Genomic DNA, 1,153,433 nt, shown 5'->3' with positions numbered 1-1,153,433 from the left:
TACGCTCAACATCAGCAAGACCAATGAACTGACTGTGGACTTCAGAAAGGGGAAGTCAGGAAAATACACACCAGTCCTCATTGAGAGTTCAGTGGAGGAAAGGGTGAGCACCTTTAAGTTCTTGGGTATCACTATCTTCTTCTTGTAAGTACCATTGAGGAGAGGTAAAGGAGCCTAAAGACCCACACAAATGATTCTATAACAACTTCTTTCTCTCTACCATCAGGAGAATAGTCCATGAACCCTTTAACACAACATCTTTATTCATTTCTTTTTGCACTATTTATTTATTTTGTAATTTATAGTAACTTATATCTTGGTATTCTATTATGCTGAGTTGCCCCACTACTAGATACACTGGTTTTTAATATAAATATTTAATCAGCCAATCATGTGGTAGCAACTCAATGAATAAAAACATGCAGATATGGTCAAGAGGTTCAGTTGTTGTCGAGATCAAGCATCAGAATGAGGAAGAAATGTGATCTAAGTGACTTTGATCGTGGAATGATTATTGGTTCTGAATGGGATAGTTTGAGTATCTCAGAAACTGCAGATTTTGGGGGGATTTTGCACACAACAGTCTCTAGAACTTACAGAGAGTAGCATGATGATGGTGGTGGACTTTAGGAGATCTAGGCCTCATATGGAGCCAGTGATCATTAATGGAGAATGTGTGGAGCAGGTTAAGACCTACAAGTATCTGGGAGTACAGTTAGATGAGAAGCTAGACTGGACTGCCAACACAGATGCCTTGTGCAGGAAGGCACAGAGTCGACTGTACTTCCTTAGAAGGTTGGCGTCATTCAATGTCTGTAGTGAGATGCTGAAGATGTTCTATAGGTCAGTTGTGGAGAGCGCCCTCTTCTTTGTGGTGGCATGTTGGGGAGGAAGCATTAAGAAGAGGGACGCCTCACGTCTTAATAAGCTGGTAAGGAAGGCGGGCTCTGTCGTGAGCAAAGTACTGGAGAGTTTAACATCGGTAGCTGAGCGAAGGGCACTGAGTAGGCTACGGTCAATTATGGAAAACTCTGAACATCCTCTACATAGCACCATCCAGAGACAGAGAAGCAGTTTCAGCGACAGGTTACTATCGATGCAATGCTCCTCAGACAGGATGAAGAGGTCAATACTCCCCAATGCCATTAGGCTTTACAATTCTACCGCCAGGACTTAAGAACTTTTTAAAAGCTATTATTAATGCTTTTTGAGATAGTGATTTAGATGCATATCATATTTTTTTACTGAGTTAAGTATTGTATGTAATTAGTTATGCTACAACAAGTGTATGGGACATTGGAAAAAAGTCGAATTTCCCCATGGGGATGAATAAAGTATCTATCTATCTATCTATCTATGAAAAGCAGTCTACCATCCAGAGGGCAGCATTTCTCTTGACGAAAGTTTTTTTGTTAATGAGAGAGGTTAGAGGAGAATGGCCAGACTGGTTCAAACTGACAGGAAGGGAAATTAACTCAAATAACTACACCTTACACGAGGGGTATGCAGTAGAGTGTCTCTGAATTCACAACTCATCAAACCTTGAAGTGGACAGGCTACAGCAGGAGAAAACCAAACACATACACTCAGTGGCCATTCTATTGGTTATATGATAGTTATTCACTTTCCAGGCTCCAAACATGATGCAAACTGCGGTTTCATTTTAGCAGAGAGATAGAAACTGCCTAAGGGTCAAGGGGTTTGTTGTTCACTAAGGTAAATTCGTTCTTAGCAATATAAGGTTCAAGATATTTGTTGCCAAATAAATTACATTTCTAATCAGTATATTTTTCTCATCCTTTTGACTTAACCAAGAGAAAAAACAGGGTCCAGGTTGGCCTAGTTAAACTTTAACTCAATCAGGTGGGTTCACATTGGTCCAGATAAATTATGACCTGATCGAGAGAAATGAGAGGGTCCATACTGGCCTAATTAAACACTTCACCCAGCCTGATTATGTAGTTGACAAACATCACATACCTGTAAAGCCAATTAATAGAAAAACTGTAAATATTTGAGAGCAACCATGGTTGATAAGAGTGACAGAGAGATGATATAGAATTCATTCCTTTGCCTCAGTTTCTATAATTGATGTGTTTGTCTGCAACTCTCTGGTATGATTTTCCAATTCATAAAAAGTGTTGATGTGTTCAGAAATCCTGTGTAAGTTATTAATCTCTGTTAAGAACCATTCAGAATTAAAACATGCTTGTATTTAAACTACTTTGCTAGCTGGAAGTATCTCCTCCTTTGTGGGAGGGGGACCTACTGCTCAAAATAACGATACTTACCAGATAGACACCTTCAGGTACAGATTAAGGTATGGAAGAAATCTAGTCCTTGAAGTGTAGGTTGATACCATATAATCTCCCTGATGTGAAGGTATTTGTAGATTCTTATAGCAGATGGGGCTTAAAGTCTTCCTTAAGCTTAATGCTCATCACTGAATACAATCAAAACAATCACAATTGCTGCCACAATACAACAAATGTCAAGTTATATAAGGCAGTGACAATAAATCTGATTCTAAATGAGTGTGGGAGTTGTTGGGAATATGTGGAAAGGAAATTAATATTGATGCAGGTTTAGTGTAACTGAATGCTTTATGGTCATGGTGGACTTGGAGGCAAAGAGGTCTGTTCCATGGGGCATGACTCAATGATGTTATTTTGCCCACTAAGTCTGGGCTGGCTGCCACCAGAGCAATCCTATCAATTCCACCCATGCTTTTTCTCATAGTCCAGCTAATTAATGTCTCTTGAGTGTCTAGGTAATTCATTATAGATGTCTAGGCAGTAATAATGTCAGTGGTGAGACTCAGCCGGCTGTCAACAATATACATACAGCCTGGAAAGATTTTAGATAGTAATGCCACAGAGAGGAAGAACGTTTTTGGAACATCCTACTCCAACTAGACAGAAAAAAGAATGAACACAATTTACTTCTATGTATGGATTTGACAATGTTTGCAGTAAAAATTGGTTGCCGATCAGCATCATTTCAACAGCAGATATTAAAGTTATCTCTTTCCCTTTGATTTGTGATATGACAGTCCTACCTAACCATCAAGCACAAACATCAAGTTATCTTCTAACACAAATAAAATCTCTTTGAAAGATAGAGTGAACTAAACTAATGTCAAATTAAGATGATACAACAAAGCAATTATCCTGTTTGAAGCAAGACGGAGTTGTGGCTCAATGGCAGACGTTGCTTTGAGGGAAACCAAAACCATAAGCAGTGTAATACAATATAATAACACTGTGCTCATTTATCCCAGTCTAGTTACCACCCTCAAAACTCTAACCCACTCTCTCTATCTCTAACGACACCCTACTACACTCTACCCCACCTCCAACCCAACCCACCCTACTCCAGCGGTGCACATATCTCCACGGTTTCACATGACCAAATATTTCCTTATTCTCAGTCCACTTGGCAAATCTACCAAGCCACTTATGCACCTTGCCATCCCAACTCACTACATCCTTCATAGAGCTCCTCCAATCACATCACTCTGCCCCATCATCCTTTCAGTTGAAAAAGATAAAGAAATCAGGCAATTTGATAGCTAACTGCAGTGTTTGCAGTCTAGTCCCTTGGATTCCAAAAAACAACAAGCCTGAGTTTATAACTGTGCACAGGAGGTACTGATATGATACGGCAATAATGAATATAGAATTAAGACAGGTTTTTATAAACAAAGAAACATTTATTTAAATTCATCTCAACAACAAATGAAAAATAAACAAACGACTAACTTAACCAGAAGTTAACTGCTATACGACAACTCGAACAGTTCTTAAAGCGATAAATGCGAACACAGTTCTTAAAAGTGGTAAATGCGAAAGTCCAAATGATTTACACAATCAATTAGGACAGACTTTCCTGAAGTAACGAATTCCTCGACGACGTGACATTACTGCTGATCTCAGCCGAAATATGCCTTGCCCGAAGGATTCATGGCAAAGGAAATAAAAATGGTTTAAAGAAATTACCTTTTCCCTGGTGAATAACACTGCGTCCAACCCCTTCTGCTTTCCCAGTGCAGGGGCTATCTCGGATGCAGGTTACTGGTTCCTTGAACGAAGATTAAATAAAGTCAATCCTGTATTACCACCGACAACACCAACTTTACTTGATCCTTTGGGTTTTCCACACTTCAGCAAATCTTCACTCTCCAATACTTGGACTTTAAAATTAAATTGAAGTTACATCAAACATAACTTGCAGTGACTTTCAAAACTGCTGGCACTACTTACAATAGAAAGTAAAACTCTGCTTTAAAACGAAATTGCTTCATGAGATGAATATGCAGCATAACGGAGTCTGACAAATTAAACAACAAACTGACCTGTGTCACAGCAAGGCTTTCCCGTTTTATACCTGTTGAAACAGGCCATCACATGACCTCTCACTGGCGGGATAATTACATCATGTGACCTCACATTGGTGGGAAATTACATCACCCCACCATCACAAGACCATTACATCATGCTCACCAAGTACTCCATTACATCATGGTCATAAGACAGTCACAAGATACCCACGGGGTATGTAACAACTCCCTCCAAAAAACAATTTGTCTGTCATGAGCAAAATTTTAACAATTAACTATTTACTGAAAAAAGTACAAATGTATAAAATTTACAGCATACACAGTATACATAGTATTATCATACAGCACATTACAAATTAATATACAGTACAAGTGTTACAAATATTAAAATATCACTCCATAAAAAAATTACATTGTACATTCAATATGTAGATAGACAATCAGCAATCACATTATCTTTGCTTTTAATATGTTACCAAAATATTGTACTCCTGTAACATCAAACCTTTGTTGCTAAATTGGAGTTCAATTTATTTCCTTAACCATTTTCCTTAACCAAGCCCAGACCTACAACATAACCAAGGTAAGTCACAGTGGCATGACCAAGTTCACTTTTAGCTAGGTTAATAGTTAAGTTAACCTTTGAAAGCCTTTCAAATAGTTTCTCCACTGCAGTAATATGTGCTTCCCAAGTATAATTTCCTGTAACTAAATAGTCAATATATACATCTGTATCTTTTAACCCATGAATCACTGAATTAATCATCCACTGGAAAGTACCTGGGGCATTCTTCATCCCAAATGGAAGAACATTATATTCATATAACCCAGATAGGGTTATAGATGCAGAAATCTCTCTCCCTCTATCTGTCAATGGAACACAACAATACCCTTTCAACAAATCAATCTTTGTAAGGAACTTTGCTTTTCCAACTTTATCTACACAATCATCCACTCTAGGAATTGAATATGCATCAGTTTTCATTACAGCATTCACCTTCCTGTAGTCAGTACAAAACCGAATACCGCCGTCTGACTTAGGCATCATAAGGCGAACTCCAATCTGAATTAGAAGGTTTAATAATATTATTTTCTAACATATACTTAATTTCTTGTTCAGCAAGTTCACAATTTTCCATGTTCATCCTATATGGATGTTGCTTTATGGGTTTGGCATCTCCAACATCTACATTATGTGAAGCTACTGTGGTTCCTCTAGGAACATCTGGAAATACATCCCTATATTTAAAAATTAATTGCTTCATCTGCTGCTTCTGCTCTGGTTGTAAATGAGCTAATTTCTCATTAATATTTTCCAAACTGGTTGAGATTGGTAATCCGGCAGAAACAATGTTGGGTTTAGAATGAGTTAAAGATGAATCATCCATTAAGTTCCTCGTGAGATCAGACTCATTACTATTGACCACCACAGTCTTAGTAGCAGACTGTTTCTCATAATATGGTTTTATCATATTTATATGGCAAAGTTGTGTTGGCCTTCTTCGATCTGGAGTTTTTAATCACATAATCCACATCATTAACTTTAGATGTAATTTCATAAGGACCATGAAATTTTGCTTGTAAAGGATTCATTTGTATCAGGAAAAGAACCAACACCATACCTCCAGGCTTAAATGACCTCATCCAAGCTTCTTTGTCATACCATGTTTTCATTTTCTCCTGAGTAAATTTTAAATATTCCCTGGCTAAGCTACAAGTTTTATGTAATCTGTCCTTAAATTTTAAAACATAATCCAGCAAATTAGTGTGTACCTTTTTATTAATCCATTGTTCTTTTAATAAGGCCAAAGGTCCTCTAACACTATGCCCAAATACAAGTTCAAATGGACTAAAACCTAATGATTCCTGTACTGACTCCCATACTGCAAATAAAAGTAAGTATATGCCCTCACCCCAATCATTTCCATTTTTCACACAATACGTCCTAATCATAGTCTTGAGGGTAGAATGAAACCTCTCCAAGGCTCCTTGCGATTCTGTATGGTATGCAGATGAGGTAATCTTCTTAGCTCCCAGTTTATAAACTATCTGTTGAAACAATACAGACATAAAGTTACTACCTTGATCAGATTGTATTTCCTCAGGCAAACCAAAATAAGTAAATAATTCTATAAGAGCCTTTCTTACAGTTTTAGTCATTATAATGCTCAGTGGTACTGCCTCTGGAAACCTAGATGCAATGCACATGATGGTCAGCAAGTACTGGTGGCCACTGTTTGTTTTTGGTAATGGGCCTACACATTCTATAATAATTTTGGAAAATGGTTCACCGAATGTGGGAATAGATTGCAGTGGGGCCACTGGAGTAACTTGATTAGGCTTACCCACAATTTGGCAAGTATGACATGTTCTGCCAAACGTCACCACATCGTTTCTCAAACCAGACTAGTAAAAATGTTTAAAAACCTTGTCCACAGTTTTCTTCACCCCTTGATGTCCACCCAAGAGCACACAATGGGCTAAAGTTAAAATCTCATTTCGATAAACTTTAGGAATAACTACCTGTTGAATAACCTTCCATTCATCACTTGCACGAATTGCAGATGAGTTCCACTTCCTCATCAACACTCCTTTCTCAAAATAATATCCTACTGGCACTTTATCAATTTCACTATCCAGAAGAACTTGTTTCTTTAATTTGATCATCTCAGGGTCTCTACTCTGCTCAGCTATCATCTCCTTTTGAGACAGAGACAAATCTTTAGGGTCAGTCTTACTCCAAGAATCTTGTTCAAACAATGAAGGTAAGAAAGTTTCTGACACATCCTCAAAATTCGAATCCCAAGTTGAACAGTCATAGGTAACAACCTCATCCTGCACATAAAGCTTTTTAGCCATAGCTCGAGTTACAACACAGGAGGAATCTGTGTTAGAATCCATCCGTGGTTCCTCTGACTTTATTGTCAAATGCACTTCAGGAAAAACTTGTCCATCTGCCAAGTCGTTTCCTAACAATAAAGAAACATAATTTACGGGTAACCTAGGTTGTTGTCCTACTTTAACAAGTCTTGTAACTAACCCTGACCTTAAATTTACTCGTTGCAAATGTACAGGCATAAGGGCACTCCCAACACCTCGTATATAGTTTACCTCACCAGTGTCAGACTCAACACTAAACTTTAACACACTGTCTAGCATCAGTGATTGAGAATCTTCAGTATCCCTAAGGATTTTTATTGGCACCAGAGTAGATCCTTCTTTCAAGGATACAAATCCTTCAGTTATAAAATGATCATATCCCCTCTTAACTCGGTCAGACTCTAACAAAGCTTCATTTGTATTTATTGAACCTTGTGGATTTATAGGTGTTTCAGTATGTTGCACACAAGCATCTGGGACTGCTTCCTTCTCCTTCTTCTTCAATCGGAAACAGTTAGCTATTCCGTGACCAGGTTTCTTACAATAATTACAAATGGGACCAAACTGTCTTTCCGTCACAGGTTTTCCTTCATTCTTACCTTTCTCACTAACTTCTGATTTAATTTCTGGTTTACCTTGACTCTCTGTGCTATTTTTCCTTTTAAAAGTTCTGCCCTGAGGAAATTTATGCATGTGGATTAAAGCATACTCATCAGCTAATTTAGCAGACTCCTGCAATGTAGCAGTGTCCCTCTCATTTAAGTATGTCCTTACTTCAACAGGGATGATCTTTTTAAATTCCTGCATTTAAATCAACTCTTACAATTTATTATAGTTCCCATTTACATTTTTAGAGGAAACCCATCTCTCAAAACACACAGCTTTATCATAGGCAAATTTCACATAAGTTTTTTCCACAGATTTCTTCAAATTTCTGAAACTTTCTCTATATACTTCCAGAACTAGTTCATATGCCTTCAGTATATGCCGCTTCACAATATCATAATCAAGTGCTTGCTCAGCAGTTAAAGCTGTATGAACTTGTTGTGCTTTGCCTTTAATTAGACTCTGTAACAGCACTGGCCATTTCTCTTTCGGCCACTCTGAAATCAGAGCAACAGTTTCAAAATGTTGCAAATATTTCTCTACTTCAGTTCACTAAATGGAAAAAAACAATTTAATTTCCTGACTATCAACAAATGTTTTTCTAGAACCAGAGGACTAATTACCAGACCTTAATTTCCCCATGGCAAGTTCAAATTCCCTCTTTTTATTTTCAGCTTCTAACTGACTTAATTCCAAGTTAGCTTCCAATGTTTTTTAAAACTCAGCTTCTATTCTAAGCTTTTCTAATGCTACCTGTTCCAGGTGTAACTGGATCGCTGCTTTACTTACAAGGAACCTATCTAACACCATTTCATCAAAAACACCCAAATCTATATAGTGTTCTGCAATTTTCCTCTGAATTACAGGCTTTGTTGTAGCCTTTGAAATACCTTTAATTTCCAACCTGCTAGCAATTTCAGATACGTCACTCTTTTTCGCCCTCGCTAATAACTCCAGGTCTGGCGATGATAGAAAGTCGTCAATATTCTTTGTTGTTGAATAACACCCACAGAAAAATCAAACAAAAGAATTGGGTATTTCCCTTTTCCAAAACACTGATAATTAAACAAGCATTTAAGCACAAAAACGGAACATATCCCAAACGAGCCCCCAATTGTTATGGTACAGCAACAATGAATATAGAATTAAGACAGGTTTTTATAAACAAAGAAACATTTATTTAAACTCATCTCAACAACAAATGAAAAGTAAACAAACGACTAACTTAACCGGAAGCTAACTGCTATATGGCAAATCGAACAGTTCTTAAAGCGATAAATGCGAACACAGTTCTTAAAAGTGGTAAATGCAAAATTCCAAATGATTTACACAGTCAATTAGGAGAGACTTTCCTGAAGTTAAAAAAACCTCAACAACGTGACGTTACTGCTGATCCCAGCCGAAATGTGCCTTGCCCGAAGGATTCACAATGAAGGAAATAAAAACAGCTTAAAGAACTGACTTTTCCCTAGCAAATAATGCTGCATCTAACCCTTTCTGCTTTCATAATGCAGGGGCTATCTTGGATGCAGGTTACTACTTCCTTGAATGAAGATTAATTAAGGTTGATCCTCTATTACTGCCGATGACACCAACTTTACTCGATCCCTCGGGTTTTCCAAACTTCGACAAATCTTCACTCTTCAATACTTAGACTTTAAAATTAAATCAAAGATGCATCAAACATAACTGGCAATGATTTTCAAAACTGCCGGCACAACTTATAATAGAAAGTAAAACTCCGCTTTAAAACGAAACTGCGTCATGAGATGAATATGCAGCATAACGGAGTCTGACAAATTAAACAACGAACTGACCTATGTCACAGCAAGGCTTTCCTGTTTTATACCTGTTGAGACAGGCCATCACATGACCTCTCACTGGTGGGAAAATTACATCATGTGACCTCCCATTGGCGGGAAATTACAACATCCCACCATCAGAAGACCATTACATCATGCTCACCAGATGCTCCATTACATCATGGTCATAAGACAGTCACAAGATACCCACGGAGTATGTAACAGTACATTCACAGGAAAATTACAGAAGGATCACAAGCCATATGTACTTTGAGGCTGAGACAACAGCTTCTCATTTTAGAAGCCTGGCATTTTAAAACCTGACTGTGGAGAAATATAAAATGCTTACAAAGAAACTGTACAGTCACTTCTATTATTATCTACAGTATATGTATTGCCTTTACAGATCTCCGCTCTGAACATTGTGTCAGTGTGTGGCACAAGACAGCTATAATTAATAGTGAGAATTTCAGCTGAAGAAATATCCTAATGCCAAAGATGAGTCATAGAAACTCACATGCTCACAGCTCTGCTCCCGTTACCTACAAACTGAGAGTAATTTGCAGCCACCAATCAACCTGCCAACTTGACTTACTTTGAGATGCGAGAGGAAGCTGGAGAGCCAAGGAATCACACATGTTTGTATGGAGAATGTGCAAACTCCATATTGTCTGCATGGGAAATCAGGATTAAACTGCAGATGGTGGAACTATGAGGAATCTGAAGTACCTGATGTATCACTGTGTCACCAGGAATGTGAAAAGGAGCCAACATTTCAAGATACAGGATCAGAATCAGGTTTAATATCACTGTTTTATGTTGTGAAATGTGTTATGTGGCAGCACATGAGAGAGAGAGAGAGAGAGAGAGAGAGAGAGAGAGAGAGAGAGAGAGAGAGATAACAAGAAGAGGGGATCTCCTGGGTGATGGAAGTCCTTAATGATAGATGTTGCTATTCTTGTGTAAATGAAATCACTGGAGAGAAGTACTGGTGGACATGAAGCAACCTCTTTATTCAACAGAATATCACAAATAAGCTGACAACTTTCTGGTGGGGAGTGTGTGGTTAGAGAGAGAGAGAGTCTGAGAGAGAGAGAGAGAGAGAGAGAGAACTCAAAAAAATCCACATTTACAATGCTTTCTTTGAACTACACAAGTAACAGTTTAAAATGCTTGGATCTTTCCAGCATCACCTCCAAAATAAATGGTAATTACTATTGTTCCATGCAATGGGATGTTGATTAGACTCGTTTATATGTAGACAATCAGTTAAGTGCATATTCTATGCATATTCAAATCTGAAAGCTAGTGGCTTAAGTCAGTAAAGTTTATTGCTACATGTTCTAACCCCAAAAATTGCTTTATCAAGGTGTCCTGGATGCTACAGTGGCTAGAGTCCATGATGGAACTGACTACGTTCACTATTTTTTGCAGCTTCGTTTGATCCTATGCAATAGCCCCATCCCACCCCCTCCTCCATACCTGAGTAAAAGAGAATGGTGGAGACACTCAGCAGGTCAGACAGAATCTGTTGAAAGAAAAACAGTCAATGTTTTGGGTCTGAAACCCTTAGTCAGAAAGATGTTCTCTTCTGACAAAGGATCTCTAACCTGAAACTTGATTGCTTCTCCAGTAATTTCTTTTTTTATCTCAGATTTCCAGCATCAGTATCTTTTTGTTTGGATTTTCAAGCTATCAAGATTGAGACAAAGTACAGAATATAAGTAAAAATCATATTTATATTCATTTGGCATTTGTTCAGCATATCTAATAACAGAGAATTTTAAACTATTACTCCTGCCCCACAATAGACAGAAGCCAAGACATCCAAGAAGAACTTTGTATTACATTCGTAACTCATTGAGGTTCACAGAGAAGAAACATGCATTAGTTAGTTTGATGATTAATGTACTGAAGCTTTTTATTTGTCTATTATGACAAATATGATGCAGCAAAGATGCCTCCTTCAATGCTGCACTCCAATATGAGGCTATGGAGAAGCTCTACAATGTATGACAGCTCTACAAAACATTTATCACACAGGTCAGTGCTCTCAATATTTATTTTCTCTGAACCTTTGCAGTACTGGTGTACAGAGCACAATGCCACTTTCTGACATGCAATTTCATTTCTCATTGACCCTTGTTTGTTCTCTATCCTGTGTTCGTCTTGAGTTCAGCTGAAAGAGCAATGATCCTGTTGTAGAGCAAATTTGTCCACCAAGCAAAAACAAATCCGCTATGAAAGACTTGGATCCCTCATCTTGCAATCTCAAGTATTGGGCACGTTCGTAATTTGGCTTGCTGATTGTTTGAACATATGATGGGCTCTGGACCTATATTCGCTGGAGTTTAGAAGAATGAGTGGGATCTCATTGAAACCTATCAAATATTGAAAGGCCTAGGCAGAATGGAACATGAAAGAATGTTTCCTATAGTGGGGGAAATACGAGGACCAGGGAGGACAGCCATAGAATAAAAGGACACTGCTTTAGGACAGAGATGAGGGGGGGGGATTTCTTTAGCCAGAGGGTGGTGAATCTGTGGAATTCATTGCCACAGATGGCTCTGGTGGCAATGTCTTTGGGTATAGTTAAAGCAATGGTTGATAAGTTCTTGATTAGTAAGGGCATCAAAGGTTCAGGGAGAAGGCAGAAAAATTGGGTGTAAATAAGTCAGCCAAGGTGGAATGGCAAGCAGACAATGGGCCGAATGGCCTAATCCTACTCCTTCATCTTAAGTTCTTATGGCCTTTGCTATTCTGACTGTGTGATGTCAATGCTATATTCAACAGGCTATAGATCTTCTTAATGGTTATAGATTACCTAATAGTTATCTGGTCATAAGGTCCAACTAATACTAAGCCGAGCTTTATCCCCATTCTGTGCTGACTTAACCACCTGGATCTAAACAGTTCGGAGCTCACTTACAGAACCAGAGTCATGGGGGGTGGGGGGGGTGGGAGTGTGTGTGTGTGTGTGTGTGTGAGAGAGAGAGAGAGAGAGAAAACAGAAAATATGTACTGTATGTGCGTCAAAAGATGTATAGTATGTGTGTTTGTGCAGGTCAGCATGCTTGAATTGGTGTATGTGTGCAAAAGCTTATTTGTGTGTTTCTGTTCTTGAATGTGGTGGTGAGGGATGAGCAATTAAAAATTTAAATTTTTTTATTTTGAATGGCAAGGGCTACGGATGTAAAATTCAGATGTACTGTTGAGATATAATCCAGTCACAATCTGATTGAGTGTCAGGGCTGACTGATTCACTCCTTTTGCTGTATTTCTCTCTACAAGGAAAGTTATTGGGGGATAACTTTCATTTTCATTTAGTGTTAAATCAAGGAAGAAGGAATAAAATATATACATACTAAATTTGATGTTACCTTCTTTATGGTGTGCAAAATGTGTGCCATTTACAGTGAAAATGTCCAGTCTGATCCTGTATAAAAATGTTAAATGCAGAAGGCTGGTGGTTTGCAGACTGGATTATGCTTTAAAAAGGAACTTATCCACTTCCTATTGGGAAACTTTTTGCTCACATCACTGTTGTGCTGATTAATTGATCACCTCTGGACCAATCCATTTGTCCATTTCTGGAGTACGCTGCCTGAGGTGATGGAGCAGACACTCTTACACTAAATAAGAAGCACCTCAACTAGTAATTGAATCACTAAGGCAGAGCAGGCTATAGACATAAGGTGGGTACATGGGATTAGTGCTGGGACGTAAAACAAGCACCATGGACACAATGGGTTGAAGGACCTCCTTCTACGCTTGGTGACTCTGTGTTTCTGTAATCACTGGGATGTTTGCCAAATCTGTGAGGTTTACTGTACATCTGAGCCCCAGAACAACTCAGCGTAGGGCTGAGGGAAACATTGGGGAGCAGGGACACAAAGCTTACGTATCACCCACACAAAAGCTGATCTCAAACTGGTCTCCTTGGGTGAGTTATCCTTATGCAATTAATTAGCCTTTATTACACCTCCATTCTGAAGGCAAAATGTTCCTGCACCATAAACCTCAAGTGATGCCAATGAATGGATTGAATACACTTCACACTCAAAGTTCGTTATAGCCTTGTCATTATCGACCTTACTTTAGTATACATCCACTTTGAACCATCACCATACAAATATGGATAGTAGCTACTTGGTTGAATCTTCAGGAAACTCTATCCACCTTACAACTCTCATACTCTGACATCAGTTGGTTGAACATGGATGAACAGGTCTCTCTTGTTTTCATCTGGATTGTAAAATTATCTTCTGAGCCCTGGAGGAAGTTACCATACTTGATCTGATGGAACAAAATGACACATACAGTACTATGCAGAAGTATTAGACATACGTTATATACTTATAGAGCTAGCACACTTACGACTTTTGTACAGTACTGTATTTGACAATGTGGAGTGGAGGGCAAGTGTGTAAATCAGTCAGGAGCAAATGATATTGGGAACGGCGAGCGTGGAATGCTGTGGGAGGCACATGAGATGTAGGGTGGAGAAGGAGTTTCAGGGCTGGGGCTTAGAGCGGGTGCAGATATACCCAGCCCTGAGACACCAGGCAAGGTTATTTGATTCCAAACAATTGGTTTATTCATCATTACAGAATGTCTCTGGTGCCTCCTGCTCACTTCCATCTTCCTTCCCTTTTTCCCATAAATGAATCCCCTCTCTGAGCCCTTCCCAGTCTCAGCACACAAAGTGACCCATATCAGAATCAGGCTTATCATCACTCACAAATGTCACGATTATTTTTGTGGCAGCTGCACATGCAATACAGTAATGCTAGAAAGTCCATGAACCCTGTAGAATTTTCTCTATTTCTGCATAAATATGACCTTAAATGTGATCAGATCTTCAAGTAAGTCCTAAAACTTGATAAAGAGAACACAATTAAATAAATAACACAAAAATATTATACTTGTTCATTTATTTATTGAGGAAAATGATCCAATATTACATACTTTTGTTGGAAAATGTATGTGAACCTTTGCTTTCAGTGACCTGAGTGGCCCCTTTCTACAGCAGTAATTTCAACCAAATGTTTCCGGTAACTATTGCTCAGTCCTGCACATCAGCTTGGAGGAATTTTAGGCCATTCCTCCTTACAAAACTGCTTCAACTCTGGGATGTTGGTGTGCCTCTGTGCAGGAACTGCTTGCTTCAGGTCTTTCCACAACACTTCTATAGATAGATAGATAGATAGATAGATAGATACTTTATTCATCCCCATGGGGAAATTCAACTTTTTTCCAATGTCCCATACACTTGTTGTAGCAAAACAATTACATACAATACTTAACTCAGTAAAAAATATGATATACATCTAAATCACTATCTCAAAAAGCATTAATAATAGCTTTTAAAAAGTTCTTAAGTCCTGGCGGTAGAATTGTAAAGCCTAATGGCATTGGGGAGTATTGACCTCTTCATCCTGTCTGAGGAGCATTGCATCGATAGTAACCTGTCGCTGAAACTGCTTCTCTGTCTCTGGATGGTGCTATGTAGAGGATGTTCAGAGTTATCCATAATTGACCGTAGCCTACTCATCGCCCTTCGCTCAGCTACCGATGTTAAACTCTCCAGTACTTTGCCCACGACAGAGCCCGCCTTCCTTACCAGCTTATTAAGACGTGAGGCGTCCCTCTTCTTAATGCTTCCTCCCCAACACGCCACCACAAAGAAGAGGGCGCTCTCCACAACTGACCTATAGAACATCTTCAGCATCTCACTACAGACATTGAATGACGCCAACCTTCTTAGGAAGTACAGTCGACTCTGTGCCTTCCTGCACAAGGCATCTGTGTTGGCAGTCCAGTCTAGCTTCTCGTCTAACTGTACTCCCAGATACTTGTAGGTCTTAACCTGCTCCACACATTCTCCATTAATGATCACTGGCTCCATATGAGGCCTAGATCTCCTAAAGTCCACCACCATCTCCTTGGTCTTGGTGATATTGAGACGCAGGTAGTTTGGGTTGCACCATATCACAAAGTCCTGTATCAGTTTCCTATACTCCTCCTCCTGTCCATTCCTGACACACCCCACTATGGCCGTGTCATCAGCGAACTTCTGCACATGGCAGGACTCCGAGTTATATTGGAAGTCTGATGTGTACAGGGTGAACAGGACCGGAGAGAGTACGGTTCCCTGCGGCGCCCCTGTGCTGCTGACCACCGTGTCAGACCTACAGTCTCCCAACCACACATACTGAGGTCTATCTGTCAAGTAGTCCACTATCCAATCCACCATGTGAGAGTCTACTCCCATCTCCGTTAGTTTGTGCCTTAAGATCTTGGGCTGGATGGTGTTAAAGGCACTAGAGAAGTCAAGGAATGTAATCCTCACTGCACAACTGACCCCCTCTAGGTGAGAGAGTGATTTGTGCAGCAAATACGTGATAGCATCCTCCACTCCCACCTTCTCCTTATACGCAAACTGAAGAGGATCCTGGGCGTGCCTGGTTTGTGGCCTCAGATTCTGTATTATCAGCCGCTCCATGGTCTTCATCACGTGCGACGTCAAGGCAACAGGTCTGAAGTCATTCAACTCCTTTGGTTATGGTTTCTTCGGTACCAGGACAATACAGGATGTTTTCCACTGTCTGGGATTAAGGTCAGGACTTTAACTCAGCCATTCCAAAACAGAAATGTTCTTCTTTTTAAGTCATTCTGTTGTTGATTTACTCTTGTCTTCCAGATTATTGTCTTGTTGCATTATTCTACTTCTATTAAGCTTCAGGTGATAGACTGCTACCCTGACAGTCTCCTGTAAAATGTGTTGATACAATTTTGAATTCATTCTTCCTTCAATAACTGCAAACTGTCCAGGCCCAAAAGCAGCAACGGAGCCCCAAACTATGATGCTCCTTCCACCATGCTTCACAGCTGGGATGTTGCTTTGGTGCTGGTGTGCAGTGCCCTTCTTCATCCAAACATAGCAATGTGCATTTCTGCCAAAGCGTTCAACTATTCTCTCACCTATCCATAGAACATTCTCCCAGAAGCATCGTAAAACATTCAGGTAATCTTTTGCAAACTTGAGATGTACAGCAATGTTGTTCTTTGGAGAGCAGTGGTTTCCTCCCTGATGTCCTTCCATGAACACCATTCTTGTTCAGTGTTTTTTATATAGTGGACATATGAACAGAGACCTTAGCAAGTTTTAGAGATTTATGTAGGTTACTTTTGGGGTTTTTTATTCCTCTTTTAGCATTGCACGCTGTGCTTTTGGTATGATCTTTGCAAAATGCCCACTCCTAGGGAGAGTAGCAACAGTACTGAGCTTTTCCATTTGTGGACAATTATACCTTAGCTATACATATGTGCCTAAGTCTTTGGCGCAATCCTGTATTTGAAAGTTAAACATACAAAAGGGTGGCACGGTTGCACAGTGGTTAGCACAATGCTTTATAATACCAGTAACTCGGGTTCAATTCCCACTGTTGCCTGTAAAGAGTTTATACTTTCTGCCCATGACCTCATGGGTTTCCTCCCGCATTCCAAAGATATATTGGTTGGTAGGTTAACTGTTCATTGTAAATTTTCCCATGTTTTGTCCAGTATTGAATTGGGGAATTGCTGGGCAGCGCATCTTGAAGGGCCAAAATGGCCTACTCCACAGTATATGTCAATAAATAAATAATGAAAAACTTGGGGTAGAACAAGCAATTGGGCTCCAGAACTGGTATAGAAGTTTTGGAGAAGGTATGAAAAAGAAGTACTGAATTTATCCCAGATGTAAGTCAAGTCTATACATGTTGAGTTCTTTTCTCCAGTCTGATGGAGATATTTTGGATCGAGGACTGGTTTCACATAGTGAACCTAGAGAAGGTACTTCAAACATTCTGTGTAAGACTAGAACCAGGGCTACATGTGTAAGACATTACAGCAATATTAACTCATAGAATTAACATCCCAAGGCATTTCACATTAGGATCTTCAAACTCAGCAACATATTGATTTAGTTGATCAACAGCTTGGTTCAGACAAGGAGCAAGGGAGAAAATAGAAACCTAAGCATTAGCAAGAGAAAACTTTAGAAAGAGAAGTCAAGAGCTAAAAGCTTTAAGCAGCTGAAGGCATGGTTTAAGTGTTGGAGGGATATATTCTGGGCTGATCAGAATACCAGAAATTAAGAAGGCTGTACATTTCAAAAGATTTTAGACTGAAAAGAAATTGTAAAGATAAAGAGGGGAAATATCACTGATGGGGTTGAGAATGAAGAAAGTTTTAATATCAAGGTGTTACTTAACTGTGAGCCACTAAAAACCAATGAGAATGCAGGTGTTGGGGAGTGAGTCTTGGGAAAAGTTAGGACTCTGGCAGCAAAACTAGGAAGATCTCATGCAACTGTAGAATAAGGGAGACCATTTGCATTTTTTGAGTCTTGATAAAACATTGTGAACAAAGGATGGTGATCGTACTATAGCTAAGTTACACAAGTAACTATCCAGAGGTCTGGACTAGCAATTCAAAAGACTGAGTTTAAATCCAACCAGGAAATTTAAGCTCAGCCAGTAATCTGGAAAACTTGTCTTAGTAATGTTGGCCACAAAACTACCAGTTTACTATTGTAATCATACCATCTTGTTCTGTAATTCCCTTTATACGAAGCAATCTGTCATTCTTTCCCATTCCAGCCTATGTATGGTGCTAAGACTCACGCAGATAGTTAACTCTTAAAATGTCCTCTCAAATCACCAAGCAAAGTACTAAGTATTCTCCTCTCAAGGTGCAATAAAAGTACTTCTTGTCAGGGATGTTCTGATCTTAAAAGATAAATAAAGGAAAAAGCAAGTAGTAAACAGGGTAAGCCATTGTCAGAGTCAGGCAAAATAAGGCAGTTGGAAAGAGCTGGGTTTTTCAGATGACATTGATAAATGTTGCAAATTTTATCTCAGGTTTGAATTGCAAACAGTTTGCTCCAGATTCCACCAATTTCTAAGAAAAGGTTTAATTGAATAGATAGGAATGGAATGTCTTGGGAAGAGGGGATTGATTTGGATTAGAGTAATATAAGGAAATGTTAATTGGGTTGTTTGATGTTAGATGAAAGAAAGATCCGGTGCAGCATTGATGTCTTGAATGGCTGGGTTGATTGAAGAGTTTCTGTACTGAGTTTCTCCACACAAAATCATTTAAACATGAATAATTCATGAATCATTAACCTGACGTGCAACATGGAACCATGAGACGGAACACACGAAGAAGGTTCCCCATCACAGACTTAATGAGCCCAGTGCGGGACTTCCTTATGTGCATTAGATGTGTATTAATTTAAATAACTGTCAAGCCACATCTCTACCATCTGGAGAATACAGTAGCAACACCATTGATATGACACTGTATAAATTACAAACATATGGTATAGCAAGCACTGAAGAAGTCTACTGGATGAAAACAAAGGGTTAAATTCATCACATGCACAAGGGTAATGCATTGGAAATTATTGGACTACTCCATAATATGTTCCATCCAGTTACTCAGTCAAGGTGTAGAAAATCCCCCCATTCTAAAACTGCAGGATTATTTAAAATGTCAATGCCTTTAAATGCATCAATAGTCAGAAGGACTAAACAAATTATATTTTAATAGTTTTGTGTTTGACTTCAATTGTAAAGACCTCAAAAGAAACTACTTTGGGATTGGTGTGCAGTGTAATACAACATAGCTCAATATGTTTCTTTCTACTGGTTGGAAATTACCATCTAGGTCCAACATAATAGAAGTTAAGAATTAACTTGAATTGCTATTCCATATCATGTATTAGCCTCAGTTCAGTCATGATAATGCAGTTTTCTTCACTACACAATATGGCACTTGGCCCTAAAACTCAGAGGACCTCAAGAAACCAGCACAAAGCTGTTGATTGCCCCTAGTCTAATCCCATGGAAAACTCACCACATATTTACAAATTTACAGTATATAACACCAGAGGATTGCAATTCAACATAGAGATGCTGCACAGAGCCACATGATGCAAACACGTGAATAAAGCATCTCATCAAAGACTTAATAGTCTCAGCATGACGTTCCCTCTGTGTGTTGTGTTTATTAATTTAAACAACTGTCATATACTCCCATAAGACACATCTATGCCATCTACTGTATATAGCACAGGAAAATGCCATTAAGACAAGAGACGGCACAAATTACATCCCATTTTCATCTAACACAATAAACATCAAGGGAGAGAAAAACATGTCTAATTTATCTCACATATGAAAAGTGCATTAGGAAATCTTAGCTTCTTTTAGACATTTTCCCCTTAGAAACTTCAAACAATGGAAAACTCATGTTTCTTTTCTCTGTGCAAGTTTATGGTCACAGGTTACAGTTAGACTGAAGCAGACTTGGGAGTCTTAGAGAGTACAATATCAGACTGTGTATTAGCTCTGCAGTAGCAGCCTTAATTGTAGAACAGTTTCAATTTATGTTTAAAATTTAATCCTTTGAAGGGTTATTTTAAGAAAAAAATAAGCCTTACAATATTAAAATATGGCGCGTTAACATAATTATCATAAAAAACCTGATTTATTATTTGAATGTTGCTCATATTATGCCTAATGTAAACTGTCAAATAATATTTGTTGAAGAGGCAAATTTGATTCTAATAAGTGATGTATTCATAATGCATGAATAGCATACAGTATCCAATGTCCTGCTGCAGTCTTTTCAAACTATATTTATGGTAAATGACTTAGAAACACAAGAAATAAAGAGATAACTGAATAAGAACATAAGAAATGGGAGCAGGAGTCGGCCATCTGGCCCGTCAAGCCTGCTCCTCCATTCAATAAGATCATGGCTGATTTGGCCACAGACTCATCTCCACCTACCTGCCTTATCCTCATATTAATTCCCCTACTTTGCAAAAATCTATTCAATCTTGTCTTAAATACAGTATATTTACTGAGGTAGCCTCCACTGCTTCATTGGGCAGAAAGTGTTGGATTAGAGTAAAATGAAGACATAATAGATTGCAGATGGGGGAATCTGGGTCAGCAAATGTAATGCAGGATGAGCTCCACACTTCAATCAGCACCTGTGGTGGGAAATAGACAATGTTTCAGATCAAGACCCTTCACCTAGACGGGTGTGCACCACAAATATCACACAAGCTGGGTGAACAGCATTGTGAAATCTCGGATACTTAAGAGCTAGCAGAGTAATTTTACTCAGTGTTCTGCTCTGTGGCATCATCAACCTGGGATTTACAGTGGCATTTCCATCTTCCTCCTTCCCTTCTTTGTGCTGCCTAATTCTGATTCTATTCCTTATGGCTTTTTGTTTTGTTTATCATCAGTTGTAGAGTATCTGTCACTTAAGTTTTGCCTTCATTATGAAGCACAGATTGTACTATAGATTTGGTTCTAAACCTCCTCATAGTAATTGGTTATGGAGTGAGCAGAGCGTGGAGTGTTTCCAAATGAAATAACAGGATAAAATGTATAAACATGAGAAAGTCTGCAGATGCTGGAAATCCAAAGCAACACACACAAAATGTTGGAGGAAGTCAGCAGGTCAGGCAGCATCTATGGAAATGAGTAGATAGTCGACGCCTTGGGCCAAGAACTTTCTTCAGGACTGAGAAGGAAGGGAGAAGACACCGGAGTAAAAAAAAGTGGGGGGAGGGGAAATAGGATAGCTGGAAACCGATAGGTGAAGCCAGGTGGGTGGGAAAAGTAATTGGTTGGAAAAGAAGGAATCTGAAAGGAGAGGAGATTAGAGTGGACCAGAGGAGGAGGTGACCAAAGGAAGTGATAGGCAGTTGAGAAGAGGTAAACATACAAAGTGGGAAATAGAGGGGAGGGGGATGGAAAATGTACTGTAAAAATTCTAGAAGTTTCTTTCATCTGTGGGCTTCCTGCTTAAAAGTCAACCTGGTGAGCAGGTGGTTTATTAATTGCATGGCCCTTTAGCCCAAGGCTGCAGTCAGGGAGTGAAGAGAAGGTGGGGAATGATTGAAACATTTTAGGAATAGGAACATGAGGTGGGAGAGTATAAAGGTCAAGGTGAATGTGCAGTTTGTTGAAATTGTGAAAGTGAAAATTATTGTCCTCTGTGTCACTGGAAGGGTCAGAGTTTGCGGTTAGTTGGTGAAACTAGGGATAATTTGGGGGTAACAGGTTATTTTTGGTATCCTATGGCAGATGGGGAATATTGGAGAGGTTTGAGGGGTTCAGGCCATGCGTGCATTGTGTGAAGATGTAAGGTGTTATTGGTCTTTACAGGAATGGTTTTGGTATTCTGACCACGAGCGACACTGTAAAGGGTGTCACATTATGAAACAAGCTTCTCAAAGTCAAAGTAAAATTTATTTTTGAGGTGTGTATATGTTACCATATACTACCTTGAGATTCATTTTCTTGCAGGTATTTATAGTACAACAAATAAATAGAATAGAATTTATGAAAAAAACTTTATATAAACAGAGACTGACAATCAATGTGCAAAACAAGAAAAATTATGTGAGTTGTAAGTGACTCTGTATGTTGTAGAATCAATTCAGGGTGGTGGTAAGTGAAACTATCCATGCCATTTCAGGACCCTGATAGTTGTGAGTAATAATCGTTCCTGAAATTTGTGGTGTGAGATCTGAAACTTTTGAATCTCCTGCCCAATGGTAGTTGCGAGAGTAGAGCATGGACCAGATGGCAGAGATCTTCGATGATGGATGCTGCTTTCCTGTGGCAGCTCTCTATGTAAGCATGACCAATGGTGGGGAGGGCTTTGCTTGTGGTAGACTGTGCTGTATCCATCACTTCCTGCAGACTTTTCCATTCCTGGGTATCTACCTTTCCATAGTGAGCCGTGATACAACCAGTTAGGACACTGGTTGTGGTGGTGGAAGCTGGTCCAATAGGGTATTTTAAGAGCCTCTTAGATAGGTACATAGAGCTTAGAAAGGTAGAGGGTGATGTGTTATGGAAATTCTAGGCAGATTCTAGAGTAGGTCACATGGTCGGCACAACATTGTGGGCTGAAGAGCCTGTAATTTGTTGTAGATTTCTATGTTCTTAACTTTGCAGCTATAGAAGTTAGTCAAAGAATTTGGTGATGTGCTGAATTTACACAAACATCCAAGAAAATAGAGATACTATTATGCCTTCTTGATGGAACTTTTCTGCTGGTCTCAGGACAGATCAGCTAATATTTAAAGAAAGTCTTCCTCTTGTAGTCACTATTCAACTCTTTGATTTTGCTGACACTGAGTGAGAGGTTATTGCTGTGACACCACTCAACCAGGTTTTCAATCTCCCTCTTATATGCTGATTTGTCACCACCTTTGATTCAGCCAACAACAATCCCCAATCCTAAATACACCTTTGTAGTTGTACTTAGCCACACAATCATAGGTTTTAATGTGAGCAAAACAGGGGGCTAGGCACACAGCTTTTTGGCGTGTGAGTGTGGAGAAGACATTGTTGCTAATCCACACTGACTGGTGCCTGTAGGCAAGGAAATCAAGAATCTTGTTCCACAGGGAGCTATTGAGACCCAGATCTTGGAGTTTAGTGATGAGTTTCGAGGAGATGATAATGTTGAATGCTGAGCTGTAGTCATTGAAGAACATTCTGATTTGTGCTTCTTCATTGTCCAGGTGTTCCAGAGTTGGTTGCAATAGCCAATGAATTGGCATTCCTTGTTGACCTGTAGTGATGGTAGACAAATTGGTGTGGCTCTCATCTCCATTTTAACCCATGGGGCCTTCTATTCCCTTTCAACCTCAGCCAGTGACAACTGAAAATAAAACCTTTATTCAAATGGAATGAAAGGAGTCTTCTTTAAAGATATGTGACTCTTCCACCATTGAGGGAGAGTCATTTACCATCAATTTTGTCTGTTCTCCTTGAGTAGCACTGCTTGTCTCCCCTTCAAGAACCCAGTTTTTATCTCATCCACATCTTAATCCTCTTCAGAATCAGCTATTCCCATGCCCTAGTGAACAACCCCAAAGTCTCACTACCTGCTCATACACATCATTGTTGATGCACTATTTCATGACAAGACTTACTGCACACCACTTTGCTCATCTACATTACCATCTAGACATCAAGTCATCCAATGCAAAATTCTTATCGCATCTGCACTTTCCTATTTTTGCAGCCTTCTCTGTCCTATAAAATTCAAGGAACATTGCTAAAAGCTGTTTGAATGATATGAAGGATTCATCCTAAATGAAAAACTTTGTTTTACATGCCATCCATACAGATAACTTTCAAAACCAATACACTGAGGCAGAATTATATACAACAGAATGCAGAATAATGTGTTCAAAGTTCAAAAGTTTAAAGTAAATTTTATTATCAAAGTATGTATATGTCACCATACACAGCCCTGAGATTCATTTTCTTTTGGACATACTGATTGAATCTATGGAATAGTAACTATAACAGAATCGATGAATGACCGCCCAACTGGGGTATTCAACAGTAGTGCAGAAGACAACAAACTGTGCAAATGCAAAAAGAAAAAAAATCAAAAATAGTTACTTACAGAGAAAATGTAGCATGGACGAAAATAATGTGCAAGCTCATAAGGAGGTAGATTGTGAGATCAAGAGTCCATTCATGGGACCATTTAATAATCTAATAAAAGGATAGAAGCTGTCCTTCAGATGATCTTTTCGCATCTTCTGCCTGATTGGTGGGGGGGGGGGGGGGGGGGGGGGAGGGACAGAAGAGACAATGCCCTGAATGGGTGAGGTCTTTAATTATGTTAGTTGCTTTATGAAAGCAAAGAGAAGTATAGAGATAGCCGATGGAAGGGAGGCTGGTTTTCACCCACAACTCTAGCATTTTCACAAGGTCTTGGGCAGAGACAATACCAAGAGGAGATGCACCTGGATAGAATGTTTTCTGAGATACATATATAAAAATTGGTGAGGGTCAAAGAGGACATGCTAAAGTTTTTTAGCCTCCTGATGAAGGGAGAATAAAGATTTCTGTTTACTTTTCATATTTTCTTAAAATATGTGAGACTATTCAGCTTACCAAGTATGCCAGCTCTTAAAGCAATGCATCCACCTCTTCACCCTGTTTATTTCCCAAAAACCTTTTCTCTTCCATACACAAATAACTACAGTGATTTTCCCACTACCCAACTGGGACTAGGTATCACCAATTCACCTAGCAACTTTGGGTTGTAGGAGGAAATCAGACTAACCCGGGAACCCACACAGTTACAACAAAAACATGCAAACTCCGCACAGACAGCAGCCGAAATCAGGATCGAAACCAGAGCCTGGAGCTGTTGGGCAGCAATGATAGCTTCTGCTGATGCTGTCCCACCCTCAATAAAATTAAATATATAGCAACACACACAAATGCTGGTGGAACTCAGTAGGTTATACAGCATCTGTGGAGCAAAATACAATTCAAGCTGAGACTCTTCATCAGAACTCAAAAAATCCCATTTCCTTCCTTTCTGAATTGACAATCACATATTTAGACTTAAAAGATTGCAATATGAGAAAAGGCTGAAGGAAAATAATTAACTTCATCTATAAAATGCAATTGCCGTGCTTAAAATGTGTTTAATAACATTCTTCTTTTGAGACCTGAACTTCTCACAGATGTTAAGGCCTTGAGCTCATTGCTCCCCAGAGCTATCCATATCCATTAAGGAGATACCATTTATCATAATCCCACCATCTATCCTTGGCCATAACACCCAGAAGCTAACTATGATTGGCAGCAAGGGGTCATATAAAGTGTGTCTGACTTTCAGGTTTATAACCCCTCTGAACTCATGTTCAGTGTACTGGTAGATAATGAGGATGAAAATGTTCCAGCAAAGCCAATTTTACAGACTCTAAATGAACGTGGACAATAATTTAGAGGCAACACAATATGTGCTCCTTTTTTAAATATGCAACATCAAAGGTTAAAATAGAGCTAAGCCTGAACTCAGATTTATTCCCAAGGTACATTTTTCTTTACAAATAATGAGTATTAGAGTTGTTTATTTCATAAACGCTGAAAATCATCTGCGTGATAAACATGGCACATCAATTTGAAAGTTACCAGTGTTACCTTTATACTTGTAGTGTGGTAGGTACCTCCAGCTGCATTTAACTTATTTTGATTTGCAAGCAGAATGGAAAGAGTTGAAGGTAAATTATTAATTTTGATGGTGAGAAATTCTGAGAAGGGTTTGCTAATTCGATCTAAGTTTGGGGGAATTCTGTGTTGTGAAGCAATGCTAACAGAGAAGGCTAGTTCAGCAATATCTGTGGAGAGAGAAACAGGTGATGGCTTCCTAGCAAAAGTATGAAGCTCGCATACTTTAATTTGCTGGGAAGGGAGAGGGATAGAGAATACATGGGATGTAAACTCTGAGAAGCACAGCATGGATACAAGCCCTCTGCACACACTGACCAACAGAATTTATACTAATCCTGCAATAATCCCATTTTTTTCTCTACCACTAGGGATCATTCACAGTGGCTAATTCACCTACCAGTCCGCACTCCACAAACCATGCAATCTCCACACGCCTGAGGCTGGGAGAGAACCCGGGTCTCTGGCACTGTGAGGCAGTGGGTCTACAAGCTGCACCATCATGCAACCTTGTTTGCATTTGAATGGAGAGGCTGGCCACCTGATCTTGAATTTGAGGAGTTCTACAGACTGTAACGTACAGAAACAAAAGAAGAGGCACTTTTCCTAGTGATTATGTTAGAAATCATTCATCCAATTAATGGCCAAATGCGGAGAGTTTAGAGTGGGTGTGTGGGGCAAATTTTTCTAACAAGCGACTAGAAGTTCAGGGTCAACCCTAGGGACTGAATGGAAGTGTTGTGCAAAGTGGTTAGCTCATCTGCTTTTGGTTACTATAATGCAGGGAAGACAACATCATGAGCACCAAATGCAATGTGCTAGGTATGGGAGAAGTGCAAGTGAATTGCTGGAAGGAGTTTTTGGGTCACTGGATGGTGGGAAGGGTAGGTTCCAGATCTCTCATTGCTGTAACAGGAGGGAGCAACAAGAGGGGGAATGCATATTTGTGGAGATGGAAGATTAGATAAGGAAGTCACAGAGAGAATAATCCCCTCAGAATGCTGACAATGGAAGGGAGGGGAAGCTGTACCTTTTTGGAAGCTCATTGAAGATGGCAGAGGTCATGGAGGATAATCCGTGGAATGTGGAGGCAGGTGGGATGGAAAGTGAAGATAATGAGAACCATATTCTTGATCTGCAAGGGAACAGAAATAAGGATGAACGATGGTTCATAATTGCTGATGTCACTTTGTAGCTGGCTGTAGAAAATAGCTGAAAATTGTCATCGCTGCCTATTAAAATAGTTCACATAGACCAAAAAAAATTATCTAGATTCTTCGCCGATGCCAGTGAATTCAAGTTTCTGCATTAAGTGTGGCTTTACAAGGAATTCCTTCAAAATGATGCTCAAGATTGTTATATTGCTAGAATAGTTAGTGTTAAGTAAGGAAGCTTGATGAATATTTTTTCATTAATGCTTTGAAGTACAAAACGTTTTGCAAAATTGCACTCACAGAAGCCTGATCATAACATTCAGATGCAAGAGGATGCAAGAGATGCTTTTGTCTTGGTCCTAGGAAGAGGAATCACAGTTCTTGTGATGGTACTGATTGGGTCTTAAATGGCTTGAGCTTTTACCAACAGTTCGGTTGTGCATGCCTGCCAGGTAGGCGTTCTCCACCAGAAAACTTTGTGTCTCTTGTACAGAATCCCTTACAATTGTGGTAAATTGGGAAGACTAAGCTCTGACATTTCCAGATTATAGTCTAAAGCAAGTAGTAAAGTTTTCAGTTATTTCACTGTACCTTTTAAAAACATTGTGTACCAGATTAAAATAAAGAATAGCACATGGAAGTAATGAACAGGGTATTTGAAGTCAAATACATAAAAAATAACTACAGTTAAAATTCCATTAGAAGTTCAGAACATTATATGATTACACAGTATGATTAGCTACAGGATTTTTTTATGAAGCATCTTTAGGAACCTATGGAGTGCATTGCATTTGGTGAGGCTGAGTTGCAGTATTTGGAGGATCTATCTCCAGCCTGAAGTAAAGGCACAAGTAGCATTAAGTGTGATTTATGACACGAAAATGCTTTTATATTTGACTCATTTCTTCAGCATTAATTCACAATGAATATTACACATCTCACGGCTTATGATGGGATATTTATGTCACAGTATAACAGCACACATTTCCCTAAATGAGTCTGTATTAAATTACAGATTTCAATTCCAAGGTTTATCAATCTTCAAATATCTATTAGCAAATGCATCTGCCAGTTGGTTGAAATGGTCTCAATACCTGACGTGCATCAGGTCTTTTAAAATAGGTATTATTTAATTAACTGAGATAAAACATGGATAGAAATTGGCCATAAGCCCAACATCTGCACTATCGATAATGTTTTCAAGAAATATCTAGGTTAGAGTCATATAGTGCAGAGAAAGGCCCCTTCACTTGGTTTTTCTTCCCCATCCCAAATACTTCCTGTTAGGTCAATTGATTACTGTAAATTACCCTTAGTGCAGGTATATGGAAGAAGAGTTAAAGAGAGGTTGATAGGCATTTGAGAGTTAATCGATTACAAAGAAGTAAAAAAGTACAGAACAAATAGCATTATTCTACTAATATATGTTATGGATGTAATAGGTCAAATCACCTTCTTTGCAGTTATACAGTATGTACCTTGTACTGCACTGGCTTCCAACCAAACAGCATTAAGTCATACAATATTTCCATGTGTTTCAGAGTTCTTCTTTGCATAAAAGAGAAGTATTTTATCACCATTTATATAAGCTTCAAAACACAGACAATTATGCAGCAGATCGAGCTACGATACGTGAAAATTACTAAGTTAGGATGTGGTCATCAATTCTTTATTCATTATGGAGAAATGAGAAGTCCATATCTCCTTGAAAGCTGAAATAATTTCCAAGTGTTAAAGGGGCTATTTTGTGCACATCAACTGATCAGTAATGCGCCAGATCTCTGCAGTTTCTATGGATGGGGATGAGAAAATGAGGAGATGCTAGGGAGGAGTTTGAAGATCGCAGAAGAGGCCTGCAGGATGGGGTGCAGATGTCCGTGTTCCAACTGAGAGATGAGCACGTCATCTTAGACGTGGAAAATCCAGAAGGGATAGACTTTAGTTTAGAGGTAATCCTTGAAATTCAGTAGGCTAAAATCCAAACTTCATGTCTCAGGGCAGTTGCTTCACCAATTGATAATTGGTAATGAGATGAGGGCTTGATAGAGAACGGTGAGATGGCTGGGATCAGATGACTGAAAGAGGAAGTAAGTGCAGGGGAGGGTGGGAAGGAAATGATCAGCAGGTGAGCAGTAAAACAATGTAGTATTAGTAAAGAAGCTTAAGTTTCCTATTTGGTTTTGTGGGTGTCTTACTAAAAAGTGCAGGCTCTAATTATCACTTCCATGGGCTTCTTTCAATTGACAAATCATACAAAAAAACTGAGTGATTATTTTTTTAACAAAAAGTTTATTTCTTGCAAACTATGGCCAAGAAACATTATTTGCAAATTGCCAGATTTTCCATGGAGTGCTCTTGTAAAATTACAGAAAGGATCAGTGACTCATTCCTCCCTATTAGCATAAAGGAATAAAACATTTATCAACGCAATTTTGTTCCTATACGTTCCTAAATGCTTGCAATAAATTTTAATCATAGCTGCAGAGTAACTATTCCTGTCACAGGCTCTGTTATAGTTCCTCTGGGTCGTATGAAAAAGTAAATCCAATATCTGTTTAACATTATAAATATTAACACTGCTTGTTATGTCCCACAGTAGACTTCTCTCAAACAAAAATAACAATGCTGAACTCACAGTGGATTTGTCGCAGTTTTTGCAGTCGTGATCATAATAACATGCAGGAGTCCAATAAATAAGGTATATTATCAATAGTTGTTTCTCTTAACTGTGCACATGGTGGCCTCAATAGGCAGGCTGTACATGAAACCATGGAGAGGAAAGTCATTTGCAAGTGCATGAAGCTCTAAAACATAGAACATGATTCCATGGGAAGGTCTAGTTATCACAAAACTCTTAAGTATCAGAATTTGAGATTGATTTATCTGAATTTTAAGGCTTTCCTCCTATCTTACCAGTTAACCTCAACACCTTCCACAAAGAACGTGATTTGAAAGGACACTGAGGTTTAAAGAAAGGTAAAGACAACTAGATTAGCTTTTATTCAAAGATGTTAAATCATAGAGTCATGCATCATGGTAACAGGCCTTTCGGCCTAACTCATCCATGCCGCTATTGTGCAATTTATACTCATCGTTTCACCTCTCTGGTGAAACCACTGCATCCACTTCCAATCTCCTCACACACTGATTCAACATGTTGCTCATTCCAGGGTTTGCTGCCACATTTGCTCTGTTCCTGGTTCACTCTGCACGGCCTGCTGGGCATTCACCCCTTCATGGCAGCCTGAGCTCCACCCTGCCAGATCTACATCGGGTTTGCCAGGTCCACTCATAATCATCCTGCCACTTCTGCCCTTTTACCTGTGGACCAACATTTGTGTGGCCCACATGGTTCACTATTGCTTCGCTCCATCTTTTCACCTCCATGCACCCCCTGATGTATAGGCTCATCACCCTATGCATTACCTAATCCAATTCCAGGCACCCTGTTCTCCCACTACATTAATGGTCACCAACCTTTTTAAGCCCAAGGTCCCCTACCTCGGCCTTAGTGAAAGGCAAGATCGATTTACTAAATCGATTAGTCACACGCATCCGCACCGGGCAGAAAAGACCGGATGTAAAACCCCGCAACCCGGAAACAATCTCTCAACAGTATTTGTGTATTTTATTTTTCATTTTTCTCGGGACCTACTGGGAAAGTCTCAAAGATCGACCAGTGGATCGCGATTGACAGGTTGGCGACCATTACACTACATCCTGCAGCCGATTAGTGACGCATATGCCGGAGTTAGTCACCCCTTAGCTCTGTCGTACCTGCTACAGTCCTATACAAATTGTTAATGAATATGCTGAACGATAAAGCTCCCAGCATTGATGCCTGTGCTATACCACTGGTCTTTGGCATTCAATCACAAAAACAACCCTCCACCGTTACCCTATCACCAAGCCAATCTTGGGTTCAACTTGTCTACTTGCCCTGGATTCCACGGGCTCTAGCTTTATGGACTAGTCCCTTGGGGAGGATTTTGTCAAAGATTTTACATATTATATCAACTGCGCTGCCCTCATCAATATATTTTGGTACCTCTTTAACATTCAATAATATTGGTCAAACAGGATTTCCCCTAACAAAACTACCCTAACTATATTTAATTAATTTTTGCTATTCCAGGCACAAATTAAACCCATCTCTCAGATTTTTGTTTCAATAATTTCCCTACCACTGACATTAGGTTCACCGGCCTGTAATTAACTGATTTATCCCTGCTGCCTTTTGTGAACAAAGGTCCCATATTCACTGTCATCTGGTCATGAGGTACTTCACTTGTGGCCGGAGAAGATGCACAGTGATAATCTCTGTTAGAGCCCTAGCAATCTCCTCTTTTAACTTCCATCAGCAACCTAGGCTACATCTCATCGGGCCCTGGAGGCTGCTCTACCTTTACGCTCACTCAGACATCATATGTTAAAGATAACACATTAAAGGCACTTAAATAGGCAAGGCATGGAAGGATATAGAACTAATTCAGGCAAAAAGGATGGCAATGAGCCAAAGGGCCTGTTTCTATATTCCATGATAGTGTGACTCTAAAACTGTACTGACAGACCCTCTGAATTTTCCTATTACGATGTTATTTTCCACACTAAATACATCTGATATGTATTCATTTAAGAGCTGTTCCTCATCCTCTGGCACCAAATGTAGAAATTTTATTCCCTAATAATCTTTTTCATTTTCTGATCACTCCTTTATCCTTTATAAACTGATAACATGCTTAGATTTCTCTTAATTTTGCCAACTTTCACGTCCCTTTGACCTTCTAATTTAACCATATAACCATATAACAATCACAGCACGGAAACAGGCCATTCCGGCCCTCCTAGTCCGTGCCAAACTCTTAATCTCACCTAGTCCCACCTACCCGCACTCAGCCCATAACCCTCCACTCCTTTCCTGTCCATATACCTATCCAATTTTACCTTAAATGACACAACTGAACTGGCCTCCACTACTTCTACAGGAAGCTCATTCCACACAGCTATCACTCTCTGAGTAAAGAAATACCCCCTCGTGTTTCCCTTAAACTTTTGCCCCCTAACTCTCAAATCATGTCCTCTCGTTTGAATCTCCCCTACTCTCAATGGAAACAGCCTATTCACGTCAACTCTATCTATCCCTCTCAAAATTTTAAATACCTCGATCAAATCCCCCCTCAACCTTCTACGCTCCAATGAATAGAGACCTAACTTGTTCAACCTTTCTCTGTAACTTAAGTGCTGAAACCCAGGTAACATCCTAGTAAATCGTCTCTGCACTCTCTCTAATTTATTGATATCTTTCCTATAATTCGGTGACCAGAACTGTACACAATATTCCAAATTTGGCCTTACCAATGCCTTGTACAATTTTAACATTACATCCCAACTTCTGTACTCAATGCTCTGATTTATAAAGGCCAGCATTCCAAAAGCCTTCTTCACCACCCTATCTACATGAGACTCCACCTTCAGGGAACTATGCACTGTTATTCCTAGATCTGTCTGTTCCACTGCATTCCTCAATGCCCTACCATTTACCTTGTATGTTCTATTTGGATTATTCCTGCCAAAATGTAGAACCTCACACTTCTCAGCATTAAACTCCATCTGCCAACGTTCAGCCCATTCTTCTAACCGGCATAAATCTCCCTGCAAGCTTTGAAAACCCACCTCATTATCCACAACACCTCCTACCTTAGTATCATCGGCATACTTACTAATCCAATTTACCACCCCATCATCCAGATCATTTATGTATATTACAAACAACATTGGGCCCAAAACAGATCCCTGAGGCACCCCACTAGTCACTGGCCTCCATCCCGATAAAACAATTATCCACCACTACTCTCTGGCATCTCCCATCTAGCCACTGTTGAATCCATTTTATTACTCCAGCATTAATACCTAACGACTGAACCTTCTTAACTAACCTTCCATGTGAAACTTTGTCAAAGGCCTTGCTGAAGTCCATATAGACTACATCCACTGCCTTACCCTCGTCAACATTCCTCGTAACTTCTTCAAAAACTTCAATAAGGTTTGTCAAACATGACCTTCCATGCACAAATCCATGCTGGCTACTCCTAATCAGATCCTGTCTATCCAGATAATTATAAATACTATCTCTAAGAATACTTTCCATTAATTTACCCACCACTGATGTCAAACTGACAGGTCTATAATTGCCAGGCTTACTTCTAGAACCCTTTTTAAACAATGGAACCACATGAGCAATACGCCAATCCTCCGGCACAATCCCCGTTTCTAATGACATCTGAAAGATCTCCGTCAGAGCTCCTGCTATCTCTACACAAACTTCCCTCAAGGTCCTGGGGAATATCCTGTCAGGACCTGGAGATTTATCCACTTTTAAATTTCTTAAAAGCGCCAGTACTTCCACCTCTTTAATTGTCATAGGTTCCATAACTTCCTTACTTGTTTCCCATGCCTTACCCAATTCAATATCCTTCTCCTTAGTGAATACCGAAGAGAAGAAATCGTTCAAAGTCTCTCCCATCTCCCTCGGCTCCACCCATAGCTGACCACCCTGATTCTCTAAGGGACCAATTTTATCCCTCACTATCCTCTTGCTTTTAATATAACTGTAGAAACCTTTCGGATTTACTTCCACCTTATTTGCCAAACCAAACTCGTATCTTCTTTTAGCTTTTCTAATCTCTTTCTTAAGATTCCTTTTACATTCTTTATATTCCTCGAGCAATTCCTTTACTCCATGCTGCCTATATCTATTGTAGACATCCCTCTTTTTCCGAACCAAGTTTCTAATATCCCTTGAAAACCATGGCACTTTCAAACCTTTAACCTTTCCTTTCAACCTAACAGGAACATAAAGATTCTATACCCTCATAATTTCACCCTTAAATGACCTCCATTTCTCTATTACATCCTTCCCATAAAACAACTTGACCCAATCCACTCTCTCTAAATCCCTGCGCATCTCCTCAAAGTTAGCCTTTCTTTTGAAAGTTCCCTCCTGCATTTCTTTGTCGTCTTTATCAATGATCTGGATGATAATGTGGTAAATTGGATCAGCAAATTTGCTGATGATACAAAGATTGGAGGTGTAGTGGACAGTGAGGAAGGTTTTCAAAGTTGCAGAGGTATCTTGTCCAGCTGGAAAAATGGGCTGAAAAATGGCAGATGGAGTTTAATACAGACAAGTGTGAGGTATTGTACTTTGGAAAGAAAAACCAAGGTAAATGGTAGGGCACTCAGGAGTGCAGTAGAACAGAGGGATCTAGGAATACAGATACAAAATCCCCTAAAAGTGGCATCACCAGTAGATAGGGTAGTAAAGAGAGCTTTTGGTACATTAGCCTTTATAAATCAAAGTATTGAGTATAAGAGTTGGAATGTTATGGTGAGGTTTTATAAGGCATTGGTGAGGCCGAATTTGGAGTATTGTGTGCAGTTTTGATCACCAAATTACAGTAAGGATATTAATAAGGTTTAAAAAATGCAGAGAAGGTTTACAAGGATGTTGCCGGGACTTGAGTTACAGAGAAAAGTTGAATAGGTTAGGACTTTATTCCCTGGAGTGTAGAAGAATGGGGGGAGATTTGATAGAGGTATATAAAATTATGATGGGTATAGATAGAGTGAATGCAAGCAGGCTTTTTCCACTGAGGCTAGGTGAGAAAAAAAACAGAGGACATGGGTTAAGGGTGAAGGGGGAAAAGTTTAAAGGGAACATTGGGGGGGGGCTTCTTCACACAGAGAGTGGTGGGAGTGTGGAATGAGCTGCCAGATGAAGTGGTAAATGTGTGCTCACTTTTAACATTTAAGAAAAACTTGGACAGGTACACGGATTAGAGGTGTATGGAGGGATATAGTCCAGGTGCGGGTCAGTGGGACTAGGCAGAAAAATGACTCAGCACAGCCAAGAAGGGCCAAAAGGCCTGTTTCTGTGCTGTAATGTTCTATGGTTCTATGGTTCTTTACTCTGGAAAGACCTCTGCTAATTTTGGTTCTCTTATGGGAACACGTTATTCATAAACCCTTACTATTTCATCTTTGGAAGACTCACACTTGTCTAATATAAACCAACCTACAAGTAGCTTCTCCCAGTTTACTTTTTCTGTCTTATGAAATTTTAATCAGTCTCCACTAATCGGCCCTCACCCCATCCTCCCGTCACCACAACAGGGACCGTGTTCCCCTTGTCCTCACCTACCATCCCACCAGCCTCCGGATCCAGCATATTATCCTCCGCAACTTCCGCCACATTCAACAGGACCCCACCACTAAGCACATCTTTCCCTCTCTACCCCTCTCTGCTTTTCTCAGGGATCATTCCCTCTGTGACTGCCTGGTCCACACATCCCACCCCACAGATCTCCCACCTGGTACTTATCTCTGCAAGCGTAAGTACTACACCTGTCCCTATACCTCCTCTCCTACCACCATTCAGGGCCCCAAACAGTCCTTCCAGGTGAGGCAACACTTCACTTGTGAGTCTGTTCGGGTAATCTATTGCATCCGGTGCTCCCGGTGTGGCCTCTCTACATCAGTGAGACCCGATGCAGATTGGGGGACCTCTTCGTCAAGCACCGCCACTCCATCTGTCACAACAGACAGGATCTCCCGGTTACCACCCACTTCAACTCTGCTTCACATTCCCATTTGGATATGTCCACACATGGCCTCCTCTACTGCCATGATGAGGCCAAACTCAGGTTGGAGGAGCAACACCTCATATACCGTCTGGGTAGCCACCAGCCTCTTGGTATGAACATCGAATTCTCCAACTTCCGGTAATTCCCTCCCTCTCCCTTCCACCATCCCACTTTCATTCTGCCTCTTCTTCTAGATGCCTATCAAATCTCTCATGATTCTGCCTTCTTCTACTACCCATAGTGCTTTCTCCTTTCATTCCTTCTTCACCTCTCTGGCCTATCCTCTCCCTGCTTCCTGTCCCCCACCTCTTGATCTTTCCTCTGATTGGTTTTTCACCTGGCACATTCCACCCTCCCCCCAACCTTCTTTATAGGGCCCCTGCCCCCTCCTTCTTCAGTCCTGATGAAGGGTCTCGGCCCGAAACATTGACTGCTCATTTCAACTGAAGCTGCCTGACCTGTTGAGTTCATCCAGCTTGTTTGAATGTGTTGATTCAACTAATTCAGAATCTTCATTCTGAAGTATCCTTATTTCTTTGCATAACTACCTTTAAACTTATATAACTATGTAGGTACATATATTAGAAGTATTAATGTCCAAAATTGAGGATCATTTGCTCATTAAAACAAGTGAAGATATTCTTCAAAGCCAACAAAATTACAGAGGATGAGGTGAAGGAGAAGCTGATACTGTGGGAGCCCAAAACAATGGGATCCTCAAGCTTAATGAAGCAAAACTTTGGATGATTAGGACAGAAGCATCGGTCATATTGACAAATCTTCACTTGCCATCCAAGTCAAGAGAATATCTTGTTTGAAGATGTGCAAAAGCTTTAGTGTGAAGCAGTCAGAAACAGATGAAAATTATGAGTCTGAGACAAGACCAAAAGCACTGTGAGACAATTAGTGAATACATCTTATTGGTAACAAACCAATTTCTGCCCTGCAATTTTAATGCAATTTTTGTAGGTCATGAACTTGCGAGTTCCAGATGTACTGATGACACAAATCCATTTAGACCATTGCTTTAAACTTAATTTAAGAACTCTTCAAAATTCAGACTTGAGTATGCTATCAAATAGCATATTTATTACAAAGGCACCAAAAAAACTGCACTACAATTGCACACTAAAGTCACACAACCTAGCTCCTTGGTAACTAAGGTGATGAAACTTCGGTTCCCTTGAAGGGTGAACTGACTTGAAAAATAGCTCTCTCTCTTTTCACAGATAGTTCCTGAACTGTTGAGTGTAACATTTTGTATTACTTTTTATTTTAGATTGGCAACGTCTGTCATTTCTAATCTTCATTAACTAAGCTTAGATGTTTGGCTTCTGACTGTCTTTTTGAGTTTTTCCTCCAAAGACTGCTGACTATTCTGAGGTATCATTAATTAGCATTTCCACTGCCTTCCAAAACTTAACACCCTGAGTTATCAAATCATTGCCTCCTGGCAATGATATAATGATTGTTTCCAATCTTATGAAAGAACAGGCAAAATCCTGAACATCCTTCTGTTACTTCTTCTATATCTCATAGGTGTAGCCAATGATGATGTTCACACCCATTTTAACCAGATGAGGTTTCAGGATGTGAAGGACTTCAATGCAGCACAATTCTAAAAGTGTCCTGATGACACCTCTCTCGGATTTCCAGTCCTAATGAAGTGTCTCGGCCTGAAACGTCGACTGTTTACATTTCTCCATAGATGCCGCATGGCCTGCTGAGCTCCTCCAGCATTTTGTGTGTATTACTTTGATTTCCAACATCTGCAGATTTTCTCTTCTTTGTTAACAGAACACCTCTAGCTCATTACCTGGTCTATTATTTACAGAGTTACTAGGCACCTAAGGAGTCAGTTCAACCTCTGTATATATGATGTTTGAAAGACCTATGCAATTATTCCTATATTTCATTTTATGCCTGCATGATCCCTTTTTAAGAATATATACCTTTCCCTTTTAATACTGTAGAATCTGTACCCTCCACATTTTCAAACGTTATATTTAGATCATAACTACACACACACACACACAAACACGCACACACATCCTCCTCATTTTCTCCCGGACTTCTAACCAATTATTTAAAATCTGTTTCTTCCAGTTACTGGCTTTCCTGCTTCCAAGAATAATCCTGCTCAATTTCCTCAAACAGCACAGCTCATAATTTAGAGTATAGCCTTTGGTGATAGAGTTATAGAGTCACGGAAAAGTACAGTTCAGAAAAAGGCTCTTCAGCCCATCTAGTCCATACTAAACCATTTAAACTGCCCACATCTATCTACCTGCACCGGGACCATAGACCTCCATACCCCTCCCATTGATATACCTATCCAAATTTCTCTAAGAAGTTGAAATCGAGCTCACATGAACCACTTATTCAACACTCTCACAATGCTCTGAGTGAAGTTTCCCCTCATGTTCCCCTTAAACTTTTCACCCTTTACTCTTAACCCATGACCTCTTGCTGTAGTCCCGCACAACCTCAGTGGAAAAAGCCTGCTTGCATTTACCCTACCGATACCCCTCATAATTTAATATACCTCTATCAAATCTCCCCTCAATCTTCTATGTTCCAAGAAATGAAGTCCTAACCTATTCAATTGATCCTTATAACTCAGGTCCTCTAGTGCCAGTAACATCCTTGTAAATTTTCTCTGTACTCTTTCAACCCTGTTTACATCTTTCCTGTTGGTTGTCTTTTCTTTTCACATTTCAATTTCTTTGCAATGAAATAATATTTGCCTGCCTAGAAAATTTGTGACATACAGTCCATGGAGCACTTTTGGCACAGTTTGTCTGTATCTTTAAAAAAAGATTTTCAAAGCCTGATTCCACCTTCCAGAACTTGGTCTGTGCACTCAGCCCCAGGTCACAGGTCTTTAAATAGATATCTTGGTACAGTTTCTATGCGATGAAGGTTCCTGCCTCCATCATCATTTCAGGAAGTTAATTCCAGAACTTCCACCAGGGTCTTGGTGCAAATATTTGCTCATCTCCCTCAAACCTTTGTCCAATTACTTTAAATCAATGCTTCCTGTTTTTGAACATCTGGAAATGGCTTGATTTTAAGCTTCTCATAATTTTATATTTCAGTCAATTATTGCCTCAGCTTTGTTTGCTAAATGAAAACCATCCCAGCTTCTTCAGTAGCACACAAAATGCAGGAGGAGCTCAACCCGTCAGGCAGCATCGATAGAAGAAAATGAACAGTCAACATTTGGGGTCAAGCAACTGAGACTTCAAGGCCATATTTCCAACATTCTGAGAATGTCTTCAAGCTTGACTGTTTGAAATTGCTTCTCCTGATTAAAAGTACCAAAATAAACTAGTGCAATTCTGTTAGACTGCAGTGAAAAATGGAGATAGCTTTGAACTTTAACTTAGAAGATTAGAATTATGGCAAAACATTGCAGAGTAAAGGGCTAAGTGATTTGAAGCTATGTTGAGGGTTTCAGACAACAGGTTTGGTGGGTAATGCTACAAGAGGGAAGAGAGTGGAGCTTCTGTTGTAAATGGGCTAAGGGTTTACTATGGAATACTGAGTTGAATTGGGTTCTAAATGGCATTAATTACTTAGAGGGAGTCTGTACACCACAGGTTACAGACTTCCAGTTAGAAGAACAACCTCCCTCCCCATTTCAACCCCCAGCCTCCTGTTGTGAGGTGAGTGCCTCTGTCGGTTGGAATTGACATTGGATATTGAAGCCTAACTGTCTAGATACGCAAGGCTGGGCAGTATGATATGGAGAACAGGCTCCCCTTCTCCACACATCCGATGAACCCAAAAGAACAGCGGAAACTGGTGCAGTTTGGTACCAGCAGCATCGCAGGAATTGCTTATCAACATTGAGCTGAATATAGGATTACCTTAGGGACTCCAGTTCCAGATTTTTACCTTGGGGTTTACTCCCGAAGACTTCCCCGTGAGTGGGTATAGTCGCAAGGCAGTGGAGGTTTGAGATCAGAGTTTTCCTTCTCCTAGATGAGCTGCCAACCCCTGCTAACGAGACCCATCTGCCTCTCTAAGCCAATATTAGATCCAGTTTGCCAGATCATCTTGGATCCCATGTGCCCTAACTTTCAGGACCAGTTTACTGTGCAGGCCTTTGACAAAGCCCTTGCTTAGGTTCATCTGTAACACATCTACCACATTACCTTCATCAATTTTTTAATAACCTCCTCAAAAATTTATATACAGGGTTTCCATGCACAGAACCTTGTTGACTCCCCAAAATTAGTCTCAGCCTTTTTAAGTGACTGTAACTCCTACCTTTATGTACCTTTACCAATAGTTTCCCTATTATTGGTGTAAGATTTATGGATCTGCAATTTCCTGGTTTATTTTCTACAACCCTCTTGAATACGGAACACTTTAGCTAAGTTCAGATAGCTCATCCATTGCGAAAGAAGATGCAAAAATCTCCATCAGTCTCCTCCCTTGCTTTTCATAACATCCTGGGATGGATTTTACCAGGTGTCAAGGAGTTGTTCACCTAAATCTGTGTCATATCTCTAAAATTTCCTTTTTCCTGATACACGAATGTTCCAAACGCTCAGCATATGCTTCCACTAACTTACCATCCTTCTCCCTGGTGAATCCTGACACAAAATATTCTTTCAATATCCCCTGGCTCCTCAAAGAGATTTCCCTTTTGGTTACTAAGGCAACCTACTTTTTCCCTAGCTCCCCTAGCTTGATTCTAATATATTTATTAAAGGTTTTGGAATTCTCTTTAGTTTTGTTGGCCAGGACCAATTTTCTATCTCAGATTTGTATTTGGTTTATTTTTGACACTTGTGCCAAGATACAGTGAGGGGTTGTCTTGCATGCTGGTCATTCAGATCGAACCATTACACAATGCATTAAGCTAGTATAAGGCAAAACAATAACAATGCAGAATAAATTGTAAAAGCTACTGAGACAGTGCGGCGTGCGTAAACAATAGCATAATCATTTAAGATTGAGCAAGATCAGAACGAGGTAGATTGTTTAATGGTTGAATTTAATGTCAGAGAAGGTATATAGTATTCAACCTGAAATCCTTACTCTTTGCAGACATCCATGAAACGGAGAGGGGAAAATAACCAAAGAATGAATGTGAAGCCAAGAGTCCATCTTATCGTTCAAGAGGTCCATTCAAGAGTCCAATAACAGTAGGATAGAAACTGTCCTTGAGCTTGGTGGTACATCTTCTGCCCAATAGGGGGGGAGAGGATGCCCAGGGTGGTGGGGTCTTTGATTATGCTGGCTGGTTTTCTGAGGCTGATATACCCTGAGGACTCTATAGACAGAGTTCACAGAGGGCAAGCTTGTTCCTGGAATGTCCTAAGCTATGTCCACAACTCTCACCCTTGTGGTGACATGCAGAGTATTTGCCATACCAAACTGTTATACATTCAAACAGAATGCTTTCTGTGGTGCACTAATGAAAATTGGCAAGAGTCAACAGGACTGTGTCAAATTTCTTCTAAGCAAGTAGAGGCATCAGTAGGCTTTATTGGCTGTGACATGAACGTGAATAGAACAAGACTGACTATTGGTGATTTTCACATCTAGAAGCGGTCAAACTTTTCAACCTCAGCACTACTATCTGCTTTCGGAAGTTCATTACCAACTCTTTTGTTTTGTTGACTTTGAGAGAAAGTCTGTTGCCATTACGCCACGTCAGAAATCTTCCTGTACTCTGACTTATCACTATTTGAGATGCATCAACAAACTTGTCGAAGGAGTGAGAACAGAATCTGAGCCACGCAGTTATGGGCGTAGAGAAGGGGGCTGAGGATGCAATCCTTATGGAGGTGGAAGCAGAAACATGGCACTAGAACTGCGGCACTAGCCAGGCTGAGCGCTAACCCAACCAGGCTGGTGGTACCATCACTTCCCAGGCCAATGCCCGCTCGCCAGAAAATAAAATGGAATCACTAAGTCTGAGAATGAATGCAGAGAAAGAGATGAGAAAATGCTGCGTTCTGGTTTTCACCAAAACATGGCTAAACAAGAATATGCTCGACTCAGTGTTTCAGGTTGATGGGACGGCTCTGTTCTGTTCAGACAGAAACATGCTGTCAGGATAATCCAAAGAAGGTGAACTCTGTTTGGTTTGATCGGTGAACAAAGTCATCTGCAGTGAGCAGTCACTGTTCTGGCATTAGGCATCTTACAATTAAATGCCGGCCACATTACCAGCTCAGGGAGTTTACTGTTGTGTTCATCACCAGTATCTACATACCACTCCCCCCCCCCTCCCAACTCCTGAGTGTGAACACCAAGGATGCATTGGAAGAGCTTTACAGTATCATCAGCTCGCTACAAAACAAGCATCTGGACAGTCTCTTTATAATCGCAGGAGATTTAAATCATGTTAACTTGCAGGACAACTTACTTAAATTCCACAAATATCTTACCATAGCCGTTGGAGGAACTAGAGGAACAAAGAGACTGGAACATGCTTACAAAAACAGATGTGGTACTTAAAAGACCTCTTCATGGCCCTGCTGACCACGTATCCATACTCTTCATCCCAGATATTGGCCACTGCTGAAAATGGAGAACCCAGTCAAGGCTGGACGTTAAGGACATAACCGAGAAACAGTGTAAACTGTATCGGTGATCCCTCCCCTCCCGGATGCTCTAAGCAATATATATGCATGCTTCAAGGCATGCAACACAACATTAGCCATGAAAGCATGCTGTTACGTACCCCGTAACTGGGTCACTTACCAGCAAAGATAGAGAGGTCCGTTGAAGTCTGATGGTACTATTTGTAACAGTATTTATTGATAGAAATACACAAAAATAATATCAATGCAAACACACAGATAATATACGTCGTCAATACTAAATCTAAAAGCGCGGGTATAATAATAATCAATAAGAAATAAGCTGTATCGTTGTCGAGGGGATAATGAATTGTCCGATGGAAATATATAGTTCGTTCAGTTCGTACAGGCTGCAGCCGTTGGGGACCCTGTGTGGCAATTGTTGGAGAGAGAGAGAGACGGGTTAAAACTTGCTCATTCTGTTTATGATGTCAATCCTTTGAGAGTCGTTGAGAGTTGAGTTCCCCGTTGTTAGCTAAAAACCGTTTTTCCGTGGCAAAGGTCACCGATTCCAGGCAAATGGAAGCGGACGCACGTGGCCTTCCACCGGCTTTTGCTATTACGGGATCGCTAGCGTTTCTTCTGGTGCGTCTGAGGGGCTGTTCCCACAGATCCTCTTTTTATCCTGACTCACAGGGTCTCAGGTGTCAATCAGGTTGGGGATGATGCAATCCCTCCACCAACCTCCTCCTTGGTTCATTGCCTGGGGCTTTGATTGCATCGTCCAGGATGCAATACACAAGTCTGTCTCCAAGAGACAATAGCCAGCATCAATGGGTCCGCCTCTCGGAGGCCAAGATACATTCCAATGACTTGTGGCTTCTGCATGTCTTTCCCTCATTTCCTGGGTCTCCTGAATGGACTCAATAGTGATCTTGCAATTCTCACAAAGGAGGGGGCTACCCCGCACCCTTCGGCCCCGCAGAGCTGTGGTACATTCATAACAATGCATATAAATTGCTCATCACCACTCCCAGATGAGCATCTACTGTCCGCAACAGCAGCAGATGAGAGAATGACTCTGCAGAGAGACAACACCCATGTAAGGCAGCCGGGCCAGACAACATCCCAGGATGAGTACTCAGGGAATGTGTGCACCAGTTCACTGGTGTCTTCACGGATATCTCCAACACTTCATTCATCCTGACTACTGTCCCCGTATGCTTCAAATCATCCACCATCATCCCTGTACCAAAGAAGTCTACACCTTCAGAACAAAACAACTTTAACCTGGTGACACTGATGCCAATCATCATGAAGTGCATTGAATGGCTGGTAAAGGCACATTTCAAGAACTCCATTTATGCCTCATTGGACACTCATCATGATGCATACTGACAGATTTGCTCTATGACAGATGTCATGCCATTTGGCAAGCCCCTGGCCCTAACACACCCAAAAACAAGGACACTTAGGTCAGAATGCTGCATCAGGATTTCAATTCAGCATACAACTCTATTGTGCCACAGACTTTGGTGAACAAACTCCTATTTCTTGGTCTAAACTAAGTTAGCTAAACCACAACGCAACTAAGAGTTGGATTTCCTAACCAACAGACCTCAGTTAGTCAGGATGCACAACCACTCTCTCCTTCCCATCCTCTTCAACACGGGTGCCCCGCAGTGCTGTCTGCCTTCAGAATATCCTCCTGAGTACTGCTTCCTGATCACCATTGAAACATATCCTTGCCTTTTAGAACTTCCCCTCACCCCCACTACCCCATCACCATTAAAAATACTACGCTAGAAATATTGAGCTGCCATTCTTGCCCTTCTCACAGCAATGCTTCTGTGATGGCCGCGATATTGTAACATGCCGATCCACACTCTCAAATCATCTTTCTTCCCTGCAAGGCTCCTTGCATTCAAGGGAGTGCTCTCCGATGGCTCTCCTCAGATCAGGACCAAATAGAAATGGAAATGCTGATCATCAGTAAATGAATGTTGAGAAAACTGCAAAGGCAGGTAGGCACATAAATTCAGGAGGAAAGCAGAAAACACCATAAGACAGTAACAAAAACAGATGTTCCATTCTGGAGTAGCAGGTCAAAGGTACACACAATGCCCTTCAGTAGGAACATTCATACATGTAAGTAGCACAGCAAAGTAGACAACAGCAGAACCAGTTCCCTAGGTACAAGCTAGGAAATGATGCTCATAGAACTGCTTGCTTGTCAAAGTTAAGTAGTTCATATCTCTATAAACATATTTCCTTCTACCTCTTATTGAAATCAAATTACCTGAAAACTCCATTCCTTTTAGTTATTGCTCCCCTGCTTCCCTAGGGTTTCAATAACAATAAATTCAAGTTAATATTCTATCCTATACAAATTGTAAATGGAAACACTTCCCCGTGTTCCAGTGTGATGATTGGGCTGATTATTTGATCTGTAATGATCATTGGTTTATAATGTAGTTTTTCAGATTTTCCTTCAAACTAGTCATCCTGAATCACCCTAAATCGGAAGGCATTTTTGACAAGGCATTTAATTACAGGTGGGTTTGCTTCCTGTAAACTTGTCTTTACTTTTCATTATTTACTTATTCTCATTTAGAAAAGAGTGCTCCTGGAATATCAAGAAGTTATTCAAAAATGAATAATGAGTTGAATGATTATTTTCTATGCTGGCAGCCTCTATAAAATCACCAAACTCTGGAAATTAACTTGTTTCATTTTAACTGTAAGATTCCATCAATTTCTGTTTGCTTCAGGAAACAGCCTCATATTGACACATAAATTTCACTGAATTGATAGAGCTAAAATTTATGCCGAGTTTTTTTTTCCATGATGAGATTTGAGATACAATTTCCAGGAAATATATGTGACAATAGCAATAGAAGAATTACTTACACCATGGAGATGTGACCACCTCATCTCACTACTCTGATTCTGTCATAGGTCAACTTGCGCTGTGTTCAGTCACTGAAGCAAAGATGGATAATGTTTTTTTTTCAGTTACCGGTATCTGACTGTACTGATCTGTGGAAAAGGTTCATTAAGTGGTTTGGAATATAAATGGAATGTTATAGTTAGAAGTAGTTCACAGGAGATTCACCGGGTACAAAAAGTTCAAAGCTGAAATTAAACCGTGCAAATACAAAAGAAAAAAAAACCAAAATAATAATAATAAATAAATAAGCGATAAGTATCAAGACATGAGATATGAGTCCTTGAAAGTGAGTCCATCGGTTGTGGAAACAGATCAGTGCTGGTGTAAGTGAAATTGAGTGCTGTTTTCCCCTGAGAGCCTGATGGTTGAGGGTAATAATTGTTCTTAAATCTGGTGATGTGGGTGCTGAGACTCCTGTAGCTCCTTCCTGATGGCAGCAGGAACAAGAGAGCATGGGCTGGATGGCAGGAGAACTTGATGATGGCTGCTGCTTTCCTGCACTTACAAGGAGTGTGCTCAATGGTGAGGAGGACTTTACCCATGGTGAACTGGACAGCATCCACTATTTTTGTAGGCTTTGCCATTCAAGGGTATTCGTTTTTCCATACGAGGACATGATGCAACCAGTCGGTATATTCTCTGCTGTGCATCTACAGAAGTTTGTCAAAGTTTTAGGTGACATGCTCAATCTTTGCACACATCTCAGAAAGTAGAGGTGCTGCCATGCTTCCTTTGCAAAGGCACATATGCTGGAGACAAGACAGATCCTCTGAAATACTAATGCTGAAAAATTTAAAATTTCAGACCCTCCCCATCTCTGATCCCCTTAGCAGGATAGCTCATGGATTTCCAGTCTCCTCCTTCTGTAGTCAATAATCAGCTCTTTGGTTTTGCTGATATTGAGAGAGAGTTTGTTGTTGTGGCACCATTCCGCTAGATTTTCTTAAATGCTGATTTGTCAGCACCTTTGATATGGCCAATGACAGTGGTTTTATCAGCAATCTTAAATATGGCACCGGAACAGAGAGTTGAGCAGATGGTGCTAAATGGCGACTCCTTTGCTTGCATATCAGAAATAGCTCTATTTCTATCTTTGATATCTCGATTTTTCCTTTTCAAGATTCTTTTGAAGACCCTGACCTAAAGTTATATTCTGGTTCCTTGCAGGAATGGGCCCTGCTCTGATGGTGCTTGTGGAGGAGAAGTTGTTGCCAATCTGAACTGACTGGGATCTTCAAGTGAAGAAATTGAGGATCTAGTTGAGGCCAAGATTTTGAAGCTTATTGATTAGCTTTGAAGGAATGATTGTATTGAATAGTGAACTGTAGTCAATGAAGAACATCCTGGTGTATGCACCTCCACTGTTCAGATGTTCCAGAGCTGAGTAAAGAGCCAGTGAAATGGCATCTGCTGTCAACCTGTTGTGATAGTCACTTCTCAGGCAGGAGTTGATGTTTCATCACAAACCTTTCAAAGCACTTCATCACAGTTGAAGCAAGCATTTTTGAAGAATGACTGAACAGTTTAGGCTTTTACTTATCAGAATATGAAAGAGGCAAGGTGATCTCAGAATCAGAATCAGGTTTATTATCACCAACATATGTCATGAAACTTGTTAACTTAGCAGCAACAGTTCAATGCAATACATAATATAGCAAAAGAAGACAAAATATAAATAAATAAATAACATAATACGTATATTGAATAGATTTGAAATCGTGCAAAAACAGAAATAATATATATTAAATAAGTGAGGTAGTGTTCATGGGTTCAATGTCCATTTAGGAATTGGACGATAGAGGGGAAGAAGCTGTTCCTGAATTGCTAAGTGTGTGCCTCCAGGTTTCTATACTTCCTATCTGATGGTAACAGTGAGAAAAGGGCATGACCTGGGTGCTGGAGGTACTTAATAATGAATGCTGCCTTTCTGAGACACCGCTCCTTGAAGATGTCTTGGGTACCATGTAGCCTTGTACCCAAGATGGAGCCAACTAAAATTTACAAGCCTCTTCAGTTTCTTTCGGTCCTGTGCAGAAGCTACCCCATACCAGACAGTGATGCAGCCTGTCAGAATGCTCTCCACGGTACATCTATAGAAGTTTTTGAGTGTACTTGTTGACATACCAAATCTCTTCAAACTCCTAATGAAGTATATTCTCTATCTTGCCTTCTTTATAACTACATCAATATGTTCAGACCAGGTTAGTTCTTCAGAGATCTTTACATCCAGGAACTTGAAACTGCTCACTCCCTCCATTTCTGATCCCTCTATGTGGATTGGTATGCGTTCCTTCGTCTTACTCTTCCTGAAGTCCACAATCAGCTCTTTTGTCTTACTGATGTTGAGTCCAGGTTGTTGCTGTTGAGACACCACTGCACTAGTTGGTATATCTCGCTCCTGTACACCCTCTCGTGTCCATCTGAGGTTCTACCATCAATGGTTGCATCATCAGCAAATTTATAGATGGTATTTTAGCTATGCCTAGCCACACAGCAGTGGGCTAAGCACACCCCCCTGAGATGCACCGGTGTTGATCGTCAGTGAGGAGGATATGTTATCACCAATCTGCACGGATTGTGGTCTTCCAGTTAGGAAGTTGAGGATCCAATTGCAGAGGGAGGTACAGAGGCCCAGATTCTGTAGTTTCTCAATCAGGATTGTAGGAATGATGGTAGAATTATGGAAAATCTGAGAGTACTGAAACAACAGATGCTACTTTTTCTGAGAGGTCCCCATAACTAGACAATGTACAATCACTCTTCTTTTCTCTTGAGGTGAGAGTTCTGAATCTTTTAAATTCTTAAAGCCACCTATTTGTTGAGGTTGCATCATTCAAAAAATTCAGAACTGAGATTGACAGATTTTAGAGTTTAAGGGAATTTTAGATCATAGGAAACAAGCAGGAAAGACAAGTCAAGGCCAATATTGAAGTAGCTATGGATCTTACTGGATGGCAGAGCAGACTCAATGAGACAAATGAATGCTCCCATTTATTTTATTATATCTCACTTTGCCATAAGCAATGCAGTAGATATCGCTGGATATCTTGTGTGTGCCAATGGCAGCTTATTCAGTTGCTGTTGAAAGGCATCATCATTACTCGTTACTGACACCTTCCCACTTATCCCTGGATTGTCAGTTACTTATTAGTTGCATTGAAGAAAATTGATTCAGATGAACCACAAATACAAGTTGAGTAACTAAGGTCTAAAATTGTGAGATGGAAAATTTTAACAATTTATTGTATGTTAAGAAAATGATATATGTTTAATCTAAATGCCAATCTAGTTACTTGAAAGCATGAATGATTACATTACAACCATAACTTCCTAACGCACTTAAATCTAGGTCCATAATCCCAGCTGGCTCAACCAATATGTTCTCATTTACAGGTTTGCCAAACTAAAATTAGATGAATTTGGAGAAATTCCGAGGATGAAATCTGCTGATGCTTTTCAAAGTGAATGGATACCAAACTAAGATATCTGAAGCTGTTAGTAGCAGTACCCAATTGAAAACATTGGATTTAAACCTTTGATATGACCATCAAAAGAAATGGTCCATGAAGCTTAAAGCCTTGATCGCTTCTGTCTAAAAAAATGTGAAATATGTATACTTGTAAAGGCTTAAAGTAGTAGTCATGATGTGACACTTGAAGATATTTATTATTAATTATACTTTAATATTTCATGTGTTGACATGAAAATTCAAGGAGTCTTCAACACTCACTGAAGGTTTTCGACAAATTCATCTCAGTGGAAGCAAGAAGTAACTTGCAAAGTGGATAAGATAGAATTATTTTTACACAGCTCAAAACATTAAAAATTCAAATGATTGAATGAATAAGAAGTTTTGTAAGTCTTTTTAACTTCCAGACATAAAAATACAAAATTGTGATTAGTTTGACAACAAAATCTTACCTCAATTGGCAACAGAGCAAGAAATCATTTGAAGACACTAAAAATAATGAAGGCATCAAACTCACATTTTGATATTCAAATGAATGAGAATCCTAAATTAGTCATTGCAATGATTGAGAAGGGATGAAGAACAATTTTAAGCATCAGTGAATTCTGTCTCTGAACCTGACTTGCAGTTTTTTTTAAATTCTACGTCCTTTGTTTTTGTATATTCTTCACTCCTCTTTCAAAGGCTAGATGTTTCCCAATCTGTGAAGACTGATTTGCTTCGCCTGAAGAGAACATTGTACATTCAGCCTTATGTGTCCTTTGTTCACATCCCAACCCTGATTCCATTAAAACAGTGCAGTATACTGCCAGTCCTATAATCATTGGACCATGTACGATGTCTCAAAGTATTTAAATGTGATTTGCTGATAAACAATATTTTCTGCTTAGTTGCCTTTCCCTGTTTATTCTGAAACCAACTGTCACTTATGACCTAAATTTACATTCTGTATTATAAATCCATTCTCCCTTGCATAAAACTCTGGAACAGCAATATATTTGGGTATTTATATAGTTCTTTCAATGTTGTAAGCACGTTCACAAGAGAATTTCAGAATATTACAAGTATTAATCCTCAATAGTAGTGTTCAGTTGGGCAGAGAGAGAATCGTTCAAAGTAATTCATTATCAAAGTGTATATATGTCACCATATGCAACTGAGTTTTGTTTTCTTGCGGGTATATACACTAAATCCAAGAAACACAATAGAATCAGTGAAAGACCACAGATAATAGAATGGCAACCAATGTGTAAAGGAGAACAAACTGTGCAAATACAAAAATAATAGTAATAAATAAATATTATGAATGATGGATGTCCTTGATGACAGATGCTGTTTTCCTGTGACAGTGCTTCACTGAGAAACTTTATTTACTGACATAAACCTTTATATGCTCATTTATCAAACATATGAATTTACAAAATAAAGTACCTGGGTTCACATCCATTGGATTTCCCTGACACTCCATGAAGACTCAAAGAACAGAAAAGGTAACACACATGCAAACAGCATGTGTCCACAGCAGCCAGGCATTCTTCTTGATCCCAATGTAATCTCTATGTTTCCGATATGGGGTCATCCACTTCTGTGATGGTTTGTCTCCCCAGAGCTGTCATTGTCTGTACTGCTGAATTCCTCCATTCTTATCCTTTTTCTTATCAGATCAATCAATGATATTTCAATTATGTTGACTCAAGCTCATCTGACTGATCTGTGCCAGCTTCTTACTGGATGTGGCCCAAGGCTACAAACAGTATTGTTTTATGGCTCTTTCCCCCAGACTTGTGAACTAGGTAGTTTGGTTTGCTCTTTCCAACTCAGACTGGCTCAAATCAATCCAAGCTCTGGGCTCAGGCCACCAGTCTGTCCTACAAACCTGCCATTTTACATAATAAGTATCTTCTTATCTGAAATGGTCTCAAGCTTAGCAGATCACAGGCTGAAAACTTATACAGTATTGTCTACATTCAATCGCTCTGATTAAGTTATCCCTGATCAAAAACCAGTTCACTAAACAATTCACAAAATGGTGGCTGCAAGAGCAGTCTCACAAAATGGCTGCCTCCATTCCTGTGACCACATGGCAAGAGCAAAGTCTTTTGTTTCATCTGTTTCCACTGCCCTTGCCTAATTCTTGTTCTCTGAATTGTTTATTTGTAGTTCTTTAAGACCAACAAGGCAAAGTTGTCCAAAAGGACTTCAACCCTGTTGAGGGCAGGCTTTTTCAATGTGATATGTCCTAATTATTTGAATAGAAGTGGGACATGGTAGAGAGAACAGAACAGTTTAGGGGGCATCATTCCAGAATTTGAGGTGTACACAACTGACAAAAGTGGGACATTGGAAAGTATGATTCTAGAGAAGTTTCAATTCCCATATTCTTTCCTTTAATATAAAGAAAACTCAGTTAAAGTAGCTTAAAGAGCCTTTAGAAATTATACTGACCTTTGACATTCTTCCCAAATAATACCTGCAGCAACTACAGGTACTAACTGAAATTAAATAAAATTGTGATCATTGTTCTTTTTTGTTATCAACACACAGGTATGTTTCTATAGTAACAAAATAGACTTTCCACTGAGTTCACGAAGCTAGCCATCTGTACCACTGATGGATTAAATTAAGTTAAGTTGTCCCTGGATTAACATTAGTAGAACGGCTTCCCCATATGCAGAGGCAGCTCTATCTGAAGTAGTCCAGTTATTTCTGGTCTCCACCACAAGAATTGCAAATAATTTAGAGGGGCCAAGTCCCTCCTCTACTTGACAGCATGTCTTTGCAGTCCATAGGCGAGAAGATATAGGAGCAGAATTAGGCTATTCAGCCCACTGAGTTTAGTCCTCCTTTCCATCATGGCTGTTTAATTTTTATCAACACAGTTCTCCACCTTCTCCCTGTAACCATTTATTCCCTTACAAATCAACAACCTATCAACATCTGCCTTAAACTCACCAAGAGAAGACCTCCATTGCAGCAACAAATTCCACAGATTCACCATCCTCTGGCTGAAAAAAATACTTCATCTCAATTCTGAGTCTGTACCCTCAGATCCTACACTATCCTTCTAATGGAAACATCCTCTCACATCCACTCTTTCCTGGCATTTCAGTCACTGGCAGCTTTCAATAAAGTCCCCATTCATCCTTATGAACTCTTTCCAGTACAGGCCCAGAGCCATCAAATGTTCGTCGTAAATTAAATGTATAATTCCTGGGATTTTTCTGAACTCCCTCTGCATTCGCTCTAGGGCCAGCACATCTTTCCTTGGATTATGGCAATGCTCACAATATTAAGCAGGCCAGTGTTAAGCAGGCACTCAAAGTGCTGAGTGCAACCACCAGCAAACAAAAAAACAGCCTACCCCAATGCCTTCCAAACCTATGTTGGGGCTTTCAATCAGGCTTGCCTGAAGAAATCTCTGCCCAGTTAGGCTCAATGTATAAACTGCAGCACCAGAGATCCCAACACACTCGACCACTGCTATACTACGATAAGGAATGCCTACTGTTCCATGCCTAGACTGCATTTCAGGAAATCAGATCACCTGGCTGGCCTCCTCCTACACACATCTCGGCAGAGGTTAAAGTGCAAGGCTCCAGAGATAAGGACAACAAAGAGAGGTGGTTGTGACCGGCAGATGAGCGGCTGTGGGATTCCTTTGAGTCAATAGTCTGGGTCATGTTAAATCACTCAGAGGATCTGAATGAATCAGAATCATGCGACATGTGGCATGTGACATGAAATTTGTTAACTTAGCAGCAGAGCTTCAATGCAATACATAGTCTCGCAGAGAGGGAGAGAGAGAGAGCGAGAGAGAAATAATAAATAAAATAAAACAATAAATAAACAAGTAAATCAATTACATATATTGAATAGATTATTAAAAATGTGCAAAAATAGAAATACTGTATATTAAAAAAGTGAGGTAGTGTTTTTACATTTGATATGACTGCAGTTACCTGTTGACTACCACAAGCCAGTTAGTTTTTAGATGGTCTTGTTCTTTCAGCATTGTTGATGGGTAAGCCAAGTGACAGGCTGGTTTTACCATCAGAAAGGAGTGAATACTAGCAAGTAGGTAACTAGTATCTGTCATTCCCAGGAGCCATCAGATTCAAGAGCTGTGTCTCTCAGTACAGAAAAGGTCTCAGGACACTACCTGCATTTAAACTAGAATTGTAGAGTTATGAAGCACAGAATCAGGCCATTCAGCCCATTATATCCATGCCAACTTTTATGTACACCTACTGTAACCCCATTTGCCTGCACTAGGTCCATATCCTGCTCTGCCTCATTTGTTCAAGTGCCTGTGAGAATGGCTCTTAAAATTAGTGATTGTATACAATCTCACCCTCATCTGTCAATAACTTCTAGATATCAACCACTGCAAAGAAATTTGCTTGCCTTGTTTTTTTAAATAAGTGAAAAATGCATCCAAATGAAAGAGCCATAAGTGGTTGGTGAAAGCCTCTACAAAGAGGATAAAAGGCTGGAATTCAACTAGAGTTATCACAGACTATTAAAGTTGGGGCAAATATACCCACCTAGTTATGCAGTCACTACCCTACTATATCTTCTAGCAGATCTAGTGCTACATCCAGAAGTCTGTAATATATGCCCACCAGCTGAGACACCTTGCAAATACACAGGTTCCATTTCCTTAGTAAAAACATTGGAAAAAAGTTATTGCTGTAAAAGGATATGATGTAATTCTTTTGAGTTATCAATAGCAGCTCTAAAGGTGGACTGTTATGAAGCCCTGCAATTTAAAGAGGTAGACCATGGGGGAGAGTAGAACTAATGATTATCTGTACCATGCTGTTTTCTGGAATGGGAGTAATAGATTTTAAATGAGCATCGTGCTGTTCCAGGTACAAATGAACATACTTATCAAAAAGAATAGGCAGGTTGATACACCATGCTCATCACAGACTTTATAAATTCCACAAAATCATTCAGAGTCGTCCCCAACCAGAAGTCTTGGTTGAACCATGAAATTCACAATCTGCTGAGGGCCAATCAGTGGCCTTCATGTCTGGCCACCAAGCAAAACACAAGAGGTCCAGGTACAATCTATGGAAAGTCATATCATGTGCAAACTAGCAATTCTGGACCAAATTTGAATCACTAGAGGATGCTCTACAGTTGTGGCAGAGCTTCAATGCTATCATCTCTTACAAAGGGAATCAAGTGAAATAAGTGACAATAAAACTTTGCCTCCAGATGAATTCAATGCCTTTTATGCTTGCTGAGACCATCAAGAGGGTGAACCCACAGAAGGCATCGGATCCAGGCAGGTTAGTTGGCTGAGTACTGAAGACCTGTGCTGATCAACTGGTTGGAGTGCTCACTGAGACCTTTGCATTTCAGCAGTCTGATCTACAAGCAGGCTTCAATTATACCCAAGAAGAACATGGTAATCTACCTCCATGACTATTGTCCAGTAACACTTTCATCCACGGTGAATAGTGCTTTGAGAGTTCGGTGATGAAACATATCAACTCCCACCTAAGAAGCAATTTGGATCTGCTCCAATTTGTCTTCTGGAGCAACAGGTAAACTGCAGGTGCCATTTCATTGGCTCTTTTCTAAACACTGGAACATCTGGACAGCGAAGATACATACAGTATATCAGTACGCTCTTTATTGAATACAGCTTGACAATCAATACTATCTTCCCCTCAAAATTGATCAATAAGCTTCAATACCTTGGCCTCAGTACCTACTTCTGCAACTGAATCTTTGATTTCCTTGCTCATTCAGCTTGGATTGGCAAAAACACCACTTCTTGAATCTCCACCAGCACAGGTGCACCACAAGGTTGTGCTTAGTCCTCTGCTCTACACGCATTATTCTTATGACTGTGTGGCTTGTACAAAAATTCCACCCTCCCAGAAACTATCTCTAGAAGCACAGGCACTTGACGGGGTGCTTTCAATGAACTATCAGCAGCAGTGGGGCCAAATGGCAGCCAGTGGAAAGGCTGCAATGCTCCTTAAACAGGTCAAACCCTATGTAGCATGGAGAAGTATCTTTCAAAGAACTAGTAAGATTTACTCTTACTGCAACATCCCCACCCCTTGTAAGACACAACACTGTGACATTCAGCCCACAGGATAGTACAACACCTGCAGACGCACACTACGCACAAACTGTAACTCCAGCTCACCAGTTATTACCCAATGTAATACAGTAGCCTACCAACATCCCAACACTCCAAAAGTCTATCAATTTCCCCCAGAGTATAGTGGTTATGGAGCTGGAGCTCTCTTTCCTGTTCTTATTTACTGATATGCTCAGCCAGGTGAGTTATAGTCCCAGACTTGTTGAGGATGCAGCACTCCTGACCAGTCACAGCATAGGTACCTCCTTTCTCCATGTGCAGGTAGTCCAAAGCCATTCAATTATTCAAGGCCTCCATCCGAACAGTCATCATCTCAGCACACACTCTGGTCAGTGCTTCCTATGTATGTTTGAACACTGTAGCTGTCTCTTTGGCCAGTGTCTCCATCACAGAGGCCATGCATATCTGTTCCTGGGACTGCCTGGCATACTATACAGGTCTCAATGACCATCTCAGCCAATGGGCTAGATCTTCCCCTCACCCTCCTGGGTAATGACACTCCCTGAAGCAGTGGTCTTCCACCAATGGCTGGAGCCGTTGGTAAGCCAGACTTGCTACTTCTGCTTAGTGGTCAGGTCATCATAGGATTTACCCCACTGCATGGTGAGGGGTTGATGGTGGGAACCTCATCAGAGGTGTTGTGGCTGTTGTCAGGGAGAGCTCCTGGGTTGGGTCTCCCCTGCCCTGTTTGCTGGGTACCACTTTCACTTGACAATGGAGAACTGCTGGCCACAGCCTTCTCTTGGGTCACGTTATAAGACTTTACCCATTGGATGATAGTGAGATGTGGCTGCAACACAAATGACTCAGAAGTGGTTTGATGCTCTGTGGCCAAGAGAGCCCTGTGCAGGACGGGGGTGGACTGGATCACCACCTTGGGAAGGGTTTTTTTGTCCAAAACATCCAAGGGAATGCAACACCACCTCACCACCTGCCAGAGGCTCCACTCAGCCACCCTGGGGCTAGCTATAACCTGCAGCTCGAACGGCATCGCACTCTGTCTAAGGGCCCAGGGGAAGGCCTGCCCTACAGCCTGCTTGGATTTCAAAGGCCGTCTGCTGCTCGGGACACATTGGAAGGTGCTCTTTTATCACGAGACTTGGTATAGGGGCAAGCATCATCATCAGATGGAGGATGTGTTGCCTCACAGGGAAAAATATCTTATCTTTGGAGGTGCAGACCGCAGCACCCAAGACCTTGTGCTTGCCCCAATCTGGTACCTCCCACTGCCCAGAATGCTATTATGTACCCTGGGATGTGACTTTCTGGATAGGGTCCTTTATCTTATCGGAATTGATGGACCATCACCATTCCTGCAGAGAGGTGATCACCTTATCCGCGGCCTGCCTCATTCTCTCCTGCGAGGGTCGCTGGAGCAGCACATGGTCTAGGTGGTGGGATACAGAGAAGCTGGGGTCTAACTGTATCCCCTGCAGGTCTCGGGCAATCAAGCCATGGCACAAGGTGGTACATTGTGGAAAAATGTATGTGGAGGACAGCATAAGGCGTACTGTCTGCCCTCTCAGGTAAAAGTGAACTGGTCCTGTGACTCCAGACTCAAGGGAATGGAAAAGAAGGCTTTGGCCAGGCTCACTACCATGTACCAATGCTTCCGTTCCCTAACTCCTACGCCCTCAATAAGGGTCACGGCATCCGGGACAGCTGCTGTGAGGGGCAGTGCATACTTATTTATCTGTCCATAGTTGATGGCCACGCGCTATGCTCCCTCCCCTTCTGCATCAACCACACCGGGCAGTTGTAGGGGGAGTTTGCAGAGTGGATGAACCCCTCCCACCACAGGGCCTCAACAATTTACCCGATCTCCTTGCTGTCTCCCAGGATCATGTACTGCATGGTGTTAATAATTTGCTGGCGGAGGGGGAATCACCAAAGGCTCACACTTGGCCAATACCACCAGTACCTTTGCCAAAGGTGCCCAGAAGGTAAAGCATCCCTCACATGTCTGTGGGGATCCACCCCTCAGCACATTCATGTCCAGAATGTGCTCAGAGGAAGCCGCCGACAAGACAATGGTCCATTCTGTCCTGGTCTGATGACCGTGGGCAAGGTAACCTCCCAGGCAGGCAGATTCAAGCCCCTAACACCTCTATGGTGGCCCTGGGAACCCACCAGCTATTGGGGTCACCTGGAATGCTGGTGTTCTCAGCACCAATGTCCTCTTGTGCCATCCGTCCCTGCACAATCGCTTTTATCTAACGTACTGCAGTGCCTCAGTTCCCCAGCATGGAAGAGTATATCCATCGAGAGCACTGACACCCCCCCCCCAATCCTTACATGAGTGGGCAGGAGGGCGCCACTCAGCACCTGACCCCCACTGCAGGCCTATCAGTGGCTTTTGCAGAGACTTCAACGAGGGATATAGGAAACCGAGTGGAATGTGAGAAATCCTGCAGAGGGCAGAAGGAGCCCTTACTGGAAAAGAGCTTGGAGAATGACCCTTCACCTTTAATGGCCTCCTTGCCCTGGCAGTGTTCCCTCCATATGGCACATAGGGTGGGAGCAGGAACGCCATCTGCCTGATCCCTCGGGAGCCTGACTCGGAGCAACGCCAAAAGCATTTCCTTTAGATTACATGGGGCCTTCTGCCCCCAGGCAGCTCGTTTTACTTGTGCATCTGACTACCTTCCCCCATGTACCCTAATCCTCCAAAAATCTGATGGCTGCATCTACAATACCTCCTTTCGCTGGTCCCAATCAGGGCAGCACCACTCCCTTTAAATGGGGATTGACTGCTTTAATTAAATGCCCCACCGTGTTCGAAGTTAACCTATGATCCTCCAGTGAGTTGAGCTGCCGTGATAAATCCCTTTGATCAGAGCCCACCTTCGAAGGGCCCTGGGCCCTTCCTGCACTGCTTCCGAGACTTCGTCCCACTCGAAGAGTGAGGGTCACCTGACCAGAACTGCCCCTATCACTCTGTCACATAGCAACTCACCACCCCCGTGGGAGGTGAGTGGCACTCTTAGAGCAGTGTTAATCACGTGCTGGGACGACAGCACCCACTCTCCCGCTCCACACCCCCCAAGGACACCCACCTGCCTATTGGATAAACTCACTCCAGCACTTGGCTGAGAGCCATTGAGTTATACTCCACAGGTTCCTCTCCCTCACCATGTTCCTCTCCTCCAGCCTGCTGCTGTTCCTCACCCTGTTCCTTCAGGACTGGAGGGGCTTTGGGCAATGTTCCCTCTGAGGTGTGCATGTGCACACTTCTTTTGCTACTAGCGCATAAAGGGATTTAAACTGCGCACAAAAGGTTGACACACTCTACCTCGTTGGCATGTTAAATATATTTCACAATCGCACACAATCACATTTCCTTTTCCAGTTTCTGCTGGGGACGATGTTCACAACGTGGAGTTTTCAGTGATTTGTTTGAAGATTTTAGAACTGGCTTACTTATACAGTTTTTATTGAAGAAATCATTGATTCACAATGTTGAATTCTGAAGAAGCAAAGGGCGTGAAGCACAAAAGAACTGCTTGTTCATTTAAAGAGGAATGGCTTAATGAAACGGTAGAAACTGCTGCACCAAAAGCTCATGAGGTCAGGAATGTGCAGCTACCAGAAATAATATTTATGTACAATACTAAAACTGATGTTAGCTATGTGTATTGTCATGAAACTGGCTGGAGAAATTGTAAGTGGGAAGAATTGGGGTGATATTTGGAAACTTGACTTTCTAAAGCATCATTTAGCAAGAAAATCACATATGGACGGTGTGCAAAAGCTCCAGCAAGGAAATCCTTCATTACCCGCTACAGGCCTGCCACATATGTTTTGAGAGAGTGCAGATGAACAGGAGTGAAAACAATCAAACCCAGAAGAGTTCAAAGTTTTAATTGACAGTGTTTTGCTAGCTGTTAAAATGAATATCTATATAAAAATATTCAGCGTGCACATGCTGTTGTCACTGGGCAACAAATTGCACAGCAGAATATTTCTGTGCACACTGGCCATTACAAATTAGAGGGAATATTGGCTATGGGTGGACAACCCCTTACCAGGCCAGGGACCATGTAGCTGCCAGCCTGGTCTGTCCTGGTGTGGCTGTACAGGAGAGGACACTCACTTAGAGAGGGAAAACCCAAGATTCTTCTAACCTCTCATCCCATCTGCAATATCTAACCAAAGTTCCCATCCCTGTGTTGGGGTCGCCTCCCCACAATATCAGGACTCGGATCTTAATGGGGTCTAGCCGCCAATTAGCCCTAGGGGCAGCCTCTGACTGCTGCACTTTTACTAGCCCAAAGGCCATCTCTGTGTTCCTATTACCTAACACTTTAGCCCGAGTGTGACTGGCCTGGCAGCCTCCTCCATGATAGCAAGTGCTGGTTTAACACTTCCACTTTGTTTCTCAAGCTATCTATCTCTTTCTCCTGCTGTGAGTTTGTCTCTTATTGCTGCTTATCTATGGCTGCCATCGCCTCTCTGGCTCCAGTTCCTCTTGGGAAACCCTACTCCATTAAGTACAGACACATTGTAGTGTCCTGTTTTCACCTGACTGGAATCCAGCTCATCAGACTGGTCTACTAGCATACTAAAGCACATCAATAGATTGTCGGGAGTCCCAAACCCATTCTGTGTTTGGTCCACCCTGAGACTCCGCACTCCACACGTTAAGGGGGAGATGTTCTCTCTCTTATTTTTGGCTTTAAACATTTATTGACTTATCTTTAGACAAACACAGATTTATTTTATGCTTCCTTCCTTTCTTTACAATGCACTGCTTTCATTTCCCCATCGAATAAACACTTTAAATTCACATCAAAGGTACTATAATTCTGTCTTCACACAGTGTTATGTATTCTTCATAACCTCAGTGGTTTTGGGATTTGGAGTTTGGCTAAAATATTTTACAGCAAATAGAATATTCTTTGTTTATTCTTTTCTTTAGCTTCACCCACTGGAGAAGCAATTTGAATAGGACCTCAGTAAGTCACGGGTGAAAGGTTAGTGACAATGATATGATTGAGTTTGAAGTGGCAGATGGAGTTCAACCCAGATAAGTGTGAAGTGGTTCAGTTTGGTAGGACAAATATGATGGCAGAATATAGTATTAATGGTAAGACTCTTGGCAGTATGGAGGGTCAGAAGGATCTTGGGGTCCGAGTCCATAGGACGCTCAAAGCAGCTGCGCAGGTTGACTCTGTGGTTAAGAAGGCGTACAGTGTATTGGCCTTCATCAATTGTGGAATTGAATTTAGGAGCCGAGAGGTAATGTTGCAGCTATATAGGCCCCTGATCAGACCCCACTTTGAGTACTGTGCTCAATTCTGGTTGCCTCACTACAGGAAGGATGTGGAAGCATAGAAAGGGTGCAGAGGAGATTTACAAGGATGTTGCCTGGACTGGGGAGCATGCCTTATGAGAATAGGTTGAGTGAACTCGGCCTTTTCTCCTTGGAGCAAAGGAGGATGAGAGGTGACCTAATAGAGGTGTATAAGATGATGAGAGGCATTGATCATGTGGATAGTCAGAGGCTTTTTCCCAGGGCTGAAATGGTTGTCACAAGAGGACACAGGTGTAAGGTGCTGGGGAGTGGGTACAGAGATGTCAGGGGTAAGATTTTTACTCAGAGAGCGGTGAGTGCATGGAATGGGCTGCCAGCAACGGTGGTGGAGGCAGATACAATACGGTCTTTTAAGAGACTTTTAGATAGGTACATGGAGCTTAGTAAAATAGAGGGCTATAGTAAGCCTAGCAATTTCTAAGGTACGGACATGTTTAGCACAACTTTGTGGGCCGAAGGGCCTGTATTGTGCTGTAGGTTTTCTATGTTTCTATGCTATCAACAGTACTGGATGCTCTACTGTTAGACGCTTTCTTTTACTTTCTCATCTTTTGTGTCAACTCAACTTTGTTTCTCATTTTGCCTGTCTTTCATTCCACATCTGTTACCCACAGCCCACATTAACCTTCTCTTCTACCCTGCCCTCCCAGTCCTCATCTCCTGGATTAGTAATTGTACTAGTAATGACTTTCTTAACAAGTTATGTACTGACTTTATTCAGCTGGTGAGCTATTTCTCCTTTTCAATCTGATCTGACCCTTCTCATACAAGTCCTCCTTCTGCAAATCTAACAGTATTACCAATTTTGATGAGCATGCTAGATCAGCAGCAGATATAGATTAAGCCAGCTCTAACACGGGCACTAGTCTCCCAAGCACTGAGGACACCTTCAAAAGGCAGCATCCATCATTAACGACGCCCATCACCCAGGGCATGCCCTCTTCTCATTGATATCATCAAGAAGAAGATACAGGATCCTGAAGACACACACTTAATGTTTCAAGAACAGCTTCTTCCCCTTCACTATCAGATTTCTGAATGGACAATGAACCGTATGCACTATTTCACTTTTTATCATTCTTTTTCTTTGCACTACTTATTTAATTTATTATACGAGGGGTGATGGATAAGTTTGTGCCTAAGGTAGAAGGAGTCAATTTTAGAAAACCTAGCACATTTATTTTTCAACATAGTCCCTTCCTACATTTATACACTTAGTCCAGCAGTCATGGAGCATACAGATCTTGGACCTCCAGAAAGTGTCCACAGTGCGGGTGATTGATAAGTTCGTGGTCTAATCTAGAAGGAGATGAGTTATACAGCTCTTGTTACATGTACATGCAGGTCAACTCTTTGAGTGATGACGCAGAAAGTTTGAAGTTAATAACTCATTAGGGATGATTAATAAGTTTGTGGCGTAAGGTAGAAGGAGATGAGTTATTAACTTCAAACTTTCTACATAATTACTCAAAGAGTTGAAATGCATGTGCATGCAACAAGAGCTGTATAACTCATCTCCTTCTACCCAGGCCACAAACTTATCAATCATCTGTCTGTGGACACTTTCTGGAGGTCCAAGATCCATATGCTCCACAACCGCTAAACTAAGTGTGTAAATGTAGGAGGGGACTATGTTGAAAAATAAATGTGCTAGGTTTTATAAAATTGACTCCTTCTACCTTAGGCCACAAGTGTGTGTGTGTGTGTGTAAATAAATATTTCTTATTACAATTTATAGATTTATTATTATTATGTATTGCAATGGACTGCTGGTGCAAAAACAACATATTTCATGACATATGCCAATGATATTAAACCTGATTCTGGGTTCTGCTTCATAATCTTTTATTCAACTAACATCTCCTTCAACTCTAACTAAACAACATCCTCATCTCTTTAAATAATACTAGCTGCAGGCCTTGGCTGTGATGGCAAGCAAACAGTCCACTGCACTCAATTCGATTTTCATTTTCACTGCATCTAAATAAAACTCATTGTCCCTTTGACAAAACATCCAGTAGCATATGCAGTTCAAGTCCTTGTTCAGATGAAGTTTTAATATGAGCATTTGCAATTTTCATACCACATTACCAGTCAGTCGTAATTCCAAAACTCTTACTGTTGACCCATCAAAAAATTGACTGGAAAATCTACCATAGTATCTTTTGCTCTGTCTTAAAATTGTTTCAAGTGTCCATCTTCAATGTTTCAATAGACAATACATTTCTGGATTATCATTTGTGTGAAACCATTCACCACACCTTGGAGTATATAACAGCAGTTCATTCACAAGAAGAACATCTAAAGGGGTCTCAAACACTATAGGATGTTTCTGTTCAGTATTTATGTATAGAACAGACAACATTAAACAATGCAGCATAACACAGGGCTTTCAGCCCATTGGTGTTGTGCAAACCTTTTAACCAATTCCAATATCAATCTAACCTTCCCTCCCACATAGTCCTTCACTTTTCTTTCATCCACAGGCCTACCTAAGAGTCTCATCAATGCCCCTAATGTAAATGTCTGCCTCTATTACGACCCTTGGCAGTTCAAGCACTTACAAAGGAAAAAAGCCTACCTCTGAAATCCCTCCTAGATGTTCCTCCGATCAACTTAAAATGGTGTCCTCTCATATTAGCCATTGCTGCTCTGGAAAACAGATACTGGCTGTCTACTCTGTCATCTTATATGCCTCGACCTATTCACCTCTCATCCTCCTTCACTCTAAAGAGAAAAGGCATACTGTAGTTCTGGATATAAAGACATATGGGACATGGTATATAGAAGTGGAAATGAAGTTGAAGATTAGCAGAGATCTATTAAACAGCAGAATAGGTGAAAAGGGCTTAATGCCCTGATTATACCATCAGAGATGCATGTCATTACAAATTATATTATTTACTCAAGTACATACTCAAGAATTTAACATACAGGTGAGAATATGGCCAAAAGAATTAGGTTGATGCATACTCCGTGGTTGGTGGTTCCTTAAAGTTGTCATAGATGGCAGAGTCTGTGGCGATAATCTCCCACTATCTATTAAATGTTTCCACTGGCGCTTCCCAATGTATACCCACTCATGGGGAAGGTTTCAGGAGTAAATCCTGAGGAAAGGTCCAGAGCTGTAGTCCCGAAGGCAATCCTATGCTGAGTTCAACATTGACTGACAACTCCTGTGACACCGCTGGTACCAAACTATATGGGTCTCTGCCGTTCCTTTGGATTCATCAGCTGCACGGAGAGGGGGAGCCTGTTGTATAGGCACAGCTTGCTCTCCACATTATACTGCCCTGGCTTGCATATTAGCTTGTGTGTCATGTAGACAGCAAGGATGCAATATCCATAGTCGACCCGACCAATAGAGAATCGCATATACTTTGAATACGACCTCGTTGTGTTTAAAGCTGCCAGGGCTGGAGTGTAGTTTATTGCTGCAGAGTTGGAGGCAGAACTTTCATACGTCTGGACTCTCAGCAACCTTTTCTACAATTGATTCTACAATTAACAAAACCAAACTACTGAGTGAACAATTTACTTGGAGGAGACAGAATATGACGGGAACTACGGCAAACTCTTCCAACAAAAGCAGGAGCATTTTGTGAGAAAACCGCAGTGAGTGGAGGATAGATATATGCCAAGTAGTTACACGGTAACTACCTCAACAGCTCAGCAATGTGGTCAGTGAGCTTGGTGGAACGGAATTACCTTGGCTGCTCTTCCTGTTTTGAATAACACCATAACCATAACCAGCCTTAAGACAAAGCCAGAGCTCTTTTCTCATGGATCCAATCAACTTGCATTATTAGCTAAACAGGAATAAATTGCTCACTCTCAGAAGTTGACCTTACTAAGAAGCTTATTAGTTATGTTCAACAGTATTTTCTTATTTCCTTCAGCACGTTACAGGCTTGTGAGTTTAGTTTGTGCATCTTCATCCTGGGATGGCTGTTGAACGTGTTGGATTCTGGTGCTTTTGTGACAGAGGTTCTTTGGAAGTCAAGAATAAGCAATAGAACTCATAATTACAGCCATTTTATTAAATATTACAAGAACAAGAATGAAGAAAAGAGAGTCGAGAACAAAGAGATGGTGGTCATCCTCACGAAAACTAGCTCTGACAAAATTCTAGTGATAACAATCTGTCTATAAAATAGACAGATTAGTGGCATTGTACCTGCTGCAGAAAAACTAAGAATCTTATAGAAAAATACAAATGCAGCTATACTACAAATACTGGAAACGTTACTGTATAGTTACACACATATACGTAGGTAATATAAAAAACAAGCAAGCATGGGAAAGTTAAGCTCAAGTAAAATACTAAAACATTATAATTCCACATCCTAATCCCACAAATGCTGTGACCAAGTAGTGATATTGCTGCTAACATGCAAGAGTTTTAATACTTGTCGATGAAATAAATTCAAAATCATGCAATAAAGAAAGATCTGTGCCCTACAGCTGTACTCACTGGAATGCAAAGAGTTTCTTGCAAACAACATCAGGTAGAGATTCAATAAATAGTTGGCATGGAAACAGGAAAAATCAAGAAAGCATCAGGATGCACTAAAAAATGCTCTAGCTAGTTACATGATGCATACCAATAATCATCATTTGAACATGCTGTAAGAAATTGCAGTAACTGAAAGTGATTGATCATTTATAAAAATACTTAGTGATCGATGCTGTAACCACTTTGTTACTAAAATGCACTGACTTCATTGGTATTAAAATAATATTATTACTACAGACATTTTGATTAAAAACATTGAGTAAAACTTTATGGGAATAAAAAAGATTTTGTTTTAAAAATGTCTTGCAGTGAATGGACCTGATTTTCAGTGACCCTGCTGCTTTTGCCAATTTAATGTGGGATGTCCAAGTCCACACATCAGCTTAGGGGTGATCCTGGGGAACATGCATTACGTCAATCTCCTCCCTATGCTAGACTGCCTACTCGGCCTATGCAATGCCAGTAGGCATCATAAAGTTGATGAAAAGAGACAATGAACTGAAAAGCAGGTGAATTTCCTTTTTCATTCAGAAACATTTCAATTAAGCAACAGCTTCAACTACAATAGGTCCATGTGATAAACTGGGAACTGGTTTCCTAGGGCAAGTGCAAGTGAAGACCAAGCTTGGACACCTTGCCAGTCATTAAGATATACTCCCAGTGAGGTGCGTATCAGCTTGTTATTAGCGATGCAGAATTGGTTGGACCTTTGTACCACCACCAATTCCCTCCCTGAGCAGAGTTCTAATCTGAAAAAGATTGCTTTCTATGTTGGCATCTTAATTCTCACTGATCACACACACTGCCTCAAATGCTGTACCCTCTTCACCTTCTGTTCATTCAATTGTCTCAGCATATCACTTAAGCCTCATACATTTCTCTGAAATGTTCCACTGGCAGCTCATCTAATTTTTTTAATCACGGATATTAAAACCAGAGGATCAGAGTACTTGACACATAGAACATAAAACATGGAACATAGAATATAGAACAGTACCGCACTTGAAAAAGCCCTTTGACCCATGATGTCAGTACTAAGCATGATAAGAAAACCAAATCTTTCTGCAACAAACCCTATCCCTCCATTTTTGTTTGCATTTTAAGTCTGTCTAAACGTCTCTTGAGCAGTACCATTGTGTTTGCTTCAGCCATCCCTCTCCACCGGAACAATATAAAGCGCTACTTCTTCTCAGGTATGAGAGTCTAAAACTAGAGGGTACAGGGTTTAAGGTAAGATGAGTGATGCACCATCAATAACTCTCCGAGATGTGAGGCGAGATATTGGCTTTTATTGACTGGAAGAAAGAACAAGCAGTAATTGACCACCATACTACATCCTGGAGACTGAGGGCCGGGCTCAGGCCTCAATTGCCTTTATACTGGGGTCTGTGGGAGGAGCCACAGGAGCAGTCAGCAGGGGGGCATGTCCAGACAGGTATATGTAGTTCACCACAATGAGAAAGGCTTAAAGGAAACCTGAAAGACAAGACTTTAACACAGAGATTGGAGGGTATGTGGAACAAGCTGCCAAAAGGATTGGTCTAGTTGCATTTTCCAAAAAATTTAAATGACGGGAAATGTAGAGGAGTGTTAGAGGTGGGTATTGCGACATTTAAAAGACATTTGAGCAGGTTTATGGGTGGAAAAAGTTTACAAGGCTATGGGCCAAATGTAGGTATATTGCATTCGCTCAGGAAGACACCTTGGTTGACAGGGATGAGTGTAGACTAAAAATCTAAAGGCTTTGTTTCCATGTGCATGAGTCTATAACCCTTACTGAGGAAACTTAGGCTCTTTTCAAGATCTCTTTCTCTTGAATGTGTTGGATCACTTGATTAGGAAAGTAAAATCAGTGAGCCAAATTTTTCTTCTTGCCTAAGCATCCTTTACTTGACACTAAACTCATTCACAGACTACTTCTGTAAGTTCTGTAAGATCACCTAGACATTCGATGATTGCGTTGAACTCATTTCAATGCACTTGTAGTATTGTAAGATCGTTTCAAGGCACTCCACAACCAAATTTAGATCTGAGACACAAAAAAATAATAGGTTTGGTCTGGTTGCATTTTCAAAAAGATTTAAGTATCAGAAAATACATAGAAACATAGAAAACACAGCACAATATTGGTCCTTCGGCCCACAATGCTGTGCTGAACACATACTTTATAAATTATCTTGAGTTACCCATAGCCCTCTATTTTTCTAAGCAGCATGTACCTATCCAGGAGTCTCTTAAAAGACCCTATCATATCTGTGAATTGTAGAAGAGGCTGGAACAAAAATTAGAACAGCAGAGATAATTTAGCAGTAAACAATATTTTACTAATAAACTGCAAAATAACAAGCCACAAAACAAGAGAGACAAATACTTACGACAAGGCACCAAGATAACTAAAAATTAGGAGCAACTGCCTGGGTCAATGGGTGAACAAAGGTCTGTGGATGAGAGCTGGGTTTAAATAGGATGCAGGTGATGAGTTGGAGATGAGAGACAGGTGACTCCTGTTAGCTGGGTGGAGACTGGGAGGTGCTTGCCTGTGCAGGCCTGACAGAACCCTTCTCCTTCAGATGGCACCCAACAGCCCAGAATGATCCAGCTGGGTCTGGAGGAATCTCAATGAGCGATGGATTCAAAATTAAACTGGATGGCACTCAAGACCTCTAAACTGATCGGCACTACCCATCTCAGTAATCCAGGTACTGTACACCCCATCCACACTAACGTGAGTCCATCAACCAGTAAGCCATGTATACTGGACCATCTATCACTGCTCTTGGTTCTGGAGGTGCAGGCTCCATGAAAAACAGGTTTAAGGTAGTACATGTTGAAGGTAGATGTGATCCTGAGGGACAGTGACAGCTGGAGACAGTACATGACTTAGTTGTTACAATGGGTAACCTTGAAGTGACCAACAAACTGGGGTGAGAGCTTGTGGGAAACAATGCATGGGGGCAGATCTCAGGTGGACAGCTAGGGCTGGGGTAGTCTGGCTGGACACAAACAGCAGTTATCCTACTGGCAGTAGGCATAGTTAGCATCTAGTATGGCCCTCCAACCCCTCTCTAAGCATCACAAATTAGGCCCCTGGTGGATGGGACCACTGTTGGCTCCTCCATAAGGAACAACAGGGATTGGTAGTCATGAAGCACTTAAAAGGGTACATACCCGTGGCATAGGAGTTACATTGACAGTTTGGCCCAGAGCAGAACTTCTTCCATGTGGAAGGGTTAGAGATGGCAAAGCATTGCAGAAACTTCTCCACTTGCTGATTGGTTCTTTTTGACAGACCAGTGATCTGTGGATGGCATCCAAAGCACAAACTCGTGGTGGAGTACAGGAGCAAGCAGAAGGCTCACCAGAAGTGGGAGACAAATTGTGGGCCCTGGTCTGTCACAGTATCCTGAGGGAAACCGTGGATGGTGATCTACACATTGAAGAATCAGATCCACCATCTCAGTGGCTGATAGAAGCTTGGGGAGAGCAATGAAGTGGTCCATTCTGGCACGATTGCCATGGCCCCAATCAGAAGGTAGCCAACTTGCGATGATATTCATGATGGTGTGGGCCCATGAGCATCGAGGGACCAGAAGGGGCCACAAGAGCCCAGAGGACTGCTGCTTGGAGAATTGGACTGGTTCTCTCTGATGTTCATGTACACAGGCCGAAAGCATGTTCTGACCATCCCCGACCCCAAAGGCAGACCCCCATAGCCGTGATGCAGAAAGGGTGAAAGATAGGCTGACTAGGGAATCCAAGCTGCACATGCAGAGTCCAGTCAAGAAATTTGCTTGCTGCACTGGGATACACCTGTGCTTCCTGTGTTTGTAGAGCTCCTGAGGTGTGGAGGAGGACAGAGAGAGTAAGAAGGGCTGTGGTGATGGAATGAGAGGCCAGTGGAAGCCCTGGTCTCTAATATGTGGTGACATTTTCCTGGACACAGTGGGCATTTGTGGGTGATGCCCACAAATGCGTGGGTGGTCAGAGGTTCTGCAATAAGCTAATGAGTTGTTTCTCCACCGATGCTCACACTCTTGGGGTGTTAAGGGTACTCTCCCTGCCTGAATGGATTCTGGAGGCATTGATGATGAGGCTCCTGCAGCCGGAAATCATTCTGGGAATGAAACTGAGCTTCTGGCTGATGATTTGGAACATTGTTACATAAAACACTTATCATCTTGGAGGGCCAAAGTGATGAGATATTGAGGTCAGTGGGCATCTCCTGCGAAGAAAGCTCATCTTTCACGTGCTGCGAAAGGCTGTGATGCTAATGTGTCAGCAGCACTTCCTCTTCCATCCCCAGTCTGCTGTGAGGCTCTTGAATTGCGCAGTGTAATGCAGCACCAAGAGTGAGCCTTGGCGCAGGTGAAGTATCCCATCTGTAGCCCCCTCCATAAGGTCAAAAACCCAGTGCATCTCGTTGGTAAATTCTTCATATTTATTGCAAATGCTGGTTTCATTGTCTCTGTTAGCAGCAGTGCAGTCAGAGCTCGCCCAGTGTTGTAGCAGAGTTTTAACACTTTACTTAAAATAAAAGACAGAGACTCTCTGGGCTCAGTTCGCAGCGAGAACCTTTATTGTCGTGATGATCACGGAGAGCCAGCCCTCACGGTGGAGAGACTGACTCTGACCAGGCGCGTATCCGAGTTGACCTTTTATACAGAGAGATAGATGGCTTATCATACAGAGAGGTGATTATATCTCATGCTATGTCTAGTCTGCGGTTTTAACTGGAACAAGCTGTGCTTAGCCTTGGAGCAGGAACTCAGGCTGCGGTTGACAACTAATCTAAATATGTTGCAGTTCTCGTAAGAACATTGCTCTTCAGAAGTGAGGTGTTAACAGACTTGACAGCAAATCAAGTGCTACAAAGGGCTTTTAGCAGTCATCAGAGGAGCGGCAAAATGCAGTATTTTCACCACCACACCCAGTCAGGTGAGAGATGACTAAAGCAGTCTTGGCATGGTCCACAGAATACAAAGATGTAAGGAGCACTGTGACAGGAGGTTGTGGCATCAAGTTGGGGTTCAAGCACTGACAATTTGGGATTCTAAGGGAGGAGCTTGACTGGTGTAGGGTTGCTGTATCAAGACAGAGTTGGTTGAGAGTGACGAGCAGATGGTCAATGGTTTCCTGCTGCTTCGGGATCGTGCGCTCCTGTCGACGAATGATTTCCTTTAGGTGAGCATACTCTGTTGGGCCAACCACTGGTTCACCTATCCTGTCTGTAAATCTAGAGAAAGCTTGACCCAAAGGCAGAGCAGCACAGCTGATTTAGCAGCAAACAATATTCTACAAATAATCTGCAAAATAACAGGCCACAAGAGGCAACTAAAAAAATAGAACAGATATTTAACATGGCAAGGTAACAAGGCTAGGAGCTGATTGAGGCTGGTTATTTCAGTAGGTGATCAAAGGGCTGTGGATGAGAGCAAGGTTTAAATAGACTGCAGGTCATGAGCTGTAATTGAGTGGTTGGTGAATCCTGTTAGCTGGGTGGAGACTGCAAGGTGCCTGTATGTGCAGGCCTAATATTAAATAGGTATTTAAGTCACTTGGTAAACACAACTAGACCAATCTTAGCATTAATGCTATCACAATTAGTAGATAGAACAAAAAATGAAACTGGGTCCTTCTGATTTGTATGATCAATATGTTGCCTGAGACACTTTGGAAAACTGCATCAAGTTTGGGAGATCTTCTAAGTTTTGGAACTGTCCATCTTAGTCTGTTACTTCTATAGTGATAGAAGGTTAGAAATTATATTGTGTAGCAGTTGTTATTTCAGTACTTAGTAATTGAAGAACGAAGTAAGTGAAGCAGTTTAGCATTAATTCAGAAATTTACTAAGGCCCTCCCTGTTATGTCATGCTTTTGTAATGCTATTTCGATATCATGGCTCCATTGATTGCATTTTTCCTCATACAAAATGCTTTCTGAAGCATTATAGTGAAAATTAAACCGTATTTTACCAAACTGATTAATGTCTTGTCTTGTTTATACTGCACCAACTGCTGCCACCGGGCTATAAACGTGTAGGAGCAGTGTGTGGTTAAGTGCCTTGCTCAAGGACACACATGCTGCCTCGGCTGAGGCTCAGACTAACAGCCTTCAGAACACTAGCCCAAAGCCTTAACCACTTGGCCACACACCAACACATGTTGGGTTTTCACTGGTCTTCTCTCTGAATTACTGGTCTGGAACCATACTGAAGTACGTCTAGTACTTGCCCTCTGAAGATTTCCCAGCCAAGTCGTTAACCTGCAACTTGAATACTCCCATGCATTGTCTCCCCACATCAAACCACTATTGCCTCCAATGCCTGGAGCAGCCCAGTAATGATATATAACTTAGGGGTACTCTCCAGTGCTTAAAGTACTTCCTTCACAGCACAGTCATAGGATGAGTGAAATGGAGAGGAGAGAAGGTATACGTGTGCTCAAAGCCCCTCTGAAGAAAATTTCCAGGGATGCATTGTGCTTGACTGCTCAACGTGCATGATAGTATTGAGCACAGAGAAGATGGTGTTAGCGACTGGAGGAAAGCACCACCTCATAAGTGATCTATCCACCCACCCAACGTTGGCCTCATTGGTCGCCTCTAAACCCACGAGGCTGGAGCGCAAAGAGGTCATGTTCAATCCTGAGCAACTATATAAGAATCCAACTTTGTATCAGCATGCCTTGACCAAAGCAAGGGCTGGGAATCCCTTTAGAGTGTACCCAAATTTCTCGGCCAACTTGTGAAATTTGTCTAAGCCATTTTGATGACAATAGGATATGAGAGCGCAAGAAAATAAAGTCGAAGGAAGTCAAAACTCCTCTGCCAATTGATATGTTCATGACTCATCTATCCCTGACCTCATTTACTCCCCTATGCCTGATCTCCATGGTCCTCAATTCCCTTACCTTTCAAAAATTCATCTAGCCTCCACACTTTCTAAGATAGACAATTCGCAAGCTTATTTAAGAGCTTTCCAATACCTCAGTTTTAAATGACCATCATTTATCTTGAAACCACATTCCCTCACTGGAGATACTCCCACCAGTGAAGACAGGGGTCTTAAACCGTATGGTTCAACAAAATCACTCGTTCTTCTGAATGCTAAAGAATACAGGCCCAGCTTTGGTACAGCCTCAGTTCCAGGAATATCTCCACCAGATAGCTGCACAAAGTCCTGAAGGGCAGAGTAATATTTCTAAAGGTGGAGTGAAGACCCCGGGCTAACTAGCAAGTTCAAAAGTCTTGACCTGCCCTCATTTATAGCTCACATTGAATAGGCCAATAGATGTCAAGGGAACAAATGAAGCTAAAAATGTTCACAAACTAATAGCAAAAATAACAGATTTAAAAATAGTTTTAAGCATACATTATCCCCTGCAGCAGTGCTTGATGCCCAAGTGGGAACTGTCATAAGGCTGCAGGGAAATTGAAAAGAGTTAGCTCCGACTCAATATGTGCTGAACTATAGATATTCCATATAAAGCTGACTGCTGCAAGGTATTTATTTTGAGGAAGTATGCACTTCAAATGGCCTTGCTGAGTCAAAGATGCTTTCATGATATGCTCCAAGATCATTGTTAATTCAGCAATACAGGTCACAATGAGAGAGAACACACAAAATCTAACACTGTTAAACTGGTCCAGCATTCTTTATAACAACACACACAAAATGCTGGTGGAACACAGCAGGCCAGGCAGCATCTATAGGGAGAAGCGCTGTCGACAGAGCCTGGCGAAGGGTCTCAGCCCGGAACGTCGACAGCGCTTCTCCCTATAGATGCTGCCTGGCCTGCTGTGTTCCACCAGCATTTTGTGGGTGTTGTTGTTTGGATTTCCAGCATCTGCATATTTCCTCGTGTTTGCAGTTTTCTGTAAACTTACATTGTATTCAACTAAAATAAAATAACCCAGTTAAATGCCTAACAGTGGAAATCATATGGTTAAATTAACTAATAAAACATTTACCTTTTTGTGCAAATAGCAGGTACAGTGAGAATCTAGAACAAGATCATACTATTTTCAGCTGACCATGATTTTCCTTAAGATCCCTGGATATGACAACAATAGAAGCGACTAAGCCATAGGCTGGATGTTGTTGTTGCATGAATACAATCATTGTTATAGATGATGTAAAACTTGTGTTTAATTTTTTAAAAATCAGCAGTATTAGGTACAGTATATCATTGAACATGAAATTACTTCAAGTTTAAATGTTGTTGTGACATAGGCAAAATTAATAAACAAAATTAAACTTAGAAGAAATTGAGTGATATGAACTAATTCTTGTTAGATTTCCATAACTTTAATTACCTTCATTGTGCTGGAATGGTCAGGCAGCATCTAGCGATGGGAATAAACAGTCAACATTTCAGACTGAGACCCTTCACCAGAACCAATAAAGGGTCTCCGCCCAAAACGTCATCTGCTGATTCCCGTCCATAGATGCTGCCTGACCTGCTGAGCTCCTCCAGCACATTGTATGTATTTCTTTGAGATTTCCAGCATCAGCAGTACCTCTTGCGAATTTAACTACTTCAAAATTTACAGGCTCCAAAGTCAGTACACACAAATGGAGCTCTCTATTGGGAAGTCACAATCCCTCATTCCATCACCCCTAGATGTGAAGTGAATAAATGTAAAATACTGTAGCGATGTGCTACACACAGCGCTGAAATAACGACACGCAGTCAGTAAGTCATTTGGAGACTAGTTTATTCAAACTTCGCGGAGCTGGTATTTAAATCCCTGGCGCCTGCCCTCTCCGGGCGGAAATGACGTCAGAGGTGCATTACCAAAGTCTCCCCCCGCGCGCTGGCTATTTGTGAGCCGGTTCGCCTGCACAGAAAGTGGGTCGCCACATAAACCACCCCCCCAGAACCGGCAATACACCCCCCAATGTCCACAGTCTGGATCAGCCTCTGTTTGGGAGGTCTGCCTCTACGTCGCGGTGCCTGAACCTCGACCGGCTGCGCCAAGTCCACATGGGCTGGTTTGAGTCGGTCCACCGTGAAAACCTCCTCTTTCCCCCCAATGTCCAGAACGTACGTGGACCCATTGTTGTTGATCACCTTGAATGGCCCCTCGTACAGCTGCTGTAGCGGTGCCCGCTGTCCGCCCCTTCGTACAAACACAAACTTACAGTTCTGCAGGTCTTTAGGTACATGGGTCGGGGTCTGTCCGTGTTGTGATGTTGGTACGGGGGGCAGGTTGCCAAGACTTTCGCGTAGTCTGTCCAGGACTGCTGCGGGTTCTTCCTCTTGCCCCCTTGGGACTGGTATGAACTCTCCTGGGACAGCCAGGGGCTGACTGAGTATACCAACTCGGCTGACAAGGCGTGCAGATCCTCTTTGAGCGCTGTACGAATTCCAAGCAGGACCCAGGGAAGCTCGTCCACCCAGTTAGGTCCTCTCAGGTGGGTCATGAGAGCCGACTTCAAGTGACGGTGGAAGCGTTCCACCAGTCCGTTTGACTGTGGGTGGTAGGCAGTTGTGTGGTGTAGCTGTGTTCCCAACAGGCTGACCACAGCCAACCACAGGCTGGAGATGAACTGGGCGCCTCTGTCGAAGGTAATGTGGGCCGGTACCCAGAAGCGTGCTACCCAGGTTGCAATCAGTGCTCGGGCGCAGGAATCGGCAGATGTGTCAGTGAGCAGGACCGCCTCTGGCCACCTTGTGAACCGGTCTACCATAGTTAGGAGGTACCGCGCTCCTTGGGACACTGGTAGGGGGCCCACGATATCCACATGAATGTGGTCGAACCTCCGGTGGGTGGGTTCGAACTGCTGCAGCGGGGCTTTAGTGTGCCGCTGCACCTTGGCTATTTGGCACTGCGCGCACATTCTGGCCCATTCACTGACCTGCTTCTGAAGTCCGTGCCACGCGAACTTGCTGGAGACCAGCCGGACGGTTGTCCAGATAGATGGGTGCGCCAAACCGTGTATGGAGTCGAAAACTCACCGCCTCCAGGCTGCCGGGACGATGGGGCGAGGTTGGCCGGTAGCCACGTCGCACAGGAGGGTCCTCTCACCTGGGCCTACGAGAAAGTCCTGCAGCTGCAAACCCGAGACTGCGGTCCTGTAGCTGGGCATCTCGTCGTCTGCCTGCTGCGCCTCCGCCAGTGCTGCATAGTCCACCCCCAGGGACAGGGCCTGGACAGCTGGTCTGGAGAGTGCATCCGCCACAACATTGTCCTTTCCCCAGACATGCTGGATGTCTGTCGTCTACTTGGCGATGTAGGACAGATGTCGCTGCTGGCGAGCCGAACAGGTATTGGACACCTTCGTGAATGTGAAGGTCAACGGTTTGTGGTCCGTGAATGCGGTGAACCTGATGGAAGTACCTGATGGTACTTCTAAGAAGTACCTGAAATACCGGATTGCCAGAGACAGTGCCAACAGCTCCTGGTCAAAAGCACTGTACTTGAGTTCGGGTGGTTGTACGTGCTTGCTGAAGAATGCCAGGGGTTGCCAGCGCCCCTCGATGAGCTGCTCCAGCACCCCACCGACTGCTGTGTCAGATGCGTCCACCGTGAGGGCGGTCGGAACATCCATTCTGGGGTGCACCAGCATCACGGCATCTGCCAAGGCTTCCTTGGCTTTAATGAAAGTGGCCGCGGCCTCCTCGTCCCAAGTAATGTCCTTGCCTTTACCCGACATCAGGGTGTACAAAGGGCGCATGATACGGGCTGCTGAAGGGAGAAAACGGTGGTAGAAGTTCACCATACCAACGAACTCCTGCAGGCCTTTGACCGTGTTGGGCCGGGCAAAGTGGTGGATCGCGTCTACCTTGGCGGGCAGAGGTGTTGCCCCGTCTTTGGTAATCCTGTGGCCCAGGAAGTCGATGGTATCAAGACCAAACTGGCATTTGGCTGGGTTGATCGTGAGGCTAAAATCACTCAGGCGGGAGTAGAGCTGGCGGAGGTGGGACAGATGTTCCTGACGACAACTGCTGGCTATAAGGATGTCGTCCAAATAGATGAACGCAAAGTCCAGGTCGCGTCCCACCGTGTCCATTAGCCGTTGAAATGTCTGTGCAGCATGCTTCAGGCCAAATGACATTCGGAGGAACTCGAACAGGCCGAACGGGGTGATGAGTGCTGTTTTGGGGATGTCTTCAGGGTGCACCGGGATTTGATGCTATCCCCGGACGAGGTCTACTTTGGAAAAGATTCTTGCCCCGTGCAGTTTTGCTGCAAGGTCCTGTATGTGCAGCACGGGGTAGCGGTCTGGAGTGGTAGCCTCGTTCAGTCTGCGGTAGTCGCCGCATGGTCTCCAACCCCCGGCTGCTTTGGGCACCATGTGCAGGGGGGAGGCCCATGGGCTGTCGGACCTCCGTACGATCCCCAATTCCTCCATCCTCTTGAACTCCTCCTTCGCCAGGCAGAGCTTTTCCGGGGGGAGTCTTCATGCGCGGGCGTGGAGGGGTGGTCCCTGGGTCGGATGTGTACCCCGTGTCTGGGCATGGCTGCCATGAACTGCAGTGCCAGAATCGATGGAAAGTCTGCCAGGATTCTGATGAATTTGTTGTCCAACAGTGTGATGGAGTCCAGGTGTGGGGCCGGCAACTTGGCTTCACTCAGGGGGAACGTCTGGAAAGTCTCGGCATGTACCAGTCTTTTCCCTTGCAAGTCGACCAACAGGCTGTGAGCTCACAAGAAGTTCCCCCCCAGGAGTGGTTGGGCCACGGCGGCCAGTGTGAAGTCCCACGTGAACCAGCTGGCGCCGAACTGCAGCTGCACTGTGCGGGTGCCGTAGGTCCATATCGTTCTGCCGTTTGCGGCCCTCAGGGTGGGTCCTGGCTTCCTGTTGCGGGTGTCATACCCCGTCGGGGGCAAGACGCTGATCTCTGCTCCGGTGTCGACCAAGAAGCGGCGTCCTGACTGTTTGTCCCAGACGTACAAGAGGCTGTCCTGGTGGCCAGCCGCCGTAGTCATTAGCGGCAGCTGGCCCTTGCAGGGCAGGCGACAATGGCAGGCTTCTGTACCCCACTGCTGGTGGTAGAAACACCACTGTTCACTGGCCTCCTCACTCCTGCCTCTGTGTTGTGTGCGCCCCCCTGCCGGGCCTGGTCTGGTCTGCTGTTGGGCGCGTGACCTGGTAATCTGACCGACGGATGCCACGCTCTCCCTCTTGGCTTTCCACAACACGTCTGCCCGGGCCGCCACCTTCCGGGGGTCGCTGAAATCTGCGTCGGCCAGCAGCAGATATATGTCCTCCGGCAGTCGCTCTAGGAACGCTTGCTCGAACATGAGGCAGGGCTTGTGTCCGTCAGCCAGGGACAGCATCTCATTCATCAATGCTGACGGCAGTCTGTTTCCCAAACCATCCAGGTGAAGCAGGCGGGCACCCCGCTCACGCCGTGAGAGGCCAAAGGTCCCAATGAGCAGCACTTTGAATGCATCATATTTGCCTTCTTCCGGGGGCGACTGTATGAAATCCGCAACCTGGGCGGCCGTCTCCTGGTCAAGGGTGCTCACCACGTGGTAGTAACGCGTGGAATCAGAAGATATCTGCCGAATCTGGAACTGGGCTTCTGTTTGGCTAAACCACACGCGTGGTTGCAGCGTCCAGAAAGTCGGCAGTTTTAGCGAAACTGCGTGAACAGATGAAGAGTCGGTCATCTTTGGTCCAAATCCCGTTTGGACCGTCTGGGTCACCAATTTAGCGATGTGCTATACACAGCGCTGAAATAACAACACGCAGTCGGTAAGTCGTTTGGAGACTAGTTTATTCAAACTTCACAGCGCTGGCATTTAAACCCTAGCGCCCGCCCTCTCCGGGCGGAAATGATGTCAGAGGTGCATTACCAAAGTCTCCCCCCGCGCGCTGGCTATTTGTGAGCCAGTTCGCCTGCGCAGAAAGTGGGTCGCCACAATAACTAAAATAAATGTCCTGTCATTTGAAGCCAGTCGGGTCTCTGTAACTGACCCCAGCATTCCTAGAATGTTGAAAAATTGCCTCCTGATTATGGTCTAGGATAAGAAATCTGTTCAGTTTACAATAAATCTCCTCTATGTTGTTTCCAAGATAATTAACCTGGGCCAGAAATTCTTCTGCGTTGCACAATATTCTGTATACTCAAATTGTTAAGTACTAGCAGTTGCATTATACGTGACTTGGACAATTCTGGGCTCTTTGACTCTAAATGGAAGTTGTTTGAGCAAGTGTAATGGACTCCAACACACATGACCTGACTTCTGTAAAAGTCATCAGCACACGCTCACACCAGAAACTCTCAACTGAGAGAAAGGGTGACTTATAAAGTAAATGGGAAGGATCGTTCATATCTATCTTCTATCAGCGAGGCTAAGGTTCTGATCTTCTGTCACATATTCCTGCCCCTTTTTCTATTACACACTTCATTCACCACTGACATTGTGAGGACCTCCTCTTGATCATCTAATGACTGAACTGTCATCTCTGACTCCTTCCCTTGATGGTGTCCTTTTCTATACAACCCCCATCTCCAGACAGGCCCTCTTGTTCTGCTCCAAGCCCTCCTCCACTGATCTGTGGTCTACCTGATTTCCTACTTAACCTGTACAGTTCCTTGGAGACACATGTGAGACAGAGCATTGCTGCCAGGAAGCCACCCACAGAAAGGCCATGGATCCTCCCCACTGAGATCTTCCAATGGCTTTTTTATCCCTGAGTTCTATAGCAGTTGATGTAGCCAGATTGTCACTACCTTCTCCAGGGCAACCAAGGATGGGCGATTAAAGGATCAAAATCAAAGTTATTCGTCTTATACATTTTCACACATTAGGAAATTGCATCAAAAAATGACAACATTCAGCAATTATACAAAGCAAAGAATTAGATGAAAAATAAAGTTAGAAGCAGAGATGAAGAAATAAAAAGTGCATGAAGTGTTTATACTGTAATGTAGTGACTGTGTCATAAGGTGGCCATTGAGAGCGGACCCAAATGCAAGAGACAGACACTGAAGTACTAGGGATAGGACTAGGTGCATCAAGAAAGCAAGGTAATTGGGGAAGAAATGACACTGGCCAAGACACAGGCCCTGGATCCAGGACCTAGGCTAGGACTAGACTGGGAAAGCGGGACTTGGACAAGGACTCCAAGCCAGAGACTGGACAGGGACCCAGAACCTGGGTCTTGACTCCAGGCTCAGACTCCAGTCTAGGCGAGGACAAGACATGGCAACAGGACTGGGCGTGGGGGCAGGACGCAGGACTCCTGGGCTGGACGAGGACATGAAGCTCAGACCTGCTCCCGGGCGACAGGAACACGGCACACAGGGCCCTGCTCTTGGGCAGCAGGAACGCGGCACACAGGGCCCTGCTCCCGGGAGGCAGGAACACGGCACACAGGGCCCTGCTCTTGGGCGGCAGGAACACGGCACACAGGGCCCTGCTCCCGGGCGGCAGGAACACGGCACACAGGGGCCCTGCTCTTGGGCGGCAGGAACACGGCACACAGGGCCCTGCTCCCGGGCGGCAGGAACACGGCACACAGGGGCCCTGCTCGTGGGCGGCAGGAACAAGGCACACAGGGCCCTGCTCTTGGGCGGCAGGAACACGGCACACGGGGCCCTGCTCCCGGGCGGCAGAAACACGGCACACAGGGCCCTGCTCTTGGGCGGCAGGAACACGGCACACAGGGCCCTGCTCCCAGGCAGCAGGAACACGGCACACAGGGCCCTGCTCCCGGGCAGCAGGAACACGGCACACAGGGCCCTGCTCCCGGGCGGCAGGAACACGGCACACAGGGCCCTGCTCTTGGGCGGCAGGAACACGGCACACAGGGCCCTGCTCCCGGGCGGCAGGAACACAGCACACAGGGCCCTGCTCCCGGGCAGCAGGAACACGGCACACAGGGCCCTGCTCCCGGGCGGCAGGATCACGGCACACAGGGCCCTGCTCTTGGGCGGCAGGAACACGGCACACAGGGCCCTGCTCCCGGGCGGCAGGAACACGGCACACAGGGCCCTGCTCCCAGGCGGCAGGAACACGGCACACAGGGCCCTGCTCTTGGGCGGCAGGAATACGGCACACAGGGCCCTGCTCCCGGGCGGCAGGAATGCGGCACACAGTGCCAGGACCCCTCCTTGGGAACAGGACATAGGGCCAGGACTCATACACAGAAAGCTGAACACAACAAGACAGTTCCCAACACTAGGTAGCAGCAAACAGCTAGACCTACCTAACAAAGGCATGGACACAAAGAGACAGTTCCAAACAACAAAAGACAGTTCCTTATCTGGATACAGCAAGGCTTCAGTCTTGCTCCAGCAGTAGAACTTGACAGCGAGAATAGGCAGGGACACAGGCAGGGCTCCAGGCAAAGGGCTACAGAAAGAAGGGGAAGGGAATGGAACAGTCCAGCCTCAAGGTAACAGCAAATCCAACCTAACCTACCCCACAGCCACAAGGATGGGAAACTTACATTCCAGCCCCAACATGAGAATCAGGTGCCTGTGATTAAGCCCAACTGAAACAAGGGACAGCCAGAAGACCCGGAGTCTGGAGTCCACGGACCGGACCGTGACCCAGAACATGGACTTCACGGACCAGACCACGACAGACTGAGGTAATAGATAGAGGGGGAGGCTTGGGGGATGCTAACTAGAATAGTTGAACAGATTAACTGCCTGGACAAGGAAACTTTTGAGCTGGTGCAAAGTTCTTGTTTTAATAGCACTTTCCAGAAGGGTTTTTTTCTTTGGAAAAGGCAGTTTGCTGTGTGGGTAAGGTATACAATGATTTTCCCACCCACTTCTTTGTAGACTGCAGCCAATGACTTTTTCTGCTGTACTGACATTTCGCTGCTGTCTTTGTATCTTTTAAGAGGATGCTGCACCAAACCTGTCAGTAGTGGATGATGTGAGGATGCTCTCTATGATAGCAGTATAGAATTGCACTAATATATTCTGGGGAAGATGGCATTTTACCAGCTTCTGTAAGAAGTACATCCTCTGTTGAGTCATTTTGTTAATGGAGGAACTATGGTTCTCCCACCTGAGATCCTACGAAATAACGATACCCAGGAACCTGAGTATTGACTGTAGCATTGTTATTGATGTCTGGGTGAAGAGGAGACACATTTCTCTAGAACTCGGTATGCATCACCATTGTTTTGAGGGCATTCAGCTCTAAGTTGCTGTGATTGCACAAGGACAGGAGCTTCATTACTTCCTAGAAGTACTTGCATTTGTCATCTCTGGTGATTAATCCTATCACAGTGGTGTTGGCAGCAAACTTTATCAGTCTCACTGGTGTATAGAGAAAGTGTGAGAGAGGAGAATTAAGTGCTGACAGCCTGCAAAGACCCCATCCCTTATAAAAAACACACACTTCTAAAATTCATTTTGTCCAAAGTGCTCCTAATATACACAAAATGAATTGGAGAGATGAGAAGTGCATTATTTGTTGTCTGGAACTTGAGCAGTACTAACTAAAATAGGCAACTAAAGCTGTTGGCAACCAGTTAGTAAAGCCGTTGCCTCAAGTGCCAGGTGACCAAGGTTCACTCATCCCTGACCTCAGGCTCTGTCTATATGGAGTTACATACTTTGATTTCCCTGTGAACTATCCATGTCTATTCAAGCTGGTCTGCTTGCAACCCCTATCCTAAAGAAGTGTGGTCAGCTTATTGCCCCTATCATGTAAGCAAGTGTGCTGAATCTGGGCTGGTTTGATGAGTATATGGGAAAAATAAATGAAAGCAATTTCTGCACTGTAGAGTTAATGTAAATGGGTGGTTAATGGTCAGAACAGAATTGGTAGTCCGAAGAGCTTGTTTCTATGCTGTATGACTCTCGATCTCTAGGAATGTTTGAGGCAGATATCAGGCAGGTATATATGCAAAAAGATGTGGCAGCAATTGCCTTAAAGATAAATTAAACTCAGTTTCTGAAATATAAATTTTCTTGAACACGCAGTTATTTGCTATCTGATTGCCTCTGGCAAAACAAAATGATGTTGCAAATTATACTTGTTCACCAGGGGATTAATGAGTGAACAGTCTGGGAATTTGCAAACCTGAGGTTCTCCTGATATGGTTGAGATTTCATTGACATATACAGCCTGTAAATATCAAAGGCTAGTGCTTAGAATATTTCATTACTGAAGGGGAAAAATCAGCGTGAAGAATTGGAAGCAGATGTACTCTTCCCATCGCACTTTTTTTGAGTGGCTTAATTGCATTTTGAAATATTGTTGCTGGTTTTCACTTCAGGAGGTGGCATGCGCCTATCGGTAGATCCTACTGGTGCTTTGTGATTGGTTTCTGCTGGAAGCCCTTGACTGTATACATGACACATCGCCCCCTGATGCCTAGTTGCAGTCAGGTTCGATTAAACGGAACTGCCTGACCCTGCCTCCAAAGTTCCAATCAATTATCTCCACTGAGCCACCACCAGGAAATGCTATCAGCCCTGTCGGTACTACAGCAGTTCACTCTCCTAAGGTGTACGTGATTTCACCATGCTATTAAACATTGTTCGAACCATTGATCAGTTGTCTGGTGAGCTAAAGACCGTACAGCAAGTCTCGCTGAGGAGCAGAGGTAGCACAGAGCCATGGAGACAGTTTGTTGAGAAGCGGCGTTTGCTGTTCGTTGGCGCATATCTCAAGGGGTTTAATTGCACAGGCACGATTTAGAGAGCTGACGGAATTAGATGATGTGGAGCAGATCCCAAGAGTATCATTAATGCTTTGCAGATGAAAACATTGACCCGAAACATCCCTTAGCCTTACACAGTGGTCCTGTAGAGGAATTAGTGAGGAGTTCCTTTTAGGTCAGCTCTTCCATGCCTACATGTTGGTAAGTAATGTCATGTCAATTTGAAATTAGCAACCAGATGATTTGCAGCTAATATCATAAACAGGTCTTAGCTCATTCGGAATTAAATGCTGACTTCTATTTACTATCTTAAGCTAACTGCTAGGAATGTAGTACTTTCATATTTAAAATAATTTATCTAATCTGTGAGCAGTGTATCATATCCTGTCAGCATAATCTAACCAAGCTGTAATGCTCCAGGACCAGGATGGTGACAATTATTGCCTGATTTTAAACGTTAAGTTTGCTTGAAGTAAACCTGTCAAAAGAACATTCAGTTGTACAAAACACATTCCATTATTATATTATCAATAAAGGCTTTTGGCTGACTGATTTAAGTTTAAAAATGAATCCAGAACTTCAAATGTCAGTTTATTAGTGCAATTACAGTAATACACTTTAAATGTAGGAGGCCATTCAGACCATCTAGTCTATCCAGTTGAGAGAAATCCAATCTGGGATTTCTGGGAGGCGGAACAAAGTTAAGATGGCGCTAAACAGCAACTCCTTTGCTTGCATCTTCGGAAACAGCTCTTTTTCCATCTTTAATATCTTTATTTTTTCCTTTCAGTTTTCTGTTGAAGACCCTGCCCTGGAGTTACATGCTGACTTTGGATCTTTGCGGGAATGGGACACATTCTTGGGGTTTCAGGATTGGCCGTTATTCGGCACGGCATGGGTTTGGCCTGAGAGTCCAGCTCGGATTTAGAAGCCTAAGATCTCAGGGCTCTGGAGATAGGGAGATCCAGGGTTAGTGTCATGACAGGAGACCCATGTGTCATCGGGGGAGTCAGAAAATCTACTGCTGTGTGCCCAAAGAGCCGGGGCCTTTGAGATCTTTGGGAACAGAGCTCAGAAAAAAGCAACGTAACAGACTTCTAACATCATAAACCAGCAAGTTGTTTGTTATGTCTCCCCACTTGCTGGGAAAAATGAAGACACCTCCTTCTCCCTTATCAGGGATGGAGAGAGCATGAGGTATGTTGAATGCCGGGTGAAACGCAAAGCCTTTGGGATAACTGCAAGTCTGTGTCTTTGCTCGTGCTTGAGTGCTTAGTGGTGGATGCTGATGGTTGTTTTTGTTGGTGGGGAGTGGGGGGATTGTTACTCACTGCCACTTATGCACGGGAGGGAGGGGAGCTGTGGGGGGCGGGGGAGACTTTGGGGTTCTTATGTTTAACTTCATTCATTCTTTGTTCTCATGGATGTTTGCAAAGACAAAGCATTTCAGGATATATATTGTATACATTTCTCTGACATTTAATAGGACCTTTGAACCTGTGAATCCTATTTTCCCACTCATTTCTTTGTAACTTACTCTTCCATACATCTTTATTGATGCCCCCATCTCTATTTATCCTATTCTAGGGGTAAATTACGGTAACAATTGGCCTAATAATCTAGAGATGCATGAGGAAAGTGAAGGACCCAGAGGAAGCCCAATCACTCACAGGAAGAATGTACTAATTCCATGCTGACAGAAGCGGAGGTCAAGATCGAACTTGGATGTCTGGATCTGTGAAACAGCTACACCACACGCATTATCACTGTCAGTCCATTTGGATATGGCCCAAATGAGGTGAGAGGGACGCTGAAGCAGGTCGATAGCTCACAGACTTTAATGCAGACAGGATTTTGAGGGAAAAGAAAACAATAATCACTATGCCAGACAGGGCTGTGAACTAAAATTCTCAAACAGAAAACTGGATGCAAAAACTGCAGCTGAAAGGAATATCTAAATATAAGATGAATATTGCTGGTCTTCAGCATCAGTCAAGTCGATAGTTCACTTTCTCAGACAATGCTGAATGCAAGCAGACAGCGTAACGTTGCTGTGCTTTGCTCAAGTCTCGACAAGCACTACAATGAAAAGAAAGGCATTAAATACCACCATAATGAAACAGTAATTAGCTGATATGTGTATATTCATAAGCACAATTGCTGAATTTGCTGTGCAGCCCGCCGGCAGACCCCACAGCACAGTCCATGGTTGTGACTGTGTTACCTGCAACATTAAGATGTTGAAAGTCAAAACTGGCTCCCTTCATTTCAGTAGCTTTAAAATATAGTGTGCTCATTGGTCAGGATGTTGAGGTTAAATGTTGCAATTTGCAGTGCAACTGTTTACAACTTTGGTTAGGCCATATTTGGAGTTGCTGTAATACAGGAACGATATGGAGATGATGCAGAAATTCAGCAGAATAACCCCTGGATTAAATTGTATTTGCATTTAGGATAAGTATGAATTGTTTTTTTCTAGTGTGTCAAAGCCTGAAGGCAATTGGTTATTGGTTTATGATTGTCACATGGACTGATTAACAGGGACAAACTTTCTTTTGCAAATGATCCATATAGATCATTTCAAAATCAATGTACACCAAAGTAGTACAAAGGGAAAAGCAAGAACAGAATGTAAAATAGAGAGTTACAGTTACAGAGAAAGTGCAGTGCAGGTTTCAAGAGGACCAACCTGATCAAGTATACATAATTATGAGAGGTATAGACAAGATAGATAATATTTTTTTCCCAGGCTGGAGATGTCAACCTTAGAGCACATAGTTTTAAGGTGTGAGGGGGGCAGTTTAAAGGAGATTTACATGGTGATATTTTTACACAGAGAGTGGTAGCTGCCTGGAACATACTGCCAGTGCAGGTGGTGGAAGTGATAGCAACTTTTAAAGGACATTTCGGCAATCACAAGAACAAGCAGGGAATGGAGCGATATGGATCTTGTGCAGGCAAGAGCGATTGCTTTAGATCAGCAGAGACATTGTGGAGTGAAGAGCCTGTTCCTGAACTGCACTGTTTTATGCCCCATGTTTAGCATGAGGCCAGTAAAGGTTCCTGTACTTGTCACTTGTCACCACATCGGTGGTGGGGAAGATGCTAGAGTCCATTATTAAGGATGAAATAGTGGCATATCTGGATAGCAGTGATAGGATTGGGCCGAGCCAGCATGGATTTACCAAGGGTAAATCATGCTTGACTAATCTGTTGGAGTTTTTCGAGGATGTAACCAGGAAGTTAGACGGGGGAGATCCAGTGGATGTAGTGTACCTCGATTTTCAGAAGGCATTTGATAAGGTCCCACATAGGAGATTGGTGGGTAAAATCAAAGCTCAGGGCATCGGGGGGAAGCCATTGACATGGATAGGAAACTGGTTGGCAGATAGAAAGCAAAGGGTAGCGGTGAATGGGTGTTTCTCGGAATGGCAGGTGGTGACTAGTGGGGTGCCACAGGGCTCGGCATTGAGACCACAGCTGTTTACAATTTACGTCAACAATTTAGATGAAGGCATTGAGAATAACATCAGCAAATTTGCTGATGATACTAAGCTGGGTGGCAGTGTGACATGTGGTGAGGATGTTCGGAGAATTCAGGGTGACTTGGATAGGCTGGGTGAGTGGGCAGATACTTGGCAGATGATGTTTAATGTGAATAAGTGTGAGGTTATCCACTTTGGGAGTAAGAACAGGAAGGCAGATTATTATCTGAATGGTGTAGAGTTAGGTAAGGGAGAAATACAAAGAGATCTAGGAGTCCTTGTTCATCAGTCACTGAAGGTGAATGAGCAAGTGTAGCAGGCAGTGAAGAAGGCTAATGGAATGTTGGCCTTTATTACAAAGGGAATTGAGTACAAGAGCAAGGAAATCCTCTTGCATTTGTACAGAGCCCTGGTGAGACTACACCTGGAGTATTGAGTACAGTTTTGGTCTCCAGGGTTAAGGAAGGACATCCTGGCTGTAGAGGAAGTGCAGCGTAGATTCACGAGGTTAATTCCTGGGATGTCTGGACTGTCTTACGCAGAGAGGTTAGAGAGACTGGGCTTGCACACGCTGGAATTAAGGAGATTGAGAGAGGATCTGATTGCAACATATAAGATTATTAAGGGATTGGAGAAGATAGAGGCAGGAAATATGTTCCAGATGCTGGGAAAGTCCAGTACCAGAGGGCATGGTTTGAAAATAAGGGGTAGGTCATTTAGGACAGAGTTAAGGAAAAACTTCTTCTCCCAGAGAGTTGTGGGGGTCTGGAATGCACTGCCTCGGAAGGTAGTGGAGGCCAATTCTCTGGATGCTTTCAAGAAGGAGCTAGATAGGTATCTTATGGATAGGGGAATCAAGGGATATGGGGACAAGGCAGGAACCGGGTATTGATAGTAGATGATCAGCCATGATCTCAAAATGGCGGTGCAGGCTCGAAGGGCCGAATCATCTACTTCTGCACCTATTGTCTATTGTCTATAAAAGATGAACCGTGGTTGTATTGATCCATGAAACCGATCTAAGGAGCTGAATGGCCTTCTGTTGCTTTTCTTTCTTATGTTTACTTACACTCTATTGTGACATGCCGTGGCAATATATCACTTATTGGACGTGGATTATAATGAAGCTTTTCACAACACTATATGTATTTTCAGTGGTGTCATTATGGATAGGGATCAGGGGTCCAGCTGCCCAGGATCTTCTGGCTTTAACTGCAGGATGTTCTCTAACTTCTTTCTTGAGTCCTCTCAGTAACAACAGGGTAATTCACAGACTGGGAGTGGGGAGGGAATATAGCCAGCGACCTAGAGGAGAAGAGCAGAGGGAGGATGGTGTTGTGTGGAAATTGTGGTCGGGCCATAGTTATCTGAGAGCGAGGATTATGTAGCAGTCACTCTAGGGTTGGTGTAGGGGATCTGATTGGGGAAAGGGCTGGCTGAAGTTTATAGGGAGGGAGGTTTGGACCTTGAGTAAACAATCCTGTACTTGTTAGCCCTCAACCATAACAATACACAGCTTATAAACACAAGCCTCAGTCACCTCTTTTTCCCAGTGAGGATGCTGATGTCCAGCAAACATGGTCAACTGTTGTTAAAAATATAACCACTGTTAAACTACAAGTGTTTCAAGTCATTAGACATTGAAGGACACGAATGTCTCATTCAAACTTCAGCCTTGGGAAAATATGTAAAAAATAAAAGATATTTAACTTCTTAACAAAACCAAAAAGTGCTGGAAAATCTCAGTAGAACAGGCAGCATCCACAGAAAGTGAAACAGTCAGACTTGTGGGTCTGTGACCCTTCACCAGTTCTGACAAAGGACTATTTCTATTTCCACAGATGATGTCTGGCCTGAGGAGATTTTCCAGCATTTTTTAATTTTATTTTGAATTTCAAGCTTCTAGAGGTTTTTATTGATTTTCATTTGATTTTGTTGAACTTCCAAGCCAACTCATTGAATTAAAGTTAAAACTTTCTCCTGAGGTTCAGACATTCTAGCCTTTGGGTTTCAACTTAAGTAGCTAGAATACAAACGCAAGCGGTGGCCCTTCAGTTAAGATCTAAATCAGTGCTCACTTGAATTTTAAAACTTTTGCCTAAATCACATTAAATGAATGCCTTCAGTTTTGCCATTTGCTATCAACATATGTGCTTCACAGTCCGGTGCACTGGGATATTGTGCACATAAAGCATTTTCTAGGCTAGGATCTTCTCTGAATTTAAAAAAAAGTCCTCTGCAAGCCTCTACTGGTTTTACGGACTGGAACCTATGGGAAGTGCAATAGTTTTCCATGCTGGTAAGAATAAGTGGTTTCAACTCACTGAAGTACAACCAGCCCCCTTTGTCATGAGGATGCCTAAGTTCCTTTCAAATCTATTGTCATGGGCTTACCTACCCAGGGTATAAATGCCATGAAAAGTAGTACAATATTTTACAAACATGACAAACATAAATTATTTAAACTTAAAATGACACAAATTAGACATAATTCCCTCACAAAATAGGCATAGCAACAGTTGTGCAAGTTGAGGGAAGTGTAGTCCTGGGTAGAATTCAGGATTTTCAAGTCAGTTCAAGAACCCGATGGCAGTAGGATAGAAACTGTTTTTGATCTTAGAGGATGAACCCTCAGACTCCTATACCTCCCCGCTGATGGCAGCGAGAAGAGAGCACGACCCAGATGCCAGGTGTCCTTAATGACAGATGTTACCTTCATGAGGCATCACATCTGTGGATGTCCTTGTTGGTGAAGAGAGCTATACCTGTAATGGAACAGGCTGAATCCACAACTCTCTAGCCTAATCACAAACAACAGAAAATCTGCAGATGCTGGAGCTCCGAGCAGCACACACAAAACACTGAAGGAACTCAGCAGGCCACGCAGCATCTAGGAAAAGAGTATTGCCAAAGGATATTGGACTGAAATGTCAACAGCACTCTTTACCTAGATGCTGCCTGGCCTGCTGAGTTCCTCTAGCATTTTGTGTGTGGTGCTCTCTGTAGCCTCCCGCATTCTTGTGCATTCCCTTACCAAGCCATAAAGCAGCCAGTCGGAATTATTTTCACTGTATATTAGTAGAGATATGTCGGAGTGCTCAAAGACATACCGAGTTTCCTTAAACTTATAAGTAAAGATTCATGTGTTCCTTCTTCATTGTTGCATCTGTGCTCTGAGCCTAAGATATAACATCCGAAATGTTGGAGGCTTGGGTAGAACAGGTGTGGAGAGGGTCTTTCCATTAATGAGAGAGTCTAAGATCTGAAGGCAACTCCTCAGAATAGTGGGATGTCCTCTCTTGAGAAAAGGAATGAGGAGGATTTTTACTTCAGCCAGTGGGTGTTGTACTTGCGGAGGTCTGGTCATTGAGTGTATTTAAGGCAAAGATGATAGGATTTTGATTGTTAAGGAGTAAGGATCAGAGGGAGAAATTGGGTTGAGAAAAGCAAAGGAAAAACAATGGTGGGTAGATTCAGTGGGCTGAATGGCCTAATTCTGCTCCTGTTATGATCTAATGCTCTTATGTTCATACTCAGGAACTTGAAGCTGAAATTGTTTTAATGTTGCATTATTGGTAACTGGCCCAAATTTTATTGACCTAAGATGACCAGAAGGTATCCTTCCAGGGAAGACTTTCCTCTGTGTTTCATAATCAAAAAGTTACCTGGAAAATTTTGTGAGAGAAAAGCAAAAAGGTTATTTTTCCATGTGGATTCCAGAGTCTATACATCTGAAATCAAGCCCAGCATCAGAGACGCCTTGAGGGTTGGGAAGACATAAGTGTTAGAGGAGCTCAGACATGTGAGACAGCTATAAATTTGCTGACGATACAACCATTGTTGGTAGAATCTCAGGTGGTGACAAGAGGGCGTACAGGAGTGTACACATCAGACTTCCAATATAACTCGGAGTCCTGCCATGTGCAGAAGTTCGCTGATGATACGGCCATAGTGGGGTGTGTCAGGAATGGACAGGAGGAGGAGTATAGGAAACTGATACAGGACTTTGTGATATGGTGCAACTCAAACTACCTGCGTCTCAATATCACCAAGACCAAGGAGATGGTGGTGGACTTTAGGAGATCTAGGCCTCATATGGAGCCAGTGATCATTAATGGAGAATGTGTGGAGCAGGTTAAGACCTACAAGTATCTGGGAGTACAGTTAGACGAGAAGCTAGACTGGACTGCCAACACAGATGCCTTGTGCAGGAAGGCACAGAGTCGACTGTACTTCCTTAGAAGGTTGGCGTCATTCAATGTCTGTAGTGAGATGCTGAAGATGTTCTATAGGTCAGTTGTGGAGAGCGCCCTCTTCTTTGTGGTGGTGTGTTGGGGAGGAAGCATTAAGAAGAGGGACGCCTCACGTCTTAATAAGCTGGTAAGGAAGGCGGGCTCTGTCGTGGGCAAAGTACTGGAGAGTTTAACATCGGTAGCTGAGCGAAGGGCGCTGAGTAGGCTATGGTCAATTATGGAAAACCCTGAACATCCTCTACATAGCACCATCCAGAGACAGAGAAGCAGTTTCAGCGACAGGTTACTATCGATGCAATGCTCCTCAGACAGGATGAAGAGGTCTATACTCCCCAATGCCATTAGGCTTTACAATTCAACCGCCAGGACTTAAGAACTTTTTAAAAGCTATTATTAATGCTTTTTGAGATAGTGATTTAGATGCATATCATATTTTTTACTGAGTTAAGTATTGTATGTAATTAGTTTTGCTACAACAAGTGTATGGAACATTGGAAAAAAAAGTTGAATTTCCCCATGGGGATGAATAAAGTATCTATCTATCTATCTATATGCCAACTAGTGGAGTGGTGCCACAGCAACAACCTGGTACTCAACGTCAATAAGATGAAAGAGCTGATTGTGGACTTCAGGAAGGTAAGATGAAGGAACACACACCAATCCTCATAGAGGTATCAGAAGTGGAGAGAGTGAGCAGTTTCAAGTTCCTGGGTGTCAAGATTTCTGAGGATCTAACCTGGTCCCAGCATATCGATGTAGTTACAAAGAAGGCAAGACAGTGGCTATACTTCATTAAGAGTTTAGAGAGAATTGGCATGTCAACAAATACACTCAAAGACTTCTATAGTTGTACCATGGAGACAATTCTGACAGGCTGCATCACTGTCTGATATGGGGGGGGGGGGTGGGGGGGGTATCGAAAGAAGCTGCAGAGGGTTCTAAATCTAGTCAGCTCCATTTGGGTACTAGCCTAAAAAGTACTCAGGACATCTTCAGGGAGCGGTGTCTCAGAAAAGCAGCGCCCATTATTAAGGACCTCCAGCACCCAGGGCATGCCCTTTTCACACTGTTACCATCAGGTAGGAGGCACAGAAGCCTGAAGACACACACTCGGTGATTCAGAAACAGCTTCTTTTCCTTTGCCATCTGATTCCTAAATGGACATTGAATCTTTAGACACTACCTCACTTTTTTAATATACAGTATCTCTGCTTTTTGCATATTTGAATTACTTGTTTATTTATTTTTTATTTTATTTATTATTATTTTTATTTTATTTATTATTTTTTCTCCTCTAGATTATGTATTGCATTGAACTGCTGCTGCTAAGTTAACAAATTACATGTATGTGATAATAAACCTGATTCTGATTCTGTTTCTATAGCTGGAAGAGGTTCCAAAGGCAAGGAGAACCAAAACCAAGGAATAATGTGAAAGTAAGCATCAGGATTTTATTACTGACTCAGTGTCAGAAATTGATCTACCATAGTCAAGCATGCTCACTACTTATGGGTAAAATAATGAGAAAGTTCAATGTATAGGTAAGAGAGGGTTGGATTACCTTAAGTTTGAGTGACTTGTGAGGTGTGACGCCAGCCAACGGGATATTGCAGAGGAGATTCATTTGAAGCTAGGCCACGGGTATAGAAGAGTGAGCCCAGGATGCAGCATTACATTCCAAAGGCATATAAAGGTCATTTTGGTACTGCCAGCCTTAGAAAGGACCACAAATCAAAGCTAATGTCCTTGAAGTGGGATTTTGCATTTTGCTTGCTCAATGAAGCACAGTTTCAGTTTTTGCATCATTGGGAGCAGCTGCTGAGGCGAAACAGAAATCAAGTATATTGCTGACACACTCTAGCATCAGACCCATGCCAAACACAGCATAGACACTGGCAGACTGGGAACAGCAATTGCATTAGCTGTTTAATTCAGCAAACAACTTTGACTGTTTTGCTGCTGATCTCAGCAGCACCAGACCACTTCTGTTGTGGATCTTCTATGCTTCAACACCTATCTGTAGAACTGACGTCACCTGCTGCCCACCCACTTTCACTATAGGCTAATAATTGTTCACTTTCAGCTGTGCAGAAGTCTGACCCAGGCACTTAATTCAAGACAGCAGACTAGAACTTCGACCCTTACTTGAGTTTGAGGAATTACAGTAGCATTAATGTAATGATTGACTGGGTGATTCTTTCCTTTTACCTGTATGCAATGAGCTAAGCCACATAGGTTCATAATTGACACTCTAATGATGCCCCAAGTTGGTGACTGACTAGGCCACTATTTCCTGATTGCAGTGACTATGTGGATGAGTGATCTTACTTTTAAAATAAAAATCCCAAGGTATGATCAAATGTAATTGGAACTTCCCTTTTGTTATTATACTAAGTTTCTCACTCTCTACTCCATTAGCCTGAACATACAGAGCTTCAGCCTGGAATATCCCCTCTTTTTCTGCCCTGTAGCTACAATCCAACTGCAATATACTGTATTACATAATTTTCCCTGTAGGTTGTCTTATTATGTTCTAGTCCATTTCTGGATTTTACGGAGAGAAACTGCTTCCACTGTACAACCACATGACCCCTTTAATATGTGTGGATAACAATGAAGAAAGAACATAATGAAGTATGATCATCATGTTCTTGCTTCATTATTGACACATTTGCCCCTGCTTTCATGTGGTGGTGTAGCAGTACAGCTAATAGAGATCCACCTCTTGGTGATAGTGACCTGGAATCAATGTTGACCTGTTGCTATGCTGCAACTGTGATTGGAGTCAACAGGCAAATACTGAAGCTGGTAATATAGAAGTCTTTATTGAGCACAACAAGCAGGCATTCTCATGGAGATATTCTTGGTAGAGGCTTCTGACCCAACATGACAATTCCTCTTTGTATGCTAAAGATCAAAATAACAGGACAATTCTATAGTTACAATGCATTCATACTGCTTCCTTTGAGTTACATATAATTTTCAAACACCTAGATCTTCACACCAACACTCAAGACGCCCTAAACTGAATGTTAATCACTGCTGTCTCTGACTTACAATCATGCATATGCAGACATCTCAGGCCAATTGGGTGTTTCTTGGTCTGCAATCGATCTCAGAGTGCAGCTCCAAGAACACCATTTTTCTGAACAGCATTTTAAATCCAATCCACAATCTACATTCAGATCTTTGAAGTCTGGTTGCTGTCAGAATTAATACTTGTAATATACATCCTAACAAGCTGTACCTGTGGAGTATTCAGTTCTTCCTGTGACTCCATGGATTTCCCCTCAATGCTCTGGTTTCCTCCCACATACCAAAGATGCACTGGATTGGCTACTGTAAATTGTCCCTAACAATTTAGCTGAGTGGTAGATGAGAGCACGGGGAGGATAAGATGAATTAGGGCTGGATGGATGATTGATGGTTGATGCAGACTCAGCTGTAAAAGCTTCCTGTCATCAGGTCTTAACTCAAAATGTCCATTGTTTAGATCCCTCCATAGAGGCTGCCTAACCTGGTGAGTTCCTGTGTGTAGACTTACTCCATGGTGCTTTGTGCATCATGAAGGGAAGATCCAAAAATCTTTATTTAATAGGTTCTTTTGGAGTTTCTTTGTTTTGTGGCTGCCTGTAAGGAGACAAATGTCAAGGCTGTATAATGTATGGATACTTTGAAATGTATAACCGAGTCCCTTAACAGCACAAAAAAGGTTAAGACAGGCAAGAAGCCCATTCTTTACTTTTCTACACTCAGGGTAGCATAGATGCAAGTCTGCTACTCCAACAGTGAGGGTATATGTATTAGGGCAGTAAGGTGATCAATGGGTGATTAGCCGCTGAAACATAAAAAGTTTGAAAAACCTTCAGATTTTTGAGTAATTTGAACTGGAGTTGGATTCTGGGAGGACCAAAATTTTCTGAAAAGCTGTGGACCAGTAAAAGTCAAAAGAGTAACTGCAGATGCTGAGACCCTGAAATAAAAACAGTCGGTGCTGGAAATACTCAGTAAGTAAGGCAGCATCTGTGATATGAAAAGCAGTTAGTATTTCAGATCTGATACCCTTTGTCAGATCTCAGAAAGAGAGAAACAATCTAGTTGAGGCAGCCATGAGACAAAGTAGCAGACAGTGAAGATAGCAGAGAAGATGGTGACAGGCAATGAGTGGAACAAAGGGAATTAACTCTGATCAGGTGAAAAAGTGTTTGCTAAGGTGTCTGACCTGCTGAGTCTTTTGAACATTTTCTATTTTCCTTTCAGCTAACAGTTCAGGTGGGAATTCAGAAAGGCTGAGCCTTAATTTGTTGATCCATTCACATTGATTTTCTAATATTTCTTAATGCAATGGAAACCCAAACACAAGAGATGACAACAGCTGAATGCAAACATTATCTAGGGAGCCTTGATCATAATTCAATGAGTAGTCATCTTACTTTGTGTCATTCATAAAATTTAATATAATATTTTTTAGTGTCACGCAAGCACAAATGTGTGAAGTTCACATGTTGGTGAACCAAACATTTAAAATGCTATTACACATGTTTTTGGAACCACCAGGGACAAACTTCTACCTATTTTTCTAGTGAACAGTGAATATCTGTTTAAACCATGTAAAAATTGTGTACAAAAACATTTCTAAGCTAAAACTGAGTGATTTCCTGAAGGATTGGGGGCAGAGAGGTTAGTAGATTGATTCTAGAGCATAAATGTACAAGTCCTCAAGATGCTGTTCTGGTTCAGTTATAATGGAGCTGATATGAGAGAATCACTAAAGCAAAGTAGACTTGTGATGGGTATTCACTTTCCAAGGCTAAACAGCCTTATTGCCAACCTCAGCTTTCTAACACAGCAGCATGACCTTTCCAAAGGTTCAGAGTTTCTGTGACAAAGTTAAACATCTAACAAATATTCCATGCTCAACTTTTTGATGTAAACAAGAACCAGCCTTCAGTTCTTAATTTAAATTGCAAGCAGAAATCTGTTTGAAGCTAAAAGAACACTGGGCTGGCGGCAATATGACATGGCTTGCAAAGCAAAGTGATTCTGAGATTTTTGTCTCCACTACCCAAACACAAGACAACACAAGACAATGGGGCTATGTTAACTGGCCTATATTAAACCAGGCAACTACAGCTAATTTATTAACACCATTATCCTCAGAAGCCTCTAGCAAGATGGTGGCAGTGAACATTGCAACTAACAGCAAAGTCCTGCAATGTTCACAAAACTACTTTTTTTTCCTTCTTTTTCTAAATATACTTCATCTACTAATCTGTGTATAATTGGAGCACGTACTTTACATTGTGTTGATGTGTTTTTGGGTTGACTGAGTGATCTGGTGCTTTTGCTGTCTCCAAGGAAATTCAGTATGGGTTAGAATGAGATTGAGAATGGATGGCACAGCCTAAATATGGAGCATGAACCCAAAATTCTCGACCCACTCACTGATTAAAGTGTCAAGCACAACAAGGATGAGAGCAGAAAGTGAGCAGGTAGTTAGCACTGCCTGCATGCATTTGAGCGGTCTCTCACTCCTTCTTGCTCACAGATGCCAGAAGAAGGTGCAGGAGTCTTGAGTCTTGGGCAAGGTTTGATTGTTGAGGTTTGTGGTTTAGACACATTTTAGAGGATTCTTCAGTTCATGTTTGATTTGCTTTTGGTTTGTGGTGACTCCTTTTTTTTTTAAATTGCTATTTTGTACAATTTCGATAGGGGCAGACATACACCACCACCTATCTTTGTATCATCTGCTAACTTGGACACAAAGCCACAATTCCATCATCCAAATCATGGTCATGTTATGTAAAAAGAAGTCGTCTAAATGCCAATCCCTGTGGCACTCCATTAGTCACCGGCAGCCAACCAGAACCAGCTCCGTTTATTTCCACTTTTTGCATCCTTCCAATTAGCCAATATTCTATCTGTGCTGGTATCTTTCCTGTAATACAATGGACTCTCATCTTGTTAAACAGCATCATGTGAGGCACCTTGTCAAAGGCCTTCTGAAAGTCCGAGTACACAACATCCACTGATTCTCTTTTGTCTATCCTGTTAGTTATTTTTTTCTAAGAATTCCAATAGATATGTCAGGCAAGATTTTCCCTTAAGGGAATCATGCTGACTTTGGCCTGAGACCTCATCATTAAAAATCAACTCCAATACCTTCCTAACCACTGAGGTCAAGCTAACTGGCCTGAAATTTCCTTTCTTCAGCCTCCCTCCCTTCTTGAAAAGTGAAGTGACATTTGCAATTTTCCATTAGTCCAGAAGCATGCCAAAATCTAGGGATTCTTGAAGGATCATTATTAATACCTCCACAATCTCTTCAGCTACCTCTTTCAGAACCCTGGAGTGTATCCATTTGGTCCAGGTACTTATTTACCTTCAGACCTTTCAGTTTCCAAATCTCCTTCTTCCTAGTAATAGCAATTGAATTCACTTCTGCCCCCTGACACTCACAAACTTCTGGCATACTGTTAGTGTCTTCCGTTGTAAAGATGGATATAAAATACCTATTTAGTTTATTCACCATTACTACCTCTCCAGTGGCATTTTTCAGCAGGCTGAGATCTATTGCCTCTTTTACTCTTTATATATGAAAAATCTTTTGGTATCCTCTTTGATATTTTTGCTAGTTTACCTTAATAATTAATCTTTATCCTCTTTATGCCTTTTTTTTATTTGCCTTCAGTTTTTAAAAGCTTCTTTATCCTGGAACTTCTCACTTTTGCTCTATTACTGTCATCTATTTTGCTTTTATGTTGTTTTTGACTTCCCTTGTTGCACCATCTTGCCTTTAGATTACTTCTTCTCCTTTGGGATGTATCAATCACATGCCATCTGAATTTCTCCTAGAAACTCCAGCCATTGCTGTTCTGTCATCATCCCTGCTCGTGTCCTCTTCCAACCACTTTGGCCAGCTCCTCCCTCATGCCCTTTACTCCACTGTAATACTGATAGATCTGACTTTATCTTATCCCTCCAAACTGCATGGTGAATTCTATCATATTATGATCACTACCTCCTAAGGGCGCCTTTACCTTAAGCTCTGTAATCTAATCCAGTTCGTTACACAACAGCCAATCCAGAGTAGCTGATCCCCGAATGGGCTCAACCACAAGCTGAACTAAAAAGTCATCTCATAGATTTCTACAAGTTCTCTCTCTTGAGATCCAGCACCAACTTCATTTCCCAATCTACCTGTATATTGAAATCTCCATTACTGTCATAACATTGCCCTTTTGGCACGTTATAATTTGTAGCCCATATCTGGCTGCTGATCGGAGGTCTGTATATAACTCCCTTCAGGGTCTTTTTACCCTTGCAGTTTCTTAACTATACCACAAGGTTTCTACATCTTCCAATCCTATGTCACCTAGCCATGGATTAGCTAGGCCGATGTTCATTTTTGCGCTATACAATTCCACAACTTTATGAAACCTGGGAAGTACCTTGGACAATATTGTGTTAAGGGCATTATATAACTTAAAGCTGCTGATGTTACTCTAGGGCAGATTTTTTTAACCAAATAGTGTATGATGATTTTAATATTTTGTCTCTTTCCCTTGAGAATGAAAACAGCTGCAAATACCAATTGCCAGAGTAAATTTGCACTTGCCACACGAGAATTTAAATAGAGATTAATGACAGTGACATCATAATTGCTACTCTATTGACTGGTGATGAACTGAATGACAGGAGTTTCAGTACATACTGCAAAAGGAGTGCTGTCCCCATGAACATTTAACAATGCAAGTACTGCCATCAAATGGTGTGTTTAGGCAATTGCTGAGCAAAGCTGCTTTCAGATCAAAGAGACTGGAGGTTATTGATTTCAATTATTGTGGTTTATACAATCAGGCAGATAACGATATGTTTTCTAAACTCCGTTATTGGATACCTTATGAAAAGATTGTTCTTGACATTAATTTTCAGACACACTTGGAGATGAGGACCTGATAGAATGAAGGGAATTTTTGAAGTCAACTCAGCACATCGTTTTGTGGGATTTTAATACAGCCACTCCATTGGTATTCCACTTCTACATTAGCCTTCAGCTGTGTTGTGTTGAACCACAGGCAGGTATCTCAACTCCAGGTTACAGGATCGAATTTGGATGGAGTGGAAGCAAGGGAAGACAAGGTGTGACAATGGGCTGGATGTAGCATGGCCACCGTACTTTGGGGGTTGCAAAGATAAAGCGAATCCATTGGAGATGCTGAGGTGTGGCTGCCTGCAGTGAACACGAGGGAAGAGCAGCAGGACAATCGTGCCATGTTCATGCAGCGCAGGAGTGTCTTTTTAATCTGAGTTGTGTGAATATCAGGCACCCTCTCAATCCGCCTTCTCAAACCGGCTTCAACACATCAGTCCTCAGTGAGTTTTGCTTCACAGCACCAAAGACCTCGGACCATCAGACTCAAAGATAGTTACTTTCCCCAAGCCACAAGGCTGATCAACACCTCCCCCCACTAACCTATTCCACCAGACCCACCACCACCACTACTTTATTATTTCCAGTCTAAGTTACTTTATGCACATACAATCTATCTATGTATATGCTATCTTATGCATTTATGAATATTCTGTATATTTATTATTGTGCTGTTTGTGCCACTTCGGATTGAAGTAACAATGATTTCATTCTCCTTTACACGTGTACTAGGAATTACATTAAAAAATCTTCAATCTGGGAGGTTGCATGTGTTCATACATTACATGGGTTTCCTCCAGGTCCTCCAAATTCCTTCAATATATCTACTATGTGCAGATGTGTAGGTTAATTGGCCACTGTAAGTTGCCCAAGTATGTCAGTGAGTAATAGAATTTGGGGTGATTCGATGGGAAGGTGGGGAGAATCAAATGAGATTAAAGTTCTGTTAGCATAAGTGGGTGGTTGCTCATCAGCACAGATTCAATGGGCTAAAAGGCCTGTTCGCATGCAATTTCTCTCTCTGGACATGTAATTCTATAAGTGCACATCCTCACACCTTTTTCTATCCACACCCACCAAACATCATCATGAGAGAAATTTAATATGTATTTTTCAAAGCCAGTAATACCTAAAAAATGTGCCCCTCCTTTGCACTTACTCACTGTTCTTTCACTATTGCAGCAGAGGAAAGTGTGTGAAATCATCCCCCATAGACTTCCAGCCTAACAATTGCAGAGGTGACATTCCAAAAGCTCTGTAATATATTCTTTCCTGTCTCTTTTTGAAAGTTACCAATCTGAATCCATAACCATCATCCAAGCCTGCTTAATCATTGAATTTCACATGTCAGAGGTCCATCTCATGCTCCCTTTCTCCTGTTTGCTACATTATGTCTGCAGATTTTTAAATTATGCCTTGTACAAAGCTAACAGTATTACTTTAAAATTGGAGATTAGGCATGATAGACTGAATATCCTCTTTTTCTGATGTTTGTTCTATTAATCAATGATTCAAAAAAATCTGATATTTGATCTGTGGAGTTCTGAGAGACGGTTATATTGGCAAATCCTAGCTACATGAAGACCCAATTATCCTTCAGTCACATAATATTTAGTTATGTTGTTTTAATTTCAACCTGATTTAGTTCTGAGAATTTTCATAATGAGAACTTGCAATACACTTTGCTTGCTAATACTTAATATTTCTTTTGGTGTTGTCTGCAATGGGGTTCCATTGATCTTGCAATAGATCCTCATGGAAGATCATTCCTTCCCCAGTAGGTACTCCCTTCAGGGCTCGCAATGAACCTTCACAGGAGTGGATGATACAGTACACTAGGAATTACAGCTCCACAGTGAAACTTTGGCTAGCTGCAGCAAAGTGTCACCTTGAATTTAATTCCCTTGCTTGTGCATTGCATTCTAAAGCTGGAACCTAGGTACCAGCTGGTGTAATGGATTTCATGCACAGCCATTGGACTCAGCATTGCACACAGGGGTGCAGCACCAATGTCACGAGCTGGGAAGCTAAATGGAGGAGCATCAGGGTCATCAGCTTAATGCCAAACGTGACGCAAAACTGAGGCATGCTACCTCAAGTACGTCGATTATATTCATTGATATTGCAGCAAGGTCCTGAGCATAGAGGTACTGGCCAACAAATTTATCATTCTAATGAGCCCATGAACACTTTCAGCATGGTTTGCCTGTCCTGGTAACATAATAACCATTTTAAAAGGGTAACAGATCAGATTTGTGAATTGATCGTCAATAAGGTATCCACCAGCAGAGGGACCTGGTGATTTAACCGATGATGCTGAAAGGGAACATGAAAGTTGAGATTCCACACTCGCCAAGTTACATCAACATCTCAGCCATATGGGAATTGTATGGATAAGCTCAGTCAGCTTCCCGAGTCCATCACCACTGACTAAATTCAGCCTTGTACAGGTGCCAACGGAATAATTCAACGTGACACCCTCGTTGGCCAACACCAGCTAAGCAGGGCAACCAGACACTAAGCTTAATCAGAATCAGTAACATATTATCACATATGTCATGATATTTGTTGTTTCATGGCAGCTGCACAGTGCATAACTTAAAATGCTATAAGTTGCAATGACAGATATATAAATAGACAAATAATTAAGTGCTGGTGCCTCTGCTCAGGCTGAAGCTAATGGTGACGTAAGGAAATGGAAGGCTTTGGAGTTAACAAGAAAGTTGTTAGCTGGGGCTGTGAAGGATGTTCAGCTGTTCTTGTGGACTGAGAAAATGAAATTGGCTTTTTCTCCTCACTCTGGAAGTCCTCCAGATACCTGTTACGCATCCATCCCTCCTGCCATTCATCGTCAGGGACCCCCACCACCCAGGTCATGCTCTCCTATTGGGTGCAGTCTTCCACCGATTCTAGTTTGGCTCTTGGATTTACTAAGCATGCCTGCAAGTAAATGAATCTCAAGGTTGCATATGGTAACATATATGTAATTTGATAATAAATTTACTTTGGACTTGAGAACAGTTTCCAGCCATGTACCTGTTTTTTTTTCTTTCCCTGTTGTAGGAGAGGGAAGAGTAACATCATCTCCCACTGATTTCAAGCCTAGCAGTAGCAGTGGTGCTATTTATAGGACTATTTGCATTGTTGATATTGAAGGGACCAGGTCTAACAGCAGAAGTGTGCCCATTACCTCAGCTATACTCATCCCTCCAATGACATTTAACCTTGCTTTAATAGCGGCACTGAAATAAGAAACTGCAGATGCTAGAAGTCTGAATCAAAAGCAGGATATTCCGGAAATCCTCAGCAAGTCAGACAGCACCTGTGAAGAGAGAGGCAGTACTAACCTTCCAGGTCAGTGAACATTCATCACAGCAAGTAAGATGTCCTGAGGAACAACACCAACAGCTGGTGTTGCATCGCCCAAGTATTCCTCCTCCTTCTGACCCACCCTCAAATTTGTCCAAAGTGGATCGTCTTTTTAGCAAGATGAACAGAGAACAACAGCAGTAAGTTCATGCTTCAATGCATACAATTATTTAATTTCTAACCTTTACATGGGGGGCAGTATGGAAAGGCTCTACGTATTTGATTGCTGGGAAGATTGAGAAGAGTAAGCCTAAACTCTGTGGAGCTGAGAAGAGTGAGAGGTAATGCTGAAGGATAAACCTTTCTTTAGTGACTTACAGTATTAGATGGTTGCCCACTGATGGGGAAGTGCAGAACAAGGGGGAAAGGTCTTTTGGTAAAAGGTTAGCCATTTCAGATTGAAATGGTGGAGAACACCTCTAGGCATTCGTTTTGAAACTCACTAAATCAGAGGCACATAGATTGCTATGGCTTGCACTCACAGGACTGGACCCAAGTGTGGTGGAATGGCAGGCTTCCTCTGTCACAGCAGTTGCCGGCACCAATTCAGCCCGGGTCTCAGTTACGGGAAGTGCTGAGAAGTGCTGACAATGACTCAACGCCAGGAGTGGAGGATGAGAGATTCCCCATGAAGAGATAGAAACAAAAGATTAGACATTGGGATAACAACAGAGGTTCAGAGGAGCGACTGAGTGACACTGCAAGACAAATCATCCTCTCCAACACAATGACTCCTTTAAGGAACTAAATGAGAGTCCTCTTTAAATAATCATAGAATGCTGGAAACATGTGTCAGTCACAACTAACCCGACAAAATTAAACCGAAAGCGCAAGGGCTTAATGGCTCTAGAAAAGTTACCATGTTAGCAAATACAGGTACTCAAGAAACCTAAAAGATCAATGACCTACAGCAAGCCACAGAGGCCCATGGGGCTCATGACGCAGATGACAAGGGTGGGGGCCTTTAGAATGCAAGGGAATCCAAGGCAATGTAGATCTGTTGGGAAGGTGGATTTGAGACCAACAATTAGACCAGACAGGATCTTGATGAACAATAGGTCAGACTTGTGGGGTTATATTCCTGCCCCTCCTTCTTAAGCTTCAATGAATTTTGTTCTCACCTGTCCCCAGATGAGAAAATCTCTAAATACATTCAATGAGGAGTACAGCCCAACAACAGATGGTGATGGAAACTGAAAGTGGGAGAAACAGTTTGATCTGTTTGCAATATATGTGATATAAAACAGGGTTGACAGTAATGATTTGGATTCGGTCCCGCGTGAAAAGTTTATCTGGTTAATATCCAAACCATATTGGAAATTCAGTTGCAGCATCTTGCCAGATGAATGGCAAAGCCTGAATTAAAGTGATCTTAATTACTTGAATTGTCTGACTGGAAAAAAGGCAACAAAATGCAATCTGGTTGTATAACTCCAAGATTAGTTCATTAACAGTGCTGTTCAAACCCTGTTGTTTTAGATGGAGACATAAGAGACTGCAGACGCTAGAAGTGGGAGCGACAAACAAACATCTGGGGGTGGGAACAGCAGGTTGACCAGTATCTCTGGGGGGCAGTGGGGGAAAGAAATTTTTCCATTCTAAAGCAAGTTGACCAGCTTCTCTAGGGAGAAAGGAATGTTTCAGTCCTAATGTAGGGATTCAGGACAGAACATACCTAGTTTCTTCAGTCTGAGCTGGACATATCTGTTCCTCACACAAGATTCCTCTTCCCATAGATGCCGCTCAACCCACTGAGTTCCTCCAGTGGAGGTGATTCCATCCTGGGGTCCACGGACCCCTCGGTTAATGGTAAGGATCCATGGCATAAAAAAGTTTAGGAATCCCTGTTCCAGTGCTTGTTGCTGCTGTCCGAGATATTTCCTGAAGCATCCATTTTCTTTGAATGTTGGGTTGTGTCTGTAGTGCCAATCAATGCACTTGGTAAAAACTACCAAAGTATTTCTACTGCATCATAGCACTGCCAGCCTAGAGGAAAAAAATACATTAATCCAGAGAAGAGACTAAAGAGAAATCCTGTGTATAGCGGTAGAATATATGGGGAAGGTTCTGAATGATTATTTGCAGCTGTCTTACCAAACAACAGAGAATGATGCAATGTCGTAGTTACATCAAGTAAGTGAAATTTCAGATGGGATAATATTTGTAAACATCTGAATATCAAACAGTTTAGTATCTTTGAACAAGGAAAATTTGACAGGCCCAGCTGAAGTATAATTCATGCTGTAACAAGTAGCACAATATAATAGTCTGTGTCTGAGTCTGGCCTCTGTCAATCAGAGTTGACCATGGATATTGTGTCCCAGCTGTCTAGATACACAAGCCTGGGCTGTACGATATGGAGAGCAAGCTGTTGCTCATTCAGCAAGCTCCCCCTCTCCAATCATCTGATGAGCCCAAAGGAACGGCAGAGACCAACACAGTTTGGTACCAGCAGCCTCGTAGGAGCTGCCAGTCAGCATTGAGCTCAATGTAGAACTGCCTTAGGGACTCCAGCTTCGGATTTTTCCCTCAGGAGTTGCCAGTTATCAGCATTGAACTCAATGTAGGACTGCTTTAGGGACTTCAGCTCCAGATTTTTCCCTTGGGGTACTCCTGAAGCTTTCCTCATGAGTGGGTGTAGCTGCAAGGCAGAGGAGGTTTGAGATTAGAGCTTTCCTTCTCCTAGATGAGCTGCCAACCAGAGCTAACGGGCCCCATCTGCCCAAAGCAACTGGTTTTAAGAAGCCAGTAACCCACCTTTGACCTTTCTCCTGTCAGTAGAAATAGTTCCACCGAGCTAGTGTCTAAGCCACACACAAGAGTTGGACTTGGTTGTCAGAGTCTATCTGAGGTGCACACCATTGGGAGCATTTAATATGTAGTGGGAGCTTGTCCCCATTCCATCTCCCCCCCCCCCCTACTATAACAACCTTAAGAAACCAAGCATAATAGTAAGTACAACAGTAAAGACAGTGAATGCAAAATAACAGAATTGTGCAAAGTATAGAAATACACACTGAGGTAGTGCAACAAGGAATGCTCAGGCTGCAATAATAGAAGAGGTAAAATTAATGGTTCGAGATTAAGGCAGCAGCACTGTGAGGGAATGTGAAAGAGGTGATTGGAATAGAAGTCTGAAAGCAGTGCTGAAGAAGCTGTTATTGAGTCTGGTCATCTGTGCTTTCAAGCTCCTTCATCTTCTCCTAGAAAGCTGAAGAAAGAAAGGGGGCGGTCAAAGTGGCAGGCATCCTTGATGATACTGTTAGCCTTCCTGAAGCAACATACTACAAAGTGTCAAGGAAGTGGCAAGCCTTTGTTGGACTGGACAGCATATAATCATCATTTGCATATTCTGTCAGTCCAGAGCAGAGTAGTTGCTATGCCAGACTACAATTTTCACCAATTGTCTCCAGTTTTTCAGTCCTCCCTGTCTGCAGAATGCTGTCAGAGTATAGGAGAGTTGCTGCTGTTCTACCATTACTTAAAAAGGAAGGAAACCAAGTTTGTTCCCGCCCTCTCCAGGAGATTCTATGCAATCATCTTTTACAAGGCGACAAGTTAAACAGAGGAAGTCAACATGTATTCATGGAAAGAAGGTCCAGGTCTGATTAATTTTGTATGAATTCTTTGAACAGTTAACAGGAAGGGATCATAAGGGCATTTGTGATGTAGTTGGCACAGGTTGCACCTGTTGGAGTCTGGTCATGTGGAGTTTGCACATTAAACTTGAGGTCATGTGGGTGTTTCTCACATCCCTAAGATGTAGTTGGTAGGCTGCTTGGTTGCAGCAAATTGCTCCTAGTGTTTATGTGGGTTGCGGAATCTGAGGAGAGTTGATGTGCATTTGGGAAGAATAAAAGATGGTATTAATATAGGATGGTGTTTGATGGTCAGCGCAGACATGGTGGTTTGAGTTCCTAAGTCTGTCTTGCATATCTCTGTGACTCCAGTTGGATTTCAGCAACAGCTTGGGACTCACAGGAGAATGATAAATTATATCTAAAATTGGGTCGATACCAGGAAGCATTGGTTCATATGCGTTATTTGGAACTGGAAGTCTGTTATTATTGGAGTTACATATTTTTTGGTAATATACTGTATGTTCATAAATTAGGGTTAATACTTGGGGCACTGATACGGAAGCTTTCAGGTGCTACAAAAATTGCCCATATGCTTGATAACGGAGTTGAAAGTTTTCAATGTCAAAGTCAAGGAAAATTTATTGCCCAGGTATTTAAATGTCACCATATAGTACCTTGAAATTCACTTTCATACAGTCATTAACAGTAAAATAAAGCAATACATTAGAATTTATGAAATAGACTTTTCATAACCAAAGACTGACAAACAAGCAATGTGCTAAAGAAGACAAATTGTGCAAATAAAAAATAGATAATACTGAGAACATGAGTTGTAGGCTCCTGAGTGGTAGAGTCTTTGAAGGTGAATCTGTAATTTATGGGATTAGTTCAGAATTGGGGTGAGAAAAGTGATTCAGACTGGTTCAGGAGCCTGATGATTGTAGGGTAATAACTGTACCTGAACCTGGAGATGTGAAACCTCCTGTCTGTTGGTAGTACTGAGGACAGAGCATGGCCTGGATGGTGGAGGCTTTAATGAAGCAAGATATAGATAGTCTGGTCTGCTAAGCAGAACAAAAGGAAAATGGAATTTAGAGCAGAGACATGTGAGAATTCATTTGGGGGTTCAATAAATAAGAGAATATTAAAGAGAGATTCAAGGCTAGCTGAGCCACAGGCTAGCTCTGCTGTAATGTTCTGGTCCTTATATTACAGAAAAGATGTGACTGCATCAGGAAGGGTTCAAAGAGGGTGTCATCAGGACTAAATCAAAAATGAGGAGTCAAGACTGAATCAGCTAGAGGTGTTTTCTTTGGACCAGAGGAAGCTGAGATGAAACTTAATTGAGGTGCCTGAAATTACATATGTTTCGTAGTGACGTAACATAACAGTATAGTTTAGGTACAATTGGCTGTGAAGAATAATCAGTACTTTAAGACCGTAACTCTAAAGATGTGTCTTGCTTTCTATATTAATATTTACATAGAAACATAGAAAGCGTACAGCACAATACAGGCCCTTAGGCCCACAAAGCTGTGCTGAATATGTACTTACTTTAGAAATTTCCTAGGGTTACCCATAGCCCTCTATTTTTCTAAGCTCCATGTACCTATCCAGGAGTCTCTTAAAAGACCCTATTGTATCCACCTCCGTCACTGTTGTGGGCAGACCATTCCACACACTCACCACTCTCTGCGTAAAAACTCTACCCCTAACATTTCCTCTATACCTGCTTCCAAGCACCTTAAAACTGTGCCCTCTCATGTTAGCCATTTCAGCCCTGGGATAAAGCATCTGACTATCCACATGATCAATACCTCTCATCATCTTACACACCTTTTTCAGGTCATCTCTCATCCTCCGTCACTCCAAGGAGAAAAGGCCAAGTTCACTCAACCTGTTCTCATAAGGCATGCTCCCCAATCCAGGCAACATCCTTGTAAATCTCCTTTGCACCCTTTCCATAGTTTCCACATCCTTCCTGTAGTGAGATGACCAGGACTGAACACAGTACTCCAAGTGGGGTCTAAGCAGGGTCCTATATAGCTGTAGCATTACTTCTCACCTCTTGAACTCAATCCCACAGTTGATGAATGGCAATACACTGTACACAGTCAACCTGTGCAGCAGTTTTGAGTGTCCTATGGACTTGGACCCCAAGATCCCTCTGATCTTCCACACTGCCAAGAGTCTTACCATTAATACTATATTCTGCCATCATATTTGACCTACCAAAATGAACCACCTCACACTTAACTGGGTTGAACTCCATCTACCACTTCTCAACCCAATTTTGCATCCTGTCAATGTCCCGCTGTAACCTCTGACAGCCCTCCATACTATCCACAACACCCCCAACCTTTGTGTCAACAGCAAATTTACTAACCCATCCCTCCACTTCCTCATCCAGGAGTATTTGTAGAAAGCTTCAGGTGTAATCTATGCTTAAGCTCTTGAATCTCATATCTCAGAATCTGTTCATTCTGTATTAAGAATATTCCTAGCACAACTACTTTGTGATATTGATGAGAATGTAATGTGATGATGAAACAAGTTTACAAAGCTCATGATTAATTCTGGTGTGCTTATGGATTACATGGCATGAGTTAAGTTGTGTTAACTAAATGACAAGCATTGCTTGTGCAATTCAAAAATCAGGTGAGAAATTCTTCTGACTTGCTTATTATGACATGAGGAAACAGAGCAGGTTACAGGAAAAACGTGCAGACTCCACAGAGCAGGTATCAAGACGTCCTAGGGCACTGGAGACAGCAGAACTAACAGCCGTACTTTCTAAGATGCCAACTCTTGGACGACTGCAAGTTGCTATATTTAAATTTGAAAATTTGCATCAGTCTAGCTAAAGCAATGAACTGAAATTAGACTACAGTCAGAAAATCACCTCATGACTATACAGGGCATCTTTGAGTTTCTTTGATATTCAGGATCTGTTGAACCAATGGTTTGAAGATGACAGAACAGGAACATCACCACTTTCTTAATATTGCCCTGAAACAATGACTGAGATATTCTGAATTGTCATCAAGGAAGCTGAAATCATTTCCAGCCAGTTACATATTCAGTTGTTAAAGTTAATGTGATGATTTAACATCATATGCTAAAAGTGTCAGGATATTGGGAGTGTCAGAATTATATTTTCACACCTCTATCCAAAACACCGTAAGACCATAAAACATCTGTAGGAGCAGAACAGCCACTTGGTGCATTGAGTCTGCATTGCCATTTTATCACGGCTGATTTATTATCCCTCTCAACTCCATTCTCCTGCTTTCTTCCCATAACATTTAATACCCTGACTAACCAAGAACATTTCAAACTCTGCTTTAAGTATACTCAATGCCTCGACATTCACAACTGTCTATGGCAATGAATTCCACAGATTCATCACCTTCTGGCTAAAGAAATTCCTTCTTGTCTCTGTTCTAAATGGAGGTCCCTCTATGACGAGGCTGTTCTCTCTGGTTCTAGACTCATCCACTATAGGAAACAGCTTCTCCACATCCATTCTGTCTCGGCCTTTCAATATTCAATTGGTTTCCATTAGATACGGCTCATTCGTCTAAACACCAGTGAGTGCAGGCCCAGAGCCAATAACCACTCCATGCACCTTAACCCTTTCATTCCCAGAACCATTTTCATGAACCTCCTCTAGACCCTCTCTAATGCCAGCATACCCTCTCTAATGCCAGTGTGATTGCGGAATCGTCCCAGGAGGAGGAGGAGCGAGGGGCTCAGGAGGGTGCTGAGTGCTGGGAGGTGGCTGAGGAGCTGAGGTGAATGTGCTTTAAAAAGAGCGCGGAGCAAGGACTCGGGACAATGTGATCGCAGGACCATCGCAGCAGGAGGAGGAGCGAGGGGCTCAGGAGGGTGTTGAGTGCTGGGAAACAGCTGAGGTGAGTGTGCTTTAAGAGGAGCATGGAGGGCAACTGAAGGGTTAAACAGAGTGTTGATTGGTTGATTAGAGGAAGTGAGTACTTGAGATAATTTGCAGGGACAAATAAAAGGAGGGGTAACTCCGGTCATCAGCACTGGGCTCCAGAGAGAAGGTTCCCGACTTTGAATCCAGTTGGGCCACTCCTGGGCATGCTTTCCATCTGTGCCGGGTTGAGTGTCGAGCTCGCAATGTAGCCTCATAAAAAAAATACTCTGCTGTGAGAAGGACGTGGGGGACCACTCAGAGAATCTTTCCTCCAAGACAACCACTTGAAAAAGTGGTTGCTGAGGCTCTGGCAGAGTATGGCACACTAAAAAAAACTGAAGAGGAGTGACCAGTGTGTGAGTGGCTCAGGGTAGGAGTGGAGCTTTGAGGCTTTGGCTCAAGAGGCTTCGGCAAGCAGAAGATGAGGATAAGCTTGCTCCCAGTGAAGTAAGGCTGGGTAAGTTCCTTTAATTAATTTAATTAACTTAGGAGTAGGTAATGGAGGCAGCAGTTAGGGCAGTCGAGTGCTCTGTAAGCAGTATGTGGGAAGTCAGGGACGGCACAGATGGAAAAGGTGCATCCAGCTGCAGCTCCTGACAAACCGAGTTAGGGAACTGGAGCTGGAGCTGGATGAACTTCGGATTATTCCTGAGGCAGAGGCAGAAACAGACAGGAGTTTCAGGGGGACAGTCACTCCTAAAAGTCAGGAGGCAGGTAGCTGGGTGACTGGCAGGAGAGGGAAGGGATAGAAATAGCAGAGCACCCCTGTGGCCATTCACATCAACAATAAGTATACCGTTTTGGATACTGTTGGTGGGGATGACCTACCAGGGACAAGTTGCCGTGGTTGCATCTCTGGCACCAAGACTGTACCCTCAGCTCAGAAAGGAAGGAGGAAAAAGATGAGAACAGTAGCAATAGGGAATTCGATAGTTAGGGGGACGGTTAAGAAGTTCTGTAGGAGAGATCAAGAATCCCGGATGGTCTGTTGCCTCCCTGGTGCCAGGGTCTGCGATATCTCGGATCGAGTTCTTGGTATTCTCAGGAGAGGGGTGAGCAGCCAGATGTCGTGGTCCATGTAGGGACCAATGATGTGGGTAGGAAGAAGGAGGAGATACTGCAAAGAGAGCTGAGGGAGATTGATGCAAATTTGAAGGACAGGACCTCCAGGGTTGCATTCTTAGGACTGCTACCCATGCCATGTGCTAGTGAGGCTAGAGATAGGAAAATAATGCAGCTAAATATGTGGCTAAGGAGATGGTGCAGGATGGAGGGCTTCATGTTTCTGGACAATTGGGCTTTGTTCCAGGGAAGGTGGGATCTGTTCTGACGGGATGGTTTGCACCTGAACTGGAGGGGGACTAATGTCTTTGTGGGTAGATTTGCTAGTGCTGCTCAGGGGGGCTTAAACTAGATTTGCAGGGGGAGGGGAACCAGAGTGTTAGAGCAGATAGTGAGGTGGAGGAGGAGGAAGATAAAGGTCATGCGAGGACTGCATGTATAGACAGAAATCAAAGGTTTGTACATGATAGAATTGTTCTCAGGTGCATCTATTTCAATGCAAGGAGTATTGTAGGTAAGGCAGATAAGCTTAGGGCGTGGATTGGCACATGGGATTGTGACATTATTGCTATTAGTGAGACTTAGTTGCAGGAGGGGCAGGACTGGCAGCTTAATGTTCCAGGGTTCTGTTGTTTTAGATGTGATAGAGGGGGAGGGATGAAAGTGGGAGGAGTAGCATTACTCGTCAGGGAAAATATCACAGCTGTGCGTAGACAGGACAGCCCAGAGGGTTTGTCTACAGAGGCCATATGGGTGGAGCTGAGGAACGGGAAAGGTGTGACCACACTAATAGGGTTGTATTATAGACCGCCCAAAAGTCAGAGAAAATTGTAGGAGCAAATCTGTAGAGAGATAGCCGACCGATGTAAGAAACAGAAAGTTGTAATAGTAGAGGATTTTAACTTTCCACATATTGACTGGGACCCCCACACTGTAAAAGGGCTAGATGGCTTGGAGTTTGTCAAATGTGTTCAGGAAAGTTTTCTAAATTAATATATAGAGGTACCTACAAGAGAGGATGCAATACTTGATCTCTTATTAGGGAAACAGACAGGTCAGGTGACAGAAGTATGTGTGGTGAACATTTTGGGTCCAGTGACCATAATGTCATTAGTTTCAAGTTAATTATGGATAAGGATAGGTCTGGCCCTCGAGTTGACATACTAAATTGGAGAAGGGCCAATTTTGTGGAAATGTGAAAGGGTCTAGGAAGAGTGGGTGGGTTAATTTGTTTTCTGGCAAGGATGTATTCAGTAAGTGGAAGGCCTTCAAAGGCAAAATTCTGAGAGAGCAGAGTATGCATGTTCCTGCCAGGATTAAAGGCAAAATTAACAGGCATAGGGAACCCTGCTTTTCAAGGGATATTGGCAATCTGGTTAAGAAAAAGAGAGAGGTGTATAATAGGTATAGGCAACAAGGAACAAATGAGGTACTTGAAGAGTATAGAAAATGTAAGGAAATACTAAAGAAGGAAATCAGGAGGGCAAAAAGAAGACATGAGGTTACTTTGGCAGATAGTGTGAAGGTAAACCCAAAGGGTTTCTACAAGTATATTAAGAGTAAAAGGATAGTAAGGGACAAAATTGGTCCCCTAGAAGATCAGAGTGGTCGTCTATGTGTACGACCTCACGAAATGGGGGAGATCTTAAACAGTTTTTTTGCATCAGTGTTTGCTCAGGAAACTGGCATAGTGTACATGGAAGGAAGGGAAACAAGCAGTAGTGTCATGGAACATATAGAGATTAAAGAGGAGCATGTGCTTGCTGCCTCACAGCGAATAAAGGTAGATAAATCTCCTGGGCCTGACTTGATATTTCCTCAGACCTTGAGAGAGACTAGTGTAGAAATTGCAGGGGCCCTGGCAGAGGTATTTAGCCACGGTTGCAGTTCCAGAGGATTGGAGGGTAGCTCGTGTTGTTCCGTTTTTAAAAAGGCTTTAAAAGTAAACCAGGTAATTAGAGGCCGGTGAGCCTGACATCAGTAATAGGTAAATTATTGGAAGGTGTTCTGAAAGATCGGATATGCAAGTATTCTGACAGCCAAGGGGCGATTAAGGATAGTCAGCATGGCTCTGTGTGTGGTAGATCATGTTTAACGAATCTTGTAGAGTTTTTCGAGGAGGTTTCTAAGAAAGTAGATGAAGGAAAGGCTGTGGATGTTGTCTACATGGACTTCAGTAAGGCATATGACAAGATCCCACATGGGAGGTTAGTTCAGAAGGTTCAGACACTAGGTATCTATGGAGAGGTTGTAAACTAGATTCGAAATTGGCTGTGTGGGAGAAGACAGAGTGGTAATGGATGATTGCTTCTCAGACTGGAGGCATTTGACTAATGGTGTGCCTCAGGGATCTGTGCTGGGACCACTGTTGTTTGTTGTCTATATCAATGATCTAGATGATAATGTGGTAAATTGGACCAGTAAGTTTGCTGATGACACTAAGATTGGAGAAATTGTGGACAGTGAGGAAGGCTTTCAAAGCTTGCAGACTGATCTGAACCAACTGGAAAAATGGGCCAGAAAATGGCAGATGGAATTTAATGCATACAAGTGTGAGGAGTTGCATTTTGGAAGGACAAATCAAGGTAGAACATATTCAGTAAATGGTAGGGCACTGAGGAGTGCGGAGGAACAAAGGGATTTGGGAGTTCAGATACTTAATTCCCTGAAAGTGGCATCACAGGTAGACCGGGTTGTAAAGAAGGCTTTTAGCATCCTGGCATTCATAAATCAAAGTATTGAGTATAGGAGCTGGGATGTTATAGTGAAGTTGTATAAGACATTGGTGAGGCCAAATTTGGAGTATTGTACGCAGTTCTGGTCACCTAACTATAGGAAGGGTATTAGTAAGATTGAAAGAGTGCAGAGAAGATTTACTAAGATGTTGCCGGGTCTTCAGGAGTTGAGTTACAGGGAAAGATTGAACAGGTTAGGACTTTATTCCTTGGAATGTAGAAGAATGAGGGGGGGGGGGGTTTTGATAGAGGTTTACAAAATTGAGGGGTATAGACAGGGTAAGTGCGAGTAGACTCTTTTCACTTAGATTAGGAGAGATAAATATGAGAAAACATGGCTTTAGGGTGAAGGGGGGATTTAGGGGGAACTTCTTCATTCAGAGAGTGGTGGGAGTATGAAACAAGCTGCCATCTGACGTGGTAAATCCAGGCTCACTCGTAAGTTTTAAGAATAAATTGGATAGATACGTGGATGACAGAGGTCTGGAGGGTTAAGGACCGTGTGCAGGTCAATGGGACTAGCGGAATAAAGTTTCGGCACAGACTAGAAGGGCCAAATAAGCTGTTTTCTGTACTGTAGTGTTCTATGGTTCTATCTTTCTTAGATATGGGCCCAAAATTACTCAAAGTGCATTCTAACCAATGCCTTATAAAGCATCAGTATCTAATCATATTTTAGTCCCCTTGAAATGAATGTTAACATTGTATTTTTTTTTCTCAAACTAATTGACTCAAACTACAAGGTAACTATTAAGGAATCCTGCACAAGGACTCCCAAGTCCCTTTGCACCTCTGATTTTTTAATTTTCTCCCTTTTTTGAAAATAATCTATGTCTTTATACTTTCTACCAAAGTGGATGACCATACACTTCCCAACTCTATATTCCATCTGCCACTTCTTAGCCCATTTTCCAATCTCTCTGTTTCCTCAACACTACCTGCCCCTCCATCAATCTTTTTTTCCCTGCAAATTCAGATGCAAAGCCATCAAATCTGTCATCATAATCATTGATATATAACATGAAAAGTGTTGGCACGTGGCCAAGTGGTTAAGGTGTTGGTCCAGTGATCCGAAAGTTGCTAGTTCGAGCCTCAGCTAAGGCAGCATGTTGTGTCCTTGAGCAAGGCACTTAACCACAGATTGCTCTGCGACGACACCAGTGCCAAGCTGTATCGGCCCTTGCCCTTCCCTTGGACAACATCAGTGGCATGGAGAGGGGAGATTTGCAGCATGGGCGACTGCCGGTCCCCCATACAACCCTGTAGAGGCCTGCGCCGTGGAAACTTTCCAAGGCGCAAATCCATGGTCTCAAGACTAACAGATGCCTATATAACAATGAAAGATGTTAACCCAATACCAATCCCTGCGGAACACCACTAGTCACTGACAGCCAACTAGAAAATGCCCCTTCTATTCCAACCCTTTGCCTCCTGGCTGTCAGCTATTCACCTATCCATGTTAGTATCTTTCTTGTCATAATATGGTTACCCCTATTGGAAACCATGCTGACATTGGCTTACTTTATCATGTGCTTCCAAGTACCCCAAAACCTCATCCTTAATAATGAACTCCAACATCTTCCCAACCTCTGAAGTCAGGTTAACTGGTGTATAACTTCCTTGCTATTGCCTCACTCCCTTCTTTAGGTGAAGTGACATACCGGTATATGCAATTGTTCAGTCCTCCAGAACCATTCCAGAATCTAATGATTTTTGAAAGATCACTACTAATGCCTCCACAACCTCATTCAAAACCCCTGGGGTGTAGGCCATTTGGTCCAGGTGACATACCTATCTTCTGACCTTTCAGCTTCCCAACCACCTTCTCCTTAGTAATAGCAACTACATTCACTTCTGCCCCCTGACACTCTTGAATTTCTGGCATACGGCTGATGTCTTCACAGTGAACACTAATGCAAAATACTTATTCAGTTCATCTGCTGTTTCTTTGTCCCCCATTGCTACTTCTCCAGTATCATTATCCAGCAGTCTAGTATGCACCACCATCTCTCATTTACTCTTACATATCTGAACAAGAAAGTTTTGGCATCCTGTTTGATATTATTGGCTAGCTTACCTTCATATTTCATCTTTTTTTCTCCTTGGGGATTTTTAAGTTGCCTTCTGTTCATTTTTATAAGCTTTCCAAATCTCTAACTTCCCATTAATTTGCTGTATTACATGCCCTCGTCTTTGCTTTGACTTCCCTGGTCAAACACCGTTGCCTCATTCTCCCTTTAGAATATTTTTTTCTTCTTTGCAATGAATCTATCCTGTGCCTTTTGAATTGCCTCCAGGATCTCCAGACATTGCTGTTCTATTGTCATCCCTGCTAGTGTCCCCTTTCAAACATTTTGTCCAGCTCCTTTTTCATGCCTCTGCAATTCCCTTTACTCCACTGTAATAGTGATACATCTTACTTTATCTGCTCCCTCTATCAATGTATGATCACTGTCTCCTAAAGGTTCCTCTACCTTAAGCTCCTTAATGAAATCTGGGTCATTATGCAACACCCAATCTAGAATTGCCCTTCCCCTGATGGGCTCAACCACAAGTTACTCTAAAAAGCAATCTCTTGGGCATTCTACTCATTCCCTCTTGGGATCCAGCACCAACCCGATTTCCCCAAACCTCCTGCATTTTGAAATCCCTATATTATTGTAATATTGTTCTTATTACATGCTTTTGCTATTCCATGAACATCATAACATTGCACTTATTACATGCATTTTCTATTTGCTGTTGAAATTTATATCCCACATCTTGGCTACTTTTTGAGGGCCTGCTTATAACTCCCATCAGGATCTTTCTTACCCTTGCAGTTTCTTAACTCTACCCACAAGTATTCTACATCTTCCATTCCTATGTCACCTGTTTCTAAGGATTTGGTTTCTTTTTTTTACCAACAGAGTCACTCCATCCCCTCTGCCTACCATCCTGCATTTTGAAACGAAGTGTATCCTTGGATGTTAAGCTTTCAACTATGATCTTCATTTCATTTTAAAAACTTTTTATTAACTATTATTGAAGATTAACAAAAAAGATACATTAAGTCAACATGTCATTATATACAATAAGGAATTAAATTAGCAAATAACTGATTAACAAAGCTAAGCAAGATATTAATAATAATAATAAGTGAAAATGAAGTGTTAAGAATTTTTTTTGAAAAAAAAAGAAGAAAAAAGAACCCCTACTAACTAAAATAAAACCCTACTAACTGGGGGGGGGGGACATTGGGAGCACAACTCCGGAGCTATACATCATACAAACTTCCATTTTAAAAAAATCAATCTGCCAACTCAAATCCACTTAAAGAATAATCGGAAGGAAACTCTATTAATTAACTCAAATCAAATGATAGCAGCAGGCAAATGAACCCCACCTTTTCTCAAAATCAAATCGAGGATCAAAAGTTCGACTTCTGATTTTTTTCCAAACTAAGACATAACATCACCTGAGAAAACCATTGTATCAAAGTAGGAGCAGAAACATCTTTCTATTTCAACAAAATATCCCTTCTGGCCAATAATGTAACAAATGCAATTACATGTTGGTCTGACGGAGAAATACCATGAATATATTAAGGGATTATACCAAGTAAAATTGTCAATTCATTAGGTTGTAAATTCATTTTTAAAACTTTAGAAATTGTAGAGAAAATAGACTTCCAAAAATGTTTCAGTACAGAACAGGACCAAAACATATGTGTCGATGTGGCTGTCTCAGTTTTACATCTGTCACACTGACTATCAACATTAGGAAACATTTTAGACAGTCTCGCCTTTGTCAAATAGTTACGATGTAGAATTTTAAATTGAATTAAAGAGTGATCTTCTTTTCAGCCATGACACTGCGATTCCCACACCATCATACCTGCCAACCTTTACATGCGCTGCAAGATCACCTGCTTCATTCTGTATACTGCATGCAATCAAATAGAACATTTCGATCCTGTTTTCATCTCCCTTCTAAATTCTGCCTTCAAGTTGCATTTCAGTTCATCCCACTGACTAAAACCCAACCAACACCTTTAAGTCTGAGTCCTATTCTCAAGTCATATGAGGTTTGATTTCCATTTCTGAAGAAACATAAACTCCAAAACTAGAGTTGAAAGCTAACCTTAAGAGACTTGCACCAGCACAAAATAATCCTTTAATAAACCATAGAAAGTTCAAAGTATTCAGCAAGTTAGGCTGTGTCTCAGGAAGGAAAACAATAGTTAATGCTTCAAGTAAATGATCCTTTATCCTTTCATAGCCTTAAGCATGCTTGGCAACCAAGCACAATGAGACTGCCCACTGCTTAGTACACGTTCCCACTCTCCTTCCGTCCTCTGTAGTTTCAGTCCCTTGGCAGATAAGAATCTTGCTCTCGGCAATTAATATCCCTGCACACGCATGATGTAGAGTTTAGCTAATAAATTGCTACTCTTTCAACAGATCCTGTTCTAGGATGAAAGCTTAAGCACCATTCCCATTAGCAAATGTTTTCTCTCTAGAAGCTAAATGTGGTTTTACTGCACAAAATGACTGGCTTGTCATTGGGAATCACTGCAGTTGATCCATTCTTTGGATAATTGAACAGTGCATGAGAACATGGGGTTTAGGATTTGAACTATAGATCAAGAAAAGTTAAATTCAAAGTTGTCAAAAATCAAAAGCTCAAAAGTCTTGGATTTCCAGAATTTTATCACATTGTCTTCAAAATAACCCCGACTCCATCCCTTCACAGACTGCAAATTCATACTAGGGTCTAGTTCACAGAATGACATATGTGAGGTTACCAAACCAGGGAAGATGTACCGGGCACAGAGCTGCCAATCAACTCCTTCCTCCAAAGAATATCCCAAAAGGCATCTTCAATGACTTTGTCAATCGCCTGTCAGCTTCTTAAATGCAAAATGGATACCAACCACAAACCCATTTAGTAATTGTGTGAAATTGTTACTGAATTTTCAAATGAATAATGCATGATCTGTGTAAGTGATTATCTAAATTTGGTAGCTATATGTCTAGATTCCCTACCAACCCATAGAAACTGCCCTTACAATAAAACCCAATAAATAATATTTATCAGTTTTGTCTCGTGTCAAAATTAATGTTAATCCCTAATGATTTTAAATGTTGATTACTTTCCACTCTGTGTATCCACAAATATCACCTTATCCAGAAAATCTGAACTGAAGGTTGGAGGAGCTGTGAACGATGGCACCAAAGGTTTTTTCACACTCTGGTGACTTCTTCCGGATCATCAAGAAACAGTTAATTATTCTTTTCTTACATTTCTCTTTTCTTTTCAAGGTGGCTGGGATTCTGTCAGGGCCCATGCTCTACAGTCCAAACTATGGTTTCCTGCAAGTGGTGAGTTTTCGTACCCGTGTGGCCTAGTGTTTCAATAACTCCGGGAGCAGCTTGGAAGATGTGTGACTTCGGAGGTGGGGATGGGTGTCCCCATGGATGACCCGATTCCTCGCTGATTTCCCTGAGTGGAGTGTCATGGGAGACTGAAACATGGAGACAGCAGGCGGTGTGTGTGCTGCTATTGGAAGAAGGCCTCTGTATTCAAGCGATACCTCTCTCTCTCTCTCTCTCTCGATGGAGAGCGAGAGCTTGTCAGTTCCTGAACCAGTGGGCTTGGAGAAACAACGCGGAAGACTGTAATATCAGGAAAGTGAGTTGCTGGCCTCCCACACTCATTATGCAGGAGCGATATCTCTTCCCCTCTCTCCCCCCTCTTCCTCCCCCCTTCTTCTTCTTCTCCACCCCCCCCCCCCCCCCGCCCAATCATCAGTGCTAAGATTATTACAATTTTACAGGATATTTTACCCAGATATTTAGGCTAAGTGATGTTGCTGGAGTTACATGCCACAAACAGTGTTTCTAATTCCATTTGCCCATATCCCATTGCTTCCTCAGCTGTTAACCTGTTCATTCTTAGCAACATCATCTTTGCTCGAGAAGCCACCTCTAATACCACATTCCTCAGTCACATAGCTTTTTGTTTCAATTAACACTAATGCTTTCATAATGATTACTGCTTTTTAAAACACTGTTGTTTTCTCATCTAAGTCTCTGACAATTGTATCATGTTTTTTTATGTTATGGCCATAGAGATCAATGAATGGGGTGCCCTGAAGATAGGAAGATCAGATTGGCAATTCCAAAGAGAGAGGAATCAAAAGGCATTGAAATGGCTCTTTAACCCCTGGAAGTCACTCAAATCACACTAGCCTGTTTACAATAACCCTACATTAATCTCTTCAAATCCTATCTCTCACCTCAAAGCTAAAGATCAGTTACAGTGGTCAACTAACCTATATCAATCCACACATTTTTGGAATGAGATTGCCAGTTAATTTCTTGATGATCTATGCAGTCTCAAGGAAAATGTGCAGAGTCCACACAGGAAGTTAGGATTAAATCCAGATCAATGGAGTTCTGAAGCAATTCCTCATAGGTGTGTTTAGTGGTGTTACTGAACCATCTTAAACCCTTTGCTTTACACATTGTAGCATTTAACTGAAGAAAATCTTGGTTTGTCTAAAACAATATTAGGTGAAGAAGACAGACAATATGGGGGGAGGGGGGGTTAACAGGCTGTGGTGCTGGATAGGCCTATCTGTCATGACTTTATAGAGTATGTAAAAGCTAATCCTTCCTTGAACCTCGGAGAAAAGAAAAAGGATGTCCGGAAGATGATGCTGAGGTGAGAAAGAAGTCCTGAATAGAATCAGGTTGAGTGAAACAGTGCTGCAGTCGGTAGAGCTGCTGCCTCATTGAATCAGATTCAGTCCTGACCTCTGAAGCTGTCTGCGTGAAGTCTGCCTGTTCTCCTCGTGACTGTGTTTGCAAGTTACTGCCCAGATGTGACAGCACAAACTATGTACTCAAGGGTCTCAGATAAAACGTAAACCAACAAAACTGGCACTTTGCTAGTGGAACCTCTACCAATGAGACAGAGCTAGAAGTCCATCACATCATTTGTTTCACTAAAATTGTAGCATAAGTCTTCAAAGACCATTATATACTTCCATGTTACTGCCATAAATCTGGAGAGAGAAGCAGGGATTAAACACACATTCTTAGTGCTGCTCAGTATTGATACTTTAAAGCTGTGCTTAATTGAATTGAAATTTATATTACCCAGCAAGTAGAATATGTTTGTAAATATTAGACATCAATTGCTATAGAGGGAAAAGAAACTCATTTCTGATTTAAATAATGCTCTCTGGGAGAAAATATGCTATTGGAAATAATGGGGAAAAAATGGAATTTTCCTGTCTTATTAACATGGTCATTAATGTGTGAGAAATTTATATTTGTGAATTTATAAATGGAGAAACATCAGTGCTCAGCAACATTTATTTTCTGTTTTGATGTAAATGAAGAAATCAGTTTCATTTTCATAAAGTTTTCATAGATCTCAGGACTTTCCAAACTTGTCACTGTTCTAATGATTAGAAAAGAGCAATATGACAAAAACAATGGCCTCAGCATGCCTTTACTCTCCTTCATCATAGCAACACAGGGTGTTTATCTTGACCTGAGGGGGCAAGTGCTTCTGTTGAACATTTCATCCAAAAGAACAGCATTGTGTCCATGCTACAGTGAGATAACAGCCTAGATTTTATACTCATGTTCCTTGTTCCTGGGCCAGATCATGAATGCCCAACGTTTCAAAGCAGAATGAGAATACGACCACTAAATGTCAGTGTGAGCATTCTTAAATCAATAAACAGTACTACTGACTTTTATCATCAGTAGAAGAGAAATTCAACTCTGTCATAATTAAGACAAACAATTCATATACAAGTTAGACAAGGTGGTGGCCTTCATCAGCCAGTGTAGAAAGTATTGGAGCTGGGACATTACGTTGTACTTGTTTAAGTGATTGATGAGGTTGCATTGTTAGTATTCTGCGCAGTTTTGGTCACCTTATTAAAAGAAAGATGTGGCTGAACTTGACTAAATCTTCTGGCAGCTCATTCCATATGGTCAACAGACTTTGCTTGAAAAGTTTGCTCCTCAGGTCCCTTTTAAACCTTTGCCTGCTCACCCTAAACATACTAAGAACGATGTGGTTAAACTTGAAAGGATACAGTAAAGATTTATGTGGATGTTGCCAGGACAAGAAGGCCTGAGTTGGTTGGGCTAGGTCTTCATTTCATGAATATGGAAGGATGAAAGGTGACATTATAGAGATTGTTAAAATTAGGGGAGGCACAATTTGTGCTGCAGATAGGGAAGATCAAAACTAGGGAAGATAGATTTAGGGTGAGAGAAGAAACATTTAAAACAGACTAGAGGGAGAAATTTTTTCACAAAGGCTGGTGAGTACATGAAATGAGCTGCCAGAAGGTATGGGTGAGGCAGCTCTAGTAGTATTATTTAAGAACTATTTGGCTATGTACATGGAGGGGTGGGTCTTAAAGAAATATGGGCCGGACACAGGATATTGGGACTAGCTGGGATAGCACCACACCGTGTTGGGCCAAAGGACCAGTTTCCATGCAATATTGCTCAATGTCTCTACAACAAGCCACTTGCTGTAGCTGAATTATCACCAAAGTGAATTGAATATGGTTCAGCCCTTGCTTACATTCCGAAACATAGAAATATTGCCTGACCATACCTCAACTTATTCATGTGGAAGCCTTCCAACCAAGAAGAGGGTATGCAATATCTCAAAGAAAGAGCAGGGAAAGGAAATGGTGTGTTCTTCAATCCTTTGTTCCTTTGGAAAGGTCACAATGCCACCTCACAAAACCAGGCTCTTTGTCAGTACTGAAGCATGAGCACCTTAGCTGAACCAGAAGGCATTAGCAATAGTTTGTTTCATATCTGTGGCAGAATCCAGGTAACTGTTAAAACAGAAACACTCAGCAGGTCAACAAGCTATGGCGAGAGAAGCAGGTTTAATGTTTCACGTCAAAAGGTCCTCTATAGATGTAACTTCATCTTCGTATCTCAACTCTGTTTGACAGAGTATGTACCTGACTTGCTAGGTTTGTCAAGTATCTACAGACTTTACTACATATTTCAATCATCTGCAGTTTTATTCTAAATGATTAAGTGACCAATATGTTTCTGTTCATTTAACTATGTACATAAATTATCAAAAAAATTAAGTTGAAGACAATACTTCACCATTATGCAAATCATCTGAAATATTGTTTACCATGGCAGTGAAGTATTTTATCCATAAACACAAGAGATTCTGCAGATGCTGGAAATCCAGAGCAAAGCACATGAAATGCTGGAGGAACTAGGTAGGTCAGGCAGCAACTATAGAAACTAACATTTTGTTCAGATCTTTTGATTGGAATCAGACTGTATCTATAGTTACTGAGAAAAACAATTGTTATCAAAGATTTTTCTGGTAAATTCACTTCCACAAAAGGCATATAAAACAAGTGCTGGCAGATAAATATCAAATGAGGATATCAGAGATTCAGAAAATACTATTACAGTTGCCGAATTAAGAGTGGTACATTTGAAAACGGCAGGTGCTAGAAATCTGAAATAAATACAGAGCATGCTAAATAGATAAAATTAAATTTATTATCAAAGTACATACAGTATATGTTACCATATACTGTACCAGCCTGAGATTCATTTTCTTGCGGGCATTCACGTAGAATGAAAAAAAGTAGAATCAATTCACAAAGACTGACAAGCAACCAATGTGGAAAAGAAGACAAACTGCAATTTCAAAAAAAAAGTAAATAACAGTAAGAATGTGAGTTGTGGAGTTCTTGAAAGTGAATCCATAGTAATCAGATCAGGGTTGAGATAAGCAAAGTTATCCACAGTGGCTCATAAGCCTGATGGTTGAAGAGTAATAACTGTTCGTGAACCTGGTGGTGTGAGATTTAAGGCTCATTGGCAGCCAGCTAGAAGAGAGCATGGCCTGGATGGTGGAGTCCTTGATAATGAAGGTTGCTGTCTTGTGGCAGTGCACCTTGTAGATTTGCTCAAGGGTGGGGAGGGATTTCCTGTGATGAACATCTACCGTAGATTTTGCACTACAGAGCGCACCTGATTAAAAGCCGCTGGCTCTAATTTTAGAAAGAAAATCAATTTTGTACTTGTACAAGCCACACCGGATTTTAGGCCGCAGGTGTCCCACGTTGTAATATGAGATATTTACACAGAAAGATATTACACGTGAGGATTTTTTAACTTTTAATTAAATCCATATGGTAACATAAACAAATACATATTGCAAATGCTTTTTTTCGAACCGTGCCTGTAACGCGGCTACTTTTAAATATACATACGTATCGGTAACACACAAATTATGTTGCGTATACTTTTATACTGAACAACATTCCAATATCTCCTAACGACTGGTAAAAAATATATATACTGCAGCCTACCAGGAAAAGTTATTGATCGCCTTTAACTTAAAAGCAGCGTTTTCGCTCGGGTCTGATGCGCTCCCCCCCTCCTTCCCGTTTATCGCAAACCGGTATTTCCCACAAGACGCGGCGAAACCGGTTGTGATGTCATAGCATCCCGGGATGTAGTACAGAAAACAAATATACTTAAAACACTTCTAACTTTAACTAGAAAATACTAACAAGTGAATTACTAAGCGAAAATATTATAAACTAAATAACTGCCATAAAGGCAGCACAATGCTTTTCTTCGAGTGTTTTCCATGTTGATGAGGGTGAGTACAAATGACTGATTTACAATAATTTAATTGTGAAAGTCCGCTTGATTTATCGTACAATTTCATTGGACCTCTGTGAACTACTCATCAATTTTACTGGTCTACTGTTACGAGGCAAAATGTTTTTGGCGGCATGAAAAAAAATCATGCATTAGCCGCACCGTAGTAAAGGCCGCAGTGTTCAAAGCTGTTCAAAATGTGGGAAAAAAGTAGCGGCTTATAATCCGACATCTACGGTACTTAAGGTTTCTAGCATGCTCCTTTTTTTTTATTTAAAACTACTGAAAACTGTTTTGACTCAAGGTTCATTCCTTTATTTTTCTCCACTTATTTGAACTCAATCTCAAAAAAGTTCAAGTTTATTGTTGTAATAGGCATGCATGCACAAGATATAAATGCCCTGGAAATTAGCTTTTAACTGCAGCAGCATGGTACAAGACAAAGACAAACTTAGTTCACATAAACTTAAGTTAAATTACCATAAATAATTTATAATATTAGCATGGTGAAAAAGAACAAATAGATAATATTGAACCAGGATATTGATTGTGTATTATTAATGACAGTAAAATCAAATTACCTGTACTTTAAACATTTGACACTTAGCGTTCTCATGTAATTATACAATGCAGAGCTAGGATATATTAACCCTCCAGAGTTATGTTGGCTCCTCAAAAGATCAATTAGGATACCGTGATGTTTCAAAAATGCAACCCCACTGTAAGATGTATCAGCTCTTCCTGCTTCTATAACATATGTTTTGTTTCTATTTCTTATCAGCTAAATCACATTTATCTTAGCAGGGATTAATCTTAGTCATAGTCTCCTATGGCTCTAACTACACACAGACTTACAAAACGGAACAATAGGTGTGGCAATTTTAATTCCGATTGATGGCCTTCAGGTTGGCGACTGATCTAGTAATCTATTTGATTTTCTCTCTACAAATGATGCCTGCCCTGTTGGGGGTCTCCAGTATTTTCTGTTTGAGCAGACAATGTAAGGCTCTGGATTTCATTTGTTTAATTGCATCAGTATAAACAGGCAATGAATGCATTATAATATCTATACCATGCTGTGCGAATTAATCACAATGCTTTTATCTAGAGACATCTGAAGACTGATGAGGAGTTGCCAATGCTAATTGGACAATTATCAACAGGGGAAGCACAATTCATGATTTAATTTTGCTCAAACGCACATGAGTTGTAAAGCCTGCTATGCCTTCATTGTTTCAGCATGAAAAGTAAGTAGGAGATGAGGGGAAATTGTAGTAATTCAATGTAAAAGATTTTGAATAGCTGTTCCAGGATGCTACAGACTAACGTCAGCCTATTAGCACAGACTAATGAGGTTTACTGACATCTTTATTCCTTTAGCCTTCATTTCTTCATTGGATGTAGGCTTCGCAGACTGAGCTGGCATTTAATTGTTCATTTCTAATTGCCCTTGAGAAGGTGGTGGTGAGCTGCCTTTTGAAATGTGTCTGTTGGTTTAACTACAGTGTTCTTAGGTTGCGAATTTCAGGATTTCGACCCAGCGATGGTGAAGGAACGACAACTTACTTCCAAGGCAGGATAATGTGTGGCTTGCGGGGCAAGATCTGGGTGGTGATGTTCTAATTCTTTGCTGCCCTTGTCCGTCCAGTTGGTATAGATCATAGGCTTTGAAGGTGCTGTCGAAGGACGCTTCATAAAAATAATTGAAGTTCAAATTCATGTATTATCAAAGTATATATATAACCCAGAGATCCCTTCTCTTGTGGGTATACTCGATAAATCTAAGGACCATAGTAAAGTCAATGAACGACTACACCCAACAGGGCAGACAAACAGCCAATGTGCAAAAAGCAACAATCTGTGAAAACAAAAAGGAAAACAGAAACATAAATAAATAGATAGATAGGTAAGCAAGCAAGCAATAAATAACAAGAACATGAGATGAAGAATCCTTCAAATTGAGTTGCACCCATAGGTTGTGGGAACAGATGGGGCATGTGAAGTTGAATGAAGTTATTCCTACTGGTTCAAAAGCCTTATGGTGGGGGGTAATAACTCTTCCTCAAGCTGGTAGTGTAAGTCCTGAGTACCTTTATCCTGATGGCCACAACGAGGCTTCGGTGATGAGGATGCTGTTTGCCTGCAACAACTCTCCATGTAGTGCAGAAGAGGGCTTTACCCGTGATGGACTGGGCTGTGCTTAGTACTTTTTGTAGGATTTTTCCATTCCATTTCTAGCCATTCCATATCAGGCTGTGATGCAGCCAGTCAATACACACTCCTCCTCACACCTATAGAAGTTTGTCAAAGTACTAAATGTCATAAACACGAGAAAATTGGCAAATGCTGGAAATCTACAGCAACACACAGAAAATGCTAAAGGAACTCAGTAGACCAGGCAGCATCTATGGAAAAGAGTAAATAATCAATGCTTCTGGTCGAGACCCTTCTTCAGGCCAAAACGTTAATTGTTTACTCTTTTCCATTGATGCTGCCTGGCCTGCTGAGTTCCTCCAGCAATTTGTGTATATATTAAATATCATGCCGAATCTTCGCAAACTTCGAAGGAAGTACAGGTGCTACAATGCTTTTTTCATAATTGCACTTAAGTGCTAGACCAAAACTAATTACAAGAGCAAAGTAAAAAAACAAGGAGGGAAAATGGAGTACTTACTTTTCACTTAAGGCTGCACTATTTACTTCAGTGGCGGCTGGAACAGGCTGAGTAGAACAAACATGAAATGGATTTAATTTTTCACCTCCATTAGTTTTATGTTTGCATTATTAGTGGTAAGTTCAGTAAAGGATTAGGAGACTGGCTGCACAGGCAAGCACATGAGAGCTGAGCCAACATGCAGACTGAAGATAGCTGGGTATTCTCAATGGAATCATTGACTAAACACTTGTAACTTCATGGTCAAACCTGTACAACAGGTTCAATGACCCTCTGAACGAACCCCCGCCCCCCTGTGATGGGTAGCTGATGGCTTCTGTGGAGAAACAGTTACACCTTACAGGCCAATGGCCTTTCATCACACACAGCTGCTCACTGCATATTCCTTTTTATTAAAGCGGCAATGGCAAGATTGAGATTTTAAAACATTTTGCATTTCAACTTAGTCAAGTCTACTTAGTTTTGGAGATTGAAGTGGTTCTTACTTCACCAAATAAAGATCAGTTTGGAGACAGAAGGGGTTCTGCAGATGCTCAGCATCTCATATTATTTCCAGTAATCTCTGCCCTAAACACTCACCCCCCCCCCCCATCTTTTCTGGTAGACCTCTCTTCCCTTTCCTTCTCCTACTGCCATGACCTGCCTGACACCTCCCCATTTTCTATTTTTTTATTCCATACTCCACTGTCCTTGCTATCAGATTTCTTCATATTCAGCCTTATTACCTCTTCCACTTATTAGCTCACAGTTTCTCACATTATTCTCCCTCCTCCATCCATTCACTTTCCCCTCACCTGGACTTACCTGCCAGCTTGTAACTCCTTTTTCTCTTCCCACCTTCTTATTCTAGCATCTGCCCCTTCTTCTCCAGTCCCGCTGAAGAGTATTGACATTAAACAATGACTGTTTATTTCCCTCTGTAGATGCTGCCTGACCTGCTTAGTTCCTCCGGCATTTTGTGCAGTGTCTCATGTTCAGCTCCCATTCTGTTGTTTTAACGAAAAACAAATACAGAATTAATTAATTGTTGCAATGTCAAAATGTCAACGTGAAACAAAAAAAGTACTGGTGATATTCAGCATCACTGAAGTGAGGAATGCTCAACACAAGAACTATCTCAGGATTCGAGAGCAATTCTGATGTAGATTTAAAGGAGCCAGTAGTGGCACATAGCATGGAGTAAGCAGGGAGTCTGCAGAGGACTTAGACAGATTAGGAGAATGGGCATGGAAGTGTCAGATGGGATACAAGGAGATGTATAGTGAACTTTGGTAGAAAGAATAAAGGTGTAGACTATTTTTGAAACAATGAGTGAATTCAGAAATCAGAGGTGCTAAGGGAGTCCTAGTGTAGGATTCCATAAAGTAGTGGTCGCCAACCCGTCGGTTGCGATCGACTAGTCGATCTTTGAGACTTTCCTAGTAGATCCCGAAAAAAAAAAAGAAAAATAAATACACAAATACTGTTGAGAGATTGTTTCCGGGTTGCGGGGTTTTAGTTCCGTTCTTTCTGCCCAGTACGCATGCATGTAGCTCCCCGCCACGCACTACACAGTGTACTTCAGTGGTCCCCAACGACCGGGCCGCAAGGAAATTAATCAGATGCACCTTTCCTCATTCCCTGTCACGCCGACTGTTGAACTTCAATACACACGAGGTCATTACCCAAGCGTGCCAGGGATCACTGGTTGGCCTCGGGTAACGAGCCAGCGGGAAGTGCCGTCGCTACTGGCCTGGAGCGCGGACAGATGGGCGCCACCTCTAAACCTATTCGGCATACCGAATGTCCGTGGGGAACCTGGTGCTAAAATATTTGCAGCCAACCTAATTCGGGCTCAGGGTTTCATAAGCAGCAGAGCGGCTACCTCGCTGCGATCTACTGAAACAAACTTTTGTCGACCGATAGATCCTACAAGGGGGGGCGGGCGCCCTGCCGCACTCCTCGCTCAGTCGGTCAGTCGTCTTCTCCGGACTGCAACCGCCGCGGCCCCGGTACGGGAACAGCCGCACCTGGTCAAGGCGTCTGGCAGCGGGCGGGAGGCTGTCTAATAAGGCAATGAAGCCCTCAAAACTGCTTCGGTACCCTGAGTCCAAGCACCCTGCAGTTAAAAACTAACCCGCTGAGTTTTTCAAAGGTAAAAACGTAAGTAAGCAGGACAGAAGCAAGTGCTGAGAGCCACATAAACTAAATTGCGGAATAGACTGGACATAAGGAACCTGCTTCGAGTATCGCTGTATTCCAGTCGTGTTTAACACTGCCCCCTCCCCCAATCAGCCAGTCTGCGAGAATATTGTCAATATTAAACCTGTCCATGGTGCAAAAAAGGGTGGTGACCCCTGGTGTTCATACTTTATTTCTACTTCTGGGTTGCGGGGTTTTACTTCCAGCCTTTTCTGCCCCAGTGCACATGCGTATAACTAATCAATTTAGAGTCGATCTCGCCTTTCACTAAGGCCAAGGTAAGGGATCTTGGGCTTAAAAAGGTTGGTGACCACTACCATAAAGGTTAATGTGCAGGTTGAGTTGGTGGTAAGGAAAGCAAATCCAATGTTAGCATTCATTTCGGGAGGACTAAGTATATAAAACAAGGATGAAATGCTGAGGCTTTGTAAGGTACTGGTAAGGCCTCACATGAAGTATTGTGAGCTGTTTTGGGCACTTTATCTAAGAAAGAATGTGCTGGCATTGGTAAGGGATCAGAGGAGGTTCATGAGAATGTTTCTGGGAATGAAAAGGTTACCATATGAGGACCGATTGATGGCTCTGGACCTGTACTCACTGGAATTCAAAAGAATGCGGGGATATATCATTAAAACCTATCGTATTTTGAAAGGCCTCAGTTGAGTGGATGTAGAAAGGATGTTTCATACAGTGGGGAAGACTAGGACAAGAGGGTACAGCCTCAGAATAGAAGGATATCCATTTAGAACGGAGATGAGGAGGAATTTCTTTAGCCAGAGACTGGTGAATCTGTGGAATTCATTGCCACAGACGGCTAAGGAGGCCTAGTTGTTGGGCATACTAAGCCAGAGGTTGATAGATTCGTGATTAGTCAGGGCATGAAGGGTTACGAGGAAAAGGCAGGAGATTGGGGCTGAGAAGGAAATGGATCTCCCGTGATGAAACAGCAGAGCAGACTCAATAGACCAAATGCCCTAATTCTGCTCCTATATCTTCTGGTATTATGGTCTTGTATGGAAAGGCTTAAATAGAGTGGATGTGGAGAGAATGTTTCCAATAGTGGGAAAGTCTAGGATAAGAGGGCCCAGCTTCAGAATGGAAGGATGTCCATTTAGAACAGAGATGAGGTGGAATTTCTTTAGCCACAGGGTGGTGAATCTGTGGAATTCATTGCCACAGACAGCTGTGGAGGTCAAGTTATGGGGTATATTGAAAGTGGAAGTTGATAGTTTTTTGATTAGTAAGGGCATCAACGGTTACAAAGAGAAGACCGGAGAACGGGGTTAAGAAGGAAAATAATTCAGCCATGATCAAAAGGCAGAGAAGATGCAAAGGACCAAATAGTTTTATTCTGCTTCTATGTCGGATGGTTTTATGGTGCTAGAATCTTGGACATTTCAAAAACATGGGTTTTGTGCTGGAGCCATCTATTCCCTTTGGGTTCATGAGAGAATGTGAGTCTAATGGGCAATCTCATCATGAATCATTGATTAACCTGAACATTTTTTGAAGCTACTTCCATCTCCCTGGAAGTTTTCTGTAGGTCTCTTTTATGGACATGAATCATGTGGTTGAATTTTTAAGAGTGATGTATCAGAGGCTGACGATGCCTCTTGGCTAGAGTGTTATTTCACAAGGTAAAACTACACTATCATTGCCTGATCTAATTTGATTCTATATGACAGTCAGATTACACTTATTGAGGTGGCACGGTGCAGCAGCTGGTAACGCCACTGCCTAAAAGCCCCTAGACCCAAGTTTGAACCTGACTTTGGGTGTCGACTATATTCTCACTGATTCGTTTTCCTGCAGCTGCTCTCCAATAGGAGTTGGCAGTTTAACTGCCTACTGTAAATTGTCCTCATGAGCAAGGGAAAAATTATATAGGCTAAGTCGTGCATTAGTGCAAATATCAATGTTTGGTTTTTGGCATGATCTCAATGGGCCTAAGGTCCTGTTCCTGTGCTGTCGTGCTGTGTCTTGCTGGGGCTCTGTATTCAAACAATGAAAAACAACTGCAGAAAACCTCAGACTGGGGGAAGATAATCTGTAAAATTAAGATGCTATGATCTGGATAGGGTTGTGCTTCCTGAGAGCTGATGGAACAGTACTTGTCCAGCAAGCGGAGATCATTCAATCACACTCCTGATTTGTGCCTTGCCGGTGATGGAGAGGATTTGGCATGTCAGGAGAAGAGTCAATCAAAGCTGATGAGTCAATGATGCAACCAGTCAGGATATTTTCCACTGGGCAACTATAAATGTTTGTCGAAGTTTTAGATGACATGCCAAATCTGCAAAAACTTCTAAGAAAGTAGAGGGGCTGTTCTGCCTTCTTTGTCATGGCACTTACATGTTAGACACAGAACAAAACATCTGATATGATAATGCCCAGAAATTTAAAGTTACTAACCCTTTGCACCTCCGATCCGCTAATGAGAACTGGTTCGTGGACTTCCAGTTTCATCCCCCTGTAGTCAATATCATCTCTTTAGTTTTGCTAATGATAAGTGAGAGGTTGCTGTTGTGGCCCCATTCAACAGGAATTTCAATCTCCCAAATGCCAATTCATTACCATCTTTCATTCAGCCAACAATAGTGGTGTCGATAGCAAACAAAGATGGCATTGGAACTGTACTTAGCCTCACAGTCATGAATAAAAAAAATGAGTAGAGCAGGTGCCTAAGCAAAGAGCCTTGTGGAGCACCTATGCTGATGGTGGTTGTAGAGATGTTGTTGACATTGTGGTGTGGCGATCACCACAGCATGAACATCCTCTGTCTTGCTCTTGCAGCTACAGCACTTACATGGCTGGTTCAGTTATGTTTTTGCTGAATGGTGATCTACAGAATATTGATACTGGGGACTATGCAATGACAATGCCATTGAGTGTAAAGAGAAAGTGGTTAGAAATTCTCTTGCTGAAGATAGCCATTGCCTGGCACTTTAATGACAGGAATGCTGCTTGAAGCTTATCAGGCAATACACGGTTATTGTCCTACTCATTGCAGACATGGACAGCTTCTATTCACTGAGGAGTTGGGAGTCACTTTTGTCAGGGGAACTCCAAATTCCAACTTGTGAAATCACCCTGCGTCCTAGGCACCCATCACGATTCTTGGTTCTAGGTGATGTCCCAAGAACAAAAGAAAAGGTCCCCCAATAAATAGGGGCTCCACAAGCATAGAGAGAGAAACACAGAGACAGACCAACTCTTTGGTCTTTTGTTCTCATACCATTGGTACCTGAGGCCAGGGAAGAACCCATCCACTCTCAGCAAATATTATATGTTAAATCTACAGTGTTTAGCTTGTACAGACACCTTACATGTTGTGAGCTGACAAAGAGTTAAAGTGTGACTTGTAACTGTTCAGACTTTCTTCCAAGATTTTATAAAAGTTTAATACGACACATCCACTCTACATCCACATCCAGCCTTTCAATATTGGTAGGTTGCAATGAGCTACCCTTGATACTCTTGATTCTCATTCAGTTTTACAAAATGGGGGAAGTAGGAAAGCTATTGATGAAGAAAGAAAGTACGAAGCACAAACCAGAGGAAGGTGGACATTTTGTTTTGTGTGATACTAGAGTGATTTGACTATTTTGGAAAGTGAAAGACATCTGTGACAGTAAGAAATATGTTTAGTGTGTGGCGGGAGATTGAATCCTTCCTTTGATATGTTACATTTGATTTCATTAGAATCCACATTGTTCCGTGTCCCTGTACATGGCCTGTACTGTGCACTACACTGAGTGTCAAGACCCATTTAAGTCTTCCTTCATCTCTGCTCCCGTCATTTCTCAATTAGCTTCTGATTTTATTACAATCCTATCAACTACTTCCATCCAGTTATGTGCCACACTCCAGCTTCTACAGAACTACTTGAATACAGTCTCTCATTGTGCTTCTGTTAAAAATTATCCCTCATAGAATTGTAATGGTGGGCTCTCACACACTAGTCAGAGGATTAGCTTAAACCCTTAATCAACTTCATCAGCATCACAGAAATCATGAAAGCTATCTTTGTTTAATAATTGTCAGGGACATTGGCAAGGCACCGGGGCATTTGAAAAGGTTGACGAGTTACTGCTCAATGTGCAATGAGCTATTTAGTGCATATGCTGGAATTTAGCTTTAAAAGGCAGATTTTAATAAGTGCATATGGACAAGGAATGTGCATTATGGCCCAAGTATCAAGAGAGAGACACTGAAGCCAATCAACAGTTCACTGACTTTTACTGGTAAATGTGCAGAAATAAACAATAAATGCTAGGCCAAAAGGGCCATTAACTAGTATTTTCAAACCAAAGCTAATGCTGATGCAGCAGTTCAGTAGTATCAGTTTAATACTAAATAAATACCACTCCTTAACAGCGTCAGTCTAAAAGGCCTACTTCTTTCCCAGAATCAGGACAATGGTAGGCAGGGACTGTTGACATTGCTTGGTGTTTGGTCAAGTCTCAACAAAACTGAAATGAGAGGAAGGGAATTAAATGCCACCACAATGAAACACGAATTGGCAGGAATGTGCTTAGCAATGATTATGATTGCTGAACCTGTTCCATGGTCTGCCTGAAGGACATTGTTGTGCCAGGCCCCTCTCCCTAGGCGCAGCTCCCAAGTGACCAGTGATCTGTGCCTGCCAGAAGTCCCGGATGAGAGATTTGTCAAGAACGTCATGATCCAAATCCCAAGAATGTTCCTGAGGGTCATACTCCTCCCATTCCACGAGGTACTGGACTGTGTCCCATGTGTGACGAGACGCCAAGAGGTGCAGCTCAAGATAAACCAGGGACCCATGCCACAAACAGGGAGGGTGGTGACTGGAGTTGTAGGCAGGGGAGGGGAGGGAAACATGGAACACTGAGTGAATCCTCATGGGTGATAGTAGGCAGAATCTATATGGGAACTTGTTGATAGCCTTCTCCACTATGAATTGTCCCACATATCATGTGGCCAAGTTGCAGCTCTCCACTTTCAAGGGGAGATCCCTGGATGCCAACCAAACCTTCTACCCTGACTGGAGAGATGGGAGTTGGGCATCAGTAGCTGAAGTTAGTGAGGCTGCTGAAGACGAGGATCTGGGAGATGTTTGGAGTGGGACTGACATGACTAAAGGCTGCTGAATTGTGGCAGCGATAGTCACCTGATTCTGGTTGTCAGTAGTAAGCTGCTGGACTGCAGTCCTAAGAACATTAATCACCGCCCCCTGATTCTGGCTGTCTGCAATGAGTTGCTGAACAATCACTGTGAGGGTTGACATCTGCTCTTCTAGATGGGACTGGGCCTGCCACTCTGAAAGTAGCTATCACACTCCGCGACACAAGCCGGCCAACAAAATTTCTACTAATTTTAGTTACTCCTCCATAAACTAGGGTCTGGACTGGACTTGTCATTCTGAAAGTATCTGTTGCACTACCACAGTCACTTCTCCTATCACAACTTCGACCGACTGTAACTTCTTTACTATATGGCCAATGAAAGTCAGGGCCAAGATCAACTGTTCTCTTTCTGCTGGGTCCATTTTCTTCAGTTGAGACTTGCTGACAATGAATGTACATTATGGCCAAGTGCCGAGAGAGAGGTGCTGAAGCTGATCAACAGTTTACTGTGTAGAAATAAAGGACAAACAATAAACAGTAGGCCAGCAAGGCCATTAACTGGAATTTTCAAGCTGAAGCTAATGTGATACTGCGGCTCAGCAGTAGTTGCTTAATACTAAATAAATTCCACTCCTTAACTGTGTCAGTCTAATCACTTGTATTCTTCATCAGAACCAGGACAGCGGTAAGAAGGAAGTGTTATTTTGTTCCGCTTTTGGTCAAGTCTTGACAAGACTGAATCAAGAGGAAGAGAGTTAAACACTAGTACAATGAAATTCTAATAGGCTGGAACATGCATGCCCACAAACATGATTGCTGACCCTGCCTGCAAGGGAGCGCACACCCCTCAGCAGAGTCCATGGTTGTGACACATGTCAAGATCCCAAAAGCATCAAATGGTGGCAGGTGGAAAATTCGACAAGATGGGTTGCAAACTTTAGTGATCTGTCAAAAAGTTTTTCTGTGATTTCCATCTACTTCTAAACTCTGCCAAAAACAGTGTCAAAGGGAGTTTGAGAATTGGGGACCCAGTGCATTAAAGGAAATGTGGCATGGAACCTGGGTATGGAAGTGCAGAGAAGACTCAGAGCCCCACTGCATTAAAGAGATTCCAGGAACCAGGGTCCTGGCGTATTAAAGGGAACAAAGAAATCAGGACCTGAGAAAGCATATGAAACAACAGGATACCTGAATAATCATATCGCAGATATTCAGAGTTTTCCTGTACTATCCATGATTTTCATAAGAATCCTTTTTCGAGTAGCTGAATAAAGATGACTGGAGAAAGATCTGTTGTGTATTTAATATTTCAATAATATTTGCTTGTTGATTAAGCATTCTGTTCATTTAAATAATTGATTATGGGTTATATGTAAAATATGTTAATTGCATGCATCATCATGATGTCACATGATGTGTGCATGCCTCACATAAAATAAAGATGAAGTTACACCTACAACCCCAGACCCATTGAATTAGTTTAATGTTTTGAAGTTACAAAACATAACAAGATCCACTACCAACATAGCCTGTCTCATAACTCCACTGCAATGAGTAACACAATGGTCTTAGATCAGCTGAAGAATGGCCTCTGATTTCACACAGAACCTCTGATCACCAGCTGCCCAGCTGCTGATTGCTCTGCAGGAGCTGGATCTCCACATGTCCATCAGTGAAGAATGGGAGTCCAAGCAGGGCTGGTGGTCAGTGTCACTGGCTGGCTCCTTCATGGCCGAGAAAACACTAAGGGACACACGCAAAATGCTGGAGGAACTCGGCAGGCCAGGCAGCATCTATGGGAAAGAGTAAACAGTCAATGGTTCAGGCCAAAACCCTTCATCAGAACTGAAGAAAAAAAGAAAAAAGTCAGAGTAAGGGAAGGGGAGGAAGAAATACAAGGTGATAAGAGAAACCAGGGGGAGGGGGTTGGGAAGGGGGAGTGGTGAAGTAAAGATCTGGGAAGTCAATTGGTGACAAAGAATAAGGGCTGGAGAAGGAAGGATCTGATAGGAGAGGACAGAAGGCCATGGGTAAAGGGAAGGGACCATCAAGGGAAACGGTAACTCCCTGGTGACTACTGATCCGTGACAGAATGATCCTTCAGTTTTAGCCCAAGTTTAGTTGTTATAGGAATGGTCATTTGGATGGGCTCATTTATGTAGAAGGAAAGCAAAGGGAATTGCTTGATCTGTTTTAACATATTTCAGTATTTTAAAGGGGCTTAAATAGTACATGGATGAGAGGTGTATGGAGGGATATGATCCAAGTGCAGGTCTGTGGGCTAAATATATATATATATATATATATATATAGCTAGGTCGCCTAAGACTCTTGCACAGTATCAGTATTGTTTTTGTCAACGTAGAGCAGAGAGTGAGTTTGCAAATCTGTTAGGAACAAATGATGTTGGAAATGGTGAGAGTGGAGTGTCATGGGAGAGATGTGGGACAGATGACAGGGAGGGACTGCCAGGAGTGGCAGTCAGTGCGGGTGCAAGCACACCCAGCCCTGAGTCACCAGGCATAGGTGTTTGATTTCAAATCATCGGTTTATTGATCATTACAGACTTTTTCACTGGTGCTTCCTGCCCCCTCCTCTCTCCCTTCCCCTTTTCCCAACTTGCCCCCTTGCCCACCCTCAGTCCACACTGAGGCCCATATCAGAATCAGATTTATCATCACTCTCATACATCATGAAATTGGTTTTTCTTTTGCAGCAGTAGCACATTGCAATACATAAAATAACTACAGTACTCTGCAAAGGTCTTAAACACCCTAGCTATATATATGTCTAAGACTTTTTCACAGTACTGTATGTGTCAAAGCAATCGCAAATTTCAACTCTGAGCTCGTTATATTGAGTTGCGTCAGGACATTCTTGAAATTATAGTCTATGCACAAGGATATGGGTGGATATTTGCAAGGCTGGTGTTCAATAGTCATCCTTTGATAGACTAGAGCAGGTGAGCCATTGTATGTAAAAGGCATTACAGCACTGATGGGTCAGATGATGAGCTAGTGTATCAACAAACAGCAGGTTTGAGAGCTGAGTCAAAAATTTAGTTGATTTGTTGGACAGGGTTGGAGGGCAAATGGTTTACCTCTCTTCCTATACTCCCATGGTATTCTTTATATCAGAAATGATAGTCAGTGTAACATTGTTCCTGTTGCTAAGCAGCCTGTACACTGACTGCATGGCGAGTGTGAATAGAATCCTCACATTGATACTATATCTCTGGGAACCTCAATGCCCGAAGTCTCTTTCCTAGAGTAAAGTGCTATTGAAAAGTACACTCTTGGCACCGTGGGACCTGCAGTAGCAAACCTGCACAAGCATCATTGTGAGAATGACCAGGGATTTGCTTTGTTTCAATGACATTTGTTAAAGAATAAATATTTTCTCAGACAATAATCCTCGTCAGTTGGGAATGTTAACACATCAGTCAAAGGCATAGATGAATTAATACTCTATCCCTGTTTTTCTACTAATGACTTGATTTATAAAAGAAGGCTGACAAAACTAACCATTGCCGGAGTTTATTATCTACATTTGCTCTATTTACCATAAAGGCATCTCCATGATGGAGTGGAATAAGTTAGACTGGGAATGTATGCCTTAAATCAGCACAGCACAAAATCACAGTGCATCCAGAACTCATGTTCACATCAGTGCTTTTCTTGCAAGGAATGGTTAGTAGCAGGAATACTATTGTACTTGCCTGCACATGGTTTGTGACTGCTATTGCTGTCAGAACACTATAGATGCCATACAAATGCTGTAGAATTTAATCAATGTGTTTTTCCCCACCAAATGCAGCAGTACAATCAAGGTCAAAGTCGAGTTTATTGTCATGTCCACAAGTAAGTGCATGCACAAATACAATGAGAAACTTGCTTGCAGCAGCATCACAGGGACGTAGAATCATGTAAGCAGCACTCACATCAAATAACGTAAATTAAACCTAAATCACATACATTGCTTTGCAAGAAAGAGCATAAATATATAAAAGTTCATTGTTGTGCAAAGTGATCAGATTGGTCATAGTGTTGCTGAAATGCAGTGATTAGGTTTGTGACATTTGGCTCAAGAACCAAGTGGTTGATGGGAAGTAATCAAAGGTACATTGGTGAGTTATTTCTTGCATCACACAGAGGTAAAGATTTATGTCATTGTGTACCAGATTACCAGTGCAATACCAGATTAGTACCACCTACAAACCCGTAAGGAAGCTCAGATCTCAGTTTACGCTGTTCCAAGATGACCTGGGACTCAGGACAGCTGGCATTTACAGGATTCCCTGTGAATGCAGAGCAGCATATATCGGCCAGACGGAACACAAGGTGGAAACCCAAATCAAGGAGCACAATAGATGTATCCGTTTGGGTTACCCGTAAAAATAGGCAGTAGCAAAACATTGCATTCGCAATGGCCATAGGATTGACTTTGACGGCACAAAAGTATTATGCTGTAGCGATGTGCTACACACAGCGCTGAAATAACGACACACAGTCGGTAAGCCATTTCGAGACTAATTTATTCAAACTTTGCGGCGTTAGCATTTAATCCCTAGCGCCCGTCCTCTCCGGGTGGAAATGACATCAGAGGTGCATTACCAAAGTTTCTCCCCGCATGCTGGCTATTTGTGAGCCGGTTCGCCTGCGCAGAAAGTGGGTCGCCATATAACCCCCCCCCCCAAGAACCAGCGATACACCCCCCCAATGTCCACAGTCTGGATCAGCCTCTGTTTGGGAGGTCTGCCTCTGCACCGCGGTGCCTGAACCTCGACCGGCTGCGCCAAGTCCACATGGGCTGGTTTGAGTCGGTCCACCGTGAAAACCTCCTCTCTCCCCCCAATGTCCAGAACGTACGTGGACCCATTGCTGTTGATCACCTTGAATGGCCCCTCGTACGGCCGCTGTAGCGGTGCCTGGTGTCCGCCCCTTCATACTAACAGAAACTTACAGTTCTGCAGGTCTTTGGGTACATGGGTCGGGGTCCGTCCGTGTTGTGATGTTGGTACGGGGGCCAGGTTGCTGAGCCTTTCGCGTAGCCTGTCCAGGACTGTTGCGGGTTCTTCCTCTTGCCCCCTTGGGGCTGGTATGAACTCCCCTGGGACGGCCAGGGGTGTGCCGCATACCAACTCGGCCGACGAGGCGTGCAGATCCTCTTTGGGCGCTGTGCGAATTCCAAGCAGGACCCAGGGAAGCTCGTCCACCCAGTTAGGTCCTCTCAGGTGGGCCATGAGAGCTGACTTCAAGTGACAGTGGAAGCGTTCCACTAGTCCATTCGGCTGTGGGTGGTAGGCAGTTGTGTGGTGTAGCTGCGTTCCCAACAGGCTTGCCACAGCTGACCACAGGTTGGAGGTCAACTGGACGCCTCTGTCGAAGGTAATGTGGGCCAGTACCCCGAAGTGTGCTACCCAGGTTGCAATCAGTGCTCGGGCGCAGGAATCGGCAGATGTGTCGGTGAGCGGGACCGCCTCTGGCCACCTCGTGAACCGGTCTACCATAGTTAGGAGGTACCGCGCTCCTCAGGACACTGGTAGGGGGCCCACGATATCCACATGAATGTGGTCGAACCTCCGGTGGGTGGGTTCGAACTGCTGCTGCAGGGCTTTAGTGTGCCGCTGCACCTTGGCTGTTTGGCACTGCGCGCACGTTCTGGCCCATTCACAGACCTGCTTGCGAAGTCTGTGCCACGCGAACTTGCTGGAGACCTGCCGGACGGTTGTCCTGATAGATGGGTGTGCCAAACCGTGTATGGAGTCGAAAACTCGCCGCCTCCAGGCTGCCGGGATGATGGGGCGAGGTTGGCCGGTAGCCACATTGCACAGGAGGGTCCTCTCACCTGGGCCTATGAGAAAGTCCTGCAGCTGCAAACCCGAGACTGTGGTCCTGTAGCTGGGCATCTCGTCGTCTGCCTGCTGCGCCTCTGCCAGTGCTGCATAGTCCACCCCCAGGGACAGGGCCTGGACAGCTGGTCTGGAGACGTGTGTCCGCCACGACGTTGTCCTTTCCCGAGACATGCTGGATGTCCGTCGTGTACTCGGAGATGTAGGACAGATGTCGCTGCTGGCGAGCTGACCAGGGATCGGACACCTTCATGAACGTGAAGGTCAATGGTTTGTGGTCTGTGAACGCGGTGAACGGCCTGCCTTCCAAGAAGTACCTGAAATGCCGGATTGCCAGATACAGTGCCAACAGCTCCCGGTCGAAAGCACTGTACTTGAGTTCGGGTGGTCGTAGGTGCTTGCTAAAGAACGCCAGGGGTTGCCAGCGCCCCTCGATGAGCTGCTCCAGCACCCCACCGACTGCTGTGTCGGATGCGTCCACTGTGAGGGTGGTCCGAACATCCGTTCTGGAGTGCACCAGCATTGTGGCATCTGCCAAGGCTTCCCTGGCTTTAACGAAAGTGGCCGCGGCCTCCTCGTCCCAAGTAATGTCCTTGCCTTTACCCGACATCAGGGCGTACAAAGGGCGTATGATACGGGCTGCTGAGGGGAGGAAACGGTGGTAGAAGTTCACCATACCAACGAACTCCTGCAGGCCTTTGACCGTGTTGGGCCGGGCAAAGTGGCGGATCGCGTCTACCTTTGCGGGCAGAGGTGTTGCCCCGTCTTTGGTAATCCTGTGGCCCAGGAAGTCGATGGTATCGAGACCGAACTGGCATTTGGCCGGGTTGATCGTGAGGCTGAAATCACTCAGGCGGGAGTAGAGCTGGCAGAGGTGGGACAGATGCTCCTGGCGGCTACTGCTGACTATAAGGATGTCGTCCAAATAAATGAACGCAAAGTCCAGGTCGCGTCCCACCGCATCCATTAGCCGCTGGAATGTCTGTGCGGCATTCTTCAGGCCGAACGGCATTCGGAGGAACTCGAACAGGCCGAATGGGGTGATGAGTGCTGTTTTGGGGATGTCTTCAGGGTGCACCGGGATTTGATGGTATCCCCGGACGAGGTCTACTTTGGAAAAGATTCTTGCCCCGTGCAGGTTTGCTGCAAAGTCCTGTATGTGCGGCACAGGGTAGCGGTCTGGAGTTGTAGCCTCATTCAGTCTGCGGTAGTCGCCGCATGGTCTCCAACCCCCGGCTTCTTTGGGCACCATGTGCAGGGGGGAGGCCCATGGGCTGTCAGACCTCCGTACAATCCCCAATTCCTCCATCCTCTTGAACTCCTACTTCGCCAGGCGGAGCTTTTCCAGGGGGAGCCTTTGTGCGCGTGCGTGGAGGGGTGGTCCCTGGGTCGGAATGTGGTGCTGTACCCCGTGTCTGGGCATGGCTGCCGTGAACTGCAGTGCCAGAATCGATGGAAAGTCCGCCAGGATTCTGGTGAATTCATTGTCCGACAGGCGTGATGGAGTCCAGGTGTGGGGCCGGCAACTTGGCTTCACCCAGGGAGAATGTCTGGAAAGTCTCGGCATGTACCAGTCTTTTCCCTTGCAAGTCGACCAGCAGGCTGTGAGCTCGCAAGAAGTCCACCCCCAGAAGTGGTTGGGCCACCGCAGCCAGTGTGAAGTCCCACGTGAACCGGCTGGCGCCAAACTGCAGCTACATTGTGCGAGTGCCGTAGGTCCGTATCGTGCTGCCGTTTGCGGCCCTCAGGATGGGTCCTGGCTTCCTGTTGCGGGTGTCATACCCTGTCGGGGGCAAGATGCTGATTTCCGCTCCAGTGTCGACCAAGAAGCGGCATCCCGACTGTTTGTCCCAGACATACAAGAGGCTGTCCTGGTGGCTAGCCGCCATAGTCATTAGCGGCAGCTGGCCCTGGCCCTTGCAGGGCGGGCGACAATGGTGGTCTTTTGTGCCCCACTGCTGATGGTAAAAACACCACTGTTTACTGTCCTCCTCACTCCTGCCTCTGTGTTGTGTGCGCCCCCCTGCCGGGCCTGGTCTGGCCCACTGTTGGGCATGTGGCCTGGTAATCTGACCGACAGACGCCATGCTCTCCCTCTTGGCTTTCCACAGCACGTCTGCCCGGGCCGCCACCTTCCGGGAGTCACTGAAATCTGAGTCGGCCAGCAGCAGATATATGTCCTCGGGCAGTTGCTCTAGGAACGCTTGCTCGAACATGAGGCAGGGTTTGTGTCCGTCAGCCAGGGACAGCATCTCATTCATCAATGCTGACGCCAGCCTGTCTCCCAAACCGTCCAGGTGAAGCAGGCGGGCACCCCGCTCACGCCGTGAGAGACCAAAGGTCCCAATGAGCAGCGCTTTGAATGCTTCATATTTGCCTTCTTCCGGGGGCGACTGTATGAAATCCGCAACCTGGGCGGCCGTTTCCTGGTCAAGGGTGCTCACCACGTGATAGTAATGCGTGGAATCAGAGGATATCTGCCGAATCTGGAACTGGGCTTCTGCTTGGCTAAACCACACGCGTGGTCGCAGCGTCCAGAAAGTCGGCAGTTTTAGCGAAACTGCGTGAACAGATGAAGAGTCGGTCATCTTTGGTCCAAATCCCGTTTGGACCGTCGGGGTCACCAATGTAGCGATGTGCTACACACAGCGCTGAAATAACAACACGCAGTCGGTAAGCCGTTTCAAGACTAGTTTATTCAAACTTCGCGGCACTGGCATTCAAATCCCTAGCGCCCGCCCTCTCCGGGCGGAAATGATGTCAGAGGTGCATTACCAAAGTCTCCCCCCGCGCGCTGGCTATTTGTGAGCCGGTTCGCCTGCGCAGAAAGTGGGTCGCCACAATGCCATGCCAATGGCTTTGGGGACTGCCTGGTGAAGGAAGCCATTGAAATAAAACTAGCAGACTGGAACTTTAACAATGAGAACTGGAGTTGATTGTAAACAAGGTGGGACAGCGGAAACCTGATTGGATGAGCACTAACCATCCAGGACAGACAGATGACAAGGATATAAATACCACCAAACTTTACATGCCCAGGCATCATCCCTGATGAAGGTGACAGAGTTTGTCATAGAAATGTCGAATAAAATTGATACCTGTACCTGGCTGAAAACCCGAGAAGTGTTTATTCATTATTCACAACCATTGAAACATGATCTTCTGTAACATGTGATCCAATGTGTTGAACTGTGAATTTCTCCTCTGTGATAACTCCAGCAGGTGGGAAATTCAAAATTACAATGAAAACAACCCTGATTTAAAAGGGTAGAGATTGAATCTTTCCTTTTCAGAGTGAGCAATGAATTACAGTCATTAGTGCTGGGAAGGGAAACTAAATCCTCATTGTGATGGAATGTAATTAACTCCTTCTCCCTGGTAATGACAAATCTCACTTTGGATTATTAAACTGCCCTGAGGGTTTTGTCTGTCACAATGTGAGAATAGGAAATCTGCTCCCTGGTACGCTAAGGATGCTGATGAAATGAGAGTTTCTCTGCTCTTCCTGCAACCTCATCTCTGGTTTATGAAAATTGGACAATTTTGTCTGTGAGGCTTAATTGTTTTCTACTTAACAGCTATGCATGTGCCACATTCCTCACACACTGGTTTATTCATCTATTCTGTTCAAGATTTAAAAACCTAATCCTGTTCAGTACCCATTAATTACACATTGCTCCACCTGGAGACATTCTTTCAAATATTTTAAGAAATGGCAAAAAAATCTCCTCTCAACTTACGTCTCTTTAAAACATTACCTAGTCACTTCTGTCTTCCTCTCCTCCATCTCCCATTCTGAAGTAGGTTCAGCAAGTTAATGGGAAAATTTAAACTAAACTAATGAGTCAATTTTCTGCAGGGCTTCTCGCACCAAGGGGCTCCGCATCCCGGCTGTGCAATCAATGATTGTAGCTTCACATTTTGGTCAGTCACCTTTAAATGAATCCTTACTTTTTGTCCCCCATACTGAACAAGGCAACATCTAATTGTACAGAACAACCAAATGAGCCAGATGGACATGTTCCATGGGCAAGTCTATGACTGTTGAGATCCTTTCATGTTAAGGAAGGTTTAATGTATTAATTTGGATGATTTCATTGAGATTCATTATAGAGAACATTGAAATGGCACAACACAGAAACAGGCTCTTTAGACCATGATGTTATGCCAAGCTAATTAAATAATGACACCTAATCACTCCGCCTGCACATAATCCATGTGCATATCTAACAGAATCATAAACATCTCTATTGTATCTGCCTCCAGCACCATTCCACCCAGCACATTCCAGACACCTGTCTCTTAAAAACACGTGCCTCGCACATCTGCTTTGAGCCTTTTTGCTCTCAATTTAAATCTCTCGTATTAGAGATTTTGAACCTGGGTCAAAAATACTGGTTGTCAGCTCTGTCTACGCCTCTCATAATTTTAAATGTTAGGAATAACCTTTTATATTTTTGAGCTGCTGGCAGTCACATAAGAGATGGCAAAAGGCAAAAGGTGTGCAGAGAAAATCTGGGCAACTGATGTTATATGCAAGTGGTTGTCAAACACATACCCCTCCGGCAATGTATTCCCTTCTGATCCAAACCAAGCCTCCAGTTTCTCTTCCTCCCTGCTTCTGCTTGATGACAGAGCTTGTGTCTTGGTATGTCTTGTCCAAACACCTCTCCACTCTCTCTTGTCTCATTTCTTCCCTGAATGAAGCAGGAATTTCCCCACCCTCATAGGCCAAACTGCACCTAACCCTGACTCATTCCCACTGTTGCTGTGTCCAAATATCAGTTTCAGAACTGAATGGCTTTACTTGGCCTGATACTGCAACAGTATGTCAATGATCTGTAATCTTGAAGCAAATCAAGGAATTGCATGTTTGCCAAACATATTTTGACATCATGTCACCCAAATACAACACTTCCAATAAAGTATGTTGAAAGTAGATCATTTTTGAGTTGTAGGAACCTCACAAAGCCAAAATGGCAAAGTAAAAAGGAACGATTATGATCTGGACCACTGATTTTGATTGTGAGGTAGCTACTGGTCAGAGTGGTAGTGTAATTCCATGATATCTCACCAGCAGGAGCAGCCACAGGCCATACATTTAGCAACACAACAAAGGCAGGTCCCCCTGGTAGTGAAGCACTCCCTGTATTTGAGACTTGATCATCGGCAAAGAGTTTGTTCTCAGTTTGCATCAAGGACCTTCTTATTTAGAGGATCAAGAGGTGGAGCAACAAATAAAGAAACATTGATGGAAAGCTTTTCATGCAAAAACTCTTCACACATATACCCTTCATCTTGGAACACATTAAGTTATAAAGCTACAAAATTATGTGGTTTACACATCACACTCAAATTGACTTTAGTCTGGAATGTTCCATGTGGTCAAAGTGGTTGGGAACTGAAATACCTACCCCATCCACTGCCTCAAAATGAGTTTCAACTGAGCTGATAATATCCAATTTCAAACCACATAACATCAATATGAATAATTTACAACATTAAAAATATAATTTAAACAGAACAAGGATGAACAATTTCACCCTACTGTGTCTAGTGTTGACTAAATTTATCTGTGATGGCCACTTTTATTATTTTGCCCTAGAGAGAAACTTACCAAATGATGTCCAGTCTGATGCTGTATGTTGTCACAGTTCCATGTACTATAAAGTATAAATATTCACGTTTGTAAAGTGTTTGTGTATTAATGTCAGTCAAAGACGCAGTCACTAGAATAAGTGATTAGTGTTTTCAATGTACTCTGTCAAGCAGCTGCCACAGTTGAAATATTGCAAGTAGTTCAGGAAATCCACCTTAGATGTTTTATTTCACGGTACAATGAACACTGTTTGATTTGTTTCTCAAATGTGTCATTTATCAGAATGGAGGTTGTTATGTTTTGTAACTCCAGAAACTAATCGAAAGAAAATAACACAGGCGATAGATGGTGTCCACTTAGTTTCATTTTCTAGTGAGATGCTCAAATATGACATGGTGGTGTAATGACATGTGCCATTCACTTACTTCTTACATGTAACCTATAATGAATTATGTAAATAGGCAAACAGTGCTTCATCGAACAATATATTTACAATATTACTCAAATATGAACATAGAACATAGAAAACCTACATCACAATACAGGCCTTTCGGCCCACAAAGCTGTGTCAAACATGTCCCTACCTTAGAAATTACTAGGCTTACCTATAGCCCTCTATTTTTCTAAGCTCCATGTACCTACCTAAAAGTCTCTTAAAAGACCCTATCGTATCTCCAAAATCTCAAAGCAGTGTTAAAAAGATTAGAAGATTATGAGAAACCAGAAAAGACCCTATACTAGCTCAGGTCCGCATGACTCCAATTATCAAGAGTGTAAATATACTACACCCCTCCCTCCTTAGCTATGAACTCAAACTCAGCTTAGAATGCATCTCAACTTAAATATGTAATTTATTGCTATACATCCACAGCAGAGTAAATTTTAATTTGTTCCATTCAGGCATAAAGATTTCATTGCTTTGGAGGATTTATTAGTCATGTGGGATAATGTCTTCCCTGACAAGAAGGGATCCTCTGCTTGGCTGGTCAGACTTGTGGCTGTGAAACAATTTCAGATTCCATGGTTCAAGGAGTTGATCCTGGGACTGCTGGGGAGTGGTTCCGACCGCTCTGGACAAACTGTTCCACCTAGCTGTTTGTAGGTGCATCCACCAATACCAAGACATTTGTGCCCATGAATGGTCCAGCGAAATCTATATGAATCCTCTGCCAGGCCATTTCCAGGGATGGAGAGTGGTGTTCTTGGAACCCCCTGAACCTGGTGGCATCCCAAGCTGTTCAAGGTCCTGATCTATGCCAGGCCACCAGTCAAAGCTTCAATCCAATGTTTTCATTTTGACCTTAGCTCTCAGCTTGGATGTGACAACAACTCCCAAACCGCACATAAGGCAAATCTTTCAAGGGCAAGTTCACTCTGGCACTGGTTAAATCAGAAGAACTGGAATTTTTGCTGCAAAAACCAGCCATTTTGATTTGCCATGCGGACCTGAGCTATTATAAGGTCTTTTCTGGTTTCTCATAATCTTCCAATTTTTTAACACTGCTTTGAGATTTTGTACAAGTTCCTTGTCATCCTCATCAGTAACAATCATGACACCATTGTTACCGGTGTGGACAAAAAGGAACATCTCCAGGTAACACTGTGTGCCTGGGCAGCCTTACAGCAGCTGGTCCATAGTTTTCTATCAGAGCGCAGGTACAGATGCTACTCCAAAATAGGTCTATTATTGCAATAAATCCCTTTGCATGTGTTTATAGTGAGAAACACTTTCGACTTTTCCTACAGCTCTACCTGTAGGTTGCCCTCAGCTATGTCCACTTTGCTGAAGTGTTTTTGACGAGAATCCTTGACAAGGATGGTTTGGACTCAGATACTGTAGAATCCAAAGCAAGGGTTGAGAAACAATATCAAACTGGATCGAGAACCGAGCACAAAACAAATGCTAGACGATATCACTAGCAGGCTTATGATTGAACACTGATGCTCCATTGAGGAGCTCTTTAAGTATTAAATTCTTGGTGCCCAAAACATAATTGCTAATTAGCGGCATGATCCTGGATCTTTAAAGGGGTCACAGCAGCCAACCATACTCCAGAGCGTTAGGGTGTCTGAACTCAGGAAGAAGGCGCGGTTGGGTGTCCATGTCATAACAGGATCCTATCCGCTATGGCTGACTCCTGACAGTCCTGGCTGCTTGGAGAGGCGATGACTGGAGTCATGGTTGAAAGCCAGATCCAAGATGTCCTTTTCAGGAACCCAGCACCATTCCTCAGGTCCAAACCCTTCCCAGACAACGAGGAACTCCAGAACACCCCGAACAGTTTGCAAATCCAAAATTTTTCTCACAGTGAAGAACAGTCCCCTATTGGCAAAACTGGGCAGCAGCAGGACTGATGGTGGTGGGGCTAAATGACTGGTATTCACAGGTTTTAACTTGCAAACGTGGAACATGGGATTACTTTCCTGAGAATCTTGAAGAGTCCAATGAACTTGGGCACCAATTTCCTTGACTCCACTTGAGATTTGACTCTGGCAGATCCTGAGACAATAGCCAGACCTGTTGCCCAGGCTGCAAAACTGGCCCCCGTCTTCTATTGTAGATAGCCTTTATTTCAGTCTTCTGGATAGAAGCTAATAATATCTCCCTTGCGCTAATCCATTTCTCCTAGATCCTGAGCCTCAGGAGCTCCAACCTCGACATCCTGCTCAGGGAAGAGGGCAGAGAATAACCAAATTGGCACTTGAAAGGGGACACCAATGCACCAAATGCCATAACGTGTTGCAGGCAACCTCTGCCCACATCAAGTGGTGGCACCATTCATCTGATATTTCAGAGGCCAGGCACCTTAGGGTTAGTTCCAAATCTTGATTCACCCACTCCATCTGGCCGTTGGACTGCAGCTGAAATCCAGAGGAAAAACTTGCTCTTGCTCCAATCAGCTTACAGAATACCCCCCCCCCCCAACAATGTGACACAAATTGTGGACCACGATCTGACACAATGTCCACCGGAAAACTACAGATCCTGAAAATCCAGTGCAGGACAATTTCGGCCATTTCCACCGCAGAAGGTAGTCTCTCTGAGACAATTAATTTGCAGGCTTTCAAAAATTTTCCACAATTACCATGATAATGGTCTTCTCTTTGGAAGGAGGAGGAAATGTGACAAGGTCTATGGAGCTGTCTTGGTCCAAGGTTCATCGTCTTTCCAGAACAGGCAGAGAATGAAGGAGCCCTTGATGTTGGATGTGTGGCTCCCTGTTCCAGCATACACCTCACATGCTTGCATGTATTGATGGACCTCCCTTGCCATTCCAGGCCACCAATATCTTCTCTTAATGAACTTGAGGGTACTGTCAATCCATGGGTGAGTGGTAATTCTCGATGCAGGTCTGCATTGAAGACCGTGAGACTGGACAGAACTAGGAATGAACAGCCGAAACGGAGGGCCATTCTGAGGAATCTCCCTTTGCACCTAAGCCTTGCAAGCAAGTGTGTTAATTCCCCATTGAGTTGACGCTATCACCGTGGCTTTGGACAAAATGATAGTAGGCTGCTTTTCTAGTCCTGGTTCATTGAACCAACAGGACGAGGCATCTAGCTTCTGGTTCTTTGACCCTGATCGATAAGACAGGATGAAATTAAAACAGTTAAAGACTAGAGACCACCTGGCCTGCCTGGAATTTAGTCTCTTGGCCTCCTGAACATAAGCCAGGTTCTTGTGGTCTGTCCATATGATAAGAGGGTTCTTGGCTCCGTCAAGCCAGTGATGCCATTCCTCCAGAGCCTACTTGACCATAAGCAGCTCTCTATTCCCAATGTTGTTGTTCATCTCTGCCAGGCATAGCCTCCTGAAAAAGAATGCACACCAGTGCAGTTTTTTGTCCAAAGATGTCCGTTGAGACAACAATGCACTCTCTGTAATGTCTGAGGCATCTGCTTCCACAAGGAAGGAAAGATCCAGGATGAGCGCAACCAAAATAGAAGATGTCATGACCGCTACTTGAGCTCTGCAAACGCAGCCTCCACTTCGATAGTCTAAACAAAAGAGCTGGTGGATCTCTTGGTTAGTGCTGTCAGCAGAGCCGTCACTGAGCTGAAGTTTCCAATGAGCTTTTGATGTAAGTTGGCAAATCCCACTACATTCACAAAATCAGCAAAGCTCATTTCGGCTGGTTTGGTTGGAGCAGTCAAATTTCTAACCAAACTGTATGCTTTTTCACCCATTGCATTCAGCAACACTGACACTCATTTCTTATCAGCTATTCCACTTGCTTTAAAATACTGCTCAAATCATTCAATATACATTATCCAGTTATCTGCTGTAAGATCGAATGTGTCTATATTTCTGATGTAGCCAGTCATTTTATGTATTCATTTATCCATTATTATCATCCGGTGTTCACTGTTTATGAGCCCACAGCTATTAATTTTGTAAATTTTCTGCCTTTTTTTAAACTCGACTGACTCTCAGCTCTTCTGAAGAAACATGTTCTGTGCTTTTTATTTTTTAACTCAAGTGTCTCTCTCCTCTTCCAAAGGAAAAAACACGCTGCACTTCAACAGGTAGGTAGTCATCTCGTGTTACCCCGTTACTAGTGTTATGTTTTGTAACTCCAGAATCTAATCGAAATAAAGCGAAAAACAGGAGCCGGGTTGGGTCTACTTAGTTTCTTTTTCTCGTGACACACTTGCTTATGATATGGTGCCGTAATGATGCATGCCATTCACATACTTCTTATATAACCCATAATGAACTATGCAAACAAAGAATACTTAATCAAGCAATATATTTACAATATTGCTCAAATGTTACTGAAATATTAAATACACTAAGGAGGCAAACTCTTTAAATTACACAATAAAATGACTTAGAACAATTTTATGATCTACGTCTGTATGACTGCAAATATCTATTGGATGCTGTTACTGTGGAGAGAGATTGAGAGCTGTCTGTACAATGTACAAAGTTTACCCTAGTTCACTCCTATTCTGGGAAATGGGGGCATCGGGGAATCAGGTAAAGTTATATCTTAAGTTAACAAAGTTTTTGCCTTCATTAAAATTTGACAGCTGAAGAACTCTTCGAGCTGGCACAGCAGCACAATAAAGCAGAAGTTGTCTCACATAGAAACATAAGAAATAGAAACAGAAGTAGGCCATCTTGCCCATCAAGCCTTCTCCATCATTTAATAAAGTCGTGGCTGATCTGGCAGTGAACTCAACTCCACCTACCTACCTTTTTCCCATAACCGTTAATTCCACTGCCATGCAAAAATCTATCTGATTTCATTGTAAATAAATGAGTTAGCTCCTACTACTTCCCTGGCAGAGAATTTCATAGATCCACTACTCTATAAAATAAGCAGTTTCTCCTCCAATCCATCCTAAATCTACTCCCTTAAATTTTGAGGCTATGTCCCTAGTTCTAGTCTCACTTACCATGTCTCTATCTTATCCATCCCATGCATAGTTTTTAATGTTTCTATATGATTCCTTCTCTTCTCTACAATAAATTCACACCCAAGTTATAAGGTTTGTGTGGGTGTAAAATGCATCCTGTTCCCCTCGGCTCAGAAATGAGCCATGTAACTGTCAAACTCATCTGCCCTGTGTAGCTGCTCTGTGTCAATGTGACATAATCTGTTACTTATTAAAAATAGTGCATCCAGAATTCTAACTCAACTGTGGGTTTTTTTTCATTCAGGTGATAAGTACATTAAAAAAAATCCCTTCACAGCCAGGAAATACCTATTTCACTTCATTATAACAGTTACAAAAATATCTGAACAAACATCCATTTCATTGCAAAGCGCTTGGTAGATGCTTATGAAGTCAGCAAATAAAAATAAATAATCCTTCCATTCCTCCCACACTCTCTTCACTTTATTCTTTCCTTCTACCCTTGTTTAAGTCTCGTTTCAAGACTGCGGCATTTATGAGAATTCAATTCCCCTTTAGAAAAATCTGCAAATTTAATTATCACTACCTTGTGACATTATCTGTGAGGACATTGTTTCAGGGAGAGACATATGCAAAGTCAGAAAAGGCTTCACCAAATGCAGAGAGAGAAAGGAAGACACAAACCTTGCCAACGTATTTGGGCTACAGCTTATAAACTACCAATAGTGGATCATCTAAGACAACTTTGCCAAGCAAAATGTTCTCTCCATGGGTCAAAAATATAAGGCCTTGAATGACTGACGTGCAAATAGCCAAACCTTTAACATTTTTGCTAATTAATCACCTGAGTGCTTGAGAGTGCAGGCTGTGAATACACTGAAGCCAGTTATGGAAAACAAAAACAGTTCAAGCTAGAGATGAAGTTCATATGCCAAAGTCCTACGGCAGTCCACTGGATTTAGATAGATCAGAGGCATAGGTTTAAGGTGATGAGAAAGTGGCTTAGATTGGGTCTGAGAAAGATTTTTTTTTGACCCAGAGAATGATTTTGATCTGAAACAAACAGTCTAAGAAAGAAGTAAAGGCAGGCACTGTCAGAACATTTAGGTGGCATCTGGGTCAGTTCTTGAATTGTCGGTGCAATAAGTGGCAAACCATGTCCTGGTAAATGGGGTCTGTTTAGACATGCAATTCATGGTCAGCATAGAGATGGTGGGCCAAAGAGTTTGGTTCTGTGCTGTATGACTCTAAAACTTTATGATTCAAAACCTGAAGTGATTAAGCAGACACTAACAGCAATAACATGAACACCATGAAGTGCAGCAGTACCAGCTAGAAAAGGAGTAACTCCTACAATAGTGGCCAAGTAGCCTCCTTCTGCACCAGAAAGTTCTACAAACTTACACTACACATTGGAATGATAATGAGGTCATTACAGCTGCCACCTAAACGCAAGCTGTCATTCAAGGATTTATAAACTTTGTATAAATTAATCAGTTGAAAAATATTCTTTCATTGTAGGAAAGCGACTCAGGATTAGATATAGATTCTTTGAATGAACTGAAGTTCAAAGCTTTACAAGTCATTAAATGCTACAGTGTACTAATCAGTATGTCATTCAATAAAAAAAATCTCCAAAACCCTCCAAGCCCAAGTTCAATGGGTTAGCCAAACCAATTCTTAGAGTCATACAGCACTATTGAGCATTATTGCATTGAAACAGGCCATTTGGTCCATCTAGTCTGTGCTGATCTGGTCTTCGTTCTAGTTCTATCCGCACTCAAAGTGTCTACCTTTACATCTGTTTATTGATGCAAGTATCTAATCAGCCAGTCATGTGGCAGCAACTCAATGCATGAAAGCTTGCAGAAACCTTCAAGAGGTTCAGTTGTTTTTCAGACCAAGCATCAGAAAGAAGAAATTTGACTCTGACTGTGGAATGATTGTTGATGCCAGATGGGGTGGTTCGAGTATCTCAGAAACTGTGGATATCCTGGTATTTTCATGCACAACAGTCTCCAGAGTTTACAGAGAATGATGGGAGAAACAAAACCATCCAATGAGTGGCAGTTCTGTGGGTGAAAATGCCTTGTTAATGAAAGAGTCAAAGGCGAATGGCCAGACTGATTCAAGCTCACAGAAAGGTAATAGTAACTCAAATAATCACAAGAGATACCTAATAAAGCGGCAATTGTGTATTCCTGCACCCAGACCATAGCTCTCCATACCTTATTCATCCATGTACCTATCCAACCTTCTCCTAAATGCTACAATTAAACAAGCATCTACCACCTCCGCTTGCCAGTTTACTCCACACTCATACCACCCTCTGAGTAAAAAAGTTTCTCCCCAGAATCCCCTTCAATATTTCAATATTACTCTGAATTTTTGATCTCTAGTTTTAGTCTCTACCAACCTGAAGGGAAAAAATGTCTGTATGAATTCACCCTATATACCCCTCACTCTCTATAATAGCTTCCTTCATTCTCCTGTGTTCCACGGAATAAATTCCTAACTTATTCAATCTTTCCCGATGACTGAAACCCTGGCACAATCATTGTAATTTTTTTTCTGCACCCTTTCATTAAGTTTCTTTCTGACATTTATTGCAGAAAAAAACCTGCTATGGGAAAGATACCATTAAGCTGGAAAGATTGTAGAGATTTACAAGGATGTTGCCAGAAATCAAGGGACTAAGTTATAGAAGGAGGTTACACAAGTTAAGACTTTATTCATTGGAGTACATAAAATGAGAAGTGATCTTATAGAGGTGTATAATATCCTGAGTATGATAAACAGGGTCAATGTGCAAGGCAAACACAAGGAAATCTGCAGATGCTGGAAATTCAAACAACAACTCACACAAAATGCTGGTGGAACGCAGCAGGCCAGGCAGCATCTATAGGGAGAAGCGCTGTCGACGTTTCGGGCCGAGACCCTTCGTCAGGACTAACCGATAGGAAAGATAGTAAGAGATTTGAAAGTAGTGGGGGGAGGGGGAAATGCGAAATGATAGGAGAAGACCGGAGGGGGTGGGATGAAGCTAAGAGCTGGAAAGGTGATTGGCAAAAGTGATACAGAGCTGGAGAAGGGAAAGGATCCTGGGACGGGAGGCCTCAGGAGAAAGGGGGTGGGGAGCACCAGAGGGAGATGGAGAACAGGCAAACAACGGAATATGTCAGGGATGGGGTAAGAAGAGGAGGAGGGGCATTATCGGAAGTTAGAGAAGTCAATGTTCATGCCATCAGGTTGGAGGCTACCCAGCCGGTATATAAGGTGTTGTTTCTCCAACCTGAGTTTGGATTCATTTTGACAATAGAGGAGGCCATGGATAGACATATCAGAATGGGAATGGGACGTGGAATTAAAATGTGTGGCCACTGGGAGATCCTGCTTTTTCTGGTGGACCAAGTGTAGGTGTTCAGCGAAACGGTCTCCCAGTCTGCGTCGGGTCTCACCAATATATAAAAGGCCACACCGGGTGCACCGGACACAGTATACCAGACCAGCCAACTCACAGGTGAAGTGTCGCCTCACCTGGAAGGACTGTCTGGGGTCCGGAATGGTGGTGAGGGAGGAAGTGTAAGGGCAGGTGTAGCACTTGTTCTGTTTACAAGGATAAGTGCCAGGAGGGAGATCGGTGGGAAGGGATGGGGGGGGATGAATGGACAAGGAAGTAGCGTAGGGAGCGATCCCTGCAAAAAGCAGAAAGGGGGGGGGAGGAAAAAATGTGTTTGGTAGTGGGATCCCGTTGGAGATGGCGGAAGTTATGGAGAATTATACGTTGGACCTGAAGGCTGGTGGGGTGGTAGGTAAGGACAATGGGAACCCTATCCCGAGTGGGGTGACGGGTGGATGGGGTGAGGGCAGATGTGCGGGAAATGGGAGAGATGCGTTTGAGAGCAGAGTTGGTGGTGGACGAAGGGAAGCCCCTTTGTTTAAAAAAGGAAGACATCTCCTTCGTCCTGGAATGAAAAGCCTCATCCTGAGAGCAGATGCAGCGGAGACGGAGGAATTGTGAGAAGGGGATAGCATTTTTGCAAGAGACAGGTTGGGAAGAGGAATAGTCCAGGTAGCTGTGAGAGTCTGTAGGCTTATAGTAGATATCAGTAGATAGGTCATCTCCAGAGATGGAGACAGAAAGATCAAGAAAGGGGAGAGAGGTGTCGGAAATGGACCTGGTAAATTTGTGGGCAGGGTGAAAGTTGGAGGCAAAGTTAATGAAGTCAACAAGCTCAGCATGCGTGCAGGAGGCAGCACCAATGCAGTCGTCAATGTAGCGAAGGAAAAGAGGGGGATGGATACCCGTATAGACTTGGAACATGGACTGTTCCACAAAGCCAACAAAAAGGCAGGCATAACTGTGACCCATACGGGTGCCCATGGCTACACCCTTGGTTTGGAGGAAGTGGGAGGAGCCAAAGAAGAAATTATTGAGAGTAAGAACTAATTCCACTAGATGGAGGAGAGTGGTGGTAGAGGGGAATTGGTTAGGTCTGGAATCCAAAAAAAAGCAAAGAGCTTCGAGACCATCTCGGTGGGGGATGGAGGTATATAGGGACTGGACGTCCATGGTGAAAATAAGACGGAGGGGGCCAGGGAACTTAAAATCATTGAAAAAACTCAAAGCATGAGAAGTGTCACGAACATAAGTGGGAAGAGATTGAACAGGGGGGGATAAGACAGTGTCAAGGTATGCAGAAATGAGTTCAGTGGGGCAGGAGCAAGCTGAGACAATAGGTCTACCTGGACAGGCAGGTTTGTGGATCTCGGGTAGGAGGTAGAAATGGGAAGTGTGGGGTGTGGGAACTATGAGGTTGGTGGCAGTGGAAGGGAGATCCCCAGAACTGATAATGTTGGTGATGGTATAGGAGACAATGGCCTGGTGCTCCTTAGTGGGGTCATGATCAAGGGGTAAATAAGAGGAGGTATCAGAGAGTTGTCGCTGTGCCTCGGCCAGGTAGAGGTCAGTACGACAGACAACAACAGCTCCCCCCTTATCAGCAGGTTTTATAGTGAGTTTGGGATTGGTGCGGAGAGAGCGGAGAGCAGAGCGTTTGGAAGGAGTGAGGTTGGAATTGGAATAGGGTGTGGTGAAGTCGAGACGGTTGATGTCCCGTCGGCAATTAGCAATAAAGAGATCCAGAGCAGGCAGAAGACCAGAGCGGGGTGTCCATGAAGAGGAGGAGGGTTGAAGATGGGAGAAGGGGTCATCGGTAGGGGTAGGAGAGTCCTTGTCAAAGAAGTAAGCTTGGAGATGGAGCCGGCGGATGAAGAGTTCAGCGTCATGGCGTACGCGGAACTCACTGAGGTGTGGGCGAAGGGGGACAAAGGTGAGGCCGTTACTGAGGACAGAGCGCTCTGCCTCAGAGAGTTGAAGGTCGGAGGGAGTGGTAAAGACCCGGGTCGGAGGGAATGGTAAAGACCCGGTACGGATGAGAGATGGGATCAGAGGGGGGAAGGGAGGCTGGTAGTGTCACTGGAGAGGGAAGGGTTGGGGTGAGAGGAAGATGGAGCCTCTGAGGGCCCAGGAGCTGACGATGGGATCTGAGGGAGAGGGGATGGCAGAGTGGTGGTGGGGGAAGGGGAGACGGGAGACACAATTGCAGCATGTGAAGACCCGGCCTGGAGTTCAGGGCTGGAGTTGCAGTCGGTGGTTGCGCAATCGCTTTGAAGCTGTTCATGGTCGTTGGAACCTGCGTTGATGGTGCTGGAGTCCGGATTTTCAATATGCCCTGGGACGCTGGGGCAGCCGAGATCGACGGCCAAGGCCAGTCTATGGCCGTTGGAACACGCAGTGATGGTGCTGGAATCCGGATTTTGAATATGCCCTGGGTCGCTGGGGCAGCCGAGATCGACGGCCGGGGCCGGGGACGCGATACGAAGACCATGCTCTGGGGTCTGCAGATGGAAGATCTTGTAATCCTTGCAGGACGTGATAAAGTCAAAGAAATGGCGATTGCACGCATGGATCCGACGGAGGATGAAATAACGGACAGGTCCATTGCAAATGGAGAAAAAGGTGACCCGGAGGCGTGGAAGGGATTGTGATAGGGACGCCAGGTACCTTCTCATGGCGGAGAGTGTCACCTTCAGAGCTCGATGGGAGAAACAACGGGAGGCAGAGTCAATTAAATGTGAGTACCTGGGATCCTCAGAAGGTCCAAATTGAGAAGCTCGAAAACGGATCCTGAAGCCAACTGGAGTCAGTTGGCGGCGGAGACACGTTCCAAGGAAGGATATATGGCTGTAATAGTGGGTCTGGGTCAAAATATGATCAAAAAGTTGAAGGGCCGAAGGAATTATAGATGGGGAGCAGCGAGAGAGGGTTTCACTGAACTCCCGTCGAAGAGAAGATTGAAACTTCTTCAGTGTAGGCATCACTGGCAGAGGCTTCGCAGTAGAATTTAAAGAGCAAACACGAGGAAATCTGCAGATGCTGGAAATTCAAACAACAACTCACACAAAATGCTGGTGGAACACAGCAGGCCAGGCAGCATCTATAGGGAGAAGCGCTGTTGACGTTTGGGGCCGAGACCCTTCGTCAGGACTAACCGAAAGGAAAGATAGTAAGAGATTTGAAAGTAGTGGGGGGAGGGGAAAACGCAAAATGATAGGAGAAGACTGGAGGGGGTGGTATGAAACTAAGAGCTGGAAAGGTGATCGGTGAAAGTGATACAGAACTGGAGAAGGAAAAGGATCATGGGACGGGAGGCCTCAGGAGAAAGAAAGGGTGGGGGGGGGGGGGGAACACCAGAGGGAGATGGAGAACAGGCAAACAACTGAATATGTCAGGGATGGGGTAAGAAGGGGAGGAGGGGCATTAACGGAAGTTAAAGAAGTCAATGTTCATGCCATCAGGTTGCAGGCTACCCAGCCGGTATATAAGGTGTTGTTCCTCCAACCTGAGTTTGGATTCATTTTGACAATAGAGGAGGCCATGGATAGGCATATCAGAATGGGAATGGGACATGGAATTAAAATGTGTGGCCACTCGAAGATCCTGCTTTTTCTGGCGGATCGAGCGTAGGTGTTCAGCGAAACGGTCTCCCAGTCTGCGTCGGTCTCACCAATATATAAAAAGCCACACCGGGAGCACCGGACTCAGTATGCCACACCAGCCAACTCACAGGTGAAGTGTCGCCTCACCTGGAAGGACTGTTTGGGACCCTGAATGGTGGTGAGGGAGGAAGTGTAAGGGCAGGTGTAGCACTTGTTCCGTCAATGTGCACAGTCTTTTTTCCCAAGGATGGGGATACAAGATCTCGAGGCTATGGATTTAGTGTGAGAGAGGAGACATTTAATAGGAACCAGAGGGGCAACTTTTTCACCTAGACAGTGGTCATTATATGAAGTGGGCTGCCAGAGGAAGTGGCTGAGGCAGGTATGCTAACATAATTTAAAAGGCTCTTAGACATGGATAAGAAAGGTTGAGGGGGATACAGGCCAAAACTAGGCAAGTAGGCAGGTGGAACCAACTTAGATGGAATTCTGTCTGGTTAACAATTTGAGCCAAGGGTCCTGTTTCCATACTCTATGACTCTACAATCTCCAAGACTTATTTTTCCTAGCCATTTCAGGAACAATACATTGATATGCTATCACCATGTCTTGTGTTTCATTCAGGCTCAGTTCTCCCGGGAAAGTTGCAATCTGTGCTTGTGCTTTCACTAGCTGGGCACTTGAGAGTAATTGGGAATCATCTGTTCTTCTGACTCTGAGCAATCTCTGGTTGAGAACAACGATTCCTGAGGCACAGGAGGGATGCACTCACATCAAAATCTCAGAGGAAAATGTTATAATAAGGACATTAAGTTGAGAAAGAACTTACTCAGACCATGAGGTGCTTTGATTACTTGAATGAGTAACTTTTTTTTAAGCTTCAGTAATCTCCGTATTGGGAAACCAAGGAGTGGGGAAATCAGTAGCAATGACAATGGATGATAAAGTTTAACCCCAAGCATCAATGCAAAAATTGTATATTCAGCTTACAGCTTTTTCAAACTGGGCATAGTTTCATTTTCGAAGTTGCCTGATACACCTGATCTGATTTGTGTTCCGGGAGATAAATGCACTGGAGATATTACTGTTTCATGGTTGAAAGAGGGCAGCAGGAGGGTGCAGACTTTAGATTAGATTTAAAATATCCATCACCTGAATATCAACCACTTGTATGACAATAGACAATAGGTGCAGAAGTAGACCATTCGGCCCTTCGAGCCTGCACCACCATTCTGAGATCATGGCTGATCATCTACTACCAATACCCGGTTCCTGCCTTGTCCCCATATCCCTTGATTCCTCTATCCATAAGATACCTATCTAGCTCCTTATGTGCACAGAACAAGCAGTAAGTTCCTATCTCTAATGTAATAGACACTATTGTATACTTGATGCTATGGTAAAGACAACCATTCACTGACATTGTCCTGACCGGTGGCAACAGTCTACATGCCTCTAAAACTAACACAGGATTTAGCCTTTATTTCAGTCAAAGACTGAAACAATGGGTTATGTGTTTGATTGGTTGTTCTGATATTCAATGTAGACTCGGTCCGCCAGAAAAAGCAGGATCTCCCAGTGGCCACACATTTTAATTCCACATCCCATTCCCATTCTGATATGTCTATCCATGGCCTCCTCTATTGTCAAAATGAATCCAAACTCAGGTTGGAGGAATAACACCTTATATACCGACTGGGTAGCCTCCAACCTGATGGCATGAACATTGACTTCTCTAACTTCCGTTAATGCCCCTCCTCCCCTTTTTACCCCATCCCTGACATATTTAGTTGTTTGCCTGTTCTCCATCTCCCTCTGGTGCTCCCCCCCCTTTCTTTCTCCTGAGGCCTCCCATCCCAGGATCCTTTCCCTTCTCCAGCTCTGTATCACTTTTGCCAATCACCTTTCCAGCTCTTAGCTTTATCCCTCCCCCGTCTTCTCCTATCATTTCGCATTTCCCCCTCCCCCCACTACTTTCAAATCTCTTACTACCTTTCCTATCAGTTACTCCTGAAGAAGGGTCTCGGCCCCAAACGTCAACAGCGCTTCTCCCTATAGATGCTGCCTGGCCTGCTGTGTTCCACCAGCATTTTGTGTGTGTTGTTGTTTGAATTTCCAGCATCTGCAGATTTCCTCGTGTTTTCAATGTAGACTTGATGGGCTGAACACCAATTTCTGGTTGTATATTGTATACATTCCTTTGATATTAAATGGAACTACTGAACTATATGGCATCCTGTTCTATGTTCTGCTTGTCCATGTCTTTCATGTTTCATAAACAGCATCAGCAATCTAATTAGACATACGTTACTTCTATTCATAGAATCATAGAGATGACTTTGGCTGCCCATCACAGCAGCCATCCTCGCTTTCCCTTTCAGTATTTCATTAAAGCCGATCGCCTTAACATTTCCCTGAACCACTCTGCCACCCAGCTTCTAGCTTCTTTCCTACAGCCAAATATGATGGAACATTTACTCTTTTGGTATTAGCGTTGATTCATTATTGTCACATGTACGGATATACAGTGAAAATCTTTCACAGACAGATTATGCCATACATAAATACATCAAGACAGTAAAATATAGAATGCAGAATATATTGTTGCATCTACAGAGAAAATGCAATGTATTTAAACCTCCCACCATCCAAGGATCTAAATTGTCCTTGCAGATGGACCAGTAATTGACTTGCACTTTGTCTTATAGACCTTGCAGCATCCGTGCTGTGGTGTTTTCTACAATGGAAAGAACAAAGACAGATTGAGTGATTGCTCTGAGAGGCACCTCCATTCAGTCTATTAGAGTGACTTTGAGCTTCTAGTTGTCTGTGACTTTCATTTTCCATCCATTCTCAACTCTGTCTGTATCTCCTGCACTGTTCCAGCAGAGCCAGATGATACAGTTGTAGAGTCACAGAGAAGTACAGCACAGAAACAGGCCATTTGGCCCATCTAGTCCATGCCAAAACCAGTTAAACTGCTTACTCCCATCGACCTGCACCGGGACCATAGCCCTCCATATCCCTACTATCCATGTACCTATCCAAACTTCTCTTAAACATTGAATTCAAGCTCTCAAGCGCCACTTGCGCTAGCAGTTCATTCTACACTCTCACAACCCTCTGAGTGAAGAAATTTCCCCTCATGTTCCCCTTAAACCTCTCACCTTTCACCCTTAACCCATGACCACTGGTTGTAGTTCCACCCACCCTCAGTGGAAAAATCCTGTTTGCAGTTACCCTAACTAAACCCATCATATTATTACATACCTAACTTGAGAAATATCGCCTCATTTTCCACTGGACATGTTGCAGCTTGCAGCACTCAACAGCAAATTCAACAGGCAATTCATCTTATCCGTTTGTATCTGAATTGGTCAGGGCATGAAGTGTTATGAGGAGGAGGAAGGAGATCGGGGCTGAGAGGGAAATGGATCAGCCATGATGAACGGGAGGAGCAGACTCGATGAGCCAAATGGCCTTATTCCGCTCCTGTCACATGGTCTTATGAATGGCTCAGCTGCTGTAAGTTTATGCATCTTCTTTCTCTACAGACACGACCTACTTCCAGCATTTTCCTTTTGGATCCAGGTTTCAGCAACAACTCTGACTCGCAAAAGTTATGCTGATAATGTAAGAACAACCAGGTTTATCTCATCTCATTACTACCATTGAGTGGGGGGAGGGGAGGGAAGTACAATAATGAAAATCCACACTCGAACAATTTAGAAACGGCTTCTTCCCGCAGTCATAAACTTCTGAATCGTCCGTAAAGTTATGAACATTATCACATTATTCCTATTTTTGAATGATTTATTTTTGTAATTTTTGATTTTTTTTTGCTCAGTACTGCTGCAGCAAAATAACAAATTTGATGTTGCTTATGACAGTGATAATGAATCTTATTCTGATCCTCAGAAGCTTTCAGAAAGGAGTTGTCTGTTGAAACATAGCACGGGGCTAGTTTGTTCAATAAGGAGTGAATACCTGCAACAGATCTAACGCTGAATTTCACCCTCGCCTGAGTAAGCAGCCCTTCAGCCCTTAAAGTTCTGAAGTTTTAAAATTTTTTATCCACAGTCAGAGTGCATTTTATTGTAAATGCATATTTCACTTGAACTAACTTCATGCCTGAGATCTCATTGATGTAAGTGTACATCATTGCAACTATTGAAGTAGTGCTTAATCATTTGGAAGGTAAGTCAAATTTATATCATGGCCAGTTGTATCAAATAGCTGACACTGATGCAGGAAGCCAAGACGTCCTGCTTACTCTGGCAAGAGTGAAATTCAGCATTAGATATGTAGCAGGTATTCACTCTCAACAATAATGATCAGTTAGACACAGAGAGAATCTGTATTAACAGACAATTATCTTTATTAGTTTAGTATGTAAATTAAACAAACTAAACTGATGTGTGTACATCTACCAGGTTTCTCTGACCTTCCCTAAACAGTCAAAAATAGAAAAGGAAATACCTGGAAACTGGAGTCCATGCTGGGCAGGTGTTCCACTTGATCCTGATGTAAGCACCATGTTTCTGTTACCTTCGGTTCTCAATGTACTTTCCTTTATCTCACTCATGTTTTCTCAGACCAAGGATAGCAAGTCCTTCTCTTTTTGTCACCTTGCGTCAGTGCTGCCTTTTTGACAACTCCCTCTAATTTTCACTTATTCCAAGTTGTGGAGTTTTACCCTTTCCTCAATCTACCTGGCTGGTTCAAAGGGTTTTACTTCTTCAAAGCCTGTCACGTCCAGTGAATGGGTGCAAACGTGTGGTTCCGCTATCTCTGTCCCGTCCAAGATATGGATGTTCTGATTCCATTTATTTTGCATTGATCCTTTTATTCATCTTTCAATATTCCTTCTATTTCCTCTCACTTTTAGTTTGTACATTTTCTCTAAATGATTATGCTGATCACGTAAACTGGCATTTGATCTTTACTCAAGCATTTTGTGCTCTCACATGTTCATCCTTGGCTCTTCCCACTTGTCAACTCTATTTTGTGGTTTCTATTGATAATATGTTAGAGCTCATTCCTTCTCAGGATTGATCAAATTTCAGTGATCTCTTTCTGTCTGCTTGTATCTGCATGCCTGCTTGTGCTTTCTTTGAATCTTTAGCCTGTGTTATCCTGGGCCAATTTACACACAGAGGGTGACTCAAATTCAGGTTACTTTGTTGACATAGTCACTCAATGGCCATTTTATTAAGTTCACCAGCACACATGCTCATTAATGGTAATATCTAATCAGCCAATCATGTGGTTATGCAACTCAATGCAAAAAAGCTTCAGACATGGTCAAGAGATTCAATTGTTGTTCAGATCAAATATCAGAATAGGGAAGAAATGATATCTAATTGATCTTGACTGGTGTAAGGGAAGAGTTAAGTGTGATTCTTCCTCAGTATTGTAAATGCTAAAACAAAATGGAAGTCTGTAAGACAAAATGGTCCTAGCATGGAGTGGGATTGTTTCGAGAAAATCAAGGCAGTACATCTGCAGCCATAATTGTGGAAAGTGGTGAAAAACACGTTTGTCTGAGCTGAATGTCGTAAGAGATAAGGTTGGGGGAGGTGCGGCTGGTACCACCAAATGATGGAAAAGTGCCAGTGTAAGAGGTTATGAAGATGCACTTTCTTTATGCAAGTGTGAGAGTTTTGTCTTAGGTCAAGTCATGGCTGGTGCTAGTGAAGAAGATAAGAGATGGAGAGGAAGAGAAAGAAAGGGAGGAAGAAGGAGAAGGGGAGAGAGAGAGAGAGAGAGAGAGAGAGAGAGAGGAGTTGGAAGAAGAAGAAGAAACAGGTTGTGTATAAGATTGTCAGATCTGTCACTCCCCTCCAATATTGCAGAGATCGATTTCTTTAGTGGATGGTAAGTATTATTTTGATTTCTGTACTGCTACTACTGTCAACTTTTGTTTTACTTTCTGTATTGGATTTGTTCCAGTTCTAATAATTGTGTTTTCTTGTGGCTTTGAATACATATGCAGTGGCTCCTCTGTTTGTAAATACATATGTGAATACTCCGTGCTTAATGAGAAACAGACACATAATGCATCTTAAAATGATTTTCAATGCAAAATTGGGATATGATGATCAAGATGGTGCCATTAGGGCATGAGTGTTTGCTTGCAGCTCTGATAGGGATCATCAAAAGTTTCCATTTAGGATGTCTGCAGCTGAAATCCACAGTCACAGCCATGAGTACTTCAGTACACAGCATCGTTTTAAGATTTTTTAAAAAATCTATCAATACACAAAATTGAAGATCCTCAAATAGCCAACTCAGTTTGCAAGTGCAGTTCCCCTTTAAGAAAGCAGAAGCGGGGGCTGCCTCACTGGTTTACAAGTTTGCCTGAAATGTAAAGGCTTTAGACTTCCATTTCTGACTATTCTGCTGGCAAATGTACAGACTTGTTAAAATAAAATTGAAGGCCTCAGAGCTGGATTGCTGATTCAGAAGGATATCAGGGACTGCTGTGTAGTTTGCTTCTAGGAAACATGGCTCATACCCGTCAATTCAGTTCAATGTCTTCACCATTCTCTGCAAAGACAGGGCAGCTCAGTCTCTTCAAGGCAGAGGAGGTGGAGTATGCTTTATGATTAACTTATCATTATGCTCAAACATGTTTTGTCTCAGTCCTGCTCACCCGAGCTGAAATATGTAGCAGTCAAATATGGTCTATTTTATTTGCTGAGGGAGTTTTTTGGCCATCATCCAGGTAGCAGTGTATATTCCATCTCAGGCCAATGTCAGGTAGATTCTGCAGGAGTGAGTAACTTAATCAGCAGGCATGAAACTGCACCTTCTCTATCATTGCAGGGGATTTCAACAAGGCCAAGAAGTCTCTGAACAACTATCACCAACATAACCAGAGGAACCAGAGGAGACAACACACTTGACCAATGTTATACCACCATCAAGAATGCTTACTGTGCCACCCCACGTCCACACTTTGGAGAGTCCAATCACCTGGCTCTAACTCTACTCCCAGCATATAGGCAGAGACTAAAGACTGCAGCACCAGTGGTAAGGAGGTATGGTCAAGGGAGGTGGAAGAGTGCTTAAAGGACTGCTTTGAGTTGGTGGTCCAGAAAATACTTAGGGATTCAGATGCAAGTGTGAATGAATAAACCAAAGTTGTCACTGACTTCATCGAAACCTGTGTGTGCCTTCGAGAACATACCAGATATACTCAAATCAAAAGCTGTGGATGAACTACGAGACTCATAGTCTACTGAGGGCATGGTCTGTGACATTCAGGACTGGTGATCTAGAACTATGCGAGAAATCTAGGTTTGACCTATGTTAAGCTATCTTAACAGCAAAAAGAACAATTCTGATTGAGGTTAGGGACAGAATCGGATGTACATCATCTCTAACAGGCTTTGCGGGCCATTACTTCCTACAAAGTGAAACCGAACATCATGAATGACAGTGATGCTTCACTCCCAGATGAGCTCAATGCCTCTTGTGCCTGCTTTTAAAAGGAGAATAAAACTACATCTATGTGAATCACTGCAGCATCCAGTGATCCTGTGATCTCTGTCTCAGAGGCCGATGCCAGAACATTTTTCTAGAGGGTGAACCCTCGCAAGGCATCAGGCCCTGATGATGTTCCTGGTAAGCGGTGCCAACTGACCGGTGGGCGTATTCAAAGACATATTCAATCAACAAATTCACTGCTGCAGTCAGCGGTTCCCACCTGCTTCAAAAGGGTGACAATCGTACCAGTACCCAAGATGAGCAGGGAGAACTGCCTTACTGACTATCACCCAGTGACACTCACATCTACTGTGACTAAGTGCTTTGAGAGGTTGGTCGGCTAGAATCCAATCCTGCCTCAACAAGGACCTGGACACACTGCTACTTGCCTATCACCACAAAAGGTCTACAGTGTCCATTCTCAGTGGCTCGCCTTGGAACAGCTGAACAATCAGGCTGGCTGTTTATGAGAGGTTACTGTATATTCACTACAGCTCAGCATTCAATACAATCATACCCACAGTCGTACTCAAAAAGCTCCAGAATTTAGACATCTGTACCTCCCTCTGCAACTGGATCCTTGACTTGATCACCAGGAGACCACAGTCTTTGCAGATCAGAAATAACATGTCCTCCTCGCTGACAATCAACACTGGCGCACCTCAAGCTGCAGAAGATAGTGAACGTAGCCCAGCACATCACACAAACCAATCTTCCATCCTTGGACTCACTTTACACCGCACACTGTTGGAGCAGTGCTGCCAGGATAATCAAGGACACGACCCACCCAGCCAACACACTTTTTGTCCCTCTTCCCTCCGGGAGAATGTTCAGGAGCTTGAAGATCCGTACGGCCAGATTTGGGAACAGCTTCTTTCCAACTGTGATAAGACTGCTAAATGGATCCTGACCCGGATCTGGGCTGTACGTTCAAAATATCCGGACCTGACTTGCACTACCTAACTTTCCCTTTTCTATTTTCTAATTATGATTTATAATTTAAATTTTTATTATATTTACTTCGATTTGTACTCCAGGGAGCATGAAGCGCAGAATCAAATATCGCTGTGATGATCATACGCTCTAGTATCAATTGTTTGGTGACAATAAAGTAAAGTAAAGGATGTGTGCCTAGCCCACTGCTCTACTTTCTCTAGAGCCACAGCTGTTTCATTGTGTTCAGCTAAAACGTCAGGGATAAGTTTGTCGATGACATAACTATTGTTGACAGAATTTGAGATGATGACAAGGAGGTGTACAGGAATGAGATAGGTGAGCTAGTTGAGTGGTGTCACAGCAATAACCCTGCAATCAATGTCAGTAAGAACAGGGAATTGATTGTGGATTTCAGGAAGGATAAGTTGAGGGGTCAAAAGTGGAAAGAAGATTCCAGTTCCGGGGTGTCAGTCTGCAGAAGTTTGTGAGAATCCTCATGGACAAGCTGAATCTTCTCAGGCACCTAGTAAAGCGCATATGCTGATGTGCTTTCTTGATCCCTGCATAAGAGTAAAGGACAAGGAGATACTTTTGGTGATATGGATGCCAAGGAACTTGAAGCAGTTAATCATCTCTGCAGCAACTCCATTGACAAGGAATTACTGAATTGCTCTAATAGAATCCTTATGCAGATCTACAGTAAATTGGTAAATTGGTTTATTATTGTCACATGTACCAAGATACTTAGAAAATATTTATTTTACATGCCATCCATACCAACTATTACATTATACAGTACATTGAGGTAGTACAAGGAAAAACAAGACAAGACAGTTAAGATCAAGTGCAGTGCATGCAGACATTAAGGTATAACACCATTACAAAGTAAACTTTGAGGTTAAAAAATCCACCTTATTGATGTAATCCTCTCACCAGGACTGTATACAAAATTGGCTCAGTCGCTAACTCTACTATCAGCCACGTGACTCAGTAGTGAGAAGGCCACCTTCCATAAGCAACAGATATGTAGGGTTGGTATGATTTGGGTCCAACCAAACAGGAAAATTGGAATGTTCCAGGGTGGGATGTGAATTGATGTGAATGCTGTGTAAGTACTGCCACATGCAGAGTTATCCTTTGCCAGAAAAATAACAGATCAGACACTGGCAGGAAATTGCAAAGGAAATATATTTACCAATTTTCCAACTTTAGCAAACAGTTAACAGAAAAAGAAAAGAAAAATAAAAGGGCCTAAATTCAACAATCCTAAATGTGCACATAAACATTGGAGCTCATTTCTGGAGTAGTCGGGCGTATCACTTTACTCACATGTTGAACCTACATTATGTATGAAGACCACCTTGAACAAACTGGCTATCTCAGGAGTATTGGCACTTCCTCCTTTGAGCCATTCACCTGCACAAAACACTTCTTATAACGGGGTCTCTCCTTCAAGCGGGACTCTGTGAATATCTTCCCTTGTGTCCCGCTCTGCAGCTCCTCCCTAAAGATCCCAAACCAGACTATTGTCCAGAAATCTGATTCCACAGCAAAATGTTACAACACGTTACCAGCCAGTCCTGATTGGCTAACACAACATTCCAAAGTTGGACAAATGGCTCCTTATCCTTAGCTGAAGCCAAAACACTAGTCTGTGAAGCTTACTAACAGGACTCACTACATTTACAGAAACTGCTAAACTAAAAATACCTCACAGCATAGCAGTAGAAATCTTAACCAGGACATTACATTGTTCTAAGGGACAATTCAATAATCTTATAACAGTGGAATAGGAGCTGCTCTTGAGCCTGGTTTCAGTCTCTGTTATCTCCTTTCCAATGGGAAGGAGAAGAAGACAGAATATCTAAGATACGTGGGGCCTTTGACAAAATTGGCTGTTCTATTGTGGCAGCACATTCAGATTCCATGGAGGGATGGTTGGTTTCCTAATGGGCTGGGCATTTTCCAAAATTCTTTGCAGTTTCTTGTGGTCTCTGCAGAGCAGTTTCCATGCCAAGTCATGCTACATCTGAAAGGAATGCTTTCTACAGTAAAATTTTCTAAGGGTCAAAGGGAACATACCAAATTTCTTTGTCCTTCAAAGGAATTGGAGCTGATGGTGAGCTTTCTTGGCCAACAAAGACTGTTGGGGAGATGTTCACACCTCAGAACTTGAAGCTCCCAACCCTCTCAACCGCCTTCCTAATGTCAAAGATATTTATTTTGCTGACATTGAGAGAAAGATTGTAGGGCAGAATGGTCAAAGAGCAGAATATATCACAGTCTAATCATTGGGAGAAACAAATGTTCGATGTAAAACCAAGTAGAGAGAATGCCAGAATACCCAGGGAAAACACACTCAGTCTTAGAGAGAACTTACAGACTCTACACAAGGAGAACCGAATTAAACCAGATTTGTTGGTGCTATGAGATAGCAGTCTGTTGGCTTCATTACTTGTAGTAATTGATAGCTCTCTCACTATCTCTACACTTTAACTTCCTTGGAGTTATCATTTCAGAAGACCTGTCCTAGGCCCAACACGAACGTGCCATTACGAAGGAAGCATGGCAGCCCCTGTGCTTCCTTGGAAGTTTGTGAAGATTCAACATGACATCCAAAACTTTGACAAGCTTCTATAGGGGTGAGGTGGAGATTTTATTGACTGGTTGCATCAAGACTTAGTATAGAAGCACCAATGCCCTTGAAAGGAAAATCAGACAGAAACTCTCTGACGTATCTATGGAAGAGGCTGCTGTTTCCACATTGGTCTCATTAGTCACTCAGAATTCATAGAACCAGATGGAAGTAAGTCATCCAAAATCCTCAGAAAATGTCAAAGAGGATCATAGGGAATACAGGTGACTACAGATTGCTACATGGAGATTTGAAATGTATTTATCATCTGAATGAAAAACACAGGTGAGTTTGAATTCAGGGTACTTCATGTTTAATAAGTATCAAATTATGTCAGATTGACATGCAGCTACGTGGGGCAGGTGAGTTAGACAGTTACAGAGTTCATTTATGAGTCAAGGGGAACAGGAAGCTTTATGCATTGACACAAACTGTGTAACTCAAGTGTGAATTTATTTTAGAGAGATAAGTGAGACAACTTCAGCTTCACTGTGCCACTGTGCCAGTACTGTGAGATTTCATTATGAAGTTCCCAGCTGTCAAACGTTAATGAAAGCAAAGACTATGTCAACTTAGGATATAACCTTTGTCTGATTCCCTGTTTCCCCCATTTCCCAGCGCCAGAGTGAACTGGAGTAGACATCGTATCTCAGAGCAATCAGCTTCCAATCTCTCCCACAGTAACAACATCCAACAGATTTCTGCTCTCATAGAGGGAGGCCATAAAATTGTTCTAAGTCATTTTATTGTGTAATTCATGCAGATCATCTCCATTATGTTAGGGGACACAGTTGAAAAATGAATCAGTGTTCCTAGTAGCAAGAAATAAAACATCTAAGGTGGATTTCCTGAACTACTTGCAATATTTTGACTGTGGCAGCTGCTTGACAGAGTACATTGAAAACACTAATCACTTATTCTAGTGACTGCATCTTTGACTGACATTAATACACAAACACTTTACAAACTTGAACATTTGTTCTTGTTGATATAAAACACAGAATTGTGGCAACATACAGCACAGGACTGGACACTTTTTCTTAAGTTTCCCTTTAATAATAAATTAGTCACTAAAACTGACCACAACAGATATGTTTGTTCAAAAGTTCTAAGTAAAATTTATTATCAGAGTACATACATGTCACCACATACAACACTGAGATTCTTTACCAAATCTATAGAACAGTAACTGTAAATAATGGACAACAAACCGTGTTACTGCATATAAATAGCAATAAATAACACACATGCAATAACAAGATAAAAGAGTCCTTAATGAGTGTAGTTATCTACATTCGTTCAAGAGCCTGACAGATGAGGAATAGTAACTGTTGTTGAACCTGATGGTGTGAGTCCTGAGGCTCTTGAACCTTCTACCTGACAGCAGCAAGAAAAGAACATGGCTTGGGTGGTGAGGATCTTTGATGGTGGATGCTGTTTTTCTACAGCAACTTTTCATGTAGACGCGCTCAATGGATGGGAGGGTTTTACCCATGATGCACTGAGCTGAATCCATTACCTTTTATGGGATTTTCCGCTCAAAGGCATTGGTGCTTCCATACTAGGCCCTGATGCAGCCAACAGAAGGCACACAGGAATAAGATTGTTCATTCTTACAATAGTTTAATTAACAATTAAATTATATTGTTAATGATGTAAATTATTCACACTGAAGCTTTGAAATTTATTTTGAAGAGGAGGGTAGGATAGTACATGGACTGCTGAATCTCCCCCGTAATTAATAAAGTGAAATGATCACTAAGGTACTCATACTGTAAGGGAGAAGTAAATACTTTGTAAGTAAAGATGAAAGCATGTGGCATACCTTGCCTTCATTGACCATGACCATAGAAATGGTCCTAACCAAATGCTTCACAGATTAGTATGGCAACTGCTCTTTCCATGACCTCAAAAAAACTCTATGGCCTCTGTGTATTTCTCACTGCCTCAGTAAAGCGGCCAGCATAATCAAAGAACCCACTTGCCTCAGATATGCTGTATTCATCACCTCCCATTGGACAGAGGACATGAAAGTCTGAAAGCTGATAGCATCAGGTCCAAGAATAGTTTCTATCATATAGTTATAAGACAAGGTAGACTGTGAAGTCAAGATCTATCTTATTGTTCCCTAGTACAATCAGATGGATCTTGACCTCACAATCTAACTTGTTATAAACTTGCACCTTTTTACTTCCGGGGCGCCTGGACATGACTCGAGTGGCAGCAGCACTCTCAATAGATACGATTAAATATTCCTGTTACAGACTGTACAGCTAAAAAGCGCATCTGCTTCCAAGGTCAGTACAGTCAACAAAGATGTCTTAATGCGTTTAAAAGAACGATCGCTCCTTAAAGCCGATGGAAGCAACACTGATTGTGGTCGGAAGTGCCCACATAGGACACCTCAGAGGAAGCGCAGGTGTAGAGCAGGTTACAAGTGCGTTTAAGGAAACGGGGTCTTAAACTCCCTATACCGACTGTCTTGCTGGCGAATGTTAAGTCTCTAGTGAATAAAATCGATGATCTCAGAGCTAGGGTGCTGAATCAGAGGGACATTAGGACCGCCTGTGTCCTTTGTTTCATGGAATCCTGGTTAACCCCTTCTAAACTGGAGGCAGCGATTCAGATCGACGGATCTACTATACACCATCAGGATAGATCTATAGAGTCTCTCAAAAGCAGAGGTGGAGGAGTATACCTCATGATCAACTCTTCTTGGTGCACAAATATATCAGTGCTGTCCCAATTCTGCTCACCGGACCTGGAATATCTAGCAGTAAAGTGCTGTCCTTTTTACCTACCATGGGAGTTCTCTGGGGTCATTTTGGTAGTAGTTTACTTTCCACCTCAGGCCAATATCAAACAGGCTTTAGATTATCTGAGCAATGGGATCAACATGCACGAAACCGCGCACCCTAACACCTTCACCATCATTTTGGGAGATTTTAACCAGGCTAGTCTGAAAAAAATCACTAAGCAATTACCATCAACAGATCACTTGCAATACCAGAGGAAACAACACACTACACCACCAACAAAAAATGCCTACCATGCTATTCCACACACTCACTTTGGGAAGTCCGATCACCTGGCTGTACTTCTACTCCTTGAGTACAGGCAGAGACCGAAGACTGCAGCACCAGCAGTGAGGACCAAGAAGGTATGGATGGACAAGGGAAGCACAGGAGCACCTGCAGGACTGCTTTGTATCGATGGACTGGACTGTATTCAGGGATTCATCTTCAAACCTGGATAAGTATGCTCCAGTTGTTACTGACTTCATTAAAACCTGTGTGGATGAGTGTGTGCCCACAAAGGTTTGCAGTGAATTCCCAAACCAAAATCCATGGATGAAACAAGAGGTACGTCGTCTGCTGAAGGCTAGATCTGTGGCATTCGTGTCTGACAACCCAGGTCTGTACCAGAAAACCAGATATGATTTGCAGAGGACTATTTCAAGGGTGAAGAGTCAATTTTGTAAGAGGTTAGAGGTGATTTTCAATGCATGGCAAGTCTGGCAGAGTCTGCAAGACTTTACTTCCTACAAAGCGAAACTCAATATCATGAATGGCAGCGATGCTTCACTACCGGATGAACTCAACGCATCCATGCACGCTTTGAATGGCAGATCACAACTACAGCTATGAAGATCCCTGCTGCACCTGATGACTCTGTGATCTCCATCTCAGAGGCTGATGTTAGGCTGTCTTTAAAGAGAGTGAACCCTCGCAAGACGGAAGGTCCCAATTGAGTACGTGGTAAGGCTTTGAAAACCTGTGCCAACCAACTAGCGGGAGTATTCAAGGACATTTTCAACCTCTCACTGCTATGAGCAGAAGGTCTCACTTGATTCAAAAGTGCAACAATTATACCAGTGCCGAAACAGAATAATGTGAGCTGCCTTAATGACTATAGCCCGGTAGCACTCACATCGACAGTGATGAAATGCTTTGAGAGGTTGGTCATCACTAGACTCAACTCCTGCCTCAGCAAGAACCTGGACACATTGCAATTTGCCTATCGCCAGAATAGGTCAACAGCAGATGCAATCTCAATGGCTCTCTACACTGCTTTAGACCACCTGGACAACACAAGCACCTACGTCAGGATGCTGTTCATCGACTATAGCTCATCATTTAATACCATCATTGCCACAATCCTGATTGAGAAGTTGCAGAACCTGGGCCTCTGTACCTCCCTCTGCAATTGCATCCTTGACTTCCTAACCAGAAGTCCACAGTTTGGGTGGATTGGTGATAACATCTCCTCACTAACAATCAACATTGGTGCACCTCAGGGGTGTGTGCTTAGCCCACTGCTCTATGTGTATACTGCTCTTTGTATACGCATGACTGTGTGCCTAGGCATAGCTCAAATACCATCTATAAAACTGCTGATGATACAAACATTATTGGTAGAATCTTAGGTGTGATGAGAGGGCGTACAGGAGTGAGATATGCCAACTAGTGGAGTGGTGCCGTAGCAACAACCTGGCACTCAACGTGAGTAAGATTAAAGAGCTGATTGTGGACTTCACGAAGGGTAAGACGAAGGAACACATACCAATCCTCATAGAGGGATCAGAAGTGGAGAGAATGAGCAGTTTCAAGTTTCTGGATGTCAAGATCACTGAGGATCTAACCTGATCCCAACATATTGATGTAGTTATAAAGAAGGCAAGACAGCGACTATACTTCATTAGGACTGTGAAGAGATTTGGTATATCAACAAATACACTCAAAAACTTATATAGTTGTACAGTGGAGAGCATTCTGACATGCTACATCACTGACTGGTATGGAGGGGCTACTGCACAGGACCGAAAGAAGCTGCAGTGGGATGTAAATCTAGTCAGCTCCATCTTGGGTACTAGCCTCGAAAGTACCCAGGTCATCTTCAGGGAGCGATGTCTCAGAAAGGCAGTGTCCATTATTAAGGACCTCCAGCACCCAGGTCATGCCCTTTTCTCACTGTTACCATCAGGTAGGAGGTACAGAAGCCTGAAGGCACACACTCTGCCATCCGATTCCTAAATGGACATTCAATCTTTGGACACTACCTTACTTTTTTTTAATATACAGTATTTCTGTTTTTGCATGTTTTTTAAAATCTATTCAATATAGGTATAGTGTAATTGATTTACATGTTTATTTATTATTATTTTTATATTATTTATTTAATTTTCTCTGCTAGGTTATGTAATACATCGAACTGCTGCTGCTAAGTTAACAAATTTCATGCCACATGCCGGTGATAATTAACCTGATTCTGACCTTATTGTCCACCTGCACTGCATTTTCTCTGTAATTGAAACACTTCATTCTGCATTCTGTTATCTTGTACTACCTCAATGCACTGTTATAATCAATTGATATATATTTGAAGAATATGCTACTCGAGCTTTTTTGTCTTTAACTCAACAAAAGAAAACCAATTTCAACAAAAATAAACCAATTTACTTATTTAACTTACTAATTTAAAATAAGTACAAGAGTTGATACATGATTCTCTCGGCTAGACCAGACGTGGAGAAACGTGTGCAGTTCTGATCATCATATGACAGGAAGGATGTAATTTAGCTGGAGAGGATGCACAAGGATGTTGCTTGGACTGCAGAGATTTAGTTATAAGAGAGACTGGATAGGCAGGGAATGTGGACCAAAGGAAGCTGAGTAGTTAACATATGGAGTTTTCTATAATTATCAAGGGTATAATTAGGATATAGGCACAGTCTTTCCCCAGGATATGGTAGACCAAAACTTTGGGGGTAAGATTAAGGAAGAGATCTAAAGGAGACTTGAAAGGAAGATCTTACATATATACCACACTCTATGTGAAACAGATGAGGTGGTTGAGGCAGGTATAATTATAATGTTTAAGATACATTTGGACAGGTGCATTGATATGAAAGGTTTAGAGAACTATAGGCTAAACACAGACGAATAGGATTAGCTTGGTTAGGCACCTTGATTGACCTCGAAGTGTTGGACCAAACGGCCTGCTTCAGCCCTGTTTAACTATGAATCTATTGATAAGCAATCAAAGAAATAAAATAGGTATTAAAATTCACCCCAATTATGAGGATTCAGGGTTTCACACCAAACTGAGGGTGTGCAACTATCTGTGAGGAGAGGAAGTGTCTCCTCAGTCTATTCTCAGCAGAGTTAGTAAAATGACATGCTCATTTTCAAAATGTACAACATTCTAACAGGTTAGATGTCTTCCCAGGCCTGTGACCTAGAACCAGGCATCACAATCTTAGGATACCGAGAAAGACACTGAGATGAGAAAAAAAATCTTTCTTTAGATGATGGTGAACCCGTGGAATTTTCTGACATTAAAATTGTAAAGAAAAAAAACAAGTCTGAAGAAAGATCAAAACATTAGTAATGAGACAGATGATCAGCAGTGTCACAATGAAAGGTAAAGTAGATTTGTTGGGCCAAATAAACTATTCCTGCTTCTATTTTCCATAGCAACGAGGCCTTTTGCACACCGTGTCTATGTCAATCATCAAGCATCCATCTGATCCAACTTCATTCTTCCCAGAACCCCATTGATCCCCTCAGATTATATCAATAATTTATACAGCAGGGCAATTTACAGTGGCCAATTAGCCTATCAGCACACACATCTTTGGAATGTCAGAGCAAATCAAAGCGCATTGGAAGGTTAATTGACCACAGTAAGTTGTCCCTAGTGAGCATTTGAGCGCAGGATGAAAATTAGTAAAAATGTGAAACTAAAAAAGGGATTAAAGTAGGATTATCTGAAATAGCATTTGATGATTACCATTGACTCAGAGGGCTAAAGGCCCTGTTTCCTTGCTGTATCTCTCTATGGCTCTATGATTCTCTAAGGAAAACTAGGAGAGGCAGAATAAGAACCAGAATCCATTTTATTATCATTGACATATGAAATTTAATGTTTTGCAGCAGCCGCACAGAGCAAGACATAAAAGTTAATACAATTAACAAAAATAAATAAATAGAGTAAAAGATGAATAACGAGGTAGTGTTTGTGGTTATATGGACCATCCAGAAATCTGATGGCAGAGGTGAGTCAGCTATTCCTGAATTGTTGAGTGTGCAACCTTAGGCTCCTGGACCTCTTCCCTGACGATACTCACATGAAGGGGGCATGTCCTGGATGGTGAAGGTCTTCATTGAATGATATCGCCTTCTAAAGGAACATCCTTGTGAAGGTGTCCTTGATGTTGAGCAGGGTTATGGTTGTGATGCAAATGACTGAGTATTCAACACTCTGCAGTCTTTCTATCCTGTGCATTGAAACCTCCATAGCAGGCTTTGATGTAATCAGTCAGAATACTCTACCCCACATGTCTGCAGAAATTTTCAAGAGTATTGGTGACATACCAAATCTCGTCAAACACCTAATGGAGTAGAGGCACTGGTGTGTGCCTTCTTCAAGATTGCATCAATGTGCTGGACCTGGGATAGATCCTCTGAAATGTTGGCACCCCAGAATTTGAAGCTGCTCACACTTCCCATGGCTGATCCCTCAATGAGGTGACATGCAATAGAGAGCCCAGCGAGCCTCGTGCGATGAATGGGAACACGACGTCCCCAATATAAGCCTGCAATGTGAGAGCATCCAATTGGACTGAATTCACTCTCATTTGTTGTCAGCTAATAGGGACTTCATATCATTGGCTTATGTTGTGAAATTTGTTGTTTTGTGGCAGCAGGACATTGCAATACATAATAATAAAAATAATTAAAAACTATAAATTGCAATCTATGTGTGTGTGTGTGTGTTTGTGTTAAATCCTCTGCAATAGCCCCTCCATAGCTGATAGAGATGCAACCAGTTATAATCCTCTCCATGGTATAGCTGTAGAAATTTACAAGTGCCTTTGATCATATACCAAGTTTCTTCAGACTCCTAATGAAACATAGCCATTGCAATGCTTCCTTTGTACTTGCATCAATTTTGGGCCCAGGTTAGATATTCAGAGATGTTGACACCCAGGAACATGAAAGAATCTACCTTTTTCATAACTGTTCTCTTGATAAGGACTGGTGTGTGTTCCCTTGACTTCCCATTCCTGAAGCCCACAATCAATTCCTTGGTCTTACTGACGTTCAATACAAGGTGGCTGTTGTGACACCACTCAATCAGCTGATCTATCTCACTCCTTTATGCCTCCTTGTCACCATCTGAAATTCTACAAACAATAGTTGTGTCACCAGCAAATTTTTAGATGTTGATTGTGTAGTGTCTAGCCACACTGTTGTGAGTGTAGAGTGAATAAAGCAGTGGGCCAAACACACATCATTGAGGTGTGCTGGTGTTTATTGTCAGTGAGGAGAGGGTGTTATTTCCAATCTGCACAGAGAGTGTTTTTTCTGAGGGTTAGCTGGTGATAAGGTATGCATAATGATAACAACAAAGTTCTGGAGCAGAAAGCACAGTAAAGTAAAGGCTATTCAGAAAATTATGAGCTGTCCAAGATGGACGGAGTCTAATGGCAGTGGAATAAAGACCATGAAAAGCCATTAGCAACCTGACCATCACAGAGCAAGAGGTAAATTCATTAACCTTTATGGCAGATTGTTCACAGGAAGAGCCAGCTATCTAATTGAGCAGGAGGGCAGAGACAATTCAAAGAAGTTTCAGAACACTGCACTGACACTGCAGTGGTTCACAAAGAAGGTGAGCAACTAAAGGGTCAGTGTGAGATATTGTAACATGGTTACATTAAACAAGTCTCTCAAAGGTGATGCTGAAGATGAGGTTTCGCAATCATGATCCTTGGTATTTACAAAACTGATGAACAGACTGAATCAAGTGCAGATTCAGGTGAATACTTTGCAAGAGTAGAGCAGTGACATATGAAGGCAGTTCCAAGGCTCTGATAGTCCTCTGATGCATGTAACAGAAGAAATGGTCCTTCAAATGCCACTTCATACAGAGAAGCCAGAGTGACAGAACTGATGGGGAACATTTGCATCAGAGCCAAAAGCATTGGAAGTAAGTCTAAAAAGGAAAATCAGAGGATTGGATTTTGGGACAGGAGGAAAAGGAAAAGATCCACTGTCAGTGAGCGTCAGAAGTCCTTAATTCCCTATGTGTGATAGTCTAATGGAGAGGGTGGTAAAGAAGGAATACAAAATGCTTGTCTTCATTGGTCAGCATTTTGAGCACATCCTCAGAGTGGAAGGATGCCCCTTTAGAACTGAGAAGAGGAGGAATTTCTTTAGCTAGAAGGTGGTGAATCTGTGGAATTCATTACCAAAGAGAGCTGTGCAGCCAATTCATTGGGTATATTTAAAGAGGAGGTTGATAGGTTCTTGATTAGTCAGGGCATCAAAGGTTACAGGGCAAAAGCAGAATTGAAAGGGATAATCATTCCGCCATGATGGAATGATGGAGCAGACTCAATGGGCCCAATAGCCTATTCTGCTCCTGTGTCTTATGGTCTTATAAAAGTCAACAAGTCACAAGTTAGGCAAAATTTTAATTAGGCTGCTAGTGTGTGCAGTTTTGTTCCCACATAGGAAGGATCTGGAGCCATTGGAGAAGGTGCAGAAGAGGTTCACCAGAACTTCCCCTGGATTAGAGTGCTTCATCAATAAGGAAAGTTTGGACAAACTTGGATTGTTTCATCCGGAGCATCAGAGGCTGAAGGGTTAACTTGATAGAAGTATATATAATTATGGGAGACATTCATAGGATAGGTCATCAGAGCTTTTTCATAGTTTGGAAATATCAAATGCAAGGAGTGTAGGTTTAATGTGAGAGCAGGAAAGATGAAAGGAAATGCATGAGGCAGTGTTTTCACACAAAGAGTGGTGAGTGCCTGCCAGGGGATGTGGTAAGAGCAAATACATAGAACGCAGAACACTACAGGACCTTCAGCCCATGATGTCGTGCTGACCTCATATACAATAGCAACTTTTAACAGAGATTTGGACAGATGAATGAACAGACGGGGAAAAGAGATATCATATGCGGGAAGATGAGATTAGCTGGACTGTGCACCTTGATCAGCATAAACATGGTGGGCCAAAAGGCCTGTTCTGTGCTGTGCTGTTCTAAGTTCAAATGTGTTGTGAAACAATCACATTGATGAACATGGTAAGGAGAAACAAAATATGAGATGTTTGCAACAAAATTTGTGATATCCGGTATTTTCTCCAAAATAATATAGAATGACAATAGCAATTGCCAAGAAATATTGAATTAATGTGAATAATTAGTTATATACATGTGACAAAAAGAAGATGGTGATTAAGTTAATTATGTAATAATCAGAGTAATGGAATACTTGCTACTCGCCTGGATGAGTGCAGCTCCATCGACACTCGAGAAGCTTGACACCATCCAGTATGAGGCAGCCCACTTGAATGGTACCCCTTCCACAAGCATCCAATCCCTCCACCATCAACAAACACGATGCACTGCAAAAACACACCAAAGTTCCTAAGGCAGCACTTTCTAGAACCATGACCACTGCCATCTAAAAGGACAAGAACAGCAGATGCCTGGGAACACCACCACTTGGAAATCCCACTCTAAGTCACTCACCATCCTGACCCACTGTCTGAGTGAAAGCACCTACCACATTCCAAAATGCCCTCAAAGTCCATCTCAAGCAGATTGAATCTCTCCCAGGAGTATTGACCCTTGCACCTTGGAGCAATTCATCTGCACAAAACACTACTTGCAATGGAGACTCTCCTTCCAATGGCATTCTGTGACATCTTCCCCTATGTCCCACTCTGCAGCACCTGCCAAAAGACCACAAGCCAGGCTACTGTCCGTCAGAAATCTCTCTCCACCCTGCTCTCTCTGGAACCTTCTCCTGATCCTGATTGGCTGACACAGCATTCTAAGTTGAACAACATGGCTTCTTATCTCTAGCCAAAATCAAAACATTCTACCAGCAGGACACACAGCTTTTGCAGAAAACTGCTAAAATGAAATTTCTACAGCATAGCAGTAGAAATCTTAACCAAGGGCATTATACACCTTTTCCACCTATCACCTTACAGCTTCTTATTTCTCCTCTCCTCCACCCACCGTGCTTCACCTATTACCTTCATGCTTATAGTCCTTCCCCTTCCCCCACAATCTTATTCTGGCTTCTTCTCCCTTCCTTTCTACACAATCCGCAGCATGTAAATTTCCGCTTAACAACGGACTACGAAATTGCATTAATGATCTTCCGGTCTCATATTTGACAGTTAAATGCAGAGCAGTTTAGCGTGGCACTTTGAAGGGTCAACGACAAGGCCAAGGCCAGAAACGTGGCAGGAGAGGTGGGATTCAAACCAGGCTGAAGCGCAGGGAGCTGAGGGTTCCTCTGCCTGCCATCTTGTTAGTGAATGTACAGTTCCTGGAAAATGATATTGACAATCCCAGAGCGAGGCCGCTGTATCAGAGATAGATGTGGCAGATCTCAATTGTGTGGTGCATTGAGACTTGGTTAACAGTGAACGCGCCGGACGCAGCTATCTGACCAGAAGGCTTTACCATTTTCAAAATGGATCGAACCTTGAATTCTGGTAAGGAAAGAAGTGGCGGTGTAAGTCTTTTGGTCAATTCTCATTGGTGCACAGACATTGGGGTTGTGTTGACTTCTTGTTCCCCGGCCAGTTATAAGCAAGACGATACTGTCTGTAAACAAGAAACAGCCCATCCTGATGCATTTCAAATTATAGTCAGAGACTTTAACCAGTCCTGTTTGAAGAAAACCCTGCCCAGTTAGTGCCAACACATAAACTGTTGCACCAGGGATCTCAACACACTAGATCACTGCTATGCCATGATAAGGAATGCCTGTCATTCCCTCCCGAGACTGCATTTTGGCAGGTCAGATCAGTTGCTGTACTCCTGCTTCCTGCATACAAACAGAGCCTAAACAGTAAAGCTCTAGAGATCAAGACAAGCAAGAGGTGGCCGCGGGTGGTTACAGGATTGCCTTGAGTCAGTGGGCAGGGTCGTTTTCAACTCATCTAAGGACCTCAATGACTACACCAGGATCAATACAGACTTTATTAAAACAACTTTGGATGAGGGTGTACCCACAAAATCATTTAGGAATGATTCCCCAATCAGAAGCCCCGAACGAACAATGACATTTGGAACCTGCTGAGAGCCAGATCAGAGGCATTCAACTCTGGAGATCAAGAATACTACCAAAGGTGCAGTTATGATCTTCTGAAAGCCATCTCTTGGGGTAAGTGGAGATTCTTGACTAGACTGGAATCAACAAGGGATGTGGCAGGATTTGAATGCCATCAAAGTTAAATCTTGCAACGAAGGGGACAGCAGAGCTTCACTTCCAGATGAGCTCAGTCCTTCTATGCTCTTTTTGACCATCAGAACAGAGAGGAACAATCAAGCACCCCATGTCTCCTGATGATCCTTTGGTCTCAATATCTGAACATGACATGAAGCCAAGAGAGTGAATCCAGCGAAAGCATTCGGTCCGGATGGAGTACCCGGCTGAGTGCTGAAGACCTGGGACACACAAATAGCTGGTGTATTCATGGACACCTTCAAACTCTTGCTCTGGTAATGTCTGGTACCCACCTACAATCATTCCCAAGAGGGTGCCTGAGAAGAGCGTAGCAACCTGTCTAAGTGACTATCTCACAGTGGCGCTGACATCCACAGTGATGAAGTGTTTTGAGAGGCTGGTGTTGAAGCATATCAGCGCCTGTCTGAATGGTGACTTGGATCTGCTCCAATTCACCTGCTGAAGCAACAGGTCTACAGCAGATACCACCTTGTTGGCTCTTCACACAACCCTGGAACATCTGGACAGCAAAGAAGCTGGATGCTCTTCAATGATTACAGCCTGGTATTTAACACCATTATCCCCTCAAAACTATTCTGTAAACTCCAAGACCTGGGCCTCAGTACCCTCTTATGCAATTGGATCCTGGATTTCCTCACTTGTAGACACTAGTCAGTTGTGATTGGCAAAAACACCTCCTTCATAATCTCTATCAGCACAGGAACAGTGCAGGAATGTGAATTTAGCCTCCTGCTCTACTCACTTTACACCTGTGATTGTGTAGCTAAGTACAGCTCCAACACCATATACAAATTTGTTGATGACACCACTGTTGTGGATTGTATCAAAATGGGTGATGAATCAGCATACAGGAGGGAGACTGAAAACTTGGCTGAGTGGTGTAATAACAACTTCTCACTCAATATCAATAAGACCAAGAAACTGATAGTAGACTTCAGGAGAGAGAAACCAGAGGTCCATAAGCCAGTAGCCAGCAGAGGATCAAAGGTGAAGAGGGTCAGTAACTTTAAATTCCTGTGTGTCACTACCTCAGAGGACCTGTTCTGGACCCATCGTATAAATATTATTGCAAAGAAAGAAATACAATGCCTTTACTTCTTCAGGAATCTGCGAAGGCTCAGCGTGTCATCAAAAACCTTGGTAAACTTCTACAGATGTGTGGTGGAAGCGTGCGGACTACTCCATTACAGCCTGGTATGGGAACACCAATGCCTTTCAACAGAGAATCCTACAAAAGGTAGTGGATTTGCTCTGTACATCACAGGTAAAACCTTCTCAGCCATTGAGTACGTCTACATGAAATGTTGCCATAAACAAGCAGCGTCCATCATCAAAGATCATCATCACCCAGTCCATTCTGTTTTCTCACTGCTGCCATCAGATAGATGGTATAGGTACCTCAGGTTCAAGAATAGTTACTACCCCTCAACCATCAGGCTCTTGATCAAAAGGGGAAGAGCTATACTCATTTAAGCACTCTGTTATATTGTTATTTCATGCTTATTTATTGCTATTTATTTATATCTGCATTTGCACGGTTTTACAATTAAAAGTTCCTGACGTTTACAGTTACCAGTTACTGTTCTATAGATTTGTTAAGTATGCCCACAGAAAAAGAACCTCAGGGTTGTATGTGGTGACATAAATGTACTCTGGTAATAAATTTTACTTTGAACTTTCCAATTCTGCTAAAGGGTCTCCACCTGAAACATTTACTGTCTATTCATTTCTATAGATGCTGCCTGACCTGTTGGGTTTCTCCAGCATTCTGTGTGTGTTGCTACAGACATTCTGTTTTTTGTATGCTTCTGGTGTGGTTCTACTGTAAAGACAGCGGCAAATCATTTCTTTAGCATCTGTCATTCTTTAATTCCCTTGCCTCTGTTTCTAAAAGCCAACCTTTTGCTACTTGAAGGGAAAATATGATAATTTTATACTTCTTGGCAGTATATTTTTTCATATTTTTATGATACTCTTGTAGAGCAATGAACCGATGTTTTGATCATTCTTTGCTGGTGTAGGACCAATCGACTCAGCAAGCCTTTAAAACAGACAGGATAGAACTGCCACCAACTGTGCAAGAATCCAACTTGGGGACTTGATATAACACATTCAGAATTTCTTATTCTGTGCCAATTCATCTTCATCTGGGTTACAATTTCTTAATACATTCACTCCCTACAGCCTCTGACACTCATCTTCTTTAAGCTGCAAACAGAGCCCTGTTAGCACACTGTGATTTTGACGGACAATCTGCAGACTTATTGTTATTGACCAGGTCAAGGTCACCTTTTTCCAACTGCAGTGTCTTTGAATTTGAGGAACTCATTATCTTAAGCACAAATCTCCTGATTGTTATTAATGATGTCCACAGATTCTCTTTACCCTCCACTATCATTTACCTGACATTACAGCTAGACTTTGCCCCAACTTCTCAAGTCTCCAAACTTTCTCTCGCTGAGCCACAGGTTTTCAAGTTAAATTATTATATCTTGTTTATGTCTCAGCCTCACTTGGGTGAAAGGGCAATTTAGTAGATCACATTCTGGAAGAAGATGGCATCAGCAAACAATGTGACCAAGGGCAACATCCTCCTGACGTTTGAGCAAACTACATCTCGTCACTTCTTTTACACTTTTTTTTCCTTTCAAATGTAGTTCTGCTACTGTTGGAGCCTGTGATCAACATTTTGCTGGTGTGTTTTCAAGCCAATTGAACAATCTGGTGCTTTGCTGTCTCCGACGGTGTACCGTGTGGAAACATGTGGCCTCGTAGCCAGCGTCTCTGGAGATGCGGCGTGAGCCCACGATCGACTCCGTTTCTCACAGATCTCGCCGATTAAAGTGCTGAGGAAGACTGAATCATCGGGGTGAGTGTGGAAGGTGAGGGGGTGTTCAGTGCTGTCGAGCAGCCGCTCTCTCGCTGCTGCTGGAGGAAGGTATCTGCATGTGGCTGTCTCTCACTCTCTCTCACTCTCTCTCTCTCTCTCTCTCTCTCTCTCCCTTTTGCTCGTCACTCCCAAATGTCTTTACGTTCAAGTAGTCTATCTCTCCCTCAATGCTGTCGGAGGATGGTGCCAGAATTCTGAGTCTTGGGCAAGGTTTAATCGATGCGGTTTGGGAATTGGTCTCTGTAGCTCACGTTATGATGTATTCCTGGTTTCTGGTCACTCCCTTGTCTGTTGCTATTTTGGGTGAATTTGAATTTGGGTATCCTGCTGATCACAAGCTGACTTGCACATGCCTGGACTCTTTTGATTTTGTATCTTATTTTCTGGAATTTTCATTTTTTAAAATAATAATAAACTGCAAAATAACAAGCCACAAGGAGCCACAAAACAAGAGAGAACAGATACTAAAACGACAAGGTAAAAAGGCTAGGTTGAGGCTGGCTGGTTTGTACGAGTGAACAAGGATTGTAGATGAGAGCTGGGTTTAAATGGGCTGCGGGTGAGGATTTGGAAATGAGTGGCAGGTGACTCCTGTTGGCCTGGTGGAGATTGGGATGAGCCTGCGTGTGCAGGCCGACAGGAACCCCATCCCCGACACAGCCATCCCCTACGGCCCACAGCAATCCGGATGAGTCCTGTACAACTCCTTGATGAGCAATGGATCCAAGATTTAACTGGACAATACCCAAGAGCTCTCTTCTCAGCTGACCAGGTACTGCATACCCTGTCTACCAATTCAGTAAGCTATCAACTGGCAAACCGTGCAAACTGGTTGTGGTGATATCACGTGCAATGACGTGCCAGTTCCTGATTGGAGAGCACTGAGCATGCGTGGGGTTTGCCAGAGTGTATCAGCATGTGGCAGGGTGAAGATGTGTTTGCTTATTTCTGTAAATAAAAGTTCTCTAACTCTCCCAAAATATGATTCTTTATTGTTAACCCACGGTATGTTTAAATAGAAGTAACGTAACACTGGTCTACTTTCCAGCATCCCGGTTTCCAGAGGTATAACGCTTGGTCCATTGTAAACGGGCTTGAGGCACGACATATGGAAGGCTGGTGTGATCCTGAGGGATGGTTGCAGCCGAGTGCACACTCAGAACATCCAGACCCCAAGAGATGTCCATCAATGGTCGTGATGCAGAAGGGGTGAGGGACAGGATCAGTAAGGAGTCCAAGCTGCACACACAGAGTCCGCTTCAGACAGTTGCCTGCTGCATCAGAATCCACCACAGCCTCCTGTATGCCTAGAGGTGTAATAGCATGAATGTGGACAGAGAGAGCGAGTCGGGATGTGGTGCTGGGGGAAGCTTACCAGATAGAAGGCTCTACCCGGTGGCACCATTTTCCCGGACGCAGTGGACATTTAATGCATGGATGATTGGCAGCTCCACAGTAAGCACACAGGTTGTTTCTCTGCTGAGCTCACACTCTTCCATGTTAAGGGAGCTCTCCCCAACTGCCTGAGTTCTGGAGGCATTGATGATGAGGGTCCTGCAGCCTGAAATGGTTCTGGGATTGGAACTGGGATTCTGACTGATGATGGAGGGTCATTTCAGCAGACGCTTGTCAATTTAGAAAGCCAGAGTGACGAGGCTTTTGAGGTCGGTGATCATCTCCAGGGTAGACAGCTATTCTTTCAAGTACTCCGAGCGACCGTGATGGTAATGGGCCAGCAGTTCTTCTGTTTTCCAGCTGCACTCACTGTAAAGGTCCCGAATTCCATTGCACAGTCGAGCAGCAAGCATAAGCATTGATACAGGAGAAGTACCCAGTCTGCTGCCACCCTTCCTCTTCCCAGCTGGTTGAAAACCCTGCGCACCTCAGTGGTAAAAATCTGCATATTTGTTGAAAATGGGGGTTGTTATTGTCTTACTTAGTGACTGCCCAGGTCAGAGTTCGCCCAGTCAAGAGAGAAATAACAAAGGCAATCTGTGCTCGCTCTATAATATACATGCTAGAGCTCGGAAAGTAAGACACACTGGGCAGAGGTACAGGAATTTGCAGTTACAGGCTGGGGGTCTGTTAAAGTGTTCAGGCACTGGAATCTAGGGCTCTGAGGGAGGAGGCAACTGGTACAGGGTTTTGCCATATTAAGACAAAGAGTTGGTTGAGAGTGGTGAGCAGATGGTCATTGATTTTCTGCTGCTTTTAGACCACGTGTTCCTTTCAACGAGTGACCTCCTTTAAGCGAGCAAACTCCGCTTGGTCAACTACGGGTTCACCCAAACTATCAGGAAATGTAGAGGAAGCTTGACCCAAATGCAGAATAGCATGTAACAATCCAGTAGTGAGAAAAACTTTAATAATTATTTGCAAAAGAACGAGCCACAAGCGGCCACAAAACAAGAGAGAACGGAACTTAACAAGGCAAAAAGGTAATAGAAGATTAGGAGCAATTGGTTAAGGGCAGCTGGTTCATATGAGTGAACAAGGATTGCAGGTAAGAGCTGGATTTAAATAGGGAAGGCAATAAGTTGGAAACAAGTGGTAGGTGACTCCTGTTTGTTGGGTGGAGGCTGGGACAATCCGGCATGTGCAGGCCTGATAGTCAAAATATTTTATGGGAAAAGATCCTGTCGAAGGGTCTCGGCCCAAAACATTGAATGTACTCTTTTCCATAGGTGCTGTCTGGCCTGCTGACTTCCTCCTGCATTTTGTGTGTGGTTGCTTGGATTTCCAGCATCTGCATATAATCTTTTGTTTGATGGAAAGAGGCCTTGGTTTATCAGCATTTTGAATGGCAAATTGATGTGTCTGTGCCTCATGCCAGCAAAGAACTAAGCATTAATATTCCAAAGACTTTAACATCTGAATTTAGAGTTAAGTTTCCTGTTTTCTTGTGGACTTACTCTATATACTCATTTAGATCTCAACACAAGTTTGAGGACTTCAGGATAATTTTTATGTTGTTGCCAACTGATGCCTTTAACGTTGGTTTGTTTATTGTTGTTACTGCATGTCAGTTACAATTTCTAAAACCTCCTAATCCTCGTGTGGACTATTATTGCTCCAAATCTTTTTAGTCTCTTTCTTCTACCTAATGTCATTCTTATCTTCTTCATTGTACCACAGTAAGCTTCACTTTTCATTTGAAGTCCTTTTACACAATTAAATGAATCTTCATTGATAATTATAAAATATTTTGTCGAATATCTCTCACTATTTATATAACATCATACCTTTTAAATTAACTATCTACTTTAGTAAATTCTCCCCTCATATAATTATTCCCCAGTGTGTTAAATTCCCAAGTTAAATGCACCTCTGCTCAATTTTATTCCTCATATCCAATGACACCTGACCTTTTTGTGTAGTCAAACACAAAGCTTGCCATCCCTATTCATAAGATTTGGTGGTGAAATATTTATCAGCTCTCCCAAATGAAGCAGTGAATGTGAGAATAAAGGTCACAGTTGTCAACTTGAAAAAAGGAAGGAGCTTTGACTTAAACAATCAGTGAGGCACATCAACACATCAAGATCAGCTGACCTTAAACTTTTTACTGCCTTCGGATACCAGCAAACACTAATGTTGGCCTTTTAAATCCAAAGAAATCCCAAAACAGCTTGTAATTTTAAAAAGCAAACACTGTAAATCTCAGTCAAGTTCCAGGAACACCAAATTAATATTACATTCAAAATCCCCAAAATGAAAAATGAGATCAGGAAGAATTATATCCTCAATGCCATAGCAAGGTTTACTGACATTTATTTCAAAGGCTATGAAATTTTACAGGAAGGAATGGGAATACTTGAATGAACAAAATTAGCTTCTGTAATGTCCCAAGTCCCTTAGATATTAATAACAAACTTTGCCATGGGAACAAATGACTGAAGGGACAATTCTACAATCCTGTCTTCTGTCACTGATTACAGATATTTTGCGAAGATTAGCTTGTCTGTTTTGTGAGGTCAGTTCATTAGACTAAAACATGCGTGGTCCATAAATATATTAGCTGATACTCTGAAAATGCATGCATAGTGTGGAAAATCAGCTGCTATTCACGCTTAATGAATATTCAAGTGCTTCTCATATTTGAGAGCATGGGAGACCAGCAGAGAAGGAAGCAATTGTGAGTGTTATTGCACATTGGCATTTCAAAAGGATCAAGGGCTTCTCTCTTCCAGGATTTTGCACTTGGAGTATTATGGCAGTAGTCCAGCAGAGGAGGGTTGCCTTTATTTCCTCCTGTCACAGCAATGCAAAATCACTGCTTTGCAGGAGGCCACTCATACCATCATGTCCATGTTGGCTTTTGATAGAGCAATCCAATCAGTCACGTTCTCCTGCTCTTTTCCTCAAGCAAGGATTAAAATACTTACTGTATCTAGGTATGCATGGGCCCCTCACACTGCAGTCCACCTCCCATACAGTTCCATGGGGGTAGATCTTTGAGGCTGTTCACGACAAGCCCACCAGTAAGGCCTTGGAAGAACTACCCTCAAGCCTGCAACCACCTGCCACACCTCGAACTGGCCACCAGAGGGAGACTGAGATGGCAAGGCCAACCCCTTCCTGCTCACCTGCCTATTAGGCTAATTATTAGCTCAGTGTTATTACCTGTGCCTTGTTTGTAGCCCTATGTAAGTTCCTTGTCTCGTGTTTCTTTGTTCAGTCTTGGAATTATCTTTTGTAACTGAAGTCTTAACTTTGTTTGTAGGAATCACTAGTTAATTTATTGTGGCGAGCATTTGCTCCATAATGACAGACGAGGAAGCTCTTTAACCCAACAACTGTTTTATTGTGATAAACACGAAACAGACCAGGTACCATGATCCGGAGAGTGAACCCAACCAGTCTCACACCGACGGGGGAGGTGACCATCACACACCCCACTTACAGTTAGGGTGACCCACAAATACACAAGCAAATAACTGTATAACCCAAGCTAAAATGTAACAACAAACTGGAACTTCCCCCCATAATCCCACAAAAGCAATAAACAGTACTGGTCATTAGAAATGCAGGGAGGGGCTGTCAGAGAGTCACACTGCCCCCACCCGAGGAGTCAGCTGTCCCCGGCAACCCCAGAGTTCGTAGCAAATTCCAAAAGTTCCAGTGGGCATGGACACTACCGCTTGTTTGTGTGAGGCAGGAGGCAGGGCACTCGGAGTGTCACTTCCTTCCTTCAGCCTCATTAGGTTAGTGGTGGCCATGGGCTGACACGATGCCAGCCAGTCCCAGAGCAGCACAAATGCCTTGCACCGCTCAGGCAACCGCACTCAGTATACCACATCGGAGACGCAGTCGACCACCTCTCCCGCCCCCTTCCAGTGGTTTCCAAGCCTTAGGGATAGTCTCTTCTTCCGGGAGGAGCAGTAGACCCTTACAGGGGTCCCCACCATGCATTGGCACCCCTTCTGGGACTTGCAGGCATCGCAGAAGTGCCCGAACAGCTCCACGTCCTGCCTGTACCCAGGCCAGTAGAAGCTTTCACGCAGCCCGCCCAAAGTCTTTGCTACTCCGAGATGGCTGGCCCCCCACCGTCCGCAGCACCGTGGCGTGGAGCCCCCAGGGTCCACCAGCTGCAGGAGATGTCTATCACCATGGAAACACTGCCACCGCATTGACAGCAACCCGTCGTGGACCTCCAGCATTCCCCACTGCAAGTATAGGGCTTTGGTATCTGGGTCCAGGGCCTTACCCAGGCCAACACGGGATCACTCACCTGTTCACTGCATAGTTGCGCACGGTCCGTAGTGGGGAGGTCGTCACAGGCTGTCACCCAAAGCGCCTTCAGTGTCGCTTGCCCATGGTTCAGCTGTGTTGTGCTGGGCTGCTGCTGGGTTTGCTGCACTGCCCCAGGCTGCTGTGAAACCGGTGGTGGTTGTGGCTCCCATTGGGACCGCTTCCTGGAGCTGCCCTGCCGGAGAGCCACGGCTTCAGCACTGAGGTAGAGTCACATCCGCACAAGCCGCCCAGCGGGACAGCCGGTCTAGGCCAAAGATGCAGGACTCCCGGATGTCAGCGAGCCACACTTGGTGCTCCACTGTGTTTTTCCCCATGGCGATGCGCAGCCTCCTGTTCCCTCGCATTGCCGCACCATCACCGGTGACCGTAGCCAGCTGGACCGCCATCGTCGTCCACCCAGGCGGGGATGGCTGGTCCGTGTTGGGGAGAACACCGGGATGGATGATGGTGATTGCTGACCCCGTGTACACAAACGCACAGCATCTGATGCCCTCCACCACGCAGTCCACGTATAAGCCTTGCTCTTCACCCAAACGCCCCGCCCGGAGGGGCGACAAAGGAGGGGTTCTGCTGGAAGACTCGGGCGGCGCTTTCCGCTTGACATTTCCCAGTTGCTGCTTCGAGCTGTGGCGTGGTGCCGGTGCGGGGCATCCACGGGCCAAATGACCTGCCTCACCACACCGGTAGCAGAGATTGTTTCGTGGCCGCCGGCGGGGTCAGCGCAGCGCTGGTCGGACCTGTCTCACGGTTTCCTTCTCATCAGTATCCTCCTCAGCCTCAGTGATACAAACCCGGGTTTGCTACATGCAGGGCGATGCTGGAATACTTTGGGGGGGGGGGGGCTAAGATCGCTTCTACTCTCTCCGCCTCGTCCAGTACCTCATCCAGCGAACTTGCTGCTGAAAGCGCTCCATCTCAGCGCCTTTACAAAGGCGTGGAGGGCAAACTCTTCCTGGGCCGCGGGAGGGAACTTGGGGTGGCCACGCCGAGTACAGAGGCGGAGATCTGCTGCAAGTGCCCCCGAGTTTTCTCCCGTACGGCGGCGTCTGCTGCACAGTTCTTCCCTCATTGCTTCTGCCCACGGCTTCTGCTCGAAACGCCCCTCGAGCGCCACTGTGAGTGTCCTGTAGTCACGCTGCTGCACCAGTGTTCGGTGAGGAGAGCCCGCAGGGCATCCCCCTCCAGTGCCAGGACAAGGTGCACCACCGTCTCGCAGGGACTCCACACATTGTGCCAAACAGCAAGTTTGACTTGTCCCAGGTAAGGCTCCGGGAGGCTGGTACCGCCATATCTAGTTTTAGGGTAGACCTTGAGGTGCAAATTGTCCAAGTCCTTTGGTCTTCCTCTTGCTCCGGCAGCACCTGCCACGAAGCCGTTCTTCGCATGGCTCCTGTGTCTCAGGTCCTCCAGTGTGGTCACCACAGAGATGAGTGATGTGCTCTGCTCTGTCCCCTGTGTGGGGAGTCTGGGTGCTCGCTCCATGGGAAGGCACGATGCTTTCCGGTCTCGTCTACAGACGCAGGGGAGGCGTTCTGCTCGGCCCCTCATCCTACTCTCCGGGTCTTAAGGCGCTCTATTTGCCGTCATAGTTCTTCAAGCTCGTCGACGATCTCACATCCCATTCCTGAAACCAATGTGGTGAGCATTTGGTCCATAATGACAGACGAGGAAGCTCTTTTAACTCAACAACCATTTTATTGCCAATAACACAAAACAGACCGGGCACCATGACCCAGACAGTGAACCTAACCAGTCTCACACCAACAGGGGAAGGTGACTATCACACACCCCGGTTACAGTCGGGGGTAACCCACAAATAGACGAGCAAATAACTGTATAACCCAAACTAAAATGTAACGATAAATGAACTGGAACTTCCCACCATAATCCCACAAAAGCATTTTGATACAAGAACAATAAACAGTACTGGTCATGGAAATGCAGAGGCAGGCTGTCGACCACACGCCACCTCAGAATCTCACAGTATTTTTGATTCTGAATTTGTGTGAGCTTTGTGCTGCTAAGGAATCCAGTAATGTTGTATTTTTTTTTGTGTGACTTGGCTCTGCAATTGGTTTCACCGCTATTCAGTTTGAGGGAAGTTAAAACTGACCAAGTTACCTAGTCAGCTGTGATGACGCTGTACTTTTATAACCATTCCACTGATATGAAAAGCTGCAGTAAGTGAACCAGCTCACAGAGCCAGTCATCACTTGTCACCACACTTCACAAATCCCACTTCCTACTTTCAGCTAACTTTCACGTTCCCATGGTTAAATTCTCACAGTACAGTGCATGCTCATGCTGTATTACATTCTCTCATTTCCAGTATGTACCCACAAGGCCAGGCCACATGTGACAGGCACAATGATTAATCTTCCGCAATATATTTCACATCTGGCCCCACATTCTTACAAGCAAATTGTAAGCATAAAAGCGAAATGATTATATAATGCCCCAGTTCCCTACAGTAGATAACTAGTCTCCAGGCTTTCCAAAGGGCCACCTAACTCCGTCCTGGGGTGTAATAGTTGTCTTACTGATATCCTACATGATGCATCTTATCTACAGACCATTGGATATGCTCAACCACATCTGATATATTCTCTGAATCATCAGGTGTGTACATACAACACTCCTGGCCTATTATGGTCGGGTGAGCATCCAAATCATCAACGTGATGCATATTCAGCGCAATGTAACACAAGAAGCAGCAGCCAGTGGAGAGCCAAGGTAGGTCTGGGAACCATACAACCAGTACCATTCAACATGGGAAACAAACCAATCTCAAAGCAGTATGATCCCACGGTAGAAGCACTGATTGCTTGGTACCATTAAAGAGTAGAAACATACATGAGCTATTCCCCATCAGAACCTACTAATCATAATGTCAATGGCAATTATTCCTAGATCACGGTATTACATTCAATGTTGGTACTTTGATCTTACTCTGATCACACGTCGGTACGTCCCATCCCTTTAACTGAATCCCATTTGCTGCCCCATCAACAATCACAGCTGACATGTTCATGATGGATTTATTCTATTCCCAGTATTCAGTGTCTTTCAGAGAGACGGGGAATCACTATTCCCATGCCTGAGTCCATTGGAATCTGGGAGCACACCCAACACTTTGGTAGGTTCAGATGAAGAGCATATCTATACAATATTTTAGTCAAGGTCACTGTGCCAAGAAGCAGCAGGAAAATCAGGACCATTTCTGCAATGTAGTGAAATGCACTATCACTTCCTTTGAGTTAGTCATTGGATATTCAGCCTGTTCTCCCAGAAGTGCCATGCACCAGCCTATTGCCCAGCCCCTGGGCTACAATCTCCTCTGTCCATCCACCCCCTCCACCCGCCAGAGATCCAGTTGCTTGTTGTACCCATACTTGCATCCTGGGCCAGCAGACTTCATGTTTTCTGCTGAGCATAGCTTTCTAAGCAGCTGCCACTTGTAAGATCAAACAGTGCAAGTTAAATTTCCAAATAAATTTCCAGTTAAACTTTGCTTAGCTTCAGGTCATAAACAGGAGCCAGTCTTCACTTGTTAAAATAGAATTGGAAAGCAGTAATCAGTTTGAAATTAAAACAAAACATTGTCTATAGAACAGCTTTGTGAACAAGCTCTGTATATAGCAGATAGTTTTCTGTCTGTAGAAAGTATGATGTAGGTCCCTGAACCTGGTTTATTGCTGCTCAAGAGTTTACAGATTAAGGCAATGCTTTACCTAATTTGGCTTGTTTCAAACAGACAAGCTGACGAAGTTGCTTAGTTCAAGGAAGGTTGAAGACTAGATGGATCATATCACTTCACATATCAAATAACTGATGTGTTTAAACTTGGAAGGTTTGTGTACTCAGATAAGTTATCTTCACATCATTAATTGTGGCTAGCTGGGAATTGTTTCTCCAAGAAGCTTTTCTACCCTTTGTGTGAAAAAGGGTAACTGAGCAAATATCACATATGTGTGAAATCAACTAAGTGACATAAGACCAAAAGTGTTACGGTCCGGTCTGTGGATTCCTCGTTCCAGTTATTCCCTTTTCCCCGTGTTCTGTTGGGCGCCTTGATTAAGGCACCTGATCTTCATTTCGTACCAGCAACATAAAGGCTCCGGGTCACAGCGGTGATTGCTGGACCATCACCAGAAGCCAATCTTCTCACCGTGCCACTGTGTCTATGATCATCCCGGGATTGCCGGGAATTGTGGACCCTAGTCACCTCAGAGCCTGTGGCTGCTTAGCGAATTCAATCGTTTTCATGTCCAGCTGAGTTGCCGGCTGTTTTGCCACTGCTCCGAGTAAGGAACAAATTCTGTCACTTTTGTGGCTGGCTGAAGACTTGTTGGCCATTTGCCGCCGCTCCGAGCAATGATACAAATGGACAGTCATTGTGTGGTTTTGTCTCCTCCTTGTCCAAGTCCTTTCCAGCTGAGTAGGTCTAGCCATTTGCTGCTACTCCGAGTTGGGTGTTCCATCTCTTCGTTGTCCAAGTCCTTTCAGATGAGTAGGTCCAGCCATTTGCCGCTACTCCGAGTTGGATATTCTGTCTTTTCGTGCCCAAGTCCAGTCCAAGTCCAATTTCGTGGTCTGAGTTCCGAGTCCAAGCTGAGGTCCGAGTTCAGAGTCCAAGCCGAAGTCCAGTGTCCGAGTCCAAGTCGAGGTGCAGGGTTCGAGTCCAAGTCGAGGTGCAGGGTTCGAGTCCACGTCAAGATCCAAGTTTTAAGGTCCAAATTCCAAGTCCAAGCCAAGGTCCAGGGTCCAAGTCCAAGTCGAATCCGGTTCCAGGTTTCTAGTCCAAGTCGAGTCCAAGGAAAGTTCAAGTCCAGGTTCTAAGTCCAAGTACTAGTCCAGGTTTTACCGGTTTGTTATCCTATGTTTATGTCCATGTTGACATTTTATCCTCACTCACTAGCCTCCCTAGTATCTATCAATAAACACTGTTCTGTTTATACTACCCGTGTCTGTGGTCTGCACTTGGGTCCATTCTCAACGCCACCTTGTAACAATAAGACATAGGAGCAGAATTAGGCCATTCATCCAATCGAGTTTGCACTGCCATTCTATCATGGCTGATCCCAGATCCCACTCAACCCCATATATCTGCCTTCTCGCCATATCCTTTGATGCCCTGACCGATCAGGAAACCAACTTCCAACATTTATACAAAGAAATTTTATAAATGTAAAGAGCATTTCAGGCTTATTAAGAATAGGGTAAGGAACACCAAGAAATGTGAATAAAACATGGGGTCATCTGTGAAGAACGATTCACTTATCTGCATCATTGGTATGTCTTTCCAGCTTATTAAGAACTGTACCCATGTTTTAGAAATGCTTTGCAGTTTGGAAGAGTTTAATATCCTCTGAGTCTTAAAATGTATTTTAGGAATGTCGTTTGGATACAAATGTGTATCACTAAAAGTAAATGAACTGTGTTTTAAACTGATTTGTTAGCTGGAATATTTCTTTCTTGGTAGGGAGAGGGGGAACCACCTCTCAAGTAGTGCGTATTGAAAGCAAAACTTGCCGTGAGGAAAATAAACTAGTCTTTGAAGATTAGGTAGTTGCAGTATAATCTCCCTGTAATGAGAGTACTATTTATATCTGATAGGGCTTCAAGTCTTGGAGTTTAGAACTTCGTGGTCAGCAAACCCAATATCATCACAGTCGGTGCCTGACATGGTCACATTATACCAAAAGTACAACTTCAGAAAAAAATAATATTTTTAGCTGTAGTCCAACTCAAAGCATGCTCAAAATGTGCTAAGGCATTCTACGTAGCATTACCAAATGGTCAACATCCAGGCTTCCAGCTGTTGCGCAGGCAATGCTGGTCAATATTATGAATGTGTTAATAGCAGGTCAGATATATGGGATAATACGCTGACTGCTCCTCAGATTGATCATGATGAATATTTTATTCTTCAAGTCAGGGACTGAAATGATAAAAGACTAGAACATAGACTAGAATGCATAATAGATGGACCACGCCCTGCTGGACTCAGATCATCATGATTTGTACCAGATCCCAGTGATGTAATAATAATTTGTGCCTGGAAACCCCAAATTGGCCCCTTTTTAGATAGAAACCAAGCACCCAGGTGGGGACCACATGCTTACGTGATAGACCTGGTGAACCATATCTTAATCCTGACGCATGGGGATATCGTGTATTCCTTCCAGCCATACACAAGATAACCCCCACACCAGTAAATCCTAGAGGTACTAAGGAAGCCTGGAGAACAGAGGCTTGGGAACATGCACTAGAATTACTAACAAGGTTGACTAGAACCTGTAAAAGAAGAATACAGAAAAAGATTGCTGCACAGGGAGCCGCTGCAGCTTCCCCAGTACAAGCTTCCCGTCAAGTTTTCGGACCTTTGACTATTCAGTTTGCAGGCAGTATGCACTATGCCTCTGACTGGTGCTGAAAGAATTCGGAAGCGGCTAATTTGGAATGCTGGGAGGTTACAGGCTTTCTGAGCCAGTCATATCCCCCAATGTGTTCAGCAATCGTGATTAATGTTATTTCCTACAACCCTGGTACCACTTCTGGACAAGTGTGGAAATCCACGTCAGAAATAGTGTGTCAAATTATAAACACGAGAAAGATTGGAGAACAAATGGCAAGTGCAGACCAAGACCTAGTTCATCCTATAATGTTACTCCTTTATCTTAGTGAGAACCTCTGCACTATGTGCAGCGTAGCGCTTAATCAACACCTGATACATGAACTATTTCAGGTTGTAGAAAAGATGCCACACACCGGCATGGTGGTACAGAATTACCACTCATGCGCACACAAGGGCAACGCGGTGCCCGCACAGTGTCTTCCCTTTTCCCTCTAAAGGAAAAGTAGGGTCAATAACAAGGTCATCAAACCAACCTTATTCCTCAGGTTGTTAGCATTGACAGCATTCTCCTACACCAATCGCTCAGCTGGGAACAAACCAAACAGATTCTCTGGAGACTACCTGCCTTAGGAAGAGATTGATGCACCATCAATAACTCACTCTGAGACGTAAAGGCGAGATATCGGCTTTTATTGACTGGAAGAAGGAACAAGCAGTGAGTGACCACCATACTACATCCTGGAGACAGAGAGGCCTCCATCACCTTTATACAGGGGCCTGTGGGAGGAGCCACAGGAGCAGTCATCAGGGGGCGTGTCCAGACAGGTATATGTAGTTCACCGCAGAGATAATCACCCATTGTCTAGATGGCTGGACACAAGGTATAGGCCACGACCTTTAGTTCTACCCTTTTTCTTTGTAGACAGAAATCTTAGAGGAAGATCAAGACTCTGTTGTCTTTACTTAAATTACCAATCTGGGACATAGTTTAACCCCTGAATTTAGACAAAATATCACTCTAGGATATCCAAAGACCATAAACACCTTACAATCAAACATAAACGTATTAAATAATGCTAGAGCTTTCATAACTGACTACTCAGTTGTTAAAACCATTACACAACAGGTATAAACCATAAATTGAAAAGCCTTTCGTTTTCACCACAGAAAATGATGAATGCAGTTCAGCAAGAGACCTAACAAAATCTCTTGTTCTGTGAATTCATGCTTCTCCAGAAACCACCGTTGCCATCTGTTATAATAAGAACAGAGAAGCACAAGCCCCCCCCCATACATTATGCCTCATTTAATTTCACCCCAACAGAACAAAATGATACCTTACTATGGTATTTCATACAAGGGACAAACCAGTTATTTTTCAGAGTTGGCGGCTTTCAAAATAATGATAGCAAATTACCACCAAATAAATAGAGAGTTGCCATAACTGGATATGGGAAAGGACAAATACTTCTACAAGATGACACCTGGAAGGTGTCACCATTCGTTCCTGAGAGCTATGACTTACATTCCTTAACTGTCAAGGAAGACGCAGAACCACCTCCTCTTCGATCTAATGTAACATGACATCGTTTAGAGAACTATATTCAAATTTGGTACTGTGATGGACCAGTAATGGCAATCCAAAAAGGTAGAATCAATCAATAATCACTCAATAATAATCCCTATTCCTGTTAATAAAAGGGAAAAAACATAATCAGAAACCAAATTTGAACCACATGAGTTGCAAGTGCATCCTTTAGGGAATTGTGCAGCTCAGTTTACAGAGGCTAACGCCTTGGAATTATTTCTAAAATAAGTAAAGACAACAGAGTATTGATATGTACTGATTCTAATTAGGTTAGGAATGCAGTAGCGAAAGATCTTCCCATCTGGTCAACGATTGACGGGATGGAGAGCACACAGAGGTAAACTGCTTCCACATTTGTCCACTTGGATGAATAATTATGAATTATTATTGACTAGACCATTAGAACAGATGTTACACATCCTGGGACATAATGCAGGTTTCTTTCACAGCTACAGTAATAAATTAGGTAATGAACAACCAAAACGAACTGTCAGGATGGACCTAACTACGATAAGCGAGGCCGGGATACAGTCACCTTTCCATATGCCAAAGCTCATATTTTTCGCAAAATTCAACCCTGCAGTTTTAATATAGCAACATTCATTACAACAAATGCTGCAAGGGTTGACTTGTAAATGTATAAATCTTGCATAGATCTGGCTAATAGCGTATGGTCACACCGACTTCATGTAAGTGACAGACCAAGGCTATGTAATTAACATTAAAAAATCTCAACTCTATTGTAAAAAGTAAATTTCCTAGGTATGAGAATTACCAATCATAGATGTGGTTTAACCCCTGAATTTAAACAAAAAGTCACTCAAGTAAGATATCCAAAGACCATTAAAGCCTTACAGTCAACATTAGAAGTATTGAATTATGCTAGAGTTTTCATAATTGACTATGCTCAATTGTTCAAACCAATATACAACAGATGGACGATTCATTCATCTGCATCGTTGGTATGTCTTTCCAGTTTAGAGGAACTGTACCTGTGCTTTGGAGATCCTTTGTGTTTTAGATTTCATTTTCAATTTGGAAATGTTTAAGATAGAAATCTGCATTGAGTTTTTCATATCTTTTAGAACTGTTGCTTGTATTTAAATGTGTATCACTGAAAATAAATGAACTGTGTTTTAGACTACTTTGTTAGCCGGAAGTATCTTCTCCTTGGTAAGGGAGGAGGGACCCACTGCTCAAGTAGTGACAGTAGCAACAAAACTCACCATGGACTTAAACAGGGAAGTGAAGTAGTCTTTGAAGATGGGGTAGTTACAGTATAATTTCCCTTTACTGAGAGTCCTTGTAGCTAACTATATTGGATAGACCTTCACGTCTTCGTTTGAATTTTGAACCTTGCAGTCAGCAGACCCAATACAATCACAATACCTTCCCTGACCCCTCTTCCAATTCCACCTTCTCTTCTTTTGGGGGAGTTAGCCACTGGCAAATGTTGGGGCATTGGGGACTGTCCCTTACCTGCAGGTCTGGAGTTCGAGTTGTCCACTGCCTGTTGTAAGACGCCAAACTACCCCTGCAGGGTATATGTCGGCGTTAACAATTTAATCTACTGTTCCAGCAGCCCATTGGTCCACTCAATCAATCCTGCAGACTATGGATAATAGGGAATGTGGAATACACATATTATCCCAGACTCTGCAGCCCAATCTTGGGCCTTGTTTCCTGCAAAATGAGAACCATTGTCTGACTGTATTTCCCAAGGGGTTCCATACACAGAGTATAAATGTTGCAGACCCTTAACTGTATGTTCCTAATCATCATGGCTGCCAGGCACTGCCACCAATGCCCCAGAGTAGGTATGCTCCATAATCAGCACATTTTGCTTCTTATTATACATATGTAAGGGCCCCACGTAGACCATTTGCCAAATATGGGCTACTTCCTACTCCTCTCCAGATTCATTCCCAGACGCACACCAGCCATCCCCTTGGCTTCACCTGCTGGCAATTTGGACAATTCGCTGCCCTGTGACCTCGTGTAGGGGCAAGGTTACGACCACCAGTTCTGCCAGCTAACTGGATCCTCCCTCCCCCTCAGCTGTTACCACTTTCCCCATTGCAGGGTGGCGGCCAGTAGCCTTCCATCACTGTTTGTCTCTCCGCCAACATCTGGAGCCATTGATGAACCACTCACACAGGGGTCCCTCAGGGCTTAGGTACTCATGTTTGTCCCATTGTCAAGGCGAAGGAGTTGAGGATTGTAACCTCATCAAAGGTGCTATGGTCATCAGCAGGTTGGACCATAACCTGCTCATGGAGGTGGCTCACCCCCTCGGGGCCTTTCTCCCCCTGATCTGCTGTGTACCATTTCCATTTGACTATAGAACAGTGCTGACCTCAGCTTTCTTTGTGGGTCACATTATTGGATTTCGGGCATTGCATAATCAGTAGGTGGGATCTCAGGACCATCATGTCCAAGCCTGCCTGGCGCTCGTTGGCTAAGAGGGCCCAGTAAAAGCCTCTGAGCTGTCTCTCAAAAAGGGGTGTATCTGGGAGCAGTTTCAGGAAGCGTCTTAGTCTGAAACCCCAAGGGGACCCAACACCCTTTCATTAGCTGCCAAGGTCTCCATTCAGCCGCTCAAGAGGTGGCGGGGACCTGTAGTCCAAAAGATACCCCTTGTTGTCTGGGGCCCGGGGGGGAGGGCCTGTTCAACAGCCTGTATGGCAGCCTCAAAGGTGGCTTGCTGGTCGGGACCCCTCTGGAAAGGGGTGTTTATCTGACATGGTATGGTGACTGATATACCTGATATAATGGTCTCAGTATCATTGTTAGGTGGGGAATATTTTGTCATCAGTCGACTGTACTTCCTTAGAAGGTTGGCGTCATTCAATGTTTGTAGAAAGATGCTGAAGATGTTCTATAGGTCAGTTGTGGAGAGCGCCCTCTTCTTTGTGGTGGCGTGTTGGGGAGGCAGCATTAAGAAGAGGGACGCCTCACGTCTTAATAAGCTGGTAAGGAAGGCGGGCTCTGTCGTGGGCAAAGTACTGGAGAGTATAACATCGGTAGCAGAGCGAAGGGCGCTGAGTAGGCTACGGTCAATTATGGAAAACCCTGAACATCCTCTACATAGCACCATCCAGAGACAGAGAAGCAGTTTCAGCGACAGGTTGCTATCGATGCAATGCTCCTCAGACAGGATGAAGAGATCAATACTCCCCAATGCCATTCGGCTTTACAATTCAACCGCCAGGAGTAAGATATGTTAAAGTGCCGGGGTTAGGACTCAATGTATTTAAGTAAACTACTTAAGAACTTTTTAAAAGCTATTATTAATGCTTTTTGAGAGGGTGTTTTTAGATGCATATCATATTTTTACTGAGTTAAGTATTGTATGTAATTAGTTTTGCTACAATAAGTGTATGGGACATTGGAAAAAATGTTGAATTTCCCCATGGAGATGAATAAAGTATCTATCTATCTATCTATCTATCTATCTATCTATCTATCTATCTATCTATCTATCAATAGCTGTGTAGCCCACAATACACTGGATCTCTTCTTCAGAGGTAGGAACCACTGCCTCCATTATTTTCTGTTTGCCATTTACAGTATTTACTATTGTCCAGAAATCCATTGTCTTCCTGGGAGCAACATATTCTGGCTAGGGGCTTGGATCTTGTCAGGATTAATAGACCATCCCTTCTCCCTCATGAAGGTAACTATAAACTGCTTTCCCCCACTGTCTCCTCCGAGGGTCCCTAGATATTAACAACGTGGTGGGATGCTGAGATGGTTGGGTCAAGCAAGATCCCTTGTAGGTCTCAAACTATAATGCCATGCCACAAGGTCAGGTTGTATCTTCTTTCCCAGGTAAAGGCAAATTGGTCTTGAGACTCAGGGCTCAAGGGAATGGAAACTAAAATGTAGGCCAAATCGACTGTAGCATACCAGTGCTCCCCCTCCCTACCCCCTATGTCCTCTACAATGGTCACTACATCCAGGACAGGTGCTGCGAGAGGTGGGATGTGTTAATTCAGTTGCCTAAAGTCTGTCATCATTCACCACAGTCTGTCCCCCTTCCACACCGGACTCATCTGGCTATCGTAGGGGGCACTGCTGGCCGAATATCCCCTTCCTTCAACAGCATTTCCACTCTTTCCCCAATGTCCTTGTTGCTACTCTGGGTGTAGCAGTGCTTGATGTTGGAGGCGGGATGAGAAGGGGCTCCCCTTGGCAAGTTGCACCGATACTGTTGCTCAAGCTACACCAAAAGTAAAATGACTCTTATTTCTACTTTTTAGTACATTGATACCCAAAGTGCACCCTGGGAATGCCACAACCAGCACTGTCATAGGTCCTGGGTGTTCCAAGATGATAGCAGCCCTTACTGTTACCACTCGGACCAGGATGAGTGACCCTCCAATTCTTATACCGTCACCTGGGGATGTCTAAACCTGTCAGGTCACCTGTGTACTTGGCCCCAGTGTTGGCTGGTGTCATCCATCACTGTACGTTTCCCTTTCCCCAATATACCACAATAGGTATGTAAAGCCTCAGTCTCACAGCTGGGAAAGAGTTACTGAGCAGTGCCGGGAACACTGGTCATGCCCCTACAGAGCAAGGCAGGAGGACAGGTGCTGCTGCAGGTCTCTAGGGCCTTTCTGCAATGCTTCAAGGGAGGGGTATAAGGAGGGATCTTTTCCCCCACGAGCTGGGAAATCAGCAGCTGCCCCCTCCTCACTGCAACTCTTCTCCCTTCGTATTCTGAAAATGGTCTTTTCATAAAGCATACAAGGCAATGGTGGGTATCCCATCCACACATTCTTTTGGGATGCCTGCCTTGATCAGAGCCAAAAACATCTTCTTATGGGTCAGGAAGGATCCCAGCTTATCTTGCTTCTCTTTCCTTTTCACCCGCATAAGAGCTCCGTCTACATATTCCTACCTGTCCAAGAGCCCGATGGCCAATCCTACTGTCCTCCCTTACACCAGCCCTAAAAAGATCAATATTATTACCTTCAGATGTAGAGCTGGTGTTTTTACCAGTTACCCTGCTATGCTGGAGGTGAACTTTTGATAGTCTGGCAGCTCATTCCTACCCCCATAAGACCCGTGATCAGGGCTCACTAACGGAGAACCTTACCTTAAAGCCCTTTATTCCCCCTCTCCATTCCATCTGCTCCCCTTCATTCTTCCCTTTATCTCTTCCACCAAGTCATGCTTCTGCCTAAACATACACATCCATTTCAGCTGCTTGACAACCTTTGTAGATTTGGAGGTCCGTATTAATGGACAAGGTGGCATGCATGAGGTGGTAGTCTTGAGCAGGATCCATGGAAATTGGGACTCACACGGAGGTCCATTCCTTGGACCTCCAGAAGAACCTGATACATGGAGATGCATCAGCCCGGGAAGCAATCAGAAGAATGAGAAACAAAACCAAACTTCGGAACCATGCTGCAAAGAAGTTTACAGTCACCTCTCTGCAAAACCTTGTGCTGATACAGTATACCTTTAAATGGTCTAATTTTAGTGAAGGTGCATAAGAACTTGAATTATTTATGGGTGCAGTTTAAGTTGACTGTTATTATTCAAGGCACAATCAAATGATTTTCCTAAAAATAACAGAACCTGCACAGAGAGTTCAATTCATAAAACCCTGCAGGCACCAATAGCCCAACTGAATGTTCACTCCTCTTACTATATGAGAACACTTTCAGCTGACTGAATATTATATATTTCTAAAAAGAGAATACAAGCACTGACAGGTTAAGGTACATATCTGGGGGCAGACATTAGTTTATGCCTAGGAACAATGGATTCCTGTTCTAATTACTAAATATCATTTGCGTATATTGATGCATGATGCTAGAGAAAATAAATAATTACAAGTACAGATTTCAGAGTTCCTTCTATTGTTAGTGAATGTATGGTAGTGATGCTAATTATGCAAAGATGAGTTGTCAATGTGATATTTTTGACTATTTCTACCAACAATGAAGTCAGCAAAATGCTGAAGCTTTAATGTTGTTCCAATCCTATATTTTGCAAACGGACATAAATCTTGCTCTTCCACCAACATTCAGCTCCCCTAATTTCTAATTCCTCTCTCATTCACTCAAAGCTTAGTTTGATTTAATGAGATACATTTTTGGTTCCTGTATTGTATTCACACTTTTGAGTGTGAAAATGTGTAAGGGGTGCAGGTTTGAGGAAATGTATGTGTGATGAGGTGTAGGTGTGCATTGGGTGTATGTGTGAGGGGTGTATGTGTGACGGGTGTATGTGTGAGGGGGTGTATGTGTGAAGGGGTGTATGTGTGAGGGGCGTATGTGTGAGGGGCTGTATGTGTGAGGGGTGTATGTGTGATGGGTGTATGTTTGAGGGGATGTATGTGTGAACGGGTGTATGTGTGAACGGGTGTATGCGTGAAGGGGTCTATGTGTGAGGGGCTGTATGTGTGAAGGGGTGTATGTGTGAGGGGTGTATGTGTGAAGGGATGTATGTGTGATGGGTGTATGTTTGAGGGGATGTATGTGTGAAGGGGTGTATGTGTGAGGGGCTGTATGTGTGAAGGGGTGTATGTGTGATGGGTGTATGTGTGAAGGGGTCTATGTGTGAGGGGCTGTATGTGTGAAGGGGTGTATGTGTGAAGGGGTGTATGTGTGAAGGGGTGTATGTGTGAAGGGGTCTATGTGTGAGGGGCTGTATGTGTGAAGGGGTGTATGTGTGAAGGGGTCTATGTGTGAGGGGGTGCATGTGTGAAAGGGTGTATGTGTGAAAGGTGCAAGTGCGAGAAGGATATGTACACTCGGTGGCCACCGAATTAGATACCTCCTTTGTGGTCTGCTGCTGCAGCCCATCCAATTCAAGATTTAATGTGTTGTGCATTCAGAGATGCACTTCTATCATAACCACTGCTGTGATGCATGGTTACTTGAGTTACTGTCAGCTTAAACCAGTCTGGCCATTCCACTCTGACATCTCTCATTAACGAGATGTTTTCACCCACAGAACTCCCCTCACTGGAAGCTGTTTTGTGTTCCACACTGTCAATTCTAGATACTGCTGTGTGTGAAAATCCCAGGAGATCAGCAGTTTCTGTGATTCTCAAACCACGCCATCTAGTACCAACTATCATTCCACAGTCAAAATCACTTAGATCATATTTCTTCCCCGTTCTGGTGTTTCATCCAAACAACTGAACTTCTTGACCATGCCTGCATGCATTTATGCATTGAGTTGCTGCCACACGATTGGCAGATTAGATATTTGCATTAACAAGCAGGTGTACCTAATAAAGTGGCCAGTAGGTATGTCAGGGAGGTATGTGTGAGGGGTATATGTGTGACAAGTGAATGGTGAGGGCTGCATGTGTTAAGAGTCTGTGTGCTAAGAGTGTATGTGCATAAGCAGTATATTTGTGAAGAATTTCATATGATGCATTTCCTTGAATATGATCTACGGATTGTCTCTGCATGGAAGTACGTGAATGCTGCTTGTCAGCAAATTCTGTGGGTAATTAAAGGATACTTGAATGTGAGAAACACAATAAATGTGCTGAGGGTCAGATCAGTGGTGTTTAGGTTGGGCAACTAAATAAAATACAGGAAGTCCAGGTGCAGCCTCCAGAAAGCCATCTCACATGAGAAGTGGGAGTTCTGGACCTAACCGTAATCACAAGGATGCTTAGAAGATGTGGTAGGGCTTAAATGATATCAACTCCCACAAAGTATAACCAAATGATATATATGACGATGGGATTTCGAATCCAGATAGCTCAATTGCTTCTATGCTCACTTCGACTGTTAAAACATGGAGGCACAATCACAGACTCCCACAGACCCAACCGACCCTATGGTTCAGTCCCTGAGGCCAATGTGAGAGCATCCTTCAGAACAGTGGGCCTATGGAAATCATGGGGCCCAGACAGGGTACCTGGCCAGGTACTGAAGACCATGTTGATCAACTAACTGGAGTATTCACTGATATCTTTAGCCTCTCATTTCAGCAGTGTGAGGTACCCACCAGCTTCAAGCAGGCTTCAATTCACTTGTACCGGTGCCCAAGAAGAACGTGGTACCCTACCTCAATGACCATCATTCAGTCATACTTACATCCACTATGGTGATGAAATGTATAAACTCCTGCCTCAGAAGTGACTTGAATCTGCTCCAGTTTGCCTTCTGTCACAACAGGTCAACAGCAGATGTCATTTCACTGGCTCTTCACTAAACGCTGGAACATCTGGACAGTGAAGACACAAACCTCAGGATGTTCTTCATTGACTACAGCTTGGCATTCAATACTATCAATCCTTCAAAACTAATCCATAAGCTCCAAGACCTAGGTCTTAATACCTCTTCGTGCAGTTGGATCCTCACTTTCCCCTCTTGGAGGCTCCAGCCAGTTTGGATTGGCAACAACATCGTCTCCTCGATCTTCATCAGCACACTTGCACCACAAGGCTGTGTGCTTAGCCCCCTGTTTTGTTCGCTTTACACTTATGACTGTGAGACTAAGTACAGATCCAATGTCATATTTAAGTTTACTGACCACATCATTGTCATTGATCGCATCGCAGGTGGTGACAAATCAGCATAAAGGAGGAAAATTGAAAATCTGGCCTTGTCGTGCTACAACAACAACCTCTAAGTCAGGGTATGACCAAGGAGCTGATTATTGACTATAGAAAGAGGAAACCAAAGGTCCATGGGCCAGTCCTCAATGGGGGATCAGAGATGGAGGGGGTCAGCAACTTTAAGTTCTCAGCTTTATCAATTCTGAGGATCTGACCTGGGGCCAGCACGTAACTGCTATTACAAAGAAAGTACACAGTGTCCCTGCTTTCTTTGAAGTTTGTTCCATGGCAGGGTAGTGGTTAGCAAAACGCTATTACATTTCAGGGTGTTGGAGTTCAATTTTGACATAATCTGTAAAGGGTCTATACACCCTCCCCATGGTTTTTCTCCAGGTGCTCCAGTTTCCTCCCACAGTCTAAAGATGTACTGGTTAGTAGGTCAATTGGTCACTGTAAATTGTTTCGTGATTACTCTAGGGTTAAATCAGGGATTGCTGGGTGACGTGTCTCAAAGAGCCTAAAGGACCTATTCACCACTCTATCTCAATGAATACTTCCTTACAAGTTTGCAAAGATTTACCATGTCATCTAAAACTTTGACAAATATCTATAGATGTGCGGTGGAGACTACACTGGTATGGAATGGAAAAGCATGCAGATATAGTGGAGACAGCCCTGACCATCATGGGTAAAGCCCTCCCCGCCATTGAGCACATTTACGAGGAGCAATGTCACAGGAAAAGTGTATCCATCATCAAGGACCTACACCATCTGTGCCATGGTCTCTTCACGCTACTGCCATCAGGAAAGAGGAACAGGAGCCTCAGGACCCATACCATCAAGTTCAGGAACAGAGATTTCCCCTCAACCATCAGGCTTGTGAACTACAGGGCATATCTTCACCCATCTTCACTCACCCCATCACTGAAATGTTCCTCCAACCTATGGACTCACTTTCAAGGACTCTTCATCTCACGTTTTGATAATTTATTGTTTATTTATTTATTATTATTAATATTTTATTGTATTTGCAATGTTTTTTTATCTTGTGCATATTGTTTGCTTGCCTGTCTTGTTTTGTAGTTTTTCACTGATTCTGGTTCTTATATTTACTGTGAAAGATGCAAGAAAATGAAACTCTGGGCTGTATACGGTGACGTGCATGTATTTTGAGAATAACCTTACTTCGAACTTCTTGAACTTTGAACTTTGGAAGTGCGTGAACACTGATTGGGAGTGAATTTTGTGGATATTTAAGGGATGCTTGAAAGTGAGCAACACAATAAATGCTGCAGCAAGTCAAGCAGCATCAATGGAGGGAAATAAACAGTTGATCTTTTGGGCAGATATCCCTCACCAGGACTGGAAGGAATTGGGGCAGAAGCCAGAATAAGGAGGTGGGGAGATCAGGGAGGAGTACACTAGCAGGTTCATGGTCAAAGGGCTGGAGAGCTACAGAGATCATAGCTGGGGGGTGTGAAGTAGTGAGAAAGGGTCTCACTGAACTGTCAAAGACAGGAGGAAATCTACTTCAGGGTATACATAACCTGAAGAGACCTCGCAGTGGAGCAGCAAATCGGAGACTCAAGAGGTTTTGCAGATGCTGGAAATCTTGAGCAAAACACACAAACTACTGGAGGAATTCAGCCGGTCAGACAGTGTCTATAGAGGGGAAGAAACAGTTGACATTTTGGGCTTCATTAAAACTGGAATGGAAAGCGGCAGGCGCCAGGTGGGATAGTGGGGGGAGTGCAAGCTGGCAGGTGATAGGATGGGTGTGTCTTTGTGGAGGAATTACTGTCAATCTGAGAATGTGTGTGAATGTTTTATGGGAGAGAGGTGTGTATACGTATTTGATTGCATGCAGGAGTGTGTCTTGAAAAAAAATTGGACAGAAGTGCTGGAGTTAGAGTTGACTCAGTCCCAGTCAAGTTCCACACAAAAACCCATTGGTATTTGTCTCCTGATGGCAGTGGAAAAGGAAAGCCCTGACTCATTTCTTCCTTTCTTCACCCATCTCCTCCCTCTCTATTCCTTTCCTTCCTCTTTTCCCTTCTGCTTTTTCTCTTTCTTTCGCCCATCCTCTTTCCTTCCCCTCTCCTCTTCTCTTCCCTTAACATCGCCCCTCCCCACTACTTCCTTTCTCCCTCACGCCCCCATCCCACACCTTCCATTCTACTTCCAGGGCTTTCTGTTTTCTCTTTCTTCCTGATTACTGCAATCCTGTTTATTTTCCTCCGATATTCCATTTATATAAATTTTAATTCCAATTTTTATTTCAGATTAGAAGCACCTGCAGTATTTTGCATCCAAGTAAGTTAACACTGGGCCGCCATCCAAATGCTTCACAAAAAGTTTGAAGTAATTTAGTGGAATTAATTTCACCCGCATTGAATGTTCCTTGGCTCTCAGGCTCTGTTCTGGGGACCACTTTTGTATTGGTGCATTGAAAGAACCGTTTCACAGGAACACAAAATGGCATAACTGCTGACAAAGTCTCTAAACCTTGAGCGATCTTTCATGAGGCCATAATTAGCAAAACAGAGAACAAAATAACCCTGTAAAACAAATTTAAAATTCAAATGGTGAAAGTGCTGCTGGGTGATGGAATGGTGTAGTGATAAATACATTAATTTGGAATCTTCTGCTCCCTGCAACCCTTTGATATCTGGCTTGAAGCATATTTCTTTTTATCATTTAATCTCCGTGAAAACAATTTTGAAATTGGCTTCATTCCACTCACTTGAATGTAGCTATTAACTGCTCTTGGGCAAGTAGCTGGTGCTCATTGCTTAATGATGAGTTCTTGTTGATTGCTGCTGACTAGTGCAAGAAAATGCCTTCAATAAAGGCAGGAAGTTCTGCAAATGTATAGTACTTCAGCTTTCAGAGCTGCTGCTGGTACACCTCAGGGGTATCTTCCACAGGGCCAATAGAAATGATCAGAGAGTCCAAGAGGAGGGACAAAGGTTGAGCAAAAATCAGCGGTGTAACTAAGTATTGTCCCCAAAGTAGTACCTACCCTCTTTATAAGTTGATTAACAGGTGGACAATGCTGGAAATAGCCATTCTCTGGCTGGACGCTGTGTGGAGTCTGCCATCAATTTCTTAACCAACATAAAACACCCCAGTTCCGCATCAGACTATATTTCCCTCAACTGCCACTGGTGCTGTTATGTTTATTTTTGATGATTTTGTTGTGTAAGTTATGTACGTCAGTTTAAGTTTAGCTAATTTCTGTCTGTCGTGTGTGGAATGGAAGGTGCTGCTGCAACTAAGGGCAGATTTTCTTGCCATTTATATCATAGGTACGGATGCCCAAGATAAAGTTCAAAGTAGAACTTAGCATCAGAGTGCATACATGGCACCACATCCAGCTCGGAGAATCCTTTCCTGCAGGCATACTTAGCAAATCTATAGAACAGTAACTGTAAACAGGATCTGTAAACTGTAAACAAACCATGCAACTGCTGATGATAAATAAATAGCAATTAATAAAGAGCATGAAATAGCAAGAAAAAAAGAGTCCTTAGTTATCCCTTTTTGTTCAAGAGCCTGTGGGTTGAGGGTAGTTTCAGTTCTTGGACCTAGTGGTGCGAGCTCTGAGGCACCTGAACCTTCTACCTGACGGCAGCAGCAAGAAATCAGCATGGTCTGGATGGCGAGGACCTTTGATGATGGACGCTGCTTTCCTATGGCAACATCTCATGTACACGTGCTCAGTTGTTGGGAGGGTTTTACCTGAGATGTACTGGGCCAAATCCAATTCCTTTTGTAGGATTTTCAAACTTAAACTTGACCTCACTTAAATACACTTGATCTTGTAGGTAAAGGAGGCAAAATTTGTCATAGGTTATGACTTTATTCCCGGGAACATAGGAAAATGATGGGAGATTTGATGCAGGTATACAAAATGATGAAGTATAGATAGAGTCAATTCAAGCGGGCGTTTTCCATTGAGGTTGGGTGAGACTGGAAGTAGAGGTTAAGAGTGTAAGGTGAAATATATATAAGGAGAACATGAGAGAGAAATTCTTCACTTGGAGGGTGGTGATAATGTGGAATGAGCTGCCGGCAGAAGTGGTGGATTTGTGTTCAGTTTCACTTTAAGAGCAATTTGGATAAGTAGGAGAATGGAAGGAGAATAGAAGGCTATGCTCCAGATGCATGTTGATGGGACCAGACAGAGTGATAATTTAACACGACTGGATGGGCCACAGGGCCTGTTACTGTGTGGTATTGCTCTATGGTTCTATGACTCTGTGAACTAATGCAAGAGAACCAACACTTTGGCATTTCTGCTGCCATTGCTGTTCTATTTATCAAAGGTAAGCGTCTCACACGAGTGATTCATGAAGACAAACTGCTGGTAAATAGGAAAGTTCTGCTGTTATTGGATGTCGCATTCAGATCCCTCACTGTTGAGTGTGCGAATTCCACATTTGCTCATTAGCTGAAGGGTGAGGTACAGATGGTGCCACTACTCTGAATTAAGTGTTGAGCCTATGTGGGGCAAACTCCAAATGCGGCAAGAAGCAGAGGAAGTATGAATTCACTCTAACTATGCCACTGTATGAGGAGAGAGTCACCTTCCTTCATTTAAAATCATCAGCTCATCTGAAGGGAAATGCTCTGTACTCAGAACATTGAGTACAGAAGTTGGGATGTAATGTTAAAATTGTACAAGGCATTGGTAAGGCCAAATTTGGAATATTGTGTACAGTTCTGGTCACCGAATTATAGGAAAGATATCAATAAATTAGAGAGAGTGCAGAGACGATTTACTAGGATGTTACCTGGGTTTCAGCACTTAAGTTACAGAGAAAGGTTGAACAAGTTAGGTCTCTATTCATTGGAGCGTAGAAGGTTGAGGGGGGATTTGATCGAGGTATTTAAAATTTTGAGAGGGATAGATAGAGTTGACGTGAATAGGCTGTTTCCATTGAGAGTAGGGGAGATTCAAACGAGAGGACATGATTTGAGAGTTAGGGGGCAAAAGTTTAAGGGAAACACGAAGGGGTATTTCTTTACTCAGAGAGTGATAGCTGTGTGAAATGAGCTTCCTGTAGAAGTAGTAGAGGCCAGTTCAGTTGTGTCATTTAAGGTAAAATTGGATAGGTATATGGACAGGAAAGGAGTGGAGGGTTATGGGCTGAGTGCGGGTAGGTGGGACTAGGTGAGATTAAGAGTTCGGCACGGACTAGGAGGGCTGAGATGGCCTGTTTCCGTGCTGTGATTGTTATATGTTATATGGTTATGATTTGAGTTTAGATTTTGCGTTTCATATTTCCCAGTACTGAGCAAAATAATGTCATCACTGCCAGGATCCAGCAGAAACGTTAAGTAAAACTCCATTATTGTTTCCCATTCAGAATGATTAGAATTTCTATGTGCCTTTTGCAAACTAATGGAATTTTAAAACATAAGACTGGCTATTATTTGAAAAGTATCCCACACCACTATTACTGACAAAATAGAAGCTCAGCCTTTCAGTCCATCTGCTTCTTTGAGCTATATCCAATTTGTTTCACTCCATGCTTTCTGTACAACCTTGAACTTATTTCTATTATATGCAATTTTTGAGTTCCTTCCTGGAAGTTATTGATAAATCATGTTCCTTTACCTTTTAAGTGCATTCTAGGTCATAACAACACATTACATAATTTTATAAACTGCTGCTTTTTTCCAAAATTTTCTTATTTTCTACTTTGTATCTCATTCTGATGATAAGTCCTATCAATGGAAACTGTTTCCATGAAAACCATTTTATGAGTTTGGATTAGGTAATGATATCTTCCTTTTGCTGGTTTGTTTCACTGGTCTCAGAGAACATGCGACACATTAGAGGAGAAAGAAACAAACCTAATATTTCAGTCAATAAGGATTCTATGAAAGGTCTTTGACGTGAAAGGGTCACCCTGTTCTTCTCCAATGCTGCTGAATTTGCTGAACAATTTTGGCATTTTCTGTTTATATTTCAGATTTTTATCAAATGTAACATTTTTTTGTCTTCCTTAGTCTCCATATAACCAAGTCTTTAATGTGAAGTTCTGTTCTAGTAAATCCTTTGGTTCTTCTCCAAGACATTACCACACTCAGAAAATGCTGGAGGAACTCAGCAGGCCATGCAACATCTAGGAAAAGAGTACATTTGATGTTTCGGGCTGAAAGCCTTCAGCAATACTCTCCCTAGGTCACACTGCATATGACTGGACATCTTATTTCACCTGAAGTTTAACCAGTGATTTATAAATGTTTAGCACACTCTCCCAACATCCGTACAAAAATTGTTCTTGGATTCCTATTTTAATAACACCCCACTGCTGTTACTGAAGGAAGCAAGTTTTAGCCAGTCTAATCTTTCCTTTGCCCCGCTTAAATTCTACACTTATTGAATGAGTTTATTTTAGTGTGGTGGTACCAACTCTACCTTCATACATGTATGTATGACAGAAAAGCATACCAGTAGCCAGTCTAGTGAGGCTTCCTTGCATCCCTCCTGCAATACACAACCTTCCTTATGACAGGAGATCAAAATTGTACTCAATACTTCAACTGTCAGCTCTCTGAGGCCCAAAATAATTTTAGGAAGCCATACTCTTACTTCTACTTAGTCCTTTAGCAAAAAAGACCCACAGAACATTTGCTACTGCAGAGAGAACTTTTGTCCCTTCACCTTCACTGACTGTTGTCCACTATCTTGGAAACTATTTGATAATAATAAGAGATTCTGTAGATACTTCAAGCAACACACACAATACACTGGAGTAACTCAGCAACAGAGGGCTGAGATCCTTCTTCAGGACTGGAAATAAAGGGGGCAAAAGCCAGAATAACAAGGAGAGAGGAGTGGAATGAGTACAAGCTGGCAGGTGATAGTTGAAACCAGGTGGGTCGATGTGGGAGGGACGATGAAGTAAGAAGCTGGGAGGTAGTAGGAGGAAAAGGTAAAGGGCTAAAGAAGAAATCTGATCAGAGAGGACAGCGGGCCATATTCTGGCCTCTGCCCCATTCCTTTCCAGTCCTGGTGAAGGATTTCGGCCTGAAACATTGACTGTTTATTCTCTTCCATTGATGCTGTCTGACTTGCTGTGTTCATCCAGCATCTGTGTGTGTTTATAAAAGCATTAAGAAAAAATCTAAAACAGAAGAGATTCTGCAGATGTGGAAGTCCAGCTTAATACACACAAAATTCTAGAGGAAATCAGTAGGTCCCTCATCTGGTTTTACCTATCATCTGCTAGCTTGTACTCCATTACACACACACACACACACACACACACACACACACACACACACACACACACACACACACACACACACACACACACACACACACACACACACACACACACACACACCCCAACCCCCCCCCCCCCCCCAAATTCTGGCTTTCACATCCTGCTCTCCAGACCTGATGAAGGGCCGCAGATCAGCAGATCAAAATATCAACTGACAATCCCTCTCAGAGATTTCCAGCATCTGCAGAATCTCTTGTATTCAGAAACACATTTGGTTCAGCAGGTCTTTTTCATTGCACTCCAGCTGACCATTACATCTTCACAGGTATTTTAACACAATCTCCTTTGAAAGTCTTGCTTCAATTTCCCCTAAAATGTATCTATATTGTTTATTGTAACCAATCCATTGGCCTCAGAATTTCACACTCCAACCATTTGCTGGCGTTAAAGTGGAATTCTTTACTTTAGGCTCTTCAGAAGGCATACATTCTCTGCACATTAATGGCTAGTGAGAGGCTGAAGCTAGATTAAAATTAATAAAGCTTATTGGTAAACAGTTTTGCCATTGAAGTATGCATTGAGAAGGAGTGTTTATTTGATTGAATAGCCTTACGATTAAACGTGTACTGTGCTTATGGTATTGGATGAAATAAGATAAAGGGCATGGCTGCGCAGATGCGTGGATATCAGCACGTTAGACAGGCAGGAAAAATTTAAAAGGAGTGCATTTCTTCTTCAGCGGTTTGATCGAGGCACGACTGCACATGTGCATGGACGTCAGCTAGTTTGCCTGGCTGGAAGAATTTAAAAAGAAGACAGCTTTATAGAGCGGGCATCAGAGTAGAGGGAGTCAGAGTAGGAGGGCTTTGGCTCAAAGGGGCCTCAGCGATAACGGGTCAAGGCAAGGTCAGTTACTTGTGAAGACTACAAATAGGACGTATGTCTGCGGGGCCGGTGTTCTGTACTGGGTGTCGGATGTGCTATGTCTGCGAGACTCCCAGTCTCCCGGGTGGCCACATCTCTTCCAGGTGCATCAAGCTGCAGCTCCTTAAGGAATGTGTTAGGGAACTGGAGATGGAGCTCGATGACCTTCGTCTGGTCAGGGAAAATGAGGAGGAGCTATAGAAAAGTAGTCACACCGGGGCAAGACCCAGACACTAGAGGGTACCCCTGTGGCCGCACCCTTAACAATAAGTACTGCTGTCTGAGTACTGTTGCGGGGAACAACTTACCTGGGGAAAGCGACAGAGGGACAGAGCGACAGGGGGCAGCCTCTGGACCTGCGTCTCAGAAGGGTAGGGAAAGGAAGAGGATGGCAGCAGTTTCAGGGGACTCTATAGTTAGGGGATCAGACAAGCGATTCTGTGGACACAGGAAAGAAACACGGATGGTAGTTTGCCTCCCGGGTGCAAGGGTCCGGGATGTTTCTGATCGCATCCACGATATCCTGAAGTGGGAAGGTGCTTCCTGAAGAGGTTGTGGTACATATTGGTACCAATGGCATAAGTAGGAAAAATGAGGAGGTCCTGAAAACAGACTACAGGGAGTTAGGAAGGAAGTTGAGAAGCAGGATCTTAAAGGTAGTAATCTCAGGAATACTGCCAGAGCCACACGACAGTGAGAGCCAGAAGAGGCCATGAGAGGCATTGACGAGCAGGATTAAGGAAAACCCCAAGACATTCTACAAGTATATGAAGAGCAAGAGGATAAGACATGAGAGAATAAGACCAATCAAGTGTGACAGTAGAAAACTGTGTATGGAACCGGAGGAGATAGCGGAGGTCGTTAATGAATGCTTTGCTTCAGCATTCACTATGGCCCTTGGTGTTGTAGGGATGACTTACAATGGACTGAAAAGCTTGAGCATATAGATAGGAAGAAAGAGGATTGCTGGAGCTTTTGGAAAGCATCAAGTTGGATAAGTCACTGGAACCGGATGAGATATATCCCAGGCTACTGTGGGAGGCAAGGGAGGAGATTGCTGGGCCTCTAGCGATGATCTTTGCATCATCAATGGGGATGGGAGAAATTCTGGAGGATTGGAGGGTTACAGATGTTGTTCCCTTATTCAAGAAAGGGTGTAGAGATAGCCCAGGAAATTATAGACCAGTGAGTCTTACTTCAGTGGCGGTAAGTAGATGGAGAAGATCCTGAGAGGCAGGATTTATAAACATTTGGGGAGGTATAATATGATTAGGAATAGTCAGCATGGCTTTGTCAGAGGCAGGTCGTTCCTGATGTCCTGATTGAATTTTTTTGAGGATGTGACTAAACACATTGATGAAGGTAGAGCAGTAGGTGTAGTGTATTGGGATTTCAGCAAGGCATTTGATAAGGTACCCCATGCAAGGCATATAGAAAAAGTAAGGAGGCATGGGATCCAAGGGGACATTACTTTGTGGATCCAGAAATGGCTTGCCCACAGAAGGCAAAGAGTGGTTGCAAACAGGTCATATTCTGCATAGAGTTTGGTGACCAGTGGAGTGTCTCAGGGATCTATTCTGGGATCCCTTCTGTTCATGATTTTTATAAATGACCTGGATGAGGAAGTGGAGGGATGGGTTAATAAATTTGCTGATGACACAAAGATTGGGGGTGTTGTGGATAGTGTGGAGAGCTGTCAGAGGTTACAGCGGGACATTGATAGAATGCAAAACTGGGCTGTGAAGTGAAAGATGGGGTTCAGCCCAGATAAGTGTGAGGTGGTTCATTTTGGTAAGTCAAATATGATGGCAGAATATAGTATTAATGGTAAGACTCTTGACAGTGTGGAGGATCAGAGGAATCTTGGGGTCTGAGTCCATAGGATACTCAAAGTTACTGCACAAGTTGACTCTGTGGTTAAGAAGGCATGCAGTACATTGGCCTTCTTCAACCATGGGATTGAGTTCAAGAGCCGAGAGGTAATGTTACAGCTATATAGGACCCTGGTCAGACAACACTTGGAGTACTGTGCTCAGTTCTGGTCACCTCACTACAGGAAAGATGTGGAAACTATAGAAAAGGTGCAGAGGAGATTTACAAAAATATTGCCTTGATTGGGGAGTATGTCTTATGAGAACAGGTTGAGTGAACTTGGCCTTTTCTCCTTGGAGCGACAGAGTATGAGAGGTGACCTGATAGAGGTGTATAGATGATGAGAGTCATTGATCGTGTGGATAGTCAGAGGCTTTTTCCCAGGGCTAAAATGGCTAACCTGAGAGGGCACAGTTTTGAGGTGCTTGGAAGTAGGTACAGAGGAGATGTCGGGGTAAGTTTTTTATGCAGAGAGTGGTGAGTGCGTGGAATGGGCTGCCAGCAATGGTGGTGGAGGCGGATACAATAAGGTTTTTTAAGAGATTCCTGGATAGGTACATGGAGCATAGAAAAATAGAGGGCTGTGTGTAACCCTAGGTAATTTCTAAAGTAAGTACATGTTCAGCACAGCATTGTGGACCGAAAGGTCTGTATTGTGCCGTAAGTTTTCTATGTTTCTATGTTTTCTAAAAGAAGGAGGAAAGCTTCTGAACATTGCAAGAGGCTAGTTGGATAAAGTGGTGCATTTTGTGTTGCATAATTTATGAAATTGAAGGCTTAATAAAAGAACAGTGATTCAGTTCCAGGACACCTGCAGAATCCCAAATCCAACTCAGAGCTGTCGATACACAGTTCTGTTTGGATTCTCCTCTTGCACAGATCACACAGAGAACTGCCACTGTGAAAATTGACTAGGATTATGGACAACAGATCTGATTCCAAAGCACATGATTAGATTAGGAAAGTCAGTCACCAATTTTGTAGGGTGGGTGGTCAGGTGGGAAAGGAAGGAAGGGAAAAAGCAGTGGAAAAGGATCGTGGATAATGGATCCTGGGCTTAGAGAGGGTATGAAGACTATGGGGGTTAGTGGAGTGATTTTAGAATGAGATTGGAAGAATAACTGCTACTTCTCCCATTCTACATTTAGATGCATATATTTTAAGTATTAGCTCCAGCCTGTTACTTGCTCTCTAAGGACAGCCTGAGAGATGACAAATAATAGTGACTGAAAATGAGTCTCTATGCATTGTTTCCTTTAGTCATAGAGTCATGGAGAACTACAGCACAAAACCTTGCCCTTTAGCACGTATAGTCCATGCCAAAACTATTTAAACTGCCTACACCCAATGACCTGTACCTAGTCCATGGCCCTCCATATCCCTACTATCCATGTACCTATCCAAAATTCTCTTAAATGTTGAAATTGAACTCACATAGACCACTTGTGCTAGTAGTTCATTCCATACTCTCACAACCCTCTGAGTGAAAAAAATTCCCCTCATTTTCTCCCTAAACTTTTCACCTTTCACCCTTAACCCTTGACCTCTGTTTGTAGTCCCAGCCAACCTCAGTGGAAAAGCCTTCTTGTATTTACCCTATCTATACCTCTCAAAATTTTGTATACCCCATCAATTCTCCTCTTAATCTTTTACGTTCTAAAGAATACAGTCCTAACTTATTCAATTTTCCCTTGCAACTCAGGTCCTCCCAGCAACATCCTTCTAAATTTTCTCTGCTCTCTTTCAACCTTATTTACATCTTTCCTGTAGGTTGGTAACCAAAACTGCATACAATACTCCAAATTAAGCCTCGCTAATGTCTTATTCAACTTCAACATAACATCCTAACTTTAGTACTCAATACATTGATTCATGAAGGCCAATATGCCAAAAGCTTTCTTTATGACCCTATCTACCTGTGACACCTCTTTCAATGAATTATGTACCTGTATTCCCAGATACAGTACCTTTGTTTACCACACTCCTTAGTGCCCTAACATTCACTATGTGAGACCTACCCTGTTAGTTTTGCCAAAGTGCAAAATCTCACACTTCTCTGCATTAAATTCCTTCTGTCATTTTCAGCCCTTTTTCCAGCTGATGCAAATCCCTTTGCAAGCCATGATAGCTTTTCTCATTGTCACCTCAATCTTGGGGTCATCCAGAAATTTACTGATCTAGTTAACCACATTATCATCCAGATCATTGACATAGATGATAAACAACAAAGGAGCTAGCACCGATCCATGTGGCACAACACTAGTCAAAGACCTCCAGTCAGTGAGGCAACCCTCCATGACCATTCTTTGGTTTCTCCCACAAATCAAATGCCTATTCCAATTTACTACCTCATTCTGTACACTAAGTGACTGAAACTTCTTGACCAGCTTCCCAGGCTGGACCTTGTCAAATGCCTTACTAAAATCCATTTAGATAACCGCCGTTGTCTTGCCTTCATCCCCTTTCCTGGTAACTTCCTCAAAAATCTCTAGAAGATCGGTTAGACGTGACCTACCATGCACAAAGCCATACTGATTACCCTTAATAATTCCATGTCTTCCCAAATACTTATGTCTGGTCCCTTAGAATACATTCCAATAATTTTCCCATAACTGGTCCTATAATTACCTGATTTCTGTTTAGAGCGTTTTTTAAAAGTGGACAAATGCTGGCTATTCTCCAGTCCTCTAGAATCTGTTGCTAAGGATGTTTTAAATATCTCTGCTAGGGCCCTAGCAATTTCTCCACTTGCCTCCCACAGGGCCCAAGAATCACCTTGTCAGGCCCTGGAGATTTTATCCACCCTGATTTGCCTCAGGATGGCAAACACCTCCTCCTCTGTAATCTGTACCGGATCCATGAAGTTGATGCCGCTTTGCCTCACTTCTATAGACTCTGTGTCCTTCTCCTGAGTAAACATGATGTAAAGAATTCATTTACAATCCCCCCTATCTGTTCAGGCTCCGCACATGGACTACCACTCTGGTCTTCCAGAGGACCAATTTTGTTCTTAGCAATCCTTTTGCTCTTAACATGCTTGTAGACTCCGTTATGATTCTCCTTCACCTTGTCTGCTAAAGCAACTTCATGGCTTCTTTTAGCCTCCCTGATTTCTTTCTTAAATGGTCTCTTGTAATTCTGGTAGTCCATAAGCTCTTTGATTGTTCCTACTTGCCTATACCTCCTTTTCACTCTTAACTAGGATCTCAATATCTCTTGAAAACTAAGGTTCCCTACTCTTTCTATTTTTACCTTTTATTCTGAAAGGCACATACAAGCTTTGTACTCTCAACATTTTGTTTTTGAAGGCCACCTTCTTCAAGTGCACTTTTGCCAGAAAACAGGCTGTACCAATCTACACTTGCCAGATCATTTCTGACACCAGGAAAATCAGCCAGAATATTGAGCTGCCAGTCCCACCCCTACTGCAACCAAGTCTCACTAATGGCCATAATGTCATAATTCCAGGTGTTGATCCATGGCCTGAGCTCAATTGTCTTGCCTACGATACTTCTTGCTTTGAAATGTATGCAGATAAGGACACTAGTCGCACCATACTCAACATTTTGACTGACTCTGTCTGAGGTCTTACCAACATCTTCCTCCACAACCTCACAAGTAACTATTCTGGCACTCCAGTTCCCATGCCCTGCAACTCTAGTTTAAACCCAACTGGCCAGCATTAACAAACTATCCACTAGCATATTAGTCCTCCTCCAGTTCAGGTGCAAAGTGTCCCTTCTGTACAGGTCCCACCTTCCATGGAAGAGAGCTCAATGATCCAAAGATCTTATGTCCTCCCACCTACATCAACTGCTTAGCCACTTATTAAACTGTATAATCTTCCTAGTTCTGTCCTCACTAACACATGGCCTGGGTAGCAATGGTGGGATCACAACCCTACAGGACCTGCTCTTTAACATTATATTCAATCATTTTATAATAGCTGCACCAACAGTGTTCATTCAAAGTTCTCCAATGAGTATAATCCATTGCATTTGCTTCCAGTTCAGCAGTATAACCACCTTGCTAGCCAGTAGGTCAGGAAGAACACAGTTAAAGTTTCAAGTCAAAGTACAGATCTGGTGAAGGGTTGTCAATCTGAAACGTAAACTTCGTTTCTCTGTCCACAGATATCATCTGAACTGCTGCGTGTCTCTAGCACTTTTTGTTGTTATTTTAGATGTTCAGAATCCTTTTTTTACTTCATTAGCTAACTAATAGATACTTATCTTCAAAATGTCCAGACAGAATGTTCAAATAAATATTCTATCATTCTTGTTCCAGTTGTTCAAATGAGTCTTCAAACTGTTTATGCATGAAACTAAAATAGAGCATTATGCAAAGCAAAACTGGACTCAGAACTGTGTACATCACAACAGCATAAATGATGGATAAATATAGCTTCAAATATAATATAAATATAGCTTCAAACACACCTTGGTCCTTTACGCAGTAGTTAGTGAATATGACTAGAAGGTAACGTTAACAAATTATGATTTGTGAAAAGAATATTTTTCTTTGTGCTTCAATAGGAATCTGCAATGGCAAAGCTGGGCTGAAACTGGCAAGCTGTTCTGCATGTCGAACGCAATTGCTGAGTTTCCATCTGACAGCTTAAAAACTTCTCCAATGAATTTCATAGTAGCTGGAGCGAACTTAAGTGTATTGAACATGTCACTTCAGAGTCTTGTCTGAGCAACTGAGCTCTCCGGGGAAGGTGAATAAAGCAGCAGGTTACATTATATATACAGAAGCCCAGAGCCCCTTGTTCTGACTGTATCTATTCTTACAACCCTGGAGTTGCATGCTCCAATACCATGACATCTAAGCTGCTCTGAACTACCAGATATTTAGGTTGAGTGCTGATAGTGAATGTGATTCATAAAACACTTTGAGCTAGAAAGTTGTTATTGGCAATAATATTTATGACTATTAACACTTATTAGTAAATGTTAGTGCATTATGTCCAATATATCAAGGGCACCTCCCTCGTCATCATCAGTCGTACCCACAGGAGGCACTGCCTCAAAAGGCAACAGCTTTCATCAACAATCCCACCAACCGTGTCATGCCATCTTTTTGCAGTTACCTTCAGGCAGGAGGTAGAGAAGGCTGAAATTCTACACTGCAAAGTTCAATAACATTCACTTCCCTACAGCCATTCCATCCTTGAACCAACTGAAAAAGCTTGAATCACAACAATTCAACAACACCATCATCACTTCAATCACTTTACACCAAAATTGACCTTTTTCATTCTAATTTTGTTCTTCCTCCTAAAATGTGTGTATCATAAGTTTTCTTGTAAATAAGACTATAAGACCCAGTAGCAGAATTCGGCCATTCGACCCACTGGGTCCACTCTGCCATTCAGTCATGGCTCATTTATCTTCCCTCTCAATCCCATTCTCCTGCTTTCTCCCCGTAATCTTTGAAACCTTTACTGATCAAGAGTCTGCTGTATTGACACCTGCTTTAAATATACCCACTAACTTGGCTTTCACAGCTGTCTGTGGCAATGAATTTGACAGATTCACCAACCCTCTGGTTAAAGAAATGCCTCTTCCTCTCTGTTCTAAAGCGACATCCTTCTATTCTGAGTGGTGGCATCTGGTCCTAGACTTCCCAACTACTGGAAATAAATGCTGTTTATAAACTTGACAATGAACTTGACTTTGAATTTGATTTTAGCTGCAAGTGCTAAATAAACACCCAAGGTATGGCACTTCCTGATGTTAAAAACTAGTGATTGAAGGAGGACTGGATACTAAGAAGGTAGGGCAGGCATCTGATAAATCAAATGCCAAGTCCAAGTCTTGCTTTTATTGCAGACAACATTTCTGTATGAATTGAAAGAGGTATCCCACAAGTAAACAATGATCTGCAAGATAACGAGGTGACGTGGGTCAGCAAATTTGCTGATGACACTGAGAATGGGGCATAGTGGACAGTGAGGAAGACTATCAAAATTGCAGTGGGATCTAGACCAGTTAGAAAAATGGGCTGAAAAATGGTAGATGGAGTTTAATGCAGAGAAGTCTGAGGTGTTACACTTTGGGAGGACCAACCAGTGTAGGTCTTATACAGTGAGCAGTAGGGCACTGAGGAATGTGGTAGAACAGAGGAATCTGGGAATACTGATACATAATTCCTTGAAAGTAGCATCAGAGATAGATAGGATTCAAAAGAAATCTTTTGACACATTAGTCTTCATAAATGAATGTATTGAGTACAGGAGTTGGAATGATATGTTGAAATTGTAAAACACATTGGTAAGGTCTAATTTGGAGTATTGTGTGCAGTTTTGGTCACCTACCTACAAGAAAGATATAAATAAGATTGAAGGAGTGCAGAGAAAATTTAAAAGGATGTTGCTGGCATTTAGGGATTTGAGTTACAGGGAAAGGTTGAATGGGTTAGGACTTCATTCCCTAGTCCATAGAAGACTAAAGGGAGATTTGATAGAGGTATATAAAATTTTGAGGGGTATAGGTACGGTAAATGCAAGTAGACTTTTTCCACAGAGTTTGGGTGAGACCAGAACCAGAGGTCATGGGTTAAGGGTAAAAGGTGAGATGTTTAAAGGGAACATGGAGGGGGAAGGGAGCTCTTCACTCCAATCTCTAACGGTGGAGAGTGTGTTGAACCAGCACAGGGTCGCAGGGTCGACTTCAACATTTAAGAGAAATTCTGATGGGTACATGGATGGGAGGGGTATGGAGGGCAATGGCCCCAGTGCAGATCGATACAACTAGGCAGATTAGTGGTTTGGCATAGACTTGATGGGCCAAAGGGCCTGTTTCTCTGACTCTAATCAAGCAGCAACTTAGAATAGCTGGACAACATAATACATTAAAGGCAATGTACCAACCACCTCCGTCACAATCCCTGAGTGCATTGTGTCCCACAGGTCAGCCTCACTGGAGGAGACAATGCAATGATGTACAAGTGAAGCAATTAGCTCTAGTGGCCCTCAACAGCTTCCATAAAGTCCTTTAGCATCGGGGGCATAGAAACCTCCTGCAGATTACTCCTTCAGCAGTCACTTAGGGTTAGAGAAACAGTTGTAGCTCTAGTCAGATTGTACTCTGGTTGTCATCTGACTTGAAAACAATCCATTTTTTCAAGGGAGCACGAGGAACAAAACCAGGTGAATTTATAGGGAATGAAATAGGTTTCAAGGAAGGATGGGATATGGGTTCCTCATAAGTTTAAATATTGCATGGGAAATAAAGCCACAATTAATTTAAAGGGAATGCAAGTGTGTGGGAAGTAGACCCTGGAGAGGGGTGGGAAGAAGGACCAGGTTTAAAAGGCAATGCTGAAAATGGGGTGCCAGTGTGTGTCCTGCACAGGAAGCAAAACCAGGTAGTCCAGGTGCCAAACCACTGGAATTTCTGAATAATCAGATAGCAGATTGTTGGATAGGTTGAGTGGGAAGGATAAATTATGGAAAATTGAGTTTTACATGGGAAAGTATATGGTCATGCACTTCAGAAAGAATGCAGACTAAAGGCAGACTATTTTCCAAAAAGATATTACAAATGAATGAAGTTTAGAGGGATCAAGATGGTCCTGGTATAAAGCACAAAAAATAGCCAAACCAGGTATAGCAAGTAAATAAGAAGGCAAATGACATATTATCCTTTACTGCTGGAATGTTGGTTTAGAAAAAGAGAAATATTGTTACGATTTTAGAGGGCATGAGTGAGGCCACAATGGATTATTCAGTAGATTTTTGACCCCCTTATTTAAGAAACTACTACCATTGAAGAAATACAGAGAAATTCACTGTGATAGTTCCTGAGATGAGAGGGTTGTTCCATCACAAGCTGGTAAAGAAGTTGAAACTGTATCCTTTGGAATTTAGAAGTAGTTACCTTATTGAAGATATAAAATCCCAAGGGCCTGAGGAAGAGAGGTCTGGGGTTGGGGAGGGTAGATGTTGAGATACGTCCGCTAGTGGGGGATTCAAGATGAGATAGTTACAAAATAAAGGAATGGTCATTTGAAACTGAGGTATTAAGAAATATCTTCTCACAGTAGCTACATCAGTAATTCTCTGGAATTTTTTGCCTCAGGTATTTGTGGAGGCTAAACTCTATGAGTGTTTGAAGTGTTATGAATGTACCACAGCTCTGAGGGGCCGAAGGGTGTGGGGGTAGCCCCCTCCTTTGTGAGAATCGCAAGATCACTATTGAGTCAATTCAGGAGACACAGGAAATGAGAGAAAGACATGCAGAATCCACAAAAGGGTTAGAATGTGTCCTGGCCTCTGAAAGGCGGACCCATTTGATACCGGCTATTGTTTCTTGGAGACGGACTTGTGTATTGCATCCTGGACGATGCAATCAAAGCCCCAGGCAATGAACCAAGCAGGAGGTTGGTAGAGGGATTGCATCATCCCCAACCTGATTGACACCCGAGACCCTGTGAATCAGGATAAAAAGAGGGTCTGTGGGAACAGCCCCTCAGACGCACCAGAAGAAACGCTAGCGATCCCGTAATAGCGAAAGCCGGTGGAAGGCCACATGCGTCCGCTTCCATTTGCCCAGAATCGGTGACCTTTGCCACGGAAAAATGGTTTTTAGCTAACAACGGGGAACTCAACTCTCAACGACTCTCGAAGGATTGACATCATAAATAGAATGGGCAAGTTTTAACCCGTCTCTCTCTCTCCAACAATTGCCACACAGGGTCCTCAACGGCGGCAGCCTGTATGAACTGAACGAACTATATATATCCATCGGACAATTCATTATACCCTAGGCAACAACACAGCTTATTTCTTATTGATTATTATTATACCCACGCTTTTAGATTTAGTATTGACGACGTATATTATCTGTGTGTTTGCATTGATATTATTTTTGTGTATTTCTATCAATAAATACTGTTAAAAATAGTACCATCAGACTTCAACGGACCTCTCTATCTTTGCTGGTAAGTGACCCAGTTACGGGGTACATAACAAAAGAAGAATTCAGTGAATTCTTGAAAAAAAATTGATGACTATAGGGAACTGACACAGAAAGCAGAGACCAGCATAGATCAGCCTTGATCGTGTTGAATGGCAGGGCAGGTTTGAAGGGCCATAGGGGCTAATCCTGCACTTTTTCTTTAGTTCCGGAATACCATCTGCAGAGATGACACCGAAACTTCTTCACTCCTGTTCCAATTCTTTCACCTGACCATGTGAAAGTCCATGGGAGGTTTTCACTTCACTTTTGCACATTACACATTATAAACTTGATGTTCATTCTTTTCTCAGCCTGAGCTTTCTCCTTGAATTGGTGTAACATGAGCCACAAAGACTGTTTTGTGGTGCTGTTAGTAGGGGAGCTTTAGGATTTTGGTCCAGCTGTGTTGAAGTACTGTTAAAATATTTCTAAGTCTCAGAATAAGTCCAAGTGACCCTGTTTCCAATAGGGTGAAGTAAAAACAGGCTCAGTAAGGAGAGATTTTTCCAAATAAATCTGTTAGAATTCTTTGAGAAGGTATCAAGCAGGTTAGATAAAGCAGAGTAGTGGATGCTATTCATGTGCATTTTCAAAAGGCCTTTGACATGTTGTCTAACACTGGGTTGCTAAACACGTTAAGAACCCCTGGTGTTGGAGAGAATGTATCAGCACAGATTGAAGGTTGGCTTGCTGGCAGAAGTGGAATTCATCGACACAGAGGGCTGTGGACTTGTGGAGGACAAGTCATTGTGTATATGGAAGCAGAGATTGATAGATTATACATTGGTAAGAGCTGAAGGTTATGGGGAGAAGATAAGAGAATAATGTCAAACAAGCTTGAATGGGCTGAATAGACTAATTCTAATCCTATATCTTATTGTTCCAGGTTAGGATAGTGCCTGCCTCACAGGAGTCATGTTGCTGCCATCTACATTTTAAATATGTCTTCCAGTTGGGAGAGGATGGATATGAGGAGATGTGTTGGAGAACATAAGGACATCTAAAACAGAAACAGGAGTAGCCTGTTCCACTAATCTGTATTTTTAAATCTCAGTGTAACTTTCGTGTATTAACCCCATATCCCTTAATTCCTTTAATACCTAAAAATCTATCCACCTCTGCCTTGAATATACTCAGATAAGAACATAATTACATCTGAGATTACTGGGAATCAGAAAGAGAAAAGAATGGTAATTTAATAGTCTAGTTATTTGAAACAAATAAATGTATAAAGGATAGGCAACTTAGCAAAGATAGACATAGTTTTTAATATGATGGAGCCCAGTGGGAAAAATATGCACAAGGTATCGCCCAGAAAGCAAGTTGCCAATAAATGAAATTAAATCTAAATGATTATTGTCTCCTCTGGCTGAACATTAATGAGAAAATGTGGCTGAATTTCAATGTTCTGTGTTGCTGCTGTAAAGAAATCTAAATTCAAAAATGGAATGTTTAACTCATTTCCTGCAACCACTCAGATGAGACAGAATTCAGACTTTGAACTTATCTTTGTTAAAATTATCCAGTAATGGTAAATCCTAGTTCTCTTTTATCACAGAATGTGGTCCAAAAATCCTGCTGCATTCCCTGCACTCTGTAAGAAAATCTAATTTGAAAAGATCTCCATAGAAAATCCTTATTTCCATATAATGTTCCATCTTGGTCTTAGTGTCTGGAGACTCAGCACCTCTCTGCAAGCATATCTGCTAAACTTAAACTTGAAGCCTCTTGGCTGATGAGAGTGAGAGAGGTTGCTAGCAATGACTTTGTTCAAGCTGATGCTTTATTTCAAAGTTTGCTGAGCTTAACATCACATTATGAGGACAGTAAACATCAGACTAACACAAAATACTAAAATAATTTTGAAAGCAGTAATTATACACAAGGAAAATAAGTAGGCAAGAGAACTAGTTGCAAAGCATTCAATTTTAAACATAATAGATTACACTAAATTAAAGGCGCTTGGATTGATGTGTGCAAATAACTTGTTCAAGATGTCACAGATCGCACACAATGTTTGTGCTGTCTTCTTTTTATTATTGGTTCAATGACCGGTCACTGCTTACTGTGCAGTTGTCTACCTTGGCATATTACCATGTGACCAAATTTTGTGAGTGGCTGGCACCATATCAGGCCACCAACACTGTATTAAGTAAGTCTGCATCTTTTAAAGAGTTGAATTGTGAAAGAGACGCCAGGATGTTGTGCTGCCTCACAGGTGCTAAGGTCGAGGAATTCTCAGAGTGGCTGCAGAATATTCTCATGGGGAAGGGTGAGCAGCTAGTGACCTAGATAGAAAAATGGAAGAAATCCTGTGTTGTGAGCATAGGGAGTTAGGAAAGAGGTTGAAGATCAGGACCTCCAATCACTCCCCGTGCCAGGTGCTAGTCCAGTCAGGAATAGAATGATAGTAATGATGTAAGAATGACAGAGGAACTGGTGCAGGGTGCAGGGTTTCAGATTCTTGGTTCATTGGAACCTCTTCTGGGGTAGGGGTGACCTCCACAAGACAGATGGGTTTCACCTAAACTGGAGAGGAACCAATATCCTAGCAGGGAGGTTCGTTAGTGTTACTTGGGAAGGTTTACACTGGTTCTCTAGGGGGATGGGAATCTGAGCACCAAGTCAAAAGGAAGACCAAAGAAGAGGAAGGTAGATGACAGGGCCAGTAAATACAGGTAGGAGCAAAGTACATGGAACTATGATGTTGTAGTTATTACAGAGACTTGATTGAGAGAGGGACAAGAATGGGTGCTCAGTATTCCAGGGTTTTGATGTTCCAGAAAAGATAGAGAGGGAAGTTAAAGGGTGGAGGGAAGAGAGGAGTTGAACTCCCAATCAAGGACAATATCACAGCTGCACTCAGAGGAGACATATTGGAGGGCTTGTCCACTGAGTCTGTATAGGTAGAACTCAAAAATAGGAAGGGTGCAATCACATTGATGAGATTGTTTAACAGAGCCCCACACCCAATAGCCACTGGGACACTTAGGAATATATATGCAGCCAGACTGAGGAAAGGTGTAAAAACAATAGGGTTGTTGTCATGGGGGCATCAACTTCTATAATATAAACTGGGATCTTCTTCATACAAGTGCATCCAGGAATATTTCTTAAAACAGAATGTAAATACTCTAGCAAGTGGAAGGGCTGTACGAGACCTAGTGTTGGGTAATGAGCCTGACAAGGAGACCAACCATTCATTTGTGAACAGTTAGGAAACAGAGACCAGAACTCCTTAAGTTATAAGATAAGTAGATAAGGATAAGTATGGACCTTGCAGGAGAGGGTTTATTTGGAGCAGGGCAGAGTTAATTGGGAACATCTGGCATGTGGAGGTTGTTTTAATACCAACAGCACCAACTACAGGACAGGTATGTTCCAGTCAGAAGGATGGACAAGCATGACAAGGTAAGCAAACTGTGGATGAACAGAGAGGTGCTGAATTTAGTGAAGAAGAAAAAGGAAAAGTATGTAAAGCTTAGGTAGCTAGAATCATACAGAGCCATTGTGGATTATAAAGAAGCCAAAAAGAACTCAAGATGGGAATTAGGGAAGCCAGGAGGGGCCATAAGAAGTTCTTGGCAAGGAGGATTAATGAGAATTCCAAGGTGTTCTATACACACATCAAATGCATGAAGATAACTAAGGAGAGGGTAGGACCACTCAAGCAGAAAAGGGGAAACATCTGCTTGATGCTGAGTATATAAGTGAGGTCCTTAATGAGTATTTTACATCTGTAAGGAGTAGGACATGGAAGACAGGCAGATCAGTGTTGAGTGTAGTAATATACTAGAGCATTTCAAGATAAAGGAGGGGGTAATCTGGGTCTCTTAAAGAACATTAAAGGGCCTAATGGGATATGCCCTGTTATTGAGAGGAGCAAGGAATGAGAGTGCTAGGGGCTTGACAAACATCTTCATGTCCACTCTAGCCACAAGCGAGGTCCTTGAGGACTGACAAGTAACTAATGTTGTTCCATTATTCAAGAAGGAAACCAGGGCTAATCCTACAAAATATAGACCACTGAGTTTCACATCAGTGGTGCGGAAGTTAGCAGAAAGAATTCTTAGGGATAGGATTTATCAGCATTTGGATAAGCATAGCCTAATTAGGGAGAGCCAGCATGGCTTTGTGTAGGGCAAGTTGTGTCTTACTAACTTGACTCAGCTTTTTGACAAGGTGACAAGGATGATTGATGAAGGTAAAGCTGTGGATGATGTCTACATAGAGTTTAGTAAGGTGTTTGACAACATCCCTTATGGGAAGCTCATCCAGAAGATAAGATGCATGAGATCCATGGTGAATTGGCCATTTGGATTCAAAGCTGGCTTGCTTATAGAAGGCAGAGGGCAATGGTCAGAGGGACTTACCTGAGCTGGAGGTCTGTGATTAGTGGTGTTCTGCAGGGATCTGTACTGGGACCTCTACCTGTGATGCATGTACATGACCTAGATGAAAATGTAAATGGATGCGTTAGTAACTATAAAGATGATAGGAAGATATGTGGTGTTGTGGATAGTGTAAAAGACTGGCAAAGAATACAGCAAGATATAGTGCAATTGCAGATATGGCAGAGAAATGGCAAAGGAGTTTAACCCGGCCAAATGCGAATTGTTGTACCTTAGTTGGTCAAATGTAAAGAGACAGTACACTGTTAAGGGCAAGGGTGTGTTTGCTCAAGAGGTGCAAAGCAAGACAATATGATTATGCTAATTGGGCTTATATCAAATCAGACTACATTGGCTAAGTTATTTATTTCAAGGAAGCTTGTGGACCAGATTGACACTATCACTTAGCACATCAGATACCTGACCCATTAATGGTTGGAAGATGTACCTGCTCAGGGTGTCAGCATTCACAGTATTAATTGTGGGTATCTGGGAATACTGTCCCTAGAAACTTTTACACCATTTGTGTATAAAGGTATCTGAAAAAAAAAATCACATGCATCTGAAGTCACCCAAGAGGCAGAAAAATAGTATAAATGTGGAGAACAATTAGGCTTGTTAGGAATGGTCTAGGAACGTCACGCAGAATGTCAGAAATTCAGGGTGAATTAGAATCCACTCATCTGCCTTTGATTTCTGCAATGGTTAATTCATTTGTCTGCAACTCATTGGTATGTCATCCTCTGTGAGTTTTACCTAAATTTAAACATGTATCACTAAAAATAAATGAACTGTGCGTAAACTACTTTGTTATCTGGAAGAATCTCCTCTTTGTTACGAAAGAGCATCGACTGCTCAATGAATAGGTATCGCCAGCTAAATTCACTGCAGAGGATAAACAGGGAAGTGAACTAGTCTTTGAAGAGTATGTAGCTCCAGTATAACCTCCCCTCAGTGAGGGTACCCGTAGCTATCTACATCGGATAGGGTTTAAATTCTTTGTTTGATTTTAAGACTTTGCAGTCAGCAAACCCAATACTGTCACAGTTCTGTTCATGTTTTATGATCTACGTAACAGAAGAAGTGCTCGCTTTGTAAACAGGTTCACAGACTTCTGCTTTTTACATGCTCGTTTCAGTTAAGAATGGATTTTACCTACTATTATCCACTCTAGCCATCTGCCACATTAGAAAATTGGACTTGCTGCTTTTGTATATCATTCACAACAGTGTGTGATCTTTTTCAGCACATGACATCTCTGATCTTGTAATGCTCACGCTCTCCCTTGGCAACATAAACTGGAGATAAAGGGCACGACCTACAAAGGTCACCGTAAAACTAGGAACACAACTTTAGTGAATTTATCATTAGTTAGAAGGATCCTATTGTTGACACACGGCTGCCATTAGGAGATTGGATCAGACAACCTGAAACTGACTGCAGTCTGCTAAAGGACTCTCCCAAATCTGCAGAGTGTGCTACAATTAATCCCAGTATTTTTTTCCCAGCACACAGCTACTGAGATACTTAAATGGGTATTACCAGCAAGGGTTTATTCAAACCTTATTCAGTGATGATCTGATATTACTTGATTTAACAGATTACATTGACTTTATGCAATGACTAAAAATACAATCTTTAAAACTTCCTCCATGCACGAGTTTTATGAGTGTTATTTATGCATGATTCATCCTTATTTTCATGAAATTGTGTGTTGATGCATGTTATGTGTACTACTGTGCTTTACCCCATGGTTCGGAGAAAAGTTGTCTCATTTCTATATACGTTATATGGTTATGTATGTAATATACATGTACATAATTAAATAAATTGAATTGAATTGAATTGACTTTATTTCTTACATCCTTCACGTACATGAGGAGTAAAATTCTTTACGTTAGTTCTCCGTTTAATTGTGTGAGGTGCAATCATAGTAATTTATAATAAATGGAACAGTCAATGTAACATACAAATACACTCAAATCAGCGTGAGTTAATCAGTCTGATGGCCTGGGGGATGAAGCTGTCCCGGAGCCTGTTGGTCCTGGTTTTTATGCTGTGGTACTGTTTCCCAGATGGTAGCAGCTGGAATAGATTGTGGTTGGGGTGACTGGGGTCCTCAATGATCCTTCGGGCCCTTTTCTCACACCTGTCTTTGTAAATATCCTGAATCAGATGCAATGGACTGTCCGCACCACTCTCTGCAGAATCCTGAGATTAAGGGAGATACAGTTCCCATACCAGTCAGGATGCTCTCAATTGTGCCCCAGTAGAAATTTCTTAGGAATTAGGGGCCCATACCAAACTTCCTCAATCGTCTGAGGTGAAGGAGGCACTGTTGTGCCTTCTTCACCACACAGCTGGTGTGTACGGACCACAAGAGGTCCTCGGTGATGTGGATGCCTAAGAACTTAAAGCTGTTTACCATCTCAACCCCAGATCCATTGATGTCAACAGGGGTTAGCCCATCTCCATTCCTCCTGTAATCCACAACCAGCTCCTTTGTTTTTGCAACATTGAGAATAAATTTGACTTAACTTGTCTTGACAAAAGGCTGCTGAAGACAAATCCATTGTTAGTGGAATCATAGCTGTTCCTTATGAGCTAACTTTTAAGTCTTGCTGGCAGGAACACCACAGGAAAAAATACAGATAACTAAGTTTTCAATCCCCCTTGTTGTGTCTGCATAAAGAAAACCTCCATCATTTCCTGCATGTCACAACTTGTGTTAAAAATTTGTTTACAGTGCCCCTTGTTTCCTCACAGCACATGTGGAGATTAAATTGGTCAACTGTACGTGTAACCGCAAAAAATGCCTTTACAGTGCAGCTAATGACTACTTGAATGCAGATTTGGTTAAATATGTTATGGTAATAACCTTAATCATGCAATTACACAAAATGAATGAGGACTTAACAACCTACTACTCCAGAAGATCTTCAGAGATAAAACATCATACTTTGGCTTTGCTGGTGAAGAATTCACATTTCAGTTCCTCAAGGCTGATATCATAGAGGCACATGAAATGCACCCAGAAGATCTTTGGCCATGGTCTCATATTGGATGTATCTTTCCATGAAGGTCAAGTTGAAGATGACTCTTAGAATCTTGCTATGGGACTGTCACAACCAATCTCTGCAATGTATCAGAATTTCTTGATCATCACTTCATGAAGAAGTCACTCAGCGTTGCATCTAGATAGAGATGAATTCTTTTTTTAAGATTTGGTTATCAAGTTAATTGGTCACAAATCACTGAACTGACTTTAAAGGTGAATGGTAAAATCCAGGGAAATTTAGTGGAATGTGAAGGGAGTGAGAAGGGATTAGTGTTAATGATTGGTGCAGGCTCAATGGGCTGAAGGCCGTTTCTTTGGCGATTCTCTCTACAAGTTCAGTAAGAGCCATGTGGCTTTGGAATTTGCCAGTATTGGTCACTTCCCACAAATACAGGTAGTCATCGCCCCACAGTCATACATTTTCCCAACTACAAACATTCTCATTAATTACAGATTTTTTAAGACAATGTTTTCATTCCCTCAACATTCCCAGGTTTGTGGCTAACAAGATGAATTAACTACTACATTTCTGGAAAGCCCATAGTTTCTCACATCTCCCTTTGTCGCTTCGTCTCACTTTTCTCACATGCACACACAACATCCTACAGTGCGACAATCAGACCTCAACAGTGTTCCAGCTGCGTGCTAGCCAGTGTTTTATAAAGTTGTACCATGGCATCCCTATTGTTTTATTCTGTGCTTTAGCTTCAGTATCCTGTATGCCTTCCACATCCCTATGTTCAGCGTCTTCAGAGATTCTTGCACTTCTACACTAAGCTCTCTCTCTTCTGCAACATTCCAAACAGCTGTATTTCTCATTGTGTAAGTCCTAGGCTGAACAGTCCTCCTAAAATATTACCTCAAACTGATCATGAATAATTTCTTTCACCTGTTGCTGTGTTCATTTTGCTGATCAAGTAATAAATATCATTCCATAGAAACAGGAACTTGGAGCACAAGCTTCTGAAGGATCTCAATGGGTCAAGTAGCATCTATGGAGGAAAATGGACAGTTGACATTTTGGGTTGAACCCATTACTTCCATCCTGTATCCTCAGTCTATTCTTCTCACTATCAACAACACCACCAACTATCATGCTTCTACAAAGCTGCTAATCATATCTTCAGCATTCATATCCACATTGTTAATGTACATATAACAGTAAGGGTCCCAACAATGATTCATTCTTTTTCTTCGACTGGTACACAGCCTCTGAAAGATGGGTTCAAAGGAGCTTTGTCCCTTCAGAGATCACATGAATCTATTTAACTGCTTATTTCTGGGCCTACTACTGTTGAAAAATACTTTTCAATAAATCTCTCAATATGTTGCAGAGAAATTGAATGGGAATCTACAATAAAAAGATGAAAATTACTTTCTAGCCTCCTGAAGGTTTTTATGCATTTTTATGTTGATGCCTGTCCTGACTACCTTAATTGCGTTCCAAGGAAAATAAACACCTCTGTGTTTGCAGAATAATTTGAGCTGGGGGTAGGTAGAATGCATGAATCAAATGGTGTCCATACTTTGTACCAGTAGCACCTTGATATTCATGTCTATCCATTCTGCAGGCATATTCACAATATTTAACTCTATCTTACAGGAAGCACAGTTACAATGATAAAATGGAGAATATGCAATTGAATCGGGAAAATCAAAGCTGATTGAGAGTTTTGCCATTATTGGGCTTTATCCAGTGATTTCGGATTTTCTCAGTATTGTCAAAGTAGAACATTGGCAAGACCATATCTGTACAAAGTTCAAAGTAAATTTATTATCAAAGTACATATATGTCACTATTTACCACACTGAGATTCATTTTCTTGTGGACATACTCAACAAATCCAAGAAAGCTAAGAGAATCATTGAAAGTCCGTACCCAACAAGACAAACAAACAACAGGATGGGCAAAAAACAACACACTTTGCAAATACAAAAGTACAGAAAAATAATAATGATAAATAAATATGCAATAAATATTGAAAACATGAGATGAATAGTCCATGAAAGTGACTCCATAGGTTGTGGGATCAGTTCAGTGATGGGGCAAGTGAAGTTGAGTGAACTTAACACCATTGGTTCAAGAACCTGATGATTGAAGGGTACAAACTGTTCCTGAAACTGGTGATGTGGATCCTGAGGCCCCTGTACCTTCTTCCTGATGGCAACAGGTAGGAGATAATACCAGATAAGGGTGATAAAAGATATCATGTCAGATAGAAGATTTTTTTCGATTGGCTGTCCTGGAAGCAAGAGTGGCAGTTTATAAAAGCTAGATCCTGGTCACAAAGCAAGTTTTCCTAAACTACCAGCAGTGTGTAAAAGGAATGCAAGTGCCAGTGGGAGAAACCACTAATAGAGTCCATTGGTAGCATAGTGGTTAGTGCAAAGCTATTACCGATGGGGTATTCGAGAGTTCAGAGTTCAATTCTGGCACCGCCTGAAAGGAGTCTGTACATTCTCACCCATGAAATGTGTGGGTTTCCTCCAGGTGCTCTTGTTTCATCCCATAGTCCAAAGATGTACCATTTAGTAGGTTAATTGGTCATTGTAAATTGTCCTGTAATTATTCTAGAGTTACATATGAGATTGCTGGGCAGAGAAGCTCGTTGAGCCATTAGGGCCTGTTCCACATTGTATGTCTAAATCTAAATAAAAAAATAAAGCCACCTTGGAGCAACCTGCCAAAGTGGAGGTTCTGCCGTTGAGACCAAACTGTGGGCTTTGGAACCATCAGATTTCTGTAACTAGTGTGAATAGTGATGCAGTAGGATTTTTTTCTATCTGTTTTATTTGGTTGTAATATATCAGAGATCCTAAGGAGTCAGGACAGTGTTGATGTTGAATGGGTGTTTTTCCTGTTTAAAAATTGGGTGTCAGCTACTTAGGACAGAAGGACACGTCTTTAGAATTCTCTTCCTCAAAGGCTAATGGAAGTAGTTTTGAATATACTTAAGGCAAAAGTAGAAAGTGATTCAATAAGCAAGGAGGTGAAAGGACACCAGAGTAGATGGGAATGCAGAGATGATGACAAAGCAATGTTCTTACCTAACAGCGGAGCAGTGTCAATGCCAAGAGACCTACTTCTTTTTAACTGCTGATTTCCATGCCTACTACTGTTGAAAAATTTTTCTGCTTGTATTTACAACTCTAGTCAGAATCATGCTAATTCTTTGCCTCTTCTTACCACAGCTTTAGGTTGGCAAAGGCTAGTCTTTCAACAATATGTTTTATATATCTGTATCATTAACTTTAATCTGGACACATAACCCAATTGTCAAGAGTCTCTGTCATCAGTATACACGATACCTTCAAGCATTCTGTGTATTCATCCCATGGTGTTGCCTGCAAACCACCCCTGCTGTCTGTTGCTCTGGTAGATTTACACTCAGCAATGCTTGCAAGTAGACTTTGAAATGGTTTAGTTTCTATGTAGTAAGGCCTGTTCTGAATGTGTATAAAGAATCATGTTATGGTAATAAAGAGAGGAAACCTCTGAATGTGAATGTGAACCTCTATTACAGAAATCAGGGCATCTCAAAGTACTTCACAGTCATAGTAGTCACAATTGAAATAGAGGAAATGGGATAAGAGTCTTAAAATGAGCAAGGATTTACCAACCACGAATATGTAATGTGGAGTGATTTAATTAAATTTTAATGGAATTTTTGGTTGAAAGTTAAATATTGGGACAGATTTAACAAATTGTTTTCTTACACTTCTTTAAACTCATTTCATTTTGAATTCACTTGAGATGACTGGTTCTGAAGACCACAAAGTCCACTTAGATTGTGATCTTTTGCTGGGTTCAAGCCCAAAATCACCAGGCTCAGGTATAATAGCAATTATTGAACCATAGGGGTGGATCTGAGACATACTCTTTCACTTGATCCATGACTACAACGGCATTAATCCAGCTCAAACACCCATTCCTCTGAAGTTTCCAAAACAATAACATCCAGTTCTGAGTGTCCTTTAGAAATTTTTTGCAATAAAATCCAAAGATAACACAGAAGGTGTGTGTGTGTGTGTGTGTGTGTGTGTGTGTGTGTGTGTGTGCGCACGCACAAGAGAGAGAGACAGAGAAATCCAAGTGCGAATCGAGTGTACCTTTAATTAGCAATAAATTCATCATAGTTGCTCTTCAGCCCAGCAAGTCCATACCAATTATCAAATACCTATATACAATGAAAGATTCCACCCAGCAGAGTGAACAAACAACCAATGTGCAAATACAAAAGAGGAAAAGATAATAATAAATAAATAACTAAGGAATAAATATTGAGAACATGAAATGAAAGTGAGTCCATAGGTTGTGGAAACAGTTCTGTGATAGGGCAGGTGAAGTTGAATGAAGTTTGGGTTTGGGTTATGGGGTACTCAATCCTCCACAATATTCCGCGTAGGAATTTAAACTGGAGGTGGCAGTGTTTTTTTTAAACAAGGTCGAGTTGCGAACTCAACATCAACCCAGCATGGATGGAGAGCACACTTGGATCTGTCACTGGATCGAACACAGGAACCTCCATTCTCAAGCCCAGCGCTGATCTCACTGTGCCACCAGCCGACCGTTGTCCCCATTGGCTTAAGAGACTGATGATTAAAGGATAATAACTGTTCCTGAACCTAGTGGTGTGAGATTTATGTCTCCTATACGTTCTTCCTGATGGCAGCAGTGAGAAGAGAGCATGACCTGGGAGGCTGGGGTCCCTGATGATGGATGCTGCTTTCCTGTAAAAGTGCTCCATGTAGATGGGCTCAATGGTGGGGAGGGTTGTACCCATAATGTACTGGGCTGTATCCACTACTTTTTGTAGGATTTTCTGTTCAAGGGTATTAGTGTTTCCATATTAGGTAATGAGGCAACCAGGCAATATACTCTCCACCACACACCTGTAGAAGGTTGTCAAAGTGGTAGATGTTATGCTGAATCTTTGCAAACATATTTGTAGACATATTGTAGAAGTAGACATATTGCTGTGCTTTCTTCATAATTGCACTTATGTGCTGGGCCCAAGATGGTCCTCTGAAATGATAATACTGAAGATTTAAAGTTATTGATGCTCTCCATCCTTGAATCCCCTATGAGGACTGACTAATGGACTCTAGAAGTTCCCACGTCCAAAGTCAATAATCAGCTCCTTGGTCTTGCTGACTTTAATTTAGAGGTTGTTGTGGTACCACTCAGCCAGATTTACAATCTCCCTCCTGTATGCTGATTTGTCACCATCTTTGACTGTGGTGTCATCAGCAAACTTAAGTATGGCATTGGAGTTGTGCTTAGCCACAAAGTCATAAGTGTAAAGTGAGTAGGGTGGGGGCTAAGCACATGGCCATGTGGTGCTCCTGTGATGATGGAGATTATGGAGGAGATGTTGTCAACCCAAACTAACAGAGGTCTACAAGTGAGGAAATCTGGAATCCAATTGTACAAAATGATATTAAGGCCATGGTCTTAAAGCTTATTGATTAGTTGAGGGAATGATAGCTTTGATTGTTGAGCTGAAGTCGATAAAGAGTACCTGGAAGTATGCACCTTTGTAACCCAGATGTCCAGAAGAGCCAATGATATTACATCTGCTATAAACCCGTTGTGCCGGTAGGAAAACTGAAACAGAGCCAAGTTGCTTCTCAAGCAGGAGCTGATATGTTCCATCATCAGCCTCCCAAAGCACTTTATCACTGTGGATGTTGGTGCTACTGGATGATAGTCACAGATAGTCAGCATGGCTTTGTGAAGGGAAGATCGTGCCTCACAAGCCTGATTGAGTTTTTTGAAGAGGTAACAAAAGAAATTGATGAGGGTAGGGCAATGGATGTGGTCTACATGGACTTTAGCAAGGCATTTGACAAGGTCCCTCATAAGAGACTCATCTAGAAAGTCATGAGGCATAGGATAAGTGGAACCTTGGCTGTTTGGATAAAAAATTGGCTTAAAGGAAGATAGCAGAGGGTAGTTGTGGAAGGAAAGTATTCTGCCTGGAGGCCGGTGACTAGTGGAGTGCCACAGGGATCTGTCCTGGGACCCCTGCTACTTGTGATTTTTATAACTGACCTGGATGTAGAGGCAGAAGGATGGGTGAGTAAGTTTGCGGATGACATGAAGATTGGAGGAGTTGTGGATGGAGCTCTAGGTGGTCGAAGGTTACAAGAGGATATAGACAGGCTGCAGAGTTGGGCAGAAAAATGGCAGATGGAGTTCAATACAGATAACTGTGAGGTGATGCATTTTGGAAGGATAAACCAGAAGACTGAGTACAGGATTAATGGTCAATTACTTAAGAGTGTGGATGAACAAAGGGACCTTGGGGTTCAAATCCATACATCCCTCAAGGTCGCTGCACAGGTTCATAGGGTAGTTAAGAAGGCCTATGGGATGCTAGGCTTCATTAACAGGGGGATTGTGTTCAAGAGTAGAGAGGTCATGTCGCAACTCTACAAATTTCTGGTGAGACCGCACTTAGAGTATTGTGTTCAATTCTGGTCACCTCATTATAGGAAAAATGTGGAAGCTATGGAGAGGGTGCAGAGGAGATTTACCAGGATTTGCCTGGATTGGAGAACAAGTCATATGAAGCAAGGTTAGCAGAGCTGGGACTTTTCTCTTTGGAGCGTAGAAGAATGAGAGGGGACTTGATAGAGGCCCACAAGATTATGAGGGGCATAGACAAGGTGGATAGTCAGTACCTGTTTCCCAGGGCACCAATAGCAAACACCAGAGGGCATATGTACAAAATTAAGGGAGGGAAGTTTAGGGGAGACATCAGGGGTAAGCTTTTTACACAGAGGGTTGTGAGTGCCTGGACTGACTTGCCAGGGATGGTGGTGGAGGCTAGAACATTAGGGGTATTTAAGAGCCTCTTGGACAGGCACATGGATGAAAGAAAAATGGAGGGTTATGGGGTAGTGTGGGTTTAGTACTTTTTTTTAAGGATTATATGGGTCAGCACAACATGGAGGGCTGAAGGGCCTGTACTGTGATGTAGTGTTCTATGGTTCTATAGTCATTGAGGCACCTGTTAGGGTGAAAGGTAACCCTGGAAAGTTCTGGGAACCATGACTGGCAAGGGATATTGTCTAACAAAAGAAGGAAGCATACTTTGGATTTTGAAGGTCAGGGATGAAGAATGCCCCAGTGGCTATTTAAAAAAAAAAATGCCCCTAACTTTGAAATCAAGGCAAAGAAAGTCTATATGATCGGTCTGGTAAGTACGGTTAAGAAAATAACCAAGTTCTATAGCTATAGTATTTGGCTAGGGAGAGATTAGGTTTCCTTAGAGATCAGCAGGCCTACCTATGCCTGGAGCGACAAGAGATGGGTGGGATTTTTAACAAATATTTCTCCCCAGTGTTTACTGAAAGAATAGATGTTGGAACTGTATCAGTAGTTGTTGAGGCTGTACTTAAAGTATTGCATGTGGTTTTGGGCATCCTATATTTGGAAAGACATGGTTAAAGTGCAGAAGAGTTTTATAAGGATGTTGCCTGGGCCAGAAGGACTAAGATATAAGGGAACATTGGCCATGCTAGGTCAACAGGAAGCAGCCAGAAACTATTGACTGTCTACTCACTACTCTCAACCAACTCACTGTCTCGATGCAGCAACCCTGCACCGGTCAACCTCCTTCCTTAGAGCCTGAGATTCTGATGCTCAAACACTTTCAACAGATCTCCAACACATTGCCACAACTTCCTGTCCCACAGCATCTTACACTTTGAGCTCCAGCCATCATCATTTCTCGTTTGACTGGTCCTATAACATAAGCCTACTACTGCCAACACACCTGACAGCCGCATGTAGAGTATGTGCTGGTGCCTGTGCATTTTGAAGCTCTCCAGTGGGCCTACACTTTGCCCTCTCTGTCATCCAAGTGCATGATGGAGCATGAATTTTCTGCAGCATCATAATCACAGATTTACGTCACTTCATCGCTGCCTGCCTTCAATGTGCTCAGTCCAATTCCTCCAGCCTTTTGGGCTCAGGTGGTCCCTGCTGTTCCCATATCACAATCAATTTCATCATGGGTTTGCCACCTTCCAATGGGGCCACAGTGATCATGACAGTAGTGGTCTGGTTCTCCGAGGAGACCCAACAAATTGCTCTCCCCAAACACCATCAGCCACTGATACTGCAGACCTGGTTCTCCAACATGTAGTCCATCTCCATGGCCTCCGCCAGGACATTGTATCACAATTTTTCTCGAATTGAATTGAATTGACTTTATTTCTTGCCTCCTTCACATACATGAGGAGTTAAAATCTTTATGTTACGTCTCTATCTAAATGTGCAATGTGCAATCATAGTAATTTATAATAAATAGAACAGTCAATGTAATATAGAGTACACTCATATCAATGTGAGTTCAGCAGTCTGATGGTCTGGTGGAAGAACCTGCCCCAGAGCATGTTGGTCCTGGCCTTTATGCTGCAGTGCCACTTCCCGGATGATAGCAGCTGGAATAGATTGTGGTTCGGATGGCTTGGGTCCCCGATGATCCTACAGGCCCTTTTTACGCACCTTCCCACTTCTGGTGAGCCCTCGACATTCTGCTCCGTACCCCTGTGAGCTTGTCCTCTGGCTATCATCCGCAGACAAATGGACAGTCAGAAAGAGCTAACCAGCAAGTGAAGAAGTCTCTGCAATGCTTCAGCACCTCTGACCTTTTCATATGGATGAAGTATCTGCTCTGGGCCAAACTGTCCCACAACCTACACACTTCCTCTGCCACTGGTGTGTCACACTTTGAAGGGCTTCATGGCAGCCAACACCCTTTGTTCCCCATGGAGGAGCCAACAGTGCAGTACCATCTGCCAGGATTCTGGTTTTCTGCTGGTGGAATGCCTGGAAGAGCACATAGACAGCCTTCCTAGCTGCCAACCGTGTCTACTGCCATCAGGCTAACCACCGTCAGTGACCAGCCAGATTACTCTGACCTGAAGACCATGTTTGGCCGTCCACCTGAGATCTGCCCCTGTTCATTGGTCCCTTCAGAAATACTGAATGCATCAAATCAGTCACTCACCATCTCCAGCTGCCACCATCCCTCAGGATCACACCAACCTTCCACATGCCCTGCCTCAAGCCTGTTGTCCATGGACCACTCAACCCACCTGGGCCTGCACCACGAGATCCAAGGATGGTGGAAGGTGGTTGATGGATTCACATTAGCTGGTCAACTGGGAAGGGTACATCAATGAGGAGAGTTCTTGGGTGCCTGCCAACTTCATCTTGGATACATCACTCAACGGAGAGTTCCACTAGACCTATCTGAATCGCACTGGACATTCAAATGCCAACCAAGCGGAGTGGGAGGAGTCAAGTCAGACAGAGACCACCGAGTCTCCACCCAGCTAACAGTATTCTCCTGCCACTTGTTTCCAACTCATCACCTGCAGCCTATTTAAACCTAACTCTCATCCACAATCCATGTTCGCTCATTCAAACCAGCTAGTTGCTTCAAGCCTTCAGTTACCTTGTTGCCTTATCATGATAAGTAAGCATTCTCTCTTGTTCTGGAAACACAGAAAACCTACCGCACAATACAGGCCCATCGGCCCACAAAGCTGTGCTGAATGTGTCCTTACCTTAGAAATTACCTAAATTTTTTTCACATATACATGACTGTCCCTTATGGGTAGATCTGGAGAAAAACTTGGTGAAGTAGTATTCTTTGGTCTCTTCACTGGGAGCTCCTCTTTCATTTTTGCTTTCTGAGATTGGTAGTCAAGACTTTAATCCTATTATCAAACATACATTAAGAATTTGGTTTCAGTTTTGATTTTAATAATTTTGTTCTTTGTAGTAAAATTCATCTTAACTATTTTTTTAAACCTTCAATTTTCGATCAGACCTTTTCAATTTGGAAATCCAAAGGAATAGTAACTTTTTTAATTTGTTCATGGAAAACTGTTTAATGTATTTTACTCAGTTAGTGGATAAATATGATCTATCTAATGTACACGTTTTTTAGATATTTACAAATTAGGAATTTTCTACGTAGTTTGCTTCCAGATTTTCCCTCGGCTTATTCACCTAATATTATTGATACTCTTTTTCAGGTCAAAACATTTCAAAAAGGACTGATTGGTACAATTTAAAAATGACTATTGAATATTCGTATCTTAGCTAATGAAAAAATTAAAACTGTGTGGGAATTGGAGTTTCAGAAGTCTCTTTCAGATAATCAATGGGATTAATTTTTTTACTTGGTAAATCCTTCTTCTATTTGCACCCATCATTCCCTGATACAGTTCAAGATAGTGCATCAGGCACATATGTCAAAAGATAAATTAGCCCATGTTTTTTTCAATATTAATCCTATTTGTGATAGATGTAATATTGAGGTGGCTACTTTAACACATATGTTCTAGTCTTGTATCAAGTTAGATCATTTTTGGAAAGAAGTCTTTAAAACTTCATCTAAAGTCTTGAATTTGGATCTACAACCGAATCTGTTAACAGCAATTTTTGGGATCATTCCATCGGAAGCAGGAGATATTCCTGCTTCCGCTCTACGGATGATAGCTTTTACAACTTTATTGGCTAGCAGAGCCATTTTGCTTAAGTGGAAGGATTCTAATCCACCTACTGTCTTTTTTCAGTTTTCCTCCATTTCGTCTTGTTTAAGTTTAGAGAAAATAAGAAGTCCGACATTGGATACATCCTTTAAATTTGAGCAAACTTGGTGACCCTTTGTTCATTATTTTCATAGGCTCTGACTTATGACCCTTGCAGTTACCTTTTTGAAGTTTTGAATTTGATCAGAAAGTTTTTCCTTTTTTCCTGCTTTTACTCTCAAGATGAACTGCCCAGTTTTTTTTAATGTACATTTCAATTATAAAAGTTCCTTTATCTTTTTATTCTTGTTATGGATAAGAGGAGAAACAATTATCTTTTTCTTATTATATACTATTAGATTAATTCTATGTATGATCATGATAATGTGTATATTTCCTTTTATTTGAATTGTTATTGATATAGATTTTTGAGACAATTCTCCTCTTGTGTGTGCGTGTATATATATATATATATATACACACACACTTTTTTTATTTAACTAATAGAAAGATTGATAAAGAAATTACGTAGGCTTACCCATAGCCTTCTATTTTTCTAAGCTCCATGTACCTATCCAGGAGTTTCTTAAAAGACCCTGTCACTTTCGCCTCCACCGCCGCCAACAGCAGCCATTCCATGCTCTCCCTCTCTCTGCGTGAAAAGCTTAACCCTGATATCTCCTCTGTACCTGCTTCCAAGCACCTTAAAACTATGCCCTCCTTTGCTAGCCATTTCAGCCCTGAGGAAAAGCCTCTGACCATTCACATGATCAATGCCTCTCATTATCTCGGTCCAAGGAGAAAAGGCTGAGTTCAATCAACCTATTCTCAAAAGACATGCTCCCCAACCCAGGCAACATCCTTGTAAATCTCCACTGCATCCACATCCTTCCTGTATCCCAATGGGGTCTGACCAGGGTCCTATATAGCTGTAACATTACCTCTTAGCTCTTAAACTCAGTCCCACAATTGATGAAGGCCAATGTACCATATGCCCTCTCAACCTCAGTCAACCTGCTCAGCAGCTTTGAGTGTCCTGTGGACTCAGACCCCAAAATCCCTTTGATTGTCCACACTGCCAGGAGACTTACCATTAATACTATATTCTGCCATCATATTTGACCTACCAAAATGAACCACCTCACACTTATCTGGGTTGAAATCCATTTCTCAGTCCGGTCTTGCATCCTATCAATGTCCTACTGTAACCTCTGACAGCTCTCCACACTATTCACAACACCCCCAACCTTTGTGTCATCAGCAAATTTACTAACCCATCCCTCCACTTCCTCATCCAGGTCATTTATAAAAATCACGAAGAGAAGGGATCACAGAACAGATCCCTGAGGCACACCGCTGGTCACCAACCTCTATGCAGAATATGACCTGTTTACAATCACCCTTTGCCTTCTGTGGGCAAGCCAACGCTGGATCCACAAAGCAATGTCCCCTTGGATCCCATGCCCCCTTTCTTTCTCAATAAGCCTTTCATGGGGTACCTTATTAAATGCCTGCTGAAATCCCAATACACTACATCTACTACTCTACCTTCATCAATGTGTTCAGTCACATCTTCAAAAAATTCAATCAGGCTCATAGGGCACGACCTGCCTTTCACAAAACCATGCTGACTATTCCTAACCATATAATGCCTCTCCTAATGTTCATAAATCCTGCCTCTCAGGATCTTCTCCATCAACTTACCAACCACTGAAGTAAGACTCACTGGTCTATAATTCCCTGAGCTATCTCTACTCCCTTTTTTGAATAAGGAACAACATCCGCAACCCTCCATTCCTCCGGAGCCTCTCCCATCCTCATTGATGATGCAAAGATCATCGCCAAAGGCTCAGCAATCTCCTCCCTCACTTTCCACAGTAGCCTGGGGTACATCCCATTTGGTCCCGGTGACTTATCTAACTTGATGCTTTCTAAAAGCTCCAGCACATCCTCTTCTTAATATCTACATGCTCAAGCTTTTCAGTCCACTGCAAGTCATCCCTACAATCACCAAGATCCTTTTCTGTGTCACATTGGAATGAACCTACACAGAACCACATGCAAATATCCCCTGCATATTTGCCACATCTCTTCAGTACATTTCCCTAAGAACATCTGTTTCCAATTTATGCTTCCGAGTTCCTGCCTGATAGCCTAATATTTCCCCTTACTCCAATTAAATGTTTCCCTAACTTGTCTGTTCCTATCCCTCTCAAATGCTATGGTAAAGGAGATAGAATTGTGATTACTATCTCCAGAATGCTCTCCCCCGCTCCAATCCCTCAGCCACGCTTTTATCCTCCACCTCATTCTATTCCTATACTCACTGTCGCGTAGCACAGGCAGTAATCCCAAGATTACTTCCTTTAAGGTCCTGCTTCTCAATTTACTTCCTAACTCCCTGTAGTATGCTTTCAGGACCTCTTCCCTTTTCCTACCTATGTCATTGGTACCAATATGTACCACGACTTCTGGCTGCTCTCCTTCCCACTTCAGGATATTGTGGACGTGATCAGAAACATCCCAGACACTGGCACCTGGGAGGCAAACTACCATCCATGTTTCTTTCCTGTGTCCACAGAATCGCCTGTCTGACCCCCTAACGATAGAGTCCCCTATCACTGCTGCCATCCTCTTCCTTTCCCTACCCCTCTGAGCCACAGGCCAGACTCCGTGCCAGAGGCATGACCACTGTTGTTTCCTCCAGGTGAGCCATCTCCCCCAACAGTAATCAAACAGGAGTACTTATTTTTAGGGGGATTGCTACTGGAGTACCCTCTAGCATCTGCCTCGTGCCCTTCCCTCTTCTGACTGTTACCCACTTATCTGTTTCCTGAGGCCCTGGTGTGTACACCTACCTATAGCTCCTTTCAATCACCTTCTCACTCTCCCTGTCCAGACGAAGATCATCGAGCTGCATCTCCAGTTCCCTAACACAGTCCCTGCAGCTCAACGTACCTGGCACAGATGAGGCCATCCAGGAGGCTGGGAATCTCGTGGTCCCTCATGGATGATTATCTTCCAGTTTATTATTAAGGTGGTCCCTCACCACCGAACAGTCTCGGCTGCTCTGCATTTGGGTCAAGCCTCCTCTACATTTCATGACAGGTTGTAGGGTGCATCCTGTCAATATCAAGAAAAGCAGAAGCAGTGCTATTAAATTGTACACCACTGAATGCAGATTTGATGTCAGAATAGACATTGTCCAATTCCCACAGATGGGAAATATTTTAGAAATGGTTGCTGGGCATCCACCTCTGGTCCAATCAGTTCTTGGACAAACTGTGAATGATAAAGCAGGTAGCAGTGAATCTATTATGTATGCTAGAAAGTGTTCGACATCAGCCATTAAGCACTGAAGCTCCTTCCATAACAAAACACTTTGGACTGTAAAACAGCTATAGCTTGATGAGTTGTTATCCACTGTATCAGAATTTGTTGATCTTAATAGGTATACAGAGATCACCTGCTTTTTTGGATTTTTTACATGACCTTGAGGTAAGAGATTTGGAAATTCTAAATAAGAATATAGCCATATATGGTCTCACTATGGGACATAATTATCTAAAAGTTTCAAATTGTGACGAAGTTAAGCTTCTGCTACATTTAATTTACAAAATCTTTCATGTTGAATCTTCCATAAATTAAAGCGATCAGGCAGTGTAATACAACATAATTATTGATTTTCCTCAAAAATGATATTATTCAACGCACTTAAGTATAATAACCTAGTTCAATTTATTAAATTCTGAAAATAGATTTATCATAAATAAGCATTTTAATAAAGTTTACAAATCCTTTAATGGCATACATCGATCAGTTTCCAGAATTTTTTTCTTGGCAAGAACGCTCATCCATGATATTAAAGATTCTTTAAGGAGCTTTGTAGTGTTAGACTGGAGTGTTGCTAGTGTTGGAGTGCAAACAACTTCAGATGAATTAAATTGAACCTTGAACAGTCATAGAACTTCATAGAAAATGCAAACAGAAATATTCGATGGCATGACCTACCAACTCTTAATCCCTAATATGTTTGGTTATTCAGCTGACCTTGGCTTGACTGTGCTAATATTATTTGAGTATATGACCTGTTAGTCTATAATGATTCTAGCTTTATAAATGCTCAGGCTTAATCAGGTTGATGAAAATATCTGCAGAGATGTCTGAAACAATTGCTAATATACCGGTGGTTTCTCAGTTGCCTGAAGTAAGGGAAACATGTTCCACAAATTGCAGTACAGATGCGACCATTTCAAGGCCAACGGGCCTAGCTTTAAATAGCAACCATTTGTGATGACCCATTGCTCCCTGACTCTCTCTGGAAACTTCAAACTTCTTTTCTAAATACTCATCCAATTTCATTTTAGATAACTTTAAATTTTCATTTCATATTTTAAATTGTAGATCAAATATTCCATTTTCTGATAACACAAATTCTGAAATATATGACTTTAAGATCTACCTTTATCTTTGTCATCCACCATACTTTGCTTCCACCTATCACTGCTCGCTATCAATATGTCACAGTCTTGCAAATCTTTCAGCTCTTGCTGCTACCTTTTCCCCTATATTATAAAGTATCAATGCAAGGAGAATTAAATACATCTAGCTGAGTAACAGTAGATCAGAGAACATAAGGAAAAGAGGAAAAGTGAGTTGGACAAAAGTTTTACTAGGTTTTTTCTCAAGTGCTTGATAGAGAACTCATTAACAGACTAGGTATTGGCAAGTACACTCAGAGATTACAAAAGGCTGATAAAACATAAAAGCACAGAGTAACATTTACTCCGCAATGTGTGAGCTGAAGCTGAGGGCTGCGGGCCTGCTCTGGTTGCTCTGGGCTTTGTGCCTGAGGACTCACTTTCGTTCTAAGCTATTTGCTTACTCCTATTGTTTCCATAACTTTATTCTCGCTCTGCACTTTGGGTGTTTTCAGTCTTTTTTTAATGGGTTCTTCTGGGTTTCTTGTTTTGTGGCAGCCTGTGAGGAGATGAATCCCGAGGTTGTATAATGTCTACATATCTTGGTAATAAATGTACTTTGAACTTTGAACAGCCAAGTCTGCTAAAGTAATAGTAGAAAGCTTGCATTAGAACTGCAGGAACAATAATTCTATTAGTGCAATCATAGAGCTATTTTCAAGGCAAACTTCCAAATAGGCAATTTAGATGTACAAACTTTGGGCCAAAAAATCCATGTCCATCCAGATTCAAGAGTTATCAGACCTGTTAAATTCCAACCACAATTGCTCTGCTCAACTTAGTATTCCTACATGGCTGTTAGAATAGACAGATGTTCTGAAAAACAATGTTCTTTAATAGAGAGGAGAAGTCAAACTTACTAATGTGACTCAAAAAGAAATGTCCATCAATTCTTGGACTTTATGGCTTGTGGTCACACATTGTATTAATGAGCTAATGTTATAATTATACAATGTACAGTATGTGAGAGACAAGGGTTTAGAATGATCTAAACCAGGTCATAATCTGCTGCAAGTTATAGATTTGAACATAAATCAACTTGAAAGTAAATAGATAAAGAAATCGAAAGTTAAAGTTCAGTTCTTAAAAGACAAGGAAGATTATCACCAAAGTAGCCCACTGTTGCTCAGAATTTTGCAAGATGTTCTAATTCCCCAAAGTTCATCACTGTATCATAGGGTTGTGTGGTGGCAGCGGGGATTGTGAGGGAGTAACAATGATCACTTAGACAGTTGGAGAGTTGAGACAATAAGACAACATTTTTTGAGAGAAATACACTGTAAACTATGTCCATTTTCAAAACATAAGGAGAGAAAAATTTATCAGAATAGTTGTAACAGATGGGGGTGATGTTGGTGAAGAGGGGTAAGTGATAATAGGGTGTGACAATCATCATCATGAAGGGGTAAAATGATATCCTGCTTTCAATCACATCAATGTGGATCAAGCCGGATAGGTTCTGCAAGAAAGTGGCTTCTATAATTGCTTTGCCTTAACATCCTGTCAGTTATAGAAGATGACAGTGGTAGTAGTAGTTACAAATGAAACACAGAGATTGATCGATTCTCCCTGTGTAGAGTTCATCTAAAGAGAGGCAGCTGAACAGTTCATACCTTCAGGCCTCTGCCCGTACTGGTTATGATTGTTGCTACTCAGTAAACAGCTTTTTGTCCCTGACATCATTGGTGCTCTGTGAAGTGCATCTGGAATCTTACAGCACATTGCCAACTCCCAGTCTGAATGCTATTCCAACCTAGAACATAGAACATAATACAGGATCATGATACTTGGCCCACAAAACCCATGCTAACCACGAAGCTAACTCAACTGTGTATTTGCCCTCACGTAGTCCATATTTCTCCACTCCCCAACCTGTTCATCTGTCTATCTAAATGCATCTTAAATGCTATCATATTTGCTTCCACCACTTCCCTGCCCATGTTTTCCGGTCACCAACCACTATGTGCGTAAACCTTGCTTTGTAACTTGCCTTTAAACTTTCCCTCTCTCACCGAAAAAAGGGTTCCCAACTTTCTTCGTGCATGGACCAATATCATTAAGCACGGGATCTGCGGACCCCAGATTGGGAAGCCCCGCCTTAAAGCCATGCCTTGAAGAAGTGCACACAATATTCCAAACGTTGAGTGCTCATTTAACTCCCTCATGTTTTATGCAAATTGACTGCCAACTTTTCCTCTATTTTTAAAGGTGGGCAACACTGCGGAATAACTGGTAGAAGAATTTCTTCGTAGAATCACCAGTGAAGGTTCCTGACCTCCTGTACTGTCTTGTCATCATGTGAGTTTCCTCAGAATGCTCCAATTTTCTTCTACATCCCGAAGTCATGCATTGGGTAGGTTAATTGACTGCTGAAAATTGGCCCAAATGTGAGGGGTATGATCTAGAAAAGCAGAGAAAGATGAGGAACATAAAATGGGATAATTTAAATAGGAGGACAAGCAAACTGCTGGAAGAACTTAACAGATCAGCCATCATCTGTGGTTGGAAACAGGCTTTCAGTATTTCAGTTTATGACCCTTCATCTGGACTGAGGGAGGATGTTCAGTATACAAAAGTGGAGAAAGAGCTGGCAGGCAATAGACAATAAGTGCAGAAGTAGACCATTCGGCCCTTCGAGCCTGCACCGCCATTTAGAGATCATGGCTGATCAATTACTATCAATACCCAGTTCCTGCCTTGTCCCCATATCCCTTGATTCCCCTATCCATAAGATACCTATCTAGCTCCTTCTTGAAAGCATCCAGAGAATTGGCCTCCACTACCTTCCGAGGCAGTGCATTCCAGACCCCCACAACTCTCTGGGAGAAGAAGTTTTTCCTTAACTCTGTCCTAAATGACCTACCCCTTATTCTCAAACCATGCCCTCTTGTACTGGACTCTCCCAGCATCTGGATTGTCCAATCCCTTAATAATCTTATATGTTGCAATCAGATCCCCTCTCAATCTCCTTAATTCCAGCGTGTACAAGCTCAGTCTCTCTAACCTCTCTGCATAAGACAGTCCAGACATCCCAGGAATTAACCTCGTGAATCTACGCTGCACTTCCTCTACAGCCAGGATGTCCTTCCTTAACCCTGGAGACCAAAACTGTACACAATACTCCAGGTGTGGTCTCACCAGGGCTCTGTACAAATGCAAGAGGATTTCCTTGCTCTTGTACTCAATTCCCTTTGTAATAAAGGCCAACATTCCATTAGCCTTCTTCACTGCCTGCTGCACTTGCTCATTCACCGTCAGTGACTGATGAACAAGGACTCCGAGATCTCTTTGTATTTCTCCCTTACCCAACTCTACACCGTTCAGATAATAATCTGCCTTCCTGTTCTTACTCCCAAAGTGGATAACCTCACACTTATTCACATTAAACGTCATCTGCCAAGTATCTGCCCACTCACCCAGCCTATCCAAGTCACCCTGAATTCTCCTAACATCCTCATCACATGTCACACTGCCACCCAGCTTAGTATCATCAGCAAATTTGCTGATGTTATTTTCTATGCCTTCATCTAAATCGTTGACGTAAATTGTAAACAGCTGTGGTCTCAATACCGAGCCCAGTGGCACCCCACTAGTCACCACCTGCCATTCCGAGAAACACCCATTCACCGCTACCCTTTGCTTTCTATCTGCCAACCAGTTTTCTATCCATGTCAATGCCTTCCCCCCGATGCCCTGAGCTTTGATTTTACCCACCAGTATCCTATGTGGGACCTTATCAAATGCCTTCTGAATAGTGAGGAGGGGTGATGGACAGATGGAGGAGGACGCCCAGAAATAGTTACTGAGGCTGGATATAGATAGGTGGTGGCACAAAGTGCTGAGATGATGGAATAGTTTAGATAGTTGTTTGATGGTTAGCATTAACCCAGTGGGCTGAAAGGTCAGTTTATAAAGTACATAAGAAAAGGTGGATGCCCAGTAGTCAGTATGGCTTACTGTGGTTATATGAACAGTGTGCAAATAAAGAGGGGTTGCAAATATAAAGTATAAAAGAAAATGAAGTAAGGTATATCAGGAATGTGTGCAATAAGTCATAGTCAATAGATCCCTTAAGAAACATTACAATGTCAATCTGTTGTTCAAATGTTCCAAAGATCAGACTATAGATCTAAACCTGACATCATGCTGTTACTTAGAACTATAATATGGTCATATCCGAGCTTCAGTATGCTTCTTCAGGACACATGCTGAGGAAGGATGCAAGCTACAAGCAAAAAATGCTGATGTAACCAATAATAGAATAATAACGATGTTCAGCCATAAACCTTTAAATGACCAATTTATAGAATTTCTCATTGTGCATCAAAATATCTCCCAAAAAATAACAAGGCCATTTGAGAAAATGCAGCAATCCTGTTCTGCAAAATACAATCAGCAGGTGGTGAAGTGTGTAAGAAATAAACCATCTAATTTGTTGGCCCACTTGAGATCTCTTTGTCCATGATATCTGTTGAATAGATGTAAATTATGTACCTTGTTAAAGATATGCAAACATCATCTTTTCCAAATCAATTGTCAGAAACTCAATAATTGACTAAGTAAACATTTTCAATAAGCAGCAAACACGAGATTTCTCACAAGTGATAAATAAAAAATGGTTAGGATGAATATTGACTCTGGAATGTCTGAAAGCTCCATTACTGTTGCATAAATAAAGCAAATGATCCTGCTCGGTCATATTCTAAGCAATAAAAGAAAAACATTTCACTACAGACACAAGATGTTGGAGGAACTCAGCAGGCCAGGCAGCGTCTATGGAAAACAGTAAACAGTCAAAGTTTTGGGCAGAGGCCCTTCATCCATCCTGATGAAGGATCTTGGCCTAAAATGCTGACTGTTTACTGTTTGCTATAGATGCTGCCAGACCTGCTGAGTTTCTTCAGGTTTTTGTGTGTGTTGCCTCAGATTTCCAGCATCTGCAGACTTTCTCATGTTTGTGATATCCTTACAAAGATTAAAACAATCCTAAAGATTGCTTCTAAGACTAGAACAATCTGTCTGTGGGTAGTAGACACAATCCTGCCCGATTCTGCCGGTAAGGAGTTTGTATGTTCTCCCTGTGAATGCATGAGTACTCGGGTTTCCTCCCACATTCCAAAAATGTACCATTTATTAGGTTAATTTGTCATTATACAGTAAATTGCCCCATGATTGGGCTAGGGTTAATTTGGGGGTTGCTGGGCATGGCTGGGAGAGCTGGAAGGGCCTACTCCATGCTGTATCTCAATAAAAAAAGTAAGTATTTGAACATCAAAGTGCAGAATGCTATTAACCGAGTTCTGGCAAATGAAATTAATGTAAATGAGTACTTAATGGTGTTACAGACGTGGTAGACAATAGGGGCCACTTCTATGCTGCATAACAACAATTTTATGATGATAGTGAAACTACAACAGAGACAGATAGCTTTAAATATAGTGATAATATCAGGTTATGCTTAGAAAGAACTAAAATTTAGATTGCAACAGAATTTCACTGGAGGCTGTGGAAATGTTTCTCCCACATCTGGGTGTCATCAATTTAAAACTCATTCCCAACTGCCCTTCAAAAGATGGAGGTGAGCTGCTTTCCTGAACCTTCTAGTGATAGAATTCTTCACAATAAGGCAGGGAAGAGAGTTCCAGGATTTGGCCTCAGCAAAGTTGAAGAAGAGGTTATGATGGTGGGCAAATTGGAGGAGAACCTGCTGGTGATGCTGCCTCCATGTGTCTACTTTCTTGGCCTTCTCTGGTTGTGGACCTCACAGGTGTGGAAGATGCATTCAGGGTGGCCTAGGTGCATAAATGCACAGAATCATGCATATCGCAGCCACTATGTATTGCCTGTAGAATGAATGATTGTTTAGGGTGTTTGATGGGGAGCCAATCAGATGAACTGTTTTGACAAGAATGACATTAAGCTTCTTGAGTATTGTTGGAGCAACCCTGAGTAAGTGGAGAAATGTCCATCACACATCTCTGATTTTGTGCTTCATGGATACTGAAAAGACTTGGGATGTCAGGAAATAAGTAACACACCAGAGATTACTCTGACCTGCCCTTGTAGCTGTTGAACTTATGTGCTGGCTTTTTGTTAACTTTCAAGTTGTGCCCATCAATCCCACCAGGATGTTGATTGCGGGAAAGCTGACAATGAAATTCCTTAGTATGTTTGTTGGTTAGACTTGATATTATTGGAAATAATCATTGTCTGGGACTTGTATGGCAGAGTTATTACATGATTCCTATCATCCTATTCCTGAAAGTTATCATGCTCCATTTGCTGAGGACAATTGGCGATTTCTGGACAGTGGGTGTATTTTTGTGATAAATTACAAAATGAGGTAAGTAGTTATAGTGAAAAATTACAAGATTCAGAGTATGGCTTTGTCTGAGTAAATGAAATGTTTAAGTACACAAAAATTACTTAATCTTATGTTCAAAGCTCAAACGTTCAAAGTTCAAAGTATATTTATTTTAAAAAGCATGTATACACTATATAACCTTGAGATTCATCTCCTGTCACGCTGTCACAAAACAAAATGTCAAATGAACCCATCAAACACCCAATGCGCAGAGAGAGAAAAATCTCACAAACAGCAAAAGCAAGCTGAAGTGTAATGTTTCAATTACATCAACCAAGTTAACAAGACCTCGGAATTAAATAAATTAACCCACCTAGGTGTGAGTGAAAACATCGTAAGGTGCAAAATACCCCCACAGGGGGATATAGTGTCCTTTGGGCCATCTCGGCTGCAGCTCAGTTGTTGTCTGTTGTTTGACCCATTAATGTTTGTCCCAAACAAAAGTTTACCATAATAGTTTATCTCAACATTCCTTACTTGTCTGTAAAATGTGAAAGCTTATTTATTTGCAGCTGACTGAAGATTATGCTCTCCTGTACCGATTACTTACTGTAACAGCTCTCTGTTACACTGGCATGTTAACAATTAAATCTTTCTAACATGGGCTGTAAGACTGTGAAAAGTTGACCACAGCTGCTGAACCAAAGCAAATAATTGCCATAGATGTCAAATTTTAAATAGTTGATAAAATCTCTCAGTCCTACAGAGATTGTAGGTTTATAATATTCAGGTACTGGTCATTCATCATATTTACATAGCATTGTCAGGTAAGGCTTTGCAAAGGATCAAAGGTTCATTTTATCATCAAAGTATGCATGGAGAATACAACTCTGAGATTTGTCTTCTCCAGATAGCCATAAAATACAGAAAACCATGAAGTAGTTGAAGGAAAGACATCAACAATCCCCCCCCCCCACAAGAAAGGAAAAGAAACAACTCGACTCAAACCAGTGGCCCCTCCGAGGGTAGTAATTCAAACCCAACGGTCTCTCCGAGAACATTCTACTTTCCTCCGCATTTGCCTCAAAGTTTCAATCTTCCTCAATGCTTGAATCGGCAAACAATGTAGTCAATCATGGCCTCTCATCTCATCTCTGAGCTTTTCCTTGTGGTAGCTCATGCTTGCATTTCTCTCCTGGAGTTTACTTGGGGACAGCAAAATGATAATTCACTCGATTGAACCATAGACTATCAGTCACAAGTTCCAACAGTTTCAAAAACAAACTAGGATAAAAAGAGTAAGCAGAAGACAGAGAGTGACTGAAATGATTGACCAGCTGAAAGAAGTCACCAGAGGGATCATTGTTCATTGGCATCATCTTAACACCAATGAGCAGTTATTTGGATGTTGTCACTTTCCATCCAACACCTCACAGATTCTGTCACTCTTTCCAGTCTTCCGCCTTCCCACTATATTCACTCATCGTCACCTGGATCCCCCTATCACTTGCTAGGTTTTCTTCTTCCCTTCCCTCCACCTTTTTATCCTTGCTATCTATTTTCCAGTCCAGATGAAGAGTCTTGACCTGAAACATAACTGTCCTTTTTCCTCCATTGATGCTGCCTGACTAACTGAGTTCCTCCAGCATCTTGTGTAATGCTGCAGATTCTTGCATCAGCCATCTCTTGGGCCTCCATTGAAATTCTCGGCTAGAAAGCACTGATGAAAGAAAGATAAGGAGAGCAATGGACAAATGTACTTAAATGAGTGCAATTGAAAAAGACAACTGCAAATAGCTACTAATAGGATATGCACATCGTATGAATGGACTGTGTAGTAGGAGCACAATACTGTTGAGAATTGAACTAACTTGGACATGGCAAGGACTGCCTGTTTTCAGCTTAAGCAGATGACTAAGTGAGGCCCTAGAAAAGTCTCCTGAACATAACCATCACAATGGCTACCCAATGGACAGCCAATCATCTGTCGTAGTATTATTGCATCCAAAGCATATGATACACAATGTATTTTGGTTGATTCCCACCTGATTTTTCCTGCATGTTTGCTTGTAATGAGATTGCATATGTTGCTGTAAGACTGAAGAAGTGATTGTGGACTTTGGAAAGGATAAGACAAAGGAACACACACCGGTCCTCATTGAGAGATCAAAAGTGGAAAGAGTGAGCAATTTCAAGTTTCTGGGTGTCAACAGCTCTGAGAATCTATCCCAACATATCAATGCAGCTACAAAGAAGGCACAACAGTGTCTATATTTCATTAGGCATTTGAGGAGATTTGGTTTGTCATCAAAGACACTCACAAATTGCTGCAGATATACCATGGAACACATTCTAACTGGTGGGGGGGGGGGGGTGCTACTACACAGTATTGAAATAAGCTGCACAGAGTTGTAAACTTAGTCAGTTCCATCATGGGCACTAACCTCCATAGAATCCAGGACATCTTCAAGTAGTGATGCCTCAAAAAGGTGCCATCCATCATTAAGGACCCCATCACACAGAACCTGCCCTATTCTCTTTGCTACCAGCAGGAAGTGAACCCTGAAGGCACAAACTCAGTGATTCAGGAACAGCTTCTTCCCCTCTGCCATCTGATTTCTGAATGGACATTGAACCCATGAACACTCCCTCACTACTTTTTTTATTTATTTTTGAACCTCCTCTTTAATTATACTTTAATTTAAATTTATTTACTGTGATTCACACTTTTTTCTCTATTATCATGTATTGCTGCATCAAAGACAACAGATTTCACGACATGTGCTGGTGATACTAAATCTGATTCTGATTCCGATTTTTCAAGTAGCTGTTCATTTATATTGCTGGGTTCACTGCCCTCCTTCTGTTCTGCTTTATGCTATGATACAGAAACTTCACTTATGCTGCCCACTCTCAGAGGCACTGCAAACCTCGATTCGGGAAAATAAGCACCCGAAGGAACCCATGGGGTTCTCCCTGTGACTGCAGAGGTTTCAAATATATACCCCCATTTCCTCCCACATCTTAAACATGTGTGGATCAGAAGGTTAATTGGCCACTATTGTGCAGGGGAGTGTTTGAATCTGGAAAGGGTTCATGGAAAATTTTGGGAAAAGAAACAAATGGAATTAATACAGACTCAGTTCATGAGGGTGGGCGCAAGCTCAGTGGGGTGGATGGCTAGTTTCCTTTTTGTACATCTCTGCGAGTACTCTCCCTGGTTCGTTGTCCCTGAGGTTCGGGTTGTAATTGTTGAGAATGTGAGAAGAATAATAAATGGGAGAAATACGGAATTAGTTTTAATGGGTAATTGAAGGTCAGCAGAGGCTTAGTGGGAATATGCTATAGAAACATAGAAACATAGAAAATAGGTGCAGGAATAGGCCATTCGGCCCTTCGAGCCTGCACCGCCATTCAGTATGATCATGGCTGATCATCCAACTCAGAACCCTGTACCTGCTTTCTCTCCATACCCCCTGATCCCTTTAGCCACAAGGGCCATATCTAACTTCCTCTTAAATATAGCCAATAAACTGGCCTCAACTGTTTCCTGTGGCAGAGAATTCCGCAGATTCACCACTCTCTGTGTGAAGAAGTTTTTCCTCATCTCGGTCCTAAAAGGCTTCCCCTTTATCCTTAAACTGTGACCCCTCGTTCTGGACTTCCCCAACATTGGAAACAATCTTCCTGCATCTAGCCTGTCCAATCCCTTTAGAATTTTATACGTTTCAATAAGATCCCCCCTCAATCTTCTAAATTCCAGTGAGTATAAGCCTAGACGATCCAGTCTTTCTTCATATGAAAGTCCTGCCATCCCAGGAATCAATCTGGTGAACCTTCTCTGTACTCCCTCTATGGCAAGAATGTCTTTCCTCAGATTACGGGACCTAAACTGCACACAATATTCTAGGTGCGGTCTCACCAAGGTCTTGTACAACTTCAGTAGAACTTCCCTGCTCCTGTACTCAAATCCTTTTGCTATGAATGCCAACATATCATTTGACTTTTTCACCGCCTGCTGTACCTGCATGCCCACCTTCAATGACTGGTGTACAATGACACCCAGGTCTCGTTGCATCTCCCCTTTTCTTAATCGGCCACCATTCAGATAATAATCTGTTTTCCTGTTCTTGCCACCAAAGTGGATAACCTCACATTTATCCACATTAAATTGCATCTGCCATGAATTTGCCCACTCACCTAACCTATCCAAGTCACCCTGCATCCTTTTAGCATCCTCCTCACAGCTAACACCACCGCCCAGCTTCGTGTCATCCACAAACTTGGAGATGCTGCATTGAATTCCCTCGTCTAAATCATTAATATATATTGTAAACAACTGGGGTCCCAGCACTGAGCCTTGCGGTACCCCACTAGTCACTGCCTGCCATTCTGAAAAGGTCCCGTTTACTCCCACTCTTTGCTTCCTGTCTGCCAACCAATTCTCTATCCACATCAATACGATACCCTCAATACCGTGTGCTTTAAGTTTGCACACTAATCTCCTATGTGGGACCTTGTCAAAAGCCTTTTGAAAATCTAAATATACCACATCCTCTGGCTCTCCCCTATCCACTCTACTAGTTACATCATATATTTTACTATGAACCTATGACTCCATAGTATCATTTCTGAACTGAAAGAGAGGTGGGTCTCTTTTAACAGATGTTAATCCAAGGCCACACCAGGCTGCACAGGTGAATCAGGCAATGTCAAAGCTCTTTTGGTTCTTGATCATTAGGTTTCCTTTTAGTCATTAATTTTATATGTAAATCATGGAATTTCCATGGACACAGGCCCACATTGAAACTTGAAGGGCAGAATTTCCAGATATGCGTCTATTATTAAGTGCTGACAGAATGCTTATTATCCAATGTTTGTGTTGATATTAACGTCATACTCAAGGATTCTGGACTCCCCCCCCCCCCCCCCCCCATGGCAGTCAGAGACTGTAGTAATGAAAAGTTAAGTGAAAAGCTAAAACACAGCAGATGCAGGAAATTGCTGGAAACACTCAGCAGGCCAGGCAACATCTGTGAAAAGAGAAGCAGAATTAATATTTCTTGATATCATAACATTGAAAGTCCTCTTTCTATAATGCTGCCTCAGCTACTGAGATTTTTCTAGGATTTTCAATTGTTGTGAAGTTTTAAGTTTCCATCTACGTTGCAAGCTTTCTAAAAAAATATGTAAATCTTTAAGCTCTCCTCTGATTGCAGCTGCTGCTTAAAGCAGAGATAGGTCCCCTATTGTATTGGGATATATTGCCTTATAATTGCTGCTTCTTCTTGTTGTTGTATTGTAGCCAACATTCCCTACTTAATGGCCACAATCAAATTGGTGCAACCAGATCATGCATCTTCCTGTTATTTGTGGAATCTCATTGTGCAGAATGAAAATGCTCCTATTCCTACTTTACAACAGTGAGAACATGATAGAATTCCAAATGCAGCCTCTGAGAATTGTAAATCACCTTCATATCTTTGCCCTCATTATCTGCGCTCAATGATCCGCCAGAGATTTTTCTTTTTTTTTGTGTGTGTGTGGGAGCTGAAGTTCAGTTTCTCATAATTATCTGCTTTAAGATCATTCCCATAGGCACTATATCCTTCACAGAAAGACTGTAAGTAGTGGTTCCTGTTTCTCAAGAAGCAGGGAAAGATTACAGTCAACGCAGCCCAGATACTTAGATTCATGTTGGGAAATCTTTCAAAAATATATATAAAATTACATTTCCACATGTTAAGAATTTGATTTTGAATTGAATATGCCAGTCAGAATGCAAATTGTTGGAATTGAAACAGTAACTTTCATGTTATATCACTGTATATTGTTCAGAAGGAAGGGCAGTCTCTCCATCATGACAGACTATGAGAATTTCACTTTGTTAGAAGCCAGGTGTCTATTTTTTAACTGCCTTGGAGATCAGCCCAACTAGAAAAATCTTCTGTTGTGTTATTTGTGTGTCTAAATCCGCCTGTTTTCCAACACTGGATACCCACTAGGGCACTATTCCCTGATCTACACATGCCAGGTAATGCTCAGCAGGGGTTCGGAATGAGCAGAGCACTGACAGAAGAAAATTAGTTGTGGGCATTATCTGCAACAAACTACCAACTCATAATATGATTCAATAACTCAAATATCAAAGCTGAAATGGTAAACAGCCTAGATCAATGCTGCCAGCAATTAGCAAGAATATTCAGTAAAAAAATAAAGAAGCAATATAGGAACGGAAAAAGAAAGCCTTGTGTCATCAGTATCATTTTTCACATCCTGAAGTATTTCTTAGTCAATTAATAATAATTTAACAGAAATGTTTTAGCTCTGAAATTCTTACGTAACAACAATATAGATTTAGTGAACACACACAAACAACAAGTGATCAAATGCAGCTATCAAAATGCCAGAGAAAATCAGCAGGTCAGGCAACATCAATGGGGAGAAATGTTTGTTTCCTTCCATAGATGCTGCCTGTCCTGCTGACTTCCTCCAGCATTTTGTGTGGGTTATCCAACATCTGTAGAATTTCTTGGGAAAGTAATCAACTGATTTGCGTCTTTTTTTTGATTGAGAGATACATTTTATGCTGGTCTCTACGAATTAAGATTATTGGTACAGTGCATTATTTGAGGTTAATGAGACAACTAGTATCTCATTTTAATGACTGTTAGAAACATAGAAAACCTACAGCAAATACAAGCCCTTCGGCCCACAAAGTTGTGCCGAACATGTCCCTCTCTTTAGAAATGACTAGGCTTACCTATAGCCTTCTATTTTTCTAAGCTCCATGTACCTATCCAAAAGTCTGTTAAAAGACCTTATCATATCCGCCTCCAGCATCGTTGCTGGCAGCCCATTCCACGCACTCACCACTCTGAGTAAAAAGCTTACCCCTGACATCTCCTCTGCACCTACTCTAAACCTGGCCCTCTTGTGGCAACCATTTCAGCCCTGAGAAAAAGCCTCTGAATATCCACACGATCAATGCCCCTCATCATCTTATATACCTCTATCAGGTCACCTCTCATCCTCCGTCACTCCAAGGAGAAAAGGCTGAGTTCATTCAACCTGTTTTCATAGGGCATGTTCCACAATCCAGGCAACATCCTTGCAAATCTCCTCTGCACCCTTTTTTATGGCTTCCACATCCTTCCTGTGGTGAGGCAACCAGAACTGAGCACAGTACTCCAAGTGGGGTCTGACCAGGGTCCTATATAGCTGCAGAATTACCTCTGGGCTCCTAAATTCAATTCCACTATTGATGATAGATAGATAGATAGATAGATAGATAGATAGATAGATAGATAGATAGATAGATAGATAGATAGATAGATAGATAGATAGATAGATAGATAGATAGATAGATAGATAGATAGATAGATACTTTATTCATCCCCATGGGGAAATTCAACTTTTTTCCAATGTCCCATACACTTGTTGTAGCAAAACTAATTACATACAATACTTAACTCAGTAAAAAAAATATGATATGCATCTAAATCACTATCTCAAAAAGCATTAATAATAGCTTTTAAAAAGTTCTTAAGTCCTGGCGGTAGAATTGTAAAGCCTAATGGCATTGGGGAGTATTGACCTCTTCATCCTGTCTGAGGAGCATTGCATCGATAGTAACCTGTCGCTGAAACTGCTCCTCTGTCTCTGGATGGTGCTATGTAGAGGATGTTCAGAGTTATCCATAATTGACTGTAGCCTACTCAGCGCCCTTCGCTCAGCTACCGATGTTAAACTCTCCAGTACTTTGCCCACGACAGAGCCCGCCTTCCTTACCAGCTTATTAAGACGTGAGGCGTCCCTCTTCTTAATGCTTCCTCCCCAACACGCCACCACAAAGAAGAGGGCGCTCTCCACAACTGACCTATAGAACATCTTCAGCATCTCACTACAGACATTGAATGACGCCAACCTTCTTAGGAAGTACAGTCGACTCTGTGCCTTCCTGCACAAGGCATCTGTGTTGGCAAAACAAATACACTGAACACCTTCTTAACCACAGAGTCAATCTGCGCAGCTGCTTTGAGCGTCCTGTGGACTCGGACCCCAAGATCCCTCTGATCCTTCACACTGCCAAGAGTCTTACCATTAATACTATATTCTGCGATCATATTTGACCTACCAAAATGAACCACTTCACACTTATCTGGGTTGAACTCCATCTGCCACTTCTCAGTCTAGTTTTGTATCCTATCAATGTCCCGCTGTAACCTCTGACAGCCCCCCACACTATCCACAACACCACAAACCTTTGTGTCATCTGCAAAGTTACTAATCCATCCCTCCACTTCCTCATCCAAGTCATTTATAAAAATCACAAAGAGTAAGGGTCCCAGAACAGATCTCAGGCACACCACTGGTCACCGACCCCCATGCAGAATTTGACCTGTCTACAACTACTCTTTGCCTTCTGTAGCCAAGCTAGTTCTGGATCCACAAAGCAATGTCCCCTTGGATCCCATGCCTCCTTTCTCAATAAGCCTTGCATGGAGTACCTTATCAAATGCCTTGCTGAAATCCCTATACACTATATCTACTGCTCTCCTCCATCAATATGTTTAGTCACATCCTCAAAAAATTCAATCAGGCTCATAAGGCATGACCTGCCTTTCACAAAGCTTTGTTGACTATTCCTAATCATATTATACCTCTCCAAATGTTCATAAATCCTGCCTCTCAGGATCCTCTCCATCAACTTACCAACCACTGAAGTAAGAGTCACTGGTCTATAATTAACTGGGCTATCTCTACTCCCTTTCTTGAATAAAGGAACAACATCTGCAATGCTCCAATCCTCCAGAACCTCTCCTGTCCCCATTAGTGATGCAAAGATCATCACCAGAGGCTCAGCAATATCCTCCCTTGCCTCCCACAGAAGCCTGGGGTACAGCTCATCTGGTCCCGGCGACTTAACCAACTTGATGCTTTCCAACTTGTTCCTCTTTCTTAATATCTACATACTCAAGCTTTTCAGTCTGCTGCAAGTCATCACTACAATCACCAAGATCATTTACCATAGTGAATACTGAAGTAAAGTATTCATTAAGTACCTTTGCTATTTCCTCTGGTTCCAAAACACATCCTCACTGACACACTTGATAGGTCCTATTGTTTCACGTCTTATCCTCTTGCTCTTCACGTACTGTACTTGTAGAATGCCTTGGGGTTTTCTTTAATCCTGCCTGCCAAGGCCTTCTCATGGCCCCTTCTGGCCCTCCTCATTTCCTTCTAATGCTCCTTCCTATTAGCCTTATAATCTTCTAGATCTCTAACATTAACTAGCTCTCTGAACCTTTTGTAAGCTTTTCTTTTCTTCTTGACTAGATTTATTACAGCTTTTGTACACCACAGTTCCTGTACCCTACCATAACTTCACTGTCTCATTGGAATGTACCTATGCAGAACTCTACACAAATATCCCGACCATTTGCCACATTTCTTCCATACTTTTCCCTGAGAACATCTGTTCCCAATTTAATCTTCCAAATTCCTGCCTAATAGCCTCATAATTCCCCTTACTCCAATTAAACACTTTCTAACTTGTCTGTTCCTATCTCTCTCCAATGCTGTTGTAAAGGACATAGATTTATGATCACTGTCTCCAAAATGTTCTCCCACTAAGAGATCTGACACCTGACCAGGTTCATTTCCCAATACCAGATCAAGTACAGTCTCTCCTCCTGTAGGCTTATCTACATATTGTGTCAAGAAACCTTTCTGAACACACCTAACAAATTCCACCCCACCTAAACCCCTTCCTAGTCTAGGGAAATGCCAATCGATATTTGGGAAATTAAGATCTCCCACCACGACAACTCTGTTGTTATTACACTTTTCCAGGATCTGTTTCCCTATCTGCTCCTCAATATCCCTGTTACTATTGGGTGGCCTATAAAAATCACCCAGTAAAGTTATTGACCCCTTCCTGTTCCTAACCTCCAACCACAGAGACTCCGTAGACAATCCCTCCATGAATTCCACCTTTTCTGCAGCCGTGACACTATCTCTGATCAACAGTGCCATACCCCCACCTCTTTTGCCTCCCTCCCTGTCCTTTCTGAAACATCTAAAACCTGGCACTTGAAGAAACCATTCCTGTTCCTGAGCCATCCGAGTCTCTGTAATGACCACAGCATAGCTCCAAGTTCTGATCCACACTCTCTCATCCACTTTGTTCCCAATTCTCTTTGTGTTAAAATAGACACCTCAAAACCGTCCATTTGAGCGCATCCCTTCTCTATCACCCGACTGTCCTCCTTCATACACTATCTCCAAGCTTTCTTTATTTGTGAGCCAACTGTCTCTTCCCCAGACTTTTCAGTTTAGTTCCCACCCCCAAACAATTCTATTTTAAACTCTCCCCAGTAGACTTAGCAAACCTCCCCACCAGGAAATTGGTCCTGGGATTCAAGATCAACCTGTCCTTTTTGCACAGGTCACACCTGCCCCAAAAGAGGTCCCAATGATCCAGAATTCTGAATCCCTGCCCCCTGCTCCAATCCTTCCTCCACCTCATTCTATTTCTATACTCACTGTCGCGTGGCACAGGCAGTAATCTGAAGATTACTTTGCAGTCCTGCTTCTCAACTTCCTTCCTAACTCCCTGTAGTCTTTTTTCAGGACCTCTTCCCTTTTCCTACCTATGTCCTTGGTACCAATATGTACAACGACCTCTGGCTGTTCTCCCTCCCACTGCAGGATATCTTGGACGCGATCTGAAACATCCCGGACCCTGGCACCTGGGAGGCAAGCTACCATCTGAGTTTCTTTCCTGCATCCACAGAATCGCCTGTCTGACCCCTGACTATAGAGTCCCCTATCACTACTGCATTCCTCTTCCTTTCCCTACCCTTCTGAGCCACAGGGCCAGACTCTGTGCCAGAGGCGCGACCACTGTCACTTCCCCCAGGTAGGCTGTTCCCCCCCCCCAACAGTACTCAAACAGGAGTACTTATTGTCAAGGGGTACAGCCACAGGGGTACTCTCTAGTACCTGACTCTTTCCCTTCGCTCTCATGAGTGTTACCCACTTGTCTGTTTCCCGTGGACCCGGTGTGACCACTTGCCTATAACTCTTTTCTATCACCTCCTTGTATTGTATGAGTACCAGCCTTTCAGAGCTAACAGGACAATTCTCTGGTACCATTTATCGATTCCTTGCTCAAACCAGGAGCAGAGAGTCAAACAAGCACATTGACTCTGTACCTATGAAAGCAGGGGGTGTGAAGAGTACATTGATAGGACCAATTATTCTTTGTTTAAGGTAAATAAAAAAAATAAGAGGTGTTAACTTCTTTAAAATTTAGAAGTAAAATTAATCAAAAGCTCTCCTAAACAACCTGAATATAAAATCACCAATGTAAATTTGTCCTCTTACTGTTCTGGTCTGAAATCCCCAGGTAATGAATGAGGTGTCCAAGTCCATGTCAGGTTGACTTAGCACTGGAACAGGCTCTTCAGCCCATCTAGTCCATGTTGGATCCATTTGGACTGCCTACTCCTATCGACCTGCACTGAGACCATTGCACTCCATACCTCTACTATCCATGTACCTATCCAAACTTCTCTTAAACGTATAGTAGTGAGGAGGGAGGTGCAGCAGCAGGTATGGCACTTGACCTATTTGTAAGTATAAGTGCCAGGATGGCTATCAGTGGGCAGGGATGAATGGACATGGGAATCGTGTAGGCAGTGATCCCTGAGTAAAGTGGAAAGTGGAGGGAGAGAAAGATGTGGTTGGTAGTGGGATCCCATTGGAGATGGCAGAAGCTGTGGAGAATTATGTGCCGGACACAGAGGTTACTGGTGTAGTGGGTGAGGACAAGAGGAGCATTTTCCCGGGTGGGGTGGTAAGAGGATGGGCTGAGGGCAAACATGCGCAAAATGAAAGAGATGTGTTTGAGGGCAGCGTTGATGGTGGAGGAAGGAAAGTTCCTTTATTTGCAGAAGGACATCTCATCAGTTCTGGAATGAAAAGCCCCACCCTTAGAGCAGATGCAGTGAATATGGAGGAACCGAGAGAAGGAGATGGCATTGTTAACCACATTATCATCTAAATCATTTATATAGATGACAAACAACAAAGAACCCAGCACCGATCCCTGTGGCACACCACTAGTCACAGGCCTCCAGTGAGAGAGACAATGTTCTACAACCACTCTCTAGCTTCTCCAGCAAAGCCAATGTCTAATCCAATTTACCACCTCATCCTGAATGCCAAGGAACTAAGCCTTCTTGACCAGTCTCCCATGTGGGACCTTATCAAATGCCTTACTAAAGTCCATCTAGACAAGATCCACTGTCTTCATCCACTTTCCTGGTAACTTCCTCAAAAACTCTAAGATTGGTTAGATATGACCTACCATGCACAAAGCCATACTGACTATCCTTAATCAGTCCATGTCTATCCAAACACTTATAAATACAATCCCTTAGAATATGTTCCAATAACTTTCCCACAACTGATGTCAAACTCAGCAGCCTATAATTTTCTAGTTCATATTTTGAGCCTTTCTTAAACAGCAGAACAACGTTGGCTACCCAACACTGGTACTTCTCCTGTCGCTAAGGATGCTTTAAATATCTGCTAGGGCCCCAGCAATTTCTACATGCCTCCCACAGGGTTTGAGGGAACACCTTGTCAGGCCCTGGGGATTTATCTACCCTGATTTTCCTCAGGGTAGCAAACACCCCCTCCTCTGTAATCTGTACAGGGTCCATGAAGTTGATGCCACTTTGCCTCACTTCTGTAAACTCTGTACCAATCCCCTGAGTAAATACCGATGCAAAGAATTCATTTCAGATCTCCCCCATCTGCTTTGCCTCCATGCATAGATAACCATTCTAGTCTTCCAGTGGACCAATTTTGTCCCTTGCAGTCCCTTTGCTCTTAACATCTGTAGAATTCTCCTTCAACGTGTCTGCTAGAGCAACTTTATGCCTTCTTTTAGCCTTCCTGATTTCTTCCTTAAGTGTTCTCTAATATTTCTTAAACTCCATAAGCACCTCATTTGTTCTTACTTACCTATACCTGTCCCTGACCTCCATTCTTCTCTTAACCAGGGTGTCAATATCTCTTGAAAACCAAGGTTCCCTATGCTTGTCTGACATATGTTCCTTATGTCAATCCTGACGAAGGGTCTCAGCCCGAAACGTCAACAACGCTTCTCCCTATAGATGCTGCCCGGCCTGCTGTGTTCCATCAGCATTTTGTGTGTGTTGTTGTTTAAATTTCCAGCATCTGCAGATTTCCTCGTGTTCCCTATGCTTGTTACCTTTACCTTTTATTCTGACAGGCACCTTTGCCAGAAAACACACTGTCCCAATCCACACTTACCAGGTCATTTCCGATACCAGCAAAATTGTCCTTTTTCCGATTTAGAATCTCAACCCACGGATCAGACCTATGTTTTTGCACATTTACTTTGAATCTAATGGCATTGTGGTCACTCGATGCCAAGGGTTCCATAAAACGAACTTTTGTTACCTGCCCTGTCTCCATGCCCTGAGTTCATCTGCATTTACACAGCTCAGGGCATTAGTGCAATATGCTCAACCTTTTGATTCCTGGTTTTGCCTGAGGTCTTACCAACATCTGCCTCCACAAGTTCTCTACTGACCGTTCTGGCACTCTGGTTTCCATCCCCCTGCAACTCTAGTTTAAACCCCACCAGGCAGCATTAACAAACTTTCCCTCTAAGATATTAGTCCCCATCCAGTTCAAGTGCAAATAATATCTTTGGTACAAGTCTCACCTTCCCTGGAAGACAGCCCAATGATCTAAAAATCTTATGCCCTCCCTCCCTCTTACACCACCTCCTGAGCCATGTGTTAAACTGTATAATCTTCCTAGTTCTGGTCTCACTAACACATGGCTCAGCCAGTAATCCTGAGATCACCACCCTGGAGGTCCTTGTTTTCAACTTCTCTCCTAACTTCCTGAACTCCCTATGCAGAACCTCGTCACTCATCCTACACGTCATTGGTACCTACATGGACCACGACTTCTGGCTTTTCACCTTCCCACTTGACAATACTGAGGACGCGATCCAAATTATCTTGAACCCTGACACCTGGGTGGCAACATACTATCTGGGAACCTGGTTCTTGCCACACATCCTCCTGTCCGTTCCCCTAACCAATGAGTCTCTTATCAGTATAGCACGCCTCTACTCCCCATTTCATTTCTGTCCCGGGGCAGAGAGTGCCAGAGACCTGACCTCTGTGACTGTCTTCTGTTAGGTAATCCACCCCAATAGTATCTAAAGTGGTATTCCTTGTTGTTCAGGGGGATGACCACAGGGGTACTCTGTACTGGCTCCTTAACTTCTTTCCCCTTACTGACTGTCACCCAGTTTCCTGTGGCCTGCACCTTAGGGGTAACTATCTCTCTGTATGTCCTATCTATCACCCCCTCTGCTTCCCAAATGATCCAGAGTTCATCCAGTTCCAGCTCCAACTCCTTAATGTGGGTTGTTAGAAGCTGCAGCTGGATGGACTTCTTACAATTGCAGTCATCAGGGTCATTGGAGTTCTCCTTGTCTTCCCACATCCCACAAGAGGAGCATTCAACATCCCTACCTGGCATCTCTACTCTCCTAACTGAGCAGATATAAAGAGAAATGGAAAAAAAACTTAAACTAAAGCTTTTCTTTTTTATACTTTCTCTGACCTCTTTTCACTGAGGCTCTAAAGATCACCAATCTAAATCTGTCCACTCGGGTGATGGCTAATGTGTAGTATCAGAACTAGATTCCACTGTGTAAACAGCACACACAAAATGCTGGTGGAATACAGCAGGCCAGGCAGCATCTACGAGGAGAAGCACTGTCGACGTTTCGGGCCGAGACCCTTCATCAGGACCCTTCGTCGGGTCTCGGCCCGAAACGTCAACAGTGCTTTTCCTCTTAGATGCTGTCTGGCCTGCTGTGTTCCACCAGCATTTTGTGTGTGTCGTTTGAATTTACAGCATCTGCAGATTTCCTCGTGTTTCCACAGTGTAATGGCAGGGATTTCGCACACACATATGAAACTTACTATTAGTCTCCTCTGGCAACTTTCGTTTCTGACTGGACATTGAAATAAAACTCGAGGATCAAGTGTACACAATCAGTATCTCTAATTGTAGTATTAAAATCCACAATAAAGCAAGTATTGTAATGTGTGGCATAGTGAACCAACCAGCCATCTTGTGCATATTTATCCAAACATAAGTAGCTCGCAATCCTCAATATCAATTAGAATCATGCATCAGGTTTGAGGGACTGAGAGGCCTGTTCTTGACTGGTCTTCCTACCATTTAGTCCTATGTATGAAACTGCACAAGCTTCCCCAGCACATGGCAGATCAAGGTTCATTGCGATCACCAACTCAGCACCATTACAGGGAAAAAGGCGATAGGTGTATGAAAGAATGTCACTCAGATTACCTTTGCCATTGGTAATAGTCTACAGATGCTTTATTCCCCCCCCCCCCCCTTTTGGAAGCTAAGCAGATCTTACATTAGTTACCACTGGATGAGAACCACCCTGGAATACCACATGCACGAGGACGTGCCTCGAATTGATTAGGCCACCACCAGGTAACTTACAATAGGATGTAGAACAGGTTTGGACATCTAAGCCCTAGTGTTCAAAGTGGCCTTGTGGTTAACTTTGATATGGATTTGTTAGAATAACAGCACTTGTTATTATTATGTCCATTTTCCTTGGAACAGCAGCTGTTTGTGCTCGAATGACATTAATTTACCATTATTATGGAATAGTGAAGAATAAAAACAACTTTTTCAGGCTGTAACAATAGTCCCAGTGACAGGACAGTGGTTTAGTAAGTAGAGTTGTTGCCTCTACGCTCCAGAGACCTGGGTTTAATCTTGACCCCCAGTGCTGTCTGTGTGGATATTTAATGTTCCTATTTCCACCCACAACTCAAAGATACAGAGCTTTGTGTGTTAATTAGCTGCTTTAAATTTCCCCTGGGAAGTGAATAGCAGAACCCTGGTATGTTAATAGGAACATGGTAAAAACAAAAAAAGAATTAGTGGGGACTTCAGGTAAGATGGCGATTGTTTAGCTGCTCTGAACTTTTGTTCCGTTACTGTCACTATCGTTGCACTAAATGTCTCTATTTTTTAAACCTTAGTTAGGAATTATTTCAGTATCACTTACTTGCCTGTGAATATATCTAACTTACAATGTCTAGCAAGAGTTCTAAATCCGGGAGAAAAGAAGCTATGACCCCGTCGGACGAGACGATGGTTGCGCTTGGAAAGGTTCCTTTAAGGAATCTTAAAGGAATTTAAAACCGCTTTCAAACAGTTAGAAGACAAACTGGATCGGATCAACGATAAAGTGGACAAACATGCTGAACACTTATCTCGCATCGATTCGACTTCTGAAGATTTAGAAAGTCGTGTTCGATACTTGGAGACTCTCTGTTCCAGCTTAGAGGAAAAATCTAACAAACTTCTTTCCAAAATGGTGGATCTCGAAAATCGCAATAGATGCTGTAATATCAGAATTCTGGGATTGCCAGAGACGACCGAAAAGGGATCAACCGTGAAGTTTTTCGCCGAGTTTCTCTGTGAGTTATTCGGGAAAGATTTGCTTCCGAAGCCGCCCGAGCTCAAACGGGCACACAGAGTTTACGTTCCTTGCGGAATTCTGGGCTCCCGCCCGCGACCAGTAATCTTGTGTTTCCATCAATACCAGGTAAAACACAGTCTGATCGTAGAGGCGCGTCGCAGGGGGGTCTCTTCCTTTCAAGGATACAACCATTCGCTTTGTGGAAGATTTTGCACCTCAGACCTTAAAGATGCGCGCTGAGTTTAAAGGCGCAATGAAAGTGCTTTTTGATCGTGGTTTCAAACCTTCCCTTCGTAACCCTGCCGATCTACGAATCAAGCTTAATACCGGGAAATACAAGTGGTTCAAATCAGCGAAGGAAGCTGAAGCGTTTGTGGCAAGTCTTCCGGCTATCCAGTCATTTTCGGAATCTGATCGGACCTCCTAAAATGGTGGATAAGTACTCCTCGTAGTAAAATTACTTTCTCTGGACTCGGAATTCACTTGAATCACTCAGACATTATTCATTGAAACTTTAAGGGCTGTTGACAATCTCTCCTGGGATTTGGTGTGTGTGTAATCTATTTCTATTCTTGTATAACTTTACCTAGAGTTCTACAACTAACTCTAACTTGTTTTGGAGGTTCGAAGTCTTTAGTGAAGGCCTCCCTGTTTGTTGGTTCACAGTTCAACTGCTGATTTATTTTTCCTTTGTTTTAAATATTATTTATTTTATCTTTTTCTTTTCTTCACCCCTTTTTTCTAATCTCTGAATTTTTTTCTCCCTTCTCTGTAAATGGTTGATAAATACTCGTCTTGAATTTATAATTTTCCCCTTCCTCTTCTTTTTTCTTTTTCCTTCTTACCTTTTTTTTCCCTTTCTGGTACTTTATTCTTCTATAATTTTTTGCAGGTAGGTTAGTTTTGGTTTTCTTCCGATTTTCTCTGTATTAAGTTTTATATTTCTGCAGAAGGTGTTCTAATCTGTAGTTATGTTTTCTAGTGCATAAACTAGTTATTATTTGCTATAGTATTTATACGGAACTGTTGTTAATGACACAGATCTGGAAGTTGTATTTGGGTTAATTTTTTTGGTAGAGCGAGCTACTTGTTTTGGTAGCCGTCTAGTTTTGGGCTGTGCGGATGGGGTGGATTTTCCAGTTCCAACATCTCTTTATTGCTTAGGACATGTTTATATTTTGACCTTACGAATCTATGTTTACATCTCTGCTCCCAGACTGCTATTGTACTGCTTGACTTTTTATATGCCTGCTGCCTTTTATGCATTAGTAATTGATAATGGCTAGTGCACTTAAATTTGTGAGCTGGAATGTAAAGGGATTGAACCACCCTGTTAAAAGGAGGAAGGTATTCTCACATATTAAACAACTCAAAGCTGACATTGCTTTCCTCCAAGAAACTCATACTCGTTGTTTTGATAACTCCCGGCTTCTGTCAAAGTGGGCGGGTCAGCATTTTCATTCATCCTTTGCCGCTAAAGCTAGGGGAGTTTCCATTCTTATTAACTCAAATATTCCTTTTGAACTCCATAATAAAATATCTGATACAAATGGCCATTTTATTATGTTTCTGGTAAACTATATAACACTAAAGTTGCACTAGCAAACCTGTATGCCCCCAACTTTGATGATGTTAACTTTTTTGAACGTTTTTTTTCCTCACTACCAGACTTAAACTCATACTCTCTTATACTGGGTGGTAACTTCAACTGTTGGTTGGATCCTAAACTGGACCGATCGTCCTCTGTTACCAGATCACCTACTAAATCTGCCTTAGCTATTCAATCGTTTCTCTCTAATTTTGGTATCTCTGATATATGGCGATTCCTCCATCCTACGGAGAGAGATTATTCTTTTTTCTCACATGTTCACCATACCTTCACTAGAATTGACTACTTCTTACTCGATAACCAACTTATCCCATTTGCCCACTCTTGTGACTATCAGAGTATTCTGATTTCTGACCATGCCCCAATTACCCTCTCTCTGAACTTTCCTGATCTCCCTCAGAGGAACAAACACTGGCGGTTCGATTCAACTTTATTATCGGATGATGATTTCGTAAAATTTATTAAGGATCAGATAACCTTTTATTTTAACACTAATACATCACCTGAAGTGCCATCCCAGATTGTCTGGGATGCCATGAAAGCATATCTGAGGGGTCAAATAATCTCTTTCTTTCTTTTCTTTTCTTTCTTTTCTTTTCAAATCTTTTTATTAGCTTTTTAAAAAAAAAACAGAAGAAAAATATTGTTACAAGACATTTGAGAGTACATAATAGATTGATAAACATTCAAATATATATTGATCCATACATAGAATCTCTCAAACTCATATAATAATATAAATGATTAAGAGAAACCCCCCCCAAAAAAAAAGAAAAAAAAAAAAACAACAACTAAATAGAAAAAAACTAACCAACATGGGCAATCGCATAATGTTATATATATACAGTAGTGCCTATGACTCCCAACCTCCATCCACACAATTCAGGATAGTGACAATAAGGTTCAGGATCAGACCGTTTAATTCATATGAAAATGCTGAATAAATGGTCTCCAAGTTTCCTCAAATTTAACTGAAGAATCGAAAACCACACTTCTAATTTTTTCTAAACTTAAACAGGAAATAGTTTGGGAAAACCACTGAAATACTGTTGGAGGATTGGCTTCTTTCCAATTCAGTAAAATGGATCTTCTAGCCATTTTTTTAGATTTTTTTTAACCCATTTTTTTAGATATCTACAAGTTAGAAATTTTTTATATAATGAACTAAAGTCTTTTTCGAAAGAATGTCCATTGGACATTACAGAAAGAATTTTAGCTCTTAATCCTTGTCAAAAGGGTCTTGTTACTATCATTTATAATATGATTATGAATCTACAACCAGATATATCTGAAAAAATTAAGAAGGAATGGCAGGAAGAACTGCATTGCCCTATTTCTACTGAGCAATGGGAAAAAATTTTATTATTGGTAAACTCATCCTCTATATGTGCTAAACATACTCTAATACAATTTAAGGTCGTACACAGAGCTCATATGTCTAAAGATAAACTTGCTCGATTTTACTCGTATGTTAATCCAACCTGTGATAGATGTCATTCTGATATAGCTTCGTTGACTCATATGTTTTGGTCCTGTCCTTGCTTACAAAACTATTGGAAAGATATTTTTAATATTATTTCAAGAGTGTTAAATATTAATCTCCAACCACATCCTTTTACTGCAATTTTTGGCCTACCAATGATGGATAATAAGTGTTTATCCGCCTCATTCCAACGAATGATTGCATTTATTACACTAATGGCTAAATAATCTCTTACACAGCAAATCTCAATAGAAGATCCCGTGCAGATCGAGCAGACCTCATTAACCAGATTAAAGATTTGGATCAAATATATGCCCAAACTAAGAACCCTGAATTATACAAGAAGCGCGTTGAACTCCAAACTAAATTTAACCTTCTGTCCACTCAACCTGTCGAACGCCAACTTCTCGAAAGCAAGAGCCGCTTTTACTTTCATGGGGATAAGTCTGGTAAATTCCTAGCCAATCAGCTGAGGCGTTCCAAAGCCAAACAACACATCACAAAGATCCGGAAGGAGAACGGAGACTTTACATCGGATCATTTAGAAATTAATGACGCATTTAAAATTTTTATTCTCGGCTTTATTCCTCTGAATCTCTGAATGACAATATCTCTGTGGATCAATTTTTACAGAATCTGAATATCCCCTCACTTTCATCTGATTTCAAAGCCAAACTCAATGCGCCTATATCACCAGAAGAGATATCTTTTGCAATTTCTGCACTGTCCTCAGGGAAATCTCCTGGACCTGATGGGTTCCCTGTGGAATTTTATAAATCATTCTCTTCACTTCTTTCGCCTCAGTTACTTTCAGTATTATCTGACTCGTTTAATTACGGCAAATTGCCACCCTCTTTCAATGAGGCATCTATTATTCTTCTTTTAAAAAAGGGCAAAGACCCAACAGAGTGTTCCTCGTACAGGCCGATCTCTCTGCTCAATGTTGATGTAAGGATCTTAGCTAAAGTGTTGGCTCATAGATTAGAAACCGTTATTCCCTCCATTATCTCTGATGACCAAACAGGCTTTATTAAAAACCGTCTCCCTTTTTTTAACATTCGGCGTCTATTTAATATTTTATACTCAGCTCCAACTGGGACTCCTGAATGTGTTATCTCCCTTGATGCGGAGAAAGCATTTGATCGTATAGAGTGGAACTACCTTTTTGCAGTCTTAGAAAAATTTGACCTCGGCCAAAGTTTCATCTCTTGGATCCAATTGCTGTACCTGTGTCCTACTGCTTCTGTTCTAACTAAATTTCAGAAATCCCAAGTATTTAATCTCAAACGTGGCACCCGTCAGGGATGCCCCTTAAGTCCCTTTCTCTTTGATTTGGCTATAGAACCTCTGGTGATAGCATTTCGAAATTGTCCTGAATTGACCGGGATTTGGAGAGGGGGTGTTGAGCATAAAGTTTCTCTCTATGCTGATGACTTATTACTCTTTCTCTCAAATCCGTCTACATCCTTACCTCTAATGTTTTCACTTCTTGACCAGTTTAGCCAGATCTCTGGCTATAAACTCAACTTACATAAGAGTGAACTTTTCCCAATTAATAAAGAAACACAAGAACTAATATTTCGTGATCTCCCTTTTAAAGTAGTCCATAATCAATTTACTTATCTTGGAATTACAGTCACAAGGAAGTTTAAAGATCTCTTTCGTGAAAACTTTGTCAATCTTTCATATGCTATAAAACAGAGTCAGGTACAATGGTCATCTCTATCTATGTCCTTGGTAGGTCGTATTAATGTTGTTAAAATGTATGTTCTCCCCAAATTTTTATACTTATTTCAATCTATCCCAATTTTTATTCCTAAATCTTTTTTTGATTCTTTAGACTCTATTATTTTGTCATATCTCTGGCAGAATAAGCGCTCTAGAATTAATAAAATCCACCTCCAAAAATCTAAAAAAGAGGGTGGCATGGCTTTACCTAACTTTCACTTATATTACTGGGCAGCTAATATACATTGTGCTACCTTCTGGTCTTTCTTCCACGGTCAACCCGAGTGCCCTAACTGGGTGGCAATGGAGTTGAGCTCCACTAAAGAATTATCTATATCTGCACTTCTTGGCTCTGCACTCCCTAGCAGTCTGCCCAGATCAATAGCTAATCCTCTGGTTAGACACACTTTGCGTATATGGGCTCAGTTCAGGAAATGCTATGGTTTCCAGGGGTTTTCCGTTTCTAGCCCTGTCGCACATAATCACCTTTTTTTACCTACTACGTACGATTCAGCATTCCATGTTTGGTATAGGAAGGGCATTAGACATTTTGAAGATCTCTTCATTGATAATCGCTTCGCTTCTTTTCAGCAGCTCTCCGTTAAGTTCAACCTGCCTAACGCTCACTTTTTCAGATATCTCCAAATCCGACACTTTACTGCTCCTTTAATTCCTAACTTTCCTGAAATGCCTGCGAAAAATGCTATGGACCTATTTCTTTCCATTAATCTACTAGGTAAAGGTTTAATTTCAATTATCCGAGATAAACTAGCAGCCTTACGACGGGCCCCTGTGGATAAAATTAAAATGGCCTGGGAGCAGGATTTAAATATCTCCTTATCCGAGGAGAGCTGGGACTCAGTTCTCAAATCGGTTAACTCAACCTCCCTTTGTACTCGCCATTGCCTCTTACAGTTTAAGATTGTTCATAGAGCCCATATGTCTAAATCTAAACTATCTCGATTCTACCCTGGCATTAGTCCGCTCTGTGATAAATGCAAGAGGGGCGTGGCCTCTCTCATCCATATGTACCGGTTCTGTCCTAGCTTGGAGAAATTCTGGAAAGATGTCTTCACTACATTATCGGGTATTCTGAATCAGCACCTAGAACCTAACCTCTTAATTGCTCTGTTCGGTTTTTGGGGCGAGACAGATTTATGTCTGGGTCCGACCAAATGCCGAATACTATCCTTTGCCTCTCTCCTGGCGAGACGCTTGATCCTCCTTAGATGGAGAGATGTTGCCCCGCCCACTTATGCGCAATGGCTTAACGACATTATGGCCTGCTTGGACAGCGAAAAAATTCATTATTCAGTTCTTAATTCGGATCTAAAATTCCATAAGGTCTGGGGACCTTTTATCAAGTACTTTCATAACCTTCCTCTTGACTAGGGTTTTTTTTTCTTTTTTTTTCCTCTTCTTTTCCGTCCCTTGCTTTCAGCTCCCTTTTTTTTCTGGTAGTAGGCATTATTATCCTCTGTTGCTAAGTGTATTCACAGTCTGGGAGTTTGACTGTCCGGACCTATACTCTTTATACTGTGTGGTGGTTGGTCTGGAGTTGTTGTTGTTTTTTTCTTGTGTTTTGGGGCTTGGGGAGGACACTAAGCTCACTTGTCTTTAATTTAGGTGCTTTTTTGTTAAATTCTCTTCCTTCGTAGCATATTGTTATTGTATGCTTAATCTTACACTGTATTAATGCTCCTCATTGGGATTTGGGGTTTTTAATTTTGTAAAATGTTTTGAAAAACTAATAAAAAAAAATTTAAAAAAAAAAGAATTAGTGTAGATCGTCATGGTGTAGAAAGGCAACTTTCTATGCTGCATTCATTAATAATTGGTTGATTGGTAGGAGGCAGTGAGTGGGAGTAAAAGGATCCTTTTCTGGTTAGCTGCCAGTGACTAGTGGTGTTCCGCAAGGGTTGGTGTTGGGACTGCTTCTTTTTATGTTGTGTATAATTGATTTAGATTAGTGGTCGCCAACCCGTCGATCGCAATCGACTGGTTGATCTTTGAGACTTTCCCAGTAGATCCCGAAAAGAAATGAAAAATAAATACACAAATACTGTTGAGAGATTGTTTCCGGGTTGCGGGGTTTTAGTACCGTTCTTTCTGCCCAGTGCGCATGCGTGTAGCTCCCCGCCACGCACTACACAGTGTACTTCAGTGGTCCCCAACCACCGGGCCATGAGGAAACGATATGAGTCAGCTACACCTTTCCTCATTCCCTGTCACCGGCCACTGTTGAACTTGAATGCATGCGAGGTCATCGGTCGCCTAAACGCAGTGATACCCTCACGCCAGGGATCACTGGTTGGCCTCGCACGGCCAGTGGGAAGCGCCGTTGGTACCAGCCCGGAGCGCGGACAGATGGGCGCCACCTCTGAACCTGTTCGGCACACCGAATGACGTGAGGAACCCGGTGCTAAAATATTCACAGACAACCTAATTCGGGCTCAGGGTTTCATAAGTAGCAGAGCAGCTACCTCGCTGCGATCTACTGAAACAAACTTTTGTCGGCTGGGGGGCGGGGGGGCGGGTGCCCTGTTGCACTTCTCACTCGGTCACTCTCTCTGGACTGCGACCACCATGGCCCCAGCATGGGGACCTCCAGCCCTTATCTTGTCCTCTCACCCCACCCACGACCAGCCGCACCTGGTTAAGGCATCTGGCGGCGGGCGGGAGGCTGTCTAATGAAGCAATGAAGCACTCAAAACTGCTTCAGCACCTTGGGTCCAAGCACTCCGCACTTAAAGACAAACCCGTTTAGTTTTTTTTCCAGCGGAAAAACGTGAGCAAGCGGGACAGAAGCTAAGAGCCGTGAGCTGCAAAAACTAAATTGCAGAATAGACTGGACATAAGGAACGTGCTTCGAGTATCGCTGTATTCCCATTGTGTTTAACACCCCCTCGCCCCATCAGCCGGTCCGCAAGAATATTGTCAATACTAAACTGGTCCGTGGTGCAAAAAAGGGTGAGCACCCCTGGTGTTTATACATTATTTCTCCTTCCGGGTTGCGGTGTTTTACTTCCGGTCTTTTCTGCCTTGGTGCGCGTGCATATAACTAATCAATCTGGGGTCGATCTTGCCTTTCACTAAGGCCGAGGTAGGGGATCTTGGGCTTTAAAAGGTTGGTGACCACTAATTTAGATATTAAAATAGATGACTTTGATGCCAAGTTCGCAGATAATCGCAGAAGATTGGTGGAGGGGCAGGTAGTGTTGAAGAAACAGGTAGGATGCAGAAGGACTTAGACAGATTAGGAGAATGGGCAAGAAAGTGGCAAATGAAATACAATGTTGGAAAATACATGGCCATCCACTTTGATAATAGAAATAAATGTGCGAATTTAAGATGCAGAGGGACTTGGGAGTCCTTGTGCAGAACACCCTGAAGGTTAACTTGCAGGTTGAGTCAATAGACAATAGACAGTAGGTGCAGGAGTAGGCCATTCGGCCCTTCTAGCCAGCACCACCATTCACTGTGATCGTGGCTGATCATACACAATCAGTACCCCGTTCCTGCCCTCTCCCCTTGACCCCCCTATCTATAAGAGACTATCTAACTCTCTCTTGAATGCATCCAGAGACTTGGCCTCCACTGCCTTCTGGGGCAGAGCATTCCACATATCCACCACTCTCTGGGTGAAAAAGTTTTTCCGCAACTCTGTTTGAAATGGCCTACCCCTTATTCTTAAACTGTGGCCTCTAGTTCTGGACTCACCCATCAGCAGGAACATGCTTCCTGCCTCCAGCGTGTCCAATCCCTTAATAATCTTATATGTTTCAATCAGATCCCCTCTCATCCTTCTAAATTCCAGTGTATACAAGCCCAGTCGCTCCAATCTTTCAACATACGACAGTCCCGCCATTCTGGGAAATAACCTTGTGAACCTACGCTGCACTCCCTCAATAGCAAGAATGTCCTCTCTCAAATTTGGAGACCAAAACTGCACACAATACTCCAGGTGGGGTCTCACCAGGGCCCTGTACAGCTGCAGAAGGACCTCTTTACTCCTATACTCAATTCCTCTTGTTATAAAGGCCAGCATGCCATTAGCTTTCTTCACTGCCTGCTGTACCTGCATGCTTGCTTTCATTGACTGATGTACAAGAACACCTAGATCTCGTTGTACTTCCCCTTTTCCTAACTTGACTCCATTTAGATAGTAATCTGCCTTCCTGTTCTTGCCACCAAAGTGGATAACCTCACATTTATCCACATTAAACTGCATCTGCCATACATTTGTCCACTTACCCAACCTGTCCAAGTCACCCTGCATTCTCATAACATCCTCCTGACATTTCACACTGCCACCCAGCTTTGTGTCATCAGCAAATTTGCTAATGTTACTTTTAATCCCTTCATCTAAATCATTAATGTATATTGTAAACAGCTGCGGTCCCAGCACTGAACCTTGCGGTACCCCACTGGTCACAGCCTGCCATTCCGAAAGGGACCCGTTAATCGCTATTCTTTGTTTCCTGTCAGCCAGCCAATTTTCAATCCATGTCAGTACTCTGCCCCCAATACCATGTGCCCTAATTTTGCCCACTAATCTCCTATGTGGGACTTTATCAAAAGCTTTCTGGAAGTCCAGGTACACTACATCCACTGGCTCTCCCTTGTCCATTTTCATAGTTACCTCCTCAAAAAACTCCAGAGGATTAGTCAAGCATGATTTTCCCTTCATAAATCCATGCTGACTCGACTGATCCTTCTATTGCTATCCAAATGTGTCGTAATTTCCTCTTTTATAATTGACTCCAACATCTTTCCCACCACTGACGTCAGGCTAACTGGTCTATAATTCCCTGTTTTCTCTTTCCCTCCTTTCTTGAAAAGTGGGACAACATTAGCCACCCTCCAATCAGCAGGAACTGTTCCTGAATCTATAGAACATTGGAAAATGATTACCAATGCATCCACAATTTCTAGAGCCACCTCTTTAAGTACCCTGGGATGCAGACCATCAGGTCCCGGGGACTTATCAGCCTTCAGACTCAACAGTCTATCCAACACAGTTTCTTGCCTAATATAAATTTCCTTCAGTTCATCCTTTACCCTAGTTCCTTTGGCCACTATTACATCTGGGAGATTGTTTGTGTCTTCTCTAGTGAAGACAGATCCAAAGTACCTGTTCAACTCCTCTGCCATTTCCTTGTTCCCCATAATAAATTCACCCGTTTCTGTCTTCAATGGCCCAATTTTGGTCTTAACTTTTTTTTGCTATTCACATACCTAAAGAAGCTTTATATTCTTTTATATTCTTTATATTCTTGGCTAGTTTACCTTCGTACCTAATTTTTTCTTGGCATATTGCCTTTTTTGTTATCTTCTGTTGCTCTTTAAAAGCTTCCCAGTCCTCTGGTTTCCCACTCATCTTTGCTATGTTATACTTCTTCTCTTTTATTTTTATACTGCCCATTACTTCCCTCGACAGCCACGGCCACCCCTTACTCCCCTTAGGATCTTTCTTCCTCTTTGGAATGAACCAATCCTGCACCTTCTGCATTATTCCCAGAAATACCTGCCATTGTTTTTCCATTGTCTTCTCTGCTAGGATATTGTTCCATTGAACTTTGGCCAGCTCCTCCCTCATAGCTCCATAGTTCCCTTTGTTCAACTGTAATAGTGACACATCCGATTTTCCCTTCTCCTTCTCAAATTGTAGGTTAAAACATATCATATTATGGTCACTACCTCCTAATGGTTCCTTTACCTCGAGGTCCCTGATCAAATCTGATTCATTGCACAACACTAAATCTAGAATTGCCTTCTCCCTGGTAGGCTCCAGTACAAGCTGTTCTAAGAATCCATCTCGGAGGTACTCCACAAACTCCCTTTCTTGGGATCCAGTACCATTCTGATTCTCCCAGTCTACCTGCACATTGAAATCCCCCATGACAACTGTATCATTACCTTTGCGACATGCTAATTTTAACTCTTCATTCAACTTACACCCTATATCCAGACTGCTGTTTGGGGGCCTGTAGATACCTCCCATTAGGGTCTTTCTACCCTTAGAAATTTGACCCTTTGACCCCTAGTCAGTGGTGAGGAAGGCAAATGCCATGTTGGCATTCATTTCAAGTGCTCTAGAATCAAGAGCAAGGCTTTATAAGGCACTGGTGAGGCCTCACCTTGAGTATTGTGAACTGTTTTGGGCCCCTCATCTTAGAAAAGATTTCCTGCCATTGGAGAGGGTCCCTAGGAGGTTCACAAGGATGATTCCAGGAATGAAAGGGTTATCATACAAGGAACATTTGATGGCTCTGGGTCTGTACTCATTGGAATTCAGAAGGATGAGGGGGGGATCTCATTGAAACCTTTCGAATGTTGAAAGGTCTAGACAGAGTAGATGAGGAAAGGATGCTTCCCATGGTGGGAGAGTCTAGAACAAGAGGGCACAGCCTCGGGATGGAGGGGCACCCTTTCGAATCAGAGATGCAGAGAAATTTCTTTAGCTAAAGAGTGGTGAATTTGTGGAATTTGTTGTCACATACATTGTGGAGGCCAGATTGTTGGGTGTATTTAAGGCAGAGATTGATAGGTCCTTGATTGGACATGGCGTAAAAGGTTACAGGGAGAAGACTGGAAACTGGAGTTGAGGAAGAGATAGAAAAGAAGATCAGCCCTGAATGAATGGTGGAGCAGACTCAATGGGTCAGGTGGCCTAATTCTGCTCCTATACCTTATGTTCTTATTATCTTATAATTCTATAAGATAATAATTCTATAAGAAAAAGGAATGTCAAGCTTCTGAACAGAATGTTAAATCATGTTTTAGTTTTCTCAGGACTTTTTACATACTGTAAAACTGTATGTTTGCAATTATCTTCTGGTGATTGTCCTTAAATCAATTGATTATGCAGCTTGATATTGTTATCAACTCAATAATTACAATTCAAAGTAATTGCCATGGGAAATTAGCAAGTTATTATGATCTAAAAAGCACTGCCTAAAGGGGTTCAAATTCAATGTTAACTTTTAAAATGGGAGAGGCTATTTATATATAATGAAAGAATTTTCAAGGTTATAAGGAAAGTGCAGAAGAGTGAGAATAATTATTTACCTCAATAAAATTACCTGCATTGTCTGAATGGATCAAGTGTGCCAGATGGCAAACTAGTTTTAAAGAAAGTATATGCTTTAAAAGAGAATCACGGTATTTAAAAAAAACAAGTATTTTCTATAAGACAGAAGCAGGTCTCAACTCTGGTTATTTTTATAAAATGGGTTCTGTTTTCATTGGGTCTAAGTTTAACCTTTCTGGGAAGCTTCATCTCCAATTCTCGATGACAAATTCAAACTATAGTAAACTTCAACACACCAGCATATGAAGTACCACAATAGCCAAATTGAAAACTTTCCAGACTATTATTGGAAATTATTCCCAGTAATACTCTAACATGATTTAATTTACCATTTTTTAAAGATGTTACACATAAAATTTCCAATGAGCCCAATAACTTATAAGGGAATTTGGAAAACAGCTCCATCATCCCCCATCCCACGATTTTAAAAAGAGTCCCACTCTGTTTAAAAGGTATGTTGGAACAGAGCCCTCGTGAGGAAGGTGGTAAAGGGCTCCCAAGAAGTTTAATAGGAATTCAGGAACAGGACACCGATAAGCTTAAAGGGAGTATAGTACAGGGTTTTTGTGGATTTAATAGGACCAATGGAGATAGGGCCTGGTAATTTTATAGGAAGGTGGGAATGGACCCTTACTGAGTTTAATTGGGACATGGACCAATCACTGTTTCTGAAAAATCAGATAATGGATTATTGGAATTTTAGTACCTGATGTGTTTGGTTAGATTGTTGAACCCTTCCAGTAAAATGTTTTTAAACTTCTGGTGATATGTATACTATTTAATGCTATCCTGAAATAATAAGTATTTCTAAACAAAACCACTTAAAAGTCATTTTATTAATGTGTGCCAGTATATGAAGCTGATGTCACAAACCTCCCCGTACCTCTGATATGAGATATTGTGGCTTCTGATTCTGACTCCAACACAAAGGAGTAGTGAAATGGAGAAACATTTTATACTGCTGTCATATTCCATTACAAGAATACACTCAGTGACTACTTAATGGGTACACCAGAACCCCTGCTTGTTATTGCAAATATCTAATCAGCCAATCATATGACAGCAACTCAATGTATAAACACATACAGACATGGTCAAGAGGTTCAGCTCAGTTCAGTTCAGTTTCAGTTTATTGTCATTTAGAAACCACAAATGAAATGCAGTTAAAAAATGAGACAACATTCTCCAGAATGATATCACAAAAGCACACGACAAAACAGACTACACCAGAAAATCCACACAATGTTTGGTAATCCCAAAATCCAGAGTCCGGAGAAGCTGCTGTGTATTAATATCGCACTACCATCTTAGCGCATTCCCCGGAAAGGAGCTCCAAATCCACCAGACAAAACAAGACTACCCAGACACAGCAAGTCAAGAGACCAACTCTACCACCCAACAAACCAAAAACTAAAGCTACAAGACCTACACAAAATGACATAGTTACATATAGTTATAGTTAACATATAGTTACAACAGTGCAGACAATACCACAATTGATTAAAAAAAACCAGACCATGGGCACAGTAAAAATAATCCAAAGATGTTAAAAGACTACAAGTTTGAAAGAAACCTCCACACAGTTTCCACAAGTCCTCAGGGTCCTGATAGACTCGTCATCCCATGCAGGCAGCAGAAGGGAATACCCCCGCTATGGACTTCCACGGCTCAGCCCCGCAGACGCAGCACATAGTGAAAGCGCCCCAACTGCAGCATACTCCGAGTCCATCAAACCTCTGAGCCTCCAACCATTCCCTCTGGCACAGCCTCTCTGAGCACCATCCTCTATTGAGCACACTACGGCTCCCTCGCCAATGGCCACTGGCAACGCGATCCTGAGGACTGGGGGCATGTTCTTCCCAGTAGAGACCCAGACCTCACAACAGCAGCAGCAGTAACGAAGAAGCCCTTCCTGGAGATTTTCAGATGTCCTTCTGTGATCCCACGTCTGTTTCTCATCAGATTAGGATTGTGCACAGCACCCTGCTTAACAAATAACAGATATTTGATATTGATAACAGATATCAACTCTGGAGATATTGTTCAGAAGAGGGAAGAAATGTGATCAACATGACTTAGGTGGTGGAATAATTTATGGTGCCAGAAAGAGTGGTTTGAGTATCTCAGAAACTTGATCTCCTGGGGTTTTCATGCACAAGAGTGTACAGAAAGGCAACAGTAGTTCAAATAACCTCATGTTACAATAGTGGTATACAGAATAGTGTCTCAGGATGCACAACACGTCAACCCTTGAAATGAATTATGTACAGCAGCAGAAGACCACAAACATAGAGAAATACACTGAGTAGCCTCTTTATTAGGTACCTCCTGTATAGTGGCCTCTGGTTAAGTTGTGGATCATCAGGACTTAGGCTCATCCATGCCATTTATGGTTTTGTCTGAGAATGACCCAAGGAGGATTGGCAATGTTTGAATCATCATAAAGACATGGTAGCTATATGACCTTGGTTCTTCCCATCACCTCTTGCACTGTTACCCAGCTTAGGGAGGACTCATTTCTCTGTGACCGGAATTTATCTGAGGTGGTTGTCAGATGAACATGGACAAAATGCTGGAGGAACTCAACAGGTCAAGAGGCATCTATGAAAAGGAATAAAGAGTCGACGTTTCAGGCCAAGACCCTCCTTCAGGTTGTTAGACGAATCTATACTCATTCAGCTCCCCCCCCCCCCCCAACCCCTTCTCCAATTGTGCCTTTCATTTTTTCATTGCCTATCCTTGAAACATAGCCTACCCCTGGTTTGAAATGTGCTGTGTTTGACAGCTGTAGACATGTGTTAGCCCATTTGAAGAATCACTTGGCAGGATTTGAATCTGATCACAAATAAAATTAAAATGACTTGTGTATCTGGTAGAACCTGGGCTCAAGCTGTGAGCTGCATGCTGTCTGTGATTAATCCCAATCTGTTTCCTATCATCATCCCACTTAGAATTCAGTTTCTTCACTAATGTGTCAGTTTGAATGTGCCTGTTATTCATAAGCTCCTCTAAGGTTAAACATTTTCCCCTTCCTATTCCCTTACGTATTTTAACCTTATGCATGTTGTTCTATATAAAGGCTCATATTACTGTGCAGAATACCCCCGTCTTTAAGTGTCCTGTTTTTCAGAAATAGACAGGGGAAATCTTTTATCTCTAACCCCCACTCTGCATTTTATCTTGTTTTACAGATGGTCTAACTGCATGAAACATCACAACTACAGAACACCAGTGTGCAAACGTAACTTTGAACTGACCTTCCATCTTTTAAAAGTTGGCATCAGAGGATTCTCATGACTTTGGGAAGATTTGCCAGCCTGTCTCTGTATCTCACAATGATCAGGAGCCACCACCAACAGCCAAAGATGTGGAAAGGCACAATTTGGAGAATTTGCAGGGCTATAAGCTGATCAGTCTAGTTGGGAAGTGTGGAGTCACTATACTTAGTATCAGCCCCAGTATTAACCTCTCATAAATCCTGAGAAAGCTGAGTTCAGTCCACTTCCCTCTGCATTCCTTTTCTGGTAAATAGACATCTGGCCCTTGCCTCTCTGGCACTATTCTCTTGGCAATATGGCTTCCACTAGGAACTTGCAATACAAGAATCAGTGAAAGTATCCCATACCTTGCTACAATTAAACCTACAGGAATAAAGAACACAACACACACAAAATGCTGGTGGAATACAGCAGGCCAGGCAGCATCTATAGGGAGAAGCACTGTCGACATTTCGGGCTGAGACCCTTCGTCAGGACTGACGAAGATACTTTGTGAGTCCTGACAAAGGGTCTCGGCCCGAAACGTCGACAGTGTTTCTTCCTATAGATGCTGCCTGGTCTGCTGCGTTCCACCAGCATTTTGTGTGTGTTGTTTGAATTTCCAGCATCTGCAGATTTGTTGGTGTTTGCTTCAGGAATAAAGAATCACAGGATTATTACAACACTAAAGGCTGCCATTCAGCTCACTGATTATAAACGCCTCACAACCTTCTCCACTTTCAACAGAACATGCCAGGCTCTGCAGACTCCCATCATAACTGAAGCCCCTCAAACCCAGGAAGATCATGATGCATTTTCTCCACGCCATCTTGCAGCTCTTCATATCCTTCCTAAAAAGCGATAACAAAAAATGGATGTTGTAATGGCTGAGCTAAATATTCAATATAGAAATGGCCCCAACCACGTTCCACTTTCAGATAAAAACATTTTTCCATATGTAAGATGCAAAGACACTGTATATAAAGTGTACATACATTTAAGGTGTAAACATATAGGTTTGTATCCATATGCAAGGTGTACACATGTGAATTTGTACACATACATACAGTGGTCATTTTATTAAGTACACCTGTTCATTAATGCAAATATCTAATCAGCCAATCACAGGGCAGTAACTCAAAGCACTAAAGCATGCAGATACTGTACAGTCAGGAGATTCGGTTGTTGTTCAGACCAAAGAGAATGGGGGAAAATGTGATCTGAGTGACTTTGACAATGGAATGATTGCTGGTGCCAGGGGGGAGTTTGGGTGTCTCAGAAACTGCTGATCTATGAGGACTTTCATGCACATCAGTCTCTAGAGTTTACAGAGAATGGTGTGAAAGACACAAAAAACATCAGTGAGTGGCACTTCTGTGGGCAAAAATGTCTCGTTAATGAGAAAGGTCGAGGAAAATGATCAGACTGGTTGAATCTGACGGAAAGACAACAATAACTCAAATAATGTGAGTATAGATACACAGAGTCCATCTTCAGCATCTTCAAACATTAGAAGTATTGGTGAGATTTCTTGATGTTGTAGGATGCATCTGGGACCATGAAAGTTTATGCAGGGTATGTACTTTCAGAATTCAAAACTGCTCACAGTTTCCATCGCTGTGCCATAGATCTAATGAGAGGTATGAGTGTTGCAAGTTTCTTGAGGTCGATAACCGTCTCATTTGTCTTGTTCACATTTAGGAAAGGATTATTTGCCTGGCTCCAGGCCACAAGCTCTCTGTAAGCCATATCATTGTTGCTTGTGATGAAACCCACCACTATTCGCAGTTACAATTTATTGTTTCTGCTTGCATTATTGTTGACTGACAAGATTCAAACATGAATAGGTTATTAAAAAATTAACAAACTAAACTGATCAATTAATATTTTACAATAAAATATAGAGCAATCATATCAAGCTCATGCTATCTTTGCAATGCCTCTTAATTCAATTTTGAGAGGTTAGTAACCACAGAGAAAGTTAGAAGCTTTGTCCCAGCTACATAGTAATGTAATTTAATGAATGTAGTCCCATGTTTGTCAGTTCCTGATGCTTGGAAATATATTGGATTGGCAAGCTACTGACAAAGTTTCAAAGTACTGTCCCAGTTTCAATACCAACTCTACTGTCATAGATCTACAGGTTGTCTTTGGCATGCTAAACTATGTCCATTGGTGGTGCTGACTATCCATTCCATCATTTTATACACCTTTATCGAGTCACCTCCAAAGAGCAAAGCACTAGCTAGTACAACCTGTTTTCTTTAGATGTGCTCTCTAATCCAGGCAGCATTCTGGCAAATCTCCTCTGTGCCCTCTTTGAAACTTCCACATCCTTCCTATAATGAGGCAACCAGAACTGAACACAAAAATCCAAGTGAGGTCTAACCGGTGTTCTGTAGAGCTGCAACATTACCTCGCAGCCCTTGAACTCAATCCCACAACTAATGAGGGCCAGCACACAATATACCTTTTCAGTCACCCTATCAATAATATTTTTCACAATCTTGGGTCTTTTCAATGAGATTTACAATCAATTAAGTATTGCAGAAATGTAGGAAAAGCTTGAGCGGAACATATGTACTACAGAGATGAGCAAATGCAAGTGCTCCTAAATCAGAGCTAGCAGATATACCTAAAGAATTACCAAAATCAGACTTCTCCAAAAGCTACTGCAAGTTCTCAGTTAAGCCCTCATGGATCTATGCGAATGGTATGAAGCTTTTGTCCCAGAAGTCAAACTGGAAGAGAAGTAGTGTTTATCCTGATGGTTCTTTATTCAAATGTGTATGGGAGCCAATTCATGTGTTTCTCAATGATTATATTTTTATTCAAATAACCTCACATACTTCTTGCTAATGAGATTTAGAACATTAACGTTGTCCTTGCTCAGTCTATGAAACAAATTGGAATCATTAAGAAGGTCATTAGTCACAAATGAATGAGAGTGAGTGTGGGGTAGCAGTAATTTTTTAACTTATTCCAGACAAATTGAAACATTGCCCTTGAAGTGAAATAAGGCCTCAATGAACTCAGTAAAAAGATTGGAAGGGAGGTATAGCAATGAGGGTCATGATACAGGGGAAGCAGGTAAGGGTTGAACAGAGACCACAACCGATCAATGAAGTGGACATAAAGGCTGATATTTCATTCTGTCTTTTTCTGCTCATTAACAATAATTAACATACACATGCAAAGTGTACATCTCTAGCTCCTTGAAATATTCTTGCATGATGATGAGTTTCTGAGTGGCATTGTTCTGATGGTTCATTAATGGGTGTCAGTCAGCAAGCCTGCGTAATGTTGCACAAAGTGTCTATTGATCCACTCTGATAGTGACTCAGGAATGCCTGGGAACTTTCAAGATCTGGCCAAGAGTAATTTCTACAAACTACCAGCAGTCAAAGAGGTAAACATTGAGTTGGAGATGAAGGATCTCGACCCCTAAAATGCCATCAGCACCACTAAACACACCCCACCCCAAAACTTTTCCCTCACTTGACACATGCATGCATATCCAGAGCCTTGCTTTCAAGCGCAACCATTTTTTGTATGGAGCTTGAGTCTTTTTAGATATTAATGCAATACCTAATGCAATACCTTTGTTATGGTCTAGAAACAGAAGTGTTCATGTTTTATTGTTTTACAACATTGAATAACAGTGATTTAATTTGGCTTTTTTGACACTAATCAACAAAAAAACTCTTCAGTGTCAAAGTGAAAACAGATCTTTACAAAATTATCTAAATTAATTACAAATTTAAAACACAAAGTAATTGCATAAGTATTCTTCTCCTTTAGGAAAACACACCAAATCATCACTGGTGCAATTGGTTTTAGAGGTCACATAATTAGTTAGACGGAGATCTGTTTTAGGAGACCTGAGCACTGCCAAGGTGTTTTAATTGATTATAGTAAAAATACACCTGTATCTGGAAGGTCCAACTGCTGATGAGTCAGTATCCTGGCAAAAACTATACCACGAAGACAAAAGAACACTCCAAGCAACTCAGCAAAAAGGTTATTGAAAAACACAAGTCAGTAGATACAAGAAAATTTCCAAGTCCTTGAATATCCGTAGAAATCATCAAGAAATGGAAAAAATATGGCACAGCTGTAAATTTTTGCTTAGAGCTGGCCATCCTCAAAAACTGAGTGACCATGCAAGAAGGGGACTAGTGTGGGAGGCCATGAAGTGAACTATGCTAACTCTGGAGGAGTTACAAACTTCAGTGGCTGAGATGGGAGAGACTGTTACCCAGTTTCTTCATCAGTCGCAGCTTTATGGAAGAATGGCAAAGGGAAAGCCACTGTTGAAAAACATCTCTCATGAAATCTTGGCTAGAGTGTGACAGAAGGCATGTGGGAGATTCTGAGGTCAGCTGGAAGAAGGTTCTATGGTCTGATGAAACCAAAATTGAGCTTTTAGGCCATCAGACTAAACGCTATATTTGGCAATAGGCCAAACACCACACATCATCGAAAACACACCAACCCTACCATGAAGCATGGTGGTGGCTGCATCATGCTGTGGGGATGCTTCACTGCAGCAGGTCCTGGAAGGCTTGTGAAAGTAGAGGATAAAATTAAAGCAGCAAAGTACAGGGATATGCTAGAGGAAAACCTGATGCAGTCTGAAAGAGAACTGAGACTTAGAAGATTTGTTTTCCAGCAAGACAATGACCACAAGAATAAAGCTGAAGCTGCACAGGAATGGGTTACAAACTACAAAGTTAACATCCTGGGGTGGCCAAATCAGAGTCCAGACCTGACAAAGTCTGACAGAGCTTGAGCAGTTTTGTAAACAAGAATGGGGAAAAAGTTCAGTATCCGGATGTGCGAAGCTGATAGAGACTCAAGGCTGCAATTGCCTCCAAAGGTGCATCTACTAAATACTGACTTCAAGGGGGTGAAAACTTTATGTGATCAATTATTTTGCTTTATATTTGTGATTAATTTAGATTACTTTATAGAGATCTGCTTGCACTTTGACACAAGTCTTTTTTCTGTTGATCATGTCAAAAAAGTCAAATGAAATCCATTGTGATTCAATGTTGTAAGACAATAAAACATGAAAACTTCCAAGGGGAGTGGGGTGAATACTTTTTATAGGCACTGTGTGTGCAAGTGCCAAACAGACTGAAGACATGTTTCTTTGGCCCACTCAAGATCCTTGATTACAGCAAGGAAAGTCATCAGTGCTACAGAGACAAAATCCTGGAGGAAATTATCAGGCCAGGTAGCATCTATAGAAAAGAATATACAGTTGACATTTCAGGTCTTGGCCCAAGTTGCTTGACTGTTTAACCTTTCTCATAGATGCTGCATTCCTTCAGCGTTTTGTATGTGTTGCTTTGGATTTCCAGCATCTGCAGACTATCTCATGTTTGAAAGTCATCAGTAGCTGCTTTGGTGTGTTTTTCCCTAATGCAGCCTTTGCTGCATCTCCTAAAAGTGAGATTGCTATTTTGATGCCGACCCCAGGCTATGTTGTGGTATATGCAGTCCTGCAGTGAACTGGAGCTGAAAATGCATCTAAAAGAACAAATATATCTGATGAAAATGTCTTTTTGAAATAGCTGTGTGCAGAATCAGTTCATTAACATCTTTTGAGATATAAACAGATAGCCACATCTGGTGTGGTCTATAGGTAATTCCAATTCCAAAGTGGATTACAGTAATTGGAATTACTCATTGCTACAGACCTAGCAAGATAATTAAAATCAAGAAGTTAAAAACAAAAAATTCCAACGGAAATCCTGAGATCTGAAATGCTAACCGCTGCTCTTTCCAGAGATGCTGCCTGAGCTACCACGTGTTCTTGACATTATTTGCGTCTTATAATCAGATTGTTAGTTGAATTATGCTGGCGCAAGGAAGGAGACCCCATCTTGGGATAAGTTTGAAGTGTACTGTAGAAATTTACCAGACAATAAGAGATGATTGATTCCATAATATCCACGCTACATCTAAAATAAACACCCATTTTGCTAGCAACACCCAGTTAATAAAAATTATGTTTTTAAACCATTTTCAAATGCCTTGTTAAACTATGCAGTTTAAATAGCATCCTTGTGAACACAGACTTGCAAATGGAGAAGATAGGATATTTAGTTGCCATTTCAGCATATCCTCGGGTCTGTTTATTGTTGAAGCAAATGATGTATTTCATTGTCTCTTTTGATGTACATGTGAGATTCCACTGTACTCAGTGGCCCCTTTATTAGGTATCACCTGTATTTAATGAAGTGCCAGAGTGTATGTTCATAGTCTTCTGCTGCTGTAGCCCATCCACATCAAAGTCTGATGTGTTGTGCATTCAGAGATGCTCTTCTGCACACCACTGCTGTAACACTTGGTTATTTGTGCTACTGCCATCTTCCTGTCAGCTTGAACCAGTCTGGCCATTCTCCTCTGATCTTTCTCATTAATAAAGCATTTTCACCCACAAGACTACTATTCACTGGATGTTCTTTGTTTTTGCACCATTCTCTGTAAATTCTAAAGACTGTTGTGCTCATAAATGCCAGGAGAGCAGCAGTTTCTGAGACACACAAACCACCCCATCTAACACCAACAAACATGGTCAAAGTCACTTTGATGAAATTTCTTTCCCATTCTGATGTCTAGTCTGAACAACAAATGAACCTTTTGAAATAAATGTGTGCTTTTATACATTGAGTTGCTGCCACGTGATAGGCTGATCAGATATTTCCATTAACTAGGTGTACAGATGTACTTTGTACCTAATAAAGTGGCTACTGAGTGTAAATCCGAATCTTTGCCAGAAAAGTGGCACAGGCTTCCTGAATATAATCACAAATTTAGAAGATATTTAACTAGAATTGAACAACCCCTTTCTTAGTCCACATGACAAAGAGTAGAAGTTTATTGATGAAACTTCTGATTATGCTGCACTCCCAATAATAAAGCAGCTAGTCCTTAACAAATCTGGTAAAAGACCTGTAAAAGTCACAACACAAAATTGTGAAACAATGCTCATTTTCCAACAAAACCTATTTCAGCCCTGACCAATCTTCAAAGCACCATCATTAGCAAGTCCCCTATAATAAATCCTTGGAGTACTTGATTAAGAAAGATGAAAACGGGGGAAAGAAGGTCTGCTTGTGTAGCAACTTCCCAAGGTCACAAAGCATTTAATCAGAAACAAAGGGTTTTTAATGTGCAGCCAATCTGAGTCCAGTAAATTGCAGCAAAAATGTGCATAGAATGCTCCCTCAAAGAGGAAAAAAATGCTCATATTTAACTGCCATAATAACTGTTAGACTGCATGATGGGTAATACTCTCCAGCTCCCTTTTCAATTGTTCTTTTCATGAAATTCTGCACCCTTTTTTCTCCAAACATACCTTTGCTCATTGAGGTCAAAGGGTTCTATGTTAACTTCATCAGTCCACAGGACTTGTTTCCAAAATGTATCAAGCTCATTTAGATGTTCCTTTGCAAACTTCTGACGCTGAATTTTGTGGTGAGGATGCAGGAAAGGTTTTCTTCTGTTGACTCTTCCATGAAGGTCATGTTTGTGCAGGTGTTGCTGCACAGTAGAACAGTGCACCACCATGCCAGAGTCTGCTAAACCTTCCTGAAGGTCTTTTGCAGTCAAATGGGGGTTTTGATTTGCCTTTCTAGCAATCCTATGAGCAGTTCTCTTGGATAGTTTTCTTGGTCTTCCAGACCTCAACTTGACCTCCACCATTCCTGCTAACTGCCATTTCTTAATTACATTACAAACTGAGGAAACAGCTACCTCAAAACACTTTGCTATCTTCTTATAGCCTTCTCCTGCTTTGTGGACATCATTTTTTTTTAAATTTTCAGACTGCTTGGCAGCTGTTTAGAGGAGCATATAGCAGCTGATTGTTGGGACAAAGTTTGAGGAGTCAGGGTATTTATAAAGCTTTGAAATTTGCATCACCTGGCCTTTCCTAATGATGACTGTGAACAGGTCATAGCCCGAACAAGCTAATTAAGGTCTGTGACCTTGGTAAAAGTTATCTGAGAGCTCAAATCTCTTGGGGTGCCCAAACATTTGCATGGTGCTCCTTTCCTTTTTCCCCCCTCTAAAATTGTACAAAATAAAAATAACACTAATCTTGCTTAAAATGTTGAAAAGAATGTTTCATTTTTAACTTTATGACTTTTGGAGATCAGTTCATCTTCTACTCACTTAACTATTCACAGTAACAGAAATTTTGACCGGGGGTACCCAAGCCTTTGCATGTCACTGTACAGACACTTGACAATAAAGTTGAACATGAAGACTATGAGGAGATTTCACATTTCCTTACCTGACAAAGGGGATCTGTTTGTCTGGCAGACAATGCCAGCTGTCAGAGAAATCCCATCTATCCTATTTCTCCACCTCTTACTGGTAACCTGTGCCCCCACATGCATACCAATTTAATGTGAACTCACCTAATTATCCTGCCATGATTAGATCAGTTAACCTACACACCTTTGGGATGTGGGAGCACCTGGAGGTAACCTTCACATAGAAACATAGAAAATAGGTGCAGGAGTAGGCCATTCAGCCCTTCAAGCCTGCACCACCATTCAGTATGATCATGGCTGATCATCCAACTCAGAACCCTGTACCTGCTTTCTCTCCATACCCCCTGATCCCTTTAGCTACAAGGGCCATATCTAACTTCCTCTTAAATATAGCCAATGAACCGGCCTCAACTGTTTCCTGTGGCAGAGAATTCCACAGATTCACCACTCTCTGTGTGAAGAAGTTTTTCCTCATCTCGGTCCTAAAAGGCTTCCCCTTTATCCTGAAACTGTGACCCCTCATTCTGGACTTCCCCAACATCAGAAACAATCTTCCTGCATCTAGCCTATCCAATCCCTTTAGAATTTTATACGTTTCAATAAGATCCCCCCTCAATCTTCTAAATTCCAGTGAGTATAAGCCTAGTTGATCCAGTCTTTCTTCATATGAAAGTCCTGCCATCCCAGGAATCAATCTGGTGAACCTTCTTTGTATTCCCTCTATGGCAAGAATGTCTTTAGGGGACCAAAACTGCACACAATACTCTAGGTGCGGTCTCACTAAGGCCTTGTACAACTGTAGTAGAACCTCCCTGCTCCTGTACTCAAATCCTTTTGCTATGAATGCCAACATAATGGAATTCACAGTCACAGGGTATAAACACCACACAGATAGCATCGGTGTCAGAATTGAACCTGGGTGGTTCAAGCAGTGAGGAGGCTGTATTGTCAACTGTGTTCCTCCCAAGTCAGGGTTCCCAGCCTGGGATCCATGGACTTCTCAGTTAATGGTAAGGCTCCATGGCTCGAAAAAAGGTTGGGAACCCATGTCCTAAGTAAAGTTAGAAATGAACTTCTTCACTCAGAGGGTGGTAAGAGTGTGTAACAAGCTGCCAGTGGAAGTATTGGATGCAGGTTCGAGTTCAGCATTTATATGGAATTTGGATAAGTGAAGGGCTATGGTTCAAATACAGTTCAATGCAACTGGGCAGAATCATAGTGCAGGGTGGATTAGATGGGCTGAAGGGCCTGTTTCTGTGCTGTAATACTGAATGCTGTATGACTTTATGAAGTTCCACAACACGTGGCCCACCTCTGACCCTTCAGGTTTTACTGTGTGGACAGGAAAATAATGCTTATGACATACCTGATCAGAATAACACCTTTCACAAAGCTTGACTCCATCCAGAAAAGAGCAGAGTTTTCATTTAAACACTTGCCACATATCCACTATCAATATACTTCCATTGTTGTCAACATGATCGCCTCAATGCACCACAGCAGCTGAACAAGGCCAGCAGCAGCTTTTTGCCAAACAATGCTATGCAAATGCCATCACACCTTTGTTCACATCACAATCTGACTCAGCTTTGTCACAAAGTCAGAACTGCAGCAATTCTACAAGACTAGGCAACACAACAAGCAGAGTGCTACCTCACAGCAACAACAGACCAGGCTCAACCCTGAATTTGCACATCCTTTCTGTGACCAGTTTCCTCACACAACACATAAAACCCTGGTGTCAGGTAGGTTAATTGGCCCCTTCAGTTGCTCCTAGTGTGTAGAAAGTGATAGACTCAGGGGAAAGTTGGGGGAATAAAATGGGATTGCTGTAGAATTAATGGAAATAGGCAATTGATGACTGGGATAGACAGTGAGCCAAAGACCCTGCTGCAAGAATGTGGCAGTGGAACGAACCCAAGTGCTGAACACAGGCACAGAGGCCAAGTCCGGAGACATTACAGTCATAGTGAGCATGGAATTGGTGCCAAGGGAGTGTTTACCCAGAGTCTTGGTCTTCGTAGAGAATTCAGGAACAATGCTAGACTTAGAACTGATAGTCCTAAGAACCATGGACCAAGGTTACTCATACACAAGCTGACCAATGAACTGGCAGCTTCTTGTTGTGCTCACAGGGTTTTTATACTGCATTTGCTGATGGAAAGCAGGTGTTTGTAGTTAATGGAACCTGGGAATGATTGGAAACTAAATGAGGTGATTGAGGCCCAATTGCTGAGGAAAATAGCCAGGTTGGCGATTGCCCGACGGGACCATGACGAAGCCTGTTTTCATGCTCTATAACTCTCTTTGAGTGTCATAGTGTTCATGACCCTCGGGCTTATCATTACCATCTCAGAAATAAAGCAAAGGCATAAAACTTCCACGAATCGCAAGAACGTTATTTCTGGGATGGAGCAGCCACTAAAATGAGGCAACAGTATGGGTCTGGGAACAATGCACAAGCATGGATTTTCAATATTCCAGCTCCCTGATCTGCAGGACCGTTAACTGATTCGAGTAATCATTTTAACTGTACCTCTGCACAGGTTATAAACCATTACCAAACTAGGCTGAGGTTATGTCATGCTTATCTGAAGCTTAAATTAGAACTCTGTAAACATTCTTTTAATAAACAACATCAATCAGGATTGAATCAAAAGGTTGTGTTTAAATAACAGGGGTTTTTTTTAAATTACCAAGGTTAAATTATCGGTATTTTTTAGATGCTAATTGCTTTTTATAACAGTTAATTTCTCATGACTCATTTTCAGGGAAACTGTTCATTTAGAAATAACATAATTTATTTTAAGGTGTGATGCCATAGGATTGTGGAGGGGAGGATGTTCAGAGACAGAATCAATGGAACCTGTAAATGACCAGGGAGGGGACAGTGAATAGATGATCAGGATCCAAATAAGAAGCCTTCCTGATGACTGATGCTCTAATGGACAGAGCTAGATGGATTTCAGGCAAATCCTCTGAGAAAGAGAGAAAGCTGTTATTTAACAATTATATGGTGAGAGATGGGAACATGAAGGGAAACTTCTTCAATCAGAAGGTCATGAGAGTGTGGAACAAGCTGCTGGTGCAAGTGGTGCTTAACAGCTCAATTTCAACATTTAAGAGAAGTTTGGATAGGTATATGGATGGTAGGGGTAGAAAGGGCTGTGGTCCTGGTGTAGGCCAATGGGAGTAGGCAATTTAAATGGTTCAGCATGGATGAGATGGGCCAGATGGCCTGTTTCTGTGCTGTACTTTACTATGACTTTATGTGAAGAAATGGCTTCCGAAACCCAATGTGCATTTACTTATTCAAAATTCAAGATTAATTTATTATCAAAGAATGTATAAATTATACAGCCCTGAGATTTGCTTGCTCACAGGTAGCCACAAAGCAAGAAACCCGAAAGAACCCAATTAAAGAAAAAAAAGAGTAACATTAAAAAATAAAAGACCAACACTTGACATGCAAAAGAAAAACAGATAAAAATCATGCAAACAATTGAAGCAAATAACAGCATTCCGAACCAAAAGGAGTTGCAAATTATGGGATTTGAAATCGTATCACTAATCTGCGATACATGCAATTGACGTGCCAATGTTTCCAATTAACTGAAGGTAGGGTGGACAAAGCATATTTTGTCTTAGACTTCTCCATGCCATCCCCATACAAACAGTCTTCAACAACTCACTTCTTCCACACAGACAGAATTCAGTAAAGTCCACTCTCACTGCCAATAGTAAAGATTTTAATTGTGGGTTTATTAGCTAAAACCACAAACTCCCTGTCTAACACTACTGCTGCTGGCCAGTTTTATGTCTGTTTGTGGGATTAATTGTGACCTAATACCTTGCAGGGATATTATCTAGAGATTAGATAACAGGGTGCACAGAAATATATATTTGAGACAAAAAAATGCAGCATCAATTTCCTTGAAAGATTGAATAGGTTGACATTGTCAATAGAAAAAGAACCACTGGCAAAAACAGCAAGTAACATAAACCATTTTCAAATACTCGGGGTGATTGATAGGTTCGTGGCCTATGGTAGAAGGAGTCAATTTTAGAAAACCTAGCATGTTCATTTTTCAACATAGCCCACTCCTACAGTGGTCATGGAGCATACGGATCTTGGACCTCCAGGAAGTGTCCACAGCGGGGGTGATTGATAAGTTCGTGGCCTAAGGTAGAAGGAGATGAGTTATTAACTTCAAACTTTCTGCGTAATCACTCTAAGAGTTGAACTGCATGTGCATGTAACGAGAGCTGTATAACTCATCTCCTTCTACCTTAGGCCACAAACTTATCAATCACCCATGCTGTGGACACTTTCTGGAGGTCCAAGATCCGTATGCTCCACGACCGCCGGACTAAGTGTGTAAATGTAGGAGGGGACTATGTTGAAAAATAAATGTGCTAGGTTTTCTAAAATTGACTCCTTCTACCTTAAGGCACGAACTTACCAATCACCCCTCATATTATCAAATACAATTTGATTACACTTGAGGCATTAGGATAAGTTTAAAATAACTCATTAGGTTTAACACTCATAATTTGCACTATAAGACATTTTCCTGTATTCAAAAATATGCATCGAGGAAATTATAAATCTCATATTCTCAATGTTTTGGAACAATAAAGAAAATCTGCCCAAGTTGTCAGAACACCTTGGACCACATCTGCATTGCCATGGTCTTTTGTTCTTCTGCACTAATTTCTTGCTTTGTATGCTCTTTTTTTCTTCACTGTTTTATATAGCTCATGTTTAATACATGGGTAATTAACATTCCATGTGTTGTCTGAACTTATGTGCCTGTGTTGCCGCTACAAGCATGCCTCTCATTGGTTCTACAAGTCAGTGTACTTGTGCACATGACAATAAACTTGGCTTGGCTGTCATTGGTAAACAAGTTTTTGCTGAGTCTGCCTTGAAGCTGGCAGCTTCATCTGTGCACATAGGGGACAGGCTTGTGACTGTCGACATATGCCAAAGGGAAGGACTGATGTCTGATACCTCTCAACCCCTCTTGTTGAGAGGTATGCAGTGTGCTACTGCCGGATAAGAATCCAGCAAGTGATGTGGTAAATGTTTTGTCCCTTGAAATTCACAAAGCCCCCATGATAATCTTCAAGAGCCTTCTCTTTGGCACAAGGGAGGCACTGAGAAAGAGTGTGAAACTCCACACTGTGCACCCAAGTGCACCTCGCGGTTTGTGGTCCTACTGCTGACATTAATTCGCCTCATCACAGCACATTATAGTCGGGTCAGTATGGCGCAAGGAGGTCCTCTCACCATTTAATGCCTCAGAATGGATTAGGGTGGTCTCTGAAAACAAAGAGGACCCAATTCTATATTTTTTTTACAAAAAATGCATCCATCACCTAATGCACCAAAAATGGATGAACTCAAGGTTCTAGCTGTGTCTTTGCATGTGGACATACCCTGATCCAATTAGACAGGAGAATCACCAAATACGGCTGTGTAAAGGTAACCATTGACTGGAGCACTGAGTCTGCAACAGCTCAAAGCATCAGTACGTAAGCACTTTTCGTCCATAAACCACTCACTCTACCCCTTATGATGTGCCTCAATGTATGGGTGGAAACATTAGAGGAAGCATTTTGAAATCTTCTTACCTGGATGGGAATGACTTGCATGGACATATATCGCCATTGTTTACATCTACTGTCAAGGCCAGTAGGCAAAATATCTCTCAGAACTTCAACACAATCACATCAGATATTTGGACACTGATCTGGTTGTTATTTGAACTTCAGAAACTCAAACAAAATAGAGAGGTGTGCATCACTTCCATGAAATTGTTCTTGCTCCACCAATGTTACTTCACTGGTAGCCAAACTAGAATTGGTTTCCTTGGTTGATGCAAAATATTAAGGGATGTGGAAGCAAGTTTGCTGTCAGGTTGCAACTGCAGAAGTGGAACCTTCATTCAAACAAATGATGCCACAAAAGGCCACTAAGGTTAACTGTGTTAGCAGAATAAAGCTATATTGAAGATCATCTTAGCACCATGCATTTCCTAATCTCCTGAGGATGACTACTACTTCATGAAGCTTCCTGTCCCATCTGTCTGGGTGAATGATTTATTAACATACCGTAGACAGAGGGATGCAGTGGTCAAACGAACAAAGTAGCAAACAAAAAGCTTGGAACCATAACCTGTTGATTCAAGGTTAAATCTTACCATGGGATCTGTGGGATTTAAATTCTGTTAGTAATCTGGAATTTTAAAAGGAAGAAGAACATGTCTTACCAATGATGACAAGTTAGCTCCATGACTGTGGCTAATGCCCTAAGGTCCTTCAAAGGAGCAATTCTGCCACCCTTATCTAGAGTGGCCTATATGTGACTCCAGAAATGTTGCTGATAATTTTCCTCTGTTCAGGTTCATAATGATTAGAAACACAATCCTTGCCAGTGATGTTTCATCTCAGATCGTGAATCAATTCAAATATATAGGCTAATTTAGATGCAAGCACTGACAGATACAGACTAGGGTCTGGTGGTGGGGAGATGGATGTTTATGGTGGCCAACTGGAAGTGGAACACTATTGGTTCATGAGACTAGGAGAAAATCTGCAGTTGTGTTTGATTTTTCTCCACACCAGTCCTTTCTTATGGTCTCCACTCTTCATGGTTAGGTGTTATCAAATATTATGGGGTGCATTGTAAAGCTGCTAAATGTTGGTAAAATTATCCAGTATTTGCTTCTCCTGCCATAGCTAATAGCTGCCAGCAAAAGCTTCCATGGATAGTTGAACTTGCTGAGTCCCTCTCTCAGTCACTTCAGGCTCCTCTATGTTTGCCATTTGTAACTGGCAAATTTCATGACATATTCCAGTGATATTAAACCTGATTCTGATTCATTTGTTTTGCTAGAGCATTACAAAGGCTCATTCTGTTGACGTAGATGTTCATGCAGCCAGAGGTGGTGTTTCTCATTGGTTTGAGAATCATTCATGAATAAAAAATATGGATGTTCTAGTATTCTCTTAAATTAAATTTAAAAAGAAACATTTTGTTTGCTCTAAAACCATTTGCTTGAAGCATAATGTTCAGCTTTGCATTTTTGCCTTGCTTTATATTTCAACCGCTATTCTTTTGACTTCAGAATGGGCATTGGGATTCAGCAACTTGTTTTTACTCTTCATAGTGTAAGTACTATATTGCTAAATATAGTGAAGTACATAATATGGCCTGGAGACGGTGGCTGCATCACTGCCTGGTATGGGGGCTTATTGCACAGGATCAAGATAAGCTGCAGGAAGTTGTAAACTTGGTCAGCTCCATCATGGGCTCTAGCCTTCTCTGCAACCAGGACACCTTCAAGGAGCAGTGGCTCAAAAAGACGGCATCCATCATTAAAGACCCCCATCACCCAGGCCACACACTCCTGTCATTGCTGCCATCAGAGAGGAGGTACAGGAGCCTGAAGGCACACATTCAATGATTCAGGAAAAGCTTCTTCCCTTCAGCCGTCTGAATGATACTAAACCCATGATCTCATTTAGTTTTTCTCTCTTTTTACACCACTTATTTAATTTAACCTTTTTAATATATAGACTTTGAACTGTAATTTACATTCTTTATTATGTATTGCAATGTACTGCTGCTGCATAACAACAAATTTCACAACATATGCTGGTGATATTAAACCGGATTCTGATTCTGAGTGTGGAAAAAGACTTGGCTGGATCTACAAACCATTAATGTGGCCATGGCAGATCCAATTCTTTTCCCTATGGTATTGAATAAAAGGAAAAAAAAAATTACTAAATTTGTTAAATTTACTTTTTGTAACTATATAACCATATAACAATTACAGCATGGAAACAGGCCATCTCGGCCCTTCTAGTCCATGCCGAACGCTTACTCTCACCTAGTCCCACCGACCTCCACTCAGCCCATAAGCCTCCATTCCTTTCCTGTCCATATACCAATCCAATTTTTTTTAAAATGACAATATCAAACCTGCCTCTACCACTTCTACTGGAAGCTCGTTCCACACAGTTACCACTCTCTGAGTAAAGAAGTTCCCCCTCGTGTTACCCCTAAACTTTTGCCCCTTAACTCTCAACTCAAGTCCTCTTGTTTGAATCTCCCCTACTCTCAATGGAAATAGCCTATCCATGTCAACTTTATCTATCCCCCTCATAATTTTAAATATCTCTATCAAGTTCCTCCTCAACCTTCTACGCTTCAAAGAATAAAGACCTAACTTGTTCAACCTTTCTCTGTAACTTAGGTGCTGAAACCCAGGTAGCATTCTAGTAAATCTTCTCTGTACTCTCTCTATTTTGTTGATATCTTTCCTATAATTCGGTGACCAGAACTGTATACAATACTCCAACTTTGGCCTCACCAATGCCTTGTACAATTTTAGCATTACATCCCAACTCCTATACTCAATGCTCTGATTTTAAAAGGCCAGCATACCAAAAGCTTTCTTCACCACTCTATCCACATGAGATTCTACCTTCAGGGAACTATGCACCATTATGCCTAGATCACTCTGTTCTACTGCAAAAAGTTTTTCAAACCTGTTTTTGCTTTCAATTAACTATTTTGTTCCACATAAATTCCATAAGAGTAAATTTTTTTCTACATCTCAAATGTTGGGTAGTGATTTGTGGGTTCTGTAAGGGTGAATTTCCATTTAAACAAACTGTTGTAACACTAGAGATTCCCAATCTAGGAACACAATATGGACTGCAGCAGTTGAGGAAGGCAGTTCAGAAGGCCATTAACAATGGAAAGTAAATGGGAGATTTCCAGTCATATCCCGAAGCATAGTTAAGCAAATATTGCAGAATACTGAGTAGGCTGCACATCATTATACAATAGAATCACCCTGCATCCTGACCCTGTGATCTTACTGACAATTTAGACTCCACTGTCCAACATCAAATTGCTTCTGGTTCTGGCTGAATTTCATTATTACCATCTTAGAAATTTTATTCGTCATAACCTCTGGCAAGAAACAGAAAACAGTTATCACAATTTGACCTTAAATACTGTTCTTAATTTTGAGAAATAGCTTTAAAGGTCCCTGCCTTAATACTGCAAGCAGTTTCATCTAACAACTTATTAAAAAAATTGTTAAATGCCAAGGATGTTTTAGACCACAAGACCATAAGACATAGGAGCAGAATTAGGCCATTCAGCCCATCAAGTTTTGCCTGCCATTTCATCATAGCTGATCCCGGATCCCATTCAACCCCATACATCTGCCTTCTCGCAATATCCTTTGATGTCCTAACCGATCGGGAAATGATTAATTTTTGCCTTAAATATACCTACGGACTTGGCCTCCACCACAGTCTGTGGCAGACGATTCCACAGATTCATTATTCTCTGACTAAAAAAATTCCTCTTTACCTCTGTTCTAAAGAATCACCCCTCAGTTTTGAGTCTGTACCCTATAGTTCTGGATACCCTCATCATAGGAAAACTGTTGTCAATACTCCAAGTACAGCCTGACTAGTGTCTTATAAAGGCTCAGCATTATCTTCTTGCCTTTATACTCTATTCCCCTTGAAATGATTGCCAACATTCCATTTACTTTCTTTATCACAGACTCAACCTGTAAATTAACCTTCTGGGAGTCTTGCACAATGATTCCTATGTCCCTCTGATGTTTGAAACTTCTCCCCATTTAGATAATAGTCCATGCTATTGTTCCTTTTAACAAAATGCATTGTCATACATTTCCCATGTATTGCATCTGCCACTTTTTGCTCATTCTTCCAATTTGTCTTAGTCCTGCTGCAATCGCATTGCTTCCTCAACACTTCCTACCCCTCCACCTATCTTGGTATCATCTGCAAACTTTGCCATAAAGCCATCAATTCCATTATCCAAATCACTGACACATAATGTGAAAAATAGCAGTACCAATACTGACCCTTGAGGAACACCACTAGTCACTGGCAGCCAACCAGAAAAGGCCCCTTTTATTCCCATTCACTGCCTCCAGACTGTCAGCCATTCCTCTATCCATGGATCCATGGAAAGATTTGCCTATTTTTCCATAACGCTATAGGATTTTATTTTGTTAAGCAGCCTCATGTGTGGCACTTTATCAAATGCCTTCTGAAAATCTAAGTGCATGACACCCACTGCCTCTCCTTTGTCCACCCTGATAGTTGCTTTCTATAACAGATTTGTCACGCAAGATTTCCCTTCACACAAAACATCCTGACTTTGACTTATTTTATCATTAGTCTCCAAGTACCCCAAAACCTCATCCTTAATAATAGACTCCAACACCTTCCCAACCACCGAGGTTAGGCTAACTCCTTTCTTTTGCCTTCCTCTCTTCTTAAAGAGTGGAGTGACATTTGCAATATTCCAGTCCTCCGAGACAATGCCAGAATCAAGTGATTCTTGAAAAATCATGACCAAAACATTTGTTATCTCTTCCGCAACCTCTCTCAGAACTCTGGGATGTAGTCCATCTAGCCCAGATGACTTATCCGCCTTAAAACCTTCAAGTTTGCCTAGCACTTTTTCCTTTGTAATATCAATGGCTCTTGCTCCTGCTTCCTGACACTCATGGACCTCTGGCACACTACTAACGTCTTCCACATAAAAACTGATGCAAAGTACCCATTGAGTTCATCTGCCCTTTCTTTGTCCCCCATTACTAACTCAACAGCTTCATTTTCCAGTGGTCCAATAGGAACTCTCACCTCCCTTTTACTCTTTATATAACTCAAAAAACTTCTGGTATCCTGCTTTATATTATTGGCTAGTTTGCCCTCATATTTCATCTTTCCCTTCTTATAGCTTTTTTATAGTTGCCTTTTCTTGGATTTTAAAATCTTCCCAATCATCCAACTTCGCACTCACTTTTGTTACTTTATATGCCCTTTCCTTGGCTTTTATGCAGTCCTTAATTTCCCTTGTCAGCCACGGTTACCTATCCCTGCCATTTGAGAACTTTTTCCTCTGTGGGACATCTCTATCCTGTGCCTTGTGAACTATTCCCAGAAACTTCAGCCGTCTCTGCTCTGCCGTCATCCCCACCAATATCCTCCTCCAATCCACCTGGGAAAGCTCCTTTCTCATGCCTCTGTAATTCCCTTTATTCCATTTCAATACTGATACATGTGACTTATGCTTCTCCTTCTCGAATTGCAGTATGAATTCAATTATATTAAGATCACTGCCTCCTTTACATTAAGTTTCCTTAATAAGATCTGGGTTATTACACAAGACACAATGTAAGGTACCCTTTCCCCGAGTAGGCTCAAGCACAAGCTGCTCTAAAAAGCCACCTCATAGGCATTCAACAAATTCCTTCTCTTGCGATCTGACACCAAACTGGTTTTCTTCCAAAGCACAATGCCAAATTATAGTTCTTTTAAAACATAATCAAAGTTTGGCAAAATGGAGTATCTATGCAGAAACAAGTCTACTTGACATTATTCGTTTGGATGGCAGACCAAAGATGGTAGTGGAAGGAGATTGCAAGCCTCATTGCGACTCACAATGGTGGAATCAATGAGGACAGGCAACCTCACACAACAGCCATTCAGGTCATAGAAATCCATCCCATAATACCTTAACAGTGTTGCTAAGCAGAGAGATCTTGGGGTGCAAGGTCATAGCTCTTGAAGCTGGCTGCACCAATCAATATGGTGTTTAAGAAGGCTTAGGGAATGATTGCCTTCATTAGTTGAGGCACTCAGTTCAAAAGACAAGAGATTATGTTGCAACTCTATAGAACTCTGTTTAAACCAATCTGGAGTATTCCTTTCAATTCTAGTCACCCCACGACAGGAAGGCTTTGGAGAGGGTGCAGAAGAGGTTTACCTGGATGCTTCCTGGTTTAGAGGGCATGTCCTATTATGAGAGGCCAGACAAACTTGGGTTGTTTTCTCTGGAGGGGCAATGGCTGAATGGAGATCTGACAGAGATTTATAAGACTAGGAGAAGCATTGATAGAGTACACAGGGAGCATCCTCAGTCAATACTCCCCAATGCCATTAGGCTTTACAATTCAACTGCCAGGACTTAAGAACTTTTTAAAGCTATTATTAATGCTTTTTGAGCTAGTGATTTAGATGCATATCATATTATTACTGAGTTAAGTATTGTATTGTATGTAATGAGTTTTTGCTACAACAAGTGTACGGGACATTGGAAAAAATGCTGAATTTCCCCATGGGGATGAATAAAGTATCTATCTATCTATCTATCTATCTATCTATCTTTTTCCCAGCGTAGAAATATCTAATACCAGAGAGGATGCATTGAAGTTGAGAGGGGGTAGTTTTGAAGGAGATGTGAGGGGCAAATTTTTTACTCAGAGAGTGGTGGATGCTTTGAATGCACTGCCTGGTATGGTGGTAGAGGCAGATACATTAGAAGCTCTTAAGAGACTTTTAGATAGACACATCTATATGAGGAAGATTGAGGGATATGGGGATCATATAGGTAGGAAAGATTAGTTTTTGGGATTTTGTTTATTTACCTTTTAGCTGGTTCGGCCCATTGTGGCCCAATAGGTCTCTTCCTGTTCTGTACTGTGTTCTATATAACAGGAATTCACAATTCATGACCAAAAAGTTTTAGATTGGGAATAAAATTCTCTCTGACAGAATTTGTATAAAAGGTAAATAGATAAAACAATGGCTATAAGGAGAGTGATTGGGCTGGGACTGCAAAGGAGGGTCATATAATGGAGGTTTATAGGATAATGAGGACATAGATCATAGTAGTACATGGTCATATTTGTTTCCCAGGAGAGTGGAGTGTCAGACTATAGGCATAAAGGTGAAAAAGAAAGATTTATAGGGAATCTGAGGGTCAAGCTTCACATACAGAGTTTCAAGAGTGAGCTGCCTGAGGAGCTGGTAGAGAGAGTCAGGTATAACATTGCTAAAAATGTGGACAAGTACATAAAGAGGAAAAGAATTGTAGAATATGAGCCAAATGCAGGCAAATGGGATGAGCTTTGACAGCAGTCTTGAACAGCATGGACCAGTTGGGCTAAGTTTATGAATGAGGAAAAAAAGAACAATGGTCAAATGTACTCTATTTGTGAAATATATTATATATACTAGATGACTGTGAACAGTTTGCAATTGTAAGCAGACTAGATGTGACAGTACGACCACCACACATTTTAGAATAATGGTGCTAATGAAATACATGTATAGTGGGGAGTCTTCAGTCTCAAAATTATGACAACATTATTTGAGGCCACCTAGCATCAGTCCAATTGGTTATGACCACATCTTGCTGTCAGCCAGTTTTCTGTTATTGTATTTAAAATGTATCAATCTCAGTGTTTGTCGACTCTCTGGGAGATGCTTCCACCTGATCTCCCCTGAATGCATAATGGTATTGAGATCAACTGGATAAAGTTACATCAGTGCTTCTGAATTCAGCATGGATCTTCACCACAACAATAAAGTCAGGATAAAGTGCCCTAAAGATGTGCATGGGAAGGTCCAATGGGGTTCAAATAGCACACCAAATATTGCACCCACCTCCTGGCTTGCTTTGACTTTCCATGCACATTCTCTATAATTATAACCTTGGTGCAAACTCCGAAGGGGAACGCAGAACAATATTCTTTGATAAGATGGGTGTGAACTACTGTGAAGTAATTAAAGCAAGTCCTAAATTTTAATTATTTACTTAAAGCTAAAAATAACTGGTGTTAGTATAATATCATATTTTTTTACAGAAGACATAGATAAATCATTAATGCAGAGAATACATCTAGTTTTCACACAAAATCAACTAAAATATGTTCATGTCATAGACCATTATGAGCTATCATATCACTGATTCAATCTGACAGCTCATTATATAGCTTTCCAGGGTTAACATGATACAGTTTAATTTCACTGTTGGGTTTTACACAGGATATAACCATGTAAACAGCTCTGCCCGATCAGGCAAATCATTTTCTAAAATCAAATTTACAATGTGACAAACTCAGTTAATATCTCTCATGTTGATTTGCCAGTGCTAAACAGCAAATGTGAGAACGTTTGAAAAACTGGTGTTGTGTATTTTAAGGCAATAGATAGCAGGGAACTCAGAAAGGTCAAAGATATTCCACATTGAAATCAATCTATTTGTTCAAAACTTCAGTAGGATCTTCTGTTATCTTTCTGTATGGCTCATCAGAGTAAAACTGTGAAACTATCTACAAGTGTCCACTGCTCAGATTTGTTCAATCTCAGAAGATAGTCCATTGTTGCCAGCACTATTAGAAAGGTCAGGCTAAACAGAGTACTTAAAAGTGTCAGGAAATGCAGAGGAGGCTTGACCCAAATGTAGAGCAGCAGAGACATTTTAGTTGTGATTGATAACTTTAATAATGAACTGCAAAATAACAAGCTACAAGGGGCCAGAAAACAAGACAACAGACACTTAATTCGACAAGGCAACAAGGTAACTGAAGTCTCCAAGCAGCTTGTTGAGGAGAGCTGGTTCGTATGAGAGAACGAAGAGTGTGGATGAGAGCCTGGTTTAAATAGGCTGCAGGTGATGAGTTGCAAATGAGTAGCAAGTGACTCCTGTTAACTGGGTGAAGACTGGGAGGTGCCTGCCTGACAGGATCCCCTCCTCTCTTACAGTCAGCACTCAACAGCCCAGGACAATCTGGATGGGTCCAATGGAACTCCTAGATGACCATTGCATCTAAGATAAAACTGCATGAAAACCAAGACCTCTTCTCTAAGCATTACTCTTCCCCAATTGGCCAGATACTGCGTATCCCATCCACAACATGAATGCATCAACTGGTTAACCATGTACACTGGACCACCTTCCACCATCCTAGATTCTGGAAGTGCAGGCTCAGGTGAGTTGAGTAGTCCATGGACACCAGGCTTGAGGCAGGACCCATGGAAGGTTGGTGTGATCTTGAGGGATTGTGGAAGCTGGAGACAGTAAGTGGCTGGATTGATGCGATGGGTAATCTTGAAGGGACCAATGAACTGGGGTGAGAGTTTGCGGGAGTCCATGTGCAGGAGCAGATCTCGGATGGACAGCCAGACATGGTCCCCAGGACAGAGTAGTCTGACTAAGTGCTGCAGACAGTTGGCCTGGCAGCAGTAGGTGCAATTGGAAGGTAGGATGGCCCTCTGTGCTCTTCTCCAAACATTCTGGCAGAGGCAAACCAAGGCCCTGGATCATGGGACTTCTGCCATTGGAGCCCTGAACAATGGGGGATGGTACATAAAGCTGTCACAACCACTGATTTGGCAGCGCAGTAGATATGGCAATTGTGCTTGTGAATTTGTATGTGTCAGCTAATTATTATTTAATCATGGTAGTATTTAACTCCATACTTGTCAAGACTTGGACAGAGCATAGCAATGCTTCGCTGCCTGTTTTCATTCGGCCTTCCTTGAGATATTGGACTTTCGAGTCAACTGTCTCTGAAGACTAATGGGATTCATTTACATGTTCTTTTCAGCTGCAGCGTAGGCTTCACTTTCCATTTGAGAGTTTTAGTTAACGGCCTTGTTTGGCCTAGCATTTGTTGTTTTATTTTCCCTTAACACTGTTCACATTAAAGTCTGCAAATTATCGACCTGCTTCAGTGTCTCTCACTCCGCACATGTGCCATATCCGAACACACAAAGATGGACCCAGCAGAGAGAGAGCAGCTGACCTTGGCCATGAGATTCATTGGTCAGGTAGGAGACAAGCTACAGGCAATGGAATTTGTTCTCAGTGAAGTTACGGAGGCAATAAAGCAGATAACCTCATGCTGACAAGCCCAGTCTCACTTGGAGAAACAGCTATCGTCCCTAGCCGCAGCTGTTCAACAGCTCACCACAGACAATCGGACAAAGGTGTCTGCAATTTCCACACTCACGGCTGCTGTCCATGAACTTACTGTGAACAGCCAGCATCAGTTGACAGCCATTAATGTTCTCGCCAGCTCAATTCAGCAGTTTCAGGCCACCTCAGTCCCACTCCCAACATCTCACAGATCCTCCTTTTCTGCTGCCCCAATAATCTCTGCTACTAATGCTCCCGTTCCCACGCCAGCACCAGATCCAACCCCCACGACCGTTCAGGAACTGAGTATTCCACCACCAGGCAGATATTCTGGTGATCCTGATGGTTGCAGAAATCTTATTACCCAATGTGACCTGACATTCCAAGTCCAGACTGGTCATTTTGGTGATGATGCACGAAAATTGGCGTACCTGGTCAATCTTCTTGAGGGACCTCCTCTCAGCCTGTTCAATGCTTTACAGGAGCAAGGATACCCGGCAGCCCAATCGTTCTGACATTTCATGGCGGAGTTAAGGAGGGTTTTTGATCTTCCAGTACAGGGTCAGGAGGCAGCCCAAACCATCTACAGTCAAACAAGTACGACGTTTCATGGGGTTTGCGAACTTTTATCACCACTTCATCTGGAATTTCAGCTGTATCATGGCTCCAATTAATACACTCACCAAGAAGACGTCGACAGGATTCCATTGGACGGACGATGCTGACCTAGCATTTTCAGAGCTAAAACGACGTTTCACCGCTGCCCCGCTGCTGCAATACCCTGACCCTTCTCAGCCATTCATCGTCGAGGTGGATGCATCGGATGTCGGCATTGGAGCCGTCCTCTCAGCACTCTTCTGCGGATAGCCGGCTGCACCCCTGTGTCTTTCTTTCCCATTGCTTGACTCAAGCCGAGAGGAATTACGACATTGGGAACCTGGAGCTTCTGGCTGTCGAGGAGGTCCTGAAGGAATGGCGACTGGCTGGAGGGGCAGAGAATCCATTCTTGGTCTGGACAGATCACAAGAACCTCACCTATATTCAGGATGCTAAGAGACTCAATTCTTGTCAAGCCCAGTGGGCTCTCTTCTTCACATGGTTCAATTTTGTCCTCACTTATCATCCCAGCAGCAAGAATACAAAGGCCGATGCTCTCTCCCAACAGTTTGACGGGTCTGAGGACAATGTCGATCCAGAGCCCATTCTTCCTCACTGGCGTATCACTGCTCCAGTGATCTGGGGAATTGAGGCAGAGGTGAGGGTTGCCCAACAATCAGGTCCAGGCCTGGATGGGGACCTCTCAACCGACTGTTTGTCCCTGCTGCGGTGAGTTCCAAAGAGTTGGAATGGGGTCACTCCTCCCATCTGGCTGGACATCCGCGAATTCAACGGACTCAGGAGTTTATAAAGAGACAATTTTGGTGGCCATCTATGTCCCAGAATGTCAACGAATTTGTACCTGCCTGTCCCACCTGCACTTGGAACAAGACGTTGTGCCAGAGTCCTGCGGGTCTGTTAATGTCAACTACCTGTGCCCCATTTCCCCTGGTTCCACCTCTCAGTACATTTTATCACTGGTCTGCCCCTGTCTAATGGAAACACCACCATTTTGGTCGTTGTGGATCGATTTTCCGAGGCTGCCCACTTCATTGCCCTCGCCAAGCTCCCATCAGCTCGTGATACTGCCACACTCATGTTTCAACATGTGTTCAGGCTCCATGGCTTTCCTCAAGACATAATGTCTGTTCATGGACCACAGTTCACTTCCCGCTTTCGGAAGGCTTTCTGCTCTCTAGTAGGAGTCACGGCCAGTCTCTCGTCTGGCTTCCACCCCCAATCCAATGGCCAGACTGAGAGAGTGAACCAGGAGTTGGAGACAACCCTGCACTGTCTTGCCTCTTCCAAACCCACATCCTGGAGCTCCCAATTGGTTTGGGCAGAGATCGCCCACAATAACCTCCAGTCGTCCTCCACTGGTATGTCTCCCTTTTAATGCCAGAAGAGATTCCACCTCCCGCTCTTCCCTGATCAGGAGATCGACGTAGGAGTTCCTGTGGCTGAACAGCTGATCCAGTGGTACAAGAGCACCTGGAGATGAGCCAGGGCTTCTCTGCTGGGCACCCAGAAACATTATTCACAGCAGGCTGATCGGCTCCATCGACAGGTAAAGTCATTCAAGCCAGGAGAAGAGGTCTGGTTGGCATCAAGGGATCTTCCCCTAAAAGTCAAGAACTGGAAATTGGCACCACGCTATGTGGACCATTTGTAGTGGAAAAGGCTGTCAATATGGTGTCCTATAGATTGCGTCTACCAGCATCACTAAAGATCCACCCAGTATTCCATGTTTCCCAGTTCAAGCCTGTTACTACCTCTCCCCTGGCCCCAGTCACCCCACCTCCCCCTCCTCCCTGCCTGGTAGATGGTTCCCTTGTCTATACTGTGCAGTGCCTCCCGGCATCTCGCCGGGTAGGTGATAAGGTCCAGTACCTTGTGGAATGGGAAGGATATGGCCCAGAAGAATGTACTTGGATCCTGGTGAAGGATATCTTGGACAAGTCACTGATCTGGGACTTCCAGCAGACATGAGTCTGTGGTGCCTCAGGGGCTGCGCCTAGAGAGGGGTCCCTGTCACAACCATGGATTCGGCAGCACAGTAGATAAGGCAATTGCGTTTATGAATTTGCATGTGTCAGCTAATTATTATTTAATCGTGATAGCATTTAATTCCATACTTGTTGTTGTAGTGCTTGTCGAGACTTGGACAGAGCACAACAACGCTTTGCTGCCTGTTTGCATTCGGCCTTCCCTGAGAAATTGGATTGTCGAGTCAACTGTCTCTGAAGACTAGCAGTATTCATTTATCGCTTAGATGCTCTCTTCAGCCACAGTGTAGGCTTTTTTTTCCATTTGAGAGTTTGTTAATGGCCCTGTTTGGCCTAGTGTTTATTGTTTTATTTTCCCTTTAACACTGTTCACATTAAAGTCTGTGAACTATCGACCTGCTTCAGTGTCTCTCACTCCGCATTTGAGCCATATCTGAACCTGGTAACAGAAGCTCTTCAAAGAGTGACATACCTGTGGTGGAGGAGGTGTTTAGATTGTGGGACATTTCAGTGCAGAGCAGATACTTCTTCCACGTGGAAGGGTTGGAGGTGTTGAAACATCACAAACTTCTACATTTGTTGCTTATCTCCTTCTGACTGACTGTTGGTCTGATAAACGGAGGTCAAACTCAGAGGTGTGGAGGAAAGAGCAGAAGACTCACCAGAAGTGGGAGACAAATTATGGGCTCCTGTCTGACATAATGTCCCGGGTGAAGCAAACTACATTGTGGAGGACCAGGTCCGCTGGTCTTATCAGCTGACAGAAGATTGGGGAGGGCAATGAAGAAGTGGTCTACCATTGTCATGTTCATGGCAGCTCCATCATAAAGTGGCAAACCCATGATGAAATCCATGGTGATGTGAGACCATGGGCACTGAAGGACCAGAAGGGATTGCAGGAGATTAGAGGACAACTGGTTTGAGTAATTGGACTGGGCACATTAAGTAAGGTAGTGATGAACTGATGTACATCTACAATCATAGGTGGCCACCAGAACTGGCATCCAGAGATGGCATGCACCTGGAAGGCTACAGAGGGGTGAGGTGTGGGCCCACAAGAGTTCTACAAAGTGCACAGCCACCAGCATGTATATGCAGTTGTCAGGTGTGTCAGCTGAGCAGGCTCATACTGTTAAGGCCTAGTGGATCCGGTTTTCAAGGTCCCAGATGACTGGGCGATGACCTGCATGGATGGTATGATGGGTTAAGAGTCAATCTCGTTTTCAGTTGGGTCGAAATGTTGTGACAGGGCACTTGCCTTAAGTGTACTTAGAGCTGGATATGGTGAAGCTGAAATGTTCAAAGTAGGCCCAGTGAGGCTTTTGTGGGTCTGTTGTATGGTGGTCAGTTCAGAACAAGAGGGGCTCAATGCTTCCCATCAACCAATGTCTCCATTTTCCCAAGGCCCATTTAATGTTGAGTAGCTTCCTGTCTCCTACTCCATAGCAACAATGTGTAGAGTTGAACTTGCATGAGAAGGAGGCACGTCTTCCCATCTTGTCCTCACTGGGAGATGGTGGCCCCGGTACCAATGTCAGATGCATCAACCTCTACCACAAAAGATCTGGAGGTGATTGAATGGTAGCAAGTGGGAGTGAAGGTGAAGCGTCTTTTGAGCTTCTTGAAAGCAATTTCTGTGGCAGCAGTCCAGCTGATTTGGTGAGGGCGGTGAAAGGAGTGGCAATGTGGCTGTAGTTCATGATGAAATGGCAGTAGAAGTTAGAGAAGCCAACGTGTTGTAGCTGCTTGAGGAGGCACGGTCGAGCCCCTCTGCTGACAGCGGGCACTTTTTCTGGGACTATGGTTATGCCATGGAGTTAAATATGCAACCCAGGAAGGAAATGATGTGGTGGTTCAGGTTGGGTTCTCTGTGTGAGATGTGGGAATTCCGGGAGATGTCCAGCCTCCCAGATAACCACATCTGCAGCAGCTGCACTGAGACGCAGCTCCTTGGAGAAAGTGTCAAGGAACTGGAGCTACAACTATCTAACCTTCAGCTTACACAGGAAACTGAGGAGGTGAAAGAGAGATGCTACAGGGAGATAGTTACCCCTAAATTGCAGGAGGCAGGTAAATGGGTAACTGTCAGGAGAGAAAAAGGAAATGGGCAGGTAGTACAGATTACGCCTGAAGCAGATTCCCTCAGTAAAAAGTATACCATTTTGGCTACTGTTGAGAGGGACTACCTACCAGGGAGGATGCAGTGACCATGTCCTTGGAACTGAGTCTAGCTCAGAAGGGAAGGGGGCAGGAAGAGGACTGCAGTAGTGATAGGGGATTCCATTAGTTAAAGGAGTAGACACGAGATTCTGAGAACAACCATAGAGACACCCGGATGGCATCTTGCCACACAGGTGCCAGCATCAGGGGCATCTCCGATTGGGTACACAACATTCTAAAGGGGGAGGGTGAACAGCCAGAAGTCTTGATACATATTAGCACCATTGACAGAGGTAGGAAGAGTGAGGAGGTCCTGAAGAGAGAATTTGGGGAGCTAGGTAGAAAGCTGGAAAGGACCTCCAGGGTAGCAATCTCTGGATTGCTGCCTGTGCCATGTATCAGTGAGGGTAAGAATAAAATGATTAGGCAGATAAAAATGTAGCTGAGACACTGGTGCAAGGGGCATGCTTTCAGATTACTGGATTATTGGGATCTATTCCAGGAAAGGTATGACCTCTACTAAAGGGACCTGAACCCGAGGGGGACCAATATTATTGTCAGCAGGTTTGCTGGAGCATTTGGGAAGAGCTTAAACTAATTTGGCAGGGGATGGGAACTAGAGGGATAGGGTTGAGGATAGGGCTGTTGGTTTACAAGCAGAGGTAGTGTGTAGAGAGATGGTCAGAAAAGACAGGCAGATGATAGGTTAAAATTGCAGTCAGTGCAATGAGTTGCAGTGTAAAAGGGGAAAAAATTGATAAGGGTGACAAATACAGGACTGATGGAAATATATTTGAATGCATACAGTATACGGAATAAAGTTGATGATCTTGTAGCACAGTGAGAGATTGGCAGATATGACTGAATCGTGTCTGAAAGAAGATTATAGTGAGGAGCTTAACATCCAAGGATACATATTTTATTGAAAGGACTGGAAGGTAGGCAGAGGAGGTGGCATGGCTCTCCTGGTTAAAGAAGAAGAAATAAAATCCTTAGAAAGAGGTGATATAGGATCAGAATATATAGAAACCTAAGGGCACAGTTAAGATACTGCAAGGGTATCTGATGGGAGTTACATGCAGGCCTCTGAACAGTAGCCAGGAAGTGGGCTATAAATTACAACTGGAGATAGAAAAGACATGTCAAAAGAGTAATGTCACGATAGTCATGGGGGATTTCAATATTCAGGTAGATTTGTAAAATCAAGTTGGTGCTGGATCCCAAGAGTGAATTTGTAGAATGCCTACAAGATGGCCTTTTAGAGCAACTTGTGCTTGAACCCACTGGCGGATCAGTTATTCTGGATTAGGTGTTATGTAATGAACTAGATTTGATGAGGAAGCTTAAGGTAAAGGAACCCTTAGGCAACAGTGATCATAATATGATAGAATTCACCCTGAACTTTGAGAGGAAGGAACTAAAGTCACATGTGTGAGTATTACAATGGAGCTAAGGGAGTTACAGACTGAAGCTGGCCAAAGTTGATTGGAAGGGGACACTAGCAGGGATGGTGACAGAGCAGCAATGCCCGGAGCAATTTGGAAGGCATTGGATAGATACATCCCAAACAAGAAGAATATTTTAAAGGCAGGATGAAGCAACCATGACTGTCATGGGAAGTCAAAGCCATTATTAAAAGTAAAACAGAGGACATAAAATAGAGCAGAAATTCGTGGGAAGTTAGAGGATTTGGAAACATTTAAAACCAATAGAAGGCAATTAAAACAGTCATAAAGAGGGGAAAAAAATGAAATATGAAGGTAAGCTAGCCAACAGTATCAGAGAGGATACCAAATGTTTTTCAGTTTGGGGCCCCTTATCACAGAAAGGATATGTTGATAATGAAGAGGATTCAGAGTTAGGTTCACAAGAATGATTCCAGGAATGAAAGGCTTATTATGTGGAGTGATTCCAAGCCTGGGCCTTTATTTGCTGGAATTTAGAATGAGGGGGTGGGATCTCATTGAAACCTTTTAAAAGCTGAAAGGCATCAATAGAGTGGATGTGTAGAGGATGTTTCCTATGATGGGGTGTCTATGACCAAAAGACACAGGCTCAGAATATAGGGACATCTATTTGGAGCAGCAATGAGGAGAAATTTCTCTAGCCAGAGGGTGGTGAAGCTGTGAAATTCATTGCCTCAGGCAGCTATGAAGGCCAGGTATTGAGTGTAATTAAGGCAGGAGTTGTTAGGTTCTTGATATGTCAGGGTGTGAAAGGTTAAGGGGAAAGTCAGGGGAATAGAGTTAAGAGGGAATGGATCAGCCATGAAATACAGAGTAGATTTAATGGGTCAAATGGTCTAATTCTGCTCCTAACATCTTAGAGAAATGACTGGGGTGTGGAACTGTCATTTCTCTAACTTGCAGAACAGTTCATTTCAAGGAAACACTGAATGACTGAATGGATGTGACAGACATGGTCTTGGGAGTCCTCGGATGTCATCGAGATAGTCAAACACATACCTGCGTAGCATGTCTAGGAGGAGCATATTAAGGAAGGCTTGGAAAAACAGCTGGACTGTTGGAAAATCTGAAAGGTAACACCAAGTATTCATAAGCAAACACAAGGAAATCTGCAGATGCTGGAAATTCAAGCAACACACAGAAAATGCTGGTGGAACGCAACAGGCCAGGCAGCATCTATAGGAAGAAGCACAGTCGACGTATCAAGTAGAGACCCTTCGTCAGCCCGAAACATCAACAGTGCTTCTTCCTATAGATGCTGCCTGGCCTGCTGCATTCCACCAGCATTTTGTGTGTGTTACCAAGTATTCATAGTGGTTAGTGGGTGTTATGAACGGTGTTTTCCACTCATTCCCCTGGTGGATACAGATCAAGTTGTACAAGCTCCGCAGATAAAGTTTGGTGAATACCTGGGCCCCACCGAGCATTTTGTACACACTATTCATCAAAGGGAGAGGATAGCAGTTCTTAATCGTGATTTTGCTGAGTCCCTGATAATCAATGCAGAGACGGAGGCCCCCATCTTTCTTTTTGACAAAGAAGAATCCTGCATCAGCTGGAGACTGGGATTGTCAAATGAAGCCATGTTGTAGCAATTCGGTGATGTAATCATTCATGGCTTAGGTCTCAGGAGGGGAGAGGGAGAACGGATGACCTGGGGAGGGGTGGTCCCCAGGAGGAGGTCGGTTGCACAGTTGTGTGATCTGTGAGATGTTGGGGAGCTGGTCTCTCTTTTACTGAAAGCAATGGTATTCCTATGGGATTTTGTTGAGGTCGAGGATTTTCTCCATCTCTATAGATTTGCAGGGTGAAGTCAGTTGAGGCTGCAGGCAGATGGGTCCCCAATTCAACAGAGAACCTGATAACCAGGCGAAGTCAGGGTCATTAATGGAAAGCCAGAGGTAACCCAAGACTAGAAGAGTTTTGGGTGAGACAATAAGGAAGAACTGGATGGACTTGCAGTGATCTCTGATGCTCATGTGCACAGGTTGTGTGCATGTTCTAACCATTCCAGACCCCAAGAGATGTCTGTCAATGGGCGTGATGCAGAAGGGGTGAGAGATCAGTTCGCTTGGCAGTCCAAGGGGTTCCATTGTGCATAGCGCAATCGGGGTATGGAGGAGAACAGAGAAAGTAAGTTGGGCTATGGTGTTGGAAGAACTGCCTGGGGGAGTTTATCATTAGAAAGTACCTCGTCTTTACCTGGAGATGCTATTTTCCAAGAGACAGTGGGCATTTGATTCATGAGTAATCGGCTGCTCTGCAGTAAATTCACAAGTTGATCTTTTACCAATGCTCACACTTTTGGGGGTTAAAGGAACTCTCCCTAACTGCATGAGTTCCGGAGGCACGAGGGTCCTGCAGCCTGAAATAGGTGTGGGAATGGAACTGGGGTCCTGGCAAGTGATCGGGGTGGGGGTTGCTCCATAAGATGCTTGTCAATACGGAGGACCCGAGTGCTAGGCTTTCAAGATCAATGGGCATCTCCAGATGGACAGCTCATCTCTCAGGTGGTACAAGAGGCCATTATGATACTGGGTCACCTGTACTTCCACATTCCAGATACATCTCACCGCGAGGCTCCTAAATTCCGTGGTGTAATCCAACACCAAGTGTGAGTCTTGCAGCAGGCAAAGCATCCAATCCACTGCCTCTCTTCCACTTCCCAGTTGGTCAAAAATCCAGCATATGTCAGTGGTGAATTCCTGAATACTTATTGCAAATGGTAGTGTTACTGCCCCAGTTAGCGGCAGCCCAACTTAGAGATCGCCCAGAAAAGAGAAAGGTAACAAAGGCAATTTTGGCACAGTCTGTAGAATACAGAGATGACTGGAGCTCGAAGTGTATGGCGCACGAGGACAGAAAGTTACGGCATCGGGCTGGGGATCCACCAAAGCATCTGGGCACTGGAATCCAGGGCTGCGAGGGAGGAGGTTGGCTGGAGGGAGGTTGCTGTAACGCGACAAAAAGTTGGTTGAGTGAGGCAAGCAGATGGTCAATGGTTTCCTGCTGCTTCTGGGTCTTGTACTCGAGGTGGGAGGTGACTTCCTTCAGGTGGGAAAGCTCTGCTGTCTCAATCATGGGATCATCTATCCTGTAATGAAATGTAGAGGCGGCTTGAACCAAATGCAGAGCAGCAGAGCCACTTCAGCAATCAATAACTTTAATAAAAAACTGTGAAAATAACAAGCCACAAATCATGAACAGATACTGAACACCACAGGCAACAAGGTAACTGAAGGCAAGGAGCAACTTGCTGAGTCTGGCTGGTTCGATGGGTGAATGAAGACTATGGATGAGAGATGGGTTTAAATTAGCGGCAGGTGATGTGTTGGAAATGAGTGGCAGATGAGTCCTATTATTTGGATGGAGACTGAGAGGTGCCTGCCTGTACAAGCCTGACAAAAATGAAGAGCAGTAAATGTTGGAAACACTCAACAGATTGGTCAGAGTCAATGAAGGGAAAAAGGGAGTTAAAGGTTCAAATCAGAAGCCCTTCATTGAAGTCTTGCACATTCATTTTTAACTCCATTTCTCTTCCCGCAGATGCTAGCTGGCCTGCTGAGTGTTTCCATCATTTTCAGTATTTATTTCAATTTCCATAATCTGCAGCTTTTATATTTATTTTAAACTATTTAATCATTTTGAAAGTAAGTTATATGTGTAAGTTTTATTTTATTCCAGAAATACTGATAACTTTTAAAATAACTTTTTCTAATCTATGTTCAAAATTAGTTTTTACTCAGTACAACAAGGAAGCATAAGTGCCACATGTCATAAAGGATTTAGAAGGAATTTCGATATGCACAGTCTAGAAATTGTATCCGGTAAACATTGTTGGACCAAGATAGACTACTGGTGACATTCACGCAGAGACTTGAAGCTCTCAACCCTCTTGACCTCAGCACCACGGATGCAAGACGGTGTATGTGCACCTCCCCCTTCCCCCGCATTCCTGAATTCAAATATTGTTTTGCAGACATCAATAAAAAGGTTAAGAGAATTGAAATAAAATAACACATGCACTGACCTCTATATTTAACCCTGCACACCCTATTGAAATGAAATAAGTGAATGCCATTCATGTATCATGCAAATAGTATTTGCAAGGGTAGACAATTTTCTAAATGGAGAGAAAATACAAGTAGCTGAGACAGAGGAAATTGGAAGTCCTTGTGCAGGATTCCCTAAAGGATAATTTGCAGGTTGACAACGAAGGTAAATGCATTGTCAGGATTCATTTCAAGAGGACTACACTATAAAAGCAAAGATGTAACATTGAGACTTTATAAAGCACTGGTGAGGCCTCATTTGGAGTATTGTGAGCAGTTTTGGCTCCCTTATCTTAGAAAGGATGTGCTGAAATTGGAGAGGGTTCAAAGGAGGTTCATGAAAATGAGGCCGGATTGAATGGCTTGTCATATGAAGAATATCTGGGCCTGTATTCACTAGAATTCAAAAGAATGAGGGGTGACCTTACTGACCCCTTTTGAATGGGAAAGGCATTGATAAAATGGATGTTGAGAAGATGTTTCCTATGGTGGGATAGTCTAAGACCAGAGGACATAGCCTCAGAATAGAGGGATGACCTTTTAGAACAGAGATGAGGAGGAAGTGCTTTAGCAGAGAGTGGTGTATCTGTGGAGTTCTTTACCACAGGCAGCTGTGGAGCCCAAGTCTTCATATATACTTCAGGCAGAGTCTGATGGATTCTTGATTGGTCAGGGCATGAAGGAATATGGGAGAAGGCAGGAGACTGGAGCCATGAGAGGAAAATGAGATCAGCCATGATGAAATGGCAGAGCAGACTCGATGGGCCAAATGGCACAATTCTGCTCCTATATCTTGTATAGTATTTGGCCAATCTCTTCAACATGTCTTCTCTTACCATCTAATGGGTATATAACATTATAAATAGATATAGACAGCGTTGATAGTCAAAATCTTTTTCCTATGGTAGGGACATCAAACACGAAAAGGCATAGACTTAAAGTGAGAGCAAAGATGTTTGATGGGAATTTGAGGGGAAATTTTAGCCAGAAAGTGGTGGATAGCTGGAAGGGTCTGCCAAAGGAGGTGGTGGAGTCAACCTTAACAGGCATTTATACAGGTAATTAGGCAAGGCACCAAATGGTATAAACCTAATATGAACAGATAAGATTGGTGTGATTGGACAAAATTCAAAGTAAATTTATTGTCAAAGTACTGATATTGATAAGAATGCTTCTAATAGAAATAAGTTTTACAACCAGATCATGGTCTTAAGTTAATTGCCCTGAGGTAAGAAGAATAAATTTCTAAATGAGTAGAAATTTCAAAAATTGTTTCATACAAAGGGACTTTGGATTTCAAATTTTTGGGTCCAATTTAAGGTTAACTTGAAGATTGAGTTGTTAGTAAGGAAGGCAAATGTAATGTTTGTACTTATTTCAAGAGGGAATGATTGCATTTGGAGGGAGATCAGGGATATTGTCTGGATTGATTAGGGTAAGAGGGTTAGAAGTTGGAAGCCTGGATAGAACAACCATAAGGAGATAGGCTTTCATTAAAGTGGATCTTCCTCAGCAGGTTTCCTACCATAGAATCCAGAAGGTAACACCATTGCAGAGGTAGGATTCCCTTAATTAATGCTGAGGCAGAAGATTGAAGTGTACACTCCTTGCCTCTGACGTAGAACTTCTGCAATGATTGGTCAGTTACCATCCACAGTGTGGAGGTTGACATAGCCATGATGGGCCAAAGGGCCTGTTTCTGTTCTCTATAAATTTCATTTTTTTCATTTCAATTGTGTTTACCAATCTTGTTGTTCACTTCAAAATTGCAACCCCTCCATACACCATTGGCACCCTCTAGATAGGCATTCTGCTTCCATCCTCCATCTTGACACTCCCACTGACATACAATATTTCCTGGGGATTTCTCTCGCCAGCACTGAGTAGAATATAATGAGATCCATCTATTAGCTTAATTACCAGCATATATCCATAAGACATAGGAGCAGAGTTAAGCCATTTGTGTCAAGTCTGCTCTGCCATTCTATCATTGCTGATTTACTTTCGCTCTTAACCCCATTCTTCTTCCTTTTCCCCATAACCTTTGATGCCCTGGCTAACCAAGAACCGATCAAACTCTGTTTTAAATATATTCCATGACTTAAATATCCCAGAGCCATCTGTTACAATGAATTCCACAGATTCACTGCTCCCTGGCTAAAGAAATCTATGTTCTAAATGGACGTCCTATTCTGATGCTGTGCCCTCTGTTCCTAGACCATACCACTAGGGGAAGCATCCTCTCCACATCCACTCTATCTATGCCTTTCAATATCCAATAGGTTTCAATGAGATCCCTTCTCATTCTGTCAAACTCCAGTAAGTTCAGGCCCAGAGCCATCAAGTACTCCTCTTACATTAACCTTTGCATTCTTGCGATCATTCTTGAGAATCTCCTCAGGACCCTCTTCTTAGATTAGGGGCCCAAAGCTGCTCACAATGCTCCAAGTATGGTCTGACAAATGCCTTATAAAGCCTCAACGTTACATCCTTGCTTTTATCAAGTCAAGTCAAGTCACTTTTATTGTCATTTCGACCATAACTGCTGGTACAGTACATAATAAAAATGAGACAACGTTTTTTCAGGACCATGGTGTTACATAACACAGTACAAAAACTAGACTGAACTACGTAAAAAACAACACAGAAAAAAAAAAACTACACTAGACTACAGACCTACCCAGGACTGCACAAAGTGCACAAAACAGTGCAGGCATTACAATAAATAATAAACAAGAGAATAGGGCAGTAAGGTGTCAGTCCAGACTCTGGGTGTTGAGGAGTCTGATAGCTTGGGGGAAGAAACTGTTACATAGTCTGGTCGTGAGAGCCCGAATGCTTCGGTGCCTTTTCCCAGATGGCAGAAGGGAGAAGAGTTTGTATGAGGGGTGCGTGGGGTCCTTCATAATGCTGTTTGCTTTGCGGATGCAGCGTGTAGTGTAAATGTCCGTATGGCGGGAAGAGAGACCCCGATAATCTTCTCAGCCGACCTCACTATCTACTGCAGGGTCTTGCGATCCGAGATGGTGCAATTTCCAAACCAGGCAGTGATGCAGCTGCTCAGGATGCTCTCAATACAACCCCTGTAGAATGTGAGGAGGATGGGGGGGGGGGGGGGTGGGAGATGGACTTTCCTCAGCCTTTGCAGAAAGTAGAGATGCTGCTGGGCTTTCTTTGCTATGGAGCTGGTGTTGAGGGACCAGGTGAAATTCTCCACCAGGTGAACACCAAGAAATTTGGTGCTCTTAACAATCTCTACTGAGGAGCCGTCAATGTTCAGTGGGGAGTGGTCACTCCATGTCCTCCTGAAGTCAACAACCATCTCTTCTGTTTTGTTCACATTCAGAGATAGGTTGTTGGCTTGGTTCTCTCAAAATTAATGTTAACATTGCATTTGCCTTCCTTACTACCAAATCAACTTGCAAGTTAACCTTTAGGGAATCCAGCATGAGGACTGCCAAGTCTCTTTGCACCTCTGATTTTTGAAATCTCGCCCTGTTTAGAAAATAGTCAATAACTCCGTACCTCCATCCAAATAATTAAGGATAATAAAAGTAAGGTTTAGGAAAAGTCAGTTTAGCTCATATGAAAATGTTGAATAAATGGTCTCCAAGTTTCTTCAAATTTAATTGAAAGGTCAAAAACAACACTTCTAATTTTTTCCAAACTCAAATAAGAAATAGTTTGAGAAAACCACTGAAATATGGTTGGAGGATTAATTTCTTTCCAATTCAATAGGAATGATCTTCTAGCCATTAACATAACAAATGCAATCATCCGCCGAGCTGAGGAGGATAAACAACTATTATCCACCATTGGTAAACCAAAAATTGCAGTAATAGGATGTGGTTGCAATTTAATATTCAGAACTTTTGAAATAATACCAAAAATATCTTTCCAATAATTTTGCAAGCAGGGGCAAGACCAAAACATGTGGATCAATGAAGCAACGTCAGAATGACATCTGTCACGGATTGGATTAACATAAGAATAAAATCGAGCAAGTTTATCCTTAGACATATGAACCCTATGTACAACCTTAAATTGTATTAAGGCATGTTTAGCACAAATAGAAGAAGGATGGACTAAGTCAATTATTGAGTTATTGACGCTGCTGTGTATATTTGACATAATGCAATGGCCCAAGTTGGTTAGGTTTTTTTTTTCTTATTTACTCCTTTATTCGTAATCACTATGAGTTTGGGAGGTTATTATATATGGATTATCATCTATTTGTATTTATACTTTAACCTATTAATTATGAATTCTCAAACACTCTGTATCTATGTTTCTCTTATGTTTGTTTAAAATTAATAAAAAGATATAAAAAGAAAAGGAAAAAAGAAAATAGTCCATACCTTTATTACTCTGCTAAAGTGCATGACCATACACTATGTTCCACCTGTCACTTCTTTGCCCATTCTGCCAATCAGTCTAATTCCTTCTGCAGACACCCTGCCCCCTAAACACTACCTATCCCTCCACCTATCAGTGTTCCCTCTGACACCACCTACTCAATGGTCGTGTTGCCAATCTATTCAGAAGATATTTTATAAAGGGCTGAAAGTGGGCGAAGTAAAACACATCAATCTAAAGAATGAGCAATTGTGTTCTTATTGTCTTTGCTACTAATTTATCAGGTCACAATTGATACTTAACAGCAGGAAGCTGTGGCTGAAGGGCCTGTTTCCAGCAGAGACTGTCTGTTCCTGTCCATTCTGTTCCGATCATGATGTTGCTTTCCTCCCTGCGCACAACCCACAGCCAGTTACTGACTCTAGTGGTCGAACACTCCCAATCGTTTTTTTTCTGTACATTTCAGCAGCACTGGCCAAATTATCTTGTCGCATGTCAAGGTGTAATTATCAACCAGCTGTTTCTGTTCAGATTCTTTTTAGCAGTGTCATTTCCAGAGACGGCGCAGGCAATGTAAGATAACTAAATGCGTCGATAATGTCTCATTAAATTTAAGGAGAAAGGATATAACACTTGCCGTTGGACTGTATAATTGCTGACAGCTCTTTCAATGGCATATTAGTTCCCCTGAACAGGGGGAGAAATTTCCAATGGGGGACTAAGAGCATGAGTTGGTCAACAAGGCCCCTCAAGCCTGCCCAGCCATCCAATGTGATCATGGCTGATCTATGCCAGTTTCTCCTTTGCCAGTTTCCCATAAATCTCAATTCCTTAATCATAAAAAATATTGATCTATAAAAGTTCAATGCTCAAATGTCCAATGTAAAATTTATTACCAAAGTACGTGTATGTAACCATATACAACACTGAAATCCATGTTCTTGTGGGCATATTCAACATATCTATAAAATAGTAACTATAATAGGATCAATAAAAGATCAACCAGAGTGCAGAAGGCAACAAACTGTGCCAATGCAAATATAAATAAATGACCATAAATAACAAGAACATGAAATCACAAGATAAAGAGCCCTTGAAGTGAGATCATTGATTGTGGGAACATCTCAATGGATGGGCAAGAGAGTGTAATTAACCCCTTTGTTTAAGACCCTGATGGTTGAGGGGTAGTATCCTGGTGGTGCAAATCCTGAGGCTCTTGTGCCTTCTACCTAATGGCAGCAGTGCGAAACAAGCATGGTGTGGGTGGTGAGGATCTCTGCCGATGGATGCGGCATTCCTATGACAGAGTTTCATGTAGATGGGCTCGACGGTTGGGAGGGCTTTGCCCGTGATGTACTGTGCCAAATCCACTACCTTTTGGAGGATTTTCCTTTCAAAGGCATTGGTGTTTCCATACCAGGCCATGATGCAACCAATCAATTCACTCTCCACTACACATCTGTAGAAGTTTGTCAAAGTTTTAGATATCATGACGAATCTCCAGAGACTCCTAAAGAAGTAGAGGTGCTACCATGTTTTCTTCACAATTGTATTAACATGGTGGGTCCAGGACAGGGCCTCTGAACTAGTAAAACAAAGGAATTTAACCCTCTCCACCTCTGATCCTCCAATGAGGACTGGCTCTCCTGAAAAGTACAATCTTTTCCTTGGCCTTGCAGTCTTAACTAAATCCTAATGATTTGGCCTCTACCACCCTTGGGGACAGAGATCTCCAAAGATTCACTACCCTTTGGCATTGAAGCAAGAATGTGTGATTTATCATTAAGGAACCACGCCATCTGCAATATGCCCTCTTCACCTTACTATCATCAGAAAGGAGGTAGAGGAGCCTGCTGACCCATTGTGTCTGTAAAACTACATATCTAATCAATAAAGGCACACACTCAGAGAAGAAGTTAATGTGTATATTCAGTTTGCAGACAGACTAACAAATCAATACACTTGCGTAAGTTATCAGTCAATAATTAGTGCGAAGGGGAAACAGCGCTAAAAGAAAGAGACACATTACACTTCCTCCCCCTTTGGATTAACATACCATAAAACTGTATATGTAACAAAACATTCAATTTCCCTTTAACAAACCATATTCAAAAAAAAAGATTTCAGAATAACAGACCATAACTAACTTCACTATACTAAAAATTCGGTCTTTTGGGTAGCACTCTGTTTCTTTCAGGATAGTGCTTTTGGACCTATGGAGTTGCATCAGGTTTGGCCGGTACCTTGTCAAAGACAACCTTGTCTGTTGCAGGTGTCACGTGATCATTGTCAGTGACATGATCATCCCTGAGAGATAAGTCCGATGGTTGAAATGTGTCTGTCTTGTTGCATGTAGTCAACTGTTTTCTTCAGCTGAGCATCAAGTATCTGGTCCACATGACGACTCCATGTCTGATCTCCAACATCCACTGTGTACATCAGAGGTCCATTTCCTGTAACTATCCTACTGGGTGTCCACTTGTCTTCTTGGTAATCACACACTAGGACTTCCTGTCCAACTTCAAAGCTCCTTGCCCATTTACTTGGCAACTGGCTGAACTGTTTACTCTGCATTTCGCTCCATAGATCTGGTTTCAGGAGGTCTTTGCAAGATCTCAGATTGCTGTTTGTAAGCAGCATTGCAGGTGTTTGGTTTGTTATCATACGAACAAAGTTCTGAGACACAAAAAGGAAGTTGTCCACCTTATGCTGGAGAGAAATGTCCTTCTTGTCCATCACTTTAATGGACTTCTTGATGGTTTGGATAAACTATTCAGCTAACTCATTTGTTGCTGGATGGTGAGGAGATGATCTGAAATGTTTGATGCCATTTTTCTTCATGAATAGTCTGAACACTTCTGAAGTGTATTGTGTACCATCGTCACTCACTATTTATTCTGGTAAGCCATTTCTGGAGAAGACTGTCCTCGGAGCAGAAACAGTCTTTCCTGATGTGGTTGACTTCATTGGTATGACCTACGGCCACTTTGAATGATAATCCACCGCAATCAGAAACATAGAAAATGCTGAGTGTGTGAGAAAGAGAAATACAAAGAATCTTCACTGAGGGATATGTTCCCAAAGCACTCTATCAAGAAGAAATGGGATAGGGTGGGTGGACTCTGTTTTGCTTTGATTAATGACCCACTGGACATTAGACTTGCAGACAGACAAACCAAAGTTAAGCTGTCAAAAGCTAAAAGCTGTAATAGAGGAAGGGGTTTCTGAGCCCAGCAGACGGGTCTACTCCTGATGTGAGAGAGAAGTTCTTGTGATAGAGGTAGGAGTGCAAAAGGTTTTCTAGCATGTTGGAGTGCTGTCTCTACTCCCTGTAAATGAGAAAAGCAGAGAATCATCTTTTCTCTAAATTTAGAGATACAGCAAGCCTTCCAGCCCAATGAGCCCGCACTGCCCAATTACACTCCTGAGACCAATTAACCTACTAACCTGTAGGTCTTTGGAATGTTGTAGGAAACCAGAGCACTCAGAGGAAACCCACACAGTCATGGGGAGAATGTGTGGTACAAACTCCTTGTAGATAGTGGCAGGAATAATACACTTTGGCTGGCACAGTGGTATAAGGAGTTGGCGTAACCTCATTGTGGTGCAGATGTAAGATCAGAGTTCAGCTCCTGCTGCTGTCTGTAAGAAGTTTGTATTGTATATTTTCCATGTGATCCTGTGGATTCTCTCCGGGTGCTCTGGTTTCCTCGCTGATTCCAAAATACATACGGTTATAGTTAGTGAGTTGTGAGCATGCTATGTTGGCAGAAAGAAGATTGGTGGCACTTGCAGGCTGCTCAGCACAATCCTCGACTGATTTGACTTGATGCAAACGATGCATTTCCATGTACATTTCAATGCACATGTACAAGTAAAACTAATTTTTAATCTTTATCTCCATTTGATCAGAAAACATTGCAGCAATGAGCTGTCAGTGGGGTTGAGGAATGCAGTGGGTTGAGTTTCTAGTACCTTGCCAGTTTAACTTCCTACCTCACTTACACTTTAACCTTTGCGTCTCTGCACTTAGCCAGCCAGGCAATATGTGCAAAAAAAGAAATTGAACTAATGATTTTGGTCCAATAAAGAATGTACCGATAAAGGATAACAAATCTGCATCAATTACAACTGCAATTACATTTTAAAGATCGCACCCTCCCTACAAGTAGGCATTACTGACAGCTACTCCTGGATTTCTGCCTTTAAGTGTGCATATACAGGCTCAGGATTTTGTTACTTATGAAGATTTGTCAGCAACACTGAAGTTTTTGCCATTTTGACAAAAACAAACGTGGAGCGAGGAAGAAACAGATCAATCCAAAGGTGAACCTCCAAGGAGGCTGGAGAAATAAATTCAAATTTATATGATATAGGAGGAAGAAATTCCAGCTTTTTGTGGAGATTACAAAATATCCAATCTGTGTTGAAGGTAAGAGAGTGGCAGAAATTTAGTTCTGCCTTAAGAGAAAGAACAATGTTATGAACACTGAGTGAAGTAGTTAAAGGAAATTACGAAGTTTCTCTGGAGACAAAGGCACAATAATCCTACAGAGAGAAAACACCCCATCATTTCAAAATGCTGTTTAATAAAATGCATCCCACAATGATACATCAGGAATTTCTCTCCGCATACATAAATCCCCTGAAGTCAATGACAGACTCTTTAGTTTTGCTGACATTGAGAGTAAAGTTCTGGACTACATGCCTGTAGCTCTTGATCTCTTTCCTGTTCCCCGACTCATTTTCCAAGATTCAAACTGCACTTATTATCAAAGAATGTATAAGTTATACAACCTTGAGATTTGTCTGCTTACAGGCAGCCACAAACCCAGAAGCCCGAAAGAACCCAATTAAAATAAAAGAAAGACCACACCCAATGCCCAGAACGAGGAAAAATACTAAATCATGCAAACAATAGAAGCAAGCAACAGCATTCCGAACAAAATTTACTCCTCAGATCCAAATCCACAGAGCAGCCTGGAGCAGGCCCAAGCTTCAGTCACAGTTCATCGTATTAGCGGGGCAAATTGTAGTGAAGCTTGACATCATGGGTGAGCGAGCAAAATCAGCCTGACCCGTGCCTCCAGGCCCAAGACCCTGCCTTTCTAGTCTATCTAGGCCAGATATTTAAATTGTCCAAACAGCAGGTCGTGGCTTGTGTTAAGTCCTGGGCCTGCTGCAGCAAAATGCTCTTGACCATGCCACCCAGCAATTCAGTCTGGGAATTGTCGCCCAGCCTGAAGCAGTTCTCGGACTCTCCAAATCAGCTCGGAGCTTAGAGTAATCCAAACTCCCACCTAGGTTAGTTGGACGGACATCGAAACTCACGTGCCTCAATTTCTCCTCTCCGAATTGTTCACTTCAACTCCATCTGTGTCAATTTTGCAACATGTTAGCACGGCTCATCCTTGAATTTGCTTCACCTTTGTTCGCCTCTTCATTGTTTGTGGTGATAGTTTACCACAACTTACTTCAGAAAACATGTAATTAATAATGATTTTTGTCAAGTTTCTTACCTTTCAGGCTACCAGTAAGCTGTCACTCACCTTCAGTAGCGTCATCTTAAACCAGAGGTTGAAGATAAGGCCCAAAATGGTGGTATCATTTGTAAACTTGTAGATGTAGTTAGAGCAGAATCTCGTCAGGCAGTGGAGACCAGATAAGGAGTAGAGTAGGGGCTATCCAACTGTAGAATCCAGGAAGTAACACCATTTCTGAGGGAGGTTCTCTTCATTTCTGAGGCATAAGATTTAAGAAGACATCTTTTGTCTCCCACATAGACCTTCTACTGTGGCTGGTCATCTCCCACTCATAATGCATAGGATTACATAGTCATTATGGGCCAAAGGGCATGTTTCTGTGCTCTGTAAGGATGCAGTCTTGTGGGGCATCAGGGGACTGAGAATAACCGTGACAGAGGTGTTGCTGCTTTTCGTTACTGTTTGTGATCTGATGGTCAGGAAGACAAGGATCCAATTTCAAAGGGAGGTGTTGAGTCCCAGGTCTAGGAGATTGGAGATGAGTTTGCTTGGAATTGCGGTACTGAAGGCAGAGTTGTAATTAATAAACAATAGTCTAATGTCCAAATGCTCCAGAGATGATTGTAGGACCAGGGAGATGATGACACCCATAGGCCTGTTGCATTGTTAGGTGAATTGCAGTGGATCCAGGTAACCTGGAAGGCTGGAGTTAATATCTGCCATCATCAGCCTCTTAAAGTACTTCATGATGGTAGATATCAGTGCCACCAGGCAGTAGTCCTTAAGTTGTTAATGTTAAAATGTTTTTAGATTTACAAATCATAATAATATATTCCTCCAACATTATTTTAAAATAGCTTTGGAAAACGAATTCTCAGTGAAATAATGAAACCTCTGTAATGTTTCAGGAGTTACTACACAAAGAGGCCTTTCATTCATTCTTTCTTAATCCGATGCTGGAGCCGACTCCCTATCCTCATTTGTCTGAAATGTTGCAGCTGCTTCTAGTTGCTTTGTCACTTCCTCTTCAAAGTGAGTATTACAAAGTTGTGAAGTAGGTGGTTTGTAGAAAATAAGAAAAAGATTTGCATTTCTTTTCAGCTTTAGCAGTTCATTTAAATTAGTGAAAGAAAAATCAATTTGAGCATCCACATAATCAAAATTAAACAGAAAAAATGACACTTCAATTATTTGACGATTTAAAGATTTGCTTTTTTATCACATTTGCATCAAAGCTTTAAAACATACAGGGAAATGCATTGTTTGCGTCAGCAACCAACACAATCTGAAAATGTGCTGGGGGCAGCCCGCAAGTGCCACCATTCTTCTGGTGCCAGCATAGCATGCCCACAATTTACTAATCCTTACTAATCCATATGTCCTTGAAATGTGGGAGGTGGTCAATCTCCCCACAGAGAGCGGCAGGAATTGAACGCCAATCGCTGAAGCTGTAACGTATCATGCTAACCGCCATACTACCAAACTGATCCCACTCTGATATTTCCAGTCATTTATTGACTTTACGCTCCTTGTAAAAGTCTTCACAATGGGGATTAGTGCTGCTGATTAATCATGTTTAGTTATAATCAGTAACAGTCAAAAGAAAGAAGCATCAATGGAAGTTAGAAAAATAACAGACAGCAAGCAAGAGAGATATAAGTTTACAATGTAATGATGGTGACATTATAATTCATGGCAGCAAATTTAAAGTACCTTATCAACAGATCCACAATGCTTAATTATAGCCCTTTACTCACTTCCTCCTTTCATTCTCTTTATAATTCATATAATGGTCTCATTAAGATGAAAAGTGTTAATAACAATGCTGAAATTACAGGCATGAGTAGCTGAAGGAGGCTTTTACAATGTCATCAAGATTGTGATAGTGTCATATGATTTTCAGAAGGATAGAATCACAGAGTACAGAAATTTTTTTTTTGCAAATCGGAAGCAAAATTCCAGTACTATTAATACTTTGCTACATCTCACTTCACTCTCTGTTCATTCAAAGTACCAAACATACCATTCAAATTGTTGGCATGAAAAGATTTTATTGAAGGGCAGGTGTTGCAATGAAGAGAACTCAAATACAACAGCTCCCATAGACAGCAACAATTTGAGGGTAATGTGGGAATCTAGGTCTCTGATAATTGGATGGGAAGGTAGACTCGCAGAGTGGAATCAGTCACATTCTATTGATCAGTAGTGCAGAGGATATGTGAGATTTTCCTGCTTCGATTTCTTATGATTGTAATAATAAGCACTGGCTGGAAGTCGAAGGACAACTACTCAGCAAGGTATTTGGTTCAATCTCAAATATTTACTGTGTTTCCTGATCTCACCAACTGTGCGGGAGATAAAGCCACCAGCCATGCTGTGAGTCCCTCTCCATCCTAGCACAGCTAATATTTCTCAGAACCAGACACATAAAACAGAAGTTTGAGTGAAAGGAGATCTGATCAGAGGTTGAAGAGAGTAGAAATATTTAGGCATAATTACCCTAATAAGAATCAATGCTATCACTTACAAAGGTAATATATAAGGATAGCAACGATGCAGACAAGAGCTTATAAATATTTTTCTAATTTCCATCCCATTTCCATACTTATCATATAAGTCAATTCCTAAATTGTCTTCAGTAATAATTCCTACATTCTATATAACTGTTGCCTCTTTCCTCGATTTTCTCATTGATCCAAAGCATTAACAGAGAACAACCTTTGCTCAGTAATTTATTTGAATTTTGAATTTATTCAAATCTTACATCCATCCCGCAACATGAGTGAGTAAAACTCTTTGTGATATGACTCGGTCGCAATGTACAGACATGTGAATTTATAAGGCTAATGGCTTGTAGAAAGAAGCTGTCCCGGAGCCTGTTGGTCCTGGCTCTAATGCTGCAGCACCGTTTGCCAGACGGAAGCAGCGGAAACAGTTTATGGTTGGGGTGACTGGTGTCCCTCCAGGCCTTCTTTCTGCACCTGCTGCTGTAAATGCCCTCAGTGGAGGGAAGTTCACGTGCACAGATGTGCTGGGCTGTCCGTACCACTCTCTAAGGTGTCCAGCGATCAAGGTTGGTGCACTTCCTGTACCAGGTGGTGATACAGCCTGTCAGATTGCTCTCAATGGTGCCCCTGTAGAAGGTCTTGAAGATTTGGTGGTCCTCAATTTGGGGTCCACTATTTGTTCATCAAGCAAAAGCTCTACCACACTCTGGGATACAAGCAGCGTTATTTTGAAATTATTCTGTTTAAATCAAGAAAGACTGGGAGTTTGCTGATTCAGAGAATGGATTACTAAGTGCAAAATGGTATCTCAGTTCATTCAGTAAGGAAAATTTTTAAAGCTTCTTCCACGGTGGTGCACCACTGATTCAGCGGATATGATTGTTGGAGAGAAATAAAACACGGCACAGCATGGTGGTGTTGGGGTGGCACAGCATGGTGGTGTTGTGGTGGCACAGCATGGTGGTGTTGGAGTGGCACAGCATGGTGGTGTTGGGATGGCACAGCATGGTGGTGTTGTGGTGGCACAGCATGGTGGTGTTGGGATGGCACAGCATGGTGGTGTTGGAGTGGCACAGCATGGTGGTGTTGGGGCGGCACAGCATGGTGGTGTTGAGGTGGCACAGCATGGTGGTGTTGAGGTGGCACAGCATGGTGGTGTTGGGGTGGCACAGCATGGTGGTGTTGTGGTGGCACAGCATGGTGGTGTTGGGGTGGCACAGCATGGTGGTGTTGGGGCGGCACAGCATGGTGGTGTTGGGGTGGCACAGCATGGTAGTGTTGGGATGGCACAGCATGGTGGTGTTGGGGTGGCACAGCATGGTGGTGTTGGGGTGGCACAGCATGGTGGTGTTGAGGTGGCACAGCATGGTGGTGTTGAGGTGGCACAGCATGGTGGTGTTGGGGTGGCACAGCATGGTGGTGTTGGGGTGGCACAGCATGGTAGTGTTGGGGTGGCACAGCATGGTGGTGTTGGGGTGGCACAGCATGGTAGTGTTGGGGTGGCACAGCAGCATTGTGGTTCCATAACTGCTTTACAGTGCCTGCGATTATTGATTAGGGTTCAATTCCTGCCACTGTCCATAAGGAGCTTGTACGTTCTCCCCATGAAGTTTACTTTTAGATGCTCTGGTTTTCTCCCACATTCCAAAGACGTACGGTTAGGGTTAGTGAGTTGCAGGCATGCTACGTTCGTGTTGGAAGTGTGGCGACACTTTCCAGCCCCCCACAGCACAATTCTTGGACTGCATTGGTCCGTGACACAGAATGAGGCATTTCACTGCATGTCTGGGTATTTTGATGTACACGTGGCAAATAAAGCTCACACTCTTCATAAGAAGTGGCAACGGAAATCATTGACAAAATGGAATATTAATAGGATTCCAGTGTGAGCTCCTCAGCTAACAGACTGTGATGAACTACATATACCTGTCTGGACTGCTCCTGTGGCTCCTCCCACAGACCCCTGTACAAAGGCGATTGAGGCCTGAGCCTGGCCTCATTCTCCAGGATGTTGTGTTGTTCATTCTTCCAGTCAATAAAAGCCGATATCTCGCTTCTATGTCTCAGAGTGAGTTATTGATGGTGAATCACAGACTAACATCACAAAGAAGGGAAAATATGCAGATGCTTCAAATCTGAGCAACATACTCAAAAAGCTGAAGGAACTCTGCAGGCCAGGCAGCATCTATGGAAAAAAGTACAATCGACATTTTGGGCCGAAAACCTTTGACAGACTAACATGTCCTTTTGTCATTTTAGATCTGTTGCTCGACCAGTATCTCGCCTGAAAAGAACAGACTATTGCCAACTGGACCTGATGACCTTTGGGCTCAAATTCCACACAGGTTGAGAAAGCTGAAAGAACATTGCATTTATACAGTACATTTTTACATCATAGAGTATTTTACAGTTCTTGAAGAGAAGAAAATAAGATAGAAAATCTGTGTATAGAAAATAGCCTCCAGTTTTTTGATATGAATATTGAGGGATAAGTGATAACCAGGAGTCCAGGAAGAACAGAAATGCTCTTTCTTTGCCAGGTTCTGTGGTATCTATTCAGAAGGTCTCTAGTGTCCTGATCCAATGCCCAGACATCATTTATAGAGGTTGCTTATCATCATCCCTGAGGTCTGTCGTGGTCACTCTGTCAGAAACCTTGAAGCAGGGAGTCATGGTAGAATTGACAGTTCCTTGGGAAGACCAGAGTGAGGAGGTGTTTGAGTGTAAGAAAGCTGAATACCAGGAGCTGGTAGAGCAGTGCCAGAGACGGGGTGGAGGACACAATGTGAGCCCGTAGAGGTAGGATGTAGAGATTTTGCTGGCTGCTCACTGTTCAGAACCTACTCTCTCCTTGGCATTACAGGGGATGCAAAGAAAAGAGGCCTCAGGATCATCACAGAGGCTGCTGAGTGAGTGTCCAGATGGTTATGGATCAAGAGACGTGACCCCTAGACCAGTGCTGCTGGGATACCAGCTGAGGCCCGATCAACCCTGGCTAGGTCACCTGGGTGAGAGTATCTGATGTTAAAAGACCCCAAACACCCAATGAGCCCAGGCCACATCACTAATGATGCATCCAAGCGCAGTCAGGGTGTATCTCAGCACCATTGGTAGATCACAAATGAGAGAGCATCTGCAGATGCTGGAAAACACACACAAAATACTGGAGGAACTCAGCAGACCAGGCAGCATCTATGGAAAAACTCGACATTTCAGGCTGAAACCCTTCAGCAGGACTGGAGAAAAAAAGCTGAGGAATAGATTTGAAAGGTGGGGGAGGGGAGAGAGAAACATTAGGCGATAAGTGGAACTTGGAGAGGGAGGGATGAAGCAAAGAGCTAGGAAGTTAATTGGTGAAAGAGACAGAAGGCCATGAAAGAAAGAAGAAAGGGGTGGGGCAGAGCACCAGAGGGAGGTGATGGGCAGGCAAAGAGAGAGGAACAAGGGGATGGGAAATGGTGAAGGGTAGAGGCATTACTGGAAGTTTGAGAAATCGATGTTCACGCCATCAGGTTGGAGGCTATCCAAACATAATATAAGGTGTTGTTCCTCCAACCTGAGTGTGGCCTTATTCCAACAGCAGAGGAGGCCATGGACAGATGTACTGGAATGGGAGTAGGAAGTGGAATTAAAATGGGCAGCCACTGGGAGATCCTGCTTGTTCTGGTGGATGGAGCATAGTTGCTCAGCGAAGCGTTCTCCCAATCTACGTCGGGTCTCACCAATATACAAGAGGCCACACCGGCAGCACTGGACACAGTATATGAGCCCAACAGACTCACAGGTGAAGTCTCACCTCACCTGTAAGGATAGTTTGGGGCCCTGAATGGTAGTGAGGGAAGAGGTGTAAGGGCAGGTGAAGCACTTGTTCTACTTGCAAGGATAAGTGCCAGGACAGAGATCAGTGGAGAGGGACAAATGGACAAGGGAGTCACATTGGGAGCGATCCCTGCGGAAAGCAGAAATTGAGGTGGGGGGGGGGGATGCAGGGAAGATGCATTTGGTGGTGGGATCGAGTTGGAGGTGGCAAAAGTTTTGGAAAATTACGTGCTGGACATGGAAGCTAGTGGGTGGTAGGTGAGGACAAGAGGAACCCTATCCCTAGTAGTGTGGCAGGAGGAGGGGTAAGAGCAGACATACGTGAAATGGAAGAGATGCGGTTGAGGCCAGCATTGATGGTGGATGAAGGGAAGCCCCTTTCTTTGAAAAAGGAGGACATCTCCTTGGTTCTAAAATGAAAAGCCTCATCTTGAGAGCAGATGCAGCAGAGACAGAGGAATTGAGAGAAGGGGATGGCGTTTTTACAAGTAGCAGGGTGGGACGAGGTGTAGTCCAGGTAGCTGTGAGAATCGTTGGTTTATAATAGACATCAGCGGATAAACTGTCTCTGGAAATAGAGGCAGTGAGATCGAGAAAGAGAAGGGAAGTGTCAGAAATGGACCAGGTGAATTTGAGGGCCGGGTGGAAGCTAGAGGCAAAGTGGATGAAATTGACAAGTTCAGCACGGGAGCAGGAAGCAGCTCCAATGCAGTTGTTGATGTAGCATAGGAAAAGTATGGGATAGTCACCAGCGTATGCTTGCAATATAGACTGTTCCAGGTAGCCATCAAACAGGCAGGCATAGCTGGGACCCATGTGAGTGCCCATGGCTACGCCTTTTGTTTGAAAGAAGTGGGAGGACCCAAAGGAGAAATTATTTAGAGTGCGGGCAAATTCCACTAGGCGGAGGAGAGTGGTGGTGGATGGGAACTGGTTGGGGCTGGTGTTCAGAAAGAAACAGAGAGCTTTGGGGCCTTCCTGGTGGGGGATGGAGGTGTATAGCGACTGGACATCCATAGTGAAAATAAGATGATGGGGGCCAGGGAACCTGAAATCATCAATTGTTAGATTGTAGCTCGTCAATCCTTGTCAGAGAGGGAGCAGTTTCTGATTTAGCACACTAAGCAGTTAGTTTAGCCTGACACAGGAACTGCCAATACATAGATATTTTACATTAGAAATAGCAGTCTCATTACCTAGTGGACCATATGACACTCAAAACCTCGCTTTTGTGAATATTGTACTCATCAAGTAGTGAATTATAAATGAATTCAAACCAAGTATCAGAGGCAAAATAGCACTTTAAATTACGGAGAAGATAAATCAGGACAATCTGTTTATAAATGTTTACACCGTGTAGACAGTGCATGCTATGCAGAAATATTATCCTTTTATTTTTATCAATTGCCAATCAGGGATGCAAATAAACCATTTAATGTCTGCAGGGCCATCTGATTACAGAGATCAAGGACAGGTTAATTATTCTACAGCTGTCACATTTAATCATCTTTCTCAATCTTTTGTACTGAAATGTGTAAATGGGAATGACACACTGACAGGCAGCAATACCATGGGAGATAAATCAAAAATGTCCTTTTGGTTGAGACAGTGAAAAGTATTTTTCTCAGGAGGCCTTGCATGTGTTCTAAAAAGTCTAAGAACGCAACTTGCCGTGTGATTAGCGCAGACACTACAACCCGCAAAGGAAAATGCCACGAGTTCAACCTTTAGAAAAGCAGCAACACTGCTCTGTGCTAATGAAATGCAATTTTCCTGGTCTCCTGTTCTTTCAGAGCTGCCTTTTCCTTGTAATTCAACAAGCAGTAAACTGACACAGATAATGAGTTCCATCTTTATGCTGAAAAGTTTGAAGTCTGGCCTTTCTGCAGAAATTCTGGGCTTACTACCAATGATGCACTGAAAGGATTTGAATATAAAATGATTTGGGGGTTTTGGCTGAAGTGAGAAGAGAATAAAATATCCCCACAGAAAGAAAGGGGCTGTCTTCCTCTGCTCACTCTTTCTTCAGCGTGCTTCAATTTCTCTCCACACTCCTCTCTGGTTTCTTCCTATACACAGGCTTGAATTCATCTCCTAATGAATCCACTCGCGGGGAAACAGAGTGCTTTTAAGGGAGAAAATGATATTGCACTCCATGCCCACTTGACTGAGAGCACATGAAGCTGATTCCTCAGTTATGTGATGCATTATCAGGAGACAGCAGCGAAGCTCAACCAGCTTGCAAAGATAACAATGAATCCAACAAGCGTGCGAGACTCAAACAAATCCTGCAAGAGAAGTTCAAAGTTCAAAGTAAATTTATTATCGAAGTATGTGTACGTCACCAAATACTACCCTGAGATTCATTTTCTTGCAGGCATTCACAGTAGAACAAAGATATACAATAGAATCAATGAAAAACTACGCATAAACAGAGACTGACAAGCTATCTATGCTTACGTATATTATTTCAATTGAACACCAATATGATGGTAATTGGTAAAGACTGTAAAATTATATTAACCTATCTCATTATTCTAATAGACCTGAATATTGATTGATCAATCATATTCAATCAAAATCAATTGGTCATGCTGAAAATTTGAAATAAAAAAACAGAAACTTACTCACCACCCATTGCACCGCTGGTGTTTAGGGCAGAAGTGGAAGACCTCCATCTCAGGCTGTATTCAGAGCTTCCTTCATCACGTCAGTAGCTTCCTCTCAGTTTTCACTGTTGTCAGCCATGCAAGTTCTGGGTGGAGACTCAGGAATACCATTGCACTCAGATATAGAAGGATTCTTCATTACTGTTTCCATAGCAATTTTGTTTTACCAGTCAAGGCTGTTAGCCATGTGCTCAACCTCTACCCTTTGACCTGTTTGGCATGCATGACCCGGCCAAGAGCCAAAGCATGAAAGCCCTGACTCCAGCCAGCGTACTTCTCTGGATTACAGAGGAATGCAAGCTTCCAAATTACAAGGTTGTGGATGAAAATACTGATAAAGATCAGCAAGATAGGCAGCATCCCTGGAAAGAAAAACAACTGACGCCTCTAATGCAGGGTCTGAACCTTGGGCATTGGTTATCTCTCTTTCCATGAACACTACCTGACTTGCTGAATATCTCCTGTACTTCCTATGTTATATCGTCCTGAGATTTTATCATGTCAATATGATCCTTAGATCTTGTTAACTTGGGGTCCTAATATCCCAATATTACACAACATCACCATAATCTGGTGTTCTGTGCTTTTCAATAGTAACCCAATATCATGGTAATCGTAAAAGCTATGAAAGGAACTTCCTTTTGATGTTGACACAGTCTCCTCTATATCGGTGAGACCCTTCATAAATTGGGGTGAGACCCTTCATAAATTGGAAGACCACTTCGTCAAGCACCTCCACTCCATCTGCCAAAAGCGAACTCCCCGATGGCCAAACATTTTAGTTCTTATTCCCATTCCTGTTCCTGTTTATGGCCTCTTCTTGTGCCATGATGAGGCCGCTGTCAGGGTGTAGGAGCAACACTTTATATTCTGTCTGGGTAGCCTCCAATCTGACAGCATAAGTATTGATTACTTCTTCCGATAACAAAAAATCCCTCCCCCTTCCCTTTTCTCTATTCCCCACTCTGGTCTCTTACTCCTTCTCAACTGCTTATCAGTTCATCCTGGGTCCTCCCCTTCTTCCCTTTCTACTATGGTCCACTTTCCTCTTCTATCAGATTCCTTCCTCTCCAGCCCCTGACTTTTCCTACCCACCTGCTTCACCTATCACTTTCCAGCTAGCCCCCTTCCCCTCCCTCGACCTTTTTATCCTGCCGTCTTCCCCCCTCTTTTCCAGTCCTGAAGAAGAATCTCGGCCTGAAACATCAACTATTTATTCATATCCATAGATGCTGCCTGACCTGCTGTATTCCTCCAGCATTCTGTGTATGTTGCTTTGGATTTCCAGCACCTGCAAAATTTCTCATGTTTATTATTTCAATCTGGAGTCTCATAATGTCAATCATTACAGGTTGAGTACCACTGAACTCCAAAATCTGAAAATTTCACAGGTGACAAACACATATCTGTGCACCACAGACAGTTCCAAAAAATGACGTCACATATGTAATGAACAGAAGTTAATGAAAATTTTTTTTAAAAGCACTTCATAATGTGAAAAATGAAGATTTTGAGCGTGTATTGGAAGAGTGGATAGATCAGCGTCAGGGTGAACATATACTGCTTAGTGGTATGGATGATCAAGAAAAAAAAAAGCAAAGATCTATCATGACCAACTGAAAATTGAAGGTACTTTTGAATACTCATCAGGCCGCTTGCAGAAATTTAAGATAAGGCACGGGTATTACATTTTTAAAGGTTTGTAGTGATAAAGTGTCTGCTGATTTTGCAGCAGCAGAGAAATTCATTGATGAGTTTGCCAAGATAATCGTTGATGAAAATCTAACACACTGCATGGCTGCATCAGTACAAATGAAAAAGACTGCTTACATTCAGAGCTTGAAGTGATGGTAATCCTAAACTGTCTCATCATATATTCCAATGTCTGAAATGCAAAACACTTCTGGTCCCAAGCACTTCGGATAAGGAGTACTCAATCTCTATTTTCTATTTTCAATGCAACTTTGAGACACACAAAAGTAAGGACTTGATACTTACTTAGCAGGGAACTTGATCTATTTTTACTTGCTGTTATTAGACTACTGATATTCAGCAAGAGTAGCTTTACAGCCTAGAGCCAATTAAGTTTTATGTTCCATGATAGATGATCTAGTAATGGAAATGGAATAGGGCCAAGCCTTAGCCGAATATTAGTTCTTAGAAATAAAGAACTTCACTATATGAGTAGCATAATAGTTGATTTATTAATTATCCTGGTATAATAATGTTAGGAAAGTTTGCTATTAATGTTGTACCATTCTGTAACCTGTTGCAAACTAAGAAGCTCAACCAGATTAGTTCAAACAACACTTAGTAAATGTGGAAACCGTAGATGAGACGAAGGACATTTGATGGGATAAGAGAGTGTAAGAAAATAGGTCATGATACCATGAGATAAAAACTATTTGATTTCAGAGTTTCTGTTTCATATTCTATTCAGACTTGTGAATATATAACTACATAGTCTTGGGGAGTAATAGAGGATGGCTGATGTATGACAATGAATATCTTGCAAATGCATTAAAAAGGGAGGGTGTGCTGGCTGAAGAGACGGTAACAGATAAACTAAAAGGATGAAAAGTAATATAAAGAGGTGCATAAACTGTTGGCTACATTCTAAGCTGGAAAGTCATCTAATCTGGATGTGAAGTGATGAGATTATTGTGGCGTTAGGCTGGAAGATGTCTCTCTGGCCACAATCATTTAATTAACCCTGGATATGGAAGCGATCCCAGAGGACTAAACAATTACAGAAGCTGCATTTCTGTTCAAGAATAGGGAAATTGTAAACAGACAACCAGACATGTAAACAAGTCTACAGAATGTTTATGATTGTCCCACTGAGAATAATCTGTTATAGATATAAATCACACATGGAAAACATTGATTGAGGCCATAAGACACTGGAGCTGAATTTAGCCCATCGAGTTTGTTCTACCATTTGGTCATGGCTGATTTATTTTCCTCTCAGTTCCATTCTCCTGCCTTCTCCCCATAAACTTTGATGCACTTACTAATAAATTAATAAATGGAAGCAATCACAGATTTGTTTCAGATAAATTACTTTTGACAGATTTGTTTGAGTTCTTTGATAAAGTTGTGCAAGGCGTGCTAAAGCTGAGAAGAACTGCAGGAGTTACCAAAAAGAAAAGGGTTAATGCAGAATGGGAGTCTATATGTGCCAAACAGATGAAAATAAAGGAAGGTTTGTGTTGCTGGAAGAATAATCCCAGAATGTCAGATTCCCTGTGTAGCAAAAGTGAATATTTGACATCAGGAATATGTCACAGACCAGCACAAAATAAAACAGAGATGGATTTACTGCTTTGGGTGGTCAATCTTCTTGACAAAGTCTGGGACTTAGAGACTGGGCATGATCTATATGTGTGTGAGGAAGTTTTGTAAGTATTTCAGCAAACTTGAATGAAGAGGTTTGGTATCCACAGGGGGAAAGTGAACAAAGAAAGAAGCAAAGATGAAATAACTGAACAATCAAAAGCCAAGACGTTAGTTGTTAATTTTAAAGCTAAGCTAAGCAGAGGTCTAATAATTTTTTTTTAAAACAGCTGCAATTAGACCTGGGAATGTACCTATAACAGATACAAATTTCTAACAGCTGTATAAAATGCTGTAACTCAATCAATTTAAAGCCATAAAATGAGGTACTGTATTTGCTCATTTAAACAAACAGTGGGGAGTCACATGAATTAGACGCAGCTGAAAACTGAGTTTGAAATGGAGCCAAGCCAGCTGAAAAATTTTATCATAAAATTTCCAGTAAACTTTCAAAAGAGTAAAAACCCATAATATGTTATCTTTCCAGTCAGGAGAAAGTGCTCCAGGTCTGTGTGTAACTGACATTTCATTATTTAAATATTCCTGTATTAATTATATTCCTGTTGAACTTCAACATGGACATAACCACTCAACCATAAAACTACCATCAAATGCACAATACTAACAACTATGTGTAATCCAGTTACTATCACTAGTACAGGTTGAGTAACCCTTGTCTAAAATGCTTGGGGCCAGAAGTGTTTTGGATTTCAGGTATTTTTAATTGTTTGATATTGCTATCATTTCCACCTCTGAATTTATGTGCTGCCAGTAAGGAGTCTTTTCACATATGTACTGATGCAGCCATTCAACATGTTGATTTTCAACATCGACAATCATGCCAAACTCAATAAATTTCACTGCTACTTCATGATCAGTAGATGCTTTATCTCCACGAATCTTTAAAAATTTAATGCCGTACCTTTTCTTAAATTTCTGCAACCAGCCTGATGCACAGTCTAAATTACCCTCGATTTTCAGTTTCTATTTATTATAAATTATTATGATTGCCCATTTAGACAGAGACGTAATGTAAAGATTTTTACTCCTCAAGTATGTGAAGGATGTAAGAAACAAAGTCAATTCAATCCAGTTTGTTGTGATAGATCTTTACTTGTTTAATGATCAGCATACCTGATCGTAAGCACATATGTTCACTGCAATGCTGATGAATCCACTCTTTCAATACACGATCAAGATATTTAGTTTTCACTTTATGCAATATTTTTCTACTTTTCATTAACTTTTATTCATTACATATGTGAGGTTACTTCTCAGAACTGTGTGTGGTGCACAGAGACCTGCGCATTGGCTGGAAACCTTCCCAGAACCTTTAGAATTTTCCATTTGTGACATCATGTCAGCGTCAAAAAAAATTCAGATTTCAGAGGGTTTCAGATTTTGGAATTTCAGATAAGGGGTTCAGAACCTATACACTATGTAACGTCAATTTGAAATAAATAAATGAATTGTAAATAATATCACTCTGGAACTGTCAATCCAAATGTTTAAGAATCAATTCCTAATTTGACCTCTTAAATCAGAGACATATATCATGCAAAAGTCAATTTCCCAAATCACTTGTAAAACCAGAATAAATGAATAATTTGAAATCAAGATTAAGTGTGATTCTTTTCTGACTATTACTGTAGTGTTCTTGCACAGGTGTAAAAACTCTGAACTAAACACCAAGTATAAACCGGTCAATGAGGAGTGATCCCAGTACGATTAACCGTTTATTGTTCACTCTTCCACATTAACATATGGTGAAAGCTGTTGATAAAACAATACAAAATATATACAGTATTTGTTTCCTTCTTGGCATCACATTTACATCATAAATACTTGCAAAAGTAAAACTACAACAACTATATTACATTAAAGTGCAACATACAGTCAGAATCTACCTACGCCATCGACTGGCTTTAAATACACTTCAACACAAACTATCCGCAACTCTTTAAATAACAAAGAACATAAACTATCAACCGTCATTACTTTTAACAGAATCAGCGTTAACATTTTTAATTCAACATATCGATTATCTCATGAACTTACGACGTTGCTTCTCTAATGTTTCTAGTGCGTAGAAAGAAAACTTTTCTCGCGCTGATCCTGCACACACAACCCCCTCCTTCCAGTTTCTCCAAACCGGTATTTTCCCACAAGACACGGCGAAACCAGGTGTGACGTCATCGCATGCCACAATATATCACAGACAACGAATTTACTTTCAACAACCTTAACTTTAACTAGAAAACAATTACAAATGAATTACTAAAGTGAAAATATAATAAACTAAATGAATGCCTTAAGGCAACACAATTACTCTGACCAATACTATAGCTTTATCACAAGTAACAGGTCCTGATATATTAGAACTGCTGTGTTTCTACTATCTATATACAATTACACAGTATATATTCAGCATTAACAAGTATTAATTTAATGTGCAAGTTTATCCATTTTAATTTTCCACTCAGGTGAGCAGAGTTTTCTGAACACCTTAATGTCCAGGCCATCCCTTCTGCCCCGTCTCTTTGACCAGTATCATCAATGCAGCATCAGAGGATTTGATTCCCTTTTTCATTCCTGGATTCTCATTCCAACTGCAAAAGCTCCTTTTGTGTACAATGACTTCATTGGAGGTTGAAGACAGAGGGCTCTTTTCTTTTCAGGGGTGGCAGAAATAAGTTAAAATCACCCGGTGACAGGCTTTTCCTGAAATTACTCTAAAATGCTGGAGAAACTCAACAGGTCAGGCAGCACCTGTGCAGGGATATACACAGTCAACATTTCAGGCTGAGAAGGGACTCGGTCCAAAATGTCGACTGTTTTCCACCCCGCCCCCTCGTAGACGCTACCTGACCTGCCGATTTCTTCCAGCATTTTGTGTCTTGCTCTGGATTGCCAGCATCCGCAGAATCTCTTCCGTTCCTGAAGTCACTCCTCTTCATTTGTACTGATGGATTTCAATGTTCCCACCACTGCTTGAATTTCAGGTGCAGGCTGCACCAAACTCCCTCCTTCTAACCGAGTGTTTATTTGTCAGTGCAGTCAGATATCATGGTTCTAAGCACGGGGCATAATGAGCTTATTAACTGGGTAGCAATCCCATCTTCATCAATCCTTTTTATCCTGATTAGAAAGGAAAGGAGAACACCACAGTTCTGTAACTCCCAAGACAGAGTTGTGGTTAAATGCTGTAAAGGTTTTGCAAATGAAACACACAGGTGCTAACAAAACATTGGAAGTAATCTTATATATCCTATGTCTAATCATTCTCCTTGGCTCTTTGCATTGACAAAAAACAGTCAACAGGCACAGTTTTTATAGAGTCATGGAGCACTACAGCACAAAAACAGGTCCACTGCCCCATCTAGTCTGTACCAAACTATTATTCCACTTAGTCCCATCAACCTGCACCATACCCCTCCCATCCATATCTCTCTTAAGTGTTGATATTGAGACCACATTCACCCTTTCCACTGCCAGTTCACTCTGCATTCTCACCATCTTTCACTCTTAGCCAATGCCGTCTCGTTGTCACCTCGCCCAATCTCAGCGGAAAAAGCCTGCTTGCATTTGCCTTATCTATACCCCTCATAATTTTGTGTACCTCTATCAAACCACCCCACCCCATTCTCCAGGGAATAAAGTCTGAGTTCATGAAAGCGAAGTAGCATGCTCAGTCAAAAGGATAAGCCCAATAAAAGCATTCAGAATAAAAATAACACTGATCATAGCCAAGATTCAAATCATTTTCATCTGTAAGTTAAAAAATAAACTGTGAAAATAAGAAAACTTCTAATCCTACACACACATCTTTATACAGCTAATACTTTGTGAAGAGAAGAGAGCTGGATGTGCTGAGATACTTTGTGGAAGAAGGGTGTAGTTCAATAATGGGACAATGGAGTATGGGCAGCAGACTACTGGATGAGTTGGAGATTCTGAAAAGTACAGGTGGGAGTGAAGTCCAAACAACGAGTTTAATTTAATGTCAGAGAATGAATACAGTATACAACCTGAAATTCTTATACTTCACAGGCATCTACAAAACAGACAGAAAAAAAATCCCAAAGAATAAATAACCAAATTATAATACCAAAGCCCCTCTCCCTCACACACACAAGCAGCAGCAAAGCATCAACCTTCCGCCCACTTGTTATAGTGGAAAACATCAGCTGGGGGAGGGGTGCCAGTGGATGGTGGGGGGGGGGGCACCACCCACAAAGCAATAGCAAGCTGCCAAAGTCCATTAAAAGCTACTGTTTATCTCAACACCTCGACATCTCAACAAGCCCTCTCTCTCACTAACGACGGAGAGAGAGAGATATCGCTCCTGGCACAGCGAGAGAGGAGACCAACAGCTTGCTGTTTCAACTAGATTAGCTTATTTGAGTGATGGGAAAAAAAAACTATGATGAAGGTTTCAAGAACAAATATTGAACCAGGGAGGGAGTCAGAATCAGAATTATTACCATTGACTTTGATGACATGAGATTTGCGGCAGAAGTATAGTGCGAATACATAAGATTGCTATAAATTGCAATAAATAAATAAATTTTGCACAAAAAAAGACTAACAAGGTAGTATTTACATGTTCATGGAGTGTTAAGAAATCGGGTGGTGGAGGACAAGAAGCTGCTTTTGAATATTTTATGTTTCTGAATGTCAAGTAGTATTACAGCAATGAAATTGGACAGCATTACTCATGATACTGAAATTTGGTCAGAAACTCAAACAGCTTCCAATATACCACCAAATAGCCTGATTCAGTCTCAAAGGTATGAAACATAGATGAAGTTGCACTGGGAATGGAAGAACCAAAAGGAAAAAAAAACAGCAATAGCTTTCACCTCCTGCAAGAAATGCAACAAATGAGAGGCTGGAGAGAAGTGAAAGGAGGCTTAGTAATGACAATCGAAGGATGCAGACATTTTAACACTGCATTACCATAACACATTCATCTGAATATTCTTGTATAAAAGTTAGCTTTTCAAACTTGCCAATAACTTAATTAATTAATTAATTCATAATGTTAAATTCTCAATAAATCTATGACTGATGTTGAAGTACACATCAAAACTATAACCAAGAATCTATCCTGGTTCAGACTCACCATAATTAATATTCTAGCTGCAATTCTGACCTTTGAGCCTTAGCAATAGTCTTCCACAAAGATGAAGGCGAATCATCAGCTTTTATATTAGAGGAAGAAATGTTGAACAAATCTGTTCTGCAAGTGTGTTCATTGAAATTAACATTTTAGCATTAATGAATTTTTTCAGCACGATGATAATGAAGCTTGGAAATGAAAAATGGATTTTGCTATTGAGCAATTTTACTTCAGATCAAATATGTATTATTTTAAGAAAGCACAACACTGAGTAAGATCTTCCCCTTTTTCATCAAAAATGTTTTACTGGGATTCATTATCAACCTTGAGCGTGGTTACAAAGCTTTAATATTTTAGTGCAATTGATGTTCCTTCTTTGATTGGTTCAAAAGTCAGCCATTATGTTTCAAATACATCTCCTTCATGGAGAGACCAAGCAAGAACCTGACCTAAAGATGGGTGGGGGGGGGGGGGGGGAGATGCATACTGGGTGTTTCTGGGAATGCAGGGCAGAAGATTGAGTTTGAGTTGTGATACAACAGTCCAGCACCCATGGCTAAAAGTCATGAAAGAACACCAAGGAGAAAGAATGACTTGAGTTGGAAGATCTTAACTATCATTTACCCGAGGCAAAAGGATATTGAGTGCTTTCGCAGCTTTTTGGTGTACATGCATTTTTCAGTTAGAACTCAGCTCACACCATTGGCCTGGAGGCATAGAAAAGGTTTTCAACTGCAAAGGAGCTGAAGCCATCAAGAGGACTTTAAAAATAAGAAATAAATCATTCTGTGAATCACTGACGTCTGTAAAAAGATAACTTTTATAAAAAGATATGAAGATGTATAAATGTACTATGGTGCTGCATTTGTAAGAGTATTTGATTAAAATTCCTGCATCTTTTTAATGTAATTGTTTAATCGTCTTTCTCTGCAGCCTTAGATTGATCACCCTGTTGGCTCCCATATAGGCAGAGGTGGTTACAATTGTCTTTAGCCCCATTGCCAATTCTGTTCCTGAGGCAATAACTGTACCCCACGTTCTTACAGCACTCCAAATGAGTAATGCTGTTGATGGATGGATGTAGGTTAGAAACCCAACTCAAGTAGAAAGCAGGCATTAACTTGGGTTGGTTCAATTCTGACCTGGTAGAAAGAGAAACTGAGAATATGGACTGAAACAATATTTCTTCTCTCTTCGATAACTAAATGGGGGAATTTCAAACAAAATTGAAATTGGAATAATAGCCTGTAGAGCCACAGCAAAGGTGTAGTCAATGAAGTGTAAAATTTTGAATTGGTAAGAATGCGAGTAGACTCATTCTCTAAGAGAGATTTTGTGAGTCTTGAGGTTTTATTGAGTCTTGTGAACCTAAAGCATTAGCTCTGTTTCTGTCTCCACAGATGCTGCAACTTACTAAATACCTTCAATATTCTATTTTTTAATTTGTCATCTCCAGTATTTGTAGATTTTTTCTTTGGTTCTCAGTGAGTTATCAGTTGCTGAGAAAGTTAGGGAGAAAAACTGTAATCTAGAATACAGGAAAATTATTTATATTAACAATGGCTCAAGACCATTTGAACAGATTGATATAAGTTTTAAGGACAAGGGCAATTTTATGCATTGAATGGTATGACTATCACACCTACACATACCTAGCATTATTCCAGGAGTTACCCTATATCTCATGACACCACGGAACCATAAGAGCTGTGTACCAAAACTGCATATTAAAAGGAAAACTCTCTAGTGGTGGCATCAATCTACATCCTACTCATGGACTGTTTATCCCACGCCCATCAGAAAGGAGTCTATGTAGCATCAATGCCATGGCCACCTGACTCAAAAACACTTACTTTCCCCAAGCAGTAAGGCTGATCAACACTTTCACCCACTAAACCACCCTTCCACACTCCTAGCCACCATGACTTTATCAGTTCCTCATGTACAGACACTCCTGTGCCTAGTATCACTTTACGGACATGCAATTAATCTATATACTGTATATTTTTAGACACATTATATATATACACACACACACACACACACACACACAAACTTATGTAATTACATTTTTTATGTTTTTTAAATTATCATTTTGTTCTTTATCTTCTTTATTTGTATTGCATCAGACCCGGAGTAACAACTATTTTGTTCTCCTTTAACACATGCGTACTGGAAATGACATTGAACAAACTTGAATCATGGGTCACACTGAGAGATAGCTGTGATAATTATCCCAACAGCAGGTCAACACAGAAAGTATTGGTCGGGGCAGTCTACCGGACCCCAAAATATCTTCAACTGCTTTATGCATCATAAACTCAGAGGTTTGGTGAATTGTATTGACAACTCCTCAGCAAATAAGATGTCCAAAATGGGATAAATGAAAATTCTAATACAACTTCCCGTAGAGAGCTGGATGAACACTTAAGGTTTCTAAAAAAAAAGCTACAGTATAGAGAAAGAGTAATGAAATTGTATGAATATTACACGCAAAGAACCAGCATTAAATTAGTGAGCCAGGAGTCCTAGTTCCTCTTTTGCAACGATTCTGTTATTCCATCAGTTTACTCTAGAGCCTTTCAAGTGGTTCCAAAGTTTCAACATAGTCCCAGAGACTGGGCAAGATGGTAGAAAATGTGAACTCAAAAGCAGGCCATGACTTGATATAAAAAAGACCAGAGGAAATGAAAAAATGAGAAGAAAACTAGCCCGTGAAAATGCTCATGTTGAGGAGTATAGAATAAAGTACAATATAAAGCAATGGTTACTCAAATGTAGAATGTAAAAATCCAGAGCCGACAGCATTCATTCTGAATATGTATTAAGGTTTCACTGAAGATCAAGTATACATAGCAAGAAAACAAAGGATTCTACAGCTAAATCTGAATTTAATAGATTTAACAGATTTAACCTGCAACCAGGCCAAGTTAGGCCCTAGAGTACAGGATTACAAAAGTCCATTGGAATAAAGTGCAATTATTCAAGCACAGCCACCATAAGGAAAAGTAAATGGCATTTGAAATACTCAACAGGATGTACAGTATCAGAATCAGAACCAGAATCCGGTTTATTATCACCAGCATGCGTCGTGAAATTGGTTAACTTTCATGATAAGATATGATAATACAGAAAGAAAAACAAGTCAGTCAATTACACTAAGTGTATATATATATATATGTGTATATGTATTAAATCATTAGATTAAACACAGTGCAAACAGAGATAATATTAAAAATGTGAGGTAGAGTTTATGTGTTCAATGTCCATTTAGGAATTGGTTAGAAGAGGAGAAGCTGTTCCTGAATCACTGACTGGACTTCCTTCCTGACAGTAACAATGAGAAGAGGTCGTGTCCAGGGTGATGGGAGTTCTCAATAATGGATGCCGCCTTTCTGAGTTACCACTCCTTGCAGATGTCTTGGATACAACAGAGGTTAGTGCCTAAGAAGTATGTAAGGTACAGAAAGACTGCTCTTCTCATTGTTACTGGAAATTGGCTGTGTCTCTTCAATACAATGTTTTCTTCATCCAAACAGAACTGTAAAAACAGATATGAAGTGCTAGCAGCTTTTTGCTTCATTGCACCTGGTGGCTCCTCACAGCATCAACCCCTGCATTAACCTTTGCTGTGTCTGACATACTGTATGGTCTTGGAAACATGCTTTTGAGAAGATGTGATATCATCTATCACTTATAGTTAGGAATCAGCCAAGATCAGTCAAGTTTAATTTCCAAAAGTGGATCTCCAGTATAATCAAATGCAATGCTGCACTCCCGAGCAATATGCCCATGCTTAATGGTTCCTCCAATGCAATTGATTTCTTTATGTAGCTAGTCAGGATTTACATTATCAAATGACATGACACATGACTAAATCTGGTCACAGTAACTAATTGACTCTTCAGTAAACATAAACCATGGAAGAACACCAAATCAGGACTGGACTTGATGGGCCCACTGTCAAATAGGCTCTACCTGGTGTAGAGAAGAATGAGCAGAGTAGTTGATACAAGTTAACAGCTGCACACAGAGTTTCTTCAGACATACTGTATGCTCAAGTGACTGAATAGCAGAATCCAGCCACAGAGGTCCATGTAACTGTCAAACCTGAGGAAATACAAAGACCTCTAAATGTCACAGCATACAAATGCAATGGATTTTGACAGCCTACCCTATCCTTGCTTCTCATAATTTTCAAAACTTTGATCAGACATCTCCTCAGCTTCTGATGCTCTAGGGAGAACAAACTTCGTGCAACCTTTCAGCATCCAAGGAAACAGCTTCTGCACCCGTTCCTCAGTCCTTACTATAATGGGCGACCAGCACTGCACAGTATACTCCAACAGCAGTCTGACTGAAGTCTTATGCAGCTGCAATATGACTTCCTTAGAGTTACGTTTTACAACTTCAAAACATTAATCTAATTTAAAAGAAGACAGGGGAATCTGAAATGCAGGTCTAACTTTGAGTTTACTTTAAGCAAGGAGCACATTTATCACATGGTAGCGTGATAATGTATGCAATCAACTTATTTTGCCATATAATCTGTAATTAATTATTTAAATGAACAAGGATAGTATATGATTGTGCAAATATTAGTGAAATATTTAATAATAAATTTTATACTCAACACCTCACCCCACCAGTGAAGGCAATCATGCCACGTGCCTTCTTTCCTGTCCTATCCACTTACCCACTTGTATATCCACTTATGGACTTGGATCCCAAAACCCCTCTGTACCTCAATGCTATTAAGTGGCCAATCATTAAATGTATCCTCTCCCTATTCATATGACCTCACAAAATGCAACACCTCACAATTACCCGGTTTAAATTCCTTCTGCCCATATATGTGACCAACCTATATCTCATTTTTCTCATCAAATAGTCCATTATACTGCCCACAACTCCACCAATCTTAGTGTCATGTGCAATCTTGCTGATTCACCCATCTATATTTTCATTGAGGCATTGATATATCACAAACTACAAAGGTCCCAATAGTGAGCCGTACTTAACATTACTGACCGTGGCCCTCCAGCCTTTCATCCAAACTCTGTCTTCTATGAGCAAGTCAGCTCTGAATCCAAATATCCAGTTCACCCTGGATACTGTACAGCTTTCTGTTCTGAATCAATCTACCATGACGGATCTTCTGAAGTCCATATAGATAATATCCATTGCTTTACTCTTATCAAATATCTTTGTCATCTCCTCAAAAAAAACTCAATCAAGTTTGTAAGGCATGACCTGTCCTGCTCAAAGATATGTTGACTGTTCCTAGGTAGGCCATGCCTTTCCAAATACACAAAATTCCTAGCCCTAAGTATCCACTCCAATAGCTTTCCTACCACTGAAATGAGTCTCATCAGTCTGGAATATCCCTACCTCCCTTCTTGAACAACAACACAACATGTTCTACTTTTCAGTTCTCTGGGACCTCAGCTGTTGTCAGTAAGGACACAAAGATCTTTACCAAAGCCTCTTTTTAAACGTGTTTGTTATAATCGCAAGACCCTGCTGGACAATAAGAACTTAAACTACTGCAGGTCTACTACATCAGCAAGTTGCTCATTGGTGGAGAAACGGAAAGAACTGGACTTGTTGAGGATTTTGAAGCTACCTGCTACAGAGAGTCGTCTGTGTGCGAAGGAGATGTGCAGTCCAACAGTACGTGATCATCTCAGTTGCTTTTCTTGTGATCACAAGACCCTGTTGGACATTGATGGTGTGGAATTTTGCAAGTGCAATTCATTGGTTTATCAGAAAACGGTGGGGGAGCAGCACGGCCTCAGTCATAGCACAGACTAGGCCTAATGCCACGGTGTTGCCTGCTTGCAGCTGCCCAGGGGAGGCATCGGAGTCTGGCGCTCCACAAGACTGTCAGAGGCAGCGTGGTTCAGCATCCATGCTTGAGTCAGTTGGCGTCCACAGTGTTCCCTCAGCAGAAGAGAAGCTGTACTGAGTTGGACTGCAGACTGCTGTAACATTCATGTACTCAGGGATCTGGACTATATTTTTTTTGTGTGTGATTGTATTTTACTGATATCTTCTATGCGCTTGCTATCTTATATGTGATATTTGTGTCTTATTCTGTGAATGACTATTGGTACTGTGTTTTGCACCTTGGCACCAGGGTAAAACTGCTTCATTTGACTGTATTCATGAACATTTATGTTTGACCTAATGACAATTAAACTTTAATTGATGAACTAACACAGTCATGGAATCACAAAGAATGCACACCAGCAGCTATGCTTCATTTGGAGTTCGAGGTGATTTGGCATATCACCAAAGGCTCCAGCAAATTTTTTACAGCTGTACGGTGAAGAGCATTCTGACCAGTTGCATCATTGCCTTTAAGAAAGCTCCAATCTGCAAGATTCAAAAAGGCTGCCGAGGCTTAATTATTCAGCCAACTCCATCACAGGTACAACCATCCCCTAAGGGCCCAAAATGATAGATGCCTGTTGCATGAAGCATTGAAAACACGTCATTGCAAATATAGTCAAACTTCTAGATATGTGTTGTGGAAAGTGTGCTGACTGGCTTCATTACGGCCTGGTATGGGCACACCAATGCCTTTGAGTGGAAAATCCTACAAACAGTAGTGAATTTGGCCCAGTACATTATGGTAAAACCCTCACAACCTTTCTGCACATCTATATGAAACATTGCATAGAAAAGCAGCATCCATCGTCAGAGAGCCTCGCCACACAGGCCATGCTCTTTTCTCACTGCTGCCTTCAGGTTGAAGGTACAGGAGCCTCAGGACTCGCGCCACCAGGTTCAAGAACAGTTACTACCCCTCAGCCATCAGACTCTTAAACAAAAGGGGATAGCTACACTCATTTAAGTTCTAATTTAAGGACTCTGTTACATTGTTATTTCATGCTCGTTATTTATTGCTGTTTATTTATGTCTGCATTTGCAATTTTTTTTTATAGTTAACAGTTCCTGATGTTTACATTTACAGATATTGTTCTATAGATTTGCTAAATATGCCCACAGAAGAAGAATCTCAGGGTTGTATGTGGTGACATGTATGTACTCTGATAATGAACTTTACTTTGAATTTTTGAAGATGTCCTCATGGAGGGAGGTTTGTGCCTATGATGAACTGGCTGACCCTACAACTCTGCAGCCTCTTGCAGCACTGTGAACTGGATCCTCTATACCAATCAGAATGTCTCCAGTGTCCCTCTGTAGGGAAAAAAAGAACTGTCACCATAGAACACTGCAGCACAGAAAACAGGCCATTCGGCCCTTCTAGTCTGTGCCAAAACCTAATCCCGCTAGTCCTATTGACCTGCTCCCAGTCCATAACCCTCCAGACCCCTCCCATTCATGCATCTGCACAATTTTTCCTTAAAACTTAAGAGTGAGCTCGCATTTACCACGTCAGATGGCAGCTCGTTCCACTCTCCCACCACTCTCTAAGTGAAGAGGTTCCCCCTAATGTTCCCCCTAAACCTTTCCCCTTTCACCCTAAAGCCATGTCCTCTCATATTTATCTTTCCTAATCTAAATTGTAAGAGCCTACTCACATTTACTCTATCTATGCCCCTCATTCTTCTACACGCCAAGGATTGAAGTCCTAACCTGTTCAACCTTTCCCTGCAACTCAACTCCTGAAGACCCAGCAACATCCTAGTAAATCTTCTCTGCACTCTTTCAATCTTACTGATATCCTTCCTATAGTTAGGTGACCAGAACTGCGTACAATACTCCAAATTTGGCCTCACTAATGTCTTATACAACTTCACCATAACATCCCAACTCCTATACTTAATACTTTGATTTATGCATGCCAGGATGCCAAAAGCCTTCTTTACAGCCCTGTCTACCTGTGACGCCACTTTCAGGGATTAATGTATCTGAACTCCCAGATCCCTTTGTTCTTTCGCACTCCTCAGTGCCCTACCATTTACTGTGTATGTCCTACCTTGATTTGTCCTTCCAAAATGCAACATCTCACACTTGTCAGCATTAAATTCTATCTGCTCTTTTCTGGCCCATTTTTCCAGTTGGTCCAGATCCCTCTGCAAGCTTTGAAAACCTTCATCACTGTCCACAATGCCTCCAATCAGTGTCATCGGCAAACTTGCTGATCCAATTTACCACATTATCGTCTAGATCATTGATATAGACAACAAACAGCAATGGTCCCAGCACAGATCCCTGAGGCACACCACTAGTCACAGGCCTCCAGTCTGAGAAGCAATCATCCACTACCACTCTGTCTTTTCCCACACAGCCAATTTTGAATCCAGTTTACAACCTCTCCATGGATACCTTGTGTCTGAACCTTCTGAACTAACTTTCCATTTGGGACCTTGTCAAATGCCTTATTAAAGTCCATGTAGACAACATCCACAACCTTTCCTTCATCTACTTTCTTGGTAACCTCCTTGAAAAACTCTACAAGATTCATTAAACACAATCTACCACGCACAAAGCCATGCTGACTATCCTTAATCAGCCCTTGGTTGTTCAAATACTTGTATATCCGATCTCTCAGAACACCAACCATAACATGCCCTCTCCTCAGTACTCTCATCAGGAAGGAAGCATAGGAGTTTGAAGATGAACAGTTATTGTTTTAGGAAAAATTTCATTCCCTCCTCCATCAGATTTCTAAATGGTTCCTAAATACTTACTTGCCATTCCTTTTTTGCATTATTAATTTATTTGTTTGTTTATCTTCTGTAACTTACAGACTTGCAAAACAACAAATTTCGCAACATATGTCAATGATAATAAGCCTGATTCTGATTTCCTCACTTGCTTCTTTCAATGTTCTGGGGTAAGTGTTAGCAGGTTCTGTGGACTTATTTACCTTAATGCTCTTCAAAATACCCAGCGCTATCTTCTGCTTATACTCAAAATGACCCAGTGCATTAACCTGTACCACCATCCTCCAAAACATTTTCCTCAGTAAATACTAATGCAAAGTATTTATTCAGCACCTCAGTCACATGCTCTGACTCCAAACACAAATTCCCTCCATTTTTCTTGAATGGAACTACCCTTCCTTAGGAAGATGTACCCTTCCTTCATCCACTCTTTTTCTTACAGTAACTATAAAATGCCCTAGGATTGTCCTTCATCCTACTTTCAAAAGATATTTCATGGCCTCCTTTTAGCCTTCCTCATTGTCTAATTGAGCAATTTCCTGCTACCTATATGTACTGTAACCCTCTCGCCAGTGCTCGTATATAAACTTAGCTAACTCTGCTAACAGCCACGAGACTCAGTGGCGAGAAGGCCACCTTTCATAAACAATATACGTCTATGGTCGGTATAATTTTGGTTTCAACCAAACAGTACTGTTGTGATGTTCTGATTAAAGGAACCCCAATTTGAGTGAATGCTGTGTAAATACTATCCATACAAAATTATCGCTCTTCATTCATTCAATGGGCACACAGAGTGTGTGAAAGCACCACCATGTTCCGAACTTGCCTTGAAGCCCATCTCAAACAACTTGGTTCTCTCTCAAGAGCATTGGCTCTTCCTCCTTGGGGCCATTCATCTGTAAAAAATCATTTATTGCAACGGAGACTCTCTTTCCAACAGCATTCAGCGGCATCTTCCCTTGTGTCCCGTTCCACAATTCCCGCCAAAAGACCCCAAACCAAACTACTGTCCATCACAAATCTCTCTCCACCCTGCTCTCTCTGGAACCTTCTCCAAATCCTGATTGGCTGACACAACATTCCTAAGCTGAACAACATGACTTCTTATCTCTAGCTGAAACCAAAACATTCTACCAGCAGAACACCCTGCATTTGCAGAAAACTGCTAAAATGAAATGCCTATACCAAAGCAATAGAAATCTAAACCAGGGCATTACATATATATTCTTTAAGACCCCAGTCTGATTTTAGATTCCTAATCTTCATGTATACTTCATTTTTATTTGCTTTATATCTACTTAATTTTTTTTGTGGGGCTTTGTAATAAAGTGGTTCTCATATTTCTAAGAAACCTGGAGACCATCTGTCCCAGTCAATCTATTCACACTCTCAGTATAATCCCATTCACCCTCCTGTTACCCTACCACCCATTCTCTTTCCTGCTACCTTCATTGTCTAACAACTTACCTGCACCAGAGTAAAACAAATAGCTTGTCTTTGAAGATGTGTTGTGGAATTAACTATTTTTCACTATCTAGGTGTTAAATTTATGCACAAATTGTGACAAGCATCATTCACAAATTGTTTGGAATTGAGACTAGGAAAATCTGGTACTTATTGATGTGTTCTTCCCCTGATCTTGCATCTTAAGTAAGCAAGCACTTAAGAATCTTGCTTTCTGAGTAATTACACAGCAGCAATTTGACATGGCCATTAATTTAGAGTTTACCATGTAAATAGGACAGGAGGTTCAGTGGGGAAATTAATGAAGCAGCTTGTGCAGAAAGAAAAAGAAGAGTTGGCAGAACATCTCCACAATGACTGAGGAAAACAAATTGACAGTAAAGCTCTGACAATGTGGAGAAATTAGTCAACATCATTGCTGCCTGATCCAGAACTGAGAATGATTAAGATCCCATTAAGACAGGAGTAAAAGATCAGTGCAAAAGAATTCAGAATCTTGCACCTGTTGAGACAAGGCTTAGACCTGAAATATTAACAATCCCTCCTCCCCCCTCTCTGCCGCCCCCATGGATGCTGTTCAATCTGCTGTGTTCCTCCAGCAGATTGCTTGCTTCAAATCACAACATCTGCAGTTCCCTGTCTCACCTTAGGAACACTTGCTTAACCAAGCCAGCTTTGGTTTGACCACAACCACCTGGTCCCACCCTCTAGATTGCACTCTTGCAATATCACATAAATATCACTTGCAGTTCCACATCCACTGACTCCACAATGTGAGCACTGCCCCTAAGAGTCTTGCCTCACCCACATCCAAGGCTTATGGAACTACTATCTCCTTAGGCTTTTTACCACCTTTGAGAGTTTTCTGGTGCAATATACCCTACCTTTTGGTTACTGGCCATTTTGAATGGGATACAGAGGTGGAGTGTGTCTCTGTGACTAGACCTTTTCCACAACCTGCTAGCTCCTGGCTAGCCCCAATTGCAGAATCCACTTGACTTAGCCTTGATGAAGAAGTCCACACCACTATTAGTGACTCTATGGATGAAGATATAAAAACCAAAATATTCAATAATATTTAGTGGATATGTCTGTACTTCTAAATTCAAACATTTCAAATAAAATTCATGTGCCAAATCAATTTGCCCTGAAATCCTAAAGTATCTGTGTATGTAGAATGCCTAGAGTTCTCTACTTCTGCACAAATTGTACCAGTTATTTTAAAAATGCTTCCCCTTCTGCCAAAATTTACTACCATATTTAAAATTCAATCTTTTGTTTCTCTATTTCATTTTAATCTCTATGTTAAGCTATCCAGGGAACCCTAGATTTGGACACACATTCCTTTCTCTGTATGAAGGCCACCCATAGCTTATTTTTTTTGTGTGATTATTATTTCCACCTAAATCAGATGTAATTCAACTCAATGCATATCATCACTTTTGCTTTTACCTCCAACTCTTTCCACAGCTATATTGAAGCTCTTGTTATAACTGCTTCCAAATGATTCTTCATCCAAACCCCACTCAAACATGACCAACATTTTACTTTATTTTCCAGGATGGTTTTGCAGATTTGTACAGATGTACCATGTAGAGCAGGGGTGTCAAACTCATTTTAGGTCACGGGCCGGATTGAGCAAAATGCAGCTTCATGCGGGCCGGATCAGTCGGACGCGTGCGAACGCAGCTTTCGTTGCCTCCATTTTTTCAGCCTGCTCTCATGTGTCTCAGTCTCTGCTATAACTACAAAGTGTTTCACTTTACAAATTCCGTTTCTTATGAAGAAGACTGCCGAGCAAGACTGCCGAATAAACACTAAAAACCCTGAAAACCTGGTACCTGAATAAACTCAGCATTAGCCATATCATACGCCATAGGCGCTTCGATTACTGGGGCCAGCTTTAATAGTAATTAGATATTATCTCGCGGGCCAAAGATAATTCCACCGCGGGCCTTGAGTTTGACATATATGATGTAGAGCATCCTAACTGGCTGCATCACCATCTAGTAGAGAAGGGCTACTGCACAGGATTGAAAGAAGATGCAGAAAGTTGTGAGCTCATTCGGCTCCATTGTGGGCACTAACCTCCAAAGCATTCGGGACATTTTTAAGGAGCGATGCCTCAAAAAGGCAGCATCCATCATTAAAGACCCCCATCATCCGGGACATACCATCTTCTCATTGCTACCATTAGGGAGGAGGTACAGGAGCCTGAAGACACACACTCAACAATTTAGGAACAGCTTATTCCTCTCTGCAATCAAATTTCTCAATTGACATTGAATCCATGAATGCTACCTTACTACTTTTTTTGGGCTACTTATTTAACTATTTTATACATATACTCTATATACTGAAATTCAGAGTTATTATCATGTATTGCAATGTCATGCTGCCACTTAACAACAAATTTCATGACATATGCCAGTGATTTTAAATCTAATTCTGACCACATCTATTCACATTTCTTCTCCTTTGAACTAACATTTTTCAGGAATTGTTTCATCTTGGGCCTACTGATACTGTTTAATTTCTTAGTCTTTATTAAGATAGATTAAAGCCAGCCCTCTATTATATAATTTGTTTATTCTCCCTGATACTGGTTTTCAGATTTTCTCCCTTATCGCCTTCCCTCTAGCTGCCTCTATCGCACACATAGGTGTAGTCAAGATACTGCTCGAGAAAGAAATTTATTAACTTCACAAGTATGTCATTAATCTGTGTTTACGTAAACAACCTGCAGGAGAACCAGTGATGTAAACCTGCTTACAGGCTATTCAAATGAACATGCTGCTAATGAAATGCCTAGACTGAGCTGCTGAGTGGGCCTGTTAACTAGTTGTGGATTTATTCCATTTTCAGTAATAGATTATTCACCTACAAACAAGGAGAAATTGATTATTAGTATTGCTGTGTGGGAGTGCTAACCCTGATTCATTCCTTTGTCATCATATCCCATCTACTGAATGTTATATTATTTTTCACGTTAATTGTCAGAGGCATCATTGCAAAATGGGGTTGTTTAAGGTAATACTCTGCTGCATTACAAGGGAGAGAACATCTGGAAAGGATGTCTGCAATTCACAACACCATTATGAAGAGTGGCAGGGAAGGGGCAAAACAGATTTAAAAAAATAAACTTTTCTTACAAATTTTCTGTTTTCAAGTGAATAGAGATTGCACATTCTCCTTGTGGCCACATAGGTATCTTCCAGGTACTCTAGATTCGTCCTACATCTCACTGGCTTGTAGGTTGCTAGGGTAAATGGCCACTATAAATTGCCCTTAGTATGTAGCTGAGTTGTAGAATCTGAAGGGAGATGGGGCATGGGGACAGCGAGATGGATTAGAGTGGGATTACTGTAAATGGATTTTTTGACAGTCTACACGGATTCAGTGGGCCTGTTTCCATGCTGCGTCTCTCTATGATTTTATGACTCTAATTGTAATCAGTTCAAAACGTTTCCTCCATGGGGTCTGAAAGATCAGAACTTGATGTTAAAGCAAAACTAGGAGAAAATCTTTTAAAAAATCTTTGTAAGATTTCTAATAGGAACCCCAATTTTCAAACTTTTCATCATCTGCAATGTGTGGTCTTAGATTGGATATCAATTACATATCATGGCTGTTTTAAGTCGGATAAGGTCTTGTTGTCTCCTTGAAGCTCAACTCAAAATGAGGGCAAAACAGGAGCACTTGTTTACTCGTTATCACAATCCTCTGTGTAGACCAATACAATGAGCCCCCCTTGGAAGACTCGAGGCTCTGAATGGATGTAAAAAGATAAAAAGTTCATTTGCTTGAGAACTAAGAGTCAGAGAAGGCAGGGAACAGTTCTCCAATTGGTTTATAGTTTTTTTATTGGTGTAATCATGAATAATCATGAGTGTGACGTTGTGCTGTAATCTCTAAAATGTATTCTGGAGTTAGGTTATACGGCAAAATATTAACTTCAACTAACTTCAGCAATCAATCTTTAGAAGTGAATGTGGACCATAGATTAAATTTAAAATGCAGCCCTGGACAATAGTTGCCTGGAGCTGTGGATGCCAGTTAATTGAAAGCCAGACAATGCTGATTAACATTCATTTTGGGTGTCTGGAGTATGGGTGCAAAGGAGTTGTGAAAATTATATGTAATTCAAAGGAAGCACTGTAGATACATTGTACCTATAGAATTGTCCTTTAGTCTTTAGCATTTAAAATGTCATCTAATATTGGATTGATTGTGCCTCTTCATCCAGAGGTATCTCAATATGATATCTACTGCACATTTTTTGTTGAATAAAGCACTTCTATATCCGCTAACTTTAGTGCCTCTCCAGAAATTTTGTTCCTATTACAACAATCTCCACCCAGAGTCACACTGGCTTTAATGAGGCAATCCTGAGAAGGTTTTTTTTAATAACCACCCAGGTCAGAGTACAGTTGTCAATGAAATTAATATCCAAATGGAGACAAAGGAGACTGAAGATGCTGGAACGTGGAGCAGAAAATTAGCACGAGGATCTGGACAGATGATGAAGGGTCTCAACCTGAAAGGTCAGCTGCACATTTCCCTCCACAGATGCTGCCTGACCCATTGAGTTCATTAAGCAGTTTGGTTTTTTTTGCTCCAAAATCTCAAATAATGTTTGCATTTCAATTGAACAACTTTCTCAAACTGTTGTCCACAATGTAGCATCTACCCTGGTCCTAATAATACCTGAATTGTATTCTGAACATGGCTTTTGACTTCATACTTTTAATGAGTGAACATGAATAATACCCAGACTGATCCTTGAAGAAAGCAGTGGAGAGAGCTCAGCAGGGTTAAATCAACTGTAACGTTACATTTGTATTCAGGAGAAAGATTGATGGTAACTGAAAATTTCCTCACACATTGCAACAGACTTCAGTGAAGACCCTCCTCAGGAGCTCCCACTACCACAGGGTAGGATTAAAGTAAGAATTCTGCAGGCTGAATAAGATGAGAGAACAGGCAGGATTTGGTCATTCAGTATGTATACATTGTTTATATTTCCCATGTCGATGTGCATTTTACATAAACTCTCATTAACATCCATCTTACATTTCTGGCCTATCAATTTAAAACCTTGGGGTCGATCAACATTCATGTCCGTCAACATTCACTAGCAAGCCTAAATGATTTAATGTAATCAGTAAAAATTGGATTTAATGATAGTCAGCACCAAGAAAGAAAAAAAAGAAAAACTTTTAAGCATTATCTGAGAAAGCCTAAAATATAATTTTTAAAAATGCCTAATTTTTTATTCCCTAATTCTTTATTTCAATACATAAGGAGAGAAGTCCAACATAATTATATTGCTGCCATACTGAAATAACAAAATGAAAAGCAGACTTAAAATTAAAAATTCAAGGGTGAAAGGCATTGATTAACAATATCAACTAAATAAAGAAAAGAAAGCTAGAGGTCATAGATTTAGGGTGAAAGGTGAGAGAGTTAAAGTGGCTCTGAGGGGAAACTTCTTCAGTTTGGATAGGTATATGCATCAGAGTGGTATGGAGGGCTATGGTCCTGCTGTAGGTAGATGGAACCAGAACGGCACTGACAAGTTGGGCTGAACGGCCAGTTCCTATGTTGTAGGAATCTATGACTGTATAATTTTATGACTAAATGTATTTAATTGCATCTTGAAGCTACATATAAAGCATTTTGTGTGTTTTTGTACGAGGTATTGATTATTTTCCTCTATTCATAAGATGTGGGCATCACTGACAAGGCCAATATTTATCTTCTATCCTGACTATGTGGTGATGGACCACTCCTAAACTATTGCACTCCTTGTGACAAGTACTCCTTTTGGAAACTGAAAATATATTTTTGCTCTGATGTTAGAGATGCAAGATCCAATGAAGGGTCTCAGCCCAAAAAGTCAACGGTTTATTCCCCTCTATAAATGCTACCTGAACTGCTGAGCTCCTCTGACATTTTGTGTATGCTGCGTTGGATTTCTAGCAACTACCGAATCTCTCATGTTTGTGTAAGGTTCACTCCATTCAGTCATGGTTCACCAACAGTTTGAGTGTCAGCTGCTGTGAAATTATGTCATGTTAAGGTCCGGGTGCTGGACGCTGAAAGAGTTTTCCTTTATTTTTTTTTGCCCATCAATGGAAATAAATGCAGTGTGAGTCTGGGTGTGGATCACAGAGCAAGAGGCGTCGTTGGGGTTAAGATCTCACCTATTGAGTTGGGTCATCAGGGATTCAGAATCACACTGAGTTTGGCTTGGTTGTAGACCTAATGGCTGGTACCACAGCTTGCATAACATAACATAACATAACATAACACACACCTTGACATGAGTGTCCTTGACCTTGTCCCTGAAAATCCTTATCCGTGAAGGTTCGGAGATGACTGGAAGGATGTTTTTTTTCCTCTCTCTTTTTAAAATTTTATCCTCAATTGGACTGCCCAATCTTTCTTTTTCCTTTCTCTTTTCTTTCGTCTTAGTTAGTGGGTTTATTTTTCCTTTATCAATAATATTTCCAGTCTTTTTTTTCATGATTGCTATGAGGAGTTGCAGTTTTTTTTTGACCATTGTATATATAACAGCGTAAATTTTTACCTATCTGATTTTGACATTATATATTTTCTGTTTTTATTATTGCTGTTTATATGTCTTTTATATTATCTGTTTGCTAAACTCCTCCTCTGATTTGTATATTCTTTATTTGAAAATCAATAAAAAGATTGAAAAATGAAATGACCTTGTCCCATAGCAATTAATCAGAGCAGTTTGAATCACTCATGATTTGAACTGCATTTTCATCAGTGAGGGACATCGTTATAACTTTTATACAGAGTGGTTGAAGACCTCAGAAGGTACCAATGCACTTTATAGCAATTGTTATGTAGGTCACCAATATAAAATAGAGGAAGAAACGTGCATTGCAAAAGCCCACAGATAGCAATAATCTCAATGACTAGATCATATAATTTTAGTAATATTGCCTGAAGGTTAAATATAAAACATGATAAAAAGAATCTTTTGAATGCTTCTGTAGTCAAGGCTTGGTTTAAACACCTTTTGTGATGTACAATAGTATATCACCCACAAAGAGATGCAGATTAGATTGTCAGCACAGTTACCCCAGCATTAACACATAGTTAACAATATCCCTAACAATGTTTCAAACAGTTCTAAGCAAAAATTATAAGAAGAATTGCTCAAGTTCCAATACTGCATTAGTGGTCCTTGTATACAGTGTCACGCTGTCTCAGCACAGCAAGAGGTAGGTGTTGGGTCTTCTCCATTGCTAACAGCACCTTTCCAGTTCTGACCTGAGGAACTGGCCCTGAACGATCATGCCACAACACAGCAAGCACTGTTTCAGCTATTGCAGAGTATTACTAAGGAATTGAGCACATGGGTAAGTGGCAACCTCCTCCGAGAACAGGGGCTCCCAACCTGTTTTATGCCACAGTCCAATACCATTAAGCAAGGGATCCGTGGACTCTAGGTTGGGAACCCCTGTCCTGGAAGGAGAAAAACACTATGATATGGATACAAATATTCTTCAGGGTCTCTAGCTTCCTCTATCCTCCCGACATGCTTTTCCATCACAACCCAGACCCCAAGCCCAAACACTGCAGCTTGTATTGATAATCAGCAGCATTTACCTATAAGTGTGAGGGGCACACCACTGGAGGAACTCAGATTCAGGCACCATGAAGGGTCTCAGTCCAAAACATTGACCATTCTTCTGCCTCCACAGATCTGCTGAGTTCCTCCAGCAGTTTATATTTTTTGCTCTAGACTTCAGATCTGCATCTGCTGTCTCTTGTGTCTACTCTGAAACAGTGTTGTATGTTGGCCTCTTCAGAAACTGGTTGCAAAGACTGCATCTGCTGGGGTGCAGATGAGAACATGTGAGATCAAAGAAGAACATCATGCTGAAAGTAACAATATTTCAGTGCGTTGCACACTGCTAGTCTGTGAAATTCTGTGAAATTAAAATTCACGTGCTTTATACAATTTCCAAATACAATGTTAAATTGACTCACATCACTGTTTTAATGTCTATAAAAAAGCAAGGAGCAATATCATTGATTTATAGTTTTTTTTATATTACATAGAATCTAAGAAGCATCCACAGATTTTCAGGAACAAGTTTGTAGATTTCCGTTAGATCTCATTCTATAAATTCTGCAAATCAACAGCCTTACCCATGATATTTTCAAGGCAAAGAAAACTGAGAATACAGAGAAGTGCAAGGCTGTAACAAGTTATATTTTAGCAGATTCTTTTTAACCTTCACAATGATAAGCAAAATTGTACAAAAATATACTTCCTGTCATGGCAAATTTAATGAGCACTAGAGTATTGTATATTAGGACAGCTGTAATTACAAATGAATGTTAGTGTTTATTGCCAGGAGAATTGATTACAAAACTAGTGCGTTTATGCTTCAGTTTTAGAAGGTTTTAGTGAGACCACATCTGCTGTATTGTGTACAATATTGGTTTCCTCATTCAAGGATGAATGCTGATGGACTGGAAGCAGTGTAGAGGTGTGCATGATGAGTACTTGGGATAGGCAGCTGGTCCTAACAAAAGTTTAGACAGTCTAGCCTTATATCCACTAAGCTAACAGAGTGAAAGGGGACAATTGAAATATACGTGATTGTGAGGGGTCTTCACAGGGGCAATATGGATGTGCCTGTTTAAGGTAGAGACAAGGACAATTTTGTTTTGCTGGCGAAGTGCACATCTTTAGAAATCTTATCCTCAGAAAGCAATGGAATATACCCAAGGCAGGTGCATGTATATACTTGATTAGCAAGAGGAGGGAAGGCAAGAGTGTGGCCTTGAGGTTATAGTTAAATCAGGTATGGTCTTTTTGAAGAATAGGCTTAATAGTGTGTGTGTGTGTGTGCACGCGCACATGTAGGTGAAAGAGTGTGTAGGGGGAGAGAGAGAGAGAGAGTGTGTGTGTGCGTGTGTATATAGGTGAGAGTATGTGTGTGTGTAGGTGTGTGAGTGTGTATGTAGGTGAGAGTGCTTGTGTGTCGGTGTAAGAGTGCCAGAGGATGTACTTAGGTGGGTACAATTACATGATTTAAAACTCTTTGACCGGTAGATGGGTAAGAGTATTTTTAGAAGGAACTGGAGAGGGACTAATATCCCAGTGGGAAGGTTTGCTAGTGTTGCATGATGGATTTAAACTAGAGTTACAGAGGGATGGGAAACAGAGTTCCAAAAAGTTAGTGAAGAGGTTATGGAGACAGATTTTGTTAAAACCTCAGGCAAAGTCATGAACCAAAAGGTTGAGCATGGTGCAACCAAGGTCCTAAGCTGGGTATATTTCAATGGAAGAAATATCGTTGGAAAGGCAGATGAGTTCAGAGCATGGATCAACACCTGGAATTATGATATTATAGCCATTAGTAGGCCAGCTGTAGGAGGGGCAAGACTGGCAGCTGATTATTCCAGTGCTCTGTTGTTTTAGACGAGACAAAGCAGGAGGAATTAAAGGAAGAGGATGGTGTTACTAGTTAGGGAAATTGCCATGGCAATACTCAGTCAGGACAAACTGGGAAATTCATCTAATGAGGCATAATGGGTGGAGCTAAGAAATAAGAAAGAGATGACCATGTTAACAGGGCTATATTACAGACCTCCCAACAGTCCAAGGAGTTCAGAGGAACAAATGTGCAGAGAGATTGCAGACTGTTGCAAGAAACATAAGGCTGTTATAGTAGGTGATTTTAACTTTCCACATTGCCTGGGACTACAATTCTGTAAAGGGACAAGATGGGATAGAGTTCCTCAAATGTGTTCAGGAAAGTTTCTTTAACCAGTACACAGAAGTCCCAATGAGAGAATGCGTGTTACCTGATCTGCTATTAAGGAATGAGACAGGGCAGGTGACAGAAGTTTGTGTAGGGGAATACTTTGCATCTAGATAGGTCTGGTCCATGGGTTGAGATTCTAAATGTGAGAAAGGCTAATATTGATAATATCAGAAATGATCTGGCAAGTGCAACATGTTTTCTAGCAAAAGTGTACTTGAAAACTGGGAGGCCACAGGATCGTCAGCCATCCTTTGTATTGAAACAAAGATAACAAATGTCTGAATAAAACACAAAGATAACAAGTGTAGGGATACATGGCTTTTAAGAGATATTGAGACCTTGGTTAAGAAAAAAAGGAGATGCATAGCACATGTAGGTAGGTAGAAACAAATGAAGTACTTATGGAGTATAAAAAATGCAAGAGAAAATTTAAGAAAGAAATCATGAGGGCTACAAGGAAGCATGAGGTTTCCCATGAGGTTTCTACTGTCTCCTTCCCAGTAGACAAGGAATTCTACTGATACATCAAGAGCAAAAGGGGTAAAATTGGTCCTCTGGAAGATCAGAATTGTAATCCATGTGTGGAGCCAATAGAGATGGGGGAGATCTTAAATAAATTTGTTGCATCTATATTTACTCAGGAGATATACACAGAGTCTATAGAAGTAAGGGAAAGTAGTATCAATTTCATGTATACTCTACAGATTACAGAGGTGGTATTTGCTGATCTGAGGCAAATCAGGGTAGATAAATCTCCAGGGCATAACAAAATGTTCTCTTGAACTTTGCAGGAAGCAAGTTCTCAGGTCCCCAGCAGAGAGATTTAAGTCATCCTTAGTGATAGGTGAGGTACCAGACGATTGGAGGTTGGCCAATGTTGTTCCTTTGTTCAAGAAAGGCCCTAAAAATAAACCAGGAAATTATAGGCTGGTGAGCTTGTCATCAGTTGTGGTAAAGTTAATGAAAGGTATTCTAAATGACTGAATATATAAGTATTTGGATAGAGGTGGACTGATTAAGGATAGTCAACATGGTTTTATATGTGATAGGTCATGTCTAACCAATCTTATAGAGTTTTTTGAGGAAATTACTGGATAAGTGGATAAAGGCAAGGCAGTGGATGGTGTCTATGTAGATTTTAGCAAGGCATTTGACAAAGTCTTACATGGGAGGTTGGTCAGGAAGGTTCAGTTGCTCAGCATTCAAGATGAGGTAGTAAATAGGATAAACATTGGCTTTGTGGGAGAAGCAAGAGAGTGGTATTAGATGGTTGCCTCTCTGACTGGAGGCCTGTGACTAGTGGAGTGCCACAGAGATCGGTGCTGGGTCCATTTTTATTTGTCATCTATATAAACAATCTGCATGATAGTGGAGTTAAATGGATCAGCAAATTTGCGGATGACACTAAGGTTTGGGATGTAGTGGACAACAATGGCTTGCAGAGGAATTTGGACCAGCTGGAAAAATGGCAGAAGGAATTTAATGCTCTAAATTCAAGGTCTTACACTTCCGTAGAATCAACAAGGTTCAGTAAATGGTAGGGCACTGAGGTGTGCAGTGGAGTAAAGGGATCTAGGAATACAGGTCTGTAATTCATTGATAGCAGTGTCACAGGTAGATAGGATCATAAAGAAAGCTTTTGGCACATTGACCTTCATAAATTAAATTTAATTAATTAAAGTACAGGAGGTGGGATGGTATGTTAAAGTTGTATAAGACATTGGTGAAAGCTAATTTGGAAATATTGTGTGCAGTTTTGGACACCGACCTACAGGAAAGATGTAAATAAGATTGAAAGAGTACAGAGAAATTTCACAAGGATGTTGCCAGGTCTGGAGGACATAAATTAAAAGGAAAGATTGAATAGGTTAGGACTTTATTCCTTAAAATGTAGAGGATTAAAAGGAGATTTGATAGAGGTATACAAAATTATGAGGGGTACAGAAAGGGTAAGTGAAAGCAGGCTTTTTCCACTGAGGTTGTGTGCAACTACAACCAGAGGTCAGGGGTTAAGGGGGAAAAGTGAAAATGAGGGGAAACTTCTTCCCTGAGAGGGTCTAACAGTGTGGAACGAGCTGCCAGCATAAGGTGTGCATGCAAGCTTGATTTCAATGTTTAAGGAAAGTCTTCATAGGAACATGGATGGTAGGTGTATAGGGGGCTGTGGTCCCATTGCAGGTCAATGGTAGTAGGTAATTTTAATGGTCAGCATGGACTAGATGGGCTGAAGGGCCAGTTTCTGCACTTTTCTATGCTCTATAACAAATATTTTAGACTCCCTGCAGGTCAAGCAGCAGCCATGATGAGAGAAACAGAGTTAGTAATTTTGGATGGATGATCCTACATCACAACTGGAAAAGAAAATCTACAGAGCAGTTGCGGGTTGGGACAGAGAGGATATTGTTGGAGAGGTAGTCTCTATGGGAGGCTACATTAATACCAAAGGACAGAAGAAAATTATTGAAGCTAAAAAATACAACCACATCTATATGGGGAAAATAAAATAAGCTGGATAAGTGGAAATTTGAGTATTAAGTGTTCAATATTGATAAGTTTGTTCCAATTGCTTTGGACACACACTTAGGAAAGCATCATGGGGAGAGTGATGTGTGAAAAGTTGATTGTCCTGGAGTATGGTATCAAAGTTGACAGGCTGGAACTGGCTATCAAAGATAACACTGGAGTGCCGAGAGAGGAGAAGCATGAAGACACTGTGTGCACCAGTTGTTCTTTACAAGCAGCTTAAGGAGATTTGGAAACTTTCAAATTCTGGAAGCCAAGATTTATCCAAAGGAGAATGATATATCTCAGTTCTGCAAACCATGGCCAATTCCTTTCTGTATCAGGGACAAAGCTGGAGAAGAATTCAGATGATTGCATGAAGCAAGTGACGTTGAGCTTTCTGATTAGACTGCTGTAATCATTCCTGTAGTGAGGACAGATAGTACCAAGAGGTGATGTGGAGACTTCAAGATAGCTCACAACAAAAGTGGGCAAATATCCCAAACCTCTGGTGGATGATTTTTTTGCTCAATTACAAAGGCATTTCTTCACAACCCTTGCCATGTCAGCAGATTGAAGAAGCTTTCTGCTGTCAAAATCAAGTTAATATTCATTCTGACATCTTTAATTCTGTAACTTGCCTTATGCTCTATTGCTGGGCCCATTCAGTTTACTGCAAGTGTTAATTGACATTTCTTTTGCGACTCTCAGGAAAGGTAAATTAATTGCAAATGAGGCAGGGAGAAGTATAGCTTCTTTACGAGGCAGAGGTGGCGACATTGGAGTTGATTCAATTCTAAGTTAACTGTCAAGCCTTATTAAAGGAATATTTTTTTCTTACTTGGCAGCAATACCTAGATGGATAAATACTATCTTAAATCCAGTTTGCCAGCACGGTGGATTGCCTAGGAATGAGCAACTAATTAGCCATATTTCAAAGATCACGATGCAGAAGTGTCTAATATGAGAGGGCATAATGAGAGGGGATGATTGGGGGAAGGTATGCGGGGGTGTCAGAGGAAGGTGACTTACACAGAGGGTGGTAAGTATGCGGAAAATGCTGCCGGGGTGGTGATACAGGCAGATACATGAGAGGCTTTTAAGAGACTCTTAGAAAGGTACATTGATGTAAGAAAATGGAGGGCTATGTAAGATGGGAATATTAGATTGATCTTGGAGTATGTTAAAAGGCTAGAAGGGCCTGTACTGTGCTGTACTGTTCTATACTTCGTGTTGCATTTCACACTAATATAGACAGAAGGTGTTCAGTTTGCTTCAAGATAACATCTAAGAATATTTAAAGAGCAAACACGAGGAAATCTGCAGATGCTGGAAATTCAAACAACGCACACAAAATGCTGCCTGGCCTGCTGTGTTCCACCAGCATTTTGTGCATGTTATCTAAAAACATTGCAGTTTTCACTGGGAAATGTTCATTTGCCCACTTAAGGAAATTATCTTATCTCAGGCCAAATTATGGTAGTGTTAGTCTTCTACTACTAAAGTTCAAGAGATTCCATAACAACGTATGGGGTGTCCTAATTCAGTTATGAGGCTGTTTAACAACCCCTTGAGTCTAATTCCATTTACTTGAATGGTGAAAGGATAAAAGAAATAGGTCTAAATCCAGGAGCAGGCAGCACCTTTCCACGCAAACGGGATGTAATCTGCAAGACTCAGTTATTTTCAGGCTTCTGCTGTTATGTCCCATAGGGGTAGATACTGGCAAAAAGATCCCTTCAATATACCATCATTGGTCTTACGATACAAAGCTCTTGATTAGCTGTCTTAAGCTTAGCTTTCTTTGGAATCTTTTAATGTAAAAGGGAAAGTAAGTGAAGTTGTAAAGTTTTATTTTTATCCTACTTATATAAGATCAGTAGAATTATATGGAGTATCCAGAGTTTAGATTAGGAGAAGTCAAGACTTGATTTTAAAGAGTTCCTTTCAAGGTATCCATACATCTCACAATCACTGTATCACAGTTTAAGTGCAGCCATTGTTGCAGTGTGGGTAATTAGTTAACTAATTTGCACATAGTAAATTTTGCCAATAGTATGTTATCACAACTGAAACTTACTTTAACTTCAGGTTTTCACAGACGTGGTGGTAGATTGTGACCTGAAATATTAATCCCGTTTCCCTTTCCGCAGATGCTGCCTGACTTGTATCATCAGCATTTTCTGCTTTAGCCTCAATACAACTGTTTTCATTTGAAAAATTTCATTGTGGGTTGTGCTTTAATGAAGGTGCAGAGCATTCCTTCAGTGACCATTCAAATGAAATGGGGTTTGCATCATTTGTAGTCTGTGAATTCGAGGACACAGTGAGTGAGTGAGAGGGAGAGAAATGCCAAACAGTGAAAATGCAGGATAAAATAGGATTAGTGTAGAACTAAATGGGCACTTGATGATTGGAAAGATCCTGTTGGTCTGAAGTGCATGCTTCTGCAATGCATCACTATGACTCTTCATTTCTAATTAATACAAAGTCTGTTCCTAGTACTCAATCACTTTCATGCTGAAAACTGATCATTATGGGGCAAATACATTATAAGGGGAGGCTTTGAATGTGTGTTGCAAGAGAAAATGGGATGTTTTATGATAATTTAGGATAGCTGAACAATACAGCAATACAGAGTTCAAAGTTCAATGCAAAGTTCAGCCTCCAAACTCCCCTCAACATAATTCCTAGTTGGATTTGGTCTCCACCTCAGCAGGTATTAGTTATATGAGATCCATAATCATAACAGGTTTAGGAAATATTCTGCATCTCCACAGTCTGTAACTATGCCGGTCACTCACAGTGATGAGCACAGAAGTGAACTGAGCATTATAACCTGCCTGACAGTGGTCATTTACCTTAGAACAAACTAAGACATACACTAATTGAAGAGGAAGGTGATGACCTAGCCTGAAGAGCCACTCCATGCAAAAAGTTCTCAAAGCAAAGGTAAACTGAAAAATAGAAAATAAAGTTAGAAAGTCATTCTGCCAGTAAAAAACAACTAAAAAGGAGGTTCAAGGCACAAGGACAAATCGCAATTGCACCAAAAAATTATCAAAGATGAATATTAATAAACTGGCTCTTAACATATCTTGGAAACCATCAATCAGTTTTCAATCGGTCTTTTCAAGCCCTCCTTTGCAACCAATTCTCTGAATAATTAAACATAAACTAAGCCAGTTTAGTTTATGCAACATAAACTAAAAATCTGTTATTAGCCACAGGGTAGAGATTTGCACTGAATTGTTAGAGCCTTCATATGATTCCCCTGGGAATGCATGCATGTTGTACGATCACATTGTAATGTGCCTAGAAATAAAGTAATTGTAGAATACTTTCTTTTTTAAACCAGGAGCAGGGTAATGGAACAAAGGCTGTTAGTAGGTCATTGTAATTTTGTTCCTTGATAGACTTACTCACCAGAGATCTAGTTACTTGTAGAATCCAGTGGTCATCTCTAAGGAACTGATGGCTTCTGACAGTTAACTCAAGAAAAATCCATGCAGATATGTAAGACTATGAAACTAATCAAAGTCGGTCGTGAAACGTTGGATTGCCTAGAGCAAGGCAGTTCAAGATAAAACACAGAACAGAGAAACATGCCTCAGATGTTGCAAATGTTGTGGATGCCCCAACATGGGAGTCTGTAATGGAAATGTCTTGTATATGGCTGAGGGTACGAGCAATGGGATTCAGAAAATCACTTCTATATGAAGTGCATAAAGAAGGAATGATAGAGAGAATGAAAGGGACAGTGGTAGAGTGAGTAGGGGTAGTGTTAGGATCAGATTCAGAGCTCCAGCTGAACACAATTCAGTGGGTGCTAAACAAGATCAACTCTGTGAAAGGAGCATGCTTAGATGCCGCTGTGCCAAGATCTTGGTAGGGAAGACCAGTACTGTTTCATCTACTCAGGAGGACAGTGTAATTTCCTTCCAGAAGAAGCTCTCAGTCAGGAGGCAATGATCTCAATGTTCAAGTATGACAACAAGGATACACTGAAGCTGTTTACAACATGATTTCTGAAAATGGTGTGCCCAAAGAATCAATTTGAAGATTTCATTATGGTAAAATAGGCAGATAACACACCCAGCCATACCTGAAAACACTACAGTATAGCAGATGAAACTATGACAGAGTCTCTTTGCAAATATTTTGCGTGTCCTGCTGCATATCACTAGCATTTTCAGGTTTGATTCCACATTTCCAGCATCTGCAGTTTGTTTTTATCCCTCAGTGATATTGAATCTTCTCTTGTTGAATACACATTGACCAAAGCGAAGTGAATTGGAGGTTCAAGGCTAAGGATGGGCCAGTTGGCATGCAAATGGATGTGGTGTGCAGCGAGACTGAGGAAGGAAGCAGATGATAGGGCAAAATTGCAGTCAGTGGGACAAGGTGAAGTTTAACATGGAGGAAAAAAAATCAAAAAGCAAGATGAATACAGGGCTGAAGATGTTATATTTGAATGCATGTAGTATATAGAATAAGGCGATGATCTTGTAGGTCAGTTGAAGATTGGCAGGTATCAATGAGACCTGGCTGAAAGAAGATCATGGTTGGGAACGTAACATCAAAGGGCACACCTTGTATTGAAAGGACAGGCAGGTATGCAGAACGGGTGGGGTGGCTGTTGGTTTTAAATAAAAGTAAATCAAATCCTTAGAAAGAGGTGACGTAGGATCAGAAGATGTAAAATTCTTGTGGGTAGATTTAAGAAACTGCAAGAGTAAAGGGACCTTGATGGGATTTAAATTCAGGCCTCCGAAGAGTAGCCAGGATGTTGGATATAAACTTCAATGGGAAATAGATATGTATGTAATAAGGGCAATTTTACAATAGTCATGGGGGGATGTCATTATACAGGTAGATTGGGAAAATAATGTTGATGCTGGATCTCAAGAGAGTAAATTTGTAGAACAGCGACAAAATACCTTTTTAGAGCAACTTGTGATTGAGCCCACTAAGGGAAAGTCTAATCTGGATTGGGTGTTGTGTAACGAACCAGATTTGATTAGCGAGCTTAAGGTAAAGAAACACTTGGTAGACAGTGATCATAATATGATAGAATTCACCCTGCTGTTTGAGAGGGAGACGATAAAGTCAGATGTATCGATGTTATAGTGGAGTAAATGGAATTACGTAGGCATGAGAGAGGAGCTGCGCAAATTTGACTGAAAGGGAACACTAGCAGGGATGACAGCAAGGCAGCAACGGCTGGAGTTTCTGGCGGCAATTCGTAAGGAGCAGGATAGAGACATCAAAAATTGAAAAATTATTCAAAAACCAGGATGATGCAATCGTGGCTGACAAGAAAAGGCAAAGACAGCATAAAAGCAAAAGGGCATATAATATAGCAAACAGAGGGTCAGAAAGCTTATAAAAACCAACAGAAGGCAATGAAAAAAACCATAAGGAGAGAAAAGATGAAACATGAAGGTAAGCTAGCCAGTAATATCAAAGGGGACACCAGAAGATTTTTCAGATACCATAAAAGAGACAAGAGTGGATATTAAACTGATTCTGGAGAGGTAGTAATTGGGAAAAAAGAAATGGTGGATGAACTTAATAAGTATTTTGTGTTCATCTTCCCTGTGGAAGACACTAGCAGAGTGCCAGAAATTAGAGAGTGTCAGGGGACAGATGTGAGTGTAATTGCTATTACTAAGGAGAAGGTGCTCGGGAAGTTGAAAGATCTGAAGGTAGACAAGTCACCAGTACCAGATGGACTACACCCCAGGGTTCTGAAAGATGTAGCTGAAGAGATTGTGGAGACATTTGTAATGATTTCTCAAGAACCACTGGGTTCTGGAATGGCTCCAGAGGACAGGAAAATTGCAAATGTCACTTCACTCTTTAAGAAAGGAGGGAGGCAGAAGAAAGGAAATTATAGACCAGTTAGCCTGACTTCAGTGATTGGGAAGATGTTGGAGTGAATTATTAAGGATTGTATTTCAGGGTACTTGGAGGCACAGGACAAAGTCAGCAGGATTTCCTTAAATTGAAATCTTGTTTTATGTCAACAATTGCGATAACTGAAATGATGGCTTTGTGGCCAAGTTTTCAGATGATACAAGGATAGGTGGAGGGGTAGGTAGTTTTGAGGAAGCAGGGAGTCTGCAGAAAGACTTGGATAGATGTGGAGAACCAGCAAAGAAAAGGCAGATACAATATAGTTTTCTGAAGTGTACAGTCATGCATTTTGGTAGAGGGAATAAAGGTGTAGACTATTTTCTAAGTGGGGAGATAATACAAAATTTAGAGATACAAAGTGATTTTGGGCTCCTTGTGTAGGATCCCTTAAGATTAACTAACAGGTTGAGTTGGTGGTGAGGAAGGCAAATGCAACGTTAGCATTAACTTTGAGAGAACGAGAACATAAAAGCAGAGTTGTAATACTGAAGCTTTGTAAGGCATTGGGCAGACTGCATTTGGAGTATGGTGAGCAGGTTTGGACCTCTTATCCATGAAAAGATGTGCTGGCATTGGAGAGGGTCCAGAGGAGGATCTGAAAAATTAATCTGGGAATGAAAGCGTTAACATATGCAGAGTGTTTGATGGCTCTGGTGCTGTACTCACTAGAGTTTAGAAGAATGAGGGGGGATCTCAATGAAACATCAAATATTCAGTGGCCTAGATAAAATGAATGTAGGGAGGATGCTTCCTATGGTGGGGTGTCTAGAACCAAAGGGCACAACCTCAGAATAGAAAGATGTCCATTTAGAACAAAGATGAGAAGGAATTTCATGAGCCAGAGTGTGGTGAATCTGTGGAATTCATTGCCACAGATGGCTATGCAGGACAAGACATTGAGTATATTTAAAGCAGAGGTTGATAGGTTCTTGGTTAATCAGGGCATCAAAGGTTATGGGGAGAAGGCAGGAGACTGGGACTGAGAGCAATAATAAGTTCGCCATGATGGAATAGTGGAACAGACTCAATGGGCTGAGTGGCCTAATTCTGCTCCTATATCTTATGGTGACATGTTCTTATGAACATTATATCCCAGGTACAGAAACAAAGTGTTTAAGTAATTGGACCAATGACATGAGCTTGAGACCATTACTTCATTGACATGTCTCCTAAAATAGCAATTGGGGGAATTAAGATATTAATTAATTTGGATTTAAGAAAATATCTAGTATCAATAATAGTAAGCACATTCTTCCAGTTTTTCCCCTCAAAACCTGCCTGGTTCACAAATGCCATTCAAGGAGGAAATTTTGCCATTCTTGCCTGATCTGGCCCAGGTGCGACTCCAAATTGCTTGACTCTAAGCTAACTCCTTCGTGGAGATATAAATATGGATGGACAATAAATGTTGCCATTGCCTGTGACATCTAGATCTTGTGGACAAACTATTTAAACATTGTGAGCAGGATGGCTGAAACATTCATCTCTTGTATGAATCATTTGTGTTAACTTCTGCCCAAGACATACTGAGCCCAGTCACTGTTGGATTAGTTGCAAAGGCAACCTGAATTGTAGCACTATTGAAGCTGTGGAAGTTCTACAATGGTAACAACCCCAAAGAGGACCTTCAGCCCATTGTGTCCATACTGGTACTCTATTCACTATTTCCATTCCCTATATCTTTCTCTATAGCCTTGCAATTTATTTCTCCACCAAGTATTTAGCCGTTTCCCTCTTAAAGTTCACAATAGAACCTTCTTCTATCAACTCTGAAGACAATTAATTCCACATTTCAACCACACATTACATATTCTTTCTTCATAACACTTAGTTTCTTCATCTTTACTTTAAACCGTGATCTATAGCTTGAAACACCCCCTTCTCATGTGGAGAACAGGCACTGATATCCACACCATGCAGAACTTCATCAGTTCATCAAAGCTCCCCAACAGTTCTGACATCACTCCTCTACGTAGTACTGTTACCTTTGATCGCAAGCTAAGGACTTGACTAAGGCTAACACCACTACATCATGCCACCATTATTCTGGATGGTAAATGATGTTACTCTTCAGATTTCATCACGAGCTACCTCACAGCCAAACTTGAGGCCATCCTGAGCTTCTGATCGCAAGGCATTTCAACTTCCCTCCTAATTCCCACACTGGCTTGTCTATCCTCCACCTAGTCCACTGCCAGGCTGTGGCCAAAAGCAAATGTAAGGAGAAGCACCACATTTTCCACCTGGATAATCCACAATTCCAGGGAACCTCCATCCATTTTTTTCCCTTTCTCTCTCATCCTGATCCACTCAGGGGTATGAAACCCCCTTTCTTTCCTCTCCCCCACCTAGTTCCATCTATCATCCACATGCTCAGCCCCAATTGGTCCCCAATCCCTTCCCCAGTTGGACCCCAATCCCTTTCCCACTGTTCCCATCTGCCTAGAGTCCCTCTGGGTCTACTCAACAACTTTAAAAAAAAATCAGATTTCATCATAATCGCCATTTTGTCTCAATAATTTACCTCCCATACTTGGCCGTTACCTCCATGCTTCCCTTCTGTTCATCAGTCGTCTACACATGGATCCACCTATTGCTTGCCAGGTCCCACATCACCATACCCCCTCACCTCTTCATACTGACCATCTCCTCTCTACACTCCCAGCCCTGAGGGAGGGTCTCAAACTGAAGCATTAACTGAACCTTTACACCCCACACCTGCTGCCTGACTTCCTCCAGCAGTCTATTTTTACTTCTGCTCGCAGCATCTGCAAGGCCTTATATCCCAACCCAATCTTTTCAATTTAAAGCCCTTCTAAATTAAAAACTATGGACAGGGAAGATATTCAAAATACCCAACAGATCACGTAGCATCTGTGGAGACAGAAACACAGCAGATGTCTTTGGGTGACAGCACTTCGGATAAAACTGCAAGACTTTAAGATTTCTACCCATGGGAAGTGAGAACTCGGGTGAGATAAGCAAGCTTTTATTTGGTTCCAACTTGAAATGTGGCTGAAACTCATCTCCATTTCACTGTTAGTTTCCCATCCTGGGGAACACAGGCATTAAATTTAAAGATGAGTCAAATACCATCTAGAAATATCTTACTAATCCTGCGGACAGTAATTGTTTCAATAAGTACCCACTCGGAACCCCTAATGAGACTGCCAACTGCAGAGGTTTTTTATGTATTTAGTGATGCCTCGCAGAGTGGCCCTTTCTGATCCTTCAAGCCACAACCCCCAATTAACCCTAATCTAATCACAGGACAATTTACAATGACCAGCCTACAACCAGTTACAATCTATCCTGGACACCTTTGGACTGTGGGAGGAAATGGGAACAAGGAGGACGTGCAGAATGGTGCCAGAATTGAACTCTGAACTCCGGAACCACCTGAGTTGCAATAGCATTCCGCTAACCGCTATACTATCAGGAGCCCGAAGATATATCTGTCATGGTGTGCACTCTCAGGACTGGACCCCAGTGCAGAGGAACAGCAGGCTTTCTCTGTCATGAAGGTCACTGGCGTCCCCTCAACCCAGAAGCGGCAGGCAGTAGGTTCTTACTCGATCCCTGGAGCAGAGGGGTCTCTCTTCAGTTTCCTCATGAAGACACGGAAACAAGAGATTAGACATAGGAATACCAACAGAGCCTCAGAGGAACAACTGAGCGATACCGCAAGACAAATAATTCTGTCCAACACAGTGACTCCGCAAAGGCACTGAATGAAAGTCTTCTTTAAACAATCATACAAAGCGAAAGACATGTGCCAGTCACAATTAACTTTACCCTATTAAACCAAAAGGTTTAACAGCTCCAATTAAGATAACAGTTAGCAAATACAGGTGCTTTAGAAACAATTAAGATCAAAGTTCTACGGCAAGCAGCAGGGCCCCACAGTATCACTTGAAAGCCGCAAAAAGAGCCTCCATTGAACTCAGAGGTAGCCCTGCTGGGGTCGGTTTATGCCACAACTTGATGCCGTCAGGCAATTCTGCAGATCCTGAAAATCCGGAGCAACGCACACAAAATGCCGGAAGAATTCAGTGGGTCAGGCGGCATCTGCGGAGAGGAACACGCAGTTGACATTTCACACCGAGACCCTCCATCAGGACTGGAAAGGAAGGGGAAAGAAGCCAGAATAAGAGAAACATGATTTTAACCTAAACCACTCACAGATTAAAATTCCTCCCAATGTCAGTGCAAAATATTAACCGTACCTCCCAGCAAACAATTCAGTCCCCAGAGTTCTGAATGATGAGCCTAAAGGGGCAGATCGTAATCCCAATACAAAAAATATTAAAATGGATTAGGCTCAATAAATATTTGGTTTAACACAAGTTCCAGAACAACAGGAACAAAGATCGTTATACTTATATTTTAAAATATTTAGATCAGTTGTATTATGAGAAAAGTCTTCTGCTGTTTTAGCTGTTTAATTTTTCAATGATTTTATTCAGCCAGATTACATTTTCCTCTGTGGTGTCTGATAGGCTGTGTAGTTCCTCTTAATGGGAGCCTCTGTGGACTTTCTAGGGGAAGTAGAAACAGGAGGTAATGCAATCCTCAGTCAGCTGTGAAGTCCCAGCTCACAGCTTCCTTTCAGCTGAAATGAGGAGATTTTTATGTGAAAGGAAATTTATGATACCATAATAAAGTCCGTTGAATGAAAGGTTTATCCCATCACATCTGATTGTTGTTAATAGCCCTCTTTAAGTTATGTGATTTGTAGTGACACATCATCGTGTGAATTTCTACAAGTACTTAGTGAGATTTCCTACTCAACACTTCAGTTTTGTACAGAATGCTCCAGGGTCAGCAAAAATTTGGGCTGATGAGCAGATCTGTGGGATAATGAGTTACTCTCCATGTTTACTGTGCCTGCATATTTGTCACGTTAATACATTAGGAAGACTCACTTCATCTGAACAAAAAATCTGCATTCCCAGTTCTCGCTAAAAAGGAGCATTAGATTTCTCATGGAATCTGATCTAAAATCAGTGCCCCGGATGACATCAACCTCCTCAGACTGAAAACAGTGGTATACTCTAGATTATTTAAGAGTAAAACAATTGGTTCTGCAAAACTAAAAGTCAATATTTAGAATATTATATAAATCACTAGCAATAAATCCGCATTACCTTCCGGGAGAGGAATGATGAAATTGTTTTCTTGGTGTTTTCAGCTGAAGTTGCTAAATTGTTTAAAAGTGTATCATTAAACCCAAACTTAAATGAAAAGAAGGCATCAATTTTAACAGTGAGATGGGAACTATAAAGGTAATTTGTATTCAGAAACTCCAGAGGAATATTCCCCCAAAGCATTACAGCATTACTACTGCGGCAACTGCTTTCATACAGTCATTGCTGTTCCTATTTTACTCCTCGGGGGTGGGGGGGGGGGGGAAGCATTTTTGCTGTTTCCGTAACATTTTGACTGTATTTTATGAGTCAGGTTTGCTAGATCGATGCTCAAAACAGCACGGATGGAAACGTGCAAGGAACAAGAGTTGATGCCACAACACCACTGGCCAGCTATCGTCATAGAAAAGTACAGTACAGAAACAGGCCTTTCAGCCCATCTAGTCCATGCTGAGCTATTTAAACTGCCTACTCCCATCAACCTGCACTGGGACCATAGCCCTCCATAACCCTACCATCCACGTACCTATCCAAACTTCTGTTAAACATTGAAATCAAGCTCATATCACCACTTGCACTGACAGCTTGTTCCACTCTCTTACAATTCTCTGAGTGAAGACGTTTCCACTCACGTTCCCCTTCAACTTTTCTCCTTTCACCCTTAACCCATGACCTCTAGGATTCAGAAGCTGACTGCCTGTCAGCTGGGCAGCTTGTGACATCGCACAGGCCCAAATTCACTCAGTGGTGAACCACTTGCTCAGGTCTCTGTTGGCCAGAAGTTCTGACAGACAGTTCAATTTATTTGCTGTCAGTAAGACCCTGCCGGTCAGACACTTAAATGGCATAGGATGGTAATATTACACAGCGTCCTTTCCCCATAAGTGTAGTACAACATCTGTAAACCACTGCAATCTAGAGCCTGCTGAGATTCCAGAGAGGAAATTTTTCAAAAATGATTATCGCCTCCAAAAGCAAGTCAGCGGTGAGTAGTATAATTTCAATACATTGCTAAGAATGGAAACAGCAGCAAATAACTTGAAAGTCACCTCTCTGTTTTCCTCTCATCCTCCAACCACCCCGTTCTTTTACCTTAGTAGAGCAGCTGTCTCACAGCTCCAGAAAACCAGGTTCAGTCCCCACCACTAGTGCTTTTTGTGAGAAATCAACCTCTCATTTTCATCCTCTCACTGCTACGGGCGGAAGTTCCCACTTGCTTCAAAAAGGCAACAATTATACCAACTGCCTTAATGACTATCGCCTGGTAGCACTCACATCGACAGTAATGAAATGCTTTGAGAGGTTGGTCGTGACTAGACTGAACTCCTGCCTCAGCAAGGACCTGGACCCATTGCAATTTGCCTATCGCCACAATAGGCCAATAGCAGACGCAATCTCAATGGCTCTTTACACAGCTTTAGACCACCTGGACAACACAAGCACCTATGTCAGGATGCTGTTCATCGACTGTAGCTCAGCATTTAATACCATCATTCCCACAATCCTGATTGAGGAGTTACAGAACGCGGGCCTCTGTACCTCCCTCTGCAACTGGATCCTTGACTTCTACCCGGAAGACCATGATCTGTGTGGATTGGTGATAACATCTTCTCCTTGCTGACGATCAGCACTAGTGCACCTCAGGGGCGTGTGCTTAGCCCACTGCTCTACCCTCTGTATACACATGACTGTGTAGCTAGGCATAGCTCAAATACCATCTATAAATCTGCTGATGGTATAACTAGAATCTCAGTTGGTGACAAGAGGACGTACAGGAGCAAGATATGCCAACTAGTGTAGTGATGCCACAGCAACAACCTGGCACTCAACGTCAGTAAGATGAAAGAGCAGATTGTGGACTTCAGGAAGGGTAAGACGAAGGAACACATACCAATCCTCACAGAGGGATCAGAAGCGGAGAGAGCGATCAGTTTCAAGTTCCTGGGTGTCAAGATCTCTGAGGATCTAACCTAGTCCCAACATATTGATGCAGTTATAAAGAAGGCAGGACAGTGGCTATACTTCATTAGGAGTCTGAAGGGATTTGGCATGTCAACAAATACACTCAAAAACTTCTATAGATGTACCATGGAGAGCATTCTGACAGGCTGCATCACTGTCTGGTATGGGGGAGGGAGGGGGCTACTGGAAAGGACCGAAAGGAGCTGCAGAGGGTCGTAAATTTATTCAGCTCCATCTTGGGTACTAGCCTACCTATATAGTACCCTGGACGTCTTCAAGGAGCGGTGTCTCAGAAAGGCAACATCCATTATTAAGATCCTCCAGCACCCAGGGCATGCCCTTTCCTCACTGTTACCATCGGGAAGGAGGTACAGAAGCCTGAAGGCACACACTCAGCGACTCAGGAACAGCTTCTTCCCCTCTGCCATCCGATTCCTATATGGATATTGAACCATTGGACACTACCTCACCTTTTTAATATATATTATTCCTGTTCTGCATGATTTTTAATCTATTCAATATACGTATATTGTAATTGATTTAATTATTATTGGGTTTTTTTCTTCTATATTATGTAATGCATTGAACTACTACTGTTAAGTTAACAAATTTCACAACACATGCCTGTGATAATAAACCTGATTCTGATTCTGAAATCTGCACTCATTCTGTGGAGCAGTTGATAGGAATATGGGAAGAATAAAATGAATGGGTTAGGGTAGGATGTGAGTACATTGGTTTTTAATGATTAAAACTTGGAACAGTACAGCGCAGGATCAAACCCTTCAGCTCAGCTAAAAAAGTAAATTTAAAAAACAAAACTACTCCCTACCACTGATACAATATCCACATCCCTCCATCTTCTTCATATTCATGGGGCTATAAACATTTCTTGAAAGCCTGTGATGTATTTGCCTCTACCGCCATACCAGCCAGCACATTCAAGACATCCATTACTCTCCGAGTAAAAACCCTACCCTTCACATCCCCTTTGAACCTACCCCCTTTCACCTTCAATGCACACGCTCTGGTATTAGATATTTCTTACCTTGGGGAAAAGGTACTTCCTGTCTACTCTATCTATGCCTCTCATATAATCTTATAAACCTCTGTCAGATCTCCCCTCAGCCCTGGCCACTCTAGAGATGGTTGATGTGAACTCTGTGACCTCACCAAACAGGTCTAACTGAGCCAGCTTCTGTTGTAGTGTGGCTGTAGAGAAGTACACCTTAGAAAGAGGCCCTTAACCCCAACATGTCCACGCCAACCATGGTGACACCAAGCAAGTGCAACTTAACCACAGTTGACCCATATCTCCGTAAACCCTTCCTATTCTGATACATATCCAAATGCCTTTTATATATTGTCATTTGAACTGCTTCAGCCACTTCAACTGCCAGCTCTTCCCATGTAGTCTCTGTGTAAAGAAATTGCCTCTCGGGTTCCTTTTAAATTGTTCACCTCTCATGTTAAACCTGTGCCCTCGAGACTTAGTTCCCCTTCCTTGGGAAAAATAGTATTTACATTCTATTTATACCCTTGATGATGTTATTCTTTTTGTGGCTTGAATTTTAGTATATAGAAAAACAAGTTATTTTCAGAAAAAAATACTAGTGCAATCTGATTTTCCATGAGTTGCCACTGGGCTGGTGACCAGTCTTGAATTCACACACACTGCCTGCTGTTTGCTTTATTCTAAGTGCAACAGCTCCCCCTACTGCCACAATGTATATCTGCAGACTACAATGTCAGAATCAGGTTTATTATCACTGACTTAAATGATATGAAATTTTCTGTTTTGCAGCAGCAGTACAAGTGCAAAGGCATAAAATTACTTTAAATTACAAAAGTGAATAATACAAATGGTTTAATCATGAGTAAGTGTTCATTGACCATTCAAAACCCCGATGGCAGAGGAGAAAAGCTATTTCCAAATCACTGAGTAATGGGGTCTTCAGGCTCCTGTACATCTCATCACTGCCATCAGGGTGGAAGAGGACATCGTCAGAATGGTGAGGGTCCTTTGTGATGGACACTACCTTCAAGAGGTGCCATCTCTTGAAGATGTCTTTGATGGTGAGTAGGGTTACGCCTGTGATGCAGCTGGCTGAGTCCACAAAACTTTGTAGGCTCCTGTGACCTTGTGCATTGGACTCTCCATACCGCACTGTGATACAACCAGTCAGAATACACCCCACTGCACATCTATAGAAATTTGTAGGAGTCTTCAGTGACATATCGAATCTCCTCAGGCTCCTAATGAAACGAAGCCACTGCTGTGCCTTCTTCAAGATGGCATCAACGTGTTGGGCCCAGGACTGATCCTCTGCGTTGTTGACACGCAGGAACATGAGGCTGCTCACTCTTTCCACCTCCAACCCCTCAGTGAGGACAGTGTGTCTTCTCCCAATGTTCCCTTCCTGAAGCCGACAATCAATTGCTAGGTCTTGCCAACTCTGAGTACGTGGCTGCTGCTGTGACACCACTCAACCAAGCTGATGTATCTCATTCCTGTATACTTCCTCAGGGCTTCTACCAGCAGTAGTGCTGTCACTGACAAATTCTTGGATGTTGCCCAAGCTGTGCTTAGCCACACATGGAAAGGATGATTTTCTTACTACAACCTATGAAATTTCACAGTAAAAATCATTCTTGATTAGGGGTGAGACTAATATTGCAAGAGTAAACTTAGACCACTTCTACACTTCTTGTAGTGCATTCCGTATTTCAGTAATATTGTAAATGTATTGTTTGATTAGGCATTCTTTGTTTTTTTTAATCCTCTCACAGGGGCTTGTGTACAAACTCGGTTCATCAGCTATCTCTGCTAACAGCCATGCGACTCAGTGGTGAGAAGACCACCTTTCATAAGCAATATACGTCCAGGGTGGATATAATTTCAGGTTCAACCAAACAGGAACGTTGGGAATTCTGATTAAAGGAAACTCTATTTGGGCAAATACTGCCCATTCACTGTTATCGGTCACCAAGAAGTAACGGATCGTACACCGCATAAAATTATAAAGGAAGCATGTTTACCAATTTCAGCTTTATCAAACAATTACTAGGAGAAAGGGAAAAAAAAGGGCCCATTACAGTTAAACGGGTCTAAATGTCACATAAAGGTTGGAGCTCTTTTCAGTAGTGGTTGGGTGTACCGTTTTACTCACAACATTGAATTCTCATTACAGGTCCACAATCCCTTATCCGAAATCCTGAAATCCAAAAAGCTCCAAAAACTGAAGTTTTTTTTTTTGCCAACAGCTGACGTCACTCAGGTGTGACGTGGCAACACTAGCAGAGGCTGCCAGATGTCAGTTGTGGCTCAGCGCTCGTACTGGTGACACGTGCATTTGCTGTTCGCTCATATTTTGTGTTCACTGTTGACTTTGTGTTTAATTTCACTGTGAAAATGTCAAAAAGGGCTGCAGATACCCCTATCGGTGACAATGAGAAAAAGAGAAGGAAGAATCTCTCATTATCAATAATGCAGAAAGTGGAGTTATTGCAGAAGCTTGATCGTGGTGTGTCTGTGCGGCATTTTACTGAAGAATAATGTGTCAGAACTACCACTGTAAATGATTTGAAGAAACAGAAAGACAAGTTACTGGAGTTTTATAGTGACAGTGACGTGGATCAAAGGTACCACTGCTAATTTTTTCTAAGTTTAAACAGGATATGGTTTGGGAAAACCATTGAGATGTAGTTGGGAGATTCATCTCTTTCCAATTCAATAGAACAGATCTTCTAGCCATTAAAGTAGCAAATGCAATCATCTGCCGAGCTGAAGCGGGCAGATCAATCATTGGTAAACCGAAAATTGCGGTGATAGGGTGAGGTTGTAAATCAATGTGCAAAACTATAGAGAATGTGTCAAAAATATCTTTCCAAAATTTTTCCTAAAGAGAACAAGACCAAAATATATGAGTCAGAGAGGCTAACTCAGAATGACATCTATCACAGATCGGATTTGTATGAGAGTAAAAACGAGCTAATTTAATTTTAGACATATGAGCTCTATGCACCACTTTAAATTGAATCAACATATGTTTAGCACAAAGAGAAGAGAATTTAACTACCGTAGATTCCGGACTACAGAGCGCACCTGATTAAAAGCCGCTGGCTCTAATTTTAGAAATAAAATCAATTTTTTACTTGTAAAGGCCGCACCGGATTTTCGGCCGTAGGTGTCCCACGTTGTAATATGAGATATTTACACAGAAAGATATTACACGTGAGGATTTTTTAACTTTTAATTAAATCCATATGGTAACAAAAACAAATACATATTGCAAATGCTTTTTTTCGAACCGTGCCCGTAACGCGGCTACTTTTAAATATACGTTGCGTATACTTCTTTACTGAACAACATTCCAATATCTCCTAACGACTGGTAAAAAATATATATACTGCAGCCTACCAGGAAAAGTTATTGATCGCCTTTAACTTAAAAGCAGCGTTTTCGCTCCGCCGCTCGACCCCCGCCGTCCCGTTTTATCACAAACGGCATTTAAAAGCAGCGTTTCGCTCAGATCTAATGCCACTCGCGTAATGCGCTCCCTCCCTCCTTCCCGTTTATCGCAAACTGGTATCCCACAAGACGCGGCGAAACCGGGTGTGACGTCATAGCATCCCGCGATGTAGTACAGAAAACAAATATAGTTAAAACTCTTCTAACTTTAACTAGAAAATGAATTACTAAGCGAAAATATTATAAACTAAATAACTGCCATAAAGGCAGCACAATGCTTTTCTTCGAGTGTTTTCCATGTTGATGAGGGTGAGTACAAATGACTGATTTACAATAATTTAATTGTGAAAGTGCGCTTGATTTATCGTACAATTTCATTGGACCTCTGTGAACTACTCATCAATTTTATTGGTCTACTGTTACGAGGCAAAATGTTTACGAGGCGGCATGAAAAAAAATCATGCATTAGCCGCCCCGTTTTAAAGGCCGCAGTGTTCAAAGCTGTTCAAAATGTGGGAAAAAAGTAGCGGCTTAAAATCCGGAATCTACGGTAACTGAAAAATTTTCTCCCATTTCTCCATAGGTAAAGAAAGTTGAAGTTCCTTCTCCCATTCATTTTTAACCATATATTTATTAGTCAACTGTTCAAAAGACAGCAGCCAAACACACAACTGAGCTACAGTCAGGAATGAAGGTGATTGCAAACAAAGTTGCAAGTTCTAACCAGAAACCTACCTGGCCAAACAAATTGTATTACCATTGTAGTAGGGTCTCACATACACCACACCAATGCAGGTTTCAAGGTTAAACTTACAGAAGATGCAACAAAGTAGGACACATACTGTACAAAGAGAATGCAGAAAAAAATAAATGAAAATCAGGGAAGAGATAAAAATAAAAAGTCAAGTTGCAGTTTCAAAAAGAGCACTAATCTGCATGCCATTGATGAAAAATCTGAATATGATGAGAGTGACACAGGATGAGGTAGCCTTGAAATTTACAATGTGAAAACTAACAAGAGACAAGCAAAATGGCTTATATCACAAGTAAATGGCAAGTTAGCTAAAATGGAATTGGTCACTGGCTTGGCTGTTTCTGTCATTCCACAAAATGAGATTGAATGGCAATTCAAAGATATTGATCTGAAGCCTGCAGGTGTCAATTAAGAACATATACTGGAGAAAAGATAACTCCTGAGGGAACAACATTTGTAACAATGAAATAGAAGGACCAACAAGACAGATCTGGCTGGTATGTGGTCAAAACAGGAGAGCCAGTGTTGTGGAACCATGATTGGCAGAGACAACTACAACTTGATTGGAGATCCATCTATCATTTGCATGCCACATCCCCTGCAACAGAGTCAAACAAAAACAAATTAAGAAAGGATGATGCCACAGCAGTGTTCAAGGAAGGCAATGGACAACTCAAGCATGAAATAATGTTAAATGAAAATGCCACAACCTAGTTTTACAAAGCCCAACTAGTTCATCCATGATAAAGTAGTTAGATCACATGGAGCCTGAAGGAATTCTTTCCAAGTTTGTGTGGAACCCATGTGCAACACCAGTAATCCCAGTAGCCAAGAAGAATGAGCCTGTCAGGAACTGTGGTGATTTTAAGGTCACCATCAACCCAGTACGGAAACTAAATCAATACCCTCAGCCCAGTGTAGAGGATATCTTTGCAAACCTTTCTGGAGGGAGACACTTCAGCAAAGTGGACTTAGCTAAGGCCTATCTACAGATGGAGATGGAAGAAGAGTCCAAAGTGTTTCTCACCATAAACACTCACAAAATGCTTTATCACTTATCAGATGCTGGCTTTAGTCACAATTGGTTTCTTTGAAGACAATGCAATATTCATTTTAAATTAAATAAACAAAAAGAATTATTTATTTATTGAGAGACAGTGTGTGTCATTCAGCAATTGCCAGACTTAATCTAGCCTAATCATGGGACAATTTATGATGACCAACTAACCTACCAACCGGTATGTCTTTGGACTGTGGGAGGAAACTGGAGCACCTGGAGAAAACCCATGTCGGCATGGAGAGAATGTATAAACTCCTTACAGGCAGTGGCAGGAATTGAACCCTGGTCACTGATACTATAAAGTATTGTGCTAACCATTACACCTCATGCCATCCATTTGCCTTAAAATATGAAAACTTACATAATTATCTATTTGTATTTTTTTAAGGAGCATGCAGAATGAAGTTCAAGCAAAGAAGTGTCTGTGAAGTAAGCTGTGAGTGAAGAGCAGTTTGCAGAATGAGATACAAGCAAGGAGATGCCCAGCTGAAGGTGTTAGTGATGTTAATCATGAACAGGTAGCCAAACAGTAGAACTACTTTGCAGAGAGAGATGAACAATATATTAATCTACAAGTGGACAGGTACCTAACAGTAAAGCGTAGCGAGATGCCCAGTATTGTAATGTATGGATCTATTTCTTTTAAAGCAATGACCACCAAACCCCTAGCACTATATATTGATTTGTTGTGTGTGCATTCACTGTTGTCTATGCATGCGCATGAATACACCAGTTAAAGCCATCTCCTGTGCCCGTGCTTTCTATTTTATTGATATGTAGTTGTGCCCAGATATAACAAATTGGCAGTGAGTATGAACCTGAATGTCAGAGAATATCATCAACTGCACCGACAGTTATGGGACGAAACAGTGAGAGTTAAAACAGCACAAAAAGGCCATCACAGACACTATCAAAAGTGTGAGTACAGGGCATAGCAACAGTGAACGAAGTGTTGAATTTAAAGTGAGAAAGTAGCGATGGCTTCAGTCAGGAAAGTTGATAAATTTGATAGTGCTAATGAAGGCTGGGAGTCATATATCAAGAGTGTTGAACTGTTTTTTTTTAAAAAACACAAGCAACGTGGAGAAGCAAAGGAAAGCCCCTACACTTCTTAGCTTAATGGGCCCAAGAAAATACAGTCTCCTATGCAACTTAGTAACCCTTGCAAAGCCAGCAAGACATTTGTTACAATTGTACAAAATCATCTGAGCCTTAAAATGCAGGTAATTGAATTGACTTTATTTCTCATATCCTTCACATACATGAGGAGTAAAAATCTTTACGTTACGTCTCCATCTGAATGTACAATGTGCAAATTAGAGTAATTTGTAATAAATAGTATGTACAGTAAAATATACAACAGAAGTCAATATAGCTATAGTAATAGCTGAGAGATTTAGATTTTACAAAAAGGAATCAGTCTAAAGATGAAAGCCTTTCTGAATACATTGCAGAATTGTACAAACTTTCCCAGTAACGTGACTTCAGAGATGGCCAGAAGTAGGTCATTCGGCCCTTCGAGACAGCACCGCCATTCAATGTGATCATGGCTGATCACCCACAATCAGTACCCTGTTCCTGCCTTCTCCCCATATCCCTTGACTCCGCTATCTTTAAGAGCTCTATCTAACTCTTTCTTGAAAGCATCCAGAGAATTGGCCTCCACTGCCTTCTGAGGCAGAGCATTCCATAGATCCACAACTCTCTGGGTGAAAACGTTTTTCCTCAACTCCGTTCTAAATGGCCTACCCCTTATTCTTAAACTCTGGCTTCTGGTTCTGGACTCCCCCAACATCGGGAACATGTTTCCTGCCTCTAGCGTGTCCAGTCCCTTAATAATCTTATATGTTGGTTCAACAAAAACGTCTGAAGAAAGTGTCGCAGACGAGGTCATATAGTGAGTATATGCAAGGGAGACAAAAAGCACAACCGAGTGAAAAGTCTCAAACATAAAACTAGGCAAACGCTCAAGTCACTGAACATAAAACAGAGTCTGACAAAGGTGAACCGACATGCCTTAGAAAGCGTAGTGTAATTGAAGCAGGTCACAAAGTCATTTAGATTGCAATGGATGTGTCCAGTGTAAATCTGAAAATGGAGCAGGATATGGGGTCAGCTTTGTCCATGATTCCCGAGGCTGGTTACAACAGGCTGTTTTCTAAGATACCGTTAGAGAAGACGTCAGTGATGCTAAAGACCCACAAAGGCGAAAAAGTGTCTCCCAAAGGCAAACTGAAAGTAAATGTGATGTATGGAAGCCAAAGACAACTGTTAGAGCTTTATGTATTGAAAAGTGGAGGGCCAGCTCTTCACAGATGTGAATGGGTTAAGAAAAATCCAACTAGACTGCCACTCAATCAACGCTTTCAGTGTGACATCAACAGGCAACTGCAGACCAAGTGGTAGCACTAAGCGGAGGTGTCAAAGCGGCTTAATGGTAATCAGAAGGTGTTTGTGAAGGGACTAAATAAACAGATTGAAGACTTGGCCAAAAGCTGTTTGGGATGCCAGTGCATTCAGAATGCACCCCCACAGGCAGCGTTACACCCACAGGAATGGCAGTCTTCGCCATGGCAAAGAGTACATATTGACTTTGCTGAGCCATTCATGGATTCCGTGTTTGTGATTCCTGTGGATGCTCAAAGTGGCCAGAGGTTATACCAATGAAGTCAACCACCTCAGCAAAGACCGTCTCCATTCTGAGAACTACTTTCACTAGAAATAGCTTACCAGGACAAGCTGTGAGTGACAATGGACCACAATATATGTCAGAAGAATTCAGCCGTTCATAAAGAAAAATGACATCAGATATTTCAAGTCAGCTCCTCACCACCAGCAAAGAATGGGCTAGCTGAAAGGTTTATATAAACCTTAAAGAAGTCCATTAAACCTACAAGGAGGACATTTCTCTGCAGGACAAGGTGGACAACTTCCTTTTTTGTGTATTGGAACTCTGTACAATCGATGACAAATCAAACCTCTGGAATGCTGTTCATGAATAGGAATCTGAGATCGCATATAGACCTCCTGAAACCAGATCTATGGAGGGAAATGCAGAATAAATTGTTCAGCCAGTTTCTAAGTGAAGCAGCAAGGAGCTTTGAGATTGGATAGGAAGTCCTAGCATGTGATTACCGAGAAGACAAGTGGACACCTGGTAGGATGGCTAAAAGAACTGGACCACTGATGTACACAGTGAATGTTGGAGATCAGACGTGGAGATGTCATGTGGACCAGCTGCTGGGAGCTCAACCAAGGATCACACCTGAGTCGACTGTATCCAACAAAATGACATTACAGTCACTGGACTTAACTGTCAGTGGTAATGTGACACTGGAAATCGAGAACGCTGTCTTAGAAATAACACCTACCAAACCTGATGCCACTCCACAGGTCCAGAGGTGCTACCCTGAAAGAAACAGCATGCCACCCAAAAGACTGGATCTTTAGAAGTGTGAAGTTAGTAATGGACTGTTATTGTGAAAGCACGTTCATTTAGAATATAAGTTTATGAAAGGGAAATTGTATGTTTTGTACAAGTACAGTTTTATTGTGCATTGATCTAAAGGGAGAGTAAGAGCAATGTATGGATCTATTTCTTATGGAGTAATGACACCCCCCCCCCCAGCACTAAATATAGATCTGCCGTCTGTGCATCCACTTTTCTCTATGAATATGCATTGCTCTCTCTGTCTCTCGTATAATGTGAATGCACCAGTTAGAACCATCACACATGTCCGTGCTTTGTAATTTAATTCATATGTGGTTGTGCACAGACACAAGTATAATGAACTATTTTCAGTCAGTTTGCCCACACAAGAAGCAAGCACATGGAGATACTCAGATCCATCTGGTGCCTGCAGGGAGAAGCCCAGTAGACGGAAGAACATGGAGAAATGGAAAATTTATGACGTACAAGGAAGCCAAATGTGTCTGGCCTAGAAACTGAACAGGAGCTTCAACCCTGAAATTAGAAATTTAAAACGCCACCAAAAGTAACCAGGTATTTGAGCTCTACATGAGGAATATCAGTGACAGAATTAAGCATCCAGTAGAATGAATTACATGGAAACAGGCACCAAGTGGAATGACTTGTGAGAGAAATAACCAACGATATGAGCTAGGTGCAGAGAGGTGCCTAGCAGAACGAACCACAGACAGAGGGGTGACTGGTAACCGGTGAAATAATCCCTACCCAGCGAGAATGGTGGTCCTTGCAGGGAGTGAAAGTCAATGGAATGAGACATGCACATGGGGGTTCCCAGTGGGGTGAGTCACATGCACAGAGATGCCAGGTGATCCATGTAGACCGAATGTCTTAATTGATGGGAAATGCCTAAGGCACTGAGCTGCAAACAGGATAGGTAAGATTTCATTAGAATGAGCCACCTGCATGGATATCCCCAACAGAATGTAACACTTGTGGGGGCACATCACCAACAAAGATGAGACGGCCTACAGAGAGGAGGTGGAAGAGCTTGAAGCCTAGTGCTAAACAAACAACCTCTTCATCAATGTCAACAAGACAAAGGAGATGTGCACAGCAGTGGAAACCGCGAGCAGTTTAAAACTCCTGGGAGTGCAGATCTCGCACAACCTCTCGTGGTCCCAGAACATCTTCTACACGATTAGGAAAGCTCACCAACACTTGCTCACGGAAGAGTATAAAGCTGAAGCTGTCTCAGCAGAGGCAAAGGTCTACGAAACAGCCAATGACCTAGACAGTGGTGAGTCTATAACCAGAATCAGTCATGCCTTGCCATCACAACAGCCAATGCAGCTTGCTAAAGAATAGATCCAAACACATTTTGGTAATATAAAAGACCGTACTCGTCCAGGGCTACAAGGAGAAGCTGATAACACCACGCAACCAAAGTGTCTTTCACAAAGTCCAGGTACTGATAGTCAAGATCTACAGCAGCAAACACCTACAGCACCCCATTTTGCAGTTCCACCACAGCTATACCTCAGTTAAGAATTTCTACGGAAGCCAATCCCACCTGTACAAACATGGACAAAGTGAACTTCCATCCATCCCAGGGCACATATTTGGCAAACCGCAATGCTCTCATTCAGGAGCCGCAGGTGCATTCGATTTGGTATGGTACCTGGCATAACGAAACCAAGTCATAGCAGGACTAAAGGTATTTGACAACCAGTCTTCCATTTATCTGTCATGGAAGTCATGCCTTTTGCAATGCTACGGAAGGACCAAGTCTCCAATCTGGTAAAGAGTAGACCTTCTCTGGGGAGTCACTGCAACATGCAAGAATGGTTAGAACAGCTCACATTAATAATCCAGCTACGGGTTTATGAATGCTGTGGCAGAGGCTGGACAAATGTTATGGCTCTCCTCAGCAGACTCAATAACTTTCCAAAGCTCTCATACAAAAAACTGCAAAAGCTATTTGAGCTTGCAGATCTATTGTTGGAACTGCAAGCTGCATGTAACGGCACTGGTCCAATAAAATCATAGCTGCACAACATACAGATGTCCTTGAAGATTTATTTTATTCCTCTCTCTCTCTTTCTTCAGTAGACACCATGAAAACTACAAGAAAATAAAGGTCATAAAAGGTTTGATACATAGATCTCTCAGCCTTTCAAAGTCTCTCAAGCTAGTGTCTACCGATAAACAGGCCCAAACAAGTTAGCACAACAGAAGTGTGCTGAAATCAAATAAATCTCTAAAAACATATCACACTGTCCATATAAAGGCACATCAACAACATTGTACACAATATAAAACAATTACCTTGTGCGCCGCTTGGACCACATGCAGAATAAGGTTATTTTAGGGCCATATGTCTTTCTCTGCTTCCATGTTGGTTCTGACCCATAATACCACTGTCATGCTTTTATTAAACTGTGGTCATGTGACCCATTAAAGTCTAGTCATGTGATCTATTAAACTCTACATTAGAATAAAACCTTACATAAAATATTTTAAGATGATAAAATAATCATGAATTTATGACAAAAACATAAAATAAGCATCTTAATGAAACATGTCTCTGAGACCGTTACTCTGCAAAAAATGAGGGTTACCTACCAGGACCGAGTTTCTTGGATGCGGCAAGAGGAATAAACCCTATAGTGGAGAATCTATGTACAATATCCAAGAACAGAAGATTACTGGAGGGTTCAAGTGTAAACCAAAGTATCATGCCCCTATCCACCATTTTCATTCTTTGTGGAAATCATCTGCCATCACACAAAAATGCAAAATGACCCTAGTTTACTGCTCTCAACTTGTGGCAACACCTCATTCAGAGAGAGCTCTCCAGCAAAACACTGGAAACCAAAACCCCTATCACAATTGAAACCACTTTTTACCGTGTGTCTCTAGAGATGGAGCTTGTTAGCCCCTTGCTAACAGCCAATGGACTCACAGTGAGAAAACCACCATTCTCAGACTCCGTACATCTCGGGTAAATATGACTTGGGTCTCATCAAGCCCGGGAAGATGGGATGTCTCGTCCACCCGAATCCCGACCTGTGTGAATACTGTGTAACTACTGCCCCTATGCAACTGTTCGTCAGCAAGATAACAGACCATACACTGAATACAATTATAAATGAATTATATTTACAAATGTCAGCTTTATCAAACAGTTAGTGAGAAAAAGAAAAGGAAAAAAATTTAAATAGCCCATTACCTTTCACCTAGTCCATATGTGTACATAAGTTGGAGCTTATCTTGAAGTTGTCTTTAATTCACATGCTGGACATGTGATCTACATGAAAGCACACACCAATTTCTGAATGTCACTCAAAATCCACCTTGAACAAATGGGCTCCCCCATAGGAGTATTGGCCCTTCCTCCCTGAAGCAATTCATCTGCGTCAAACACCTTGTGCAACTGGGACGGCATCCTCAGCCGTCTTCCCTCCTGGCTTTTCCCAGCTTCTGCCGAAAAGACCTCAACCCACACCAGTGTCCGTAACAAAAACCTGTCCGCCCAGTGTTCACCCGAACCTTCTTTTAATTCCACCATCCTGATTGGGTGACACAGCATTCCTAAGTTGAGCAACATAGCTCCTTATCTTCAGCTCAAACCCAGACATGCTAAACGCAGAATAGACTGCTCTGAGAGTACTGCTAAAATGAAATACCGACAGTATAGCAGTAAAAACCTTAACCAGGGCATAAAACAGTCAACAAAACTAAGGTAGAAAACTCCATCACGAATCTCGGTCTATAAGAAACATCCTCTCTTCAGGAAATGCAGAGGATTCAGCGAAAAAATGCTTGCAGATTGGAGACACTTTCTAAAGGAGCAACATTCAAAATGTTGTGCTTCAATAGCGCACCAAGCAAAAGACTCTAAAGCTATCATACACTGCATTGAATGCCAGAGTGACCAGCATATATCAGCACTTCATTCAGGACCCACACCCTGGGCTACTGCTGGTTCCAGCACACCTGCATCAGAGCCTGACGGTATGCCAGCTGAGCATCCGTCAGAAGTATCTACTTCCTCCTGCACAGAGGTATGCAGGAAAAGCTTCCAAAGCAAATCCTGCTCTAAAATATGAGCAGCCCACATCTACCTGAAAGGATATCCCGAGCGTATGTGATATTTGACGATTAAAGCAATGTGTCATTGGCAAAATCAACATTGACACGTTCAGTACTCAGAGTTCTGTTGCCCTCTTGTGGATCCGGTTCTCACTAACACTGCTCAGGGTGCTGGTTCACTTCAGAACTAAGCCTGCGGCAGTGATGGTAGACTTTGAACATGATGGTAGACTTTGAACATAGATGGTAGACTATTGAGAGAGGATAATCAAAACTACTTCAAAGCCTTGTGGTTTTATGATCTCTAACTGGACAATGGGGTTCTGTAGTATCTCCTGAGAGTTCATATGGCAATTTATGGCCTTCCAAGGATAGCTGTCGAGGGGGAGAAGGAATTCGGGACTAAAACACGGAGGTACATAGAGAAGCATTGCTAATTTGATGATAGCTTTAAATCATTTTCTAGTGCAGAAGAAGCAGTCAACGTGCTGAAGGCAGCACAAGACAAGTTGGCACAGGCTAATCTCTGACTGCATAAGATCGCGCCCAACAGTGCTGAGGTCATGCAACATATGAAGATCTGGCCAAAAGTCTACAGAATCTTTATCTTGGACAGTACTTCCCTGCAATGTAGTGTATTCCGAGCCTTGAATGAGACCTCATCACTGACACCTTTACTTCTCAGTTCGCAGATACAAAAAGACACTTAATGCATCACGGTGTGCTATTGACTATGTGCCCTATATGAAATTCTGGGATTTGCTGCTCCAGTCAGTATTCAGACACACTTCGTATGTTAAGAGAGTTGACCTAGGACACTTGTGGATAGGTGTCCCATTCCCTGAAGAGAAACACGAGCAGTGGCAGCAGTGGTGTTCTTCCCTTCAGGATCATAAGGGCTTAAAAGTTCCAAGAACCTACAGAACACAATTCTGCTGTCCACTGCCCAAAAGAGAGAGAGGTCTGAATCTTGCAATCTGTCAACTAAAGCTATTACTGCTGTTGCATACCTGAACCACATACACTGCTAGATCTAACAAAGTTGGATTCATCCTGGGAAAGTCAAAGCTTGCTCCCAAACCTGATTTCACCATACCAAGGCTTGAACTTGGCACTGCTGTTCTAGCAGTTGAGATGGCAGAGATGAACAGAGAAATAGATGATATCAAGCACTTTACTGACAGAAAAGTTATGCTCAGTTATATATTTATTGAAATAAAGACATTCTATGTTTATGTACATAATAAGATCCAATGTATCTGGCAATTACACGGAAGAGCCAATGGAATGATGTCTCTACTGATCTCAACCCAGCTGGTTATGCCTCAAGAGGGCTCCAAGGTAATCAGCCCATCCTCTCCTCATGGTTAACTAACCCAACATTTCTTCCTGGTCTCCATCAGGAACATCATCAAGGCCAGTATTTTTGATTGTGTTAAAGACTGTGTGATAAGACTGTTTCAAGACTAGCCTCTGAGAGTATCCTTCTTTCGTCAAAGACTTAATGAAATGACCATTTGACTTTTAGTTTCAGTAGTTAAGTTCAACACACTATGGTTGCCACACATGCTGGCCTCTAGAGGCACAGTTCATTTTGTGTGAACATCACTCCCTGTACGTAAATTGTTTTATATAATTTCCTGCGCAGATTAATTTGGATCCTATTATTTGAAGCACACTGTGGAAAGACATCTCTATCCTCTCTTTATTTGCGCTTGAAACAGAAAGGACTGTGAGTCTTAAGTTTTGTTAATATTGAGAAACATTTAGTAGCTATCTTGAAGGAAGTACTATGCTTATTGTTATTAAGATATTGTTGTGCCACTTGTTTACATGGCATAGTTATAGAGTGTTGTGTATTACCTTGGTTAACATTGATTATGAGAATAATCAACAGTATTAGTATATTCAGGCACATGATGATTCTGTATTGAATTTAATATATATTTTACTTAACACAGTTTCACAAGTAATATCTCATTAAAAACCTTGAAGAAAGATTCCAACTCAGGTGATTTTTGAGAAGGTGTTTAACTCACTCATTGCTTTGTACATACGCACTATGAGGGCAGTAGAACATGAAAAAAGTCTAACACAATGTTATACAAAAAGGTGCCCAGTAGACTGAGATTTATGAGGGAAGATATCCAATTGAATATGGTTGTCCATGGATATTTTGTTTTATTGGATAACTCCCTACCTTCTAGCTCATCATGATTAGCTTGTAGATCCTAATCAAATCTACTGACATAAGACAAGCTGGTTACCAACTAAGCAATGGATGGTTGAATGAAAAGGGAGTTACATGCAGGAGAAATCCTAAAAGAACTCATGAAGGTAATATCCACTGAACCATTTTGTCACAGATTCTGTTATCCTGGATAGTGAAACAAGAAATGTTTTTCTAATACTAATCTCTGGCACTTATTCTTTCCCCTATTTTAACAGAAGCATATTGACAGCAAGTATTCCAAGATTTTCTTTATTAAAAAGCTCACATGATGTGAGGAACTCAATACAATCAAGGTAATGTCATTCATGGATATCAAAAAACTTTACTGAAATCTTTTTACATTAAAAACTTGAACCTTAAAATTGTCATGACAGTTTGCTAATTAATCACACCCTTAATTGGATTTTTGTCATTCCTTCCACACTCACCAATCCTCTACTAATAAAATAGGTAGGAAATACATTTTCAACTTTAGGACAATCCAAATCCTGAGTCAGTACCGGAAAATCTATGCCTTTGTGGTCTAATCTTCTGATTTTCATTCCCATCCCATGGGAACACTGTTTCATCCCAAAAGTCTGGCAAAATAGGACCATTTGTCATTCAGGGAACAGAAAGTGCCAAATACATTTTCAACTTTAGGACAAGCCAAATCCTGTGTCAGTCACCAGAAAATCTGTGACATCATGATCTAATCTTCTAATTTTCATTTCCATTCCATGGGAACACTGTTTCATCACAAAAGTCTGGCAAAATAGGACCATTTGTCATTCAGGGAACAGGAAGTGCTAAAGACAGTAACTAAACTCTGACAATCCTGTTGTGTCCTTTATGTAGCATTTAAACTACAGTGTTAAAAGAATATTGCAAAGTGTTAAGGATGTTTATTTATAACAAAAACTTTTTGACCATGTAAACTTCTAAGTATTGCCTGTGCCAAATTACAGCAATAAAATATTATAAAATATAAAAAAAGATTTCCAATCTTATATTTGCATAAACTATACTATGCGAACTGAACAGCCAACTATCAATCAGAATTTCTCAAAATGTTCTTGGGAATGCAGTTTATCATGTTGACTATTTGTTCTTTGTGCCTTTGAGTAAATTCTCTTCAGTAAAGTTAATGAGGTTCTCAAGGTTGTGGCCTACAACTAATGGGATCCTGAATCATCTGTGGTAATGACTGGCTTTGTGGCTGCAGACTCTTTCATGAACTTCAATTCTGAATGTTCTTTGCTCACTTTTATCGTTTGCACAATATATTTTTTTCTGTGCATTGGGCTACATCTTTTTTTCATGGATTCTAATGGTTTTCTTTGTTTTGGGGCTGCCTGTAAGGAGACGAATCACAAGGTTGAATATATTATACATACTTTGATAATGTTTCCTTAAGGTTGTTATAGATGGGGTTGATAATGGGGGCAAGTTCCCACTATCCATTAAATGCTCTCAATGGTGTGCGTCTCAAATAGCCTCTGACAACCAAGTCCAGCTCCTGGCCTTCACATGTGGCTTAGCTACTAAGCCTGGCAGAACTGTTTCTACTGACAGGAGAAGGTGCAAAGGCGGTTTACTGGCACCTTAAAACTAGTCACTTCAGACGGATGAGGTTTGTCAGCCATTGTTGGCAGCGAATGTAGGAGAAGAAAAACTCTGATCTCAAACCCCCCGCTGCCTTGCGCTATACCCACTCATGGGGAGTAGCTGGAGTCCCTAAGGCAGTCCTACATTGAGTTCAGTGCTGATTGGCAATTCCTGTGACGATGCTGGTGCCAAACTGTATTGATCCCTGCCTTTCCTTTGCGTTCATCAGATACATAGGAGAGCTTGCCACAAGGGCAACAGCTTGCTCTCCAGATCGTACCGCCCAGGTTTGCGTATCTAGACAGCTAGGACACAATATCTATAGTCAACTCAAACTGACGGAGGCCCTCACCCTTACTTTGATTAAAAACTATACTTTGAACCCACTTCCCCCCACCCCTATCAGTACTTCTCATCAACACTTGTCCCTCCAATCAGAGCAGGTGACACAATAAATAGACAGAAAACATTCCAACTGATTTGGATGAATTTTTCCAAACGATGCTAAACACCTGGCAATGGATTTCATGACAATGGAAGGGGATTACTTATTAAACTCAGAAGATTCGGTATTTCAGGACATCAGAGAAAGATACAGCGGGGAAGGCAGTTTTCTACTGAAGGAAGAATGATTAGACCAATTCCTCTTCTAAGCTCTCAATCTATGGCCTCATGGGTTATGGCTTTTCAAGTGTCCATCAGTGTATTTAATAAATGTGGTGAGGGTTTATGCTACCAACAGCATTTCAGATATGGAGTTCCAGATTCCCCTGATACTATTTGTGAGTATTTCTTCCTCACGCCCCTGCTAACCTAATGCTTTTAAATTTTATAGACAATCTCACGTATGTGACCCTTCTTTCTCCTGCTCCTCTGAGTTTGAGATTGACCATTCCCGTTTGGCAAAGCTGAATAACAAGAGTCTTGCATACAAATTAGGAGCAAAACAACAGCAGCCCTTCAAGCTTTCTCTTCCATTTAGTAAGAACATGTGAATTTGATGTAATCTTAACACCACATTCCCATCAACCCATGCTAACCTTCCACCTCCAGCACTTTTTTTTGCACAAGACACACTTTCAACTATAATGTCCCTCCAGCTGTGAGGTTCCATTAGCTAAGTAGTTAGATAAAAAGGGAAGTGACAGTATTGAAAGCTGGGAGTCCATCAAGGTGTTGTATTAATCCTTTAAACTGGAAGAGCTAACAGGAGAGTCGGCTGTCAATCTAAGATTGTGGTGTCACTTCTGCATCCATAGCTGGAACCTGCTTTTCCACGGTATGTATACAAAGATAAAATATACACGCTACAACATTTCTAAGAACCGAAATTACCAATCTGCTTCTGATGTACAACAACACAATTACACAATTAAAAAATAAATCTGCAGAGCCCCTGGGAGTTATTCACACGAGCATTAAAATTGGGGCTTGTGTCGCGTGACAGTTTTGGCAAGAACTTCCGTGCTGTTCTGCTTTTGAGTTCCTTTCAGGCTCCCTTTACTAGAGATGTCATGACCTTTGGGTGCTTTGCCAGGGAACTGTTCTTTAAGAATTCCAGGTTGGGTTCTTGACTTCTGGAGTCCTTCAGATAAGCTGGATCCTTCTCTGCTTGAAGGTGAAGCGACTGATCGACTTCTGCGGGCTGGAGAGTAAAGACATCTGTAAACAAAGCAACACAGAAAGAAATGCAAGTGAAAATGCAGCTGTGTGTTCAAAGTCTCACACTTAGTAACCCATTCCGTCAAAATCCTTAGGAACTGCATTTACCGAATTATGTCTTGAACATACAAATATTTGTGTGGTACAGATATTTGTGAGGCACGAGTTCTTACTTGTGCATAATTCCTCTGGTGCTCTGGTTTCCTCTCACAGTTCAAAGACATACTGGTTAGTAGGTTAATTAATTGACCATTTAAATAGGTGAGTTGCTGAGCAGCACAGGTCGTTGGGCCAGAAGGGCCGTTCCACACTGTATCAATACATGAAATAAAACAGAGACAAACAGAACACAGAATGGAGTGCTAAAGTAACAGAGAAAGAGTAGTGCAACTAAAGAAATAAAATGCAAAGATCATGACAAAGTAGATTGAGAGATCAGAGTTAAAGAGTTTGCCTTTAGCGTATGAGAGCATATTACAGACATCGTGAAGTCAATTTTGTCCATGTGTTGGAAAATATTCAAAATCACTCAATGTAATAATGTCACTTCAGGTGAATGATGTTGATGAGAGCCAATTAACATGAACGGTTGTTGATTACCTCCTCTTGTCTACTTACAATGGTACAGAATCAGAATGACCTTCTCTTGGAAGCTGATTTTGATGGGGTTGAAGTATCAGTGTGTTACACTGTTTAACAGAATGCCATTGCAGAAGTATCAATGGAAATGATTCCTTGTCAATTTCTGAAACAGCTCTCGCAGTGAAAGTGGCAGCCTGAGTTCTTGAAAGACAACGGTTTATGTTTACTGTGGAGAAACTACCGAGGAGAGATTTATTCAAGGTAGGTTCTTGTTTGAATTTAATAATATTTATGGGAACTCATCCATGTGTACAGATGATTTTAATCTGGGGAGGGCTTTAAATTCGCGCTCCCTCTCCCTCTTCCTCTCTCTCATCACCTGATTTCCAATAATCATTTTTATTTCAGATTAACAGCAACTGCTATATTCTGAATTTCGCAGTTCCAGCATATTCATTTCCCCCCCTCTTTCTAGCTGCCCTTCCTTATCTTCCCCAAATAAGTGATCAACAAATTCAATGATGATGAATCACTTAATTAACAACATGAAATGTGGGCTAATTGCCATTTAATTCACTGTTAAAAAATTGTGAATCACCAGTACTTATATTCTGCAGATTATTAGACCTTAATTGAGTTATTTAATTTTATTTGAGTGTGTATTTTTTATTGTTTTTACATTTTGGATATTAGTAAACGCCTTCACTTTTAAATGGTTTGGTTAATATTTTTAAGAGTTTTATGATGATTTTGCATGTCAAGGGGCATCCATGACCTTTATGAGAGGTTTGACACGGCTTAACAAAATAATTATTTCTACCAGTTCTGTGGGCAACACTTGCATTTTGCGCTGTCGCCGAATAAACCTCGTGATGTTGAGTTTTTAGAACACATGGGTCAGGAGCAAACTTGTCATGGAGCCATGTGGTTATAGAGGTGTACAGCTTGAAACTGAGCCCTTGGCCCATTGTGCCCATGCTAAAATGCACTACGTCCAAATGCTTCCATGCTTTAACTATTTAAGTGCTCACCTTAAATATAGTGATTGTTTCTGATTTCACCAATTTCCTTGGCAGTGAGTTCCAAATATCATCCACTCCCTGTATGTAAAAAACTTTCTCCTGAAATCCTCTTAAAGTTCTGTCTCTTTCCTCAAACCTGTTTGTTTTTTTATCTCCTGTAATATACCTATCAGCCTTCTGACACCACACCTTTGGTTAACAAAGATGCAGAAATCTCCATCAGGTCTCCACCACGCTCTTCCTCTGCTGCCTGTAGCAACACAAGAGAGATCTCACCCAGTCCTGGAGATTTATCAACACTCGTGCATCCCATGATATCTAACACCGCCTCCTTCTTAATAGTGACATTAACAACATACTACAGATCTCCCGCCACTGACTATAAAGAGTCTGTACGTATTCCCCACGACCATGTGGGATTCCTCTGGGTGCTCCAGTTTCCTCCCACAGTCCCAAGATATACCAGTTGGTAGGTTAATTGGTCATTGTAAATTGTCGCTTTATTAGGCTAGGGTCAAATCAGGGGTTGCTGGGCAGCGTGGCTCAAAGGGCTGGAAGGGCCTATTCCCCATTGTATCTCAATAAATAAATTATCATATACCTCTTACTGAACTCATTATCTTCCATATTTTCCTCCTTGGTGAATACGGATAAGTATTCTCTTGGGTCCTCATCCACATCACCTGACTGCATCCACAGGATACTCCATTGGTTCCTGAGGGGACTCACTCTTTCCCCAGATACCATTTTGCTCCTAATATACGTAGAATAACTTAGAATTCTCCATATTCTTACTAGCCAGGGATATTTCAAGCCCCCTTTTGCCCTCCTAATTTCTTTTTTCTTCACCATTCTCTATACACCTCAAGAGACTCACTTGATTCTATTTGCCTTGTAGGTGAGTAACAGAAAGATGGACCCTTGACCTCACAATCCAACTCGTTATGCTCTTGCACTGTATTGTCTAGCTGCAGTGCACTTTTTCTGTTGTTGTTGCACATTATTCTTCATTTTATTATTTTACCATGTACTGGCACAGTGCACTGTGCAATGGTTTGATTTTTATGAACAGCATGCAAGACAGGATTTTCACTGTAGTTCAGTACATGTCACAATAATAAACCATTTCCATCTTTTTATACCTGCCACACAATTTTTTCTTCCTGATCAAAGGAAAAATTCAATACCCTTAAATCTCTAATTCAAGACCTTAATACAAGGAATAACCTTATAACTTTACATAACTACCTTGAAACTTGCAGAATTATGGCCATCATTCCCACACCATTCCCCCACTGAAACATTCGCAACTTCCCAGTTTCATTTCATAGGATAAGTTAGGGTGCTGCTCTATCACTAGAAGGACCATCGGCATATAATGTGTCAAATAAACTTTCTCGGACACACTTAACTAATTCTGTCTCTTCTAATCCCAGTCAGGAAAACTTAAATCCCCCACACCTATAACCCTATTGCTTTTACAATTTTCTGAGATTTACTTACATGTCTGTTTCTCTAATTCCCTCTGAATATTGACATACTTGCAGTTTCACCCCAGCAAAGCAATGACCCCTCTCTTTTTCCTGAATCCTACCCATATAACCTCCGAGATGATCCCTCCAGGAGATTTTCTCTCAGTACTGTCACAGTGTTCCCCAAGATCCCTCTGCTCTTTTATTTATCATTCATACCATCTGAAGCATCTATATCCCAGTTCTTTTGTGCATGCTGTAATATCATAATTACATGCGTTGATCCATGTCACCAAACACACTCCCAAATTTATATAGATGTACCATGGAAAGCATTCAAATCGGCTGCATCAACATCTGGTTTGTGGGGCTACTGCACAGGATCAAAATAAGTTGCAGAGAATTGTAAACTTCGCTCTGTCATGGACACTAGCCTCTCTAGTATCCAGGACATCTTCAGGTAGTGGTGCTCAGAAAGGCAGCATGCACCATTATGGACCCCTATCACGCCTTGTTCTCATTGCTACCATCAGGAAGGGGGTACAGAAGCCTCAAGACACACACTCAATGATTCAGGAACAGTTCCTTCCCCCTCTGCCATCCTATTTCTGAATGGACATCGAACCCATGATCACTACCTCAATTCTTTTTAGTTTTTTTAAATGTTTGCACTACTTATTTAATGTAAATATTTTATACATACTTATTGTAAGTCACAGTTTTTCTCTTTTACTACGTATTGCATTATACTGCTGCTGCAAAGACAACAAATTTCATGACGTAAGCCGGCGACATTAAACCAGATTCTGATCTCAATTCATCTGACTGACCCACAAGGCAGCTGCATTCAAGTAAATACAGCTGAAACTGCTAGTCCTTTCATGCTCCGTAACCTGCCCCACTCTGCTCCGCCCACTCGATTGATTTATCCTCTACATTTTTCTCCCCACCTAATGCACTACAACTGTGTTTCTCACTCCTTGCCAAATTAGCCACCTGACTCCTCCTCCTGCTGGGTGGGTGGGGTTGGTGGCTGATGGAGATGTAGAAAAAAGAGATAAAAGGGAAAAGTAGTGCAGGAATGGGATTATTCTGTGAGCTGGTGTAGATTTGATGGGACAAAATTCCACCTGGGTGTAATGGAAAATCTAATACTGTGGCGACCCACTTCCCAGCGCACTCGAACCGGCTCACAAAGTGGTGCGCGCCGACATTGAGGCCGGTCCCAAAGAGGGCACCAAGCCTGCTTCACCAGCAAGGGGAAAAGCCCGCAAGCGGGACGGGACTGTGAATACGCCCGGGGAGGGCGGGATCAGGAAGGCTTTAAAGCAAGGCCGTGAAGTTTGAATAAACCTCTTTTGCAACTGCAGCTCACCGACTCTGTGTCGTTATTTTAGCGCTGCATGTAGCACACCGCTACAATTGGTGACCCTGACGGCCCAAACGATATTTGGGCCGAAGATGAACGACGCCGCATCTGTTGATGCAGTTTCGTTAAAACTGCCAAGCTTCTGGACGCTGCGACCTCACCTATGGTTCCAGCAAGCAGAAGCCCAATTCCACATTCCGCAGATAACCTCGGATGACACACGTTACTACTACGTGGTGAGCTCCCTCGACCAGGAAACAGCGACCCAGTTTGAGGAGTTCATACAGTCGCCCCCAGCGGACGGCAAATACACAGAATTCAAAGCCTTGCTCATAATGACTTTCGGACTCTCACGGCGCGAGCGAGCTGCCCGCTTACTGCACCTGGATGGTTTGGGAGACAAGCCGCCTTCAGCTTTGATGAACGAGATGCTGTCCCTGGCTGGAGGTCACAAGCCCTGCCTCATGTTTGAGCAGGCATTCCTGGAGCAGATGCCCGAGGACATACGCCTGCTGCTGTCCGACGCGGATTTCAGCGACCCCCGGAGGGTGGCAGCCCGGGCGGACGTGCTGTGGAAAGCCAAGAAGGAGAGTGGGGCGTCCGTCGCACAGATCACCAGGCCACGCTCCCAGCAGCAAACCAGACCAGGCCCGGCCACAGAGCCCGCTAACCCCAGAGGCAGGGGTGAGGAGGCCAACGAACAATGGTGCTTCTACCACCAGCGGTGGGGTGCAGAAGCCCGCTGCTGTAGCCCGCCCTGAAAGTTCCCGGGAAACGCCTGGGCCAGCCGCCACTGATGGCTATGGCGGCTGGCCATCGGGATAGCCTCTTGTACATCTGGGATAAGCAGTCGGGACGCTGTTTTTTGGTCGACACCGGAGCCGAGATCAGCGTCTTACCTCCGACAAGTTACGACACCCACAACAGGGCACCGGGTCCCACCCTGAGGGCCGCGAACGGCAGCACAGTAAGGACCTACGGCACCCATACGGTGTGGCTACAGTTCGACTCCAGCCAGTTCACGTGGGACTTCACACTGGCCGCCGTAGCCCAACCGCTCCTGGGCGCGGATGTTTTGCGGGCTCACAGCCTACTGGTCGACCTGCAAGGGAAGAGACTGGTCCACGCCGAGACCTTTCAAACGTTCTCCCTGGATAAGTCCAGTTGCCGGCCCCACACCTAGACTCCATCACGCTGTCCGACAACGACTTCACCAGAGTCCTGGCGGATTTCCCATCGGTTCTGGTACCGCAGTTCACGGCAGCCATGCCCAGACACGGCGTACAGCACCACATCCCGACGCAAGGGCCACCCCTCCACGCCCATGCTCGAAGGCTTCCCCCGGACAAGCTCCGACTGGAGGAGGAGGAGTTCAAGAGGATGGAGGAATTGGGGATCATTCGGCGGTCCGACAGCCCATGGGCCTCCCCCCTGCACATGGTGCCCAAAGCGACAGGGGGCTGGAGACCGTGCGGCGACTACCGCAGGCTGAACGAGGCTACAACACCGGACCGCTACCCTGTGCCGCACATTCAGGACTTTGCAGCAAACCTGCACGGCGCACGGATCTTCTCCAAGGTAGACCTCATCCGGGGATACCATCAAATCCCGATGCATCCGGACGACGTCCCCAAAACGGCACTCATCACCCCTTTCGGCCTTTTCAAGTTCCTCCGCATGCCGTTCGGCCTAAAGAATACCGCACAGACATTTCAGCTGTTAATGGACGCGGTGGGATGCGACCTGGACTTCGTTTTCATCTATTTGGACGACATCCTCATAGCCAGCAGCAGTCATCAGGAGCATCTGTCCCACCTCCGTCAACTCTACGCCCGATTGAATGAATACGGCCTGACAATCAACCCGGCCAAATGCCAGTTCGGGCTCGACACCATCGACTTCCTAGGCCACAGGATTACTAAAGACGGGGCAACCCCTCTGCCCACTAGGGTAGACGCAGTCCACCATTTCTCCCGACCTAACACAATCAAAGGCCTTCAGGAATTCATGGGTATGGTAAATTTCTACCACCGCTTCCTCCCTTCAGCTGCCCGAATCATGCGCTTCCTGTTCGCCCTGATGTCGGGTAAGGGCAAGGACATTGCCTGGGACGAGGAGTCCGCCGCCGCTTTCATTAAAACCAAAGAAGCCTTAGTAAACACCGTGATGCTAGTGCACCCCAGAACGGACGTCCCTACCGCCCTCATAGTGGACGCATCTAACACGGCAGTCGGTGGGGTGCTGGAGCAACTCATCGAGGGTCGCTGGCAACCCCTGGCGTTTTTCAGCAAACACCTACGACCACCCGAGCTCAAATACAGTGCTTTTGACAGGGAACTGTTGTCCCTATATCTGGCAATTCGGCATTTCAGGTACTTCTTAGAAGGTAGGCCCTTCACCGCATTCACAGACCACAAACCGCTTACCTTTGCGTTCATGAAGGCATCTGACCCCTGGTCGTCCCACCAGCAGCGACATCTGTCCTACATCTCCAAATACACGACGGATGTCCGGCATGTCTCGGGAAAGGACAATGTCGTGGTGGACACTCTCTCCCGCCCTAACATCCAAGCCCTGTCCCAGGGGGTAGACTATGAAGCACTGGCAGAGGCACAGCAGGCAGACGAGGAGATCCCTAGTTACAGAACTGCAGTCTCCGGTTTGCAGCTGCAGGACCTCCCCGTAGGCCCAGATGAGAGGACCCTACTCTGTGACGTCACCACCAGCCAACCCCACCCCGTCGTTCCGGCAGCCTGGCGGCGGCGCGTTTTCAACTTCATTCACAACTTAGCGCACCCCTCCATCAGGACAACTGTCCGGATGGTCTCCAACAGGTTCGTTTGGCACGGACTCCGCAAGCAGGTCAGTGAATGGGCCAAAACGTGCATGCACTGCCAAACTGCCAAGGTGCAGCGGCACACCAAAGCTCTGCTGCAGCAGTTCCACCCCACCCACCAGCGTTTCGACCACATTCATGTGGATATCGTGGGCCCCCTGCCAGTGTCACGAGGAGCGCGGCACCTCCTGACTATCGTGAACCGGTTCACAAGATGGCCAGAGGCAGTCCCACTCACCGACACCACCTCCAAATCTTGTGCCCGGGCACTGATTGCCACCTGGGTATCTCGCTTTGGTGTACCGGCCCACATTACCTCCGACAGAGGCGCCCAGTTCACCTCCAGCCTGTGGTCAGCTATGGCCAGCCTTTTGGGGACACAGCTGCACCACACAACTGCCTACTACCCACAGTCGAACGGACTAGTGGAGCGTTTCCAACGTCACCTGAAGTCGGCTCTCATGGCCCGCCTCAAAGGGCCTAACTGGGTGGACGAGCTTCCCTGGGTCCTGCTCGGAATCCGCACGGCGCCCAAAGAAGATCTGCACGCCTCGTCGGCCGAGTTTGTGTACGGCGCACCCCTGGTCGTCCCAGGAGAGTTCATACCAGCCCCAAGGGGGCAAGAGGAAGAACCCGCAGCAGTCCTGGGCAGACTACGCGAGAGGCTCGGTAACCTGGCCCCCATACCCACTTCGCAGCATGGACAGAACCCGATCTGCGTACCCAAAGACCTGCTAAACTGTAAGTTTGTTTTTGTACGATGGGGTGGACATCGGGCACCGCTACAGCGGCCCTACGAGGGGCCGTTTATGGTGATCAGAAACAACGGGTCCACATTCGTACTGGACATTGGGGGGAGAGAGGAGGTTTTCACGGTGGACCGAGTCAAACCGGCCCATGTGGACGTGGCGCAGCCGGTCGAGATTCCAGCACCGCGGCGCAGAGGCAGACCTCCCAAACAGAGTCCGACCCAGACTGTGGACATTGGGGGGTGTATCGCCGGTTCTTGGGAGGGGGGGGGTTATGTAGCGACCCACTTCCCGGCGCACTCGAACCGGCTCACAAAGTGGCGCGCGCCGGCATAGAGGCTTCACCAGCAAGGGGAAAAGCCCGTGCGCGGGATGGGACTGTGAATACGCGCCCCCTACAGCATTCCCGCCCGGGGAGGGCGGGATCAGGAAGGCTTTAAAGCGAGGCCGCGAAGTTTGAATAAATCTTTTTTGCAACTGCAGCTCACCGACTCCGTGTCGTTTATTGCAGCGCTGCGTGTAGCACAACGCAACAATACCATATTAACTACTATCACAGTTTAGGTAGGTTTTAAAACAGAGGAGAAGGGACTAAGCAACCAAACCACAGCTATAGTGATTACAATCATGGTCATTCATGACAAGAATTCAAAGATCACAATTATCTTGAGATATTGAATGACTGAGAGAGCTAACAGTGGGAGGAAGTGATAACCCATGAAGGGTTTTGAAAGAATAGTGCTTGGAGCTAAAATAGAGAGTTAGGACACAACCGAGTTCTGAATATTCTCAGATATACTGAGAGGAGGAACAAACACGAGGAAATCTGCAGATGCTGGAAATTCAAGCAACACACACAAAATGCTGGTGGAACGCAGCAGGCCAGGCAGCATCTGTTGGAAGAAGTACAGTCAACATTTCGGGTCGAGACCATTCGTCAGTCCTGACAAAGTGTCTTGGCCCGAAACGTCAACTGAGAGGAGGAAGTCAGTTGGGAGAAAAAATAAATGTAGATCTGGGACTGCAAAATAAAAATCCTGGAGATGCTCATGGAATTCAACTGCAGCTGTGAATGGTGAAACAAATTCTGGGGAAAGTGACCAACTGTTTCTCCAACAGGTATTACCCGACCTGCTAAATATCTCTAGCATTCCCTGTTTTAGATTGAATGATAAAGTCTGGGAGATATTACAGAGGTGGAAATAAGTTTTTCCGGAGATTACCTCATAGTGCTTTCTAAGTTGCTTTTTTTTTTGTTACTTTCAAAAGCTATTGTGTTGTCATTTTTTGGGAATATTCTAACTGCCAAGTGTGGTAAATGAAATGTACCTGGTTGTATTTATATACTCGTCCTTGGCTGTCCTCTTTGTTACGGGCTTGCTCTCACACTTCCCTTCGCTAGTGATGGCTCTGACAGTGCAGATGTATTCCGTGTTCGCTGTCAGGCGCCTGGCAGTGAAGCAGCGGTCAGCTCCCAGGTACACCACCTTCCCGTTCATGCTGAGTTCAAAATTGAACAGGCGTCCCAGTGGCACCTCCGGCATGTCCCAGGTGATGAACATCTCATTGCGTCCCAGGACACTGAGGGTCAGTTTCCCAGGTGCATGGTCACCAGGATCGGCGGTGCTTGCGCGAAGGGAGGACCTCTCCCCCTTTCTTTTGCCAGTGCAGGCGCACACATGGAACTCGTAGGTTTTGGAGGGCGTGAGTCCACTCACTATACAGCTCTGCTCTGACGTTGTTTCAATCGCCATTTCACCTCTGTACAGCATGTAGCACTTGATGACACCATTGGGCTCTGCTGGGGGAGACCAGGCCAACTTTAACTGTGTTGGAGTGCAGCCAATCACTCGAAAGTCCAGTGGGCGACTTGGTACGGCCTCCTCCACTGTTGCCGTAGTGACGTCACTGTACAGTCCATCATCGACCTCAGTTGAAACATGCAGCTTGAAAGCATATTCTTTACTCATTTTTACATCTGTTAGGATGAAACTGCAATCTGCGCCTTTATAAAGTAGCCTCTCTCCTTCGAACAAGCTGAAATCACAACAGAACAAATCAAAATCAATACAATTTACAACAATAACATAATGTTCAACTTCTAACATTAAATCAAAATGTGAGATTGTATTCTAGAGGAATTATCTTCACCAGGTTGTATGCTCCCAATAACATCCACCTAGTCAGATTATCCTCAAGGTCTGTTTCTGGTGCTGAGTTAGTTGTCTTCAGCTGAGGTAGTCACCAGCAGGGTTACTGCAAGTCGCCGCAGCTTCACTGGGTCAGATGAATTAGGAAGAAGAGATACCATATGTTAATTTCCTGCCTCCTGTGCTCCATCTGTTAATTTTCATATCTCTGTATTGATGCTATTGACTTTTTCAATGGAGGATCTGCATTCTGGAATACAAACACCACCACACAGAAATAGACACAATTCACTAGAAGCAAATGAAAAGGTGCCAATGACCTAGTCCACTAAATGCCAACAATAACTTGCTTATTCACACATCAACTAGGATCTTATTAGGTTTAAGAGATTCTGGTAAAAAGACTCTTACTAGGAAATGGTTATCACAGGAGAGCCCAACTTTAAATACATGGATGGAAATTACAATGGACATTTACAAAATGGAGAAGATAACAGCATCTGTTAACCATAAGCTGGAACAATTTGATTCATACTGGGGAAAAATGGTTTAACTACATAATGCCTCATAGGCCTGATTTTATTCAATGCAAGAAGTCATGTAGGAAAGGCAGATGAGCTCAGGGCATGGATCAACACCTGGAATTATGATATTTGTAACCATAACTGAGACTTAATTGCAGGAGGGGCAGGACTGGGAGCTCAATATTCTGGGCTTTTGTTGTTTTAGACATGACAGAGTAGGAGGGATTAAAGGAGAAAGGGTAGTGTTACTAGTCAGGGATTAGTTTTGACTCAGTTTGAAGCACATGGTTGAATGACACATATCTCCATCCGCTCTTTATTTGTCCATGAAACAGTAATATCTGATTGTCTTAAATTTTTGGTAATATTGCTAAACATGTAGATTTTGAAGGAGATTCAGGTTTAGTGCTCCTTATCCAAAATGCTAAAGGCCCGAAGTGTTTCAGATTTTGTAGTATATAATGAGAAAGCTTGGGATCGCCATCATTTCCAACTCTGAATTTATGGGCTACTGGTAAGCAGTCTTTGTCTTAAACTTGTTCATCACGCATTTGTACTTAACAGTAAAAATTATTACATACCATTAATATAATGAAAATATAATGTATGCAGGGTAACAAAAGCAGAACGGCAGCATCGCGAGAATAACTGAATCAGCTGTTGAACAACAACAAAACATGTCAGGCTTTCAGTCTCCGCCACTAATGCCATGTTTGAATTAAAAGTTTACAGTACACTGTATTTGTTTTTAAAATGTCTTTTTGGGTTTTATGTAAAGCATAAAAACAATCAGCATTACAGATCTGTTCTGGTGTTAGATTTTCATCAGCAATGATCTTTGCAAACTCATCAATTAATTTCTTTACAGCTTCACGATCAGCAGACGCTTTTGAATTTTTCAATTCTTCGTGTCTGCTGATCACAAAGCTGTACAGAACTCTGATAAGAGTCATCTTTTTAAAGAGCAACTACACAAGTACGTTACGTAAGGCAAATAGTTTGATTACAAACTAACATGTCTGAAATAACACTGCATTTTTAGGCAGAGCTGCAGAGTTTCGTAGCTGTATTAATAAATGCAGGAAACTTGAATAGATGAACTGTCTCAATCTGTATGCTTAATACCAACTGTCAGGTGTTCCCAGGAAGGAAGATAGTTGCAGCTAAGAATCTCCATTAATAATAGGAAACATTTTAGGATTTGGAGCAGATCATTGTGAAAACACGCCTTACTGGAATTACTCTCCATAGTTACAATATTTATTAAGATGGTGAAAAGACAAATTTTGCAACAGTTAATTCATGAGGCCTTGAGGAAGGGCTTCTTAAACAAGCTTAGCCATCTCCATAACAACAAGCCCATTGATGCCAGAAATCTTCCAGCAAGCTCCCTGAGGCAGCATGGTTTTCAGCTGTCTGGGTTATGCCCTCTAGAACTTCCTACAGAAACTACTTCCCTTGCCACTTTCTTTTTTAGCTTTATTAAGGACTCAAAGCCGATATTTTCAACTGTGCTTTCTCTCCTCATCATCTACTGCTTTTCAAAGTTATGCTGCCTATCCTATATATAAAAATGGATCATCACTAGTTTTGCATTCCCTTTGAAGCACTTTTGAGAGGTTCTAAAATCACAATAGGGATTGATCTAAAGTCCTTTTGGCTCCTTTATATCTAAAGGTAATATACCAATAGAAGTTCATAGTTCTTTTTTGCTATAGTTATCATGTATTGCATTGTACTGTTCCAGCAAAGTTAACAAACTTCACGACATACGCCAGTGATATTAAACCTGATTCTGTTGGACTAAATTTGACTGATTTCAAGATTCTAGACAAGGATTGTGTGGTAGTTTATTTCTTTTAAGGACAATTATAAGAGTTGTATTGAGCACTGAGTTGCCAAGGAAACTAGTGATCAGAATTAAAGTCAATTCATTTGGTACAATTTAAAATATTTAACTCACACACAAAAGAGCAAAAAATTGTTCTTTTCCCCTTCAGCCAAAGGATAGTAGAGCTTTACAATTCTATACTGACTCACTTATTAAACATAAGTAATATATTTCAGCTTCAGCAGCTGAGATTATGAGAACGAGTGGAAAGTCATAGGTTCATATTGTGCAGAAATAGGCCCTTCAACACACCAAGTCTGCAGCAACCACCCATTTACAGTATTCCCTACTTTATTCTCCCCCTATTCTCATCTCCCTGGATTTGACCACCCACCAACACACCGAGGGCAATTTACTGTGGCCAGTTAACTTACCAACATGTATACCTTTGGGATTCTTTTTTGACTGAATTACAAAATAAACAATAAATGGGTCACTTGTCTCCCTTGTTCCACAAAGTTTGGATTGTTCCGGAACTAGTGCTGGAGGCACAGTTAATGATTATCATACATCAGTCAGCCACGATGTGTGTTCTTACCTGTACATCGCCTCCAGTCCGCTGTCAAGGACAAGCTTATTCCAACTGATTTGGATTGAGTTGACACTCAGAATGTCCACATGAGGAGCTGAAGGCTTGGGGATAGGCTGCAGCTTTCTCAAGGTGAAGTCCACTTCCTCCAGCAGATCCTTGCCAACAGTGGGAGAGCAGGCCATTGTCTGTTCAATTTGGGCAGAATTAAAAGCAGGACTCAGAACTCTGGGCAGATAACTTTGCTCCTTAACATACTGTTCATTTGAAATAAACGAAACATTAATGGTATTTCTGGTTGGATTATTCCTACCTACATACAGAACACCCCTTTGATTCATGTCCTGCTTAAGCTCTGCACAGTTGCACACCTGTCTTGGCTTACTCCCTAACCACACAAAGGCATGCTGAAAAGTTACTGAGTTTGTGTTAAGGAAACGCTCTGATTCTACCCTCGCCTGCCTTCATTGATATAACATTTTATCTGAGAAACATAACCTCAGCTCCATAGTGGAGCTGCCAATATATCACCTCCTTATCGAATCCATATTCCAACATTTATGAGGGAGGGTCTGGTTCACACAGAGTTCAAAGGGCCGACAAGTGACAGACGGAGGTAGATTTCTGGAAATGTTGATTTTGTTCTGAAAATTAATCTGTGGAACTGGAAGAAACATAAACAGCAGTTGCATCTCTCTCATCATCCTGACCTATCTGCAACTTACTGACCCCCTTCCAAGAATCTACACAAACCATCCTATCCTCCCCCCACCCCCAGAAACCACTGACAACTGCACTTCACAGTCTGTTCCATACACACCTACCATTCTGCCCTAACAATTACCCACACCAATCCTCCCACAGCCCACTACAAGCCTCCCCTCCCAACAGTGTGGTTAGATTTCACAATACCTCTACAGACTTTCTCCGACACCCAGCTACAGTCTGGTACAGATTCACCACACATTCCAACTACCCCACAGTCCACTCTGTATTAGTATTGGTTCAATATTGTCACATATACCAAGATACAGTGAAAAGTTTGTCTTGCATTGTGTTCATGCAGATCAAATCATTACACAGTGCACTGAGGTAGAACAAAATTAAACAAGGCAGAATAAAGTGGAGAAGATATTGATAAAATCCAATGCAAATAAACAAAAAAAAATGCAAGATCATAACAAGATTGACTGTGAGGTCAAGAGTCCATCTTATCATCCACATACTAAGAGGGACCACAGTCCATAAGCCTCTCTCAAACCACATATTGTTACAAACTCCTTCCACATAACCAAAACAACCATTGCCCACTACATTGTGTCAACAGTCCATTCAACTCACAACTGTAACTCAGTCTAACACGTACTTAGAGACTATAAGCACAACCATTCCCAAACAGCCACCCTAACACATGCTAATAGCAACTCTAACACATAACCATAGCTCACAGCTAATAACCTGCTTCAACACCCCACACAGCCAACTCGAACAAACCCTATCACCACTTCCAACAACCCCTCCCCTACAGTCGGCACTAATATATCCCATTCCTCTTTCCCAAATCCCATACCCTACTCCCAAAGGCACAGCGATGCAATAGTGCTGTGGCCTCATAGCTTCAAGGACCTATCCGTGTGGAGTATACTCGCTCTCTCAGTGACCATGTGGGTTTCCTACGGGTCCTCCATTTTCTTTCAACATTTCAATGACTCACAGGTAGATTAGCATATGTGAGAGAGAACAAGTTGTAGCAGTATAGGGAGGTAAGGAAAGGTGGGGTAATGAGATTGCCCTTCTAGGAGCAGACGTAGACAGGTTGGGTCATATGATATCCTTCTCCATCACTGTAAGGATAAATATAAGTGGTCCTGATGGTTCTATCAGACAAGATAGAGGAAGCTGTATAATATGATGCCTTAGATTCACATGGTTCCTTGAATGGATTTGGAGAGAGAAATGAGTTAATGTTGATTACCTTGCATCAAAACTGAGTAAAGTTAGAGATCGAGCATGTTTGATTGCAGAGGAGTAGGGTGGAGACAGCAAAAAGAATGTCTCCTAGCATGAAGAGCAGTGGGGTGGATAATCAAGTGGTGGTGCTGCTGGCAGAGAAAAAGTGGTGAAGAATTGTTAAAAGATGCTTTCTAGCCTGTCGTGTGTTTTCAGTATTTTTTTTCCCCCAAACCTTTTAAGCGCCAAACCAGATTGAGAAGGTCAGGGTTTTGGGGCCAGAAGTGAGGGATGGGCTGGTTCAGCTGTCTGCTCTGCAAGGTTTACTCATCTCTGTGCTGAACTGAGGCTGTGGCCTGCAGCTAACAGGCTCTGAATCGGCTGTGGCTGGTTTTGTGTCTGTGGAGTCACTTTTGTGAACTTCAGTTCTTGAAGTTATTTGCTCACTTTTATTGTTTGCATGATTTTTTTAATCTTTCTCTGCACATTGAAGGTTTGACAGTCTTTTTTTAATGGATTCTAATGGTTTTCTTTGTTTTGTGGCTGCCTGTAAGGAGATGAATCTCAAGGCTGTATATAGTATACATACGAAGATTGATTGATAAGTTCATGGCCTAAGGTCGAAGGAGTCAATTTTAGAAAACCTAGCACATTTATTTTTCAACATAGTCCCTTCCTACATTTACACACTTAGTCCAGCGGTCGTGGAGCATACGGATCTTGGACCTCCAGGAAGTGTCCACAGCAGGGGTGATTATTAAGTTTGTGGCCTAAGGTAGAAGGAGATGAGTTATTAACTTCAAACTTTCCGCATAATCACTCAAAGAGTTGACCTGCATGTGCATGTAACGAGAGCTGTTTAATTCATCTCCTTCTACCTTAGGCCATGAACTTATCAATCACCCATCTGTGGACACTTTCTGGAGGTCCAAGATCCGTATGCTCCACGACCGCTGGACTAAGTGTGTAAATGTGGGAGGGGACTATGTTGAAAAATAAATGTGCTGGGTTTTCTAAAATTGACTCCTAGTTTAGGTCACGTATTTATCAATCACCCCTCATACTGTGATAATGAATGTATTTTGAACATCTTTACAGCAATAGGAGCAAAAAATGTAGGAGATACTGAGCAGCGCGGACAGTGTTTGTGGGGAGAGATACAAACATTATAGCTTCAGTTCAAAGCCTTTTTTCTGACTTACGAACTCCTCATTTCTGAGTGAGCTCATGATGCCATTACTGGAGCTGGAAATTCTTCCAGATTAGTGTGTAGCAAAAATTTAAGTAACAGTTGATGCTTAACAATGTCACTGGAAGCTTTCATTTTCTCACTCTTGATTACTGTATAGTCTTTACCTACCTTTAACAGGGTTGAGATTTTTGGGTGCTGTCTCAGCTTGATAACCCCTTTCGGATAGCTGCCCAACACTCTCAACGTCCTGTAAATACAGAAACATCATCCCTCACAAACAGTCACATACAGCGGGGACCTGATGGATCAATACAGAATACTTGTTTTCTTTATGAGTGGCAATATGAAGTAGATGGATGATGACTTCATCAGTCCCGAATGCTGATGAGTTCAGTCTTCATCTCCTGCCATAATTCTGGTGGAAGGTAAGTGTAATCTGCAGAGAATTAGTCATAGAAAGTCCAGTCAGAATCCACAACTCCAGCACAGAACACAAAGAAGGAGGCTGGTACGGAGGGTTTTGCCCAACCTCAAGACCTGTTGCCGCATTGTTTGCTGAATATGTTCTCACACTAAGGAGATTAACGGAGGGGATCTTTCCCTCTAATTTTTCAAAAGCTGACAGCTAGCAGATATATTAAAGGGAACAAAACTTCCAACTCACTTGGGCTGATTTATCATCATCCTTATGTGCTTTGTGTCGTATGATGTGGGGGATCACTCTATCCATGCTCATGATTGTTCTTGGCAAATTTTTCTACAGAAGTGGTTTGCCATTGCCCTCTTCTGGGCAGTGCCTTTATAAGACTGGTGACCCCAGCCGTTACAAATACTGCACAGACAGTCTGCCTGCTGTCAGTGGTTGCATATGCAGGACTTGTGACATGCACCAGCTTTTCATATGACCACCCACCACTTGCTCCCATGGCTTCACGTGACCCTGATGGGTTGGGGGGAAGGGTTAAGAAGGTAGTACACGTTGCCAAAGGGTGACCTGAAGGCTAGCAGAGGGAAGGAGTGCCTTACACCTCCTTTGGCTGAGATGCATCTCCACCTCGCCACCCAGGTTGCTAATTAGTTACCTAATAATTAAAATGACGTTTATATCATTCTATTTGGGCACAAAAAGAATTACTCAAGACCCCACATATTTTCATTCCCCGATTATAACGATCTATTACAAAATTACCTACAGTGTCCACTAACATAAAATCTGCTGCTGTTTTATGTGGCGTATGAGGTGCATCACTTCAAATAATACACAAGGCCAAGACATAGAAATTCCTCTGTACCTGACGAGGTGTGGCAAACTAACAATGTTTGAGGTGCTTTCACGTGAGATGTGAGCAGCATGTACAGCCCTACTCAGGTTAGTCTTTTCACTGGACTAGTGGCACAGGCAGATCTGAGCTATCCACTATGGCAAGAGTAGACAGTATTATTTGGTCATCATGAATGAGTTGGGATGAGGGGCCTGTTTCAGTGTTTGTTCCGCTCTGTAACATTCATCACCCAACCACTAAAACATAAGATCCTAGGAGAAGGAGTAGGCAACCAGGTCCCTCAAGCCTGCTCCACCATTTAATATGGCCATGGCTGCTCTGTGCTAAGACGAACTCTTCTTCCATTCCAGTTCCCATAATCCTCAATTCTTCAACCTTGCAAACATCCTAATTCCTAAGGACTTTCTACAGGGGCACAGTTGAGAGCATCCTGACCGGCTTTACTGAATCAACAACCTCCAAGTGTCCTACACATGGATAACCTGCCTTGGATTTATCACCTCCATAGGAAGAACGCAATCTCCTCACGTTTGCTTCCATTGGGACAACCGGGTGGCACAGATGGTAGAAGCAGTGCCTCAGCTCCAAACTTCAATCCTTGGCTGCTGCCTGTGCAGAATTTGCACCTCCTCCCTGTGATTATGAGTGTTTCCCACAGCTGATGCTGTTTACTTCCATGTCCCAAAGGTGTGCTGGCTGGCAGGCTAATTGGTGGCTGTAAACTCTGTGCGGATGCAGAGGCAGATGATAGGAATGCTAGGAAAGACATAGTGGGATTAGTGTACTTTGATGCTCAATGGTCAGCATGCACTGAATGGGCTGAAGGGTCTGCTTCCCTGCTGAAAAACTATGATCATCTTCCAGTGAACAACTAGCTCACACATTGCTTGCATTTACGTACATGGCAGCGAACCAGGCTGACTCCTGCTCTTGTGACTCCAGTAAAACGCACAAGGAGTTTAGTATTTGTGGGAAGGCAGGGCTCAGCAAGACGTGGGTGTGGCCATTCTGATCCGCAGCTAGGCAGCTCAGGGCAAAGCAGGCATTCTTGCTCGCTCCTGTGTCCCCGTGTGACATCATCTCCTCCAGTGCTGTAATCTAAACAAAGACAGTACTGCAGATCAGAGACACGGCTTACGACCAGGGTGAATGTCAAACCTATCAGAGGTACTTCCCAAACCCACAACTTATCCTGCTACATTATGCAGTCAAAATGAACCACTTTGAACCTGATTCAACACCAAAATTCTGCACAGATTCTTAAAATTCAAAATGCATGCAGAAGCGTGCTGAGGCTGAGAACACTCAGCAGGTCGGAGAGCACCTGTGCAGAGAGAGATCCGAGCAGAAGACAGCCTCACGGACAAATACATGTTCTGATGAAAGGTCACTGAGCTGAAATGGTGGGCTGGCCAGAACAGGCAGATCAGACTGAAGGCATCCAACTATGCCTGGCCAAACCAGACCCCCGTAAATCCAGATGAACAGAGTGAGAGAGGACATTTTCACTGACACTGCACTGCACTCCTTCACTGGATTTCACAGGGTCTGGCTGACAATATATTGTGAGGAAATCTCTATATGAATAAGGACCCTATCTCACTGGGTATTGCTGTGAAATTTGCCCCTGTAATCTCATATAACCAGATTTCATGCAAGAATAGAATGTCCGTTCTTTCAGGTTGGGAAATGAAATACAGGTTCAAGCAATTAATTATGCAAACAAGATGCCTAGCCTGATGCCTTTCAAATCATTCCTGGGGACTTCAGTCAGGCTTGCTTAAAGAAGTCTCTGCCCATTTATCGTCAACATATCACCTGCAGCACCAGGGGTTCCAATACACTCAACCACTGTTATACTATGATATGGAATGCCTACTGTTCCATCCTCAGCCTGCATTTTAGGAAATCTGATCATCTGGCTGTCTCTCCTAACTGCATACAGGCAGAAGCTAAAGAGCAAGGGTCCAGAGGTAAGGACAACAAACAGGTGTTCATAGGAGGCAGAGAAGCAGCTATGGGACTGATTACTTCGAGTCAGTGGGCTGGGCCATGTTGAAATACAGCCAGTCCCTGAGTTACAAACGAGTTCCGTTCCTGAGTCCGTCTTTAAGTCGGATTTGTACATAATTCGGAACAAGTACATCCGGTATTATTTAGCATCAGTTAGTCAAACATTTGTTTTAGTATATAGTATATATTTTACCTTTCTATGCATATAAAACACTTAAGAAACGTATATATTCCAATAATTAAACCACTGCGTTGCTTAGTAATAATTGTAGCTTTCATTGGGGCAGGGCCTTTCATATGCTCCATTATTCTCACTTTATCCGTTATCCTTTAAAATTGTTCCCATCATTGACCGACTGTAGCCTAATGCTTTTCCAATTACCAATGATGTTTCACCTCTTTCCAAACACTTTATTATTTCCACTTTATTTTCAATCACGATCGCTTCCCGTCAACGGAACAGAAACACTGTGGGCAGCGGGTCTCGAGCTCCGCCTTGACCATCGCATTGAATTCCCCAGGTCCTAAAGTCCACTGCACTGAGACAGGTTAAATGGGACAAGTGGGGGCTGTGCTGGGTTTGGGTATTTGATCCTCCATGATATACGTGGGAATTTAAACTGGAGGTGACAGTGTTTTTTTTAAACGAGGTTGAGTTGCAAGCTCGACATCAACCCAGCGCTGCTCAGGAGCGGTCTGTCACTGGATCAAACTCGGGAACCTCCGTTCTCAAGCCCAGCGCTGATCTCACTGCGCCACCAGCCAACCGGAAAAGGGGGGGTGTGGGGTCAGGGTGAATCTTGCTAAGAAAAATTTAAGCCAAATACAAAGTTACACACTGAATGCAGTGTCAACGGCAACGACTTAAAATGGTGACAGCGTCGCAATCCAACTTAAAATAGTGGACGGCATTGCGATCCGACTTAAAATGGCGGATGGCGTTCTCATTCCTCGGTTCGTAAGTACGAGTTGTTCATAAGTCAGACATTCTTAACTCAGGAACTGCCTGTACTCATCGGAGGATCTGAATGAATAAGCCACAACTGTCATGGATTTTATAAAGTCAGTCGTGGAGAAGTGTGTCCCCAAAAAATCATTCAGAGTCTACCCCAACTAGAAGGCCTGGATAGACCAAGAGATCCACAATTTGCCAAGGGCCAGATCATTGGCATTCAAGTCTGGTGATCAAGTAAAACACAAAAGGTCCAGATACGACCTCTGGAAAGCCATCTCACGTGCAAAAAGGCAATGCCAGACCAAACTGGAATCACAGAAGGATGCTCAACAGCTGTGGCAGGGCCTGAATGCTACAAAGGGAAACCAAGTAACATGTGTCAAAAACAAGGTTTCGTTCCCAGATGAGCTCAATGCCTTTTATGCTTGCTCTGACCGTAAAAACAGAAATACATTCACCAACTCCCATCGCCCCAGTGATGCTGTGATTTCCGTCTCTGAGGCCAAAGCAGGAGCCTTGTTCAGGAGGGTGAACCCACGGAAAGCATTTGGCCCAGACAGGATACCTGGCTGAATACTGAAGACCTGCACTATTCAACTGTCTGGTATATTCGCTGATACCTTTAACCTCTCACATCAGCGGTTTGAAATACTAACATGTTTCAAACAGGCTTCAATCATACCAGTCCCCAAGAAGAATGTGGTAACCTGCCTTAATGACTATCATTCCGTAGTGTTTGATGAAATGCTTTGAGAGGTTGGTGATGAAGCAAATCAACTCCCGCCTGAGCAGTGACTTGGATCCACTCTAATTTGCCTACATTCACAAGTCAAGAGCGGATGTGATTTCATTGGCTCTTCACTCAACCCTGGAACACTTGGACAGTCAAAATGCAAACATCAGGATTCATTCATTGACTGCAGCTCTGCATTCAATACTATCATCCCCTCAAAACTAATCAATAAGCTCCAGGACTTAGGCCTCGATACCACCTTGTGCAATTGGATCCTCGATTTCCTCACTTGTAGACCCCAATAACACCTCCTCCACAATCACCATAAGGCTGTGTCGTTAGCCCCTGCTCTCCTCACTTCATACTTTTGACTGTGATGCTAAGCAGAGCTCCGATGCCATACTTAAGTCTGCTGATGACACCAGTTATCTGCCAAATCAAATCTGGTGACATATCAACATGTAGAAGGGAGACTGAAGATCTGTTTGTGTGGTGCCACCACGACAACTGTCATTCAAAGGCAGCAAGTCCAAAGAGCTGATTATTGACAGATGTCCATCAGCCTGTCTTCATCAGGGGATCAGAGATGGAGAGGGTCAGCAGCTTTAAATTCCTCAGCCTTATCACTTAAGGGTCTGTCCTGGGACCAGCATGAAGGAAACATAGCTGCACCTCCACTTCCTTAGAAGTTTGCCCAGATTTGACATATCATCAAAAACTCTGCCAAACTTCTATGGATACACAGTGGACGGTATACTCACTGGTGGCATCATGACTTGGTATGGGAACACCAATGCCTTCGAATGAAAAAGCCTACCAAAATAGTGGATACAGCCCAGTCCATCACAGATAAAGCCCTTCCCACCATTGAGCACATCTACAGAGTGCTATCGCAGGAAAGCAGCATCCATTATCATGGCCAGGCCATGGTCTCTTCTCACTGCTGAGGACGGAAGTATAGGAGACTCAAGATCCACAGCACCAAGTTCAGGAACAGTTATTACCCCTCTTTGCTCCCTGACAGTGCCTATACAGGCTTTTAGGGTGATTAAGAAGGCATATGGCACGTTTGTTTTTATTAGTCGAGGCTTTGAGATCAAAAGTCAGCATTTCGTGTTTCAGCTTTATAAAACCCCAATTAGGAGAATCTGGAGTATTGTATACAATTCTGGTTGCCCAATTATAGGAAGAATGTCCAGGCTTCAGAGAGGGTGCAGAAGAGGTTTACTAACATATTGCATGGAGTAGAGGAGATGTGCTATTACAATAGGTTGAACACATTTTGGTTGCTTTCACTGAAGCGGTGGAAGCTATGATAGAGGTTTATAGGATTATGAGAGACATAGATAGAGTGGACAGACAAAGTCTTTTTCCGAGGGATGAAATGTCTAATACCCCACAGAGGGCATGCATTTCATTTGAGAGGAGATAATTTCAAAGGACGTGTGAGGAGCAAGATTTTTTACATGGACAGTAGTGGGTGCCTGCAATGTACAGCCTGGGGAAGTGGTAGAGGCAGAAACATTAGAGACATTTAACAGATATTTAGATAGGCTCATGAATGTGAGGAAAATGGAAATATATGGACATTGTGCAGGCAGAATGGATTAGTTAATTTAATTGGTTTCGCACAACATTGTGAGCTGAAAGGCCTAGTCCTGTGCTTTACAGTTCTATGTTCATTTAAAGTCCTTGGTACTGTGACAGCAGGCAAAGTGCTCAGCCCAATATCAAAGTTGTTGAGCTCTGTGTCATGACGTCAACAGCTTGCACAGCACCTCGCTGCTTTGGGAAAAGGGTGGCATATGCTAGCATTGGTAGGGCTGAGGAAAGCTGGGTTCACAGATGGTTAGTGTGTCTATGGAATTAGACGAGACAGTGACACTTTCAGGTTCTCCTACAAGGGGGAAGGGCCAAGAAGTTGTTCAGCTAGTCTAGAAACTCTGACAAAACATGGACTTCAATACCTGAAGAAAAACACTGAACCCAGCCTTCCTTCATTTTCATTGTATTAAATGAATTTTAAAATGACACAAACAACTTCTGGCATAACACGTCATTGCTTAGTTTCCTCAGACCTGTTTACAATTGACCCACTTACTCACAATTCTACACACAATAAAGAGGGGAAGCAAACTTTCTCAGAGTGCCTAACATGAGAAAGTCTACAGATGTTGTAAATCCAAAGCAAAACACACAAAATGCTGGAGGAACTCAGCAGGTCAGGCAGCATCTATGGAAATGAATAAGTAGTCCATGTTTCGGGCCGAGATACTTCTTCAGCACTCTTCTCAAATTGCTGCTGGTTAAGCAATCCCCAGCCACTAATATCTTTGTTAGGTTTAGATATTTCACTTGCAGATAGCAGTTTTTGTCCAACTCCAAACTAATAATTCATATGTGTTATTAAACATGTGCTTGCATTCACTGAGAACAGTATGCACTTTAACAGAGCCACCTCCAGGTTCTTTATTAACCTCAAATGGAGTACATTTCCACTTTCATCTTGGACCATTTGCTCTTCTTGCTTGCCAAGACGGGAAAGGTGTGGTGAACTGACTATTCAAGGAGCAGAACTCTGCACCAGTGACTGGGTCCACGAACTTGGAATAAAGACAGGAAACAGGTCCAAATGACCTGAGAGGTTCTGGCTAGGACTGCTGGCAGATTTTTTACTACCGTATCAATATTTCAAATGAAGACACGTATCTCAAACAAAAGCGAAGTTCTTTGTCTTTTCCCATTATCCTATTTCCCATTTAATCTTTCCCTCTAGGTTATAACAGAGGTTTTTCTATCCCAATCAACCCTCTTCCCTCTCTCTATATTTCCTCTTAAAAAGCCTTCAGCCAGGAACATCTACTCTGTTTGCCAGTGCTTTCTGAAGCTACTTCATTTGGTATCATCGTAAGATGTAGCCACAGACTGACTCACCATAGCTGGAGCCTCTTTCAAGTCGAGTATCTGTTTGCAACCAACGTCAAAATTGCAGAGGCGCCCGAGAGCAAAAGCTGCACTCATTCCACAGCCTGCGATAGAAAACAGAGGAGTTATAACCAACAGGATCAACCAGAAATCACAACCTAGAAACTGCAGTGTGCTGTTGCAGGAGCACCATATGTTCATTACATGGGCACCAATGAACAGGGGTGATACAGCAGCACAATCTTTAATATCGTGTTTCACAGCTCCAAGGACATGGGGTCAACCCTGATGTCTGACACTGACCATGTAGAGTTTTATACATGAGCATGTGGATTTTCCCAGGATGCTCTGGTTTCTCAAAGATACAGTGGTGGATTAATTAGCTATTGTAAATTACCTCGGTCTAGGTTAATAGCAATAAGAATCAAAGGAGAGTTGATAGACACATGCAGGTGAGAATAAGATTCAGCAGAGCTGGAAAATCAGAGAGAGAAAGAGAGGGGATAGGACTGGCAAGTTTGCTCTCCAGGAAATCACCATGGACTCAATGGGTCAAATGGCCTCTCTCTGGGTCACTATAGCTGGAAAGTTCCTGGTATTGGCCTTCTGCTCAGAGGCTCAGGGGCCAATGGATCTATGATACAATATTTTCATTATTCATTCCACTCTCTGGGCTGTCTGGGACTGGGGCAAAACTGGGAGGTTTGGGGGTGTGGTGGAGTGAAGGGAGAGGTCTAGAGGTCCAAGTTCTGAATAGGGCTTAAGGTAAGGTGTTTGCCCACTGAAGTTCTGGCCACAGCCTAGCCTTCATTGTAGGTGACTCATTTCTCAGAGAAAAATGGCCTGCCTGATGGATAGGATATCCATTATTGGATCAGGACTTTTGGGGTGATATTCTTCCTTTTGGCCATTAAGAGTGCTTGAGAGAGCAAGGAATTCACCTATAAAGGACTGAAAGGAGGTCGAAACTGTGGATTGAGGCCGGAAACAGATCAGTGCCTTGGGTAGTGGTGGGGATGGATGGTGTAGATATCAGGAGGTCAGGATTCAGGGCCCACAGTTAGTTAGAAACCTGGGTCAAGAATTGGGAGAACAGAAGCTTTTAAAATCAAAGCTCCATCTCATTAGCTCAGTGCATTCGAATTTATTGATTTTTTAAAAATCTCTAACTTCTCAATATCCTTGATGTTTTAGGCAATATCTCTTTGGTTTACATGCACGTGTCAACTCCTGGCCCTTTAATAGGCACATATGTTCTACAAATTGGCAATCAATTGCTAAGTCATTTGAACTCTGCATGCACCCTGTATGATCCCATCCACCATGACAGATAATCTATTGACACATCCACCCCTCACTACCTCTCAGTCCAATCATGGCATCTCAGCCAAATGTACAGACACGCTGAACGCACTGTTTCTTACACTGACTGATCTGAAGGCAGAAAATGTTTGTGGTTACACAATGTATTGTGCAGTTGTAAAAGGAGGACAAAATAAATATCTGCATTTAAAATGTTACAACTAACTGATAAAGTATTCAATAAGTAACTTATTATTCCTTAATGTTCTGTTGAACATTAATACCTATAGCTAAATGGTCTCTCTGGCTCCGAATTTCTCCTGAACATGATTGATTTTGAAATGATCAAATGATTACAAATTAGCTTCACTTTAAGGAAGAGAGGATCTGGTGAGCAGCATACACTGTAAGCACGTTCTACTGACTTGGAGAACAATGGCTTTTATGTTTACCAGCCAAGTGCCAGATAGACAATCAACCCATTTCTCTTTTTCTTAGTCTCCTGCTCACCTGTGATGGAGACTGCTCAATAAACACACTCCTTACACATGCACTTTTACACACATCCACACACACATTGCCTTGTCAGTCTGCTGTTATTGTGCACAATACAAGCTCCCAAGGAGGTAGAGGTGCTGTCGTTCCTTCTCTGTAACTGCACTTACATGCTGGATGTAGTAGAGGTCCTCTGAGATGATAACACCAAGGAATTTAAAGTTGCTGATCCTGTCCACCCTGATCCCTGGATGAGAATTGGCTCATGGACCTCATGTTTCCTCCCCCTGAAGCCAATAATCAGCTCTTCGATCTTGCTGACATTAAGAAGTTGTTGTGGCACCACTCAGCCAGATTTTCAATCTCTCTCCCATATGCTGGTACATATGTATAATGGGTCCTAAACCAAGCTAACGTGCATGAGGAGGCTTTGTGGTGTTTTTTCCACCATACACACTGGAATACTCAAATTTCTTTAAAAATGAGGATGTATAAATGTATATATTGTTTCTATACTGTATTTAAGGTAGATATTTCTGTTTATTTTGGAATATGATTGTAACTACATTGTGGAGTGCATCATATTCTGATTCACGTGTAGTCTTTAGTTAACTTTGTGGGTAATTAAAAATGCTATGTCCTGGTGCCTAAAAAAAAATAGGGTTCTCAGTGGTAGAAGAGAGAGATTGAGCTGCCAGGAATTTAATGCTAGACAAAAATAGTATGGAGCTATTTATTGTGTTTTCTGTTAGACATCCTTTTGTAAATATTGGCAGTCTTCTTTTCGCTAATTTTTATAAGTTTGATTTTTTATGCACCGAACAAACACCCTTACATGAAAGTGCTAAGCGACTCCAGCCACCTTTTCTTTGGTTGTAACCCACATATCATAACATCACCAGATTGCATGCGGCAGTGTGGCAGGGCTTGAATGCTATCACCTCTTAAATCAAGCGACATGGGTGACAAAAGGGCCTCGCTACTAGATGAGTTCAATGCCTTCTATGCTTGCTTTAACCATCACGAACACCCTCAGCCCCCGATAACCCTGTGACTTTAGTCTCCGAGGCCAACATGAGAGCCATCCTCAGGAGGGTGAACCTGTGGAAAGCATCCAGCCCAGATGGGGTACCTGGCTAAAGCACTAAAGACCTGTGCTGATTAACTGGCTAGCGTTCACTGAGATCTTTAACCTCTCGTATTGCAGCTTGAGGTACCCACCTGCGTCAAGCAGGGTTCAACTACCCCAGCACCTAAGAGAACGTGGTAACCTGCCTCAATGACTATTATTCAGTAGCACTTACATCCACCGTGATGAAGTGTTTTGAGAGGTTAGTGATGAAATTTATCAAGTCCTACCTGAAAATTGACTGGATCTGCTCCAATTTACCTACCAGAACATCAGGATGATCTTTATTGATTACTGCTCAACATCCAATGCCATCATCCCCTCAAAACTAATCAATGACATTCATTACCTTGGCCTCAATACCTCCTAGTGCATTTGGACCTTGATTTCCTCACTTGGAGCAGGGAGAATTAGGGTCATTGACCGCAGGGTTATGGACAGTTTGTAGACCCCTGTCAGTTTTGACCACAACATCTCCCTCCATAATGTCCATCAGCACAAGCCTACCAGAAGTCTGTGTGCTTAGCCCCCTGTTCTACTCGCTTTTAAGGAATGACTGTGTGGCTAAGCACAGCCCAATGCTATATTTAAGTTTGCTGATGATGCCACTGTTGTTGGCCAATTCAAAGGTGCTGATGAATCAGCATATGGGAGAGAAATTGAAAATCTGGCTGAGTGGTGCCACAACAACAACGTCTTCATGTCAGCAAGATCGAAGAGCTGATTATTGGCTTCAGGGGGAGGAAACATGAGGTCGATGAGCCAATTCTCATCCAGGGATCAGGGTGGACAGGATCAGCAACTTTAAATTCCTTGGTGTTATCATCTCAGAGGACCTCTACTACATCCAGCATGTAAGTGCAGTTACAGAGAAGGAACGACAGCACCTCTACCTCCTTGGGAGCTTGCAAAGATTCAGCATGGTATCTAAAACTTTTAAAAAATTCTATAGATGTGTAGTGGAAAGTATATTGACTGGCTACATCACAGCCTGGTATGGAAACACCAATTCCCTTGAATGGAAAATCCTACAAAAAGTAGTTGATATGGGCCAGTCCATCATGGCTAAACTCTTCCCACCATTAAGCACATCTACATGAAGTGTTGTCACAAGAAAGCAGCATCTATCATCAGGGTCCCCCACTACCCAGGTCATGTTCTCTTCTCAATGTTGCTACCAGAACAAAGGTATAGGAGTCTCCTGACTCATACCACCAAATTCAGGAACCATCAGTCTCTTGAACCAGAGGGGATAACCTCTTAACTTCACTTGCCCCATCACTGAACTGTTCCCACAACCTACAGTATAGACTCACTTTCACAGATACTTCATCTCCTATCTCATTTATTGTTTGTTTATTATTACTATTTCTTATTTTTTTATTGGCACAGTTTGTTTTTTGTACACCAGCTGTCTTCACTATTAGGTGGGTCTTTCATTGATTCTATTTTGGTTATTAAATTTATTGAGTATGTTTGCAAGAAAATGAATCTCAGGGTTGTATATAGCGATATATGTACTTTGATAATAAACTTTAAAAAAAACTTCAAAGTTCAAATTATTTTATAAAAAAGTGACTTAATACAGTGGTCCTGAAGAATGCACTAGCTATTGACAAAAGTGGGAACCCAATTTCATGCCTGCTAAATTTCATGTTATGTACCTTCTGTGATATAGCGCACAAACTGCTTCAGAGCCTCTCTAAAGGAAGATTTATGAATGTTGTGCTCCATATCACGGTACAGAAGAGGAGAGGAGGCCTGGGGTAAAGCAGCATGATCACACTGAATGGCAGAACAAGCCTGAAAGGCCTGGTGACTCAATCCTGCTCCCATTTCCTTATGACGGCGAATTTGTGCCAGAGTAATCAGTCTGTTGTATTCCTTTAGACTCCACACACTGACCCCAACAATACATCAGGAGAGAAACGTATCACTTTAACTGAAGTGCCAGGTGCTTGCATGGTCCAGAAAGATAGTGCCGCAGCATTGCGACTTTCTCTCTGGAACTTGGATTGGTTACTAAGTGAACAGACATTTCATAGAATTTCTTTACATTTAGAGATGGTGACCTTTATTACACAGGAAGAGACTGCAAAAGTAGACACAAGAAACTGTAGATGCACTCTTGTGGGGTAGGGTGCAGAATTCAGATGGTGTTGGGGCATTTTCAACTAGTTTTAGTCAAATAAAGCTATGATTACACGACTTGGCCCACTCAAAGGTGATCAAGTAATTCTTGGAACTTCAGAGAGACCTTGAAAGCAGGCTGCCCCATTTAACAAAGAGGTTCTGTTTTTACAAACATCTACAAGTTAATTTTGTCCACAAGTCAAAAATTAGACAAACGTACTCAATGTAATAACTGCATTTCGACAATACTGTAATGAATGGTATCAAAATCACATGAGACTTGTAAGAACAAACAACTACTAAAAGTGGAGAGAGGAAGTTGGTTCTGCTATTTATAGGAATAAATGTGTGTACATACATCCGACTTTAGAATTAGAAGCACAATTATTTGTAGGCATTTCCATGAGTCAGTCTTACTTAAGCTAGTAGAGAAATAAGATGTGGTTCAACTATTTACTTTGCTACAAATAATTTTTTATTAGCACAACAAATTATCTGACTTTCTTTTGAAATTGTCTCCTTTGGTCTTTAATTTCTCAGCAAGGGTTCTAGTTGGGTTACCAACTCTGATGCACAAGGTGAAACCAGGCGGTACGTGCCCCACAACAAGCCACAAGGTGACGCTCCATCATTTAGATCACTGCACCTCCCATGTAGCTTCACCTAGTGGAGGCTTGGCTTTAAATTTTGTTTTTGTATGCATGGGCGTTCCTCGGTGACAGAGAAGGAGCATAGTCAATGAACTGTGAATAAAGTTTAAAGTATAACAGTATAACAGAATCAAGTTTATAAAGTATAACTTTGTAATGAAGGCTGGTTCTTGGAGGCAGATTATTAGTTACATAGATCAGATTAAAAAGATATTGGAGAAAATAGATGAAAAGGGATCCGAGAAGGCAGAGAAATCAAGTTTTAAAACTTCGATGGCAAAGCAGACCGAAAAAGAGAGAAGAAATCACAGTGTTGGAAGGCAGCCACTCCACCTGGATGGGGAGTGAACATAAATAAACTGGGCCCTTCCAGTGGGTGGGCCAGCGATCAAAAGGACAGTCCGGGAGGGAGGGGGTGCCACCGGGGCGAGGTCCTTGCAGCTATTTGAATAGAGACCACCCCCAAACACACCTGCAGATCAATCACAAAGACCGATTGTCAAGATCATTCCGATGTGTCATTTCATGGAATGTGAACTGTTGGCTGTGAACTTGAACCAACTTTACCTTGCTGTGACTACTGACTGCCACTACCGGTGGTTTTAGCTAACAGAGACTGAAGGGGCAAAGAAGATGTCATCAAATTTTTAGAACATTCTGTTGCCATGTCTGCACAGTCTTGTAGATGACCAATTAGGGGTGTTAAGTAGTGTAGATGTAGGTACACGTAGATTAGTAATTGGGGAAGGGAATTTTTGCTGCCCTGCTTAATCAGATCCTTCTTAAAGTCTGGCCTTCCTGGGACAGATTTCTGTCCTGGGACCAAAAGGAGGGTATGTTAATTAGTATTCTGCAGTTATGTGAATATAGCATACATCGGTTCAAACAAGAATCTTATTGTAAATGTAAATAAGTTCAAGAAGCTTGTAATTACCCTTCAGTTACTTTATAAATTGCTGAAATGTCTATCTGAGCTAGTCCTATTAGCCTACATTTGGCCCGTATCAAATTGTTTTCAAAAACCTTCACCCTCTATGTTCCCCTTTACATCTTCCCCCCTTCATATTAAATCAATGCTCCAGAGTTTTAGATTCCACTAGCCTTGAAAAACTTTGACTATATCTATTCCATTATCTATAGTTAAGACTACTACCTTATCTATGTCCCTCATTATTTTATAAAGCTCTATAAGGTCACACCTCTGTCTCCTACATTCCAGAAGAGAAAAAAAGAGTCCCAATCTTTTCAGCATTTCCTTATAATTCAAGCCCTCCAGTTCAAGTAAGGTCCTTGTGACTCCTTCCGGCACTCGTTCCAGCTAGAGGACGTTCTTCCTATGGCTGGGCAACTAGAAAAGTGCAGTCTCATCAATGACTTGTACAGTTGTAACATGATATCCCAGCTCCTATACTCACGTGGAGTCCAGAAAACTGCAATGTTCTCAAATGGGTAATGAGATGTTGCTTCTCAACCTCGGGTTTGGCCTTTTCTTGTAGCCATGCAGGAGGTGGCAAGCAAAGTGACTTCACAGCGTAGTCTCATCTACACCGGTGAAACCAAATAAATAATTGTGTGATCTACAAAGCACAGGTAGTCAGCCCACAGGGGCAACCTGGAGCTTCCTGTTGCCTACCATTTTAACACTATAACAGATTCCCATCCTAACCAATCTGTCTGTGGCCTCCTGTACTGTTATGCTTTGTAATCACACCAGCTGGGTTCAGCTACTCTGTGGCACAGCTTTACGTCTTCTCCTGTATAATTTAACCCTTCTAACGATTTGACCTTTAACAGTTGTGCTCCCACTCTGTGTTCCTTTGCATTGTAAGATTGACCCTACTAAGGTGCATCGGATCTGGAGTTGGCTTTTCAGCTCCTGAAACCTTTTGCTAGTCAGTCTGATAAGCCTCATCTCATTTACCCAACCCTGTTTCATGACCTCTCCAACTTTCTCTGACAGAAGTTTATCGATTCTGCTGACTATAAGGCAATTCATGTCTAGCAGAGACACAGGAACGCCCATCTCCACGAATGTAGTAATGTTATTCCATATCTGACTACTGGAAACTCAGAACATGTCAGCCCGGGACAATTATACCATGCTTTTCACCATGCTGTCCCTCTTAATTAAGATCACTAACTCTGCATGCAATAAGTAAGATGAAGAAAGGAAAGGCAACAGCTCCTGATGAATTGGTAACAGAACAAATTATCGCCCTTGAAGATTATGGAATTGAAAAACTTACTGATTTAATCACTGACGTTTATGAGACTGGAATAATACCAGACGAGAGGACAAAAAAAAATCAGTATTTATCACTCTTCCTAAGAAACCTGGAGCAATAGATTGTGAATTACATAGGACCATAAGTTTAATGAGTCATATCACTACGATACTTCTAAGAATTTTGATGACAAGAGCTAAGAGTAAGATACAAATAAGATAGGTAAAGAATAATGTGGTTTTGTGAAAGACAAAGGTACAAGAAACACGATATTGATGTTAAGGATACTATCAGAATGAGCTATTCAAGTGCAAGAAGATTTGTTTGTTTTATCGACTACACAAAAGCATTTGATAAAGTGAAGCACAATAAGTTATTTGAAATATTACAGGAAACTCTAGATCTAGATTCGAAAGACCTCCGACTAACCAGAAATCTGTACTGGGAACAAACTGCCGCTGTAAGAATAGATGGAGAAGTGAGTCAGTTTACGAAAATTAAGAGAGGCGTTAGACAAGGGTGCATTTCCTCCCCTGATTTGTTTAATGTGTACAATGAAACAATATTTCAAAAAATAAGAGGCATCTTGGGAACCAAAGTTAGCGGTGAAAACATAAATAATTTCAGATATGTGGATGACACTGTGTTAATTGCAAGTACGGAGGAAGAACTACAAAACTTAATTGACATAGTTACTGAAGAAAGTGCAAAAACGAGTCTATCAATTGCAAAATGCCAGAATGTATGGTGATATCCAAAAAGGAGAATCCTATCTGCAAGCTGAGAATAAACGGGGAAGACATAAAACAAGTACAGAACTTTTGTTACTTAGGAAGCTGGGTGATATCAGATGGCAGGTGTGACATGGACATCAAAAAATATGGATGGCAAAAGACACCTTTACAACAATGAAGAGTATACTGACACTAGGCATGACAACCTGCCTCAGAGTACTGACATGTTATATTTATCCAGTTACGTTATATGGCTCAGAATGTTGGACAATATCTAGTAACATGAGGAAATGAATTGAAGCAGCAGAGATGTGGTTTTTGAGGAAGATGCAAAGAATATCATGGACAAAACGAATATCTAATGAGGATGTCATGAACAGAGCAAACACAAAAAGAGAAATAATGTATGAGATCATGGAAAGGCAACGTAACTTCATTGGACATGTGATTAGGAAAGAGGAGTTAGAATGCATGGTAATTATGGGAAAGATTGAAGGGAAGAAAGCAAGAGGAAGGCAAAGACAAATGATGATGGAGACAGTAGCCAGAGAACTGGAAATGAATACCAATGAATTGATCCACTTGACCCGAAACAGGAGTGCGTGGGCCATGGCAGTCAAAGCTCAAACTGGGCCTGGCACCTGATGATGATGATGAACTCTGCATGCGGAAAGTGTGAAGTGGCAATCTGCTCTTATACAGCAGGCAGTCTTTGTTCCTGCATCGTTTCAGTAGACACAAAATACACCTTTTATTAACTCGACCACATCTCTGGCAATTGCAGTGGGAGGGTAAGCAAACCTCGTCATATTACAACAAGCTGCACAATCTCAAGTTAGGCAACCATCTGGGCCAGAGCAATAACCTGGGGTTTTCTTCTAATATTCAATGATAATGCGTCCACAAATAAAACTGGCTGCCTGTTCAAATCATGAAATAACTTGAGAAAGCACTAGAGTTGCTTTAAGACTTCTGTTAAAATGGTGACGTAGTGGCCTCTCTGGGTCCAACAGATGCTTTTTTTGTGATCACAAGACCCTGTGGACAACGGTAATACAAAATACTTTGTCCAGATCATTAGTTCAATGGTGAGACCAACGGCAGAGGAGCTGCGTGGCCTCAGGTTGTTGCACAGACCAGCCCTCATGCCCTCTGGCATCCACCCAGAGGAGAAGGTGCCAAGACAGTATGGGAGAGAACAGTAGTATGGCAGGCATGCTGGAATCATGCTGGGTTGGGTCTGGCCCCTGAAGACCGGCTCTCCCATCGATGCTGCTCTCTAGTGTTTGCTCCCTGGAAGACAAGCTGGATTGACTTCATCTGTGGCTTACCCAGCATGAGATGAGGAGCTGCTGAGCGCTTGTTCTTACAGAAACGTGGCTCCAGGACAACATCTCATGCTCCATCAATCTTCAGGCCATGCCACTTTATGAGCTTGCGCTAATATTATTTTGCGGCTGCATGTGCTGGATCGTAACTATATGTGTCGTGTGTGACGGTATGTACTGTACTTTGCAACTTGGCCCCAAAGGAATGATATTTTGTTGAGCTGTGTACATGTGTACTTGTCTGTCAGAGGCGTAGTGGCATCTGCACCGGACTTTGAGGCAAGTGGACCTGGCTTCACAACTAGCCAAATCGTTGCACGCTTCCCATCCATGTTGGGCTGAGCATCAAGCTAGGAACTCAGCCTCATAAAAACAGACAACTGTTTAAAAAAAACAGCAAGGTTGCTGCCCATTGCGTGGAGAGAATCAACAAAAATACATGTGTAGGGTTGAATGACAAACTTGAACTTGAGATTTTTCCTCTTCTTCTGGAGGCCTCTCTCTAGAAAGGAAAGGATTGTGAAGGGCATCGAGACTGCTTTGAATGGTGTCCATTTCACTTGGGGTAAACTAAGCTTTGTCCATTCAGAAGAAAAATTTTCTGGGTTAAAGTTTGTCAGAGCCAGAGTCCCCATAATTTCCACAAACACATTTTCTCCAAGGCAATTTGAGGTTTTATCGCATATCAGTTTTCACATTGCAGCTTCAAAGAATTTCAAATGCAATCTAGTTGCTTACGTTGTCTGATAGCATTAACTCTATAATTCTCAGCAATCATTATGTAATGTTTGATTTTTGCTTTAGATTCTGGTTAGAAACTCATCTCCAACATGTAATGCTCTAAGGCAGTGGTTCCCAACGTGGGGCGTACCCCCCACAGGGGGGTAATTTGATTTTTAAGGGGGGCAATTCGAGAATGAGTTATTAACAGTGAATTTTTTCTAGTAAGTCTGTGAGAGTATGAGTGTGTGTGTGCGCGAGTTAATACATATGTGTATATACAGTATGCATACATAAAAATACTTGTGTGTATGTACATGTGTAATTGCGTATGTACTGTATATATAGTGTATCACCATCATTACAACCATCAAATGGCTTTCATAATTAAATTAGTGAATTGACTGATGTAGGAAGGAACGAATGAACAAGTCCAAACGCGTAAGAAACTCGTACGAGGTCACGCCAATGCTGCTTTTTGCAGTAGCTTTCGGTTCTTGGTGGTGTGAAGGTGTGTACATTGCGTCATCTCTTTTAAACGGTGTATCTGTCTTTGTATGCTGTAGAAACGAATCGGCATTGTTTTATTTATTTATTTATTTATTATTATTATTATTTTAATATCACTTAATGTTCTTTTTTTTTTACAATTTCTTAGTAATTCCTCAGAACTTTAACAGTCCTTTGGTTCCTTTATTTTTCTCTTTCATGAATGCCATGTTCTTTGGAAGCTTGTTTAAACCAAGTTAATGGTCTTTTAGGCTTCCTCCAGGTGAATAGGAGTTCACTTTTTGAATAATAAGAATTATATATCACCACAGGGGGCATCAGGATTTTAGAGGTGATTAGGTGGGGCATGGCCAAAAAAAGGTTGGGAACCACTGCTCTAAGGTATAAACTATTCTATGTATAATCTATCCAAAGCCTTCTGTTAGATCTCAGTCTGCAACACAGCAATTCATCCATATATCAGCTGTAAAAATACTCAATTTGACTACAAGCTGCACCTCACCCCAAGAGCCTGCTATTGAATGGCCACATCCGGAGCACCGGATACAGTATATCACCCCAGTTGACTCGATGTGGCCATTTATACATTGGGGAGAGCCGCCGCAGACTGGGAGACTGTTTCGCCGAACACCGGTGCTCAGTCCTCCAGCAGTGGCGGGATCTCCCTGTGGCCACACACTTCAATTCCATAGACCACTCCCACTCCGACATGTCTGTCCATGGCCTCCTCTACTGTCAAGATGAGGCCACACGCAGGTCAATGGAGCAATACCTTATCTCCCGCCTAGGTAGCCTCCTTCCTGCCGGCATGAACATCCAACTCACTGACCTCCATTGATACCCCTGCCCCCCAACCCTTACCCCCATCCCTATCTATTATTTTAGTCTGGTTCTCTTTCTCTCTCTTTTCCCCCCCTCACTGTCATCTCTCCCCCAGGCCTACCTTTCTTTCTCTTTTATTTCCCATAATTCTCCACCTTCCCCCAACCCATTTCCCTCCAGCCAATCACTTCCCAGCTCTCTACTTTATCCCTCCCCCCACTTCTTATCCCCCCTCGACCATCCCATGTTACTTCACTCCTGATGAAGGGTTTCGGCCCGAAACGTTGTTATTACCTCCTCGCATAGATGCTGTCTGGCCTGCTGAGTTCTGCCAGCATTTTGTGTTTTTGAGAGAATCAAGCTCTTCAGTCCAGCTGGTCCAGGCTATTTACCAGCATTAGGAGTGTTGCCTTCTATGCTCTAGTAATTCAAGTGCAATTCCAAATATTTCTTAAATGTTATGAGAGTTTATACCACCTACACCACCACACAGAGTACTACAGCAGACCTGACGTCCTGCCTAGTCCCATCTACCTGTCTGGACCATATACTTCCAAACACCCCTCATCCGTGTACCTATGCAAACTACTCTTAAATGTCACAACTGAGCCTGCAGCTACCACTTCCACTGGCAGCTCAATGCACACTCGCATCAACTACTGAGTGAAGACCTCAAGCTATGTGTTCGTCCCATCTAATGGAAAAAAAACTCTTCTTCAAATCACTGCAGACGTTTTACCATTTACATTAAGCCTTTAGTTTCTAAATTTCAAGGTTAACTTGGTTAAACTTCAGAATGTAAAATTACTCCCTTTAAACTTGTATAAAATCTACCTCATCACTTTGTGATAGATTTGGCCCATTTCAGGTGAGGACATTATTTCTATTATCAAATTTAATCAAATTTGTATATTGCAAAACCATCTAACACCAAACCACATGACTGTAGTGACTATTTAAAGGTAGGATTTAACTTATAAACATAAGAATGTCTGCAGATGCTGAAAATCCAAGGCAACACACACAATATGCTGGAGAAACTCAGCAGGTCAGGCAGCATCTATGGAAATTAACAGATAGTGGATGTTTCAGGTTGAAACCCTTCTTCAGGACTGAGAAGGAAAAAAAGGTGGGGTAGCGGAAAGATACCAGCTGGAAGATGACAGGTAAAGCCAGGTGGGTAGGAAAGGTCTAGGCTGGAGGAGGAGGAATCTGATAGGAGAGGAGAGTGGACTATAGGAGAAAAGAAAGGAAGAGGGGATCCAGTTGGGGAGGGTAGTAATAAGCAGGTGAGAAAAGGTAAAAGGTCAGAGTAGGAATGGGTGAGGGGGATTTGTTTATTAGAAGGAGAGAAAAAAAATTGATGTTCACAGTGCAGAGGTGCTCATCACAGCGGCCCTCCAATTTACAATGGGACCAAAGTAGAGGAGGCCACATCAGGAGCACCAGACGCAATGACGGCCCCAGCAGATTCGCAGGGGAAATTTGCCTCACCTGGAAGGACTGCCCAAAGCCCTGACTGGAGGTAAGGGAGGAGGTGAATGGGCAGATGTAGCAGTTAGGCAGCTTAGTACTGGTAGGTAGGGAGATTAGTGGGGAGGGACAAATAGACAAGGGAGTCACAGACAGAGTGACCCCTGCAGAAAGCAGAGACAGGGTAGGTAAAGATATGTTTAATGCTGGGATCCCTTTGATGGAAACTGCAGAGGGTAACATGTTAGACATGGAGACTAATGGCGTTGCAGGTAAGGACAATTAAATTTAAATTGTCCATTTTAAAGCAATACAACCAAACAACTTCTATAGCTAATTCTTCCCATTACTGAAGGACCTCTAATTGCACAAAGGGAGTAAAGTTTCTAGTTTAAGATGGTGCTGCTGAAGATGTGTGACAGCTTCCCGGTAAATCATAAGACAAGTGCTTTGACTAAAATCATTACTTATAACAGCATTTCTGAAGCAAATTATGGTGGACTATCGCCACAGAGTGAGAAGGCAGGTGGAAGCGAAGCTAGTTCAGGGGATGAGGCCATTCTGAAGCTTTGCGAGGCAGGTTCACAGACAGGGTTCGTATCACTACCAGACATGCAGTGAACGACGTAGACAGGAGTCAATACAGAAGAATTTCGATGCTCATCCATCCAACCCAGGTGCAATGCTGGATTGCTCCAAGCGCTGAGCCAATTTGGTGAGATTGAGAACGACTTCAGGCTGGGCTGCCCAAGTGTGTCACCTCGCCTGGATTTGGATCCTGGAGCGTGGCACTCCTTGGTGCCCAGATATACCAGAAGCCCAAATGTTGAGTTTGGAGGCAAAGATTGGGCTGATTTTGCTCGCTCTCCCCTGAATGTTTACTCCTTTCTCTGCAACACCAAGGTTGTGAACTGATCCAACTGTACATTTCTGCCCCACCAGCGTGATCCACTGGGGACCAAGGCTTGGGCCTACTGCAGGAGTGGATCTGGGACCCAATCTGGTTCAGGATGCTGTTGGCTTGTTTCTACTGTTTGCGTGATGTAAGCTTTTTTCTCTGTCTACGCAGTGGTTTTTGGTCATTTTTTAAATTGGGTTATTCCGGTTTCCTGCTTTGTGGCTGCATGTGAGCAGGCAAATTTCAAGGTGTGTAACTTATACATTCTTTGATAATAAATGTGCTTTGAATCTTTGTAAAACCTACCTCCAAAACTTATTATTCTGCTGTTCCAGGGTGAGTAAAATTGCAGTTAAGCAGCTCAGAACCTGTTCCTTAAAGGTTGTCATAATTAAATTATTAGCAACAACTAATAAAGCCAACATGTTACTTGGTTGGTAGCCAAGTATAAAGAACGGGTAACAGAATCCTGTCGTTCAGTTCCTCACTTATCACTGCACTGAAAATTAAGTGGGAGTGAGCTAGAAATTGGGATCTAATTAAAAGGTGTTGTAATCAGAGCTTCAAGTAATCTTGGCTCATGCCTAATGTTAGACCCAGCATAGCAAGACCTTGTTGTCCCCTGAGTTGTAACCCACAATCAGAATTGGAAGATAGAGGGTGGTCATAGGAAGTCATCAGCCTTGGAACTGAGCATTGGAAACAATACTGGCTACACTGCATTGCCCTGATGCCTCAAGTAGCAACAAACATCTTACTGACAGATCGTTATACTTCATATTATGCTTGCTCCATGATTTCAATCAACACTGGTGCTGTCAGACAAGACCCCAACACTTTTATCAATCTTTCTTTCAATAATGTTACAAGAGCTCCATCAATCTTCCAGCAGGAGCAGAGCCAATCTTCAAACCTAATGCAAAGCTGTCCCATGACTAGGATCATGGCTACCTAAATCTCAGGAGGAGGAGCTGTGTATTGCAGACAACTAATCTACACTTAAGAACAACAGTCATTTAGTCAGCTTCTAAACCCTTAAGTTTAATTTTATTATTACTGGAACAAGTTTACTCTAATAAACAATAAACTTAATGCTAATCTCATGCAGCACACAATAAAAAAAAACTTGAGGAACTCAGAAGGTCAGGCAGCATCTATGAACAGAAATGGTCAGTCAACGTTTTGGGTCAAGACCATTCATCTGGACTGAAAGAAAGAGATTGATAGTATATAGTGCAAGCTCTTGGCTAATCTCACTTTAGCCTCAGTTTCACTGACTGTCCTGCTGCCCACAACATTTCACCACTACCCGTCAAGAGTTCGTGTCCCTCCACTTTAATATATTGAATGGCAGAAAACAGAATACAAGAAATAAGAACGAGGAGCAGGAGTTGGCCATGTTGTCCTTCCTTATTGGTCCGCCATTCAACAGCATCATGCTTGACCTTCCACCTCAGTGACACTTCGATGCAGAAACTCCACATCCCTTGAATCCTTTAACAATGAGAAATCTTTCAATCTATTTTTTTCCAAACAAACTCAATGACTGAGCTTCCACAGTCATTGGGGGTTAGAGAACTCCTAGGATTTCTCATCCTCTATGTGAAGAAATTTCTCCTCATTTGGGCCTTAAGTGAAAAATACAGCTGCTTACCTGCCTCATCAACACCCAGAGACACCATCAGCTTGCTGAGTGTGTGCGTGCGTTGGGGGTGTTTCAGGAGCTTGCTGCAGCCAGATTCACAGATTGCGATCCTCGCCAGTACTAGAGCGGCGTTGCTGGCTGTCCAGTCGTTTACACTGTCCAGCAGAGCTGTCACATTGCTCACGATCTCCTCAATGCGGGTGTCATTCAGTAGCCACCTTCGTCCTTCAACGGTCTCAGCCTGAAGCAAAAGAATACCTTGTATCATTAATACCTTACTTTGACATTTATCTTTTTGCAACACTCAATATCTACGGGCCCACCACAGATTACAAATGCTCAAGTTATCGATACCCTGTACATGCCAACAAGCGTTTGGAAGACTGGAGGCATGCATTTTCCAGCTGTTGCAGGGCTACAGACATCTTCTGCTGGGTGGTAATGGTTGAGCCAAATGCTCTGATTTAACTACACATTGTCCTTATTTGGCCTGTGGTTTTTATACAAGTCTATTGCAAAGAGGGCATACACTCAATGTCTACTTAATTAGCCACAGGAGTGGGAACCCAGTGTGGGCTTCTGTTGTTGTAAAGCATCCACTTCATGGTTCAATGTGTTGTGCTTTCAGTGATGCTCTTCTGCACATCACTGATGTAACACGTGGTCATTTGAGTTAGTGTCACCTTCCCGTCAAGCTTGACCCAGTCTGGCCATTCTCCTCTGATCTCTTTCATTAACAAGGTGGTTGCACTCACAAATCTACCAGTCCTACAATGTCTTTTGTTTCCTGTTTTTTTTTTTGCACTGTTCTTTATTAACTCCAGAGACTGTTGTTCATGAAAATCCCAGGAAATCCCTAGTTTCTTAGAGACTTAAACTAGCACCAACAATCATTCCACGGTCAAAGTTACATTAATCACATTTCTCCCCCATTCTGCTGTTTGTTCTGAACAACAACTGAACCTCTTGATGATGTCTGTGTGCTTTTCTACAATGAGTTGCTGCCACATGATTGGCTGATTAGATATTTGCATTAACAAACAGGTGTACATGTGTAACTAATAATGTGTATTTCCAATTTGCAAACAGTTCTGGTTGTGAACAGATGTCAGGAACACAGCTCTGTCACAACCTGGAGAAGACCTAATAAGGGAATTAAAACTTCGTTACAGGGTGTATGAAGTTGGGTTCCTATCAATTAATATTTTCCATATCCCGACATTAGGAACTGGTGATTTTGGTGGTAGTACCTCAGGATAAAAATGTTGGAGAAGGGAATGGGTTGACAGAGGCACATTTGATATTGGGGCAGGGCTAAAGCTATGATTCTCCTGAATCACTCCAGGAATAAAAGGATTTATGTATGTAGCCCCCATGCCCCCAGTTGAACCCCGTTCGCCTGTGGTGAACCGGCGTGCCCTGCCAATAGTGCAATACTTCGGTGTAAATACGGAGTAATGTCCCCCCAGTACACGCTCACAATACAAATACCAGACAATACACCCAAAAGCGAGTAAATAATTGCAACTTTATAGTGATCTCTTAGTGATGGTTTAGTAGAAACAGATAATCTAAAGGCGCCAAGTAAATAAATTTATTAGTTTGTGCACATAATATTTTAATACGTTGGAGCTCACGCCTCCGGTTCCATCCACAATGACCTTCGGAGCCTTCGACCACTGTCCGAACCGCCGACGTCCAGTATCCGTCACTCTGGAACCGCTGTCTGCTCCTCACACATCCATCCTCCTCGCTCTCCTCCCGACAAAGACTGAACTCCAGCTCAGCTTACACGTACGAGATAGCATAGCAATTCTCCATTGGTTATTTTCCCCCTTATCAGTAGTCATAACCCAAACATACCAGACACAGAAACCCATTACAACATTACAGAGAAGCCATTTCATTATAACAAAACAGAGAAGCCATTTTGTTAGCCTGAACAGTTAACAAGACTGGAACTGGGATTGATAGTCCTACAGTACAATATAAGGTAGCAAAAACTTCCCTTGTATTCTATTAAGCTTTGAAATTGTTTCTTGGTGATCTACATGAGGTACTCAGGATCATCAATGAATTTGAGAGGATTATGAGACAGATACAACTTTGTCTGATGGGCCAGCAATATCCTACATGAGCTCAAACAGAGACTCACACAATGATTCTGTGCCATTTCAAAAATGTTCTTCTGAATTGGATGATGCTAGCCAAACAATTCTTTTATTAACGATAATGTCAAGGTGTTTGTCTACATGTACCTGGATACACACACCCATTGGCAAAGGTTGGAGCACCCTTTGGGTGAGGAACAGATTATTAGATGCTCTGATGGTGGCCCAGAATAAACAGCAGGATTCCAGTTGCTGATCACATTGGCTCTCAACCACTTCACCATATCTTCTCAGTTCTGTTTTAATTGAATGATTTCATTTGGCATTGGCATTATTGCCCTAACAGCTTTAGATTTTCCAGTCCCTCAATCTGGGGAATATTCTCAAAAAGACTAATTTCATTATACACCCAATGGCCGTTCTATTAGGTACAACTGCACACCTGTTTGTTAATGCAAATATATAATCAGTCAATCATGTGGCAGCAACTCAATGAACAAAAACATGCAGACATGTTCAAGAGGTTCAGTTGTTATTCAGGCCAAGCATCAGAATGGGAAAGAAATATGATCCAAGTGATTTTGACTGTGGAATAATTGTTGGCAGCAGACTTGGATAGTTTGAACATCTCAGACACTGCTAATCTTTGGGATTTTCACACACAACAGTCTCTAGAATTTACAGAGAATGGTATGGAGAAGCAAGAGAACATCCAGCTAGTAGCAGTTCTATGGACAAAAATGCCTTGTTAATGAGAGAAGTCAGAGGAGAATGGCCAGATTGGTTCAAGCTGTCAGGAATGTGACAGTAACTCAAATAAATATATGTTACAAAAGTGGTGTGCAGAAGAGCATCTCTGAACGTACAACACGTCAAATTTTGCAGTTGATAGAAGCAGAAAACCAGGAACATATATTCAGTAGTCACTTTATTAGGTACAGGAGGTACCAAATAAAGTGGCCCCTAAGTGTGTAATGCATTCACATCCCCTCTGGAATGTCTCAAAGCACTTTATTGGTATAATCTTTCAAAGTTTAGTCACTGGGTGGAATATAAGAAATATGGCCACCAATTTGTGTATAGCAAAATCTTGCAGGTAAGAGTGAGGTCATTTTTTTTTGACATAGGAGGAAACACCAATCAGGAGGCAAGCTCTCCCTCCAAATGTTAAGTCAGGTCATTGATATATGCACTATTACATTTATCCACAAGAGCAATCACAGGCACATAGCCATGCAGACATAAAATTCACAAGAAAAGCATACTCTAGTTAAACATAAATTGCACAAAATTACACAAGGAAGTACACATTTGCACCAAAAGAAAAGTGCCCATTATAGGGCAAAGTGTGCAAGTGGTCATATTGTTGCTATACTGTGCTCGTGATTTAAGGTTGTGCAGATTGTTTCAAGAACCAAACAGTTGAAGGGAAGAAGCTATTCTTGAACCTGGAGATGAGGAACTTCAGCTTTTGAACCTCCTGCATTGTGGAGATCCTTGTTCACATTGCCTACTTGAGGCAAGGCATCATGTAGATACTTACGAAGGTGGAGAGGAATGTACCTGTCCCATGTTGGGCTGAGTCCACTAATTTTTGCATCTTTTTACCTCCCTGCACATTTGAATGGCCATAGCCAGACCATGATGCAACCAACCAGGATACTTTAAAAGTACATCTGTAGAAGTCTGTTGGAGTTTTTGGTAACATGCAAAATTTAACCTTTTAAGAAAGTAAAGATGCTGACACACTTTTCTTGTGATTGCTGGGCTTTATATATTAACACTAAGCACTTTAAAGCTGTCGATCCTCCGTATCAGCATGTAGGCTAGCACGTGTTCTCTCTCCTTCCCCTCCCTGAATTCACCAATGAGCTCTCGAGCTTTCCTGACGTTTCACTCACCATTGTGCTGAGTGCACCTGCAGCGTTCATCACCGCCTCATCATCCGTCCACTTTAACATGGCGTTCAGGTTGCCCAGCAGGTCACCAGACTCCTGTGGCTGCCTTTGTGCAGTCGTCAGCAAACACCGTGCACCAGCCTCACTTTCTGCAATGGTGCCCAGTACATATGCCACATCACTGCACAGGCTGCAAGTCAGAACAATTCAAATGACTAATGCATCAGTCATTAATTAACCAATAACACAAACAGTTCATTAGATATTAAAATAAAAATCAATTCCTAGAACATTAAAATGGGTAATTTCAGAGTAACATCTTTTTTATACTCTAGTATATAACACTCTTAATTTTTGCACCCATGTCAATCCCCAGCTGCCAGGCTGTAGAATCTTAATTGTTCCAGCCTCATACTCACACTTCAACTCCCTCACTATCTTGTGACGTGTTGTTGATGTATATCAGGTTGAGAAGTAGCTAAGAGATGTAATAAAGAGGCTGTTAAAGACAGTTTGGATGTGGGCCTGCCACTGTAAACTTCACTCTTTAGCCTTTGCTTGTTACTGTACGATCATTACCAGAGGAAAGAACAGTAGTTCCACGTTCAGCCGAAAGAGTGAAGGTGGGAGAAAGCAATCTGACAAATAAGGTGGCTCCAAAAGCTTTAACCTTCCAGTTCAAGTTCAGTTTATTGCTATTCGACCATACACACGTATACCGCCAAAGAAAACAACATTCCTCCAGACCAAGGTGCACAACACAGTATGTATAACACACACACAAAGGAATATTGCCACTAGTAAATTAGCTAATAATAAGATGCATTTACAACACAAGTTAGAAAGTAAACAGTATAATGCTACTGGTGTTACATGCCTGATGAGACCTTCACTGAGCAAGCACAAACATCCCATAATATATATATATATATATATATATATATATATAACATTCATCAAAATTTTGTTCAAATCTTTAACTTATCATCACTTTTATTTTATCTGATTTATTTTGTGTGAGGTCTCTTGCAATGTCCCTCATGTTAGAGTTCTGCCACAATGTATGAATGATACCTACTAAACTCAGAAATTTACAACTCTTTCAAAACAATTTCTGGATGAAAAGTACACTGAAGTAATGATTTATAGTCAAAAGCACAGTTTCAAAGTTGATGGAATAGACATAAACATGTATTACATCATACTTCAGTGTCTTCATTAACATTTTGGCAAATGTTCGGTTATGTGAAAAGTAAAATTTAATAGCCTCACATCTGATACAAAATAGACTTAGAGCTGCTCAGTGACACATGAACTTGTCAGCTATGGTGACATTTCATCTTAAACCACACAAGGATAAATGATGGACAAAAGTGAAAGCCAATACTGTAGTATTAAAATTGGTGGGAGAGCAGGTTCTGTGATGAGCTCTTTGCAAGATAATTACGGGTAGGTTGGGTAAGCAAGCCACAAGTGGAGTTTAATGTGGGAAAGGAGGTGTTTATGCACATTTAAAAGAGAAATTAAAGAAAAGGCTACTATCTTAATGGAGAAGGACTATAAATGAGTAAAGTACAGAGGGATCCGGGTACTCAACATCAGTAAAATCAAAGAACTGATTGTGGACTTCAGAAAGGGTAAGACAAGGGAACATACACCAATGCTCATAGAGGGATCAGAAGTAGAAAGAGTGAGCAATTTCAAGTTCCTGGGTGCCAATATTTCCAAGGATCTAACCTGGACCCAATATATCAATGCAGCTACAAAGAAGCCTTATTTCATTAGGAGTTGAGGAGATTTGGTATGTCACCAAAAACACTCGCAAATTTCTACAGATGTACCATGGAAAGCTTTCTGACTGGCTGCATCACTGTCTGGTATGGGGGGGGGGGGGGTGCACAAATGCACAGGATTGAAATAAGATGCAGAGAGTTGTAAACTTAGTCAGCTCAATCATGGCCATTAGCCTCAGTAGTATCCAGGACATCATCAAGGAGCGATGCCTCAAAAAGGTGGCATTCATCAATAAGGTCACTCATCACCCAGGTCATGTCTTGTTCTCATTGCTACCATCAGGTAGGAGATACAGAAGCCTGAACTCACACACTCAATGATTCAGGAACAGCTGCTTCTCCTCTGCCATTCAATTTCTGAATGCATATTGAATACTCTTTTATTTTTGCACTACTTATTTAACTATATAGTATATATATTTAATGCAATTCAGAACTTTTTATTATTATGTATTGTATTGTACTGCTGCAGCAGAGACAACAAATTTCACGACATATGCCGATGATATTAAACTGGACTCTAATTCTTGTGAATCATAAAGAGTTAGCAATCAGATGCTACAAGTGTTTGGGACAACAAATGGCCCATTGGCCTTTATTACAAGAAGGTTGGAGTTTAGAAACAGGGAATGGCACTGGAAGAAGTCCAAAAGAAGTCCACTAAGCTAATTCTTGGGATAAATGGGATGTCCTAGCATCAGCAATTAAAGCACACAGATCTACAGTGTGTTCTTTGGAGCTTAGAAAAATGAAGGGTGAGCTTACTGAAACACCCACCGTCCCGAAGAGCCACAACAGGATAGTTGCAGACATGATTCTATAAATGGGAGGATCTCAAGCAAGATTAGGGAACATTCATTTCAAACTGAGGTGCTTAGGAACTACTTGATGCTGAGGGGGTACACCTCTGAAAATCCCTACCTTGGAAAGCTGTTGCAAATAGATTATTGGGATATTTGCAAAAGGTAGATAATTTTAAGAAAGCATAGAAAATTGAGAGCTATGGGAATCTCCCACAGAAGAGGCAGGTGTTGTGAGGCAAATAAACCGTGATAAGGCAGTTTTAAGGGACAAAACAGCCTCTCCTGCTCCTACTCTATTAAGCTCCTAATAAAGTGCAGCTCCTACAGTTATGGATCAGTTGTCTCACATCTCCATTGACCCAGATTCAATCCTGACCTCCAGGACTGTCCATGTGGAGTTTCCTTTAGATGCTCCAGCTTCCTGCCACAGCCTGAAAGACGTTAGGTTAATGTATCACTGTAAATTGCTGTATATTAGTGTATTGGCAAGTGGTAGAATCTGGGGTAAATTGATCGGAACGTGAAGAGAATAAGCAGAGATTAATGTCAGGTTTGTGTGAAGTGTGGGGGGGGGGGCAGTGGTTGATAATTGGTGCTGTGTGTCTCTATCATTCAAAATTTTTGAAGGATGGAGTGTTTATTGGTTTTCTATACACCTCTAGACCTTCTCTGCCCAAGAAAATTTGAAAGCATTTGATTAAATTTGACAGGCTTTGTGATCCATTCCTTGTCCGACCTTTCCCTGTGCTTTCACACTTTACACATACAAGTGTTGACTGCTTATCATCCTCCCCCAAAAAGGTTCATGTGGCTGCATGCCCTCCCCACTTTCCACACCAGTGACATTCCAGCTACGCAAAGCAACCAAATGAGTGTAGAACTGCCTGAATTAGAAAACCTCAAACAATGCAAAGTGGGAGAGTTGCGGAGAACATACAAAATTAAAATGGTGCATTCTGTTGAGAAGAGTGATTTGTGTCCATTAAGGCTAATTTGTAGCTTCACTAAGGGGGGGATGGGGGGGGGAAGAGACGGGATCAAATTGTATTTATTTGGTTGTAGTACACGTTAATTTGCCATAGTTGGAAAGGCTGCTATATAAATGCAAGTTTTTGTTGTTCTTTCTACAGTTCAGGTGCTTACAGAGTCTCCGTTTTAGAGGATGGTGGAGAAAAACATTTAAAAGACAAAGGAACTCAGTAAGTTAGAGAGCATCCATAGAAATGAACAAACAGTCCACGTTTCGGGCCAAGACATTGACTGCTCATTTCCACAGATACTGCCTGATCTGCTGTGTTCCTCCAGCATTTTGTGTGTGTTGCTTTGGACTTCCAGCATCTGCAAACTTTCTTGTGTTTACAATTTAAAAGACATCTGGCTCATCAGTATTAAAAGTTTAGAGCAGGTGTTCCCAACCTGGGGTCCACAGACCCCTCAGTACATGGTATTGGCCCATGGCATAAAAATGGTTGGAAACCCCTGGTTTCGAAGGATATGGGCCTAATGCAGGTGAAATAGACTCACTCAAGAATTAACATTGGACAGTATATCTGTGCTATATGCTTTATGTGTTTCACATGACAATCTTCTTGAATGTCGCAAGATACCAACAAACAGGCATGAAATGTGAAGAAAATGTATTACTGTGCAAACATTCACCACCCACAGCTCTGAGATCAATCTTTCCTCCTAAACATACTACATATACCATTATCATCTTCTCAGTTATTTATAATGGAGGAAATTTAGCTGAAGAGCAGAATATAGGTAAATGGAAGACACACCACACACTAGGCTTCACCTGCACAGTGCAAGATCAACCTCAGGACTCCCTGGGTCATGGACACATGAACCAACATCTATTGAATCTTGAGTATAAGGAGTTGGGATGTAATGTTAAAATTGTACAAGGCATTGGTAAGGCCGAATTTGGAGTATTGTGTACAGTTCTGGTCACCGAATTACAGGAAAGATGTCAACAAAATAGAGAGAGTACAGAGACGATTTACTAGAATGTTACCTGGGTTTCAGCACCTAAGTTACAGGGAAAGATTGAACAAGTTAGGTCTCTATTCTTTGGAGTGTAGAAGGTTGAGGGGGGACTTGATAGAGGTAGTTAAAATTATGAGGGGGATAGATAGAGTTGACGTGGATAGGCTTTTTCCATTGAGAGTAGGGGAGATTCAAACAAGAGGACATGAGTTGAGACTTAGGGGGCAAAAGTTTAAGGGTAACATGAGGGGGAATTTCTTTACTCAGAGAGTGGTAGCTGTGTGGAACGAGCTTCCAGCAGAAGTGGTAGAGGCAGGTTCGGTATTGTCATTTAAAGCAAAATTGGATAGGTATATGGACAGGAAAGGAATGGAGGGTTATGGGCTGAGTGCGGGTCAGTGGGATTAGGTGAGAGTAAGCGTTCGGCATGGACTAGAAGGGCCAAGATGGCCTGTTTCTGTGCTGTAATTGTTATATGGTTATACATATGAATAGATTCAATAGAACCATGAATCTATTCCCATTCATCCCCGTCAACCAACAGGATGAATGGGAATAGGTTTCCTAGCTACAATGGGGCCGAGGACAATTTCTGCCAGATGGGAATAGGAAATTTCCACTCATTTTCTCTCCCTAGCTCTCTCCCCCATTGAACCACAGATATCAGGGGTGGGAACACTGGGGAGACTCGCTTGCTTACCCACTTTGTCAGTGAGTGCGGCTAGTGGCCACTCTTCCCATGCCTGCTCCCTCTCCTGTCACCACTGTTGCTGGGATCCCCTCCCACTCACTATTGTTCTTTTCTGATTACTCAGGTCATTGTCAGTTCTAAGGAAAAGAACCCTGATAATCTAGGGACAGCCTGTACTCTTATTTCATAACAGGTAATAGCAAAAGATGGAAATCATGTGAAAAAGATGTTAGAAGATAGGTGGAGGGGCAGATAGTGTTGAGGAAAAGAATAGGTGAGGCTTTACATTCTCATGCAGAGGTAAAGGCTGACCTCAAGATTTGAACCATCCATTAGGGACTGATACTGCAGGGCTGATTACACCATTAAAGACTGTAAGACATCGGAGCAGAATTAGACCCTTTGACCGATCGAGACTGTTCCTCCATTTGATCGTGGCTGATCCATTTCCCTCTCAGCCTCATTCTCCTGCCTTCTCCTCATAACCTTTTATGCCCTGACTTTTCAAGAATCTATCAACCTCCACCTTAAGTACACTCAGTGACCTGGCCTCCACAGCTGCCTGTGGCAAAGAATTCTACAGATTCACCACTCTCTGGCTGAAGCAATTCCTCCTCACCTCCATTCTTAATGGACATCCCACTATTCTGAGGCTGTGCCCTCTGGTCCTAGACTCTCCCACTATAGGAAAGATCCTCTCCCCATCTACTCTACCTATGCCTTTTATCATTTGTTAGCTTTCAATGAGATTCCCCCCGATTCTTCTAAATTCCAACAAGTACAGGCCCAGGGCCATCAAACCCTCTTCACATGATAAGCTGTTCAATCTCAGAATCATTTTTGTGAACTTATTTTGAACCCTCTCCAATGTCAGCACACCTTTTCCTTGATAAGGGGAACAAAACAGCTCACAAAACTCCACGTGAGATCTAGCCAGTACCTTACAAATCCTCAGCATCACTTCCTTGTTTTTATATTCTAGTCTTCTCAAGTGAATGCTAACATTGCATTTGCCTTCTGTTAGGGTTAATGTTAGGGTTAATTCGAGACTGCCATTACAGGTCAGGAGTGGCTCACGTAATATTAGGAGACCGGAATGCGAGGGAGGGGGGAAGCGAAACTGGGGATTCCGCTACACCGAAACTACTAGTGTCACGCGATTCAGTAAACAAAAGAAACAGGTAACTCGTGAGTGTATGGCATCGGGCCAATAAGATGGACACAAGTGCCCGATATTACCTAATATGTAGCGGGGGATTGTGCTGGGGGGAAAAGGGGTATAAATAAGAGCAGATTGTAAGGGGAAGTCGGAACGCGCCTTCTCCAGCGACTCAGTGGATTCGCTGTGCCAGTTACGAATTCTGCAATAAACCCAAGTTTTGTAATATTCCGGTGTTGGTTGTCTCTCTTCCTAAACGAACACAGGGCAGAATTTCAAGCCCAACACTTCCTTGCCACCAACTCAACATAAAAGTTAACCTTTAGGGAGTCCTGCACAAGGACTAACAAGTCCCTTTGCACCTCACATTTTGAATTTGAATGCTTTTATTCTTTCGACCAAAGTACATGGCCAAACACCTCCTGACATTGTATTCCATCTGCTACTTCTTTGCCCATTTTCTTCATCTGTGCAAGTCCTTCTGTAGCCTCATTGCTTCCTCAACACTACCTGCCCCTCCACCCATCTTCATATCATCTGAAAACTTGGCTACAATGCCATCCATTCCATTATCCAAATCATTGACATTCAACAAAGAAGCGGTCCAAACACCGACCCCTGCGGAATACCAGTAGTCACCGGCAGTCAATCAGAAAAGGCTCTCTTTATTCCCACTATTTACCTCCTGCCAGTCAGCTAATGGTCTGTCCATGCTAATATCTTTCCTATAACACGATGGGCTCTTATCTTGCTAAGCAATCTGCAATGGCACCTTGTCAAAGGCCTTTTGAAAATCCAAGTACACAACATCCACCGATTATCCTTTGTTTATATCTTGCTTGTTATTTCCTCAAAAGAATTCCATCAGAGTTGTGAGGCAATACTTCCCTTTAGGAAACTATGTTGACTTTGGCCCATTTTTTCATGTCCTTTCAAGTACCCTGAAGCCTCATTTTAACAATCAACTGCAACATCTTCCCACCCACTGAGGTCAGGATAACTGTCTATAATTTCCTTTCTTCTACCTCGCTCCCTTCTTCAAGAGAGGACTGACATTTGAAATTTTCCAGATCTTTGGAAACATGACAAAATCCAGTAATTCTTGAAGGACCATTACTAATGTCACCACAATCTCTTCATCCAACTCTTTCAGAACTCTGGGGTGTAGTTCATTTGGTTCAAGTGACTTATCTACCTTCAGACCTTCCAGCTTCCCAAGCACCTTCTCCCTAACCACACTCACTTATGCCCCCAGACACTCTTGAACTTCCAGCACACTGCTAGTGTCTTCCACAGTGAAGACTGATGGAAAATACTTATTCATTTCATCCACCTTTTGCTTGTCCCACATTACTATCTCTCCAGTATCGTTTTCCATATCTACTCTCACCTCTCGTTTACTCTTTATATATATGAAGAAACTTTTGGTATCTTCTTTGATATTTTTGGCTATCTTACTTACATATTCCATCTTTTCCATTTTATGACTTTTTAAACTTGGTTTTTAAAAGCTTCCCAATCCTCTAGCTTCCAAATTATTTTTTTCTCTATTATAAAAGTATCTATAAAAATGAGGGACAAAGATTTAAATAAACAACAAATGTAGAAACAAATCTTCCTCTCTCCCTTCAATTCCTATAAAGAATCTCTTTAAAAAGCATCACCATTAAACACAAATGTCATCTTTACGTGAAGTCATTAATGTATGTAAATCGACGTCCCTTTTACACTTGGTTTGTAGTAAAAGTAAAAGCCTCAAGCAAAATATTATGAGATTCACTGTGTTTGCCAGTCTTGATGGAGGAAAAAGATTGATTTCGCCTTCAAATCTATCCCACTTCTGGTTAGCAATGAAAACATAACAGAGATTTCTGACCTGAAGAGTTGGTTTCTATTTGCTTTGTTCTGCAAACACACTAGGATCTTGCCTGCAAAAAACTTATTGACCAGGCCCAGTTCAGACAATAGGACCTGGGTTACCACAGTTACCAAATCAACAGACTCCAATACATTTATTCTACAGAGAAAGGCCTAAGAGTGGATACAATCCACCCAAGTGTGTTTGTCACAGGACAAAGCACACAAATTTTGGATTTCAGAAAGAGCCCTAAGAGTCGTGTTTGCTTGGATGTAACCCTTTCATGTCTGGGACAACTAGGGATGACTAATAAAGACTGGCCTTGCCAATTACTCCATATCCCAAAACATTAATTAAAAAATACTCAGTTCCTTACCATTGTTATAGCTGGAGGTGGTAATGGGAATAAATTCTCACTACCTATTAAATGCTCCCAGTGCCATGCATCTCAAATTGACAACCAACTCCAACTCCTGGCCTTTACGTCGTTCAGTTACCAAGCCCAGTGGAACCACTTCTCCTGACAGAAGGGGCAAAAGGACAGGTTATTGATGCCTTAAAACCAGTCTCTTTGGGCAGCTGGGACTTGTCAGCCGTGGTTGGCAGCGCATCTAGAAGGAAAACTCTGATCTAAAACCTCCCCTGCCTTGCAGCTCTACCCACTCATGGTGAAGGTTTAGGAAGTAAGCATCGGGGGACAAATCTGGAGCTGGAGTCTCTAAAATAATCTTACATTGAGTTCAATTCTGACTATCAACTGCTGCATTGCCACTGGTGCCAAACTGCATGGATCTCTGTGGTTCCTTTGGATTCTCCAGCTGTGTGGAGTGGGGAGCCTACTGCATGGGCAACAGCTTGCTCTCCAGATTGTACGGCCCCGGTTTGCGTATCACGTAGGCAGCTAGGACACAACATCCATGGTCGACCCCGACCAAGCGAAAGCTTAGCTCTTACGCTCAAACCTAATGCTGCACTACTGAGAGATACAATAAAGCACACAGAATAAAATTATTGTTCTTCAAATAGGCTTGAGAGTTGGCGAAAGAATAAAACGTGAAGCCACCCTGTATTCCTTCTTGCCAACTCCTGAGTGCAGATTGGCTCATCTTCAACTTTTATGCCTGTCTGATGAGATCCACAAGTCAGGGACGAGATGGAGCAGAGATGCTGCCACCTCTGGTCTCCTACACATGCGGAACAGGCGGAACAGCACTAATACGTTAAGCAGGAAAGCCAGATGAGCAGCATCCCAGGGAGGATTGGTGTAGCTGTGAATAACTACAAGTCTATTTTAGTCTATTTTACTGATGTTAATACTTTATAATTTTTAGACAATTTTAATTAAATTAAAATTTTATTTTTCATTTATATTTATATGAACATTATTAATTGACTGATCATGAAGGAGACTCTCAGGGTGATCCTCACAGAATCATGCAGAACAGGAAGAAGCCCTTTGATCCATTAAGTCTGCACTGGCCATCACCCAGTATCATTCCAATCCTATTTTATTCCTTCCACCTTCTCATTAAAGTCTTCAGAATCTACCGCTCACTTACATCCTAGAGACCAATTAACCTACCAGTGCGCATGGTTCTGGGTTCTGGGAGGCAACTGGAGCTCCCAGAGGAAACCCATATGGTCAGGTGGAGAACCTGCAAACTCTACACAGTCGAGCGGACCGCTGCTGGAGATCGAGCAGGAGGAGATACCCTGTATGACGCGGACTCTGATCAATCCAAGAATAATGTCCAAAACGCCAAAGTGTGTTTGCTCCTTTATTAAGAAACTAGCAAACCATATAATCCTGAAGTGATGAAACTTATGAAACTAAAACTAGCGATATAAATGCACTTAAGTGAAGTTAAGTAGAGTTAAGTGATTTCAAATGCATTTAAGTGGTCAAAAGACACCCGACGGTCCCCAGCTTTAAACTTTGAATAAGCTTGAACAGCTTCACCTTCTTTACCTTTGTTATGTTAAAGCAATTCCATTTGAATCTCTTACAGTATTCTTGCTTACTATGACACAGGAGGCCATTCTTCCCACTAGGTCCTTACTCATACTTAGAAGAATCCCATTCACTCCTCTCATAGTCCTTCAATTTATTCTTATACACACAGTCATTTTTTTTCCATTTACTTACACTAAGGGGTCATTTCCAGTAACCAATTAGCATACCTGCCCTTCTTAGGATGTGGGAGGAAACCAGATAACCTGGGGAAAACCCACACAGTCCCTCTCCTATCAGCCTCCCTCTTCTCCCGCCCTTTACCTTTCCAATGTACCTGAATTCACCTATTGCTTTCTAACTATCCTCCTTCCCCTGCTCCCAGCTTTGTATTCTGCTGTCTTCCTCTTCTTTGTCAGTCCTGAAGAAGTTTCCTGGCCTGAAATGTCGATTGCTTACTCTCTTCCACGGCTGCTGCCTGCCCTGCTGTTCTCCTCCAGTATTTTGTGAGTTGCTTTGGATTTCCAGCACCTGCAGATAAGAATCACCACATCCTGCTTTTGTTGCAAGGATTCTAACATCATCCAATCCTTTGATAATGATATGGAGTGCAGCACACTACCCATTCATTAGGCTGCAGCCTAATTGTGCTGCAGTTACTAATGAAGGTCTCCGTTGGTGAATGCAAGCCAAAGCTGCCTGAGGGTGCAACATGAATGGCTGGTCAGGGTGAACCATTATCAGATGATAGGCCAATAAGCTTAGATTCAGTCAGGCGAGCTGCCACCCTCCAGCATGCAGGAGTGGGTTTCATTCAAATGTGCGTGTTTACTATTATCTGCAAAGGCAAGTCTCTTCTTTCTGTCAAACATGTGACTTGACAAAGCTTTTAAAATAGAAAGCTTCAGTCCTATGTTTAAAAATCCATGCCAGAACAATTTTATCAGCTTTTCCTATACGTACTGTTATTAAAAATTAAACATAATGCTAGCAGCCAGAGTGAATAATCAAAGTGTACTTAAAAATCACTTCTTTTCACCTTATGTACTTTTATTAAAGAAAATGGTTTGTTGTTGTTCAGTCAAGTCCGACTCTTCGTGACCTCATGGACTATAGGGTCCATAGAGTTTTCATGGCAAGATACAGAACCAGATGGCCAAGCCTTTCTTCCACGCAGATACTGCTGCTAGCCAGGTTGGGACCTGGCTGGATTTGAACTCAGGACCAACTGCCTTGCTGATGCCACCACACCACCAACCGGCCCAAAAAGAAAATGGTGGCAACTGCAAAAATCCATTGGACAATTTTTTCCACCATTAGCCAGTTGTCTATCTGTGTTCCATTTGGTAGTCAAATAACCAAAGGCAAAAGCATGAGGGTGAGGTGATTGGGAGGCCGAACGTTCGCTTTATGACAGTTGGCTGTTAAAAAAGACCTACATTAGTACCTGTTTTCGCTAACCAAAGAGGATTTTCGCTTTTACGAGAAAAAGACGCCCACTTTATACGTGTGTTTACCCTGAGAAAGACTACCATGACCGTGAAAATGCAAAAATACAACTGCAGATGCTGTGGATCAAAGAATACATACACAACGCTGGAACTCAGCAGGCCAGGCAGCATCCGTGAGAAAAGAGTAGCCAACGTTTCAGGCCGAGACCCTTCATCAGGAACGTTGGCTACTCTTTTCTCACGGATGCTGCCTGGCCTGCTGAGTTCTTCATGACTGTGAAGCCTTGTGCGGGCAGTTGTGTGCGCATGCGTGTACGTGCCGATTTTTTGTCTCCAAATCGATTTTGGCTCACTGTCTTCCTGATTTTGATAAGCAAAACTACACCGTACATACAATATTTCTACTTTATATAGGCTGTATGTTTATCATATCATTCCTGCTTTTACTATATGTTAGAGTTATTTTAGGTTTTGTGTGTTATTTGGTATGATTTGGTAGGTTTTTGGGTCTGGGAACACACAGAATTTTTTCCCATATAAATTAATGGTAATTGCTTCTTTGCTTTACGACATTTCGGCTTACAAACGGTTTCACAGGAACGCTCTAGCTTCGGATAGCGGGGGAAACCTGTATTGCAAAGCGTTGTGCTAACCTCTATGCCATGCCACCATTTCTACCTCAATGCACAGATATGATGAAGGTTTCTGTATGGATGGCATGAAAAACAGAATTTTCTCACTGTACCTTTGTACATGTGATTAAAAAAAAACAATTTAAATTTACCAGTGTATGTGGATGTGCGAGGCATGATCAGTGACTTTGTAGATGACGTGGACCTTGATGGAATTACTTACAGTGCAGAGGGTGGCTTTGGACTACAGTGTGATATCAATGGTGTTATGGTGTGTTCTGGAGTTAGGGTATATAGCAAATATTTTCTTCATCAGCAGCCAATCTTCAGACATGAACGTGAATTGTAAATTGAATTTAAAATGCAGTCCTGAACAATAATTTCCTGAAGCTCTAGACTAGAGCAAATTGCAAATCAGACAGTATTGATTAACATTCATTTTGGGTGTCTGGAGTGTGGGTGCAAAGGAGGAGATATGTGTAATTCAAAAGGAAGTTTTGTAGATACTTAGTAATTAAAGAATTGTCCTGCTGCTACCTTTGATCTTTAGCATATAAAAATGTAATGTAATATTGGGATGGCAGCCCCTTCCTCCAAGAGCACCGCATTTTGTTAAGTAAAACATTTCTGTATCCACTAGCTTCGGTGTCTCTCCAGTGACCTTGTTCACGTTACAATAAATGTGTTTGTGAAATAGAATGAGAAAAGGCAAATGGAATTTAATCATGATAGATGTAAGTTGATGCATTTTTGGAGTGCCAAAAAGGACAAGACATATATCATCGATGATGGAGTTCCGGGGGTATTGAAGATCAAGGGACTTTGATGTACATCTTTGAAGATGCTGGTGCAAGAAGATAAATGGTTAAGAAGGCATATGTGATACTAGCCTTTATTAGTTGGGGCACTGAATACAAAAACAAGGAGGTTATGCTCCATCTTTCTAAAACATAGGTCAGACCCTAGATGGAACATGTTATGCCATTCTGGTCACTACATTATAGGAAGGATGCATTGGAGAGGGTGCAAAAGGAATTCCACCAGGATGTTGTCTGGGATAGAGCACTGTGGTTATGAGAAGAGACTGGAGCATGAATTACGGGAGAAAGAAGGGACATAACAGAGATATATAAAATATTTAACAGTAGGAGACAGCATTAATCTTTTCTCCACATTAGAGGGAGATAACACTGGAAGATGTAGATCAGAGATGGATCAGTTTCCCCAGCGAGTAATGAATACTTGAAATACAGTTTCCAAGACAATGACGATTGTCCAGTAGCACTTACATCGACAGTGATGAAGTGTTTTGAGTGGTTAGTGATGAAACATATCAACTCCTGCCAGAGAAGTGACTTAGATCCACTCCAATTTGCCTACCAGAGCAACAGCTCCACAGCAGATGCCATCTCATTGCCTTTTCACTCAACCCTGGAACACCTAGACAGCACAGATGCTCTTTATCGACTCCAACTCAGCATTCAATACCACCATCCCTTCAAAACTGATCAAATCTCCTAGACCTCGGCCTTAATGCCTCCTTCTGCAATTGGACCCTCAGATTTCACCCTTACTGACCCCCAGTCAGTTCAGATTGACAACATCTCCTCCATGACCTCAATCAGCACAGTGCATGACAAGATTCTGTGCTTAATCCCCTGCTCTACTCGCTTTACACTTATGACTGTGTGGCTAAACACAGCTCCAATGCCATATTCAAGTTTGCTGATGACACCACTCTCGGAGGCTTAATCAAAGGTAGTGTTGAATCATCATAAAAGGAGGAAGATTGAAAAGCTGGCTGAATGATGCCATAACAACACCCACATACTCCAAGTCGGCAAGAGAAAGAAGCTGATTATTTTCTTCAGGAGAAGGAAACTACATGTCCATGAGCCAGTCCTCACTGGAGGATCAGAGATGGAGAGGGTGAGCAACTTTACATTCCTCAATATTATTATTTCAGAGAACCTAAAGATCTGAAACTTATGACAAACTTCTATAGACATGTAATGGAGAGCATACTGCATCACAGCCTGGTAGGGAAACACCAAAGCCCTTGAATGGAAAATCCCACAAAAAGTAGTGTTTACGGCCCTCCCCATCACTGAGCACATCTACACAAAGCGTTGTCACAGGAAAGGAGCATCTGTCATCGGGGCCCCCACCATACAGGTTGTGCTCTTTTCTTGCTGCTGCCATTAGGAGGGTGGTACAGAGCCTTAGGATCCACACCACCAGGTTCAGGAATAATTTTACCCTTCAACTATCAGGCTCTGAAACCAAAGGGCATAGCTTCACTCAACATCATTTGCCCTATTATTGAAATATTCCCACAATCGATGATTACACTTTGAAGGACCCTTCATCTCACGTTCTCAATATTTATTGCTTACTTATTATTATTTCTTTCTTTTTGTATTTGCACAGTTTGTGGTCTTTAGCACACTGGTTGAATGACCAAGTTGGTGCAGTCTTTCATTCTGTCATGGCTACTATTCTATGTAATTATTGAGCATGCCCACAAGAAAATGAATCTTAGGGCTGTATATGGTGATATATATGTACATTGACAATCAATTTAATCTGAACTTTGAAGACACTGGCAGAAGCAGTGTCGCGAATAGTATTCAAGCGATAACACACACAAAATGCTGGTGGAACACAACAGGCCAGGCAGCATCTATAGGGAGAAGCACTGTCGACATTTCGGGCCAAGACCCTTCGTCAGGACTAGGCTTCTCCCTATAGATGCTGCCTGGCCTGCTGTGTTCCACCAGCATTTTGTGTGCATTGTTTGAATTTCCAGCATCTGCAGATTTCCTCGAGTATTCAAGAGATGTTTAGGTAAGCACTTGAATCATCTCAGCATAGAAGACTATGGGTTAATTATTGGTAGTTGGAGTTAATACAATGGGTGCCCACTGGTCAGTATGTATGTGGTGGGCTGAATGGCCTGTTTCCATGCTATACGACTCTGTGAATGATCCATCAAGTAAACTACAGCAATATAATACTCCTAGTGATATTCAGCTTAAAGCAGAGCAGTTTCTACGTAAAGGCTCAAAGGTTCATTTATTATCAAAGCATGTATCCATATACAACTCTGAAATTTAACTTTTCCAGATAGTCATGAAACAAAGGAAGAACATGAAAGTCATTCAGAAATACCAAACTCACCTCCCCACACAATCCTGATCATCAACCCCCAAAACCCTTCACCCACACAAAAATGGAACAAGAACATCAATCCCTAACAACCCCACCCTGTACAAAAAAAACCAGAATATAAACCTCTAAACATCCTCCCCTCACACAACAAAATGGAAAAGGAACAACAACAAAAACCACAGAATATAAAAACCCCAAGTCTGACAAAGTCCAGAGTCTATAAACACAATAGTCCAATCCACAAACTCAGAACCAAGATACCATCCTCTGATATCACCAACATTTATTGATAGACAGGGACACCATACAAGGCAAAGACGCCTACCTGCCTGGCAGCCTAGCAATTAACCTACCAACTGGTAGGTCTTTGAATTGAGAGAGTAAACCGGAGCACCCAGAAGGAACCCGAACGGTCACAGGGAGAACGTCCAAACTCCTTACAGGCAGCAGTGGGAATTGAACACGGGTCACCTGTACTGCAAAGTGTTGTGCTAACCACTACGCTACCGTGCCAATTTGTAGAGCTTCTGCTTTATAACTCCAGAGGCCCAAGTTCAATTCTGATTTCAGGCCCTGGATTGTTCACATTCTTCACATGGCTTTTCTCCTGGTGCTCCAGTTTCTGCCTATACCCCCAGATACGTGCTAATTAGCCACTGTAAGGTGTTCCTGGCTTGTATGTGAGTGGTAGAAACAGAGGTTTGATGGCAATGTGATGAGAATAATAAATAGGAATATTATATTACCATTTCAAGACATCCAGAAAGAATAAAGTGCATGATATGAGAGTAAGATTTCTAACATCTAATTTTTTAGATCTGTTAATACAAGTTGAATATGTTCCAAGTCTATCCCTAGAAGCAGCTTTATTGAACTGCGCTAATTCATTACATATGTTTTAAACAAAATATCAAACTGGCTATGCTAAACGTTCATGTTGATGCACAATATAACGTTAAGTATTTTTTCACAAACACCAGCTTGCATTGTTTAACAGTGTAACTTTGGAAGGGGATTTTTTAAATAATTTACCTTCATAAAAATATGACATCAATATTATAACCTTCAAATCAAAGGCTGCAATAAATACTCCTTTCAATCGCAGAGTATATCATCTAGAAAATTACTAATGAGGGAGTACTCTTCAGTCAATGAAATGCTGTAACAGAAGGATCATTGACCTGAGAAGAACGCGCAGTCCCAGGGAGCACTGATTGGAAATATGAACATCATGACAGACACAAAGGCTCATTTCCATGGCGATTACCAGATTACAATTTGCCATGATAATCAGACTATCTGAAACAAAATACAATTGGTCTCTCAGTTGAAATTTCTAAGGACAGAAGACTCCACAGTTTTCTTACTGTCGAAAAAGACTATTTAGTGTGGCACATCAACTTGCTTCTTAAAAATAGTGGTGTAGTAGCGCGCGATCACTCGAGTCAAGCATGATGTCCTCCAAAGGGTTTGTCTAGGGCGGAATCTCTTAATGGAGAACTCCTGCGCATGACTTTGTTTAGCGTGGGGAGACTGATCCACCACACGGTCCTTGACAGATCGGGGTCAGGTTCCAGTGGCATGGAACGCAAAATGACTGGGGACACTTCACTGCTTCAGCCTTCCTCCCCATCACTGCCATTATGATGCATCATCATCTTCTGCCACCCCACCACTGAGGGTCCCCCTTTTGACCTGACCGCCATGGGTGACCCTGCTACGAGCTAAACTCCAGATGGCATCGCTCTCAGGACCTCAGGAACACTCAAGCCTCTCCACCTCATCAAGATTGCGATCCTTGGAGAAGAACTCTTACAAATATCTCCTACATAGAAATTAATTAAACAGGAAAATGGACACCAGGATTCTGTTGCATGATTTGCCACTGCCTCCCATTGCCCTGTTGTAATCAGAGGACAGATTTGTGGTAACTGCAGATTTCCATAATCACAGAATAGGCCAGCTACACTGGACAATTGGCAACTCAACAAGTCTAACAAATCCACTTGCCCATTAAGACACTGCCAGTGTCAGCAGAGTGCAGTGAAATTCCAATAATTCAGCTCTCTTGGGATTTGCTGCTACCAGAGTGGCAGATTCATTTACCAGATCAAAAGAGAAACTCAGTAGGTTGGACAGCATCTATGACAAGTTGACTTTTCTGGGCAAAACACTTTCTCAGTACTGGAAAGGGGGAAGATGCCAGAATAAAAAGGTGGGGGTGGGGGGAAGAGGAGCTAGGAAGGTCAAGCCTGGTGGGTGGGAAAAGTAAAGAGCTGGAGAAGAATAAAACAGATAGAAGAGGAGAGTGGATTGGGGGAGGAGGGGAAGAGATGGACAGGTGAGGAAAAGAGGTAAAAGACCATGGGGAATGAAAGAAGAGGGAAGGGGAAGGGGAAAAGAAAAAAACAGAATAAAAATTACTGGAAAGAGAAATTGATTTTCATGCCATCAGGCTGGAGGCTACCCAGACGGTATAGGTGTTGTTCCTCCTCCCCGAGGGTGGCCTCATCATTTCATAAGAGGAGGCCATGGACCAGCATGTTGGAACATAAATAGAGATAAGAATTAAAATGGTTGGCAACTGGGAAATTCCACTTTTGGCTGGTCAAGCACGGGTGCTCGCCAAAGCAGTCCCCTAGGTTTATGTTGGCTCTCACTAATGGAAGGAAGGCCACATCAGGAGCACTAGATATAATTGATGGCCCCAATAGATTTGCAGGTGAAGTGTTGCCTCACCCAGAAGGACTGTTTTTGACCCTGATTGGAGGTGCAGGAGGTGGTGAATGTGTAGGTGTAGTATTTCCCTTGCCAACAGGGATATATGTAAGGAGGGAAGTTAGAGGGGAGAGACGAATGGCCAAGGGAATCATGCAGAGAGCAATCCCTGTAGAAAGCGAAGAGTGAGGGAATGTAAAGATGTGTTTTGTAGTAGGATCCCATTGAAGATGGTGGAAGCTGCAGAACATGGTGTGTTGAATGTGGAACCTCAGGGGTGGTAGGTGAGGACAAGAGGAACTCTATCCCTGTTAGGTGACGGGAAGATGGGAGTAGCGCGGATATCTGGGAAATGCACAAGATGAGGATGCGGACAGCATGAATGGCAGAGGAAGGAAAAGCCCATTCTTTGAAGGAGGAGAACATCTCTGATGTTCTGGAAAGGACAGCCTCATCCTGGGAGCAGATGAGGCAGTGATGAAGGAACTGAGAAAAAAAGAACAGCAGTTTTTCAGAAGACGGGTGGAAAGAGGTATAGTCAAGATAGCTGTGGGAATCGGCTGGTTTGTAAAAGACGTTGGTAGACAGTTTATCTCCAGAATTGGAGACATTTTGTTGCTTCCATTAATACACTGATTTACTTTTAATTACAGAGATATATCACAGGGGCAGTTGAGCCCTCTTGAAATGGCCAGGTTCAGTGGAATTGGAGGCTAAGCAAAAGAATTGCAAACATCACATGGAAGATTTAACCCCACATAAATTGCACCTCACCAAGGTAAAAACACAAACTAGTTCAAACTAAATTGTATTAACAAAGTACATGTATCTCAACATATACAACACTGAAATTCATATTCTTTTGGGTATACTCAATAAATTCATAGAATAATAAATAATACACAATCAATTAAATCATTGAAAGACTGCAGCAACTTCGACATTCAACTAGTGTGCAAAAGACAAGAAATGGTACAAATGCAAAAAGAAAAATAATATTAATAAATATCAAGAATATGAGATTCCATAGGTTGTGGAAATTTTCAATGATGGGGAAAGTGAAGTTGCGTGAAGTTATCCCATTTGGTTCAAGGGCCTGATGGTTGAGGGTTAGTAACTGTTCCTGAACCTGGTGTTGTGAGTTTTGAGCCTCTTGTGGCGTCTTCCTGTTGGCAGCAGCGGGAAGGGAGCAGATCCTGCATGGCGGCAGGGGTCCCTAATGATGGATGCTGCTTTGCTGCAACAGTGTTTTATGTAGATGTGCTCAACGGTTGGAAGAGCTTATTCCGTGATGGACTGGGCTGTATCCACTACTTTTTGTAGTATTTTCCATTCAAGGGCATTGGTGTTCCCATACCAGGTTGTGATGCAGCCAGTTAATATACTCTCCACTACATAGCAACAGAAGTGTGTCAAGGTTTTACATGTCATTCCGAATCTTCACAAACTCCTGAAGAAGTAGAGGCACTGCTGTGTTTTCTTCGTAATTACACTTGTGTGCTGGGCTCCAGACAGGTCCTCCAAAATAATAACACGTAGGAATTTAAAGTTGCTAACCCTATCCACCACTAATCCTCCAAGAAGGACTGGTTCATGGATTTCTGGTTTCCTTCTCCTGAAGTCTATTATCAGCTCCTTGGTCTTGCTGACATTAAGAGGTTGTTGTTATGACATCACTCCCATATGCTGATTCATCACCACCTTTGGTTCAGCCTGGACAGTGGTATCAGCAGCAAACTTGAATATGACATTGGAGTTGTGTTTAGCCACACAGTCATAAGAGTAAAGTGAGTAGAGATGGGGATTAAGCACACAGTCTTATGGTGTACCTGTGCTGTTGGAAGTTGTGGACATGCTGTTGCCAATCCAATCTGACTAGGGTCTGAAAGTAAGGAAATCAAGGATCCAATTGCACAAGGAGGTATTGAGGCCAAGGTCTAGGAGCTTATTGATTAATTTTGAGGAGATAATGGTACTGAATGGTAGGCAATAAAGAGCATCCAGACATATGCATCTTTGCTGTCCCAGTGTTCCAAGGTTGAGTGAAGAGTGAATAAGAAGTCGCTTCTTTGACAGGAGTTGATGTATTTCATATGTTTTATCACCAACCTTTCAAAACACTTCATCACTGTGGATGTAAGTGCTACTGGGCAGTAGTCATTGAGGCTGGTAACCTCGCTCTTCTTGGACACCAGTATAATTGAAGGCTGCTTGAAACAGGTGGGTACCTCAGATTGTCAAAGCAATAAGTTAAATATCTCAGGGAACACACCAGCTCGATGATCATCACAGGTTTTTTAGTACTTGGCCAGGTACCCCATCTGGACCGGATGTTTTTTGAGGGTTCACCCTCCTGAAGGCTGCTTGCAAATCGGCTTCAGAGAATTAAATCATAAGATCATCAAGGGATGTGGGAGTTCATGATGGTTCCTCCATGCTTTGATGGTCAAAGCAAGCATAGAAGGCTTTGAACTCAAATGGAAGCAAAGCCCCTCTACTGTATCCTATGTCATTTGATTTAACTTTATAAGAGATTATAGTATTCAAGCCCTGCATAACTGTTGAATATCCTTCATTGATTTCAGTTTAGTCCAAAATTACTACTTTGCCCGTGAAATGGCTTTCTGTAGATCATACCTGGACCTCTTGTAACTTTTTTGGTCGCTATACTTGAATGCCACTGATCTGACCCATCAGCAGATCTCATGGTTTAACCTGGGCTTCAGTTTGGGGAAGACTCAAAGATTTTATGGGGACATCCTCATCTACAGTTGTAAGAATGGACTGTTTCTTGTTTGGAGATGGCACGATGCAGTATTGCGAGCACTTGATTATAGTTGGCCGCTGGTGGTATGTAAACTGTGGTCAGGATCACAGATGAGAACTGACCATCAGGAGTTCTAAGTCAGGGGAACACATGTTCAACAAGGCATTGGATATACTCAGCAGGTCAGGCAATGTTTACCTGTTGCAAGTTGCTATTATCTGCCATATGTTGTTTCTGTTTATACCCTTGGAATTCTCAATTAGAACAATGGTCTTCAGAGACCAATTGTATTTTGCTTCACAATCCAATTATCATATTTTTATCATATTTTTAATTGACTTTGAACAGTTTGTAAATCATGAGGGGTGTATTAAACCTGCTACTGTTAAGAATGAATAACATAGGAAACCTGAACTTACGCACATATTCGGGGTGCCGCAAGTGTTTTACAACCAAGAATTGTTCTTGAAGTACAATTACTATTATTATGTAGGCAAGTACTTTGATAGTAGGCAAGGGTCACCTTAACACTGTTGACTGAACATTGCATGTCCAAACAGACTCCATTCTTTGGAGCAGCTGCAATAAAGTAATACTTCACCATGCCAACAATATCATCAAATGCATTGTGAAAGGTTCTCTAACATCAACTCAAACATGTACTTTCCATTCACTTTACAGTCAAGTACAGAATGTAAATTTGGGACCATCCAGGCGTGACACAATTGGTACAAACTAGACAATGAATTATTCAATTAACATGTTGTTGAAGTCCTGTTTACAAAGGTTGGGGGAATATTACTGAACGTTCAATTAAAAACTAGTTTTCCTGCCTTATTCCCAGCTCTTTCCCTTCTCTACCCTCCAACTTCACCTCTTCCAGCTAATTATAAACTTGGTTTCTGATGATCCCATTAAACTATCCAAGCCATGGGTAGAAAGTATTGTGGCGGCATGGAATCTAAATACAAAGGCCGTTGGCAGCTTGGATTTGAATTGATTTGTTTAATGACTTATTATGGAGGGCTGCTTCTCCCATAATTCACAGCAGTACTGAAAAGCCTCTACCTATGACACTGAACACCAGGTACTCTGCAAGGAAGCACATCCATATCTCATCAAGCTCTTTGACTGTAATTTTTCTTTTCGGCATTTAGATCATGCAGTTTGGTGTTAGTTACTTTTCCTTTTAATTGAGCTACTGTATTTAACTGAAGAGCAGACTTAATGACATGGACAGGTATATGAATAGGAAAGGTTTAGAGGATTATTGGCCAAATGCAGGCAAGTGGGACCAGCTTAGATGAGCAACTGGGTCAGCATGGATGAGATGGGCTGAAGGGCCTGTTCCTGTGCCATCTTAATCTGTAACTCTGCAATACAGTCACTGCCTCCACAGATCTGCCTCACATTAGATGATAACACAATGTTCTCCATGTAAGCAACTTCTGGTCACTGCTCATTCTGCACGAGCACCACCTGACCATTTGTCGCAATTCAGCTACGACATTAAGCCAAGAACCCGTCTCTCCTGTCCTCTCAGATGAAAATAAAAGATCCTAAAAGAGAGATGTGTTCTCCAGGAGTCCCAGGACATTTATCACACCTTTATCCATATCACTCAAGTAGACATTATGCTTCTTGGGTCAAATATTCCTTCAATAATACTGTAATAGCATGTAACAATGCATGGCATTTATAATGGACAAATCAGCCAATATGTCTCCTCCTAATTACCACTTACATTGGAAATTCTAATTTCAAAAGAAAATGTTTCACTCTGCAAAGTATCGATAGTTGTACTGCAAGGTATTAGCTCCAATTGTAGATTATAGAGCAGCCACTACACTCCTCAAGCCCCTTCCCACAGAATTACTTCTGCACAAATATCAGCTTCTGTCCCAGACAGACTCATTCCCATGACCCCCCCACTTCCTCTCACACCCTTCCCACATTCATTTAAAAAGCACAGCATGATAAAATATTAACAGATTGCTGAAGAAAAACAGGAACAAGAAAACATTTTTCAAACTTCTGCCTTGAAGAAACAATGGTTTTAGTGATTATCAAGATGCCAGACCCTTCCACTTTCACATTTAAACCCCTGAATTATGCTATCATATTGCTATTAGCCGCCTCCTCTCTGTCCTCTCTTCAACCCAACTCCAAATATATTCAGGCAGAGATCATTCAAAATGGAAATTGGAAAAAAAAAATGTCTTTAGTTGGGAGGACTGAGTAGAGTAGCAGGTTGAACTCTCCCTCAACATGTGTTCAATGATGAGTCCTTCCCACAATGCTCAGAAACATCTTTTATGTATGTGCCCAAAGACAAATCTGCAGCTGTACTGTAACTGGGGAAGTTGTGGACTTATTTCAATAATTAGATCTAATAGTGATATGTTATTGCTCGTCTTTAAAATGGGTCACTGAGCTAATTTCTTGTTATTGATGGGGTAACCTGATAAATTAATAAATACATCTGATAGGCAATAATTGCCCTTAACCAAAGAGAAATAGCTTTCCCAACTGGAGAAAAACTTGTACTGGGGTTCTCTAGGAATCAGTACCTGGTCCGCTACTTTCTTATTCAGCAAAACTCTGATAATCTACTTTCCCATTGTTCAGAATTAGAAGCAGAATCATGAAATTTGCTGACTTACCACAGCAGTATAGGACAATACATTAAAAAAAATACCATGTTGTAGCGGTGTGCTTCACGCAGCGCTAAAATAACGACACTGAGTCGGTAAACTGCAGTTAAAGAAGATTTTATTCGAACTTCGCGGCTTCGCTTTAAAGCCTCCCTGATCCCGCCCTCCCCGGGCGCGGATGCTGTAGGAGGCACGTATTCACAGTCCCGCACGGGCTTTTCCCCTTGTTGGTGAAGCAGACCTGGCGCCCTTTTGGGACTGGCCTTTATGCCAGCACACTGGCTATTTGTGAGCCGGTTTGAGTGCGCTAGGAAATGGGTCGCCACAATGTTACAATAAGAAATATATAAAACACAAGTAGGTAGTTCAAAGAGATAGCAAATAGTGTTCACAGACAATTCAGAAATATCATGGTGAAGGGAAGAAGCTGTTCCTAAAATATTGATCGTGTGCATTCAGGTTCCTATACTTCACTTCTGATGGAAATAATATGATATGTCATGGGTAGTGGGGGTCCTTAGTAATCAAAGCCACATTTTTTGAGACATCCTCTTTTGAAGAGGCCATTGATGATGTGGAAGCTAGCTATTGGCCCTGAGGGAGCTGGCTGAACTTTCAACCCTCTGCAGCTTTTTCTGATCCAGTGTATTGGTGCCTCCCAACCAGATGGTGACGCAATCAGTTAGAATGCTCTCTACAGAACGTGTGTAAAAACTTGCTCGAGTCTTTGGGGACATACCAAATATTCTCAAACTCTTAATGAAGTATAGCCTTTGGTTTGCCTTCTTTGTAATTGCTTGAATCATTTAGCATCATTCCCCAAATCTTTCCAAACGCACTAATACATTCCCATGCTCCCTTTGAACTCACTAGGTTCACCAGAAAACGTACTGTACTACTGTGTAACATATCAAAAAAAAGTGAATTAACAGAGTTTTGGCATATTATTAGGAATAATGATCAAAGGCCTAGAAAATCTGCCCGTCTGGCACCCGAGTCACAGATAAATAACCTGGACCGTATATTTTGGGTTCAGTTTCAAAGTCTGTCGACAATACAGACTTGGCAGTGTTGTAAAAAGTGAGCAGAGTAACAGCAAATTTCCAGAGGATGAAATAGTAAAACACATGGTCATGGTAAAGATAGATTAAATGAGTGAGCAAAAGTTGGAAACTAGAGCATTATGTGAGAAAATGTGTTCTCTTTGGAAGGAACAGTAATAAAAATTATTACTTATATGGAGCGAGGCACCACATTATTTCAACTTAAAATGAAACAAAGAAATCTACTATGAATGTGCAAGAGGTAACTAGGAAGGCCAATAGAATGTTGATTCTTGTTTCAAGACAGTTGGATTATAAAAGCAAGCAAATTTCATGATAACTGTACAAGGCTCTAGCGAGGCCCCATCTACTGCACTGAGAAAAACTTTGATCACCACACTTGAAGAAAGATGTTATCAAAGGCAGTTCAAGGCAAGTTCACCAGGTTGATACAAGGTGAACTGGGTGGATCCTCGCTCAATAGAATTTGGAAAAATGGAAGGTGATCTTATTGAACCATAAGATTCTATGGGGATTAACAGGATACATGTTGGAAAGGTGTTTCCTCTCATGGTAGAATCTAGGACCAGAGGGAATATTTTCATAATAAAGAGGTGCCCATTTAAGACTGAGGTGAAGAAGAATTGCTTCTCTTAAAGTGTGGTGAGTGTCTTGTTCCAAAAAGTAGTAGAAGCTGAATGCTTGAATATATTTAAAACTGAAATAGATTTTTTGATGGTAAGGGAATCATGTATTATAACGACAGTATAAGAAAGTGGACTTAAAGTAAGTTGACAACAGTTTGGGAAAACAATATGGAGTAGTGGTATAATTAAAGTACCACTACTTAGAAGGTACTACAAGAAGAAAGAATCCCTTCAATGCCTACAGCAGTCAGAAATGTGAGAAGGTGGCTGATGCAATCAAATTTAGAAAGATTATAATCTCTTTGAGAAATTCATTTAGAAAGAGATACAGCTTTAAGATGTCAATATATAGCAGCAATGCGTTCTACTCTCTGTTCCTCCTTAGTTACAAATTGCAGTATTGATTCAATGCTTTCCAACTTTAAGCATTGTGGACAAGGTCTACGGCTTTGCTCTCTATGTACTTTAAGATTCAAAGTACATTTACTATCAAAGTACGATGCTGTCAACATCTCTGTGATTCATCTTCACACAGAGAAGGCCACAAAACAAAGAAAACCATGGAACTCATTCAAGGAAAAAACACCAAACAACTGCAACCGCCCCCCCCCCCCCACCCACACACACACACACACACACAAAACCGAATTGCACTAATGGTAAAAAAGAGTGAAAAACACAGAATACAAATTATAAAATTGAAAGACTCCATGCATATCCAGCGCAGTCCGGTGCTGCTCGCTATCTGCAGGCCATCTTTATAATGGGCTCGTGCCCCGTCTCCAAGCCCCTTAGCCTTAAGGCCGCACGCCTTGCTCGAAACCTCACAGAACCCTCTTGGGGACAGCAAAGCGCCAGATCGCAGAATTGGCTCAAAGACACACCACCAAAATGCGGATCACAGGTTCCAACAGCAGTCGATCCACACATGAAAGAAAAAGAAGATCCAAAAGAAGTGAAGTCAGTAGTTTAGTGAACCATCTGGAGGTTGTCACCCTTGATCGTGTTGCTCACTGGTGCCATCTCTTTCCAGAAACTTACAAAGATATAAGAAATACAAACAAGGGTAAGCTATTTAACCTCTGTGCCAGCTCCAGCTTCACAGAGATCGTGATGACTTTTAAATTGAGTGCCATTTGCCTACAGTACCTCTATAGTCCTCATCTCTGAGCATCCAAAAATCCTTGCAACAAATGGGTGTCCACAGTCCTGGTGGGGTAGTAAATGTCCAGAAAATGGAAGAGTTTAGAATCATGCCCCACTGTCCTCTATTGTCTCTAAGGCTGGCCCTGACATACTAACAAAGATATAAATCTTCTCTAAATAAGTTAATCCAAACTGAAGTAGTTCTTTCTGCCTTCCTGTAAATGCAGGTAGACCCCGAGTTACGAACGTCTGACTTACGGACAACTCGAACTTACGAACTGAGGAAGGAGAATGCAGTCCACCATTTTAAGTCATTGCCGTTGACACTGTATTGACTGTTTCTCTTTGTATTTGGCTTAAATTTTTCTTAGTAAAATTCACCCTGACCCCGCCGCCCCCGCCCCCCCCCCCCCCCCATTCTGGCCGGGCTCGAGAACGGAGGTTTCCGAGTTCAATCCAGTGACAGACCCCTCCCGTGCCGGGTTGATGTCGATCCAATGACTACCGTACCATCCGTGCCGGGTTGATGTCGAGCTCGCAACTCGACCTCGTAAAAAAAAACACTGCCACCTCCAGTTTAAATTCCCACGTGAAGTACTGTGGATGATCAAATAATCAAATACCCAAACCCAGCACAGCCCCCACTTGTCCCATTTAACCTGCCTCAATGTGGTGCAGTTTACGACCTGGGGAAATCAGTGCAGTGGTCCTTAGGACCCGGCTGACCTTGGGACCCGCCGCCCACAGTGTTTCTGTTCCATTGACAGGAAGCGATTGCGATTGAAAATAAAGTGCAAATAATAAAGCATTTGGAAAGAGGTGAAATGCAATCGGTCATTGGAAAAGCATTAGGCTACAGTCGGTCAACGATCAGAACAATTTTAAAGGATAATGGACAAAGTGAGTATAATGGAGCATGTGAAAGGCCCTGCCCTGATGAAAGCTACAATTATTACTAAGCAACACAGTCATTTAATTAATGGAATACATATGTTTCTTAAGTGTTTTATATGCATAGAAAGGTAAAATATACACTATATACTAAGACAAACGTTTGACTAACTGACGCTAAATAATACTGGATGTACTTGTTCCAACTTACGTACAAATCCGACTTAAAGACGGACTTAGGAACTGAACTCATACGTAACCCGGGGTCTGCCTGTACACAATTTTAGTTGTACGTGTTATGTATTTCCTGATTTGGATTGTTTTTTATTTCTAACAACTAGATCTTGCTGCTTACTCATGAGTTCACAGCTGTTGTTGATTGCTCATTGTCGAGTTGTTAAGCAATAGCTTTCGCCATCAGAGCGGCCATGTTATAGCGCTTGTACAATTCATTTAGTAATTAGAAGCACCTGTTAGAAGATGAAGAAATTTCAATCAATATTTGAATCTGCCTTTCGTTAGAACACCGAGAAGTATTGACTTTTTACACCGGCTCCTTGCGTACTGTAACACATTGCTGAATAATAAAACCACCTTCAACTACAGCAATGTGACTGGAGCTATCTATCTGCCTAGCTTGAGAAAACAGAAAACTCCTGAGCGAGAGCAGAACAGTGAGAAAACCAAACACTCTCAACAGTGATTCCAGTTGTGGTGGATTGGATATTGATTCCACGAGCTCCTGCACAACAGGAAGTTAAAACGTTGGCAACGGAGAAAAGAAGCCTCAAAACCAGATTGATGTCAGCAATGGTCAGTGTGTATGATAGGTTCATCTAGATTATTGAGACAGTCTAATGGATCAGCGGCAAGCATGGTAGCACTGGAAGCCTGTGTGAGGGCCGCAGCAGCGTTAGCCAAGGCATCGTTTGCACAAAGAGAAATTGCTGTTAAAGTGAGAATGGCTGACATAAACGTAGAGAAAACCAACCAGCAAGCCTCATTAGAGGCATTGCCGCATGAAAAGGAAGTGGAGGCAGCTTTATCTGAGGCCAAAGTCCCAAAGTCTTTGAGCTGGGCACAGAGCAGCTAGCTGACAATAATGATATGAGATCAAACTCACCATGTCACTCAGCCGAGAGGACTATGAAATTTGTCCAAGACCAGTCTGCTTTTGCTAATACTCACTCACCAGCAGACACTGAAGACCTAGGCCAGCCAATCAAGACTGAAAGGGGGTCTCCTCTTCCAAAGGATAACACCCCACAACTCAAACAGGACAGAACAGAGACCACCTCCCTCATGAGCTCACGGCTCCTACATACCATGGCATAACACAGGTGGTGACGCTGCTCAACCTCCTGGTAAGCTGCAGCAAATACCAACCTAACCACAATGTGTCAGATCTTGCGAGACGCCCAGCTCGACATGACCTGCTGATGGCTGGACTCGCCAAATTCAATGATAAGCCCGAAGGTTACTGGGTCTGGAAGTCCACATTCTCCAATGGCACTGAAGACCTCAAGCTCAAGCCTAGTGAAGAACACAACCTGCTGTTTAAGTGGCTTGGACCACAGTCTGCTGATCAAACAAGCAGGTTAAGGTCAATTTACATCAAACACCCCAGTACTGCTCTCATTTTAGGCTGGGAAAGACTGGAAGTGTGCTACAGATCCATGGGGGCAATGGAGATTGCACTCTTCGACAAAGTCCAGTCCTTCCCCAATGTCTGTGAGACCAAAGAGTCCTGTAATTAGAGTTGGGGGAAGCCAAAGCCAAAGTCTACTTATGTGGCTTGTCTTACCTCAACACTGTACAAGAAATTCGTCCTATTTTGGAGAAACTCCGCTTTACTCTACTGGAGAGCTGGATGTCAGAATGGAAAAAGGAGATGGCTTCCCACCCTTCTCCTTCTTTCATAGTTTCATCTGGGTGAAGTCAAAATGAGGAACGATCCCAGCTTTATCCTGACCAGCTCCAACTCAGCACCACCTAAATCAGAGAAACCTGTTAGAGGCACTGAAGTGGACAACACTGTCCAAAAGGCTAACTCTAAAATATCATAAGATCCCAACAAACAGTGCCCTCAACATTGGAAATCACACTCTTTCTAGAAGTGTAGATGCTTCAGGGAGAAACCACTAGAGGGCTGAAGGACCTTCCTTAAAGAACACTCCACATGTTTCCGCTGCCTTTCTTCAACCAACCACCAGGCGAGGGGCTGCCAGCCTCCCGTCTCGACCTCACAACAACGAGGTTTGACAAGCAACATGGTAACCATGGGTGAATCTGTGTTTGTTCACACTGAGGAGGACAACAAACTAGCTCCTTAAATGGAAGATCTTACTTTCCTGAGGGTGATGGATAACGGGTTCCATCAAGGCAGCTCGAACAGCTGGGTGGCACCACTACCCTTCTGTAGACCCCAACACCACCTCCCAAACAACCATGAGCAGGCAAGCAGCCACTTTCCTTCATCTTACACGAATGCTCAAGAAACACCCTGAAATTACTTAGGAAGGAAACAAACAGTATAAATAGAAAAAATAAACTGTTGGAAAATTATTGAATCATGAACTCTGGTTACAAATCTGTAAAAATTAAGTCAACTTTTTGAGTTTGTATAGATTCTAGATTTGTTTTGGATCTTCTGTTATATACTTGATTCTATCTAATTGGTTTTTTTGGAAATTTGGGTAGTGATGTCTCTTGAAGGGTAGAACTTGACTCCTGTATTTTGAATTCAGTTGATGGTTTTATTATTCTTTAGTATTTGACTGTGTTATTCAATTGATCAGGAGCATTGATTCCATGTTTAATGTTTTTTTTGTGTGAAAGCCATGAGTTCAGTTGGTGGATACCAGGTGGGGAGTGTTATGCCCTTCCTGATTTGGTTTGTTACTTTATTTCTAATTACTAGATCTCACTGCGTACTTGTGGCTTCACAGCTGTTGTTACTTGTTCATTAACGCTGTTAAGCAATAGCTTTCATCATCAGGGCAGCCACTTTACATCAGTTATACATTTCATTTAGAAGTTAGAAGCACTTGTTAGAAGTCAAAGGAATTTCAATCAATATGTGAATCTGCCTTTCGTTAGAACACTTAGAAGAAATACGGTCTTTTTTCACTGGCTCCTTGCATACTATAATGTGTTGGTGAACAGTAAAACCACCTTCAACTACAACTTGCCAGAACTGGAGTTATCAGTCTGTCTAGCTTGAGAAAACAGGAAAAACTCTTGATTGAAGGCAGAATGCCACATATTTAGTGTTTTAGATGAGTTTGTCATTTGTTTCAATCTGATAATATAATTATTATTAATTCTTTAACTATGTTATTGGGAATTCCTGTTCTTTATTTTTCCAGTCAGAGCAAGACCATGGTTTTCCATCTTAACCATTCAATGTTAAGGACTAGAAGTTTCAGATAAACTTCTTGTAAATTGTTATATGTTTCAAACAGAACTCTTAAGGCCAGCTCCCACACAATATTGAATAAATGAAATCATCTTCTAAACGTTCACTCTTTCATTGATGTCAATATAACTATTCAGGAGAGGTCAGGGAGAAGTATAAATGAATTAATACAAATTGCACAAGCATTGCGTATTGTAAATGCATGTGTTATGTAGGTGCATTGTCAAGCCTACAAATTGGTTCCAATCATTCAATTGCAAGAATTGTTTAACATGAAGTGTATTACAATGGACTGGCAAACACCAGCCTAGTTACATGTCACTCCACAAATGCTGACCTATCACTATTTCATTACACAATGGTAGAAATCAGAACCAAGCACAGTTTGACTGCTTAGTGAAGCAAAACTGGGTAATTTATCTACGGGAATATAGCCAAGCTCAACCAAAGGTTACAACGTAGATTTACATGTTCAGTTTTTAAAACTCTCTTTAAAGACTTAGTATGAGGTATATCTGAAATTTCCTCAGTTCTTGTTTGATTCTGAATCTTGTTCAAGTTAAAGAACCAGGCACTAAGATGACGAGACAAATTTTCACTCTGTATGTTAGTATGATTTGGAAATACCAAGTGAAAGGTTGGAGCAAGCAGGTTTATCATTAATTATCAAAAGGGATTAGTTGTAGTCAAGTGAGACCACCAGAGACACCTCCGTTTATTGCAATCGAGATAGTACAGATGGCAGTGTATACTCAAGTCAAGTAAGTAAAGCCTCTGTAGTGAGACTTTACCAGAAATGTCTACCTGAACCATAGCATCCCTTTGCTCAATAGGAGCTGCCAGAGACAGATGAGATAACAGAGGCACATGAAACATAGTCAACAACTAAGGCTCCATTACTAACTTCAAAATATCATCGGCTGTCTGCTTGAAGTTTCAATGGACTTCAACACTTCTATTGTGAATGGTGATTGATCTTGCAAGTAAGGAATTTAAACATATCCAATTTACAATGATTAGTATCAGTAAGCGGTAAGCCAATTCCATATTAAAAAAAACAGAAATTTTCTGTTCAAACATCAGAAAAGTGTGGCTGACAGGCTGACAGGGTCCCATGCCGTTCTCCGTGTGCACAAGTAAAGTAAAAGTTACTTGGAGGTTCCAACGAGATGGCTATCCCTTGACTTCATTATATGGGAAAAAGGAATTCAACCTCAGTAGCTGATTAATCCTAAATCCTAGGCTACTTATATTTGAGCTAGGGACTGAGTCTGCTGTTGGGATACAAATTTTCTCCTGTGTGGAATAGTCAAGGTACACTACCTTAGTTGCTGAGATAAAGTTGCAGAGAAAAAGAGAGGAAGTTGCCATGGTCTGGGTTGGAGTCTCGCACAAGGTGTTGCCATGAGCTGGGTCAGAGCCCCACGTGAAGCACAGTAAAATCTGGTAAGACTGTTGTTTTAAAAAAGGGAATTCCAAAATGTGTGTGTGTGTGTGTGTGTGTGTGTGTGTGTGTGTGTGTGTGTGTGTGTGTGTGTGTGTGTGTGTGTGTGTGTGTGTGTGTGTGTGTGTGTGTGTGTGTGTGTGTGTGTGTGTGTGTGTGCATGCACGCCCTGATTGCATGTGTGTGGACAGTGTGTGAAATTACCCTGTCCTGGACCACTAAAGGAACCTGGCAGCATACAAGTTTGTACCAGAAAGTGTTAAGTATGTTGAAGTGCATGGAATGGATTAAGTGAATGTCTGCATTCTTGAGTGTGTTTTGCATCAGAAAGGAAAATCTCAGAAGAAGGCAAGGTGGCTTGTGATTGTACAGATGTGAAATGCAAAAAAATCGGTTCGATGAATCTTGTAAACAAGCAGAGAAAGTGAGCAAAAGTTAAAGGAGGAAAAGACACAGACTAGACAAAGGATAATAATGTCTACCTCAGTGTTTGAAAATAGTACCCGAGTCTGAGAATATGAGTCTAGATGTTGTACTCCTGTCTTCCCCTTGTACAGCTTCAACAAGGCCCACACCATAACACCTCTTGACTACCGTAGATTCCGGACTACAGAGCGCACCTGATTAAAAGCCGCTGGCTCTAATTTTAGAAATAAAATCATTTTTTTAATTGTAAAGGCCGCATCTGATTTTAGGCCGCACCGGATTTTCGGCCGCAGGTGTCCCACGTTGTAATATGAGATATTTACACAGAAAGATATTACACGTGAGGATTTTTTTAACTTTTAATTAAATCCATATGGTAACAAAAACAAATACATATTGCAAATGTTTTTTTTCGAACCGTGCCCGTACGCGGCTACTTTTAAATATACGTTGCGTATACTTCTTTATTGAACAACATTCCAATATCTCCTAACGACTGGTAAAAAAATATATATATTGCAGCCTACCAGGAAAAGTTATTGATACCTTTAACTTAAAAGCAGAGTTCGCTCAGATCCAAAGCCGCTCGCGTAATGCGCTCCCTCCCTCCGTCCCGTTTCATCGCAAACCGGCATTTTCCCACAAGACACCGCGAAACCGGGTGTGACGTCATAGCATCCCGCGATGTAATACAGAAAACAAATATAGTTTAAACTAAGTAGGCAGCACAATGCTTCGAGTGTTTTCCATGTTGATGAGGGTGAGTACAAATGACTGATTTACAATAATTTAATTGTGAAAGTGCGCTTGATTTATCGTACAATTTCATTGGACCTCTGTGAACTACTCATCAATTTTATTGGTCTACTGTTACGAGGCAAAATGTTTACGAGGCGGCATGAAAAAAATCATGCATTAGCCGCTTCGGATTATTGGCCGCAAAGTTCAAAGCTGTTCAAAATGTGGGAAAAAAGTAGCGGCTTAAAATCCGGAATCTACGGTACTTAGTGAGGCTGGCGTCAACTGGTGCTCCGACACAGTTCCCAATAGCACTACAGGAGGCAGAGGGTTACAGGGAGAAAATGTTACCCTCGCACTACAGAATAGCACAAAAAAATGTCAGGCGGGAGACAATGAATATGTAGAAATGCTTTCAAAAGTATCCGGATTAAAGTTCAAAGTAAATTTATTATCGAAGTATATACATGTATACGTCACCATATTATAAGCCTGAGATTCATTTTCTTGGACTTACTCAATAAATCTAAAGAATAATAACCATAATAAAATCAATCAAAGACCACACCAGCTTGGGGGTTCATCCAAAGTATAGAAGACAAAAACTTGTGCAAATACAAAATGAAATAAATAATTTTAATAAATAAATAATTACCAAGAACATGAGATGAAGAGTCCTTGAAAGTGAGTCCATAGGTTGTTCATTTAAACCCATTAAATCATATATGTCAAACTCAAGGCCCGCGGTGGAATTATCTTTGGCCTGCGAGATAATATCTAATTACTATTAAAGTTGGCCCCAGTAATCGAAGCGCCTATGGCGTATGATATGGCTAATGCTGAGTTTATTCAGGTACCAGGTTTTCAGGGTTTTTAGTGTTTATTCGGCAGTCTTCTTCATAAGAAACGGAATTTGTAAAGTGAAACACTTTGTAGTTATAGCAGAGACTGAGACACATGAGAGCAGGCTGAAAAAAGGAGGCAACGAAAGCTGCGTTCGCACGCGTCCGACTGATCCGGCCCGCATGAAGCTGCATTTTCCTCAATCCGGCCCGTGACCTAAAATGAGTTTGACACCCCTGCATTAAATGATGGGGCAAGGGAAGTTGAGTGAAGATATCCCCTTTTGTTCAAGAGCCTGATGGTTGAGGAGTAGTAACTGTTTCTGAACCTGGTAAGTCTTAAATTTCCTGTACCTTCTTCCTAATGGCAGCAGAACATGTTCTGGGTGGTGGGGGTCCCTTATGATGGATTCTGCTTTCCTGTGACAACGTTTCATCTAGATGTGCTAAAGGGGGGTGGGAGCTTACCATGACGGAATGGGTTGTGAAACTACTTTTTGTAGGATTTTCCATTCAAAGGCATTAGTATTTTCATACCAGGCTGTGATTCAGTCAGTCAGTATGCTCTCCACTACATATCTGTAGAAGTTTGTCAAAATTTTAGATGTCATGCTGAATTTACGCAGACTTCTAAGGAAGAAGAGGTGCTGCTGTGCTTTCTTTGGAATTGCACTTGCGTGCTTGGCCTAGAACAGGTCCTCCAAAATAATAATGATGTGCAATTAGAAGTTGCTGACCCTCTCCACCTCTGATCCTCTAATGAGGATTGGCTCACGGACCTCTGGTTTCCTCCTTCTGAAGTCAATAATCAGCTCCTTGGTCTTGCTGGCTTTGATTAAGAAGTCATTGTTATGGCATCACTCAGCCAGATTTTCAATCTCTAATGGGAAGGATGAAATAACTAGAGGGAACAAATGAGCGACTCCATTGCTAAGGCAACTACAGCAAAGACTTACGGCCACATAGCACTCCAGTGTGATCAGGCTGCCAATACTTCCTAAATTATTTTGATGAACTAGTACAATTATAGCATGATGTTACTATAACCAGCAAGGGATAGGACTGAACTTAGGTAAAAGTATGTGCAATGCCTATCACCTATACCCCAGGCAACCTCAAGTCCTGTTAATGGCACTTACTGTGTGTGTGGCCACCAGGCCCAACACTGGCTGCCAGGAGTACACAAAAACGGGATCTGTGACCTGAACCAAAGCCATGGAGAGGTGTTGTTTACCTGGCCTCTGTATCCCACTCTCTCTGCATCCCACTGTGCAGGGCCACCATCGAAGGATTATTACAGAACGTGAGCGTTTCTGATAATGGCATCCCCATTCTGGGGTCCTGGCAGACTCAATTCCAAGTGTATAAACATAGCCTCAATGCTCTAAAAATTGGCGAATGATACAGCTTTAGCTTTACATGATCTGAGCCAGGCCATCAATGACACTTCTGCCAAAACGCTGGCAATCCGCACTGTGTCCTCAAAGTCAACTAGCACTAGACTTTTTGTTGTCTAAGACAGGTGTTACTTGTGCTATTAAGTCTTGCACGCATGTCTCTGACCTGAACAGCCAACTAGTCCTAATGAAGCTGTAATTTTCAGAGAATCTGCATTATTGAAATTCAGTAAGATGTGTTTTCCTCTACAGGACAAAGAAGAGGGAGTGTGGAAGTTGCAGTAAGACAATGATAGCCTGCAGCAGTTATAATCAAGTAAGATTTTTGAATTGAGACTGCTAGAGACACCTCTTCTTACTACAGACGAGATAGACTGTGGCAACGTGTACTCAAAGAGTGAGGCGTCTATAGTGAGACTCCCCCAGAAACAACTTTCTGAAGCATTGCATCCCTTTACACAATAGACATAGACAGATGAGATAACAGAAAAGTATAAAAACATTCTCAATAACTAATGATCTATTGTCTTTACTAACTTCAAAATATCATCAGCTGTCTGATTGAAGTTTCGATTGACTTTAACACCTCCATTGGGATTGATCTTGAGAGTAGGAAGTTCAAACATATACAATTTACAATATTAAATTTCTGGAACTGAAAAGCCAATTCACTATAAAAATAGTAGCTTTCTGTTCAGACCAGAACAGTGTGGGTGACAGAGCCCATGCTGTTCTCCTTGTGCACAAGTAAAGAAAAATGATGATGTACAAACAAGCTGGATGAACTCAGCAGGTCGGGCAGCATCCGTTGAAACGAGCAATCAACGTTTCGGGCTGAGACCCTTCGTCTCGGCCCAAAACGTTGACTGCTCATTTCAACAGATGCTGCCCGACCTGCTGAGTTCATCCAGCTTGTTTGTACATCTTGATTTTATCACAGCATCTGCAGTATACTTTGTGTTTAAAAACACAAGTGCATGTGTTCTGGGCCCAGTTATTTTACTTTCAGTGACAACAGTTATTTTGACAAAATGAATGATGGATTGGAGCATTTAAAGAAAAGTAATTCAAGAAAGATGACAGCAAATCTGTGAGGAGCACGTTTCCATTATTGGCAATGAAAAATTGGTAGGGTAAATTATTCTAATGTTGGTCAGCTAAGATACTAGGGAAGACTCCCCTACTCATCTAAAAATTGAGGCATAGGATATTGCACTTATAAAGATGAATGAAATCTCATTTAATCTCTCTGCACTGCATCAAGTTTTTTAGAATAGTTGAAATCACTGAACCAAGTATGGGTCCTTGCATGTATTTCTGGAACACATCATTGCAGTTATGCATGCTGGGGTAAGATATCTCAACTACCAGTACTCACTGCTGACACTGGATACCTGCCAAGTTCAACATTTGATAGCCAGTACCAATAAATTTACCTTGACAATCTCAAAATATTTTGTCTCATTTTTAAAATAAAATTTGTTCAAAAATGAACAATACAGTAAATAAATCAAATCGAAAGCGTACAGCCCTGCTTTTTTAAAGAACATTTCGGGGGAACATATAGGAGTGCAGAGGGTAACATTGTGAGAAATGCTTCCATAATATCGGGAATGACAGAATAACTTGACCAAAGAAGTGTTCTAAGAGAGCTTCATCAAACATTTCCGCACCATCCACCACAAGTGGGTCTTCCTGTTGACCAATATTTTAATTCCCATTTCCATTTCTGTTCCAACATATCAATCCTCTTGTACCCAGATGAGCCCATCCTCAGGATGGAGGAGCAACACCATATATTTGGTCTGGGTACCCTCCAAACAGGTGGCATGAATATTAATTTCTCCTTTCAGCAAACAAATTTATTCCCCCCCGCCCAAACCTTCCGCTATTCCCCACACTTCTTCTCACCTGCCTCTTTCTCCTATGGTCCACTCTCCTCTCCTACAAAAATCTTCCTTCTCCAGCCCTTGACCTTTCTCACCCCTGGCTTCACCTATCAACTTCCAGATAGCTGCTTTCCCCTCCCCCACCTGTTTTATTCTGGTATTTTTCCCCACTCCTTCTCACTCCTGAAGAAGAGTCTCAACCCAAAACATTGACTATTTATTCTCTTCCACTGATGCTGCCTGATCTGCTGAGTTCCTCCAGTGTGTTGTGTGTGTTGCTTTGCAGTTCCAGCATCTGTAGACTTTCTTGTGTTAGTTGATGGTGACATTTTCCTCCTAGTTTGTTATGACATAGAATGAGACAATCTGACTCTCAGAGCAATCCCACTGATCTCATTCCCCAATTATTTCCTTGTGACCAGTTCTCTCTCATGTGCCTCCCTTTTAATTCTCTTCTGAATTTCCTACCACACACCTACATTAGGGGTAATTTACAGTAGGCAATTAACCAAGCCAATTAACTGCTCTACCAAGCCAATTTTTTCAAGTTGACTATCTCAACATGGATCCCATGTGATCTGTCCAAGCCTATCAAATGGGACATTGTCAAAACCCTTGCTGAAGACCTTGCAGACATCTACTGTCCCAATCTCATCAATTATCCTGGTTATTTCTTCAAAAGGCTCAATCATTTTTGTGGGGTATGTTTTCCTACACAAAGTCATGCTATCTTTAATCAGCTCTTTTCAGAAATTGGCAGAAGCACATTGAGATGAGAGAATGAGGTTGAAAGACAATATTCACCACCTCATTCTCCTGCACATGTTCACACAGATTCATGCCTTCGTTACTATTTAAAATCTCTTCCCCAAATTCTTCCTTTGCCTTTCTTCCCTCAATTTGTGGTTAATGCAATACCCCATTTTCACAAATGTCTTTCATTATCTTTCCACATTATCTGCACTGATTTTATTCCTAACTTCCTGAGAGCTGAGCTCCCTTTGTACTACCATTTGTGCCTTATGTAGCTTTATAAGTGCAATCATAATCTCTCAATTGTGTGAATTCTCCAGATATAAGAGACTGCAAGTGCTGGAATCTGAAGTGGAAAACAAACAGCGGGAGGAACTCATCAGGTCAGGCAGCATCTGTGGAAGGAAATGGATAGAAAATATTTCAGGTGGAGACTTAAAGATTGAAGGGAAGTAACCAGTACAAAGAGCTGAGGGGTAAGGGGTAGAGCAAGAGCTGGCAAGCAATGGGCTGATAGGCAGATGGCGGAGGGAAGAGTGAAAATAGTGAGAAGTGATAGGTGAAGGTGACAGAGGGCCGTAATTGATGGATTCTGACTGGAACAGAAGGTGGAGCATGGAACCAAATAAGGGAGGCGAATAGGTGGATATTAACAGGAGGGGGGGGGCAGTGAAAGGAGTGCACTGAGGGACGGGGCGATTAAAGGGTTAATGAGGGACTGTAATGAGCACAGGTAGAACTAGGTAGATCAGGAGGAGAAAGAAGAAGAAAAATGACTTGCTACAACAAAGCATCAAAAATTGATATGGTGACTGATTTCATCTTCTGTTTGGCGCCCTGCGGGTTCATTTTAATCGTGGTTTATTATTAACCATGGTTTAATACTTCTGCTCCTAGACTCTTTATTCCCTGAAGTTTTGTGGCCTCCTTTACCCTGTTCGCCTGTAACATTGCAGCTACTTCAATTTCTTACATTCCTTCTACCACGAATAGTTTGATCCTGGGATTGTTCTTTTCCCGACGCAGGACACGTATTCCTGTACTTGAGCACAAGACACACACACCCCCCACCCCGACCTAAACAAAAATATCAAACGGTACCGTGTCTCTCCCGAGTCCAGGAAGCCGTAGAGGGTCAACAGGACCTGCCGGTTGCTGGGATATCCCAGGAAAGTTCGAACTAATTTCTCCTTGTCCCGGTGCAACTCCAGAACTAGAGTTGCCACTGTCCGCCGTACCTGCTTGCGGTCCGCAGACAGCAGCTGGGAAAAGCAGTCGCCCGCGCCCGCGTCCCCGTCCCCACCTTCCCCGCCGCTATGTTCACACATGCCGGCAAGTCTCCGTCTCACTGGAGTTCACACGTCCCTGGAGCGGCAGACCCAAACGTGTCAATGAACACGGGCTCGGACAACCAGCAGCGCCGCCAGGCATTCTGAGAGTTGCTTTAATGCACAGCACGTATTTCTGAAGGTAAGCGGACCCGTCGACCCACCCCCCTGTCCGACAACGGAGAAAGATGTCTCCGAATGTCCAATCAGCCTCGGCCAGCGGAAGGAGAGGTTAAATCAGGTGCAACTGGGAAACGCTATTGTTTTCGGACAGGTTTTGGGTTGTTACAATACCACAACCCTTTAGAAATGTTCGCGCAGCTGAATTTATGAGCATTGGACATGGAACAGTACCACACAGGAATAGTAACCCTCTCGTCAGCCTGTACAGGATCTATATCCCTCCACAGTACCCCTAAATATTCAGCTGTCTGTGACGCAAGAGTTTCTGCGGATGCTGGAAATGTTGAGCAAAGCACACATGTTGAAGGAGCTCAGACACGAGGAAATCTGCAGATGCTGGAAATTCAAACAACACACACAAAATGCTGGTGGAATGCAGCAGGCCAGGCAGCATCTATAGGGAGAAGTACAGTCGACGTTTCGGGTAGAGACCTTTCGTCAGGAGCTCAGCAGATTAGGAAGCATCTATGGAGGGGAATAAGTCAAGTCAAGTTAATTTTTATTGACATTTCGACCATAACTGCTGGTATAGTACAGAATAAAAACGAGAAAACGTTTTTCAGGACCACGGTGCTACATGAACAATACAAAAACGACACTGAACTACGTAAACCAACACAAAAACTACACTAGACTACAGACCTAACCAGCACTGCATAAAGTACACAGAACAGTGCAGGCATTACAATAAATAATAAACAAGACAATAGGCACAACAGAGGGCAATAGGTTGGTAGTCCGATGGCTTGGGGGAAAATCTGTTACATAAATAATCAGCTGAATGGCGGCATCCGGGATTCCGTCCGTTTCTGTACTCCCACCGAGTATTTCGTTGCCACAGGTGTAGTCCAATTTAATGTCTGAAACATCGACTGTTTATTTACTAACATATAAGCTGCTTGACCTACAGGTCTCCACTTCTCAAAAAAAACTTGGCTTTTGAAATATACCTCCTTTGAACTTTCTCCCTCTTGTGGTAAGTATTAGACATTACTACTTGAACTTGAACACAAGAGAAAACAGCACAAATTTTGTCTAATCTCTCCTAATAACTTATACCCTCTGATGAGGTAAATATCCTTTTTGTCAAATCCAAAGCTTCCGAATCCTGCCTCTAAAGGGGCAAATTACACACAATTATGCATCATCATTGTTTTGCATTCTAGGCAGGGTTAGAGAGTCATAGAGCACAGCAGCACAGAAACAGGCCCCTTGGCCCATTTATTCTGTACCAAACATTAATCTGCCTAGTCCCATTGACCTGCACCCGGACCATTGTTCTCTATACCTCTCGCAACCATGTACCTATCCAAATTTCTCTTAGATGTCAAAATTGACCCTGCATCCACCATTTGCACTGGCAGCTTATTCCACACTCTCATGACCCTCTGAGTTCCCGCCCATGTTCCCCTTCAACATTCCACCTTCCACTCTTAACCCATGAACTCTAGTTGTAGTCACACCCAACTTCCGTGAAAAACCACACTTGCATTTACCCTATCTATAGCCCTCATAATTTTCTATACCTTCATCATATCTGCCCTCATTCTTCTACATTCCAAGGAATAAAGTCCTAAGTCCTAAAAAAAAAGAGAATAAGGTTGAATGTAGGCATTCTGTAAAACCAGTCTAGTTAAAGTTTTAGGGTCAACCTGCACATAAACAGCTCCCTTGGCCCACCATGCCCATGCTAACTATTGTATTTAATTATTTATTAATTGGCCAAATTTGCTCCACAGCTTTCTATGTCCTGACTATTCAAGTGCTTGATTCAGTGTTTCCTACATGTTGGGAGAATGTCTGCCTCCACAACCCCCTCAAGAGTTGTGTTCCAGACTCCAACCACCTTCTGGGTGAAAACATACTCCCTCAAATCACATCTAAGCCTCCTACATTTCCAGTTATACCTATACCATCTTGCTTAAGACAACCTCCACCAAGAGGAAAAGATTCTTCCTCTTTACCTTATCCAACATGTCATCCTCATCTGCTCCAGGGAAAACATGCCCAGTGTAGCAAAACTATGATTCAATGCAGACAACAACATGGTGAAAAAAAGGAATGAGCTACTGGATGAATTCAGTAGGTCAGGCAGCATCTGTAGAGGGAAATGACCATACTACTATGTACTTATCTCTGATTGTAGATTTCTGCTTCTCTAAGCTCTTGTTATGCAGTCTGTTTGTTTCCACTAAAGTTTATGCACAAGTTATGTATAACTTATGTTCTATGTGTTGACTGAAACTACAAGCCCTGTGATGCAGCTGCAAGCAAGGTTTCCATTGTAACACACACAACATGCTGGTGGAACTCAGGAAGCTGGACGGCATCTATGGAAAAGAGAAAACAGTCACAGTTTCGGGCCGAGACCCAAGGGCTTTGAATTTCCAGCATCTACAGATTTTCTCATGTTTGTAAGATTTTCGTTGTACCTGTACCTCAACATACTTGCGCACATCAAAAGCAGACAAGACTGATTTGAAAAAATTACTTAAGTGAAGAAAGAGAGAGGAGACTAGTTCTGTTATTTATAGTAATGAACATATATAAGCATGTCAGACTTTATAAAGTTATTAATAATATGGGAGCTTGTTTGCCTGTATGGGTGTCCAAAACTCACCCTTCAGCTCGTCTAGCCCATGACAATCTGATCTTCTGTCTAGTACCATCTACTTGCACCTGGAACAGATCCATCCAACTCCATCCAAAATTAAATATTTCAATTGAACCCATGGTGAGAGTGTGGAATGAGCTGCCAGCACAAGTGGTGCATGCGAACTCGATTTCAATGTCTAAGAGAAATATGAGTCGTTACATGGATGATAGAGATACGTACAGCTATGGTCTCAGTGTAGGCCCACGGGTGTAGATGGTTTAAATGGTTCAGAAGGGCCTGTTTCTGTGCTGTACTTTTCTATGACTCTCTGACTTCAATCTGCATCTAACACATCTCCTGGCAGCTCTCCCCACACTGGTATATCTTGTGATTGAAGAAAATTCCCCTCAGATATTTTACCTTTCACTCTAAACTTATTACATCTGTTTCTTGTCTCATCCAACCTGCAAGGAAAAAGCCTGCATACATACACCCTATCTGTACCTGCCCCCCACCCTTCCCACCTCCCCCTCCCGCCACTAATCTGTTCAACCTTTCCCTTGAACTCAAGCCCTCATCCCAGCAGCATCTTTGTAAATATTCTCTTCACTCTTTCAAGAATTCCTGTAGGTAGTAATCAGAACTGCATACAAAACTCTGAATTCAGCCTCACCAATGCCTTGTACAATATTAATGTAACCTTCCAATTCCTGAACTCAGTGCCCTGATTTATGATGGCTAATGTGTCAAAAGCTTTCCTTACGACCCTATCTGCTCTACCTGTAATGTTACTTTTTGGAATTATGGATCTATATTTCCTAGTCCCTTTATTCTGTGGTACACCACAGAGACTTACCATTCACTGTGTAAGTTTTCCCACGCAAAGTGCAACACCTCACACAAATCTTCATTAAATTCCATCTGCCATTTTTCAGCCCATTGTCCCAGCTGGTGAAGATCCTACTGCAAACCCTGATAACCTTCCTCACTGTGCACTATGCCCCTAATCTAGATGTCACCTGCAAATTTGCTGACCCAGTTGACCACATTATCACCCAAATCATTAACATAGATGATAAACAACAACGGACCTAACATCGATTCCTGCAGCACACCACTAGTTACACCACCATTCGGAGAGATAAATACTCTGGCTTCTCCCACTAGGTCAATTTACTTCATTCTGAATGCCAAGTGACTTAAAATTCTGGAGCAGCCTTGTGTACAGGACTTTGTCAAAAGCTTTTCTAAAGTCCTTTCGACAAGGCCTTACCTTCACCAGCCTTCCTGTTAATCTCCTCAATGAGTTCTATAAGACTGGTTAGACAAGACCTACCATGCACAACACCATGTTGACAGTCGCTATTAGGCCCTGCCTATCCAGATAATTATATATGTCAGAGTCACCAGACCATATTTCCTGTCTTATTCTTGGATCATTTCATCATCGAAGCAATGTTATTTCATTTAGCCAAGGATGATTCTCACCTTTGGACTGGATGGTTGTGGTTTGTGTAACATTAAATATATTAAATATGTGAAAAATTAACTTGTGAATGAATTGAAAATAATTGAAAGACAAATACACTAAAGTATGAAAAAAATGCATTTAAATGCAGTAAGTGCATCGCCATACCATAATTAGTACAGCTGTCAACTCACAGCACCAGAGACCCAGGTTCACTTCTGTCCACTGGTGTCTGTGTGGAGTTTGCATGTTCACTCTGTGAGTCATGGGTTTTCTCCAGGTATTCTGGCTTTCTCCCACATCCCAAAAAAGTGTTCAGGCTGAAAGGTTAATTGACTACTGTAAAATGGCCCCGATGTGTAGGTGGTTGGAGCAATCTTTGGGGGGGGGGAAGAATAAAAAATACATGTCATGTAGATTAGCATAAATGGATGGTTGATGGTCGGTGCAGATTCAGTGGATGAAGGGAATTCCTCTTTGTTGCATCCCTCCACATCTCTCTGTGCATTTAAATTAATGTTAATAACAGAAACATGAATTACCCTCTCAATACATACAAAATGCTGGAGGAGCTCAGAAGGCCAGGCAGTATCTATGGAAAAAAGTACAATCGCTGTTTCTCATGCTATCTCCTTGCCTGCCCATTGCCTCCCTCTGATGATCCTCCCCCTCCCCTTCTTCTTTCTTCCATGGCCTTCTGTCTCTTTCACCAATCAACTTCCTAGCTCTTTGCTTCATCCCTCCCCCTCCAAGTTTCACCTATCATCTGGCGTTTCTCTCTCCCCTCACCCCACCTTTCAAATCTACTCCTCACCTTTTTCTCTCGAGTCCTGGCGAAGGGTTTCGGCCCGAAATGTCAACTGCATTTTGTGTGTGTTACTCGGACTTCCAGCATCTGCAGATCTTCTCTTGTTTGTGATTTGATTACCCTCTCCATAGATGCTGCATACAATCACTCACAAAACAAAGTACAAAGTAAATTTATTATCACAGTACATATATGTGACCAGAATCAGAATCAGGTTTATTATCACCGGCATGTGACATGAAATTCGTTAATTTAGCAGCAGCAGTTCAATTCAAAACATAATCTAGAAGAGAAAAAATAATAATAATAATAAATAAACATGTAAATCAATTACAGTATACATATATTAAATAGATTTTTTAAAACGTGCAAAAAACAGAAATAATGTATATTTTTTAAAAGTGAGGTAGTGTCCAAGGATTCAATGTCCATTTAGGAATCGGATGGCAGAGGGGAAGAAGCTGTTCCTGAATCGCTGAGTGTGTGCCTGCAGACTTCTGTACATCCTACCCGATGGCAACAGCCAGAAAAGGGCATGCCCTGGGTGCTGGAAGTCCTTAATAATGGATGCTGCCTTTCTGAGACACCGTTCCCTGAAGATGTCCTGGGTACTTTGTAGGCTGGTACCATATACAACTCTGAGATTCATTTTCCTGTGGGCATACTCAGCAAATCTATAGACCAGCAACAATAACAGGATCAATGAAAGTTCAATCAGAGTGCAGAAGACAACAAACTGTGCAAATGCAAATATAACTAAACAGCAATAAGTAACGAGAGCGTCAGACAGACATACTTTATTGATCCCGAGGGAAATTGGGTTTTGTTACAGCCGCACCAACCAAGAATAGTGAAGAAATATAGCAATATAAAACCATAAATAATTAAATAATATTAAGTTAATCATGTCAAGTGGAAATAAGTCCAGGACCAGCCTATTGGCTCAGGGTGTCTGACACTCTGAGGGAGGAGTTGTAAAGTTTGATGGCCACAGGTAGGAATGACTTCCTATGACGCTCAGTGTTGCATCTCATTGGAATGAATCTCTGGCTGAATGTACTCCTGTGCCTAACCAGTACATTATGGAGTGGATGGGAGTCATTGTCCAAGATGGCATGCAACTTAGACAGCATCCTCTTTTCAGACACCACCATCAGAGAGTCCAGTTCCACCCCCACAACATCACTGGCCTTACGAATGAGTTAGTTGATTCTGTTGGTGTCTGCTACCCTCAGCCTGATGCCCCAGCACACAACAGCAAACATGTTAGCACTGGCCACCACAGCCTTGTAGAACATCCTCAGTATCGTCTGGCAGATGTTAAAGGACCTCAGTCTCCTCAGGAAATAGAGACGGCTCTGACCCTTCTTGTAGACAGCCTGTGTTCTTTGACCAGTCCAGTTTATTGTCCATTCGTATGCCCAGGTATTCGTAATCCTCCACCATGTCCACACTAACCCCTTGGATAGAAACAGGAGTCACCGGTGCCTTAGCCCTCCTCAGGTCCACCACCAGCTCCTTAGTCTTTTTCACATTAAGCTGCAGATGATTCTGCTCGCACCATGTGACAAAGTTTCCCACCGTAGCCCTGTACTCAGCCTCATCTCCCTAGCTGATACATCCAACTATGGCAGAGTCATCAGAAAACTTCTGAAGATGTTGAAGATAATGAGATAAAGAGTCCTTAAAGTGAGATCAAATCAAAATCTATTTTGCAGTAATGCCAGAACTGGTGGATGTAACGGAGAATGGACTAACCAGCCACTCATTTAGTTGTCTCTTCACAGATGCCCCGTTCAGACTTCCTCTGTCGACCAAAGTGAATTGTCGCTGAAAAGTCAAGATAACTCAGGGTAATAGTCAGATGTTAAACAGCAAATGCGGTCGCTCACAGGAATACTTGGATTAGTTTTATATAATCTGGTAAGAGTGAGTTTTATACTAATTGGTTGTTTTATTTTTATTTAGAGAAACAGTGTGGAATAGGCCCACACCACCCAGCAACCCCCTACAACCCCGATTTAACCCTAACCTAGTTGCTTGAAAAAGAGGAATCTCACAATTACTTTAAAACAGTTAAATTGTCATTAGATGCAGATACATTAAGAGCATCTTAGATGGACACATAGATGAAAGAAAAATGGAGGGTTATGTGGGAGGGAATGGTTAGATTGATTTTGGAGTAAGTTAAACATCGTCTGCTGAAGGGCCTGTTCTGTGCTGTACTGTTCTGTATTCTGAGTTAAAGAGCGAGAGTGGGATTGGACTGCTGGTCTAAAACAGCGCACAAACTTCACAGGGCAAGCCTAGCTCTGTGTTTCAACGTCATGTTTATATCAAAAGGCAAGAATTGCACAACGTCACACACAAAATGCTGGTGGAACACAGCAGGCCGGGCAGCATCTATAGGGAGAAGCACTGTCAACATTTCGGGCCGAGACCCTTCATCAGGGCTAACTGAAGGGAAAGATACTAAGAGATTTGAAAGTAGTGGAGGGAGGGGGAAATGCGAAATGATAGAAGACCAGAGGGGGTGGGATGAAGCTAAGAGCTGGAAAGGTGATAGGCAAGAGGGATACAGAGCTGGAGAAGGGAAAGGATCATGGGACGGGAGGCCTCAGGAGAAAGAAGGTGGGTGGGTGGGGGGGGGGTTGGTTGGGGAAGCACCAGAGGGAAATGGAGAACAGGCAGGGTGATGGGCAGAGAAAGAGAAAAAAAAAAACAAACAACTAAATATGTCAGGGATGGGGTAAGAAGGGGAGGAGGGGCATTAACAGAAGTCAGAGAAGTCAATGTTTATGCCATCAGGTTGGAGGCTACCCAGCTGGTATATAAGGTGTTGTTCCTCCAACCTGAGTGTGGCTTCATCTTGATAGTAGAGGAGGCCATGGATAGACATATCAGAATGGGAATGCGACGTGGAATTAAAATGTGTGGCCACTGGGAGATCCTGCTTTCTCTGGCGGACAGAGCGTAGGTGTTCAGCGAAACGGTCTCCCAGTCACAACGTCCCCGTTTTCTTGTACTCCCAATTCAGTAGATGGTGCTATAAAGAAAAATACTTGGATTTTACTACGAAGGAATCCTTGCTCAGGTTTCCTCCTCCTTGACTCATGAGGAGCAGTTTGACAGATCGTTAAATCGGGACCCGTCGGTCGCCGGTACGGCTCCGGAGGAGGGATCCCGAGGTAACAGGAACGCTGTTGCTGGGACCAGCGCAAGGACCCTGCGGCGTTAGCGAGACGAAGTCACTAGCTGTTGGTACAGTGAGTAACCAAGATGCAGTTAGTGGAGATCAGAGTAACGAGACAATTCATAAATAGTTGTGGAACTTAATTACTGTAGTGTTTAGTAGGAAGCTTTGCCAAAGCCCGTAGTCTTTACGCTGGGGACCAACCCCACCCTGAACCCAGATCACCGGCAGACGTGATCGCCGCGGCGTCTGACTGGCAACTGAAAGTCGATCTGGGCAAGCAATCGAAGTTCCCTAACTTCATCGCATCATCATCCCAGAGGCCTGACATGGTCATTCTGTCAGAAACCTCAGTGCAGGTGGACATGGTAGAATTGACTGTTCCTTGGGAAGACCGTATTGTGGAGGCGTTTGTGCTAAATACCAGGAGCTGGTAGATCAGTGGCGGAGACAGGGGTGGGGGGCGCGGTGCGAGCCTGTAGAGGTGGGATGTAGAAGTGTTGCTGGCTGCTCGCTATGCAGAACCCATTCGCTCCGTGGCATTAGGGGGGGGCCGCAAAAAAAAAAGAGCCATCGGGACCGTCACGGAGGCTGCCGAGTGAGCCTCAGGATGGCTAACGATCAAGAGGTGTGACCCATAGGCCAAGCTGCGGCTTGATCAACCCTGGCTGGGTCAACTGGGCGAGAGTGTCTGATGTCGAAAGACCCGAAACACCCGATGACCTCAGATGACATCACTGATGTTTCCTCTCAGCATCACAGTATCGGCTGGTAATATTTACCATTTGTCCGCGCATTTCGACAGCCAGCTTGCAACCCGCTGACATCAGTTGTTGCTGTACCTTCATTATTTACCGTGTTACCACTATTGCATTATCCCTAAGTGAACATGATATATATATAGCACGAAAAGCAGTAGTCCTGACCCTAACTCCACGGGAACCCGCTACCCCTTATCTCTATTCGCTCCAAACAGAGTACTGTTGGCAACTGAGTGGCACTTTATTAGGTACCAGCTCCTGGACGTTCGGGGTCTTCTGTTGCTCTAGCCAAACCACTTCAAGGTTTGACGTGAGGATGCTCTTCGGAACACCACTGATGTAACACACTTGAGTTACTGTCGCCTTCCTGACAGCTTGAACCAGTCTGGCTGTTCTCCTCTGTTCTCTCTCATTAACATTGTGTTTCCACCCGCAGAGCTGCTGCTCACTGGATGTGTATTTTTTTTGTTTGCTTTTTTTTGCACCATTCTCTGTAAACCCTACAGGTTGTTGAGTGCGAAATCCCAAGAGATCAGCAGTTTCTGAGATACTCAAACCTCCCCATCTGGCACCAACAATCATTCCATGTTCAAAGATACTTAGATCACATTTCTTCCCCATTCTGGTGTTTGGTCTGAACAACAGCTGAACCTCTTGACCATCTCTGCATGCTTTTATGCATTAAGTTGCTACCACGTGATTGGCTGATTAGATATTTGCATTAACAAGCAGGTGTACATAAGTACCTAATAAAGTGGCCACTTATTGTTCAGTCCCTTTATGGTCATTTCAAGTACCCTGGCATTAATAGAAATGCACAGTGTAGGAACGCAAAACTGGCATTTCCCCAACAGCTGGCCCTTGAGAGCCCGAACTAGCTCTGTTTCTACAAACAGTCTGTCCTATATCTGCTGTCTATAACCCTAAACACAAGAAAGTCTGCAGATGCTGGAAATCCAAAGCCAGACACACAAAATGCTGGAGGAACTCAGCCGGTCAGGCAGCATCTATAGAAATGAATGAATGAACTGTCGATGTTTACAGCCAACCTACTGAGCTTCACCATCATTTTGTGTAAGTATCTATAATACTGCTGTCTCTCTCTTCCAAATCTGCACTGCCTCCCTTCATCCAGGTTTTAGATGCTGTGCCTATGATTACTGACTCATCCCCTGACATCCCAAAGCCCTTCCCCTAACTGCAAGGCACAGGCCGGGAGAGTGATAGAATTCTCTCCATAGTCCTGTATGAGCGCAAGTTTAGGTGTTCGACAAACACCCAAGTACTGCCACGCTCACTCTAAAAAGAGATTCCCTCCACCGCTGTGTACATTGTCTGCAGCACGTAACACTTTCAAGCTGCTCTATAGCTATTCAAGTAGATTACTCTCAGACTGTCTTACAAACATGTACCTTCTACAATCAATGAGAAAGACAGTGGGTAACTGGGAATATCACCACCCCCCTGCACCAGCCTGGCTTGGGAATGTACTGCCACTCTTTAAGTACTGACTTCTCTGGGGCTATTAATGATAGGCAATAGATGGTGACCTTGCCAAAGATGCCCACGTTCTGGACAATAATAAATAAGCATAAAAATACTCTGGGTTTACTTATTCTACCATGTGCTCTGCGTCGTCACTGTATACATTGCTGGGCTATCTAAAGCAGGATGAGCTGCTGGTTACTACTTCTGTATGGCTGTCCTGACTGTGCTTTGTCATGTCTGCAGGAACTTTTCAGTACACAGCTACTGACTGATGGATAATCAGGAGTCCCAGTCTCGTGTCAGATGCTTTCATATCCACAGACTCCCTCAGAACCACCAAAGATACCTTTGCTACACGCTCCCTGGCCCACATATCTTCAATCTCTGGTAAGACCATGAGCGACAGGGTCATTACAGTGTAAGGAATAATTACCAATCGTGCAAATTCTAGGGCCCAGCCACCATTTGCAGTTCACTATGGTGTATATTAGGCTAATAGCCAATTGCCTCCTGCTTTCTGTTTCCCTCCCTTTTTGAATAAAACAGTTATATTCACTATTTTCCAATCATAGACCTTCCTTGGATTTATGAAAACTAAATCAATGAGAATTCATTTGAGAATAAATGGCCCTCCTGTCACTGCCTCTTCATTGATCTGGATTCCAGTGTCATATATGTAAACTATCAACTGGGTTCTGAATATATTAACTACTAACATGTTAGAGAAGTTGAATAGCTATCCCCGTGGATCACTTTCCTCTCTAAACTCTGGATTGCTTCAGATCTTTTCTTTCTTTCCATTTTTTTCTACCTTCAGTCTCCATTTTATTGATAGGGTTGTGCAGGAAATTTGAGTATGGTTGGTTCCCAAGGATATTTGAAGGAGAGCTTTCCTTAGAACCATATAGCTTATGGGGTCAAAAAGAAGGCCAGTCAGGCCATCAAATCCATGCCAGGTTTTTGTAGGTTAACCCTTTCACTCCTGTTCTCACCCTCTTCACCCACCCCCCTCCCCCCACCTCATCTGCTGACTCTTCCCCATCTCCAGTTCTGCAGAGCCACTGAGAAATTAATTTGGTGATTGAAATAGATGGGTTTTTGGTATTTGAAGGAGATTTTTCACAAGTAAAATCTGACAGTTTGAGCTGGTCCTTAATGAGGACCCTGGGTGGAAGGGATTCCATTTGCTCCATGCTGCCTCCATTGTCTCGTTTCACTTTCACATGTGTGACTCTCTAAGATCAAATACACTGTGCACCTTTCCTTCTCAGTGTTACCAATGTTGTGGATGTTTGGAGCACAGCTTTCAGTCAACAAAAGCTGGAGGAGCATGTAAGTAGTTCTAATGTAATAATAAATGTAATGTAATAATGTAATAAACATATAAGATTATTAAGGGATTTGACACACTGCAGGCAGGAAGCATGTTCCCGCTGATGGGTGAGACCAGAACTAGAGGCCACAGTTTAAGAATAAGGGGTAGGCCATTTAGAACAGAGATGCGGAAAAACTTTTTCACCCAGAGAGTGGTGGATATGTGGAATGCTCTGCCCCAGAAGGCAGTGGAGGCCAAGTCTCTGGATGCATTCAAGAGAGAGTTAGATAGAGCTCTTATAGATAGCGGGGTCAAGGGATATGGGGAAAGGACAGGAACGGGGTACTAATTGTGTATGATCAGCCATGATCACAGTGAATGGCGCTGCTGGCTAGAAGGGCCGAATGGCCTACTCCTGCACCTACTGTCTATTGTCTATTGTAATTGTTCTAATGATGGACTGCTATGAAGGAAAACTTAAGGAGATTCTAATCTATTGACTGCTGGCTATATATATAGCAAAGGCATACCATTAACAATTGTGTATTAAGTGCATTATTTCTGCCTAGCATCTGTAATCCTGGTGAATAACCCTTTAGCTTTGCTTTTCTCTCAAATTTGCCCTAGTTCTGTGCAAATTATCGCTGTGCACATCAAGGACATGTCCACTAGATGGCACAAGGAGCGAGACTCTAAAAGAACTTAACATGGTCAACTGACTACAGGTAGCATTGGCTCAAATCGAGAAATATTGGAAGTCGTACAAATGACATGCTTATATTCATGATCATGAGGAAGAGAAGAGGTAATGTTGCTGGACGAGTGATCCAGAGGCTTGTTCCATAGATCTGATGACTTCACAAAGTGATACTTAGTGGTAATGCGATTACTTGAGTCAAGTATGATGTTCTCCTAAGAGGTTGTCTATTGATGGGATCTCAGCTGGCTGTAGAGACCGATCTGGAATCCGGCAGAAGTAGTGGCTGTTGGTTAGTGGTTGGGTCTTTTGGTCATTCATTCTCTCCTTTCACAGCTTCTGCTTGCTCTCTGCTACACTTTAAAGAAGCCATTCAGCCCATAAGTCCTCAGAAAGCAACTCCATCAGTCCCACCCTTCCCATTCCTCCTTATTTTTCTGAACTCCTGGTTAGTATGGGTGTGGAACACTGTCACTTACAGGAGAGCTTAGGATTCGAAAAAAAGATATATCCCTTTAAAACTGAGATGAGGGGGATCTTATTTAGCTTGATGGTGATGAATCTGTGGAATTCATTACCACAGAGGGTTGGGAATGCCAAGCCATTGGTGGTATTTAAGGCAGAGATTGATAGGTTGTTGATTGGTAAGGGGGTTAAGGGTTACGAGGGAGAAAGCAAGAAAATGGGGTTGAATAAAATCAGCCATGATTGAATGGCAGGGAAGACTCAATGGGCTGAATGGCCTAATTCTACTCCTTCATTTAATAGTCTTATGAAGAATGCATACCATGTAAATTATGCCTATTTCTATTAACAATTACTTATGTTTTGCTGATACTAATTCTAATTTCATTAAAAACAATTCACTATGATCAATGGTGTGTCCTAGAAAGTCAAAGAATAGTAGGGTACCTGTATTTAAGTGACTGGTCCCTGCCCACTTGCAGTATTGTGCAGTGATTTGCCATATGGGCAAACTCTGTGGACCAAATAATGACTCTGCCACAAGTCTCTCTCTAAAAGAGAACATAATCAGGTGGGCAGGAGTGAATGATGGTTGTGTTGAATGTGAACAAATGTGGCCGGTGGTACAGCCTTCCTTAAGCAGAATTTGGCAGATAAAGCAGAATTTGGCAAACTGTAATTGGGTGAGCTGTGCCCAGTATTCAAGTTAATGTGTTGGACAGTTAAGACTTTAACTTTTGTTTAAAAAAAAATTATCTTAACTCAATGCTGTTTACTCTCCAGAGGGGTTTCTCTCAGTCAACATATATCTTTGACTGTGATGGTGGTTGACTGTGGAGTTAATGGGGCTTATTTGATCCTGCAGCACATGATGGATGATGACTATCATATGTTTAATCTTGTACCTTGACAACCTAACAGCGACTTTTGCCTCCCAACACAATGCTCAATTTATTTTCACTATTGTTTGATTATTGACTCCTCTTTTGTACTTTTGTGAATGTCCAAAAAAGCAAATATATTTTTCCTCTAACTTTGCAGAAGTCTGCACATAGGATAAAAACCACTGAAGAGTACCACACTAGAACCAGGTGGGTACCCATTGCTCCTTAGGGAAAAGGAATGTCATTGACAATCTAGAAAAGATGTTGACCTTGTCCTTCTGATTAGCTAGATGATATGATCTGTAACTCATGACTCCATATTCCTTGAAATTTTAGCAAAGATCTACCAAGACCTTTCAATTCTTCAATTTCAATTCAAGTGCTCCAATTCTCCCAGCATCCACAGCCCTTGACATTGTGGTTGGGGGTGGGGTTGAGAGTTCTTGTTTTTTACAACCCAGGGTTGGGTCAGGAATGTGAATAGGTCTGCGTCCAGAGTGCTGGTATATTTCTGCTTGCTTTTACCTGCTCAAACGTCCAAACGAAACATACGTGGAAGTTGTTGTATCTATGCAGGTGTTGACCACAGGGTCTCACTCCAGCCATTTCATCGCTTCAAGTAATTGTGTTCTTTTGTTACCCCTGGCAAGTCTGCATCCCTATCCCTTACCACTAACAAGGACTTAGTGTTTCTGAAAGGTCCTGTAATTATTAAAGAAAAATCTGTGGGGAACCGAATGGCTGTATCATCAGTGTCATATCAGTGAGAAGATCAAGCGTATCATTGCAAGTAGTCACAATGAATTGCAATGTCAGCTCTGGAAAAATGAGGGTGGGATGTTACTGATCCCATTACACTAACTTATGTCATCCCCATAGAGAAGCTTTCCTGAAGGATGCAGTCCATCTTACCGTTCTGGACAACACAATTATACTCAAACTTAGCCAGGATGGCCAGGATCTAATTTTTGACCTGTACAAGTTACCCATTTCTGAGGCAAAAACGGAGCTCCAGTCTGTGATGTTTCATTTGGTGGACCAAGTGCATAACCTGCAAAAGCAAATAAAAGGTACGGGGAAAAGGGTTGGTCAGTAGTTGTAGGGAAGGGGATGGAAAAGGAGAAAAACTATATACATTCCTGTATTTGGCAGGAGGGGGTTGGAATCAGATGTTGTTTTGATCAACCCCTTGCCACCTTAGAACACTAAGGAACTTGCATTTTAAACTTTGTTTTCCTAATAAACCATGACTAAGGGGATGATCATACTGGTGAATAATGTTTCTCTGTTGAATTGACAATGTAACTGCAGTTCACTTTGTTATGGCTTTTAATGTTCCTTGCTCTTTGAACTTTGAATGGAGGTTGGGAGATGATTTGTTTCCTGGATTCTGTCCTTAAACTTTGTTAACAGAAGCGAGAGATTTAAAGCAGTACTGCAGTAATTCTTTCCTTGCTCCAATCTGCTGTACCATGTGGCAACAAGACTGAAGAAAACTCATATTTTCTCAAATATTTCCAAAATTCTGAAATATTCCAATTTCCAATGAGTCTGAAGGCCAGATTTGCTGCCAGCACTGAACATCATCAGTTACTGTTAACTTGCATCCTTTCCCGGGTCTGTTAGTGTGAATGAGCTTACATAGTATCCATTAATCATAAACGTGGCCATACGTGGCAGCAGGGACTCATGCAATGCAATACCAGAACAACCCGCATCTCTGAAGCAGCAGCAAAGAACTTTAGGATTTGCTTCAGCCATTTCTCTCCAACTTAGCCCATTGTCAAATCTGATGAGGCCTTTGAATGTTTCTGACTGTGCCTGATAGTCAGAAAAATTATTAACAATAACTACTAAGAAAGAATAAAAAATTGTGACACAGTAAACTCTTAAAGCATATTTAAACAATTAAAACGTTTGTTTAAGAAAAGGAAATTAATTTTAAAAATGTGTAATATCCCTTGGCCCTCACAACTGTTGCTCTCTGTTAAATTCAATGGACTGTGAAGCTGTATCAGGTCAAACCTGATGGAAGTTTTTTAAGAGCTATTTTCAAGAGTACAGTATGGATTAATCTTCCTTTTTAAGGAGTTCAAACACAAACAAGTGAAAATCCGCAGATGCTGGAAATCCAAGCAACACACACAAAATGCTGGAGGAACTCAGCAGGCCGGATAGCATCAATGGAAAAGAGTACAGCCAACGCTTCAGGCCGAGACCCTTCATCGGGACTGCACTCCAGCATCTTGTGTGTGTTCCTAAGGAGTTGGTCATTTTAACCCTTTCCTTTAGTCAATATCCCGGCTGATTTGAGTGATCATTATCACCTGTTGATGCTCGTGATGGTCGTGCAAATAATGGAGGCCGTTCTTTGCTACCACTCTGTGGGGAAGAGGCCTGAGGAACATTGAAGGTGAGATTTTAAAGCTGTTCTTTGTCCCTTTAGCATTTGAAGAAAGCAATGCTTTAAACTTGGGGAATATGATGCAAAGAACACAAAGGATGTTCCTAACAGGTAAGATCAGAATCAGGTTTATTATCAATGACATGCTCTATGTTGCTCTGTAGCAGCAGTGCAGGGCAAGACATTAAAAATTACTGTAAGTTACAGTAAATAAACAAACAAATACTGCACAGAGGAACTGTGAGGGAGTGTTCATGGACCATTCAGAAATCTGATGGTGGAAGGAAAGGAATTGCTCCTAATACATTGTATGTGGGTCTTCAGGCTCCTGTGCCTCCTCCTCAATTATTGGACAAGCCACCATCCTACTCCAGCTCAAGAGCTGGAGCTCTTCCCATTTACCATGGCCTTTTTAATTCAGTCACACAGCCTCAGTGATTGGCCATCTGAATGTAAACAGGAAGGAAGAAGTTCTCATGGAATTATATGATTAGATCGGGGTCCCTGGTTTCTTTGCCACTACCACAGTGATATATGTTATGACTTATATTAAAAATTTCTCTCTTTAAAAAATACCTCACTTCCCCTGTGGAGTTATTGCTTTTTTTGTGTGTAGAACAGTCCTACCATGGAATGTCCTGTGATAACAACCCAGTTAGCCAAGGGTCCCCAAACTTTTTTTTATGCCATGGGCCTCTACCATTAACCGAGGGATCTGTGGACTCCAGGTTGGGAACCCCTGCAGTAGGCCAATTCTGATGTTTGGGCTTGTACTTATCCTTTATATGACCTTGGCAATCAATTTGTGCACAGCAAGACCACATGAAACAGTAATATATTATCTGCCCACATTATTGACTGTGTTGACGCCTGGCCAAGTGGTTAAGGTGTTGGTCTAGTGATCTGAAGGTCGCTAGTTCGAGCCTCAACTAAGGCAGTGTGTTGTGTCCTTGAGCAAGGCACTTAACCACACATTGCTCTGTGACAACACTGGTGCCAAGCTGTATCGGCCCTTGCCCTTCCCTTGGACAACATCAGTGGCGTGGAGAGAGGAGACTTGCAGCATGGGCAACTGCCGGTCTCCCATACAACCCTGTCCAGGCCTGCACCCTGGAAACTTTCCAAGGTGCAAATCCATGGTCTCTCAAGACTAACGGATGCCTATTATTGACTGAGGAAAGATGTGGGATACCAGCAAGAAGTCATCCCTACCTCTCTTTGACTAGGGCTCTGGCACCTTTTACATGACCTCATGAGGTTTGCAGGACAGCTTGCCATCTCAGTGGCAGCATCTAGAACAGTACAGTATTGCCTCAGTCATGTGCTCAACCTGAACTATACAAGAGTGCTACCACACACACACACCTGGTCCCTCAAGCCTACCCTACTATTCAACGTGATTTAACCCCAAACCTCAACTCCTCTGAGTGTGCCATAAATTCCCTGATTTATCAAATATTTTCTTCATTCTCTTTAAATACTTTAATGATCCAGTCTCTGCAGTTTTCCAGGGCTGAGAATTCCAGAGATTCATCAATTTCACACAAACATGCATATGCACACCAACATACACGCACACATTGCAACCTCCACACGCAGAGAGACTATCCACACACACACACACACACACACACACACATATATATATATATATATATATATATATATTCTGCTCTAATAGTGTCCTGTGCTCTTTAGCTGAATTTGACTCCAAGATGAAGAATAATGAGCCTGGATCTTCACCAGTGGCCAGGAAGAGACTGGCCGGAGAGTCCCTGATAAATCCAGGCAGGAAGAGGTAACCAACTTACTTCATTATTTCTGCTTGGCAGACTTTTCCAGCATTTAGGCCAGTAATCAATTGGCTAAAGAGGTGCTAGGACAAGTGGTCAAAATATTACCCAGTTAGGTGTTGGAGCATTGTGAAGGAGGAGAGGTTTAGAATGGAAATTCCAGACATTACTGTCTGGGCTGCAGGTGGGAGACCTGCTACTGGTGCAGCAAGGGAAGGGAAGCAAAATCAACACTGAAGGAGGGCAGTAAGAGGTAGCAGAGACAGGGACGGGCGATACAAAGTCTGCTCATTCTTTTATCCCATAATACTGCTACAAATGTTTAGCTTTTAAAGGTGCTGTCCAATGGTAGGTATTTGTTGTACTGATATTGGGTTCCTTTCCTTTGCACCCCGGCTAGTGTAAGTTTTCATAAATAAAGCTGCGGAGGCATTTTACAGTAAATTCAAGGGAAACCATAAAAACTCCTTTATTGTCCTCCAAACACAGAACATAAAGCAAGGTAAAAATAAACTTCACGCAGCTGCATCATCATGTCAGGCCAGCCTCTTAAGGTGAACCCCAACTCAATGTCAGTAGTTGTGAATTATGCTTATATTTCCATCCATTACAATACCCTACAGTGTATTAGGGAAATCAGTTATAGGCAGGGGTGCATCTCAGACTGTTGCAGGCTACAGGGCAGAGGGACAGAGGAGTTGGCTTGTGCATTGTTACTTGGGTTTAGAGCAAGAGTCGACTGGCGTGTGGTGGGGGCAAAGTCATGATATGAATTCTTCATTTTATTAATTACTTTGTTCACAACTGAACTATGTAGTGTATAGCTCTGTGATCTAGTTTCAATAGATGCATGTGTTTGGACTGTCCTTTTAAGTAAGCAACCTGTCCACAGCACTTCTTTCCAGACAAGTGCCTAACTCCGTTGGCAGTATTGAACTCTGTGCATTGAATGCAAATCATCACTTGTCTTTTCTTCAGAAATAAAGCTCCCACTGGAGTGAGTTTTGAAGACAACAGCCTTGATGAGAATGAGTGAAGTTCCCACTGAAAACAAACCGAACTGAATTCAAAATGAATTGGATGAAGATATTTATTAAGTGCACTCTGACGTAACCTATTTTTGTTATTACATTCAATTTATATGTACTTGTTTAACAATTCATGATGAGCTATTTGATGAGGAATTTTAAATTAAAGAGTGAAAACTAAAATTATTTCTTCACAGTGTGCATTTGCTCTGTTCTGTAAGTATGGGAGACAGAATCACTCTGAGGTTTACAATACAGTAAATTTTGATAATAGTGAAAAATGTGTGGAACTAGATTAACAACCCAGCAAGATTGGGAGGGGTGACAGCAAGATGGGGCATGGTTGTCCTGGGAGAGGGGATGGTCAGTCTAACTTCCGTCATTACACAAATAACACTTCAAATGGGCCATAGGACTGAGATCCAGCTGCCTTTTTAGGGAGATGGAAAAGATCTCAATGAGTAATTTGAAGAATAGAACAATGCTTTCAATGACCTCACCATCAATCCAGCCTTTATCTAAACCAGAAGATATAAATTGTATATATAATTATTTCATTGTTGAAGGGAATGTTCTGTGTTGACTGCAGGAGAGTCACAAGACCAAGGTGTTCCTGCCTTTGGCACTTCTGGGATAACAAATCCTTTCCTTACAGTGCCACCTAGGAAGCTGGAGGCAGATAAAAGCAACACAAATCCCTCGAGACCTCACCTCTTTGTCTTTCCATACCCCTACCCCCAGCCTGTTACCTCCCCGATCCCTCCAATATACAGTTTGTCTCTCAACCTGACAAACTCTGATGCTCAGTCCTGACACTAGGTTCCCCCAATATTGGACTGGTCTCTTGAACCCACCCTCTCTGATGTGCAACTGGTTTTACAACTCTTCCAGAGAACAACTGCCTCCGGTGTAACATACAGTGTTTCCCTGACCCTATCCCCTCCAAAGTTCAACAGCTCTCCAAGCACTAAAGCCTCTGCTGTACAGTTGTTTCCATTGCACAGCTGGTTCCCTATCTTATCTGCACCCCTTCCCCAAACACTTGATCCTCCCATATCAGCGCTCCACACTGCAGTCTTCATGTAAAGTCCAACTTGCTAATTTCTTCCTGATCCAAGTACCACATTGTGACGAATCCTTTCCGATGACAATGGCATTCATCAGCCTCTTGGCCAATATCTTTGAGAAAAACCTCAGCAGGATTGGTCCAATGGTGATAGGGTGCCAATTGTCCATAGGCTTTAATTTTCCCTTGTCAGATTTTGGAATAAGGAATATCTGGTGATTTTTCATTAAAGTGGGTATTTTAACCACTTTAATCCAAGAGAAAAAATATAGTGGCTAACACATTGGCATCCAGGATTGCTGCCGATGACTCAGTTGCTCCATGAGTATGAGAGTGTGCAACATTAATTTCATGTGTTGGGATAAAGACCAAATGGGTATGATAGATATAGCCATTCATCCATGCCACAAAATCTCCAGCTCTCTTTCACACTTAGTATTTACAATACATTGAAATTTTCAGGCCTTCTGTAATACATATTGTTAAAGGCAGGCTTTACGCTATAAATAAACACCATTAATCCTGCACACTTGGGACTGCTGTAGTGCCAGAATGGTGGATTTTATTTGAAGTAGAGTCATAGGGAGATACAGCGTGGAAGCAAGCCCTTCGGCCCACTGAATCTACATCATCATTAAACATCCATTTTCCCTAATCCTACCCTAGTCACATTTAATTCTCCCCCCACCACATTCTATTCAACTTCCCTCAGATTCTACCATTTACCTATACACTAGTGGCAAATTACAGTGGCCAATTAACTTACCAACCCGCATACCTCTGGGATGGGGAAGAAATCGGAATATCAGAAGAAAGTCAGTCACTGAGGGAACGGGGAAACTTCACAGACAGCAACAGAGGAGAGGATTGAAACGAGGTATCTGACAATGGCTCTACCACCTGTGAGTATTGGATGTTATTACAATTGTTGGGAAAGGAGAGAGAGAGATACCGCTTCTACCTCTTCCAATGATTCTGAGTGAGGTAGAGAGAGATCTGTATTTACTGACAGTTATCTTTATTGTTCAAACTAACAAATACGTGAATTTATACACTAAATACCTTGTGCGCGCACCTGCTAAGTACCCCTGACTCTCCTGGATAGTCAAAGAATAGCAAAGGTATTACCCGGGCGGAAGAATTTACGCTGGCCAGGTGCTCCTTGTTCCTCGTGGTCCCGACTCACTCTCCACGTGTTCACGCAGGGTTCTTCTCGCTTGTGTCTGCGATGGTTATTCTTCAAAATTACCGCCACCGCCGCACATAAAGCATCCACTTTTATATCCATTGCTTATCAATTCAAATGTCACATTCCCGTGTCATTGGCCGCAGGTCATGTGTCTGGCCTTTAACACCTGGTCATTGGCTCTGGTCCAAAGCAGCATCCATCTATTGTTCTCTCCCCATCAAGGGACAGTTGCTGACTCATGGCTCTTTGTTCTCAGTCAGCAATGAGCTTGAATCACCTCAGGCATTCACAATCCTGCATGTTATAGCCAACCAAAGAACACCTCACAAACAACTCCTTATTTGGAAATGCAGAAATGCAGTCCAGCAGATTACCTGAAGAGTCTTTGTGTCTTCTTTAAAACACTAATCAAGTCCAGCATGTCAAGCTCACAAAATGGAGAATCGAGTGTCTTCACAAAATGGCAGCCTCCATCCCCCAAGCACATGGCAAGAACAAAGACTGCTTCCACTGTCCTTGATTCATTTGAATTCACTGATTTGAAGATTGTCATTCTTTCTGGCCAACACAATCAATACTCCAAAATACTTTCAACTGACATTATTTTTAGAAGTTACTCGGCACAGTAGGAAGATACATTTTCCAGTGAAACCCACATCAAGGCCGCGTGGGAGACAGAGTGAGGTGAGTTGAAAGGGAGTGCAGGAACCAGGTATCCAATGTGTTAGAGGGAAATCAGGATTGGTGTACCATGAGTTGGAGAAGACACAGAAATGGGGAGGGATGGTGGATGGTATTGGAGGGAGTACAGGAAGGGGTCAGTATGTTGGAGGGAGCTTGGGAACCTGAATCCTGGTCAATAACAGGAGTGCAAGGACCAGCAGTTGGGTGTATTAAAGGGAGTACAGATGCTAGCATGCAGTGAGCCCGATTTGATCCATCAGGATTCTTGAACAAAGGAAAAGGAATCAGAGTTTTCCTGTATCCATAATTTTTTTTAAATTATGGGTGGACTACTTCAACTATGGATGTACTTCTTATATTAAATGTTGTGGATTGCCTGTGAGCACAATATTTGCAATATATTCAGTAGCAGTAGTTGAATTGTACATCATGCTCTGTCAATAAAAATGACAGTTTATTACAGTTTGAGGGAAATAGTTGATAGAGATATTTTTCTGTCTTCCTGCCACAATGAAGCAGTTAAAACACAACGGACAGCTTCACACAGCTGTGGAAAACACCAGCAGTTCATCTGAACTCACTTGATGCTTTTCAAGCAGGAAGCAAAATATTGAGGTGAGGCAGGTTTTATTACAGAACATAGAACAGGACAGGAACAGATGCATTGGCCCATGATGTTGTGCCAAACTAAATTATAAAACATCTACATTAGTTTGGCACCTGGTTGGGAGAAAAAACAAATGACTACAGTTTCTTTAGTCTCATTGCAGCAGTAATATTTCAACCGTTAATTGAAGAGTGAAGTTAAAATACTGTTCTGAATGATGCAATCCATGAAATAACTATCCAAAGATGATTACAAAAGCTCCAGCAGGGTTGGTCCCAAGATGGCTGCAAAAGGAGGAGGGTTGGGCACGGGGCTAGCAACCTCATCCACTAAAGACCCTGGCTACAGAAACACCAACAGAAACTCATCCCTGGAAGAGGAAGGATATTCGCCTGGAAGATGCATGAATTTGTGTGGTCAAAGCTGCAATTCATGGAAGCCAAGGTGCAGATCATCCTTCTATCATCCAGGGCCACCACCATTGGGACCTGGAATGCAAAGACCACATATGGGAGTAGAAGGACAACACAAGTGGCGGCCAAATTGAAGAACAATAACCTGAGCCTGCTCAGCATCAGCAAGACAAGATGGATAGAGTCAGTGCAGGGGCATCTGATGACAGGGGAACTATTGCTTTATTCAAGGCATGAGGAAGATAATGCCCCTCCCACACACACACACACACAAGGAGTGCATTCATGCTATCAAAAGTAGCATATAAGGCACTGATAGGATGGGAAGTCCGTGGTCCCCGCATCATCTCAAGATTCTTTAGAACAAAGAAGAAAATGATTGATGAACATCCTATGGTGTGAACCGCCAAATAACAAAGGTGACAAAGAAACCGAGGATGACTTTTTCTACAAGCTAGAAGCATATCCTGAGAGAGAATTCAATGCAAAAATAGGATCGGATAACACTGGCTACGAGACGTGATAGAAAATCATGGACTGGGAATGAGGAGTGGGAATGAAGAGTTCTTAGCTTACATGTGCAGATTGAATAACATGGTCATCAAAGGCAACATCTTCCCCCACAAAAGAATTCACAAGAGCACCTGGGTATACCTGACCATGTAACGGAGAACCAAATAGACCACATCTATACAACGAAGAACTTTAGGAGATCACTTCAAGATGTCAGAGTGAGGAGAGGAGCAGAAGCTGAACCTCTTGGCTGCAAAGCTGGAACTCAATCTGATGGGGAATTGGATGGAATTGGTATCAATGAGGCAGAGATTCTGCATCAACAGAGACACGCAGACCCAGGAAACATTCAAATTGGTCCTCAGCAACAAATTGCAAGTTCTACAAGAACTGCACAAGGAAGAGGATTGACACAACGAATCGCGGAACGTTAAGGAGATGCTAGTCTCAACAGGTCAAGAGGTACTAGATACTGAAAAGAACCAGGAGGAAGAATGGACCTCAGCTGAAACATTCCACAAGGTCAAGGTGGGGAAGCAGAAGAAAGCAGTCATGAGGAACAACAGGACTAGAGTGACACTGTGCAGAATCCTGCAGCACTATGGAATACCAGGAAAGATGGTCAGACTGAGCAAGAATTTGTATGAGGGAATGTCTTACAGAGTTAACCGCAGAGAGCAGCTCACCAGCAAATTTCAGGTGTCAGATAAGGATGGCTGATAGCCCCTTTCTTGTTCCTTCTGATCATAGACTAGATCATGACAACATCTACTGCACAAAAAAGAATGGGATCCAGCAGACCCTATGGAAACAATTGGATGCCCTTGCCTTTGCTGATGGTAAAGCTCTCCTGTCTCATACCCACAAAGAGATGCAGGAAAAAAATCAACAGACCTAGCAACCACATGAACACAAGTTGGCCTGAACATCCACGAAGAGAAAACTAAAGTCCTCTGGATCAACTCAACCTATGTCGAATCAGTCACACTTGAGGGACGTCCAAATGAGGAGGTAGAAGCTTTCTCCTACCTGGGTAGTGTCATTGACAGACCGGGTGGCATCGGTGCAGATGCCAAAGCAAGGATCAGTAAAGCTGGAGCAGCCTTCATCCAGCTCAAGTATATCTGATGCTCCAAGGAGCTGTCACAACATGATCAGGCTGTTCTACTCCAACATGAAGTCAGCTCTTTTGTACAGGGCAGAGACTTGGAGGACAACGAAGAGTATCATCAGGAAAGTGCACACCTTTATTAGTCACAAGCATGAGAAAATCTGCAGATGCTGGAAATCCAAGGCAACCTAAACAAAATGCTGGAGGAACTCAGCAGGCCAGGCAGCGTCTATGGAAAGGAATAAATGTCAACTGTTTACTCTTTTCCATAGATGCTGCCTGGCCTGCTGAGTTCCTCCAGCATTTTGTGTGTGTCACCTTTATTAATAGCTGTCTGAGAAAAATCCTCCAGGTCCGCTGGCCAGAAGCCATTGGCTACACCGATCTGTCGAAGAGAACACAGCACCTAGCAGAGGAGAATTAAGGAAAAGATGACAGGGATGGACAGGACACTTGGCTACCTGTGTAAGCCAAGTACCAACATCACCAGGCAAGCGCCAATGTGGAATCCAAGGAGATCAGCAGTTCCTGAGATAATTAAACCAACAATCATTCACAGTCAAAATCACTTAGATCACATTACTTCCTTATTCTGATGTTTGGTCTGAAAAAAGCTGAACCTCTGAACCATGTCTGCAAGCTTTTACACATTGAGCTACAATTGGCTGATTAGATGTTTGCATTAATGAACAGGTGTATAGGTGTACCTAATAAAGTGGCCACTGTGTGCAGGTAGACAATGTGGTTAAAAAAAAGACACTTGGCATGCTGGCCTTCAGTAGCCATGACACTGAGTATAGAAGTTAGGGCATTTTGTTGCATTAGTGCAGATCCACGGGATTAGGCTCCACTTGGAGTACTGTAACCAGTTATGGGCACCCTGTCTAAGAAAGATGTGTTAAAGTGGAAAGAGTGTAGAAGAGACTTACAAGGTTGTTGACAGAACCAGATGGACTGAGTTATACTAGGACTTTCCTCCTTGGAATCTAAAACAATAAGGGGTTGAGCTTATAAAAATATTTAAGGTTATGAGAGGCAAAGATAAGGTGGATAGTAACAGTCTTTTCCCCAAGGTAGGGAAGTCCAAAATTAGGGGTCATAGATTTAGGCTGAGAGTGATTTATAAGAGAGCTGTGGGTCAACGTTTTCATGCAGAGAGTGGAGAGTACATATAGAATGAGCTGCTGGGGAAGTGGTTAAGACTCGTGTAATAGCCACCCTCTCCATGAAGTTACTCTGAAGATCCCTTTTATATCTTTCCTCTCTCATCTTAAAACTATACCCGTTAGTTTCACCCTTCTCTTTCCCTGGAGAAAAGCAGTCATTCTATGCCCTTCGTGATTTTATATGCCTCTAAAATGTCACCCATGAGATGCCAGGAAATAATAACCAATGGACCATAAACAGCAGATTGTGCCCCAATCATATAAAATGTTTTCTAATTCTCCTGATAGTTATAGCATTTAAAAAAGTGCAAATAGCTGAATATTATCAAAACAAAAATATTTTAGAAGTAGTCAAAAATAAACTTAAATATACCTTAAACTGTTAAAAATAACATTAACAATTAATGTAACCATACAATATACCTTTTTTTTTAAACACACGTCAACATTTCCAGTTAAGCAATTAATTTTGCAGCACATGGCCATGATATATGTTTCCACTCAAGGCATGAAATCTGTTTCTCTTTTTGATAGACGTTGACTGACCTGTTCAGTGTTTCCAGCACTTGTTTCATCTTTTGGTCATCTGCAGGTTATTTGATTTCCCATTCAATATATTGCATTTTTTTTTGTTTGTTCAGGGCACAAGGACAGTAATTAACATTTGCTCCTTGTACCCACTGAAGTGAGAGGCTTGATGGGCCACTTCAGTTAAGACTTTGTGAGACGAGAACAATTTCTTTCCATGAGGGAGATTTCCAACCATTAAATAGTTCCAGTCATGGAATCGCAGAGAGATACAGCACAGAAACCATCCCTTCAGCCCATTGAGACTATACAAACCAACAAGTTTAAAGAAATCCTACATTGATCCTATACTTTCTTATTCTCCCTGCTTAACACCCAGGTAATTTACAGTGATCAATAAAACTACCAGCCTGCACACCTTTGGGATGTGAATGGGAAACCCACACTGTCATAGAGTGAACTTACAGGTCGTACCCGAGGTCAGGATTGAACCAGTGTATCTGGTACCATGAAGCAGTGGCTCTACTAGCTGTGTCATTGTGCTGCTATTCTGGGTTTAATTAAGTTACCTGAATTTGAATCCTCTAAGTACAGATTTATACATCCTAGCTTTCAGATACTCCTCCAGTAACTCAATATGCTACCAAGCCAAAGCCAAGGTTCATTTTTGAGGAGGAAGTGGGAGATTTTACCAAGTGGCAAAGAGTTTGGCTGTTTCATCCAGTTGTTGAAACTGCAGCTTCAGTGCATGTGCCAGGAGTCATCAGTTTATTTACTGTTTTTATGAAATACTTCTTAAATGCAGGGTTGCACTGAAGGCCTTGACAACTACACTGCTGACCACATCCAACAATATGAAAACCTATTTCACTAGCCAACAATTCTTGCCATTCCTAATGTTGAGCAAAACCTTCATAGAAATGTGGTGGCTTAAATCTAAAACACAATGCTTTATATAGTTTACATACAGTGTGGCATAATAAAACCTTACAAGGAAAGCCAGTGGATAGTTGTCATACTGAAGGAGGCTGTAGGCCAACACCAAATTGTCTTACACTGGTAATTAATGAGCAACATCAACACATTCAAAGGTAAAACATGGAATTTATTCAGAATTTTATTCAAGATATTATTTACAAGCAACCAATTCTGTTAAATCAGTAATAATTTTAGAAATCACTACTGCATTAAGCACAGTGCAAAGCAACTTAAATACAAGTTATTCCAGATTTAATTACCAGGAGAATGTCATTGGATGCAGAACAATACGAGTGTCATTTATGATTAAAGAAGTGCACCAATTATTGCCCAGCACTAACCACCCTAATGCTGATGGGACTGGTTCTTCCATTGTTTTAGTATCTGAGGTGTAGGTAACCCCATAGTACTGTTAGGTAGGCTGTTGCAGAGTGTGACCCCGTCAGACGTGGGCCTAATGAGTTATAACATGGGGAGAAACTATGACAAGGTATAGTACTAGAAACTGGTGCTTGCTGCCAATGTCCATCCAGATGGTGGTTGGAGGTTTGGGAGATGAGGATAAGGAGCATAAGGATATGTTCCAATCAGTACCATGAAGATCATAGATCTGACCCTGCCCTGGACTTATAACCACTCAATAGGCAGCACCATGCACTCTGTGAATCTGGGTCTTTGCTAACGAAGGGTTTCAACCACTGACCTGGTTGAGATCTGCCACTGCAAAATAGATTAGAGATTACAGCTGGAGTTTCCATAGTTTTCATGGACACAGGAATATGAATCCACACTGGGAATCAGAGAACCAATGCAACTTCTCAACATGGATGGGGATTCTCCATGGACTACAGAAGCAGTGACAAAAAAATTCTAGTTTAAGATCCCTCAGTAGAAGCATTACTTGTACATTGAGCAGCAGGAATCCATCAATGGTGAAAATAGCTTATTTATGGCAACACTACATATGATAAATAAGGTGCATTATCTCAGTGAGCAGAAATAGTAAACACTAAGCACAGAGATTTAATCTAGAAGATTTCAGATATAAAATGACAAATAGACTTCTATTAACAGCACAGACCAGGTACTGGTAAATGAGATTGGTATGTATGAGTATATGATGGTTGGCATGCATGGAGTGAGCTAAAGAGCCTGTTTCTGTACCGCAAGATATTATGACTCAATACATAACTGCAAGATCAAGCTTATTTTAATGGTGCCTGTTATTAATTTGCACCATTTATATTGTTGTTCAGTGCACTGCAACCTCCCCATAATAACAAAACTAGTTTGCATCTTCTAATGTTTCAGCCTACCAATGCTTAACATAATGGGGACTGTAAAATCGCCCTCCTGACCTTCAAATCCTCCTGACCTCCATAATCCTTCTACCATTCACGTCTATGTACTCTGGCTTGACCCCTCTGCAAAGGCAATAGTACCTACAATTTTCCAAATCAAGAAGCAATATGCTGGGAAAACAAAATTCCCGAAGAAGAATTTGACCTAATATGTCAACAATTCACTCCCCCACTGACACTGCTCAACCTCTTAAATTCTTGCAGTCGATTGTTGCCCCAGAGTCAAGCACCTACATTCTCATCTCTAAAATGTTCCAATCTTGTTTCTTGTCTAGTGGAATAACTTTTCTCCCATCATAACAATGCACAGTATGAAGCTGTGGTCTAGCAACGATTGTGCACATCCTGACATTATCCCCAATCTTTGCTTATATTCTCCTTAGCCCCAGCACTTAATGGTTTGCATTCTGTATACATTTTAACCATATCAACCCTGTCCTGTCTCTGTTAAGGATCTGTGCACATGCATTTCCAGGTCCCTCAGTTCCTATTCAATATCATCGCATGCATCATACCTATTCAATATTGTTCCACGTACCATACAGTATATTAACTTGCCTTGTTGCACCTCTACAAATGCATCACATTACACTTCTCATTTGCTATTTTTCTGCTGTACTGATAAGGCCATCAACATCCATAAGCAGGGGTTCCCAACTTAGAGTCTACAAACCACTCAATTAATGGTAATGCACCGTAACATAAAAAAAGGTCAGGAAACCCTGTTCTGAAGTTTAAAGGTTTCTTCTCTAACACTGCAGATCCAACATTTGAGGTACAACATTTAAAAACAGAATACACAATATATAATACAGCAGTGACATCCTTCATTTGAGTGAGTCAACTATTGAGGATATGCTGCCCTCCTGGAGCTGATAAAATTTAATAGAAAGGAGAAGAAAGCAGTACCGAAATCTAAATCTGTAACAGCAAAACTAAGTAATTTAATTCTGCTAACAATTATTATAACTATTTTTCACCACAACCTAATTTAAATCATACTTTAAGGTGTTTAAACATACACAGATACAAATATGAAATTTGATTCAAAGCAGATTTAATTCCAAATCTAAATATCGATTAAGCATATTGCAGAATGTGTGCTTGATCAATACTAAGTGCAATGCTTGATTTCTTTGATGGGTCTGTACTGGTGTAATCACTTGAGTGTTTATCTGCATTATCGCTATCTGATAAGTAAAATTAGAATTTCACCAACAAAAGCAAAAGGTAAAAGTTATTTATATTTGATAACAGAGTATACTTCTTTTATATCTCTGTATCTGCAGTGAGTCCTCCAAGAGGACCTCAAACTTGTCATGGGGTTTGGAGGCTTGCGTGTCTCAATGACTCAGAGAACTGGGTTGGATACACTCAGGGCTTTATGCTTTGGCTCTTGGTAGTGTCACCCATGCCAAACAAGTCAAGGGTAGAGTCCAGACGAAGAATGGTCCAACAGTCCTCCAGGTTCTGGGATTTAGCTCAATGCTAAAACTCTGACTGGTCAAACAAAACCCTTACAGAAACAGCAATAAATAATCCTTCTGTATCTGTGTGCGATGGTACACACAGACAGAGATGGAAGACCTTCATTGCTGCCCTAAATGCCAGGCTGTAATGAGCTGTAAGTAATCTGCTGTGAGTAGAACCATAGAACATTACAGCACAGAAACAGGCCTTTTGGCCCTTCTTGGCTGTGCCGAACCATTTTTATGCCTAGTCCCACTGAGCTGCACCTGGACCATATCCCTCCATACACCTCTCATCCATGTACCCGTCCAAGTTTTTCTTAAATGTTAAAAGTGAGCCCGCATTTACCACTTCATCTGGCAGCTCATTCCACACTCCCACCACTCTCTGTGTGAAGAAGCCCCCCCCCCCACATTCCCTTTAAACTTTTTCCCCTTCACCCTTAACCCATGTCCTCTGGTTTCTTTCTCCCCTAGCCTCAGTGGAAAAAGCCTGCTTGCATTCACTCTATCTATTCTATTGTTTCTTGGATTCACTGAGTATGCCCACAAGAAACAGATCTCAGAGTTGTATATGGTAACATATATGTACTTCGGTCATAAATTTAATAAGTAGGGAATTTAAATTCAAGTAATTTTAAAAAATTTGTCTAATTATGTTTCATTTCCACCAATCTGTCATGCTGCATTGGAACATCAAGAATTTTTAAACTGTTTCTAGGGTTTTTCAGCCTTCTAGAAAAATGGTGTCATCTTAATTAGAATTGCCACGTTCTTCAGTCAAATCTCTCAGGCCTGTAATTTTCTCAACAAGTACAGAATTATTAATAAAAATATACAGTTTAACTTTATTGGAAGGCACACATTGGTATTAATGAAACTAGAGATTTCACAAAGGTTTTGCTTGTCTGTAACATTAACTTCAGAATATTTGAACCTTCATCTTTAAAACAAGCCAAAAGCTATATGATGAACTGAGACCGAGGCTTGGGCCTACTCTAACTGTTCCGGGGAATCATGTCTATGGACTCAAATTTGGTTCGGAATACTGTTGCTTGCTTCGATTGTTTGCACGATTTGTGTTTTTTTCCCCCTCCTTCTCTGAGCATTGGGTGTTAGTCTTTCTAACAATGGAGCTTAGAAAAATAGAGAGCTATGGGTAAGCTTAGTAATTTCTAAGATAGGGATATGTTCAGCACAACTTTGCAGGCAGAAGGGCCTCTATTGTGCTGTAGGTTTTCTATGTTTTTTTTAAATTGGGTTCTTTCAGGTTCCTTGCTTTGTGGCTACCTGTAAGCAGACAAATCTCAAGGTGTATAATTTATATATTCTTTGATAAATAAATGTACTTAGGAATCCTTTGAAGATCTAAAGAAAGTTTTGCCAAAATTTCAATGAAATCATTATTGAGTGGAGTTGGGGTGAATAATATATTTTACATTTCCCATACTCTAACCCTCTCATTCATGAAATTACATCAATACAGAGCTAAAGGAACTAGTCATTCTAATGAGCTGTCTCCTCTTCGTATTTTGGTGATCTGGACTTTCAGAAGTCCCCAGTGGCCCTTTAGAAATTGAGGCTCCAGAAACACAACATCCAATATGAACAGAGAGATTTGTATGTGAGAATGCTGTATTGTTTTAAAGCTTGACAGTTCTAATTATCAGCATAAAAACAGACCCATGACAGGAGGTGATCTCTGATACACCTCTAGAAACCAAAATCTATACTAGTGTTTTCACAACATTTTTATATGCCAGTTTAATCTCTTCTTCATTGGGGCAGGTATTCATAAACTCTTCACGTTTTTCTGCACTTTCCAGATACCTACACAGGCCTCTGAGTTGCTTCGGGATAGTAAAGTTCCGATAATGCTTGCATACAACCTGTTAAGAAATCGGATAGTCGGTGGTGTCATTAGTATGACTATGCAAACCATGGGAACAATATTATACAACAGGTCGTCACACCTCTCATAGCATGCAGCCCACAAACAGCTTCACACTCAAACAGTTATGAATAAGTGGATAAAGAGACAGAGTACCATACACACATACCCAAAATGGTTTATTTATTTATTTAGATAAAAATAGTTTTACAAATTTGTGGATCTTCTCTTAATGACATCAGTCACAGATTATGTTTCTCTAAACACTATCAAATTTCTCCAACAACTTTAACACCTGACATGAATCACCCTTTAATAAGCCCAGCCTATGGAAACTCACACAGTACAGGCCCAGATTTTAAAAGGAAATGCCAGCTCATTCTGGATTTCTACATGCTCATGCATGAGTGTTAAAGTTGCAAACTTGCTGTTTGGTGGTACCCTTATGTTGGACTTCTCAGTTTCAGGAGTACGAGTTTGCAAGGATTCCCTGGTTCCTAATGGGGATCCTATCAGACAAGTGAAGTACAAATTCTTCTCCAGTGACTGTACTAGAGAGGGTGCAAAACAGATTCACCGAGATATTCTAGCTATCATCCTTCCCTTTCCCCCACCTTTTTTTATTCTGCAACTTCCACCTTCCTTTCCAGCCTGGAAGGGTCTTGGCCTTAAATTTCTATAGAAGCTGCCTGACCTGCTGAGTTTCTCCAACATTTTATGAGTATTGTTTGGAATTTCCAACATCTGCAGATTTTCTCATGTTTATGATTCATCATGATATTGCCTGAGTGGGGGACATTTTTATTATTGGAAAAATTAGATGGACTGACCCCATTTTCCCCAGAGTGAAGGAAGTTGAAGGTTGATGATATTAGTGTATCAAATTATAAAAGATATTGCACTAAATCTCTTTCCCACGAAAAAGAAGAGGGCATGGGTTTAATGTGAAAGGAAAAAGTTTTAAAGGGGATCAGAGGGGAAAGTTTTCTTGCATAGAGGGCAGTCAATTGCTGGAATTCACTGCCAGAGGAGGTAGTGGAATTAGATGCAGTTATTACATTTAAGAGGTATTTAGACACTTAAATAAGCAAGGTATAGAAAGGCATGGTCCAAATGGGGGAAAATGGGATTTGCACAGGCAGACCAATTTATTGACATGGACAAGGTGGGCTGAGGGCCTGTTTCTGTGCGGTACAACTAGGAGAATGACTATAAGGGACTAAGTGTTGGTGCATACAGGTAATATTTTAACTGTTAAGCTTACAACTTTTTGAATTAGCTAAGATAATTTTAATGGTTTGAATGCATCGCAATGCTAGAAGCACTTAGCTTTTAACAGCTTTTTCAACTAGTTAAACCAGTAGTGTGATTTAGCCAATGGGTATAACTGATAACAGTGACAGCTAACAGGGCTGCTGCTTCTCAGCTCCGGTGGGCCCAAGTCAATTCTGACTTCCGAGTCTGACAGTGTGGAGTCTGCGTGTTATTCCTCATGGCTGTGTTCCCTGTTGATGCTCCGGTTTCCTCCCGCATCCCAAGACTTTGGTGGGTTAATTGAGGACTGTAAATCGATCCTAGGACGTAGAGAGAGGCTGAATGTGGGGGTATTGATGGAAATATTGGAAAAAACTAATGAATTTACAGCAGGATTAGTGGAAACAAATAGCTGGAGACCAGGAGAGATGCAATTGACTGAAGAGCCTGTTAGTTTGGTGTTGTGGCTTATAACAAAATGACTTGAAGGTGGGGCTCATCCTTCCTCCCTGCCCTTCAAACTTACATCACACATCATCATGTCACTGTGCAATGTCTCCCTACAATTTTTGGAGCTAGCTTCTGTCATACAAGTTCTCTCCAGACGTATCCAGACAAGGCAAGTGCTAAGATTATGGGCAGGCATGGACAGCACAGCAACAACTGAAGATTTGAGGCCATTGAATCAGGGAGTGGGTGCTGTTAATGGTTACAACAGGACTCTGAGTCCCAAAATAAAGACCTCTAACCCAACTCATGTACTATTTGGAAGATAAGTATCTATCCTACAGAACGAGATACCCAACGATACAGTCCATGTCTTGAAACCTCACTCACCTTGACAATGTAGAGTTTAGGCAGGAGATTGCAGTCTGCTAGCGTCAGCTCATTTCCGTCCAAGAATAATCGCTCTGATGGCCGAGAACTGTCCTCGTGTGGCAAAGGTGTGTTCAGGTATTGTTCCAACTCCAAGAGCGCTTTCAGGAACAACTTCTCCAAAGCTAAACACAATAATACAATGTTTAGAACCATCTGCCAACTGTACAGCTCTTACTCACAGTAAAGCCCATCCTACTGGATTCTGACCAAACACTAGTTAAGCCAAAGATAATGGGGTAGATTTTCCTCATTGGAAAATAAGCCTAACATTTTACAAGGAAGTATATGCTAGCTATAATCCTGTAGATTGCTAAATTGGTTTTATTGTTGTCATACATACCAAGTTCAGTGAAAAACGTGCATTCCATCAGTGCAGTGCATTGAAGTAGTAAAAGGGAAAATGAGAACACAAACTTAAATACATTGACTGGAAACGCTCACATATTCACTCAGTAGATTGGAAAAAATGTATACATATTGCTCACTGCACAAATGGAAAGGCGCATTTCTTGAGAACAAAATGGCAATACAAACTAACAAGACTTAGAAGTATTGATGTGAGTTCCCAGGTTGGCAGACACAGGGAGGGTCAGAGGATCTGATGTATGGGTCCAATGGATCGCTTGGCAGCTACTAATCAGTTTGTTTGGACGAAGAGGATAGATAACAGAAACCTATTGATTGGTTGAGAAACAGACCACTTTTTGACTCATTTTACCATCTTTAGCAGGGTTTCCAAACCTTTGCTTAATGGTATTGGTCCATGGCATTAAAAGAGTTGGGAACTCCTGATCTGCAGGAACTGTGGTTCAGTACCTGCTTAGATTAGTAACTAATGAGACATTATGCTGATATAAGGAGATAAACTTCATACAACTGGGCCTTAATTAGTACACCATCAATTTTCACATCAAATGCATATGATAAACTCACTTTCGTTCTTTGCAGAAAGTGGATTCTTAATGTAAGCTGAGAACCTCTGGAAGATGTTATCGCCTGCAGTCCTGGACTCCTTGTATCTGACATCCAGTTTAGGGTACCTGAGATAAACAAAGACCCATATATAAAATGGCTGCCAGACTCTGCATCTGAATGATATGAACTGATAAGGCAAAAAATCTATAAAAACCACTCTTATACTTCATACTGTTTACTTCATTAAGAGTATCCTGACTGAACAGGAACAACACGAGGGCCAAGAGCTGGCAGGGGTCATGTGGTGCTCCAAGCCCATTGCACTTTTTAATAAGATGAGCTGCTATTTGATTTCAAGTCCACTTTTAAAACTTCAGAATCAGAATTAGGTTTAATATCGCTGCCGTATGTCATGAAACTTTACGGCAACAGTACAATGCGATGCATGACAGAGAGAAAAAGAAAACCATGAATTAAATATATATAAAATAATTAAATGAAACAAGAAGTGCAAAATAACAAGAAATATATAAAAGTAGTGAGGTAGTAGTGTTCACAAGTTCAATGTCCATTTAAAAATTGGAATTCAGGGGGGAAGAAGCTGATCTTGAATTATTGAGTGTGTGTCTTCAGGCTCCTGTACCTTCTTCTTGAAAGTAGTAATGAGAAAAGGGCATGTCCTGAATAACGGGGGTCTTTAATGATGGATGCCGCGTTTCTGAGACACAACTCCTTGAAGATGACCTAGACACTACGGAAGCCAGTGCCCAATACGGAGATGGCTAATTTTACAACTCTCTAAAGCTTACTTCGATCCTGTGCAGTAGCCGCCCGATACCAGATGTTGATGCAGCCAGTTAGAATGCTCTCCATGGTGCATCTGTAGAAATTGTAGGAAGTCTCCACACACTCCTAATGAAATACTGTCACTGTGTTGCCTTCTTTATAGCTGCATCAATATGTTGGGTCCAGGTTAGATCCTCAGAGATACTGACACCCAGGAACTTGAAAATTGTTCACTCTCTCCACTCCTGATCCCTCTTTGAGGATTGATTCTGTATTTCCTTGTCTTACTCTTTCTGAAGTCCACAATTAGCTCTTTGGTCTTACTGATATTGAATGCAAGGTTGTTGCTGCAACACCACCCAACCAGCTGGTTTAGCTCGCTCCTGTACCCCCTCTCATCACCATCCTAAATTCTGCCAACAATGATTACATAGTCAGCAAATTTCCTGTTCTCATACCCTTCAACTCCTCTAATTGGTGTACCTCAGCCTTGGGACTCAATATTCATAATGCTTTATGGTAAAATATTTGAAAAACTCATGATTTTAGGAGAAGGAATTCTTCAACATCTGGATACTAAGTGGTTAATCTCTTATAGTCGCACTGTATCCATCATTCTACACTTTCCCACTCTCACTATATCTACTTTGCAAGTCCCCCAACATCTTATATATGTTTCAATAAGATTACATACAATTCCACAAAACTTCAGGAATCTTGTAATTTAACCTACTCAAACTAGAAAACAAACTACCGTAATAAATCTCTATTGAAAGGATGAAGAGACAAAAACAATACTCCAGGTGCGTTCTCCAGGTGTGATCTCAGAAAAGGCCTGTAACATCATAGCAAGTCTTCTTCATCCATGCATTTCATCCCTCATTTCTGTTTGCCTTCCTAATTCACTGCTGTAACAGCAAGACAAACTTTTGTGTTTCTTGTGCAAGCCTACCCAGGTGTTTAAGAACAATAGCATTTGATACGTAATACCCTTACTCATCAATTCTTCCTAGAAAAGCAAATAACCCCTCATCCTCTCTTTATACTCCATTTCATATCTTTTTGCCATTCACTCAAGTTGTCCATACCCTGTTGCACAGTCTTTGTGCCCGTACAACTCAGTTTTTCACCAATCTGTGCATTATAAGCGAATGTGGACATTATTAATGGTTTACGTATCCAAATCCTCCAAGAAGTCCGCAAGCTTACCATACGGTTTGGAGGCTTGCGTGCCTCTGTGACCCAGAGGGTGATGCTGGCTTGGGCCAGCGCATTATGCTTTGACTTTTGGTAGGGTCATCCATGCCCAGCAGGTCAAAGGGTAGAGGCCAGACTGAGTGTGTTCCATAGGTCCTCCTGGTTCAGGGGTTCAGCTTAGTGCTAACAACCCTGACCGGTAGAACTAAATCGTTAAGGAAACAGCAATGAAGACTGCTTCTACATCCGAGTGTGATGCTGTTCCTGACTCTCCACTTGGGACAGCATTACTGACCGTAGTGAAAAACAAGAGGAAGCTACTGACGTTATGAAGGAAGCCCTGAACACTGCCAGGGGAGGACCTTCATTGCTGCCCCAAATGAAAGCGTAACAGGCAGTATGTATCTAATTCATTGAGATGGATTGGAAATATCTGAGGCTCCAACACTGATTCCTCAGACACCCAATCTGCTACAACATGCTGAAGTGAAAATGCACTGTTTATTCTCACTCACTGCCCCTTCTCTGTTAGCCCATCTTCTTTCTTAATGAATTTTACTGTCCACATCATGAGCACCCATCTTGTACAGCCACATTTTTTATAACAACTTATGAAATCCTCTTACCTGCCCATCAGTTCCCTCTGGTGCTCCTCCTTCTTCCCTTCCTTGCATGATTTTCTGTCCTTCCCTATCAGATTTCCCCTTCTCCAGCCCTTTATCTCTTTCACCAATCAACTTCTCGGCTCTTTACTTCACCCCCCCCCCCCCACCCCTTCTCCCAGTTTCACCTACCACCTGACATCTTGTACTTCTACCTCCTCTCCTCCTACCTTCTCCTCTTTCTTTCCAGTCCTGATGAAGGGTCTTGGCCCAAAACTTCAACTGTTTACTCTTTTCCATAGATGTTGCCTGGCCTGCTGAGTTCCTCCAGCACTTTGTGTGTGTGTTGCTTTGGATTTTCAGCATCTGTAAATTTTCTTGTGCTTCTGAGCATATGTCAGAGCTCAGTGCAGCCCATTGTGAGAAATTGGAAAAATATGAAACCACAGCCATACCACCTAGCTCAGGCCTTCCCTCTAAACCTAGCCACTGCAGAAGAGTGACTCGTGTTAAAGAGGCTACTGTGATACCAGCGATAGCTCTGAGTGAGCTGCAGAAGTCAATGGCCGCCACTGTGGATGAAGTTCATGGCTCCACAATCTCTAAGACCTTGTACAAAAAGAGTAGTTATGGAAGGAGCCCTGGCTAAAAAATGTATATCCCTGGCTACAAAGACTTTGCAAAGCATCACTTAAAAGATACTGTAAAGATGTGGAAGAATGTCTTGTGATTTGGTGAGACTAAAGTGGAACATTCTGGCCTCAACACTAAGCAGTACATGTAAATCTAATAGTGTGCATCTGCCAGGTAACACCATCCCTACTGTAAAGTATGGTGGAGATAGCATCATGCTATTGATCTTGAATTAAAAACCTGCTAGACTCTGCCAGTAAGCTTAAACTGGGCAGGAAGTTCATCTCCCAGCAGGGCAAAAACCCAAAGTACACCACCAGAGCAACCATAGAGTGGCTTCAAATGAAGAAAATTGATGTCGTTGAGTGGCCTGTTGCTGATCTTTCCCGATCGAATATCTCTGGAAAGACCTCAAAATTGCTGTAAAACACTACTCTCCAACTAACCTGGCACAGCTTTTGTGCAATTTTGCAAAGAGGAATGGGCAAATCTGCTCCTGCATGTTGTGCAAAGCTAATAGAGACTTATCCAAAAGATTACTGGAAATAGCTGCTGGAGGTGGCTCAACTAGATACTGAGCAAAGGAGGATGGATATTTTTGAACTGCAGACATTTCAGTCTCTAAGTTTTTAATTTTTCGTTCTTTACAATTTTCCGTGTTTTTTGGGTTCTATTGAGAAAAAAAGAGCATGTTCAAAGGTTCAAAGTTTCATTTATTATCAACAAATATATGTAGTATACAACTCTGAGATTTGTCTTCTCCACAAAACAAAGAAAGCCATGGAAGTCATTCAAGAAAAACATCCAATCCACTCCACACTCAAAAAGGAATGGTAACACGATCATCAACCCCCACAGGCCCCACCTCCCCCTGCCTAAAAGACAAAAAGCGCCACGCAACAACAAGAACATCAACCCCCAAATCTCCCACACAAAAAGAACTAAAACACTCGCCAAAAAGCAACAAGAATGGTAACCCCCAAACTCTCCCTCACACAAAGGAAACTAACGAACTCCCCAAATGGCAACAAGAACATTATCCCTCAAGCTCCCCCTCGCACAAAAGAAACTAGTAAACTCCACAAACAGCTTTAGAAACGAACAGGCAAAAGCACAGAATATAAAAACCATGGAACTGAAAGAGTCCACAGTTCACAGTCCAATCCTTAAATCACAGAACTTCGGTAGCATCCTGCGATAGGATTGAGAGAGAGATACCACTCAAACACAGAGGCTTTCCCTCCATCAGCAGCAACCACACAGACCTCTTCTTCAGCAGCAGTGATCAAGAGGCAGGTAGTCGGCGGTGAGCCTCGCTCAGTTGCCACATTCACCTCGATATTTCAACCTTCCTCAATGCTTTTGTCCGTGATTAATGGACACTGTAATCAGCAAAATGCAGTCAGTCGTGGGCTCAGGTCTCTTCTCTAAGCTTCTTTGCCTCAAGGCCACTTGCACTTGTTTACTAGAACCTTCTCGTAGGCAGCAAAGTGCTAGATCACTCAATCAAATCGCCAAACTGCAAATTGCAGGCTCTAGCAATTCCAGAGGCACGGTTAGGATAAAAAGCAGCTAAAAAAAGTGAAATAAACAGATGTGTGGACTATCTGGAAGAAGTCGACCAAGGAAGTGTCGTACGCTGGTGACACCTTGACCAGAAGCCTTTGTATGTGAATCACAAACTAAAGTTCTCAGTTAATTTGATCAAAATCCCTGGCTGTAAAACTCTTTTATGTGCACAAAGGGTTAGGGCTGAATTCTTTTACAAGGCACTATGTGCTTCTCAAAATGATCATATCTTCAGCAATGGATTTCAGCATTTTCATGATAACTAACATTAAACTAAGTGGCCCATAGTCCTTCTCTCTCTCTTCTTTTCCGGAAGAGTGTAGTTACATATGTCTCAGTGTCAGATGCAAGTGGAACACCTGCATTACTTCAGTGTTAAAAACAAACAGTTGCGTGGTTTAGTTTTGGTTGCCTGACAAGAATTTGAACTTGATCAGCAGGATGCTAAAGATTGTTTCACCAATGTCAACATCCAAAGTTCAACAAGTGTTCCCACTGTCATTACTAAACAGAACCATTTAAAAACAAAAAAAAGTACAATAAAAGTACGTATTGCAAGGTAACAATTTTGCCTCAGGCCGTGCAACTTGTTAACTACAAACTGAGATGTAATGGAATCTTTTACTTACCGGGCTGTCAAATGAAAAGTAGGTCGCAGTGAATTAGATTGGTTGTTAAATCAAAGGAAGTTAAGGGTATATTAAATAGAAAAGAAATTAAATAGAAATGTTGAAAGCTATTTGGGGAGAGGATTGAGTCAACAAAGAAGACTTGTACACAGGAGAGTCAGTAACCAGAGGGCAAAGAAGCCAAAATTAATCTGTGCAAAAGGGACTGATTTCTTTAACCCAGTGCAGAATGAATATGAGTTATGAACAGTATTTGTTACTTTAATGCTGACGTCCTTATAACTAGCTAACATTTGAGCGCAATATTGTTGATAGGAAGTTTTGGAGACTGTCCACGAACACAGGGTTACTTGCTTTGTTCCAGCTCAATATGTCTCACACATAACAATTTGTATGTTATGTAATGGACCATATTAGTAGTTAAGCATCAATGGGGCATCCAATTTCATACTCAGCAAATTGCTCAAATGCAGATTCCATTCTCCAAATGTGGAATCAGATTAAGTAAAAATTGTGCCTGCAAATAGTTTCCAAGCTAAATATTCACTTGAAAAGAAAGAGTTTGCAAGTGTCGAGGAAAGAACTGGGGAGTAATTGTTCTTGTCAAGAAATTACACAGAATTGATAGGACAAAATATAACGTTTCTAAACTTATAATTGAGTGCTTAACCCTTTTTAATCCAAAAGATGTACATTTTCTCATACGCAAGTATTTTCTTTGTTCCCTCAGTCCATCATCAAGGAATCCCACCACCCAGGTCATGCTCTCTTCTCTTGCCAACAGGAATGTGGTACAGGAGACTCAGGACCCACACCACCAGGTACAGGAACAGCTTTTAAGCCTCAACCATCATGCTCTTGAACCAAAGGGGATAACTTCACTCGCCCCATCGCTGAAATGTTTCCACAACTTCTGGACTCACTTTCAAGGACCCTTCATCTCGCGTTTGCAATATTTATTGTTTATTTATTTATTATTATTTCTTCTTTCTTTTTGTGGTTGTAAAGCTTGTTGTCATTTGCACACTGGTTGAATGTCCAAGTTGGCTCAGTCTTTCACTGATTTTTATTATGGTTATTATTCTATTATGCATTTATTTAGTATGCCTGCAAGAAAATGAATCTCAAGGTTGAACATGGTGACATACATGTTAATTGATAATAAATTTACTTTGAACTTAATTAACTTCATTGGCTTTACTAGCTATATTAGTTAAGGATGTTAAGGTCCAAATTCTAATTCAATGGTTGTGAACACTCTGATTTAAGGTTAGAGTGGTAGAATCTTGGGGGGGGGTGGGTGTTGTAATGGAGAAATGGGGAGAACAAAATCTAACCACTGTAAAATTAGTGTGAATGACAGTTTGATTGTCAGTACAAAGCTGATAGACAAAATAGCATGTTTCCATATTGTATGACTTTATGACATCATGAGAGATCAGAGCTATTCTGGGTTTGCTCTAGATTGGTAACACCCAGACAGTACCATATAAAGAATTCCATATACAATAAGTTTAAAAGAGTTAAAATTGTTTAAAGATTTAAAAGGGAAGATAAGAGATGGCTGGGAGATTTGAAACATTGGAAAGTTCAAGGATATGAGTAGAAGATGGCCAGAAGGCACTGAAAACAGCACAAGATAAGACAGCTACTAGCAATAAGACTGCAGAATAAGACCATGTGCAGTCTTACTTACTTGGGAGGAGCGAGAACCTCTTCTAAAAATTCTTCAATTTTGTTATTATCTGTCTTGAGCTCACCATTGTAGATAAGAAAGGGCAGCTGGCTCCCCGGAGCAATCTCTTTCAAGACATCGGGGTTCCTTAAGAAAAAGAGATATACATTATAATTCAAGTCAACTCAAGACCTGAACAAGATACTTCAATAAGCGTACACAAAAGTACAACCTGAAATTCAAAAAGATACAATGGTCGAATATGTGGTAGATTCACACATGGGCCTGTGTAACATGACTCATTCCTGTTCTCAGTTTGAGGGATTTTATATATTCAGAAGTTTTGATGAAACCCATTCTGGAACTTCAGTTCCTATTTTGAAAGCCTTCTCTCAGCCCTATCAACACAGCCCAGTCTTCTCTTTTCCTTTATATACTTAACTAGTTTACTATTTAACGCACTCATACTGTTCCCTTATCTACTCTGTAATATGTTCCATGGACTAACCACTCCCTCAGTGGCAATGTCTCTTCGCAATCTACTAGTGATCATGTTTTGTCTACAACACCTAGGTTTGCTCTGGAAATATCTAGTCTGTTAAACATTCATAACTTCAAAGACAAAATCAGAAAATTCTGAAAATACTCACCAGGTCAGACTGGACCTGGGGAAAGAGAAGCAAGGGTCAACATTTGAAATTGGAGAGCCTTCATCAGAGGGTTTCAGTATTGAATAATGGGGCAGCACACGGGCTTTGAGGAGAGGTCTCCAACCTGAGTCATCGACTCTGTTTCTCGCCCCTTAGATGCAGCCTGGGCTGCAGAATAATTCCAGCATTTTCTGTTTTTGTTTTAGATTTGCAGCATCAGAAACTTGTTTTGATTTTGTTTCAACCTTCAGAATTACAAGGATCGCTTCCTAGAATCTAGGATGAATACAGTATCCTGGTGGAGGACTTTATCAAATGGTGCAAGCTGAATCATCTGCAGCTCAACAACAGTAAGACAAAGGAGATGGTGATGGACTAAGCCTGCACTACTCCCTGTTACTATTATTGATGGCGCAGATGTGGATATGGTGAGGACCTACAAGTACCTGAGGGTGCACCTGGATGACAGACTTGAGTGGAGCACCAACACAGAGGCTGTGTACAAGGAAGGCCAAAGTCACCTCTACTTCCTGAGGAGAATGAAGTCCTTTGGAGTAGGCAGGCCTCTCCTTTACATAACACAAAGTACACTGCAGATGCTGTGGTCAAATCAAGACATACAAAAAAGCTGGATGAACTCAGCAGGTCGGGCAGCATCCGTTGAAAGGAGCAGTCAACGTTTCGGGTCGAAATGTTGACTGCTCCTTTCAACGGATGCTGCCCGACCTGCTGAGTTCATCCAGCTTTTTTGTACGTCTCTCCTTTACATGTTCTGCCAGTCTGTTGTTACCAGTACAGCCTTCTACATGGTGATGTGCTGAGGCAATGGCATCAACATAAGTGATGCCAATGGGCTCAATAAACTGGTTAGAAAGTTTGACTCTGTTCTCCCAGGCAAACTGGATACACTGGAGGCTGTGGTAGAACAAAAGGGCCCTACGGAAAATCCTGGCAATTCTGGACAATGCTTCTCACCTTCTGCATGCTAACTTGACTAGCTGGACAGAGGAACTCTTTTAGTAATAGACTAAGACAGCTGCACTTCTCCAAAGATCACTAAATGATGCCATTCTTACCCTCGGCCATTAGTCTCTGTAATGAGTCAAGGAAGTAATGGCTCTGGGAAGTGATGATTCCCTCCTGTTAGACTGTTTGTGGTAACTTTTTTTTAATTCTTTCTTACTTCTCCTTACTTCTCTTCTAATATTTGTATATTTCTGCACTTGTAATGCTACTGTGACACTGTAGTTTCCTTTGTGATCAATAAAGTATATGCTTAACTGTACTTTTTTCCTGATAAGATATCACTATGCCTGAAAGAGTGAAGAAAAGATTTAGAAGGATGTTGCCAGGACTTGAGGATCTGAGCTATAAGGAAAGATTAGAACTTTATTCCCTGGAGTGTAGGAGAATGAAGGGAGATCCTATAGAGGTAAACAAAATTACAAGGATTATAGATAGGGTAAATACATACATGCAGGCTTTTTCCACTGAGGTTGAAATTATGCTCATTATGGAATATTTTAAAATTGTCTTACTTACAATATCTAGTTCCAATTACCTTTGTATGAATCCTTGTTGTCTGATTTACTATATGGACTGGCAAGCTTGTAATATTGACCCAAGACCGAGATCATCTCAGATTTTTCTTCTCCCCCCCCCCCCCCCCCCCCCACCAAGGCTTTGAAGCTAATGCAGGAGCCATTGATATCATCAAGAACCAGTCTTCAGACTATTTCCACTAAGTATATTGACGCTTACAAGCAGTGATTGGGTTTTGAAGTAACAAGGTTCACAAGGTAAACAAAAGACTTTCAGCTACCTGTAACACTGCAGGCAGCCACTTGACAGAAGTGGTCTAGAAATCCATCATTATGTTTGGGCACAATGTGCTGCAGAAGTGTCAAATGTACAGAATGGGTGGGAACAGGAATGGATAGAGGGAACCAGTGTATAGAAGGCCACACATTAAAACCACTTGAAACTTGTCCATGTCCAAGTCTAGACTCTTCAACCACGGCAATATTTAAACATTTTTAACTTGTAATAAGAGTGATTCGGATAGATTTGTGCATAGGCTGGGAATAGAGGTTACTCATCATTATTCCGTTTGGATTTTGCAGGGTCTCCTTGTCTCCAGAGTTCATCAGAGCCTTGAAAAGTTCTAGACAAAGAGTTGAACTCCAGAGCTAAGGTGAGGCTGTTACTCTACTGTATTAACAGAATGCAGCATCCAGAACCCCTGAACTGAAGTCAACAGGCATCAAGGAAAATAACACTGTAATGCAGGGATTCCTAACCAGGGGTCCACAAGCCCATTGGCTAATGGTAGGAGTCCACGGATTGAAAATGGAACCCCTGTTCTAAGGGATCTGAGACAAGGAGTTTGGTTGTGGTTTTTGGAGGTCAATTACCCAGTCCAAAAAAGCCACAGTTACAGTAATTGCCTTCCTAACCAAGTACAAGTGCAAGTTTAATTACCATTCAACCATACATGGATACCCATGTAAAAGGACTTGTTCAAACCAACAGAAGTTCATATTGGCCTCTTTCAGTTCTATGTTTTATTTCCTGTTCTTGCCCATTCTTTCTTGTTGCCACTGGCTGGGCTGGGGGTTTGGGGTTTGATGTTCTTGTTGTTTCTCCATGTGGATGCTCTGTTAGTTTTTTAGGGAAGGGTTGTGGTTTGTGAGTTTTTGTTACTTTTTCTTTTCGTGCATGGGGGGAGTGGGACTGATGTCTTTCTTTCAACTGCTTCGATGGTTTTCTATATTTTATGGCTAAGAGGAGAGAACAAATCATCTCAGAGTTGTATTCTACATACTGTTACGAAGGATGAACAGCTCTGATGGGCAGAAGGGTGCAAGGTTGCCCATGTCCCCCTCCTCTGGGAGAATTACAAACCGTTACTGTTGCCAGGCTGCTAATGAGAGAGAAAGAGATGGAATAAAAACATACTGGGACTGGAACATTTGCTTCAGACAAGGGCGAGATAACACCGGGAGAGAGAGACCATATCATGACTCTTGTAAGACTCACGGCTCCGGAGAGGGCTGTTTACTTGGTACCATTCTGTTCATTAAAATTCCTCAGTGGACAGCCGGAGTGGGCTGGTTTGATGGGCTAAGCCATTCAAAACTGATTGACACCTGAGACCCCGTGAGTAGGGATAAAAGTGAGGTCTGGGGAGACACCCCTCAGACACACCAGGAGACGCACCAAGAGACACACTAGTGAGCACTGCTTAAGTGTTGAAACCCACGAGAAAAGTGTGGGGCATCGGAGACCAAACGAAGGATCGGTCAATTTGAACTCATAGTGTTTATAGCGAGGCTGGTGGGGGCTTGTGTGTGTGTCCACACTTGCCTGGGTGACGAGTCCACCATAGAAGAACGTTCTAGCTAAAAGACAAAGGGGTCATACCTGAATGGCCACAACAACACATCGACGGATCAAGAACGTAAAGGAAGGTTTGACTGGCTGTCACTGTTTGATCGTTCTCTCTCTCTCTCTCCCCAACAATTACAACACATCGACCAACAACTACCTCAGCCTGTATGAACTGAACTGAACTTTATATTCACATATGACAATTCATTAACCCCTAGACATCGATAGAGCTTGTTTATTATTGATTATTATTATACCCACACTTTTAGGTTTAGTATTGCTAATGTGTATTATCTGTATATTTGCATTGTTGATATTGATTTGTATATTTTACTAATAAACACTGTTTTGAAAATAGAACCAGACTCCAATGGATTTTTCTATCTTTGCTGGTAAGACACTCAGTTATGGGGTACGTAACAAATTGGGGTCTCGTCTCGAGATTTGATACCAAATTGGGGGGCCAGTGAATCGGGCTATAAATCCATTATTTGTTCTGCTTGCGTGGGTAGCCAGACGGGAAACCAGCAAAGATGAACGTAGATGAATTTATACAAAACCTGACTTTGAAGGCGCTAGAGAGTGCCAAAAAGACGGACTTGGTGAATATTGCGAAAGGTTTAAATCTCACAGAGGTGAAGTCGTCAATGAAAAAGTGGGAGATACAGAGGGCCATAGCCCAGTATTATATATCCGAGGATGTGTTCATGCCGGGGGTATTGGAACTTATCCCTGAAAAGAAACCAGTTGTTGGGGTGGTTCAGTTAGAGTTGGAAAAATTAAGGTTGGACGCGGAGCAGAAAAAAAGGGAGTATGAGCTCCAGCTAAATGAGAAAGAGAAACAGAGGGAGCATGAACTTAGGTTAAAACAGCTGGAAGCAGTGGAGAAAGAGAAAGAGAGGCAACATGAGCTGGAAATAGAGAGGGTAAAGCAACAGGGAAAAGACCAAGAGGAAGGCTCAAGAGAGGAGAAGTTTAATGTTAGTAGAGAGTTTAGGTTAGTACCTCCGTTCAAGGAGACGGATGTTGATAGTTACTTCTTGCATTTTGAAAAGGTGGCAGTGAATCAGAAGTGGCCCAGAGATCAGTGGGTGGTGTTGTTACAAAGTGCATTAAAAGGGAAGGCTCAACGGGCATATGCGGCGTTGTCCATGGACGAGTCTGCAGATTATAAGGAAGTAAAAGAGCTATCCTTCGGGCCTATGAGTTGGTACCTGAGGCATATAGTCAAAAGTTCAGAGATTTATAGAAACTGTGGAATCAGACATATGCAGAGTTTGCCTATGAAAAGGGTGTGCTCTTGGATCGCTGGTGTGCTGCAGAAAAGGTGGAGGAGGATTTCCATCATTTCAGAGAGTTAATTCTGATTGAGGAATTTAAAGGTTGTGTTTCGGATAATATCAGGATGTATCTGAACAAGAAGCGGAATAAGTCTATATCGGAATTTGCCAGGTTCGCAGATGAATATGCCCTAACCCACAAGTCAAGGTTTTCCTCAAATAGGAGTTACCAGAAAGGCAGTAGAGACGGTAAAGAAAGTCCACCGGCTAAGGTAGAGAATAAGCCGGGAGCTAGTGGTAAAGGTAAGGAGGAGGACAAGCAGGCTGGCAGGAAGGTTCCTGGCTTGACCTGTTATAATTGTGGAAAGGTTGGTCATATTGCATCTAAGTGCTTTGCTCCGAAGAAGGAGACAGGAAAAAGGGAAAACAGCAGTCCCTACAGGGTGTATTGAGTTGATCAGCAAATCAATGAGGAAGGCAAAGGTAGATAGAGTACGAGAGGGGCGTGAGAAATTTATTTCAGAAGGGACTGAAAGAAGGAGAGAATCTCCTGTGAAAGAGTCTGTGAAAGAAGGAGAGACCCCAGTGCCAGTGAGAATCTGGAGAGATACTGGGGCTGATCAGTCATTGATCCTAAGTAAGGTGCTAGATTTTGGTCCTGAGACTGAAGAGGTAGTTTTAAGAGGTATAGGAAAAGGGACAGAAGCTGTGCCTTTGCATAGGATCATTATAAATTGTGACCTGGTATCTGGACCAGTTGAAGTAGGGGTGCGGTCAAATTACCGAGAGACGGCGTGGACGTCCTTCTTGGTAATGATTTAGCAGATGGTGACGTAGGTGCAGCAGTGAAATTGACGAGCAAGCCTGTGAGTGCTGAGGACCCGCCCCTGGATTCTAAGATCTATCCCGCATGCGCAATCACTCGCAGCACGTCGAGAAAGGCAGCTGAGAAAGAGGACAGTTTAAATCAGTCCAGTGTTGATTTGGCTGAGATGTTTTTACCGACCCTGTACCAAGAGGGGTTAGGGGATGGTGAAGAGGAGAATAGGGAGGTGAAAGAGAGTAAAGGAGAGGAGATAGACCTACCCTTAGCCAGGAGGGACTTTATAGAGGCACAGAGTAAAGATGAGAAACAGATAAGGCAGTTAGAAGGTCCAGTGTTGGACATGGATTTTCTGTCTGGCTTGACAGAGCAGTTTGAAGTTGAAAATTTTAAATGTGTTCCCGATAATGATGTAAGGGCAGTCCTAGATGAAAAGGATGCCGTTACCTTGAAGGAGTCTGCTGGGTTAGCAGATGAAGTTGTTTTAACCCGCAGGGTTGAGTTTACTCCGGATGGGAGTTGCCCAGAGAGTAACTGGGAGAATCAGGGGAACTTAGAATTTGAAAAAGGGACTGGTATGGAAAGCCTGGAAGAGGTAGATGTCCCGTTTGAGTGTGTTCAAGATGTGGATGCACATGATACTGAACCTAGCATTGAAACTCAGGGAAAGTCTGAGGTATCTGATTTAGTTGAAAAGAAATGCAGTCCTTTTGGGTCAGATGGACTTGGTTCAGTGAAGAAAGGGTTAACCTTGGTACCAGTGGAGAGTGAGAATTCTCAGTTGTTTGTGTTAGAAGGTGTGTTAAAAGTTAGTGAGGAGATGAAGGCTGGTGATGTGAATATTATTGAAGGGAGAAGTATTGTTCCTAGACTATTGATTAAAGAAAATTTAAAGTCTGAATTGGTTTTAGAAGCAGTAACCAGGCTGAAGGAACAATGGCTTGTTAACAAGGTGCCTGTGAAACAATTACAGTTTGTTTTGGAATTTAAAGGTAAACAACTCGCTGATGTTATTCAAGGAGGTGATTTGGAGGGACAGAATCAAAAATGTTTTTTGACAAAGAGGGATCACTTGCAGATGTTAAACTGAAAACTAATAGAATGAAGGGTCCTGAAGATAAAATTAATGACTTGCTCAAAAATAAATGAATTGTGTGGAAGTTCAGAAAATGGACTAAGTTTGGAAAACATTGGTGATAAGATAACTCCTATGAAAGGAGTATGTGTAAGCCTATTCCACACTGGTGAGCAAGCTAACCACATGAGAGTTAAATGGAAAAGGGGCAAAGGTTAACAAATGCCACAGGATCTGGTTTTGAGGGATTTTGACAAAGCATGTGAAAGATAAAAATACCATGGAAGATTGACTGTTAAGTTTAAAAGTAAAATAGAGATTAGTATTTGCACAAACTTTTGTAATGTACTACAGTATGATCACACCTGTATTGGTTCACATTTTGTAATATACCTTTAAGCTAAGATCACAACCCTTTAGTTTTTTTTTTGCTGACAAAAAGAAAAAAATAGGCGGTTATTAAATTGGAGTCTGATGCTACAAGAGTTTGATATTCAGATACAACATATTAAAAGAAAGTGACAATGTAATTGCTGACTGTTTATCTAGATGCTAAGTGAAGGTATATCTGTATTGCTTTATAGTTAAGAACACTTCTGTATATTTTTGCTAAACTCTGTAATCCTGCAAAACGCTGTACTAGTTAATTTTCCCCTTTGGTGAAAATTCCTAGAAGGATGGGGTGTTACGAAGGATGAACAGCTCTGATGGGCAGAAGGGTTGAGTTGCCCATGTCCCCCTCCCCTGGGAGAATTACAAACCATTACTGTTGCCAGGCTGCTAATGAGAGAGAAAGAGATGGAACAAAAACATACTGGGACTGGAACATTTGCTTCAGACAAGGGCGAGATAACACCGGGGGAGAGAGACCATATTATGACTCCTGTAAGACTCACAGCTCCGGAGAGGGCTGTTTACTTGGTACCATTCTGTTCATTAAAATTCCTCAGTGGACAGCCGGAGTGGGCTGATTTGATGGACTAAGCCATTCAAAACTGATTGACACCTGAGACCCCGTGAGTAGGGATAAAAGTGAGGTCTGGGGAGACACCCCTCAGACACACCAGGAGATGCACCAAGAGACACACCAGTGAGCACTGTTTAAGTGTTGGAACCCACGAGAAAGGGTGGGGCATCGGAGACCGAACGAAGGATTGGTGAATTTTAACTCACAGTGTTTATAGTGAGGCCGGTGGGGGCTTGTGTGTGTGTCCACCCTTGCCTGCATGATTAGTCCACCATAGAAGAATGTTCTAGCTAAAGGACAGAGGGGTCATATCTGAATGGCCACAACAACACATCGACAGATCAAGAATGTAAAGGAAGGTTTGACTGGCTGTCACTGTTTGTTTATATATATATATATATATATATATATATATATATATATATATATATATATATATATATATATATATATCTCTCTCTCTCTCTCTCTCTCTCTCTCTCTCTCTCTCTCTCTCCTCTCTCTCTCTCTCTCTCTCTCCTCTCTCTCTCTCTCTCTCTCTCTCTCTCTCTCTCTCTCTCTCTCTCTCTCTCTCTCTCTCTCTCTCTCTCTCTCCTCCCTCCCTCCCTCCCTCCCTCCCCTCCCTCCCTCCCTCCCTCCCTCTCTCCCTCTCTCCCTCTCTCCCTCTCTCCCTCTCTCCCTCCCTCCCTCCCTCCCTCCCTCCCTCTCTCCCTCCCTCCCTCCCTCCCTCCCACAATTACAACACATCGACCAACAACTACCTCAGCCTGTATGAATTGAACTGAACTTTATATTCACATATGACAATTCATTATCCCCTAGACATTGATAGAGTTTGTTTATTATTGATTATTATTATACCCACACTTTTAGGTTTAGTATTGCTAACGTGTATTATCTGTATATTTGCATTGTTGATATTGATTTGTATATTTTACTAATAAACACTGTTTTAAAAATAGTACCAGACTCCAACGGATTTTTCTATCTTTGCTGGTAAGACACCCAGTTACGGGGTACGTAACAATACACACTTTTAAAATAAAATGAACCTTTGAACCTGTAATTTCCCTCAATAAACCAGCTGATGGCCACAGCTCTGTGTATGCTTCCCTCTCTCTTGGATCAACAGTCAGTCCCCTAAGACAGCACTCACCTCTTCATATCTACTGTGTTGATGGTGAAGTTGACTCTCTTTAACCAAAGGATCATGAACAGCGCTGGGAGAATGGACAGTTCCCTATGCTCTCACCGTTATCACTGGCCTGCACAGAAAAGATACGTTTAAAGTTTACTAGTGCGATTTTCCATTTGGATATTGTAAAATATTGATAATCTTTGATGCTGCATCTTTTCGAGAAGTACAGCTCTCATGGAGTTTTGTTTTACTACTTCTAGCTTTATTATGACACACACAAAAATAGAAAGGCAAGTTTTTAAAATGAGGATATATGCAATCAATGGATGGAGTGAAAACAGAATAAAGTCAGCTTAAGACCACTTGTCAATAGCTCAAGTGGACCAGCACATAAATACCATGGTTACAACAGCAGGTCATATGCTATATATATCGTGGTGAATGACTCACCTTCTAACACCTCAAGGCCTTTTGATTATCTACAAGGAATGCCAGAAGTGTAATAGACACTCTCCACCTGCAGCTCTCTAGAAGCTTGGCACCTTTCAGGATAAACCAGACAACTTATCTGGCATTCCAGCAGGATTGAGTGAAAGGGAAAAGTGGAAGGCAAAGAACGTTTGGTCAAGGGGCACTGAAGGACCCATTGGTCTTCATCATCAGACACGTTACTGACAAAATCTGATCACTTCCAAAAACAAAATCAACAGGTCGTTTTGATTATTCTTCTCCGTCAGGAACACTCACCTTTAAATGATGTTGAACCAAGCCATGATCTTAATCACCAAGAATACCACAATAATTTGTCATTTAACTAAAAAATGCAGAGGCCAAATGTGCTATGCATGAGGCAATTAGGTAACACAATGAATTCCTGATGTTGCAAAAAAATGTGAGAGCACGTATACAATAGGTGTATGAAGCAGAGTAATGATAATGCAACAGTCATTATCAAAAAACATCTAAGAAATGGGAATGGGTTTGATTCAAGTCACTTCCAGAATGTGTAATGCCTTTCACATTCCCCAAATATTCCTCATTGCTTTACAGCAATGAATTACTTCTGAAAAATTTATTTACATTTAATGCAGGAATGCGATGGGTGACATTCAAGTAAAACTCACTGTTTTATGATGTTGCCATGTTTCACTGTTAACTACAGTGTATTTACAAAAGCGCAATATATAAAAACACAGATCGTGCAGATGCTGGAAATCCAGTTGTGAAGAAGGTTCTCAGCGTGCGCCTCAAATAGCTTCTGACAACCAAGTCCAGCTCCTGGCCATCATGTGTGGCATAGCTACTAAGCCCAGCTGAACCATTTCTACTGACAGAAGACTGGGCAAAGGCGAGTTACTGGTGGATGGGGCTCATCGGCCATGGTGACAGCTTATCTAAGGAAAACTCTGATCTCAAACCTCCGCTTCCTCGCAGCTATACCCACTCATGGGGACGACTTCAGGAGTAAATCCCAAGGGAAAAATTCGGAGCTGGAGTCCCTAAGGTAGTCCTACATTGAGTTCAATGCTGACTGGTGACACTGCTGGTGCCAAACTGTTCCTTTGGGCTCATCAGATGCGTGGAGAGGATGAACTTGCTACATAGGCTGCAGCTTGCTCTCCATATTGTACTACTCAAGCTTGTCTATCTAGACAGCTAGGACACAATGTCCATGGTCAACTCTGACTGATGGTGACCTCACTCATATACAGGTAAATTTATCACACAGTACATTGGGGTAATACAAGGGAAAACAACAATAGAATGTGGAACAAAGTTGCACTTAGGTCACAAGGATGAATGCAGTCAATTGATAGGTTGAGAAATGAATACAACTGGCTGAAGACTCCTTGTCAATAGTTCAAGTGGGCAAGCCACATAAATACTGTAGCCACAATAGCAAGTCAGCCGCTACATATCCTGTGGTATGGGTAAATGACTCACTTCCTAATACCTCAAGGTCTTTCCATTGTCTACAAGGCATGTCAGGAATGTAATGGAACCAATGTGAGACCAAGAGTAGGTCTTATCCTACAGTGGGGCTGTTCAATAATGGTGAGCACACCGCTTCACAGCACAAGTGACTAGGGTTCAATTCCCACCACTGCCTGTAAAGAGAGTGCACATTCTCCCCATGACCATGTAGGTTTCCTCCCACTGTCCAAGGAGGTACTGATTGGCAAGTTAATTGGTCATTGTAAATTGTCCTATGATTAGGTTAGCATTAAGTTGGGGGATTGCTGGGCAAAGCAAATTGAAGGGCCTATTCCACACTGTATCTCAATGAATAAATAAACAACAGTGGGATGGAAGCTGTCCTTGACGCTGTTATATCTTCTGCTCATTGGGAGGGGAGAGGGGTCTTTGATTTTATTGGCTGCTTTACTGAGGCAATGAGAAGCTGAAAGTTGCTAACGGCAGACTCTCCCGTTCGAGCTCACTAGGTTTAAACATTCCAGCTACAGTGATCCAAGTGTAGTTCTCAATAAGAAATTAGCTTCTTATAACAACTAACAGTACATTATAAAATAAGTTAACAAACTTAACATAAATAACATACGCAGCAAAATAAACAAAACAGAATTTTAGGCAGAAGGGTAGGTACTCATACAAATCATGAAGGAAAAGCTGTTTACTGGAATATAAGTCTTTTCTAGTATGAAAACGGACAAGTTTGCTTAGTTATCAGACTGCTACTGTTGAAAGTTTGAACCAAAATTGCATCCATACAGCAGACACTTCGATGGTATCAAGTTGTAGTCAATTATTTTTTTCCCATTTAAATGATCAAAACCCTGCAAATATCAGAGCCCAAAAAATATATTCAATAAACTTTACTGAAGTTCTTTAAAGAATCCAGGTCATACTTGAACACTTCATTAGGTATGCATCTGTGCTCTGGAATGCTTTTCATTCTTGCATTTATTTTAAGTAGAAAATATAAAGTAGCTTAGAGCAAACATAAGAGTGCATATTTAAAATCATCCAAATCTACAAGACTAAAAGAATTACTCTGGTGTCAGCTGCACCTTGTTAGATATACTTGCCTACAATTGTCTGCTCTGAACAAGAACAGCTGAAGGATGTGCGTTTGAGGGCTGGATCTATCACATCTGAAATCCTGTCCACCCACTACCCTGGACCCCCATTAATTTGCCTATCGCACCAACAGATCAACAGAGGGCACCATCTCCACGCCACTTCACTCTGCCCTAACGCACCTGGACAGCCCCAACTCTTACGTCAGAATGCTGTTCATTGACTTTAGTTCGGCATTCAATACTGTGATCCCCTCCAAGCTGATCGCCAAACTTCACCAGCTTGGTATCAGCTCATCTCTCTGCAATTGGACCTTGGCCTTTCGGACTATCAGATCCCAATCTGTTAAGTTAGACAACCTTTCCTCCTCCATTCTCACCCTGAATATCAGCGTGCCTCAAGGCTTTGTGCTGAGCCCTCTTCTGTACTCCCTTTTCACCTATGACTGTGTTCCTGTACATGGTTCTAACTCCATAATTAAGTTTGCAGATGACACCACGGTGATTGGCCTGATCAGAGAGGATGATGAGACTGCCTACAGGGACAAGGTCCAGCACCTGGCTGCATGGTGAGATGACAACAAACTGGCCCTTAACACCCAGAAGACCAAGGAGATCATTGTGGACTTCAGGCATGCTAGGAGACACACTCACATCCCCATTTACATCAACGGAGCTGCAGTGGAGCGTGTATCAAGCTTCAAATTCCTTGGTGTCCACATTTCCGATGATCTCACCTGGTCTCTGAACTCCTCCATCCTGATCAAAAAGGCACAACAGCGCCTTTATTTCATTTGGAGCATCAAGAAAGCTCACCTCTGTCCCAGGATACTGATGGACTTTTAACCGCTGTACCATTGAGAGCATACTCACCAACTGCATCTCAGTGTGGTATGGCAATTGTCCCGTATCAGACTGCAAAGCACTCCAACGGGTGGTGAAAACTGCCCAGCGGATCATCAGCACCCAATTGCCCACCATTGAGAATATCTACCATAAACACTGCCTGGGCAGGGTGAAAAGCATTATCAAGGATGCATCTCACCCTAACCATAGACCTTTTACTCTCCTCCCATCCAGTAGGCAATACAGGAGCCTCTCATCCCACACCAGCAGGCTCAGGAAGAGATTCTTCCCTGAGGCTGTGACCATGCTGAACCTCACATCACGTCGCTAAGCAGTATTGCACCCATATTGTACTGTCTCAGTACTTTTATATCTGTATGCTGTAGTACTTAATTTTTATTTGCAATTATTTTGTAAATAACACTATTCTTTTGCACTTCTGGTTAGATACTAAGTGCATTTCATTGGCTTTGTATCTGTACTCGGCACAATGACAATAAAGTTGAGTCTGATCTAATCTAAGTAAACTATACAGGTGGAAGACTGTTCTAAGGATTTGATAGATAGATGTAAATGAGTTCCAGTGAACAGGAAAACCAAAACTTCAATAGTCGTTCAGCAAAATAAAAACATTGGCTGGAAACTATGCAAGTTATCTCAATACATTGTTAAGACAAACAGCAGAAATGCATTTAAAAGGAACTCTTGACAAGCAGAGTGAGGAATAAATGGCTAGATACTGACAGGTTAACTTGCGTAGACAACCACCTCTAGCACAGACAAAGATCAATGGGCTCAATTCTTTTGTGTCGTAAATTCAAGAAATTAAGTTGTGGCCCTCAGGTCTGTGTTAAAAATGGAATCATTTGCAGGTTTTATTTTAATTACTGTCAGTCATAACCATATCCCATGCTCAATACAGAACAATCAACTAAAATGCCAGCAGCACTGACAGGGAGGACTATATGTCTGCTGGTAAATCAGCTCCTATTCCTCACTTTCAAGGGCTCTTCATCTGATGTTCTCAATATTTATTGCTTGTTTATTTATATTTGCATTTGCACAGTTTGTTGTCTTCTGTACTTTGATGAAACGTCCTAGTTGGATAGTCTTTCATGGATTCTGTTATAGTTACCATTCTATTGAGCTGTTGAGTATGCCCACCAGAAAATGAATCTCAGGGTTGTATATGGTGACATACTTGTACTTTAGTAAGAAAATTTGCTTTGAACTTGAAAGAGTCTTCCTCTTAAAAATCACTATTACTGAAATCAAGCCCCACTAGTGTTACTGAGAAATGATACTACTCAATTAGTTATTGTCCCAAATAGTTTGGCTCATCTTCTTTTCTCAAAATTAACATGGCTTCATCTCTACTCCTTTTGGTTTCAACAGGTAAGTCTCAGTGAAGACACTGAGGGTCACCACAGTGCAATATCCTATCACAGTTGGCACATGGCCAAGTGGTTAAGGCACTGAACCACACACTGCTCCTGCACGTTTATAGCCCAGTGGCAGCAGTTGGTGCAGTATGGACAAGATAAGACATAAAGTCATATGGAACATCCTACAGCCATCTCCCTACAGTAGTACTATCCGCTAGCACTCATCTACATTGTGAAGTCTCAAAAATGCTAGTTAACTTCGAAAAGTTGCAGATTCATTCAGATTCAGCAGAGCTGAAAGAAAGCAGAGGGCTAAAACAAGCAACAAATGGTATCTGTTTTCACTACAGGTACTATTTTTCTGTTTATTTTAAGTGAAGTTTATAAAATGTTGATGGATAGTGAAAGCAACTGGACTTTTAAACAACACACAAAAAAACATTGGAGGAACTCAACAAGTAGCATCTATGGAGGGGAATAAACAGTCAATGTTTCAAGCAGAGACCCTTCAGCCATCCAATATTTTGAGTGTGTTGCTGAAGTTTTCCAACATCTGCAGAAGCCTGTGCTATGACTATATTGGATTTTTAGCTGTTAGTTTCATGTTTCCTTAAAAAAAAAATTGTGTTTACTTAAGTGCGAAATCTTGGCAAGAAAGCACGTCATTGGAATTAAATGTTCTTTGTGATGCTACCAAATTAATATTTAACAAAGTTTCAACAAAAACCTGAAATTGGTAGCTGTGATTATCTATTCACATGATCATGATGGCACAGTAGTGTAGTGGTTAGCACAATGATTTACCAATGAGACCAGTGACCCCGGTTCAATTCCACTGCTGCCTGTAAGGAGTTTGTACATTCTCCCTGTGACTGCATAGGCTTCCTCCAGGTGTTCCAGCTTCCTCCCACAGTCCAAAAACATACTGGCTGGTACATCAATTGAACATTGTAAATTGCCCTGTGATAAGGCTAGGATTAAACCAGGGGATTGCTGGGAGGCATGAAGGGAGGGAGAGAGGGTGGATGGGATGGCTGGCTGGAAGGGAGAGGGAGGAAGTGAGAGAAAGGAACATAAATAAATAATTAAGCGACATGGTTCCAAGATTCTCTAGAGACAGGTAATTAAATTAAGATTACTCAAGGACAAACCAGGTATGATGATAGGTCAAACAAAGTCACTTTGCAACAGCTTCAGGTTGAATCAAGCACTATTAGAAAAACATGGAAAGGCTTGTAACATGGTCACAGTCTCTGAAATCATTAGCAGTCAGATTCCCAATCTGGCCTCCATATATGACTAGTGAGGGAAAATACCCGTAGCCGATGATGATCACAGGTAAAAGCCAATAGACCAAAAGTTAAAAAAGGACTCCTCCAAGAGAGCCACAGTCTTGTCATGGGGTTTGGAGGCTTATGTGCCTCAATGACTGGAGAGCTACTCTGGCTAGAGTCAGGGCTTTGTGTTTTGGCTCTTGGTGGGGTCACTCATGCCAAACAGGTCAAAGGGTAGAGGTCAGACTGAGAGTGGTCCACCGGCCCACCAGGTTCAGGGGTTCAGCTCAAGACAACAGCCCTGACTGGTCAAAAAAAAATTGTTATGGAAACAGCAATGAAGAATCCTATATCAGTGTGTGATAGTATGGATTGACAGAGAGGGAGGACCTTCATTGCCGTCCCAAATACCAGCGGCATAACCGGCAGTAAGTAATAAATGATACAAGGTAGAGCAGCACCTCCCATCACCTGCCAGCAAGTACTCCTTCCCCTTCTCTCTCCATCTTACACTGGCTCTCTCCCTCTTCCTTTTTAGTCCCGATGAAGGGTCACAGCCTGAAATATTAAATACTTATTCTTCTCCATACATGCTGCCTGACCTGCTGAGTCTCTGCAGCGTTTTTTTGTGTGTAACTTTAGCTAGAAACTGCAGTACAGGATTCAAAGAGAATGGATAGGTCTTTGAAGGAACAGAAATCAAAACCAATGGTGGAAATTCATTGAATGTATCGGTATGTGGATATGTTCCATTCAGTGCGCTTATGTGTATAGATTTCAGTGTTTTTGTGTATATTTAAGTGAATGTGTGTTTGAGCATGTGCATCCATGCTGTATTTTGGTGGATCCAGTTGGAGGAAAAGGCACTGATCGGTTAAGCCGACAGCTTCTGTGTTCTCCACTAGACCCATTACTGAACAAACCAGGCCTTTGACTGCCTCTCTTGTCTGAAGACTGCAAGCTGCAGCCATGGAGGGTAAGTGAGCAAAGTTTCCCAGGGATTAGTCCTGCCTGCTCTCAGCACTTTCAGGAGGTGGCATTCATATTAAAGGCCCTCACCATCCAGGAAACTGCCTTTGCTTTACGACCATGGGGGAGGAGGTACAGGAGCCTGAAGACCCATACTCAATGTTCTAAGAACAGCTTCTTCCCCTCCACCATCAGATATCTGAAAGGTCCATGAACACTACCTCACTGTAAACATTATGCACTACATATTTATTTTATAACTTAAAGGAATTTTTAGTTTTCCACTGAAGTTTTCCAGGAAAACAAGAAACTTCATGACAAGTCAATGATGAACCTGATTTTGTTTCTCCAGCCTTCCAGCTTCTCCATCACATCCTTTTCTTTGGGACCAGTTCCAAAGCTGGGTCAGGGTTGCAGCATCAGTACTTCTTTTATTTTAAACATATTTTTAATTTAGTGTATACACAGTAAATACAATCAGAGCAGCACACACAGAATAAAAATTGCTGAAGGAACGCAGCAGATCAGGCAGCATTTTTGAAAATGAATAGACACTTGATGTTGTTTCGGGCTGAGACCATAAAGAAAGGGGGAAGATGCTAGAATAAAAAGGTCAGGGGAGGGGAATGAGGATTAGCTAGAAGGTATTAGATGAAGCCAGGTGGGTGAGGTACATAAAAGGCTAGAGATGAAGGAATCTGATAGGAGAGGAGAGTGGACAATGGGAGAAAGGGAAAAATGAGAGGCATCAGGGGGAGATCATAGGCATGAGAAGAGGTAAAAGGCCAGAGTGTGGAATAGATGTGCTTGGTGGTAGTTTCATTGTAGGTAGCAACTTCTGCCATCTTCAATGGGATCCTACCACCAAACACATCTTTACCTTCTCCCCACTCTCCGCTTTCCACAGGGCTCCCTTCATGATTCCCTTGACCATTCATCCCTTCCCATTTATCTCCCTCCTGGCACATACCTCCGAAAGCAACAGAAATATTCCACCTGCCCATTCACCTCCTCCCTGTCCTCCATTCAGGGCCACAAACAGTCCTTTCAGGTGAGGCAATGCTTCACCTGTGAAGCTTTTCAGGGTCGTCTATTGAATCTGGTGCTCCTCCTCTACATTGGACCTGGCATAAATAAAGGGACCACTTTGTTGAGTGCCTCTGTTCCTTTTGCCAAAAGCAGAATTCAGCGGTGGTGAAACATTTTAATTCCTATCCCCATTCCCGTTCCAACTCATCAATCCTCTTTTGTTATAATGAGGCTATACTCTCAGGGAAGAGCAACACCTCATATTCCATCTAGGTAGTCTCCAACTTAATGGCATGAGCATCGATTTCTCCTTCCGGTAATTTTCTCCCTCCCCCCTTCCCTCTTCTATTTACCACTCTAGCCTCTTACCTCTTCTCCTCACTTGCCTATCACCTCCCCCTGGTGCCCCTCCTTCTTCCCTTTCTGCCATGGTCCACTCTCTTTTCCTATCGATTCCTTCATCTCCAAGCCCTTTACCTTTCCTGCTCACCTGGTTTCACCTATTACCTTCTAACTAGTCCTCCTTTCCCCCCACCCCACCTTTTTATTCAGGGGTCTTCCTCCTTCTTTTCTGATCCTGAGGAGGAATGGTCTCAGCCTGAATTGTCAACTGTTTATTTATTTCCATTGATGCTGTCTAACCTGCTAAGTGTCTCTAGCAATTTTTGGGTGTGTTGCTCTGGATTTCCAGCATCTGCAGAATCTCCTGTTTAAAATACAAATCAGCATGCTGAGATACATCCAAGGATGTGCTGTGACACACCTTCAGTGACGTAACCTGACATCACTGGGTGTTTCAGGTCCTTCAACACAAAGCACTCTCGCCCGGGTGACCCAGCCAAGATTGATCAGGCCCTGGCTTGTGTCCCAGCAGCACTAGTCAACAGGTTTCAGCCCTTGATCCACACCACCAGGAAACTTGCTCAGCAGCCACAGCCTTCCTTTATATTCATTTTACCATCAATTTAATGCATTTCCTTTCAAAGCTAGTCATGTTTTCTTATCGAATAATGCCTCTCTGAGCTGTTACATATGGCCAGCCCCTCAGTATCCAGTTGTAAAAGGATCAGAGACTGGAGCATCTCCATAAAGCCGTGATAGGTACGCTGGATTCAATGTGTCCTTCAGCACGCATTCTGCCATCCTGGATTGTGCCAGTCAGTTGCATTTGCTTATGGACAACAGAAATGGAACACTGGAATAGCGCAGTAGATCAGGTGCTTGAAATTAATGGAAAATACATGCTTTCTGCATGATTTCCGCCTTTGAAATACTGCGATATATTTGTAGCTCAGGTTGGCAATTTGGAAGTTTGGTTAACCACCGAGCTTGGCAAAATGTTTGCAGACGAAGGAGGACACCACTTCAACTGGACAACAGCCTGAGTGTTGACTCAAGCAAGAACAAAAGAACGAGAATTTTTAGAAGCGTGGTTCACTACAGAAGGACCCATCAAGAAACACATTGACATAAATCCAGTATATGAAGCCTTATGCAGAAAAACCAAACAATGGCATCAACAATTAATGATTCGCCAGTAATCTTGGAATCTGGACAGTGAAGCAAACACTTCCAATGGACCTCCCTTGGGGCTAGCCAGTCAGAAACTCCTACTACTAAATTGTTCAGTGCTTTATACCAACCAACCAGATCACAACCTCTAATCAATATCCATTCAGACCCGGAGGAGTAGATAAGCCAGCATTCTGAGGAGACAACATCCTCAACTGTGCACTGATGATGGTGTCTTGATTGGAGCGGAAACGTCTGCAAACATGTTGCTAAGCTTGGCAGTGAGCCAAACTTCCAAATCATAGTCTCCTGTTATTACTCCAACTAGGATGGCTCCTCTAATTGCTTAAAATCATAATTCTGTGCTGCATTTATGCCATCTGGTTCTATTATGATTTCTGATCACATTTGTGGAAAGTAAATTTGCCCTCGGTTGCTTGTTTTCGCAATTGTACCATAGGTACACAGGAATGAGATTGCACTGTTCCTTTCCGATGACAACATGCAACACTAAGGCATGCAATGTCCGTATTGTAAACCACATGGCCTAAAAGAATTCCTCATGTATCAGCAAGTGTCTCTCAATAAACTTATAATAATATGAACACTAATTTGTTAGAGAAAAAACAGCAAGAATTTAGAAAAGATCATACTGAGAGTCAGGAGCCAAACAGATGTTGCTCTTTCTAAATATCATTCATAAAGTTAATGGCCCATGTAATTAGCTATGCATGCTTAGCAGTCCAATACCATAACCATAGAAGCTTTCTTTACTTTACCAAACATTCTTCTGTAACACACACCCACATCAGTCTTATCCTGGGCGCCGTATTAATCATATTTCTATTGCCTTTTTAAATTCTAGTCATTCTTTAGCTAGTATGATGCTATCTAAATTTGAAGAATAACACTGTGAATGCTGGTAGGATGAAACAGAAGTAGCTGGAAATACTTCACAGTTCACATAGCATCAGTGATGGGATCAAAATATTTCATATTTCGGGTCAATGATCAAAATAGATTGACTCAGTTACGTTTCATTGGTGCTGCCCCTTTGAATATCAATCCCCGATTTAATTGTTATGTGCAAGAATATCACCTAAGGTCCACAAACTTGCAACTATAGATGACTTGTACCACTCAGGATATCAAAACGAGCCAAAACCTTGATAAAGTGAGCAAATCATTAAAACAAAGGTGAATCGTGTTTGCCCTGGCAGAAATCGTCCAAATAATTATGATAAGGAGTAAATATGCACTGCAAATAAGGACATTTTACTGGACTGCTTTAGAAAGTGCTTGGGAACAGTTCCAAATACACTCGGTGGCCATATTATCAGGTACCTCCTCCACCTAATAAAGTGGCCACTGAGTATATGTTCCTGGTCTTCTGCTGCTGCATCCCATGTGTTCAGAGATGCTCTTCTGCACACCACTGTTGTAACGCCTACTTATTTGGGTTACTGTCGCCTTCCTATCAGCTTGAAATAGTCTGACCATTCTCATCAACAAGGCGCTTTCGCCCACAGAACTGTCCCTCACTGGATGTCGTTTTGCTTCTGGCACCATTCGCTGTAAACTGGAGATTGTTGTGCGTGAAAATCCCAGGAGATCAAACATTTTTGAGGTACTCAATCTAGCCTGACTGGCACCAGCAATCATTCCATGATCAAAATGACATTTCTTCCCCATTCCGATGCTTGGTCTGAACAACAACTGAGCACCTTCGCCGTGCCTGCCTGTTTTTATACATTGAGTTACTGTCACATGATTTGCCTGTTAGCTCTTAACAAGCTCGTGTGCAGGTGTACCAGATAGAAGGGGTCACTAAGTGTACGTTAACTTTAATATTTAGTTGCTGAGTCACAATAATTTAAAACCAGAGTGGAACCTGTCAATGCGAAATAGGCACTCACGAAGTAAATGCGAGCCCAACAGGAGTTTCTGTAAAAACCCCACGGGGATCGTTTAAAAGGAATAAAGTCAAGGGCTTATACTTTGATATAGGTGACGATTGTCTGTGGATAGTTTAGACAAACAGAAGCTGTTTAACCTCGGGTGGGACAGAAAATAAGGGCGTGAATGAGAAACGATCAAAGTAAACACGTCTATTACAGAAAACTAAAAGATTGGTTAAGAAGGGACAATCAGAACGTTTGGTTCATCTCGTAGACTTGACATTTGAAATTTAAAGTGAAGCATATTACTCTTCAAGATGTCAAATAAAATCTCAGACTAGAAGTAGTTCGGAATGGTCTGATGACGCTTTTTAGAAAAGTTTCTCAGTTTTGTCACGGACCTGTTAGAATAGGAGTTAACGTAAGTTAATTGTCGCGCCGCGGAAGTAAGCTGCAAGCGCTGACAACCTTACCTTAATGAACAGCTCGATCTTGGGTTCCGCGGCCATCGTCACCTGCCAAGCCAACAGCCGGAGACCTCACGCGTTTGGCTCTTTAAACGCGTCTTCCAGACCACACCCCACTCGCTGTCAGGAAAGATTCAGACTTGCGAAATCGCCTTACTTTCACCTGGGGCGCTGGCAAAACTCGCCCCGCTCTCTGGTGGTCCAAGAGCCCGGAGAAGCAGCTCAATGTCCTGCTCGTCGGCAGGAACACATCAAATTACCTTAGCTGTTTGCCGAACAGTGTGAATATAACATTGCCACCCAGAAATTAAGAGGGTGTGACATGTGAAAAAACAGTAACACCCCTCTTCCCAATCTGCTTGTACTATATTTAACATGTTCAACTATTTTTTAATTAAATATAACTTAAAGGATCAGATAGGAGATTCCTGAATAGGTGTGTAATCCAAGCACCAGCCCAAGTATACACAGTACTTCTTGAAGAGGACAGGTATAAACTAACTAACCTTCAACAACTCAGGAATGCCCGAGCAATTGTAAATAAAGCAATAACTCGTATCCTATCCAACAATGCCATGTCATTTTTTATCTTGTATAATTTTATTGTACATAAAGCTTATTTTGAATTTTAAAATAATCTCCAGGAAACAAATCTAATTGATGTTTAAGTTAAGTGAATATTATGAAGGAAATAAGGTTGCTGGATATTGTACATGTGAGATTATCTTGTCTCAAAGGGTCTCAACCCAAAATCCCAACAGTCTGTTACCACCCCCACACAAATGCTGACTGACACTCTGAGTTCCTGCAGCAGTTTGTTTCTGTTTGAATCGAGTAGACTTTATTACTTACATCCTTCATATACATGAGTAAAAATCTTTGTTACATTTCCATCTAAATGTGCAATTTATAGTAATTGATAATAAATAGTATGTACAACAGGAAAGTCAATATAACATAGAAGTACAATTGTATCAGCATGAATTAATCAGTCTGATGGGCTGGTGGAAGAAGCTGTCCTGGAGCCTGTCGGTCCTGGCTTTTATGCTGTGGTATTGTATTGCAGATGTTAGCAGCTGGAACAGTTTGTGGTCAAGGTGACTGGCGTCCCCAATAATCCTGTACACCTGTCTTTGTGAATGTCCTGAATAGTGGGAAGTTTACATCTACAGATGCTTTAGATTCCAGCATCTACTGTCTCTTGTGTCTCTTCTTTGAGTTCAGCTTGTTCCTGATTTAATATTGACCTTTTGTTGGGGTAATGTCGACCGCGGAGGTCAGCTCAATTAAGACTTGTGCATGTTGGCATCAACATATCAGAATGGAGTGGCTGCAATTACCCTCTTGCCCTGCCGCTGGACACAATGGTCCTGAATTGTATCTGATCCATAACTTTACAACAACTGTGAGACGGGATGGAAAATTTAACTGAGAAGGAAGGTGATGGAAGGTTTATTTTGGAAATATTCAGCAGGTCAGGCTGCACCCATAAGAAGAGACAAAGAGAAATCATTTTCACTTAGATTATTTTTTTATCTTTATCTTTATTTAACTAATTTATAGCACTTGACGCTTTTTCATTCTCTCAATTTTGTTTTCAAAGTACGAAGTACATATGTCACCATTTACAACCCTGAGATTTATTTTTCGGCTGGCATACTCAGCAAATCTATAGAATAGTAACTATAACAGGATCAATGAAAGATCAACCAGAGTGCAGAAGACAACCAACCATGTAAATATAAATAAATAGCAATAAGTAATAAGAACATCAGATAATGATCACGTTAGGTGATCTCACAAGGTGTGTTGGCGTGTGGCCTAGTGGGCAAGGCATCAGACTAGTGATCTGAAGGTCACTGGTTTGAGCCTCAGCTGAGGCAGCGTGTTGTGTCCTTGAGCAAGGCACTTAACAACACATTGCTCTGTGACGACACCGGTGCCAAGCTGCCTTGTGTCCTAGTGCCCTTCCCTTGGACAACATCGGTGGTGTGGAGAGGGGAAGGCCTGCAGCTTGGGCAACTGCCGGTCTCCCATACAACCCTGCCCAGACCTGCACCTTGGAAAGTTTCCAAGGTGCAAATCCATGGTCTCTCAAGACAAACGGTTGCCTATATGTTGTGGCAAACACCTCAATAATGGAGCAAGTGAGTGCAGTTATCTCCTTTTATTCAAAAGCCTGATGTTTGAGGGGTAGTAACTGTTCTTTAACCTAGTCGTGTGAGTCCTGAGCCTCTTGTACCTTCTTCCCGATGGCGGCAATGAGAAGAGAGCATGACCTGGGTGGTGGGCATCTCTAATAATGAATGCTGCTTTCCTATGACATCATTTCATGTAGATATGCACAAAGTGTACAAAAAAGCTGGATGAACTCAGCAGGTCGGGCAGCATCCGTTGAAAGGAGCAACCCGAAACGTTGACTGATTTCACCACAGCATCTGCAGTGTACTTTGTGTTTACTAGATGTGCACAATGGTTGTGAGGGCTTTACCTGCGACACGCTAGGCTTAATCCACGACCTTTCATGGGATTTTCTGCTCAAAGGCATTTACTATTATTTACTATTATAGATGCCTGCTTATCAGAGAGCCATAGAGTAATAATAGGATGGGGACAGGCCCTTCGGTCCAACTTGTTCAAACTGACACCAATGCCAATCTAATCTAGTCCTGCATTCCTCTGTGTAAACCATTTCTACTTATATGTCTGTCCAAATGTCTCTTAAATGTTGTTATTGCATCTGTCTCAACTACCTTCTCTAGCAGCTCATTTGGTATACAAAAACTTGTAATGAGGAGGCTGCCTCTTGGGTCCCTTTTAAATCTTTCCCATCTTGCCTAAAACCCATTCTCTCTAGATTAATTCCCCCTTCTCTAGGATAAAGATCATGTGTGTTCTTCCTAATTATATCCCTTCATGATTTTATACACCTCCTGTGTCCACAGCTCAGTCTCTGATGTTCCAGGGAGTAAAACCTAGCCTACTCAGGCTCTCCCCATAACTCAGGTCCATGAGTCATAGGAGCTTTGCTATAAATGTCATTGGACTCTTTCCAGCTTAATAACATCTTTTCTATAACAAGGTAGCCAAAACTGTATGTAATTAGTTTTGCTACAACAAGTGTATGGGACATTGGAAAAAAATTTGAATTTCCCCATGGGGATGAATAAAAGTATCTATCTATCTATCTATCACAATACTCCAGGCGTGGCCTCACCAATATCTTATACAACTGCAACATATAGTTCACTCAAACCTCTGACTTGCAAAGCATCTTCTTCACTATCCTACCTACCATAAGTCTTTTATCAACAGTTCAAAGGTCCTTGAGAGAAGTGAATTGTCATTAGACTCGCAAGGATGTCTGGGACCTATCAGCAGAAATCCCATTCCATTGTACTTCATGAGATGGCCACAGCCACTAAACCCCAAGCTTGATCAGTTCTATGGGGCCATGCAAAGTAGAGATACAGGAACATCTTGGAAGCAAGAGTGGGAGGCAGTAACAAATCAGGAACAAGCTAATGTCATTGTATCTGTTATGTGTAATTGTTTAGTGCATTGTTCACAGATAACACAGACACTGACACACATTAATATCAAGCAATGGAAATGCAAGAAACACTTGGTAGGACACCAACTCTGTTTGTTCCTCCACACTGGGTGCTTCATTTGGTGTTTCATATTGTTACCTTTCTACACCCTTGACTGTGTGGGTAGGCACAACTAAAAATACCATCTATAGAAACATATGAGCAGGAGTAGGCCATCGAGCCTGCCCCACCATTCAATAAGATCATGGCTGATCTGTTTGTAAACTCAGCTCCATCTACCTGCCTTTCCCCCATAACCCTTAATTCCCTTACTATGTAAAAACCTATCTAACTGTTTCTTAAGTATACTTAGTGAGGAAGCCTCAACTGCTTCCCTGGGCAGAGAATTCCACAGATTCACCACTCTCTGGGAAAACAGTTTCTCTTCATCTCCGTCCTAAATCTTCTCCTCTGAATCTTGAGGCAATGTCCCTTAGTTCCAGACTCACCTACCAATGGAAACACCTTTCCTACTTCTATCTCATTCTATCCCTTTCAAAATTTTGTATGTTTCTGTAGGATCCCCTCTCATTCTTCTGAACTCCAGAGAGTATAGTCCCAGGTGACTCAATCTCTCCTCATAGGTTAACCCCTTCATTGCTGGAATCAACCTGGTGAACCTCCTCTGCACTTCCTCCAAAGCCAGTATATCCTTCCTCAAGTATGGAGACCAGAACTGCATACAGTACTCCAGGTGTGGTCTCACCAGTACCTTATATAGTTGCAGGATGACCTCCCTGCTCTTGAATTCAATCCCTCTAGCAATGAAGGCCAACATTCCATTTGTCTTCTTAACAACCTGTTGTACCTGCAAGCCAACTTTTGGCGATTCATGATCAAGCAGTCCCAAGTCCCTCTACACAACAGCATGCTGTAATCTGCTTTTCTATCATTCCTTCCAAAGTGGATGATCTCGCATTTACCAACATTGTATTCCATCTGCCAAACCTTGGCCCACTCACTTACCTACCTATATCCCTCTGCAGACTCTCCACATCCTCTGTACAATTTGCTTTTGCACTCAGTTTAGTGTCATCAGCAAATTTTGCTACACCACACTCAGTCCCCTCTTCCAAATCATCAATGTAAATGGTAAACAGCTGCGGGCCCAGCACCAACCCCTGCGGCACCCCATGCACCACTGACTGCCAACCGGAGAAACACCCATTTATACTAACTCCCTGCCTTCTATCGGTTAACCAATCCACTGTCCATGCCAATACACTTCCTCTGACTCCATGCATCCATATCTTCTTTATAAGTCTCTTGTGCGGCACCTTATTGAACGCCTTCTGGAAATCCAAGTATACGACATCCACCTGTTCCCCTCTATCCACTGCATTCATATATCCTCAAAGAACTCCAGTAAGTTTGTTAAACATAGGAAACCTACAGCACAATACAGGCCCTTCGGCCCACAAAGTTGTGCCGAACATGTCTCTACCTTAGAACTTACTAGGCTTACCCATAGCCCTCTATTTTTCTAAGCTCCATGTACCTATCCAAAAGTCTCTTAAAAGACCCTATCGTATCTGCTCCACCACCGTTGCCAGCAGCCCATTCCACGCACTCACCATACTCTGTGTACAACACCTACCCCTGGCATCTCCTCTGTACGTTCTCCCTAGCACCTTAAACCTGTGTCCTCTTGTAGCAACCATTTCAGCCCTGGAAAAAAGCCTCTGACCATCCACACGATCAATGCCTCTCATCATCTTGTACGCGTCAGGTCACCTCTCATCCCCCGTCGCCTTGCCCTGCTTGTTGATGAAACAGCTGTTGGTGGCAGAATCTCAGATGGTGACGATAGGGCATACAGGAGCAAGATATACCAGCTGGTTGAGTGATGTCACAGCAGCAGCCCTGCACTCAACATCAGAAGGACCAAAGAGCTGATTGGGGTCTTCAGAAAGGGAAGTCTGAGAGAAGTTGAGGGAAAACAAACCAATCCTTATAGAGGGATCAGAAGTAGAGGGTGTGAGCAATTTCAAGTTCCTGGGTGTCAAGATCTCTAAGGATCTAACCTGGTCCCAATATATTGATGCAGCTATAAAGGTGGCAAGACTGCAGCTATATTTCAGAGTTTGAGATTTGGTTTATCACATAAAACGTTCAAAAAGCCCTGTAAATGTACTGTGGAGAACATTGTGACTGACGGGCGGTGTGGAGTGGGGGTGGGGGCCTACTGCACAGGATCGAGGTGAACTGTAGAGAGTGGTAAAATTAGTTAGCTCCATCTTGGGTACTAGCCTTTGTAGTATCCAAGACAGCTTCAAGGAGCGGTGCCTCAAAATGACGACACCTACCATTAAGGACATATGCCATTGATATTAATGTGATTCTAATTCTTTCCAAGCTGGGAGAACAAGTCTGTTTTAAGTTGCAAAGAAGGAGAAAGGTGGAGAGGACAAAGGGAATACCTGTGAAAGGATGGACATGAGGAGAAGTTGGTGATTCAGACTGGCGTCAATTGAAAGTAAGCTTGTTAATGGCGGCTAATCTGACTGGACAAGGTGTACATCGAGGTGAGAGAAAAACAAACAAGAACACTGGAGGCCCAGGAGACTGCAGGTGCTGGAGTCTAGAAAAACAAACAAGGTGCTGGAGGAACTCGGGGTCAAACACCATCTGTGGAGGAAAATGGACAAGTGATTTTTCAGGTTAAGATATTTCATCTGTACTGAAAAACAGAAGGAAGTTAAGGCAAAAGGCTGGTGGATTCAGATGAGGAGGGGGGGTCACAGGCATATGGGAGGAGGGGAGAATGTAAATAGCAACAGAAGCTGGAAGATGATAGGTGGAGGAAAGAAAGAGCTACAGAGTGCGGAGTCTCACAGGAGACGGAGGCGGAGCATGGAATGACGTGAGGAAGGTCGGGGGTTGAGGCAGAAGGGAACGGGGCAAGGGGGGACCCGTGGCAGTATTGTTTGGGTGGAGGGTGGTGGAGTGGAAAGAAACTGGGTGATGGGAGCTAGAGGGGATCTGGATAGAAAAGGAGGAGAGAGAAAAGGGATAAAACGGGAGCAGTTAAAACTGGACTGTGAGGTACAGAATACAAGAACTAATGGATCTCTGAATCAATGGTACAAGTAGAGACAGCACACTGGGTCAAGCAGCACTTGTAGGGAGAGAAACTGAGATACGTCTGAAAAGTCACAGACAAAAAGCAGTAAGGTCTATACTTTCTTTATGAATGATTATGCTTCAAGGAAAAAACAGGTTGATTTGGATGTTTTTGAGGACATGTCTTGTAATTTGTTCACGTTTTACTTTCCACAAGAGTTGCACATTTGATGGGAAGAGCTAGCAGACACCTTAACAATAAATTTTAACTTTGATTTGAAGCTTGGTCTGAGGGCCAGTGGGCATGAGGGTGTGGTACATCAGCTTTCAAAAGTAGGTCAGAATTAAATGTTTAAGGAGCTTCTAATTTGGCTTAACGTGTTTAAAGGAACTAGGTTTGTAATTGAAACCATTACTGGATTATCAGTGCCTGGAATTCTATCTCACTATGAACTCCATGTGAGTATTTACACACTTGCTATTAAATGAAATATTTAACTTCTTTAAAACAAAATAAAAATGCCTTGGACTTTGCTCTAGAAGTTTTTCCTTAGGAACACTTGAAGTAAAAGCCTTGATTAAACCATGTTAACACCTACATTGTTAGTTCCAGTTTTATCTCTTGCTCCAGTTTCAGTGTATTGGTACTGGTATAGGTTATTATACTCATGTACCAAGACAGAATGAAAAGTTTGTTTTTGTTTCAATCATCCAATCATATCATTCCTAACATATGTACATTGAGCTAATCAAATGGAAAACAGAATGCAGAATATAGCATTAGAATTACAGAGAAAATGCAGTGCAGGTAGACAGATAAAGTGGAAGGGCCACAATGAGGCATATTGGGAGGTCAACAACTTTGGCAGGGAAATATACTAAAGATTCAAAGTACATTTATTATCAGAGTATATATGCAGTGTACAACCTTGAAATTCATTCTCTCTCAAAGGTAAACATTAAACCTCCTATGTGCAAAATAAAATAGTCACATAAATGGCAAAGAAACTTGAGCGAAAAACAGAGAATATAAAACATCAAACCACAAAGCCATGGAAACAGTCCCAGATTGTTCAGTTTCAGCTCAGTTCATTTCAATCTAGTGCTGTGTCATTCGTTGACTGGAGGCCGCAGAGCCAGTCTGCCTGATCAAAATCGCTCAAAAGAGAAACAAAAAAAGGTAACCAGAAACCAGAAACACATTATAATTGTGAATTACAGAGTCCAATCCACCAACTGCATTGATTAAATCTTGCCCAAGGCCCAAGACTTTGGCACCAACTATTGAAAGGGAGAGAGGGGCCAGTTAAATGCAGGCACTTTCCTGTGGCAGGGGAGGCAGAGAGGCAGAGAAAGGAAGAGTGGGGAGAGAGAGGGGGGGGGGAGAGGGGGGGGAGAGGGGGGAGAGAGGGGGGGAGAGGGGGGGGAGAGAGGGGGGGGAGAGAGGGGGGGAGAGAGGGGGGGAGAGAGGGGGGAGAGAGGGGGGGAGAGAGGGGGGGAGAGAGGGGGGAGAGAGAGAGGGGGAGAGAGAGGGGGAGAGAGAGGGGGAGAGAGAGGGGGAGAGAGAGGGGGAGAGAGAGGGGGGAGAGGGAGGGGGAGTGGGAGAGGGAGGGGGAGAGGGAGTGGGGAGAGGGAGTGGGGAGAGGGAGTGGGGAGAGGGAGTGGGGAGAGGGAGTGGGGAGAGGGAGTGGGGAGAGGGAGTGGGGAGGGGGACGGGGTGAGGGAGAGAGAGAGGAAGAGGGAGGGAGAGAGAGAGACCATTCAAATGCAGACAGAGGACACTGAATGCCCACTCACCTTCTGAACTCATCCTCATTGGTCTCAATCTTCCTTGATGCCTTAATTGGTGAGATCAGGTTTCATGGCTTCCAGGCCACAGACTTTGCTTGAAACTTCGCCAAACTGCCTTGGAGTCAGCAAAGTGCCAAATCGCTCAATTGACACAAAAACACACCATCAAAATGTAGATCCAAAGCTCCAGTAGTAAGAGAGTCTTGTTTGAAAAAAGAAGTAATAGTAAAGGAAATAAAAGTAGTAGTTTTGTGAACTGCCTGGTGGACGTCACCTTTGGTTGAGTTGTTCACTGGCGCCATATTTTAGTTCATGACAGGCGCAAAGCTACTACTATTCGGAGGTTCTGGGTCCTTGTACAAGCATAATTGAAAGTTATCGTTTTGGTACAGTAAGTAATTCAGGTAAGTAGCATACCCAGAAACTCAAGGGGTGAGTGTGGTGACTATGACTAAGGAAAGGGTGCAAGGACGATGAAAGGCTTGAACAAAGATCAATTACCTGGACCAGATAGACTACACCCCAATGTTCTGAAGGACATAGTGGAGGACAAGTGCCAGGCTTTAGGTGTTTCAGAAAGGACAGAAAGTGAGGCAAAAGAGGTGAGGACATGACACTGTTGATCAGAGATAGTGTCACAGCTGCAGAAAAGGAGGAAGTCATGGAGAGGTTGTCTACGGACTCCCTGTGGGTGGAAGTTAGGAACAGGAAGGGATCAATAACTCTACTGGGTGTTTTTTATAGACCACCCAATAGTAACAGGGACATTGAGGAGCAGATAGGGAGACAGATTCTAGAAAGGTGTAATAATAACACGGTTGTCGTGGTGTGAGATTATAATTTCTCAAATATCGATTGGCATGTCCCTAGAGCAAGGGGTTTAGATGAGGTGGAGTTTGTTAGGTGTGTTCAAGAAGGTTTCTTGACAGAATATGTAGATAAGCCTACAAGAGGAGAGGCTGTACTTGATCTGGTATTGGGAAATGAACCTGGTCAGGTGTCAGATCTCTCAGTGGGAGAGAACTTTGAAGATAGTCATCACAATTCTATCTCCTTTACATAGTATTGAAGAAGGATAGGAACAGACAAGTTAGCAAAATGTTTAATTGGAGTAAGGGGAAATATGAGGCTGTCAGGCAGGAACTTGGAAGCATAAATTGGAAAATAGATGTTCTTAGGGAAACTTACGGAAGAAATGTGGCAAATGTTCAAGGAATGTTTGTATGGAGTTCTGCATAGGTACATTCCAATGAGGACAGGGAAAGGATGGTAGGGTACAGGAACCATGATGTACAAAGGCTGTTGTAAATCTAGTCAAGAAGAGCTTACGAAAGGTTCAAAAGCTAGGTAATGATAGAGATCTAGAGGACTAGCAGAAAGGAGCTTAAGAATTAAATTAGGAGAGCCAGAAGGGGCCATGAGAAGGCCTTGATGGCCAGGATTAAGGAAAACCCGAAGGCATTCTCTAGGTATGTGAAGAGCAAGAGGATAAGGCATGAGAGAATAGGACCCAATCAAGTGTGACAGTGGAAAAGTGTGTATGGAACCAGAGGAGATAGCAGAGGTACTTAATGAATACTTTGCTTCAGTATTCTGTATGGAAAAGAATCTTGGCGATTGTAGGGATGACTTGCAGCAGACTGAAATGTTTGAGCATGTAAATATTAAGGAAGGGGATGTGCTGGAGCTTTTGGAAAGCATCAAGTTAGATAAGTCACTGTGACCAGAGGGGCTGTACCCCAGGCTACTGTGGGAAGTGAGGGAGGAGATTGCTGAGCCTCTGGCAATGATCTTTGCATCATCAATGAGGATGGAAGAGGTTCCGGAGGATTGAAGGGTTGTGGATGATGTTCCCTTACTCAAGAAAGGGAGTAGAGATAGCCCAGTGAGTCTTACTTCAGTGGTTGGTAAGTTGATGAAGAAGATCCTGAGAGGCAGGATTTATGAACATTTATGAGTCCATAGGACGCTCAAAGCAGCTGCCGAGGTTGATGCTGTGGTTAGAAAGGCATACGGTGTATTGGCCTTCATCAACTGTGATACTGAGTTTAAGAGCCGAGAGGTAATGTTGCAGCTATATAGGACCCTGGTCAGACCCCACTTGGAGTACTGTGCTCATTTCTGGTCGCCTCACTACAGGAAGGATGGGGAAACCATAGAAAGGCTGCAGAGGAGATTTACAGGGATGTTGCCTGGATTGGGGAGCATGCCTTATGAGAATACATTGAGTAAACTCAACCCTTTCTCCCTGGAGTGGACAGAGGATGAGAGGTGACCTGATAGAGGTGTACAAGATAATGACAGGCATTGATCGTGTGGATAGTCAGAGCCTTTTTCCCAGGGCTGAAATGGCTAGCAATGAGAGGGCATAGTTTTAAGGTGCTTGGAAATACAGAGGAGATGTCAGAGGTAAGGTTTTTACGCAGAGAGTGGTGAGTGTGTGGAATGGGCTGCTAGCAGCAGTGGTGGAGGTGGAAACGATAGGGTCTTTTAAGAGACTCCTGGATAGGTACATGGAGCTTAGTAAAATAGAGGGCTATGGGTAAGCCTAGGTGGTTCTAAGGTAAGGACATGTTCGGCACAGCTTTGTGGGCCGAAGGGCCTGTATTGTGCTGTAGGTTTTCTATGTTTCTATGATGTGGAGGCTTTAGTAGTGATCTTAGAAAAAAAATGCAAATATTGCACTGCTGTTTAAGAAAGGAGGGAGGCAAACAGCATAAAGTTATAGGTAAGATTTTACAGTCCATTATTAAGGATGACATTTTCAAATTCCCATCTGGATGTCTCTGTCTTTGGCCTCCTTCACTGTCCTCAAGAAATCTAAGGAGCAGCACCTCATCTTCTGCCCAGGCAAACTTCAGCCATTGTGAAGTATCAATTTCAGATAACTTGCCATTTCTGTTTTTGTCAGAACTAGCAACTCCTCGTTATCCACTTGCAACATTAACTCATTTTTATCTCTCTCATCAGATGATATCTGATCTGCTGAGGATTTCCAACATCCTCTATTATTGTAGCAATTGCCTTATCTGCATCTCGGCAAGATATTTTTCTCTCTTTAAATGTCTTTATTTGCTCTCCTCTGTTTGTACTCCTCTGGACAGGTCAGATATGGTTAATCATGTGGCGTCAAAACAGTTGTGGAATCTGGACAGCCATCACCTCTTTATTGCTGAGGATCCCTCTGGTCTTTCTACCTGTCCCTCGCCCTGCAACAACAAACAAGAGAAAATCTGCAGATGCTAGAACCCTTACATGTCCTGCCGAGGGGTTTTGGTCGAAACGTCAACTCTACTCTTTTCCTAGATGCTGCCTGGCCTGCTGAGTTCCTCCAATATTTTTTGTGTGTTCCCCTCTCTGCAGCATCAGTTATGCTTTTTCTCCCCACTTTCTCCTTTCTGGTAAAAGGGCATTGAGCTGAAATAAAGTCTGCTTCTCTCTCCACAGATGCCTGACATGTGGAGCATCTATGGAATTTCATTCTTAATTCTGCTGAGAAATTCCAGGGTTTGTGCTCTCCATTAGCACAATATGACCTACTATTTGAAACATATCATATCAGTCCTGAACTGCCCATGTTTCACCCCTTACATCTATTGTAATAAATGTTTTAAAAACATTGTTATTGCTCATCACAATCTTAATGGAGCCATGCAAAACCATTTTTAACCAAACTTATTTATTAACTGCCCTAAAATGTCATACAATTTCTGTCACTTTTGAATTCTTGGCTAGGACAACTGGTTTTGCAACATAGCACAGATGAAGTTCTCTCCTAGTTTTTATCTTTCGGCTATGGGTGTGGCTTCTCATCTACAAAAGGCACTGCCATTTTCTGCCAGAGTTGCATCACAAAGAAATGCTGGGTAAAATGAGGGAAAATGGTAAAGAAAAACATCTTAAAGTGAGGCTACAGACACTGGAACCTGGAGCAACGAACAAAAGCTGGAAGAACTCAACAGGTTAAGCAGCATCTGTACAGGGAAATGGACAGTAAACATTTTGGCTTGAGACTACTTCATCTGGAGAGTCTTGACCCGAAACGTCAACTGTATTCTTCCTTCCATAGATACTAGTTGACCCACTAAGTGAAATATGCTTCCTAGTTTTTGAACTTTAATCCTCCAGTCCTTTCCACTCTCTTTCTCACCTGTGTGAAGGCCTCCAGCACTTTTATAACAGCACAATGGAAGCTTGCAGAGAAACACCTCAACTTCTGAGTGGGCACATTGCAGCATTCCAGATTCAACATTGAACTCTCCTACCTCTGATGTCTTACTTTTTCTGTCTGTATCAGATGAGCTGCACTTGGATGGTGTCATCTGTCTGTGATGTTGGCATAGTTTCTTTTTTGTAGGTTTTTTCCCCCCTTCCTTAGCACAACCTGACCTGCTATTTGCAACTCACCGTAGTTCTTCATCGGTCTTGAACTGCCCAGTAACAACTCACCTCCACAACTATCCTGGCTTCAACTTAAGAGAGTTTTTGTCTTTCTGGTAAGATGGCAATGCGCTCAGCCACGGTGGGCTCTCTGGGTCCAAACAAAGGTTCAATTATTTGTCCTTTGCATCTTTTTCACAATTGCAAGGCACTGCCAGATATTAAGAATATCAGGTACTGCAAGTCTTCTTCACTAATGGGTTGCAGGGTAGCGTTGGAACTAGACTTATTATGCACCGTGTTGTGCCCTGATTCGACCACCCAGGGAAGGAGGCATCAGTGACGATGAGTGGAGGCTGTGCGTGATCCAATGGAAGGTGCGAGGTGTTGTTTTGTTGTGATTGTAAGATCCTGTTGAACATTGCTAATGTGGAATACTGAGAGTCCAATTCATAGGTTCATTGGCGAACTGACAGCATGGACCATGCCCTCATACATGCCTTGGGGTTGCCTGTTCCCCTGCTGAGAAAGAAGACGTCAGAGCCTGGCTGTGCGCCACTAGGTTTGAGGCTAGCCCATCCTGCTGGTGCTGCCGTCCAATGGTCTCTTGGTGGGAGACAAGCTGAACTGCCTTCCTCTGCGGCTGCACCGCGAGGAATTGCTGCAGGCTGTCCTTGCAGAAACACGGCTGCAGGATAACATCCATGCAGCATCAATCTACAGACTGACTCTCAAGGACACGGGCTATAATTTTGCTTTTTGTTTTGTAACTATGTTTTTCTGCTATCGTCATTTTATGTACTATCTCTGCTGTGTATGACTGTTGACTCTGAACTTTGCACCTTGGCCTCCTGAGGAACGCTATTTCATTTGGCTGCATTCCTCTGTATGGTTGAATGACAATCAAACTGGAACTTGAACTTTATCCCACCTATCCATCCCCAACCCTCCCCATTCCCGAATCCTGTTCTCTACAAGCTAACTTTCTCATTCCAGTTCTGACAAAGGTTCTTCAAACTAAAATGGTCAATTCTATTTCACTCTATACTGCCTGAACTGTTGGGTGTTCTCAGCATTTGCTGTTTCTGCTTTAGAAACAGAAAATAAATACGTAAAAGTGAAAGAAAACAGTCTGGGGAAGGTGTTAAAATGGAGTAATCATAAGGACCCAATAGACAGACATTTGTCTCTGAGTTCTGGTTCTAAGGAGACTGTCAGCATTGGGTTAATAAGCATACTCTTTTGTTAAGTAAACTATGAAGCAAACAATTATTTAACAGAATATGAATAAATGTTCATAACTGGTTTCTGCTCAGTAGTTAGGAACAGTATATGGGTGTCAAATCAAATAACTTTCATTTTCCTCCTTGTTAGCTTGTATTAACAACATTTTCTATTCTCAGACTAATGGAGGAACACAATAGGTTAAGCAGTATCCGTGGAGTCCAAAGGATGGTCCGTGTTTTGGGACGAGACCCAGCATTTGGACTCAGAGTGTGGAGGAAATTTATGAAGTATATAAAAAGGCGAGAGGGAGAGGGTGAGGCAGGGGATGGTGGGTGATAGGTGGAACTACGTGAGGTGGGACACAATGGACAAATGCAACCAGTTGTGGGAGGGAGAAGTTCTCAGACTGGTTAGTGGGTGATAGGTAGAGATAGATAATGGGGGAAAATGTGATGGAACTAAGTGTGGGAGGGGGAAGGTAGGGATAGAACCTGGAAGGTGATATTGAACCAGATAAGAGAGGGAGTTGAGCAGATCGAACCAAGTGGGGATGGGGATTGAAAAGTGAACAAAGGGAGAACCCCAGGTGCAGAGGTATCTGGATGATGGCCAGGTGGATCCAGGTTAAATCTTCCTTCCCTTATGTGATCCCACTTATCACCTTCCCCTTACACCCCACACCCATTTCCTGTGATAATCTACCAGCCTCTATCTGAAAAATTACTTCCCTACCAGTTCCACCTGCCGATGGTCTCCCACCTCACTCGGTCTCACCCATCACCTACCAACTCTGCCTCACCTCTCTGTACTTTGTATTCTCAGCCATGATGCAGGGCTTTGACCCGAAAATATCAGCCGTCGCTTTGTCTCCAAAGCTGCAAACAATAAGCCGCAAAGGCCACAAGATGAGAGGAGAGGTTTTAAACACCACAGGCAATAAGGTAACTGAAAGGCTGGAAGCAAATGGTTGAGGCTGGCTGGTTTGATGCTGGGGATGAGAGCTGGATTTAAATAAGCTGCAGGTGATGATTTTGAAACGAGTGGCAGGTGGGTGGAGACCGAGAGGTCTGACACTTCCCTTCACTGTTCCATCAGCCACTTCTTTGCCCATTCTCCTCATCTGTCTAGGTCCTTATACAGGCTCCCTGCTTCCTCAACATTACCTACCCTTCCACCTTTTTTTGTATAGTCAACATCTTGGCCACAAAGCCATCAATTCCATCATCCAAATCATTGATATATAAAATAAAAAGTGATCACAACACTGATTGCTGCAGAATAGCACTAGTCACTGGCAGCCAACCAGAATAAGCCGCCTTTAATCCCACTCTCTGTTGTGTTTTGTAACTCCAAAACATAAAAGCTAATTGAAAGGAAAACAAAACCAACTTCATTTTTACTTTGTGAGGCACACTCGTATCACAAAGTGCTGTAATGACGTTTTCCATTTTTGTACTTTTACAAATAACCCCAATGTATTATGCAAACAACAAAGAATGCTTCATCAAACAATATCCTTACAATATTACTCAAATATTACTTAAATATTAAAAACACAACATTCCTCCCTGCAAAGCCATAAACTCCAACACAATATAGAATATATAGCATGCATCTCACTCTGTGTGTGTGCGTGTGCGTGTGTGTACGCGCACCCTTAACTCCTGGTGGAGTCATCGGGGTGCTGTCATGACAAGCTTTTTGCACCGATCTTTCTGGTGATTGCTCAACATACAGCGTGTCTTGGGCATCTGAAACCTGGTGGAGCCGATCCCTCTTCAGGTTTTTGGAGCCGGCTGGATTCGAACTCAGGTTTGACTTCGCTCCGAAGTCTGGTGCTGATGCCACTGCACCACCAGCCAGCCTGACAATAGTCAAGTAATCTTGTGCGTCTTTAGGGTGACCACAGTAAGTGTTGCTTAGTTTAAAGAATTCATATTTGTTGCATTGTTTTCTGACCTCATAGTCTTCTAATGTTTTTAATACTGTCTGGAGATTTTGGAGATGTTCCTTCTCATCCTCACCGGTAATAATAATGTCATCCAGGTAACACTGAGTGCCTGGGAGGCCTTGTAGCAGCTGGTCCATAGATTTCTGCCAGTGTGCAGGTGCAGATTCTACACTACAAATAAACCTATTATAGCAATAAAAACCTTTGTGGGTGTTTATGGTGGGAAACATTTTGGATTCTTCCATCTCCATCTGTAGGTAGGCCTCAGCTAAATCCAATTTGCTGAAGTGTTTTCCTCCAGAAAGGTTAGCAAAGATATCCTCTATCCTGTGCAGAGGTTATTGATCTACTTTCATTCCTGGATTGATGGTGACATTACAATCACCACAAATCCAGACAGATCCATTCTTCTTGCCACTGGGTCCACCGGTGTTGCCTTTGGGCTCCACTCAATCTTGGGAATAATCCCTTCAGTTTCCATGCAATCTAGTTCACTGGCTACTTTCTCAGGGATGGTGTGAGGAACCAGATGGGCTTTGTAAAACTTGGGTTTGCATTTTCATTTAACACAATTTTATCCTTGATATGTTTGAGATTTCCAGTCCCAGCATTGAGCATTGCTGTGGCATCTTCCAGTATCTTTCTTAATTTGCTTTCAGTTGACTCTATAGAGGATGTGGTATGCAAATATTGGATGGTTCTCCAAACAAGTTGTAGTTGTCTCATCCACTTATGATCCCACAATGCTGGCCCTCCAGTTTTTACCACATACAAGCTCAATATGGCATGTTGGTGTATTTCACACTGTTCTGAATGCCATTTCCACAGGAATGATCTTTCCTCCAGTATAAGTTTTTAGCTGGATATCTGCATGTTTTAGTTTAGTTTCTTTGAAATACCGTCAAACTCTTTTTGTAGAATGAAACAGCCTAGCCAGTGTTCAATTCCATTTTAATTAATTTGCTATTCACTTCTGGTGTAAGCAATATTGCTTGTCTATTGCTAGTTTTCACACTGTAAATCTCAAGGCCACTCAGTCCTGTGTCACTATCATCATTAACAAATTTTTCATCAACAGCGTGCAGATTAGTGCTCTTTTTGAAACTGTAACATTACTTTTTCTCTTCCTTGTGTAGTCCATTTGTTTTTGTCTGCCTGACATTTGCTTTATATGTGTCCTACTTTGGTTCATTTTCTGCAAGTTTAACATCTAAACCTGCATTGTTCTGGTGTATGTCAGCCCCCACCACAACAACAACTCAATTTGTTCAGCTAGGCATGTTTCTGTATAGATACTGAAATTTTGTTCATGCTCTATTCCATTCCTGACTGTAACTCCATTCCATCTCTGTCTGCTGTTTCCATTGATACAGCTATTTCAATTGTTCTGTTTAATGTAAACTGTGCTTCAGTTAGGAGCCATTTTTGAATGCTTTTTTGAGAGATTCCGCAAATTAAACTGTCTGTCAATGCATCGTTAAGCCTATTACTGAACTGACAATGCTCATGCTCTGACAATGCCACGTATTCTTCTTCCTTTTGCATTCACTTATGAAACCCAAAACGTTCTGCAATTAAATGGTTTCTGTTCCAAATGTTCCTGCTTACTTTCATGATATGACCAAAGCTAAATTCAGCTGGTTTGGCTGGAGTAGTTATACTTCGAAGCAAACTGTATGCTTTTAAATCTTGCACTCAGCAAAATTGGCATTCGCTTCTCCTCAGCTATTGCACTTGCTTTAAAATACTGCTCAATTTGCTCAGTACACAATATTCAGTTATCTGTTGTGTAATCAAACTCATCAATCTTTCCAATGTAGCCGCACATCTTTTTTATGATTATTAGCACCTGATACTCACTGTTCATGAACCTATGAACTCTAATGTTTTATGCCTTTTTTTAAAACTCAGTTATCTCACTGCACTTCCAACAGATCAGTCGTCATCTTGGGTTCCTTAAAGCTTCTTCATCACCACATTTTTGTAATATGATCCACAACATGCTGAGGGCCAAATCAGAGGCTTTCAAGTCTGGTGTCCAAGAAAATTACAAGAGGTTCAGGTATGGTCTCTGGGAAGCCATCTCACGGGCAAAGTGGGAAATCCTTGAATCAACAAAGGACGCCTGACAGTTGTAGCAGGGCTGGAATGCTATTACATCTTATAAAGTTAAATCAAGTGACATAGGCGACAACAGGTCTTCGCTTCCAGATCAGCTCAATGCCTTCTATGCTGGCTCTGACTGTAAAAACATAGTGGAACCATCACAAAGTCCCACAGCCCCCGATAATCCTGTGATTTCAATCTCTGAGGCCAACAAGCAAACCCACAAAAAACATCCAGTCCAGATGGAATACCAGGTCAAGTACTAAAATCATTTTCAGATCACTGTCTGCAATGTTCACTGAGATCTTCATCCTCTCACTTCAGCAGTCTGAGGTACCCACTGGCTTCAGGCAGGTTTCAATTATACTGGTACCCAAGAAGAACATGGTGACCTGCTTCAATGACCAGTGTCCATAAGTACTTACTACTGATGAAGTAGTTTGAACAATTGAGAATGAAATTTATCAACTCCTGCCTGAAAAGCAACTTGGACCCACTTGAATTTGCCTACCGGAGCAATAAGTGCACAACAGATGCCTTCTCACTGTCTCTTCACTCAACTCTGGAACATCTAGACAGCACGGATGCATACTTCGGAATGCTCATCGACTACAGCTCAGCATTCAATACCATCTTCCCCTCAAAACTAATTATTAAGCTTCAAGACCTTGGCCTCAATACCTCCTTGTGTAATTGAATCCTTGATTTCCTTACTTCCAGACTCCAGTCTGTTCATATTGGGAACAACATCTCCGTCAGCACAGGTGCACCACAAGGCTGTGTGCTTACCCCCTGATCTACACGCTTTTCTCTTATGACTGTGTGGCTAAGCACAGCTCCAATGCTGTATTCAAGTTTGCCGATGACACAACTATTGTAGGCCCAATCAAAGGTGGTGGTGAATCAACATGTAGCAGGGAGACTGAAAATCTCATTGAGCTGTGTCATAACAACAACCTCTTACTTAATGTCAGGAAGACCAAGGAGCTAATTTATGGCAGCAAGACGAGGAGCTAGATGATGGATGGGCTCTGCACCATATGTTCTATCATAGACTGCATATACATTCTCTCAGGTCTCTGTCCACCACCTACATGAACATTCTTCCTCTGTGTCCAGCTGGCATGTACCCAGAATTTGCTGGTGGTATTAGCAATTCCTTCATTCTGTGGTAGTTACACCAAGCTTGATAACACTGGCTATTGTGTCAGATATTTTAGCAGTTTCTGGATGTGGCTCCTGAATTCAGTTGGGAACCAGTTGATGGATTTACAGCAATCTACAGTGAGTGTATTAGAGATGGGAGATGTACAAGTTGCTGCATCTGCCTACAGAGCTCAGGATGAGCCTTGCAGCATGCAGTTGAGCAGGCACCATGACTTGTGGTACTATGTAACATGTTACATTATTTAACCTTAACAAGGAACCAGCGCCCGCCCTCAACAAAAGCCATGAGGAGGAGAGGAACATGCTGGGAACACATCTTTCAGAAGTACAAAATGGTTAACCAGTGGTATAGTCAGCACTGATTGCTGAATCCAATAAAGCTTTATCATATTCTAAGTGAAAAGAGCCTCTGGGTGAGAGTTGGCTACAATGACAAAGCTTTTTTTTTAAATCACCATGTAAAAAATAGCACTAAGACACATACACTCAGTGGCCACTTTATTGGTTGTCTCCTGTACCTAATAAAGTGCCACTGAGAGTATGTCCATGGCCTTCTGCTGCTGAAGTCCAAAGTTCAACGATACATGCATTCAGAGGTGCTCTTCTGCACACCACTGTCGTATCGTGTGGTCATTTGAGTTACTGTTGCCTTCTTGTCCGCTTGAGCCAGTCTGGCCATTCTCCTCTAAACTTTCTCATTAACAAAGTGTTTTCACCTGCAGAACTACAGCTCACTGGATGATTTTTTGTTTTTCCACATCATTCACTGTAAACTCGAGAGACTATTGTGTGTGAAAATTCCAGGAGATCGCCAGTGTCTGATATACTCTAACAACCATCTGGCATCAACAATTACTGCACAGTCAAAGTCACTTAGGTCATATTTCTTCCCCATTCTAATGTTTAGTTTGAACAACAACTGAACCTCCTGACTGTGGCTGCATGCTTTTATATACTGAGTTGCTTCCACATGATTGGCTGATTAGATATTTGCATTAATAAGCAGGTGTACCTAACAGAGTGGCCACTGAACACCAAAAAATTAATAATTATTAGAGTCTGAAAAAAAGGTGTCAAAACACAGAAACAAAGCAAGCAGAGACCCCTGAGAGACACAAGTAGGAAGAGAAAAGTAAAATCTGTAATACTTGACAGGAGAGAGAAATTTTTTTTTTGGAGCTGAGCAAATCTTTTTTTCCTTTTTCACTTAGTTTCACATCCTTATTTCAGCTACTGGCATTGCCACCTGCCACATCCCCCCCCCCCCAAAAAAAACCAACTATCCCTTTGTTTCCCCACTCCCTCCCTGCCTGACCTTTCTCTACAACATTAAACTTGTTTGATTTCTGTTTTCCCGGTTTTGATGAAAGATCAATTAAAAGCTACTGTATATCTGTGTTTCTGTCTCCAGAGCAGCTGCCTGACCTGCTGAGTATTTGCTGAATTTTCTGTTTTAGGTTTCAGCTTTCCAACATTTTAGCAGCAAGCCATAGACTATGTCCTCTCCACTCTCAACCAACTCTCCATCTCAAAACACAGGGGTTCCCAGCCTGGGGTCCATGGATCCCTCTGCTTAATGGCATAAAAAAAAGTTGGGCATCCCTGCAATGTAGCAACCCTGCATCAGCCAAACTCCTTGGAGCAGTGGATTCCGCTCTTATGTTCTAATGAGAGGTTCTTGATTAGTAAGGGGAGAAGGCAGAAGAATGGGGCTGAGAGGTATAGTAACTCAGCCATGATGGAATGGCAGAGCAGACTCGACAGGGAGGGTTGATGCTTTGATGATTCTTCTCCAATGTCTTATGATTTTATGGATTAAAGGACCTTTGTTATGCGAAGAGATCGAATAGGATGGATTTGTCTGCCTGCAATGAAGACTGTGTAACAACCGACAACAGGCAAGATTAGATAGATAGATAGATAGATACTTTATTCATCCCCATGGGGAAATTCAACTTTTTTTTCCAATGTCCCATACACTTGTTGTATCAAAACTAATTACATACAATACTTAACTCAGTAAAAAATATGATATGCATCTAAATCACTATCTCAAAAAGCATTAATAATAGCTTTTAAAAAGTTCTTAAGTCCTGGCGGTTGAATTGTAAAGCCTAATGGCATTGGGGAGTATTGACCTCTTCATCCTGTCTGAGGAGCATTGCATCGATAGTAACCTGTCACTGAAACTGCTTCTCTGTCTCTGGATGGTGCTATGTAGAGGATGTTCAGAGTTTTCCATAATTGACCGTAGCCTACTCAGCGCCCTTCGCTCAGCTACCGATGTTAAACTCTCCAGTACTTTGCCCACGACAGAGCCCGCCTTCCTTACCAGCTTATTAAGATGTGAGGCGTCCCTCTTCTTAATGCTTCCTCCCCAACACGCCACCACAAAGAAGATATTAAAAAGAAGATATTTAAAAAATCATCCACAGAATATGTAGTCACAATCTTTTTCCCGTGGCAGGAATATCAAAAAAGACAGGGCACAGATTTAAGGTGGGAGGAGGGTGTTTTAAAGGAGACTTGAAGGATATTTGTTTTACAAAGATAGTTGGGACATTGCCAGAGGGAGTGATGGAATCAGATACAATCACTATATTTAAGTGGCATTTGAATAGGCCGTTAAATAGGCAGGGCATTGGACACAATCCTAATGTAGGAAAATGGGATGGGCACAGATGAGCTGGTCTGAAGGGCCTGCTTCTGTTCTGTATTAAAGGGAGGCTCTCATAAATCCAGAAACAAAGTGCTTACTCCACTCCGATATAGATGTATTGAACAATGAACAATGCCTCATGGAGAGAAAACCCTGTTGTACAAGGTGTCAGCTTTTGGGTAAAACCCCCTGTGCCCTGGCAAAAATTTACCTCTCAATGTTTATCACTCAAAAAAATGTTCTCCTTCAATTGCTATGTGCACGTGACAATTAGAACCAAGTTTCCACATGTTACCGGCCCCATTAATGCTTAATCATGGTCCCTCTCTTTCTGGGGGGCTCTGTTATTGCTTGCTTGGTGGTTGAATTGAATTGAGTTCATTTCTTGCATCCTTCACATACATGAGGAGCAAAAATCTTTGTTATGTCTCCACCTAAATGTGCCATGTGCAGTCATAGTAATTTATAATAAATGGAACAGTCAATGTAATATAGAGTACACTCAAATCAACATGAATTCATCAGTCTGATAGCCTGGTGAAAGAAGCTGTCCCAGAGCCTGTTGGTCCTGGATTTTATGTTGTAGTACCGCTTCCTGGATGGTAGCAGCTAGAATAGACTGTGGTTGGGATGGCTTGGGTCCCTAATGATTGTATGGGCCCTTTTTATACACCTAAATCATGGGAAGTTCACAACTACAGATGTGCTGGGCTGTCCACACCACTCTCTGCAGAGTCCTGCGATTGAGGGAATTATAGTTCCCATACCAGGCAGTGATGCAGCCAGTCAGGATGATCTCCAATGTGCCCCCATAGAAAGTTCTTAGGATTTGGGGGCCCATACCAAATTTCCTCAACCATCTGAGGTAAAAGAGGCACTGTTGTGCCTTTTCACCACACAGTTGGTGTGTACAGTCTACTGATGCTTTTTTTTTGCTTAAGTAAATGGGTGGGAGGGGGAATGGTTGATGCTTTACTGCTGCTTGTGTGTGGGGGTGGGGGAGAAGGGGCTTTAGGGTTCTAATGATTTTACTATAATTCATTCCTTGGGGCTTCTTCTGTTTTCGTGGATGTCAGTGAAAACCAAGAATTTCAGGTTGTATATTGTATACATTCCCCGATATTAAATGAAACTATTCAACTGTTGAAACTTTAATGATGCACTCCACCTTCATTGCCACTGATCTCGTCGGCGAACTCATGAGGTCAGCTCTGCACATAACTTGATTTCTTTTTAAAATGAACCAGTGTGCACTGAGCCCCTCCTGCAGAACACTAGACTTGAGGTGGAACCCTGCCTCCTGTCAAACTCCATGAGGCTTTATAAGAGATTTTAAAATCTTTTATATTAAAGAACAAAATAGATTAAATATTAGTAACACAATGACACATTAGAAAGTATTTAAAATGCATTAAAATAAACATATGTTCAGAAAAAAACCTGAACTTACCTCTTCCTTTCTAATCTTCAGGTTGAGAATTCCCATTCTGTGATAAATAAATTTCAATCATATGGCAGGTCAGAGAGCAGATGCAGATCCCAGGTGAAATGAAGGGAATCCAGCTGGATCGGACTGCTCCACCGTTCCCCATGAATGCCAGGAACATCTCTCAGTAACAAGAGTTTTCTCTTTGACCTTCTGTTACGTCAGGCTTCTTAGTACCACACTGAACTGAACTGCTGAGCAATACATAGAGACTGCACGAGGAACTCAGCAAGTCCAACAACATCAGCACTCCAATGAAGGGTCTCGACCTGAAACGTTGACTGTCAGTTTCCCTCCACAGATGCTCCTGGACATGCTGAGTTCCTCCAGCAGTTTGTCATTGTTTCTCAAGGTTTCCAGCACTTGCCGAATCTCTTGGCCCTCTGAATTGAACTCTGCCTTGCCCTTGATTCATCTTATGGGCTAATATAGACAGATCAAGTTTACCATAAGGTTTGGAGACAAGTTGTTCTGGTGGAATTTGATTGAGTGTTAAACACTGGTAAATGTTTTTTTATTAAATCGTGCACCATGATTGACTCCACCTAAAAAGTGGTAATAATGAAATTAGAGTTTAGTTTTTGTGTATAATTGGGAAATGTTCCATTTCATCAGGTACTGGTATTCAAGTACTGGGGACAGCAGGATTAAGGCAGCTCTGATGTGTAGCAAGGATATTTTATTTATTTGGTAGATTGTTGCTATTTCATATCACTGGATAGCAACAAGGTCAAATATAATTAAGATCCTAGCTTCAAAGAACAGTTGTGGACAAGATTGTACCGGAAAGAAATGCACAGGAGACACATCAGGAAGTTCTGAAGAGAGACTGCAGGTGAGGTTTGGTTTCTTTGGAATGAAGAAGGCTGAGCAGGGAACCTGTTAGAAGTGTTCAAAATTATTAGATACTGAGAAATGTTTTTTCATGGCAGAAGTAAAACTGGAAGGTATAGATCCAAGATAAGGGTTATAATTTCAGAAGGGATCTGAGGAAGAACTTTTTGACTCAGAGGGAGGTTTGAATCTGGAACACACTGCCTAAGTGGATGGTGGTGGAAGATACTCTCATAACATTTAATGAGTAACTGGGTGAATCATTGAGGTATAGAAGGCTATAGACCAAGTGCTGGTGAATGGAATTAGTATGGATGGGTACTTGATGTGGATGTGGTGGGACAAAGGACCTCTTTTCATGTTGGATGACTCTAAGACCTTGAGTCTAAGTTGCAAAATATATTACATAGAAACATAGAATAGTACAGCACAGTACAGGCCTTCTCAGCCCAAATTGTTGTGCTGACCTTTTAACCTACTCCAAGATCAATCTAATACTTTTCTCCCACATTCATTTTACTTGCAGCTTCACTTACGTTTACTTTCTATTCATTTGCAGAAATTGGCACAATGTCCATCTGTATATATTTCTGTGGGGAAATCAGCACAAACTACATGGTACCTGTATGTACTTGAAACTATTTTACATCTGCTGATAGTGTCCCTGGTGTTGTCCTTCCTCAACAATCAGCGATCTTCATCACTGTGGACCAGGAAGTGAGCACTGATAGACCAGCACAAAATAATTGCAGCTGACAGATAATATTACATAATATACAATTTCTCCAGATTTTACAATTTAGGTGATGGCCCTCATGATGATGATCTTGGAAGAACACCAAAATTATGCTTTTATTACAGCACAAGAGGAGGCCATTTGGTCCACCAAGTCTATGCTAGCTCTCAGGGACATCCTATCCCCGCTTAGTTACTATAACCTAAATTTCAAATGCCCAACATTGGCTCCCAGTTCTCCCACTACCTGGCTGTATTGGTTATAATTTACAGTGGCCATCTAGCATACTAACTCCCTGCCTCTCTCTCTTCCTCCCTCTCTGGAACATGGGAGGAAAACAGAGCAGCAATATGACCTGCCACACAGGTTTGGAGTCTTGGTTATTCATTAACTGCATTTGACTTTTGTGGCAGATTTATTGTAAGGCATGCTTAGTACTGCTCTAATAAACCATCCTGCAATTTGTGGCAGACCATTGTTGAACTGGTTTGACATTAACAGAGATGAGAAAGGTGCTGGGCTGGAGATTACTGATGGTGGCAGCTACTGGTCCATAAGCCTCCAAGCTCAGTCCTCCTTAGGCAAGCACGACTGTCACAATTTAGGACACTTGCCTCCATGATACAGAATGCCTTGTTTTTGTTGATGGAGCAAAAGCCACAGGTAATCAATAAAGCTCAGGGGAATAATGAATAATATTAATAGGGTAAGCAGTTACTTCTCGTTAATGAATATATTTGATATCTATGTGCATCAATCCAATTGAAAAGTCAAAACCTCTTCCAAGTTTTATACAACAAAACAAGTATTTATTTAGCTAGCCAGATGTTTTGTCATTGCCCTGAACAAAAAAAATTACAACAGTATAGGCTGCTTTCAACCCATAAACGACGAGACACACAGATATGTGCAAATATGCCACAATTGAACATGCCCACTTCTCTCACAAACAGGCATCTTGACAAATCCACTGACACACAAATTAATTGATGGTGAAATCTGAGCTCAACAGGTCAGACACAAAGTTTTTTGCAGAAGTGTTCATGACTGCGCTAGTACAATGTTTTGGAAAGGAGTGACACTTAGGGCAAAATGAATGCCAAGCTTTTTAAAATTATGTTTTTGTAAAGTGTGATCTTTATGTCAAAAAATTTTATGGGATTTTGCAACTGGCATTGAAGGGTTAAGGACAACATGAGGCCCACATGATATCAAAGTTTCAAATGGGCATTTGCTCAGACCAGCAATTAAGCTCAAGGCCATTACAACTATTGTTAATGCCACTGCAATGCTCTAATAGAATATACTAATTCTATTTTACAATACTTTATGATGGCCATGGTAATAAATTTGTATCATCACTACTGCCTCCTGCACTGGAATGGAATAGGATTAACCAATCCTCTTTAAAAAAGCAACAGATGTCCACTTTTATGTGGCTTGTTAGATGGGTGGGCTCGCCATTTTGTGTGGCTTGTTTGTTGTGTGAGTTTTCATTTTGTTTGTAATTCAGATTACTGATTAAATAAATATTAGAGTGCAAATGTGAAAGACATTTTGATTTTCCATCTTTTTTTTCATGAATTGCTGAACTCTATACAATGGCAAACTTGAAGGCCTTCTACTACCCGGAGTGTTCATTTTGGACAGTCCCACTGTTTCTACGAGTCCTGCTTATTGGTGTCACTGTCACACTTCCTTGTTGACAGCCCCACTTCATAAACTTGAGATTAAGTGGAAACTCAAGTGTGCCATTGGAAACACAGCAGCCAAGTTTGTCTCAGCCATCTACAAGTTAATTTAACAGCATCAGATTTCTTTGTCCTATCTGATACATACATTCCTTTTCACCCATCGAGGTTACTCAATACCAAGGGAAACAATGTTGAATTAAGTGATTATGCTTTTCATTAGTTTTGCAGGGGATGTTGATTGAATGCTCATTTCTCTTCAGTTCATTTTTGCTCAATATAGAAATCCATGCTTCAGACTCTGTTATTTTAAGCAAAGCTTCTGAGCACAATTTCTCAAGAAAGACTGTAGCTTTCCCAATATTCAAACCACCTACATTTAAGAGTGCAGTGCAGAGGGTGACATTAAAATGTTGCAAGGCACAATGCATGGGCATGGTTCAAGCAGTTAACATTTAACAGTGTGCACATCTAATGATGAATTCTTCAACAAAGTGAAAATTAAAATCCAGAAGAGAAAATTAAATGAAAAGATGAATGTGACAGATTTACATTTTTTTGACTCAATTTAAATACTGCAATCTGGAGGTCAGAATTAACACCATGGATGAAAATCAAAAGATTCTTAAATTAATCCCCTCACCTTTTATTTTGTATTGGACTGATTAATATGTAGATGTGTCAAAAATGTATTAAAAATCAACAAAGCTGCCATATCACATCCTGGCCCAAAACCTTTGCCACTTAACTCCAAAGCATTGACTGAGCAGAAGAAATGGGTTTGAAAACAAATGATCAAACAGTTCTGTGGAAAGACTCAGGTTCATTCCCATATCTTCACTGTTCATGTTACCTGCTGTGTAAGCAGGTGTGGCCAATGTCCGAGCTCAAAGTCCAGTTAGAGGCTCAACCACAGCGTTACACCAACCAGGTCAACAAGGCCACTTTATCTCAGCATTCATTTCAGATGAAGTGCCAACTATAACATTACTTTGACATTATGGCCACTGTGGGAGACACTTTAGAATCATAAGGTAAAAAATATACATCAATGAGACATTCCATTTCAAATGCAAGTTATATCTCAATACTTTCTGTTTAGAATCTTTATGAAAATTTGCTGCTTTAGTGTCAACCATTCACCTAATCATAGCAGGTCAAGCTTATAGTTGCATTGGATTGTTCATGCTTATTTTAAATGGGGCACCTTCAAGAGAAGTTGCAGCTTAAGCATAAACATAGGTTGAGAAGTTGTAAGTACTGCAGCTCATTGTAAACACTCAGAGGAATTTGAACGTGCACATTTTGGATTGAAGGCATCACATTAATTGAAAATAAAATCAACTTGTTAATTGGTTCCATACATTTAAGTCTTGGCCAGAATGTGCTTTAGCATTTATCTGAGTGTCTGGCAGGATCATTTCTTAATTCTAATATGCTTTAAATTTAACTGTCAGGAGATAGATTTAAGTTCAGGTGTAATAAAAGTTGAAAGGTTTCAAGAAAGTTAGAAAAAATTTGTATATAATTTCATAGCCAATGCACCTTCACTTAATTTCTTTTGTACTTTGTGCTTCATGTATAGGGTGTGATAAACAACTCTCTGATAGTACAAGAGCAATAATAAATGATGGAGAAACTAAAGATAAAAGTTTAGGTTTAACCTTGTGTGTGATATAGTTTGGTATACCCCTTGCACTCAGCTTCTGAAGTTCAGTTCTGATTACATTAGAAGTAATGCACAATGCTAGTAGTCTATCACAGGCTGTTTAACACATGACCAAAGATAAACTAATACCACAATATATCCCTTGGAACTGTTCTCTAGTCCGTACCTGAGTTGATCAGCCAAAAACAGTCTTTAGAACATAGTATTTAATCCTACACAGATTTTTGTACAATAAATGTCTTATCTGTGCAGCTGGAATCAAATCCTTTTGTCCCATATTCTTTTGAGCCAAATGATAGAAATATTAGACTGAATGAATTAACTTGTCTTAAATATTATACCTATATTGTGGACATGATCTGGACGACAATAGCAACATGAGTTTGGTTACTTTCAATAATTGTTTGAGGCCGTAGACAGGCCCGTTAAGCAGCAAAGAATAATCAGCATGGATTTAATCAGGTAGTAGGAGAATGGTAATGTAAGAATACCTTTCAAAAATAGAATCTTATTTTCATTCTTCATATTCTGCCTATGGAATAATAATTCAAAGTACCCTGACTTTACTACTCTAAAACTGAAGATCCTAATCAGTTAGCCTAAGCTGGCACTGACTAATAGAGTAACGACCAGCTACTATAAAACGTTCTAGAGTACTATCTGAGAAGGAAAGGTGGTAAATCACTTTTTAAACGTGCTGAATTTATATATGTAAGTTAAACTGGAGAGCATTAAACACTTTTCTAAGTGAGTTGTCAGGGTACAGGGAAGGTGAGGGAAATCGGAGGAATTCCATTACCCCTTTCTGACTCACATTACAAACCGTCGCAGGTTGGTGGCCAAGGACCATTGGCTAAATTCATGCATGTGTTGTTTTGGCAAGGGTTACATATCTGAGTGTTTACAGTGCATATGTAATTCAAAATAAAGATTCTAAATACTTTAATCACCATTTCTGCACTGTTCGTAAAAATAATTTTTAAAATATTCAAATGCACAGCAGACAGGTATTATACACTAGTTTTTGACAGTGCATTAAAATAAAACAACTCTGCATTAAATAAAATGTTAACGGACTCATGTTTATTGGAGAGTGACTTGCCAGTACTTCCTCAGGAATAACAAGGCATGGGTACCAAAACCACTCACACCAACTAACCAGCATTCCTTGCTGGTTGGTGGATTTAACGTCTCCATTTGAAGTGGTTTTCAGCTCGAAGGAATAATTGACCATACATTCAGTCACCTCCAATCCTTACTCCCAACACCGCCGCTTACTGTGCCGGGTTGATGCAAAGTTCTTAGTCGCTGTGTACAAGGTCTTCAGAGATGGGACAGATTCGGTAACATCACCCTCTCAGCACAATGTGTCAGTGTTAAAGGAAAGCTGAGCCTGAAAAAAAGAACAAAAAAAGAGGCCATCTATCAAGAGTCATGCACAAAAAAAAAACACACTTCCCAACACATGTAATGACAAAAATAGTCCAGGTATCCATCAAGTGTGCCCCAAACCATATTGATCATGGTTTCATGACACATTATGCATAAGAGGTAGCCATTCAACCCAGTGATTTCTTATCAACTCTCAGCAGAGAAATCTCATCCCCTCTCTTTATTTCTCTGTAATCCTACAATTTATCCTTTCTCATCTGCCTATCAAATCTCATCGATTCTTTTGGCACTTAGTGAGACCAAGGGGAAACTTATGGAAGCCATTTCTTTGCTTTTAAAGATGTAGGAAAGTAGAGCACCTAAAGAAAATCCATGTACTCGCAAGGAGAACAAGCAAGTTCCACACAGACAATACTTTAAGGTTAGGATTGTTCTGGGTCTTTGAGCTCTGGCCACATTACCAACATCTCCCTTATGCTTACTGTCCACAAGATTCCCTGAGAAAAAGATATGGCTACCAGATCCACTCATGCTACTAAGCAACGTCAGCTCCTGGTTAATGAAATTAAAGTCCTCATTTCATGTGGTTTAACATAGAGCAATGATTTATTCGAATCTAATACTTATTCCACACTGTCTCTAGTCTTGTACTAGTATGGTGAAGGAATCTCCATTCATTATAACAAAATTGGGAAAGTTTGTAATATAGTCAATTTATGTATCATATAAATTAGAGATAGGTGACGGAAAAATAGTCCATCAGCGAAAGAGGTTTAAAGGTCACTTAGAAGAAACCAATAAGAGCAGAAAGGTGTTTAGAGCACTGGATCAAATGCAGGACAATGGATGATGAGATAAGCTGGGTCATGTAAGAGGTCATGTCAGAAGTACAAGACCATTAAATAGAGCACCCAGTTACATAGAGAATGGGGATATCGCTGTCCAGCAAAGAAAAATGGGTTACTGATGATTGAGTGTAAGTTGCAGGAGTCCTGACTAGTTGCACTTGCCTCAGTGCTGAACTGGCTCTGTGACTGTTGACTCACTTTCGGGAACTCTGGGGTTCATGTTCTGTGTATTATTTCTTTACTTTTTTATTACTTGCACAATTTGTTCTTTTAGATGGTTGACCATCTTTATTGGCTGGTGTTTTTTTTTTTGGTGGGTTCTATTGTGTTCTTTCTGTGGCTGCTTGCAAGAAGATGAATCTCAAGGTTGTATTTGATAATAGAGTAAGTGTACCTTGAACTTTGAAATTTTAAAATTCACGTGTAGCTACTGTAGTGCAAATACCAATAGATTGCTGGAAGGCTTTTGTTCTGATCAATGTAATATCTTCCAGCTCTCACTCAAATACTTTCCCAATGTACACTGTGAGGGCCTGAATAAACCTACTGACCATGCTGTATGAGATTTTCTTAGTGTGATCTTCTGATACCAGCCATAATGAAGGGGTTGACTGGACCGCATGTGAAAGCTAGATTCAGCATACAGGCTTAACACACAAATTCTTTCAACAGCTGTTAAATGCCATATACAGGCACTCCCCATGTAATACAAGAGTTGGATTGTCATAAAGCCGGTTTCTCTGTCACACTGTTTTCAATAGTGACTCATAATTGTATCACTCCACATACATTTGTTAATCTTCTATTATTTCATTGAATAATCACTCTGACACTACCTATAAAATGAAACTAATGGAAAATACAAAGTTTTCAGTCATTACTAAATAAAAGGAAATAATTTTATTTTAATTACTACCTTCAAAAATACATGGGAGATTTTGTGTAAAGTCAGATTACTGTAAATCAGGTCTTTCATAACCCAGGGAGCCTCTGTACAAGGACTGCTTGATAAGAACTACCTACATCGCCTGTCATGTGTGGGTTGGGTAGACATGCCTTTTACACCGGGAATCTACCAGTGAGTAGCTAGAAGTCAACTTAAGGATGAGGTGACATGTTAACACACCTTTGAATGCAATGGCCTCACGGCACCAAAGACATGGGTTCAATCCCAACTCCCACACGTGATGAGAATCACTGTATGAGGCATGTGTTAGTGCAAGGGTTCCCAACCTTTTTTTATGCCATGGACCAATACTGTTAACCAAGGGGTCCATGCACCTCAGGTCGGGAATCCTTGTGTTAGTGGATCAGTACCCTCAAGGTAGAGATGAATTGCAGTTTGATTCTTATTTATCCTCTCCAGATGCACTGGAGCTGATTGCCTTGTCTCAATTCCACTGCCAATGTTATCGATAGTCTTGCTCCCATTTGGCTCCAGCTCTCCTTAGTCTTGCTGCAACACAGAGACTAAGGAGCTAAAATTCCAGAGGTGACCTGGCTGGAGTTACAGCTCACAAAAAGGAAGATGGACAGAGTTGTAGTTGGCCAATCACCTCATGCCCTGGATATCACTGAGGACAGTGTTCTAGGCCCAGATTCCTTCAGCTGCTTCCTTCCACACAAGGACAGAAGTGAGGGTGTTCCTTGAATACTGAACGCACTTGCATCTCCTCAGACAATGAATTAATCCACATCTATATACACATAGGCAGCACATTCTGGCATGGACCAATAAGTGATACAAATACTACTTGCCACAAGTACCAGACAATGACTACCTCTAGTAAGTACAGGCTAGCCACTCACTCTTGACTTTCAATAATATGATCATCATATAGATCTCTACCTCATCACCACTGATCAGACATGATTGAACAACACAAAATACTGCAGATGCAAGATTAGGTCAGGAGTTGTGTACCCTGCATCTAATAATTTACTTCCTGTTACCCCAAATCTTCACAGCATCCACAAGGCACACATTCAGAGAGTAAAACACATACTCTGCTGAGATCAGTGCTGCTTCAACCATTCTCAAGAAGCTTGATATTATCCAGAGCACAGTAGGTTGCTCGATTGGCAGTCCATCCCCACCACCCAAGGCATCTGTTCTTTCTACCGCTGGTACAGTGGTAACAGTGTGTATCATCTATTGCAGTTACTTGCTTAGGCTGCTTCTACAACATATACAAAGGTTGTGATTTTTATCAGCAAGAAGGATGCATTGGAACACCAACATCTGCAAGGTTTTCCTTCAAGGCATCATCTGGAGGTCCCCATGTAACAATATTGCACACTTCAATGCAGTGGTTTAAAGAGCTGCAGCACTCTCTTTCCATATATGAATAAAGAAACCACACAAAAGATGCAAACCTGCCCATTAGCAAGCAACCTGGGACTCAGATGGGGAATGGATGGAAAATTACAGGAGAGAAGGGAGAGCAAAGAGAGAAAAGGAGCAAATCGAATCACAGTACCCTACACCAATAGATGGCATTCAGTTCCTCTGCCAATTCACTCTATATCAAAGTTCTGCAGAGCAGTCCCAGTCCAAAGAGATCATTCTCCGAACTACTGAAATTTTTTCTCTTTCAAGTATTCATTTAGTTCCTGCATTCTGCGCTGTGCATTGATTAGGTGTATTATGGTAACTAGCCATATTAGTGGGGCCGTGGTAAAACCGAAGGGAATAAATGACGTACTCATGCTTATTTCATGGCAGTATGTAGCTTGGGACCACGGAAGTCATATTTTTTTGCTGACCACTGAGATAACGCTCAATAAAGCTTAATTGTATGTTTGCTAATTGCTAATACAGGATTGGAATTGGGAATTTGACTCTTTGGAGCTGTGGGCATATCACACAAGTATAACAACTCTGTGGGGTCTCAGGCTGGCGGTTTCATTTTGACTTTGGATCGATTTTGGCCACTTTTATTCCCTTGCGAATAATATGATTGAACCTGTGACATTGTTTATTGAAGCCAGCTTCTAGCAACTTACTACCTACTAAAAGCTTTTTCCAAACCGGTCCCAAACAAGAGAAAATCTGCAGATGCTGGGAATCTGAGCAACACACACAAAATGCTGGACAAATTCAGCAGGCCAGGCAGCATCTATGGAAAAGAGTACAGTTGAAGTTTTGGGCCAAGACGTCAACTGTACTCTTTTCCATAAATGCTGCCTGGCCTGCTGAGTTCCTCCAGCATTTTGTGCGCGTTCCGAACTGATCGTCTAGCTTTGATGCCAGTAACGTGAACCTGTATCCTTTACTTGCTGATTTTCCTGTTAGTGAGAGCTGCTTCCCCTTGTTCTTCCTGCTGTGAATACTATCAATTAATTTCTTAATGGACAGTGTTGCAGGTGACAGGGACTGAGAACAATAGAGGTGTGTACTGCACAGCAAAGCTATTCTGTCCATTAATTGTCATCCAATTAAATCGGGACTAAGGTATCCTTAGTTCCATCCACTGCTTTAATTCTGTATCTCTAATTATTGGTGTCAATCAAAACTACAACATCATACTTTTTTTTTTAGCATTATTCAACACTCAATCTTTTTGGTAAAGAATCTAGTGCTTTCCTGGCATACATGATGAATAAATTCTTTTTGGGCTTGGCCAGCTGGGTACTGGTATCGATTTTAACCGACGTTTCGATGACAAACTCCGCAATCTTCATCAGGGATGGCACCTACGCATGTCTAGTCCAGTGTCCTGTGGTCAATCCCTCCTGATTGGTTAATCCTCAACCAATCAGGTTTCTGCTGTCCCACCTTGTTTACAAACAAATTCCAGTTCTTACTTAGAACAAAACTTTATCTTGTTAAAATTCTTATTCTCGAGTTTTATTTCAATGGCTTCCTTCACCAGGCAGTCTCAAAAGCCATTGGCACAGCGCAGTTGTTTTGTGCTGTCAAAGTCAATCCTATGGCCATTGCGAATGCAATGTTCTGCTACCATCAATTTCTCTGGGTGACCTAAATAGATTCACCTCCTGTGTTCTTTGATGCATGCGCTCCATCTGACCAAGGGTGGAATCCTGTAAATGCCAGCCATCCTGAGTTCCAGGTCATCTTTGACCCGGATGAAATGGGATTTGAGCTCCTTTATGGGTTTGTGGATGGTATTAATTTGATATTTCTTCAGGATCTTGGCAACCCTTCCAGAAACTGTGGAAATACATGGAAAACAGTTGGTAGCGACAGGTTCCTCCTCATTGTTAGGCTTACTGTTTTTTTCAGTCAGCCCTTTTAAAAGCAGACAGGGCACGAGGTGGAAGCCTGCATCAAGGAGCACAGGAGGTAAACCCGTTTAGGTTAGCAGGAGAAATCAGCGGTAGCAGAACATTGCATTCTCAATGGCCATAGGATTCACTTCGAAGGCACAGAACTCCAGTGCCTCGCCAATGGCTTTGAGACCACCTGGTGAAGGAAGCTACTGAAATAAAATTCAGGAATAAGAATTTTAACAGAGATGAAGGTCTCACTCCAAGTAACAGCTGGAATTTGATTGTAAATAAGGTGGGACAGTGAAGATGGCAGAGTTTGTCAACGAAACATCAGTTAAAATCGATACCTGTACCTGGCAGGAAACCCAAGAGGAGCTTATTTGTTTAAATCTTTTTCATTATATCTAGAAAAATTCAGCAGTAACCACATCTGGTTTATTTTGTAATCCTCCAAAATGCTCAGTGCAGGTGTTTTATCTCACTGTAAAGAGGAAAGAGCCATATTCCAGGATGGAACCAGAAGTGAGGTTACTGCAGAAGGAGAATGTGGTTAGGCTGGTGAGAGACATATGCCTTGGCCACCTCAGGTCATCACAGTCCTTTGAAAGACAGGTGCTTTAGTTCAGGTGCCACCAGGACTGAGATCAGCTAAGTATGGCTGGTAATATGCTCTCATCTGCTTCAAACTATTACTATATTCTTGAGAAATTTATAACAAAGTAATTTTGCAAGTATCAGCCCTCAGGCTGCCCACTGCTCTGATGCTCATTGAGATGGCATTGCGTCAATGCAAATGGAGTCAGTAGCCTTGAATTTATTTGCATTGACTTAGTTCCTGTGTTCTGGTCCTTTTGAAGCACCGCAGAACCACAGTTCCTGAGATTCTTGTCACTGGCATAATATGGCTCTAACCAGCACTGCTGCTAACTGGGAAATCTGCCCAAGTAGTAACCCGCTTACTCCTGAACAACGTCACTCTCCCTCCTACATTACTTAATCTCTCATATCACCTACTCACCACTCCCCCCCCACAACCTCAACACCATCCCTCTAAGATGCGCTGGTCCCATTTCCTGCTCCCCTCTCTGTACAAGCACACTGCAAGTAACCTGTTCTTAATTTCAGTCCCCACAGCACAAGCTGATTGTGTGCTCTTACACTATACAGAGAACAATGCCCAACTACATGAATCCCTAAATCCAATTATCCCTGTGGCTGGCAATTTCTCAGAGACATGGCAGTACATTTTGGGGCTATGGGAATTTGCAATGTTAGGTTCGTGTGCTCACAGTCTTGGTTTGCTCTGGAAGGCTCTCTGCCATCACCTTACAATAGACACTTGAGCGAATGTTAGGGGCTTAGTATTACAAGAACCCCCCCAATCATAATCGCTTGCACTACTTACACGCTCCTCCTCGAAGCTGATTAGCCCTTCGTCGTCGCTCTCTAACTCCTCAGGCTCATCCACGGTCAGAGCCTGTAGTTCTGTTGGGGTGCCCCTTGGCCTCAGGAGACTGAGAATGCGCTTGATCGGCGAGTGCACGCTCCCAGTGCTGACAGTTTCCTGCTGCTCCAGGTTGTCGCTCTGCTTCTTCGCAAAGTTTACAAACACCTGTAAAGACCAGAATGGAAGAAGGACCTCTCAACAACATCAGACATTTCTAGAGGTGCATCTTGGAGAAGACTGCTGGAGAAGTTTACAGGAGAGTTTCTGGGGACTGCAATAAGATTTCTAAGTTCAAGGGGTGTCTGAAGGGAAACTTCTTCACTCAGAGGGTAATGCGAGCATGGAATGAGCTGCCAGTGGAAGTGGTAGATACCAGTTCAATTGGAACATTTAAGAGGAGTCTGAACAAGTAACTGGATAAGGGGATTGAAGGGATATTGTCTGGGTACAGGTAGATGGGGCTAGGCAGAAGACTGGGTCAGCAAGGACTGGATGGAGCAAACCTATGTTTCTGTGCTGTAGTACTCTTATGGCCAACTTCAAACCTATGGCAAGCATTTTGATCATATGAACATTTTCGTTATGTACACATAGCCTTTTGGTCAAGGGTTTCAGGGAATTATCTAATGGTGCTGCGGGAAGTCTGCCACTGCACAGTTCCAGACACCGAGCTTCGACTTGGACCTTTGTGAAGGTTAATCCTCAGTCTGAGGTGTGCACACTTCCTCCAGCTGCTCCGGTTTCATCCCACGGGTTGGTAGGTTAATTGCCTACTGTAAACTACCCCTCATGTAGGAGGGTTTAAGAGAAAATCAATGGAGAAATGATGGGCCAGGTTTGAGAGCAAAGATGTCACATGGCTAAATAAGTGGGGGCAAGAAATTATGAGAAACACAAGATATTTGATAAGCAGAGCATGTAAAACTGCATAAATAAACTTTCTAATCTCTGAATTCTGCAGTATTTGAACAAAGTTTCAGTTAATAGGATACAAGTCTTCCTTAACAAACTTTCTTGACCATTGGACAAGCTTGCATTATACTCCCTATAAATGTATATAAAATCATTAGAGGTATGGATAGGATAAATGCACATAGTCTTTTACCTGGGGAAAGGGAAACAAAAACTAGTGATTATAAGTTTAAGCTGAGAGGGCAAATATTTATAAGAGCCTGGGGGGAGGGGGGATGTGAGGCAGCACAGTAGCGCAGTGGTTACCAGAAAGCTTTTACAGTACAGGCGACCTGGGTTCAATTCCTGCCATTGTCTGTAAGGATTTCATAAGTTCTCCCCGTGATCGCATAATGATTCTGTTTCCTCCCACAGTCCAAAGGCGTACCAGTTAGTAGATGAATTGGAAATTGTCCTGTAATTAGGCTAGGGTTAAATCGGGGATTGCTGGGCAGTGAGGCTCAAAGGACCGGAAAAGCCTATTCCGCACTGTATCTCAATAAATAAATAAATAAAATTTGTTACAAAGAGGGTGATACTTGTATGTACCAAACTGCCAGAGGAAGTGGTTGAAGCAGGTAAATTAACAACATTTATATTCACTTGGACAGGTACACAGATAGGAAGAGTTCAGGGGACACACAAGAGACTGCAGATACTGAAAACTGAAGCAATAAACAATTACTGGACGAACTCAACAGGTCAGGTAGCAGCGTGGGAGAAAAGGAACTGTCGATACTTTGAGTTGAAATGGCTGACAATGTCAACAAGTCCTTTCTTCCCAGAGATGCTGCTTGAACACTTGACTTCCTTCAGCAGATTGTTTGTTGTTCAAGGTTCAGAGGGATATGGGCCAACAAAATCAAATGGGACTAGCTTAGATGGGCACACTGGGCACAGCATGGAAGAGTTGGGCTGAATAGTTTGCCTGTGTGCAACTCAACCTAAGACAAAGCTGCTCATGGTTTAGTAGAACCCAACTGTAAGGTTTTCACAGGAGATTTTATTACAACATTTAGAAAAGGCAAATCAGATTGGAGAGTTGGCGATGTCTTATCTAAAGCTGACTGACACTAGCCACGGGTGTCTGTCTTGGTTCTAAATACATGTGATATCAGTGGTAAAAGTGCAAGAAGTTCATCTTACTCAGATTGTTCATGGTCCACATTCAGAAATAATACTTCAGCAACTCTGGTAGTGTGATTACAATGAAGATCAAGGTGCTGCTGGTTAGGGAGTTGCAGGATTTAGACTGGAGACAATTTTAAGGAATTGGTGGAAGAGCTTGAGGTCAATAATAAAACAGTACACTGCTTCAGCCAGTAGATCTGATGGTACCAGTGACCCAAGTTCAATCCTAATCTCTTGTACCGTCTGTGTGGAGTTTGCATATTTTCCTTATGCTCACGTAGAATTTATTCCCACATTTCAAAGTCATACAGATTGGTCACTGTAAGTTGTCCCTTGTCAAGAAGATTTGATGGGAATGTGAGAAAATAAAATAGGTTTGGGGTAGGTTTAAGTGTAAATCAGGGGTTCCCAACCTGGGGTCCATGGGCCCCTTGCTCGATGGCATTGGTCCATGGCATAAAAAAGGTTGTGAACCCTGGGGAAAATGGTGTTTGACGGTTGGCATGCTCTTGTTGAGTCACAAGGCCTGTTTCTATGTTGTATAGCTAATAACTCCATGCTCAATGACTAATAGAATGTTTATAACAAGTAAATTTCCCACTTCACAAACAAATTTGGACAGCGGGGATTTGTGAAACAGCTTGGTAAAAGAGGCAGGGTTTTCAGAGTCTCTTAAGCTAGAAAGAGAGCTTAAGTAGAGCTGGAGGGGAGTGGGCATGGCTGACGATTGGATGGTGAAGAAATGGTTTGGAGCTCTCTCATTAAACCTAATGGTCTTAGCACAAAGAAACTGCTGATGATTAATATCACTGGAGCTTAATAGATCTGAAGTCAAAGAGCCAGAAATCTGGGAACTGGGTGGTTGGCAGATACACAGTTCTAAGCTACTACTGTGTCACTGACCTTAGAGTGAATCTAGGCCCAAATGCTCATGTAACACGCAGTAAGGTTTCACTGCTAACGTAATGGCTTCTTTGTAATGTTCACTGCTGAGGTAACAGTTTCTCTGTACCAGCAATGTTTGGGTTATGGCTGGAGATAACAGGATGCATGTTAGCCAATAAGAGATTGTGGCTGTGTCTTGTGAGTCTGGAAAGATGTTTTTTCCCCCACAGTCTTTTGTCGAGGAGAGATGAAGAGGGAAGACACGTGTGGAGAGAGCTGGTAGACCACCGGACGGTGTGGACTGGGATCTGAGGGTCCGAAGATCGGTGACTCTCAGAGGAGACCGATGGTGGAAGAAGGACTACTGAGTGAGCTCCAACTTGACTTTGACTTGACTTGGGCCCTTATTTTAATTTTCATTCCTAACCCTATATTTACATTAAGATTCAGAAAGTTCAATCATTTAATTGCATATGGTGTACTGTTTGATATTTTGCGTTGTGGGTTTGTAACTGGGGGTACATTACACAGCATCCACACAAACGCGATTACCCAGTTTGGCGAGGCTGAAGGCCATTTTCCTAGACAAACATGAGCTGGCCGAGCCTGTTGGTTACACTCAGATAGAAAGAAATGGCAATATTTGAGGTTGTTTTCAATGTGGTTGAACTCACTATGGAGTACTTGGAAACAATAGTTAGTCACGGACATAGGAAAAAGGAAGAAAGTGACCATCAGGACTAGCAGTAACCTGCAGAGAGGGTGTGCAGGAGTCCCCTGTAGCCAATCCTGTCTCAGACAAGGGGACCATGCTTTTTGGGAGAATTTTCTTTCAGATTAAAGCAGCAGCAGCATTCGAGTCTGTGGCATTATGGTTGGCTCTGATACACCTCAGGGGAGGTGGGGTGTTGAGTAGCGAGGGGAACAGTCAGGCACTCCTGTGGTTGATTACCCCTTTGATGCCAAAGTCAAGGATGTCTTGGACTGGGTACAGACATTCTGAAGAAAGGGTTCATTGTATACATTGGTATTAATGACTCAGGTAGAAAGAGGGATGAAGCAACATCAGTTGAGGGATGAGGCAGAATGAGCTTGAGGGTGAGGAAGATAAAAAGCAGGAACCATATGGTTATGATCTCAGAATTTCCCTCTGCGCCCGTGCCAATGAGATTAGAAATAAGAGGACAATCAGGATGAACACATGATTAAAGAGCTGGTGCAGGAGAGAGGGCCTGAGGTACTTGAATCATTGAGATCACTTCTGGGGCAGGTGTAACCTGTGCAAGAAGGACTGGCACACATCCAAACTGGAAGGTGACCAACATAGCTATAGGGAGGTTTACTCATATTACTCAAGAAAGTTTAAATTAAGTTGAGAGGAGGGTGAGAAATGTCATATCTGTGCAGGTGGGGAGATTGACTCAAATGTACAGGATAAATGAGGGAAGCCCAGTAGGTGGGGCAGACAGGTGGTAGTTAAGGAGTGTGGGAGAACTGGAGGGAGGAGGGGTGCTCATATGAACTTAATATAATGCAAACAGCTTCACAGGCTAGTCCGGTAAGACTTGAAAATGGACCAGCACTCGGAATTATGATACAATTTATATTATAGAAAAATGTTGAGAGAGGGGCAGGACCGGATGTTCCATGGTACAGATTTTTCAACAATGATACAGGGTGCGGGTGGGGGGAGGGGGGGGGGGTGATTCACACTATTGGTTAGCAAGAACCAAGCAACCTTACAGTCGATATCCAATGGGTAAAGGTGGTACACTTTGGAATAAGACAGCACTGATCACATTGCTGCAGTTATGTGACAGGCAGCCCAACAGTCAGTGGGAATGAAAAGAACAGAAAAGTTGCAGAAAGATCATCATGAAAGTGAGTAGTGTTATCTATCCCAAAATTGTCTGGGTTTGCCATAGTGCAAAGGGCTTAGATGGGGTGGAATTTGATAAACATGTCCAAGAAAGTCTTTGAGATGAAATGTAGAAAGTGTCCTACTGGAGACAGGGTAGTACTTGACCTTGGGGAACAGTGACTATAATTCTTGAAATTTCATGATTCAAGATTGTTAATTGTCATTCTTCAGTGCATGCATGTAAAGAAGGAAGAAATAATTGTTACTTCTGATCCGATAGAGCAAAAAAAAACACTATAAGGCTAAAGAACTGAATTTAAAAAAACAAGAACACAATAAATATAAATGAAAAAGCAATCCTATAAAACACAATGCACAAGTAACTATTATGTACATAGACTGACTATATGTACATAAATTGACATCAGGTGATGTGTATGTAGTGGTGGTGGGGTGGGTTAATGCAGGGGTCACCAACCTTTTTTGCACCGCCGACTGGTTTAATATTGACAATATTTTTGTGGACAGGCCAACGGGGTGGAATATAGGTGATAAGTCAACTATAAGTCACTTAGAAGTGGCTAATACACTCAATTTTGTTTCTAAAAGGGGTTATCTAATGAATTTAATATTAAACACACATTAAAACATATTTTCCTCACATGAATATAGTGGTAAGTCAATTATAACTCATTTATAAGTAAATAGCATCATAACATTTTAAGTAATGTTTGGATATTAAACACACAGCGCATATTTTCCTTGTATGAACATATAAAATCATTCCTACACACCAGTGAGAGGACAACGTAAGGACCGGAGGTCCCTGTGCCGGGGCTGTGGCGGTTGCAGTCCGGAGAGAGTGGCTGACCGAGCGAGGAGTGCGACAGGGCACATTCTCGCCCGCTTGTAGGTAGGTAGGATCTATCGGCCGACAAAAATTTGGTTCGAGGGATGACTTTCAGTAGATCGCAGTGAGGTAGCTGCTCTGCTACTTACAAAACCCGAGCCCAAATTAGGTCATCTGCGAAGATTTTAGCACCAGGTTCCCCATGAACATTTGGTGTGCTAAACAGGTTTAGAGGCGGTGCCCATCTGTCCGCGCTCCAAGTCAGGCGGCCAGTTACCCAAGGCCAATCAGGGATCTCTGGCGCGAGGGTATCACTGCATTTAGGTGACTGATGACCTCGTGTGCATTCAAGTTTAACAGTGGGCATGACAGGGAATGAGGAAATGTGCAGCTGACTCATATTGTTTCATATCGCCAAATCGTATCGTTTCCTCACGGCCTAGCACATGCTTTGTGGCTCGGTGGTTGGGGACCACTGGGTTAATGGGTAAAGGTGTTGATCAGCCTAGCATTTTGGGGTTTGTGTGGCACACACAAAATGCTGGAGGAACTCAGCAGGCTAGGCAGCATCTAGGAAAATAGTACAGTAGATGCTTCGGGCAAAACCCTTCCTAGATGCTGCCTGGCCTGCTGAATCCCTCCCGAATTTTGTGTGTTGCTGGGTTTTCCAGCATCTGTAGATTTTGCTGTTGTTTGATCTTGGGGTTAGTAACTGTTTTTGAGTCTAGTGGCCCTGGCGTGGAAACTGTGTAGCCACTTCCCTGATGGGAGTGGGATCATTCATGATATTGCTGGCCTTTTATTGGCACCTTTCTGTATATATGTTCTTGTTGACAGCTAGACCTGGTGCCAATGATGTGTTAGGCAGTTCTAAGTACTCAGAGTCCTCCTGTCTGCTGCAGTGCGATTTCCGTACCTCACAGAGATGCAGGATGTTAGGGTCCTCTCAACTGTGCATCTGTAGAAGGTTGAGAGTATTGATGTGCATAATCCAGTCTCCACAGAAATTAGAGGCACTGGTGAGCTTTCCTAACTGGTAGAATATGTTCTGGGACCATGCCAGGTTGTGTGAGATGTGACTCCCAGGAGTCTGAAATTACTCAGTTTCCAACGCTGTGCTGCCAACGTAAATAGGGGTGTGAATGGTGCGAGCTCTCCTGAAGTCGACGACCATCTCCTTTGTCTTATTGACATTAAGGAGAAGGTTATTTGCCTCAAGATAGTTATGAAAGGGCAATAACATTTGTGCTCAAGTTTAGAGTTGGAGTTGAGGTAAGGTTAATTTCAACAGAATAAAAGAGGTCCAGGTGCAAGTCGATTAGGAGCAGATGTTAGTAAGAGTTCAGGGTCAGCATGTACCAGTAAGGATGAAAGATAAAGATGGCAAGATCAGGAAACCTTGGATGACAAAGGACCTTGGAATTTTGACCAGGAAGCAAGAAAACTAGCAGGCAGAGGAAACTGGAATTGAGTGTGTCCTTGAGGAATAAGAGGATGCAGGAGAGATCTTAAGAAATAAATAAGGATAAAATTGGCCATTGAATACTCTTGGTTGGTAACTTAAAGTAACTCTATATCAGGAATGATGGGGTAAACAAGAAAACAGTGGATTCTTCTTGTGTGGAGCTAGCAGATTTGGGCGAGGTCCTAAATGAATACTTCTCATCTGTAGTTCCCAAAGAGAAGAACATGGTAGTATGTTTAGGGAGGCTATGTTAATAATATGAAGCATATTATTAGGGAGGAAGTGTTGGATATCGAGGTATTCACGTGAGTTAATAAATACCCAGAGCCAGGTGAAATCTATTCCGCATCCTTATGAGCAACAAGGGAGTACAAAGATCGGACCCTGATGGAAATACTTGCACCTTTGTTAGCCACTAGCGAGGCACCAGGAAAGTGGAAAATAGCTAATGATGTTGGTTTATTTAAGAAGAGAGGCTGGTATAAGCCAGGTAACTACAGGCTAGTGAATTTTAAGTTAAAGATAATAAAATAAAGGGATAGGATTTATGTACATTTTAAAAGGTAGTGGGTTATCAAGGATAGTCAGCATGGTCTTGTATGGAGGAAATCTTGTCTCACTGATTTGATTGAGTTTCTGAGGAAGTAACTAAAAGGAATGAAGGCTGGGCAATGGAGGACTATGAGTCAACAGGCACAAATGCTGGAGGAAAATGAATAGTCAACATTCTGGCCAAGACCTTTCATCTTTTGACTAAAGCATAATTCTAAAATTCTCATATTTGAAAATGAGTGAACATTACGTTCATATTAATATAGAACATCTTAAAATTTCTGGTTAATGATGGGAAGAATTTGAATGGGAAATTTGAATGGAATACACTCTGTCACTGCACAAAGCACACATGCCACCAATGGCCTATGGTGGATAATACGTTTTGTGGCAATATTTTGTGAATGCTAAATATTACTCAGAAATTCCCAAATATTTTAAATATGTTACTGGTTATGGGTAAAATTCTTGTTGGAGATCCCCCAGTCATCAATACCTTTCTTCTTGTGTTTAAGGATTTACTTACATTGTCCAGCGTGGTTTGACTGACAGAATAATCTTCAATTCCCAGCACATCAACGACTTGCTCCATCTTACTGAAAACATGGGCCAGTGAGATGTTTTCTGACTTCAGCTGGTATTGCACTTTGGTATGGTGCCTCTCCTGAACAAAATACGCACACGTCAGACTTGCAATATTACATCACGCTTATAAAATGGTGTCCTGACTGTAGCACTGAAATAATTGGAATCAGGAGCCGATTTAGGCCAGTTGACCCATCCACATAATAATGATAATAATAATAATAATAATAATAATAATAATAACAAACACAGCATTTCTGCACATTCAATTAAAATTATTGCAAATATTTTGTTTCATTCTCCACAATCCCCATCAGCACAGGGCTGTGTGCTTAGTCCCCTGTTCAACTCACTTTACACTTGATACTGTGTGGCTAAACATGGCTTCAATGACTTATTCAAGTTTGCTGACAACACCACTGTTGTAGGCCGAATCAAAGGCATATAGGAGGAAAAGTGAAAATCTGTCTGAATGATGCCACAACAGTAACATTGCACTCACTGTCAACACGATTAAGGAATTGATTATTGACATCAGGAGGAGGAAGCCAAAAGTTCATAAGCCAGTCCTCATCGGGGATCAAAGGTGGGGAAGGCCAGCAACTTTAAATTCCTCCATGTTATCATTTCAGAGGACCTGTCCTGGGCCTACCAGGCAAGTGCAATTACAAAGAAAGCACAGCAACACCTCTTCGTCCTTAGAGGTTTATGAAGATTTAGCATGACATTTAACACTTTGACAAACTTCTATGGATGTGTGGTAGTGAGTATATTGACTGGATGCATCATAGCCTGGTGTGGAAAAACCAATGACCCTGAACGGAAAATCATACAAAAAGTAGTAGATACAGCCCAGCCCATCATGGGTAAAGGCCTCTCCACCACTGAGTACATCCACGTGGAGTACTGTCGCAGGAAAGCAGTATCCATTATCAGGGACATGCACCATTTAGGTCATGCCCTTTTCTCACTGCTGCCATCAGGAAGAAAGTACAAGAACCTTAGAATTCACACTACCAGGTTCAGAAACAGTTAATATCCCTCAACCATCAAGCTCTTGAACCAGAGGGGATAACTTCATTGAACTTCAATTGCCCCATTGTTGAACAGTACCCACAACCTGTGGACTCACTTTCAATGACCATCTCATGCTCTTGATATTTATTGTTTATTTATTATTATTTTATTCTATTTTATATTTGCACAGTTTCTTTTCTTTTGCACATTGGCTGTTTGTCCGCCCTATTGGGTGTGGATCTTTCATTGATTCTATTGTGATTCTTGGATCTACTGTGTATGCTCTCAAGAAAATGAATCTCAGGATTGTACATGGTGACATATATGTACTTCAATAATAAATTTACTCTGAACACACATGCTGAGTTCCTACTCAATATTCCAATAATAATTGTTTGTATTCTACATTATAATGCTAAATAGATGAAACAGGTCTCCTGTCTATCTTATGAGATGAAGGTAAAAGGCTTATGGTACTATTGTGAAGTTCACCAAAATCGTGGCCAATGCTTATCCCTCAATAAATATCATTAAAACAGATTCCCTGGTCATTACCATGTTGGTGTTAGCAGGATCTCTTTATGCACCCATCAGCCTCATTTTTCTCAACAAAAGCACTTCATCAGCCACAAAGCATGATGATCTATAATAATTAAGGGGCTTCCTCACCCAACCCAGCCCTCTTTCTCCAGTAGCAAAAGAACCCTATTCTGTGGTCTTTCCCTGTTCTGATTTAGAAAGTATACTATGAACAAGACATTCGGGAATGCAAAATTATTGATTCTTGTTCACAATAATTGTTTCAGATTTCCCTCTTTAAACTGAGCACTGGCTCTAAGTGACAGAGCAAGTCCTGCACACTTGGAAGTACTCTGCAGTATTAACATACCAAATATTTCAAATGAAAATAAAGATCCCATAGTACTATTCAAAGAGAATGCTTATTCAAAGGGGATAATATCCATTGTTGTTTAGATAAATTTAAAGACAATGTTGTTGGGATGCCAGAAAATATTTGCATTTCAAGTTACTGGCAAGGGGACAAGGCAACCCCGATCTTTGGCTCCCGAAAGCATGAAAATTGAGGAGTAGTCTTACATCCCTATTCTCTACAGAGTCATCAACATCAGGGATTTCCTCTGACATCCTATCATTATGAAAGGAATCATAGAGATGGAAAGGCCATTTTCTCCTGGTGTGACAGACCAAGCACTGATGCAAACGGATGGGAAGCACATCTATGCTCTCGTGGCTCCTGCAGAGCTAAAACAACTTAAAGGGATGGCTTCAGTGTTCCTTGCTCTTTGGTTCAGTCATGTGCATTTAGGCATGACGTCTACAGTATGTAAGCAGGTCATGGACTTCAGCTTTGGTCATACCTTTAAAACTGCTTCAGGGAAATTTCTGTTGAAAAAACGGACAACTTCTTTTACATACAGACTGGACTTTGTGCGGACAGTTATCATGTAACCATCACCGAACCTAGGAAACAAAAAAAAATGCAAATAAAAACACATCACTTGTTGAAAATGGCACAGCAGATATACATCCCTTTGAACTTGCAATATCATCTGTCATAAACTGCGGAAGCAGAGAGAGAATCTGCAGCATTGGCCTTAAAACCGGGATGTCTGTTTAAGGCCTATAAAACAGATTGACATTAATCGGCCGTATTTTGACCAATACTACTTGCATAAAGCCTAGATTTGCAAGTGAATATACTTTGAAAACTATTCAGAAAAGATGCAATGATGTATGTATTTTGGAAATTAGATATAATTAAAGAGGACACAGTTAGAACCAGCGCCACAGTGTGGCAAGTTATAATTTGATTCTCATCCTCCCCACAGTTCCCTCTGCTGCTCCCTTTCCATTCTTCCTTACTTTGCATTTGAACTCCCCAAGTCCTCTACCCTCCTGATATTTGGTTCCAAGTCACTCTGCAACTTGATTCCTGTCTCCCACATGTCTTTCATTCACTCCAAGTTGCTCATTTTCATGACGGTTATTTCCCATTCTTTGATTTCCCTCCTTTGGCTACCCTGTACATATCCCATCATTGCTTAGCCACACTTAGAAAATCTTTTATTCAAAGTTACCACAATCCCTACAAAATGCCCACCCAACACCCAAAATCCAACATCCTCTAATCTCCGAGTCATCCACCCTTTCTGAATGCTTTTCTACCACTATCCCAATGATCTTTACTATATCTTCTATTCATCAAATTATAAAGGATCAACTCCTCACCTGTATCTGTCATTAGAAGATGAATTTAAAACCTAAAATCACATATACTTGAAGCCCCTTAGTCCACATTACTAACCTATCATTCAATCCACTTAACCCATCATGAGCACACTTAATCTTCTCATCCCTTCTACCCTTCCTTGGATATTATTTTTTGCTTTGCCCTTCTTTCACAGCAGCCACTATGCCAAAGCCATCAGCCCACTACTCAGTAGCTCTATTCCTAGTTTAAAAAATTCTTCAAAAATTCATTATTAAAACCAATCTCTGATATCTCTCCCAAAACCCCTATTCAATATTTGCATATTTATTCTGTGTCTGCTTTTATTCTAACACACAAAAGAATGCAGGGTTGTTCAAAGTTCCTGAAGAATGTGTGTTGTGCAGTTGGCTATGTCATATAGTAAGTTTTGACTTGACAAGCACTTTAATAATCAGTTTCAGTGGGATCACAAACAAGTGGAAATCTGCAGATGCTGGAAATCCTAGCAACACACACAAACAGCTGGAGGAATTCAGCAGGCCAGGCAGCATCTACGGAAAAGGGTACAGTTGATATTTCAGGCCGAGACCCTTCAGCAGGACTGGCCAAAAAAAAAGATAAGGAATAGATTTAAAAGGTGGGGGAGGGAAGGGAGAAACACAAGGTGATAGGTGAAACCAGGATTGGGAGGGGTGAAGTAAAGAGCTGGGAAGTTGATTGGCGAAAGAGATAAAGGGTTGGAGAAGGGGCAATATAATAGGAGAGGGCAGAAGGCCATGGAAGAAAGAAAAGGTAGGAAGAGCAACAGAGGGAGGCAACGGTCAGGCAAAGATAATAGGTGAGAGAAGGAAAAGGGATGGGGAATGGTGAAGGAGAGACAGTGGGGGGGCATTACTAGAAGTTTGAGAAATCTATGTTCATGCCATCAGGTCGGAGGCTACCCAGATGGAATATTAGGTGTTGTTCCTCCAACCTGAGTGTGGCTTCATCACAACAGTAGAGGAGGCCATGGATAGACATATCGGAATGGGAATGGGAAGTGGAATTAAAATGGGTGGCTACTGGGAGATCCTGCTTTTTCTGGTGGATGGAGTATTGGGTCTCACCAATATACAGGAGGCCACACCAGCAGCATTGGATGCTGTATATGACTCCAGCAGAGTCAAAGTGTCAATTCACCTGGAAGAACTGTTAGGGGCCATGAATGGTAGTGAGGGAGGTGGTGTAGCACTTGTTCCATTTGCAAGGATATGTACCAGGAGGGAGATCAGTGGGGAGGGACTAATGGACAAGGGACTCACATAGGGTTTCATCACTCGGTCCTCACCTACCATCCCTCCAGCCTTCACGTCCAGCACATAATCCTCTGTAACTTCCGCCATCTCCAACAGGATCTTACTACCAAGCACATCTTTCCCTTCCCCCCCACCCCCCACGCTCTGCTTTCTGCAGGGATTGCTCCATATGTGACTCCTTTGTCCACTCATCCCTCCCCACTGATCTCCCTCCTGGCACTTATCCTTGTATGTGGAACAAGTGCTACACTTGACCCTACACCTCCTCTATCACTATCAAACAGTCCTTCCAGGTGAGGTGACACTTCACCTGAGAGTCTGTTGGGGTCATATACTGTATCCAGAGCTCCCGGTGTGGCATCCTGTATATTGGTGAGACCTGAGGCAGGTTGGGAGACTGATTTGCTGAGCACCTACGGTCCATTCGCCAGAAGAAGCAGGACCTCCCAGTGGTCATCCATTTTAATTCCACTTCCCTTTCCCATTCCAATACATCTTTCCATGGCCTCCTCCATTGTCGCAATGAAGCCACACTGAAGCTGGAAGAACAACACCTTGTATTCCATCTGGGTAGCCTCCAACCTGATGGCATGAATATCGACCTCTTGAACTTCCAGTAATGCAAACTCCTTTTGCCATTCCCCATTCCCATTTGCCTCTCTCACCTTATCTCCTTGCCTGCCCGTCACCTCCCTCTGGTACTCCTGCCCGTTTCTTTCTTCCATGGCCTCCGTCCTCACCTATTAGATTCCCCCTTCTCCAGCCCTGTATCTCTTTCACCAATCAACTTGCCAGCTCATTACTTCACCACTCCCCATCCCAGTTTCACCTATCACCTTGTCTTTCTCCATCCCCTCCCCTCACTTTTTAAATCTACTTCTCATCTTTTTTCCTCCAGTCCTGCTGAAGGGTTTTGGCCTGGAACATCGACTAAACTCTTTTCCATAGATGCTGCCTGGCCTGCTGAGTTCCTCCAGCATTTACTGTGTGTTGTTTAGTGGGATCACCTTGCCTTTGGTGTAAAAGTTGCCTTCTTGTTTGCTTTGGATATGCAGTAAATATAAAATTTGTCAGAGTATCACTGATACTTAACCATGATTCATGCAAAATCCACTTATGTGCCCAGCCTCTCTCCTTGTAGACAACTTGAGAAAGGGTGTCAGATAGCAGACACAGTGGGACCATTACTGTGTAAACTGGGGGGCAGTGGTGTCAACACTGCACATTACAAAACTGTGAAGTCTATTTACATTCTTTTGATTTAAAAGCACTCTGTGCCAAGAAAAATTAACAACAGTGTCATTAAAGGAAAACAGTGAGCCGACAGCGATCGGGGTTGGGAAAGAACTAGAATGTGAAGTTACCGGTTTTTCAAGTGCTGAATGCTGCCGAGACACCTGAATCGCCCATTTACCATGATTGCCAGTCTTGTGCACAATGCCTCACATTCCTCCATGCTGTGGACATAAAAGGAGGCAAATTAAAAACAGCAAGCTACTTTCTATCTGCATGTCATAACACAGTCAATAGTGGAGAGAAGGATATCTGGCTCATTGGTCATCAGTTTTCTTTACTAGATTTTTTTCATATTTTTTTCCGACATAGGAGGCAATTCAGTTCGTTGTGTGGTTTAAATTGAAAGTTCATGTGGATTGATTTTTTTTAAATGGCTGCATAACTGAATTGCTACAAAAGCAAAAATCAACTAAAATTGAACCTGAGTAATAAGCAGTACACAAATCTTTTTTTTAGAATTTCAATTCTGTTTCAGAAACACTACAATTCACCTTCAGAAGGCACTAGATTCTGAAACATACCGTAGATTTCGCACTACAGAGCGCACCTGATTAAAAGCCGCTGGCTCTAATTTTAGAAAGAAAATCAATTTTGTACTTGTACAAGCCGCACCGGATTTTCGGCCGCAGGTGTCCCACGTTGTAATATGAGATATTTACACAGAAAGATATTACACGCGAGGATTTTTTAACTTTTAATTAAATCCATATGGTAACATAAACAAATACATATTGCAAATGCTTTTTTTCGAACCGTGCCTGTAACGCGGCTACTTTTAAATATACATACGTATCGGTAACACAAATTACGTTGCGTATACTTTTTTACTGAACAACATTCCAATATCTCCTAACGACTGGTAAAAAATATATATACTGCAGCCTACCAGGAAAAGTTATTGATCGCCTTTAACTTAAAAGCAGCGTTCGCTCAGATCTAATGCCGCTCGCCCCCACCTTCCCGTTTATCGCAAACTGGTATTTCCCACAAGACGTGGCGAAACCGGGTGTGACGTCATAGCATCCCGGGATGTAGTACAGAAAACAAATATAGTTAAAACACTTCTAACTTTAACTAGAAATTACTAACAAATGAATTACTAAGCGAAAATATTATAAACTAAATAACTGCCATAAAGGCAGCACAATGCTTTTCTTCGAGTGTTTTCCATGTTGATGAGGGTGAGTACAAATGACTGATTTACAATAATTTAATTGTGAAAGTGCGCTTGATTTATCGTACAATTTCATTGGACCTCTGTGAACTACTCATCAATTTTATTGGTCTACTGTTACGAGGCAAAATGTTTTTGGTGGCATGAAAAAAAATCATGCATTAGCTGCACCGTAGTAAAGGCCGCAGTGTTCAAAGCTGTTCAAAATGTGGGAAAAAAGTAGCGGCTTATAATCCGACATCTACGGTAATTTATATTAAACTCAAACATCTTTGATCAGCAAAACTAGACATTGTACTTATGAACATATTTCATTACACATTTGTATACAAATTCCACCAACAAATAAATAAATATTTAAATTGTCATAGAGACAGAATTGTACAACATTGAAACAGGCAACTTCACCCACCAAGTCCATTTAATATAAAGCACCCATTTACATTGATCCTATTTTATGCTGCCTACACATTCACCAACTCCCCCTAGACTCCACTGCACACTCCACAGAAGGGGCAATGTACAGTGACCAGTTAGCCTACTGATCTATCCTGGGCTCAACATATCGATGCAGTTACAAGGGCGACACAACAGGGGCTATATTTCATTAGGAGTTTGAGGAAATTTGATATGTCACCAAAGACTTTCACATGTTTCTACAGATGTACCATGAAGAGATTTCTAACTGGCTGCATCACCATCTGGTACGTGTGGGGGGGGGGGGGGGCACTGAACAGGATCAAAATAAGCTACAGAAAGTTGTAAACTCAGTCATCAGGACATCTTTAAGGAATGATGCTTCAAAAAGGTGACATCCATCATTCAAGACTCCCATCACCCAGGACATGCCCTCTTCTCATCCTACCATCTGGAAGATACAGGAGCCTGAAGGTACACACTCAATGATTCGGGGACAGCTTCTTCCTCTCTGCCATCAGATTTCCGAATGGACAATGAATCCATGAACACTGCCTCACTACTTTTTTTTGCACTATTATTTAACACACACACACACACACACACACACATATTTTTTCACTGTTATTCACTGTTTTTATTTTATTTTATTTTTTTAATTTTTTTATTAGTTTTTCAGAACACTGTTTTTATTATGTATTGCAATGTCCTGCAGCTGCATAACAACAGATTTCATGACCTATGCCGGTGATTTTAACCAGAGTGATGTTAATTGCATTGCGATGTGGGGAATAAAAAGGAACATCAGGAGAAAGTGCACAAAGTCACAGGGAGAACGTGCAAACTCTACACAGACAGCAGCAAAATTAGGATTGACCCTGTGCCATTGGAGCTGTGATATGGGACATTGGAAAAAATGTTGAATTTCCCCATGGGGATGAATAAAGTATCTATCTATCTATCTATGTGCGGCTCTAGTAGTTTTAAGCTCTAGAAGTGCTTTAAATATCAGATCTTTTCACTGTTGATAACTGCAAAGATCAAGGACAGTAGAGATCAAATTTCTTTACGCAGGGATGATGGATCTTTGGAATTATCTACCACAGAGAACCAGAGACTCAGTTGTTTTCATGCAAAACAGAGATCAATCAATTTCTGGATGTGTAGGAAAATGGTACAAAGGTAAAAGATGAAGCTTGAACTTGATAAATGATGGGACACATTCAAAGTGCAAAAGAATCTGCTCATGCTCCTATTTCTTACTTGTATTATTATAAACATAAATGAAACCTATCTTAGATGAAGAGCGGATAATCATTTCGTAAATACAAACACTGACACGAGAGGCTAAATATAATTTTCATTGGATGCAAAGAAAGAAAACTTGAGGAAGTTTAAAATGAAAGTAAACATCAGCAGCCTCATGTATACCTTGCAAAAAAGTTTTAACATAATACTATGGAAATAAATTAGTTAAGTATTAAATTTTAAATTAAATATAAAAATTAAAGAATGAAAAAGCCACAGTGCTACAATGTACTCAGGCTTGAGGGAGTAACAAAAATGATTTCCGAGATAAAGGACGCGATGGAGAGCACTTGGTAAACACACTCCTTACACATCCACATGCACAAACATTGCTTTGTCATTCTGCTGTCATTGTGCTGAGTGTGTATACTTTAAAGTCTTCCTTCGGTAGTCCGGTATATTCTAATAATAGGCCCTAAAGGCTTGGCTTTATGGTGCCTTGTCTGTCATACACAGTGAAATATTCAATTTCTTTAGTAATGGGGATATGTAAATATTGTTTATATACTGTATTTAAGGTAGATACTCCTGGCTATTTTGTAACTGTGGGGTGCATCATATTCTAATTAATGTGTAGTTTAAGTTAACTTTGTGGGTAATTAAAGACGGTATGACCTGGTGCCTAAAAAAACGGGGCTCATTGCTCTCAGTGGGAGAAAGAGATCAGAGCTGCCAGGGGTTCACACTGAACAAAATAACATGGATCTATTAATGTGTTTCTTGGTAGATATCTTTTTGTAAATATTGACAGCTTTCTTTTTGCTAGTTTTTCCAAGTTTGACTTTTGACACACCTAATAAACATCCTTGCACAAAAGTGCTAAGTGACTCTAGTCATTTATTTGGTCATAACCCATGCAGCTCCAGTTATGTGGATGTACTGGAGAAGATGGGATTATTTTTATAAACAGAATACATTATATGGGGATCTTATGGACATCCTTAACATCATAAAGATGAAAAACAGAGTAGATAGAAAGAAAATGCTTCTTTTGATAGAGGAGTCATAAAATAAAATCAACAGCTTTTTTATAGTGCTTCACATCTGGAATCCACAACCCAGTATTGTGGTGGAGTCAGTTTCAGTTGTAATATGGGGAAGAACAGGTCCAGAGTAAATGACAGCTGAAAAGAACAGCTTTTTATGAAAATAGGTTTTTTGGAGGAATTTGTTGAAATGAAAGGAGCTGATGATCAGCATTCCAAAGGTTTGCTGGAAGTGTCTATGGAGGCTGTGGCTGTCATACTCTAAAATTCAAGGGAGTTTAGTACAACTGGCACATGCTGGAAATGCAGATATATGTATACAATTAAAAAAGATTCAGGTGAATTATGGAACAATAAGACAGTTAACCAATCATTAATGGACAGAATAATGTTTGAATCCACTATCAACTGGTTGTAGTGTAACATAAAAAAACAACAGATTGAAGTTGTGACTGATACAGAGAAGGGTTGGCCAGTGGATGTGGCATACTTGCACTATGCTACAGGGTCACACAGGAAATTTTAAAAATAGAGAAAATATAGTATACAATACTCATATGGATAGAGGACTGGTTAATAAAGGAGCCATTAGTAACTCTAAAGGAATAAATTTCGGGTTGGGAAGCTGCAACTAGTAGGATGATGGAGGAAATGGTGAGAGGGTGCAGCTATTCACAACCAATATTAATAATTTGATTGAAGGAGACAAGTGTAATGTATCAAAGTTTACATATGGCACAAAGCTAAGGGGGAATGTGGACTATGAGGAGGATGCAGGAAGTCCTAGGCTCCTCTATGGGAAAGTTAGGAGCACCAAATTAACGGACTATCTCACCTGGTCCCTCAACACCATCCTGTTGGTCAATATGTGACAGATACAAGCTTGCTTTCTAAGTAGCAGCTGCCATTTGAAAGGTCACAAACAGTTGCAAGTAAACTTTCAACTATATTGTTTTATTTAACTTCTGCTCATAAAAGGAAGTCTGTCTTCAGTTCTTAAAATGTAAATAGAACGCACCTGGAAGTTAAGAACACAGTTTTGCAAATAGTCTCTGTATTTTGAAGACATCTGTCCATAAAGAGTCACTGGGCCTGCTTTATTATTGTTCAGGAGTAGAATATAAGACAACGGGTTGTTTAATACAGACAAGCTGACTCTTAAGTTGCTTCGTTCAAGATAGCTTGCAGAAGAGATGGATAATAGTATACTGTATCAAAAACTGGTATGTTTATAGTTGAGAGGTTACGTACTTAGAAGTTAGCTTTACAGTATTAATGGTACCTAAAACCTATGCCTCCAAAAATGCTTTTGGAGTGTTTGTGTGAAAAGATATCTGAGGAATTATCAATGCTTGTGAAGTCACCCAAGTGCCTAGAAAGGATATAAACGTAGACAGCATGGCAGGCTTATTAGGAATATGGTAAGCAACATCAAAAAACATGGAAGAACTAGAATCCATTTCTCCAGCTTCACTTTCTGTGACAGACAATTTGCTTATCTGCATCTTTGGTATGTCTTTTTAGTTTACAGGAATTGTAGGTGTGTTTTGGAAATTCTTCATTCTTAAGAAATAGTTTGTGTTTTAGAAATTGTTTGTAATTGGGAAATGTTTAAGGTAGAAATCCTCTATGAGCTGTACATGTGTTTTAACAGAATTGTGTGGATTTAGATGTGTATCACTGAAAATAAATGAACTGTGTTTTAAACCACTTTGTTAGCTGGAAGTATCTTCTCCTTGGTAGGGCGAGGGACCCACCATTCGAATAGTGGTATTTTCAGCTAAAGTCACCTGAGAGAATAAACAGGGAAATAAACTAGTCCTTGAAGATTGGGTGGTTACAGCATAATCTCCCTTTAGTGAGAGTATTTGTGGCTATTTATATCCAGTAGGCTCAAAGTCTTTGCTTAAGTTTAGAACTTCCTGGTCAGAAAACCCAAAAACATCATAAAGAAAGCACAGCAGTGCCTCTACTTCCTGAAAAGGTTGAGGTGAGTGAATCCCGCCCCCCCCCCCCCCCCCCCCCCACAAATCTAACCAATATTTACAGGAGCACCATTGGAAATGCCCTGACCAGCTGTATCACTGTCTGGTACAGGAATTCCAAGGCATCTGACCACAAGTCCCTACAAAGGATTGCGAGGACTGCTGAGAAGATCATCTGGATCTCTCTTCCACCAGTCAGAGATATTTATCTGGAGTGCTGCACATGCAGGACACTTAGCATTCTCAATGATCCCTCCCATCTGTCCAAAAATCTCTTTGGCTCCCTATCATCAGGCAGGAGGTACCATAGCATTAGGACAAGAACTACACACAAAATGCTGAAGGAACTCAGCAGGTCAGGCAGCATCTATGGGGAAAAAAATAAACAATCAACATTTTGGGACAAGACCCTTCTTCAGGACTGAGAAGGAAGGGGAAAGATGCCAGAATAAAAAGGTGGGGTGAGGGAAAGGAGGCCAGCTGGAAGGCGACTGGTGAAGCCAGTCAAAGACAAGAGCAGAAAGAATCTGATAGGAGAGGAGAGTAGATCATAGGAGAGAGGGAAGGAGCTTTATCCCCCCAGGCCACCAGACTACTGAACTCTTTAACACCATCCAGGTATGAAACAGCAGTAGCATTATACTGTTTACTTTGTAACTTGTATCATAAATGCACCTTATTATTTGTTAATTTATTTGTGGTAATATTACCTTATGTATTGTGTGTCTGACTTATATATATTGTGTTGTGCACCTTGGTCCAGAGGAACATTGTTTCATTTGGTGGCATACTGTACATGCGTATGGTTGAATAACAATAATTTGAACTTGAAGAAAGCTCTGTCGTGGGCAAAGTACTGGAGAGTTTAACATCGGTAGCTGAGCGAAGGGCGCTGAGTAGGCTACGGTCAATTATGGAAAACTCTGAACATCCTCTACATAGCACCATCCAGAGACAGAGAAGCAGTTTCAGCGACAGGTTACTATCGATGCAATGCTCCTCAGACAGGATGAAGAGGTCAATACTCCCCAATGCCATTAGGCTTTACAATTCAACCGCCAGGACTTAAGAACTTTTTAAAAGCTATTATTAATGCTTTTTGAGATAGTGATTTAGATGCATATCATATTTTTTTACTGAGTTAAGTATTGTATGTTATTAGTTTTGCTACAACAAGTGTATGGGACATTGGAAAAAAAGTTGAATTTCCCCATGGGGATGAATAAAGTATCTATCTATCTATCTAAATTCGAACTGGAGGGATGTGGGCCAGACACAGGCAAATGGGATTAGATCAGATATACACCTTGGTTGTCAAGGACGAGCAAGGCCAAAGAGCCTGTTGCTGTGCTGTCAAACTCCATGACTCCACAGAGACTTGAGGGAATGTAGACAGGCTAACTGAATAGATGTGAACAACACAGATGGTAAATAATCTTTAGCGTCATCCAAATTAGTAAAAAAAGATAGAATGGTGACAACTAGAGGAAGATTGAAAGGATTTATATCAGAGAGACCTTAGAAATCACTTAAAGGTAATGTGTAGGTAGAGCAAGCCATTATGAAGATAAACAGTCTGTTGGTCTTTACTGCAAGATGATTTGGCACAAAAGAAAAGCTGTTATATTGTAATCACACAGGCTCCTAGCAAGATTGCACCTGGTATATTTTGTGCTGGTCTTACCTCCCTATCCAAGGGAAGAGTGTACATTTAACAGAGACAGGACAGTAAATGTTTACCATAGGCTTAGAAGAACAAGAGGTGATCTCACTGAAGTAAATAAATGTCTTATGGGATTTTACAGAGTGGGTGCAAGGAGGAAGTTTCCTCTACGGCAGTGATCCCCAACCTTTTTTTATAACATGGGCTAATATCAAAGGAGTCCATGGAACCAGGTTGGGAACTCCTGCTCTATGTGATGTCTAGAACTGGGGTCACAGGCTCACTCTTTCCTATTGTAACAAGACTCTGGCACATACTGAAACTCATTGAGAGCTATTTGTGACCATATTTTAACATGATCCAAGAATATTTAGAAATTATATGACATTGTGTAACTATTTAATAAGTACTTGGTTATAAATGTGATTGATGGCTCTAGCCAGGACTATAATTGTAGGTTTGATAGTTAAAATGTGTAAGAACTACAAAGCATAAATCACCAATGCAGCTGTTCAAATCGGAATTCAAATGGAATTTTCTTTGTTTGCTCGGTGTTAATCTGGTTCCCTGGCTTTACAAATAAAATAAAGGATGGAATGGAAATAGTTAGACACAATGAAGGAGGATTGCTTCTTGGCCATCGGGGCTTTGAAAATGTTAACCAAGTTAAACATCTGACCAGGTTTGAGGGAGTGCATTATAGTGATAGTCAGATAACAATCTGAATGTTTACTCAATTTCTTTTGGGGTTTCATTTATTTATTTATTGCAATATGATGCAGGATAGGCCCTTCCAGCCTTATGAGCTGCACTGGCCAGCAATCACCTGATTTAATCGTAGCCTAATTGTAGGACAATTAACAATGACCAATTAATTTACCTACCGGTACATCTTTGGACGGTGGGAGGAAACTGGAGCACCCAGAAGAAACCCACATGGTCATGGGGAGAAGAAACAAACTCCTTACAGACAGCAGCGATTTAGACACGTCTTGCACCCCCTTTCTCTTGGTAATGGAATAGTGCATAAAAGGAGTGGAAATCGATAGAATAGCAACTCTCACACCCGTTCCCTTGGAGAATTTGCTAAACTGCTGCCCCATCTTTGATTGCCATCAACTAGTAGTTGCATCTACATACTCTTCATTTCATTCATAGAATGTCACATAAGACTAATGGGATCCCAGCCACCAACCAATTAGTGTTGTTTTAATTCTGTTTGATAAAACAGAATGTAACTCCAGGACACACATACTTCACATTTACTACCATCAAGAACCTAAAGTCCCACACTCAATATTTACAAACAGCTGCTTCCCCTCTGCCATCAGATTTCTGAACAGTCCATGAACACTACCTTGTTATTCCATTTTTTGCATTTTTAAAATTTATTATTGAAGAAGGAAGAGCAGTAGATATAGTGTACATGGAATTCAGCAAGGCATTTGATTAGGTACCCCTTGCCAGGCTTACTGAGAAAGTAAGGAGGCATGGGATCCAAGGGGACATTGCTTTGTGCATCCAGAACTGGCTTGCCCACAGAAGGCAAAGAGTGGTTGTAGACGGGTCATATACTGCATGGAGGTCGGTCACCAGTGGTGTGCCTCATGGATCTGTTCTGGGACCCTTACTCTTTGTGATTTTTATAAATGACCTAGATGAGGACGTGGAGGGATGAGTTAGCAAGTCTGCTGATGACACAAAGGTTGGAGGTGTTGTGGATAGTGTGGAGGGCTGTCAGAGGTTACAGCGGGACATTGACAGGATGCAAAACTGGGCTGAGAAGTGGCAGATGGAGTTCAACCCAGATAAGTGTGTGGTAGGTCAAATATGATGGCAGAATATAGTATTAATGGTAAGACTCTTGGCAGTATGGAGGATCAGAGGGATCTTGGGGTCCAAGTCCATAGGATGCTCAAAGCAGCTGCGCAGGTTGATGCTGTAGTTAGAAAGGCATACAGTGTATTGGCCTTCATCAGTAATTGAACTTAGGAGCCGAGAGGTAATATTGCAGCTATATAGGACCCTGGTCAGACCCCACTTGGAGTACTGTGCTCAGTTCTTGTCACCTCACTACAGGAAGGATGTGGAAACCATAGAAAGGGTGCAGAGGAGATTTACAATGATGTTGCCAGGATTGGGGAACATGCTATATGAAAACAGGTTGAGTGAACTTGGCCTTTTTCTCCTTGGAGCGATGGAGGATGAGAGGTGACCTGATGGAGGTGTATAAGATGATGAGAGGCATTGATTGTGTGGATAGTGAGAGGCTTTTTCCCAGGGCTGAAATGGTTTCCACAAGAGGACACAGGTTTAAGGTGCTGGGGAGTAGGTACAGAGATGTCAGGGGTAAGTTTTTTACTCAGAGCGTGGTGAGTGAGTGGAATGGGTGCCGGCAACGGTGGTGGAGGCGGATACAATAGGGTCTTTTAAGAGACTTCTGGATAGGTACACGGACCTTAGAAAAATAGAGGGCTACGGGGAAGACTAGTAATTTCTAAGGTAGGGACATGTTCAGCATAACTTTGTGGGCCGAAGGGCCTGTATTGTGCTGTAGGTTTTCCAAGTTTCTATGTTTCTAACTTTACACTGCATTACACTGCTGCTACAAATCATAAATTTCTTGACGTATGCCAATGACAATAAAGCTGATTCTGATTTCGGGAGATCATTAAAGAATTGCGAAAGCATACATATATTTTTACTCATTCTCTCTGCTCAGTACTTGCACATAGCTTCAGGTACATAGAAGCAATTCCCCTGAATTTTATTATTCCTTCCTCCCTCACTGTGAAGCATTGGGTCAGAAATGAGGCAAGGTTGGTGACTGGAGTGTGAGCTGTTTTGACAAGCTGAAAATTACAAGTTTTTTTGGCCAGGTTCCCTTTATACTTACTAGGGAACTTTTACCCGTTGCTTTTAAACTCGCTCAAGTCAGATTGTGGTGTAGCATTATTTTTTTTGTTGTTTAACTTTCTCATGCTTGTTTGTATTTTTCTATAATCACCTACATACATGTAATTGTTCAGTGAGTTTTCAGTGGTTACAGTTGCCTCTATTTTTCTGTCTTCAGAGGCCAGTATCATATCATTTGAATTTGGCTATCTGATTAGTTAATGTTATCCAGTGGAATTTCTGTTATCAGTAGTCTGGTAATAAGAAGACCATAATACTCTGCGTCTTTCTCTTTTCCCCTGCTCTTCCCTTCTCTTTACTCTTTGCCTTCTTTGCTCTTGTAGCACTTAAACAATCATAAGCAACAAGTTTGATGTCTCATTCTTATCTTCTAAAGAACCTTTGGAACACAAAAGCATCAGGATCCCACACTGGGTTCTCGAAGTATTACACTACTGTGCCACGTCCAAAAGTGGAAATAAAAATGTACTGGGTAAGACGAGTAACATTCACTAGTCCGGAAAATATATTGGCCCAGCACCTCCGAGACCTGAGGGTGCAGATTATTAAAGTTTTATTGCATATACAGTGCCTATAAAAAATACTCACTCCCCCCCACCTTGGAAGTGTTCATGATTTACTGTTTTACATCATTGAATTACAATGGATTTCAGTTGTTTTTTTTACTCTGATCAACAGAAAAGACTCTTTGATGTCAAAGCAAAAATTTCAACAAACTGGTCTAAATTTATTATAATGACTAAACACAAAATAATTGATTGCATAATTACTCACCCCCTTCAAGTCAGCATTTAGTACAGCCACCTGTACAGCCTTGAGTCTGTGTGGATAGGCCTCTACTAGCTTTGCACATCTAGACACTGCAATTTTTCCCTATTCTTCTTTACAAATTACATGGAGATCATGAGTGAGCAGCCCTTTTCAAGCTCAGCTACAAATTCTCAATTGGATTGAGGTCTAGATTCTATCATGGCCATTCCATAACATCAACTTTATTGTTTTAAAGCCATTCCTACGAAGCTTTGGTTTTATGCTTGGGGTCATTGTCTTGCTGGAAAATAAAACTTCTACCAAGTCACAGTCATCTTGCAGACTGCATCAAGTTTTTCTCCAGGGTTTCTCTGAATTTTGCTGCATTCATTTTATCTTCTACTCAAAAGAGTCTTTTTCTGTTGATCAGTGTCAAGAAAGCCAAAAAAGGGATTAGATACATAGGAGATTGTTTTGAAGGAGGTATATTAATGTCATTTGATCAATTAAAGAATAAATATAAAGTATCAAATAACACATTATTTTGTTACTTTCAACTAAGGGCTTATATAAGAGAAAAACTAGGTCAAACAATGTTATTGCCGAAATCTAATGAAATAGAAATTTTAATTCAAAAAGGAAAGATTAAAAAATTTATATCTTGTATGTATAATTTGATTCAAAAACAGGCAATTAAACAAGGAGTCCATAAGTCAAGACAAAAATGGGAAAGTGATTTGAATATTAAAATTGAAGAAAAAAATTGGTCAAGACTATGTCTTGATAGTATGACAAATACAATAAATGTTCGGTTAAGATTAGTGCAATATAACTTTCTACATCAATTATATATTACACCACAAAAAATAAATAAATTAAATCCAGGTTTATCTGATCAGTGTTTCCGATGTAACCAAGAAACTGGTACTTTTTTACATTCTACATGGTCTTGTTCTAAAATTCAACCTTTTTGGACAAATTTAAGACTTTTACTGGAACAAATTATGAGAATACAACTTCCTCATAATCCAATATTACTTCTACTAGGTGATATTGAAGGGATAAAACCGAAACTCAAACTAAATAAATATCAGAAAGAATTCATAAAGATTGCATTGGCAGTAGCCAAAAAGGCTATTGCAGTTACTTGGAAATCGGATGCATATTTATGTATAGATTGTTGGAAGAAAGAAATCTATGGCTGTATTCCATTAGAAAAAATTACTTATAATTTAAGAGATAAATATGAAACATTTTTGAAAATTTGGTGCCCTTATTTACAAAAGACAGGACTAAATATATAGGTGCTCTGAAGATGAAACAATTGGTTACTTGGGGAAAGAAATAAATATATATACTAAAGTTATTAAGAACTCCATGGAGCATGTGGAGATCTTCCAACAACCAGGCACTCTTTCTTTTTTTTTCTTTCTTACTTTCTCTTTTTTTTAATATAGGGAAGTTAGGGGGAGGGGTTAAGGGGAGGGGGGAAGGGATATATACATTTTTTTTTCCCACACTTGTAATTACTTAAAAACGCAATTAAATAAAATTTTATTTTAAAAAAGCCTAATTAAATCCACTGTGATTCAATACTGTGAAACAATAAAACATGAAAACTTCCAAGGTGGGGGGGGGGGGACTGAATACTTTTTATAGGCAACACGAGTGAATCTGCAGATGCTGGAAATAAATAAAAACATCGGCCTGAAACATCGTCACTACCTCTTCCCGCAGATGCTGTCTGGCCTGCCGAGTTCTGCCAGCATTTTGTGTTTAAAAATATAGGCATTATATTTTTTTAAATGGCCAAGTTTATTAATGTGTTTGCAACATAAAAATTTCATGTATTATATTGAGATTATAACTGATGATTTGTGAAAAACTGCTAGCAAGAAAAGTTGCCCAGGATCAAACACAAGAGATTCCGCAAATGCTGGAGATCATGAGCAATGCATCCAAAATATGACAGGAACTCAGCAAGTCAGGCAGGATCTATGGAGGAAAATAAAAAGTCAAAGTTCTGGGCCAAGAATCTTCATTTGGACTAGAAAAGAAGGGGGCAGAGCCAGAATAAGGTGGTGGTGGGGGGAGGGGAATGAGTACAAGCTGGTATGTGATAGGTGAAACTAGGGTGGAGGAAAGTTGGGTAGAGGGATGATAACGTAACAATCTGCGAGATGATAGGTGAAAGAGAAGGGGCTGAAGAAGGAGGAATCTATTAGGAGAGGGCAGTGAAAATTTCTCTCCTCTCCCCTTCTCTCTTTCTTATTCCCCTCTCACTACTTTTCTTCTCACCTGCTCATTATCCTCTCTCTGGTGCTCTCTCTTCCTTCCCTTTCTTCCAAGGTGCACTGTCTTTATCATTTTAAATATGCCCCTCACCTGCCAGCTTGCATCCCCACTTGCTTATTCCGGTTGCTGCCCCCTTTCTTCCCAGTCCTGAAGAAGAGTCTTAACATCAACTATTTATTCCCCTCCGTAGGTGCCGAGTTACTCCAGAATTCTGCACATGTTACCCAGGAACAAGTAAGGTTATTTACTGTTGTGTTGCCATCAAATCCACAGGCCAACTATATACTAAGCACCACAAACTCTGAAGGAAATACTAACAGAAGCATCAGAATGGCTCCTTGGGTCTGCTCCACCATTCAATGAAACCAAGTCTGGTTGTACCCAGAGTTCTATTTGCTTCGACCCCTTATTGTCTGCAAACAAAATGTCTGCTGCAGGTTGATGACAAGCTGCTCTACCCTTTCAACACCTCCAACGAGTCCCTCACACACAAAATGATTCAGTTTTAAGAATGTTCATTGAAGCTGCAATCCAAGCTGTGCTTTGGTCCCCTCACCGTAGATATCACAAAGCACCTGGATACAGTATATCAGGTTGTAAGCAGCAGCTCACAGATGGATGCAGTCTTAGAGAAATTCAGTACGCACAAGTAGATCAATGAGAGCTGAGGTGATAATCAGATCAGCTATGATTTTATAGAATAGTGAATGCTTTCTGTTCTAAATATTATTTCTAATAGACCCTTTTTAAAATTTTAAAGATGACAACTGACTGTCATCACTTCTTTATAAGTGTAAAACATTTTGGAATTTTCAAATGGCTGAGCAGGTCAAAGAAATTATCTTCATTGATTGTTCTGCTTCATTAGCAGTCAAAACCATTCTATCAGCATTAGTACCTTGTGTTTGGAAAGGCCTTGCCAGAGAAGCTGGTCTTCCAGAGGAAGACAGTGTTCGGGTACAATGGTGTACAACAGATAGGTTGTGTGACTAGCAATCCATAAGCCTGAATGAACAATCCAGAGGCATAAGCTCAAAGCACAAGATGCTAGCTGTCGGATTTAAGTTTATCAGAAAAGGCCTACAATTTCCAATAATAATTCATTCGGGTAACAAGAACTATAAAAAGTCAGTTGTCATCTTTATAAGTGTAAAAGATAGATGAAATAGTCAAAATCTTTTTCACATAGTAGGACTACCAAAAACTAGAGTGCATAGGCATAAGGTGAGTGAAAGGAGTTTTAAAGACAATCTTGGGGGTAATTTTTTTTAAGCACAGAGAGTGGTTGATATCTGGAACTTGCTTGAAGAGCAAGTGGAGAAATTTACTACAATCATTATACTTAAAAAGTATTTAGGCAAACACTTACAATAGGCAAGGCATAGAAGGTTATGACCCCAATGTAGGCAATTAGTGTAGATGGCTGAAAAGGTCAGAATACTGTGGTGGTTTGAAAGGCCATACAGCTCTATGTCTGGACTAAAATTAATTCCAGACCATCCCTCAGTGGTAAAAAAAATACCTCTGTAATGACATGACAGCACCTCCTCAAGGGACAAATAGGGTTGGGGAGCAATCACTGGTTTACCAGCAAAGCTCAAATGACCCCCAAAAATGAATATATAAATGAATTGAAAAGAAAACAATACAAGCTGGAAGAGTGCAATGCAAGAGCAATAGCAGGCATTGCAGCAGCATGGTTTACCAAAAAATTAGTCAACCAATTGGCTACTTTTCTTAGGCTCCTTTATAGTATTTTCTTCTTAGGGGAACATTATGCTAGAGTTGCATTGAATTTATCTTTTCATCCTCCTTAATAAAGAATTTGTGGAAAATAAATTAAGGTTCAGTTTCCATAACAACAAGTAAGCTGATAATGGTGAAGGGAATAGAAAAATTAGTTTGGGGCAGTCATAAATATCTAAGAATGATTCAATGCTTCAAAACTCCTCAAATAATACATACTAATCACAGCACTTCTTTCTCTAAAAAGGAAAATTCCTTAAGAAGATTCTATGGTGCCTTGTCCATTTGGAATAAAAGTTGGCTATTCCCACCTTCTATTCCCCACTCTGGCCTCCTACCTCTTCTCACCTGTCTATCACCTCCCCCAGGTTCCCCTCCTCCATCTCATTCTTCCATGGTCCATTCTCCTCTCTGATTAGATTCCTTCCTCTCCAGCCCTTCACCTTTCCCACCCATCTGTCATCTTCTAGCTATCCTCCTTGCCCATCCCCCACCTCTTTATACTGTCGTCTTTCCCCTTCCTTTCGAGTCCTAAGGAAGGGTCTTGGCCCAAAACATCAACTGCTTGTTCATTTCCATGGTGCTTTTGGGGACAGAAGTTATTGTACAGTTAAACTATCCTTTATTTATCTCCTTCCATGAAGAAAACTCAGAAGTACATTTCAGTACATTGGACTAAGAATTCAACAGATATTCTCAGAAGGCAATGTCCTTAACAGAACGGCTCACACTATGCCTCTTGGGTATAATACAAGACCAGAAAAAAAACATGCACATTATACAACTGCCTTCTTTCTCTTGATTGAAGAATGTAGCTCTTCACTTACTGGTCACTTGATATTTATTATAACATCTGCTCTGCAACCTACTTCCTTGTTGTACCTTTAAACCAATTATAAAATGTAAATCTTTTCAGTCAGAGAATTTTCTGTTTTTGATCAGTCTGATTTATGTGTAACACTGTGTTTGACTCGTGATTGCCCTCCAAGATGGCCGAACAAACCATTTGGTTGCATCAAACTTCTATGACAAATATAAGAATAAAACTGCAGAGATTAACTGCTGAATGGTCTTATACCTGAAACAAGAATCCTGTTTCTCTTTACACAGATACTGCCCGAACTCTTATAAAGTCTGTTTCCGACCTTAGTTGAAGTGTCTGGGATCCAAGGTCTTGTTTTACTGATTTTCATTAACCAAAATAGCTGGGATTGAAATGGACATATGGAGGAATATCCAGACCTGTCAATCGTCCAAAGGTCTTCTGGTAAACATCTGGGGTATGCTGATGTTTGGAAGAACATTCTAATCTCTGTGGTATAATTAAACCTTTCAGCCGTTGTCCTCAGCACTTCTGTTAAGAGCACTATATATGTCCAGGTCCATTCAAGGTATTAGTACATGGCACAAAGTGGAGAAGACAACATTCTTGGAGTTTTCTTCACTGATTCCAAGACTTCATTAATTTTTATGAATGAATCAAGCTCCCGTTGATTATCACACAACATAGCTTCCCAACTAACAAATAAATTACAGAATGTTTTCAATGTCCATACAGAGAAAGAGTTTGTAGCACTACCATTGACTTGGTTGGCTGAATTTTGAATAACCTCATGATTTTTTTCTGAGAAAGCTCTGGTGAGATGACAGCACAAGGTTAAAAAGCTGTTTGAACACACACTCACCAATAAATCTGCACATTGCATCATGGGCTGCAATAAGTCGCCACCAATTTATGCCAAAGATACCCTCCAACATGTTGTGTGTCACTAAATCAATGCTATGATAGATTTAGCTTAGAAATGGGCACCCATGAAATAATGTGGGCCAGCAGCATTATGCCTGAGTGGATTACAAAGCCTCAAAGCCCAGCATATGCATCAGTCTACCATTAACATCAAGCAATGGCCCAAAACATATTCAATGAGGTTAGGAGAATATTGTTTCTTTCTCCTACTTACTCTTTCCTACTCTATCTTGCTTTCCTTCTTTTATCAACATCCTTATCAGGACACTGCCATTTAAACACTCCATCTCACGCTGAGCTATCTGTGGCCTCCTGCCCTGTTACCACAAGGCCCGACACAAGTTTGAGGAACAAACACCTCACCTTCTATATGAGCATGGTGCAGTCCTATAAACCTAATCTTAAACTCTCCAACCTTACCTCAACTCACTCTTTCAGTCCTTCTGTTGGTATCAGAACTGGCTGTATTGGCCCAACATCATGCTGACTCAGTTTTTCTCTTTCTCCATGGTTTGCCAAAACACATAACACAGACAAAAAAAATCATCTAAATTCTAACTGCTATGTTAACTCATCTGGATTCTCCTTTTATTCTACCTCTCCTTCCCTAACCTTCTCTATGACTGAAAACTAATTTGTTTTCTCTTTTCCCAATCAACTCTGCTTCTCTGTCCACAGATGATGAGTACTTCCAGCATTTTCTGTTCTTATTTTCTCTGGACAGATTTTGTTCTTTTGTGAATTACCTTAGTTTATTTTCACCGCTTCTTTGTCCATCTGCGAATTGGAAACAGTTTCTTTCTATCTGGATACCTTACCGTATTAAATACTTTCACAAGGTCCCATTGCATTGATTGATTCCTCTGTCTATTCAGATAACTAAAGTCACTCATTCCAAAGCCTTTTCATCTTTTCCAAAGTGTGGTGCATGGAACCAGACTCAACAGATTTCTGAACAATCCACGAACACTACTTTGTTTTTCCTTTTTTATTTTGCACTTTTCATTAGTTGTGTAATTTATAGTAATTTTGATGTCTCTGCACTGTACTTTTGCCACAAACAAATTTCACATCATATAAGACAGTGATGATAAACCTGTTACTTCTGAAAAAGGATCTGGTACTTTCCTAGCATATATGACAAATAAACTCTGTTCAGGCTTCCAGCCAGGTACAGGTATCAAATTTTAACTGGCATTCAATGACAAACTCCACCATCTTCATCAGGGAGGATGCATAGGTACATCTAGTCTGGTAATATATATATATACCTCTCATCCACCCCTCCTGACTGGTTAGTCCTCAACCAATCAGGTTTACACTGCCCTACTTTGCTTACAATTGAATTCCAGTTTTTACTTAGAGTGAGACCTCCATCTTTGATAAAATTCTTATTTTCCAGTTTTATTTCAATGGCTTCCTTCACCAGGTGGTCCCAAATGTCATTGGTGTGGCACAGTAGTCATGTGATGCCAAAATCAATCCTATAGTCATTGCAAATGCAATGTTCTGCTACTGCCGATTTCTCCGGGTAACCCAAACAGATACACTTCTGTGCTCCTTTATATGGGTGTCCACCGTGTGCCCCGTCAGGCCAATGTCTGCATTCACAGGGAATCCTAAAAATGCCAATTATCCTGAGTCAGATGACTAACTTGAAGAAAAACTGTGCTCCCAGCGCCTGTGGTACTTCTTCGTACAATTCCCATTATGCCAAAGACAACTTTTCTAAGCTACTTTTCTACCAGTAGCGTAGTGGTCAGCACAAAGTTTTACGGTACCAGTGACCAGGGTTCAATTCCTGCCGCTGCCTGTAAGAAGTTTGTAAGTTCTCCCCGTGACCGCGTGGGTTTCCTCCGGTTTCCTCCCACAATCCAAAGATGTGAGAGTTCAGAGGTTAACTGTTCATTGTAAATTCTTCCATGATTAGGCTAGGGTTAAATTGGGGTTTGCTGGGTGGTGTGACCTGAAGGGTTGGAAGAGCCTATTCCACGTTCTACCTTAATAAATAAATAAAAACACACATCTTATTCCAGAAATTTTGATCTTGTGATGGGCTTATTGTGTGACACTATGCCAACTGACTTTTGAAAGTCTACATATTACAAATCAATCTCCATTTTTAAAAAAAGTAATTTAATTAAATCTGATTTACCTTCAATATGCCCATGCTGGCTGCCTCCAATCTATGCACACTTGTCAAACACAAAATTATTTTTTCCCTAATTATTTCTACACTCCTTTGCTTTATTCAAAGGGTACAGCATTTACTATTTTTCTAGCCCTTGAAGATTACAGCCAGGACTACTCACAATTTCCTCACTTACTTCCCTCAGTAACCTGGGATGGATGCTATCTAAACTGTGACTAATCTACATACAGTAAGTGCCACAACTTTCTAGTGTCATTTGATTTCAGCTTTAGTCTATACAGGTTCCAAGTTACATCAGATTTACAAGAAGAGCAAGAGGCAATGTTTACCTTTCAAGTATCATATAAAAAAGTATAGTTTTCCCACCACTGTGTCAGAGAGCAGAACTTGACTATACCATTACTGAAGTAATGATGCTTCAAAATTGCTTTCCTGACTGCACAGAAATTTCTAACACTCTTAAACCTTGCGTGAATCTATAAATAGCAACCAATAATTTAAATAACTTCAGATACATCTTTGTTTATTAGCATTGGGCAAAATGACATTCCCCCAAACCAAACACTGAAGGGAAGTTAAAAGCATCACCTGTGTGATGTCAGCACCACTGAGCGTCCCGTCTTGATGATGTCAAGAATCAGGTTCCACAAAAACCTTCGTGCTTTGGGATCCATTCCTGTTGTTGGCTCATCCTGCAACAGCAAAGGAATAAATGGGATTGCACACAATTTGCTTTTCAAGCTTATGAAAGATGTAAAACTGGCCCAAAGACAGCTATCAAATACATCGGCTCAAAAGAGTGAAGTCATAAACACAGTAAGGTCTGGAGAGAGTGCAGCATATTGATGCAATCAGAAGGAAGTCATTGTACACCAATGGATCTCTTAGGAGGTTTGACTTGTCACTGAATGCTAATAAACTTCTTTCTGATACTGCTGAAGGTATGTTGACTGTTTGCATCATAGTCTGGTTTGGCAACCCAAATAGGGGCACAAGAAACTACAGATAATAGTGGACAGCCCTATACATCAAGGGCACATCCCTGTCTACCATCAATAGAATCTACTGTAAGCACTGCGTCAGACAGGTAACATTCATCATCAAAGATTCCCACCATCACAACTATGTCATCTTTTCGCAGCAAGCCTGAAGACTCATATCACCAGGTTTAAGGTCAGCTTCTCTTCTTCCCTTCAACCATTTTCTTGAACCAACCAAAACAATCCTAATCTCTACAGTTGAGCAACATTTTGACTACTTTGATCACTTTGCATTAAAATGGACGTTTATTTTGTTGTGGAAATTGTTACTTATGAAAATCAAGTATAATTTATACTCCTCTTTTTATGCTATATGATACTTATATGATGCGATGTGCCTGTAATGTTGCTGTAAGTTTTTCATTGCATTCATGTAACTCGGGCTTCAGGTCTCAGGCCCTTTTCTATGCAATTTCCCAATAGCACTAAATTCAACAATCCTTCAAAAAAATATATATTTTCTCTTTAATCGCCTCCAATGATATAGCCACAATAGCCGACAAGATGGAGAAATCAAGAGATTTGCTTCCTTCTTCAACAAGAATGGTTGAAAGACCATCTTAGTTTTAGAGGGGACCAAGTGAGGGCTGGGCCTTTACTAGCTGTGAAGGCATTGCACAGACAAAGCTTTCTCTGTGCACAGCTACAGACTCTGTTGTCAGTCAAGTCATGCCATAGGAACTTGTCATGCTTCAGACAATCCAGGCAGGCCTCTGTTTATGGAATTGGGTAATTTGATCAGGTGTTTTCTGTCTTCCACCCCATTGTTGGACTATGGCACTTAATGCTTAAATCCTTCTCTGACTTTGTATTTTTTGGGCCCTGCACTTGCACTATACTAGCTCTAACCATCCATCCCCACCCCAGTGCCCCTTGTTACAAAATGTAACCTTTTAGAAACGAACCAGATTACACATGGAGTCTGGCTTTGATGTTAAAACCACTATGTATATTGGTAACTACTTATTATATAGTAACTTAAACAAAATAAACAGGAGTTAACAGTGTTATGTGTGTATATATGTGTAAATATAGCTCTCAACTATTGAGCTTGGGAAACAAGGCTTAGAGTCTTGAGATGGTAAAGTAGGAAAGTTCAGTAATCCACGAAATAACCAACGGGAGACAGATATTTGTAATCCATGTTGCACTGGAGAGAGAAGGTAAGTACAAAGTATTCCACAGGCTCCACACTGGTAAAATGAGAGAACAGTTGCCATAGACCTTGTCCGTCGTGACGTTCCAAATCCACATACGAATTATCACTGAAAGTGACCTGTCACAGGAATATCATCTTCCAGTGGTTACCACACAACATAACCAGGCAAGGGCTACAAGACAAAATTCACTCCTATGGGTTATATGAAGTGACAGTCCCACATCCGTTGTGCACCGTGTGCCGATGATCAACCCACTCTTGTGGGCACAGGAGAGTTCTAAGCTTCAACTGCGACAAGCTGAAGCTACCAGCTTCCCCAATCTCTCTTACTCTCTCTCTCTCTCTCTCTGTGGTTAAGCCCCCAGCCAGCAGTGTCAGCCTGTGACTGACGTCATAGTCCCGCCTTACTCAGGCGCTTAAAGTGGCAGTCCACAGTTAACGAAACCTGTGGGTTCGTAACACCCTGATTTGATCAATCCAGGGGCTCCCAATGGAGGCCAAGATCTCCCATATGAAATTTCTCACTGGGCTGCAAAGGAATTTCTCAGTATGAAGATTTCTTTTTTTTTTTGCAAAATCAAATGCTATATTTTTATGGTTTACATGCTATATGCTGGGAATTATAATTTTAACTTTTGTTTGAAGATTTAAATTTACAATGATCAGGAGGATGTGTCCAGTTTATGTATTGACCAATTAATTATTACGGAACTATGTAATTAGGAGAGGAATGTGAGGAAGAAGTATTTTATTTTTATACAGTGAGTGTTAATGACATCAAACCCACAGCCTATAAAGTTGTTGGATATGAAGATAATCAACAATTTAAAAAAAACTGGATGAAAAATTGAAGGAAATAAATTTGCTAGGTGGGGAAATGACACTTCAAAGTTAAGAATAAATTTATTATCAAAGAACGTAGATATCATCATATACTACCCTGAGATTCATTTTCTTGTGGGCATTCACAGTAACTACAAAGAAACAAAATAGAGTCAATGAAAATTTGCAAACAACAAAGATGGACAAACAACCAATGGGCAGAAGACAACAAATAGTCATAATAATAAAAAATAAATAAGCAATAAATATTGAAAACACGAGTTGCAGAGTCCTTGAAAGTGAGTCAATAGGTGCTTCATTTCATTTTGATCCATTTCAGTGTTGGGGTGAGGGAAGTCTATCTGGCTCAAGAGCCTGATGGTCGAGGGGAAGTAGCTTCCTGAACCTCGACTGGCTCATGGATCCCTGGTTTCCTCCTCCTGTAGTCACTAATCAGCTCATTGTTTTTGCTGACATTGAGTGAGAGGTTGTTGTGGCAACATTCAACCAGACTTTCAATCTCCCTCCTATCTTCTCATTCAACACCACCTTTGATATGGCCAACAGTGGTGATGTCAAAGAAATCCATTGATACCTAGTTTCTTTACAGTGAGTGGTCATAGCCTCAATGGCCATTTGGTCTTCCTCTGAGCTGTAATAATGCTATACCTTCTTTCTGTAGGACAGGATACCACCATTGATTGCAGTGTGCCTGTGCTGAGGCAATTCTGTTCAACTCTTCCATTCTCATACTCTTCACCTTTTACTTTTTCTGTTGATATGTTTATCTTGGAGCATTATAAACTTAGTAAGAGACTAAAACATCAGCATGGTCTCGCAGAAGGCTTTATTCAGATGCACACATTTCTATGAACATCAGGCAATATGTTGTTGTGGTGAACTACATATACCTGTCTGGACACGCCCCCCCCCCCCCCCCGCTGACAGCTCCTGTGGCTCCTCCCACTGAACGTGGCTCCTCCTCAGGCGATTGGGGCCTGAGCCCTGCCTCTCAGTCTCCAGGATGTAGCATGGTGGTCAATTGCTGCTTGTTCTTTCTTCCAGTCAATAAAAGCCGATATCCCGCCTCACGTCTCAGAGAGTTATTGATGGTGCATCAGTTGTTTTTAGTCAGAAAACATTAAGTAACTTGAGAAGGGCAGATTTCATTCATTGCTTAAGATACGGAGCCACATTAGGCCACGGTTTTGCTGTTTGGTGTACATGTAACTCTAGATTCATCAATGTGGTTGAATTCTCTCTCCTTCCTCAGCTAGGGAAATGATGGACAGCGAATTGCCAGAAACATCCACATCCAAGGAATAGATGAAAAGCAACAGTTGTAAAAGGATGTCTTTTGAAAACTGAAATGTCTCGTTGACATTCTACCATCAGGCAAGAGACTGATGGATAAAGCCAAGAATGGCCAGGATGGGAAACAGCTTGTTCCCTCAGGCCATTAGGTTTCTCAACTTCCTGTTGCACTACATTTGGCATTTGAGGTTTAGAGAGCTGTGGGCCAAATGGGGCGATAAACACAAGAGATTCTGCAGATGCTGCAATTCCAGAACAACACACACACACACACGCTGGAGGAACTCAGCAGGTCAGGCAGCAGCCAATGAAATGAAGAAACAGTTGACATTTTGGGCCAAGATCCTTCCTCAGAACTGGAAAGGGAGGAGATGTCAGAATAAAAAGGTGGGGGAGGGGAGGGGAGGGGAATTAGCTAGAAGGTGAGAGGTGAAGCTAGGTGGATGGGAAAGGTAAAGGGCTGGAGCAGAAGCAATCTGATAGGTGAGCAGAGTGGACCATGAGAAAAGGGTAAAAAGGAGTAGCACCAGGGGGAGTTGATAGGCAGGCGAAGAGGCCGGAATGGGGAACAGAAGAGGAGGAAACAGGAAGGAAAAAATATAACGGAGGGAGAAATCGATGCTCATGCCATCAGGCTGGTGATGTTGCTCCTCCATCCTGAGAGTGGCCTCATCGTGGCAAAAGAGGAGGCCATATCGGAACAGGAATGGGGATATGAAATAAAGTGGTTGGCCACCGGGAAATTCTCCTTGTGTCGGATGGAGTGGAGGTGCATGACAAAGCAGTCTCCCAGTTTACAGTGGGTCTCATTAACGTAAAGGAGGCCGAATTGGGCACACGTGACACAATAGATGACACCAGCAGATTTGCAGGTGAAGTGTTGCCTCACCCAGAAGGACTATTTTGGGCCCTGAATGGAGGTGAGATAGGAGCTGAGTGGCAGGTGTATCATTTCTATCGCTTGCAGGGATATGTTCCGGGGGAGATTAGTGGGGAGGGATGAATGGACAAAGGAATCACAGAGGGAGCGATCCCCATGGAAAGTAGAGAGTAGGGGGTAAAGTAAAACTGTGCTTGATGGTAGGATCTCGTTGAAGCTGGCAGAAGTTGTGGAGAATGATGTTTTATGTGTCAAGGCTCATAGGGTGGTAGGAACTCTATACCTGTTAAGGTGGCAACAAGATGGGGAGAGTGCAGATATATGGGGAATGGAGGAGATGAGAGTGAGTGCAGCATCAGTGGTGGAGGAAGGGAAAACCCATTCTATGAAGGCGAAGGACATTTCTGATGTCCTAGAAAGGAAAGCCTCATCCTGGGAACAGATGCAGCGGAGACAAAGGAACCAAGAAAGGAGAATAGCATTTTGTTTACAGAAGGCAGTGTGTGAAGAGGTGTTAGTAAAGAAAGCAGTAGGAATCAGTATGCTTATAAAAGATGCTGGTAGACAGCTTGTCTCCAGAGATGGAGACATTTTGTTACATTCATTAATACACCAATTTACTTATAATTCACTGAGCAATTTCACAGGGACAGTGGAGTCCTCTTGAAATGGCCAGGTTCACTGGAATTGGAGGCTAAGCAAAAGAAGTGGAAACATCACTTGGAAGCTTTAACCCCACATAACTTCCACCTCACTGAGGTAAAAACACAAAAAGTGGATATACTCAGCAGGACAAGATCCATTTATTTGTTGCAAGCTATTATCAGCCATATGTTGCTTCTGTTCTATCCTTGGAATTCTCAATGAGAAAACTGGTCCTTAGAGACCAATTGTATTTTGTTTCAGACAGTCCAATTATCATATTTTAATTGACTTCAAACAGTTTATAAATCATGAGTAGGAGTGTATTTTTATACCTGCTACTGTTCAGAATGAATAAAGCAGGGAAGCTGAACTTATGCACATATTCAGGGTGTCTCAAGTGTTGTGCAACCAACAATTGTCCTTGAAGTACAATTACTAATATTATGTAAGCAAGCACATTGGTAGCAGGCAAGGGTCACCCTAAAACAGTTGACTGAACAGATGGTGAATCTTTTCTGCACTTTTTAAATAACATCTTTCCTGTTACAGGGTGACCAAAACTGTTTCCAATACTTCAAGTGTGGCTTCACCAATGCCTTACATAATTGCCACATAACCTCCCAACTCCTAACTGATGAAGGGCAGCATGCCAAATGCCTTCTTCACCATATTGTCTACCTGTGAGGTTGCTTTTAATGAACTATGCATCTGCACTCCTAGGTACCTGGAATGCTTGCACTTTGTGATCTGAGCAGAATTCATTTACATCTGGGTGCCCAAATTATTGGTGAATCTTACCAGGAAGATTAAGGAAGGGTAGCCGATTAATGCAATGGCTGTAGAGAGCTTCCTTTTGTTGCCACCGCTGTACGTTCCGGCAGGCTTGTCTGCGTACTTTGTGAGCTCCAGTTTATCAAGTGCCCAGTTTATGACCTACAGAAAAAATGGAGACAAGACAGTTCAATGGAAAAATCTGATCTTCAAACCATAGACACCATACAGCAGATGCTGGAAATCCAGAGCAATAAAACAATGTGCTGGAGGAGCTCAGCAGGTCAGGTAGCATCCCTGGATAGGAATAAACAGTTGATGGTTGGGGCCGAGACTCTTCATCAGAACTTGATGAACAGTCTCAGCGTGAAATGTGGACAGCTTATTCCTATCCATAGATGCTGTCTGTCCTGCTGAGCTCCTCCAGCGCATTGTGTGTATTGATCTTTAAATCCATTTCACTTACAAACTGCTTCAGTTTTGAAATATGTGCTAAATATATATCACATCTTCACTGGACTATAACATATCCTAATGCACCTGTCTAACATTGTTCCATTGACAAATGTGTGGTATTGATAGACTAGGAAACTACACTGAAAGGCATGATAATAAACAATTAACATTTTAAAGAATTAATGCATACTTTAAACAAGTAAGTCTATCTTTCAAAGCATAAAAACCCAGCAGAAAGACTGATCCAACTAGACCAACAATTGAAAAGCTGCCAAAGGAACAGTAAGCGTGAGGGTTGGGAACATTTAGGAATTCATCTACCAATTCTCAAAACACTGATAGAAAAACGGTAACTAGAAAGTAAGCATAATCAAGTGAAAAACATAAATATAGGCTCTAACAGCGTCACGGAACATGTAAAATGAAAATTAATAGAAAATTAATGTGAGCGCCCTATAGACTAAGGCAAGCGAAATTACATTAGTGAATGAGGACATTGCAGAAAAAAATTACACAAATATTCTGTGTCTGTTGTCATGAAAAACATAAAAATCCTCCAGGCTGTGGTCCTCTTGAATGATCCCCACAGATGGGAGGGAACATATGTAACTCCATGAAGAAAGGGGGAGAGAAAATGGAGAACAAAAGCTGACCCAGGACACTTAGAAAATAGTAACAATAGAGAATAAAAAGATTATTAGGAGAGTCAATGTTAATTTATTAAAGGATGATCATTTTGATAAATCCATTATAGTGTTTTTTAGGTTATAACTAGAGGAACAGATAAAGGGTACCAATGGAAGTTGTGTATTTTAGATTTCTTAAGGGCCTTTAATAAAGTACGAGACAAGAGGTTATTGAATAAAAACAGATTACAGTGCATTAGAGGAAATATACTGGCAGGGGATGAGTTACAAAAACCAAAGAGTAGAAATCAATGGACGCTTTATTAGCTGGGAGGCTGTAACTTGCAGGATGCTGCAGAGATCAGTATTCACAGTTATCCATAGCCTGTCAGTAACTTGGATCCAAAACTCAATGTATCAGTCCTGCAACATTAACTGCTTCTTTCTCCTCAGATATTGCCTGACCTGCTGCATAATCCCAGTGTTTTCTTTTCGCTCTTACTTCAAGTTTGCTGTTATTTTTTTATAATGCTGTTATCTTATTTTCCTTTTTGAGTAATATAACCAAGTTTGTTAATGATACAAAATTGTTTGGGAGTGGGAGGCGTGGGGATGCTCCACAGCTTTAAGCCAGGGTCAGTCGAAGTGAACCAATGAGGGCAAATGGAACATTATTAGGATGAAATTTAGAGGAATGGAACACATACAAAATGCTGGAGGAATTCAGCAAGTCAGGCAGTATCTGTGATGAAGGTCTCGGACCGAAACATAGAGTATTTTCCCCTCCCTAGATGTTTATTTGTTTTTATTTAGCGATACAGCACAGAATAGGCCCTTTTGGCTCTTTGAGCCATGCCACCCCAGCAACTAACGACAAACCCAACGTAACACAAACCTAGTCATGGGACAATTTACAATGAGCAATAAACCCAGCTGGTAAGTCTTTGGACTATGGAAGAAAACTGGAGGACCCAGGGGAAACCTATGTATTCCACAGGGAGGACGTAGACAGACTCCTTATAGAATGGCTCCAGAATTGAACTCTGAAATGTTCCAAGCTGTAAATGAGTCGCGCTAGCCACTACGCCACTGTGGCAACCTCAATGGCCTAACTTGCTGAGCTCCTGCAGCATCCTGTGTGTGCGCGCGCGTGTGTGTAGGTGTCGTCACATCAAGTCTTTGGAGTGCTTCCACATAAGCTGCCTTCAGCGTATCCTGGGAATTACCTGGCGTGAGCGGGTGCCTCACACTGAAATACTTGTAAAGACCAACTGCAGAAATATTGAGGCCATGATCACCCAGCGTCAGCTGCAGTGGCTGGGGCACGTGATAAAGATGCCCCAATGTCGGCTACCCTGCAGAGTGTTATCTGGCCAGCTATACATCATGGTCGACACTCAGCTGAAGGGCTGAAGAAGCACTATAAGGATCAGATGAAGAATGCTTTAAGGAAGTGCAAGATCAGACCTGAGGACCTGGAGGATGTTGCTGCTGACTGTACACTTGGCGACAGCTGTGTAGGGATGGGGTTTGTATTCTGAAGATGGAAAGAACAACCAGAAGACCGCAGAAGAGAGCCAGGAGAAATCCAGCCATGGTTGCCATCTCTACCACATATACATGTCCCACCTGCAATAGAACTTGTGGGTCCAGGATAGGACTGTATAGTCATCAAAGATCTCACCATTAAAGGGGTGGACATTGTCATCGGATTCCGATGGACAACCGAAGAAGAGGTGTAGGTGAGTGCAGATGTGGGTGTGTGTGGGCGTGCAGGTGTGTGTACGTGTATGTTTGTGTATACGACATTGAGCATCTGACAATTAAATGCCAGCCTCAATACCTGCAAAAGAGTTTACTTATGTGTTCATCACCAATGTCTACAACCCCTTGAGCATGAATATGAAGGATGCACTGGGAGAGCTTTACAGTATCAGCTCTCTATAAAACAAGCATCTCGACAGTCTCTTCATAATCACAAGAGATTTCAATCATGTCACCCTGCAGGACAGTTTACCCAAATTCCACCAATACGTCATGGCCACTAGCGGAATGAAAAGGCTTGACCACGTTTATACAAACAGACATGGTACTTACAAAACAATCCCACACCCTCATCTTGGCCTCTCTGAACTCCATGACATCTCCATAATATTAATCCCAGCATACTGACCGCTGCTGATAATGGAGAAACCAGTTAAGAGGACCATCACTCTGTGGCTTAATGAGGCAATTTCTATGTTCCAGGATGGTTCTGAACAGACTAACTGGCAGATGCTCCAGGAGACCACCACAAACAGAGAAGACACAGACCTCAAGGAATATGCCTCATCTGTCATCTGCTATATCACGACGTGCACATGATGCTGGTACCTCAAGAACGGTCATCCTGCAGCCCAACCAGAAGCCCAGGCTTAATGCAGAGGTGTGCTCCATACTAAATTCCTGGGACGCTTTCTTCAAGTCTGATGACAGAACAGCTCTCAGAGCAGCCAGGAGAAACCTCATCTTTGGAATCAAGAGGGTGAGGATCACCTATGCACAAAAGATTCAGGGACACCTGTCCCGATAATGATCTCCAGTGCATGTGGCTGGGCATCAAGTGCATTACTGACCACATAAGGAAAAACAGCGTTGGCTATAGCAGTGATGCCTTCCTCCCTAACACTGAACAACTGTTACACATGCTCCAAGGCATGCAACACAATGCTGGCCACAAAAGCTACTTCACTTCCAGGTGAGTATCCACTGCCTGTAGTAACAACACATGTGAGATGGACTTTGCAGAGAGTCAACCCCCGTAATGTGGCTAGGACAGACAGCATCCCAGGTTGAGTGCAGGGAGTATACACACTAGCTCACTGAAATCTTCACAGACATCTTCAATGCTTCACTCATCCAGGCTGTTGTCCCCACATTTCAAATCACCCACCGTCATCCCTGTACAAAAGAACTGTACACCTTCAGAACTAAAATATGAAGCACTTTGAGTGGTTGTAATGGCACATATGAAAAATTTATTTCCTGCCATATTGGACACTTACCAATATGCTTACTGACAAATGCCATAGCATCTCTCGTGCACCTGACGCTGACAAGAAAATAATGACACTTATGTCAAAATGCTGTTTCTGGATTTTAGTTCGGTATTCAACACTATTGTCCCACAAACCTTGGTGAACAAACTCCTGCTCCTCAGTCTAAATACACCCATGTACAACTGCATGTCGGATTTCCTAATGAACAGACCTCACAGTCAGGATGCACAACAACACTTCCCTCTTCATCCTCCCCAAAATGCGTGCCCCTCAGGGCTAAATGCTGAGCCCATTGTTGCACACTCTGCTCACGCGTGACTGCATAGCTGCATGGCACTTGAGCAATCACATCATCAAGTTTACCAATGACATGATAGTGGTGGGTCTCATCAAACACAAGGAGAGATGGCCTAAAGAGAGGATATGGAACTCAAAGCCTTAATGTCAACAAGACAAAAGAGATGGTTATTGACATCAGGAGAACTTGCACCCATTCACACCCATTTACATTAGCAACACAGCTTTAAACTACTGGGAGTGCACATCACACACAACCTCTCATGGTCCAAGAACACATCCTACACAGTCAAAAAAGCTCACCAACACCCCTACTTTTTACATCTATACCCATGACAATCTACAGATGTGCAGTGGAGAGCATCCTGACAAGCTGCATCACTGCTTGGCACAGAAACTGCACTGCGGCCGACAGGAAGGCTCTTAATGGGTAGTCAAAACTGCCCAATGCATCATTGGCACCTGCCTACTCACCATCAAGAATATTGTTATGAGTGCTGGAACAAACCAGTTGGAAATGGGGTCCAGAGCTGCTCCCCGCACCCCCCCCCCCCCCCCGGAACTATGCTCCTAATGAGAGAGCGAGAGATGAAGAACATTGTATTGCTTAGTTTACTAATAAACACCTTTAGTTACAGTACCACCAGACTCCAATGTATCCTTCCATTTCTGCTGGTCTGTTAACCCAGTTATGGGGTACGTACAAATTGGGGGCTCATCCGGGATTTGAACCCAGGACCTCTCACAATACTCAACAATTTCAACTTGTTAAGTGCACCCAACTTGGATGCACAGGGTACGGAACCTTGTGTGAAAACTCAGAAAAGGTCTGAGGTGTCTGATTTGGTTAAAAAGGAATGCAATCCTTTTGCGTCAGATGGACTTGGTTCAGTGAAGAAAGGGTTAACCTTGGCACCGGTAGAAAGTGAGGATTCTCAGTCACTTGTGTTAAAAGTTAGTGATGAGATGAAAGATGGTGAGATGGATATTATTGAAGATATTGAGGGAAAAATTGTTACTGGACTTATTTTTTATTAGTTTTTTTTATACATTTTCTACATAGCTACAGATAAAAAAAAACCCAGATCAAAATGAACATTAATACAGTGCAAAAATAAACATACAATAATAATATGATACAAAGATAGAAAAGCACCCAAATTGAAGACATGTAAAATTAGTATCCTCCCCAAGCCCCGCAACAAAAAAAACCTCCAGACCAACCACAACACAATATAGAGAATATAAATCAGGACAATCAAACCCCCAAAACTGTAAATACACTTAGCAACAGAAGATATTAATGCCTACTACCAACAAAAAAAAGGAGCTGAAAGCAAGGGACCGAAAAAAAACCTTAGTCAAGAGGAAGGTTATGAAAGTACTCAATAAAAGGTCCCCAGACCTTATGGAACTTTAAATCCGAATTAAGAACTGAATAATGAATTTTTTCAAGGTCTAAGCAGGCCATAATATCATTCAGCCATTGAGCATGCGTGGGCGGGGCAACATCTCTCCATCTAAGGAGGATTAAACGTCTAGCCAGGAGAGAGGCAAAAGATAATATTCGACACTTAGTCGAACTCAGACGTAAATCTGTCTCACCCCAGAAACCGAACAGAGCAATTAAAGGGTTAGGTTCTAGGTGGTGATTCAGAATATGCGATAACGTTATGAAGACATCTTTCCAAAATTTCTCCAAGCTAGGACAAAAGCCAGTACATATGAATGAGAGGCCTCGCCCCTTTCGCATTTATCACAAAGCGGACTGATGTTAGGGTAAAATTGAGATAATTTAGATTTAGACATATGGGCTCTATGAACAATCTTAAGCTGTAAAAGGCAATGGTGAGCACAAAGAGAGGTTGAATTAACCGATTTGAGAATCGAGTCCCAAGCCTCATCAGATAAGGAGGTATTTAAATCATGCTCCCATGCCATTTAAATTTTATCCACAGGGGCACGTCGTAAGGCTGCTAATTTATCATGAATAAATGATATTAAACCTTTACCTAGTGGATTAATAGAAAGAAATAAGTCCATAACATTTTTCTCAGGCATTTCAGGGAAGTTAGGAATTAAAGGAGTAATAAAGTGTCTAATTTGGAGATATCTGAAAAAATGAGCATTGGGCAGATTGAATTTAGCAGAGAGCTGTTGAAAAGAAGCGAAGCGATTATCAATAAAAAGATCTTCAAAATGTCTAATGCCCTTCCTATACCAATCATGGAATGCTGAGTCATACGTAGTAGGTAAAAAAAGGTGATTGTGTAAGATAGGGCTAGAAAAGGAAAAACCATGGAAACCATAAAATTTCCTAAACTGAGCCCATATATGCAGTGTGTGTCTAACAAGAGGATTAACTATTAATCTGGACAAACTACTAGGGAGTACAGAGCCGAGAAGTGCAGAGATAGATAATTCTTTAGTGGAGCTCAACTCCATTGCCACCCAATTAGGGCACTCGGGTTGGCCATGAAAAAAAGACCAAAAGGTTGCACAACGTATATTGGCTGCCCAATAATATAAACGAAAGTTAGGTAAAGCCATGCCACCCTCCCTTTTAGATTTTTGGAGATAACCTTTATTAATTCTAGAGCGCTTATTCTTCCACAGATATGACAAAATAATAGAGTCTAAGGAATCAAAAAAAGATTTAGGAATAAAAATTGGGATTGATTGAAATAAGTATAAAAGTTTAGGGAGAACATACATTTTAACAACATTAATACGACCTACCAAAGACATAGAAAGAGGTGACCATTGTAACAGACTCTGTTTAATAGTATATGAAAGATTAGCAAAATTTTTACGAAAGAGATCTTTAAACTTCCTTGTGACTGCAATCCCAAGATAAGTAAATTGATTATGAACTACTTTAAAAGGGAGATCACGAAATGTTAATTCTTGTGCTTCTTTATTGATTGGGAAAAGTTCGCTCTTATGTAAATTAAGTTTATATCCAGAGAGCTGGCTAAACTGGTCAAGAAGTGAAAACATTGGAGGTGAGGATGTAGACGGATTTGAAAGAAAAAGTAATAAGTCATCGGCATAAAGAGAAACTTTATGCTCAACACCCCCTCTCCAAATCCCGGTCAGTTCAGGACAATTTCGAAATGCTATCGCCAAGGGTTCTATAGCCAAATCAAAGAGAACGGGACTTAAAGGGCATCCATAACGGGTGCCACGTTTGAGGTTAAATAACTGGGATTTCTGGAAATTAGTTAAAACGGAGGCAGTAGGACACAAATACAGCAATTTGATCCAAGAGATAAAACTTTGACCGAAGTCAAATTTTTCTAAAAGTGTTACTGGACTTTTGAATAATGTAAATTTAAAGTCGGGTTTGGTTTCAGAACTGTTGATCAAAGGGACGGGACCGTTAACTAAACAATGGTTTGTTAACAAGGTGCCTGTGAATCAATTACAGTTTGTTTTGAAATTTAAAGATAAGCCACTTGGTGATGTTGTTCAAGTATGTGATTTGGAGAGGCAAAATTTGAAGTGTTGTTTTGACCAAGAGGGATCACCTGCAGGTGTTAAACTGGAAACTAATAGAATTAAAGATCCTGAAGATAAAATTAATGACCTGCTTGAAATTAATGAGTGGTGTGGAAATTCAGCAAATGGGCTTAGTTTGGAAAACATTAGTGATAAGCTAGCCCCTGTGCAGGGAGTCTGTGAAGGCCTAATCTGGGCTGGTGAGCCAGCTAACCACGTGAAAGTTAAGTGGAAAAGAGGCAATGGTTGACAAAATTTGAATAACAGGATCTGGTTTTGCGGGAATTTGACTTTTTTTTTTAGACAAAGCTTGTGAATAATAAAGACAATGTCATGGTAGATTGATTGACTGGATGTTAAGTTTAAAAGTAAAATAGAGATTAGTATTTGCACAAACTTCTGTAATGTACTACATTATAATCACACATGTATTGGTTCCAATTCTGTAATATACACCTAAGCTAAGAATTAATTCTACTGTAGAAAAATGATCACAACCCCTGGGTATTTTTGACTAACATGAAGAATAAAAATAGGCGGTTATTAAGTTGGAGTCTGTTGTTACAAGAATTCGATATTAAAATACAACATGTAAAGGGGACTGACAATGTAATTGCTGATTGTTTATCCAGGTGTTAATTTGAAAGTATGTCTATGTTACTCTTGTAGTTAATGACCACTTCTGTATTATATTAGACTCTGTAATGTGCCTTACTAGTTAATTTTCACCCTGCTGAAAATTCTTTGAAGGATGGGGGTGTTATGAGTGCTGGAACAAACCAGTTGGAAATGGGGTCCAGAGCTGCCCCCCTCCGGGAACTATGCTGCTAATGAGAGAGAGAGAGAGATGAAGAATAGAGGTTGAGACATCTGCTGCAGATAAGAGAGAGAGAGAGAGAGAGAGAGGATTGATTTATGTATTATGGCTTCTTCACTGGTTATTTACCTTTCGCTGCAAGGATGCTCCTTTGCTCGTTAACATTCCTGAGGAGACAGCAGGAGTGGCCTAGTTTGATGGACATGGACATATTGAGTTGATGGATGGCTGATACCCCATCAGTGGGGATAAAAGACGGGTCTGGGGAGACACCCTCGGACACACCAGTGGACACTGAAAGAGTGTTGTGCACCCACAGGAAGGTGGGGGCCTGGCGGATCCGTTCAGGAGAATCGGTCCGGTGTATGGTGGATGAAGGCATACCGGTGGGGACTTGTGTGTGTGTCCACCCTAGCCTGGGTGACGAGTCCACCACTGAAGAACGGTCTAGCCTAGAATGGAAGGGTCATAACCAGTGACCCCAACGGTACAACGGAACAAGACGACAACGGAACGTTTGCCTGCTGCAGCTGCTCAATCTTTTGCTCGCTTTCTCTCTCTAACAATTGCAACACAACTACCTCAGCATGAACTGAACTTTATAATTTTCTATGACAATACATTTACCCCTAGACATTGATAGAGCTTGTTTCTTATTGTTGATTATTATTCCTACACTTCTATGTTTATTATTGCTAACCTGTTTTATATGTACATTTGCATTTTTGATATTGTATTGCTTAGTTTATTAATAAACACCTTTAGTTACAGTACCACCAGACTCCAACGTATCCTTCCATTTCTGCTGGTCTGTTAACCCAGTTACGGGGCACGTAACAATATAAAAACAAAACTGTCAGAAAAGGGCCAGTAACACCATGAAAGATCACACCCACCCTGCTCATGGACTATTTGTCGCATTCCCATCAGAGAGGAGGCTTGATAGCAGCCAAGCCAGGACCACCTGACTCAAAAACAGCCAACCACTTACTCCACCACTGCTATATTATTTCCTCTCACTCACCTTATGTACAGCCAGGCATCACTTTATGGACATACAATTAATCTATTTATATGAGCTACCTTATGTATTATATTTATGCATTTTTTTAAATTATTGTGTCCTTTATATCTTATGTGTATTTTTGTGCTACATCAGATCCAAAGTAACAATTATTTCGTTCTCCTTTACATTTATTTAAGGAAATGACATTCAGACAATCTTCAATTTAATTTGGTAGAACATGGAAACAAAACATATGAAAAAGCAACAGGAACAGACCATCCTACCTCTGGTCTTGCCCCACCTTTTATCAAGATTCTGGATAAATTTTCTACCTCAGTCTCATTTCCTTGCACTATCCCCCATATCTTCATCACTCACAGCTTTAGACCATAAGATAAAGGGGTAGAATTAGGCCATTTGTCCCACTGAGTCTGCTCCGCCATTTCATCATGGCTGATCCAATTTTCCTCTCAGCCCCATTCTCCTGCCTTCTTCCCATATCCCTTCATGCCCTGATCAATCAAGAATCTATCAACCTCTGCCTTAAATATCAATAAAGGCAGCCTCCACAGCTGCCTGTGGCAAAGAATACCCCAGATTTACTGCTCTCTGGCTAAAGAAATTCCTCATCTTAGTTCTAAAAGGACGCCCGCCCCTCTATTCCGAGGCAGTGTCCTCTGGTCCTAGGCTCTCCCACCACAGGAAACATTCTCTCCACATCCACTCTATCAAGGTGACTCACAATTTCACCATTTGAGAGGTTTCAATGAGGTCACCCCTCATTCTTCTGAATTCTAGCGAATATAGGCCCAGGGCCATCAAACGCTTTCTGGGAAAATGGCAGACTCTGAAGTCAGCTGGAAGAAGGTTCTATGGTCTGATGAAACCAAAATTAAGCCTTTTGGCCACCAGACTGAACGCTATGTTTGGCATACCCAAACACTGCACTTCATCAAAAATGCACCATCCCTACCGTGAAGCCTGGTGGTGGCTCCATCACGCTGTGGGGATGCTTCACTGCAGCAGGTCCTGGAAGGCTTGTGAAGATGGAGGGTAAAATGAATGCAGCAAAATACAGGGAAATCCTGAAGGAAAACCCGATGCAGTCTGCAAGAGAACTGTAACTTGGGAGAAGATTTGCTTTACATCTCTCGATTCTCTTAATATTGCACTCTGTCTTGAATAAACTCGGTGACGGGGCCTCCCTCCACAGCACAGTGGTATAGAATTCTGACTTTCTCTGTCCTCTCAGTTCTACACCATCCACTCCAATAACCAATATGTGCTGCTCGACCCCTGGGTACGTGCAGGCATCCTCCCTGTATCGTGCCTATTAAACCCTATAAATATTCTGTAAACTTCTGTCAGACTTCTCTGGTCAGGAAGTTGGTGCTGGGGCAAACTTTTATTGAATGACGCAGCAGGCTGAGGAGCTGAAAGGTTCATTGCTGCTTCCATTAATTGAGACTCTATAGTATCTTCCAGGCATTTCTCTATATCAATGCGAATTTTAAGGGGCAAATTCTTAGTACTGAGGCTAAAATACATGAGATTTTAATCTCTTAGTTGGTTTGCTCCTGACTAACATCACATTAAATGAAACAAACGGCCCTGTAGCTATAAAGAGTTTTTCAGCACACAGGATTTTCAGCCCATAAGTCTGTGCTGACCAATAAGCACCTACTTATACTAAATCCAAGCCTAATTAATTCTTGCCACATTCCCAGTAACCATCTTCAGATTCAGCCACTCATCTACTCATTTGGAGCAACTTAGAGAGGCAATTATTGTACCAACCCACACATCACTGGGGCTGTTTGAACAGCATGAGCCTCTTTATCCAAGTGTGCATTATGTTACCATGTGAAAAGGTTGAGACAAATAACACTGGCATATGTATGAAGAAGTCATGTAAACTTGGGGAGGAAGTAGAAGGGTATATTGAAAGGAAAACATGAAGATGGGTGGGGGTACGTTCACCGACCAACACAAACCTATCAGTAGACTGTTTCATTTGTATTGCTACAAGTTGACATAAATATCAGCAAACAGGAAAATCTTACCATTCCAATAGCACCAATCGACACAAAAGTTAAATTGCTCTCTACCTGACTTCCTGAGGCTTCTGCAGGACTGCAGTAATAAAATCTACTGGTGTAAGATCTTCAATGTACCTAACAAGTATGAAATGTATAATGCTCGAGGTGAAAATCAATTGCAGGTCTGTCAGCGTTGCCCAGTACAGGACAAGTAAATTAGGTGGAGGCAGTTTTCTTTATAGTCCTATGTACAGAAATGTTTATTTTCAGAAATGTAATCCATTGTTGAGGGAAAAAAATTCTTAACCACTTGAGGAGAATTACTTCACTGATTCCAGAGCATAACACAAAGTGCTGCTGCTTTATTCATTCTGGTGGTATCTTGACCTAGAACCCCCTTGAGCATTTTTTTAAAATAAAAGTACCGGTATTAGGAAAATACTTGTATTGGGAGAATTTCACTGGCATTTGCAAACCATTGTGTAAATAAAGCCTCATCTAAAAAATACTTTGGAGCCAACATATTGAAAAGGTCACGAACTGGAACACAATTAAAGCAATAAATCCACGTGGAGAATAAAGGCTGATCTGGTTTGGCGTTGTAAATTCCATCAACATTATTTCACATTAAACTAAATCTGGAGCCTCCTCCCTAACCTTACCCTCTCTTCATCTTTCCAAGGGACTCCACGCAGTCTGGTGTAGAGCTCCATATGTTCCCGTGCAGTGAGCTCATCGAAAAGTGCATCAAACTGTGGACAGTAGCCAATACTCTGCTGGACCTTCAGCAGGTCCTTAAGAATGCTGAAACAAACAAACAAGATGATAAGTGTCATACATTCCTGCCTGGCATGACTATAGATGAAGTGTCCTTTTTTCTGTGAAATTTAGGGCTGTATTAATGATACAAAGCTTAGAGGGTATTTACTAAGTTTTTCCTTGCCTTACTGTAGCAAGCAACCGTCATCATTTACCTGTTTCCATTAACAAAGGCCTCTCCTCCAGTTGTACTCTCATCCCCAGTCAGCATCTTGAATGTCGTAGTCTTCCCTGCTCCGTTCACTCCCAGCAAGCCAAAGCACTCTCCTGGGCGCACACCGGTACACAATCGATCTACTGCCAAGATCCGGCCCATCCTCCGAGACTTGTACACCTGCAGATTAATCAAGCACGCGAGTGAAACAGAACAAAATTCACATCAACACACACAAAATGCTGGAGGAACCCAGCAGGCCACTCAGCAACCTGCCGAATTCCTCCAGCAGTTTGTGTGCGTTGCTTGGATGTCCAGCATCGGCAGATTTTCACTTGTTTCAAATTCACCTCACCTTGATCTCACACTTCACTGGGAAAAACACGCAGAGTCTACTGAGTATTAACTGGATTTTTTTTTTACACGTAGAGCAGACCTGTGAGGTGTGATATATTTTTGTTTCATGCAATTATCACAGGAATAATCAAATAATTATTATGGGACAATGATCAGGAAACTGGATTGTGCCATGACAGGATTTTTATATATAATACAATCCAAATTTTATTTAAAATAAAATAAAATGAGAAATTAGGGACATGTGGCAGGGATCACCAAGACCAGGATATTCATTCCAGGTTTTTGGTGTATCTGACTTTTCAAGAAGCAGCAGCCTTGGATGTGCTGGTGTCCAACACAAATAGACACCACTTTGAGAAATATTCAATTGCATGTGCAGGGTCTGAGATCCAGTCATTTTGGAGCAGGCTTTACGGAAAGCCTGTGAAGCCTATTTCAGTGTGACCGCCTTGTGCATCTGACAGGACAGTACTGGGGCTTCACACAGATGGGTCCCTATAAGTAATTTATTTCCCCTGGTCTTTTGTAGATCTTCCTTAGGCAAGAGTGAGTTATACTCTCAACCATTCACAATAACATTATATTCCATAGTTCCATTGTAGGGTTTGGCTTTAATGGTGCAGAAATGGCATGAATAAATGGATGGCAGTTGACAGTAGATGTGATGAACCATTTCAGTTCTTTTTGAGAACAGCAACTACTGTCATCTAGTCATCAATGGGTGGGAGCAGGAGACTTGATCAGCACACATAAGAACAGGACCACTTATCCTGGGAAGAGAGAGGTACAGTTTGGATCCATGTGGATTCTCATAGCACTGTAGAGCTAATGAAGTCATTCAGTTCTAAGATAAGTTCAGCCAAGTGAAGATCGGTGGTACTGACGAGGAACTAGTTGGGTGACTTTTCAAGGAAGAACTTAAGAGTTTTAAGCACAACCTCATTCTGGAACGGTAGGATCGAAGTTAATATTAAGCTGGCTGGGACAAGACAACTGTCAATTGATAAAGTGGCAGAAGTATTAGAGGTGATGGGCACAAATCATGAACACTAGAGATTCTTCAGATGCTGGAAATCTTGAGCAACATAATACACACAAAACACTAGAGGAATTCAGCAAATCAGGCAGGCATTTGTGGAGGAGAACAAAATCCTTTGTCTGGAAAGTTCGAAGTAAATTTATTACCAAAGTATGTACATATTACCATATACTACCTTGAGATTACCATATACTACCTTGAGATTCATTCTCTTGCAGGCATTTACAGGAAAAATAAAAGAATACAATATAATTTATGAAATTATACAAAGATTGATAAACAGTCAATGTGCCCAAGAAGACAAACTGCAATATTAGCGTTAAGAATATGAAGGAGAGATCTCTTGATGAGGCCAGTGTCTGTCCAGGAGATAATAGCTTATGTTTAGTTGTTGCTTCATGGTCCAGAGGGAGGTGTTAGGCAGCTGGCATTGGGTCTGTGGGGACAGCAGATAATTTGGCAAACAGCAGCAACATCTTTTTAGCAAGTTTGTCAACAATGTTGGTTGTGGTGACTGGTTTCTAGGTAAATGGAATGGTGCAAGTTCAGAGACTGGTTGGCTTCAAAAGAGGCATGGGAGTGTAGTGGTTTGCACAACACTTTACAGGACAGGAGGCCAGGGTTCAATACCTGCCACTGCCTGTAAGGAGTTTGTACGCTCTCCCCGTGACCACGTGGGCTACCTCCAGGTGCTCTGGCTTCCTTCCACAGTCCAAGGGACGTACCGCTACTAGGTTAATTGGTCATTGTACATTGTCCCTTGAAGAAGCTAGGATTAAACAGGGAGATTGCTGGGTAGCATGGCTTGAAGGACCTATTCCATGCTGTATTTCAATAGACAAATAAATAAATAGATAGATAGAGACACACAATTGTCTTGTAAGTGCACAGTAGGATAAACAGCCTTTTCTTGCACCTTTGAACTCTATGATTATCTACATTTGCATGTTATAAAAGGCGCTATAAAAAGAAACATTCTCTTCTATTTCAATTTTAAGTGTTCTCCCGCTGCTGTTTACCTTTGTCAGGTTCTGAATTTTAAGAACGTCAGTGTCCGCATCTCCTCGTAACACCCGTCTCCTCTCATTCCCCACATCAATATCATCATCCTCTATTGGCTTCTTGGAAACGGGCAGGCGTCTGTAACACAAGAGGAAGGGTTATTTACGACCAGGTGGATTAGAAGTAGGAGTCAGCCCATTGAATGATGAAGCATCAAAAGAGGTAATGCAAACCAAGTACAACTACATCTTGGCATTATCAAGGCATGGTTTTTCTGTCAAATACAAGAGAAGGGACAGCATCAAAATGAAGGTCAGTCTGAAAATGTCCTTTGAGGCCCATTTACTGCAGTATCAGTCATCATCCCATTACAGCAACTGCCATGCCTGTGGAACATAATGCCCCCTACTGGTTGACTGAAGGAAATTACATACCAACCTCGCATAAATACATTTGTTCTGAACTTGCCCTTTTACCTTGGAGATTTGGTGTATGTAAATGATGGATTCGCGTTTACTGTGGTAAGAAAATATTAATTCCAGAGTTCTAAGGATGATGCAGGAACAGACACACTTGGATATGTAGGTGCATAACTCTTCGAAAATGTTGGACATATTGAAAGCACAGTTTTGGGCAAGCATGGGGATATGGGGATTGTGAACTTCACGAATAAAGGAACAGAATCCAGAAATGAGGAGATTACAGTGCCTCAATATAAAACACAAATTCAAAATTGAAATGCCGTATTCAACCCTGCTCACCCCGCTTTAGGACCCGCAAGTCAAAATACAGAAAATATTTACTGGGAATGATGGATTTCAGCACTAAGCTTGGACTAGTGAAGATAGGGTTCTTCTCTCCAGAGCAAAGAAGATCTAGATGAAGTTTGACTGAGGTTATGAGATCAAAACTGATTTAGCTCAGGCACTCAAAGAGAATATATTTCAGTTGTGGGGAGGGGGAGAAGGGGAGGGGGAAGGGGAGGGGGTGGAGAGGGCGAGGGAGAGATTAATAATGGCAGATGAAAGACACAGGGAAGAAAGTGAGGAAAAGAACTTCTATTAATCTCAGAGATTTAGAACTCAGGCACTGCATGGGAAGTGGAAGCAGTCAACTGGAGCTTACAAAATGAAAATGGATAGCTACTTAAGGGAGAATAATTGCAGAGCCACAGGGGAAGTGTAAGGGAATGGGAATTTTTGGTAATGGGCAAGTTTTATAAGATTTAATGACTCAAATAGCTTCCATCAATGCTGCAACAATTCTACAATTTCAGCTCCGAATGAATCATATAAAGCACTATAACCACCCTTAAAATATCTACTCCAAGAACTGAAGAATATATACTTGATTCCACACAATTCTGCTGAACAGTGCAAAGTAGAATTGCACTGCTTCTGCTCTGCGTTTAGTATCCGAATAATCTCCTCTGGTACAAATTCCTTGATTAAATTTGTTTTGATGATAACTTAATGGAACGGTAGCGGAAGAAAGACAATGTTTAATTGCTCTTTTTTTTAAAAAAGTATCATGAAGACTGAAGAGTAATTCTACATCAAGTTCTAAGACACACAGTGATCCTCCTCTCAAGTTGCAAGTCTAAATGATGCAGGAGCCTACAGATGATATGATATAGAACAAACTTACTGTGGCTTTCTGAAGAAATTGTATTGGCACATGATCGTGATGAAGAAACCCACAAACCCCTCTATCGTCATTGCAACCAGCCCTCGTGTCACAATATCCCACTCAAAGGGAGACTTCATCTTTCCAAATTGACCTGGAGAGAGAAATTTTAACCATTAGAGACAAATTCAGACCTCTCTGGAGAATAAATAGCCTTCATATCATCCAGCTGTGAATGCAAAGCAACAGAAATGTGATGATAAATCATGAAATTGCCAATGTAAGCTAGATCTATTGATGCTTCACTGTGTAAGGAATCTTGGCTTTGTGTCTATACAGTTACATCAAGAATGGTATGCAGGCAAAATGCTTTTTATCCCAATGGAACATGAGCTTGTCATGACCTTCACCTTTCAGGAAGGCATAGCACAGAGTGGAGAAATTCACCTCCCACCATCTTAATGTTTCCAGAGTAGTAGATGAGCAAAATATTGATGAAGGGTTTCAACCCGAAACGTCGTCACTACCTCCTCCTATAGATGCTGTCTGGCCTGCTGAATTCTGTCAGTGTTTTGTGTTTTTATTTATTTCCAGCATCTGCAGATTCACTCGTGGAGCAAAATATTTAATTGTTTGGTTGAAATAGACTGCATCTATTGAAATGACAAATACATCAACTATAGCACTGGTCAAAATCTTTCCTTGTGTTGATGGGGTCAGTGAGTAAAGCAATACCTTCTTTCCAGGTCGGTTTTGATTTTACAGCTCGGCCTTCCAAACCAGAAGTCCTGAGTGCAGTAACGGTAGTGTAGTGGTTAACACAACGCTTTACAGTACCAGCGACCCAGGTTCAATTCCCACTGCTGCCTGTAAGGAGTTTGTATGCTCTCCCATGACTGTGTGGGCTTCCTCTGGGTGATCCCATTCCCTCCCACCCCCCCATCCAAAGATGTATCGATTGGTAGGTTAATTGGTCATTGTAAATTGTCCTGCAATTAGGCTAGGTTTAAATTGGGGTACTGCTGGGCTCAAGGGTTTGGAATATTTTTAACTATTTCAATAAATAATTAAAAATGAATGGCTGGATGCCAGGGATGTGTTTGGCTACTGGTCCGGTGTTGCAAATTCCAGCACATGCTTGCTGAGACGCAATGGATCAGTTCTACATCTACTAATTCTACATTTCTTTTCTGAAGAGGAAAGCTTACTGGAAGCAATAAAGATCCCTCAAGGTCAGCGGGCAAGCCAATGTTTTCCCACCAAGATCAGCGACACAAGAATTAAATGGAATCTCCATTATTTCACATTAGCACTGGAATCCACAAATCAAAACAGATGGCTCTGAAATGGTGTTTTCATTAACAGCACAGGAAACATAATGGTTAAGCTTATGGGAACAATTTGAGGTTAAACCTAAAGATCAAACACTATCATGACTACATTTTACACTCTAGTATAATTGTAACTTAACTACACTATACAGATGCCCATAGCAGTGGGTATGCCATACATAACAAGACTGATGTGGGTACATTTTTACCAACAAATACTTTTTCTTTTCTCGTCATGCTTTGCAAATGGTGAACTATTTGTGTCGGGTGGGCAACTGGAATTACCTATTTTTGCATAGTATTCATTGATGTACTCGTTGTAGGCCATTTCCATGAGTCCATGACCCAGATTGTAATTCGGGAAAATGAGGAAACAACATTTCAGGTAGCCATTCACAGCTTTCAGATCCTGCAAAGGGAAGACACAAGAGCTAAATTATGATGGAAACGCAATTCAAAACAAATCAAAAAAAATTGCAAAGTGCTTTGTTTTAAAAACATGTGAAAGCAAAAAGAACCTGACTATAATTATATTTTTTTAAAATCTAACAAGTACCAGATATTAATGGATTCTTTGCAGTTTTGCCATCATTGCAGGCATAAAACATCATGTCATGCTATTTAACCAGTCTAAGCCATTGTCTTACATCCCAAATTTTTCACAGTGTAGTGGCTCTATATTTTTGACCATCTGGACACCAGTTAATAACTGTCTCACTCTGATAAACAATACTCACAAAGGATGCAATTATTCAGTGGGTGGCTGACTAGCAGCAGAGATATAATTACAGTTCACCCTATATTTACCTGTACATGGTTGAGTGGAAGTGAAGCTTTCCCTGTGAAATTATAACAGCAGTGTCAATTCAAGCATTATAAGAGGAGGGTTTGATGAGCAATATAACCTATTTTAATCTTCAAATGTCATAATTTCACCAGAAGTCTCTTTGCATCTAATTTGGCTTCTGGAAGTGACAAAGGAATGGATTGATCCAAGACCTGCTCGCAGCTAAAATCACTGCCTTGGCTCAGTACTATCACGACTCCAAAGGTTGCTGTGCGGTTCTCAACTCCAGAAACCTGAACATATGGTTTATTATGAGGCTTCAGTGAAAGAGCAAGGAATGGCTGCAGTGGTACAGCACGGTAACAGAGTGGTTAGCACAATGCTTTACTGTACCAGTGACCTGGATTCAATTCCCGTCGTTGTAGGGAGTTTGTATTTCTCCCCATGACTGTAGGCTTCCTCCAGGTGCTCTGGTTTTCTCCCATGGACAAAGATGTACCAGTTGGTAGGTTAATTGGTCATTATAAATTGTCCTGTGATTAGGCTAAGGTTAAATAGGGCGACAGCAGCTCAAAGGGCATAATTTGTGTTGCACCTCAGTCAATATATACATTAATTAATAAATATGAAAACATAAAAATAATGGAAATGTTGCAAGTGTACTTCATATCTGATAAGAAAAGGTGATAGGTTTAATGTCTGAGATCAACGAGCTTTCAATGTGACTTTACTCGAGAGCTGCTAGACCTGCTGCATGGCTCCACCATAGATCACTTCAATTTTAGATCTCCAGGGTCTGTGGTATTTTGCATCTACGCTTTCAGGAGTTGCCGCTCTCTGTGAGATATTAAACTGTGTCTCCTCTGTCCTCTGAAACGGATGCAAAAGTTCTTGTAGTACTGCTCGTAGGTGAGCAGGTAAGCTCCCTCCTATTTACTGGCTAACATTTACACTTCAACCACCGTCACTCAAAAATAGACTAAATCCACCATGACCTCACCGCTATTTGTAATAAATTTTTTCTTTAACATTGTAAGAGATATTTTAAACCTAGATGATTGCTCATTGTGCTTCTTTTCACATGCACAGGAGTCTCCTGATGTGATTTTATACATAATCTACTACTTAGAGATCTTACGGTAGGACTGTTTCAAGTTTCAAGTTTATTTCTCACACATACATATCGAAACATACAGTGAAATGTGTCATCGTATTAGCTATCAACACACCTGAGGGTGCACTGGGGGCAGCCCACAAGCGTCGCCATACCTTCTGGAGCCAACATAGCATGTCCACAATGCTCGGCAGAACAACACAGAACACCATTGTATTCTTTAACTTCTTAATAGGAGATGAACCAAATACTATAGCAATGCACAATAGTTATAAACCAAATATACTGCTGATAGGCATTCACAGGCTATTTCTGTTTCTGTTCTCAGACCTACCCCATAGGGAAAAAAAATGGATCAGAAGGCAATGTGAAAAATCTGGAGGAGAATACAAGATGTTTACACTGCTTGAGTCCTCTCACCTTGTCATGTTCAAATAGTTGAAGCAGGAATGTGGCAACTGTGGCTGTGATACCAATGAAGAGGTTGATGACGATTAGGAACACATAGGCTGTGCTGGGAACCTCAAACCAGAAGGATGCTGGATACATGATGGGAGTGATTGACCATCTGTGGAGCAAAGAGCAATAGATCAAACAGCCGGTCCTATTTGGAGTCAGTGTTCCCACCCCCACCCCACCTTCTTTGGATCTTCCTCTAATATTGCCAACTAGGACAATTCCAAAGCAAAATGGCCCAGTTCTTCACCAATAAGACCCTTAAAATGAAATAAGAACTTATTTGCCCACATCATTGACTTTCCAACTTCTCCTAAATGGAAGGTTTTTGGTCTCACTCTGTACCTTCCCAACAGCTATTACAAGTAGTGTTTACTAGATGCAGATGAATGTTGAATCAAGCAGATAAACAATGGAAGCCTGATCACAGGAAAATCAAATTTGTTGATCAGGAAATATATCAGCAAATTACAGGAAGAATATTAATAAGGTTGAAAGAGTGCAGAGCAGGTTTACAAGGATGTTGCTGGGACTTGAGAAACTGAATTACAGAGAAAGGTTGAATAGGTTAGGACTTTATTCTCTGGAGCGTAGAAGAATGAGGGGAGATTTGATAGAGGTATATAAAATTATGATGCATATAGATAGAGTGAATGCAAGCAGGCTTTTTCCACTGAGGCTAGGGGAGAAAAAAAAGAGGACATGGGTTAAGGGTGAAGAGGGAAAAATTTAAAGGGAACATTGGGGGGGCTTCTTCACACAGAGAGTGGTGGGAGTGTGGAATGAGCTGCCAGATGAAGTGGTAAATGCGGGCTCACTTTTAACATTTAAGAAAAACTTGGACAGGTACATGGATGAGAGGTGTATGGAGGGATATGGTCCAGGTGCAGGTCAGTGGGACTAAGCAAAAAATGGTTCAGCACAGCCAAGAAGGGCCAAAAGGCCTGTTTCTGTGCTGTAATGTTCTATGGTTCTATATCAGATCCAGTGTTTTAAGATCTAGTCTTTATATTGTCTGTGTTTTAAAACCTAAACAATTGTATTTGTTACTTTTCACAATTTGTCTAGAAATTCCCTTCCACAAACAAGAGAAAATCTGCAGATGCTGGAAACCCAAGCAACACACACAAAATGTTGGAGGAACACAGCAGGCCAGGCAGCATCTATGGGAAGGAGTACAGTCAGTGTTTTGGCTGGTTTTATATAGTACATGGTGGCTAATCAGTGAGATCCTGCAGGATGAATGTTCTTGGTAGCAGCAGCCTCTCCAGGTTCAACAAATCATGCAAAAGGGTGTTTCAAATATTGTTCTTGTGATTTCAAGCCTCTGTTGGACAGCGGTAACACAAAATACTGCATTTGGCTCAGTAGCGTATTGGTGAGACTAATGGTAGGGGAGATGTGTGGACTGTTGTGCAGACCATTCCCTCATGCTCAGCATCACCTATTACAGCCACTCAGGGGAGGAGGCGTGGTGGCAGTGGAAGTGAACAGAAAAATGGTCGGTGCACTGGAATCTGTGTTAGGTTTGGGGCAACTTGATATACCTTCGTCTGCCAAGCCAGCATGAGATGAAGAACTGCTGCATATTTGTTCTTGCAGAAACATGGCTCCAGGACAACATCCCCTGCACCATCAACCTTCAGGTCATGGTTCAAAGGTTCATTCTATTGTCAAAGTACCCATGTATAATATAACTTTGATATTTGTCTACTCCAGGTAGCCATTAAATACAGAAAGAAAAGGCATCAACTCCTCCACATTCAGCGACTTGTACTAATAATATTTTGTGACAGTATGTGCTATCATAACTAGATGTGCTGTGCACAACTGTATGCGTTGTGTTTGCATCTAGGCCCCTGAGGAAGGCTGTTTCATTTAGCTATAAATATATATTTGTATAGTTGAATGCAAATAAACTTGAACTTTACTCTTCAGTTTCTTAATTAGTTGAACCAAATAAATAATTATATTAAACTAATTGATTCACCTCTGGCCATTTATGGGCAGAACATAAGGTACAGAACAGCAGGGATCAGGACAATAATTTGATACTTCAGGATAAATTAGCTTGTTCTTAATTTTTGAGTCTGTGCTGAAAGGCTGTTGATCAATGGAAGGGTGAGGGGCTTTGAGTCCTACATCCTGGGTTGCTCTTAAATCAGAGTCTCTGTGGTGAAAATATAGAAACCCAAATTTCTGCCACAATCAATATCTGACACTGGCAGGTAATTTGAGCAATTGATGAAATTCACACTGCTGAAGCCATTTTTCTGCTATTTTACAGGAGGAAGTTTTCACAGGCATAAATATTCTTCTGACAGAAGCTGAAGTCAACCCCACTGACTACAGGTATCCCCAGATGTTGAGTGATTCCTCTTTTAACCAACTTGGAGACATGCCAAGGCCATTTGTACAAAATGACTTCCTCTCAAGATTGAATATACTGAAGTACTGTATATACTATACTGATGCTGTTACATCTTCCATCTGGGAGGTATAATAGTTCCAGTTACAGATACTGAGGTTAAGGGAGAATGGCACAGGCAATTTAATCTAGTTAGGAGAGAAGAAATCGGACAATCTCCTTTTCTCTGCTGATACAAAGAAGAAACCTTGGTCTATCAAGTCTGTCCCAATGCTCAGACAAACACCATCAATAACATTCCTTTATAACCTATTCTGTCCCACAAGCCTGTCAACTTCACTGTGATTCTCCTGCTAGCTAACTATAATAGAGGTAATGTTACAGCAGCCAAGCAACTTATCAAACAGCACGTCTTTGGGATGGGGAGGAGTGTGGAGGGAAGTGAAGCACCTGGAGGAAATGAGACAGTTGTATAAAGATTCATATCTCATGAAGTCTGTTAGACCAGAAACAAGGTTTAACATAGAACACTAAATGCAGACTTCTGAAGAGAACACACAAAAATTAGGAGCAGGAGTTAACCACCAGGTCCATTACTAAATAATATTGAGGCTGATCTACCCTGTCTCAACTCCTCTTCTGTGCTAAATCTCCGTAGCCCTGCATTTCTTTATCTAACAAAAATTTACCTGCCTCTTTTTTAACCACTTTGAGATTCTAGTTTCCAGTACCATCTGGGATAGAGAATACAACAGGCTAAGCACCCTCTCCAAGAAGGAAATACTCCCACTTCAGTTTCAAAAGGCTGCCTCTCGTAACAATGCCCCCTTGTTCAAGACACTTTCACTGGTGGAAACACTCAACATCTTTCCTGCCATGCCTCCTTAAGATCTTATCTGTTTCAATAAGATTTATTCTTCTTAACCCCAAAGACAACAGATCTAACTTCTTTAGGCACTCAAAATAGGACAGCCCTCTCATCTCTTTTAGACAGCTTCAGTTCAACTCTACCCTTTCTTAAATCAGGAGACCAAAGCCATGTACAGTATGATAGATGGCATAAAATCATTAACAAGTTAGTGCAGCAGTAGGTAATGTGGACGCTTCTCAATTCCACTGCCCTGGGCTTGACCCTGACTTGGGGTACTCATGTGACATTTGCCTGTACTCCTGTGATAATGTAGATTTCCCTCAGGGGCTCTGGTTTGCTCCCTAACTGGCTATTGTACATTATTCCTAGCGTGAGGGGATGGTAGGAGAAAGAAAGGAAATTTAATGAGCATATAGGAAGAGACCATTCAGCCTGCAATGTAGTGCCAAACCAGCTAAAAAGCAAATCAAAAACATCCAAACACTCCTACCTACACCATGTTCATGTCCCTCCATCTTTCTTGCATCCATGTGTCTATCTAAACATTCCTTAAAAGCCTCTAATATATTTGCCTCTACCACCATACCAGGCAGTGAATTCCAGGCATCCATGACTCTGAGTAAAGAAAAAAAATTACCCCTCACATGCCGCTTGAACCCAGACATATCAAAACAGGGAAACAGATACTCTCTGTCTACTCTATCTGTGCCTCCCATAATCTTATAACCATAGACAGACAGGCATATATACTTTATTGATCCCGAGGGAAATTGGATTTCGTTACAGTCGCGTCAACCAAGAATAGTGTAGAAATATAGCAATATAAAACCATAAAAAATTAAATAATAATAAGTAAATAATGCCAAGTGGAAATTTGTCCAGGACCAGCCTATTGGCTCAGGGTGTCTGACACTCCGAGGGAGGAGTTGTAAAGTTTGATGGCCACAGGCAGGAATGACATCCTATGACACTCAGTGTTACATCTCGGTGGAATGAGTCTCTGGCTGAATGTACTCCTGTGCCTAACCAGTACATTATGGAGTGGATGGGAGTCATTGTCCAAGATGGCATGCAACTTGGACAACATCCTCTTTTCAGACACCAACCTCAGAGAGTCCAAGTTCCACCCTCACAACATCACTGGCCTTACGAATGAGTTTGTTAATTCTGTTGGTGTCTGCTACCCTCAGCCTGCTGCCCCAGCACACAACAGCAAACATGTTAGCACTGGCCACCACAGCCTTGTAGAACATCCTCAGCATCGTCCGGCAGATGTTAAAGGACCTCAGTCTCCTCAGGAAATAGAGACGGCTCTGATCCTTCTTGTAGGCAGCCTCAGTGTTCTTTGACCAGTCCAGTTTATTGTCAATTCGTATCCCCAGGTATTTGTAATCCTCCACCATGTCCACACTGACCCCTTGGATGGAAACAGGGGTCACCGGTGCCTTAGCCCTCCTCAGGTCCACCACCAGCTCCTTAGTCTTTTTCACATTAAGCTGCAGATGATTCTGCTCACACCATGTGACAAAGTTTCCCACCGTAGCCCTGTGTCTCAATATCACCAAGACCAAGGAGATGGTGGTGGACTTTAGGAGATCTAGGCCTCATATGGAGCCAGTGATCATTAATGGAGAATGTGTGGAGCAGGTTAAGACCTACAAGTATCTGGGAGTGCAGTTAGACGAGAAGCTAGACTGGACTGCCAACACAGATGCCTTGTGCAGGAAGGCACAGAGTCGACTGTACTTCCTTAGAAGGTTGGTGTCATTCAATGTTTGTAGTGAGATGCTGAAGATGTTCTATAGGTCAGTTGTGGAGAGCGCCCTTTTCTTTGTGGTGGCGTGTTGGGGAGGCAGCATTAAGAAGAGGGACGCCTCATGTCTTAATAAGCTGGTAAGGAAGGCGGGCTCTGTCGTGGGCACAGAACTGGAGAGTATGACATCGGTAGCAGAGCAAAGGGCGCTGAGTAGGCTACGGTCAATCACGGAAAACCCTGAACATCCTCTGCATAGCACCATCCAGAGACAGAGAAGCAGCTTCAGCGACAGGTTGCTATCGATGCACTGCTCCTCAGACAGGATGAAGAGATCATTACTCCCCAATGCCATTCGGCTTTACAATTCAAACGCCAGGGGTAGGATATGTTAAAGTGCTGGGGTCAGGACTGAGCTTAAGTTACCATTCAATGTATTTCTTAGTAAACTATTTAAGAACTTTTTAAAAGATATTTATTAATGCTTTTTGAGAGGGTGATTTTAGATGCATATTTCTATTGAGTTAAGTATTGTATGTAATTAGTTTTGCTACAATAAGTGTATGGGACATTGGAAAAATGTTGAATTTCCCCATGGGGATGAATAAAGTATCTATCTATCTATCTGTACTCAGCCTCATCTCCCTTGCTGATGCATCCAACTATGGCAGAGTCATCAGAAAACGTCTGAAGATGGCAAGACTCTGTGCAATAGTTGAAGTCTGAGGTGTAGATGGTGAAGAGAAAGGGGGACAAGACAGTCCCCTATAACCATAAACAACTACAGCATGGAAACAGGCCAACTTGGCCCTTCTAGGCCGTGCTGAATGCTTACTCTCACTTAGTCCCACTGACCCGCACTCAGCCCATAACTCTCCATTCCTCTCCTGTCCATATACCTATCCAATTTTACTTTAAATGACAATACCAAACCTGCCTCTACCACTTCTACTGGAAGCTCATTCCACACAGCTACCACTCTCTGAGTAAAGAAATTCTCCCTCGTGTTACCCTTAAACTTATGCGCCCTAACTCTCAACTCATGTCCTCTTGTTTGAATCTCCCCTACTCTCAATGGAAAAAGCCTATCCACGTCAACTCTATCTATCCTCCTCATAATTTTAAATACCTCTATCAAGTCCCCCCTCAATCTTCTATGTTCCAAAGAATAAAGACCTAACTTGTTCAACCTTTCCCTGTAACTTAGGTGCTGAAACCCAGGTAACATTCTAGTAAATCTTCTCTGTACTCTCTCTATTTTGTTAACATCTTTCCTATAATTCGGTGACCAGAACTGTACACAATCTTGTAAACCTCTATCAGATCTCCCTTCAGCCTCCAGCGCTCCAGAGAAAACAACAAGTTTATCCAGACTCACACGCATGATAGCACGTGCCCTCCAGGTATGTGAGATTAAAAAAGTTACAGTAATGTGTGTGTCAGAAAGGGATTACCCTTAAATCTGGCATACATCATTGAGCCAGTTTCCTTCTATGTGGTAAACAAATATGAAAACATAAAATATATGAAATAGTAATTAAAAGTAAAGAAATGCATAAAAAGAAATGACAAGATAAGAAATGGGTAACCATTTTAAAGTGAAAAAAGGATGTTACTAATGAAGACAGATATTACATTTGAATTTGCTTTCTCTCCATCAGCTCAACATCCAATCCAGGGCTTTTAATGCCAAGTGCCTGTTTTTTAATTAGGCAAATTTATACATTACAAATATTAAACACTTCCAGAAACTGAAAAATTAAAAAATGTATTGATGCAAATCAAGTGTCTAAATCTAAAGGGTAGCACAGTGAATTCACAAAAACTGTCAAGTTATTGAACTTAAAATCTCTTCTAATGTAGACTATATAGCACTGCAATTCGCTATTCCCATAACTAATTAGCTCATTAAGCATCAAAATGTTTGTGCTAAGAATTCAAAAAGCACACAGGGGAAATTTAGTTAAACCACCAAATTCTAATAGAAGCCATCTTTCCAAATTAGTAAACATTTCATTTGATTACGTTGGCCTTAAACAAACTTTTCATTCTTTGTGGTTATATTGCCTCACATAAGCAAAAGATGAGACAGTTTTACCCAACATTCAATATTGTAAGCAAACATTAACAATTCCACTTATTGTATGAATTATGCAATACAAATCATTGCTTTTTTATTGTCTTTGAGAAAAAGGCCAGGCAGCATCTATGAACAGAGAAAAGAGGACATCAACCATAAATTCTTTTTATTACTAATTGACCTGAGTATGTTTAGTATTTTGTGTTTTTATTTCAGATTTCCAGCATCTGCTGCATTTTGCCTTTACTCTTCCAACAAAGAGGTCAATCAAGCAAGTTGTATACTAATTACAGATGTAAAACTTCAGACTTTTAAAATTTGGATTAGATCATCTACCACACTTTTTTTTTAAATATTTACCATTTTCACTGATGAACCTTAATGGATTTGTACACAAAAGAGGTAATTACAATTGAAAAATAGCCTTCAGCAAAAGAAAAGTTTAATGGTGACAATTACAATAATGCAGATTTTGCGATTCATGTTACTACCATTATTCCTTGATGTAAGTGCCTTGATTGACCAATGATGCTACAACATGACCATCGTACCGTGCAGGAAAAAAAATTAATTGCATTGGCTTTTCCTTCAACCGAAGATGGACAGCTAGCTCCAATAGTCAGTTTGACTACTGAAATCCTGGGAAAAGTAACATTCATGTCACCTAATAATGATATACAACAAGAGAAATCAACCTCTGACACTCATTACTGAATCACCCACTGTCATTATCCTGGGGACTATCGCTGACCAGACCTTGGAGTAGCCATTTACACAATGTACTTAGTGGAGCATATGCAGTGTATATGCTTCAGCAATACACAAGAAGCTCAACAATATACAGAACATAGCAGCCAGCTCAAGAGCATCTCATCAGTAACCATACATTCATTTTGCCACCAATGTCAAGTTGCAGGAGCAGTTTGTCCTACAGTATGCACTGCAGCAATTCACCAGAATTACTATCAATTTATTTTCACTGACTTACAACAGATGACATGAAGGCATTTTGCATCAGTCTTCAGTGTGGAAGACACTAGCAGAATGCCAGAAATTCAGAAGTATCAAGGGACAGAAGTGAGTGCAGTTGCTATTACTAAGGAGAAGGTGCTTGGGAAGCTGAAAGGTTTCAAGGCAGATAAAGGCACCTGGACCAGATTGACTACACCCAGAGGTTTCTGAAGAGATTGTAGCATCATTAGCAGTGATCTTTCAAGAATCATTAGATTCTGGAATGATTCTGGACGACTGGAAAACTGCAAATGTCACTCTACTCTTTAAGAAGGGAGGAAGGCAAAAGATAGGAAATTATAGGCCAGTTAGCTTGACTCAGAGGTTGGGAAGATGTTGGAGTCCATTATTAAGGATGAGGTTTCAGGGTATTTGGAGGCACTTGATAAAACAACTGAAATCAGCATGGTTTCCTTCAGGGGAAATCTTGCTTGACAAAAATCTGTTGGAATTCTCTGAGGAAATATCTGACAGGATAGACAAAAAGAGAGTCAGTGGATGCTGTTTACTTGGATTTTCAGAAAGCCTTTGACAAGGTGCAGTACATGAAGTGTGTAAACAAGATAAGAGCTCTTGGCGTTGCAGGAAAGATACTGGCATGGATAGAAGATTGATTGATTGGCAGGAGACAGTGTGGGAATAAAGAGGATACAGAAGCCTGAAGGCACACACTCAGTGATTCAGGAATAACTTCTTTCCCTCTGCCATCCGATTCCTAAATGGACATTGAATCTTTGGACACTACCTCACTTTTTTAAAAAAATGTACAGTATTTCTGTTTTTGCACTTTAAAAAAATCTATTTAATATATGTAACTGATTTACTTGTTTATTATAACTATATTTATTATATTTTTTTCTCTCTGGTAGATTATGTATTGCATTGAACTGCTGCTGCTAACTTAATAAATTTCACATCACTTGCCGGCAATAATAAACCTGATTCTGATTCATTTCTGATTAGCTGCAGTGACGTATTCACCAGAGGTCAGTGTTGTGACCGCTTCTTTTCACGTCATATATCAAAGATTTGGATGACAGAATTAATGGCTTTGTGGTCAAGTCTGTGGAAGATACAGGTACTGCTGAGGAAGCAGGAAGCCTGCAGATTAGGTGAATGGGCAATGAAGTGGCAGATGGAGTATAGTGTAAAGAGTATGGTCATACAGTTTGGTAGAAGGGATAAAAGGTGTAGACCATTTTCTAAACTAGGGGAAAATTCAAAATTCAGATGTGCAAAGGGAGTTGGATATCTTCGTGCAGGATTCCCTCAAGGTTAACTTGCAGATGGAGTCAGTGGTAAGGAAGGCAAATACAATGTTAACATTCATTTTGAGAGGTCTAGAATATAAAAGCAAGGATGTAATGTTGAGGCTTTACAGGTCATTGGTCAGACTGCACTTGGAATATTGTGCACAACTTTGAGCCCCTTATCTAAGAAAGGATGTGCTGGCATTGGAGACGGTCGGAGGAGGAGGTTCACGGGAATGACCTCGGGAAAGAAAGGGTTAATATATGATGAGCATTTTCACGGCCTTGGGCCTGCACTCACTGGAGTTTAGAAGAATGAAGGGGGCTTTCCTTGAAACCTGTCAATTATGGAAAGGTCAAGATAGTTTGCATATGAAGAGGATGTTTTCTATAGTGAGGAACTCTAGGACCAGAGGCACAGTCTCAGAAAAGAAAGACATCCCTTTAGAACAGAGATGAGGAAGAGTGTTTTTTTCCACCCAGAGGATGGTGAATCTGTGCAATTCTTTGCCCCAGGCAGCTGTGGAGGCCAAGTCTTTGGGTATATCTAAAGCAGAGGTTGTTATGTTTGTAATTGATAAGGGCATGAAAGGTTATGGAAATAAGGCAGGAAAATGGGGTTGAGAGGAATAATAAATCAGACACAATTGAATGGCGGAGCAAGTAATGGGCTGAATGGCCTATTTCTGCTCCTATGTCGCACGGTCTGTTGAAATTTGTTGCTTTGGAGCAGTAGGACAATGTAAAGATATATAACAATCATTATAAATTACAAGAATAGTGTAAAAAGGGAATAATAAGGTAGTGTTCATGGATTGTTCAGCAATCGGATGGTGGAGGGGAAAAAAGCTGTTCCTGAATCATTAAGAGTGTCTTTTCAAATTCCTGTACCACCTCTTCAATAGTAGCAAAGAGAAGAGGGCATGAACTGGATGGTGAGGGTCTCTAGTGATGGATGCTGCCTTGTTGAGGCACTGTTGTTGAAGATGTCTTCAATGATGGGGAGAGCTGTGCCCGTGATGGATTGCAGCCACTTGCAATTCTACATATTAGACCCTTGATACTAATCAGGAAGCTCTCCATTGTACATCTATAGAATTTTGTAAGAATCTTAAGTGACATACCAAATCTCCTCAAACTACTAATGAAGCAGAACTACTAGCAAGCCTTCTTCATGACTGCATCAATGTGTCTAGCACAGGATTGATCCCCTAAGAAGTTGCTGCACAGGAACCTTCTGCTGACCTTTGAATGAGGATTGGTATGCGCTCTTCCAACTTGCCCACTGAAAACCACATTCAATTTCTTGGTCTTGCTGTCATTGAGTACAAGGTTGCCGTTGTGATACCACTTAGCCATCTGATCTACCTCATTCCTATACACATCCTGAACGCAGTCTGAGCTTTTACCAACAACATTAGTGAATTTATTGATTGTGTTTGAGCTGCGCTTAGCCACTCAGTCATGACCGTAAAGAGAGCGATGCAGTGGGCTAAGTACAAATGCTTGAGCACCGCTTGTGTTAATTGTCAGTGATTAGATATTACCCATCCACATTGACTGCCATCTTCTGATAAGGGAGTCCAGAAACCAATTGCTGAGGGAGGCATCGAAGCCAAGGCTTTGAAGACTGGTGATTAATACTGATGGCATTGAACACAAAGCTATAATCAATAAACAACAGCCTGATGTATGTTCAGGGATCAAGGATGAAGGATCGATTTTTCATGTATTTAGAAATTTGCTCTGTTGTGCCGGTCAGAATGCGACATACAATGAAAAGCTACAACATTTAACAACTATAAGTACAGAATTATATAAAAATAAACTTAGAGGTTAAAGTACAGATATAGAATAAAATATACATAAATACCAGCATGCATTTACAATGTAAACAGCATTTTATAAAATGTGGCTTAAAGTGTTTACAGTGCATTGCAGTGATGGGGTGGTGGTTGTAATAGTTAGAGATGGGTGGGAGGGGTGAACTAGAGTGGTTGATCAGATAAACTGCCTGGAGGAAGAAACTTCTAAGATGTAATAGCTTTTGTTTTAATAACCTTCCAGAAGGAAACTTTTGGAAAAAGGCAGAGTGTTTTGCTGTTGTCTGGTGCCACAGCAGAGTGAAGAGCCAGTGAGATTGTGCCCATTTGTAGACCTGTTGCAACGGTAAGCAAATAGCAGCAGGTCAGGTCCACGTTCATTTTTTTCCACGACCAACCTCTTCAAGCACTTCATAGTAGATGTGATGGCTACCAGGTGGCAGTCTTTGAGGCAGCTGCCCTGTTCTTCTTGGGCACTTGATATCATTGCTGCCCTTCTGAAGCAGGTGGGAGCCTCAGACTGCAGCAGTGTGGGGTGAAGATGTCACTGAGCACTCCAGACAGTTGCTTGGTGCACGCTTTCAGTACCTGGCCAGGTAGTCCTCAATTGCTGCCCATGTGCTGGGAACAGAGGTACAGCCAGGTGATTGGACTCATCAAGGTCCAGGCTTCGGATCGCATAAAAATACATTCTTGACTCTTTGGACAGTACCTTCCAAACCCACCACTTCTACCAGCTAGAACAGGGGTTCCCAACCGGGGATCCACAGATCCCTTTCATAGTGGTGTTGGCCCATTGCATAAAAAAGCTTGGGAACTCCCGAGCTAGAAGAACAAAGATAACAAAAGCATGGGAACAATGCTAACTGAAAGCTGCCCTCTAAGCCACACACTACTCTGACTTGGAAATATATCACCATTCCTTCACCAATTCTGGCTCAAAATCCTAGAATTCTCTCGCTCACAGCACTGTGGTGGGTACATCCACACCTCAAACATGGCAGCAATTCAAGACAGCAAAGCACCACCACCTTCACAAGGGCCATCAGGGATGGGCAATTAAATTCTGGCTCATCTTGTGAAGCCCACAGCTCTTTATGGAATAAAAAGCTAATTAAGTGCTGTATCCAATGAAATTGCGACTTCTAACTTGTGAAGTTCACACTGAAAAGTGACACAATAATGGGATAATGCCTGAGATGTAACATTAACCATGAGGCAAGATGGTATTGACCATCTCATTTTGTTGGTGTAATGCACAATATCCATAAGTTGCTACTCTTTGCAACTTAATGTGGCTTTACTTAAAAATGTTACTCATCGCCCAGGACATGCCCTCTTCTCATTACTACCGTCACCTTTTTTTTTTACTACAATTCATGGTATTTTTTCCTGTATTATTATGTATTGCATTGTGTTGCTGCCGCAAAGACAACAAATTTCGTGACATATGCCGGTGATAAGATTTTGATTCTGAAAATGTCCAACTATCATCTCAATTATTTATTGTGCAAACTGAATAACAAATTGGTTCAATACCAACTGCAAAAGAATGTAGTTAAGAGCATCAAGTTTCAATGAAACACAAGGTTTTAATTTTCAATTTAACGCTGTTACTTGGAGGCAATATACTTTGCCATATTTGTCCTTGTTTAATATTTCAAGCTTACAAAAACGCACATTGCAAGCACCTTGTATTCATTAATGGACCTCTCTATTGAATCAGATCCCTGTAATATATATTTAATTCTCATTCTTTTAGAACCAGTCTAATATCTACTAAGGAGATTTGGTCTGTCTTTAATTGTAGGGTTCAATTTCACATATAAATGTACTTCATTAAAAATATGCTTAGAAACTTTAGAATTAAGTGAAAGAAATTAAGTCTAGTTTGAAGGGATTAGATTTCTTACAAAGTGTAACTACTGCTGACTGGAGATGAATATGTTTCTGACTGAATTGTTGAATGACACAGAATTCATTCATAAAAATTTTCTATTTAGGACAACTTTACAAATAGAGTGCTATAAAACTGTTTCAACCTGAAGGAGGGTTGTTAACCAAAACAGATACTTAAGTAAGTTATCAAATATTTTATTTGATGAAAGAGTGAAAGGTAAAAAAAACTTATGCAGTGAATTATCATCAATTTGAATGTTTGGAATACTGCCCAAAAAAGTTGGAGAAACACCTTGAAAATGAAATTTGATAAAACTGGGAAAGAAAGAATTTGCAATCCACAGGGATGGAGATGGAAATGGAAATGGAACCAGCTGGATTGCTGTTTCAAGGAGTTAGGAGATACAAAATGTTTAAATTATTTCATCCTCTGTATCAGGTGTTTCCAAACTGTTTTTAAGCCATGGACCCTTAACTGAGGTGTCTGTGGACCCCAGGTTGGGAACTCCTGTTCTATATAGATAGTATTAAGAGAACTCAGTAACATAGGGAGTAGGCGAGGATAATAACAAATGTGCTTTTAGAGGGAAATGGGATAGCCAGGAGGGAGTAAGGGTTATGCTGACAGGTTTAGGTTTAGATGAGAACAAAAGAAAACTGGAGTGAATCCCAATGGCTAGTTTCAGTGCTGTATAATCCATGAATCTTTGTGTTGTATGATGACCACACTAATCATATAACAGAGTCCACAAGATTCTTCTTACAAACAGCCACATACTAAAAGCCAAAGTCAACCACAATTTGCTAGAATTGCTGAATCTCTATATTATTGAGATATACAGTATTTCCAATAAATTAGGTCACATGAATACTGTACATCAACAAGTGTGTTATGCAATAAGCTTAAAAGCTCTAATTGATAAGGGATAAAAACTGAATTTGAAGAATATGATAACCAGACAAGATCTGAATAGCATGAAGAAGGACTATCTAGATAAAATTCATGAAAAATTATGCATATGCTGGGACTGAAAGTAAAATTAGTTTATTGTATGTAGTTTAGTATAAGAGTTAACATTTCACTTGCCACAGATTCTGCCTGACCTGTTGTGTGTTTCCAGGATTTTCAGTTTTTATATCAGATTTCCAGCAGTGTACTTGCTTGATTTTCAAGGACCAACTTTTATCTCCCTCAAAGTAATCACGATAATAATACTCTCATAACTGGGTCTTGAATAATTGCCTCAATACAATATATACCAGCCAATTTTTGTGAAAGGCCTACATAGAGTGGAAGTTGAAAGGATGTCTCCTTTGGTGGGAGAGTTGAAGACCAGAGGACACAGCCTTAGAATACAGGGGAGCCCTTTTAGAACAGAGATGAGGAGGAATTTCTTTAGCCAGCAAGTAATGAATCTGTGGAATTCTTTGCCACATGCAGAGGCCACATCTTTATGTAAGGCAGAGGTTGATAGATTCTTTATTGGTCAGGGGATGAAGAGATATGGGGAGAAGGGAGGAGGTTGGGGCTGAGGGGAAAATTGGGTCAGCCATGATGAAATGGTTGAGCAGACTCGATGGGCCAAATGGCCTAGTTCTGCTCCTATATTTTATGGTCTTAACTTTACACAAAAGAGTCAAAATATAAAATCAAACATTCAATTTTTATATTTTTGCTCTGGCATGAGTGTGGCAATGCAAATGTGTTCACTGTCTGAGATAAATTGAATGATTCTAACTTCCGAGATTAAAGCCTAATATTTTATGTTATTTTTCCTTTAATATTGAGCCGGCTGGTGGTATGGTGGCATCAGCACTGGACTTCAAGGCAGATGGTCTTGAGTTCAAGCCCAGCTGGGTCCCAACCTGGGTAGCAGCAGTGACTGCGTGGAAGAAAGACCTGGCAATCAACTTCCATATCTTGCCATTAAAACCTTATGGGTGCTATGGTCCATGAGCTCATGAAGAGCTGAACTCGACTAAACGACTGACCAACAACAATCCTTTACAATCAGAAAATTACTAATAACTCTTGAAGGGAAGGAAATAAATTCCAAATTCTTCGACTTTGTTTAAGAACCTTTATCACAAAGTTTGCAATGTATACAGTGGTGTTCTTCAGATTCTCTTTGTCAAGTTGACATCACCAGTTCTGTTTGGGATTTGTGAAATATCACACTTATATAGCTCAAGTTTCTCTCTGTCTCTCCTAAATGCTTCTGCTGTGTAGCACCCATTAATCCCCTCCCCAAAATGTAATCTTTGGAGAAATATCCTGGTTGACTATTTATGTGTGGAACGCATTGTAAGTAAGTGGAAACTTGCGCTGAAAGTATTCTATCTGAATACATCGCGGCTTGGCAATTGCTCTGCTTTAACTCCAAGAAAATGCAGAGTTGTAGACACAGCTCAAAATATATCAGAAGCCAGTCTCCCCTCCATGATCTCTGTCTAAGCTTTTCACCGTATCAGTAAAGCAACCAACATGATCATAAAAACACCCCAGACATTCTCACTTCTCCTCATTTCTATTGGGCAAAAAATACAAAAGCTTGGAACACACACCACCAGGTTCAAGGACAATACTATATGATTATTGAACAGTCGTCACTTTTATTGTCATTTCGACCATAACTGCTATGTACAATACATAGTAAAAATGAGACGTTTTTCACGACCATGGTGTTACATGACACAGTACAAAAACTAGACTGAACTACGTAAAAAAAAACAACACAGGAAAAAAAACGAGACTACAGACCTACCCAGGACTGCATAAAGTGCACAAAACAGTGCAGGCATCACAATAAATAATAAACAGGACAAGAGGGCAGTAAGGTGTCATTCCAGGCTCTGGGTATTGAGGAGTCTGATAGCTTGGGGGAAGAAAATGTTACATAGTCTGGTCATGAGAGCCCGAATGCATCGATGCCTTTTCCCAGATGGCAGGAGGGAGCCTGCTGGGCCTGAACACCTCCCTCTGCAACTGGATCCTAGACTTCCTGACTGGGAGACCTCGGTCAGTCCAGATCGGGAACAGCATCTCCAACACCATCACACTGAGCATGGGGGCTCCCCAGGGCTGTGTGCTCAGTCCACTGCTGCTCATTCTGCTGACCCACAACTGTGCTGTAACACACAGCTCGAACCACATCATCAAGTCCGCTGATGACACGACTGTGGTGAGTCTCATCAGCAAGAACGACGAGTCAACTTACAGAGAGGAGATGCAGCGGCTAACTGACTGGTGCAGAGCCAACAACCTGTCTCTGAATGTGAACAAACAAAAGAGATGGTTGTTGACTTCAGGAGGGCACAGAGCGACCACTCCCTGCTGAACATCGATGGCTCCTCGGTAGAGATCGTTAAGAGCATCAAATTTCTTGGTGTTCACCTGGCAGAGAATCTCACCCGGTCCGACAACACCAGCTCCATAGCAAAGAAAGCCCAGCAGCGTCTCTACTTTCTGCGAAGGCTGAACAACAGTCCTTAGTACAGTAAGATGAACTCGTGACCTTAATATCTACCTTATGTTGGCCTTGCACCTGATTGTTTCCTTGCACTGCACTTTCTCCGTAACTGGTATCGGTATTGCTTTATTATTGACACAGGTACTGAGATACAGTGAAAGCCTGACTTGCAATCTAGTTATACAGATCAACTCATTCGAGCGCACTGAGCTAAGATAAGATGAAACAAAAACAATGCAGAATAAAATGTAAAAGCTACCGTAAAAAGAGCAATGCAGGTAAACAATAAAGTGAAAGATCATAATGAGGTAGATTGTGAGGCCAAGAATTGTACAAGAGGTCTGTTCACGAGTCTTAAGCTGCCCTTGAGCCTGGCAGTTTGTGCTTTCAGACTTTTGTATCTTCTGCCCAATGAGGGGAGAGAGGGATAAAAAGAATGTCCAGGGTGGGTGTATAGGTTGGGTGGCTTTGAAAGTAGACGAAGTGAATACAAAATGCTGGGATCTGATTCAATAGCGATGTCCATTAATGAATACAAGGTGCTTGCAAGGGGAGTTTTGTAAGCTTAAAACAATAAACAAGGGCAAATATGAGATTTTTTAAATTCAATTAATTCAAGGGATGTGGGCTTTACAAGCTGGGCGAGAATTTAATTGCCTGTTCCTTAATGCCCTTGAGAAAGAGATAATGATCTGCTATCCTGAACTGCTGCAGTCTTTGTGGTGCGGATATATTCACAGTGCTTTAACGGAGAGAGATCTAGAATTTTGAGCTAGTGTTGGTGAAAGAACGGAAGATAAAGGCAGTAGCATCAAATGGAATTTGTAAGGCTGTGGACAAGGCACTTCCAATGGCATTATTTCTTCATTGTTCAGTTCCTTCATTAGATTACATCTGTATAATATGACTTACCCATACAACAGGAAGAGTGAGAGGACTGCTGGAAAATTAGTAGGTGACGTGTAGGCTGGCAGATCGAACACAAAGAGAATGATGATGCAACAAGTTGCTGGCACCAAGTAATTCAACTGTTGATAGAGGAAACAAAGTACAAGTAAATAAACAAGTAAACATCAATACATCGGATATTATGGTTCATAATATGGCTAGTTTTGCTGAAAAAAATGTAGTTTCATATTTAAGTTCTGTATTTAGCACATTTCAACCCTGTTATGGTACATCAAAAAGTACATGATTTCTGGTAGAAAGTCAATGACTGTGAATCACATCCACCTCTTGCACCTTATCTTCAAAGTACGCCCTCTCTGCAAAAGCCTGAGAATTAAAGCACATTACCTCATTCATTCGATGGGAGTCACTCTGTAAAGAGCGACAGCAATAATGTTAAGTGGAAAAATCATTCATTTATTTAAAGAACATTACTATCAGTAGACAAATTATTTATTTTCTGTAAACTTATCTTTTCATAAGACCCTCGTCACTCAGGCATACAGTAAATTCAAGAGAATGTGAAACATTGAGATGACATGATCTCTACATCCCTGTCAGCAGTGTGAAAGGAATCCCGATAGCTCTAATCAGCCATCTCCAGACACATCACAACACTACGGACTAGATGTCATGGGTTTAAGGAGGAACACTAGGAGGGTAAGAAAGATATTGCAGGCAAGGCAGTTTCTGTAGAAGTTCTTAAAGGGGAGCAATATGAGGGAGATCTAGTGAGGGATATCCAGATTGCAGAACTAGGTAACTAACAGCATTGCTTTTAGCAGTTTGATGGAGTGGGAGAATAGCAAGAACAAATGGCTCTGGAAATGGGACTGTAACCACTTTTAAACCCCAGAAACAAGTTTGGAGATGTGAAATTTGAGGTACTGGGGAAAAGGTGGCCATTGTCTATCAGCAAGATCAATATTGATGGACAAACAAAATGTAATACAGAATAGAAACATGGTGAACAGGATGAAGATTTTAAGACCATCACAGAATGTTGCACATTTTTGATTGAAGGTAATGAAACCTTGACAAGTATAGTAAATTAATTTATCCCACTGAACAATTAAGTATTTATGAGGCATTATTGCCCTTTCAGGTAAAATACTGTAACAGGTAAAATTGCTGCTCCACAGTTCCAGCAACATAGATTTGATCCATATTTCTGGTGCTGTATGGCTTTAGCGCTCTCCATGTGACCAACCAAAGATGTGCTCCCCAATTGGTCAATTGGTGACTGTAAATTGCACCCAGTGCAGTTTTGAGAAATGAGATGGAATTAATAGGTACAAGGGAAAAAGATGCCAGAAGGAAAGGTGAAGAAATGGAATTTGTCCAACAGCTAGCATGGACATCACAGCATGAATAACCCCTTTCTGCAACGTATGGATATATGAGGAAATTACAAGAGAAAATATCCCAAAGCTTGGGATCTCCATTTCCATAGCACAAAGTATTGACTCAACAATATAATAACCACCGACCATTTACTAATGGACTCAGATAGTCTGATGTATTGTAGAACCTGTGAAACATTGAGCAACATAATACAAGGTCCTTTGTTGCAGTAAATATCATCAATCTGAGCTGAAAGAGTGAAACGAACTTGCAAAACAGTTATAACTACATAATGGGAAAGTTTAAGCTACTTTCATATATTTTAGCAGGTTATTAAAACATAATCTCTTTCACTCAAAATTGGCAATCCCTACTAATATTGAATTTTGATTCTGAAATCAGTGAAGTGAGGTTGAGCAGACCAATTGCAAGGAAATGTTTGCTGGTAGTTAATGCTGTTGAGGCACTGCACAGTGATGAGTGATGTCGTAACTTCAAGTGATTAAATTGGTTTCCACTCCTTTCTCTGAAATAACAGAACAATTCTCACCATATCCCAAACGTAGTTGGCCAGCCAGTAGATAACAGGGTCGCATCCACTGACAAACTGCAAGTGTTTTGCTTTGGTTGATTTCTCGGCCACTAGAAACACCACAAAGCTGGCTGGGACAAAGGACATGGCCACAATGATGAAAATTGCAATGACCACATCTGTGCCCTGCAGACTGAAACAATTCAAGAAAAAGACTTAAGATTTCTGAGATAAAACCAACATTGTAATATTACATCACAGTTTAACAATAATAAAAAATGTGGTTCTCACTCCTTGACTGGTGATAAAAGTTAGCATATTTTTCTATCAACATTTCTTTGGCAGTACTACAAAATGAGAACCGAAGTCGATTCCATATATGAAGTTAGTTTCTCTATAAACTTAAGACACAGAAGAGAAAAATGGCCAGTTCTATGTATCAATGATAATGCATTTTCCTCTTGCCATTACTGAGGATGAAATAAGCATATATTATTGTCTACTGCCTTTGCAAATGTGAAGCTTAAATATCAAAACTGGATTTTCCATTTATCCATACAGGATTCTGGTTGCAGTTAACTGCTCAGTTGAAAAGGCAGACATCTATATGTGGCAAATATTTTCTATATTTGTAAAGTAGATCCAAATATTCACTGGGAATCATAAAGTTCTAATCCACAAAAACTTTTGGCTGGGAGGAGGCAAATAGCTCACCAGTACCACTGGAATTCAGAAGAATGGGGGGTGGGGAATCTCACTGAAACCTATTGAATGTTGAAAGGCCTCAATAGAGTAGATGTGGAGAGGATGTTTCCCAAGATGGGGGTGTCTGAGACCAGAGGGCACAACCTCAGAGTAGAGGGATGTCCATTAAGAATGGAGACGAGGGGGGATTTCTTTAGCCAGAGGATAGTGAATCTGTGGAATTCATTGTCATGGACAGGTGTGGAGGCTGGGAGCTTGGGTGTATTTAAAGCACAGGGGATATAGGGAGAAGGCAGGAAATTGGGGCTGAGGGGGAAATGGATCAACCATGATGAAATGGCAGAGCAGACTTGATGGGCCAAATGGCCTAATTCTGCTCCTATATCTTCTGCTCTTATCTGTGAAATAAAAACATCCCCTGCAATTTTCTCCTCTCCAAATTCCCTTGCAACTGGAATGGTGTGGAAAGGAATCAACAAAGAATATTAAGTTGGGGATATCAAAGTACTCAGGATTGTTCAATATATTGGTACCATGGGAAGCCTTCCAGCCTTTCAATGTTCATAGCTAGCTGTCTAAAAGACATACGCTCTGCATAATAAATTACCTCTGTTGTGGGTATTGACCAGCTCTGCCGTGAGTAGCATGCACTACTAAAGTAGCATAATTATAAGCAAGTCTTCCTGTGGCCAACCATGAACAGCAACGTTCTGCATGGGAGCCGGTGCAGGGAAAACTGCAACTAGCCATACGGCACTGTTCAAGACATTGGTAAGGTCACAGTTGGAGCATGGCATATGGTTTGGTTTGGTTCATTTGAACATTTGGTTCTGGCCACTTTGTTCTAGGGTGGAAGTAATGAGAATGGAAAGGCGACAAGCAAGAAGATTTGGAGAATGTTATCTCTTGAACACTGGGGGGGGGGGAAGAGGAGGCAGGTTGAATTATAAGGACAGGTTGCATAGGCCAGAACCTTTTATTGGAGTACAGGAGCTGATCTTATAGAGGTTTACAAGATCATAAGGGGTAAAGATAAGCTGAATGGCCACTGCCTTATTCTCAATGCCAAAACAAAAGGACATAGGTTTAAAGTGAGAGAAAAAAAGATTTAAAAGGGACTTTATTCCTTGGAATATTGAAGATTGAGGGAAGACTTGACAGAGGTATACAAAATCATGAGGGGCACAGATAGGGTAAATGCAAGCAGGCTTTTTTTCACTGAAGATGAGTGGCACTACAGCTAGAGGTCATGGGTTAAGGGTGAAAGGTGAAAAGTTTAAGGAGAATATGAAGGGAAACTTCTTCACTCAGAGGTCGTAAGAGTGTGAAACGAGCTGCCAGTGCAAGTGGTGCACTGGAGCTTGATTTCAGTGTCTAAGAGAAGTTTCGATAGGTACATGGATGGTCAGGATATGGAGGGCTATGGTCCCAGATAAGGTTGATGGGAGTAGGCAGTTTAAGTGGTTCAGCATGGACAAGATGGGCTGAAGAACATGTTTTTTGTGCTCTACAACCATTTCCAGAAAGAAGGTGGTGGTTATATGGACAGACTGTCAGAGAAAGGAGTAACAGTGGGTACAATTCCAGCATTTCATTTGGATACATACATGGATAGGAACGATTCGGAGGGATATGAACCTAATTTAGGCAAATGGGACTAGCTCAGTTGGACAACTTGGTCAGAATTGCTCAGTTTGGCAACTTGATCAGGATTGCTCAGTCTGGCAATTTGGTCCAAAGATCCTCCTTCCGGGCTACGTCATTCACTGGTACTCTTTCAGTTTAATATGTTTGGGTACTTGGTTGCTTTACAAGATTGAATATTGTATTGGCCATGCAGCAAGCTCTCTTCTATTTCAACCATTGGGGTAAATATGAGAAAATCTAATGATAAAGACTGACAGCTTAGAATGAAATATTGAGAGAAATACTGATTCATATGCTTACAGGTAGTCGAGAGACAAACTGGCACTGGTCTTATTCATTGGATGATTTGTCACTGTGATACCTACAAGACAAAAACAGGACAGTGATTAAAAAAAATAGTGCCATGAAACTTTCTTAAAAGACAGCTGTACTTAATTTAATACTTCTTAACCATTCTCAAGCCAATTGTAGCAGAATTATCGATAAATTGGTTTTCTATTGCCAATTGTATCAAGGTACAGCGGTAAGATTTTATGTTTGAGGCTGTCAGAGCAGATTCAGATAGATGTTGCAAGCTACAAGAAGAATGCTTGATAATATGACAACATACATATTTGGCGAAGATAACCTTTATGTCTTAAGTGTAAGCAACATTTAACAAACACATTTCAAAACCACCAATATGCCACAGAACTCCTCTACTGAAGTACATCTAAACTGTTTTAACTGCAATATAGAAACACAAAAGCCATTTTACACAGAGGACTCTCCCATAAAGATGATGACCACATAATTAAAGCAGAATATCTGGTCATCTGTATGACCAAAACTAAATTATTCAGAGTGTTGTGTGGACAAGCAATTAAGTTTCCCTGTTCACAGCATAAATCAGACTGCTCAATTTCACATATGGGTTACTAACAAGTAACTGTTGTGAACGAAGATTCGACTGTGTAAAAGATTATCAATTCTGTTTCTTCAGAAGCAATACTGTGGATGCTACATTCCTCCTGAGAAATGCACAATTTCATATTACAATAATCTGTTGGTTTTCTTTCCTGTTTTCCAATAATATTAAGTTTTCTACAAGTTCTTGTACCTCATCATGAGCCTTTCTATTTTGTCCTTTCTTCCCCATCTGGGCATCTTCTTTTATTTCAAATATTGTGAGAGAGACTTGTGCACATAGTAGTGTAGTGGTTAGCACAACGCTTTACAGTGCCAGTAACCTGGGTTCAATTCCCGCCACTGCCTGCAAGGAGTTTGTATGTTCTCCCTGTGATCAGGTGAGTTTCCTTCCACAGTCCAAAAATGTACCGGTTGGTAAGTTAACTGGTCATTGTAAACTCTCCCATGATTAGGCCACAATTAAATTGGGGGATTGCAGGGCTGATCTGCACTGAATCTCAATAAAACACAATGAGAAAAAGATTGAGAAAATCCAATGATAAAGAATGACGACTTGGAAGTGTTACTCCCCTGATCAGGCAAAAGTATTAGAACAGTTACTATTCTGTGACTAAGCAATAATCCGTAAGACCAACTTGTTCACTCCTTCTGTAGAAACTAATCGATCTGATGGAGACTGGGATTGATTGGGGAGTCAATGGATGGAGATGGAAGCGCATTCAGACACTGGTATAAGAATGACAGATGGGGTAAAAGTAGTTATTGAGGGAGGGAAGGATAGTGGAATGGGAATACCAGTGCTAATCAGTATTAAAGAGAGAAGATTAGATATTGATATTACAGTGAGAGGGGGAATATTGGAGATAGAGGATCAAGGACTGGGATTTCAGAGGAAAAATCAGTGATCGGAATACAATTTAGAAACAGGGACCATTATTGTGGAGAATGAACGGAAATGGTGCTTGATAGTGATCTCTCATAGATCATATGCCGGTGATACTAAACTTGATTCTGATATTGATGGTGGGAGACTCAGCAATGATAATATTGCAGGTAGATGGTTAGGCTGTCTGTTACTAGAGAGGGCCTGTGCCTTGCACTCTAGAGAAGTCAGTATTACTTGCCAATATCGGCTCATACCTGAACGTTACCTTGGTCCTACTATTTGCACAGCATGCTCCAATGGCTGATGAGTTGCGAATCATAACAAACACTGCTTCCACCCCCATTCTCTTCACTTTTTAAATTTTATTTAGAGATACATCACAGTATCAGGCCTTTCTTGCCCAACGAGCCCGTGCCAGCCAATTACACCCAACTCTTACATCAGAATGCTGTTCACTGACTTTAGTTCGGCATTCAATACTGTGACCCCTCCAAGCCGATCGCCAAACTTCACCAGCTTGGTATTGGCTCATCCCTCTGCAATTGGACCTTGGACTTTCTGACTAACAGATCCAAATCTGTTAAGTTAGACAACCTTTCCTCCTCCACTCTCACCCTGAATATCGGCGTGCCTCAAGGCTGTGTGCTGAGCCCTCTTCTGTACTCCCTTTTCACCTATGACTGTGTTCCTGTACATGGTTCTAACTCCAAGTTCACAGACGACACCACGGTGGTTGGCCTGATCAGAGGGGATGACGAGATGGCCTACAGGGACAACAACCTGGCCCTTAACACCCAAAAGGCCAAGGAGATCACTGTGGACTTCAGGCATGCTAGGAGCCACACTCACGTCCCCATCTACATAAACGGAGCTGTAGTGGAGCGTGTATCAAGCTTCAAGTTCCTTGATGTCCACATTTTCGAGGATTTCACCTGGCCCCTGAACTCTTCCATCCTGATCAAAAAGGCGCAACAGCGCCTTTATTTCCCATAGAGCTTCAAGAAATCTCACTTCTGTTCCAGGATACTGATGGACTTTTACTGCTGTACCTTTGAGAGCATACTCACCAACTGCATCTCAGTGTGGTATGGCGACTGTCCCGTATTGGACCACAAAGCACTCCAGCGTGTGGTGAAAACTGCCCAGTGGATTATCAACACCCAATTGCCCACCATTGAGAACAGCTACCATAAACGCTGCCTGGGCAGGGTGAAAAGCATTATCAATGATGCATCTCACCCTAACCATGGACTTTCTTTACTCTCCTCCCATCTGGTAGGTGCTACAGGAGCCTCCGCTCCCGCACCAGCAGGCACAGGAAGAGCTTCTTCCCTGAGGCTGTGACCTTGCTGAACCTCACATCATAGCGCTAAGCAGTATTGTACCCATATTGTACTGTCTCAGTACTTTTATATTTGTGTGCTGTAGCACTTACTTTTTATTTGCAGTTATTTTGTAAATAACACTGTTCTTTGCATTTCTGGTTAGTTGCTAACTGCATTCCATTGGCTTTGTATCTGCACTCGGCACAATGACAATAAAGTTGAATCTAATCTAATCTTAACCGACCAAGCCACAAGTCTCGGTAGAAACCCACGTGGTCATGGGGAGAATGTACGAACTCCTTACAGACAGTGAAGAATTGAATTCGCATTGCTGGTGCAGTAACAGCATTGCACTGACCACTACGCTACCTTATGATGGAAGAAAGGTGCAGATGGCTGGGCTTAGGACAGCGCCCTGAGGAACTCCTGCAAATTAGTCCAAACTTGGGATGACTAACCTCCAAAAAAAAAAAAATCAGCATCACTGTCCCTGGTGCAGCTTTGCAAGGGTGCTATGATGCTGCATTCAATCATACAGTATACGTTGCATTAAATTGGAGGTTGCTCACTCTCACCTCACTTCTATGTTTCAGCTGTTTGTGTACACCTATATCAAGGCCACAATGAGGTCTGCTACCAAATGGCCCTGGTAAGACGCAAATGGGGTATTGATAAGCACACTGTTGATAAGTCTCCTTGGTACCACTGTCAATAACACTCCCTGCACTTTTCTTATGACTGAGGGTAGGCTGACAGGGTGGTAATTAAACAGAGTGCATTTATCCTGCTTTGTTTCTGAACATGGACAATTTTTCACATTGTTTGGTGAATGTCAGTGTACTAATTATATTGAAAAAGCTTGGCTTAAAGATGTAGCTAATTCTGGAGCACAGGTCTACATTACTAGAGCTGCGAAGTTGTTCAATCCATCATCTTTGCCGTATACAGTACTCTTGGCTGTTTCATGATATCACGTGGAGTGAATTGAGAGAATCAGATCTGGTTTCTACGGTAGGGTGGGGAGCACAGAAGGAAGCCGAGACAAATCTTCTGGCTGCACAGTAGCTAGCGCAAATGCTTTACAGCAATCATGGATCAGGGCTCAATTCCCACCACTGTCTGTAAGGAGTTGGTATGTTTTCCCCGTGACAACGTGGGCTTCCTCCGGGTGCACTGTTTTCTCACATTTTCCAAAGGTGTACAGTTATGGGTAGCAAGTTGTGGGCTTGCTATGTTGATGCTGGAAGCTTGCTGACATTTGTGGTACTCACATGCCGGCCCTGCCATTGCTGTGGATGGGAATCTGTTGGAATCTCCTTCTTAGCGGGTTGTTTCTTTATAGACATTAACTACTGGAGGTGTCAGTGCTGAGTTCTGTCTATTCAGTGTTAAATAGGAAAAGACAGTATGCATGTAGACGTGTGTTACATTTGCCGTACTGGCAGGTCATATTTAGTAAGTCTACTGTCACTCATGACTTGTCCTTCTGCATTGAATCAGGGCTTGATGGTCCAGTTTGGTAATACACATCAAGCGACGGGTTGAGATAGTGTAGATTTGTGCTGATGATCGTGGTCCACAGTGCCTCAAGGATGTCCAGTTTTGAGCTGTCTGACTATTCCAATATCACAATTGTGGTGCCACACAGTAGGATGAAATATGTGGTCAGCATAAAGAGAAGACTCTATCACCAACAAGACTGTGTGTTGGTCACTTCTACCACTGCAATTGTGGACTGACACACCTGCCACAGGTAGGGTGATACAGATGACACGCACTCAACTAATTTGTCAGTTACATCTTTCAGGATTCAGCCATCTTGCTCTACAGTGTGCTACCAAGCTATTCTTGGTATTGGACTCTGAATGAAAATCAGAATCAGGTTTATTATTACTGACGTGTGTCATAAAACGTGTTGTTTTGTGGCAGCAGTCCAGTACAAGACAACAAAAATACGGTAAGTTATAATATATGATGGAGCTCATAATGGAGTCAGTCAGCTCCATTATGGGCACTAGCCTCCGTAGCGTCCAGGACACCTTCAAGGAGCGATGCTTAAAAAATGCAGCATCCATCAGTAAAGAACCCCACCACCTAGGACATGCCCTCTTCTCATTGCTACCATCAGGAAGGAGGTACCGTAGCCTAAAGGCACACACTCAGCAATTCAGGAACAGCTTCTTTCCCTCTGCCATTCGATTTCTGAATGGACATTGAACTCGTGAACACTACTTTTTGCACTACTTATTTAATATAACTATTATATCTTTACTGTAATTCACAATCGCAAGGCTGTGGGACTGTACTGCATCCCAGGGCAAGTACTTAGGGTGTGTGCAGCACAACTGGCAGGGGTGTTTACAGACATTTTTAATCTCTCCCTCTCCCAGTGTAGAGTGCCCTCCTGCTTCAAATTATCCACCATTGTCCCTGTGCCAAAAAAGACCACGGTAACATGCCTGAATGACTGGCATCCTGTCACACTCACCTCAATAATAAGCAAATGCTTTGAGAGTCTGGTCAAGGATTACATCTGCGGCTTGCTACCACCCAAACTGGACCCCTACAATTCACCTACCAACACAACAGATTGACAGATGACGCAATAGCCACTGCTCTACATATCGCCCTTACACATCTGGAGAAGAAGGATGCTTATGTGAAAATGCTGTTCTTGGACTACAGTTCAGCATTCAACACCATAGTTCCATCCAGGCTCGACAAGAAGCTCACAGACCTCGGCCTTGACCCTGCCTTGTGCAGCTGGGTCCTGGACTTCCCGTCAGATCACCAGCAGGTTGTAAGAGTGGGCTCCCTCACCTCCACCCCTCTGACTCTCAATACAGGAGCCCCTCAGGGCTGCGTACTGAGTTCCCTCCTTTACTCCCTGTATCCCCATGACTGTATCGCCACCCACAGCTCCAATCTGCTAATTACATTTGCCGACAACACTACATTGATTGCCCTTATCTCAAACAATAATGAGGTGGCCTCGAGAGAAGTCATCTCTCTGACACAGTGGTGTCAAGAAAACAACCTCTCCCTCAATGTCGCAAAAACAAACCAGCTGGTCGTGAATTACAGGAGGAATGTTGACGGGCTAACCCTTATTGACCTCAATGGATCTGGGGTTGAGAGGGTAAACAGCTTCAAGTTTCTCGGCATCCACATCACCGAGGACCTCACGTGGTCTGTACACTCCAGCTGTGTGGTGAAGGAGGCACAACAGCGCCTCTTTCACCTCAGACGGTTGAGGAAGTTTGAGGAACCTTCTACAGGGGCACAATTGAGAGCATCCTGACTGGCTGCATCACTGCCTGGTATGGGAACTGTACCTCCCTCAATCGTAGGACTCTGCAAAGAGTGGTGTTGGCAGCCCAGCGCATCTGTACAAGGACAAGCTGTATAAAAAGGCCCTGCAGGATCACTGGGAACCCAAGCCATCCCAACCACAATCTATTTCAGCTGTTACCATCTGGGAAGCGGTATCGCAGCATAAAAACCAGGACCAACAAGCTCCGGGACAGCTTCTTCAGCCAGGCCATCAGACTGATGAACTCATATTGATTTGAGTGTACTCTACAGTACACTGACAGTTCTACTTACTACAAATTATTATAAATTACTATGATTGCACATTTAGATGGAGATGTAATGTAAAGATTTTTACTCCTCATGTGAAGGATGTAAGAAATGGTCAATTCAATTTTTTCAATTATGTATTACATTGTACTGCTGCTGCAAAAACAAATTTAATGATATACATCAGTGATACTAAACCTGATTCTGCAATTTAAAAAAGGAGGTAAAGAGGAATAGTGCAATAATGTTCATGAGTTCATCTTTTGATTTTAATGATCAATAGGCTTTTTAGATTACATGAAACAATGTTGCTTACTGCAGTGTCTATGGTTGTGGATTTCACCCGTAGTCATTTTGAATGGGAATACTTAATGATTCCCCTGGGAGCCACACGCAAGAAGTCGCCACTCTTCAATATTATTTCAGAAGTCCCCTGCCCAGAGTTCATTCTAAGACTGCTGTTTCCAGAACTTCTCACATGCGCTCTTCCACGTAAAGCAGGGGGAGGTCATCTTTGACCTTGTTTCATCTGATATAGGGTCAGGGGTCAATACTGGAGATTACGGAGCGGCATTACGGTGTGTTGGTGTTACAGAGGAAGGGCTGGGAGCTGGTACTGCAGAATACAGGAGAAAACTGCTAGGTGCTGGATCAGCGGATCACAGCTTATGTCTGAGGATTGGAGTTCTGTTGGCAACGGATATGGATAAGGTGGGGATGATAATGTTGGTGCAGTGCAGCTTTGAGAGGGACAACGCAAATGAAGCTATGGAGACACAAGAGACTGCAATTGTCTCATCTGGATCAACACTAAAGACCCTGGAGGATTTCAGCAAATTAAGTGTCTGTGGAGAGAAATGGTGAACAGCACAGATGAGGGATCTTGACCCAAATGTCGATGGTCTATTTCCCCTCCACAGCTGCTGCCAGACCTGCTGAGTTTCTCCAGTGTCATACTTGCTGATCTAAATGAGGCTGAGGCTGATCTGACAGGTAGACCCTATTGTTCTAGGAATGTCCATAATGTGGAACAATATGTTCCAAGATCCCCCGCAAAGAGTGTTGCACCCGAAAAAGATACCATCATGTTCACACCAAATGGGGATAGGCTGGACGCAAGAGACATGTATGGCTAGATTGCAACATGGCTCAGAAATTGCCTGCAGAATTTCAATTTGGGAAAATAAAATTTTCAGATGCATAACTCTGAAAGGAACAGTGTAAAGTAAATGTCTAACGATCTTTCACTTATCCTGATTCAACCATCTTAATTTGAAAAGCTGCAAATGTTGGTGGATAGTCTTCCTGTGAAAATGATTATAAGATATTTTTGCAATAAAGATGTGGCATATGTTGTATACACTCATTGGGTATGGTTTACCCTCTAATCCATTAGGCAATATTACATGAAACTGACTGTAAATGGAACATGCCAGTAATCTGGTAAAAGAGCAGAATCCGATGCTGTTCACTTAGTGTGAAATGCTTTATATTTTATTACCAGGAGATGGTGGTGTTTCATGATTATTATTTTCCCTCCCGCCCCAAAAACTCTTCCAATCTGTATAAGAATCTGCTTATAACAGAGTTCAGTGAGACACAAATCTAGACATTGATCACAGAGGTCTGGACAAGGTCTGACCTAAAAAAAAAGCTGCAAGGTGCAAAGTTATCACAGAAAATCACAATGGGTCTGATTGAAATGATGCAGAACAGTTGTACCTATCTATTACAATTCTTATTTTCAGAAGTTGAAAAATGTCATAAGGTATCATTAGGATGCGATGGTGCTAAAAAATTGCATTGCTTTTTTTTTTCTTTTTCCCCTAACTACACAGAATAAGGAGCATATATGTAACATCTGCATCTACAGTGATACACATGGATCTAGTCTTCTAATCAAAGAAAGAATGTACTTGTAACAGGAGTGTGTGAAGGAGATTCACCAGAATAATTCCCAAGTGTTTTTTTTTTGGGGGGGGGGGGAGGGTTGGATTTATCTTCATAAGAGGAAGGCTTAAGGGATTATCCTCCTAAAAGACCACAATCTTATTGCGATTTGGAGGCCTGAGTGCCTCAGTGACACGGAGAGCGATGTTGGCTGGAGTCAGGACTTTATGCTTTGGCTTTTGGCAGTGTCACCCATACCAAACAGGTCAAAAGCCAGACTAAAAGAGGTCTACTGGTCCTCCAGGCTTGGGGGTTCAGCTCAGGGCTAACAGCACTGACATGCAAAACAAAATTGCAACGGAAACAGCAATGAAGAATCCTTCTACATACAAGTGGTCAAGGACACACAGATGAAGTACCTTCATTGCTGCCCTAAACATCAGCAGGCATAACGGGCAGTAAATAAGTTAGATAAGGGGATTGTGCTTGCACGCTCAATGAGAAAAATGAGAGGTAATCTCAATGAAAATGGACAAAATTATTATTTTTTTAAAAAATTGGGGATTGATACAGAATCACAATCCGAATCCGGTTTATTATTGCTAATATATACCAAGAAATTTGTTATTTTGTGCCTGCAGTACACTGCAAGACATTAATAAAAACTTTACCTTAAATTACAATAGAAGTAATAAATAAACAGTATGAAAGAGGAAGAGCGGAGCAGAAGAGGTCAGAAAAGATTCATACCATGTAGAAACAGGCCCTTCATCCAAGACATCACGTTAACACCAACTTGCACTAATCCCATTTTACTCTCCCCATATTCTCTTCAACTCCTCTCAAAATTTAACCACTCATGCACAAACTAGGGGCAATTTACAGTGGCCAATAACCAACCAAGTTGCACATCTTGGGGTACAGGAGGAAACCAGAGAAATCCCACATGGTCATGGGAAAAATGACATACAGTCAACACTGGAGGTCAACAATGAACCCTGCTCACTGGAGCAGTGACTGTACTTTCCCTGCTTCTCCTGGCTTGAGTGTCCAGAATCATTGGTCACAGTCTGAAAATGAACTGTTGGCAGCTCAGGACTGAGACAAGAATAACTTTCTTTAACAGAGGTCAGTGAATCTTTGGAATTCATGACTATTATGTTTTGTAACTCCAAAACATAAAATCTAATTGAACGGAAAACAACAGAGATGGGAATGTAAATCTAACTTTGTTTTTACTTTAAGTGAGAAACACATGTGTGATGTGGTGGCATGATGATGTATACCATTTATGTACTTTTACACATAATCTGCACTGCATTACAAAGAATCCTTAATCAAACAATATATTTACAATATCACTCAAATATTATTGACATATTAAATACACACTCCTCCCTGCTTAGCTATGAACTCCAACTCAATATAGAATGCATCTCAATTTTACTTATATATGTAAAATACAACTCCTACATAGACATCCACAGCATAGTAAATTTTAAATTGTCCCATTCAGGCCTAAAGAATTAATCACTATGGAAGCTTTCTTTTTCTTATAGGATAACATCTTTTCTGATGCAGGAGATCAATCTATTTGGCAGATGAGGCGAGTGGATGTGATACAATCTCAGGTTCTGCAGTCACCTCCATGTTGGGTTTAGAGTTCACTTTAGATCTGCAGGAAGTGGCTCTGACAACTCTGTCCACCTTTCTTCTCTAACAATTGACTCTGCCCTCCTCAAATGATCTATGTGTCATCTTCAGGTGCTATCAGATGCAATTTCAACTGTGTAGGAGAGTGGCTTAAGTTCTGTCCTTAATCTTTTTGAGTACCCACTTTAGATCATCTCTGTAGTATCTCACCGGGGCTGCTTGTCCAGGACTGAAACATCAAACCTCTTTGTTTGAGGAGCCTTCAATTTATCTCAGCTGTTTTTCCTGAATACTCCTTCTGAGATTGGGTTTGAGTCTAATGGAGTCGTCAGCATAAAGCATGGAGTCTAATTCCATTTTAATTAATTTGCCATTCACCTGGTATCAGCTGTATTCCTTTCCTGTTGTTACTTTTCACATTGTAAATCTCAAGGCTACCCAGTGCTGTGTGACTCTCTACATTATCACAGATTGGTACTCTTTCTGAAACTGTAACTTGACTTTTTATCTTTTTCACTTCCCTATGCAGTCCATTTATTTTTGTCTGCCAGACATGCTTACTGTGTATGTCCTACATTGTTTTATTTTCTGCAAGTTTCATCTTTTAATCTACATTGATCTAGTTTATATGTGCCCCTGCCACATTAAACACAATTTGTTCAGCCATTCCAGTTTCTGTTTAGACATTGCAATTTTGTTCAAGCTCACTGTCATTCTCCAGTGCAACTCAATTCAGTCTTTGGCTGCTGTCTCCATTCACATAATGATTTCATCTTATCTTTTAAATATAAGTTGTGCTTCAGTTAGGAGCCATTTTTGAACATTTTCTTGTAAGATTCCACAAATTAAACAAACAATCTCCCAGTGCATCATTGAGCTCATTACTGAACTGACAATGCTCAACCAATCTCTTCAATTCAACCACATACGTTGAAATGGACTCCCCTCCTTTTATATTCTAATCATGAAACCTAAAGTGTTTTGTAATCAACAGCAGTTTCAATTCTCAGTACTCCTGCATTACCTTCATGAGATCAGCAAAGCTCCTTTCAGATGGTTTGATTGGAGCAGCTAAGTTTCTTCATAAACTGTATGCCTTTAAACCCAGTGCACTCAGCAAAATTTCTCACATCTCACTGGCTATTTTATTTGCTTCAAAATACTGTTCAATTAACTCAGTATACATCACTCAGTTATCTCTTATGCAATGAATGCATCTATCTTTCCGATATAGGCAGCCATTTCTGTTTTTTAAAAAAATTTGATTATTATCACCTGGTACTCACTGTTCACAGACACATGAATTTGTCCATTTTTTTTGCCTATTTTGCCTAAAAAGACTAGAATGTCCTTTTCCAAAGAAGCACATGCAGCAGTTCTTTTTTGTTGACTATTTCTCAGTGCTTTTTTTAAAAACTTGAATATCTCACTGGCTTCAACAGGAAGATTGTTGCTTCAAATTCATTTAAAACTTCCTCATTGCCACTATTATGTTTTGTAACTCTCAAACTTAAAAACTAATTGAAAGGAAAACAAGGGAGCCAGCATTGCGACTCCAACTTTGTTATCACTTGTTAAGTGAATCAAAGATTAAGGATTAATGCAGGAAACAGGTGCTGAAGTAAAAGATTAGTGATGATTTTATTAAATAGTTGAACAGGTGTGAGAATGAAGTGTTCCACACTCCTGTTTCTATTTCTTATGTTCTTACAACTTCTGACCTGTAATCAACTTATGTTTGAAATGAGAATGTCATATTTCTCTGATTAATGTAATTACTAATGGTGTTGAAAAGGTAATGAAATTAGAATAAACATCAATCACTCTAAACCACTAAGATATTCTGCACAACTTTATTGTACGCTATATTCCAGATCACTTTCACCCCACATTCTATAGACTATGAACTAACAGCAATAATGTTTCTTGAGCTAACATCTATAGTACAAATTTAGTTTCAGTGGAGAGAAGAGTTTTCATATGTATCAACGTGTAATATCAGAGGGAATTCAGGGCATTTAAGTCTGAAGCTCAAATGCCTCAATCCTAAAATATCCAGGAAAGAAACTGTATCCAAGAAAGAAATGAAATGAATATGTTCAAAGATCTCATGAGAACAGACCTCTCATTCTGCTCATTATTATGTAGAATGACTAGGGTGCTCTACATCACAAAATCTGACTCCTATACAAGAGTGCACAGCGAGAGGTCTACTTTCTAAGGAGGAGCTGACCTCAAATATATAACAAAAGTAAATCCAGACTGCAGTTTAGATTCTGATAGCTGGATGATATCAAGTTTTAAAGGGATCATTTATGAAGATAGGTTACATTTGCTTTTTCTTGTGTATCCTCAGATGAACAGGATGCTCCCATCAAGGTGTTTGAAATTATAAACAAAAATGACTGGGTAACTACAAAGAGAATTTCCAGACAGAAACTCAGTAACCTTGAAATGAGGTCTTAGCTACTCAGGAGATACTTTCAAGACTAATGTTAATATGTTCTTTTTTCCATGGGTGTAAGGTGATACAGGTGAAAGGTGAGTATGTAAATGGGGTTGAAATATAATTGAGTAATTATAAAACTAAATGCAGATTGAGGGATGAACAGCTTTGTCCCACCATGGTTTCAGCAAACCCAGTGCAGCTTCATTCAAACTCACATTCCTGTAAGATGCCAACATCTTACAATAAATTTTGCGATTGGTCAGGTCTGACAAAATGCAGTCCTACCATATTCAGTACTGCAGAATTTGATTATTATAGTAATAATTACACTATATCTAATTTAATTAGTTCAGCGCTAGTACCAAATAACAAGAAACATTAGAATGTTAGCATGCAAGTATTAGAGGGGTTTGGCAACCCTTTTAGGTGGAGAATTCCAAAGGTTCACTACTTTCTCACAGAGTCATACAGAGATTCAACATGGAAGCAAGCCCTTTGGCCCAGTAAACACATACTTTCCACAATGCACCCATTTTGCATAATATTCTACCCTAATCAATTTATTCTTCCCACATAGCAATCAAATTCCGCTCTGCCGCCCACCCCTGCTCCCAATTCTGGTAGTCACGTGTACTTTATGGATATTCTGCAGTGGCCAACTAATATACTGACCTGAATGTTTTTGGGATGTCGGTGGAAATCAGAGCACCCAAAGGTTGACAGAGAATGTACAAACATCACCAACAGTACCATGAGCCAGGATTGAACTCTTGTCACTGAAGAAATGAGGGAGTCCTCAAATTTCAATTCATCTCAGTCCTGAATCCCCAGCTCCTTATTCTGAGACTAACTTTCAGTTCTAGATATGTCAGCTAGAAGTCAGAGTCTTGCTGCTGACTTCAGATAAACATTATTGAAAATGCTGTACAAAAGAGATTCTTGGGCCTTACCGTATGCTGCAGGGTTGCCCTTGCTCTTGGGTAGGTTAGCTCGCAGAATGGCATTGTTCAGAGTATTCAGGTAGGTGGGCATGCTGTGATAACCTTTGTTGTTGTAAAATGCCTGCAGGAATAAAAAAAACATTGTTAGCATTAGGCAAGGGTTCACCTTTGTACTTACTTTAAAGTCAAATGATAATTGGCTTGAATTTTCTTTTGAAAACAGGAGTGTTAGTCTCTTGACAGTGGGTAATGAATTGTTAGGAGGGTGAAATCGTCCCTAAGGTCAGACATTTGCTACCGTTTGCAGGTAAATCAAAGTTCTTTTAGACACCATTGAAGGAAACATACTGGCCAATAAACCAGTGCCCATCTTGCAAACCTCATCTCAGCTAAGAACGTCCACTGGCAACTATCTCAACCCTGAAGCCTTTCACTCCACACCAAATGACACTTGTCAAATTCCCTTCAACATTTAAACCACAGCAAGCAGCATATTAGTTTTAGTTGATAGCTTGTTTCCAATTAAGTCTGAGAGTGACGAGATTGCTCCTTTATCCAAGTTTATGTCCACAGACTGCAATACTAATAGCTGTAAGTCCAAAATAAGAGCTCTGTTATGACACATAGGTCAAATGCTTAAATCACAAAGGTATAGGAGCCACAGACTGTGTGCTGGCAAAATGAGATTAGCATAGATATGTACATGATGGCTGGCATACAAGTGATGGGCCAAATGGTTTGTTTTTATGCTGTGTGGCTCTACAACATTGAAAAAATGGAACAGTGTTGCTCTGTCATCTCCACTTGAATGACCACGTTCTCCAAAAACATACCCCGAAACTATTTGGTCCCTCGCACTACTGCCAGCCCAACATTCCACTCGGCGTCCTGGTTATTTGGGGAAGTCATTGCCATGACACGTGGACAGAGGCAAAGCCTTGCAGGTATCACCTGCACTCTTGTCAGTATATGGTGGCATCAGGTTCTGTTGAAGGGCTAACAGCTATCACTCCCTTTTCACATCAATGGCATGGTAGTGGAAACTGTGAGCAGTTTCAAACTTCTGAGAGGGTACATCTCACACAATCCATCACAGTTCCAGAACACATCCTCCACAGTCAAGAAAGCTCACCAACACTTCTACTTTCTGAGGAAGCTGAACCATGCACATCTATACTCATGACCTTCTCCTAACATGCTGCATTACTGGGTGGTATGTAAACTGCATTGCGGCAGATGGCTCTAGTATGGGTCAACGCATCACGAGCACCTGCCTACCCACCATCAAGGACATGTACAGAAAAAGGCCATTAATAGAAGATCCCACCCACCCTGCTTCCACTCCCTTCAGAGATGAGGCTATGCAGTATCCGCACCAAGAGCACTAAACTCGAAAACAGTTACTTCTCCTTAGCCATCAGGCCAATCAACACATCCACCTATTAAGCCACCACTACATTCACATTAGCCACTCCTTTCCACAATCCCTCAGCACCCTCTTCCCCTTACCTCCACGCACTGCTGCTCGATGCTGACACTCTAAAACACATACCTACATGGACATGTTCACTGTCCTACTGTGTTTTCACATGCCCTGCTGCTACCCCGCAGACTTTCTCTTGTCACTTTATCATTTCCTTTCAGTCACCTTAGACAGATACCTTTGCACAATGTTACTTTGTGTACAGCACATACAGGCTATGTATATAATTTTATGTACATATGGCCACACTCAAACCATTACTTGTACATAGTGTTTTATAAGATTGCTTTTATATTTACATATATATTGTTTTTTATTGTATTCTTTATGCTTTTTGTGTTTTTTTGTATATTCTATCAGATCTAGAGTAACAGTCATTTCATTCTCCTTTATATTTAAGTATTGAATAATTACAATAAATAATCTTGAATCTTAAAGTGTCACCAATTGCCCCTCAACCTGCACGTCAGATAAACTTTTTTATTTTATGAGCTATTTCCACACTGACTGAGCAAAGAGCTGGCAGTAGTTGGAGTTGGTTACCTTTCTTTGCAGGGCATCAAACATTTAATCTTTCAATAAAAAGGTGTTTGTCTCCCACCAGTACAAATCTCCAGAGTCACTTTGCACAGATCAGTTGTTTCTGGCCGATTAGTTTTGGTTAAAATTAGATCCAATAAATATTCAGACAAGATTTTGCTGTCATTTGCATCCAAGGGCATAAATGACAACATAACACAGGTGATAAATGAAAGCTTCCCTTGTTAAAATGATGCAAAACCAACCAGACGTTGGGCTACAAAATGATCATACAGATTCTGTGCCCATTTACTCCCTATAAAAGATTTTCTGATATTTATGATGGAGTATCTCCCATTAACTCCTGAACATGAATGAGATTTGAATGATGAATTTCATCTATGGTGCAACTTGTTCCATTATCCAGTAGATTATTCCCACCCCATTCATTTGCTAGGCTTTAAATGCATAATGCTGACAGTTTATTTATTCCAATAAAAGGCAACATCTGGTTTGTTTACATTTGACTTGATCATTTAGCAATATTGTGACATTTCTAACTTGGTTCAATCACATTAACAGCAATACAACAAAGCCACTTTCACAGGAAGCTGTGTGTCGTATTTAAAATTGTCTTATAATTTGGTGCAAATAAATTTTAAAGTGCTAAATTGGGGAGCTGCAGCCTCAGAACACAACATTGGAAAACATCAAGTTCGATGACTAACATATAAATAAGAAGAAGGGTCTTGGTCCAAAATGTCAACCGTTTATTCATTTCCATAGATGCTGTCCGACTTGTGGAGTTCTCCAGCATTCTGAGCATTTATATTAATAAAATTCTGGTTCTACTGAAAGTCAGTCATTTTCTAGTGGAGATATGGGCATGGGGTTTATAGCATGATTTATTAATACTTATTGTTAAAAACAGATTTGCTTCATATTCTGATCTGGTTTAATTGGATCTACACTTACAGTGCAACAGTGGGTGCATCATAGGGTAAATGCACTCAGTCTTTTTCCCAGGGTTAAGGAATCAACAATTAGAGGGCATAGGTTTATGTCTTTATGTATTTTTTACGATCACAAGACATAGTTATTAAGAACATCAAGTATTGTAGATCTATCTCATTAGTGAATGGTGAGTGTTAATTCAACTTGAACTTGAATAGTCTGCAGGTAAAAGGGGGGAGAGATATAACAGGAATCTGAAGGACAAATATTTCACCCAGAAAATGGTGCATATATGGAAAGGGCAGCCAGAGAAAGTGGTTGAGGTGGGTGCATTAATATTTAAAAGGCACTTGGACAGGTACATTGATAGGAAAAGTCAAACGAAGGGAAGAGGGACTAGCTTAGATTGGCATTTAGATTGGATGGATTATTTAGGCTGCAAGTCTTGTATCCATGCAATATGACTCTGGCCCTTTCCTCAAAGGAAAAGGTGAATATGTTGTTTTATCATGAAAAGCATTAGTGCTCTAAAGCACTTTCCTTCCTTTTGCCTGAACTTCTTCTGGCTTTAAGACTTGACACACATTATTGAGTATCTTCATCATTGCTTGATTTCTACATGTTCCTACTACTTCCTTCAACTAAATATTTCCAATGATATTATTGCCACCACTACCTAGTGTTTACATTGCAAGACAATGTGCTTCCTGGTATCTTCCAACAGAAAAGAGGCAACAGGAGTTAGCAACCCTAAAAGGGGCAAGTTAACTCTTCAAAATCTGTCATAGCTTTAGGAGAAGGGAATTAAGCCCTCTCTTCTGGCCTCCCCAACCACTGAATTCTCTCGACCCCACTGAAACCTCAAAGTTCCCCTCCCTTCAATCATCAACTGCCTTTGCACTCCTTTGTTACAGTGTCGTATAGCGAAAAAGGAGCATGGATACAGGCACTTTGCTCCAACCAGTCCATCCCGGCACAGTGTCCAGCCAGCAAGGGCCTATTTCCTGCACTCAGCCCACATCCTTCTAAGCATCACAACTCCAAGAATCTATCCAAGTGCTTTTTAAATGATGTTATTGTACCTACCTCCACCACCCTCTGACAACTCGTTCCATATACCCACCATCCCCTCTATGTGGAAAAAAAGTTGCCTCTTTTAAATATTTCCCCTCTCATCTATGTCCCCTAACTTTGGATTCCCCAACCCCTGGGAAAATACTGTAACCATCTATCTTATCTATGCTTTTCATAATTTTAAACATTTCTATAACGTTGGCCCCTCATTCTCTGAACAGCTCCTTCTGCCTTCTCCTACTAAATCCTTGTCCATATCAAGCGACGAATGTGGCCAGGGGTTGGACATGGAATCACATTTGGAAGAATTCCTCAGGTTAGGATCAGCAGAGATTGCACATCACTAAAGTTGTAAGGAAGCTGAATACAAGATCTCATTTTCACTTTCCCTTTTAAAATTAAGATCAGAATATACAAGGATGACAGGAAGACCTAATGTTGCCAGTCTGGTACCATCTTTCACACAGCCGAGGAAATCTATTTCAGTTGAGAGCTTTTCCACTGCATTTGAAGTACATCAGCTATAGCACAGATTAGGTGGCAAGTGGCACAACCATAGGAGCAGCTGCCTTACCTCTCCAGTGACTCAGGTTCAATCCTGACCACTGGTAACCTGTGAAATTTGCATGCTGTCCTTATGAGCATATAGATTCCCTCTAACTGTTCCATTTTCCTTATTACACATCAGTATAAATTGTTCCTAATTTGTAGACGAGTGGGAGAATCTGGGGGTGGGGGGAGTTTATGGTAACGTGATGGAAATAAAATAGGATTACAACAGAATTACTGCCAATGAATGCATGATAGTCAGCATGGATGCATTGGGCCAAAGGATGTACGACTGAAAGCAGCATCTTAACATCTGTTAATAACCAGAGAAAAACATCTTTTTCCCCACCTGTGCAGTTCTTCTCACTGCAATTTTCCGCACCATCGGAGCTGCCTTTGTACTGAATGATGCTGGGATAGATTTAAGAACATTCCCAAATGTCAATGCTCCATATCTGGAAATAAAAACATTCAAATTAAGTAAAAACTATTTGTCATTCTCTAAATGTGCACGAGTTATATCTGGCTTATACACGTAAAAACTGTCAGGGCACGTTATTGATCTGCAGGAGTTAACCAGTCTCAGTTTTTATTGTAAATGAAAATTCGGTAGCAAAAATATTGATTTATTTACAACACATCTTAATTCATTGGTGGAATGTTTCAAACCTCACTCTCATTCCTCTATCATTATATCATACCAAGACTTGCACTGCATAGTTAACTGCAACTCTAGCCAAGCTCTTCCAATGCAGTTCAAACACAGGCATCTAACCATCACTTTGGAAATGCTCCCTGACTCAATGATTTCCTCCAGCAACTTTTTTTTGCTCTAGATTCCAGAATCTGCAGTGCCGCCTTGTGTCTTCAGTGTATAACAAACACTGAACTTTCTTTGCTATTGTTTCAAATCAAACCATCAAATGTTTGGGAAAACAATTTTACCAGAGAGTGGAGATATATTTTCCATTTTGGATCATTAAGTCAAACATTTGTGGATGAACTGCAAGGTCGATATTCATTCCACAAACCTGGACTGTATCCCCATTGATGTGGGAAACTAAGGAGATTCTGATCATTGTGCTTGAATTAGTAAAAGGGTTTGAAAGAACTGGCCATGATAAAACTAAGTAAATTGATAAGATGAATCATGGACAAATGGATCAACATTAGGATCAGGTATTCAGGAGGAAGACTTGGTTGTGGAAATCCAAAACTTCATTCCAGGGCTGTAGTGGGTACTAGGAAACCATTTCAACAGCTGAAGATTCCATGATGATGCAGTGACCCAGCAGTGTATCCTCCAAACCAGTGTGTACCCAACTTATTCAGATGCAGAATTTATCTGAACTGAGATATCTCCTCATAACACAAATGAGGCAGAGGAATGCTTAAAATAAGGAGCTAAAGATGGCACCAGAGGGCGACTTCTTCAATTTCACCAGCAAAACAGTTTAAATTCTTTTCTCTAATGTCTCTTCTTTCCTTTTCAAGGTGGCTTGGGTCTTATCAGACAGAGTCCATGATCTACAGCTGCCCTCAAACTGATGTTCTTCACGGCAGTAGGCTCCCGCACTCGAGGATCACCGAGTGTCCTAGCATTTTCAGTATCTCCACATGCAGCCCGGAAGACTTGCACCTTTGGGGTGCGGCCTTGTGTGGCCCTGTGGATGACACAATTGCTTGTTCGCGTCGCCGACTGAAGCACTGTAGCAGAGTGGAACATCGGGACAGCAAACTGCAGCCGTCGAAGGGCTCTTCACTCAAGCATTCGCTCTTCCTCTCGATGGTGACAGAGAGTTTGCTGCCGATTCTCAGATTGAGGGAACTCAAAATAAATAGATGCTGCCAGCTGTAACATTGAAACAGCGAGCTGTTGGCCTTCCCTCTCACTGTGGAAGGAGGGGAGAGGGAGAGGGGGAGACAGATAGAGAGAGCGCGAGCGCCCATAGGACATCAAAATGCTAGAATGAACAGTGGTTTTTGATATATTCTACATCATGGTCTCTTTGGGGGTTTTGCTATTGCTTGCATGGTGGGTGGTGGGGGGAGCTGATGCTTTCTGCTGGATCAAGTGGAGAGGGAAGGGTTGATGTTTTGCGACTGCTTGTGCATGGGAGGGGGAGGCTGGACTCAGGGGTTCTGATGTTTTTCTGTAATTCCTTCTTTGGGCTTTTCTTCTATTTGACGGATATCTGTGAAGAGTAAGAATTTCAGGTTGCAAACTGTACACATTCTCTGGCACTAAATGGAACCATCTGGCACCAAGGATAATTATTCACCTCATTTGAATAGTTCTGAACCAAATAAAGGAAAGGATCATGTTTCCTTTGTTATCAGACCAGTTTCTACAGGACGCAAGCTGTCTAGTTCACAGTTGCTCACTTCAGCATGTAGATCAACAGGGCAGTGTTACAGGAGAAGAGTCAGCATGCACAACAGTAATTCCACAAACCTGTGAAGTCTGAAGCGATCTGAGGTATGCAGAATATACTCTGAAACATTGCGGCCTGTAATATCCACCAGAATATCCCCTGTCACCACTTTCTTCTGTGGTGGGTGACCGCCAACCCCACTTGGACAGGAGAAACCTGTCCCTTGCATCGAGCAGCTGCATCTCACGGGCTCATGGATAGGGTGCGGAATGGAAGGCGATGACGTGAATGTTTCTGGAAAAGAGATCATTGAATAAGATTATCACATGATAGAGCTCTGAGCATCTAAGCTTCAGATTTCAGACAAATAAATAGTCCGGCTCAAAGCTAGGTCACTTTAAGTACCTAAAAGCAGTAACAACAACATTCACTTATTTAATTTCTTTCTTGCAGCATAACGTCACAAGCCCTTGTCACCAGGGAAAATTGGAGACTGAGCTACTTTCAGAAGATTTCTCAGGACTGGTGAACAGAACGGATGCTGGGTCAAGGAGTCAAGCAACCATAGAAAGAAGAGAACGCAGGAGGGGGAGCGCTAGAGGGAGGGGGAGGGGGAGCGCTAGGGGGAGGGGGAGGGGGAGGGAGAGCACGCGCGCACAGGTGAGTGAAAGAGTGAATGAGTGAGGGCAACAGCGAGAGAGAGCAAATGAGCAAAAGAGAGTGTGAGCGACTGAAAGCAAGAGAGAGAGACAATTCTGCATTGTTGAGTGATGGAACGTAAAGTTGAATTTGAGGATACAGTTAGCAGGGAAGAGAAACAAGAGTGACACAAAGGAAAACATTTTAACGCAGTGTGTGTTTAGAATCTGAAATGCACTCTGTTAATGGCAGGTTTCATTGTGCCATTGAAAGATAAATACAAGATAAGGAAAAGATTGCATGGCTACAGAAAAAATCAATCTGTGAACAAACAAGGTGAGCTTGTACATATGGACAGGGTAGGCCAAATGTAACCATATCCTGGGAGGGGAATGCAGAGGTGCAGAGATGGCGCTTTTAAAATGAATCTAAAAACTGACTTGAATCTAAAATAGTGATGAATGTCTGAGAAAACAGAGACTTTTTGTCATTCAATACACATTAAATTTTAAATATATTTGAGTACAATACACTGAGATTGCTTCTCCGTGGTCATTCAGCCTAATTACCTTACAATTAAAATGTACATAATTTTTTCCTGGATATTAAATTTGACACAGCCTTAATGAGAATACTCTTAAATAATATATTAGATCTATCCATTTACATGACAGTTTGCTTTTTAATAGATCTATTGAAATTCTAAGTTTCCCATTTAGAATTAACATTGTTTGAAACCTCTTAATTTCTAACTGTAGGTTCTAGGGGAAGCAGCAAGAGGTGTCAAAGCCACATTAGTTCCTTCTTCACAGGGAACGAGTACTACATACATCCTATTTATATGAAGATGACCGGTAGTTCATTCAATCTCTGAATGGAAAAGGAAAATGCTGCAGATGTTTGAAGAGGCAGAGCAGACTCAATGGGCCGAATGGCCTAATTCTGCTCCTATGTCTTATGGAAATCTGAAATACAACAGGAAATACTGGAAATATCCCGATCAAGCAGCTTCCATGGATAAAGAAAACGATTTAAGCTTTCAAAGTTAAGGTTAATTTGTGCCCACACAAAAATCACTATTGAAGGTTCCTTCAAAAGCACATTGCTGTTTACGAAATATCGTTGAGGCAAACTGGCTGCCTCGGCCTCAGCAGCACAGGACTCCATTACTTAATGGAATTATTTATTATTGTCACACGTACAGAGATACAGTGAAAAGCTTTTGTTTGTATGCCATCCAGATCACTCCATAAGTGCATTGATGTAATAAAAAGAAAAACAGAATGTGCAATATAGTTACACAGTAAGTGCAGGAAAAGTGCAAGGGCCACAATGAGGTAAACTGGGCAATCAAGAGTTAATCTTTTAGTGTATGAGAGATCCGCTCAAGGTCTGATAACAGCAGGACAGAAGCTCTCCTCGAGTCTGGTAAGTACGTGCTCTCAAGCCTTATATATTCTGCGATGGAAAGGAGAAGAGAGAATGATTTGGAGGTGTCTTTGATTTTGTTGGCTACCTTCCCAAGTCACCAGAAAGTATAAGCAAGTTAACAGAAGGGAGACTGGTTTGCATGATGGACTGGGCTGTGTCACAGCTCTTTGCAATCTCTTGCTGTCTTGGAGAAGTAGATGCCATTCAAGCTCTGATGCACCTGGATAGAATGCTTCCCCCTCCCCAGGGAATTACACTTCTCCCTGGTTTTTCATCAAGAGAAAATTGGTGAGAATACTGGGGATGTGGAAAGGGGCCATTTATCCTTCCGGCTCCCCGCCAGCTTCCAATAAGCAATTCCATCTCTCTGAGGGATGTGAGAGAAATCCTAAAGGCACAACACACCTGAGGTCAGGATCAAACCTGGGTATCTGGAGCTGAAAGGGTGAAGCACTGATGTTGTGCATTGCGCTGTCTGAAATACATTTGCTCTAAATTTCTCTCTTTCCTACTAACCTTTTATGGGTATTTAAGTGAAATGCTTTAGATATTTGTCCTAATCTGCGCAGGCTTAGTTGCAGCTCAGTTGTGAATATGAACAGACTGGACTCAATCACCTCAAATTTAACCTACAAAGATGGTTGATGGGCTTGTACGTTTGATTTATTTTGCACAATTGGTCTGTACAGTCCTGATATATTACAAGCATACCTTGTGGATCAAAACTCATCTGTTATTCCAGTCATGCTCCCCGTTATCAGAACGCTGTCAACTGCAGTCATTTTAATAGATCAGTTTCATGTTTTCCTGATCAGCTCAAGTCAGGAGGGAGATATAGGAAAAGGAATTTTTCTTTTCTTTTTGGTGTAGAAACTTTTAATTCAAACCAAGAAGGATAAACATTTTTTTTCCTGATTTTTATAAAGCTTTAGAAAACTGGCACTCAGTAAGAGATTCAGATTAATCTTGAGGTAATTTATTTTGAAGGGTGTTCAATGCAGAGACAGCAGGTGGCAGTGGATACTGGATGTACTGTGAAGAGCATTAGAATGACTTGCAAATAAAGAGCCAAATTTCAAAATTGTCTTAAAATATTTTGGCAACAAATAACCACATTAAAGATAGATTTCCACTCTTATCTTAAACGTAGAACAGTCCCGCAGAGTACTCAAAAAGTTCCACCTGAGGTTTGATGCCAGTTTTCATAAAGAGTGCTTGATATTTCATGTGGCTGCATTTTGACATAGGGAGTAGAAATAAAATAAGTCACACATACAAACACAAAATGGCCTAAGGTGAGCTGTGAGGTTCTTGTATATCTACGTACATTTTTCTCCAGCAATCTGATTCTATACCATAAATGTCAATCTAATCTTTGCTCACAGAATGCAAGGTCAAGGAAATACAAGCAGAGTTCAGACTATTGGTCCCACTCAGAAAGATCTGTACTATAATCAAATAAAACAGAATACACTGGAAAATTCAAAAAGACAAGGAGCATCTGTGCAAAATGAAGGAAAATAAATGCTTTGAGAAAGAAGTAAAACTTCAGATGAAACAAGAGACAAATGGAGAGACAATAGAATGTCGAAGCTGGAATCACTGAAATATCTGAAGCGTGACAATTCTTTTCCTCCCACAGATACTGCTCAGCCTACCAAGTTCCTGAGCAGATTGCTTGTTGCTACAAAAAGTCAAATGCAGGAAGAACTCAGCCAGTCGAGCTGAGTGGAAAGAGAAAAAGTCAACTAGTTTCTCTTTCCACTCAATCTGTGTTCTGCTTGATAAAGCGGAATGTCAACTCAGGATTCAAGTACATTTATTATTAAAGAATGCATAAATTATACAACCATGAGGTTTGCTTGTGCTCACAGGTAGCCACAAGGCAAGAAACCCAAAAGAACCCAATGGAAATAAAGGAAAAAAATTATAAATCATGCAAACAATTGAAGCAGACAATAGCATTTCGACCCAAAATTGAGTCTTCAAACACGATCGTCAGAGCAGGCCCAAAGCCTCAATCATCAGTTCATCATACTAGCAGGGACAGAGCACAACAGCCTGGTCAGACTGCATAGCCTCAGCACCATGGAGATGACCATCGCAGAAAATGCGCAGAATTGACTCTCTTCTCGACCAACACTGTATTTCCAGTCTATCTGGACCAGCATTTAAATTAACAAACCAATGGCACAGCGAAAGGCTCTCACCTCCAATCTGGGCCAGTGTTTAAATTGTCTAAACAGCAAATTGTTCCTAGGACCCAGCTGCAGCAAAAGGCTCTGGGCCTAGACCGTGCCATCCAACGACTTGCTCCGGGTTCTGATTTTGTTGCCTAGCCTGCAGCCGCTCTCAAGCTCTTCAAATGAGCCTGGTGCCCAGAGCAATCTAGCCTTGTACCTGAGCCAGTTGTACAGGCATCACACTTCTTCTGCCCATTTCTTCTCCATGGATGCAGTCCGAGCTGGTGTAATTTCTATCTCTTCTTCAGTTTTCCAGCCTGGGTGAATGCAGCTCCAACAAAAGGCAATCATTATTTCTTCCCTCAGCATCACAATGTTTACAAAGGTACCGTGGGCCAGAAACTCTACAAGGTGCGTTTTCACATCTTCATCTAAAGCTGTGTGAAAGGCAGGTGCCAGCATAGAGCAAAGTCCGAAACGTTGACTATGGTAGAACAGGAGAGTGTAGATAACAGACAGCACTGGGCAATCATCTGTGGATGGGAGATGGTGGAAGGTAAGCATTGGTGAAAACATAGCATTGGGAAGAGGATTTTGGAAGACTACTGGAAACCAGGGAAGGTCAGATCAGATGGAAAATCAGGACAACTGGGGAGAAAAACATGCAGAAAAGGGAGAAAACCCAAGCCACCATGTAAATATTGATAGAACTGTTTAAATTTTTTTTAAAAAACTATGTTTTTCAGGATCTTTATTGGCAGAACCTTAATTTCTTGCTCATCCTTGACTAACTAAAGATGTGTGATGAGTAGCTTTCTTGAACCACTACAGTTGCCCTGGTGGAAGTACTCCCTCCAAGCTGCTGAGCAGGTCGTGTGCTCGAACAATTAGGCCCAGAGATAAAGAAGGAAACATTGACCTATTTCTATGGCAGGATGGTGTGAAACAGAGGAATATGCATGCTGAACTCCTCCCACATTTTTGCTGCCTTTGTCCTAGTAGAGATGGCAGATTTGAGACGTCGCGTCAGAGTAATCTGGATGAATAATCACAGTGCATTTTGGACAGCATACTCCAAGCAGCCATGGCATATTGTTGGTGGAAGGAGAATGGCTTTAAATTGGTTGATGGGATGCCAATTAAGTGGGCTGCTTTGTCTGGGGATACAAGGAGGAGGAAAATCTCCTCAAAGTGCGTATAACTTGAAAAGACCATTGTGGGGTATTAAAATGAAGGCACACAAAGGCTGCTTTGTCTGGATGGGCTCAAGCTCCATCATGTTGTTGGAACTGCCACCCAGTTAAGTGGAGAGAACTACATCACATGAGTGACTTTGCTTGTAGATACTAGAAAGTTTTTGAGATGTCTGGAGGTGAGTCACTCACTGCTCCTGTCATTGGCTCCTCCCAAGACTTTGATGGTGGGAGACTTGATATAAATGATAGATGGTTACACTGCCTCTGAGGACTAAATTGACTTCCAGTGATAAGTTCCCAAGGGGATCAGAAAGGAATCATCAGATGCCCAAAATGCCAATGACTCTTTTCCTCCCACAGATGTTTCTCAACCCACTAAGCTCCTCAGCAGATTGCTTGTTGCTACAAAAAGATTGGTAGGTGGATACATATGTTAAGTCAAGAGTGGTGCAGACAGTGTCCCAAAGCATGAAGGAGATGCTCAATATCAGACGAAACAACAGTTCAGGAAGCAAAAAACAGAAGTAAATGGAGTAACCCACTTAACCTTCAAGTGTGCTCTGAAATCCAGCATGCATTGTGATAGTGATTGTCTCAACCCCTTGTCTATGGCAGTTTCCCTCAGCCCTCAATTCCCTGATCTTTTAAAAAACTTATCTACTTCATCTTTAAATTCTTCTAGCCATCGAGCTTCCACACAACTCTCTGGGTAGAAAATTCCAGATATTCACCCTCTTTGTGAAAAGAAATTCCTACACAGCTCAGTTTTAGCTAACTACCCTTTCGTTGCTCTTCCTTTTCACGCCTTGTGGCGTATCAGGCAGCATTTGTCGTTTCCTTAGCACGTCTGTTTTTTACGAAGTCAAATTGCTAGCTTGACAGTCAACCCAGCACAGATGAAAAGAGTGCAAGGAGATGGCTGGATTTGAACCAGGAACCTTTAGCCTTGAAGTCCGGTGCTGATGCCACTGTACCACCGGATGGATAAACTACCCTCTTATCTAATAACAAAATCTCTCAAGTTCAAGACTCTCCCACTCTAGAAAACCAGTAATTCTATCAAATTTATATATATTATTTGAGATCCATAAACATGCCTGTCTAGGTAGACCCATTGTTTCTGCTTGTTCATGCCCCACTGGCATTTATTTCAAGGGTAATAGAATATAGAAGCAAGGAGATAATGATGAGTCTTTATAAGACACTAGTTAGGCCACACTTGGAGTATTGTCAACAGTTTTAGGCACCATATCTCAGAAAGGATGTGTTGTCATTGGAAAGAGTCCAGAGAGGTTCACGAAAATGACTCCAGGAATAAATGGGTTAACATCTGAGGAGTGCTTGGCAGCTTTGGCCATGTACTCACTAGAATTTAGAAGAATGTGGGGGGGGGGGGTGCAGAATCTCTTTGAAACCTAGCAAATGTTGAAAGGACTGGATGGGGTGGATGTGGAGAGGGTGTTTCATATGGTGGGGGTATCCAGAACGAGAAAATACAGCCTCAGAAATGAGGGGCAACCCTTTAGAACAAAAGAGAGGAGGATATTTTTTTGCCAGAGGGTAGTGAGTCTCTGCCACAGGCTGTGGTAGAGGTCAAGTCCATGGGTATATGGGTATATTTAGAGAGAAAGTTGATAGATTCCTGAATGGTCAGGGCTTCAAAGGATATGGCAGGAAGGCAGGTGTATGGGATTGAGTGGGAACAGGGATCAGCCATGGTAGAATGGCGGAGCAGACTGTGAGCTGAATGGCCTAATTCTATGACTTCTGGTCTAATTACTTTGGAGAGTTTCAGCTGACCTGTTATAATGTTCATGGATATCACAGTGTAAACAATGAGAGACTTGCTAAAGATCACATCACAAAGACAGGGGTCCCAGTTTTACAGGAGCTGAAACATTATTGTTTAATGTGTATAAAGGAAATGCTTCATCAAGCACTGACAACTTGTACACTGCTCCTCTGTTACATTTGGCAAGTAGATTAACAACTGTGTTTGGAAACCATGGACTGTGAAATTAGTCAAAAGGTACAGTACAGGTGTAACACTTGTTCTGCTTACAGGGATAAGTGCCAGGAGGGAGATCGGTGGGAAGTGACGGGGGGGGGGGGGGGGGGGGAGACGAATGGACAAGGGAGTTGCGTAGGGAGCGATCCCTGCGGAAAGCAGAAGGGGGGGGGGAGGGAAAGATGTGCTTGGTAGTGGGATCCCGCTGGAGGTGGCGGAAGTTACGGAGAATTATATGTTGGACCTGGAGGCTGGTGGGGTGGTAGGTGAGGACAAGGGGAACCCTATCCCGAGTGGGGTGGTGGGCGGATGGGGTGAGGGCAGATGTGCGGGAAATGGGAGAGATGCGTTTGAGAGCAGAGTTGATGGTGGAAGAAGGGAAGCCCCTTTGTTTAAAAAAGGTCCCACCGACCTCCCTCCTGGCACTTATCCTTGTAAGCGGAACAAGTGCTACACCTGCCCTTACACTTCCTCCCTCACCACCATTTAGGACCCCAGACAGTCCTTTCAGGTGAGCCGACACTTTACCTGTGAGTCGGCTGGTGTGGTATACTGTGTCCGGTGCTCCCGGTGTGGTCTTTCATATATTGGTGAGACCAGACGCAGACTGGGAGACCGTTTCACTGAACACCTACGCTTGGTCCGCCAGAGAAAGCAGGATCTCCCAGTGGCCACACATTTTAATTCCACGTCCCATTCCCATTCTGATATGTTTATCCATGGTCTCCTCTACTGTCAAAATGAATCCAAACTCAGGTTGGAGGAACAACACCTTATATACTGGCTGGGTAGCCTCCAACCTGATGGCATGAACATTGACCTCTCTAACTTCCGCTAATGCCCCTCCTCCCCTTCTTACCCCATCCCTGACATATTTAGTTGTTTGCCTGTTCTCCATCTCCCTCTGGTGCTCCCCCTCTTTCTTTCTCCCTAGGCCTCCCGTCCCATGATCCTTTCCCTTCTCCAGCTCTGTATCACTTTCGCTAATCACCTTTCCAGCTCTTAGCTTCATCCCACCCCCTCCGGTCTTCTATCATTTCGCATTTCCCCCTCCCCCCCCACTACTTTCAAATCTCTTAGTATCTTTCCCTTCAGTTAGTCCTGACGAAGGGACAGTGCTTCTCCTTATAGATGCTGCCTGGCCTGCTGTGTTCCACCAGCATTTTGTGTGTGAAGGCAGGAGGGAAAATGGATGAGAATGTCATCCCTGTTGCACAAGGTACCTTGTGCACATGAAAGGCTTCGACGAGGAGGAATGGGAGACCCGTTTGTTTGAGATGGATTTTGAGTGACATTCGGAAGGTGATGTGTGCATTCCCACAGACCAAGGGTCCAGTGTGTGAGGGACAGGCAAGTTCAAAGTGAACTCCAACTTAAGTACTCTGTTTGAGAGTAATGAGCCCTTTTTGTTCTTTTTTTTTCTTTCATTTAATAATTCTTTGCTTAAATTAACATTCTTAAATTTACTTCTTTATAATTGTATGCAGTGTATGATCTGCTATTTCTTTCTGGGAGCAGTAAATCATACAGCATTTCCACAAACTGAGGTTCAGGTGGGCGAGACATTCCAACTTCATGGATTTGGCGGGACCAAAGTTGTATTTATCCTAGATGAGCTAAGCCTGAGAACGGTGGGTCTCTCGTCGCGGTATCTAGTGGCTATTAATAAAGGGCTAATGAGCCAGTTTTCCAGAGATGCCTAGTAAAAATGGGTTTCTCTCATCCTGGAAGATATGATGGATATAACGAAAGGGGCATGGGAAGTACTTGGTCACAATGCCCTCTTAGGCTATCATAAGTGTGGTAAGAGTTTATGGGAACACCCGGTCTTGCTCTGCTTCACTTTTACATATTTGTACGTTATTCTTGCCAGGACATAAATAAACCCAGGCCAGGCTTTGGCTTGTCATCTCTCAATAAGAGCAAATCTCTACTTTAACAATTCAGAAATTCTGAATACCTTCCATGTTACAGTGGCAGGCATCTTTGAGCTCCAGAGTCACAGTCATGAATCTTTCCCTAGAATCACTATACATCATTAAGAACCCCCACCACCCAAGACATGCCCTTCTCATTGCTACCTTCAGGGAGAAGGTACAGGAGCCTGAGTCATACATTCAAGAATTCAGGAAAAGCTTCTTCCCCCTCTGCCATCCGATTTCTGAACATACATTGAACCATGAACACTGCCTTACTACTTTGTTATTTTTATTTTTGCACGACTTACTTAATTTACTGTAATTGACATTTTCCTATTATTATGTATGACATTGTGCTGCTGCCGCAAAGACAACTAATTTTACAACATATGCCGGTGATATTAAATCTGATTTTGATTACTTAAAACCATGTTATCTTGTACTCTTTGGTGCTTCCGTTTGGACAAATGCTGGTTTAGAGTGCAGGGAGAGGCTAACAACACCTTAAGAATAACACAATCAAGTAGTTCTTTATGATCTATTTTGATTGTTCCTAAGAATCTGCCCTGAAAATATCAGAAATGACTATACTCCTATGAAATATTGCCTCTAGGAACTCTTCCATGATTACAAACCTTTCATTGTAACAGGTGATGTCAAATTCCACATGTGCATTCCTTCGTCAGTTCCTGTGTCGGGAAAATCTGACGGAGCAGGTGACGGGGGCAAAGGAACAAAATTTGAGAGTGGTAGGCCTTGCGTGAAAGAATCCAGACACATCGAGTCGAAGTACTTGGACGCCAGCATCTTAGTCTCGCTTGTCGATAGATTCAAGGTCTGTACCAACTGGTCTAATGTGCTGTTGTATGGCGTCTTTAGGACGCAGGTCGCTCCAATCCCCGAGGGCAGATAGAAGGTGTTGGTCAATTGTTGGGGGCTGGCATCAGGTGATAACTTTATCCTGGGTTGGAATAAAAACAAGGTTATATTCAAGATAACCTGTTCATTGTGGTTTTAATTCTGTTTTACTACATTATGTATTCTTCCAAACACGATTAGTGAGCGGCAGGAACTCACAAAGTGCTGTTCTCAGGTGCTGGTTAGGATTAATTAATGTGGACTGCAACACCAGAAAGTTTTACTTGGAGATTAGAAACAAAAAGCTATGGTATAATTTACCTACAGTACTCAAAAAAAAGCACAGGTCTTGAAAGACTTGACTGTTAAGTTGTTTTAATCGATCATTCTATTTCATTTAAACTTGTACATGTTATAGAGTTATTGAGTAAAACAGCCTGGAAACAGGCCTATGGTCTAATTCATCCATGCCCACCCATCAACGCTGGTCTCCTTGCCCACACTTGGCCATATCTCTCTAAACATTTCCTATCCATGTAACTATCCAAATGTCTTTTAAATGTTATTGTACCTGCTTCAACCACTTTTCTTGTTCTATATATGCACCGCTCCTTCGTGTGAAGAAGTTACCCCTAAAGTTCTCTTTGAATCATTCACTTCTCATCTTAAACCTATGCTCTCTAGTTTCTGATTCCTTTTCCCTGGAAAAAGTCTGATTGCAATCACCCTGTGTATGCTTTTCATGAGCTTAAACACCTCTGTAAGGTTACCCCTCAATCACTTATGTACCAAAGAATAAAGTCTTAGCTTGTCCTTATAATCCCAACTTATCACTCCAGCTCACAATTTCGTAAAATACGTACTATAATAAATTTTGGCTAAGGCAAGCAGCATTAAAGATACCTGTACTCATTTCTCTCTTCGTCTGCATATGGAATGAAGTTTCCTCGAGGTTGTGTGTAGTTGTGGTACTGGGATGGGGAAAGGATCAGAGGAGGCAAGTCACCTGTAACGATCAAACAAATGGCATAAAAACTCCAGAGGTGATAACACTGAGATGACTCTTCTAAAAATCATGGCAGCAATGCAAGATCTCAAGGCTCACACATCAACAATAAGTACCTATTTCGGGAACTGAGAGTGCCACTGTCATTGCCACACATACAAAGAACGCTGGGAGCAAGATCTGCGAGAAGATACTCTTGGTATTGCGTTTGGCACAATGGTAGCGCTTCACAATCAGCCCGTAGAACTGACACAGCTTCAGCCAAGAACCTTCCAGTTTGGTACTTCCTTGACCCTCCAGAACAACACTCTTCAGGTCTGGTTCTTGTTCTGCTGTAAAGAAAAGGCAACAGGAAATGGGAATCAGCATTTAGGATGTTGTCAATTCATAAAACTTGAGTTCAAGAATTCATTTAATAAATAGGATCATACATCCCCCGTGAGCATGTTAGTCATTCATGAGGATGATGGCTAATCTAGTGTGACCATTGTGTACTTAGACAACCATGGCCTCCAACATATCAAAGATATTCCCTTGGATCTCACCACCCCTCCTCTCACTGCAACTTGAAACATGCTGGTTTTCCTACATCTTACTAATTCTGATGAAAGGTTATTGCCTCAAGATAACTGCATTTCTGTCTCCACAGATGTCAGCTGACCTTCTTAGCATTTCCTAGTTTTATGCTGGTTGAAAATAGTTTTCTAACATTTGAAAATTACTATCATTATAGAAAACTAGTTTTCCATTATCTTCTACCTGGCATTTTCCCATTACAACCCATTTGTCCATCCTCATAACCTTTCTAAGGAGGCACCACTTTTCCATGCAACTTCCCATCAACTGCGTCTGTTTGGTGGCACTTACTGATTAAAGGATTCCTGAGTTTCTGAATTCTGGTATAATTGTCAATGTTTTGAACCAATTTCTATCTTCCCCTTCCTCCTCCAATCTGCCTCTCAATGTCACATTTCTAGACTGGTTGGAGCTTATACAATTAGCATTCATAAAATTTTAAGCTTTCTTTCATCTGAATGATGGCAGAATTTGTACACAGGAGTATTTCAAGATGCACAAATGCATCTTTTGAAACCTTCCCACACAATATCCCAATTGAGGTGTACATTATAGAAACAGGCCCTTCTGCCCACTATGTCTTATGCTGACTATTCTTCCCAAAGACACTAATCCTCTGTCTCATCTTTTCAAGTGCTTATCTAAATGTCCCAAACATAGTGGTCATGTCTGATTCCACCACACCATTTGGCAACAAATTCCAGATTAAAAAAAACTTTCCTCTCAAATCCACTTTAAAACTCCTTCTCATCTTGAAGCTATTGTTGGATCTGTTTATTTTCTGATCCTCAGGGTTCTTCCAGGAGTCAGGAATGACTAGGAGTCTTAATTCAAAGATTTCAATTTATTTCAAAGTACAAGCATACATACAAATACTAAGCAAACTAAATAAAGAGCTGAGAAATGATGCAGAGGTAAATGAACAGCAAAGATAAAAGAATAAAAGGCGTTGACCCTGAAAAATCCATCACCTTTTATAACCCAGATAACAGAAATTCTTTAGATTGAAATGAACTAGTTAATAGGCTACATAATTAACAATTACATCATATGGCTAATGTGCTAATACTGATCCGATGAAAACTGAGAAAGGTGATAAACCGTTAGTTTAGCTGCTATACCACTTTCTGCCAGTGAGTGGGGATGAACCACCGCATACTATGAAAAATACATCAGTTTGTTAAAAAGTACGAATCTTATAAAAAGTATTATTTTTAAAAATGCAGTGGTTTCTAACATTATGTCTTCTTGTGTCTGATAGCCCTACCATGGGACAAAGATTTGGAAAATCTGTGTCAATGTGAAGCTGGTGCCGCGGGATGGAAATACAGCAGGAATGTAGGCTAATGTGCAGATCAAGCTGGCTGTGCAGCTGGAGCAAAGAGCTGGGAATGTGTGTAGTAGAGCAGCCAGAGGCGTAAACTCCGACTGTGGAAAGTTCTGCAGCTGGAATCGGGAGCTGGTGAAAGGAACGGTGCTGGGATTGGGTTTGTGAAGCTGGGTGAGGAATGACAGCAGAGAAAGTGGACAAGGTCATGTGTGCCAGCTGACTGTGGAATCAGGAATCGAATATATATAAAATAAAACAAAGCACTCTTTTCTAAATTTACCAGGGATGTAGGTTCCACATTAAAAGAAACAAAACTGACTCTTAAAGCTTTCTCTGAGTGTTGCAATTCCACAGAAAACTATTTTGTGACTGTTACCTAAACTAAAAAGTGTGAGCTTCAGATTATTACATTCCAAACAAGTGTATTTTTCTACAAAGTTTCAAGCTTGAAAGCACAAAAGCTAATGCTAGAAATACACAAAAATTACTAGGGTGTTTAAAGAGACTCCCATCAGTTGGAAGGCCGTTGGCTTCATAATGGTTGAAAAACATTTATCTAATCCTTCACTTGCCATGAACTCCACTTCTCAGATGCACTCAACACAATTACAGGCTCTTCAAGCCCTCTGAGACTGTGCTTTCATTTACACTGATCCTTTACCAAGCCTATTTTATTTTCCCACCACCTCCCCTCACATTTGACCACGTAACTACAGTATAAGCAATTTACAGTGGCCAATTAGTTTACCAAATTACATCTCTTTGGAAACTGGGAAACCTATACAGTCACAGGCAGCACGTGGCAAACTCCACACACTGTAGATAGCATCAGAGGTCAAGATTGAATTTAAACCACTGGTACGGTGAGGTAACAACTCTAGCAGCTGCATCACTTTGCTACAGATTTGCAAATTACTGTTGCTTCTACATAGGACAGTATAGCACAGGAACAAGCCCTTCAGCCCAAAATGATGTCCCAAGTGAATTATAAAGGTATTTAAATGCTGAATTAAACTAAACTCTTCTGCCTGCACAATGTACATATACCTTCATTCACAGATCAAGGTGTCTATCTAAGAACCTCTTAAGAATCTCTATCATATCTGCCACTGCTGTCTGGCAGTGCATTCCAGGCACCCAGCACACTCTGTGTATGAAAAATCCCTGCCCTGCATCTTTCCTTTGATCTTAGCACCCCCACCCCCCGGTACCTTAAATACATACCCTCTGGAGACATTTTAAATCTGCAAAAAGAATACTGCCTGTCTGCCCTATTTAAGTCCCTTACAATCTTACAGAATTTGTACATAGTTCTATACCAGGTCTCCTCTCAGCCACACTGAAGAAAACAACTCCCAACTTTGTCCAACCTCTTCTTATAGCTCATGCCCTCTAATTGAGGCAGCACTGTGGGTAAATCTCTTCTGCACTCTCTTCAAAGCCTCCACATCCTTTCTACAACTGGACAATCAAAATTGAGCACAATACTCCATATACAGCCTAAACAGCTTTATAAAGCTGTTACATCACTTCCTGACTCTTGAACTTCGTCTTGGCTACTGAGGACAAACATGTCTTACACCTTCTTTACCACCACATCAATTTGTACAGCCACTTTCAGGGTGCTATGGACATGGACCCCAAAATTCATCTGTACATGAACAATTATGTGTCCTGCCATTAACTGTACAGTCCCTTTACCTTTGATATATCAATTCTCTTCTGCCACCACATCACCCCTTCCTTCTTGAATCTACAATGGATCTCCATCTCCAAACTGCATTACATGAGCACAATAAATCTTCTCTGTGTTGACCCTCATTAAGTTCCTTTTTACAAAAGAAGTACTGCAAATTTCACTTCAATTTTCAGGCTTCATCCACTGACATGTCAGAATGAAAATGCCAATTTACCAGCTTAAATTTAAACAAAATTATGCTATAACAGTAAGAATCCACCCTCCACTCACTACGGAGTTATAAACATCGTGTTATTGTTCAATTATAACACTGAACAATGCTTTGCATACAAATTCAAGTTTATTGTCTTTCAGCTGTACATATGTATACCGCCAAACGAGACAATGTTGCTCTAGACGAAGATTCACAATGCCGTACATATAACTCACAAACATAACACATAAAGTAATATAACTACAAATAAATTAACAAATAATAAGATGCATGTACAACATAATTTAGAAAACAAACAGAATAATGGTACTGGTGCTTATACGTGATGAAACCTAGGTGGCGATAGGGAGAATAATCTTGCAGTCCGAGAGAAGAAGCTGTTTCCCAACCTAACAATCCTCATCCTAATGCTACAGTACCTCCTGTCTGATGGTAAGGAGGGGGCGTCAAAGAGATTTTTGATGGATGGGAGGGATCATAGAAATGCCAAGGGCTCCTGATGGGTAGAAGTGATCCTCTCACCAGTTCTCACAATCCTTTGTAGAATCCTGGCATTCAGATACCTTGCAATTCCTGCACCAGACAAAGATGCAGCTGATCAGGACACTCTCAATGGCACTCCTGTAAAAGCTGGTTAAAATGGGGGTTGGAGTGGCAGAGCCTCACTTGCCTCAATCTCCTCAGGAAGTGTAGGTGCTGCTGTGCTTTTATTGATCAAAGAGGTGGGGTTGAGGGACCAAGTGAGATCGCTGAGTCTGTGCACTCCCAGAAACATGGTGCACCTAGCTCTCTCCACAGAGGAGCCATGTTTGTGCATGAGGAGTGCTCAGGCTGCACATTCCTGAAGTCCAGAATCATCTCTTTGGGTTTTGTCCACATTGAGACTTACGTGGTACTTGCATCATTCTACCAACTGCTTTACCTCCTCTCTATATGCTGTCCTGCCATCACTGTTAATGAGGCCAACCACTGTTATGTCATCAGCAAACCAGATGATTCAGTTTGAACTGGATCTAGCAATGCAGTCATGTGTCAGCAGAGTAAACAACTATGGGCTGAGCACACAGCCCTGGGGAGTGCCATTGCTCAGTGTGATGGAGCTAGAGATGCTTCTGTTAACAACAGACTGACTGTGGCCTTTCTGTTAAGGTCCAGGATCCAGTTACAGAGATTGGTGTTGAGACCCAACGAGGGCAATTTACTTACCAGCTTCTGGGGTACAATCACATGGAACTCAAGCTGAAATGATAAGCAAATGGAAAGGACCCAATGCAGCAGGAAGATGTAATTTAATGTGATCCAAAACCAGCTGCTCAAAGCTCTTCATTATTTTTGAGGTTAGTGCCATCGGACAGTAGTTGTTGAGTCAGGTTACTGTCTACTTGGGCATGGGATGATGGTGGCCACCTTGAAGCTCAAGGGGACAGTGGACTGTTCCAGAGAGCTGTTGAAGAGATCTGTTGGAACTCCAGCTAACTGGGCTGCACAGTCCTTCAGCACCCGGCCAGGTATGTTATCAGGCCCAGCAGCTATACGTGGGCTGACCCTGACTAGGACAAAATGAGTGCCTGCTCCTCAGGGGGATGGGGTGGGAGGGTCTCCCTTGAAAGCACATCATTCTGTGCATCAGATCACACATAAATGACATTCGGCATATCAGGAAAGAGAAACGTCATGTCATTGACGCACAGGATGGACTTGTATTCTGTTATGGTCTAAATGCCCTGCCACACACACATCGCAACCCCGATATCACAGAAATGACTGTATATTCTCTGTGAATAATCCTGCTTTGCCTTCCTGAAGATGCAGGAAATGCAGATCTTGCTGACCTGGGAGCTGTCTTATCTCCTGATCTGAAGTCACCAGCCTGATCTCTCAGCCGTGCCTGGGCCTCTGCTGTCAGCCTTAGCTTCTGGCTTGTCCTCACACAGATAAGTTTAATAACAATGATGTCCTCATTGCACTTCTCTGTGCAGCGAGTCACAGATCTCACACATTCATCTACGTTAATGTGATGGCCGTAGGTAGCCACCTCCTTGAACATTTTCCAGTCTGCGATTTCAAAATAGTCCTGTTATGCTGAGGTTGCTCCTCCTCGCCAGATCTTTATCTCCCACTGAACTTGCTTGACATGTTTAATCAGTGGTTAGCATGCAGGAATTAGCATAGTATCTGTGCTGACTGCCTGCCTTTTCATCACTGCCGGAGATGGAGTCTCTGAGCGGCCGATCGAAATGTTGCTTGCTGTGGCAGGCAGGGAGTCCTTGTTGGTGTCCCTCTCTTTCAATGAACGTCAGTGATATTGGCGGATGGCATTTTGGTTCTGCGTTTATGGACTGTGGACATTTTTCAGACTTATGGTTTTTATATGCTGAGTTTTTTTTTTAAATCGCCTGTTCCTTTTTCATTTTGTTGTGTGAGGGGAGGGGGATTGGGGGTTGATGTTTTGTGGGGGGGGGGAGGGGTTATTTTTCCGAGACGACGTTCCTGTTCTGTTTCGTGTGGCAGGAGGAGGGTTTTGGGGGTTGATGATCAGGATGCCATTCTTTTTTGTGCAGGGGTGTTGGGTTTGATGTTTCTCTCTGAGCAACTTTCATGTTCTTTGTTTCGTGGCTATCTGGAGAAGACAAATTTCAGAGTTGTATATGGATACATGTTTTGACAACAAATGATACACGAGCAAGAAGCAGCTTTGTATGTACCAGGGATGTTGGTATAAACCAGATCTGATGTGTTCAACCTCTGACTCTATATAAGACTTTTCTGAACCGGTCAGTAGTTTGATAGGAAAATGCTCCAGTACATTTGGAGCCAATTTTTATTGTGACCGCTTAATTTGTATCTCAGTAAAGTTTTACTTGCTTCATTTAAGGAGTTGGAAGTAAAGATTAATGACAAAGGTCTTGCTATTGAATACATCTTTTTGGAAGGATTCCCAGACTGTAGATGGGAGTACGGTGCTGTAGTATGTGAAATAAATGCTGCAGACTCAATGACCGTGTGACCCACATATCAGATATACAGGCCAGATTCTCTATTTTTACAGTGTCATGTGAGAACGCATTGAAAATGTTGAAAACATTGGCCACTTATAACAACCATGGGTGAAGCAACATGAAATACAACTTCACTGAGGAGATTATCAGAACTATTTAAAAAGTTTTTTAAAAATCAAATGTATGCAAAGCTGTGGGAAAAGAACAGGAAAGGTGAGGCAAATTAGTTCTTTAAAACAACAAGCACTGTATCCTTCTGTGCTATCGGATTATCAAAATCATCAGATAGCAAAATTACATTGAAGTTGTAGTAAACAGCAGCACATTGGCCAACATCTAAAAAGCTCTGATACCAGAGTATAAAGAAAGCAGCGATATTAAATACCAAATAAAAAACAGAAAAGGGTGAAAAAAACTCAGCAGATCTGGTGGAACCTGTGAAGAAACACAACATTTTGGTTCAACTGTCTTCAACCTGAAATGTTAACTCACTTGAGTTATTATTTTACTTCTTGGATAGCGTGATAGAATAATCTCCTAAAGTAGGAAATTCCTATAATAGACAATAGACAGTAGGTGCAGGAGTAGGCCATTCGGCCCTTCTAGCCAGCACCAGCATTCACTGTGATCATGGCTGATTCATACACAATCAGTACCCCGTTCCTGCCCTCTCCCCATATCCCTTGACCCCGCTATCTATAAGAGCTCTATCTAACTCTCTCTTGAATGCATCCAGAGACTTGGCCTCCACTGCCTTCTGGGGCAGAGCATTCCACATATCCACCACTCTTTGGGTGAAAAAGTTTTTCCGCATCTCTGTTCTAAATGGCCTACCTTTTATTCTTAAACTGTGGCCTCTAGTTCTGGACTCACCCATCAGCGGGAACATGCTTCCTGCCTCCAGCGTGTCCAATCCCTTAATAATCTTATATGTTTCAATAAAATCCCTTCTCATCCTTCTAAATTCCAGTGTATACAAGCCCAGTCGCTCCAATCTTTCAACATATGACAGTCCCGCCATTTCAAGAATTAACCTTGTGAACCTACGCTGCACACCCTCAATAGCAAGAATGTCCTTCCTCAAATTTGGAGACCAAAACTGCACACAATACTCCAGGTGGGGTCTCACCAGGGCCCTGTACAGCTGCAGAAGGACCTCTTTACTCCTATACTCAATTTCTCTTGTTATAAAGGCCAGCATGCCATTAGCTTTCTTCACTGCCTGCTGTACCTGCATGCTTGCTTTCATTAACTGATTTACAAGAACACCTAGATCTCATTGTACATCCCCTTTTCCTAACTTGACTCCATTTAGATAGTAATCTGCCTTCCTGTTCTTGCCACCAAAGTGGATAACCTCACATTTATCCACATTAAACTGCATCTGCCATACATTTGCCCACTCACCCAACCTGTCCAAGTCACCCTGCATTCTCATAACATCCTCCTGACATTTCACACTGCCACCCAGCTTTCTGTCATCAGCAAATTTGCTAATGTTACTTTTAATCCCTTCATCTAAATCATTAATGTATATTGTAAACAGCTGCAGTTCCAGCACCGAACCTTGCGGTACCCCACTGGTCACAGCCTGCCATTCCGAAAGGGACCCGTTAATCACTACTCTTTGTTTCCAGTCAGCCATCCAATTTTCAATCCATGTCAGTACTCTGCCCCCAATACCATGTGCCCTAATTTTGCACATTAATCTCCTATGTGGGACTTTATCAAAAGCTTTCTGGAAGTCCAGGTATACTACATCCACTGGCTCTCCCTTGTCCATTTTCATAGTTACATCCTCAAAAAACTCCAGAAGATTAGTCAAGCATAATTTTCCCTTCATAAATCCATGCTGACTTGACTGATCCTTCTGCTATCCAAATGTGTCGTAATTTCCTCTTTTATCATTGACTCCAGCATCTTTCCCACCACTGACATCAGGCTAACCGGTCTACAATTCCCTATTTTCTCTCTCCCTCCTTTCTTGAAAAGTGGGACAACATTAGCCACCCTCCAATTGCAACATTATTGCAACAGAGATACATTGACTCAAAAACAAAAGAATTTCTGCAAATGTTGGAAATTTAGAAAAAGAAGCAGAAAATGCTGGAAATTCAGGACAGCAAACTGCTCTTCAAATCTTTGCTCAATCAATTAGAAAATCATCTCTGTATTCAATTCTACATGTAATATACAGCTTCATGTTACAAAAAAAAGAATGAAATAAGTTGTGTCAGAATCAAAATCAGAACCAGGTTTATTATCACCAATACATGCCGTGAAGTTTGTTGTCTTTGTGGCAGCAGTACCACCTAATACATAATAGAAAAAATGTGAAATGCAGTTATATACATACATACATACACACACACTCTAAATAGTTAAATAAGTAGTGCAAAAATAGAAATAAAAAATAGAGAGGTAGTGTTCATGGGGTCAATGTCAATCCAGTAATCGGATGGCAGAGAGGAAGAGGATGTTTTTGTATCATTGAGTGTACCTCCTTCCTTTTGTAAACAATTATGTACAATTGCTTTCATTCATGAACCTTAAATAAAGAAACCTCCACTGAAGCAGTCATATACCCAACTTGGAGTTAACTTAAGCATGAATTTAGCATCGATACCTAGGTTGCTCCTGCAAAAAAAGATTTGGTTCAGTTTATCAGCTACAGTTAGAGTTGAGATGGGGCTTAAAGAAATTAAAAATGGACTAACTCTACTTGAGGAACTTTTCTTGATCTTACACATTTATCTGTGAATGCAAGTTGCTGGAGTCCTTAAACCAGAAGTCAAATAGAGAACAGTTGTTTGCTTGGTGATTTTTCAGCTCCAGAAAACACAAGGTACTATTGACATTTTCAGTGGTTATCCACATACCTTGTAAACTGAGATTGTCTGGATCAGTCGAGTTATCAAAGAGAGGCGTGTAGTCTCCATAGAATTCAGAATAACCACCCATTTCATCGCCTCGAACGGAACCAACTGAGGAGGAAGAGTGGACAGACGTCTGGGACTGGCTGAGTGTAGCACATGTGACCAAATTGCTCACATTCACGTTCATCTGGCGTGAGCTTTCTTTAGGAGGGGTGTCTTTGTGTCGGCCGTTTCTCTGGTCTGTCTGTGGTGTCGGTATTCCCTCCTTCCCCGAATCTTTGTCATCTTGAAAAAAAGAAACAAAAACATATTCTGTGTATTTTGAAATACGTGAAATATTTTCACCTATCCTGAAGCTTTGTTAAGTCTCTGATTGCCTTTGAAACTTACCTAACTTCCCATGGGAGGGGGTTCAAATTCAATTTCGTTCTTGTCATAGGCAGATATTGTTGGGGTATAAAGACCATAACAATTTGCTTTTTGCAGCAGCACAGTACATTACAAACATGACAAAGTTAAATTTAAATTAGCTTAAATAAATTGTGGAGCAGATTCGACAGGCCAAATGGTCCAATTCTGCTCCTGTATCTTACAGTCTTAAATTATACATAATTGTAAATGTTACAATTAAATATTAGATGGGAAATGAGATATTGCCCCACGAAACTGAAGTATTCCCTCCCTACTTTTGCATTCAGTTTTTGAAGCAATAATCTACAATAATTACTGATCATTTTATTACTGTTCCACGTAGCAAGATAATAGCGAAAAGTTTTTGTTTGCATGCCATCTAGACAGACCATTGTGTACACAAGTACATTGAGGTAGTACAAAAGAAAAGCAAAACACAGAGTGTAGTGTTACAATTACAGAGAAAGGGCAGTGCAGATAGAAAATAAGGTGTAAGGACCAGAACAAGGAAGATTGACAGATCACGAGTTTATCTCTATCATACAAAATGTCCATTCAACAGTCTTATAACAGTAAGGCAAAAGCTGTCTTTGTACCTGGTAGTTCAAAGTTTAACGTTTATTTATAATCAAAGTATGAAATATACAACCTTGAGATTCGCCTGCTTACAGGCAGCCACAAAACTAAGAAGTCTCAAAAGAGCCAATTTTTAAAAAGACAACATGCAGAGAAAGAGTAAAAAATTGCGCAAACAATAAAGTAAGCAAATAGCTTCAGAACTGAAGTTTTACAGAGGACACAGTGCAGATAGAGCAGACCACAGCCTCAGTTTATAACAAAGCTGAGTAAACATGATGAACGCGTGATGGTATATGATCCCAAGATTTTGTATCTTCTGCCTGATTGGATAAAGGAAACAAGAACGTGGGGTGGGAGGGGACCATGGCTATGTTGGCTGTTTTACCAGAGGAGAGAGAAGTGTAGATGGAAACAATGGAAAGGAGGCTGCTTTTTTTTGTGATGGGCTGAGCTACATTCATAACTCTCTAAAATTTCTTGTGGTCTGGGGCAGACTAATTGCCTGCCCAGGCAGTGATGAAGATGGCTAAGATGCCTTCAATGGTGCATCCCTAAACAATGGTGAGATTCATGTTTGCTTTACCAATTGTTTGCATATATGCCTTTTGCAAAACGTGCACTGACAACCAGATCTCCTTAACCCTAATGCACCCCAAAGCTCAGCAATCTCTCACCTTTTAGACAATAAGCTTTTTATATAAGAACCTACTACAGTGGTTAGGGTTAGGGTTAGGTAAATAGGAGCAGTTTCCATTAGAGGCTGGTTCAAGGGCTCAGAGACAAATGGCTTTCTTCCATGGCATTGTGATCAAATGGTTAAATTAGACACCTGAAATACAAATCATTGCTCTATTACAGAGTTAACAATATCAAAAATAAAAATAGCCACTCCTTAAAAAATCTCTCAAGAGAAGGTTAAAATCCTGTCTCTTAATGTTGAAAGCTATATCCGTGTTTTCAATTAGTATCTTCGATCTCAAAATCTTAGTGAACTTGGCACAGCAAATAACCTAACTCCATAACGTGGAAGGAGGTGTGACCAGTACAAATGACCAGTTACACCTGAAACTGAGGGGGACCAATATTCTCGTGGGCAGGTTTGTTAGAGCTGTTAGGGACGGTTTAAATTCATTTGGCAGAGGGTTGGGAACTGGAGTGAAATAGGATGGATGGTAAAAAAAAACCAAAGACAGCGTGCAGTCAGACTGTAAGGAAGGGCAGGCGGATGCTAGGACAAAATTGCAACCAGCAGGGTGAGTATCAATCAGTGCATTAGGAATGCAGAATCAAAAAGGGAAGAAAATATAGTACTCAAAGTATTAGATCTCAATACATGGAGCATAAGCAGCAAAGTGGATGATCTAGTTGCACTATTACAGATTATCAGGTATGATGTGGCCATCACCGAACCATCACTCAAGGACAGTTGTCCAAGATTACAGCTTGTATCCGAGGAATAGGAACATAGGCTGGGGGTGGGGGGTGGGGTACTGTGGCTCTGCTGGCAAAGAAGGGCATCAAATCAGTAGAAAAATGTGACATAGGATCAGAAGATGTTGAATCCTTGTGGACGGAGTTCAGAAACTGCAAGGGTAAAAGGACCCTGATGGCAGTGGGTGTTATGTAATAAACCAGAGGAGATTAGGAAGCTTAAGGTAAAAGAACCCTTAGAAGGCAATGAAGACAGTATGATTGAGTTCTACTTGAAATTTGAGAGGGAGAACGTAAAGTCTGATTTAGTAGTATTTCAGTGGAGTATAGTGGTATGAGAGAGGAGTTGGCCAAAGTAAATTGGAAGGAGATGCAGGCAGGGATGACAGCAGAACAGCAATGGCATGAGTTTCTGGGAAAAATGAGGAAGGTGCAGGATAGATAAGAAGATTGATGGAGGGGCAGGTAGTGTTGAGAAAACAGGTAGGCTGCAGAAGTACTTAGAGTAGAAGAATAGACAAGAAAGTGGCAAATTAAATACAGTGTTGGAAAATGCATGGTCATGCATTTTGGTGGAAGAAATAAATGTGTAGACTATTTTCTAAATGGGGAGAAAATCCAAAAATCTGAGTTGCAGAGGGACTTGGGAATCCTTGTGCAGAATACCCTAAAGGTTAACTTGCAGGTTAAATTGGTGATGAGGAAGGCAAATGCAATGTTAGCATTCATTTCAAGAGGTCTAGAATACAACAACAGGGATGTGAAGCTGAGGCATTATTAGGCACTAGGGAGGCCTCACCTTGAGTAGTGTCAACAGTTTTGGGCTCCTCATCTAACAAAAAATGTGCTGGCATTGAAGAGGGTTCAGAGGAGGTTCACAAGGATGATTCTGGGAATGAAAGAGTTATCATACAAGGAAAGTTTGATGACTCTGGGTCTGTACTCACTGGAATTTAGAAGGATAAGGGACGATCTCACTGGAACCTATCAAATGTTGGAAGGCCAAGACAGAATAGATGTGGAAAGGATGTTTCCCATGGTGGGGAAGTCTAGGACAAGAGGGCAAAGCCTCAGGATAGAGGGGTGTCCATTTAAAACAGAGATGCAGAGAAATTTCTTTAGCCAGATGGTGGTGAATTTGTGGAATTTAATACCACAGGTAGTTGTGGAGACCAGGCCAGTGGGTGTAGTTAAAGCAGAAATTGATAGGTTCTTGATTGGACATGGCATCAAAGGGAGAAGGCCAAGCAGTGAGGCTGAGGGAAGAAAGGATCAGCCATGATTGAACGGCAGAGCAGACCTGATGGGCCAAATGGCCTAATTCTGCTTCTTTGGTTTTTGGGTTAAACTGTTAATGGGGGAGGGGGAGCTCACTCAATGGTGTAAACTCTACAACTAAGCCAATCTGATGATATCCCTAATATGTGGAATTATTGTGAAGGCCAGTGTTCACAGTATGCACAGAAAGCCAGAATTATCATATTGAATTTTTTAAAGAACTACCATGCAGCCTCAAAGCACCTGTCACAAACTTTACATTTTCACAGATGTTAATGTCAGAAGTGACTTTAGGATATCCCAAAAATCACCTAATGCATCTAAGCTTCCACATCGACGTACTTCCATATCCCATGGTATTCAAAGCAGATTTCAAACTGTTACACTGGGAAGCCTTACTGAAATTTATGCCAAATATTATATACACATTATACTGTAATTACCAGCTCCATGTATCCATTAAATTGCTGAACTGGATATTTTACATGGTTGTAGAGGAAACAAGAGGAAATATTAGACTAATATATTTTGCATATGCACATGACTCATCTCTTATAAACCCACTCCTGCTCTGTATTTTAGAGTCATAATCATAGAAAAGTACAACACAGAAACAGGCCCTTTGGCCCATCTAGTACATGCTGAACCATTTAAACTGCTTAGTCCCATTGACCTGCACAGGAAGTATAGCCCTCTATACCTCTACAATCCATGTACCTATCCAAACGTATCTTAAATGTTGAAATCAAGGTCGTATGCAGCATTTGTGCTGGCAGCTCGTTCCATACTCTCCTGACCGTCTGAGTGAAGCAGCTTCCCCTCATGTTCCCCTTAAACTTTTCACCTTTTACCCTTAACCCATGACCTCTGGTTCTCGTCCCACCCAACCTCAGTAGAAAAAGCCTGCTTGCATTCACTCTATCTATATCCCTCTATCAAATCTCCTCTCAGTCTTCTATGTTGCAAGGAATAAAGTCCTAATCTATTCAATGACTCCCTTGAAGGCAGGTCCTCCAGATCTGGCAGCATCCTTGTAAATTTTCTCCTTACTCCTTCAACCTTATTTACATCTTTCCTGCAGGCCAGCGATCAAAACTACACACAGTACTCCAAATTAGGCCTTACCAATGTCTTATACAACTTCAACATAACCTCCCTACTCCTGCACTCAATACTTTGATTTATGAAGGCCAATGTGCCAAAAGTTTTCTTTACAACCCTATCTACCTGCCTAATAAAATTTTACATTTTATTAAAGGTCTTCTGAGTAAGGCCACTTCTGAAAGATGGCACTCCCAACATTCCACATTCCCTCTACATAGAACACTGGAGCCTGAATCCAAGCCTTCTCATTCATAGATGTGTCTATTACTGGTGATACACAACAGATTCAGTGGCTCGCAATACAATGCCTCTTGGTGGCCTCTTACAGAGTGGTGAAAACTGGAACACTGAGCAAAGTTGGTCAGAGACATGTTGAGTCATAAAAGGCTGCCCCCTCCACTGAAGTAGATGAACTCAACCTGTATTTTGTGCCTCGCAGCACGAGAGTTTTCACTCTAGTTGCTGTTCACATAGCCCTGGGAACACACAGGCCAACGTGGCTTTAAAATTTGCTGGAGAGCCCCACCTTTTCAGAACCCCAAAACGCTGACTCACAAGAATGCTGGTTATGGAAAAGTGGGTTGTGGTCAAAGGTTCAAAGTTAACAGAACCCAATGTGATCAAAAGTCTTCAAGCGAGCAGTGAAAGCAAGCAAGGAACATTGAAATTAAATATCATAACACTCATTGGATCATGGACTTGATTGTCCCAGTCTTAAATATCCCGGAAAGAATTGTGAATCATTTATTGTATGAAAGGTTCTTTATAAATACATAACATTATTGCATTGTGTATTTGGAGCCCAAACTGGCTTCTGACAACCAACTTCTGTTGGTCAATGACAAAGGGAGACTTAAGAATCAGCAAAAATAAAAGTTACTCTTGGCTTTATTTCTTTGCTCCCTACCTATGTCACTGTTCTCCAAGGACTGATCTTCTTCAGAAACTTTCAAGAAAACCTCCTCTAATGTAGTGTCCATTAGACCAAAGCTAGTCAAATTCAGGTCTTCCAGGTTCAGATCGAGGGCCTGCAATATAAAAACATCAATTCATTCACAAATCTGACATCTGGGGTTCCCAACATTTTTTATGCCATGGATCAATACCATTAAGCAAGGGGTCTGTGGACCCCAGGTTGAGAACTCCTGTCCTACATCACTTTTTCCACTGTTGTCACTCTCTAATTGCTCCAGGTGACCATATATCCTTGTATACTGGTTACACCCATGGTCACCCTGATTTTACCCTATCATCCTTCCCTCAGCTTACCAGGCTTGTTTTTGTGTTTTTTTCCCCCAGTTCTTACTCAGAGCTTTTAACCTGAAATACTGATTGTTTTTTTTTTCTCTCTCACAGGTGTGGCTTGAACCTGCTGAGTACTTCCATTTTCTGTTATTATTTCATTTTACTCAGTCTCCCTATGATCTTCTTTAATGAAATCCTTCAGTCAGAATGGAGCTGCCAGCAAGGGGTTGCATCTGTTCGATCCTTGCCTTGTGTTAGTTTGTTACAGAGCCTGCCAATGGGGTGTTGTTATGAAGCAGACTACTCTGGCACAACAGCTCAAATTGAAATTTCAGGCCATGAAGATATTGAGACTTGGAAACACTCACATTTGGATTCATTTCATTATTTTTTTCTTCTATCGTTTACCATCCACTTTACATTTCTGTGTTGTAATGTGACTTGGTCTAGGCTAGGGCAACATTAAACTCAAAGTGTATAGTATGGAATAGCTAAGCATTCTATCAAAACCAGCTTGCATCATTATAAAGGGGCCGGTGACCCACAGTCCATGAACAGTGCAGCAAAGACTATGAATTTCAGCAAACATACTTAAAAACTCCAATATTGTCAGCTAACAAAAGAGTAATTGTGCATTACTTAAATATTCTTAAAACTGAAAAATATTAAAAATTAAGTTTTAGCTTAAAAAATTAATAGAAGTGTCATTAATGTCTGAATATTTGCAAATTTCAGACATTCACAGTACTTGATTACTCTGCTGAGTAGGAGCAACACACACAACATTCTGGAAGATCTCAGCAAGTCAGGCAGCATCTATGGAGGGGAATAAGCAGTCTTCTGTTTAGAAAGGAGCTGCTTGCAAATCTCACAAAGGCCACAATACAAGTGATTGATCTTCATAACATTTGTCCCTGTCATCCTCCCTGTTAAAGTCATAGAAAAGTACAGCACAGTAACAGACACTTCAGCCCATCTGATCTGTGCATACTATTTAAATTACCCACTCCTATCGACCTGCACTGGGACCATAGCCCTCCATACCACTACCATCCATGTTCCTATCCAAACTTCTCTTAAACGTTGAAATCGAGCTAGCATTCACCACTTGCACCGGCAGCTCGTTCCACACTCTCATGACCCTCTGAGTGAAGAAGTTTCCCCTCATGGTCCCCTTAAGCTTGTCACCTTTAACCCACAAACTCTAGTTGTAGTTCCACCCAAACTCAGTGGAAAACCCTGTTTGCATTTACCCTATCAGTGCAGATATATTATTTATCTTGTATAAATCTGATGGACAAGAGCCTGTGCATAGAAAATGCCCTGAAACACAATGAATGACGTATTGTTATATCCTGCCTGCAGCCGCTTCACAACCTGGAAAGGATAACGAAAGAGAAACATCCTGGGGACAAAAGGGAAAAAGTAAATGAAACAGCTCATTAAGCTTTACTTAGAAATTTCATTTCATTATAAGGACTAGAAAATACAAAAGATTGTTACCTGGAAAAGTCTCTCAAAGCATCCCTTTTTCACAGCTTCTGAAGGCAGAATGTAAGATATCTCTGTGTTCGTATCTGAGACCAAGATGGTGGACACCACGTACTTCTTAATAAACTGGGTGACCTTGGATTCCAAGCAGGCAGAATGCAACGAAGGACTGAGTTCTTGTCCAGAATCTAAAAGATACACAATGCAAAATAGACAATCAGATAGATTGTAAGTTTTAGGCTCATTTAACAAGCCGAGTATACAGTGAGGGATAAAGTGGGGGAGCAGGAAAATGGAGGGAACAGGGAGGTGAACTGGTAGGTGATGGGAGGAGGGGTGGGGAAGAGATTCCAAAGAATGATTGATTGCAAAGGTTGGTTTCTTCCGAATCCTGACAGAAGTAAGAGGTAGAGAAAATATGACCACCTTGCACCATGGCAACGGGGCTACCAATTGGTTTACATCTGTAGGAAAATCCTTGGCAGGGTTCTATCTAGTGCCCTACCCATGTATATAGTAACATTAGCCTCTAATATATCCCAGTTTGTTATCCAGGCTTCCAATGTGGGAAGCTGCTTGGAGCATTATGCAAAAGGTCATCTCCTTAGGCAGATTGTTCACTTGTCTCTGATCAACCAGGAGTCCAGACCATTTCTCCCAATTGATTTCTACAGAGGATATGGTGGAAAATTCCTGTACACTCCTCTCACACATGACTGCACCTGAGCAATCACAATGTCAGGTTTGCCAATGACACGACAGAGAGCTCAAGGCCTATAACCTCAGGCATGTAACCTCTTACAGACAATAGACAATAGGTGCAGAAGTAGACCATTCGGCCCTTCAAGCCTGCACCGCCATTCTGAGATCATGGCTGATCATCTACTATTAATACCCGGTTCCTGCCTTGTCCCCATATCCCTTGATTCCCCTATTCATAAGATACCTATCTAGCTCCTTCTTGAAAGCATTCAGAGAATTGGCCTCCACTGCCTTCCGAGGCAGTGCATTCCAGACCCCCACAACTCTGGGAGAAGATGATTTTCCTTACCTCTGCCCTAAATGACCTACCCCTTATTCTCAAACCATGCCTTCTGGCACTGGACTCTCCCAGCATCTGGAACATATTTCCTGCCTCTATCTTCTTCAATGTCAACAAGACAAAGGAGATGGTTATTGATTCAGGAGAAGTTGCACCACTCACAGCCCCTTTTACGTCAGCAACACAGCAGTGGAAACCGCGAGCAGTTTCAAACTCCTGAGAATACATGTCTCGCACAATCTCTCAGGTCCCAGAAGACATTGTACACAATCAGGAAAGCTCACTAATGCCTCTGCTTTCTGTGGAGGCTGTAGAGAGCTGGACTATGCACATCTATACTGCTGTCATTCCATAGATGCACAGTAGTGAGCATCCTAACATACTGCACCTCTACATGGTAGGAAAACTGCACTGTGGTGGATAGGAAGGCTCTACAACAGGTAGCCAAAACTGCTCAACACATCACTGGCACCAGCCTACCAGACATCAAGGACATCTGTACTGTAAGGTGCCAGAAGAGGGCCAGGAACATCATGAAGGATCCCACACAACTGTTCACGGATTGTTTATCCCACTCCCATTAGGAAGGAAGCCACACTGCGCCCATACCATCGTGGCAGAAGAGAAGATCATGGTCCGACATGTCTGAATGGGAATGGGATAGGAATTAATATGGTTGGCCACCAGGAGAGCCAGCTTTCAGCAGATGGAACGGAAGTGTTCGACAAAGAAGTCCCCTAATTTAGGCAGAGTTTCCAATGTAGAGGCCGCATTGGGAACATCTGATGTACTGCACTTGATTCACAGGTGAAGTGTTGCCTCATCTGGAAGGATCTTTTGGAGTTCCAAATGGAGGTGAGGGACAAGAACAATGACCAGCAGTAGCAGTTCTGCCACTTGCAGGTATAAGTCTCAGGAGGGAGGTTGGTGAGGAGGGATGAATGGACAAGGGAATCACAGAGTTGCGATCCCTGCAGAAAGCAGGAAATGGGGGGTGGGGTGGGGTTAAGAGGTAAAGATGTGTTTGGTATTAGGGTCCCATTGAAGATGGCAGAAGTTGTGGAGAATGATATGTTGAATGTGGAGGCTCATGGGTATTACAAGAAGACAAGAAAAACTCTATCCCTGTTAAGGTAGCAGGAAGGTAGGGTCAGCATGCAAGTACGGGAAATGGAGATGTGGGTGAGGGCAGCATCAGTGGTGAAGGAAAGGAAACCCCAGTTTTTGGAGGAGGACTCTGGGAAAGGAAAGCCTTATCCTGGGAACAGATGTGTGCAGACAAAGGAACAGAATGGCATTTTTCCAGAAGACAGGGTGGGAAGTGGTATAGTTAGGATCACCGAGGAAATCGGTACGTTCATAAAATATATTAGTAGACCATTTGTCTCCAGGGATAGAGAAAGAGAAATCATGAAAGGGGAGGGAGGTGTCAGAAATGAACCAAATTAATTTAAGGGTAGGACAGAAGTTGGAGGCAAAGTTGATGAAATTGACAAGCTCAGTGCAGGTTCATGAAGCAAACACCAAACAACCTTGAATCTAGAGGATAAAATCCCTCTTGATAATAACCTGAGTGAATTAGTTGCACTCAACAGTTATGTCCTCTTGCTCTCAACTCCTGGCATCTCTGGTTCAACATCAAACATTAGCTATTTCTGCAGGATTCACTTAAAGGTCCACTCAATAAATTAAATTATCACAATTAAAACAGAGAGACTTTAATCTGATGCCACCTTGATGATCTTTGAATACAAACCGCAAATCAAAATACTGTTGTCCATACATAAATTCCTGTCAAAACATAAATCTGTCATGCAAATTGACTTCTATCCAATTACACAAATTAAAATATGCACAGAATGGTTTTGAATAGCATAAAAAATCTGTGGCAACAGTTAGGCAGAATTTTCAAAATAATAACAAGTTGCAGATGTTAAAAATGTGAACTACTTCCAGATTTTTTTTTTTGTTTTTATATCTAAGTATTCAGTGTTCCCATTTGGAGAATGTAGAGGAAATAGATCATGACTTTAGTCAGTGTTCAAAGCTGATACCACGTCATGCAGCCATTTTGGCGCACAATACCCCAGCCAACATTTGTTCTTGATCTCATCTTGTCAAAGCAGGAAGAAGCAAATACTTATAATTGCATTGTTGGATTTGGTTCAGAGTTTCAATGGTTAGAGGCAAAAATGCTTGGCATTGAAAACTTAATTTCTGCACTTCATAACTGCCTTGCATTCTGGAAGTCATAGTGTTCTAGAGCTGTACAGTACAGAAACTAGCTATCTGAGCCACCACATTCATGATGACCATCTACACTAATCCCATTGACTAGCACTTCATTCACATCCTACTAAGTTCTAGCAATTCAGTGCACCAGAATACCAAGAATATAATTGCCACAGTGGCAGTAAGCAGCATTATTGCAGTGTCCTATCAGTGAAGAATCACCGCCAAACACATGAAAAATTCAGCGACAAACCTGAGTTACTTTGTGATTCAGGTTGTTTCTTCACCACAGTCAGTTTGTAGCCATCTCCATAAGTACTTTTGAGAAACAGAGGTGACCCACAGCACTTTAACTTCCCATGTGAAATTATTGCAATGCGATCGCCAAGGAGGTCAGCTTCGTCCATGTAATGTGTGGACAGAAGGATTGTCCGGCCTGCAAACATTAAAAGATTGGAATCATCTTTACTGATGGATGCTGTTAACAGAGAAACTTCTGAAAATCAACTTGTAACTTTGAAAGATTGTAGTCATCTTAAATACGACATGCATTTAAATTGTGCCTTTAATGCAATTAAACATGCACAGTATCATTAAATGAGATTTGATTCTGAGCCAGCTGGCCAAATGTTTGGTATAAAGCCTGAATTTTAAGGAACATCTTAAATGGAAGAGGTAATGGGGCATTATCTTCTTCACCAATAATAAAGCAAAAAAAAATGCTGAAAACATTTCACATTCCATCATCTGGCTTGTTTTAAATTTTCAAAGACATCTTAACACTTCAGGTTATCAAATACTGCTTATATAGTGATCCATTACTTTAATCACTCTGCTTCTTCCATTTTTTCTCAATTTCAATTAAAACATGGAAAATAGTTAACATTTTTAAACTCAAGAAATTTACGACAGGTTGCGTTCTAATTTGAGTCTCAAGTGACTGCTGATACTGGAATCTGGAGCAACAGTGCTGTGGGAGCTCAGCAGGTCAGACAACATCTTTGGGAGGGTAACAGCCAGGCAAGCCCAGCTGAAAGATCTCAACCTGAAACAGGAGCCATCTGTTTGCCTCCTTAGACGCTGCCTAATCCATTGAGTTTCTCCAGCACTTTGTGTGTGCTTCTGTTCAAAGCTGGTTGGTACAATGATCATCATGAGGGGTTGGTCCTTTAGTGAGCGCAGTTTTGATGAAGGGTCTTCAACTTGAAATGTTAACTCTTCTTCTCTTTCCATGGATGTGGTGAGACTGCTGAGTGTTATTGGCTTTATTCCCCCCAGTTACCGACCTACATAGGTTTACAGTCCAGCAATGTTTTGATACTATTATTCTTACTTCAGACCATCCAATTACTTTATTTCTCCTTCATCCATCCTCCATGGTGGCAATGCTAATTCTTTATAAGTCTCCAATTCTACCATTGTGTCTTCCCAGTTTTCATCGTAGCAATAATGGCACCTACACCTTTGGTTAACTCTTTCCCCAGATCTAAAATTTCCTAATTTAATTTTTATTTCTACCTCTTCTGATTTAAATCGTTCCTTAAAATCTAGTCCTTTAACCAAGTATTTGGCTATCTGCCCTAATGTCTAGATCAGCCTCAAATCCCATTTAATTATACTCTGGATGCTTTACCTCATGAAACATATAATATTAATAGATACTGTTATCATTTGATTACGTTGGCATCCTGGCAGATATACCATTGAGCTATACTTTGCAATTTTCATAACATTATCTTAGACTACATGAAATTTGATGTTGCTACAACATTATGTTTCATTGCTGACCTAGACATCCCTGTCACTCACTTATATGAGTGACCTTCTGTTTAAGAAATTCTGTGTGATTAGGGCTAATTTGTTTCCACACTGGTTCTGCAGATTCTGAGGTGATTGATAAGGCCAGTGTGGAAATGGGTAACGTAGGAGGTGTCTTATAGGGCATATAGTTTACGAGGTGGCACGCTCTTTAAACCATTAGTGCACAACTTCTCTATGCTTCTCATCCATGGGTTTTAATTCCTCATCCAAAACGCTCGCTCTCCAAAGGTCAGAGATTACTGACACAGAAACTGCCTTTTGAGCTCAATCACAGGAAGTATAACCTGGCAGCCTGAACTAAAGAATTAAAATTTTTCTCAAAACCTCCTTGATTCATGGATTGAACAGGTTAGCCCCTGTCAAACCAAAAAGCATTGACATACCTTGTTTGTATTTCAGAATTAGGTCCCAGATAGCTCGGCGAGCGTATGGATCTACTCCTGCCGTTGGTTCATCTAAAATAACGGCTTTGGATCCGCCAACAAATGCAATGGCAACAGACAACTTGCGCTTCATCCCCCCAGATAATGTCTGCACCAGAGAGTGCCGTTTATTAGACAACTCCAGGTCTTCAATCATTCTAAACAGAAAAAAAAGTAGGAACTACCAAAAATAGGATTCTGTAAGTTTAGAAAAGCACATACTGATTTTATTTGATAATTTTAAGAAATGGAAACAGCATAGATGCAAAAGGTGCAGTAGACACTGGAAATATGAAATAAAGGCAGACTATGATACTAGTGACTAATAGTTCAGACAGCAGCTGTAGAGAGAGGAAAAGGTTATAGTTTCAGACTTAATTACATTAGATTCAGCCACTCAATCCTGTGTGCCTAGCCTACCATTCAGTTAGATCATGGCTGGGCTAATCTTGGGCTCAACACAACATTTTGCTCTCTGCTCAAACCGTTTGACTTCCTTGTGATCTGAAGTTTATGTCAGTTTTGGCCTTAACGCTACCTTTTGGCTAGAGAAGATTCACAAACCTTCAAGATGAGTTCCTTCCCTCATCTGTCTGAAATGGGCAAACATGTCTTCTGCTACCTTTCCACAGGATCCCTTTGAGCTTCTCTCTCTAAATGCTACCTGATCTGTTGACCATCTCCAACATTTCCCACAAAAAGCAAAAGATAATGATTGATGGGTGAATTTGGCTGAGGCACAATGTAAGAGAGAAAGGAAAAAAAAGTTTAAAGTTGCAGAGAAGGCTAGGAAAAGATGAATAGGACAAAGGGACTGATATGTTGAGCCAAGTATTGGAGTGGGTATTATGCCGTTAGTGTGTAACAAAGAAAAGTGATTCCTACATTTTCTGTTTCTATTTCTGTTTTCCAGTACCTACAGTTCATTTTTTTAATTTTAATTTTATTTTCCCTCCCACACTTATAGTTAGTGCCCAATGGATCACAAGTTCAGATGTAGTAAATGTTGAAATGCAAGCGGAACCCACTGAGGTAATTGTAGATCCAAATGTAGTATCGAGACTTACTTGTCCATTTCTTTCCGGATCTCATCCTCAGCCATTCCCTTCAAGCGTGAGTAAAACCAGAGGTGCTCTTCCACAGTCAACTTGTCAAAGAGCACGTTGTGCTGTGGGCACATGCCTAGGTTCTTCCGGATTTCATCCATTTCCGTTCTAATGTCATGCCCGTAGATTGTGGCCGAGCCAGCAGTGGGCGGGAACAGTCCCGTCAGAATGGACCTGGGAAATGGTAACACAAAGTTCAGACACAAGAGACAACACACCAAGTTGTTCAATATGACTACCTCAATTATGCTTGCCATACATGATCTACTTAGTACATTTGACTAGTTTAGTAGGCCCTTAGCCTACTGCCAATGAATCAGAAACTAAAAGCATATCCCATCTGCCAATGATATATCCATTGCAAAGTTCCTTAAAGTATATGGATTAAAAGCTATGGTAGCATAGCAGTTAGCGTGATGCTATTACAGCTCGGGGTGCTGGAATTCGGAGTTCAATTCCAGCACTGTCTGTGAGGAGTCTCTGAACGTCTTCCCCATGGAATAGGTAGGTTTTCCCTGGGTGCTCTGGTTTCCTCCCATGGTCTAAAGATGTACAGGGTAGGTTACTTGGTCATTGTAATCTTTCCTATGATTAGGTCAGGGTTAACTGGTGTTGTCAGGGGTTGCTGGAAGGACCTACTCCACACTGATTTGGCTTAAATAAATAAATAAAATAAAATTTTAAGGCTTAAAATTGTCCAAACAACAACGTCTTTCTCTAATGTAATTTGGAGGAATTTGGAATGATACATAGTGGAGCAAGTTGAGCTCAGAATTTTTACAGCTGCATTATTTCACTGCCCTTTTAAAAACAAACAGCGGAAGACCTTTCTAGCCTGAAACTTACATTGTAGTAGTTTTTCCAGCACCATTATGTCCCAGGAATGACACCACTTGATTCTCATGCAAATTCAGGCTGAGTTTGTTCAAAGCCAACTTCTTTCCTGTCTTGTAGACTTTGGTCAGCTTATCAATACACACCACCAAAGGCAAATGGCTTGGCTCCTCTTCTATCCCCCGAGTCTCCTCTGTGAGGAAATTAGACAATGTATTATCAATACGCATGTACAACGTGGAGATATACTCTTTCTCAGTTACCAACTGACGATCGGCATGCAATGAATTTCATGACTACATTCCAATTCACTGTCTCTTTTGAATGGCCCTAGGTCAACTAACATCACTTACCAAGACAACTAATACCAGACAAAAGAATGAACAACAAAGATCTAAATAGTAGATTCAGTGAAACCTGAGCAGATTATAAACTCGTATTGAGCTTCAAGTAAAGGGCTACAGAATCATAGAGATTCACAGTATAGGAACAGGAGTCCGTGCTGACCATCAACTACCCATTTCCATTTACCCTACATTAATCCCATTTTACTCAACCCACATTCTCTTCGACTTCTCTCAGACTCCATCACTCTTGACACAACCAGGGATAATTTACCACTCTTGACACAACCAGGGATAATTTACAGTGGTCAATCAACCTGCCAAACAACATGCCTGAGATTTCAGAGCATCTGGAGGACATGTACACCAGAATGTGCAAATTCCATGCAGACAGCACGTATTTCAGGATAGAACTTGGTCTTTGGTGGTATCAGATACTTTTATACTTTCAATAAGGCAATTAACTCACATTTCGTCTATTCCATTACTCCTTCCAAGGTTTCCTTTTATATCTGCTATTCTTATACCATCGTATATATAAATCCGCTCCCCTGATCCACTCCCTACCTACTTGGATCATCTATCTATCACAATCCCCAACCTCTCATTTCTCCAATACATGCTGTCCCAGCTTCCCCGATAATCCTTTCTCTATCTGTCAATTCTTCATTGGATCCTCTTATCTATGTCACCTCTCCTTCCCCCAGGATGCTCCCACTACAAGCACCCCTGGATCCTCTCCCTGCAACTTATCCCAGAAATTCAATTCCCAATATTTTCTCTATTCCCTGAGAACATTGTGGTAATTTCATTTCAATTGTGTTGACGTTTCTAGCTCAGCACCTCTTTCTATTTGACACACACACCCTTGTCCAAGTTGGATTTATGTTTAAATGTATGTAACGTTCCCAGATTCAGAGACTCACTCAAATAGAAATCTTCTCCCAATACCTATCCTGCATAATCCATTCAGAATTCCAAAGACCTCAATTAGATCACCTCCATTATGTTTTTCTTTCCCATATAATATTTCAATCTGCCAAACTTCTTCGCGTTTTTCTATTTCCTATAGTACACTACAGGAAATAGAAAATCTACTCTATTCCTATAAAACACTTGGGATTTCCTTCAAACCAAATTCATCTGAAACCCAGTCCTGCAGATTCCTCAAGTTCTGGACTCAAATACCAATTACTCCAACTATAATAAGCCACATGAAATAACTGCTTATCATGTTCAAAGGATCAAAGGTTCATTTCTTTATTATTAAAGTATGCATGCAGAATATAACTCTTGAGATTTGTCTTCTCCAGCTAGTCATGAAATACAGAAGAAAACGTAGTCGTTGAAAAAGACACCAACCCCACTCCGCAACAAAAAAGGATACAAAGACGCAAACATACAAACCCTCAAACCCCTCCCTTGCACAAAAACTAACAGATTGTCCACCCAGCAAAAAGCAGCTAGAACATCAAACCCCAAATCTCCAACCGCATCCCTCAGTGAAAAATCTAACATATTGCCCACACAGAGAAACAGCACCAAGCACCACAAAACCCAAACCCCCAGTGCACCAATCGGCAACAAGTAAGAATGGGTGAGAACACAAGGGAAAAAAAAACAGAACTGAAAGAGGCCAGTATGAACTACAGTTAGTTTGAACTGCAGTCCAAACCATAAATCCACATTCCAACAGTGAACATTTTAGGAAATAGAGGTGAATGTGTTACCCAGTCGTCTGCTTTCCATCGCACAGGCCTGGTCATCCTCCATGATACTGAGCCTACTACTTCTGGCCCAAGGCCAAGACCATTCCCACGTTTCAATCCGTCCATACCCCAACCAATAGGATTTCTGGAATGGAAAGTACCACGGCCTGGGGAGTCCGTACATCCCTGGGTGTAAAAGGAGAGAACAGAGTAATAAATTACAACCTCGTGATGCCCCGTAGCATTCCACAGAACAGGAACTGCAATTGCTTCTTTTGCAGCTAGTACGTAAACAACAGGAATTCACAAGATTAATGTTGTCTAGATTTCTTGTAGAATCCTGTAGTTTCTTTACAACCTTATAAGCAGTCAGGGGGATTTCAGTTAAGTCCAGATGTAATACACTCAAGTATCAGCACACAAAACGTGTTCAAACCAGTGGCGGGGCTGGCACTTATAATGACTTAACCCACAAGCAGATATGGCCCTGCTAAGAGAAAAGGGCAAAAATAATTTCCTTCACACAACTTTCAAAGATATTAAGTGAATATCAATAATGAATTCATCTAATGTTTTGCAACAGCCATTGCAAGTCACTATTCTGTAACTTCCAAAAAAATGTCAGGATGCGAACAAATTCCCTGGTGCACAATGCACTAGTTAATTGTATCACGTTGACATTGTGATAACAAGCAGAAAGTAATAAAACTCAACAGCTGCAGAGTATATCACTGAAAATAATGACAGACATCCATGAATGATCCCCAAGCGAGGATCAGATCAGCAAGTCCAGGCAACTAATATAAACTATTTTAAAACAGTGGTAGAAAGTTCACTGATGTGTAGGGTATCAGGTTAATTGGCTGCTGCAAAGTATAACCATATACACTTTTCCTTGTGCATAGCTGAATGACAGAACTTTGGTGGAGTTGACATGAGCATTTGAAGAGAGGCTATAGGGAAAAATCAGTGGGGAAATAAGACTATGACGTGAGCTGGTATTAACTTAATGGGCCAAATGGCCTCATTTTGTGTCATTAGGAAACATGGAAAATCTGCTGTTATGCTGAATTAATGAAAGACACTGCATATTAAATCTTCCAATTGGCTTTGGCTGAAAACAGGCAGGAATACAGCTGTGGGCAGTCTGTTCTTGGGCAATAAATGCTGGCTTGGCCTGTGATCCCTACTCTCTAAAAAAAAAATATGAATAAATAAATAAATAATAAACTTGAGAATGGAAACCTTGGCTGGCATTCTGGTGCTCCTCTTAAAAAAAAGATGCAATCCTTAAAAAAAAATTAAACCGAAAGCTCATTACTTGATTCCGATGAAGTCAGGGCTTCTGAGGCTCTGTTCTCACGAACAGCTGGCTCAACCTAGTTTTTTGCCTGATAATGATCACACATTCGCCAAAAAGACAATCTGGACCCAGCCAGCTCAATGGACTCCCCAGTCACGGTGCCCATCTGCACAGATTTATCTTTAGTAGCTGCAGAGTGCCAGATGAGGTGGCCCTCTGCCACAAGATGCAGCAGGGATCTTGGAGGTGATGGTCTTTAGTGACACCACCCCCCCAAAGAACCACCTGCCAGCTGTCCTATTCTCAGAGACACATGAATAGACTTTAATAATTGATGTTTTTAAAAAGTTTAATTGAAAATACTTTTAACATGCCAACAGATAATTAATGGCATTACTGTGAAATAGCTTAATTACTTAACAGCAGAGTCAGCAACTTCACTGAAATGATTGAGGATAATACTCATATGACAGCTGACCTTAATGTCAACCACACAGATTCAATCCCATATCCAGTACTGTCTATGTGGAGTTTGCACATTCTCCCTCAGATATCCTGGGTTTTCCTGAATGTTCCGATTTCCTGCCATGACCCAAAGACCTATGGGTTGGTATGTTAATTGCCCCTATTTTGCCAGTGAATGATAGAACCGAGAAGCTGTTGATGGTAATGTGTGAGCAAATGGCTTTCAGGTTAAGTTCATGGGGAAATAAGATTTCTCTGTGAGTTGGCAGAGATTTGACGGAATGAAATGGATTCTTTCTGTGCTACAAGAAATATAAAAAATATAGCTGTTTGTGAGAGTTCACAATCCATAAAATAGCTGATGCAATTTCTATATTGTAAAAGTGATAAGACTGCAAATGTTAGCATACAGTCAGAGCAGAGGCAAGCAAGTTTCAGAAAATTCAGCTTTTTGGTATTTATAGGAGTGAACCTCAGATGCTTCAGATTATCAGTCTGGACCTGTCTACCACCACTGAGAAGGCCCAATGAACCTTTTAAAACTCAATTTAGATCCAAGGACTAACCTCAAGAAATATCAACATCATCAATAGCTTCTGCTCAGGAAAACATCATGAAGGACACCTACACTGTTAACATAGCATTGCATTAACAGATAGAGGCTAGTTAAAATAAAATGCTTCAGGAGCTCTCTAAAGGAGAAAAGAGAGGTAAAAGAATTTTGGTGATATAATCCAGATCTGAATGCATGCAGAACAGTGGAAAAATTAAATATCAGGGATATGCAAGGAGGTGGAATTGGAGGAGGTTACAGTGACTGGGAGTGATATGATGTGAAAGCAAAAATGAGAACTTTGAAGTTGAGGCACGGTGTGGCCCGGAGCCAATCTATGTCACTGACTAATTGCCAGTTAAACCAAAAGCAGAATCAATTTAGATTAGCACAGATATATTTATTTATTGAGATACAGTGAGGGAGAGGCACCTCTGGCCCTTCAAGGTGCGCCATCTGGCAATTCACTGATTTAACCCTAGCCTAATCATGGGACAATTTACAATAACCAATTAACCTACCAACCAGTACGTCTTTGGACTGTGGGAGGAAACAGGAGCACCTGGAGGAAACCCATGACTCCTTACAGGCAGCAGCAGGAATTGAACGCCGCTTGCCTGTACTGTAAAGTGTTGTGCTAACCACTATGCTACCGTGCCACCCTGTATTTCTGTTGGGTGGAAGACAGAAGGCAAGTCTGAAGATATCAGAATAGTAATAACAAATGAGCAAAAGAGTCTGTCAACTTTACACTATGATTGCCTATCCATTCCTCCACTGAATCATCACTTCCTCGGTCAATTTGTTCATTTTCTCTAAGGTTCAATGCCCTCTTCTGAATATTTGTGCTTCAGTACCTGACAGGGGTCTATCAGACCAAACCCCTCTTTCTTTTGCATTGCAATCCTCTAGGAACTAGATCCTCAGAGAGACAATATTCATTCAATAAAAAGTACTATTTCATAAAAATCAGGAAATCAATCTTATTTAGTCTCCAGTAGGACATTTTCCAGTCGTTCCTAGGTGCTGGGGCTTGTTATGAAAGATTATCTAGGCAGCTGGGTCCAGAAAAGCAAATGGAAGAAATGAACCCAGAAAGCAGTGTCAGGGTCACTGGACACAAGTACAACAAGGCAAGAAGGAAAACAAAGTCAATGCTACTGATGCAGAGATTTACACCTAAAAAAAAACTCTATACCTACAGGAGTTAAATAGTTCATGTCAAATGCAGTTATGCACAAAGAATGTTTCCAGTATATTAAGGAGAAACACAAGTTTGTCACAATTCATGCATCTGAGCTGTAAAGGAGTAATATGCAGCAAATGGAAAGAATTAAGTGACAGAGGCAGTCCAACCTGGATGAACAGCTTCGATGTACCATGTCAGCACTCCATAGACAGTGGCGTCAACAATCAACATGACCATGGAGAGGAGGAGGTTGAAGTCATCTCCTTCTACTGGGGACTGATTGAAGGTATGCCATTGAATTCCAACTCCTGCCACCTCATAGAGAGCAAAATACTTCGAACCAAGCCCAAATGCAGTTGTGGACATGAGCGACTGAAAGTAAGAATGCAACTTTAATACTCAATACTTCTTTAGGATGTTGAATTACACCTGTGTGGATATCTACATATAAAATATTCCTACACACACACACAACCACCTAAGAATGATCCTGTATATCTTCAGCAAATGATAAAAAGTTATTTCTAAGGGAGCATGCTAGATGCTTCTCTGATGGTTTGGAAAAAGGCTAGTTTTATGCTGTAGGATCCAAATGGATTTCTGTGCTTTAAAGTTAGTCTGTACTTAAATGTTAAGTGCCCCGATGTGGATCCAATTTTATAAGGAATCTTATTTCATGTTGCATTTAGCTTTGTGCTAGCCAGCGAAACATGGTTATTCATTTTTAGCATCTGTAAAGTAGGACTGGACTTCTGGACAATGGCTTTTTTATTCGTTGCCAGGGGTTGGGATTTTATTTGTATGAATAAAAAAAAGCTATGATATGTAAAAGGGTGGACCTTTACCACAAGACACCTTCCTCTCCTAGGCTCTCTTTACAGCTCTTGCATTTTAGGAACATCATAAATACCGGTAATGCTTGGATATATCTCTGTGCAAGGAGAAGCAGGTTTCAGTACATTAAGGAGCATGACAAGTTTGTCGCAATTCATGCAGCTGAGTAGCAAGAATCTAAAATGCAGTGAATGGAAAATGAAGGGATCATTAAATCTGAATTTAGCTTAGAGCACATTATAAGATTTAATGCTGATGTATCAATCAGAAGCAATTTTTAATAACTTCATTACAGTATGATATGAAGGCCCGCCTCGGGTGATTGATTAGTTGGAAGATTATGTTCAACCAGTAGTTTCATATCATTGGCACATCGTACACAGCTTCTCTCTTTTTCCCAACCAATGTGTGACTCTTCCCCTCTGAATAAATGCTCATATGAATCTTCTAGCTTCAACAATTCCCTTGGAAAACTGTATTTGATTCTGTTTATAAACACTAGAAGCAATACACACGAAGTGCCGGTGGAACTGAGCAGGTCAGGCAGCATCTATGGAGTTGAATAAACAGTCGACGTTTTGGGCCAAGAACCTACTTAAGGATTCTGCTACTGGCAATTTATAACATAGATACAAAAACCACATAATATGCTTCAAAATGCTATACAACATATCTGGTCTCACTCAATCAGCGATATTTCCTTTGTTGTACCTGTTCACCAGCCATCCCAACAATCCCCTCCATCCCCATTTTTTTTCAATTGTAAACTAAATTATTTTCTTTCTTTCCCAGTTTTGATAAGTGGTTTTGGATCTGAAACATCAATTATATTTCACTTTCACTGCCCAACCTGCTGAATATTTCCAACATTTTCTACTTTTATTTTTTATTCAATTCTGTTTTTGTGTACAATAGAGAAATGCTGGAAATATACATACTCTGCGATTATTCAAGGAGGAACATACAAATATTGAACTCAGTTAATGTGGGTATATCTGTCTCACTTGGGCCAATGTGGATGTCAGACATCTCCAAGAGAAAGATAAAACTGGACACTGTCACCTCATTTACACACACATCACTCAGGAGCCAGCCACTTTTCCGAATCGCTAGCTGTTCATATATAATCTGGAGTGCTGGCTAGGATGAAGATTAACAAGGGTGAGACTTAGTAGGAAGTCTGTATTTTTGTTCGGGGCAGTAGACACCCGAACAATTTCTCAGATCACACATTCAATGTAAGTATTTCTATTAAACACTGAATATTACCAAATAGTGAGCAAAGCCTATTTTTCAAGCCATCATTTTAGTTCTCCAAGTTAACTCAGTATTGATTTGTGTAGCCTTTCGCTTCTGTCTATGTCAATTACTGGGAAGGTTGAAAATCCTCAAGATGGACTGATATAGCTAGAGGAAAGGGAACTCGTATCTCAGTAGGCTGAGTCCATTAGCCACAAGTCTGAGTCAATTAGTTTGAAGACACAGGTTTGAATCATGTCTGAGTCAATTAGCCACGAATTTGAGGATACATCCCTTAGTTTTCAACTCTTATGAGCAGTAACAAATTTCACAGGACAAAGTTATTACTCAGCTTCCAACTTCTGAAATACAGTGCATAAACAAGTGGCTTCTGTAATTATCGCTCCTAGAGTACATTAATGGACACAGGCCACTTACCTACCTCAATATTGTTTGGGTAAAAATATGAGCTAATTTAAGATCCACCTTCACTCATTAAATCATTCAGCACAACATTGTGATAGATAATATATTATTTTTAATATCATACCGCAATGCATTTCTCAAATGCCGTTATCCTGTCATGAGCTACCTCCTCACGGATAGCGACATACATGTATGGAACATAGCTGAGGAAATATATGATCCCACCACAAGCTGAGGCCAGCTTTGCCTTGGAGTAGACCACAGAGATCAGGAAACTGCAAAAGTTCAAGGAAGAAGTTAGTGGAATAGAAGTAATAAGACCATCCTTCTACCTGTTATAGACAAAATTGGTCCAATTTATTTCTGGTGCTACTCAAAGAATATTCAACGTATATTGTCCCACCTGACACTAATAAATGATGTGGAGTGACCCTTCACTAATCTTATGGGTTTTGGGTTTTTTTTGTAGCATAAGCTGAAATCAGCCAGATTTAGGAGGAAGAGATTGAAGAACAGTAGATATGGTTTGCATTGCTTTATTCTGGTGTGCTATGCTTCAATGAATTAGTCCAACTGCTTCAGCAGGACGGAAATAACCAGGAATGGAATTTGAATGGCAGGGAAATGAAATAAAAAGTCACATTGAGTAGAGGCTACACCTCATTTATTCAGCATTGACATCAAGGAACCATACACTGCATGTCAAACACTGAACTTCAGTAGTGAATTAAGCAACAAAGGTGATCACATTTTAACAACCTACAAAGAGCTAAATGAACAGCCAACTTTGCCTTAAGTGGACGTCCTTCAAACCTGAAGTCGTGCCCTCATCCTAGAATCCCCTACCATGGGAAATAACTTTGCCATATCTAATCTGTTCAGGCCTCTTAATAGTCAGAATGTTTCTATGAGATCCCCCCCCCCCCCCCATTCTCCTGAACTCCAGGGAATACAGCTCAAGAGCTGCAGTCTTTCCTCATACAGTAACCCTTTTATTCCCAGAATTTTATTCCTTTTATTCCTGGAATCATTCTTGTGAATCTTCTCTGAACCCTCTCCAATGTCAGTATATCCTTTCTAAAATAAGGAGCCCAAAGCTGCACATAATGATCCAAGTGTGGTCTCACAAGTGCCTTATGGAGCCTCAACATCACATCCCTGCTCTTATATTCTATACATTCACCTTCTTCACAACCAACTCTACCTGGAGGTTAACCTTTAGGGTATCTTGCATAAGGACTCCCAAGTCCCTTTGCATCTCTGCATTTTGAATTCTCTCCCTATCTAAATAATAGTCTGCCCGTTTATTTCTTCCACCGATGTGCATGACCATACACTTCACTCTTCTGAATCTCCAGAATAGCAACTATAACAGAACTAATGAAAGAATGCCCAACTAGGGCATTCAACAGCAGAGTCACAGGTGTATACTGAGAACAACAAGTGATACAATCAGCTTGTGATAGATGACAGCTAATTTCCATATAGAGATTTCCCAGCTCAACACAGTAGCACAACATAAAGAGTGGGATGGTAACAGGAAGGAGTTCAGCTGGCAATACAGATTCAGGATTGGACTGTGGGAATGGGGAACAACATTGATGCAGATGGTGGAGCAGCTGCTTCATAACTCCAGGGACCTTGATTCAATCCTGGCTGCTAGTACCATCTGTGTGAAGTTTGCATGTTCTCACTGTGACCAAGTGGGTTCTCTCTAGGCATTCTTTCCTCCCAGACCCAAAGGTTCGCAAGGTGGTAGGTTACTTGGCCACTTTATAAGTTGCGCCTAGTGTGCAGGTGAGTGGTAGAGTCTGGGAGAAACCTATGGAGACGTGGAGAGAATAAAATGCTTAGCATAAATACAGATTTGATGGGCTGAATAGCCTGTTTCTGGGGCCCTTATTAATTGAAACTTAGCTCTTCCTCATGAGGTCTATTATGAAGGAAAAAGATCATCCATATGGTTCATTTCATCACCTACTCAAATAAGGCTCAACCACCAACTTTTCCAATAATTTGCTATTACTAATGTTGATATACTCTTTACAGCCTAAAATATTCCTGTCTATCAAATCCAGAATACTGTTTAATTACCTTATATTCTGCAGAATACAGGAGATGGTGGGGAAATTAGTAGGGAATTTCAAAATAGTGGAATGATTTTATAGGGTACATTGACAGACTACTTTCTCTGTTAAAGGAGATCAAGATGGCATAGTCTCAGACCAATCAGGGGGTGAAATTAGTGTGCATATTTTCTGACGAGAGGTGATAGAAATTTGGAACACTCATTAGGTTGGAGGTATCAAGACCAAAAATATATATTTTTTTTGTCATATCAAAGGACATGGCGCAAGAATTGGAATTGAAAGTAGAGCTGACCCAAAAGTTGAAGAGCCTGCTGGTGCTACAGCTGGCATATAGAAACGATGAATAATTCAATTAATACCATTAGCTGGAGCAATAATATATTGCTAACATTAAGATGAATGCAGTGTGCCATGAAGTCATCTACCACTTTGCAAATTTATAAAATTCTGTGCCACATTAGGCATTTAGAATGGATTAATCATCAACATTGGAAGGCTGCGGAAAGATGGGGGAGTATCATTAGTGCCAAAGCAATGATTGAGATGCATGGCAGTCCTTGAATCTGAAAAGTCTTTAATTCTACTTAACATACAGCAATTTAACTCACCAGAACATGATGGTAGCAATGGCATAGATTGTAAGAAACAGCCATATAATGAAGGGATCACTGTGCATTAGAACTTTGCCGTACTTCAGAATACCCGTCAGTGCAGTCACCGAAATCGAGAGCTGTACAAAGCCTGTGATGAACCAGGCCACCCAGTGGACTGCATTGTTCAACCCCATCATTTTCATGACCTGGAAGAGGTGAAAGGCAATTGGAAGGCAGGTTATTTACCTTGATCCTTGCATGGCATTAACTGATAATCTGATTAATGGCATTTGCTTCCATTAAATAGATACAGCATTGTAGAGTATGAACTTTTAATGCTCACATTCAGATAATCTGTATAGGTGCAGACAGGATAGAGTAGGCGTTCGCAACCTGGGGTCCATGATATTTGGTCAATGGCATAAAAAAAGGTTGGGAACCCCTGGGATAGAGGGAATGAAGGCTTAAATTTTCAAAAGCTGTTTCTCAGGTAGTATAGGATAAGGAACTGCACAATTTTCATTGAGATCACAAGGTTGTGAACATTCAGAATCCATTGCCCTTGAGAAGTTATTGGGTATATTCAAGAAAGTTAAAACTAGTAGATTTTTAAAAACTATAGACATCACTAATGGCAGAGTGGTCATTGAATGTTAGTGCAAGATTGACGGCCCTAGGGCTTATTCATGCTTCTTCAACATTTTCATACTTAGAACATAACAACACAATGTTGTACTGATCTTTTAACCTTCTCCAAGATCAATCTAACCATTCCCTCCTACACAACCTCTATTTTTCTATAATCCATTTACCTACCTTAAATGCCACTAATGTATTTACCTCTATCAACAACCCCGGCAGGGTGTTCCACACACCCACCAATCTCTCAGTAAAATTTTACCTGACACCCCCCTGTACTTTCCTCCAATCACCTTAAAATTATGTCCCCTTGTATTAGACATTTTGGCCCTGGGAAAAATTCTCTGGCTCTCCATTAAATCTATGCCTCTTATAACCTTGTACATTTCTATCAAGTCACCTCCCATCCTCCTTCGCTCTGAAGAGAAAAGCACTGGCTCACTCAACCTGTCTTAATAAAACATGCCCCCTAGTCCAGGCAGCATTCTGATAAATCTCCCCTGTATCTTCTCTAAAGCTTCCACAATGAGGCAACAAGAAGAAAACACAATATTCCAAGTTTTATAGGGTTTATTTAAACATTTTAAGTGTTCTACCTTTTAAATCGCTAAATCTATTTTTGTTTAGTTACACTACATACATAATAATGTACTGTGCAGGAGTATGTGGGATGGTTTCTAAGAGTGTTAGTGCAGGTGGTGGAAACAAAGCCACAGTGCTATTTCTAATTCTCTATTAGCTGTTGGATGCCTATTAGCTCACTCAGAAAGGCTCTTTGATAACATAGGCATTTATGTCTAATAGCTTAATAAATTGAGTAACATGATATTATACTGACAGATCTGTTTAAAATGTTGAAAGCAGATAACAGATCAATCAAACACCAAATGAGAATGATGGGAGATTATGATCCTGAATCTGGCAGTGACCCAAAATTTGTCTTTTCTCCTTCCCACTTGCTGTTTTCATTCCTGTGTTCAACTTTCATGTTTTATTTCTTGTCATTTATGACAGGTGAACATTACGTGGGGAACAGCATGGTGGCGTATCAATCAGTGCTGCTTCACAGCTCCAAGGAACTGGGTTCGATTCCAACATCAGATGCTGTCAGTGTGGAGTTTAGACGTTCTTCCTGTGACTACATGTGTTCCCTCCAGGTGCTCCTGTTTCTTCCCACATCCCAAAGACATGTCGGTTTAGTACTGTAAATTACCCATTAGTATAGACAACAGTGTAATCCTAAAAGTGATGTTAGTACGCTACATAGGACAAGCATGAGTGGGGGAAAAATACTGTTGGAATTGCTCTGCTGAATACCAGTACAGACTGGATGGGCTGACTGGCCCTTGTGTGTTATTATAGAATTGTACTTTCTGTGTGGTTCTGTTTACATTAAAGCAAATATATTTCCTAGTCTGCTGCCCTCCATATAACCTATTGGTAACGTACCACAAATCCTGAAATTTATTACCAGCAATGAAGAACATGAAAAAGGACAAAGCTTATAACTATTGGTAAGCACATTCAATAAGTTGGCACAGAGAAGAAAAGTCTCCACTTTGCTGTGTACCTCTATGAGCTATGATTTAAATTCTCTAGAAGTGAGAGAGTAGGGCATAACTTAGTCTATGACTAATCCAGTTGCGATAGTAGAATATAGCAAATCAATAAAGAGGTTTGCTTTGGATTCCCAGCATCTGCAGACTTCCTCGTATTTACCCTAAAAAGACTGTTCTCCCAGTAAGTTCATAATGCAGCATGGAAGACAGAGATATTTCATGTACTCCCTCTGGGATAAAGATGAGTACGAAGGGATGATATAGTGGTGGGGGATGTGGAGGTGTGGAGAAAGAAAGAAACCCAGACCAAACCGAATTATAAAAATAACCTCTTCCCTACCTCTTGTTAAGGAACATATTCAAGGCAGAACATATGTCACTTTGATTTGCAGTTGATGGAGAACGTGTTGTGAGATAGCTGGATGATGGTGGCAGATCTACATTTTGATGTATTAATAACACATTAATTTCGCTACACCACCACCAAAAATAATAATAGACCATATGATGCAGGTGCAGAATTAGGCCACTTGGCCTAACAAGTCTACCCCACCATTTCATCATGACTCATCCATTTCACCTCTCAGCCCCAATCTTCTGCCTGCCCTCCTTATCCCTTCACAACCTAACTAACCAGGAATCTATCCAGAAGTTACTGAAAAATTAAACGACATTTCAAGTATATTTTCCATTTTGTGCAGATACTAACCAATACAGTGCAACTTGCAATGAACAGTATTTATATTTCCTTGGAGTTAATTTATATATCTAGCTGGCATACAGATGTAGGCTGGTTGACTCAGTATGAAGAGAAACACAAATCTTCTGGACTAGTGCACTACTGTAGCAAGAATGATACAAGTCTGTATCTGTAGCTAAGAATGAATTAACTCATAATGCTTGAATTTAAAGTTTAACTCCCTTTCAGTATATACTACTAAAGTGTTGTTATTACCATAATACTTTTGAATTGTATCATTTAATTTAATATTTCAGGTTCATTATGATAGTATGTTGTACCCATTTTAACTTGCTGTTATATCTCAGGTAGAGATTGCATATGCTTTTAAACTAATGATTCAATTTTTAATGTGCAGCACATCAGTTCTGCAGAGCATGACTACAAGGCTCTCACTTGCAAAAAATATGCTTTTTCATTGTTAATTTGTATGTCTATTTAAAGTAAATTTCCGATGATTAAACTAAATGAACCATTCCATGTTGATTACAGGGACTATGTTTTTCAATAATGGCATTGTCAACATTAAACTGAGATAATGTTTATTAATAAAATAGTTTGTTTTTATAGCTATCATTGTGTAATAAACTAGTTATTGAAGTAAAGATTAAAAAAATGAATAAATGTCCCATGATATTAAATGATAATTAAGCATACGTGACTCTGCAACTCTAAGTGTGTCTACGCTGTGGCCCACTTTTTAATTCTGTGACTTTCTTGATTTAGCCCAAATGGCTCACAGGTATGTTTCTTGTGCTCAAGATTTTACAACAAGCCTCTCTGCATCTTGGTTTCTTTTTTGTCTCCACTTTCAGTATCATTGCATACCTCATAAACAGATATCCTATGACCTACTCCATTTCTACTCTAATGTATACACCAAGCAGTAAATTGGTCCCAATACACAGCAGGGGCTATCAGTACTGGTTGAAGGTTACTTTTATAAGAAAATGGCAAATGCTAGAAAGGAATGAAGGGGCACGATACAGTGCACAGGGATAAACTTAGCAGAAGTGCCAGGAACCAAATGACCCAGATTTCAGATAACTGGTGTAAAACAAACACACACACACACACACACGGAATAACTGTGTAAAAGTCTTCAGCACAAAGTACATAGCTAGCTTGCCTTAGACATTTGCACAGTATTGCAGCAATTTTATGTATTACATTGTACTGCTGCCACAAAAAAAACAAATTTCCTGACATGTGAGAATGATGATAAACCTGATTCTGAACTTGAGTGTTGTGAAGTGAGAGTGAGAAAGGAGTATGGACAGGTGAATCCTGGTTGGGAAAAGGGGGAAGGGTAGGGAGCGGGAAGCACCAGAGAGACTCTGTAATGATCAATAAACTAATTGTTTGGAATCAAATGACCTTGATTTTATCTGCACCCTTGCAACCCCCGCCCCGGCACTTATTCTCTGCCACCTGTCCCACACCCCTCCCGCAGTGCTCTATCCTCACCATTCCCAGCATCCTCTGCTCCCGACAGATTTACAAATTTGCACTCCGCTCCACGTTGACAAATACACTACTGTGCAAAGGTCTTAGATATATAGATATTAATAGAAATGATCATTTATTTAGCATTTGTCTGTTTTTTTTTAAAAAGAATGAGGCGAGTTACCAGCTCAGTGCTCAATCCAGCGCCAATAGAAAGCGTGCATGGAGCTGGCCAGATTCGAACCCGGGAACACTTGTCTCAAAGTGCAGTGCAGATGCCACTACACCACTGGCCAGCTTCAGTGAAGGCAATGAGAGCAGATTTAATAGTAGCATTGGGAAGAGTTTGTAGCAAAAGTGAAGAACAAATTTGTACTGCTTCCTGCCATCCCTAGATAAAATAACACACTGTGACATGGTGAAGTGTATTTGGTTCTGGAAAAGAACCCAAGATGGGATAAGGGCCAGCAAGGAATGAAGAACCAAAGAGAGACATCAACAGTGGAGTTCATTATCATTCCTTCTGTTATGACATCTAAGTTGACGGATCAGATGTATTAGTTAGAAGTTTAAGAGGGAATAGAGCAGCTTAAGGATTGAGGAGTGCCATGTTGCCTCGATTTGGCTGAAGGCTGAAGTTGAAAATTAGTAGCACACACACTGATGATTTTTAAAAAAAGCAAAGAACACTGAAGGAACTCAATGGGTCAAGCAGCAATTGAAAATGAAAAACAAATGAAGGTAGACATTTTGAGTCAGGACCCTGCATCAGACCTGAGTTCAAAGGAGAAACAGGCAGGTAGGTGATAGGCAAGAGATTGTGAGGGTGGGGTGTGGATAGTTAACAATGGCCAGATGGAACCGTAAGGAAGGCAATGGGGGCAAGAGAACAGGAAAGGTGAACAAACTCATGTGGCAGGTGGGTCTTTGTGACAACACCAGGGGAGTGGTTTACCTGAAACTGGAAAATTGGTTGTTCACATTATTGGGCTGTAAGTTAGCCAAACTGAATATGAGATGGTGTTGGGTTGAATTGTTCTACGATCTTGGCAATTTACTTGCAAACATTTCACCACAATATGAAGAGACATCATCAGTGCACTGTTAATTGTGGTGTCCTCCAAATGCTTGGCCTTTATATACAGCAATCGGCTGATTGGTTGTCATTTCAGAAAGTCAATTGTGACTTAAGGATTAAATCTTATTGCTGATTGGTTGTGTGGTATACTCCATGCATTGTGGTCAAGAATTTTGCTCGTGTTAGCTCATAAATAGGATTCAGCTTTATATGTTTATGAGCCAACAAGGGCAAAATTCCAGACCACAGTGCATGAGGTTCGCCACACAACCAATCAGCGACAGGATTTCCTACTCAAGTCCTAATCGAGTTTCCGAAATGACAACCAATCAGTTGCCAAGCATTCGGAGGACACACCACAATTAACAGCACACTGGTGATGTCTCCTCATATGGTGACGAAACGTTTGCAAGTAAATTGCCAAGATCAGAGAACAACTCAACCCAACCATCAACAACCCGAATTGCACATTTTCCAAATTGTTCCTAATGAGATGTTGTCTTCTAATTTTTATTTGGCCTAACAGTAGCAATAGAGGGAAAAAAAACAGATGGACAGGTTATCATGGGAGTGTCAAGGAGTGTTACAACAGTACAACATCGTAAGAAATAGGAGTAGCAATAGCCTGCTCCATCAGTCAATAGGATCACAGCTGCTGTGGTCATGAACTCAATTCCACCTACCTGCCTTTTCTCTACAGCCCTTAATTTCCCTATTATGTGAAATCTAACTGTATCTTAAATAAATTCAGTGAGGCAGATTCTACTGTTTCCTTTGGCAGAGAATGCAACTGGAATCTCAAGATTTATTGAGAGAAGTGATGAATGGATGTCTGAGCAAATAGACATCAAGGGTTTTGCAATCTTGTGCAAAAGAACAAACCACAGCCTATCAGGCAGCATCTGTGGAGGCAGAGGGGTAGTTGATACTTCAAGTCTTGATGCAGCATCCTGACTCGAAAGGTTGAAAATATTCCCACCTCCACCCCTTGGTTCAAACTCATCGAGAAGAACAGGAACAAGATGAATTTGACTGATCAGGGGGCAAAATATATGGGTGATGACTTTGGAACAAATTGAATAAGTGTAAATCTTTAACAAAGCATATTAAAATTTAGAGCATTTGACCAACCATGATCTTACTGCATGGTCGAGCAAGCGCAAGGTATCAAGAAACCTACTTCTGCTTCTAATTTCTATGTGTGTTTGACTTAAAAATGATTACAGATATCATTTAAAGCCAATTTGAAATGTACTTTATAAAGTATGAACCCTTGAATCAAATATTAATTTGACGAAGCATCAGCAAAAGCTTCAGGAGTGAAGAACTTCTTGTTTCTAATCTGTAAGTTGCCCAGTTGTACACAGCTCTGAGCAAAAAAATATTGGGGGTAAATGTTGGTGCAAAATAGCAAGAATGTAAAATTCAAGTCAAATACAGTGTATTCTCAGGCAGCGCACTGGGATAGAGTAATACTTGGTTCCACTGCAATTTTGAGGGCTCTGAAGTGGCTGTTGAAGCCAGATGTACACTCTTCCACAGATGGTGCGGGATGGGGAAGGGGCCGTTGGTGAGGTGTTACAATCTTTCCACCAATCATACTGGGTTTTAATGTAGTCTGAATACATGGACTTGAAGCTCTTACTTCCACTCTGAATTCTTCATTTCCATTGCCAAGAACTCCCAAGAGGCAATGGTAGAAATGCATTACTTGAGGGAGACTCTGGTCACATTCTTGAACTGGTTTGTTTTTGCTCACTTCATAATTCCTATCCATGACAGAGCCTGAAATGGGGTTTCTTTTCAGGAGTCTGGTGTAAGTCAGACAAAGGACACAGTCTGCCCAATGTAGTGGGCTGAATGTATCATAACGTACTGGCCCAGGAGAAGATGCTGTCATTGATTTGTTTATTCCTCCAGGGAACTAGAAGGATTGCTGGATTGTTTCCAGTGCTTTGAGGAGATACTATATTTGCAATACTTTTCTTTGGCTGGTATTCTCCCAATGCATTTGGCATTATCAAGTGTCTGATATCAACCATCCTAAAAGTTAAAGTAGGTTTAATAGTGAACAGTTAGAAATTGTCTGTTATAGAGCTATTGTATGAGGAATGTGTAATAAATTGTACTTCTTCTAAGCGCTCATTTTAAATCAATTCCAAATTCCTTTTGAGAGGAAAGGTCTGGTGTGATGTTGTAGTCCATTGAGTAAGCTCAGAAGTAATCAATAAGTACTCCTCAAGAGTAATCAATAAAAGATTTTCACCTGATTGTCATCAAGCCTCACCTCTTTCAGCCTGTGTTCTTTCTCAGCAACAATGTGCTGAATCATCATGGCCACCGAGTACACCCACGATATAACCATGCAGAGCGGCATCATGTGCTCAATCACAAATAGAAAGCTGGAGAAAAAGGGAACACAATCTTTTTCACTTGACAACCATTGCAAAACAAAAGTTGTGACAGGTTTTTAATGAGCAGAACGAAAATTAATTGTCAATCAATATTTGTACATAACATTGGAGAGGAGGCGCCAGCCATCTTGTCTTCATAGCCTTCTTCACCATTGATCAAGACCATAACTAATATTCAACCTTATCATTATATTCCACCACTACTCCCATATTCCTCGATTCCTTTTCTCTGAGTGAATGTCTAATTTAGAAATATAGCACTGTCAGGATGCGCAATGTGCTGTAAAATAAAAGCGAGTGGATTTAAAAGTAATAATCTAGGGGGGCAGAGGGAAGACAGTTCTGTTCTTTCATCTGAAAGAAAGCCCAGCTGTGACTGTGGAAAGTTGGAAGGTCGATAGCCTGCTAATAGAATATCAGCTGTATATTAAAAATCTTTGTTTGAATGGACACAGTGACCAAGCTTCCACAGTTCTCTGGGGTAAAGAATTCCCAAGGTGTATTATCTTGTCCTCCTCCTCTGCCTCCTAAGTAACCCAAAGCTCAATCTAAAACCATAGGCACCTGAACCTAGGGATACATCCTCCCTGTATCTCGCCTGCCAAGCACTGTTAAGAATATTGTAAGTTTCAGAGACCTCTCAGTCTTCTGAACTGTCAAGATTACAGTCCCAATCTAACCAATCTCTGCTCAAATATTAAACTTGCCATCCATGGAAGCAATCTTTGAATCTTCGGTACATTTTCTCCATGGTAAGTCACACATTGAATATCTTAGGAACAGCTTCCTCCTCTCTGCCATCAGATTACTGAATGGCCAGTAAACCCATATACACTACTTCACTATTTTTTAAAAATCTCTTTGTACTACTTGTTTAAATATATATATACACACATATTTTATATATTATATATATTTGGGTAGAGTTGATCTCCGATCTTGGCAATTTACTTGCAACCGTTTCATCACTATGTGAGAGGACATCATCAGTAAATGGTTGACTATGGTGTGTCCTCCGAATGCTCTATATACATATACATACACACACACATACACACACAGATGCAAGTTTGTGAACCCTTTGCAATTGCCTGGTTTTCTGCATTAATTACTCATAAAATGCGGTTTGATCATCTAAGTAACAATAATACACAAACACAATTTGCCTAAAGTAATAACACACAAACAATTGAACTTTTCATGTCTTTATTGAACACATTGTTAAATCAGTCACAGCCCAGCCCAGAAAAAGAATTTGAAACCTTGTACTTAATAGCTGGTAGAACCTACTTTAGCAGCTATAACCTCCACCAAACATTTCCCGTAGCTGCTGATCAGACTTGCACAAAGCCGAGGAGGAATTTTAGACCATTCTTTCATACAAGACTGCTTCAGTTCATCAATATGCAAGGGATACCTTGCATGAATAGCCCTCATAAGGTCATGTCACATTATCTCAATTGGGTTAAGATCTGCACTCTAATTTGGCCATTCGAAAGTGGAAATAGTCTTCCTTTTAAACCATTCAACAGTGGTTTCAAGACAGAGACGTAACTTAAAGATTTTTACTCCTCGTGTATGTGAAGGATATAAGAAATGGTCAATTCATTCTGTGGTTAATTTACTGTTGGGTTTTGGATCATTGCCTTGTTTCATCATGCAACTTCTATCAAGCTTCCGGTGATGGACCGCTACCGTGACATTCTCCTGTAAAATGCCTTGATACAGCTTGGAATTCATTGTTCCCTCAATGAATGCAAGCTGTCCAGGCCCTGAGGCAGCAAAGGAGACCAAGCCACGATGCTCCTTCAACCATACTTCACAGTTATTGTGAGGTTTTGGTGTTGATGTGCAGTGCTCTTTTCCCCCCAGACATAGCATTGTCCATTTCTACCAAAAAGTTCAACTTTTGTCTCATCCATCCACAAAGCACTGTCCCAGAAGCATTATGGAACATCAAGGTCATCTAGGTAAACTTGAGACATGTAGCAATGTTTTTTTTTTTGAAGAGCAGTGGTTTCCTCCGTGGTATCCTTCCATGAACACCATCCTTGTTCAGTGTTTTTCTTATAGTGGGCACATGAACAGAGACTTCAGCAAGTTCTTGAGATTTCTGCAGGTCTTCTGCTATTATGCTTCATTTTTTTTCACCTCCTTCTGCATTGCGCATTGTGCATTTGGTGTGATATCTGCAATTCACCCACTCTTCTGGAAAGTAGCAACAGTATTGAACTTCCTCCATTTGTAGACAATTTCTCTTACTGTAGACTGGTGAACACTTGGGTCTTTAGAAATGCTTCCGTGGCCTTTTCCAGCTTCATGCATCCCTACAATTCTCCTGTTAAGGTCCTCTGAAAGTTGTTTTAATCATGGCATAGTGTACATGAACAGTTCTTTCTTGAGAAGAGCAGGCTCTGTCAATAACCTAACTTTGTGTGTCTCTTTTATTGGGCAAGGCACCCCTACAACTCACACCTCTAATCTCATCTCATTGATTGGAACACCTGACTCCAACTAGCTTTTGTAGAAGGCATTACCCCAGAGGTTCACATACTTTTATGAAACTAGAATATGATTGTTTAAATAGTGTACACTGCATTGACGAGAAGTAGTATAATTGTTCATGTGTTATTAGTTTAGGCAGATTGTGTTTGTCCATTATTGTGTCTCAGATGAAGATCAGACCACATTTTATGAGTAATTAATGCAGAAAACCAGATAATTGCAAAGGGTTCACAAGCTTTTTTCTTGTAACGGTTTATTTATATTTCTTATTGTAATTTATAGCTTTTTTTTTTACACACATACTGCTGCCATAAAACGAATTTCATAACATATGCCAGAAATATTAAAGCCGATTCTAGACTTCATAATTTTGATAGGTAAACAAACACTACAGACATTACTCACTATATTACTTATCCTTTTGTATATTGTATCTACCAACGTGTAGAAGCAACAAATATTTCAGAATTATAAGGATAGTAACGGGCTATTTTAATGAATCTGATAAAAATTCACTTTACTGTGTCTGCCAATGACTTGAAAGTTGGGAGGGGCAAATAGTTTACTTAATTGTGACCTACAGCTGATATACTATTAGCAGGCTATCAGCCTTCCAACTCTCCCCTACCACAGCTGGGCTTTCTTTCAGATGAAAGAGCAGAACTGTATTCCGTGTGCCCTTCTCAAATGATTACTTTTAAATCCACTCACTCTTATTTTACACCAGATTGCACATCCTGACAGTGCTATATATCTAAATTAGACAATCACTCAGATAGGGCATAGGCAAGACTCACTTGCCTGAATGAAGACAGAGTTGTAATTACGATTAGCAATTGGATTCACTGCATGATGATACAGCTTAAAATTGTTCTTTGGGGTCTCACATGCTGTGCGGTTTATTTAAATTGTACCGTTAGGAGGTTTCAATGATAGATGAAATTGAATTAAGGTAAAAAAAAATTCCCTACTTGAGGCTTTCTCAACTTGGTTCCAAGAGATATTTATAATCAGGAGCTCAAAGCCAGGAAGAATTCCCTCCTCTAGTCTTTCTATCAGAAATATCACATCTTAGAAGAAACTGAAAGAAACAACTCCCCTCTATATGCATCACCGTCTGGTATGAAGGGGCCACTGCACAGAATTGGAAAAAACTGCTTGAAAGTTGTAAACTCAGCCAGCTCCATCATGGGCACTAGCTTCCCCAGCATTGAGGACACCTTCGAAAGGTGATGCCTTGAACAGGCGGCATCCATCATTAAGGACCCCCCATCTCCCTGAACCTGCCCTCTTCTCATTGCTACTTTTGAGGAGAAGGTATAGGAGCTAGAAGACACACACTCAACATTTCAGGAACAGCATCTTCTCCTCTGCCATCAGATTTCTGAATGGATAACGAACCATCGAACAATACTGCACCATTTCTTCCCTCTAGTTTTGCATTACTTAATTCAACTATATATATTTCTTATTGTAATTTATGGTTTATTATTAATGTGGGTTACAATGTACTGCTGCCACAAAGCAACAAATTTCACTACATATGCCAGTGATACTAAACCAGATTCTTAATCAGCTGTGCTGCCAAAACTAACTTGTTGTGCTCTCTGTAGAAATCAATGGCATTAACCAAGTTTTTGCTTCTGATCTCTGCAAAAGTCTGATTCAAGTTCATGAAACAACTTTACCTGTGCAGTGAGGATGGATATGCAGGCACTGTAAAACATCACAAGATTCTGGGGCTTTGTGCCACTCAGCATTTAGTGTTAGAAAATCATGATCTAATCGTCAACATCCCCCAGAACTTGACTCATATCTGTTGTAAATACTACTTAACCACTGTGTTAACATCCTGTTAATGAGAGGCTTATGTCAGAAAATGGCATATCATTGTGAATGTTCAGGAAAGAAACAGTAATCTCACTCCAGAAGGTGGTAAGTATTTCCCAGAGGTCCATCAAATTGAAAACAAGGGGGAAAAAAACCTCCTCTAATTTTATTCTGATTTTCCTTTCATTGTCTTTATTTTTCTTTCTTCTAAACTGCATCTCACACTATTTTGTCCTTCATCCTCAACTCTCTTTGGTTGGTGAGATAAACTATTTGTCCAGTTCTTTATGTGACCATCCCTTTGTCTCCACAGATGCTATCTGACTTGCTGAGTTCCTCCAGCAGTTTGTTTTTGCTTCTTTGATCTTCTTGCATTTCCAAAAAGTTGAAGAAATGCAACTCACATCATAGACTGTGAACAGACTATTGAGCCCTTCCTTACAACTTGGTATTCATTTAAAAAACTCTCTTGTATATTGGCCTACTTCTGCTCCTATATCTTATAGTCATCCGTATAAGTAGGGCAAATACTTCCCTCAAAAAGCATTGGCTTTGAACAAGATTTTCAAAAAGTATTAATTATATGCAGAAAACTCACGAAGAGCAAAATAATTAACTCATTCAGAATTTTTTAATGCCCATTCTGAAATCAGATGGCAGAGGGGGAAGAAGCTGTTCCTGAATCGTTGAGTGTGTGCCTTCAGAATCCTGTACCTTTGTACCTTCTTCCTGATGGTAGCAATGAGAAGAGGGCACATCCTGGGTGATGGGAGGGAGGGGTATTCTTAATGATGGAACCCACCCACCTAGTTTTTTTTCCCTTCATTTTTTTCTTTACCTATCCTTTCACATCGATCATGAAAACTGCTCAAATTATAGTTAACCATCTGAACTATTCTAATTTATATTATTCCATTGTCTCAAATATTGTACGCATACTTACTCATCCCTGGTGTAGCAGGGGTAGGGGAACATCTGAACATAGTTTCCAGGCTCTACCACATCATGACCCACAAATGTATTGATAATGGCCCGTTCCATCATATCTGTAATAGAAGAAATAGGCTACATTAATCTTAAAATAACATCATTCCATATTAGTTGACACTTGCATGAAGGGCATACTGTAGATAGAAATGATTGAATGTTCATTGGAATATTTTACGTGAAATATATGCTCAACTATAATACAGAAGCAGAATTAGAACATTAAAACCTAGAGTTTATTCTGACATTCCATAATAGCTGAATTTTTGCCCAAATCCATCTCCCACCTTCTGCTCATAACCTTAAACCCTTTACCAAGCAAGAAGCTCTGTATCTCTGCCTCAAGTACCTCTAATGTCTTGGCTTCCATAGTCCCTGCAGCAATGAATTCCACAGATTCATGACCCTCTGGCTGAAGAAATTCCTTTCCTCAGTTTTAAAGCAACAGGAACATCCCTTTGTTCTGATGTTGTTCCCTTCAGTCCTCGACTCTCCTACTAATAGCAGCATCTTCTGCATGTTCACTCTTTCCAGACCTTTCAATATCCAGTAGGTTTTAATCAATCCTCCCCCCTCCCCCCACATTCTTCTGAACTGCATTGAGTAAAGACCCTGAGCCTTCAAACGCTCCTCATATCCTGGGATAATTCTTGTGAACCTACTCTGGACCCTCTCCAGGGTTAGTACATCTTTCCTTAGACATGGGCTTCACAATATTCCAAATGAGGTCTTATGTCTTATAAAACCTCAGTAGTATATACTTGCTTTTATATGCTAATCTTGTCAGAATAAATGTAATCATTGCATTTGCTGCCTTTACTACCAACTTAATTTCCAATAAAATTAATACCTAAAAATACAATTTATACAGATGACAATAAGACCTTAAGATATAGGAGCAGAAGTAGGCCATTTGGCCCATCGAGTCTGCTCCACCATTCAATCAGGGGCTGATCCAATTTTTCCAGTCATCCCCACTCCCCTGCCTTCTCCCCATACCCTTTGATACCCTGGCTAATCAAGAAACTACCTATCTCTGCCTTAAATACACCCAATGACTTGGCCTCCACAGCCACTCATGGCAACACATTCCACAGATTTACCACCCTCTGACTAAAGTAATTTCTCCTCATCTCTGTTCTAAATGGACGTCCTTCAATCCTGAAAGTCATGCCCTCTTCTCTTAGACTCCCCTACCACGGGAAATAACTTTGCCATATGTAATCTGTTCAGGTCTCTTAACATTTGGAATATTTCTATGAGATTCCACCTCATTTTCCTGAACTCCAGAGATACAGCCCAAGAGCTACCAGATGTTCCTCATATGGTAACCCTTTAATTCCGGGAATCATTCTCCTGAAGCGTCCCTGAACCCTTTCAAATGTCAGTATATCCTTTCTAAAATAAGGAGCCCAAAACTGTCCACAATACTCCAAGATGTAAAATTGTTGGCTTATATGGAAACAATGCAAAGTTTTATAGTTGCACAAGGATAAAGCAAGTTTCCCAGAAGCATTAAGAAACCACAGTTTCACTTTAATATGTTCAGACAAGAGAGTTATCATATATTCAAGATAAGAGGGAGAACTCACAGAAAAAAGGTGTACATTTGATAATAATAAGCAAGGTGTGAGGAAATGGGAAAGAGGGTTAAGATCGCAATTCCTACTGCAAATATGTCCATTACAAGTACAGTACATGATCATTATGAAGAAAAATTTGCTGTTTCAAGCTCAAATGGCCAACAATACTAAACTTCAGCTTCGTTGAAGAATTGCTCTCATACTGGGTATCAGCTAAGTCTACAACAAATATATCACATATTAACACTTACAAATTTAGTATATTGTTGGATTGGTATATTGTTATATTTGGCATATTGTTAGAGGACTCAGGAATCTGTGGAGATTTGGCGCAACATCAAAAATGTTGACAAACTTCTATAGATATGTAGTGGAGAGTATATTGACTGGCTGCATCAGAGCCTGGTATGGAAACACCAATGCCTTTGAATGGAAAATCCTACAAAATGTAGTGGATTCAGACCAGTACATCATGGGTTAAGTCTTCCCAACCATTGAACACTTGTATATGAAACGGTGTTGTAAGAAAGCAGCATCTATTATCAGAGGCCATGCCCTGTTCTTGTTGCTGCCATCAGGTAGAAGTTACAAGAGCCTCAGGACTTACACTACCAAGTTCAAAAACTACCCCTCAACTATCAGGCTCATGAATAAAAGGGGATAAGCACACTCACTTGCTCCATCATTGAAATGTTGTCGTAACCAACGATCTCATTTTCAAAGATTCGTCTCATTATTTCATGTTCTCATTATTTGTTGTTATTTATTTATATTTGCATTTGCACAATGTTGTCGTCTTCTGCACTCTAGTTGATCTTTCATTAATCCTGTTATGGTTACTCTACTGTAGGTTTGCTGAGTCTGCCCACAGGAAAATGAATCTGGGTTGCATATGGTGACATGTATGTACTTTGATAATAAATTTACTTAGAACTTAGAAGTTAGGAAAATAAAAATGATGCAGATGCAGGAAATCTAAAACAAAATCAGAAAATGCTGGAAATACTCAAAGGGTCTCACAGGATTTGTACAAATAGAAATAGTTAATGGTTCAGTTCTGGGGCACTGATGTATCTGACACAAACTTTTTCTCTGTCCACAGACACTGCCTGACTTGGAGTATTTTTATTTTTAATATTAAGGAGAGGTCACGTCAGCTTCTGGTAAGACAACAGAACAAAAACTGAAATTGCAAAAACCCACAAATAAAAATGGGAAAAGATATGGAATGACCAACAAGGAGTCTGGAAGATAAAATAACAGGAGTGGGCTCAATAGGAGAAGTGATGACACCAAACAATGGGGAGAAAAGAACAAACTGAAGAAATACAATCGAAAACATGAAAAGCTCTGTGGTCAAAGGAAATAATAGATCGGAATAAATAAATGTGAACAAAAATAGCAATGAGTGTTCAGTGCAAAGTTTCACTAAGTTTCACCAAGCAACAGACATGGTAAAATAAAATGCCATTAACCAACATAAGTTGTCACCTCGTGCTCAGAATTATAGTCAGTCAAAGGAATAAGCCCTTCAGCCCAATTGCATTTGTGCTGACATTCAAGCACCTGTCTACACATACCAGTACTTGGCCCAGGATCTGCTATTTAAGTGCCAGTCTGGATGCTTCCTAATTTGTTTGACTATACCTGTTTCTCTCACTTGCAGTGCATTGCAGATTCCAGCCAACTTCTGAGTGGAAAAGTTATATTTCAGATCCCCTGAACCTCTTACCCCTTACCCAAAGTCACCACCCTCACTATCTAAGTTATGTGATTGAAGACTCCATATCATAGAAATCCTTTAAAATTCAAGGTTGAAAATTTCTCAAGCACAAACAAACAATGACCTATCACCAGTGCCAGTTTCACACGAGGCATATAGGTTACAACATCATGTGAGGTGGAATAAGCATTTCACACATAAATGCACACAGAGCCCTTTCCCTTTACGAGAGTGCAATTTGAAGACTAAATGTCTCTGAAGGTGAGAGAAGATGACTGGTGAGGGAGACCAGCAGAAGGGAGTGGCAGCTGGTGCAGAGATAATCAGGTAAACTTGGTCAAGATGGTGGATGGATAGTCTGAGAGAAGGGTTATGGTGGAAATCATGAACAGTGTAGAGTTAAAGGAGGACACAAGGGAAATCAATAGTGCAATGCCTGTTGTTTGGTGTCACTATGCTGGCCCAGTGGTGTCCAAGTGTATCTCCAATGCACAGAAGAAATAGATTGAAAACCAGGTAATGCATATGATACACAATTGTCAATCAGGATATTGATAATGTTCTGTACTATAGTGAACAAATTATTGCGTGCATGGCAATTTTTCTGGCACACCATTCACTTCTTTCAATTTTACAACAATTATGCCACAAATGATAGACTGAAAATGTAATGAGTATGTGGAAGTATTTACATTCTGCAAAAAAAATTGTCCCAGTTATATCAAAAATTGCCCATAAACAGCATTCCAAATAAATGGTAGTATGCTTACACATATAAAACAGTGACAGTTTTGTGGTTTGAAAAGGACTGAAGCTCAATCAAAGGTAGAAGAAGGGTTTCTTTTTCCTTTCCCCTATCATAAATTGAACAGGCTACTTCTTGATTAAAAAGCCACACCACATGTTCTGTGGACCCACTGTTAAATTTTGTCATTTCAAAACATTAAACTAATTCAATGGAAGACATTCAGGGAATGTGGGTCTAACTTCATGTTTAAGCAAGGCATGCACATATCACATCATTGCGTGATGTGTATACAATTAAAGTACTTTTACATACAGTGGCATGCAAAAGTTTGGGCACCCCGGTCAAAATTTCTGTTACTGTTGTAAAGGGGGCTTCTTTATCTTTGTTACTGCGTATGTTAATCAAAATGGCTTCTTTGTTTTGTTAAAAGTAGGAATGCTTCTTTGTTGCGAGAGAGTGCTGGAAGCTTGTTTGGGTTCAAATTTACTGATAACGAGAATTGTATTCCTTTGTTAACCAATTGGGATTAATGTTGTTCTTTCTTCTGAGTCTGTAAGCGATTGTTGGCGGGCTTTTGGGGAGATTGGCGCGAGGGGGTGAGAGAGAGAGGACACGATGCTGTAAACTGGGTGAGGAATGGACCCCAAGTGGGGGTCCGAAGCCAGGAGGTACCCTAAGGAGAGGAGATGAAGATAGATGTGCTTGGTTAACCACTTCGGGTGGTCCTGAGCTGCGAGTCGAGGAGTTCAGAGGGGATCAAATGGTGGCCAGAAGATTTCAGTAATTGAGCTCCAACGGTTGTGCACGAAGTGGTTTGGACTTTGATAAGTTTGGCGCCTTTTCTTTGTTTTCTTTTCCTTCATATATACTGTATCGTTATTAATCACTTAGTTATAGTAATCTTTATAAATTGTAATCATTTAATCACATTTGGTGTCCTGTCTGTTTTTTGGCGAGGCGGGGACATCACACAGCATCCACACCAGCTGATTACCCAGTTTGGCGGGGCCAAAGGCTGCTCCCCCTAGATGAGAACGAGCTGAGTGAGCCTGAGGCGACCCAGGGGGGTGCACTGTGAATAGCTAAGTGAGAAAAAGTTGACCTGATTTCCAAAAGGCATAAAGTTAAAGATGACACATTTCTTTAATATTTTAAGCAAGATTACTTTCTTATTTCTATCTTTTACAGTTTCAAAATACCAAAAAAAGGAAAAGGGCCTGAAATGGGCACCTTGCATGGTCAGTACTTAGTAACACTCCCTTTGGCAAGTATCACAGCTTGTAAACGCTTTCTGTAGCCAGCTAAGTCTTTCAATTCTTGTTTGGGGGATTTTCACCCATTCTTCCTTGCAAAAGGCTTCTAGTTTTCTGAGATTCTTGGGCTATTTGCATGTGGTCTCTTTTGTGGTCTAAGATTTTTGATGATCTTTAAGTTGGGGGATTGCGAGAGCCATGGTAAAACCTTCAGTTGCCACTCTTGAGGTAGTCCATTGCAGATTTTGAGGTGTGTTTAAGATAATTATCCTGTTGTAGATGCCATCCTCTTTTCATCTTCAACTTTTTTTTTTCCACAGACGGTGTTATCTTTGCTTCCAGAATTTGCTGGTATTTAATTGAATTCATTCTTCCCTCTACCAGTGAAGTGTTTCCCGTGCCACTGGCTGCAACACAAGCCCAAAGCATGATCGATCCACCCCTGTGCTTAACAGTTGAAGAGGAGTTCTCTTCATGAAATTCTGCACCCTTTTTTCTCCAAACATACCTTTGATCATTGAGGCCAAAAAGTTCTATTTTAACTTCATAGTCCACAGGACTTGTTTCCAAAATGCATCAGGCTTGTTTAGATGTTCCTTTGCAAACTTCTGACGGTGAATTTTGTGGTGAGGATGCAGGAAAGATTTTCTTCTGACGACTCTTCCATGAACATCATATTTGTGCAGGTGTCACTGCACAGTAGAACAGTGCACCACCACTCCAGAGGCTGCTAAATCTTCCTGAAGGTCTTTTGCAGTCAAACAGGGGTTCTGATTTGCCTTTTTAGCAATCCAACGAGCAGTTCTCTCGGAAAATTCTCTTGGTCTTCCAGAGCTCAACTTGACCTCCACCGTTTCTATTAACTGCCATTTCTTAATTACGTTACAAACTGAGGAAACGGCTACCTGAAAACACTTTGCTATCTTCTTATAGCCTTCTCCTGCTTTGTGGGCATCAATTATTTTAACTTTCAGACTGCTAGGCAGCTGCTTAGAGGAGCCCATGGCTGCTGATTGTTGGGACAAAGTTTGAGTCAGGGTATTTATACAACTTTGAAATTTGCATCACCTGGCCTTTCCTAACGATGACTGTGAACAAGCCATAGCCCTAACAGGCTAATTATGGTCTGAGACCTTGGTAAAAGTTATCTGAAAGCTCAAATCTTTTGGGGTGCCCAAACTTTTGCATGGTGCTCCTTTCCTTTTTCCTCCCCCCACTCCAAAATTGTACAAAACAAAAATAATACACTAATCTTGCTTAAAATGTTGAAAAGAATGTTTCATCTTTAACTTCATGACTTTTGAAGATCAGTTCATCTTCTACTCATTTAACTATTCACAGTAACAGAAACTTTGACCGGGGCGCCCAAGCTTTTGCGTGCCACTGTATAGTCTATAATGAATTACTTAAATGAACAAGAACACTTAGTCAATATAGGTACAAGATTCCTCAAATATTATTGACATATTAAACACACAACACCCACCTTGAATCCAGACAAACCCATAGAGGAAATAGAATCTTCCGCCAGTGTTGGGTCCTGGCCTCCAGTAGGCCCTGCGAATTTCATTGGTCTTCTCCGTAAAACTGGAATTTTGGCGGATCTTCAACATGACATGAGGGGGCAAAGTGCCATCCTCCTTGGTCTGAAATATTACACCTTGAGGATGAAACATACATGTTTACATTCTTTTAAGCATAATTTTATCTCAAAATTGGAACAAAGCCACTTTCACATTAGGAAACAATCACAGAACCTTACATATATACAGGAACATCGATTTTAATTTTTTTCAGTGAAACTGTGCACAATTTTATGGATGGTCTGTTTAATGATTTCAGCCATTGCTGTGATTATGAAATACAGGTTCTGGTTTCAGTGTTCAGATACCTGGAGATGATTAAACTCAAAATGCAGTACATATCAGAAATAATTTTACAATCCAAGGCTGATGAGAAGCTTTCCTTGGTTGTCATGTTAATCGTTCTTAGATGTTCAACGGTATTCGTGTTGCAATTGTTCAGCAATTCAATTATATGGCACTGGCTTCTCCACTATTTGATAAAATTATTCTTGTTGACAGATATTAGGTGGCGTACTATAATCAGGAGCACAAAACACATCAATAATACAAAAGAACATTATTGAGGCGGTTTTTTGTTCCAAGTCATTTGGTAATTCTTTTACACATACTCCCCTGGACAGTGGTTATCTTGTTATAATGCTACACAATGTTCACTCAGAGGAGCTATCTAAGCGAATTGCAGAACCCCTTTTTAATGACTAAATTATATACTGGATGCATGGAATTTGTGTCCCTTTCCTCCAATAGTTATCTCTATATACCCGGCTAAACCATGAACACGCACATTATATGTATTTATTAACAGCAAGAGAGGATACTCAGCCACTCAAGGCAGGTCTGCTATTTAATGAGATCAGAGTGATATGATTATATCCTCAACTTCACATCCTGATTTTCAACCAATCATTTTACTTCCTTGGTTATTAGGTATCTCTTCACTTCTGCTTTGAAAATATTCCAAGTCTCTGCTTCCACTGTCCTTCGAGGAAAAGTTTCAGAGACTGCCACTCTCAGAGAGAAAAAAATAATCTTATCACCATCTTAAGTGGAGGATGCCTCATTTTATGCTTCTCTTCTTAATTCTCCCTCGAAAGTAAACTTCCTTTGCACAACCACCTTGCAAAGACATGTTCAAATCTCTTCTAAACGCAAGAGAAGATGAGCCTAGTCCATCCAGCCTTTCCTCATAAGATAACCATCCATTCCAAGTGTTAGTAAATTAAATCTTCTCTAACCTGTGAACTGATGCAAAGCATTAACATCCTTTCTTACATAATAAGACGATCGCTGCATAAAGTACTCCAGTCTCACCAATGCCCAGTGCAACTGAAGCATAACCTCCTTGCTTTTGTATTCAGTCTTCCAAGCAATAAATTATACCATTCTGCCTGTAGATTTTGTTGGTCATGTATTTGAACACCCAGATCACTGTGTTTATACTCCCATGAACACAGGTTCTTCAACCCAGCTGGTTATTACTTAAGGTCAAGTTAAGTTGACTAAAAACATCATACAACAACAAACCATCAAACCAAGTGACTCCAAACGACCCAAATTGAATAAAAACCTTGTGAATCATAAGCTACAACCCAAGCTTAGATCATCCTCTCACCAAACACCTACACAATAAATTATTGGACAGATCCCAAGAACATGTTTCAAGTTGATTTCAACCCCCTCCCGAGAGCTACGTGATCACTATCATTGTCCGTGTGAAAGCAGGATGATGAAGAAGGCATGTGGTACGTGTAGGAGCCATACATCTGTACTCTATCTGCATTGTATTCTGTGATGCATATTTTATTATGGTAACTAGTCATGTGGGTGGGGGCATGGCAAAAAACGTAGGAAATAAGTATTCATGCTTTGTTCTGGCCAGTTTGGTTCTGGGGACCGCCAGGTGTCATATCTTTTGTTGATCGCTTCGTTCCGCTAACTGCTTCAAGATTGTATAATTTGCTAGTTGCTAATAAAGGATTGAGTACACTTCTTCGACTTTCTGGAATATTATTATTGGATTGATTGGAGGGTACGTCATACAACAATAAACAACACGTGCTAGTATGTTTACGTTCATTGGCTGGGGCATAGAATATAAGAGTTCAGATGTTACATTGGAACTTTACAAAACACTGGTTAGACTCCACTTAGACTATTACGTAAAGATTGAGCAATCACTCGTGTTGACTATGATGTTCTCCTAAGGGGTTGTCTATTGGGGGTCCTCAGATAGCTGTAGAGGCTGATCTGAGATTCACATATTTTGGTCCAGTGTGGCAATCATATGACATGGGTGTGGTTAGTGCTTGGGTCATCTGGTTGTTCAGTCTCCCCTTTTGCAGCTGCCACTTGCTCTTTGTGGCACAGGTCAATCTCAAGTTGCGCAGCTCCCTCTTGAACAGATTTCCTCCAGGTGTATCCACCGAGAGGAATGTCCTCTCAGTTTTTAGATGTAATGTTGAATTTCTACAGGTGTCATCTTTTTTTTTAAAACTTTTTTTTATTGTGTTTTCAAATAGTTACAGAATAAAAGTGTGTGAAAAAGAAAATGTGTTACCCATCCCCCCTCCCCTTAACCCCTCCCTCCTAACATCCCTATTGAAAAAAAGAAGAAAGAAAGAAAAAAAAGGAATGCCTGGATATTGGAAGATCCTCACATGCTCCATGGAGTTCGTAATAACTTTAGTATATATATTTATTTCCCCAAGTAACCAATTATTTCATCTTCGGAGCACCTATATATTTAATCCTGTCTTTTGTAAATAAGGGTGCCAAATTTTCAAAAATGTTTCATATTTATCTCTTAAATTATAAGTAATTTTTTCAAGTGGAATACAGCCATAAATTTCTTTCTTCCAACAATCTATACTTAAATATGTATCCGATTTCCAAGTAACTGCAATCGCTTTTTTGGCTACTGCCAATGCAATTTTTATAAATTCTTTCTGATATTTATTCAATTTGGATATCGGTTTTATCCCTTCAATATCACCTAGTAAAAGAAATATTGGATTATGTGGAAGTTGTATTCCAATAATCTGTTCCAATAAAACTCTTAAATTTGTCCAAAAATGTTGAATTTTAGAACAAGATCAAGTAGAATGTAAAAAAGTACCAATTTCTTCGTTACATCGGAAACACTGATCAGATAAATTTGGGTTTAATTTATTTATTTTTTGTGGTGTAATATATAGTTGATGTAAAAAATTGTATTGCACTAATCTTAATCGGACGTTTATTATATTTGTCATACTCTCAAGACATAGTCTTGACCAATTTTTTTCTTCAATTTTAATATTCAAATCACTTTCCCATTTTTGTCTTGACTTATGGACTCCCTGTTTAATTGCCTGTTTTTGAATCAAATTATACATACAAGAGATAAATTTTTAAATCTTTCCTTTTTGAATTAAAGTTTCTATTTCATTGGGTTTCGGTAATAACATTGTTTGACCTAACTTTTCTCTTAAATAAGTCCTTAGTTGAAAGTAACAAAAAACAGTGTTGTTTGATACTTTATATTTATTCTTTAATTGATTGAATGACATTAAGGGTGTCATCTTTGAAGCTTTAAAGACCATCATGTACACCACAAGAAGGAATCAAGATTGCTTATTATTATTTTTTGTATATGAGTGTAACAGTATATGTCTGTTGTTCTGGATCTGATACATCATAAAGAAAAGTCAATATGTAAAAGGAATCAATAAAAAACAAATAATAACACTATAAATATAAAGGTGATCCTATAAAAACAACAATGTACAAGTAACCAAGCAACACACGCAAAATGCTGGAGTAACTCCGTAGGCCAGGCAGCATCTATGGAAAATAGTACAGTCGATGTTAAGGGCCGAGATCCTTCGGCGGGTACTTTTTTTCCTAGATATTGCCTGGCCTGCTGAGTTCCTCCAGCATTTTGTGTGTGTTGCTCGGATTACCAGCATCTGCAGATTTTCTCTTGTCTGTGATGTACAAATAACTGGTCGAGTGTGGCTGCATATACTCAGGGTTAGCTTATACACACAGACTGATCGTATGAACAGAAAGTGACACTAGGTGCTGGAGTATTTCCACAGAGGGTTACAGACAGGAAATGATGTAGTGACAAAGTGACTTTTGGCAAGAGAAACTCTTCAGCATAGAGGCCGGGCATGTGAAGTCACAGAAGGACCGTGATTGTGTCAGTGTGGGTATGAGGCGTGGAGTGTAAGCGTCGAGTGGCAGTGCACCGGGGGATGAAGTATGTGGAGGAGCTGTAAAGAGGAGTAGTTAATGTTTATGTAGTGGTGCGGGGGTGGGTTAATAAGTGGCGTAGTTGATCAGCTGGATGGCATATGATTGCACTGGAGTAATTGCAGGGGAGATTCATCAGGATATTGCCTGGATTGGAGGATTTTAATTAAGGGGAGAGACTGGGGAGACTGAAATTGTTTGCTCTGGACTAAAGGAGGCTGATTGGTGACCAGATAAAAGTGTAAAATGATTACAAGAGGAATAGAGAAGATAGATGGTCAAAATCTTTTTCCCGTGGTAGGGGTTATTCATATCAAGAGGGTACTGATAAAGAGGAGAATGAGTTTTAAAGGGGATCTGAGGGGTAAGTTTCTTACAGAGAGTGGTCGCAATCTGGAATTTGTCACTGGAAGAGGTGGCAGAAATGAAATACAAGTATAGAGTTTAAGAGGCATTTAGATGGTCACAGGTAGCCAAGGCATAGAAGGATACTGTCCAAATGCAGGGGGAATGGTCAGCATGGAAAAAATGGACTGATGGGCCTGTTTCCATAATTTAGGACTTATGAGTTAGCTAATTCAGCAAAGGGATAGATCCGAGCCCCATTACTCAGTTCAGTTGCACACCAGGCGACTTACTCAATGCAGCCACTGGGTCAATGATACTTAATCAGTCAAAACAGTCCTTGCTGAAGGCAATTGAAATCTATTATTGGTTCAAAGAAAATCTGTCTTTCTGAGCCTATAATTCCCCAGTGGTCAACATTAGTGGCCGTATCACTTCTGAGAGGTCCCTGTGTGCTGTTCTAGCACTTCTGTTTGTTAGATCTCTTATTTTCAGATCTTTAGGGTTCTTCCAGGGGTCAAGAATGGTGAGGTGTTTTAATACTTGACAATTGAATATCTTAATTTTAAACGAAGATTCAGACATTAGGCAAACTGTGAAGGGCTGAGGAGCACAGCAGAGCTTCAATGAAAAGCAAAAATGGAGAAGGCAAAAATACACAAATGGCACTTCTGAAATATCTATCTCCTTTATGCTCGAGGTAACATGACATTCCTCAAAGAATAAACCAATTAATGGTTGCATAATTACATCACATGGGTAATAAGCTAACACAACCAATGAAAAATGAGAAAGCTGATAAACTGGTGTGTAACTGCTTTAGCCCTTTCTGCCAGTAAGTGGGGATGAACTATCACATACTCTGACAAAATACATGAGTTTGTTAAAAAAGATACAAATTGTGATTAAACCATTAATTTCTTTAAGTAATTCATCTAACATCCTAGTCAAAAAATTATTAAAGACAGTGGATTCCAACAAGTTTGGCAGAAGTCAGAAGCAGCCCCGAAGACCCTACAGCTCCTTGAGACTTCAAATGAATGGCACATTCTAAGCAAACCCGCTACCCAGAAAACACAAAAAGGAGAAGAGTATGTTGTGATAATTCTCTCAAAACTAGACACAATGTTTGGTATGAAAATACATGAAAAATACTCTGGACCAAAGCATACTCAAATAAATATATCCAAATACTGCCATATTTAAAAGGAGTAGTTGGTGACCAAAAAATGCCTCCACGTTATACAAACTTACAGTGCAGGAGACCATGTGACCCATTAAGAAAACTACACCATTACTCATTTAGCTGTTTCTCCTATTTTCCCTTTATTTCCTTTTTGAGGGACTAAAGTTCATAACCCAGCGCAAACTTTTTAGAATGTGAGGTCTATATTCCATCCCCACCCCTGCTGAAGGCAATGCAGGACCGAGCATAACAGATCAATCTGCAGATAACTTTATCCTGGCTCACTAGCGCCCTTCTTCCAGTGGTAACAGCTCCCATTAGCTTTTTCACTAACCTCACATTGGAAATTAAACTGGCAAGTGTCTGTAACCCTGCCTGCTACTCTAACTTTAATACTGATATGAACAACTTTATGGAAGGGAGGTGGGGGGAAAATCTACTGTTTGGTACAATCATGTTTCAACCCATGACATTGTAACATAAGCAAAGCTACATGTATAAAATACTTACTGGCAAATACTGTGACATTTTCTTGATATGCTTGGTTTAAGGTGTAGTTCACTATACTCTCCTCATTGGGGAAGCCCTTAAAAATGTCCACACTCACCTGCAGAAACAGAGAATAAAATTATTAATGTAATGAATAGCAAATGTATCAAAAATATGGTGACCAATTTCTAAAACCTCCTCAGCTTAGAACTTAGTACAGCACCGGAAAAGTCCCTTCAAATGTCTGTGCTAAACATGTTACTAAGTTAAATTAAATCTCTTCTGCAAGCTCATGATCTAAATTGCCCCACTAATGTGTCTACTTAACAGCCTCTTAGATGCCAATATCATATCTACTTCCATCAGCACCCATTCCAGGTACTCAGCACTCCCTATATATAAAACTTACTTCATAATATCATGACCCTTTGTACTAGAAATTTCTACCCTCAGGGACAGATTCTGAATGTCAAGATTTGATGCCTTTCAACAGGTTATAAACTTCTATCAGGGCTCCCTTCAGCCTCCAATGCACCCGAGAAAACAAGTTTGTCCAAATTTTCCTTTTAGCTCATTTCCTCTAATCCAGGCAGCATCTTGGTAAAACTCTTCAGCACTCCTTCCAAAGTTTCCACGTCCTTTCTGCAATGGGATGTCCAGAATTGCAGAGACAGGTACCAAACGTCACATCCTCAATGGGTCAAACTGTCAAAACCTGAAAAAAGCCCACCCTGAGGAGAAAGTGAAGATCAACACTACCTTCTGGAGAATAACAGATCAGTGGGCAAAGATACTAACTCCAGCACAGGGTTAAACAGGAAGAAACACAAGAGTTATCAGTGCTGCCTGGAAGGGATTGCATGCCTGTCATTGAAGGCAGGATTCAATATGTGACCCTGATTTTAAAATCTATCAGACAAAGATATACAGTACCATGCCAATGTCTTAGGCACATATACAGTATATAGCTAGAGCGCCCAAGACATTTGCACAGCACTGTTGTAATTTTATGTCTTGCACTGTACTTCTGCCACACAAAAAAACAAATTTCATGGTATATGTGAGTGATGATAAACTTGATTCTGATATGGGTCTCTATTGTGGACTGAGAGTGGGAAGGAGGCAAGGGGAGGGGAGGGAGTGGGAAGCACCAGAGAGGCATTCAGTAATGATCTACAAACCAATTGTTTGGAATAAAATCACCTTGCCTGATGTCTCAAGGCTGGGTGAGTCTGCACCTATGCCATTCCCTTACCTCTGGCATTCCTTCTCTGCCACCTGCCCCAGACCACTCCTGTGGTGCTCCACCCTTGCCATTCCCAACACCTTTTGCTCCTGACATAATTTACAGACTTGCTCTCTGCTCCATGTTGACAAATACAGTACTGTGCTCTATATATATATATATATATATAAACTAAGACTTTTGTACTGTGCTGTACACAAGAAACAAAAACACTGATAAAAAATGCACTGCTCAAAACTGATCCCCCAGTAAATTAACTTGCCTACCAGGTCCAGACTATATAAATTCATGTGTCATTTGGTGATTTATGATAAACATCAATATTTTCCAAGTACCATTGAATTAACTAACTCATGACTCATTTTCATTTCTACTGTCTGGTTCTACAGTCTTGTTACAATTGCTGCAATAATTGGATTAATCTGTTCTGTTATTAAGCAGGTTTACTGTTTTGCAATAAAAACAGATATTCCTGGAAATTGTTAGCAGATGAGACAGCAACTGTGGAGAAAGAAACACAGTTAACGTTTCAGACTGAAGACATAGCAATAGAATTAGAAGTGTAAATTAATATTAAGTTGCAGAAAAGATTAGGGCGGAATGGATAGGACAAAGGTAATTGTCTTGTGACAACAGATAAATCTAGCAATCAAATTTTATCAATGATTCTGTGCAGCACGAGCCCAGCAGTTTAACCTGCCGCTTGTCTTCTGACCTTGGACATAAACTGGATCCAGCCGCAGGCTGCATTATCAATGGTATCCAGCTGCTGGAGCAGCGTGCTGGAATTAGGCATGGAGAAGTTGCTGTCGATGAAATTCCTGATTATGTCACTGTCAGAGGCATTCAACACTTCCGGACGCCTTTTCAAATCAGAAGTAAACTGTAAAACACAAAAGTTAATAGAAGCAAATGCACAGATGTGTGATATACAGATGTGTCTCATTAAATCTTACATCCTACTTCTGTAGTTCTAGAATTAACTTAACACAGAGAATTGTATAAATTTAAAACAGCACAAATAGCAATTGGTGCAAGTCAGTGGTTCAATTTAAAGCTGAAAGTGATACGTTTGTTTTAACTAAAGGTGTAAAAGGATAATGGGTAGAAGGCAGGTGTGTGAAGCTACTGTAGGTCGCAGGGCAGGTGTGTGAAGCTACTGTAGGTCGCAGAGCAACTGTGATCTCGCTGGTTGATGAAAGATCTGACAACTATACAACTTTTGCTTGTTCCTGGGTTCTGAAATTATAAAATTAATTTCAAAAAGGCAGAATATAAGCAGAAAATTTGGTTGGTGAATGTTTCAAAATGGAAGGCAACTCAGAAAATGGATCTTTCAAGTGTTATTTTAATTTTGATGATATTCAATAGAACTGGCACAAGCTTAATTAAAAAAGAATATGTCCTTAAAATTCATTCATCAGCATTTGCTATATTTTTACAATTCTACTTGGTTTAAGTTATACTAAATATTTCAGCCACTGTTAACAGGTATATAGAAGGTGTGGGGGCTGACAGCATCTATGAAGATGCAGACGAAGTTCAAGCTTCAGGTTGTTGCTCTTTCAGCAAAGTGCTCAGATGAAGGTTTACTGGCCTGAAACATAAATCCTGCTTCTCTGTCGCAGATATTTCCTGTCTTGCTGGGTGACCTCAGCATTTTCTTGTTTTATCTCATTTATGGTCTGTTGTTGTTTTGGTTCAACATGAATGAAGGATGACAGTAAAGCAGTTCCAAGTACTCATTAATTTATAACAAAATGATTACATTTAAAACTGACATTCCAGACCGTACTCCAAAATAAAGTAGATATTTAAATTGGGCCAATCACTGTCATGCCCCTTTTTCCAAATCCAATCACTTAATGTGCAAGTTATTACCAACTTAAATTTCTTCAACCAAGTTAAAGATTATCTTGCTGGATAATATTTCTAAAAAATGGCACTTTTAGTAAGTAGAAACTCCTTGCATTTAGCCATCCCAGCGGACTTTAGAAGCTGCAGAATGGAAACTGATTAGATGTTGATTATTGTATTATACATCTTAAATACAATTATGTGGTAACTGATATAATAATTATGCAGTTTATTAACATAAACAGGAAGCAGTTGCTGAGTGAGAAATTCACTGGCACACAGTCAAATCCCAGCAGGCTTCTTGAAGTATAATTATGGTTCCAAATTTCAGTTCTCTACTTTTGATCTTAATGAGGACTATGATTAGTTCTGAGATGAAGTGAAATATCTGACATGTCTACTACATTAACGGATCCATGGATGGCTTGAGAGCATCCCAGATCAACAGAAGGGAGAACAATCTCATTCTGTTATTATTCTTTGATGTAAAAGGCAATGGTTTCCTAAAGGTAGTTTTCACGATGATTATTTGCTTTCCATAATCACATTGGCTGTGCCACTGACAGCAGCCAACAATGCAGAAGAAAGCAACTCCACCACTCACTGGCAAACAGGACTTGGCATTATTAGTATGTTAAGAGAGTCATAGATGATTGCAGACTCAACTGTCAGTCAGAAGTGCCTGGATTTAAAAGTTATCAGTACATTAACTATTTATCATCTGAAACTCCCAAACTTCACTGGGGTGGTTGAATAAGAGAAAGATACAATTCTCGAGAGAAGATGTCACTGAATATGTTTATTTATTTATATAAATGCCACATAGAATCGGCCCTTCTGACTCTCTGAGCCGTGCAGTCCAGCAATCCCCAATTTAACCCTAGCCCTATTTATAAGGACCAAGTTGGCCTTCCACTGGTACATCTTTGGACTGTGGGAGGAAACTGGACTACCCGGAGGAAACCCACATGATCACAGAGAGAATGTACAAACTCCTTACAGGCAGCAGCAGGAATTAAACACAGGTTGCTGTGCTAACTACTGATTTACCATGCCACCCAATTTACACCAATGCACAAAACGTAAAATGATTTAAATATTAAAATCATAATCTAGCAACTGGATAAACAAACCCCATTTGCAAAAACAAATACATACTTTGAAATGGATCCTGACCCACCAGAGCCAAACAGGGATAAAGAGAAGCAGGAGTCAATGATCTAGTGAGCCAAATCAAGTACACTTAGATCAGAATGACCAGCTGAGAATAATTGTATAGAGCTAGGCTGAGGATCTTTTAGTAAAATGGTTAAAGTGGTGAATAATAGTGAGACAATTACTGGTACTGTAGGAATTATAAATTACAAAATTAAACTTATTTTAGGGATATACTGTAAGTAGTAGAAAGAAATGTTCAAAGTGGAAATACCACAACCTCCAGCTCCCACTGTCAATGACAAGTTGCTAGCTTTTTTAAACTCAGAGACTGTATTATGATTCACCATTTGAATCTTATTTTACAATATTGAGAAACATAACCATTTTATGTTTAGATTTTCCTTCCTATCTTCACCGGGGATCACAAAGTTTTCCCTTTCTTGGGTAAACCTTATTCAATAACTATTAAGAAATGCTTCAGACTATGGTTTGGGAAAAACAAAATTCAGCTTATTACATCATTGTATAGGTCACATCATGTTAAAAAATGTGCAGGAAGATCTGGCACAAAATCACGGATTTCTTCCATTTTCCATTTATGGTTTCATTTTTACGGCTAGCTGGCTTCTATCAAAGCTTTAGTGACATGCTTCAGTTCACTGCTAGAGCTTCCTAAAGGTTGCCGAACTTATGAATCTCAATATCTCTCCCAATTAAGCACGTTGCCCATAGGGAAATATCCAGTAAATACAGTATAAAGCCAATGTATACAATCTGGAACATCTGAATATAGTTACAACAAATTAAATTTCCCTCATTTGGGTCAGGAAACTTGAGTTCTATAGATCTGTTTCAGGATGGATCTTTTTATGCCAGGAATAAACAGAACTTGTTTTCATCTTTCTTTTGCAGGAACAATATTCTCAGAGACCCTGAGAGTATTTCCAAAACAAATGGAAATTATGCAAACGTTAGGCATAGCCTGCACAGTAATTACAAATATGAATAAAAACAGAAAGAAAATATTGCATTTGTACAAATCCCCACAATGTAAAACTGAACCAAGGTTGCTTTAGTCATTGAAATACTTTTGAAGTGCAGTGTTAAAAACATGGATCACCCGAAGTCTAGAACACCTATAAAATCAGTGACAAAATACATATTTTCTGTAGTTTGCTAGTGGTGTGATAAATGCTGACCAGAACACTTAGAGCAATCCCTGTTTTACTTGTGATGCCACAGGAATCTTTATAGTTGATGAGTTAGGGAGAACATTATGTTATAAGGAATCGCTTCTTCCCCTCTATCATCCATTCTCTGAATGGACATTGAACACATGCTGCCTCAAGGAGAAGACCAGAGACGAGCATGGGGCCATGATCCACACCCTTTCGAAGCATCGAGAAAGACTGAAGCATCAAGCTGAAGGCAGAGGAGGACAGTGGTCACTCGCCATGGAGGCCGAGGGTCAACGGTAGGTGGGAGCTGGGTCGGTGGCGGTTGGAAGGCTGCAGGTCGGCAGTTGCTCTTCAGGGAAGGACCGAGTTTGAGCAGCCACTCTCGGTTCTGACGGGAGAATGTTTCCGAAATCCTATGATTCACGTGTCATACATCTTTCTCTTTCAGTTTTCCTTCTTGTTGCCGGTTGGCGGGCTGGGGCTCCAGATGGGCGATATATGTTAGTTTTTGTGAGGGAGGGGTTGGGGAGTTGTGGTCTGATGTTTTTATCAGTTTTTCTGTGTGGATGATCTGTTGGTTTTTGTGTATGAGGCAGGAGGTTGCAGGTTTGATGTTATTGTGACTGATATTCTGCGAGGGACGGGACCGGGGTTTGGGATTTATGAATTTTGTTTCTTTTTCCTTCTTTTGTGGCGGGGGGGGGGGGATTTTGTCTTTTTGTTTTAATGATTTCCATGGTTTCTTCTGTATTTCATGGCTACCTGGAGAAGACGAATATCAGAATATCGAAGTAGATGTGTACTCTGACAATAAAATGAACCTTTGAACACATGAACACTACCTCACTACTAAATATATACTTAAACGCAACAAGTTTCATGACATACACCAGTGATACTAAACCTCATTCTGATTATAAGCACTTACATAGTAACACATCAGTTGCGATTTAGTGTTCCAAGTATAATAGCATTTGATCCCATAAAACTCTGTAACTACTGATACTGATGCAAGTTGGACAAGTCCTGAGATGGAGTAGATTGTATGCTTTGCATCACAAAACTGTCTTTATGACAGAGGCTCCCTGGAGGAGTTATTTATATTGAGTGTATACCCTGGAAGTGTGACAACATGAAATTGAGAACTTCTATGTCACTGTTTTCACTTCTCAATTTTTTAAAAAAGGTTGTATTAGGCAAATCTGAGCCGTGTTAATGTCTAACAGGCAACCATTCATTTTGAATGGGTTATTGATGGTGAAAGGATTCATTTAGTTGCTGATAACAGGGTATCAGTTTCACTTGCAGCTTCCAGTGACACCGGTGAGGATGGTTAAAATGTGTCAGAAATAGCTCTAAGTGTGGCTGCACCAAACACAGGTAAGGACATATCAGATCAAGGAAAGAAAAGACACAATAAGGCTAGACTTCAGTGCCCCTATGTTCAAAGAAATTATTCACATTAATTACCAAGGCTTGATAATTAAGAATTGGAATCAGGGAAAGTATTGAGAGATCTGGCACCCTCTAAATTGTTATTAACCAAGGAGTCACTACTACTACTACAAGTTCAGGAAAGAAACAATTGAAGAAATATACTGCAAAAGAAAAGGGCGCCATGGTGGTGCAGTGGTCAGCACGGGGCTCTTACAGCTCAAGGCATTTTGAGTTCAATCCTGGCATCCTCTGTAAGGAGTTTCTGTCTGTCCTCCCCATGGAATGCATGGGGTTTCCCTGGGTACTCCGATTTCCTCCTACAGTCCAAAGACCTAGAGGGTAAGCTATTTGGCTGTTGTAAATTATCCCATGATTGGGTGAGGACTAAATTGTGTTTGTCAGGGGTTGCTGGTCGGTGTAGGTCCAAGGGCTGCCAAAGAGCCTAATCTGCATTGTATCTCTAAATAAAGTAAAAGTAATCTCACAAATTAAATTGTCAACAGAAAATATTCTTTTCCTTCAAAAACTTTCTGGAGTTTTGTTCCTTAACGTGATGCAACATAAAGTACTCTGGTTTTTTAAAAATAGCTAGTGTTGCTACGCATAGCTGGAGTGATGCAAAACTTCTATGTCACTGTTTTCACTTCTCAATTTTTTAAAAAAGGTTGTATTAGGCAAATCTGAGCCGTGTTAATGTCTAACAGGCAATCATTCATTTTGAATGGCTTATTGATGGTGAAAGGATTCATTTAGTTGCTGATAACAGGGTATCAGTTTCACTTGGAGCTTCCAGTGACACCGGTGACTTGTCTTAATCAGTAATATGAATGGTTTTCTCGTCAGCATATAAATTGGTGTCAACTTCTATTCATTTTGCTTATTTAAGGATTAAACTGGTCACCAGTTGATAGAACTGTAGCAAGAAAGTAGTGAACCTTGTCTGCCGAAGCATATTCAAGTAGTTATGATAAACAGATTAAGCACGTACTTGCTGCAGCCAGCTGATGCGATTCTGTAGCTTGCCTTCTTCCAGAAAAGTGCGGATTTCAGAGGAAATATTCAGCCAGACTCTGGCATAGTGAGTGACATTGCCAACAAAAGCAAATGTTTCATTAGCCTGGAGAAAACAAAATCAGACAAAGGCAAACAGATTAATTGCATTATGAGAAATAACTAGAATGCTCACATAAAATACTCCACTGCTGACATCCAAAAGTAACAATGTTCTCAAGGACAACAAAATGAAGAAGATGACAATATTGTTCCTGGTGAAAAGAAAATGTTTCCTCTTTTGGGGTAGGGAAGGAAAGATAAAAGCAGATATTACACTGGGCTGTACTGCAGAACCATCAGTTATTTTACTATATACTACATTTAACCAGGCAATGGAGAAATATAAAACAGATGAGTCAAAAATAAGTTACCACGAGTAAAGCAACAGAATTATTTTGCTGTGACATTCCATGATAAATGGCACAATTTCCACCAGATAGCAGTTCCCCGATGCTCCCACTGTTCACTGTCAAAAGCATAATTTAAAGTGTAGGTGTTCTACAGTTCTCTGTCTGATACTGACACAGTAACTCATCCATCTTTCAGTTACAATGGACTCTACACATCCATACAATTGAGAGGTGGAGTGCTAATAAGGCGGGCAGGTACGTGTGCATAAGGACCATTATGTTTGGTTGTTGTGATAAATGCAGGAAAGCATCTTCATCTATACTCTGGCAGAGAAAAATAAATACTTGAATAAAATGTTTCAAATATATTATTTGATCATATATTTATATCATCTTCCTATCATCAACATTGTTTGTTTCAGTTAATATTGAAATATAACTGGTAATTACACTTCACTGTCAGTGTTTCACACAACTCCTTGGATGGGTGTATGTTGCACTGAAGTTTTTTGTGTCACTTCAGTGCAAAAGTTTTTAAATCAATTCTACCTTCCTGTTTATAAAGTTATCCACTGTAAATGACACAATTGGAATCATATGAAACTAGGATAAACTGGCTTCCAAATGAAAACCACATTACATTGTTCTTACTTGATCTAATTAAGACTAATTTGGTCTCAAGACATACAGGACACCCTCAGAAGAGACTGACTAAAATTTGATTGCAAGCACAGTGATAGAAAGCTAACTGGGACTATCTCACGATCCCTGCCTGTTGGTATCATTTCCAACTACTGTGTGAATTTCAGGTAACATCTGCCTCACTCAACTATTCTAAAGTTTTATTTTATATAAATAGTACAGTGGCAACACAAGAACTGGTTATAAGGTGTCATAGGAGGTCTAACATTTTCTCTGTGTTATTCGAATCTGGGATACAAGAGATTCTGCAGATGCTGGAGGAAATCAGCAGGTCAGACGGCATTCTGGAAAGGAAATAAACAGTTGATGTTTCGGGCCGAGACATTTCACCAAAACATCAACTGTTTATTTCCCTCCATAGATTCGACCTAACCTGCCAAGTCCCTCCAGCATTTTGTATGTCTTGTTATTTGAAGAAGGGTCAGGACTGGGCAAAAGAATATCAATGTGACTTGTATAAATTTAGTAAGGTGGAGAGAAGGTAGTTTTGCTGTGAACTGTATTTTATTTTAGATATTCTTTGCTTCAGTTATTTCTCTACTTTCACCAACCAAGTTACCATTTCAACATCTAAATTCAGTATTTGCTTCCTGCAGGTAGCTAAGTATTCATATTTTTACTTCAATACGATAAGGCATTCTCAGAATTAGGATTAATACCACTGGAAATTTGTTGTTTTGTGGCAAGCAGTACATTGGAATACTTAATAATAAAAACTAAAAATTACAATCAATATATATAAAAAAATAAGTTAGTGCAAAGAGAGAGAGAAAAATTACTGAGGTAGTGTTCATGGGTTCATTGTCCATTCAGAAATCTGATAGAAGAGGAGGAGAAGCTGTTCCTGAAACACTTAGTGCATGTCTTCAGACTCTAGCTCCTCCTCTAGGTTGATAGCACATCCTGGGTGATGGGGGTCCTTAATGATGGATGCCACCTTTTTGAGGTATTGCCTATGGAAGGTGTCCTGAATGCTGGGGAGGTTCGCACCCATGATGGAGCTGGCTGAGATTACAACATTCTGCAGTATTTTCTGACCCTGTGCTGCAGCTCCTCCATACCAGATGGTGATGCAACCATTTAGAATGATACATCTGCAGAATTTTGTGAGCGTCTTTGGTGGCATATCTATTTTCTTCAATTCCTAATGAAATATAGCCACAGTTGTGTCTTCTTTGTAGTTGTAACTGTTATCAAGTTTTAGCAATGTCCCATGGATTGCCTTTTGCTAAATTTCAATAAGCTCCCAGCTCTCTGTGCCATGTTTCTAACCGTACAAGTAATTTTTCCACCAAACTAGACAAGATTGTTGAGGAGTTATGTAGATGTCTACAACCCAGAAATGATTTATCAGTCTCCTGATCCAAAACAAAGGAAATGTCATTAGCTACAAGGAAGGCTATATTTCATTACTAGTTTGAGTAGATTTGGTATGACACTCGAATTTCTGCAGATATACCGTGGAGATCATTCTAATTGACTGCCTCACCATTTGGAATGGGGGTGGGGAGGATTACTGCACAGGATTGACATACGCTGCAGAAAGTTGTGATCTTAGTCAGCTCCATCATGGGCATTAGCCAAGGCATCTTCAAGGAATGATGCCTCAAAAAGGAAGCATGCATCGTTAAGGACCCCTATCACCCAGGACATGCCTTGTTCTCAATACTACTGTCAGTAAGGAGGTACAGGAGCCTAAAGGCACACACTCAACGATTCTGGAACAGCTTCTCCCCCTCTGCCATCAGATTTCTGAATGGACTTTGAACCCATGAACACTACCTCAATAATTTTTTTTTATTTTTGCACTACATATTTAACTATTTTATATATATATATATATATATATATATACACACACACACACACACACACATATATTCACTGTAATTCATGTATTTTATCCTCTTTATTATATGTTACATTGCACTGCAGCACAAAGACAACAAATTTCATGACATATGCTGGCAATATTAAACCCAGTTCTGATTCTGATCTAATCTCTTACAAAAAAAACTTAACACAAGCTCTCTCTACATTCCTCTGTGCATTAATGATTAACAGGCAATGACCTATCCACAAGTGGTTGACTGAAAAATTTGTGGTCTCATTTGTTTACGTTTTGTATATTTTTTTTGCAATTTTCTTTCAGAGTTCCACGTGTTCACTTCGGCAACTGACCAGCCTTTGGGATCCAGAGCTCCCAGAATCCAGCTTGATGGAATCCATAAAGAGAAAAGAGTGCTGCCAGTGAATGGGAAACGGGTCAAGCAAAGCTAACATTGATAAAGCGCTCCCAGTTTAAGCTGGGTCTTTTGCATTCCCCAAAGTGTTCTGCAATAATAATGTTTTTTATATAATGAATTAGATTATCAAAATTTGAAATAAAATAGAAAATGTTGGTCATGCAGAATCAGTGGAGAGAGAAACAGAGTTAATCCTTCAAGCCCAGAAATTTTGACCAATACTTCTGAAGCAACACACCAGATACTGGAGGATCTCAGCAGGTCAGGCAACATCGATGGAAATGAGTAAACTGTTGACGTTTCTGGCCAAAACCCTTCTTTAGTACTGAGAAGGAGGGGGTGGGGGGGGAAGACGCCAGAAAAAAGGTGGGGGAGGGGAAGGAGGCTAGCTAGAAAGTGATTGCTGAAACCAGATAGGTGGCAAATAGTTCTGAAAGCTGCTGGGATTGTACAGAGGGGAACTCAGAACAAAACAAGGTAATAATGAACAGATAAGTCATTTTAAGATTTAATACAGGCATAAATCAAAACACACAAGGGAAACTTAATCCTTTTAGACTAATAAAGGTTAGGTAATATGCTTTCATCAGTATGACTATGACAGGTAAAGTATGAAAGATCAAAAAAAAGGGGACTTTAATGATGAAAACAAAATTCTCCGTTTAGCATACCTTGAAGATTCTGTTCTAAGGTTCGTTGGAAAGGAAGGCATGAGGGCAATGAGGTAGCTCAGAGATCAGGAAGACTGAATTTTTAGCCTGCTAGGCCACAGGGATGGCTCTAGCAAAGTGATAAAGAATAGGGACACTGATTACATCTTGTGCTCCGTGCTGCTCTTCAATGAGCACAAACAGGTATTTGTACATGATTTTGGATTAGAGAACAAAGTTGGGAGCCAGCTGTGATGAGCTTTCCCTCATGGCACAAATACCCCATTGATGTTCCCTGCCAAAGTTTTCATTGCTGGAAAAACAAGGACTTTGAGCAAGCAGAAATGGGAAGGAATCAATTCCTACAGAAGAAAATAAGAGAGTAAAACAATGAGGAGGAAAAAATATTAAAATTAATTGTAGCTACCAGGTTCTGATTCTAATTGCAGATATGTCCTGTACAATATGATGTTGATAGATATTTTGTAAAAGGGAAATGCCATAATGTACATCATCTATAGTAGTTTTATAGTTTTAACAAGATTTTAGTCAGAGACAAGTAGAGCACAGAAACAGGCCCTTCTGCCCATTTATTCTGTGCCAAAACTTTTAAACTGCCTACTCCTATTAACCTGCACCAGGACCATAGCCCTCCATACCTCTACTATCCATGTACCTATCCAAGCTTCTCTCAAATGCTGAAACTGAGTGGACATGCTCCACTTGTGCAGGCAGCTTATTCCACATTCTCATGACCCTCTGAGTGAAGTTTCCCCTCATGTTCCCCTTAAACTTTTCACCTTTCACCCTCTGGTTGTAGTCCCTCCCAACCTCAGTGGAAGAAACCTGCTTGCATTTATCCTATCTATACTCTTAATTTTGTATACCTCTATCAAATCTCCTCTCAGTCTTCTATGTGCCAAGGAATAAAGTCTGAATATTTTCAATCTTTCCTTATTATTCAGGTCGTCCAGTACTGGCAACATCCCTGTATATTTTCTCCGTACTCTTTCAATCTTATTTACATCTTTCCAGTAGATAGGTGACCAAAACTGCACACAATGCTCCAAATTAGGGCTCACCAAAGAAATTTGAAATAATTCCACAAGATATTGATGGCACAGGGACTATTCATTTCACATTATATGTTCATGACCTAATAAGCTATTAAATTAACACTGAGAATACTGTTTAGAGCATACATAGCTGGACCGAGGAATCAAACAGATTTATCAGAAACCTGTATAGGGCATCTAATAGCAAGCTACCTTCTGTTACACAGCAGCGAAAATATGGCAACATTACCACCACCAGACAATATGAATTTCCTCAGCTAACTTTCTTTCAACTAAGTAGAATCTCAATGGTGAAAAACAATAAAGACTGAACAATGAATACTAATGCAAACGTAACACCCTTGTTAAGATTTTTACTGCTATGCTGTAGGTATTTCATTTTAGCAGTTCCGTCAGAGTAGTCTGCTCTGCTCTCAGCCTGTTTGGATTTGTGCTGAGATAAGAAGCTTGTTGTTCAACTTAGGAATGTGTTGTCAACCAATCAGGACAGTGGAATTGGGAGAAGGTTCTGGAGAAAGCTGGGTTAAAGGTCTTTGGTGGTGGGAGCTGGGAGAAGCGAGGAGTGAAGATAGCTGAGGATGCCATCCCTGTTGCACCAGGTACCTTGTGCAGATGAATGGCTTCAAGGAGGAAGGACTAATACTCCCGAGGAAGACTCGTTTATTCGAGATGGATTTTGAGAGGCATTCGGAAGGTGTGTGCTTTCATGCAGACCGAGGATCCAGACAAGTTCAAGATGAGCTCCAACTTAAGTGCATATTTGACTATTTAACAGTAATGTGCCCTTTTTGTTTTTCTCTTTCTTTCATTTAATAACTGGTTAATTATAGAACAATCTGTTATTTCCTTCTGGGGGCAGTAAATCGCACAACATTCAGAACAAAAAAAAAATGGGGTTTGGGTGGGTGAGACACCCAATCTCAGGGATTTGGCAGGACCAAAGTCATATACACCCTAGACATGTGAAGCCTGAGAAGGGTGGGTTTCTCGCCACGGAGTCCAGTGGCTGTTAGCGAGGGGTTAACGAGTCACATTTCCAGAGATGCCCAATAAAACAAGGTTTAACAAACAAACCAAGTAAGGAGAGGAAAGAAACAACAAAGGAAGGAGGAAAGAGGGAATAAAAGGCAGAGATAGGATAAAATGAACTAATTTACCCACATCGGGACATCTCTAATTGCTTCAGAGGAACAAAGGTAATAATAAAATTAATACTTCGACAATGTCTAATGATGCATTTCCATCTGGAATTATGCATATCACTTACTGTGAACTGCAGACAAATTGAAACAAAGCATCAACCACAGCAGAGATTCAAACACTTAGAGGCTGATTAAGACACAAAGCAGCCAGCATTCATTTATCTCAAAGAAAGTGACTGATTAATCAAGACAAGAGAATTCTTACTCAACCATAAGATGCAGGTTCCACTGTCAACTTGTTCCCTATCTGAAGAAGCTTCTCTTGATTTATGTCACAGTTATTGATCCAAAATTAGTAGTATAATAGTAGTCTGAGAAATTGTACATGGATAGAAATTTACTGGCTTAATTGGCTACTGCTGTTCAGAGTTCTTAATAGATACTATGCAACTGATAGAACCTAAAATTAAAATAAAATTAAGCAAAGCTCTTCAAACCTACCCCAGCATCAAGGCCTATTATCAAGATGCAATCTCATCTAATGCCATCTCTCATTCAGTCTGACATTAGTGCCATTTTTCAAGGACAGATCTGAAATCATTCTGGACCGATTTGGGATTGACTGCACATCATGTACACAAAAGATACTGCAAATGCTGGAAATATTGAATAGCATACACAGAATGCTGGAGGAATATAGTAGCTCGGACAGCATCTCAGGAGAGGATTAAAGAGTCTGTGCTTCGGGCTGAGACCCCTCATCAGGATAGTGTTGCAGTCAAAATGTGGTTTGTCTCTTCCCCGCCATCAATGCTGCATGATTTGCTAAGTACCTTCAGCATTTTGTGTGGGATTGTCAGCATTCAGTTGGGTTGTCCGAGCCACTTGGATGTGTTTGGGAGAAATTCAGGAAGGCACACTCTCCTGTCCTTCTGATTACAGTGGAGAAACAATGAGGCCCCAAGGATCCTGGCTTTAGATTGCAAACCACACTGGAAAGCAGGGGAAAAGCAAAAGACATAAATTAGCCCAGCCCAAATACTGCAGCTCAGTGTCCAGTGGCAGGATCTGGGGACTTGAGGGAGATGGTAGGTGAGTATTAGGATGCAGGGTAGCAGAGTGAGATTAGAAATAGAGCAGATTGAGGCTAAGGGTCAGGGGCAGGGTGAAGGCACGGGATGCTGAGGACTATCTTGGAGCATGAAGTTTCAGAGATCAGGTAAGCAATGGTGCAATATCATTATACTTTATTTTGATGTAGACAATGATGTAGAGTAATGGAGAAATGCAGCATAGAAACAAGCCATCAGGCCCATTGAGTGCCAACCTCCAAATGTCCATTTTTTTACTCCATTCCCACCCAAACACATTCTGTTCTTCCCACATTCTCATCAACTGCCCAGATTCTACCACTCACCTACAGACTAGGGACAACTTACATTGGACAACCAGCCTTCCAATCTGCATATTTTTGGGATGAAACAGGAGTGCCTGGAGGAAATCCACTCAAATGCAGGGAAAACATACAAGTTCCACAACTGACGGTACTAGAGGTCAGGATCGATTCCGAGTGTGGTTGTGTGAGACAGCAGCTCACCTACTGTGCCACTATAATGCAGCTGGCTTCCATGATTGTAGCCACACTGGTCACCGAAGGTACTCCAACATTGCACTGGTTACTGAAGGCACACCAACTTCACACTGGTTACCAAGTCACACTGAGTACTTGAGTACCTAATAACATAATTGCCCTGATGTCCAAGTACAAAAAGCCAAATAGTTGTTCCAGCCTTGCATAGAGTGCTCCTCTATACTGTCCTCACTAAGTAGAAGTGTGCATCTTACTTGCCTGTAATTTTTAAACCCAATTTAATCTCTGTTAATTCTGCAATATGAAAATGCAGTATAAATAACATTCTCTGGATGTGATTCACACTTTCTTCATTCTCTGTGAACTAATCCCCACAGATTCCTGCAATCTCTGAGCTGCTGGAATGTCAATTTCAGGTCTCTAGCCACTTTGGCATTTTTAGTATCAAACATCAAGTTCACCTCTTAAATCAAACACTGCCACAAAACATAACTTCCAGTGACAAGACATTTGAATTTCAATATCCCAGATCAATCACTGTCTGCACAGTAGAGATCCTAAATGCACACAACAGATCACAACTATAAAGATGAGTTCAGTGAAAGCCTCTCTTTCTATTCCCCCCCTGTGATTTCTGCTGCCCTCTGAATCTTCAACCATGCACTCACCCAGTCCCGCTACTACACATCCTTCCTGGTTTTCAACTAATATGGCAGGGGATGGGAACCCACACAGAAAAGAAGAGGGAAGTGATGCAGAGACAAAAGCTAGAGATAGTGTAGAAAAAAGTAAGAGCAGAGTGCATAAAAGTAAAAAGCAAAAATCGCATAGGTCACTAGATTCTAAAAGGACAATGAGTATAAGGGCACTTTATCTAAATGCCCATAGTATTAGAAACAAGGTGAGTGAACTTCTGGTACAGATCAGTACCAAGGCATATAATTTAGTGGCCATTACAGAAACCTGGTTGCAAGGTGAGATGACTGGGAATTAAATATCCAAGGCTATCATGTAAGGGAAAGATAGGCAGGAAGGCGAAGGAGGTGGGGTGGCACTCTTAATTAAGGATGAGATCAGGACGATTGTGAGAGGCGATAGCATTTCTACGGAGCAGAATGTTGAGATTATCTAGCTAGAGATCAAGAATAGTAAAGGGAAAAAGTAAATCACTGGTGGGAATTGTCTATAGGCCAATAAAAATATTGCAATGGCAGAGGCGATTAACCAAGAAGTAACTGAGGCTTGAAAGAACGGAACGACAGTTGTCACGGAGGATTTTAACTTCCACATAGATTGGGTGAATCAGTTTGGTCAAGTAAGTCATGAGGAGGACTTCATAGAATGCATCTGTGATGTGTTTCTTGAGTAGTATGTTAGTGAAACTACAAGGGAAAATGCTACCTTAGATCTAGTCCTGATCAGATGGGAGATTCAGATGCAGCTCAGGTGCCCATAAAGAGGCAACAGTTTTGAATTACAGCATTATTATTCCTCAATCAGCATCACAGTGGCACAACTAGTAGAAATCCCACCCGCAGTTCCCCTGACCTAGCTTCAAGCCTGATGCTTCTTTGTGAAGCTTTCAGGTTGCTACTGTGACCAAGTGGGTTTTCTCCAACTGCTCTGGTTTCTTCCCATGAGGGTGAAAATTACTAGTAAAATTACATTGCTTTTTATGGGGGCTTGTGGTATATAAATTACTTGCTGTATTTTTTTGTATTGCAGCACTAACTATACTTCTTTGGGGGGTGGGGGGTAAGATAATATAAATGCAGGTTTCTTCTCTTTATCATTGTTCCATCTAAAATTCAGAGTTACAAACTACTCCCAGAGGTGGGTTTGCTCCCTCTAAAACACAGTGTACCTTGCCTGCCCCAAAATGTAGGAAACTATGGAATTAGATGGTATAAACAGATATAGACCCAGTCCTCGGGGTCGCATTGCCGGGGGCGGGAGGTCATAGTGCGCTTGGCAGAGGATGGTGCTCAGAGAGGCTGTGCTGGAGGGTATGGTTGGAGGCTCGGCGGTTCGGTGGACTCGGAGTCCGCTGTGGTCTGGGCGCTTTCACTGTGTGCTGCGTCTGCGAGGCTGAGTCCAGCGGCACCTTGGAAGTCCATAGCGGGGGTATTCCCTTCTGCTACCTGCGTGGGTTGACAAGTCTATCGGGACCCTGAGAACTTGTGGAAACTGTATGGTGGTTTCTTTTGAACTTGTAGTCTTTTAACATCTTTGGACTATTTTTACTGTGTCCATGGTCTGTTTTTTCTAAATCAACTATGGTATTGTCTGCACCATTGTAACTATATGTTAACTATAACTATATGGTTTTGTGTAGGTCTTGTAGCTTTAGTTTTTGGTTTGTTGGGTGGTAGAGTTGGTCTCCTGACTTGGTGTGTCTGGGTAGTCTTGTTTGGTCTGGTGGGTTTGGAGCTCCTTTCTGGAGAACGTGCTAAGATGGTAGTGCAATATTAATACACAGCAGCCTCTCCAGACTCTGGATTTGGGGATTACCAAACGTTATGTGGATTTTCTGGTGTAGTTTGTTTTGTCATGTGCTTTTGTGATATCATTCTGGAGGAACATTGTCTCATTTTTTAACTGCATTGTATTGTGGTTTCTAAATGACAATAAACTGAAATTGAACTGAACTGATATATAAAAAAAGTTTCAACCTACTTAATACATGCTACTAGATTATTTTCTTGACTACACAAGGTAGAAGAATATTACTGTAGACCATTTATATATTACTGGACAATCTTAATGAACAGGAGAATTATGGCAAGATAAAATTAAGTAATTATGTATTTAACTGCAACTCCTTAAAATACACAAACTTCACACTTTCTCTCTTGCCAGTACAGTGTGAAATACATATAAATTAACATATGGAATTCATTTTAAATGGTAATTTGTTACCCATATGGCACAGAATTAATGTTTACCAACATGTCTGACAGCCCAGTCTGCCATTTGGAACAAGTTAACCAAAGAAACTTGCGCAGAGTTTTAAAGGGAAATTGAAACAAGGGCAATTATAGACACATTTTTCAAACCTGAGTAACTTTCCAAACTATGAAAAGAATGTCAATAAAAACAATTTCTTCCTTTCTTGTTCGAAAACACTTCAGATGTTTTACAAGGCATTTCTTCATCCAAGAAGAGTGACAGTAATAAACACCAATATATCCTCTCTGTCTTGATGTCTACATTGTCCAGAACAATCTATTTCATTTATATTAACTAAAGGTTCCAACCCAACCCAGCACAGGTTACAACAAGGAAGAATTAAGACAACAGAAAACATTTGAGAGGATAAATAGCCTTCTCTTACATTGCACTTGCTTCTAAAATATTTTATCTTACATGGGACAATTAGGGAGTGTGTAACATTTTTTTTGGTATCCAAGAACCTTCTAAAAGTTGTGCAGTAGTTATTTCCTCGTTACAGACTTGTTTTCTTGTGTTTTTTGAACTCATCATTTATAGCTGGGACGTGTAATCCAGGAATGTTTAGAAACATGCAATAATAAGTTAAAAGGAACAATTCTAAACAGGGGTCTTCCTCTCAAAATACTCCCTACTTCCAGTTACAGAGTTATAGAGATATAGCACAAATAGGCTATTCTGCCCATTGAGTCCGTGCTGATAATGAAGTACCCAATTATTTTCCTTCCACACTAATCCTACTCCAACTCATTCAATTCTCTCAAAATTCCCCAGCTTTTTCCTTTCACCTAGGGGCAACTTGCGGTGAGGAACTAATCGACCAGCCTTCATTTATGGGGGGTGGGCCAGAGCACCCAGAGGAAATCCACACAGGGAGAATGTCAAAACAAAGGCAGAGACCTGGATTGAACCTCTGGTGCTGAAGACAGCACATCTATTAGCCATGCCACTGTGCTGCCTGCAGTTCTGTTAACAGATGAGGAAAACCTTTGCCAACAATGCCATGTGCACCTGTTCTTACACAGTGGTTCATCCCGAGAACGAGGAGAGCACAGACAACCCATTGTAACAGAAGATAACACTTCAATTGAAGCACTCTGTTGACACCATTGAGACACATAATACACTTACCAGTTGGAGGACGTTAATCAAATGGCCAGATGGTATAAGTATATGGAGCAAAAGCAACATGATTATGCATGCTCTCTACTTTCAATGAATTTGCAGGCATTAAACAGCAGGTCAGAACTCATATGTGAATGTTGAATTACTATATTCCATTGCACCCAGATTCCCTCTCAAAGTCAATTGTGTGTAGGCAAAATTTCTGCTTTGCATTCTATCAGTGGTTTCGGTGATAGTTCTACCCAATAAGATGATTAGCAACACACACGAAATGCTAGTGAAATACAGTGGGCCAGGCAGCATCTATGGAAAAGAGTAAAAAGTCAATGTTTTAGGCTGAGACCCTTCATCAGGACTGGAAAGGAAGATGAGAAGTCAGAGTGGGGGACGGGAGGAAGAAGTACTGGTGATAGGTGAAACTCGAAGAGGGGAGTGGGTGAAGCAAAGAGCTGGGAAGTTGATTGATGAAAGAAATAAAGGGCTGGAGAAGGGGGAATCTGACAGGAGAGGACAGCAAACCATTGAAGAAAGGGAAGGGCAAGGAGCACCAGAGGAGATAAGGTGAAAGAAGGAGATAGGAATGTAGAATGGTGAAGGGGCGGGGGGCAGTTACCAGACTTTCAAGAAATGGATGTTCATGCCATCAGGTTGGAGGATACCCGAACTGAATACAGGGTGTTTAGCTGGCCTTTATCAATAATGACACAACATTTAAGAGTTAAGGACATGATGTGGCAGTTATATGAGTAGTTGGTGAGGCCGCACTTGGAGTATCATGCGCAGTTTTGGTCACCCTGTTATAGGAAAAGCATTATTCAGCCAGATAGGGCAGAAGAGATTTATGAGGATGTTGTCTGGACTAGACAGCCTGAGGTGTAGTGTGAGGTTTTAAACTCCATATTTTTATTCCCTGGAGCAAAGAAAAATGAGGGGTGACCTCACAGAAGTTTATAAAATCATGAGGGACTTTGATAAATTAGATAGTCAATGTCTTACCCCCATGCTTAGGATGTCCAAAACTAGAGGCCACATATACAATATAATAAGAGGGAGATACAAGAGAAACACGAGAGGCAACTTCTTTATACATGGGGTAGTGAGTATCTGGAACAAGAGGACCAGAAGATGTGGTCAAGGTGGGTACATTTAGAACATCTGAGGAATTTGGATTGGAACATGAAGGGCGTCTTGGAGGGTTCTGGGCTGAACGAGAGCAAATGGGATTTGCAGGCGGTCAGCATGGACCAGTTGGGATGAAGGGTTTATTTCTGTGCTGTATTATTTTTTGATTGTATGACTTCAGAACAAATGCACTAAAATATAGAAGAATATTTTCCAAAGTATTTACGAGCACCAACTAAATAAAGTCTGATTAAAAATAAAAAAGGTGAGCATATTATAAAAGCATTTTAAAAATCCTACAAAACAATCCACCAGCTGTAAGAAATCAGGCTTAAAAATTAAGAAAAATGGATTCTCATACATAAAGCTAGTTTCCACTTAGATTCAGGCACAGAACATTTTTTAAAAATATATCCAATATCATGCCCTTGAGCTAAAGGTCCAACAAAACATTTTAAAGCATCTGTAGCACCTCCAGAGTAAACAGAATTAATGGAAGCTCCCAATGGTCATTAATTCATCCTGATTGCACTGCAAATTTTATGAGCAAAACACACTTCAAGCTCCAGTTATTAAAGCATGGAAAATTTATTTACACTGGGCTGTATAAACAATAGATTTCACTGTAAAAGTACCACCCAACACAAGTCCTACAACTCTTAAGCAGCCCAGTCTAGACAAAAATGCCTAATTAACAAGTCACAAGTTTTGATGAACATTCAAGGTAACGGCAGAAAGCATGGTAAAAGATATTAACACGTTGGAAATAACTGATAACTCGAAAGCCAAAAACATTTTGTGAGGATATTTCAAACCAGATTTACATTCTTGAGTTTTCCAATTATTTAAAAATACACTCAATTGTTTTACAGTTAAAGGTGTGAAAATTATTTAAAATTACTTAATTTACTTAAATAAGGACTTCTGTCAATCTTTGTAAGCTACTAAAATGCTTTGCAAGCTTGATTATTCAAACTTCATTTATGTCAAGGATCTTTCTTCGATGGCAAATTGAAGTACACACAGAAATAATATTCTCCATAGGTTCTAACAATATGGTTGATGAATGCGCTTTGCCAGCCAAACACATCACAAACAGCTTTTATAAAATTTAGATAGTTGCACAGCATTTTGAGGGCGAGAGGGAGAGAGAAAAGAGAGAAATAAATAAAAAAGATTGACCGAAAAATAAGTGAGATAAAATGAGAGCTGAAGAGAAGGAAAACAGAGAAAAAACCAAGCAGAGGAGGTGCCAGAAATGGACAGACAGGAAGATAATGCGACAAGAATAATCAGTTCCTCTATTAACAATGAGTTTTACTTATTATTTATTGAGATACAGCACGGAGTAGGACCTTTGGGCTGCACCACTCAGCGGTCCACAGACTTAATCCTAGTCAAGTCACAGGACAATTTACAATGACCAATTAACCTACCAACCAGTGCTTCTTGTGGACAGTGGGAGGAAACTGAAGCACCTATAGAAAATCCTCACAGTCACGGGTAGAACATACAAACTCCTTACACTCAGTGGCAGGAACTGATCTTCGGTCGCCTGTACTGTAAACCGTCGTGCTAACCGCTATGCTAACATGCCACCCTGAGTTAAGCAACCGCACTCATGTTCAAGGTTTTTATTTATAAGCAGCTCCCAATACATTTCCTGTTCTGGAATTTTAGTACAGCCTATATTGCATTTACAGAAAAATCTGTTACACTTTCCATTAACTTAACCCACCTCACTCAAAACAAGTGCATCCATGTAGTGATCAAATCGAGTAAGCATAAATAAGAGCCAAGAGATTAATATTCCTTTATTCAGTCTAAACGTTTTCTTTCCATTAGCTTTTGTTCAAAAAAAAATGTAAATCTCAAAGCTGGTGATTCAAGTACTTCCAGTTCTTAAAGGCTAATTATAATTATATATTCCACTCTTCTCTGTGAATATGAACTTCTTGAACCCTTCACTGCTCAGGGATTAAGAGCTGCTCCTTCTCTCAATCAAAGTCACTGGCAAGTACATAATTTGAAAGTCTTTATTTTATTATTAAAAACATTCCCTCAGGATCGCAGTTATAATGACATTTCCCACATCCAATTTCAGTCTTCAGAAAATGATATCTGCCATCAGTAAATTTAAGGACCTGTCTGTAAATTTGAATTCCCCTTGGCTGAATGACATAAATACTTAATAATAATTCAAAAAGAAATAAATTAGACCAGTGAAAGTAACTAGGTGCTATGGGAACTCTGGAGTATGACCTGGATTCAAGCTCCTGAAATGGTTGTCTTGGAGGAGTTCCAGCTCCTCATGATACTCAATGCAAACTCCACACCCCTCCCCAATCATTCAAAAAAAAATGTCATTCTTACATTAAACATTTTTGCCATTTCTGTACCATTTGACTGTGTTTTGAGGCCGAGTTGCTAGTTTCATGCTCAGCCCAGCATGGATAGAAAGCATGCAAGCCACAGGCCAGATTCAAACATGGGGCCATTCACCTCAAAGTCTGGTGTTGATGCCACTACACCATCGGCTGGCTATTTTACCTACAATGAACTCTGTGGTATCCCTGGGTCTTGAAAGGCAACATGAAAGCCTCAAAAGAGTGGCACTGATTCTGGCTTCAGAAATAAAGCTAGACTTCCATTGGCATCAACATCAAGGACTTCTATTTATGAACGTGTTTCAGTGCTTCACTAGCTGGCACATGTAGGGGGAGGGTCAGGGCAGGTTTGATGCTTCTGCCCTGCTTGTTCATGGTGGGGGGGGGGGGGGGTTGGGGTTTTGATGTTTCTATCATTCATTCTATGGGACTTCTTGTTTTGTGGATATCTGTGAAGAGTAAAAATTTCAGGCTGTATACATTCCTCTGATGTTAAATTCAACTATTTGAAAGTACTTTAACAGTCTAACAAACATATGACTTCCCAAAACACAAAAACGTCCCTCTGCCTCACACACACACAATGATAGCAAGACTGTCATCCTCAAAATACAGCTGCATTAATATTCCTTGAGAACCAAAATAGGTGGTTACAAGACGTCACTGATTGATTTCTCTAGCTCCCACAAGAGAGAGAAAGGGAATTACTATGTGGAGAATCAGCAAATGTTATGGGAAAGTATGAAATAGAATCAGGAATAGCCCAATCGGTACCTTGAGCTGCTCTGTCTTTGTGCAGGATTATGGCTAATTCAATTGTAACTTCAATAAGCTTTTTGTTCTCTTCACAAACCCTTGACTCCTTGTGTTCAAACTCTAATCTCCATACTCCATCCTCAAAATATTCAAATGGCTCTGCCCCAACAGCTGAAAGACATTCCTCATCTTAAATGGGCAACCCAATATTCTAAAACAATATGCTCTAGAGGTCCATGAAGTTATAACTTACAAAGACATCAAATAAATCCATGTGGAAGGGAGTTTTGCTCTGAACAATCGTTTGTCAAGGTTAGTGAAATAAGCAAGTCACACCAATGATACAATAATTATACACGGAAACTGGGTTCTTGGGAGAATTTCTAAAGGGTAGCAGCAGCTACCAAAAGTTTGCATTTTCTCCATACCATCATGAAGCTAGTAACACTTATTCCAATGTATTATCTAATGATATTCTGAAAGTGTATTTTGAATATTTTGTCATCGCCTGCCTTTAGCAGAACGGCTAGTTGTGGCGACTTGGAATGGTGAAGGTGACCAACAGACAGATTCAAAATCAGATTCAGGTTTAATATCATTGGCATATGTCATGAAATTTGTTATGTGGCAGCAGTACATTATAATAAAAATACAGTAAGTATATACCAACATCTGGAATGAAAATTTGCTAAGAAAAATCTTAAGTTTGGTTAAAAAAAAGTATTCTTCCAAAGTAGCTGCTGAAAGCTGTGTGACAGAAGTGCATTACAATTAACACAGGAGTTTCTCTTTAATTTTCTTTAGGAATGAAAAGATTCCCACAAAATTTACTTTTGATTTCAATTATTACATGTGCGCTTTAGTACAAGTTGTTCATTGTAAATTGTTCCTAATAATTGGTTCTACTGAAGTCAATGGAACCAATATAAGTAAGGAAATACAAATGCAATTTTCTTTGACTTGGCCTCCTGACTTCAGCCTCTATTCATCCAGAATTAGGAAGGGAACCTGACTTTCACATCCACAACCTCAAATCATTTTTACTTGAGTTTTCTGGTTGGACACAAGAAGAAAGCAAAGGAAAACCATTTTGTGAAATGACTGAAATGAAATGGGCCAACCATGGTGGAAGGACCTAAGTAGTGCTACACTGAAATAGTTGACAGGATGCTTTACCATGAGCCAGAAGGTGACACAGTATTACGGTGATTATTACTCACTGCCTCCAACTGGAAACATAGCTATGTGACCATCAGTGGAAAACAAGACCAGGGTCACTATGAACCTATTTTAATTGTCCAGGCTCTGACGTTGTCATAAATAATTGGAAGGGAAGCAAAGACCTACAATCTTCAGAAATCTAGAATGTTGGCAAACAAATGAAAATATACACGGTCATACATTTTTCTGAAGAGTACAAGGAGGTGAAATAAAACGTCTATCAATCACTGAATGTGACAGTGTATAGAGAGTGGGTGAATTTTGGTGGCTCTGTTACCAAGGCAACATTCCCTTATAACTTAGACATAGATATCAAAGTAAAACAGCACAGATAGATAGATATAGATAATATATTTACCTCCATAAACTGACCTACAGTTTCTCTTCCATGAAGTTAAATCATTGGGAATCAAACACAAACCCACATGTAGGAAAGAATAATGGAGGGCTATGTGGGATAGAAGGGTTAGACTGAACTTGTAGTAGGTTAAAAGGTTAGCACAGCATCAGGGAGCTGAAGAGCCTGTAGTGTGTTGTCTATAAAAAGGCACTGTATAACATAGAATTACACTCTATAACTTCCCCCTTGAAAGTTTTCATGTTTTATTGTTTTACAACATTGAATCACAGTGCATTTAATTTGGCTTTTTTGACACTGATCAACAGAAAAGACTCTTTCATGTTAAATTTCTACAAATTGGTCTAAATTTATTGCAATTATTAAACACAAAATAATTGATTGCATAATTACTCACCCCTTCAAATCAGTTTTTAGTAGATGCACCTTCGGCAGCAATTACAGCCTTGAGTCTGTGTGGATAGGTCTCTATCAGCTTTGCACATCTGGACACTGAAATTTTTCCACATTCTTCTTTACAAAACTGCTCAAGCTCTGTCAGATTGCATGGGGATTGTGACTGAACAACCCTTTTCAAGCCCAGCCAGAAATTCTCAGTTGGATTGAGGCCTGGATTTTGACTTGGCCACTCCAGGACATTAACCTTGTTGTTTTTAAGCCATTCCTGTGTAGCTTTGGCTTTATACTTGGGGCAATTGTCTTCTCTGGAAAACAAATTTTATCTTAAGTCGCAGTTCTCTTGCAGACTGCATCAGAATTTCCTTCAGGATTTCCCTGTATTTTGCTGCATTCATTTTACCCCCTACCTTCACAAACCTTCCAGGGCCTGCTGCAGTGAAGCATCCCCACAGTATGATGCACACACTTGGCTTACAGCAAATGAAGCATTTAGTCTGATGGCCAGAAAGGTCAATCTTTGTTTCATCAGACCACAGAAGCTTCTTCCAGCTGACTTCAGAGTCACCCAAATGCCTTCTGGCAAACACTAGTCAAGAATTCATGTGAGTTTCTTTCAACAGTGCCTTTATCTTTGCCACTCTCCCATAAAGCTGCAACTGGTGAAGCACCCGGGCAACATGCACAGTCTCTCCCATCTCAGCCACTGAAGCCACTTGAAACACCATGACTGCACACAAGTGATCGCTATTTAGCTAATTATGTCACTTCTAAAACCAATTGGCTGCATCAGTGATGATCTGGTGTGTCATATAAAATGAAGACAGCACTTGTGCAATCAATTATTTTGTGTTTATATTTGTAATTAATTCGATCACTTTGTAGTGATCTGTTTTCTCTTTGTCACAAGAGACATCAGTGTAAAAAAAGCGCCAAATTAAATCCACTGTGATTCAATGTTGTAAAACAATAAATCATGAAAACTTCCAATGGAGGGGGGAGGGGTGAATACGTTATATAGGCACTCTTCTCTCTTCCCATGTGCCTGACCTTCATCTAATAGCAGAGAAATATCCAAGTGACAAATACCAAGAAAACTCAACAATAATTTTAATGTACAACCACATTTAGTAACAAACAAGGCATTTGTTAGATTGGGATTCGTTCTTGGAAGCTAAAGCAGCTTTCTGTTCCACGTGTAAATTTAATCCAGTTAACATTCATTTCCATCTACAGATTATTTTTGGTTCACATTTCTCAGGCATAATGTTTCCACAGGATGCATAATAAATATTGTTCACTAGCCTTCAATAATTACACAATGAACAAATCAAATGTGATATTGATTTTTTTTAATACAATGACCTTTATAACTCATTTTGCTTGTATTACATTTGGCTTATGCACTCACAAATCAATATCATAACTGTCACTATTTATGGCTAATAGCTTCTACTTCGTGACTTTAAAAATAATTTCTTTAACAAAATATTTTTAACTGATGTGCTGTAACACTGATTAAGCATCAATTTTCCTCCTCCACCTCCGTCAGTTTTTTGTAAGAGATTCCATAAACACTGTGTTTGCCAGAATAATCTGTGTACCAACACATGGAGGGGAGGGACTGGAGGGAAATGGGGAGGTGTGGGGGAAGAAACGCAAGTAATTGGGACCAGCTAGCTGGACAACGTGATTGGCATGGACTCACTGGGCTGGGAAATCCATGCTGCTTTGTTGCTATATGTCATTCGCCATCATGCCTCAGTGTGAGGGGGATCCTTTGCACTTTCTCTAACAAATGTCAAATTGGACTCGCAAGTGACATTGGTCAACCTGCTGCTTGAGTCAATTAAATTTAGCAATTTCTATCAAACATTCAGAAGCAGTAATGCTCGAAATGAGAGGGAATGCATGGTAGTCCATTTGGCTCAAACTTGAGAAAGACTTCCATCTGTGCATCTCTAATTCAAGGTCTTTAGATATCCCAAAGTAATTTATAGGCAGTAAGACAACTTCTGAAGTGTGGTCATGTGTATTACATTGGAAACACCACAGCCAATTTTTACACATCAAAATTCCAACAAGGGAACAGAATAACTGCCAGGTGTGACACTTCTTTTTTGGTCAATTGATTTGATTGATCAGCTGAGCTACAATCATTTGTCGGGACCTCTGGAAATATGCCCTGCTGTTCTTGAAACAGTGCCTTGGGATCCTTCACTTTCAACTGATTGATTTTGGTTTCTGATTCCATCCATTGGGGCTGCCAAGTGCAGCACCCTGTCTGGATGACATACTCCAAACTCTGAAAACCATTGAAACTTTTAAAACCCCAAATCCTATAATTAAGATAGAAAAAAATCCTAAAACCCCTATGTTATAATGGGTTTCACATTTCTCAGAGTTATTACGTCATAGAAAAATACAGCACAGAAACAGGTCCTTTGCCCCATGTGGTCCATGCCAAGCTACTTAAACTGCCTACTCCCATCGACCTGCACCAGGATCATAACCTTCCATACCCCTATCATTCATATACCTACCCAAACTTCTACAAAACATTGAAATCAAGCTCGCATGCACCACTTGCCTTGGCAGCTCATTCCACTCTCACAACCATCTGAGTGACGAAGTTTCCCCTCACCTTTCACCATTAACCCATGACCTCTAGTTGTCTCTCACCCAATCTTAGTGGAAAAAGCCTCCTTGTATTTACCTTATCTATACTCCTCATAATTTTGTATACCTCTATCAAATCTCCTCTCAATTTTCTCAAACAATTCCAGATTACTTACAGAGAGCAAATAATCAAAACGCCTGGACATCTTGACTTTATTATTAATTAACTTATTAAAAGACAGAATGAGCTTCCCCATTTACGTCACTCAGCCTGCAGGGCAATATTCTGATAATCACAACCACTATTAGAGATATAATAAGCCAATTGGTCTCGCCTTCTGCGCTGGCAGTTCATAGGATATGTTGATGCAGATCACTGTTATTTAAAAGTCATTCCTGAGCCATAATTAATAGATGGAGCCAAGTGCAAAATATTTTTATCATCTGGTGAACCACAAAACAAGAATGCACAACAATATAACACAGAAAAAAGTATTTTGGCCCACAATGTCTCAGCCCATCAGGATGCAAAATTAAAGGTTTTTTTAGTACCTGTAAATGACCCAAAGTTATCCATTCCCAGCCTATTTATGTGTCCATCTTAAAGTTCCTTGATTGCACTACTGTATCTGCTTCCACCACGACTCCTGGCAGCCAGTTCCAGCGATCTACCACTCTGTGTAACACAACATGCTCCACATATCTTTAAACTTTCCCCCCCCCCCCACATTAAATGCATGCCATCTAGTATTTTAGCTAGGAAATTCATTTTTGCCCTGCTCTTACCTTTTCTATAACTTTGTCCACCTCTGTGCCCACTGGAGAATAAAGGATTTTTGGATTGGTGGTCATGAGATGTACCAGTAGTCCTAGGTTGCGTTGCTCCTTGCTGGTGAAGCCTAAAGAACTCATGTTGCCCTGTTTTAATGCTTCAGGTTCTATTGTTCTGGACAAGAAAGAGAGAAAAAAAAACAGATGATATTTAGCACATTAAGAGGGAGAAAATGAAAAATATATTGATAACTATTACTGCAGTAATTTTCACTAGTTCTGGAAACATTTTTACAAGTAGTGTTTTTGTTTACAAGCAGTAGAATGGATCAAGATTTCCTGACAACTACAACCAGAACACATGTACCAAACAAGGGATGACTTTTCTATACCCACTGACATCAACTTGCTGACAAAAGCCACCCTGATACAAAACAGTATGTAGCAAGGTCTTCACAATGTTATCCAGATATCCGGATAAGCTTCACACAGAAAGCAACTACACTTGTCCTCAGTTTTGCTGGCTGTCAAAGATGTCGAGGATCTTAAATGCTTCTGAATGACCCTGATATTTCAAAACATTTTAGAATCAATTAAACAACAGAAATGTATATTTTAAATTAAAAATTAAGTTTCAAAATAACACTCAGACATTAATAACATTAAAGCAACCTTGTCTAATAGAAAAATTGCAAAATTATCTCATATGTACAATTCACCCTCCCATCTTCTCCGGCCAAACCTGGGACAGGTTCAGTGGGAGGGTCTTCAACATAACTGCTGTAGAGATGCTGCAACTCACAGCCCACTGCTGCCCTCTACTTGGAGCCCAATTTCAGACTGTGAACAGGACCAGCTCCGTCCGCATGCTGAGGATGCCTCAGCTCACACTATGTCCAATCCACCTGAGCACACACCAGCAGCTGTGTGTCAAACTCCTCAGCATTGCTTCCCCAATTTTCCAAACCAACGTTAGTATTTATAAACAGTCAGGAGCTCTGACACTTGTAAAGATCTGGAGGACAATTAGTATCCAGTAGATTTGCAGAATACGTGGATTCTACAGGCCATATCTATGACTTGGTAGAGTTATACATGCAAAATAGGAGTAATATATTGTTTTACAAACAAATCCTCCAAAGCATTTTCTCTTACTTCTGGGAGACGCGGAGAACATGCATGGGGTTTCAAGCTGTGAACTACTTTAGCAAGATAATAAATCCAAATGTGGTAACTACAGTGGTGTCTCATTTATTTTTACAAAGATTCTCCTTAACCAGCTCATGACACTAATTGCATAATGTGACAGTGGCAGTAAAAATGCATGGAACAGGATTAGCTACACGTGGCCTTTCCTGACCTTACAAACCATTTGACTTTACCAGTTCATTGAGGCCATGGAGAATACCCAAACTTCGCTGCCCTCAGAATATCTGCACTTATTTCATGGTGATGTAGTAGCCATGATTTTAATCAACAGGTATTACACAGACTCAATCTCAACGTGGACAAGGTTCCCTTATTTCAATCTATCCCACTTCAAGTTTGTATCTTACATTCAACAAGCTTCCCACTGCACTGAAGCTAATCTATAGGACTAACTTGTATTATTTCCACCTCAAAACCGGCATCATCTCAACCCTCAACCTCCATCATTGTAGAGCTGAATGCAGATAATGCTTGCAAATGCTCAGAGGCCAATCTCCAAGTCACTGCTGATTCTATCACTGCAGCGTACAAGAAGATAGGCCTTACACCAAACATCTACAAAACAAAAGTTCCAACTCCAATCTACTCCCACAGCCCAATACTCCCCTTGACAATAAAGGCCCACCAAGCAAGCCTGGAAAATTCATCTCTTGGTGAAGGCAGACTTCAATAATTTACACTGCCTTATGCACTGCACAACCTTTGACAGGTAGCAGCAGTGATTATGTTAACCTCTTCTCAGCCTCTTAATCACAACGAGTGAACCATGATACTGCCCTTGACCTTAGCCAAATAAGCGTCCCCTGAATTCCTCTGAATCTATTATGGTGGCTGTGGAACGGAGATGGGAAGGGAAGCACAAACAAGAGCATGTCTACAGATGCTGGAAATCTGAGCAACACACACAAGATGCTGGTGAAACTCAGCAGGACAGGCATCTTCGGCCCAAAGCTTCAACTGTACTCTTTTCCGTAGATGCTGCCTGGCCTGCTGAGTTCCTCCAGTATTTTGTGTGTGTTGATGGGAAGGGGTGGGTGTTTTTCTTTATCTCAATTTACTAGCATCTGCCATATATTGATTTTAGTGTTTTTTTTAATATAAACTGGCTAGATTCTGCTGGCGCTTTGCATACCTTAATTCCTTATTCTTAATTGAATAATAAGAACTGCACTAATAAGAAGTGCACCAACTGCACTTGGACCTTTTGTGCCGTTGTCAATGCAAAGCAAGTTTCACCCTCATGCCATGTGCTGTAAGGTATAAGGTTCTATTCTCATCTAATGCTGTTTTACCTTAGGGATCTTCTAGAGGAGATGTCAATTAGCCTATGTGCGTGAGAGCAACTTGGCAAAATCAGAATTAGGATCAGGTCTATTATAGAACATAGAATAGTACAGCACATTACAGGCCCTTCGGCCCACAATGTTGTGCTGACCCTCAAACCCTGCCTCACATATAACCCCCACCTTAAATTCCTCCATATACCTGTCTAGTAGTCTCTTAAACTTCACTAGTGTGTCTGCCTCCACCACAGACTCAGGCAGTGCATTCCACGCACCAACCACTCTCTGAGTGAAAAACCTTTCTCTAATATCCCCCTTGAACTTCCCTCCCCTTAACTTAAAGCCATGTCCTCTTGTACTGAGCAGAGGTGCCCTGGGGAAAAGGCGCTGGCTGTCCACTCTGTCTATTCCTCTTAATATCTTGTACACCTCTATCATATCTCCTCTAATCCTCCTTCTCTCCAAAGAGTAAAGCCCTAGCTCCCTTAATTTCTGATCATAATCCATACTCTCTAAACCAGGCAGCATCCTGGTAAATCTCCTCAGTACCCTTTCCAATGCTTCCACATCCTTCCTATAGTGAGGCAACCAGAACTGGACACAGTACTTCAAGTGTGGCCTAACTAGAGTTTTATAGAGCTGCACCATTACATCGCATCTCTTAAACTCTATCCCTCGATTTATGAAAGCTAGCACCCCATAAGCTTTCTTAACTACCCTATCTACCTGTGAGGCAACTTTCAGGGATCTGTGGACATGTACCCCCAGATCCCTCTGCTCCTCCACACTACCAAGTATCCTGCCGTTTACTTTGTACTCTGCCTTGCAGTTTGTCCTTCCAAAGTGTACCACCTCACACTTCTCCGGGTTAATTATCATTAACTTACAGTCTGTCATGATATTTGTTGTTTTGGGGCAACAGCACAATGCAAGACAAAATAATTACTGAGGGCTATAGGTTTCAATAAAAATAATAAAATAAATAAGGCAAAAAGTAACAGTGAGGTAGTGTTCATAGACTGCTCTGCAATTTGATAGCAGAGGCGTAGGAGCTATTCCCGAGACAGTGAATGTGGATTTTAGGGTTCTGTACCTCATGCGGTAGTAATGAGAAGAGGGCATGTTCTAAGTAGTGAAGGTGCTTAATGATGGATGCTGCCTTCATGAGGCAGCGGCATTTGAACGTGTCCTCAATAGTGGGGAGGTTTGTGCCTGTGTTGGAGCTGGCTGAGTCTACAACTCTCTGCAGCATGAAGTCACAGACTGGCAGCAGAAGCCTGCTATTGTCAGGCCCCCTTACAGCATGATGATATCCTGCAGGTAGTTTAAAGGTGCTTAATGCTGTCTAACTGCAGAGGCTGTGTTTAAAGAGAAGACATGGCACAGGGAGATATCACACATCAGAAGGGCAACTTGTGCTTCATGCTGCTTGAGAAATGACCGTCATTGAAAAGTCACTGAGGCACAAGAGACTGTAGATGCTGCATTCTGGAGCAATACAAAATACTGAAGGAACTCAGCAGGCCAGGCAGCATCTTTAGGAGGAAGTGGAGATTCGACATCCCGTGTTGAGACCCCACAACAGGAGGGTCCATATGAAGAGTTTCAATATGAAACATCAGCTGTCCATTCTCCTCCCCCATAGATATTGAAAGGCAATTTTAGCCAAAACACATTGTTATAGACTTCTAATATTATTCCATTCAGAGGTTCTTCCATTCAGAGGTATCTTAAACGCATACTTGGCTGATGAAGTATAACTTGCGTCTTTAATTATACAGATCTATGTACAAGTAAGCTGTGGCTTTAGAGGCTTGCCTGAAATTTCAAATACGGTTAATCAAATGAGCTAGTAACCCTTTGGAAGCTGTTTTCTAATTATTCCATAGAAACAAGGGAAGATTAATCGTCTTTCTGATCTGATGGATGATATTACTTCAGTCCTAAATATCTGGTCTCGTACTTAATTACAAGTGCTTTTATGTGGACTGCTTGATAAACTCTGAAAGGTTTGCAAATGCTTGCCTTGAAAACATTCAACTTAAATAAGACTATTGTCTGGAGTGACATGCTAATGATTTTGCTCAAGTTCTCCATTGTACTTGTACCTCACTGGTTTTGCCCACATTGACAATAAACTTGACTTGACTTGATTAATTTAAGATCCAGCCAGTATTATGCATGGAAAGTGAAGACTTTCTGTGGATAATATGGGACAGCATTCATATTTCTAAAAGGCTTGGCCATTCAACTTAATAAATTAAGCCCTTTCATTTGAGTAAACTCTGATTACAATCTTTCTCAGAGTACTGATTTGGCAGTGTCATTCTAATCTTTGTGAAAGGAAATTTGCATCTATTTTAAGGTTTTGGAAATTGTAATTGTTTTCTTAACAAATAATTGACTGAAAACTATTCTTCAGGAACTTTACAGAGTTAAATGACTGCCAGTGTGTGATTATTTTGAGGATATAAAGGAACAGGTATTGTAGAGCTTACGAGATCATTTAAAACTGATCATTGCCTCACAGTTAATCCATAAAGGTTTATTCCCTTGTGAAATGTGGGATGGACTCTTGTTACTGAAGGTCAGAATTCATTGATCGACCTGGTGTAGGTTTTCTCCCTTCTGTCTTTCCTGCTGATCCACCCCTTACACATCTCAGCAACAGTGACTTATGAGATCTGAACGCCACTACATAAGCAGTACTGGCTTGTGTATACTTCAAATCTCCGCCAGAGAGTTGCAGACAGCAAAATCTCACTTCTGTCAGACCCACTCTCCTCTCCTTCAAACTCAAAGGGCATGTCATTGTAGCACTGCTCAGCTGTTTGGAGTTTTGCGTTATGCAGTCTCTCAAACAGAGGGCAACTGATTTCCTTCAAGTTTCATCCACTGAGGCCAAAGTCCCCCAAAAGATGACAGGCAAGACTGACTAATGAACCATGGGAGCTGCCAACAGACCTGGAATTAACAATTGGAAAGGTCTCCTGATATCTTACCACCAACTGCACCATCTGTTAATGGGCCATTGCGAATGATTGCTCTAAGGGTCAGGTGAGTGCAGTTTGTGAGTGTCTACATTTTGGCAGTGAATCCCCTTGATCTTATGCCAGATCCTACAAACTAAAGAGGAAAAGGATAATTTATCCTCTTCTGCAAGAGATATCATGAGCAGCATTTGACAAATATACCTCACAGCAGTGGTTGGCTACAGTGACCTGAGGACCTAGAGGCAAAAATGGCGGAGACCTTGACTTCAATTGAGGGAGCAAGTCTATCATGTAAAATTGCATCTGAGATTAACAACATTATAGATTTCAGTAAACAGCCTTGAGGAAGTGCAGAATGCAAAGAGATTGCTTCTCCTGAGAACAAAGAGCGGAAGGAGCACAAACAGGCTGGTGTTCGGTGAGACCAGGTGAGGGGGAAGATGAGTGGATGAAGGAGAGAGCATGATGTGAGCAGCTGGGAGGTGATAGGTGGAAGAGGTAAAGGGCTGTAACAGGAGGAATCTAATAGGAGAGGATAGTGGACCATGGAACAAAGGGAAGGAGGTGGGGAACTAGAGTGATTTTATGGGCACATCATAAGGCTGGGGGAGGAAAAGAGAAGGGATGAAAGGGCCACCAGAATGAGGAATGGGAAATGTTCATGTCTAGTAGTCTTTTTATTGGTGGAAGGGTTTTCTTCTAAATGAACTATATCTTCACTCTTTCCCATATTATTAGAGTTCAACTCGCACAGACCAAAGAGCACTCTGTCAAACAAATCTGACCAAGAACCAGCTCTGCCTTAGTGTCTTGATGATGTATCCAATATGGTATGGAAAAACACGGTGAGGTGAAATTTTCAACATCCAGTTTAAGTGTTGATCCCTTTTCTCAGTTCCATCTGTTCCCAGGATGAAGCTTTCCTTTCAAAGACATCAGAGATGTTCTTCCTCTTAAAAGAACAGGGTTATTCTTCCTCTACCTACATCTCTACCATTTCCTGGCCATCTGTACTCACCCCATCTTCCCATCACCTTAACAGGAATAGAGTTACTGTTGTCCTCACCTACCATCCCTTGAGCCTCCGCATCCAACACATCATTCTCCGCAACTTCTGCCAGCTTCAACAGGACCCAATGGCCAAACACCTCTTTATCTCCACACACACTCTGCTTTCTGCAGGGATTGCTCTTTCTGTGATTCCCTTGCCCGTTCATCCCTCCCCACTAATCTCCCTCGACACTTATCCCTGCAAGTGGCAGGAGTGCTACACCTGCTCATTCACCTCCTCCCTCACCTCCACGCAGGGCACCAAACAATCCATCTTGGTGAGGCAGCATCACCTGCAAATCTGTTGGGGTCGTCCACAGTACCCAGTGTTCCCAATGTGGCCTCCTCTATATTGGTGAGACCCAACATAGATAGGGGAACCACTTTGACAAGCGCCTCCTCTCCATCCACAAAAAGCAAGATTTACAATGGGTATCCCGATTCTGACATGTCAGTGCATAGCCTCTTCCACAATGAGACCACTCTCAGGCTGGAAGTGCAACACCTCATATTCTGTCTATGTAGTCTCCAACATGATGGCATGATCATTGATTTCTCCAAATTCCAGTACTTTTTCCCCAACTCCCCTCCTCTCTTCTTCAAATCCCCACTCTGGCCACTTGCCTCTTCTCCTCACCGACCTATCATCTCCCCCGATGCCCCTCTTCCTTCCCTTTCTTCCACGGTCCACACTCCTCTCCTCCTTCTCCAGCCCTTTACCTTTTCCACCTTTCACCTCGCAGCTTCTTACTTCATTCATCCCCCCCCCCCCCCCACCCATCTGGCTTCACCTATCACCTTCGAGCTTGTCCTTCTTCCCCTCCCCGTAACTTTTCTTTTTCTGGCACCTTCCCCATTCCTTTCCAGCCCTGATAAAGGGTCTTGGCCCGAAACAGTGACTGATTATCCACTTCCATAGATGCTGCCTAACCTGCTGAGTTGCTCCAGCATTTTGTATTTGTTGCTCAGGGAATATAGGTTAGGTGGAAGCGGACCAAGCAATGTGAAAGGGTGAACGTGATGAACTAGAGAGGCAACAGGCTGAGGAGGTAGAAGGAAGCGAGGGTGAAGCGCATGAGACACGGCGATAGCAGGAGGCAGCGAGAATCAGAGTCAGCAGGATGATCTGGAGCACAAGGTGCGGACCTAGCAGGGCAGAGCTCAAAGCAAATGGGAAAGGCAAAAGAGCTGGGCAGGGCCAAATGCAGACCTCAAAGCAAGACGGCCACATGTATGGAGCTCAAAGCAGACCTGAACAAGTGAAGGCTGAATGGGCCACACAGAGTGAACCACAAACATGGCTGTGGCAGGGTGAAGAGCCAGCTAACCCAGTAACCGGTTGTGGGGTGAGCCAGGAGAGCAGGGTGATCTGAAGTTGTCTGCAAAATATGAGGAAATGCAGGATAATAGTCACTCACTGGACAGGGTGAAGGATGAACACGCTCAGAAGGCAGAGCAAAGCGAGAGCAAACCATGCGGGGCACAGAGGCAGTAGACAGCAGAGATAAATGCAGAGGCAGTAGCATGATCCAGGGTGGATCTGGTACACAGAGAGTGCGCCCAGCAGGAAGAAGCCAAGCGGACCTGAAAGGGAAAAGGCAGGGTGGACTGAGAGGGGTCGGGCCTAATGGACCATGGTGGGTTAATCAGTTTGAAGGGGTGACTAACCCAGGAATCACCCACAGGGTGAAGCAAGGAGAAAAGGGTGACTGGAAGAGGCCTAGGCAACGTGAAGAGGGTGCTGACCTGGAAGGACACAACAGTGCAATCCAAATAAATTGGATTAATGTAGACAGGTGGAAGGGTGACATGAGCGGGGACGGCTGAAGGGCCTGTTTGACATTGGGGTAAATAAAGTAACTACACCTGCCATCTTTACTGCCCGAGTCTTTTTTAAAATGAATAGTTTCCCTATAATCATGGCTTTATATTGTCATTTATAAAAACAAAGGTGAGATCAAGTCATTTTTCTCATCTGCACATAGGATGGAAAACATTCTCATCATTCTGGACAAGAGACATCTTAAAGACAATGTTGACTTGCTGATGCATTAACTGAACCTCCACAATAACTTGATTTCAAGCCCTTCTTAAAGAGATAGTTGTAACATGAGGGACAAGATTTGAGGTCCAGAGGTAAGAAAAAAGTCTGTTCATGAAATTTCTATATGAACAAATTCATCAGGATTACATTGCTTTGAACACCTTACCTGTTATTCCCACAGAGGATCGGCTGAAGGCCGGCCCAAAGCTGGACAAAAGCTGAAAATTGAGTGTGAGGATTCTCCTTTTGGGCCTCTTCTCCCTCCTCCGAGGTGACGTTGGCTGTGGTGAAGTTGCTGCTCCAGCTGGTGCTATTGGCTGTTGTTGATGGGCTTTTGCCAGCACAAGCTCCTTTCGGTAATAGTTTGGCAAGTCCTGACAAAGCATCTACATCTTTCAGAATCTTTTCAACCTCAATCAGGTCCTCAAGTAAGGCCCGAAGGTGATGCTGGACTGCCGTGCTGTTCACCTCATTCAGCTTCAACTGCACACAAGAAAGAATTAGAGTGATATTACTCATTTATATAATCAGCATGGAGAATATTCACAAAGCGCAAAGACCAACTATGAGATAAGAAGTGTCAATGAGAATCTCACTCAGAATTTCAAATTGATTTCCAAGCTGTCTATATACACTCAGTGGCCGCTTTATTAAGTACACCTGCATGTTAATGCAAATATCTAATCGGCCAAGCAAGTGGCAACAATTTAATGCAAAAAACCATACAGACATGGTCAAGAGGTTCATTTGTTGTTCAGACCAAACATCAGAATGTGAAGGAAATGTGATCTAAGTGACTTTGACAGTGCAACAATTGTCGGTGCAAGACAGGGTGGTTTGAGTATCTTAGAAAATGCTGATCTCCTGGGATTTTCATGCACGTCTCTGGGGTTTACAGAGAATGGTGCAAAAAACAAAAACACACCTGGTGAGCAGCAGTTCTGAGGGCAGAAACACCTTGTTAATGAGAGAGGTCAGAGGAGAATGGCCAAACTGACAGGAAGGCAACAGTAACTCAAATAACCGTGCATTACAACAGTGGTGTGCAGAAGTACTCCTGTACCTAATAAAGTGGCCGAGTGTATATGTTGAAATACATTTTTTTTAACCAAATTCCCATGTGCTATTAGATTGGCATTGCTCTTCCCACAGATACCATTTAGAAACTGATCAAATTAAATTTACACATTCATTGTCCCCTGATTTCCCAGTCCAGCATTCAAGAAATTTTGCCTTCACACAACAGTGCTCTATATAATGCTGCGTGTAAGTCTGCGTTACATTTTCAACACTGACGGAAAACTCATGGAAAAGTAAGCTTGGAAGAAGTGATAAGTGTGGAAGGAAGGAATATTACTGGGGAGAAACCAATACAATAGAGGCGAGTCTACTTTTTCCAAAGAGTGACATCAGAGACTGTTGATGTTGGAATCTGGAGAAGCAAATTAACTAATGAAAGTACTCAGTGGGTTAGCCAGCATCTGTGGGGGGGGGGGGGGGGGGGGGCGATGTAAGAGTCCTGATGCAGGGTTTCAACCCAAAAGGTTGACAGCTCCTTTCTTCCCACAGATGCTGATCAATCCACCAAGTCCCTCCAGCAAACTGCTGTTGGTTAGCACAATGCTTCACAGTACCAGCAACCTGTAGATTGTCCTGGGATTAGGCTAGGATTCAATCCGGGGGTTGCTGGGTGGCACGGCTTGAAGGGCCAGAAGGACCTACTGGGCACTACAACTCAATAAACAAATAAATAACCGTTTTATCAAGGGAATGGACCATGGTGATCTGATCAGGAAATTAACATCAAAAGACATCTGCAAATATTTATCACAAACAAGAGAAAATCTGCACATGCTGGAAATTCAAGCAACACACACAAAATGCTGGAGGAACTAAGCAGGCCAGGCAGCAACTATGGAAAAGCATAAAGTCAGTGTTTCAGACTGAAACCCTTCAGCAGGACTGGAGAAAAAGAGGTGTGTAGAGTTAACAGGTGAGGGGAGGTGATGGAAAAACATGAGGTGATAGGTGAAACTGGGAGGAGGAGGGGTGAAGTAAAAAGCTGGAAAGTTGATTGGTGAAAGAGATACAGAGCTGGAGAAGGGGGAATCTAATAGGAGAGGACAGAAGTGTGTCTGGTACTCCTGGTAAGGCCTCCTGTATAACAGTAAGACCCAACATAGATTGAGAGACCAATTAGCCCACCAAAAAAAGCAGGACCTCACAGTGGCCACCCATTTTATTTCCACTTCCCATTTTGATATGTCTATCCACAGCTTCTCTACTATTGCGATGAGGCCACACTCAAGTTGGAGGAACAACAGCTTATACTTCGTCTGGGTAGCCTCCAACCTGATGGGTGAACATTGATTTCTCAAACTTCCGGTAATGTCCCCCCCCCCCCCAACCATTTCACCATTTCCTTGCCTGCCCATTGCCTTCCTCTGGTGCTCCGGCCCCTCTTTTCTTTCTTCCATGCCCTTCTGTCCTCTCCTATTAGATTACCCCTTCTCCAGCCCTGTATCTCTTTCACCAATCAACTTCCCAGCTCTTTACTTCAACCCCTTCCCCCTCCTAGTTTCAACAATCCCCTTGAGTTACTCTTTCCCTCCCCCCCCCCCCACCTTTTAACTCTACTCCTCATCTTTTTTTCTCCAGTTCTATTCAGCTTCTATCTTGGTTGTTTTATGTGTAAAGGAGAAAATAAGGCCCAGATGATGTTTGTTCGTGTAACTGAATCCCTATCTGAACACTATCCGTGAATATGCATACTAGAACTAATAATAGATTAAAGTTTAGTGACAAAAATTTACATAATTCCAGAAAGTATATGACAACGGCATTGTAAGTGCAAACCATCCACAAATCAACTGAAGTCAGGCTTCCTGCTGCAGGAGTCAAAGCAGAGTATACAGTAGTCAAAAATATCACTTTAATTGCTTCATTTTAACTAAAGTGGTGAGGAGGTAGAGTCAAAGACAAGAGCAAGTAATTAATTGTAGAAGCACATGTGTGAAACAAGCCACTTAAACCGCACCAATACTTACTGAAAGTATTAACTAAATCCCTAAAGATATCCTTCAATAATTCCTTCACATGAACCCTGACTTTGCAGGCCACATCACAGAGGAGATGAGTTTATTTTGAGCTGTAAGCATTTGGATCTGCCCCGAAGATGGAGAGGTGGGACTGTTCACACTGGTGATATCCCATTTGCTGAGTTCCTAATCTTAGCTGTCCTACTTGCAGAGGGCAATGAGAATGTTGAAAGTCTCTTTTGAACTGCCCCCAAGCAAACTTCTACAAATCTTTTTGGAGCAGTGATATTTCAGGTCCTGGGATGCAATGCCCTACAAAAATCTTGGAATGGGCAACAAAATAACGCATAAAAGTGGAAACCTCTCACCTTCAGCACAAATTAACACATCACCGTGCTAAGCTGGTTGGTTTCAGCACTTCCTATACCCTTTATCCATGAAACTGAAAGGAGTGCAACATGTCTTTCATATTAATAAAGCATGCTGACAGCGAGTTTTACGCTGAGACTATATGCTCAATAGAGGCTATTGCTGTGGGCCAGCTCCAGGCTTCATCTCTGAGGACTCACTTTCATTCTAAATGCTATTTGATTACTTTTATTTATTGTCTGCACTATGTGTTTTAGTCTCTCACTCTCTCTATATATATGTATATGTATGTATAATATATACAGGCAGTCTCCAGGTTACGTACGAGTTCCATTCCAGAGTCCATCTTTAAGTCGGATTTGTACTTAAGTCGGAACAAGTACATCCGGTATTATTTAGCGTCAGCTAGCCAAACGTTTGTCTTAGTATATAGTATATATTTTACCTTTCTATGCATATAAAACACTTAAGAAACGTATGTATTCCAATAATTAAACCACTGCGTTGCTTAATAATAATTGTAGCTTTCCTCAGGGCAGGACCTTTCACATGTTCCATTATTCTCACTTTATCCGTTATCCATTAAAATTGCTCCGATCGTTGACCAACTGTAGCCTAACGCTTTTCCAATGACCAATGGCATTTCACCTCTTTCCAAACGCTTTATTATTTCCACTTTATTTTCAATCACGATCGCTTTCCATCAATGGAACAGAAACACTGCGGGCGGCGGGTCCCGACCTGCGCCGGCTCCCGAGGTCCACTGGGTCCTAAGGACCACAACACTGATTTCCCCAGGTCCCAAACTGCACCGCACTGAGACAGGTTAAATGGGATAAGTGGGGACTGTGGTGGGTTGGGGTATTTGATCCTCCACAATATTCCATGTGGGAATTTAAACTGGAGGTGGCAGTGTTTTTTTTTACAAGGTCGAGTTGGGAGCTCGACATCAACCCGGCACGGGAGCAGTCTGTCACTAAATCAAACTCGGGAACCTCCGTTCTCTAGCCCGGCACTGATCTGACTGCACCACCAGCCGACCGGAATGGGGGTGGGGGGGGGGGGGGCGGGGGGTGTGGTCAGGGTGAGTCTTACTAAGAAAATTTTAAGCCAAATACAATGTTAAACACTCAACACAGTGTCAATGGCAACAACTTAAAATGGCGGACGGCATTCTCCTTCCTCAGTTCGTAAGTACAAGTTTCCTGTTTGGTGGCTGCCTGTAAGATAAATTCAAATTTAATGCTTATATAATGTATACATACTTTTATAATAAATATACTTTGAACTTTGATGAGGGAGCATACAATCTGTCACCAGTGTGAATAAAGGGGTGGAAATCAGCTGGAAATCATTCAAAGTACAAACTCAATGCCAACCCATGTTTACCTGGTCCAGATGCAATAGGCCAAACAATATCATTTGGGAAGTGGAGATACAAGAGACTACAGATGCTGGAATCTGGAGTAAAAATCAAGACACTGGAGGAACTCAACAGGTCAGGAGGGAAATGGCAGTCAGTGTTTTGGACTGATATGCTTTGTCTACACTAAAAAGTGTAGACAAAGAAGGGTTATGGTCAGATGGAGAGTGGGTGAGAGGAGGGGAAAGAACTAGTGTGATACAGGATTGGGTAACTGTTGGAAAGAACAGACTCTGTCACCTTATTTTCCCTCCTCCACTCATTCCGTCTGTCCATCACCCATGCAATCCTATCCCGCCATTCCCATCTGCACTTACCACCCTCTCCCACTTGATTCTATGCTCCATCTTCCTCTGTCAGATTCCATCAGTTGTTTGTTGCCAAGATACAATTTATTGTGCCACCCAGAGAGACCATGCCATAAATAATTACATTGAGGTAGTTAGAAAGGAAACTGAATACAGAACAAAGCATTACAGATACTGAGAAAATGCTGTGCAGGCAGACAATTAAAGTGCAAGGGTCACCAATGAAGTGAACTGGGAGATCAAGTTTTGAGTTCATCTTTTAACAAATGAGAGATCCATTCAAGAAACTGATAACAGTGGGAACATTGGGAAGCGGTCCTTCAGTCTATTGAAACATTGAATCTTCTGCCTCATGGGAGAGAGGAGAAGTGGGAATGAGCAGGGTAATGAGGTCCTTAATTAAATTAGCTGCATTCCTGAAGCAGAATGAAGCGTTGACTAATTATCACAAGCAGAATCTCTGGACTTCCAATACGCAATGTAAATTCCACTTTCCCAAGTCAAAATTGGCCACTGTAAATTCTCCTTTGTGAATAGGTGAGCATAGAATCTGGGGAGAGTTGATGAGAACAGGGAGAGAATAAAATGAGATAAATGTGGGATTAGTGTAAATGTATCTACTGTGGACTCAATGGCAAAAGGAACTATTCCGCGCTATACAATTCATAAATTCTGTGATAGTCAACCTGTCCACCAACAATCCAATGTGTGGTTTAGGCAAATAAATTTCAATATTGTTCCCTCTTTTTTTCCTTCAGCACTTGATGCCTGGCATTGTGAATTTCAGTTCTGAATGCTGTTTGCTTGCTTTCGATGTTTGCACAATTTGTTTAGTTTTCCCTCTCTGCACACTGGGTGTTGGACAGTCTTTCATTTTAATGGCCTCTATTGGGATTCTTTGTTTTGTGCCTGCCTATAAGGAGACGAATGTCAAGGTTGTATAAAGTACAGTCGGTCCTCCTTAGCCGTGGGGGATTGGTTCCGGGACCCCCACGGATACCAAGAAACGCGGATGTTCAAGTTCCTTATTTAACCTGTCTCAGTACAGATGGACTTTAGGACCTGGGGAAACTCCGGATCCGCCACCTGCGGCTGCTGCTGAATACGCAGTGTTTCTGTTCCGTTGACAGAAAACGATCATGATTGAAAATAAAGTGGAAATAATAAAGCGATCGGAAAGAGGTGAAACACTATCAGTCACTGGAAAGGCGTTAGGCTACAGTCAGCCAACGATCGGAACAATTTTAAAGGATAAAGTGAGAATAATGGAGCAGGTGAAAGGCCCTGCCCCGATGAAAGCTACAACTATTACTAAGCAACGCAGTGGTTTAATTATTGAAATACATACGTTTCTTAATTGTTTTATATGTATAGAAAAGTAAAATATATACTATATACTAAGACAAATGTTTGACTAACGGACGCTAAATAATACCGGATGCACCTGTTCAGACCTACATACAAATCTGACTTAAAGACTGCCTGTACTTTAAATTATCTCTCGATTACTTATAGTACCTAATACAATGAAAGTGCTATGTAAATAGTTGTTATACTGTATTGTTTAGGGAATACTGTAATGACAAGAAAAAAAGTCTGTACATGCTCAAACAGCAAGTGTTGGAGAGGGAACTTCCAGGTTTTCCCGATCCGCGGTTGGTTGAATCCGTGCATGCGGAACCCGCGGATAAGGAGGACCAACTGTATACATACTTTGATAATAAAACGTACTTTGAACTTTGATGAAAATGTTTTCATTCAGGTGATGAATAGTTGGTAAGAAGTGGTGTGTAAGGCAGGTATGTTATATAATTACAATATGAGTGAACTTACCACTCTGGGAGGAATAATATTTCACATTTAAAAATTTTTATGACCAAGTTGGTGAAATCCAGTGTCTGTTCAAATCAAGTGCAGGGTGCAATGTCGTCAACTTCAAAGTTGAAAAGATAAATGATGAATGAAGTAAGTGACGTGAATCCAGTTTACAGCACAGCTTTTCAAAGGTGCGAGACATTAATCTGCAGAAGGTGTTGCTGATGAGAAAGTAACAAAGGGGGAGGACGATATTTCTGTCAATGGGCTAACTATGCATGTGAATGTCTAGTGGAGTTGAAATTGCTCTCATGCATTCAGTTCCTTTGGCATGGAAGGAGCTAAACATGTGCAGTAATACCTATGGAAATGCCTGGTGTTGGAGATCAAACACTAAGAACATAAACGGAGATTTGTGGCCAGGTTTGAGCTTTAATGCCACCAGAGTTCCCCAGGATATACAGCAGAATGTGTTTCACTTAATATATTCAAAGAGTTCAAAAGAACCACTCTGCAACAATGGCAGTGGAATTACTTCATATGCTTGAGAATTATGAAGCTCAATAAAGCCAAAGTACTTAAACGAAAGTGCTAATGACTATATGGTACCCAGTGTGTCACTAATTACTTTAAATCAATGTGGCACTTTGGAAGAACTTTCAGGCTCTTGCAGGAAAACACAGGAGATAATTTGCTGAACATCAAAAACCTGAATAAATGGAATGGGCAGGTAATCTGATTTTGCTGGTGTAGGTTTAAGGATAAAAGATGAGTAGTTAGCTGGCAAAACTTTTCTTCAAAAGCTAATGAGATCTTTCACATCCTTCTCAAGGCAGATATGGGCCCTCAACTTTCTATGTCATCTTAACAAAAACATCCAAAATGAGCATACCCTCAGTACAATGGAGTTCAATTTCTTAACAAGGATTTAAATCTACAAACTCTCAGCTCAAGGCAAAGGTTCAACAACCAACTCACAGGTGATGCCTGAATAAAATAGTCTCAGAAGGATAAGGAGAAGAGAAACCAGATTAAAGAGATAATGCTGATACATTCAGTAACAGACTGATGAAATTAAATTCACAGAAATCTGAAGAAATCTCATCAGTCTGGATAGGGGTGTAAGGGACACGCATAAATAATAATCAAAGTTTAAGACAGCAATAAGGAGAGGCAGATTGACTCATTACAAAACTAATGAGGACCATTGCAAAGAATTTGAATTAAGATTCAAGGACTATTGATGAGGGGAGCAAGCATAGAATACGAATAATGAATTTGGATACTCAATAATGGGATAAACATTCTGTTAACTTCTGGGAGAGCGATGTTGTGATCCTAACCTCCCTTAGAAAAATGTAAAAGTTGCCAAATCATTTTTAGCAATGAGACCCCCTCGTGAACACGCCAGCACTATACGTCATGATCTAGTTATCATGGGGAAAGCAAGCAGAAATTAGTTGTTAGTGTAAGACATGGCAGGAAACTGACTTCACATAAAAAGATTTAAATGACAAAGGAAGACCAGTTTGTAAAATTAGTATTGTTGGTTAGTCCAATTGGGTTAAAACATTTTCATTGGCAGGTAGGAAAAAGGATGCAATGAAAAAAGAAAGGGGATTAGGATTTTAGGATTGGAGGAAAGTTATTCAAGGAATCAGACTGTTGGGCAACAGTCTGGGACAACATTTGGGATGGAGATGTACGCTCAGATCCAAAACAACTATTGTAAAAAGAAAACATCTGTCATAGATCCAATATGAATAAATTGCGTAAGAAGAGAAGTGATTTCATTGGGGAGGGTGCAAAGGAGAGATAGGATAGGTTGGGTTATTTTTTTCCTTAGAGCAGTAGAGGATAGACAGGGAATTTATGGAGTCATATAAAAGTATGACTGGCATGAATAGGATAGATCCTGTTCTCCTTGCCGCCCCTTCCCCCAGCCCCGTGGTACTCAAGTGAGGAGTAGGAAGGCCAGCGGGCATCTGAGGAAGAATTTTTTTCATTCATAAGGTAGTTGCAATCTGGAAAGAACTCCTTAAGAAGTGGACACCTGTACTCTCAAAGTGTGTAAGCAGCGTCTGGATGAGTACTTGAATCAACAAGGCCTAGTGGGCCACAGATCACGTGCTGGTAAATGGACTAATATCAAGAGGTTCATGATCATTGGGTGAAATGTGATGGGTTGAAGAGCTAGTCAGTGCTCTATAGGTACTTATGAATATCAATTAGCCATGAAACTTGGTGCAGTAAGTTAAGATGATAAAGAGGAAACTACTTTCTTAATGATATAATGGTTATCCATGCATTTCTAATTGACTGACAAGATGAACAATTTAAATTGCTGTGTCTCATTTCTGCATGTTAATTGGTTCTGACACTTCATTTCCATGATCTGTCTTTAGGCTTGCATAACTTTTTTTTTCCCCTTAACCCCATTTAAGAGTCATGGAAAAACAGTCAAACAGCACAAAAACTGGTCCTTTGACCAAACTCATCCATGCCAATCAATGTATCTTCCTGAGTTAGTTCTAATTGCCTGCATTTGGCCTACCTATGTACCTGCCCAAGTGTCTTTTAATGGTATAAAAGGACTCACCTCTACCAGTTTTTCCGATAGCATTTACAGCATATCGACCACTCTGTGGAAAAACTTGTCCGTAGATTTAGACTCCCATTGAAAAAAAAAGACTGTATCCATTCACGATATTTATGCTCCTCGTGACTTTATATACCTCTATAAATTCACTTGTCATGATTTTATACATCTCGATAAAGTCACCTTCAGCCTCCTTCTCTCCAAATAAAAGTCCCAGCCTATTCAGTCTCTCCTTAAGACTCAAACTCTTCATTGTCAACAAATCCTTTGGAATCCTTGCTCAGCCCTCTGTAGCGTAATCAAATATTTCCTGTTGTATGGCAATCAGAACTGCATACTGTATTCCAGGAATGGTCTCACCCATGTTTTGTACAGTTGTAATATACCAAGTCCCATATTAATACACCTTCTTCACCACATTGTCTAGCTATGTTGAGACTTTCAGAGAATTATACTTTCACACCTAGGTATCTGTCCTACAACACTGCCCAGGACCTTGCCATTCACTGTGTCAGTCCTGCCCTGGTTTAATTTCCTAAAAATGTTCACTTCATATTTGACTTCCATTTGCCATTCCTTTGCCCACTTTCCCAGCTAATCTTGATACTATTGTAGCCTCAGGCAACCTTATTCACAGACCACTACTTCTGGCATCATCTGCAAAATTACTAATCATGCCACCTATGTTCTCATCCAAATTGTTAATCTGCAATTAGTAGCCACTTTATTGGGTACATCTGCTTGTTGATGCAAATATCTAATCAGCCAATCATGTGGCAGCGACTCAATGCAAAAAGCATGCAGACATGGTCAAAAGGTTCAGTTGTTTTTCAGACCAAACACCAGATCTAAGTGACTTTGACCTTGGAATGATTGTTGGTGCTGAGTATCTCAGAAACTGCCAATCTCCTAGGATTTTCATGTACAGCAGTCTTTAGAGTTTACAGAGAATGGTGCAAAAACAAAAAGCATCCAGTCAGTGATAGTTCTGTGGCAGAACATGCCTTATTAATAAGAAAGGTTAGAGGAAAATGGCCAGACTGGTCAAGCACACAGGAAGGCGACAGTCACTCAAATAACAGTGGTGTGCAGAAGAGCACCTCTGAATTCACAACACATCCAACTTTGAAGTGGATGTGAAGCCTTTGAAGCTACAACAGCAGAAGACCACAGACATACTTAATGACTACTTTATTAGGTAGAGGAGGTACCTAATAAAGTGACCGCTGAGTGTATATGACAAACAACAAGAACCCAGCACCATTTCATGCTGCACACCACTAATCACAGGGCTCCAATCTGAAAAACAATTTTTGACAACCATCTTCTAATTCCTTTTTTTAAAATCTAATTCACTAGTGCACCCTAGATCGTATAAAATTTCTCCTTTTGGATCAGAGTACCATATAGGACCTTGTCAAAAGCCTTGCTAAGGTCCACATAGACAATATTCACTGCCCTGCTTTGCCAATCTTCTTAGTCACCTTTTCAAAGTCATGTGCACTATCGTTAATCAGTCCTTTCCATTCTAAACGCCGATAGATCAATCTCGCAGAGTTCACAACCCCCCCAGTACTTTCCTACCACTGATGTTTGGCTTACTGATCTGTGATTCCATGGCTTGTCCTGTAGTTCTTCTCATATAATGTCACAGCATTAGCCCATCTGAGTTTCAGGAATACACTAAAATTTCTGCCAAAGTCTAGCAATTTCTTCCCTTGTTCCCATAACGTCCTAGGATACAGTCAGAGAGTAGAAAAAAGGGGGAAGTGGAAACAAAAGGGCAGTTGGAATTCAACTCAGACACACGTGGAATACTCCATTTTGGGAAGTTAAGCCATGTGAAGTACCAAGAGGTTTTCCACCTTCATGCACCTTTCAAAAATCATTGGACTCTGGCACAGTGCCAGAGGACTGGAAAATTGCAAATGTCACTCCACTCTTTAAGAAAGGAGGAAGACAGCAGAAAGGAAATTGTAGACCAGTTAGCCTGAACTCAGTGGTTGGGAAGATGCAGGAGTCAATTGTTAAGGATGAGGTTATAGAGTATTTGGTGAGACAGGACAAAATAGAACAAGGTCAGCAAGGTTTCCTTAAGGGAAAATCTTGACTGACAAATTGTTGGAATTCTTTGAGAAGATTACAAGTATGATAGATAAAGGGGATGCAGTGGATGTTGTATATTTGGACTTTCAGAAGGCCTTTGACAAGTTGCCACACATGAGGCTGGTTACCAAGTTAAGAGCCCATGGTATTACAGGAAAGTTAATGGCATGGTTAGAGCATTGGCTGATTAGTACGAGGCAGCAAGTGGGAATAAGAGGATCCTTTTCTGGTTGGCTGCCAACAACTAGTGGCGCTCCACAGGGGCCGGTGTTGGGACCATTTCCTTTTATGCTATATATCAATGATTTAATGATATAGATGGCTTTATTGACAAGTTTACAGATGGTATGAAAATTGATGTAGGGGTAGGTAGTGTTGAGGAAACAGGTAGGCTGCAGAAGGACTTAAAATAGGAGAAAGGGGAAGAAAGTGGCAAATGAAATACAATGTTGGAAAATTTGTTACCACATGCAACTGTGCAGGCCAGGTCATTAGGTGTATTTAAGGCAGAGCTTAATAGGTTCTTGATTGGACGCGGCATCAAAGGTTACGGAGAGAAGGCCTGGGAGTGGGGCTGATGAGGGGGGAGAAAAAGGGATCAGCCATGATTGAATGGTGGAGCAGACTCAGTGGGCCAAATGGCCTAATTCTGCTCCTTTGTCTTATGGTCTAAGCACCTTATGACCAGCAAAGCCTCCTCTTCAGTAATATTGTTCTTCCAAAATCTCGTCACTTTCAATCTTTCTCTTTCTTACCGAAGATGGCTTCACCTCTTTCTTTACTATCATCCCTCATCGTTTCTTTACCTTTTCAACTTGGTTATGGAGATGCACTGTATCACTGTGCCACGAATACCTTAGAAGTCCAACAAATTATAGTAGAATTTAAACTGAATGTGCAAGTAAGCATCAAATGGCCCCTGTTGCACAATCCCTTGATTCAGAAAGATATACCCAATGTCGTTCCAATCTTTTGTATTTAAAAGAAGGCACCATTTCCATTTACGTATAACATGGAATTAATCAACCAGCATAAACAAAAATAAATTGTAGCAAAATTAAGCAGATTAATAGTTTAATGGAGCCATCAAGAATTAATGTAAATGATCCATTTTGGCCCATTGAAAGCCTTAAAGTCTTTTTCGCATTGTCCCACAAAGCTCCTAGGAGGAAAAAGGATCTAGTGCTTTCCCAGCATATATGATGAATAAACTCTTCTTGGGCTTCCAGCTGGGTGCAGATGTTGATTATAACTGACGTTTCAATGACAAATTTTGCCATCTTCTTTAGGGATGATGTCTGGGCATATCTAGTCTGGTGGTATTTATACCCCTGTAGTCCATCCCTCCTGATTGGTTAGTGCTCAACCAATTGTTTACAATCGATTGTAAACAAGATGAGAGAGCAGAAACCTGATTGGATGAGAGCAGAGTTTGCCTTCGAAATGGAGATATCTGTACCCAGCTGGAAGCCTGAGAAGAGTTTATCCTTCCTAGGAGGAAGGAGGTCACTCAAATATGTAATCCATTTTAAGGACTGTGGTCTGTTACTGTAACTCACCATGCAATGACTGAGCCACTTTGAACATACACAGAATCAAATCTGAGTCACAAGCCCATCAAAGTATCCTTCAAATGTCAGAAACCACTGCATCGATTTACTCCATCAAACCCCATAAACTTCAAAATATTTTGTTAAATCATTGAAAGGGTATCTTATTTACAAAATGATCAATGTACATCAGAATGCAGTTTAGCAAACTTGCTGATGCTGCTATACAATATCCTGCAGCAATTTTCCACCCCAATTTCACTGCAAAGTACTTATCCAGTTCTAAAAGTTTCTACCAAATCCACTTTCAACACTTCTTCAGCAAGTGCAATTTGTATCTCAAAAACCTATTAGATGAAATCATCACCCCCGCTATATTTGACAAAGACCCTAAATCTGTTTGCGCCAGTTGCCTACCTTCCATTGTAAGACACTTCTCTCCAGCTAATCAAAATCCCATAGCTGAATTAAATTTCCCTTTAACCATCACCACACTACAGAACACGTCTCTCCACATACAAGGTCTTGCATTCGCAAAATCACTCCGATAAATTATCACTGTACCCACCAGAAAGTTTTAAACAGGGTATCTGCTTTGAGAGTTTGGTGTCAAACGTGCAAATGCCATGGTCTCTCTGGTGAAATCAAGTGAGCGTTATCAGTGGCTCAAATGCTGACGAAGTTCACTGGAGTGAGAACACTGGAATTCAATTCCTAATCCTACCAGTAGATTTGGAGGGTTTTGCAGAGGCAGCTTTGCTGATATCTTTCAGTACTTCAAGGTGCAAATTAGGAAGCGCAATAGAGGCTCTGCTTCATTTTAAGCATTGTCTAATGCAGTCAAGCCTCATGTTGTAGTCTGGCACCTTGATGGTCAACCAAATACAACTTCCTGAGGAAATATGATCATCTAGGGAAATACACAAATCAGGTAATTTAAGGAAAAGAATAACAACTTGGATTGTAACAGGAAAAAGGTTCAAATCAAAACATATGGCCTCCCACAATGGGAATTGATTGGAATACGTGAGTTCATAGAAAGGTTAGATATTATATGCAACTCACCTTTTCCACAATTTTCTGAATGTCCACCTGGTTTTTAAGTTCATGTGCGAGTTGCTGAAAATGTTCTTTCCGCACCCTGGTGGTGGTGTTGCAAACAACTCCTCGGTAATGGTTAAGCCGGGCTGTCTGAGATGCTGGAACCATTAAAATCTTCTGGAGTTCATCCTTTTCATCACCACAGGTCAGGGATTCAAACACATTGGGCACAAACAGAATATTCTGTAAACCAAACCGAGCATTTCTTTAATTAAATGTAACAAGAGAGAAATAATGCACATTTATTATACAGAATGGGAAGCAAGCAAGCAAACTCAACACATATTGTTTCATCGAAACGTGGAAATTAGTAAAAACACGCCGCTCTCAAAATCCTTGGGAATTATGAACACTAAGTGATAAACAAATGTAATTGAATCTTTCATTAAAATTGGTATTTAGTTTACAATATTGAGTACAATCAATGTTTTCAGTCTCATTCAGTTAGGAATATTCCAACATGTCAAGGTGTCCCTCAGTCAATAACAACCCACTAACAATGAAAACCATGCACCAATCAAGCTCAATGTGGGATATGAATCGGAGAAAGCAGTTCAGAATAAAGTCTCCATCCTGAAAGAAAAGTATTGCTTCATTGCCAGAATTTAAGGAACCCTATGTCTTACAATCCTCTGTAAATAAAAGTGCTTTTTATTGATTTTTTTGTAATACCATCTGTGTTGCGGTCTTGAAATGTGCAATGGGAAAAATCTGTTTATTTTCTTACCGTGCTCCAGGCTAGTTTAGGGAACAGTTTTTACCAGCTGGAGTCGATACAAGGCCAGAAAATTCCGAAGTCATCTGCAATCGCTTTTCATAATTATCTAACAAATCATTAAGGATGTCCAGGTTTTACTAAGATGATACCAGACACTGATGCCAGTGCTGAAATCTGTCTCATTGCTGAGAAAGGGTTTTATTCAGAAAACCAGTGAACAATAAGCCTACAATTTGCTCCTCGACTGGCAATTTCACTGGCTCAACAACTTCAACAGTGTAAGCAGTAATTTGGTAACATTAATTTCTGGGTATTCTCAGAGAGCATTAAAAAAAAGTGCACCACATATTCCACCTAGACCGGTTCTAGCATGGCAGCAGCAACAACATCAAACTCTCAAACTTCTAGTAACTGCTCTTCCCCTGTCCTTTTCTTTATCCTCCTGATCTATAGCTCTTTCACTCATTCCCCCATTCACTCCACTAGCCCATTACTGGTACCACTCCCTGCCTCCCTCCCTTTATTCCATGTTTAGCCATCCTCTCCTATTAGGCTCCGTCTCCTTCAGTCCTTTATCACTTCCACTGATCACCACCCCAATTCTGACATCATTACCATATCCTCCCTCCTTCATTGCTTACACTCCCCAACACAAAGCCAGCTATCACCCGCCAGTCTTGCTCCGCCCCTTCTCTCCAACTTCTTAAGCTCTTACAAGGGGTGATGGGCAGTATAAATTTGATTCTTCCTTGATATATGCTGAAATGTGTAACACAAAATGGAACTTTGTAAGACAAAATGGTGTTAGCTTGGGGTAAGACCATAAGACATAGAAGCAGAATTGGGCCATTCAGCCCATCAAGTCTGCTCTGCGACTTTATCATGGCTGACCCATTTCCCTCTTAACCCCATTCTCCTGCCTTCTACCCATTACCTTTCACACGTTATTAACCTCCACCTTAAATATACCCTATGACCTGGCCTCCACAGCCACCCGTGGCAATGAATTCCACAGAATCTTCTTCATCTCCATTCCAAATGGACATCCCTCCATTCTGAAACTATGCCCTCTGGCCCTAGACTCCCCCACATCCACTCTATCTAGGTTTTTTAATATTCGATAGGTTTCAATAAGATCCCCCTCATCCTTCTAAGTTCCAGTTAGTACAGGCCCAAAACCATCAAACACTTCTCATATGATAACCCTTTCATCCCCAGAATCATTGTCATGAACGTCCTCTGAACTCTCTGCAATGTCAGTGCACCCTGGTAAAAACATCTCCTCCACAATCTCCATCAGTACAAGAGCACCTTGGGGATGTGTAGTTCACCCCCTTCTCTATTCGTTTTACACCTATGACTGTGTGCCTAAGTACAGCTCCAACCTTTGCTGATGACACCATTGATATGGGCTGTATTAAACGTGGTGATGAATCAGCATACAGGAGAGAGACTGAAAATTTGGCTGAGTGGTGTCATGCAACAACCTCTCACTCTATGTCAATAAGACCAAGGAACCGATTGTGGACTTCAGGAGGGAGAAAATGGAGGTTCATGAGCAGTAACCATTGGAGGATCAGAGATGGAGACGGTCAGTAACTTCAAATTCCTGGGTGTCACTATCTCAGAGGACCTGTCCTAGACCCATCATATGAATATACTTGCAAAGAAAGCACGACAGCGCCTCTACTTCCTCAGGAGTCTGCGGAGATTTAACAGTCATCAAAAACCTTGGTGTGTGTGGTGAAAAATGTGCCAAGTAGCTGCATTACAGCTTGGTATGGGAACACCAATGCCTTTTAGCATAAAAACATACAAAAATTAGTGGATTTGGCCCAGTACATCACGGGTAAAACCCTTCCCACCATTGAGCACATCTACATGAAACGTTGCTGTAGAAAAGCAGCATCCATCATCAAAGATCTTCAACACCCAGGCCTTGCACTTTTCTCGCTGCTGCCATCAGGTAGAAGGTACAGGAGCCTCAGGACTCGCACCACCAGGTTCAAGAACAGTTACTATCTCTCAACCATCAGGCACTTGAACAAAAGGGGATAACTACATTCATTTAAGAACTCTTTTATTTTGTTAATTCATGCTCGTTATTTATTTCTATTTATAATCTGCATTTCCATAGTCTGTCTACAATTTACAGTTCCTGACGTTTACAGCTACCGTCTTATAGATTTGCTAAGTAGCCCACAGAAAAAGAAAGAAATCTCAGGGGTGTATGTGGTGACATTTATGTACTCTGATAATAAATTTTACTTTGAACTTTGAATATTTTCAGAAAGTATAAGTGATCCACCCCACAACCATGTTTTGAGAACTTGGTGTGAGTACCAGATTACAGCCCTGAGAGTAGATAATGGTGAAAAAGATGTTGGTCTGGAAAAGTACTAGGGTATATATCATGATTAATTTTTGAAGGGATCTTAAAGAGTATAAACAGGGACAATTTGTTTATGCAAATGGGGTATATTCTCTTAGACTGGGTTGCAACGGAGACAGGGAGACAGGAAAGGCTGTCGGGCATCTGTGTTTCCCTCTGGCAATATATTGTGTGGAGTGGCAGAGTGATTGGTTGGTAAGTATTATTTTGCTGGCAGATACCTCTTGCCATTGTATTAGAACAGAATGGGGAACACATTTTAAAATATCTTTGCTACACCCCTTATCTTTCCAACCCAGATGAAGGGTCTCCAAAATGTCAACTGCACATTTCCCTCTACAGATGTTGACTGACTCACCCAGTTTCTCCCTAGTGTGCCATTAAAACAAGTTTTCATTTATGGAAACATGTTTGGCTTACTAAGTTGTCTCCAGAGCAGAGCAACAGCATGTTATCACCCAAACCCATTCCACTGAAATTAGGAGGATTCTAAAGGAAGAAGATAAAAGCCAAGGAGCAAAGGGGTTTAAGGAAGGGAATTCATGTTTTAGGCCAAAGTATGATCATACTGTTAAAGTCATGGATATGGAACAGAAATATCCAAAATCCTGAATGGACAAAAGTGGAGATGGGAAGGGAAAGGTCATGAACTACTGACTAACATTGGATTCATTTGTCTAAGCATCACTAAATCTAGAAGTATCTCACTCCAAAAGGCTCCAGTGGCCTTACTCATCAGAGACTGAGGAAAGAGAATGGTAGAAATAGTGACAGGAAAGGAAATTAAAGCTGTGACTGATGTTGGAAAGTTGTAAAGCAGGAGGTTATAAGATATGGAAGGATTACAATTAAGATGAAGTTGCCAGACTGCAGGGTAATGGACATGAGTGGGTGCTGGAATTATTGGCACCAACAAACTACACTGTGCTACATTGTTCTAGGGAGATAACTGAGCTGGACCCTTTGTACCCACGACATCCGGTGAAAGAGGACCCTCTCCTGTTACAGCAATTTCCCTGCAATAATCCAACTATTGATGAAGATGGTAACTATACAAATTACAGTTTGGATACATTCTTTAGACTGATCCAATCACCAATTCACAAATTTAAATTCAATCCCTGATAGAAACAGGCCAAAATGAAGCATGTGGACTTAGCCGTTTGAACCACTCTAACAGTGAACCTGGAGTTTTCAATTGGTGACTTTATGCCAGGAGGATTGGGGAACTGAGGCCACTGCATTAACAAGACTGATTTCACAACCATATTCCCTGTAGAACAGTTAATTCTGCTGTTGTTTCTGCAGCATCTACATCTAGAAAAAGGCAAAACAGTGTGCTGCTACATTATTAAAAAATACTCAGTTTGAAGCCACCTGAAACACCACATCTGTGGCTTGTTAATGAAAGCTTGCCAGTTGATTTAAATGTTGATAAACAGAGAGTGGTCTTTAAACAACAGAGGAGGCAGCCATTCTGCCTCCACAACCACAATGTATGCTTTGAAGGAGCTAGACAGTTAATATCCCTGCTTTCATATTTCCCCTAGTCCGGCAAATTGTTCCTTTGCAGGCAAGTATCCAGTTCAGTATTGAATTGGCTTCTGCCAAGTTTCCTTTATTAAACCATAATACTGGGTTGGATTATACGAGGGAGTTCATTGAACAGTCCGTTCATAGCCAAGAAATCCAGTGAAGCTGAATGGCCATGGGAGCAGGACTCAGGCATCATCATATAGACCCGTTAAACATAAAGAAGGCAATCATAAGTTCAGCTGTTATTGCCATGCGTCCTTTGCCAAGACGTGAGAGGTGGGGATCACTGACTTCACAGAATATGTACAGGAAAGTCATTACACTTAGTGAATGGTCTTGTTAGTGAACAGAGGAGACCATGAAGGGATCAGCAGTGGAAAAGGTGAACAGTCTTAAGTTCCTAGGTGTTAGCATCTCTGAAGATCTAACCTTGGCCGAACATACTGGTGCAATTACAAAGAAAGCATGATGGCAGCTATATTTCATTATGAGTTTGAGGAGGAGTGGTATGTCACCGAAGACATCTGCATATTTCTGCACGTGTTCCATGGAGAGCATTCTAACTGGTTGCATCACTGTCTGGTATGGAGAGGCCACTGTACAAGAAACAGAAAAAGCTGCATGAAGTTATAAACCCAGCCAACTCTATCATATGACCATAAAAGATAGGTCAGAATTAGGCCATTCAGCCCATCGAGTCTGCTCTTCATTCCATCATGGCTAATCCTGGATCCCACTCAACCTCATACACCTGCCTTCTCGCCATATCCTTTGATGTCCTGACTGATCAGAAAATGATCAACTTCTGCCTTAAATATATGCCTGGACTTGGCCTCCACCAAGGTATCTGGCAGAGCATTCCACAGATCTACTTCTCTCTGGCTAAAAGAATTCCTCCTTACTTCTGTTCTAAAGGGTAACCCCTGAAATTTGAGGCCGTGCCTCCTAGTTTTGGATACCCCCACTACAGGAAACATCCTCTCCACATCCACCCTATCTAGCCCAGTGGTCCCCAACCACTGGGTCGCGGACCGATATTGGGCCGCAAAGCATGGGCTACCGGGCTGTGAGGAAACAATATGATTTGTTGATATGAAACGATATGAGTCAGTTTCAACTTTCCTCATTCCCACTGGTTCAATGCCCACTGTTGAACTTGAACGCACGTGAGGTCATTACGCACGCAAGGTCATCAGTCGCCTAAATGCAGTGATACCCTTGCGCCAGGGATCACCGGTTGGCCTTGGGTAACCGGCCGCCTCATGTGGCTGGCGAAAAGTGCCATTGCTATTGACCTGGAGCATGGGCGCTGCCTCTAAACCTGTTTAGCACACTGAATGTTCGTGGGGAACCCGGTGCTAAAATATCTGCAGACGACCTAATTCGGACTCAGGGTTTCATAAGTAGCAGAGCAGCTACCTTGCTGCGATCTACTGAAAGTCATCCCTCGAGCCAAACTTTTGTCGGCTGATAGATCCACCTACATACACACACCTTGTCGCACTCCTCGCTCGATCGGTCGCTCTCCGGACTGTAACCGTCGTGGCCCTGGTACGGGGACCTCCAGCCCTTACCTTGTCCTCTCACTGGTGTGTTGCAATGATTTTATATGTTCATATGAGGAAAATATGCGCTGTGTTTAATATCCAAACATTACTTAAAATGTTATGATGCTATTGACTTTTCACTATGTTCACACGAGGAAAATATGCGCTGTGTGTTTAATATTAAATTCGTTAGATAAACCCTTTTAGAAACTAAATTGAGTGTATTAGCCATTTATAAGTGACTTATAGTTGACTTATCACTTATATTCCTGTCGTGATTAACACTCATACCACCCCCCTCCCCCTGTCAGCCGGTCCACAAGAACATTGTCAATATTAAACCAGTCCACGGTACAAAACAGATTGGTGACCCCTGATCTAGTCCTCTCAACATTCGGTAGGTTTCAATGAGATCCCCCCACAGTCTTCTACATTCCAGTGAGTATAGGCCCAAAGCTGTAAAACACTCTTCGTATGCTAACCTCTTCATTCCCGGAATCATCCTCGTGAATTTCCTCTGGACTCTCGCCAATGACAAGACATCCTTTCTGAGATATGTGGCCCAAAACTGTTGACAATATTCCACGTGTGGCCTGACTAGTGTCTTATAAAGGCTCAGCATTATCTCCTTGCGGTTATATTCTATACCCCTTGAAATGAATGGCAACATTGCCTTTGCCTTCTTTACCACAGACTCAACCTGTAAATTAAACTTCTGGAGTCTTGCACGAGGACTCCTAAATCCCTCTACAGCTCTGATGTTTGAATCTTCTCATTTAGATAATAGTCCACACTGTTGTTCCTTTACCAAACTGCATCATCATACATTTCCCAACACTGCATTCCATCTGCCACTTTTTTTGCCCATTCTTCTGATTTGTCTAACTTCTGCTGGAATCACATTGCTTCCTCAACACTACCTACCCCTCCACCTATCTTCATACCATCCGCAAACTTTGCCACAATCTAAATCATTGAGAAACAATGTGAAAAGCAGCGATCCCAATACCGATCTCTACAGAACACCACTAGTCACCAGCAGCCAACCAGAAAGAGCCCCTTTTACTCCCACTCGCTGCCTCCTGCCTGTCAGCCATTCTGCTATCTATATCAGTATCTTTCTTGTAACACCACAGGATTTTGTCTTGTTAAGCAGCCTCATGTGTGGCAACTTATCAAACGTCTTCTGAAAAGCCAAGTAAATGACATCTACTGCCTGCTTGTTACTTCCTCGAAGAACTCTAACAGATTTGCCAGGCAAGACTTTAAAGAAACCATGCTGACTTTGACTTATTTTATCGTTAGCTTCCAAGTACCTCAAAACCTTATCCTTAATAACAGACTGCAACACCTCCTCAACCAGTGAGGTTAGGATAACCAGCCTATAATTTCATTTCTTTTGCCTTCCCTCCTTTTTAAAGAGTGGAATGAATTTGCCATCTTCCAGGCTGCCGGGACCATGCCAAAATCAAGGAATACTTGAAAGATCATGAACTATACAACCATCATCTCTTCAGCAACCTTTCTCAGGCCTCAGGATGTAGTCCATCTGGCCCAGGTACTTATCCACTTTAAGACCTTTGCGTTTGCCTTGCACTTTTTCCCTTTGTAATAGCAATGATACTCACTCCTGCTCCCTGACACTCAATGACGTCTGGCACACTGCTACTGTTTTCCACAGTGAAGATAGATGCAAAGTTCCCATTAAGTTCATCTGCCATTTCTTTGTCCCCCATTACTACCTCACCAGTATCATTTTGCAGTGGTACAATATCAGCTCTCATCTCCAGCATTAAGGACACCTTCAAAAGGTGATGCCTCAAAAAGGCAGCATCCATTATTAGGGACCTTCATCATCTAGGACATAGCCTCTCCTTTTTGCTATTATCAAGGAGGTGGCACAGGAGTCTGAAGACATAAAAATCAACATTTCAGGAACAGCATTTTTGCCTCCTTCATCAGATTACTGAATGGACAATGAGCCCATGAACAAACCCACACTATTTATTTAATTTAATTCATATATATATATATATTGATTCTTATAATTTATAGTTGGTTTTACTATGTATTGCAATTTACTGCTGCCGCAAAACAACTAATTTCACAAATTATACCAATGACATTAAGCCTGATTTTAATTATTTACAGCAATATTACCCACTACAGGCAGGATCATTTCAATGGGAAAAAATGCAATGAGTAAAGCTTAGTAACACATAAATTCTGTGCAGAAAGTCAGACTCAATTATTTACAATTGTGTGGTGACCAAACTTGATTGACATTGGGACTAGCTATTGTTCTGCATTCTGGTTTGCTATAGCATTGTCACTGTATGCAGCCTTAGAAATACAGGACAGTTTGACTGGATAGTCAACAGCAAACAAAGAGAGACTCAGAGAAAAAAGGTACAAACAATAAACCAATTCTGCTGGTTTGCTTGCATCTCTCAATGGTCTTTGAACATGAGTGGAATGGGCAAATGTAGAGACAATATTCAGTTATTGCCAGGTAAATCTTGCCATAGAACCTGCTCAACGCAGCTACAATTAGAAATAGGGAGCTCAGAAAACATTTTGCAAAAACAAGATTAATGTAGGCTCATGTTTGCTAGAGGTATTTTGCACAAACTCTAAAATAGGTGCCCTCAAAAAAAAGTCGAATGCCAACGAGAAAAGACAATGATTACTTTAAGTACGTCATTGGAAGTCTTATCTGTATCTTATAATTACTATAAGTACGCCAAAGATAGGACACAAAATACACAATCTGCACTCTCAGTTGGACTGATTATGATAGAAATTCTTTTGTGACGTGCCCATTATCAGTCATTGTTTCTGAATGGAGTGCACAATTCCATTGAATGGAGTGCACACTATCATGTGGATAGTCATTGTCTCTCATTTGTTGCAGTGGGAGGGCAATTGCACAACTTTCCTCATCCTTGACCAACATCTCAACATGAATGGATGATACCTTTTCTCTAGGCAAATCCATCTCAATTTTATCAGCTCCTCCATCTCATTTTGACAGGCAACATTGATGGATAGACAATTAATATTAAGAGAAAAGGAATACACTCCACTGAATCAAGCACAACTGGTATAACAGTCTGTTTTCCTGCTCTCCGAGACTTTTGAAACTAAACTTTTCTACAATAAAACTTAACTCAGTGTTATTATTTTATGTATTTTATTTAGCATTGATCAGTGGCATGTAGAAACACTTGGCTTCACCTCCAGAAGTAAAATTTTACAGGAAATAATGGCAAAATTTACTTGCGCAGAGTTTTTGATTATTATTGTTTTGTTTTTTTTGAGATACAGCACAGAATAGGCCCTTCCTACAGTAAAGCATCGCGCTAACCACTAGGCTACCATGCCGCCTCTAAAATAAAAAAAATTATCGATGGATTACCTTTATATACATTGGTATCAAATATACAAATACCTACTGACGTTTGAAATTCAGCTTCAGGAGCCAAGGCAATATCCCTTCTGTCCTGGGATACGCATCAAATCATTATACAGTCATTCCTTCATACAAGGTTCTGTATCTATCCAATTGGCAGGGGAATGGGAGAGATGGAATTGCTCGGAAAGCTAGCATAGGCTCAACAGACTGAATGGCCTCTTTCTGTATGGTATGGAATCACGAGATATGAAACCTGTAATATGGGAGCACCCATATCACTAATATTGCAGCTTTTTCACGAACAGTCAAAGATCATCAATAAGCTAGGCTTAGTCAATGATGTCTGCACTCTTAATAGTTAAAACCAGTTAATCAAGACTACCTTAATTACCCATATCACTCTTAGGATTTCTACTACAGAAAAAGTCTCATGGGAAGAATGTTATTTTCAATTTACTCACAAGTCTCATTTATCAAGCTGATTTAGACAAATATTCCTGACGAGCTGCAGTACAGCAAGGGTTAAGAACGTGTTCAACTGTACAGAACAAGGTCCTTGGAAGAACAAGCTCCCCTTTATACAGTATGAGATATCAAGAGCATCGGCAGAGTAAAAGAAAGATGCCAATGAAGGATTGGGAAGTACACCATTGCAAAATAGCTCTTTACTAAAATAAAGGTATAATTGGCTGCTTTTGATCACTTTAAATACAAATAAAGGATTAAATAAAATGTAGTTTTATTGGCTACTAATGCCTGTAAAAATCTATCATGATGATTATTATTTGTAGGCAAATGAGGGATTAAAAGGTGCACAAGCTTTTGCTCGGTTAATATCTGTGTAAAATTGACAATTCTGAAGCAGAAATTTTAAAGCAGCTCAGTGGCAGATGCTGGACTGTTCTCCTTGTGCACAAGTAAAAAAAATGTGGTTGGGAATATACTGATCGTTGCCAATTGACCGCCGATGACAGCACAACACAGCAGTGAGAACATCAGCGCCAGAAGGTGCAAGTAGTTTGTTTTGATGGTGCTAGAGATAACCAATCAATTCACCTCATTTATACATAAAAACAAATTTAGAAACACAAGAAAACATTTTAAGTAGACAGGTTCTAAAACAAAACAGAAGGGTGTGAAATCATTTACCTCCTACCTTCCTACATCTAAAGACACAAACAATCCTTCCACATGAAAACAGCTGAGATCTTCAGACACGGCATAAGCTATGGGACTCAACAACATCCCAGCTGTTGTGAAGATATATGCTCCAAAACTAGCTACGCCTCAAGCCAAACCGTTTAAGACTTAAACAGCTTTAACTGTTAAAACTTAAGTCGACATACATCAAAAGGAAAATTACTCCAATGGTTGCAGTCATATCTCATAACAAGGATGATAGTGGTTGTTGCAGGTCAATCTGCAGGACATCACCGCAGAGTCATCTCAAGGAGAACATCAAGGTTGAGCACTGAGGACACATTTTTAGTTTGAATTGCTGTTATTCACTTCAATTGTTTGCATGATGTTTTTTTCTTTCTCATGCATATCGAGTGTTGGTATTTTATTTTTAATTTTATTCTTTTTTTTCTTTAATTGGGTTCTTTAGGGGTGTCTTGCTTTGTGGCTACCTGTGAGCAAGCAAATCTCAAGGTTGCATAATATATGCATTCTTTGATGATAAATGAATCTTGAATTTTAAACCATCTTCAGTCTTCATCAATGACCTTTCTTTCATCGGAAGGCCAAACATGGGGATGCTTGCTGATGACTGCACAATGTACAATTCACCTGGGGCTCCTCAGTAAATGCCAAGAGTGAGGAAGACTTAAACAAGACTCAGGCTTGTACTGATATACGTGCCACAAAAGTACCAGGCAATGCCCAACTCCAGCAAGTCAGAGTCTAGCCAGATATTGCTGACATTTAACAGCATCACCAAGTACACCACCGGCAATATTCTGGAAACATCTGCAGGTATCCTAACCTCTGCAAGGGACTGGCAGCAGTTGGAGGACCTCAAAAGGCAGCTGAAGTTCCCCAACCATATCGCAGCAACCACCCTGAGACCAGACATTGTCCTTGTGTCTGAGTCTACGAAGCAGGTTGTAATGGTGGAGCTGACAGTCCCATGGGAAGATCGCTTGGAAGGCCTTTGAAAGGAAGCTATTGAAGTACGCAGGACTGGTCAGCGACTGCCAGCAGGCTGGATGGAGAGCGAGGTGTCTCCCAGTGGAAGTTGGTTGTAGGGGATTTGCAGCCCATTCCTTAGCCAGAGCCTTCAGCAATTTGGGCATCGAGGGAGAGAGGAAGAGGAGAGCCATTCACAATACCACCGATGTTGCAGAGAGGGCCTCAAGATGGCTGTGGCTCAAGAGAGGGGAGCCATGGGGTCATATGACCCCTCACACCCTCCCTATAGATGCTACCTGGCCTGCTGTGTTCCAGCAGCATTTTGTGTGTGTTGTTGTTTGTCTCTCCATAAACTGTTTGTTCTTCTGCCATCAGGCAAACGTTACAGGAGAAGCAAAACAAAAACCACAAGGTTACTAAACAGCTTCCTCCCACAGGCAGTCAAACTGCTAAATAGCTGCTCTACCTGACTCTGCTTTAGACATTTTTAACTTGCACTGGACACTTATAACTTGATTTTAACTGACATGTGGCTGTTGTGTTTTGCTATTTATTGTTGTGTTTACTATTTATTGTTGCGTTTGTTATGTTATGATTGCATTTGCCCCTGGGAAACGCTGTCTCATTCTGCCCTGCAGAGCTGATGTATGGTTGGAATGACAATAAAGTTTTTGAATCTTGAATCTTGATATGTTGTTAGCCATCTGGACACAAGCTGGGGTCTGATCAGCCCCGGCTGGGTCACCTGAAGAAGGGTGTATGATGTTGAAAGACCTGAAACACCCAATGATTCCAGGAACATCACTGATGATGTGTCCAGAAGCATCAGTAGATGTATGCACACAGAGTCACTACCAACCAGAAACTCAACTGTAACAGCCAGATAAATATCGTGGTTATGAGTGCATGTCTCGTAACCTGCTCTGAGCAACACACCTCCTGTAGGCCAAGGCAGTCTATCATCTATAGGGCACAAGCTGGGAATGTGGTGGAGTACTTTCCACTGACTTGGATGTCACCACTGACAACACTCAAGAAACTGACAACATCAGGAGCAAGGCCTGATTGGCACCCCATTCAATCACCTTAAACATTCATGTCTCCACTGCTGTTGCAGTGTGCACCATCCACAAAATGCATTTCAGTTTTGCCCAGATTTTCTGACAGCATCTCCCAAATCTGAAGTCTCCAGCACCAAGCAGCAAGTGCATGGACATGCCACCACCTTCAGGTCACATCGTCCTGTTCTGGAAACCTATTACTGATCCTTTGTCACTGCTGGAAATCTTTAACCTACAATACATTGGGAGTACCTTTACTAGGAGGACTGTAAAATGTTCATAAAGGAGGCTCATTCATGTATTCTTAAGAGCAATTGGGAATGGACAACAAATATTGTCAGTGACAACCAAATCAAAAAAAAGCAAGTAGACAGCAGAATATCAAACACCAAATTAGGAGTCCAATAGTTTTCAGTTTAGTTCAGTTTAGCATTGTGCTGCAGGCTGCAGGATGAAGCATTCCTCACTGTAGTACCCCAAACCGCATTGATCGCTCTGATCAAACTGTTCAAAGACAGCAAAAAAAGAGTAACCACAATTAAGGAACACATGCAACATGAACTCCAAAATCCCTCAAAACAAGTCTATAGCCTCTCTGATCAATCCTTGCAACGCGGATCCCAAGTCTCCTGCACTTTCCTCCGACAGCAGCTAGCGAGGAGAGGAAGGCCAGTCAAACGCAGACAGATGGTGCAGAACACCTGCCCGTCCTCCGCTCTCGTCGACATCAACCTTGCTTGATGCCTCAGTTGGAGAAAAACAATGGAGTCGATCATGGGCTCATGCTCTGTCTCTGGGATTCCAGGCCACACACTCCTCTCCAAACTTTATCGAACTCCCTCGGAAAATATCTGATCACACGCAGCTTAGTAGTAGAATTATATAAATCACTCAATTTATCAGTTTCAGATAACTGACCTTTCCAGTTTTTTTGTCATAATGGGCCAATGCTGCATAAAGATAATTGACTCAAAATATTAATCCTTTCTTTATCCATAAATACAAGCTGAGCTGTTGAGTATTTCCAGCCTTCTCTGGGTTTTATTTCATGTTCCCCAGATCTGCAGTTCTATTTGTTCTTCAAATCATGAAAGAATTCATGGAATATATTAAAATCCCTCTATCTTTTCTTTCTACTCTAACAAGAAAAGCATTCAAAGCCTAAATTTGGGGTCATGAATTTTCAACATCTTTTTGACTCTTTTCAGTGACATCTTCCATCATTTCCCTCATGAGAAAGAAAGGCAACAATCAGCAAGATAAACCTATGTTGCTTCATGTCTTTAAGGCCTCCATACTGTAAAGAGTTGAGAGTTACCAAACAGTATAAGACACTAAAGGGTCCCTGAAACCTTAGTGGCAAATAGAGGTTTTGGGAGAGTTGGAGAATGTAATAACACTGAAATCAAATGATGATTTTGGGTAGGGTTGGATGCACTAAGCATTTAGAAAACAGATCATAAACAGATTCAGAAAGCAGAAGACTGACAAACTACCCGAAACCATGGTTAACTATAAACTGTTAAGCATCCAACATGAACAAACATCCAGTATATGTTATAAACTTAAATAATATTTAAATAAATTAAAGCAGTTGTTACACATATATTACACAAGAAGACACTGCCATTTCCTTAGAAATGAGGATGCTTATAAGACTTCCTACTGACACTTGTTTTCATTGAACTGCTCTCAGATGGTGATTTGACTGAAGGGCACAGCAGGCTTGTTTCCTGGTCAGACAGGCTTGTAGTCCAAGGCTGCTCGAATAACAGAAATGCTCTCATTTCTCAGCAAATCATAAAGACAATACATGATATATTTTAGAGATACAGTATAAATTGAACAAATGACATTATGTAGACACCAGGAGACAGTATCACTCCTTACAGCAAATTTTGAAAGATGCAGTGCAAATGTCTTGTCCCATGTTGGAAGGGCTTGTGAAAGTTGATTGCAGTTGGATCCCGTCCTTGGAACACAAGAAATAGGAGCAGGTGTAGGCTCCACCTTCTACTCCATTATTTGTCAAGAACATTTCTCATCATCTACCTCAGTCCTATTTTTCAGCTCTTTCCTTATATTCCTCGATGCCCAGATAGCTTGCATTTATTTGAATGCTTGAACGAAGAAAGCAACTGTGTCTTCACTGTCATTCAGGATGGAGAAATCCAAAAGTTCACCAACCTCTGAGTGAAGAAATTTCTGTTCATCTCATGCCTCACTAAACAGCCGACGATCATTTCTATACTAGCCGTACACCCAGGCATGGGAAACATGTAGAAATACATTTAATATTTTTTTCACAAAGTTTATTATCAAAGTACTCATATACAGTATTAAATACAACCTTGAGATTCATTTTCTTGTGGGCTTACTCAGCAAATCCACAGCATAGTAGCTATAACAGAATCAATGAAAGATCAGCCAGAGTGCAGAAGACAACAAACTGCAAATGCAAATAGAAATAAATAACAATAAATAACGAGACCAAGAGATAATGAGATGAAGAGTCCTTAAAGTGAGATCATTAGTTGTAGGAACATTTCAACAAATGGGCAAGTGAGTGTAGTTATCCCCTTTTATTCAAGTGCCTGATAGTTGAGGGGTAGTGACTGTTCTTGAACCTGGCGGTGAGAGTCCTGAGGTTCTTGAATCTTCTACCTGATGGCATGATATATGACATGTGAAGACCTTCTGTCCCATCAAGTCTATACCAACTCCTGAAGAATTCCCATCCATGCCATTCTCCTATTTGCATTCCTGTAACCTATTCTCTCTCACAAACACACCTCTGCCCCAATTCTAGAACCCACCGACAATTAACCGAGCTGGAAACTGGGGGAAACCTGTATCACACCGAGCAAGCACAAACTCCACTCATCAATACCAGAGGTCAGAATCAAACCTGGGTTACTGAGAGTGTGAGACAGCAGCACTACCTACTGTGTCACCTATTGAGCTAGTTCCTGCAAGCGAAGGGAAAATGTTCATTATCACAGAGGATGAAGAACTGACAGCAACTGATGGACCGCCTAGGCTACATCCCCAAAAGGAAAGCCATAACTGATATAAAATTAACTCTTTCCCTCTTAAAATCAAACTATGATTCAGTTAAAAGCTAATAAACATGAGGTACGCGAGCATTTGAGAAGTACATGAACAATGTGTGAAATCTATCATTTTCCCCAAATTAGTTGTTTCGCAGTAACCATAATAAATATCAATCTGACACAGTTATGCCACATACTAATTACCATGGGAACAGGATAGTGATACCACAATAGAGGGGCATATTTAAATCAGCAGACAACTGATTAGCAGCCTGTGAGTTATCGGCGGCACACCAGGCACGGCACAGTCTTCTCAGCTAACAGCAAAGGACAGATTATGCTGGAATCCTGACTCACTGCAAAATAATCTTGACACATGGTTGGGAAAGTGGCTTTAAATTTCATTCATTTCCAGTAATTACACAAGACAGATGTGCCAGTGTGGAATTTGGGAAGAACGATAAGAAGGAATGAGGAGTCAAATCAATCTCCATCACGGGAACCACGCTGGCATACCATTTTGAATTGTGTCCTCAGTTAAATGAAACATTATGATTGGTGATTACTGATGCCAGGTAAAAGAGCACTAGAGCTTCAGCTGATGTGTAAAAGATGCATGCTACTAACTCTCACAGCTTTAGTTATCTTTTTGCAGACAGGCATTCCTCCAACTGACTACTCTGAATTGTCTTAGGTACTTCCAGAATTATGCCTATGTTATCCGATTGCCTTTTTTCAAGATGATGTGGCCAATATCGCTCCTAGGCATCATTCCCTTGAATGTGCAGTCCGACCACTGCTCTGAGCAGGATTTCTTTTTCCACTGCCTGAAAGCTACACAACAGTTAAAATTTTGCTTTAGTAATATGCATACCATGAATATTTATGATGGAAATTCAAAAATCACATACTTTTGATGTTATTTCTTAATTACAGGGTATAATGAAATATAGTAGAAAAAGAAAACCTTACACATTTTGTAAACTTTTCTCATCTGTCTTATTACACTCCATTGTCTATAAACACTGTCCAGATTAATTTCACATCCAGATGAAGATACATCTTATTCTCATTAATCACCCAAATAATCCACTTTTAGTCCGTTTCTTGATTTGCATTTGATTGAATTCATAAAACTGTATCTGCGTTCGCAGTCGGCACTAGAAGCTTGAAACGATCCAACGATGTCAACAAATGACAGTTTTCAATTTCTTAATTTCTCAGCAAGTAGTTCAACATATCAGGGTTTGTCTTAAAATAGCCAGTCTTAGTTTTCTCAGAAATGACAAACTTGAGGCAACATTTTCATATATAAAATTCCAGCTGCATAGCAGCAAAGGCTAAGTGCGTGGGAGCTTTCTGTTACTACATGGCCGTGCATCCATTCAGCTTAGAGGGAACAGAGCTCCTTATCTTATGCGAGAACTGGATACTGTATCTTCTTAGGCATGACTTCAAACCTTCAATAAGTAACTGCAATACTTTGGTGAAATAAGGCTAGATCCACAGTAAGCTGAATTATTTTACCGAAAGTAAGTGAACGGGCAGAATAACAATAAAATACAACATACTGACGTAAAAATTCATCCTGAAAAATAGAAGAAAATAACAACCGATGCTACATGCTTCTGCTTGCTGCATCTAATGAACCCTTGCTGATGTCAGAGCTGGTGCACTCCATCACGGACAGTGTGGTGCGGTGTCCACGCGAGAGTCGGTGCCGCCCCAGTGTTCACTTGCAGAAGATAAGCTGTATTGTGGTCGACTGCAGACTTCTGCTGTATTCATGGCTCAGGCCTGGACTTTTATTTGTGTAGCTCTATCTTACTGATATCTTTATGGGTTATATGTGCTTTGTGCTGTGTGTATGTTAGTACTGTGTTTTACATCTTGGGCCTGGAGGATTGCCATCTCGTTCGGCTGTATTCATGGGTATTCATATGTGGTTGAATGACAATTAAACTTGAATTAAATCACAACTGCACTACAACAGACTGAGACTACGTTCACACTGGACCAGATAATTTTGAAAACGCCAGTTTCGCGTAAAAACGATAGGCATCCACACCAGGCGTTTTTGAAAATACCTCCGTCCACATTAAAACCGGTATTTGGGCGAAACTCCTCCTACTAGGCATGCGCAGGACACATCTACAGAAAACAAGCGAAGAGGAAACAGTATACTATTTCCGTTTTCGCAGCGGCGTTGTGCTTCTTCCATTGGTCAAAAACTAGAGTACCTACAACAACAGCGAAAGAAAGCTTTTAACAATGTCTTAGAGGAATACAAAGAAAACCTCCGCTGGAAAAAGTAGGCAGGACTTCTTTGTTTGGACAGACGATGAAATTGAGCTGCTTCTGCAAGTTACAAACGTTGTTGCGGTGTTGGAGGTTGCATTCAAGAAAACAATGAAATGCCACGCTGCCACCACCATCCGTTCTGGCACGTCAAGACAGCGTTTTTAAAAAGCTCCGGTTACCCCATACACACTACCCTGCCCAACTGACGTTTTCAGATTTACACACTCTAGAGAGCGTTTTAGAAAAGCTCCATTTTCGGGGGAGGAAAATGCCATTTCAGTGTGAATGGAGGGTCAAAACAAAGAGAAAAAGCTTTGGTTATGGATTTATCCAGTCTAGTATAGACGTAGCCTGAGAAGAAAAGAAAATAAACACTGCCTTAGATATTCCACCACACATTTGCAAATAAAATGTGGCTGAGAATCAGATTGACCTCTACAGAGCAATTATGTCCACATTTCTAGATGTCTTCCCATCTGTTAGGAAATATCCCTGCTGATCTTTCTCTGGAATTTTGTTTGCACCAGCAATTCCCCAAACACATCTAATGAAGTGCAATGCATATAATTCATCTCCAGTATTATTTCCATACCCATAGATTTGAAAGAACTATTAAATTTTATAACCCAGATTTCCCCAAAAACTCATGATTTAACAATACAAAGATCAAGCTCAACTCTTCATCCTCACTAAGATCTGGCATTTCCTGCAACCTCAAATACAATGTTATACTTACATGGAATGCTCTGCCACATGCATGTCAAGGTCAGGGTCATAGTCACGGTCAGCTTCCAAACCTCACAACTTCACGTCAAAGCGGTAACTATTGTTTCCCTCCTTGATCTCATCATTTGTTGAGTTAGGGTGCTCATCCACTACACTTACAGAGAAATTCATCTATTTTTCTTTGGTCTACAGGAGCAGGCGAAACGAATCAATGGATGTTACTTGTATTGGAAACTTCTTCAACATACTGCCACTCAATTGGTAATACTTCTTACACAGACCACCCTTACAATCTCTTGCCAGAAGTATTTGGCTATCATCCTGGAAGAATTCTTGTGGTTCGTTGACAAACAACATACTCTCTGAGGGCATTGATCTTCACCACCCTGCCCATTTCACTCTAAACCAGTTAGTTCCAACCTTTTTTTAATGCCATGGACTAATACCATTAAGCAAAGTGGTCTATGAATCCCGGCTCTGAATAATCCCCCTCACACTACCCACACTATACCCGCCATCTAGTAAACGGCATGCACTAGGAAGGTTTTATTTTATATATATATATATATTGTATTCAGATACAAAACTGACAGTGTCACTTTCACTGCAGAGTTTCATAGTTTCAGGGTTTCAGAGAAACCTGATGATACAATTCTCTGAAGTGCAAAACTAAAAATCTCAATCTCCATGTGACTTTCACAGACATCATTGAATACCCTAGACCTAAAAATGCCTTCCTAAAAATGGAATAATACATAATAGAGGCTAAGCTTCATTGAATTTCCTTGTTGCAGCTTCTCTGTCCTTCTCAAATAGTTCTCTGTGTTGGGAGGGATGCAGTCCTCAAAGTACTTCCAGCCTCAAGAACAGCATCTACCTCACTGTTACAAGAGAATTATATGATTCCCTAGTGTAATAAGATGGACTCCTGACCTCACAATCAATCTCATTATGATCTTGCACCTTGTTATCCAGCCGCACTGTGCTTTTCCTACAGCTGTTACACTCTATTCTGCATTCTGTTATTGCTTTACCTTGTACTGTACTACCTCAATGTACTGTGTACAGATTTGGTCTGTATGAGCCATATGCAAGACAATCTTTTCATGTACCTCAGTACATGTGATAAAATAAACCAATCCCACTCCACCGAGAACTCAAAAATCAGTTTATCCAAAACTTTACAACGTTCAGTCTCCTCAATTGCTTTAAGTCTTTGGAATTTGAGCCCAAAATGAACTGAGCCTCTTGAGAGATGAAGATAGTTTTTACCAGAACACTCATTACTATTTTGCCAGTAGCAGTAGACATAAAACGAGCATTGTAGCATTTTCTTTCTGGTTTACAAAAAGGAATTTGAATTTCCATTCAAATTAATCTTCATCTTTTGTATTATCACACCCTCATTTAATGTCATATTATATGAAAAATAATAAGTAGCGACTTTCTCTGTCCACTCCATGACTTAAGTTCAAAAACTACCATGGAAAACCTGAAACTAGTTGTGACCCAGTTGAGGGGAGAGAGAACTTATTTTATTTCTGTGAACATGGGAGCTAGTTCTTGAGATTTTTTTCCCTGGGCTTGGTTACCAATGGACCTGGACAAGCCTGGAGTCTTCAGGATTTAAAAGTTAACTTACTGCAAACAACTCAATAACTACTGCTTTGAGTAGCATCATTTGCATAGTGAAGCCTTCCAAACAGCTTCAAGTGCGTCAAACTAAAGCTGACACCAAGCCATAAAAGAACATAATGGAATATATAGTCAAAAGTGTGGTCAAAAATAGATTTTAGCTGCATCTGCATTAAAATCATTGGCAAAAACAATTATTTTAATATTTCCAGAATGCTTTTCTAATTGTAGATACACTTGAAATGAGGGGAAAACAAAGCTTTTCATTTATCATCAGGTACCAAAGTAACTGTAATCTTTCTAATCAAGTTACAGGCATGGTAATTTATAGGGACCAATAGTAGAATGGTAGAGAAAATGGCAAATGGATGCCAGAGGTCAAGTTAAAAAAAAAACTTCCCAGTAATTTGAAAAACATTTCATACTTACAGAACAATTAAATTTTACAACCCAGATTTCCCCAAAAACTCATGATTTAACAGGACAAAATTCAATTTGTCATCCTTGCTAAGATCTGGCACTTGCTGCACTCAGAGTGTGTGCGGCACAACTGGCTGGTGTGTTTACAGACATTTTTAATCTCTTCCTCTCCCAGTGTAGAGTGCCCTCCTGCTTCCAAACATCTACCATTGTTCCTGTACCTAAAAAGACCAAAGTAACATATCTGAACGACTGGTGTTCTGTCACACTCACCTCAATAATAAGCAAATGCTTTGAGAGGCTGATCAAGGACTACATCTGTAGTATGCTACCACCCACACTGGACCCCTACAACTTGCCTACCGACAAAACCGATCGACAGATGACACAATACCCACAGCTCTACACACCATCCTTACCCACCTGGAGAAGGATGTGTGGTGAACTACGTATACCTGTCTGGACATGCCCCCCCCCCCCCCCCCGGCTGACTGCTCCTGTGGCTCCTCCCACAGACCCCTGTATAAAGGCGATTGGAGGCACTGCTCCTCCCTCAGTCTCCAGGATGTTGTGTGATGGTCTCTTGCTGCTGACAGTGCTTTCTTCCAGCTAATAAAAGCCTATCTCTCGCCTCACGTCTCCGAGAGTTATTGATGGTGCATCAGGATTCTTATGTGAGAATGCTGTTCTTGGACTACAGTTCAGCATTCAACACCATAATTCCATCCAGGCTCAACAAGAAGCTCAGAGACCTTGGCCTTCACCCTGCCTCGTGTAGCTGGATCCTGGACTTTCTGTCAGATCGCCAGCAGGTAGTAAGAGTGGGCTCCCTCACCTCTGCCCCTCTGACCCAACACAGGGGCCCCTCGGGGCTGTGTCCTAAGCCTCTTCCTTCATTGTCTGTATACTCATGACTGTGTCGCCACCCACAGCTCCAATTTGCTAATTAAATTTGCTGACAATACCTTATTGATTGCTCTCATCTCAAATAATAATAAGGCTGCCTACAGAGAAGTCATCGCCCTGACACAGTGGTGTCAAGAAAAAACAACCTCTCCTTCAATGTCATAAAAACAAAGGAGGTGGTTGTGGACTACAGGAGGAATGGAGACAGGCTAATTCCTATTAACATCAATGGACCCGGAGCTGAGAGGGTGAATAGCTTTAAGTTCCTTGGCATATACATCACTGAGGACCTCACGTGGTCTGTATATACCGTCTGTGTGGCGAAAAAAACACAACAGCGCCTCTTTCACCTCAGATGGTTGTAGAAGTTTGGTATGGGCCCCCAGATCCTAAGAACTTTCTACAGGGGCACAATTGAGAGCATCCTGACTGGCTGCATCACTGCCTGGTATGGGAACTGTACTTCCCTCAATCGCAGGACTCTGCAGAGAGTGGTACAGACAGCCGAGCGCACTGTAGATGTGAACTTCTCACTATTCAGGACATGTACAAAGACATATGTGGAAAAAGGGCCGGAAGGATCATTGGGGACCCGAGTCACTCCAACCACAAACTGTTCCAACTGCTACCATCTGGAAAATGGTGCTGCGGCATAAGAGCCTGGACCAACAGGCTCTGGGACAGTTTCTTCCACCAGGCCATCAGACTGATTAATTCATGCTGATACAACTGTATTTCTATGTTATACTGACTGTCTTGTTGTACATACTATTTATTATAAATTACTATAAATTGCACATTGTACATTTAGACAGAGACATAATGTAAAGATTTTTACATTACATGTATATGAAGGATGTAAGTAATAAAGTCAATTCAATTCAGTTCAAATACAAATGCACATACTCCTGGAATGCTCTGTCCATGTAGGTTAAGGTCAGGGTCATAGTCACTGTCAGCTTCCAAATCACACAGTTCCACGTCAAAGCACTTACCATTATTCATCACCTCATCGCATCATTTGTTGAGTAAGGTGCTGATCCTACTCAACAAATTCATTCACATTTACTTTGGTCTACAGGAGCAAGCAAAATGGATCATAGGATGCTATTTATGCAATCGTCTCTCCAGGGCTCGTCTAGAAACTTGGCCCATTAGCTAACTCTGCCAACAGTCATGTAACTCAGCAATAAGAAGGCCACCTCTCCTTAGCAAAATACATCTAGGGTCAGTATGATTTGGGGTTCAACCAAACAGGAACACTGTAATAACCTGATTAAAGGAACCTCAATTTGAGTGAATGCTGTGTAAATACTGCTATACGTAGTTATCGGTAGCCCAGAAATGACAGATTGTGCACCAGCATAAAACTATAAAGGAAGTATATTTATCAATTTTCAACGTTATCAAAAAATTAAGAGAGAAAGAAAAAAATAAAAGGGGCTTTTACATTTAAGCCAGTCTAAGTGTGCACATAAAGGTTGGAGATCATTCCTGTAGTAACTGGGTATATCGCTTTGCACAAGCCGCTGAATTCTCATCACCAACACCAACCACAGGTAGAACTTCCCCTCCTGGAATCCTCTGTCTTGCGAAGCACTCCTTGCAAAAAGGGTCTCCCCTTGGAACGGGCTCCTTCAGGTGTCTTCCCTAGTGCACTTCTCTCTGCATCTCCCGTCAACACGCTAAATCAGACCATTGTCCTTCAGGAAACTCTTCCCACCCAGCTCTCCAGAATGTTCCATGCCATCCCACTCCTGATCGGAATGTTGTGTCAGCCAAAGTTGGACGACATGGCTCTTTTGGCTGGAGCCAAAACACTCTTACCAGCAGGACACACTGCTTTAACAGAAAACTACTAAAATAAAATACTTCACAGCTGAGCAGTAAAAATCTTAACCAGGGCATTACACTTTTACTGGAAGCTTCTACAACATACTGCCACTCACTTGTTAATACTTCTTACACAGCCCATGCAGACAACCCCTTGCCAGAACAATTTGGCTATCATCCTGGAAGAATTCTTGTGGCTTGTTCACAAATAACATGTTCTCTGATGGCAACATTGTTCTCTAGCATGTCCATATCACTCTAAACCAGGTGCTCCCAACCTGGGGTCCACAGACCCCTTGGTCAATGGTAGGGGTCCATGGCATAAAAAAGGTTGGGAACCCCTGCTCTAACAATCCCCCTACCACCACCCACAATATACCCACTATCTAGTAAACAGCTTGCATTTGGAAGGGTAATTTTGTATATATTTGTATTTAGATACAAAGTCAACAATGTCACTTTCACTGCAGTTTCATAGGGAAACCTGATGTTACAATTCTCTGAAGTGCTCAAATAAAAACCTCAATCTCCATGTGACTTTCACAAACATCACTGAATGCCTGAGACAACTGTGGCTACCTACCTAAACATGGAAGAATATATAATAGAGACTGAGCTTCATTGAACTGATTTGTTGCAGCTTCTCTGCCCTTCTCTATTGTCAAAATGAATCCAAACTCAGGTTGGAGGAACAACACCTTATATACCGGCTGGGTAGCCTCCAACCTGATGGCATGAACATTGACTTCTCTAACTTCCGTTAATGCCCCTGCTCCCCTTCTTACCCCATCCCTGATATATTTAGTTGATTGCCTGTTCTCCATCTCCCTCTGGTGCTCCCCCCACCCCCTTTCTTTCTCCTGAGGCCTCCCGTCCCAGGATCCTTTCCCTTCTCCAGCTCTGTATCACTTTCGCCAATCACCTTTCCAGCTCTTAGCTTCATCCCACCCCCTCCGGTCTTCTCCTATCAATTTGCATTTCCCCCTCCCCCCACTACTTTCAAATCTCTTACTATCTTTCCTTTCGGTTAGTCCTGACGAAGGGTCTCGGCCCAAAATGTTAACAGCGCTTCTCCCTATAGATGCCTGCTGTGTTCTACCAGCATTTTGTGTGTGTTGTTGTTTGAATTTCCAGCATCTACAGATTTCCTCGTGTCTGCCCTTCTCAAATTGTTTTACACTTTGGGAGAAATGCAGTCCTGAATTTCTCCTGAAGGTACCTCCAGACTCAAGAACAGCATCTACCCCACTGTTACAAGAGAATTAAGTGATTTTCTAGCACAATAAGATGGACTTCTGACTTCACAATCAACCTCATTATGATTTTGCTCCATGTTATCTACCTGCACTGTACTTTCTCTGCAGCAGTTACACACTATTCTGCATTCTGCTATTGCTTTACCTTGTACTACCTCAATGTATTGTGTGATGATTTGGTCTGTATGAACCTTATGCAAGACAATCAGTACATATGATAAGATAAACCAATTCCAATTCCATTCCACCAAGAACTCAAAAATAACTTTATCCAAAACTTTACAGTGTTCAGTCTCCTCACAATTGCTTTAATTCTTTGGAATTCAGGCCCAGAATGAACTGAGCCTTTTGAGATATGAAGGTAGTTCTTACCAGAACACATTACTATTTCACCAGTAGCAGTGGACATAAAATGAGCATTGTAGCATTTTCTTTCATGTGTAATAAAAAGGATTCAATTTCCTTTTAAACTAATCTTCATTTTCTGTATTATCAGACCCTCATCTAATGTCATATTACGTGGAAAAACAATAAGTAGCGACTTTCCCTGTCCATTCCATGACACAAGTTTAAAAAATATTATGGAAACATGGAACTAACTGTGACCCATTTGGGGAGGGGGAGAGAACTTATTTTATTTCTGTGAACATGGGAGCCAGTTCTTAAGATTTGTTTTTTAGCTGGGCTTGGTTGCTCCACTCTGGCATCTTAACTCTTCTCCTCACCTGTCTATCACATCCCCCTGGTGCCCCTCCTTCTTCCCCTTCTTCCATGGTCCACTCTCCTCTCCTATCAGATTCCTCCTTCTCCAGACCTTTACCTTTCCCACCCACCTACCACCTTCTAACTGGTTCTCCTTCACCTCCCCACACCTCTTTATTCTGGTGTCTTCTCACCTTCCTTTCCAGTACTGAAGAATGGTCTCTGCCTGAAACGTACACTGTTCATTCACTTTCATAGATACTGCCTGACCTGCTGCATTCCTCCAACTTTTTGTGTGTGTTGCTCTGGATTTCCAGCCTCTGCAGAATCTCTTGTGTGCATTATGAGACAGCTGAGCTTGCAAGCTTGCAAGAGCTTCCGGTGAGCCAAGGAACTTAGCAAAGGAGTGTCAGCATCATTTACCTTCTCTTCAACATTTGTATCTTCACATGGTGTCTTGAGCTAATGTACTCATGGTGCAGTTGCTCAATTCAAAGAAGCAGTAATCAACATAATTTATCAAGGAAGAATCTGCATTGCAGCGTTGGACTATCATCAGCACTATCAAACCTGCATAAATCAGATCAGCAGTTTCTTTCCAAATATCTTGCTGTGAGTACTGCCCAGGAGGAAGTGGGATAGGTACTCAAATTATGTCATAAATGTTATGATTCTTAATACAGGAGAAATGAAATAAATAAATTATCACTAATCTTGCAAAAGCTCCAGCAGTAATTCAGCTTCTCAAGTGCAATTTACTGTGTTTCACAGGAAAAAAAGAGCAAAATATTATCAAAAAGCTGTGTTACTGCTCCTCTCTCAAGGTCCCGATCCCAATCAGCACAATTTTATCACCATTCATGATTTTTCAAATTAATTATTAATTTTGTGTGTTACTTTTAATAGATGAGACAATGCTAAGTTTGAAAGGTCGAGACAGACACTGTTTCTCTTCCTATCCGTAAATGATCCCAGGGGTTCAGCCGCCAGTGTTCCAGCCAATACCTCTCCCTCAACCAGACAGATCCCCATAATGTTGTCTGTGGTCCCAGCTGAGCACAAATTGCCTTCAACATTTTTAGAGAAATGCGGTGATCACATTTCACTTATCACTTGCTCAACTCAAGACTGCTCTTGGACACTTTATAAATGCAATCTCCCTCTCTCTCTCTCTCTCTCTCTCTCTCTCTCTCTCTCTATACACCCAGAAAATCAGCTGCAAAAACATATCAATAATAATCATGAATGTTCCAATTTGCTATCATAGTCAGTGTTTCTAGAAAGGGACAACTAAACATTCAGATCTTCACCTACCTCAAACATGGACATTAATGGTATCTGTTGGCAGATTCTGTAAATTTCCCTCTCCCTTCCCTCAAAAGTAGTTGTACCTAAGCCAGCTGAGGAATTCATTAGCAAACTTTGTTCACTGGAATATTGATCCCAACTTGAATCCCTGCCATGCTTCACCATTCCCACTGACCTTCCCCTCTCTGAGGTGGAATTCTCTATCCTCAGCAAGGGCATTACCTCGTCTCCCTTCGCCCTCACCTTACTGAGTTCTGCATTTGCCACGGCACTGAGCACTCCCTCCATCGACTCAGTCTCCGAGCCTACAAGGATTCCTCATCCTGTACTGATGAACCTTCGCCCATCTCCAACTCTGCTCCCTTCTTGGACACCCTGCTCCGGTTCTCTGCCTTCTCTGGATCTTTTCATCTCTAGTTGTTGGCGAGACATCAACTGGCACAACTTCACCACTCCTCACTCCTCCTTGAACTTTGCACACTCTGAGTGCAACTGCCCTCCAATCGCTCCACACCAATCCCAACATTATCATTAAATCTGCAAATAAAGGAGTGCTTTGATAGTCTGGCAGACAAGGTCTAGACTCAGACCTTGCTGAGGTCAGACAGCAACTCTCAGACACCTTTTCCTACTTACTCCTTGAAAACAACCTCACTCAGGAACACCAGGCTATTGATTCCTGCACCATCACCAACCTCGTCAACTCTGGAGATTCCTCCTTCCACTGTCACCAACATCATAGATTCCTCACAAAGTACTGCTTATTTCTACCTCCTGCCGAAGACCCACAAACCTGACTATCTGGGTAGGCCCATTGTTTCTGCCTGTGCCTGCCCCACTGAACGTGTCTGACACATTGAGACCATTTTATCCCCTTAGGTTCAGTCCCTTCCCATCTACATATGCGACACTAAACATGCTCTCAGTCTTCTCAAAATCTTTCAATTTCCAGGCCCTGATCACCTCATTTTCATCATAGATGTCCAATCCCTGTAACTTCTATTCCACTTCTCCACCCACCCCCCCCCCCCACCCCAAGAAGGCCTTGAAGCTCTCTGCATCTTTTTCAACCGCAGACCCGACCAATTCCCCTCAACTACCACCCTCCTATGTCTGGCAGAACTTGTCCTCACACTCAACATGATCACTGATTTCTCCAACTTCCAGTAATCCTTCCTCCTCCTCTTCCCTGTTCTTCAAATCCCCACTCTGGTTCTCCTAGAAACATAGAAAATAGGTGCAGGAGTAGGCCATTCGGCCCTTTGAGCCTGCACCACCATTCAGTATGACCATGGCTGATCATCCAACTCAGAACCCTGTACCTACTTTCTCTCCATACCCCCGATCCCTTTAGCCACAAGGGCCATATCTAACTTCCTCTTAAATATCTAACTTCCTCTCAACTGTTTCCTGTGGCAGAGAATTCCACAGATTCACCACTCTCTGTGTGAAGAAGTTTTTCCTCATCTCGGTCCTAAAAGGCTTCCCCTTTATCCTGAAACTGTGACCCCTCATTCTGGACTTCCCCAACATCGGAAACAATCTTCCTGCATCTAGCCTGTCCAATCCCTTTAGAATTTTATACGTTTCAATAAGATCCCCCCTCAATCTTCTAAATTCCAGTGAGTATAAGCCTAGTCGATCCAGTCTTTCTTCATATGAAAGTTCTGCCATCCCAGGAATCAATCTGGTGAACCTTCTCTGTACTCCCTCTATGGCAAGAATGTCTTTCCTCAGATTAGGGGACCAAAACTGCACACAATATTCTAGGTGTGGTCTCACCAAGGCCTTGTACAACTGCAGTAGAACCTCCCTGCTCCTGTACTCAAATCCTTTTGCTATGAATGCCAACATACCATTTGCCTTCTTCACCGCCTGCTGTACCTTTTACCTTCCTCTTCCTTGTACCTTCCTCTTACCTCTTTTCTTTTCCTCACCTTATTATCTCCTCTCTTCTCCTCACCTGCCTATCACCTGATGCCCCTACTCCCAACGTCCATTCTTCTTTCCTATTAGATTCCTCTTTCTCAACCCTTTACCTTTTTCACTTATCACCTCCCAGCTTCTTACTTTATCCATCCTCCCTACCCACCTAGCTTCAACTATCACCTGCTATCTTGTACTCCTTTCCCCTACCATTCCCTCCTTATTCTGGCTTCTTCCTCCTTCCTTTCCAGTCCTGATGATGGTTCTCAGCCTGAAAAGTCAACTGCTTATTTATTTCCATGTATGCTACCGGAACCGCTGAGTCCCTCCAGCATTTTGTGTGTGTTTCACTGGAATATCTACTGCAGCAATGTGTAACATGCAAGAAATGTAAAATAATAGTGTGCTGAATCTTTTAATTGTGTTAGCGTCCAACAGTCTGGAACATATGTTGGTTCAACACCAGCCAAGCCCATAGGGTTGCAACAAAAAAGAGTCGACAGATGCTGGAATCTAAAGCAACAAACAGCTGGAGGAACTCAGTGGGTCAGGCAGCATCTGTGGGAGGAGAAGTACTGTTAACATTTTGGGTGGAATCACTGCATCAGGGCTGAGAGATAAGATGGCCAAAATAAAGAGAAGGGGAGTGGTGAGTAAGGAGTCTGAAGTGATGGGTGGACTGAGGTTGAATGTAGATGTCAGGGAGGCAGCTCTAGGTAGAGGAGGCGAATGAGGGTGGAATTGAAGAGAGTGAAAGGTGAATGAGACCCAGGGGTGTCTGGTTTACATAGTTTCATTCTTCAAGAGAGTCTGGTTCCTTAAGGTAGTTATAGCCAGAGGGTGGTAAGGGAACAAGCTCCCACTACCTATTAAATGCTCCCAAAGTCATTCGCCTCAAATAACCTCTGACAACCATCCAGTTCCTTGTCTTCACATGTAACTTAGCCACAAAGCCCAGCGGAACTATTTCTACTGACAGGAGAAGGGCAAAGGTGGGTTACTAGCGCCATAAAAACCAATTTCTTCGGGCAGATGGGGCTCGTCAGCTGTCGTTGCCAGCTCATCTAGAAGGAAAACTCTGATCTCAAGCCTCCACTGCCTTGAAGCTGTACCCACAAATGGGGAAGACTTCAGGAGTAAACCCCAAGGAAACAAATCCGGTGCTGTCCTACATGGAGTTCAACACTGACTAGCAACTCCTTCGATGCTGCTGGTACCAAGCTGTATCGGTCTTTGCCATTCCTTTGGGTTCATCAAATGTAGAGAGGGGGAGCTTGCTACATGGGCAACAGCTTGCTTTCCATTGCATATCTGGACAGCTAGGATGCAACATCTATGGTCGACCCTGACCGATGGAGGCCTCACTCACTCATTCTTCAAGAAGTGTAGATGAACTAATTGAAAGCAGCTAGCAAAATCATTAAGACAGCATTCTTCCTTATTAGTTAATGCATAAGATATATCAGGAAGATGCTGGAACAATACAGAGCACTAATCTTGCTCTATTGATGTCTGATCCATTGAAACATTTATAGCATTCACTGGTTTTCCTGCATCTATAGTATTTTGCTTCACCAGTATACATTTCAAAATACCAAAATGGTTATTTTCTTTCTCTTTGTCTCTCTTCCACACTGTTGTTCATGTCTTTCAGGGCAAACTGCTGGAAATATTAACCTTTAACACTCTCTCCGCTGACATTACAACCAACTTGCATCTTCCAGCCTTGCTGGTCTCCACCCTATAGCACCCATGTCTATTGTTCTCTCCCACCCAGCCTCTGCCCCTTTCTCTGCAGCTTAAAATTTATTTGATCTCTACACTATCTATTGAAAGAACAGTAACCCAAAATGTTAAGTCTTTCAATTACTTTCTGGCCTGTTGAACATTTCCTGCATTTTCACATTGCTCACAGACTCAGCTCATTCCATCTGGTAATCAACATTAAGGCTCAGTTTCACACTCTGCTCCATTTACTAGATGTGGGATGAGTTAAAGTCTAGTTCTGAAATAGTATTATCTGTCAGTATAATTAGTCCCCAAGGCTCAGCATGAAGTTGCAGTGCAGAATTTTACATTTTACATATCACTTGAAGAAACTTTCATAATTTTTAGTCCCAAGATGTACCTCAATGCATATACATTTGTCATTATCTTGGAATGTCTTAGCTTTCCCTTTTACAGAGAAAAATTTGCTTCATGCCATCTACAGAAGTTGTAAAAAGAGTTTCATATCTACATTTTATCTACAAATTACAGTATAGATAAAATATTTTGGTGTTAAGCACAAAGTTTTATCATTGGGTCAATTTTCCATTACATTACCTCCATCTCTCCAACAAGTCCCTCTGGATCGTAGCCATCTATGGAGTTACTGGATCCTGCTAGACCAAGAGCTTGGGCCAATAGCTGGACAAGTTTTTGTCTATGTGTCACCTTTTCTGGGTCACTTAAGGCTTTATGGATCAGTCCTCCTTCTATCTTCTGCCAGCCTCCCAACAGATGTTCCTGAAACACAGAATTACTCAAAATTCAATGGAATCCTTTTTCTTTACCTAAGTGTTACCACATCTTGAAAATTTGTAAAAATAAACATGAAATTAAATTGCTCCTCAGGATATTCAAAGTTACTTATCATCCCTTTTTCCTAGATAGGAAACAATCTTAGCAAAGGTGTTCAAGGGATACATGAGAAGTTGTTACTGAGATAGTAGTAAATCCCTCAATCTGGAGTCCATCCTAAACTGTGTTGTGCCCTCCAAGACCAGATCTCAGTTAAGTACAAATATCTACATATCTTAGTCTTTAATCCTCTCTCTACTTTGATCAGGTAGAAGGTACAGGAGCCTCAGGATTTGCACCACCAAGTAGTTCAAGGACAGTTTCTACCCCTCAACCATCAAGCTCTTGAACAAAAGGGGATAACTACACTCAAATGATCCATCACTGAAATGTTCCTACAAATAATGATTTAGTTTTAAAGACACTATCTTACTATCTCATGTTCTCGTTATTTATATTTGCATTTCCACAAGTTGTTGCCTTCTGCACTCTAGTTTATCTTTCTTTAATCCTGCTATATTTACTATTCTATGGATTTACTGAACATCCCCACAGGAAAATGTGTCTCACCTCACTCTGAACTGACTGCACAATCTATGAACTCATTTTCAAGCACTCTACAATTCATGTTCTCGATATTATCTTTCCTTTCTATCTTTCCTTTCAGTTAGTCCTGACGAAGGGTCTCGGCCCGAAACGTCGACAGCGCTTCTCCCTATAGATGCTACCTGACCTGCTGCGTTCCACCAGCATTTTGTGTGTGTTTCTTGATACTATTTATTTAATTATCATTTTTTAAACAGATTATCTTCTTTTGCATATTAGTTGTTTGTCAGTCGTTGTACAGTGAACGTCTACAAGAAAATGAATCTCAGGGTCGTGTTTCGTAAGATACATGTACTTTGATAATAAATTTGAACTCGTTATTTTTTTCCCAGATCAATCACAGGCACTTTCTCTGAGGAAATGACTTTATTTGGTATTAAGTTGTGCTAATGATTGTAATTCTACAGTAACACATTTTACATAGACATGAAATCTCAGGACTCCACCCTCAGCTGACCTATGCTGCAAATTCTTCCAGCTAAGCAGACAGAGACAGCGGAAAAGTAGTGATGTCTGTATCTGAGAGTCTTAGGAAAGGGTAGTATCACTGGGCAAGTTTACATAGATTCATTATAATGCAAAGCTTTGATCGACACCAAAAATGGGGATCATAATATTAGAACCACACCTCTTACCCATGCTCATATCTGGCAGCAGAACCTCATAAAGCTTACCCTCGTGAAAACACAAGGTTACATATTGCAACCACAGGACCATCAGCTTGAGTGGAGACTACTGGACACTTGATCCAACAATCAAATGCGGAGACCAGACTATTGTCACCAAATGAATTTGATTTTCGGACAGTAACACAGAGCAGAAGGTTATCACTTGGCAAACAAGTACACACTGGCTTTTTCAAAGACAAGTTGCAAGACGCATTCTTGGTACAAAGTAGCTTGCTTGTTCTAAGTCCTGTTCCAAGTCGTGCCTTATTGCTGACTCAAAGATTAATATGTGCTTTACCATAGCTTTCTTTGAAAAAAAACTGTCTTCTACTTCATAACAAGGCATGCGTGAAATTAATATTTATGTCTGTGTCTAAGCAGTGGGGACAGACCCACTCCCCATTAAGTCGTGATGTGTACCAGCCTTAGGACCAGAGCACTATATATAAAATGGTTAAAAATGTTTTGAATTGCCTCACTTTTGAACAGATAATTATTATATACAGTGGATTCTGGTTAATTGGGACACATCTGGACTAGTACATTTTGGCCCTCATTGGCTGAAGTTCCATGGAAATACATAATTAAAAACTACCAGACAGGCCACATTGCTGTCTGATATTGAGGGCTCCTGCACTGAACTGAAATAAGCTACAGAAAGTTGTAAAATTAGTCAGCTCCATAGTATCTACAAGACAACTTCAAGGGGCAGTGCTTCAGAAAAGTGGCATCCATTATCAAGGATTCTCCCCCACACCCACCCCACTCATCACCCAGGACATGGCCTCTTCTCATTATTACCATCAGGTAGGAGGTACAGAAGCCTGAAGACACACAACCAGCCATTCAAGAACAGCTTCTTCCCCTCTGCCATCCAGTTCCTAATAGGACATTGAACCCATGAACACTAACTCACATTTTTTTAATATTATTTCTGCTTTGCACTATTTTTAATCTAACTATTTAATATACATACATATACTAACTGTAATTGATTTACTTATTTATTTTTTTCTTTCTACATTATCATATATCACATTGTACTGCTGCTGCTAAGTTAACAAATTTCACGACATGTGCTGATGATAATAAACCTGATTCGGATTCTGACAAAGTTTCATTAAAAAATAAGACAAACAATGCTTTAGCAGAGTAACAAATTATGTATTTAAATGAAATACAGAATTAATTAGAACACCATCAATATTACTAAGTACTATAAATTTGTGTATTAGTTATCAACAGAGAAATTCACCCAGTGTATGCTGCCATGAACAAAATCAGCACAGACACCTAGTGCAGATAATGGACTGCCTCCATACAATGCTTTTGATGACAACCACCTCATATTCTTCATTTTCAATGTAACTTTCAGGATGATTGTCAATGCCTTCTATTATTCGTCATTCCTAACTTGTTGAAGTAGTGAAATTGTTTTATTTCACTCCAAGCCTGAATGCTTGAAACCCCAGCAAACAAAATCGTTCTGAATTGTTTTACTGCTTACTTGGCACCAACTATCGGTAACAAAAATCACTGCTTTCTGAACACGAAGACACAAGATTGAAACCACTTAAATACTGTTCGTTCTCAGCATGGTGCAGTGTTTAACAGCCATGTGACTGGCGCTAGTTAGAAACTGTTCAGCTCTGTGTTGAACTGAGGCTGTATCCTGCTCCAGCTGCAGTGATGTCTGGCTTCGTGTCTTTAGTGAAACTTTAGTTCTGAATGCTACTTGCTTACTTTTATTGTTTGCATGATTTGTTTTTCTCTCTCTGCCCACTGTCTTTTTTTTTAAGTAGGTTTCTTTGGGGTTTTTTTGTGGTTACCTGCAAGGAGACAAATCTCAAGGTTGAATATTGTGCACGTGCTTAGATAATAAATGCATTTTGAACTGGACAGAGGCAGCATGTGCGAACCTCATAGCGGGCAGGCTGTGGGACAGGGTGCAAGCCAATGTTTGACTCCACTTCGCCAATTAAAGCTTCCATTGTTTACCCATTAAAGAAATGAGGGAGTTTGAAACATTGAAGTGAGTGTGCAGGGTGAGTGCAGGCTGCCTGGCTTTTGATCGCTCTGTACCTGAGAGGCCTGCCACTGGGCCCGGAGAAGGTTGCCCAGGTTTTCTGCGTTTTGGATGAGGACTTGGAGCATAGGTTTTTTTTCAGTCCTATAGTTTTTTGAAATTCTATGTTTTTCACCTGACCTTCCTCAGAACTTATTTGCACAGGGAGGGGGATTTGGGGGCCGATGTGCCTGTTTCATTTGTTCAGTTTTTTTGTGCAGGGTGGTTGGATTTGCAGGTTGATGATTGCGCTGCCTTTCTTTTCTTTATTTTCTTTCTTGGTTTCATGGCTATCCAGAGAAGAATTTCAGAGCTGTATACTTTGACAATAAATGAATCTTTGAACACTCCTGTCCCAATTAAGCAGCATATTGGCCCAAATAAACAGAGAACCCCAGCTACTTTCTTGATTAGCTTCTGTTCTTTAAGAGTTGCCCCAAATAAGCAGCTATCCCAATCAACTAATGGTCTAATTAACCAGAATCCACTGTACTTCAAATAAAATACTTTGCAACTATCCAACACAAAGTCAGTAATCGGAAAATACTCAATCCAAAATAAGGAAAGACCTGCACAGACATATCTAAACTTGCGTAAGAGAACAGGACAGGCACAAGGCAGCAGGGCTGGTGCTTCACCGCACCAGAGACCCAGTTCAATCGTGACCTCCTGGGCTGTCTGTGTGGAGTTTGCATTTTCTCTATATGGCCACGTGTGTTTCCTTCAGGTGCTCCAGTTTCCTCCCACAAGCCAAAGATTAGTCAGTAGGTTAACTGGCCACGTTAAAGCGACCCAGTGTGGAATGACTGGTAGAATCTAATGGAAGTTGATGGGAATACAAAGAGAATAAAATAGTATTACTGTGGGTGGATGCTCATTGGTAAGTGTAGATTCGACAGGCTGAAGGGCTTGTTCTCATGCTGTACAACTCTATGAATTTGTGTCAATATTTCTCTAATATTAGACATTGTTCCCTATAAAGAACACCTATTGTGTCTTCCATTGTTCAGTCTTCCATGTCTCAAAAGGACATTTTGAGCTCCAGGTCAGATTTCAATCAATGAACTCATTCTTGTTACCCTCTGATACTCAAACATGACTGAAGTGCAAGGAACATGCCACATTTTTTCCATAGGTTTTTGTGCTCATTGAGTTGGAAGGGAAACACATCCAATTCCAAACACTCAGCGTTTTATATTCTCAGATGGACGCGGAGGAAAACTGCCATTACTTTAGACTGGCAAAACTCCAGGATTTTTCTGCAGACTTCTGAAATTAAAGATCAATTTCTAGGTGACCTCTGTGGGCAGCACATGAGGAAAATTAAAGGGCCTTTATTGGCACCCATGCTCTTTTATTTTCTTTCAACACTTGCTTATTTGTTGTATCTGAACTTGTGCCCAGGTGGGATTGCTGGAAACAGGAGGCCATGTGGTAACATCTACAGAGGTGCCTCCAACAACGAGAAATCTGCTTCTCTGTCTACATGTTAAACTCTTTCTTTCTCAGAACAGGTGGAGTATAAACAATAGCAAAGCAAACTTCAACAATAAAGTCAGATGAGGAGTTTAATTCTGCTGCAGTCCCCAATGCCCAATTTGGACTGATGACCTATCCATTTGAAATCCTTACAAGCAACAACGGAATGATTTCCCATCAATCCAGATCCCAAAACCAAAGCAACACACACAAAATGCTGGAAGAACTCAGCAGGTTAGTCAGCAGCTATGGAAATGAATAAGCAGGCGACGTATCAGGCCGAGGTCATTCTTCAGGGATCCAATGTTTAAATGTGACCCGACCTATGATATTGCCGCTTGGTGCACCCATCCTCCCATTCTGCTAATAATTTCACTCAAAAAAATCCACTCAGAGAAAGAAATGGCAATATCAGCTCCATGAAACTCAAGATGACAACTATAGATCATGAGGTGGAAGGAAATGCTAAAAGAGCTCGGGGGGACTTTGGAGTTCTAACATTTAACTGTTATTCATTCTTTGGGGCACTCCTCTGTTTTTCTGGATGGTTGCGAAGAAAAAACATTTCAGCATGTATACTGTATACATTTCTCTGACATTAAATTGTACCTTTGAACCTTTGAAACAGGTTATGTTGGGCACAGCGAGATTTTTCTCTCCATTAATGGCTTTGTCCAAAAAGTAACCAATTTGACTGTGAGCAACACAGTGGTGCAGCTAGTAGGCCTTGAGGCACCAAACACTCCAGATCAACTCTGACCACAGATGCTGTCCATGTGGAGTTCACATGTTCTCACTGTGAATGTGTGGATTTCTTTGAGATGGTCTGGTTGCTTCCCACATCCCAAAGGTTCGCAGGTTGGTAAGTTATCTGCCCACTGTCAATTGTCTCTAGTATGTGAAGGAGAGGTAGACTCTGGGAGGAGCTAATGAAGATGTGGCGATGATGAAAGTGACGTTAATTTCAGATTAGTGTCACAAACAAGAGAAAATCTGCAGATGCTGGAAATCCAAGCAACACACACAAAATGCTGGAGGAACTCAGCAGGCCAGCCAGCATCCATGGAAAAAAGTACAGTCGACGTTTTGGCAGGATTGGTGAAAAAAAAGATGAAGAGTAGATTTAAAAGGTGGGGGAGTGGAAAGAGAAACATCAGGTGATAGGTGAAACCGGAGGGATAAAGTAAAGAGCTGAGAAGTTGATTGGTGAAAGAGATACAGGGCTGGACAAGGGAGAGTCTGACAGGAGTGAACAGAAGGCCATGGAAGAAAGAAAAGAGGGAGGAGCACCAGAGAGAGGTGATGAGCATGCAAGGAGATAAGGTGAGCAGGGAAAAGGGGATGAGTAATGGTGAAGGTGGGGGGGTGCATTTACCGGAGGTTTGAGAAATCGATCTTCAGGCTATCAAGTTGGAGGCTACCCAGACGGAACATAAGGTGGTGTTCCTCCAACTTGAAGGTGGGATCATCGCAACACTAGAGGAGGCCTGGATTGACATATCAGAATGGGAATGGGAAGTGGAATTATGATGGGTGGCCACTGGGAGATCCCGCTTCTTCTGGTAGGCTTAGTGTCAATGGGTTTGCTAATAATCAGCATAGACTCAGCACACTGAAGGACAAGCTTCTCTGCTCTTTCTATGAAACTAATCTCAGATCAGCATCAAACTCAGACTCCTCAGAAATAATTCCTGAAATTTTCTCACTGCTCTCCACAGCAGTAAGTTCATCCTTACTATAGATCAAGTGGTTCATTTCTTGTGAGGCTGATTTATTTTCATGATTACCTGAAACGTTATATTAACTTAGCACTGTCCGTAAATTAGAAATGAGCAGTGACATGTGACACTTACGAACTTGAGCGTCAAAAGCCTTAACAACTGGAGTGCTTTGCCACTGCAAATTTAAATTAATGATGAACCTGAAATGGAAAATTAACTGCTGAAGCTGCCCCACTTATACAGCTGGCTCCATTTCATGTTAACAATGAGCCTGATCAAAGTCATCTTGAGACTTAGTGTGAAAGATTTAATGGCAATAATAGATCGATCTGAAAGGTGGGTTTTTCAACTGGAAAGCCATTAACTTTTGCTTTGCATCTCTTATTTCTCTTTCTCGGTCCTGACTTACGACTGACTTCACAATGCTTCTCATCCCTCAGGACGACATCATCCACCCATACTTCTATCAGCTCCATGGGCAAAGTTAGATTTGTGGCAAAGATTACAAAGGTAATTAATTGATGCAGCAATTCCGGTTCATGACTTCCCACAAATTGTTTACCAATAAGAGGGGAGGGGGACAGATTTCACACCTCTCCACACCCAAATTTCTCCCAAATCCATTCACAAAAGTCATCCGTACCCAGGATCAAGACAGTTGGCCCAACAAGAAATAGGAAGTGGTCCCTACATCACACCCTCAAAATACTTAATTAGATGTAAACAATCTCAAGGCAACAGAAAACATTGGTGAGAGACACCTTAAGTTGAGGGACTGCTTTGTCAAGCACCTCCACCCTATCTGTCAAAAGCAGGCCAAACATTCGAATTCCAATTCCATTCCACCATGTCAGTCCATGACCTCCTCTTGTGCCATGATGAGGCCACCCTCAGGGTGGAGGAGTAACATCTTACATTCCATCCAGATAGTCTCCATCCTGATGGCACAAATATTGATTTCTCCTTCTGGTTAAAAAAATTCCCTCCCCTCTTCAGCTATTCCCTACTCTTCCCACCTGTCCACCACTTCCTCCTGGGTCCCCTCCTCCTTTCCTTTCTCCTATGGAAAAACTCTCCTTTTTTGTCAGACTCCTTCCACTCCAGCCCTTTATCTTTCCCACCCACCTGGCTTCATCTATCACTTTCCAGCTATCCTTCCCCATTCCTCACCTTTTTATTATGGCAATTTCACCCTTTCTTTCCAGTCCTGAAGAAGGGTCCCAGTCTGAAACATTGACTGTTCATTCAATTCCATTGAACTCCTTCTGAGTTCAGGTAGGCAGGTAGGCATGCGTGGGGCTTTGGAGTTCCAGCAGCTGCAGAATTTATTACGTTTTGAAAGCATGCAATGATGTGAAGCCATTCACAAACTCAAGCCGCAGCACTTTTAGCTAGTAATTAGGTATTTTTAAAATTTGTTTATGGCTGCCATTTATTTTGCAGGACTTGCAGAAGAGATCAGCAGAATGTACAACCAGGCAATCTATTAAAATGACAGTGTTTGAGAAAATAATATCGACCAAGATTTTGGAAGACACTTCTCTTTTTTTCATGGAAATTATGTCCATCTTAAAAGGACACAAATGACAAGAATAAATACAAATTTGTTAACAAAATAGAATGCGTTTTGCACCACTCTCCTCCGCCTAACGGAACTTGCTGTCACTCTTAATAATTTCTCAATTTGCTCCACCCACTTCCTTCAAACAAAAGGCACTCACATGGGTCCCATCTATGCCTGACTTTTTGACGGCTACGTAGAACAGTCTATGTTCCAAGCTTACACTGGTGTCCACCCCCCACTTTTCCTACACTACTTCGGCGACTGCATTGGTGCTGCTTCCTGCACCCATGCTGAACTCATTGACTTCATCAAATTTGCCTCCAACTTCAACCCTGCCTTCAAATTTACCTGGTCCATTTCCGACACCACCTCCTCTTTCTCGACCTCTCTGTTTCTATCTCTGGATTCAACTTGTCTACCGATGTCTATTATAAACCTACTGACTCTCACAGCTACCTGGACTATACCTCTTCCCATACTATTACTTGTAAAAAGATCATCCCCTTCTCTTAATTCCTCTGTCTCCACTGTATCTGCTCTCCAGGATGAGCCTTTACATTCCAGAATGAAGGAGATGTCCTCCCTCTTCAAAGAGAGGGGTTTCCCTTCCTCCACCATTAACACTACCCTCAACTGCATCTCTTCCATTACATGCTCATCAGCTCTCACCCCAACCTGCTACCAGCCTACAAGGGGACAAGGGGTCCTCTTGTCCTCACCTACCACCCCACCAGCCTTCGCGCCCAGCACATAATTCTTCATAACTTCAGCGATCTCCAACAAGTTGCCCATTTATCCCTTCCCATTGATCCCCCTCCTGGCATTTTTCCTTGCAAGCGGAAGTAGTACTTCACCTGCTACTACACGTCCTCCTGCACTACCATTCAGGGCCCCAAATACTCCTTCCAGGTGAGGCAACACTTCACCTTTGGTTCTGTTGGGGTCATATATTGTGTTCTGTGCTCCCAGTGTGGCTTCCTGTAGTTTGGTGAGACCCAACGTAGATTTGGAGACCGCTTCACCGAGCACCTATCCTCCATCTGCCAGAACATGCGGGATCACCCAGTGGCCACCTATTTTAATTCCACTTCCCTTTCCCATATCAATATGTCAATCCTTTGCCTCCTCTACTGTCGCGATGAGGCCACACTCAGGATGGAGGAACAACAAGTTATATTCCATCTGGGTAGCCTCCAACCCAATGGCAAGAACATTAAGTTCTTGAACTTTCAATAATGCACCCCCCTTCACCATTCCCCATTTCCCACACTCACCTTATCTCTTTGCCTTTCCATCGACTCCCTCTTGTGCCCCTCCCCTCTTTTCTTTCCTCCGTGGCCTTCTGTCCTCCCCTATTAGATTCCCCCTTCTTCAGCCCTGTATCTCTTTCACCAAACTACTTCCCAGCTCTTTACTTCACCCCTCCCCCTTCTGGTTTCACCTATCACCCTGTGTTTCTTTCTCCCCTTTCACCTTTCAAATCTACTCATCATCTTTTTTTTTTACCTCCAGTCCTGCTGAAGGATCTTGGCCCAAAATCATCGACTGTACTCTTTTCCGTAAATGCTGCCTGGCCTGCTAAGTTCCTCCAGCATCTTGCATGTGTTGCTTACATGTGGAAATTCTCTATTTAAAGGTCCCGTAAACATGCCTTGATGTAGTTCACATTGCAGCATGCCGAAACCCAATCTTCCCAAGATTGCTTCATTATGATGCCACACAAAGTCTAGACTAAACCTGTCTTTGCCTCCCTTTCAGCTCAATAATTGCTGAGCAGTTTTTGTGTAGAGGAGAAAGGGAAGGGTAAAACAGGGGCTGGAGGGGATTGATGGACACAGAGGGCATCAGAGTGGGGGGGATGAAATGAAGGATCATCTATGAAAACTAGTGCAACACCTTCCATGTATGCTATAGTGAATTTACTGCACAACATGCATTGAAGATTTTGTGTCGGTCTTCAGAGACAATCCTTCATCACTCTGATAGTCCACTCTCTGAACCATGAGGAAATCCTGATGATTCAGCACCTGTCTCACCAGGTGATGTATGCAATTTCCACTCAGCGGGGCCTCAGTTCCAACCCTGCCCAGGATCCACACCTCCTTTAAACTCACTCAGTTTGTTTGTTTGTTTATTTATTTATTTATTGAGATACAGCCCTTCCAACCGCCCTACCTAGAAACCCTAATTTAACCCTAGCCTAATCACAGGACAATATATTACTAACAATTAACCTACCAACTGGCTCATCTTTGAACTGTAGGAGGACACCCACCCAATCACAGGGAGACATAAACTCCTTACAGGCAGCAGTGGGAACTGAACCTAGGTCACTGTAAAGCGCTGTTGAAACCACTGCACTGGTGGTAGTTTCTCCCTCAAGCTTACGCAGTTCTTTGTAATGAAATTAGATCAAAAATGAATTAAAAGTAAGCTGAAGGAACAACAACAGTTGGTAGTTTGGAAGACCTCTGAGTTCAACACCACTACCATCCCAAGTTTGCCAGATTCAGAATTTGCCAAAATTTGAGAGTTGGGGGCAAAAGTTTAAGGGTAACACGAGGGGGAATTTCTTTACTCAGAGAGTGGTAGCTGTGTGCAGTGAGCTTCCAGCAGAAGTGGTAGAGGCAGGTTCGGTATTGTCATTTAAAGTAAAATTGGATAGGTATATGGACAGGAAAGGAATGGAGGGTTATGGGCTGAGTGGAGGTCAGTGGGACTAGGTGAGAGTAAGCTTCGGCACAGACTAGAAGGGCCGAGATGGCCTGTTTCTGTGCTGTAATTGTTATATGGTTATTCATGGAGTGTTACTGTATGTGCTACTTCAGATGGGGGAGTCAATTCTATTTTTGCTACTGGAGTAGACAAAGAAACTTTACCTCTAGCCGAAGAAGTTTCTCTCCAGCACTAAATGCATCCCAGTTATCGCTGTCCAGTTCACTGTCTATGGCTGATGGATACGATCCAAAGCAAAGGCGGAATACCTAAAAAAACAATCAGGCCAAAAGAATTAATTAACTGCTCAACAAGGTTAATTACCACAAAAAGAAACACATTCACATTCGATTTGTCCTTAATAATGGTTAGCAATGTGAATATATTTTTCCTCATGTGTGTTTAAATATTTAATGTGCAACACTGCCTGCAGCATAACTATTCTGTGTCATCTTGAGTTTTGATGTATTTGGCTGGTGGATCTTTCCTGCTGTTCCTTATCCGTGATTCTACTAAGTAGGAGCAGTACCCACTGTGAACTACTTTTCGATCTTAAACAAACACATTGCCCAGTTAAAATTAACTCAGTGGTATTTCACCTATAATTTCTGGTATATTCATTAGACTCAAGGCTTTGATGACTGACATCTTCCAGGGAAGAGCAATGTATGTAGGATCACAATCTGAGAAACACTGGGGTTATCAAAGGCATGGTTGGAGAAGTAAGAAATCTGAACACTAGGATATAGGATGATGTGGAATATATTATGGATGACACCATGACACCTCTGATGGAGCCACTATTACTAACCTCTGGTGCTGTCTGCTTGGATTTTGCATGTTGTCCTTCTTTGCATGTAGGATTTCCTAGGGTGGTCTGGGTTTTTCCTACATTCCCAACATGTGCAAGTTGGTAGACACTGTAAATTACCCTAACGTCGATGGGTGGTAAAATCTGGGGGGTGGGGGGGAACTGATGAGAATGTGGGGATTAAAAATGGGTTTAATACAGGACTGGTTGATGAAGACCTCTGTGGTTTGAAGGGCCTGGTTCCATGTTGTTTGTCTTCCCTCTTTTTATTTTATTGACAGCACAGCTTTGGACAGAATGCAGGGAGGCTTAAGGATAGGAAACAAAATACTACAGGGTCTATTTGCCAAGTACAGCTAAAATAAACTACCGGTAGCTTAGGAAGACACCATTGTTGCAATGAACGAGTTGGGCTGAAGAGTCTAATTCCTGTAACTTTATGAATCAACACGAGGTAACGAGGGGCACGGTTTGCTTGGAAGTAGGTACAGAGGGGATGTCAGGGTAAGTTTTTCACACAGAGCAGTGGGTGCTTGGAATGCACTGCCGGTGACAGTGGTGGAGGTGGATACAACAGGATCTTTTAAGAGACTCTTAAATAGGTATACGGAGCTGAGAAAAACAGGGTAATTCCAGGCAGTTTCTAGAGTAGGTTACACGGTCGAACTCCTAGTGAAATCAACAATCTCAGATAACTAGCTTTATTTCTATCATAACCGGCAAGCTCTGACATAAAGACATCCACTGTAATATTGACCTATTCCTTCTCACATGTTACCTGATCAAACATTTCGAGCATTCTCTTTTATTTGACGTTTCCAGCAACTGCTTGTTATGGACCTCAGATTTTCAGTATTGATTTTTCTCCTTCATTCCCTGCCTCTCCCTCTCCTTCAATTCATATTGCTCCATGCAGAGCAGCACTGGCTCATGATCATTCATCACCCTCCCTCCATCTGGACCATCTTGGCCTGCAACCTATCGCATACACTCAGTGACCACTGCATTCAGTGCACCTGTACACCTCCTTATTAATGCAAACACCTAATTAGCCAATCACGTGGCAGCAACTCAATGCATGAAAGCATGCAGAGCACGGTCAAGACATTCAGCTGTTGTTCAGGCCAAACATCAGAATGGGGAAGAAATGTGATCTAAGTGACTTTGACCATGGGATGATTGTTGGTGCCAGACAAAGTATCCCAGAAACTGCTCATCTCCTGGGAATTTTGTGCCTAGCAGTCTCTAGAACAGGGGTTCCCAATCCAGGGTCCACAGACCCCTTGGTTAATGGTAGGGGTCCATGGCATTAAAAAAAGGTTGGGAACCCCTGCTCTAGAGATTACAGAGAATGATGCAAAAAGAAACGAGAGCAGAACATCCAGTAAGCAGCTGCTCTATGGGTGAAAGCACTTTGTTTTTGGGAGAGGTCAGAGGAGAATTGACAGGAAGGTGACAGTAACTCAAATAGCCAAGCGTTACAACAGTGGCATGCTGAAGAGCACTTCAGGGTGCACAACACGTCGAATCTTGAAGTGGATGGGCTACAGCAGCAGAGACCATAACCACACACTCATTAGCCACTTTATTAGGTACAGGAGGTACAACGTAAGGTGGCCACAGAGCGTACATTTTTGTTGTTTTCACCACCCCCTTTCCTTTCTCCAACAGAGAACAAGGAAAAAGCATTCATATTTAAGCCTATTTAACTGAAATCCCTGGTTGGAACAATGGAAACACAACTCCATTACACAGACATCACTCAAGTTAATGCTACTGAGACACATAAAGTAAACTAATTTTCCAAGTGTGCAATAAATCTAGAACTCATCTAGACAATCCTGGCGACTATCAGTGAATGGAGCCCTTTGAAGTTGAAAGACGGCAGCAGCATTTAGATGTTATCTACTCTGTTTCATCTACTACTGACTACTGTTAAATGCATTCTGTTTACACTGATTTTCCTGTGCTTTTTAAACAGGAAACAACATGGAAATTTGTTTGATTACTAATGTAAAAAATGAATCAGAGTAGCAAGTCATTTATTTGTAAGAGTTATTATAACTTATTTATTCAGCTACAGCAGAGTAACAGGCCATTCTGACGCAATGAGTCTGTGTCACTCAATTATACTCATGTGACCAATCAACCCAATGGCCCATGCAACTTTGGAACGTGGGAGGAAACCAGGATATCCAGAGGAACTCTTTGCAGTCATAGAGAGAAGGGACAAACTGCTTACAGACAGTGGAGGAACTGAAGCCGGGTCACCGGTACTGTAATAGCATTAGACTAACTACTGTACTACCATGCCACCCACAATATTTCGCCTAAACACATCTTTACTGTCCAGATGCTCCTGCGATATCTGCATTAGACTATAGTGTATTGATGACAATTTCGTCTTTAATACTTCAATTTCAAGCAAACTCATCACCAAGCTCTTGAGATCTGGGATTTAACACCTCACTGCAAGTGGGTCATTGACTTCTTGACAACTAGACCACAATCAGGAGGGATAAGCAAGAACACTTCAGCCAGGACTCTCAACACTGGCACCTCACAAGGCTGCGTCCTCAACCCATATACACTCCTGACTGTACGGCAAATTCTCCTCTAACTACAGCTACAAGTTTGCAGATGATACCACCGTAGCGGGCCATATCGCCAATAAGTTCAAACAGAAGTCTAGAGTAACATGATGTCGTGACAACTTTTCCCTCAATGTCAGTTAAACAAAAGAGCAGGTCACTGACTTCAGGAAGGGGAGTGGTGCACATGCTCACATCCACATCAGCTGTGTAGAGTTTGAGGAGACTGAGAGCTTCACGCTCCTAGAAGTGAACATCTATCCTGGTCCACTACATGGATGTCAATGCCAAGAATGCTCACCAATGCCTTTACTTCCTCAGGAGGCTAAAGTAGTTTAGCATGACCTTGTCAACCCTTACCAATTTATATCAATGCACCATCAAAAGCATTGTATTTGTAAGTATCACAGCTTGATATGGCAACTACTCTACCTGTGACCGCAAGAAACTGCGGAGAGTTGTGGACACAGTCTAGCGCATCAAGGAAACTATCCTACACCCATAGACTGTCTGCACTTCTCACTGCCTTATTAATATAGCCAGCATAATAAAAGACTCCACCCACCCTGGGTATTCCCTCTTCTCCCCACTCCCAATGGGCAGAAAATACAAAAACACACATAAAATTCTGGAAGAACTCAGCAGGTCAGGCAGCATCTATGAAGATAGTCAACATCTCAGGCAGAGGCCCTTCTTCACGACTGAGAAAGAAGGGAGAAAATGCCAGAATGAAAAGGTAGGGGGAGGGTAAGAAGGCTAGCTGGAAGGTGATAGGTGATGCCAGGTGAGTGGGGAAGGTCAAGGGCTGTAGGAGGAGGAATCTGTTTATTCTGGCGTCTTCCCTCTTCCTTCTCAGTCCTGAAGAAGGGTCACAGCCCAAAATATCAACTATCTATTCTTTTCCATAGATGCTGCCTGACCTGCTGAGTTCCTCCAGTAATTTTGTGTTGTTCTGGATTTCCAGCTTCTGCAGCCTTTCTCGTGTTTAGAAAATACAAAAGCCTGAAAGCAAACCCCACAAGGCTCAAGAACAGCTTCAATCACACTGTTACAAGACTATTCAATTGCTCCCTAGTACAGTAAGATGAATTTTTGATGCAACAATCAGCCACATTATGACCTTGCACCATATTATCTACCTGCACTGCACTTACTCTGTAGCTATGACACTTTATTTTGCATTTTGTTGTTGATTTTACCTTGTTCTACCTTAATGCACTGTAAAAGATTTTATCATAGGAATAGTATGCAAGACAAGCTTTTCACTGTACTATAATAAACCAAAACCAATTCCAGTGAATTAGGCAAGTTCAAAGCAGGAGTTTCCATGGAGCCCTACCATTTGACAACGGGTCCATGGACCCCAAGTTGGGAACCCCTGATTTAAAGGGAGTACATGAATTGTTGCCGTGCTAACTAGGAAGGGAATAGAGCAAACATCATCTGGTCAGGCAGAAATTGAAATGACAGGATTCCCAACAGAGGATTATCAGAGTTTTACTTTTTTTTTAATATATGCTGTCCTAATAGTAACTTTGGGTGGTGAGGTGGAGATACATATTTACCAAAGGAGGTGTAAGGCATTTCTTCTCTCCACTAGCCTACAGGTCATCCTTGGGCAATGTGTAGCAACTGCCTAGCCCTGTGAAGCCATGGAAGCAGGTGGTGGATGGTCGTATGAGCTGCTAGTGCATATCACAAGTCCTGGTTATGCAACCACTGATGCCAGGATCTCTGAAGAGTATAGATAATCGCTGGGGTCACCTTCTTGTAAAGACACTGGCCAGAAAAAAAGCAATGGCAAGCTACTTCTGTAGAAAATTCACCAAGAACAAACATGGACATGGAAAGACCATGATTGCCAACGTTATATTACATGGCACATAACAAATGAACAAATAGTAACTATTGTAAATGCTCTCCGAGCAACCAGAACTAGACTGGCTCCTTACTAAACTCATTCCCAGTATTAACCATCACCTCCTTGTGATTCCAAACCGAACCTTGAATCTACCATTCCACCAATATGACAATCAAACTCCAATTCACCACTTGCATCCAGATCAACTTTCTTGACTACCAAGCTCCCCTCCCCAACAGAAAAACATCAGTCCCAACTACTTGACTTCCAATTTCTTGAGCTGCAAAAAAAACCGAATGAAATCCTCAGTTAACCAGCTATCTCCACCACCAAGTGCTCATTTTCTTCCATCCAAGACCACTACAAGTCTCATTCAAAACTGTGAACCCCAGTTCAATTCTCTCTTCCTCCATGTTTCCTTTGCATGCTACAAAATATTCTAAGGATGACCAGCAGCACCCTGCAAAATGTTTATCAAATTTGCTTTTAATGGTGCTCTACAACTGAGGTCACTAACATGTACAGCAGGTTACTATTACCAGATGGTCAGCATCATTACTCAGCAGTGCAGATATTTCAACAGTGCAGAGTAGGTGGGAGGTGCAATTTGGAAGGAGTGCATCCTGTTTCCATGAAATGGATACTAAAAAAGGTAGTCGGTCCTTTCAATCTGCAAAATTAATCTAATTAATGCAAATAGGCAATGTTAAATATGCATCTTTCACTCAACAAAATAATTGAATGATGTAACAAGATGAGCAATTCTCCATCTTTACAATGCTTTAATCTATAGCGTGGGAGGTCAAACCAAAAAAATCCTACAAGATTAAACTACTTACGTCTCTCATTTTGATTAAGTATCCTACACGTATTTGTCCTTCATAGTCCTTCTCACATCCATTTCAAACACAAAATACCCAGAGTCAAATTTCTGGAATATCTAAATTTCTCTGCAAAGTGACATTATTGAAATATACATATACTTACACACACACATACATATAATGAATAGCACTGGACAAAAAAATTTTTTGAACGTGTTGCTTTTCAGAATTTTTTTAGTTTATGATAGACCACATGAAGCTGAACACAAATATAATTTCTGACTACTTGTATCATGTATGAATTTGGAGAAAAAGAAACTAACTTTTATTGAATATGTGTTTAGTTGCAAAACAATGCTGACAGTTTGCAATAGTCCAACTGCGCAAAAATTGTTTAGTTGATGATTTTTGTTTGTACTCAGTGTCTGAGGCTTCTCGTTTAATGACTTCAGTGTCCTGGTGAAGTCTTTCACCATGTTCCTCACTAACAGTGCCAAGATTTGCAGTGAAGAAGTCTTATAGGGAATGCAGAAAACAGATCTTTACTGACATGTTGCACTCCATGGTTTTGTATGCTTGAAGCATGTTGTCAACTAGTTGCATGTAGTCTGGTGCTCTATAGTTGCCAAGAAAATTTTCAATAAAAAGCTTGAATGCCTTCCATGTAATTTTCTCTGGTCCCACTAGAGGTTCTTTGAATTTCCTGTCATTGATCACCTGTTTGATTTGTGGACCAACAAAAATGCCATCCTTAACCTTGGCATCAATTATTCTGACGAATTATGATCTAAAATAACAAATGTAAGCGATTTCAAAAACAAAGCTGTATGATAGGGAAATTGCATGGTAATTTTCATGATCAGCGATACACTCTAAAGTATCCAGGAACCAAAATCTTTGCTGTCCAGTGTAGTAAAAAATATAGGCTGCTTCATATTAAGACTCTTTTACACTGATTGCTTTTGAACAGTCAGACAGCCATTAATGAAAAAAAACATAGCCATAATGGCAATTTAGAAAACATTTAATATATCAACAATGTTCATCTGCAATGCATGACTTGGTACAACCATATCAAGCTTACAAAGTAAACGTTAAGTTGAATTAGGTGAGATCATTTGCTAATAGAGTTAAGTCCAAAGAAATTCTTTGCAACAAAAAAAAAGGTTACTTCTATTGTTTCTAGGATGGGTGTTCAATAGTTTGCATTACAAATGTCAATATTAGAAATGTGAGTTATGTTTTTTAAAAAAGCAACCGGATGTTCGAGGATTTAAAAATGAAATTGCAGTAATCTTAATGAGTTCTCCTTTCAGAGATGTTGCTGACTGGTTGTGTTCAGTATTTTCCCATATTCTGGGTAATTACTAACTGTATCCTAGCTAGTCATTCGTGAAACATTATTTATTTTGTGAACATTATTTCTGTCCATCATGAGCAATGGGAACGAGAGAATAACACAGAATCAAATTCCCATTGGTGTGACACAAGGATTTAACAATTCAATTTAAGACAATATTAATCAATTTCCCCACAACTAATCAATATTAGATACACCTGTGCAGCTGCTTGTTCATGCAATTACAGTGGATTCCCGTGATATGGGGCATCAATTAATCAGGGTAACCACATATTGGTGACATCTCTTAAAGAACAAAACTAATCAAGAAAATATCCAGGATTCCCTTTGTTTATTTGGGACACTATGTGACTTAATTGGGAAACAATTTCAGAATCATGTGCTGGTATGGCCATTAAACACTGCACTGTGCATAGTGTGAACAGTTTTTAAATTGCACAAGTTGCGTGCCCTTGTGTTCAAAAAGCAGTGATTTTTGTCACTAATAGTTGGCAAGAAATAAACAGTGAGACAATTCATAACTGTTTTGCTCACTGCAGTTTCAAGCATTCATACTTGGGAGATGCCAGAAATGGCTGAGAGCATAAATGAAATGACGTCACTACTTCAACAAGTTACAGAGAATTTGAAGGTATCAACAATCATCTTGAATGTTACAATGAAAAATGAAGATTTGAAGGATGCGATCATAATAGCATTGAGCGATGGCAGTCCATTGTCTGCAAATCAAATGAACATGGCAGCACACAGATACACTGGATGAATTCCTCTGTTGACAACAATTATGGGCTAAGATACAGTTTTACAGTAATGTAGTAGTATTGATAGTTCTAATTTGTTCTGCACCTCATTTAAATACACAATTTGTTACTCAGTTAAACAATAATTTGTCTTTTTTTTTACACCTTCTCAACTATTTCCATGAAACTTCGACTGATTGGGACAGCTGCTTAATTGGTCCTGATGTGTAACAACTAACCACAATCCACTATCCAATCAACCAATCATGCGGCAGTAACTCAATGCTTTAAAGCATGCAGGCACAGTTAAGAGACTCAGCTGTTGATCAGACTGAACATGAGAATGGGGAAGAAATGTGATCTTTGTGACTTTTGACCATGGATGATTGTTGTGCATGGATGATTGGGGTGGTTTGAGTATCTCCGGAACAGCTAATCTCTTGGGATTTCCACACACAATAATCACTACAGTTTACAGAGAATGGTGTGATAAACAAAAAATAATATCCAGTGAGTGGCAGTTTAGTGGGCAAAAGCATCTTGTTACTGAGGGAGGTCAGAGGAGAATGATCAGACTGATTCAAGTGCTGGAAGGCAACAGTAACTCAAAACATTACGCGCTACAATAGTGATGTGAAGAAGAGCACCTTTCAATGACCAACATGTTGAACCTTGAAGTGGATAGGCTACAGCAACAGAAGACCACAAATACACACTCAGCGGCCACTTTGTCAGGTACAGGAAGTACCTAATAAAGTGGCCAAAGAGTGCATAGAAAGTAATTGATTGTATTATGAGTGGGTTTTTTTAGCAAGATTAAATCCAGATGCATGAATATCTGAGGCTCAGAGTTGGGTCTTTCATGGTTCATTAGTTTGATTAATAATTTTGATAGAATTAAAACATCTTAAAACTGAAATGAAAATGATATTATACAAGGCTTAACAATAAAGGGAAGACCAGTTCAAGCTAATTTGATGGTTAGAGAATGTACTAATAAATGGGTAAGTGATTTAATAGAAAGAAGTGCTTTGTTATACTCATGGGGTTAGGCAACTCAAGGAATTTCAATTACATTCACCGGTGCACCAGAAGTAACAGAGCAAGAAGAGGCATAGTGCTGTCGCTCATCAGTCACTAATCTGAAGTCATCACATTGAATGTAAATACATTCTAAGGAAGTGTAGTTGGGGAACAAAGAAAGGCAAATTCATTTCATGTTCTTCTGCATCCAGAGTGTTGTGCCCAGTTTTTCCATGAATACAATAGATAGGACATCTACACTACTTCTCCTGGTTTCAAGGGCAGACTTTAAAAGTCATCTTTCTAGAAGCTGATGCCTAAGAGAATATGCAAACTTAATTTGGAGTGAAGAAAGATTTGTTCGTAAATGTGCTGAGTGTTCTGTATTTGATAAATTTGTGGGGAAATACTTAACCAAAGCATCAGATCAAAGCCAAGCCTTCACTGTTGTTGCCTTGTGAAACAAGTCACCATTATGATGCTGAGATACATCCTAGGATGCGCTGGGACCCATCAACTGTGATGGAACCTGGGGTCATCGGGTGTTCCGGGTCCTTCAACATCTGACACCCTCGCCCAGGTGACTCAGCCAGGGTTGATCAGTATAGAATCAGTATAGCCACAAAACAAAGAACCCATCCAAGAGAAGATCAAACACCCAATGAGCAAAAAAAGAACAAATTGCGCAAACAGCGAAAAAATGAGCAAAAAGCACAGAGAATACAAAGCATCAAAACCACAGTCAGTGAAAAAGTCTAGGACTGTTCAGTTTAGCTTGGTTCTGTTCAGTTTAGCGCTGTGTCATTCGTTGTCTGCAGGCCATTGAGTCAGTCCCCTCCAATCAAAATCATACAAAATAACAATACAAAAAGGAGTAACCAGCAACCAGGAATAACAGTGTGATATTAGACCTGATTCTGATACTTATTCTGTTCTGTTTTGATGTGCTCCGTGTTGTTTTGCGAGCATGCCAGAAGGCATGGCGACACTTGCGGGCTGCCCCAGCATTCCATTTCCATAAGTAAATCAGGAGCTGATCTGCGCCAAGTGCATAAGCGAGAATGTAACCGAGTGTGCGAGCAAGCGTGCTACCGCATGCACGAGCAAGTGTGTGGGCCAGAGTGTGAGTGAGGGAGAGTGGGCAAACAGTATCTCTTCAGAAAGCACACAACAATCTATCAATCTCATATTACTGCTCATTCGTAAACATCAATGAACCGTAATTAAATGCTTTTCAATTACCTTGACCAGCCAAGGCTCGCTGTCATTTTTGGAAGGAGCATTAGGTTCCAGCTTGTTACTTTGCTGAAGACTCCTCAGTGCTTTCTCTTGCTGAGTGGCAGCTGGTGTTTCAGAGCTGTGAGTGCTGCATAAATGAAGTGAACTGACAGTTCCTGCTATGAACTGCTCATTGCCACTGCTACTCTTTATTCCATTCATATAATTTAAAAATGTCCACCTCTTAAAAGTCCAGAAGATAAAACCTGTCTTTTATGTGAATATATTACACTAAGACTTGATTAATTTCCTTTGTAAACAATTATGATGACCAGATTAGCAGCCCAGTAGCACTTTTAAAATAAATCCCACAAGACCTGCCCAATCCTAATCCTACACCCAGCTGCAAATGCAGTAGCACTTCCCACACCTGGCTTTAAAAATACTCCACTCAACACATTGTCAGACACGTTGAAGTAGTATTGGAGTATCTTTCTCCTCAATGCAACTAAGCAACGACATCCCTCTTTGTATATTACCACCTCTGGAAAAATAATTGCATGACCAAATCACAGCCCTGTAAATTATGCCTGCAAATCTCAAAGCAACTGAAATATAAACAAATTCTGCAAATTTACAGTTCTCCAGTCCTTGAACTAAAACTGTAACTTCTTGAAGTACGAAAGACGAAAGAGCTGAAAGAAGGGAAGGGAAAGACGAGGGAACACGAACCAATATGCAGAGGGGTCAGAAGTGGACAGAGTAGCAATTTCAAGCTTCTCAGTGTCAAGATTTTTGAGGACCTAACCTGGTCCCAACATTTCAATGCAGCAAAAAGGCAGCAAGACGGTGGATACATTTCAGTTGGAGTTTGAAGAGATTTGGTTTGTCACCCAAAACACTCAAAAACTTCAATGGTTGTACCGTGGAAAGCATTCTGACAGGCTGCATCACTGTCTGGTATGGGGGGTTGGGGACGGCTACTATACAGAACCGAAAGAAGCTACAGGATGTTGTAAAATTAGTCCACTCCATCTTGAGTACTAGCCTCCATAGTATCCAAGACAGCCTCAAGGAGCAGTGGCTCAGAAAGACAGTGTCCATTATTAAGGACCCTCATCACCCAGGACATGACCTCTTCTCATTGTTACCATCAGGAAGGAGGTACAGAAGGCTGAAGGCACACATTCAGTGATTCAGAAACAGCTTCTTCCCTCTACCATTGGATTCTGAAATGGACAATGAACCCATGAAAACTACCTCACTTTTTTATTTATGTATTATTTGTTTTAAACTATTTTGAATCTATTTCATATACACACACACACACACTGACTGTAATTGATTTATTTATATTTTTCTCTATATTATCATGTATTGCATTGTACTGCTGCCGTTAAGTTAGCAAAAGCATTTACAGCGTGGCGTCTGAGCTCGGCTGGGGCCTGGCCTTTCTCATTGGTGCTGCCTTCCCAAGTTTGAGTGGTGGAAAAACAGGCTGGATTGCGTGCGTCTGCACACTACCGGGGTACCATTTTTTGCCAGACTTTGTCACTCAGGGTCTTGGACGATGTATGTTTTGTTTTTGACTGAATGTGCTTCTTTGTTTGCTATTTTGATTATGTTACTCATTATTTTTGAACGTTTGCTTACTATTTTGAATGTTCCACACCTTGGCCCCAGAGAACCACTGTCTCGTTCAGCTGAATGAATGATGATTATACTTGATTTGATTTGATCTGATTTTGATTTCAATACAAAGATACCTTTTGTAAGCTTCTGAGATTTGGATTATCTGCAGCAGGAAACTAAAGCACCAAAGAGATACCACCAATGTTCTTTCTGCAAACTCCATAAACAGGAAAAGTCAGCAGCTTTCTCTCCCAAGCTTTCAACTACAGCAGGAGTTCCCAAGCTTTTTTATGCCACGGACCTCTACCATTAACTGAGGGGTCTGTGGGCCCCAGGTTGGGAAACCCTGATCTATAGCATTTACTTCTTAGTTATATTCAGTCAGCAGTGTTGGACAGCCCACATTACTTCCATTCCTGGCACCTAACACAGCCACCATTCCATGCTCTGTCAGTGGAATGGATTACCTGCTATTCAGAGAAATAGATACAAGGGTGTTCTCACAATTTCCTTGAAAAATTTAACAACTCCACCCATTCGTGGGCTTTCCAGATCCATAGCTTCTCAAGTGGGAGGAGTTGCACAAGTGATGATAGAGAAAAGCTTTGAGCTTAGGGATCAGAAGCTTGACATACATGGCAAAAGGGGTGCTCCCATTCACAAGGTTCCCACCTGCCACACTGCCAAGCATCTTCTGCCCCACCCGGAACAAAAAGAAACAAAACTGCAGATCTCAAATCAGTTACCTCATGACCCACAAAACCGGAGAAGCAAATTATTCCCAATGCTGAAGGCCCAGCTCATATAAAAAAAAAGAGCAGAGGGAAGTTTTTGCTTTACACTGCGAATAGTAAGTGTCTGGAATGCAGTGACGGGGAGGTGGAAGACGTAGATACAATGACAGAAGGATTTAAAAGGTACATAATTAGAGGGATATGGACCATGTGCAAGCAGATGGGATCAGTTAGACTGGCATCATGATCGGCTCAGGAATCTGTTCCCGTGTTGTAGTGTTCTATGTTAACGCGTGCAGCCTCTGGCTTAGCTGCCAACTTCTTTCTTATTTTTATACCTTCCAACGTAGAAAATATGTCATGTAATTTGAATCAATTTCTACATTTGGCAGATTTTGTTTTTGTCTTTTTGCAGAACACTAATTATATCTCAACAGAAATGGCGCTGCAGTATTCAGTTGTCACTCACGAGCACTTTAGAGCTATATTCTACGACGATGGAGAGTTCTAGAAACAAAGAACTAAGGAAATGTTGAATAATGAAAATTTTAGTCCATATTTCAGGAGATGGGGATATTTTACAATTTATTTCATATTCAAGTGATCAAATTATTTTTATATATAACAAACTCACAAAGTCTCAAGGCATTTCGTGGCCATTGGAAGCAAGCACGAGATATCTAACTGCAGCCAATGAAATGGAGTCACTAGTGTAATTTAGAGAAATCTGGCAGGCAGCCAGCATGAAAAAGCAAGATGAATGACCAATGGCAAATAAAGTTCCACTCAGATAAATACATTTTGGCAGAAAAGTACAGAGGGCACTTATTATGTGGAAGTTGCATGTCTGAATGAGCTGGAGCAACACAGGGACCTTTGAAAATTATTCACAAATTGAATAATCAGTAAAAAAATTGTAATGCATACTACCAAAGCATGCCAAGAACTATGACATTCCAGGGTGATAGAATTGGGGAAAAGTACATATTGAAGTTTGGCTAATCTGCACTAGGATACTGCATACAGTTGAGGTTGCCAGGTTATGAAAACAGGTAACGAAGAGAAGGCATGATATTAGAAATGCAAGGATACATACATCTGGATTTAAGAGGCAATTATACAGGTCCACGAACAGGCAAGCAACACACCACATGCAGTCAGATGGATTAGTCAAACCATTAGTCATGGTCGGCACAAGAGCCTGTTACCGTGCTGTAGATTTCCATCTTAACACATGCAGATTCCAGCAGCTGCCAACTTCTTGCTTATTTTTATACCTTCCAACCCAGAAAAAGTGTTATGCAATTTGAATTGATTTCTACATTCAGTAGATTTCTATTCATTTCCATGTTCCACAATTGACTATTTTCCCTGGGGGGGGGGGAGCTGAGAGGGTACCCTAAGGAAAGTCGTTCAAACAGTTGAAGCATTTTAATAGTGTGCCCACAAAGAGAATGCTTTGACCTGGAGGATGGAGGCTGTCAATACAAGATACCCAGCAAGAAATCCAAATGGGAATTCAGAAAAGTGGTAAGACTGTGGAGCTCTCTCCCACAAGGAATGCTGAAAGCAAAGCATCCAGTAATGATGCACTTAAGGATAAGGGGAGGCAGGATCACCAAATGAGGAAGAAACAAATGATAAAGCTGATATATTTGAAGATGAAGGCATAAGGTGGGTTGCACAGTGGATTAGTTGGTAAATCTACTGCCTCACCTCTCTGGTAACCAGAGTTCAATCCTGACACTCCATGTTGTGTGTGTAGAATCCGCACGTTCTCCCTGCCATTGTGCGGTTCTCTTCTGGGTACTCCAGTTTCTTCTCACATCCCAGAGATGTGCTAGCAGGTTAGCTGGTTACCCATCTCATGCAGATTAATGGTAAAAATCTGGAAACAGTTAATGGGAATGTTGGGAGAATAAAATAGGATTACTGTGTAGTGGGCACTTGATGGAACTGTTAATGGTGGGCTGAAGGGGTTGATTCAGTGCATGTGACTCTTACAGAATTTGAGCTATAGAATCAAAGAAGCCCATGGGTTTCTTTCAGGGCTATGAATCCCATATAAAGCTTCTGATGCATATTAATAAGTTTGGTTGAAGATAAGGTTTCGAAAGCATGTCATAAAATGGCCGCAACACATACAAAATGCTGGAGGAATTCACCAGGCCAGGCAGCATCTACGGAAAAAAATCCAACATTTCGGTAAAGGCTCTCGGTCTGAAACATCCACAGCTTTCTCTTTTCCATAGATGCTGCCTGGCTTGCTGAGTTCCTCCAGCATTTTGTGTGTGTCGCTTGGATTTACAGTGTCTGCAGATTTTGTCGTCTTCATGAAATGACCTCTGCTTATCAATCAAGATAGAGCCAGGTGATTGTTTTTAATGGTCAGTTGAGTTGTCAACTTAACATGACCATCCACAATAAAACACTACGACATTGCTTGAGACATTGGACAGGAAAACGAAACTGCAGTTTTCTCACTCAGAAGCAAATGCATTGCAGCCTTAAGTTTCTGCATACTGTATATTAATAAAATTATTGAAATTTTTGAAACATGGTGGGACACAATTTAAGATGACCTGACAAGGAAATGTGATTCACCAACAGCAAGTTGGTCACAATTAACTTTCTATATTTGCAAATAATTAGCACCAGTTGCACTGCAAGATGACACATAACAGATGGAGTGAAGAAAGTTACATTTAACACATATAAGGGATAGGTAAGAATTTCACATGGCATCAACCCTTCAATATGTAACAGGACTTTGAACTCATTACTGAACCCCCCCCCCCGAATTACCTATAACTTATAACTGCTTAATTCTGAAATGCAACCAAATAGCCGAGAGCATTATTAAATAGTTTTAATTCGTTTTCCATTTTCTTTTGATTGTTATGAGATGAATTTAATGAAACCATACACATCAATAACATGTGAGCTTGAACAATGATATGGCTGAGTTAAATCTGGCCTTTCTCATGCAGTTAATTATTAACACAACTTTTGTTTGAAGAGTAATGTCAGACTTTTATTAAACCTTCCTTCAATTAAAATTGCATGTGCACAAGGTACCATGGTATTTTACCGGCTAACCGAAAGCACTAACTTCTCACATTATCACTGCATTCTGCATCTGGTGACTGTTCCATCTTCTTCCAAGACCTATCCAATCTGTGGCATGCATTGGCACTGAGCTCCATTACTATGAGAGTTTATTCAGCTATCTCTTATAATTCTTTTAACTACAAGAACATTAGGAATTGTGGTAAACCACGTATAGAGGTTGTAACTGGTTTATCTGTCTGGACATGCCTGGACACGCCCCTCTGCTGACTGCTCCTGTGGCTCCTCCCACAGACCCCTGAACAAAGGTGATTGTGTCACTGCTCCTCCCACAGTCCAGGACAGACATACAGCATGGACGTGGATCCATTTTACTGTTAATAAAAGCCTTTCAGTATTTACTCTACTTCCAGTCTTTTGGAGTAATTGATAGTGCATCAGGAATTTACTTCCTACTCACAATTTTCCTCCTCCTCTTATGCTTTGGATGAATGCAAGCAGCGCTGGCTTTTCACCGAGGGCAACTTTTCTCCTGACCATTAGTGTGCACCTGTAAATGGTGCTAGCCTTTCATTACACTTCTCACACACTTTCAATGGCCCAAGCCACTGGAACATGTGCTCATTAAGTATTCCCTACAGATTGAGAACTCATCTAAAGGGAGCAATCAATAAATAAATATTTCAATTAACATTGGCTCGACGTTGGTTTGCCAGGTGGTTCTTGATGCTACACCAGTATAGTAAAAACAATTTTAATTGCATAATGCCGATGAATCACTTCCAGGTTCTTCACAGATGCACTATCACACAAAGAAATAAATAAGAGTCAAATGCAATAGACCACAAAAGGCTTGGTCAAAGAGAAGGTCTTAAAGAACGTGGTAATGAAGGGCTAACAAGTACAGAATGGAAGAGCTTTAAGGAAGTAATTCCGAAATGTACGTCCTTAAAAGCTGAAAGCCTGAGCCAACTAATTTTAGGGAGGAATGCAGACATTGTGGAAGGTTACTGCTGCAGGGGGATTACAGAGATACAGACAGGTGATAATACAGAGGGACTTAAAGATCTTAAATTTGGAAAGTTGCTCCATTGGGTGCCAATGTGGTAAGTGAGATCAGAATAATGGATGAATGAAACTTGGCAGAGCCTCTACTTCCTTAGGAGTCTACGGATATTTGGTATGACATCTAGAACTTTAACAAAGTTCTCTCTTTGTGTTGTGGAGAGTGCACTGACTGGCTGCATCATGACCTGGTATGGAAACACCATTATCTTTGAACAAAATATCCTACAAAAGTTAGTAGATTCGGCCCAGTAAATTATTAAAGCCCTCCCAACCATTGAGCACATTTACATGGAACACCATAGTAGGGAAGTGGAAGCAACACACACAAAATGCTGGTGGAACACAGCAGGCCAGGCAGTATCTATAAGGAGAAGCACTGTCGACGTTTCGGGCCGAGACCCTTCGTCAGGAAAGTCAGGAAAGTGGAATCCATCATCAGAGTTTGCCACCATCCAGCCCATGCTTTTTTTCTCACTAGCAAGAGAAAATCTGCAGATGCTGGAAATCCAAGCAAAACACACAAAATGCTGGAGGAACTCAGCAAGCCAAGCAGCATCTATGGAAAAGAACACAGTCAACATTTAGGGCCAAGACCTTTCATCAGGACTAGAGGATAAAGATGAGAATTAATAGGTGGGGGGGGATGGAGGAAGAAACACCAGGTGATAGGTGAAGCCCTTTGGGGGTAAAGGAAGGGTAAAGTAAGTGCTGGGAAATTAATTGGTGAAAGAGATGCAGGGCTAGAGAATGGGGAATCTGATAGGAGAGGACAGAGGCCATGTAAGAAAGGAAAGGAGGAGCAGCAAATGGAGGTGATGGGCAGGTAAGGAGACAAGGTGAGAGAGAGAAAAGGAAATGGGGAATAGTGATGGAGGTTTCTCGCTGCAGCCATCAGGTAGAACGTACAAGAGCCTCAGTACACACACCATCAGCTTCAAAAACAATTACTAACCCTCAAACAGCAGGCTCCTGAACAAAAGGTGATAACTACACTCACTTGCCCATCCATTGAGATGTTCCCATAACCAATGATCTCACTTTAAGGAACTTTTATTTTTTTAATATTTCATGTTCTTGTTATTTATTACTATTTATTTATATTTGCATTTGCACAGTTTGTTGTCTTCTGCACTCCAGTTGATCTTTCATTGATCCTGTTATCATTACTGTTCTATAGATTTGCTGAGTATGCCCGCAGTAAAATGAATCTCAGAGTTGTATATGGTAATGTGTACGTACTTTGATAATAAGATTCACTTTGAATTTGACTTTGAACTTTAGACAATCAGCAGTAGAGTCTGGATGATGTTTTAAGAAGACTGGAACCAAGGTGACTAGTCCAAAGTGCAGAGAGTTGATCAAGTCTAGGCCATAGAGGCAGGAGTGATATCTAAAGGAGACAGAGCACTCACTACTAATTACTCCTCAATCAGTAGTGAGTCTTTAGTCTCCTTAGATATGGAGCCACAAGCCAGATCTGGAGGCTGTTGAACTACTAGTCAGCATAGTCGTAATGCAAGCCTAAATAAGTTGAAATCTCATTGTACAGTGCTCCAGAGAATCAGTTTGCACTTTGAAATTGTTCAGTGCCAGATGCCAGTGATGTGATCAAGTGTGGTAGGCATTGGAGGGAAGAGTAACACGTAGAGTCATTTATACTCGGGGTCTGATTACAAAAAAAGATTCATTATTTCAGCCTGGGAAGAATTAATGGGTTAAAAAAAAACAATAAAATGTAATATTAAGAACAAAAAAAATGACTATCGCCAGGACTACAATTAATGAACTATAAAATGTGTTCAATAGACTTGAGGCCAGATAGTTTTTCTCGTCTGTCAGAATTGTGATGGTTGCGACATTCTCTTTCTTGTAAACAAAAGCAGCATTAACTCAGCTGTTAATGACTCAAGCATAGATGTTGGTTGTTCTACCTGATAAAAGGCTCTGAAGGAACATCTCCAGTGCTTGACTACAGGCCAAGTTTATTCAGTGGCAAGGTCTCATTTCCCTGATGGCTTGAGGTCCTCGGAGTAAATATTTTGTGCCAGCACTCTACACATCACTCAGGATGATGTAACACTATGCTATATCTGATTACATATGTTAACATTTAACACTGCTGAAGATTTGCCTTAGCAAGAAAAGACACTGAAATAATATGCAGTTACTGTAGATATACAAAAAGCAGATGGTACCTCTTTAATAGCTATTAATAATGATCAAAAGTGAGCTTGAGAATACACAGATTGTGGCATTATGGAGCTGGCAGAGGAAGCAAAGTGTGACCTTGCTTACAGAAGGATCCTAGTCACTTCTATGTCTTCTAAATTATGTCAATAAGGTAAGTTGACAGCACCATCCATCAGATAATGGCCCACCATTTGTCACGACACAGAGCCTCTGCAATCCATGTTTGTTTCACCCAAATAGCTGAGTGCATTGATGATAAAAGTTGACAGTGTTCAGCCCACAGCTTTAATCAATGAACACCTGAGCACAGAGGTGAAGGACAAGTACTAAAATATGCAGCAACACTGGTACACAGAAGACTGAATAACTCCATTTGCACAGAAAGAACATAAGACCTGAACAAAGCTTAGCCAAATCAGGGATCAAAGCCTTAGGATTATGAGCAAGATTCCCTCCTTATTTATTTTTTGAGATACATCGCAGAATAGGCCCTTCGGGCACTTTCAGCCATGTCGCCCAGCAATCCCCTGATTTAATCCAAGCCTAATCACAGGACAACTTACAATAATTAATTAACCTGCTAACCAGTACATTTTTGGACTGTGAGAGGAAACCGGAGCATCCAGAGGAAACCCATGTGGTCACGGGGAGAACATAAGAACTTCAATTCAGCAGCGGGAATTGAACCCGCTGGCATTGTAAAGCATTCTGCTAACCACTATGCTACTGTGCTATACTGTAGTTGAAACAATGAATGCCGAGAACTCCATAGAATGTTGTACTGTAACCCAGATTGCTTAATGTAAAATTAATTTGCCGGCATTTCAGAAGCAGCTTCTTGTTAAGAAGCTCTGCAGGTTTATCCTACCTTATCCTCTTAGTTAGTGTGTTTAAAGCTGTATTTGATTGTGGAAATTAACTTATTTTAGAAGTATTACATTTATTTGCAAAGGTTCCTAAGTGAAGAAAAACAACCGCAGGATTTGTTCATATTCGACACCCCCAGCCCCACGACCCATACTTCGGGTACATGCCTTTCCATTTCTCTTGATTGTCTCTTGCCCTTTGCTCTTCAGCAATCAAGTTTTAATTAATATTGTGTAACCTGAAGGAAATAATTACCTGAAATCTGGAAGTAGTAAGGAGCTAATTCTCACAATGGTCTCAGGAAATTTCACCCAATTTTATCTACCATTTGAAATTCTCTAGATCCTGATTCACACGCATTAAGATATGAGGAACACTGAACTCACATTTTGGGTGGCACAGTCGCGTAGTGGTTAGCACAATATTGTACCGCCGACCCAGGTTCAATTCCCGCTGCTGTCTGTGAGGAGCTTGTACATTCACCCTGTGGCCACGTGGGTTTCCTCCAGGTGCTCTGGCTTCCTCCCACAGTTCAAAGACGTACCGGCTGGTAGGTTAATTGCCCATTGTAAATTGTCCTGCAATGAGGCTAGGGTTAAATCGGGGATTTCTGGGCGACACGACTTGAAGGGCTGGAAGGGCCTACTTCATGTTGTATCTCAATAAAAATGATGAAAGTAAATATACTGAGGTATTTGAAGGATGAGGGAGGGGTATCACAAATGCTGTTCACACCCCCACCCCACATGGAAGGATCAGCTTGGTTTTCTGATCCTTAAGAACAGACTTTGTGAGATTTTCTAAATATTACATAACCACCAAAAGCGAAATGTTAATGGATTAAAGACAAAGCAATCCAATGTAGTGGCTAGGTCAATTGCTTACAGTGTTGAGAAAAAGCAAATTACATTTTAAATACAAGCTGTTCTATTTTGAGGGTCTCACCGAAGTCCTGAGGTGAAGATTTAACCACAGAGGGGGAGCAGTGAGAGAGTTAAAGTGAAACACAAGTTGAAGTTATAGTTAAGAATTAGAGCTGTGCAGGATCTTTAGAATGAGAGGCTGTACACATTTCTGGAACTTGTTATAAACATATAACTTGTTCTTACAGTTTGTTATAAGATCATGTTTAGAGTTGTTTCCTCTATTGGTTAAATAGTTCATTAGTTTCACCACAATTTAAGAGCCCTGAGATGTACTTCTCTGTGATTAATGATGAATTTTTCCTCACCCTGGTGGTACAGACTAAACTCAGAATTGTTAATAAAGCAGAGTAATAAACAGTGGCTACTCTAAACTAATATCACACAGCTGATAACATGTTACATTTGGTAATACTGATGTCATCAGGTTGACCTATGTTCTACTAACATTTGACAATGGTATCAGAAAGCTGAGTACATAAGTAAAAATTGTTAAAACATTTGACCACCTGGAATAAATATTATGAGAAATATGAAAAGCTGTAGGTAATGATGTAATCATCAGAGACATCTTTATTACTAAAGATTAATGTTTTATCAAATTGTAATAGCAAATGTAAAAAGAAAGACAAATGTTATGGAGAATAACAAACAATAAATCCATTTAAGGGACACTGTACTTGCCAACACTACACTGTCAGACCACCTGCCAACCTGTACCCCCCTTCTGCTGGGATCAGTCTACACATGGCAAGTAATCAACATCACATGGACTCAACCCAATATTAATTGGCACTGGTAGAATCTACAGGATGCACTGCCTGATGACAGCAACATCCATCAAAGATCCCGGCCACCCAAGCCATGCCATTTTCTTACAGCTATCATCAGACAGAAGGTACAGAAACCTAAAGCCCCACATCAGCTGTTTCAAAAACAGCAGCTGCCCTTCAACCATTTGGTTCCTGAACCAACCATAACCCTAATCACTACAATAATAGGACTATTTTGATCACTTTGCACAAAAATGGAGTTTTTATTTTTTCCGGGCCTGTTCGTTCTTGTAAACGTTAAATATAATTTATGTTTACTTTATTCTTTTCTCGTGAATGCTGTTTACTGCCGCCAGGAGAGAGAGGTGTCCGAGTCAGCACACTCCACCGGGGGCGGTGTGACGCGGCAAACGGGCTGGAGCTGGCGCTGCTCTCCAGTGGTTGCTCAGCAGAAGACAAGCTCTATTTCAGCAGCATTTATTGAGTGGCCACACCTTTCTATCTTATACATGCTATGCGGGCTTTGTGCTGTGTGTGACTGTTGATACTGTGCTTTGTACCTTAACACTGGAGTAACAGTGACTCATTTGATTGTATTTATAAGCATTCATATATGGTTGAAAGACAATTAAACTTAAATTGTATTATCCATCATTTCCTTGTGATGCTCTTTCATTGTACTCATGCAAAACATACTTGTGCATTAGACAATATACTTTAATATTGTCACATTAACTCTATAACTTAGCAACACAGTGCTGTTTCTTATATCTTGCAACTACAAAAAGGAACTCCAGGAGGAAGATTCAGTGTACATATGTCCAAGGATAATAATAAGAATCTGATTTGTATTTCTATATCACTTCAAGGCAGGAAAATCTTTAAAACTGCAGATGCTGGACACGTGGAATAGGAACAGAAAATGCTGGACATATTTCACTGGTTAGATGGCATTGATGGAAATAGAACAGGGGTTAACAAAGGGTCATCAATCTCAAACTAAAATAGAAATGCTGCAAGCACTCAGTCAAACAGCACCAGTGAAATGAGAACCCAGTTGACATTTCATATCAGTGCTTCTGAAAGACTGACCAGTCCCTCTTTCCACAGATGCTGCCTGACTGGTTCAGTTCATTCAGTGCATGTATCTTTCTTTCAAATTCTAGCAACTGAGGTTCTATGTATTTTCTTTCAACTTGAAACATTAAATCTTTCCACAGACGCTCTCTGACCTGATGAATGCTTCCAGTATTTTTTTTTTATTTAAAGCATGTTTAACAAATCAAGCAAAGCTTGCATGAACATAAGGCCTTTAACATTGTAAAATGTCATCAAGGAGACAGTCAGATAATGTTTAATATACAGCCATAGGACAAGATATAAGGATAGTTGTCAAAAGCTTTCATTAAACTGCTTGATTCTTGTCAGCCTCTTAAAGGAAAGAATCTAGTAACCCAGATTTCAGGAAGAAATTCCAGAGGTCCAGGTTTGCACAGCTGAAGGGATGATCACTGATCAAGGAGCAAAAAAATCTAAGACGTGTACAAGTTAATACTTAGAAAAGGCACTGGAATGGAAGGAGATGAGTAACTCACTGCAAGATACAACCTTCATCTGTTCTTGAAGGTATGGAAGTTAAGTGGCTGATCCAGTTAAGTATCTAGTCAATGGTTCCCCCTCCACTAAGATATTGAGGTTGGCAGACTTTGCAATGGTAATGTCATTGAATAACTTATAGATGTTTAGACTCTTCCTTGTTGGAGATGGTTATTGCCTAATTCCTCAGCAGTACGCATGTTATTTTCCATTTATTAGCCCACTCCTGAATGTTATCTACACTTCATTACATGTTGGTATGAATTACTTTGTTTGCTGAGGATATTGATGCACCATCAATAACTCACTCTGAGACGTAAGAAGCGAGATATCGACTTTTATTGACTGGAAGAATGAACAACACTACATCCTGGAGAATGAGGGCGGGCTCAGGCCTCAATCGCCTTTATACAGGGGTCTGTGGGAGGAGCCACAGGAGCAGTCAGCAAGGGTCTGTGGGAGGAGCCACAGGAGCAGTCCAGACAGGTATATGTAGTTCACCACAGATATGAAAATGGAACTGAACAGAATACTGTTGGCCAGGAAGAGCAACAATCAGTGAACAGGAATGGAGGTGTCCATTTCGTGAGACTGTCCTTGCAGCTGCCATTTTGTGAAATGTTGGATAAACTGGTTCTTGCTCTGGGATAACTTAATCAGAGCGATTGATGCCGACACAAGGAGTTTCAGCTAATTATCTGCTAAACCTGAGACCATTCTCTGACAAGTCATTTATTCTGTAAAATAGCAGGCTTGAAGAAGCTATTTGTGATCTCACTCGGCCCAGTTCGACTGGTTTGAACCTGTCAGAGTTGAATAGAACAAAATAAGTCACCTAAGGCACAAAGTTGAAAGCAAAGGCCAAAAAGTGATACTGCTTGTAGCCCTGGGCTCCATCCAATGAGAACTGACACAGGTCAGTCAGATGACCTTCAGCTAATGAAACTGAAACATCAGAGATTGATTTGGTATGGTAAGGAATAAAAATGAAAGACTTTGAGAGTACAGACAGGAATAACTCTCCAGAGACCAACTTTTGAAGATGTGGAGTACACCGCGTTGAACATGGGGAGATTACACCTAGCCAGCATAGATTCCTTTCCCGGGTATTATCCTATTCGTAGACTGTTTGTGAAGGGTCAGAGAAACTTATTAGGTGTGCACACAAGTATTCGGTTCTGTAAATTCACGTGCTGTGAACCGAGCCAATAAAGGTAAATACAGATTCTCTCTATGCCTAACTGATCATTATTACTAAGGGGTAAATCCTTGTTACAATGCAATCGTGAGAAAACACTCCCACAATTAACATTATGACAGAAGGAAGCCTATTGATGTATGAACTGAAGGTGGCTGGGTTCTGAATATTAACATCACCAGCAATTATGCTCTGGGGCTAAGAACAACCACAATTCCCCTTTTACATGAAGTATGTCTCCAACCATCAGAACATTTTGCCCCAGGATATCTACTGACTTCATTTTGCCAGTGCTCCCTCATACTACACTGAATCATGTGATACCAAGGGTGCTCACCCTCACCCCATGTTTAGAATTAATAAGGGCTTTTGACTCATGGAGCAAGGCTGTGATGGAACAGAGTGGTTCTTCAAAAAAGCAATCTGAGCATCACCAGACAGGTCATTGATGAGTAGCTGGAGGTAAATGTACCAGTTAGGATCATCGATCTCAGCTTCATCTTGAGATCCTTATCAGAAGTCTTAGATAACCCTATTTATTATAAGCACAACAGCAGCTCTGCTTCCTTAGGAGGCTGTGGAGATTCAACATATCATCAAAAACCTTGACAAAGTTCTATAGTGGGAAGTATACTGACTGACTGCATTACCACCTGGTATGGGAAAACAAATGCCTTTGAACAGAAAATCCTATAATAGACAGTGGATTCAGCCCTGTACATCATGGTGGTGAATTTGTGGCCACATGCAACTGTGGAGGCCAGATCATTGGGTGTATTTAAGGTAGAGATTGATAGGTTCTTGATTAGAAATGGTATCAAAGGTTACGGGGAGAGGGCCAGGAAATAGGGTTGATGAGGAAAAAAGGATCAGCCATGACTGAATAGCGGAGCAGAATTGGTGAGCCAGATGGCCTAATTCTGCTCAAAGTTTTATGGTCTTATGGTTTTATGGGTAAAGGCCATTGAGTACATCTACATGAAACATTACCGTAGAAAAGCAGCATCCATCATCAAAGATCCTCACCACCCAAGCTAAGGTCTTTTCTCACTGCTGCCAGCAGGCAGAAGGTACAAGAGCCTCAGGACTCGCACTGCCAGGTTCAAGAACAGTTACTATCCCTCACCCATCAGACTCTTGAACAAAAGGAGATAACTACACTCACTCTATTTCTGGTGTTCCCACAACCAATGATTTCACTTTAAGGACTCTTTATCTTGTTATTTCATGCTCTCATTATTTATTCCTATTTATTTATATTTGCATAGTTCATTGATCCTGTTTTCAGTTATTGTTCTATAGATTTGCTAAGTATCCCTGCAGAAAAAGAATCCCAGGGTTGTATGTGCTCTGATAATAAATTTTACTTTGAACTTTGTACTTATATGATCTCAAGAAGCAGCTGAATAGTCCAGATACATCAAAGGCAATGAGACCAGACATCACACTAGCTGTAGAACTGAAGATCCATGCTCTGGAATTTGTTGCATCTCTAGTCCAATTACTACCTGTACATATTTGTGGTCCTGTGTTGCAGATACACTCTGTAGACATCCCATTTTTAGTAGGTTGGTGTTAACTGAACCGGGTTGCTCTCCTGCCTCAGTTCTCATGGTGGAGTGAGGCATATGCCAGGTTAGAGTGGAGTTGAGACTCATCAGCTGAGGCTGGATGATCAACCTGGACCCCAGTCATCAGATATTTTCAAGGACAACATTGCTGGCTTAAACTCGGTGGCTAGGATAATATCAAGAGATCAGCCTAGATTCTTTCATTTTTTGCCTTACTGCAATAGTTCAACACAGCAATCCCTGGCCAGTTAAGAAAAGATTTCAGAGTCAGTCCAATCTGGATCACAACAGAATGGTTAGGATGGTAGAACATTAGTGAACATTAGAATTTAACAACAGTGCAGTAGTTTTATCATTACTATGACAAGTGTTTTTTTAAATGCTGGATTATTAATGGAATTAAAATTCCACAGCTGTCATGGTGGGATCAGAACTCCCATTTGGACTGTTAATTCAGTCTTCTGGGTTCTAATCCAATAACATAACCAATATGCCACCAGTGAAGTGTTTAATGATATTAAATGATCTGAAAAGTGGATAAAAATAGAATTAGCCTCTAAAACTAGGGTGTGCATCAGGATTATAAAATAGCCTCCAAGGAGTTAATTCAATAATAGAGTTGCATTACATCACATATTAAGCTGAACTGATTACTTTAGTGAAACAGTGAAATGTGTTCATCATTCACCTGACTTCATTCATTAACGTTAATTATGCCAAATTGCTCCATGATCTTGGCCGTCTTTGTAATTTTCCACAGCCGTACTTAATGTAAAGGGCAAAACTATTATCTAAAATGCAGTGAACAGATGCCACAGGAATTCTGCGGAGGTGCACTCTGAACTGTATACTGGTAAATAAGAAATCTCACTGTTAACTTCAGCTGATCTGATGAGGGCTGTTTCTAAATCGCAAGCCTTGAAGCACTGAGATATTTGTTATTATGCAAATTTCTCCAACCAGTCACTCTGCTTCAAATAATTAATTCTAAAGGTTCATGTTGCAGCAAACACCACACTCAAAGCATAAATTGGCTTTATGTAGCTTGTAAATTGGAAATCATACATCAAGTTTACAGTTGGATGTAACATGAAGCAGTTACATTTGCACGCAAAACAGAAAAAAAAATTAGGAACAGAAGGGAAAAAAGTACTTTCTTTGATGGGAATGTTCCCTTGGGATTTAAGTGAGGAAATAATAGTGATGTGTCACATCCAGCCATTGTGCAAGTTTTTAGACTAGGGAGGCATTAGTGTCCCATCATGCCATTGAGTCTCAGTAACTATTTGCTTATAAGTTCTGGTAACATGTTTCCTCTAATGCCCCCAATCCATGGCAGACATCAATCAACAGGACAGGCCTTTGATTTCCACAGGTTTTATAGGATGAATGCATACAAAAATAGATCTCCTGCCTTTCACTTTGTCAGTAGATATTGGCTTTCAAATAAAATTTTACCCTAAAAGGAATCTTGCTACACAAATTCAAGGTGTAGGGGTTAATTATGTTCAAAGTACATATACTATATACAATCTTGGGATTCGTCTCCTCACAGCCCAGCCACAAATCAAAGAAACCCAACAGAACCCATTAACCTAAACGAACCTACAGTACTGCTGTTATGTCACAAAATGCTGGAGGAACTCAGCAGGTCAGGCAGTGCCTATGGAAATGAATAAACAGGCAACATTTCAGGCCGAGACCCCTCTTCAGGACTGGAAAGGAAGGAGGAAGACACCAACATAAAAAAGGTGGGGGGAGGGGAAGTAAGATAGCTGGAAGGTGATAGGTGAAGCCAGATGGGTGGAAACTGTAAAGGGCTAGAGATGAAGGAATTTGATAGGAGAGGAGAGTAGACAATAGGAGGAGGGGACCCAGTGGAAAGTGATAGCTAAGTAATAAGGTTGGAGTGGGAGGAGGTTGGGGGGGTTGAATTTGTTTACCAGAAGGAGAAATCAATATTCATGCCTTCAGGTTAGAGGCTACCCAGACAGAATATAAACTGTTACTCCTTCACCCTGAAGGTGACCACATCTTGGCACAAGATGAGGCTATTGACCGACAGAATGGGAATGGGAATTGGAATTAAAATATTTGTCCACCAGGAAGTTCCACTTGTGGCGAATGGAGTGGAGGTGCTTGACGAAGTGGTCCCCCAATTTATTATTCATTGGTGTGCTAACGCCCTTCTCACCCATCGCCTGCTCCTGCCTTGAGAAAATCCATGGTCTCTGCTCACCTCCTGAACAGTGACGTGAATTTTAGTTTTGAGGATGTTTGGAAGGCAGTGGAGTTCCCTAAGCACAAATGCTATTGAATATCCTGGTGACACATGGGATACAGAAAGTGCAGGAAGTGCACAGATGAATATCAGCCAGTGTGACAGGATTTAGAGGAAGCTCAAAACAAGCTTCTGTGTAAACCTCAGAAAAGTTTACTGGACCCTCCTTCACTTTTCTTTATGACTGTGTCATTAGTTCTAGGAAACAGCCTGAAGTGCTCCGCAATGCAATTAGGATGGGAATAAAGGACTTTACTGGCAGACATAATACAAACATAAACCAGTCATTATTTAGATAAATATTCAACCTAAAGTTCTCTAACAGCTGAAAGTGAATCTTGCTTAAGAAAGCCTAGATGTCTGAACCCATAGCTAAGTGAAACTAATTAGCACATCTCACAGAGCTGCTGCCTCACACCTCTAGCTGCCAGGGTTCCATCCTGACATTATCTGCTCAATGTGTAGAGTTAGCACGTATTCTCTGTGATCATGTGGTCCTCCTCACTGCATTGCAATTTCCTCTGACATCCCAAAAAACATGTTGGTTGATGCAATAGTTTGCCATTTTCAATTTCTCCTAGTTCAAAAATCATGCAATCAAGTTTACTTGTGGGATATCAGCATAATGTAGTTTATTTATTAAAATCTTTGTGGCGCATATCAAGGTGTGCTAACATAAGAGAATGCAACTCTGTAGTCATATTACATCTTTCTTATGGTTTATTTTCAATGCCATTGAATAGTTAGTGGGCCTACTATTCCCTAATGTCCAGATCATACAAGCCCATTTCAGCTGACACTTAGTATTCAAAATTACACAAAGAAGTAACACTAATGCTGATGAATTTTATTTCACATATGGTGGCAAATCTCTGAAATGCTCTACTGCAGAGGGCTGCGAAGACTAGATTACTGGAAAACTGGCACAGAAAATAGTTTGAGGCCTGGAGAAGTTCAGCCACGATCGTATGTAATGGCAAAGCAGGCTTCAGGGGCTGATGGCCTTTTCATCTTCTGTTGAAATGAGGACAGAACGATGCACAACAAAGCACTTGGCTGACATTTAATAGAACATCTCTGCAATTTCCAAGATAATAGCTTGCCAAAATGAAAATGACTAGAACCTTCTATTAAAATTGAACATTCACTCAGTACACAGGTGGTCCCTGGGTTAAGAACGCCTCAATTATTGACAACTATACAAAAAAAAATGAGCTCCTGTAATATTGTTAAATTAAGAAGTCTGGTTACGCACATCTGTTCCTATGAGTGGTAGAGCTGGTTTCCTCTCTCACTCTCCTTTTAGTAACCATTTTTTCTTATCAGTCTTAATTGTTTTTGATGTAATTCATCATATTATTGATGTATGGCTACCAGATGAAGTGATTTTTATGCCTTTTTTAACTTATAGACAAAATCATTTCAAAATAATGGAACCATTTCATTACCTTGGATGGCCTTAGATGTTATCTGGAAAGCTGTGCTTAAAGGTTAAAAATAACGGAAGGCACTATGGCAGAGTTAGTAGACTGTCCACCTCACAGCACCTACAGTTCAAGTTCAATCCAGGTCTCTGTGGGTTTCCTGCCAAACTTTATTGATGTGCAGGTTGGTGTGTTAACTGGCCACTGTAAATTGGCCCCAATGTGTAGGTGAATGGTAGGATCCGAGGAAAATTGGTGGAAGTATAAAGAGAATAAATGTTATTCAAGTATCTGAGTACTTGATGGTCGACGTATTGAGGGCCTGTGATCTCTCCCCATGACTCCACGTCACAATAACTCATCATACAATGGTTCACCAGTTCTAACTTTGCGCTCACCTGTAGCTCCAAAGAAATAACTGGAGACCAACATGGAGTCAAGATGGAAAGACATACATTCTAATAATTTGATTTAAGTTCTTTTTATTTCCTATTTCTGATCAACAACTGTTTTGTATAATTAACTAGACCAATTGTTCTACAATAGTTGATCCACTCACATGAATCATTTCCCCAGAAAGTATTACAACCCAATAAAATTAGAGCCACCTTCCACTGTTGGAGCTTACATGAATAATCTTTGGAACCAGAAATAACCACAAATAAATATATAAATACTGTTTCAATAGAAAATGTCTTTTGTGCATACTGCCTAAATAAGTCAGTACAAGTGCAGGAGAGGGATCAGGAGGGAACTAACCTGATTTAGGAGTGGCAGCTCCTGCTGTAGTCTCAAACATCCTTATGGATGGGATACATATTGTCACTATTGTTGGCTTTCCATGATTTCAAAATCACTATTGCAATTCAAGTTCAACAAGTCAATCACACATTCCATTTCTTTTGTCCTTACCTCCTTCAAATTGATACTTGATCCCAGTAGGAGTCCAGCTGTTTCATTGGACATGGACATGTTGTGTGTCAAGAAGTGTTGAAGTTCAGCCCGGTCCTTCACAACTGATCCAAGAGTGAATCCTAAAAGTGATGAGAATCATAAATGAAACAATTTAAACTCTGAATGCTGCTACATAATCAAAATTTTAAAAACATTGTTTATAACCAAGGCATACTAAGCAGTGCAGTGCTTTCTCACCTGATAAACAGCACCTACAACTGTGCAAAAATCTTTCAATGCTAAGATTCAGACCATCTAACGGTGGGGGGGGGGGGGGGGGTGTTCGCTATCAGTGAGGAAAATGAGTATTGTATCACAAGAACATCTGTCAAAATTACTTTCTCATACTCCATGTTGCACAGCTTATAGTATTCCTTGGACATAAACCCTGGTGAATTTTAAAAAGGCTAGAGGTTAGACAAATAGCATCAGTGGAATGCTATCTGATTCTTGCTATATATTCAAGGTGGTAAAACATGATCTACCATCAAATATTAAATGGTTTACAAAGAACAGACTTGTGAAGATACACACAGAAGGCTGAGACAATAGCTGGGATGAAATTTTAATTGTACAACATGCCCTGGGAGGCCTAAATAACAGTGTGATCTCCTAAAGAAATCTGAGGACTCGATGCTTCAAATCACTTATTATGCACAATAACTCAGGGAATGATTGGATGTTCCTGCTAAAGACTGGCAGTCAGGCCAATCCTCCTTCCAAGCTTACAACTCAAGTAGCATGATCTTCCGTGATTGAAGATTACAGTAAATAATTGCAGAAATAATCTGGAAAATATGATATATTTAAGTATTGCTTCCCTGTCTCCATCATCCTGCTTCACTAAATGATCATCACATCAAGCTATAAGAGACCCTGAGTTGAACTGACATGGTAAATGTGACAAGGCAATTTCTGACTTGAAGAATCAGAAACTAAGAAAAACAGCCCTTTAGGATTAAGATGAAGGGAAATTTCTTAATCCGCTTCAGTGCTTGTAAATCTTTGGAATTTTCCTCAGAGGATTGAGGATGTTCAATACTGGTTATATTCAAAACTGAGGCTAATAAAGAATTCAGAATAAGTGGGGATACAATAGATCAGGGAACAGAAGCCAGATCAACTGTGATCTTGTGAAACAATGGAGCAAGCTTGAGACATCAGAAGGCTTAATCCTGGTTCTTATACTTCTGCTCAAAGCTTGACTTCTAAGCAATAACAGCACCAATCTCCCATCTGATCAGCTTTCTCTTTAATTATCACAGCAACAAGATGGAACAATAACACATCCAATAACTTAATACGGTCAGGAGCATGCGAACACTGTTGTGTGATTATCCAATGAATTTCCTGAACTTCCAGAAACATCAGATTCAAGAAACACATCCGAGAATTACAACAAAAATGGCATGCAACCTCAGAAAGGTTTCAAAACTATGTTAACTTCAATTTCTTTTATGAACATTTAATATCACTTAAAGAATAATATCTTATTAATAGAGTGCAGAGCAAATTCAGCACACTGGACACACTGGTAGGTTTCAGAGAAGATTATTAAGGCAGATTCCTATAACTGGGTGATGTATATGCCAAGCACCTCTAATTATCTCTAATTGTAGATTGGATAAGTTAATGAGATTGCAGAAGTAAAGTGCAATATATGAATTATGATATACATTTATCCCACTCAGCAGATGACAAATTTCTACTACAATGCATTTCATTGTCTTTTATAGATTCTAAAGAAATAGGGTGGATCTTGTCTGACCAACCTGACTGAATTCTTTGGGGAGGTAACAAAAAGTATTGACGATAGCAGTGCTGTAGATGTGGTTTACATGGACTTCAGTCAGAACCTCCACAAGGTCCTGCATGGGAAGCATGCCCAAAAGGACAGGGCCCATGGTATCCAGCTTAGCAATAGGATACAGAGAGTAAGAGTAAAGGGGTGTTTTCATGATTGGATGACTGTAACCACTGGTGCTCCACAGAGATTGCTGCTGAATCTTTGATGTTTACAATATTTGGGAATGATTTGGATATGGATACAAGAGGAATGATGAGCAAGCTCACAGATGATGAAGATTGATGGAATTTGATGACAGTGTAAAGAGTGGTTTAAGCTAAAGGATGACATTGATGTATTTCTGAATGGGCTGAGAAGTGGCAGGTAGAGTCTAAACTTGATAAATGTGAGGTATGCGTTTTGGGGCAAGGACATACGCCATGAATGGTAAAATCCAAGAGAGTGTTGAGGAACAGAAGGATCTTGGCATATGAGGGTCACTGGGTCAAGATCATGGAATTCTCTCCTTTACAGCACTATGGGTATACCAATACCTCAGGGACTGCAGCAGTTCAAGGAAGCAACTCATCACTACCTTCTCATGGACAACTAGGGACAGGCAAAAAATGTGGCTTAGCTGGCAACATCCACATACTGTAAAAGAATTTTTAAAAAGACTAAAGATCACCAAAGGCAGCATTAAACAGGGCATAGAATACAAAAGTAGGGAAGTTATGCTCCAACTTTATAAAGCATTGTCAGCTGGGGAACTGAACTACAGACAAAATATAATGACACCAAAATGGGTGCTGAGGAGATTTACTAGGCTATTACCTCGGATAGAATATTTCCATTATAAGGAAAGACTGGAAAAGTTAGGTCTGATTTCTCTTGAGCTGAGGAGGTTAAAAGGGGAGCTGATTGAGATATATAAAATTCTGAGGGGTAGAGATAAAGTAAACTGCAATAAACAACGTTCTCTATCAAAGACTAATAGAATTGGGAATACATAGATTTAGCAGAAGGGATAGGAGATTTAGAGGTAGCAGAAGGGGTCGTTTTCATCCAGAGAGTGGCGAGGACCTGTAATGTGATGCCAGAGAAAGTGATGGAAGCAAAATCACTGATAGCATTCAACAAAGTTCTCGCTGAGCACTTAAACTGCCTAGGCATAGAGAGATATGCAACAAGTGCTGGAAGATTGGATTAATAAAGAAGAGTGTCCAATGGTCAGCATGGACATTGTGGGGCTATTCTCATGTTGTATAATTAATAAATGAACTCGGAGGTTTGAAAATCCAGGATCAAACCATTTCTGAAATTCACCTCTAAAATTATTAATCAGTTTAGTTCTGTAAATTCTGATCACATGAAACATAAACTGTGGCAATATTATTATTTTAAGTCTGTTTTTTCAGAATACAACACATGCCCCTGAGGGGATGGATGTGCAAAAATAAATCAACATGGATTATGCTAACAATTATTGCTTAAAAGTACTGGCGAATTGCAAATTTGCTCTTCTGCAAGTTAAAATTCCTTTTGCCAATCTGTACTCAGAATTTAATTGTGGGTTTATGTCCCTATTGCCACTTTCCAAGGGATAGGCTCTAACAATGAGCTTCATACCGTAAGTGTGGTTGAAGTGGTTCTCCACTGAGCTTGGGTCATTATTCATTGATTCCAGATGACGCCGAAGTGATTCCAGCTCTTCTTCAAGACCTGGGCGATCAGGGTCAAACAGATTGCTCTCTTCCACCACTTCATTGATTCTCTCGAGTAACTGTGTGACTCTTCAAAGAAACAGCAGCCACAGTAAGTACACGCATATATAAAGTACATATATCCTTATATGAGAAACCAGTACCGAAGTGTAGTACTTTCCCTCCTTGCCTTACCCTAATATAGCAATGCCAACTCTAATGTCTCTAAGAGTTGATTCCTGCAAATTCTTTAAAGGATCTTGTTTCTTCATGCAAAACAAAATAAAATTCAACTCATTTCATGACAGAATGCATGGCATCTATCGTTTCAATACATTTTCAAAATAGACTTGAGGTCATTAACACAGAAAACGGTGTTAAAAAGTCAAATCTATTTAGGTGTCCTGCAACTGCATATCAGAGCACCTGTATACGAGGTGTAAGGCATGTATAAACAGGAAAAATAGGAATAAGTAGATAAATTTGCTTTGTCAACATGGATTATGCCTGATCTTTTTTGGTGATAGCTATTGCTCATCGTAAGGCGTATCCTGGGCATATGAAACCTTCCAGGTTCTTTTTTACGAGGTCGAGTTGCTAACTTGACACTCAACCCAGGCACGGATGGAGAGTGTGCAAGGGAGCTGGCCAGGTTCGAACTATAGACCTCTTGCTCCGAAGTCCAGCTCTGACACCACTACACCACCAGTCAGTTAATGGCTTGAAGCAGTAAATCTAAAATAAGAACATTAAATGTTATGAAATGTAACCAGGTAAGTAAACCCATTGATGTGATATAGCTCCAGGGCTTCCTTGACTCAGATAATGAGTGCTGGCAGACAGTTCAACCATGCAAAGCATTTCCACTAGAACTAATCCTATTCTACCTGACAAACACAAACGTACACACCCACACACACACTTTTCAGGCCTATGTAAGCAGGAATGCAAATGCAGTTCCAACATTGACCAGTGCATAAAACTCAGTTCAATCAATCTAAATTCTACTCCAAGCTGGACAACTGGTAATACATCTTTCCCCATCCCAGGAGTTTCCAATTTAGTTATGCACCAATGACACACCATCAGCATAGACCTGATACTGAGTATGTACACGTGTGAGATGCCAGTGGAACCTTTGCCGAGTGAGCTCCCCACACTCTGCTGTTGGGTTGTTAATCTCATGACCAGTGGTGGTTACAATAAGAAAAGCTTACTAAATGAAGAAGTAATCCACTTCAAAATGAGACACTGGCTCTGCTAAAGCAATTGTATCAACATTCTACGAATACTGAAGCAAGAATTTTTACAGCCTTTCAGCTGGACTTACGTGGAGTTGGAATATTGCAGGAATCCAAATTCATCCCTCTGGCCATCGGGACACAGAGACTGCATCACGGGGAGTATCCCGGCAGATGTCAGCGGCGCAGCTGTGTAGAATGCTGAAGGGAAGCAGTACACAACAGACAGGAGCGAGGGAAACAAGAAGGGGAAAGGGTACAGTTCAAAGAGCAGTTAAAGCGATAGCAGAGTAAGATTTTCTTCATGCAAGTAATAAAACCCACTAGAGACCAACGAATTACAGGTCAGAGGTCAAAAGGTCATCATTTGTCTTCATTACATTAGGTTTTTTTGGGTGTGCAGTTTTTAAACAAACAAGGAACAAAATTCTGGTCGCTGGAAACCAAGACTTCGGGAAATAGAGAATGATCAGAAATCCTTGGTCTGGTAGTTGCTGCTGTAAACTGATTAGTTTTGCCCAAAAAGGCACACACCGATGATTTTCCAAGTCAACCCCTCCTTTGAAACTAATTGGGAGTGAATCATTGATTTTGGTGTGTTAATATTCAACAACTTTTTCACATCACCGATGATAGGAAACTATAGTAAGACAACATATTTCTAACCCATTGCAGTAGGCATAGCTCTCCAGTTCAGGGGTCCCCAACCTGGGGTCCACGGACGCCTTGCTTCATAGAACTGGTCCATGGCATAAAAAAGTTTGGGAACCCCTGCTCTAGTTGCTTTATAATAGGTGCAGACTGCCACAGGTTAAGGACCCAGATCCTCCTACATCTCAGATCAGTAGGGATTATAGTGCAACAATGTCATCTATCCATCTATAGTGGGCACTCAATAATTTCCTGGAAACATATAGTCCATAAAGTTTTCAACACTCCCTTTAGTGTAAAATTAAAATGTTCTCACCAGGAACTAATCCTTTAAATGTGAAGCATTGATTGGCATCAGAACTGCATCTGAGAGACTTGAATCAAAGAACAAAAGAACTTTCTTTCTAATCCAAAACCTGAGCTGATAATGAGTTAGATTTTGTTAAATATTGTTAACTGCATAGCTGAAACAGGGGCTGATGACTCTTGGTTTGATAGAGGGTAAAGAGAAAGATGAACATCTGTGATGACAGAGTTCACAACTTGCAATTTTTCTTGTTTTATATAGTTGGACAATGGTCTGAAAGTCTAATGGAAAAAAAGAATTAAGTTCCTTCATCTTGGAAAGTCTTTCTCAGCTTCATTCTAGGTCAGACTTGACACTGATAGTGGATTTTCTCTGGAAAAAAATAATGTCAATGTGAAAACCTCACATCAACACCAATATTGGAAGTATCAGTCTAATGCTGGAGAATCAAAAGATCAAGGCCTGCAAAAGACGCTATCAAAATGCAAGATATTTTTCTCTTTGAATGCAGCACCTTGGGAGGATCTATCTTGGGCCCAACATAGTGGTACAGCTGCAAAGAAGACATGACACCAGCTATATGTCAGTAGGAGTCTGAGGAGATTTGGTATGTCACTAAAGGCATGCACAAATTTCTACAGATGTACCATGGAGGAGCATTTTAATGCCATAAACAAGAGAAAATCTGCAGATGCTGGAAATCAAAGTAATGCACACAAAATGCTGGAGGAACTCTGCAGGCCAGGCAGCATCTATGGAAAAGTGTAAGCAGTTTTGTAAGCAGCATGAAGGATTTTGGCACGAAATGTCGACTGTTTACTCTTTTCCATAGATACTGTATAGCCTTTTGAGTTCCTCCAGCAATTTTCTGTGCATTACTAGAGCATTCTAACTGGCTGCATCACCGTCTGGCATGGTGGGGGCTGGGGGGGGGGGGGTGCTGAAGGGTGGGGACTACTACACAGATTGAAATAAGCTGCAGAGAGTTGTAAACTTAGTCAGCTCCATCATGGCACTAGCCTCCCCAGTGTCAAGACCATCTTCAAGGAATGATGCCTCAAAAAGTTGGCATCCATCACTAAGGACCCCCATCACCCAGGTCATGCCATCACCATCAGGAAGGAGGCAGAGGAGCCTGAAGGCACAAAGGCAATGATTCAGGAACAGCTTCTCCCCCTCTGCATTTGATTTCTGAATGGATATTGAAGCAATGTACACTGCCCCACTACTTCTCTTAAACTTTTATTTTGCACTACTTATTTAACTATTTTATATATAAAAATATATAAAATAATCAAATTAAGTAGTGCAAAATTACTTAGAGCAATTCAGGTTTTTTTCTCTATTATTACGTACTGTATTGTACTGCTGCCGCAAAGACAACAAATTTCATGACATACACTGGTGCTATTTAACCTGATTCTGAACCATCATTAACCCAACTGGTGAAGGATTGATATAGAATGGGACAAAATCTGTATGCTTTCCTCCACATTAAAAAGACATTGCAGGACCTTTTAAAAATATATTCAAGGATGCTTAGGGCTGGAGCTAGAGGTGACTGTTTCAGTCCCCAATGTAAAAATGATGAGATTTGAGCCGATATGGACTTCCCACAACATATTGCCTTGCCATTGTGTCAAAAAAATGGCAGAAGATACAAAGCTATGACCTGGAGATGTCATCTTTCTTGGGAAACCTGAAAACAATGGTGAGAAATCAAACATCCCATTTGACTCAAAGAGAAATGGACAGAAGTAAATAAGACCAAATATGATCTGATTGACACACTCAGTAATTGAAGATTTAATCTGTTCTGTTATCACCTGCTCAGATCAACATCACTAAATAGTTACAAATCAATTAGCTTTTTTGTAAAAATACTCAAGGATCTCTGATCAAGGAAGTGATTGGTTGTTTGTTTCACTGACCTTTACATTGCTGTTAATTTCACCAAATTATGCTTTTGACCTCATCACTGAAAAAGTTTGAAACATTACACATATGCCATAATTCTCTTCATATTTTCATGTCCATTAGTAAGAATAATTTAAGCACCTCTCAGCTTTTAGAACATGGAGAATTAAATGGAAGAGATATTGATTGAAAATTAGTGCATTTGCAAATCGTTGATTAACTACATCCCATAAGCACTACATCTCAGCATCTTGACACACACAGAGACACACTCTCAGAGAAATAAGAGGAAGTACAGTAACACAGAAAACGTTATAAATGTAAGAAACTCTTACACGTGTCCCTGCCATTCAAAATTGCTGTGTTTAATTTAGTACTAAGTGTAGTATATTCAGACATTGTGATGGCTTTCAGACCAAGAAAGAGCAAGAAATATGGAAGGGATCTGGGCACTATTGATCGATCTCCTCCTTATCAAGATGGAGAGTATACAACGCTGTTGGAAGAAAAATTATGCAGGCAAGTTTTTTATACTAACCAAACCATCATAATTGCATTTTCATGATATTTGCTTTGCTCATAAATCAGATTGCATCTTTCATCAAAAGGGCCAAATAATGATTTCCTCATTTGACTAAAGATCATTGATCAGAAACCAGAGAAATTGTTTCATTTGGCTGGGAAGATTGGAGAGCCAACAGGCCTTGAAGGTCATGTCAGGCTGAACTTAAGAACTTCTACCAACTTTGACAAATTTGCCAGATGAGATCCAGTCAGTTTAGACCTGACAGAAGTTCAACAACTCTGCTAGCACAAGTTTTGTTGGCAAACATTGCCGGCAATTGCAATGAAGTCCAATGCAATGATTCATCGTACTGGGATTCACCAGCTGGTGAAATCGGTTTTCGGATGCTGATTGGGTGAAGAATCCAATCAGCATCCAATTACATTGATTTCAATAGAGAATTTAAAGCTGCTGCTCATTCAGAAAAAAGATCACAGAAAAGCAGTTTATCCAGCATTCTTGGAACTCTGGTGCGCCAGACTAACAGATTTTCTGGACTATTGGATGTAATTGCCAATTTGGTATCCCAACATACTATTAACTCCCTTTTATAAGCGATAGGCAGTAAAATTATAATTTTTTTCAGTGGACATGTACATTTACACAAAATTATGCGAGTATCAAAGGAACTGGGAACTTGGGGTGAGAAAGGGAGAATGGTACCAAGGCCCCAACATGTAAAACAAAGCATGGAAAACAGTACTTAGTGAGACAGATGCTGAACCATCAAGATCTTCAAAGTCTGATTATTAGAATTTTAATATAGGTAAGCATGTTCCATTTCAAAGAGTTTTTGGTTTTATGTTTTCAATTTCTGCAAAGTGAATACATGCTTTTCATGTCATGAAATAATCATATGACATTGTCAGTTCAGTTCCTTTAAATGTTTCTGCTTTTCAGAAATTAGATTTTACATTCTTGACCACTTCAACAGACAAGGTAGAGCTTCACTGGTTTTCTTAGCCATCAATGATGCTCTAGGGTGGAGATTGCTCAGTAAACTGCTGGAAACCATTTTATTGCCCACGCCTGCTGGTGGAGTCCCAGATGCTTCAGGCCAGCAAGAGTGGCCCTCCCCATTTGAATTAGGAACATTTTAGCTTGAAGTAACTATGTGTCTGCAAGACTCAGCCACTTATATTAAATGGAAAAGACACAAGTTTCAGGCAATTTATAATTCTTGATTTAATTCTATCTAATTATTGTGCTTCCATTGATTTCTGAGTATTTGTGATTTTAATTCTTCAAATAATTCTAAAATTAGGAAAGAATACATTAGTTTAATAGGTATGGATTAATTTTGTGAATAGAACACAAACACTAGGTATATAATAGCCTGTATAGCCTTGGGTATGACTTAATTAACTGTCAGAGTAGTACTTCTGAGAGTTGCCTTCAAGGCCCAAGTTTCTGCTGGATCTGAAGATAGTTATGCAGGATGTGCAGGTAACTTGTTGCCGCAAGGAAATTCTTGGCCCTTACTGTGTTAATTTGAAACCGTGGATTGTAGCCTTAGACACCATACTCACCATATAAAGAACCAAAGCCATATACCATGAAATGTTGTGGTGCAATTGGTGAAAATCAAGTTTAGTTAAGCTTTGCACAGTCCAGTTTGGTCTGAAGTAAAGTTACACTCAGGAATAAATCCACAATGGCTGAATATACTCACATAATCTTCATGTAAACTTATGAAGGTTATGATGCTTGGGACTGGTGAAAATTTTTCCTTATCTGCAACATTTACCACCTCTTAAGATAACCCAATAGGTTCAATCAGACATCTTTTTGAGTAAAATGTGAGAGGTGAATTAAGTACCTATCAGTGAGCAAAGGCAAGTTGCCAAGTTAAATTTCTGCCTCTTGTGGCCAAATAAAGTGGCAAACAAGTGGCCTCAATACCAACCAACAGCTTCAGATTATTATACGTAACCCTTTGGCCGTAACTCTTGAGTTGCAGGTCATTCAGTGCAGCAACATTAATTTGCTCTTAAAAAGTCTATTATACACTTTTACAAATCATATAAATTTAGTTGATTCTCATTTTTTTGTCTTCTTGCTTCCTGAATGACTCAGGAATATCTCAGGAAAGTGTTGTCCATCATCAAGGGCCCCAATATCCTGGTCATGCCCACTTCCTGATGCTACTTTCTTGCAGGAGGTGCAGGAACCTTAAGACTCACACCTCAACAATAGCTTCTTCCCCACTGCTATCAGATTCTTGAACTAACCAGTAAAGCCCCAATTTTAACTCAGACTGTATTTCACTCAACCTACATTACTGCTGTTACATACACAAAATGCCGGAGGAACAAGCTGCAGGTCAGACAGCATCTATGGAAATGAATAAACAGTCTACATTTCAGACCGAAACACCAGAAAGGGAGGTGGAAGACAGCAGAATAAAAAATTGGGAGAGAGGGAAGGAGATTAGCTAGAAGTTGCTATGTGAAGTCAGGTGGGTGGGAAAGGTTAAGGGTTGAAGAAGGAGGAAATTGATATGAGTGGAGAGGGGATAGGGTGGGGAAGGGTATAGGTATAGGGGATAGGTAGGTGAGAAGAGGTAAGAAGTCAGAATGGAGAATGGAAGACAGGGAAGGGTGAGGGAAAAAAATTACCAGAAGAAGAAATCAATGCCCATGCCATCAGGTTGGCAGCTATCTAGATGGAGAATCAGGTGTTGCTCCTCCACTCTGAGAGTGGCTACATTGTGGCAAAAGAGGAGGTCATGGACTGACACGTCAGAAAGGGAATGGGGATAGGAATTAAAATGGTTGGCCACCGGGAAATCCGCCTTTTTGCAGATAGAGTGGAGGCACTCAACAAAGCAGTCCCCCATCTATGTCGGGTCTCACCAATGTAGAAGGGACCACATTGCAAGCACTGGATACAATAGACAATCCCAACAGATTCACGGATGAAGTGTTGGCTCACCTGGAAGGACTGTTTGGAACCCTGATTGGAGGTGAGTGAGGAGGTGAATGGGCAGATATAGCATTTTTGTGGCTTGTAGGGATAAGTGTCAGTGGGGAGATGAGTAGGGAGGGATGAATGGACAAAGCAAATCATGAAGGGAGCAATCCCTGTAAAAAGCAGAAGGTAGGGGGGAGGTAGTTAATGATGTGCTTGTCAGTAGGATCCCTTTGGAGATGGCAAAACATTCAGAGAACGTGTGTTGGACGTGGAGGCTCATGGGGTGGTAGGGTAGGACAAGAAGAGCTCTATTCCGGTTAACGCAGGAATATGAGGTGAGCACGGATGTCTGGGAAATTGAGGAGATGTGAGTGAGAACAACTCAATGCTGGAGGAAGAAAAACCAGGTTATTCGAAGGAGGAGGACATCTCTGATGTCGTGGAAAAGAAAGCCTCATCCTGGGAACAAAATTGGCAGAGACAAACAAACTTAGAAAAGGGAATAGCATTTTTACATGAGACAGGGTGGGAAGAGGTACAATCAAGATAAGAGAATCAGTAGGTTTATAAAAGATGTTGGTAGACAGTTTGTCTGTAGAGATAGAGAAAGAGAGATCAAGAAAGGGAAGGAAGGTGTCAGAAATGGACCAAGTGCAGTTAAGGGCAGGGTTGAAGTTGGAGGCAAAGTTGATGAAATTGACAAACTGAACAGGGCACAAGAAGTAGTGTCAATGCTACCATGAATGTGGCACAGGACGAGTTGGGGCATTACCAGGGAAGGCTTGGAACATGGACTGTTCTATGTAGCCAATGAAAAGGCAGGCATAGCTGGCAGCCATGTGGGTGTCCATGGCTGCCCCAAGAGTTTGGCCTGCTCTACATTGGTGAGGCCCAACATAAATTGGGGGACCTCTTTGTTGAGCACCTCCACTCCACCTGCCAAAAGCTGATTTTCCGGTGGCCAACCATTTTAATTCCTATCCCCATTCCCATCTTCACATGTCGAACCATAGAATCCTCTTTTGCCTCGATGAGGCCACTCTCAGAATAGAGGAGCAATTCTGGGTAGCCTCCAACCTGAAGGCATGAACATTGATTTCTCCTCCCAGCAATTTTTCCCTCCCCTTTCCCTCTTCTTCTATTCCTAACTCTGGCCTCTTACCTCCTCCTCAGCTGCCTATCACCTGGTTCCCTTTCTCCTATAGTCCACTCTCCTCTCCTATCAGGCTCCTCCTATTCCAGCCCTTTACCTTTCCCACACAGCTGGCTTCACCTATCACCTTCTAACTTGTACTCCTTTCCCTCCCTGTACCTCTTATTTTGGTGTCTTCCTTCTTCCTTTCCAGTCCTGAAGAAGGGCTGGACTGTTTGTTCATCTCCATAGATGCTGCCTGACCTACTGAGTTCCAGAATTTTGTGTGTGTGTGTGTTGCTTGGGACTTCAAGGATCTGAAGAATCTCGTGTGTTTATAACCTACTGCTGCTTTGTTTAGTTTTTTGCCAGGTTATCAGGTTTGTAATGCAGGGAGTTGCTGCTTCAGAAAAAATGGACTTCAATGTTATTTATACCCTTGGTATGTAAGCCCAAGACAATAAACTGGAACATCTATCAGATCAAAATGCATTTGCCTCACACCTCTATAATGAGTATGAAACATTCTCCACTTGGGTTAGGTTTTTAGTTGTTTCTACAATTGAATCCCAAGTTAAGAAATTTGGAAGAAAATATTAGTTTAGTTGTATATAAACAAAATACGATGGCTGGTGAAAACCTGATATGTAAACGCCAAGCAACTTATGATGCAGCAGTTTTAAAAAAAAAACAGAACTGAAGGCCGTGGACTTGAAATATTAATACAGATTCTGGCTTCTGAAGAATTGACTTCCTCAGCATTTTTCAGGTGTGTCTTTATTTAAAAGGAAGTTTACTTTAAAAGTATTGTTGTTTCCCTCAATAAATAATGAAGTTAATGAGCACATGAGAGGGAATGGGTGACAGGTGGGCAAAAGGGGAAATGGAAGTCATGAGAAATGTTCGATAGCTCAGTGGCTAAATGCCCTCCTATCTTTTGAGAGGAAATACTAGAACTGCATTTCCAATGTTAATATCAACAAATATTTAAATGATAAAATATTCTGAAAACATGGTAACTTATCAAAATGCAGCTCAATGAGCTTCATCTGATGATAGCATGAAGGGCAACGAGGGATGGGCAATAAGTGCTGGCTTAGTTGGCAACGCCCACATCTCATACTTCATTGCCCAGCTGCCACAAGGAAAACAAATTTCACGACATATGCTGGTGATATTAAACCCGATTCTGATACTAATTACTACCATGAGTTAACTTCCACTTTTAAATTAGAGCCTGAAGCACTAAATTGGTGATTTTGAATGAAGTAAGTGACTTATTGTGAGAGTGCTTGAGTTATACTTCATCATGCCTTGGGCTGCAAATTAGTTGACATCTAATGAGAATGGAGGGAAACTCAGAATCTGCCTAAACTAGGAAGCTGTAAAATTCTCTCTAGAGAACTATGCGGTGCTTTCTAGTCCAAGGTATCCTATCAAGTGACTATTCTGAAGCTTTAAATTGCTTCCAGGATCTTCAGCTCACCTTGGTTGGGAAACTCCACTCCAGGGTTGGTTGTAGTGGAAAGATTTTGTTGCAGCATTGATTTGACCAACAACAGCATGGAGGCATGGTAAAAAGACCCTTCAGCCCATCCATGTCCAAACCTATTTACACTTTTAAGTCTCTCACATCTTCCCCTATACCAACCCCACTGGGTTAAGCTTTAAAATGAGGTGTTAATTCGATATTCATAGCACCCTAATGTGTGGCGGGCATCAGTCCTCCAGAACCAAATTGAAGTTGGAGATGTTGCAGGGAAGGTGGCAATGTTCATCAGTCCCAGGTCTAATCTAATCCCAACAAGTTAGTAATTAAAGGAGACTTGTTATTGTATTATTCAGAACACAAAACAATGGAGAAAGCTGATCAATTTCCCCATGGTGCTTTGTTTGGAACAAAAATGCAGCTAAACCAACAACTTACAGACTGGACAGCATGCAGGATGGCAGCAAAGTCAAGCAGGTGAACGAGTGAAAGGAAAAGAATGTTACGAAGAAAGAAAACACAACAAGAAAAGAAGGAAAAAAAAAGAAACAATATTAAAATGAATTCCAGACTCAGAAAATTCACAATACATTTAATACCAAACCACAGAGTGTGGGCGGGAGTGAGTGAGGGAATGCAGTGTCAAATCAGTCAATCACAAACCGTGCAAGATCTTCAGCTGCCCACTTGAGTCATGGAGTTAATTAGAAAAGTGTACGATGATGTCGTGCCTCGGGCATCATTTTTCAAAGCCAAAAGACTAAGAGCTCATGAGTCCTGCAAGCATGAGTGAGTTATTGCATTTCCTGACACAACTGAATTAACAACTACGGAGCTCCAACATCATCCCATTCTGCAGGCGTCAATGGAAAGGGGCTGATAAGATGAACAGGTTACCCTTGATATGTCACACACATTATTTTTTGTTTCACTGGTATTATCTTCACAAGATAGTAAGACCACAGCATAATCACTATACAACACAAAAAAAACCTTAAAATCTGTTATACTGAACTGTCAGAATGGGGCATTCAAGATAATGGAGCAAGAAATGTTGATAATAGAATATGTCATCATGCTCCTATTTAAAGATCACGGGCTCAACTGTGAAGTTGTAACGTAATGTAACATCACTCCCCACAACCACCAGCATCATCATACACTGGAGTTGTGAATGCTGTGTATCTGATACTATGTGCCTGCAATGCAGCTGTGAGTTTAACCTTGCACTGTGCATATGATGCTAAACTCAGATTTGAACATGTCTCCTACACAGACTTAAATGGGAGGAGTTCCATATAGACATAGTACCAAGGTAGCTGACACCCAAGGTACCACTTATCTATTTCAAACTAACTGCTGAATAGATGGAAGCAAAAGTTGCTAAAAGATTTGTGACAAGAGATCCCATGAGAGGATGCAAAACTGATATTACTGCCAGCAGTGGACAGTAGAACACTGAATTATGATTTTAGAAACTTGGTCAGAGAGTCATAGGGCCCCTTTAAATCCACGTTGAGCATCAAACACACATTTATACTGATTTTACACTGATCCATTTTATCCTTTATTTCTCTTCATTGTCCTGTATAATTTATGCATAATCTATAATCTTTTGTTTAAACCTACATGTCTGCAATGCTGTACTTGTACACCACCATAGTAATGAACTTGACAATAAATGACTTGAATTTATTCTCCCAATATTCTGATTGATTCCCTCAAGATTCTACCTCTCAACCTTTTGCATTTCCTAGTTAGCCTCATAGAATAACACTTGTCTAAACCTAGACTTTCTTCAAATATAGATGTTGGAAAGTAAAATCTGTGTTAAATCCCCTTAACCAGCTCTGTACATCCACACTGACATGTTCCCAAATTGTCATGAGATGCCAAGGCAAGCCACTGGGTGGAGCAGCCCACACCAATGTGGCAGCAGTCCCCTGTCAATTAAAGCCCATGATCTCCAAGGAACCTTGCTATTTTATATTGCACTAATAACAATAAATTTATTCTAAGAATGATTCCTGCCTCATGTCACATACGTTACTTTAGTTCACCCTGCACCTATCAATGTAAAACTACCCAGTTTATATAAATGAGTTAACTGACTCTTGAATATTGTTTTTCTAGCATTCTGTGTTGCATTTCGTACTAAATTTCAATGCTAATTAATTGCCTATTTGTGAAATTATTGCTCTGTGGAGACTTTTTACCAAAAAAAAAATTTAAATTTACAGGAGCATGCAGGAACATATCACTTCTGCAAACATTGAATCTTAAATTTGTGATAAGCACAAAGACTGGAACAGAAAATACACAGTACTAAAAACAATTAAACAAGAATATAAAGCAGAACAACTGCTGATATTTACTGCATGCAACCAATGCACATAACCAGGAAAATAAATGAGAGCACCAACATGTAACAAACTATCAGTCCACAATCACCCCAGAGTAATAGCTTTTCATCAATATTATTCCTTATAATATTCCCACTTGGATAATGATTATAAAATGTTTGCTGTTTTTTGCTACATCACTGACTCCTTAATCAAAATAATATTTTACCACCTACCTTGGAGTATTTGGTACCTGTAATTAAATTCAACATAATGGTGAAAAAAGAGCAAATTAAATCATGGGAAATAAAAGCTTGCTCCCAAGCTAACAAAAAAGATGGCATCTTTCAGCAATTTATATTAATTAAGATTGGTTCTCAGCACTCGACTATTCTGAAGGACACACGTGTCACTCAATAATTTCAGCCTCAATAAATTCAGTCGTAGCTGCTGTTGAGTGGCAGGATGTGCCTTCTATTCTGACACATTACTGTGATACATACACAGCTGGGGTTCCCATCCATGCAGTCAGACTTTCCAAACCAAAATTCAGTTTTGGAAAAGAGCGTCCCTGGGATTTTGCTTGGGCAATGCTAAATATAAAGTAAAACTTGTACTCAAGCTAAATGCCTAAGTTGTACCCAATGCCCCCCTTTGGTGCTGTTCCTCAGAGCAACAGAACACAATTCCATGACAAGTTGACAATTTTGGTTCATTTGTTTAAAGATCCTTTCATCACCAGTAACTAATCTGCTCCAGGACATGTCAACTCAATTTGGAAAGGAGAGACCTATACTGTCGTAACTGAATAATCATCATGCAAAAAGATTCTGCAAGTCCAAGCTTAGGTTATTCTATTATCTCTTTAATGTATTCTGATCTCTCATTGGCTTGTAAAGACCCTTAAATCATGACCCCCCGGCTCTCAGGTTCCAATCAGCCTCTACATTGTTATTACGATTGAGGTAACAATGCACAAGAGGTAAAGTCACATGGATGCTAAAGGCCAGTCAATCCTACCATTTGATCCTAATCTTCAACCACTTAACTTTGCAATTTATTTTCCTTCACCAGACAGTAGTGCTACTTCCACTGTGCGCAACCAGCCTTTAAGACCAGGAACAATGTCGACTTTAGAGTCTATGAAAAATTCAAGAGGGCTTGCAACCAATTTACTGCCAGCCCCACCAAATGACAACTCCAGTTGTAAAGAAAGGATAAGGAATACTCATCCAGATAGAGGAGCAGATTTTCATCTTAACAGCATTAACTATGCTCATCTGTAAAGTCCACAGGCAAAAATAAATATCCCAGCCATTTCCTCTACAGCTCTGTTCCCTTTTGCTGTTTAACCATACACATTTTCATGATGAAAGCACCAGATTCTTTGCCACAGATAGCTGTGGAGGCCAAGTCTTTATGTATATTTAAGGCAGAAATGGACAGATTCTTGATTGGTCAGTGCATGAAGGGATACGGGGAGAAGGCAAGAGATTGAGGCTGACGAGAAAAATGGATCAGCCATGTTGAAACAGCAGAGCAGACTCAATGGGCCAAATGGCCTAATTGTGCTGCTATGTCTTATGGCCTTGAAAAGCTGCAAACATATTGCTGAGTAAGGAAATGCTAAGTCAATCAGGAAGAGGGTAAATTAACATTATCTCCTCCCACTAGAATAAAAGATAAGGCTAACAGGTTTAGGGAACCTTGTTTATTGAGGGATATTGAGACCCTGGTAAAGAAAAAGCAGCACACATCAGGTATAGGCTGTTAGGATAAAATGAGGCAGTTGAGGAATGTAAGAGAACACCTTAAGAGAGAACTAAGGAGGTCTAAAAGAGGACATGAAGTTGCTCTGGCAGACAAGGTGAAAGAGAACCTCAAGGATGTTTATAGTTATAGTAAGGGTGAAAACAAATACCAAGGGACAAAATTACTCCTTTTGTAGATCATTTTGGTCAACTATGCATGGATCCAAAGGAGACAGGGGAGAACTTAAATAATTTTTCATATATGTATTCACACAGGAGACAAACAGAGGCTAAAGAATTGAAGAAAATGAGTCATGAGGTTATGGACCACATCCAGGTTATGGAAGAGGAAGTGCTGGCTCCAATAAACTTTGATCCAACAAAGTGTCCCCTCAGACCCTGTGAGAGACAAGTGCATTAATTGCAGGGGCCATGGCAGAGGTATTTAAAAATGATGTCCCGGAGTATTGGAGGATACCTAATGTTTGCTCTATTGTTAAGAAAGGCTTTAAGAATAAGCTGACAAATTATAGGCTAGTGAGTCTGCTATCAATCATGGGTAAATTATTGAAAGGTAATCTAAGGAACAGCATACATAATGTTGATTATGGGCATTCAACATGTCATTATGTGTGGTAGCTCATGATGAACCAATCTTTTCACGGATGTTACCAAGGAGGTTCATGGAGGAAAGGCAGTGGCATTGTTTACATGGGAGTATGGTCCAGAAGAAGTCAGTTGGCATTCTGGATCAAGTATTCAATTGGATCCAACAATGGCTTATTAGGAGAATACAGAGAGTAGTAATAGATGGTCATCTCTCACTGACTACAGGCCTGCGACCGGGTTATGTGGTGCAGGAATCAGTGCCCAGTCCATTGTTATCATCTGCATTTATAATTCAGATAAACTGTAACAGCAACATTGCAGATACAGCAAAATTGGGACTGTAATTGACAGCAAGGATGGCTATCAAAGCTTGCAGTGTGATCTTCACTGGATGGAAAAATAGGCTGATAAATGGCAGATAGAATTTACTGCAAACAATTGTGAAGCGTTAGACTTCGGGAGGACAAAAAAAGGACAAAATTCACACAGTGAATGGCAGGGCTCTAGGACGTACTATACAACAAATGGACCTGGAAATGCAGAGCCATAATTCTTTGAAAGTGGCATCATAGTAGATAGGGCTGTAAAGAGAGCTTTTAACACATTTGCCATCTAAATCATTGACCACAGGAGAAGGGATTTTGTGTTGAAGTTGTACATGGCTTTGGTGAGGTTGAACATAAGAGTATTATGCACACTTCTGGTCACTTAATTAGAGGAAAGATAGCAATAAACTTGGAAGTGCAGAGAAAATTTACAAGGACTCTGTTGGGACTAGAGGATTCAAGTTATAAGGAAAGGATGAATAGGATAGGACTTTAATCTCTGGAGCCTGGAGAATAAGGGAAGATCACTTCAATGTATACAAAATTATGAGGGGTTTAGAGAAGGTAAATGAAAGTAGGCTTTTTCCACTGAAGTTGGGTGAAACTAGAACTAGAGGTCATACGTTTAGGGCAGGAGTTCCCAGCCTAGGGTCTACGGACCCTGGTTAATGGTAGAAGTCCATGGCATAAAAAAGGTTATGAACTCCCTGATTTAGGGTGAAAGGTAAAATACTTAAGGGAAATTTGAGGGGAATCTTTCACTCAGAGGGAGGTGTGAAATGAGCTGCCAATGGCAGTGATAGATATGAGTTCAAATGTAACACTTAAGAGAAGCTTGGACAGGAGTGAGGATGGCATGGGTTTGGAGGGATGTGATCCAGATGTGTAGATCAGACAAGGCAAAAGATCAGGTCTGCACAGCATCGATGGGCTAAAATTAGTCCTGTATCTGTGCTGTGGTACTCAGACATACACCTGAAATGGAAATGATAAACCTGCAGCGAAAGAATACAACAAATCACTAAAAGACATTTGAATACTTGATGAGATTGCCAGTCTGGATAATTCCATAACTCTACAGACTATGTCTTAAATCCCTTAAAGACAGGAGGCTATGATCTAGTGAAGACTTTTAAAAATATAATGGGCAAAAGGAAGCTCCAAAACAAGAGTTGATAAAATTAGTCATTAATAAGTGCGAAATGGAAGGAACTCAGCTGCTTTACTGAATGGTTAGAATGTAAAATGTGAAACAATAGCACAGGTGGGTTTAAAGGGATACCGTCATGAAGTTAATCAGGCTTAAAAGAGGCTCATATGTGATGCATAAGAACTAGAGAGCACTTAAGCAAATGGAAAAATTTTTGTGTGCAAGTTGCATATAATTCCTTATAAATAATCCCACAGTCTTAGGTTTTATGATCTGTGCTAGGCAACATTGAATTCAGTGATTCAACAAAAATATCATTTCTATAAGCTGACTGTTGAATGTAGGCCAGAGAGGTGTTAAGCAGGACGAAGTCCTCTGGGAATTTCCATTACAACAAAATCTAAAATTCACATTCCAAGGCTTCAGGTTCAATGGATCACCGAGGGGCCAGGTGTTCCTGTTTCAAAATACAGTCGATTCCAGTTAATTGGGACACATCAGAACCAGTACATCTTGGCCCAATTAAGAAGCTGCTCCAATTAGTCAAATTTTCATGGAAATAGTTAAAAAGTTATAAAATAAATAAACTATCACTTACTGAGTAACAAAATATGGATTTAAATGAAATAGAGAACAAATTAGAACACTACTAACAGTACTATAAAACTCTGTAGTTATCAATGGAGGAAATCATCCATTGTACACTGCTGTGTTCTTCTGATTGAGAGCAAATGAACAAAAAATCAGTGCAGATACCTAGGCCTGCCTTTATATAATGCTTTTGACAATTACAACCTCCAAATTTTCATTTTCATTGTAAGATTCACGATAGTTTTTGATACTTCCAAATTGTTCGTAGTTCCTAACTTTCTGAAGTAGCGAAATTATTTCATTTTCAATCCCAGCCGTTTCTGGTGTCTCCAAGCCTGAATGCTTGAAACTGTGGCGAGCATAACAGTTCTGAATTGTCTTACCGCTTATTTCTTGCCAACTATCAGTGACAAGATTCACTGCTTATTGAACACAAAGACACACAACTGGTGCTATTTAAAACCTGTTCACTCTAAGAACAGCGTAGTGTCTAATGTCCTTGCACGTGCACGTGACTGAACCCAATTAAAATCTATTTTCTTGATTAGCTATTGTCCTTTCAGAGGAGTCTCAAATAAGAGGCTACCCAATTAACCGATGGCCCAGTTAACCAGAATCCATAATATTTTCACCTGACCCATGCTCAGGATGAACTTCAGAGGGGTGAGTAATCTGTTGTTCTCTTTCGCAACTAGTTACTTGGTAGGATACTTGAAATGGGTGTCAATATCTTGCTCAACTGTGGAGATCAAACTAAAGAACTGATTCCCTGCTCCCCAATTATTCCTTCACTACATGGACGGCTGCATTCATGCTATTTCATGCACCCATACTGAACTCATCTACTTCATCAAATTTGCCTCCAACTTCCATCCTGCCTTTAAAACTCCCTTGGTCCATTTCTGACAGCTCTCTCCTCTTTCTCAATCTCTTTGTCTCCATCTCTGGAGGCAAACCGTCTACTGATATCTTCTATAAGCCTACCAATTCCTACAGCCATCTTGACTATACCTCTACCGATCCTGTAAATGCTATTCCCCTTTCTCATTCCCTTCATCCGCATCTGTTTCCAGGATGAGGCTTTCCTTTCCAGGACATCAGAGAAGACCTACTCCTTCAAAGAACATTGATGCTCCCTTCAACAGCATCCCCTCCATTTCCCAGACATCTGCGCTCACTCCAGCGTCTTTAACAGGGGAAGAGCTCATCTTGTCCTAACCTACCATCCAATGAGCCTCTGCACGCGACACATCATTCTCTAAAACTTCCAACATCTACTACCACCAAACACATTTTTACCATCCCCACCCTACCCCACACTCTATTTTCCACAGGGATCACTCTCTGTGATTCCCTTATCCAATCATCCCTCCCCACTAATCTCCCACCTGGAACTTACCCCTGTAAGTGGCAAGGTGCTACATCTGCCAATTGAATAGATATATCACCATAAGATTGGATACATCTTATCCAATCGCCCTTACCATAATGCCATCTAATGCTGTTCTCTGGACAAAAGCCTATCAGGTCCCAGATTACTATCCCACAGAACTGAATTATTGTTTTGTAATTGCCACCACTGTCGATTAGCTCAGGTTCAGAATGACGAGACCTTTTAAATAGGGATTGACACTTGTTCCTGTCATTTATGTCCCAGATGAGATTAATACTGAGATTTTCCTAAAATCAATATAATTAAGTTGTCTGCTGTAAATTACCTGCTACTTCCATTGCAAAGTATTAAATAATCAAAATTTAGCAGAGCACAGGATAAAATCAGTCTCATTACTTTAAACTCACCAGTTAACTTTTTGGACTCTGGTTAAACAAATGGAACACTTACCATTTTTAGGCACACCATCAACAATAGCAAGTTGAGATATGGTATAATTTATTGCACATGACACTGAATCTGCTCTGACCAATGAACTGTCCCATCCCAATCTCAGAAGAACATCTTCTATCTATACAAATGTTTGATATTTTCCTCCCATTTCCCTTGACTTCTACTGCATGACTCACTGCCCAGATTGGCAAAACAACCCAATTACTGAGTCTTTCAGGACTGTTTCCCTAAGGCCAACTAAATGTATTTTTTTCTGGGAACCATCTGTAAAAATGCTTAATTTTTCAACACTTAAAAAGGATGGCAGGATTGATCCTTATGAACACCTCCGTAGTTCCCATCTCCTGTGCTGCAGCCAGTATTAGAGCTGCTACCTCACAGCCTCTCAGTACCAGAGACCTACTTTCAACCCTGTCCGCCACTGCTGTCTGTGTGGAGCTTGCACGTTCTCTCTGTTACTAAGTGTGCTTTCTCTGGGTGCTCTGGTTAGCTCCCAAGTCCCAGTGACGTGCACACTGATAGCTTTACTGGCACGTCAGGTTGCCCCCCACCCCCCCCAGTGTGTGGGTCAATAGTGGAATGGGTGTGTGTGTGGGGGTGCTGATATGAATATGGGAGGAAAATAAAATATGGAATTAATGTAGGGTTGGTGGAAATGATTAGTCAGAAGTGACACAGAGATCCAAACGGCCAGTTTCTGTGACTATGACTCTACCTTGTGATTTCAACTGGTAACTTTGAAGATATTATGTGAAGTTTGCAGTCTTTTTGTGGGCCAGAATCATCTAGGGCAGAGCTGATATCCGGGAAGCGGCTGCTAACTAAAGAGGCCAACTGAATATCCACTGTCACGTCCTCCCACTTTGTGCTTTTCACTTGCACTGCACATTTCTGCCCGCTGCTCTGTGACGTTTACTCCACACTCTACAGCACTGAGGCTGAGGCCTGCTCCAGGCTTCATGTCTGCGAGCTTCACATCAATTTGCCCCACTGTATAATGAACTGAGGCTGAGGCTGTGGGCCTGCTCTGGGCTTTGTGTCTATCAACTCACTTTAGTTCTGAATGCTGTTGCTTGCTCAATTTGTGTTTTTTTTTCCTCTCTCTACACGTTGGGTGTTCATTAGTCTCTTTTTTTAAATGGTTTTTTGGGGTTTCTTGTTTTGTGGGTGCCTGTAAGGAGTCAAATCTCAAGGTTGTATAATTCGTATATACTTTGATGATAAATGAACTTTAAACTTCTGAACAAAAAAAACTAGAATGGTGGTGCAGAGGGTGCTCCAGCAACCAGTGTTCAACCCCAACCTCAGCTGCTGGTTATCTGGTGTTTCAACATTCTTTCCAGAATTTCTGCCGGGTGCTCCAGCTTCCCCCCACATTCCAAAATGTGCAGATTAATTAAACGTGCTGGCGACCAGAAACTACTCTTTCATGTGCACGAGTGGCAAGTAAGTCAAAAGTCAAAGCAGAGTTATGGATGTTGTGAGAGAGAACATGTTGCAAAGCTACAAGGAAATAAGGGCCCGATAAGATTACTCTGCTAAGAACAAATCAGAGCTCAATGGCCTGAGTGGCCTCATACATTCCTAATATATGCAATGCTCAATTTAATTGTCAGAACTGTTCATCATACAGTAGACTACAATATTAGCTTCTGCACTGTGGTTTGTTTTTGATAATTAGAAATATTAATAAAAATCTTGATAACTCATCTAATTAACAGCTCAAAATCATAATATAGAATTTAGGTTAAATGAACTTAAATACATAAAAGTAATGTTAGATATATGATTTCTTTACGAATTTGAATTCTTCATCCATCTGAAAACAGACAGAATCTTTGTTATGCTATGGACCAATATCATTAAGCAAGGGGTCCATGGACCCCTGGTTGGGGAAACTCTAAGAAGCCTGTATTGGCTTCTACATGTCCACTAAAATACAGTTTCAGACTTTGTAACATAAAATTAATCAGCTGATTTGACAGCTGGTAGAGAGAATCATCTCTCCATTCAAGATGTGCAGAAATACAACTTCAATCCACTTTGCTATTTTCACATATTCTGTACCCATCCTCCTCAAAATGATCATGTGCATAAACTATCCCCTAGTTGCTAACAAGCATGTAATTAATTCCCTAATTGATTCTCTGTAATTGGCTCTATCTTCCTACAGTATCAAATGTTTGAAGAGTGCCTGCCGAAGATCATTACTGAAGCAGTGAACTGGTTAATAGTTTCTGGCTGAAGCCCATTCAACTCAAAGGGCAAGTACCTAACAAGCTTTTATCTCCAGTATGGAAAATCAACAAACAATTATTTTACCAAAGTACTACTGCTACTGTGTTTTGGATACTGGTGTGGCAGTGAAAACAAAAACCAGTCAGTCTCCCCACTCACATATCAAATGTGCGCTTTTGGGTAATGACTTCAAGAGGTTGCTTTGAAAACAAGTTAAGAGAATTAACAGCTTGCAGTTAAGGTCAATTTGATCTTCCAGAATTTGTTTCAATTGTCATAAGGGATCAGCGAGGATTTTTTCCAGTTTTTCTCTATTGGCCCCGAGTTTCGCTCTAATTCTTTGCTTTATTTGTAGGATCACTGGTTGCAAAGGGAGTCTAAAATGCTTAGCCATTATGCTCTACCAACAAAAGTATGGGACAGATTGAATAGCTGGCCTTTACATGTCTATTATTTTTTCTTGATCTATTGTTTATCTAAAAGGTTTGTGCACAGCCACTTCAAGAAACACACAGATCTGCCATTGCCTGAGGGGAAAATACCAGATTAATTGATCATTGTAAACTGTCCCGTGATTAGGCTAGGGTTAAATCAGGCATCGTTGGCTGACACAGCTCGAAGGGCTGGATGGGCTTATTCCACACTGTATCTCAATAAATAGAATTAGCCAAAATGTAGCAATTTTCTTGTACATAGGTAAATAAAAGGATGAACGTCGGTCCTCAAAGTTGGGTTCACACCAGAACAGGAACTAACCAGGCCTGCAACAGCTGACCGAAGGTGGGTTCACTGATGGTTAAATGTTGAGAAGTTTGTTTTTGGACATTAAATGAGAACTACACCCTGCTCTACCCACATCCACCAAGTGAAAAGCCTTAACAAGTGCACCAAGGTAACAAGATGTTCTGGTGTTCAATGAGGCTTAAAGACATACAACAGCAAAGAAGAATAGAATTATTAGCAATGCCCAATTTCATTTCAACATGATAATCTCCATTTGAGTCATCTACATTAATAATTTACTAATCTGACATTTCCATTTACAAATGATGCTTCAGGAATCACTTATAGATTCTCCCCACTCCTGGTAAGGTCAACAGTTCATGAACAGGTTTACTTCCTGAGCTACTTGTGTTTACAAATAGATTTCCATCAAATTCCAAAGCACCAAATTAAATCATTCACATCATGACTTCATTGGCACAGTTATCATCACATATTGTCCCAACTGTGACCAGATACTCTAAATACTATACCTTCTTTGACAGGAATAGTTGGTTTCTTCTGACGTAGTCCCAGCAAAATGAAGAAAAGAACCAATGGTATGAAGATCTCGAATGCCAAAACCCACTGTGAACAAACAGTAAAGAAAAGAAATTTAATGAGTTAAAAGTTACATAAAGCAAATCAGCTAATTCTAAAACTTTCATTAAGAGCTCTTCACGACAGCTCAATGCTAATCTGCATAACTCTTGACTCTTTTCGCTGGCAAATGGGTCTAGCTTGGATGGGACATCTTAGCATGAATCAGTTGGTGCTGGAGGGTCTCTTACTGTGCTGCGAGACACATTGAATCCATACTCATTCTCAGTCTTACCACTAAATGGCAAAGCTACGATTCCGAAGTCAAACACAATTACTTCCCAAATCCTCAACAAACCTCTTGTCAACACCCATATTATCAACCACGCAGCACCACCTCCCCACCTTCAAAACACCAACTATCATCGTGGTTGAGGAAGAATCTTTGCAAATTTCCAGAGAGAACTAACAATACCTTAGCTTGTAGTCGAAGGATTCACCACAGATGCTACCTGGCCTGCTGAATATATATTTTTTACATTTCACTGTGAAATACTTATAATGGCCCTGTCAGCATTTTACTACATCAACCAAACTTAAATTCCATCTGCCATTTCTTTGCCCATTCTCCTAATCTGTCTAGGTCCACTGTAGCCTCTCTGCTTCCTCAAAACTACCTGCCCTTCCGCCTATCTTCATACCATCTACAAACTTTGCAACAAAGCCATCAAATCCATCATCCAAATCACTGACATATAACGTAAAGAGTCGGTCCCAACACAAACCCCTATAAAACACCACTACACCGGCAGCCAGCCAGAATAGGCTCCCTTTATTCCGTCTGTTCAGCCACCTTTTTCAGAACTCTGGCATATACACCATCTGGCTTACCTACCATCAAAGTTTTCAGTTTCCCAAGAACTTTCTCTAATAGTCTCGAAGACTATTACTTGTGTTTTCCTCATACCACCATGCAATATATTCATTCACTGCCCACACTTCAGAAGAGGGCAATCTATGCCTGCTCTCTGACACCATGTAGAAGGACCATTTTTGCTTATAAACACTTCTAAGCAGTTTGCAAACAGTGCTAGAACCCAGTAGTTCAACACAGAAGAAGCTGCAAGTACAGCAGCATAATAAGTCAAACTGACAAATTAAACAGCATCAATAAAATGCATAAAATGTCACACCTATTAGGATAATTAAACCAGAAATGTTCAATAAGTACACAGAGTGAGTTGACTGAAAAGTGGAAGAATGACAAAATAATGGAAGTGTTGTTCTTTTCTGTAAGTCTCTTAAGGTATGCCTTTGACCTTCATCTCTCTCCAACAGCATGAACTGAATACAAAACCATTATTGTCCTTCCTGGAATATTCTGTGACAACAACTTCAATGTCACAAGCAGGATAACAATGCTTTTTGTATTGCCAAGTGCAAATAAAATCATGTTCATATAATCTCCAAGAACTCATATCTTACTATCAGCAGAAATTTAAAAAAGATGCACAACCCAATATTAATTCAAAGCATTGCCTTCATTTAGAAACAAAGAAAATGAACAAAAGAGGACCTCCTTCTGTCTTTTCGCTTATAGCTAAATTTTAAGCATCAGTATTTTCCTGTTGTTTTAGTATTCAGGAATGCTCAGAGGGAATATCCAGGGGGCCTCTCTTTGTCTGAATTTTTAACTTGATTCTGAGGTTACAAAACAAATATTCACCCCTTCTCCCTCTCCCCATACATCGCTTGGCCCACTGTATTCTCATTAGAAATGTTTTGGAATGGAACTTCAGACCTTCAGGTGAATGTCCATAATGGAGTAAAACAATCATAAGTTTTATCAACTTTTGATATGAGTGCAAAAGTTAGTTCCTCCAGCATGCTGTATGTGTTGCTCCTGATTTCTAGCATCTGCAGTCTCCCGTCTCTGTTTTGCTGCTTCCTGTTTGCAGCTATATTGGGGAATCGAAGGTTGAGATAGCTAATTGACAAGACCAAGGACAATGGAAGAGAGGGGTTTTGTTTTATTGCAGAGTTATAATCTGGAATTCTAAGTTGTAGAGCACAAGGACATAAAAACATTGGAAATAGTCATCAGCCATTGGGTCCATTAAGCCTGCTCCACCATTCATTGAGATCACACGGCAGCATAGTGGTTAGCACAACGCTTTACAGTGCCAATGACCGGGGTTCAATTCCCGCCTCTGTACAGAGTTCGTACCCTCTCCCCGTGACAATGTGGGTTTCTTCCGGGTGCTCTGGTTTCCTTCACCAATCCTCCAGTTGGGATAATAAAAACTAAAGCACAGTGGTCTAATGGGGGGGGGGGGGGGAGATTGAATAGGAACACGAGAGGAAACTTTTTTACCCAGAGGATGGTCAGCATATTGAATGAGCTGCCAGAGAGAGTGGTTGAGGCAGGTATGTTAACAACACTTAAGAAGTGCTTGGACAGGGACGCGAATAGGAAGGACAACTTACAGTGGTCAGCTAACCCACCAATCTGCACATTTGGGACATGGGAGCAATCGAGAGGCACCCAAAGGAAAACCATGCAGTCAGAGGGAGAAACTTCCTCACAAACCGCACCAGAGGTCAGGTTTGAATCTGGGTCACCAGAGCTGCAAGGTAGCACCTTTACCAGCTGCACCATCCTGGCAACAGGAAGAAGCGGCAACAAATTAATTTACCTTGTTTTAGGATATCTATAATGTTTACCCAGAAACCTACCCTTCCAGGCTTGGCACCAGCATTGGCAGAGACAGATTGAAAACCTATAGGGTGTGGAGAACTGCTGGGCACCTCTCCTTAACAATACTAACAGAATGGAGGCAGCTGGTGTCAGTACCATGGCTTCTGGCTTTTGGTTCCACTCACTGCGTCATGGTTTCCCTTGAGCTCATGGACTGGCAGATTGCACAGATTGCTCGTGCGGCCAAACCAAAAGAATAGCAAAGTAATTTAACAGTCTGCGGCTGGAAGACAACTGAGAAAGAGCAGGGTGTGAACAGATATAAAGTTGGAATACACATCATGGCCAACTTAATTTATCCTATCAACTGCCCAAGTGACACCAAAGTTAAAATCATCTGCTCCTAAAGAGATTGAGATAAACATCAGGCAATTAAAAAAACAACTAATTTGACCATACAACAATTCAACAAAATTCATATCTTCCAATAGAGATAGATAATATTCCAGACAAAAAAGAATGCTGTGAGGGACTTGGAACAAGACTAAAAACTTAATGATCTCAGTGTTTTTATTCCCAATGGAAACTAGCATTATTACAAAGATTTATATTCATACAATGCCGAAACATGTTAAAGCATTTCCTACCAATGATTCTTCTTTTAAAGAATACTCACTACAGTAACATAAATAACTGGAAGGGAATTTTACACAGCAAGCTTTGATTGACAGCTGCAAACATGCATGCTAATCTTGTCACAGGTAGTGGGCGATTCGAAGTAGGATCTCTCCCTCTGAAGGGGGCCAGAGAGACAAAGTTGAGGGTGCAAGGGGTCAGAAAGACTGGCGGGGCGGGCACAGAGATACAGGAGGAAGCAAGTGTGCCAGAGTGCCAGTGAGATAGAGGGGAGGGAGAAGCAGAATGCCAGAGAGCGAGTGCCAGAGGGCACTGCAAGAGCGAGGGAGAGGGGTGCCAAAAGGAGAAAAAAAGAAAGTCAGCAAGACACGATGGATGAGGAAGAAAAGGGCCTCAGGAGGGAAATGGCGGTCTGTGAAACTACACAGACATAACCACTGGTCAACATTAAACCCGGTGACAGCAGCTCTACTAGACGTGCTGCCCCAGCACGAAAAGGGGAAAAGCATCATGAAGATTATTTTCCTTTTACTGCATCAATACACTATCAGTATCAATCAATTATTTTCTGAGATGGAGTAGTTATGAACTGATGGTGTCATACTGCTATTGATAGAGGTACCTACATCTAAAATAGAAAGTTCTGGGATGAAATCTCACATCGAAGAAAACCAGTGTAATGAGAAGGGATAGCTCCTGGAATATATTAAAACAGGCTCACACTGGTGGTTTTACTTAGACTTGAATCTACAGTCCCAGAAGTTCAAGAGTGTGTTATTTAGGATTATAAATCTGTATATCCCATTAACATCCTTAACAACTGTCTATTATCTGGTTAATATAGCACTGCATTTTGTAGGACCCTGACTTGTGCAGATTGATTACTAAACTGTCTACATTCTTCTTCTTGCATAGACAGTCCCTTGGGACCAAGGATGACTGTCTCCTCTCCAGCTTTGTGGGCTTTAAGATGCTGATGAGGCCAGTGTGGGACGAAATGTGGGTTAATGGAAAAAGCAGGTAGATAGGTCACTTCTGAGATGGTCCACTCCTTGAACAAAGTTTTTTTTTTACAGTATGTTATTCCAGTATCATCCCAAATGCTGTTTCCTCAATTACAGGGTAGTAACTCTGCAATAGTACTTCAGTAGCTGTAAGGCAGTATCTGATTTGTGCTATTTAATTCCTTCCTCTTCCCTTCAGACTTATATCATAGCGGTCAGAAAATCCACCAAGACTATAGTGAAGTCAAGTGAAAGCACCTTATCTGATCATCAGCATATTCTTAAGAGACAAGAGCTCTGTCACAGGAATAGATTACCAAGCCGAACAGAAAAAAAAAAATTCAAAGATGTGCTTAAAGCTTTCTTGAGGAAGTGTAACATTCCCATTGACTCCAGGGATCTGCTGCCCACAGCACCTCAAAATCACGGAGTCTCTGGGATGAGTTACAAACAAGCAGGATCAACGCAGCAGGTCGGGCAGCATCCGTTGAAAGGAGCAGTCAACGTTTCGGGCCGAAACCCTTCGTCAGTCCTGAAACGCTGACTGCTCCTTTCAACGGATGCTGCCCAACCTGCTGAGTTGATCCAGCTTGTCTGTACGTCTTGATTTGACTACAGCATCTGCAGTGTACTTTGTGTTTGGGATGAGTTTATGCCTCAGAAGAACACAGAATTTATGTGTAGGTGGTGGAAGGCATGCATCACCTTATAAACTACCCTTCTGCCTTCCCCATCTGGCATCTCCTCCTCTATCTACGGAAGACTGTGGTTCCTCCTCATTGACCTCATCAGCTACCCCAGAACCAACAATACAAGTGTGAACCACAAACACAAAAAAATATCTGCAGATGCTGGAAATCCAAGCAACACACACAAAATGCAGGAGAAACTCAGCCAGGCAGCATCGATGGAAAAGAGTAAACAATCGACGTCACGGCCCAAAACCCTTCATCATACTAGTTTGAAGCTAGTCATGAGCATCTGTCCTTTACAGCAAAGGTCAATCAGCTTGCTCAGGGCAGCTGAACAGGAGCAAGATGCCATGCACTGAAAATAAAAGTTCAATTCAAAATGAATCTGCATAAATACATTTTTGTGAACAAATGGACATGTAAGGAACAAGATCCCGAGGGAGATAATAGAATCAATCAGCACTGGTTCATTCCAAAACATAATGCTTCTTTCAGAAATCATATTTTGGCATTATGTGTATGGTTAGTTCAAAGCATGCTTTGGATAAATAGGTCCTTTGGATGTTTGATTCTCAAAGCCAACCATTGCCATGCATTTTCTTTATGTCATGTTTAGCTCTGTTGTAGACTCAATAATCAAGATTCATTGTGATGCGTAATCAACAACTACATGACCACTGAATCACTAAAGGGTGAGAATGCCGCATATCCAACTAGCCCAAACTGAGAATACAGTTAAGAGCCAAAATCCTTGCTGGGGACAGTGTCAAACAAGCATAGAAATATTTATCCTTCAGCCCATCTCATGCTTGCTGACCATCGTGCCCACCAAGTTAGTCCCATTTGCCCATGTTCGACACATATCCCTCTAAATCCCTCTTACTCATGTACTATGCAAAATACCTTTTAAATGATGCTATTGTATCTGCCTCAAGCACTTTTCTGGCAGTTCATTCCATATACTCACCACCCTCTGCGTGAAGAGATTGCCCCCCCACCCCGGTCCCTTTTAAACCTTTCCCTCTTAAACCGCCGGTCTCTAGTTTTTGGTTCCCCACCTCTGGGCAAACGACTGTGCATTCACCCTAGCAATGCACGTCATGACCTTATACACACCTCAGTACGTTCACCAGTCAATCTCCTATACGCCAAGGAGTAAAGTCCTAGCCTGCTCAACCTCTTCCTACAACACAGGCCTTTGATTCCTGGCAAAATCATTGTAAATCTTCTCCGCCCTCTTTCTAGTGTAATGTTACCTTTCCTATAACAGGATGACCAGAACTACACAATACTTCAGAGATATCTCACCAAAATCTTGTACATCTGTAACATCATATCCCAACTCCTGTGCTCAGTGCCCTGATTGATAAAGGCCAGGGTGCCAAATGCTTCTTCACCACTATGAATACCTGTAAAGCTACTTTCAACAAATAATGTACTACTAACTCCTAGTTCCCTCTATTGCACAACACATATAGAACAAAAATCGATGAAGGTGGCAGATTTTCTTGAGGATATTAGGGAGCTGGTAAAGTTCTGTTTTTAGCAAAATTGTTGCTTTGTGATCATCATTATTGACACAACTTTACATCCAAAATTGAATTACTTAAACTTAAATTCCTCAGGTACTGGGATAGGATCTGATTTTTTTTTTTGAATCAATAGTGCATGCTTCTGTTTCTATCCAGTAGTACAACCACTGCCAAAAAGTGAACAAGATGGATTCTCGTTATCTTTTTTTGTTTGGTCTGCCATTCCCTCCGCATTCAACACACATTCCTAGTCTCTGGTTCTTTGGCAGCAAGCGCATCAAGTTATTGTCTCTTACCTATCATACTGAATTGTAATGACATATCCATCACCAATTACTGATATTAAATGGACAAACATAACTGAATAGCTATCTGCTGTTCAGTTCTCGGGTATGAGTTTAATATGCTAATGGACCCTGTTGAAGTCCTAATAGAGTAACAATATTCTGAATCCTTTAGTCTAACATATCTCATGTTATGCTAGATTTGGGGTGTTGAAGCCCATGTGGAATACCAACAAGCAAAGGATCAGTTAATTGGATTATGACAACAGTGCTTCAGTATGAAGATTACTTAATTTTTTTCATTTCTCCCTGGTGCAATAAACAGTTTTAATATGAAGGAATACAGCTTGCTTCTTGTTCCAAAAACCTGTAACAAATGGAAAGTTTCTTCTGTTTTAGCACCTTGAGATGCTTGGCCTCCAGTTTTGAAATACAGAGAAAATAGTCATCTAACAAATTTTTGAAAGAAATAGTATCAACTTTGGCACTGTTTAAATACTGAATGTTGGCACATTGCCATGGTTTGATATTCTGAAGACCATAAACATTGCTACAGATGTACAGTGGAGAGCATTCTGACTGGTTGTGTCACAGCCTGTATGGAAGCTCCAATGCACAAGGGTAGTTAGTTCAGCCGGCTCCCTGACAGGCACAACTCTTGCCACCATCAAGAACATCTTCAGGAAGCAGTGCCTCAGGAAGGCAACTTCCTCACCATGCAGAACATGCCCTTTTCCCGTTACTAACATCAGACAGAGACACAGGCACCTGATGACACACACGCAATTTAGAAACTGCTTCTTCTCCTCCAGCACAGATTTCTGACTGGTCCATGAACACTACCTTATTATTCTGCTTTTTGCACAATTTAGTTTGTAATTTATTGTAATTTTATGACTTCCACTCTTGGCACATAGGCAGAGACTAAACACCGCAGCACTAGTGGTATAAGAAGGTATGGTCAAGGCAGGCAGAGGAGTGCTTACAGGACTACTTTAAGTTGGTGAGAGTGTTGGGTTCTGAGGTTTTTAGAGGACCTGAATTAGTTAATTGTTGTTTAACAACAATCAGTCAGGGACTCATCTTAGAATCTGAGTAAATACACCACAATAGTCACCAACTTCATGAAGTCCTGTGTAGATGAGTGTGTGACTATGAGAACATACCAGTCATCCCTGATCGAAAAGCCGTGGATGAACCAGGAGATTTGTAGTCTGAGGGCTAGACTGTAGCATTCAAGACCAGTAATCAAGAACTTTACAAAAAGTCCAGTTTCAACCTACAGAAGGCTACCTTAAGAGCAAGAAAAACAATTCCATTTGAAATTAGAGACAGAATCGTATGCACATCAGCATTGGCAGGGTTTGCAGTCCATTACTTCCTATAAAGCGAAACCTAACATCATGAGTGGCTGTGATGCTTCACTCCCAGATGAGCTCAGCATCTTTTATGCATGCTTTGAAAGGGGAATAAAACTACACCTGTATGCATCCCTGCAGCACAGTGATCCCTTTCTCAGAGGCCAACGTCAGAGCATCTTTCAAGAGGATGAACCCTCACAAGGCATCAGGCCCTGATGGTGTACCTGGTAGAGCACTAAAATCTTGTGCCAACCAACTGGTGGGAGTGTTCAAGGACATCTTCAATTTCTCACTTCCACAGTCAGAGGTTCCAATCTGCTTCAAAAGGTCAACAATCATACCAGTGTCCAAGAAGAGCCGGGTGAGCTGCCTCAATGAATATCACCCAGTGGCACTCACAGCTCGTGTGATGAAGTACATTGAGAGGTTGATTATGGCTAGAATCAACTTCCTGCCTAAGCAAGGACCTGGACCCACTGCATTTTGCTTATTGCCACAATAGGTTTACAGCAGATGCAATCTCACTGGCTCTCCACAGCCTGGATCACCTAGGCAATAACAACTCTTATGTCAGGCTGCTGTTAATTGATTACAGCTCAGCGTTCAACACAATCATACACTCAGTTCAACTCACCAAGCTCCAAAACCTGGACATGTTTTTACCTCCCTCTGCAACTGGATCTTTCACTTCCTCACCAGGAGACCAGTCAGTGAAAATCAGAAATAACACCTCCTCCTCGCTGACAATCAACACTGACACATCTCAAGGATGCCTGCTTAGCCCACTGCTCCACTCTCTACACCCATGACTGTGTGGCTGGGCGCAACTCAAATGCCATCTATAAATTTGCCGATGACACAACCATTGTGGCAGAATTTCAGATGGTAATGAGGCGGTGTACAGGAGCAAGATAAATCAGCTGATGGAGTGGTGCCAAAACAACCTTGCACACAGTGTCAGAAGACCAATGAACTGATTGTAGACTTCAGGAAGGGGAAGTCGAGGAAACACACACCAGTCCTCAGCAAGGGACCAGCAGTTGAAAGGGTGAGCAGTCTTGAATTCCTGGGTATTAACATCTCCGAAGCTCTATCCTGGGCCTAGCATATTAATGCAATTACAAATATGGCATGATAGTGACTGTGTTTCATTAGGAGTTCGAGGATGCTTAGTATGTCACCAAAGACACTCACAGATTTCTGCAGAAGTAACATGGAGAGCATTCTAACTGGTCGCATCATCATCTGGTATGGAGGGGCCACTGCACAGGATTGGAAAAAACTGCAGAAAGTTGTAAACTCAGCCAGCTCCATCACGGGCACTAGCCTCCCTCCCCAGCATCGAGGGAAATGCCTCAAAAAGGCAGCATCCATCATTAAGGACCCCCTCACCTGGGACATGCCCTCTTCTCATTGCTACCGTCAAGGAGGTGGGACAGAAGCCCGAAGACGCGCACTCAACATTTTAGGAACAGCTTCTTCACCTCTGCCATCAAATTTCTGAATGAGCAATGAACCCATGAACACCACCTCACTATTTTCTCAATTTTTTTTCCTCTTTGTACCACGTATTTATATTTCAATATATACTGCTTATTGCAAATTTATAGGTTTTTAATTATTATGTACTGTTGCCACAAGCAACAAATTTCACAACATATACCAGTGACATTAAACCTGATTCTAATCTAAGCTACACCATTTAACCTGGTCTTCTGCCAAGAAATATCATCCTTAATTGTACACCAATTATGATCAAGGTATCAGATTTTATGTATTCACTTGACAGGAAAGTTAATATTGCATAGGAAAGGGTCTGGCAGAATATTCTGTCAGGATTGTAACACAAAGAAAAGTTGAACAGGCTGGGTTTTCTCTAGAACAGAGGAAGCTCAAGGAAATATTAATTAAAAGGACAATAAAGAACTGATAGCAACTGATAATTATCCTTAGCAAAGTTGCTGAAAATACAAGAACACAGATTTGGTATTTGGTAGACGGATTAGAGAATTTGGGGTATGGGAGTTCATAAGCTGAAAGAATGGTAGAGGAAGAGGCTGTCATCACCACTTGAGCAGAACATGAGAAGCCATGACCTACAAGGCCCTAGAAAGGTGGCCTAGGATGGCCTTCACTTACTAGCAGCAAGCAAAAGGGCTGCCCTGTGATTTAATGATTTGATACAGTGCTCACAACTTGTCCAATTTCATAAACATCTGTTAAGTGGTAGGTGTGAGAATATGATTCAGACCCAGTCAAGGGACATGGTTTCTTTTTAATTCTCTTTTCTCTACCAAGAGACAGAAAGGGTTGCATGCAGAGAAGGGAAGGATAATGGATTCAGCCAGTCCATGGTACAGGGGAAAATGACTAACTCTCAAGTGGAAGTCTATAACACAATCAATACCTTCAGCGAAGTGAAGTACACTGTGTGCAGAATGACATTTCTCATTAATTGGCTATTGTATACAATTGCAACATGACAAGTTGCAAGTCTTTTCCTTAAAAATAAAAATCGTCTACAAGAGAAAAAAATGGATCAAGTTCATGTAGGTGTAATTTCAAAGTTCAAAGTAAATTTTACTATCAGAATACATATATGTCACCATATACAACCCTGAGATTCATTTTCCCGTGAGCATACTCAGAAAATCTATAGAATAGTAACTGTGACAGGATCAATGAAAGATCAGCCAGAGTGCAGAAGACAGTAAACTGTGCAAAGGCAAACATAAATAAATAGCAATAAGTAATGAAAACATGAGATAATGAGATAAAGAGTCCTTAAAGTGAGATCACTGGTTGTGGGAACATCTCAATGGTTGAGCGAGTGTAGTTATCCCCTTTTGTTCTAAAGCCTTATGGTTGAGGGGTAGTAACCATTCTTGAACCTGGTGGTGTGAGTCCTGAGGCTCTTGTACCTGAAGGTAGCAGCGAGAAAAGAGCATGGCCTGGATGGTGGAAATCTCTGATGATGGATGTTGCTTTCCTACAGCAGGGTGTTGGATGGGCTTTACATGTGATGTAATAGGCTGATTCTACTACCTTTTATAGGATTTCTCATTCAGAGGCATTTCTGTTTCCATACAAGGTCATGATGCAGCCATTTCAGGCCATGATTGGTGTCAGGTCTCTTGTTACAAAGTTTACGTTACCTGAAATCACAGCTGCAATTACCTAATAAATTGCCAACTTGCTCCAAGTTTAGAAATCTTCAAAAGGCTAATCTCAAACCTTCCATTCACTTCCAGATGCAGTGACTTTAAAGTAGCCACATTAGTTTATACACACACACTTAGAGCAACTTTTAAAAAATGTGAATCATAATGTTAATAAAATGCTAAGGGGTAGAGAACTAAATTGTTTCCTACAGGTATTTCCCAATTTTAGTAATAAAGGAAGAATATGAAAGCAATTTAAACCAATTCAATATGTATAAGATTTAAAAGATAGCTGGACAGGTGCATGAATAGCACAGGCTTAGAGAGATTTGGGACCAGCTTAGATGGGCCTTTTGGTCAGAGTTGACAAGTTTTAGCTGACAGACCAATTTCCATGCTCTGTGAGAGGAAGACCTGTATGTGGCAGAGTTCCATAGTAAATAAAGCAGCTGCTGCTTCACTACTCCTAAACTGGTTTCAACTCCAACCTCCGGTGCAGTCTATATTCAGCTCACATGTTCTACCAGTGACCCCTCCAGTTTCCATAAAAACAGGTTAAACGGCCACTGAAAACTGCCTCTGGCATGTTGGTGGGTGGTAGAAATTTTGGTGGGGTGTGTGGTGAGGAAGAAATGCAGAAACAATTCATGTATAGGGAGAAAAAAAAATACAGGGTCAATGGAGAGTCAGGGTAAATTGGGCTCAATACTGGTTACAGATTGTGGGATCAAAGGGCCTGTTTCCATGTAAGACTTTGAAGATAAAGTCATCTAACAAAGAACATAAATGCAAACTGTAAAAGCTTCTATACACTAACAAAGTACAATACATGCAAATGTTAATATGGGTCAATCACTCACAGAGAAGAGAAATTATATTCAGGAATAAGGAAATGTTGAAGAAGTTAAGTAAATCATCTTCACAGAAGATGCAATAAGCCAGTAATTTGTGGAGAAAAGGCCCAGAATAAATGCGGAGCTAAAAGAAGTTGATTAAACAGAGAAGTAGTACGGTTAAGAGGTGATAAATCCCCAGGACCAGATAGCCTGCTTCCTAAGGTTTTGAAGGAGATGGCCATGGATGCAGCGGATGCATTGGCTATCAAAAATTCCATGAGAATGTAATTTCTCTATTGCAGAAAGGAAGCATAAAGAAAATGGGAAAGCACAGACCAGTTAGTTTGATATCAATAGGATTGAACGTTTTGAAATCTATTATTAAAAAACAATAACTGGGCATGTTGGAAGTGATACATGGAATGGGCAGAGTCAACATGGAATTATGAAAGAGAAATATAGTTTAACAAATCTGTTAGTTCCTTGAATCTGTAATGATCAACTTAATGGGGTGGAAGATAATGTGGTATACTTGGACTTTCAGAAGATCTTTAACAAGGCACCACTCAGATAAATGCAATAGGGCATGTGGTTTTGAGGATTAGATAAAGGAAAGAATGAATGAATAATGGATTAACTGACAGAAGATAGGGAAAGGGGGAAAATGTTGTTTTTGGTTTCAGAGGACAGAAGTTGGGACCACAGAGATTAGATAGCAATCTTTGTCAACAATTTCAACGAGGGGGTTCAAGTGTAAAATATCTGAGTTCGCTGAAAATACATAACTATGTGGCCATGAGAATTGTCAGGAGAATGCAGAGAAGCTAAGTGATGTGGCAGGTGGGAAAATATGTGATTCTGTGAAGAAAAAAATAAAGTGTATTGTTTAATGGTTAAGAGGAGTTGTTTGTTCAGGGAGACCTGGTATCCTTTTACATGAAACACCCAGAGTTAACATGCAAGTGCATCAAGCAAATAATATATTTGGCCATTCTTCTGAGAACATGATGAAGAGTACTTACTACAGTTCTATAGAACTCAGACCACACCAGAAATACAGTGTAATAGTCTGATCACACTACCTATATGGACAAAAAAACGTTCATCAGATGAATCCCCAGGGAGTGCGGATCATCATAAGAAGAAAGTTAAAAAGACTGGGTTACACTCTCTCAAAGAGTGTGGAAACACATGGTATTACTCCTTGGCTTGGCAGAATAGAAGCAAGGATGATGAATGGGGTATCCAGAATCAGTGGTCAAAAACCTCAAACTAAGGGGTCTGCTGTTCAGGACACTTCAACACACAGGGAGGGACAATTCTTTGTAATTCCCTACCCCAGAGGTCAGTACACTCAAGCAAAGATCAATATATATTTTTAGATATCAATTGTTAGTGACCAAAGATAAAACATCATCCAAGGACTTTTTGAATGGCAGTATAGGCACAAGAGAATGAATGATGTATTCCTGGGTCTGAATCTAATGATTTTATTACCAAGCAGTATGAAATCAGGCTGGACACAATCTTTAAGTGTAAAAACCATTAAGAAACAAATAAATAATCAAATAGATTAAGATACATTTCACACAACCTGCTGGTCAGCAATGGTTTTTGTGTGCTATACTTGCTAAGACTTAGAAGGTGAAATTACTGGATTGTGGCAAAGTTTGTTGCAATAACAAGCACTGCCGTGCACAAAGCAATCGGTGCAGCTTGAAATTTACCCACATACAAAGCACCATTGATCCTTTAGGAAAAGGATTACAGAATCTGCTTTCAAAGACCTGTCAAAGCTACAGCAACAGCAATAGAGCACATCTAAGGAATAAAGCAACACTGATTTGAAATTTCTCACAAAAGAAACAAACTCTCATGTAACAAAGGAAAATACTGCCAATTAGGACTATTCTTCCACAACTGAGCTGAAAGTGTTGCTATATTTCATAACTACATTTATGTAACTTTTCCAGTTAAAAGGTCTAACAATTCCTGCAAATCCCATATTTCTGCTGATACAATACACCCTTGCACGATTGAGGGGTTTAATGATCTGCCTGAACATAAATCTGGTATTGTTTTGAGAGAATAAATACCCAGGAAATATGAATGATGCTGAAGTGGCCGTATCAATAAAGAGAATGCCAATTAGACCGGAGCTGAGAATGCAAATTGGGAGAATTCGGAGACACGTGTTTAACTCTCAAGACAAACCTCCTTTGTACACTTCACTTGTGTTGAATATGCACTAAAACAAGTCACTATTTCGGTTCAAACACACAAGCAAGGTACCCACAGGAAGACAGATCTCACTACCCTGATGTTAAGCAGTCACTACTCAGTGATTATTCCCTCTTTGCTGCATTGGCTGCAGCAGAGAGGGAATTTAAGTTTATTTTTGAGCTAAATATTGTGGATAATGATTGAGGCCGCAGAGCTGTGGACACAGCACAACATGGAAGCCAGTCTCCCCTCCTTGGACTCTGTCTGTGCTTTGTGCTGCTTCCATAAAGCAACCAAAGTTATCAAAGATCCCCCTTCTCATCTGGCAGAAGATACAAAAGCCAACCACGTACCACCTTAACAGGATAGAAGCTCAAATACAACTTCTATCCCACTGTTATAATAATATTGAATGGCTTCCTGGTATGATCAGATAGATACTGGAAGTGACAATCTACTTCACTATGATTTTGTGTCTTCTAGTCTGCCTGCCCTGTACTTTACCCGCAACTGTAATACATTATTCTGCACTTTGTATAGTTTTGCCAGGCTCAATGCACTGCTGTAATGGAATGATCTGGATCAACGGCATGAAAACAAAGATTTTCACTGTACTTCGATACATGTGACTATAATAAAACTACACATATTCCAATTCAAGATCTTTTCTGCTCATTATCCATCTTGTAAACAAAACAATATTAGTTTTATTTGATCCCCAAGTCAAATTGGAAAATAAATTTCATGTATCACACTTATATTCCTGATGCTTTGTTTTCTTTTTCTTCTTCCTTTTCTAAGAAACAGAGAACTAGACATAATGATGAAAGGTTCACGCATCTTTAATTCAATGTGGAGATCAGGTAAAACTGATATTTGTTTCCCGAACCAGCTGCCCTCCAATAGAAAGGCTTGCTAAGTCTCAACAACAATGGTGGGTCCGGAGACACCTAGAGGAGAGGACAGGGTCAATGCTGGTGGACCAAATGAGTTTTATTTTCTGGCCATCATTATAAATAATCATTTTTAATAATAATCTGGAATTTTAAAAATGATCATAATTTCACAGTTACCATGAACAACTATGTGATTTGATAAGGATAATCTGCTTTAGCAATGGTTGTTGAGAGATAAACATTGGTCAGGCTATGCCTTCAAGTTAAAAATTATGGCATGGCATCCATCATGCTTACTGAAAAGCAAAAGGCCTTGCTTTAACATCTCATCTGAAAAACATTAACAGAGTTTCTGTATTGGAAGACCACCCTAGATCTTACAGTTCAGTCTCGGGAATAAGACCTGAACCCACAAGCTTCTGACTCATAGATAAGAACACTTAAAACAACCAAAACAAAATCCCCTGTACCTTGCCGATGGACTAAGTTGGGTGGTTGCAGGGTGTCAGAGACCATGACAACCAGACAGTGCAAACTAATATCCTAATTACTTAGTTTGCATAGCAATTAAGTGATTTTAGATATCACCACTACAGTACATTGCAACATGGATTCGAAATGGGTAAAAAAAAATTCAGAGTAAAAATGTGGGAGGAAATAAAGATTTTACTATTCTGTCTCAGAAAATATGTTTGAAATCTGATAGAGTTAAAATCAGGCTATAAGGGTTGTAACAGCAAGCAGTCTAATCTATTCCTAATTCACTGCTGTACTGACTTTGAAAATTGCTTTTCAATTATAATCCAGTCTGATCAGATTCAACCCAAAACCAATGCTCTTACAATCAAATGGTTCTCAGAGCATTAGAGAAAAAAACTCAATACTGTGTTGCAAATAGGTTGAAAACCTCATCTTCAGTAGCATGAGCCCTACTCCAGAGAATTTGCTTGTTAAGGGCTCCGACCACAGCACCAAAATCCATCTATTATGGAACTCATTCTTATACAAACAGATTGCAAGACACTTGAAGAGAGAATTGTTAATATCAATTTCAATAGCACCAGAAACTTGTTTCCTCAAAAGTTATCGCTCAGATTCTGGAAAAGTATATTGCACTATTCTCAGACTGAATTCAAGGATTTGATGCTGACAGTAAATGGAAATGACTTTCAAAGAAAATTAACAGAGTTTGCTATTTTGGTTGCAGAGGAAAGCATTAAGAAACAAAAGGACACAAGTTACAGTAAACTCCTTCATACCACATTTAGGACTGGTTAAAAATCACAACAAAATCCCTGGATTCAGCCAGACGTAGAAGCTGAGTACTTAGTGACTCTTGAACAAGATTTTTTTCTGCTTGTATTTGTTTTATTTAGGGTAATCATCATTTAGTGTCCAAAGTGCAAAGTATTAAATTATCTACAAGGAGTAAGGATACCTTAAGCACATTTCGGATGATTTTATTTATTAATTTATTGAGATGCAGCATAGAGTAGACCCTTCCAGCTGCACCTCTCAGTGAAACCCATGAATTAATCCGAGCCTAATCACAGGACAATTTACAATGTCTAATTAACCTACCAACCGGCATGCCTTTGGACTATGGGAGGAAACAAGAACACCCAGAGGAACTGCATGCGGACACAGGGAGAATGTACAAACTCCTTACAGTGAGGAGTAGGAAATGAACCCAGGTCGTTGGTACTGTAAAACGCTGTGCTAACCACTAAGTTACCATGTCGCCTCATATGAAAATATGTGATTCTATTTTGCTCGCTGATATTACAACAGGCTCAACTTTGAACAAATGTACTTACATTCACAGAATGTTTAACCATAACTACTGCCTGACTATCTCTTTAAAATAACGACACAATCATCTGCAATGTCCTTCTGCACCTCAATGATTCTCTTCATTTAAGAGCTGAGCCAGAGATTGCTGGTAAGCTATTCCACTGCTGGACAACTGCAGTCAAAAATAGTCACAACTTCATGGAGTGGAAGCTCAATACTGCTACAACAATGGGAACCCAGTCTGTCCTTTCCCCTTCCCTCACCCTCTTTCTTTACTCCACTATGGGTTGTATCCCCCTCCACTTTCTTCAATAGAACTTAGCTCACGGACCAAGCTCTTAAATATTCAAAATTTCCTGTTTCAATATTAAGTTTTCCTCGTCATACCTTCATTAAGTGTTTATCTTTATTTAGACAAGTTGTTTGGCAGTTGAAGTATAGTTTGCTGGATATTTATATAATTTCTTGTGTGACTATTTTATGAACCCAACTTTATCATTCCTGACAAAAAGACAGCATTTCCTCCTTTTAATGAACTGGGCATTTAACTGGGAATTAGGGCAAACCTCTTGCACTACCTGGCTACTCAGATCAGTGCTCAGGTGTGGGTCCAACTAGCCACAGACTCACTCTGCTGGCTCCTCTTGCCAAATTGCACCATTAATTCCACATGTTATCCAGGATGCTCCCTAGGCTTACTTGTACTCTTCATCAATGAGCTACCCCTCAGCATCATCTGAAAATACATGCTCACTCTTCGTCTGCATACTGACCACATTCAGCAAAAACATCACTGCTCACAATCTCTTCCAGAGTCTGCAAATAGTCAGGCAGCTTGTCCAACATCCAGTGCAGGCTCCCCAGCCTCTGATTCTGTCTTCCTCTCAGTAAAGGCTTAAATTTTGACCTGACTTCGCATATTTCACCCAGAGTTTAGCTACAATTAAACATCCACTTCAAAGAGTCATGGAGTCATTCGGGAAAGAAACACACCCTTCAGCCCATATTAACACTACATTAATCCATTTCATTTTCTCCAAATTCCACCACTCACCTGCACACTTTAAGATAACTTACAGCAGCCAGTTAAGCCACGAACCTGCACATATGTAGGAAGAACCCAGTACGGTCACAGGAAAAACATGCAAACTCCACACAGATAGTGACTGAGGTCAGGATTAAATCAAAGGTGTGGGAGTTGCTCCACTAACGCAACCATTCCTGGATCACAAGCCTAAATATTTATCACAGCCACACACCCCTCAGCCCAACTTCGACTGAAACCTTCAAAGTACATTTATTATCACACTATGTATACGTTATACAACCTTTGTTTCCTTTCAGGCAGCCACAAAGCAAAGAAACACCAAAAGAACCCATTAAAGTCATTACTGTCACCTCTAAACATGACCATTTTAAGCCAATCCTGTTCAGCTCCCCCTGTTCCAACTTGTTAACCAGGTAATCCCATTGTTGGCTTCAATTTGCCTTCAGATCAAAATATAACTCCATTTTAAAATGAAAGCTTTCACTACACCACCCCCATCTCTACAATTCACAACTGTCCTATATCCATGGGAAAGGTTTTGTTCTCCTCATATTCCTTCGATCATCACCAAAAGCAACCACTCCAAGTAGCAGTGACTATGAACAAAGTAACCATGTCCAGTCTGTGATTTTCCACTCTGAGCTGCAGACAGGAATCAGGTTTAATACCATCAGCATATGTCGTGAAATTTGTTACCTCTGCGGCAGCAGTACAACCCAATACAAAATAAGAGGAAAAAGTCGTGAATTACCGTAGGTATATAATTATATAAAATAGTTAAATGAAATAAGTAGTTCAAAAATAAAAATAGAAAAGTAGTGAGGTAGTATTCATGAGTGGGATGTCCATTCAGAAATTGGATGGCAGAGTGGAAGAAGCTGTTCCTGAATCGCTGACAAGACTTGCATCATCCTGAATAAGTATTAGATTCTCACCAATCTCACATAGTACTGTAATCTCTGTCATTGCAGGGTTGGAAATTACACTAAAACATGATAGAGAGCTGAACTTGCTGTCCTAACAAATGCTGTGCAAAGATGTAGCCAAAACCCAGGCATGAAAAAGAAAGAGGCCAAGTAGAAATGATACATCTATCTAATGTGCATTATTACATTTATATCAAACTATAGTTATGTGCTACGGCAAGACAATCTACTGAATATAAAGTTCCAATTTTACTTCATATTTAGTCTGACTTCTTCACAAAGTAGTCACGAAATGTTCACGAAGCCATTTTGTTTGAGGCGTACTCAATATTATGGTGATATTATCACCAACAGTCCATTGCAGAGTGAAACACACGGAACTTAAACAAGGTACCTGTGTAGTTTATTTACAGGTTCTTCACCAACTGCCTCTGGAACTTTCTCTGCAGGTCAATGCAACCCATCGAACTATTAGTCACATGATTAAATCTTAAGGTGGTGACAGCCTTAAATTATAATTCATGATGAATGGAAAAAAGCGTTAGAATTATTTGTGGAATTTTGCACGGTTGGCCAATATGAATAGTGAGGATCAATTCCATACAATCCTGATGGGCAGTTGGTGGCTGGAGTCTCCAGCCACATCTCATAGTGAAGTCCTTGCCCTTCACTTCCCTTCCATTTCAACCCCAAAGTCCTCCTTACCAGGTTCACTCAAAATATCCTTTCTCAAACCCTCTTGAAACCCCGCCCCCCCCACCAACCCATCACACTCAAAATCCAACATTCCTGACCATGATTGAAGATTTCATGGTCACTGGCTATCGTGAACCTGGAGGTTACGTACCATTTGTTCTGCATTCCCATCAGCAAGTCATGGCTTCGGTATTGTCAAATGGCAACTGTAATTTTGCTGGGTGATTTAAGTGAGGCTGTGCCATTGTTTGTGGGACCTTCACCTCTCTGGTCCCACGTTCTCCCTAACTCTAGTGAAGTTGAACCATCCACTACACTGCTTTACCCCTTTCTTCACCACTCTTTCAGTGGGTGGAATAATCTGCTATCCAGAGACCGAGACTCAGTGTCTGAGCTCCAAAGTTTTGGCAGCACTCGAAGCTCTGCTAAAGAGAGACGGGCAGCATGGATCTGCAGGCTAGTGCAAAGCTGCAGGCATCTTCTGCCCTGTGAGAACGCAATAGGTGGCCATGCTCTTCAGGTTACAAAACTTGCCGTAATCTGGGAGGACCTGTACTCCATTAATGGGAGTTATAGTCTAATTTTAGGATCCACTTATAACCTTAAATTTCTATTCATTGCAAAGAACTCAGTGAAACAGCTTTATATAGGTGTCAGATATACAGTTATGTTGTGCAATCCAAATCTCAAAGCCTAAATGAACTCATACAGCACAGCTCACAAATCTCATGCATCCTGAATGAAAACTTTGGATGCATTGAAAGGAATCAAAGTTCAAAGTACATTTATTATCAAAGTACTGTATGTATACCATATATAAACTTGAGATGTGTCTCCCTATAAGCAGCCACAAAACAAAGAAACCCAATAAAACCCATTCAAAAAAAGGGCAGTCCAACATCCAATGGGCAGAAAGCAAAAAAACAAATCATGAAAACAATGAAAGTAAGCAAGTGGCATTCAGAACTGAAGTTCATGAAAGCGAGTCCACAGACATGAAGCCAGCAGCCAGACGACTCAGGAGCCCATTAGTTGCAGGCCACAGCTTCAGTTCAGTACGGAGACAAGTAAACCTAACGAAGCAGTTGAGCTGAATTGGCCTGTCCCTTGCCTCCGGCCTGACACCCTGCCCTTTTCAACGTGGTCCGGCACTGAAATCGCCCAAACCTCGGGTCATTCTTTACTCTCGGACTCAGGTTCTGCTGCTTCGGTGCACTCTCAGGCCCAGGACCCGCTGCCTCAATTCAGCCCAGACTTAAAAATCTGTCAAACCTCGGATCTTTCCTCGCACTCGGGCCGAGGCTCTGCCTCACCTTGCTTCAGTTCTGCCACATCGAATCGCCTCCCCCCCCCCCCCCCCAAGTCCACTCCCCAACATTGGCTCATTCCCCATTCTTGAGAGTGGGCCAATCCTATTCAATTCGGCCCCTACACACCACGCTGCAATCGTCCTGCACTGCAAAAGTGCCAGGTCATACAGGTAGTTCAAAAGCTCACCTTCTAAATGGGAGTCACAAGCTCCTGATCACAGTGACCATTTACCAGAAAAAAATGTAATTAGTAAAGTAGTTATTAGTTTTTTTTAAATTTTGTTTGCTGCTGTCAAGTAATCACTGAGCTTCACCAGCTCTGTGTTAAACCAGAACACTACTGACCCTTTGACCCTATGAATCAGTCCACAGATGCAACAACCATCTTCAAAACACATCCAAAAAAACTTGGATATTAAAATGTAACAGCAAAGGTTCACTCAGTTAAAGAACGCCAACCTTCAAGATCAGGAAGAGGATGGTTTAAGTTTGGTAATGTGTCTGAACTGATTTTCAGACAAAGAAGTGAAACTCTTGTCACTGAAGGACTGAATTATGATGACCAACCATTTAAAACAGAGCTGAAGAGGATTTTTTTTTTAAATCTGAGAGCGCTAGGAATCTCTATTTTTCTTTCCTCAGCCAGTTCTGCAATATATTCAGTGCTTAGGAAGACAGATTTTTTTGTCTGCAGGGCAGTCAAAGTTAAATAGCAATTGGTTTGTTATTGTCACATGACACAGTGAAAAGCTTTTGCTTGTATGCCCCCCAGACAGATCATTCCAAACGCAAGTTCCAGGAATATAGTGTGCTCTGTTCCAAGACGAATGCCGAATATAGTGAGTAACTATTACAAATCTTCCAACTGATAACAACATTACAATCTAAAGCACAATTACAATAAACGTAACAAATAGAGCTGATATAAGCAGCTTGCAAAGAGTTGGCATACTCTGACACCATCCTGAAATTTATGAAAAATATCAGGAAAATGCAAACCAGGTCACCATTATAAAATAACAAAGCAAGCATATTCCAACAAAAACAACTAACGTTACAAAAGACAGCAAGAAATCCCAACTTTTACTTGGTGGTCTTCCATGAGCTACCTATAACCAGACAGACTTAAACTGTTCAACCCTATTTAGTAATGTTAGTGTCTTGAAGTTGTTATAGCCGAGGGTGGTAACGGGGACAAGCTGCCAGTACCTATTAATTACCACAAATGGCGTGTGCCTCAAATAGCCTCTGATAACCAAATCCAGCTCATGGCCCTCATGTGTTGCTTAGCTACAAGCCTGGGCGGAACCACTTCTACTGACAGGAGAAGGGGCAAAAGTGGGTTACTGGCACCTTAAAAGCAGTTGTTTCAGGCAGATGGGGATCGTTAGTCATTGTTGGCTAACATCTAGGAGAAGGAACATTCTGATCTCAAACCGCCCCTGCCTTGTGGCTACACTCACTCATGGGGAAGGATTCGGGAGTAAACCCTGAGGGAAAAATCTGAAGCTGGAGTCCCTAAGGCAGTCCTACATTGAGTTCACTGTTGACTGGTAACTCCTGCGATGCAGCTGCTACCAAACTGTATCTGTCTCTGCTGTTCCTTTGGGCTCATCAGACGGGTGGCAAGGGGGAGCTTGCTCTCAATATCGCACTGCCCGGGCTTGCATATCCAGACAGCCAGGATGCAATATCCATGGTCAACCCTGACCAGTGGCCCTCAACTCACCTCAGTGTGCAGTGCACAGAGAAGCAATCCCATAATCCCATTTTCAATCCACGTGGTGCTCTGCACCCTGCAATTTTGTATGCAGATCTATAATAAGTATTACATTTCACATTCATAACTTTGACATTACATTTCCACTCTCAATAGAACAGCTAGCCAAAAATGGAATTGCAGGATTCATTAATATTGCATTTTGTCATAACGATTAATTGCCTGAGAATTATGAAATTCTACTTTAAAACTGCAGAGCTTCTCACCCTTTAAGATGATCTGACTGTGTGTGCAGTCTTGTGCTTCACTCATCCATGATTTTCAACAGGAAAAGTTCCTTTAATTCAGAGATTGGTTGCCCCAAGATAAACCCTTCACTGGAAGTGAAGCCATCTTATTTTGAAGCCATCTTACAGCCAATTTTTGGGCTGCCAAAAAACTTTGCATTGCACATGAAACTGCTGATATAAAACATTTACAAAATCCAAGGCCCTGGAGATATAATCTGGGAAAACAAATCTCTTTGAAAATACAATACATATTCACATAAATATTGATGTCGTAGGAATAGATTTAAGGCCAGCATAGTTCTGAAGAAAAAGATCATAAAAAGATCAACTATGAATGTGGATTTGGCACATTTTTTTAACCTTGCGTCACTCTCAATAACAATTGCAGCTCTCTACCATTACACAGCTGCGTGCCACACTGAAAAAAATGTTCTTTGCGGACATGAGCCAAATTATGAATGAAAATTAACTGTCTTAGTGGTACGCTTCTCAGTTATAGAGTGCATATATCACTGGAAAATGTCATGAAATTTATTGTTCTGTAGCAGCAGTACAGCACAATACTTAATTTAAAAAACACCATAAATTACGATTTTTTTTTAAAGTATATTGGTTCATTGTCCATTTTGAAATCTGATAGTGGAGGGGAAGAAGCTGTTCCCAAAATGTGGAGTGTGTGTCTTCATGTTCCTGTACCTCCTCCCTGATGCTAGCCATGAGAAGAGGGCATGTCCTGGGTGATAGGGTTCCTTAATGAAGGATGTTGCTTTTCTGAGACATCGTCTTTTGAAGATGTCCTCGATGCTGGGTGGGTTGGTGCCTATGATGAAGTTGGCTGAGTTTGCCACTTCCTGCAGCTTTTACTAACTTACTCTGCCTCAAAGATGATTAATCAGCTGGGTTGTTGGAGGCCTTCAGGTCATGAAAGATGTGATACAAACGCAAATTCCTCTTTTACATCAGAGTCTGTCACTGAACGAGTTAAACCTTCACCTGCACCTGACACTGGCAAATGTTTGCAACATGAATCCCTTTACATTGGAGAAACCAAACACAGACTGAGTGATCACATTGAAGATCTCATTCAGTTGCAGGAGTGCCCCTAAGCTTCCAGTAGTTGCAACATCCGATCCTGACCTCCTGCATAATTATGAACTCCAATGTATGTTTGAGGAACAAGACCCCACCTCCCATCTGTGCATGCTCCAGTCTACAGACTCAACACTGAATTGTCCAACTTTAGTTAATTCATTCTTTGATTCTTTTTGTTTGCGCCACTGCCACAAAACAACAAATTTCACAACGTACGTCCCTGATAATAAATCTGATTCTGATTCTGTCCATTTCTGCCAATCATCATTTGACACAGTTCTTCTCTTTCTATTGGTATCCTCTGACCTGCTAGGCATGTCCTAAAACCTTGCTATCAGCAGTGTACAATTCAGACAAAGTTTAACGATCATCTAACTGGCACTGCCATGTAACCACATCCTATCACAGATACTCTGGGATGGGTGAATCCTGGGCAGGACATCCTGCTCACTTAAGAAAGGCAGCATCTTCCATAGCCTCTTCTTTCCAGGTGTACTGATCACTGTCTGGCTTGCTATGGAGCAGGTCACTTGCACATGATCTGTCATACACTACTGTACCCATATCAATGCCTTCAAATGGCACTGCTGTTCTTACTGCGTTTGCTATGTCATAGTGAGACCAAGTGTCCAGTGGTATAACTGCACAGGCAGGCTGGGCTTATCAGCCTAGGAGAAGAACAACTCCAATTCTAAAGCCCGGGTAGATGGGACTCATTACCCTTGCCAAGCAGTGTGTCTAGAAGAAGGAAAACCCCAACATTCAACCTACAGCCTTGTGGTCGTTAGTGCTCGCTATGCCACTGTGGAACATCCCGAGCCTAGAGAGCGGAATTGATCCTCATGCACCGATCCTCGCTATAAACTTACCTTGTGAAAAAATTATCTTCACAAACAAAAAACTAGCCGTCATCATCATCACAGATATTCCCGTTCTTCTACCCACTCATTTTTTTTAATCTATTTACTAATTAGACAGGATGGTTGGGGTGTGCAATCTGGATCTGAAACATTAATAATTTATTTTTTCTGCAGATGCTCTCTGACCTGAGTGCTTATCTGTATTTCCTTTTATTTCAAATTCCCAGCAAGGCTTTTTTGACTTTACATTTACTGGTATGTCACCTGATATTTGCACAGTTACAGCCACCTTACCCAGTGGAGTGTCACTTTCCAGAATTACCTGGGGCCAAGTGGGCGAGAAAGAATTCCAAACCTCAGTGACCAATCCACAAACCCTATTAAAGAGGCAGACGGCAAGGTCAACTGACAACAAGAGCAGACAACCTCTGTGGATTTGCCTGGATTAGATATTGGCTCACTGGGTCTTTGCAAAATTGACTACTCAAAACCTACACCAAAATGCAGTAGTCAGCCCTCCTTATCCGCGAGGTATTGGTTCCGGGACCCCTCGCAGATACCAAAATTCGCGGATGCTCAAGTCCCTTATTCAACCTGGCTCAATGCGGTGGAACTTAGGACCCTGCGGAACCCCAGACCTTATTTAACCTGTTTCAGTGTGGTGGACATTAGGACCCAACAGTAGAGATCTGAATCCGCAGTGTTTCTGTTCACGAAAATAATCACAAACACGATTGAAAATAAAGTGGAAATAATAAAGCAATCAAAAAGAGGTGAAACACCATCGGTCATTGGAAAAGCGTTAGGCTACAGTCGGTCAATGATCGAAACAACTTTAAAGGATAAAGTGAGAAAGGCTCTACCCCGATGAAAGCTACAATTATTTCTAACGCAAGAGGTTTAATTATTGGGTTTTGGGTTTTTGATCCTCTGCATCACCCGGCACGGTGGAGAGCGCACTCGAAAGTGGACTGTTGCTAGATCAAACTCAGGATCTTCCTGAGCCTGGCGCTGAAACATACGTTCTTAAGTGTTTTATATGCATAGAAAGGTAAAATATATACTATATACTAAGACAAACGTTTGACTAAATGATGCTAAATAATACCAGATGTACCTGTTCCGACTTACTTAGTAAGAGAACTTCCGATTTTTTTCGATCCCAATCCACGATAACGCACGCACATCCTCCCGTGTACTTCAAATCATCTCTAGATTACTTATAATACCTAATACAATGTAAATGCTATGTAAAATGGTTGTTATACTGCATTGCTTAGGGAATAATGACAAGAAAAAAAAGTCTGCAAATGCTCGAACAACAAGTGCTGGAAGAGCACTTCCAGGTTTTCGCGATTCGCGGTTGGTTGAATTCGCACATGCGGAATTCACAGATAAGGAGGGCTGACTGTACTCCCAAACGAACAGGAGTTTCATCATGTGGAGATGCAAGCGTAATCACCAGGTATTTGTCTTTCTGCAATCCAAATACAGTCGACAGCAAACACTAGATAAATGCCCTATAGCTGCACATCAAGTTCCAGGTAAACTCTTTCTTTAATCACTTTTTGACTGCTAATGAACTGCTCAGTAATGGATCAAGATGTAATAAATAATCTAATCAGCAAAAACACAATTGAAAAGCCAGCAGAATGTACTTATGTAGGGAATAATCAGTCTTGATGGCAGCAAACAACAAACTTTCACTGTATTTTGGTACATGTGGTAATAATAAACTAATTACCAAATGCTGAACTTAAAAGAACTATAAGTGTAGGAGCACGCAAAATGCCAGTGTACTTCATCTTTTCATCACTATTCCTGTTATAACTATCATGAACTAATTACTTTGGGTGTGCAATAATGTGTGAATCCTATTAGGCCTGGAGAACTGAGTCTAAAACTCATTTATTTTCCACCAGACAAGTGTACTTTGCTCAAATTAACAATTGCATATCCCAAGTACAAGGTGACTTTTGTATGGGGAAACATTAGTATTGACTGATCTGACGGGATAACCTGACAGCAAACACAAATAAGTGCTCATTAGCATAACAACAATTATGCTTAGAAAGAACAGAATTTAAGTGAACCAACTCTCTGCTAAATCATATAATATTAAGAAAAAGTTAGAATTTCACTTCCAAGAATCATGCTGTGAAGGGGAATCCAATGGAGTGTCAAAAATAAGTTTATTTTTATATATGAGTGAATCCACTAGTAACTGCAGTCATACCATCTGGTAGATGAAAAGAAATCAACTACAAGCCCAAAAAAAAACAACTCCAGATCTTTCAGATCAGATCAAACCTATGGAACCAAAGCAAAATCAGCGAAACTATCCCCTCAAACCCACTGCTTTAGGATTATCTCCTGGACATTGCTGCAAGCAAGCAGAATCATCACAGGAACTTGTGTGAAGTACAGTTTTGAAACAGGCCCTTCAGTCTATGCTGACTATCAACTACCTATTTACACTAATTCTACCTTTAATCCAATTTCTATCTTTCCCCACATGCTCACCAATTCCAACACCAGCATTCCCCCCCCCCCCCCCCGCTTCATTATTTCTTAGAATACTTATCAGTAACAAAAAGGTTGAAGGCTGCAGGGATGATTACGGTAGATCATGTGGGGTACAGATCATAGGAGGAAATCTCTAGGAAAATGTGAAACCATAGCTGGTCAGTCAGCTGTGTTCTAGCCATCTGGGTGTTTGAGACATGAAATTGACCCAGATAAACATTAAACAGTAAGGTGGATAAATTGAAGATGTAACTTTGAAAATAGGTCTCTGCATTTTGAATTAAAAACAGAAAATATAGGAAAACCTCAGCACATCAGGTAGCATCTGTGGAAAGAGAAACAGTTTATGGTTCAGGTATCATCAGAACCAAGAGAAAATTAAGAGCTGGTGAGGGAGGAAAATTGGTTGCCAATGTCATCCTACCCCTTAGAAATAATGATCACCTACTGCATTGGAATTTCCTGGAAACATCTTGTGCACCAACTCTGGCAGATTCACTCTCAGCCATTTTTATGTTACAACAGTACAAGTTGGTGACAGTACATTTGGAGTATCGTGTGCAGTTCTGGTCACACAGGTATAGGACAAAAGTTATTAAACTGGAAAGGATGCAGGAAAGATTCACAAGGATTTTACTAGGACTGGAGGGTTTCAGATATAACAGCCTGGGAAATTTCTCTCTGGAGCGCAGGAGGCTGAGGAGAGACTTTACAGCAGTTCATTAAATCATGAGGTGTGCAGAAAAGGTGATGGCCATAGTCTTTTTCCCAGGGTAGGGTAGTCTAAAACTAGAGAGCATAGATTTAAGATGAGAGGGGTAAGATTTAAAATAGCCTTGATTGTGATGGTATGTTGAACAAGCTGCCAGAGGAAGCTGTAGAAGTGGGTGTAATTACAGTGCTTAAAGAACATTTGGATAAGTGCATGAATGGAAAAGAGTGAGGTATCAGCTGAGTGCAGGTAAATGGGACCAGCTCAAGTGGGCATCTCACACAACACGGCAAGTTGGACTGAAGGACCCGTTTCCAAGCTGAATAGCTCTAACTTCTCAGGTTCTTCTAGATCCCCAATTATGAAGTTATGATCATGCAAAATCTGTCCTCACACAACTTCATCATTTATTGAGTCCTGATGAAGGGTCTTAACCGGAGACATTGACAGTGCTCCTCCCTATAGATGCTGCCTGGCCTGCTGTGTTCCACCAGCATTTTGTGTGTGTTGCTTCATCATTTATACATTGTCTTTTTGATGAATTGGGCCTAATCCTGTCTTCACCCCTCTCTGTTCAATATCAACACATTGTCCAATTTGATATTAAAAATATTGACTGCAGAATCGATCTCTTTTGTACTCTTCTTTCAACTCAGAGTAAACTGGCCATTAAAAAGTACACAAAATAGGAAACACCATTGATTTCCTGTGCCTCTCTCTTCATCAGCTGCATGCAGGGAAATGGGCATATTCATTACCATTTTAGGAGGAAATGTATATCGGGGAGACAGTAGCACGAAACAACTTGTGCAGGAGCTTATATTTAACATTACATCACATCAGAAAAACTGGCAGCTGCTCTCATAGACAAATTTCAATTGAAGGTTATGGGGTACTGGCACAGAAGAGGACTAGTAAATAGTATAGATTGGCCATGATTATATTGAACTGTGGGGCAAACTTGAGGAGATGAGTGTCCTACTCCTATCTTTTGGTGTTCTTGATGTACGTGCTGATTTAGATCTTCCAAATAGTGCCCTTGGTGGATTTCATGCACTTGGATTCATCGAAAACAAACCAATACCAGGTGCTCAACCGAGTTAATTCAGAGTTCCTACAATTAATCTTAAGCACGTCAAGGTTCCTGTGTTAAATAGTACGGCAAATGAGCCAGTCTCAGAGGCTCAGAGCCCCAATCTATCCTGTTCACTGTTACGACTTTTGAAATTTCCCTGCAGGGCACTCCAAGTTCAATCTGATTTGCTTGACAGATGAGAATAGACTCGCTGTGACCTCTGCTTGAACCAAGTGGTCAGCTTCAGTTGGTTTCTGTGTGAGTAGTTTTTAAGCTCCCATGTATTTCCATCGGTCAACATCAGCCAGTTAGCATCATGCTTTGAAGAGTGGAAAAGCTAATGAAACCAAGAGAGCTCATATAGGCTGAACTTTATCTTGTTTAACTTGAGTGACTTTAAATTAAACTTGTCAGTATTATAATTTTATAAGACCATTTGTCATTCCCTTGCTGTAGACATTTTCTTATTCCATTTACGCTTTGGTCCAATCAGATCTATTGACACACAAAAAACTATCTGAAAATTGAAAAAAAGTTATGCAAAACCCAGAATATTTGCATCCATAGAGCATCATAGTGTCATACAACATGGAAACAGGCTCTTAAGCCCAACTTGGCCAAATAAAAAAGGCCCATTTATTACAACCCTATTTGCCTGGGTTTGGTCCATACTTTCCCCATCCATGTGCCTGTCCAATTATCTTAAAGAAAACAGTATGTCTATTTAAAAGTAGGATGGCACAGTAGCATAGTGGTTAGCACAAAAATTTACCCACGATCAACTCCCAGTGTGCTGCCTGTAAGGAATTTGTACATTCTCACTGTGACTGCATGGATTTCCTCCGGGTGCTCCGATTTCCTCCCACGGCCCAAAGACATACCAGCTGGTAGGTTAATTGGTCATCATTATTGTCCTGTGATTAGGCTAGGATTCAATTGGGGGATGGCTATGCGGGACAGTTCAAAGGGCCTATTCCACTCCGTATTGCAATAAATTTTAAAAATTGAATTTTTAAAAAATATTTAGAAATTAAAGGCTAAATTCATCAAAAGCAAGTTCTTCGCTTGAAGGAAGCATTAATTATAAATAAGCCTACTGATGCATGCTTGTAATCACATCTGATAAGATCAGTGAATTTACTCAGGGTGTTAACATCTACAATGTAGCAATAGGGAAACACAAACAGTAATTCTGCGCTAAATAGGAATGAGGCCTATAAAGAAACGAAGGGCAACAAGTCAATAGTTGCACATTTCACACATTCCGGGTCACCAGGAACTAGACAATATTTTTAATACGTTCATCAGTGCAAGTTCCATATATCACAAACAGCAGAGCTGCCAGAACGTTGAGCTTATTCTGGAGTGCAAAAGGAAGCAAATGCTGGAATGCAATAAGCAAAGGAAAGAAATGTGTGGAATCAGATGAGGGAGAGAAGATGGGCCAATGGAATCAGTTGGGGGACGGTTTAGAAGACAAAGTATTCTGCTGGTCATGGCAAACAATTTACAATCCTTATATCCTTCATTCATTATTGCTCATTATTGCCTATTATCTAGCCAACTTTTCAACTCCAATTCACAACTCCCCTCCTTTAATCCAAAATTTTCACTTCCATTAAATTTCCATTACCTGGATATCAAATGCTTTTTGAAAGACAGGTTATATCTCAGCATTCATGGGTTCTCTCTTTTCTCAATGAATTCTATTAATTGCATTACTACTTATATTTCAGAGACTTACAAATGTATTCACATGATATACATTTCAAATCTTCCCTGGTGACATCAGTGGGTTGATAGCTATTTATACTGTTTATCCTATACATTGAAAGTCACACTTTGGACCACTAAAACACCACATGCAAATTTTCCAAACACTTACCTCTTATTCCATATTGAAAATATAGTACAGTATCTGCCATTGGCATATGGTAACAACATTAATCTATGTCAGTGAATGATACATCAATAAATAATGTTCTATCTTCTCCTCTTTTTGATGGAACAAGAGATTTGGTAACAAATTATGAAAATCTACATTACTAAGAATAACTTGCTCGCTCTCATCGTCACATTTTTCTACCACACTGTACCATGAATAGAACAAAACACCAGCTTCTTCTCAATGGCAATGCCTCATAGTCAAGCAGGATCATACCCCAAGCAACGTTTTCTCTGTGGGTTTTAATACTTGATCTCTAAGCCAAGATAAATAGTACTATAACTCAGACCTATATTTCCAAGTGTATTTGGTAAGTTTGAGGTGTTGATTGGGCCTACAAGATGGTAATTATATCATCATTGCTTTTCTGTCTATGTTGCTATGTTATCATAATGTTCAGAATTGTGAAACAGTCTTTCAAGTTCACTTGGACCAGTCCCAGATATTGACTCCTATGAGATCCACTTTTCCATGCTATTCTCAAGGATATATTTAAATCATTTCCTTTACACTTCCAATCAAACATTGAGGAGGCGGAGCTAAGCAGTTATGGCTCCCAATGGCGACTCCTTTGCTTGCATCTTCGAAAACAGTTCTATTTACATCTTTAATTTCTCTATTTTTCCCTTTCAGGGTTCTTTTGAAGACCCTGACCTGGACTACGGTTCATTGCAGGAATGGGACACACCGTCGGGGTTCCACAATCAGCCGCTATTCAGCATGCCAAAGACTCGACCTAAGATTTCGGCACGGATTCAGAAGCCTGGGATCTCGAGTAACTGGAGACAGGTGGATCAAGAGTCGGTGTCACCACAGGAAACCTGTGTGTCATTGGGGGAGTCGGAACATCTGCTGTGTGCCTGGGGACCCAGGATCCTTGCGATCTCCAGGCACAGAGCTCGACAAAAGTGACATAACGGACTTTTAACATCATAAACCAGTGAGTTGGTTGGTACCTCTCCCCACTCATTGGAAAATGGAGTCACCTCTTTCTCCCTTATTAGGAGAGAAAGAGCCTGCAGCCATGTCGAATTATCAGGTGAACAATGTAGCCTTTGGGGTAACTGCAAGTCTGTGTCTTTGCTATTGCTTTGCTCACGCTTGACTGCTGTTAGCGGGTGCCCTTTGTTTTTGCCAGTGGGGGGGAGGACGGATTGTTGCTTGCTGCCGTTTACGCACAGGAGAGAGGGGAGCTGGGGGGGGGGGACTTCGTGGTTCTAACATTTAACTGTCATTCATTCTTTGGGGCACTCCTCTGCTTTCATGGATGGTTGCGAAGAAAAAGCATTTCAGGATGCATCTTGTATACATTTCTCTGACATCAAATTGTACCTTTGAAGCTCATTAAAGCCCTTAGGACTCAATACCTTATTCAAAAATTTCAGTTAACCAATCTTCTCAGCCTGTATCAAAACTAGCCAGCTCTGATGAAATATTAACTTACTCTCTCCAGACTCTGCCTGACACGCTGATCATTTCCAGCATTTTACTGTTTTTATTTTCAGTTTTCAGCATCTGCAGTGTTTAAATTCTCCAGTCTGTTTTTCTATCTTCCTTTCATCGCATATTTACGTTTTCGCTGGCCAGATCACATACAGCTAACAAGCCTTCGCATTCTCTCAGGCGGACCAGCACCACCTACGTTGTTCATTTTCTTTTGGTCTCTGACCAGCAACAGGTATCCTTCAATACTCTCTTCCTCCCCATTCTTTGCAACTGAAAATATTTTTGATTTCTAACTTGAAACTTGAATGACTGGAAAGCCTTATCCTTCTCCACAGGCACAATCTGGCTTAAGTTTTTTTAAAGTACTTTGTTTTCATTTTAGAGCCTCAGCAACTGTGTTTCTTTTCATTTTCTCCCCCAATTGTTCCTAAGCGTGTTGTGTCAACTTCAGGAAGGTTGGCAACACAGGTCTGCCTGCCTTCTGAGTGTGTAGACAAGATTCTCTCCAACCAGTCTGTTTACACATAGAATCCTACTTAATATTAAACTTCTGAAAGGAATGCAAGGTAATCACACCAAAATGTAGAACTTGGTATACTTGGCATTTGAAAAAAAAATGCCAAGCATACCAAGTTCTACATTTTGATGTGATGTGCCATGTTGTAATATGTGGGTGATAACAGTCTTACGACCATGGTTGTTCTTGGCAAATTTTTCTACAGAAGTTGTTTGCTATTGCCTTCTTCTGGGCAGTGACTTTACTAGACAGGTGACCCCAGCCACTGTCAATACTCTTCAGAGATTGTCTGCTTGGCATCAGTGGTCATATAATCAGGACGTGTGCTATGCACCAGAACCATCTGCTCTCATGGCTTTATGGGGGTCTAAGCAGGTGCGCAAGGGTAACCTGCAGGCTAGCGAGGGAAGGGGGCCTTACACCTCCTTTGGTGGAGTCATATCTGCACCCCACAACCCAACCATTCAGTTATACGGGTACAGTTTACTTTCAAAATACATTAGAGACATCCACAAGTACAGGCAAAAAAGTATGATGCAATCTGATATCTACGTCCCAAAGGCTACTTTCATCCTAGAATTAATTAGGGAGCACTAGCCCTCTAACATTTTATAGTTAAAATTAGTCTCATCGATTGAGATTGCACACAAAACCAAGAGGAATAGCTTACTGGAATGCAGCATAAGAGGTCCCAAATTATAGAAAATGTACAATACTTGGATCATGAAGATAAACCTTTTTTACTAAGCAGATGGCAAGAGTCTTAGTTTATTAGCTGAGGCCATCAACAAGCATTTATTGGCAGAACGACGTTGTGTAAATGAGCTCCATTCAACCCTGAAGCACATTTCATACAGGAATCATATTTTTTATGTTGCAGTAGTATTCAAATGCATTTTATTTTCTGACAGATCATTCCTCCTGGCAATTACACTTTGGCATCTTCTCCCAGTGGCTTGAAGTTTAATACATTTGCCGTCCCTTCAAGTATTTATGGCTTCAATGCACTCCCTTCAATCTCTTCTCTCAGATGTTAGGCACCTATGTCAAATAGAAGCCTGCCTCCCAGCTTTGTTCCAATATCACCAGAGGTGGGACAGGTAGGTGGAAATAAAATTCTGTTTAAATCGATGTGTTTTATCCATGTTCCAAGAATTGTATTCATTACAAATTGTTTACACTGTAATCTCACTATCAACAGATCTATCCTTTGCAACAGCCAAAGTTCTCTCTGCAGGAACCATCTTTGTCTGAAAGGTTACGATCCACAATGAACAGAGTTAATGTGAAAGTATCACAGGCTTTGCATTTTGTCCCAATCCCTTTGATCGCCAGTCAGTCATCAGGAATCTAGTTCATTCTCCCTTTCTATCTAGCTACACAAACTTGCAAGTAATAATTCACAAACGCAATATTTCTGTTGTGTCCAGTGAAGTGGAGTATAAAAGTAAAGTCCAACTTGAGGGGAAAAGCATTTAATTTTTGTTCCACCATTATGGCAGCCACACAGAAGTTGTCATTGGCTTTCAGAATGTGAATGTGGTACTCAAGCTAAGCACACAGACCATTGGTCAGTGGGATATCAGGGTTCACTGGAGCTCACTTGCATAAAATTGTTATGCAAAATAATGGTAAGTAATGGCCCAAAACTGAACTCTGACCCTTACCGTCTATCTGTTAAAACCTTTGATAGGTTAGGGCCTCTTTGATGTTGCATTAGTACTTCAGGAAGATTCTCCTTTGGCTGCCTGACGAGTAAATATTTACTTATTTACTTAGAACAGGAAACAGCCCAATGGGTCGTGCTGCCAGGCAACCCACCTATTTAACACTAGCCTAATTACAGGACAAATTACAATAACTACGGTAACTTATAGCCAGTGTGGCTGGAATTGAACTCTGGACTCCGATGCTCCGAGCCGCAATAGCGTTGTGCCAACTTTTACGCTACTGTGGCACCCCCATTATGTGGCCAAAATGGAGTCAAAAATCAAAAGGTGGATGTGGTTACACATAGACTTGAAGATTTGCTGAAGCAATATCCAAGGGAAATTGTGAGCTAGACAATTAATTTTAATGGCAAAATCAACCGCTGAATCTCACAGCACCCATGCATGACCTCAATTTCTGAAGTAGTTCAGATGCCTCTAAAGTAACTGTAACTAAAATGAAAAAAAACATGTGGCTACAATGAGATACAAGCAAGTTAGCTAAGTGGGGGAAAAATAAAGGAAAATGCAGTACAAGATGAGGAAGTACAAAATTGTCTCCAGTTTACTGCTGCCCAGCCTTGCTATTAACCTCATGCAACATTGACTCTTCTTTGTCTATATTACATGTTGCTAATTGCAGGGCTGTTAAACAGTCCCAGCAGGTCAGGTCGTACAAATGGAGTGGAAACTGAATCCATATCACAAGTAATGACCACTTCCAATACAGAGAAAGCAGGCTACATGAAGCTGCTTCTTTTTTATTATTACCACGGCTGCTTGATTGAATGCTGGAAACAGCTGACAAAATTTTCTCTGAGCAACACAGTCTCTGGAGAAAATTGCTCAGGCTGAATAACTTGATGACAGGAGGCTCTTTTTAATTTGACGGCTTAAGCTCCAGATAGAACTTCATTCCTTTGACTGAATCAAACAAAATCTTCAACAGCAGTCCACACTCAGCAGATACACTGTCATGTCCATCTTTTAAAGCTTTTGTATTTTTGAAGCATTTTGAATGCGCATGTATTATTACCTTTTGGGGGAAGGGCTAGCTTAAATAGAATAACCATTGATACATCTTACTGACTGAAGTTTTTTCTTCTAATGAACAGGATTAACCCTTATTTCACCTAACAAAAAGGGTAGAAAGCTTGCATGCATCTTTCAGCACACCAGGGCACAACACAGACATAATAAAAATCTATACTTCATGAGCTTTGTCGCACTGAACTGAAAAATCCTTGCATTGCTAACTGCACAAGGATTGCGTGTCATACTCATTCAGAAATCTCACTGTCCTCAGTCATCACACAGGGTTGGCAGATACTTTCTTCCTCCTTCTGTAGGACCCAAAGCTAGCTCGTCTGAGGACCAGACAACAAATAGCTGCTCTGCAACTACGTGGCATTACCCTCTGCTACAGTCTGCTCAGCTTAATTCTTAACTGCTATCGTAATAATTTACTATGTTTTAATATAACCATGCATGGAGTGTTACGGAGAGTTTAAAAACATGAAATTGTTAGCTCTGGATGGGCAATAAAAACAGATAATGCTGATAAAGTATGTAAAAGGTTAACACTTCGTTAAACGATAGCAGCCTGTTTTTCTGAAAGAAATCGTTGATCAACAGATGTGCTAAGCCATATTTCTTCTTGAAGGTAGCTAGCTAGAGTTTCAGGATGCTTATCTCCTTGTGTATTCATGTGTAGAGATAGGACCACTCTAGCCTGTTTCTCTATGTTCTGTCCATTATGCCTATTTTGTAATTTGTCTTTTGGGACTGTCATGTAGTGGATAACTTTAACTCCAGCCTGTCTTGTGTGGGGAGGTATCTGAACAAATATATCTGTGTTGCAAGGGGAATCGTTAGTTAGTTTGGTGGATTGGGCAGGAACAGTCACAGGCAGACTGTTCCTGTTTGACTGACTAATTGAATAAGCCCCAGGTGCTTTGAATAAAGAGTTTGTACTCAGAGTCTCTGAGTGACTTTATCCGGATTCGACTTCCACATTTGGCGCAGCGAGCAGGGTACCAACACAGAGACTGTGACACGGAGGTGAGCTGAGCAAGCAACAGACCGACCATCTTATCTATGGGGACCAATCGGCCCCACAAAGACGAACTGTCTTTGTCGCTCCCTACGATACTGGTGTGAGTCTCTGCCCCTCACCCGGAGGCAACCTTGACAGGACCCGGATCGAATCTGCTGAGAGACTCGTATAAGGTAGGGCAATTATTTGAAAACTGGACAACTGACACTCTGTGTCTGGTAAAACAAAGGATAAAATTGGATAGGTGGCACGGGTCGGGTAAAATTTGAAGTCGTCTAAGAATTAAAGTTGGGTAAACGAACCAGGAAATTTGAACAGTAGATACTGTGCGCAGGTATCAGGTAACGATTAAAGTCAGGTAAGAATCAACAGGAGATTGGAGCAGCAGACACCGTGCTTGGTGAAAAGACAAAAACGTGATCTGATGTATGATAAAAAGGTACAGGAACTTCACTAGGTAAAAAGTATGAGTTGTTTCATGATAAAGAGAGAGATTTACGTGTTTTAAGTGGTATTTTAGGTAAGAAATTGGGGGACGAAGTGTGGCCATGGGGAGGGACTTGGGATGTGACAAGCTGAGAACAAGCTGTAAAAATGATTCAGAAAAAGATCAGTCATAATAAATGCAAAACCTTGATCAAGGATTAAAACCTGGGGGACAAATAGGGAATGAAATATGGGATCCCGGGAGCATGTCTGGCTTACCGACCCTGTTTGATGAGAGTGAGCGCGATGAGGACTCACTAGTGACAAGTCCCCCACCACTGTATTGGGAGTCGCTACTAGCCATGGGACCCGAAAATTCTTCAGGGTTCTTTAACACCATGGGAGGAAGGGTGAAACAAAGGGAGAGGGGGAAGGACAGAGCCCCAATATCCAATCATCCCACGAGGTGATACTGAAGAACGGATAAACTCAGTCCCTGAGTAAAGTCCCCCGCCACAACCTCAGAGACAATTACCTACCAGAATGATGCCAAATCCTAGGACGGTGGAGCAAGATCAACTGGCGGTTATCCGTCTATGCCCCATGGAAGCCACAAGAAATGATCATGACAAAGAATCAGGCCCCTGACAGAGTGGAGAAACTGGTGCTCTTCGCACAATATGTGCAGAGCACAATTCAAATGTATAATGTTACCACTTAGGATCTTTTTAGACTTTGTTGCATGATATTATCTGCGGATGAGGGACGGAAATGGAAGGCAGAACTGGGATACCAGACTTGCCAAGAACATTGGGGGGGGGGGGGGGGTTGCCAAACAGTGAGGAGCAGACCAACCAGATAATCCAGGGCTTGGAAAAAGCACTCCAGCATCCTGTTAACATCCCCAAGGTATTAGAATGTAAACAGAAACCAGGGGAATCAGGGTCACATGACTGGGAGCATTTTCTATCATGGTACGAGACTTATGCAGGGGACCAAATCTTCAATAATGGGAATACTTGCCCTCAATTTAACGCGCTGCTGCTCCAATATCTCCCTTTTAAGTTAGCCACAATGATTAAGACTTACAATATGGACTGGCCAGATGATGACCGTAATCGGATGTGTTACGCCCCCCCTCCTTTTCAAGAATCTCAAGATCACTATTAAGTCAGGTCAGGAGACCCAGGAAATGAGAGAGAGAGAGACACAGAATCCACAGGGGGTTTGGAATGCCCTGGCCCCTCAACGATACAAAGCTACGGGAAACGGCCATTGTCTCTTGGAGACGGGATTGTGTATTGAGTACTGCGCTATTTATTTGAAGCCCTCAGGGAATGACCAAAAGTGGGCTGGTTGAGGGGAGGCATCCTCCACCCTTACTGACATCTGAGACCCTGTGAGTCAGGATAAAAGAGGGTCTGGGGAACAGCCCTTTAGACGCACCAGAAGAAACGCTAGAAATCTCGTAATAGCGACAGCCGGTGGAAAGCCCACGTGCGTCCTTTTCCATTTGCCTCGGAATTGGTGGGCCTTACCATGGAAGAACGGCTTTAGCTAAAACAAAGGAGAAATCAGCCCCAACGACTCTCGAAGGATTGACATCATAATAGGAATGGGCAAGTTTTAAACTCTCTCTCTTGACTCCAACCTAAGGCTGCAGCCTGCATGAACTTGAGTGACTTTTATATTTCCATCGGACAATACATTATCCCCTAGACAACGATAGAGCTATTTCTTATTGATTATTATTATACCCGTGCTTTTCGATTTAGTATTGACGACGTATATTATCTGTATGTTTGCATTGCTATTATTTTTGTGTATCTTTATCAATAAATACTGTTAAAAATAGTACCATCAGACTTCAATGGACCTCTCTATCTTTGCTGGTAAGTGACCCAGTTACAGGGTACGTAACAGATGCAACGGGCCGTAGTTTACTACTGGCATCCCAGCACAGAGCATCCCAGAACCACCTCAAAGGGAGTTGCAGTCAAGCATGTATTTGTCCATCAGGGTGAGGGACACCGATGGGGGTCAGATAATGGCCAGTATCATAACCATTATCTGAACCGGGAAACCGGGATTGGGATTAATTCCCTGATTGGCCTTACCACACCCCCCCCCCCCCATGATGGTCCATATGCCTCAGGACCCAGCCAGCTGATGGCAATAAGGGGACGATCCCAACGACCTTATCCCCCTGAGTGAGGAAATGGGCCACCCCAGTGAGCGCCCATGCCCAGGGGAGCTCAGCCTGGACTGTGTTTTAATTGTGGCCGACCAGGACACTGGAAGGCAAGGCGCCCCTGTGGACAGTAGAGACGGCCAGTTTCAAACTGAACCATCACCCCATTCTCCATGAACTATCCTTTTGTTAACTGACCCTCAAAAATGTTGACAGACAGACAGACATACTTTATTGATCCCAAGGGAAATTGGGTTTCGTTACAGTCGCACCAACCAAGAATAGTGTAGAAATATAGCAATATAAAACCATAAATAATTAAATATTAATAAGTAAATTATGCCAAGTGGAAATAAGTCCAGGACCAGCCTATTGGCTCAGGGTGTCTGACACTCCGAGGAAGGAGTTGTAAAGTTTGATGGCCAAAGGCAGGAATGGCTTCCTATGACACTCAGTGTTGCATCTCAGTGGAATAAGTCTCTGGCTGAATGTACTCCTGTGCCTAACCAGTACATTATGGAGTGGATGGGAGACATTGTCCAAGATGGCATACAACTTGGACAGCATCCTCTTTTCAGACACCACCGTCAGAGAGTCCAGTTCCACCCCCACAACATCACTGGCCTTACGAATGAGTTTGTTGATTCTGTTGGTGTCTGCTACCCTCAGCCTGCTGCCCCAGCACACAACAGCAAACATGATAGCACTGGCCACCACAGCCTCGTAGAACATCCTCAGCATCGTCCGGCAGATGTTAAAGGACCTCAGTCTCCTCAGGAAGTAGAGACGGCTCTGACCTTTCTTGTAGACGGCCTCAGTGTTCTTTGACCAGTCCAGTTTATTGTCAATTCGTATCCCCAGGTATTTGTAATCCTCCACCATGTCCACACTGACCCCGTGGATGGAAACAGGGGTCACCGGTGCCTTAGTCCTCCTCAGGTCCACCACCAGCTCCTTAGTCTTTTTCACATTAAGCGGCAGATGATTCTGCTTGCACCATGTGACAAAGTTTCCCACCGTAGCCCTGTACTCCGCCTCATCTCCCTTGCTGATGCATCCAACTATGGCAGAGTCATCAGAAAACTTCTGAAGATGGCAAGACTCTGCAGTAGTTGAAGTCTAAGGTGTAGATAGTGAAGAGAAAGGGAGACAGGACAGTCCCCTGTGGAGCCCCAGTGCTGCTGACCTCTCTGTCTGACACACAGTGTTGCAAGCATACATATTGTAGTCTGCCAGTCAGGTAATCAATAATCCATGACACCAGGGAAGCATCCACCTGCATCACTGTCAGCTTCTCACCCAGCAGAGCAGGGCAGATGGTGTTGAACACACTGGAGAAGTCAAAAAAACATGACCCTCACAGTGCTCGCCGGCTTGTTCAGGTGGGCGTAGACATGGTTCAGCAGGTAGACGATGGCATCCTCAACTCCTTGTCGGGGCTGATAGGTGAACTGGAGGGGTCTAAGTGTGGCCTAACCATAGGCCGGAGCTGCTCTAGAACAAGTCTCTCCAGGGTCTTCATGATGTGGGAGGTGAATGCCACCGGTCTGTAGTCATTAGAGCCACTGGGGCGTGGCGTCTTTGGTACAGGGACGAGGCAGGACGTCTTCCACAGCACAGGAACCCTCTGGAGACTCAGGCTCAGGTTGAAGACATGGTGAAGTACTCCACATAGGTGAGGGGCACAGGCTTTGAGCACCCTGGGGCTGACACCATCCGGGCCTGCAGCCCTGCTTGGATGGAGACGTTTCAGCTGTCTTCTCACCTGTTCAGCTGTGAAGCCCACCGTGGTGGTTCCAGGTGGGGGAGGGGTGCCCATTTTAAGTAGCGACCCCCAAGAGGAACCCAGCATAATCCACCATTGCCCTCTTGGGGTTCGAGGGGTCTGAACGAACATACCAATGGACATGAGTCCTATGGGTGGAGTTTCAGGGAAGACAGTATATATCCTGGTAACTGCGGCTTCTAATATTACCCTACATCAGCCTGTAAATGTGCTCTCTTCCCACTCAGTGGTGGAGCTTTTGACCTCTTGACAGACACAGCACCTCACTCAGGCACAACAAAATCACTATGAGACTATGAGATTGGATTAGCCATGATCTTGTTGAATGGCGGAGCAGGTTTGAGGGGCCGATTGGCCTACTCCTGCTCCTATCTCTTATGTTCTTATGAGACATCCTTCTTGAGCAATCCGCTGCTGAAATTTTCTCACCGCTCCACTTTAAACCCAACCACTTTCCTACCATTGCCACCCCAGGTTATAAACGATTCTGAACACGACTGCATGCTGCGAAATCAACTCCTCACTACAGCCCACGAGGACCTCACGGACCAACCCCTACAGGACCCCGACATAACCTTGTAAGGTATGTTGATGGTAGTTCTTTCATGGGCCCTCAAGGCCAGAGATATTCTGGCTATGCTGTGGTCACAGATGACATGGTGCTCAAGCTGGCAGCCTTTCAACCAGCCGTGTCAGCACAAAAAGCTGAGTTACTTGCCTTCACTCGTGCCTGCATCGTCGCCGCCAACAAACGTGCAAACATCTACACCGATTCTCGATACCTTCAGGGTAGCTCACGACTATGGAGTGCTTTGGGAATACCAGGACATCCTCCTCACCTCCTCAGGACATCCTATTAGCAATGCTACATTTGTACAGAATCTCCTCACTGCCTTGCAGCTTCCAAAAACACTGGCCATTATTAAATGCTCCGCTCATACCTGTCAGACTGATAAAATCTCCATGGTAACGCCATGGCTGATGAGGTTGCCAAAGCCACAGCCTGGACACTCGAAGTTATACCGCCAAAACCCCCTGCGCCTCTCAGACTGCACAGGTATGCGAGACATGCAAGTCATACGAACGTTTCAGGGGGATGCCCCTGCAGAGGAACACAGACTATGGTCACAGATGGGCCTCTGGTACACCCCTGCAGGACAGGTCTGCATCCCCACCCGATCTCTACCAATCCTCCTTGATTATATTCATACTTGTACTTACCTTGGAAAGGAGGGAAGGGGAAATAGTTTACTGCAAACACAATGGCATCCGAAATCGCAGCAAGCAGCAACAAAGAGGATAAAAGTATGTTTAATATGCCATAAGAATAATGTGGGAAAGGGGACACTCTGTGTGTCAGGCACCACTCCCTTACCTTTTCATGTTTACAAATCGATTTTATTGAACTCCCTAGAGTGCATTGGTACAAATATTGCTTAGTGGTCATAGATGTGTTTAGTAGATGGATCGAGGCAATCCCTGCTGCGAATAATCAGAATCACCGGCATGTGACGTGAAATTTGTTAAACTTAGCAGCAGCAATTCAATGCAATACATAATCTAGCAGAGAGATAAAATAATAATAAAAATAAACAAACAAGTAAATCAATTATGTATATCGAATAGATTTAAGAGAATGTGCAAAAATAGAAACTATATATTAAAAAAGAGAGTTAGTGTCCAAAGCTTCAATGTCCATTTCTGAATCGGATGGCAGAGGGGAAGAAGCTGTTCCTGAATCGCTGAGTGTGTGCCTTCAGACTTCTGTACCTCCTACCTGATGGTAACAGTGAGAAAAGGGCATGCCCTGGGTGCTGGAGGTCCTTGCTGCTGGACACTGCCTTTCTGAGATACCGCTCCCTGAGGTACTTTGTAGATTAATGCCAAAGATGGAGCTGACTAGACTTACAACCTTCTGCAGCTTCTTTCAGTCCTGTGAAGTAACCCCTCCATACCAGACAGTGATGCAGCCTGTCAGAATGCTCTCTGCAGTACGAATATATAAGTTCTTGAGTGTACTTGTTGACACGCCAAATCTCTTCAAGCTCCAAATAAGCCCTAATAGCAACTAAAATACTGTTGCGAGAAGTAACCCCCCAGTATGGGCTACCAGAAATGTTGAGTTCAGATAACGGTCCCCACTTTGTCGCAAAGTTAAATGAGGAAATCTGAAATGCTTTCTCCATTCAACAACAATTCCATTGCTCTCACCATCCCCAGGCTGCAGGTATAGTGGAAAGGGCAAATGGTTCCCTAAAAACTAAATTGGCAAAACCTATGGAGAAAATGGGACTTAATTGGTTAAAGGTATTGCCCTTAGCATTATTCCATATGAGGATGACCCCCCCCCCCCCCCCGAGAAAAAGAACGGGATTGTCACCAGCTGAAATCATCTTTGGAAAGCCCCCAAGGATTCCATGGGGTTCCGTGCAGCCTCCCACTCTTGATATAAACGGCCTATAACTAACTAAGATACTCCAAAGCCTTACATTCACAGGTGCGTCAGGCTTATGAGGACGAAGACAATACGACAAGAGAAGGTGACTACCCCAACATCAAACTCAAGGATTACATACTAATTAAGAACTGGTGCCATGGCAATTTAGAACAACGGAGGAAGGGACCAATCCAAGTACTGCTCATCATGCCCACAGCAGTCAAGTTGGACGGACAACCACAGTGGATACATCGTACTGACTGTAAAGATTTACAGACTAAACAGACCATCAGGGACTTCACCATGTACTGGGCCATTGTCTTTTGCCTTCTTTTTGCGGGTTTCCAGTCAACTAGAGTCATACATATGGGCAGGAGCAGTGGCCACTGAAAACGTGGTAGCTCCCCACAGGTTAGAACCACCTTTTCCCCCCAAGGCCCACACAGGGAGTAGTTCTCCAAGTGCCATGGCCAAAACATCCCCTACTGTCTGAGTTTTCCCATAATACTTCTCTGTCCCTTTGCTACAACTATGCCAAACATTAAGAAGCAGGGGAATCTTGGATATGTCATTAGGAAGAAATAGCGAAATATTTAGAAAGGAGTGGTTGCATTAGACAGACGCAGCATGGATTCAGAAAGGGCAGGTCCTGTTTGACAAACTTACTGGAGTTCTTTGAGGACATAATGAGTGCAGTGGATAAAGGGGAACAGGTGGATGTCATATACTTGGATTTCCAGAAGGCGTTCAATAAGGTGCCACATAAGAGACTTATAAATAAGATACAGATGCATGGAGTTGGAGCAAGTATATTGGTATGGATAGTGGATTGGTTAATCAGTAGAACGCAGAGACTGGTGAGTGGGGAGCTGCAGGGTTCAGTGCTGGGCCCACAGCTGTTTACCATTTACATTGATGATTTGGAAGAGGGGACTGAGTGTAGCATAGCAAAATTTACTGATGACACTAAACTGAGTGCAAAAGCAAATTGTACAGAGGATGTGGAGAGTCTGCAGAGGGAAATAGGTAGGTTAAGTGAGTGGGCCAAGGTCTGGCAAATGGAATGCAATGCTGATAAATGCAAGATCAACCACTTTGGAAGGAATAACAGAAGAGCAGATTATTATTTAAATGGTGAAAGATTGCAGCATGCTGTTGTGCAGAGGGACTTGGGAGTGCTTGTTCACGAATCGTCAAAAGTTGGCTTGCAGGTACAACAGGTTATTAAGAAGGCAAATGGAATGCTGGCCTTCATTGCTAGAGGGATTGAATTCAAGAGCAGAGAGGTCATGCTGCAACTATACAGGGTACTGGTGAGGCTGCACCTGGAGTACTGTGTGCAGTTCTGGTCTCCATCCTTGAGGAAGGATATACTGGCTTTGGAGGCAGTGCAGAGGAGATTCACCAGGTTGATTCCAGAGATGAAGGGGTTAACTTATGAGGACAGATTGAGTCACCTCGGACTATACTCTCTGGAATTCAGAAGAATGAGAAGCGATCTTATAGAAATGTACAAAATTTTGAAAGGAATAGATAAGATAGAAGTAGGAAAGTTGTTTCCATTGGTAGGTGAGACTAGAACTAGGGGACATTGCCTCAAGGTTCAGGAAAGAAGTTTTAGGATGGAGATGAGGAGAAACTGTTTTCCCAGAGGGTGATGTATCTGTGGAATTCTCTGCCCAAGGAAGCAGTTGAGGCTTCTTCAGTAAATATATTTAAGATACAGTTAGATAGATTTTTACATAGTAGGGCAATTAAGGGTTATGTGGCAAAAGCAGGCAGATGGAGCTGAGTTTACAGACAGATCAGCCATGATCTTACTGAATGGTGGGACAGGCTCAATGGGCCGGATGGCCTACTCCTGTTCCTATTTCTTATGTTCTTAAACGTGCGCAAGTGGAATCACATGGAAAGATTATGGTACAGTTGCCAGTGATCCCCCTCAGTTCTAGCGAGGAACCCTCTGCTTCTGGATTCTTTAATAACACCTGTGGTAGTGAAGTCTAGAATTGCAAGGGGACCCTGAGCGATTGCAAATGTTAGTGTTTTGAAGGGTGGTACCTCAGGTCCCCGCTGAATATGTCCTCCTCCCCAGAAGCCTCTCAGCAATACCTACGTATGCCCCATGCCTGGGTGACAAATACAGCTTGTTGCTGTAATCGCCGGGGAAACTTTTCCTGGGGAACAGCACTTGCAGCATCTATAATTATAATGTTAATGGCGGGCTTTTTCCTCGAATTGCACCTATTGGGGTTTGTGGGGTAAAGCCTACTTGTGGCTACCTGGGGAAGCGATTAACAGGTGGGACCTGCAGCCGCCCCAGAAGAAATGAAGCGGGTGCTGTTATCTAGCTTACCTAGTCCCCAACCTAAGGGTAGTGCCCGAGCTGCGGGATCACCCCCGCACGGCCAGGAACTCCCGAGAAATCATTAAGTTGGCAGCTGCCCTGGAGGGATTGGCAAATGAAACTACCAGCGCTCTATGAGGCACCCAGACTCAGGTGGCTAAGGTGACCACGGAAATGTTAGCCATCTGACAAACAGTCCTACAGAATTTTATGGCTTTAGCTTGTATTCTAGCTGAGAAAGGGGGAACCTGTGCTATTATTGACACAGAATGCTGCACCTATATCCTTGATGAGTCTACTAACATTACACCCCTCTCCGAGCACACTGCCAAGGAGATCGACAGCATCAAGAATGTAGGGCAGGATTTACACGGGTTAACCGAGGGGTCTAAATGTTGGTTGTTCGAGGGCCTGTTCAGTAATATGTGGGCATGATATTGCATTATGGCCTAATAGTTGTACTTATCATTGTTATAATTACTGTTGTATGCTGTTTTTATCCACTGATAACTCAAAGCTGTACTCGGTCACTTTCTATGTAAAAAATTACTGCTTTGTTGATCATGTAATGATCAAAAGGAGGGAATGATAAGGTACATAAAAGGGTTAACACCTTGTTAACCAATATCAGCCTGTTTTTCTGAAAGACATCATTTTTGACCAACAGGTGTGCTAAGCCATATTTCTTCTTGAAAGTAGCTAGCTAGGGTTTCAGGATGCTTATCTCCTTGTGTATTCATGCGTAGAGATAGGACCATTCTAGCCTGTTTCTGTATGTTCTGTCCATTATGACTATTTTGTAATTTTTCTTTCAGGACTGTCATGTAGTGGATAACTTTAACTCCAGCCTGTCTTGTGTAGGGGATATCTGAACAAATATATCTGTGTTGTAAGAGGAATTGTTAGTTTGGTGGATCGGGCAGGAACAGTCACAGGCAGACTGTTCCTGTTTGAGCGACTAACTGAATATGCCCCGGGTGCTTTGAATAGAGAGTTTGTACTTATACGGTCTCTGAGTGACTACCCGGATTCAACGTCCACATTAGGTATTCTACAAAACAATAGGCTTGTCTACCAAACACATCATTTCAACACTTTCCCACTCCCATGCATGCCTGTCCACCCTTGGCCTTCTCCATTAGTACAAAGAGCCCAAAAGCAAACTGGAAGAACATTTTATATTCTACCTGGGTCGCTTCAAACTCAAATGGTATAAACATCGAATTTCAGCTAACCCACATCAATGGGTGTTCTCTGGCCACGTGTATTCACTGTCCACCTAGTTTTCATCTCACTTTCTTCATCATTACTGTTTCCCACCCCAACCTCTTCCCATCTGCCCCTCATTCCCTCCCCAACTGCTTTTAGCATCAACTACCAGTCTCAGTGCTACTCATTCACCTGCTCATACTGCTATCTAACTTTCCCTCTTCCCTCACAAACCTATGCAGGGAATTATCCCCAACTTACATCTTTTGTTTCCACAGATTCTTTCAGCAGAATTTTCTTTTGGAACAATCGTGGTTTATGAAATGATTTGAGATTTAAAACACTACTGTTTCACTCTCCTTTTGATTCAATAGCCCACTACTTTTCCTGATTCAACACAGTGAAGAAGTTTATACACACATAAAACTTATCCTGATAACTTCATTCAACATCACTTGCCCCATCATTGAAATGTCTCCACAACCTGTGGACTCACATTCAATGACTCTTCAACTCGTGTTCTCAATATTTAACCCTTATTTCATTATCATTTCTTTATTTTTTGTACAGTTTGTTGTCTTTAGCATACTGGTTGAACACTCAAGTTGGTGGGGTCTTTCACTGATTCTATTATGGTTATTATTCTATAATGAATTTATTGAGTATGCCTGCAAGAAAATGAATCTCAGGATTGTACATGGTGACATACTATATATGCATTTTGATAGTAAATTTACTTTGAAACTTTGATGCTACAAAATTAGCCTATCACACTGGAATCCCATCCTGCTAGAAAGCTGCATTCAAAACACTCCACATTCCTCATTTCCAGCAAATCTCCAATAATTCCTAATAGAAAGACTGGTTATAAAATCCCAAGGTCCAATCATCATACACACACTCTCTCTTAAGAATAGTCCTTTTGGTATGTTCAACAAGGATGACAACAGCTCATTCAGAACATTGGAGCTCAACAAAATAAAAGAAACATGCATTGAAGTATCATTTATCGAATACTTAGATGCATTTGAAGCAGCCATGAGGAAAGTCATAGTGATACAAGAGAGACTGCAGATGCTGGAAATTTGGAACAATCGGTGGTAAAGGGGTAGTGGGAGGGGTTAGGGTTAGTTCAGGGTCCAACCTCATGTCCTTTTTATTCTAGCTTCCGCCCTCTTCCCTTCCAATCCTGATAAAAAGTCTCAAACAGAAACATTAACTACACAATTACCCTACATCAAGGCTGCCCGACTTGCCGAGTTTCTCCAGCATTTTTCTGCATAGCAGAAGGAAATCATGACAGCTGACTAGAAAATCCCGCAACTCAACAGTCACATCAGCAATTAACCTGAAACATTGCAACAAAGCGAAAAGTATTGAGTCTACTTTAGACCGTAAAACACAGGAGCATAATTTGGCCATTCAGCCCATTGAGTCTGCTCTGCCATTCCATCATGGCTGACCCTGGATTGCACTCAACCCCATACATCTGCTTCTCACCATATCCTTTGATGCCCTGACCAATCAGGAAATGATCAACGCTCGCCTGAAATATACACATGGATGTGGCCTCCACTGCAGTCTGCAGCACAGTATTCCACAGATTTGCCACCCTCTGGCTAAAAAAAATTCCTCTTTACCTTGTTCTAAAGTGTTGCCCCTCAATTTTGTGTCTGTGCCCTCTAGTTCTGAGCACCCCCACCATAGGAAACATCCTCTCCACATCCACCTTATCTAGTCCTTTCAACATTTGGTAGGTTTCAATGAGAATGCCCCACATTCATCTAAATTCCAGTGAGTACTGGCCCAAAGTTGCCAAACATTCCTCATATGTTAACCACTTAATTCCCGGAATCATCCTTGTGAACAACACATCTTTTCTGAGATATAGCCATAACTGTTAACAATACTCCAAGTGCAGCCTTACTAGTGTCTTCTAAAGGCTCAGCATTATTATCTCCTTGCTATTATATTCTATTCCCCTTGAAATAAATACCAACATTGCATTCACCTTCTTTATCACAGATTCAACCTGTAAATTAACCTTCTGGGAGCTTTGCACAAGGACTCCCAAGTCCCTCTGCACCTCTGATGTTTGAACCTTCTCCCCATTTAGATAACTGTCCACACTATTATTCCTTTTACCAAAATGCATTATCATACATTTTCCAACACAGTATTCCATCTGCCACTCTTTTGCCCATTCTTCCAATTTGTCTAAGTCCAGCTGCAATTGCATTGCTTCCTTAGCCCTACCTATCTTCATATCACCCTTTCTCTGCTCTAATCCTCCTTTGCTTTTGGTAATTCCTCATGTTGAGAATGATTTGGTTCCACTCTGGTCTTATGGGTACTGAGGTGGCTGATGTGATGAAAGCTGGAACCACAAACCTTCCACAGAGAAGACAGCAGCCCAATGCAGTAGGTTCCTAATTTCTGAGATGATGGGATTTCATCCTCTCCCAATGTATGGGCACAACGTTTACTGACCCATCCAAAATGCACCTTTTCCACTGAGTTGTCATTGGCCAGAGCCCTCAGGAGTCAGTACAGATGTTGCCTTTCTTTAAGAAGGCTTCAGGAATATCCTAGAATTTTTTCTTATGTGATCCATACCATCCCCATAATTACAGTGCTACTTTATGGTACTTTTCTCCAAATTTTTAATATTCCTCCAAAGTTTCCTGAATTGACAGTCCTACTCATGCTGCAGTAGGTTTTCTCCAGTCTACATATGGAGTTATGAGAAAATACACATGTATTTCCATTCTTTAAACAATACAATCACATTTACAACATTAATAAGGGATGGCTGCTACTGAAAACATTACACAAAGCTCAACACTCATTTCCTTTCCTGCTATCTTCACATCAAGCTTTTCTTGTTCCAGCACTAGGAAAAAGGATTCTAGGAACACAAATTACAGACAGACAGACATACTTTATTGATTCCGAGGGAAATTGGGTTTTGTTACAGCCGCACCAACCATGAAAAGTGTAGAAATATAGCAATATAAAACCATAAATAATTAAATAATGATGTAAATAATGCCAAGTGGAAATTAGTCCAGGACCAGCCTATTGGCTCAGGGTGTCTGACACTTCAAGGGAGGAGTTGTAAAGTTTGATGGCCACAGGCAGGAATGACTTCCTATGACGCTCAGTGTTGCATCTCAGTGTTGCACTTAGATACAAACAAAACACGTTATTATAAAACATTTTTCACGAAATTTAGCAATGACTTTTGAAATACAATTCAAGCAAGACTTGCATAGCTAATTTCAAGATCAGCAGTTACTAACTAACATTGCTTTAACCATAAACTTTAGCTGAATCATGAGGCAGAGCTCACAGGTTCTTTTGAATAATGCTAAGGATTCTCTCACCATGATCTGCAATGGCAGATAGAGCCTTGGTTTAACTCCCCATCCCAAAAACAACAAATCCTGTCTTCTCCTTCAGCGTCACAGCAGATTTGTGTTTAGTTTTCTGGTTTGGGACATGAACCCACAATCTTCTAACAAAGCTATGCAGGTGCCCCTATGGCTGAGGCACGAACATGATTAGATTTAACATTATAAAGAGCGTTAGTAGCACATTTAAATTCCTTTGTCCTCTGCAAAAAAATGGGACTCAGCAGATCAAGCAGCATCTGTGGAGGGGATGGTATGATCTGATTCAGGATCACATCAGAAAATGCCAACAATCCTATTGCTCCACAGATGATGTTTAATACGCTTAGTTCCTCTGGCAGTTCGTATTTGATTTCAGATTTTTGGTAAATGCAATCCCTTGTGTCTCCTGCCTGAATCTGGGCAGATGCTATTATTTAATTTAAATTAAGCCTCTGACTTCATTAAATTATTGAAGAATCAATACTTCTGAAAATTACAGCTTCTCAGGGAAACTTTTTTTAAAACAGGTACAATTGAACTTCTTAAATTTTGACCCCCACAAATAAATCCAAATGACAGTATGGTACCCAGCAAATTAACCCATAAGTCAACTAATGAATCCACAAATCAAAGTTATTGAAAATCAAAGAAAAACTGCAGATGGTGGAACTCCAAAAAAACAAAAACAATGTTGAGGGCACCAAGTAGATCAGACAGCAACTGCAGGAAGAGTTAACAATTCAGGTTGAAGAGCTGCTCAAAGTCATCTTGAAACATGAACTGTTTGTGTTCTCTCGTGCAGAATACTATGCAGAACAAACCTGACAAATTTAAACTGTGGAAAAAGATTTTGTACATCTCCCAGATCCAACTCTGCACGAAAACAGACAGTAACAGGCACAATAAATTTCTCACAGTGAAGCCAACACTTTGAACTCCAAAACTTCTCTCTGAATGACAATTACAGCAGTAAATTATTTTATTCATATCACTGTAGCGATACTTTACCCTTACCAAAAATTATGGATTCAACTCTTCTTCAAAATCGCAAATACAAAATGAGCCTTGAATGCATTACTGTGATCATCTTGTAATTGTCCTTTGATGAGGTGCTTAAACTCCAATGCTAACCAAAGGTTTACAACTGGAAATATTAACTGTTTTCTCTTTTAATGCTGCATGATCTGCCGAGTTGTTCCAATATTTTCTGTCTTCAATTAAATTACATTACTTGAGGCCGTCAGGAAAACAATTATCCATTGGGTCTCTAAGACTTAAGGTAACAAATTCTCCAGGGGTACAAAGGATTGGTAATCTTGTATTGTTCAATGCAACAAAGACCGTGATTAACATGAAATTATGGTTTTTAAACCTATGATTAACAACACTTTTTATATCTCTCAATTACCCTATTTTATAGTAATTATTCATGCAAAAAGCTGTAAGACATTATAGGGTTATGACAAGGCTTTTCAGAGTTGAACAGTGTTTTCTTTACTAAAACAAGATTTTGAGGAGAAACCAGTCTAGTATAGACCTCAACACAAGAGTCTGTCTCTATCTTGAAAGTTAAACTTTATTTTCATTTACCACTTTCTCAGGAAATATAAAAGTTCTTCACAACTAATGAACCCCAGTACAGTCAGCCCTCCTTATCCACGAGGGATTGGTTCCGGGACCCTTTGCGGATAACCAAAATTCACAGATGCTCAAGTCCCTTATTCAACCTGTGTCTATGTGGTGGACCTTAGGACCCAGCGGAACCCAAGACCTTATTTAACCTGTCTCAGTGCAGTGGACATCAGGACCCAGCGGCAGAGATCTGAATCTCTGTTTCTGTTCACGAAAATAAGCATGATAACGATTGAAAATAAAGTGGAAATAATAAAGCTATTGGAAAGAGGTGAAACGTCATCAGTCATTGGAAAGCATTAGGCTACAGTCAGTCAACGATCGGAACAATTTTAAAGGATAAAGTGAGAAAGGCTGTGCCCCGATGAAAGCTACAATTATTATTAAACAATGCAGTGATTTAATTTTGGGGTTTTGGGTTTTTGATCCTCCACATCAACCCAGCACTTGGGAGCAATCTGTCCCGAGTCCCGAGAACTTCCATTCCTGAGCCCGGCGCTGAAACATACGTTCTTACGTGTTTTATATGCATAGAAAGGTAAAATATATACTATATACGAATGCAAACGTTTGACTAACTGACTTTAAATAATACCAGATGTACCTATTCCGACTGACTTAGTAAGAGAACTTCTGATTTTTTTCGATCCCGATCCACGATAACCCACGCACATCCTCCCCATACTTCAAATCATCTCTAGATTACTTATAATACCTAATACAATGTAAATGCTATTTAAAATAGTTGTTATACTGCATTGTTTAGGGAATAATTACAAGAAAGAAAGTCTGTACATGCTCGAACAACAAGTGCTGGAAGAGCACTTCCAGGTTTTCCCAATTTGCGGTTGGTTGAATTCGCGCATGCGGAATTCGCGGATAAGGAGGGCCGACTGTAGCTGCTATAAATGTGGTTATCATTTGCTTACAGAAAGAAAGCATAAAACTTGAACCAAGATAAAACTGCCTCATTTTTGTGTTGGTTATAAGTGATGTTGATCAAAACAACAGCATGTCTCTCTCCTCTTCAGACAAGAAATAGAATGTTTGTGGACATACAATTAAGATGAGAAGGGGTACATTTAAAAGAGGTATATCTGGCAAGTTTTCTTTTACACAGAGAGTGGTACTGGCTCGAAGGCCAATGCCTGGAGCATTTAATAGGCTTTGAGATAGACTTCTGTATATGTTGGGCCAGCCGGTGGCATAGCAAGATCCGCACTGCACTTCAAGACAGATGGTCCCGAATTCGAATCCAGCCGGATCCCAACATGAGCAGCAGCAGTACCTGTGCAGGAGACCATATCTTGCCTATGGACCTCGCCTAGGGAAATCCTGCGGACAACTATAATATTCTTATGGTCAACAGATTCAACAGCACTCAACGACATGCACATGAGGGTGGGGAGTGGGGGGGATATGGATCATATGCAGGCAGAAGAAATAGTTTAATATGGCATCATATTCACCATAGATATTGACGGCCAAAGGGCTTGATCCTGTGCTGTAATTTTCAATGTTCTATGTGGTTGATCTAAATCAGGGGTTCCTTCTTTATGCAACTGACCAATACCATTAAGCCATGTTGGTTCCCAGGTTGGGAACCACTAATCTAAATAAACAGATCAGGACTTGGATTAATTATTTTATCCAAAGGATACTTAATATTACCATCTTTCACTCTTCATTTCTGAATACGATCTTCCAATCTGAGCAAATTCACCAATTTATCTCCTCCCCATTCCAAAGATATCTAGATCATTCTTTGTAGCAATCAGCCAAGCCACTAAACCTGGAAACTCATACCCAAAACTGTTTGGACTTCAGTTTGCTACCTGTAAATTTATTCAGAAAGTTACTACATGGTTTATTTTCCCATTCAAGTGTACATAATACTGTAAATACCACAGCAACCTCTTTTAATAACTGGGAGGCATAGGCAGCTGGTGATAATCAAGATATACACTTCTTTATCATTTATTTAGATTTGTTTTTATGTTTTCATTTTTATTTTAGTTGGGGATATGTGTCAAGGTGCAAAAGAAATGATTCATTCTTCTTACTTTTTCTTAAGCGTAACTGAACGCCAAAGATACTCGCAAGCAAAAGCCCAACAATAATGACTGGCAGGACATCTTGCGAGCCTAGGAGATGCCCTTCACCAGCCGTGAAGGTTGTTATATGGGGGCAGCTGCTGTTTTGCCAAGGCAGTTCCCTATATCACACCCAACACACATAAAATACTGGAGAAACTCTGCAGGAGGGAAGTAAACAGGTGATATTTTGGGAGTTCCTCCAGAGCGTTGTGTTGCTCAAGATTTCCAGCATCTGCAGAGTCTCGTGTTCCTACATCCACAGGTTGTCACAATATAGTATTGGGGACCAGGCACCCAGATAAAGACATTATACAACATCACAATCAAGTAAATAAAAAGACCGGGGTAGAGGCAGAGAATAATCTTAGGGTGACAAAACTTCCTACAGCATCTGCAATAATCACTGGGTAATGCCAAGATCTCCAGATTGGCACCCATACCAATTTGTATTGACTGGCTGCCCCTCCAAGTGAAATCTGCTGGGCTAAAGACACATTTCAGAAAGGTCCACTACCGGATAGATCAAAGACTCTGCTCTTCAAACTACACTCAGGTTCAGAGAGCAGAAATCTAATTACTTGATCCATATTGCACTCATTAACATTGCTCAGATAAAATATTTTAAGAAATGAAGAAGTTGTTGCCATGGGAGAATGTGAGCTTTACTCATGTTTATTCTTGTGTATTTGTTTCGCAGTTTAAAAGTACGCATGATTCATCATCAGAATGAACATACCACAGGAGTGTAAATATTTAGAGAAACTTTAAAAGTCAACAGCCAGTATTGAGTTCTATTTATTATTTTAGGGAAGGAAAATTCAAAGCCAAAGTAAACGACTTCTGAGCCTTCTCCAATCAGAAGCCCTGGATGAACCATGAGATCTGAAATTTGCTGAGGGCCAGATCAGAGGTATTCAGGTCTGGAGACCAAGAGGTGCAGGTATGATCTCCAGAAAGCGATCACAAGGGTGGTGGAGTTTCTGAACCAAACTGGAATCAACAAGGGATGCTTGACAGCTCTAGCAGGGTTTGAACGCTATAACCTCCTACAAAATTGAATCAAGCGACATGGGGGAACAACAGGGCTTCAGTTCCAGATAAGTTCAATGCTCGCTCAACCGTCAAAGCATGGAGGACACATTGCGAACTTCCACATCTCCTGATGATCCCTTATTGCAGTATCCTTAGCCGACATTCAGGCTGCCTTCAGAAGGGTGAATGCAAAGAATGCATCCGGACTGGATGGGGTACCCGGCCACGTACTAAAGACTTGTGCAGACCAACTAGCTGGCATGTTCACTGATATCTTTAACCTCTCACGTCAGCAGTATGCTTCACTAAACTGCTTCAAGCAGGTTTCAATTATACCAGTGCCCAAGAAGAGCGTGGTGATCTGCCTCATCCACAGTGATGAATTGTTTTCAGAGGCTGGTGATGAAATCGATCAACTTCTGCCGGAGAGGTGACTTGGATCCGCTCAATTTGCCTACCAGAGCAAAAGGTTCACAGCAGATGCCTTCTCACTGGCTCTTCACTCAACCCTGGAACATCTGGACAGCAAAGATGCATACATCAGGATGTTCTTTATCAACTACAGGTCAGCATTTAAAATCATCATCCCCTCAAAACTAATCTGCAAGCTCCAAGACCTCGGCCTCAATACCTCCTTGTTCAACTGGATTCTGGATTTCCTCACTTGCAGACCCCAGTCAGATCAGATTCGCAAAAAAATCTACTCCATGATCTCAATTAGCACACGGGTGTTTAGCCCGCTGCTCCACTCGGCTCTCACGTATGACTGTATGACTAGGTACAACTCTAACGCCATATTCAAGTTTGCTGATGACACCATTGTTGTGGGTCATATCAAACTTAGTGATGAATCACATGTAGGAGGGATATTGAAAATTTGGCTGGGTGGTTTCATAACAACAACCTCCCACCCAATGTCAGCAACACCGAGGAACTAATTGAACTAACTGTAGGCTTCAGGAGAGGGAAAACAAAAAGGTCCTTGAGCCAGAACTCATCGGAGGGTCAGAGGTGGAGAGGGTTAGCAACTGTAAATTCCTGGGTATTACTATTTCAGGGGACCTGCCCTAACCTGGACCCAGCATGTAAATCCAAGTGCAAGGAAAGCATGGCAGGACCTCTACTTCCTTCAGATTCTCTGGAGATTTGAAATGACATCAAAAACTTCTACAGATTGTGTAGTGGAGAGTGTATTAACTGGCTGCATTACAGCCTGGTAAAGAAACACCAGTGCCTTTGAACGGAAAATCCTACACAAGGTAGCGGTTTCAGCCCAGTACATTACGGGTAAAGCCCTCCCAACCACTGAGCACATCTATATGAAATGCTGTTTCAGGAAAGCAGCATTCATCAGAGATCCTCACCACCCAGGCCATGCTCTTCTCTCGTTGCTGCCACCAGGGAGAAGCTACAAGTGCCTCAGGACTCATGTTGCCAGGTTCAAAAAGTTAATACCCCTCAACCATCAGGCTCTTGAACAAAAGGGGATAACCACACTCACTTACACATCCATTGAGATGTTTCCACAACCAATGATCTCACATTAAGGACTCTTCATTTTGTTATTTGATGTTATCATTACTGATTACTATTTATTTATATCTGCATTTACAATTTTGTTGTCTTCTGAACTCTGGTTGACCTTTCATTAATCCTGTTATAGATTTGCAGAGCATGCCCACAGAAAAATGAATCTCAGGCTTGTATGTGATGACATATATGCACTTTAATAATAAAATATACTTTTTGACATCCATGAACATTTGTAAAGAGAAGCCCTTCCCTAGGTTGTAAATATTTCAAATTAAGAGCCTGTGCCATTTCTCACCACACCAAAAGTGTATTTTTCAAAAGTTTTAAAAGGTCTCAGCAAGTCAAATGAACTTCGGATGGAATTTTTGCCACACAGAAAATTCCCTGGAACTTGTATAAATAGAGACAAACGTGCCCACTCTTGTTTGAAGGATTGGTATAAATATAGTGCCTTCAATGTAGCAAAAATAAACATAGTTGTCACAGCAGTCGATTTACCATTCTACCACCTCAAAGAAAATGCAGTATTTTTTTTTAAATGCAATATGATATCTTCTCTCTAAAGCATTTATTGTATCAACATCTTAAAGAATGCAGATGCTGCAAATTGGAAATAAAAGCAAAAATAAAATCTCTCAGCCAGTTAAACAGCTTCTGCAAAAAGACTAAGAACATTAACGTTTTAAGCCATTGCTTAAGCATTTTCACTTTGTACATTCCAGATCAGTTTGGCTTCTACATATTTACAGAAGAGTCACTAAAATTGTGATTAGAAACTAAAGCCAATAACACAAAGTATTTCTTCTAATTCACAAGACTGGTCATTCATGGATTGTCCCTCAATGTTTTTCTTCACAAATTCTACCTCAAGGCATTCAAACACCTGGGGAAGGATGCAGGTATTAAACATCTTCCAGATGAAACGAGCAGATAAATCTGTACTGAATGATGTTTATGCACTGGGTGGCCCAAGGCATCACTCTGTCAAATGAATCAGTAAGGCCTGCAGCTAGTCCAGAGTTTATAAAGACTGGACACCAGGAAATCTGCAGATGCTGGAAATTCAAACAACACACACAAAATGCTGGTGGAACACAGCAGGCCAGGCAGCATCTATAAGGAGAAGCACTGTCGACGTTTCGGGCCGAGACCCTTCGTCCTGACATTCCACCAGCATTTTGAGTGTGTTGTTTATAAAGACTGGAATATTTCCTCAGCCACATCTGCATGAGCTCAAACATATCCCACAACTGAGAGGAGAAAACCTAGTCATGCTCCCAATTTCTAACCAAAGGTGGATCACAATGAGACCAGGAACAGACTGTACAATAATCCCCATCAAAAAGACAACCATTCTCAAGAAAGCCAGATCCCAAACAATTTCAGTACCGAAATTCAAATAAGAGCATTCCTAGCAGGTAAAGAACAGAGGCTGCAGCAGTCCAAGAAGACAGCTCAGCTTCTTAAAGGCAACAAGGGTTGGACAAAGCAACACAAACAAAAAACTGGATGAACTCAGCAGTTCAGGCAGAGTGTACAAAAATGAATAAACAGTCTACATTTTGGGTCAAGACCCTTCTTAAGGACTGAGAAGGAAGGGAGGAGAGCCAGAATAAAAAGGTGGGGTGGGGGGGGGGGGGAGAAGGAGGCTAGCTGGAAGGTGATTGGTGAAGCCAGGTGGGTGAAAAAGGTCAAGGGCCTGAGAAGAAGGAATCTAGTTTAATGCTGGTTCAGCTTGCAATGCTCAATTCCCTTGAATGCATATAAAAGGAAAGAAACTGGGAAAGGGGAGGAATGGCAAACAATTACAAGGTTGATTTGTTAAGCAATCAGATGCACAAAATACATGCAATTATCTCAGCTTTTGGAGTCAGGTTACCAGGGATAGGAGATTCTGAATTCAACACCTTTAATCCTTTGGACTCCGTCTCAGAAAATTCAATATAAATTTTCAGATAACTTCTCATCAAATCAGAATTTGACAAATAATGCCATTCCTATTTTGAGTCTCAGTGAACTTGCTTCATAGCTGTCTAAAACAGTCAGGAAGCTCTAAACTTGACTGTTGGAATACAGATTGTAATTATTTTATCTGTACCTTTGGATAAACAAAGTCAGAAATCTCATTATCCAAGGGAGAAGTTGTTGCCATGGCAAAGCTTTATATATAATCCCAACTGTATAATCAGTAACAAGAGGTGAGAGTGGATATCGAACCGCTGGAAAACAATGATAGAGGTAGTATTTGGGGACAAGGAAATGGCAGGTGGACTGAATAAGTACTTTGCATCAGTCTTCACTGTGGAAGACACTAGCAGTATGGTGGAAGTTCCAGGTGTCAGGGGTTATGAAGCATCTGAAGTTACCTTTACTAGGAAGAATGTTCTTGGGAAACTGAAAGGTCTGAAGGTAGATATGTCACCTAGACCAGATGATGTACACCCCAGAGCTCTGAAGAGGTGGCTGAAGACATAAAGTTCCAACAGATGTGGGGACCCCTTCTTGAATATTTTCAGAATTCCCAGTCAAACTAAAGGTCCACCCTTTCCTCTGCACATAGACCCCTGACCTCCATCCAGCATTTTCCGGTAAAATTCTACAGACTCAGATTTGTAAACATACAACAGTCTATGTATTAGGAAAATACACCTTCTCTATACCAATGCAGCTCTGTGGGGACAAAGGTTCTGTTTAACCCTTTTTGCTAATGCAATGATGGCTTGGAGATGGGGATTGGGAGGGGTGGGTTGGGGCAGGGAGGTAACCAAAGTATGATTGTACTGTGGGTGGATCTCTTTCATAGATGTGAATTGTACATTGGATACATTTGTTATGCACTGCACAAACCTCTTTTATACTATGCTCTTTATTTTAAAAAACAATAAAAATATTGTTGAGAATTTTAATGAAGGATGAACTTAGACATTAACTCCGATTTTCTCTCCACAATGCCGTCTGGCTGCTGAGTTATTCTAGCATGTTGTGCTGGGTTATGCCAGTGCATTTTAAGTTGGCTTCTTTACAATTTTGTACAAAACCTAAATTATTCGTTGTTAAGGTAGTTTGTGTTGTGAAAAATGGAAGTGCCTTCCATTCAGCCTCAGCTTTCTGCTTGGTCCCAGCTTTGAACATTAAATACAGTAAGCATTACTTACATGGATTTGGGAAAGGGGGTTAAAAGTCAGAAGTCATAGATTTAAAGTCATTGGTTAGAGGACTGGTGGGGAGTTGTATTTCTTACTACCTGGAGAGCAGTAGGAACTCATTGCCCAAAAGAGTAGTTGAGGTTGAAACTTTCATGTCATTTAAAAAGTTCTGGTTATGTAATTGTGACATGTTGAGGCTATGGATCACGTGCTGCATGTTTGGTTAGGCAGGATGTCTCCACTGACCAACAAAGTGACGCGGAAGCCAATTAACCTCTACTAGTGCTGTACACTTGGTTAGGTTGGGTGTCTCCTTTGACCAACATAGACACACAGAAGCCAGTTCACCTCTACTAGTGCTGCATGTTTTCTGTCATTCTACATTTAGTTGTTGCCCTTCACATAAAGCAACAATTCAATGTAACTAACGGTATACAGAAATTGTTTTGAAAATTCTCTGAGGTCAAGGCATTACATCATCTGTGTAGAGAGGTTTAACTTTAATTACAGAGGCAAACAGTAGAGAGGAAAAACAATTGCTTTTGATGTTTCTGAACCAAAGTGTGTTAAAAACCTGGTAAGGTTCCGCCTTCTGGTCATCATCCAAGCATTGTGGGAATTATTCACAGATACTCATCTTGAGTCTTGAATTAACTTTGAAAACATGCTGACTACGGTCACCAGGAAAAGCTAGGTAGTTGGTTGAGCCACTGCCATGCACCAAACTGCAACCCAGAGTGAATTGGTATCTACAGAGAAAGATACGGGATTAACAAAGATATTCCCTTTGTTCTAACTAGCTCTACTCCATCCTCTCTGCAAATGAAAATTAATTTGCTTTCTCCCTTTCCCATTTCTAGTGGTGAAAAAAGATTCAGTGAAGATTCTCACATCCGATGATTATCAAAGTTGATGGAAATTGTTCATGGCTACATGTTTTGTGAGGATTGGATTGCCTTTGGAAACCTCATTCACAAAGGAAGACTAGCCAGCTAACTGATGTACAGGCACATAATGAACTCTCACCCAAGGTGAATTGGTACCTACAAGATTACTACCTAATTGGTAGTAGTCTGCTACCAGAGGTCAGTCCCTGAAAATAATTATGTGGGGAGCCCCTGAGAGGGAGGAGCAGGCAGAGAGAATGAAAGAGCAAACTATAAGTACCCCTCTGAATAAGAACCTAGTTAGCCCAATTCCTTATTAGGGTGTGGGACCACATCTTATCTTTGCTGTTTCATTTGCTGTTGCTGTATCTGACGGGCACCAATAAGGAAATAGAAACTATATCAAAATAAATACTGCAAACTAAAAGTTAGCAAAGATACATTTTCTAAAGCATTCAAATATATTCTGTGTATTCACTCTGGAAAACTCTGCCTGTTAGAGTGCTCCTACACAGTGCTGTTCCAGTAACTACAGAATGGCTGGTGGAAAGATGCTGACATTCAGCAGAAGAGACAAAAAAAACCTTATGGAGCTCTGCAACTTACACCAACTTCAATGTGATGTTACTTCCATACACAGCCTCCTTTCTCCTCCTTTTGCTGCACACCAAACAGACCATGAACTCCAGCAACTTAAACAGGATCTCGTCTAAATAAATATCAGAGAGATTTGAGAGTTGGAACCTGAAATCTTGCTCAACTTCCAACAGCTCGTGTGTAATGTGCATGTATTAATAATAATTAAGGATAAGACCAGGCTCAACTATGACAACTTCATTCTATATCCCCAATTACACTAAAAAACAACCACTTGCTTGATGTCCAGGAATCGACTATCACACAAAGAATGAGATGTTCGGGGTTTACGGTACAAAGTTGGAGGGGAGGAAGAGCAAGAGAATGATGGAAGATGAAATGGTGGTTGACCAGAGATGAATGAATGGGGGAGGAAGAGGGGAGAGGGAAGACGCAGACATTTCAAGCACTGTGGATTCTGATAACCAATGCAGAGGTACTGTAGTTGCTCTTTCAGTACAGCTCACAGCAGCATTCAACTGAAGCTCTGAGGACATTTCCCATAATATGGTCATCAGTAATTATATATGGAGTAACATGAACACAGATGAAGTCACAATATCCTTCAGATCTAAGCACATAATTTGAGTAAGGTTTGAAATGAGTATTGCAATATCCAACTTGTAATGATGAAAGATGGCAGTTTTAGTGACTTTGAAAACTGGCAAACAATAAGCTTTGTATTTTATAGCAGTATTCATAAACTCGCAGTCCAAAACTTCAAACTTATTACTTTGTGAAACGTGGTCACTTTTTGAAATGAAGAAACTGTGACATCCATTTTACATTATAAAGCCTATATTGGCCAATGTGACCCTCTGTTTTCACTATTTACAATTCTCCCCACAGTGGACTTGAATCCATTCAGCTTCAGAAAAAGTCTGTGGCGGGTAAAGTTCCTTAGGGCCTTTTCTTGATCCCAATCCAATGCCACCAAACAGAGTTTGCAAATAAGAAGTAAAATTCAGCAGAATATTTTCCATTCCTTAGCCCAAGCGCACTTCCAAAACCACGACAAAAATCAGCATACTCAAAATAGAGTTCCGCTCACAGAAATACATAGAAGTTACTATTTGGAAACCAAATATTCACCTGAACCATCCATTTACTGTCCAGGTGAACAAACCCTCCTTTGGCTGCAATATGTAACCTCCCTTGAAAAGTAATTTAGACAAATTCCAGATGATATTTTGAGACCAGTGCTCAATTTTCAACCTTATTAAACTACATTGGACACGTCATTTAAGTGATATTTGCAACCAGCATTACTGAACAGGTTGAACAAAGGGCTTTTGTTAGCAATTCATGCCATGCCTATCTGCTCTGTAAGGGGAGAGGAGTAAAAAAAATTCTTTTGAATTCCTAACTTCAGTTGACACTTACCAAATCTTATTTTATAATCTATAATCTCATTTTATAAGAATTTCAGTATAGAGTTAACGGTTTCATTGGTATCCTGGGACACAATAGATACTATTCAAGTCATTTTGCAGTAGGTCTGATAAGCAGGACATTCTAAAGCCAAATATGATACTATACATCATTTTCTAATTGTGAAAACATTTTAGGGGAAAAAAATCAGAATATTGGCTCCTTTCTGCACCCTCAGCCCCAGCACATTCAACTTGCTGAAAATTTCTCCCATCTAGAAGGATGCATAAAAGTGCAATTACAGTCAGCCCTCTTTATCTGCGGGGGATTGGTTCCTGGACCCCCCGCGGATACCAAAAAACGTGGATGCTCAAGTCCCTTATTTAATCAATACGGTGGTCTTTAGGACCTAGCAGAACCCCAGACCTTATTTAACCTGTATCAGTGCGGTGGACTTTAGGACCTGGTGCAGCTCTGATTCCGCAGCCTTTCTGTTCACAAAAACAATCAAGATCACGATTGAAAATGAAGTGGAAGTAATAAAGCGATCAGAAAGAGGTGAAATGCCATCAGTCATTGGAAAATTGTTAGACTACAGTTGGTCAATGATCGGAACAATTTTAATGGAGCATGTGAAAGGCCCTGCCCCGATGAAAGCTACAATTATTACTAAGCAAGGCAGTGATTTAGTTATTAAAATACATATGTTTCTTAAGTGTTTTATATGCATAGAAAGGTAAAATACATACTATATACTAAGACAAACGTTTTACTAACTGACGCGACATAATACCGAATGTACCTGTTCCGACTTCAAATCCGACATAAAGACGGACTCGGGAATGGAACTCATTCATAACCTGGGGACTGCCTGCACTTTTAAATCATCTCTAGATTACTTATAACACCTAACACTATGTAAATAATTGCTATACTGTATTGTTTAGAGAAAAATGACAAAAAAATTAGTCTGTACACGCTCAAACAACGAGTGCTGGAGAGAGAACTTCCGGGGTTTCCTGATCTGCGGTTGGTTGAATCTGCAAATGCGGAACCCGCGGATAAAGAGGGCCGACTGTACTTATTTTTAATTATTGTACGAAGCCAATGCATCCATCCAATCTGCAACATGACCTTCGAGTGGAGGTACAGGAGCCTGACCAGATTCTTCCTCTCCACCATCACAGTGATCCATGAACCCCTGAACACTACGAGAGTATTCTTTTTTAAGCACTTTTTTTCACTTTGCAATTTATAGTAATTTTATGTCTTTTGCACTGTACTGCTGCCACAAAGCAACAAGTGCTATGCCTTGCAAGAAATTGATAATAAATCTGATGTTCAAACTGTTCCAATTGTGCATTCCAGAGGGGGGAGCAAGGAAGAGGGGATAACAGATAGTTGGACAAAAAGCTTAAGGAAATTTCTTTAATGACAATCAAACCAGTTCCAGGGAACTGTTAACCAAAGACATCAGATATACTTCAGTTTATTTTGCAGTCCAGAGAGCATTCAATTTGATTGCTGAACTCATACTGCTCCTCCTAAAATCAGTCCTAGTCACCTCAAAAACTTTACTCCAGACTTTGAATATTTCCATTCAAAGTGACATATCAAACTAATCATGATTTTTATTATATTGAAACACTGTGATATCAGTAGCTCATTCCTATATATGATTTTACATGTAAACTAACAGACACAGTAACTTGCAGGATGGTCAGGTCACACGTTTACTCGATCTCACACCAAGCATGCTCCCTATCCTGCTGAGTGATCCACCTGTATTTTCTGCCTGTAACTTTCACACATTGTTCTCAAAAGATTTTTGAACTCCAGCGAATACACATCTAAAGTTTTCAGCCATTCGTGGCAGAACAACCCCGCCTTCCCAGGAATTAGCCTGGTGTGTTTCTTCAGTCCAGCCTCCCATATTGTCCTGCAATTGGCTACAAGATTATTCATAGGCAGTCCAGCATTGCTTTCAACTTCGCTCTGGCAACTCTTGCGACGTCACTGGTGCCAAGCTGTATCGGCCCTTGCCCTTCCCTTGGACAACATCGGTGGCGTGGAGAGGGGAGACTCGCTGCTTGGGCAACTGTTGGTCTTCCATACAACCTTGCTCTAGCCTGCGCCCTGGAAAGACTGAAGCAAGACTTTCCAGGTGCAGATCCATGGTCTCGCAAGGCTAACGGATGCCATCCATATTCATAGGCACTTGGTGAGGGAAAATGAAAAATATGCACGTTATATTTTGTAACTTCAAAACATTAAATTAATTCAATGGAAGACACAGGGAGTCGAAAATATGGCAGTAACTTTGTCTTTACTTTAAGTGAGCCACGCATGTATCACATGGTAGCGTGATGATGAATGCAATTCATGTATTTGTACATATAACCCGTAATGGATTATTTAAACATATAGGAATGCTTAATCAAATATACATGCAAGATTACTCAAACATAATCAAAATATTAAATACACAACAGTGCAGTCAGCTTTTAATTGCATTCAGCACCTTTCTTCAAGTAAATCAGCCACCTGCTATTGTCACAAGACTGAGAAGAAAACTCCTTAGAGAGTAATGATGTGTTTTTCTTGGTATAGATAGAGATTCAAAATGAAACTGGTGACAGAGTGCATCTTCAGTGTGCTGAAGCTATAGAATATTTTAGCCCAGGTGTAACACAGTGGTACTGCTGTTAGAACTGCTGTCTCATACTGTAGCTTCAGTAAGCTGGTTTTACAATCAAGTTTAATGTCACTAACACAAGTCTTGAAAGGTATTGTGCTGTGGCAGCAGTATAGGTGCTGCCAATGGAGAGATTATATCTTCTCCCCGTGACTGTGTGGGATTCTTTTGGATGCTGTTCTTTCCTCCCACATCTCCAAAACCATGTGGTTTGGTAGGTCAATTGTCCACTGTAAATTATGCTGTCCTACAGAGGAATGAGAGAATTTGGGAGTGATGGGAATGTAGGGGAAGAAAAAGTTTGATGTACATAAAGGCAGATGCCTGATCCAAGCCTGTTCCAAGCAGTGTCTCTCTATGACATTGGCTCAGTACTTTCATTCTGTCCAATGAACAGACTGATGTTTTTCTCAAATCCATTAAAGCACAGCCCTAATGAGATAATAACTTAAAGACTGTTACATGATTTTGTCATTCCCAACAGACACAATTAAGAAACCATTCGGCATTTCTAAAACAAAATCTTAACCAGCATGAAAGTTACAAAATGTACACACTGATTTCTCATGACTTCCCCCAGTCAGTCTCTCTGACCCGCCAGGGCCCTTTTTCAATCCAAGATAACAATAGTGTGCTGGAACATACCATCAGCTTTTCAAATCCTAGTTTCCTTACAGAAAAGGCAAAATAGTCAAATAAGGAATCATATTTTAATCATACAGAAAACTCACCACCCTGGCCATGCTCCTTTCGCACTGCTGCTACCAGGTAGAAGGCAGATGTGTCTCAGGACTCACACCACCAGGTTCAACAACAGTTACTACCCCTCAACCATCAGGCTCTTGCACAAAATAGGATACCTACACTCATCTATTGAGATGTTCCCGCAACCAATGATTTCACTTTAAGGCCTCGCTATCTTGTTATTTCATGTTCTCATTATTTATTGTTATTTATTTATATTTGCATTTGCAGTTTCTTGTTTTCTATGTTCTACTTGTTCTTTCATTGATTCTGTTTAAAGTTACTGTTCTATAGATTTGCTGCATATGCCAACAGGAAAAAGAATCCCAGGGTTGTATAAAAAAAAGAAATTTTTTGTTGAATATTTTGTAAGGTAATCTACATTAAAATTTTTTAATGAAATTTGGAATTCAATCCTGCTCATAAATTACTTCTTCAAGTATCTGGAATTTTCTCTCATTCTCCAAGCTGGTACAGTTAACTAATATCACCTGAAAACAAAACTTAACCAAGGAGATGGGTTTAAAGCTGCAGATCAACAAGGCATTATGAACCTGTTCTGGGTCAGGCATCCTGGGCATACAAAGGACCAATGGATCATCAGAAACCAAGAAGATTATTGTGAAGAAACTGAGATGAAATCAGTCATTGGTCCTCATTAATTCTGGGAAATATAATTATCTGAGTTATCATCAGTTTTTAGTAACAAGAAACAAAGCAAAAGTGTAATTAAAGTAATATGTAGTATGATGTCCTGAATCGATTTCTCGGAAGAACTGCTATACCACAGGCGACTGACTTAATGTTCTTCACAGTGTTCCTTCCATTCACAAATTGTGGGCATCATTTGCATGCTCACCACTTACTCCCCCCTCATTGGTTGTTTTAGCAAATGTGCTGTTGAGCTGACTTGAACCACTGAAGTCCTTATGCTAAAGGCACCCCAATAGTGGTTCAATTCACCCATTCATAATCCTACACGTTTGCAACTATTCAAGTCAGTATTCTTTTCATACTTGCACCACTATTCTTTCCTGAACTCTCAACACTGTACAAAGATTAAACTAAGTAACGTTGGTCCAGTAATCCAGCAGTCAACGACCAAATCATGTCTATCCAGTTTACAACTTTCCAGTCATATAGACAACAAATTGATTCAGTTGTGACTTGTTTTATTTCATTATACGAATTATGTTTGACTGTATTTAAGGAAAATGTGTTAGCTCTGGAGAAGGTTCACAAGAACGATTTCAGGAAAGAAAGGCTTAACATATGAGGAGCACTGGATGTCTCTGAGCCTCTGCTCTACGGAGTTCAGAAGGCTGAGGGGAGAACACATTGAAAACTACCAGATACCAAAGGGCATGGATTAGAATGGAGATGGAGAAGATGTTCCATTAGTAGAAGTGCCTAAGATCTAAGGGCATAGCTTCAGAATAAAGGGATTCTCCTTTAAAACTGGGATGAGGAGGAATTTCTTCAGTTCAGCCAGATGGTGATGAATCTGAAAAAGTCATACTATGGGGTCCGTGGAGGCCAGGTTATTCGCTGTATTTAAAGCAGAGATCAATAGATTCTGATTAGTAAGTGGGTTCAGGATTACATGGAGAAGGCAAAAGGATGGGGTTATTTCAGTAGCAGTCACATTTGAATGATAGAGCAGACATAATGGGCCAAATCCTATAATAGTCCTATAGTATCAGAACCCAATGCACTGTGTTTAGTTACTGAGTGAGGAAATTTTCTATACCACTTTCTACCAGTTTTTCTTGTGTACCAGCATGCTGGACTGCAATGCTCTTTCAATCTATAACTCTGGCCACCACCAACGTGAAGAGTAGGTCCAAGTAAATACATCCACCTCATCAATAAATCATTACTCCATCAAGCAAGTCCTCCACGTGACAACGCATAGAAACTGGGACCCTTATGGCCCTAGGCTAAAACTTCAGGAGAACTCGAAAGTCTGGCCCCCAGATATGCAGTATAAAGGTCCACCAGCATTGATACATGAACCAAACTCACAGCAACATCCAATTAATTCCATTGTCTTAGGGAAGGAGGAACTTTAAGGAGATGGACAGAAAATGTGTCATGAATTCAAAAATTAATTGATGACTAACCAGAAGTTCTTTTCAGCAATGTCTGTAACTATAACAATATGAACCTTAGCACTCTAAATTCCTCTCAGACCAACTCAGAATATTCAAGTGATAGCCATAAGGTTTGGACAGCTCAGTGCTTCCATAAATTCTATCTGGCTTTGTGGTCTAGAGAAAACTTTATGGTATCACTGTAGAGCACTAATACAACAGAGGAGACCCCAATTACGTGATGTCCAACTCAATTGATCCAGATAACAGGTGTTACAGACAATGTTCAATAATGGGATGTGCCACTGCATCCCACTGTTCAGTTACTAGGCAACTTAAACTGATGAGTAATGTGCTAACCCTTCATGATCAGGTGCTACAAAGGGAGCTTGATCTCAAGAAATAGGACAAGTCTACTGAAACCAGGCAACCTATTTGGGGGTGGGGGGGAATAAATCGGATACAGCTGGAACATCAGGTTCATATGCACAGGATGAACTGATGATGTGCAACTGGGAAACAACCTCTGGGTAACACCTCTAGGTATTTCAGGATTGAACACTGACATCACCTCTGCACAAAGGATAACATGCTGATCTTTCAAACTATTTACTTACCCATCAGACAGAAGAGGTTCAGAAGAAATGCATATACAAAATTAAAAGACTTTGCCACAAGAAAATCAGTGGTAGAACACCTGACCCAGCTCTGAAGGTGTTACTTCCATCCACCTTTCAAGTCAAAGAGGGACAACTAATCTCAAGAGCATCTGTGCTCCAATACAGAGATATGGGAGCAGTTCCACAACATCTCACAGTGCCAGTGAAATTCCAAGGAGAAGACATCTTCACCTACTGGGACTTCAACAAAAGGATGGAGGCAGGCCACGGGGCATGACATAATTCTTGAAAATTGTAGCAGTTATTTGAAAACAAACCAAAACTGCTCAGAGACTAAGCACGAGGATTGACGCTGTATGAACCACTTCAAAATAACAAAGTTATAAAGTTTAAAAGAGTACATTTAATCTTTCATTAAGAAACCAGAGAGGTGGACAATCTTGTAGTGACTAAAAGCAAAACTAAAATTAACAATATAACAAAATAGTGGGTTAATAATGATATAATAGCAATCTAACTGTCAACAAAAAAAAATCACGTCATGGTCCACTCCCTGGCTCTACCGAGACTAAACTTAGACAAAACATGAAAACAAAACTATACTGATTCACTTTCATTATGCCCCAACCCATGTGACAAATTATCCATAATAGATATGCAACACAAAATACAGAAACTAGATACATGGCTCCTACAAACATCGTAGTAGAAAATATACAAATGAAAGCAAGCAGATGGTGTGCTACATTGCTATCAGGATTGCTGTGTAACATCTTGCAGAGCAAACCATGCACACAGGGGTGAAGACACAAGAGACTACAGATACTGGAGCTTGCAGCAACACACAAGAAGCTGCAGGAACTTGGTGGATCAGGTAGCAACTATGGAGGGAAATGGACAGTCAATATTCTGGGGCGAGACCCTTCAGCTGGATGAGACAAGACACATCCATGGTCGGGACACTGACACCAGTGGATCTGGCCACTGATAAACATAACTCTCTTAATAACATCCTCAACATCTGAAGTCATCCTCACACCGTGACATGTCACGCTTTGGACTGCAGAGTCAGTGCACAACATCTTGAAGCTTTTTCATTTAAAGCAGAAAGACCTTTCCTGTATTAACATCAGCCACACTGCCTTCCCAGGAAAAGTCTAGAAGTTCCTTTTTTCTAATGAACAAGTACCCTCCACTGTACCTATAAAGTGCAGATGTGTTAGCATATAACGTAAGACTGCATTCCCAACCCTGAATTGTCTGTATATCGGAAAAAAAAAACATAAAACACTGATTGGCCCCATGCCAACATCACCATAATGGAATCTGTCATTGAGGCCAAATGATTTGCCCTCATTAACCACAAGACAGACCAAAATAAGGCAGCTCTGAATGCCTTAAGAGCTGCTTGGAGTAACGTCCAACTTACTGCCAAGGCCCTGTGCCAACAACTACTGGGCACAACTCTGTCAGAGTACCCTTCTGTTCTCTACCACAGGGAACTCTGCTGCACTCAAGAGATCAAAACAATAAAGAAAACAACATCATTCAAAACAAAAGTATGGACACCGTCACCAATCATAACAACGTGATGGGTAAACATTACTTCATATTGCACTGCAGGGAAAAAAACTATCAAGAAGGTATGCAAGAGTGCTAGTGCATCATTCTAGAATAACATACTGAAGCTTCAATGGAGAAACTCTCAACATTCTAGCTGTGGGCAAAGCTCCAAGTAATGATACTATTCTGCATGAATTAATCAAGGAGAGGTCTCCTGTGAACCTGCTTACACCACCATTTCTGTTGGAGAGAGGGTATGTCCTCAGGATACGCAGGATATAGAGACAAACAAGAGTGACTACAGCAAACAGGCTACAGGCATTTCCAGGTTGAATGTCTTGGGGAAAGTATTTGTTTGTTTTACCCTAGCAAGAATAGTGATCACATTTACCCCAATTGCTCTGCAAATCAGATCATCTCAGTTCAGCAGCTGAAGAAGAAACACCAGAAATAAACACCATTTAATATTATGCTTATCGACCTTAGCAAGACATTCAGTTGTGTGAGCAGTGGCAGTTTATTCAAGCTGAACAGACAAACTAGAAGCAGCAGGTTAAAAATGAGGAAAACTGGTTGCTTCCCAAAGCTGTCGTGTGTGATCTACTCTATACAGAAAGCAAAATCATAATCAAAATACACATTTATAATTGTGATAGGTGAAATATCACAACATCAAAATTGTTTATCATGCAATAGAAAAATTTGACATGAACATAAAAATAACATTTACCAGTAAATATGACTCAGTACTTTGTTATATTCAGTTGTAATTCATTCAATAAAACTTAAGTTCAGAAGTGTTTTTACTGAAGGAATAGTTCTTCAATAATGAATTTCACAGCAGATATCAAAAAGAGCTTTATTTCTGAGAATTTCAAGTCCATCTATCATTGATGGCATTTCCAAATCTCTGCAAGAAATTGGATAGCACATCCACACCACAACCAAGGTTGAATCCTGACCTTATGCACTGTCTGCGTGGAGTTTACCATTCTCCCAATAACCCTGTTTCCTCCCACATCTTCAGGACATGCTGGGAAATTAACTGGCTGATACAAATTGCCCCAACTGCAGGTGGGTCATAGAGTTCTTTAGAGTGTCTGAAGAACTGGTTACAGGGAAAAATAAGATGGGAATTAGGATCTGTCTCTTGGAACTATGGGTTGAGAGAGAAATTAAATCAACTATGATCAAAGACAGAGGAGAATCAACGGGACAAATAGCCTAATTCTGCTCCTATGTCTGATCTTTATTTTGGCTTGACCAACTCCAGTACTTAGAACTGCACAGGAAACAGGCTGTTGATGACCCCAATGGACTACCCATGATTCCATTCATGACAACACAAGGGCAATGATAAGGCAACAACAAAACTCTGAAAGCCAGTATGAGGCAACCGGGGTTAAGTTCTGGCACTGATACTGTTCAGAATTTTCTTTCCCAATACTACTGTCATTTGTCTTCAGTTCCTCCTTGGGAGTTTGATGAGGGGAAAAGGAGCCAACCAGAACTGATGGCAAAGTGTTCAATTTTGCCTAGACAGAACTGAGCCAGATCTCATTCAAGAGCTGCTCCATGCTATGAATGGTGAACTAGTGCCTCATCCTAAGGAGAACTTGCAGCTTTAAAGATTTCAGAGTGCCACAGCCCAACATCTCACCAATAATCAGCACTGAGGGGTTTATGATTCTGTGCACACTCTTACATCTCTTGACTTCACAATCACTAGCAATGTGTCACTTGATGCTGAAATCAAAGTAATTCACAGAAAATGCTGGAGAAACAGGCATCATCAATGGAAAAGAGTGAACAGTCAACATTTTGGGCTGAGACCCTTCATTGGGACTGGAAAAAATATCAATGAGAAGTAAGAAGGTGGGGGAGGGGAGGAAGAAGTACAATGTAGTAGGTGATAGGTGAAACCAGGAGAGGGGAAGGGGTGGTAAAGAGTTGGGAAGTCAATTGGTGAAAGTGATAAAGGAATGGAGAAAGGGGAAATCTGATAGGAGAGGACTGAAAGTCACGGAAGAAAGGGAAGGGGAGGAGCACCAGAGGGAGGTGACGGACAGGAAAGGAGATAAGGTGAGAGAGGGAAATGGGAATAGGGAATTGTGAAGGATGGGGGTTGCATTTATCAGAAGTTCAAGAAATCAATGTTCATGGCATCAGGTTGGAGGCTACCCAGACGGGATACAAGGTGTTGCTCATCCAACCTGAGTGTGGCCTCATCGTAGCAGTAGAGGAGGCTGTGGACTGACATGTCAGAAATCAAAGTGACTCTTGTCTGAATTCAAAGTGACTCGTGCAGAAAGTACAAGTGAGTGAGACATTGCACATCATCTGCAAGTTAATGGAGAACTCCAAACTACAAGTCTATCAAACATAAGCCATCAGTGCACCACTCTACAGTGGTGAGTCCTGGACAATGCCAGAGTTTCCACTTCATTGCATCAGATCCACTGTCAGTGCCTCCTACTACAAACTTGGAGGTTCCAGAGGAGCTTTTGCTCCATCAGCTCGCAACATCTGCTATGCCAATGACTCTTGTGGTGGACTGAGCAGATACAATAACCATGCAAGTAAACTGACCCCAAACGTCCACTAATAAAAGCAACAATTAGCGAAATGGGAAAATGAAAGGCATTGATACAGACAGTTGGACAACAGTCTGTCATCTTCACTCCTCATTACACAAAAGCAGGACCTTTGTAGGGCTTAGAAGAGGCGAGAAATAGAAAGGCTCAGCTACCCAAAAAGAATATCAACTCAAGGACAACATCTGCAAGAACTGTGACAGAAACCATCCTATCAGAGCGGTGTCCTTGAGCCACATTGAGTGGCTGCATCCTTGATATCAGCGTTGTGTGAACTATTGAGAGAGAAGGCTGGGTTCAGCACAGTACATCACGGGTAAAACCCTCCCAACCGTTGAGCACACCAACATGAAACATTGCTGTAGAAAAGCAAAGCAGCATCCATTATCAAAGCTCCTCACCACCCAGGCCATGCTCTTTCTTTGCTGCTGCCATCAGGTAGAAGGTACAAGTGCCTCAGGACTCACAGCACTTCATTCAAGAACAGTTACCACCCCTCAGTCACCAGACTTTTGAACAAAAGGGGATAACTGCACTCATTTAAGGATTTTTTAATCTTGTTATTTCAGGCTCATTATTTATTGCTATTTATTTATATCTGCATTTACAGTTAGTTGTCCATTGATCCTGCTTAAAGTTACTGGTCAACAGATTTGCTAAGAATGCCTGCAGAAAAAGAATCTCAGGCTTTCAACTAGTCACTTTTAAATTATTTCCAAAAGAATGCTTTCAGTGGCCTCAATACGATGTGACATCACAGCAATATTAATTATCCACATATTGCAGAGTGCAAGCTACAGCAGGGAAATTACCCATTTATTCAGGCAATGCATTCACATTATTGTTTATGTTGCAAATAAGCCTTCTCACATATATTCTAAATTAATCCCAATCAACTTAAATCTCTGTTCCGTTCTTTTTAATTTCTTTCCAGATTCCGCCTGCTATCTACCAGAAATATACTAAACAATGTGGTGATAAGTTGCTCATTTTAATCAAGATATGTAAAAAAAAGGCTTCTCAGACATTGATGGGAGTCTTCTCCAGCCTTCTCTCCTGGAGCTCAATTGTTGGTCTTTCAATAGTCCACTGTATGCTGAATGTCAAGGATGGAGTCGCTCAATAAGTCTCAAGAATACCACTCTAATGGGACAGTTTCTGCCACATTCATTGTGGATGTATCATCCTTCAGATGATATTCTTATTAGCTAGCCACACTTTTCCAATTCTTGCCTCATTTAATATGCAACAAATTGCACTCTTCAAAAAAAAAAGTTAACATTCAAATACCTACACTCGACCCCAGCAAATTGGAAGAAGTTGACAGCGTACCCATCACCTCCAACGTAATAGTTTCTTGCTCGGCCACCAGTGCATCAGCATGTGAGAGCTAGAGTCAGATTTACAATGGATAAAAGAGCTCAACCAAAGGATCAAGATGACTTTTACATTTAGAAATGTTTTAAATAATGAGGCCAAGCAAGGCACTTGCTCCTATCAACCACAAATAAGAATACCAATGGTTCGAGAATGCACCCTCCTCAAGAACAAGTTGTGATAAATCATAAATGCTGGGCTTCTTCAAAATGAATTTATATCAAACTAACCTGAAGTGAATTACTATAATGAGCACCATAAACAATTTGGGTCCCCATAGGAATATGCTCTAACACCAACTTGCAAAAATACCATGTTCATCAGCCACGTTTCCATAGAAAATAGAGGGCATTGCCTACTACAAGGACAATTAAAAAATGAATGAAAATTCTTTCTGCTGAGATTAGAGATTGATTCTATACTCCATAATCAATATGATACCATACTCTAGTATATCTGACTGGGCATTTTCCAATCACTATATATCAAATCAAATTTAATTATCATTCAACCATACATAGATACAGCTGAATGAGACAGCATTCCTCTGCGGCCAAGCTGCAAAACATTCAAAATAGTGAATAATGTTCAAAATAGCAAGTAACATCATTCAAAATAGCGAGCAAAGAAGCATATTCGCTTAAAAAAATATATAGTCCAAGACCCTGAGCGACAATATCTGGCAATTGATGGCACAGTCCCCCACCAGTGTGCAGATGCCAGGAATCTGAAATTTAAAAAAAGATTCCAGAAACATTCAGCTAGACAGCATTAGTGGTGAGGTAAACAGAGTTCATGTTTCAAGCTGAAGACCCTTCACTTTGGAAGTTTATGGCTGTGGTATTATCTGTAGATACATAAAACAGCCATTTAGCAAGAGCAATAGAGGCTGATGGTTAATATACAATTAACTATTTGGAGACTAAGAAGAAATACTACATAGAACAGGGGTGTCAAACTCATTTTAGGTCACGGGCCGGATTGAGCAAAATGCAGCTTCATGCGGGCCAGATCAGTCGGACACGTGCGAACGCAGCTTTCGTTGCCTCTGTTTTTTCAGCCTGCTCTCATGTGTCTCAGTCTCTGCTATAACTACAAAGTATTTCACTTTACAAATTCCATTTCTTATGAAGAAGACTGCCGAGCAAGACTGCCGAATAAACACTAAAAACCCTGAAAACCTGGTACCTGAATAAACTCAGCATTAGCCATATCATACGCCATAGGCGCTTCGATTACTGGCACCAGCTTTAATAGTAATTAGATATTATCTCGCGGGCCAAAGATAATTCCACCGCGGGCCAGATTTGGCCCGCGGGCCTTGAGTTTGACATATATGACATAGAACAAGTTCCAGCTGACTGAGTCACCAGCCTTTACTTCAACAGTCATGGCATCATTCAAGTCCACCTGAGTAAACACACAAAGCCTCTGATGCAAGTCCCTTGGGTTGACTAACTCATTGCTTGAAAGCAAGTTGCTGAATGTCAAGAGAACAAAACTGAGCCCAGTGCAAGACAACATAAACAGCAGTGAATACCAATGCAAAAATCGCAGATTAATCTGCACCTGCTTTGCATTCTGCTAGCTTATGCACTTTTCTCACCAAAAATAATGTTTCAGCAAATCAATGTTTCCACTGGAACTACTGAGAACATTTGGAAGTTTCATAATTCACTCACTTTTGGGCTTCACTAGTCTTGCTTTGTTTCTCAAATTATGTGTGGTCCATTTGAACATTCTGTGCCACTCTTCTAGATTCTGTGCGTAAAATGATTTGATAACAATCCCTAATCCATGATCCTTCTAATTATGACTCTGTCATGTAACTAATGTCTAAGCAATAAACATACTACCGGAACAACTCAAGTCAAGTTGCAATACTGCGGGGTGGGGAGGGGGTTGAGGTAGAGATAGAAAAGAATTGTCAACATTTCACCTTAAAACTCTGTATCAAGAATGACCTGAAACAATGACCATTCCCCTGTTCCCCCCTCCCAATCTACACCCACAGATTCATCTGGACTCACTGAATTCCTCCAGCAGATTATTTGTCACTCCAGATTCCAGCACCTGTGATCTCCTACCCAAAATTCCTTCTTATACTTTACAGTATATAACTTCAACAAACTAATATACATTTTCACCAAAATGTGCAGAATCCAAATGCATCAATTTTCCATGCATTCTTAACGCACAGAGGTCTAATATATATTAAATACATGGATCCAAGACATACTAACTTTTTCAATCAACCCCTCAGTGCAGAGTGACCAAAGCTCCATCCATCTGCTCCTAACATTGTAAAGGAGAAGGGGAATTGTTATGAAAGGCAATAAATTTGTTCAGAGTTTGGTCAATACTGTTCTTTTTGTTGTCAACACTAAAAGTAGATCACTTATGTGTTATAGTGGGCTCATCAATCCAATAAATCAAGCCATTCTCAAACATCAGACTAACAACCAATAGGACAAAGTACCTGTCACAATCCTGGCTAAACACAACATGTTCCTAATTAATTATTTTTCACTGAAAAACTATTCATTTGCTTTAACCTTTTGTAAATATTGTAGTATGTAATTCCAGCCTTGTAAGTTACCAAATTACATATATACACAACTCACAGTGCAAAAAATACTCTGAAATATTTGCAAGATTCAACTAATTAAATAAAACTGAGCAGGTAAGACAAAAGCACAGTTCAACAAGTTGATGGTATGATACAAGTTATTAATACAGGTGCAAATTATGGACTAATGCATCAGAGCAGTGCATCCACACTAAAAGCAAAAACAAATCACAGACATTAATTAGAAAGAATAAAGTAAAATATTAATATATTAACTGAAATTTTTGACATGAACGACTAAGAATAGGATATATTTTTATTACGGTTTATAACTGCAAAACATGAAACTATTCAAAGGATGACACGGGAGACTGAAGTCTAAGTTTAATTTAACCAAGTCTAACTTCATGTTTACTTTAAGCAAGGCATGCACATATCACATGGTAGCGTGATAACGTATGCAATTCACATATTTATACATAATTATTTAAATGAACAAGAATGCTTAATGAAATATATATATGATTACACAAATATTTTATAAATAATAAATACAGAACAATTTCCAAGTCCAGATAGCGTGAAACTTGAAGGGGAACACATAATTGGTGGTGCTACCTTGTATTTACATATTTTTCCATTTTTGTTAGTTGAGGCAATAGATTTTGGAGAAGTGGCAATGCATTTAGTTAATCAGAATTGGGTTTAATATCACCAATGTATGTCGCAAAATTTGTTAACTTTGCACCAGCAGTACAATACAATACAGGATAACTAAGAGAAAATAAATCTGAATTACAGTAAGTACATTATGTATATGAAATAGTTAAATTAAATAAGTAATGCAAAAAATAGGAAATGAAAAAAAAGTAGTGAGGTGATGTTCATGAGTTCAATGTCCATTTAGGAATTGTATGGCAGAAGGGAAGAAACTGTTCCTGAATTGCTGAGCATGTGCCTTCAGGCTTCTGTACCCCCTTCCTAATGGCAACAATGAGAAGAGGGCATGCCTTGGATGATGGGAGTCCTTAACAAAGGATGCCACCTTTCTGAGGCGCCGCTCCTTGAAAATGACCTGGATACTACGGATGCTAGTGTCCGTGATGGAGCTGACTCACTTTACAACCCTCTGCAGCTTACTTCGATCCTCTGAGTAGTGCCAACCACCACTCCCCACCCCAATACCAGATGGTGATACAGCCAGTCAGAATGCTCTCCGCGATGCATCTGTAAAAATTCGTGAGTGAATTATTTATTATTATTTAAAGAAATTATTTATTCATTCATTAAGCTTTTTAAATGCTTACATTTCATATCCATCTGACAAGCTTACACAAGATGACTTCTCCCCCCCCTCTTCCCCACCCTCACAGATGTTTCACCATCATACTAAAGGTCACTTGAGATTTCTCTTTATCGGTATAGTGATGCCCTAGTGAGACCATTTGTCCTGTCTTTTTGGTATCTACACTGGGCCCCTCTGATCAACACCTACCACCTAAGGAAGTTGGACTAGTTTGAAATAAAGCACAGCCTTGCCACATAATTACATAGAATTTATAGCACACAAATAAGCCATTGAATGAGTGGTCAAAGCCCTCATAATTATTCTGTATTGTCCTACATACTATTAAAAGGAAAACAGGAATTCCTTGAAAAACCTGCCACACCTTACATCAAATAGAAGTCCTCTCCTCATAAGGTTTAATACTGACTCAATTGTGTGGCTGAATTTTGTCCTACATGCCTAAATTTTTAATTAGATTTAGTCTGGCAGGCGGCAAAGCTGCCATCTGACAAAAAAAAACGGGCTTACGTCCCTGAAGCTCAAGATCATTTATGAAAAAAACCACACAACATAAAGAAGCAAAGAAATCTGTATTGCTAAGGATATTATTTTTAAAAACCACACAGTAGAAACACTAACAAGAGAAAATCTGCAGATGCTGGAAATCCAAGCAACACACACAAAATGCTGGAGGAACTCAGCAGGTCAGGCATCTATGGAAAAGAGTACAGTTGATGTTTTGGGCCAAAATCCTTCATCAGTAGAAAATCTGATGTTCACCCAGGAGTTAACTGCTTTACAATTAAGATTTATGTGTAACATACATTGCTTTGATGTTGCTTTCGTTCCCCTCCACGTCTTGTAGCACATGGGGCAGCAACCTTGCTGTTTCCTTAGCAATTGTATGTTTTTTTTAAAAAAAAAGCTGAGCTGCTAGCTTGACACTCAACTCAGCACGGATGGAAAGCCAGCTGGATTCAAATCCAGGACCACCAGCCTCATCGTCTGGTGCACATACCACTACACCAGGCATCAGTCATGGAAAATTCCTAGTGTCCAATAACAGATGCAATCAAAAAGATCAGGCAGACAATTACACTGAAGACTTCTCACAGAAAGCAAACCTGAAACTAAAAAGTATTAACTCAACTAACTTTTGTGAATATGGCTAAATATAATTTCATGTGCATGCTCCACATTTCAAGACACAAACTGAAATAACATGCACCTAAAAGCATGAGGTTTTCAAGGAATTATTTTGAGCGATATTCCACACATAAATTTCAGGTTTTGAGTACAGGTGGTCCAGGATCAGACGTCCGTGCAAGCAGGAGGCACGGGGGCTGGTTACCCCCCAGGTACGCAATTCAGAAAGTCTAGAGTTTGAGGCTTGGAGTTTGGCACCCTATTGGTCAACAAGTTCGGAGTTTGAGACCTGAAGTTTGGGATCCTGTCACTGGCAAGTCTGGAGTTTGAGGCCCCATCATTGGTTAGTCCTAGGTTGATCAAAGCCCAAAGGTCAATTGGGAGTCCGGAATTCAAAGCCCTGCATCTACGAGTCTGAAGTCCACAGGAGAAGTTGGAGGCCGTTGTCTGAAAATCTGGAGGCCAGAGGCCTGTCCTGGGGTTGGAGAACTGTCTGCGTGTGCGAATGGGTGTGTGGTGGGTGAGGAGGAGGAAAGAGGCTTGTTTTGCTGCTGTTGGTTTATTGCATAATGTTCTGCCAAGGATTGTGGGCCAGAGTGTGTGGTGACACCTGCAGGCTACCCCAGCACATCCTGTGGTTGCGTTAGTTGTTAGCACCAATGACATATTTCACTGTATGTTTCAATGTACACGTGATAAATAAATGAGTCTGAATTTGAGAAGCTGTGGGCCTATAATAAGGATTGTCTAGCATTATGACTTAAGCTACAGGTCATTCATCAAAGCGCAACACACTCAGGTTTTATTTAAAAGCAGTTTAATTAATTTCAAAGTAGTTGAAATTTTGTTAATTAACTGATTGTCTCACTGACCACCTACCTTGTAAAAGCAGAAAGATAATCGCCTACAGCAGCCTTTGAGGTTTCCATATTCAATATGCATGCACTCCAGAAATCATTCTTACACACACTAACAAAGCAATGAACTTTCACCATGACTTAATTACAAATCCCTAGCCATTGAGGTCTAGAGGTTGAATTCTCTCCTCCCATTCTAAAGACACCCAACTCAACGATGAGCGATCCTTCCTCAAGGCTCAACCTTAACAAATAAACAGTAAAAGGAATAAGTTAATTTGACACAAGGCTTGAAACATCCACAGTTAAGTGATGTTAGTTCTGATGCAATGTTTCAACTGGAAATATCGATAACTCCAGCCTCTAGCAGATTGTAATTCAAGATTCCCGCATCTGCAGTGTCTTCTGTCTCTAATTCTCAAATGTCTATTCCATTGTGTGTGTGTATATACACACACACACACACACACACGTGTTAAATTAAACGAGTAGTGGAAAAAGAGGGGAAAAGAAAGTAGTGAGGTAGTGTTCATTGCTTCAATGCCCATTCAGAAATCTGATGGCAGAGAGGAAAAACAATGGTAACAATGAGAAGTAGACATATCCTGGGTGATGCAGGGGCCTTAACGATGAATGCTGCCTTTCAACCATCACTCCTTGAAGATGTCCTGGATACTGGGGAGGACAGGACATGATGGAGATGACTGAGTTTACGACTTCCTGTAGCCTATTTCAATCCTGTGTTGTCACCCCCTCCCCACCATACCAGACAGTGATGCAGCCTGTTAGAATGCTCTCCAGAGTACATTTATAGAAATTTGTGAGTGCCGTTCCAGCATTTTCTATTTTTTTCCCCCTAGATTCCTGGCATCAACAGTTTCTCTTTGACTTTCTGCCTACCTCAGGCCAGTTATACAACTGCAGATTTTAACCCTTTCCAGGAAAACAAAGGAGAAGGGAATGAAAGGAAAAGAGGAGGGGTGATATGGATATATATATATATCCATGAGATATGCATAAACACACTTCCATCTTGCAATGTGTCATTTCCAAGCTTAAGCCAAGTCGTCTAAGCCAAGAATATAACAGCAATACAAGGCAACTTTTCATTGCGGTAAGCTGAACTTCATTTTGGGTAATTAACTACAAAGGTTCAGAATCAGATCTGAACTTGCTATGTGCTTAAATGTATAAATTTTCATCCACCATGCAATGAATCATTTCCAATTTTAAGCCAAATAGGGAAAGCCGAGAATGTAACAGCAAGAACAGAACATTTTTCCGAGGAAACTACACTGCATTTAAGGTGGCAAACTACAAAGGTTTTCTGCCTGGTCTCCTGTTCCAAAAGTCTTGTGACTTTTGGAACAAGTCAAGACCTACAGAAACAGTGGTTTGTAGGGAACAGGACTTACTCTGAGTTAACAGAAATGGCAGTGTTGGTATAAGGATTCATTTTTTCAGTATAGCTTTACCAAGGTAACTCAGCAGTTGGAGCTAAATCTGTCAGGTAATTTTAATCGCCAATTACAGTGGATTTGGAGGACTTCCATAAGCTTCCAGTTTTGTAGCCCATTTGTTCCAGAAGCCCCTGCTAAACTAGATCAGCAGAATGGTCAGGCATGTTTGGTTCAAAAAAACTTGCTCAATTGATTCTTCATTTTCAAAGCTACCAAATACTTCACTTTCTGACACCAGCCCCATGACAAAGCTAGCAGAGCCATATTCTCATAGCTCCATGTTCAATCCTGACGTCCAGCACTGTCTGTGTGAAGTTTGCATGCTCTCACTGTAATCCCGCGCACTTCCTCTCACATCACAATGATATGCAAGTTACTCCGTTAACTGGCCACTGCAATGATAGAATCTGGGTTTAAATGGTTGGAATAAGGGGAGAACAAAAAATAACCAGAATTATTGTAAATAGATACTTGATGGTTGGCACAGACTCAGTTGGCAGAAGGACCTGTTCCTTTATCTAACTCAGTGATTCTGAATCTCACTTTCAATATCCCTCCTCCCATAACAATATCAAGAAGCAAAATATCTTAATCCAGATGACACAGCCTACTGTAATAGCACCATTAGCCAAACACATCAATTCTATTGTACTAACAAAAGCCTGTAAACAACAGACAGCACGTTGCAGAAAGTACACAACACAGAACATACTTCATTTGTGTTTCAGAGTACAGAATTGAGGGGGAAAACAGAATGAAATGGTAATTACAAACAAAAATGCAGCTTCACCCCAATGCCAACACAACCACAATGAAAACCTTCACAGAGCAACAACACAGTGATACTCTCCCAGTCATCAATAACTGAAAAGTACATCTTCCGGTGTAAGATAAGGATGAGCCATTTATTAAGAAATGGACATCCCATTCACAGATCTGCAGATCTCTTCAAACAATCCAATTTGCAAACATTCAATGCTTCAGTGATGGTCAATGCATTTCATCTATCTGCAATATCTTCTTCACACATAATTACTCACTGCTTGTGTGCACTGCAGCATTACCACTTCAACTCAATGCACAACTGACATTCAATAATCTTGTTAAGAGTTTGCATCGAATGAACCTACTTGTTCAGAGGAGATCAGAAGTGCAATGCTGATTCCAACACATTTGAATTTTGTGTTTTTCCTCAAAAAACTTGAATCATTGGTTAATGCTGCACAGTAAGGTTTAAACCAGAGTTGCAGGGGCATGGGAACCAGAGTGCCAGAACAGTTAGTGGAGAAGGTTATGGAGGCAGATGTTGGCAAGACCTCAAAATTAGGAATCAAAAGGTTCAGCATGATGCAACTAATGCACCAAGTTGTGTATACTTCAACGCAAGAGGTATAGTAGCAAAGGCAGATGATAGTGCTGAAGATGACATAGCTGGTTTACAAACAGAGACAATGTGTAGCAAGACTCCAAGCAAGGAGAGGCAGATAATAGGGCAAAATTGCAGTCAACGGGATGAGTTGCAACATAAAAAGGGGACAAAATCAAAAAGGGCGAATACAGGACAGAAGGTGTTATATTTGAATGCGCTCAGCATATGGAAAAAGGTAGATGAACTTATAGCACAGTTGCAGATTGGCGTGTTTGATGTTGTGGCATCATTGAATCATGGCTGAAAGATTATAAAAGCTGGGAACACCAAGGATACACATTGTATAGAAAGGACAGGCAGAGGGGTTGGCATTGCTCTGTTGGTAAAAAATGAAATCAAGTCATTAGAAAGTAGAGACATGGTGTTGGAAAGTGTTGAATCATTGTGGACAGAGCTAAGGAATTTCAAGGGTAAAAAGACCCTGATGGGAGTTGTGTACAGACACCCAAACTGTAGTAAGAGGTGGTCAACAAATTACAACAAGAGATAAAAGATGTGTGAGAAAAGTGTAATCTTATAATAGTCACGGGGGATTTCAATATGCAGGTAGATTGGGAAAATCAGGTTGATGCTCGATTATAGGAGGGGGAGTTCTAGATAGCTTAGATAACATGCTATCTTGTTCTAGATAACAAGATAGCTTTTCAGAGCAGCTCATGGTTAAGTCCACTAGGGGATCAGCTATTCTGGACTGGGAGTTCTGCAATGAACAAAGACTACAGAGAACCCTTAGGTGAAGTGATCACAATATAATCAAATTCATCCTAAAATTTGACGAGAAGCTAAGGTCAGGTGTATGAGTATTACAGTGGAGTAATGGGAATTAGAGGCATCACAGAGGAGTTGACCAGAATTGATTGGAAAAGAACAACGGCAGGGATGACGGCAGAGCAGCAATGGTTGAAATTTGTGGAAGCAATATACATCACAAAGAGGAAGAAGTATTCTAAAACAAGATGACAAAGCTTACATATAAGCCTAGAAGAGGGCATATGGGCATATAATAGAGCAAAAATGGTAGGAAGTTAGAGAGTTGGGAGGCTTTTAAAAACACTAAAAGGCAACTAAACAAGTCATTAAGGTAAAGATGGAATATGAAAATAAGCTAGCCAGTCTACCAGTATAAAGGGTATACCAGAAGTTTCTTCAGATACATAAAGGGTAAAAGAGAGGTGAGCGTGGATAATTGGGGGCAAACAATGAAATGATGAATAAACTGAATAAGTATTTTGCATCAGTCTTCACTGTAGAACACACTTGCAGAATGGTGAAGATCCAGGTGTCAAGGGTCATAAGGTGTGTTAAGTTAACATTATTAGAGAGAAGGTTCTTGGGAAACTGAAAGATCTGAAGGCAGATTAGTTGCCTGGATCAGATGGTATACACCTCAGGGTTCCGAAAGAGGTGGCTTAAGAGATTGTGGTTTCAGGGTACTTGGAAGCACATGATAAAACAGACAGTAGAGAGCATGGTTTCCTCAAGGGAAAATCTTGCCTGACAAATCTGTGGGAATTCTTTGAAGAAATAACAAGCAGGAAAAATTAGTTGATGTTGCGTACTTGGATTTTCAGAAGGCCTTTGATAAAGTGCCATACATAAGGCAGCTTAACAAGCTACTAGTCCATGGTATTACAGGAAAGATTCTAGCATGGATAGAGCAGTAGATGATCGGCAGGGGGCAAAGAGTGGGAATAAAGGGATCCTTTTCTTGTTGCCTAACAGTGACTAGTAGCGTTTCAAAGGGGCTTTTGTTGGGATCAATTCTTTTTACATTATATGTTACTGGTTTGGGTGATGGAATTAATGGCTTTGTTGCGAAGTTTGCAAGCAATATGAAGATAGGTGGAGGGGCAGGTAGTTTTAAGGAAGAAGAGAAGGTACAGAAGGATTTACATGGATTAGAAAAATAGGCAAAGAAATGGCAGATGGAATACAATATCAGGAAATCTATGATCATACTCCTCGGTAGAAGAAATGAAAGGGCTGACAATTTTCTAAATGGAGAGAAAATACAGAAACATTAAGTGCAAAGGTACTTCAGAGTCCATGTGCAGTATCCCCTAAAGGTTAACTTGCAGATTGAGTCTGTGGTGAAGAAGCCAAATGTGACATCAGCATTCACTTTAAGAGGACAAAAATAAAAAAACAAGAATGTAATGTTGAGACTTTATAAAGCTCTGATGTGGCCTCACTTGGAGTATTGAGAGCAGGTTTGGGCCCCTTATCTTAGAAAGGATGTGCTGAAACTGGAGAGGGGTTCAAAGGAGGTTCAAAACAATGATTCCAGGATTGAATGGCTTGCCACATGAAGAGCATTTGATGGCTTTTGGTCTGTATTCACTAGAATTCAGAAGAATGAGGGATGACCTCATTGAAACCTAGCGAATAGTGAAGGCCTTGATAGAGTGTATGTGAAGAGGGTGTTTCCTATGGTGGGAAAGGCTAAGACCAGAGGACACATTCTCAGGATAGAGTGCCATCCTTTTTGAACAGAGATGAAGAGGAGTTTCTTCAGCCAGAGTGTCATGAATCTGTGGAAATCTTTGCCAAGGCAGCAGTGGAGACTAAGTCCTTATGTATACTTAAGGCAGGGGTTGATAGATTCTTGATTGGTCAGGGCAGGAAGGGATACAGGGAAAAGACAGGAGATTGAGGCTGAGAGGAAAATTGGATCAGTCACGATGAAATGGCAGAGCCTACTCGATAAGCCTAATTCTCCTCCTATATCTTAAGCGCTTTAATTGGAAACTAGACAGCTACTATAAGCACAGGAAATTTTGCAGATGCTGGAATTCCAGAGTAACATACATAAAATGATGGAGGAAGTCAGCAAATCAGGCAGCTTCCATGGAGAGGAATAAACAGTCAACATCTCAGGCCAAGAACCTTCATCTTCAGGATAGACTCAGCCCAAAGACTACCTGTTTATTCATTTCCATAGAAACTGCCTGACCTGCTGAGTTACTCCAGCATTTTGTGTGTGATACTATATGTTTATACAAGCAGGAAATGTGGCAGATACTCAACAGATCAGGTAACATGGGTGCAGAGTTAACATTTCAGGTGAATGATCTTTCATTAGAAGTTGCAGGAAAGGTGGGATACAGAGGAAAGAACAGGAGAACGTCTGTGATAAGATGGAGGTGTTATCCAGTTAACAAAAATGCGACCAGTGTTCTCCAAGAGAGGGTGACGAATGTTTATTAATCATCTTCAAAGGAGTATAAAGATCTGTTATAATATTACTTTATATTAGTTTTGAGCACTAAATACAATAGCTACCCACTCTACTGAACCTATTTTTTCATTGAACCTATTTACATTGCTGCACATAAATTGAAATCGATCTTTCCAACAATAGTTTTAGCTATGAAGTTATTACTTATTTCATAATACCTTGCAAAAACAATGTTATTTTTTTCCTTTTATTAGCTTGCTTTTCACATTTTTATGCAGCTTTTTATGAGGGAAAGACAAATATTGGTGTATCTCACCACTTTTGCTTTACTTTATGTTATTCTTTTCTCAGATACAAATTCTATACTGACAAAATAATTATATGCTCAAAATTATTTTGCCTGATGAGAGGAGGATAGAGATGGGGGATGGAAAATATTATTTATTTTATTGTATAACAATTTGGAATTTCTAATAGTACTTATTATAAAACAGAATTGGGAGCTTGGGTCCAGAAATTTTATCCAATTTACGACACAGGCTGAAGGCACCCTTTCTGATGTGTGTTTTTTTTCATCTTTTCTCAACTCCCAAGCAAATGTGAAGTGCATTTAAATGCAAAATGCAACAAGAAAGCAAAAACGAAAAATCCTCAATGCCCCTTTTGTCCTTACATGCTGCTGACAAGATCCTGCATCAACCATGAAGTCTTTCATCCACAATATTCTTAAAGGAACTAAAAGGGTAATTTGGTTTCAGGCTACAAGATCGACCATGATCAATGGTATTTGTACACTGCAATCCTCAAATATCAGAGTAGTTCTCAACCTCCTTTTGCTGACCCTTAGTCTGTTAATTCCACAAAATAACCAGCAGCAGTCTTCATAGCCAATTGCTTTAAAACACAAAGAGGTTTAATGAAAAATATTAATGCAGGCGAGATTGACTCAATGTCAGCTGCCTCACACATAACTCACCTGCATTCACCATTCCAGAGAGATACAACTGTAAAGAAAAATATAATGGCAATGTTGTATAGGAGCATGAAGGCCCACATTCAAGATTTTAGGAACAGCTTCTTTCCCTCTTTGCCATTAGATGTCAAACAGATAGGATGCATGCTTTATATACAATTAAATCTCTTGGCCTTAAATAAAATTAAATGTCAACCTTTTATGATATCAAAAATCATACGATTGCAACTGCAAATCAAAGGTTCAATTATCAAAGTATGTACACAGGATACATCTCTGAGATTTGTCTTCTCCAGATAGCCACAAAACAAAGAAAACCACGAAAGTTCAAAGAAATCATCAACTACCCCCAAACAAAAAAGAAACAAATCACCCCCAAATAAAATTGCACAACAAAAGCATCAAACCTTGCCCTGTTCAGAAACACAAATCCGGCAGACTCCAAGAACATCAAATTCAACCTCCCCCCACCCCCGAATCAATTAATGCAGGGCTCCCAACCTTTTTTATGCCACTGACCCCGACCATTAACTGAGGGGTCCGTGGACCCCAGGTTGGGAGCTCCTGAGTTAATGTGATTCTGATGACAAAAGCTTGAGGCATAAACACTGCAATGGAACACTTCTGAATCCTTGTTAGGATTCCACTCTTGACCAAGTTAATCTCAACCATGAGACAACTTCTGTTCATGAATTGTGCTTAACAACAACACTTCATATGATTGTTATCAAACAAAGACAAATATTAAACCCATAAGACGATGTAGGGATCAGTTAGCAAAAGTCAAATTAGAAGGAAATTTTAAGAAGAATCTAAAAAGAGTGGAGTAAAATCAGCTAACATGTTAGGGAATAAATTCTAAAAAATGAAACATTACAATTGAAAGTTTGACTACCAATGAGAGGGCAGATACACAAGTACCTAAAATTGGAAGAAGGCGGTTGATGAAGGTTAGGAGGAGGATGCATGAGTAGGATCAGGGTGGTACTGAGGCATCAAATAGAGATACTTCATTCCTTATCCTTTATTGACATAATAGATCCAGTTTGTGCAGTTTGCAATACCATCTCCTCCTCACTGACAATCATCACCGGCACACTTCAAGAATCTGGGCTTCATCCACTGTTCTCTCTCTTTATGCCCACAACGATGTGGCTAGGCACAGTCTAAATGCCATCTAAAAATTGGTCAATGAGACTATTATTGGCAGCATTTCAGATGGTGACAAAGAGGCACACAGAAATAAGATAGATCAGCTGGTGAGTGGTGTCCCAACAACAACACTGCACTCAACACCAGTGAGACCAAGGAACTGGTTGTAGACTGCAGGAAGTAGTAGTCAAGAGAACACACACCGGTTCTCATCGAGGGATAAGCAATGGAAAGGGTGAGCAGTTTCAAGTTCCTGGGTGCCAACATCTTTGAAGATCTATCCTGGGCCAAACATAGAGTCATAGAAAATTACAGCACAGAAACATGCCCTTTGGCACATTTAGTCCATGCTGAGTCACTTAGACTGCCTACTCCCAAGGACCTGCACCAGGACCATAGCCCTCCATACCCCTACAATCCATGTACCTATCCAAACTTCTCTTAAATGTTGGAATTGAGCTCAAAAGCACACTTGGGCTGGCAGCTCATTCCACACTTTCACGATCCTCTGAGTGAAGAAGCTTCCCCTCATATTCCCCTTAAACTTCTTACTTCTCACCTTTACCAACACCATTTTCTCAAGGACATAAGGGCATGAATAAAAAATAATATAACCATTAAAAAAGGCTATAAAAGTATTGGAAACAAGAAAAATTTGGTTGACTGATAATACAGAATGACTGTTTGCTTCCCAATTGATGTTGAAAGAGTAAAAGTCTACCAAATAAACAAAAATGGGTGTGGGATAGTTCATATTTCATATTTCATGACCAAACCTCCAAAAGTACATCCAACCAGTTGGCAACACTAACGTGTCCGCTAAAGTCAAACAAATTCAAAGTGCTACCACAACAGTGAAGAAGACAAATCATTGAGTAACAATCTTTGCATGGTTTTGTAATGAGATTTGTTCAGTCAGCTGTTAGAAGTACTTAAGCCAAATAAGCACAACCAGACAAAGAGATAGGCAGGGGGTACAGTAAACTCAGCACATCAAAAGTCACCTTACTGAATCCAAGTCAAAGCAGTCGCCAAGTCTTTAATGTTTGAAACTTCAGCAAATGCTCAGCATTTAAAAGGATAAATGACACCTGTGTTCTTCCACTGGCACAATTCTCCAGCTTCAACAGCTCACACAAATTATTCAGTGCACCCAAGAGATGTGTAGCGCTAAATGGCTTCATTTAACTTGTCATTTAATATGTCTTGATGCTTCATGGCAGGAGTGGCTTAAGAAATTTATGCGAGCTTTCATACAAATGGCCTGTCCAACTTGAAAATGTTTCAATCAATGCCTGATTACACAAACAAATGGTCCCTCTCACAGCACAATGATTGGATCCATCAACTGGATGGAGCTCTAATAGGGACATTTTGTCACTTTCAGCTTTTGATTGTAATTGGAGATGGTCACAGCTGCCACGCTCCCCTCTCACTAGCATGACGACATAGCTGCAACGTGGCACTGCTGGTAGAGCTGCTGCAACACATCTACAGCGACCTGGGCTTGATTCAGAACCTGGATGCAGTTCTCCTTATGAGTGCATGAGTTTTTCCTGGATTCTCCGGTTTTCTCCAACAACTAAAGGCAAATACAGTAAACTGGTGGGTTAATTGGCTATTATATGTGCGCAGGTAAGTTGTAAAATTGAGGGGAAGGTGATCAATGGGAATGACTCAGTCAACTCCTTCCTGGCACTAGCCTCCATAGCATCCAGGACATTTTCAAGGAATGATTATTTAAAAAGGTGGAGTCCATCATTAAGAATCCCCATCACCTTGGCCATGCCCTCTTCTCACTGCTACCATCAGGAAAGAGGTACATCAGCCTGAAGGCACACACTCACTGACTCACGAACGTTGGCAATTTGTTATGCAGTCAGAGAAAGATACAATGTGGAAATAGGCTCTTTGGCCCACCATCCTAAGATCATTTTATACTAATACACCCAATAGACCCTCCCCCTCAGTAACAGAATCTGAATTACCAGCAGTACAATGCAATACATTATAAAAACTGTAAATTATTGTAAATATATAATAGTTACATTAAATATGTAGTTCAAGTAGGTAGTCAGGTAATGTTCATGGGTTCAATGTGAGAGTTAAAAACAGATTTAATATCACTGACATATGCCATAAAATTTATTGACTCTGCAGCTGCAGTATAATTAATACATAATAGAGGGAAAAAAACATGAATGACAGTTAAATTTTTTTACTGTCATTCATGTTTTTTCCTCGAATATGTATTGCATTACATATATACTTACAGTAATTTACAATTTTTATAATGTATTGCATTGTACTGCTGCGGATATTAAACCTGATTCTGATGGGGGGAGGGTGTGTTGGGTGTATTAGTATAAAATGATCATAGGATGGTGGGTCAAAAAGCCTATTCTGCACTGCATCTCTCTATGACTACATGACAAATCACCAACAGTTGCCATCATGAATATTTGTCATTGGCTTCCAAGGATTCCAAACCAGGTTTTACTTCTCTTCCCTCATGTAATAGTTATGGGATTGCATGGGAATGATGCATTGCTAGCATCATAAAACCAGGGAGCAGCAGGTACGCCAGATGGTCTGAAACAGTTTCCTTTGAGCCAAAGCATGCCAACACTGCAAAGATATAACATTTTTAAGAAAAGGAGGACCCTTGAGGTTACAAATCTTGCATTTTCTAATGAGAACATGGAAAACAGGCCAAATACGTTTCCCATCATTTCTAAACCCACAGTAAGGGAAGTTCTGACAAAGGGTCTCTGATCTGAAACATCCAGCTACTTGATTTGAAACGTGGATTGATGATTTGTGATACCTTTAAGAAAGTTGTGAGTAATGATTGCACAATGCTCATCTTAACCCAAGAGACACCACAATCCTTTCTGAACTCAAGGGATTAAGCACATAATCCAGATCTCTCGATAGATGCCCACCAACTTGTTGAATAATTCCAGCATTTACTGCTTTCTAGTAGCTAGTGGCCTCAGCTATAATGAAATACTTATACGTAAAGAAAATCATTGCATTTTTGTGGTAAGGTGGGGTTGTATCAACGCTCTTGGTGTTAAATGGCTAGACTGCACTGGACCAAGCCACCATCTGCACTTACCTGCACTGGATGATCTGATGCTCAGTATGATCAAGTTTAACCTTGGATAATGTGGTTCAGAGATCCTGAATCCAGAATATTAAATACAGGCTTTCAACAGAAGAGAAAGCTGCCAATGAATTCAACAATTTCTAATATTTATTACATTCAAAGCTAACTAAAAGGCCATTAATTTTCAAATGCTTCAAAAATCATTTTATTATTTAAGATTTTATTGAAGCATTTAGAAATAAAAACATTGAACTCATATAATTTTTAAACAAAAAACTTAACTTCCACTTTTTCTTCTTAACCACAGGCCCAGACCCCACTTTGGATCCTACACATAGTTGGATCAGGCTTCAGAAACATTCCCCTTGCACAAATGCAAGACTTTCTTCCATTTGAGTTACTAAACATTGGTCAGATTTAGTGCAAAAGTTTTACAACAATGTACCAGTAACTACTTATTGCTCTCATTAATTCTGTGCATTTCTTTAATGTTAAGTTCCATAAACTTGCTTCTGTCAGAAGCTAAATTTGTGTTATACCTGTGACTTCCTACAAACTAGGCTGTACAAAATAAGAGCTTCCTATCAACAGGAACCTCTTACTTCATGCAGTGTAGGAGGTGCTTGTAGCACAGAAAGCTTAGCACATTTTAACAGCTGTTATCAAAGATCTAATATGGTACAAGCATAGTATTTGGAAAACATAAGGAGGAAATCAAAGATACCAATGTTCAAAAAGAAAAAAACTGCAAATAAGGCATGTGGAAGGTATTTATTTAAATAGCAAGATAAAAATAATAAAATCTGACTGATATAGCATGGTTCAAATCAACCAGACATCCCAAAAAGCTTCACACCAACTAACACCCTTTGAAGTTCAATTAATTCAAAAGCAATGGTCAATAATAATGCAATAAAATCCCACAACATGCATTCTATTAATGTACAACCAAATTAATTTCATCTTGTGTTGCTTGAAGATAAATGGAGTCAAAGAGACCACTTAGTTTTTCTCCAAAAGTCTGGACTTTTAAGAAAGAACATTTGGATCTTGAAGCACTATAAAAACACCTGTCAAAAGTGGAACTTCCTGGTGGCCAAACAAATTTAATTCCAATTCCCATCCCGACATGTCAGTCCATGGCCTCCACTTGTGCCAAAATAAGGTCAACCTCAGGGTGGAGGAGCAACACCCTCTATTGCATCTCAGTAGCCACCAACCTGACTGCAAGAATATAAATTTCTCCTTCAAGTAAAACAAACTCCCACCCCCACCTTCTTCTATTCCCCACTCTGGCCTTTCATCTCTTCTCACCTGCTTATCACTTCCCCGGGTCCCTTCTTCCTTCCCTGTCTCCTTTGGTCCACTCTCCACTCCTATCAGAGGCTGTGTACAGGAAAGGCCAGAGTCGCTTTTACTTCCTGAAGAGACTGAGGTCCTTTGGAGTATACAGGCCTTTCCTTCACATATTCTACTAGTCTGTTGTCGCCAGTACAATCATCTATGTGGTTTGCGTGCTGGAGCAATGGCAACAACACAGGTGATGCCAACAGGCTCAATAAATTGATTAGAAAGGCTGGCTCTGTTATAGGGATTGTAACACTCTGGGAAAGGTTTCACTGCTAATGTAATGGCTTTTCTGTAGAACCATGCTAATGCAGCGGCAGGTTGCTATCGATGTAATGCTCCTCAGACAGGATGAAGAGATCATTACTCCCCAATGCCATTCGGCTTTACAATTCAAACGCCGGGGTAGGATATGTTAAAGTGCCGGGGTCAGGACTGAGCTTAAGTTACCATTCAATGTATTTCTTAGTAAACTATTTAAGAACTTTTTAAAAGCTATTTATTAATGCTTTTTGAGAGGGTGATTTTAGATGCATATTTATATTGAGTTAAGTATTGTATGTAATTAGTTTTGCTACAATACGTGTATGGGACATTGGAAAAATGTTGAATTTCCCCATGGGGATGAATAAAGTATCTATCTATCTATCTATGTAATGGCTTTTCTGTAGCAGCAGTGTTTAGGTTATGGCTAGAGATAACAGGGGCTTTGGAATGTGCACTGTCCAATGAAGGGAGTGTTTCTTTCTTGTTGTGTGCCTGAGAACGAGGTGATCTGGCTGTTTTGTTCGGCAGAAGATGGAGAGAGAAGATGCCAGAACGGAGAGGTTGTAGACACCAGAAAGGAGTGGACTTGGAGTGGGGCCGGGAGTCAACGAAGCCCGGGGAAATCGATGGAGGGGCAGCGGAAGGGAAGCCACGAGCTCCAACTTGTGCACATTAGACTGTTTCATTAAAATGGGCCCTTCTCTTTTCGTTTTAACTTACTAACCCTTTAGTCAAATTAAGAATTATAAAGCTAAGTTGTTTAATTGCATATGGTACCGTCTGTTATTTTGTGGTACTAATTTGTAACAGGGTAACACATCACGCAGCATCCACACAAACAGGTTTTGCACCTCAGTCTCATACATTTGGCAGGGCCAGAGATTGTTTTCCCTAGACTTACGCAGCCAACAGAACTTGAGGGTTCTGTCAAACTGGACATGCCTGGTCTACTGAGTTCCTCCAGCATTTTGTGTGGTGCTTTGGATTTCCAGCATCTGCAGACTTTCAGATATTGACTATAAACACAGTGACAAATGGAACTAATATTGCAGCTTGCACCCTATGAAGTGGAATAGCAGCATTTGAAAGCCTTATACAAAATTTCAATCTACTATCATAACATGGGAGCCATTAACACATTTAATATAAATGGCTTAATAATTCTACCTGGTCAATGCCTATGCCACATTTTCCTGCAGAGCCATTTGAAGTCCGTAGTCTGCACCACGAGTATTCCTAGCACAGAAGTAATTTCTCAGGAATCACTGATGTCGATACAAAGACATGGAACAACTTCATGGACAGCTTGTCTTATACCACACAGGTTCTGTTCATGCAGCTTCTTTCTAAATGCTATAGCCGAGTAATAAACACAGTTCACTGTGCTGCAGCTAGTCATTCACTTTTGCACGGTAAAGTAACACCACGCAGCCAGTGTTCTTGCTAAAATACAGTCACTCTAAGGAACATCATCCCTTGTAATGATATTACAGACAAATGCATTGCCAGCACTGTTTATGAACCAAGACAGATGAGTTTACAGCCTGCTTTTGACTGAAATTGACTATGCGTCATTCTAAATGCCAGCACAATGCTGTGCCATTATCCTGCATAATCTTAAGGCAAATTAATGATCTCTGACCACACTTTAGTCAACTAAAGAACTGGACTCGTTTTCGTGATTGAATTATTGGACAAAGAGAACAGCAAAAACTACTGACACAGTAAAATAAGCAACTGGCAAAAAGCTTCTGACTCAGTAAAATGAAGATGTTCCTAGGAGGGACGAAAATAAATTTTGACATTGCATTTCTGTCTTATTTGCACTTTTTCAAAAGAATCCTGCCTGAAAAAGTGCAAGAATTGCTAAGAGAAGGGAACAAGTTTCTTTCTATAATGCTTAGCCACCCATTTCAGCCTCATAAGTAATATGTAAAGCCCATAGTCTAGAAACAAAATGGTCTCCTCTGCAGTTGTTCACGTGGCTATAAACAGAGGACTAAATAACATTAACTCTGAACCAGAGCTGAATTCTGCCTCAGACTGTGAAGTCTTCATTCAGTAGATGCACTTTCATTTTAAGCAAGGATATCCTCACCTTTTGTAAAGACCTAGCTATGATTACACACCAAGCTATTAGTGAGAATTAAATACATTGGAATAGAGTTTCTGTTGGATTTTAGTATTCTTAGTATTCCAACTCAGTGATTAGAATTTCTGAAACATTCTTACCGCAATATATTTTGGTTAATCCTCATCAATAAATGTTCTGCACACACTTCCACAATGGCAGTACCATTAATAGCACTAATGCATGTTCATAGCTCCCTGAAAGAGGAGCACAAGTCAAAAGGCTGGTAGAGATAACATTCTGTATGCCTGCCTTTATTAGTCAATGAAATGAGCTCAAGAGTCAGGAATACGCTGCAGTTTCATAAAACTGTGCTTAGGCCACACCTAGAGCAGTGGCGGTGGTTGTCCTCCAAGTCCGACGTTAACAGGAAACCTGTGCAGGAGTCTTTAAAGTGAAAGAACCACTGTACTGGGGCAGTTCCACTCTCTTGACCGCAGAAGTCTAATCCAGTGATATGAACAAGCATCGCAAACTGGAGTCTTTCCTTGGTTGTTGTGGATGACCATGACATCTTCTGTGCCTTGTCATGCCCTTTTCTCTCTATACAGCATGGGATTACCACCTCCCTGGCCATTGGATCTCACTGTAGATCTCATCCACCCAGTCTGCCGGAACTGACTTTGCATGCTGGGTCAGACATGTCCTTAACTCACCAGGGTATGAGACTGCCGGCTACCCTGACCGGTTTAGCCCACCTGTCAAAACTGTATACCGGTGTGTGGCTGCTGTCACGTGCCTACTTGGAGCCACAATTGAGAGAGGAGTATCTGGTGGGGGCCAAAGGTGAGTGGGCAGCCCTGGAATGGACATGGCAAGCCCCTTCACCAAAGTTGTGCCACTCCCTGGATACACTAGACACCATACATTCAAATATGGTCACCCATTATTATGCAGTGGCTATGGAGTGGGTGAAAAAGAGGTTTACCAGGACGCTTCCTCAGTTAGAGATGCACGTATAATAAGAGGTCGGACAAATCAGGGTTGCTTTCTCCAGAGCAACAAAAGCTGAGAGGTGACTCAAGAGAAGTTATTAATTTATGAGAGGCATCTCTTACCAGAGTTGAAATGTTTGATATTAGAGGGCATGCATTTAAGGTGAAAGGAGGAAATTTCAAACAAGATGTGCAGGGCAAGTTTTTTTTTTAAAAATCACAGACAGGTGAGTTTTTGGAATGCACTGCTGGGGTGGTAGTGGAAGAAGATACAATAATGTTTAAGAGGCTCTTCGATAGGCACAAAAAAGTGCAGAGAATGGATGGATCTGGATTACCTTCAGGTAGATGGGATTAGGAGGCGTTATCATTATTAGTTTAGCACAATGTTGAAGGCCGAAGAGCCCATTCCTGTGTTGTATTGTTCAACATCTATAATTTCCATAAAACACAGAATGGAAATGCAATATAGAATTGAAACATCGATTACTAGTCCTCAATATCCTGAGCAGATCTTCTGCTCCTCCATTTAAAGCAGACTACAAATTATCCACACCGACAAATAAATGTAAAATTATGAATACTTGTGATAATGTAAACTGATTGCTTATTGGTCAATTTGTCAAGCCATGATTTGAGTACATCTCATCAGTACATAGAACTGATAGCGATTCTCTCAGATCAGGGGTACCAAATTTGTGGACCACTGACCTCTTGTTTAATAGTATTGTTTAATGGCATAAAAAAGGTTGGAGACACCTGTCTTGGATGGATAGATACACTCTTCTTCATTATCATCATCATCAGCTTTCAATTCTGTTCTCTACCCACTTGACATCCGGTTAATTGTATGTGGATAACAGGAATACCATTTAGAATAGTTGGAACCAAATGAATAGGCTTAATCATTAGAGTAGAAAGTCAGCAATTGAGCATTATTTAATATATTAATAACCTAAAATGGGAGATTAACTTAAAGTTGGAAAAACAACTCTGCATCCCAAATTATCTAGTGTGTCAAACCTGTGGATATCCAAGATATCATGAGGTTTTTCTGGGAAGCAGCTTCCTGGTTAAAACACACAAAAGGCAAACTTATCTTAGTTCTACTCACAATGAAAATAAAAGTCTACAGAATACAAAGAAACACAAGACATTTGACTGTAAAGTTAAGACTACAATTATTATAGCAAACATAGCTGAAGAGAGAGAAAACAGAGAATTTGAAAATTCGGTTGTCACTATGCGGACAGTGACAGAGTCAGTCACAGGAACAGATTTCTGTACGTTATTTGAACTTGGACACGAGCAAAACTATTTTCCTGGTTGCTGATGGCACCAATGATGGAGTTGAGCAAACTCAACAAGAACTCTGCAGAGTACAGAAAACTAGACATATGAATAGGTAGTGCTCACTCTTTAATACAAGTAAGGGAGACTACATTTAGAGCAAGGGGGAAATGGGAGATGAGAATTCCTTGAGCACTAAGATCTTAAAAGAAAAAAAAAAATTTTTAAATGTAAAACTCATACAATGTCAGAAATCATTGACCTTGCATATAACAAAGGAAGGGAAAAATGCGAGTGGAAGTGTTGCTATGAAGATCATTAAAGGCTGAAGTACAGGTAGAAATGGCAACAAACTACAAATGGGATTCAATAGTTAATATAACAAGTTTATTATGACACAGAAGGAACAATACTGGTCCGTTTGCAATAAAAGCATGCAATGAAGTTCTGAGAACTCAGATATATGAAGGGTATTACAACAAAGGTTCCTGAGTTGAGAGACTATACAAAAAAAATTACATTTATGAAGAAGAGCTCATAAAAACAGTAGCATTTCCCTTCAAGATAATAAACTCGAGAGCTGATATTTTGGGGTTTTGGTTCTTCCCCAGAGATAAAATGAGTTCAACTGGCAACAGCAGAAAGATTGTTGAATCAAGATGTTGGAAGCATGGGAAAACACAGAAGGCTTACTGTGCCATAAAAATTTACATGTTAAAAGGGAAATAGTTATTTTCTGCAGGAAAGTTGATAAAGTGTCTGTGGAAAGGACAGCATTGCAGTGGAGAGCTCAGTAATGAGTTTAACATAGCCCAGGGCTGACAGTCTTCCTATCAGTAATATTCTTTCATCCAGTTTCCAGTCACACAGGGACACTGAGGTTAAAATAGATAAGTTTATCCTGTCCACTTAGATGAACACATAGCAGTCTGATGTAGCAAATGCGCACCATCATTTAGTACAGTCTTTTTACAGAAAGCATTATTTCAGGGAAAAGAAAGTAAATGTACTTGTGTTCCTTTTTTTTTCCTCGGAGTACACTAGAACACAAGAAATAGGAGCTGGAGTAGGCTAACTGGCCCATCGAGCTTGGTCTGCCTTTCAATAAGATAATGGTTGATCTGACTATGGACCCATCTCCACCTACCTGCCTTTTCCCCATAAATTCCCCTACTGTGCAAAAATCTACCCAACCTTGTCTTAAATATACGTACTGAGGTAGCCTCCGCTGCTTCATTGGGCAGAGAATTCCACAGATTCATGACTCCTTGGGAAAAGCAGTTCCTAGATCACAATTGAACAGTTGTCCTTTCTTCAAAGTTATGCTACAGACATCAAATATGGGAACATTTAGTTATGATTTTCATGCTGACCATTGAACACGTTGTTAGACTTATCATTTTATATTTCCTCTCTTCTACACACTGATTTGCAATAAGATCATTATTTGACCAATACATTCCTGTTCCCAAGTATGCACATCAGAACATCTGTCATTTCATTACAGTACCTCCAATATCATATATTTATGCAGTCCTACTTGTTGGGGAACCTGCTTCTGTTCTCTCCATCTTTGATGTAGAATGTTACAGAACATTCCTGATTTCCATTAGTAAACAGAATGTCTCATCAGCTTATGCTTCAGGAATTAGAGAAAATGACTTGCTAACACCTGTGGAAAAAGCAGCTGATAGCATGAACATGTCATGTGCTCAGACCAATGCGGCAGTCACACAAGTAGTCACTCAGAATTTGGCAAGTCTTGTTAGTTACTGTATTGGTATTGATTTATTACAGTCACATGTTGCTAGAAGCAATGAAAAGCTTGTCTTCTGTTACTGTATATACAGATCAAATCATTAGACATACATCGAGCTAGAAAAGGGGAAAAACAGTAATAGTGCATGATAAAGCTTAAAAGCTCCTGAAAGAGTTTAGCAAATATAAACATGAGGAAGTCTACAGATGCTGGAAATCCAAAGCAAAATAAGTAAAAATGCTGGAGGAACTCAGCTGGTCAGGCAGCATTGATGGAAATGAATAAACAGTCGACATTTGGGCTCGAGACACCAGAATAGCAAGGTGGAGGGAGGTAAAAGAGGCTAGGTAGATGATTGGGGAAGCTAGGTGGGTGGGAAAGTTAAAGGGCTAGAGAAGAAGGAATCTGATAGGAGAGGAGAAAGGGAAGGAGGAAAGGACCTGGGGGAAGTGATAGGCAGGTCAGAAGAGGTAAAAGGCCAAGTGGGAAATAGAAGAAAAGGGGGGGGGGGGGGGTGGGGGGAGGTTTTTTTCTAAACCAGAGGGCGAAATCGATATTCATGCCAAAAGATTGGAGGCTACCAAGATGGAATATACTGTATTTGCACCTTAACCCTCAGGGTGGCCTTATTTTGACACAAGAAGAGTGCAGTGTAGGTAAAGTGCAAGATCACAACAAGGTAGATTGCAAGGCTGAGTCCATTTTATTGTACAAGAGGTCAATTCAAAACTCTGATTAACAGTGGAAGAAGCCACTCCTGAGCCGAGTGGCCTGTGCTTTCAGGCTTTTGTATCTTTTGCCTAATGGCAGAGTTGCGGAGAGAGAACATCTGAGGTGGATGAGGTCTTAGATTATATTGGGGCAGCAAGAGGTATAGACAAAGTCCATAGAAGGGGAGATGGCTCCTGTGCTATGTCCACAACTCTCTGCAGTTTCTTGCTGTCACGTGCGGGGCAAGTTGCCCTACCAAGCCGTTATGCATCCAGATAGAATCTTTCTACCATGCATCAATAAAAATTTGTAAGAGTCAAGAGAGATACATGAGGAAGTAGAGGCATTGGATAGCTTTCTTAACCATAGCATCTACATGGTTGGACCAGGGCAGGTTACTGATATTCACACCTAGGAACTTGAAGCTCTCAGCCCCATCAACCTCAACACCACTGATGCATTCAGGAGCATATGCACTTCCTCCCTTTCTGAAATCAATGACCAGCTTTTTTGTTTCATTGACTTGAGGGAAATGTTTTATCATGACACTATGTCACTACGTTCTCCACTTGCAGCCCACTAGTTATATCATCTGCAAGCTGATAACTTGAATTAGAGCAGAATTAACAATCAGTTGGGAAAAAAGTACTTTATAAACAGCTCCTCTGTTGAAAGCTCTCCACTCAGATGAGGTTGAGCATTCAATATAGCCAAGACATTCAATTGTCGTGAATGGCCTGATGATGTGCGGGATCTTCCTCCCTTAAACAGATTTCCCCACTTCTATCTTCCTCATGGACCTTAATCGCAAAAAGCCTGGAAACTCCTTCATATTTATATCCCTTGCACCCTCCAATCCCGCATTTCTGGGCTTCAAATCCTGACCCATACATCACTAGGTTTACAGGTAGATAGCAATAAAGGTATCATATTCAGGGTGGCAAACAGTGACTAATGAGGTAGTTCAAAAATCAGTGCCTGAGCCTCAACTATTCATTATACAAAATTATTGATTTGGATGAAGAATCCTCAAGTCCTGTTTTTAAATGTGCGAATGAAACTAAAATAGGTGGGACTACATTGTGAGGAGGATGCAAAGAGGAGATGAACAGATTGAGTGAGCAGGCAAAGATGGCAAATGCAGCAGGGTTAAATGTGAAGTTACCTACTTAGGATGGATAACAGAAAAACAGTGAATTATTTACATGATTACAAGTATGAATGCACAAAGAGACTTGGGTCTCCTTCGACACATGTCACTGAAAGCAAACATAAGACCATAAGAACAGAATTGGGCTATTTGGCCCACTGAGCCTGCTCTGCCATTTCATCATGGCTGATCCAATTTTCCTCTCAGATCCAGATGCCTACCTTCTCCCCATATCCCTTCATCTCTTGACCAATCAAGAATCTATCAACCTCTGCTTTAAATATACGTAAAGACTTGGCCTCCACAGCTGCCTGTGGCAAAGAATTCCACAGGTTCATCACTCTGCATGCAGGTTCAACAAGCACTTAGGTGGCAAAAGTAGGATGGCCACTGCAACAAGAGGATTCAAATAAAAGGGCAAGGTTGCCTGAATACAATGATAGAAGGCCTTGAAGAGACCACATTTGGAGCACTGTGTAGTACACTTTTAATCTCCTTTCCCAAGAAAAGATATATCATTCCTGGGATATGCAGTTGTAATCCTTCTGATATACCAGGAACCTTTGCTGCACTTATAAGTACACATAAACAGAAGTTATGTTTACAAGGTTTGTGTTCACTAGACCAGACAAGAGCAGAGGATGGTGCCAGGACTGGAGGACCTGAGTTATAAGGAAAGACTGAATAGGTCAGGACTTTATTCCTTGAGACATTGAAGACTGAGGGGAGATTTGATAGAGGCATACAAAATCCTGAGGGATATGGATAGGGTAAATGCAAACAGGCTTTTTTTCCCCCACTGAGGTTGGGAGGGACTACAGCTAGAGGTCATGGGTTAAGTGTGAGAGGTGAAAAGTTGAAGGGGACCGCAAGGGGAAACTTCTTCACCGAGGGCCTTGAGTGGAATGATCTGCCAGTACAAGTGGTACATGTGAGCATAATTTCAGCATTTAAGGGAAGCTTGGATAGTTACATGGATAGTAGGGGTATGGCCCTGGTGGAGATGGATGACAATAGGCAGTTTAAATGGTTTAGCATGGACTAGATGAGCCAAAGGACCTATTTCTATGCTGTACTTTTCTATGACTAACTGAAACTTATAAATTTCTGGCCAGACTTAAATTGGATTGAGTGAGGACATTCTGAACATCAAAGCCTAGGGAAAATAAAAGAGGATGCAATCTCGGTTGGAGACATTTTGAAGAGAATTGAAGAGAGATAAAGAGAAATTTCTTCATTCAGAGGATGATGAACTTGTGGAATTTGTTGCTACAGGTGGTTATCAAGTTCTATTTGGTGAATATATTTGAGAAGATGATAGATATATTTCTAAATTCAACAGGCATTGATAGTTTGGGGAGAGTGGGAGCATGATAATGAGATTAATTATCAATGATCATGCTACATGGCATGGAAGACTCGAATGGTCAACATATACATACCTTCCACATTTCTGCTGTACCACATTGCCAATCATAAGAACTGTGAACATAAGGAATCTTTTTTAAAAAATGCACAGGAAGATCTTGCTTAGTGACCTTTTGAGTTTTCAATACTGTCAATATGAGAAATATCTGCCATTTCACCCATGAACACAAGGGAGTGGTTCACAGCAAAGAGGTTCACAATGCAACAAATCTTTTTCTCTTTGCTGTAATCATTGTTCCAAACAATCAAGTTATCATAAAAACTTTTAAATTATTTGCATAACATTGAATTCACTCGTGGTAGCTGAATCAGCAAGGGACTTTGTTTTTACTTTGGGATTCCAAAAAACTCTTTGTTCAAACTAGTCAACAGCGTAGGAACTAAATCTCAGCTGGCTGATTAGAACACATGTTTGTAAATTCAAATTAGTGCCACACTGATATTTGATCAGACTTTTAGCAATTGACAAAGGAACCATTCAGTCGAATCAAAAGTCAGCTACTGTTACTGCTTGTTATGGTTCTACAAATGTAGAGTTTAATGGAGGAGTCTAGCCAATGATTTGTAAACCCAACTAAGACCTCATCTGAAGCACTCCAAATCTCACACAAACACACATTTAAAACCTGGTTTTGGTTTTAACATCATAGTATCATCACTGGAACTTTCTCTCAACTCAGGGAAGAAAAAAATTACTATGCAGTTAACATTTTAAAGAGCAAAACTGCATCAGCTTCCAAACCTTTTGAGTTTTCCTGAAAATTTAATCCAACTTTCCACTAAGATTTGCATCAGTGTTGGAAACGTGGTTCTCCAAATGACGTCATCACAACTGCAATGCCCAGATATTGATCTCAGTGTGGGTTTTCAATTTTTTTTAACTCAATGAGAATTCACTAACACTGTTTAATGACTGAATGGATTCTTTCTACCTGCTTCACAACATTGTAAACTCACTGTTACTCTACACACTTAACACCCAGCCCTACACACTCTACACACTTAACACCTAACCACAGTTACACCACCATCAAGAGCACTCAGCGTGCTATCCCATGCCCACACTTTGGAAAGTCTGATCACTTCCCTGTATTTCTACTCCCCAAGTATAGGCAGAGACTGAAGATTGCAGCACCAGTAGTGAGGCTCAAGAAGGTATAGACAAGGGAGGCACAGAAGTGCTTACAGGACTTCTTTGAATTGGTGAACTAGACTGTATTCAGGGATGCACCTTCGAGTCTGATTGAGTATGCCACAGCTGTCACTGACTTCATTAATACCTGTGTGGATGAATGTGCGCCTATGAGAATTTACTGTACATACCCAAACCAAAAGCCATGGATGAACCAGGTTTGTAGTTTGCTGAGGGCTAGATCTGTGCCATTCAAGTCTGGCGACCCTAGTCTGTACAAAAAAACCAGATACGACTTACCAAGAGCTAAAGAACAACTCCAATCGATGTCGGTGGCGACATCAGATGCACGTCAACTCTGGCAGGGTTTGCAGGACGTTACTTCCTACAAAGCGAAACCCAATAACATGAATGGTAGTGATGCTTCACTATCAGACAAGTTTAATGCCTTTTATGCTCATTTTGAAAGAGAGAATAAAACTACAGCTATGAGGATCCCTGCAGTACCCAGTGACTTTGTAATCTCTGTCTCAGAGGCCAATGTCAGGTTCTTTCAAGAGGGTGAACCCTTGCAAGGTTACAGGCCCTGATGGAGTATCTGGGAAGGCCCTAAACTGTGCCAACCAACTGGTAGGGGTGATCAAAGACATTTTCAATCTCTCATTACTACAGCCGGAAGTTCCCTCTTGCTTCAAAAGGGCAACGATTATACCCAAGATGTGCCGATGAAGGGCGACATGAGCTGCCTTACTAACTATCGTCCGGTAGCACTCACATCTGCAGTGATGAAGTGCTTTGAGAAGATGGTTATGACTAGAATCAACCCCTGTCTCAGCAAGAACCTGGACCCACTAAAATATGCCTGTCACCACAATAGGTCTATGGCACATGCAATCTCAATGGCTCTCCATGCGGCCCTGGATCACCTGGACAATATAAATAACTATGTCAGCATGCTGTTTATAGACAACAACTCAGCATTTAATACCATCATTCCTACCATCCTGATTGAAAAGCTCAGAACCTGGGCCTCTACCTCTCACTGCAACTGGATCCTCAGCTTCCTATCTAGAAGACCTCAATCTGTGTGGATTGAAAATAGCATTTCCATCTCACTGACAATCAACACTGACACACCACAGATGTGTGCTAAGTCCACTGTTCTGCTGTCTCCACATCTATGGCTGTGTGGCTAGGCACAGTTCAAATGCCATCTATAAATTTGCTAATGAAACAAACATTGTTAGCAGAATCTCTGATGGCGGAAAGAGAACATACAGAAGCAAAGTCTCCAGCTAGTTGAATAGTGTTGCAGCAACAACTTTGCACTCATGTCAGTAAGACCAAAGAACTGATTGTGGACTTCAGAAAGGGTAAGACAAGGGAATACACACCATTCTTTGTAGAGGGATCAGAAGTGGAAAGAGTGAGCAATTTCAAGTTCCTGGGTGTCAATATCTTCGAGGACTTAACTGAGACCCGACATATCAATGCGGTTATAAAGGAGACAAGACCGTAGCTATATTTCAGTTGGAGTTGAGAGGATTTCGTATGTCACCAAAAACATTGGCAGTTTCATGAAGAGCATTCTAACTGGCTGCATCACCATCTGGTATGGGGTTGGGTGGCTACTACACACATCAAAATAAGCGGCAGAGAGTTGAAAACTTAGTTCACTGCATCATGGACACAAGCCTCTTTAGTATCAAAGACATCTTCAAGGAGTGGTGCCTCAAAAAGGCAGCATCCATCATGAAGGATCCCCCCCACCACCCAGGACATGCCCTCTTCTCATTGCTACCATCAGGAAGGAGGTACAGAATCCTGAAGGCACACACTCAGCAACTCAGGAACAGTTTCCTCCCCTCTGACATCTGATTTTTGAATGAACATTGAACCCATGAACACCTCACAACTTTTTTTTGCTCTGCTTAGTCAATTTAATTGTTTAATATATATATACACACATACATACACACATACATATTGTAATTCAGTTTTTTTCCCACTAATATGGATTGCATTGTACTGCTGCCGCAAAGTTAACGAGTTTCATGACATATGCCGGTGATATTAAACCTGATTTTGGTTTTTGCACCTTCACCATCTTTGCTGGACACATAAACTTAATTCCAAAACTTTCCGTCAATGACCATTTGTCTACATCTAATCCTCTCGCTGACTGTGCATGGAGATGATCATGAGTCTTAAAAGCATCACTAGCAGCCACAGGAACTATATTGAATGAAATATAGGAAACCTCACCAAGATAAAAATGATAAATGTTCCTATGTAGATTATTTTTGAGAAGACTATGCTTACACTTCACTATGACTGCCCCGACCGAGAGATATGAAATTTCCTCTGATTTCATTAATGTCTTCTGTTCTTCTAGTCATTATCAACATCACCCTAACTCTCAGCTTCTAGCCTTAGATTCAGTCTAGACTGCCTTTCTGATACGGCCACACATCAGAGATTGTTGCTCACTCTTGAAATAGGGAAGCCTGCCAAGCTCCATGCACAAAGACATGAAGATTTCATCCCCCTTGCATTAATACTGCAGATGAGTAGAGCAGGTACAGGGAACTGCTAGAATTGCAATCTTCTCTCAAGTACAAACTTTCACTGACTGCACTCCTGTGATATTAAAACTTAAAGGAATCCCTGGTTATTGCCCATAACCTGGACTCACCACCTAATACCTTCTCTTTTATGATCTTTATCAGCTTGGCCAAATCATTTTCTAAGATACTCAGAGTACTAGTTCCTTCAATTCCCATCCCTGTAGATACCACCCCTGAAGTATCTATCACACTCCATGCTTGGAAGACTGTTGTTTGCAGTGTATGTGTACATCTCCACGTGCTTAAGGGCTAGGATACGAGGTCCCTAACTGCAAGCTGTAATGCCAGCAACAGGGCAATCATGCAATCAATCAGAGGAATAACCTCACCTGAACAAACAGTGCATCATTCTGTCTGGGAAACATCTAACACTTTGTAATCCTTATTATAAAAGATCATGATCTTAATGGCATTCTTTACAACAACTGGTTTAGTACAAGTACAAATATGGGGAAAGGACTGACAGGGCTCCTGTACCTTATCTTTTACTGGTACTTAATTGCAAGAAATTGCCTTTAAGATTGCAGTTTTTACTAACAATCTCATCGAAATGATATGCATTAGCTCATAAAAGGTGTGGCAAATGATTATAGAGATAATAAAGCCAATTCCTGCAAGTGTGACTATTAGTTTTCGTCTCATAGTCTTTTTCCTTTCAACTTTTCCCTCTAAACACAGTTCAACCAAACATTGGAAATGTTCCAACATTGATAACAGTACATTTTTGCAATCCAGGAAATCCTGACTGCACTGGTATAGAAATATACTGGGATTCAAGATGGTGCCTGAGTGTGGTTGACTCATTGCAAGCTGGTCTCTGCAGACCTACTCACACTATAACGAGAATAAGTATGGCGGTGGCTCTCTGTGAGCACAATGTAATGGGAAAATAGAATCCCTTTTTACAGAGATGTTGGATGAATGGAGGCAATGTATTCAAAAGGGTGCAAGGTGGATAAAAGAATAGATGGAAATGTTAATGGAGTCCAACGGAGCTGGTATTTACGAAGCACAATGTAGACAAGATTTGTCCAGCTGAATAACCTGTAAAGTCTAGAGTACAATGAACATGTTAAAACGTTCTCTTGATTTCCTGACTGCAATTTGAATGTTCACACTTCCAACAGTCCAATAACAAATCAATTTTCAGACAGCTATCAATTTTCTAGAGCTATCTGATGCAGGAGCCAGCCACTCTGAAGGCAGAAATTTTGAACAATCAAGATTAAAAGTACATTTATTATCAAAGTATGTGTGCAGTATACAATCCTGAGATTTGTCTTCCCACAAAGAGCCACAAAACCATGAAACACATTCAAAGAAAAATATCAAACCCCTCAATGCACAAAAGACCATATTGCAAGAATGACAAAACAAAAATCAACTGAGCAAAAATCACAGAAGATAATTTGGACATTAACATTTGAAAAAAAGTGTTTTTACAAATTGAATAGACCCTTCTTTTATTTTTAACTCTTGGATTTAAATGAAAACTAAAATAAAACACATTCAGCATGAGATCTGCCTAGCATCATTTCAGACACAACTGCACTCTGCTCTGTTCATCTGTGCAGCCATCACCTCAAACAGTCCCAGCTGGATATGTGGTCGTCACTAAATTAAAGCTCCTGATGCTTTTTACACAGCCCTTTTCAAGCTCTGAACTGAGATTATAATTCAGTCCATGTACCTTGTTTTGCCATAGATCTTTCTGTTATTGTCGTTCAAATGATAAAGCAAGTCTCACAAGTCTGAGCTGGTTAATATGATTAACTATTACTTGTTTCTAGATCTCTGCAGAGCAGTTTACCACCAACAGATTAAACTTTCACTTATGTATGATGATTTCTGTATTGCTTTTGTCTGCCCTTTCTCTGAAGGAAGGAAAAATGTAGACATAATAAAATTGAAGCTACATATACAAATAATCCACTAATTGTGGCATAAACTAAACATCAAGACCATACGACCAAAGGACAGAATGAGGCCATTTTGGCCCATCAAGTCTATGCCAACAGTTGATCATGGCTGATTTATTTTCCCCGTCAACCTCATTCTCTTGCCTACTTCCCATCAACGTTGACACCCTCACAAATCAAGAACCTATCAACCTCCACTTTAAATATACCCAACCGTCATAGTTACAGCAGCCGCTGGCAGCAGAAATTCCTCTTCATCCCTGCTCTAAAGGGATGGCCTTCAATTCTGAGGCTATGCCCTCTGGTCCCCACTATAGGAAACATCCTCTCCACATCCACTCTATCTACATCTTTCAGTATTTGTTAGGTTTCAATTAGATCCTCCAACACACACCCCCCCCCCCCAACTCATTCTTCTAAACTCCAGCAATTACAGTCCCAGATTCATTAAACGCTCCTCATGCATTAACCATTTTATTCTCAAGTTCATTCTTATTAACCGCCTCTGGTCCCTTTCCAGCACAACCTTTCTTACATGAGGTCCAAAACTGCTCACAATATTCCAAACACCTTTCCAATCCCATTTAAAGCCTCAACAGTACATCCTTGCATTTATATTCTGGTCCTCTAGAAATGAATGATAATATTGCATTTGCCTTACTACTGACTCAACCTGCATGTTCAACTGTACAGAATCCTGAAGTGGGACTTCCAAGTCCCTTGGCATCTCTGATTTCTGAATTTGCTACCTGTTTAGAGAATAGTGGATGCCTTTATTCCTTCTACCAAAGCACATGACTATACACTTCCCATAGCTGTATTCTATCTGCCCATTTTCCTAATCTGTCCAACTCCTTCTGTTGTCTACCAGCTTCCTCAATACTATCTTCCCTCCATCTATCTTTGTATCATCCACAAAATTGGCCACAAAATAATCAATTCTGTCATCCAGATCAGTAACAAATAATGTGAAAAGCAGCAGACCCAACACCACCAGTCACTGGCAGCCAAACGGAAAAGGCCCCCTTTATTCCCACACTACCACCTGCCAGTCAGCCAATATTTTCAGCCATATGTGCCACCTTGTGAAAGACCTTCTGTATGTCCAAGTAAACATCATCCATTGACTCTCCTTTGTCTTTCCTCCCTTTTATTTCCTCAAAGAATTCCAACAGATTTGTCAAGCAAGGTTTCCCCTTAAGGAAATCATGCTGTCTTCAGCCTATTTTATTATGTGTCTCCAAGTACCACAAAATCTCAACTTTAATAATGGACTCTAACATCTTGCCAATCGCTGAAGAAATTCCTGTTTTTGTATCCCTCCCTCCTTAACGAGTGGAGTGGCATTTGCAATTTTCAAGAACAATTCCAGAATCTACTGATTTTATTTAATCAAGAGCACTTGCAGACATTAATCAGTTTGGATTGCAACAACATCTCCTCCATAATCTTCACCAGCACAGGTGCACTACAAGGCTGTGGGGTTAGCCCCCGTTCTACTTGCATTATGAGGCAAGGCCTAGCTCTAATGCCATATTTAAGTTTGCTGCTAAAACCACCATAGTTGGCTGAATCAAAAGTAGTGAAGAATCAGCATACAGAAGGGAGATTGAAAATATGGCTGGTATCACAAAAAACATCTCACTCAAAGTCAGCAAGACCACTGAGCTGATTATTGACTTCTTGGCTTCTGGAGGAGGAAACTGGGAGTCCACAATACAGTCCTCGTCAGGGAATCAGAGATTTGAGAGGGTCAGCAACTTTCAATTCATCTTTCATTTCAAAGTATTTGTCCTGTACCGAGCACACAGGTGCAATTACAAATCACAGCAGCGCCTCTACTTAATTAGAATTTATGAAGACTTAGCCGGACATCTAAAACTTTGCCAAACTTCAATAAATGGGAGATGGAGAATATCTTAACTGGTTCCATCACAGCCTGATACGGAAATACTTTAATAAAAAGTGTACTTTGAACTTTGAAAAAAATGGAACCATGCCACTGGTACAAGCAAGTGTCAGCATTATCTTCAATGTGTGTAGAACGATGCCAGCACATTTCACCCAGAGGCAACACACATTTCTTTATTAACCCCACCATACCACTCTCAACAATTCTGTATGTATGATCAGTGGAAATTGTTCATTTTTGCAAACTAAATTACAGAAGCAGATCATACTTGAAACACTGCAAGTATGAAATACTACCGATATTATGCTAGCAATTTGACCCCTTTAACAGAAAGGATTTTTCCTCCTACGAGAATATATATCTACGCGAGACTGACATCAATGCATAATATTAGTTCGTTTATAAAATGGAACAATTCAGAGAAGGTTGACTAATCTGAAACCTGGAATGGGCATGTTGTTGGTTGAAAGAAACTTGGATGGACTGGGCTTGTATTTTCTCAAGTTTAGAAGAAGAGGGGACTTTCCTCCAACCTTACGATGCTCATCTTTGTTAAAAGAAGACAGCAATGTATTGCAACCTGTCAAGGATGAAGCTGAAGCTATGGCAAAGGTGAAAGAACCAGAAAATGCAATGGAGTTTGGATCTTTTTTCCACCGCATCATCCAGCCAAAAAGAATAGAAAAGGGAGCTAGAAATAAAGATTGAAAACTCTGCCAACAGAACTTAAGCAGCGAATCCTTATTAGTACATTATATCACAATGAAGGCACCGAGTTTAATTTGCAATGCTTCAAACTGTGGATTAGGAGCTGTAATGCAGCGCATCATGGATGAGGACCAAGAGAAACTGATAAGTGCTTGTACTTCACATTTCAGAAACAAAGCAAATGGAATGTGAATATAGAAAAAATACACAATTATTTTGATGAGAAGGTTGATCAGTTTCTGCTCAGTGGGACTTTCGAGCTTAAATTCCAGTTAGCCATTCCAGATAGAAAATAAGAAATCATGCCACCCTACTCATTTCCAATCTTTTCTCTTTTTTCAAAAATGCATTTTGTTCTTTAATCAATGCTAAAGCAAAATACCACAGTAAAAAAAATCTAGAACTCCAATAATGATCACAGAAGGAAAACATTCAGCACATTTTACTACACTAATCCCATCATCATCTCATTTCCGTACAGCCCCGACAACTCTATCCCTCTCATTCATGTCTATCAGCTCTTTTTTTGATGAACTGTGGCCATTAAAAGTGGAATATTTCCAAGTACACAAGGGATCTTTAGTGAAGCCAGTTCATTTAGCAGCACGTCCTTGGGATGTGTAAGTACACTAGAGCATCCAGGAGAAACCCACATGACCATGGAGAGAATGTGCCCTTGGACAGAACCAAAACTCAGCTCCCTGACTGCTGAACCATCCTATGGTTAAACTTCATTTTGGAGCACACATCCTATTTGTTTTAAATGGGGTGACGTAGCAATGACTGAGACACATGGACGTACACACAAATGCCCATTACACCTTCTTATATCTGTGAAAACATTGAAAACAGAACCAGAATTTATCAGTTTTCACAATTTTCTTTTGTATGAACAATATTTGTTAACAGCAATTTGTTTTGGAGGTCTTAAACACCGAGGGGCTCTGCTTACAGTCTCTAATTGCAGATTTAGACCAAATCACTTGGTGGAAATTCAATTTATTAAAAAATATAATTTAATATCATGTTTCCACTTAAAAAAAAACACCAACAGAGGATGAAGAAAACCAAACATGTTTCTAATATGCTCAAAACAGATGCTTTTATTGAAAAACTGTCACATTTATCAATGGCCAATCAGGCGTTGCTGAGAAAGTCTTGAAACAGTCACAATAATGGGTGCAATTCTGAGCCAAATCAGAAACAAGTATTGCAGAAATTGTGTGTTGGGGCCATTAAGCCCCAGTACGTACTGCTCTATGAAGAGCCAAAAGAGGATAAATAAGGTTGGTTTCTACATTGTGCATGCAAACAAAACAAACTGAAACTAGTTGTCACACTAATGAGGTAATCAAAGACATACAATTAAAAACTCCTGTAAACAATTCTGTAATGAATTCTCTACACCTTATCAGTGTGGTTAATCATAACCATGTTAAATAAAAGGTGGCTTCCAACCAACACATATTAGTTACACACACTTTCAAATACATGGTTCAAAATCTTTTTTTTTGAAGGAACAGAATTACCTATTAGTGGCAGCAATCATCCATTTCCTAATGACAAAAACACAGGATTTCTGTCTCGGGTTCAGCCGGCAATCTGAGGGGTCTCAGGAAAGCATACACACTGAAAGGTCTTCTTAACCAATAATTCACACATTCCCAATGTTGGGTGCAGTGACAGATCTCAGACTGAACCAACTGAAAAAGTTCCCAAGTGTGCATGTGGCAATATTTAGCCTTAGTTGAAACTCAACAACTCACTTTAAACCTCAGAGAGAACCTCTGCTGAGAGATTGTGTTTAAGCAGTCAACAATGCAGCGTGTATACTTTAAGTTTCATTTAATGTTGTTACAGTGATTTGTAGCATCAATACTTCTGTCAAACAAGCAATCGCGTATTCAGGCTATTCCAGAGCTCCATATCTGTGCAGTCATCCTACCTCTCCCGGAAGTTCCGGGGGTCTCCCACATATTGATAGCGGCTCCCTGACGCCCGCAAATTATATACAATATCCCAGAAATCGATTTTTTTTTGAGAACGAGAGGTAGAGGGAGAGGAAGAGGAAGAGGGAGAACGAGCATCCAGATTGGTCCCTCTTCGTGCTAAGTAGACTTAACAGCTTTCTCTGTGGGTGGGCTTTACAGTCAACCTCAAAAATAATGACAGTGTTGCTCGCTGTACTGTTTGCAACAGTGACTTTTCTATTGCCCATGGTGGGTTAAAATGTAAAAGACATGTTGAGGCGAGTTTAACAGGTGTCATTTGTTTATTAGCGTAGCAAACGTTATTTAAACTAGCTGGCTAGCTGCTAAGGAGCTACTCTATTGATGTCCTACATGATGAGGCTTAACTCCCTGGAGACTTGCTTAAAGTTGTATAGAATAATAAAATGACTCCATGATAATATAAGTACATATTTTAATGTCACATTTTCTGCAAATACCCAACTTGGTTTACAGATAAAACAAAATCACTAAACAAAGTATTACATACACCCTTGAGGTTGACTGGGGGGGTGGGGGGGATATTGGGTTGTGGGGGGTGGGGGTGCTACCTCCCTGAAATGAGTTTTTACAGGGTGGGATGTCTGTGAGACCTACAACAATGCAGCTTTGATCAGAAGGTGCAGTATAAATTGCTCAGGATATATATCTTCTATAAATTTGACTGAATTTTGGAGTTGAGTAGGTCCGTGTACTCTGATAATTAAAATATCATTCACATTTTTGAAGCATGAATCCAGAGGCTGGAATTTGAATTCCCACTCCAATGGAATAAATTTGAAATTTTAAAAAGATCTCAATATGGTAAGTATAAAGAACTGGATTGTTCTTCTGTCATTCTAGGAAGGAAATCAGTCCTTAGCCTGCTCAGAGGTAACTGCACTCTTGACTGCAAGAGCAATCAAGGATTGAAAAGGCTGTGCATTAATAAATATTAAATCAGTGCACTAGCAAAAGGAAAGCAGGGAATTGCCACACCAGTGGCTTTTGGGATTGCCTGGTAAAGGAAGCCATTAAAATAAACCTAGAGGAAAAGAATTTTAACAAAGATCTCACTCTAAGTAAGAAATGGAATTCGATTGTAAACAAAATGGGAGAGCAGAAACCTAATGAGATGAAGATTAATCAATCAGGAGGGTAGGAAGGCAGGGGTATAAATACCACCAGACTAGACTTGACCAGGCATCACCCCGGAAGAAGATGGCAGAGTCTGTCGTCGAAACGTCGGTTGTAATCAACACCTGTACCCGGCTTGAAGCCCAAGAAGAGTTTATTTGTCATATATGCTGGGAAGGCACTAGATCCTTTCTCTGTTAGCTTAACTTCCTTTCTGGGAAATGACGGCAGTTACAATTAAGGATTGAATGCCTGAGGATTGTGAAAATTTTCATTTCATCTGAGATTGCACATTTTATTCAACTTAATGTTGCAATCAGTGGGCACTTTATGAGGTACCTCCTGCACCTTATAAAGTGACCACTGTGTGCATGTCCCTGGTCTTCTGATGCAGTAGCCCAACCACTTCAAGATTCAAAATGTTGTGTGTTCAGAGATGCACACCACTGTTGTAATGTGCCTTCCTGTCAGCTTGTACCAGTCTGGCCATTCTCCTCTGATCTCTCTCATCGGCACGGACTAGGAGGGCCGGAATGGCCTGTTTCTGTGCTGTGATTATTATATGGTTATATGGTTATTAACAAGGGGCCACAGAACTGCCACTCACTGATTTTTTTTTGTTTGTTTATTGCACCATTCTCTGTAAACACTAGAAACTGTTGTACATGAAAATCCCAGGAAGAGATCAGCAGTTTCTGAGATACTCAAACCACCCCATTTGGCACCACCAATCATTTCATGGTTAAAGTCACTTAGATCGCATTTCTTTCCCATTCCAACGAAAAACTGAACAAATGAATGAATGAACTGTATGAACAACTGAACCTCTTGACCATGTCTGGAAGCTTTAATGCATTCAGATGCTGCCATACGATTGGCTGATTAAATACTTGCATTAAGAAGGTATACAACTATACTTAGGTTGGAGGGATGGAGATAGGTCTCTACCAAAGGAAGTTAAGACACTCTTTCCCTCTGCTAGCCTGCAGGTCACCTTTGGGCAAGGTGTAGCACCTGCTTAGCCCTCCAATCAGGGTCACATTAATCCATGGAAGTTGGTGGTAGACGATCGTATGAGCAGCTGGTGGATATCACAAGTCTTAGCTATGCGACCACTGACGCCAGGAAGACAATCTCGAAGAATACTGATAATGGCTGGGTGGGGTCACCCACCTGGTAAAGACACTGCCTAGAAGGTGGTATTGGCAAGCTACTTCTGTAGAAAACAATGCCAAGAACAATCCTGGTCAAGACACAGTCGCCCTAGCTATAAATATGTGCAAAGACTTCTGCACAGTACTGTGGTAATTTAATGTATTGCACCATACTGCTGCAGCAAAAAAAAACAGATTTCATGACACGTGAGTAATGGATAAATCTGACTCTGATCTGGGTCTCTATTGTGGGAGAGAAGGGAGAGGGGTATCATGGTTGGGAAAAGGGGAAAGGAGAGGGGAGGAGAGGGAAAGGAAGTACCAGAGACACATTCTGTAATGATCAATAACCTAATTGCTTGGAATCAAATAACACTGCTTGGTGTCTCAGGACTGGGTGTGACTACACCCGCGCCAACAACCCCCCACCCCCAGTCCCTGGTACTCCTTCTCTGCCACCTGACCCACACCCTTCCCACAGCACTTCACCCTCACCAATCCAAATGCCCTTTGCTCCCGCCAGATTTACAAACTTGCTCTATGCTCCATGTCAACAAATACAGTACTGTGAAAAAGTCTTAGGCACCTGAGCTATATATATGTGCCTAAGACTTTTGCATGTACTGTATGTCTGCAGATCAAGTACAGCAAAGGTAGAAGTTATGCTACAGTTTTACAACCACTGTCTGTGCTATACCCAGCATTGGGAATGATATATTGGAAGAAAGGAAGTGCATTATATATTTACAAGAATTAAACTTTGTTTCCAAAGGATTAATTCAGAGAGAGAGAGAGAGAGACAGACAGACACACAGACACACACGACTCAACCAGATTTATATTAACTGGAATTTAGAAAATCTGCCCTGTTTGAGGTTTTCAAGTTACCTAGAAATGTGAAAACAGATGGAGATAAACAGTTGCTGCTATAAAGCTGATGGATGGGAAAGACAGTCTAAAACCTAGAAGAACTTACAAGAACATAATACATACAAGAACGCATACTTAAACTGGCAGAGATTGGGAACTCACATCCACAAATGGTGACAGGTTTGCTGTAAATTGTTAATTTTAAATCTGAGACTTGTATTAACCATTGATATATGGGGATTTGGATAAGGGTGGAACAGCTCAAATGACTGAAGTCCAAGCCTCACTTCCTAGCTGGAGATTCTGTGGGATCATGTCACCTACAAATGGGTGCATGAAGGGATTTCACTGAACTCTGAAGAAGAGCTCATGCCTCTGGAGAGAAAGTGCTGAATAGAAAGGGATGCAACTACTCCTAAATAAATGACTGTGCCTGAAGGTTCCAGAATGAGTCTTCCTGTTGCAAGGAAAAGTTTCTTGCTGCTTCAAAAAAGTATTTACAGGTCAACACACATATTGCTGATAATCTTGGCCTTGGGTTTGGAAATGAAACCGAAAGTCAAAGAAGCAGTTTTAAAAATAATGCATTACAAGAGGCAATCACCTTTCTTGCATTCCTAGAATATAATGCTTCACTGTAGGAAACATGTATTTCTAAGTTACAAGGTGAATACAGGCAAAGAAGACCATTCAAGTCAGGGTTCCCAACCTGGGGGCTATGGACACCTTGTTAAACGGTTTTGGTCCATGGCATAAAAAAGGTTGCAAACCTGTGACTTGTTAATATAGTATTTCACCCAAAAAAACCCTCAGAAGCCTGTAGACTGGAGGCCCAGTGGCCTGCTTTGCAGTTGGAGGACTAACCATGTAAATGGGGGTGGGAGAGAGGATGGAGGGTCACTTTTGTTGTTGTTTTGCTGCTTGTTAGGTTCTGTTTTCTCGTGTTCTGCATGGTTCTGCCAAGCATTGTGGGAATGCTATGTCGCTGCCGGAATATGTAGCAACACTTACAGGCTGCCCCAGCAGATCCTGAGGTGTGTTGGTTGTTAACACAAGCAATGCATTTCACGGTTTTAATGTACATGTGGGTAAATAAATCTGAATCTACTGACCTTGCTCCAACTTCTCTGAATAACATTGCCTTTATATTAATCTTCCACTATCTGAGACAGTAATCCTATTTTCAGGGTTTATCTTTTATATAATATTCACTACTTTCTTTAATTTATTAGACAGAGTGACACTCAGACTCAATGCATGTTTGAATGGGAATCAACTGAAAATAGAAGAGTCCTAAGAGTTTTCAGTGTTACTGAATTACCAGTGGAATTTGAGGTGGTCTTAGAATTAAATTCTTAGAAACTAATTAGTCACAATCTTGGCTATAGTAACAAAATAAAATATTCAGCAGGTCAGGAAGCATCAATGGAAAGAAAAGAGAATGTTTCAGGTCTGAGACCCTCAATGCTCGAAGCAACAGTCTTCAATCTGAAACATTAACTGCTTGTTTCTTCACAGATGCTGCCTAACCTGCTGAGTGCTTCCAGCATTTTATTTCAGTTTTCAACATCTGCATTTTTTTCCCTAATTTTTGAAGTCTTCAGTTTCATCAATGAACTTAAAACTTATTTGGGTGCTGATTCACCCTCATGGTGGAGAAGCCACACCTTATCCATCTTGGTACTCTCCAACTTGATGGCATGAATATTGATTTCTCCTTCCAGTGAACAAACTCCCCCCACCTCCTTCCTCCAAGTCCCCACTTTGACCTTTTACTTATCTCACCTTCCTTTTGCTTTCCCCAGTCCACTCCTTCCCCTTCTCTTAAGATCCACTCTCCTCTCCTATCAGATCCTTTCTTCCCCAGACCTTGACCTTTCCCACTCACTTTGCTTCACCTATTACCTTCCAGCTAGCCTCCTTCCCCACCCCAACCTTTTTATTCTGGTTCATCCCCCTTTCCTTCTCAGTCCTGAAGAAGGGTCTTGGCCCGAAACATCAACTGTTTATTCATTTCCACTGATGCTGCCTGACCTACTGACCTCCTCTGTGTGTTAACTGAAATTTTGCCCACATTGGCTTATAAATGGGATTGAGGTCTACATCTGCTTCTTGAATTCTTTGTGGAAAACCATGCTTCTAGGAATTCTCTTGCTTGTGCCATGAGTTTCACTGATGCCAAGTCAAATTTGTACCCCTCCCCATCTCCACGTGTAGAGATTAGGAAGAGATGGTCATGACAATTAATAGCTCGTTGATATTCATGGATTTTTGTGAATAATTTCCTCTCACTTTGACTGATGTAACATTTGCTACAGTCCCCACATTGGATTTTGTAGACCACACTGGTCTTGTCCAATAGCTTCAATGCTCAAGAGCTGACCATGCAACCAATCAGAGACAAGACCCCTCCCTACATCACAACTGAGTTCCCACAATGATAAAAAAAAAATCAGCTGATTCATAAGTACATAAAAGCCAAGCATTCCGAAAACACACCACAAATGAACAGTGCACAGATGATGTCGCCTTGTATGGTGATGAAACATTTGCAAGCAGATTACCAAGATCGGAGAACAACTCAACTCAACCCAACCCAGCCATTAACCACGTGGTCCAAACAACAACTAAACCTCTTGACCATGTCTGCATGTTTTTATACATTGAGTTGCTGCCACATGATTGGCTGATTAGATATTTGCATTAACAATGTACAGGTGTACCTAATAAAGTGGCCACTGAGTATAATTCGGAATGAAGGCATTAACAGTGAATCGGAGATTTCAATGGCAGGCTGATATCATACCAACTCACTTTTGAATGCATGAGAATTTCTAAACTGTATTCAAGAACTGGGTGGTGGGGTGGAGATACACCTCTACCAAAGGAGGTGTCAGACGCTCCTTTCTTCCACTAACCTGCAGGTCACCCTTGGGCAAGGTGTAGCACATGCTTAGCACCCCGCCCCTCCCCTCCATTAGGGTCACATGAAGCCTTGGGAGCAGATGGTGGATGGTTATATGAGCGACTGGTGTACATCACAAGTCCTGGTTATGTGACCACTTGACACCAGGCAGACAGGCTCTGAGGAGTATTCATTATGGTTGGGGGTCACCCAGTCTTGTAAAGACACTGCCCAGAAGGCGGCAATGGCAAACCACTTCTGTAGAAAAATTTGTCAAGGACAATCATGGTCATGGAATGATTATGATCGCCCTCGTCATACAACACAGCACATAATGATGAAGAATCTCAAGACACTGGGTTGAGCTGCAGGAAGGTGGTGTCTCATGACTATCACTGTGTAATTTGTAAAAGAACAGTCACTAGCATTGATTTTTATAAGTAACTGGATGAGAGCATAATTTAGAAATAAAAATAAATCAAAAATAGCATTTATATCTTAACAGCTATGAATAATGGGAAATTTCATAATTCTGTGGATATAAAGTATATTTATTTGCAGTATAACATTGCAATATATAGACACTCTGGAATTCTTTCTCAAATTCAAGGTCTATTTTTCATCACTATTAAAATCAGTGTACTGACTAATTTGTGAAAATAACAGCAGAGTTCCAGATAGAAACCTTTTATATTAGGGACAGCAGTGAATCATCACTGAACAAGGACACCGGATAAACGCCAGACCATAATGATCTTACTGTTAATTTAATTTTCCATCTTAATTAAACACATCCTGACAGTACCCACCTACAGAAGTACAGGAGTGAATATGAGAATCAGTCTTATTTTAGTTACCCAAGTCCAATAAGAGCATTCATTTTCACTCTTCAGTCATTCATGGGCATGGTAAATACTGTTTCTATTACTAGACTAGTAATCTAAGGGGCTGGCCACATAATTCACATGATTTTAAATCCTACAATAAAAACTTGAAGTTAACAAATTAATTAATTTAGAAAAAGAAACCCACTATCACTTAAAGACAAGAGATTCTGCACATGCTGGAGATCTAGAGCAACAAACACAAGGACACACAAAATGTTGAAGGAAAAATGTGGAGAGCCTTAAGATATCTGTGATGAGGACAGAAGTGTACAGGGACTGTGTATCCACGGTGAAAATGAAGCAGTCAGGGCAAGGGTATTGAAAGCTGTTGAGGAGATCGAGAGTACGTGAAGTGTCACAGATATAAGTGGGTAGGGACTGAACCAAGGGAGATAGAACAGAGTCGATGTATGCAGACACAGGTTCAGGGAGGTAGGAGCAGGCAGGGATGATAAGCTTGCATGGACAATGCAGGCTTGCTGATCTTGGGTTGGAGGTAGAAGCAATCAGTGTGGGGTAAGGGAACTATGAGCTTGGTAGCAGTAGAAAGGAGTTCTTTTGAGTTGATGAGGTTAGTGATGGTGTCGGAGACAATTTCCCGATGGTCTGAAGTGAGGTCCTTTTCAAGAGGTAAATAAGAGGTGTCTGAGATTTTTCGCTTGGCCTTAGCAAGGTAGAGCTCAGTCTGCCATATTAGAACAGCACCTCCTTTGCTGCAGGCTTTACGGTAAGGTTGGGATTGGTGCGGAGAGAGTGGAGGGCAGTGCATACAGAGGGGGTAAGGTCCAAGGAGGCAAGAGGAGAGCCAATAGTCAAACTGGTTGATGCCTTGTCACCAATTTGAAATGAAAAGACACAGAGCAGTGTGTCCAAGAACAGGAGGCCTATTGGAGAAGGACGGGTCATTGGTGCGGGGTGGGGAATTCGTGGCAAAGAAGTGAGCTCAGAAACTTGAGGTGACCCAAGAGCTCTATGTTGTGTTGGGCGCACAACTCACTGAGGTGCAGATGAAGGGGGACAAAGACAAGGCCTTTGCTGAGGACAGAACGTTCCACCTCAGAGAGGGGAAGTCAGAGAGAATGGTGAAGGCATGACAGGGATTAGAGCTGGGGGTCTCAGAGTAGGGCAGAGGGTTGCAGTGTACAGGGAAGGTAGGGTAGGTGGAAGATGGAGGATCTGAGACCCAAGAGGTGACTGGGAAGTCTGAGAGACACAGGGTTGGAGAGTGGTGGTAGAAGGGGCCCGATATTATTCAATTGCTCTAACACAACATCCTGTTTCTTGGAAAACTAGAATCCTTAAACAAACTTGACTATCTGTAACTCCTGATCCAATTGAACAGTTCTACATCATACTGTGTTTCCCAGTATCTAACACGAAACATTTCAATCTGTATTATTTTGAAAAACAATGCAAATTTTCCAAAAAGAAAACAAAAAGCAGAGATGGAGCTGTAAATCGACAAGCAAATGCCAACACCACAAGAGGGTTGATACGGTGGCATAACAACAGAATTTAAAAGCTTTAAAAAAGGTAGCCACCAGAATTACATGATAGGATCAAGGACTTTGAGAATTAGAATGATGTGGGTTCCTTAACTGGAGTCATTAGAATCAGAGAGCGCAGGAGCAAACCCTTTGGCCCAATGAGTCTGTTCTGCTCATAAAGCAACCACTTACACAGATCTCGTTTTATTCTCCGCACATACCTCTCAACCCTCCCCAGATTCCAACACTCATCTACACACTGAGAGCCATTTAACATCAATTAACCTACTAACCTGTACATCTTTGCGACGTGGGTGGAAACCAGAGCACCCATTCCAGACATGAAGGATTCTGGTGTGAAACATTAATTGAGTATTGCTTTCCATTTGTGCTGCCTAACCAGTGTTTTGTGCTGGTAAAATATCCAAAGGTGGAGATATCCATACCAATAAAGAGCTTATTCTGCAAGTCGTTGCATTTATGTTTAATCAATATCTACTGATCGTTCTATCATTATTCATTTTAGCCTCTAAATGGACCATTCCATATGCTCATTTCCCATCTTGCCTCTTTATTCTTAGACAAGTTGATTTCAATACAAAGAGTACTTCAAAACAGGTTTTGACTTGGTTCCCTTGAAGCACCTTGGCATGTTTGGTGCTAATAATAGAAGCTGTTGATCTCATTGCTGCTGCAGTTTGCTCGGGCATTGATATTGTGCAAAGTGCATCTTACTTGGCATAATAAAAGCACGATTAAATCAACCTCTACCTCAAAAAGTCGAATGCAAGCAGGCACTGTGTTCCCAACAGAATTACACAAATTATGGAAGTGAAAGCCATCTGCAGCATGAAGCTTAGCCAATCCTTCTATTTCCTGCAGGTTGGCAAAATAACGGGATGGGTGATACCTATATCATATCCATTAAAGCAGAAATGAAAAATCTCTCACAGCTTTGCTTGCATTCATTTGATGATCATATACTTCCACAGTTCTAGGTTTCTGCACATTTCTCTCAGTTTGACAACCAGGTTATGTCCTTCTTTATATGATAAAGGCTAGAGAAGTCTAACTTACCCACTAAAATTGTTTAATCATATGACTGACCATTGGTGGGTTTGGAGCTATCAACACACCAGTATGAAAACTGTTGTAACCTGTTCTTCACCCATTCACTTCACCATCCACAAAAATTCATCTTCATTCTCAATGAAAATCAAAAAAGAAAAGTAGTCACAAGAAAAAGGAAATAAAACCAGAAAATGCTGTAAACACTCAGATCAGTCAGCACTATGGAAAAGGAAACGTGGATCATTTTGATTTGGAACATTAAAGAGGTTTCTTTTCATAGACACTGCCCAATCTCCAAGTGCTTCCACAGTTTTCTGCATTTTTACAATACTATATTATCTCTGTTACATGAGGCCTTCCAAGTTGTAATTTCAGCCAATGGGTACAGAGAAGGTCCAATTCCTGTGCAAATGGATGTTAAGCAAAGCCAGGTAATGCCCAACATCTCTCACAATCTTTCTTAGTGTAAACACTAAACCTCATCTCCTAAAAATTGCCCTGCAGGACAAATGGGAAACAGTTAACCTGGAAATCAAGGACAGCTAAATGTCAGCTGTCAAGCTGCAAGTACCAGCATGTGCATATTTAGAGGCTAAATTCCAAGTCATCATTCATTGGAGCAAATGAAAGAACATGCTTTACACTTAAAACATGCAAACTAAAGATCCTGTCAACCTGTCCCTTTTGTGTAACACCATCCTCAGTCCATAAGGAGACATGATCACAACCCAGAAAACAGATCTTAGGAGCAACCTTTCAGTTCTTCAATCGCTCAAGACTGTTGTGCACACAGGTAAGGTGGTTAAGAAAGGGTATGGTGCTTTGGCCTTCATTAGTCAGGTGATTGAGTTCAAGAGCCATGAGGTAATGTTGTAGTTTTACTGAACTCTGATTAGACCTCAGTTGGAGTATTGTGTTCAATTCTGATTGCCTTAATATATGGAGGATGTGGAAGCATTGGAAAGGGTGCAGAGGAGATTTACAGTGTGCCCCGAAACCTCGTCTATCATAATGGACTCTAACAACTTGCCAACTACTCAGGTCAAGTTAACTGACCTATAGTTTCTTGTCTTTTTGTCTCCCTTCCTTCTTAAAGAGTGGTGTGATATTTACAACTTTCCAGTCCTCCAGAACCATTCCAGAATCCAGTGATTCTTTAAACATGACTACTAATGCTTCCACAATCTCTCCAGCTAACTCTTTCGGAACCGTGGTGTGTAGTCCATTTGGTCCAGGTGACTTACCTACTTTCAGATCTTTCAGCTTCCCTGCCTACATTTTCAATACAAGGTGCATCCTAGAATATTAAACTCCCAACTGTGATTTTCCTTCAACCGCGACTCTATTATGCCCGCAACATCAAACGCATACCTGCCAGTTTCTAACTGTGCTATGTTTTAATTATAGTTGTTATTAAGGATGACATTCACCACTGTGGTGAAAGTATCCTTGGAAAAACTGCATTTGAATAACAAATACTGAAATCTAATATAAAACTCATGCACAATGAGGCAGCAGTGATCCCTAACCTCCTGTATATTTCAAAGTCATGTGCTATCTACTATCTGCAGATGGAGAGATGCCACCAACATTAGTTCCCTATATTCCCATAAATCCACTAGAAACCTTAAATTATTGCAATTTCAATGGATAAGCCGCATCTTTCACATACCCAACATTTGACTCTCAAAACACTATTATAAGCCCCAACATAGCAAGAGATTACCACATGAACAGAGGAAAAGATCCAAGGATGTTCTCAAAATCTCCTTGGAAAACAGTACTACCAACTTGAGGAGTCATGGCAACATCAAAATGGAGAATGAGCATTTATGCGAGTATTGAGAAAGAAATCTACTTGAATGGAGCACCTCCAAGTGATGACCCAAATTGGCACTATACACTATTGACAGTTGTTTAAAAAGGTAACCTTAGTTTTATTTGAGCTCATAACTGCAAAAACATAAGCACACCTACATGGTATACTGAGCAACACAAAAAAAAAATGCTGAAGGAAATCAGCAAGTCAGTCAGCATCTATGGAGCAGAATAAACAGTCAACATTCTGGGCCAAGACCTTTCATCAGGACTGTTTATTTTCCCCTCCATAAATGTTGCCCAGCTTAGCGAGTTCCATCCAGCGTTTAGTGCATATTACTCAAGATTTCCAGCATCTGCAGAATCTCTTGCATTTACCAAAGTATACTATCCACCAACATGTGAAGTGTACTGTCTTGGTCAAACTTGCAAGGTCCATTTGGTATCAGAGGGTTCTCCTTCAGTGTTGGTCCTACCATCTTTCTTCTATCCCAGGTTTCTGTGGTGTACCAGAGTTCTGGAAGGCCAAAGTCCTTATTTCTGTTGTTGTCCTCCAGTGAGACAGTCTTGCAGTACTATATTGATAATCCAGTCCACGGCCAACTCATTTCATCCAACTTTGTCCAATTGCAGCTGGACTATTAATTCTTCCATGATCATTTTCTTTTTCCACTTCCCTTATTGCATAGGTCCAAGCTATTGGCACTAGGTTAATCAGGTACTCGAGCATGGAACTGATTGCCTCTCACAGACCATACAATACTTTACATTCCACATGGATCTTATAACCAGGACTCAGGGTTATGACAAATCTCAGAGTGGTATATTACACATATTCTTTGAATCTTTGAATCTAGATATTTTGCTGTCTTAGTTTAAGACTCAGGTTAGTTCCTATTACTATAGTAATGGCCTTTACTGAGGTCATCATTGCCATTAGAGATATCTTGGAGTGGACCTAGTATTTTTGTTAGGAAAGTGAGCAAACCTCCGGACAAAAATATAGCTGTTGTTTATAATTTAAACAGGATGTTAGATCCTATTGTCCCTCGTCTCATGCCAGACTTGCTGATCATGTGATCAATCAATCATTAACAATCATTCCTTCAATGAAGTCATTACCAATCTCCTTGCTTTTATTTTTCTTCTCAGTATTCCTAGAGAATTTCACAGTCCATTAACTATCCTGGTATGTGGCAACCTCCAAGTATTGGTTGAGATTTAGAATACTGCCCAATCACTTGAAGCAGAATGATTGCTTTTTACACTCTGATTACCATACAATTCCAGCATCATTGGTGAAAAGACAGCAGCATATTCCAAACCACCTAGCTTCTTGCCCTACAAGGCACTTCAATCCCCACCTATGAAAGTCCACAGTTCAAACACCAACTTCATCAGAAAACAAACAACTGGAATGAGAGTGTCTAAGAGAAAAGATTACACCATCCATGATAATTGCCAGGTTTGATCAGACTTTGCACAGCAGATGGCCCTTTCAAATTATGAATAGATGCAGCTGTTCATTAACTTTGCCCAGTATGTTTAACCTGCAGATTCCTAATACCACTGCAAGAAAGCTTTCATATTCTGAAACTTACTTACAGGTGGTCTCTCTACCCTCAGGTTTCTTTGCATGTAACACTCAGCATTAATATATGTACCTTCCTAAATTACATAGTAACTAATTACTTAGTAGACATCAGTTAAATACAAATTCATGAAAAGACTTGGATATTGGTTGGTCTGGAGGTGTGTAAGTACTAAGAGGCATGATCCTGCCTTTTAAAATAAAATTAAACAATAAAAACACCTGAAAGTACGAATTATATGAGGCCTGAATTATTGAGCAAATGTTGGAAGGAATTATTATTTTCTGTAGCAATACTCAAAGCCCATACTTTGACTGCAAGACTTCATGGCAGTTTTTTTTTCCATAATGAACACTCTGTTTCAACAGAGAGACCTTTACAAAATACCATAGCAACACCCTCGATGCAGATCCAGGTGGCTGTTAGATTACATTGCCTGCAAGAATGACAGTGTCTACCTGTCAGGTGACAGGTACTGATGACTACCATAATGATCACTATTTAATTCATTCTTTTATTTACATCTGTCTGACCCCAAAACTATAACGCAAGACAAAAAAGTCCAGTATCTGGAAAAGAAAGAATAGATACCACCTCTAACTAAATACCAGAATATAAATACCAGCAGAGCCACCAAGACCATATCAACCATCTTTTACCTAAAAGTACTAACCCCATTCACTTGTCATTATGTCTCTATGGCTTGGCAACTTAAGCCCTCATGCATTTTAAGTGCTTTTCATCTACTACATTCTAGATTGCAACTAAACTCTGGGTGAAAAAAAATGTTTTCCTTAAATCCATCCAGACCCTCTTATGCCAAGCCTTAAAGCTATGCTATTGGATTGAGGATAACTCCATTCTAGGGAGAAGTTTCTCACTACCACCTTATCTATAATTCTTAACTTTGTACATGTCTCTCAGCCTCCAGCCCTCCTGGGAAATTAAACCCAGCCTATCCAGTCTCTCCTCATCAGTAAAATGTTCCATCCTTGATGGTATCTGAGGCTACATCCACACTACGCCGGATAAATCCGTAACCGAAGCTTTTTCTCTTCGTTTTCACCCTCCGTCCACACTAAAACGGCATTTTCGTCCCCCGAAACTGAAGCTTTTCAGAAATGCTTTCCAGGGTGGGTATTTTTGAAAACACTGCTCGGGCAGATCAGTGTGGACAGAGTAACCGGAGACTTTTGAAAACGCTGTCAGATGGAAGCACACTACTTCATTGTTTTCTTGAACGCAACCTAACAATTTCAGAACAGATGGCAAAGAGTCAGAAGCCAGAAGAGTTAGAAATGTACTCACCAAATACTTTGACCCATAACTTACTGAATAAATAAGTATACTATACTCACTTTACCCTGTTTTCTGTCCTAGCTTGTATGAAGGTGGTTTACTTATTTATGCAAGTACTTCTCTGACAATAGATGTGTAACAGCCTAATATAACATTGTATGGAAATACAAGATAACACTGATGCAAACATGTTTTATACATTTAACAAGGTGCTTTATTAATGCAACATAGTCAGGTTTTCAATGTTCGTCGTCAGCCGGGTCAATCTGTCCCTGAACTCCCTGTCGGTTGCCGCCGTACGCTCCAGTATTTGCTTCTTTTTAGTTTTAAGTTCTCCTGCGCGAAAGCCAACAGCTGTCCGTCGTTTTAAGTTTTTCTAGTCTGTAACTACACAAATGCACACTTTTACGGTGAGATTCGACACCAAACATGTCGCGTGTTTTCGGTAGATATGCCCTACACATGTCCAGTTGGAGGAGATTCGCCGAAATCTCTGTTTCAGTGTGGATAGAGATATTTTCAAAAACGCATAGTGTGGACGCCTATCGTTTTTACACGAAACCAGCGTTTTCAAAATTATCCGGTCTAGTGTGGATGTAGATTGAGATGTCACCTAACCAAAGTCATTCACAACCTCCATGTTCTAATATTAGACTAATGAAGATGTGGCATTCTTCAAGAATTCTATTTTCCAGCTATTTTATCAGGAGGAACACTCCAATGATATTAGCTTTCCCTGTTCTTTTCTTCTCACTCATGTTATCAAGAGGTTTGCATCCTTTTCCGCCTTTTGGTGATAAACCTCTCTAGGACAATTAGTCTGCCTCCATCTGTGATATCTTCCCAAGATAGTCCATCCACTGCCTCATCCAAAGATTACAGGGTTTAAGTGTATGCACATACCACATTGAGCTTGTGCTCAGGAAATTAAGCAACCACACATACAAGGTGCTCTTCATAGGAAACTCCATCAAACATCAAGAAAAGTGAAACAGTAAGGCAAAGTTCCAGCAAAGATACCAGGAGAGTGGGTGGGAACAGCTCAGAAAATTCAACAACTTGCTGATTATCACAATATATATCAATTCCTCTATAGTATTCCTCCCAACCTTTTTTTTATGCCATGAACCAATACTATTAAGCAAGGGGTCCATTTACTCCAGGTTGAGAACCCCTGCTTGATATTAACAAGACCACTTACAGCCCTAACAGTCAATCCACTGAGAGTTGAGAAGCAATAAGAACTTATCAAGTCAAAGAGGCCACCGGTACCTAATGGAAGGAGTACACTAACGAATTACTCAACTAAGACTCCAAGCTCAACATGAATGGCGTTGATTCCATTCCACAGCTTGTTCTCCATTCTACTTTAACTGTTACCTAAACCAACAAGTAGAAAGGGGCACATGTCAATTGAAGAACAACAAGGCTGCATGTGCACACAGAAAAGCTCTACGGTTTGCAGGGAGGAACATCACAGGCACACTTCCCACAGATTTTGAGCCAGCTTTGTTGTAGAGAAACATATTGCTGATTGAATCCAACACCACCTCCAGTGCAATTGAACAGCTTTTGGCCATCTCAGGAACAGGAAGTTGATAGGTCTCAGCCTCACACTCAGCACAAAGCACACAATTGACAAGGTGATCCCTGCACAATTGAGTGATGGACTACCCTATTCAACCAATGGGAGCGATTTTTCCTGGGCTAGCAATAAAGCCCTGATTGTACTCAGCAAGCTTCGATGGGCAGGCCACATCATCACATACTTAAAAGCGTGCTCCAAATCAAACACTTTACTCCCCGTTCTGAAATAGAACCAGAGGAGACAATTTAGTGATTCTCTTTGAGCCTCCATGAAAATAATTTTAACACCCTCACCAACTTCAGCATATACCTGACCCATGATGAAAATGAAGGACTTTCAAGGGCTTTGAGCTCCTTTGACAGATGCACACAAATCCAACAATAACAATGAAGAACTACATAACCTCCAATTTAAAAAAAAAAGCTTATCCCACCTGTCTCCCATGGCACATTGGAGTTTGAGATGGAACTGGAAGGAAGGAAAACCAGAGCTGGGGAAGGCAAAGGGGGAAAGCTAATCCCAGAAAACACTTCAGGAACTGATGAATATGCTGTAGACTAACTAATGAGGGCCATGACAGCATCTAGTAAAGAGAAGTGAAGGGGATGGAGTTAGGTGTATATTCCTTGGTTTTGACTAATATACTTTCTCATGCTTGGGGCAGAGGGAAACTGCACATTGCTCCAGGAAGCTAAATGGGTTATTCAAAGACTCTGCCTCTGGATTGACAAAAGTTGTTCGCCTCCAATCAACTGAGGAAGCAATGGGATCTTGTGCCAGTATTCATAATCATGAAGGTTCTCAGCAGAGTAAATGGAGCATAGTATTCCTAGTGATGGAAGTTGCCAGAATGAGGCAAGCAGTGATTGAAGGAAAGAACCAAAAGTGATATGGAGAGAAACCATTGGGCAGTGTGCTGTTAAGAGTCAGGACTGTAAAACTTGGAATGGTGTAGGCAGATTTAAGCATCGTGTTCAAAATCAAGCTAGTTATGTGTTTGAAAGATCAACCTGATAAGGCTACAGGAGACAGCAGTGGAGTGGAATGCTGTTGCTTCTTACATTAATCCAGTACAGACCTGACTCTAAGTAGCCAACTTCTTTTGTTCCTTTTGGAAAGTGACATTCCCTCCATGGACTCCGTCTAAACTCAGTAATGTATCCAGCAGAATTAAAGACCCCTCCCACACTCTCAGGCTCAAGGTCAGCTTCTACCTTGCTATTATCAGACTATTAAATAGTTCAATAATACAATAGATTGGACTCTTGACCTCACAACCTACCTCATTATGATCTCATACTTTATTGCTTGCCTGCACGCCACTTTCTCCATAGCTGTTACAGGTTATTCTGCTTTGTTATTGCACTCCCTTATTCTACTTCAATACACTGTATAATTTGATCTTATGGAACAGTACACAAGACTAACTTTTCACTGTTATCTCAATGAATGTGACAAGAAAAAAAAACAGTAAATTCCTGTACTGTAACCATTCTGCACATCCACAGTAGAATTTTACTTAGAAAGATGTAAATAAGGTTGAAAGATCCGGTCAAGATGGCCCCAGCATACAACTCGCCTTCAATCAACATTTGGATAAACCACAAAACTACTTATTTCACTTCTTTTACGTCTGCTTTTTATCTTGAATGTGTTTCTGAACTGCTAAAGCCTACGATTGGCAGTTTGGCGCTTGATTGAGAGATCCATCACTTTGCTGGTCTCCAAAAAGAATCCAGGAAGCAGCAAGCGCGAACCATGAGGCGAAGGAACTACAAGATGGAGCACGAGCCAATGTTCGACTCCATTCTGCAGATTAAAGCTTCCATTATTCCCAATTAACACAGCCAAGAAACACTGTGGTGAATTTGGAGGGATAATGCTGATGACCTTCTCTGCTGCTGAAGAGGAGGCCTGTGCAGCCTGCCGCTGGGCCTGAAGTCTCTTTTTTTCCCCCTGATAATGCTGGTGAATGTTCTCGAGTTTTCCGCATATGGATTATGGATTTTGGACTATGGACATTTTTTCAGTCTTAAGATTTTTATATTCTGTGCTTTCATCATTCATTCTCATTTTTTGTGCAAGGGGAAGGGGATTAGGGGATTGATGATCATGTTGGTGGGTTTGCTGTTTCTCTCTGAACTGAATTCCATGGTTTTTCTTTGGTTTGTGGCTATCTGGAGAAGAATAATGTCAGAGTTGTATACTGCATACATACTTTGATAATAATAAATAAACCTGAAAGAGTACATTGAAAACTTACAAGGACACTGCCAAGTCTGGAAGATCTGAGTTGTAAGGAAAGACTGAATAGGTTAGGTCTTTATTCGTTGGAATGCAGAAAATTGAGAGGATATTTGATAGAAGTACAAAAAATTATGAGGGGTATAGATAGAGTAAATGCAAGCAGGCTATTTCCACTGAGGTTGGGTGAGACCACAGCCAGAGACCATGGGTTATGGGTGAAAGGTGAAAAGTTTAAGGGGAACACGAGGGGAAACTTCTTCATTCTGGAGATCGTGAGAGTGTGGAACAAGCTGCCAGCACAAGTGGTGCATGCAAGCTCAATTTCAACACTTAAGAGATTTGGGGAGATACATGGATGGTGGGGGGAGTGAATGGAGCACTGCGGTTTAAATGCAAGTTGATAGGAGTAGGCAGTTTAAATGGTTTCGGCATGGACTAGATGGGTCAAAGGGCCTGTTACTGTGCTGTAGTTTTCAATGAATATGACTGTATGTGGATGAATGGCCAAGATGATCTACTGGCCTCCTTTCTCCTGCCAAGCTTTGCTCCTATTCTTTTTTATCACCACAATTTGTTCTTCAGTAATAATCAGAGCCACTAGCTAAAAACAGAGCACTCAACCCAGTTAGCACTTTACCCAGCCACATTGCATTTTCATAATGATTTATGCTGCAGACATTAAACTTGAATCTTCATGACTAAATAATTTCGTCAGTTCAACGTGCACAAGCTTTTGAAATTCACCGGTTCATTCACTAATAAAGCTCAAAGGCAGGAGGGAAAATTACAATATCATTTCTGGGAAAATGTCCCACATTCAGTTAACTCCCAAAGCCAGATTAGATTCAAATATTAGAAATATAACTTCCCACATAAAATTAAATTCAAATTGAAACAAAGATAAAGTTATAATTTGTTTCTCCTGTGCATTGTAAGAAACATTAGTTTACTTCAATCAACAGGGTGGCTCTTTAAATTTATTACATTACTTAGCAGGGTGTCGAGGGCAGCATTTTTTCCCTCTGTGATCAGCAGCAATTAGTTCAGCAATAATTTTCCTCTTATGTGTTGTCAGTATATACGTCAATGTTTAGCAAAGGACAGATGCAGAACAAGACAAGCCTTCATTTCAGAACATTAATCTACCATTTACAAAGAATTACAAGGTGCTCATAAGTGCAGCTGCACGGCTATTTCATCTAACCTTATCAACATGACCGGCTGCTCAATTATGCTTATCCAGTTTCTTTTCAAGAGACATACGTGCCTCCTAAACACAAGAAATTCTGCAAATGCGGGAAATCTAGAGTAACACACACAAAACACCAGAGGAAACCCAGCAGGTCAGGCAGCGTTTATGGAAACGAATCAGCAGTTAATGTTTCCAGCTGAGAATCTTCATAAGGACTGGAAAGAAAGGGGAAGAAGCCAGAATAAAAGTTGGGGGAGAGGGGAAGAAGTGATAGATGAAACCAGGTAGGTGTGGGGGGGGGGGGGGAATGGAGTGAGGAGCAGGTCTTACAAAGGGGGAGCAGAATATCTCACTGAACTGCCATCAAAGAGAAGATTTAAGACTTCTTCAGGGTAGGGATACCTCAAAGATACTTCGCAGTGGAGCAACAAATATACACCAGAGATTCTGGGCAGATGCTGGAAATTCTGAGTAACACGTACAAAATACTGGAGGAATGCAGCACATCAGGCAGCATCTGTGGTGGGTGGGGGATGAGGGGATGAAGTGATCCTCAAGGTACTGAAATATATCTGACAGATGAAGTAATAGAGGCAGGTACAATTATGTTTAAAAGCTATTTAGCCAGGTTTATAAGGGAAAGATTCAGACTCATCTGTGTCAGAAGTGGAATGCGACCAGCTCAAGAAAACAATTTGATTGGCATGGGCGATCTATGACATCTAGTTAGCAAAATGATACTCACGCTCAACAAAAATAAACCAGTACCATTAGCTTTATAAGAGAAATTGCTGCTCAAAATTCAATAGCATTTTATAGAAACTTAGATCAAAGAACTGCAGCATACGTAAACAAATAGCATCAGATAAATTACTGAGCAGACACCTCAAATTACTGCTTTATGATGCCTCCTTTTAATAAGGATTTGATTGTTAGAAGTGCATATTTTCAAAATCCACTCCATCAACATCTACAAATACCTTCAGCCAAAACCAATTGTACAGTTGCCATCAGAAACATGTCTACTCTCCTCTCCTATTCCATCTTCACCAGCCTTTGACCTTTCCCATCCACCTGGGTTTACCTATCACCTTCCAGCTAGCCTCCTTCCCCTCCCCCCACCAGAGCTTTTTATTCTGCTATCTCCCCCCTTCCTTCTCAGCCCTGAAGAAGGGTCTCGGCTTGAAATATTGACTATCTATTTCTTTCCATTAATGCTGCCTGACCTGCTGACCTCCTCCAGCATTTTGTGTGTGTTGCCTTCTGCCAGTTAATTATTTTAGGATCTCAGTGATTTTTGAGGGAACCATCACAGAAAGCGCAGATTTTTAAAAATTTATTCTTTCCACAATTGGAGTGGGAGGAAATAAAGACGGCTCAGGGGTCTTTGCGAACCTGGCGACTTCTTCCAGTTCATCCACAGAATTGTTTTTTTTTTCCCTTTTCATGGTGGCTGGGATCCTATCAGAGTCCATCATCTACAGCTGTATATGTTCTACGTTCTTCACAGGGGAGTGGATTCTCACCCTTAGAACTCACCAAGCGGCCTACATTTCCAGTATGTCCAAGAGCAGCTTGGAAGACGGGCATCTTTGGAAGGCAGCCCTGATTCCGCGCCGATGTCGCTGACTGAAGTACCAAGACAGCCGGTGCAGCTGTCGGAGGCCTTCGCACTCCAGCGATCTCTCGCTCTCTCCAAGTGACAGTCTGTTGGCTTGGAGTCGGGGGAACACGAAGAAGCAATGCTGCAGATTGCAACATCGAAGCAGTGAGCTGTTGGCATCCCATCTCACTGTGGCAGGAGTGATATCTCTCTCTCTCTCTCCCCCCCCCTCATTAGTGAGACAGAGCGCCTCTCTGAGATGTCGAAGTGTTGTGATGGACAGTAGTTTTTGATAGACTCTAGATCACTGTCTTTGAGAGCTTGCTGTTCATTGCATGATGGATGGTAGTGTTGGGGGGGGGGGGGGGTGGTTGTTGCCTGCTGGAGCAAATGGGGGGATGGAGTTCTAATATTTTTCTGTCATTCATTCTTTGGGCGTTTTCTCTGTTTTGTGGATGTCTGCGAGGAGTAAGAATTTCCGGTTCTTTACTGTATACATTCTGATATTAAACTGAACCACAAATAAATTCATAGTCATACATCACAGAAACAGGCCCTTCAGCTCAACTGGTCCAAGCCAAATAAAATTCCCAAGTAAACTAGACCCATTTCCACGTCCCATGGGCGCCACTATTAGTGTAGCAGTTAGCACAATCCTACTACTGCTCAGGGCACTGGGAGTTCAGAGTTCAATTCTGGTGCTGTCTGTAAGGAGTCTCTCCATATCCTCTGCATGGAATGTGTGGGTTTTCCCTGGATGCTCCGGTTTCCTCCCACAGTCCAAAGATGTACTGGGTAGATTAATTGCTCATTGTAAATTATTTCATCATAAGGCAGGGTTAAATCAGGGTTGTCATAGATTTCTGGGGTGGTAGGGCTCGGCGGGCCAGAAGGGCCTACACCGTACTGTATCACTACATAAATAAATTTGCCCACATTTATGCCTCTGTGTTAATATATTCTGAGGGTCTTTTTGCAGGCATTCACAACAGAACAAAGAAATAGAACAGAATCAATAAAAAACTACAAAGACAAACTCTACACGTTTTAATTAAAAAGAATAAATATTACTAAGAATATGAGTTGTAGAGTCCTTGAAAGTGAGTCCATAGGTGGTGGAATCAGTTCAGTGTTGAGGTGAGTGAAGTTATCCACACTGGTTTAGGAGCCTGACAGTTGAAGAGTAATAACTGTTCCTGAACTTAGCAGTAGGGGACCTAAAGCTCCTGTATCCATGTGCCCCTTATGATTTTATACACCTCCCTAGGCCCCTAAGCCCTACATGAGTTTATATACCTCTATAAGATCATACCTCATTCTTCTACACAGCAATGAAAAAATGTCTCAACCTGCAAACCTCTCGCCATTACTAAGTCCCTTTGAGTTCCAGCAAGATCTTCATAAATCTCCTCTTCACAGCTTAATAGCATTGTTTCTACAGCAGGGTGTAACAAAATCTAAACACAATGTTCCAAATGCAGCCTCACCAACATTCTGCACAGCTGCAGCATTACATTCCAATGTCTATACTCAATCCGCTAACTGAAGAACACCAGCATGCTGAAAGCCATCGTTACCGTCCTGTCTACTGAAACTCAACTTCCAGGAACCATATGCTTGTATGCCAAGGTTCCGCCATTCCACAACACTTCTTAGCATTCACTGTCAAGTCTTGCACCCCTTCAACCTACCAAGATGCAACACCTCGTACCTATGCAAATTAAACTACATTCCCCATTCCTCAGCAACACACACAGAATGCTGGAGGAATTCAGCAGGCCAGGCCGAATCTATGGAAAAGAGTAAGCAGTTGTTTTAGGCCGAGACCCTTCTCCAGAACTAGAAAGGATGGCAGAAGTCAGTGTTAGAAGGTGGGGGGGGAGGAAGTAGTTCAGGGTGGTAGGTGATAGATGAAACCTGGAGAGGAGGAGAGGGCGAAATAAAGAGCTGGGAAGTTGATTGATGAAAGCGATAAAGGGCTGGAGAATCTGAAGGGAGGGAACAGAAGACCATAGAAGAAAGGGAAGGCGGAGCAGCACCAGAAAGAGGTGATGGACAGGTAAGGAGATAGGTTAAGAGGGGGAAACAAGAATGGGGAATGTGAAGCGGGGGGGTGGGAAGAGGGCAATTACCGTAATTTTGAGAAATCGATGTTCATGCCATCAGGTTGGTGGCTACACAGACCAAATATAAGGTGTTCAAGGTGTTGCTCCTCCATCTTGAGTATGTCCTCATCACAGCAATAAAGGAAGTAAAGGACTTGTCTGAATGGGAAGTAGAATTGAAATGGGTGGCTATAGCCACCATTCCTCAGCCCATTTACCCAGGAGACCAAGATCTCTTTGTAAATCCAAATAACCATTTTCACTGTCAACAGTACCACCTATTTTAGTGTCATGAACAAACTTACTAACCATACATTCCCATTCAAATCACTGATATAGATGACAAATAGCAATGGACCTAGCACTGAGACCTGGGGAACATCATGAGTCACAGGCCTTCAGTCTGACAAACACTTTCCACCTTCATCCTCTGCTTCCTTCCATCAAGCCAATTTTCTATCCAATTATATAGCTTTCCCTGAATCCCATAGCTGAACTGACTATCCCTAATCAAACCCTATCTTTCCAAACGTTTGCATATCTTATTCCTCAGAAACTCCTCTAGTAATTTACCAACAACATAGCTTATGCTTACTGGTCTACAGTTCCTAGTTTTTCTTTGCAGCCCTTCTGAAATAAAGGCACAAGAAAGGTTACATAAATGTCAAAAAGAAATCTAAAAGGAAGTACAAGTACTTGCTGAGGTTCCTTAAGCCCTCCTAACCTTTCTAGAAGATCTTTAATGTCAGAATTGATAGACAAGATGAAAAGTAACCAGTCCCCAATGAAGAATAGTTCACTAAAGAAATAATATCTGCCCCCAAATTCATACTCACAATTACAACTCTTACTCTGTGCCAACTATAGTTGGTTGCATAAGGATTCTTTGAGGAAATAACAGGCAAGATAGACAGAGAAGATTCAGTGGATGTTGTTTCCTTGAATTTTCAGAAGGCCTTTGGCAAGGTACCGCACATGCGGCTACAAAATAAGAGCCAAAAGTATTGCAAGTAAGGTACTAGCATGGATAGAGCATCAGCTGATGGGCGGCACGCTAAGAGCAGGAATAAAGGGGGCCTTTTCTGGTTAGATGCCAATGACTGGTGGTGTTCCACAGGGGTCAGTGTTGGGACCACTTCTTTTCATGTTTGTCAATGATCTGAATGACAGAATTGATGGTTTTGTGACCAAGTTTGTGGATGATACAAAGATAAGAGGAGGTACACTTTGTAATATAGATGGAGATTATTTTCTAAACGGGGAGAAAATTCAAAAATCAGATGTGCAAAGGGACTTGGATGTCCTTGTGCATGATTCCTTAAAGGTTAACTTGCAGGTTGAATCAATGGTAAGGAAGGTAAATGTAATGTTATCATTCATTTCAAGAGGACTAGAATACAAATGCAAGAAAGTAATGCTGAAACTTTATAAAGAATTCCAGACTGCATATGGAATATTGTGAGCAGTTTTGGGCCTGATGTACGAAAGGATGTGCTGACATTGCATAGGGACCAGATACGGCTTTCAAGAATGATCCAGAATAAAAGGGTTAACGTATGACAAACAAGAGAAAATCTGCAGATGCTGGAAATCCAAGCAACACACAAAATGCTGGAGGAACTCAGCAGGCCAAGCAGCATCTATGGAAAAGAAAAAAACAGTCGATGTTTCGGGCCCAGACCCTTCATCAGGACATTTTGTCTGGGTTAACACATGAGTAGTGCTTGATTTTCAGGAATTCCAATGTCCAAGTACCACTGTCCCCTCTAAGCTGTGTGGGTGCATAGCCACACAATAACTGAAATGCTCCCACTTACATAGCCTTTGTTACCACATTGCTGGGATTTTCATTTATATAATGTTAATATAATTTTGAGATTATGTAAATATAATTTTGAAATCTACACTGCATTAATGAATATAATCCATAAATTTTCTAAATAATAAATGTACCACAACCTTTACTTTGAACCATTTTAGAGTTTCAACATATTTACATTGTCAGTGTTTCACGTTACAACACTGGTACAAATTGTAACATACACAAAATGGATGTCAGTAGCTCACTGTTAATAAACCACAGGCCAGCTACTAGTGCTGACTGCAAACGTGGAACTTATGAAATCAAATATAAATCTGGAAACAGACTAGAAGTGAAACACTTGGATGATCTAATGAGGATTAAGACACATCTTTCATCTGGATGTGAAATTAATCTGAACAGTGTTTATAGACAATGGATTTTGTAATAAATACAGACAAGAATAAGCTTATGAAACATGAAAAAAATCTGTTGTCCTGTATTTCATTATACCCTACAACTAATAAATAAAAAGTACATGATTTCCAATTTTCATTCTCAATATTCACAGTATGCATATTACAATAAAAAACATTTAAAGCGCAGCACAGGTTTCAGGCCATGTAAAAAATTTCCTGCTCAGAACAATGTTTGATTCGTGCAGCTGTAAAATAAATTAAGAGGGAACATTGGGAAATACTCAAGTATTTTTTTCCAATGGTTAAATTGAGAATAATCTGTTCATGAAGAGATGATGAAGCTGCTGAACAATATCCTTTTACATCAGTAACCTGATTTAAAATCCAATCCAAATCCACTGGTCAAAGATGAAACCATGGCCAGAGCACAAATCTAGCCCAAGACACAAATTCAATGAAAAGAGAAAAAAAAAAAGATGACTGGTGTCAGAAATCGAAGTGTCATATGGATGCAGTCAAAAAAGACACAGTGAGATGTGTTCTGCTGTGACCTGCCACGGATAGTCTTCCTTAAGCCCAGAAACAGAAAAAAACATGACATACAAACAAGCTGGATGAACTGAGCAGGTCGGGCAGCATCCGTTGAAATGAACAGTCAACGTTTCGGGCTGAGACCCTTCATCAGGACTGCTGAGTTCATCCAGCTTGTTTGTACGTCTTGAGTTGACCACAGCATCTGCAGTGTACTTTGTGTTTAAAAAAAGCATTCTGTTTCCCTGCAACAATTCCTAAGACTTAATTAGCACAATATATTCCTCACAATGACAGCCAAATTAATATGGAAAACAGACTGGTACTTAACATAAATTTGCACTGGACAAAAATTATTCCTTTTTTTAAAACCCTAATAGATTCTATTTTTCAAAAAGAGGTTCCAGCAGTTTTGATATTGGAGAACATTGTTATAATGGCATCCGAGGCTTTTGGGTTGCAGAATCACAGTCATAATGCATAAATGAGGAGCAAGAACAGACCACTCAGCCCATCAAGTCTGCTTCACCATTTAATTGGGTTGTGGTAAACCTTGATTGTAACCTCAACTGCACATTCCAGTCTACTTCAAAAATTGTTCATCCCCTTGTCTAATAAGTATTTATCAACTCTGCTTTAAAATTATTCATGATTCCACAACTCTTCAAACAGGTGTTCCAAAGACTCGAAAAGCTGAGCCAAAGCAAAAAATACTCATCTGTCTTAAATGGTCCCCTTATCCTCAAGCAGTGACTGCTTTCTGTATTTTCCTAAAAGATGAAGCATCCTCAAGACTTTCATCTAGTCAAGGGCTCCTATTCATATCAATCAAGTCCCCTCACCCCCTTTTAAACTCCAAACCGAGCTTATCCTTAATGACACCCTGACTATTTCAGACGTTAGTCCGGGAAACTTTCTATGAATTGCTTCTGAAGCACTTAGATCCTTCCTTAAATCAGGAGGCCAGCGCCATACACCATACCTCGGAAGTAGCTAATGAGCTAGGTAGCTGAAACACAGTCTTTCTACTTTTACATAGAATTAACAATACAAGCTTATGGATGATTGACTTCTGTAGAGCTTGTACATATGGAAAAAGAATCTGGGAGACCAGTGTGAGGGATTTGCCAACTGCTGGAGGGTTATGGGCATCTTCTGCCACCTGGGAACTCTGTTCGCAGCAGCATTTTTCACTTGCAAACTGCTTGGATCACATAACCTGGTGCATAACCTGTAATCAGTAGTATTCCGTTAACTTTCCTAATTCCTCCAAGAGGACCAGAATATTGTTGTGGCTAGCATGCCTCAATGACCTGGAAAGTTATGTTGGCTGGAGTCAGGGCTTCATGCTTTGGCTCTTGGCCCATGCCAAACAGGTCAAAGGGTAGAGGCCAGATTAAGTGGTCCACCAGACCTCCAGGAGGTTCAGCCCAGGGCTAACAGCTCTAATTGGTCAAACAGAATTGTTATGGAAACAGCAATGAAGAAGCCTGAGCGTGACGGTATTTCTAAGTCTCCACCCAGGACTTACCTGACTGAGAATACACCCAGAGGAAGCTACTGAGATGTTGAAGGAAGCCATGAACACCAGAGATGGAAGACCTTCATTGCTGTCCGAAACACCAGTAGCGTAACGAGCAAAAGAAGAAACTTTCTTAACTAGTTACATACCAACTTTATTTTGCAAATAGGTCAGATATTTACCCAGTCAACTATTATCTCCGTTGGTTGCCTCCTATCTACTTCATAATTTACTCCCTTTGTGTCAACTGCAAACTTCTCAACCATATTTTGGTCTCTCTGTCCAAGTCTACTAATACACGAGTGTTGAAGGTCTAATATTTTTAGTGTCATAGAAGATCACTTCCTTTGTCTAATGTGAAGGGCCACATTTCTACAGCAGAGGAACATTCACACTGATAACAAATGCTGGTATCACCAGTGGGAGGGGTGATAATTCTGACAGAAGGCTTTGAAGGTTTCATTCTGATCTTGGGGTGGGTGGCAGTACAGAGTGACGGGAGCTGAGGAGGGAAGGATTATTGATTGAGCTACTGATATCCCAGCAGTCATTGAAGATGTGCCAGTGTGGTGGACTAGAAAGACTGAAGGATCTACTCTAGTTTGTCAGTTTTAATATTGTGCATATCAAGGAAAATGAATTTAGAGCCCCAGGGAACAACAATAGTATTTAGTATCTCTATCAAGCACCTTCCATAAAGTACCACACTGCTTGAAATAATGTAAAGCCCGTCCTTGGAACTGTGCCTTGATCATCAGCATGTGCCAAGCATCCAATCAGCTTCACTAGTCAACCTTGTAACTTCTCCAAGTTTTGTGCTTGAATTAATTCAAGGCTCCCCAAATCCATTTCACCTTTTGACTCCCAGAGCCAGAGGGTTGAAGCTTCGATGGCACTTATCAGCAAAGAAAATGAAACAGCACCTGCTCTCTCCAACATGAAACTCCTCTCACAAACAGAATTCTTTCCATGACTGCAGCCCATTACTATTCAAAAATACCTATCCCAAGTTAGTTTTGTATCCAAATCAGAAATCTCCCTCTATGTAAAGAAATGCATGCAGATACAAATTAGTCAAATCTGTCTTTTGAAGGGCATTTATTTTGTAATATTTATATGATACTGATCAAACTTTCACCAAACTATTATTGGAAAATAAAGTGAGTATTCACTATCTCAAGTTAAACTGCTTTGATAGAGGAAACCTCCCCATCAAAGGCGGTACTGATACTGTAAAAGATAGGGCATGCGCTAGATTTTGGGCAGTAACAGCACTATTGCACTTCAACTTCATTCTATGTAAGACAAACTACAATCTTCCAGGCAGACATTTTTTCAATAAAAGCAATTTCAGACGAGAGAACCAAGTCCACAGCAGTTTGAGATCATTGCTCATCAAACACACCACTGGAGAGAGATCAGCACTACAAAAACAACTTCCTACAACTTCAAATTTCTTTGGCATCACGGTGCATCAGTTATGGCATTATCATTAATTTGGATTCTATTAATACTTAGCAAAAAGTTGACATATAATGATGGAAAGAATCCACAGCACAAATGCACAACATCAAATGAACATAGGATTCTTGTTTTGCGCACAGCCCAAATACAAACCTGCCAAATGAACCACAATACGGTCCCTTTTTACGTGTCCAGTCAATGCATCATCACCTTGGCCTAGAGATTTTATGTTAGGAATGAACTGAAGGAGGTATGATCAATGATTTGCAAACTTTATTAAACACAGCTATATAATGGGGCACAAAAGTATATCGCAGTTAGTATAATGCTATTACCCGGGTTCAATTCTGCCATTATCTGCAAGAAATTTATTTATTCGTTTACTTTATTGTATTGAGATAGATGCAGAAAAGCCCCTTCTAGACTCTCAATGCACCCCAGCCAGCAATCCCCCAGTTTAACCCCAGCCTAATCATGACCAACTAATCTACCAACCAGTATGTCTTTGGACTCTGGGAGGAAGCCCGAGCACCTGGAGGAAACCTTCCAGTCATGGGGGGGGGGGGGGGGGAGGAGGTGAATATACAAACTCGTCACAGGCAGCAGCGGGAATTGAACATGGGTCAGTGGTACTGTAAAGTGTTATGCTAACCACTGCACTACTATGCTGCCCCACATTCTCCCCACAACCACATGGGTTTCCTCTGGGTGCTCTGGTTCCTCCCACATTCCAAAGACATACAGGTCCATAGGTTAATTAGTCACATGGGTGTAACTGAGCAACATGGGCGAGTTAAGACAAACAGCCTGTTACGATGCTATATCTCTAAACTGAAAATAAATAAATAACATAAACATAATTATAACCACTTAATTCTTCCAAGTCTGAAAAAAGTCCAAGACCAGAGACCATAAATATAGATGATCATTGACACCACAATTATTAAATTGAAAATACAGCACAGAATGGGCCCATCAGTCTTTCACATCCACACTGACTTTTTTGCCTGTCTACTCTAATCCATTTGCTCACAGTAGGACCACATCCTTCCGTGCCTTTCCTATTTTGAATGTATGTATCTAAATCCTGCACCTCCTCTGGTAATGCATTCCTGATATCAGTAACTCTAATGGGGGATAAAAATATTCCCATCAAAACCGCTTTAAAACTCCCCCCCCTCACCTTAAACCATTATAATAAAGCCACTAATAATCAAAAAACAAACTCAAGAAACATTTTACTCTGCAAGTAAAGAGAATGTACAATGAAGACAAGATTTTACGAAGTAAGTTGTGTAAGGTAGCTTACCTGGAGCACAACCACCACACTGAGCTAATAGGACCAAATGGAGTCAGTTTCTGTAAATTCTTGTAGCAATTTAATTATAACTAAGGAATGTAACTAGTCAATTGATATAGTGTCCAAATTTCAGCAACATATTACCTCCTTAATTTCATAGATTATACTTCAGTCTATTAAGCACTGATGAAACCACATCTGGCGGATGGTGTTATAAGATGGTACTTCTGTACAATGCCTCCTAAGTATTCAATTGTCTACATCATAATGGTTTGGAATTCTCTCTCTTAATCTCAGCATGTATCCATCCATTTTCCTTTCTTCCATCCCGTACAACCTACCACATGCTAATGATCTCCTTGTGTTGTTAGCACCAAGTTTCATTTGCTAACCTTCCTCCAAAGCACCAGGATGCACTTTACTATGGTCCTCCAGTGGCTAGCACAACACTTTATAATACAGACAGCAGTACAGGGTTCAAGTCCCGCCACTGCCAGTAAGGAGTTTGTAAGTTCTCTCCGTGACCACGTGGGTTTCCTCCAGGTGTTCTGGTTTCCTCCCACAGTCCAAAGAACTCAGTTGGTAGGTTAATTTGTCGTTGTAAATTGTCCTGTGATTAGGCTAGGATTAAATCAGGGGGATTGTTGAGCAACGTGGCTCATTGGGCCAAAAGGGCCTATTCTGTGCTGTAGGTCAATAAATATAAAATAAATAAAAACAAATTGTTGTGATGCAGCAAGAAGCTAAGGGGAGGGGGATCGAGGCACAATCTAACACTAAAACAGAACACCACAGCTACAGTGTAAGTGAGTAGCAAATCCATTTTATATGATCTGCACAATTAATACACACTTTATAACAAGAAAAATCTTCACATTAGACAGCAGGAAAAACTCCTGCTCCCTTTCTAGCCCTCAATCGCACACTAAGTCAGCCTGAATGGAAGATAAGCTCACACAGTAAAACAAGTGTTTGTTGTTTTTCCCAATAATTAAAATTTCAGCTGGAGCAGTGATTTATTGATTTCTTTATCTATCTCTAGGAACATTGAAATCCACAACTCAGAGTGATTTACAAAAAAGAAAAAAAATTACATTATTTGCTGATTGTTGGGAAACTGTTTTCAATGCAGTTGGATAGTGTCAGCCCAGATGTTGATGAGCTTCCATTCAGTATCACAAACTTAACAATCGCATTCTGAAAAGTGATGACAATAGACTGGAATGAGGGTACAATTTACACATTTACAATAAATCTGTTCTTTAAAATTTGTTCCTAATATATCTCAGATTCAAGATGGCACAATTAGGTAGTTGGGGAATCAGAGAAAACAAAGATCTACATCAGATGGAAAAATGGGCTGAAAAATACAAGATGGAATTTAATGCAAATACGATGTATTGCACTCAATAGGACCAACCAGTGCAGGGCACCTAGGAGTGTTGTAGAACAAAGGGATCTGAGAATACAGGTCCATAATTCATTGAAAGTGGCATCACAGGTAGACAGGGCCGGAAAAAAAGCTTTTGGCACATTGGCCTTCATAAGTCTGTTCAGCATCCTCACTTGACACTGTCTTTCTTATAACAGGGTGACCAAAACTGTACACAATACCTAAAGTGCAGCCTCACCAATGATTTACATAACTGCAACATAATGTCCGCACTCCTAAACTTGATACCTTGACAGATGAAGGCCAACATGCTAAATACTTTCATCACCACCCTGTCTACCTTCTGGTCACTTTCACTCATTTATACAAATCAATTGGTAGTACCACCTATTAAAATAGCACTATCTGCAGATTAGGCACTTATGTTTGTTCCCGATACACTTTTCAAAATTATAAATTATAGAGTCATAGAGACTATATCAAATTGCTAAATTAAATTGCTACAAGAATTTACAGAAACTGACTCCAATTGGTCCCATTAGCTCAATGTGGCGTTTGTCCTCCAGGCAAGCTACCTTGCACAAGTTACTTTGTAAAATCTTGTCCTTGTTGTACATCCTCAGAGGAGTACAGCTCAGAAACAGGCCCTTCAGCCCATCTAGTCCTGGTGTCACAGCTCCAAGTGCTTCTATAACCACTGAGATTGCTCTGGCTTTAACCTTCTACATCCTTTCTATCTGCTCCTTCAAACCCTGGTATTTCTCCAGCTTCTAGAATTCTTCTTTCCTATCTTTCAGGATTGCCACAGGTACTACTGTTGCTTTCTTCTCTTCCTTGTCCAGTATTACTATATCTGGTTGCTTGGCCAATACTTACTATTCAGTCTGTATTCGGAAGTCCCACAGGATCTTAGCTCTGTCATTCTCCACTACCTTCTCAGATGTTCCTGTACACAATTCCTGCAACTTGATTGTGCCGTTCAGTGTATGATGTTCCTGCCTGCAGCCTGCTACTACGTGCTGGATGGTTTTAGCAGATTCCTTACACAGTTTGCATCTTGGGTCTTGTCTGGTATGATAGACCCCTGCTCTATTGCTCAAGCTCAGCACCCGCGCAAGTCCCTCTCCACCTTTATTCCAGCAGGTATACAGTCGCGTGATGCTGGACTTTGGGTAGAATCTTCCACGTATTATTAATAGGGTTTTGATGTCAGTGGCTTCAGTTCGCTCCTTGGCCAGCACACTATTGTGGCTGGGTACCTGATGACTGGTAGGGCAAATATATTGATGTGTTCCCATTAAACTGGCATTTTAGGACATGTCTCACTATTTGGAAGCACTTGGATGTTGCAGCCTTCCTTGTGTCCTCATCATGGTTTCCATGTACCTCAGGATCTCCAGGTATTTGTAATTGTCCTGTACATCTGGTATGAGGCCTTCCAGGTAACTCAATTTCTTCAGTCTTGATGAGTGTGCTTCTTCACTAACTTCCAGCTCTGCTTTTCCTTTCCAAATAACTTCCCGATGTCTCTGATGTACACACTTGTCAGGTGGATTAGTGAGTCAATGCCTGTTTCATTTCTGGCATACAGCTTGATGTCATCCATGTACAGGAGGTGGGTGATGGTCACTCCACACTTGAACCAGTACCCATATCTACTCTTTGAGATAATCGGGCTGAGGGGGGTTCAGGCCTATACAGAGCAGCAGTGGGGATCGTGCATCACCCTGGTATATTCCATGTTTGATGGACACTTCTGCTATTGACTTTGAGTTAACTTCTAGCATTGTCCTCCACAGCCCACTGAGTTCTTGATGAAGATCCTTCATGCCTTGTTAACCCTGTACAGAGACAGGCATTCCAGGATCCATGTTTGGGGTATTATGCATTCTGGTAGTCGATTCAGACTGTGCTGGTTTGCCTGGTCCTGGGGTCTCAGATGACTGCTTTGTCTACCAGTAGTTGGTGCTTGAAACCAGAACCGCATGACAAATGCTGGTGATATTAAACCTGATTCTGACTAATAGTTACACTATTTAATTCTCCTCTCAGTCCATCTACTCTCTAATTCAACCATTCACTTACTGCACAGCTACTGTATGCACAGGACCGAAAGAAGCTACAGAAAGCCGTAAAATTAGTCAGCTCCTTCTTGGGTACTTGCCTCCGTAGTACCCAAGATATCTTCAAGGAGAGGTGCCTCCGGAAGGCAACACCCATTATTAAGAAATTCCAGCAACCAGGGCACACCCTTTTCTTATTGTAACCATCAGGGGGGAGGTACAGAATCCTGAAGGCACACACTCAGTGATTCAGGAACAGTTTCTTCCCCTCTGACATACAATTCCTAGATGGACATTGAACCCATGAACACTACCTCACTTTTTAAATACATGTATTATTTCAGTTTTGCACGATTTTTAATTTTTATATACCGGTATTATATAAAAAATTAAAAATCATGCAAAACTGAAATAATACATATATTTAAAAAGTGTAGTGTTCACGGGTTCAACATCCATTATTTAAATTAAAAGAACCATAAACTCCACCCAGTCAGCAGAAGAGGTCAGAACTGAAGGTGGGTCACTGGATTGTGGCAGCTGTCACACTGTGCCACCCAATGCTGTTAAATTAAGAGAATCCAAATCACAATCCTGACTATAAAAGAGCATTTATAATTCAGCATAAGGGATGCCACATCAGACAGTAAACCCTTTCAAGGGAGTGAGGATCCTCTCTTTCAAAAGAATTTTATATTAAATATCAATTACTTTGACACACTAGCAGGTGAGAATGGTACTATTCAGAACTGGCCCGAGGCAATTGGAATGCTTCCTTCAGGTCTAATGTCATCCAGTGAACGCTTTTCACAATTTTGCTGATCCCACCTGCACCAACTTCGCCCCCTCCCAACTCCACATTCTTTGGCCAAACTACCTTTGCAATCACACCAATGCCAATTCTGAGCTTGTATGATACAAACCTCCTCACTGTCTTTGTACCAACTCCAATCAATGGCCTACAGCCAGCTCTCCCTTCAGCCTCTGGCTTCACCCCCAGCTCAACGTCACTGCTCAGATGTGAGAAGGATTGACCAAGCCACTGGTTTAACCAATGTAGGGACATTAATACAAGAAAAGGAGGCTGCTGAAATAATGTTTATTTTCCTGTGTATAAAAATCATCTTTAGGGGGCTCTGGATAGAGGTAGTACCTTTGAAGTCTGGCAGCTAACTTTACCTAGTAGGATGGACAGACATCGCTGGTCCTCATCCATCTCCTAAATCGCTCGTGTCTGCCTCCAAGTGGCACAGCCCAGTACACCATTTTAGCTGGAGGGCTAAATGACATGAGGGGGTGGTGTTAACACGGCACCTCGTCAACAAAGTCACCAGCCAGGGCAGATGAGTTCTCCGAAGAACAACAACAGCCATGCATTCGAGACCAGGGCAAGCCACCGAGGTGGAGGACATTGGCTGTGGTCTCGCCCGGAGAGGGGTGGGTGCCGCAGGCCTCACCAGCCCAAGACGCACGGCATGACAGACATAGCAACAGACCCCAAAATGGAGGCAACTGATGCAATGCTCATCTGTAACATCCCTACAACCCATAGGCAGGTTGTACAATCTGAACCAAACCCAACTGTTATGGGACATGGATGGTAGGATGAAGCTGGAGAGCTACCAACAGTTTGTGCTGTATCACAATACCCCAGGCTCACACAAACACTGAAGTGAATGAAAATGGCAAATCATTTTCATGGACACATTCACCAAATAATCACAGGGTAAAAATCCTCCAATTTTCTCTCAAAAAGATGCCTGATTTCATAACTATGCTTCCATTTTTCTTTATTTCATGCAGCAGGCCATTGGAGCCCATCAAATCTATGCCAGCTCTCAGAGCAATCTCTTTTTCCAGCACCACCCAAACTCCCTGTGATCTATTCTCCCCACATCCAAGCAACACCTCCATGCTCTATCACTAATTTACACTGGCCAATTAACTTACCAACCCATACATCTTTGGGATGCAGAAGGAATCCAGATCACCAGCAGTCATAGGGAGGGTGTGCAAACTCCAGGCAGCCCCTGAAGACAGGACCATGTTGACATCTGAAATGGAGACAGCACTCGAGCAAAGACAAAAAAGGACTCATTCTGTTTACGCCAAACTGCTGTTAGCAGAAAATATCCAATTGGTTATTTCCAACTTTTTCCCCACTGCATCCTTCTCAAGGGAATGCAAGATTATCTCATAGGAAGGAGAAAATTAGTATTTGAATCAGACCATGCATGCCTCCTCTCAAGGTACAGATGAATATGCTGCTTAGATTGGTTTATTATGGACACATGTATCAAGAAACAATGAATAGTGTTTGTCTTGGGCACTATCCACAGATCATGTCACACATATTTACATGATAGTAATAAAAAGAAAAACAGAATTACGGATATAGAGTTGCAGTTATGTAGAAAGTAACTCCAAAGGGTCAACAAATCAAATGCAAGGGCCACAGCCAGGGGGACTGGAAGATTATGAGTTCATCTTTATTATATGAGATATCAATTCAAGAGTCCAGTGACAGTGAGATAGAATCAGCCCTCGAGTCTGATGCTGGTGCATGAAGATGCTTTCAAACTTTTGTATCTTCTGCTTGACAGGAGGTGGAAGTTGGTAGAATGACCAGGGTGGGAGGGGTCCTTGATTATGTTGGCTGCTTTCCCAAGGGTGTGGGAAGTGCAGACGGCGTCAATGGAAGGGAGGCTGGTTGGCATGATGGACTGGGCCACAAATCACTACGTTCCAAAATTTTAAGCGGTCCCAGGCAAATCGTTCGCCAAACCATGACGTGAGGCATCCTTTTAAGATGCTTTCTATGGTGCATCTTTTTAAAATAAATTGATAAGTCATTGGGGACACACCAAATTTCCTTTGCCTTCTGAGGAATTAGAGACATTAATGTACTTTCTTGGCTGATATGCCCATGTATCTGGACCAGGATAAATTGTTGGTGCTATTTACAGTGTGGAATTTGAAGCCCTCAACTATGTTGGCACGACAACATGTCAATATGTCAGAAAAGCATTAAAAATGATTTAATGAGATGCTCTAATTCCACAGACTGGAAGCACCCTAGGATTTTGCTGCTGGGGCAAGAATCTAATTTAAGATACACCATTCTATGGCAAGGGAACAATTTCTTTTTTGTAATTAAGAAATTTGCAAATTACTGACCAACCTTACTTCTGTTACAACAGCTACATCCCACAATGCTCACACACCTAAAGGCCACAAAGCAGCCATGCTCTGGGCTCATGAACATGCCGCTTGGTGAAAAGCAGATTAAGCATCAGTTGTGGCTCAGTGGGTAGAATTCATATGCCCGAGTCAGAAGGTCACAGGTTCAAAACAGTCATCAGAAAATTGATCGCATAATCAGAGCTGTCACTCCACTGCAGTGCATGTCTGCAGAAGATATTCGACCAAAATGTCCTCCCAACCCAATGTAAGCTATTTAAACAAACACCTTAGTGCTCCAAGTAGAATTAGCCTCTCAACCACCATCACTAAAACAGATTATCAGGTTATCTCGGTGAAGCTTATAGACCACTGGTGCATGAAGATTAGCATGCACATTGCAACAATGAACAGACTTCAAACATAATTCACTACAAAGAGACAGACCTGGGAACAGTATAAATTGCTAGATACTGCAAATGAAGCCACAGAGACTGCAGAAGCAGAAAATCTGAAGAAACATACACAAAATACTGGAAGAACTTAGCAGATCAGAGATAATCAAGGACAAGACCCACCCAGACTTTTTGTCCCACTTCCCTCCGGGAGAAGGTTCAGGAGCATGAAGATCCGTACTGCCAAATTTGGGAACAGCTTCTTTCCAACTGTGATAAGACTGCTGAACAGATCCCGACCCGGATCTGGGCCGTACCTTCCAAATATCCGGTTACTTTCCCTTTTCTATTTTCTAATTATGATTTATAATTTTAATTTTTAATATATTCACTTTGATTTGTACTTCAGGGAGCGCAAAGCGTAGCAACAAATATCACTGTGATGATTGTACGCTCTAGTATCAATTGTTTGGTGACAATAAAGTAAAGTAAGTATCTGTGAAGGGAAATGAACTATTGATATTTCAGGCCGAGACATACTATCATATGCTGCCTGACCTGCTGAGTTTCTCCAGCATTTTGTGTGTGTTTGTCCAGATTTCCTGCATCAGCCATCTCTCTTGCATCTCATCTGCAGTGTATTCATCTGAGTTCCTTCTCTCCTATTGCACCACTCAAGAGCAGTTGCCTCATCCACCCTGTCAGGAAGAGAATGGGAACTTTGAAGGAAGAGAGCAACAATATCTTAGTTACAGAAGGGCATGGAGACAGTCCAGAGAGTCTTGGGATGAAGAAGCTGTCTGACAAGAAGAGATTGAAGGTCTCAGAAGAATAATTGACAATATTATTGAAACATAAGATTCTGTGGAACACTAACAGGGGTGATCCAGTAAGGATGTAAAGCTAGGGACTTAGGATAAAAGTCATGAGGGGAAAATTTTTTGCTCTGAGGGCTGTACACCTTTGGAAAATTCCATCCCAAGGAACAGCAAAAGCCAAGCTATTGTGCATCCAAGCCTGAAAATGGGCAACAGAGGTGCTTCAATTTGCCTAATTTCCTTTCCTTTGAATATATTATATAAGGGTTAGAAAAGACGCACAGTACAAATTACATTAAACTACAGATACAAGATATTATCCTCCACTATGAAAGTGGGACTAAAAGGAAATTTAATATAAGTCTGTAAAACTACAAAAGGCATTGCTTTTCTCCTCTTATCTGGAAGGAAATGTCACAAGCTTATAAACAGTTAGGAACACTGAGAACGCATTCAGAAGGTCCTTTGGCAGAGAACTTGCAGAATGAGATGCCATTAGACCAAAGAAAATCTTGAAGGAAAAAATCAATGCATTTCCTCTAAGAAGATGAAATAATTTGAAGCAGGAAATCGTTTGGGAAAGGATGCATCAGTTTTAGATTGCTTCAACAAAAAAAAAAACAGCCCAGGTACAAGGAACCAATACTCTGCACCTGAATCTTGAGCCATTGACTTTTGGTACAAGTCAACTGTTGAAAATAACCTGCAAATCTGAGTTTGCTTGAAGGTACATGGGAGACTCTGAAGTCGACTGGAAGAAGATTCTATGGTCTGATGAAACCAAAATTGAGCTTTTTGGCCATCAGACTAAACACTGTTTGCATTAGCCAAACACCACACATCATCAAAAATATACCATCCCTAATGTGAAGCATGCTGGTGGCTGCATCATACTGTGGGGAGACTCTGGAAGGATTGTGAAGATAGAGGGTAAAATGAATACAGCAAAATATAGAAAAATCCTGGAGGAAAACCTGATGCAGTCTGCAAGAGAACTATGAATTGAGAGAATATTTGTTTTCCCACAAGATGATGACCCCAAGCATAAAGCCAAAGCTACAGAGAAAAGGCTGAAAAACAACCAAGTTAATGTCTTGTAGTGGCCAAGTCAGAGTCCAGACCACAATCTAATTGAGAATTTGTGGCTGGGCTTGAAAAGGACTGTTAACTCATGATCCCCATGCAATCTGACAGAACTTGAGCAGTTTTGTAAAGAAGAATGGGGGAAAAAAATGCAGTGTCAGATATGCAAAACTGATAGAGACATATCCACTCAGACTTAAGGCTGTAATTGCTGCCAAAGGTGCATCTACCAAATACTGACTTGAAGGGGTGAGTAATTATGCAATGATTTTGTGCTTTATATTTGTAATTAATTTAGATCACTTTGTAGAGATCTGTTCTCACTTTGACAAGAGTCTTTTTCTGTTGATCATTGTCAAAAAATACAAATTAAATTCACCGTGATTCAATGTTGTAAAACAATAAAACACAAAAACTTCCAAGGGGGTGGGTAGGTGGGTGTATACTTTTTATAGACACTGTATTTCAAGGCTGTCCAAGTCTCATAAGTATCTAACGGAGCAAAGATCACTACTGCCTTGTAGACCATGAGTTTTGTACTAGTCTGTCTTGATTGTTATACACTTTTCCTCAGTTTACCAAATGTGCACAGCTTCAATGCAGAATTCCATCATCTATACCCGCCTTGGCTGGAAAGTGATCCCCAAGGAATGAAATATGGTCCACATTCTCCAGGGTTTCACTGATAATCTTTATTATTGAAAGGCTGACTGAAGCAGCAGGGACGTCAGCTGAGAACATTTACCTTGTGGATGTCCGACGTAAGATTCATCCTCTCACACACTCAGTGGCCACTTTATGATGTACACTTGTACACTTGCTCATTAATGCAAAATATCTCATCAGGCAATCATGTGGCAGCACCTAAATGCATAAAGACATGCAGACATGGTCAAGAAGTGCAGTTGTTATTCAGAACATGCATCAGAATGGGGAAGAAATGTGATCTGAGTGACTTTCACCATGGAATGAGCTGCAACTTGGTGCCAGAGGGGTGGCTTGAGCCCTCTACCTTCAGGCTCTTGAACCAGAGGAGATGACTTCACTCAGCCCGACACTGATTCTGTAACATATGAACTCACTTTAAAGGACTCAATTCATGTTCTTGATTTTTTTGCTCATTTATCATCATCTTTTTTGTATTTGCACAGTTTGTTGTCTTTTGCACATTGCTTGGGTGTCCTTCTCTGTCATGTGTGGTTTTTCATTGATTCTATTGTACTTCTTTGTATTTACTGCGAATACTGGCAAAAAAAATCAATCTCAGGGTGGTATATGGTGACGTATATGTACTATGATAATTAATTTACTTTGAACTTCAGCTATCTCAGAAACTGCCAATCTCCTGGGATTTTGAGGCACAACAGTCTCTGGTTGGGAATGGTGCGGGAAAAACAAAAACATCTAGTGAACCGAAGTTCCGTGGGTGAAAACGCCTTGTTGATGAGAAAGCTCAGAGAAGAATGGCAAGACAGATTCAAGCTGACTAGAAGGCAAGAGTACTCAAATAACCACACGGGACAACAGTGGTGTGCAGAAGAGCATCTCTGAATGCACAACAGACTGAATCTTGAAGTGGATTGGTTACAACAGAAGACCACAAACATACACACAGTGGCTACTTTATTAGGTACAGGAGCTACCTAACTAAGTAGCCACCGAGTGTACGCTTCAGAAAACAGTTCAATTGAAATTTAGTCTGAAAGTACATATATATCACCATATACAAAGCTGATATTTGTTTCCTTGCAGACATACTCAGTAAATCCAATAACCAGAAGAGAATCAATGAAAGACTGCATCCAACAGGGCGGACAATCAACCAATGTGCAAAAGGCAACAAACTGTACAAATACAAAAGGAAAAAAGAAAAATAATAAATAAATTAGCAATAAATATCAACAACATGAGATGAAGAGTCCATCTTTTGTAGGAACACTTCAGTGATGGGGCAAGTAAAGTTGAATGAAGTTATTCCCACTGGTTCAAGAGCCTGATGGTTGAAGGGTAAAAACTGTTCCTGAATTTTGTAGTGTGGGTCCTGAGGCTCTTGGACCTTCTTTGTGATGGCAGCGTGAGAAGATGGCATGACCTGGGCAGTGGGGGGGGGTCCCTGATCATGGATGCTGCTTTCTTGCAACAGCGCTCTGTGTAGATGTGCTCAGTGGAGGGGAAGGCTTTACCTGTGATGAGCTGAGCCATATCCACTACTTGTTGTAGGATCTTCCATTCAAGGGCATTGGTGTTTCCATACCAGGCTGTGATGCAGCCTGTCAATATACTCTCCACTACATATCTACAGAAGTTTGTCAGAGCATTAGATGTCATGTCAAGTCTTTGAAAGCTTCTTAGGAAGCACAGGCACTGCCTTGCTTTCTTTGTAATTGCACTTACATGCTGGGCCCAGGACAGATCGCCTGAAAGCCCAGTCTGTGAATGTGTGCAGATACAAGCATCATCTGCAGCTCTACTACAGAGGTCCAGGTGACCTTTGTTATGGAGAGTTGTCTGCCTCCTTTGGTTCCGATGACTTGCGTCACACTGACTTATTCAGTGTTATTCAGGAGATACAGTCATCTGCAGCACAGCAGAAGTGGCAAGTGATCTCTCCATGCCTTTTATCCTTCAGACTGGAGTACAGACCCGTAGAACGTGATACACTACCTGCATTCCCTGACGTTCAGTAATATGAACACATCACTGAAGGAACCAGAAGACAGAGCACAGCATCAATTGCTGTCAGTGATTTCTAATCACAAGGATTTGGAAATACTCCAGCTTTCATTGAATAGGGTTGTGACCATGCAGAGTACGGACCTTCATGTTTGGCAGGAGAAGCACAATCTTTATACACTCAATTTGAAAAGAAAATACTTCATGTCCAGTGGCTAGCTCAGTTGTAAATAGCAGCGCTGAACAAAGGCAGCCATCAGAAGCAAATTTAATTGTCCGTGTTTTAAAAGATAGACACACGCTCTCTTGAAAATTGTTTTAGCACTACACTTCATGCGAAGTTGTTTTAGTATTAACAAGGGAGGAAGTGGGCAGGGCAGAGAGGCAGTGAGCAGAGGAAGCGGGCATACAGCAGGGACAGAGAAGACAGGGAAGCATTAAGTAAGAGGAGTGCTCAGCAAGCCAATTTCCTGGGAAGCCTGACAAGGTGCAGAACATCAAATCCAATTCTTTCCTTTCATTGCCTAGGTTTAATTATAAACTCACAAAAAATATATATATTGTGAAGTTGCTCCTTTTGTTTTGACTGCGCAGACTCTTTCATTTGCTTTGCTGTCATTAATACAGCACAAATGACAAATGCCTATCCTACAATGGCTATTACAAACTGCATTCAGCATCAACCCCCTACAGCAAAGCTGCTGCCATTCCATGTTTTAATCAGCTCAAATGCACCAGACTGACAGTGATGAGTAGACCTTGCATCACTTAGCTGCTGAAAGATTATTTTTAAAAATCTACCCTTCAAGATACAGAAATATCAGAGATGGTTACTCTGTGAACAATCTCGGATATTCTTAATTTAGGGGCACAAAAACATTTACATTATTACTTTTCTAAAGCTAAGAGACATAAGGTCAACACTCCACACATAAAACTCATGGTAATTTACAAAGACTGATTCCTTGAAGAGAAGAGACAGACAGACTCAAGCCCAGGCACCTAAACACAAGTTTATTTTCATACAAACAGCAAGTCCGGCGAGCGTGGAATCTCTCACGGTCTCAGCCTCTATCTCTGTATGCCTTTTCTTTCATTCTGCAGTCTCAAAGAGCAGCCAGCTGCTTGGTCTCTATACTGCTGTTGGCTGGTGCTGACCAGGGAATGGATTGCTGCCATACTTTCACGTTAATCTTTGGGAAAGGGTTTGGCCTCTACTTTTGTGGTTCAGAATCAGAATCCGCCCTCTTTCCCCTTATTCCCCACTCTGACCTTTCACCTCTTCTCACCTACCTATCTCTTCACCCTGAGTCCCCTATTCCTTCCCTTTCTCCCTATGGCTCACTCTCCTCTCCCATCAGATTCCCTTTTCTCCAGCCCTTTACCTTTCCAACCCATTTGGTTTCACCTATCACCTTCCAGCTAGTCTCACCCATCTCCACCCACCTTTTTATTCCGGCATCTTCCCCTTCCTTCTCAGTCTTGAAGAACAGTTTCAGCCTGAAACGACAACTGTTTACTCCTTTCCATAGATGCTGCCTGACCTGCTGAGTTCCTCCAGAATTTTGAGAGTGTGCGGAAGTACCATGAATGAAAAGTCTACAAAGGTCTAATATTATCTGTGTAAGCCATGCAAGGGAACTTTGTTCACCTTTCAGATGCATTTCAGAAAGCTCACTGACTAAACGTCAGCTGTTATAAGTTTTATCATCAAATGAATAACTCCTTATCCTTCATATTTTTTTTTAAAAAGTTAGTATTAAACTCATTATAAGACAACAACTTAAATTAGCCAGACAACTTTCAGGAACAGGCTGATAAGAGGCAAGTGACTCATAGCATTTCCATCACAGATGTGCCAGGCAACGGCAACTGCCAAAACATCTAAACACCCAGGTTTTAAATTTAAAGCCCTTACCATACAAGTAACATCCTGAAACTCAACTGGCCCAGCCAATGGACAAAAGCTGGCTATCCAGCTGTGAGCAACCTTACATTCCAAAGCTTCTTCACCAGCTACTCAAGTCAGAAGTGCTTGTCCACTCTTCTTGCCAGAATGAAGACAATGTGCTTCAGTGTGCGTCAGAATACGTTGTGAAATTTGTTGACTTTATGGCAGCAACACAATGAAATACATAATAGAAGAAAAAAACTGAATTACAGTACAAAAATACACACACCATAAGACCATAAGATATAGGTGCGGAAGTAGGCCATTTGGCCCATCAAATCATTCAATCATGGGCTGATCCAATCCTTCATCCCCACTCCCCCGTCTTCTCCCCATACCCTTTGATGCCCTGGCTAATCAAGAACCAATCTATCTCTGCCTTTAATACACCCAATGAATTGGCTCCACAGTCACTTGTGGCAACAAATTCCAAAGATTTACCACCCTCTGACTAAAGTAATTTTTCTGCATCTCTGTTCTAAAAGGACATCCTTCAATCCTGAAGTCGTGCCCTCTTGTCCTAGAATCCCCTACCATGGAAAATAACTTCACTATATCTAATCTGTTCAGGCCTTTTAACATTCGGAATGTTCCTATGAGATCCCCCCCATTTTCCTGAACTCCAGGAAATACAGGCCAAGAGCTGCCAGACATTCCTCATAAGGTAACATTTTCATTCCTGGAATCATTCTTGTGAATCTTCTCTGAACCCTCTCCAATGTCAGTATGTCCTTTCTAAAATAAGGAGCCCAAAATTGCACACAATACTCCAAGTATGGTCTCATGAGTACCTTATAGAGTCTCAACATCACATCCCTGCTCTTATATTCTATACCTCTAGAAATCAATGCCAACATTGCATTCATCCTCTTCACAACCGACTCAACCTGGAGGTTAACCTTTAGGGTATCTTGCACAAGTCCCTTTTGCATCTCTGCATTTTGAATTCTCTCCCCATCGAAATAATAGTCTGCCCGTTTATATCTTCCACCAATGTGCATGACCATACATTTTCCAACATTGTATTTCATTTGCCACTTCTTCACCCATTCCCCTAAACTATCTAAGACTCTCTGCAGGCTCCCTGTTTCCTCAACACTAACTGTTCCTCCACTTATCTTTGTATCATTGACAAATTTAGCCACAAATCCATAAATACCATAGTTAAATCATTGACATACATCATAAAAAGCAGTGGTCCCAAAACTGACCCCTGTGGAACTCCACTGGTAACTGGCAGCCAGCCAGAGTAGGATCCCCTTATTCCCACTCTCTGTTTTCCGCCGACCAGCCAATGCTCCACCCATGCTAGTAACTTCCCCGAAATTCCATGGGCTCTTATCTTGCTAAGCAGCCTCATGTACAGCACCTTGTCAAAGGCCTTTGGAAAATCCAGGTACACCACATCTACTGCATTTCCATTGTCTATCCTGCTTGCAATTTCCTCAAAAAATTGCAATAGGTTTGTCAGACACAATTTTCCTTTCAGGAAATCATCCTGGCTTTGGCCTATCTTGTCATGTGCCTCCACACACTCCGTAATCTCAATCCTAACAATCGATTCCAACAACTACCCAACCACTGATGTCAGGCTAACAGGTCTATAGTTTCCTTTCTGCTGCCTCCCACCCTTCTCAAATAGCAAAGTAACATTTACAATTTGAGTCATCTGGTACAATGCCAGAATATATCGATTCTTAAAAGATCATAGTTAATGCCTCTGCAATGTCTCCAGCAATTTCCTTCAGAACCCGACGGTACCTTACGTCAAGTCCAGGAGATTTATCCACCCTCAGACCATTAAACTTCCTGAGCACCTTCTCAGTCATAATTTTCACTGCACAAACTTCACCTTCCCTGACACTCTTAAATGTCCAGTATACTGCAGACATCTTTCACTGTTAAGACGTTATGATGCAAAATACACATTCAGTTCCTCTGCCATCTCTGAGTCTCTCATTATTATACCTCCAGCGTCATTTTGTATTGGTTCTATATTTACCCTTGATTCTCTTTTACTCTTTACATACTTAAAAAAAGCTTTTAGTATCTTCTTCGATATTAGTCGCCAGCTTCCTTTCATAATTCATCTTTTCCTTCCTAATAACCTTTTTATTTTCCTTCTGCAAGCCTTTAAAAGCTTCCTAATCCTCTATCTTCCCACTAGCTCTGGCTTCCTTGTATGCCCTCTCCTTTGCTTTTACTTTGGCTCTGACTTCACTTGTCAGCCACAGTAGCGTCCTTCGTCCCTTTGAAAACTTCTTATTTGGAATATATCCGTCTTGCACTTCCCTCATTTTTCACAGAAACTCCAGCCATTGCTGCTCTGCTGTCCTCCCTGCAAATGTCCCTTTCCAGTCAACTCTGGCCAGTTCCCTTCTCATGCCATTGTAATTTCCTTTGTTCCACTGAAATACCAACACATTGGATTTTATTTTTTCCCTCTCAAACTTCAATATGAACTCGATCATATTGTGATCACTGTTCCCTCAGGGTTCCTTAACCTTAATTGAATTGAATTGAATGATCTTTATTGTTTCTATACATAGGTACAATGAAACTCTGTTTAGCTTCCTCTCATCAGGCAATTAAATAAAGCAGTAGATAAAAACAAGACAGTAATTTTTTTAAAAAACGATATTAAATAGATAAGTAGCAGAAAATAAGTTGCAGCAGCACCAGAATATCATAGTAATGCACAAAGTGCCGTTAGTGCAAGTTAGTGCCGTTAAGCTCGCTTATCACCTCCAGATCATTGCACAACACCCAATCCAGCACACCCAATCCCCTAGTGGGCTCAACAACAAGCTGTTATGAAAAGCCATCCCTACAAATTCTCTCTCAAGGTCTAGTACTGACCTGGTTTTCCCTATCCACTTTCATGTTAAAATCCCCAACAATTATCTCACACACACACAAGGCAATAACTTGCCTACACTGCTGCAACATCACCTCACAAAAGCATAAACTTTACCACCAAGGAGAGAAAAGTTTTCAGGTTTGTGGACCTTCATGTCAAACACCATCCTAGCTTGGAATGATATCACTGATCCTTCATCACTGTTGGGTCTAAATTCAGGTTCTCCTTCCCCCAATGCTGAGGGAGTACCTTCTCAGAAGGACAACAGTTCAAGGGGGCAGCTCATCACTACCTTCTCAAATGGAATCATGGCTGTGCAATAAATGCTGGCGTTGCAAAATAATGAACAGATACAAATTGAATTGAATTTTAAAAAATCAAAGCATAGTGCCACAATGCTAGAAATCTGAAATAACCAGAGAATGGTGGAAATCAGCAGTATATCATGCAGCCTCTATGAATTCAGAAACAAGATGAACAGGGTTAACTAGACCTGATGAAAGATCATTGTCCTGAAACATTAGCTGTGTCATTATCCTCTCCACAGATGTTGTCTGACTCACTCCAGATTGTTATAAAGGTCAACCATAACTCACACAAGTGGTGAAATGGAAAAGTATGGTGGACACACAAAAAAAAAATCAAGTAGGCAAAACGAAAGCAATAAGTAGAAGTTCAAGGAGAAATATATTCTTGTCGAATGAGCCTTTTGCTGAAGCTATGGATATTGGATAATGTACAATGTAGCAAGTATGCTTGTAGATAACTATTAAAAAAGTAATGTGGACAGGATATTCAACCTATAGAAGTATTAAAAATTAATGACATGTGTATGTGGAATAATACCCCGAAGGTTCTTTTCTCTTGCATTCTATTACATAATAGATCTTCTGTGCTAGGTCTCGGAGGGTTGCAGCAGAATTTCTGCACAAAAATAAAGAGCTTATTCAGAGACAGAGTTGGTAACAAAAACCTGCACAGACAAAGCACATTCTACAAAATGTAATTAATGGCTTACTAACTCTATAATTGGTATATTTGCAACAAGGGGCAAATGGACCCAGTGATCCAGCATTAAGCCATGATATCATTTTTGATGGAAATGGAAAAACAAGGGTGATGGAATTTTAAAAGAAACCTAGCTGAGATCATTCTACATCTGCAAGAGGTAAAACACAAGCCGGCGGAGTCCTATTGCCCAGAGTAATACCCTTTGACCCACCCAGTCTGCACTGAGCTAAACCCTCCCATTCTGCACTAATCCCATCACATTCTCCTCACAACTTCCACCACTCACCTACACAAGCAGCAATTCACAGAAACTAACCAACCAGGTGACAGGTCTTAAGAGACGTGAAAGCAGGAGCACTGAAAGAAAGCCGTGTGGATCACAGGGAGAATGTGTACCCTCCACAAGGACAACAGCAGAAGTCACGAGCAAACTTGGGTCACTGGAACTGTAACGCAGCAACTTTATTAGCTGTGTCACTGTGCCACTTGCCAAGTCACTGCCACATTCAACAGAATTTCTTAAACTGCGCTTACAGAATGGAACATCTTGCCTACTTCCTGTCTGCATATAATAGATACAAAAAAGTTATACCAATAGCTAACCCCATTGTAAAATTACAAGTGAGAGAAAAAAATATTGAACTCTCCCGATTTGTCACAGAATCTGCAAGAAATCAGTTGTCAAGCCAGCTGGTGGTGGAGCAGCAGCATCCGCACCAGACTGCGAGGCGAGTGGTCCTGGGTACGAATCCGGCCGGCTCCTTGCATGCTTTCCATCCGTGCTGGGTTGAGTGTCGAGCTGGCAACCCAGCCTCATGAAAGAAAACACGGACAAAACTGTTAAAGCGGCAAGGTCGCCACCTGAAGCACCACAAGGAACAATAAGTTAGTTGTCAGCCAGTGTGAATGACCTATCAGTGAGTGAAGACACTCATCAGGAAGAAACAGACGGCCTTCACGGTCTCCGAACTTGACGGTGACAGAAGAACTTTCTAAAGCACCACTGTTGACATTTAAAAAGTAATGGAGCCAGGATGTAAAAAGAAATCTCTCACAAATGGCTAGATCACCAGTATTTAGCCACTGGTTGCTGGGTACATACGGGGCAGAACATTAGGGAGTAAAACAGTACCAGCGATGCAGCATTGCACAAAATGTACTCGTGTCTTTTCTGTGGGAACTAGATCAGGGAGCTCCTGGCTAAGTCTTAAGAATGCTCCCAAAATCAGCAGCTAAGACAAAGATCTGGGAACAAAATATGAAAAGCAGCATTTGAAAGAAGTATTGGAGGCTTGTTGGTGCCACATTATTACATCAAAATACCACAGGGTGTGAAATGGGAACTTACACTCTAATACTCATCAGTAGTTGTGTTGTAGTTCAATGAGTTGCAGTTGCTCTTTCTCACCATAAACATCGCTCAAAACACTGGGAAATGTTGATAATTCGATCATTTTCACAGCAAATTCATTTACAGGCAACTCCACAACAACTTGAAGCCGTCTTTTTTTGAGGTGAAAAATTACCCTCTGCTAAAATTTGAAGTCAGCAATGGAAACACCAGTGGGAAAAAAAAAATCACACTATGGATTCACTGTTTTCCTTACAGAATAACACCATTTATTCTGCCTTTCTGCAACTTTATGTAATGATTTCAAATAATTCTGGGAGCCAACCAGTACACACTTCAGTTATCTAAAATCTTGGCCAGACTCCAACTGGAGTACTGTGATTTGTTTTGGGCACCACACCCTCAGGAAGATTACACTGTCCATAGAGTTGGTGCAACACAAATTAACCAGAATGATACATACTGGGCATACAAGGATAAATGGTAAGGACAAGTTGCACACTAGGTATTACAGAAGAATTAAGTGTTAACTGCTCAAAATGCTTCACATAGTAAAATGATTAAATAGAGGAGAAACTGTTTCTGCTAAATAAGTGAAGAATTAGAGGGTGCAACCTTAAAATTAGGCTTCAGTCGTTCTGCAGTGAAAACATGAAACACCTTTCACACATAAGGCAAGATCAGCATATCAATAAGCATTGCAAGAGGCAACTGGAAGGGGGCATGGTAGCATAGTAGGGAGCAAAATGATACGGGCTCAATTCCCACCACTGCCTATAAGGAGTTAGTACATTCTTCTCGTGGCCCAAAGATGTACCGGTTAGTAAGTTAATTGGTTACTTATAAATTGTCCTGTGATTAGGCTAGGATTAATTTAAGGATTTCTGGGTTTGCTGGGCGGGCTGGAAGGGCCTAGTCCACACTGTATCTCAATAAATAAAAAAACAATGAAGATCAGGAACTTCCACGAGGCATCCAGCCTCCATAAACTCAGATCAATCTTCAGGTTTCTGAATGAAATCATTTGAACAATTACAAAGAGTCTGATCCAAGAAAGATTTTTGATTCTGTGTACAAGTGAAGCAATAGGAGAAGAAGCAACATGAAGTGAAATCAGAAACGGATTTAAAAAACAGAACTGCAGATCACCAAGTGACTCAATATTGGCTCTGCTCAGACCTCAATCGCTCTGCCTCTGGATGCAATGATTACAGGACACTGTGTATCATGACAAGAATCTTATTTTATGGAACACAGAATTAGTGACTTGTTTACTGCTGAATGCTGAATTCGTACCGGTTCTGTTATCTTCTTGTTTAATTCCATGTTATTCAGTGGTTATGTGAAGTAGGTTTTCAACAAAAGGGGCAGCACGGTAGCATAGTGGTTAGCACAATGCTTTACAGTACAGGCAACCCGGGTTCATTTCTCACCACTGCTTGTAAGGAGTTTGTACGTTCTCCGTGTGTCCACATGGGTTTCCTCCAGGTGCTCCGGTTTCCTCCACGCAGTCCAAAGATGCACTGGTTTGTAGGTTAAATGGTCATTATAAATTGTCCTATGATTAGGCTCAGATTACATTAGGTGACTGCTTGGTGGCACAGCTTGAAGGGCTGGAAGGCCCCATTCTGCACTGTATCTCAATAAATAAAAAAGATATACCACATACAGTTTGGTATATTAACTTTAGAAGATTGGACCCAACAAGACACCTTCCTCCATAAATTTTCATAATATTAAAACAAGACACTTTCCTCCATAAATTTTCATAATATTAAAAATTTAAGCTGGAATGAATCAATACTTACATTAATGTTATTCTTGTTACTTTTACGGAGATTTAGCACAAACCAGTGAACACATTGATACCACTGGACTGGGACACGAAATGCCTGAGTACAAAAGCGAGTTGAATTAACAACATTTTCCTCGTGCCCAATTCAGAAGGTAGTTGAGGCTTTGTTTCAATGCTTTGTCTAAAGACAGCAAGTATAGCACTTCCTCAATGCTGCAGTGCAGTGTCAGCCTGCATTAGGTATTCAAGTCTCTGGTCTAGATACTGAATGCACAACAGAATTGGGAAGTGCTACCTCATGCCATGAGCATCATCAATACCAACACGGATCCAAGCATGCACGATTTAGCACCAGGCCTGTCAATGATTGTGCACATTGCTGACAGAGTAAAGCTTTTACATTTTCATGCATCCGCAGTTCTGTGAAAGAGAATATAGAGGCATCACTACCCCATAGCTATACTCAACAATCAAGCATATTTTTGGTTGCTGCTACCATATGTATATTGTCAGGAGGATTTCTCAAGTACTAGCATCCATATTAATAGGGCATATCTTTCATCCATGCCTACATATAACTTCACTAAAGATTTTTAAGTTGTAGCAACAAAACTGTGATAGCTGGAGCACCTGATAAAGGCAAGTTCATTTCTATTCAAGTAAACAGACAGGGTAATCCAGGCAGAGCTTTGGGAGACACTTGACGTGATCCTATGCTACTCATGCAGGAGTGTGAAAGACTCAATGCTATGTTTTCAAAGAAAAGCAGCATAAATGTCAAATCAATCCCTCAGCCACTATCATAAAGAGATTATCTGGTTATGCCATTTCTAGTACCAATTAGACACAGGAGATTACAGATACTGGAATCTGGAGCAGTAGACATTCTGCTGGAGGAAATCAGAACGTCAAAAAAAAAACAACCATGGGAGGAAAAGAACTGTCAATATTTTTTGGTTGAGCATCTGCGACAGGAGTGTCCTGCGAAGCACTTTGGGATATCCTGAGGTAAAAAAAAATTGTATGATACAAATCCAAATATTTTCTGATTTTTTATCGTAAAACTACACTCATGCCCTCTAAAGTTAATCTCAAACAGCTAGAGTTGGACCCTAATGGAATCCCCTTCCTTCAACTAGTTCAGTGCTTGGGGTGGCTCCACAACCAGCACAATGCAGTGTCACTGTTGGAACATGAGTGACATGATTTCTCCAGATGACTGGGGAATAACTACTTTTCCATGCTTCACCACTGGCCAGTTCCCTGCTTCTGGCACTCAGCCTGACCCAGCTACAACAGCTACTCTGAAAGGCAGATGACTTCAAACCAACCTGCAACAAAAAAAAAAGAAAAATAGGATAACAGGTTCAAAAGAGCTAAGTTTGACAGAGCATTTGTAAATTTGTTGCAGGTGTCACATCTTTATCAGACAAAAACCTGTCTTAAATGAAGGAGGTCAAAATCTAGCTATCATAAGTCATTCATTATTTTTAGAAGAAATTCTTATTTAAATTCACGCTTGGAATTGCATCAAAATACCATTATGAAATCAACACAGCACAAAACACACACCACTGGGAAGAATATTAAATCAGACATTGCACAATTTCACTAAAAGCCACATGCTAGATTCCTGTCAGATACTTTGCATTCAATACAAAGCCAGTATTACTCCAATACAATCATTTTTCTAAGTACTGATATGACCTGTTATGTGATGCCATCAATTAAATGAGCTAGACTTTCCAATCAATCACTATCTGTGGCATGCAAGGGCCTGTCATACAAGCTCAGGACCAAAGTAGTGGAATTGCTTTTCTCATTTTACTGGCTAGTGTAACAGGAAAGTAAAAGGGAACAGAGATACTGAAGGGAACCTGCCCCTGCCAAAAGGATTATATTCAACACTTTCTAGAAAAGAGCAATGAATTCAAGAGAATAAACAATCCCATACTAAGAACCTTTAGATAACCCCATCCATATTTAATGAGGTACAATTGTTTGTATGTTAATCAAAATAATAATTCTTCACTTTTGCCCATGATATGAAACCAAGTAAGAAATTTGCAAGACTGATTGTTTATCCTAAGTAATCAGTTCTGAAAGGCAACCTAAAATTACTTATTTATGCAGATGAATTCAAAGATTATTATCAGAATTTATGCTGTATATTAGCATAGGTTCAAAGGTTCACGGATCATTTATTATCCAAGTATGTAGCCATATACATAGAAACATAGAAAATAGGTGCAGGAGTAGGTCATTCGGCCCTTCGAGCCTGCACATCTGAGATTCGGCCTCACCAGATAGCCATGAAACAAAGAAAGAACATGAAAGTCACTCAGAGAGAAACACCAAACACACTCCCCCCTCACACACACATAATAAAGAGATTCCATTCATCAACTCCCAAATCCCCCTCCTCCTGTACTGAACTCAACAAGGACATCAACCCCTTAAACCCCTCCCCTTGCACAAAAAAAGGGAAAGGAATGGGTGAAAAAACACAGAATATAAAAAACATAAGTTTGAACAAGTCCACAGACCATAAACCCAATAGAGATTCCATAACGCAGAACCACGGTAACATCATCGAAAGAGGGACACCAAATGAGAGGCACAGAGCAAAATTTTAGTCTTCAATTAAGTTTCTAAATGGACTCCTGGTGAAATCATCACACGCGTTCAAATGAGGCACCAGGTGCAAATAAGATTCATTGGTTCCAGGGCTATTATATCAACCGAGGAAGCCACTACACCCTCAACGTCAGAGGCTGATCATTGTTTGGAGACAAAGCAATCTTGTGCAAGACTCCAATGCAGTAGCATAATGTCAGACAGCTGCACGTTGACAGCTGTATTTGTACCTCTGAGTATGTGGAGAACCCTAGCATACTGTGAAATTACTGAATATCAACACAAAACACGCAAGTTTATCCTTGCATGTTAATCATGAATAAGAAGTCCTGTTACTCAATAATCTTTGGGGAAAAGAGTGCCAGGTACGAACAGCTTTAAGTGAAGCAGGGAAAGGGAAGACTCAACAGCTTGTTTCTGTGCTCACAAATTCTATATAATTTTTCCTTCCATATAGTCCTAATTACAAGAAGCAATCATAACAGGATGTGCTCTGACATTTATTGAGGATGTGCATCACAATAAAGATTGAAAGATAGCAAACATTTAAATTATTTCCATTGCAGGTGTATTTTTAAATAATTGTAAAAGTTTATTAACTGCTGTCTTACTGGAAAATTAAGATAACTGAAGAAAATATTTTACCAGGATCAACCATGTACAAATAATGGAAACAGTTGTTTTGTAATGAAATTAATAAGCATTTTGGGGTAAAGCAATATTTTCAGCAACAGACTCCAGTTAGAGGCAAGGTCTCCACTCCAGGGAATTGAGTATAAAGTCTAAAAAGACACTCCACTGCAGGACTGAAGGGTGTTGCTATACTTTAGAAGATTAAGATGTAATTGTCCCCTCAAGTGGTTGTAAATACGTTCATATTCTGTCTTAACACTTGGTATCTTTGTGTTGTCGCCATATTAATCATTCTGTCAAAACCACTAAACTCAATGTTTTCTGTGCAAAGATGATGGCTCAGTTTTGTGTATGATAAAGGTATTTCATCTATATAACCACAATTGGCTGTGAATTACTTTGGGTCTCCATAAAGCTGAAGTGTAAAGTGCATTGACTGGCTGCATTATGGCCTGATATGGGAACACCAATGCTTTCAAACAGAATATCCTACAAAAGGTAGTGGATTTGGGCCAGTACATCACAGGTAAAGCCCCCCCCCCCCCAACCATTGAGCACATCTACATGAAATGCTGCTGCAGGAAAGCAGTATCAATCATCAAAGATCCTTACCACCCAGGCCATACTCTTTTCCCACTGCTGCCATCAGGTAGAAAGTACAAATGCTTCAGAACTCGCACGGACAGTTACTATCCTTCAACCAACTGGCTCTTGAACAAAGGAGGATAACTACACTCATATGCTCCCACAAAAAAATGACTTCACCTTAAGGACTCTTTATCCTGTTATTTTATGCTCTCATTATTTATTGCTATTTATTTATATTTGCAGTTGCAGAGTTTGTTGTCTTCTATGTTCTTGCTCTTTCATTGATCCTGTTTACAGTTACTATTCTATAGATTTGCTGAGTATGACTACAGCAAAGAGAATCTCAGGGTTGTATGTGGTGACATGTATGTACTCTGATAATAAATTTTACTTTGAACTTTCTTACTTTGCAAAGCACTCTTATCAATGGAGCCAGAGAGAACGACAAAATATTGATTTAGCCACAGTGTTAGAACACAAAGTGGGACATGGCCGTAAATGAGGGAGAGAGTCCAAAAGAAATTGGAATCATAAAGGGATTTTTTTTTAAAAGCATTAATTCTCTAAACAAAACTGTGCATTGGAATGATGGATGCATGTAGAAGCCCATCGAGATCAACTTGTAACATTTGGAATGGCATGAGATACCAGAAACTGATGTTTGGAAGAGTTAATATTATTTGCATTACTGCTTCCAACAGGGTTTCTAAACAGCTGGAAGGAATTTTTTTTTTTAAATCACAATGTATAACTAAAATGTTCAATCCAATTAGAATGCTTGATGGGCTATCAGAATGAAATATGTAACTATCAGATCCAAAATAGGAAGTCAGTTCATTACTTGTTGGGTATGATGCTCATTTGAAGAAACAAATAGAATTGGATGAGTACATAGAGCACTACAGCACAGTACAGGCCTTCACCTACCTTAAAACTTTAAGATCAGTGTAATCCTTCCCTCCTACCTAGCCCTCCAATTTTCTATCATCCATGTGCCTATCTAAGAGTTTCTTAAATGTCCCTAATGTATCTACCTCTACCACCTTCTGTGGCAGGGCATTTCACCATTCACCACTCTGTAAAAACACACCTCTGACATTCCCCTATACTCCCCTCCACTCTCTTTAAAATTATGCCCCCCTCATATTAGCCATTTCCTTCTCAGAAAAAAGGTCCTTGGCTATCCACTCAATCTATGCCTCTTATCATCTTGTACACCTCTCATCCTCCTTCACTCCAGACAGAAAAGTCCTAGCATGCTCAACCTCAAGTTCAAAGTCAAATTTAATTGTCATTCAACCACACACATGTACATAGCTAAACGAAACAAGGTTCCTCTGGGGCCTAGGTGCAAAACACACTACATACAGTCACACAGCACATATCATAATGATAACACATACAGCCACAAAAATAATATTTGCACAAGTCCGAGTAGCATGGCCTGAAGATTAATGGTGCATTAGATGTTATCTTGGAGCCACATTTCCGCAAGAACAAGTACACAGCAGTTCCTCATCTCACACTGTGTCAGCCACAGATGGAGGGAAATCAGATTCCAAGTGTGAATCTAACCAGAGTTTTTTTTTTAGAGCCGTTATATTATCTTGTTGCTCTTCAACTCAACTTTGAGGCATCTATGGACATGAACCCAAGGTCCCTCTGTTTATCCACACTGCTGAGAATTAATAATAAACATTTTAGTAAATTGATACCATATATGATCCTTTCTTCTGATTTGGACACAGACAAAGAAATGCTTCTGAAATCAAAGCAATCACTTAAATGAGGGAAGTGAGCAAATTTCTTGATGATATAAAACTAAGCGAACCAAGGGAAGGATACAAAATGACAACTGTAGCATATAAAATAAATAAAAGATTTAACATGAAAGAGAAAGTTAAAATAAAAAGGGGAAACAAAGTTAAACACTGCGAAGCATTTAAAAATCCATTATTAATTAAAGATAATAAAGAAAAGCAAGTGCTGGCTTTCAAAGGAATTTCAGTGTAGTTATACAACAGGAAGTTGAATATCCATCAGTTCATATTACAAGAAGGTTAATATGCAAGAGTAATATTGCAGTAATTACAGTGCTGGTGGGACAAAGCTTAGAAAATTTTGGTACATTGCAATACATAGTAATAAAACCTGTGAATTACAGCAAGTTAAATTAAATAAGTAGCACAAAAATAGTGAGGCAATGTCCATTCAGAAATTGGATGGCAGAGGGGAAGACATTGTTCCTGAAACATTGAGTATGTCCCTTCAGGCTCTCTGATGGTAGCAATGAGAAGAGACATGTCTTGGGTGCTGGGGTTCCTTAATAATGATGTTCGCTTTTTAAGGCATCGCTCCTTGAAGATGTTCTGAATACAACAGAAGCGAGTGTCCATGATGGACCCAAGTCCATAACTTTCTGCAGCTTATTTTGATCCTGTGCAGTGCCCCCTCCCCCATACCAGATGGGGATGCAGCCAGTTACAATGCTCTCCATAGTACTTCAGTAGAAATTTGCGAGTGTCTTCAGTGACATACCAAATCTCCTCAACTAAGAGTTAATGTATCAGATCAGCAACTCACCAGAAACTTTCTCTTTCCATGAGTGCTGCCTACACATTGAATATTTCCAACGTTTTCCATTTCAATTTCAAGCATCCATTTGTTTTTTAAATTTCAAAGTTCCGCTTCCACTTCTTCAAAGCTTCAATTTAATGTCAGAGAAATGTATACAATATACATCCTGAAATGCTTTTTCTTAAATGATGATATGCTTAGAATTAAATCAAAAGATATTACAACAGGCTGATATTAAACCACGTGATTCTTCTCTGGATTGATGTTTGACCTGACTATCACAAGTTTTGATTTAAATAAAGCTATCAATTATTATCGCTTCAACATTAGTTTTCAGAGCATACCATTAGCTGCAGTGACGCAGAGCTAATCTTCACCAAGCTTCACAATACAGGTGGTTGGAAAGCTGTTGAGAGGGGAAGGCCCTACACCTTGTTCTTATGCAGTGTCCTAGAGCACAGGGATGAAGAGAAAACAATGCAAGTAACAACAAAGATTAAGAAACTCCATTCATTGAGCTGATGAAATGCTGCCAGAAGAAGAACCTTGCAATAGATATGAAATCAGAAGGAAGTGAAGGAGGTTCATGGTGTTCACATTATATTTCTATCACTTTCAAAACGAACCATAAGAATTTTCCTGTACGATCACTGGCCACTTTATTAACTATCTCCTATACCTAATAAAGTGGCCACTGAGCGTATGTTTGTGGTCTCATGCTGCTAGAGATCGTCTGCTTCAAGGTTCGACATGCTGTGCATTCAGAGATGCTCATCTGCACTCCTCTGTTGTAATGCGTGGCTACTTGTTTAGACTGTCACCTTCCTGCTAACTTGAACCAGTCTGGCCATTCTCCTCTGACTTCCTTAATTAACTAGGCATTTTTGCCCACAGAACTGCCACTCGCTGGATGTTTTGTTTTGTTTTTCATACCATTCTCTGTAAATTCAACAGGCTGTGGTGTATGAAAATTCCAGGAGATCAGCAGCTTCTGAGATATTCAAACCACCCTGTCTGGCATCAACAATCTTTCCTGGTCAAAGTCACTTAGATCTCATTTCAGAATCAGGTTTATTCCCTTCTGCCGCTGGTGTGGGATGGCAAGTCTGTCGGGACCCTGGGGACTTGTGGAAACTGTGTGGTGATTTCTTTTGAACTTATAGTCCTTTAACATCTTTGGACTATTTTTTACTGTGTCCATGGTCTGTTTTTTTTTTATCAATTATGCTATTGTTTGCACTGTTGTAACTATATGCTGTAACTATGTGGTTTTGTGCAGGTCTTGTAGTTTTAGTTTTTGGTCTTGTTTTGTCTGGTGGAATTGGAGCTCCTTTCCTGGGAACGCGCTAAGACGGTAGCGTGATATTAATACGCAGCAGCCTCTCTGGACTCTGGATTGGGGATTGCCAAACGTTATGTGGATTTTCTGGTGTAGTCTGTTTTGTCATATGCTTTTGTGATATCATTCTGGAGGAACGTTGTCTCATATTTTAACCGCATTGCATCTGAGGTTTCTAAATGACAATAAACTGAATCTGAATTATCATCAGCATGTGTCGTGAAATATGTTAACAGCAGCAGTTCATAATATAGAAAAAGAAAAGATAAAATAATAACAATAAATAAGTTAATCAATTACAGTACATGTATACTGAATAGGTTAAAAATTGTGTAAAAAAAGAAATTATATAAATTTTAAAAAGTGAGGTAGCATTCACGGGTTCAATGTCCATTTAGGAAAGGGATGACAGATGGGAAGAAACTGTTCCTGAATCACTGTGTGTGTGCTTTCAGGCTTCTATACCTCCTACCTGATACTAACAGTGAGAAAAGGGCATGCCCTGAGTGCTGGAGGACCTTAATAATGGATGTTGCCTTTCTGAGACACCGCTCCTTGAAGATGTCCTGGGTACTTTGTGTGCTAGTAGTCAAGATGGATCCGACTAAATTTACAACTCTCTGCAGCTTCTTTCGGTCCTGTGCAGTAGTCCCCCCACCCCCATACTAGACAGTGATGTAGCCTGTCAGAATGCTCTCCATGGTACAACTATAGAAGTTTTTGAGTGCATTTGCAGACATACCAAATCTCTTCAAACTCCTAATGAAGTATAGTCGCTGTTTTGCCTTCTTTATAACGGCATATATTGGGAACAAGTTAGGTTCTCAGAGATCTTGACACCCAGGAACTTGAAACTACTCACTCTCTCCACTTCTGATCCTTCTGTGAGGATTGGTATATGTTCCTTCATTTTACCTTTCCTGAAGCCCAGTCAGCTCTTTCGAGGTACTGACGTTGAGTGCAAGGTGTTGCTGTGACACTACTACACTAGTTGGCATATCTCGCTCCTGTACAACCTCACATCTCCATCTGAGATTCTACCAACAATGGTTGTATCATCAGCAAATTTACAGATGGTATTTGAGCTATGCCTAGCTACACAGTCACGGCTATATACAGAGTAGAGCAGCAGGCAAAGCACACACCCCTGAGGTACACCAGTGTTGACTGTCAGTCAGGAGAAAATATTGTCACCAATCCACACAGATTGTGGTCTTCCGGTTAGGAAGTTGAGGATCCAATTGCAAAAGGAAATACAGAGGCCCAGGTTCTGCAACTTCTCAATCGGGATTGTGGGAATGATGGTATTAAATACTGAGCTATAGTCGATGAGCAGCATCCTGACGTAGGTGTTTGTGTAGTCCATGTGGTTTAAGGCCGTATGAAGAGCCATTGACATTGCATCTGCCGTTGGCAAATTGCAATAAGTCCAGGTCCTTACTGAAGCAGGAGTTCAGTCTAGTCACGACCAACCTCTCAAAGCATTTCATTACTGTCGATGTGAGTGCTACAGGGCGACAGTCATTAAGGCAGCTCACATTCTTCTTCTTAGGCACTGGTATAATTGTTGCCTTTTTGAAGCAAATGGGAACTTCCGCCCGTAGCAGTGAGAGGTTGAAAATGTCCTTGAATACTCCAGTCAGTTGGTTGGCACAGGTATTCAGAGCCTTACCCATTACTCTATTGGGACCTTCTGCCTTGCAAGGATTCACCCTCTTTAAAGACAGCCTAACATCAGCCTCAGAGACAGAGATCACAGGGTCATCATATGCAGCAGGGGTCTTCACAGCTGTAATTATATATTCTCCCTATCAAAGTGAGCATAGTCGGTGGTGTTGAGTTCATCAGTAGTGAAGCTTTGCTGCCATTAATGCTATTGGGTTTCACTTGTAGGAAGTAATGTCTTGCAAACCCTGTCAGAGCTGTTGTACATCCGATGTTGACTCCCACCTCATTTGAAATTGTTTCTTCGCCCTTGAAATGGCCCTCTGCAAACAAACGTGATTTTCTGGTACAGACCTGGGTCACCAGACGAATGCCACATGACCTAGCCTTCAGCATACGACGTACCTCCTGGCTTGTCCCCGGCTTTTGGATTGTGAATGTACAGCAAGTCTTTGCAGGCACACACTCATCCACACAGGTTTTAATGAAGTCGGAAACAGCGGCAGCATACTCATCCAGGTTCAAAGATGAATCTCTGAATACAGTCCAGTCCACCAATTCAAAGCAGTCCTGGAGGCACTCCTGTGCTTCCCTTGTCCATACCTTCTGGGTCCTCACTACTGGTGCTGCAGTCTTCAGTCTCTGCCGATACTCAGGGAGTAGAAGTACAGCCAGGTGATCAGACTTTCCAAAGTGAGGGTGTGGAATAGCACGGTAAGCAATTTTGATGGTGGTGTAACATTGTTCCAGTGTGCTGTTTCCTCTGGTATTGCAAGTGATCTGTTGATCTTAATTGCTCAGTGAGTTTTTTTTTCAGACTGGCCTGGTTAAAATCCCCCAAAACAATGGTGAAGTTGTTAGGGTGCACTGTTTCATGCATGTTGATCCCATTGCTCAGATCATCTAAAGCCTGACTGACAACGGCCTGAGGTAGAACGTATACCGCCACCAAAATGATCCTGGAAATCTCCCGCGGTAGATAAAGAGGATGGCACTTAACTGTTAGATATTCCAGGTCTGGTGAGCAGAATTGGGACAGCACTGATATACTTGTGCACCAAGAGTTGATCATGAGGCATACTCCTCCACCTCTGCTTTTGAGAGACTCTTTTCTTCACCATTCTGATGTACAGTCTGAATACATGAACCTCTTGACCATGTCTGCATACTTTTATATAAGGAGTTGCTACCATATGATTGACTGATAAAATATTTGCATTAATAAACAAGTGTACAGGTGTATCTAATAAAGTAGCCACTGAGTGTAGAGTCTCAATCAATGCCAAAATAAAAAGAATATCTGCTTATTATCAACCCTGCACTTCATGGAACCTTAGGTGTGGGAAAAATGGATGCTTTTATTTCTCAAAATGTAGTAGTGACCAAAAAGATGACTGTTAACTGCTTTGGGAAGTCCAGAGATTGCAAATGAGATTACAATTGAGCTTTTCTCTCTGTAATTCTAATACATCATACAGATAGTAGATAACTGCCTGTGTGGACACTGAATATTGACTAGAAGTTCTAAAGTTCAAAATAAAAGTTTGTATACATTACCAGAAACTACCTTGAGGTTCTTTTTTTTCCGCAGGTACATACAGAAGTAGATAAAGTAGAACAGAATTTTCAAAATACTATACATAAATAAAGACTGACAAACAACCAATGTGCAGAAGTTGAGAAAATGTGCAAGTAAAAATAATACTGATAACATAAGTTGTGTAGAGTACTTGATGGTCTGTAGGTGTGTAGGAACAGGCGCTTTGCAAATACATGACTCCTCTGTGGAGAGAGTTAAGTGCACCAAGTTCCTGGGAATGCACATCACAGATGGCCTCGCCTGGCACGTTAATATCATCTCTGAACAAGGCGGCACAGCAGCGTCTCCACTTCCTCAGGGGACTGAGGAAAGTGAGGCTCCTCTCCCACCCCACCCCATCTTAACTGTATTTTCTGGAGCACCAATGAGAGCTCCCTGACAAGTTGCATCACCGTCTGGTATAGGAGCAGCCAAGCATCAGACCGGAAATCCCTACAAAGTTCTGTGAGAACAGCTGAGAGGATCATTAGGGTCTCCCAACCATCCATCCTAATTCTACCATTAGGCAGGAGACTCCGATTCATAAAAACAAAAATGGTCAGAATGGGAAACAGCTCCTTCCCTCAGGCCATTAGGCTTCTGAACTCCCTGCCGCATCACATTCAAAGTGTCACCGTTTAATCTGTACCTTACAACATTTAACTTATGTGCTTTAGTTTGTTTAAGTTTATTCCACCTGCAGATTTCATCCTTACTTTCATAAATTATAATGTATTGTGTGTTATGTGTATGACAGAGATTTACATCCTGGTTCAGAGAAACGTTGTCTCATTTGTTGTGTATATCCTTAAAACGACAATAAAATTGACTAGATTTTTCCCCACAATATTGTGCCAAACTAACTAAGTATTAATCAAATGCCCAATTAAACTCATCCTTCTACCTATATATGTCCATATCCATTTCCTGCACATTCATGACTCTTCTAAGTGCTTCTTCCACACCTCTCTCATATTTACCTCTACCACAACCCCAGGCAGTGCATTCCAGGCATCCACCATTCTGTAAAACAAAAACATCCCCCATGCACCTCCTTTGAATTTATCCCCTTGTCTTAAATGCATGCTCTCTATTAGACATTTCAATCGTGGGAGAAAGACTGTCTATTCCTTTCATAATTTATTAGCTTCTATCAGAGTCACCATCAGCCTCTGTCACTCCCAAAAAACCCATGTTTGCCCAACCCTCCTTACAGCATATGCTTTCAAATCCAGGCAGCATCCTAGAAAACCTCTTCTGCATCCTTGACATCATTCCAATAATGAGTTTGTAAAACTGCAGCATAACCCCCAACTTGTTGAACTCAGTTCCTCAACTAATAAGGGAAAGCATTCCATACGCCTTCTTTACCACCCTATCAGCCTGTGTAGCTACTTTCAGAGAGCTATGGTCTTGGAACCCAAGATCACTTTGCGCCTCAACACTGTTAAAGGCCTTACCACTAACAGTGTACTGTCTCTTTACATTTGATCTCCCAAAGTGTAACACTTCACATTTGGCCAAATTAAACTACATCTGCCATTTTTCCACCTATAACTGTGACTGATCCATAGCCTGTTGAGTCCTTTGGCAGTCTTCCACACGATCCACAACAGCGCCAATCTTCATTTTGTCTGCAAAATTACTAATCTGCCCATCTACATTTTCATCCAGGTCATTTACATGTATCACAAAGAGCTAAAGTATCAGAATAGATCCCTGCAGAATGTCACAGACCTCTAGCCAGAATCAGTCTCAACCACTACTGTTTGTATGAATCCAATCAATTTACCATAGATCTTATGCATCTTAGTCTTCCAGATGTGCCTTCCACGAGGGAGCTTGCCAAATGCCTCACTAAAATCAATGTAGAAACCATCCACACCCAACCTTCATCATCTCCTCAAAAATCTCAATCAAGTTCATAAGGCACAACTTGCCCTGTAGAACTCCATGTTAGATCATGGTTTTCCAAATGCTCTTAAATCCTATCTCCAGTAAATTCCCCCATCACTGACATTTGAGATTCACCAGTCAATAATTTCCAAGATTATGCCTATTCCCCATCTTGAATAACGGACCAACATAAGCTACTCACCAGCCCTCTGGAATCTCATCTATGGCTAGAAGGGGCACAAAGATATTGATGAAAGCCCCATCAATCTCACCTGCTTCAACAACCTTGGATATATCCCATCAAGCCCTACGGACTTAACCATCTTTACATACTTTAACAGACCCACCACTACCTCCTTCTTTATCTCAAAATCCCCTTGCATATTAGCACATTCACATCAGCACCTCACTCGCCTTTACACTCTTCTTAGCAAATACTCACTTAGGACCTCATCCACATTTCTGCCTCCAAGTACATTTTCTCCTTTATTCTTGAGAGGTCCTACTCACTCGAGTTACTCTTGATGCATGGAAACGATGCCTTGGGATTCCCTTTAATTCTGCTTGCCCAGGACTTTTCACGGCCCCTCCTGTTTTTTTTATAATTCCCCGAGTTCCTTTCTGGCTTCTTTCTAATTCTGTCTGAGCTTAACTTACTAAACCTTACAGACTCTTCCTTTTTGTTCTTGACCAAGTTAACTTTTGACATACTGTACACACACAAACAGCTGGAGAAACTCAGCAGGTCAGGCAGCATCTATGTTGTGAAATGAACGGTTGATGTTCCAGGCTTAGACCCTTCATCAGGGCTGGAAAGAAAGTAAACGAACAGAAAAAGTATAAAAGGGTGGGGGAAGGGGAGGAGCATGAGCTGGCTGGTGATACGTGAATCCAGATGAGAGGGAGACGGTGAGGAGGAGGGGTTGGGAGGTGATAGGTGGAAGAGGCAAAGGGCTCAAGACAGAATCAGCTAGGAGGAGACTGTAGATCTTGGAACGGCCACAGTGGGATTCTGCGCTACAGAACCAAAAGGCACAGGTTTAAGATGAGAGAGGGAAGTCTGCCCTTTAACATTAAGTATGAACAGGATAAGGGGAGTTGTTCCAATGAGTGGGGTGAACGACATATGATCATTCTCCCCTCCTTGGAATTACTATCAGTTTCCATACAATTACATGGGCTTTTCTGCTCTGGTGCCTTTTTCATCCACTCTACCAGAAAAGCCTCATTAAAATGAGGCATCAGCAAGGAAACAAGCAGCTGATTGTGGAGCCTACACCCACCACTAAGCACCAACCCATGCTGATGTCTCTGCATTCCCGTCAACTCACCATACCTACACACAAGGGGCAATTTACAGCCACCGATCAGCCTACCTTTGGAATGCAGGCAGAAACCACATTGACCAGAGAGGTCAATTGGCACCTAGCAGAAGTCTATTTGGTCACAGGGAGAGCATGCAACCTCTGCGTCGACAGCAACAGAGATTAGGATTGCAGTAAGGCAGCAGCACTTACCAGCTGACAGGTGGCACACTCCCCGTGACAACCTACCTCACTGGAATCAGACAAACCCTCCACATGCTGGCTACAATACAAATGTGCTACCAACTAGATTACCGTTTCTACAGGCTCTATCCAACAACGTGTAGCAGGAGAGCAATAATTTTTAAACACAAGAAATTCTGCAGACGCTGCAAATCCAAAGCAACACACACAAAATGCAGGACAAACTCAGCAGGTCAGGCAGCATCTATGGAAATGAACAAATGGTGACATTTTGGGCCAAGAACCTTCTCTAGGACTCAGTAACTTTGCTAACAAATTTAAGCTTTAGCATTAATATGTAAAAGTTAAAATTTGTGACGTTAAATTACAAGTAAATGACATTAAGATTATCTGATGGGTTAAGTGGCTTTTGTTAATAATCCTATTAGCAAAAAGAATCAAAAGAGAACAAATATGCAAAAGTGAGAGGACAGGTTGCAGTGTTGTGCATTGTCTTCAAACTTATATAGAAACGTACAACATTGAAATCAATTCTTCAGCTCAAACAGTCCATGACGACTAAAATGCTCATCCAAGCTAGACCCACTATCTGAATTTGGCCTATTTCCTTCTAAACCAGGGGTTCCCAACCTGGGGTCTACAGACCACTTGCTTAATGGTATCGGTCCACAACATAAATGCTTGTTCTAAACCTTTCCTATTCATGTACTTGGCCAAGTATCTTTCAAAATATGTTCTTATACCTACTTCAATCACTAGAACCTCATTCCATATACATACCACCTCCTGTGTAGAAAAAGTTACCAAGTTCCTATTAAATCTTCCCCTCTCAGCTTGAACCTATGCTCTCTGGTTCATGATTCCCCAACCCTGGGTAAAAGACAGAGCATTCATCCCACTTATATCCCTCATGAATTTATATACCTTCTGTAAGATCTCCTTGTTGTTTCCTACATTCCATGGGGGGGGGGAGTGGAAGAAATGTCCTAACCTACCCAATATCTCCCTATGATTTAGTACCTCAAGTCTTGGCAACATCCTCAAATCTTTTCTGCAATTTTTCCAGTCTCATTCCTATAGCAGGGTGGTCAAAACTGAACACAATATTCCAAGTGCAGCCTCACCAGCATACTGTACAACTTTTTATTTTATTGAGATAAAGCATGGAATAGGCCCTTCCGGTCCTTTGTGCCGTGCCTCACAACCCTTCAATTTGTCCCTAGCCTAATCAGGGATCATTGGCAATGACCAACTAACCTATAGCCCAGTATGTCTTTGGACTGTGGGAGGAAACCCACACGGTCATGGGGAGAACATACAAACTCTTTACAGGCAGCAGCAAACTGCGTACTTACCTGCCAATTACCACACTTATTGCTCTTAACTGATGAATGCCAGCATGCAAAAAGCTTCCTGTCTACCAATGACTGCTCTTTCAGGAAACATTGTTCTCTCAGCTCCCTCTGTTCTACAACACTCTCCAGGGACCTGCCATTTACTGTTAAAGTCCTACCTTGATTTGACTTTTCGGACCTTGGACTTACCTGAATTAAATGCAATGTAGTATTTGTATTAATCCCCTAAGTAAGCAAGTCATCATCAGTTTAGAATATTAGGTGACTTGAAACAATATCATAATATTCAAATAAAACTTAGCCAATAGGCAGTACTATTGATATCATTCCAACGCTCTAAGAAAAATGTTAAAATTTGTAAGAACTAGATGTAAGGTGGTATTTCAACCTCTCCCCTAATTCTCTGTCCTGTAATATCAAACTACTAATTGTTCAGCTAAAAAGTGCAGATGTTAAAGTAAAAACATTATTCATATAATCTTTTGTCACAACCTCAGGACAAAATGTTATAGCCTTAAAAAGCACTTTGATCTGCTTTTTAAAAAGTGTCAATTAACTTGGCATTAGTACAGAGTCCAATGGAATTAATAACCAGGCAATCTGGGTTTTTTTGTGATTGAGGTCTAAGCATCAGCCACAACACTAGACAGTAAGCATGATCTCAGTTTAACAAGTCATTTGAAAGACAGAATATTTAAGAGTACAGCGCTCTGCGGTACCTAATCAGCACAGATTGTGTGCTGGAATCTTGGAACAACAATCATTCTGCTGGAGGAACTCAATAAGTCTAGCAGCAAACCACAGGTGAAGAGAGCTGCCAACATTTCAGGTCAAAACCCTGCATCAGGAGTCCTCAGGCAGATAATTTATTGCCCCAAATTCCAACCACAGCAGTTTCCTGCTCAGATATTGAAAAGGGAGCAAATTCACATCCCTTTGACTAAGAGGTAAGAATTCCCATCAACTGATTCACAACTTAAGTGCTAACCATAAAGCAAAGTATATTACAAGGTAACTTTAAACTACATCATCACCAGTAAAGACTAAGCTGTCCAGTGAATTAATTGATATAACTAAAATGAACATAAAATAAAAGAAAGAACTTCTTCATTAACACATAATCGGTGTTGGCCGATTGCTAATAGCTGGAGGACAGCACTGACTGCGCTCCGTTATGGATAATTCAGTACGCTAGAACCTGTTAAAAATTCAACTCTCTTCTCCCACTCCCCATTTCCACGAGCCCGAAGCAGGCTGACATACGACTCTCATTAGTTTCACATTTTTGAAAACAACTCGAAGTGTCGTCTGGTAATAAACATTTTTTCTAGGAGACACAATTTATTGGTACTGAAGCAGCCTTGCTAAGAACAGAAACACACGCATACACACACACAGAGTTTGGATTTAACTCAGCATCCACTAGCAACGGTTGTCTGCTGAAACCTCACTGTGAAATTGAGAATGAATGTATACTTAAGTCCAGAGCAAATCTGCAAAATCCTTAAATGCACCCGTGACCATGTCACTGGTCTGGGTCCAGCTACGAATCACGACTGCTTGATGAATAGATGTGCTCAAACATCTATTATTGGAGCAAGAAACATTTGGAGCTAGATCCAACAAATTGATTATTTTTTTTAAATTTAGGTAATTTGTAAATGCAATCGTAGTACTGTATTCCACCGATACATATACACAATGAGTATGTGGTCAAAAGAATAACAATGTTGCTTCCAGCTTAAAACTCTCTGCTATAATGTAACCAGCAGTAAATGCTTGTATTGCCAGGCCCAATGAAGACAGAACTTCAATGCAAATAATAACTACTGCCTTTGGACTTTAAGCAAAACAGAACGTCGATACGCTGAAATAATGCCCATGCTGTCATAATAAGCCTCCTATCCTGCCGAAACCTGAAAGCACCGGTATAAGAAGGCAACAGTGGTTAAACCCCCCCGCTGGCAGTCAGCGGCTGCGGGTAGCAAGCGGCACAAGGGTGGTATCCTCGCCACTTTTGCTTTTGCCGGCTGGCTCATCGTTCACTCACCGGGCTCCGGCGTTTCAGGGTGATGTTCTTCCACAGCAAAAGGTGCAGCTGGTGTAGGAAACCCATGGCTGCTGTCTGGAAGGAGAGGAGAGAGAGCGAGCAAAGCGCAGCGACCGGCGGCTTCCAGCTTTGCACCCAGCGTCTGTTGATTGACAGCGGCGGCTCTCCCGGACCGCACGCGCGTGCCTTTCCGCGGACCGAACGGGTGAACGGAGGGGAGGAAGGCAGACACGACCTCGGCAAACCCGGCTCGAGCGCGGCAGCAGCTGCACACCCGCGCGCTCTCCCAGCCGTCCGGCCGGGTGCGTGTGTGAGCGCGCGCCGCAGGCATGGACGCACGTCCTCCGCCGCCGGCCGGCGGGCGCGCGCTCGCGCGCGCCACGGGATCTGCGGCGCCACAAGCCCGACCGCGAAAGCTGGGCTGGTGTGATGGGTGTATCTTCTGGGCGAGACCGTGATGCGTGTAACAAACACCGGCCCATGCACTGACGCCTCATGCCTGATGGAGGAGGGAGGGGAAACACTGCAACGGCTCAGCAGGTCGAGCAGTATCTCCGGGGACAAACGATTCGGCTCCACGATCTTAAAGCAGATTTGAGAAAGTTGGAGATGAAGTGTTTGAAGTAGTCATCCTGCCATGCCTATAGCGCCTCTACTTAGAAGCTTAATGAGATGGGTTTGACATATCACCAAATACTATAATACACTTGTACAGATACATTGTTAAAAATACGCTAATTGGTTGCGCCGTGGCCAGGTACCTCAGTTCCAAGCACAGAGGAATGAAAGAGGATGAAGAGAATAGTGGATACAACCCCGACCAGCTCGGGCACAATCCTCTTCACCACTGTAGCTACATCAGGTACAGTATCTATTCTCAAAGATTCCCACTCTTCTTGCTGCTACCATCAGGCAGGAGATACAGAAGCCTGAAGTCCCTTGCTACCAGCTACTGGAACAGCTGTCAGGTTCTTGAACCAGCCTGCACAGTTCAAATCCCATCTCAGCAACAGGATACAACAGACCACCTCTTGTACCACCATGGACTTACCTCTTACTGTGTCTTTTCAATATACTAATCTCGTTTTTTCTTCGCTGTTTGGTAATAACTTATATATAACATCAATGTTCTGTGTGTTGTCTGAACCATGTGCCTGTATTGCTGCAGACTTGCTTCAGTATTTACCAAGGAAAAGGATATGGAGGACCAGGAAATCACTGCCAAGTGTATATATATGATTGAGTGCTTAGAGATCAAGGAGGAGGAAGTGTTGGGGCTCCTAATAAGTAGTTAGGTGGATAAGTCCCCAGGGCTGATAGGATTTATCTCAGGTTGCTGAAGGAAGCAAGAGACGAGATTGCTGGGGCCTTGACCAGTATCTTCATGTCCTCTCTAGCCATAGGTGAGGTCCAGAAGACTGGTGAATGGCTAATATTGCACCTCTATTTAAGAAGAGAACAAGGGAAATCCTGGGAATTATAAATTATTGAGTCTGACATCAGTTGTAGGGAAATTGCTATAGAAAATTCTTAGCGATAGGATTTATGAGCATTTGGCCTAATTAGGTAGAGCCAGCAAGGCTTTACATGGTTGGTCATGTCTTAACAACTTGATTAAGTTTTTTGACAAGGTGAAGACAAGTTTTTTGATGAGGGTAGGGCAGTGGATGTTGTCTATATGGATCTTAGTAAAGGCGCTTGACAAAGTCCCTCATGGGAGGTTAATCCAGAAGATTAAGATGCATGGGGTTCATGGTGAATTGGCGGTTTGCATTCAGAACTGACTTGCACAAAGAAGACAGTGAGAGTAGTTGAAGGGACTTGTTCGAGCAGGTGGTCTGTAATTAGTTGAGTTCCACAGTGACCTGTGCTGGGACCTCTGCTGCTTGTGATGTATATAAATGACCAGGATTAAAATGTAGATGGGTGGGTTAGTCAGTTTGCGGATGATACCAACATTGGTGGAGTTGTGGATAGTGTAGAAGAATGGCAAAGAATTCAAAGTGATATAGATCAATTGCAGATATGGGCTGAGAAATGGCAGATGGAGTTTAACTCAGATAAACGTAAGGTGTTGCACCTCAGTACGGCAAATGCAAGGAGACAGTGCACAGTTAAAGGCCTTAACAATGTTGCTGAGCAGAGAGATCTTGGAATCCAAGTCCATACTTCCTTGAAAGTGGCCTCGTGGGTCAATAAAGAGGTTAAGAAGGCTTTTATTAGTCGAGGCAAAGTTCAAAAGTCAGCAAGTTATTTTGCAACTTTATAGATCTCTGGTTAGGCCACATCTGTAGTATTACATACAGTTCTGGTTGGCCCACTATAGGAAGGATGTTGAGGCTCTGGAGAGGGTGTTGAAGAGGTTTACCAAGATGCTGCCTGGTTTAAATGGCATGTACTATCACGAGAGGCAGGATAAACTTGGATTGTTTTTTTCTGGAGCGCTGGAGACTGAGGGGAGGTCTGATAGAGGTTAACAAGATTATGAGAGACATAGAGTGGACAGAGAGTATCTGTTTCCCAGGGTTGAAACGTCTAATAGCAGACATTGAAGGTGAGAGGTGGTAGGTTCAAGGGGAATATGAGAGGAAAGTTTTTTATTCAGAGAGTGGTGGACACCTGGTATGGTAGAGGCTTTTAAGAGACATTTAGATAGGCACATGAATGTGAGGAAGATGGGGGGATATGGACATGGTGTAGGTAGAAGGGATTGGTGTTTGGGTATTTTGATTAGCATTTTAGTTGGTTCAGCACAGCATTGTGGGCTGAATGGCCTGTACTGTTTATGTTCCAAGTTCTAAATAAGTTTTTCTTTATATCTTTCCCTCTTGTACTTGTGTATGTGACAATGAAGTACAATATATACTCATTCCATTTACTGCCACTTGGTCCTTAGCCTAATATGTCTTGGTGATTCATGTGTGAAGTAGTGTGGGTTTTTATCTCCAAATGTATTTTCCTTTAACAATACTGTACAGACTAGATGTGGGAAGAATGTACCATATCTATGGCTGGAGGATCCAGAACCTCTGGAGTGACAAGCCAGGGACTGAAGGCTATGAGCCTAACATTAGAGTCATAGGAAGTACAGCACAGAAACAGGCCCTTTCACCCACATAGTCTCTGCCCAACCATTTAAACTGTCTGGTCCCATTGACCTGCAGATGGGCTACAGCCCTCCAATCACTTATTATCCATGTACCTATCCAAATTTCTCTTAAATGTTGAAATGGAATTTGCATGCACCACTTATGCTGGCAGCTCACTCCACACACTCATAACCCTCACAGTGAAGATGTTTCCCCTCACATGCCCCTTAAACTTTTCACCTTTCACTCTCAACCCATGACATCTAGTTGTAGTCTCACCCAACCTCAATGGAAAAAGTCTGCCAGCATTTACCCAATCTATACCCCTGATAGTTTTGTATACCTCTCTCAAATATCCCCGTAATCTTATATGTTCCAAGGAATAAAGTACTAACTTATTTAATCTTTCCTTATAACTCAGGTCCTTCAGTCCCAGCAACATCCTTGTAAATTTTCTCTGCACTCTTTCAACCAAAGGAGTTGAATGACTTCAGACCTGTTGCCTTGACGTCGCACGTGATGAAGACCATGGAGCGGCTGATAATACAGAATCTGAGGCCACAAACCAGGCACGCCCAGGATCCTCTTCAGTTTGCGTATAAGGAGAAGGTGGGAGTGGAGGATGCTATCACGTATTTGCTGCACAAATCACTCTCTCACCTAGAGGCGGTCAGTTGTGCTGTGAGGATTACATTCCTTGACTTCTCTAGTGCCTTTAACACCATCCAGCCCAAGATCTTAAGGCACAAACTAACGGAGATGGGAGTAGACTCTCACATGGTGGATTGGATAGTGGACTACTTGACAGATAGACCTCAGTATGTGCGGTTGGGAGACTGTAGGTCTGACACGGTGGTCAGCAGCACAGGGGCGCCGCAGGGGACCGTACTCTCTCCGGTCCTGTTCACCCTGTACACATCAGACTTCCAATATAACTCAGAGTCCTGCCATGTGCAGAAGTTCGCTGATGACACGGCCATAGTGGGGTGTGTCAGGAATGGACAGGAGGAGGAGTATAGGAAACTGATACAGGACTTTGTGATATGGTGCAACTCAAACTACCTGCGTCTCAATATCACCAAGACCAAGGAGATGGTGGTGGACTTTAGGAGATCTAGGCCTCATATGGAGCCAGTGATCATTAATGGAGAATGTGTGGAGCAGGTTAAGACCTACAAGTATCTGGGAGTACAGTTAGACGAGAAGCTAGACTGGACTGCCAACACAGATGCCTTGTGCAGGAAGGCACAGAGTCGACTGTACTTCCTTAGAAGGTTGGCATCATTCAATGTCTGTAGTGAGATGCTGAAGATGTTCTATAGGTCAGTTGTGGAGAGCGCCCTCTTCTTTGTGGTGGCGTGTTGGGGAGGAAGCATTAAGAAGAGGGACGCCTCACGTCTTAATAAGCTGGTAAGGAAGGCGGACTCTGTCGTGGGCAAAGTACTGGAGAGTTTAACATCGGTAGCTGAGCGAAGGGCGCTGAGTAGGCTACGGTCAATTATGGATAACTCTGAACATCCTCTACATAGCACCATCCAGAGACAGAGAAGCAGTTTCAGCGACAGGTTACTATCGATGCAATGCTCCTCAGACAGGATGAAGAGGTCAATACTCCCCAATGCCATTAGGCTTTACAATTCTACCGCCAGGACTTAAGAACTTTTTAAAAGCTATTATTAATGCTTTTTGAGATAGTGATTTAGATGCATATCATATTTTTTACTGAGTTAAGTATTGTATGTAATTAGTTTTGCTACAACAAGTGTATGGGACATTGGAAAAAAGTTGAATTTCCCCATGGGGATGAATAAAGTATCTATCTATCTATCTAATTGACATCTTTCCTGTAGGCTAGCGACCAAAACTGCCCACAATGCTCCAAATTAGGCTTCATAAATGCCTTACACAGCCCCAACATAAAATCCCATCTTCTGTATTCAACACATTGATTTACAAAGACCAATGTGCCAAAAGCTTTCTTTACGACCCTATCTACCTGTGATGCAGCTTTCAATGAATTATCAACCAGTATTCCCAGATCCCTTTGTTCACCCACACTCCTCAGTGCCCTACCATTCACAGTGTAAGACTTACCCTGGTTGATCCTACCAACACCTCACACTTCTCTACATTAATTCTATCTACTACTTTTCAGTCCATTTACGGCTGTTCCAAATCCCAGAGAAATCTCTGATAGTCTGCCTCACTGTCCACTACACCCCCAATCTTGGTGTCATCTGCAAATTTGCTGATCCAGTTAACCACCTTATCATCCAGATCATTGATATAGATAACAAACAACAAAGGACCCAGCACCGAATCACGGAGCACTCCATAGGTCACAGACCTCCAGTCAGAGAGGCAACCATCTACCGCTCTTTGGCTTCTCCCACAAAGCCAATGTCTAATCCAATTTACTAATTCATCTTGAATGCCAAGTGACTGAACCTTCCTTACTAACCTCCCATGTTGGAAGTTCTCAAATGCCTTGCGAAAGTCCATGTAGACAATATTGAATGCCTTGGCTTCCTCAACCTTCCTAGCAACTTCCTCGAGAAACTCTATAAGATTGGTAAGATACGATCTACCACACACAAAGTCATGCTGAATATCTTTAATGAGTCCATGCCTATCCAAATATTCATATGTTTGGTCGACTAGAATACCTTCCAATAACTTTCCCCATTACTGATGTCAGGCCCACTGGTCTACATATTCCTGGTTTATTTTTAGAGACTTTCTTAAACAGCAGAACAACATTGGCTATCCTGCAATCCTCTGGTACCTCACTTGTCACTAAGGCTGATTCAAATATATCTGCTAGTGCCGCTGCATTTTCTGCACTTGTCTGCCACAGGGTCTGAGGGAACACCTTGTCAGGCCCTGGGGATTTATCCACCCTAATTTGCCTTACAACAGCAAACACTTCCTCCTCTGTAATCTGTATAGTTTCCATTACCTTACTGCTGTTTTGCCACACTGCTATAAACACTGTGTCCATCTCCCGAGTAAATACAGTTGCAAAAAAATTAATTTACGATCTTCCCGTCTCGTTTGGCTCCATGCATAGATTACCATTCTAATCTTTCAGAGGATCAATTTTGTCCCTTGCAATCCTTTTGCTCTTAACATATCTAGAATACTTCAGGATTCTCCATCAGCTTGTCTGCTAGGGCAACCTCATGCCTTCTGCTTGCCCACCTGATTTCTTTCTTCAGTATTCTCTTGCATTTCTTATACTCCTCAAATACCTCACTTTTACTACCTGCTATGCACCTCCATTTTTTTTCTTAACCAGGACCTCATTAGCTCTCGAAAACTTAGGTTCCCTAAACCTGGTATCTTTACCTTTTATACTGACAGGCAAATACAAGCCTTGTACTCTTAAAATTTCACTTTTGAAGGCCTCCCACTTACCAAATATACCTTTGTCAGAAAACAACCTGTCCCAATCCATGCTTGCCAGTTTTTTTTTGAGTATCAAAATTGACATTTCTCCAATTTAGAATTTCAACCATGCCTATCCTTTTCCATAATTACTTAGAAACTACACAAACTTCTGTCACCTGCCTTGTCTCATTCCCTAATAGCAGATCAAGTATCACGTTCTCTCGTTGGGACTTCTAAATACCTATAAAGAAACCTTTACTGAACATATTTGACAAACTCTATCCCATCTAATCCTTTTACAGTATGGAAGTCCCAGTCAAAATGTGGAAAGTAGTGGTGAGAAAGTACAGGGAAAGACTTAAGAGACAGGATATACCCTCTGCAAGAGACAAAATGCTGGAGGAACTCCACAAGTCAAACAGCATCTGTGGAGACATACGGACAGTCGATGTTTCGAGTGGAGACCATTCACTTTGAGTTGCTCCAGCACTTTGTCTTTTCTCCATATTCCAACGTCTGCAGTCCCTTAGGTTTCAGATCTGCCTGCAATTAGAAAGACAGAGACTAATTATGGATAGTCAGCAAGGCTTTACATGTGGGAAATCATGACTCTTGATTTTAATTGCATTTTTTGAAGAGGTAACAAAGAGGATTGATAAGGGTAGAACAGTAGATGTTGACTATATGGACTTTAGCAAAGTCCCACATGGGATCCACAGTGAGCTTGCCAGCATTTTTTTTCAGATTAGAGGCCTATGCCCAATGGTGTGCTGCAAGGATTTGTGCTGAGTCCATTCTGGTTCATCATCTGGATTTATGATGTAATAAGCATGGTTAGTAAATTTTGCAGATGGCAACAAAATCATCAATATAATGGACAGTGAATTAGGTTATTTAAGATTACATCAGGATCTGAACTAACTGAGAAAGTGGGCCAAGTAACGGCAGATGGATAATGTGAATTGCTTCAGTTCAGTAAATTAAATTATGGTAGGGCCTACACTGTAAATGGCAGGGCTCTGTAGGATGTTGTAGAACAAAGAGATGAAGTCCATAGTTTTCTGAAAGTGGCAACACAGATAGGATGGTGACAATGGCATTTGGTATGCTTTTCTTCATCAGACTGGGCACTGAGAGCAGGAGTTGGGACATGATGTTACAGCTGTATAAGATTCTGGTCGGGCCACAATTGGGGTATTGTGTGCAGTCCTTGTCACCCACTTATAGAAAGGATGACATTAAACTGGAAAGGGTACGGGCAAGATTAACAAGCAGGTTACAATTAGTGGAGGATATGATTTATAAAGAGCTACTGGATAAGTAGGAGATTTTGTTTTCTAGAGCACAGGAAGCTGAAAATTGACCTTACAGACACATATAAAATGAGGGGTAGAGATAGGATGAAAGGTCACAGTCTTTTCCTTGGGGTAGCAGAGTTTGAATCTAGAGGCCACAAATTTAAGTGAGAGGAGAAAAATTTAAGAGAGACCAGAGAAACAATTTTTTCCATACAGAAAGTGGTGAGCAGGTGGAACAGGGTGTAGAGGAAGTGACAGAGATAGATACAATTACAACTTTTAAAAGGTATTTAGACAAGTACATGGATAGAAAGTGTTTAGAGCAGGTGTTCCTCATCTGAGGTCTATAGACCCCTTGCTTAATGATATTGGTCCATGGCATAAAAAAGTTTTGGAACTCCTGTTTTAGAGGGATATGGGCCAAATGGGACTAACTCAGTTGGCATCTTGTTTAGCATGGACAAGTTGGACCAAGGGCCTATTTCTGTTTTGTATAACTCTATAAATTTAACCAAGGGTCACGGTCACTGGATAGGAGCTGTTACATTTAGAAGTAACCAATGGAGTTGAGCTCCACTAAAGAATTATCTATATCTGCACTTCTTGGCTCTGCACTCCCTAGCAGCCTGCCCAGATCAATAGCTAATCCTCTGGTCAGACACACTTTGCGTATATGGGCTCAGTTCAGGAAATGCTATGGTTTCCAGGGGTTTTCCGTTTCTAGCCCTGTCACACATAATCACCTTTTTTTACCTACTACGTACGATTCAGCATTCCATGTTTGGTACAGGAAGGGCATTAGACATTTTGAAGATCTCTTCATTAATAATCACTTCGCTTCTTTTCAGCAGCTCTCCGTTAAGTTCAACCTGCCTAACGCTCACTTTTTAAGATATCTCCAAATCCGACACTTTACTGCTCCTTTAATTCCTAACTTTCCTGAAATGCCTGCGAAAAATGTTATGGACCTATTTCTTTCCATTAATCCACTAGGTAAAGGTTTAATTTCAATTATCCGAGATAAACTAGCAGCCTTACGACGGGCCCCTGTGGATAAAATTAAAATGACCTGGGAGCAGGATTTAAATATCTCCTTATCCGAGGAGAGCTGGGACTCAGTTCTCAAATTGGTCAACCCAACCTCCCTTTGTGCTCGCCATTGCCTCTTACAGTTTAAGATTGTTCATAGAGCCCATATGTCTAAATCTAAACTATCTCAATTCTACCCTGGCATTAGTCCGCTCTGTGATAAATGCAAGAGGGGCGTGGGCTCTCTCATCCACATGTACTGGTTCTGTCCTAGCTTGGAGAAATTCTGGAAAGATGTCTTCACTACATTATCGGGTATTCTGAATCAGCACCTAGAACCTAACCCCTTAATTGCTCTGTTCGGTTTTTGGGGCGAGACAGATTTATGTCTGGGTCCGACCAAATGCCGAATACTATCCTTTGCCTCTCTCCTGGCGAGACGCTTGATCCTCCTTAGATGGAGAGATGTTGCCCCGCCCACTCATGTGCAATGGCTTAACGACATTATGGCCTGCTTGGACCTCGAAAAAATTCATTATTCAGTTCTTAATTCGGATCTAAAGTTCCATAAGGTCTGGGGACCTTTTATCGAGTACTTTCATAACCTTCCTCTTGACTAGGGTTTTTTTTTCTTTTCTTTTTTTTTTCTTCTTTCAGCTCCCTTTTTTTTCTGGTAGTAGGCATTATTATCCTCTGTTGCTAAGTGTATTCACAGTCTGGGAGTTTGACAGTCCTGACTTATACTCTTTATATCGTGTGGTGGTTGGTCTGGAGTTGTTGTTGTTTTTTTCTTGTGTTGTGGGGCTTGGGGAGGACACTAAGCTCACTTGTCTTTAATTTAGGTGCTTTTTTGTTAAATTCTCTTCGTTTGTAGCATATTGTTATTGTATGCGTAATCTTGCACTGTATTAATGCTCCCCACTGGGATTTGGGGTTTTTAATTTTGTAAAATGTTTTGAAAAACTAATAAAAAAAAATTTTTTTTTAAAAAAAGTAACAAAGTCAGAAGAAATTACTTCACCCAGAGGAACCCTAAGTGGTTCGCCTCTTATTCTCTGGCTGCTCCTCCTAGTTCTGGACTACCTTACCATCCGGAACATGCAGAAATATATTCAAAACTTTGAAATTTTTTATGTATTTAATCTTGTAATATTACAAAATGGAACCTGCATAATCCCAGAGTGTTTTGCTGTATGCTAATTGTGTGCATGACAGGAGGCGCGTAATGTTCTGAGGTTTGTTCATTGTGTAACTAAGAGAAGATCAGTACATTGAATACTGCAGCTGCAAAGTGGAGGAGCTGACTCCCAGAACTGATAACATCCAAAGAATAACCTGAAAACTTGTATAAAAAATGCACTTTGTAAGCTGTAAAATGGAAGCTGCCTGCCATCCATTGAGGACTGGAGGTGGTCATCTCCTTGCAAGTAATAAACATGCTTCTGAATAGATCCACTCTGTATTTTTTGGTCCTTTGTTACAAGACCTAGTGAAAGGCAACTTTCCTGCATCTAGTTTCTCTGGTCCATTAGAAGTTTCAGTGAGGTTCCCCTTCATTCTTCCAAATTCCAGAAAATAGAAGCTAAGTTATCATCACATCAGTTCTCCCATCACTGGAATCAATCAGGTTTCACTATACTCTCCGAGATTGAGGCCAAACTGTACACAATAAGGTTCAATTGCAGGTCATGTTCTTGCCAAGGCCCTGCTCAGTTGCAGTAGGACATCCCTGTTCTCTCACAATAAAATTCAGTGTCCAGTTTGCCTTCTTCACTGCCTGCTGCACCTACTTTATCCTGAGATCCAAGCAGTGAACCTTGCAATATCCCATTAATCTCCATTCATGAAATGACCATTTTATTCCTGCTCTCTGGTTCCTATCTGTCAACCTCCCCTCTGTCCATGACAGTACATTATCCCCAAACCCATCTGCTTTAACTTTGCACACTAATCTCTTCTGTGAAAAAGGTCCAATATACCAACCTATCGACTTTCCCAGTTCCCTCCTCAAAAATTCCAGTGAATTTGTCAAATAGTATCACCTTTTCTTAACTCCATGCTGATTTTGATTAATACTGCCACTAATGGTTACCTTTGCAATCAGTGCAGAAGAGGTATAGTTTTTCCTAAACATTAACCCTGACATTGTCCACATATAAGATAGACTCTTGACTTTTCAATGTACCTTGTTATGACCATGCACCTTATTGTCTACCTGCATTTTAGTACTTTATTCTGCATCTTGACTCCTGATGAAGGGTCTGGATACATATGACAATAATAAATCAATTTATTAATACAATTTGAGATTATAGCCTTTATCCAAAGTGTGATTTGCTTATTCACTGAATTTGCCTGCCTTTCAACCAGTTTGTGGAAGGAAGGGAAATTCAAATTGACTAAATCAAGCCACTGATTTTTTAGGCAAGTATGTTCTTTATCCCACTTCTCGCTTATCTACATTTACAGCCAATGAAATGTGAATATTCAAATTTATTGTATTCCATAATCCCCAGTGGTTGATGAAATAGTTATTGCATTGCCAAAATTTTAAATCCATCCGGTTGAAAATGAGACTAACAAATTATATCTTACATCTCTGCAATTACTTTTTTTTTCATGTATAAAGCCAAGTAAGGGAGCCAAAAGATTTGAATTCAAATAAATTTGATGTAAGTTTACTATTGAAATGTGAAGCAACATGATAACTGATTTGTCCACAATCCAGTCCCATAATAGCCATGGAAGAAAACTGAACAAATAATTTGTTTGTGGGTATTGTTGTGGGGAAAAAAAATAAGGATGTGGGCATTACTTGCCAGCGTTTATTGCCCTTCTAAGGACAGCCTGAAGTCACATTAAGAATAGACAGAATTTCTCTCTGGAAGTATCAAAGAGCGATTGGAATCAGGAATTTGTTGCCCGAGGAGGTGGCGGAGCATTTTGATCAGAGGATGGAAAATTTGACTGAATAAAGTCACTGTAGTCAGTAATAAGGAGGGCAAATGCAATCTTAGCACTCATTTCAAGATTTATTATTTATTTACTTTATTGAGATACAGCACAGAATAGGCTTTTCAAGTCATGCCATCCAGCAATCCGTCGATTTCATCCTAGTCTAATCACGGGACAATTTACAATGAGCAGTTAACCTACCAATAGGTACATCTTTGGATTGTGGGAGGAGACCCACATGTAACGGGGGAACATACAAACTCCTTACAGGTTGTGGAAGGAATTGAACCCGGGTTACTGGTACTAACCACAACGTTACCATGCCACAAAGTAATGCTGACAATTGATGAAGCATTGGGCAAATCACAGTGGGTCCCATAATTTAAGAAGGAATGTGCTGAACTTGGAAAGGGCCCAGAGGTGGTTATGTGAGGATTATCCCAAGAATGGAAGGGTTCATGTATGTCAAGTGTTTGATGCCTCTGGGCCTGTACTCACTGGAGGTTAGAAGAAAGATCTCATTGAAGTTAGGAGAATTTAGCACCAGAAAGCAAAGCCTCAGAATATAAGGATGTCCCTTTACAGCAGAGATGAGGAGGAATTCCAGTTAAAATGGCAGTACCGAACATGTGACAGCTCACTGGTAGTTAAAAAGGCAGGAATTTCAACTAAAAATATCGCTAGAAACACCTCTTCTGAGTTAAATTATCACTGAAAGTGGTGGGGGGAGTGAGCGACGCAGAGGCGAGTTCAAGGGGTGAGCCAAGATGGTGTGTTGCAGAATCGACGCAGATGGAGTGAGCCATTCAGAGAGAAGAAGTCAGGCAGAGGAGATTCAATGCCCATACAACTGGCCCGGGTGCGAGTTTGGATCGCTCTGTGTGCCATGCTGATTTGAAGAGCTTGAGAGTGGCTTTGGGTTGGATGGTGAAGTCTGGGCCCAAAGTGAGTCACTGGTTGGCATGGTCTAAGCTCCGAGCCCTTCGCAGCAGCCAGATCCTATTGCCAGGTACGATCTGCTCTTTAGACAATTTAAACACTGGCCCAGATTAGAGGCAAGAGCCAATTTCACTCACTCTCTGTAGTGTTCACTCCTCTCTCCAGGGCACCAGAGCCTTTTGCTGTTCCATTGTTTGGTCAATTGAAGTGCCAGCTCAGATAAACTGAAAAGAAAGGGTGTTGGAATCCAAGGGGTGAGCTGATTTCATTTGCTCTCTGCAACACGCTCTCCTCTCTCCTCTTCTCCATGGTGCTGAGGCTTGAAAACTGCCCAGGCTGCTGTACTTTGTGCCTGCTAGTATGATGAACCAATGAGTGAGGCTTTGGGCCTGTTCCAAGCTGCTCCTGAGTTTGGAGCTGAGAACTCAATTTTGTTCAGAATGCTGTTTTTTGCTTCAATTGTTTGCATGATTTGTGTTTTGTTTACACTTTCTGTTGTGCATCAGGTGCTGGTCTTTTTAATTTTCTTCTTTAATTGGGTTCTTTTGGGTTTCTTGCTTTGTGACTACCTGTAAGAAAACAAATCTTATGGTTGTGTAATGTACACATTCTTAAATTATAGGTGTACTTGGAATTTTGAATTTGTTTATCAGAGGGTGGTGAACCTTTGGAATTCATTGCCACAGACCAGCTGTGGAGGCCAAGTCTTTGGGTATAATTAAAGCAGAGATTGATAGGTTCTTGATTAGTAGGGGCATCAAAAATTACAGGGAAAAGGCAGGAGATTGGGGTTGAGAGAGAAAATAAATCAATCATGATGCAATGGCAAACATGATCTGCTCTTGTAGCTTCTGATCTTATGAAGTATCAAGACAAGAATTACCAAGGTGTAGAAGACTACAGATCAGGTTCTAGAAAATGAGTACAAATGGGTATTGATGATTGGCATGGGCCTAAGTCTGCTTTTTGTGCTGAATGATTCTATGATATTACTGATTTACAATAATGAGTTTTTATCACAATGCATACTTTATGGTAGTAAAGTCTCAAGACTCCTACTTTCAAAAAATCCACATCATTAGCTGAATGTAAATTTTATAGCTGATGGGATTCAATCTCAGATGTTTGCATTGTTAAATCAGTAATTTAGCTTGTGCATCACCGTCAGCTTCTGAATTGTACGTGTGTGCGTCTTTTTACATCTGCCTGAAAAACATAGACTAATTGCACAAAATTCTTACTATATTACTGTAAAAAGCTCAAGAAGCTTACACTGCAACATTAAAATACTACATATATATATATAAATTTGGCTGCATCCAGTTCAGCTCCAGCACTCTATTGTCAGAGGATGTTTCACATTCACTTGAGTGAGAACATGGAGCTTGGTTTAGCAAAACTGAAATAAAACTCTGCAGACAATGGAAATCTAAAACAAAAACAGAAGGTGCTGGAAATACTCCGGTCAGGCTGCATCTATGGGAAGGGAAACAGAGTCAACTTCTCAGGTTGGAGACCCAACATCACCTGTGACAAAAGATCTCCAACTTGAAGCATTGACTTTATTTCACCTCCCACGGATGTGGCCTCAGCTGTTTCTGTTGGAGAGCTCAGTTTAACATCTCATTGAAAAGGGTACTTCCAACCCAACACCACAGAAATAGCAGACATAGAGAGGTCTTTGTAATGGAGGTCACACCCAAACCTCTCTACAGAACACAAATGCTGCAAATCTGAAATAAAAATAGAAAATGCCAGAAGCATGCATCAGGTCAGGCAGCACCTGTGGAGAGAGAAACAAGAGTTAATGTCAGAATCTGTTTTAATATCACTGGCATATGTCATGAAATTTGTTGTTTAGCGGCAGGATTCCATAGTGATAATAACTATAAGTTACAATAACAAGTATATTTTACAAAAAAAATAAATAAGTAGTGCAAAAATAGAGGGGAAAAAGACTGAGGTTCATCAATGCCTACTCAGAAATCTGATGGTGTAAGTATGTGTCTGCAGGCTCCTGTACCTCTGCCATGATGCTAGCAATGAGGGTATGCCCTGGGTGATGTGGTTCCCTAATGATGGATGTCGCCTTTTCTGGGGTTTTTTTTGTTCATGTTTTGGTTCTGAAATGTTAACATTGTTTATCTTTCCCCAAATTCTGAGTGTTTTCATCATTTTCTATTTATAGCCCTCTTATAGACAATAGACAGTAGGTGCAGGAGTAGGCCATTCGGCCCTTCTAGCCAGCACCGCCATTCACTGTGATCATGGCTGATCATACACAATCAGTACCCCGTTCCTGCCCTCTCCCCATATCCCTTGACCCCGCTATCTATAAGAGCTCTATCTAACTCTCTCTTGAATGCATCCAGAGACTTGGCCTCCACTGCCTTCTGGGGCAGAGCATTCCACATATCCACCACTCTCTGGGTGAAAAAGTTTTTCCGCATCTCTGTTCTAAATGGCCAACCCCTTATTCTTAAACTGTGGCCTCTAGTTCTGGACTCACCCATCAGTGGGAACATGCTTCCTGCCTCCAGTGTGTCCAATCCCTTAATAATCTTATATGTTTCAATCAGATCCCCTCTCATCCTTCTAAATTCCAGTGTATACAAGCCCAGACGCTTCAATCTTTCAACATATGACAGTCCCGCCATACCAGGAATTAACCTTGTGAACCTACGCTGCACTCCCTCAAAAGCAAGAATGTCCTTCCTCAAATTTGGAGACCAAAACTACACACAATACTCCAGGTGGGGTCTCACCAGCTGCAGAAGGACCTCTTCACTCCTATACTCAATTCCTCTTGTTATAAAAGCCAGCATTCCATTAGCTTTCTTGGAAGCAAAAATATTATCACTGAGTCACGACTACAAAAGTAGCATTTCTGAATTTATAATTCACTTTCAACATGACTTATCTATCACTTCTAATACAGAAAAATGCCCTACAGCTGTTTACATAATCAGCTAGAATGTAAATTGATCTAAGGATGTTGTCAGGGAATAGGGTGATGTTCAGGTTAACAGAGCGAATTTCAGACCATAGCATCTTACCAGCTGAAGGAACAGAGATAAATACACAAGGGGCCAGTATTTTGCCATCAAACCAAAGATGTTATTGAGATATTGTTAAGATGTAGTCCTGCAGGTAACCTTCAAATTAACTGAACCTTGCAATTAAATTATCTTCTCGCCAGATAATAGCAGTTATGTATAGAGTTGTATGGCCCAGAAGACAATCCCTCAGCCATCCAAGTTCTCACCCATAAGGCGGTGCTGAATCAGCATATAGGAGGGAGACTGAAAATCTGGCTGAGTGGTGACACAATAACCTCTTACTCAATGTCAGCAAGTCCAAGGAGCTGATTAAAGACTTCAGGAGAGGGAAACCAGAAATCCATGAGCTCGTCCTCATCAGAGGATCAGAGGTGGAGAGGGTTAGTAACTTTAAATTCCTCGGGGTTATTATTTCAGAAGACCTGTCCTGGGCCCAGCACATAAGTGCAATTGCGAAGAAAGCACAGCAGCGCATCTATTTCCTTAGGAGTTTGAGGAGATTCAGCATGACACCTAAACCTTAAACCTCTATAGATATGTGGTGGACAGTATATAGACTGGTATGGAAACACCAATGCCTTTGAATGGAAAATCCTACAAAAGTAGTGGATATGGCCCAGTCCAACACGGGTAAAGTCCTCCCCAACATTGAGCACATCTACATTAAATGCTGTCACAGGAAAGCTGCATCCAACATCAGGGACCCCCACCACCCAGGACTTGTTCTCTTCTTGCTGCTGCCATCAGGAAGAAGGTACCAGAGCCTCAGGACTCGCAACACCAAGTTCAGGAACAGTTACTACCCCTCAACCATCAGGCTCTTGAAGCAAAGGGGATAATTTTACTCAACTTCACTTGCCCCATCATTGATATGCTCCCACAATCAATAGACTCACTTTCAGGGACTCTTCATCTCATGTTCTCAATATTTTTTGTTTATCTATTATTATTGTTTCTTTGTTGTCTTCTCCACTCTGGTTGAATGTTGTAGTTGGGGGGTCTTTCTTTGATTCTGTTGTGGCTATTATTTTACAGAATTATTGCATATGCCCACAAGAAAATAAATCTCCGGGTTGTATATGGTGACAAATATGTACTTTGATAATAAAATGTACTTTGAACTTTGAATCCATTTACTCTAATTCCACAACAATCCCATTTTATTCTCTCCTCATCCATCTACCCTGAATCTATCCTTCATCATTTACAATGGATAATTATTCAACCAACCCAGGTGTCTTTGAGGTATGGGGAAAAAGCTGAGCCCCCAAGGAAAACACAAATAGTCAAAATGAAAAGATGTAACTGCAGAAAGACAGTAGAGAAGATTAAATTGAACACAGGTAATTGGCACTATGAGGCAGCAATCTGGAGTTGTGAAACTATGTTATTCCTTCCCAGTGAGGAAGAACAAGCCTACTGCAACCTGCCCCACATCATGCTGCTCATGTTTAAAGTGTATTGCTGGCAGCCCTAAATGTGACTCAATGAAACTCACACTTATAGAAGAGCATCAAATTGCAGTGACAAGTAGTTAATTTTCACCTGTTGGCCTGATCATTTCTTTAAGTTACTGGTGACTCCAATGCAAGTCCAAAGAGTTTCAGCTTCCCAGATGTGGTATTAGTAAGAGATCATAATTGGTCAAATACCAAAATTTCAGGAGCCACGCAGCTCTGTAGAAAGTTATGAAAATATTGTAAGATGAGACTCGTGAAGAGATTTAAATACAATGACAATAAAAAATCTGAAAGGCAGTGGTCCACAGTAGGGCAGAAAGGATAGAGGTTAAGATAGAATATGGAAACCATTGCATTTAATGTCTTGAAGTTCTAAGAAGATTGAGCATGGAAGATAGAATAGGGAAATGCTGGAATAGTGAAGTTTGAAGGCTTGGGTCACATATGAAGCTTTTGACTAGGAATAATTTGTTGTATGACAAGTCTGATATCTAATTACCACAATGAATGTATTTTACATCAAAGTTTTTTCTTTGAATTGCACTCCCTAAAAACAATGGTATCTTTCTGAGCTTCCACAGATCTCAGCAGCAGATGAGGCGGAACAGAGATGCAGGACACCATACTGCAGGGATAATGGGGAAAAAAAGATATTGGTAAGGTGCATAGAGATAAAGTTAGGCTACTAGCAGTCTGATTCAACCTGAGGCATTGGGCAGAAAGGGATCAAAATATTGGTAAGACATTGGCTCTGTCCTGTGCATATAGGGATTCCTCACACATTTAGAATAGGATTATGCATAAGGAATCTGCCAGCATGGAGGCAAATAAGGTAGTAAGATTGTTTGGAATGATAGATGTTATCAGTATGCAGATAGAAGTTAATTGATGCCTTTGGATGATTTTGCCAACAGACAATATACAAAGAAGGAGAAAACAGGGGGAACCAAGAATTGCAACCTGGGGAAATCCAAAGAAGCTGATACAGAGAAGGCAACAGAAGCATTTTCAGTTTTGTATAATGAAACCAAGTGAAGGGATATGGACAATGGTGAGAAAAATTTGGAGAAGCAGTTGTGGTTAACCATGTGAAAGCCTGTGGTCTTTACTAGATTGACAGATAGTCTAAGTCACAAGCTATCTAATTTTGACTTTACTTTTGTTTCAGCTATATGGGAATGCTGACAATTGGAAAATAAAGAAAAATGCCTGCATTTACTGTATATGTCAACCCTTTAGGCCATTCCGAAAAGCTCCACAGGCCCTAAAGCAGCTTTAAGTCATTATTTTGATGTAGTAACTATGGCCAACAACTTTGCCACAACAATATCTCACAAACACTGATGTGTTAATAGCAAAATCATCTGTTTCAGTCGCGCTGACTCAGGACATTCGGATGAGCTCCCTTGATCTTCTTTGAAAGAGTGTGATAACAATTTTAATATCTAACTAAGAATGGAACTCCATTTAGGGCCCTCCAAGGAGGATTGTGATAAGTAGAGTTTTGAAAGGGAGCATTTCATGTTTAATGTAATAGAAATCAGAATTGATTATAATGTAAAGCAATTAGCTTCTTAAATATCCTGCCAAAAAGTAAATGCCCAAAAAGTAAAAGGTTCGTATTCAGTGAACCTTATCCTTTGCCATGTCACTATCAAGTGCTATATTTCTGTAAAGCCTAAAATTCTAATTCCAAAGGTCAACAGTACTGTTGGTGTTCCATGTCATAGAAAGCAAGAAATTATAAATTTATATGGCATATATGCTTGGGTGGAAATTTTGAAATGATCCTTTGCAAGGCCAAAGTTATTTCTCTCAGGTGATGAAAACAAGTTTTTTTTTACACCAACCATTGGGCAAAGAGCATACTTAAAGCAATTGAATTTTGAAGCTTGTTTTCTTGCCATAGTTTCTCACTTATTACTTTCTCTACCTTAAAGCACCATGGTCAGTTTCCACTTATGCAAGCATTTCTTCCACCTTGCTCCTTGATCATTCGCAACATTATTCATGTATTTGTGAAGAGAATTGGCCATGCTTCAGAAACCTGCCTAGATACAGGGCTCTGAAGAGCTAATTGACCAGAATCTTTAACTGCTGCCTGTTCTGTAAGAGTGAAAATGTCCAGATAAATGTGTTTCAGAAAGAATATATCAGAAACAAAAACAGTTTCCACTTCAATATTCTAATAAATAAATAATATACAATTTGATATGTTCATAACATAGACTATTGTAAAGGGTAGCTGACACATCAGAAAGATGCCAGAATGGAAATAGATAGCATAATGAGCTCTCCAGGCCTGTGGGGGGAGCCAGAGAGCATTGGGCTCCTAGGTTTCTGGAGTACCTCAAATGGTTAATTATTATTTAACTAGTATTATTAATTGCTTAACCTTGTTAAGTTTATTTTGATAGACTCAGGGATTTCTTGTCATCTGTTCTATTAAAACAGACATTACTTAATACTTACCATGGGGTTCTAGTTTGGAGAAGGTTTTGTGTTGTGGTGTTGCTTGGTTTGGCCACTGATGTTCTGTTGAAACTCTGTTTGCCTCTTCTTGGGAGTTTGTTGTTCCTCTGTACTTGGGTTCAGTAATTGCTAGCGCACATCATGACAGAAGGACCCTGTGATATAATGGACCCAGCAGAGTACAGCAGTGTCTCTATTCTACTTTCTAAGTTTCTCTCGTCAATGTTCTGAGCTTCTCTAATTACGTTCAAGGCTTTCTCCAAGCTTCTCATGGTCGACAAGGTTCGCTAAGTTTCCCATGGCCCTTCATGTTTCCGAGTTTTATTCAATATCTCTGAGGTCATGAAAAATAGTCATGAGGGAATTCTAGTAGGTGGTTGGTGCACAGGTGACACCCACCAGTTTCAGTGCCTTCATGGGAGGAAGGAAGTAAACTAATCCTGTTTTTTTCCCTCTAAATTTACACTCATTTATGATTCACCTGCTATTGTCTCCAAACTTCACCATCCCTCCCCTCCCTGCTGCAACCTGCCTGCCAACTTTCACCCTTTCACAGTCCATCAAACACCTCAGGCTCCTGTCTCTCCTCTGTGTTTATATTGGCTATCCCCTTCCCCACCACTCTCAGTCCTAATATAGGATTTTGAGCTGAAACATTAACATCTGCTTTCCTCCTACAAGATGCTGCTCAACCCACTGAATTTCCCAAACAATTGTTTGTTGAAACTGACAGCAAAAGATGTTTGGTACTTAGCCTCAGCATTGGTAACAACAAACCTAGATCTGATGAAAAATCCTGGCAGACCATGACACTGTCACTGAAAATATTTCAAGAGGAAATACACAGTTTGCCTCAACTCACAAATTTACTTTAAGTAGAGCTCAGGGGTTTCAATGAAAATAAATACAATGACACCAGCTATGAGAAATTTTAAACTTAATAAATGGCTCAGGAAAGTCAGTTCAATGGTTCCATTTAATGTCAGAGTATACAACCTGAGATTCTTACTCTTCATGGACATCCAAGAAACAGAAGAAAAACCTAAAGAATGCATGATAGAAAAACATAAGAACCCCTAAACTGCCTTGTCCTACACACAAGCGACAGCAAGCATCAACCCTCCCCCTCGCCATCCCCCTACCTGCCTCAGTAGAAGTATCAGCCCTCTCACTACCCATCATGCAAGCAATAGCAAAGCTCCCAAAGAGACCACGATCTAGAGTCTATCAAAACAAAAACACTGTCCATCCCAACACTTCAACATCCCACAGGCTCTCTCTCTCACTAATGAGGGAGTGAGAGGTATCACTCCTGCCTCAACAACAAGGGAGGCCAACAGCTCACTGTTTCAATGTTACATACTGCACCATCACTTATTTCGACAGCAGCATACATTGCTGTCTCACATGTTCCAATCTCCCACGATGCTTCAGTCGGTGATACCAGTGAGGAATCAGGCCGTTCATAGGGGCACAGGATTGCATCCTGAAGATACACTTGGTCACTCCTGAAGATATCAAAAATGCTCACCTGCTGGGCGAGTTTCAAGAGTGGGAAATCACCGCCATGAAGCTAAGCTTCTTTGAAAGAGAAGTGAATGAACTTCGGTGACTTTTGAACTTGATCACCCATATAAGAATGCTGATCCAGACACAATGATGAAAAGTCCAAATAGCAACAAACCTTTTAGAAAGACAAATTAGTGAAATCAGCCAAATCTAATTAAATAATAGGTTAACAGGGGAAGAGATTAAGTTAATAAGGATGCCCCTTGTTATCTGGGTTCAAGAAACAATTAGCTGTGGTTCAGGAGAGTAAAAGCTTTAATGGACAACAATATAAGATGGGTAAGTTCAGTTGTTCATTAAAATAGAGATGGACTAATAACTGATGGAGAATTATGATCTATTCAAGTGCTTAAAAACAAAAAAAATCACAGTTGAACCTTCAATTATGCATGGCCACATACTTAGCCCATTGCAGCATATAGAATTAGAAGATTTAAGCAAATTGTAATTTCCAGGATTGTCTATGTAATACTGAGAACTGCTGAAGTCATTTGCACTGGAGAAACAATGTATAGCCAGTTGCCTAGTGAGGAAAGAAAACATACAACTATGATTAATATATTCAAATGATAGAGGAATAACATGATGTATGAAAATACTTATGTATGTTTTAACATTTTAAAGAGAAGGATAATACCAAGATAATTGAGATAATTTCTGTGAGAAACTTACTTGGTCCTTGCATCAGATTAAGAAAAAAAATAATATTTTGTCAGAATAGAATTGTTAAATTGATGCAAAATCTTGGTAACTGAGAAGTAATTATGGAATCTGTAACAAACCCAGACAGTAAAATTCAAGGGCACTATTCTGAATTAGCATCATCCGAAGAGTAATTAAATTTAAGGCTGTTACTTTATGAATAGATCTGACAGTTTAGTGAAATCAATCTTGCCACTGTTGAAAAATGCAATGAAGTTTGGATAGATTCCTAATTTAGCAAAGTGTAGGGATGTGGAATTTAAGATTGGAGAATGATGTTAGAATGTGCTCCCATCCCTTCTCAATTACTGATGTGATCTAGTTTATCTGCTTTAGTCCTCTGCTCCTCTTACCTTACACAATAAATGCAATTATTTTGAAATATTGGATTGATACATGCACTTACTTTGTCAGTACCTTTTGCAAATTTCCATGGGTTAGAAATCCTTGCATTTCCTCCTAAAAATCAGCTAACAACAAATTAATATTGTAAAGGTAAATACTCATCACTTTTTGGGGGGTGTTGGGGAGAACAGGGATGAATGCAGAATGCAGAATTCCTCATTATTTAATTCAGTTTGTACTGACTCCCTTTTCAGACTACACAAATCATAATGTCACCTTCTGCCATACTTTTAAGTATTTAAAAACGCTCAGAGGAAGCTTTACTCTCAGCACTCATGTTGTCATATTTCCTGATTAGTTAAGAAAAGACAAAGCCTTGTACATGATTTTGTCTTGTTATACATCCCTTACTAATTAAGAGAACATTAGAAGTGAGACAGAGAGAGATTTAAGAAAGTAATGAGGGAAGTGGTGATCTAATAAAGGCAAGATTTGGAAGAACGTTGAAGACTGGTAGATTTTAACTTGAAATGTAATATGAAACCGTGTATTATACTGGAGCCAACTTACGTTATTAGATAAATGGGTGAAGGCATGGGGTACCGAGTTTTGGAAGCCAGGTTTTGAAAGCTTATGAACGGTCATGTTGTCCAGCAAGGGGAAAAATAGAATAGTGAAGTTTAGTGACCTTAAAATAAGGATACATAACAGTTTTAGTAAAAGATCAGCCAAGATAAATATAGGGTAACAGTACATAGAAGAAATGGTTGATTGTTGTTGTGGGGAGTGTATGAGATCTAAAAGAAGCTTGGCTTCAAATAACAATCAAGGTTCTCAAGAGTATGATTCAGGCTGAAGCAAGTGATTAGAAATGAGGAGTGAATCATTGATGTGGGATCAAAGCTTTTGGTGGAATTTGAGAACAATAGCTTCTGTTTCCTTAAAGTTTAATTAGTGGAAATTGTGGCTTATCAACAGAGAATGGTGTGCAAACAACCTAAAAAGAGTTTTCTGAAGTAAATCAAGATGTTGTACCTGAGGATCTGATGATAACAACAGAACATGCTGAAAACTCTCAGCAGCTTGGGCACCACGTATCGAGTTGATGTTTCATATCGAAGACCCAAGCACCTGAAAATGACTTTGGATGATGTCACCAAGGGAAATGGATAACTACTCAAGGAGAATATACTTGTAGGACCATGGAGAAAGGGAATTCAAATTTCATCACATTTTTAATATAATTGGCCAGATACTGTATCATGTACATGAAAAAATAGCAAGTGACCAGGATAGATCCTTGTGAAATACAATGCTAACTTTACTTAAATGAATATAGAACACATCTCAAGAGATCTTCTGGGTGGGTAAACATGGAACCACCTGAATGAAGTTGTGTCCTGTTAGACAATGGAAAGGGTGATCAGCTGTGCCATCAGCTGCAGAAGGTTTGTGTTGTTGACAAAGTACATAAATGTCACAGTCATACAGCACATTAATTGCATCTTTATTGTGCTATCTAGGTGTATCTGTTAGTTTTCTTTCTGCAGCCATTTCCTTGAGGGACCTTGAGAATTGTAGAAGTGTTCAGATCAGAATAAAAAGAGCTCCACACAGTGGCTAAAATGACAAACTGCAACAATATTCAGAAGCACATTTCTTAAAACTTTCTCAGAACAAAGCATTGCTTTATTTTTAATAAAATAAATAATATTTCCTCACTATTTTTGTTCTCTTACTTTCATCGTTATATGTCATGTCATATGATGTGGGTGATCATGTTCTCGTGACCATGATTGTTCTTGGCAAAATTGGCAAAGTGACCTGCGGGCTAGCGGAGTGGAGGAGCACCTTACACCTCCTTTGGTACAGACATATCTCCACCCCACCACCTACCATTTTCGCACTACTTACTTAATTAGGGGGAAATTTGGCGTAGAGATTTTGACCAGTGATCCAGAGACCCAGTTATACGCTGGGGACATGAGTCCGAATCCCATCATGGCAGATGGTGAATTTGAATTCAATAAAACAAATCTGATTACCATGAAACTATGTCGACTGTTATAAAAAAAAACATCTGGTTCACTAACATCCTTTAGGAGAGGAATCCTGCTGTCCTTACCCGGTCTGGCCTATATGTGACTCCAGACCCACAGCAATGTGGTTGACTCTTAAAAAAAATAGGGATGGGCAATAAATGCTGGCTTAGCTGGTGACACTCACATCCCATAAATGAATAGATTTAAAATATACATATATATATTTCTTATTGTAATTTGCAGTTCTTTTATGTATTGTACTGTTCCGCTGCTACAAAACAACAAATTGCAAATATGTCAGTGATATTAAACCTGATTCTGATTCTAATATGTTTTATTCTTTTTCACACAAGAGCTCTGGGAAAATGTACAATTTTAATCCATATAGATTAGATTGTTAAATTGAAACTGTCTTTAAGCAAAAAAGAATTGTGAGCAGTAGCACCGAAGAACTGAATTTTAAAGAACAATCAGAGGATGTTTACCTTTGAAAGAATGCATGTGAGAGGAGCCCTTGTCTGAAGCTGAAAGCAAATAAAAGTGGAATTATGTAATAAATCTTTTCCCTTAGAAGACATAGTCACAATGAACAAAAAGAGCTTACCTTTATATATTAAATGAGTGTAAAGTTGAATTTTGTTGATAAGTATACGCAAGATACCACAAAGCTCTTGATGTTATTATCATTTTCTCTATCTATCCAGGTTCATGATACTGTTTTCCCTCCTGACGACTTCATCATCCCCATCATCCTCATCGTATAAAATATTTTAGAGCCTGAATGTGCAAGGACCAACCTAAAGGCAGATGTTATTGTATTTCCCACTGTAGCAAATTATGGATGAATGTCAGTCTGAAATATTAATTCTCTTTCTCTCTCCATGAATTTTCTCCAATATTTGTGTTTGATTTGGCCACTGCAGATTACCAGATGACCAAATTGTCAAACTGATGAATATTACTTGGCAGAATTTTGCTCCTCTTCGAATGTTATTGAATCCATCAGAGACTTCAGAGACTTTGGTTCAAAGTCTCATCATAAACATGATGTCTCTGTCTGCATACATTCTCTTAGTAATGCACTGAGTGTCAACTTAGACACCTGTTCCAGGTTTTGGAGTGGGAATTGAAACCCATGATGCAGTGGCAAGAATGCTGCCAGTCAAAAAGTGTGACACGTGAAATGGCGGCTTCAGCTAATTGCTAATGGCATGTTTCAATGTGAAATTGTAACTCGGTTACCTCAATAGTTGTTGTTTGACTTGCTGAGTATGTTCAGCAGATTTTGTTTGCTCCCTGTAATGTCATTTGTACATAATTTTATGGTCATAATGACTTGTTTCTAAACTTCCCAAATCTGTGCTCCTTGATTTCTTATATGGTGCTTTTCCAAAAGCATAGGGATTATCCTTATATTGGATTTCCTCATATTTCATGTTGTTCATCTCCTTAAATAATTCTATGAGGTTTCACATACAAGGTTTACAATGACTTGGTCCAAATGGAGGAAATTAGGAATAGGATTGACATATTGGTCAGCATCAGAGTCTCAGCATCAAAACAGATCCTTCGGCTCAACTTATTCTAACTGACCAAGATGCCTATTCTAATTTTCCCTCATTAAAACCTACCTAGGCTGATTCCATTTTCTAAATGTTGTGGTAATTTCGTTCCTCTTTTAACACACAATAATTTTCCTTACTACAGGTGTTAGGTTTATCAGGCCTTCAAATGGACTGATACTGAATCCCTTTTTGAAAGTCCTAAAGTTGTGTAGGATTGGCTTCACCTTGATGGGAAAATGTATATGGAGATAGAAGGCTATATTTCAAAATTCTGGCAGAGAGACTTCCTGGAGAACATCCAGTCACTGACAATATTCACAAGTTCAAAGGAGAGTTTATCAGGTCTAGCATCCCTAAAGTCTGCAGTAACATAAGACAGCTCTGTAAGATTCTTGAACTAGGAGTCAGTTCATCAGCAAAATGGATAGACAGAGAACTATGAAGTTGCCAAAGATTTGCTGAAGAAGATTAAACCATCGAAGTATGACTTCCACTTGACGATCTTCTGCACTACCACAGCCTAAGGAATGAGCCTAATAAATATACTGTATTTACACTTATTGCACTATTCTCCCAACATTAGAAAGTCTGATAGAACTAGAAGACCAAGCAATTTCAGGAGATAAACTGGAGGTGGACAGGGCACTACAACACAGAGGCTTGTCCCACTGTGAGTTGGAGGCACAGTGAGTATGAAGAACCTATCTGTCCAACACCAGAGAACAATGGTGACTCGGTCCATGCCACATGCCAGATCATAATGTAGGACAGTGTTCTAGATCAGAGTACTGTCTACAGAAGACTACTGAGGGCACTGGAGTGTGCTTGGAAATGTCAGAGGGTGCACCACCACTTCTGTAGTGCAAGAAAATCACAGCTTGATAACAGGCCCCAGAAACCACAACCAGTTAAGACTAGAACAGGAAAGATAGTCTGTTGACCCCAAATACCTGAAAAATTCAAAGTGGAGCACGCAGATACTGGACTGTGGCTTTGCTTGTTTGAACATATAAACTAACTTTACAAATTCAGTTGGATTCCAGAGCTAGTTTGTATTTTACTTCTGCTTCTCGCCTTTGACAAGCGATGTGGATTATTACTAATGTACAGTACCTATAATAAGTATTCACCCCTCTTCGAAGTTTTCATGTCTTATTATCTTACAACATGAAATCACAGTAATTTAGTTTGGCTTTTTTGACACTGATCAACCGAAAAAGACTCTTTCGTGTCAAATTGAAAACAGACCACTACAAAGTTATCTAAATTAATTACAAATATAAAACAAGGAATAATTGATTGCATAAGTATTGTGCGTGAAAGGTCATGTCTGACAAATCTTATTGAATTTTTTGAACAGGTTACTAAGAAAGTTGACAAGGGTAAAGCAGTGGATGTTGTCTATATGGACTTCAGTAAGGCCTTTGACAAGGTTCCACAAGGAAGGTTAGTTAGGAAGGTTCAATCGTTAGGTATTAATATTGAAGTAGTAAAATGGATTCAACAGTGGCTGGATGGGAGATGCCAGAGAGTAGTGGTGGATAACTGTTTGTCAGGTTGGAGGCCGGTGACTAGTGGTGTGCCTCAGGGATCTGTACTGGGTCCAATGTTGTTTGTCATATACATGAATGATCTGGATTGTGGGGTGGTAAATTGGATTAGCAAGTATGCAGATGATATTAAGATAGGTGACATTGTGGATAATGAAGTAGGTTTTCAAAGCTTGCAGAGAGATTTAGGCCAGTTAGAAGAGTGGGCTGAAAGATGGCAGATGGAGTTTAATGCTGATAAATGTGAGGTGCTACATTTTGGTAGGAATAATCCAAATAGGACATACAGGTAAATGGTAGGGCATTGAGGAATGCAGTAGAACAGAGTGATCTAGGAATAATAGTGCATAGTTCTCTGAAGGTGGAATCTCATGTGGATAGGGTGGTGAAGAAAGCTTTTGGTATGCTAGCCTTTATAAATCAGAGCATTGAGTATAGGAGTTGGGATGTAATGTTAAAATTGTACAAGGCATTGGTGAGGCCAAATTTGGAGTATTGTGTACAGTTCTGGTCACCGAATTATAGGAAAGATGTCGACAAATTAGAGAGAGTACAGAAGAGATTTACTAGAATGTTACCTGGGTTTCAGCACCTAAGTTACAGAGAAAGGTTGAACAAGTTAGGTCTTTATTCCTTGGAGCATGGAAGGTTGAAGGGGGACTTGATAGAGGTATTTAAAATCATGAGGGGGATAGATAGAGTTGACATGGATAGGCTTTTTTCATTGAGAGTAGGGGAGATTCAAACAAGAGGACATGAGTTGAGAGTTAAGGGGCAAAAGTTTAAGGGTAACACGAGGGGGAGTTTCTTTACTCAGAGAGTGGTAGCTGTGTGGAACGAGCTTCCAGTAGAAGTGGTAGAGGCAGGTTCGATTTTGTCATTTTAAAAAAAATTGGATAGGTATATGGACAGGAAAGGAATGGAGGCTTATGGGCTGAGTGCAGGTAGGTGGGAATAAGTGAGAGTAAGCATTCAGCACAGACTAGAAGAGCCAAGATGGCCTGTTTCCGTGCTGTTATGGTTATATTCACCTCCTTTAATATGACACATTAAATCATCACTGGTGCAGCCAATTGGTTTTAGAAGCCACATAATTAGTTAAATGGAGATCACCTGTGTGCAGTCAGGGTGGTTCAATTGATTGTAGTAAAAATACAGCTGTAACTGGAAGGTCCAACTGCTAGTGAGGCAAAAACCACACTATGAAGATAAAAGAAAACTCCATGAAAGGGTAATTGTAAAGCACAAGCCAGGAGATGGATAGAAGTAAATTTTCAAGTCACTGAATATCCCTTGGAGTACAGTTAAGTCAACCATCAAGAAATGGAAAGAATATGGCACATCTGTAAATCTGCTGAGAAACTGAATGACTATGCAGGAAGTGGTCTAGTGAGGGAGGCCACCAAGAGACCTATCACAACTCTGGAGAAGTTACAAGCTTTAGTGGCTGAGATGGGAGAGATTGCACATACAACTGTTGCCCGGGAACTTTACCAGTTGCAGCTTTATGGGAGAGTGTCAAAGAGAAAGCGACTGTTGAAATAAACTAACATGAAATCTTGACTGGAGTTTGCCAGTAGGCATGTGGGAGAATCTAAAGTCAGCTGGAAGAAGGTTCTATGGTCTGATGAAACCAAAATTGAGCTTTCTGGCTTTTAGACTAAATACTATGTTTGGCATAAGCCCAACACTGTACATCATCAAAAACACACCATCCCTACTGTGAAGCATGGTGGTGGCTGCATCATGCTGTGGGGATGCTTCATTCCAGCAGGCCCTGGAAGGCTTGTGAGGGTAGAGGGTAAAATGAATGCAACAAAAATACAGGGAAATCCTGGAGGAAAACCTAATGCAATCTGCAAGAGGACTGTGACTTGGGTGAAGATTTGTTTTCCAGCAAGACAATGACCCAAAGTTACACAGTAATGGCTTAAAAACAACAAGGTTAATGTCCGCAGTGGCCAAGTCAGAGTCCAGACCTCAATCCAATTGAGAATTTGTGGGTGGGCTTGAAAAGGGCTGTTCACTCACAATCCCCAGACTATCTGACACAGCTTGAGCAGTTTTGTAGAGAAGAATGGGGAAAAAAATTGCACTGTGGAAAGCTGACAGAGATCTATTCACACAACCTCAAGGCTGTAATTGTTGCCAAAGGTGCATCTACTAAATATTGACTTGAAGGGGTGAATAGTTATGCAATCAATTATTTTGTGTTTTATATTTGTAAATAATTTGGATCACTTTGTGGAGATCTGTTTTCACTTTGATCCAAAGGAGTCTTTTTCTGTTGATCAGTGTCAAAAAGCCACTGTGATTCAATGTTGTAAAACAATAAAACATTAAGACTTTTAAGGGAGTTGAGTACTTTTTATAGGCACTGTATGTACAAACCATGCTGTGCAAGTAACTGCTGACTGCACTTATCTTGTTACGTTGTTGTTGTTGAACAGACTTGAACCAGTTGCTAGTATGGTGCTCGGTATACAGTCAAAACTACTCTCTCCCCATAAATTTTGTTTAATAAAATTGTTTGCTTTCTTACCTTGCTGCTCTCCTCCTCTATTAGAGGGAGTGATAAGATACAGCCAGACTGATACATCTCCCTTGCTTCCTTAGGATCTCATAAAGTAAAGATGCAGTCCTTTGCCTTCCTTTTGAATTTTACTTTTAATCTGCAATAACCAACTTAATTATTGCAGAGTTGTGGGCATAGAGAATGCATAGAAAGTCTGCAAGATATCAATTATTCCATGATGAATTTCAAGCACCAATTTTCTAGATTGTTAAGCAGCATCCGTGGAGGTAAGAAGGTGATCAATGTTTTGGGTGAAGACTCTGCAACAGGACACTTGCGATGGTGCAGGGTCCTCATGCAAGGTGTTGAACCATCCATTTGCCTCCACAGATTCCACTGAGTTGTCCCAGCAGTTTGCCTTTATGTTCCAGATTCCAGCATCTACAGTCACTTTTGTCACCAGCTTTCTGGGTTCTAGCAATGGTGAGATATTGATTTAATTACGAAGGTGGCGCAGTAGTGGCTATATTTCATTAGGAATTTGAGGAGATTTGGTGTGTCACCAAAGACTCTGGCAAATTTCTACAGATGTATCATGGAGCACATTCTGACTGGTTGCATCATTGACTTTTGTTGGTGTTCCAAACCACAGATCGAATTGTACTACACTGCAGCTACAAAGCAACAGATTTTATGACATGTCAGTGAATTTAAATGATTCTGAATCAAGGTGAAACTTGCCATTTGTTCTTGAGATCAATTTGAATGCCATATATGGATGAACGGTGTATACATTATTGTAGTATTAATGTCAGTGATTTTATCCCTGATTCTGTGTAGCCTTATCACTCACCACTGCTGCTACACATCACTGGTAACACAGGCAGCATCAAACAAAATGGGCTGATTTGCTGCCCATACTGATTGCCTCTGTTATTCCCATGTCTTGCAGCCTTGAAGCTCCAAACAAACTGGAGGCATTGTGACCATGGCTGACTCATAAGCTGGAAGGAGCTTCCAAATGCTGACTGACCCTCAGTTGACATGTCTGAGGACCTGCTCCTGCAAACACCACAATAGCTTTCTAATTCAGGCAGCTGCAAAAAGCTTCTGGATCCCTTTTAAGTGTCTCTTGTTAACATTAGCAGGGGTTTTCTCTCTAAATATGCTACCTGACCTGTTGAATATCCCTGTAGCGGTGTGCTACACGCAGCGCTGAAATAACGACACGTAGTCAGTGAGCTGCAGTTGCAAAAGAGGTTTATTCAAACTTCATGGCCTCACTTTAAAGCCTTCCCCGGGCAGGAATGCTGTAGGGGGCGCGTATTCACAGTCCCGTCCCGCGCGCGGGCTTTTCCCCTTGCTGGTGAAGCAGGCTTGGCGCCCTCTTTGGGACCGGCCTCAATGCCAGCGCGCGCCACTTTGTGAGCCGGTTCAAGTGCACTGGGAAGTGGGTTGCCACGTAACCCCCCCTCCAGATCCGGCGATACACCCCCCAATGTCCTCAGTCTGGGTCGGACTCTGTTTGGGAGGTCTGCCTCTGCGCCACGGTGCCTGAATCTCGACCGGCTGCGCCAGGTCCACATGGGCCGGTTTGAGTCAGTCCACTGTGAAAAACTCCTCTTTCCCCCCAATGTCCAGCACGAATGTGGACCCGTTGTTTCTGATCACCGTAAACGGCCCCTCATAGGGCCGCTGTAGCGGTGCCCAATGTCCGCCCCGTTGTACAAAAATGAACTTACAGTTTTGCAGGTCTTTGGGTACGCAGGTCGGGTTCTGCCCATGCTGCGAAGTGGGTATGGGGGCCAGGTTACCGAGCCTCTCACGTAGTCTGCCCAGGACTGCTGCGGGTTCTTTCTCTTGCCCCTTGGGGTTGGTATGAACTCTCCTGGGATGACCAGGGGTGCGCCGTATACCAACTCGGCCGACGAAGTGTGCAGATCCTCTTTGGGCACCGGGCGGATTCCGAGCAGGACCCAGGGAAGCTCGTCCACCCAGTTAGGCCCTTTGAGGTGGGCCATGAGAGTTGACTTCAGGTGACGGTGGAAACGCTCCACCAGTCCGTTCGACTGTGGGTGGTAAGCAGTTGTGTGGTGCAGCTGTGTCCCCAAAAGGCTGGCCATAGCTGACCACAGGCTGGAGGTGAACTGGGTGCCTCTGTCGGAGGTAATGTGGGCCGGTACACCAAAGCGAGATACCCAGGTGGCAATCAGTGCCCGGGCACAAGATTCGGAGGTGGTGTCGGTGAGCGGTGAACCCGTCCACGATAGTCAAGAGGTGCCGCGCTCCTCGCGACACTGGCAGGGGGCCCACGATATCCACATGAATATGGTCGAAACGCCGGTGGGTGGGGTGGAACTGCTGCGGCAGAGCTTTGGTGTGCCGCTGCACCTTGGCCGTCTGGCAGTGCATACACGTTTTGGCCCATTCACTGACCTGCTTGCGGAGTCCGTGCCAAACGAACCTGTTGGCTACCATCCGGACGGTTGTTCTGTGTGAGGGGTGCGCTAAGTTGTGAATGGAGTTGAAAACGCGCCACCGCCAGGCCGCTGAGACGACGGGGCGGGGTTGGCTGGTGGTGACGTCACAGAGTAGGGTCCTCTCACCTGGGCCTACGGGGAGGTCCTGGAGCTGCAAACCGGAGACTGCGGCTCTGTAACTTGGCATCTCCTCGTCTGCCTGCTGCGCCTCCACCAGTGCTTCATAGTCTACCCACTGGGACAGGGCTTGGACGTTAGGGCGGGAGAGGGCGTCCGCCACGACATTGTCCTTTCCCGAGACAAGCTGGACATCCGTCGTGTATTCGGAGATGTAGGACAGATGTCGCTGCTGGCGGGACGACCAGGGGTCGGATGCCTTCGTGAACGCAAAGGTAAGCGGTTTGTGGTCCGTGAATGCGGTGAAGGGCCTACCTTCTAAGAAGTACCTGAAATGCCGAATTGCCAGATATAGGGACAACAGTTCCCAGTCGAAAGCACTGTATTTGAGCTCGGTTGGTCATAGGTGTTTGCTGAAAAATGCCAGAGTTTGCCAGCGACCCTCGATGAGTTGTTCCAGCACTCCACCGACTGCCATGTTAGATGCGTCCACTATGAGGGCGGTAGGGACGTCCGTTCTGGGGTGCACTATCATCGCGACGTTTGCCAAGGCTTCTTTGGTTTTAATGAAAGCGGCGGCGGACTCCTCGTCCCAGGTAATGTACTTGTCCTTACCCAACATCAGGGCAAGCAGGGGGGCGCATGATTCGGGCAGCTGAAGGGAGGAAGCGGTGGTAGAAATTCACCATACCCACGAATTCCTGAAGGCCTTTGATTGTGTTGGGTCGGGGGAAATGGCGGACCACGTCTACCTTGGCGGGCAGAGGGGTTGCCCCGTCTTTAGTAATCCTGTGGCCCGGAAGTCAATGGTGTCGAGCCCGAACTGGCATTTGGCCGGGTTGATTGTCAGGCCGTATTCACTCAGTCGGGCGTAGAGTTGACAGAGCTGGGACAGATGGTCCTGACGACTGCTGCTGGCTATGAGGATGTCATCCAAATAGATGAATGCGAAGTCCAGGTCATGTCCCACCGCGTCCATTAACCGCTGAAACGTCTGTGCGGCATTCTTTAGGCCGAACAGCATGCGGAGGAACTCGAAAAGGCCGAACGGGGTGATGAGTGCTGTTTTGGGGACGTCGTCCGGATGCATCGGGATTTGATGGTATCCCCGGATTAGGTCTACCTTGGAGAAGATCCGTGCGCCGTGCAGGTTTGCTGCAAAGTCCTGAATGTGCGGCACAGGGTAGCAATCCGGTGTTGTAGCTTCGTTCAGCCTGCGGTAGTTGCCGCATGGTCTCCAGCCCCCGTTGCTTTGGGCACCATGTGCACAAGGGAGGCCCATGGGCTGTCGGACCGCCGTATGATCCCCAATTCCTCCATCCTCTTGAACTCCTCCTTTGCCAGTCGGAGCTTGTCCGGGGGAAGCCTTCGAGCACGGGCGTGGAAGGGTAGTCCTTGTGTCAGGATGTGGTGCTGTACGCTGTGTCTGGGCATGGCTGCCGTGAACTGCGGTGACAGAACCGATGAGGAAATCCGCCAGGACTCTGGTGAAGTCATTGTCAGACAGCGTGATGGAGTCTAGGTGTGGGGCCGGCAACTGGGCTTCACCCAGGGAGAACATTTGAAAGGTCTCGGCGTGGACCAGTCTCTTCCTTGGCAGATCGATCAGTAGGGTGTGAGCTCACAAAAAATCCGCTCCCAGGAACGATTCGTCTATGGCGGCCAGTGTGAAGTCCCACATGAACCGGCTGGAGCTGAACTGTAGCCGCACCATACGGGTGCCGTAAGGTCCTTACTGTGCTGCCATTCACGGCCCTCAGGGTGGGACCCGGTTCTCTGTTGCAGGTGTTGTAACTCGTCGGAGGTAAAACGCTGATCTCGGCTCCGGTGTTGACCAAAAAGCGGCGTCCCGACTGCTTGTCCCAGACATACAGGAGGCCATCCTGATAGCCAGCCGCTGTAGCCATCAGTGGCGGCTGGCCCTGGCGTTTCCCGGGAACTTGTAGGGCGGGCTACAGCAGTGGGCTTCTGTGCCCCACTGCTGGTGGTAGAAGCACCATTGTTCGTTGGTCTCCTCATCTCTGCCTCTGGGGTTAGTAAGCTCAGTGGCCGGGCCTGGTCTGGTTTGCTGCTGGGAGCGTGGCCTGGTGATCTGTGCGATGGACGCCCCACTCTCCTTCTTGGCTTTCCACAGCACGTCTGCCCGGGCTGCCACCCTCCAGGGGTCGCTGAAATCTGCGTCAGACAGCTGCAGGTGTATGTCCTCAGGCAGCTGCTCCAAGAATGCCTGCTCAAACATGATGCAGGGCTTGTGTCCTCCAGCCAGGGACAGCATCTCGTTCATCAAAGCCGACGGTGGCCTGTCCCCCAAACCATCCAGGCGCAGTAAGCAGGCAGCTCGCTCGCGCCGTGAGAGTCCGAAAGTCCTTATGAGCAAGGCTTTGAATTCTGTGTATTTGCCATCCTCCAGGGGCAACTGTATGAACTCCTCAACCTGAGCGGCTGTCTCCTGGTCGAGGGAGCTCACCACATAGTAGTAATGTGTGGCATCCGAGGTTATCTGCCGAATGTGGAATTGGGCTTCTGCTTGCTGGAACCATAGGTGAGGTCGCAGCGTCCAGAAGCTTGGCAGTTTTAACGAAACTGCATGAACAGATGCAGCGTCGTTCATCTTCGGTCCAAATATTGTTTGGGCCGTCGGGCTTACCAATTGTAGTGGTGTGCTACACGCAGCACTGAAATAACGACACGGAGTCGGTGAGCTGCAGTTGCAAAAGAGGTTTATTCAAACTTTGCAGCCTCGCTTTAAAGCCTTCCTGATCCCACCCTCTCCGGGCGGGAATGCTGTAGGGGGCGCGTATTCACAGTCCCGTCCCGCGCGTGGGCTTTTCCCCTTGCTGGTGAAGCAGGCTTGGCGTCCTCTTTGGGACCAGCCTCAATGCTGGCGCACGCCGCTTTGTGAGCCGGTTCGAGTGCGCTGGGAAGTGGGTTGCCACATCCCTACCATTTCCGGTTTATCTTTCCAGCATTGGTAGCTTTGTTCTTTGATCATTTAAAATGCACGTTAGCTCTCACACTTCAACACATGGGCAAATCTGTATATTATTCTTGCGTCATGTAAATTTTCAAAGCTAACATCCATAGAACAATCCCAAATAGCGCGAGAAAAGCATATTCCTACCATAGAAACCTCATCTAAAGCCATGTTGGTACTGTTGGATCCAATTATTTAATTCTTAGATTAGACTTTTTTCAGTTTAGCAATTAATTGTCTGCTTGTATTTTGTATCTTTTTTTGTATACAAGTCACTGGGCCCCACTGCCTGAGTAGAAAAGTCAGTGGGTTGCTACAGCAAATAAGAGCTTTGACCAGAGACTTAACAATGTTCGGGATTGATTAGCAAGAGCAAATTAAAGGAAGGTAGGGGCAAGTGCAGTTGCCATCGTTGTAAAGGCCGTTGACTAAGTGGACAGAGTTGGACTGGTGATCTTGAGGCTTTTACGTTTTGAGGCTTCAATGGAGAGAGGCTTCAGTCAGAGAAAGCAAAGGAAAGAAACGCTCAAGGTCAAGTTGTTTTTTTTTTTATCTGCCCAGCTAGGACAGTAGAGATACCAGTTGAACGTTCCTCTTGTGGGATGTGGGAAGGCAGGGAGACCTCCAGTGACCCTGATGACAACTGTGAGAAGTGCCTCAAGCTGCAGCTTCTAATAATCCATGTTAAGAAGTTGGAGCTGGAAATGGATGAACCCTGGATCATTTGGGGGGCTGAGGAGGTGATAGATAGGACATATAGGCAGGTAGTTACATCCAAGGTGCAGGACACAGGAAACTGGGTGACATTCAAGAAGGGGAAAGGGGTTAAGGAGCCAGTGCAGTGTACCCCTGAGGCCATCCCTTCTCAACAACAGGTATATCACTTTGGATACTGTTTTTGTGGTTGGGGGGAGGTGAAGTCACAGTGGTCGGGACTCTGGCACTGAGTCTGGCTCTGCAACTCAGAAGAGAAGGAGGAGAAGAGGCACGCTGTGGTGATAGGGGACTAATTAGTTAAGGAATGGACAGGAGCCTCTGTGGGCAAAAATGAGATTCCCAGATGGTATGTTGCCTCCTGGGTGCCAGGGTCCAGGATATCTTGAATCAAGTCTGCAGCATTCTTAAGTGAGAGGGTGAAAAGCCAAAGGTCGTGGTCCATGTAGATACTAATGACGTGAAGGATGAGTGATAAGGTTCTGCACAGGGAGTTCAAGAAGTTGGATTAAACAGCTTAATACGTGGCTAAGGAATTGGTGTAGGAGAAAGGTCATAAGATTTTTGGGGCATTGGGCTCTCCTCCAGGAAAGGAGGAACCTGTATAGAAGGAAAAGTTTGCACCTGAACTGGAAGGGTATTAGTATCCTAGCAAGAAGACTTGTTAATGCTGCACGGTGGGGTTTAAATTAGAATTGCAGGAAGGTGGGAAGCAAAGTACCAGAACAGTTCATGGAGAGGTTGTGGAGACAGATGTTGGTAAGACCTTAGACAAAATTAGCAATCAAAAATTTGAGCATGATGCGACTAGTGTCCTGAGCTGCGTCTATTTCAATGCAAAAAGTGTCATAGGAAAGGTGGGTGATAGTGATGAAGAAGTAGCTGGTTTACAAACAGAGGCAATGTGTAGTGAGGAGAGGCTGTTGATGGGGCATAATTTCAGTCAACAGGATGAGTTGCAATGTAAAGGGTTGCTCTGTTTGTGTTTTTTAAAAAGAAACAATGAATCATTGTGGACAGAGCCAAGGAACAGCAAAGGTGAAAAGACCCTGATGGGAGTTGCATATGGACTCACAAACTGTAGTGAGGATGTGGTCTACAACAGGGGATAGAAATGCATACCAAAAGGGCAATGTTACAGTAGTCATGGGGGATTTCAATATGCAGATAGATTGGGAAAATCAGGTTGGTGCTGGATTCCAGGAGGGGTAATTTCTAGAGTGTCCACAGATGGCTTTTCAGATCAGCTCATTGTGGAGCCCACTAGGGGATCAGCTGTTCTGGACTGGGTGCTGTGCAAAACAAAAACAGAATTGATTAGCGTGCTTAAGATGAAAGAACCTTTGGTCAAATTCACCCTGAAATTTGAGGAGAAGCTGAAGTCAGATGTAACAGTATTACAGAGCAGTAAAGGAAATTACACAGGCATGAGAGGAGCTGGACAGAATCGATTGGAAAAGAACACAAGCAGGGATGATGGCAGAACAGCAGTGACTAGAATTTCTAGAAACAATTCAGAAGGCACGTGATGTACACATCCCAAAGAGGAAGAAGTATTCTAAAAGCAAAATGACACAACTGTGGTTAACAAGAGAATTCAAAGCCAAGATAAAAGCCAAAGAGAGGGCATATAATAGAGCAAAAGTTAATGAGAAGTTTGAGGATTAGGAAGCTTTTATAACCCAACAGAGGACAACTAACAAGAGAAAATCTGCAGAGGCTGGAAATCCAAGCAACACACTCAAAATGCTGAAGGAACTCAGTAGACCAGGCAATATCTATGGGAAAAGAATACAGTCGATGTTTCGGGCTGAGATCCTTCAGCAGGACTAATGAAATAAGTTATTAAGAATGTGAAGATGGAAAATGACAATAAGCTGTCAATGATATTAGATAGATAGATAGATAGATAGATACTTTATTCATCCCCATGGGGAAATTCAACTTTTTTTCCAATGTCCCATACACTTGTTGTAGCAAAACTAATTACATACAATACTTAACTCAGTAAAAAAAAATATGATATGCATCTAAATCACTATCTCAAAAAGCATTAATAATAGCTTTTAAAAAGTTCTTAAGTCCTGGCGGTAGAATTGTAAAGCCTAATGGCATTGGGGAGTATTGACCTCTTCATCCTGTCTGAGGAGCAGGCATATTAAAGGGGATACCAAAAATTTCTTCAGATACATAAAGTGTAAAAGAGAAATGAGTGGATATTGGACCACTGGAAAACAATGCTGGAGAGGTAGTAATGAGGGACAAGCAAATGGCAGACAAATTGAATAAGTACTTTGCATCAGTCTTCACTGCAGAAGTCACCAGAATTATGGTTGAATTTCCAGGTGTCAGGAGACATCAAGTGTGTGAAGTTACCCTTTCTAGAGATGAGGTTTTTGGGAAACTGAAAGGTCTGACTGTACATAAATCACCTGGACCCAGATGGTGTATGGCCCAGTGTTCTGAAAGAAGTGGCTGAAGAGTTGGCAGAAGTATCTGTAATGATCTTCCAAGAATCTCTAAATTCTGTTATGTTTTGAGAAGACTGGAAAATTGCAAATGTCACTCCTCTCAAGGAAGGGAGATAGGCAGGAGAAAGAAAAATTATAGGCTAGTTGGTCTGAACTAAGTGGTTGGAAAGATGTTGGAGCTGATTATTAAGGACTGGGTCTCAGGATACTTGGAGGCATGTATTAAAATGGGCCATAGTCAGCATGGTTTCCTCAAGGGGAAATCTTGCCTGACATATCTGTTAGAATTCTTTGGAAAAAATAACAAGCAGGATTGAGAAGGGGGAATTGGTTGATGTTGTGTACTTGGATTTTCAGGAGGCTTTTGACAAGGTGCCACACATGAAGCTGCTTCACAAGCTATGAGTCCATGGTGTTACAGCAAATATTCTAGCATGGATAAAACAGTGGCTGATTGGCAAGAAGCAAAGAATGGAAATAAAGGGAGCACTTTCTAGTTGGCTGCTGATGACTAGTGATGTTCCTCCGGTCTGTGTTGGGACTGATTCTTTTTATGTTTTATGTTAATGATTTGGATGATGGAATTGATGGCTTTATTGTAAAGTTTGCAGATGATCTGAAGAGAGGTTAAAGCACAGGTAGTTCTGAGGAAGTAGACAGGCTATAGAAGGACTTGGACAGATTCTGAGAAAGGCAAAGAAATGGCAGGTGGAAAACAGTGTTGGGAAATGTATGGTCATGCACTTTGGTAGAAGAAATGAAAGGATTGACTTTTTAGAGGGAAAATGCAAAAAACTGTGTTACAAAGGGACTTCGTCATTCTTGTGCGGGATTCCCTGAAGGTTAATTTGCACATTGAGTCTATGGTGGGGAAGGCAAATGTAATGTTGGTGTTCATTTCAAGAGAACTAGAATATAAAAGTAAGGATGTAATTTTGAGACTTTATAAAGCACTAGTCAGGCCTTACTTGAAGTATCATGAGCAGTTTAGGGACCCCTTATCTTAGAAAGGATATGCTGAAACTAGAAAGGGTTCAAAGGAAGTTCACACAAATGATTTCAGAATTGAATGGCTTGTCATATGAAGAGCATTTGATGGTTCTGGGCCTGTAGTCACTGGAATTCAGAAGAATGAGGGATGACTTCATTGAAACTTATCCAATGGTGAAAGGCCTTGATTGTGTGGACATGGGGAGAGGATGTTTCCTTTGATGGGAGAGTCTAAGACCAGAGGACATAACCGTAGAATAGAGGAGCAAACTTTCGGTATGGAGATGAGGGGGAATTTCTTTAACCAGAGAATACTGAATCTGTGGAATTCTTTGCCAGAAGCATCTGTGAAGGCAAAGTCTTTATGTGTACCTGAGGCAGAGATTGATAGTTTCTTCATTGGTCAGGGCATGAAGGGATACAGGAAGACAGCAAGAGAGTGGTAGTGAGGAAAATTGGATCAGCCATGATGAAATGGTGGAGCAGACTGAATGGTCCAAATGGCCTAATTATGCTTACTGGTGGTCACAGTGTGTATATTCAGTTGTTCGGTGTACTTTCCCAGTAGTATGTTTCGGGTGATTTTCTCGTTGTTGCATTATTTGAATAAGGGCTTTCTATTTGACTCTAATCTGTAAATTTGAATGAAGTTTTCTCATTTATTTTTTTACCCATAGCTGACTGCCAGGCAGAGCTATCATAGTCTCTACCTTTTAAGCCTTCTGCTTTAGCTTCTCCTCGTGCTACATCAGGATCCAGCAGTAATTTTACATTCTTACTCAACCATGCTCGCATATTCCTACTTGAACTCATACAGTCATATTTGTATATATTAAAACATACTCATAAATGTATCTCTCACTCCTACACTCGTTACCCTCAATTTTTAAAAACCCTCATTTCGTGGAACTCATTGTAGTAGAACTTATAAGATGCAGAAATCTCTCTGAATAATTAAGAAATACTCAGCGAGTTTTGTATGTACAGATTTTAGAATAAGACAAAGGAGCAGAATTAGGTCATCTGGCCCATCAAGTCTAATCTGCCATTTGATCGTGGCTGATCTATTCCCTCTCAACCCCATTCTCCCACCTTCTCCCCGTAACCTTTCAGCCAACTTTATCAAGAATCTATCAACTTCCCCTTAAATATACCCAATGACCTGGCCTGCACAGCTGCCTGTGCAACAAATTCCACAGATTCACCACCCTCTGGCTAATTCCTCCTCATCTCTGTTCTAAAAGGATATCCCTCTATTTTGAGGATGTGCCCTCTGGTCCTAGACTCCTCCACTATAGGACACATCCTGTCCACATCCACTCTATCTAGGCCTTTCAATGCTCTTGGTTTTTAATGAGATCTCCCCTCAGTTTTCTAAATTCCAGCACTACAGGCCTGGAACCATCAAATGCTCTTCATACATAAGCTTTCATTCCCAGAATCATTTTAGTGAACATCCTTTGAACCCTTCCAATGTTAGCACATCCTTAATTGGATAAGGGGCTGAAAACTGCTCACAATACTCTAAAGAAGGTGCCAGTGCCTCAGCATTACATCCTTGTTTTTATATTCAATGAAGTTGAAGTGAGAAGAGATACTGAAACAAACATTATATATCTTGACAGTAGGACAGACAGGGATGCTGTCACATTTCCATTTGTGGAAACGTTAAAAGTGATCAAACATACGACAGGCTATTAAAGCAATATTAGATAGGCATATCAAAAATGAATTAAACTATTAAATTCAGTACATTGCAGTAAAACATTAATTCCACAGACTTTGCTCAGGAGAACACAGCAGTAATTCTGCCCAATGTTTAATCACTGCATTCTTTCAATTAGTCAGTAGTTTCAACAATAATTGCATTTATGGATTAAATAAATCAAATTAGATCTGCAATTGAGTTGAACTTGGCAAATAGTTAGATGCATAACAGAATTTTCCAACCAATTAGTACAGGAACACAGAGTAAATAGCAAACTGAGTTAGTGGCTGTGACTTTGTCAAACAAAATAATTTATAATTGTGAGAGATTTAATGCAGTGATATGTTTCAGAGCATTTTATGGCAGCTTTATTGAAGAAAATTTGACATCAAACAACAAAGAAAGGATAAGGACAAATAAACAAAAGCTAGGTCAAAGCCAGGCTTTAAGAAACCCCTTAGAGCAAATAAAAGAGATATAGTTTATTGATCCAAAAGGAAATTACAGTGTCACAGTAGCATTACAAGTGCACCAGATATACAAATATTAGAAGAGAAGTAAGAATGGGTACTGGGACCACACGTTTTCCATACAGTTAGGACCCTTTCCAGGCTGAGACTCAGAATGAAAATGTGCTGGAGAACTATACACGGATGCTGCGCACACTCCTTCAGGATCTTTGGGTTCACTCCAGTCAGTTCCAATGCTTTACCATGTCTGACTTTCCCAGAGCCCTTCTCACCTGCTCAGTGATGAAGGTGAGTCCATGATGAGTGGGGAGTTGGTGGAAGGTGGAGGCTGGGGGAGGTGAAGATTGGGATGGTAGCAGTGGGTATGTGGAGGTGTGGGTGGCAGGTACAGGGCAAGGAGGAGATGTAGACAGTGGTGGCCTGTGGTGTTCATCCACATGCTGAACTGGGGGGTGGAAGAGGTGCATTGGTGCTGAGGGAACCGGGTGCCTCAGCACCTGGACTGGTGTGCTGAGGGGGGTGTGAACAGGAGGGCAATTGTCAAACCTATTGGAAACATAGGTTTAGCTCTTTCTCATAACAGCAAAAGGTGCAGAGATTTATGGAGGAGACTTCAGAACTTTGGATTCAGTTACCGAAACGCACATCTGCTAGCAGTGGAGAAATTTTAAACTGCTTGATTCACAAAAGTGTGAATTCAAGTTGGAGGAGGGACTAGAAAAGGCCACAGGATGGGAAAGCCATAGTTTGTAAACAAGGCAACACATGCAAAATGTTGGATGAACTCAGCAGGTCACACAGCATCAATGGGAAAAGAGTAAACTGTTGTCCTTTCAGGCTGAGACCCTTTAGGATGAAGGAAGGGGGGGAAATGCCCAAATAAAAAGGGAAGGAGGCTAGCTGGAAGGTGATAGGTGAGGCCAGGTGTGTGGAAGAGATCAAGGGCTGGAAAAGAAAGAATCTGATCGAGAGAAGAGTGAATAATAGCAGAAAAGGAAGGAGTAGGGGACCCAGGGGAAGTAATAGGCAGGTGAGACCAAGTGAAAGGTCAGATTTGGGAATGGGGGGAGGGAGGTAAATTGATATTCCTACCACCAGACTGGAGGGTACCCAGACAATACCAGGCGTTGCTCCCTCCACCCTGAGGATGGCCACCTCTTCGCACAGGAAAGGGCCATGGATCGAGAAATAGGAATGGGAATTGAAATTAAAATGCTTGGCCACTGGGAGGTTCTACTTGTGGTGGATGGTGCAGAGGTGCTCAACGAAGTGCCCCCCCCCCACCCCCACGCTTTGCAACAGGTCTCACCAATGTAGAGGAGGCTGCATCAGAAGCACTGGGCACAGCAGACAACCCCCAGCAGATTTGGAGGTAACGCGTTGCCTCAAATGGAAGGACTATTCGTGGGCTTGAAAGGAGGTGTATGGCAGGTGTAGCACTTGGGTCACTTGCATCCTCGTAAACAAGGATGGGAATTTTAAGATTAAGTCATTTTTGTTATTTGAGCAATAGAGCATTGAGTCGCACCATATCTAAAGCACATAATGAAACATTTATCTATTTTGTCATAGTTATTATTGCACAGAAGAAGGTCATTTGATACCAAGGAGTCCTGTTAAGACTGATGTCAATGTCATCAATCAGTAACTATTCATAACTCACTGAAAGGAAGATAGTTGTGGTTGCTGGAAGTCAACCATTTCATCCACATTGCAGAAGTTTCTTGGGGTAGAGAACTAGGCTCAACCATCCTCAAATGATTTTTCAGCAACCTTCCATCCATCATAAGGTTCAGATATTGACTACTGGTTATGCAATTATTTAGTTTCATTTGCAACTCTTCAGTAAATGAAGTAGTTCATATCCATATACTGGAAGATCTAGAAAACACTTGGGCCTGGACTGATATCTTCCACAAGAGATCTAACTAATTACGTTCAGTGGCATTACCATAATCAATTCCCACATGTCAATATTAACCAGAAATGCAATTGAACCAGTCGCCTCTGATGAATTACTTCTCTCTTGTCACTCTAAGGCCTTTCCATCAACTACAAGAGTCAACAGGAGCCTGGATGATGGCAATTTCAACAACACTCTCAGAGCTCGATTCAGCACCCAAGAATGCAGACAGAATTCCATCTCATTCCTTCTCATCTCTTCTAACTGATGGGAAAGCTTTGGAATGTCAAGAGATGAGTCACTCACCACAAAATACCCAGGGTGTGGCCTTGTCCAGTTGAGTCTAGTTTAATTGCCACTCCCCCACCATCCCGAGCATTCATTCCTCCATTAGAGACAGAGGGAGCCGTATGTGGTATCTGAACAATGCACTGTATCAGCTCAGTTAGACCACTCTGACAGTACCTCCCACATCCATGGTTTTCACTGTCAAGAAGAATAAGGATAGAGATTCATGAGGTCACAGCCATCAGCAGGTTCCACTCCAACTCACTTGCCAACCTAACTTGCCGAGAACTTATAAGCGGAACTATTCCTTCACCACCACTGAGTGTAAATCCTAGAGCTCCCTAACCTCCAACATCAGGAGATCCAGGAATTAGCCTCGATGATGATAGAGTGCAGCGATTCAAGAAATAAGGTCACCTCCACCTTCTCGGCGGTGAGTTGTGCTTGGCATTTAATGCTGAACTTGCTGATAGTTCACGCATTCAAAGGGAAAAAAAATTGTAGAAAGCCATGTAATCATACAGCATGGAAACAGACCTAACTGGTCCATGCCAATTAAAATACCTATCCAAGCTGTTCTCATTTGCCAATGTTTGGGCCAAAAACCCTATGAACCTTTACTCTCTATGTTCCTGTCCAGCTGTCTTTTAAAAGATGTTATTGTACCTGCCTTAACAACATCCTCTGGCAGTTCATTCAACATACACACCACCTTTTGTGTTAATTTTTATTTTAAAAGTTGCCCTTCAAAAGTTCTTAGTAAGTCTTTGCCCTCTCTCCTTAAACCTATGCTCTTTAGTTTTAGTTTTCACAGTGCTGGGAAAAAGGCTGAGTGTGTTTGTTCTATCAATGCCCCTCATGAATTTGTGGACCAATATAGGATCACTTCTCAGTCTCCAACACTCCAAGGAATAGAGTGGCAAAAGCCATTGAAGTTTAAGGAGGGAATCATGAAGTTTGGCTGTTGAACATCAGGTTTCCAGATGTAGAATTAAAAACCTGAAGGCTTAGAGGCCCAGACACAGGAAGCCAAAGATCTCAGTGTAGGTCACAGAGAAAGTGAAGGGTGTGATTTAACTAAAACATTTATATTTGCTTAAACAGTTAAACTTGAATATTTTGTACCCTGTTTTGAAGCATAATACCATTTGATAATTCAGCAATACACCAAGTAATGAACAGAGCACGAGGGAATGATACAATTTTCACTGGGATTTCCTACAGATTATGAGATACCCACCCTCACGACGGGACAACATTAAAATAATTAAATAAATCTAACATGAAAATGATAAACCATTGGGTTATTCTATATTTTTTTAAAAATCTGATCTCTGAAATATCCTTTAAGGAAGGAAACCTGCAATTCCCACCTGAATCATTTCAATTTCAGCTTACTGGGTTACAATATCTCTGAGGATATTGTATATATCCCGATATAGCTACCAAGAAAAAGCTATATTTCATTAGGAGTTTGAGGAGATTTGGAATGCCATTGAATGACACTTGCAAATTTCGACAGATGCACCATGAGGAGCAGTCTAACTGGCTGCATCACTGTCTGACATGGGGGTGGGGGGGTGGTGGAGGGTACTATTGCACAGGATCAAAATAAGCTGCAGAGAATTGTACAATTAGTCTGTTCCATCATAGGCACTAGCCTCCATAATATCCAGGACATTTTCAAGGAATGCTTCAAAAAGGCGGAGCCTTTTATTAAGAACCCCCATCATCCAGGTCATGCCCTGTTCTCATTGCTACCGTCAGGAAGGAGGTGCAGAATCCTGAAGGTGCACACTCAATGATTCAGGAACAGCCTCTTCCCCTCTGCCTTCTGAATAGACATTGAACCCATGAACACTACCTCATACTTTTTATTTCTAATTTTGTACTAATTTAAATATTTAATTACAGCAGGTATATATACTGTATATTTAGCTTTTTGCTCTTATCGTGTATTGCATTGTACTTCTGACACAAAGATGACAAATTTCACAACATATGCCAGTGACATTAAACCTGATTCTGATTATTGAGTCATAACATGCTTACAACACCGAAGACCATTGGACCGGCTGTGTCTGCACCAGCTCCCTACCAGAGCAACTAATAAGATCCACACAAATTCCAGATCCACAACACCGTGATCGACTTTTCTTAAATGGCCTAAGTAAATAGCTCAAACAGCTAATGGGAATGCCATTGATAACTACAGCCCATGAAAGAATAAAAAGGCTATTTACAAATTATCACCTTTAACAAAACTCTTATGTGACATTAATAATACTTATTTTACATATTCAGAGGTAAAGAAAAAAAAACCTGTTTACACTGAAAAGTATTTGTAAGATGACTAAATGCTTCAACGCTAAGAAAGGGTAAGACAGGTTATCTATGTGTGAAACCATGAAACACTTCAAAAAAAAATTGCTCTGCATGTGACCTCCTGAAACTGCAGATTTGTGGATGCAACCTAGCATGCCATGGAAACCAGCCTCTCCTCCCCCACCCCTGTGGATTCTGTCTATACTACTAGCTGCTTCCATAAAGCAGCCAGCATAATCAAAGACCCCACCTACCCTAGGCATTCCCTCTTTTCTCCTCTCCCATCAGGCAGAAGATACTAAGGCCTTAAAGCATCTACCAGCAGGCTCAAGGACATTTCTTTCCCACTGTTATCAGACTCTTGAGTGATACAATGGACCCCTTGACCTCCCAATCTACCTTGTTACGATCTTGCTCTTTATTTACCTGCACTTCATCTGCAGCTTTTACACTTTATTCTGCAATTTTATTATTTTACCTTGTTCTAGCTCAATGCACTGTGTAATGATTTGACCTGTATGGACAGTATGCAAGAGAGGTTTTTCACTATATCCTCGTACATCTTAAGAAGCTGGACCCCTCTCTTCCAAGACGGATGTTGAGACTAAATTTTTAAATTAAGTGAATTAATTGTTGAAACTGAAACTGATAGTGTTCTATTAGATAAAGCTGATGATGGATGGAGATGCCAGATTTGAGATAGAGATCAGTCCTAATCTAACTGAATTTATTACACAGTGCCAGAACATTTCAGATATGATTCCTGGCTTATGCTGAGCAATTGCTTTCAGCCAAGGAAACTGCTGGAGGAGCTTCAAGTGAATTCAACTTCCTCTTGATGGTGGAGAGAGAAGCTGCATCACTAAATAAGACAAGTATTATTAAATAAACAAACTATCATTGGAAAGTTTTGGACTCTGGAATGGAGCTATTACATGCTAAAAGATGAATTCTTGATCTCCCAATCTAATTCATCATGGCTTTACCTGTCTACCTATGCCGCACTTTCTCAGTAACTGCAACAACTATCCTGCATTCTGATTTCTTTTCACCACTTCTGTGTACTGATCTATGGAATGGTCTGTCTAGGTGGCATTTTACTGTACCTTAGTACTTTGTGACAATAATAGAGTGCCAAATTTTGATCCAGTGACTCCTGCCACCTAAAAGATGGTGGATTTTGTGTGTGGCAGGACCATATTTGGGTATGCAAAAGCTACTAGCCAGGCACACATGTTACATATCCATATTGTTGTCTCTCAGTATCAGATACTCGGGTTCAAACCATGTAGGACATGTGTGTGTGTTCCTAGCCTAATCATAGGGCAATTTACAATGACCAACTAACCAACCAACTGATATGTCTTTGGACTGTGGGAGGAAACTGGAGCACCCAGAGGAAACCCATGCAGACGAGGAAAATGTACGAAGTCCTTTCAGGCAGTGGTAGGAATTGAACCCGGATCACGGCTACAGTAAAGCATTGTGCTAACCACTACGTTACCATGCCATCCCAATATGTGTGCAGTTTGCGCATTCCCCTTGTTACTGCATGGATTTCCCCTGGGTGCTGCAGCTTCCTCCCACATCCCAGTATCATGCAAGTTGATAGGTTAATTGCTCATCGTGTGCAGATGTTTGGTAAAATCTGGAGAGGGTTGATAAGAATGTGGGTAGAATGGAAAAGGGATTATAGTGGGAATGGGTAGTCAACTGTCCATGTGTACTCAATGGGATGAAGGGCATGTGATATCTTTTTATGATATCTCTGTGACATGTGAAGAATGGATGGATCACTGAAGAGGAGATTGCACAGTCAAAGCTGTACCCCTGCATGTAGCTCCTTTATTGAAGAAAACTAGTGCATATATTTAACCCAATTAACATGTAATGTGAGTCAACTAAGCTCATGATATGACTGGAAAAAAACTGAATCCTACTAAATCAATACAAAACTAGATTGAGCACTGCAGATTTAATTTGTGCTTTTCTGTGAGAAATGCTTACTGGGGAAAATAAACTTTGCTGTTGAACGCACAGAACTCTGACAGAGCACAAATACAGAAAGTGTAGGTTCCCAGGAGATGAATAGAAGAACTGACAGTCCGGAGCCTAACCTTTCATCAGTTTGAAGACATCATGCAGATCATCCAAACGACACAGTTGGAATCTGCATTGGAAAAGGTGCCTACGTTGTCAGTTCAAGGAGATGTTAAATCTATTGAAAATGCCAAATCAACTGTGTCAAAGCACTTACCATATATAAATAAATGAACAAATAAACAATAAAAACTTCTGGAAAAGAAGTAAACAAAAAAAATCTTCTGGTAAAGAGAAAAGTAAAATCCTGGGGAAACTCAGCAAGCCAAGCAGCATCTGTGGGGGGTGGGGAGGAAAGAGGGTTTGTTGGCTTTTCAGGTAGACCCTGCAGTAGCACTGGTAAATCCTCTGGCAATGCTTCAGGTAGCAACCTTGGACAGAGAAGCTGACAAGGGTTCTGACTGATGACGTTCCATCACATCATGCAGAGATGATGTGTGATAGGGGTGAAGTATGTTACTGTAACCTGCAAGGGATGGGAGCAGACTTGGGTAACAGTATGTACAATGCCTATACCACTGGTGACCCTCCAAATGCTGTAAATGGTACTCTGCCCTCTCAATGGCTATCAGGAATGCCCCAGAAATGGGCCTGAACCAATGTTGTTGAGGAGTTGTTGCTATCTGGCCTATGTAGTATCACACATGAACCACCTGCCCGCATTCTCTCTGCAGCCCACTGAGCAGGGCTCCATCAAAGGACCGTTACAGAAACAGCGTTTCTGGATAGGAGCATCCCCATTCTGGGGACCTGCCAGACTCACTCGTGAAAGCATCAATATGGCCTCGGCGCTGGAGAAATTGGCTTAACACTACATGATACCAGTTTGGCCATCCCTGTCATTACTGCCAAAATAGTGGCAATCTTGCAGTGTGGCCCTGCAAAATCGACTAGCAGTAGACTTTCTGTGATCTAAGACAGGTGGTTCTTGTGTCATTATTAGCCAGGACTGCATATATGTACCTGATGTCAACAGCCAAGTGTTCCTGATGAAACTGTCATGGAGTTTCGGAACTCTGTGTTATTGAAATTCAGTAAGATTTATGGTGCCCTCTACAGGACAAGAGGAGGGAGCGTGGAAGTTACAGTAAGTATAGTCAAGCAAGTTATAGTCAAGCATGGTCTTTGAAGTCACTGCTGGAGACACCTCTGCCAAGTACAGACAAGATAGATTTGTGTGACTGTGATTGTGTGTACTTAAGCCAAACAAATGAGGCCTCTGTAGTGAGACTTTTCCAGAAAGGTCTTCCTGAGGTATAGTGTCCCTTTACACAATAGGTGGTGCTGAGGACAGATGAGGTAACAGATGGATGTGAAACATACCCAATAACAAAGCTCTATTGTCTTCACTAACTTCAAAATATCATCGGCTGTCTGCTTAAAGTCAATCAAAACTTCACCTCTATTGTAAATAGCGATTGATCTTGCGAGTAAGAAGTTTAAACATGTACAATTTACAATGATCAATATCTGCGACTGATAAGTGAATTCTGTATAAGAAGAGCAGTTTTCTGTTCAGGGTTCAGAACATTGTGGGTGACAGGGGCCATGCTGTTCTCCTTGAGCGCAAGTAAAATAGAAAGAATACATGAGTCGTAAGGGTACTGTGCATTTATAAAATAAAACCAAAAATAAAAGAAAATCAAAACCATTTTATGCTTGGCATGTTCTTATTAACTGCTTCTCCTCCCACCACCCTCCATCACTCATCTATACGCTAGGTGCAAGCTTTACAATGGAAATTAATATATCAACCACACAATTTTGGGATGTGTGAGGAAACCTATGTGGTCACAAGGAGAAAGTGAGTACAGTACCCAAGGTCAGGAATGAGCCTACAGCAGGTCTCTGTAAATGTAAGATAGCAGCTTTACCAGCTGTGTCACTGGGCCTCCCTTTCTTCCTTTTGCCTGCCTGGTACTGATCATCTCCACAGTACTGTGTCTAACACAGGGATGAGGATAGAAAGAATGATCATCGATCTGGGGGTGTTGGCTCTGTTTTTCTCTCATAGATAGCGTAATCTACAACTGAAAGAAGTCCTCACTCCTCTGGAATTATCTCATGAGTGCCGGAATGGTAAATTAATAGTGGGTAAATAATGCACTCCGATAGGATTGTGTGTCTCGCACATCAGTGGTCCAAAGACAGCAGGAAGAGATGGTTCTTCTCATATGATCCAACAAAACACATTGCTCATGTTTATGTAGACTTTATTGGAAGAGCTCAACCTTCCTAGTGCCAAGCATGCTGAGAAAACTGCAGGTGCAAAATGGCTTTTATTGTGAAGATTAAAAACTATTACTGAACAGATTATGGCTGATTTCCATTGGCTAGCAAGCCAAACACCACCATTATCAGCAAGTGCTGCGCCTAGTTGTCCCTGATTAACCGTAACCTAATCACAGGAAAATTTACAATGACCAATTAACTGCTCAGTGGTATGTCTTTGGACTGTGGGAAGAAACTGGAGCACCTGGAGAAAACCCACACATTCCACGGGGAGGACGTGCAGACTCCTTACAGATGACGTCAGAATTGAACTTGGACTCCAATGCCCTGAGCTGTAATAGCATCATGCTAACTCCTCTGCTACTGTGGTGCTCTATTAAGTCGGCTGCATTCCTCAGTGGCAGAGTGGATGGTTTGTGGTGTAGAAGGTAGTTCTACTGCCACACAGCTCCAGGGTTCTGGGATGATCCTGATCCCAAATCTTACCAGAGCAGAGTTCGCATTTTCTCCTTGTGGTTGTATGTGTTTCACCCATCCACACATCCCCAAAACATGTTAATTAGCTCCTGTAATTCAACCTTCCATGCAAATTAATGGTTTTTAATAAAAGAATAAAATTGGCATGTGTGAGAAGGAATAAGGTATGGACAAGTAAGGAGGGTGAATGATATCACCAGCAGGGATGGGCCTAATCGGCTGAATAGCCGCCTCCTTTGTGGAAAACATTGGAGTTTCAGCAAGCTTGTCAGCAGGGATTTCTCGTAACTCGATGATCCGTGTGGGGGTCCAGTGCTTTGTGTGAGACTGACAAGTCATCACTGAACAGCAATAGAGGAAACAATGGAGCAGGAAATGTGCATTAAGTGTAAATTATTGTACAGAACGTGAAACGGGTTGCAGCATATATGTGAGATGGAAAAAAAATAAACATGAGAGCTAAATGGAAATGAACAATTATAGAAAAAGGTTTTTGTTTCTTTAAATCCTGCATTAATTTTCTTCTAGGTTATAAATTGTAAAGACCACAGCCAACAGCCTGGATTTGCTGTATTGCTATAAATGGTGTTGCCACTCCCTCTGTTAAAACTGGAAATGGGTACAGACATGCTGTTAAACACAGGTGTTGCTGGATGTCAAATCAATGTTGTCAGGCCACAATGTTTGCTCATTTACTGCATTATCAAAGTTGAAATAAATATTATCAAAGTACATATATGTCACCATATTCTATCCTGAGATTCATTTTTCTTGCAGGCATTCAGAGTTGAACAAAGAAATACAAAAGAATCAATGGAAAGCTACACACAAAGACTGACAAACATGCGTAAAGGAAGAATGTTTGCAAATACAAACAAGCAAATAATAAATAACTATCTAATTAACTAGATAAATATATGTTAAAAAAGGAATTAATTCATTAATTAATACTGAGAACATGAGTTGTAGAGTTCTTGAGAGTAAAACCATAGGTTATGGAATCAGTTCAATGCTGAGCTGAGTGAAATTATCCACTAAATTGTTTTCTCAATAGTTTAGTTACTCCCAACTGGATAATGAAAGATTTTTCAGCTCTTTTTCATGTAAGAACTGGGAGCTATTGACCTGATGCTGACATTTTCATGATGGCACCCAGAGTCGCATTCTCTTGGTGAAGATTGCATCAGGGCGACCTTTGGAGAACCAAAACTTCACCTGCAGCAGCAATTAGATATTTGTTATTAGCTGTATGTTTGTATCTGTGACCAATTTGACCCAGTTATAACAGAGGGTGTGACAGCATCATTATCAGTACAGCAAATCCAAGCTGTTGCCTCTGATTTCTGTTCCGGCGATGGACCTGTAACCAAGGGATAAAATTCCCTGTGGCTGTGCCTCTCAATGTAGAGTGTAGCACAAACAGATTGCAAAGAACTTTCTGTCAGCTAGAGTCAACACATCAGTCAACTGTGGAGACACAGAGGACTACAAATACTGGAATGTGGAGCAACAAACAATTTGCTGGAGAAACTCATTGGATCAAGCAGTTCAACAGTTAACAGTGCTGGCCAGCAACAGCGTGGGCAATAAAAGATTTATCACAGTCAAGTACAGAACAACATACTTTCAGTGTGCTCACCATTGATTTCCATTGCGTCCACAGTAAGAGTTCTGATCATGTGATACAAAACAAACATTCAAAGATCAGATCAGGAGCAGATCAATGCAATATGTGATCATGGCTGATCTGATTGTAATCTCAGCTCCTGTGCCTGGTGACTTTTAATTCCCTTCCTTACCAAGAGTCATTTACTTTTACCTCTCAAATATTTAAAAGACTTTACTTTTAGAAACTATAGATACAAAAATTTGCGAACAGGCTTTGAATTTCTGTGTTTATTATGCATACTTCTTGCACAGGAGAAAACAGCAGACAAGCTCAATCTGATCAAACGTGGCTGCTGTCAGACCCACAGGAGAGAATCTAATGAAGCATTGTTTAAAGACCATTAAAAATACGCTCAGACTATTAATGTTCTCACTGGAGATGAGCTGCATTAAGAATCAGACAAGTCGGTAAATTATCTGCTGGATGTTGTAGTCTGCATAGTTCTGTCATTGAGATGGGAATGTGGTGGCATGACAAGGCTGATCGTGAAGAGTAGGAAGAGAAAACTGGTCCCTCTGAAGAAATCCAAGCCTTTCCATTTGAGCATTCTTCTACCCAATGCAGTGGAGTGCTAAAACTGAAAGCTTCTACATATTACACTTTTACACTTCCATTGGACATTTACATTTTGATTGCACGTGTGTGGAGAGCTCTGGGAAGTTCAGCACAGTGCTGACCTTTTCCGGCAGGTTCAAGGTCCTCACTCTAAGTCGGTAAGAAGTATGATGAAGATTTCAGAGGGACCAATTTGGCTACACTGATCTCCTTGACTCTCATAAACATGGGAAGGTTTAACTTCCTATGGTTAATCATCTCATCATGTGAAATATTTTTCTCTAATTTATAGCTTACTTATTTAAGGTTTGAATGTACTTAGTGTCATTTAATGAAGATCTCCAGGGGAGAAAATACAATCTATAACCCTTTCAGAACAAATTCCTTTTCACCATTGTCTTAAATGGTCAAAAACAATACCCCATTAAAGTAAACATTCTCTTAGTGCCTACACTAAAAAATTTTAAATGTTTCTATAATATCTTCATGAACTCCGATAAACTAAGGTCTAAACTGTTTAATCATCTCTGAAATGATAACTCCTTCATTTAAGGAATGAATACATTGAACCTTCTCTACGCTACTTCCAGGTCTTTAAATAAGGAGACCAAAGCTGAAAACAATTAAGCTGAAGCTGATGGGCAGTACATCAGACCAGACATGTTAATGAGGAATTTTAACTTCACTGGCTGGAAAGCTGCAGGTTTTGCTGAGCTGACACAGAACAATACAGAGCAGGTGCACACATTGTAAAACTAGTTAATGGGAATATCTGAAGAAGTGAGAAGCTGCCTCTGAAGTGCATTTCAGTAGGAAATAAAATAAACTCTTGCAACACAGAAGGAAAGCATTTGATCCATAATGTCTGTGTCAGTCATTGGAAAAGGCATCCAATTAGTTCCTCCACCTACACCCACCCACGCTCTCTCAATAGCTCTGCCAACTTCACCCCTTCAGTTATGCTCCCTATTGAAGGCTATTATTGATTCTTCAACAACCTGTTCATACATCACACTCAGATCATAATAAAACAGACTTAATTCAACCTCTCAATCTCACCTCTGACAATTTTACCAATTATCATCCATCTATAGTTTCCTCAAGGGCCAATAATCTCTACTGTTGATCCTTGTGCCAGAAACTATCTCCTTTTTGACTCCATCAGAAGCATTCATGATTTTGAACTTCTCAGTTAAAGTTTCTAAGGATTCATTTTAGACCAGTACTGGTTTAACTAGGAGCCATTTAGAGAGTAGATCTCCTAGATTGAGTACAATCAATGAGATGAGTTTAGATAATAGTCTTATAAAAGCAAACCAGATTCCAGATGTAAGTAATCTTAAATTAAAAGCAGAAAATTTTGAAAATGCTAAGTAGGTTAGGATGCATTTGTGGGAAGAAATCTGACAAAGGATCTTCAACATAAAGTTTCTCTTTCCACAGTTGTGGCTTAACTTTCTGAGTATTTCTAGAATTTTCTGTATTCTATTTTAGTTCATTATCTAATAGTGAAAAGTTCATCAAAAATCTCTTGACTCTGTGCTGCACTGCTTATTTGTTTTCAACATTTCTTGTTAAACTTAAAATTTTTATGTATCGCACTCAACTGTTGTTGCTTAACAACAAATTTCACAGCACATGTCATTGATAATAAACGTGGTTCTGCTTCTAATTCTAATTTTGAATTCTTGCATTCCCCTAAACTGTTTATTAAGATGGATGCTATTGGTGCTTATCTGGTTGTGTCATGGAGGACTGCTATCTATTGAACTAAAGGAGGTGAAGCAGAGTGATGGTGGTAAACGGCGACTCCTTTGCTTGCATCTTCAGAAACAGTTCTATTTCAGTCTTTAATATCTCTGTCTTCAGGGTTCTTTTGAAGGCCTGGAGTTGCATGCTGACTATGGTTCTTTGCAGGAATGGGACCCTCTCTCGGGGTTTCATGACGGGCCATTGTTTGACACACCAAGGGCGCGGCCTAAGCATTTGGCTCAGCGTTGGAAGTCTGAAATCTCGGGGCTCTGGAGACGGGCGGGTCAAGGGTCAGTGTCATGACAGGAGACCCACGTGTCATCGGGGGAGTTGGAATATCTGTGGCTGTGTGCTCAGAGACTTGTGATCTTTCGGCACAGTGCTCGAAAAAAGCGATGTGGCAGACTTTTAACATCATAAGCCAGCGAGTTGTTTGTTATGTCTCCCCGCTTGCTGTGAAAACAGAGACACCCCTTTCTCCCTTTTTAGAGAGAGAGAGAGAGCTTGTGGTATGTCGAATACTGGATGAAACACCAAGTCTTTGGGGTAACTGCAAGTCTGTGTCTTTGCTGTTGCTTTGCTCAGACATGAGTGCTCTGTGGTGAGTAGTAATTTTTTTGCTGTTGGGGGTGGGGGATTGTTGCTTGCTGCCGCTTACGCGTGGGGAGGGGGGACTTTGGGGTTCTAACGCTTGATTGTCGTTCATTCTTTGGGGGTTCATCCTCTGTTTTTGTGGATTGTTGCAAAGAAAAAGCATTTCAGGATGTACATTGTATATGTTTCTCTGATGTTAAATGTACCTTTGAAGGGAATTTACATCTTGCCCTGCCCCATCTGGTCATTGAGTCTAGGTTATTTAGCAACATAGAATCATAAGATCCATACAGGACATGGCACCTACCATCACATGCCATTTGTACTATTCCTGTGTTACTCTTCCCACATTCTCAGCAACTCTCTCAACATGTGATCCTTTGCCTACATGGTTGACGGAAATTGGAGCACCTGGTGAAACCCATTGGTCACAGGGAGAACATGCAAGTTCCACACGGACAACACCCAAGGTCTGGAGCAGTGAGGAAGCAACTCTACTTGTTCCTCATCTATTATTCAGCTCTTATGCATGAGAGGAGAAGGCATCTGAGGACCTTCCCTAACAAAGCCTTTAATCAACTTAAGCAGTTCAATTAGATCATCTCTTGGACTGCTCTGTGCCAGGGGTATAAGTCGGGTGCAAAAGTGGCAACAAGACAACAGAAGTAATTCAGTAAAAAAAAAGAAATCATCCTAATCAAAGCAAACTAGCATGGTATTGAAAAGAAAAACAATGTTGAACTCACGAGATCAAATACGATTGTGGATTTTTAAGCCATGTTTTACATCAGGTTATCTATACTGTGCACACATTGACTCATAAACTTCATCTGTTACGGTAGTCAGCAGACTGCAAAATCATGATGTAACTGTGTAATTATTTGGGATGTACTGCAGATCTGAAAGACTCTATCTATGTATACGCACATCCTTTGGCGGATAAATATCAGATAATATAATGTTTTGGTTTATCAGCAATGCAATACTTTACTCCCACAACACCAAGACAAGAGTTTTTCTGATGAATTTCAAATTGACTTATAACAATATAAGTATCATGGGTATGTGATAATGAACATATGGACACCCATACACTTCAATGAAACCCCAAAGTATTATTGAATTCAAAAGTCTGACGTACATACAGATATTCATTTCTATTGACAGAATAAATTTCCTCTCTCTCTCTACACTTTTAGTAATTGTTCTGTCAAATCTGTCTTGTGTGCTTTCAACGCCATTCATTGCAATACTATGGAGGTGGAGTTGCCATGTCAAACGAGTTTGTGTGTGTTTCTGACTTACGGACAGACATCTGTTTTTTTTTAAGAAAATGCATGCATTCCCTGGGAGTGACCTGTACTTTTAAACATTTCATCGTTCATGGTAGATGTTCCAACAAAAGAGAAACAAACCCAGCGCAAAGGAAACATTTGGTTCTTCATGTCTGAGTGACATTATTCAGATGATCTACTGCTTACTTTGCGTCAGGACCATTTAGAACTATCTTCAAAACAATACATTTCCTAAAGCCAAGAATTTGGATATGCTTTTCAGTTGGTGATTTTGATAGGCACAATTTAAAAAGAACTGCTGTGTTCTAAGTGAATCACTTAAGCTGTTTATTCCTATTCAGTTTGCCGAAGCTCAGCTGATAAGAACTGATGTCTATTAGAGTTCTAGGAACTGCGTGTTAAACCTGTATAGAACAACCCTACTGACTTTGGTGCAGCTTAGAGTGTTGCTTAGGCCTTGCCTTAACAGTTGGATATTAGAGACATTATTATTCATTGCTGAACAACTGAAGCATGTTGGGGAAAGAGGGAATGTTAGACACAAGATCAAGTCCAAAACTAACAGCTTGATTTAATGGTGTACTGTTAGTATCCACTTGGATACTTTTGAATTTTTTGTTGATTGATCACTGGAGAAATACAGATATAAAAAGCATAACTTTAGATAATGTGTACCTGAATCACCAAAATTCTATTGCTGGATCAAATTACAGGCTCTATCTGATGGACTCAAAGAATGCCAGCTGGGTTACCACTCGCTGGGGTACAAGAAAGGTAGGAGCAAGATTGGTGCATTCAGGCCTCTGACCCTGTCTGATCATTTAATTGGATCACAGGCAATCTACTCCATAGCTCTATTTTCCAGTTTCTGCTCCGTATCCCTTCAGAAGCATCCATTTCCCTTGGTGCTGATCGTTCCACCTTTTCCAATAACAAAAACTTCTTCAGAAGAAAATTATCAAATTCCTCTAATGTTTTTTCTTTCAAGTCCAGGAAGAGTCACAAACAAGAGACAATCTGCAGATGTTGGAAATCCGAGCAACACTCAGCAGACCAGGCAGCATCTATGGGGGGGAGAAAACTACAGTCGACATTTCGGACTGAAACCCTTCAGCAGGACTGGAGAAAAAAAAGCTGAGGATAGGTGAAACGGAGGGGGAGGGATGAAGCAAAGAGCTAGGAAGTTGACTGGTGAAAGAGACAGAAAGCCATGGAAGAAAGGAGGGCGTGCGGGAGGGGCTCCAGAAGGAGGCGATGGGCAGACAAGGATGTCACATGAGAAAAGGACAAGGGGATGGGAAACGGTGAGGAGGGGGATTGAGGCATTACTGGAAGTTTGAGAAATTGATGTTCATGCCATCAGGGTAGAGGCTACCCAAACGGAATATAAGGTGTTGTACCCCTAACCTACGTGTGGCCTTATCCCAACAGTGGAGAAGGCTGTGGATGGACATATCGCCTGGTGTTTCTCTCTCCTCTCCCTCCCCACCCTTCAAATCTACTCCTTAGCTTTTTCCCTCCAGTTCTGCCGAAGGGTTTCGGCCCAAAATGTCAACTGTACCCTTTACCATAGATGCGGCTTGGCCTACTGAGTTCCTCCAGCATTTTGTGTGTGATTCTCAGAGGAAGAGTGCATGCTTTACATGAACGAGGACTCAGATTCAATCCCTGGCATCTCTCCACTGGTAATTTGTGAATCAGTTCTGGTCCTCTCATCATAGAAAGGATGTAGCACCTTTAGGGGTGCATTTACCAGGAAGCTACCTGGATTAGAGAGAGAATGTCTCATGAGGAAAGGTTGAGCAACCTAAGGCTTTTCTCTTTGGAGCATAGGAGGATGAGAGGTGACGTACTAGAGGTGTAAAAGCTAATAAGAGGTATCAATAGGGTGGACAGCCAGGACCTTTTTCCTGGGGTGGCAATGATTAACACGTAAGGGCATAATTTTAAGGTGACTGGAGGAAGAAAGGATCATGTGGGAGGGGATGGACGGATTGATCTAGGAGTAGGTTAAAGGATCGATACAAGACTGTGGGCCAAAGAGTCTGCACTGTCATGTTCCATTCTACATTTCAAAAAACCTAGCTCTAATTTTAACTGTCATTTTAACAGATTATGAGTATATAGTTAATGTTTTAATGACTTTCATTTGTCCAGTCAGTTTCCCAAGTGCCTTATATAAAGTCAGCCTTTGCTAGAACTAGATTTTACCTCCTAGGGACAGAACCCCTCTCTACACTAATCATAAGTAGCAGGAAAGAAACATACATAAGAAATGTGAGAGGTCCCTGTACTGTTTAAGTCCTAAGGCCTTTCTGATTAGATTATGTATTTGCTTAATCGACAAGTAATATACCTACATCAATCATTTCTACTGCTTGGGCCAATTCAAGAGAGTAATGAGTAGTCCATATATGGATCAATCTAGGTCAAATTTTTTTCTGATATAAAACGCAACTGAAAAAATTTGGACCTTATTAAATTTTTGCATAGAATCAACACATCCCAGACAAGGATCTTACAGTATAATCCATGAAGAACATCACCTTAGTTTGGACAC

The 1,153,433-nt window shown here is 41.5% G+C and overlaps 4 protein-coding genes across 10 annotated transcripts; 1 reads left to right on the top strand and 3 right to left on the bottom strand.

Moving 5' to 3' along the window:
- Positions 1–399,958: 399,958 nt before the first annotated feature.
- Positions 399,959–485,201, bottom strand: LOC140731031 (uncharacterized). 2 transcript variants are annotated; one of them, XM_073052223.1, is made up of 9 exons: positions 484,864–485,201; positions 445,492–445,678; positions 441,489–441,720; positions 425,425–425,519; positions 419,691–419,887; positions 417,675–417,753; positions 414,374–414,552; positions 410,600–411,307; positions 399,959–401,240 (listed from the first exon to the last, which is right to left on the bottom strand). In XM_073052223.1, the coding sequence occupies exons 1-9, from the start codon at positions 485,088–485,090 to the stop codon at positions 400,997–400,999; spliced, it is 2,148 nt and encodes a 715-aa protein (XP_072908324.1). In that variant the 5' UTR covers positions 485,091–485,201; the 3' UTR covers positions 399,959–400,996. The 2 variants fall into 2 exon arrangements, with proteins under 2 accessions (XP_072908324.1, XP_072908325.1); XM_073052224.1 differs by lacking the exon at positions 484,864–485,201 and adding an exon at positions 445,908–445,985.
- Positions 485,202–493,233: 8,032 nt separating this feature from the next.
- On the top strand, positions 493,234–504,359 carry paxx (PAXX non-homologous end joining factor). Of its 5 annotated transcripts, none has more exons than XM_073052220.1 (8): positions 493,234–493,333; positions 495,831–495,974; positions 496,859–496,919; positions 499,106–499,155; positions 499,828–500,018; positions 501,395–501,463; positions 503,051–503,150; positions 504,124–504,359. In XM_073052220.1, exons 2-8 carry the CDS (start codon positions 495,859–495,861, stop codon positions 504,179–504,181), a joined length of 645 nt encoding a protein of 214 aa, XP_072908321.1. In that variant the 5' UTR covers positions 493,234–493,333; positions 495,831–495,858; the 3' UTR covers positions 504,182–504,359. The 5 variants fall into 5 exon arrangements, with proteins under 5 accessions (XP_072908321.1, XP_072908320.1, XP_072908319.1 ...); XM_073052219.1 differs by having other exon boundaries at positions 493,234–493,406; XM_073052218.1 differs by having other exon boundaries at positions 493,234–493,411.
- Positions 504,360–512,545: 8,186 nt separating this feature from the next.
- On the bottom strand, positions 512,546–549,277 carry LOC140731029 (chloride intracellular channel protein 1-like). The gene is made up of 6 exons (XM_073052216.1): positions 549,036–549,277; positions 536,630–536,738; positions 527,310–527,435; positions 520,216–520,322; positions 519,241–519,404; positions 512,546–517,147 (listed from the first exon to the last, which is right to left on the bottom strand). The coding sequence occupies exons 2-6, from the start codon at positions 536,683–536,685 to the stop codon at positions 516,986–516,988; spliced, it is 615 nt and encodes a 204-aa protein (XP_072908317.1). The 5' UTR covers positions 536,686–536,738; positions 549,036–549,277; the 3' UTR covers positions 512,546–516,985.
- A 25,532-nt stretch (positions 549,278–574,809) lies between these two features.
- On the bottom strand, positions 574,810–1,094,085 carry abca2 (ATP-binding cassette, sub-family A (ABC1), member 2). Of its 2 annotated transcripts, none has more exons than XM_073052214.1 (49): positions 1,093,781–1,094,085; positions 912,020–912,113; positions 891,026–891,137; positions 889,622–889,785; positions 886,165–886,286; positions 855,663–855,767; positions 844,444–844,626; positions 813,215–813,433; positions 799,108–799,424; positions 790,378–790,537; positions 768,837–768,965; positions 762,934–763,101; positions 760,994–761,090; positions 754,617–754,790; positions 747,780–747,882; positions 742,375–742,489; positions 734,642–734,832; positions 732,068–732,218; positions 729,612–729,816; positions 725,956–726,120; positions 723,894–724,074; positions 723,009–723,221; positions 721,903–722,099; positions 719,952–720,134; positions 716,437–716,612; positions 714,596–714,716; positions 708,889–709,170; positions 699,308–699,523; positions 699,089–699,191; positions 697,963–698,288; positions 688,032–688,245; positions 685,926–686,031; positions 681,007–681,118; positions 667,663–667,723; positions 665,029–665,203; positions 663,099–663,214; positions 645,626–645,773; positions 643,590–643,713; positions 641,995–642,127; positions 640,365–640,485; positions 637,948–638,126; positions 637,636–637,777; positions 625,221–625,355; positions 619,151–619,254; positions 599,492–599,584; positions 595,979–596,081; positions 593,524–593,661; positions 585,261–585,467; positions 574,810–578,775 (listed from the first exon to the last, which is right to left on the bottom strand). In XM_073052214.1, exons 1-49 carry the CDS (start codon positions 1,093,844–1,093,846, stop codon positions 578,740–578,742), a joined length of 7,485 nt encoding a protein of 2,494 aa, XP_072908315.1. In that variant the 5' UTR covers positions 1,093,847–1,094,085; the 3' UTR covers positions 574,810–578,739. The 2 variants fall into 2 exon arrangements, with proteins under 2 accessions (XP_072908315.1, XP_072908316.1); XM_073052215.1 differs by having other exon boundaries at positions 699,308–699,520.
- Positions 1,094,086–1,153,433: the final 59,348 nt, after the last annotated feature.

This window comes from Hemitrygon akajei, chromosome 7 (genome assembly GCF_048418815.1).
Source record: "Hemitrygon akajei chromosome 7, sHemAka1.3, whole genome shotgun sequence".
Taxonomy (NCBI): Eukaryota; Metazoa; Chordata; class Chondrichthyes; order Myliobatiformes; family Dasyatidae; genus Hemitrygon; species Hemitrygon akajei.
Note: the sequence above shows the minus strand (reverse complement) of the source record. Positions and strands in the feature narration are given on the sequence as shown.

What these genes read in the sequence shown, in the direction of transcription:
- LOC140731031 (XM_073052223.1), bottom strand. Translation starts at nt 485,090, where the DNA reads ATGTGTGAACATAGCGGCGGGGAAGGTGGGGACGGGGACGCGGGCGCG. An exon ending in TCAGCCTGGTTCGCTGCCAT is followed by an intron (nt 417,754 to 419,690) that starts GTACGTAAATGC and finishes CTGTATTTACAG; the next exon opens with GACGTTGAGAGTGTTGGGCA. An exon ending in GAGTATATAAATACAACCAG is followed by an intron (nt 401,241 to 410,599) that starts GTACATTTCATT and finishes CTTTGTTTACAG; the next exon opens with ATGTCTTTACTCTCCAGCCC.
- paxx (XM_073052220.1), top strand. Translation starts at nt 495,859, where the DNA reads ATGGATAATCAGGAGTCCCAGTCTCGTGTCAGATGCTTTCATATCCAC. An exon ending in AACAAAAGCTGGAGGAGCAT is followed by an intron (nt 496,920 to 499,105) that starts GTAAGTAGTTCT and finishes CTAACTTTGCAG; the next exon opens with AAGTCTGCACATAGGATAAA. An exon ending in CCTGCAAAAGCAAATAAAAG is followed by an intron (nt 500,019 to 501,394) that starts GTACGGGGAAAA and finishes TTGTCCCTTTAG; the next exon opens with CATTTGAAGAAAGCAATGCT.
- LOC140731029 (XM_073052216.1), bottom strand. Translation starts at nt 536,685, where the DNA reads ATGATCCTTTGGTTAAAGAGAGTCAACTTCACCATCAACACAGTAGAT. An exon ending in AACACAGTAGATATGAAGAG is followed by an intron (nt 527,436 to 536,629) that starts GTGAGTGCTGTC and finishes CTTTTTCTTAAG; the next exon opens with GAACCCCGATGTCTTGAAAG. An exon ending in CTAAACTCTACATTGTCAAG is followed by an intron (nt 517,148 to 519,240) that starts GTGAGTGAGGTT and finishes ATTTCTTAACAG; the next exon opens with GTTGTATGCAAGCATTATCG.
- abca2 (XM_073052214.1), bottom strand. Translation starts at nt 1,093,846, where the DNA reads ATGGGTTTCCTACACCAGCTGCACCTTTTGCTGTGGAAGAACATCACC. An exon ending in CAAGTATCAATTTGAAGGAG is followed by an intron (nt 855,768 to 886,164) that starts GTAAGGACAAAA and finishes TTGTTTTTTTAG; the next exon opens with GTATTCCGCCTTTGCTTTGG. An exon ending in ACTCTCAGTTCCCGAAATAG is followed by an intron (nt 699,192 to 699,307) that starts GTACTTATTGTT and finishes TGATCGTTACAG; the next exon opens with GTGACTTGCCTCCTCTGATC.